This window comes from Pelodiscus sinensis, chromosome 9 (genome assembly GCF_049634645.1).
Source record: "Pelodiscus sinensis isolate JC-2024 chromosome 9, ASM4963464v1, whole genome shotgun sequence".
NCBI classification, from domain to species: domain Eukaryota; kingdom Metazoa; phylum Chordata; order Testudines; family Trionychidae; genus Pelodiscus; species Pelodiscus sinensis.
Genome location: NC_134719.1, coordinates 61365040 through 62456778, shown reverse-complemented (window position 1 = coordinate 62456778; position 1091739 = coordinate 61365040). Strand labels below are relative to the sequence as shown.

The 1091739-nt window shown below is 46.8% G+C and overlaps 17 protein-coding genes, 3 long non-coding RNA genes and 10 other non-coding genes across 76 annotated transcripts; 11 read left to right on the top strand and 19 right to left on the bottom strand.

Moving 5' to 3' along the window:
* The first annotated feature begins 3548 nt into the window (after window positions 1-3548).
* Window positions 3549-27807, top strand: UCK2 (uridine-cytidine kinase 2). The gene is made up of 7 exons (XM_075936954.1): window positions 3549-3906; window positions 14638-14797; window positions 15632-15728; window positions 17322-17464; window positions 24507-24604; window positions 26031-26079; window positions 26303-27807. The coding sequence occupies exons 1-7, from the start codon at window positions 3808-3810 to the stop codon at window positions 26440-26442; spliced, it is 786 nt and encodes a 261-aa protein (XP_075793069.1). The 5' UTR covers window positions 3549-3807; the 3' UTR covers window positions 26443-27807.
* Window positions 27808-33277: 5470 nt separating this feature from the next.
* On the bottom strand, window positions 33278-45289 carry ANKRD45 (ankyrin repeat domain 45). Of its 4 annotated transcripts, none has more exons than XM_014581697.3 (6): window positions 45112-45289; window positions 41479-41827; window positions 40593-40760; window positions 35804-35898; window positions 34727-34865; window positions 33278-33345 (listed from the first exon to the last, which is right to left on the bottom strand). In XM_014581697.3, the coding sequence occupies exons 1-6, from the start codon at window positions 45268-45270 to the stop codon at window positions 33293-33295; spliced, it is 963 nt and encodes a 320-aa protein (XP_014437183.2). In that variant the 5' UTR covers window positions 45271-45289; the 3' UTR covers window positions 33278-33292. The 4 variants fall into 4 exon arrangements, 3 of the variants coding, with proteins under 3 accessions (XP_014437183.2, XP_025035380.1, XP_025035381.1); XM_025179595.2 differs by having other exon boundaries at window positions 41479-41778; window positions 45112-45248; XM_025179596.2 differs by having other exon boundaries at window positions 41479-41808; window positions 45112-45159.
* Window positions 36980-39894, top strand: TEX50 (testis expressed 50). Its single transcript, XM_006139368.4, has 2 exons — window positions 36980-37479; window positions 39398-39894. Exons 1-2 carry the CDS (start codon window positions 37150-37152, stop codon window positions 39665-39667), a joined length of 600 nt encoding a protein of 199 aa, XP_006139430.1. The 5' UTR covers window positions 36980-37149; the 3' UTR covers window positions 39668-39894.
* A 2076-nt stretch (window positions 45290-47365) lies between the features above and the next one.
* Window positions 47366-72228, top strand: KLHL20 (kelch like family member 20). 2 transcript variants are annotated; one of them, XM_075936948.1, is made up of 12 exons: window positions 47366-47504; window positions 50837-50902; window positions 54601-55174; window positions 59422-59580; window positions 61222-61316; window positions 63135-63250; window positions 63729-63912; window positions 64735-64878; window positions 65246-65379; window positions 66090-66298; window positions 68103-68209; window positions 70354-72228. In XM_075936948.1, exons 2-12 carry the CDS (start codon window positions 50880-50882, stop codon window positions 70436-70438), a joined length of 1830 nt encoding a protein of 609 aa, XP_075793063.1. In that variant the 5' UTR covers window positions 47366-47504; window positions 50837-50879; the 3' UTR covers window positions 70439-72228. The 2 variants fall into 2 exon arrangements, with proteins under 2 accessions (XP_075793063.1, XP_014437172.1); XM_014581686.3 differs by lacking the exon at window positions 47366-47504 and adding an exon at window positions 48762-49038.
* Window positions 72229-73758: 1530 nt separating this feature from the next.
* On the bottom strand, window positions 73759-81756 carry CENPL (centromere protein L). Of its 3 annotated transcripts, none has more exons than XM_075936953.1 (5): window positions 81667-81756; window positions 80015-80191; window positions 78155-78406; window positions 76471-77013; window positions 73759-74592 (listed from the first exon to the last, which is right to left on the bottom strand). In XM_075936953.1, exons 2-5 carry the CDS (start codon window positions 80186-80188, stop codon window positions 74521-74523), a joined length of 1041 nt encoding a protein of 346 aa, XP_075793068.1. In that variant the 5' UTR covers window positions 80189-80191; window positions 81667-81756; the 3' UTR covers window positions 73759-74520. The 3 variants fall into 3 exon arrangements, with proteins under 3 accessions (XP_075793068.1, XP_075793066.1, XP_075793065.1); XM_075936951.1 differs by lacking the exon at window positions 81667-81756 and adding an exon at window positions 81167-81320 and having other exon boundaries at window positions 80015-80194; XM_075936950.1 differs by lacking the exon at window positions 81667-81756 and adding an exon at window positions 81155-81312.
* Window positions 81317-107461, top strand: DARS2 (aspartyl-tRNA synthetase 2, mitochondrial). Of its 6 annotated transcripts, none has more exons than XM_075936946.1 (18): window positions 81317-81387; window positions 83230-83373; window positions 84749-84848; window positions 85613-85679; window positions 86204-86305; window positions 88651-88746; window positions 89563-89686; window positions 90917-90963; window positions 94766-94872; window positions 96890-96959; window positions 97642-97821; window positions 99248-99355; window positions 99943-100005; window positions 100470-100622; window positions 101991-102209; window positions 102806-102916; window positions 104369-104444; window positions 106492-107461. In XM_075936946.1, exons 2-18 carry the CDS (start codon window positions 83247-83249, stop codon window positions 106677-106679), a joined length of 1938 nt encoding a protein of 645 aa, XP_075793061.1. In that variant the 5' UTR covers window positions 81317-81387; window positions 83230-83246; the 3' UTR covers window positions 106680-107461. The 6 variants fall into 6 exon arrangements, with proteins under 6 accessions (XP_075793061.1, XP_075793058.1, XP_075793060.1 ...); XM_075936943.1 differs by having other exon boundaries at window positions 81318-81387; window positions 83189-83373; XM_075936945.1 differs by lacking the exon at window positions 81317-81387 and adding an exon at window positions 81397-81629 and having other exon boundaries at window positions 83189-83373.
* A 4512-nt stretch (window positions 107462-111973) lies between these two features.
* LOC102455460 (heme-binding protein 2-like) lies at window positions 111974-126446 on the top strand. The gene is made up of 5 exons (XM_006139361.4): window positions 111974-112131; window positions 115924-116008; window positions 116520-116655; window positions 116848-117013; window positions 117583-126446. The coding sequence occupies exons 2-5, from the start codon at window positions 115934-115936 to the stop codon at window positions 117755-117757; spliced, it is 552 nt and encodes a 183-aa protein (XP_006139423.1). The 5' UTR covers window positions 111974-112131; window positions 115924-115933; the 3' UTR covers window positions 117758-126446.
* On the bottom strand, window positions 119599-129459 carry LOC102455120 (uncharacterized). The gene is made up of 13 exons (XR_012906053.1): window positions 129380-129459; window positions 127889-127936; window positions 127299-127327; window positions 126952-126997; window positions 126513-126541; window positions 125717-125817; window positions 124456-124486; window positions 124016-124055; window positions 123486-123507; window positions 122704-122749; window positions 121431-121476; window positions 120343-120380; window positions 119599-120146 (listed from the first exon to the last, which is right to left on the bottom strand). It is a non-coding gene; the product is annotated as an uncharacterized LOC102455120 (long non-coding RNA).
* Window positions 120211-120289, bottom strand: LOC112544087 (small nucleolar RNA SNORD81). Its single transcript, XR_003087411.1, has one exon. It is a non-coding gene; the product is annotated as a small nucleolar RNA SNORD81 (small nucleolar RNA).
* Window positions 121544-121625, bottom strand: LOC112544088 (small nucleolar RNA SNORD79). Its single transcript, XR_003087412.2, has one exon. It is a non-coding gene; the product is annotated as a small nucleolar RNA SNORD79 (small nucleolar RNA).
* Window positions 123349-123424, bottom strand: LOC112544089 (small nucleolar RNA SNORD47). The gene has a single exon (XR_003087413.1). It is a non-coding gene; the product is annotated as a small nucleolar RNA SNORD47 (small nucleolar RNA).
* On the bottom strand, window positions 123607-123670 carry LOC112544084 (small nucleolar RNA SNORD78). Its single transcript, XR_003087408.1, has one exon. It is a non-coding gene; the product is annotated as a small nucleolar RNA SNORD78 (small nucleolar RNA).
* Window positions 124133-124197, bottom strand: LOC112544080 (small nucleolar RNA SNORD44). The gene has a single exon (XR_003087404.1). It is a non-coding gene; the product is annotated as a small nucleolar RNA SNORD44 (small nucleolar RNA).
* Window positions 126286-126370, bottom strand: LOC112544082 (small nucleolar RNA snR60/Z15/Z230/Z193/J17). Its single transcript, XR_003087406.1, has one exon. It is a non-coding gene; the product is annotated as a small nucleolar RNA snR60/Z15/Z230/Z193/J17 (small nucleolar RNA).
* LOC112544081 (small nucleolar RNA snR60/Z15/Z230/Z193/J17) lies at window positions 126614-126694 on the bottom strand. The gene has a single exon (XR_003087405.2). It is a non-coding gene; the product is annotated as a small nucleolar RNA snR60/Z15/Z230/Z193/J17 (small nucleolar RNA).
* LOC112544086 (small nucleolar RNA SNORD24) lies at window positions 127067-127150 on the bottom strand. The gene has a single exon (XR_003087410.1). It is a non-coding gene; the product is annotated as a small nucleolar RNA SNORD24 (small nucleolar RNA).
* On the bottom strand, window positions 127406-127472 carry LOC112544085 (small nucleolar RNA SNORD75). Its single transcript, XR_003087409.1, has one exon. It is a non-coding gene; the product is annotated as a small nucleolar RNA SNORD75 (small nucleolar RNA).
* Window positions 128318-128397, bottom strand: LOC112544079 (small nucleolar RNA SNORD74). The gene has a single exon (XR_003087403.1). It is a non-coding gene; the product is annotated as a small nucleolar RNA SNORD74 (small nucleolar RNA).
* Window positions 129460-129604: 145 nt separating the features above from the next.
* ZBTB37 (zinc finger and BTB domain containing 37) lies at window positions 129605-147902 on the top strand. Its single transcript, XM_075936949.1, has 4 exons — window positions 129605-129745; window positions 135657-136609; window positions 137858-137957; window positions 138837-147902. Exons 2-4 carry the CDS (start codon window positions 135687-135689, stop codon window positions 139323-139325), a joined length of 1512 nt encoding a protein of 503 aa, XP_075793064.1. The 5' UTR covers window positions 129605-129745; window positions 135657-135686; the 3' UTR covers window positions 139326-147902.
* A 15734-nt stretch (window positions 147903-163636) lies between these two features.
* SERPINC1 (serpin family C member 1) lies at window positions 163637-175014 on the bottom strand. The gene is made up of 7 exons (XM_006139359.4): window positions 174858-175014; window positions 170929-171301; window positions 168584-168799; window positions 168174-168311; window positions 166201-166594; window positions 165827-165891; window positions 163637-163876 (listed from the first exon to the last, which is right to left on the bottom strand). The coding sequence occupies exons 2-7, from the start codon at window positions 171295-171297 to the stop codon at window positions 163703-163705; spliced, it is 1356 nt and encodes a 451-aa protein (XP_006139421.1). The 5' UTR covers window positions 171298-171301; window positions 174858-175014; the 3' UTR covers window positions 163637-163702.
* On the bottom strand, window positions 174932-263019 carry RC3H1 (ring finger and CCCH-type domains 1). Of its 5 annotated transcripts, XR_012906052.1 has the most exons (21): window positions 262868-263019; window positions 229024-229388; window positions 217176-217296; window positions 216521-216760; window positions 212682-212857; window positions 210436-210636; window positions 209288-209420; window positions 204573-204691; window positions 203056-203168; window positions 199099-199371; window positions 198578-198795; window positions 196399-196787; window positions 194936-195100; window positions 194104-194256; window positions 193542-193755; window positions 191772-191862; window positions 191528-191663; window positions 189294-189464; window positions 188550-188665; window positions 183285-187059; window positions 174932-175070 (listed from the first exon to the last, which is right to left on the bottom strand). XR_012906052.1 is itself a non-coding variant. In XM_075936937.1 (20 exons), the coding sequence occupies exons 2-20, from the start codon at window positions 229252-229254 to the stop codon at window positions 186909-186911; spliced, it is 3411 nt and encodes a 1136-aa protein (XP_075793052.1). In that variant the 5' UTR covers window positions 229255-229388; window positions 262868-263019; the 3' UTR covers window positions 179209-186908. The 5 variants fall into 5 exon arrangements, 4 of the variants coding, with proteins under 4 accessions (XP_075793052.1, XP_075793054.1, XP_075793053.1 ...); XM_075936937.1 differs by lacking the exon at window positions 174932-175070 and having other exon boundaries at window positions 179209-187059; XM_075936939.1 differs by lacking the exon at window positions 174932-175070 and having other exon boundaries at window positions 179209-187059; window positions 189294-189437; window positions 262868-263018.
* Window positions 263020-284109: 21090 nt separating this feature from the next.
* Window positions 284110-698340, top strand: RABGAP1L (RAB GTPase activating protein 1 like). 12 transcript variants are annotated; one of them, XM_075936918.1, is made up of 26 exons: window positions 284110-284251; window positions 313075-313242; window positions 314927-315119; window positions 315779-315989; window positions 318626-318800; window positions 321148-321308; window positions 322561-322671; window positions 331016-331082; window positions 336874-336976; window positions 340668-340834; window positions 347694-347838; window positions 377713-377806; window positions 386143-386293; window positions 522822-522935; window positions 543314-543388; window positions 548892-549017; window positions 551051-551194; window positions 571887-571928; window positions 599270-599398; window positions 670666-670758; window positions 678931-679041; window positions 682840-682944; window positions 686995-687078; window positions 688328-688399; window positions 690161-690358; window positions 691755-698340. In XM_075936918.1, the coding sequence occupies exons 1-26, from the start codon at window positions 284147-284149 to the stop codon at window positions 691908-691910; spliced, it is 3300 nt and encodes a 1099-aa protein (XP_075793033.1). In that variant the 5' UTR covers window positions 284110-284146; the 3' UTR covers window positions 691911-698340. The 12 variants fall into 12 exon arrangements, with proteins under 12 accessions (XP_075793033.1, XP_075793037.1, XP_075793034.1 ...); XM_075936919.1 differs by having other exon boundaries at window positions 284115-284262; XM_075936921.1 differs by lacking the exon at window positions 284110-284251 and adding an exon at window positions 284378-284563.
* Window positions 418848-433661, top strand: GPR52 (G protein-coupled receptor 52). Its single transcript, XM_075936913.1, has one exon. The coding sequence runs from the start codon at window positions 421689-421691 to the stop codon at window positions 422772-422774; it is 1086 nt and encodes a 361-aa protein (XP_075793028.1). The 5' UTR covers window positions 418848-421688; the 3' UTR covers window positions 422775-433661.
* Window positions 675862-702189, bottom strand: LOC102453231 (uncharacterized). Its single transcript, XR_012906050.1, has 4 exons — window positions 701787-702189; window positions 686896-687034; window positions 679896-680051; window positions 675862-676759 (listed from the first exon to the last, which is right to left on the bottom strand). It is a non-coding gene; the product is annotated as an uncharacterized LOC102453231 (long non-coding RNA).
* A 166-nt stretch (window positions 702190-702355) lies between these two features.
* On the top strand, window positions 702356-722414 carry CACYBP (calcyclin binding protein). Of its 7 annotated transcripts, none has more exons than XM_075936928.1 (7): window positions 702356-702509; window positions 703681-703892; window positions 710573-710768; window positions 711679-711775; window positions 712300-712399; window positions 714135-714229; window positions 716139-718071. In XM_075936928.1, exons 3-7 carry the CDS (start codon window positions 710606-710608, stop codon window positions 717937-717939), a joined length of 2256 nt encoding a protein of 751 aa, XP_075793043.1. In that variant the 5' UTR covers window positions 702356-702509; window positions 703681-703892; window positions 710573-710605; the 3' UTR covers window positions 717940-718071. The 7 variants fall into 7 exon arrangements, with proteins under 7 accessions (XP_075793043.1, XP_075793044.1, XP_075793042.1 ...); XM_075936929.1 differs by having other exon boundaries at window positions 710491-710768; XM_075936927.1 differs by lacking the exon at window positions 703681-703892 and having other exon boundaries at window positions 702360-702509.
* Window positions 722415-724515: 2101 nt separating this feature from the next.
* Window positions 724516-727262, bottom strand: MRPS14 (mitochondrial ribosomal protein S14). Its single transcript, XM_075936934.1, has 3 exons — window positions 727144-727262; window positions 726758-726916; window positions 724516-725041 (listed from the first exon to the last, which is right to left on the bottom strand). The coding sequence occupies exons 1-3, from the start codon at window positions 727186-727188 to the stop codon at window positions 724859-724861; spliced, it is 387 nt and encodes a 128-aa protein (XP_075793049.1). The 5' UTR covers window positions 727189-727262; the 3' UTR covers window positions 724516-724858.
* Window positions 727263-727713: 451 nt separating this feature from the next.
* TNN (tenascin N) lies at window positions 727714-768348 on the top strand. Of its 12 annotated transcripts, XM_075936905.1 has the most exons (21): window positions 727715-728078; window positions 730117-730179; window positions 731410-731469; window positions 732608-734551; window positions 734648-734710; window positions 743856-744316; window positions 745158-745529; window positions 746716-746979; window positions 748173-748355; window positions 749462-749551; window positions 751110-751373; window positions 752102-752365; window positions 752996-753259; window positions 753972-754235; window positions 759613-759743; window positions 760375-760507; window positions 761392-761543; window positions 763128-763224; window positions 764016-764183; window positions 764911-765074; window positions 766165-768348. In XM_075936905.1, the coding sequence occupies exons 6-21, from the start codon at window positions 743905-743907 to the stop codon at window positions 766309-766311; spliced, it is 3369 nt and encodes a 1122-aa protein (XP_075793020.1). In that variant the 5' UTR covers window positions 727715-728078; window positions 730117-730179; window positions 731410-731469; window positions 732608-734551; window positions 734648-734710; window positions 743856-743904; the 3' UTR covers window positions 766312-768348. The 12 variants fall into 12 exon arrangements, with proteins under 12 accessions (XP_075793024.1, XP_075793026.1, XP_075793027.1 ...); XM_075936910.1 differs by lacking the exon at window positions 730117-730179 and having other exon boundaries at window positions 734480-734551; XM_075936903.1 differs by lacking the exon at window positions 730117-730179.
* Window positions 768349-775832: 7484 nt separating this feature from the next.
* Window positions 775833-797775, bottom strand: KIAA0040 (KIAA0040 ortholog). 2 transcript variants are annotated; one of them, XM_075936936.1, is made up of 2 exons: window positions 797635-797775; window positions 775833-779759 (listed from the first exon to the last, which is right to left on the bottom strand). In XM_075936936.1, the coding sequence occupies exon 2, from the start codon at window positions 779628-779630 to the stop codon at window positions 779328-779330; it is 303 nt and encodes a 100-aa protein (XP_075793051.1). In that variant the 5' UTR covers window positions 779631-779759; window positions 797635-797775; the 3' UTR covers window positions 775833-779327. The 2 variants fall into 2 exon arrangements, with proteins under 2 accessions (XP_075793051.1, XP_075793050.1); XM_075936935.1 differs by lacking the exon at window positions 797635-797775 and adding an exon at window positions 786417-788138.
* Window positions 793092-939651, top strand: LOC142830623 (uncharacterized). Its single transcript, XR_012906051.1, has 3 exons — window positions 793092-793296; window positions 910237-910797; window positions 928222-939651. It is a non-coding gene; the product is annotated as an uncharacterized LOC142830623 (long non-coding RNA).
* On the bottom strand, window positions 823724-1066421 carry TNR (tenascin R). 3 transcript variants are annotated; one of them, XM_075936914.1, is made up of 24 exons: window positions 1064734-1066421; window positions 1056017-1056113; window positions 935754-935856; window positions 882129-882707; window positions 876654-877130; window positions 871321-871584; window positions 867672-867787; window positions 864056-864206; window positions 858024-858293; window positions 854873-855058; window positions 846314-846403; window positions 845512-845775; window positions 844273-844539; window positions 843284-843403; window positions 842443-842586; window positions 841246-841365; window positions 839233-839376; window positions 837305-837435; window positions 835420-835552; window positions 830267-830418; window positions 828061-828157; window positions 826374-826535; window positions 824196-824359; window positions 823724-823947 (listed from the first exon to the last, which is right to left on the bottom strand). In XM_075936914.1, exons 4-24 carry the CDS (start codon window positions 882625-882627, stop codon window positions 823828-823830), a joined length of 4071 nt encoding a protein of 1356 aa, XP_075793029.1. In that variant the 5' UTR covers window positions 882628-882707; window positions 935754-935856; window positions 1056017-1056113; window positions 1064734-1066421; the 3' UTR covers window positions 823724-823827. The 3 variants fall into 3 exon arrangements, with proteins under 3 accessions (XP_075793029.1, XP_075793030.1, XP_075793031.1); XM_075936915.1 differs by lacking the exons at window positions 1056017-1056113; window positions 1064734-1066421 and adding an exon at window positions 1040405-1040475; XM_075936916.1 differs by lacking the exons at window positions 935754-935856; window positions 1056017-1056113; window positions 1064734-1066421 and having other exon boundaries at window positions 882129-882718.
* Window positions 1066422-1091739: the final 25318 nt, after the last annotated feature.

Below are 1091739 nucleotides of genomic sequence, written 5' to 3'. Positions count from 1 at the left end.
AATTAGGCACTTAAATACTTAGAGGATATGGGTCATTTTGACTTCCTCAGTCAGAATCTGCTTCCTGATGTGCTGCTAGGGCAACACAACAATGTACTGGTCCATATGTGGGGCTTGTGCAAAGCCACAATTGACCCCTTTTGTTTTGCAATAGCTGTGCTTTTTACCCTTAGCTCTTTATTGACAATATTTGGTTATTTCCCCCTCTTATTTGTTCTCTTATTCTCATCGTAGGAATAAATGTTACATTTAAGAGATCCTTTTGTATTTTGAACACTGCTATTACGTTTGCTTTCATCCAATCTTTCAGTACCTTCCCATTTGTCAAGATTTTTCAAAACTCTAAAATCAGTTCATTTGCTGATCCCATTAATGGCTGGTATTCTATGATCAAATTGCATAAATATTCCATTACCTGTTCTTTATTGTTAGTCTTCCTTCCCCTCGTTACTGCAAATGTGGGAAGAAGCACTATGAGCCATCCTATGAAACCTAAGAGTCTGTTAAAGGGAGGATACTGGATGTGATGACTCACATTGGTCTTGATCCAAAACTCACTGAAATCAATGGAAAAACTGGTTGATTTCAGTGGTCTTTGGATTAAATTTGTGGAGAAGTTAGAAACATGAGTATGAAACTATGTTATTCAGATTGGAGAAATGTAACCTAATGCATGTGGAGAAAAATAATCCAGAATAACAATGTTTAATGAGATGGAGAAGCCTAAAAATCAATTGTGACAGATATTGCAACTGCATGCAGTATCTTTGGGAGCATATTGTATTACAGTTATGAATGGTTTGTTGTGAATTCTATGAATTAATGTATTGCTGTGGGGCAGGGATTGTATACATAGAGTCCTGCGTGGATACAAAATTGGTATCCGCATCTGCAAAAGTGGTCCGTGGATATCCGCATCCTCACTTGTGGATGTAGATACCCATGGATTGAAAGCGGATATCCGCAAATAAATTTGTATTCACGTCCATATCCGGAAAAATGAGCCATGGATATCCACACCGCACATATATAACCAGGGCTTGACAATTAGGGCAATCTACTCACCCGTGGCAAGTACATTTTAGCCCAGCACGGCACCGCAGTGCGATCAGTGCATGCGCAGCGCGCCAAATCAAGTGGCTGGAGAGCAGGGCTCGCCGCTGCTTGTCAAGCCCTGTGGATAACCATGGATACAAAGCAGATATCTGCAGATTTGCAGGGCACTATGTATATAACTGCAGCAGACAGGTTACCCTGGGTCCTTCAGGAACTGAAAACGGTGGATGGAGGGTGCTAAGGTGAATCATTCAGATTGTAACATCTCCAAAGAGGTAGCATTCCTGAGAGGCACTTGCGTCTATGGTTCAAACTGGGTTTTCCAGACACCAACAAAGAAAGGGCTTTTGGTATTAAAAGGTGGTGTTTAAACTGACTTGGGGTCTTCTTTTTGATCCAGCAAACAGACAGGACCTTCTGCCCAAGAAGAATGTAAACCTTGTGGAAGGGTTGGAAAGACTTTGGCTGATCAGGATCCCATAAGACTGATGGGTGAGCTTTGGTAAGCTTTTAGTGTGTTCACAGGGAATTGTATTAATTTGTATATGTAGCACAAACTGGTACCTGAACTGGATTCCCTTCCATGTTTCCATTATTGGTGTTTTTTGAAAGTTGATATTGTGTGTTGCCTGTCTTCTCCATTAAAGAATTTAATCTTAGATTCTCAAAGGTTAGGTGCAAATTGGGTGCCTAAATACCTTTGAGGAGCTGAATCTTATTTTGGGGGGCAAAGATTATATATATATTCTGAGCTCTTGTTACACTGACCAGGTCTACATTTAAAACACTGCAGAAAGTACACCAACAGGACAGCTTCTCCCATCGGTATAGCTGATTCACCTTGGCAAGAGGCGGCAGCTATGTCACATATGGACTTGTTACACTCCTGAGCAACGTAGTTATAGCAACGTAAGTGTGCAGAGTAGACCTGGTCCTAATTATTTTACACACACCTTTTTAAGACAGAAGGGGATTCTGAAAGACAACTTTAGGCTGAAATAGAGCCTTTCTTCTGATATGCCATAGGGGATGTTATTTCTGTATGTTGTAAGACTTTGTGTGGGGTTGGCCGTTTTTCATAGCATCCTAACACGATGGGATCCTATCTTTTTATTGATGGCTTCCTCAATTTGTTTTATGTGCCATAAAACTGCTGTTTTTAAGACTGGACTGTGAATACTAATAGGTGAGGAAATTCAGTGGTGTGCCTCTTGGAGAGAAACTCAGTTCTGGCTACAGAGAAGGGAGAATCTGCAATGGGTAATGGTCAGTGCAGAAAGTCATAGACATGATAGACATTTTGAGCTCTGTCTCCACATAGGGCTGCAAACAAAATGGGGCAGATCTGTATGTGGCCAAGTAGAGCAAAATGACCTGAAAGATACTAGACGTAATTCCAGAGATGGCTCCAATGGGGAAAAGGAGCTGATATCCAGATGCTCAAAGGTATTTAGGTGCATAATTTCCATTGCTCACAATGAAAGTTAGGTACCTAAATACCTTTGAGGATCTGAGCCTAACTAAAGGCACTGATATGCCCTGTTGTTGTGTTGTTTGTTACAAACATTTAATAGTTCCTCGTGCTTGTCACTGTGCCGCCAATCATAGCTTTAAAGTTGATATGGAGTCATGGGAATGCCATTGGAAATTACCCTTGCAGGAAGCTCTCATTTATATCTCTGCCTATAGCACTTCCTTCCTTGGCACTAGCAGAAGGTAGAGCACAACTGGCGCAGAGGTGGGCCCCTCTGACATTACAAGAGACACTCTGAGGAGTATGGGGACAGAAGAGATGACACTGATGAGCCCACGTCCTCTTGCAGTTCATATCCTGAGTGCTGGAATTTGGGTCCTGATCATGCAACCCTTTACTTGTTTTAAGAATCAGAAGAGTAGCCCTGTTATTCTGAATCTGCAAACACCATGAGGAGTCTTGTGGCACCTTAAAGACGAGCAGGTTTATTTGGGGGGCATCAGCTTTCATGGGCAAAATCCCACTTTGTCAGACTGAGGTTTTGCCCCCAAATACATTTGCTCATCTTTCAGGTGCCAGAGGACTTTTCGCTGTTTTCATCTACTTAAATGTATTCATGTGTGTAAAGTGAAGTGTGTAAGTTATGCCTATAAATTCCTGTATCAGATGGGGGGGGGGGGGAAGGGGATGAGTTCCATCATGAACATTACTGGGTTCAACTCCAGTAGCATCCCCTGGCAGCAGGTCTCTGGAAATGGCTTGGGGAAATGCATCCCCAGAAAAGGCTGCTCTGAGCTGATTCAGAGCAGCGGGTAAAGATGAGAATGAAATCATCACATGCATTCAGTGCCATATCGGGGTATCCTCCCTGATAGCAAGGCAGGGCATTGGGAAGACTCGGCGCCCCAAAGCCATGATACAGGCACTCCCAGGGCGGCCGGTTTGGAGCAGAGGGCTTCAGTGCTAGAGAGGGGTTAACTGGGCGCAGGTGTTGGAGGAGGCGTTACCCGGACACGCTCCGCTTTGTCCTCCGCAGCAGCTGGAGGCGGCAGTGGGCGGAAGGGGGATGGCTGCTGGGTACTTGCGGCTCCTGAGCCCCAGCCCGGTGGCAAAGCCAAGCCTCGGCCCGCGCGGCGGGAGCATGTGCAGCTGCGGCAGGCACCTGGCAGGGAGCCGCAGGCTGGGGATGTGAAGCAGGCGGGGAGAAAGGCCCTTCCTTGACTCGTCAGATCCATCCAGCCCCACCAGGCGACGGGCGAGCCGGCGGCGTCAGCAGCATGGCAGGGGACAGCGAGCAGAGCCTGCAGGAGCACGGCCAGCCCGGCGGCGGGGAGCCCTTCCTCATCGGGGTCAGCGGCGGCACGGCCAGCGGCAAAGTGAGCGGGGGAGCGCGGCGCGGCGGCCACATGGCCGGGGGCGGGCGGGCCCTGCCCGAGTGCCCCGGCCCCCGCTGGGCTGCAGGGACACGTGCGCGGGGGGAAGGGGCAGGAGAAGGCCCCGCTCACCCTGGGGCGCGGCTCCTAGCCAGGCCGGGCGCCCCTCTGCGCTCGCCGCCGGGGGCAGGGCGGGTGGCGCGGCTTTGCAGCCCGCCCCGGGAGCGAGCTGGGCTGCGGGCGCCTCCGCAGAGCGGCTGCTTCCTGCCCGCGGGGCTGCGCCAGACACAAAAGGCCGCCTCCCGGGGCAGGTGGCGCGGCGGGCTCGCTCCGGAGGGGCCCCGGCCCCGCGAGGAGCAGGTGTCTGGGGGGCCGGGGGGCGCCCCCCTCGGCCTCCCTTCTGCCTTGGGGGCGGCGCTGCCCCGCGGCGGGGGCTCAGAGCCGGCGCAGACTTGGGGGGGCCCATGAGTGTCCCCCTCCCCTCCCGGGCTGACCGCCCCCTCCCCCGGCCATGTGGAGGCGTCGCAGCGGGCCCGCCTGCCTGGCAGGGGAGGGCGGATAGACGCTGTTGTGAGCGCGCTTGGCCCTGGCACCGGTGCCGTTGTGTTAACCGCGCCCGCTAGACCGGCACCTGCGCTCCTAGGCGGGGGGGGGTACAAACTAGGGGCACAGACAGCGCTGGCGGGCTGACAGTAACAGCTGTGAACTGTAACCAGGGACATTTCCCCAGACTAAACTCCTCCACTTTATTAACGCGAGAGCACCCTCGCTGTTCCAAATGGTTCATGAATCTCTGGGCTCTCCGTGTGTCTAGCTCGTATGTGTAAGCACCCCTAGGAGAGCTGGCTCGGGGATGTTCTAGCTGCCTCCAGAGCGAGGCGCTTAGCTCTTCACTTTCCTCATGCTAATATTCAACTTCTTGGCATAATCCGCTAGAGTAACAGCTTTAAAACAACACCAGTTTAACTCTGTCAATAGACCCCCGCCCCCCTGACTTCACCCGTGCTCTGGTCCTTTTTAGCTGGGTGCTGTGAAGCTTACACACGTGTCTGTGTACTATGCCGTCCCCAAAGATCTCTGGTAACTTGGGTGGTTTTACAATTGTATTGACCTTTACTGTATTTTGAAAGACTCAAACAAATAGAGGCAACACTGAAACTGGCTATCCGCAGATAATGAAACGGGCAGAGGAGGGAAAGGACAAATATTTACCCTTCTCTAAACCCTTTCTGGTGCAGTAATCTGAAGTGTTGCTTAGAATGATAGGCAGCGAGGGTCGTGATCCCTGCATGGGATGGGAACATGGGGGTCTCTTGTTGACCCAGATTGATAGCAAGTGTTGGAATCCTGCTGGGAGATGCTGACTCATAATGGCAGATGTGACTCCATAAACTCCACCCTTGACAAAGAACTGGAGGGAGGAAGGGAGGAGAGAGAATGTAGGAACTGCTGAGTTCTTGGAGAAGTGGCTTGGCTCGAGGCTTATGGTGGGTTTGTTTGAATTACTAGTAGAGGTGAACCCTGGCAAAGGATTGCTCTGCCTACTGTTTTTGCCTATTTCTGTGTTCCGGGAGGGGATTTCTTCCAGCACATGGTGTCCATTTAAAAAGTGTTCCAGGTGAATACGCTTAAGGTGGAAATGCTCCTGAAATCATCTTCATTACTGGGAGCACTAAATGCCTGGCTGCAACTGGAAGAGCATAGGGCTATGTGCCCTCAGCTTTTTATGTATTTATTTTTAGGTGACTTAATACATCAGGCCTTCATTGAAATGATAGCGGTGGCCTTTAGCTGTTCCTCTTGCTGGTTGAAAATACACATGTGCAAGTTCTCCGAGTGAAACGTCCCAGAGAAGAAGAGGGGTGTGGAAATCTCTCTGGGAACCAACTCTGAATTGTTCCTACTGGTTCTTTTCTGGTGACTCAAGTGTTCTGGGCTTGTGGAAGGCCTTCCATGTATGGGCCTGGCACTCTAGCTGTCTCCGTAGCATTGTCTGTCATTGCACAGTGTGATGTCTTGGAGCACTCTGCTTTGAATCCACAAGGTGAGGCCAGTAATTACAGTCCACTAGGGTACAGTTCCCAGCTTCAGAGTGAAACCTGTTCAGCAGCAGGTGCTGCTGTAAAACAAGGAAGGGATTTTCTTGTCTCTGGCCAGGTGGCTTACTACATGGCCTTTCCTTTATCAGCTTTGACTTCCCCAGGCCGTGATTGCAGGCTGCCCTTTAAAGGAACTCGGCGGATGAGTGCAAACTTCAGAGCTAGCTCTCTTGCAGTCACAGAAGCAGTGGGCAGAGATTATTGATGCTTACATTTTTAGTATCTCAAGGCCTCTAATTTTGGTGATATTTTGGATTGCTGTGATAGAAGGCAAGTGGGTTGTTGGAAAAACAAAGAATGCTGTAATATCTATAGTGATATGCACCACACTGAGCCTGAGACAAGGGGTGCCCTGCATGAGGGCAAATAAACTTGCCTGGGTGCCCTGTGGCTAGCAGTATGGCTGATGATCCCTTCTTAAGGTCCACGTGCACTGTCCCTGGTTAGAAGCAGAAAGGAGGTTGGGGGATGGGAGGGGAGAAGGAAGACAGATTTTCCTATTCCAAAGCTACAAGTCCCTCTAACTCCTAGTAGCATTAACTGTGGACTCTTGTAAACACACTGCTATCTTCATTCACTCTGGTGTGTTGCCAACCGAGGATGCTTTCCTCGCAAAGGGGTGCGTGCAAAAAAGCCGTTGAGTCACAGACGGGCAACAGTTTCTCTAGAGACTAAGCAGCTGTGAGACCATGGAAGGGGAGTTGAGAGAGTTTCTGTGGCTTACCACACCTGACTTTTAGCATGTCTCCTCTTGGTGAGCAAGCATTCCTTTCCAAATTGACCACCCTCCTCCGCCCCTCCCCCGAGGGTTGGGGAAGAGGAGTTCAGTTAGCATTTTGGTAAATGGATCCAATTGACTTTTTTTAAAATTTTCTATAAAGAATAAATACAAGTGAAGTCCCGTATAAGCCCCCTGGATTGTATGTCTCTGAAGGCCATAAGCAGGGCCGGTCTTGGGGACAATAGTGCCATGGATGAACTAGTACAGTGGTCCCCAACGCAGTGCCCGCGGGTTCCATGGCGCCTGCTGGGGCATTTGTGTGCCAGCCTAGCGATCAGGGCCAGCCCGAGCCATTCTTGCACCCTGGGCGCCCGGCGCATGTGCAGTCCCCACCCCTGGATGGCCGGCAGCCCCAAAAGGTTGGGGACCACTGAACTAGTATTTCCCCCCCCCCCCCCGACCCTCAGGCTCCCCACCCATTCCCTAGCCCCAAGTACCCTGCTGGAGCCTCACACCCAGGGCCTGCCTTACCTCTTGGCTACAGTGTACTGGGCAGTCGTCCAATCACAAGGCCAGCCTTGCCCACGTTGCAGAAGCGTTGCTGGCCGAAGTAGGAATAGGCAGTTGAGAACACGGGTTGCTGCTCATGACTAGAGCGGTCACGGAAGAAGCGCTAATGTGATGGCCTAGCAGGCCACAACGCAGCTCCTTTATTAAGAGTCTGTTTTCCAGTGACGTGCATCGCTAGTAAGAGCTGGCTGGGATACAAAGCCTTCCCGCTGTCTGAGTTCAACCTATGCTGGGCTGCTCTAAATACATTACCCTCTGATGGTTGTGAAGAGGTAAAACTAGCCCCCCGTTGACAGTCCCACCCTTTCCTGCTCTCGTGCCCCTACCAGGTGATTTCCCAAGGCTGGTCTTAGTATTGCTTGCTATGCTTATTAAATCCTCTGCAACAGCTCTACTTCTTCTCCGAACCAAAGATCCAATGGAAACTCCTGCTGCCCTTCCTTTCTCCTTGAAGGAAGGATTCCCTGTAAGCTGGGTGCTTGTGCAGTCGCTCGGAGACTCGAGTGATGAGCAGAACTCCCAATGTTTCTACTGCTGGTGCACTTTTGCACATGCCTCTGCATGTGGATGGAAAAGAGTAGAGAGAATACTGCTGTGGACAATTTTTTTTTACAATGTTACTGGCATAGTGCACCATGGGGAGTGGGCAAAGCAGTGCATGAGGGAGGTCTTGCATTAATCCCACATGACATTCTCAAACAATCCAGGGATATGAATGGTTAACCAGTAAACATCACCCTCCCATATTTCTATGTGATCGCTCAGGACCTCTCCCATTTTACAGGTAAGAGAAACTGAGGTGTAATTCTAAGACTGTTCAAATACAGGTATGTCAAACTGGCTTTGTTTTACGTTGAGGTATGGAGGAGCAACAGCTTCCAAGCACCTGAATGAATTAGGCCAAATATGGATTTTTTTAATGTGGCCAGCTAGTTTTATGTTCTCAGCACTTTTGGGTGAGTTGGCGGAAGACAAGCTGCTTTCAGCGACATGCCTAGCTTTGCATGCTTGTGATAGAATATGTGATGTCACCAGGACCACAAAGGGAGCTGGTGTGAGCGCCGGGCCTGACTTCTGGTTCGTAGTTTCTAGCCCATTCCATATGTATAGCTTGTTGCTGGTCTGCCAAAATGAAGCTCAAAAGGTCCCTTGGGAATGTTGACTTTTGATGACAATCTAGTGGGCCCCTGCCTGGTTCCCCAGAAGTCTGTGCTGCCTGGCTCAGCTCTTCTTTGCAAGTCCTAGCTGCTTGCCCAGAGCTGGGGCTCTTTGGGCAGCCCTCCTAGAGCTGTTCTCTGAAATTCCGAGCGCCTCTTGATTCTACAGAATCTCTCCCCCCCCCCCCCCCCCCCCCCCCCCCCCCCCGGCCACTTACCCTCCCCAAACCTCTCACATTCTTGTGGAATAGAAAATGCTGCCTTGCGTTCAAATTTACTTGAAAACTGAACAGCAGAGAACCAGGCCCAGAGTTCACGTGGGCATCCAGTGAGAGGCCTGATGGCACATTTCTACTGGTGAGTGAGGGCTGCTCTCTTGGCAGCAAAGCGAGGAAGCCAAGTTTCCCTGAAATCTCGAGGGAATTGCTGCTCCTGGAATGTGCTAGAGGAGTCCTGGATGGAGGGATATACTAAGTAGCAACTGCTTCCAGGCATCTGAATAAATGAAGCCCGGGAGTAAAGATATCCAAAGGGTGTTGGAGCAAGATGCCTGCCTGTCATAGGCAGGGCTGCTTCCATTTCCGCTAGGATTAGTGCCGCTATCTCTGCGGCCGGGCCCCCTCTCTGGACCTGGAGTAGGTGCACAGTTCAAATAGCTCTTCCTTAATGTTAAGTGAGCCGGGATGATTAGAAATGGATCTTTGAGCTTGGTACTTCAGAGGTTAATGTGGCTCCCAACTTGGCTTTGCAGGTGTCATGCGACCATAAAAAGACACCTTTGTACCTGATGCTATTCAATGCAGTGCAGAAAAATCCCAAATGCTTATGTTATAGCTGTCTTCAACATTTCACTTGCTAGTAGGTTGGATTAGCTTATGGGCTAGATATTTGACTCATTCTCCTAATGTTAATGTTCTGAATAGCATCAGGCCATCTACAGAGCTGCTTGGATACCACGCATGAGTAGGAATTGAATATATTTGATGGATGCAGGTAAAATGAATGAAAGGAGTATTCCAGTCCTTACTAGCTGCCATTACTGAGTTCCTTCTACCCCTCTCTCTCCTCTTCTGTTACAGGCCATGTTGCATGTCCTCCTGAACGGTCTCCAGTATTCATTTCCTATTTCGTTTCCTCCTTGATTTTCCTTCCTTATTTTCCTCTTACCCTCCTAACATTGTCCAGCCTTGTGCCTATATTGCAAACAGATGTGAGAGTCTGCAAGGGAAGAGGAAGATGTTTCCGTTGCATAATATCTGCCCCTTTTTGCTGCAGGAGGGGCAGGGCTTGCCCAATAACTCTCTTCAGCCTGTACCCTGCTGGTACTCAGAATGTTCTCCAAGTCCTAGCAGAATGTCACGTGCATTGTTGCCACGGACTCCTGAAAAAGAGGAGCAAAAGAGAACAGGCCTAAAGTCGCTTGTCGCTCTGTTGCAGTGTGGGATTGCTCTGAGCAGCAGCAGGGTCCCAGAGCAGGCTCGGGAAGACCTCTCGGCTCCAACTTCACTCAGGTTACGTTACAGGTGCTTGCTTTGTGGCCACGAAAGACGAGACTAGTGTTGCAATTTAAGTGAAAGCTTAGATTCTGGAAGAGGGGAAGGCCATCCCCTGGGAAAGCATCCTGTTCCTTGGTGCGTGGGTGGCTTTTGTCCAACTCCTTCATGACACGTGCCCATCTGCTTGCATCATATCCTTTCTGAGAGAGCATGACTAAAACCGAACGCCCTAGTCTAGGTGACAAGGCCACATTCGTTTTATATAAATGGAGCTGCTTTATATGTATTTTACAGTAATGCCTAAAGGCTCCAGCTGAGATTGGGGGAGGGGCTTTGTGCTCATCTGAAGAGCTTGCAATCCAAGTAGACCGAACAGAGGCATGGGGAAGGGAAGGGACTTGCCCAGGCTCTCACTGGTCAGTAGCAGGAATCGATTGCAGGGCTCTGGGGTACTGGTGAACAGGACCACACTGCTCTCTGAAGGCTAGAGGTATACACAGTTACACCGCAGCCCACCCCCTTCATGCTGCTGCTTCTAAGCCAGATCCCCAGGAGCACCTGCCTGTCTCTTCCCCTCTGTGTGTCTCCTCCCCCCTCCTATTGCGCTGCCTCTGATACAGAGGCAGCAGGGAGGGTAGTTGGCTCCTGGGAAATTTCTGTGGCTACACGTTTACATAAATAAGCATGTTGTAACATCCCTGCAGAAGGCATTACCATAGCTTCTGTCCCAGTTATTGATCCTAGGACATTCTTTTACTGCCAGCTGCTTCACGTCGAGTTGTCAAAAAATGTCTCATCCCACAGAGCTTAGTTAATGTAAAGCCCAGCAGTACAAGTCCAGATTACTCCTTCCAATATGCATTACCTTGCATCTGTCAGCGCTGGATTTTCTCTGCCCATCCACTGAGCATGGCTAGAGCCCTCTGAATTTCTTCAGTTTCCTCAGCACTTCACTAATGTGTAACTTCTGTCCTCCGCCATCTTTGCCCTCTCTCTGGTCATGCCCTCTTCCAGATCGCTAAGGGAGTTTTCACGTCGCTCCCTAGTTGCAGTCTCCTGTATGTTCTACTTGGGATTTGCATCATTTGTAGGGGGAAGCTTCCCAATGCTAGAGGCATTTCTGTTCCCATGTGCAGGGAGCTTATGAGCTTGGTATCTCTAGTCTTTCCTTCTCAGAATCTTCCTTTCAAGCCAATGGCTGAAGTTTTACCACCAGGGCACCGTTCGTTGGTGTCCATCAGAAGCAGCTTCGCAGAGAGGGACTAGATGTTTTCTCTACACCACCAGCTTTTTGGCAGGAATTTCCTGAGGGCTTTTCCTCCTTGTACCCTGTTAGCCTGAAAAATTATTTGGGGGAGGGAGGAAGGAAGAGTTTTCCCCCAACAGTTTGATTGGATATGGGCAATCCCATTAGTGAACAGCTGAGCGAGTAGTTCTGGGGGGAGAGAATCCTCACTGTTACTGGAGTTTTAAGGGTGGGTTTGGGGCGGTTTAATTTTCCCAGCTGTACTGGCTGAAATGCAACAAGCTTGTTTGGGTGCAGAACTGAGGAAGTGAACCTGAGCCATCTCATTCCACTGCTCGAGCAAAGGGACGAAAATGGCTGCAGTGATGGAGGGGGAGGGGGAACAAGTCCAGCTTGTGAAATGACCCCGTTGGTGACCAGCCGGAGGGGGAGCGATGTGGCTCTCCTCCTTTCCCAGAGTCTGTCCCCCTCTTGGGACCCTAAGCCCAGCTCCCTGTGAAGCTTGGCGGGACCTTTCCTGGTTGCTGCTCCTGCAACAGGTAGTCTCACTTGGCCAGAACTAGCTCCTTCCAGCTCCACCCCACGGTCCCCTCCTTTGGAAGCACCGTTCCCTGCATGGTTTGCATGGATCAGCTCGAATCACGGACCGGAACTCTGCACAGCTGGAGGCTCAGGCTGCCTTGGCGCTGAATCCCTCCCTTGTGTGGGTGGGACACGTGCCCTTTCGGAGCAGTAGTTGATCGGAGGGTAGCATCCGTAGCCATCTTTCCTGGCTGGAGAGCAGGAAATCCCCCTGGGTGCCTCCCCCGTTGTTCCTGACAGCCCTTCAAATCCACTAGGAGAAGTGAAGCAGGCTCCTTAGCCCACACTGTGCTGCTTCTGCTGCGGCTATTGACAGCCACCCCTTCTGGTGCCTGATGGAAGCAGGCTGCTGGAAGGCAAAAGCAGCTTTCCTGTGCTCCAGCCAATTCTTGCCTGACTGCAGGGAGGCCAGAAGTTACTCCCTCGGTGTTCCCCTGGCTGTGACATCTGTTCTCTCCTGCTGCCTGGCACACTCTTTCTGTCTTTGATTCCCAACCGCGGGGACCCAACCCCCCCATCACCTGGGTAAACAAAGTGTAGCTCCATGGTAGTCAGACTGACACCAGCTGACAAAAAGGGCGAACTCCCAAACAGAAAGGTCATGGGAAACTTCCACAAGGAACCTGGCAGAGGCTGGCGGCGGGCTCTACCCGTAGCACGTCCTGACCATGATTCTCAGGGCTGGAATGTCAATATTGATGGGCAGCCGCCTATCTGCAGGGAGAGGCCGTGGAGGCTGAGGGTCTGTGTGGCAAGTGTTTATGACAGCAGTAGGATACAGTTTGATAACCCAGAGCGCAATGTTGATACGCAGCAGGGAAGGATTGGGAAAGCAAAGGGGGGAGGGTGATGGCAGATAAGCCATGTGGCTGGAGTCAGGAAATGCGCTGTCCTGCAGTGTAGGGCGGTGGTGGGATCAGATGCTCCAGTTGGACTCTGTTTTTAATTAGTCTCGATAAGCGAATACCCGTTGGTATCGACAGGAATTGTGTAGCTGACGGTTGCAGGAGTCGGAAAGGGCAGCCACCTCCCACGTATAAAGCACAACTGGCCGACAGTCGCTGAGGTGGGAGTGGGATGCACCCTTTCCTGACCCCCTGCACAGCTGCCTGTGTGCTCTCCACCCCCACTAACCTTCCTTTCATACTGTGGGGTTTTGGGTGGTGGTTTCTAAAGCTGGAATTGGTTTCAGAATAAAAAACACAAACCCAGGTGCTGCTGTTGTAGCTGAGTTTTGGGGTGCTCCAGAAACAAGCTCCAGCTGCATGCGAGGAGGCTGCACTTCAAAACCTGAAGTGGTGACTCTCATCCGGGCTTCAGGGCAGTTCTGCCTCTCCCAGTGCATGGCAGGAGGCGGGGTGTTGCTGGAAGCTGTGGGGCAGGAATGGAAACGTGGGGCACGTGGCTGGGAGGGCAGTCAGCCTGCAGGAAGGGGAAGGAGTGTCAGCTGGCGAGGCAGCAGGCTGGCTGAATCCGTTGGGGGGGGGGGGGGGGGGAGTCAAGCAATAGCTCCTGATTTTCCCCCCCGATGCCTACCAACTGGATGCAGTGGCCAACATCTTGTAGCATAGGTACCCAGAATGCATTGCCAAAAGGCTGCCTGAACAGGCCAAGTGTGGCAGGCAGCTTTCCTCTGTCCTGCTAGTTCAGTTTTTAATCTTCGGACCTGGTCACACTTCAGCCTAATCCCCCAGCATCTGCACTTGGTGTCCTCTTTGCTGCCTTCCATTCCGGTGCCCCCATGTCACTTGCTTCCCTGTTGAGTCAGTTGGGTAGGAAGCAGCAGGCATGGAGCTGGGGACTTGCACCAGCCACATGTCTCCTTCCCCCTGCTGTTGGGACCCTTCCCAGACTAGCTTAATCTGCATCCCAACAACCAGATCTTGGGTATATCTGAAAGGGTCACTTCAGCCATCTTCCCTACAAACGGTTTGGGATCCCCAGCAGCCCCTCCATGGGGCCCATCCCCAACCCCCAGCTGCACGGCTCTTCTGCTCTGCTCCCTGTCAGTGTGAATGGGCAGGATGTCAGCCGGAGCCCTGTGGCCTGTGTCAATACAAACCGAGCTGCTCATGAAACAGCTTCTTTAGCCTCTGTGCCAAGAGGCACCAGGATGTGCTTTCTGCAGCAGCAAGCAGGGCTGGGAGAGCTCTGATAAAGGCGCTCGTGTGTTCTGGCTGGTACAGAATCCACTACATTTTGCTGGGCTTTATTTAGGGTATTGAACTGACTTCTGTACAGACTTTCTGCCTGCTAGCTTCCCCCAGGAGAGCCTGAATTCCGATACATCAGCAACGGCTGCTGAGAGGAGAACTCCGCAGACTTCCACGTGTGAGTGAGGGGAGAATGGGGCCTGCCACCTCGTGTCCCACAGACACGGCTCTTGGAGCCGGTTTGAAGGCAGCTCCCTGAGCCTCTGCTGCTCCTTGCAGGCCTGCTCGGTTGCTCTTAGTGAGGACTGACCCTGACCTGAATGGGAACCCCAAGGGCAGCGGAGCAAGTGACGTGGCTTCATGCTGAGGAAAGCGCAGAGCAGTCCCTGGAACTACTCCCGCAATAGGGGACAAGCCAGAGACTGGAGGAGGAATAGGATAGTGGAGATTTGTGGCAGCTAGAAGGTGTTGGGCTTGCTGGGAAAATGGGTCTAGTGAGTGCAGAGAGGGAGTCATGTGTCGGCTCCCCCCAGCAAGTAGGAGTCGGAGACAGGTGAGTGCTCCACTCCTTGGCTAAGGAGCAAAGCGTCAGCTGAGGATGGGACTGTCTTGCCCTCTCCCTCCCCCAAGGCTACCAGGCTCCTCCTCAGAGTAGTGTCCATTAGCATCAGCCTCCTCTTCTGGTTTCCCCCTTGCTTCATCTCCGGAAGTCGTCGGTTTGCGCCAGAATCGTCCAGCTGCTGGGCCAGAATGAGGTGGATTATCGCCAGAAGCAGGTGGTGATACTGAGCCAAGACAGCTTCTACCGGGTCCTCACCTCTGAGCAGAAGTCCAAGGCGCTCAAGGGCCAGTTCAACTTTGACCACCCAGGTGAGTGGAGCCTGAGCTTTGGGAGGAGGTGTTGGGCTGCAGAGGGCATCAGTGAAGCCCTCTGGTCCAAGCCGTTGCTTTCGTTCCACTGGCACAAACCCTCTTGGCAATGCCAGGGACCCAGCATCTTGCCCCCGTGCACCAATGCTGGGTGGATGGCTAACGATGCAATGCACCAGCTTGCTTGGGACCGGCGGGGTTCCTAGTGCGGTGAACCTGGGATGGAATGGGCGGGGGAGACTCTGATGGGCGCTCCCGTTCCCCTAAGAAGTCCACACCTCCTGGAAGGTACCCTGCTGAGCAGGGTCTCTCCAGAAAACAAATTAGCCTCAAATACAAAGGAAGCCCAATTCCTATCCCTACAACAGACTCTTTCAGCCGCGTCATGGGCTGGTGGGAAATTCCAGAACCGCCTCACCCAAAGCCCTGCTGCCTTGGGCAGTGAGCTGCCTGCTAACAGAGCCCTCTCTGTGAAGCTGTGGGCGGGAGCCGTTCCGGGAGAAAAGGCTGCTCTAGTCTCCCAGGGGCTGAAGTTTGGGAGGAGAGTCACTCTCATCTTGGCTTCAGACACAGTCAGTATGAGGATTGTATTGATCCTCCAGGGCTAGATCCCTGGGCTGCTGTATAGCAGGACCACCCCCCTGAATCGATGGCGTTTTGACTCCTTTCACCAGCTGGGATCCTGGCCCATTAGCACACCGACCTTGAGACCCTACGAATCTGCCTGCCTGCCGTTCTGGGTAACTTACCAGGAACTCGGTCTAGTTGGAAATAGCAGGATGTATGGGGGCAGGGGTTGGCAGGCAGCCTTGGTAACAGCTTGTCTCTCCTCAGATGCCTTTGACAATGAGCTCATCGTCAAAACGCTCACAGAGATCATGGAAGGGAAGACTGTCCAGATTCCTGTCTATGACTTTGTCTCCCACTCCAGGTGAGAGAGAGACTCCTGCTGCTTTGGGCAGAGCTGCATTACCGCACCCTCCCCGCCCCAAGTCCTTCTAATTTGCAGTACGCTCCCTTCCCTGACACTCCAGGCAAATCTCTTGAGCAGAAATGACCAATCTGGGGTCTCCCCCCGTCAGTTCCTTTTTTGGCTCAACAAGTTTTGTTGCTATGGGGCGGGCGAGTGTTTCTCAAAAAGGGGGTGTGATGCCGAAAAGTTTGGGAACCACTGACCTACAGCGATTGCATGATTCTTGGTGCAGAGGTGGAGTACTCTGCTGTCTTAATCAAGTCTCTGGAATCCATCCTCTGCTAGCATGGGCCATCAGACCTTTCAAGCTTCAGTTCATAGCAGAGAGTGTCCAGAAGTGACTTGCTGGATTGAAGACAAATGGAGGATCCCCCAGGGCCCACTAGACCCTTGGCCATGTGGAGGGGTCCCATTGTTCTCACTGCCAGAACCACCTTCCATGCATGACTCATCAGGCCTTTTTAGGCAGGTTTTTAGGCCCGCATTCCAGATTGACGGTTTGCAGGAAAGTCCATTCAGCTTCCTTGTTCATTGAACGTTCCTTGATGGGCCAATTAATCTGAATAGCCTTCCCCAGACACGCTGGCTAGCTACTCTGCGGGTTTTACTCCAGGGGCTAGGATCTGAAATAGACATGTAGCTATATTCACCTCTTCAAGTATAGAAATGCTACACAAGTAGTATAAACCGAATCAGCGAGTCATAAGCTTTTCATAGGCCTCTTACTTGGTACAAAATGCAGTGCACATTTATAAGCGTGAATATAATAACTTGTATGCCCATACTAGCGGGAGCAGGTGTGGCTCAGGAAAGTGGAGGAACAAAATTTAGAAAAACAGTAGTCCATTATTGTTTTTTGAATGGTAGAAAAGTTGCACCGAGTTCTATAGGAATTAAAATATATACCAAAAAATATAAAACCAAGTTTACATGTTATCAAAAACTTTATTGTAAACGATTTTTTTCATTATTCTTAACAAATATGTACAGATTTTTTTCCACTTCCAACTCTTGAACACACAACCTAGAATTGTCCATGTGAAAAGCAAGAGGTCTCCAAATCAATTCCAACTACTTTAAGTGACTGTCCTTGCGCTTTATCAGTATACATTGTTGAAATATAAGTTGACAGTTGATATAACTGAGGTGAGGAGCCTGAGGGGAGGGAGGGGGAAGGGAGCTGCACGTTGCTTCCTTGTCCCTCCGCCGGCCATAATAAGTGACTGGCCCTGCCGCTTCCCCCAGGAAGCCGCTTCTCCCTGCACTGCCAAGCTCGGTGCAGCCCCGGGGAGAGGTGTCGGTCTCATCTCTTCCCTCCCACAGTCCCTTAAAACCTTCTCCTGGATGAAAGATTATCCCATGCAAAGTTTGGTTGCGGCAGCTCTTATAGCGTCCAAGTTATTAGCGCACAAACATTCTCCTTTATATATTCGATTACAATCCACTAAGGTGCAGAGCCAATCAACAGCCAGCCCCAGCACATCTCCCATCAGAGCAGCTCTTCCTCCTGCCCTGCATCTTGTTCTGACATGCCTTTCTTGTGCATGGCAGGAAAGAGGAGACGGTGACGGTGTACCCTGCTGATGTGGTCCTCTTCGAGGGCATCCTGGCCTTCTACACTCAGGAGGTCCGGGACCTCTTCCGGATGAAGCTGTTTGTGGATACAGATGCAGATACCCGGCTATCCCGCAGAGGTGAGGCTGCGTCACTAGCCAGGTAGAAAGATGCTGCCTGGTGCATAACGGATCTGAGGAGCTTGCTTCTGTGAGACATTGAGAGCAAAGTGATTAGAAGCAGGATTGGTCTGGTGGATCAATGGAAGGGCATCTTCCTGACCCTGAGTCAGACAAATAGCAAGGGTGCTTGGCTTCGTGATCCAGGATATTAGATTCCCCCAGATGGCATCAGGAAACTCCTACCCTGTATCCAAGTGGTCATGGAGTGTGAGAGATGCTTCCCAAAGCAGCTGGCTTTGGTCAGTGTGAGTGACAGGCGTCCCAATCAGCTGTTCAGCTCTGTTGTGACACACTGCAGAGAGCAGCGTCTAGCTGTCGTGGGCCCTATGGATTCCCTTCAGAGCAGACGAGTGACTATAGCAAGGTAGAGTCTCTGCAGACATGTCTCCTGACGGTGAATAGGTGGCTGTCTCTTAAGGGCCTGCGCTGCCCCCTCCGCCCCCCCCCCCCCAAAAAAAGTTGATGGCTAATGGCACTGCATCCTGGAACTCCTTATGTGTCTACTGCTGGCTGGAGCAGATGGTTTAGGGGTCAGTCCACCCAAGCAAAGCAATTTTTGGAAGTATTTCTGGGAGCTGATGGGTCTGCCTGCTAGACTTCCCCTTGCCTGGTTGGCTCCACCTATGAAGGCTGGCCAAGAACTGATGGTGTGGGGGGCATTGCATGGCAGTTTGGAGTTGGGAATGGGGCTATGTAGAACTTGGGAGGAGAGAAGGGCTTGTGACACTGGGTTGTCTTTCTCAGCTGCCTGTAGAGTTTGGGGAGTAACAGGCGTGTTACATCCACTAGTGAGAATCTCCCTGGAGTCCTGTTGCCTCTTCTGTCCCAGTTCCCCGAGGGCGCAGAGTAACCTGGGAACGTCTGGCTCCAGATTTCCCCTGCCGCTCGGAGTAATGCTCGTGGCAAGAGCCGGGCTGCCGGAGAGGCTGGACTCTGATGGGGCAGAGGAAGGCCCTGAGTATTCCGCCTGGCTCACACGGGCAGGTCAGTTAGACGCTCTAGTTACCATACTGCCAGGTTTTGGAACTGAGACGACTGACCCGTGCAGTATCCCTGAGCGCCTCGCGGTACCTGAGCCCTGGCTCCAGTCACCTGCAGTACAACATCACATGGGCACAGCACCACTGGCCGCACTCCTCCTTCTGGCCTGGTGTTGCCAGTCAGTGCTGCCGCTGGGTGGGTTGCATAAGAACGGCCACACTCAGTCAAACCCATAGTCCATCTAGCCCAGTGCCCTGTCTTCCGGCAGTGGCCAGCTTCAGAGGGAATGAACAGAGCAGGGCAGTTTGAGTGATCCATCCCCGGTTGTCCATCCCCGGTTGTCCACCCCCAGCTTCTGGCTGTTGGAGGCTCGGGACACCCAGAGCATGGTGTTGCATCCCTGATCATCTTGCTAATAACCATTGCAGGAGCTGTCCTGCAGGAACTTTCTTTTAACTCGGTTACAATTTTTGGCTCTCACAACATCCTGCGGCAACGAGTTCTGCAGGTTGACCGTGCATTGAGAAGTACTTTCTTATGGTGTCCCAGACCAGTTACCTATAAACTTAATCGGTTCTTGTGTTATGTGAAAGGGTAAATAAAACTTCCTTATTCGTTTTCCACACTTCAGAATCTTATAAACCTATATCCGATCCCCCTCTGTCTCTTTCCCAAGCGGAACAGTTGCAGTCTCTTTAGTCTCTCACATGGAAGTGGTTTCATACCTTTAATATTTGTTCCCTCTCTATCTTTGCCCAGCTCATAAAAAAGATGAATTATAATAGGAAACCAGCACTGCATGCCGTATTCAAGGTGTTGGCCTACCAGAGATTGAGTGTCACTGATATTACAGTTCTGCTCTCTCTCCCTTTGCTTATGGTTCCGAGTACTTGGCTAGCATTTCGACTTCTGAAAACATCCCTCTCAATATTCAGCAGAGCTATCCGCAGTGATTTCGCTATCTCTTGGGTGGGAACAGCTAATTTAAATCCCCACCTACTGCATGTCTGGTTGGGATTGTTTTCCAATGTGCATTTGCTTTTTATCAACATCACTCATCTTGCTGCCCGGTCTCCGAGTTCCACGAGCTCTCTTAGTAACTGATTGCAGAATGCATTGGGCCTCGCTAGCGTGAGTAATTTTTTTGTAGTGTCTGTACATTTTAGCACCTCGCTGTTAAATGATTAACCGTGTGATCACTTACAATGTCAGTGTTTGCACCCGGGGCGGCAGCTGGCTCCTCGCGCACACCGGCTCCTGCCTAGTCTCAGGGAGCCAGCTGCTGCTATCTCTGATGGAGAAGCAGCAGTGCAAGGCAGCAGGTGGCTCCCCAGGAGCGGTGCAGAAGTCTGGGTAACGATAAGCTCATACCTGTTGGTTATCTGTTTACATGGCGCCACTCTTGCTGCCCTAGTTTGCACCTTTATTCCAGGTCGCTTATGAATATGTTGGACAGCACTGGTCCCAGGAGAGATCCCTGGAGCACCCTGCTATTTACCTCTCTCCAGTCTGAGAACTGACCACTGATGCCTCTGGAGTAACCAGTTACGATCCAGGAGAGGACCTTTCCTCTTATCCCATCACTGTCGCCTCACCTAAGAGCCCTTGGTGAGGGCCCTAGGCAGAGAGTTGTTGGGATAAATTCAAGTTGCCCCTTCAGAAAAGGGTTTTCTTCAAGCTGCTCCAAACCGGTGACTTGAAGAGCCCCTGCGGCCCAACTCACACCGGTCGCGTTGCTGTAGGACTCCAGTTCCTTGGCCTGGCGGTGAGCTCTGCTTGTGCTGAGCAGGGCCCTGGCATAGCTCATTGTTTTCTCAAAGGTCTCGATTGGAGCAAGCCTGGCATGTAGAAAGCAGAGGATTGGCTGCTGGGGCGTGCTCAGCAGTGGCTAGGCCTTCCAGAACAAAGAGGGGGGGCCGCGGGCAGCCCTGCTCTGTGGCTGGAGGGGCAGCGTGGCGAAGAGGCCTGGGTTAGCACTCGCTACAGAACAGGAGTTGCGTTGCAGGGTGGCGCTGCCGTGCACTCACTGCCTGGCCTCCCCCGAAAAAAGGGGAGCCCCTGTGAGAGTGTCAGTCTGGACCTGGACTGATGACTTGATGCCCTGTGTTGGGATCACAATGCCTGAGCCAGCTGCTGCGGGTGCCTCGTTGCTAACGTATGGCCTTAAACCCAACTGTCTGCTAGGTCTGGCTCTTCCTGCACTGTGGGAAGGACTTGGGCACCAGAGGGGCTGGAGGAGACTAGCCACTGGGAAATACTGGTCAGGAGGTTTTATTATTATTGGCTTAAGGCAGGGATTCTCAAACTTGATACTGCAACCCCCCCCCAGTTGTTCGCGACCCCCCGGGGGGTTGGGACCCACAGTTTGAGAAATGCTGGCCTAAGGAATTTAGAGAACTTTTAATGGGAGTTGTCTTTAAATCCCCGATGCTTAGAACTTCGTGCAAATCAGCTTCCCAGAGGGCATGGAAAACGTGAAAATGCCCCTAACCAATATTTTAAATAGTTTTGTCTAGAGTAAACGTTGTGAAACTAATTCCGAGCAAATGCTGTGAAAGGGGACATTTCACCGTCCCCACGGTCGTCAGCTTTGCAAAGATGTGCTTTTACACTGGGCCCCAGCTACGCAGCCTTGGGTGTGCATCTCCGCAGCCAGGGTGTCGGAGGATAGATCGAGGACACCAGCGTAGATCCCTTCCTAGGGTTCTAAGGAAGGCCCGCCCAGTACACGTTGACGTCTTCTGTAGAACTCAGAGATGTGTCATCGTGCCGCTGAGCTGAGATTTCAGTGCTCATCACCAACGCTCGAGCCAGGATGCTGCAGGATCCCTGTCACGGCCAAGCCAACCGCACTGCCTCATTCGCAGCTGAGAGAGTGTCAGTGCTGAGGAACACTTCACTTTTTCACCCTTCTGTCTCCTCTGCCCAGCCGGCTGCTTGTGTGTGACTCATTCCAGAGGCTACAGCACAGTCCTGGCTGGGGAGGGAAGGAGAACTAGCAGGTCACAAACACTGTCTTGCAAAACAAGTCTCTTGCGCCATGGGCGTGATATGGGGGAAATCTAGGATTTGCCAACCGTCGGACTTTCTCCAGCTCTGCAGGTGGCTGGCTTGATGTTCCAAGGGAAGGTGACAATCTCTTGCATTTGGCTGACATGACAACGCTTTGTATAGGGTCTCTGCACACGGGCCTGGCGCCTGTGCAAATCAGATAGTGCCATGAAGCATGAGATTTAGCTACTTCTGCCTCAGCATGTGACCTTGGAATGTGGCTGGTCTTACAATTATCCAGTCCCTTTAAGGTCCACCTGTAGTTCCTTCTGGTGCTAGAAACTGAGAAATGGCCCTCCTCCCAGCTGAGGAATGAACCCCCCTCCCACCTCCATGGAACAACTGAGCCACCTGATTTGGAGAGACCTCTTCATTGAGGGCGCAGGTGTGGCTTACAGGCCTTGGCTAAGGGAGCCCTGGGGGTTAGAAATCTTAGATAGTGAGGGGCCAGCCATGCTCCTGTGAGTACTCGATTACCCTCCTCTAGCCCTTGCCATAGATAAAGATCAGTGCCTGGGAGCTGTTGGGTGGAAAGAGATGGAAGGACACGCTCTGCCCATCCCAGCTTCTCAAGCCCTGCAGCCGGGCCCCTGATCACCAGCCAGCCAAGTGGAGAGCAGCTCCCTCATTGTTCAAGGACTCTCTTTTCCGGGGGGGGACTGACTGACCAAAGACTTTGTGTTGCCTTTCGTAAGTGTCGCAGGCAGCATTAGCCACGGTCCCCTTTCTCTCCTCCCCTCAATGGCCAAGCACGTACCTGCCTTGGCCAGCAATGGGCTGGGGGAGTGCCGAAGGCCTGTGTTCAGCAGCAAGCCAGAGCTGATGACCAATGGCCCTTCCTGGCTGCAATCTCGGCTCTACAGAAACGAGGCAGGATGAGGCAGTGGGAGCTGGCTGAGTCCCACGCAGCCGACTCCCGAGGCATTACCGTAACCTCGCTGGGAGCAGCCCCCTCTCGAGGCTTTGGCTTTTGTAAATTGCATCATGGCCTTTCTGTTCAGAGAGGTCCTGCTGCCAGATGGCAGAAGTGGCCAGCTGCTCCAGATACCGCCCTGTGCAACGGGACAGATCGCCTCCCCTCCATTGACAGGAGCCTTGCCAGGGACTGATGGGAGATGCATCTGGCCTGATCTGACCTTCTGCCAGCCCCCCTTGCTCTCATGTGGAGATCAGGGTGCGAATCCTGCGTCAGCAAAACACACTGACGCTTAGGACCTAAAAAGGACCGTGGCTCCGGATCAAGCCCAATTCCTGGGGTGAGAGGCCTGGTGGAAACAGGATTAGTCTCCCTTGGGCACTCCCTGCCCGAGTCTGGCCCTACTGCTCCCGCTCAGTATCGCTGTTGGCACGATGGTGCATCCGAGGTGCTATACTCCCTGCCGTTGTAACCTGAATGCTGAAGCGCCCAGCCACGTGATCATACTTGTACAATGGCCAGTGCCGGCTGTTTCAGAGAGCGGTGCAAGCATCCCACAGTGAGTGGGATAAACTGCCCTGGGGAAGGTTTCCTCCTGTCCCCTGGTAGCGAATGCCCATGCGTGTCCTGAAGCATGAGGCTCTGTCTCCTAAATGCCTCTGGGAAGCCGTCTGGTTCTGGGCTCGCTTGGTGGTTAATAAAGCCTCATTGTGGCAGAAGGGAGCAGTGGAAGCCACGCTAGCCGTGGAGTCATGTGAGACCCTCACGCGCTTGCTAGGGAGTGCAGAGGGAACCGGGAAAGCTAAACGCTCCCTCCTCTCTCCCGGTGGTTGTGTGCTGCTCCGAAAACCCCAGCTCAGATCTCGGCAGCTCACTTGGAGAGAGAAGTCGGCTGGGCTGGGCGGCAGGGAGCAGCCACGGAGCTTGCCAGTCTCTTCCCGTCCCCTTGTGTGCGCCGCGGAAGGCGTGTCTCGAACAGAGCCAAGCCAACGCAGGAGACGCCAGAGCTGCTGGGCTGGCTCCAAACAAGCACTTAGAGCCCGGTGCTGCTCTGCCAGTGCGCTGGGTGTTCACCGCCCCTCTGGCTGAGCCTCCTGGGCAGGCCGTTGTGCCGACACGCTGAGGGGGGGAGAGTCCCTTCAGGCTCATTCTGAAATGACCCCTCTGGGTTTGCCCCAGCTTCAGCCGTGAGCTGGCTGCCCCGGGGCCAGCCCTTCGTGTAGGGGGCAAAGCCCCACCACACCAGTCACTGCTGTGACCGGTTCCCGTGCTTTGCTGGGGCTGCTGCAGCGGATTACGGGAGTGTCGGAGATCTCCAGGGCATGCGCAGCCAGGCTCTCCTGCCCCCGGGGAGGGGGAGGTACGGGATTGGTCAAGAATGAGACTTGGGAGTTCCACGACCCATGTGACCATCTCTTATCCCCGCCCCAAATTGTACTCAGACCGGCTGCCCCCCAAAGGGGCTCGGCAGGGACACCAAGGCAGGGCTCCTAGGTGGGGAGGGGAGGTGGCTTTCACTCTTCTGCCTAGGGACGTTAGTTGGGTCCCTCTCCTGGCTTGAGAGCCTCCACCCTCGCATTCCCACCCCCCAGATAGGACTTATCCAATTTGCACTGTGAAACCTGCTCTGTCCGCCTTGCCTTCTGCGTGCCCCGCCTTGGGGGCAGTGCAGGCTTGGGGTGTATCCATGCAGCCGGGTGAGATTGGAATGGGGGGCTGCAGGTCAGGATCGAGGAAGCGGGGGGGGGGGCGGACTCCAGTAATGCAGTAGCCTCAGGGCTGGGGTGCTTGTATTGGGAGGACTGGAGGCAGGACTGGAGTGGCACGAACTGAAGTGTAAACATAGAACGGCCTCAGGATGGGGAAACTGGCACAGGCCCTGCTCCCCGTTGCCTGGTTCGGGCCTGTAATAGCCTCCTCACGGCATTGGAGCTGGCCAACACGTGGCATTGGAGTGTGAGAGTGTGGCCTGCAGGGGCCAGCTGGGGAAGGGGGTGGGGACGCATTGGCTGGTGCAATTGGCTCCTGACTGCCTTGTTTTTCTCCTCCTAGTGTTACGAGACATCAGCGAGCGAGGCCGGGACCTTGAGCAGATCTTGTCTCAGTACATTACCTTCGTCAAACCAGCCTTTGAGGAGTTCTGCTTGCCAGTGAGTGAGAGAAAACAACCGCCCCCCGCGCCGGCTGGGAGCTCTCCTCTTGCCCCGCCCGGCAGCCATGTCTCCTTGCCCCGGGCAACACGGCAGACACATGGCTCTTGCTCCATGGGGCTGGGATTCCCAGCCGGAGGCGGCAGGGCAAGTCTGTGTTAGCAGGTGCCGCTGGCGCATAGCCCCTGTGGCTTACAGGCCATCTGGCTAGGCTGGGAGGCAGCTAGTGCCCAAAGCTTCTGGGCCCCCAAAAGGAGGGGCGGGGCACTGCTCTACTGCAGCCGTTCTGGTTGCCTGCAAAGCCAAAGAGGAGCTTGCTGGGGACTCCTGGAATCGGAAGGGAAGTGACTCCAGGTGCCCCCAGGGGAGGTGGAAATGGTTTTGGCTCCCAAGGCAACCTGAGGAGGCACGGTGAGGCTGGGCTGGGGGGGGGGGGGGGGGGGGGGTGAACAGAAGGAACCCGCTGCCAGGCTGTCTCCTGTTTAATGACTGACAAGGCAGAATTAGGGTGGGAGGGGCCTGCAACAAAGATCAGGGCTGCTTGTGCCCGGCACTGACTAAGAGCCAGACCCTGCCCCACCGAGCATGTGTAGGCACCGTGGACCAGGAAGGATTTCCCCCCCCTTCTTGCCCTTGGGGATAGTGAGACTCTGAGCTGTAGTGACAGGCCCCAGGTCATAGGTCGGTCGGCGGTGGGGTGGGACTAGAACCCAGAACTCCCGACTCTTAAGTGCTTTAACCATTGGACCACCCTCCCCCTTAACTGTGTGACTTTCCCATTCCCAGCCCTGCACGTCCTTCCCCTGGAGCCGAGGAGGGATGCCCTTGCTTTGCTCCACCAGGCGAGCTGCCTTAGCAGGTCCCTTGAGGAAGCAAGGGCTCTGGGACAGTCCAGGCTTGGCCCCTTCTCTCCAGCTCTCTGCCGTTCCACCTGGTGACTTCTGGGCCATGTGGAGTGGAGCAGCCCTGCCCCAGAGCCAGCTCCCTGCTTCATGGGGTCAGGGCAGTGTAGAGGCCCAGCAGGAGGGGGAGCTAGTCAGTTGCAGACGCGGGGGCAGGAAGCTGTGTTCAGCCAGCTTGGCATGCTCCTTTCCTGGTCACGGACCCCCGGCAAAGCTGCCCTCCCCTGCTGATGGCCCGGCAGGGGCAGGCGTGCGCAGCAGCGATGGCAGTAGCAGCTCTCTCCCCGCCCCCGTTCCTGCACCCGTGCAGAGCAGGCCAGGCAGCCAGCTGTAAGCACTGGGCTCTGTGGTACTGGGGGCAGGAGGGACACAGAAGCCCCCAGAGCATGGTTCCCAAGTCCCATGCTGGTCACTGAGGCTAGGGGGCTGGAGGTCGCATGGCTGGACTGCGGCACGAAAGCTTTGGAGGTAGGGGAGCAACGAAAACGGGTCAGTGACGCGCTCTGGTGTCTCCCTTCTCACAGACCAAGAAGTATGCGGACGTGATCATCCCCCGGGGGGCGGATAACGAAGGTGAGCGGTGATGCGCCGCCGTGGCCGGGGGCTTCATGGGGTGGGCGGGGAAGAGCGGCTGAAGTGCAGCCTGCCTGTGGGTAGCTGGCTTGGCTGGTGATGCGGCTCCCTGCCGTGCTGCCAGCCAGCCGCCTGACGTGTGCCTCGCTGCATTGCGGGGAGTTGGGGACAGCCCCGTTCTTACTTGCTACAGCCCTAACCACCTTTCTTCCCCCACCCCCAGTGGCCATAAACCTGATCGTGCAGCACATCCAGGACATTCTCAACGGAGGACACAGCAAGCGCCAGACCAACAGCTGCCTGAACGGCTACACCCCGCCGCGCCAGAGGCAGCCTTCCGAGTCGAGTAGCCGGCCACACTGACCCCAGACCCTGGGGTGAGGTTGGGGGTGGATGGTGGTTGGGCTTTGCTGCAGCCGATCTGTGCATACTGAGTCCGCTCGCCCCCTGGCCCCCAGATATTTAAGAAACCGGATGGAGACACATGCCTTTAATTTTGTATCTTGGAAACGAAAGAGGAGCAGCTGGGCACCCCGGATCCCAGGTGCTGTGGGGAGGCCGACCGCTGGCTTCGTTCCGTCAGCGCTCCCGCCGGAACCGGCTATACATAGCTATAAATACAGATTCGCTCTATTTTTGTGTAACAAGAACAATGTAAAACGACGTGCCATAAGGTATTTGCCAGGCTTGGTATTGCTGGGGGGTTGGGATGGCCGGGGGGGAGGGGGACTGCTGGGTTGGGGAGCTGAGACGCTCATTGGTGAGCGTAGGAGGGGGGGTTTCAAACAAGGCAACCAAATGGTGTGAGGGCTCCCAGCGTTCAGCTGGGCCAGGCTTCAATGGGGCACAGGCTGTGGGACTCACTGGTAATGTCACTGCAGTGCTAGAGCCTCCCTGGAGACCCAGGTGGGGAGGGTGGAATGGGAGTTTGGGGCTGGAGCTGCACTGGACAGAGTCCCTTCTGCTCAGGCTGGGCTCCGAGGGACAAGGAATCCCCCGCGTGAACCCGGCGTCCTTCTGGGCTCTGCACCGTAGCCTCAGCTGCCTGGCGCTTTGCTCTCTTGCCCTCCGCAGCTCCCCGCGTGGGCCTGGTGCCTTGTCGGCTCATTGGTTGCCTTGGGTGCTGGTGGGAGGTTTGTGGGGCCCACAGTGGGCGTCTGGAGTCCTGCACGGCTGTGGCGTGTTTCTGGCCTTGGGCTAACTGGTGAGGAATAGCAGAGGCCTAGCGTCTCGGAGAAGGTTCTTCCATTCCCCCTCTGGGTTCAGCTGGAGGGTGTGCGGTGGTCTCTCGGGTGCGTCGAGACAGCAGCTCTATTTTGGGATCCTTCCGCAATCCCGCAATAGCATTTTCCATGGCTTGACCGCACCTGTTGTGTTGAAATAGTCGCGAGAAGCCACGCCGTTTGTGTCGCTCCAATGGCGTAGCTGCGGGTGCAGTGCAGACGCACCCTCTGAGACCTCCAGGGGGCACGGAGGGAACAGGTGCCCCAGGTCCGCACTGCTGGGGCAGAACCCTTCCCTCCTTTCCTCTCCTGTGGTGGGATGTGGGAGCCCTTCTCCCCTCCATCCCATCCAGAAACACCCGCCTCCACAACCTCTCTTGCCAAGGCCCAGAGCTGCCTGGGAGCCAGCGGCCAGCCCTTGGAGCCAAGGGCGAGGTTGCCAGGGGCTGGTGGCGACTGACGTGCTGTTCTGCCCTCCCCTGTAAATAAAGATGAAATAACTGGATCCTGGTGCTTGTCTCCTCTGTTGCAGGGGTGGTGCGGCCGTGGGTCTCCCTGCTTTCTGCTCTGGAGGGAGAGCCTGCCTAGCAGCTGCAGGTGCTGTTGCTGCGGACTGACGGCTGGCTGACCAGGCCACGCTCCTGGCTGCCGCGCCACAGCAGGGCGTCCTCCAGCCCGGAGGGTGGATTTAATCAGCAGCTGTGACAGGCCTGGCAGAGCCAAAGCTTTTGTGTTCTATGGCCCCAGCTTAGAACGGCTGCGCATCTTCCAGCTGACCCATGCGGGCTGCTGCTCGTTCTCCAGCGTGCTGAGCTGCCAGAGCCTGACGCTGGCCCTCCAAAGAGCAGGTTGCCCACGTGGCTGAGGGCTCCAGTGGAGGTCCTGCCTTGGGCGCACCACTGCTGCTTGTGCACTCACCCAGGGCAGCGGTAGCCCTCCAGCTATCCTCCCTCCCTCAAAGGCCTCAGGCCTGTCATGCAGGAGTTCAGCCAAGGAGCCCCTGGCTGGCCCTGGAACCAGGGTGCTACTGCTCCCTGCACGAGGCTTCAGTGCCTGGAAACCAAGTCCCTTTGCAAGGTGGTTTTGCCCTGGCCTGTATTTCAATATGCTTTGACCTTTTCCACACAAGTTAAACTCCCCTGCCCTGGCTTTCCTTGCCAGGTAATGCTGCTGGTGGATGGAAGGGCAAGGGGGAGATCCCTGCTGAGCCATGGGACCCTCCAAAGCCAGGGGAGTTGGGGTTCATGGAAGCTCTGCAGTGAATCTAGCCATGCTCTGTGCTTCCCTGGAGGGCCCTCGGGGCAGCCCCTGGTGGGAGCACGGCTCCTGTTGTGCTCCAAGGGTGGGTGGGATTTTTGTTTTAAACGTGAGCAAAGGGGGCAGCAGCCCTGGGACCAGCAATGTTAAAAGGCCTGGAGCGCCTGCTGCTGGTATGACAATGACGGCAGCAGCTCGAGCCTGGGGCCCTTTACGTAGCCACTGCCATGCTGCATGGGTGCCCTGGGGCAGCTCTCTGGGCTGGCCGGGAAGGAGGGAGCACGGCACATTTGGGGCACCAGAGTGCGGGTGGCCAGTGGGGACAGTGAGCGCAGGAGAGAGCTATCTGGCAGACACACTGGGGCCAGCCAGGCTGGGGCTCCGCCATCTTGCCTGCCACCAGACCGGGTAGGTTCTGGCCCCTGGCCTGCCACAAACTCCTTATGTGACCCTGAGCAAGTCACTTAACAGTGCCTTAAGTTCCCCTTCTGTAACTCTGGGCTAATCCTGGCGTGCTGAGGTGTCGGGAGGGTTCGCCTGGGGGCGTATGCCTGCTGGTTTCTGCCCCAGACGTATTAACACCGGCCTGGCAGGGCAACAGCACGTTGGCGGGCTGAGGTAATGCAGGGACTAGGCCCTGCTTTCGCACTGAGGGTACTGTACCCATAAGGAATAGGGGGAAACTGCCGCAGGATTGATCCCAGGCTCCAGCCATTAAGCGTCTCCCGGGGGGATAATGCCATTGTAATGATTGTGCCTGCTCCCCAAAACCTGCTGCAGCTCTGAGGCCTGGCAGCGACGTGACTGGAAATCCAGTCCCAACTGCCTGCATTGCTGGGGGGGGGGGCGGTACTAACACAGGCATAGCCTGAGATGAGACATCTTTCAGAGCTCCCACCCACCCGGCAGGATCTCTGCTACCAAGCCCCACAATGCAGCCACAGGAAATGCACCTCGGAGCAGGGAGACCGGGACAGACCAGTGCCCAATCCCAGGTGCTTCTGAGAGAATTAAGGGAACAGGGCAGTTACCGAGTGATCCTCCCCATTAGCCAGTCCCAGGTTCTGCCAGTCGGAGGTTTAGGGATACTGAGAGCAGGGGTTGTATCCTGGACTGTCTTTGCTAATTGTTCCTCTGGGAACTTGCCCAATTCTTTTTTTGAACCCAGTTATAATCCCCACCCCCCTCTCCTGCCCCAACATCCCCTGGCAACAAGTTCCACAGTGTGATCGTGTGGTGTGTGACCTCTTGTCTGTTTCAAACCTGCTGCCTATTAATTTCAGTAGGAGAGCCTGGGGTTTTGTGCCTTACAGAGGGGTTATTAACTAGAGCCCTGTACATCTGCAGCTATCCGTGAGTATCTGCTTCCGCCGTTCATTTTTTACAGAGACAGATGCAGATACAAAATTTTGTACCGGTGCAGGACTCTATTAGTAACACCTCCCTATTCACTTTCTCCTCCCCCTGTATGATTTTCTGTGCCTCTGTCTATCCCTCCACCCCCACTCTGCTCAAAGCTCCGCTCCCATTAGCTGTGCCTAACTGCACCACTCCAGCCCACGGCTCCTGTGCAGACCTGCTGGAAGTGCTGTGATTTGAATGGAAAATGGTTCCTGCAGCAAGGGCTGGTGCTCTTTGGAGGCCAGGAGGGAGGCTGATGTCTGCTCTTTACCTCTGCTTGAAACCTCCCAGGCATGGCCAGGTGCTGTGGATCTGGAGCCTCCTATTTCCTGCTACTGCTGGCTCGATGCCAGTGGTTCCAGCCCTTTGCTGCTTAACACGCCAGCGTTCCCTCTTTCTAGCCACGGGGCAGAGCCTTTCCAGCAGCTCCAAGGCCTAGGGGCACAGAGCCCTCTCCCCACCTATTCTCCTAGGGTTGCCTCTGGGCCAGGAAGGAACAGCTGGTGCCCGTTTTGGGGGGTGATAAGCCAGGGCTTCCCGTCACAAAGGCAATTTGCCCCAAATTCCATGGTGTTCTGGGTAGCTGCATGGTGCATGTGGGGCAGGGCCACCTCTGGTGGCCAGCCCTCACCCCCACTCCTGTGGGCTGCACCCAGCAGGGCCATCCCTGTGCAGGTGGGGGGCCAGGGACACCCCCTGCTCTGCCATACCTCCACACCACCCCTGCACTCACCAGCAGCCGTGGGAAGCGACGTGCCCTGGTCTTAGCCCGCTCTGCCTGCTCCCAGCCACGATGCTCCGTTTCCTGCAGCCGCTGAGTGTGGGCGGCGGTCCCATCCCCTCCCCCAAGCGGCATGGCTTGGAGCCGGGGGAGCAGAGTGACTTGGGGCTCGGTCACTCCACTTGCCACTGTGCCAGTGAGCATGGGAATGAGTCTCATCCCTGCCCTGCTCCTGCCCCCGGATCTCTGGGCCTGCCCCTCACAGCTCCTGCCCTTATGGCTCTGAGCACAGTCCTGCCTGCCTGCTGTGGGGCTGGCTCCGCCCTCCCAGGGAGGGGGCTGCAGAGGGCTCCCAAATTTCTAGGGACGGCCCTGGCCGGTGCCTCACTAAGCAACAAGGCAACTGTGTATATGAGGGTAACTCCAGGCTTGGCTCCTAATGTGCAGTCCAAACCCTAACCACTAGACAAGGCTGCCTCCTAGTGGGTGCCTAGGCCAGGACTCTGCTCTCTGGAAGTTCTAGGCAAGCTTCGGCCGCCTGTAGCATGGCTCCCATCTTTGTCCTTACCGAGCCTTTAACGCGACTCCCACTGGAAAATGGGAGCAGTGCAAATGCACAGGCAGGCAAGTCAAAGGCAGCAAGGGAAGCGTGGGTGTTTACAGACTCACTTGCCTTTCCTATGGAGAAGGGCAGATTTGCCGGTTATGAGAGTGAAAAGCCCTGCCAGGCGCTTGGGGGAGACCTGGACCTGAGGGAAACAGGAGAGGCCCGGAGAAAAACGGTCCAGCTGTGTTCATCGTGCCTTGCGTGAGCCTCGGGTGCAGCATGAGAGCAGGCAGCAGATGGGAAGAAAGTGGAAGAAAGACTCTCGTGCAGGTTACCACCATGGAAGGGGCCTGTCGGTTTGACAGGCCACACGCAGCGAGTCAGCTGGAACTCAAAGGTGCTCTGTTAATCGATGGGTCGTTTTTACAGGCCCTTTTCTGACCATCGCTGCCCTTTAGTAGTCGGCGGAACAGGTTTTATTACCTCCGCTCATGATAGAGATAGCAGCCAGGGGACGCGCCGAGTCACGGCTCCAGGGGGCTCTTAGTGTCACATACAGGGGCTGCCCTCAGCAAGTTCTTTGCACCCCCAGCGTGAGAGCCCCCTTTGGTTGCCTAGCATGTGTCAGCTCTTTGTGGCATTCGCCTGCCCCACTGAAGCCTTCAGAGCCAGGTCTAAATGAGGTATGGGCTTTGCCGTGGCCCGAGGCATAGGCTGAATTGCCACTGGCGTGGACAGACAGGTACACTAAGTTTTAAAGGGCATTTTTACAAGGTGCCTGTGGCAACGGGCAAAAAAGCTGTTCCCTGACATACCCTTAGGATCCCAGGCGGAACTTGGCTGAAGGACACCAGCACAGGACAGCTGAGTAATCAAAGGCAACAGCTCCTCCCACAGCGGATTTGACTCATTTTGCAGCCCCTTTGGTGCAAGCTGGTGCTCTGCCTGCTGCTGTGGGAACGAATCACACTCGGTGGCGGAGGCGCTTTGATGCTTTTGATTATTTTTTGTGCTTCACCCAGGAGATTCTCCGAGCAGCCGCGTGCTGGCTGCACTAGCCAGCTGAGCGGATGGAATCCATTCCGATAGCTCCTGGCCGAGCGCTGCTTGTGGGCAGCCCTGCAGCACGGGAGGCAAATCCCCAGGGTCTGGCATGAGGAAAAGGAGCCCCCGCATAACCCTTGGAGGCCACGCCGGCTTGATGCAAAACACAATGAGCGTGTGTACCGGGCCCTCCCAGTCACAGAATGGCGTCGATCCTAACGAGAAAGAGCCTGAGGTTTAAACAAGCCTGGGGAAAATAACCGAGAAGCACCACGAAGGCCAGACAAGGGAGCCAGAGCGCAGCCTCCATCCTTCGCCTGGCTGGGCGATCTTACGCTGCACCCCATGGTGGGGGGAGATGGCTATTTTTAGAGGCGCTTTCTCCTTCCTGTTTCAGGGGGCATGATCCTCAGAAGGTTTTCTGCCCTCTGGGACAACGGCAACGCCTGGGAAAGCGCCCGAGAGGTACGGCCGGCTCAGCCTGAGCTTTGAAAGTGGGAAGTTCCCGGCCAGCTGGGGCTCTCGTGCGGGTCTGCAGTTAGGAGCCTGGCGGTGCAAAATCCACTCTAAATGAAGGGTCTGAGACGGGCTGCCCCCTGTTGGACTCACTGGGAGCTGCCGGTGCTTAGCCCCTCTCAAGATCAGCCTCCAGCTGACTCGAGTGGTGAAACGACCAGGCTCCGGATCAGAAAGGGCCTAGCGGCAGGAGATTCCACCCCAAGGACAGTGTCTAGCCTCCTCCTGCGGGGGTGCCCCAATACAGCCTCATTGAACTGGAAGTGCCACTCCCCCGGGTGAGCGCGGGGGCAGCTAGTGCTGCATCTGACCCCACAAAGCACCCTGGCTGTCTTGGCGTTCAGACACTGAGTACAGCTGGAGCTGTCCTGCTGAGTCTCCCCGTGGGCCTGGCCCCGCCCGAAGCTGGGCTCCGGGGCTGTACCTCCGGTTGAACAACTACATGGGTGTGAGCCTTAAAAACAGATGAGACCTGAGCCAGGCAGGAGCTGTGGGAACGAGGCTTCAGCTTTTGTTGCAGTTCTGCGCAGACTTGGCGCTCTTCACCGTCGGAGGGCCTGCAAGACAGCAGATTTCCAAGCGATGTTCCGTTGTGCCCCGACTCTGCCTCCCCTAGTGCAGCTATGGACTAACGCGTACAGCAAGCACGGCCGTGCAGCTGAGTGAGCTAAGGCGACTGGCCGCATCGTCACCAGACCCCGAGCCAGAGGGCTACGCACACCGCTCACTTTTGTCAGACGTGCTGATGGGCCGTTCCCTTGCCGTATGCCCCTTCCTCGGGAGAGCTATTCAATCCCCGTGCTTTTAGGCTGTGGGCGGGGTTTCAGGCGGGCGCCTCTGACATGTGCTCTCCATCTTAGCTCCAGCTACCGAGCCTTTGGTGTCTAAGGGGAATCCCAGCCCAGATGTGCCGAGTGATTCCTTTAAGAGCTTACACCCAGGTCTCTTCCCCATTACTTGCTCTTCCCTCCCCACTCCCACCTGCTTTGCAGGCCTCTGGCTTCGTTCCTGGGAGGGAAGAGGGCTGGGAGAGGACAGTGCAGGAAGGTTAGGGCAGGTGAGGGACTCAGGGCTTGAGGAAGGCAGAGTTTGTGGCCTGAGCAGAGGAATGAAGTGAGGTGGGTGTGAGCACACGGGCAGGGCTCAGCTTGGAGCCAGAGAGGAGTTTCCGGGTGCTCTCCTGTGTTTTGGGTGGCTCCGAGGCCAGGGCAGCGCATGGGTGGCCGGGGCTGAAAGCCTAGGTGACTGAGGGACTGCTGGGGCTTGGGAGCCAGCGGGAAGAGGGAGGGCGTCCTGGCCAGGGATCACCTGGGCGTGGGATACGGACGGGCAAGCAGTCCATGATTTCCTGAGGCGGTGGGAGGAAAAGAGCCCCCTGCAGCCCTGTTCGCATTCCTAGCTCTGCGTTGCTCCCCGGCCCAGGTGCCCACCTCTCCCCCGCCTGCCATTCTGCAGAGCGTCTGGAGGGTTCATCTCTCCCTCCCCCGTCAGCCGGGCTGGAGCCCAGCACAAAGCTACCCCAGAGGACCAGGGCATCAGGCCCATCATCTTTCTGCGGCCGCACACCCTTGGGTAATCTCATCCTACAAATGCCCGATCCCCCAGACCACCTGGCAACAGATGGGTGACATCTGCATCGGCATGGTCTCTCCAGAGCCCACCCTGTGTTCGGTGGCGATGACTCTTTGAATGTCGGTTCAGTAATTGATTCATGTTCACTAATGATGATTAGACACGGACACTGATGATCATATAACAGAACATAGAATCATAGAGCTGGAAGAGACCTCAGAAGGTCATCAAGTCCTGCCCCCTGCACTAGGCAGGACCAATCCCAACTAAATCAACCTGGCCAGGGCTTTCTCATGCTGAGACTTAAACACCTCTAGGGATCAACCTGGCCGGTCCTGCCCTGGGATCCGTAGCCCCAGTACTCACGGGGCATGGCCAGCTTTGTGAAGATGGGCAGCATGATCTCTTCCAGATGCTGCTTCTGATCCACGAAGTCTTGCCTGGTGGGCTCCTTGGTGTTCTCAAGCCAGTCAGATTTCACCCGGCAGGCACTCAGAGACATGCTCTGTAGGAGGGATGGGGAGAGGAGGGATTCACCTTAGAGAGGGCGAGCTCCGGAGATCTATCGCTTGTTCTAGAGGAGGTTACATGGGGCCCCTCTCCACCAGGCAGGAGGCTGGAAAGCAGCCAGGTGATCTAAGCAAGCTTACAGGCCTGCCCCCAAAGGGAGGGGGCACCACTGGCCTGCTCGGACTGCACCTGGCCTCTCCTGCGAGGAGCTACCAATAAGGCCCAGGGTAGCAGGTAACTGCGGAGAGAGGTGCAGTGATCAGAGCACAGAGTGGGAAGCCAGGCACTCCCAGGAGATCAGCCAGAGCCTGATGCTGACTCTGCCTGGGCACGACTCCTCGCAGCCCAGCCGTGCTGTAGCTATAGGGGAGGCTGCGGCATGACCCAGCACTGAGCGCCCAGCGAGAGGGCTAAGCAGCAGGCAGGGCCGCAGGCTCTGTTCTCCCTGTGTGACCTTGGACTCACCACTTCCCCTCCCCGGGGTCACCATCCCCACCTGGGAAAGGGGACAAGACACACCTGGCCGAGGACCCAGGAGGCCTCATGCATATGCATAAAGCTCCTGGGCTAACTCCTCAGTGGTCTTTAGGAGCCTGACTCCCATTGAAATCAATGGGGGTTGGGCACCTAACTAGCTTTGAGATGGGAGCCCTGGGTGTTATCTGGCCCCTTCTCCAGCAGGCTATCAAAGGACTATCATAGGGACCATGGGAGGTCATCGAGTCCTGCCCCCATGGCAGGACCCATCATGCCTGGGCTGAGCTGCGCGCTTCTGAGGGTTCGCTCCTCCCCTCTGGCTGGGGAAGGCTCGGCAAGGGCGGTGCGAGCAGAGAACCTCCAAGCCCCCCAAGCCCCCCGAGCCCCCCGGCTCGGCAGCTCTAACATTCCAACCGCGACTAAGTCGGCTCTCCCGAGAAGAGCCCTGCACTGCACCTTGTCTTCCTTGTTCAGCCTTCCCTGCACCTTCTCTGGATCTGCAATCGTTGCCTGGACGTGCGCAATGAGCGTCCGCAGGGCCTGCTTGGCTTCTGAGAAACAGATCACATGTCACAAAGGGGGTTTGGATCCTGGGGGCCGATTCACAGACTGAGGCAGGGGCTTGTCGCGAGGCAGATAGCTACACTAAAGGGAGCAGCCTCCTGGCTCATGTTGATCCAGATTTTGCCCTTCCTTGGAAGCCCTTGGGGCTTATAAATATTAATGATCTGATGGGGCTAGGTCTATTGTCCCATTGTACAGATTGGGAAATGAGGCACTACCGGGCCGATCCGCAGCCGGTGTAAATCTATGCTTTCAATGCCAGGGTATGCCAGGCAGGGCTCTAGGACAGATGGGCCTGCCCGTGAGATGGTGGTGCCCCTAGCTCCCCTGGACTTCCAGGGGAGTCCCAAGAGCTCCGCCCCTCTGGATCACACCAACACTCAGGCTGCAAACCTGGGGGGTCACTGCCCTGACCGAGTTATGGGGCGGGGGGGAGGGCAGACTGTGAACCTCAGACTCACAACAGAGCAGTTACCCACATGGGGAGTGCGACTTCAGTGGGGCTAGTAGTGTGCCGAGGGGGTTCCCAACCACTCAGTGACGCCAGGTTCCATGTTCCCCAGTTCCATAGATATGGGTGACAGGGGAGGGATCACATGGGGATTACCTGTTGTGATCCCTCCCTCTGGGGCACCTGGCATTGGTCACTGTCGGCAGACAGGACACTGCGCTGGATGGACATTTAGTCTGACCCCGTCTGGCCGTTCTTATGTTTAACTGGCTGTATCAGACCAGCGCCCTGTATTAGTAATAGCTTGCACTTACATTCCATCTGCGGATTTCAAAGCACCGCACCAAACGGGTCAGTAGTATCTCTGCTCCACAAATGGGGAAACTGAGGCCTGGAGCGGCTAAATCGGTTGTAGCGCTGGGATTAGAAATCAGCCTTTCTAAGCCCTCGTCCCACTCTGGCCCCAAAACCAGGTGAGGCTGCTTATTTCTTTAACTCCTTACAGGGCCCGCCGAGAAAAGCTTTGCCGTCCTTGTGACATCACAATCCCTTTCCTGAAAGCAAACCACTGGCTGATGATGTCACCAGCTGACAGCCCCTCTGGCACTCAGGCCTGGAGTTGGAGCCAAGCCACGAAAGGCCGGGGGGGTGGTGAGGTTCGTTGGCTTTACATCCACCCAAGGCAATACAGTATGAACTCTCAGGGCTGTTTGCTGCTGGATCTCTGGCTGCAGCTGGTACCCGCTGATGATCAAGTCACTGGAGCCCTTTCCTCTTAAAAGAGAAGATGATGTTTGTCCGAGATCTCTTCCTACTCTTTCCTGTCTGGATTGTCTTCTTGTTCCAGGACAGCCTCTGCCTTTGTGATCGCCCAAGTTGGGTCAGAGTGGGATGGGAAATTCTCCCAGAGGATCTGGAACAACTGCAGCTTGGCGCTCAGTTCCAATCTAGCTGCCTGCCCTACCCTCTGGACCAACTGTCTCACTGCTTTACCAGCCTGGAAATAGCCAGAGACTGCTTAGAGGTTCTGTATGGCAGCTGCAAGATTACTTTTTTCCTCCTGCTAGGTTTATGTGTACGCTGTCTTTGGAGCAAACTGAGAAGGCCTCAGAAGAAGGTGAGTGATGTAAAAGAGCAAGGTGGAAATGGTGAGGGTTAGATTAGAGCATGGAACTGAAAAAAAAAAAATCAACTACCTCTGCTACTGACTCCTTGGCTGGCCTTGGGCAAGTTCCTTAAGCCTAAATTTTCAAACAGTGTCTGTTAATCTGGGTGCCTCCATTTTGAGGTGCCATTGAAGATGTGGAGCCAACAGGTTCAGAAATTGGAGCCTCAAGTGAAATCCACATTTGGACACCTCAGGCCTGATTGTCAAAAATGCCCAGCATTCAAGATCTCCCATTGACTGTACCCAATTCTCCAGGGTCTCTGCTCAGCACTTTGGGAAGTCAGCCACTTATGTAGGTGTCCAACTATCCTGTGCTTTGAAAAGCTGGGCAGAGCGCCAGAGGCATTGTCAGCTTTTGAGTTTTGTGCCCATAATCCAGCCATAGGCTGTGAAAAGCTAGAGCCAAGGCACTAATATGGAGAAATAGCAGCCAGTCCAGGAGAGCACCCATTGCTTTGCCTTGGATTGAGTCCCATTTCCTGGGGGAGATGGGAGCCCTCTGGGTGCAATCAGAGGTCTAGGGGAAACCCCCAACCCTGTGCTATTACTTGAGTAGCACTTGCCCCAATAAAGGATCAGGGTCGCATGGTGCTCGGTGCTGCAGAGACAGCAGGAAAACAAACGCAGTCCCTGCCCGGGGAGCTCAGTGTTTGTTACCGAATGGTGCTCTCAGTTCAGAGGGGAAAGGAACAGGCATTGGAGAGATGAGAGGGCGTCGCCCTCCAGCATTCGGTGAGCACGCACCAGCTGACACCTGGGACCGTGCCGCCGCCAACGAATCCAAAGTCCAAGGGCTTGTTCCAGCCGGCCCGTGTGGCAGGGCTGCCGTCTGCGCTCAGACCACACGGAGCCCTCAGTGGGGAGACGCTTTCACATGGAGTCAGCTCTTGGCCCAGGCCCTCAAAGCATTCGGGCTCCTAAAGTCACTGGAGTCAGTGGAAATGAGGAGCCGAGATGCTGTTGAGGACCTGGGCCTTGGTGCTTTTGCAGCACGGTGCTGTGGGCGGTCCTACATCCGACGGAGGGGCTGTTCACAAAGTACGCTGCGGCTCACATCAGTGAGTTTTGCCATCCACATCAGGGGGCCCAGGATTGGACCCTACACCAGCAGTGTCTGATGAAACGTGATTTGTTGATCATTGCTCTCTTCAGCACCGCTCCCCGAGGCTGACAGCCTCTCCGTGAAGGACCGGTTTTAAAGGTTCAGGTCAACTGGGCCTCATTGTCTGAAACGGAATTGTTATTCTGAGGACTGACCGTACCAGCAAAGGACACAGTAGCATGGGTTTGCTCAGGAATTTCTCTCAGGCCCCACGAATATAGCAACATAAGAATGGGCAGACTAGCAATCGTCCAGTCCAGTGTCTCAAGGACAATGCAAGAAACCCCCGCTAGGTGAATGTGGGGCAATCTCATCCTAGTCTCTAATAGTTAAGAGATTGATTTAACCCTAGAAAGGGCAACGGAGACATTTGAAAGTACTGTAACAGCGAGGGTAAAACCCAGAGGGATCCTTAGCAGATGAATGGGAGGGTACGTTTTTTTATAGCAACCTGCAGAGAATAAATCTCTGGAGAACAGGCTGGACCAGATACCCCTCTGGTATGAACCAGCATAGATCCATTAAGTCCATGGGCCAGATCACCAGCTACTATAACACAGACTAGTTCTCAAGTCAACAGGCCAGATCCCCTGGCGGGGGTCAATCAGCATCACCCCACTGAAATCAGCAGAGGTGATTTACACTGGCTGAAGATCTGGCCTGCAGTCATGTGACTGGGGGAGAAAGAAACACAGCCAGGCTGATGCCTTTTGGCTCTCTAGGAACAGAATCCCTGTAACCCCGTCGTCTGCTTTGTCTTCCCAGGTGTCCGTCCAAACCTCTTCCTTGTCCGTCACAACGGAATTCCACGCTGAGTGCACCTGCAATGTGGACAAGATGCTCTGCAGGCTGGTGGCGAACACGTCTGTCATGATGAAATACCTGAAGTACGTGTGCCACCAGCAGAGGAAAGAAGCCAGGCAGCGGAAGCTAAGTAAGAAGAGGAAGGGAGAAGAAATGAAGGATGAAGTGTCCTTCCCCATTTGTCCCTACAGCCACAGCTCCAGCATGGATACCGTGATGCAGGAAGTGTAGGGGAGCGGATGCCCCCGGGGACAGCAATCCTATTTTTGTGCTCTAATCGTTGTTTATCCAGATTCTGTGCAAGGATGTTGCTAAGGCAGGAGAGCGGGGAGGCCAGGGACAGAGCCAAGGCGCATGACAGTGTGAGAGCTGAATGTTGTTGAGGATCTTGTGGACAAGGGGGAAAAGGAGGAGGGGGGAACGAGGGACAATTAAAAACAATCTTTCAGAACATTGCACCGGGGAGAAAGAAGCCCAGGTTCTTTCCTTGATCCATCTGCTTTCCACCACTCCCACAATGCAAGGCAGCTGGAAAGCTGCCTCATCCAGTTAGCTGGGGGCTCGTCTCGCCAAAGGTGAATCCCCATATGCGTGGAACCAGAATAAGAGCCGGGCACCAGCCCGTCCAGTGGGTCTGGCCACGGGACAGGGGGCATGAGCCACTGTGTCCAGCACCACTGGCTGCTAGAATGGCCCCTTAGGGTGGCAGCTGTGGGGTGTAACAGAGCAGCTCTGTGCCTGCGGTAAGTCACACCAGGGGCCACACGGCTGCTTGACTGCCCTGCATGTCAGGGAGCTGCACGGACAAAGTAAACCAGCCTTGTCCCTTTCCCACTGGTCCGGCACCAAGCACAGCTTGGCAGGACCAGAGAACCCCAGCCTGATGCAGACTTTCCTTGGGGCATAGGCAGCCTTCCACAGTTACTGGAGCAGATCTCACGTTAGTAGCTGAATTTGTTGTTGGATCAGTCACCTTACGGGCCAGGCCTAGCGTAGTGTTTGAAATTGCCCTGGCCTACAGACATGGGGGCATATCCTCGCTCAGCTGGTGTAAATCAGCTCCAGTGCAGCTCTGATGGACTTCCAACAGCTGAGGCTCTAGCCCGCGGTGATCACAACCCCTGTAGCCAGCCAGTGTGGGCGTTACCAGTCTCACCTGCCCAGTCCAGGAAGTCAGCACAGTCCGTCTGTGCATAACGGTGGGCTATATCTCGGGCCTTTTCACCCCGGAAGGTTGTGGCTAAAATATCAGCTTCCAGTTCTACCAGAGTTTTCAAAGTCTCCAGCTGGCCCCAAGCTGCCGCACAGTGCAGGAGCGTGTAACCTGGGGGACGAAAGAAAAGGCATGAGAACCAAAGGGAGAGGAATCTTGCTGGGGGTTAACTGCCAGCTAATAATACTTTGCATTTTCAGAGCAACTTTCTTCCCAAAGTGTTATGTACCCGTGGCCCCCACCTTGCCCTGAAATACAGCTGCCACGGCAGCGTGAGGGTGAGGAGAAAACTGTAACCAAGGGCAACCCTCAGACACAAGGTACAGGGATGGAGGGGAGGGGCAAGACATGTGGAGTCTGGAATCAGTCCTGTGACAGTGGAAGGGGTAGATTTGCAGCAAGGAAGTTGGAGAATTTAAGTTGCAGGAGGTGGGCTGGGGCAGCAAACCAGGAAGCTCAACTTTTAATAGTGAACAGCTAAAAGAAGGGAACAGAGGAGAGGCCAGGATGGGGGAGTGAATGGGCATGGAGAGGAGGTGAGTATGAAGCCATGTGGGGATCTAGGGCCGGAGCCAAAGCCAAGGGAAGTCAATGGAGAGGCTCCCGAGATGTCAGTGGTATTTGACTCAAGATCCGCAGAGGCAGAGGGAAGGGTGGACCGGACAGAGTAGGTGAATGTGAATGAAAGGGGCCAGGTTTTGCTTGGAGGAGCAGAAGGGCTGACTTAGCACCACTGCAGTCCGTGGGGTTAGCTTGGATGGGAACTGGGTCAGAGCTGGCGTCAGCAGGTGTGTGGCCAGCCTGCTGCCCCCAGCTGTCAGCAGCGTACCCCTGGCTGTTTTATCCTGCATGTCCACCCCGTATTTTGCCAGTGCTCTGACAACTGCACTCTGTCCAGCCATGCAGGTTGCATACAGGAGGTCTCTCCCTATGATGTCCTTGTCCAGGAGAAGCTTCATGGCCTTTTCCCCATCAGGGTCTTCTGGGTCAGCAAAAATCTGCTGCACCCCTTCCACATCTCCAGTGAGAGCAGGCCTCAGGAGAGGGTTAGAATACTCTGTCTCCTTGGCCTCCCCTGTATCGTCTGGCTGTGGCGCTCCTACTTGCTCCATTGGGTCGAGAGCAACACCTGCCGAGAAAGGAGGAAGAGGACGGAATCCTGTAAAGAGGATGGAATCCTGTAAAGAGGATGGAATCCTGTAAAGCAGCTGATTGGTTTTGCACTGTGTCCCTTACATATAACCACCCGCGTCTCTTCCAAAACAGAATGCGGCACAATGTTTACCAATGACCCTCCCAGATGCAGAGGCACTCGTTTACATTGGTGCCAGCTCTCATTGTTTATCATGGATCTTGTCATTTGTAGGTTGTTTTTTTAAAGCCCCAGAGGCTGGAATCATGCTATTGCATGAGCATCTCAGCTTTCATTTAAAAAGCAAAATACAAGAGCAGATTGCTGCGATAAATTAAGACTGATTTCCATGAGTTCATACATCAGGCAGAGCTTGGTAGAACAAGACATTGAACTTTCTGTGAACTCAGTAGCCCTTATGTAAAGTTTTCAAATGTAATTTGCCCCTCTCAATTTAGTTCCATTACTGTATATTCATTACAGTGCTGGCTCCCCCTGCTGGCTAAAGAGAAGCACAGCAGTTCATTGTGTGACCTTTTACTAACCCTGCTGCTGTTTTTGATCTGAGGAAGTGGGTCTGGCCCACGAAAGCTCATCATCTAATAAACCATCTTGTTAGTCTTTAAAGTGCTACGTTGTCCTGAATTTTGCTTCAGCTACACCAGACTAACACAGCTACATTTCTATCACTATCCTGCTGCTGGAGAAGGATAATTATTTTGGTATTGGAGCTTGTGGGTCCCTGTCCTTTTGCAACTGTTAGGGATCTTGCATAGACCAATGATTAGAGCCAAAAGTTGGCATTGCTGAGTTCTAGACCTTGCTTGACATTTACTAGCAATGGGTCTGCTCCATCACCCACTGAAATCAATGGGAAAACGCCCATTGATTTCAGTAGACATTGTTTGAGGTCCTATGTGGCCTTAGAGTCACCTGACTTTTCCAGGCATTGGTTTCTCTGCTAGTAAAATAGGGATGATAATAATATACATTTGCAAGGTTGCTGTGAGGCAATTAATTACAGCCGTAGGAAACTAGCAACAGTGATGTCGGTGGGGAGATAGGGACATAGTATTTAATGCCATTGAAACTGGACACACTGGCTGTGTCTAGACTGGCAAGATTTTCCGCAAAAGCAGGTGCTTTTGCGGAAAAACTTGCCAGCTGTCTACACTGGCTGCTTGAATTTCCGCAAGAACACTGACTTCCTACTGTAAGAAATCAGTGCTTCTTGCGGAAATACTATGCTGTTCCTATTTGGGCAAAAGTCCCTTTTGCGCAAAGATTTTGCATAAAAGTGCCAGTGTAGACAGCTCAGATTTGTTTTGCGCAAAAAAGCCTCGATCGTGAAAATTGCAATCGGGGCTTTTTTGCACAAAAGCGTGTCTAGATTGGCACGGATACTTTTCCACAAAAAGTGCTTTTGCGGAAAAGCGTCCATGCCAATATAGACGCTCTTTTCCTCCAATGCTTTTAACGGAAAACTTTTCTGTTAAAAGCATTTGCGGAAAATCATGCCAGTCTAGACGTAGCCACTTTGTTTTTTGTAGGGATGCACTAGGAAAATTATATGTATATAAGTATTTAACATGGACTGTCAATTGCAGTTAATGCAAGCGATTAATGCAAAACAAATAAAATTAAAAATAGTGACTAACTGCAATTACAATGACACTGTTAGACATTAATGGAATACCTATTTACATTTGTATAAATATTTTTGGTATTTTTCTGCATTTTCAAATATATTGATGTCAATTATAACAAGGAATACAGAGGGTAGAGTGCTCACTTTATATTATTTTCATTAGTATTGGTACAGAAAAAAAAATCCAAAGCAATGCAGACCAAATGCACCTTCATTTGCATCATATAAGTCAGAGACCACCAACAGAAATTAACCTTTTTTTTTTTTAAGGAACATCATCAGCATGAACACATGTCCCGGAATGGAGGTCAAAGCGTGAAGGGGCTCTCCTAAATGTTTAGCATATCTGGCATGGAATTGCCTTGCAACATTGGTTACAATGGTGCCATGAAAATGCCTGTTCTCACGTTCAGGTGACATTGTAAATAACAAGTAGGGAGCATTATCACCTGTAAATGTAAACAAACTTGTTTGTCTTAGCAATTGGCTGAACAAGAAGTAGGACTGAGTTGACTTGTAGGCTCTAAAATTTTACTTTTTTTTTTAAGTGAAATTCTACATTTGTAAACAGGACTTTCATGATAAAGAGACTGCACTACAGTACTACTATGAGGTGAACTGAAAAATACTTTTTCTTTTATCTTTTTTTACATGGCAAATATTTTAATCAAATAATATAAAGTGAGCACTCTGCACTTTGTATTCTGTGTTGTAATTGAAATCAATATTTGAAAATGTAGAAAAACATAAAAAAATTTATAATACTTTTAAATTGGTATCCCATTATTTGCAGTGTGATTAAAATTGTGATTAATTGCAACTATTTTATCCCATGATTAATTGCAATTTTAAAAATCATTTGACAGCTGTAATATGTGCATTGTTTATTTTCATTTTCTCACAAAAGAATTTATCTACAGATTTAAAATACATAAGCACTTTTGAGACTAAGGAATCAAAACACAGGGGATTTTAGTGTCAATATGCTCCATAAGAGTGGAACTTTCTAGGGATAGTTTGGCATGTGTTTCGCCAGGATCAGAGCCTAACTCAGTTAATTCGGGGCAGAGGATTATGGGATGTCCCAGTGAAGTCAGTGACACTCTGCAGAGGAAGAAGGGTCTGTACTTGGAAACTACCTCAGGCCCAATGTCATTTAAGCTGACAGGAAACATTTGGTTTGTTTTCTCATGACTGGGTAAATACATTCTTACTGTGTGGTTACTTCTCTCTGCAGCCATGGGAAAGTGCTGTTTGCACAAACATTTAAGAAGAGAAGCCATGTTAGAGGAGTATTTGCCCTAAAAAGACCTGATCCTGACTGGTGCTGGGTGTCCCAGACTCACTGATCCCAGTGGGAACTGCAGGCACCACGCTCACCCCCTTTTTGGGGTAACTGTGTTGAAAAACACACGCGAAAGGGCCAGTTGTCAAGGGGCAGTCCCCTGCACTGTGGCTTCGAAGCTCACACGGTGGGGGCTGACTGCACTGGATTAGGATGTAGCAACTTCACTGTTCTCTGCTCAGAAGCGTCTTGGTGGCTTCCAACCAGACCCCCAGCACCCAACATGGCACGTCCCACATCTCCCTAGCGCAGAGTCTCAGGATCAGACCCTTAATGAGAACACTGAACAAGACACAATTTGGGCCCCATAGTTCCTGTAGGGCTCACATAAACAAACCTGTGCATAGGATGTGTGTCCTCCCCTCCGAGTCCCAAGGAAACTATTCCCGGCCCTGACTGGCCCCACCGATGCAGACAGCTTCTGTTGTTGCCATAGCAACTGTACGCTGTGCGCCAGCCTCTCTGTGCCTGTCTGGATTCCAGGGAAGGCTGACATCACGGAAAGGCCCCGCCCAGCCAGCTGAGGGACCAGGCTCACTGCAAAGGGTGCACAATGCCTCTATGGCTGGAAGTGAGAGAGCCAAAAGGGAAATCACTGGTTAATACGGCTGGAGAAACCATCAACACCTTATGATGCCAGGAAATTTCAGAGGGTCTGTAACTTTAAAAACAACAAATGGTCCTGTGGCACCTTAGAGACTAACCAAAATACATAGAATCACGGGCAAAACTCACTTCATCAGATGAATTGGAGTGGAAATAATATATATGTTTCTGTTATTTCCGCTCCAATATATTATTTCCACTCCAATTCATCTGATGAAGTGGGTTTTGCCCATGAAAGCTCATGATTCTATATATTTGGTTAGTCTCTAAGGGTACGTCTACACTGCACACGTATTTGTATCCCAAAATAGCTATTCTATGTCTTGATAGCGTGCCCATTATTTCGAAATATCGTTCAAAATAACAGGAGCACTATTCTGACGTCCCTGTAAACCTCATTCCATGAGGATTATGGGGCATTTCAAAATAGCAGTGTATTTTGAAATTTGGTGCTGTGTAGACAGCAGCAAATTATGAAATAAGCTATTTTGAAATGCACTCAAAATATGCTACGCAGTTTGCTTATTTTGAGCTAAGGGTGCAGTGTAGATGCACCCAAAGGTGCCATATATATTTATATATATATCAGCAGAAGAAATACCTGTCAATTGTAGGACTTGTGTTACTGAGGCTACTTAAGTGGTGTGCTGGATGTGTCCCATACATAGCTTTTGATGTGGAAATGTAGCCGCCTTGAATATTTTAAATAGAAAGGTGGGGTAAAAATATTTAAATAAATAAAATAAACAAATAAAAATGGTAATGGCAGGAGAAAATTGGCTTTATAGCACTAACCAGTTAATTTCTTAGTTCTATATCCTGCCCTGTAACAAATGCGTGGTGTGATCATGGGCCAATCATGCAAACCCTCCATGCATCCCTTTCCTCATCTGCAGAATGAGGATAATGACCCTTACCCAGAGCACAGGAAGAAAACCCACCCCTCTCCAAAATGTCTAGGATTTCATTTGAAATAAGAGGAAATGTGCCAAGCCCTGTGTTTATGGATGCTAATATATCTAGATTAACGCACTTACAAATTTAGGATGTTTTTTTTTTAAAAGTGTGACCCTGTGTTTTATTATTCTGAATTCTTGTCATCAGAAGTGCTGAGTCATTAAGTCACGTTTGGTAATCTATTAATCGGTGGGTTGGTGACACTTCACTTTGGTTTGGCTATGGTTTGTCCCAACATGGTGATGCTCGCTTGAGATGTTCCTCCATAACAGTTCACTGTGGGGCTTTATTGTGACACAGTGATACTTCACTATGCTGTGATGCCACTTTGCTCTGATGCTCTCCTGTGGCCTGGTGATACTCCATTGTGGCCTTATGACCCGTTAGTGTAATATGATTCTCCATGACACATTGCCATGATGGAGGGATGCAGTACTGTGAGGCGAAGGCTTCTCCAAGACACTATGACACTTAGTGATGACCCATTGCAATGACACAGTGACAGTTGATAGTGCCCCATTACCATGCCACTCGGTGGTGACTGTTGCCTTGACACTTGGCAGTGACCTCTTACCATTCCCCTTGGTGGTGGCTGCCGTCATGACACTTCCCCATGACAAAGTGAGACAGTGGTTGACCTGTTACCATGACACTTTGCCATGACACTAGGTGGTGACCCGTTACCATGGCGGTGGACTGTTGCCGTGGTGCTGTGACACGTGGCAGTGACCTGTTACCATGGCCATGATGCAGCGACCCTTGGCAACCCTTCAAAACACAAGGTCCTGTTTTCTCAGCACCCCCGCCCCATTAAAATAACCCGCCCAGGCTGGCCTGGGCTGTTTCTTGCTGCCTCTTGCAAGACTCAGCAGCTCCCCATCTTGTTGTGCAGAGATGGAAACACAAGGGCCTGGTGGCCACCCTGCTGGGCAGTGACCAGGCCCTGCCATGAGGCCTTGCAGGGAGGGGCGGGCACCCCGGGGCCATGGCGCTGCCATGGCAACCAGGCATTCGCCTGGGGCGGGCCGGTTGGAGCCCGGAACGGGCGTGTGCGGCGGCGGTTCCGGGGGAAGGCTGGGGAGGTCGGACCGCCGACGGGCTGAGGGGGGCTGGTCACTCGCTGTTCCGGGAGCCGCAGCGGCAGCAGGAGGCACGGACCCGGCGCCCGTGAGTGACAGCGCGGGGCCTCCTCCGCCGGCTACAGCCTCCCAGGCAGGACCCGGCCCCGGGTCGGGGGCCAGGCTCCGCAGGCAGGGGGGGGCCCGGGCCTAAGGCTGGGACTCGGTGCGGGGGGAGGAGCAGTTGGCCTGGGGTACAGGTGGGGTCCTGGGGGAATGCAGGGGAGGAGCAGGGGGGGCGGGTACAGGGTGGGGGCTGGGGGAAGTGTGGGGGGGAAGGGTTCAGGGCTGGGGGGAGGAGCGGGGGGGCGGGTACAGGGTGAGGGCTGGGGGGAGTGTGGGGGGAAGGGTTCAGGGCTGGGGGGAGGAGCGGGGGGGCGGGTACAGGATGGGGGCTGGGGGGAGTGTAGGGAGGAAGGGTTCAGGGCTGGGGGGAGGGGCGGGTACAGGGTGAGGGCTGGGGGGAGTGTGGGGGGAAGGGTTCAGGGCTGGGGGGAGGAGCGGGGGGGCGGGTACAGGGTGAGGGCTGGGGGAAGTGTGGGGGGAAGGGTTCAGGGCTGGGGGGAGGAGCAGGGGGGCGGGTACAGGATGGGGGTTGGGGGAGTGTAGGGGGAAGGGTTCAGGGCTGGGGGGAGGAGCGGGGGGGCGGGTACAGGGTGAGGGCTGGGGGGAGTGTGGGGGGAAGGGTTCAGGGCTGGGGGGAGGAGCAGGGGGGCGGGTACAGGATGGGGGCTGGGGGGAGTGTAGGGGGGAAGGGTTCAGGGCTGGGGGGAGGAGCGGGGGGGCGGGTACAGGGTGAGGGCTGGGGGGAGTGTGGGGGGAAGGGTTCAGGGCTGGGGGGAGGAGTGGGGGGGTGGGTACAGGGTGGGGGCTGGGGGAGTGTAAGGGAAGGTTCAGAGCTGGGGGGAACATGGGGAGGAGCAGGGGGGATGGGTACAAGGTGGAGACTGGGGGAAGGAGCAGGGGGGACGGGTTCAGGGCTGAGGGGAATACGGGGAGGAGCAGGGGATACAGAGTGGAGGGGTGGCGGGAATGCAGGGGCTACAGAGTGGAGGGATTGGGGGGAAGACTGGGAGAATATAGGGGGAGAAGCAGGGACTGTGGGGTCCAGACTGAAGGAAGGTGCAGGGGTAGGGCAATGACGGGAGAGGGAGTAGAAGATTCAGGGTTGGGGTTCGGGGGCGGGGAAGGCTAAGGGAGAAGCAGTTGGCCTAGGGTGCAGGGTCGAGGCTGGGGGGAGGTGTAGACGGAAGATGGGGGAGGAACAGGGGGTGCAGAGCTGGGGCTGAGGGAAGGAGGGGGAGTGGTGGGGCTGTCCATCTTCAGCCATAATAACTTGAAATTCCCAGTGCACCCAATCTCCCCCAAGGAGAGTGGATCATGCTGGTTCCTTGTCTGTGAGGACATTTAATTAGGGACATTACAGCAAAATTGTACATAAATTTCTTCTCTTGATTTTAATGATACTGAGAGAATAATTCTTACACAAAAGACTGTGAAGAACATAGCTTCAATCCCTTTAGTGTACAAAATACCTGCTGCATACTGTGAACATCTGCTCACATTCCTGCAAAAGGGGTCAGGTGTGGACATGCCCTTTTATCTAAATGTATACCAGTAATTTGTGACATGATACTGTTAACCTTGGGGTGGAATGATCTTTATAACTCCCTGAAGCCTTTTGATGCATGTGGAAAGTGTTGCACACATTTCAAGGGAGTTGTGTGTGCTCATCACACCTCAGGATCAGGTTTGAAATTATTTAGTAGTCAACATTTATTGGCAAATAATAAATCAGTATGATAATTTGAGAAGCCTGCAAATAGCAAATCTAAACATCATCTTGATTAACAAGCAAGCTCAATATTAGGGCAAAATGTTACATTTTCTCTATGCATTGATATAATATCGTGTTAATGGAATTTACATATATGGTCAAATCAAGAAACAATTATGATATTTATATAAATTAGGCTGCAGAAACAATAAGTAAAGTTAAACCTTAAATATATACAGGAGTTAGGGAATTATTATTATGCCTATTTTGTATATAAACAGATGAGTCAGAGACTGGTCTTAACGGAAGTGTGTGATAGAATAGAGAACTGAGTCCAGATCTGCTGAGTTCCTGTTTGGTGTCTTAACCACAAGTCCATCCTTGTGAAGCTTTATTTCGTATGTTGAGGAAGCCTGCTCTTGTAGATAGTATAATCTACTGCTTTCCAATCTCCTAGCAATATTGTTTGATAAGTGCCCTGTGATTCTTAGACAGAAAGCCTTGTGGAGTTAGAAAATAATGTTATAATGCTCTTGCTTCTTTTGTTCAAATGTTAAAAGCTGTTATGAAACACCTCAATAGAGAAGGGAGTATTTGGTGTTTCCATAAAGTTTAGTTTATATATTAGCTTGATGTTCCCATTTTAAAAGAAACATAAATGTTGGACTACTTTGTGTACCTACTATAGATTTCTTTTATCTTCTAAGATTGAACAGATATAGAGTATTTTAATATTTTTTTCATTTTCTTATTTGACAGTGCTTTTACTTAGTCAGTGCCCCTTACCTGTCAGTTTCTTCCTTTCTAAAAATACTTTTATGGTTATTAACATGGGAACAGGAAAAAAAGAGAGAGTAATAAAATAATCTTCACATCTTGTTTAAAGGATGCTGTATCAGTGTAGTAGACATCTTTAAAAATATTATAGTTGACACGTTCCTGTAAAAAAGAGGATGTACTCTGCATTAGAACTGAAAGTTGGTAATGGAGAGCATCTGAGGAGTACAAATTATGTAACTATTGCGTCTACTAAAAAGTACATATACAGTTAAGGGAATTGGAAAGTGAGTTACAGTATCATGCAACTTAATCTGTTTATTCCATGCATATGTGGCTTTGTTAGCATTTCTGTTATCTTGGGAACACAGTTGTCTAAACCCAAGTTTAGTCTTATACCAAATGCTGACCCTAAGTCAGAGCTGTGCTTTTAAATGAGTGCCATCCTTTTCTTGTAAGTGTGTGAAGCATAAATATTTCCTGACACTTTTCTGGAAGCAGAGAGAGAGCTCTTCCCCCATGTGCTAGATAACCTTTCATTTCTTGACAAATTGTTTCATGTCCAACATAGTATTCGGTTTACAGAGTGCATGATGGGTGTCACATTTGCCCATACTCTAAATGTATTAAACTCATTATTTTTAAGGTGCTTACATTTTCTTCTATTTTATTCTCTGCAACCCAGCCATTGTTTCTTTAAATTGTGGATTTTCCAGCTGAACAAGGGCTTGAAGTCATACTGTTTGGGTATGGTCAGTTATTGTTTGCATGGTGAAAAGATGAAATAGGATATACTTTCACTTTTGTCATCCTTTCTTTTTCTTTAGGTCAGGCCCTAAAGCGTAAGGTGCAGGCTTCTCTTCACGGTGCATGGACGGAAAGCCAATGCGCAGGTAAGGTGCAGAACAAGAAATGATTCTTCTCTGATCAAAACTAACAAGTGGTATTGAGTTGATTTAATAAGTAGCTAGCTCATAGCATGTTCATTTGAAACGTGTATGCCACAAAATGATCTGCTCCGCTCTTCCTTAATCCCATTGTATTTGCTGATTTTCCCAGCCCTGCACACTGACGGAAGCTAATTTCTGAATATCTGCATAGTTGAGTGTGAATCTTTGATCCTTGCATACACATTTCCTCTCCAGTCTCCCACTCTTTGTCTTTTAATCAACCGGAGCATTCAGGAGCATCATCTCAGCTCTTTGTGTGGGGGAAGGCAGCCACCCTACCATATGAGAATCAAGTGCTGCCTTCTGTCTTTCACACCTCTAAGCCACTGAGTCATCATTTCATTCCCTGCGCATATTTATGCATAATGCACACGTAATGCAGTTAATTTATTATGCTGGTTCAGACATATGCCATCAGCTGAGTCCTTTTAATTCACTCTTCTGTGCCTCTGTGTATCAGCAACCCACAGTACATACCATCAAGCATCTGGTCTTCTGATCTAGTGTGAAAATTCCCAAGTCTACTGATATCCAGCAGTATCCAGAGATAAAAGAAAGGACTATGCATCACTTTAAAGACTAACAAGATGGTCTTCCAGAATTTGATCTGAGGAAGTGGGTCTGGCTCACGAAAGCTCATCACCTAATAAACCATCTTGTTAGTCTTTAAAGTGCTGCATAGTCCTTTCGTTTGTTTCAGCAAGATCAGACTAACACGGCTGCATCTCTATTACTATCCAGAGATAAGTTATGGATGATTTGGGAGTACTGACTTTGAATTTCCTTGCATCTGTTCAGTTTGCCTTAATCATTAAGTAACATTCTGTTAGGAAATATCAGATACCTTGGAGGTCCTAGAATACCATGACGATGGGCATGGTCTAAGAACCTGAATAGAATGGAATCATTTTCATTAATAAGCCACAAATTCATCTATCAGTTTACAACTGGATTAGTCTAGTGCAAGGAAGGGGGATTTCATTCTCCTCAACTAGAGACAAGGGGCTAGGGTTTTTCACTACACAAATTCAATTAATTGGCAATATAGTGTGAGCTGGGCTAGAAAGACCAAGAGCCTAAGATTTCATAGGGAGCTTTCCTCAGTCTAGAGGGTGCTTGTGATTGTCTCCTGGTTCTCTTGTCAGCTCTCAAAATCAATTAATGCCATGTCTACACTAGAGACCTTACAGCAGCACAGCTGTACGAGTTCAGCTGTGTTGCTGTAAGATCTCTCATAGAGTTGACCTAAAATTTAGGTCACTCAGGGGTGTGTTTTTTTCAGATAGTGGAAGTGGCTAAGTAAACCACCCTATTTGTAGGGGAGTAGCCTTTGCCATGTGGAATGGAAGAGTTTGGGAGTGTTGCTCCAGGGCAAAATTTCAGGGGGCTTATGTAGTTAGGGAAACTCAGACGTGTCTTAAAATTCAGACATAAAAAGAAGCATCCCAATTTTCAGAAAGTGGCTCCCCTAATAGAAATAACCCACACTTTTCTGTGATATCATTTATAATTTCATCAGGGTCACTTTGCAGTTGGTGGCAGCATCTACCTTTCTCAGAGATGCTGTGGCTGCAAGCTTGTTCTCATTGGCCAGTTTTCTAAGTTGTGCATGGGGGTATTGCCGCAGTTAGTTTACACAATTCACACTGGAGAGAGTTTCCTAACAATGTATGTGAAATTATCTTTCTGAAAATGGGGCATGTCTTTGAAAGTGATGAGAGAGCCCCACCTTGTGGAATGAACTTGAAAAGTGCAGGAAGTGCAGTGAGAGTTTAACAATAAAAGGGTTTAGCAGAGGTGTTAGTAAGCGAGAACAGCGAGGCATATAAAAGGATAGAGTTGGGGGAGGGGGAAATCAGCAAAGCTATTCAAAGTGTACAGAGACGGAATAGAAGCAGCCAGTAGTAAAACCTAGAGGAGAGACACAGCTGAACCTGTGTAACCAAGATACGAGGGAAAGACAATAGTCTGAAACATCTGAATGTGATAATTGCGGAGGAAGTGGGGAGAAAAAATGAAACCAGTCTAAGATGAAAATGAATTATTTGAAATGTTCTGAAGAGAACAATTTTCCAGTAGTTAGGAAGTGCATTTGACATCATAAAGAAAGAAAAAGATGTGATCTATTTTTAATTCTTCTTCCTTCAAGCATACAGCAAAATGTACCATGCAGTTGCAAAGTGAGGGTAAATTTTAAGTGAGAATATTTTGCTGCTAATGGTTGGGAACAGCGTAGAATCATAGAGCTGTATGGTTGAAAGGGAACTTGAGAGATTAATAAGTCCAACTGCTTGTACTGAGGTAGGACCAAGTAACCCTGGAGTCGAACACCTTGACAGGTGTTTGTCCAGTCTGTTCTTAGAAACCTCCAATGATGGGGATTTCACAACCTCCCTTGGAAAACGCCTAGTGCAATGCTTAGCTCTCCTTATAGTTAGAAAGTTTTCCTTAACATCTATTTCTCTTGCTATAGATTTAACCTTCAGTGGACATGGAGAATAGTTGGTCTCCACCTTCTCTATAACAGCTCTTGCTATATTTGTAGACTGCTATTAGGTCCCTTCTCAGACTTTTCTTGAGATTAAATTCACTCAGGTTTTTAACCTTTTCTCACATGTCACTTTTTGTTTCTCTCCTCTGGACTCTCTCTGGTTTGTCCACAGCTTCCTTACAGTGCGGTGCCCAGAACTGGAGAGAGTGCTCAGCTGAGGCCTCACCATTGCTGAATAGAGCAGGACAGGCACTGCCCAGGTCTGACATACAACACACATTAATACACCACAGAATTACATGAGTCTTTTTTGCAACTGTGTTCTGCCTATTTAGAGGCAACTTATAGAGGGGTAGTGTACAGTGCAGTTCCTACCAGGTTGTGTGGCTGGTGGTAATAGTAAAAAGCAGCGCCTCTACTCCTAAGACAGGCAAGAGGGTGGTGCACAACTAGGTGGTGCCTAGCGGAGCACAACAAAGAGCTATAGCATTGTACCTGTGGCTGAAAATTTTATACACCTTAGCTAATGACAGTGTTAAAAAAACAAAGTTACTGTTTATATATCTTTCTGAATGGCTTCTAATTTTTAAAGTTCCTATCTTGACGGTTTTTTTTCCTTTTGGAGAAGGGGAGTTGATTTTTTTTTTAAGTTTTGTTGAAAATGTTTTGATTGTTTAGGATCCAGTCACACTAGCTGCAGTCCTTAGTATGTCCTTCCTTGGAGAAATTAACAACTTCTTGGAAACCACCGAAACGTCAGCGTGTGTATTGTGACTGAAGAGTCCAGGTACAATAATCATTGAGATAAATAAGTTAATGGATACTCTAGCAGCCTGGGACGTAACCATGATAGTAGACATGCTCAGATACTACAGTGATGAGTACCAGAAGAGTCTATAAAACAGATATCAACATGAGCCTTTTGAAAGCTGGCTCTTGTTAACTCACTGGGTTGCTATGGTTTTGACTGATTTTTTTTTCTCTAGCTATTTGCTCAGAAGTGCTTGTTTCCCTAGGTGGCCAAGGAAGCTGGAAGTGGTGGTATTTCTGTGTCCAGATCAGACCGGACAATGATGGACACAGAGTCACCAAAGACATCTAGCAAGAGATGAGTCAATGCTAATCCTGTTCATTGCTTGCTCCTTTGCAGGTGTACCAGTACGCGACCAGGAGAGACCGGAATGGATGTGACGAGCCGGTGCACCCTTGGAGATCCCAACAAATTGCCAGAGGGGGTACCGCAGCCTGCTCGCATGCCCTACATCTCAGACAAGCACCCTCGACAAACCTTGGAGGTTATCAATCTTCTACGGAAGCACCGGGAGTTGTGTGATGTCGTACTAGTTGTGGGTGCCAAAAAGATCTATGCCCATCGGGTGATACTTTCAGCCTGCAGTCCTTATTTCCGGGCCATGTTCACCGGGGAGCTGGCAGAAAGTCGGCAAACAGAGGTTGTGATTCGAGACATAGATGAAAGGGCCATGGAGCTGCTGATTGACTTTGCGTACACCTCCCAGATCACAGTGGAAGAGGGCAATGTCCAGACCTTACTGCCAGCAGCTTGCCTTCTCCAGTTGGCTGAGATCCAGGAAGCCTGTTGTGAGTTCCTAAAAAGACAGTTGGACCCTTCGAACTGCCTGGGTATCCGGGCTTTTGCTGACACTCACTCCTGCCGTGAACTGCTGAGGATTGCCGACAAGTTCACGCAACATAACTTTCAAGAGGTAAGCTGCAGGGTGTGGGATCTAGGCATTTCTTGTTTAGTGCCTCATTACAGATCCTGCCTTTCTACCTGCAATGTCTTTTGTTCCTGGTCAGCGTTCAGTAGCTCAGTAAGGGTACGTCTAGACTACTTGGCTCCATCGACGGAGCCATGTAAAGTAGTTAACTTGGCATAGTCAAAGAAGCGGGGATTTAAATAATCCCCGCTTCATTGAAATAAAAATGGCTGCCGCACTGTGCCGATGATCAACTGATCCGGCACAGCGCGGCAGTCTAGACACAGCATGGTCGACAAGGGAAGCCTTTGTCGACTGCTCTGGTATGCCTAGTGAAACGAGGTTTATTGGAGCAGTTGACAAAGGCTTCCCTTGTCGACCGCGCCACATCTAGACTGCTGTGCTGTGCCGGATCAGCTGATTGTTGGCACAGCGCGGCAGCCATTTTTATTTTAATGAAGCGGGGATTATTTAAATCCCCGCTTCTTTGACTATGCCAAGTAAACTACTTTACGTGGCTCCGTTGACGGAGCCATGTAGTCTAGACATACCCTAAGAGGGAGAGGATATATCCGTACCAGTAGTACTATAAGTTGCATGATACTTCTGTATCACATGCTAGTTATTTTTCAAGTTGATGTTCTGGTGCGAATACTGTACATATTATAAACTGTGAAGCTGAAAACTAATTGGTGAGGGGCAATGTGTGTGGATTGCCTCTGGCATATTGTTCTTGAACAGAAGTTTGCTCTCAGAAGTGTTTGAGGTACTGCACAATTTAGCGCGCGCGCACACGCACACACACACACACACACACACACACACACACACACACACACACACACACACACACACACACACACACACACACACACACACACACACACACACACACACACACACACACACACAACCCCTTTCCCTCCAGAAGTCAAACACAGCAACATCAATCCAAAAACTAAACAGAGAGTTCTAATAAAGGACCTCGAGAAGCTGTGGCAAAAAGTGCAGAGGCCTCAGAGAAGCCTTCAACTCCCTTCCCTAATCAGAACCTGGTTTTCACATCTGTCATTCAGCAGCAGTTATCTCAGAGTAATTCAGATGTGTAGCTGCAGATGTGACCTTTTAAAACCTGAGTCCAGTTTTTTTTTTTTTTTTTTTTTTTTAACTTTTTCAGTTATTTATAGCAGACTTGAAAGACTTGCTAGTCAATAGCTCAGTGAAGGAGTAGTCCTACTAGCCAGAAGTAAATAAGATCAAATAATGTGGGGTGCCACCAAGGAACTGCACGGGCAAAGCTCTGGTGAGACGCATAGCCTCGCCTTACATTCTCCTTTGGGAGTAATAGGGCTGCATTTTCTATTTGGATGCTTTTCCTGGTCACTGCTGGGTGGTGTGGGGGCTATGTATTTTGTGTCAGCCTTTGGCAAGAAGGTGTTTTCTGACCTCCCAGTTGTACATCCCTGGTGGGAGAAGGAGCTTTATACCTCTCCTACCTACTCCAAAGCCTGCACTCCTTTACCCCTCATAGGAGGTAGGAGGCTTGAGAGGAGTTACCTCGGCTCGACCAATTACCTTGCTACCATGCTGTATGATAAATTGTCCTGATTACACTCAGCATGAAAACAATAGTGTAGCCCAGTGGTCCCCAACCTTTTGGGGCTGCTGGATGCCCGAGGGCAGGGCCGCTCACATGCCGGGCACCCGGGGGCGGGGCCGCGCATGCGCTGCGTGCCCGGAGCTGGCGCCACCCATGCTCCGCACTCCCGGGGCTGGTGCCACAACTGTGCTGCACGCCCGGGGTGGGGCCGCCCATACGCCGTGTTCCTGGGGCCAGCACAGCCGATGTCCCGTGCGACTGGGGGCAGGATCGCCACCGCCCATGTGATGCGTGCCCAGAGCCGGTGCCTGTGCCACACGCCCAGGAGCTGGCAGCCCGGGGGCAGGACTGGCCCCGATCACTCGGTGGGCGCACAGAAATGGCCTGGCGGGTGCCATGGCGCCCGCGGGTACCACGTTGGGGACCACTGGTGTAGCCCATTCAAGACCTTCTGTAGAGTTATGAGTTTTCAGTAAGGAAGCAGCCAAATAGTCTATTAATGTTAGCCAGATAATAACCTGGAAAATTGGGACAAAGATGATGATTAGACATTTTTAAATGACACAATTGATAAATTATGTATGCTAGCAAGTACACAGAGGTAGCAAGTCCGTTGGTAGAAACACTAGCATTACTGTCAGGGTCTTACAAGACCTCCCATTATAAAATAAATTGGAGAGTTACAGGATTTTGCTCACTTCGGGACTCTGCTACTTTTCAGACTGATGCTCTGCAACTATCAGGGCCAGTTGTAGGCACAAGTTACTGTTTGTGGGGTTGGAAGGCAAACTCAACAGACATGCTGGCAGCCCAGATTCTACCTCCTTCTCTAGTAGTGGGACTACAGGGGCAAGGAACTTAATCTCAGTGACATGATCGGAATCCCTTCTAGCTACATGTGAGCATTTGGGGTATTTTCGAATACACACCATATTTTGAATCAATTTGTCAAGTAAAAAAAAGGACCCTTGCAGCTAATCACTAGAAGAGTGGAACTTAGGGCTGTTAAATTTCGATTAATTAATTGAATAGTCGATGGAATTTCCATCGACTATTCAATTAGTTGATAAGAACTTCTGCGTTCCGCCTTTGAAATGTACAAGAGCCCCAGAAGGGGCTCTTGTGCATTTCAGAGTTGGAATACGATGTGGAGCTCAGGGCCAGTGAGGAGTCTTGCTGGCCCCAGGTTCCATGCTGTGCTTCGTCTTTGAAGTGCACAAGTCCCTGATGGGGCTCTTGTACATTTCAAAGCTGGCTGCCTCTGCACCCCTACCCTCTCCCATGGAGCTGGAGCTGGGGGGAACTTGCTTTTAAGCCAGCTTCCTCTAGCACCCCTCCTTTGCCCCCCCCCCCCCCCCCCCCGTAACCTCTTTGTGATAGACGCAGCAAAGGGGGGGAAGCAACTAGTCAACTAGTGTGTTGTTGATCCGATAAGCTTTTGCTTATTGGAAAGTTGACTAGTCGATTAGTCACTTACATCCCTAGTGGAACTCTTTGCTAAGAGAATTTCTTTTTATTATGCTTAAGATCTTTCAGTCAGGCAGTTGAGTCTTGCATGCACCTTACTTCCTGGGGAAGGCCAATGTTCACGCACTTCATGTTGCTGAGCCTCCTTCCCAGCTGCCATGGTAGAAACTGGTCACATTTGTGTGGGAATGGGATGGCTGTCAGCAATTGTGCCGTGTACATAGTTCTGTTTTATTTAGGTTATTTTGCCTCTCCCATTGCCGTAGTATCTGAGTGCCTCAGTTTGATATTCAGTCTGTCGTAGCACACAGCCACCCAGAAAGGTCTCCAGTCTGCAGCATGGCTATGTAGTGTAGCTATCATGGTGCTATGATTTGGTGTGAGCATAGGAATGTGAAGAAAAATCTTGATCTTCTCGTGCTGGCTAATGTCTCCAGGGAAACTTTCTTCTTATCTTAGGTACAGAAGAAATTATTAATATGTTTGCAGATTGTCAGAGGCTTATATTTCATTGGAGATCAGTCCTTGGGATTTTTCAGAGGCTCTCATTCCCTTTAAGTGCATTTGAACTCTCTCACTCTGTGTATATATTTAGAGAGAGTGAAAGAGACAGAGGTAGGATCATATGAGTCCATCTGCTGTCCTGAGATACTTTCCGTTCTCCTACAAATCAACAAGAAGAAGATTTTTTTCTACATATCTACAGTGTCTCTGGTAATAGTTTTTTTGAGACTTTTTACCTTGAGTTCTGTTTTGGATTTATTACGTTACAAATAAAACATCTTTATTTTGATGCAGCTTTCCTCTCAATTGTTTACCAGCTGCAGAACATGTTTCTTTCTGTTGAATGTGTTCCCCATGGCAAATGAGGAGGCTGGCTTAAAAGAGAGGGCTTGCTTTTTCTGAATTTTGAAACTAAATCAGTGAATTCTGTGACTTACCACTTTACAGAACTTTTCTATTCCCCATTCATTTGCATTACCATCTAAAAGTTGTCTGAACTGCACTGTTGGAGCCCAGTTTTGTGAAGCAGTGAGGATTCTCCACTTCCACTGACACGATCAGACCATTAAATCCTCTCTAAAGGGAGGGATTTCTCCTTTAACTTTGAGGTAAGGTCCAGTAGCAGTCAATACTCTGAGATGCTGTCCTTAACCTTTTTCTTTATCCTCGTCTTTTTGAACAGGTGATGGAGAGTGAGGAATTCATGCTTCTTCCAGCCAATCAGCTCATAGATATTATATCCAGTGATGAGTTGAATGTTCGCAGTGAGGAGCAGGTGTTCAATGCCGTGATGGCTTGGGTAAAGTACAGCATTCAGGAGAGGCGACCCCAGCTACCCCAGGTAACCTTGAGCATGGTTCACATGCATCTGTTCTGTACAAGGCAAGAGACATTGGATTTTGTCAGTGTACGTAGTGGAAATAATTCCCCTCTTGACTTCCCAGAGGTGTTAAACCACTCACATTTTCTAGTCAATGAGCCCTGTGTCCAGATATATTAGCAATGGGCCCTTCCTATCTGTAAGCATTTCTAAACATAAGATCTGTTATACTGGATCAGACCCTAGGTTCCTCTACTCAGTTCTGTCTCCAACAGTGGCCAGTGCCCGATTCTTCAGAGGATTGTGACTGGAATAGTCTGCCCCTTGGGGAAATTTCTTCTTAATCCCGGGTAGTTGAATTATTCCTTGAAGTCTGAGGGTTTAATATTAGAGCTAGCCACGACAGTATCAATAAAATATGCTCTTTTGCGGTAGCATTATCAGTTTTAACAAAGTTTTTCAGGGGACGGTTCCTGAGTTCCAGGATTCTCTGGTCTTACAAGAGAAAGAGAGATTCTTACTGCCTTTGTTTGCCCTTTTTGTTCCAAAATGAACATTTCAGCACAATTGCATTTAATGAGAACTTTCAAAAATTGTCATGAAACATAATTGTCATTCTCCTGTCAGCTCTAGTTTATACCGCCTTACACCTCTGTGACCCCTTGTAGGACCATATATTCATCTGTGTTTAATTCTGTATTCTACTATACCCGCGTGTGCATTTAAGGTATTAGCTATTTATGACATTTGTTGTAGTTCACTTACTAAACAGCGTAGTGTACACTCCAAAGGGTAAATAGATGATAAAACAAGTGCTTTGGGCAATATGTAGGGACATCTGCAGTCTCCTAAGGATTTTCAGTCAGGATGTTGGTTTCATCCATTAGCAGTCCCATTTGATCAGCTCTTTTAAAATCTGATGTTCTCCTCCTGGATACCTCAATTGGTTTATTGAATTGCACAGGTGCTGTAGACCAAACACTGCACTGAGCTAGAATGCGACGATCTGAATTGTTACTGGGGCTGTTACTAGTCTCCTGTTGCTGATCTCTCTGCGCTTGTGACTAGGGATGTAATAGTGTAACCATTTAAACGGTTAACTGACAAGTATGAGCTTTTTGGTTACTGTAATGTTACACGCTGGTTCCCAAGGAGCCGTCTGCCAGCCTGCGCTACTGTATCAGCGCCTGCAGTGCAGGGCGGCAGCCAACTTGCTGGGAGCCAGCTACTACCCTACTTTTGCTGCCTCTGATACAGGGAGTAGGGCCAACTTAAAAGCAGACTCTGGCAGGCACTGGCTCCTGGGGAGCCGGCTGCTGCTTCGTGCTGTCGGCTCTGTGGTGTAAAGCTTATACTGCAGAACCTGCAATGCAGCCGGGAGCTGACTCCTGGTGCGTCCAGGAGCCAGCTGCGCTGTGGGCTCTGCATTATAAGCTTTATGTAGCAGAGCCTGCAGCGTGTAACCACTAAGATTTTTTTAACAGTTGCACGGTTGCCTAATTAAAACCTTTCAACATCCCTGCTTGTGACTGCAGTATCACTGAACTGGATCACAAAGCACATGGAAACAAATTAGCCGAGATTGCTCTCTCTTTCGCCGCTCCCCCCATCTGTAAGGTGGTAAGTGTGTTGCTTATAATGATGTCCTGTTTTGTCTCATAGGTGCTGCAACATGTCCGTCTGCCACTGCTCAGTCCCAAGTTCCTGGTGGGGACAGTCGGCTCAGATCCACTCATTAAAAGTGATGAAGAATGCAGGTGAGTCCTGCTGGAAAGAGGGAAACTGAACAGTGCACTTATGTAAATTTCAGTTCATATGGATACTTGATCTGTATTTGCTGTCCAAGAATATTGTGGTTTGTCAATGGTAAAACTAGGGTGATACTTAGCAGTTTCCCTTTCTGGGATTGGGTAGAGAGGAGATAGAAGGAAGCACTGCATTGTGAGTATGTATTTGTGTAAAAGTTACCCTTGAAGATTTTTAAATCAGTATTTTGGTGGAAGAGAAAGGTTAGGATAGGCAATTTGCCCTTCTGATAAGTCACCCTTCACAAGATAGACTGTGTTTATAGCGCTTTGACTGTAAAGCCAGTTGCCTAAGTTACCATGAAACCCGCTGACCACTACCCAGATGAAGCCATATCGTAAGCAACCTAAAACAGCTTTTCTGTATCTGAAAAGGTCATGACTTCAGTGACCAGTGTAGTCAGGGGTTCCCAAACTTCTTTTCCTGAGGCCCATCCGTGCAGCTACAATAGGCACCGCGGCCCACTATTAACACTTCTTGAGGAAAATTTATTAATTTTTAATTATTACATGTATATAAACTATAACTGTGTAAATAAACAATTATATTCTTCTTTTTCATGTTAATGTAAACAGTTGTAATGATAGAAATCCCCAGCAATATGCACTCAGAGAAACGCTACAAGATCTTTGAAACCAAATAGTTATATTAAAACTATACTTCACTTTAAAAAAAGTGCTGAGAGCAAAATGTGGCATTCAGACAGGGAAAATGAAATGCATAATACACAGGGCATAAAATTGAACAATAAGCAATGCAACAATGTTAACAAAATCATTATTAACAACATTATTATTGATTTTAAAACAAAATAGTTGTTCAGCTTTGAATACTATATTACGTGTTGGTTCTTTTTTAGTGTCAAATTTTAATTTCTCTTCTATGTAAATAAAGACCCAATTCTACCTCCACTAAGTAGAAAATAATCAAATACGGTAAATCAAAATATAAAATAACAGTTATAATATACTGTGGCAATAGGTAACTCATTCTGTCTGATAAAGGAGAAACCAAACTTCCAATATATGTCATCATATATGCTTACCACTTTCTTTACTTTTTTGGATGGCTCATTTCATGTAGCTGTTGATGGTCTGGGGCTTTCAGTATCTTCTCCACCAGAAAATCCTGCTCACTTTCTAAAAATAAATTGATCTACATCAGATTGAAATACTACTTGTCATTTTTAACAGTTGTAAATGGTGGTCTTTTGGGTGGGTTACTAAGGTACCTTGAAGTTAAATGTGCCATTGTATCCATGAAAATTAAATATTGACATATTGCAGCTTGTTTTTTTTAATAAATATTTTTTTTTCTATATTCTGTCCAAAATATACAGGTCAAAACATGACATTTGTATTGCTCTTATTTAGCTTATGAGAGTCACACAGCGTTAAATATTTATTAAGACTGGACAGTGCAGTTGTGCTGGTGGATCACTGAGACTGTCATGGCCTTGACCTTGCTTTAAGCTAGATGAGAGGAAGCTGCATACCCAATTTGGTGGTCCGAGCTCTTATAGTTTCAGGAGGTCTTCAACAAATGGGCTTATGGATGGATTGACTCACGGACAGAGACAGAAGCACAACTCTCTAAAATATATATTTAGATATTGTACATAAGTCATTCATATTGTTTAGTGTACCAACAACTGGAAAGTGATTGATGCTGGCTGCTTTTTTGAAGGATGGCATGTCCTAAATAGTACTTTTTCCTGAAAAATGCCACTATCCCACAGACTTTTAGAATAAATGTTTTCTCTTGCACAGGGACCTGGTGGATGAAGCGAAGAACTACCTGCTGTTGCCCCAAGAGCGGCCGCTGATGCAGGGACCAAGAACTCGACCACGCAAACCCATCCGCTGTGGAGAAGTGCTCTTTGCAGGTGTGTACAGTGCCTGAGACTTTGGCTGAGAGGTTCCAGTCTATATGCTCTTTGTTTCAAGGTTAACCCATATAGCCAACCCTAACTGTCAGCTCTTCAGAAGTGACTTTTTATGTTACCTGTCCCATGCTTTCAGTTAACCTACAGTTTCTTCTGGTCGTGCATTATCTTTGTCTTTCCAAATAGAGTAGTGGGCCCATGATTAGAGCTTCCAGGCACTGTGGTAACACTATGAATAATACACGCAAAAACAACTGGACTTGCAATGAGATTTGTTGGTCCTCAACTCATTTAGGCACTTCTGAAAATCCCATCCTCTTTTCTTATTGACAGTCTCCCATGTAAACCGTTCTGTCTCTTTGGGATACCGTGTCAGAAGCATCTGTGGGCAGAAGGGATAGATAATTTATTGCGGACACATGCCCAATGTGGATTTGATGTGCTAGCCTTACACTGCCGCTTTCATTGATTCCTGCAGTGGGAGGCTGGTGTAGCGGGGATGCAATTTCCAGTGTGGAGCGCTATGACCCTCAAACCAATGAGTGGCGGATGGTGGCTTCCATGAGCAAAAGGCGCTGTGGAGTTGGAGTCAGTGTTCTGGACGACCTTCTGTATGCTGTGGGAGGCCATGACGGTTCTTCTTATCTTAACAGCGTAGAAAGGTAGGTCTCTAGCCAAACATTGCAGGGTTAACTTGCATTCAGGACCTGGTGCTGTCTGCCTGGTTCATATGCTGAAAGGCTAAAATCCTACCTCTAAGCCCATCTCGAGTCCATAAACTACAGCGCGTAAGCTGATGTGTGCCAATGGTTACTATCCTTTTCAGCATCTTTATCACTGCTATACTGAACTAAGACCTCAGACATAGCAGCATTCCAGCCTTACTTCCCTAATTTAATGGTATTTTTAGTCTGAGTTCCGCTCTGAGCTTGCTATGAGGCATAGTCTGTGATGTGTAAAGGAGTAGGGAAATGAATTGTAAAGAGCAGGCCTGGCTGTAGTCTATGATGGGCATGGCTATCTTTGCTAGCCTCCTCACACATGTATTCCCATTGGCTTGTCTGTGTTGCTCATGATGGTGAGACTGCAGGCATGTATTTGCTTGTAAGATAGGGAAAACTATCCAGACCTTTTTTCTGGGGTTGGTGAATAGAGAATTATGTGAACGCTGGAAATACCTATGAGAGAATAGGAATGGAGGTCAGATTTGGGCCTTTGAAACCTTCGGTGATTTCAAGTAAAAAGCAGTGGAGCCAGGTTTTTGTGGAGTCAATAACTTTCCCAGGAATGACTTCATGCTGAGTGGAGGTTTTACTGCCACCAGAAGCATGGGAACAATTAAGGACTTTGGTCCATCTTCCTTCTAGTTCCACTCTGAATTCAGTGTGAGCAAGTTCTGTTACACTCCAATCCCAAACCACAAGGGCACTGGAGATTTCTTTCAATAAACCATGCAGACTTGAAGTATTTGACACACTTTGTAGGTACGACCCGAAGACGAATCAGTGGAGCAGCGATGTGGCTCCCACCAGTACCTGCAGGACCAGTGTTGGAGTGGCAGTTCTCGGGGGATATCTGTATGCTGTTGGTGGCCAGGATGGCGTCTCTTGTCTCAACATTGTGGAAAGGTATTAAAAATAAAGAAGCGGGAGGGGAGAAGGAAAGATCTTAGAATAAGGATCAATTGGTGCAGGTGAGTTTGGAAGGAAGTGACAGAAGCTGAGTGGGTTTTTAAACGATTGCATTTGGAGCTGGATGTTTTTAGTTTAAACCTGAATTCCAGCAAACAGCAACTGTCTGCCTTCCTGCCACGATGCGCATACGCTGAACCTCTTCTAGATGTTAGAACCAGAATAGACGTGTTAGTCTTACCCTGCCTGAATGCAAAATACGGGTCCCCAGATTCCTTTGGTTGCTTAATGCAGTTCCCAAGAGAAACAGGACCTGGTGTTTATATTTGAAAGCTCAGCTGGTCTCTGTTTTTTCTTGTGGCAGGTATGATCCAAAGGAAAACAAATGGACTCGGGTGGCTTCCATGAGCACCAGGCGCTTGGGAGTGGCGGTGGCTGTGTTAGGGGGCTTTCTCTATGCTGTGGGAGGTTCTGATGGGACGTCCCCTCTCAATACAGGTATGTCATTTCTCCGTACTGCACTGCAGTCGGTACCTTCCATTCTCCTGTTCTTTTGCCCATAAGCCTTTCCCACACCACTGATACTTGTATGATCTGTTTTCTGAGTGGATTACTCACCTGAAGTTGATTTTGCTACACATTAGTACATCCCCATCCTCCTAAACCACTGCTAGCTCTGTGTGTGTGTGTGTGTGTGTGTGTGTGTGTGTGTGTGTGTGTGTGTGTGTGTGCGCGCGCGCGCGCGCGCACATCTACTTCTCACTAGGACGTTGCGGTAGGCAGTTACTTTGTGCATTTGCTTAGCACTTCCCTGTGAAGAGCTGGTGCATTATCTCTGCTTTTCATTGGCTTGGGCAGCAGGATACGTACTGAAGGTCACTCTGTCGCAACTGCAAATGGCAATACAGACCAGCTGTAGCTTCACCGGATTGTCATTCCTCAGATGAGGTGTATTAAATGATGGAACATCTGGATTTCCTGTCTGTGTTTGACTGGGCTTGGGGAGAAGGGACAGGGAATAGCAAGCCTTCTCAAGAAAGCAGGGAAAAGCAGAGTGGACAGTGACAAACCGACACAGTATTTTTTCTGGTGTGTGTGTGGGGGGGGGGGGGAAATATTGTGTCTTTACAGACTGACCCATGCCAAGGTTACAAGCACAAAGGGCTTTAGATAGTCTCTAAAGATTTATAATGTGACTTTCTCCACAGTGGAGCGGTACAATCCCCAGGAGAACCGCTGGCATACAATAGCTCCCATGGGAACTAGACGGAAGCACCTAGGCTGTGCGGTATACCAGGACATGATCTACGCTGTGGGAGGCCGAGATGACACCACTGAACTCAGCAGTGCCGAGAGATACAATCCCAGAACCAACCAGTGGTCTCCTGTGGTGGCTATGACATCACGGCGGAGCGGCGTGAGTAGTTCTTCATTTGCCAGCTTGTGCTGGGCATAAGTACTTAGCTGGAGCATAGGGAAGGGTTCTGTGCATCTCGTTTCCTTCACTTTTCTGGCATCTAAGAGGGAAATGTTTGTAAAAAGGCAAAGCACATTGCCACAAGGAAGTACAAGATGTAGCAGTAATAGCTTTCTATGCTGCAAGGGGTGAGTAGATGATGACAGCTTTTTCATACAACTGGGAAGGAGTAATTGCTTTTAGGAACGTTTTTTCCAAAGGAGTTCTGACCACTAACACTGAGTCATGAGCACTTAATTCTGAAGCAGGGGAATTCTTGCTCCTGACTCAGTGCTGATAAGTAAGCCATAACCCTTTCCCCCCTCCCCTGCACCTCCCATAACCTTAGAAGCCATTTGAGGAAAGAAAATGCCATTAAACATACATCGTACACTTTGGCGGAATTAGCAAATGAACATGGTAGCTCTCCGGCCACTGAGACAAACTAAACGTAGTGATAAATGGTCACTGACAGCAAAAATTATGCCACGTTCAGGCTATTTCCTGTTCCAAGAAACTGGTCCTCTCAAATTGATTGGTACACTAGATCTTACATCAAAGAGACCACCTGTAGCCTTTCCTGTAATAAACTGTCTGAAGGTTTATTGATTAGGAAGAAGGCATGAGAGTTATTTACAGGCTAAAGCAAGCAAACATATACAAACAAATGACTTACCATCCGAATCCTAAGAGCGACAGCATTGCAGTGATCTCTCAATTCAAAGTGACATTAGGGAGACTCAGGAGGCAGTCCCTGGGGATCTCTGGCTTCATCTTAGACTAGAGTCTGACCCTTCAGAATTCAAACAGCCAAAAAATGGGAACATTTTCCTGTGACTTTATTTCCTTCATTCAGCTTCAAGGCCACAGACAGGGCTTCCTTGCATGCAGCATTTCCAAGGTGTGATAGGGCCATTAACTCATCCTTTGTATTACAATGATCCTTGATGGCCTGTCTGACTTTGGTAGTCCTTCAGGGTGAGCAGGGAGAAGGATTGCCATGCCTGCCTGGGTTCACAAGTTCAGTGCAAACACTTCCAAAGTGATAAAGCAAAATGTATGTATGTTCTTATAGCACAGGACACAGACGTCGTGTTTAGTGCATGCAGCAACTTGCAAGCATTTCATAGACTCTACACACTAAAAGCATTCCTGTAAGACTAAGACCTATTTTGAGCAAAACTAACACACAGGTGACTTGGTCTGCTCTCCGGCTATGAAGCGGTCAGTTCTTATCTAATGCTTGTATCAATGTCTCATTGACAGCAGTGACATTTAAATCACTTGTAAAACCACCGTGCTGATGTGAAGGGTGCGACATAACTGCCAATGCACCAAGCAGCGAAACGCATTTTTTGTCTTCTATCAAGAGGGAAGCTCTAATCTCCCTTTCCTTTCGGCTGACTCTACTCAGCATCCCAGAGAAGCAGCCGTGTGTCGTGGGGGAATCTTTACTGAAATGTTCTAGTTGAATTCAATTTCGTGCTAGGTTGTATGAATTTGTATTTTAACAGAAATACTAAAATATAGTCATCCATTCTCTTACCCCTCCTGCCTCCAGGAAAGTGTGTGCTATGTATTGACATTTCCCTAGCGCTTGACTCTGCAGAATGATTGAATGGCCTTTTATTGAAGTGTGTTTCTAGTGAGAGAATGTAACCCACACATCTAGTGTGGTTCATGGTCCCATGTCCGGTGGCGGTTACAAGAAGCCTCCAAGACTTGCAATGAAGCATGAATAACATGTGGAGGGGTTGTGTTCCAGGTTGGCCTTGCAGTAGTGAATGGACAGCTAATGGCAGTGGGAGGTTTTGATGGCACAACATATTTGAAGACCATCGAAGTATTTGATCCTGATGCTAACACATGGAGGTAACCTTTCAATTCATGAAACAGTGAAATTGCAAACCTTAGGCCTAAATTACGCCTATGACTAGTCTTCCCAGCAGCGTAGAGATGACCTTGAAAGTCCTTTACCCACTTCTGTGAATTAAGCCGCACAACACCATTAGGAGGTGGGGAAGTGGTGATTTGCCATCACACAGCTGGGGAAACTGAGGCCCAGAGAAGGCGAGTGACTCGGTTATGTGATGAGCCATTGGCACACACTGTACTAGAACCTTGACCTCTGAATCTGAGTGCTTAAGCCTATAAAAATGTGCGAGCCGAAGTGGGAAGAAGTATACATGCATTGAGCCACGCCTGCTCAGTTTACCAACAAAAACAGACCCGCACCTTAAAGATACAGAGTGCAGAACAGAATTGCAGCATGCGCCTTTGGGGCTCTCTAGGCTGCGCAATTGTATGCGCTGATTCTAGAATCTCCCTCGGTGGGGATACTCTGTATTAAGCACTGCAATTTGAGTCTATGCAGTTCTGTTAAATCTGTAGGACCTGTAGTTAGAAAAATCGCACTTTGACTTGTAAACTGAGCAGGTCTGGTATGAAACCACTGGTGGAAGATGTGTTCTGATCAGAGAGAGTTTTTTCCAGAATTATTTTTCAGACCATAATTGCACTTGAAAACAATGGTTTGTACATTAATCTAATCAATTTCCAATTCCTATTTATATCCATGATAAGGATTTGCTGCTGTAAAAATCTGTCAGGGTGCAGGGAATAGGAAGAAACTAATGTCTTTGTCTTATTGAGCTGGCCTAAATTAATATATTGACCCTGGGGTGGATCTGTCCAGGCCCAGGCTACTCCTTTCAGGGGAAGAGCAAGTCCTGTCCACCCCAGCCCAGCTGGGACTAGCATCTGAGCCTGGTAAAGGGTTGGAGCTATTAGCTGGGGTGTCCCCAGCAGTGACCAGGTGCTCCAGGTGTCTAAAGTGATGCAACTGCATTGCTAGGGAAGGGCACGAGACCACTCTTGCGATCTCCCTTTGCTTCTCATACAGAGAGTCATTTTCTGTAGGGAAGCAAAGAAATCTACAGGGGACATGAATTCTGTGCACATGCTGTGGTGCAGAATTCTCCCAGGAGTAACTTGATTCTGCTTTTTAGCTGGATGGGGACAGCCACTCTCCCTGGCAGAAGTAATAGGACATACAGTCCAGAGACCTAGCCAAAGCATTTGTTTGTAGTTAATACAAGTCATTATTGAGGATACTAGTTTGTTTGTTACCAGCACTGAACTGAATGAAGCTGGTGATTGTCTTCTGTAATCTTCTCTCTTTTTCTCTCTCTCTGTTGGTTGCTGGACTTTTTGCTTTGTGCAGCCTGAGGGGTAGCCGTGTTAGTCTGTAACTTAAAAAACAGCTAATAGTTCTGCAACACCTTACAGACTAACAGAAAATGTAGATGATATCACGAGCTTTCGTGGGCACAACCCACTTCTTCAGAAGTGAAGTTTTTCTTCTGTTTGAGGAGCACCCCTGGGAAATCCTTGATGTGTAATCTAGGGTTACTGGGAGGCATTAGTGACTGTTACTGAAAGAACTCCACTGTCAGATTTCATCCAGCAGACTAACTGCATCAGCATATAGAGGAATATGCAGCTGAAGGAAGAAATGGGAGCTGATAGGCATCAGATTTCTATCTGAAATGTGGGCACTGTTTCAGTATCAAAGCATGGAGAGAACAGATGTTAGAAATGCATTATACATTGGTCTGTTCAGCTGTGTATATTATAAAGCAGATATAAGTCTGGAATTAGCTTTGCAACATGTAGATCTACCCTTGCTCCAGGGTTGCCCAAAGCATAGACAGAGGGCCAAATGCAGCCCAGAGTTGCTGCCCTCTGTTCCTGTAACTGCAGGAGTGGAAAGGAAATTCAGTGCCATTTTCTATTTCTGGAAGAGATCCATATATAAGCAACTATGGTTATTTATTTTAGATGGGTTTGTATAGAGCGGGGACTCCTGCTTTATTCATCAGATCGCTTAATCACAGGCATCACCCGAAATGGAGACCAACAGTTGTGCTGAAGTACACATGCTCCCTGCAGAGGCTGAGAAGACAGTACATTAAGAGTCTCTAAGCAGTATGACCAGCAACATCTTTTCTTTGCAGGTTGTATGGCGGAATGAACTATCGTCGGCTAGGAGGCGGTGTAGGCGTTATCAAAATGACACATTGTGAATCCCATATATGGTAAGCATCTAATGGAGGGAAAGCTCTTGGTTCTCAATCCTATACAAACTGAAGAGACTTACTGACTCTGGAGCTCTGCGTGGCTCTAGTACAATATAGACCCACCTTAATTCTTTGCCGGTGCCTCTTTCTATGGAATTATACGTAAAATGACTTTTTTGAGCACACATGCCTAATGCGAGACCACCTTGTCAGACTCCAGGGAACCACCTATCACAACTAGAAGCTTTGCTTATGTCCATATTTTTTTCTAAACCGTGTCTCAGTTTTTTGAATAAACTGAACTGTCTGTTACTCTAGCATAAACAGTGACCTGGGACTGCAAGCTGTGCCAGGGGTCTGGCAAAGAGGAGGGCGTCTCCTCCTGGAGCAGTGGAAGTGTCATCCATGCAGTGGGCACGAAAGAGGAAAGTGATACTGAAAATAGTGCTTTTGCCTTATTTACAGAGAGCTTCATTTAAAAAATTTTTTTACTTGACCTGAAAGGTGCCACCTTTGCACAGAAGCTTTTCTGAGTGCAGAGTATATTTATTTTTTCATTTAATTTGTATCATCTGTTTTCTTTATATTGCTCACAGTGAAAGATTCCATCTCTTTTAATTTATATTATATCTATATGTAATGAGGGATTGAGTTCTGACAGGCGGTTGGTTGGAGCAGGGCTACATCCTGTCATGCTTCTGGATACTGCAGTGCCAAATCACCCGGGCCTCTTAGAGCACAGGAGCTGTGAAGATCAGTGTCCTGAGTGTCTGGTCAGTTTTTCGGGAAATGAGGAGCAGGACTGAAATTCCCATCTTTCTGCTGATTTACTGATGCTCAAAAAGGAGGTTGGAAACGAAAGGTGAAAAATAGACTCCAAAATTATGCATTTTTCCAGTGTGTGGTACAAAAGTTCAGGATCTATGGTTTTCCTGTACATGAACCTTATGAGAGCATTTCTTGTCATTTAAAAATATCTCTGTACCATGCTGTCTGCTATACTTACCAGTTCATGTCTAATGCTCATATGGGAACCACTCGTTACTTTTGGAGAATCTAGAAAGGTGTAGACTGGCCATTTCCTGACACTTGCCACTATTGCAGACTTGAAATAGCTCCTGCTGAAAAACTCTGGTCAGAAGCCACTTAGTTCCCCTGTCTCTCTTCTGTTTCTTTGATTCCCGTTGGGGAACATTGGGATAAAGATCAGCTGTTACCTCCCTTGAGTGAATTTTTGTGCAGTTCCTTATGTTGGCTTTAGAGCTGGAAAGGATATGAGGCCTACTTAATAGACTTCTGGAGGAGGAGGTGTGCAATTGCATTGTGAGTAATGGGGTATATTTTAGTGAGTCTGAAAAGCAATGGGGTACTCTGCCATCCAGCTTGAGCAACTCGGACAAGTTTGCTGTACTGTTAAGCTCCAGAATGAGAGAATATCATGAGGCATACCTACTAAATTAAGAAATGTTAAAGTGTGGCAGGAATGTAAATCCTTGATATTAAACAAGCAATGCTAACATCTCAGCAGGATGGGATTCATATAACTCAGCACTTTAATGTGCTTGACGCTGTAGAAAAATAACACTATGCTAACAAAAATGAGTTATTAAACAAGCTTTTTAAAAAAAAACAAAAATAAGCCCCTTAAAGGTTGGCATTCTTGTGTTTACATTTGACGATCATTTGCACCTTTACAAGGAAAAACAAGTATTCTGTAAACAGTTGTTTACATGTATCATTTATGCTTTTTTCTAGCATGAGTAACTTGTATAAATAGTAGTGTTACCTTAATAAATTTCTTCTATGCTGTTATTTATCACTTGTTCTCTTTGTGTAAAGCAATACATGGAGGAATAATTTAAGTTTCATTTTATGGCCTGACTGTGTTAATTTTGATTTTGAGAGAGAAAGAACAGGCCCATTGTACCATATCTGATAAAAACAGGACACAGATGAAATTCTCATAAGATGTTACAGTCCCACTCTCCAATAACATTATGGGGGCTAATCACTGCTCTGTTCGGGTATAATGGGAAGAAAAATGGCTCTCTGCCAACTGCACAGGGTATTTCTCAATAGGGGAGACATGTCCCTTAAGCATTTAGCATTGGCCCAGTGAAGACAACATACTGGACTGAACAGATGACTGGCTGAAACAGTTCCTATGCAAAACTGAGTTGTAGCCCTGCTGGTTGTGGAGAAAATGGTATGTGCCACATCATTAGCCTAGGAGTGGATTGTTCAGGACAAAACTACTTTTCTAGAGGGAAAGGTGGCCTAGTAATCTAACTCCAGCCTCAAAGTAATTCCACTGATTTACAGACAGGCGTTTATTCTAGTACACTACCAGCAAACCACTGTCATGTAACTCTGAACATATGGAAACAAAATTATTTTGCAGCAGGCTATTCATAGATGAAGTATTTTCAGAATTGGAATGTGGCTGTAGATCATGCAAGGGAATGGCTCACTGATGTAAGATTTTCTGTATCACAGGTACAGTAAAACTCCAATTGTCCGGCAGCCAGTCATCCAGCACCAGCTGGACAATTGTAGCTGCTCCGTGCTGCTTCCTCAAGTCTGCTGCTGCCACTGCTGAAACGACCAGCTGTCAACCTGGGGAAGTAGAGCAGAGCATCTAGGGTGCTGCAGGGTTGGTCCTGCAGTACTGCCCTCACCCCCCTGCTTGGTGCCTGGCAGCATCCCAATGGCTTCCCCAAGTCTGCCTGACCACCGGCAGACTTGGGGAAGCCCTGGGGCAGAGCAGCTGGGGTGCTGCCAGGTTGGTCCCGCAGCACCACTCAGGTGAGGGGCAGCGCTATAGGACCAACCCGGCAGCACCCCCGCTGCTCTGGCCCACGGCTTCCCCAAGTCCGCTGCTGCTGAAACTGACCAGCGGCGGACTTGGGGAAGGGTGGGCAGAGCACCTGGGGTGCTGCTGGGTTGGTCCCACAGCGCTGCCCCTCACCAGCACCTGGCTCACCCCACACTGTGCTGTTTCCCACCTGACCCTCCCCCCCCCCACACACCACAGCCCCCCTGCCAGAGTACCTCCTGATAATCTGGCACCCCCTCGGTCCCAAAGGTGCCAGATTATTGGAAGTCTGCTGTACATGGTATTGAATTTTCTTTCAGAGCTACGTAAGTCAAAGCTGGACTGAATATGGGCTAGTATTACATTTTTGTATTAAATTCAGTATATTTATTTCAGCTCTTGTAATGCAAACGAGGGATTTTGGTATCAGAGCAGCAGTGAGACTTATAATTTTGGGATAAGTGTCAGAATTTTTCTCCTAAACTGATCATCAGTGCAAGTCATTAGATTTCACAATCGAACTCCTCACTACAAACAGGAACAGTTTCAAGCAGCCAACCTTTGTATCTGTTCTCAGTACTAGAATGTACTTTTGTTTAAATGAACACTTAAGCCAGAAAATTTCAAAAATGGGACTAGGAAATTGTTCTAAACAATCAATATTTAGGTATTTTTTTATCCAACTGTAGCCGTGGCTAAATGGGGACTGGCAAATGCTCACCACTTCTGAAAAGTCAAGCTGTACATGTTGTATTATAGTAGCACCTAGAAGTCATAGTGCCAGGTACTGCACAAATATCAAAAATATTTAAATACGGACATTCAAGAGCAGTACAGTACCTGAGTTGGCATCACTGTCTACTTCAATGGCTGTCACATGTGCACAGTGGTGGGCTGATTGAGAACCACCACTATAGGCTATGCAGCAGGAGCAATGTTCCATCTTATGCCTGACTCTATGAATAATACTTAGATGCCACTACAAAATGTTACTTTATTGATGTGACCATTCTATTATAGCAAAACATGCATCTAAATTATTTTCTTCCTATGGGCCTCTGCTTCATTACCCATTGTGAATTTCAGTCCAGGAACCACTGAAGTCAAATGAAACGACAATGCTTTCACTTTGTGGACTGGCATTTTGTGAAGAGGCTAAAAAAATCTGCAGGAAAGCCAGCTTTCTGCAGTCGATGTCTCAAATATGAACATATTGCAGATGGACTTAATATGATCCAAGCAGAGCATCTGTCATGAGTTCAAGGCCAACAGACGTAGAGCACAAGGTTTCACTGTATCTGTGATATCGCCAGCTCTGTCAACAGCATCAACACTCCTATTAAGTGCTTGCTATGTAGGATCTGCAAGAAAACCATTAGCTGTAGTCAGAACAGAAATACAGTAAGCTATTTAAATCACTACAGTAATATCAGTTGTCAAAGTCTCTTCTACACATTTAAATAACAGAGGGCAATGAAGGATTTAGACTGCAGGTTAATTTTGTCACCCTACTACTTTCCCTATTTCTTTATTGGACTCCTCCTAGTGGGTATACATTGAGGGCTAGCTGCTCCTCTCCACATAGGCCTTTCTGATCTTCTCTCATCTTTGGGAAAAGAACAGCAGCTCAAGGGGCACACTGCTCTCACCACCTCTGAAAGGAGAGAGAAGTCCCAGCCATTGTGTTGCCTCACTCATAGGCTCCAACTTCTGCTCTAGCTAAGGTGCTTGTGACCCCACCTACTCCTGTACTTGCTCCTCCCCCTCCCTGCTCTCACTCCACCCCTTCCCACAAGCCTCCCCCTGTCCCTTTCTGCCCCCTCCTCTGAGCGTGCCACATTCTCTTTTCTCCCTCTCCCTCAGAGCCTCAACACTACAAAACTGTTTCAGTGGCAGAAGGCACAGAGAAGAGTAGAAGATCAGCAGGACCGCTGGGGAAGAGGGGAGCTTGGCTGCTGAGTAGAGAGATACAAGCAACTACTCATGTAGAATAGTAATAGAAATGTAGCCGTGTTAGTCTGGTGTAGCTGAAGCAAAATGCAGGACAATGTAGCACTTTAAAGACTAACAAGATGGTTTATTAGATGATGAGCTTTCGTGGGCCAGACCCACTTGATCTGAGGAAGTGAGTCTGGCCCACAAAAGCTCATCATCTAATAAACCAGCTTGTTAGTCTTTAAAGTGCTACATAGTCCTGTATTTTGAAGCAACTACTCAGATAGTAGCTTAGGCTTATCGGGTAGTCTAGTCACTACTCTCACATCAGGCAGCAAGGAGGGGAAGAAGCAGGAGCCAGCGCTGAGGAAGCAGGCTTAAAAGCCAGTTCCCCTCAGCACTGTCTCTGGGGAGGTACAGCCGCAGCTGTGCCAGAGACAGTTCAAGCTGGGACTGCTTAATCCCAGCTTGCACTGCCCCCAGGAACAACCCCCGCTGTGGCTCTGTATTTTAAATGTAGCAACAGCTGGGATACCTGCATGTCTGGCTTCAACTACATTTAAACTAGAGAGCCGCAGTGAGAGTAGCGAACGCGCCCCCGCCCCCTATTATCGACTAATGGCGTAGCGATGGATATTTTTAATAAAATGACTTACATGTTTTGAGCAATAAAGGAACATTCACAGAAGACTGTGACTTTACTAAAAATATCCATAACAAAATGGGGAACTCAGCTGTGGAGTCCTCACACCACCTGCAATGGCTGGTCAACTGTGAAAGTTTCCAATGGTGTGGGGGGACCCTGCAGCTCTCTGCCCCATGGGGATGAAAGTCAGAGATACCTACAACTCGCAAATTCCAGGACTTCCATGTCAGTGAAAAAAAATTATCCCCTTACACAAACATAGGAATATTATTTTAAAAAAAGTTAATACCAAATAATTAAAATGTATCTATTGGCTGTAGATTTCGTAAGTTTGTGTTTTTTAAATCAATTTTAGCCAAAATGAGGCAAGAGCTGTCTTTTGTTCTATGCTTGTATAACACCCAACAGAATAACTGAGGATTCACCACAATACAAAATCTTGACTACACAACTGCCAGCTATGCTGTGGTACCCACTAGAAACTAGTTATGTCTCAAACTGAAGTTTTTATTTTTTTTTTTTAGAGGGGGAAATTGTTATGAGTACCAAGAAGCCTCCAACTTTAAGGACAGCTCTCTTTCTGGCCAGGAAGCACTCTTAATTATAGTGCCTAGAACAGTATCAATCAAAACCTCATAAGTGAAAGTTAGTTTAGTACCTTTATAGTCCCATCACAGTGTGCTGAGGCTATAGATGTGGAGACTTTCACCAGTCTTGTGGCTGACAAGTGGATCTTAAAGTGTCTATGGAAGTGAGAATAAAGACAATCCATAAATAAATTCACTTCTTCTTGAGTAACCTCCCCTGGAGTTTTTTGGACTGTGTCCCATAAGGCTTTTGCATCCTCAGGGTGTATGGCATATGAAATGTCCAGAGTCTGGGGAAGGCAGGGCACAGAGAAAACAAGTTCTGTTGCAGCCATATGACTGTCAACTTCACACCCAGTCCACATTGCAGCCATCCATGCAAGATTGAGTGGGCTGATGGTTAAACGACTGAAACAACAGTCAAAGGTCTTCTGAAACCAAGTGCCAACTATGGTTGTGTAACTCTCTGCTCCATTTGCAAGGAACAAAGATAAACAGGTAAAATCCTCTGGTACATTTTCCAAAAAATCATCTCCAGATACACAGCAGAACCAGCCTGACCACACCACTCTGTCTTCTGCATTTTCAACTGGAAGCTGAGATCTTGATGCAATCTTTAAAAAAAAAAAAAAAAAAAAAGTCTATTACATCTCCAAAGTTCTAGAATGCACTTGAGAGTTCTTAGCCAAAGCATAGGATGTTCTAATAAGATTTGCGAAAGTACAAGAATTTTCTCCAACATACTATTTTAACAAGAGATCAGAAGGAATCAGCTCCATTCAAGTCAGTGGTTTGATTTTCAGAGGTGCTGAAGTTGCTATCTGGGTTTGGTGTCCAATTTAAAAACTTTGGCCTTGGACCTCAATTTTTGCCACTGCATTGAACTGATTTTTATGCCATTATAATCAAGTTAGTCATCTTGATCATTTAAAGAGTTTTCACAATTCATCTATTACACCTATAGAAGGCCTGGGACCTACATCCGTCTCCCACTAAAGTCAGTGGAAGTGTTGCCATTTTCTTCAGTGGGAACAGACGACTCAAGTGTACATTAGTGCTGCTTAATGCAGCATTTGCATTGTGCATTAATTTTCCTATATTGTAGTACAGAACATTACAGGTCAATAGCATCTTTCCTCTGAGGAGCTCAGTGTTAATAGACCTTAACACTGGCAAGGACGTAGCATCATATGCATTTTACCAATTAAATAAAATGACCCATGCAAGGTCATACATTAAATTTATGTCAAGAAGAGAACTGAAGATAGTCAACTCCTGCTTCTGTGATCTAACAAAGATTTGTCCCCAAGTCTATGCTTGAACCAACTGACAGTTTATAAAGAGTTGTCTCCTGAAGATGTTAAACACAGACAACACACATTGATTAAAAGCAAAGAAATGCAAAAGTTTGTCATGTACAGTGAGCCCTCGCTACTTCGCGGTTCGACCATCGCGGATTCACGACTTCGCGGACTTTTTTCATTACATTATGTATATACGTGAATCCGCGATGGTCGAACCGCGAAGTAGCGAGGGCTCGCTGTATACATGTTAAATATGGTGTCCCTACTTCGCGGATTTTCAACTATCGCGGTCGGGTTTGGAACCTATCTACCGCGATAAACGAGGGTTCACTGTATCCTGTGATTCAATTTCTATAGTAGGAGCCACAAATATTGTAAGGTGTTATAGGGAGGCAATTCCAAAGGATTAAGACACCCCATTACTATAAACAATGCTAGCTGCAGCTCTTACCTGGACAAGGATTGCAGCCTGGTCTTGATCCGTACCTTTCAGTCCTAAAAGGGCGGACAAAGTCACTTTGATACCAAGATCATTGCCCACTTCTACAGCAAGTCCTTTCTGCTTTTCAGCTGCAACAAAGGCACTCAGAAGTCTAGAATACTCCTTCAGATTACCGTAAGAAAATTTGTACATGGGTGTCACGCTATATAAGGTCCATTGTTTGCGTAGAAGGAATGCTATCTTCTGAGGATCAGCATTTTCCTGGAAGCAAGACAACAGCGTTCAGTTTTCTAAGCCTGCCCACAATTCCTGTATTGGAACTGAAGAAACATCTGCACATGACATTAAATATAAAACTTAATCAGTTGTGTTTATTCTATTAGCTATTTTTCCTAACCTGCCAATTATTCATTTTAACTTAGGGCCTGCCACCCTGCCCCACCCCAGCTGTGACTACTCACCATTGCTGTGGGATCCTGCTGCCTTGCCCACTGGCCTCTCCACAAATGGAGCTGCTCCAATCCAGCATGGCTGATGGCCACCAGAGTTCATCAGCAAGGGCAATTAACAAGTAAGCATACTAGTAAGCCTTATGAGGCTTACCAATATGCTTACCCGTTAACTGTTTAACATCCCAACTTAAGAAGTTACTTTACAGTACAGGCAGTCCCCGAGTTACGCGGATCCGACTTATGTCGGATCCGCACTTATGAACAGGGCTCTCTCGCCCCGGAGCTCGCAGGCAGCGGGACCGCCCAAAGCGCAGCAGTCCCGCCACCTTGACCTCCGGGGCGAGAAAAGCTGCTCCAGGTGCCCCTGGTCTGCTGGGGACCGTCTCCAGCAGACCAGGGACACCTGGAGCAAAGCCAGAGAGGCCGAGGGGTCCCGCACCTCTGAGGCTTTGCTCCCGGTGTCCCTGGTCTGCTGGAGACGGTCCCCAGCAGACCAGAGGCACCGGGAGCAAAGCCGGGGAGGTGGAGGGGTCCCGCGCCTCTGTGGCTTTGCCAGAGCAAAGCCTCAGAGGCGCAGCACCCCGCCACCACTGCGGCTTTGCTCCCGGTGCCTCTGGTCTGCTGGGGACCGTCTCCAGCAGACCAGGGAGACGTGGAGCAAAGTCCCGGGCCTGTGGTAGAGCGGGGGGGCACTGCCAGTTGGTCCCGCAGCACCGCTCCTTGGCGCTACTGGACCAACCCAGCAGCACCCCAGCTTCTCTGCCCCAGGCATCCCCAAGTCAGCCACTGCTGAAACTGATCAGTGGCTGACTACAGGAAGCCCCTGCCCCTGGCTTCCTGGAATCAGCCACTGATCAGTTTCAGCAGCAGCTGACTTGGGGATGCCTAGGGTTCTTAAGTTGAATCTGTATGTAAGTCAGAACTGGCGTCCAGATTCAGCCGCTGTTGAAACTGATCAGTTTCAGCAGCGGCTGAATCTGGACGCCAGTTCCGACTTACATACAGATTCAACTTAAGAACAAACCTACAGTCCCTATCTTGTACGTAACCCGGGGACTGCCTGTATAGTAAAAATCTTTCCACAAAGAGGATGAATTCCAGAAAGCATGGGTTAAAAAAAAAAAAAATCATTTCATTGCATTACATCTAGGTCTACCCTTCTGGTCTGGTTGAAACTAGTAACTCCCACAACAATTAGCACACTGCTCTACAATGAATAGCCAAGTAATTGCAACATAGCGGAAAAGCCATTATATCAAAATAGAAGATACCCTGAGAAATACAAATGACATCAATGACTCAGCATACATATCCAACAATAGAATGGTTATTTAAAGTAATCAAACAAGATGTGACAGCTGATTTAAGATATGAATAGATACATTTTCTTAGTTATATTCATCTACTAAATACCCACCTGCAGCAAAGATGTTTGTGGAATTATTCTCCTAGCTGGGCTCTGACCAAACAGAGTGTGTGTTCTGATGAACGTCAAACCTCTTGAGAAACGCGTAGTACTTGTAAAGTTGATTCCAGTCTCTGCAGTTTTTCTTCCTAAAGGTGTCATGCCCAAAGAATCAGGAGTGCCCATGTCCTGTGAATGGAAAGATCCCAAAGACTGAGAACTTGTTATAGTTAGGGTGGAATTGAAATTATGTATTTACAAATACTTAAATGCTTATCGGATAGTTGATATGCTAGTCGACTAGTTGCTCCCCCCAGCTTGCTGCCTCTATCAGGAAGAGGCAGCGGGGGGAGGGAAGGAGTGAAGAAGGGCTGCCTCAAAGCTACAGTGCAGTGTGGAGTCCGGGGTCAGCTGGGGATTCTCCTGCTGACCCCGGGCTCCATGTGGTGCTGCTGCTTTGAAATGTGTCAGAGCCTGATGCTGGATTCTGCACAGCATTTCAAAGCGCCAGTGCCGGACTGTTTGAGTCCCCCGCTGGCCCCATGCTCCCCACGGCGCTTTCATCATTGAAGTGTAACAACAGCCCTGGGAACTTCCCTCTGGCCCCCAGCTGCTCGGGAGTTCCGGGGCTCCTGTACATTTCAAAGGAGGAATGCAGAAGTGCCTATCCACTAGTCCGTGGAAACCCCCTGGACTAGTAAATTACTTGATATTTAACATCCTTGATGTAGAGGGAAGGTCTCCGCTAACATGGCAGCGTCTAGGTGGGGGGTGGGGAGGCGGCGCTGGAGATGCTGCGAGCAGGCCACAGGGCAGTGTGACCCCAGCTAGGTCTGCGGTGTGGATTGGGTCCCAGACGCTTCCCCGGCCTGTGCTGGCTCAGGGCCAGGCACGTTCCCCAGGGAGGAGGAAAAGGCTCCCGAGCCCGACCTGGGACGGCTGAGCGGGCACAGACCGGGCCCCCCCCCCGCGTGGGGACGTTGGGTTCACCTCGAAGGCGGCCAGAGCGCTGGTGCAGCGCAGGCCAAACGGCAACGGGCCCGCCCTCGGGGGGGGGGGGGGGGAGTAGGCCCGTCCGGGGGCCTGGTTCCGCGGGGGTCGCCTCCGCACGGGCGGGGCGCTGTGGGGATCTCGTCGGCCCCGCGCTCTCACCTGCTGCGGCCGCCGCCCCCGGGGACTGGGCCGCCCGGATCGCCTCATCGTCCCCTCAGCCCGCGGGCGCCAAGGCGGTTTGAATCCGCTTCCCGGCAGCCCGCGCGCCAGACAGCCTCCTGTCACGTGACGCGCTCCCTCGCTCGTGGCCCCAACCAACGTGGGGGGGGGGCGTGTCACGGCGGCCGGGCGGGGACAAACTTGGCGAGACTCGCACGCTCCGCAGCCCTGAGGTAGGTGCCGAGAGCGGCGGTGTGGGGACAGCCTAGCCCCGGCGAAGGGGGGTGGGGAGACCCCTGCAGCCGTTTCAACCCCAAACGGGCCCGAGCCTGGGGCGGCGCGGAGCCCCCCCCCTTGCTGGCCACGGCCTGTGGGGCTGGAGACGGGCGCTCCCCGCCGCGGCCCACTCAGCCTCGCGCGTGACTGGGCCGGCCGTTAACCGTCGCCGCGAGCCTCAGCCCGCTGCTGCCTCTGGGTCAGTGGCAGCAGTGGGGGAGGGGCCACACGCTTACCAGCTCCCGCCTTGTCCTCCCTCCCCCTGCACCACCGGCAGCACTGGGGGGGGGCAGCTCCACAGAAGCGGGTGCTGATGGGAAACCTGCTTAAAACCCGCTTTCCTACATGCAGCGGCTCCTGGGGAGCGGCCCCTCTCTCCCCTCCCTCGTGTGAGTGTGTAGCCACTGACATTTGCACCATCAAGTAATTCAGAGACCTCTGGGTGAGAGAGGCTTCTGCGATGGAGGGCGCTAGACCATACACTATAATGGTATCGCGGAGGCCGGGGGGAGACGGGAACTAGAAGGGGTGACAGACGGGGCGTGAAGGTGGCGTTTGTACCTGTGATTGTGATTTATGTAATAATTAAACCCCCATTGTGCTAATCGCTGTACAGTAGCTCCTGAGGCGCAGTCTCTGTTCCAGAGATCCAGTCTAAGTTGACAAGACCGAAAAAGGTTGGGAGGAGAAGCCAGAAGTATGGAGAGAGGAACTGACTTGTCCGAGATCCCACAGCAGAGTACCATCACTGCAGGGCAGTGGTCCCCAACGCGGTGCCTGCGGGCGCCATGGTGCCCACCGGGGCATTTGTGTGCGCCCGCTGACAACCTGGACCGGCCCCGGCGCTCGGGCGGCCCCGGCCCCGGGGCACATGCAGGCACGCGGCGCTGGTGCCGGCCCCAGGCGCGCAGCTCGGGCAGCGGCGCCAGCCCCGGGCCCACGGCACAAGGCGCTCGGGCAGCTCCAGCCCCAGGGCACATGCCGGCGCCCAGTGCAAGGGCATCCCCGCCCCTGGCGTGACCCTGGACGCGTGGCCCCGCCCCCCGGGCGCCCGGCGCGTGATTGGCCTCGCCCCCGGGCGCCCGGGAGGCTCTAAAGGTTGGGGACCACTGCTGTAGGGAATAAAAGTCTCAGGTCTCCTAATTCTCAGTCCAGTGCCTTAGCTGTTAGATCAGGGGTGGGCAATACTTTTCACAGGGGGACTCCACAAATTTTAGTAAGCTGTCAGGGGCTGCACATTTCTTCTTAATTAAATTATGTCACCATCTGTTCCAGGAGTGGGCAAGATCTGGCCCGTGGAACAATTTGACCTGGCCACAGACTGCATGTGGCACTTACTATTTATGTCCTGCTGCCAGAGCCGTAAGCCTTTTAAATAACCGCAGCAACCCTGGGTAGCGGCCAAGCAATACGGTAGAGGCAGTGATAGTGCTACTTTTTAAAAGGCTTGCAGCTAACACTTTAAATAAGGTCCTGCTGCCTAAGCCATCTCCTGAAAATTCTGTGGCACTGGCAGCAAGACTTAAATAGTAAGCAGCCAGATGCAGTCCGTGGCTGGATCAAATAGTTAGGTGGACCAGAGCCAACCTGCTGGCCATATCTTGCCCAACCCTGTGTAAGACTATGTGGACCCTTCCAAACATTATGAGCAGCTGGCCAATCAAGGGAGAATCTGACACAAGTATTGATTGAAGAATAAAGACTGAGGGTTGCAAAGTGAAATTACGTTCCATGTTGCTGTTTCCTAAAACTGTCCAGAAGGTGAAAGATCCAGGACTGTCCTCCTGTCTCTTATCCAGCTGTTGTGGCCTGTAAGATGTCCTTCCGCCATGGGCTGCGACTGCTATACTGTCAGCTGCCTCTGTTCTCTAGAGAGCTAACCAGAACTTGGTGCAGATATGTTTCAAGCAGTTTGGCACTTCGCTCAGAGACAAGAGCATCAGGTGAGTTAGGTCAGAGAGAAGTCAGACTATAAATTTTTATTTTCACATACTGAGTTTGTAAAAACAGGTCTTGTATCTTATTTGTCTTATCCTCAACTTTGCACTTATTCTAGGTGGCATATCTCATATGGTAGTCTAGACAGAAAATTAAAACGATTGCTAAAATGAGACATGCATTAGTGCTTCCCTGTAGATATTTTTTAAATGTATATTTTAAAAAGACGTTCACCTATTTATGCTGTTTACTTTTTGCACATCACTCCACATGAGGCATGTTCCAAAGCCAATTTTTGTGGCTTTTAGATCACATTTTCCTATCTGAAAACTGGCTTTTCCCTTTCCCCTATTGTAGTGTGAGGACTTAGAAAATTGATTGTGCCTGACATAAATTTTATTATAAACTTAAAAACCTAAGAGTACTGTGTAAATGTTTAAGAATGAGAGTATGAAACCAGCCAGTCTAGTTTTATTATCTAAGCAGTGATGCAGAGTCCATTGAAATCAATAGGAAATCATCTATTACCTTTTGAGGGCTTTGGATCAGGCCTTTTGTTAGTCTTGTGTAAAGCAGGTAGAGATTTTTCAGTTTTCTATTATGTGGCTTTGTTGATATATTTTGACCTTGATCTAGTGCTAGTCTGTTCCTCAACCTCCTCCTCCCTCTTACCCCCAGCTCTGCCAACATGACTCAGTCCATATCTGCAGTATCTTCTGCTATTTTTGTCCTTGGTCTTTTTTGAGAAGGAATTGACAAATATGGTGAATTATATTTAAATGTCATGTCAACATCAAAGAGCATCATGTTAAAATTAGGATGAAAGACCAGCAAGCCTTTTGTCACTGCTACATAAGTTCATCAAGCCAGGCTGCCAGAATTAGTATACACAGGTTGTTTGACGCAAGGGTGTGGCAAACATGACTGTTCTGATTCTTAGAAAGCTGATGAGGTTCACATATGGCCATGTTTCAAATGTGCCTCCCTAAAGCTGTCCCTGTATTCTTTGGCTATACAATATTCTTTACAAACCATTTTTGGCAAGATAAGTATTGTTTCCATGCCATCCTTAAAGGCTACTGGCTTCCTCCCAAGAGGTCACTTCAGTAGTGGGAGAAATGATTTGTTTATATAAGGCCATAAAATGCATTTGGATTATTTTTATTTATTTGTGTCACCGTAGTGTTTAGGAGCCCTAATCTGGAGCAGCACCCCATTGTCCTAAGCACTGTGCAAACACAAAACAAAAAACTTTGTGGAGCTGGGACTGTCCTTTTTGTTTTGTGTTTGTACAATGGTCTTTGGATAACAGGACCTAGATTGCTCTCATTGTGCAGCTACGTTAGCATTCGTGCTCCCATTGAAATTGTTTTTCTCAAGATTTCAGTAGCTTTGTGGCTCGGACCAACACTTGTGGAGAGTTGCGTTCTGCTCATGTGGGCCAAGAGGTCGCCTTGTGTGGATGGATTCAGTACCAAAGGTAAATGCAAACCGTGTGGACTTTGGAAAGGTTACATTGCTGGAGTCAAGGGCCTGAATCTTGATTACATTAACAGCCTTTTACACCATTCTGGCAGAATAAAAGGGCTTAACAATGGGAGGAAACACCTCCCTGAGAATATCTTTAGTACGTGTGCAGTCATGTGTCTTTGTGCTGGGATTTTCTTGTTTCTCACAAGATAATCATGGCTGCTTTGGGTTACTTCTGGGTCAGAAGACCGCCAAAGAAAATTCAGGTACTGCAAAAAATGGCACTGAATGATTTTAGCTAGCTGGATGTCCACTTTTCATGGGTGTTGCCAAGTTTCCTGCAGACCCATAAAGTTTGTTTACAGCCATCAGTCCTGGCTCTCAGTGTTCTGTGCTGTAATTTAGCTCTAATTTACCCCTAAATGTCTCCTAAGAGCCTAGTAAACAGTGGAAGAAGTATTGATAATGCTGCTAGACAATATTGACCTGTGGTCCAGAAAATTATCTGGTTCGGATCAGTCAGGTCCCAAGGACGCCAGACTAGAGAGATTCAGACTGTCCCTGGATCTAATCCAGATTAAAGATTTGTTTCTCTCCTGATTTCCAAAGAGGGTAAAGGGAGTCCTATATTCTTGCTGTTTCTGAAGTGTTTTGAAATGAAAGCCACAATATCCCCAAAATACAAGATACTAGCATAGGCTTTGGCTTAGAAAGCAAAAAAGATTGAACTCTGAGAGAAACAATTCTTCATTTTTTGTTTTCATCATGGTTCAGACAGGGCCTCTTCCTGGTTCTGAGGGACTTTCAGGGCCTGATACAAATCATCATTCCACAGGATGAGGTAAGGGCTGCCAAGGGATGAGTCTCTAGATTTGTTGCTTTAATAGTTTATTTGGCCCCAGGGCAAAATGAGCTGTCCTGCACTGGCAGACTGAATTTACTTTACAGGTTGCAGTCTGCTCTGATTTATGTACATCATCTCAGGCCCTCAATCTCCTGGCAGATTGCTAGTGCAGCCGCCAGCTGGGGAAAATTTGATCACTTCTGAAGTAAAGCAAAAGGACTGTGATTGCTACAGCTCTTGGCTGAGCTAAGGTCCTAACTAAGAGGGAGTTGTGCTCAGAATGTAAGAGTTCTTAGATTGCGAGCTATTTGGGAAAGGAGCCAACTTTTTGTTCTCCCTTTGTACAGCTTCTCGCACTGTGAGGTTCTGGTCCATGACTAGGGCTCTTAGGTGCTACAGCAGTACAATTAATAATAATGTCATCATAGCCATAAAGAAAGAAGAAAAACACCTAAGCTTGGCACCGATTGCAGTGTGACTTCACTTTCCAATGACCCGTTGATATTTTCTTCTTCCTGCAGGCACATTCCCATGTGAAGAAGGTCTTGTATGATGCCCCTGTGGAATCTGTTGTGAGGGTAACTGGGACAGTCATCTCTCGGCCCTTGGGGCAGGAGAACCCGGTTAGTGCTTTGAAATCTTCCTGGGCTTTTCTCCAGTTTGACACTCTGGGAAAGTGCTCTGAATTTAGAACAGAGGTTTGGCAAGTGGTTTCATGCTGTACATGCTATGTGATTGCTTTGCCATTAGCAAGTTTGTTTTCTCCAAAGTGTGGGAACCCATCTTGGAGTGATATGAAAGAATTGTGAATATAGTAAAATAGAATTAGCTGCTGTGACATGCACCTTTCAGGAACTTCATAGCACGTCACAAACACTCATGAATTCAGTCCCACAATACCCCTTTGATAGGCACTGGTCACTGTTAAAAAAAATCCATGGTTTTGGTTTTCTAGGTGAAATATAAGAAATGCAGTAGTACATTCTGCAGTAATTGTTGATCGCTTTTACTCATGCCTGCTGTTGTAAATGTGATAGAGAAGCTGATGCATGTAGGTTAATGGCATGATTGTTTAGAGGTGATTGATATCCATAGCTCTCATTGTCAGCAGCAGAATCATACACCTCTGGTCACTGGTAACACTGAGTAGAGAATCTCTATGGCCCAGTCCATTTCTCTAAGTGCTAGGAACTAATACAAAGTGGGTTGATTCTGGGCTTCACAGTTGTCTTTAACACATAAGAGTATGGGAAACTTTAAGTTGTTCTTCTCTGAGTAGTAGAAGACGTTCCGCTCTGACCTGCAAGATGGGAGGGGGGGATTACAGTTTAGTAGACTTTATTGTGGGAGGAAAAATTCGAGTCTACCTTAGAACTCTGCCAATGGAAATTGGTGTAACCTTTACAGTTCCTGGGTGTCATAAGGGACAGTCCAATGAGCTGAACCATAGCTCTCCTCCACATTAAAGGCTAAGGGCCTGATACTGTCAACACTTCATAGATTTTAAATCTAAATGGGACATTGATCATCTAGTCCCATGGTCACCAAGCAGTCTACCAGTCAATCGCGAGGGCTTGACCAGTTGATTGTGAGATGTTTGGGCCTCCCCCTCCGATTTCCCCCCACCCCCAAGAAGCCTCACTATCTACCTCCAGCGACAATGGAGGATGCCGGCTTCCTGCAGGGTGGACTGAAGTTTGGCAGCTGAGCATCACTTCCGGGAGTTTTGGAAGTGTGCTGGCTGCTCTCCTCCCCCAGGTCTGTGGTGTGCCAGGAACTTGCGGGAAGTCCCCAGAGGAGGCGCACTGGGGCTTTAACCTTCTCTGCGGGTGGGGGTGTCGTCCCCAGAGGAAGCGCACGCCGTGGCTTTTCCTCCTCTATGGGAGGGGAGGAGGGAGTCATCCCTGGAGGAGTCCAGACAGGAGGCGGGTGTGGGGACTCCCTGCTCCCTGCAACACCCTGTCCCCTGCCTCCTCCCCTCCCCGGCCGATCCAGCAGATTGTAACATTAAAATTGATAGTTTACATGAGGTATTTTGTCCAAAGCGTCTTCACATTATCCACATTTACATTTATATTCGTAAGCTAAATTCATAAAGTATGAGGGGAGCCATCACCGTGATAAGAGATTGTGATCAAGTCACCCCTTAAGAGTCCCTTTGTTAAATTATATCGATTGAGCTCCTTGAGTTTATCACTATGAAGTATGGATTTACAATGGTTTAATCATTGTTGTGGCTCTTTTCTAAACATTCTCCAATTTATCAAAATCAATCTGGAAATCAGTACACGAGATTCCAGTATTGGTCACACCAGTGTCATATGTTTGCAGTTCCTCTGTGTATACATCTGTTAAGCTGATGACACTATTTTTGTGCATAATGTTAAGAATGCATGAGTGTTGGCAGGATCAGGCCCTAACTCTTGCCTTGTTGTTGGTACGTATCAGAGAGAGCTGACTATGGGTAAGAAAGCAGGTTCACTTCTAAAAGGGATGGATACACTACTGAAGGAGAGTGAAACCCAGTGGGTCTTTAATAGGAACTGATCGGCCTTAATCTGCCAATGAATGTTGAGGAAGATTTGGAGAAACAGATAATTGGGAAAAAGCGACGAGGAGTCCTGTGGCACCTTCTAGACTAACTGAAGTGTAGGAGCATAAGCTTTCGTGGGCAAAGACCCACTTCGTCAGATGCATGTCTTTGTGGAAGTGGGTCTTTGCCCACGAAAGCTTATGCTCCTACACTTCAGTTAGTCTATAAGGTGCCACAGGACTCCTCGTCGCTTTTGCAGATTCAGACTAACACGGCTACCCCTCAGATAATTGGGAGAAATTCTCTGCTCTGTGCTATGCAGGGGGTCAGACTGGATAAGAATAAGCATCCCTTCAAGACTAAAAATCCATGAATCTTAAAAAGAACCCCATCCAAGTATTTTGCCTGATGTTCAAATCTATGTTTCTGTTTCAGAGAATGCCGACAGGTGACATAGAAGTGAAGGTGAAGACAGCTGAGGTCCTGAATTCCTGCAAGAAGCTGCCCTTTGAAATTAAAGACTTTATCAAGGTGTCTGCCAGTCTCTTGATATTAAGCATTGGCTCTTTAGAAGAGTTAGAATTTGGCATGCTGAGTGGCAGAGCAGTGTCTTTGCACCATTTAAGGTATCCTCTTCTTACCCCTGCCTTCTATGCTCTTCAGGAAAGAGTTGTTTACAATGTAATGTGGCTAGAGAGAGCTGAGAATGAAATTCTAATATTGTAATAGCAAAGTAGAATGTAAGGTCTAAATCGGCTCTTGTGCTTTGGTTTTAAAAATATGTCAGTAAGAGTTGGTGGTGTTATGGGAACAAGAAACATTTGGGATCATGCCCATCTTTTGTGAAGCAAAAAGTGTCAGGAAACAGTGGCGCATTTAAAGGTTAAGGTATATAGCATCACCCAGGCATACAGCCAGCTAGCATGAGACTTAATCCTTCCAGGACAACAAGATCAATCAGACTGATGGTTAGATATGTCTCACATCACTGATTGTGTCCTTTCTCTTCCCTGGGCAACTCAGGCAATGTCTTGTACCGCGATGTTCCCCGTTTGTAAAATTAGATCAGTAATTTAAAATACGCTACCAGTCCCAAGAGTGGTATTCATTATAATCTGTTGCTGCCAAGTGGAAAGTGAGCAGATTGTAGCACTTAAAGCATACAGAACCCATCACAAAACCCACAGTTACTGAGTGACCTAGGCAACTAATGCTTTTCCACATAAGTCATGAGTAACTTCCAGTAATACAGGGCCCTATATTTGCTCTCTGCTTTCCATTCTTTTAGGAAGCTATTACAGGTAGCGGGTTTTACTTTGCTTTTAATCACAATCCCTTTCTCTTTAGAAATCCGAGGCCTTGCGCATGCAGTATCGCTACTTGGACTTGCGCAGCTTCCAGATGCAACATAATCTGCGGCTGAGATCGCAGATGGTAATGAGAATGCGGGAGTATCTCTGTAATCTCCATGGTAAGAGAACTATACCTAGTGAGTATCTAGTTCTTAGCACTTGATCACATTTTGTTTCTTTTCTCCTTGTTCTCACTATCTGCTCTGCCTGACATGCTAGAGTAGAGGTGCTGGGCAAAGTGCTGCCCTGACGTGGCTTCAGAGACATACCAGCTTTCCATGGGGACTACAGTGGGATGTTGCAATGTCTTAAGCAGGGATGTAAAATCCCATGTAAATTGTTAATCAAGGGCAGGGGGAGAGGGGTTCTGGAGCAGCCCTCCCACCCACAGTGTAGTAGGCCAGGCTGGGCAGGGCCCACTGCACCACAGGCAGAGGGCTGTTCTTGCTTGGCTGGGCTAGCGTGCCCCATCCCCACCTGCAGCTAGGTGTGGTGGGACCAGGCAAGGCTCTCTGCACTGAGCTACTGTCAGAGGGAGGGCTGCTCCAGCTGGTCTGTAGTGTCCTCCTCCCTGTCCCCCCCCTCTCTCCCCCCAAGTATGGCATGGAGGACTGGGCTGGGCAGGGATCACCACACCGCAGGCGGAGGGGGCAGTGTCCAGACAAGTGGAGCAAAGCAGGGCCTGCTGCACCATGCGAAGGGCTGGGGGCTGCTGCAGGCCGCATGCTGCAGACAGGGGGCTGTTTCAGTCAGACCAGGCACCACCTGTTACCCTAGTAAACATGATGGTAAGGCAATGCTTACTGGTTAACTGGTTCAACCTTTACATCCCTAGTCTGAAAAGCACAGTGGCTGTCAGTCCCTTATCATGCCACAGATGATGATGTCTGAATGAGCAGTATCTATAAAATAAATGTTAAGGTCACAGTTTTAAAAAATGACTTGTGGTTTTTCTGCATCTCAAATTTTGGGAACCTAAGTTTAGATGCCTTATAAAGGGGCTGGTTTTCAGAGGGTAGTTGCTCATCTTAAAATTACTTTTGGAAAAAAATTGCCTAATTGTTTAGAGTAGCCATTGCAAACCTAAGCCACAATGAAGTTTTTAGAGGGGAAGCTAGGAACTAAAGTAATGATAGACGTGGTAGATGATCAGCACCGCTGAGGATCAGTTGTGTCTGTCCAGCTAATCCTTTGTCAGCCTGAAAAATAATCACACGGGTCTGTATATGACTGAGGAGCTGTATGCTCTGCCAGACAACCTTGAGCTGACTAACCACAGTCTCTAGCCAACTTGTCTCATACCAGTGTTCTTAGCATCGTCAAGTGTCTGAAATTTGTTTGTTTTTTAGGGTTTGTGGATGTAGAAACTCCAACACTATTTAAGAGAACTCCGGGGGTAAGTATGCTCTGAGCCATCCTTCTTGGCCTCCTCCAATCATACAGACTAATTTGCTCATGTCTCCTGGTCTGTCCTCTGCCTTTTTTTTTGTGTACCTGCCAGTTAGGAGCATCATTTCAGAAAATTCCAGGGGTGGGAGGTAGGCAAAATTGTGTCAGTGTATAGAACACTATAAATGGTTATGTTGTATCCTGCAAGGGGTGGGGGACTGCCTCCCTTGCCCCTCAGTGAATGTTGCTCTCGCTGACAGTTCTAATACAGGCAGTCCCCGGGTTTCATACAAGATAGGGACTGTAGGTTTGTTCTTAAGTTGAATTTGTATGTAAGTCAGAACTGGCGTCCAGATTCAGCCGCTGCTGAAACTGACCAGTGGCTGACTACAGGAAGCCCGAGGCAGAGTTGCTCTGCCCTAGGATTCCTGGAATCAGCCGCTGATCAGTTTCAACAGTGGCTGAATCTGGACACCTGGGACAGAGCAGCTGGGGCACTGTTGGGTAGGTCCCTGCAGCGCTGCACCTCAGCGCTGCGGGGACCAACCCGGCAGCACCCCAGCAGCTCTACCCCAGGTGTCCCCAAGTCAGCCGCTGCTGAAACTGATCAGCGGCTGATTCCAGGAAGCCCGGGGCAGAGCAACTCTGCCTCGGGCTTCCTGTAGTCAGCCACTGGTCAGTTTCAGCAGCGGCTGACTTGGGGACTCCTGGGGCAGAGCAGCTGGGGTGCTGCCGGGTTGGTCCAGTAGCGCCGAGGAGCGGCGCTGCGGGACCAACCCAGCAGCGCCCCAGCTGCTCTACCCCAGGCGTCGTTGGTGAGAAAAGCCTGGTCTGCTGGGGGAAGGCGCGCACTAGCTGCGCCCCCCCACCCCCAGCAGACCAGGGAGACGCGGGTGGTGGGACCGCCGAGACGCACCACGGTCCCGCCCGCATCCTCCACGGCTTTGCTCCGCATCTCCCTGGTCTGCTGGGGGGGGGGGTTCCCCCCAGCAAACCAGGGAGACGCGGAGCAGCTTTTCTCGCCCCGGAGGACGCGGGCGGCGGGACTGCGGCGCATCTGGGCGTCCCGCCGCTCGCGTCCTCTGGGGCGAGAAAAGCCCCATTCATAACTGTGGATCCGACATGAGTCGGATCCACGTAACTCAGGGACTGCCTGTATATCAAATGGGCTCTTTTGGGGCATGAGAGGGTGGATAGGACAAGGGGAGAACCCGTATTTTGGCTCAGAAGCTTCTAGTCTTATGAAAGAACAAAGCTGCTTTCTTGCAGTGCATTGCAGTGCATATGATGACCGTTAATCCTGTATTTTGAGGATCCTATTCCAGAAAACACCCATCCTCCAAACACTGCATTCTGTTGGCATGTATCTCCTGTGTTAATCACGATAGTAGCATTCCCATGTAAGCATATTTATTGTCCAACTATGTATTCTGGACTTTTTTTGTTTAATTAATAATGTGGCGGTAGAGAGCGCTAGCCCAGGAATGAATGATGTAAGGATCTAGGGCAGTGGTCTCCAACCTTTTTACACCCAAGATCACTTTTTAAGTCTCAGAACAGGCGAAGATCTACCGCCCCGCCCCTTCCTTGAAGCCCCGCCCTCTCTATTCTCCTGTCCATCACTTGCTATCCCCAGCCCTTATACACTCTGTTAAACAGTTTATTTTTAAATTATGCAATATATAAAATTAAAATCACGTTTATAGTTATGAAATAAATGGTCTGTTTTTAATTCATGCTGTTTAAATGTCAAATGAAGCATTTACAATTATACATTTTATTCTCTGCTATTTTGTAAATCTAAAATCAAGTATTGATAATTATATATTTTTTCTTTTAATAACAAAGTCTCAGTGTGACACCTGTGACTGAACAGTATCTGCCAGTGTCTTGAAGTCTGGGTTGTAGTCTGAGATTGCTAGTTGTATACAGTCCATCAGAGGGCATCTGTAATCCTGCGCTCAGCCTGGGAAGCTTGCTCCAGCACAGCTGGAGCTAGACGCAGCCTCCCTGGGCTGAGCGCAGGGCAGCCGGGCTGGAGGGAAGAGAAGTGGCTGCCCGGCCAGCTGGCCATGGTGCTCAGCCAGGGTGCACCAAGCTCCATGTGGGCAGGCGCAGAGGAGAAGTCGCCGATCAGCTGGAGCGTGGGGCAGCCGCTTTCAGCTGAAAGCCACAGTCAGCTTGCTGGGGTGTTTCAGCCTTCCCGACCTCCCAGCTCCCACCATTCCTCGCAGCTACTCACCTGTGTTGTTGCTCGGTGAGTAGCTGCTCCTCAAATGAGGAAATCTAATGTAAATGTACTGAGCAGGCACGCAGTTCAGAGAGGGCTCAAGAGCTACTCTTAGAGCCCCTGAGATCTACCAGTAGATCGCGATCTACTGGTTGGTGACCACAGATCTAGGGTCTGTCCTCTGACATACATCAGTCTTATATTTAGATGGCCTTCTTAAATCCATATATTGGGGTACCATGTTATTGAAGAAGTGATGAAAACAATCCTTTGGGATATTTAAATAGGAGAACTTTTTATATACTGAAGGGAACCATCCAGTCCTTTCTGAGGAGATTCTACAAGATATATCTATAGGACATTTTCTTCTTGAACTAATAGGGGATGCTGGTTTTTAAGTTCTCATTTGTGAGCACATTGTAAATGTTCAGTCCAGATTTTAGCCACTTATGGAAATCCACATCACAAGCATTAACAAAAGGCTGCCCAGTTTCTGCATCATAAAAGCCTAGACTAGGCTGTGAGAGTTCTTCTGGAATAAGATTGTCAGGGCTTGTGTTATATTCTGCAAGGCAGAAGCCCACTCATTGGTTCTGAATCTAGCTCTGGTTGCACTGAGCTCAGCACAGAGTTTCCTTTTACATGGTGACGTGGACGTGCGACTGAAGCAGGAGCAAGGATAGAGAGGATCTGTGCGAAGCTTATTGAAAGCAATAAAAAGACTTTGAGTGAGCTTTGGATCAGGCCCTTACAGTGACTTTACCACAGTGACTAGAGAATTCTAAAGACAGCCTGAAGTTCTGTTAGCGCATTTTCCTTTGTACATCTCCTCCTTAGCTATTATGCTGACTTCTCCTGAATAGCCATAGTAGGGCCCACCAACCTGTGGCTGCCAGACTCTGCTGACCCTTGGAATACGACACCAGGATTGGGATTCAAACCCAGATTGTATTCTTGCCTGTCCTATGTCCTGACTGCCTGAGGCCTATCATTTTCAACTCTTTTCCTGTGCCTGGGATTCCCATCTTTCCAGCAAAGATTTGGCTAATCTGCCTCTTTGGTTCTTGGCAGCCTAGTTACAACTAAGAGTAGCATTTATATAGCCAGCTGCATTTACCTGTTTATCTGTTTCCTAGTTTTCTGGGGAAAGACAGAAAAAGAAAATGTTGCAAAAAGAAGAAAAAAATTGCATTGACTCATAACACACCTGACACAGGAAAAAGAGTGAAGGGGGGGACACAAAGAGAGAGACCATCTTTTCCTATGTTCTGTCCCCTCCATCCTCTCCCACATACCTGCCTTCACATAGTACACTCATTTTTCAGTACTGTACCCTGGGAGAAGATTTTAGCCTCACAGATCCTTATTAGTGTAAAACCACATGTGCTATTCTTACTCATAGGTATCCTGAGAAAAAGTTCTTTGAAGTCCACGGAAAGTCTGCTGTTGACTTCAGCTGGCTTTTGATCAGGTTTATTATGGTTTAGTTCTCTTTTGAAACTTACTGAATTGTTTGCCTCAATAAGATGGCAGGGTTCAAGATAGCATTAAAAATTCTCTCTCTCCTCTTTGGTACAAGGGTGCAAAGGAATTTGTGGTACCTTCCAGGGAGCCTGGAAGGTTTTACTGTCTGCCGCAGAGTCCTCAGCAGTTTAAACAGCTCCTGATGATTGGTGGCCTGGACAGGTGAGCATTCCTTTGCCTTCTTTTCTCTAAAATATTAATGTTATGGGGTCTATTCTCTTTAACTTGAGAGAATTTAAAGATTCCTCCAAGAACTGATTTTGTGGTTTTGGGGGGGCGTTGTGTGTAAGATGGCCTTAAATGGTTGAGCTAAATAACAGAAAGTGGGAGAAGCTTAGAAACAGTAAAGCATCACTTTTGGGAGAATTCTGCGTCTTTGGGTACATACAGAATTGATGTCTGGTGCATAATTTTTTCCCCCCCGCAAAAAATATATGCTGCCCCAAAAGTGCCGCAGTTCCACTTTCTTCACAGCAGAGGCCACTATGGTTCAAGAAAGCTGGGCGAAGAGGGGAACTGCAGCACTCCTCTGGCAGAATGTATTTTCTGTGCGTGCGCAGTGTTTCAGAATTCCCCCAGGAGTAAGAGTTCATCCCCGCTCCCTGTCCACAGAGCCAGATTAGCAATGACAGGGTGGAGCCCCCAGAGCTGAGAGGGGAGCGGGGATAGAGGGTCACAGAAGACAGAGATTTAAAATGGTAAGTGGCGGGGTGGGGGGTTCAGGAGCTAGTGGAGTAACAACATTGAGCTAGGGGCTAAATGGGAGTGGAGTTGCAAGGCCACATGGGTACAAGGGATTTGGGAGTTTGTTGCAGAGACCCATAGGGAAGGGGAGTGTAAGGACAGGGGCAGATATCCCTGGCTGAGAGGCAGGGACTTGGGGTCAGCCAGAGCCTGCATGGAGGAGGCTTTCCAATTCCCTAACAATTTCACTTCTCCCTCCCACACCCAACAACCCTCCAGGTTCGCTCCAGGAACCTTCCCTCTCCCTTAGCTCCTCTGTTACCCCTGACTCCCCCAAGCCTTTGCACTGCTGCGAGCAGGGATGGAAAACACTGTTCTATATTTCAATGTAAATACTTGCTCAAAGTTGTATGTTATGCCTAGCAAGGAAACTATTTGTCAGAAAAAATTACCAAAATCTGTTTTTGGTCTGTATTGTTACAGACATACTTGCTGGCAGAGATTTTGAAATAAATTACCAAAATAATTGAAACCGGCAATGGTTATATTGTGTTTTGACAATCAAAATGTGCAGAATTTTAAAATATTGTGTGCAATTTTTAAATAAATGTTTGGTGCAGAATGCTGCCCAGGAGTAAAAACATAGACTATGAGTCTCAAAGTCAAGCAGTTCAGGGGGTTCTCCATTCTCTTCTCCCCCAGAACATGCAACAACTGCTTTTCTACATTAGATGGCAGCACTCAGGGCTATTGTCTGGGGCCCCACACCAAAGGGTGCCCTGTGAAACTAAGTTGCTCAGGCTTTGGCATCAGCCCCAAGTGGAGGGGCCTAGGGTCCTAGTCATGAGTTCTGTGCAGCAAGGCTTCAGCTTTTTCTTCCCTAGGCCCCACTGAGTCTAATTCTGCCCACGTACCCAGAGGCACAGAATTCTCCCAAAAGTGGTGCTTTATAGCTCTAAGCTGACAAGACCTCTGGTTGAGAACTGCTGAAGTAGTGACCACCACTGAAATGAATGGGAGAGGTGTGGTTTAATCACCTAATTGCAGGTTTGAAATTTTCCATTTTAGTCTGATTTTGAACTAAAGCATGGAAGGAAGTGTTTCAGGGAAGGGATGGATTTCCTGAAGAGCAGAAGATGAAACCATGGTACAGCCTTCATCTGGAATTGACCAGTAAAACAAACTCCCATTTGTGATAAGAGACTTGGAAAAGACACAGTCCCAGCACGAGTGCAGTACCTTTTAACATGCTTCCTCTATGAAATAAAAGCAGGAAATGCCAGAATGGTGGGAAACATTCTAGAGGAACTTTTAGAATGTTTCTAACAACATCTGGTTGGTATCTCCTGTATGAATCTTCAGGAGGAATCATGGGACTGGAAAGGATCTTGAGAGCTCATTTAGTTCAATCCCCTGCACTCATGGCAGGACAAAGTAAGAACCCTTATAATTCATCCAATAGCCAAAATTTAACTTAGCATGCCTTTAATTGCAGGTACTTTCAGGTTGCCCGCTGCTATCGAGATGAAGGTTCAAAGCCAGATAGGCAGCCTGAGTTCACTCAGGTAATGTATTCCCAAACAGGCTTGAGCTGCTTAACTCTAGCAAAGTCTCGGGCCTCTCAGGAGATTGCAAACTGCATTGCTTGTTGCAGTTATGATTTGTATAGTCAGTCCATTTGGTGTGAAACTCATCACTGTTCACCTTGGAAACGCTGTTTGGCCTGGGGTGTGGGGATGTGTATTTCATGTGCCCTGGTGGGTGTTCATGTGTTCTCGGATGAAGGATGGTTTCAACTACAATGGGTGCCAGTAACAGCTAATTTGGTTATTTTGGCACTTTGGTAGTGAAACATGTTTTGCTGTCCAGGGCTGACCTGCTCCTCTTCCACAGGGGCTCCCAGGTCTGTGTACTTCCTGGCTTCTGGGTCTTAAACAGGACTGGTTGGCCCAATTCATTCTCCTTGTGACCTGAAGTCACTAACAGTCATTTAGTTTCTCAACGGGGGTGATTGCTGATGGCTTGGGCAGAAGGCTCTGTGATCATGTGTGTAACTATGTGAGGTTAGCACTATGCGCTTTGAGTAAGGCAGCTGGGGTGTATATAGTAGGTTAGATCTAATGATCTTTATGATCACTTTATATACAAAGCCTTTGGGTGCCAAGAAGAGCTATAAGGGGGGAATCAGATGCGGCTTTCCTGGTGCCTGTAGCTAATGTGTAATGACCCCCTTGTTATGTTTTTAAGATCGATATTGAGATGTCGTTTGTAGACCAAGCTGGGATCCAGAGACTGATTGAGGGCCTTCTCCAGTATTCCTGGCCTAACGAGAGAGGCACTATTACCACTCCTTTCCCTTCCATGAGCTATGCTGAGGCGTTGGCAGAGTACGGGACTGATAAGCCAGACACTCGCTTTGATATGAAGGTGGGTTGTCTCCCATTGGAAACATCTATCCTTTCTCTCCTTTTTGTCAACGTTTCCTGATCACCTCTGTTTAAACCCCACTTCCCTACCTGGAGGGAAGGAGGAAAGTCTTGGTGCATAACAGCTACAGCTTCTGATAGCCCTGCAGTTGTAGCTGCCGCTGATGGGGGCTCATAGACTACATCTCTCTTTCAAAAAGAGAGATGTAAATTAGGCAGATCAAAAGTGCAAATGAAGCGTGGATTTAAATATCCTGCGCTTCATTTGCATATTTCGCGTCTAATCGCTGTTTCGAAAAAGGATATTTTGAAAATGAAACTACAGTCTAGACACAGTTCTTTTGGAACAAACACAACCAAACCCTTTTTTGAAAGATCCCATACTCTTGAAAAAATGAGGAGTATGGGATCTATCGAAAAAGGGTTTTTTTCCCGAAAGAACTGTGTCTAGACTGCAGTTTCACTTTTGAAATACCGTTTTTCGAAACAGCGATCGGACGCGAAATATGCAAATGAAGCACAGGATATTTAAATCCATGCTTTATTTACACTTTCGATCTGCCTAATTTACATCCCTCTTCGAAAGAGTGATGTAGTCTAGACATAACCTGGAAGCTGTACTAGAGGCGTATTAAGGTAATGATGCAAGATGGATTTAGGATCTTCCAACCAATTGGTTCTTTTGGAAGGGGTATCCTGTCTTTCTCATTTATGGTCTTACAAGAATACAGTGGCACCAAGGACATGCCTTGCAATGCTGGGAATGAAAGTCCTCAAATCATCCATAGAAACCATGATTGCTCAATAATGTGTATCTCACTCCAGACCTGGCAGGACCCGCTCAAGGGATAGGCTAGTTCTGTCCTTGGTCTTTCTAAGACTGTCACCAAGAATGCCAGTTGTGGCTTTGGGTTTTTTTTTTTCCTTCAATAATTTTTACTGTCCATAAATGGATGGGGAAAACATCACTGGGAAATGTTGCTCAGCATTTTACTCTTGCTTCTCTGTGACGATTTGAAAGGATTGCATCATGTCTGAGCTGAGCTGACATTATTCCAATGTGGGTTTGTGCACTGGGGAACTTGGGCTGAGATCCCCAAACTCATGTTTCACAGGACATCCCATCGACAGTATATGCCGAAAGCCTTTGGCTACTGTTGATTTGACTTTGGCCACATTCAGACTGGTTGTCTTAAGAGCTGAAAGGATTTGGATTCCCTTAGCAATCTCTTAAGTCTGTTTAGATTTTCTCTTCCTAAAGTCTGTGACTTCTAAGCCTTTGCCCTCTTTGTTTCTTGAAGTGCTCTATGATTTCTTGAAGCCTCGTTTGCTGTTTGGGGAGATCTTGCTGCAGTTGGAGGATACTGGAACAGGTTCCCACTGCATGTTTCTGACTTCCCTTCTTTTTTATGTGCTGTTTCTCTTAGATAACTGATGTCAGTGATGTGTTTAGGAGCGTGGAAATCAGATTTGTGCAGAATGCTCTCCTCAAGTCCCAAGGCACTGTCAAAGCCATTTGTATTCCTCAGGGAGCGGTGAGTGATGTAGTTCTTCATGGCTAGTGGTAAAGAATAAGTATAAAGAAGATAGAAATTAAGAAGTTCTGTTGGTTTAAGTTGATGCTTAATTAATAGCAATTTCACTGTCACCGTGTGACTAGCCCTAAATAACAGGAATACTCCTCTTACACAAATACAACAATACTTAGCTCTTCTATAATACTTTGATTCATAGACCTCAAAGCATTTTACAAAGGCGGGCAGTATCAAATAAGTTTATTGTATGATAAAATCTGTTAGGTAGGGAAGGTAGTAGATACTGGTTTATCTCTCTTGTGCTATTGCTGCAAAAAAGGCTGTCTAGGGCTCTCCAGCCACAGTTTCTCGTTAATTACTGTTAGTTTGGCAGTAAAAGGTGCAGTCTGTGGCATCCCATGAGGTGGCGCTGTGGTGAGTATTTAAGAAAACAAAAACGGAATGTTGATCATGTTTCCCAAAAAATGAGTAATTCTGAAATCACGGTCTCCATGCAGGAACATGAGTTGAACCACTACATTTGGTTTCTGGACCTACAGCAATGATAACTATTTAACGTTTGGGGTTTTTTGCTTTTTTTTTTCCAGCGACATCTTCAAAATAAAGATTTAGAGTCTTTAAAGGAATCAGCAAAATCCCAGTTTAATCAGGTGAGGCACAAACACTTATACACCGTAAAGAGATCATCTGAAAGGGGCAGATTAATGTGTAAAGCATTATATGGAATTTGCAAGCAGATTCTAGATGGAAAAGTTAGTTAAGTTTTCCACCTTGTGTACATATAATCACCTATTTTGAGATAAAATTATTATAAAATTATTTACTATAGATGGTGGCAGCTTCTTGTCTGTTGAAGGTAAATAGCCTAGCAGCTGTGTGTATTGCATTGTGCGCTGCATAAAGATTCTCTGTCTCCTGAGAGTGCCCTGGAGTATTCTAGTAAATAAGATGGTAAATCTGTTAGGTGGCTTTATAGGCTGTAGGAACTTCAGGAAGAATCTTCTGCTGAGTGAAAGAGACAAGTGAAACAAAGACCGTGGACAATTTGATCGAATGTGTGGCCATATTGCAGGAACTGAACGTGCCTCACAGCTGCGTCTGTCTTTTACAATAGGAAGTTTTACACTTGATCCTGAAGCCTGACGGGACCTTGAAGTCTCTACTTAGCAAGTTTCTGAGGGAGGAGCACCAGCTGGAAATCATCCGAGCACTCAAGGTCCAAGCGGATGATGTGGTGCTGCTGGCCGCTGGAGAGCACAAGAAAGTGGTAGGGAAAACTGTGGCTGTTGGTGAGGGCTGAACATTACTCTCTGTTAATATTAATAATATTAGCACATCTATAATTCTTTTCACCTTAGGCTCTCAGAGCGCCCTGAATGAAGTCCCATGATAACCTTTGAGAGAGGGGTGCTGTGAACCCCTTTTCACAGATGGGGAGAGGGAGACAGTGAGAGATGAAGTGACTTGTCCCAGATCACACTGCCAGGGCTGGGAAGAGAACCGGAATAAATGGACACGTGTTCTCTTCCCAGCAGCAGGTGGCAAGGTGTGTGGCTATGCAGCGTGCTTCCCAGCACTGTGAGGCACAAGCCCAACAGGAGTAAGCATTTTTCCCCTAGTTCGCTTTGTGAATCACTAATGAGAGCCGAGATAGAATCTGTTCTGGAAATACAACTTTAAATGAGTGTTTATCTCTGAACAGGGACTAACGATCTGAGCTACAGTTCTGAGATAGAGATTATAGTTAAACAGTCTGCATTTCCTCTCATCCTAACTCAGGAATACAGACTGAATAGGCCTTGCAACTGGGATCCTAATGCTTGTGTTAGTCAGCTCTAAGAAAGCCTTTGCAATTGAGTGAGAATACACTGGTGAAGGTAGTGAAAACTGCATGAGTTCATGTTTAAAAATCGGTTCTGGTCCTTGGCTCATGGAAATCCATATCATGAAGGTAGTCTGGTTTATAGAAGTGGAGGGTCTGAGATCATCTGACCTGGATGCATGTCAGGATACTTGTGATTAAATGTTATCTCTGAAAAGTGTGCATGCAATTCTTGCTGTTGTTAATTAGGGAGGCAGCGTTACATCTCACTGTTAGAGCCAGGAAGCTGTGAGTTAGTCTTGGAATCTAACCTGTTCTGCGATCATCTGTGAGTTGCCTTGAATTTCTGTGCCTCCATTTCCCAGTGTGTAAAATGGGGATAATATTGCTTACTTAACTCACAAAGCGTTGTGAAAATTAAACAGCATTTGTGAAGTGCACTAAAGAAGCAATAGAGGGGCAGAGTGTGCATTGCCCCAATGAGGTGAACTTCCCAGCTCCTGCTCAACCTTGCAGAAGCTGGAATGCTGAGGACTGGCAATAGCTGCATGGATGTCTCCCTTGCTGTGTTGCTATCTCAGCAAAAGACTGATGCCTTCTAAAGATGTTGCAGCTAATGCAAAAATGCAGTGAAACTGACATGGTGGTTCATGTGTGTGATTCTGTCTGTGGAGAAAATTTAAAAAAAATTTATTCCCCACCACTGGGTACATGGGGCCCTTCCCAGGGCGCTCTCTGTGCATGACATTAGATGGGAGTTCATTGTTCTCTCTCTGTTCCCTTTCCTTCTCCCCCCCTCCCTGTGCCTTTCAGTGCTCTGTGTTAGGAAATCTGCGCTTGGAGAGCGCAAACCTGCTGGAGTCTAGAGGATTGGTGCTTCGTGATCCCACTGCTTTCCACTTCCTGTGGGTGGTGGATTTCCCGCTCTTCCTTCCCAAGGAAGAAAACCCTGCTGAACTGGAATCTGCTCATCATCCCTTCACAGCCCCTCACCCCTCGGACACCAGCCTCCTCTATTCTGAGCCAGCAAAGGTGACTACAGCCTCCATTCATCTGAAGAAGTGGGCTGTGCCCAGGAAAGCTCATGATCCCATCTACATGTTTTGTTAATCTCCAAGGTGCTGCAGGATTATTAGTTGTTTTAAGTTTTCCCTCTAGCTTAGTTTTTCATAATCACTTTCTTTGAAAAAATGGACAAAGCACAACCTTAAGCTGCTGAGTTAAGGGACATGAACTAATGCAGACAAATATGCATTTTACATATCTGCTGAGGAAAGGTAGATCCCAGGTTACTCAGAACTAGCAACTACCTAAGTGTGTCACCAGCTGATTGGCTTTCTTCCTGAAGGGTTATGGGAAAGAATTGATTGGAGTGAGGAGTTTCTCTGGAAGACGAAGCTGAGTGAGAAGTCTGCCCGAGAAGTCCCTGAGGATGGGTGTTACGTTCATCTGTAGGATTGAGGCAGTTAACAGCAATGTCTCCAAATGTCTGAGATTCTGCTGATAAAGCAATGTTGTAATATCTCTTTTTTTACGTGAAACTGTTGGCAGTCTGAGTGAGGAATGATGTGAGCACAGTGAACTGCACCCTGGGCATGCTAACGCGCTTGTCTATCTCCCTTCTCCAGGTCCGTAGCCAGCACTACGATCTTGTGCTGAATGGCAATGAGATTGGAGGTGGCTCCATCCGAATTCATAATTCAGAGCAGCAGCGTTTCGTTCTTGAGGCGGTGTTGAAGGTAACAGCCTGCAAAAGTTTTGAATGTCCTCTCAGAAGTTTTAAATGAATAAAGATGCATTTAAAACATCAAACAGCTACCTCTCTAGTATAGCACTCTTTGGTCCGGCAGCATCTGTGGTCCAGCATTTCAGTTAGCCGGGTGTCCACTTATGCACCCATGTTTCCCGCGGTCCCATAAACTTTGTTTAGTCACCAGTCCTGGCTTTCGGTGTTCTGTGTTATTTAGCTCTAATTTACCTCTAACTGTCTTCTATGAGCCCAGTAAGCAGTGGAAGTGTTGGGAACGCTGCTAGACAATATTGACCTCCCGTTGTTTGGCAAATTCTCTGGTTTGGCATTGGTCAGGTCCTGAGGGTGCTGGGACTAGAGAGGTTCAACTTGTAGTTTGCAAATGGTACAATTATTGGTTACAGAAATCCAAAGGAATTCGGTTTACTAATGATTATGCTGTGCCAATAGGAACCTCTCACTGACAGAAAAGTGAGCTACTTGGGAAGACACTAATGAGCCATTGTAAAATAAAAATTGTAGTCCCCAGTCCTGCAAACATTTATGTGTTTGTTCATATATATGAGCAGTCGCATTGATAGGATACACTGACTTATTCCTCTGTTGAGACTGATATTTCTTATGCCTCTTATACTTTTGGGAGTCACGCATGTACATTTCTTCTCTCATAGCTCTCAGAGAATGGTGATGCTCATGATAGCTAGCTCTTATGTCATGTTTTTCATCTTTTAAAGCACTTTACAAATAAGCCCAGTATAGCCTTAGACACGGGGAAACTGAGGCACAGCTGTAAAGTGTTTTGTCCAAGGTCACCCAGTGGGTCAGTGGCAAAGCTGGGAATAGAACTTAGGTTTCCTAAGTCTGAGGCCAGTGATCTATTCGCTAGGCAACACGGTCTCCCAAATCCAGATAGGGCTGGAGGTAGAACACCAGTTCTGTCTTGTGTGACACACGAGGAATAGACCATAACTCATACAAGAGATGAAGAATCATGTTTCTCTAGTGCCAGTGTACTATAAACTGTTCAGAAACCCTGTGCTACTGGGTTGCTGAACCCTGCTTTATCTAATTCCTGGTGTCTCACTGAGGCAGTTGAGAACTTTTCCAAATGAGCAATGATTACATGTATTTAAAACATCAAGCAAGTAATTACTGGCTTTGGATACACAACGTAACTTACAAGTAGCTCTGCCTTCTGAAATAGTTTCGCATGTATCGCTAGATGACACCTAGCTTGCTTAAGGCAAGTTACTTTAGGTGGTAGAACTTCTTTGTTAACCACTGTGACAGTGGGGGAGGGGAACGGGGCCACTGGACCACCATTGTGGTAATACAAGTAATGAAATGTGACTCCCGGTCCCAAGGAGTGATGACTCAGCTTCCCCTCTGTACCCAATACAAGCGTCTGGCTCAAGATGACATTTTGTGTGTGATGTTCCAGGAGGATCCCGAGTTGCTGTCCCACCTGCTTGAGGCTTTGGAGTGTGGCGCGCCCCCTCATGGAGGAATTGCTTTAGGTAGGTGCACCCAGTGGGAGATGGTCCAAGACTGCTGTGCTGGTGACTTTTCACTGGTATATTGGGACTGGAATAGCAACACACTCAATATCAAAAAGAGGGCGTGTGCCTACTGGCAAAAACCCTTTCTCCTTCTGATTGGGACTGCAGTGAGGGACTGCAGTACCACTGTCCGTGCTCACCTTGTCTCTCCACTTCTGATTCTGCACTATTGTGTCTCTTCATTCTGCCTAGAGCATGTAGAGAGGAACATGCTTCACCTGACAACACCCAGGGGCATGCACCGTGCTCCTAGGATTGCAGCAAGTATGAGGGAGGGGACAGGTTCCTGTTGTGTGGTGTTTTCAGTTCTTACGTGCGGATTTGGTTGCAGGGCTCTGGGTCAGAGTATACTCCTTGTCTACTGCATTAGAGATAGCATCCTCCTAGAAGTTAAATCAGTTAGTCCAGTGTTTCTCAACCAGTGGTACAAGTCCCCTTGGGACACTCGAGAAGTCTGGGGGGTACGTCAACACAAGTGAAATTTGGAGAAAACTGAATTTTTGTTTTTAAGTTTTACAGCACTTTATTATTTTTGTATTTTTTTACACCCAAACATTTCATCGCCTGCCCAGCTACGATTAAGTTGTTTAATGTGTTTCACAATTTTTTTCTACTATTGCATCTGAAAACTGTAGATACTGGGGGTACTTATAATTTTTATTTTATTTTATTTTAAAAAAGGGTACTTCATTAAAAAAAGGTTGAGAAACACTGATTTAGTCTATTGTGTCATTTGGCCACTGTAGAATTATTTTCCTTCGTTGCATGTCCTGCTGTTTATATCTGAACTAATCTTCAGTATGCCAAGCAATGGGCCAAAGGAAGCTGTTCTGTAGCCTGAGAGATCTCGCTATTATAGAACTTTAACTCAGTGCCCCCCCTTTTTTTTTTAATTTCATCCTAATGCTTCTCTTTGTCGCCTGTAATAATTCCTCTCCCTTCTTGGTATTTCTGCCCTTCAACTATCTGTAGAGTGGGATGCCTTTCCCCAGTCATAGCTCCCACTTGGTTGTTGCTGACCCCTGCTAGTGCTTATTTTGCTCAAGTGCATTGCAAGACGCTTTTCTGAAACTCTAAAAGCAAGTTTTATATTCCCCCCTCACCCCGCAAGTAAGGAGTGTGTAGTTGATGTGTTAATACAAGTGCTAAGATGTAAGAAAAGCTGCTTGCTTTCTTCTTTCTCTGAGGTGCTTGTGATGCCACTCATTCTGGCAGACGAAACAAGATGCCTTCCTCTGAGATTGCTCACGGCCCCTAAAGGATGTGATGATCCATCTCAGAAGTGATCAGGAGTGGCTTGAGGCCGGCAGCGGTAGCTGGCGCCCCAGGCGGAAGGCGCAATTGGCATCCCCGCCTACGTGGCCATCAATGGCCGTGACATAATCATCGGGCGCCCCGTGATATCATCATCGGGTGCCCTGGGCTGGCGGCACCCATGGTGACCGCCTAGTCTGCCTAGCCTCATGGGCCGCCCCTGGAAGTGGTTAAACCCCAGTGCTATTTACACAGCTTTACAGCAATGGTTATATAGTGTTTTCCTCTTTAGAATCTTGCACGTCTGGGCTGTAGTTTTTAATCTGTTTGCATTTCACCTTCAGTCTTGCCATATACCTCGGTCCCCTCCGGTCATCTACTTGCTCTTGTTCTTCCCTGATACCTCTACCCCTGTTTGTCTACATCTACTAAGATGCTGAAACCTGAGCCCTGTTGTTCTGGGTGTCATCTCAGCCAAGCCCTAATGAGTGACTGTCACCTGCTCTGCCTTGTGTGAAGTCTTTGCCTTTTCAGCACAATTGCACTGGGCTTTTCTCTGCAGCACTGCACTGCAAACTCACTGTCAGCCCTAGGCCACCTTATCAGTGTCTCCAGTGTGTTCAATCCCAGTTTCTGATTCTTGCCCTATTTTTGTCCTGGTTCCCAGCAATGTGGTTTACTGCCTCATTCAAAGAGAAGTAATGTGAGGCTATAACACAGCTATTTTAACTCATTTAATGTCTGCTTCTAGGACTCGACAGACTGATCTGTCTCGTGGTTGGAGCTCCAAGCATTCGAGATGTCATTGCCTTCCCCAAATCCTTCAAGGGACATGACCTTATGAGCAACGCTCCAGATTACATTACCCCTGAGGAGCTAGAGCCGTACCACGTCCAGGTTGCATGGCCTGCTGCAGAAGCAAAGGCAAACAAGAACTGACTCGAAGCAAATGATTGAAGCTGATCCTATCAGCAGCATCATTCCTGCTCTACCTTCCAAGGACAGAAAACATTCACATGGTCTGAGACATACACTGCAGGTCACATCATTGAACTTTCAGAAGACAACAGCGACTGGTGGGGGGGAGAGGATGAATTGAAGCACAAAGGAAAAAAACTCAGGTTGCTTTTCCCTCTCATGTACAGAGGGGAAGCCTGGGACCATTGGCATGGTGTGTGGTGATGGGTCTGGCATTTCCTTTCATTTTGAAATGTACCAATGGAGTCTGAGCAACTCCCCCTGGAAAAGATCACATCTTAGCTTCTTTTTCAGGAGCCCTGTAACATAAGAATGATGGAATCATGGTTAGCTAAGGACTAGATGCTCCTGTTAGAGCAGAACTGTTCTGGGCTGAGAGCCCTAAATGTAGCCTAGGGTTGTCTGTTTCCTTTATCTGCAGGATGGGGATGCAACAGATCAACTACAACTTACTACTTATGAACTCTGCAGTACCAGTATCTGTTCACTCATTGAGGAGCAATATAAGCACACACAGAGATTGTGCATTTATCTTGTTAAAAATTGTGTATGCGTGTGAGTACATGCAGCCGTTGGAGCTTGGCAAGTTCCAAATGCTCTTGGGTCTTGCAAGGTGTGGTTGTGCTTATAGCCCGAGATGGAAAGTAGATCTGTCTTGGAGCCTGTGGTCTTGGTACTTTTAGAAGATTTTTTCATTCTAACCTTTTTATGTTTGTAAATCAAGTTCAATCCAGGAAACAAGGCTTTACTCTTTAAGGGAACATTGGTTTGAACAGGACTTCTCATTAACTTCAAGAAATGGATTGAAAGGAACATGTACAATGGAGTTTACTTACAGATGAGTCCGTGGCACTGCAGGAAGACAGGCAAGAAAATCTGTGATCATAACAGAAGTTCCACATCACAGTGCAGAGATTCTGCTGCAGTTGTGATAAAGCTGCCTGTGGCTCTTTGAAAGCTGTCAGACATCCATTGGCACTCTCACCACCACTAGTGCAGCCATTCACAGGAGGCGTTCCCCTGTTTCGCAGGAATGCAAGTTCAGGCAGCAGCCTGCCCACCCAAATGCCTCTGCTCTGCTTCCCGGCTTCTCAGATGTAAGAGTACAGCTGGCCCTGCCACCAAAAAAACACCAGTAGATGTCCCTTGTGGAGCACGTGGGCTCAAATGAATGGGAAGGAGACAGCAAAAAGAGAAGGAGAAGACTGGCTGAGAAGGCTAGAAAAATGGAGCAACAGGCGAGAATAGAGCAGCTGCGCTATGATTTGGGGCCGTGGGACATGGCGGGTTGGCCTTCCACACAAGTGGAGGGAGGCTTTCCCAAGGGCCTCACTGACCTACTCACAGTCTGACTGACTGCCATATTTGAGGTCAGGAAGGAATTTTCCTGTATCTCAGATTGGCAGGGACTTTGGGAGAGTGTTGCCTCCCTCTGAGGTGTGGGGCAGGGGTCACTTGCTGGATTGAACTAAAGTAAATGGTGGATTCTCTGTAATTGGAAGTCTCTACATCCTGATTTGAGGACTTCAGCAGCTCAGCCAGAGGTTACCGAAGTGGGTGGGTGAAGTTCAGTAGCTTGCAATAAGCAGGAGGTCAGAGTAGAAGACCATGATAGTCCTTTCTGGCCTTAAAGTCTGAGTCCAGAATGAAGCTGGGAATTCCCTCTCCCCCCGGCTGCCAAAGAGAGCAGAGAGATGTACTGGGGTCAGGCATAGGGAGAAGACAAAGCTCCCTACTCCACCAGGTAACAGGTGGGGAGAACGGGATAGAGAGACATGTGGAGTGGTCATGTGTCCTCCCCTTTATGTTATGCCCCCCAATATGTGGAGATGCCAGTTGTCTATGAAGGTAGCTTTCTAGGTTGCCATTACTTCTTCCAGAAGGGTCTGCGAAATCTAAGCTCTTATTTCAGAACCATCCTACACTGTCTTCTACAAGGGCCAGGTTCTTGGTCTTGCCGTTCCAGGATGCCTTCTTACCAGTCTTCTATCCAAAACCACACGCTACCAGTGAGGAACCAAAGACTCCCCTTGGTGAATGTTAGGCATTCAGGCAGTAGTCTTTTATAAAGAAAAGACAAAACCCTTTCAGAAATTGACTCCGCTTTTGATAGCCTTACAGACTGAAGAAAAGTCCTTCCAGTCTCAGCCCAGGGAATTTTATCGTGGATCACTTCTGGTATCCACATGTACTGTGACCTAGGGAAGGTCCCGGCTCCACTGACAGCCCGTTCTCCACGGGCTAACGCATCAGTGTCATCGTCCCTGGCTTAAATTCCGATTCAGGACATCAATAGAGGTCATCGTTCCATGTTTTTGCGTCCCGCCACGCCATCGCCCAGCAAGCTAGAGACTACATGGGTTTCAGCCACGCGGTGTTACAGTCAGCATTCCAATGAACCCCAAGCCTACGTTGGAATGGACGTGAGCAAGCGCTCAAAGAATTAAAGACAATTACTAACCTTCCATGACTTGTTCTTCAAGATGTGTTGCTCATGTGCATTCCAGCCCCCCTCCCCTCTGGTCACACTGTCAGAGGTAGCAGGCAAGAAAGAACTGAGGGGTAGGCAGGTCAGCAGGGCCCTTTACCAACACCATGAGGGTGCGACTCCAGGGGTCACTAGAGTCAACTCGATGGATGTCATGGAGGGAAAACTTTGCCAGCAGTGCTCGGCATGAGCACACACCTACATTAGCACAGACATGAACAACACCGCTCAAAGAACAAGAGTTACAGAAGGTTAGTAACAGGTTTTTTTCAGTATCTCTTCCTTTTGGAAATACCATTTGGTCTGCACAGGCCCATTTAAATCAGAAGCCGAAAGGTAGGTAGGTAGGTGTGTGTGTAATTTACATAATATAAAGTCGATTTATAAGACAATAATCTGAGTATCTAAAGATTTTACAGCCTCTCCCCACTCCGACCCAGCTGCCGCCATGTCTTTTCCATGCATGTGAGAAACAAAACAATGATACGAAAACAACATCTCTGGAGAACAGTGCCGGTTGTTGTTCATGCCGTGGCCCCTACATTAAGCACAGTTGCTCTTTGTTGGGAGTACAAATGTCAACTGAGCAGGTCATGCATGGGGATTGGTTTTGTGTTTCTCTGTTTTAGGAAGGATGGGAATTCACAACTGGTTTGCATTTCTCCTAGAATTTCCCGCTCCCTTTTAAAAGCAACACCCGTTGCTGCTAGCTGTTTGTGCTAGCTGAGACACCAGATTTATACCAACTGCTATGACTGGCCACTGCTGAGGTGGGCCAGAGGAAAGTTGCTGTTGTTCTTTCATGGCTTCATGTCCAGTAGAGACTAGAACCCCTGGTAGATACTGCATACCAATATTACACTGATGGAGAGACCTAAGAGCCTCTGCTGCCCTGGCCTTCCCATGCATGTGTGTGTTTTGGGGGAAATCTAAGGGTGCTGGTGCTGTTTCCTAGTCCTTCTCTCAGTACATCGGGCCAAAGCGAGTGCTTTGCTCTGGCTCCGGGTTCAGCAGAGAGCCCCCAGCATTGGTGAAGCAGCAGCAAGCTGGCCTCAGTGGAAGATGTTGCAATAGTAACGCCAGAGAGCCCGACACTGAGACAAGTGGTGCAGAATGCATGGTGTACCTGCCTCCACCCTCCTTACGCAACTCAGAAGCTGTGTAACGATGGCTTACTATTCCTTGTGGAAAAGCTTTCAGTGCAGATGCTGCTTTTACCCCCCTCGAAAGGCCAGCAGCCCTCTGTGCTCTGTTTGCAAGTGCTCTAGTTAGCCAAAGAACAGGCAAAGCACGTGTAGCAGCTAGAACAGCTTCCCCAAAGCCAGATCTGGAGGACTGTCCTTGTAGCGGAGCAGGGTGTTCAGTCTCCAAGACTAGGTAGTCATTTGGCTGGGTGGGAGTTCAGGCTCTGAATGCTTGTGCTTTAAGAGCCTCACAGTTGGCAATCAGCTTTTTTTCCCCATAGCCATGTTTATCCCTAATTTTTTTCTTTTCCCACACCCCACCTCGGTCCTTATGCGTACGGTCATTGAAATAACGGTGTTACACTTAGAGAGAAGTGGGCCCCAGTTTCAGTCATTTTAATAGGCTTCTTAATAAAACACCATAAACAGGAGCTTATAAAAAATAAACCCTTTTCCCCCAGGGTTGTCATTGTAGGGAGAACAAGTGACTTCTCTGATGTTCCCCTCCTTCCAGCATGGGAGTTTGTCCCTGAATTTCACAGTAGAATGCTCAGCAGGCAACAGACCCCTTCTGGAGGTGGCTTAATACATTAGAAATGGGCCCAAAAATCAGATCCAGGTTTGGGATTTCAACACCATAAAACTCAGGTGTGTTCAGCTCAAGGCTGTTTTGTTTACACCACTACAAAGATAGGAACCATTTGCAAAATTTAGATCAGATAAATTTCATTACATAAGGCTCTGGTTTAGGTATAGTGTTATACAGCTTCAACAGGATCTCATAACAGCTTTATGTAACCTCTTATACAAGTCAGCTGAGGGAGTCCATTAGTTTCAAAGTCTAGTTTTAAAAAAATACATAATTGGGAAAAATACTTACGAATTTCAACTGCAATCATAACTTTTGCTAAATACTGAAAATCATAGACTGTATAGAAACATTGGAACTATGGCTTATTACAACAATCTAACCCACTTACCCCCCCCCCATGATTGGAGAGGTGTGAATGTACCTCTTCACCTTAAGTGAGCCTTTAAAATGTTAACGATTTATGCTAAATAATCCTCCTTCCTTCCCTGTAGCTGTGCCATTACATTTCCTACCCCCTGAAGAAGAGCTCTGAGTAAGCTCAAGAGTTTCTCTCCAACAGAAATTGATCCAATAAAAGGTCTTTCTTCTCCCACCTTTTGTCTCTAGATGTCAGCTGATAATGTCAGTGAAAGATGGACAAGAGGAATTTGAAAATGCACTGTGGCATACACAGCTAGAGTCTGTATCTTACTATCATTCTCTAGCAGCAACCTCCTTGAGTCAAATCAGTTACAGGGAGAAGTTATTTGCATATAATTCTGTCTTTGTCAGAGAGAACATAGAGCCAAATTACGAGCACAAGTGAGCACAGCCACATCACTCCCAAGTTACACAAGGGCTGAATTTGACCTATGGCTTTGAAACTCATGTGCCAGGTCCCATCCCAGGCATGCTGCAGCATGTGAGCAGGAGGTGGGGTTATTTGGGCTGGTTTTGCAGACAACCAATGAGAGCCATAGGGACGAGCAATGCTAGAATATTAGGCTTTTCATAACAGTGGTTCTCACCAGTAGGAATGTGGCGGGGTGGAGTTTGCCCATAGAGCACAGAAATAAACGCTGGAAAGACAGTGTTTTAAGAGTGTGCGCAGCTTGGAGACAGGAACAGCAAAGTCACAGCTAGAGGACAATTGGGCTTACGCTTCAAAATGTAAGTGTTGGGTCCAATTTTTTTTTCATCTGCTTTCTAACAGCAAGTGCCTGCAGAATGGCATGACCAGGTTGCTCTTCCTCACCACTGTCTCTGTAAGAAACCCCCGTGGTTTTTCTTCTCCCCGTGACCCCACAGTGAGTGAGCTAGCCCAGGTGACACAGCAGCAGGATGGAGTGTGTAGATGGGGTGTTTAACGCTGGGGATGAAGTGGAATTCTCACTGGAAGAAAAGTTTATAATTTCGGGTGTAATGGGCAAAGTGAAAGTCACATAAATCAGTGACAGAGGGAAATCCAGCTGACCTTTACTGTTGTTCTAACTGGAAAAAACTTAAAAAACAAGGACTGGTCCTGCAGCACCTGTTGTTCTAACTGTAATGTTGGCACTCACGATAAATTATGGTGCTCAGAGTTCTCGTTTGGAGAACTGTCTGGAGATGACAGGGCTATTGTTGCATGTTGGAATGTATTCCTTTACCCAGTAGCCCATTGTCTCATGTTTAGTGGTTCTCTGTTCGTTGCATTTCGTAAGCAGTGTTTACTGTAACTTGCACACAGAGTCCATTTGTACGTAGGAATTAACAGCGTTCGCCAGAAAGTTAGAGGCCATGTGACAAGATGTGGGGGAGGAAGGGAGTCTGAAATCAGTTCTAGGGAGAGAAACTCTTTCTATTCCAGTGCCCAGGAGATGAGAGCATGCGAGAGAATTTCCTTAAGTAATCAAAAATGAAGTGCTTTTCATCAAAGAGCAGCAAAAAAAGCAGGTGAAACCTAGGAGAAAAGGGAGAGCTGGCAGAGATACAGCATCACTGCCGTTGAAACAGGAAGAGATGGGGGTCAAATCCCCAAATATGATCAGTTCTGGATCAGACTGGATAGCGTGTCTGCTTCTGATACATACCTTGCGAGTCCGTCACTCTTCTCTGATGCCTTGGTGGTATGTTTTATGCCATAGGCGTGTGAGTGTATTACAGTTGGACCTTCTTGAATGGCCCCTTTGATAAGCAGTCTGCCTGCAGAACTGAGATGATCTCACTGCATCTGTTTGCTGGCAGGGCGGGGATGTTGTGCCTGGCCTTCCCTGCAGCTAAGTCACTGGAGTTTACAGCTGCATCTTGGTTTACTGGCATCAGTGTTTTGCCGTGTAGTGCTCTGATATGTGGGTGCCAATTCCCTGCTCTGTTGGGACTGCTAAAGCAGCTGTTCTTCATTTAGTAGAAGGTTTGAAATATTTCAGTGATCTGTGTGCTGCTTACTTGTTCTGATGTTTGGGAGCAAGTACAGTACATAACTTTTCCTTATTCACTTCTTCCACACCAGTGATGATTTTATAGACATCTAGCATATACCCCCCACCCAGTCTCCTTTTTTCTAAGCAGAAAAATTCCTGCCTTTTTAATCTCTCTTCATATGGCAGCTGTTCCAAACCCCTATTAATTTTTGTTGTCCTTTTCTGAACTTTTTTCCAATGCTAAGCTATCTTTTTTTGAGATGAGGCAACCACATTTGTACACAGTAGTCAAGATGTGTGCATACCATTGATATTCTGTCTTAATATCTATCCCTTTCTAATGATTCCTAACTTTGTTTGCTTTTTTGACTGCTGCTGCACACTGAGAGGATGTTTTCAGAGAACTATCCACAATGACTCCAGGATCTTTCTTGAGTGGTAATGGCTAATTTAGTCCCCATCATTTTGTACATATAGTTGGGATTGTTTTCCAATGTGCATTACTTTGCATTTATCAACATAAACATTAATTTGCCATTTTGTATCCCTGTTACCTAGTTTTGTGAGATACTATTGAAGCGCTTCAGTCTGCTTTGGTCTTAACTCTCTTGAGGAATTTAGTATCATCTGCAAATTTTGCCACCTCACTGTTTACCCCTTTTTTAATAAGGTTTTCTCTGCTTCCTTGAGGGCTAGGGATTCCATTTTTTAAATATTGTCGACTTTCACGTGACTCCAGGAGCTGGAGCTTAAAGGAAGAAACATGAGAGTTTCCAACACCGTAGTGTGGACTTTACCCCCTCTTGATTTTGTGTGATTTAGAACATACACCCCACTCCAGGAGGAGACGGTCTAATGTTTTATCTCCATACTTCACTTGCAATGGTAGATAGAAAAGGCAGAGGTGTTGCCTATAAAATATTATAAATCAGCTGGGAAGAAAATAAATGAGCTAGAATGATGGAAAGTCAGTGGGCAGCTGGAACTGTTCCTCAAGGAAAGGCTGGTTTGAGTGGGGCAAATAGAAAGAGAGACTATTAGTGGGGTCACAGAGGCAAACATTTGTAGCATCCTCTCCTTTGGTGGGTGTAGATCACATGGGCAGGTTTTGATAGCTGGCAGGAATGTGGGGAGAGGTCAAGAAGGCTGCAGACTCCTTCAGTGTTTAATCTCTTCCATCCATGTATGGAATAGATGTTGATGTGCACTGAGGCATTTGTGGGTGTGCACCACCAGCAGAAACAAAACTTAGCAGTGGTTGCCCTGCCAGGCAGCGGGGTGGCATTTGAATCTCTCCTGCGCAGCTACACAAGCGCACAGCTTACAGGGAACACCGCCTCCTTCCTTTTATTTCCCAAGCAGAGTAGCATGCAATAGCTGAACTGATACGATGCACCAATGGCCTTGTCTTGCTGGCTAAGTTGGGTGGGCTGCTGCAGCTGATGGCCCATCTAGTTAGGCAAACGATTGTGTGCACTGGTATGGTAAGTAATCCAGATAAAATTAAGTTTGTGGCCATTACCATCAGGTAGCTTCCAATCCCAGAGTACAACCATTAACCCATGCATATCAGGTGGCAACTGGGCAGCTTTTGATAGCTGGCAGGAATGGCACCTCAACTATTTGGGGGAGCTTTTATTGACAGTGCTGGGAATGCCTGAAAGATGTGGCAGCTGCTGCCAAGTTTAACCCTCTTCAGCAGCCTCTGTGGCAGTGTCTTGACATCCCACATGAAGCTGCCATGCTACAGCACCGTACTTATGCCGGCTCTGCTGCATGGAAGTGAAGCAGTGGCACTGGGGAGGGCTGAAGGACACCAGAATGCTGGTTCCATCAGCTGCTTCATATCAAGTGGCAGCAGCAGATCAGAACAGAGTATTCTGAGCTGAACCCTGCAACCACTTCCACTAGCTCGGGTCTGGCTTCTTGGTATTGGTCTGGAAGGTCAGTTCATTCCAAAGCATGTTTATTTGGTGGCACAGTGATGCACATACACTAAATATTCAGCTAGACCATCGGATGCTTCTTGTCACGCATCAGGCGGGGAGGCCCTCAGTTTGCAAGGGGAGGGGTGTCACATCCCTGGGGGTTTGCCATGAGGATGAGGAACAGCCGCTTGAAGATTTGCCCCTTGCCAGACATTCTGGCTCCATGTATAGATCTCATTCAGTGTGTGGCTTTCCAGAGTTTTACAAATGGGGAATGTGATGCGCATGGCGGTGGTCCCTGAGGCAGCAGTGCAGCTGCCCAGCCTGGGGTCAGAGTCGCTGGTTCAATTCCTGGGGTGACCAGGACAGACAAAACACTGGGGGATAAACCCATGGGCTAGCCATGAAAACCAGGGACATCCCCAATGTTCAAGGCCTGTCATCCTTTTGGTGGCCTAAATGGACAGCAAGCACCCGCCAAGAGTGGAGGAGGAAGAGAGTGGAAGTGCTCTCTTTAGTGGCATTGCGCACGCCTGCGAAAACCAACACCAGGAGTCTGAGATTAGGCAAGAACCCTTGAGCCCGTGCACTGTGGGATATTCCGTCCCAGTGTAATGTTTCCTGCCTTTCAGCCCGGGCAAGATGATCAAGTCCTTCAAACAGACGTTTTTGTCATTGGAGCTGCAGTCACCCAAATGGAGCGCCGCAGAGACCGAGGTAAATGCCGGGGTAGGAGGAGATCGCTGTATGAGTGGCACTGCCCATGCGGGCAGATGCTTGCAGCAATAAACTCATTAGTGCTGTCGGGGAAGAAGTCATGCAAGAAGGAAGCTTCCCTTCAACCTCTGCAGCTAGAGCACAGTGGCCAAGTGTGTCTTTGGCCTCATCTTCACTAGAAAGGGTTCATGGGTGCAGCTGTCCTGACAAACCCTCCAATGTAAATTCAGCTTTTGCCAGTCCAGGTGGGGTGCCTGCTGACTGGATGAGTAAGGATGTGGATTGGGCTGGAACAAATGGCACAGAGGAATGGGGCGGATGGTTTGGCAGCAGGGGGATGCCCTGTTGGGGCATGTGACTTGTTGGGGAAAGGGTGTATGACTATGGGGCAGCTGAGGGATTGCGAGGGGCACGCTCCCATGGAGGTGGGTGCTGGCGGAGACATTCCGGTGACCTGAAAATAAAAGCCCCCTTGACTAAGCGGCGTGCAGTAACTGTAGATCCGTTTCAGGTGCAAGATTATGAGCTGCGTCGCTACGAGACAGCCAAATGGGCAAGCACGGTAATTAAAGGAGAGGTGCAGAAGGAAGCGCTGCGCCAGGGCTTCTGGAAACTCTTCCACTACATTCAGGGGAAGAATGAGAGAGGTATGAAGTCACCCAGGTTTGGAATGGCCGGTGGGAAACCCATGGAGACAGCTGGCTGGAGACAGGATACAAACAAGAATGATCTGGGAACAGCAGTGGTTGGGGGAGATGGGAAATGCACCAGAAATGTCAGCGATGCTAGTCAGGGTGAGTTAATGTGAGACAGGAGCTTTCTTGTCCTTGTTCTTCCAGAGGTGAAGATTGAGATGACTGTGCCAGTGACGTGCTTGGTGAAAACTGGCTGCACCGACTTTAAGGTCTCATTCTTTGTGCCATTCGAGTATCAAGACTCACCACCGCAGCCCACGGAGCCGGGTGTCTTCATCGAGGAGCGGAAGGGAGAGGCCATCTTTGTCAGGTAGCACCGTCCTGCTGCCGCCTCTTTGGCAGAGGAGCCAGCCAACAGTACAAAGCAGGGTGGGGAGGGCTGGCTGCTGCTTGCAGTTTGACCCTTTTGCTGTTCAATACAGCTGGTAAAGAGAAACCTAGCAGAGAGCACCCCCTTTAGAGCTGCCTTGATTTGTGATGCCCAAAGGCTTGTCTCTTCCAACAAAAATGGGTCCAACAAGCAGCTAGCACCGTGTGTCCAAGCGACTTTGCAAAGCACCAACCTGTGTGGTGAATGGCCAGGGCCCATTATGTACATTAAGATCTGCATGGTCACACCAGCACATGCTGGTTGAACCCTCCCATTAGGAGAAAGGGCCTTAGCCAGATACCATCTGGGAATGTTTAGACCCAGGCTGCTGGTTTAGCCCATTTTAAAGAGGAAGCCCCTATAGGAAATTGAGCTCCAGATCTGGTTTCAAGTGTGGCTCTGGTGACATTCTGGTAAGTGGGAGCCAGCTGAACACTTCAGAATCCAGAATGGCCTCCCTCATGTTTGAGCTGATCCAACAAAGCCCCTCTCCCTGCTGTCTTCCCCAGGTCCTTTGGGGGGTTTGCCTCCCCAGAGAAGTATGCAGAGGAAGCCCAGGCCCTGTCCAGAATCCTAAAGAAGGCAGGCCAGTCGTTCCATGAAGACTTCTATTACACTGCTGGCTATGACAGCCCCTTCAAGCTCTTCAACAGGCACAACGAAGTGTGGTATTTCAAGAAGTAAACTGGAGAGTGCTGGAGGATGGACCTCGCTTGTCTCTCTTGCTTCCTTGACTTTGTATGTACCAAAGAGACTTTATAGCTTTTTACCTAGGACTATAGATCAGACACCAACTTCAAAAACCCAGATCTCCAAGTACAGAAGGGAAAGGCTGTCACGGAGGAGCTCTGAAGTCTACTCCAACCTGTTGCTGAGGGGTAGCAGAGGTGTGTTTCCAGACCATTTCTTTCTGTGATCTGAAAGCATGTGTGTGTCCTTTGCAGTAAAATGATTTAGGAATTTCCAAAAGTTGTACCCAGACTCAAAGTAGGCAAATAACTGCTACTGTGGGGATAGGCTAGGATAAAGGTGAACTGCATTTTGTGTAGCCACTGTTATAGATGCTTGATTATGCCAAGGTTTGTTTTATCCTGTCCTCAGCAATAGGACACCCAGTTTTAACCATAGATGGGGGAGTGGTTGGGGGTGTGGGGAGAGAAGTGTACCAGCTTATGCCACTTACCTTTTAGTCTGAATAACCAGATTCACACTTAGTGTGGTAGTAACCATGCTAGTTGAGATGAATGGACTTTCTATACTACACTAACTTAATGACCTTTTCTCTTTAATAACGGTGTCTGAGTTTTTATAAACTGCTGTATTTCAAGGATGGCTTCTGTAGCTGTTTATCCTGGGCAATGGGATTTAGAAGCCAGCCCCACAATCCTGGGCTGTAGGGTGCAGCAGCACACTGCACTTACAGCTGGAGAGGCTCAATATTGCAGATACACTTGTATGTGTTATGGGGTTGGTTGTAGATCTCCACCACTACAGCTGCTCTTCCTAACAGGTGGGGCTTTAGCTTAGACTTTACTTAGTAAACTGCTAGAGGTATCACAGAAGGTACCAGCCCCGCCACTAGCAGTCACCAAATTGATCTTATTTGAGCCTAGCAGTCAGTGATGTGACTAGCAGCCAAAGCCTACTGCAGTGCCAAGCCAGGCCCTTGTACCTTTTAAACAGGTCCATGGGCATTTAGTGTTATGATGGGAAGTAGGAAGAGTCCTGTTGGAGAAGAGCTGCATGGGAGAGGGAAGCCCTAGTACACCCTTCCTTGAGGGGAAGAGTCCTAAACACCTTGACTGTGTCTACATTGGCATGAATTTCTGGAAATGCTTGACAGAATACTATTCCATTTTCAGTTTTTCCAGAAAAGGAAGCTGCTTTTCCAGAAAAGCGTCTGTGGCCAATGTAGATGCACTTTTCCGGAAAAGAGCCCTGCTTGCCATTTCCACGATTGGGGTTTTCTGGAAAAAACTACTAGGCTGTCTACAGTGGCCCTTTTCCAGAACAGTGTTCTGGAATAAGGACTTATGCCCAAGTGGGAGCAGAATAGTTTTTCCAGAATAGTGGCTGATTTTGTACAGTAGAGCATTGTTGCTTTTCCAGAAATTCAAGGGCCAGTGTAGACAGCTTGCAGCTTATTCCAGAAAAGCAGCTGATTTTTTGGAATAAGTGGCCCAGTGTAGACCACCCCCCTGTGATTGACTGGTCAGGGCTTCCTGATCAACCAGTCAATTGTGATCAAGAGGTTGGTGATTACAGGCTTAAGCCCACTGTCTGGTTAGATTTCCCCATTAGTGCTATGGTACAAGTCATCAGTCCTCAACCATTTGGGGCTGCCACACACCTACAGCACAAGAATGGCTTAGGCCAGCCCTTGGTCACTCAAGTGGTATAAGTTGTTTATATTTACATCTACTCTAGACTGACAGGAGCTCTACAGCAGCACAGCCTAAACAATTAAGTTTAGCTTATAGTATATTTTAAGAGACCACATCTTGAAACCGAGTAAAAGTACAAACTCCAGGGGTGCCATTTAGGTTTATTAATACATTTAAGAGAACAGCCTTTTTACTTTTAAAAGCAGTTGAAATACAGTAAATGTTTGTCTAGTTTAAGATGTGGGTCTTATAAGCAAGGTAGTGTTTTAACATTGACACCCACTACTGCAGAAAGGGCTCTGGTCTCTTCTCTCCCCCACCATGGCCACTACCAGCCATCTCAGAAGGGCAGAATTTGGACATTAGAATATCTCCTACTTCTCCCTCCCCTGCAGGAACCCAATAGGAAACAGACAAGAGTTGCCCTCCCATCACTCTGAAAATTAGAGGCTGTCCACTGCTCACCCTCCTAATTAAGGGCAGGAAATTTTGTATGGAGCAGTGTTAGAAAGTAATTGACAAGGTGTTACTAGAATGCTAGTTGAGCACTCAAGAGCCATGTGTGACATGCCAGGGTTTCAAGGATCCAGAGTAGATGTCCCTATCAAACTGTGCTAGCACAAAACTCCTGCTTCTTCACTGTTGCTCCAGCACTGGGAAGTGTCCACCAAATCTTACAGCTCTTCACACTGCAAGGAGAGAATAATGTTTAGGGTGAAGCTCTGAACTTAAGTACAAGATATTTATTAACAGGAATGGATCAGAACTTAGGTTTTCCATCACTCATCAGAGAGAGAGTTCAAGCTAAGTAGTAATCATCATCTATCCATTCCAACAATGCTTCTATCACGGATTAGTGCTGAATGCTAGTAAAGCCATACCCACCTTTCTGGTTCCTCAAGTGGTCAGGCATAGCTTGCTTCCTAGAAAGGAAAAATGGACAATAAGACAATAAGAATAAAATTGAAGTGTACTACTGATGGAGAACTTCAGAAAGAGTGGAACAAATTAAATAAAAAATGGAGGGCTACCTATCTCAGAACTGGAAGGGACCTTGAGGTCATGGAGTCCAGTCCCCTGCCCTCACAGAAGGACCAAGTACCATCCCTGACAGACTTGCCCCAGATCCCTAAATGCCCCCCCAGATTGAACTCTCCAGCCTGGGTTTAGCAGGCCAATGCTCAAGCCACTGAGCTATCCCTCCCTGTCAGGGTCACAGTACTGGAGCTCACTGGGCAGAAAAGTTTGTGTCTGTAAAAGTGGCAAGTGCACATGGCAATGTGCAATAAGAATGCCACTTTCACAGTCACTTAAGCCAACAGTCTGTAGTGTCAGGATTCAGCAATAGCTAGATGCATCAGACAGCAGGGAAAGAAAGCTGTGCTCATCAGAGTTCTGCTGAACTATCTTGCCAGCCCAGTATTGGGGTGTTGAGTTTCAGGCTGTCAGCCCTGTTTCCATGCTCCTGCTTTGGGAGAGGTAAGTGAGACAGACTAAGTTACTTGCCCCTTTAAAGCCAGCACATATTAATCATTTGATTGAGTCACCATGTATCTTAGGGTGACTAAAATGAGCTTCTAACTTTGACTGCATCAATCGTGGTGTTAGCATATGGTCATCACAGCAAATAGCTCAATCCTGCTCTCTTTAGCATCAATGGAAGCAAGAGACACAGTGCCAATGGCCAGTCATGTTATCTAATGGTTCATGAAGAACCAGGTGAACATTCCTGCTTGGTTAAGAGTCAGGAGAATTCTCCTGCCAACAGCAGAAAGAGCATCATGGGAGCCAGCAGCTAAATTCCCTCCACCCAACCCCCAGTCCAGCGCTCCTCCCCAAAGCTGAAAGCCCCATTTAAGAGCCCTCACCCCAACACTAAGCTGTCCTGGAATCAAGAGATTCCAAAAGACATAAGCCTGGAAAAAAGTCACTAATGTTTAACACAAGCTCCCAGTACTCTGCTTTAGCCTTACCTCTCAGGCAGGCAGGATTGCTTTACAATGTTTGACCAGCTTCATTCTGGAACAGAATTACATTTTTACAAACATGTTCTGGTTGATTGAGTTAGTAGACAGCTTGAGTTCTGTACTGTTTCAGCATAAGTGTCCTCCTCATTCTCTTTCAGAGAGATTCCCATTGTTTACAACAAAAAATCATCATTAACAGTACACACAGACAGCATTTCACGCTTGTATGTGGAACAGTTCTCATTCACTGCTGCTGGAGCTAAACAATACCACTATACTTCAGTATACAGAGCTGAAAGTCACACAAACACACAACCCTAATTCCAACTTGCCACAGGGACGGCTAGCATGCACACAAAAATATTAGATCAGGGAAGATACAGAATGCTGTTAGGTTGGTGTGACTTCTTCTGGGATGCCTCTGCTTTTTACAGTCAACAATAAAATTATCAGTTTTATGAAGCCAATCTCACTGCTAGTTAAGATTCCTTCTCCACTTCACTTTCATAATGAGTGAAAGTATCAGATAAATGCAACAGCAGCCAATTTAGCATGAAGTCACAAGTTTAAGTTGAGGTAATATCACTTTGTGATCCTTTATCCGGGAAGAGTGCCCTAGCTCTGAAATAAAAAAAATTCAAATGTAAAATTCAAATTCTTCGCCCTGCCTGCAAACACAGTATTCGCTTCAAAGCCTCAGTGTGAAGTTTTCAGAAACGTGTTCTGTCCACTACTCTTATAATTCAGGTCCTCACAGGCTTTGATTCCAGCCCCAAACCAGGCATCCCTGTTCAGGCTGTAAATGAAAGTAAAGAGGAAAGGGAACCTGGAATCCAGATTAAAACCTCCCAACTGCCTATCTAAATGCTTTCACAGCCAGAATCCTCACTGAACACTGGAGGAACACCCTCCCAGACACCAATATCCATATTGGTAAATTTGCAGCTGAATCTGACTTGTGGTGTGAGTGTGTTCTGTCTGCCCAGCTCTGCTCATGTTAAAAAGAAAAAAGCATTTTCTCACCCCACCCCGACTACAATAGGAACAAGAGCTTACTCCAAGGTGTACCTACTACAACTGCAAGCTTAAAAATGTGTAGTTTTGACAATATGACGTGTGTTTCTTGGACCACAGTTAAAGACCTCAGTATTTAAGTGAAAGCCAGCCCCAGACGGCCCAATGGAAGGTTGGTTCCATCACACAATGCAGTTACTTTTACATTATTAAAACCCAGCTAGTTTGCCACAACACCCACAAAGGAACAAAATAAAATACAAACCTCAGTTGAAACGCTGTCGTGATCATCTGTCAATCTTCTAATAATGCTTAATGGGGACAAAAGAAAGTGGTTTCAAGTAACCGAGTTAGTAACCCAAATGAGCAAGACTAACATGCTCAATTAGATGTCCTCTCAATCTACGAGTTGAAAACTAGCAGCAGTGACCAACTGAAGCTTGAACCAGCTTTCTAAAAGCAGTGTGAATTTAATCATTTACGGCAGTGAGCAAATCATTCTATGGACCATCCAAAACAGTAGAGGTTTCAGACCCTGTCACCTCAGAGAAGTTCAGATGTATCATTTAAATTGGTAGTTAGGGCAAAGGGGACACATTCTAACAGCTGAGAAGGTACACTGCACTCCATGGGTTGAGCACAGCCGGTCCCTGACTTACGAACGGGTTATGTTCCGAACAGCTGGTTGTAACTCAATGTGTTCAGAAGTCGGACCCCATTCATTTCAATGGGACGATGCTGTTCATAAGCACAGATCGACGTTCGTAAAGTCGGGGCCATGCTTAATAGGAGGTTGGTCGTAAGTGTGTAAATGCGTTTAAGTGGGGGACCAGCTGTACACACATTTTAAAACCCCTGCCACTGGCTAGAGGACACTGCCTCACTTCTAAATTGGCAAGAGCAAGACTGTAACCTCAGAGTAAATGGAACGGAAAGGAGTAATATCACTGACATTCATTTGGCAGAATCTAATTTCATCACTGGTTACAACAATGCTCCTCCTAGCTACAAGTTAAACACGGGTCCAAACAAATTAAATACACTCACCTAAGTTTATTGAAGCCAAGGCCTAAAAAAAAAAGTGAATCCATTAGCTTTTTTATCTCTCCATGAGTATAAAATAGAATGCAGTTCTGAGCACAGTAAAACAGTATCTTAATTTACAGGGTCTTTCAGTAATGAAGCAGTCCACATATTGATTTCAGGTCAGACATTTGTCAACATCATTATAAACCCTGAAGGGACAATTGCTACATGGATGAGCCTGCCACACGAGTCATCCTTCAAAAATCCAGTGAGTTGTGTATTCATAGATCTCAAAACAAAGCATTACCTATGGTGAAGCACTGCCTTGGATTATCCTTAAGTGACCCACAGCAGGCTAATGCCTAAAATCTTAGGGCAGAAAAGTTAAGGACAAGCCAGGAAATCCCATCCTACTGCAGGAGACCTTTAGAGGGGTCAGCCCCTGGTCACCAGGCTATAGCAGGGAACCAAACAGGCAAACCTTTTTTGGTACACTGAGGTCAATGGCCAAGTTAAAACCAAAGCTTTTACTAGTTTTGCTGACTACTTACCACTGCTAATCATAGCACTGTCCACATCCAAGTTACAGGCCTGGAATGAAGCAGAGTGTCAGGGAAATTCAGAGAATCAACCATGAAACAGGAAAATCCAAGCCAAATGCCTGAAAAAATCAGATAGAGCTAATTACAGACCTCCATGGCTGAGTCAGTCTGTTTGCATTTCATCATACAGGCTGCTTGTGTGCACCAAACAATGGGCAGCAATGTGGTGGGGAAAGGCCAGCCAGTTAGATTTACAGATCACACTGAGTGAAGATACTTTTAGTGTTGGGACCCTTGATAATTCTTCCAGCATCTTAACTATTTTAGAATGGGACATGCAGTAAGCAATCAGCATGTGTTTTTAGAGGCTTATAACACATTCTGGTTAGTTAGAACCTCTGAAGTGAGGCACACTCTAGAATTCCCCTTAAGTTAAATACAATACTTACATGATATCCAAGCACCTTTGGAAGCCTGCATCTACAAGAGAAAACTGGTATTATTCGAGGCCTGTAATAAGCTTCTTTAGTATTTTATTTTTATGTGTAAAACTGTATCAGTGCATAGTCAATTTTATCCTCATTAGGATCAGAGACCTGATTCAACATCATGTACAGCAAGCAACCTGCTTTTAATTACACAGGACATCCTCCTCTAACCTAGAAGATAAGCACTTACCTGAGAAGCCTACAGGAATCTTCCACTAGACCCTTGGAGTGATTTATTTTATGGCCCCCTTCTTGGGTAGGCCTCATGATTTAACTTAGGTCATCAGCACTTGGATCTAAGCACCCAGGTAGGCTTAGCCTGGGTACAAGCAGCCTAATTCAAATATGCTTTGCAGTCTCTCCACTAATGCTGCATTTACCTGTGTTTGTAGGACTTCTGGGTGCACACCCCATGGCTCTAACGCATTCATTGAGCTGTATACCCTGGGACAGGCCAGCTAGGTATGTGAACAGGAGTGTAGCAAGGCTCTTACTCTGGTGTGGCCACTAAGGTAACTGCAGTCAAGACCTAGGCCTCAGGCCTTGTTCATATCTGCCTACCTCCCAAATAAAGACACAGGGCTCCTTCTGAAGCAAACCCTGACTAACATACATTTCTTTCATCTGCCAAAAGATGCTGACATACAGATTAGCCTCTCCCTCTGCAATTCTCATCTCTGCTAGAGCTGCTTACTGCTCTACTCTTATGGACAAAGATTTCAAAGGCCGTTCCTGCCCCACAGTTAGTCAATAGTAAGTTTAGCCTCCAAACAAGGTATTTTATCTTGTATCTAAAAATATTAGCCAACCAAGGAGTGTTTAGGCACCATAGAAGCACATTAAGCACTCCCTGTTCTAAACAGATGGGCCAAGGGAGAAAAAAAAAAGTGAGAAATGAGGCATCTGGAGGAATCTGCAGCAGAACCAAGAATTAAACCTAGTACTCCAAGTCATGATTCAATCTTAAAATCTTTGCTGCCCTCTTTCCCCAGAGCAGGTCCAATACTACAAATACTTGAATACATTGAAAGTTACCTATTATTTGCTCCCTTCCCCTTAACAAGAATTTTAGCCAAAATACCCAATAACTAGTGCTACCACTAGTTTGGATTTTTCAAGCCCAAAGGAAATCCAAACTTTAAAGTTTCCCACTGCCAATGTTAAAACTCAACCATAGGCTAGAAGCAAAAGTATTTACAATTAAACAGGTCCTCTAAGTTACCTTCTGTATTCTCCTTACAAACAGTAAGTCAGTGTTCAAGTTGGATTTTTCCCCATATGCATCAGGCAGGTGGTTGGCAGAAGCCATCTATTTAACAGTGCCTGTAAAGACAAGACACTATGATACCTGTATCACTAATTTATTTATTTGTATTGCTGGAGCACATGGGTCCTCATCTATGAGGAGTCTCCTATTTCTGCAAAGGACTGTACTGACAGAACAGAGACAGTCTCTGCCTCAAACAGCCAACCATGCAAGAATAAAACAAGGTAATGGAGGGAAGACAGACTTTGGGGTGGGGGCAAGAGAAGGACAAAAACTAAACAAGCCAGATATGGCATCACCATGTTAAGACACTACTAAGGCTAAATGTAAATCTGTGCTTCACCTTATGTTCATTTGTGGGAAGACCCCCCCCCCACCCAACTTTGAGAGTCTACTCCAGTTACTCGAGACTGGCTTGCTTATAGCAAAAAAGTAGTTGTGCCAAGTCTTTCAGAACACTTTAGACAAGCAGAGAGGACACTTTCCATGTGAACTAGCTGCTGGAGTAATGCTCAAGCCACTGGAGGATGCATCAGATAGGAGCGAAAGACAGTACAGCATGTTCTTCATAGACCATCTGCTGAACTATGTTATCATCATATACAGCCTCCACTGGAGATGAATGAGTGGCAGTTGAAAATACAAAGCCCCTTAAATTTGAATGTAAACTGAAGCATTTAAACTGTCTGAAAAACAAGACAGACTTGGGGAGTCCACAACCAACCTGCCCCGTCCCGCCCGAACGATTTACCTTTCACACCAGCATTTGCCTTCCAGGACCTACATGAAAAGAAAAGGAAGTTACACACCATTTCAGCATTTCTAATGTGTACTGGGGAGGATCATGACAGCCAGATACATCAGATAGGAGCGAAAGACAATTGTTTTCGTCACTGTGGATTCTGCTGAACTATGTTATCATCATTGTATTGGCTTTAAGCTATTTTTCTAAAAAGGAATGTGGTTTAGTTTGAGCTAACAAGAAATATGGAGTGGTTCTAGAGAAAGCTACCCAACCAGAAGACAATCCAAGAGCCTCCAAGAAATAGCAAGAGTTAAAATTGTTCTGCTGCATTCAACTGATACAGAACCCAAACAGGTTCTTGACCCAGCCTAGTCATTGCACTGAATCAGTTCCATAAAGGAAGGAGAAACCCACAAAAGAACCATGAAGATGTTTTGTTTCTTACCAGAGAATCCATCTTGTATGGTGATTCTAAAGTCCTCCACTAAATCCTGAGGAAAGAGGAAAGTTATGAAGCAGATTCAGTCATTTATAGATTAAACTGCTCATGACTAATGTTGTGCCTCAGTTTGAAATACAGGTGGTTGAGAGTTCTCATCATTCTCTTGAGTCAAGAGTAGCAAATAAGTGTCATCATTGTGGCACAAGAGGAAACTGGCATTAAGCTGCTGGAACATGTTTAACTAGCATGCCGATCAGATTAAAAATAAGGCATCTAGACCATAATTTAGATGCAGTTCTCCTTAAGGTTAGCTTCCCTCATTTATGATAAAAATTAAACATGATTTTTACCTTGGCAAGTGTCACTAGGTCTTGACCTGCTAACAAAAACAAGAAAACCACACACTTAAGGCATTGCTATTAAAAAGTTAAATATCAGAGATAACAGGCACCGAACAAGCCTCAGAATAGAGTTCTCAGAAATCCCTTCTGTCCACTACTCTTATATTTATAGCATCATCGGCCATTCAGTTTAATAGCAGTCTTTAACGCAATTGTAGCAATTGTCCCCTCCCTCCCTCCCAAAAAGTGAATTCATTGTTTAGCCCCTTCAGGTGACCTCCAGAGATGCAAAAGTGTTACTAGTGGAGGGAATGGAGAATTACATCATGCAGTATCCCTTTGACTGAAGGGAGACAAAGCATAGGAAAAAAAATGGTGTTCACCCACTGCAGTGAGGATTGCCAGTACAGGCACAGAAGGCCAATTCAGAGTAATTTGCTATACAAGAGCAACACTGGCTTTGCACCTCGAGAGATCAGCCAGGAACTACAGATTTCTTGAGATTAGTCAAACATCTTCAAGTGGGCCTGTAGTAGGCCAGATGGTACTCTTCTGCCACCTCCCCCCATTAAAACCTATATTTAAAAAGCAATTCCTACCAGTTTTGTAGTTACCAGCGAAGAACAAACTTGCTTGATGCATCATGGCTAAATACAGAAAGTTATAATGGTCAAAATTTCCTCAGTTTCAGAAAAAAGCCTAGCAAGATAGTGTGAAAATGTTTTGTCATGTTGACGACTCTAAAATGACCCATTCCAGAACAGCTACACCATATGCAGCACAAGTTCATCTACATCTGTTCTGTAGGCTGTTAGTTCACCAACTATCAAGAAGCCCATTAATACAAACTAGACAGCCTTTTGCAACAAGAAAAATCCAGCCACCTTTAAAGGGATATTAATAGTTACCCACCACTGCTTCTTCCATGCAATTATAACCTTTACAGGCACTTAGTCACTCAGGCAACCACTAATACAATTTGATTGTTCCCAACTAGGTATGCTATTGCCCAGTAGAAAATACAACCCATGTCTCGCTCAGAGATGTTGGTATTCATCATGCTCTCAGATGTCCCTACCAACATGGTTTTCATCACATGCAGGTACATGGGAGGGCAAGTTCATCAAATGAGACACGGCACTGTCCCATTTTTAAAAAAGGAAGCCTGTTAACTATTACTATGGCAAAACCATGGTTGTATTGAGGCCTGCCTGCTCCTCCAGATAGGATTAGGAAATTCAACATGTTCCACCAGGCCACGTGTTCTCGGGCAATAGTCCTGTAATTCTACTTCAAGGTATTCCAGTTTACTCCAAGGATGTTTCCACTTTCTAGCTACACTGATATTTCCAATTCCATCTGCACCGTCACCATTTGGCCTGGAAGAAATACCAGCCTGTGTCCCACGTGTGATGACCCTGACTAGGGCTCTACACAGCATTATAAACCAAGAGGCTCAGGGCCGTGTAACTTTCGATCTATTTCTACAAGCGGCTCAGTCCTAACAAGCCTGTGTTTGAATAGCTTTAGAGGAAGGCAAAGCGAGGCCTATTGACGAGTCCAGGCTTGGCGCCCCCCCCCCCCCGACCGGTCTAATTCCCTAAGATAGTGGTTCCCAGGCTCTCTCCCGTGCAGACCCGAGAACAGAAGGCTGCAGTGGCCTGGCTCTGTTGAAGACCCGCCCATTCCGGAGAAGCTAAGGGCAGAGTCCCTCTCCCGGCAGGGCACCACGTGCAGCCCCAGCCAACACCCCTCTGGCGCCCTCCCAGAAGCCGCCTGCAGACCCCCGCCGCCCACGCGGAAGACCCGCTCCTCGGAACTACAACCCCCAGCATGCACCGCTCCGCCGGGGCCCAGCGCTCGCGGCCCCCCAGTTAACGCCAATGAAGCAGCCCAGGCTTCGCGCCGCTCCCTCGCGAGGAGCCAGCGCCACACACGGGGGGGGGGGGGGGGAGATAATCCGCCTCCATCCGCCTCAGCCCGCGCCCATCGGCGGCAAAGCGCCTCCCGCAGCGGCCGCCCAGCGCCCCGCGAGCGCGATGGGCTCGGTCCCCCTCAGCCCCGAGGCCGCAGAGGCGCGCGCCACTCACCGGCCCGCAGCGCACCCGCCGGCTGAAGGCGCGGAGGGAAGGAAGGAAGGGGGGCGGCGCCAGCGGTATATATACCCGCCCCGCCGCGCGGTCACGTGACCACGGCGCTGCCGCTCCTCGCGGACTCCTCCCCCAGCGCCCTGCCGATGACGGGACACAGGCCCCGCCCCCCGCACGGAGCTATGGCGGCCGCATTCCTGTGGGCGTGGTCACATGACGTGCGGCCGCTCCTCACCGGGGCACCGGGGGGCGGGGGGATACGAACTGGCAGGAGGAGGGGGGGGAGGAATTTTCTTCCGGGGTGCGGGGCGCTCGGGGGGGGTTCGCTTCCGGCACGGCGTTCCGGCCCGTTCCCAGCCCCGGGAGGTAGGTACCTGCTCCCGCCCGGCCCCGCAGCCCCGGGTGCGGCCTGGACCCGCCCCGCCCCGCGGCGCTGTCACCCCCCGCGTCCTGCCCCGCCCGCCGGCCCTGCGAGGGGCAGCGCCCCCAGGGACCCCCCCGCGCGCTGCTCCCCTCAGCGCCTCAGGCTGCCGGCCCCGCCCCGCGGCCGCTCCCCCCGCTTCCCCCGGGGGCCGCTCCCCGCCACGTCCCCGTCCCCCTGGGGCAGCTCCCCCCGCCCCGTCCCCAGAGGACAGTCCCCCCCCCCCCCCGCGGCTGCTCCGCTCCTAGCGCACACAGCCCCGTCCTAACTCCCTCCCTCCCTTCCCTTCCCTTGAGTGTCTGCTCCGGCCCACCGAGAGAAAGTGCCCCTCGCCCCCCCCCGGGAGCTGCCCCACCATCACCCCCCACAGCACCGTCGTACCCATGGGACCTTTCCCCTAAGCGCCATCCCCCCAGGGCTGTCCCTGGAACTACAGCCATGTCCCACTGGGCTGTCCCTCCAGGAGCAGCACTTCTCTTTTCTTAGCAAAAGGCAGGACATCCCTATCCAGCAAATTCTTTAGCCACCCACCAGCCTTTGAATCCTCCTTACACAAGACCACAGAATGGAGGTTGTTACTCTCTAGACTTTTGGGGGGATTCTCCCTTGGGTGCACAGCAACAAGGCAATGCTAGCGCTTGTATGACTGCTTGTACATGCAAGGCATGGACTGCCACCTGTGTTTTCAGTCACTGTGCCCTCTAGATGTGCTCTGAGTAGGATGCTGACTACATCCCCACACAACAATTGCCGGTAGTGATGATGCTGGAACATCAGTGCAAGGTGTGAGGGAGAGAGCCTCCCACCCTTTCCCTGGGTTGAGAGTCCTCTCACCCCCTAGCCTAGTCCCTTCCATATGAGGGGCAGGATTCTGCTTCATCTTGGGGAAACCTCCCTCCCCCCATGTGTTACTTGTACAGCATAGTTATTTATACAAGTTGCAATTGTCTTGCTAACGTAAGATGCAGTCCCTTCCTTGAGGAACTTAACTTTTAAAGTGCAAGGGCAACAACAAGTAGTGGGAGGTAGAAGCCCAGTCAGTGATTACAATAAGATCCTGTGGTTGCTTCGGTTTGTGATACACACACACAGGATGGTTCTGCATTTTAACTGTTCCTTAAGAGTAAAAGCTTTTACCTTGAGTTCTCTTATTCTGATTAAACTGGAGTGGTCGGAGTAAAGGAGGGTAGATAGTGTGTGAGCACCAGAGGTGGTTAAGAAGCTGCAGGGGAGGAAAGTTGTGGGGAGATATGTGCAATGGGGGGGAGGGGGATAAAAAGCGAGGGGGATCAAGAAGATAGATGCAGCTATTACATGAGGGAATTGGCAAGTTGTGACACTTCAAGTTAACTACCGCGGTGACTACATTCAGGCTAATGGAGATAAAGGAGAGGAAGGCAATGGTGAAATAAGTTTGTAGTGAAAGGTCCTAAAGACCTGACAGAGTGGTCAGCTTTTGCAGTCCTGCCATGTGAAGTATCTCTTGCAGAGATCTCCCTCCAGGACAGAGCTGGTCCTGGAGCAGAAGTGTGTGGCTTGCTTGAGGTGGGGACGAAGAAAAAATGGTAGCATCAGGAAAGCAGAGAACAGTAACTTGAAACATGCCCAGGCTGCTGGCATCAGTGGAGTTTCAGCAGAGGCTGTTTCCAGAATTGGGCTCAAGCATTAATTTTGGAGTTGCATAGAGTGTGGAATGCTGATTTGCTGTTCAGGTGACACCGGCTGGATATGTTGGACCTGTATGCTCCTTACCACCTTGTGCTTTGGCTATTGGAAAAAAAACCCTGTCTTAATACATTCCACACTCTAGCCAAGAAGCAGTAGCTACCAGAAATATTCCGTTTGTCTCTTACTCCTGTGCAGGGAGTTTATGAAGAGACTCAGGAATGAAGTGGGCTTTAGTATCTAGACAACGTCAGACTCTGTATGATGATGTATAGATTAAAACCTTCTAATACAAGAGCCCTATTATTGCTAACTCTGAGCATTCAGAAGTCCTGGTTAGGATGCAAACCCTCTCCCCAAATATTTAAAACTGAATAAATATGGTTTTGTTACCCTTTTGGCCCTTTAAAATCGACGAGTTCAAGCTTCTCTTCAGCCATGAGCACTAGAAGCTTTTTAAAAAAAGCTCCAAAAGCTGCAATTATCATCCAGCTCTAGGAGCAGGAGGGTTTGAGACACCAAATATAAACTCAAAAAACCCACCGCGAGAGCTGGCAAGTTTTATTGCTGGAAAAAGTTGGTGAGTTACAGAGACAAGGTCCCCATTCAGTTTATAATTTGGACCAAGAATTTGTCAATTACATTTTCCAGTTCAAAAGCTATTCAGTTGACCAGTGGCAATAGTTAATACTGCCAGTCCACAAGCACTACACTTCTCCTGTTTAACTCTCAACCCCTCCAACAGAGGGTTTGCAGCTTTCTCTGTGAGTCCACCGAGCCTGCTCTTTGTGTCTAAGGGTGAAGGTCAAGTTAAGGACCTTTCACTGAAAACATACCACGCAAACTTTAGGCAAAGATTGAGATACCATAGCAGTTGAGATCTCCAGAGTGAGGCATTTTCTAATATAAGCAGAAAACTAGTGTTAAGGCCAATACCTTAAGCAGTATTTAAAAATACATCAGAAGTCTCTACAGCCTCTGGGGCACATTTGTAATATGCTCCCTGTAAGCAGTACTGGCCAAGTGATGCTTCCAAAGGCTCTTCAGGTAAAGACCTGGAGGAATGCGTGTGGGGTTTGCTGTCAGACTGGAAGGGCGTATGAAGTGGGGTACCTCTGTTCTGGGCCTACTTCTATTCAATATCCTCATCAATGATTTAGATATTGGCATAGAGAATACATTTTTGAATTGTGCAGACAGTACCAAGTTGGGAGGGGTTGCCAGGGCTTTGGAGAATAGGATTAAAATTCAAAGTTATCTGGACAAACTGGAGAAATGGTCTGAAGTAAAGAGCATGAAATTCAGTAAGTTCAAATACAGAAGACATCACTTCAGCAGGAGCAATCAGTTGCACGTGTTGAAAACGGAAAATTACTGCCTAGGAAGGAGTACTGCAGAAAAGGATCTGGGGGGTTATAGCAGATCACAAGCTAAATATGGGTCAATGTGACACTGTTGCAAAAAACAAACATACATACATTCTGGGCTGTGTTAGCAGAGCTTTGTTAACAAGACACGAGAAGTAATTCTTCCGCTCTGCTCAGTCTTGATTAGGCCATTGTGTCCAATTCTGGGCACCACATTTCAGGAAAGGCGTGGACAAACTGCAGAAAGTCCAGAGAAGTTGTTAAAGATCTAGAAAACATGAGGGAAGATTTAATAAAAAAGGGGGGGGTGTTTAGTCTGGAGACAAGATGACTGAGGTAGGACAGAACAGTTTTCAAGTACATAAAAGTTTGTTAGAAGGTGGAGAGAGAAAAATTATTCTCCTTAATCTCTGAGGTTAGTTAGGACAAGAAGCAATGGGCTTAAACTGCAGCAAAGGAGGTTTAGGTTGGACATCGGAAACATTTTCCAACTGTTACAGTGGCTGAATTCTGTAATAAATTGCCTAGCAAGACTTTGAAAGGTTTTGAAAGACTTGGGAGACAAACACCTGCCAAGGGTGATCTAGAACTTAGTCCCCTGCACTCAATGCAGGATTGATCTAGAAGGCCTTTCACAATCCCTTTCAGTCCTACAATTACATAATTCAAAGTTGGGATGGGGGGGGGGAGAGGCGGAGGGATTGTTTTTGGTTTTGCTGCAACACTACAGCTAGAAACTAATACCCGAAAATGCAAAAATTGTCTCTCAGGAGTATTGACTCCTAGGCTATGTTTACACTCGCGACTTCTTGCGCAAGAACATCTTGCACAAGGGTTCTTGTGCAAGAAGTCTTGTGCAAGAAAATGTCCACACTGCCATGTGCACGCTATGCTTTTTCGCAAGAGCTCCCATGGTAGTGTGGACGCTCTCTTGCGCAAGAAAGCTCCGACGGCCATTTGAGCCATAGGGCTTTCTTGCGCAAGAAATCCCTGCTGAGCGTCCACACTGCCCTCTTGCGCAAGAGCTCCTGCCCAAGAGGGCTTACACCTGTTAAAAAGGAGCGTAGCTCTTGCGCAAGAAGCCCTCTCTTACCACGCCGTACTGCACATTTCCTTGCGCAAGAGTGGGCGAGCAGTGTAGAGGCTCTGCGGATTCTTGCGCAAGAACGGCCGTACTTGCGCAGGAAGCCGCGAGTGTAGACATAGCCTTACAGTGTATGTTTATCTTTTGTTGATTGGGGAGGGGGTGGGGGGAAGCGTGTTAAAGGTGATTTTTCAAAGGGAAAGGAGGAAATTTGTCTGTGGACAAGATACAACCAAAAGCTCTCTCAGAAGCTTACCCAAGTCCTAAAGTATCATTTCTTCAGAGTCAATGTAAACAAAAATCTTCAAATCCCAGTGCCTCAAGGGGAAACAAACACATGTTCTGATTTTCCTCTGCCATCAGGGTTAAGGGAAATAAACTGACAGATTGTTCTTAAGATGTTCTCCCAAGAACAGCTGACTTCCCTTACCATGCCTGTAGAATACTACTGCCAACACTTCTATATCTCAGGCTGGGTTCCAATCCATTAACCCTTGCCTCCCAACCTAGGGCTGCCTGGTGCCCTAAGGTTTCCAGACCCAGATGTGTAGAATGTTGGTCTATTTAAAAATTCTAATCTGAGGATTGTATTACTTTAGCCCTTTGCACTCTGTTTTCTTGTTTGTGTTTTAAAAGACAGGAGAAAAAGGAAGAACCTTTAGATGTGTCACCGTGAAGTTACACAGTTGCTTTGGGCAACTTACAGGTTTTAATCTTATCCGCCCTGTAGATACACAAAATTTCTGTACTGTTTTGCAATTTTTCACACAGCTTTGTGGTATGACAGACAGTTATGTAGCTTCAAGCTTGGTATCACACTTTGCTGTGCATGGACAAACCTGCTTCCTTTGAACCCTGATTCCCTGATCTTGGAAAGACATACATACTTAACTTTATGTGTATGACTAGTCTCATTGATTTGTGATTTCTCAGAGTAGACGCAATCTAAAACAGGATATTCCTGGATTCCTCACTATTGTTTTGATGCCTGCTTCAGTCTGTCTAATCAGTATGTCAGATGCCATCCAAGTTGGAGTCTGTTTATGCCACAAGTGGTCTTTATTGAATCCTATTTAGTTTCATGGTCTCCATCTATAGTCTTTTTAATCATTCTTATTTGTATTTACGTTTGGCTCACTTGGAGTTTTTACCAGATAGAGCCAAGGCTCATTTTCATTGCCAACAAGATACTCAAGGGTCATAGAAATGAGTTAAGCCCCTCTGAAAAGTTCAGCCTTGTTTGTGGGAAGCAGGCTTTAGGACCCAGCGAGTCTAATGCCAGCCTGGGAAAACTCATTACAAAGGGGTCACGACTCACAACCCATTTTGTGGTCCAGACCCGCAGTTTAAGAACCACCGATCTAGACTGATTATCTAATCTGACCTCCTGCATAACCCCAGCCGGGGAATTTACCCAACATAATTCCCAGAGCAAAGCTTTTGCAAGAGCATCCAATCTCAATTTACAAATTGCCGGTGATGGAGAATCCATCATAAGCCTTGGTAAATGGTTAATTACCCTCCCTGTTAAACAAGTACACCTCGTTTCCCATCTGATTTCTCTGTCTTCAGCTCCCAGCCGTTGGATCGTGTTGTGCATTTCTCAGGTAGGCTGCAGAGCCCATTAATAGAAACGTGTTCCCAATGTAGTTATTTATACACTGTAATCAAGTCCACGGGTGGAAGGTGCTGCATGTGCAGATTATCACTGGTCCCATTAAATCCTGTTTTCCTTTCTAGCGGGGTTGTGCACCTACATCTGGGGCAGCCATGGAGAAAAGTGGGAACATTCAGCTGGAGATCCCGGACTTCAGCAACTCTGTCCTGAGCCACCTCAACCAGCTGCGCATGCAGGGCCGCCTGTGTGACATAGTGGTCAACGTGCAAGGACAGGCGTTCCGCGCTCACAAAGTGGTGCTGGCTGCGAGCTCGCCCTACTTCCGCGACCACATGTCACTGAACGAGATGAGCACGGTCTCCATTTCCGTCATCAAGAACCCCACTGTTTTTGAGCAGCTCCTTTCCTTTTGTTACACCGGGCGGATATGCCTGCAGTTGGCTGACATCATCAGTTACCTAACTGCAGCCAGCTTCCTGCAGATGCAGCACATTATAGACAAATGCACACAGATCCTGGAGGGAATTCACTTCAAAATTAATGTGGCAGAGGTTGAAGCTGAACTGAGCCAAACTCGGACAAAGCATCAAGAGAGACCCCCAGAGTCTCATCGGGTTACCCCAAATCTAAGCCGCTCTTTGAGCCCACGGCACAACACTCCAAAAGGGAGTCGTCTAGGCCAGGTCAGCACTGTGCTGGACATTCGGGAGCTGAGCCCCCCTGAGGAGTCCACCAGTCCTCAGATAATTGAGCAGAGTTCCGACGTGGAGAGCCGGGAGCCCATCTTGCGGATTAACAGAGCGGGACAGTGGTACGTTGAGACGGGCGTGGCAGACCGAGGGGGACGGAACGATGAGGATGTTAGGGTGCTCGGAGGAGTGCGCATTAAAACTGAGAACCTGGAGGAGTGGCTGGGGACGGAGAATCAGCCATCAGGAGAAGATGGAAGCAGCGCTGAGGAGGTCACAGCCATGGTAATTGACACAACAGGCCACGGATCAATGGGCCCGGAGACTTACACATTAGGGTCATCAGGAGCCAAAGTGGTTAGGCCAACCAGCAGTGAGATTGACAGGTGAGGTTCCTTTAACCCATTTACTGAGTGTGGTTGGAAGAGCAGAGTCCATGATATTTGTACCTGGCTTGACCATGTGTCTTTCCTGATCGTTTGCTACCGTTCATTTCACACGCTCTCCTTAGGCATGTGCGCTGAGAGATTTTCTTCAAAAGCATTTCTGTTACTAGTCCTCAGGTGTCTGCTGGGTGGTGAATAAGAACAGCATCTGCAGTTACAGGCTAGGTAGGATAAAATCAACCTCTTTCAGAAAGGAGCTGGTCGCCAGCTGTGACTCAGGAGGAAACTTCCTCCTGGTGGTACAGGATTATAGAATTCAGTGTGTTGGGGAGGGTGTTAAATCTTCCTCTGAAGCAGCCGCCACTGGCCACTTTGGGACAGAGAACACAGGATTGGATGAACAGCTGTTCTTTCCTGATGTGACCGTTTCTCTGGTAAGAACACAAAGCCTTGATTTATAAGAGGTGATTATATTTGTGTTGTGTCAACTCCCTATCCCTCTGCCTGCCTGACTTGTTCTGATCAAAGCAAAAGGTTCCGGCTGTGTTTGTTGTGTGCGTCTTTCTCACCCTTCCCTCTCTTCTCTCCCATCCTCCCGACTTTCCAGTCCTCTGAGAGAGCAGCTTCCTGGAAGTAGTGGATGCTCCGTCATTTAAAACAATAAAAGCTCTGTAAACTATACTGAGAGGTATCAGTCCTGGGCTTGCCCACAGGGGGAACAAACCGGCTCTGGATAGGTCTCGTTTTTAATTTCTGTGATTCTATTCATTCGTCTCCTTAGATCAGCAGGCCTTAGACACTTGGGTATTCATCGTTTTTCACCACACACAACGTTCACCACTTCTTCCCTGGAGCCATCTGCATCGCCCATGGGACATCCCTCAGCTGCATTTGCCCAGGGAGCTTGGAAGACTGGAGGTGCCTTTTGAGCAGAGCTTTCTTCTCTTGTAGTGCTTCCTAAGGCGTTGGGCTATCCCACTGCCTTTTTTTTATTTTAATAACAACCCAAAACCTGCCTGTTCCTGAATCAAGGTGATTGACACAGCTTCATATTTCAGATATTAAAACTGAAAGCACAGTCTGTCCTGGTGTTTCTTTTTCATTTGCACTGCTCTACGTTCTGTCTTCTGATGGGGAAGAGCAAGAAGAGATTCTCTGCGGCTATTCTTCTTGCCCCTTTGTATGTGTACTGACTGTACTGCACCGGTAGCCATTAAAAACTATTTCTGCTCTTCCCCCCCGCCACAGATTTAGCCCTTCTGGCAGTATGGTCACTGTAACTGAGAGGTTCCGATCGAAAAGCGAGTCTCCCGGGCGGATGGATGAGCCGAAGCAGCCCAATTCCCAGGTACACAACCTAGCACCAGGGGTTGGGTTTGCCTGTTTGGATAACCAGGGACTGATAGTGTTGGAAAGCTACAGTTACTGTATTGTGACCAAAAAGGCATGTCATGTTATATGATAGAAATACTGTATGGATCTGTGGCAACCAAAGACTTAGGCTTTTCCTTTGCTTCTTATTCGCTTGCTTTTTAAGTGCTTGGGTTTTATAAGTGGTGTAAGAGGTAATTCGCACTTTGGTTAAAAGAACAAGAAGACTCCTGCTAACCATGTTTACACAAACTCCTGGTGGTGCTGCCATGGGTGCAGCTGTGTTGATGGTAGCTCTGGAAGGAATTTTTTTCCCTAAAAATGCCCTCGGATTGCTAGAGTCATAGAAGATAAAAGCTGGCTGCTGGCTCACAGCTAACTTGAATAGTTCAGGCATTAGGAGTTTGTGCAGATGGTTGTGGATTCTGTCTTCATTGATGCTCTGGAGAGGGTGGCAAAAGTGCACCTTTTAAGTCATTTAAAATATGTCTTTGAGGGATAGAGGGATACATGGAAAAAGATTTTGCAAAGCTGTCAAAAAGCAGCCATATTAAAGGCTCTTACTCTTTGAATGTAAGTACTTTGTGTATTAAATGCTTAGTACACGCTTTGCTTGTCAGCAGTCCATAAACCTGGAAACTATGAGGCTTTTGTGTGGTTGTTGTTATAATGGGGGACTAATGGGACACATCTACAGAACCAGGACCACAGCTTCAAAAACTTTGTGTCTGCTACTGGAGCCAGAGGAAGAGATTTCAGCATTTGGCACTTAATATATTGGTGCCAAGAGAGGATTTAAGTGTTTCTTATTGTCCTTCTCGCTGACTGTCTTCCTTTTTCTGTCTTTCTGGCCCAGGTGGAGGAGTCAGCCATGATCGGAGTGAGTGGTTATGTTGAGTATCTCCGTGAACAGGAAGTGTCTGAGCGGTGGTTCCGGTACAACCCACGGCTCACCTGCATCTACTGCGCCAAATCCTTCAACCAGAAAGGCAGTCTGGACCGGCACATGCGTCTCCACATGGGCATCACGCCCTTTGTCTGCCGCATGTGCGGTAAAAAGTACACCCGCAAGGATCAGCTGGAGTATCACATCCGCAAGCACACAGGCAACAAGCCCTTTCACTGCCATGTCTGCGGCAAGAGCTTCCCTTTCCAGGCCATCCTCAACCAGCACTTTCGCAAAAACCACCCTGGCTGTGTGCCTCTGGAGGGGCCGCACAGCATTTCCCCCGAGACCACCGTCACCTCCAGAGGGCAGGCTGAGGAAGAGTCTCCCCCGCAGGAGGAAGTTGTTGCGGCCGGGGAGACGGCACAGGGATCTGTGTCCACCACTGGGCCAGATTGAAACGGGCTGTGGGGGAGGACCCTATTCCCGTTTGGCTGTAGGCAGTCAGCACCGAGACGGCAGGCTGGTACTGTCATCAGCACAAGGCCACCACCGGACAGGATGTTGCCAAAACAGAAGAATAACACAAACAAAGTGCTAAAAGCTTTTCCCCGTTTCCTCATCTCCTTGGGAAAACAAACACAAAACAACTGGGTCATTCGACTTCGGATTCAGGGATCGACGGGATTTTTTAAAATGTTTTTAATATATTCAGCAGCGAGCCAGGAGAAGCAGCCGTTTTATTTCTTGACAACATTTTGGCTCAGCACCTCGGTCTCTGTGATGGTGTTGGCTGTAATGGCCCCGATTCAGTGCGTGCAGTGCACAGGTGTCTGTCTTCGAAACAGCTGCTGGTCCGTCACATGGGATAGCAGGGGCAAGGAACACGTTACCCTTCTCTTTTCCCAGGTAGTTGTCCTGTTAAAGAAATATCAGTCTCCTGGATCTTCCCCTGCCTTAGTGTATTTATCCCTGTCTTACTTTGGTGTGTGTCGTTCAAAATTTTAATTAAACCGTTAACGTGAGGGCTTTCTGCTTGCCCTTTCCAGGCGTGTGGCATCCTGCCCGCTTGTTAAAAGCGGGCAGCAGCCTTTGAATAGTATTCTAGAGGTCAGCAAAATCTGAAGCGTTTAGGCTACTGAAAGTGAAATTAACAGCTGTGAGGTTTGCATTAGACTCTACTACACTTTTTAGGGAGGGGGTTTGGGACAGGGAAGGCTTACTGGTGGTAGTATTAATAGCACAGAGCATTCCAGCTTCCTGACCCGTTTCTGCACACTGCAGTGTTTCACATGTTGCCAAGAGTTAGGAAGGGGTTTCTTGTCTGAATGAATTGACAAGTGAGAGGCTGACTACCAAAGTCATCTTTGGCTTCCCCTGCACTTGGTCTTACATAAGAGCAATACTGTCTATCGAAACAGTCCAATCCCAGTGAAATTGTCATGGGCTGTTGTTTTTAACTATGTCTCCGTGTACTACTTTGATAAGTTTATATAAATCAAATGCAAAAAAACCCAACATTAACTCCTCAGAATGGTTCAGGAAATTCAAAGTTGCTGTTCCTACAGTAATTGCAACTCCGTCCCTTGCACATATTATATTCCTCATAGCTCTAATAAGTGTAGCAAGCCCAGAGAGACATGCCTGCAGCACGTCTCAGAGGTGTTTGCTCATGCGCTTGTGGTTTTTATAAATAAAAATATAGTATCGATGCAAATTCAAAAGAGCAACAGTTTTGATGCCCCTTTTTAAAAGTCTTTAAAAATATGCAATAGTTTGAGAGTTTGCTTTGGCTTTGGTGCTGGGTTTTTGTGTAGGTGCAAATAGGGATGAACTTCTGGTCTTACTCTGGTTGGAGATTAGAATTAGGAGAGTCTGCGTGTCTGAAGGAACCCTGCCTTCAGAGGGAACGCAGAGAGGATGAACGCTGGGTTTGTGAGAGGAGCAAGGGGGCGTTTGAAAAACAGTGTAAACATGAGCACAGATTTGGCAGACAGGAGACCTCAGTGTTATTCCTTGCCCTTCTAGTGACTTTGCGTACAGCGATATAGCAAAAAAAAAAAGACCTGTGGCAGTAATATCGGAGCTTCGTCAGCTGACCCAGACTCTGAGACTTGTTGCCACAGGATTTTGTGTGTTGCTTTGTTGATGTACCTGACAGTGAAATCTTGGCCAAACCAAACCTTCCCATGCCAGTTTCCCTGTCTGTAAAATGGGGATAATAATACTTCCCTACCTCACAATGGGCTTGAATGGAAGAACTCTAGAAGGGCAAAGTATTATTATCCATTCTCCTTCTGTGTACTCAAAGGGTCACACTGCCTCTTTCCCAGATAGCTCCGGCGGTGGTAGCTCTGTGCGTGCAGTGTAGGGGAGAGGAATTGGAATGAGCAGTTTGAATCCGGTGGTGCCACCATAGAATGCAATCAGGATGCTGTCTCTCAGGAAAGCTTTGGGGATGTTCTGAGGTAGGATAGTTGCAAAGTACAGAGCTGTTAATTACAGTTGGGATTGGTCCTGCCTTGGGCAGGGGGCTGGACTTGATGACCTCCTGAGGTCTCTTCCAGCTCTATGATTCTATAATAGTAGAACCTCAGTTATAAATTGGTCAGCCAAAACCAGAAGTATGCAATCAGGCAGCCACAAAGACAAAGGAAAAAGGAAAAAAAAAGGAGAAGGAAATACATACTGTGTAAAACGTAAACTACTAAAATAACAAAGGGAAAAGCAGCACTTTCCTTCTGCTTAGTAAAGTTTCAAAGTTCTAGTAAGTAAATGTTCAGCTGTAAACTTCAGAAGGAGCAGCCATAATGTTTTGTTCAGCACTGCGAACATTGAGTTACAAACAGCCTCCTTTCCTGAGATGTTCATAGCACTGAGGTTCTACTGCATTTAAAATGCAGAGGCTGATAATGTACGGGCCTGTCAAGTGGCAGCCTAAGACTGTGAGCTAGTGAAGGTCAAACAAAGTATGACCGGAAACCTTACGAGTGTTTGAAAGTGGTCACAAAAGAAAGGAGAGAGGTGGTTAGTAGTGTGGATTTCTCCAAAATCACAGCAGGAGGGGAAGTGGGAATCCACAGAATATGCTGCTTTAGTCATAGCTTTTGAACTTACCAAAAAAACCTACTAGAGAGCATCAGAAAATACTTGTAGTTACCTGCACAATTGTGTTTAAAATAGAACTTTTAAAATACTACCAACTGTAAAACATAAAATTATTTATATACATACAATATATATATTATATATATAGTGGGAAAGTTTCCCTACTGAGCTTGCTGTGAAGAGAAGAGTGAAGATGAGGTAACTGCTATATAAGCAAAATTTCTCCGAAGCTAATAGCAACAGATCCATCGGGATTAAGCAATGAAGGCCTGAGATGAAATAGTGAATGCCTTGTTCGTATGGCATGGGTGTGAGTTTCCTGAACAGGTTTTTACTGTATTGATACTGTGAACAGAGAAGATCCCAGTAATCGAGGATCATATCAGCACTTCCTTGCTTATTGATTCACTCCTTAATTGGCCTGGCAAGAGCCATGAAATTGTTTATTAGCCGAGGCTAGTCTCAGAAATAAACAATAATAAAGCTTGTGAATTTTTGTGTGTGTGCAGTACTTGCCGTTGTACAAACAACCATTTCTGATTGCATGTGAAAGAGCCAGTATTCTTGTCCAGGCCTTGTTGAGGTGAAGTTTATAGCTTGTAGCTAGGGCAAGTGTAAAGTATGGGAGTGGAGATCATTAGTACACTTCCTGTACATTTACTGAATGAGTATGTGCGGATATTTGTGTGTGCGTGGAGCTCCTGGTGTCTCTTGTGCTTTCTGTAACAATGCTGAAAGCTATCTGCACTAGCAATTTGAGAACCAGGTTGGAAAGGGCAGTTTCTGAAATTATCCATCCCTAGTGGTGCAGTTTTCTAGTGCAAACAAAGCCAGAATGGGAAATACAGGCAGTCCCCGGGTTACGTACAAGATAGGGACTGTAGGTTTGTTCTTAAGTTGAATTTGTATGTAAGTCGGAACTGGTACATATTGTAGGGGAAACTCTAGCCAAACATTTCTCCAGAGCTCAGTTTTATTCTCCCACACCTCACTTCCCTCAGTCCTTTATTCTCAAGCTGAGGTGTCTGCTGAGAAAAGCCGCTCCGTGTCTCCCTGGTCTGCTGGGGGGGAGGTGGGGAGGAGCGCTAGCTTCGCGTCTCTCTGGTCTGCTGGGGGGAAGCAGCAAGTGCGGGGTTGCCTCACCCCGTTTGTAAGTAGGGATCCGATGTAAGTCGGATCCATGTAACCCACTGCTTGTAACAGAAATGACTGGTGTCTTCCCTACAGAAGAAAAAGGAATGCTCATTTTTTAGCAAGGGTGCTGCTGCTTTTAGCAGCTTTTCATGGCATGGTGATAAAAACCTTAGGGTGGCACACATGGGGATTTTACTTCTATTGCAGCTCCACTGATGTTGGGGGGAAAAGATAAATATTTTTCTAGTATTGACATATCTTGGATTGGCTGGGGATCTGACTTGGCATTTCGCTGTGTAACTGCAGCTTTTCACCTTTGCCAAACTGTGATTTCAACTGTGATTTAAAGGGAGCTGTGTAGAGAAGAGCTCTGTTGTGTATTAATACTTCTGTAATTAACATTTCTGTGCAAACTTTAGAACCAGGGCTTAAAAGCCCACTTGCTTACATGCTCCAGGCAAAAGAGGAACATATGGATCATCGATTTCTGCAGAATATCGTTTTTCTGAAGTGAGAGGAAAAAATTCGTATTCTCAACAGCAAAGATAACCTTCCAAATATGAACTGATGTAGGCATCTCCCTGAGTCTGCAGTAAGCTCTGGTCCCTTCACAGCTGGCCATAGCTTTGCCAAGTAGCAGCAGAGTGAAATTAATGCTACTCTGAACAGTTTCATTGCTGCTGCTGGGTTTTCCATGAATAGCTGGGGGGGGGGGGGGGGGGGGGGGGGGGGAATTGTGTCAGTACTGTGCTGCTGCTTTTCAGGAAAGCTGAAATGCCTCCTGGCAAGGAGAGGAATGGCAAACTCTCAACTACATTCTTGCAGCAGCCTTGAGACTCTGGAGTTACAGGAGGGGAAAAGAAAGCTGCTTCTCTTTTCCCACAGCCAGCTGGAGAAGGGTGGACGATACACATATTTGTATTTCTAGACAGGCTGATGTACAAGTTGGAGTCTCCTAATAGGATCCGGAGATAGCAACCTGATAAGAATCCAAGCAATCGACAGGGTGAGGGAGGTGGGGAAACCCCTACTTACTTTCGTATCAGTCTCTGGGCTTCTCATCGGGTTATTGCTGGTGGAGTTTCTTCATGGGCACCCACTGATCATCTTTCACACTCTGGTCAGTTCGGTTAGTCCTCAGGCAAGTCAGGTTGTTCGTAAAATTTTCTAGCAACCTTCTATAGAATTCATCTGTCAAAGGCCTGGATAACGAAATAGAAATGGAATAAGGATAATTTCACTTGTAGATCACGGGTTTAAATCTCGCTGGGCTGTGTAGTGACTAAACTTTGTTTTCCTCTGGCAGCTGATCAGTGCAGGAAATATGTTTGGAACTAATTGGCAGCGTTGTGGAAAGTCTTAACAGAGAGACTGTAGATTGAATGAGCCCAGAACCAGGAAACATGCAGCCTCACATATGGTCCTTCCAGACCAGAGTGGAAACAAATCAATAGGACAAGTGCAAGTAAACCAGAAGAACACATCCTTGCACTTGTGTGGAATCCCTTTGACTTAAATATAGATCTGTTTGAAGGATTTGGGGCCTTAACTGTTACATGCTACTGCATAAGCTGATGAACAAATGAAAAATGATCTGGAAGATGCAGTTTACTTAGCAGAAATTAGCCCGTAAAATGGATATGTTGAGTCACGCATTTTAATTAGCAGCAAAAATTAGCACCCAGAAAACCTAAGTAGTTAAATTTTATAAAAATCTGCTGGTTTGCACACAGTGGTGCCTGACTAATTTAGAGTGCAATTAGAGCAGGCAGATGATTTCCATTTTCAGGGCTGCTAACTGCTTTGCTTGCTCTTTTGGAAATATTTTGAGGGTAGCAGAGAAATGCTGCTTCTTGGAACATCAAATTGTTTTCTGGTTTTAGTTTGGGGTTTTGGTGTAATTCAAGTTTGTCAGAGAAGAATATTACCCTTAATTCTCTCTTTCATGAGATGACGATCTAGTGACTGATGCTTGGGATCTGAAATCAGAAAATCTGTGCTCTTTGAACAACTCTACTGTGTGTCGCTGGACAAGTTTCCCTTGATTGAAATGGAGATAATGGTTTTCAGTGGAGTGCAATATATGTTGTGAGGCACAGTTCACTGATAGTTGTAAAGCACTTTAAGATCCTCGAGGGAAGGCTGTGGAGCTAGCAGAAAATGTTCCTTATGTAAGCCATTGTCATTCAAGGGAAATTTTTATATAAAAATATATATTTGTAACCAAATGGAAGCTAGTACTATGCAAACACTACAGGCTGTGGTTTGAAAGCAGTCCGTGCCGGGCGTTTTAGGGCTGTTTGGGGAGTAGAATACCTTGGCTTTTAAACAGGCATTTTGGCCAGAAGAGTCCTCCCTTGTCTAGTTACCTTGGCGCATTGTTGCATGTGAATGAGCAGTGAAGTGCACCCTAAAAGGGCCATCTTTGAAAATGTAGCTTTCTGGTAAACGTAATGGGAAATAGAGAGCCTGGAGTTTGGGAAAGTGGAGCTGAAGTATTTGGGTTGCTAGCTACTAAAGCACAGAAGGGTCTAGAGCAGAAGTTCCCAAACTGTGGGGCATTCCCAAGGGAGGGGCCTCACAAGAACATGATGGGGCCATGTCGAGGTGAGGGGATTCAGACCACCCAGATTCCCTGTGAGTACTGAACCCTTTCCCTGATCAAACCTCTCTCCACAGTTACGGAGGGGCGAGCCTGAGACATGAATCTATGAAGATGGGCTCCACAAGAACATTTGGGAACCTCTGATCTAAAGAACAAGGCTGTGACATTTGCATGGTTGAGTGAGAGTCTGACTGGAAATGCAGGTCTTCCACACCGAGGGTTGAGTTGGCTTCTCAAGAATCTTCTTATCCCTGAATATTACTGAGGGCGAGTGGCTGGGATCCATTGTGTTAGTGTCATGGGGCTGAATCTAGGCCTATTGAAGTCACTGAAATCTCGACATTGACAGGACCAGAATTTGGCCAGTTGAGAGCAAAGAGTCTGTTGTGGTTTGTGCCATTTCTCCACGTCAGGTCAGAGCTTTGCTTCTGGTGTGACTCTTCCGCCTTAACTTCTAAGGTGAACTCAGAGTATCTCTAGCCAGACTCTTCATTGCTCTGTTTCGCTTCCTCTTCCCCAGGGATTGCGAGGTTTCTTGTTGTGTTCTCCTCCTCCAAACTGTGAAGAAATTAGTACTGTCTCTTTTCATTTGCTTTTGTTTATAAAAGTCAGCCAGTCTGCAACTCATCTGTGTAAGTTTCACTATCCAGAGCTTTGGTATCTGGTATGCCCCAGGAATGGTTGCAATAGATCATATATGTTATGATACTGTGGTGGGGAGAAATTAAGCCGTCAGTAAAGAAAACAGAATTTTGCTTATTCCAGCTATCAGTAGGAATGTATAAACTTTGCAATATTAAACCACCCCACAACATTCTACAGGCAGTCCTCGGGTTACGTACAAGATAGGGACTGTAGGTTTGTTCTTAAATTGAATTTGTATGTAAGTCGGAACTGGTACATATTGTAGGGGAAACTCTAGCCAAACATTTCTCCAGAGCTCAGTTTTATTCTCCCACACCTCACTTCCCTCAGTCCTTTATTCTCAAGCTGAGGTGTCTGCTGAGAAAAGCTGCTCCGTGTCTCCCTGGCCTGCTGGGGGAGGGGGGGGGCGCTAGCTTCGCGTCTTCCTGGTCTGCTGGGGGGAAGCTAGTGCGGGGTTGCCTCGGATCCATGTAACCCGGGGACTGCCTGTACTTTAAAATCAACTTTAGTCTGGTCACAAATTATAGATTGCTATATGACACCTCTTGATAGCGGAAGGGCAGTTGGAGGGGATGTCTCTGAGCAGTTCTTAGAACTCTTATTTACATCCATCACTTTGACTTGGGAACCAGCATTGGTGAATCTCTTAAGAATTTTAACCTTGAAATCTTTGCGACTGGGTGAGGAGAATGGATTGAGGGTTAGAACAAGAGATTTCTAAATTATATTTTCTCTTCCAAACTAGTGAAATATTTCTGTTTTTGGAGACACAAGCTTTCTCCTTTTGGCTCTCGTTACCGACTTCTCTAGTACAGGGCAGGGCAATCTAGGCTAGAGAGTGGCCTCCTTCATCTCAGGGGGCCACAAAATTGTTGTAACCAAGACAGTCTCCTGGGATAAGGCAGATTTGCAGAAAGCGCTTGCGTCCCTAGAATTTGTGAGATGTGCCAATTGAACCGTAGCAGCACTTTGATTGGATGCCGAGGGAGCACATGGCTCTTACTGGGGATGTAAAATCCCGTGTAATTGGTTGACCGGTTAAACATAGTGCTGACGCTACATTTAACTGATTAAAGAGGCTTGGGGGGGTTTGCTCAAGCAGGGCTGGAGCAGCCCCCTGGCCTGCCGGGGTTGGGCTAGAGTAGCCCCACCATAGGAAGGGGTGCTCCAGCCCGGCTCTCCCAGCCCCCTGCAGGGCCTGGCGCAAATGTTCCTGCTGGACCCTGCGTGGGGGCTGCTGGTGGAACTGGAGCAGTTCTCTGCCTGAGTCTGGGCCACGGGCTGGGGGCTGTTCCTGGGTACTGGTTAGCTGGTTAACCATTATCCAGCAAGCCTCGCCCATTCAGGGTGATGCTTATTGGATAACGCTTAACCGGTTACCCGTTAACATCCTTAGCTCTCACAATGTTGTGTGCCATCAGCGCCCACCTCACCTCATGTGCCCTTGTTTTAAGTGATAGAAATGTAGCCGTGTTAGTCTGGGGTAGCTGAAGCAAAATGCAGGACAATGTAGCACTTTAAAGACTAACAAGATGGTTTATTAGATGATGGGCTTTTGTGGGCCAGACCCACTTCCTCAGATCAAATATTCCTCTATTTGATCTGAGGAAGTGGGTCTGGCCCACGAAAGCTCATCATCTAATAAACCGTCTTGTTAGTCTTTAAAGTGCTACATTGTCCTGCATTTTGCTTGTTTTAAGTGTGTGTCACTTCTGTAATACTGGCAGGAAAAAACCTACGTGGACGAAAACCAGCACAATCTGGCAAGCCCGTGCATGGGAAATGGTAAACAAACTGTCTTGTGGGTCACACCTAGTGCTGCAGTGGGCCACAGCTCACCCATCACTGCTCCACCTTCCCAAGCGTCTCAGAGTTTTTCAAAGGGTGCATTGTACAGTTAGTGTCTACTTAGACGGGACAGGCTACCCCATTACAGTTCACATCCCTAGCAGCTGCTGGTCCCTAAGGAGAGTTTTGCCGCCACTTCAGAAGAGGCATGTATCTTACTGTGGTGGCTGACCAGAGATCAGAGGGGTGGCATGAGGAATATGACTCTTGATATTACAACTTCGCCTATTTGCTAGTTCTTCTGTGTATTGGAATGAGTTGCTTTTCTTTTGCATCTGACAGCAGCGCCCTTTCGGACTACTGGCTATTGATAAATCCCTGCTTGGGTATGATAGCAAGAGAGCTGACAGGCAATGACATTAGCAAAGCAAATTGCTTCTGTCGACTTATTGTGACTCCACAGTAGAACGTGAGTTACTGCCTCTGTGATTGGCCAGAGAAGATAGTAGTAAGCAGAGATGTGGTTATTCACTTACCTTGAGTCTAAAATATCAGTGGCATACTCAGCCTGTAAGAGACCATAGGCCATCGCAGCTGAGTCAGGTAGGGAAGAGAAGTAAACATTGTCTTCATTATAATGTGACTATTCCCCTGACTATTTCATCTGTAATGCAGAAGTATTTGTATCTGTTCCCCTCTAAAGTTAAAGCCAGGTTTATATGGGGTGGTCATGCATAGTAGAGGAGAGTGAATTCTAAAATGCTCCACCATGGAAGGGAATAGTTATTTATAATTACAAGCAGTATAGTATTAAGGCGGATTAGGGTAATTTGAGTGCATGGCAGCCGGACCTGTGCAGCCAATTAGCGTACACGTTTGGTGTGCTTTAGAATTCACACCCTTCTAGTGCACATTGTGGTATTGCATAGACGAGGCCTAAGTCTCTAACTGGTGAATCGGAAGGTTAATTGTGTGCAAGACATTGATCCAAGAAACTGCATTGTGCCAGCCTGACCTTTCTGTTAGCGCGAATGTTTTGTTGTATTCAGATCATTGTGGAAAACTTTCTGAAACCAGTAGTCTTTTGGCAAGAGCAGGTCCTTTATCACTGTAATTTAGTCACGTTTTTGCTTAGTAGGACTGGAAAGTCAGGCTGCCCTCCTGATCGTTATTGTCACTCCCTAGAGAGACCCCTCATTTCGCTGTGCCGTGCACCACGTCAAGAGAAGTGGAGGTGACAGCAGGGAGAAGCGAGTACGGAATGGTGTTTGATCTGGGTGAACGGCTGTCTTTCCCAGGCTGCTCACAGTCACAATCCACGCACAGTGTAGGGTCCAAACTGACTCCCCTCACAGGATTCTGTTTTATTACCACAGAAATAAACTATGTACGTAGCCCAGAACGTCTCTCCAGGCTTAGCTGCTCATAGTGTTCCTCCCACTGAATTACTCAGCCCTTGCCCTAGAGTGGTGTTTCTCATCCTTTTTTTTATAAAGTACCCCTTTAAAAAAAATTTGCAAGTACCCCCAGTGCCTACAGTTTTCAGACACACACATTTGTTTTTCTACTGTTGCAACAAATTTGTTTAAACAACTTAATTGTAGCCAGGTCGGCGATGACATTTTTGGGCGTAAAAAGTACAAACATAATAAAGCGCTGTAAAACTTAAAACAAAAATTCAGTTTTCTTCAAATTTCAGTTGTGTTGACGTACCCCCCAGACTTCTCGAGTGCCCCTCAGAGTACTCGTGCCACTGGTTGAGAAACACTGCCCTAGAGCACCTCCCTCTAGAAACCTTCTCCGTCTTCTCCTATATCCAGTGTGGTAAAGAGCCACCTCCTTCTGGGTGAGTTAGCAGAACTCACTGCACAGTCCCCAACATAATCAGTGTCTGCTAGCAGGGTGTCTGCAAATACAAAAAAGATTTAAGTTAACTAGTTTCTGTCTGGTCCTGCCTTGTGGGGACTAGGTGTTCCACTGTGCTAGATGCTGTACAAACACATAGGAAGGCATATCCCTGCCTCAAGGAGATTGGACGTACTTCAGTTTTGTGAGGCAAGACTTCCTGTATAGGCCAAAGCTTCCTGACGTAAAGCTTAGCTTGCAGTCAGTTTGTGGCGTTTGTGAGGTTATAATGGACATAATAGCGCTATGGTTCTCAGCCTTTTTTCATTTGCAAACCCCTTGCCCATTGCAAATGGAGGTAGGTTTAGGCCCCTTTGGAAATTTCTCGTCCGTGTGGATAGTTGAATTCTGTTCAGTCAGATTTCCGGCCAAGTCTTTTGCAGAGCTTTTGGATGTTGTCCATGGAGCACAGGTTGAAAACCACTGCACTAATGGACCCTTAAGTACAGTTGCCTTTAACAGGAGCCATGGGAATAAACTAGTTCAAGGGGAGGAGTATAGAATCGTGGGAGGACGCTTGCCTAAGAGCAAACATCCCTGCTAACCAGGGAGGAAGAGAAGAGTCATCGAACAAATGGACAAATATTTAGGGTGTGCATGGTATTTCTATTTGTATTTGGGCTCAGATAGTTTGAAATCATGTCACTTTTATTAACAAGAAAATAGCCCCTTTTTTTCCTTGGAAACAGGCAGAATAAATGAACACTAATCTAAATCAGCTAGAAACCCCCACCCTGATTGCACAGTGGCTTAGTAAAGATACTCCATGCAAAGGGTTTTGGTGGGCAGTCTGGCAGTTTTATTTATGTAAATGCATGTTTACAACACTGTTTTCACATCTGCAGTCTTGAGCGCCTACAAGCATTTAATATGAACGTGCCACATTGTTTTAAAGCTTTAATGCTTGTTCTGGAAATCTGTCTGCAAAACGCACAGATTTTTTCCAGTGCAATGTTTTTTGCACTTTCTGTTTATAGTTAATCTTGTTTAGTACCCTTCTTTAAGTAGGCCTCTAGGCCAGGCTGATATCAGTATTACAAGTCAGTGGTATGTTACAAAATGTGGGGAAAGAGGTGAAGGGACTCGCGCCATGCATGAGGACAACTGGCAGATACCAGAGACTGAGTGAGGACGTTAAGTATTGAGGCTTACCAACTGTGGCCTGACATTTACTGCAGTGATTTCCTTTTCCTCCAACGTCATTGTCACTGGCCACCTGTTGCACGAGCTATGGCTGTAGTGTGTCACCCCTAACCCCTCTTAAGCCAGAGTGGTCAAGGGGATTAATGGTTGAAGTTAGAGTCGTTGTAGGTGTTCAGGTCCATTGGGAGGCGTGTAGCTAATAACTGAGCTGAGATGCTAGATACTAGCAGAGGGACCAGAGGAGGGTCGTTGCAGAATTTAACCCCAGTAAAAGACTTTTTAATTTGCCGTTTACAGTGATCATTACAAATGATGCCCAAAATCCATTTTTAGCAAGACAGTAGTCATTCAGGGTCGGCCTCAAATGCCGCTCACTGTATTAGGTGTAGTCAAATGGTTCAGCTTCTGCATGGTGAAATGGGCAGTTCTCGTCACTGCCATTTTAGATGTCTGGGAAGGAGAAAGTGGCTGGAGAGTTTCATTTACAGATCCTTCAGGGGTCTCATTGTTCCATTTCACGTGTCTAAATCCCTTTTTAAGTCTTAATGTTCCTAAAGTCCTTATGGTATGCCAGTAAAATATGCTTTTGCACACGCGAGTAACTGCCCCTGTATGTTTGCCTGAGCCTTTACCTATTTGCACACATGTCCACACACATTGTGTTGGTGTAATTGTAGGGATGTTGCGTGTGTGTGTGTGAAAGAGAGAGAGGGAAAATATAGCACTTTCAGGGCAGGGCCTATTGGTCTCTCGGTAGAGAGGCCTAAAGCCCTGTTGTAGCACAGCGATTTGTCTGTTTCTGCCATTAAGGAGAGATGAACAATAATTTCTCCTCTTTCCTAAGAGTATTTGTGGTGATAGTCACAGCGAACCAGAGATGTAGAAAATGGCTCTCGCTCTACAAGCACTTAACAGCCGCCACCACAGTAACCAGGAATCTAGGTCCCATCCTTGAATCCACATATCACAGCTCATGTCTGTCCCCTTTCAGGGCAGCTGAAGAAGGCTCCTCCAGACCAGAAAAGTAATTGAGGTAGAGCTGCTGGCGCGGGTGACTCTCAGTATAAAACTGTCAGGGCAGAGCTAAAAGTGATTAGTCTAAATTGGAGAGCTGGCAAAGTGAAGTCTTGTCTGAGAGACGACCTCTCTCTCCCTGCCATAGGGCCCCAACAAAGAGCGCGGTCAGCCAAACCTCCTCCATACAGATGGGCTGGGATTTGCTAGTAGGGTGTTCCCTGGGAGGAGGCCACATTTGAAATTCATGCTCTCCACTGCCTGCAAGAGTCCAGCTCTGTTAACTTTCAGGGAGTAGTACAAGGCCCACCCTCCCCCTGCCTTCTCCAGCTCCAGTTGGGGGGGAGTTGAGGTTTGTGGTGTTTCAGTCACTAGCAGGCAAGTATTTTACATTGGGAGGAGGAGCCTTTAAACTTTGTTGTGAACTTAAATGAAGCCCGGGAGATGGGCTTTTATAAATCACCATTATACAGAAATAATGCAGTAAAGAGGTGGAGGCCGCTTGACTATGTTGCAAGCTATAGTTTCTCCGTGTCCATGAGAGACTGTGTTAGGTGATGGTGAAACAGCAGGTCAGGGAGGGGATGGAGATGAGAGGGAAGAGAAGTTTTTGGACTCAGACCAACACCCCTTACTGGACTGTCAGGTTGCGCCAGCCTCATACAATCCTTGCGAAGGAGGGACGCGTGGGTTGCTAAAACATACTACATTTGATAACACACTGGCTCATTTAGCACATGCAGTGTGCGGCTCAGTTTGCGGCTGGCGTTCGGGAGCCCTAGTTTGCTCTTGCAGTATGTCTCTGCTAGGTGAGAATTTGCTCCTGCCTGTCGGATTTGTGACTGCTTAGAAACAAAGGCCCGTGGCCTTCTGCGCATAGGAAATGGCCTCTCGCTGGTGGTGGAGACCGAACTCAGTCGTGCTGTGACCGACCCGCGCAGAGGAGGACTGAGCTCCCGTTATGTACCGGGGTGGGTGAGTGGGCTGTGGGAAAACCAGGAGTGTGTGAAGTGCTGCGCTCGGTATTCCTACCTGCATCTCTCTGCTGAGCACGCCACGCCTGTTTGGGTGCCGGGGAGTAGTGTCGCAGGCCAGCGTGTCTAGCGTTCAGAATGCGGCGCGTTTAGACGAGCTGTTTGGAAACACGAGCACTTGGCTGCGAGTGTGATAGGTCTGTGCTGACTGAGGTGGCCGCCTGGCTCACACTCTGGGAGGGCTTCTTGGGCTGGGCCAGGAAGCAGGCAATGGGAGCGTGGCTGTGGCGGGTAAACAGAAATCCTGTGGCAGGTGAGGTTGGTTTGGTGGTATTAGCATAATGACAAAACGCGGGGGGAGGAGCTCGATGGGCCAAGGCAAGCGGTTGGCCCATGGCGTCCCACTGTTGTGTGTCAGGGGGATAGCTTTGTCTGCCCTGCCACTGTGCTGCACTGTCACTATGTCATTCAGGGGTGGGAAAAAACATACACCCCGCAGAGCGCAGCAAGGAACAGCGAAGCTCCCGGTGCTGTAACTGACCCCGCTTGCGGAGGTGGTTTTCCTAGGGCCGGGACCACGCTGCCCCCTGAAACTGCTGCCACGGCAGCGTGTTACACGTAGCAGTGTAGACAAAGCCTAAGTGTGGCTAGTGGCCGCCAGCAAGAAGAGTGGAGGCACAAGGGGCGGAAATGCGCCTACGGAGCTTGGTGGGAAAGAACGGTGTGGCGCTAGCATGTTTCAGCTGCAGTGCAGGGGGAGGTAGCAAATTAAAGATTCCTTCGGCAAGCCCGGGGGTGCTTTCCCCACATTGTATGTGTATTGTTTCTCAGCAACAGCCGGCATCATGCAGCTGCAGCAGTTAAGCCCCAAGGACAGGCATTTCTGGTCATGAATGCTGGGCAAGGGGCCTGGATCCTGTCTATACCCACGCAGCTACCAGGCAGCGACAGGGACTTGCTGAAATACAGCAGTTACTTGTACAGGCAGTCCCCGGGTTACGTACAAGATAGGGACTGTAGGTTTGTTCTTAAGTTGAATTTGTATGCAAGTCAGAACTGGTACATATTGTAGGGGATACTCTAGCCAAACATTTCTCCAGAGCTCAGTTTTATTCTCCCACACCTCACTTCCCTCAGTCTTTTATTCTCAAGCTGAGGTGTCTGCTAAGAAAAGCTGCTCCGCGTCTCCCTGGTCTGCTGGGGGAGCAGGGGGGTACGCTAGCTTCGCATCTCCCTGGTCTGCTGGGAGGAAGCAGCTAGCGCGGGGTTGCCTCACCCCATTTGTAAGTAGGGATCCGATGTAAGTCGGATCCATGTAACCCGGGGACTGCCTGTATTTCGTCTAGCCAAGGTGAGGATGAGGGGAAGCTTAGTAAAAAGTGGGCTGTGTGGGGCTCCCTCAGGCCTTGTGCTCAAACATTGGCTGAAACACACCGCTCTGCCTGAGGCATTCGAGTGAACGGCGATGAAGCACCTAGCTTCCCCGAAGTGGCTCTAAAAAGCCCTTTCTCTGACATCCTAGAGCAGGGCTCAACCTTTTCAAACCAAAGAGCCAAACTACAGCAACCTTCAGGACAAGGGGTCGACAAAGAGCTGGAGAAGAACGCCCCTTTGCATGACTGAAAATAGACAACGTAGTATTATTGGTCATTGACAGGACGATGAATCATAGCATCAATGAAACATTGTACTCACGGGCTTTATTTAACGGGACTTCTGCTGCTGCATCTTGTCGCACATTTCTTTGAAGTTTACATCATAACAGGACAAATTCAGGTTCATACAGGCATTCGAGCCATGCAAGTAATTATGCGTTTCTAAGATTTTGAATTCAGCTTTCATTTTCATTTTAAAAAGTTGTGTGCATTTTGGGAATGACAAAAGAGCCAGATTTGGTTCCATACTGAGCCAGATTTGGCTTGAGAGCCCTAAATTGCAGATCTCTGTTCTAGAGCCTTTTTTTATCAGCCGTTGGTATTTTGAGTTTAAACAGCAGAAGGACAGCAAGGAGTGCATCAACACTGAAGTGAAGTGTAGAGGACTGTCAAGGAGTTTCCTGCACATGCCCCACTTTAAAAAATGTGACATTCACTAGGGGCAAGTGGCATATGTGCTTTTGAAAATCTTGCCTTAGCTCGCTATCAGCAAGGGATATGTGTATGTCCGTGAAATTACATTTCTTACCTAAAACTGTGCCATAGAAACCTGCTGCGTCATATTGCAGTTCTGGTTTTCCTGGATTGATACAAACCAACCAGGCCGAGCTTACTATAAGCATTATCATTTAACCAATGGCTCACAAGAGGCTGTCCAGTTCATATCAGTGAAGCTTTTGAAACATATTCAGGTGTCTTTAAATACTGCTGTGTAATTTCCTTTTTCAGTTTTACATGTTAAGGGAATAGTAATCTAAGGCAGTAATAAAAAACCATCCACTGCATTATTTTTCCATGGGTAGCAGTCAGGTTTATTAAGCCCCGTATTTAGTTTGGTTTGTATAAACCCACCTTTAAAAACTTAGTCCGCATCTATGAATAAGTATTTTCATGATTTTTAGATAGTAGTGAAATGTATTTATGTAAACTTGCCCTGTTGGGTTTGGATTTTGAATACATGCCATTGGATATGGCAAGGGAAATTGTGAAACGGCTTTGAAAAAATAAAGCGACCCTGCCCAGGCAAGTTTCAGGTGATTGTAGTGAAATACCGAAAATAGTGGTTTAAAAGGAGGGAAGTAAATTTTAACGCACTAAATCTGAACAAGCTTAAAAACCTAACTTTAGACAAAGACATTTAAAAAAAAAAATGATTGTGTCACTTTAGTAGTTCCTAAGTTTTAGTAAGTTTTACAGTGTGAGTCGCATAAAGCCAGCAGATCTTTATCCAGCTGTCTAGGGCATTCAGTACAAATGGGAATTTGTGCCTCCCATAATGCTATATCCCTTACGGTTTCACTTATAAGGAAGCTCTCTGGGTTACTGTGAAGCTTTTTATTTAATAGCTTTATATCCTCCCAATCAGTATGTGAACACACTGACACATGAGGGGGTGGGAGTAAAAGGCAAGCGCTAGGCTCAGTTTGTATTCGAAGCCAGACATTATGTACCCTTCACACTAGCAAAGTGTTGGCCACGTAGGAGCTTACAGCTCTGATTTGACGAATGGTTTTTGTGAAACATTCCACCAGTCTCTCGCTCTGCTGCGGAATGCTCTCCTCCTCCCCCACTGACTCCTTGCAAGTCGGCTGCAAAGTAAATCGGAGGCATCCTCCAGGTCATGGTGACTTACAGCACAGGCATACTCTGTTCACCCACCGCAGTAGAACACACCACGCTGTCTGGGTGCGTTCAGAATACAGGCCTCAGGCAAAACGTGCATCTTGTCTCTGCCACAGCAGCGCTAGAGATTTTTGGTGCGATGCGCTTCTGTTCTTCCTAAACACACACACAGCTGTGTGGGGGCTCCCTCCCTATAGGGAAAGCAGCATGTCTGAGCGGAGATCAGCTACGTGGCTTGCAGAACTGAGTCGTGCATTAATCGTATCACACCACTTACCAAAGCGGCATTTGTTCCCTTTGGCTTTAACCCTGCGTTCCCTCCCTTGGCACCATATGACTTGCAAAGGATTCTGCGGCTGTATCTTCAGCAAGACACCCGAGGCAGGGAAGTTTGGTTTTTTTCCTCCTTTGAATGAGGATGTGTTCCTTTTATGCGGGCGTGTGTGAAATTGCTGGGCGAGTCATAGGCCAGGCAATGTGATATAAGAACCATCCTCTCGCTGTTGGAGGAAAAGCTAGGGGAGCACGACTTGCCCACAAGCCTGTTTTAAAACAGGCTGTTGGCTCTGCCATTGGGCATTCCAGTTGTACTGTGAAGCCTCCACCTTGTGCTGTGCTTACAGGGAGGGCAAATGAGTGATAAGAGAAGGAAACATGGTAGTAGCAGTTTTGAGTTGTGACATTGAAAACGAGCTATTTTAAGCAGTGCGTTTTGGGGGAGTAGGAGGAGGCTGGACGCAGTGCCTAGTTTGCTCCCTGCCCCCTTTGCACCTGAGCCTATATTCTATCCAGAATTGCCCCCCTGCAGCACCCTCTCCCCTGTCTCCGCCGACCCACATCTCCCATGTCCTACCCTTGTCCCTGCCTTTTCTACACAAGGCTGTGAATGTGCCCCACAGCCCCCTGGATGTGGGGCTACTGGCTCTTTGTTTCCCTTTGTAAATGTGTCCAGTAAAACGGCTTGTTGCATCAAATGTTCTGCTCTCGGCACATCAGCAGTCACATGGTAACCTTGAAGAATAGCTCTGACTGAGAAATCTCCAACCCTGCAGAGTGATGAATGGGCCCGTTCCCATGGAGAACGGAAAGAGTAAAAGTGTTAGTAACAAAAGGAAATTTAAACTTAATATTGTACATGGCTTTTTATTGCAATTTGCTAATCAAATTTGATTCATAATATACTAAACTGACAATCAATTTCTAAAATACAAAACCCCCTTATAGGGGGAGGATTGAACGTGTTTTCAGTAGAAAATAACCGGGGTAACTTTGTCCTTAGAAAAATAAGACAGGAAGTGGGTTTTGTGGTGTTTGTTTTCTGGAGCAATCACTCCAGCCACCGAGCTGCAGAAGATGCACAGGACAGTAACTACCTCAGACTGCTGAGGTTGGCATGCCCCACACATTGCTATTTACAAAGCTTTCACATAGAACAGTGGTTCTCAGCCTGTTTTCACTTGCAGACCCCTAACAAATTTCAAATGGAAATCAATTATCTGTACTTGTAGCTTAATGCTGGTCAGGCAGCCCTTCTACAGACCTCTTCCACATAGTCTGTGGACACCACAAGACAGGACAATGCAGCACTTTAAAGACTAACAAGATGGTTTATTAGGTGATGAGCTTTTGTGGTGATGAGCTTTCATCACCTAATAAGCCATCTTGTTAGACTTTAAAGTGCTGCATAGTCCTGTCTTTTGTTTCAGCCAGACCAGACTAACACGGCTGCATCTCTTACTGTGGACACCACAGGTTGAGAACCACTGATATAGAACAAAGGTTTAATCTTCCCCCAGCTGTGTTTTTAAAATGCAGGTCTGCTCTGTGAAGTGACTCTGTGAAAATGGCACCCAGCATCTGTGTTCATTCTCACTGACTCTAGCGTTGGTTTACAAGCAAGATCTTTTTTTAACAGCCAGCCCTACCACTGACCTTTGGGCTCTGAAAGTCAAGCTGGGTTCTTTCTGGCTTGTGAAGAAGTGTGTGTGTTTGGGGGGGGGGGGGGGGCAAGGGTGTTTTAACTTCCTGCAGTTAGCACTTAGTTAACAATCCTGTTAGAGTAGGGGAAGAATCCAGCTCCTTCCCTTTCCAGAAGAGTTGGCAGGGGTGAAAAGCAATAAATACCTTATTTTAGTCACTAGACAGTGGGTCTGACTCCACGGAGGAGAAACAGAACTGCTGAGTAGAAGGTGCCATTTTTACCAAGTCCCTTTTCAAATTAGAACAGCACTTTAAGTTACTTGTAAGGAAAAAACCCATTACTAAAAAAAGCACTTTAAATCTTGAGATGGGTGTGGCTGTTGCTGGCTTTGTAGCCGCTTGTACACGCAGCTGGATCGTTTTAGCAAGAGAGTTTGGGAAGGAGGGATGTTGCTAAAAACCTTTGGCTGCTGCAGCCTCCGGAGCAAATGCACCTCGACCTCCTACCTCAGCAGCCCCTCCTAGTGCAAGATCGGGGCCTAGGCTACACTTAAAAAGGAGAAGCCACTGCTGCACAGGTGGTTGCATTCTTGGGGCCTAAGCTACAGCTGTAGAGCATGTTTCATACCCATCTGCAACAGGTCAGACATTACATCGAGTTCTAGTACAGCAGATCTGCACCCACCCAGCTATTCAGGACTGTTCTTGGGTGTTTAGTGTAGCTGTGGCCCTAGTCAGGTCTGTGGTTTTAAAGTCCAATTTTTCTCCATCTCACACGGACCCTGTTTTTGCCTGGTGTTTAGAGCAACCAAAAATAGAAAAATCCGGACATCTCCTTAAAATGCTGACCTATGAATCTGAAAGGACATCTGTCTTAACCCTTGAGACTTTTTCCACAGGTAGGAAGTTTCATGCTGTACTAACGGCACTAATTATTTTGGGGTGGGGTGTTGCTGGAGTTATTTTAAAAAGGTAACATATCCACTGAGTCTGCAGTAGGTTGAAGGGGCCCCCTGCTCTGTATAATTTGTGAAGCTCAGAACTGGTCTTAAATGATTTTACACACTTCTCCCAAAATGGTCCTCGAACCTTCCTTTCCTCTCTGTGACCCAAGCCTGCACTAGCACTTAGTGAGGGCTGGCCAGTGCCCGCACTAATTACTGGTGGCGCTGACAGGGAAAGGGAGCAAGAGGACCAGGAGCTGAGGCATAAGGGTGAAGAAAGAATTGTACCAACATTTAAATCAGTTTAGCAAAAGCTCTCAGCAAACAGCTTTAAGAACAATGTGAATGAAAACGTAGCAACTTGGTTAGGAACCTTTGAAAAATTCTATAAATGTATACTTGAAATTCTGTTTGTATTAAACAAATTGCATTTTCTTTCTTTTAACACTGTAAAAGAACATTATGCATGTGAGTGGTTTGAAAATTAAATGGTTTAATACTCAATTTGTCATTTTTGGAGCCGACTAGTGTGTTCTAGGGCTGCAGTTCATTCCGGCTGTGCTTTACGCAGTGGGAGGGAGCCATTCAAACACAAACTCTGTAGCTGGAGTTGGCCCTGGGCCATTTGGTCCTAGCCTCTAATTTTATTGCTCCTCCACCCCACCCTCTCCTTGTCAAGCTCAGGACCCCCTTGGTGTCTCCCTCCGTCTCAGAGAAGGACCGATGACTCTGATCCTAATATCTTTGGTCTCTCCAAGCTCCCCTGTGAGATTTATTCGTCTTAAGGACTCAAGAGGAGGAGAGGTGACCTTCTGATGACCATTTTGGGTCCCTTCCACCTTCCTCTAAGCTTGAAAGGGCCATTCTGGACCAGGATTCCTGTGACTTGTGCAGGCTGGGAGTGTCTGCAGATAACCAGCAGTCTTACCCTGCACGTGAAAATACTGAGTTGCCTTTCACACAGCAGGCTTTCCCTGGGGGCAGAGATGCTCTTAGTACCTCTGCACAAGCCACAAGGCCCTGCTGGGAGAAAGGCTGACACAGGCCCTGGCTGCAGATCTCCAGGTGTTGCCAGAACAGTGCTCTCACCGGTGGCCAGCCATCTCACCTATGCCTTGTTCCCTCCAGACCTGACTCCATGCTTCAGGGGCAGAGCGCAAGCAGAAGGCTGGAGAACTGGTTCCTCCTTGCCCCATGCTCTCTCTCCGATTTCCTCTTTACCCCCAGCACCATCCCACCTCAGGGTCCAGGGAGGGAGATGGATCTGAGGGCCCAGGGCTGGAGCGGTGAATTGAGGTCGAAAGAGGTGTCTGCTCTGGACAAGAAGCAGCAGGGGCAGCGGCCTTTTCCTCTCCTTTACTACTGGGCCACGTAGCATCCACCTGAGGATGCTGGGGTGCCGGCCTCTCTCCCTGCAGCCAGCACAACAGCCAGGCCTCCTCTTCTGAGTGTGATGCTTTGCCCTCAATTGCCTCAGGAGAGTAGCGGCAAGGGCTGAATGAAGGGGCCTGCTAGCCTTTCCTCTCCTACACTCGGTGCAGGTTTTGTCAGGCCACTTTCCCTAAGACGAGAGCCCAGGATCCCACGGCAATAAAACCATTCCAAAGGCTGAAGTTACCTGGACCTAGGATTAGAATTAAGATTTTAATTTTAAGCACCTCTGTAAATAGTGATACTCTAAAAGCAAACTAGAGTCAGCCAGTTGGTCTTTCCTTACTAATAGGTGACTGCTGGGGAAGTTAATGAACATTACAAGGAAACATACAGGGATTCAGTGCTTTGGCTTGAGAATCCCTATGGCACACCCTTAACTCTGCCCTCAACCCCCATTGAGAACTAGGCGTGCTGATGCAGCCAACATACCTGTCTGCACTGGGGAGGCCAGAGACTGGCCGATCATCTAACTTCAGTACCTTAGGGTTTGTCACTCATAGGGCTGTTGTGCCAAGAGCTAATTGTAATGACTTGCATAGAGGAAACCCTTTACAGGGCATGTTTCAGTGGTCTAAAATTCTGGGCCCTAGGCTACATAACCTTGGGTGCCAGTTACTGGCACCTTACCTTCAAGCATACCTACAATGTTTACTTATAGACATACACAGAGTGGGGATGGAAAATCCTGTTTAACCAGTTAACCGGTTAAATGGGACTCGGGGGGGGGGGGGGGGGGGGGGAGGGTGCTAGGAGGGACTGCTCCAGCCAGGCTGGAGGGCCACCCCCACAGTGTGGCAGGCCTTCCTTGGTCCACTTCAGCATCAGGCTGGAGCCTCCGTGTCAGATGGGGGAAACTGCTCCAGCCTGGTCCTTGGGTACTGGTAAGCATCACCCAACTGAAGTGCACCTCCCCATTCCGTATTAATACCTTATTACACTGCTGCCTCAAGGCCAGGCCCTGGTCCCTGACAAGGGACAGGCTTTTATAGCCCTTCTGCAGTGATGCCCCAGTCTGAATGCTGACTGGTTGTTGTGACAGTGACATGAGGGGAGCACTGGGATTACCTTAACGGTGGCATCTGTAACCCGCAGTGGAAGCATAACGCACACGGAGCCTTCTGGCCTCATTTGCAGAGCGGATGGGAACCCTTTCAGGAGCAGCGTGTTTACAACCTTGCCCAGCAGGGCCTGTCACTGGTGGAGGAACAGGCTGCCGGTCGGCCTGGCTGACAAGCCAACACCATTTCAAAGCTGCATAGTGGGGGAGCTGCAGCTCTACAGGTACTAGGACCCAAAGTAGGGGGTGCCAAATGGTTGAAACAAAAATACCAAACTCCCCTCTCCCTCAAAAAAAAATTCTGTTGAAGGGGAAAAAAAGGGGGGAGACCAAAGTTGAGCCAAAAAAAAGCATGTCCCCTTTAAGAGTGAGTGCAGGGATAGGAACAGGGAGCAGTTGAGCATTTGCCCTAGGTCTTTTGGCCAGCAGCCATTTTGTGCCAGCAGCCTTGGGGAATCAGGTAAGGCTGGGGTCAGGGGGCTGGGGGTATTGGGGACCAGGGGAAGGACCGGGGGGAGGAGAAAGAGAGGCTGGGCGCTGAGTGTTTGTAGGGTTGCTTCCTCCTGGCCAAGGAAGAATTCAGAAAATACTGGACATCTCAGGTGTCCGGTATTCACTGCATTTTTTTTTTTAAACCGGACAGGAGGCAAAAATCCTGGACTGTCCGAGTGAATACCGGCCACCTGCAACCCTAACCCAGAGATGTTTCTGCCAAAGCTTCTGGGACAATATTTGCCAATTAAATTGCTGCGATTCCTTCCTGGCACCTGGATCCTGCCTAGCAACCAGAACTGCCTGAAGGCTAACAGCATTGGAAAGGGCAGCAGCTCTCTGTGTGGAGGTAGATTCACACTGTAATGCAAGGCCACGCAGGGGGAGGAGAATTTGAGTCCAGCTTTGGACCCTTGCTCCGAGCCCTGAGTTAGCACAATTCATGTTCAGATGGAAGGGGAATTAGACCTGCTCCCAAATTTGAGCCCTGGGCTTACACTGCTGCGTAGACAGGACTGCCTTGCAGTTGATGGCTATGGAGCTGGGTGCAGCCTTAATTTAGCCCTGTTCTAATGCTAAATTTATTTCATTAATTTTGAGCCCATCCTGTTGACAAAAATGGGATTTTCTAATCTAATTTACATGGAATCAGAATTGTCACTACATTGATTTACTTAAATTAGAATCCCATTGCCTCAAATCAGTCTTTTGATCCCAATTTTGCGTAGCTCAGGAAAACTTTTTAAAGCATATACCTTCATAACCCATGTTTTCAGGGCAGTATTGATTATGGCCCAGCCTCCTGGGTCATGGCTGAGAAAAGGCAGGCCAAATCTCAGCGAGTGGCACTATTAGCCCATGAGACTCGCCCCATGCCAGCAAGAGGTTGGACATATCCCCGCTCCCTATCCTTGGGAACAGCTGTGCTAGGCTAACTGCAGGCAGGAGGGAAACACCCATGCGTTAAAGAGAAATCGTTGCGACAAGGAAGAAACTGGCCAGGCAAGTTCAGCTTGCTAGGTTGTTTTTTGTTCCCCAATGGAAGATGTAATCAGAGTTACTGCTGAGGCCTGAATGAGAACGATGATGCACAGTAAATCTGGGAGAATCCAGCCTCCATCTACTAGACAGAGTGCACAATGGGACTGGGACTTTCCGCACTGCCGAGAGGCGCATCACCCGCGATGCAGCACCTCCGGTCCCATGACAGCGAGGGGCTAAACAGTTTAGAAGTCCACAGTCCCTAAGTTAGAAGTCATAAGGGGACAACTGCCCTGGGCCTTCCCAACTGCTGGCCAGCAGGAGAAAATGCTGCACAGGAGACAGACAGACACGGGCGGGGATATTTTATTAATTGGATACCCATGTGGACGCAGAGGCTGGACCCACAGCTCCTTAAGTGCAGGGGTTGGATATTCGGCCCATGAAGATGATGGTGTTGATGGTGGCCTCCCTGATGAACAGCAGGAAAGGCCTGTTCGCGTTGAAGATCATTTTGTTCATGGGAAACGAACGCCCCGAGATGACAACTGCGGTGGAAGCTGCTGCCTCGCTGCCTTCCTCATTCACCTGCCAACCAGACGGGAGATGGGATTAACGCACAGGAGAGAGGTGCACCCTGCAGCCCCCTCCCCCTTGCCTCCAGGCAGTAGGAGAGCCCAGACTGCTCCACATGGGTCCACAAGCACCTGCCACAGTTAAGGGAGGATTTCCAGGGATCAGTTTAGAAGGTTTTCCCCATTGGTTTCTGGCTCTCGAGCACAGAGAAGACTACCTGGGAGAAGGCCATTATACCAGGATAACCCCCGATGTAGCTGGACCAAAGAGGCCAGATTCTCAAACTCCTCTGTTTCCAGACTGAGGCGTTTGCTTCCCCCCGTGATTTCCAGCCTGCCCCGTATAGTCCCGTGCACGTTGGAGGGACCACCGCGTGCCTGAAAAACAGGCCTCCCAAACGAGCTTCGCTAGTCTCATCAATACACCGACAATCCCGCGTCAAGAACGGGAGGGACTCGTGCCCAGATCCTCAACGGTCCTTGGGCTCCTGCCTCCTGCTGGTCTCCGTGGGAGTTCAGCGCCCGAGAACTTCAGGATCTGGGCCCAGTAAAGGGGCGTAAGATGCAGCAAAGTTTAAATCCACAACGTTCGCTATGGAAACAAACCCAGCGTAAGGATCACTGGCTGAGCGATTCAGCGATGGGACTGGGCAGTATTAGCCAGCCAACCATGGATGAGCCATGACGGATCATATCCTTGGTGCTTCTCCAAATAACCCAGCCCACGGGGCCAACAGCATTGCCAAGGGTTAATACCGGCCTAGACCTGGGGTGAGCATTAAGTGGCCCGGCTGCAGTTCCCGAGTTAGCCCCTGGTGGCCCACCAGGCGCTTTATTTACCAGTGTGTGTGGCGGTACGGCCGTTCCCGGCCAACGGGAGCTGCGGGAAGCCTTGTCTCGGCCCGCACCACTTCCCGCCGCTCCCATTGACCAGAAACGGCGATCCGCGGCCAGCGGCAGCTGTGAGCAGCCAGACCTGAGGATGTGCTGGTAGATAAAGTGTTTGGCGGCCTGCCAGGGGCTAACTGTGTTCGCCTCACGGGCTGCTTATTGTCCATCCCTGGCCTAAACTGCTTCCTTAGACGTGCGCCTCGATTCTACCGTGGAAGCAAGGCCGGGGGCACCACACCAGTGTGGGTGCCACACCAGGGTAGCCGCCCCCAGCGTTCTTAGCACAACGTCGTCCTACTCAGCACCGCTCTGGTCTACCCAAATGACTTAAAATGCTGGCGGCCAACCTCTCCTTGGCCACACGGGAGCTGCTGCTGCTCCCCCGGACTCTCCCTGGGACGGGGCTATTGTAAACAAAGGCTCCAGTGCAGCCAGTGCCCAGAGAAAGGGGCAGGAATTTTTACGGGAGATCGGGGCAGTGAAGCTGCAAGGACCCGATTCTGCAGAGACGTTCACGTGGGCGGAGACGTAACTTTGTGCATTGAAAGTGGCGCCTTCGACTTCACCAGAGACGCGCATGCCGGCTCCTGCAGCTGCTCAGCGCACCAGCTCGGTGCTCGGAGGAACACGCAGACCCCCGCCCCGCCAGCCACTTCACGAAGCAGAGCAGGTGGACTGGAGCAGCATCACCCCACTGTGCTGCTGATGGGGGAGGCGAAAGCTGGGGGCCCCAAGGCCCTTTTAAACCACTTAGGGGCAGCAAGAGAGGCTGAGAGACTCTTCAGGGGAGGCCTGCGGGGGCAGCAGATGGGTCCGGGAGAGAGATCCAGCCCTGAACATGGGTGGTGGTAGGCCCCTGAACATTCCTGGAACCCAGGCACCACGGGCCCACACAACCCGCCAGCTGTGGCCACAGACTAGAACCTAGAAGTCACAGGATTAGATCAGAGGTGGGGGGGGGGAGGGAAGGGGAAGGTTTGTGGTGGTGTTCCAAAAACGACACAAAAAGTTACGAGAGAGAGAGAGAGAGAGAAAGAAACACCACAGATGCGCGATGGGAAGCCCAGCTTACCTCAAGGAAGGCTTTGTGGAAGGCATCAGAGACATACAGGTCTGTACGGCCCTCTGTAACGATACCTAAAAAACCCCCAACAAGCTGTAAGCAAACTGAGATCTTCAAGAACAGCTTTTTGAGAAGACAACACCCCAGGGATAAAGCATTTGGCTCTCACACCAGAGATAGTGAAACTGGCGTGCCAATTCTCTTCCAGAATATGACCTGAGGAAGTGGGTCTGGCCCACGAGCTATTAAACCATCTTGTGGATTTTGTGACCCGGACACTGGTGTATTGATGAGTGGCGAGGCTGCCCCAGGACGCCCCCCCGCCCCTGCTTCGTTCCATTTCCTGGAGCCAACTCTTGGTGTGGGAGCCCGCCAGGACTGACCTGGCAGCTTGGCGAGATCAGGGTCGAAGAGATCCACCAGCCCCATGTGCCGCAGCTTCTCCTTCAGGCTGAAGTTGTCTTCGATGCGGAAGCGGGGGAGGTAGACGGAGAGCGAGATCTCCTTCATCGAGCTCAGCCAGTCCTGCAGCCGCTCTGGGTTCAGGTCCCGCTCCACCGCCCCCAGGGACTTGCCCTTGTTGGGCAGGATGAGAACCATGGTGATGTCATCCCCTTTGTAAGGCAGCTCCACCACCTGCACATGGTCGCTGGGGACGGAGACGTGGCGGAACTTGGCCTCCTGGTACATCATGGGGGTTGTACAGACCTCACCGTCGCTTCTGTAGAACTTATCCATTTTGGTGTTCACAGTTGGGAACTGTGACTTCCAGTGCCCCTGGGGGATTGACACAATCAGCCACAGCTCACACAGAGAATCCCAGCCCTACCGCCCGCTGAGTCACGAGACGGGGCAGAGGGCTGCATTTCTCTGCCCTTTCAAAAGGGACGCTCTCCGGATCATAGAGTATTAGAACCGGAAGGGACCTCCAGAGGTCAAGTCCAGTCCCTGCCCTCACAGCAGGCCCAAGCACTGTCTAGTTCAGTGTTTCCCAATTTTATTTGGCCACTGAACCCTTTTCACGCGAAAGAATTTTGCGGAATCCCTAATAACAGTCTTATATATGGAGCTGAAGAAGGAGACCACAAGAAAGTAAGGATAATAATAAACAAATGCTAAACAAAGTCATGATAGGTAGATTAATCTATCATGGTCAATTTGTGTGTGTCATGGTTACATTTTTAAACACAAGAAATCACACGACTATACCGAAGTAAGGTACTCGCGCGAGCATTGCCTGCGCACGTCCATACAAGCAACTGGTCTGACAGCTGGAGCTTCTACTTTGTCCGATGCAGCGCTAGTCTATTCGCATTCAGTCTCCCACATGATCCAAGCTCCCCGAGAGCAAGTCCGGGGATTTACGGGGGCATAGAACAGGCAATCGCACCACCGCGCGTGCAGTGTTGAGTAGTGACATCATCGTCCCCACTCTCTGGCTAAGCCGGCATTACACAGGGACACTTATCGTGGCAAATACAAATGAAAATGGTTTTCAATAAAATTCATAAATGCTTAAATATTATTTTTTTTTTTTAAATCATAAAATGTTCTTGTAATGGAACTTTCTCGCAGACCCCTTCTTTTCACTTCACAGGGTTCTGCAGGACACCACTTGGGAAACATTGATCTAGATCAACCCTGAGAGGTGTCCCTCCAACCTAGTCTTCAAAATCTCCAGTGATGGCATTCCACAACCTCCCTGGCTTCCCATCTGTGGCTAGCAGCACCTCCCATTCTCCGTGCAGGGAAAGCCAGGAGCGGGGTCAGCTGGGCTGTTGCAAAACTTCTGTGAGGATTTCTCTTTTCAGGAGCAAACAAATCAAAGTTCTATGGAACCTGAACTCCCCAAAGTTTTGAGGTCGAAGGGGACTGACAACTGGAGACAGAGCAGGGGACGGGACTGGATGACCTCTTGAGGTCCCTTCCAGTTCTAGGATCTTAAGGAGCTGGTTCCCCGCAGTTGCGATGAATAGCACTTTGCAATTCTGTCATGAACAGCATGAGAGGTAGCCTCACAACCAACCCCTCCAAATGGTGGGGTATTTTCTGGGATGCAGAATTTGGAGCTGGATTCAGTATCAGACCCTGGCCATGGCTTAGGGGGGTTTGTGTATGGGATTGTGGCACAAAGAGTGGCCAGGCAAGGAATTCTGATCTGGATTCTAGATTCCAGACTACACCTACACCGCCCCCAGGGGTGAGGAGGTGTAGGGTTCTGGTTTGGGGAGGTAGGTTTGGGTTATCACAGACTCCCCCATCAATCCCCACAGGCTGACAGGTCTGAGCCAGTCTGTGCCTGGGTTAGGAGAATGATACCGACGTCTCGTCATTTCCCTAGGGGCGTTGGCTGTACCTTAAAGTAAATGGTGTTGACCAGCACCAGCACAGTGAGCGGGTCAATGGCTCCCTCGGGGATCACGTCAGTGATGCGCTTCTCTGTTTTATTGGACACCCACTCGTTAATTAGAGCCCGCGACTGCTCTGGCTTTTCCTGGAGGAAGAGACCAAAACAAAAATAAGTGACATGGGGATTTTCAGCACCCCCCTTGTCTCGCTCTGTAGGAAGCCGCCGCTGCCAAGTGGCGGAAACGTTTCTGGTGCAGACCTGTATTCTGCGAACCGTGTGCAGTAAATTGGGTCGGTAGCAAAACTGTGCTGCCCCCAAGTACACTCAGTCACAGGCCTCCTGGGTCGCAGCGCCCACCCTGACAAGCCAGCATAAGGAATAGGAAAGGGGTAGAAAGCAAAGTGCTTTAGACTCACTTGGAAGTTCAAGGGCCAGAGTTTGGCTCCGTAAACCACTTCACTGATGTTCTGGTAGGTCTCGTTGAAGGTCAGAGACTTCTCCCCAAAGAGCCGGTTGGCCGACACTAGCTCGGAGGACTTGTTGGCCTTTTTATAGAGCCGGCAGTTCAGCTTGGCGAAGAAGAAGTGGATCTGATCAGAGGTCTTCTCTGAAATGCTGTCAAACCGGAACACCTAGGGAAGCAAGGAGTGAGAGAAGGAGTCCTAGACCAGACACCCCATTTCCTGCAGCCACAGGCTAATGGGACCGGCTGATTATCGCTCCACGCCACACAGGAATGCCGGACTGCTCCCTCCGGACTTGGGGAGAGTGCTTGGTTTGTTTGGCTTTATTCACATGGAAGCAGAGATAGGACGGAGCCAATTGACTTGACCAAGCCTGTAAATGTGCGGAGTTTAGAGACGTGCACAAACTCTGCACCTAAGCCTCTCTCTACCGTCTTCTAAGCCTCCGACCTCTCAGTTTTTGTTTACCACCTGTCCTCCGCCCCCTTTCAGGGAGCAGATGAAGCCCTTACGGCTGCTGCACTTGGAATCAGGAGACTTGGATTCCCTGAAATCCTGGGCAACTGGAAAACCCACGTTCAGTTCCCAGCTCTGCTGTGCGACCTTGGGCAAACCACAAAAGACTTGTTTAATATCAGTGCCGTTACACCACCACTATAGGACCCATGGGGATGTGCTTAATCAGGAATAAGCATCCAAATGGGGCATTACACAAGTACAAATTGAACCTCTCTAGTCCGGTACTCTCCAGTCTAGCAACATCCGTGGTCCGGCATGATTTGAGTGAGCCGGATGTCCACTTTTCATGGGTGTGGCCAAGTTTCCCGTGGTCCCATGAAGTTTGTTTACAGCCACCAGGCCTGGCTCTCAGGGTTCTGTGCTGTTGTTTAACTCTAAAGTACCCCTCAATGTCTCTGAAGAGCCCAGGAAGTAGTTCCATAATGCTGGGCCTCCCATGGTCCGGCAAAGTCTTTGGTCTGTTCCCAAAGGTGCCGGACAAGAGAGGCTATAAAATTTTGTGCATAAAGTTTCACAACTCCTTGCTTTGCCCTACTATAACTTTCCCAGGCACAGCTCTCGCCTCAGTGCCCCTCTTGAAAGGGATGGCGGCACTTCCCTACCTCCTAGTGCTGTTGGGAGGCTAAAGGCATTAAGGATGGCGGGATATTCAGTTACAGCCACCTTAGCCAGACTGATGATGGCTAGAGAGGAAGCTGGTGTCAGCAGAAGGAGCAGCACACCCGGCTCCCACTCCTGTGCCCAGAGCACCCCTCACCAGGTTAGTCCGAGCGGAGCAGAAGCAAAGTGAATGACACTAGAATCCCAAATACAATTGGGGCTCGCCCACTCCGCCCTGCGGGCAATGGATGGAGCTGGTTTCTGGAGCTGTCGCTTTGCTAAAGCCCCTCAATCATCTACTCAGCCTTTGCCCTGCTGCAGTAACCACGGCTTGGAGATCTAATGCCAAACAGAAATGGGCACAAGCCATTGATGGTCTCGGCAGCAATCCTCTCTCCTGGCTTCTGTCCCAGGCATGCGATGAAGGAGCTCCCTGGAAACTAACTCTGCCTTGGCCACAGGAGACTCTCAGCACCACACAAGCTATGACCTAGTAACACCGGTCTAAACTCTTGGGCAAACCCGAGAGCCCTGCTCCTCGCTTCGGCCGCTCTCGGCTTCAGCTTTATTTGATCTATTGCCCATCTTTCCAGAGAGACGCTCGTGCAGGTGGAAGCTGCTGCAGTCAGCCTGGGAGACCGAAATCCTGTTTAGCCCTGGAACAGGAAGCAGCAGGGTAACCCTCCCCAGCATTATGGACACATGCCTCAGCGCTGACCCAGGAGGATATGGGGTTACCATGTTTCTGTGAGGTTTCCACAAGGAAGATCTCTCCCTGCGTGTCTAACCTCACCCAACTACACAACTGTCTGGTCCACTCAGAGCCGTCTTTGCTTTCTCCTCCCTGCCCCCAGAAGAGTTTCCCTCTCCTTCACTTGGAGCCAACAGACCCAAACCCAGCAGGGAGCAAGAGTTTACTCCATTGGAGTTACAGGAGTTGGGATTCCCACAAGACCAGGAGAAAACCAGTCCGGAGCTTCCTGCAGCGTTCTCCATAAGGACAGAGATGTCCTGACAAGGGGCTTGTTTAGCCGATGGGTCTCTTCCTCTAAGCAGGGAAACCTCCTGAGGGGAGGATCCCTGGTGGGAGCTTTACCGCTGACGAGAGCTGGCAGCCAGCCTTTAGTGACCTCACTCTAACTTCAGCAGCTAGAAGAGGTTGAGATGGCACCACTCACCTCCATGAGCTGCTGGAGGGTGCTGCCACAAGCACCGAGTTTGGTCATAGCGAAGGCTGTGGAGATGCTGAGGGGCGACATGAAGATGTTTTCGTTGTCATTCTTGGCATCTGCCAGGTGCTTGTAGAATTCCATGGCGAAGCGGGTGTTGGCCTTGGATAACTCCCAGACACGGGGATTAGTCAAGTCTGGGATCTTCTCCTTCTCTTGCTCCTGCCCTAGCCCCTCACTCTCCTTCTCGGGGTTACGGTAAATGCACATGGGATTCACCGGGATGTCCTTTGGCTTTGCAGTGCAGATATCCACCACGTGGTGATGAGCAGACGCTGCACCCCACAGGCCTAGGATCAGCCACACGAACAGATGCATCCTCCTGCAACCAGAAAGAGACGTTACAATCTGGCTGGAAGCCCTGCAGGAACCATCCCTCTGAATGGGCTCTCAGACAGAACAGCCCCTGCCTCAGCCTCCTCTCCAAACTCACTGGCCCCTCTGGCATCTTCGTATAGAAATCGGTCCATGCCTCTCCACATGTTCCCTGTCCTTAGTGGGACACAAGCGCCACACTCCGTCCCAGCTCTACTTTATGTTACTGAAAGTTATCGACATGGGAAATACCAAGTCAGAAGAGAGAGGACAAGAATATGGTCTTTTAGAGGGGGAGTTCTGCAAGGTGCTGAGCAGTGGTGCTGTGGTTGTTTGAGGATCTAATGCAGTTCACATTCATTAACACCCACTGTGCCCCCGCGCAGCAAGTCGCTGGTACTGAAAGGCAAGTCAGGCCAAGCAAGAAAGGGGCTATTTTCACAATGCCACAATATGGCACAGGTTAGCCAAGTAACTATCACAGACTGATGGTCATCTCTCTGCTGTAAGCAGGGATTTTAAATCCCACTTTCTATTTGGCTCTGATCAGTAGAGCTCTGCACGGATACAGCTTGTTGTACCTGCATCTGCAAAAGCGAGCTAAGTCTATCCCACATCCACAGATGTGATCTGTGGACAGAAAGCGGATATCCACCAATCTGCAGGGTTTTAGATACAAAATAGGCATCTGCAAAAATGAACCAGATATCTGCAGCCACATTTACGGATGCGGATACCTGTGGGTATCTGCGGGTTTGCAGGGGTCTACTGTTCAGCAGTAGCAGAGCACCCATAGCGTAGGTCTGGGGAGGAACACACAACATTTAGCAGACCTATACCTAAGGCTTCTGTCACCATCTGCATTGCTTAACATTGGGTATGCGAAGCATGGCTGAACATTGGGACTGTTCAGATATCCCATGCACTGAAAGCACACAGACCATGTTCTCCTCTGGCTTGAAGAGGTAAGGAATGGAGACTTGGCTACTCACCCAGCACTCAACACTCCACGGAGAGCCTTTGCAAAGAGATGGCTCTATCTTTCTTTGGTTTTCCCTTGTAACCAAGCATTGCTTCCCGCACAGCTAGGTTCAAGCGGGGATGCATTTATCTGGAGGGAATTCCAGAGTTATGGCCCCACTACCAGAAGAGCACAGCCCCAAGCAGTACAATTTGTACTTAAAGGGATTTAGACACCCTGGCATTCGGAAGGAAAGGTGGTTCTGTGACTTATGACACCGGAGAGGTGAGTTCAATTCCTGACTCAGTCACAAACTCTTGTGCCTCACTTCCTCACCTAGAATGGAGCAAATATTTCCCCCTTCCTCTCCCCCCGCTGCTGTGTCTCGTTTGATTGCTAGATCTCCAGTGCCAAAGTCACCTTGTTAGGGGTCTGCATCGTGCTTTGCACAACCAGGCCTTGTCTCGATGACCGTGGGCCATCGACCTAAGTCGCACAACTTCAGCTACACGAGTAACGTAGCTGAAGGCAATGTACTCAGGTCTGCTCACCACAGTATCTTCGCAGCAGTAAGTCCACAGCTGAAGCTCCCCTGTTGACTCCATTCACTCTCCTTGTTTTAGTGGAGTGCCAAAGTCCACAGGAGAGCGCTCGGACGGTGGTTTATCACATCGCTGCCCCTCGATCCAGAGGGCAGGGAAGACATGCCCTGAGGCCCTCATCTTGCTGGAGGGTGGAGTCACTTTATTAATGACCTAACAGCTAACAATGCGGTGATGACACACCATACCGAGATACCTGGAAACAGGATGAAGAGCCGCAGACCAATAGCTGGGAAAGCTCCCTGCAGTGCTAGCTTCTGAACATCTTTCCCAACGAGCAAGGGGTCCAGGCAAGACTGAGCTGGGCACATGCCGGATCTCTGCGGTGGACCTGACTAGCCCGAACAGCCCTTGCTTTCCTCACTTTTAGCCGGTGGCTCTTTGCTGTGGAAGGTTATTCTGGGTATTTCAACTGCTCGCCCAGCATTGTATCAGTGTCGGATTTTGCATCATAGCTCCCGTTTCAGGAAGTTGCGAGAAGCAGCAGCAAGCTGCAGGCCACAATTCGGCTCTCTGTCTCACCTGCATGGACAGGGTTATAGGCAGGCCTGCTGTCTGACAGCCTAATGCCTGAATAATGTGAAGCTAAAATCTCTTGCAAAGATGTGTGCCTTAATGCTCATCCGCACAGTGCCTAGGCGTTACTTTTTGCAGAACTAGGTGAAAGCTGAGCTGCATTCTTCAGGAGTGAATTCCACAGACCCAAGACAAACCTCACTGAAAGGTGCTCAGAGCATGCATGCAAGCTTGAATACGGCCGAGGTGGTCATGAAGAGATCACGCCTTACTCCGCGAGAAGACGGAGAGTGGTCTTGTTGTGCACACAGAGGGTGGAATTCTAGTCTGGCTGCAGTCAAAGGCTAAACAGTGGTGCCAAGTTATCACCCTTAGATTCAGTAGAAGCAGCATTTCGACTCCTAGCAGGATCACTTCAGACCAGCATACGTCAAAAACCATGCAACTTACCTTGAGTAAGTGATGCAGATGAAACATGACACGTGCAAAGAAACCCAGAACAAGTAACTCCACCCCAACTCAGAGATGGCATCTGCCATGCCCCAAGAGCCCTTGTTACTTTTCAGGACAGCATTTGTCCTCGTGATCTTGGCTAAAATGCTCCCCTTCTCCTGCCACTCTTGTGCAAAACGCCGTGTGGCAGACACTCCCCAGCCCAGAGGTGGGTGCACATGCATAACTTGTGGAGTGCTTTAGGATCCTTTCAGGAGAGGTGTGCTAGAAACAAACACTGTTGCTGATTCGGAGCACGCCTGGCCACAGAGGGGAAGATTTTTTCCCTTCCTCCTATACTAATGCTGGAGGAGGAGGGTTGGTAGAGAATGGCTCGATCAGCTCAAAATCACCTCTTGCATTGTTGGGGGGAAGTTCAGGCGACAACCTCATCCCCTGGCAGCAGCAGCGGGGTCAGTCAGTGAATCAGTCACTGTCCCCTCCAGCGCTAGCCACGTTTGCTCCACAGCTTGCCTTCTGCACTGCTGTCCCAACCCACCGCCAGCTCCCTGGCGGACACGCGCTCCCTCCACACCATGCTAGAAGCAGCGCCAAGAAAAAAAAAAAGCAGGATTTGCTCCAAGCGCTTTAATATTAAGGAGTCTAAGCTGCTGCGCTTTTATTTTTTTAAATTCCCAAGAAAAGTTGGTGCCTTCACTGTGGGCCCCCAACCGGAGATAAACAGCATTTTAGAGATGCTGGGGCTTTCCAACCCTCCCTAGCACATGAATTGCTCCCTACCGTACAGTTTCAGAAGTCACGGGTTTGTAGGCATTCTAGTAGGCAGCGCATGATTTAACCAGGATCTCTGGGGAACCTAGACCAAACTCCCCAAAACAGCCCCTCAGCACTACAGTCAGGGAGCCCCAAGCAGTCCTGGTGTGGCTGGAATTTGTAGGTTTCTACGGAGCGGGATGAGTCTGTGAGAAGCCCCGTTAATGAAGATGAAAATGGCATTGGAGGAAAGCAGGACTGGAACCAAGTCCTCTTACCTTGAAGTGGCGTCTCCGACTCCTTGCCTGCAGATTAGGGTAAAATCAGAGACAAAGCTAGTCAATAGTAGCTTCTGCGCTGAATTTCTGCACTCCACCAATGCTCAGTCCCGTCAGGGGAGGAAGAGAGGGAAGAGGTGGGACGTTCAGGGCAGAGGTTGATGACCAACCAGTGGAAGGTTAAGCAAAGAGTTGAACACAGCAATGTTTGATCTGAAAAAGGTTTTAAAGTTCAGACTGACAAGGGAAAGTTTGGTTACCTCTTTTAAGAAACACCCGCCCCCCAATCCTGGGTAACAACCACAGAGAAAGTTTTCCAGAATTCAAAGGAGCGTAGATTTAGAACCTTGGTGGAGAAAGTGGGAGGGATTGGCCTGAGCTAACAACCAAATACAAGTTTGATTTGTATCTTTTCCATTCTGCAACATACTTGGCTGAATCACATTCTTCTGTCTTTTAGAGCTCCCATTACTCAACCGAGGATCCATGATCCTTCTCTACCTCATAAGTGGCACGGATAGACGCAGGGTGCGGATCTAATTCAAGGTCTCAGGTGGAGTTTGCTTTAAAAACGCAGTATCATTCGATTAAAAAAACCCATCAGATCTATTCTATTATGCAATAATCAGTAATGTCGTCACAATAGAGGCAAGTGCAAGAACCACACAGGAAACCCTCCGTTGCAACCCTGCAGGCACGGCCAGCAGGACCCCCCAGGATTACACACAAAACCAAAGTTTTTGAGAAGTGCTGTTTTCATTCCTGACACAGAGCAGTTCTGGTAGAACAGGATCTTTGCCATGCAAGTTACTGAGTAACACTGATTTGGAGGCATTGTTTGAAATGCCTCTCCATGGGAGAAGAGCCATAAAGATAGTGAGCCTTAGCACAGGTCAACTAGAAAGGGGGCTTAAAGGATTATCGGACTATTTTTTGTAAGGTGCTTAGCACTCACATAACCCACAGACTTCAATGGGAGTTGGGGGTTCTTAACACCACTGTGTGGCAGTGTGGAAGAAAGAAAAATCAGATAACTGGTTTCAATTCACCAAATATCATTTGTAGGTCTTTTAACAGAGAACTTGCAGTGTAGCCAAAGGAAGGCATTTGTCATGCCCCCCCCCACCTTAATTCATTGGGAATATATATATATTTTCCTCCAGGACAAGAAATGTACATTTGCATTCTCATCGAGGAATTAGCCTCTCCTGCAACAATGGGCCAAGAGCCATGCCCAGCGCACCATGAAGTTGACAGTTACCCACTGTGATGGGTATTGGAATGGCACCGCCTCACAAGTTAAGGATGAAGAAGCAGACCTGTGGTATTGGTAATATACACACATACATAGGGCAGCTTATATTGGCAGAGGGTTTACTGTAGTGCAGATTTGGGACCATCTAGCCAAGATATAAGCCTCGCTGCTCCAAAAGTGATTGGACGTTAAAAAAAAAATTTTTTTTTTAAACAGCTTACAGGATTGTTTTAGCAATGGTGGTCCCATTAAATCCCCTTTAATTGGTTAAGGAAGTAAGGGCAGCCCTCCCCCACCATGACCTGGAGCAGCACCTGCTGTCGGGTGCCAAGGCTTGCCACAGACAGGAGCTGCTCCAGATGACCAGAGCAACCCTTCTCCGCAGCAGGTCCACTGTCCGGCAGGAGCAGCCCGACTGCTTGCAGCAGGCAGGAAACTGCTCCAGCCCCCACCAGTTAACCTTAACCAGTAAGCTTCATCCTTAGTAGGTGAGGCTTACCAGTTAACCATTCACATCCCTAGTGCACAGGGCAAGGATCAGTATCTCAGGTTCCTTAAAAAAAAAAAAAAAAAGAATAGTCTTGCAACATCTTAGAGACTTACAGTGAGAGCTGGGGCTGGGGCCCCTCCCATACACTCACCCGGTGGCTAAGATTCCAAAGATCAGCCATAGTGCTGGTAAGGTCTCCCACCTTCAACTCCAGGGGAGAACAGCCACAGTTCTCACCGGAGAAAATAAGAGGCTTTGCAGTCTCCTGCACTACTGCCGGGAAAAGTAGACTGGCCTGCAGTACGTGTCACTCACCTAAGTAGACTGCCTTTTGAAATGCTGCTAGCCTTTGGATGTGCCCACACTTCTGTGCAATGCCTGGGAGTAGCAGGTTGGCACCCGCCACATCCACAAGGGGGCTGCATGAGGCAGTGGAATGTGCATGCCTCAGTTTCCCCATATCAACACAGTTTTACTCTTGGCAGAGCCATGAACCTATTGTAGGTGGCTCATGTTTCAGGGGACAAAGGGTGTCGGGGTGCTTCTTAGCAGCCTAATAAGGCCTTGACCCCCATGCCGCAGAGGAGAACAAGGCACTGTAGGTTATTCAGGGCGGCTGTAGGAACGGTGGCCACAGTTTGTGGCACAGCGTCAGAGTTTTGCAAGGAAGGAGCTGCAGACAGGGAGACTCCAGGTCCAGAGGCATTCAGCACTTACAGTGGAGGATTTGAATTCAAGCAGCCGCATGATCCAGTCCCATTGTGACAGATTCTCTCAGTTGCTTTGGGAGAGACAAGACCTCTGCCTCAGTTACCTCATCCATAAAATGGGGAGAATAAATGTTCTCTCCAAGGAATAAGGGAGGGGTCAAATAGTATCCGTAAAGTACTTTGACTCAAACTGCTAATCCGCTCACGCAGTCTGAATGTTACAACAGGCTGAGCTCAGACGTGGGAGGGAGCCTTTAATGCACTCAGAAGCACCGACGGCCACACGACGAAGTGTGCACGTTGGATGGGAGGCCACATCGAAGAGGAAAGCAGCATGCACAAAGGGCGGAGTGAGATTTCAGCTACAGGGGCCGCTCTTGCTTCATGCTGAATGGGATCGGGTCAGGCAAGGCAGAATTTTTACTGCAGGCAGGACTTGCTCCACACACTTGACGTTCCCCCGGTCTCAAGAGGTCTACAAGCTGCAACCAGGTGTCAGTTTGCTAGCAACAGCAAGCAGGGGATTAGGGTGTGAAGAGGAACGCGCACAAACAGGGAACGGTTGGAAGCCAGGCTTATACTCATTCTGAAGCACATGTACTAAAGCAAATGCAGTATTCAATGAGGTGAGTTGCTTGCATTTCAGCCCTGAGGCTGTCAGCCTGGCACTTCTACAAGCTCTTTGAAATATCGAAGGACTGTCTCAACCTTCTCTTTTTTTGCTTATGTCTGGTGGATGCACAATGCACTGAAATCACTCTGTGCAAAGGAAAGGGTGCGAGCTGAGAACGTCAGTTGTGCCTGAGCCTGCAATGACTCCATAACCAGAGAGGGAAAAGGAAGTCTTCAAAAAGTCTTCTCTGCTTCGAGACTGGCCATCTCCGACTCTGTAGGATTCTAGAGGCTATGCTGGAGAAAGAGCTACTTGGATTACGAGGCTCATCAAAAAAACACAGATGACCACACACTTCAACCCAAAGAGAAAACGAGAGGTTTCAAATGCGTTCTCCATTCATTTCTCATTTAATACAAGCGCGGACAGAAAAGCAGGTAAGACCTTGTAGACACTTCCATCTGCTTACAAACCAAAAGGTGAATCACTCCTATTCTGCTTGCTCAAATAAATCCTTGTTTAGGGGCCTTAAAAACCATGCTGGAGCAACGAGGCGAGTCCGCTTCAAAAGGGAGGGAGGAAACAGCATTTCGCCATGTTGCCTTTTCAATATAATCAACATGTTCACAAAATAGGTTTGATTTGTAATACAAAAGTAAAATTGTTCGCTCCACACTTCTAAATTAAAATCACAAGGGAAAATAAACTTTTCGACCAGAGACCCTCCTGCTTTTCATATCACTCAACCCTTCCTCCTTTCAACACAATATGCAGAAAGCTTTTACTTTTAAATTGTATCCATGATACTTTGGAGGATTAACACACAGGAAAAGAAGGAAAAGGCATATTGCGCTCCCCGCCCCCAACATGGCACGTAAGTGTCCAACTCACATTGAAAGATGCTTAACCTGCCATGAAGTTCTCCCCTAAGCCATGCCCCCATGTACCAGATTTCAGAGTTTTCCTGAGCACATGCAGAATTCACAATTTATAGAATTCCATGCATGTCTTAATCTGTACTCTTTAAAAAGTGTGTTTTGAGAGGTATGAAGTGTATTTATAATATTCAGCAAGTGTGGAATATGCTGCCCCGTCAGATCTCGGGATTCCCCCTCCCGCTTCCCGAGGAAGAGGAATGAAGGGGAAAAGCAACATGGGGACATTAAAAAAAAGGGGGGGGGGCAAGAAACAATGACATTTTGTTTAGCACTGACCGATAGGATCCAAGGATCCTTACTTATATAAAACCCTATGTAAGTTGAAGAAGTCATTCATGACTCGACTCAAATCTCATGGTCTCCTTTATTATCCTAGACTATTTTTTTTAAAATTTTATTTTAATTTTCGTTAAATATACCTCCGCAGGGCACAATCACATACAATCAATACGATTGGTAAATTACACGAGCTCTATCCCAAGCATATATGCACCAATGTAAAAAGTTATTTAAAAAAACAAAAACAAACGAAAAAATAAAATAAACTCCACCCAAAAAGGTGATAATGACGGTAGAATGTCTCGGGGAGACTGGTATGAACCAAAGAAAACTAGGTTTACAAATAAAGTATTTCTGTAGAGAAATCCCACAACTGGAAACAGTTAGGTGGCTTTTAAAGTGGGAATGCATGTGGTTGTGTGCTCTGTCTCCACTGAATGGAAGAAAATGGGGACAGAGCTCTTCACATTACTGTCACTGGTTATCAAAAGTAGAAAAAAAAAAAATCAATCAAGCTACAGTGTAGCTGTTAAGCTGACCTTCAAGGAAAGCGCCTCTTCGTACAGAGGTTGCTCACCTGGCAAGCAGAAGCCTCAGGGAAGGCAGAAATTCCTTACGCTAGTAAAGCTAAAGTCCCATTATTGGCTATTTTGTCCACGTTGCAGCCACCCACTTAGAGGCTGCAAAGGAATGGCATAAAAATGATGAACAATGGATCAGCTGTGTTGCTTGGGGGGTTATTTCTCCTTTCTGGATTCAAGTTGATCTCTGGATGCACAGAAAGCTTCTGCCACCTCTACTAAAAGCTAGAAAGGAGCTCACTGCACAGGTCCAGTTGTGGGATCCATCCAGTACACAATCTGGTTTGGATGCCAAAGACTTGTATTATCTGCCACAAATTATTAACAACTTTAATATTACAGAGAAGCAAATGATTTTTAGTTTATACCATAAACATCAAATACACCAGAGGATTTTGGTTTTTTTAGTTACAGATACATATACATATTTCAGTGTATCTAATACTTCTTTCTTATCAGGGATTGCATCTCCCTTTGGTTGTACTTTCCCCAAGACCAAAACCAAAACCAAAACCAAAAAAAAAAAAAAAAAAACAAAAAAAAAACCACCTACCAAACCCCCAAAAAACCCCAACCCAACACAAAAACAAAACAACCAGATGCCCCAAACACCTTTTTCCTATTTTTAAGTTGATACTACTGTGTTTTCCTTGTGGGCCCAAACTTTCCTTGCAGGAGGAACCAGTGGAAAAACCCCCCAAAACTTATACATCTCCAGATCTATCAGGCAAAGATGTCCAGAATTTGGTAGCTGGAACTCAGCACCTGAATGGAAGATGCCTGATTTTCAGAGGTGCTGAGCGGCTGCAGGTCCCACTGGACTGAGAGAGGTTAACTTTCCAGAAGCTACAGGAGCTCAGCAGCACTGCAGGTCAGACCCCTTATTCGGGTGGCTAAATTGTTAACATCCAACTCTGGACATCTTGGCCACGGTGTTATAAAGTTTCACCTGCACTGGGAAGCAGTTGAGGAGGAAGTCCAGTGTACACAGAGGAAGAACCAAATTGTTCATGCACTCCATTAGAATGTAACAAAGAAAGTGGAGATGTTTTGGAAATCGTATTCCTCATTCCCATGGCATGAAACCACTCTCACTACTGATACAATCATTTAAAAAAAAAGGTCACATTAATATTCCCTTCCCCTCCAATGAAAAGTCCCATCTACATCACAACAACCAGTTGCTTCCAAAGGTGAGGCATGATCAGACACATTTAACACCTGGTTTTGACTACAATGTAGAACCTGTGTCAGGTGCCTCTATTGGAATAAGGCCTCCAGACTACTTGACTGGTGTCCTGCAACACTTGAGCCTCTTTCCGGTATGTGCCATTTTGTGTCAATGCAAGTAGTAGATGACAGCAACATTCCAGCATCTGTGTTTAATATTTATATTAAATTTGCCAGAAGAGCAAATCAGTTTCAATGTCATACGGACAATCTTGGCCCTGTACTCACATACTGCAAAGGACACAAAATGTCACTTATCTGCACAAAGGCTGTGTTTAGAAGGTGGCTCAGATGTGCCGACTCAAATTTAGCATGACAGGCTTTTCACCAATTCAGTGTGTGAATCACTACTCTGAATAAGACAGCGGAAGCATGTCACTCTGATAATATTCGTTTATACATCTCTTAACTGTCTCACAGCTAATACTGCCGATATTGGGCAGTGGGGCAGAAAGTGTACCTATTTTAGAGACGAGTGGAGGAGAAGGGAATCAATATAATGGCAAGTTATGGAGGTGAAGTCATGCCACAGTTATTCTGCCTGCTCATTTGAATGACTCTAGGTACTTTTCTCACAGCTCTTCCAATGATTTTTCCCCTTTATTAAACACAGAGGAGACTAACGGGCAGCACTGCTACTCAATGCCCCCGTTTTTAGTACTGAATTTATTGGGCTTTTCTCTTAATCTTATCAAGTACTCCCTCTTCAAAATACTGCCCTGAGGTTTGGTACTTATCACTGACCTGTGGCGGTCAGGATACTTTTAAAAGCACCACACTTTTGTGACTGGGAACAGCAAGAAGTGGAGAGTTTTCCCCGATTATTTTTGCTATTTAGGAATTCCCCTCTCAATTTCAAAAGTTAAATCTGCAAGAAATTTAAGCAAACTCCTGTGAAGTAGTTAAAAAAGGGCACGTGTCAAACTCAAAGCCCAATTCTACTCCTTTGCAGTTCAGTGAGTTGGTCACAGATATCAAATACCTATCATCAGTAGGCATGTTGTGCAGTACTTGATTTAAAGCCATGGTACAGCTGGACAGGAGTCTTGTCAGTCTCACTGGACACTCTTATAAGTCAGCAAAGATTCACATTTGCAGCAAACTAGTTTTTAGATATTTTAAATCCAACAGGTTAATCATGGATTAATTTTTATAAACATGGCTTTTTGAATGATGTAAACCTTTAAAGTCCCTCCTCCGTTATCTGTAAATTAGCTGAGTGCATGGGAGTGGATGAAAGAACAAGTATGACAGTTAGAAGACTCCAAATATATTAGGTGCTTAAACACACCTTTTTTAAATTGCGTAACTAGATGAACTGATGACTTACCACCATTTAACGTAGGATTAAGGCTTGATAATCATTAACTGTGCAAACTGCTACCAGGAGAATACAGTCAACTCACAAAGTTCTACAAAGATTTGACAATCAAAACAGCTCATTGAGGGGGGAAAAAGTGAAAAGAATGAAGCACAAGTCTTTGGCTCTCCTTTAAAGAAAAACAGCAGTTTACCATGTTTATACAGACCCCCTGTTTGCCTACCAGTAGGGGCAATATCACATTTGTGCATCACTGAGTAATAACACCATTAGAAAAGGCAACTTCACAGAAGTTATTGGCTAAGCGAATTCATTTGAATGCTCGGTTTTGAAGCAGCAAGCTGTCACTGTTGCACGATCAGGGAGGATGATGGGCAAGCCAGAGGGAAGAGAGGGGTGGACTGGAGGGAGATCACAGGGGCTAGCAGAAACCAGGCAGCTGAAGAAGAATTTGAGGTTAAAGTGGTAACAGCATTAAATGTATGAAAGGTGCTCAGATCCACAGGACTCTGATTTTGAAATGGGGCAGGGCAGCCTACAAACTGCTAGAAGATAAGCATATAGAAATCTCTCATTAAAATGAGGAACTGGGGCACGCGCAAGAAGGAACAAACCCATGATACTATAGAAAAAATGAGATTTTGTTTATATTCCTAACTGGTCACCTATTTGTGTCTGGCATCGTAAAGCTCAGCCTGCTATCTGAAGCGCCTCGTTTTTAGGGCTCTGTGCACACGATGGTTGAAACTGCGAGCCACAAGCATTTACAAGGTTCCATCTACACCAGCAAGTCTGCCCGACTAGTCATACAACATGACAGCACCCCAACCGTGTCCCAACAGTGCTCTCGCTAGAGTACATGGGACCAAGCCAGGCTGCAGCAGTTTCATTTAACCCAACTGGACAGTGGTCGGGTTTCATAGGGACAGGAACAAGCCACAAATGAGTGAAGCAGCAAACATAGCTGGTCACGGGAATTTAGGTTGTCTGCTTTAACAATCAATCCTTACCCCTGAAGAGTATTGGGTGCTCTCAGTTCTGCTGGCAGGATTTTTCCACAGAAAGTGGATTTCGGGTACTGTCTTCATTAAGATTTAAAGCCTTTTTTTCTGGTTCTGAAACCCTATTTCACTGGTTGTATCACCTACACTTCTCTACAGAAACACAGGGAAAGGGCAAAAGCAGGAGAAAAAGGAAACAAAGCCAAAATCAATAAGGTATGAACATATTAAACAGGCAAGCTAAAAAGCCAAACTACAATGTTAAACAAACAGGGCATTCACCTGGAGAGACTGATCACAACAAGGACACAAAAAGTACAGGACACAAAGGAGCGGGGGATAACACTGAGGTACTCTAACACATTGCTTTAGGAGCATTTATCCTCGTTGACCTACATGTACTGGTTTGAGCAGTTCTTACTATAGAATTCCCCCTCCCTGCAAAAGTTAGAGAGAAAAAGGTCAGTTCTGAACTGCAAATAAAATTAGTTGGCACAACAGATAACGGATCATTTTTTCCCCCTCCTTCCTCCAGATTTTCTTCCTACAAATTTTAATTATTTTACGTAAAGCAATTTTTTCTAGTCAGAAGTAAAAAATAAGACACCTGGCCTTCTGCACTTGCCCTCCTAGCTTAGAATACTGCTCGAAATCATCTCAACTAAAACGAGCATGTGTTAATATAAACAGCAGAAAAAAGTTTCTTAAAAATAACGTCGTCAAGGCTGAGCAGGTGATGGTCTCTGCAGTGCAGGAGTCCAGCCCACAGCAGCATGCTGCCAACCAGTGCACTGAGCTCATCCCAAGAGGGAGAAGGATGGAAAACAAATGACACTCTCTCAGGGAAGTCAGCCTGGTCCTCTTGAGCGGGAAGGACAGAGGCTATGATCAAGGAAGGTGCAAGGTGTAAACATGTACCAGCAGGAGAAAAAAAAAAAAAAAAAAAAAAAAAAAAGAGTGCAGCTGGTGAGACTCCAGGACAAAGAAGATTTTTTTTCTCCTTGATTTGTGGGGAACACACACACACACACACACACACACACACACACACACACACACACACACACACACACACACACACACACACACACACACACACACACACACACACACACACACACACACACACACACAACAAGCCACAAAGCTGCTTTCCTTGGCAATTCTGAGGCCAACGTTCAGCAAAGAGTGAAATAAACATGCATAAAGTGTGGCTGCGAGCTGAAAAGGCTTTATCTTCATTCAGTGCTTCTACCTCCCAATCAGACATTTGATCAGAACAGCTGCGCTCATGCGAAAAAATTCTTAACACATACCCAATATATATACAGATATAACTATGTATATATGTATATATATATATATATATATTTATTTATTTATATATATAAATTTTTATTTAAATAAAAAAGAAAGCTCGAATCCCAAGCCAATATGTGTATCAAATCCTTGACCAGCCAGGTCTGTAGGGCATAATCAAATTCAATGTGAAATAGTATATAAATGCGGTGCCTTGACTGGGCAAATTAAATAATCGCTACTCAAATGAGTCTTCTGTTTGGACTCTCTACTGGTAGGCAATAGTGGGACTGTATTCCCTCCCATTTTATTTAAATTAACGGTATGACAGATGCAAAGCTTAGTCCAAGGTTCCTAAGACCTTAGCAGGAGTTAAAGGTTAAGAAATAACTAAACAAGAAAAGTATTAACTCTTGCTTTTACCCAACCAAAGCAATGCAATAATTTATTACATAACCAGTGCTTTCTGATTTAGTAGTCTAATCCAGAAAGAAGAGCAAAAAGCAGGCCCCGGGGGGCATGGAGGGAGTAACACTACCCAGATTCTTTCCCACTGAGCTTTCTATGCAGAGGGACTCGTTCAGTGCAGGCTACAAGGGTCAAAACACATGCAGCAAGAGCAAACCCTCACTCATGTTTGTGCTTGTTAAGAGGAATTCTCAATGGAATGAGAACATGCAGGCCTGAAAGTCCTGTCTCAAATGCTTCTGGCAGGATCACTGTGGCACCTGAACTGGCATTACTGGATGCAACTTTTCTCCTAGAGAGACGAAATGCTGGCTCCTGAAAGGATTCCATGCAGCTATGACAGGCAAGGCTCAAGAGGAAGAGCTGGACTGCCAGCCATTGCTGTGTCCTGGTACACATGGATCTTACCAAACATTGCTACTACACCTGCCCTCCTCTATTTTGCCAATTACCAAGTGCTGTGCATGCAAGACAAAGTTCTTTTCCTCTTCCCATGAGAGGCCTTTCCTGACATCACAAATAAAACATTTTAGGCCAGAAGTGGCAGATTATAAAAGCAGAAGACTTCTATTTACACACAAGCAGCTCAATAATTACCAGTGAGGGGGGAGGGGAAGCTATAATTGAAATAGTGTTTTAAAAACAGGAAAACGGAAGGCCTGTTCCAAAGCTCACACAAGTCAATGGAAGTCTCTTCACTGACTGACTTCACTGGCTTTGGATCAGGTTGACAATAGGCAGTCCATGCCCTTTCTGAGGCAACCTTGGATGCTCGGGTTACAAAAAAGGCCCTTTATAAAAGACTCTTCTCATGGCCTAATAAAGGAAACTTTCTAGTTCCTTAAAAATCGGTGTTCTCTTTGGGTATTTTGCTATTGCTAGAGATGAAAACTTTTTGGTGCCTCTGTCATGTTGCCCAATGGCAACTGCTGGTCGGGCAAATAGCTCAGGCTCGGGATCCAGACAGCCAATTTCTACTCTCTCTCCTGGAAGTCTGAAACATGCAGGTCTCAATTAGTTGAGGCCCTCTGCCGTTGACTCAACTCGCATCCCAGCCACACACACACACACACACACACACACACACACACACACACAAAAAACACACACACCACCATAACATGCATACACTGGACTCTTTGCTACTGCTGGAATCATAGCTTTGAGGATTCATGCTGCAGCAGGATGGATATTATGGAATGCTTTCACTGAGCTGAGAAAATTACATCAACTGTGGCTAAAAGCCAAGGGGTATAAGTGGAACGGTAATGTAGTCATTGACGTGAACGCCTAGTAACAAGAAGTTAACATTAAAAACAAAACTACGGATACTTGCTGCATGTTTTTTGACTCTGCAATTCATGGCTTCCCTCCATTCCATGTCCCTCATTCACCTTTAAATTCATACCAGGAGGCAGTTAACGTTGTTCAGAGGTGAAAGGGAGTAGAGGTGGTAAAGATTTATACACTGGGTATGTAATAATACCAAAGGAAAAGAAAAAACCTACTTCATTAAGATCATACAATTAATCAAACAGAGTATATATATATAATATCTTTTTTTTTAAAGCCCTGGGATCCAAGGCGTCCAAAGTTATTAAAATAAAGTTCATTCACAGAACAAAAACAAATTTAATCTGAATTGCTTGCAGATACTGCTAATTTTTTTTTTAATTAAAAAATGTGTTAAGTGTGAACTATGTGCAGGGTTTGTTTCTAGTAGTGGTGTTTGTGCACATTGCCTCCGGATCTCCTGCTAATGCTGCTCCTGTGTTTCTCTGACCACTGTTAGAGGGAAGTGTGATGGAAGCTACCAACTCCCCCTCCCCAACAGAAACTCGGGGTGGGGGGGATGCTTTCCTCACTTCATGGAGAAGAGGTGGGTGCAACTCCTGTTCTTTGGGAGTCCTGGTTATCTCCTCCCCCCTCTGGGTCCTCTGACAGGCTCAGAGAAGAGGTCTTGTTTGATAGGAGGCTGATGTTCTCTTGCGTCAAGACTGATCCATTTGGGACATCACTGTGGAAGGAGAAAAGGGGAATAAATGAACAGATTTTAAACATGGGAAACAAGGCCCAGCCTGTTGTTGCTGTGGTGTTTCAATAACCATGCATCTCTTTTGTAAGACAGTCACAAGACATTCATTGCCTTGGTCAATGAATCATTTACTGTTCATGTATACCCATCCCATGAGAAAAAAAAATACATTAAGGATACTGGAAAACAAAACAAAAACACTACAAGGGAAACATTTTAAGGGTCCTATAATAGCACTAGATTGTATCCATTATGAAATACACACAGAAATAATTAACTATCCTTCAAATTATAATTTGCATAAACAGAGTATTTAAAGTAGCCATTTTCCCCCTCCCCAGAACAGTTTTTTGAGATACGTGTCACTATTTCCACAGTGGAAGGGGAAACTGCTGTTCTGTTAAGACTTCCCTCTTGTGACTTTTGGCCCATGACAGAGTAGGGAAGTTTGTGCAGCACTAACGAGAGGAAAGATGAAGACTCGAAATAGCTCTAATTTCTCTGGACTTCTAAATGATTGCTATGTACCCTCCATTAGACTCCAACAAAGTGGTGCTATCAGCAGCAATTTAGGACACACTACTGTCTTCAATATTGATTCACTGTTAGGATGGCAAAAACATTAATATTTTTAGTGTTTATTTTTTACAGCTAGCAATTAGAATAACTTGAAAATTACATTGGAAAGACCAACATTTAAGTATGAATAAAGCACGATTGCATCACAGGTTCATTGCTGTTTCTCTGCTTACCCAATGTGCAAAAAATTTCAGGAATCAGTAATGGCATGATGGTCAAGTTAATACACCAGCTAACTAAAATCCTTCACCGATTTCCAAACACTGAGCTAATATCAATATTTACAATTATCTAACAGAAATTATACAAACTAGTTTCACTAACAACTGCAAAGCCTGTGTCCTTCTGTTCATGGTGGAGAGAAGCCACTGCAGTCTTTTCCAGCTCAACTACATCTGAAGACCTTAACAATTGTTGTAACCAATGCTTATAAAAAAACCTCGAGATGGCTGTTAAGTGGACTTATAAAACTTTCCAGCCAACAGCATGTTGTAATGCTTTTAATTTATGGTAGATGCAGTCCTAGTTCATATCACGCAGCTCAATCTCTATTGGAAGCTTTGTGCAAGTGCAAAAGCAGAATTTTGTCCTGATTTTGTGTACTGGAATGAACACTCTCATTTCACAGCAAACTCCCCCGCCTCCCCCAAAAAATTATTCCTGTTACTAAAAACAGAATAATTTGTTTTACGTGAGAGACTAGCTAACAATTCACAAACAGCTTCATTTCATTTCTCCCCTTGGCTGAAATCACCCCACATTGAATAATTACATGCATACTCAATATAAAAAAGTGATAGAAATGCAACAGGTATCGGATGCTCTTCGTATTCTTAAGAGACGGGCCTGACTAACTTATCCTCTAAGGACCAATGGAAATTCCAATCTGTTACCTGAACGTCAGTGTGAGGTCCTCAGCTGGAACCTTGTTTGATGGTTCTAGTTGTCCATTTTCTGTCTGTTTATTGGTGCCCAGGCTGCTTTTCATGTCCAGTGAAGACTGGCTCTCCTTTGAAAGAAGAGGACAGAAAATACTGTTTCACATCATCCAAAGATTCTGTGGCTTCATTCCATGGGAACAGAAGAGAATGCTTGTAAATATTAAACAAAGCCCCTCGAGACAAGAAAACTGGTTCAGAGGGATCTAGCCACCCTCACAGGATACAGAATTTCCCAAAAGACAGGAATGATTCCTATTCTGTGAAGCAAAGATCAGGGACTTTCATGCCAAAGGCTGAGTATTGAACACTAGCTTTCTACTGGATGGAACTGCAAAATTCTTATGCATGTTACAATACAGACTGTGTGTTGTAGACACCTGAAAGGCAACATTTATAAGCCAAGGAAGACGAACAGCCATTTGGCACGAAGATTTTTTTTAATTTAGCTGTGCAGTTATAAATTAGTCTTACTCTTGTTTTCAAAAGTGCAGCTGAATATTTTAAGTACAGTAACATTCTAACCCGGTACCCAAAATGCTATTACCTGAAGGGTGTGACTAATACAATGATGAAAGGGAAATGACTAACATTGGTCGCAGTCATCCAGCAGAAAGCTCTATGGCCAGGGCTAAAGGGCTGCAGCCAACCAAGCAGTCCACATTCCACCTCAACACTTCCCCTCCCCACAGCACTCACCATGCTCAGCTCACGGGTTCTCTTCCCGATTTCCCTCTCCACCTGGTGCAGTTCCATACTCAGCTGTTCGCTTGAGATCATCCCAGACCACTTAGGAGGTGGCGGTGGAGGCTGTGGTTGGCCTGCCAGGGCGGTTGCCTCCCTCTGCAACAGCAGCCTGTTATTAATAGCCTAAATGCATAAAGCCAAGCACATATACAACTAAGCACACAACAAACCATGCAAAGAGATGGACCAGGCTGCAAATCAGGAGGATTGCCTAGTTGCAAAACCCAAGCCTTCCCTCCCCTTACATGGGTTACAATGGCTTGACTTTGAAAGCATTTCCAGCAATATTTCAAAGGTCTCTCCCTTACATCCAGTTACAAGATCTTTTTTTGTTTGTTTTTTTAAAAGTGTCAGTATTTAACATGCAGTTATTTTATTATTGTAACAAATAATTAAGCCCAATAAAAGTTGTTCTGCCCCGATTTTTATTTTTCATTTGCAAATGAAGCCACCATACATTCATGTGGAAATGTTCTTTTGTGAAGTGTTTGCTCAAGAAGAGTTCCTGGAGGACAAGCAAACCCATATCCTTGGAATAAGAAGAAGAAGTGAAGTGTTTTGCCCCTGTAGAGATCACCAGATCCTTGCAATATCAATGTAGATACAACACAACTACTTTTTAAAAATTGTTTAAAGATCCTAAAATGGGAGGTGCTGTAAGTACAGATAATGAGTGGTTCTTTCCCAACCTGTCAGCAAGCAACGAGGAAAGAGGAAGCAGAGGGAGATCAAGTAACTCGTTCCAAGTCACACAATGATTAAACAAGAATCCCAAAATTACATGAGTGAATCTGTTTTGTATTTAAACTTTTGAGACCATCTTTCCTTACAGCAATCACAGACAAGTGGTCAACAGTTAACACAGACACTTATTCATTAAAGTAAAAGTAATGAATAAGTAAAGGCTGCAGCTAGTTTAGACCTAAAGCTTTGTCTCTGGATTGTAAAAAGCTAGTTGTGTCTAGAAAAAAAAACCCATGAAAGATCCTGTGACCTGAACCGTGACTTGGGTCTCAAGGTTTTAAAGTTCTTAAAGTTCATATTCAAATCTAACCATTTTAAGAGATACGACAATCAAGATGAATTATAGTGGTATGTAGGGGAGGAAAGCCAGGTAGAGGTTCTGAAACTTTCAACTACTCCTGCACTAAGGCACCACCAAAGGCAAGCATGCACAATTTAAACACAATTTCCCTCTTGTTCCTGAATAAGAGCACAATAACACAAACAAGTCACTTCTCCAGTAACTGGGAAACACGTACTTCTTGAAATGGTCATTGCCACCCAGAGACATAAACACTTAATAGATGCACAATGAGGAGCTACTGTTTTAGCACCCAACCTTTTACTAGACTAGAGCAAAGACTTCTTAACAATACCCCAGCAATGTTTCTTGCTGAGAGAAACCTCAATCTGACTAGATGAGAGGTGCCTGAGAGTAGTTTTCTGTTGCCTTCAATAGGCAGATAGTGCTTTCCCTTCCAGACATCAATACTACAGTAACTAAGCTTTCCTACACCCAAAATTCCTTATTTGTGTGTGACAGCTGCCTCCTACCACACCGTCCCATAAAATGAAGTAAAGTTGTAGATACAGCTCATTATTCCTTTTGCAAATATCAACTCTCATATCATCCCACTGGGTACGAATTACAATCATTGTAAGTAGACATTAAAGCTGAGCCTTTGAAGTTAAAACATTTTCATGCCTATTTTGTTCCATTTTCTGGCTTGCGCTGTGTTTAGGAAGAAGAGAGCTACAGCACGAAGGCAAACACCACACAAAAGGGTTTAATTTTCTATCGGTTGAGTCTGATTACCTCAAAATCTGGAAAGCCAAGAACTTTATTTGCTTACAGATTAATGGGCTCTGAAAAGACCATGAGAGAGAAAAAGCAAGCAGGCATGAACAAACAGAACATACATGGTATGCTTTGCATGGGCTACAAGTCCTTTTTTTTTTTTTTCCCCCCCCAGTGCAAGCTCACAGTTCCTGCTGCTAAATAGTTAAAGGGTTTTTCTTTTGTGAGCAAGTGCTGGGAACTCTCAATGTCAGATGTCATGGATTTCAGTTTTTGTATCATGTTCAATGTGATGAGAGAAGAACCTCTGGCTTGTAGTAAGATAATCTGCCAATTCCGTCTCTCTCCTGCTCTCTTATGCCCCTTCTGAGACGGAGATACCAACCTCCAGGCCTCGTAATTGTGTCTGCTGGCTGATCTGATGGTTTAGTTGCTGCAGTTCCAGCCGGAGCTGCTGCTCCCTCTCAGCTGAGGCTAAGGGTTTCCCATGACTGGCCACATCAGGCATGGACAATCTCTCCCTTTGCAATTGGAAAGAAAATACGTTTCAGACAGTAGCTTTGCGAAGTCTGGCAAAGAACAAACTATTGTGAACAGAGTAAGTGCAGAGGAAAAGCGAGATGGACTACCTGTCACCGAAGCGTCCCTGAGACGGTATGTTTTGGTGGGGTGAATACGGAGAAGCTCCCCAGCCACCATGAGCTCCATATGGACTGTAATCTGCAAAGGGACAAAAGGAGTGACCCAGATAACACATGCTATGTCAATGCTTTGTGTTACAGAACTACACCTATAACACCCAACAGAGACTGGTATATAGGTTGCAAGGACTATCCATAGTAGCTGGTGGATATTCCACTAGCCTCTTCCACAGGAATGCTACACCTGAACTCTCTCATATATAAACACACTTTCAGATGGCCAAAAAAAAAAAAAAAAAACCAAATCCCCATCATTCTCCAGGAACTTGCAAGTACAACAATCCTTGTAGGTAAAACAGCTGGATTATCAATTGGAGGCTTCTTCACTAAAACATCAACTGAGGTCATGTCTATACTAGCGAGAAGATAGACGCTGCAGCGGTCGATCTTCTGGCATTCGATTCAGTGGGTCTAGCAAAAACCTGCTAACTCGAACGCAGAGGCCACTCCCCTCGACGCCGGTACTCCTCTATTCGGGAGGAGTAAGGGAAGTGACGGGAGTGCTCAGCCCCGTTGACCTCCCCCTGTGAAGCTAGCATGGAAGTTCGAATTAAGGTACAATTAACGTAGCTGGAGTTGTGTATCTTAATTCAAACTTCCAGGTAAGTAGAGACTTGGCCTGAGATCATGATTCATTGACAAATCTAGTAAATCAACCCCAGTTTGAAAAATGAACTCAGAGAATTCTAAGGTATTTAACGATCTGCAACTCTAGAAATCTTCTGCAAAACAGCTATAAACGAGAATTTTAGTTTTCAACCATTTCTGCACAATCCAGGAAGGTAGTTTTGGGAAACTGTAATTAGGCCAATTCTCCAGTTGTTTTGTTCACTATATCTAAAAGAATCACAACTCGCTAGTATGAAATTGTTACCAAATCAATGGCATAGATAACACTCAGAAATTAAACATTATTTTGTTAGTGGATTAGCTGAGCATTATACAAAATAATGCTTATGTGAGGCTTGCAAGGATAATATTTGTAGCCTAAGTACAGTACTTTTTGTTGAGTTATACTTTCAACTTCTTAGAAAAGGAAGTATCAAAATAAAATCTGAAATTGCCTACAAGAAGAACTACTCAAGAATTCCTATTGCATTTTAAATTCACATCCTATTTCAATCCAACATTATCTTTTAAGTGTCGGCAAGCTTTAACAGGAATGGGAAGTTCATAATTCCCCTCCAAACACACATATAGTGACCAGCTATACATATCTGAAGGGCGTAAATACGAAATAGGAAGATAGCCTTACTCATGTACATGGGGTAGTTACTAGTAGCAATGAGATGAAACTGAGAAATGAAGAATACCAGGAAAAAGTTTCCTGACAGTTAGATCCATTCAGCTTTGGAAAAGTCTGTCTACACTACACTGACAGGGAAACAGGTCTTTTCTACCTCTCATACCTATAATTAATGCATTAGAATCTGATGGCATCCAATACCATTTAAAATTCTGACAAACATTTCCCAGGATATTTTGTACCTATACTCAGGACTCGACGATCGCGGTGAAAACCACTCGCCAGCCCCGCACTGTGCATGCGCGAACCGCCGGTGAACGGGGGCGACCAGCTGAAATCTACTCGCCACGGGTGAGTAGATAAACGGATTTGTCGAGCCCTGCCTATACTATAACACCACCCATAAGCAACATTATGCTAAAAAGAAAAATAACTACGTGTACTAGTTATACCTGTAACGTTGATAGATTTGGTGGAAGCTCCCTGAACTGCCATGGCCTGCATGGGGCCAGGACTCTGGTACATCGTTTTGGAAGTACGTGAGATGGCCCCAAATCTTGACACAGTTGGCCGGTCTCCAAATGGGATGAGATCATCGTCCCCAGCTTCTGCTGCCCTTCTCTGTAGGTCTAACCGCTGGTCACGCATGGCTTTACTGTCTATGTTCTGTAAAAGAGGTAACGAAAAGCGAAGTTGACCCCCAGCAGTGACAGTGTTGAGAAAATGAGGACATAACATCATAGCATCTCTCATTAAGCGGCTTCAAGTTAAGAAGGAGATATTAGTTCATATTTATATCCAAAACCAAACCAAACCAAACAAACAGATGAACAGAAAAAAAAATTGTGCTGGAACAAATTCTCATTTTGAAAACAGAACATTTGATTGCAATTGTAAAACTATCCCTTTGTCAGATACATTTGGTCTGGGAAAAAAAAAAGACATGTTGCAATTAGTTCAGTTAGTAAACAAAGAAGATCCCTCCCCCCAGCCCATTCTTGCACCCCAACTTACCGCCATCTCTACACTCCCTGCTGCCACGACGTCTTTGGGTTTTGCATCTTTGGTTCCAATGTAGGAGCCAATGGTGTCACACGACCAAGGAGAGTACTGGCTATAGTCATTTCCTTTGTATTTCCCAGCTACCTTCAGCTCTTCGTCCAAATACTATACAAAGACAAAAATCTGGTTCTGTAAGTAAAAGGCGGGAGGCATATCGCAGGCATTGTTGAGTCCTGTGCCACAGTTAACTTCAAGGAGGATGCTGACAGGACTTTAACTGGATGCAGCGTAGGAAGCTGCAAACTTATATTCCATATCATTTGTGAAATTCAAATCAGCTGGCTGGGCTCCTAGTATTGAATGTTCAGCGCATAGCAAGAAGTGGCGACATTCTGACCTTGATCTGGCTGAAGATTTGCTTTACTACTTAAGGTATAAATGAAGCTAAGTCTAGCAATGGTATTCTGGTCATTAATAGTCAAAGCAATCTTCCCACATTAAAACAGTAAGATTGGTCTCATGGCTGTGTAAATAAATAATTAAGGACCACTGATAGATCAGAAGTCTAATGGAGAACCAAGAACAGTCTTCCTCAGATGGCCACCATGTGGACCTCTGTAACTGGAGCACAAAAAGCTCCCTAAAATGTTTAATATACGATCCTAAGAAAGATATCATTGTTCAACCCTGGGCTCGCTTATCACCTTTCTTATCCAATAGACTCCTCTCAGCCTTTCAGAGCTTCAGAATCAGTGAAAGAAACTCACTTAGTAACATCGCATACCCCTAAACTAATTTCTGACTATACAAGCAACCCAAAAATCTTTGTTAAACATAGGCTTACCTCCTCTGTGTGGAAGGGGTGAGGCAAAGTTGGTGAAGGTGCAAAGGGAGGTGGGGAGATCACCTTCCTTTCTTCTAACTGGGCCATGATTTCCTTCCTTCGACGATGAAGCTCATCCAGGCTGGGATGGGGTTGAGGTGGAGGTGGAAGTCGGTTATAAGGCTCCTACGGTTTTAATATACAAAGTTATTCAACACGCTGTTTAACTCACAAAGTAGAAAAACACCACCCTACACAAGGATGATCTCTAACACCAGAACACAGTTCACGGTGTAAGAAGGACACAGACAATTTTACTGTCAAGATCCTTCTCTAAACTTTTGCCTGAATTTAGTGCTCATTCAAGTTGCAGCATCTTATTCACAGAAAGAGTTCACATGAGTGATAGAGTGAGTTTCCCTAGGGATATGGAACATACACAAGCTGACAAAACTGTTTAGACCCCTATTAGTGCAGTGAGTCCTAGCTTTTTTGATCCTCAACTCAGAACAGAGGCCAAATATTTGTGTCTCAGACCACACTACCTTCTGGTTCGTGCGGAGCAGTTAGCTTTAACTGGCTGTGAATCCCCAAGACGGGGAATGCCAAAGCTGTCACTCATCCTAGAGCACAGCACCTAGACAATATTGCAGGGGATATTCTATATCTTAACAGAATTATACCACAAACAGATTTATCAGCTCTTAAACTAGATGAAGCTATAAACTAGCTCAATTAAAATGTTTAAGCTCATTCATGGCCAGGTAATGGAATCCAGAGCCCTTAATCTCCATGTCACTTATTGGAAAAATGACTGAACATTTTCATCAGGTGGCTTAAGGAGAGCAAGTTAGTCTCCTTCTAGTTTACACTGGACTGATGACCAGATAAAACCATTACGCACTGACACTCCAGTTGGCAATGCCAGTCAAGAGGCTAAGTATAGAATGGTCATGAAAGCAGAACTCCTGACCCATTCCAGTCCAAGAACGGACAGCGCTTGGAGTTTCACATTACCATGTGCCCATGCTATATCTGTGCGGCATATAAAGAAAGGATGTCAGTTTGCCACCATGTCACAATCACGCCACTACACTTGTATTAAGAAAGGTTAAGACACTATCTTCAAATGTTATGTTGCCACAGAAGTTGGGTCATGGAGGTTTTCACATGAACATATGGCGACATTTCTTTACTAGAAATGATTTATATGGCACTACATTCTTTCAAGAGTGACCACTGCCAATGCGCCGTTTCCATCAGTAGCCAGTAGTAATTTTAAAATTTGGCACAAGGTACAGGAAGGCGGTGAAGGGGGGACAAAAGACTCCTGAGCCACTCATTAAAGCTTGAATTTGGGGTTTAATTCTCCTAAGAAGTGCTTTACCTCCCCTCCTTCAGAAAGTGCCCAGCTCCCCAAAGTTAATGTGCCCTTAATGTTCTCGCTCTCTGAGCAAACAACAAAAGCATTCAGAAAGTCGTACTCTGTGGTAGGACGGTCTGATCTGATTGAGATGTGGACCCACTGGATAATAACCCTCCACTTGCTGGTATCGGTCTCTGGATTCAGGTACGTAGGGAGGCACAGCAGCCTGTGGAATTTCAATGGGCACAGGGCTTCCTCGGACCATATCTTCTCGCTGGTATGGCTGGGCAGAGGGGTACACACGCCGGCTGTCATAGTGTGGTTGATACATAGGTTGTCCCATGGTAGGATACTGCTGTGGTTGTGTGCCATACGGTGAATTCACCACGCGATCCTGAAGGTAGGGTGGGTAATGGTCTAAGTAAGGGCCACCAGGTTCAGGAGCAGATGGTGGAGGTCGGACAAAACGAGACACGCACGGTGAGGGCTGAGTAGGATAGTACAAACCTGGATTTATGAAACAAGGGTACAAAAAGTCAGTACGATTGGACATAACAATGTTTCACCACAATTTATTCTTAGAGATCGCAGTCTCCAACGGTCTTAAAAAGTGATATCAGGTAAATCATTTCTTGACCACACACACACCTGTCCTCCTAATCCTATAAATAATGCATTTTCATATAAGATAAGGTCTTCATACAAATCCAGCACAAGACATATGAGAAAGCAAAGGCTGATCTAGAGTCCAGGAAGTGAAGTTTAAATTAACCAAACCAGCCAGTATTGTTGCAGACAATCCACGGCAGCTGAAGATGAACCCAGCATAGGTGAGAAGGTGCAGCCTTCTCCTGGGCCTGAAGACTAATTCTCACACGTTCACAGAAGGAACTCATCAGGTGTCTCTCCACGCTCACACGAGTGAACCTACCAGCCAGTGACCATGCTTTCATGGGCCCAAGTAGCCGGAGCTCCATTTTTCAGGAAGCCCTCAGAAAGAACAATTTACCAGACTCATTTATGTAACTGGATGAACCTAGACCAAGCAAAACTCCAGGTTAACTAAATATTGGTTATACCCCCTTCATGGCAGGAACAGACTTGAGCCCTGCAGAATACAAAGATCCCCACGGCTGAAGCAAAGATTTGAGGTGTACACACGTACACAGCATTAATTCCCCATTTCTGATAAAATGACAATGCCCAAAGAGCTGGAATATCTGGGGCAAACAGAGGAGATGCAGCCATTTAGGGACTCGAACTGGCATGGAGAAATCATTGGTGGACTTCACTGAGCAGTGACCCAGGTGTGTGGTGGTACCCAATTCCAGGGCACCCATAGGTAAACAAAGGGGTCATGTTCAAATTCTGTGAATTGCTCACGTTCCCACTGGCACATGAAATCAACTATACATTTTAATTTGTTGCTCTGGGTATCTTGTTTTTATTTTCCCTTCCTTTCTATAACTATAGTTCACTCCATACTCATCTCTCCTTCCTCATTTCAATTTCTCCTTAGCCAGACTGAAGGTCAATCACGAGAATCTGCTCTTCAAAGCAGTAGCTTCTCTTCTAATCCTTTCCATCCCCATCAGGCTTTCTCCTTCAGAGCAGCCCTTCCATTCCCTTTTCTAACCTATTCCTGTGACTGCCACTCCTCGTTTGCCTTCATCACGCTCGGATGCAAACATTTCTGCAGCAGCCAGGAATCTTCCATCTGAGCAGGTCAGACAGACATCTATCAGGGATGGTCTAGACGGTGCTTGGTCTTGCCATGAGGACAGGGGCTGGACTCGATGGCCTCTCAAGGTCCTTTCCGGTTCTAGTATTCGATGAGTCTACAGACTACCTCAAAATATCTGAACATGAATTAAGTCTTCTAAACACCCTGACTAGAAAATTACTATTGTTGCCATTTTCCATGACACCTTATGATTTTCACGTCATCTCATTCACTTTTAATGTGGCAAAGACTGTTTTGTGATGCTGGATGAGCATAAACATTTAACAAAAACCAGAAGAGCAAGTTCTTGTTTAAGGGCACAAAATCCTCTCTGTATGCGACTGGCTGAATGCTATCAAAGAAGAAATTATTTAGGCTGAAAGAAACTTCTACCACTAAAATACAACTTTTCTCCACACTGGACATCCATTTTACTATACTAGTGGCAATTAAGCATTCATCCCTCATGGTCCCACAGGAAAACCCAAAATTGAGGGGTTAAATAAAACACTGGTTATTGGGAAGCACAGGCACAGAACCAAGAAAATGTAATACTGACCCCAAACACTCTTACCTTGTTGATAAGTTGACGGCTCAAATGGTGGAGCAGTTCCTCTAGGATCCTGATAAAACATGTCGGCTTGTTGAGCAGGATACAGCTGTGACCCTCGTGGTACCATCTGGAGCTGCTTAGACACAGAAATTGGAGGCAGATCTGTAGGTCCTCTTGGTGGTACTGGGTGGGGGTTCACTGGTAATGCAGAAATAGAGCTCTTGGGGACAGACTCCAGCCTAAGGCAGAAGGAAGACAAATCAATAATGATCAGGCCACATCATACAACTCGGTGTGCTTTCAATACTGAATATCTCTAGCCAACGTATGATTTCAAAGTGCCATCTTTGAGTGTGTCTTGCCACTTTTTCTTACAAAAGCAGGAAGTAAAAGCATCTTTTTTCTAGGCCATTTTTAATGACTAAAAGGTGCAAAGCAGGAAAAAGTGTTATAATTCTAGAATGGATTTACTGGCCCTTATATTTCCTCCATCACACATTTACACACAGGACACTTCGAACAATAGTTAGGAAGATCCGTACAAGTCTGGAGGGGATCCAGGAGCACTGCTGCTCAGGTGGTCGATCTTCCCTGGCTTCAGAGTAGAATCATAGCCGGAGTCAGTCCCGCGGGAGATAAGCTGCGTCACTGTGCTGCTCGAGGACACAATCCCATTCGGCAATTTTCTACTGGGCAAGTCCACTGCCCCTTCATCCGAGAGGATAGTTGCTGAAGGCAGGCCCACCTCATTTAGCTGGCCCAAGGAGGCACTCAAGGGTCTTCGGGGAACCAGGCGTTTGTTCATTTTACGAAATCTTCAGGAAAAAGAAATCACACACCAAAAAATGAAACAAGAAACTAGAAGGAGATGGGTTTCAAGATTTTTTCACACAGGTGCTACAGAAAAAGAGTTTCAATTTTTAATTCAAGCTTCCTGAAGCTTTCGCCAGTTTTTTGTGGGTTTTTTTGGACGGTAAGTATAGCCAATATCTGGTAGACTGGAGTTTCTTGGTGCTATTTGTACAAAATGTTAGAAAAATGTTTTCTTTCAGAAGAACGAGTATGTATACTACATATTCAGCATAGATTATGGGCATGCATTAAGATGCAAAAAAAGAAAAGATTAACACAATGTAAAAGGGTTGTTTTTTTTAAATGGTAAGTTTTTCCTGGGAATTTAGAGTTAAGGTTCCCATAGTAAATTTAAACTTGGTTCTCCTTGCACCTATGCATTACAAGAATAGGATCTTCATTTACATGGGAACATACATACATTCAAGTGACCAAAATATTACATCTGTACAGCTAGAGTTTTAGGAAAAGGATCACAACAGACACTGTACAATCTAGTTTATTTACACAGCATTATTGCATGAAAAATACAGTGGAAGAAAAATACTTTTATCCTACTATTTGTCTAATAAGCCACTTCACTCAGCGTTGTAGGATGACATTTTATTTTAGGAGATTTGCAAAATACAGTTAGAGACCTAAGGGCAGGCACAAAATTTAACACATTATTTGTACTGAAAAGTAAACTGAGGGATTTCTTAAGATTCAGAGATAAAAATTCAAACTTCTCTACCCTCAAATTAATCTAACTTCTCCTCCACCAAAAACCTGTACAAATATGAACTTTATAATATGCCCTGAAAAACAGCAGACTAGGACTCTGTTGGACCAGCATAAAGAGCAAAGTCCAGAGTTGAATGCTCTTTACTAAAAATCTCCTGGAATCAGCTCAGTTATTAAAATTTGGAGGTGTGCTACCTTAAGCACAACAACTGGTCTCTACTGTTGGGACTGAACAACAATCATTTTCTATAAGGGCTCAAAAAATTAAAAGGATTTTATAAATCAAAATCAACACCCTGAAATGCACCCAAAAGAAAAATCAGAAGCTAATGCAGAATACACACTGCAGCCAAGACTGCAAGACCCGCCACTTTTTTAAGTGGACAGATGCATTTTGCACCAGGGAATTTTCTGAGAGGTCTTCAGATGTAGGTGCAAGCACAGAATAATCCGATCTACCGGTGATAAAAAGGGACAGGTAGCACTAGTGAAATTTGCATTAAGGGGAACAGTTGTGGTTTCACCATGCCTTAATTTAAAAAAAAAAAAAAAAAAAAAAAAAAAAAGCAGCACCATTTATTGTTACTACTAATCCATTCAAAAGCAGACGAGGGTCTATCAGGACTGAAAGAACGAAGAGCTCACTAACAGAAGGAAGGTCCAAACCCTTCTAATAAAGGGAACACATACTAACTTCTCCATCTCCTCTGGCTGTAACTCAACCCTCTGCCTGGCAGCATTTAAACTTCAGCCAGACATTCATTCATCTAGACAGGGAATGTTGAGGGCACATCATTTAGATATGATGAAAGGGAGCTGTAGAACAGGCTCATTAGCACCCAAAGGACTGTACACCTCATGTTCCCTACTCTCTCTCATTCAACAGATAGTAACAGGACGGACTGCTGTGGCACTTAGCAGTTGCACAATACCACCCACTGGTAGAATCCCCCTCCCGAGGAAATAGCCATTTAGGCAGGTCCATGAATCCCTGTTGAAATCTGGAAATATACCAGGTCTCAAAGAGAGCTTAAAACCTGGATACTTGGTCTTTGCCTATAGCCAGAAGGGATAATCCACCAATGACACCAAGGTGCTGACTATTTTACAAGCTGTCATGAAACCAAGTTTGGAATGGGCCCATAGAAATCTGAGGACTCCAGCGGTTACCAGATCTGCTTCACTACAACTTTCTCAACAACTTTGCTCTAAAAGGGAAGGCCACATAGAGAATCAGCAAAATTTCTTGAGCAGATCTTTAGTGAGAGCTCATTTAAAATACCAGGCACTTTTCTTCTCTCTCTTTTAGGAAAGTACTGACCCTCTACTAACAATAATGAATCAAATAGCTCTTCACTGGAGCTCAGCAGAAAGGAAAGGCACAGATCAGAACACACAGCTCAAAGTTATCCAGCCACCTTTGAAACGTCTGTGAGCACGTAATTTGAAATTCAAGATGACAAGACATTTATCTCCACTCCAAACACAACTGCTCTAAATAGAGGCTGAATACAATAGACCTCATTTTCAAGAACAGATGGAACACCTACCAAAATATGCAGCTGTTTTAGAGTGGAGGTAACCTGGATTCACCTGTGTACCAACTATCTAAAAGAGCTTTGCCAAATCAGTACTTTATGGATACCATGGTGAAGGAAAAGAAAACTATTTCCATTACAATGACCACATAGGACTTTTACTAATTTGTGTCGTAACTGATCAAGCAATCTAAGATTTATACACCTGGTGCTTCAGACTCCTTGTTTCATCTATCAAAGATTATCTATATAACCATGACAACCTGTGACAATGACATAGATAGAGCTATAGTTAAGAGCAGAGTAGAAGTGACAGTTGAAGAGAAAAAGATCATTCTGTTCCAAACTATGTCTCATTCTAATGTTTAAGAGGGCACAACTGTGGTTATCAATTTTATACACTCAGAATGTGACATTGGTTCCCACCCTTGAATTTTAAAGAGAAAATTAAAAACATGACAATGCAGTACATTTTTGAATATCTGAATTAGTATTCTTCAAAGTTAAAAAGATAACCTTTGGGTTGAGAATGCTCAGGAGTAATTTCAGCCCCAAATTAACAAGTTTTAAGAAATTATAAGACATATAAAATACAAGTTTTGAACTACAGGATGAAATTTTAATTTTCTTTCAGCACACCACCACTCCTTCAGTTTTTTGACTTTTTAAAAAGCTGAGACATTCAGATCAACACAATTCTGCTCTGTCAAATATTCAGCTCTCTGAAAGGTCAGCTTCTGTAATTAATTTATTTATTCACTCGCACAGATGGCATTTCATTATGCTGTAACATTAGCTTTTGGGGTTTTATAAATCATTGCATAAACGACAAGTAAAAAAGTTCACAAGAGTTACTGTTGCAAAAATAGAGCTCTGAGCAGGGTTCACCCTGAGTTTAAAGCACTTGAAAGTGGTGTAAGGCTTAATGTACAAAACCAAGAAAGAGCTGAAGATTTGAAGGATTACCAACTCCAACCTACCTCTCACACCTGATTATAAAATGGAGGTAACGAGAAAAACACTTGAGAACAAAGTGGCACACTTGGAGTATGTTTAAAATCAAGGGGAAAAAACCCAATGCACTATGCGTGCTTGCTACATGATTTTCAACTGTTCATAGATGTATTGTTGCCAAACAAGAAAAACCCTGAATTCTACATTCAGAACTAAGTATACATCAAGCTCAAAATCTTGAAAGAAAACCTGAAGATTGATAGTTTAAGAAAGTATCACAAAAACTTCTTAACTGGTAAAACACACACTTACCCACCCTCCACTCCTTCTCCCACCCCCTTCCTCATTCTCACGATTTTTATAAATGGCTTCTGTTGGTAATGGCAGGGGAAAAGGGCAAGGAAAGGTTTTCACCATAAGAGGTACTCTTACTTTTCCAGTTCCTCCTGTGAGTGTGCAAAGGTACAGCTAGCTCCACGGGGACACCCGCCTCTCTGCTTCATGTCTCGGCACATATATGTCTTATACTTGCTGTGTTGAGGAGGCTATGAAGAATAAAGACAAACAATAAGGCACCTGAGTATAAATTAATATAAGCAATACAACGCTCAATAAAATAGGATGTTCAAAACAAACAGACAAACTTTATTTAGACAAGACCATAGGGTGAGCTGAGCAATGGATGGAGTTGCATGGATACAACTGTACACTGGGTTTAGGATTGAGTGCTCTGTCAGCAGTTCCAATCTAATTTCACACCAAGGACCAAAAACGTGCTACATTAACACCCATACCCAAATACCTCATCAATTTTCATGTTAATTTATATCCATCTGATTTATTTTAAAATGACCATTTTTACTTTGGCAAAGGAAAGGGGTTCTTCAAAGCCTACAGAAAACTATTTTTGAGTTACAGATTAAAGTTGTCATCCTCTACTTGAAACGTTGCCAGTTTAAAACTTACTTTAGTTCCCCTTTATCTCAAAATGGCCTATATCTACCACTTTTGAATGTCAAACATTAGTCATCTCTCATTGACAACACCTGTGCGAGCTGTATCTGAACATAGTAACTGATAACTAAAGTTAATGATTTTGGTGAATATTTTGGGAGCCAATCCTGATGATATAGAGGTCAGTGGGATTTTTGCAGTTCCCCACCACCAGTATTTCCTCCAGTGGGAACGGAGCAGTGCACTGTGTATGTGAACATGTTGCCCTCTACTGGCCAGTTTCATGTAAGAATAAATGGAAGGAAATTTCTAGGACAGCTAGCTAGCAGAGCCCCATTTGCTCAAATGGCACAGGCCTGTTTTTTTGGAAAGTATGATTTGGTTTCTTGTAACAGGTGTGCAGCCTCCCCACATTAAGACAGCAGTTACAATCCCATGCTAATGGTAATTTTGATCCCCCTTACAGTTCCTTGCTTTAAAAGGTAACTAGGTTTGGTAAATTATATGACAGGTTACATTGTTTCAAGAACTAATTGAGATGGCTAAAGGTTTCTGGTTTGGGGATTTCTAACAGCATTTCACTCACTGCTCCAAGTGTTCGAGCTATGCAGAACCATTACAAGCTAGAAGTACAGGTATTGCTTCCCTCAAAAGGTGCCATACCGCGTGTGAAATATGCCATTTTTTTTTAAAAGCAACATTGGCATGACAACTTTGGAAAGAGGTTTGCCTACTGATTTGGCTGCAGCTTCAGATAGATTAGATTTTCTTTTCTTTTCACCCTTATTTACCGTGCAAAGACAAGTGAGATGAATGCCTACTAGGAATAATATTCATTAGACCAAAAAAAAAATAAAGACTCCCAAACAAGTTTTATTGATGTATATTTGAAGCATGGTCCCCCAGAAGTGACATACAAATACATCTGTGCCACTTGATCTAATCAATGATTAGAGCCTGAAAGTTTCTCAGATTCCTAAAGCTCCAGTTTTTACCTGCTGCTGATCTGTTCCTTTCTTGCTGTGATTCTGGATGTAATCAACTAATCCATGTACCACTGTTCTCACAGCAACTAATCCATTTTCTAGTTGCTCCCATGTTGGGGGAGGGGCATCTGCAGCATTCACAAGAAACAAAAAAATACTCTAATTTTAATTGTAATAAGTTTCCACATCTGATTATCGAGAATATTTCAATGTCAAAAAAAGCCCAAAGTACACAAAATCCCAAGTAGCAAGCCTTAAGGAACACCTTGCCTGGAATTAAATACAAAAAACACAGCCTCAGTATTCTTTAAAGAATGAAATTAACAATTTCAAAGAACTGAGCTGCACAAGACAATTCAGCAAACCAGTATTTAGCATACCTTAAAAAAAAAAAAAAAAAAAAAAAAAAAAAAAAAACCAGGAAACACTAGTGATTTAATTCCTAGTTCAGCTTTGAGAGATTGACAAGCAAAATCACTGCACGCATTCCTGGTTTTGACAGCTTTATAGAAACTTGAGAAACACACAAGTCTTTTGCACAGAAAATCTTGTGTCAGCAAGTCCTTTGTTTTCAAGCCACTCCTTTGTGCATCTCAATTTAAAAATACTGCATCAAAACATATTGGTTTAATATAGCTAGCTGACAGCTCAGAGGTATAGTAGCGTTGGATGCACTGGAAACAGTCTTTTCTGCAGGACAGGCCTAGTCCTCCAGCTACATGCCTGCCTACCCAAGGCTCCACATTACACATGAGGCAATATTATCTACACTCACCATCAATACTACCCAAGATCAGATATTACCCAACTTTTCTTAGTGTGTCCCTCTTCCAGGTCTATCAGCTGCCCAAATGGTCCTACCCTTCTCATCACTGATATTCTGTATTTTTCTTAATATTACTGCTCTTTTGCCATCTGTCATGTACAACAATAGTTACTACGCAACCAGAAACAACAAATAAACTCTGATTAAGTTTTGGTTTCAGTTAGACTGGACAGTTGCTAGGCAACTCAACACACATTGTACTAAGGATGCTGAGAGGTGGCTAATCGTGTAATCGATACAATTTCACAATTAGTTGATAAGGGAAAGCACTCAGTCCCAGCTCACACCACGTCTGGGACCAACTGCCCGCTGCAGCTCTGCAGTTTAATAGAGGCAGCAGCACGGGGAAGAGGCGGCACCGCAGAGACGGTGCTGGGGGAAAACTGGCTTCTGCTTCAGGGAAAGGGATGGAATGCGATTAGTCAACTCAACTACTTGCTTACATCCCTACATTGTACAGTGAATGGAGATAAGGGTTCCGTACATTAGCATCTCTACAGCTGCAGTCTCATTGGTACATCTTGAAGTAAATTAACTACGTGAAACCTCATGGAAGTTTATCTTCACACAGCACACAGTCAGCTTGTGGAACTCCTTGCCAGAGGAGGTTGTGAACTCCAGGACTTTAACAGGGTTCAAGAAAGAACTAGATAAATTAATAGAGGTTAGGTCCATCAATGGCTATTAGCCAGGATAGATAGGAATGGTGTCCCTAGCCTCTGTCAGAGATTGGAAACGGGTGATGGGAGAGGGATCGCTTGATGATTCCCTGTTGCGTTCCTGTCCTCTGGTGCATCTGGCATTGGCTGCTGTCAGAAGACAGGATTCTGGGCTAGATGGACCTTTGGTCTGACCAGTATGGCCGTTTTTATGTTCTCAGTGGTATGTACAACAGTGGTATGAGACAACACACATCTCATTGGGAACTAGAAGTACACAATTAGGGTAATGTCTAGACTACATGCCTCTGGCGACAGAGGCATGTAGATTAGGCAACCCCGCATAGGGAAATGAAGCGGCAATTTAAATAATCACCGCTACATTTAAATTTAAATGGCTGCCGAGCTGTGCCGATCAGCTGTTTGTCGGCTCAGCGCACTAGTCTGGACGCTCCGCGGTTGACATCAAAGGCATTTGTCGACCTCCCTGGTAAACCTCATCCCACGAGGCATACTGGGGAGATCGACAAATGCCTTTGATGTCGACCGCGGAGCGTCCAGACTAGCGCGCTGAGCTGACAAACAGCTGATCGGCACAGCGCGGCAGCCATTTAAATTTAAATGTAGCGTGAGTATTTAAATCGCCGCTTCATTTCCCTATGCGGGGTTGCCTAATCTACATGCCTGTGTCGCCAGAGGCACGAAGTCTAGACATATCCTTAGATAGCAGCAGAGACAAAAAGCAAAATACAGTACAGCTCTGTGTTAAACGTAAACCACTAAAAACACGAAGGGAAAGCATTACAAAGACTGACAAGGAAACTTTCTGTGATTGTTTCATTAAAGATGGCTCAAAGCAGCACTCTACTTTTGCATAGTACAGTTTCAAAGCCATATTAAAGCAATGTTCAATTGTAAACTTTTGAAAGAATTTTGTTCAGTTATGAATATTTCAGAGATACAAAGAACCTCCATTCCCAAGGTGCCCATAGCTCTTAGGTTCTACTGTACTGTATTTTACATAAAATCCCCACAACTTTAAAGCTTCGCCTGAGTAGCCTATTGTGAAAAGGCAGTAAGTTAAACAAATTAAAATCCACCATTACACAAGTTTTCTTGCATAACTCCTCCCCCTCGAGATGTCTTACCAGTTTTGGAACTCCTGCCCTAGATCACCTAGTGGGGAACTCACTGAAAAATAGCACAATTTACTCTCACTCTACTCCAGAGATGAAACAGTACAGCTCCACAAATTAACCTCTATTTCAAACATGACACAATCAGCAATTATAGGGTCCTTCTCCCATGAAGGATTTTTATTCTTTTATCTGGTTGATTTCTCTTAACGTAATCCAGCAAAGGATACCATCACCAAGCACACACACACACACACACACACTGCCTTGAATCAGGTGACCTCAAAGGGTGTGTCTACACAGCAGGGCTTATCTCGAAATAAGCGATGCAAATTGAACTACATCAATTGTGTATCATTTCAAAAGAGCTTATTTCGAAATAGGGAGCGTCTACACAGCACTTATTTCAAAATAGAGCACTCTGCCTCTGACTTCCCTTATTCCTTGTACAAGGGTTACAGGAGTCAGAATAAGTCGTCCTCCAGCTTGACAGTATTTTGACACTATTTCAAAATAACTGCCTGCTGTGTAGATGCGGACTAAGTTATTTCAAAATAGTGTTGCAGTGTAGACATACCCGAAGTGCTCTGCGTACCCAGATTGTCTCAATCTTTTAAACACATTAAGTGGCACTGCACCCATCAGATCTGTAACTTAATCAGACACCGTCTAGCCAGTGTATTCATGAACTATCTTAGTGGGATCCAGATATCACCAAGGTGAGAAGTCTTCATCCACTGAAGATTCATTTGCTGGGGAAAGGGAGGGGCACTGATAAGTACATCTTCTATAATCTCTACCTAAGTAGGTACCTGATACCTTTGAAGTTCTGCCCTCCTATAACTCCAGAAAGAGAGGAGACTTTGGACCCTTCTTCCTCTCCCAGAGTACAAAGTAGACAAGGGGAAGATTTCTCCTGTTCTCTCCCCACCCCACCCAGGTGCTTTCAAAGGATTTCCACAACCAATACTCCTGCAGCCACCTTGTGTTATTTTGTTAATGGCTCCCCAATTCTCTTTTCTGCTTCTTAGTTTTCCTCAAGCAGCAGCTTCTGCCACTGCCCAGAATATGGTCATGGGACTTGAGTTCCAGTGCTACCAGGGATTGAATACTAGCAATCAGCGTTCCCTAGAAGCTGCGCAGCCGCATAGCTTTGCAAGGGATTCATCAGTCCCGCCCAGTCAGGAAGTCCTGAGCCTCTGAACACTGCTAGTCTAATTCACTCCAAAATTCTTTCCCACAGCAATAAATAGCAGTAGCCGAACTCTTCGGCAGGTTTACAAAGAAAGCACTGCATTTTTTGGTTGTTAAGCACTGATAGGTCCAGATTTTGAAGGATCTCTTTGCAATAGAAGCATCAACTTAACATCCAACCAAAACCCTTTATCACGTCTGATAGCTTAGGCCTCCACACTCACCATGGAAAGCTTTCCACTCACCACTAGTGAGTAGATTTAAGATTATAATTTTTATTTTACATGTGAGTAAAGAGCAGTCTTCAGCCACATAAGCCTAGGTTCCTCTCTCTCTCTGTACCCACCATTCCTCTATCACCTATTTTATCCTCCCCAATCCTTACTTGCTCTCTCCCTCCACTAAGTTTCCTCTCCAATCTCCCTTTTTTTCTTCCTTCACCAGATCTGGATTTCCATCTCCAGTCCTTATTTCCTCCTCCTCCTCTCCCCCACTTCCTTTCCCCTGCAGGGCTCCCTATCCTATTCTGTGATCTTGGGAGGATTTTGACAATCAGAGTTTCTGAGTAGCCAGCAAAATGGCATAACACTCTGCACAATAAACAAACTAGCTTGTCTATCTAGCCTGCCTTTTCCTACTCTATTTAGCTCCCAAGTATCAGGATTAAGATGCCTAAATAATTCTTTACTGGAAAATGCTTTCTGATTTAAAAAAAAAAAAAAAAAAAAAAAAAAAAGTGTGAAGTCCAAATTTCTGAGAACTTACCACTATAGAATAGTCAAGACAAAAGAAAAAGACACTGGGGAAAAATTCAAGACATACGTAGTTTTTGATTAAGCAGCGAATACAGTAAGGCCATTTGGTTGAAGCAGGCACTACTATGACCTTACAAGAGGCTCGTGGGTTTACCTGGACTAGGGTCAATATTTGCCAAGAGCTCTAGGTGAGGTCGAAGCCGGTTCAGGTTAGCAGGGTCTCCAGTCCTCTGGAGAGCAATGGTTAATTCTTGAACACTCTGTGCAAATGAGGCTGGGGTCTGCAACTTAAAAAATTAGAATTATTAGCTTTCTACAGACAAGGCAACCCTCACTGCTTCTGCAGGCTGCTCCACAAGGTCATTGAGTCTTCTCTCAATTATTTCACTTTCATTTAAGATCATTTTTCCACCATGGTTACGTCTAGACTGCAAGCCTCTTTCGAAAGAGGCTTTTTCTAAAGATACTTTCGAAAAAGCCTCTTTCGAAAAGGAGCGTCTAGACTGCAACAAGTACTTTCAAAAAAGCAAGTCGCTTTTTCGAAAGAGAGCACCCAGGCAGTCTGGATGCTCTCTTTTGAAAAAGCACAGTTTGCATGACATAGCGCCTTTTTTCGAAAGAGCACTTTCGAAAAAAGGCATTATTCCTCGTGAAATGAGGAGTACCATCGTCGAAAGAAAAGCCACGTTCTTTCGATTTAATTTCGAAAGAACACGGCTGTAGTCTAGACGCAGGTGAAGTTTTTTTTGAAAAAAGGCTACTTTTTTCGAAAAAACCCTGCAGTCTAGACACAGCCCATGTGATCATTTCTTCCTTGTTCTAAAAGGACCCCCTCCCTTTTTTCAGTATGCAAGACTACAATTCAACCAAAGATAAACCAGAACCGTGGCTTCTCCTTGGGATGTTGTAGTCATTTGTATTCCAGGGACAATCAGAATTGGTTTCCCTTGTACTGGACCTCTACTAAAAGGCCAAAGCCTTCTTTGGCCTCTGGACCAAGAAGTCTGCAACCTAATTTAACACAAGTGTAATAGACAAAAGAAAGGAAGTTGGGGGGTGGATGACAAAGGAACAGTCATAAGAATTCTTCCTGGCTATCACCTCTAGGGGAAGTGGATTAACTATGGTGACAGGAGAACTCCTTCCATCACTGTAGTGAGTAGCTACTCTAGACCGCTCCAGTTGTAGCACTGTAGTATTTCTAATGTCGGCTAGCCTTTTATCAACTCATGGCTAGTATCAGGTTACAAAAAAAAAACGGGGAAGAGAAATCGTGGTTGGGCTGATTTGAGGTGGCTTTACCTTGTCAATGATGGACTGCATGTGGGATTTGTGGGACTGGTCTCCATATAGCAGCGAGGACCACTGATCTGGTGCAATGCGCAAACCTGCTTCCATGGCGATCTGCACAATCTGGGAATCATGTTCCCTTCGCAAAGCTTCATAGGTACGGAACTCCTCCTTTAGTTGCATCAGGGAGGAGTCCTCATCACGTTTCGTCACCTGATGGGGAAAAAGTTGCCGGTCACAATAAGCCAGGGATAAATCAGATGGCAGTTCTAATATCAGAACAAATAAATGCTTCATCTTGTGAAAGTTTCAGCAGCAGCAAAACACAATGTCAATTCAGCTTAGTCTCTTTTCCCTGTCACTTCATCATATGAATGTGTGCGCAAACAAGAATGGACCCACTATAAAAAACAATGGTTGGAGTCCGCAATAGTGTAGGGTTCTCTCATCTAGCTCTGCCAATGAATGAAGCACCCCATTCTAAGGTAGTCCTAACCACTGTACAATTCTACCAGCAAGCCTCTCCTAAGCAGACAGACAAGATGCTCATTCGTATGGTGGTTTTGATGCTATACATCCATTATGGCATATTCTGAGCCCAAACTTGCATTTGATTTGCAACTTAAAAATCTAATTTCAGCCAAAGTCTCCCTCCATGAAATTTAGTGAACTCTCTGAGCGCTTGGGACTAAACACAAGACCCACTCTAAAAAATAAGCATTTTATACATTCAATCATAAAATGACAGAAGCATAGAACTGAAAGGGAATTCAATAGGTTGTGTAGTCTAGTCCTTTGCACTCCAGGCAGGACCACAGTAAACTAAATCAGCCATGGCCAACCCAAGGCTCACGAGGTGCATGTGGCTCTCCCCCTCCCCAGGCATGGCTCGTGAATCCCCTCCACTCCCCCTTCCCCGGCTCGTAAGCCTCTCCCGTGCCCCCAAAACGGCCCTCTCCTCCTGGCTCTCTCTGCTGACCTGAGCAGGGGAGCAGTCTGGCGTGGCCATGAAAGATGAAGAATTAAAGATGGCGACGGGCGCCTCCTGTGGCCAAAATGCCTCAAAACACATTTAAATGTGTTTTCTTAAAGGAGCAGAGGGTTTTTTTTGGCGGGGAGGGGGGCTTGACCAAACGCGACCAGGGACAAAAGGGGCTGTCCTTTTTTTTTTGCCCTGGATCCACTGCTATCTTGGCTCTTTGCCCAGAATGGGTTGAACTAAATCATTCCTAACGTCAGTTGGGGAACCTATTCTTAATCTCCAATGACAGAGATTCCTTCAACCTACCTAGGTAATTTGTTCCCATGCTTAATCGCCCTTGCTGCTCTTTAAGCCTACTGCTTCTTGTCTTATCCTCACAGATTAAAAGGAGAACAATTTTTCACCCTCCTCCTTTTAACAACCTTTTATGTACTTGAAAACTTACGTCCCCTTTCAGTCTTTTCTTCTCCAGACTAAACACACCCATTTTTTTCCAATCGTCTTATATAGAACATTAGACCTTTAATAAATTTTTGCTGCTCTTCTCTTGGACTTTCTTCAGTTTGTCTACAGCTGTCCTAAAATGTGGCACCCAGAAATGGAAACAATATTCCAACTGAGGCCTTATCAGTGTGGAGCAGAAAGAAAGAATTAATTCCTGTGTCCGGTCTATTGTACTCCTTTTAAGATCTCAAATTGTAGGTTTGTTTGTTTTTTCTGTTTTTTGCACAGTGTTACTCTGTTGACTCGTATTTAGCCTGTGATCCACTATAACCCCTAGATCCCTTTCCACAGTACTCCTTCCCAGGCAGTCATTTTCCAGTTTGTGTGTGTGCAAGTGACAGTTCCTTCTTCAGTGGAATACTCCTCAATTGTCCTTACTGAATTTCATCCTATTTACTTCAGAGCATTTCAAATTTTAATCCTAACCTCCACAGCCCTTGTAACACCACCCAGCTTGGTAATGTCTGCACACTTTATTAATGTACTCTCTCTGCCATTATCTATATAATTTGTGAAGATACTGAAGAGAACTGGACCCAGGACTGATCCTTGCAGGACACCATTTGATATGGCCATTCAGCTTGACTGAACTAGCAACGAAGAACCACTGATAACTATAAATTCAATGATGCAAGCAAATAAATGCCTTCTTTATTTGCAAGAGGCATTGGTGCGCAGTTCCAAATGAAATGCCATCTTTTAGGATTTTCTGGAGCATAACAAGTAAAGCTTTCCTGTGCTGTGGAACCTCCAAGCAGGGTTCACTTCATACCTTGAAGCAGGAGGCTCTGTAAAGAAGCTGGACAACATGCCCAATGCTGGTTTTCGAAGCCTGAGGAAACCGTGGCTCCAATCTTTGCACCACAAAGAGAACCAAGACCTTTCGTGACAAAGCAGATCCATCTTCCAGAGCCAGCAGAACCAGCTTCAGTGCTTCCTCCTGCATTGCTGGAAAATACAAAGCAACAAAACAAGAACAAAAATGATAAGATGCACCAGGAGTGGCCTTGCATTAATACTGGATTTTCCATACATATGGATGTACAGGCAGTCCCCGGGTTACGTACAAGATAGGGACTGTAGGTTTGTTCTTAAGTTGAATCTGTATGTAAGTCGGAACTGGCGTCCAGATTCAGCCGCTGCTGAAACTGATCAGTTTCAACAGTGGCTGAATCTGGACGCCAGTTCTGACTTGCATACAGATTCAACTTAAGAACCCCAGGCATCCCCAAGTCAGTTGCTGCTGAAACTGATCAGCGGCTGATTCCAGGAAGCCCGGGGCAGGGGCTTCCTGTAGTCAGCCACTGGTCATTTTCAGCAGCTGCTGACTAGGGGACACCTGGGGCAGAGCAGCTGGGGTGCTGCTGGGTTGGTCCAGTGGCACCCAGAGCGGCGCTACGGGACCAACCGGCAGCGCCCCAGCTGCTGTACCACAGGCGTCCGGAGCAAAGCCGCGGAGCACGGGGGCAGCGGGACAGCCCAGACGCGCCGTGGCTATCCTGCTGCCCTCGGGCTCCGTGGCTTTGCTCTGCTTTGCTCCCCCTCCCCCTGGTCTGCAGACCAGGGGGACGGGGAAGCAAAGCGGCGGAACACGCGGGCAGCGGGACAGCCCAGACGCGCCGTGGCTATCCTGCTGCCCTCGGGCTCTGCGGCTTTGCTCTGCTCTGCTCCCCGTCCCTCAGGTCTGCAGACCAGGGGGAGGGGGAGCAGAGTAGAGCAGAGCGGTGGAACGCGCGGCCAGCTGACAGCCCAGACGCGTCTGGGCTGTCAGCTGGCCGCGTGCTCCGCTCTGCTTCCCCCCCCCCATGGTTTGCAGACCAGGGGGAGGGGGAGCAGAGCGGAGCAGAGCAGAGCGGCAGAACGCGCGGCCAGCTGACAGCCCAGACGCATCTGGGCTGTCAGCTGGCCGCGTGCTCCGCTCTGCTCCCCCCCCCCCGCAGATCAGGGGGAGGGGGAGCAGAGCGGAGCACATCAGAGCGGCGGAACGCGCGGCCAGCTGACAGCCCAGACGCGTGCTCCGCTCTGCTCCCCCTCCCCCTGGTCTGCAGACCAGGGGGAGGGGGAGCAGAGCGGAGCAGAGCAGAGCAGAGCGGCAGAACGCGCGGCCAGCTGACAGCCCAGACGCATCTGGGCTGTCAGCTGGCCGCGTGCTCCGCTCTGCTCCCCCCCCCCCGCAGATCAGGGGGAGGGGGAGCAGAGCGGAGCACATCAGAGCGGCGGAACGCGCGGCCAGCTGACAGCCCAGACGCGTGCTCCGCTCTGCTCCCCCTCCCCCTGGTCTGCAGACCAGGGGGAGGGGGAGCAGAGCGGAGCAGAGCAGAGCAGAGCGGCAGAACGCGCGGCCAGCTGACAGCCCAGACGCGTCTGGGCTGTCAGCTGGCTGCGCGTTCCGCCGCTCTGCTCTGCTCCGCTCTGCTCCCCCTCCCCCTGGTCTGCAGACGGCGGGGGGGGGGGGGGGGGGGGGAGCAGAGCGGAGCGCGTGGCCAGCTGACAGCCCAGACGCGTCTGGGCTGTCAGCTGGCCGCGCGTTCCGCCGCCGCTTTGCTTCCTCTCCCTGGTCTGCTCGAGACCAGGGAGAGGAAGTGCCCCGTTCGTAACTGCGGATCCGACATAAGTCGGATCCGCGTAACTCGGGGACTGCCTGTAGTAGGTAACCGAAAGGGAAAGGCAAAGTCACTTCAAAGCTTCCAGAAAATAGTGGGGCATACAGAAGACACTTTCAATACACTTTCAATACTCTTGCACTAATAATGGAAGGAGGGTGGTGGGATAGGAAGATATCAGAGTGAAAGGCAGGGGAGAGGGGCACAAGCAGACAGAGAAAGCACGTTCATTGAAGTGGGGAGAAGTTGTTACAGCCATCATGGGGTAGCTGAACAGCAATAAGCAAGCCAGCTACCTGAGCTTCCCAACGGCCTCCCACTCTGCTGCAGTACAAATCCCTAGCCTGTCTGTGCCATGGAGATAGTGTGCCCAGTCCTCTCTTTTTTAGGGGATTTGGAGGGAAAAGAATCTCCAATTTTCAGGGAAAGGCTGAGCACGCACAAAAGTCAGGGCAAGGTAAGAAAATTCGTATCCACTCCTCCTAAATACCACGCTCTCCTAACTAGGGATGTTAAATATCGGTTAAGTAAATAGTCGAGTAACCTCATTAATTCTTATCAGTCAGTTGACTATTCTATAGTTCCTGGGGACGGGGCTGGCAGCCTACGTATCAGAGGCAGCAGCATGGTGTGCCAGGCAGGAGCTGGTCTGTGAGGGGAGCCAGTTTAAAAACTAGCTCCCCCTCACTGACCGGCTGCCTGTCATCCTGTGCTGCTGCTTCCGAGAAAGAGGCAGCAGCGCAGGGTGGCAGCAGTCCCTGTCTGGTGGGGATCTGAGCTCCCGGACCTGGCACGAGTCAGAACCAAACTGGGCTGCCTGCCAGCTTGGCTCTTTCTACACTTGAAATGCAGAGCTGAAATGGGGGTCGGTCCCGGACCCAGCATGAGCCAGAACTGAGCCGGGAGAGGGGGAGAGAAATGCATGCAGTCTATAGCATTAACCTATACGCTTTCGCTAATTGGTTAATCGACTATACTGTTACACCCTTACTCCTAACTAAGGGTATGTTCTCCCAATGCAACAACAAACAGACACAAACCAGGATGGATCAAAATAGATTTTAAAATGTAAATTAAATTCATTTCCTCCCTTTTCAAAATAAATTTATTTAAAATAAAGTTTTAATTTATGAGAGCCTATAATAGTGCCTAAATTGACTCCACTGTCACAATTAAGGCATATTCAATTTTTAAAAATCCAATTGTTAAATGCTTGTGGTCAAAGTTTTAAAGAATGTCAAAGCACTGAATTTCTCTTGGCTAAGAAACCAGGGCATACTGAACAAGCTCTGTGTCTGTGCAGACAGCTGAAGTATTAGCTCAGCTTCTGACAGCAATAGCCTCGTCTGCAGGTATAGCGAGACTATTTTGATTTCAGTTTATTTAACTGACAAGTTTACTAGCAGCTGAGAAATAACCTCCACCTCAATTATTTTTAGAGCCAGACAGGTCATGGGCTTCCATGAATTTGTTTATTGCCCATGACTTACTACAAATAATCTTGACAAAAATCTTAACCTTAGCTGTAATTCCTCATATAGCCATGCACAGATGTGTGTATTCTCCTGGCTATTAAAAAGTACTAAATTTAGTGTATACACCCTATTTAGTCGCAAATCAATGTGTTTTAATAGTTACCACCTCTCTTTTTCTTTATCCTAAAGTACAAATGCAAAAATCAACCCCTTCTGTGAAGGTTTTCTCTTGCTGATTTAAACCATCATTTCATTAGGGATTTTAAAAATCGCTGATTTAAACCTGAGTCAAAATACTCAGTCTTGGCTGTTTGCATCAGCAACTAAGGACATCCGATTTTTGGGCGGCTTTGCAAAATAACAAGGCACAGGAAGCTCTAAAAGTAGTTCAGAGTATTAATACATCAGAAGGCCTATGGCAAATTATCTGAGGAGAAGCCACTGTTCAATTTCCAGCCATCTTTCATTCTCCAGTCTCTGAATCCTGTTCTTCAGCAGAACTAGTGATCTCACTGATCTCCTTGGGTACGTACCTGGCCCAAGGAACTGGCAACCCCTGGCTCTCACTGCAGCCCAGAGGTTGGAAGAGAGTTGCTGAGGATTTTGATGTTGAAGAATGAGCTCTGTGACTGTTCTTTCACCCAATGACCGTGCCGCACGCATGGCCCTGATTCGCCCTTCTTCCTCCACTAGCTGGCAGTGAACTAATGTCACAAGCTTCCTCTGCATGGGGCGACTTAGCACACTCTGGGTGGTACTGTTGAGACCCACACCTTCAGAACAAAAGCATACAAAAAGACAGAGAGACAAATTTCTCCTTTAACATGATTATCTAAATGCACTCCTCTAGCAAAGTCAACTTTCAACTTCTATTCTTTGGAAGATGCTGAAAGGGCAAACCAGTTCCTGCTGCATGTCATTTTAGTGCACTGATCAAGACATCCAAACCTGACAACAATGCACTGTGAACTTTAAAAGATGCGTTTCAGGTAGTGCTTGAAAAAAAAAATCCATTCATTAGATCACGTTAGTGCGGCTCGTACCTTTACCAGGAGACTTGCAAATTACATCAACTATTCGAGTAGTTGATTAAACTAAATGTAATATCCTTACCAGCCACATTCCTAATTTTGATGGATGTTTTAAAAGCAGTGATAAAGTAAGGAAATAGGGCAGTGCAGGACTTGCCTCTCGCACTGCTGAGTGGTTTGAGGTACAATGCCAGTTCTTCCACACATTTCTTGGCCTCCTCATAATGCTTGGTATCTTCTGCTCCACTGCACAAAGTAATTGGCTGCTGCTCAGGAACCTGAAAACAAACAACAGGTAAACTTACACACTGCAGTGTGCACACAAACACCATACCAAACTTTCATGTCAAATGTTCTCTCTCTCACACCCACTCACCCAAACTTTCCACAACAGCTTGTCAATGTGCTCCAGTTCTGCAACCCTTGACATTTCACTTCATCCATAGTATTCTTAACACCTGAAAAGTTCTCTCAGCCTGACGCTTTTAAAAACTGTTTGATGCCAAACACATTGTGTGGTGATGCTAACAAGTCTAACAGTTTCTCTTTATGTAGTTAGTTGTATAAGACAGCAAAAGGGTACTTTAGTGACCTTGGGGCACAAATCAAGGTCCAAGCATTTTGATTTAGTAGTTGAAATGATAAAAAACAGAATAGTTATAGTTTATTGGAACCATCCCATGTATCAGATATTAAAGCAACTGATTAGTGATTTCATATGTACAGGTGATCAGTTTTTGATACTAACAAAATATATTGTTTAGAAAGGATAAGCCTCAACTTAGACCTGCCAGGGGGGTTTATGGTTTGCAGGTATGTGCAGATCTGCACTGAGGATGACTTGGCTGCTCTAAGATTTTCTATAGAAAAGTGAATAGTCCGACTGCTACACAGCACAAAAGACTTGTACCTAGAATGAAGTACAGAAACTGCCCCATGTAATTGCTTAGTTTCCTCCCCTAACATGGATTACGGAAGGCAGTGACTTTCTACCTTTGCAGACTTCTAAACCCCCTACGGGAGTCTGATTTCTCTTGTGCACCCAAGGTTTCACCTCACTTAAAAAAACTGCTCGCTTACAAAAACCAGACATAAGAGTAATAGCACACTTCCTGAAAAATTGCTTACTTTCTCATTTTACCATATAATTATAAAATAAATCAGTTGAAATATAAATATTGTACCTACATTCTAGTGTAATCTATATATTTAAACAAGTCATTGTCTGTATGACATTTTCAGTTTGTATTGACTGATTGGCCTCGTGCTTTTTATGTTGCACATTGTAAAACATGAGTTGATGCTACCCTTGGAAGATCTCTGAATACCCCAGGGGTACATGTATCCCTGTCTGAGAACCACTGACTTACCATTTTTAGTTTAGGAAGACAACAATAGCAAATCAGGCCACACTTGGTAAACAACTAGTGATTTGTGCTGTGTGTGCATGCGCGCGCACACAGAGCACAGCGTAAGTTATTAGTAATGCTCCCTGTAATTTTTTCCAGCCATGTGCAGAATAGTTTTTGGTATGTGCACTGAGGCATGTACAGGTGTGCACCACCAGTAGAAACATGCTGCCATCTATGAGTGCTTTGCTGATCAGCTGGGCAGCATTTGGTGGCTGCACAAGTGCTCAGCTTACAGGGAACACTGGTTATTAGTCTGAACAACAAAAAGCCACAACTAACACCTACTGGGTATTAAATCATTAGGAATGGCATTCATTTAATTTTTTCTGATAATTCATCAGAAATTAAAACCATCTAAGGACACTGACATTTTTGCCTGGTTTTGATACGGTTTGTCTATTGGAGAGGATCTTTAAACCTGAATGAAATTTCAGTATATAATCATACTCACTTCCAGAAACGTTAAAATCAACGTACTCTGTGTGTTTTCACCTTAAAATTTTGCATTTGCTTTAAAACATATTAAGTTACACAACATTTACAATGCATTAATTGTTGTCAGTTAAAATAAAAGTGAGTACAAGCTGAACTACTATTACTCAAACCTAGCTTATGTAGAACAGTGTCATCTTGTCCATATCAGGTTAAGAATCACATTCTGCCCCCACAACGCCCATCTGCACATACTTGAGAAGACAAGTTAAATCTTAAAGGGAAGTTCAATCCTGGCAGGAGATCAAGGGGGCCGCCAGGCTTCCAGTAGAGTAGTAATAGTCGGAGGAACGGCCATCTACCTCCTCCCCTCCCAGCAAGACTCTTAAATCATAACTCTCTCAGAATTTCCTTCATATCTGAGTGAAAGAGGGCTTTAGGATGAAATGTTTTATTAGTTTAGTCAGTGGTCACTGCCAAAAAAGCTACAGTAAGAGCCATCTCAAATTGACTCTCTCAAATCTCCAGATATCTATTTAACCAATACCTTCAATATTACCCATCCAGGGATGTTAGTGGTTAACCGTCTCCAGCTCCCAGGGGCCTGCCGCAGGCAGGGGTGCTCTAACCTGGCTGGATGAGTCCTTGTACCCCATCCCCTGTTTAATCGGTCAACCAGTTAAACTTAAGGCTTAGCCGGTTAACCACTGAAATGGAACTTTACATCCCTATTAGCCCCCATTCTAGCATTACGCTTCCCTCACAAAGCCTCTTATCATTGTTACCACCTGCTTCTGCCTGGGAAAGTACACAAACAGAACACGTCTGGGTCTGACCATGTGTATCTATCTACATTTCTGCTGAGGCTAGCACTCTACAGAATCTTTGCTGTAAGATTACCATGTGCAAGTTTCCATTTAACTCTGCTTCACTCAGTCTAGGGACTATGGAACAGCATGAAAGACAACAACATTACATTTAGCAGAAAGATGGCTTGGAATTTGAGAGAGACAAGAACGCAGTGGTCAGCACTGGATTTATACCGTGCATCAGGGTAGATTTAGCATGCATTCACAGCACTGGTTAGGAATTATGCTACACACAGCAGAACTAGCTTAGTGAGAGAGACCAGCACTGTGTGGGCAACCAACCAGCAAACTCTCTCTCCTCCCAGCAACAAACAGAACACACACACAAAACAATATTAAAAAAAGCTACCCACAGGCTAATCAAGCTACACAACGAACAATTCTAAATCCAAGATGTTTTAAGTGATACTTAGAAGTTCAACCTCTTGGTTTCTCCCCTTCCCACTAGGAAGCTCAGCTTGAAATGTACAGAACCTTTTTTCAATGTTACTTTTTGTGAAGTAACTGTGAAAGGGGAGAGAACCTGGCAGCTTGACATATAGCGTAACGCCCCCCTGCAGAGGGAAACCTGAATTTGGGCAAGTCTACATGCAGGATGTTAGCAAACATTTTTGTAAACATGTAATGGCAGAATTTTTCAGAGGTTACACATTATACCCGGGGGGTGGGGAGGGCAGGAGCCAGGACTCCGGCTTTTAAGCCAGCTTCCCCCATGTACTACCAGCTCCCACCTGTCTCTCTCACGCCCTGCACTGCAGAGGCAAAAGCACAGGGGCAGGTGGCTCCATGGGAGCGCATTCTGGCTCCCCCCCAAACACCAGCTCCCACCTGCCTCAGCCATGCTACTGCATCTGTGGGAAGGGGGCAGAATACAGAGGCAGCAAGGGGGGGGGGGGTTGTGTGTAATCATTAGGATTAACCGATGAGCCCAGGCTTATTGGTTAATTGTGTAAATGACCACACTGACACCCCAACATCCACTTACACAGCTACAGCAGTACTGCTTGCCTCAGTGGACACATTCCCTACTGCAGTGATCACCATACGGTAGAGGGGGAGCTACTGGTGGATCTTGGATCGTCTAACAGGCGATCCAACAGGTCTGGCCAGAAGACTATCAAGCACTGGCACTAACTGCCCCTTCCCCCACTGCTCTGCTGCACCTGCCTTGCAGTAGGGATGTATCAGTGTAGTTAAGCAAAAGCGTATCCGTTAATGCTATAGATTGCTCACATTACCCCACCCCCTGCCAGTACGTTTTTTAGCAGGCTGGTCAGTAACCTGGCTCAGTTCTGGCTTGCACTGGGTCTGGAAGCTCAGACCCCACCCGGGACAGGGGCTGTATCAGAGGCAGCACCATAGGGCAGCAGGCAGCCGGTCCATGAGGGGAGCTGGTTTTTAAACTGGCTCCCCTCGTGGTCCAGCTCCCACCTGGCACCCCATACAGAGGCAGCAGTGCAGAGTGGCAGGGGGCACACTGGCTGCCAGCCTCGTCCCTGGGCACTATAGAATAATTGAGCAACCAATAAGAATTCATGAGGTTAATTGACTATTCAATTAACCGATATTTAACATCCCTACCTTGGAGCTGCCCCTTGGGAGACGCCAGCTTGTTGGGCAGGAGCGGGGGGGAGGCTGATACGGGGTTACCCCCTCTCCCACTCTGCTTCCTATCTCCAAAGATCCCAAGGGGGCACAACAGGGCTAGGGATGGAGAGAGTTGGCTGGCTGCTTTGGGAGTGCTAGGGTGAGCCTGCCTTGGTCCCACTGCACCACCACCCAGGAGCCACCTGAGGTAAGTGGTGCCCAGTTGGAGCCCCCCTGCACCCCAACTCCCTGCCCCAGCCTGGTGAGAGTGAGAGGATGGAGCAAGCAGGGGCAGGGCCTCAGAGAAGGGGCACGAAGGAGGTGGGGCTAGGGTACTTGGGTCTGAGGTAGATCCTGGATTGCACTTCCAGTCAAAAAGCCATCTTGTGCTTAAAAAGGTTGGAGACCGCTCCCATCACTGTAGTTCAACTACCTCACTGAGAGGTGGCAGCTGGGTCGATGGAAGAATTATTTTGCCCACCTACCCCAGTCTCACATGGAGGGTTAGGTTGGCATAGCTACCTCTCTCAAGGGGTGTGGATTTTTCACACTCCTGAGAGACAACAGCTATTCCAAAATAAGTTTTCCAATAGGGATCTACTCTAAGTGTCTCCCGTCAGGTCTGAGCAAGCAATGTGCATGAGTGAAGTATTACAGATCTTTATCGTGTGGTATCAAGGGCTCTTCTCTTCAGGAGAACAAAACATACACGCGTAATTGTTCCACTTGAAAAGATAAACGATGACATGTGTCAACAAATTTTTACAAATGATTTGCCCTTTTACTAGCAACAGGATGTTGATTCCATGTTGGTTTGTTTTTACATTATTGGACCTGAAAATGGTAAAGAACAGGGAGAAGGGATAGTCTTGTGGTTCACTTGGTGCATGGCAAATCTGGGTTTTATTCTTGGCTCTGCCAGAGACCTGCTGCGTGACCTTAGTAAGTCACTGATCCCCAGAGTTCCCCTATCAGCAAAATCAGCAATTCTCCACTTTGCTCACAAAGTGACTGACACCTTGTCTTCCGTCAGTGCCAGCAAAGCACTTTGAGATCCTCAAAACAGATTAGTGCTGAAGTGTTACTTTTTTATTTTCATCTTCATCACAACACTCTACCACCTCATTTCCTCATCCCCTCCCCAAACCCAGTAGGGCTCACAGTGCAAACTAGTCTGGTGTAATTCTTTAGTCCTGCGCAATGGCCAGTTAGCGTGAGGAGAGGCAAGCAAAAAAAAAATCTCAAGCATATTTTGGTGTTTTAAATGTGCCTTTATTATCCATGCATCTTCCCCTATGATGAATAATACTGAGGATGACACTAGAATGCAGCCCATTAGTATAAGCAACTGCAATTGCAGGCAGAAGCTGGTTATAAAATATACGGAGTGGGGACAGAAGAACGCTAAGGATACATCTCAAAGCCATTAGACCTGTGTTTCCCAAACTATGGGCCACGGCCCAGTACTAGTATGCGGGAAAAAATTACCGGGCATCAGTGTGGCTGCCGGGGTGTTCCGGGCTCCTGGAGTGCCTGTGCGGCACCGGGTCCCCCAAACCCTGGGTCGGGCTGAGCATGCAGCTGGATGTTCCAGGCTCCCGGCAGAGGTGTAGCAAGGGGGGGGAGCAGCTGGCTGGGCTACGGAGGGGTGGGGGAATGTGGGGTTCTAGGCTCACTTGGGCTGCAGGAGGAGGGAGGTGCCAGGAACCCGGCGCTGGACGCAAGGGGAGGGGGAGGGAGAGGGAGGGAATCAGCGCTGGGCTCAGCAAGTCTGCACGGTTTGGGGGAAGGCTCAGGGAAACGGAGCTCAGCTGGGCTGTGAGAGTGAAGAGGTGCAGGGTGCTAGGCTGCAGGAATGGGGAGGTACAGGGTGCTGGGCTGGGCTATGGGGGTGGAGGGAGGTGCAGAGCTCAGAGCTCAGTTTGGCTGCAGGAGGAGGGAGCTGCCGGGAACCCCGGGTTAGACTTGAGAGGGAGGGGCAGGAAATCAGAGCTGTGCTCAGCAGTTCTGCGGGGTTTGGGGGAGGTGCAGGGAAACAGGGCTCAGCTGTGCTGTGGGGGAAGCATGCAGGGAACGGGAACCAGTGCAGGGCTCAACTGGGCTGAGGTGGATGGGGGAAGGCATAGAGAACAGAAGGGCAGATCAGCTGGGCTGTGAGGGGCTGCAGGGAACTGATGCTGGACTCCCTTGGATTGTGGGGGATGGTTTGGGGGTGGTGCAGGGAACCAGCAGGGGTGGGCAGCTCAGTTCGGTTGCAGGGGAGGGAGGTGCAAAGAAGCCTAGTGGGGTGGGGGTGGAGCCTGACCTCCCCTGGTCCAAAAAAATCCCTCATCTGGGACCAGTCAGGTCCAGAGGGTGCCAGACCAGGGAGGTCCAACTCCTACCCAAGTCCCCTCCTTGCACCCTCCCTCCTAGCCAGATACCCTACCCCCAATCTGCTCCTGCCTCCCAGAATGCCCATGGGACACCAGGTCCCCCCTGCCCAGCCTGGGCCAGGGCTTAGGATGCAGCCAGATGTTCCGGGCTCCCGGAGTATCCATGTGGCACCAGGTCCCCCCAAGCTCTGGCCCGGGTTGGGCAGCGGATGCAGCCGGGTGAAACAATGAAAAGTTTGGGAACCCCTGCATTACATGAATCTGAATTGTTAATTAACCTTTTGCTTTGGGGGGAGAGGCACCAGGCTCATTCTTTACAGCAGTGGTCTCCAAACTTTTCCTGGACAGACACCCTTCCCTCCCCCCCCCCCCCCCCCCACACTTACTGCAGTCCATAACCCCCCAGGGATTAAGGAGTGTAGCAGGTTCCCAACTGCCAGCCCCAGCCTATTTATCCCTGTCTGGTCTTCTCTCCCTCCTGCCCTTCCCAGAGATATGGCCCGGCTCCAGGTCTGGAGGGCTGGCAGACAGAAGTAAGGTGGCGGAGGCTGGCAGCAGGTCTGGAGCCAGGAAAGGAGCCACAGGCTGACAGACTGAGAGGGAGTGCTGCCCAGTCATCACGGGGCTGGCCTGGGCCCTGTCATGCCTCCCTGAATGTTTCTGTAGGGGTCATATTAAAACAATATATATATCTTTATTCTGTGCAATGACACTTTAAGCAAAGGCACAAATATGTCACTCTCTCTCCTAAGTCCTTTCTTCTTTAAAAGAGATGCACATTTTGTTTCATGGCAAGAAACCCTGCTCAATGCTTTAAGTTCCTGAAATATGCCAGGCAGTGCTACTCAGCACAGAATTCCCTCTTAATGATGAATTTCAATGGTACTCCTCCAGTATGAAGGCACCTAAAGCTCTCTAGCAGCACATTTCTCCTCTAAATATTTCTGTACTTTGATTTGGCATGTATGTGTTTCAGTATTTGCGTTTAAAAAGAATACTGAAAACTGCATTCAGTAAAGCTCTTACTACACTTCATTCTTAACTCAGAGGGTACAAAGCTCTGTGTACTGTCTTCCACAGGCCTTGTGGAAACAGAGTTTTACATTCTCACACAATTTCATTTTTCTGACCCAGCCTGCTTCATTTAACTCAAGCCACTAGAAAAAAAAAATCCACCTCCAGAGAAGGTTGGGGATTGATCTGGAAAAGAAAACTATCCCTTACCAGTATCCCATCTGCTATGTGGTCATATTAATTCCTGCTAAATGTAGTGCTGGGAACTATATTTAGCCCATCTGGAACTGAACTGAACAAACCTAAAGCTTGATATGTGGATACTAGTTGACTTTCGCCATTTGATGTAATCTGTTTGGAATGTGCACACTGCAGTTTCATGTGTCACAGAAAAAGGCAGGAGGGCAGAGAGATTGGATGTCAAAGCTGCAACCATGCAACCTCAAAAGACCTGTCGGGTAAATATTTAAAATGGCCAATCAGAGTAAGCAGTCAAGGGATACTTAACTAAACCACTTTGATCACCTTAAGAATTTCTTCTTTATGTTTTTAAACCAATCTATGCTGCCCATCACCACAAAAGCACAGCTACCACAGAAAGTGCTTTTAACGCCTGCACTGCATCTGTAGCAGCTACCACAATATTCCCACATGCAGTTTTGCTTACTTCACCAATGATGCCCGGACACCAAACAAGCTAATGTGACCTATTTGTTTTAAGCAAGTTCTGTCATTACTTCTACTCCTTTTAAAATAGTTTTGTTTCATAAATTCATTGTTTTAAAAAACACGCAGGAATGAACCCCAGAAAATAAACAGTTATACATTTTTATAAGGGTAAACCCTTACAAAACTACTACTCTGAAGGTAGGAGGAGCTCCTGTCCCTCAGAATACAAGTTTTAAGCGTATCATTTCCTTCTACTATTAAACTTCAGTTTTTGGATTTCATGCTTCTCTTTTTAAGGCTAGCGCTATTAGAGGTACAAAGACTGAAACTTGGACGTACTGTTCTAGTGTTACTGGGAAGTGGAAGCCAAAGCAGAGTAGTGTTAAGATTATGAAGGCTGGCAATACTGTAGCTGAGTGACATACTTCATAATCACGTTTTGTTGATCCCAGCTCAGTTTTGTGGAGATGTGCCAAAGAGAAAATACACTCACTACAAAAGAGCTCGAAGTAGTTGTAAGCCTCTCTCAAATGCCTTTCTCCCTCCAAATAGGCACCGTGCCGTGCGTTTGAGAAAAACTAGGGCAAAGTGGTAGCTTTCCCTGATGATCAGGACAAACATTAAGGACACCTTTTGTATTACAATAATGGTGAAAGCCCCAACCAAGATTACATAGTGCCAGGCACTGCAAATATGTATGATGCAAGATTGAGAGCTCTTCAGAGCAAGATCTATCTAAAAAGAGATGGAGAGGACGATGTTCTCTGTGTTCTTTACAAGTAGGGAACAGGCGCTCAGAGAAATTAAACCAATTGCCCAAAATCACAAGCAGAGCCAGAAATTTAACCCCAATTTAGTGCCTTAGCCATAAGACCATCCTTCCTTTCTGAACATTTCATGCAAGTCAAACTATACAGCAATAATGCATTCAAATGCAGCTATGAGTCCCTATATTTAGCAATGACTGCCATGGAATCTTTAATAAATAAGTGGTCAGGACACTGCGATTTTCCATCTCATTAAAAAGGATTTTATTTTTGGGGAAGGATTTAAAATAAAGCACGAGCCTTGTGGATAAGGGAGAAGCGGTGGATGTCATATACCTAGACTTTAGTAAGGCATTTGATACGGTCTCGCATGATATACTTATTGATAAACTAGGCAAATATAACTTAGATAGGGCCACGATAAGGTGGGTGCATAATTGGCTGGATAACCGTAGTCAGAGAGTTGTTGTTAACGGTGCTAAATCCTGCTGGAAAGGGATAACAAGTGGAGTTCCGCAAGGGTCTGTTTTGGGACCCGTACTGTTCAATTTCTTCATAAATGATGTAGATATTGGGATAGAGAGTACGCTTATTAAGTTTGCAGATGATACCAAACTGGGTGGGGTTGCAACTTCTTTGGAGGATAGGGACATAATTCAAAATGACCTTAGCAAGTTAGAGAAATGGTCAGAGGTAAACAGGATGAAGTTTAATAAAGAGAAATGCAAAGTGCTCCACTTAGGAAGGAACAATCAGTTCCATACATACAAGATGGGAAGAGACTGTCTAGGAAGGAGCATGGCGGAAAGGGATCTAGGGGTCATAGTGGACCACAAGTTGAATATGAGTCAAAAGTGTGATGCTGTTGCAAAAAAAGCAAATGATTCTAGGTTGTATCAACAGGTGTGTTGTAAGCAAAACTCGTGAAGTCATTCTGCCGCTCTACTCTGCACTAGTTAGGCCTCAGCTGGAGTACTGTGTCCAGTTCTGGGCGCCACATTTCAAGAAAGATGTGGAGAAATTGGAAAGGGTACAGAGAAGAGCGACAAGAATGATTAAAGGTTTAGAGAACATGACCTATGAAGCCAGGCTTCATGAACTGGGCTTGTTTAGTTTGAAAAAAAGAAGATTAAGGGGGGGACATGATAGCGGTTTTCAAATATCTAAAAGGGTGTCACAAGGAGGAAGGAGAAAATTTGTTCCTCTTGGTTTCTGAGGACAGGACAAGGAGTAATGGGCTTAAAGTGCAGCAAGGGAGGTTTAGATTGGACATTAGGAAAAAATTCCTAACTGTCAGGGTGGTCAAATATTGGAATAAATTGCCAAGGGAGGTGGTGGAATCTCCCTCTCTGGAGATATTTAAGAACAGGATAGACAGACATCTGTCAGGGATGGTGTAGACGGAGCTTGGTCCTGCCTTGAGGGTGGGGGGCTGGACTCGATGACCTCTCGAGGTCCCTTCCAGTCCTATGATTCTATGATTGTAAAGTGTTCTTCTCTTAAAAACAAGCATACATACAAACAAACAAAAAACCACACCCAACCACCACCAAACAAAACAACCACCACCACCACCTTTTCCTTTATTCTCTGGCCTGGTTTATACTTACCTGGAAGGTCAAATTGAGATATGCAACTCCAGATACATTAATTGTGTAGTTGGAGTCAATATACCTTAATTCAACCTTCCACACCGTCTCCTCAGCAGGAGGTTGATAGGAGAAATGCTCCTGTTGACTTCTGTTAACTCCTCGTGAGGAGTTGGAGTGCTGGTGTTGACAGGGACACCCATGGCGTTCGATTTTGCAAGTCTCTACTAGACCCGCTAAATCAAATTCTGGAAGATCGACCACCACAGCATCAATTTTCCGGGAAGTGAAGACATAACCTCTGATCAATTCACCTGAAAGCCTCCCGACACACATGGCAATAGCCAGCAACAGAAGTCATGTTAAAACTCTACCTTGTGAAGTCTACTTCATCCTCAAGTGCTAGTTTTCTAGACCAATGGAAAGATGAAAACTTGAAAGTAGCATTCACTATATTTCCCACTCTTTTATACCAGCCTTGATTTGCGCAACAGCACTCCCTAAGAGAGTCATCATAGTGAATACTTATACACATCATAAACTCAGATATTTGGCCAATATTGGTATAAGTTTTAGTCTTTCAGTGTGACTAACAGGAAACCCGTAAGAGAATACACTAGCTAAGAAAATAAAAGAAAAACATAAAATCCCATGGAGTCTAGTACATGGCAGCAGTTAGTGAAAAGGAGCAATCTATTCCCTTCACCTGCAATGCAGCTCATCAGCACAAAACAAAAATAAAATAATCATTCTACACAGTCAAAACTGCCTCCCTTCTCCTCTTGCCTTAGCGTGCAATATTTCTAGCACCTCCTAAGCAGTAATAAGAAATGGGTGGATAGCAAAACTGAAGAGGAAGACCATCTCCTAACTATCCTCAACATTTGCTGCCTGCAACATTCATCCAGACCCTTCCTTCCCCTCTACCCTGACTCACCACTCAGAAACCAGTTTCTGAAATGATCCTTATCCCAAAATACTTCATAATCAGAAGCTTAATGGACTTGTTAGCCATGGAAAGAAGTCAGGAATGACTTACGCCCCAGGTGGAATAAGGATAAGAACTACTGCTGTAAGCAATACTGCCTCAGCCCCTTGCAGGCCCAAAAGCTACAACTGGTGAAATTCACACAGGTGTTTGTCTTCTCCACACCCATCTAGCCACCATTAGCAGCCCCACAGTTTTCATTCACTTGTTCTCACCTTTAAAAAACAAAACAAACAAACAAAAAAAACACGCAAGGAAAAACTAACAGAAGTAACAGAAGAACAAAACAAAGTGCATCGTTACCTGAGCACCCACTAGCTGCAACAAGGCGGAGTTCACAGGGAGGAGATCGATGTCTGTACTGATAGTGGTCTGGTCAAACGGGCATGCCTTTCGGTGGAGTTTGTTGAGGCACATCTTGCAGACGGTGTGGCCGCAGCCCAAGCTGATGGGCTTCCGGATCGTTTCGTCGAATGTCTGTGTGCAAATTGGGCAGGAGAGAAAATCCGTCCACTGTGGAGCTTGTACAGGCATTGCTTCAGAAGTTAATTCACAAGACAAAAATCTAAAGCACAGATTCCACTGGAATCAAAATCTTTGAAAAAAAAAGTTTGTTTTTAAATATCTTCTGTAAGTACAGACAGCCAGAACAGAGTATGAAACATAACCTGGAAGAAAAAAGAAGAAACATCAAGTTTGCTCTCTATCGCAACAAGTATTTTAAGCCCATGAGGTTATTAATCTAATTCTTGAAGAGGGACTGGCCCAGTTACTAAAGGCAGCGCAATCTAAAATTTAGAACAGTGGACTTTAGGTAAGGATCTCTGTTAAACTGACAGCTTTGTCTTGACCTTGGCCAAGTCACACAAATCTCTTTTTTTTACATAATTGAAAAAATGGGAATAATGATCTATTTTACAATGATGTTAACAAGCTGGATATTTGCAAAGAAACATAAGGTCACGAAAAACAAGCTGAGCAAATCAATATGAATCAGGTTAATCAAATAAACACCAACAAAGATTTCCACTGGTTTATGATTTTAAAACACACCTTTAGATAACTGACACAATGTTTTACACTGGGCTTGATCCCAATCCCTTTGAAGTCAGTGGAATGGCTCTTATGAAGTTCAACTGGCTTGGGATCATGCATAAAATGCAAGTGCAAAAAATAGCAGTGTTACATGTACATCTAGAAAATAGGACAAGGCACAAACTAATTCAACGACCTAAGAAATGAGAACACAGCTTACACTAATGATATGACCCAAATATCAGATGTGCATAGAATCTTGTTTTCAAAAATAATTTTCCTTTATAAGATGAGCTACAAGGCCAAAGCAGAAAATGTTAAATTACAGGTTTCCAAGCAGCATTCAGCCCAGAAATTAAAACACTAAAAGCAATAAATGTTCCCCCTTCCCACCATGAAGTTATCTTGATGCTTCCCAATCCACTGAACAGATCCTAGAATATATAGTTTAGTGATATTATAAATATACGGATTTATGTAATTCCAAGCTAGACTTCTGATATATGACCAAGGAAATCAAGAAGATTCTACAGAACAAGAAAAAAATTAAGAGCCAAGTCAAAATGCATGTCTATCTTGCATGCCCATCACTCCACTTGTCATCAGGAATACAACGTAGATTTCTGTCTGGGTATCTCATTTTTATTTTTGCTGCAAGATCAACCTTATACACTTTCTCCACGACAAAATTCATTTTTGGGAAGTGGAATAAGTACTGCAGACAAAAAAAGTGAGAACACTGCTGCCTAATTTGTTCATTGAATGCATACATGATACCTTACTGCATGGATTTGGAGAAAACCCCTTGGTCTTTAGAAGATACTGAAGCACCATCATTCTACAGATGAATGAAGGCACAATATGCTGCAAATAAGGGTATCCTCATTTTGGGTCCCTGATCTTGGGAACCAAATCAACTAAATCCCGAGAGGCAGTGAGAAGAGAATTCTTCAGGAAGCCAATTCCAGACCACAATGAGCGGCAGCAACTAGTTTCAAGAGAGGCGCATCCAAACCTTCTTGGTTGAAGAACCGTTGCCATAATATATGGCCTTTCTATATTTCAAAGAAACGCAGCAGAGATATTTTCTACTGTTCTGACCGATTCCATTGAAATATTTCAAGGGACTACAACCTGAAAGTCTTTATTACTAGGTTCTGTTACATCAGAGCATGAACTGAATGCCCAAAGAGGAAATGAATGTTAAGCGTAAGGAAGCACAAGATAAAACATCCGCTTGCTGCAAATAAATGAAAATAAACAAAACCACATCATGTATACCATGAGAAACAGGGTAACAGACTAAAGATGTGTAAGAATTAATTATACTTGACCCACCATACTTCAGGTGTCCCTAATCTGGGAACACCTGTGATACAGAGGAGGCAGCAGCTCTGTGTCCCACTGCTCTTCCTCCTCCCCTCTGCTGGGGGAATGACCATGCACTGACCCATAGCAGTGGGGGGAGGGGGAGACTGCCTGAGAGCAGTGGGGGGGAACAGAGCCACATGTGCCCTCGGGAGCAGGGTGCAAGGTAAGTGCCTCACCCTCATCACCCAGACCCCGCAGTGTCCTCTCTGGCCAGGAAAAAGTCTTTAATCCCTCATACCCTGTTTCTCAGGGTCCTGGATTAAAGAGGTCGAAGTGTATTAAAAGTAGAGTAAGATCTTTAAAACAGAAAGAGCACTGTAAATGAGATCGTACAAATGCCTTCTGTCTAAAAATGTACCTTCTATTAAAAGTTAGCAAAAGCCAGTGCGTCCACATGGATTTAGTTCTATTCTAAGAAGGATTTTAAGTAAGAACTTTGTGTGTCTGTTCTATACAACTAATATTTTTATAGACATATTTTTCCCTCTTGCTCTCCCACTTTATAATTGCTCATTGGAACTTTGAACATCATTTCCTAATGGAACTGGTTTTCCCTTTAATCAGGAAAGTGCGTATTTGTTTGCTATAATATATTCAAATAGAAAGTTTTATGCATGCAGAATAGCAGCCATTTGTCAAACATTAGTAGGTTGGGCATTTTAATTTAAAAACATAGTTTTAAATGTGAGACATATTCTCTGTTTTAATCAGAGGAACCCCTAATGCACCTATAAGTCACCAAAATATTTAGTCTGAAAAACCTGGTTAAGCTAGTGTGCTAGAGTTTAGGGCAATTATTGTTCACAATTATCCTATGTGATCAAAGAAAGTTACCAGTTAAACAATGGCCACCAAGACTTTACCAGCAACCCAGATGAAGACTCGATCAGCTATCACACCACTCCAAGCACTCTGACCGAAACAAAACAGAAGTTTAACAACTGTGTTCAGCCCACATTTTTTTCCACACGTGTGTGGCCATTATCTTACTAGCTAAGGAGGAAAGTGAATTGGAATCAACACTACGTCTGCTAAGGAAGCTGTTATGGACTACCACAAGGTACTAGTTGGAGACTTAACCCATGCCAAACTCCTAAACCTGGCCAGCCTATGGAGTGAGAAAATTTGAGTCAAGTGAAACATACAAACCAACCATAAACATCACAGGGGATTTGCTTCCTATCATTTGTTTCTACATCTGTCTCAGACATCAGAAGTAGCACTACTCTTAGGTAGCCAAACCAGCTTTTGAAGGACAATGGTTCCCAACTATTTTTATGCCGCAGACCGGCAAACCCAGTCACAAACTTTTGGTGGACCAGTAATGTTTTATTTGCCTATTCATTATGGCAATTAATTGTAAGAGGTCACGGGTTATTTTACATCGCATATGTACGCACACAATACATGTCGTTGCAACGGATCAGTTTGCGCAGATAACTAGCGGAGTACATGATGCCAGCTAGAAAAGGGAATTGAAGGACAGCTAACAATGCTTCTAATAATAATACCGTTAGTTTTCCCTGTGAAGCATGACTAGTCACTGTTGCCATGGGAATGTTACGTGATAATGAATGGGAAGGGCCAGGGAGGGACACTGTCCTCAAACCACAAGCTAGTCTGAATTACCCATCTCAGACGAGCAAGGGGCCTAGACGGCCCATGAAGGGAGCGTTCAGGTCTAAGCTATGGGACAAGGGTACAGCAGGACATTGCCCTCCCCTTACTCAAAAAGCTGTGACAACATCTGTGTCATTCAGGAGCATGGCTGTCACACACAGTGTAGCTTTGAGCCCTTCTGTGCTGGCAGGGGCAGAAGCACTGCCACAGCCAGGTCCGGGGGTGGGCAGGCTCTCACTACACTTCAGATCCTCCCCATGCCAGTTCAGCCACCCCCATGAGGGCCATTTCAGCTGCCCCCTCCTTATCCCCCCCCATCTACCCCTGCTCTGTCCTTCTCTGCATGTTGTCCTGGAACAGGTGGAGAGGTCTTCTGGGCGAAGTGCTTGATGATGAAGGAGGAGAGGGTGCCCTTGCCAGAGCCTGACGGGTCCTTAATCATGGTCCACAGCAGTGGCCACACCACCACGGTGCTGCGCTAAGAGCTGGGGGAAGGGAAACCCAAATGGGGAGCCTCAGAAGGGGCTACCGCCCTGACACATCCTGCACGGAACCCTGGGGGCACAGCACACCTTGACCAGGAAGTAGAAGTGCTTCTGAGAAAGCTCAGCCTCCTTCCCCGCCTCCCCTCCCGGCACAGGCAGCACCCACAGCCCTGTGGCCCACTCACACAGACCACGAGCTCAAGCCCTGGGCTCCCTTACAGCAGGCAGCCCTGACCCTTGGGACTGGGAGGTGGCTTGGCTGGAAACAGGGGCGGGAAGGACAAGCCGGCCCCTCACGCGTGCCATGGCCCGGCAGCCAGTGGTTCGCGGCCCACCACTGGGCCGCGGACCAGCGGTTGGGAACCATTGTTGTAGGGTATCACTATGTTTTAAGATTCTGAACGAAACAGGAAGCAAGACAAAAAGTATGTAAAATCTAATACCGTGTAGTAGATATTATATGGGACGTACCCGGAATGGGATTGTTTCTCTTTCCTGTATGGTTTTATCAGACAGAATCACCAGGCAGGTGAAGGGGGCTGGCTGGAGGCACACCCTCCTCCTTCTGGGACTGCCCCTACAGTTCCCCCAGGAAAACAGCTGAAGCACCAAGGCAAAATAAGATTTAAAGCACTGATTTTAATCAAGTATTTCTTCTTGCTGGCTTAAATCATTATTAAAATGGGCGATTGAAGTTGCTTTCATTTAAAATCAACCCACCCTGAAAAACTGGATCAACCGAAACTAAGGAGCCTTGCATCGCACTTACAACACAAAGCGCTCTCAATTCTAATGACACGGAACAACCTTTTTGGCCAATTGCAACATGTAGGAGACTTTTTGGGGGGAAGGAGCTACCCATCAGATGGTGTTAGGTTGGAAGCCTCACCCCAGCCATCTCTTGTCTTAGAGAGATTTCTTGGGCCCAACATCATCAATAGCAGCACCAAGACTGGGGCAACGGGGCATGTCTCAGGTCTCTTTGCAGAAGACCTCAGAACAGAGACTGGTCTTAAGCTCGAGAAGTAGGAATGAAAACAGCAGGTTGAAGGCTTAAGAAAGCCAAGTGCATGTTTATTCTTCTTTGTCAAGAAATAAAGGAACAGGCATCATGCACTGGGAGATGATACCGGTTTCTCTCAGATGCCCAAGACATTTAATACTGTTATCTATCTCGGAACATACAGATGAACAAGGTGCCCATCTTTTGAACTCCACATGAGACTCTGGGGCTTACCATAGCTTCAGAGGTAACCTGAAGTAAAGGGTCCCTTTACAATACAGTCAAGTTCAACAAGACTCTATAGTTAGCTCATGAATATCAGGTACTTCAGGGGGTAGCTAAGTTAGTCTGTACAGAATATCAGGTAGTTCTGTAAGTTCTCTGTGGTAAAGGAACTAAGGTGGCTGGGGATGTTCCCCCTTTTACAGACTCAACTAGGTCAGCACAGGGGTAAAGCACTGACTCCCCCAAGGATACTATTTTTCTATGCAATTCTACAGCAAGAGGCCAGAGGCACTGAATTTTGTACCTGGAAATGCATAGAAACCCTTGAAGAAAATTCATATTCCAGCTCCCTGCTAAAAATCAATGTGGTGACTTCTTTCACAACCTTCCCACTCTATGGATTTCATCAGTTCTCTTCACCCACCACCCTTATTTTCAGTGTCTTATTTCTGCCAGTTTCTCTTCAGGTGCCTTACCTGACCACAAGTAATCTGAATAGTGGTAACAGGAGACTAGGACTTTAAGCAGTGCATATAAGAAATAGGGTTTTAAATGGGTAACTGGCAGCCCAGCCTGCCAAGAGCAGCTCCCTGCCCATGGTGTAGCGGGCCCAGCTCGGCCCACCCGAAGCAGCCCCCACCACAGCAGGCCTGGCCAGGCTGGAGCAGTCCCCACCGTGGGATCCTAGTTAACTGGTCAAACATACCAGTTAACTTTAATAGGATTTGACACCCCTAATAACAAACTACAAAATGGATTTCAGACCAAAATTCATGTTCAACCGAATGCAAGAACTGGAGAGAGCTAGTCAGTTATTAGAGTTATTCTCATCACTGTGCCATATCCAGGACTCCAGGCAGTCCTTGGACTTACAACACAGTGGGTTTCTGAAAACTGCATATTAAGTCGAAACCTCGTAATTTGGAACCTAGATCTAAAACACACAGGACAGAGTATCAAAGTTGAAACCAACGTCAGAAGTCAAAACAGGATGTCAATTTATAGTAAGTGTTGTAAATGCCATTCTTAGCTTGAATGGCGTAAAGTTGAGTTCTGCCTCTACTCACTCCACCCTCCCTGGAAGGTCGCACATCAGTGATCCTCTCAGTAGCTGAGAAGAGCTAGAGGTAGTTCACTTAGCAATCCTCTGGTGGCTGGTCTTTCATTTGGGAGTAAGGGGATTCCTAGCGAGTAACGTTCATGGTCTTAACTGTCTTCTTCCCCCACCAGCCCCCAAACTTGCTCTTAAACTTAAATGCAATGTTACTTCATTGATGATCAGGGCTCAACACCTGTGTGTGTCTGTCCTGCCCTCACTGACTCACCTCATACCATCTTTCTTAAACCAGAACCCACTATGAATAAAAGGAAATTCTGTTCTGCTTCATGCTTCCACATCAGAGTTTAAAAGTAAAACTGAATGAAAGGGTAGAATAGGTGCAACCCTTATAAGAGGATGACATGGGTGGATCGAAGGACAGGAGGTTCCTTTGACCCCCCATGACTACATTTACTTAGGGATATTAGACTCAAATGAAAAGAAGACAGCAGCCCAGCATAAAAAGATGGTTGAATAGGTCAGTACTTTCATTTAGTACCTCCACTCAAATCACATTATTCTATACTCTGACTGTTTGGCTCTGAGTTAGTGGCATTTACAGCATGCCTGCTGGATTCCTGGCTGTGCCTCCAGATAATATTACTTATCATCTGCAGCTATCAACTGCTTAATCTTTATATACCGTGTCCAACATTTTGATAATTTTTTCCTTTCCAAACTAAATAATCTTCCGCTCAGTCTTAATAATAATAATCTCAATCGTTAATAGGGAGGTCTCCATAGCCTCTTCTACCATAGTTTTTGTTGCCCTCTTCTGAATCTTTTCCATATTTTGCTGGGTCCCTTAAAATGAAGCAAATAAAACAATTCAATGTTCAGAGCGTAAGACTACCTTTCCAGTGTAGAAAGTACAACTATAAACAGTATAATATCTTTGTCTATTCGTTAGTAATACATAATATCTGAATTATTTAGTTTTGGCCACTGGGTGGATGCTCCACTAAGAATGTCTAAGATAACTGACAGAGGTTTCAACAGATTTATAAGTCAATTGGATATGCATTGCTTCAAGTTAGTCCTTCTGGTATACAGCGATTTGCTCCCATCTAGCATGAAATCACCCTGCTTTCTTGTCCAATTACCACTTTTTACTAAAAAGTATCAGTTCTTCCTAGTCTTTGTTACTAATCACACCCCAGCAAAATTTGCCACCCATTTATTCATCTTAACTTGCCTAAACATAAGCAGATGCCAAAGACCCTAGAATGCTTCAACAATTTATGGCTTGATTCCCAATATTTCAACTATAGGAATGAAGTGCGACTAGAGACCTAAAAATAGAGTCCATGACATGAACTTTATTTTTTTAAATAATTGTATGTGGTTCTAGTGTGTGGGTGTGTATGGGGGAAATTCTACCCTGCAGAATGTTTGTGTGTGTGTGGGGGGGGGGGGGGGGGAGGTGTTGTCTTGCCCTTGCCTAATGAAGAGTAGAAGACGGGGGGGGGGGGAGGGAAGGGGAGAGGCTGGAGTGCAAACTCACCCCACAGTTGTAGTTCTTATCCTATGAGGCTCTGCTTGGTTTCTCGCCCTGAGCATTGCAACCAGGTGCACAAAGTTATAATACAGCTCACGTCTGGCCCTGCTGTCCCTCCATCATGACAGAGAAGCAGCCAGCCAAAACGGAGGAGCACTGAGAACCCATGTGCCAAGTCACAGTGCATCCTCCTCAAATTTGACCAGTCACTCCCTCTCATATGGAGGAGCGGCTAGGCCAAACCTGAGCAGTGTTTCATTATATATATTTTTAAAAGGTTATTTCACATTTGCAAAATACAAGGATTCTCTCTCTAAGGCTCAATCTCCAAGATCAACAGGTAACATGCAAATCAATGCTACAGATAAACACTCTTATTCACTGTCAGCCACTGTCAGTTAAAACACCAACTCTGTACCTCACAAAAATCCTAACAACCATTTCACCAGGTTACATGGACACACAGCTCCTGGCTATTCTAACTGAAGCTTTTGCTAGTAGTTTATAACATGGCATTAATTTTGGAAATGGCTATTCCTCAACATTATCATAGGAAAGAAAGAAAAGGTAGTCAAACTATGTTTTATCTCCACTAGAAGCCTAATTTACCAGGTATGTTTCCTGTGCCTTTATTCATTCCATGTGGTGGGCACATCTGATAAACCTATCTGTTAGGACTCCCCCCTCAGATGGTGGAGGAGAGCCTTGGGATTAATCAGTTACTACATTCCTCCTACACTCAGGATTATTAAAAATAAATACTCAATGAGCAAGAGTTAACATGAGTGAGAAATACACAGAGGCAGACAAACAGACAGCTCAGCATATTTGGAAAACTCACCAGCACAGAAGCAAAGGGGAAAAGGAGATTAGAGAATCAACCACCTTCTCTGGACCCTCCAGGACAAGGCTACAACCCAATGGGAAGACAGTATGGGGGAGCCTGTACTGTCATGTATAACCCAAGGTGAAAGGACTTGATTCTCTAAGCCTCACTTTTTCACCTGCACTTCATATTGAAAATAAATCTGTTAACAGAACTCAGTTTTGAGTTTGGCCTAGCTAGCCAAAAGCGTTACAAATACAACTGCAATATTTTCTCTCACTTCCTCTCACAATCCTTTTTAAAAAGAAGTCTTGTTAAAAAAAACAAAAACAAAAAAACATCTTTTCTTTTAAAAGAAAGTGAAATAACTGGTTTTACCTAACTGCTTTAACAGCCAGAAGAAAATGATTATTTAGATGCAGTTCAATACTAGGCAGCTTTCCTTTCCTTAAGGACATACAGAGCAGCCAACTGCAGCATTGATGAAAAGGAAAAATTATGTTACACAATGTTTCCACACCCAGCTCTGCCGAACAGCATCTGAAAATGAAAGCTTACTTCTGATGACAAACAATTTTTTGAAGTGGGGGAGGTGGAAGAAAAGTACGAAGAGAAGATGCCAAAAGGAGACAGATTCTTACCTTTGCTTGAACTCCATAACCATCACAAATATACTTGGTATATTACTGCGTGGTTACTGTATTTTAAGAACAAGGAAAGAGAAAAAAAAAAGCTCTCCGGACTGGTCGTACATGGGGTTAGTCAAATGACTGCACGTTCAGAGTGCTTCACTTCCTCATTCTTTACACATACACACACCCACTCAGTCCTACCAACAGCCATCCCCCTCAGAAATGCAGAGTTCGGTGACAAAAATCAAGACTTGAAAAACTACTACAACCCAGGAGGCTTATGCCAAAACAAAACTTCTTCCTCACCCTTAACAGTAAGTCACATGAAATATAATCTACCAAGTATTAAACTCATTCAATGCAGTTGTTTGTGCAAGCTCCATGTCTCATTTTTAAGCTAAAAAAGAAGCCATAACCATGTCCAAAACCAGAATGCTAACTCCAACTTGTACAATTCAACACAAAGTGGGGGCTAATGTTTTTATACCTTCAATTACATTTATTAAGGCTGAAACATACAAGGAAGGGTTTCCTTCCCCTCTATAGACCACCTCCCACTAGCAGGAATAGGAAGGTCAGAAAGATCCCCCTCACAAAACATACACCTCCTCATTTTGTAAAAGTCACTTGTTTGATAACCAATACAATATTTTTTGGCAAAAACAATAGCCTATTAAGGACATTAGCCTTCACTCGAAACTTCCTGGCTTCTAAGAACATAAAAAACCCCGTCTACCAGAGAAACTAGGTTTTGAATCAAAATCTCACAAAAGAACAAATTCTGTTTATGGGTCCATTGTTCTGCATTTAACTCATTACTTACGCTGTTGAAATGTGCCAGTGACAAATCTGTTAATAAGGAAGACTTTCCCCACAGGGTAGCATTCATTCAGATTATTTTATTTGTATTACAATAGTGCCTAGTTAGGAAACAGAACCCATCACACTGGGTGCTACAGAAGTGCTGAAAAATGAGATGGAGCCTTATCCAGAGAGCTTTATAGTCTAAGTGTAAGACAAATGATTGATACATCTAGACAGACTGGGGTGTAGAAGGAAGCAATGAGATGATACTGGTTTGTGCAATAGGACGAGGTCTCAGCATATCAGTGGCTTAAGCATTGTCAAATTTTCTTTGTAGGGATCACAGCAAAGGAGAGGATCACCAATCCACAGTGCAAGTGCCATGTCACAGTTTAAGAGTCTTTTGGAGATGTCAGTGGAAGGATTCAAAGAGAAGGAATCATAGCAGTAGGCTCAGAAAAATGATCTCTGCAGCAGCACTTGGAGTGAACGATGCTTAGAGAAAAGGATATCCTAGGAACGGAGGTGATGAGTCTATACAAGACATAAGCCTGGATGGATAGTGAAAATTGTATCTTAGGGCTTGTTGCAATTTACAGTGCTGCAGTGCTTACAGAGAGCTTCTCCTGTCAGTATGGGTACTCCATCTCTCCAGGAGATGGATATGTGGATGGGAGAAGACCTCCATTGGCATGATGTTGTCTACACCAGGAGTTAGGCAGTTAGAACTCCGTTTCTGTATTATTAGTATTATATAGAATCTGCAAGATGTAGAGATAGCATGGATGTGCAGGCACGGATGTGCAGATATAGAGTAAGGATGTAAAATCTCAATCAATTAACCGGTTAAATGTTTAAACCTAATGTTTAACCAGTTAACTGACTACGCAGGATCCCGGGCTGGGGACCTGCCCAGCCCGACTGGAGCAGCTCCTGGACTGCAGGGCTCTCATGCCCAGCTCCACATGGTGCTGCCTGTCGGGGCCAGCGTTGGGCAGTCTTGTGGGGCTAGCGCAGTCTTCTGACTTGGCAGGGTGTGGAAGGGGGGCTGCTCCTGGAGTTACCCATGCACAGCACAGATTTTAAATTGGGAGAGAAAAGGGATTGGGCAACAAAATGGCAAATGAAATTTAATGTGGATAAGTGTAAAGTAATGCACATCGGGAAAAATAACCCCATCTATATGTACAGTATGATGGAGGCTAATTTGGCTACGACAAATCAGGAAAGAGATCTTGGAGTTATCGTGGACAGTTCTCTGAAAACTTCCACACAGTGTGCAGCGGCGGTCAAAAAGGCAAATAGGATGCTAGGAATTATTAGGAAAGGGATAGAAAATAAGACCCAGAATAACTTACTGCCCCTGTATAAAACTATGGTACGCCACATCTTGAATACTGTGTACAGATGTGGTCTCCTCATGTCAAAAAAGATATTTTGGCCTTGGAAAGGGTTCAGAAAAGGGCAACTAAAATGATTAGGGGTTTGGAACAGGTCCCCTATGAGGAGCGGTTAAAGCGACTGGGACTTTTCAGTTTAGAAAAGAGGAGGCTGAGGGGGGATATGATAGAGGTCTATAAAATCATGAGTGGTGTGGAGAGGGCCGATAAAGAAAAGTTATTTATTAGTTCCCTAAATAGAAGAACTAGAGAACACCAAATGAAATTAATGGGGAGCAGGTTTAAAATTAATAAGCGAAAGTTCTTCACACAGCGTGTAGTCAACCTGTGGAACTCCTTGCCAGAGGAGGCTGTGAAGGCTAGGACTATAATAGAGTTTAAAGAGAAGCTAGATAATTTCATGGAGGTTAGGTCCATAAAAGTCTATTAGCCAGGGGATAAAATGGTGTCCTTGGCCTCTGTCTGTCAGAGGCTGGAGAGGGATGGCAGGAGACAAATCGCTTGATCATTGTCTTCGGTCCACCCTCTCTGGGGCACCTGGTACTGGCCACTGTCGGTAGACAGGCTACTGGGTTAGATGGACCTTTGGTCTGACCCAGTACGGCCGTTCTTATGGGAGACAGAGGTGGTGGTAAGGTGTTAATCTGACAGTAATTGGCATAATCAGGGTAGTCAATTTTGTGTTTTGCAAATGAGGTTGTCAAAAGTTTACATTGTAGAGGGACAAGTGAGGGAGTTCTGTGGAACTCCTGGAGAAAGTTGAGCATGTGGCAGATCTTCTTAAAGAACAATTAGCGTTTGTAGTGTAGCCTTATTTGTTTCCAAATGTAGCTGCCTGCCTTTTTAGATAAAGGAAATTTTTGGTAATGTTTTAAATCTAGCTCTTGAAAAGACTATAATTAATTAGAAATGGGGCAGGAAAAGACTGCAACATTCATTCTCCTGTATACACCTTGGGAATTGGACGTAGTCATTGTGTAAGAAACAAAGGTCAAGGGAATTTTATTGTTGACTGGTTCTAGCAGTTTGTTAGCACAATATTTAGTTTTAAAAAAGACAATAAGGTTTTCTAGATTAAAAAGAAATAAATAAGGCTTTTTGAGAGGTCGGTTCTGTTTTCTGGAGTAAGTGTGGAAAGATGGAGTTGGTGAAAAACAACATGCGCCATTCATGATCTAGCTCTCACATTGTTTTGAGAAAAGCCACTAGAGCTGTGGTGTCCACGCTAGCCACATGTGGCTATTTGGCCGGTTGACTGTGGCTAGTTCGCTCTGGCTGGACACCAAGGCACTAGAGGATGGTAATTAAGGTTATAGGCTCAAGCATAATGACACACAAATCTTGTGCTCCCTAAGTACAAAGAAATTGACGATTAATTCTGGGGTTCTCGGCATTTCCAAAAATAGGTAACCGATCTATTGTACAGTGCTTCACAAATTGGACTTATGCTTGTAGGAGGCTATGCTAATCTTCTGTATATGTTCCATCTGAAGACTATATGCTGCCAAAGCAAGCATTAACAGGTATTGGTTGGGATGTTTGCCAGTCCTCATAAACATCTCCATTCAGCCACCATCTCATTTTTTATGCTGTTGTGGCCTCAAAATGATAAAATTATGGTAACGTTGTGATATCTGTGGTATCATTACGATGTCACAAACAGGATTATGACTTCACTATAGGATGAGGCTGATGGAGGAACCCACTGAAAGATTAAGTTTAAAAATAAACGGGAATTAAAATATATATTATATATATATATATATAGGCTCTTTTGCAGACAGGGCTCTTTTTTACATGTTACAATCTGAAACATGGGAAAGACAATACTGTGGAAACAGGATTATTTCTTAGGTTGTCTTAAATTCCAATGTTAATTGATTGATTTGCAAATGTTTGTCAGAAGTGCATGATTAGATTCTAATATCTAACTGGGGATGGTAAGTTTGAGTTCTGCAAGAAAGAGCTCTTAATATTTTTCTTTGGTTTTCTCTCTCTTTTAATAGTAATAGAGTTATTTCTAGTGAAAGAGATGCAGGCTCTAGAAGCTTGGTCTGTGGGAATACATGTAGTATTTATTAGTAGTAGGGGCGAGAAAAGCTCCGTTCGTAAGTACAGATCCGACATAAGTCGGATCCGCGTAACCCAGGGACTGCCTGTATTTATGCTTTTACTTGTCCTCAAAAAAATTAAGCAGCATTTATAATGTGAAAAAGTTTCATAAACTGCACTGTCACCTTTCAAAGGAGGATCCAAAAAACTTCAGAAAAGGCAATTTTTCTTTTTAAATGTGGAAAGACAGGCAGACAAACAAAGAGATTGTGGGATTTACCCAACATTACCTTGTATCAGTTAGGAACACAAATCTTCCAATTCCCAGTCTCACACTAACACTTGGATTCTAAGGCTACGTCTACACTGCAGGCTTCTTACGCAAGAATAGCTGTCCTTGTGAAAAAACTTACAGAGCGTCTACACTGCACGCGCATTCTTGCGCAAGGAAATGTACAGTAAAGCGTCGGAACAGAGGGCCTCTTGTGCAAGAGTTATTCCTTTCCCCACGAGGAATAAGCCCTCTTGAGCAAGAGCAAGGCGGCAGCGTGGACGGGCAACAGGGGTTTCTTGCCCAAGAAACCCCTATGGCTAAAATGGCCATAGAGCTTTCTTGCGCAAGAGAGCATCCACACTGCCACGGACGCTCTTGCGCAAAAGCTAATCTCTTGTGCAAAAGCACATGGCAGTGTGGACGCTCTCTTGCACAAGACCATTTGCGCAAGAACTCTTGCACAAAACAGTTATTGCACAAAATGCCCGTAGTATAGACGTAGCCTAAAGGTATATCTATCATGGCAACTAAAAACTTGCAGCTGCCCCATAGCAGCTGATTCAAACTCATGGCTATTTTAAATGCAGTGTAGGCATTTGAGCTCAGGCTGCCTCCCATCTCACAGGGTCTCAGAGCTCAGACTCCTGTCCAAGCCCAAACATCTACTACAACTGCAGTTAAACAGACCCTTAGCCTTGCAAGTCTAAATCAGCTGCTGTGGGCCAGTTGCATGTTTTCAATTGAAGCATAGACATACTTTCAGAGCTGAGTAACTCTTTGCTTATGTGCAGTTGAGACAGAAGGAATAAGAGGAACAAAGCAAACCATAAACACACTGAAGCAAACATTTTATTTCTAATAGGTTTTAAATGTTCTACAGTGTGAAAACTTTGGCTTGAAAAAAAATCAAGCCATGCTTTTAGAAAATATTGCGATGAATACAGACACCAGTAAAAAATGTCTCTAATGGCATAAATTTGCTTTTGAGAACTGCTATAAAAAGGAGTTACTCCAACAAACTAAAAAGTCTCCATTGCTCATTAATTTATTTTGGAAGAGTGTTTTTTGAGCACAGACCCTAGAATTCTTTGTCCGGGACATAACTCAAGAGTTAGTCATCATGAGCAATGAAAACACTTGATTACTCTCAAAATAATATTAAAAAACAGATGGGCATCTTAAGTGTTTTGTTCATAGTTGGCTATCACACACGTCCCTCTGGTTCTAAATTTCTTTCTGTTGCGCAGGAAATAATTTCTAGGTTCCAATTATGTTATGACAAGAAGCACTAGGATATCAAGTTGCTTGATATACATATATTTCACCATGAGAAGAGTTATACAAACAAAAGCTTCAATTTATGCCACAACAAATTACGCTTTTCTGAGACCGACCAGTGCTATATATGCAATATAATTCTATGCAAAATACTGTGTAAATAAACCCCTAGTGCTTGTCAACTGTGTTAACTAAAACCTCTTACCCCACTCCCTCAGCCTCCACTAACCGTGTACATACAATTTCCAGTAGATGAACCTTGTAGACAGAGCTATAATGGCACATCAAACTGTTCTGGTGACTGCTGTTTTTAAATATTGTTGTGAAGCACCATTCTACCTAGTGCAATGTTAGAAAAGTTATTTTCAAGCTGTCCAGCTAGCATAGTTTGGGTCTCCAGAATGGAAGACAGGTCAAGGTTTAACCCGCAGTGAATCCTTGATGGGTTTATACAGGCTTTAAATGAATATTGTTAGACAATGGTAGCAAGCACATGCTGACCCTCTAGTCCAGACAAGGGTTTCCACTCAACCGTCCTCACATGGCTTTAGACTGCATTAAGTAAAAGGGTACTTCTAAACCATGTTAATTCATTTTACCAGTGTTACAAGCCTAGTGAAGATGAGGCAGTTATAGTTTTAACACATTTTAGCTAGTGAGAACTTAGATTCATTAGCTATCGTGCTGAGACAGGCCCAGATAATTTTTAGTCTGCTGTAAATGTTTGTAAAGGCAGGCCCCATGATTTCAAACGCTCTCTCTACATTAGAGAATTTTAGGAAAAAAATCCCACCAAATGGACAGTAGTTCAGATGCAAGCATTAGTGCAAAAGAGATTGTCTTCTCCCCCCCCCCACACGTGTGTTAAATAAACCCACTTAATTTAACCCAAGCATGAGGCATGCTGCCTCCTTGCCAGAGTAAACAGAAGACAAGCCTATAACTGTATTCTGAAACAGTATTTTAGCCTAACGTGTACAGCACAGTCTTCTGTCAACGGTGGCAACAAAGGAAATCATAGTTTAGCCCACAACTACAGGCAGTCCCCAGGTTACGTACAAGATAGGGACTATAGGTTTGTTCTTAAGTTGAATTTGTATGTAAGTTGGAACTGGCTCCAGATTCAGCTGCTGCTGCTGAAACTGATCAGGGGCTGACTACAGGAAGCTGGAGGCAGAATTGCTCTGCCCCCAGCTCCCTGGAATCAGCCACTGATCAGTTTCAACAGCGGCTGAATCTCGAGCTTGGGACAGAACAGCTGGGCTGCCAGGTAGGTCCCTGCAGGACCAACCCGGCAGCACCCCAGCTGCTCTACCCCAGGGTCCACAACAAAAGCCTGGTCTGCTGGGGGGGGAGGGGGGGCGCGCACTAGCTGCACCCCCCCCCCAGCAGACCAGGGACACGGGGAGTAAAGCCGCAGCCGTGGCGGGGTTCTGCGCCTCTGAGGCTTTGCTCTGGCAAAGTCTCAGAGGCGCGGGACCCCGCCGCCGTGGCTTTGCTCCCCATGTCCCTGGTCTGCTGGGGACTGTCCCCAGCAGACCAGAGGCACTGGGAGCAAAGCGGCAGCGGCGGCGGGGTGCCACGCCTCTGAGGCTTTGCCAGAGCAAAGTCTCAGAGGCGCGGGACCCCTCCGCCTCCCCGGCTTTGCTCCAGGTGTCCCTGGTCTGCTGGAGACGGTCCCCAGCAGACCAGGGGCACCCGGAGCAGCTTTTCTCGCCCCGGAGGTCGAGGTGGCGGGACCACTGCGCTCTGGGCGGTCCCGCTGCCTGCGAGCTCCGGGGCAAGAAAGCCCCGTTCGTAAGTGCGGATTCGACATAAGTCGGATCCGCGTAACTCGGGGACTGCCTGTACTCAACTTTGGAAGCCCCAGGGGCCACAATGATACTCACAGCACATGCCGAGGGCCGTAACTTAAGTGTGATTGCATATACATGCAATATATATGCAAATAGCTTCTTTCACAGTGACAAGCATGAATACAAAGATTAAGGCAAGGCTACACAACACGCAGGCCCCACTTAACCCAATTCTGCTAATCTGAATAAAATGCAATATTTATCCGACTTCCACCCATCTGACAGCACTTTTCATGAGCAATGACAGTCCAGGAATTTAACTACTAAAACATATATTAACAGAAGACCATTATATTGAATACTTTTTTGTTTTGGCTCCCACCTGTGGGTCATGTGTTGAGCCCTGTGTAAATCCAAACCGCACCACAGGCTGCAAACCAACGGGCTGTGGGACGCATGCCGCCCACAGGCCATGTGTTGAGTAGCCCCGGTCTGGCAATCTGTCCTTGCCTTGCATTGGTGCCAATCCAAAGGCAGTAGCAATGGTGGGAGGGCTTGCAAAGAGGAAATGCAGGCAGCTTACTGAATTTTAATCATTACTGTCCAGACCAGCTTTGACTATGGTTACCCAACAATGGTTAAAATGCCAAGGGCTAGTCTAAGCGATAACTTCTACCATACTATTTACACTGGAGCTGTATCAGCAAAAGTGAGACTGTTACAGAAAGATTTGTTCACAGATGTTTGTTACAATTATTTGCACGGCATATTCTAACCAAAAGCTCCTACGTACCCTCCAAATATCTGACCTGGTTGTAAGACTCTACTCCTTGGGGAATTCTCCAGGACTGTGTGTCTGCAGAAAACACGCTTCTCTCCCCCTCCTGCAAAAATAGCTGTGCGGGGGGGAAGGGGAGGGTAGCAGGGCAGCTCCCCCTATCCCCCCACAGAGGAAAGCATCGGGGGGGGGGGGGGGGGAGGAAGGGGATGTCACATGCCACTGCCCTGGCCTATTTCTGTAAGCAGAGAGTTGCCCAGGTGAAGGAGGCTGTATGGCAGCTCTGCTGAATCTACAGCTGAACACTGCCTTCTGGGCCCTAGTGCCAGTTATGTTCTCCTCACGTGCTGACAGCCTTCCTGTTTTTCAAGCAACAGGGAGTGACCAATGTAGCTGGGTCAGGGGGGCATGAGAGGGAAATGAGGGAAGGAGAGATGAGGGGTGAATGGAAGAGGCACTAGGTAAGGAAGGGGGTAACTAGGGTGGGGATGGAAATTGGAGGATGAACTGGGCAAGACAGGGGAATAATGGGTGTTAACGGAAGCCAAACATGCAACATCCCCTTGGTAGCAGCTGGAGATCCTCTATTAAGCAGACCCATTGAATCCTTACCCTAAGGAGGCTTTCCACTCTACACCCAGGCCTCTTTCCCCACCAAGCCCCCCAACCATCCGCCATGCCAAGTCTCATCTCCCCACATCCAGCTCCCACGCTGACCCCCAACTACTTTAATCTGAATCCCACAGGGAGCCCCGGGAAAATTAAGAGGAGCTGCACACACTCAGACTGTCCCACACAGAAACCTTTGACCTCACACCTGGCTCTCCCCATATTTGAATCCTGCTGGGCTGGCCCCATAAGTAACTATGTAACTGGTTAAAGCTTTGGACAGTCCAAGGCTTTTGCACAGTTAGGGTACGCAATTGCAGTACCATCAACATGAACAACTAGATAGAACACTGCTGTAACCGGTTCTCCCGACTACACTCTAATTGTATCCTAAAGGGAACATAAGTTACCCTTGAGTACAGTGCTGGATGTACCTAGGCCCCTGAACATGGTTTGGAACTAAAACTTGAAAAGCGGATAGGTGGACAAATTGCTGGCCGCTCTTAAGTGGTGTTATATTCCAACACAGGCTGGGCTTGTCTTCAGTCATCCAGTAGGTGACAAAACTCTTGCTGAAAAGCAGGATAATTCAGGCACTTCTGATTACATGTACCTGAGCTTCATTTGCTTTAAATTCTACTGCCCCCCTGGGGATTTCATTTGTAGCAATGCTAAGAGGCCAGATCCTGGACCCATACTAACCTTGGGACAGGGCACTAATTTCTGTTTTAACCTTACAGTTTTCTTTGTTTTTAAATAGAGTGCCACTTTGGTATTAGACTCATTTACCCTTCAGATTTCCATAGGATAAATATCGCCTCTCTTTAAGGGGGTTTATAAAATATCGCATACAACTGTTAGTGTGGTTTTCATAAATGGAAACAAAAGCTTTTTGTTTCACGGTTTCCACTCACCCACCTACTGATCTCGGACAACAGGCATTTTAGAACTCAACCACAAAAGGAAGACTGCTGCCTCAGATTTTTAAAAAATGCAAAAACTTAAGATTATTCTCTGTTCTAAAGGAAAATAGTCAGCACAGGTACATGTAGATCCATCAGATTCAAATAGAAGACATATTTGCACTGTAAAAAAAACTAAAGAAATAATATTTTTCAGCTCTCCCATTAAAAGCACTATAATAGTCTATTATGAAAGTGAAACTTAGAAGTATAGAATTATGTACAAAAGACAGCTATATTAAAAAATAAAACAATGTAAAATTTTAGAGCTATCAGTTCACTCAATCCTACTTTTTGTCCACTTGGACAAAGAAGTCGGTTTACATTTTCAAGAAATAATGCTTCCCGCTTAGTTAGAATGTCACTTGAAAGTGAACACAAGTGTTTGCTGGCTACAACAATGCCATGCATCGCAAAATATTTAATTGTCAAATGTGCTCAAGATTTGTATGTTCCTTTACACTTCAATCCAGGGGACATGAGTCCATGAGGCTAATGGATGATGCGCAATAATGATCCAAATTGGTGAAGACTGGTGAATGTCCCTTTTCATCATCAGATGCCACCAACAGAAAGTTGATTTTCTTTTTTGGTGGTTCAGGTTTCCACATCAGAGAGCGTTGCTCTTTTAAGACTTCAGAAAGCACGTTCGACACCTTGTCCCTCAAATTTTGGAAGGCACTTCAGATTCTTAAACCTTGGTTCAAGTGCTGTAACTAACTTTAGAAATCTCACTTTGGTGCTTTCTTTGTATTTTGTCAAATCTGCCATCAAAGTGTTTGTTTTTTAAAAAACCATGTGCTGGGTCTAAGGATGTTAAGTGGCGGGTAACTGACCAATCGTGTAGTTGATATAATTTCTATCAACTACACGATTAGTGAAGGTGCTCTGTCGTGGCTTGTGCTGATCCAGGAGCTACCCCCACTGCGGCTCTCCAGTGGAAATGTAGTAGGAGCCAGGCGCACATACATTTAAACTGCAAAGCCACAGCGGGGTTAGGTCCCAGACCAGCACGACTTGGGAATGCTGCAGCTCTGCATTTTAAATGTAGAATCTTTCAGTCTTTGTATTTAGATTAATACAGGAAACCCATGCTAGTCATGGTGGATGTGTTCCCACATCCACCGTGAATGGCAAAATTCACGAATTCTGTCCCCCAGGGAACTCACCAGGGTTCCCGGCACCCGCCAGTTTATACAGATGACAGCATAAAAGGGAAAATCTAGGCACTGAAGCCACTATTCCACCTACACATTCCTACATTCAGCTACTCACTGCTGTTGCGGCAAAAGCAGTGACAGAAAGAGAAACCAAACGAAGCAATCAGTCTGAAGAGGAACCTTGTCAAAATTTGTGAATGAATGTCATTCCTAGCACAATTCCACTGATGCCTGTGAAGCCCAATCAGGATGAAATTTCTCTATTGTGTTGGAGACAGGTTAACGGAGCAAACTGCTTGAAGGACATTTTGTGGGATGGTGCAGACACTGACCAACAAACAGGCTAACTGCCAATTTTCATTGAAGAGTGAAAGCTCATGTGCCAGCACGTCACACCAGCATGACTATGACTGTACTCCTACTTTTAAATGTTACAGTGATTCATGCCATGTAGTTTCAAGATCTGTCAGGTGCGCTTAACAGATAGGCTGATGACCCACTCCTTGTGATGAATCAGAGGCTCTCTGTACCATTAGGGTATGGACTGTCTACTTAACAGTCCTGCATTACTGAAGACTGGATTAGTTGCTCTATCATGGTCCCATCTAGTCCTACATTCCTGGGGTTCTATGATCACCACCTGAGCGGCTAAAAAAAAAAAAAAAAATCCAAATTCTTTTGCACTACCAGAGAGCAACAGCATTTTTATTTCATGCTTGACTTCATCCACTGCTCACAGGAAGAAACAATGGAATCAAAACTCTTCAGTTTCTGCATGATAGAACTTTCTGAGAAACCCAGCATATGATCATTCTGGAGAGCAAGTTAGCCATCACACTGGCTTGCTCATGAATCAGCAACACCATTACCTCCACGGGTATTGGCTTAAATCTCACTAACAGCTTCTCCTTTTCTATAAAATCTTTTCTGCCTAATGTCCTGAAACAGTTTACTACAAATGAATTCCACCTGAACATACAGATTACAATTATACTGCAGGTTGAACCTCTCTAGTCTTGCACGCTCGGAGCCTGACGAGTGCCGAATCAGAGAATTTGCCGGACCACGGGAGGTCAATATTGTCTAGCAGCCTCACCAACACTTCCACTGCTAACAATGCTCTTAGAAGACATTTTGGGGGTAAATTAGAGCTAAACAACAGCACAGGACACTGTTGGCTGTAAACAAACTTTATGGGATGGCAGGAAACTTGGCCACACCCACAATAAATGGACAGCAGCTAACTAAAATCATTCCAGACCACGGATGTTCAACCTGTAGTCTAAACTAGCCAGTGGCATAATTTAACCACCCAAAGTAGCTGCAATCCTATCAATCCCCTTCAGAAACACTCACCGAGATTCCCATTCCACACTTATATTTAGTTTTGATCAAATATTATACTGAGAGTATGTCTACACTTGAACCACTGTAGCAAGACTACTTTAGCACTTGAGTGTAGATGACACTACCTACGCCAACAGAAAGGGTTCTCAGTAATTCACTCCGAGGCAGTAGATAGACAGAAGAATGTTTCTATTGATCTATCTACTGTTGTCTACACCAGGAGATATGTATCTATGCCAACCTCTCTCAAGGATGTTTATTTTTCACACCCTGAGATGCAGTTGTGCCAATATAAGTTCACAGTATAAATCAGCCATGAAATATTCCAGTGCCAGAGGAATCTGTAATTGCCTTATTTGTGTAAAAATGTGTTAATGCTTGAAACATCGAGGAAGCAGCAAACAAACTCCCATTGGAAACACATAGCAAAGATCTGCAACCTTTAATGTGAAACCACATTGATCAGTGCTCTGTATCACATGTCTCAAAAACAGGAAATCTAAAGTATACTTAAAATTGCTTTCAAAGATTGACGTTACAATTTGTGTAATTTGAAAAATCCTACTTTTATTCATTTTCTTTTACAACACTTAAGGAGAAAGAGCATTATGTAAATTTAAATAAATATTTTAAAAGTTATTTCCACAGGAACTTGTCTTATTACTTTGCAAAAAGCTATGTTGCACCAAGAAAGGAGTAGAACAATGTGTATGTCTACTTCCTTCACTAGTACAAGATACAGGTTCTTATACATTAAGAGTATATTATGGGATTTATTTTGTTTCAGTCATCAAGTTACTGGGTCACTATCCTCACCTGGGGAATACTCATCCAGCAGGAGTTAATACTTCACCATTCTCAGACCTTGAAGAAGAGGCTGAAAAGGAAACCCTGTTCACTACATTCATATGGAAGATAAGAAGGGATTACTTTCTAAAAGCTAATGTACTTGTTTTGCTTAAGCTATAAATTGAATAGCCAAGAGTAACCACTATTTCATGTAAATACTAATCCTGGAAGATGCAATAACAATTTCAACAACTGAGCCTTCAGGCTTTGAATTGCTCTCCAAGCACCAATGCAGCTTTCAGTAGTGCTTCCTAAATTCTTAATACTATTACAGCGACATTAATACCTAGTATCTGAACAGCTCCTTCCATCCTTCCTCTCAAACCTATTTACGAAACATGGGTAAGTATTTTATTGAAGAGAAAACGGAAGTGAAAGATTATGTTCCTTGCTCATTCTCACACTAGATCAAGAGAGCAAAACCATTTAGAAGCCCTGACTTCCAGTCCCATGCTCTTACCACCACATCAAGCAGCCTCACAGTATTAAAATAAAATAATAATAATAATTCAGAAGTCCACATAGTTCTGAAAGATTCCTGGTGGCATATGGAACCTTTCAGCTCTTGCTCAATGGTAAATATTCAGGTGATGTCATTAGGGATCAGGAAGTCGGTCAAGACCTATGTGAACCCTGCAGAACAACGGACATAGTGAGATCGATGAAGGATTGCCCACAAGGTGTGGTGAGGTACAAATTAAAGCACAGTAGATAAACAACTGGTTCAAATAATACACTGCACAGAGCGCAACTTCTAAAGAAACAAAAGTAACATGCTACTTCCTACAACCTATTCTGAAGGCATCGGGCCTAAAGCTTGAGCTTCCAATCCCTAAAGCTGGAGTGTTTCACAAGCGAGGTTAACATCAAAGTTTTCCACTGAGGAGAAAGCCTCCTTTCTGAGCTCTTTGCTGCACTAGTTCCTTTTTTTTTTTAATTAGTTCTACAGCAGGCAATTTTTTGCTATTGAAGTAGGAAAATGAGTCATACACAGGAAGGGTGGCCAGAGGAGTGGCCTCTCATTAACCCACCAATCCACTCTCTGAAGCCAATTCAACCTATGGCCAAAGCAGCAAGCCAGGGAGTTTGCCATGAACAATGCTCATTAGCTTCCTCTCTGGAGCAGGTGAGAAATTATGACACTCAGGAGGCCGCGAGAGGACAGAGTGTCCCACAATTGCTCATAAGACTGCACTGGTCCTCCACAACGTATTTCACTTCTATTATTGGAAAACGGTAATCTGAAGTAATTTTGAATGGCCAATGTGATGTGATTAATAGACAAGATGCCAGCTCTGTTGTCTGCATCGATCCATTAACTGGTTAAACCTAGCAGAGGGAGCATCAGGTAGGAAGAGAGAAACATAGCAGGAAAAGAGGAGGAGCAAGAACAGAGCAACAAAACCATGCAACTTTTTCAGTAATGCCCTGCCACACACTCAGTCCATGCCCCTGGGAGCTGGAGCAGTGGGTGAATGGAACAGGTGAGGGAGGAGCAGCTGCAGTAGGGGCAGGAGTCACCAGTACCATCCCAAGTGTAGCTCCAGCCACAGCACTAACTGCTGCTCTTCCCAGCCCGCCACTCCCCATAGTGGCTGGTTACTGTGGAGAACCAGACATTTAGTGTCTGACTAGCTGGGACTAGACCCAGAGTGGAATTGGTGGCAGAGTGGGGCTGGTGATGCCTTCTCCCTGTCCCCCTAGGGGGCTGGCCCAGGCCCATTGTGCCCCCTGCCCAGATGTTCCTCTGCATTCCCCAGGGGACACGTCCCACAGCTGGAGGACAACTGCAATAGAGGTAGGCTACATCTAAACTACATCCCTCTGTCAGCAAAAGGATGTAAATGAAGCACGGATTTAAATATCCCGTGCTTCATTTGCATAATCACACAATGGCGCTCTTTCAAACAAGCACCATTTTGCAAGTAAAACCGCAGTCTAGATGAGGTTCTCTCGTAAATGGGGTGCTTTTTCAAAAGATCCTGTAAACCTCATTCTTTGATGTGTACAGGATCTTTCGAAAAGTCTCCCCATTATCGAAAAAAATGCGTCTAAACTGCGGTTTCAGTTTTGAAATGGCGCTTGTTCAAAACAGCACCATGACAATTATGCAAATGAAGCGCAGGATATTTAAATCCCTGCTTCATTTGCACTTTCGAAGTGCTTCATTTACATCCCTCTGCCGACAGAAGAGCGTAGTTTAGAAGAGCGTAGCCGTAGAGACATCAATGAATTCAGAAAAGTTATCCCATTATAAATAGCGCCTGTCCTTGGACAAACAAAGAGCACCATTTACAGAAACATCAATTCAGGCTTTGGAAAAAGACAGGAGAGGTGGTAAGAATTAAATCATCTAACCTAAGGAAAACTAGTGACGCACTCAATTTTTCATTCTAGCAAATAAAAATGTTAGAATAAAAACATCAGTATAAAAAGCTAGCCAGTCTCTAGTGTCAAAGAAACTCTTCCTATTCTAGAAGATTATTTAAATTGTGGGAGTTATATGCTTAAACTTTTCAACACTGGCCAGTAAGAGATGCAGGTTATTAAACTTCTTTAGAGAGCTCAAAGGAATTGCATATTCTAACAGGCCAGCATTTGTAAAAAGATATCATACACTTCATGTGCACAACATGGAATAACTGAACAGACACCACAATTTTGGGAACAGTTACAAGACAATTTGTCAACTGAAAACAACTTGACACTATCTGTAAACATCTGTGCTTTCTATCCAAAAGTCTAAAAACAAATCACAGAAGTACTGGCTTGCAAAACAGACTCTGAAGTTACTCTAGAAAAACTCAACAAATATAGTTTAAATACATAAAATTACCCTAAAAAAATGTAGACACACAAGGAGGATGAGCTAATACCTTTTACTCTCAACTTCTACTGACTGGAGAGACAAGCTTTTGAGCTACTCAAAGCTCTTCTGGCCTGGGAAAGGTACTCCGAGGGTTTGTCTCCACTACACGGAGGATCAACGCTGCAGTGATCTGATTTACTGCATCAGCTTAGACGCAATAAATCAACCTACAAATGCTCTCCCGTCAACTCCAGTACTCCACCAGGACAAGAAGAGCAGCTAGAGTCGATGGGAGAACAGTCCTGGTTGGCCCTAGAACATAAAATATGCCACATTAAGTACATCAATTTCATCTATGCTATTTGTGTGGCTGAAGTAATATAGATTAGATTGACAGTGGGGTTTTAGTGTAGACAAGACCTGAATGCCCCAGCTAAATGCAAAGTGGAACAGATTGTTTACCCCAAATAGTTAGCACATATTCTACATAATCATTCCAGGTCCAAGGCCCTGTTAACACTTTTGCAGTGAAGCAGTCAACTCACAAAATTTATCACTTGGAATCCTTGTAGAAGAGTAGGCCTCTTCAACAAACACCAACTGCTGTTATCCAGAGTGAGTGTGGAAATATTCATCCTGTGCCTATTTACAAAACAAGAATTCAGGGGGTTTTAAAATACTGATTTTCCAAAATACTAGTATTTGCTTGATATGATTTGTTGAGTCCCGAAGCTATCCTTAGTTTTTAAGAGACATTCTTTCTTGCTATAAACAGCACAGCAAACAGCTGCTTAAAATATCAACATCACATGCAAGACCTTAACAGAAACAACACATGGCAAATGAGAGAAGTAAGTTTTACAACAAAATAATCCATTTTTTAAACCCATCTCTTTTGCAACTACTTGACATACTAGGGATGTGGTGGTTTAAACGCTTAAATGGTTAACCAATGAACGTGGACTCATTCGTTAACCTTCACGGTTACACACAAGACACACCTGCTTCCACCCACAGAGCCACTCCCCCCCGCCCGGCGTGTAAACATGTAACCGCTGAAATTTTCAGCAGTTACACATTTACAAAAAAAGCCACTTATTAACATCCCTACTAATTGTTATCCTCAGATAAGACAATGGGAAGAGAATTCCTTTTCTCTCCTGAGCAAGCACATTTACTAACTAATGCCTTACGTGGGAATTCAAAATTAGGCCTTTACAAGTTGGAAAATTCTCGAACATTTTCATTCTTTACACATACACTGTATTATTGTTGGGAAAGAGGAAAGGCACGATGTTACTCTTGTTCAAATTATTATTCAGTCAACATCACTGAAAAAGTAGAATATCAAAACGAGCAAGTAAGATTCTTATCTATATTTTTGATGTACTGGAAAACATTGGGCTCAAATTGAAGCTTCAACTGCTCCCAAGATCCTTTAATTTACTGACTTGACTTACAGTGGTACATATCTATCATCTGTTTCTCCTTCCATGCATCCTCTAATTTACACACATATAAACATTTAAAATGGCGAGGAAAAAAGCTGTTAATATAGATTTAACCTAGTCCAGCAACAGCTCATGCCTTTCTAGAACATGGATTTCAGCAAAACACCAGCTCAGGAAAACCAACAGATACTGCGTTAAGGTAAACACCCCGTGCAACCTTGACTCTATCCTCTATATGCAACTTTTACCTTCAAGGACAGCAATGTTTCTCCTGCAGTACTCCTAGGTACTAATTGTCACTGAAGAGAGAAGATTAATTGATTTTTTGAGACCATAAAGGACAGTGAACGTTTTAATATACAATATGCTGTTCATCCTTCAATTTCAAGGACAGACCATGACACCAATGAGGTCAGTCTGCTTTCTGTGAACATGAGTGGCTGATCAGTTTGCCAGAGAGAGTTCAAAGCTCAATTGGCCTAAACAAAAGATAGGTTATTTGATTAATAGCGGATATACCACTGCTGAGAGATTTAGGCCATGTCAATTCATAGTAAAACTGTAGCAATACAGTTGTGCTGCTGTAAGATCACTCATGCAGTTGTTTTAAAATCAATGGAAGAAAGTTGTCGATATAAAAATGGAAAATCCCACCTAAACAAGTAGTAGTACCTATGCTGGCAGACAAATATCTCCTGCCAGTGTTGTGCACACAAGTGCCTATGCCTGCAACACATATATCCCTCTCTGTGCATGTGGTTGTTTTCACACCCCTGAATGACAAGTTTTGCCAACTTAAGTGACAATATAGATAAGTGCTCACGCTGCTGGTGCTTCTGCTCTGCCTCAGAAGTTCTCCTCTGCTCATAGATTGAAACTCCAGTAAGGATGAGGTTTCACCAGGTAGAACAATTCTGAGAGAGATCTTCCCAGAAGTCTGAGTCAATGTTGATACACTCCAAGGATAACTTGGGAGTCTTTGAAACATTTCTTTCAGCCTCTTTGAGATTGCTTTCCTCCCCTGAGCTCTCTATAAAAGATCTTTGGCAGTCTTTCACCTGTTTCTTGTGACATAGCCTGCCCATCTTATCTGTGATATCATCAGAGTAGGGATGCTTGGAAAGCCTGCTCATACGAGAAACTAAATATCTTGAACCTTGTCTTGCCATCTTATCTTAATCAGTTTCCTCAGACAACCCACTTGGAAGCAATTCAATTTCAGAGCATGGCGTCCATACACCATCTGGGTTTCACATTCATACAGAGATGGCAACACAATGACTTTGTAGGCCTTCAATTTTGTTTGTTAAATAATGCTTCTACGCACTCCCACACATTTGCACAAAACCTGCCCAAGGCCATGCTCACTTTTGCAATTCTGACCTTCGTTTCATCAGTGATGTGAAGGTGATAGTACTTCCAAGGTAGGTGAACCTCTCCACTACTTGGAGGATTTGGCCATTCACTGTGATGTCAGGTTCTACGCCAGGTTTTCGTAGTGCACACTTCACTTCTGTCTCCTTAATGTTGCGAAACCCAAGTTGTCACAAGCTGAAGAAAAATAGCTTATAGTCTGCTGCATATCAGACTCAGATCTGGCATTCAGGAAACAGTCATCAAACAACACAAGATGAGAAATAGTCACTTCCTGTTCTTTCATTGTTGCCTGCACAATCATAAAAGATTAGGGTTGGAAAAGACCTCCAGAGGGCATTAGTCCAACTCCTTAATGACGATCCCCAAAAAAGATCATTATATTAGCAGGCCAGGGGCAACCCACAGACCTTCTTGAATCCATTGGTGACTGGGAATGGTTCCAATGACTCATTGCTATGCATAATGCAAGCAAGTGAGCATGCTATCACGGAATTCCCAAACCCCTGTGATGAATCTCCGGTCAATGTACTCTGCATGCAAAATCCTGGTAAGTAGTACTCTCCAGATGCACAGGAATTGCCTGTTCTTACAGAACTAGCTCATACACCGCAGTTGTTCTTCTGATGCTTCTAAACTCCAATTGCCTTTTCTGCATCCCCAGTACTCTTGAAAACAGTAGCCTGGACAATGCATCTCCATCCATCAGGATAACCAATTTTACAAACTAAGCTACAAGTCTTAAAAGGATTTACCAGACTATTTCAGGCCTGCATCTCATGACATTCTTGCAGAAGCCAATACCTGACAGTTGAGTAGAAATTATGAAGACCACCCAAAAACTGTGCAATGTTGCACATACCTTGGATGGAAAAAATCCTGATGGACCCCTTAAAGGAGAACATTTTGTTCATGCAACAAGAATGTTTAACTGTCAATCTTTTTGTAATATCATGTATAATAGGCCATCAACTGCATAAATCCACAGCAACTGCATGCATTGTTGATACTGCTGGAAGAAACCAAAGCTACAGAAGCCTCACTAGTACCAATGAAGTCCATTAAATTAAGTTCCAGAAACAAATGCAATTTGCTTTCCTCGTCATCTGTCTCCACTGAGAGGGGATGATTGCAAGGTCTACCTATTTTTTCAGGCTTTTCTTGAACATGGCTTGAAAGGGCGGAAGACTAAAAATATTTTTACAGAAGGAGTTGTTGATTAACGTTAGTTCACTTGCTGAATTTCGTGTAATTATTTTACATGTACCCAGCCATCACATCAGTGTTTTTGTAAAATAAAAAAAAATTAAAAAATCAAGATGTATGCATCTCCATTCAGGATTTGAACATATTTGTGTGACCAATGGCAAAGCTGAGGAAAAAATTTCTGGTTCAATACACTGTCCAGCAAACTCCAAGCAGCGCATGAGGCCTTGTGGGGCAAGGGAAAAACCACAAGGATTATATTCTTATTTCTCCCTCTTCTACTTTGTAGCTACTTGAACTCATTGTGCAATTGATTTCAGTGATGATCAGAAAGAAAGGTCAAGATTTAACAACAAGTTTGGTTAAACACGCAAGGGAGCTTTTGGGTGCTTACTACTTTTGGAAAATCAGGCCACATATTTGCGAGCCCAACTTTTAAGACTTAAATCTTTAAAAAATGAGTGCCTACTCTTCATAGCATTTGAAGCCCACATTTCCAAACTTTTCAAAGATTGTAAATAATCATTATAATACCACCTAATTCTTATGCTGTTTACTGATGGAGAGCGCTATAAAGAGTTTTACAAAAGTAGTAAGTATCATTATCTCCATTTTGCACTTAAGACATTTAAAGCATTGGCTTGCAGTCAGTTGTTTTCTAGATATCAGACATTACAATCATTTTGGAATTCATGTGGGAAAAGAAATATGATAATCAAGACAACATGCATGGCTGACAAACCACAAAAAATTCCCAGTTTTCTAAAGGCATGCAATGCAGCACACCTTTTTCGCAACAGTGAGTCATGAGATAATGAACCTTACCACCATTAATTTGTTAAACTAGCAATGCTTCTCTTGGGCACTCGTCCAGTATCATATACGTAGGATTTGATTTAAATCAGCCATTGTTAAACATCTATTTCACCTGACACAGAAATCAACAAAATAATATCTCTCTATAATAGTCAGCAAGTACAGCTTCCTCCACAGCCAATACCTGCAGGGATCTGGTGTCACCAGACTGATGGCCACAAAGGGCACACTCTGCAGCCCCACTGTCACCTCTGGCTCACTCATTCACAGCCAGATGTAAAGGAGCCACCCCCAAGCAAAAGTCATCCATCAGTGGAATGGCCTCCTCTATGGTTAGGAGCCCACCCTCCTCCTTAGGATGGACCACAGCCCAGCTGTCAGTGCAAACCTAACACGAACTCCCTTAATGTTCTGCAATGGTTAAAATGAAAAGATTCAAAATAGAAAGTGCTTAAAAACAAAATCAAACACAATTACAGAAACTAATATTCTGGCAAGTCTATGTCTATACCAAGTCCCAAACTAGTGACATTTTCAATCCTTGCCACCATTTTCAGATTCCTTCCAAATATTCAGATAAATAAGAAAGCAATTCATTCAAAATTTTGGACGTATCTATTTCCTGAATTCAGAACTACTATAGAGTTCCAGACTGCCAGCATTTGTGACAGTCTTTATCTAGATAGCTGGTAGGTCACAGGCAACATGAGTTCAAGCTTCTCCAAATGGTCTCAGCAACATTTGTTCAAAACTGCCATCTTTAAATAATTTATGTCTTCAGCGTTTAACTCTGTTAAGCCTTTCAGTTAGCAAGAGTGGTGCTGGTCAGTGTCATGCAGACACTTACGCTTTGGGAAGCAGGCTGAAGCCATCATTATGGTCAGGTCTACACTACAGATCTAAATCACTAACTACATTGCTCAGGAGTGCAAAACATCCATAGCTCTGAGTGACAGAATTAGAGAGACCTAACTCCCACGTAGACAGAGCTGTGTCCATGAGAGCTCTTCTCATACTGATGAGATGATGCTACACTGGTGCAGCTGCGCCAATTAGAGATGTAAGTGACTAGTCAACCACCCGATAAGCAAATGCTTATCGAGTAGGAACTCGATTAGTTGCTCCCCCCACTCTTGCTGCCTCTATCAGTGAGAGGCAGCAGGGAGGGGAAGGAAAGCACGTGCCCGTTCCGGGGGGAGCCAGCTTAAAAATGGTTCCCCACGCACCATCTCCACAGGGGGCAGGGGAGGCAGAGGGCATCCGGGAAACAGCCTGAGCAGGAATTGAAATAGTCCCATGTACAGTCTGACTGCTGATTCTCTCCCTTTGAAATATACAAGAGCTGCATCCAGCTCTTGTACACTTCAAAGGAAGAGGCACGGAAGGGAACCCTCACCAGCCGGGGACCTTTCCCTTTTAAATGTACATAAGCCGCTGTGGTTCTTGTACATTTCAAAGGGAGAGGCACAAAAAGATAAGAGAGCATCCCCCTTATTGACAAATCAAGTAGTCAGTGGAAATTCCATCGACTACTCAATTAGCTAATTAATCAAATTTAACATCCCTAACGCCAATGCAATATTTTACATGCAGATCTCCCCTTTGTTTCATGGAACAGACATCAGTTCAGACCAATGTCAAACCAAAAATATAGTATCTTGTTTTAAATTAAGTGTTTTTTGGTAGAAAAACCAAGCGATTTCCTCCTTGTCTCCATGATTGTTAATGCTGCTCAAAGGTGTTTTATGGACAGCCATGGAAATCAGAAACTATCAAACAAGTGCAAGTGTCCCTCAAAATAGCCAGCTTAAAGCATCTGCTCTGCAGGAGCCCTTTGCAGGGCAGGAATAATAGGCTGAAAATTTCAGGAAATTCCCTTTGGTGCACCCAGCTCTTATTAACTTTAATAGAAACTATATGTTCACCTCAATTATTGATGTAAACTACCACGTTTATGGATTGACAATTTTTATGCCAATTTCTCTATGTGACAAAGAAGTGGACCGCAGTCCTGCCAGCACTCAAGCATGTGCAAAAAGTGTATTCATGTGTGTGTGTGTGTGTGTCTCAATGAGGTCAGTGAAACAATTAAGTAGATACCAGTGAAAATATTAAGTAGTACATAAGAATGGGCAGGAGGGCCTAAAATAAAATAAATCGATGTCTGAAGAGGAGAAAAAAAGTTTAGTGGAAAAAGGTAATACTTCTACATACCACAGATACTAGGCATCACTATAGTATAAATGTAGAAATAATCCAACTGTCATTTTACAATACAGTGATCAAAGAGGAGTCACTAGAAGACTTAGTGGTGAAAAAGTAGCACTGTCATGGACAGGAGTGAACCAACTTTTTTAACATAAATTGCAAAAATGAGTTTAATAGTTTGGCCAATTTTCAGTTTATCAGAATACTGAAAGCTCCTTTCTAGTTGATAAAATGTCACCAATACAATTTTTCCATAATGAGAAACAACACAAGTTTTAAAACAACAGCTCAGGAGAAAGAAGTGTATGTGTGTGTGTGTGGGGGGGGGGGGGGGGGGCAGGAGAATGATTTAATGAAATACCATTTTACACAAGAAATATCAGTTTTCCTATCTGTGGGCTCTCAAAATGGCACAGATCTCACTCAATATGGCCCCTGAAGACAAAACATCATTTCTGGGTATTCCCCCCAACCAATACAGAAGGGTAGCTACTCAGAGCTCTGTTTCCTGGCAGGAAATCCTTGCCCCATCTTTTAACTCAGTGAGAAACAAAGACAAAAACACTTTCAAGTTCGGTCGCTCTTTTTAGGCTTCCACTTCCCCGATGCCTGTCAATGTCCAGGCCCGCACAGAAAACGCGGGGCAGCTCACCCTGAATGTCCCCTACAACTTTGAGAGGCGCCCAAACGGGGTGAGCCAGGGCCGGGGGGAGGCAGAGAGAGAGGGGGCCTGTGTGTGTCTATACAGGTCTGAAACAAAGCCTCCGACGTGTGCCACATCTGCTCTGCAAATCCACAGCGTGTGGAGGCGGAACCCCCTCGAGGGCAGGGACCCCAACTTCCCATCTGCTCGGCGAGGCTTGCCCCGCCTCATCAGCAGGAGCGGGGGATAGAGTCTCCCTCAGGCCTCACTCTCCCCCCCGAAGAGGCACCCGCTGCCCCCACCCCAAAGGGGCCCGAGCCCCTGGGACTCCCACCCCCTTCCCGAGGCCACGGAAGCCTCCCCCTTCCGGCGCCCCGCTCCACCGCGCCTCGGAGACGGGGCACTTCGGAAACGGAGCCTGAGGCCTAGCGAGGCAGGGACACAGGCCGGAGCGCCCCGAGCCAGCCCGCGGCCCCGCCGGGCCAGGCCCCCTCCGCCCCATTGTTCCCCGCCGCCGAGCGCGGGGCCCGGACTCACCGCACGGCTGAGCTCCCCGCAGCAGCGACTTTCAGCTCCGGGACGCGGGGCTGGCCGCAGCCTCCAGCGCCGGCAGCAGCAGGGGCCGCCCGGCCGCCGCCGCCTCCTCCCCACGACCCGCTGCTGCTGCCGCCTCTGCAGCAGGGGCCATCTTGTGCGTCTGCCGCCTCCCCCCCGGGACCGCTCCTCCCTCCCCGGCCCGGCCTCGAGCCTCTTCCCCTTTCTCCTGCCTCCTCTTCCTGCCGCGCCGGGGCAGGGGCGAGCGGAGTCCCTGGCGGGGGGAGCGACCCCGCTACTGGGCTCCCCCCTCAGCCGCCCTTCTGGAGCAAGCTCACTGCCGCCGCGTCCCCCCCGCAACAACAGCCAGGCCCTTTCTGAGAAGGGGACAAGCAGGTGAAACCGCCTGGCTCCTCCTCTTGCCACACTCCCACCCCCGTCTTTCCGAAGGGGGAGGGAGACGAATGGGTGCTCCCCCACAAAGCTTCCTCCCTCCCAAACGTCACCCACGTTTCTGGGCGAGGGGTGGAGAAAGATGAATGGCTCCCCCCTTTCCCTCGAAGGGAGCCTTCCATAATTGGAGGCATCAGCTGTTGGTGTTGCAAGGCCGGTGCATGCCAAGTGTCCCAGCTTCGGAGAGGCAAGTCCTTGGTTTCCTTAAGTTGTGACACTTTTCATACAGCTGTTACCATCGTTTAGAACAAAGGTAAGAGATTTCTGGGTCCTCCTGTCCCCACCCAAGGATTTGTCAAATGATACCTGGCACAGCAAGCCTGTGACTATTTGGGGATTTTAAACGACTTTCCAAGCATTAAGGAAGCCTCACTGCATTAATTAGTTAGTGTGTCCAGAGTTCAGGAGATTTAGAATGCTTAGTGAAAGCTAAATATTATTGTTAACACCTCTGTTTTACAGATGCATAAACTGAGATGCAGAGGTTGTCACTTGTTCAAGGTCATACTAGCCATAGAAACCAATAGTCCTGGCTGCCCAGTCTTGCGCTATAAATACTGGACCCCTGGTGTCCAACCAGTTCTGAAGCAGTAACCACTATAGTGACTACTGCTGTAGCAAACTAGCCACACTCAATATGCCAAATAGCCACATTATACAAGCCAAATAGCCGCTAGTGTGTTGGACACCACAGTAAACTAAACAAAACTGGGATTCAGTCCTGCAACTGGCTCTGTGTGATCAGACCCCAGTGCCCATATGAGTCCCGCTGCCTTCTCTGGGGTCTGCAAAGCGAGTGGAAGGATCAGTACCTTGTACTACTATATCGTTTCACTCTATCCTTTTGGAAGGTTAATTGACTCACAATGTATTTTTAAAAGGGGTTTAAAACAGATCTTTATCCCTCCCCTTCTACAAACTGCTTTCTTACACTGGTGCTTTAGAACTATTATTTATATTATACCACTCCAGGACCAGAACTCTATAGTGGCAGACTCATAAGAACATAAGAACGGCCGTACTGGGTCAGACCAAAGGTCCGTCTAGCCCAGCATCCTGCCTGCCAACAGTGGCCAGCACCAGGTGCCCCAGAGAGGGTGGACCGAAGACAATGATCAAGCGATTTGTCTCCTGCCATCCCTCTCCAGCCTCTGACAAACAGAGGCCAAGGACACCATTTTATCCCCTGCCTAATAGACTTTTATGGACCTAACCTCCATGAAATTATCTAGCTTCTCTTTAAACTCTATTATAGTCCTAGCCTTCACAGCCTCCTCTGGCAAGGAGTTCCACAGGTTGACTACACGCTGTGTGAAGAAGAACTTTCTTTTATTAGTTTTAAACCTGCTCCCCATTAATTTCATTTGGTGTCCTCTAGTTCTTCTATTTAGGGAGCTAATAAATAACTTTTCTTTATCGGCCCTCTCCCCACCACTCATGATTTTATATACCTCTATCATATCTCCCCTCAGTCTCTTCTTTTCTAAACTGAAAAGTCCCAGTCGCTTTAACCTCTCCTCATATGGGACCCGTTCCAAACCCCTAATCATTTTAGTTGCCCTTTTCTGAACCCTTTCCAAGGCCAAAATATCTCTGCATAAATAGAACAAAAAGCCATTTTTCCCTCTAAAGAGCTTACAGTCTAAATATAAGACAAAAGACACAGTTCAAGGAATGCTAATAATTAGGCTAGGAAAGATTAGTTTTCTTTAATTAGTAAATAACACTTTCAGAGACTCTGACAGAAATATTTCCATCAATAACATTCAGAATTTACAGATACTAGGTAAGGTAAGAAAATGTTGCTTGAGAGCTTAGCATTTCTTTCAAGGATAATTACATTGTATATTTTGACATGCATTGTTGAAAAATTGTTTTTAATGGTTATTAAGCTTTAACCTCACTGTCTACGGTCATTACATTATACGATCCCCTTATAATTTCTCACAATTATGAATTTAAAATGATGCAAGTTTTTTTTAAAAGCCATACTTTTTTGCAACTGTGAAAATGTACATCAATCAATCAGTTGTAAACAAAATGCCAAACCAACTCACAATGCAGCTTTTTCTTGTCAGTGTCAAATATGATCTGACTGGTCAGCTGCTGTCTGACTTCCGGGAAGGCACCCAGACCTATAAAGTATAGATAGCTATGGGTGCATATTGGTAATTGCCTGCAAGGCACTGCAAGAAGTAAAAATGCTCCTGCAGGGTCCTGAGTTAGTAGGGAGAAATGCAGAGAGGAGACTAGAGCGAGCATTTGGTCTTCTCTACAGGGCTGCCCCCCAAATAGTGTTTTCCCCCTGCTGACTCAAGGCACTGTAGATGCTTTTTTATTTGTTACATGCATATGCTGATACTTAAGTGCCTTTCCTTAAGACCAATTGGGTAGCAAGTAATCAGTCCAGGTGTACTGGATCCTGCATCCCTCATGCAATATTTAGTTTCTCTGAGCTGAATGGTTCTGAAGTGTTATACAGGTTGAACCTCTCTAATCAAACCATATCAAGTTATCAAAGAGAACAAAATATGATCCCAATCCTACTCACAGTTATGCATTTGTTTAACTTTAAGCGTGTTTGTATGTTTTCATAATCAGGGCCTACGTTCCTGCACTTCTCATAAAACAAAGCTCACAAAAGCAGAAGAGTGAAGCAGAAGAGTGAAGAGTTCTGCACACAATAACATCACAATGAAAGAAGTCAATATCAATATGAAAGTATGTTAATACTACAGAACCATGACATCATTTATGAAAGGAGAAATAATTTCTAAAATCACTGGCATACATAAAGGAGAGCATGACAGCAATAATGTCCTGAATTGTGGCGTGACTGTTGATTTGTAATTGTCTTTCAATACAGTCAGCTGGCTAAGCAGTTCTGCAGGCAAGGACCTGGGAATGACAGTGGACAAGAAGCTGGATATGAGTTAACAGTGTGCCCTTGTTGCCAAGAAGGCTTATAGCCTATTGGTACCCACTAGTAGAGAGCAATGCCAGCAGGTCAAAGGAAGTGATTATTTCTTTCATTCATCTCTACTTCACCATCTCCTAGACAGATTGCTCCATTTCATCACAGCAGCGGTGAGTGCAGGGGCATGCTCAAACCCCTACTGCCAGCACTAGGCCCTCAATAATACCCTGGCTGTGTTGCTCAGGGCAGGGGCTTTGAGGGAAGGGGTGCAATAGGGATAAGGAGGAGGTGGAGCAAGGGTGGTAAGATGGGGGTGGAGCTTAAAGGACAGGGTGGATGAGAACAGAGAAGGGGTGGGAAAAGGCAGGGCAGGGCCAGGCATAAAGGGGGGGTTGTTTCAGGCCCTGACTGGAGGAAAGTCAAAGCAGAAAGGGATATGGCTTTAATAAACAAGGATTAAAAAGTGTGATTCATGAAGGAACTTGCAAAAGAATATCAAGAACTATAGACAAAGGAAACAAAAGGATGAAGGTTTAATGATGCATGCTCAAAAATCATAGATAATATACTCCATAGGCATGATAGGAAAAATGAAATAGTCATTTTCATTGCACCTTCAATGAAAAGTTAAACTTATGAAAAAGACATAAGGATGGGCTGAGTAATGTGTACAAAACCAAAGAAACTGTTGATCATATTTTATGGCATTGTAGGCAAGATTCTATGGGATACATTTATTTATAAAAATTGAGTTGGCTTAGAATCAAAGATTTTCCCCCTAAGACTAATGAGAAGGTCAGGATGTGCACTAATATTCAGAAAGGGAATTTAGCACCTGTCCTCCAGCTTTGAACAGGTGTGCTCAAGTTTAATTCATAATGCTGTTATATCATTTCTCCAAAATAAAATACTGTTCCACTGTCATTTGTTTTGGAAAAAGTAGGATACAATTGAACAACAAATGCTGGTATTTTCCCAGTGCCAAGTGGGACTCTAGAGTTGCTATTTTCAACTGCCATTACCAGTTTTTTATTATTATTATTATTATTTTCTTTTTTAAAGAAGACAGTAATATTGCAGAAACAAAGAGCAGAACAAGAGGAAAGCAAAGGCACCTCAACTTTTCCTCATTATGTGGGACAGTCTCATAATATGGATCCCGATATCCTCCAATCACACAGACTGAAAATTGTTCGGTTTTACTGAAGTTCTGTAATTATGCAGGAACCAGTTCTGTGCACTTCCAAAACTCCTGAATTCAGAAGTGCCTTCCTTTTGTAATCATAGAACCTGACATTTTCAGCCCTTGTAAGCTAAGCAGGTTTACATTTAGTAGTTGGGTGGGAGGCCACTCAGAAAAAGTTAAGTGGTGTCGATTATTTACTAGGTAATGTGAGATCCTCCTGTTAAAATAATAAACCAGTGCAGTATAAAATGCACATTGCTCCTGAGTCTAGGATAGGTCCTTTGCTTGTATGAAAAGACTCTCACTTTGGGCAGAAGTGGTTATATTCATGGTAACTTCACTGTGTTCGTAGGGTCCTGGTCCCACAGTAGAGCGAGGTGATGTAAACTTGTTGCAGAGTGTCTGCTCAGGGATGAGAATCTCTTGGTGCACTTTCTGCATGACTGCACTATCTGAGGGGTGTGTGGGAATTGGGGGCCCCTGCTGCAGGTAATGGGCGGCTCAGGTATTTAAAGCCATGGCCTAGAGGGAAGCACGGAACTGTAGAGTCTGCAGCTGTTCTGGGCCATTGCTGAGGATTTAGAGTGCCATGTACTGCCATTGCAAAGTTCAAGCATGCTCAGCCTTGGAATTGCCACCCCTCCCATGACTAGTAGCTGCAGCTGACTAAGGCTGGCCTCTGGCAATTGGCCCCATGGCTGTATCCAGAGAAGCTGCAGGTAGTTCTGTCACTATTAGGGCCATTACGCTAGGAGAAGATAAAGAAACTGGTGTTAACCTCAAGGAATAGTAGTCACCAGTGGTAAAGGAATATCAAGGGAGCAGGGAAAAAGGAAGCAAGTCAGGCTTACAGGGGGAGAACAGCCGCAGCCATCTGGGGAGCACGTCCAAGGTAGAAGAGAAACAATCATGGGGCAAGGCGGTGGTGAGCAGATACTAGACTAGCATGGAGATGGAAACACAGAGAGAAAGGCAGGTGATTTCAGGTACCCAGGGGCTAAGTGCTCACTTTGAGGAAATGATGTTTTCAAGTGGCTTGCTCAAATGGCAGGATAGGGTGCTGGGGGATGGATTTGGCAGGATTGATCAGGTAACTGCTGGTTGTGGCATTTTATTGAGGTGAGAACAGAATCGCACACAGTGACTGGTGAAAAACCGGTGGTCCTGGATACATGGCTACAGAATGTCTGGATAAGGAAGGAGATAAATCTGTGGCAAGTTTCTTCTGATCACTATGGGTATGTCTACACTTGCATCCTATTTTGAAATAGGGATGCAATTGAAGACATTCAAAATTGCAAATGAAGCTGGGATTTAAATATCCTGTGCTTTGTTTGCATATTCACGTTATGGCACTATTTTGAAATAGTGCTATTTCAAAATAAAGCGTGCTGTGTAGATGTGTTATTTCGAGAGAAAATCCTTCTCTCAAAATAACTGCTAAACCTCACTTTATGAGGAATAAGGATTATTTTGAGAGAAGGGTTTTCTCTCGAAATAACATGTCTACACAGTGCGTTTTATTTCGAAATAGTGCTATTTTGAAATAGCGCTATAATGCGAATATGCAAATGAAGTGCAGAATATTTAAATCCCGGCTTCATTTGCAATATTGAATGACTTCATTTGCATCCCTATTTCGAAATAGGGTGCAAGTGTAGACATACCCTATGAAATTTCTGCTTACTGTGGACACTGGTAAACCTCAATGAGAAAACCTGGGAGTTGAGGAAGTAGTGTATAACAGTATATACAATCTTGCAGCAGTATGTGATCAAAATGAAAAATGCCTGTGAGACTCAGTACTGAGTATACAAAAGCACTGCAACACCAGGCCCACACTCATAAGGGGCCGATAATGACTGCACTCATGGGGGCCCACCAAATGTTAATGCAGCCCTGATTGTCAGTGTAGATCCTGATGTCTTTGTTTTCTGTGAGAAGGAGAAATGGAAGGCAAGCATATCGGACAGCCACATTTATGTGGAGCGATTTTTCTGAAGCGGTGTGGTCTCCAAGGTGTGCTCCCAACCCTGTAAGGGAGGCATCTGGGGTGTTAGTGACTGAGAGATCCCACTGTGTGAAGTGAACCCCCAAGCAGAAATTGCGAGGTGAGTGTCCACCATGTACGGGAATCTTTGACTGCAGGAGGAATGGGGACCAGTTTGGTGAAGGAGTGTATGTTTGGTCTATAAGCCGTACTGAGACATTCCTGGAAGCATCGCATAAAGAAATGTGCACTTTAGACAACCACATTGCAGGTGGCCATATGTCTGAGTAGCTGTTGTGGGCCATAACCTGTGAGCTGCCTTGCAGCTTGTTTACTAAAGCCTTGATGTTGTTGAATCTGTCGTGTGGCAGGGAAGCGATTGTGGTTGTGTCAAGGTGAGCTCCTATAAATTGTAGTTTCTGAGTGGTAATAAGTGTGGATTCGCTTACGTTTATTTGTAGGCCAAGGGAGTGAAAACAGTAGATGGTCATAAGGATGCTGTGTTGTGAATCTTGCAGGGAATGCACCTGCAGGAGGCAGTTGTCCAGGAAAGGGAAAATAATGGTTCCCATCTTTCTGAGGTATGCAGTTACTACCGCTGGTATTTTGGAAAAAAACTCTTGGTACTGTGGAAAGGCCAAATGGTAGACTCTCTGCTGGCAGTGGTTGTGACCTAGGACAAACTGGAGAAGATGTGTGTGAGCTGGATGTATAATAATGTGAAAATATGCGTCGTCAAGGGATGAAAACCAACCCCCTGTTCCAGCATTGGAATAATAGTTGTGAGGATCATCATTCTGAATCTTTGCTTCTTTACATATCTGTTGAGAGCCCTGAGAGCAGGAATTGGGAACCATCCCGTTTTTCCTTTCTGTGAGGAAGTAATGGGAATAGAATCCCTTCCCTTTGTATTGGGTCATTACTGGTTCTGTGGCTCCAAGTTGGCAATGTTGGACCTCCAGTGGAGAAGTTGTTCATGGCAAGTGGTCCCTGAAGAGGGACAGATTGGGGGGTTGGGTGGGGAATAATAATGAGAAGAGAAGCTAATTGGATTGTTTGCAGAACCCATTTATCTTGGGTGATGGTAAGCCAATTGTAGAATGGGAGGAGACAGTGACCAAATAGTTTGGGAGATGTTGATGGAGCCGGAGAGGGCGAGAGGTTTTCTAAGCCCTCAACTAATTCCTCAAATCTGCTTTGGGGAATTAGTGGATGTTGTTGAGGGGTAGTGACAGAGACTGAGGGTGGGGAGGGGTGCAAGAGTGAGGGTTGAGGGGTAAGGACGGCCTCAGGGCAGAAGGGTGTCTCATTTGGCACAGACCTTTTCTTTCCCACCCACTTCCCAGGGCATTTACTGTCCTCCCAGCCACCCCCTGGCCACCAAGGGCATTTTCTATTCTCCTAGCCCTCCTCCCCCACCAGCTGCCAGGGGCCCTTTTTCTCCCCTTAGGTACCCCCCCCCTCTGCTCCCAGGGGCCTTTTCTCTCCCCTGTTCTGGTGCTGCGGCCAAGGGCTAGGAGGGGAGTAAAGGGTTTGGGATGGGGGGGCTACCTACTCAGTATGCTGGCAGGCAAGATGGCAGAGCCCTAGACCTGCTGGTTACGCCTTTGGTAGACACTCTGCAGCAGTGGTCCCCAACGTGGCGCCCATGGGCACCATGGTGCCCGCCGGGACATTTATGTGCACCTGCTGAGTGATCAGGGCCGGCCCAAGCCATTCTTGCACCCTGGGCGCGCAGCGCATGCGCGGCCCCTGCCCTGGGCGCACGGCAGCCCCAGAAGGTTGGGGACCGCTGCTCTGCAGGATAGCTCTCCCCTGTGGGCTCACTGCCCTCAGTGGCCACTCTCATATCACGTCTCTCTGAACAGCAGCTCCTCCCTTTGCATGTTATGGCCCTAGTTCTTACAGTTTAGGAGTTCTTCAACAAACCGACTTGCAGACAGACAGATAGACAGGTGCATTCTAAAATATATATGTAAGATTAAGCTGAATGTCTATGCTAAATGCTGTATGCTGCTGCCTCTTTGTGTTGTAAACTGCTCATACTTGTACTCAGGTTTCTGGGCTTATTGTAAATCAGCTTAAAATACAGTGTATGGGGGTTGGACACATGGACTTAGCACAAAGAAGTTTAACCAAAAAACAAAACAAAGAAGATAACCTGACTGCGACTAAATAGATATTTTGCTATCTACTTACAAATCCATGCCTCAAGGTCCAGTATGTTTCCATGCTCAGCATTCTTTGTAAACATGGTAATTCTGCCTGGTTTAATTCATGTTTCTCTAAGCTCCTAGCTTAAAACTCCCCCCAAAGAAAATAGCAGGCAGGTATATCTTCCAATTCAAATTTCAATACCTTTCCCATTGGCTCTCCTGGCTCCCTGCCAACACCCTATAGCTACATGAGTTTAACCTTTTAACCACTGAATGCTGGCCCGCACTCCTATCCATCACAGAGGGTATGTCATCAGAGCTCCTATTTTGCTCACTTGTCATGTGGGCAGGATTGTGATCAAGAATGATAGGTGAATTAGGAAGCAGGAAGCTTATGGGTTGAACAGAAGTCTAACGAGGCCTCTGAGGACTGGATTTAAGTGACATGCTGATGAAGAATTGTGCATTTTTTGGATAAACATTCTGCAGCCCTGTGACAAAGCATTTAGTAATTGGGTGTGCAAATATTGACACTCCATCAGTCTTCTGAGCAGCGGTCCCCAACGTGGTGCCCGCGGGTGCCATGGTGCCCGCCGGGCCATTTCTGTGTGCCCGCCGAGTGATCAGGGCTGGCCCCACCCCCGGGTGCCCGGCGTGTGAGCGGCCCCGCCCCTGGGCGCCCGGCAGCCCCAAAAGTTTGGGGACCACTGCTTCTGAGGGAAGGCAATAATGGCTGTGAAATGCACCCTGAGGGTATGTCTACAATGCACAGTTATTTCTGAATAAGCTATTCCAGAATAGTTATTCTGAAATAGCTTATTTCAAAATGGCAGGTCTACACTGCAGAGAAGCCTCAAAATTAATCCGAGGCAGGCTTCCGTAATGTCGATGTACTATCTCGATTTAGAGCCCCTAGAGGAATAATTTAGAATGGCCCTGGTGAGGGGCTATTTCGAAATAGCAGAAGTGGAGCATCTACACAGCTTCTATTCCGAAATAACTATTTCAGAATAGGCGTTATTCTTTGTACAATAAGGTTTACAGAAGTCAGAATAAGCCGTCCGTTATTCCGAAATAACGTTGCTGTGTAGGCACACCCTAATGGAGCTTGTTGAAAGTTCTGAATTCTTTAATTCTAGTAGATAATCTAACATCAACAGAAGTGGTACTATAACTGCAGTTATTTGCTTGTTCTGACACCATAAGAAGAACCTTTTCCGTTTTTTGGAGGTAAATAGCATGTGTGGTTAATTGCCTGCTGTTTAGTAATACATGTTTAACTTGTTCCGAATGGGTTAACTCATGATCGAGCCATGGAGTAGCCACACCTTCAAGTTTTTCCAGATCTGGGTGGAGAATCTGGCTGTCCTCTTATAATAATAGGTCTGTCCTGATTGCGAGAATTCATAGAGAGCATGTTGCCATGCATTTTAAGTAAGGATATCAGCTCTGTATGGGTCACATTGGAGCTAACAATATGCATAACTTGTGCATCACCCATGAAAGCATTGGTATTGGTGGGAATACATTAAGAAGTGGTGCAACCTACATTATTAGGAAGATATCCTCTAGATGAGATTAGGGTTGTTGTAAATATTTCAATGAGGGAACCCCCTATCTTTGGAATATGGATTGTAAGACATTGCTGCACAGTTCCCATTTGTGCTCCTGAGACACATCACTGTGTTTTGATGACTGGATAGGTAAGAAGTAGTGATGCTGATGCTGTGGGGTTATGTGGCAGTTCAACAACTTCATGACCACGACACATAAGGGAGTGGGTTCCTCCTTCTCGATTTATAAAGAACATGCATGCAGTGTTGTCAGTCATTACTTGTATTGTTTTGTTCTTTATCACTAGGAGGAAGTGAACACATACATTACAAAATGAATGTGGTTAGAGAATGTTGATGTGCAGGTGTGTTTCTGTGGGAGACTCCTTCTCCAGAATCATATGCTTGTTTGCATGGGCACCCTTCCCAATCAACAAGGCATCCGTTGTGATCAGTATAGTTGGTAGGTCCTATTGAAAGGGGACCCTTGTGCACACATTCTCCAGCTAAATCCACCACTGTAAAGACAGCTGGCCATTTTGGTGTCACTTTTGTTCAGGCTGTGCCTGTTTAGTAGGTATGTAACAAGCAGGCTTTTGGAATCAGAATTGCAGAATCAGAGCTGCTTAACACAGGAGACACTCAGGCTTGCATGCTATCTGCAAGTGTTAGACAAAGGGCACTACAGCAGTGGAGCATTTTGAGGCAGCTGCTGATACAAACTCTCACTAATCTAGGTTGCACCGCACAATGTGGAAATGCTTACCAGGCCTGGGATATTCTAGGATAGATGTACAAAATGTCCAATTAGTCCTTTACTCGCAGAATTGGTAAGTAGTCATTTTGGCAATTATCTAAAAGACATGAGCTCAGAGCAATAGTACTACACGATAGGATACAGGCGGCTTCAGGTGTTCCAGAATACACTAGTATAATCACACGCAGCAGACCAGGGGTGTGGGCAAGACCATTTTGGCTTCTTCACCAAGCTAGTGTTGCTACATGGATGTAATGAACCATTTCAAGAAGTGCATTGTAAACAACAACTTGAAACAGTCATTGTCCTAGCATGGGCCAGCCTGCAGTACTGGAGTTGCAGTTGTTTAGATGATGAGTCATGTGATGACTCTGACCCTCTTCTATTGGTCTCCTTCCTGGCATGTGATTCTCCCCTCTTTTCCAAGGAAACTCCCATCACACTCCCTATTCCATCATCTTCGTATAATTGCACTGTCACTACTTTCAGCCACAATTTTGGCCACTGATAAGCACAAGAAAACAAGGGCAACCATTCTCATATAAAAGACAGTTCTTCCCAAAGGCTTATGAACAAGGGAAAGTGATAACAACGTTCTATCAGTTTAAATCCACACCTTAGATTACACCAAAAAAAGCCTTCTTTCATACACAAGTCCTTAGAGTCTCTAGTCTATTTGGCCCCAATAGTTTTGTTATTCTGATGACTTACAGGTAGCATGTGTCTGCTGGATGTGTGACTTACCCCTTCCTCACTAGTTTCTCTATCAGTCTTTCAGGTCATTAACAAGACAGCATCAATTTTAGAAACAGAATTTTAAAATTTCACATCAGTAAGCTATATATATTGTTGCTTATCACTCCTGCAAGACAGCTGCTCTTCTTGTCAATGTTTTCATTTCTGCACACAGCATCTGCAAAAGACAACAAACGGTTTAATTACCACACAAAGGCCTCTTCAACAATTATCCTTTGTCTGGTGCAATCAATCATGCACCCATGAATTAGAAAATTTATTAAAGGTAACAGTTCTACACCAGTCCTTAGGTCTGGGCCAGAGGACCTAGCTTTCTTTTTCTAATTTCTGTTTTAGAATATTGTCTCTACAGCTTTTTTACAAGTCCTCTCTTGCAAAAATCTGCTGCTCTATCAGACTAGATTTGCTGTGTTGTTCTTTTTCAAGTCTCAGAGGCTGGCAAAATGTTCCCTTTTCAAGTCACATTACATTCTGTCTTTCAGGACTTTTTGCTCCTTGAGTCTGTATAGGTTTGTAAAAGAGAGGCTCACTTAAGGGAAGGTATAATTTCTCATGAATTGCTATGTCTAAAATAGGAGCTATGTGCTTGATACAACCCATTTACCACTGGTATAATTCTCAGTAAACTTGCCACGCAGGCTTGGGTTAAATTATCTGGTTTGACCTTTTTCACTGACAGCAACAGTAATCAGCTCCGCTGGGAGCGGTTAAGGATCCAAAAAGGACAAGTGTGGAGGGGGAATAGAGAGAGGAGGGGGGCAGGCAGTCCCCGGGTTACATACAAGATAGGGACTGTAGGTTTGTTCTTAAGTTGAATCTGTATGTAAGTCGGAACTGGCATCCAGATTCAGCCGCTGCTGAAACTGACCAGCGGCTGACTACAGGAAGCCTGAGGCAGAGTTGCTCTGCCCCGGGCTTCCTGGAATCAGCCAGCTGATCAGTTTCAACAGGCTGAATCTGGACGCCAGTTCTTACATACAGATTCAACTTAAGAACCCCAGGCGTTCCCAAGTCAGCTGCTGCTGACACTGATCAGCGGCTGATTCCAGGAAGCCCGGGGCAGAGCAACTCTGCCTCAGGCTTCCTGTAGTCAGCGCTGGTCAGTTTTAGCAGCGACTGACTTGGGGACGCCTGGGGCAGAGCAGCTTGGGTGCTGCTGGGTTGCTCCAGTAGCGCCGCTCCTCAGCGCTACTGGACCAACCCAGCAGCACCCAAGCTGCTCTGCCCCAGGCGTCCTGATTCAGCCGCTGCTGAAACTGACCAGCAGTGGCTGAATCAGGACGCCTGGGGCAGAGCAGCAGGGGTGCTGCCGGGTTGGTCCAGTAGCGCCCAGCTGCTGTACCACAGGCGTCCGGAGCAAAGCCGCGGAGCACGTGGCGCGTCTGGGCTGTCCCGCTGCCGGTGTGTTCCGCGGCTTTGCTCCCCGTCTCCCTGGTCTGCTGATCTCCAGCAGACCAGGGAGACCGGGAGCAAAGCAGAGCAAAGCCGCGGAGCACACCGGCAGCGGGACAGCCGCGGTGCGTCTGGGCTGTCCACTGCCCGCGTGCTCTGCGGCTTTGCTCCCCGTCTCCTTGGTCTGCTGGTCTCCAGTAGACCAGGGAGACGGGGAGCAAAGCCGCGGAACACACCGGCAGCGGGACAGCCGCAGCGCGTCTGGGCTGTCCCGCTGCCGGTGTGTTCCGCGGCTTTGCTCCCCGTATCCCTGGTCTACTGGAGACCAGCAGACCAAGGAGATGGGGAGCAAAGCCTCTGAGGACCAGCAGACCAAGGAGACGGGGAGCAAAGCCTCTGGTCTGGGGAGACGGGGAGCAAAGCCGTGGAGCGCGCGGGCAGCGGACAGCCCAGACGCACCGCGGCTGTCCCGCTGCCGGCGTCCTCAGAGGCTTTGCTTCCCGTCTCCCTGGTCTGCTGGTCTCCAGCAGACCAGGGAGACGGGCAGCAAACCCCGTTCGTAACTGCGGATCCGACATAAGTCGGATCCGCGTAATTCGGGGACTACCTGTACTCCAACCCCACCTAGACTGTCCAACAATGAATAGCACCAACATTGCTGCCCAGTGTTCTCAGTCTGTGCTGAGAGACGGAATTCACTCTGAGTGCTACTTTCTTCAGAATTGTTTGCCACTTTCTCCCTCTTGTTTGCTCTCTCTTTTGTAGGGGAAAGGCCTCTTTGAGGGTCACTTTGAAATTCAGTGGCTCTTTCGCTTAGAAGCAGATTCTCAGCTGATGAAGCTCTTGAGTAGGGACCAAATGACAACACAGAGGGCTCAATTTCTTGTGTTGAGCTTCCTATAGTGGCATTTGCCATTCTGGGCCCCTATAAGAAGTCTCGAATTCAGCCTGGCAATGGATGCTTTGAGCGGGAAGAGACCAAGATATGCAACTATTTAGGTCTAAAACCACAATATTTAAGTCATTTTGGAGGTGTTTAAAGTTTATTTCTCCTAAGTCCTACACATTTGGACTTGCTTTAAGCATAAAACATAAAAAAATAGTCCTAATAGAAAGTTTTGAACTCTGAAACATTCCTAAAATAGTTCTGTAATATACAGAGAATATACAGACTACATGATGTTATGTTATTAAAGTATACTAATTCACCCTGAGATTATCTGCATAACTAATATTTATCTTGTGAAGAAAGCAATCATTCAAAGGTCATGACGATAACATCTTTATAACATGTACACAGGGGCGGACATAGGGCAGGGCAAACGGGGCGGCCGCCCCGGGCCCCGCCCTTAAAAAAGCCCCGTGCATGCGCCGTGGCGCCACCGCGCATGCGCATGGCGTCACGGTGCATGCACCGTGGCAAAGGGGGGGCCCCGCGGAGTTACGCTGCCCGGGGCCCCACAAAACAGTCATCTGCCCCTGCATGTACATGATGGGCTAACTTTGTATTATCAACACACATAAGGGTAGTATAATAAACTACAGTAAAAGTGTTGGCGGGGGGGGGGGGGTATCATGAACTAGTGCATTAATACTTTATTTTATGATGAGAGGTTTAAAAATAGGAGGGAATTCTACCCAGATAAAGTGCCAGACTAGTGCCTTGCATGGGGCTATTATTTTTAATCCTCTCCAATACCCACTCTCATCCTCTCCCATACTGTTTCGTGCATTTTTATCCCATTTCCACCTCAAAAAACGTAATCTCTTAAATCCTACAAGAAAAACAGACTTCCCCATGCTCCCCTAAAACAATAAAAAGGTTGGGTGTGTGCATGTGTATAATTTTTACCAAGAAAATAATAAACAAATATTGCTTAAATCATGTAAAACATACTTTAAGTCCTTTTACAATAGACATCAAATCTCTATCTTTTGCTTAAATTTAAATATTAAAAAGTTTTATTTTTTCCCTCAAACTACTACAATCTGGAGGTTTTTTTGCTCACAAAACTTACCTGCAACAATGTACATTTTATCAGTTCTAGCTATTTTGGCAGCAGGTCCTGTGGGACCTCAGTCCTGGTTCAGGGCTCTGGATAAGAGTTTTTCTTTCCCAATGGATGTAGATCATGTTGACTGATAGTACAAGTATTCTGTATATCACATAGTTGTCTACACCCACAACTACAGGAGTCCTATAGAACTGAGTCTTCAAACAGTGAGCTAAGCATTATTCTCAAAGTTGGAACAGTACACAAACTACTTTTCACGAGGGTCTCCTTTCCTCCCATTTTTTCTCATTATGACTAGAGAAGCAGATAGTCCAATTCCAGAAGTCTTTATTCATTGTACTTATCTTTATTTCAAAACTAATATGAGAACTGAACTTCAAAGCCCTAACTTACCATTTAAAAATCAAGTTCCTAAAGGAATTACACACAACTAACACTCCAAGTTTAAAGAAATGAATGAAACCCTGAAATGGATAAAACTGCAATATTCTGGGGCATTACTATGTTCAGCCTAAGAGTTTTTATGCTTTAGAAAACTCTTAAAAGATTTGAGATGTGACAGACTTTCTCCCTTCTCCCAATCCCCCAGGCTATGTCTATACTACAAGTTTTCTTGGCAAAAAAATGCTAATGAGGGACTCATTTGCATGAGTCACAATCTCATTTGCATATTTTCGGCCAATACGTTTTTGCCTAAAGGGTTTTTGGACAAAAAGAAGCAGTGTGGACATTTCCTTTTTGTGCAAAAAACTCTTTTCCGCAAGATCAGTAAACCTCCTTTTTTGGGGCATAAGGATCTTGCGGGAAAAAGGGTTTTTGGGCAAAAAGGAAACATCCACACTGCTTGTTTTTGTGCAAAAACGCATCATTAGAAAATATGGAAATGAGATAATGACTCATGCAAATGAGTCCCTCATTAGCATATTTTTTTCCAAGAAAACTCGTAGTGTAGACATAGCCTCAGAGTATAAGCACTAGTTCAGAGTTGGTTGATGGGAATTTGCTACCTGATATGTCATATACCCATATTCAATACCAGCCTTAACATTTGCCAGGTTCTGAATTTCTGGAAAGATAATGCCGTACCATAAGTTGTCTCCACATCACTTCCAGTTCTGTTAAAAGAGGTCTGGCCCTATGCTTTCTGCTTCTAGAAAGATATCAAGGCCAGTTTTTGACTGCTCTGCAATGTGTGTGGTCACTTATTCTAGAGTTAAGTAGGGATGTAAGGGAGGGGTTGACTAGCTGACTATCCAATAAGCATATGCTTATTGGGTAGCTGAGTCGACTACTCACCCACCCCTCACACCTTGCTGCCTCTGTGTCAGAGGCAGCAAGGGAGAGGGAAGCAGGAATGTGCTGAGGGGAGCCGGTTTAAAACCTGGTTCCTCCCAGCATTGTCTCCACGGTGCAGGGGAACAGAAGGGGGCAGAGCCACAGCTCTGTTCAGTCCCAGCTCATGCTACCCCTGGGAGCTAACCCCGCTGCAGCTATGCATTGTAAATGTAGTAAGAGCCCACCGGCTCTGGGACCGGCTCCTGGAACTGCTTAGTTCCGGCTCATGCCACCCCCGGAAGCTAACTTTGCTGTGGCTCTGCAGACAGGAGTCGGGCTGCTGCATGCCTAGCTTCTACTACACTTTAAATGCAGAGCCGAAATTCCATCAACTACTCAATTAGCTGATAAACCACAATTTAACATCCCTGGTGTAAACTGGGTGTAACATGCTTCTAAAACAATAAGGAAGTATATTACATCCACTTTCTGCAAGTATAAATAATGTGCAGGTTAAAAGGAAGCGAGACTTCTTGTGTTCAAGTTGTGTTTTGCATGGAGGGGGAGGAGCGCAAAGACGCTGCTCAGTTTGCTTGTTTTCAAAGCTGACTCAAGTCATACTAAAAATCAATAACTTAAAATAGTGCATACATGTACACTGTCTCAGGACCAGAGGCAAGGTCACTGATAAAGCCAGGGTCTAAACAGCTAGAGAAAAAGTTCACAGTAGGATAAGATTTAAGCTTCAATGCCTTCCTAGATTTTCAGGTTTATTACAGGAGTTCTGGGTTAACCAAAATGATGCAAACTTGCTAGAAGTTTCCTTCCATACAAATTCACAGTTCTTATACACCAAAATAAATACATAAGCATCATGTTTTCCTAGATCTGCCGCAGATATTGGTCCCTAATTCCATCCTCTTTAACCCAGTCCTTTGTTAAAATACTGAGCCTAACCAGCTCACATAAATAACTATGAGTCTCTCTTTGAATTCACTTAAAAACTCTTTGAACTCAGAAACTTTTCTAGGAATTAACCTAGAAAAACTCAATACTTTTAAAACCAGTGATGCCTGTTCTTAGGGCAACTGTGTAAGTGAAAAATTGAGTCCTTTCTCTAGAGTACAGAAAGACCTGTACTTCCCATCATACTCCTCCAAACAGAAAGCAATTGCTCTGTTCCATTTACACTTACAGAGAGAAAATTCTATTGAGCATTATCACTTGTCAGGATCAGGGAATAATTAGGCTACTGCACTACACATCTCCTGTTATTTAACTAAGCAGCCTGATTCCGTCATACAATCTACCTGGCAACATGTTACCCTATGGCTCCTCCTACTGGAAAAGATAGAAAGATATTGGCATTGTAGCTCTAGTAGAGGTATATATATTTTTAAAAGGGTCTACTTTGATTAAACTTAGACTGTTCATACTACGGTCTTTTTTTTTAATCAAGTAAAAGTTTAAGTTTGAGACTTTCCATAGCGAGGAAAAAATATTTGTCCACTGCCATATTGTGAACGTGTCAATGCCTAATAGTTTGGTGATATATTCAGGGTTGACTGTTCAAACATCTAGGGTATGTCTACACTGCACAGCTATTTCGGGATACCGGAAGTATCTTGAAATAGCTACCCGGCATCTTAACAAGCCACCTGTTATTTCAAAATATTTTTCAAAATAACTGGTGTGCTATTTTGGCATCCCTGTAACCCTCGTTCCACAAGGGTTAAGGGATGTCTTTAAATAATGTATTATTTCAAAATGTGGTGCTGTGTAGATGCAACAAATTTCAAAATAAGCTAATCTGAAATAGAATCGAAGTAAGATGCAATTTGCATAGCACAAAGGCTGTGTCTACATTGGCAAGATTTTGCCCCAAAGCAGTTGCTTTTGCGCAAAATCTTGCCACCTGTCTACACTGTCCGTGAGTACTTGCGCAAGAACACTGACGTTCTAATGTATAAAATCAGTGCTTCTTGTGCAAATACTCTGATGCTCCCACTCAGGGATAAACCCTCTTGCGCAACTGGCCAGCGTAGAAAGGCAACGTTAATAACTTGTGCAAGAAAGCCCAATGGCTAAAATGGCCATCGGAGCATTCTTGCGCAAGAGAGCGTCTACACTGGCACGTATCAGCTGCTAGAAGTGGGCCTCATCCTCCTTGATTGGATCCACCTCGTCATCTCCAGCCTGATCCTGGCCTGCATATTTATTCCTGCCTCTGGAAATTTCCACTACATGCATCTGACGAAGTGGGTCTTTGCCCACGAAAGCTTATGCTCCTACACTTCAGTTAGTCTATAAGGTGCCACAGGACTCCTCATCGCTCCTACACTGGCACAGATGCTTTTGTGCAAAAGAACATCTCTTGCGCAAAGGCACATGCCAGTGTAGATGCTCTCTTGCGCAAATACTTTAATGCAAAAACTCTTGCGTTAAAAGTATTTGCCCAAAATCTTGCCAATATAGACGTAGCCAAAGTCTGTATCTTATTTCAAGTTTAGGATGCTGTGTAGATGCACCCCTAGATGCACAAAAGATGTAAACTTTTGTGTCCCCCCACATGAGACCCCAGTGGTATCCAAATGTGATGAATGTCAACATGATACACCTGGGCTATTGGGAATTACTGTGCTCTGCTGTGTCAAGAAATTTAGAAGTAAACACAGGAAAGCTGTAATCAATAGTTCTGGAAAGCATGTACAAATACTGCTCTTGATTTCTTAAAAACATGGAAGATGTAGGCTGACTCCTATTGCATAATTTCCAGAAAAACATGGATGCTTTCGGAGAGAACTACAAAGCAACTAGACCCCATTCCAATCAAAGGAAAGTGAGTAAAGGTTTTTGTTTAGAAAAAATGTATTAGTAACCCCAAATAACAAAATTAATAAATCCTTTTCTTTTACTGGAGGAGCTGCAAATCAGGAAATTTTCAAGCATCTTTTTGGTTGAACATTTTTTAGGCAACTGTACCTCATTACTAGACTAAAAAATCTGATTCTGCAAGGCCTTGACTATATCAGACAGCCCTGCTGTCTTCCAAAATAGCCTGATCCCAGTGCCCATTGAAATCAATCTAAAGTCTCCCATTTAAGGTCCATTATTAAATAAGCACTGGTCCATTATTATACACTATCTAATGGAACATAGCTGCTTCAAATCCAGGTATTATGCTCAAAACAGAGCTAATGCTGTTCCATTAGAGTATACAGTTTAAATGGGGGATATTGAAATGCACATGGACTAAACAAAGGCTAATGAAGAAGGGAGAACTGTGAAGGCTAGAATATCAGTCTTCAGATGCTTGACCTGGTATTTGCTCATGTAAAGGAGAGCCTTTCCATGGACTTAATTGGATTTTGGTTTGGGCCCTTAAACACTCATGCATTAGCTCTAGTGATGGATATTAATGACTGGGAAGGACTGCTACGCTTTGATTAGAAAAGTATTTTGAGCAAAAGAGAATAGTGTTTAAAAGAAAATAAATTAAACACAATCTAAGTATAACTATTATATTGGAAAGGTACATTGAGATGCACTGCAAAATATCAAGGACCTTCTCACTTGCCAGAAATAAACTTTAAAAAGTTTTAAAGTTTTTCTTATATTTTTTGTTACAGTCTAACATGGCTACCCTTCTGAAACTCTTGACAGAAAAGTTACATGTGCAGCTGCACAAGCTTTGGGAACAGGAAATTGCCAGGGCGAGAGAGGAAGAAAGCAAGGTTATGGGACTTGACCAGTACTTGCACCATAGGTGCATGAAAACAAGCCTTCTCATTATTACCACTGCAGTTGGGAATGCTGTAATTTGCAAGAGGTGGACGTACTGTGTTTGGCACCCATGATGTTAGGGCCGAGCTGCAGGCAATTGCAAAGGTCGGCGTTGGCGCCCGTTGCTGCGGCCTGTCTCTGTAACGTGGCAGGAGTCCTGCCAGCTCCAGAGACCAGGAAACCTTCAGACCGCCCCCTTCCCCCCAAAAAAACCCCACTGGTTCAGTGAGATGGGCTGGCCAGTCATGAAGTGGTTAATTTGCAATGAACGAGGTGCCATGGCTTATTTTTTCTCATGCATAACTGATGCAGCAATGCCATAGGAGTACAATTAGCCACGCCACAGCTCACCCCTGGCACATACGAAGCGCTAGGTGGCAGCTGGAACCCACCACAGGCTTGTTTCAAACCACGTCATGACTGGCCGGCCCGTCTCACTGAACCAGTGGGGTTTTTTTTGGGGGGGGGGGGGGGGGCTGTCTGAAGGTTTCCTGGTCTCTGGAGCTGGCAGGACTCCTGCCACGTTACAGCCAGGCCGCAGCAACGGGCGCCAACGAGCAGTAGCCAACGCCGCCCTTTGCAACTGCCCGCAGCTCGGCCCCAACATCATTAGCCACCCTGAGGCAGCCAGACTCCTCCCCTCAGGCGCCAGTGGGCAAGGGGCTGGGCTGGCAGAGCCGCTCCGCGGCAGCCGCGCGCCCACCCCCTTGCAAAGCTCAGCCGAGGCCAGTTATCGGGGAGGGGGGGGCCGCCTACGCGCTAGGCGGGAAACTCCGGGCCTACAGAGGCCCCCCCCCCTCCGCAGCGCTCTTAGTTGGCGCGCGAGATCGGGGCGCGCGCGGCTGCCCCGCAACCGCCGCTGACCGTCTGGCGCGCGGCAGCCCCGCAACCGCCGCTGACAGACTGGCGCGCGGCAGCGGGCCCCTCAGAAGAGGCCGGAGTTCGCCGCGCGCACCCACGGGCAGGCGGAGGCGGCGCAAGAGCCGCTCGCGCCGCCCTTTCCGCTGGCCGGCTCCCGGCGCAGGCGCCGGCTCCGTCAGCCTGGCGGAATGTTGGCCGCCTCAGCGCGGCTGCGCGACTCCCCGCCCCCCTCCGCTCCTGCCCCCTCCCACCTCCCGGGTGGCGGAGCGAGGCCGGGGCTGGAGCGAGCGCAGGTCTGCGGCTGGTGAGAGACGGGAAGGGGGAAGCACGTCCCGAGCCCCCCCGGGCTGCCCCCTCTGTGTGCGGACGGGAGGGGGCGGTAGTTCGCCGCCGCGCCTCACCCGGGGCGGCTGGAGCGGTTCCCTCTGGGCCCGCCGGTGCTAGGAAAGGGGCGGGCGCTGCTTCCTTTCGGGTCCGCAAGCCTGGCCCTGCCCTGGCTCCGTCGGGTGGCTTCTCCTGCCCGGGGGCGCCAGCTGTGACCCGCGGACGCTGCTGCTGCCTCGGTGTCCGCTCCCCTGTGCGCGGGGAGCAGCGGGGGCGGCGAGGTGTGTTGGGGGAGGGAGTTGCGGTGTCGCCTGTCCGGTCTCCAGGTATCTGTGTGTGTGTGTGGGGGGGGTGCTCCTCTGCACTCCTGTGCCCCGGGTTAGTTCAGCCCCGGGGGGAGGGGGGGTTGTGGAGCTGGAGTGTGAAAGGGTAAAGTTGCCCTTCTCTTGAGCTGGGAAGGGGGGGGGGCAGGTGGAAGGGTTCCTCCCCTCCCCTTGTAGGAAAAGTGAAGTCACGTCCCAAGCCCAAAGCTAGCAAAGCAGCCGTCCGCATCTGTTGGCTAGCATGAGGAGTACAAACACTTCATTGACACACACACACAGCACAACCATTCATTCCCGCATGGAGACACTTTAAAAACTCCTTAAAACTTAATCCCAAAGGAGGGAGTCCTAGTTGGAAGGCGTGAGACTTGGCAGGTCTCCTCTATTTCTAAAGTAATTACTTTATTCTCCCTGTCAAGGACTCAAGATGAGCTGTTTTGAGTCTGATTCTCTTGTATGTTAATTATCTCGCATCTATAACTTTTGGTGGCAAGGGATTCTGAATGTGTGTTCTGTTTTGAACTATAGGAAAGATATAGAGTACCAGCTGTTTAAAAAAGAACAATAGCCAGAAAGGAAAAACAACCCTTTTGTGTACAAGAAGCCTGTGTACAAATATTTATTATGTTTTCATTATCAAACCTCAGTCTTACAATGACATTAATGACATGATGCCAAATCCATCTATGGTAAAGAGCAGCTGCACCTGGGATTGCCTTCACACACTTCCTGCCTATTAAGATTGAAAGCAACAAATTATGTCCTCTATGAACCCATATTACTTCTTTGAAGTGTTGGCTTGATTTAAGCAAAGTCTCACATCCTGCATGTCAAGTGCTTTGTATGCTTTGGGGACTTACCATTAAGTTGTAGGTAACGCCATTTGCAAATTATTGTTACAAAGTGCCTGATTCCAAATGAATTTTCAAAATGTAACTCTGTTTTTTTTTAAAGACATCTGCATATATTGAGGTTTGATATTGGTAATTTAAAGGTTAATGCCCCAATTCTGCTAACTTCCTGTGTACATGTACTTAGTCTTCAGAAGTTAAGCTCTGAGCCTCGTTTTGTTTTGAGGGCTGAATTCAGTTTTAAATTTTAGTTTATGTGATAAGGTGTACTTTTAGGGCCACATGCAACCATTGTCTGCACTGAAGTTTCCAATGGTGTGAATAAGAGGTTTGCATAAAGATCAAGGGTATAGGGTGCTTTTTATTTGGTTATTAAACTTTTACTTACCAGTGCTATTACCATCACTGTTGCATTATTACCTTTACTTTCATCATCACTGAGTGGGAAAATGTACTTGCCCCTACCGTCACCTACAGTTCTGCCCCTTGTTCGTCTTCCTTCCCTACGCTACTTTTGCTCCAACTTTCCTGTTTTTTTTTGCTTCTGTCTTTTCTCAGCATTTCATTCTCTGCAGCAACTCCCATTTCTTCTTTTTTGAGTGTTCATTCTCACCCTTTCTCCCATTGCATATCCAAGATCAATGAATAATGTTGACATATGAAGTGCTATTATTAGGCTACATCTTACACTAGTGAGATTAATAGGGCAGGGTAATTCTCAGTCTCCACAAGGGAATTTTATGGCTGTAGATTAAGGAAGAGAACAGTACATCAGTTAACTTTTCAATCATGAACTGAGAGTTATCTTTGCAACCGGTAGATCAAGAATCTTTGTTTTTACTGAAGTCTTTCACTTTATTTCTTTTTTTTTTTGCATGTATAGGTCTTTATTGAAATATATTTGCAAGCCTTTAGTAATCTAGCTGGTAGCAGACCCTGGGTCATGTACACTTTTTTATGATATATATTTGAGACGCACGGATACAAAAAGGTCTCTTTCCCAAATGCTTGGAAGTGGTGAGGATTGGCCTGAGCCCAAATGTCTACATTGCAGTTTTCAGCCCCTTGAGCCCAAGTCAGCTGTGCCCAGGTCTTTTATTCCAGAGTAGACATACTCAAAAAGGTGTCTTCCAGATGCCACTCTTACTTCTAAGTGGTGATGTCTGTACTTTCCTCTATCTCTTAGGATGTTTACTCTTAGCTAACTTTTTTATTTTAAAGTAGTTGTAGTTTCTCATTTTTGCAGGCGCTGTAGACTTAACTGTCTTGGGTTCTTCTGTTCTCAGCCTTGTTTCCACAAATATGGATGTAATTTTGAATTCATTTCTATTATGTTGCCTCTTCTTCTTTGCAGCTCTTATGCCATTTGGTATTCAGGGCTGATACTAGTAAGAAAAAACTTAAACAACAAATAGTCTAGTAGCACTTTAAAGACCTAAGAAAACATGTAAATGGTGGTATGAGTTTTCATGGGCACAACCCACTTCTTCAGATGACTGGAGTGTTGGAAGTCCAGATCCAAGAATAAATAAGGGAGGGGGGAGAAGGAAAAAAATTGAAGGGAAGGAAGAAAAAAAAGACAGAGTAGATAGATAAGCTTCAGAGGGATCGCCGAGTGAGTCTGTAACTGGAAAAACTTACAAAAACAACAATTCGTCTAGTAGCATCTCAAAGGCTAAATAGTTAAAAGAGGCTGATAGCTAACTAACTCAGCTACCCCTCTGAAACTAGTAAGAAAACTAGCTTTTGACTTAGTGGTAACTCTGGCATTGCAAGATGCAGGAATGACTCTGTTTAATGTCTGAAAGGTATTGCTCTGCTTCCCCCACCATTGCTGATGAGTGCCGGGCCACTAGACTGACCTCTGTTGCTGGCCCCAGACCCTAAGCCCTGCTAGTCCCATAGGCTGCATTGTTCGGGGAGGCGGGGAAGAGGCAGAGTAAGGGTGGGGAGAGGCAGGGCATAGAGTGGAAGGGGTGTCCTAACCCTTCTCCGGGCTGGGGTGCAGTCATGTGAGTGGTGGCAACCTTCATCAGTCACCCCTGGCTACCCTTTGCAGCCTCAGGAATGGCACAGACTCCTTTCAATCCCTTCTGGCTTTCATCAAAACTCTGTGTGCAAATCTCCTCCTCGTGTTTTTTTCCCCCTCTTAGTCCCATTTGTGTTTGACTTTTTAGTTTGTACGGTAAAACTCCATTAGTCCGGCATCCAGTGCTCTGGCACTCCGGATGGTCCGGCACCATCAGGAACCCGGAAGTGCTCGGGGCAGCCGGACAATTGGAGCTGCTCTGCACCCAGCTTCCCTGATTCAGCTGCTGCTGAAACTGACCAGCAGCTGAATCGGGGAAGCCGGGGGCAGAGCAGCTGGGGTGCTGCTGGGTTGGTCTCACAGCGCTGAGGGGCGGCGCTACCGCACCAACCCGGCAGCACCCCAGCTGCTCTGCCTCAGGTGTCCCCTATTCATCTGCTGCTGAAACTGACCAGCAGCAGCTGAATCAGGGACGCCTAGGGCAGAGCCAGACTATCGGAAGGGGGGGCTCTGATGGGTCTGGGGTGGCGTCCCCCCCACCCCAGACCCCTCATAGCCCTCCCTTCTGATAGTCCAGAATATCTGATAATCCGGCACCCCCTGGATCCTGAAGGTGCCGGATTATTGGAAGTTTACTGTAAATAGTTTTTAATAATTGTCAATAGCAGTACCTGGGCTGTAGTTTAGTTTTTGTGTAGTTTTTATAATTAAGGGTTTATTGTATGTGTGTTATAGTGCCTGATCTTGAGAGTTATGCATCATTTTCTGGGCTTCAAACATGACCTGCAGTGTGGGAGTGTCTATTCCCATCAATAACGTATACACTCGATGTTTGCTCTGTGTATGAGAGGGCCATCTTAAAGAAAGGTGTAGCATCCATCATCTTTTTAAAACGAGAACACAGATTGCAAGAGACCATCACCTGAGGCGTCACTTGGAGCAAACTATGAGGCTTGTGTCATCACAGGGACCCTCAACAGCATTTGATTCTAATAATCATCAGCCATTTTCCACCTCTAAAGAAGTGGTGAACAGACTCCTGGACTCTGGTTTTTCCTCACTCAGTCACAAATGGTTTCTCAAGAGAAGTGTTGAGACTCATTATTCAAGAGGGGCATACTTTCCATTGACTTGTTTGCAACGAAAACAAACAGGAAATGTGACTAGGTTTGTTCTTGAGCAGGGCACAACCCATATTCCCTTTACAACGCCTTCATGTTGAAATGGATACTGGATCTAATGTACATGCTTCCTTGATTCCTGCCCTACAAGGCTTTCACAAGCTGAAATGAGATTGTTAGAATGATCCTTATATCTCTGGAATGGCCAAAGCAAAGTTGGTTTTCAGTTTTCTTCTGTTTCTCAGTTTCTCCTACTCACCACCACCTTATCTCTTGGATTTGCTTTTGCAACTTAATGGCTGAATTCAGCATCCTGGCAGGGACAGCCCCGACCTTTTAGCCTGACTTTTGACTCTAGACTAAGACGAGAGATTGAGTTTGTAATGGGTGGTCTGAGGGGCCAGATGGTCAGGGGGCCAGACAGTCTAGTGGTTAGAGAAAGTGACTACTCATCCTCTGCTTAGTGGTGGGTCTCAGTGCTTGAATGGTGGGTAAGTGGGTGGACTTGGGCTGTTCCTTTCTGCTAGGACCCTATATGTGTCAACTCCTGAACAGGGGCACTATACTTGGCAGTGAGTCTAACCCTGGGCTACCTCCTAACAGTCTATTCTGATTGGGGTGTGGCTGCTGTAGTCCACTTAGTTGGGAGGTCTGCTTTCTGTAGGGTCCTTCTCATGGGTCTTGAGCAGCATCTTGTCATGGTCCCAGGCTTCTTCAGGTGGGTGGCTGCAAGTTGGGGAGAGAGTCACTGGACTTTGCCTTCTCACTTGTCTTTGGAGCTGGAGGCTTCTAGGTCTCCTCCAAAGTCTCTGTCGACTGCGGAGATGGTGCTTCCTTCCAATGGATGAAGTTAATGATCTTACCCCTCAGTTAGAGAGGTGACTAGCCTCCCGCCTCTTCGTCAGTCAGGCCTGATGTTGGTATAATGAAGTGAGGCTACCTGGGCCCAGTGGTTCTCTCTAATCCCTGATATGCTGTCTGACCATTGTTCTGGTTCATCAATGTTCAATAACGGGTCAGTACATCCTTTCAGCGTTAGAAAGTAGTGAACCATACAGACTTACCTGGCTAAGCTTCAAAAATTTTTCATCTGGGTCTATCTTTGCAAGGTACAACCTTTGGAAACAAAGATCCAAGATGCACAAGAGTATTTCCTGCATCTGCAAGAGTGTGAGGGTTCCAGCTAGGGGTGCAGGCTCTGTGCTAGGACCATGTGTGAAAGATCCAGGCCTAAGATGAAGGGTTGGGATGCTATGGGTTGGGTCGGGGATGAAGGGATCAGGGCGAGGACATAGGCTTGGGGTGCAAACCCTGGGATGGGGCTCAGGGCTGGGACTGTGGACTAGGACGCAAGGTCTCTGTCTGGGGGTGGGTTCTCTGGGGTGAGGCTGAGGCAGAGAGTGGCATGCAGGGATGTGAGGAGGGGCTCCGGGGCCAGCCCAGAGCTTGAGAGTTCTGGTATTGGGAGGGGGGCAGTCCGGGACTGGGCCACTCAGGCCATGGCTAGGGGCTGGTCAGGGTCTGGGCTGACCTGGCCAGGTCACCTGGGCTGTGGTTGGGTTTAGCCAGGGCAGAGAGGTGCCTGTTTCAAGCCCTCCTCCCCATTTTATGCAAGTGCTTTAAGTGCCTGGATGGTGCTGACTAGGTGCTAACACCATGAAATTTCAGAGTGAAGTAGCTGAAAGATTGAAATAAAATCCTTTGACCATGAAATTGACCAAAATATGTCCTACTTATTAGTTACAGATTGGCTTATGACTGGAAGCATGGAGGCTTATAACTTATTTAATAAAACCTTTACTATAATAATTCTGCATGCTCTTGCTTGCTAGCTAAAAACAAGTTAAATATAATTTAATATGTAGTCTCTTTCAGTTGCTCAAATTTCAGTTTCTTGTGAAACCAATTTTACTGTTCTGGTCTGCCAGCAAAAACAACAAATGAAGATCGACTGGAGTGTCTGTGGGGAGAATCTTGTATGTGATGAGAATGTGGCTGAACTTGTCATGGTGGCTCAGTCAGAGGGACTTAACAGAGAGGTTTTTGATAAAATAAAAGTTTGCTGTTTGTTGACGCACTCCAGTTATGCAAAAATGTCAGACGTGGTGTCTGCAAGCTGGCTGGGGTAAGAAGATACCACTTTTAAGTTAAAATAAAAGTAAGTCTTCTCTGCTGTGTCATGCTTTCAGGGATAACGTTGTAAGGCTCTGGAAAATTCTCCCCCTTCAGGGTTAAATAACATTTCTGGTATACAGTAAAACAGTTTTAATAATTTTTATTGCTACAGGATGGACAAGATGTATTTTGTACTTGGGCTGGTAAACTTTCATGCCATCTCTTTTAATAGTAACTCTATCTTGTATTGTTGAGTGGATTTTAAAATAACTTGGTTATGAAGGTGTGACCCAACCAAAAGGAATAAATGGGCTTGATGATTTAGGATATGACCTAGTTGTACCAAAGTAAAGTAATAGATGTTTCTGAAAAATTGCATTTAGCTTACTTCTTAATATCTACATTTTAAAATATAGGAGGATTTTAATATTTTGGGTAATGTTAATACAGATTTTGCATGTTTGTGGGGAAACTTCTGTTTAACATCTTCAAGTGGGGCAGTTCAGGAAACCTGTTTACTCTTAAAATTATATATTCTCCGAATTTGATGAAAATTACATGTGTATAGAATAGATAAATTAAGAGGTTTTGCATTCTTAATTGGATGTGTTCAGTACCCAACAAAACACACTGTCAATATAATATTTTCAGCTGCAGTTCTTTGTTATCTAGTGATTGCTTCCGTTTGCAAATAGTGTATTAACTTTTTTGGAAGGCACTGAAAAATGAAAAGAAAGCTGCTCTTGTGTATGGACACCTATTCTTAAGGTAAAACAAGTTACTTTTTACCAAATCTGAAAACAAAATTAACAAGTTCGGAAAGGTTAGATTCTATGGCAGAGGTCTAGCTCTGTGAGCTAGCCAAGAAACCTTCCTGGATAAAGTCCATGTTTAAAGTTGTTTTGTTGTGTGGGAGACAAAAACAAAACAAAACAGATACATTTAAGATAAATTAAACAAAAGTTAACCTTCATCTGGGTGATTATACTCTGAGCAGGAACTGAAAGAGCTTTACTTATCATACCTGAATCAGAAATAAGTACTAACCTTCCCCTCTTGCCCTGGATGATTGCACACTTCCATGAGGTTTTTCACCTTTGCTCAGCCACATTGCTGCATATTTGGTTTGCCTTCCAAATAGGACCTAATTACACAGTTGACCTTGTCATATTTTCACATAGTGGGGTCTGTTTGCAGTCCAGACCATTTAAGACCAAAGCTGGACAGAGCTTTCATTTTTTTATGGATAGGCATTTAACCTTCCCTGTTTACAATCCATCAGGGAGTTTATTTTTCAATGATTCCATTCTCCTTGATTAAACACAGATCCATAAAATAAAAAATAATATTTGAATCTATGACAGATATGCTGGATTTGATCACAAAGACTCCTTTAGGCTTGTTCAAACTCATTTTTGTAGGCAGTCTCCCATCATTTGCTACCATTGGTGCTGTTCTGTTGGGAACAAGTAGTGGATGTGCTAGTGTCAGTGCAGATGTGTTTATTGCTGTGTGATCTGGACCTGCTCTAAGCAGAGTGTTAAATGGTATAATAATGTAAATGCCTGTGCCCTGTGTACAGTACTTTGCTTGTTGCTGCCATCTGTGGAACTGTATGGATTTTTGATGTATGAATAGGGGTAAACTTTCTGGATGTGATGAAGTGGCAGATTTCAGTTTTAACATCTAGTAAATGACATTTGCAATCTTCATAAATGTTAGTCAATATTGGAATGGAATTTAATTGGGTTAACTTCTCATTGAGTCCAAGGAATCTTAGCTTACTATCATGATTACTATGTTATTTCCAAGTGCAACTTTTGCCTGCCTTTGACAGTATTCCTTAGATCAGGTCACCTAGTTATTCTTAACCAATCAACAGTTAATTCACCCAGAACTACATAAGCAACTAATCACAATTAATTGATCAAGTGTAGATTCAACAAATGTTCTGGACACAGATTGCCCACAAATATAAAATTTTGTTTTGTAAGCAGTTAGTTCAGACCAGTTTTGGGGCCAGCTGCTATATCAGGGAACAACACAAACTACCTAAAATCTCTTGTTATATTTACTTATCAGTTACCAGATGTTTAGTACCCCTCATTCATTTTAATGTTTCCAGTAGTTTTCAAAGAAATACGGATATGTATACACACTCCAAATTATGCACTCAATTCCCCTATTTTACAAAATGTGCATATGTGTGTATATAGTATATATACACACACACACACTCCTTAAATATTATCCATACATGTCTTTTGCAGTTATGACAACTAGTGGGCTACTGGCTCTTTGTTGAGGCCTCACATGTCATCTTTTGGTGAACTCTTGTACAGATACCTGACCTAATAGTTCCATGTACAGCCCTATGTCCCCGTGTCTGCCATTTGGCATCAAGAAGTCCTTGGGATCACAGCATGGTGATGGCTAGCTTTACAGAGGCTGAGTTTACTAACTTTACCACCCACTGCTTTTGCCTCATAGAATTCTCCCAGGGCACCTAGACAGTAGTTGCTTGGGGGGAAGAGGGAGGAGTGTAGCCCTTTTGGAATCGTGGCAGAGGGTCTCTCCAGACTTAAGGTCTCTTAGAATTATTTATATTTAAAGTGATTCATATTGACATGAGAAACTACCAAACACTAATTAAACCATGATCCTGACATTGGGCCAGCAGCGTAGATACTGGGCCCAAAACCTAGGAGATGTGCAGCACTTCCTGCACCACTATTTCTCATGCCTATGGTGCTAGGACTGAATCCCCTTTTCCAAGAAGCAATGTACTCCTGGACTTTCTGTGAAAATAATGGAATTATGCTCAAAGCATTTCAACTCTCTTGTCCTTAGGCGACGCCTTTATAATAAAGTGACACACCCCTCATGTATGTTTTCCATTACTACCACTTCTCCATCACATACTCCTCAAGGTAAAACAGGCCACAGTCATTCTAGTAGCACCCAGGAGGCCCAGACAGGCTTGGTATTCTTAGTACCTCCAAATGATGACAATAAATCCATGGCACTTTCCACCTGTCCCTCCTCTCCTCACGCAGAACAAGGGTCATATATGCCACCCTGATACACAGGCTCTGCAACTCCGGTAGTGGCTCCTTGCTGGCTCTCATCACTAGAGGCATCTTGCTCTGCAATCGTGCAAGAGATCCTTTTGAACTCCTTCAGGCCATCTAACAGAAAAACATATTTACGCAAATGGCGCATATTCTCTAGATGGTATGACAATCATCACATGCTACCCACATCCACCCCTTCCCCCCATTTCCTGGAATATCTTTATTTCTCAAAAACACACGTATTGCCCTTAGTTCTTTAAAGGTATATTTAGCTGCATTAACTGCATTTCATCCCCCTCTTAAAGATTACTCTCTTAGTTCATCCCATCATCATGCACTTTATGAAGGGTATCCAAAATACTTACCCATCCATAAAGACCCCAGCTCCATTCTGGGACCTCAATTTAGTGTTAAGAGCACTAACAGGCAGATCATTTGAACCCTCTATAGCCATCAGTTCAGCAAGAAGGGTCAGTGAAGGGTTGTATGGCCACATACGATCTTCTATAAGGACAGAATGGTTCTTCGCCCACACCCTAGGTTCCTCCCAAAAGTACTTACCTCTTTCCACTGCAGTGAGTCCAATATATTTACCTGTCATTTCCCCAAAACCTCATGTGGGCAACAGAGAAAGTGTTGCATGCTTTGGATGTTCACAGGACAATTGCCTTTTATTTAGAAAGAACAAAACCATTCCACAAATCCAAAAGACTATTTGTCTCGACTATTGAAAGATCCCAAGGCATGTCTGTTTCTAAACAGAGATTATTTAAGTGCATTTCTAAACGCATTTGACTCTCTTACTGCACCTTTAATTAAGAGCCTCCATCAGCAGCATGGACCCACTCCACAAGAGCAATGGCTGCCTCCATGGCCTACCTAAAGAATGTGCCTCTGTCTGACCTCTGTGGAGCTGGATCCTGGGCCTCTGTACACACCTTTACTAAGCGTTATACATTGGAGACTTACTCAGCCTCTAGCATGTACTTTGGAAAGGCTGTACTCTACAGGACCTACTGTGACAGACTGAAGCTCCCTCCTCCGAGCACGAATACTGCTTCATAGTTACCTAAGGTAGAACTCCCAGAGGGGCACTCTTTGAAGAAGAAAAAATGTTACTCACTTTGTCAGTAACTGAGGTTCTTCGAGAGGGTTGTCCCTGTGAGTGCTCTACCACCACCCTTCCTCCCCGCTGCTGTGGAATTTTCCATTTCTGGGGCAGAGAAGGAATTGAAGGGATGTTAGCTGTGCATGTGGAGTAGCCGCTCTGGCATGTGCTGGCTGTCCCATGTGCGCAACCTACTGAGGGCACTGCTACCATAATTCTCCAACTAGAGGCACAGTGGCACCCCAAACACCTAAGGTGGAGCATCCACAGGGACAACCATCTTGATGAATCTCAGTTATTGCACAAGGTAAATAACCTCTTCTATGGCATAGTCATATATTTTGATTTTGTTTTGGTTTTGGTTTGGTTTTTTGCTGAGCAGAATTTGACTCAGGTAGAAGCATCTATTTTGTCTTAGCACTACCTCATACTTCCCAAAGTCAAAAACAAACTGTCAGCCATATTTTCCCTAAATTACTCAACCTTACTCAGTGTGCTTAATTGGGGACAAGAAAGCCTCTTGAAGAATTAATGCAGAACTGTTTAATTTGTAGCACTTGCACTATTGTATCCTTGACACAGAACTGCTTCCTCAATACAAAATTAATCTCATAAGGTTAAATAGCATAAATACATAGTAAACACTCTCAGTATTACTTTTCTAATATTTAACTTGCAAGTATATTGTAACTTTTCTTCCTTGTGCTTTTATTAACACTAAGATCTGTATAATTAGTCATAACTTCCTGGCAACAAGAACAGGTCTGCTATTAGTCATCATCATATAGTGGTTTAACAAAATATGTAATTTTTAAAAAATGATGTAAACTGGTTGGAAAACTATAGTCAACTTAAACCTAAGTTACATCAGTTTAGCTTGATGTGTAATTTTACAGAAATAAACTAAAGTAATATAACCAGCTGTAATCTGCTGTCTCCACACTCATGTCTGCTCCATAGCTCCCACTGAGGTGTGAGCCTGTGTGGCCATGCACACAAATTTTTCTCCCTCCCCCTTCCTCTGAAGAGCCATGCAGCCACACTCGCACAGCAGGTGGCTGCTCCAATGGGCAGGGACGGCTGAGATGGGGTGGTAAGGGAGTTGCTGGGGGGGAGGGGAGACCTGCTCCGGTGGCTGGGGCTACCATGTGGCAGAGGGCACTGGGGCCTGTTCTGGCAGCTGGGGCTGGGAATAGGACCTGCTGCATGGTTGGGGTGGATGGGGTGTCTGCTCTGGTGTCTGGGAACGGGACCTGCTGCATGGCAGGGGTGGGGGGAGAGTTCTGCTCTGGCAGTTAGGAACGTGTGTGTTAATAAATTGAGTGCCACGGTGGCACACATCCAAACCGGTGCACAAGCCAAAACTCATTCTGCTCATGGTTGGAAAATCTTAGAGGGAACACTGGTCTGCACTAGTGTAACTAATGGTTTATTTACTCATTGAAACCTCATAAAGGTGGGAATGTAAAGTGGGTTGGTAAAATCCCCATGAGGATCCTTGTATTTTGAATTCAAATGGCCCTCAATTTGCTTAGTTTAATACATTTTTACAGTAAATGAAACTAAACCAGATGAAGGTCATTTTAATTCTGAATGTGAGTATCCACACATGAATGTAATGCAGTTTAACTAACCCATTTGAAATTCAGACCCTTATATTTAGTTTAGATTAATTCTCCTGAGAGTCACTCAGTAGACAAACACTAAATCAGTTTATAAATAGTAGGGATATTAGATATTGGTTATTTTAGTAATCGTGTAGCTGTAACAATTTTTAGTGGTTACACAGTTACTAAAATGCTCCCTGTCGGTGGGGCTGGCAGCTAGTGTGCTCCCAATTCCCATGGAGCCCTGTGCTATCCCATGATGCTACCTCTGTATGATACAGAGGCAGCAAGGAGGGGAGGAAGTCCATGTAGTTGTTTGGATTAACTGATAAACCCAGGTTTATCAGTTAATTGTTTAAATGACTATATGCTAAGATCCCTAATAAATGGATGCAGGTCTCTATGTGTTGTTAAAAGTAAGCATTTTATTTTTTACTATGTTTTTAATGCCTGACATGGCACGGGCAGCTGTGTAAACTGGGATTATGTAACTTGTGCAACCTCGGGAGTACTGTCTACTAAATTCCAGTTGCAAATCTGTCGCAACACCTGTGTAACCTGTTGAAGGCAATGCGGTTGCACAAATGATGAAAGGGCATAGTTTGCCCTTTATACTGATTTTTACTGAGGATGTGTGAAAAAGAAAGGATCCAGTTTGGTTTTCTGAATGGAGGCTGAGCACAATGTTTGCCATTTAAAAAAAAATGGAGGGGGATTCATTTGTGAACTGATTTCATTTGAAAAAACTATACTAGTATTTCAGTTAGCTGTTCTGGTCGGCACGCTGATAGTGTGTTTAAGGTTGTGCTCCTTGTCTTGAGCCATGTTGTACTGAGTTGGCAGATTGTCTTTGTGCCAGTCACGTGGCTAGCACTGCTCTGGGCCCCTTCTTTCTCCAGCTTTGTTGGTTAAGGCTAGTCAGAGCAGTATTTTTCCCTCACTGACTTTAGAGTATGAATTCTAATGTTATTCAAGTGTTTTGGCACATACATCGAAGCCTGAGTAAGCAAAACATTATTTTTCTCCACTTTCTTATAAATGCATTGGTTTTCATAACATGATCTAATGCAAAGCACTAGTTGCAAAATGATGCATATATTATAAATGCAGTGTATTTCAGTAGGAGAATAAAACTTAGCTTATATGATTTGATACTGATGCCATTTTCCTTAAGTAGTTGATCCTGGGTTACAAGCTGCAGGATGTTTCAAGTTTGTCTGTGGCCTTTGTAATGTGGCCCTCATTTTTGTTATTTAGGCACCAGATGCAACAACTTAACCAAAAACAGATGTTCTTTGTTTTTCCATAGACAGACCCAGTGACTATCTCTTGCCATGGATGGTAGTATTACTTTCACAGAATGTCTATTTTCCAAAATAAGTCATGATTTTTGGGTGATAGAGGTGTTTTTTTCTAAGGACTTCATCCTCAACACTGCTTTCTTGGAAGCTATGCAGAGCTAAGATTTCATGAATGTAGAAATATATTGACACTACTGAAAGGATGTGGACGCATTGGAGAGGGTTCAGCGGAGGGCAACCAAAATGATTAGGGGGCTGGAGCACATAACCTACGAGGAGAGGCTGAGGGATTTGTGCTTATTTAGTCTGCAGAAGAGAAGAGTGAAGGGGGATTTGATAGCAGCCTTCAACTTCCTGAAGGGAGGTTCCAAAGAGGATGGAGAGAGGCTGTTCTCCATAGTGAAGGATGGCAGAACAAGGAGCAATGGTCTCACATTACAGTGGAGGTGGTCTAGGTTGGATATTAGGAAAAACTATTTCACTAGGAGGATGGTGAAGTACTGGAATGGGTTACCTAGGGCGGTGGTGGAATCTCTATCCCTAAAGATTTTTAAGTCTTCGCTTGACAACGCCCTGGCTGGGATGATTTATTTGGGATTGGTCCTGCTTTGGGCAGGGGCTGGACTTGACCTCCTGAGGTCTCTTCCAGCTCTAGGATTCTATGATTCTGTGATAATATACATCTGTCTCTTCTCTGTTCTTGGAAACATTTTGTTCTATCCCATACAACACTATTAGTGAATCAAGAAAATACTAAAAGTTTACTAGTTTTTGAGAGATGTTTAACATTTTCTAGTACTGCTGGATTTAAGGCACTGGGGAAGCTTAATTAACTAATAGCAAGCAGACGTAATTTTTGTTAGTATCTTTATATTGAAAGTTCTCAAAGAAGTGAGAAGATGAAGGTTGGGGTGATATCCTGGCTCTGCCGAAGTTAGTGGGAACAATCTCATTGACTTCAAAAGGTCTGTTGATTTTCTGTCTTCCATGTAAACTATCAGCTACATGCAACACAAATGAAAGTGCCAGAAACATTTAAACATTAAGATGCAGATAGGCACTAAAACATAACGTGTTTAAATCAGTGGTGGATGTGCATCATCTGCATATCTCTCACAAATTTTAAGCTGTTTGACATGCTCATGAATAAAAAAGGGTTCAAAAGTTGGATGTGAAAATTGTAGAGCTTTCTAGAAATAGGTCTAGTCTATACACAGCATTTAGGTTGGCACAGCTCTGGTGCTCAGGATGTGAACCACTGGTCCAGTGCTGTTGCTCTGCAGACCTATCCCTAGTGTAAATGCAAGTAAAGTAATGGAAGAATGCTTCCTCTTAATCTAGATAGCATTGCTTGGGGAGATTGAGTACCTACAGTGACCAGAAACATTGGTGAAGGCACTGTGTACATAAGAAGAGCCTTATTGGATCATGCATCTACCTCAGATCTTGTCTTCCAACAATATCCAGTGCCAGGTGCTTCAAAGAGAATGAACAGAACTGGTAATCATTGAGTGATCTGTTCACTCTTCGTTTCTGGCAATCAGAAGCTAGGGACATTCAGAGCATGGGGTTACATTCTTGACCATCTGATCATTTTTTTTCTAAAGCCTTCCTCTATTGACACCTCACTCTAAGACATTTCCTTTCATTTATCTGTGTGAATCTCCCTTGCATCCTCTCCAATGAAGACTGAGGCAAAGAATTTGTCTAGTTTCTCCACAACCTTATTTTCTTTGAGTGCTCAGTTAGCACTTTGATCATCCAGTGGCCCCACTGATTGTTTCCTGGTTCTTTTTGTTGTTCGTTTTTGTGTTTTTTGGCTAGGTGATCTTCAAACTTATTTTTTTAGCCTACCTAATTATACTTTGGCTCTTGATTGACAGAGTTTATTTCTTTCTGTTTTCCTCTTAAAAATTTTAAAGGGTGCTTTTTTCCCTCTAAGTGCTTTTTACTTTGTTCTGCTTTATGGTGATATACTAGCATAGCTGAAGTGACTTAGTTGTGCAACTTTAATGCCCTTAGTGTAGACATGGCCTAAGTCACTGGGCGCTAGTTGCTTCTGGCCTTCTTTAAACATAACTTTTATAATAATTATATTCCAGACATTTAAAAACACGCCCAGTTTTAATTAAACTTATTCATAAGAAAAATGGAGACAGAAGCCCAGCAGCAGAGTGAGGGCTATCTTGTTTATTGCGTTGAGTGTAACATGTTGTGACGTAGTGTTGGTACCATTCTGGTTGCTAGGCTGGGGCTGTGGGTGACCCCCACTGGCTGCTGTCTGTACCACAGCCCAGCAGAGTAGCTGATGGGACAGGGAGGTAACCTGTTCGACCGGTTACCTTCCAGGGAGAGGAACAAAGGAAGGAAGGGGAGTGCAGCCCCTGGCTGGGGGACAGGGCTGGAAGAGACTTAGGGAGTTTCTGTCTGGTATCATGGAGGAAGCAGCCTAAGCAATGGGCTGGTATTTAGGGGCCCAGTCTCCCTCATCTCGGGGGGGGGGGAGGCTGAGGCATCCTAGGCCTGCCCTCTAACCAGATTACATCTTTGCTGTGCTGTATCCTGGAGAAGCAATAAACTCCCTATATTCTACTGGCTGGTGGAGTCTGTTCGTGCCACTACGGGGGTGCAGGTGTCGGGGGAACCCTGTCGTGCCGCCACACATGTGTGATTACCTGGCCTGTGGGCTGGTGGCGTATGTGTGCTCCCGTTGCAAGGAGCTCCTAACTCTCAGAGACTGAGTTTGGGCTTTGGAGGCCAGGGTGGCTGAACTGGAGGTGCTAAGGGAGGCAGAGAGCTATGTTGATGAGACTTTCCGGGACACTGTAGTACTGTCCCACCTCCAGTCTGAGACTCCCAGTGCTCTTAAGGAGGATGAAAGGCTCAGGGGAGCAGAGCATTCAATGGGAACAGAGGGAAACCATCCCATAGTTGGGACCCTCCTTCCAGAGGATGTTGGGGTATCCTCTTGCACTAGGGATACATCTGAAGGGGAGGGAATGCCAATTGTTAGGAAGAGGCAGGCGTTAGTAGTGGGTAATTTGATTGTTATAAACATAGATAGTTGGGTTTGTGATCACCGGGAGAACCGTACGGTGACTTGCCTGCCTGGTGCGAAGGTTGCGGATCCCTCAAGGCATCTAGATAGGCTTATGTGTAGTGCTGGGGAGGAGCCAGTGGTCATGATACATGTATGTACCAATGATGTAGGAAAGGGTAGGAGAGACATCCTGGAAGCCAAATTTAGGTTGCTAGGAAAGAGACTGAAATCCAGGACCTCTATGGTCGCATTCTCAGAAATGCTTCCAGTTGCGCACGCAGGGCCAGGTAGGCATGCAGAGCTTCAGAGTCTCAATGCGTGGATGAGATGATGGTGTAGGGAGGAGGGGTTTAGATTTATTAGGAACTGGGGACACTTTTGGGAGAGGGGGAGCCTATACAGGAAGGATGGGCTCCACCTAAACCAGGGTGGAACCAGTCTGCTGGCACTGAACATTAAAAAGGCCTGTAGAGCAGTTTTTAAAACTAGGAGATGGGGGAAAGCCGATTGGTGTGGAGAAGAACGTAAATTGGATGGAGATTTCTCTTAGAGGAGAATCCATTGATAGAGATTCTCTAGACTGTAGTCAGTAAGAGAGGAGGGGAGAGGACAAACAAGGGGGCAGAGCAGACAAACAACCACATACAAAGGAATTTAATATATCAGGAAAGGGCAGACAAATAAACAGTGGCAAATTTTTAAAGTGCTTCTACACAAATGCTAGAAGTTTGACTAATAAGATGGGTGAACTAGAGTACCTGGTATTAAAGGAGGCGATTGACATAATAAGCATCACAGAAACCTGGTGGAATGAGGAAAATCTGTGGGACACAATCATACCGGGATATAAAATATATCGGAAGGATAGAGCAGGCCGGGTGGGTGGTGGAGTGGCACTATATGTGAAAGATAACGTAGAATCAAATGAAATAAAAATCTTAAATGAATCAACATGTTCAATAGAATCACTATAGATAGTAATTCCATGCTCCAATAATAAGAATATAGCAGTAGGGATATTTTGGTCTTGGAAAGGGTTCAGAAAAGGGCAACTAAAATGATTAGGGGTTTGGAACAGGTCCCATATAAAGAGAGGCTAAAGCGACTGGGACTTTTCAGTTTGGAAAAGAGGAGACTGAGGGGGGATATGATAGAGGTATATAAAGTCATGAGTGATGTGGAGAGGGTGAATAAAGAAAAGTTATTCATTAGTGCCCATACTATAAAGACTAGAGGACACCAAATGAAATTAATGGGTAGCAGGTTTAAAACTAATAAGCGAAAGTTCTTCTTCACACAGCGCATAATCAACCTGTGGAACTCCTTGCCAGAGAAGGTTGTGAAGGCTAGAACTATAACAGAATTTAAAGAGAAGCTAGATAAATTCGTGGAGGTTAGGTCCATAAAAGGCTATTAGCCAGGGGGTAGGAATGGTGTCCCTGGCCTCTGTCAGAGGCTGGAAATGGATGGCACAAGACAAATCGCTTGATCATTGTCTTCGGTCCACCCCTTCTGGGGCACCTGGTGCTGGCCACTGTTGGCAGGCAGGCTACTGGGCTAAATGGACCTTTGGTCTGAGCCAGTATGGCCATTCTTATGTTCCAAGTTCTCAGGCATACTGATTTTAACACTTAACAGTAAGCTAACAATAAGGAGCTTGTGGCAGCAAATTAGTACGCGGTCCACCTCACTTTAGCAAAATAGAATCTTGAATAACAGTGCACATATGAATACAGCAGGATGACTCAAACTACATTAAAAGGGTCAGTTTAAGCCATGGCCAAAATTCTTTTGTTTTGTTTTTTAAGTGACCTTTTCTGTTTGTTTGTCCAATACATTATGTTTCTTTATTTGAAACATAAAAGTGGCAAGTTTGGGACACTAGCCAAAAGCTAGAGACAAAATGGCTGTTGGAGCGTTTTTGTTGGTCAGTTTAATTCTCCTATAAAATAGGATCTTTTTTAAAAATGGTATTTGTGCTTTTATGTATGTTGAATATGGGTATGTGGGAGGATGGTGAGGGGAAAAAGTTTATGGAAAAATATTTGTGTTCTTTTTTTCAGTGGTATTTTGTACTACATAATTACAAGTTTCACATACAACCATATTTGTGCCTATAACTTTAAAAGGTTACTAGGAAATTATTACTTGTTTCAGGGGCAGAGAGAGAGGACTAGTAACTCTTAAAAATCCTTCAACTCAATACATTGCTTCTCCAGAAGCTCTTGGGTTATGTTATTGTTAAATGTCCTACAAAGAATTTTTAATGGGTTGTTCCCTCTTTTGATACTATATTGTGTATGTCTTGTGGAATGTGATGTGTGTGTTTTGTGTGGACTTTTTCTCTACTTTTTTAGTTTTAAACTATTAGACGTATTAGTAGTGTAGACTTCAGCTTCTCGTTTTGTTGGCAGACTTGTTGGGTGATTGTCATATTTGTTGGGAGGTTTCAGGTGTTTGCTTTAAATAGGTATTAACAGAAACAGAATATTAAACTAAAAATAAGCATTCCCATTCATTTAATCATTTCTTTGATATGTCTGTGCAAACATATTTCAACTATAAAATAGAAAAACAGTTTAGGAATAAGAAAATGGGCTTTTAGGCTGTCTTTTTTAGATTGTGAGAAGGGCTCTTCCTTTCCCTTTTTGCATATGCCATTTAAAAGAGCTAAATCAGGACACCGTGAGAGACAGAAATTATAGGGGGTTTTTTGTTTTAAAACATATACAGTAAAACGCCAATTGTCTGGCATCCAGTGGTCCGGCTCTCCTGATAGTCCAGCACCAACTGGAACCCGGAGGTGTTCCGGCCAGCTGGACAATTGGAGCTGCTCCACGCCACTTCCCCAAGTCTGCTGCTGCCGCTGCTGAAACTGACCAGTGGCAGACTTGGGGAAGAGCAGCTGGGGTGCTGCCTGGTTGGTCCCGCAGGACTGCCCCTCACCCCCCTGCTTGGCGCCTGGCAGCACCCCAGCTGCTCTACTCCGCGTTGCTGCTGAAACTGATGAGCGGTGGACGTGGGGAAGCCAGGGCAGAGCAGCTGGGGTGCTGTCGGATTGGTCCTGCAGCACCGCTCAGGTGAGGCATGGCACTGTAGGACCATCCTGGCAGCACCCCAGCTGCTCTGTCCCACCGCTTACCCAAGTCGCTGCTGCTGCTTGCAGCCCCAGCTGGCCTGTTGCCGGCAGACCCTTCCGGAGTACGTACGTACGTACACACACACACACACACACACACACACACACACACACACACACACGTGCACGTGTGCACACGCATACGTGTCTTTTATTAATGTGGCCTTAATAAACTTACATCTTATTTGATCAGGAATTCTCAACCTTTTTGTTTCCAAGGTGCCCTCCCCGCCCCCAATATGCTATAAAACCTTTACGGCATCTGTTCCCTAACTCTTTTCTGCATTTAAAAATGCCAGTTCCCATGTTAGGGGTACCAAGCAGGACAGTTGCTTGGTGTTCTACACCACAGGGCCCATAAGCCACAGAGAGCCCCTCAAAGCTCAGTTGTTCAGACTTTGACTTTAGTCCCAGTGGCAGGGCAGCAAGACTACAGGCCCAGGGAGCCTGATGCTGGCCCTCCTGAAACCTGTTTGTAACCTGCTGGTTCTTGAAAGCTGCGCTTTAGCTAGAACAAACTATTAGAGAATTGCAGGGAAAAGGAAGAGCAGGATATAGCAGCATTTAGGATCTGAGCTGAATAGGGTAAAGAAGGAAGAGGAAAAAAAGGACAAATATTCCACAGTCAAGTCACCATGGAAATTGGTGTCTGCTATAACCATTTAATAACCATTTCTTTTCTTTCCCTCTGCTAGAAAATAAATATTTTTAGAAAAGTTTAAAACTTTTTAGAGAATGTGTGCTTTATTGTAGGGATGCAAAAGGTTAACCAGTAAGCCTCACTCTCAATAGTTTTGATTTACTTTTAAGGGCTGGAGTAACTCCTTGCTTGCTCCAGGAAGCAGGGTGCTCCAGCCCCACAGGAGCAACCCCTGCCTGTGGCCGACCCAGCCAGTCCTCCCCTGCCACAGGTTACGTGCTGGCTCCCCAGGAACCCAGTTGCAGAGCCCACAGTGGAGTGTCCTTCCTGGGAGCAAGGCTGGCAGCAACCCTTGCCAGCCTTGCTCCCAGGGAGGTGGCTTTATTGTGGGCTCTGCAGTATAAAGCTTATTTAAGCTTTATACTGCAGATCCTGCAGCGCTCATGTAACTGCCATGATTTTTAGTTACATTTTTAACTGTATGTTTACAGATCTATTATCACTGTAATTAACAATCTTCCTTTCTGCAAAGTAGAGGGATCTTCAAAGAAATTGAAAATTCAGATAGAGTATTATACCATTGCATAAATGGAGGTGAAAAAACTCCACCTTGTCACCTTGTTGTATGGGGAAATTATTTACAGAGGATATGAAGTGATTTCAGGAACACTGAGTGTTTCAACTAGTTAGCTGCAAAAATAATATATTAAAAGACAAAACCTTAACTCCATTTTCTCTCTCTAGATTTTATGCAGTTCCTGGGGGAAGTGCAAGCGGGATGTCATCTGAGGAGGTTAAATAAATATGGTTCTGTATTGAAACTTGTTATGACACAGCTAAAATTTCCACTTCTGCAGGTGTTAGTGATCACTTAACTAGAGCAACAATTGCTTTCATGTCTTGAGTTAAATACATCCCTTTTATAGAAATATGCAGAATAGCAGTGTGGTGGTCAGGAAGTGCATTTTCTGTACATCAGCCTCTGGACTTAAAAAAATTCTGATCTGAGGCTGGATTTAAGAGAGCAATGTTCATTGTTGGTTTAACTAAGCATTACTTAGTCCACCTTCTGTCTGGCCAATTCCGCTTAATAATCTTCTTTTTGAGAGGAAGTGCACAGAGGCCCTTGAAGTAAGACGTTACTGATGGCTGTGTTTCTTTGGGAGTTGCTGCTCTATATTCACACTCTCTACTCACCCTCCCAACTGTTTCAGAATTCTTATATTCCTTGGGCTATGAGGAGTAGCTGGGGGAACTGAAGGACGTAAGGACTGCACTTCCTTCATGACCTTGGATGCTGATAGTTCAGTAGTGTAAGATGCCATTTTGGCAAAACTATTGAGTTGACATGATCTACTTGAATACAGAGTAGCTCAGCTTTATTAAGCAAGAGTATTTTGCCTGTGCTGCCCTTGTTAGGTATGATGAGAAACGTGCACATTAAGAGCTTGCTTTTGGCTGTTCTGAGCGCACAGGAAACTTACTTCCTGTTAGAAACAGTGTTTTGTATTGATTCACTTCTTTTTCAAGAAAGAAGCAGTGAGTTTAGTTTAATCTCATTTTGTTGTGGCTTTCTTTTTAGTTTATAATACTAGACGTGAAAAGTTGTTTGAATCCATAAGACACTATTTTAACATAGTCAACATCAGGGCCCCAATGTGAAGCTGCATAGTAAGAGACAGTCCCTTTCCCAGAAAGCTTATGTTCTAAGAACACAACGCAAAGCACAGGAGAACTGGAAGCCACATACGAAAAATTGGAAATTGAGGCACAGAAAGATTAAGTGACTAACCCAAAATCCCACGGGAAATCTATGGAGGAGCAGGCAGCAATTTAATTCAGATGTCCTGAGTCCTATTTATTGCCATACCCATTTTACCTTCTACAGCATGGGTGGGCAAATACTGGCCCACAGGTCAGATCTGGTCTGCCAGGGTTAGCCCCTGGCAGGGTGTCTCGGCTATGTTTACCTGCACCTTCGCAGGTATAGGTGGTTGTAGCTCCTATTGGCTGTGGATTGCTATTCCCTGCCGATGGGAGCTGTGGGAAGTAGTGTCCCAGTGTGTGTTGTCCTGCAGCTCTCACTGGCCAGGAATGGTGATCCTTGGCCAACAGGAGCTACAATCATTGGTACTTGCAGAGGCACAGGTAAATATAGTGGCAGTGGTCCACCAGTGCTAACCCTGATGGACTGCCACCGTTTTATTGCCCACCCCTGTTCTACTGTGTCAGCACAATTCATAAGACTTTCCCAATACAGATTGTTTCGTGTGGTGGTTGTATTTTAAAACTACATAAAATAGGACACTATGTAGGACACTAATAGGTCACAAAAGATCCCTTGGGGGTTCTTCCCGGAGTGGTGACACAGCCACTGACACTCACTTCCTTGCTCTGTGGGGCTTCTCCCACCCTGTTCTTCTGGGTGAGCTCACCTGGTCTCCCCCAGCCAAGGTACAGAGCTGAGATCACCCTCCCCCCTGAGGAGCAATACAGACAAACTGCTCAGGTCCAAGGAAAATTCAATTTTGGGACCAGCTTCTAGGGATACCACTCCCCAAATGCGATCAGAACCCCAAATAAAGTATTTAAGTCTCCATTAACAATGAAAAGAGGATATACATACTGATCGCTCCCCTAGGGTACAGCTGTTTACATTGAGCTCGATAGTAAATAAAAGTGATTTTATTAAGTGCAAACAGTAGAATTTAAGTGGTTGCAAGTGAAAACAGGAAGAGCAAAGTAGATTACAAATTCAGAATAACAGAAAACACATAGTTAATTCTCACACTCACTCAAGCTTATTACAAACTAGCAGAAACACCCGGCGTCGCCTGGGGAAAATATAGTGAAAAGTGTGATGAATGAACTACGTCAATGACATTAACATAGCATATTTTTTGGAAATACTTTTCTCTTATATATTACTTTAAGAAATTAACATATCTAGTACTTTTTCAGTTATCATAGGGAAAGGATCTCGTAGTTGCAGTTTATGTGACACGCTTAACTGAAGAGTCCAGCAAATTCCTATGATCAGGTGCTACTAAAAGCTTATTATCAGTGGGCCCAACTGGGGCTCTGAGAGAACTGATTTCGAGATATAACCAATCCAGTGATTTAAGTTAGGAAATCAGGAGTATCCGTGCAAAATTTGGTATTTCTAGCTCTTACCATTGCGGAGATCTTTTGGGACAAACAAACAAACTTTCAGAAATATTTATAAGATTCACCCTAACACTGTTCTTATTCCAGTTTCTTATTCCTGGCTGGGGCAGGGGATAGAGGTGCAGGAAGGGTTGCGGACTTTGGGCTGGTGAATTGGGGTCAAATTGGTTTGGAGTGTGGGAGGGAGCTGAACCTGGCCAGAATGTTCATGTGCATGAGGGGAGTGTGGTGTGCAAGCTCTGAGAGGGAGTTTGGATGTGGAAGGGCACTCAGGACTGGGGCAAGGGGTTGGGGTGCAGTAAGGGGTTCAGTAGGGACTAGGGATGTTAAGGACTAGTCAACTATCCGATAAGCAAATGCTTATGGGATAGTTGACAGGATAGTTGACTAGTAGCTCGCTCCCACCCACTCCCGCTTGCAGTCTCTATCAGATACAAAAGGGAGGTACTTTAAAGTGGCAGCGCTGCAGGAAGCTTGGGCTCTGTGTGGCACTGCTGCTTTGAAACACTGCGGCGCTAAACCTGGGATCAGCTGGGTGGCACTGCCCCTTTGAAACGCTGCAGTGGCGCTTCAAAAGGGTAGCACCGCACGGAGTCCCTTGGAGTCCCCAGCTGACCCAGGCTCTATGTGGTGCTAAATCTGGGATCAGCTGTGTGGTGCTGCCCTTTGAAATGCCGTCATGGTGTTTCAAAGTGGCAACACCATGTGGAGTCTGGGGTCACTTGGAGTCTCCAGCTGATCCCGGGATCCAGGCGGCGCTGCCCCTTTGAAACACGATGTTTCACAGGGGCAGCGCTGTCCTATCGACTAATCGAATAGTTGATACAAAAATGCATTGACTATTCGATTAGTGAAATACACGATATTTAACATCCTTAGTAGGGACAATGCCACCACCTTGCCAGCACCCTCTCCCCAGCACCAGTGGGGAGTCCTGGGCTATGCACTGCTGCCTGCATCCTGATGTGAAAATTTAACCGGTTAACCAATGGGGTTGGAGTAGCTTCTCTCCTGCTGAAGGAGGGGAAGGGCGCCCTGGACAGGGGCTGCTCCAGTGCAGCTCTGGCATGTGTTGGGCCCAGGTGCTCTGCAGGGAGGGACTGCTCTGACATCCCAGCTGGAGCAGTCCCTACCTGCAGGGAGCCCTGGCCCACCTCAGGCAGATGCTGCTTTGGTGTTGCTGGAGCAGCCTGTGTTCACAGTGGGCCTGGGGGCCCCACAAACAGAGTCTGCTCCAGTTGCTATGCCAGAGCAGCCTCTGCCTGTGGGGCACCCTGGCCCACTGCAGGCGGGGTCTGGGGGCATTGCAGGCCTCCCCTCAGCACGCTCCCATTTAATTTAATTGGTTAAACAATATGTTTAATCCATTGGCCAGTTAAGCTAGATTTTACATCCCTAATGTCAGTATGGCCACAAAATACTGCCATTCTTTAGGCAGAGCATGTCAAACAATTATATTTTGTGATTGGGGTTTTGAAATAATGAAAGTGGCCATCTAGAATGCAGTATTTTAATCCCTTATCCTTTTTAGTTCGTATTTTTAGATTGTTTTTCACACTTCCTTTAAATGTTCAGGAAGGAAATTAATAAGGTCTTTTTATCAAAAAATAATGGTTTGGGAGACCAAAAATAAAAAACAGAGTTGCTATTAACCATTATGTTTAAAAGAAGCCCTCTACATTTGTGGGGGGATACTTTCTGGAGATAAGTTTGAATGCCAAAATCCGTGAATATTGGCGTGGGCGTGGGTTGTTCATGACACAAAAACAACACGTTCAAAATGAGTGTTTTATTGCCTGCTGTTTCATGGTCAGCAAACAACTTTAACTTCAAAGCAATAGATTTCCAACTATACTGAAAAACAACTTCATCTTCAAAGCTAATCACCCAAAATGGTTCTTTGAACTCCTTCCTGCAAATCTTACTCTGACAGTTTTTTCCTCCAGGATTTCGGTGGGAGGGGAGTGTTAACAGGGATGTGTTTGCAAAGGAAAGTTGTGATGGGAAGCTGTGTAGTCTTGTTCTTTAACTCCTTTAATATTTCCTGGTACTACATCATCGTACCTTCAATTTCCCTTTTAATTTTCAAGTTCCACTCCATTGAGGGATCATACTCAAACATTTTGTCAGTGAGCTGTTTGCTGCATCTGAAGAGATCCGCCAACGTTTCTAAATTTAAGTCATGTTTTTCTGTCTCATCTTCCCTTTCCTCTTTATCTTCACTACTTGTTACAATTCCTGCTAAGTCCTCATTAGTCAGTTCCTCTGAATTTGATTAACTTTTTCTATCTCCATATCCTCAAAAACCTCCCCTCTAACTTCATGGGCTAGTCTCACAATCCTCTTAATCTCTTCATTGACCAGTGGGAGATCAGTGATATCATTGAGACCTCCTTTCCACAACTTCTTCCAACAAGCATTGATGTTGATGACTCCCTTATGTTAGTGATGTAGTTAGCAATGTTGTCGTCCTTCCAGCATTTCCTGAGATCAAGCATTTCATCACCTTCCAGTGCATTATGAATCTGAGCGAATGTGTGCCTGATATAATAGGCTATAAAAGTAGTACAGTAAAACTCCGATGGTCCGGCATCTGATGGTCCGGCACTCCTGATGATCCGGCACCATCAGGAACCCGGAAGTGCTCCGGGCAGCCGGACCATTGGAGCTGCTCTGCCCCCAGCTTCCCTGATTCAGCTGCTGCTAAAACTGACCAGTGGCTGAATCCCGGAAGCCGGGGGCAGAGCAGCTGGAGTGCTGCCGGGTAGGTCCCGTAGCGCTGCCCCTCGGGGCTGCGGGACCCAACCCGGCAGCACCCCAGCTGTCCCCGATTCAGCCGCTGCTGAAACTGACCAGTGGCTGACTCCAGGAAGCCCGAGGCAGAGTTGCTCTGCCCTGGGCTTCCTGGAATCAGCCCCTGATCAGTTTCAGCAGCAGCTGACTTGGGTACACCTGGGACAGAGCAGCTGGGGTGCTGCTGGGTTGGTCTTCCTGGAGTCAGCCACTGGTCAGTTTCAACAGCAGCTGAATCCAGATGCCTGGGACAGAGCAACTGGGGCGTTGCCGGGTTGGTCCAGTAGCGCCGAGGCGAGGAGCGGTGCTGCGGGACCAACCCGGCAGCACCCCAGCTGCTCTGCCCCAGGCGTCCCCAAGAGCAGCTGGGGTGCTGTCGGGTTGGTCTTGCCGCGCCAAGGGTCGGCGCTACCGGACCAACCCGGCAGCACTCCAGCTGCTCTGCTGCAGGCGTCCCCGATTCAGCCGCTGCTGAAACTGACCAGCAGCGGCTGAATCAGGGACGCCTGGGGCAGAGCCGGACTATCGGAAGGGGGGGCTATGAGGTGTCTGGGGTGGCATTCCCCCACTCCAGACCCCTCATAGCCCCCCCTTCCGATAGTCTGGCAAATCTGATAATCCGGCACCCCCTGGGTCCTAAAGGTGCCGGATTATCGGAAGTTTACTGTAATCACATCCAGATCGAGAGGCTGAATGAAGGAAGTTGTGTTTTATGTCAGAGTCATTGTCCAATATGGGTAGCAATTTGAAGGGCAGCCCTTTGAACCATCTGCTTCATGGATGAAACAGCTGTGACTACAGAGGAGCGTTACCACAGAGGAGAAGAATTAACCTGTCTTTTGCTGCCTTGAAGCCCAAAGCTGTTCTTTCGCCTTGGAAATGTGAGCATCCTTTTCTAAAACAAGGTGGTTTCATCTGCATTGAAAACTTATTGGGGCACATAACCCTTTTCCTCATTCATTTTAAGAAGCTGTGAGGGATAATCCCATGCTGCTTTATGGTCTGCCAATGCCGATTCCCATGTTAACTTCACATTATGTAAACTGTGCCTCTTTAAATTTGTCAAACCACCACCTTACTTGCGGTGAATGACACTGCATGACTTCCCCCCTTGCCACCTGATGCTTGACCAAAATGCTTTTGCACACTCAAAGCCTTTTCTTGAATTACAGCACCATTCACAGGTGGTTGTTTCTGTGCTATGTCTTCAGTCCAAATGCTTAATGCCTTTTCCCTTTTTCAATTATGGGATCACGACTCAGCCATGGCCCCTTTTTGCAGAAGAGGTGTACTTGCAGCAACGCTGTCTCTTATGTTTTTCCCTTTTTAATATAACACAGAGTAGACTCATTAATGCCATATATTTTAGCTACTGAGGTTGCACTATAACCATTTGCAAGCTTTTCCAATAATTCCGGATTAAAGTCATCACTTTTTTCCCTTCTTAGCTTCATGACCATTGTCTGCAACACTTTTCTTTTTGATGCCACAAGTGATACTTTACCAATTGTAACTTTTTTACCAGAATGCACTGACAGAGCATCAGTAAGTAGCATCATGTGCTTGTGCGGTGTGGTGCAGCACACCAAGTGAAACCACAAACAGCAAAACCGCAGATGGCAAGGTCTTGCTGTATGCTAGAAGATTTACCTGGCATTGCTTGGGTCCAGTAGGCAGGGGGCCGGTGGCGTGGGGGGTGCAGGAGTCTGGGAAGAGGCTTCGAGATCTGGGGAAATTAGGGCAGGAGGCTGGGGATGTGGAGGGGGTACAGGAGTCAGGGTGGGGGGGGGTGAGAGGCTCAGGGCAGGAGTTACAGGTGCAGGTGTCAGAGCAGGAGTTGGGGGGATTAGGGCAGGGCGTGGGGGTGCAGGAGTTGGGGGAGGGGCCTGGAAGATGTGAAGGGATTCAGGGGAGGGGTGGCTTGGATGAAGTGGGGCCACCTGCTGCCTTCTCCCCAGGGCCAGTTCAGACTGGTGGGGACTATGCAGGCTGCCCGCCTGCCTGCGAGTTTCTCCTCTGGGCCAGCCCGGGGTGACGGGCTATGGTGCCCATCCGGTGACTGGTTCCCAGGGCTGGGGCAGTTGCTGCTCCCCTGTAGTCGTTCAGGAGTATAATTGTCCCTGCTATCACAGCCCTCTTTTTCAGTTTAATGAGAAACAATCCCCATTCCACACACATCCCATTGTCCTGGCACAACCAAACCCTGACCTTGCTTTAAATTATAAGAGGAAGCTGCATGCCAAATTTAGTGGTTCTAGCTTCTACCATTTAGAAGGAGTTTCTGAGCAACCAGACTCACAGGTAGACTGACACACAGACAGACTACAAACTCTTTCAAATATATATTAGATAATTTAAAATACTCTTATTTTGTTGTTAGTCACTATTCTTCTACAAGGGCTATTAAATGTATTTATCAATTAGAAAAGGATAGCTGTGTACTGTTTCAGACTTAACTCAATATTTCTACATATTTTTATTAGGTTGATGCGTCAGGTGGGGATTGCATTCCTGAAATGGAAGTCCAGTCTTCATTTGAAAAATTTAGTCAGTCATCTGAACCAGTTTCCACATTCAACAGTGAAGAATTTGTCTTGGTTCATCAGCATCCTGAAGATCCTCGTGTAAAAGATGAGAAACCTCAACTAAAAGTACATTTATTTTTTGTCTCTTAAATGCATATTAAAAATCCCTTATACCTTGATTTATATTACAATTTATTTAAGTTGTTTTTGTTTGTGCAGATTCTGAAAATCCTTAAACCTTTTTCTTCTTCTTGTATACATTTGCAAAATGAACAGACCTGCATGAGCAAATCTGTTTGTCTAATGAAGACTGCAATCCATTCACTCTTAAGTCTTTACACTGCAGGTTATTTTTAGCCATTTGTGCATCCTTCTGATTTATGCAATTAACAAGAAACAAATTTAAAAACATCAGATTGGGAGATGGAAAATGGTGGCTTTATGCTTTACAGGTGTAGAATGCTGTTTTGCTGCTTTGTATATGAGGTCAAGATTAAGCTATGCATGTATACACTGCACTGCCTTTTGCCCTATTGAGCTGCCTTCCTCTTTCCCATGGGAAAGATACTCTTGAAGAATTTCACAGGGACTTCAAGAACTTCCACCCCACCATCAATCTCAGCCTGGATCAGTACACACAAGTACGCTTCCTTGACACTGCAGTACAATTAAATGATGGACAAATTTCTACCATTTCTACCATTTTCTACCTACTCCAGATCCCTACCCACCGCTACACTTGCCTTCATGCCTCTAGGTTCCATCCCAGACACATTTCTCAATCTACTGTGTACAGCCAAGCCCTAAAATACAACCGAATTTGCTCCAATCCCACAGACAGAGACAAACACTTATAGGATCTATATAGAGCATTCATAAAACTGAAATACCCACCCGGAGAAGTGAAAAAACAGATCAGTAGCGCCAAAAAAGTACCCAGACATGAACTACTTCAAGACAGGCCAAAAAGAGAAAACAACTTAATTCCACTTGCCATCACCTACAGTCCACAACTTAAACCCCTCCAACGCATTATCAACAATTCACAACCTGTCCTGGAAAGTGACCCCTCATTCTCAGGCTACGTATACACTACAATGCTCTATCAGAAAAAGGTACACAAGTTGTGCTCTGCAATTTGCGTACCTTTTTCCGATAATTTCCTTCAGAAGAAGCTTTTCTGAAATTTGGCCCGTCTACAGAAAAGGCTCCTCTTTCAGAAGAGCCCTTCTTCCTCATGGGAGGAGGAAGACAGGGCTTCCGAAAGAGCGCGTCTGCTCTTCTGCCAAAAGAAGTGGAAGAGCAGACGCATTCGTTGGACGTTGCGGAGTTTTTCTGGGATACATCTGGTATCCCGGAAAATCCCTGTAGTGTAGATAGTCTGAGGCCTTGGGGGAAAGGCCAATCCCCTAACCTCAAACAAATTCTTACCTGTTACCCCAAAAATATTCTGACTGGAGATGACCCAGGGTTACACTAGTATGGGTTTATTTCCACTAGGTAAAACTAAAGACAAGAAAGCATCCACAAAAGGTTTAAACTAAAGAAGATAGATCTCTAGACCAGAAGATAGACCAGGCAGTTCAGGTCACTTTTGTAGCTGGCATTGAGAGGTATTTACGTGCCAAACACACTCTACAATAATTAAATAAATAAGTAGATTAGCTGAAGAAGTGTTGCTTGGCAAAATGTCTCTTTAAAAAAGTAGAACAAATGTTAAAATATATTAACATTTTTCAAATATTTGAATAATTACTCTTCTGGTAAAGAAGCAACCGTTTAAGTCTCTTGTGTCTTTTCCTTTGTATAGATATTTTCAAATGGAGATGAACAGCTGGAGAAAGCCATGGAAGAGATACTAAGAGATTCTGAAAAAGGCCAAATAAGTTGTGCTACTGATTGTAAAGACTTCCATAATGCTTGCAGAGAGTCATCTGAAGATGTTTCAGACAGTCAGAGAAACCAGTCTTCTTTACATCTATTTCTAGACCCTTCCACTACAGGTATTGGTTAAAATATTTTTGAGTATGTAATGAAGTTATGGGATGAAACTGAGCAAAAGAAAAATTGGGATGATTATTTGAAGTTGATGTTCCCAGGAATCCCCAGACATAGTGCTGAGGGAGAGGGGAGAGAGTCTCTCACCTTTCTGAGATTCTGGACTTTTCTGGTCCTCCACCACCCACCCCCATTAGACTTTCTTTCTTTTTTTTAACTGTCCTCAGCTGATTACCTTGCTAATTGCTTAAATATCCAGTCATTTACAATTATCTTCTCAGTATGGCCCAGCCCCTTATGGAAATGCCTGCAGCTCAAGGGGGAGGCGGGGGGGGGGGGGGGGGGAAGGAATGTATGAATCAACCTTAGGCTACTTTCACTCACAAGTAGGGAGAGATTGACACTAAATATGGAGTTATTTTCAAAATGTCTAAATTTTTTGGTAAATGATCACCCCATACTCACTCATTATTTCAAAAGCTTCACAAATGTAAAATAGCTGAGATTCAGGTCCTTGTGATTAATGTGTAGGGTAGCACGGCAGGGAGCCTTTTCAGTTAGAGAGAGATTTTTAGGTTTATTAATGTAGGCTTGCAGCTTTTAACTTGCACTAATTTATGCAATGGTTGAGAGATTTATTAACTTAAACTTTCTTCGTTTTCAGAAATCTCAGCACCTAACCCATGTTCCCCTAGTGAACCACCAGAAGAGGACAGTGTATTATTTAACAAACTTACGTACCTAGGTTCTATGAAGGTTTCTGCTCCTCGCAGTGAGTCAGAAGCTCTACATGCTATGGCAACTTTGAAATCTTCATGCCAGTCCTCTCTTCCTGTGACTCTCTATGTTCCGAATATCGCAGAAGGCTCTGTAAGGTGAACTACAGTGGTACTTCATACTGATGTAGACACAAAGAGTTCAGATTTTTACTTGGGTTACAAATGCCAAGCTTCCAGTAAAGTTGAATTGCGTAGGTCTGTCCAAAACCATAATTTGTCTCTCACACTGTTCGCTGCAGAATATGATATAATGAATACAAATCAAGGATATTTAAACCAGCAGGTAAAATATCCCAGTGGGGGAAAAATTCGTAAGTGGAACTTAGAATCTTGAATCCTTTCATTAAACTAATTTTATTGTGTAAGGGCGGCAGGGAACAGTCTCACAAACTCAATCTCCCTGGTGCATTGAATGAGAGAAAAATCTGTACCTTCTCTTTATTTTCATGTGCATTTGAAATATTCTAGATTAACAGATTACACTGTATAACGAGAAATATTCAGCCTTTCCACACCTAAAATTGAAATCAGTGAAAATTGCTTTTGAGAATTTCCTGAGTGTACTGTATTTTTATAACTAGAAGCATGCTCAGATTATTAGCATTTTCTTATATACAATGGTTGTAACTGAAGACAAAAATCCTATATGCTCAATAAATGGAATATTTTCAAAGACTTCAAAAAGTAATACGTACTTGCAGAAGGAGAGTTGCAAAGATTCTATTGCTGACCATTGTGTAGGGCTATCACAGAAATTATGAACTGAAAGAATAGCACTAATCTATGCCAATAATCTTTTGAGAGTGTAGTTACACATGTTCAATGAGATCTTGGTACTGTGAACCAAATTCAGAACTGAAGTCAGTGGGCACAGATCCTGTTGATTTCAATGAAAGTTTTATCTGCTTCATATTGGTTTTATACCTATTGTGCTTGAGCTTAACTCTGTAAATACAGTAGAATATACATGTGCATATCGTAGGTCTTATTGCAAAAATAAAGATCCTTTACTTTTTTTTCCCCCCACAATGAAATTATATTTTTTAGGGAGCTTGCCTCCTTTGGAAAAGGCCCACCTTTTTGTTAGCTTTCCATTTCTGACTCTGCTTTTCATTGTTACTGTAGTCTGTTTTCCTGGTACATTGTTCCTCAAAGCAAAACCAAATAAAATTACCTTCATTAAATACATTCTGAATGAACAAAATCTTTCAGTTATCTGGTTTTCCAACACAATACAATATTTATTGTTCCTGTTCTTGATGGAACCACAAGGTGGTGCGTGTAAATATTTCCAAGGCTAATATATAATTGGAAATGACACGACTTTCCTCAATAATGAGACTGCAGGTCTAGACAGAAGCAGACTGTGAAGAACTTCAAAAAGATCTCACAAAACTGAGTGATTGGGCAACAAAATAGCAAATGAAGTTTAATGTGGATAAGTGTAAAGTAATGCACGTTGGAAAAAATAACCCCAACTATACGTACAGTATGATGGGGGCTAATTTGGTTACGACAAATCAGGAAAGAGATCTTGGAGTTATCATGGATAGTTCTCTGAAAACTTCCACACAATGTGCTACAGCGGTCAAAAAGGCAAATAGAATGTTAGGAATTATTAAGAAAGGGATAGAAAATAAAACCCAGAATATCTTACTGCCCCTGTATAAAACTATGGTACGCCCACATCTTGAGTACTGTGTACAGATGTGGTCTCCTCACCTCAAAAAAAATATTTTGGCCTTGGGAAGGGTTCAGAAAAGAGCAACTAAAATGATCAGGGGTTTGGAACAGGTCCCATATGAGGAGAGGCTAAAGCGACTGGGACTTTTCAGTTTGGAAAAGAGGAGCCTGAGGGGGGATATGATAGAGATATATAAAATCATGAGTGGTGTGGTGAGGATGAATAAAGAAAAGTTATTCATTAGTTCCCATAGTATAAGGACTAGTGGACACCAAATGAAATTAATGGGTAGCAGGTTTAAAACTAATAAGCGAAAGTTCTTCTTCACACAGCGCATAATCAACCTGTGGAACTCTTTGCCAGAGAAGGCTGTGAAGGCTAGAACTATAACAGAGTTTAAAGAGAAGCTAGATAAATTTATGGAGGTTAGGTCCATAAAAGGCTATTAACCAGGGGGTAGGAATGGTGTCTCTGGAAATGGATGGCACAAGACAAATCGCTTGCTCATTGTGTTCGGTTTACCCCCTCCGGGGCACCTGGTGCTGGCCACTGTCAAATGGGGGTTGTTTGTCTTTTACTGATATTTTTGAAGAAGATATTTGTCAGTTCTCACCATTATTTGGCATTTCAGCAGCATACTGCATAACAGCCTACATTTCAGACTAAATTTCTTCTCAGGCAATTTAAGATTTTTGTAACTTGCTGAATTTCTGAGCCTGTATGTACACAGTTGCTGTGGTTTCTAGTTAATCAAGCCATTTGATTCTAATGAAGAACTGCACAGCAGTGATTTTATGATGAATATTGGTTCTGTTATAATTTGGGGTACTATGTTTCCTATTTTATTTTTATATACATTTATTAAAATAAACTTAGTTGAAAATTAACATTTTTCTTTTTTACATTTCCTAATTGTATTTTAATGTTGGGTGCTTGCATAATGTTATAATATCGATAGTAGCTCATTCAGTTACAGAAAGAAGCTGGTGGGATATCTTTAAGTTCCAATTTATTTGACTAATTTCACATTTGTCACTTCTCCCTATAGAATAATAGACCAAACCACCAATTTGGAGATAGCCTCTTTTCCAATCTATAAGATATTATTCTGTGCACGTGGACAAAATGGAACTGCAGAGAGTGACTGCTTTGCATTTACAGAGAGTTATTGTGGAACAGAGGAGTTTCAGATTCATGTTTTCTCCTGTGAGATTAAAGAGGCAGTAAGTAGAAAATATTATCACCATTACTTGTTTATTGAGCATCATAAAAGTACTTTCTGTAATGTTCTCATTTTTTAAATATATGCTGTCACATGCTATCATGTACAATCAACCTCAGTACTTTGGCATGTGTGCAGTGTATTTCACAAGATGTGCAGTTTGTGTTCTGTATATTAAATAATTTAGGAAATTACTTTAATAACTTTTACCAAAATTTAGATCTTCCGTGGGTACTATCCAAACACAGTGCTAGTTTATAATGTACTGTACTCCAATGTAATGGTGAGATTTGGGAGATAATCCTTTGCTCCTGCTTTGAGTCTGGATTCATATTACAAAGAGATAGTGTGCTTGGACCCTGAAGTCATTAAGAAACATCTTAAGTATTCCCCCAGTAGTAATTCCTTTAGGTGGTTAAAGAAGAGCAGTTGGACATTTGAAAGAGCAGACTTATGCTTTCCTTGAGTTAATAATGATTAGCACAATATTAGGTCTTGGGGATTCAGACAGTAAAGAAAAAAACCCCACATTCTTTACTTTTTACAGGACCTGACAGATACAAACAGTAAGCAGTACAGATTTGTCAATGTGAAATGTAAAAAATAATTGAAATAACAAAGTCTGCAGGTCATTTAGCAACAAAATCATGTCCATCAGCTGTGTAAGCCAGAGGTGTTTCAACCTTTTTTCACTTGTGGACCTTTAAAATTTTGAATGAAGGCATGGCCCCCTTTGGAAATTCAACCTGTGGTCCACAGATCCGTACCATAGTAGTCTTAAAGTGAAAACTGACTGAACAGAATTCCACTATGAATGTTTCATATGCTCAGTGTGGCATTTGACACAACATGGAAAAGGGTTTTAAACTAATGAGGTTTAAGACAGCCCCCAACTTAAACCTGTCCAACACTTTATCAATAAACTACAACCTATACTGGAACAGGATACTAAACTCCGAGAGGCTCTGGGAGACAGATCCATAGTTGCCTATTGACAACCACCTAACCTCAAGATGATTCTTACCAACAACCACAGGACATACCACACTAATACCAACCCTGGAATCTTCCCTTGCAACAAACCCCGTTGCCAGCTTTGTCCACATATTCACTCTGCTGATACCATTATTGGACCTAACTAATTGAGCTATAAGATCAAGAACACATATTCCTGCTCATCCAGAAATATAATTTATGCTATCATGTGCCGAAAGTGTCCGTCTACTTACATTGGACAAACGTCTCAGACACTTCACCAAAGAATCTATGCCCACAAAACAGATATTAGACAGGATCACAAAGAAAAAACAGTTTCTTGCCATTTCAACGAGAAAGGGCATTGTCTCAACGACTTGATTACCTGCATCCTGCTTCAAAGACCTTTTCACACCAGACTTGAAAGAGAATCCTCTGAACTGTCATTCATGCTTAAATTCGACACTTTACGCCTCGGTCTAAACAAAGACATTAATTATCTTACTCATTACAAAGATAGCTTCCCCAATTATCACCTCTAATATCATTAGCTCACTGACATTTACCTTCCCCCACCCCCACCCCCCCACACACATCCTCCTTCTGTACTGAAATTTGATTTGTCCTTTTCATATGTGTTCATTTTTTTTTATTGTATCCTTTGGTATATATGGTTGTGCCATTTTCTTCCACTATTTGATCTGAGGAAGTGGGTCTGGCCCCTGAAAGCTCATCAGCTAATAAACCATCTTGTTAGTCTTTAAAGTGCTACATAGTCCTGTTTTTTGATTTTTATAGTCACCTTTCCTGGGCTGCTTAGACCAGTGTTTCCCAATTGGTGCTCCGGGGAACCGTGGGGATCCGTGAAGTGAAAGCAAGGGTTCCGGGAAGACCTGGCACTCCCCCGCCCCCTGTTAGAGACAGAGCCATGGCGAGGGCTTTTTTTTTTTTGCTCAACGAAACGCGGCAGGGACCCTTTTTTTTTTTTTTTTAAGACAACTCTAGGGGTTCCGTGGCCAAATAAAATTGGGAAACACTGACTTAGACATATTTTGTGGACCACATGTTGAAAACCTGGTATAGCCAAAACTTGCTGGCTTAATAATAATTTGAAATATTGCATCAGAAGCGCACAAAAACCCTCAACAAACTCTTTTATTAAACACTTGAATGAGGGAGGTGGAGAGGAAAAGAGAAGAAAGATTCCTTCTCTCTTTTGATTTTATTCTTGGCTGTATCCTTTTAAGAATTTCAAAAATATGCTTGCTGAGAAATTATCCCTTATGAAAGTATCACAACTGTGTATATTCTCCATAGGAAGATGAATGAATAGCATCAGTGCTGTTATTCTTTTTTTGTCCTCCCTTTTTCAGGTCAGCAGAATTTTATATAGTTTCTCCACAGCATTCAGACGGTCTTCCAAACAAGCTGCAGATCATGTAAAGGACTCTGTTCCTCCTTCCCCAGATAGTGATGTATTTACTTTCAGTGTCTCCTTAGAGGTCAAAGAAGATGATGGTAAAGGAAATTTCAGGTAATTTAAAAAATGGAGAAAAAATAGAAACCTCCATAAAACATGCACAGCTGTTTTGAGGGGTCTGTGGCTAACCAGCATGTAATGAAGCAGCTAGTTTTGGGTTAAATTTTTTTTTCTGTATGCTGATTTTTGCTTTGAGATTATTGGTTTGTTATTCTTACTTACATTTTTTTAGAAGCCCAACCTGATTAAAAAATAACAAGCAATGTAGCAAAACCAATATTAATCAGCTTTTAACAGTTTAAATCCTTGTTCTTGGTAGACATACTCAAGTGTACCTATGAAACTTGGAAAGGTAGTTGAGGTCTAAATTTGTACCAGTGTTTTCTGGGGTTTCTTTCAGTACAGTTATTTAACTCATTTACTTGAGTTTTCATAAGCTAATACATTTGAATCAGCATGTTGAAGGTACAGAAGCAAATCTTGGAAAAATGTCTTGAAGCACTGTAGAGGTGGGAAAGGAAGCTAATTTCACTAAGCATGAGCAGCATTCTCTTAATACAAGTCTTGTTTGGGTAAAATTTAAGACATTACAGATAAGTGGTAATTTGGATGGAAAGGGATAATAATGGGAATTTTTTGTTTTGTTTAACACTTATTGCTGCTTTTATGTTTTGCATGGTACCTAACTTATGGGCACCAAATATTCTTATACTGTATCTTAACTACTGATTGAGAAGCAGTCATAAACTGTAGTGGATAAATATATCTATAATAGCATCTACAGACATGAAACATACAAAAATTTAGGCCCCTAAGAGTGGGGCCAAAGATTGGTACTGAACAATGATTGCAGACGTGAGTGTTACTGGTAGAACTAAGTGGAGGGAGGGAGGCGGGTTATCACTAGAGCTCTGTGACTTTTCACAAGTAAAAAGTAACACAACATAAAATGAAATAAAAAACCTACCCAATGTTGAGGGTTCCCACTATTCCTGTCCCATGGGTTAACCAGGCCAAAACCCATTAGCTCTGCATCCCTGGGGACCAGATCACAACCCCTGGAGTGGGTAGCCATGCCCATCTCTCTGGGGTCAATGAAAGGTGACTTCATTTTGTAACACGTCCCACCAAGACTTCCCAATCCAAGACTGTGGGTGTGGGCGTGAGGAGAGATGTCCAAACATACTTCCCCTGGGCCTTGCATAATAAAATAAAACAAAATGTCCAACATATAAAATAAAAATAGCTATCACCACATCATCTAATAGTTATATCTATGCTAATGGAACTAATTCCTTCTTTTTAGCCCTGTGCCAAAGGACAGAGATAAATTTTATTTCAAATTGAAACAGGGAATTGAGAAGAAAGTTGTGATCACAGTCCAGCAACTCTCAAACAAAGAATTGGCCATTGAAAGGTAAGCATGATATAAAGTAAAACAGGGTAAGTGTGGGAAAATGGTCCCTAATGTGCTTATCATCCCCCTCACAAAATAGCTGTGATTCAGTGGAACTTTGTACATTATGTACTAATTTAATAATGTATATGTACTAAATTTTGACTTGGAGTGTTAATGAGCTAACTTCTGTACGTGGCATCAGTCAACTAGAGCGCCAAATATTTGGTCCTGTGCTGAGAACTTTTGGTGAATTCATCCCATAGTAGCGAGTACTGGTCTTAATGTGCTGAACTAACTCCAAAAATGATAGATTAGCTAAAAGGTGCTTGGCCACTAGTAACCACTTAACTTATATTTTTCTATTCCTTTGGATAGCTAAGAATAAAAATATAAGGTGAGTAGTTACTAGTGGATAAGCACCTTCTGGCTAATCTGTCACTTACGGAATTATTTCAGAGTGTTAAAACCAGTATTTGCTACTATGGGATGGATATAGCAAATGTTAGCAGAGCACAGAACCAAACTCTTGGAGCTACAGTTGATTGGGTCCCATTTTTTAAAAATCTATATGTTGGGTAAAGATTTGGCCACTTATTTTGGTTCCTGAGGTGTGTGGAGGGAAAGGCAAATAACTTCTGAAAATCTCACCGATTGTCCTTAGACAGGGCTTCTCATTCTGCTTCATCTCTTTGTTGTGTTTTTAGGTTTGCCTAGAATTCTTTGTGTATTATGCCATTTAACTGCTTTTGATGTTGCTTAACATGTCAAGTATATGGACAAAATATAGTACTGTAGATCATCACACCCTTTTGTATGTTCCTATTGAAATTCTGACAGCCATACCTGCTAAAGCCATATTTGCTATGCTAACAACTTAAAAAACAGAAATGGTGGTGAGCTAGCGTCTCACTGCATTAATAATGGGATATGAATCTTTCTTCAGTACCTTAATTTCAGATCCAACAAGCTGTGAGCTGGCATTAATGCCATGATGTCCATTAATTGGAATTCTTTCATTCATAGGTTTTCCGCTTTGCTTTCTTCCATGGAAGTCTCGACTGTTCAGATGTGACCATGATTTTTTTTAAAGCCTCTCTTTTTGATATTTTCTGTTCCCAAGGATTGTTTTGTTCTTGATTAAAAGTTTGATGAGTGTACAAAGTATGTTTGATATTTGAATATTGGTGCTGCTTTTTTGCCTTAAAGAAATCCAGATTTGTGATGAACTTTGTAGTTTTCTGTTTCATTTCTTCAGATTCATGTTTCTCTGCAATTGTAACAGGTGTGAAGCCTGCCTATTTGTGGTCTTATTTAAAATTAGTCTTAGAAGGTTGTTATTCATTTTAGCTTGAAGTTTTATGAGAACATGCCTCCTATTGGATGGATAAGCCGATCTTCCTCCTGTCTGGACTATAATGTCTGTGCAAGGTCCTATGATCTCTCATTATCCATACAAAGCTTGAATTCTTGATTTTGTAATTTCTTTTAATTTTACAATTTTTGGACAATTTTATTAAAATAATGTAAAATAATATGCATTGACTATGTACAAATAATGGTCTAATTAGTAAGAGGTAGAAATAAGCACAAGAATTGTATTGACCATGTTCTTAGGCACTAAGACTGTTCTTTGGAAGGTTTTTGTATAATTGGTTCACTCTTGGTGTGCATATGCCCCACGTATGCGAGACTGGATTCTTTTGGCTACTATTGTCTGATGCTGTGCCTGCATACTACATTTTTTTGCAATCCTCCTCCTCTACCTGCAGACAGTGAAGAGTGGTCTACTTGCTTCCGTGTGCACTAATGTTAGTAGGTACTAATATTGTTAATTAGTTAGTCATTAGTCACTTCCCACAAGCCCCAACTTTTTAGTCAGAAATTCAGTTTATAGCAAGGACCACTATATACAGGGTCTCTGAGAATGACAGAAGCAAATTCCCTGGTGTTCAAAACATGTCTCCTTTGTGTGAAGTGTCAATAAGTGCATGTATTCTGCAGAAAACAAAACAAAACTCTTCCTTTTCTCAGAGCCTCTGTCCAATGACTGTGGTTTGTGGGGCTTGTGCTCCATGTTTAAAAATAGCAGCATAGATGTTCCCACACAGTCTCCGAGACCCACCCCACTCGCTGGCTTTCAGAGTCTAATCACCAGCCTGAGAGGGAACATCTAAATTGCTATTTTTAGCCCTAAAGCAGACTTGGAGACTTGTTGCTGCAGGATTTTTGTGTATTTTGAGGCGTAGAGCTAACTGGTCCTCTTTTGTTTTGGAGAAGGACATTTTCTTGAGTGGTGGTTCAATATATTCCCCTTTCTTTAAATGGACTAAAAAGCTATGGGCCTGCCTAAATTTATTCCTCATTGAGTGATATCTACATGTGACTGGATGCTAAAAAGAAGGATGTGACTCAACCTTAGTCTTGCTGCCAGTTCCTTGTCATGAGTGTGTCAGTAAGGGAGATCCCACCCTGAGCTCCTGTTATATTGACCAAGAGGCCCCAGTTCTCTGCCTCCATTTTGATGTGTCTGACCTCAGAGAAGGGTAGGAAGGAGCACTGCTCCAAATATGTGCTAAGGTGCAAGTCACCCTTGCCTTCTGACTCTTATGTTCTTCTTTGAGTGCTTGCTCATGCCCATTCCAATTAGGTGTGTATGGATTCCAGAGCTTTTCCCCTTAGCAGTACCCATTGGGCCAGCCACGGAGCCCCTGGAGTGCCTCTAGCATATTGGTGCATATATACCCCTGCTGGCCCCTCACCCCCTCAGTTCCTTCTTACCACCTGCCAGTGAGGGTAGCTGGAGCATCCTCAAGACTGATAGTCTTTATCCTTAGGCTGTATATAGTTCTTTAGATCTTTAAGTGTTGTTTCTCTCAGTTAATCAGTACCTCATTAGTTTCTGTAAATATTTTTAGATAAGAACAGTTTCTCCCCTCCAGCTTCTCCCCAACTGGGGAGGGGATGCCAAGGCTGATGCTCCTTCAGCCCCACTGGTTAACCTTAATCAGAGAGCCTCACCTGTTCAGGGTAAGGCTTACTGGTTTCCCAGTTAAACGTTCACATCCCAAATAGGGATGAGGCGCTTACCTGATGCTCTGCAACCCTCACCACTTCCAGCACTGCCCCCGTTCCCCGCCTCCTGCCTGTTGCTGTGAGAACTGTGGGGAAAAGTCTCAGCAGAGCATGTTGCTCACTACTATTCTCCCAGCTGAGGAGAGGGGAAGCAGCAGTGCCTCCCTGCCAGATTCTGTACCATGGGTGTTCCTGAATTTACAGAGGTTACAGTGTAGTAGCATTAAAATATCCACCAGATGGCAGACTTTCCAAAAAAATTTAAATACGTCTCATATATAGTAAAAAAGTTGAAGCAAGTGATCAAGAGAGTCTCAGCACAAAATATTAAAAAAAAAACTTGAAAAAGACATGTCTTATTTTCTTCTAGATTTGTAGTAAAATTAAAATTCTTTAGAAGGTTAGAGTTTTCTTAAAAATTACTTTTCAACTCTATTGTATGATTTTCTGTAGCCTTAAACAACATTCCTGTTCTTCAGGAGCTTTTTTAAAAAAAAATAACTAAAAATTGGATTAAGAAAAAAAAGGTATAGAATAATTTGGCCTGTAAATCCACTCCTGGTGTCATGATGCAACTTCATCTCTGTACCCAGTAACTGTCTATAAATGGTGTATCCAATATAGCATTAAAATATAGATCTGGAGATTATATAACCCTTTCTTTGTTGTGGGAGTGGGGAAATTATGATAAAGTTTGTAGTTGCATAATCCCACACTACCTAATTTTTCCAAAGGATCCCTGCCTTATTCATCATGCAGCCTGTTGAGAGGAAGGATACAAGAGGTTAGAATTAAAGTTTTATGGGCAACTGTAAACCTGGTATTCCCTACTCTTTTGAGTGTTTGAATTTGCAGACCTTAAAGAACGTAGTTTTTATAGGAATATACATATATGTATAAAATGACAAATCATTAATTGTAAAGCTAATTCTAATTTTAGTATTTACCCAGGGTTTTGTTTATAACCACATAAGTAAAAAATGGTTACACATATTTTACTTCTACTTCACACAATTATTGTTTAAAGTGAAGCAAGCCATGGAAAAGTTCATCCTTAAAGTTTGAGTAGGGAGTACAACAATACAAAGGTTTTGTTAGACAGGAATTATGGTCTTGCTTTTTTATATGAGGCCTTGCAGATTACATAGCTGACCCTAGCTGGTCAGTTCTTCACTTTCTTGCATTTTAATGGATGTTTTGGAAAGGAAGTAATTAGTGTTCCTTTCTGTCTTTCAAAACTGAGAATTTATGCTTCTGGTGAGGGTACATAAGAATAATATGTAGTTGAAACTCATACAGCAAATTCCTCTATAGGAGGCTATTCTGATCAGCAAAGAGCTAAGTTTCTTTACACCCAACACGATCCTGTGTAGTATTTTGTCTCCATCAAATTGGAACATAGTTCTGTAAGACTGCATGTGCTAATAATTTCCTCTTGGGGGTAGTGGATGAAAGTGATTTTGGATTAATTAATGACTGGCTCATGTATGATCCTCAGAGTCCTTGCAGCTCTTAGCAGCCAGTGACAGTTCAGGAATAGTCGTTGCATTAGTGCCTAATTATTTAGTTTTTACAAAAATGAAATTGCCTCGAGCTGATTACTCTTTTCTTCGAACAGTGTATATTCTTGGGGAAACACTAGGAATTATTGAATTGAAGATTTAAATATTCTTTCATTTCTAGAGACAGTGGGCTTGACTTGACCTCAGTTACAAATGCATAATAATTCCATTTACTTCTGTAGAGAGGGTCTGATTTGCACCAGTATAATTGAGGTTAGAATCTTGGCAGCTATCATTAGATCATGAGTGCAGAACATCAGCTGGGTGCTGTAATAGAAGGACTTAACTGTGGTGTCGTGCATATTATGTTAAAGCCACTGGGCTTACACATGGATAAGGCTTGCTGTGTAAATGGAAATTTATATTAATTTGAAGATGAGCTCAGTTTGTTTTCAGGGTGGTCCTGGTGCTACATACAACTTGTGGCATTTATGCAGAGTTGCACATTTCTCTCTAACACCATTGTCTTCAGTTGGATTTTGTGCAGATATAGTAACAAGCTGTGGGATTGGGGCCTAATAAGACAACCAGCAGTTTTAAATTGTCTGTCTGTCTTTCAGTTTCACTTATCTCCTTTCTGGTAATCATACTTACTGTTTTTATGTACTCCCTTGCATTGTGAAGCCAGCGTGGTTATTGTTGATCTTTTTATACTCTATAATAATAAATTTTAAAGAGAGGAAAAATATAATTTTGGATATAAATTACTACCACGTCTTACTTATATAATGAAGCAGAAAAAAGAATATCACATGCATGCAATGAATAAGAACAAACTTTGTTAATAGGGTAGTGATCACTTAGGTAGAAAACCTGTGTTTGTAACAGTTTTTAATGAAATGATATACACTTTGCTAATATAATTGCATTGTTTATTACATCTCTATTCATAACACACTATGCTCACCACAATATTAATTAGTTAGCTGTCAGTCATTTGAAAATTATGAAACTGCTTTTGTGGTATCCTGTGAATATAAATGTCTAAACTGTCTATTCCTTGTTATCCCTATTTGTTGTAAAAATCTAAATTTTTGTGAGACAGTCAAACCTTTTTTCCATTAGAGAAAATTAGGCTATTGTGCAAAGGAAAACTGTCAAAAAAGAATAAAATATTGTCTGTGCTTTTTATAATTCAGCCTGTTACTAATACTGCTCAGATAGTTTCTTGATAGTGAGATCTAGTTTAAAAAATGTTCTATGTAATATTGCCCACAGTTTGCCCATTATAAATATGCCTATAGCTAACCACTCTATTTGTGGTGGTTTGGATTCCAAGAGGAAGGATTTACTAAGGATTTTTTTAAACTGTTTTTGTGTCCTTATCCTGTATAAAGGAAGCCTGAAAGGAATATTTAAAAAAGTATGTTCTACTTTTTAGGCACATTAGGGAGTATTGATGCATATTAAGCTTGTTTTTTTCCAGCTTTTGCTTGAGTGTTCTTATGGATCATAGAGGAAGTTTTTATTTTTGTTTTGTTTTTGTTTTTTAAATGTATTCTTTATAGAAAGATTGCTTTGTGGATCAGGCATCAGAGTGGGATTCAAGAGTTTGGTTCAGTGCAGACTCATGTCTAATCTTAGGCAAATCACTTGTTCTCGCTTGGAATGTCTACACTAAGCCAGAATCTGTAGCACCCAAAGCTTGTGATCTGGGTGTTTCCAAGCCTGAGCTTGGGCATCCACATTGCATTGTAAACATGGGTTTACAGTTGGAGGACCTGGCTCTCATAGGTGTGTTGATGCATCCATGCTGCACTATGCAGAGTTTCTGACTTGGGTCTGCTGCTTGACCTGCATCCACACTGCAGAATGACAGGGCTTGGACCTGACACATAGTAGGACTTAGACTTTGACTCATCTTCATAGTAGGATCCTAGGGCCTGGGTTCTAAGTGCTTGCTGACCAGAGTCAAGACTGAGTTGTGTGTGGACAGAAGTGGGGTTTGGGGTGAAACTTGAGTTGGAGACTGGGCTTAGTGTGCAGTCTAGACATACTCCCAATACTTCAGTTTCCGAAGTGTAAAATGGGGATGGTAAATACTTTCTTTGTATGTCTGTTTACGTTTCAGGGTTTCTAAGTCAGGGTGCTGTCTTTTGTTATGTGTAACGTAAACAGGGGGTCCTGATCTCAGTTGTCACAGCTGCAGCCTGGTACAATATGTTTTGTTAGCTCATGTAACTTATTTGAAGGGCCTGGAGTACTGAGCATAGAAAAAGGATATACTTTCTCCCAGATGGTCAGTGGGGTGTGTATTCATACATGTGCATAATATTTAAAGGTTTATACATTTTATAACTTAATCCTTTCCCCTTTGAGTTGCTCAAATTTGAACAAAACTGTTCAGTTCATATGATGTATCCATAAAGAAATACAGAAAAAGGAATCTAGCCCAGTGTTTTTTCTCCTTTACAATTCAAATTTAAAGATAGCAAGTAACATGGTACTAAAACAGGGAATGAATGGAAAAACCTTTTCATTTTTAAGGAACACATACAGGCAGTCCCCCTTACATCGGATCCCTACTTACAAACGGGGTGAGGCAACCCTGCACTAGCTGCTTCCCCCCAGCAGACCAGGGAGACGCGAAGCTAGTGCCCCCCCCCCCCTCAGCAGACCAGGGAGACGCAGAGAGGCTTTTCTCAGCAGACACCTCAGCTTGAGAATAAAGGACTGAGGGAAGTGAGGTGTGGGAGAATAAAACTGAGCTCTGGAGAAATGTTTGGCTAGAGTTTCCCCTACAATATGTACCAGTTCCGACTTACATACAAATTCAACTTAAGAACAAACCTACAGTCCCTATCTTGTACGTAACCCGGGGACTGCCTGTACTTATATTATAAAAGGCGGAAAGGAGCATTAGAAATAGTATTTAATCCTCTGTACAAAAATAGGTTAAGCTTTTGATATATATTAGGGATGTGAATGACTAGTAGACTATCAGTTGACAGACTAGTTGACGAGTCACTCCCCCCCCCTTGCTGCTTCTTATCAGAAGGGGAGGAGGTGCTTCAAAGCAGCAGTGCTGCACTGAGCCTGGGGCCAGATCCTGGGCTCCACATGGCATAGCCACTTTGAAACACGGTGTGTAGCCCGGGGTTAGCTGGGGACTCCCCCGCTGATCCCGGGCTCCATGCAGCACTGCCGCTTTGAAACTCCACGGGGAGCATGTGGCCAGTGGGGGACTGCTTGAGTACCCCACTAGCACTGTGCTCCCCCTAATACTTTTACCTTTGAAGTCTTGCTACGCTTCAGAGGTGGAAGCACCCTTATCGACTAATCAAATAGTCGATGCAGATTGCATCGACTGTTCAATTGCCAATGAATCTAAACTTAACATTCCTAATATATATTCCTTGATGTGGTGCAATATTGAATATGTTGCTTTCAGTCTCAAATTCTTCCTGTGTACCAGGACTGTTTTACTAATTAAACTATATATGTTAAGCTTTATACTTATTTAAGAAAGGTTGGCTGTTCAGAAGAGAAATTAATACTTGATTTTGCCTTTATCATTTCAGTAGACCATTTCTTGATCATGTCTAGTATATGTGGTAGCATTTTCTTAATATGTGTGATAACAGTACAAGCACCAATTTCCTGTAAAAACGATTCTCCTACTTAAAGGGAAAATACTGGGTGATTTCTCTCATGTACACACTCAAGAAGGTATTGCTATACTTTTCAGTCACTTTCTTAATGTCTTTAATTTTTAAAAATCTTTGCAGATGCTTCGGGATGCTGTTAAGCCCAGGTCGAAATGTGAAAAACAGTGACATGCATCTACTTGATATGGTAATAATCATGTTCTCTAACAAATTAGAGGCTATGGGGTGCAGTTTTCTGTTCCCTTTTGAACATTTGAGATGTTGCCTTGGGGAAGAAAGCATATCTAAAAGAATTAAGTGGACTTTATATGCAAAGATAAGAAATTAAAAAAAAAACCAACAAATTCAGATGCCAGCTGTGACAGTGTCTCTTTATGGAAGAAAATAACCTATACTTAAAGGTGGAGGAGCTTGATTCGTGAGCTGATGCTTAATTCTTACGTCTTAGAAGTAACTGGTCTTTCAAGTATTATGCTAGGCATATATGCAAAAAAAATTCAAATATTGGTAATTTAAAATGAGCTATGTACATTCATAGAATCACAGAATACTAGAACTGGAAGGGACCTTGAGAGATCATTGAGTCCAGTCCTCTGCCCTCATGGCAGGACCCACTACCATAGACCATCCCTGGCAGATGTGTATCTAACCTGCTTTTAAATATCTCCAGAGATGGAGTTTCCACAACCTTCCTAGGAAAATTAATTCCACAGTGTTTAACCATCCTGACAGTTAGGAAGTTTTTCCTAATGTCCAGCCTAAACCTCCCTTGCTGCAATTTAAGCCCATTGCTTCTTGCCCTATTATCAGAGGTAAAGAAGAACAATTTTTCTTTCTTGTCCTTGTGACACCCTTTTAGAGACCTGAAAACCGCTGTCTTATCCCTTCTTAGTCTTCTCCTTTCCAAACTAAACAAGCCCAATTCTTCCAGTCTTCCTTCATAGGTCATGTTCTCTAGATCTTTAATCATTCCTGTTGCTCTTCTCTGGGCCTTCTCCAATTTCTTCACATCTTTCTTGAAATGCGGTACCCAGAACTGGACACAATACTCCAATTGAGGCCTAATCAGCGCAGAGTAGAGAGGAAGAATGACTTCTCGTGTCTTGCTCACAACACTCCTGTTAATGCTTCCCAGAATCCTGTTTGCTTTTTTTGCAACAGCGTCACACTGTTGACTCCTATTTATCCACTATGATGACCTCTAGAATCCTTTCTGCAGTACTCTTCCTAGACAGTTGCTTCCCATTCTGTATGTGTGAAACTGATTGTTCCTTCCTAAGTGGAGCACTTTGCATTTGTCCTTATTAAACTTCATCCTATTTACCTCAGACCATTTCTTCAGTTTGTCCAGATCATTTTGAATTATGACCTTAGCCTCCAAGACAGTTGCCAACCCCTCCCAGCTTGGTATCCTCTGTGAACTTAGTAAGCATACTCAATATGCCACTGTCTAAATCATTGATGAAGATATTGAACAGAGCTGGTCCCAAAACAGACCCCTGCGGAACCCCACTTGTTATGCCCTTCCAGCAGGATTGAGAACTGTTAATAACTACTCTCTGGGAATGGATACCCAGCCAGTTATGCACCCACCTTATAATAGCACCATCTAAGTTGTATTTGCCTAATTTACTGATAAGATGATCATGCGAGACCATATCAAATGCCTTACTAAAGTCTAGGTATACCACATCCACCATTCTCCCTTATCCACAAGACTCATTATCCTATCAAAGAAAGCTATCGGATTGGTTTGACATGATTTGTTCTTTATAAGTCTATGCTGGCTGTTACCTATCACCTTATTATCTTTCAGGTGTTTGCAGACTTGCTCCATTATCTTTCCTGGTACAGAGGTTAAACTGACTGGTCTGTAGTTTCCTGGGTTGCTCTTATTTCCCTTTTTATAGATGGGCACTATATTTGCCCTTTTCAAGTCTTCTGGAATCTCTCCTGTCTTCCATGATTTTTCAAAGATGATAGCTAAAGGGTCAGATACCTCCACTGTCAGCTCCTTGAGTATTTTAGGATGCATTTCATCAGGCCTTGGTGACTTGCAGGCATCTAACTTTTCTAAGTGATTTTTAACTTAGAAAAGTGTTCTTTTTAAATTTTATCTTCTAAACCTAGCATCTTCCCACTAGCATTCACTATGTTAGGCATTCCTTCTTCAGCAGACTCCTTGGTGAAGACCGAAACAAAGAAGTCATTCAGCATCTCTGCCATTTCCAGGTTTTCTGTTATTAAGAGCAGAAGAACATAAGAATGGCCATACTGGGTCAGACCAAAGGTCCATCCAGCCCAGTACCCAATGCCAGGTGTCCCAGAGGGAGTGAATCGAATAGATAATGATCAAGCGATCTCTCTCCTGCCATCCGTCTCCACCCTCTGACAAACAGAGGCTAGGGACACCATTCTTTACCCATACTGGCTAATAGCCATTTATGGATTTAACCTCCATTAATTTATCTAGTTCTCTTTTAAACCCTGTTATTAGTCCTAGCCTTCACGACCTCCCCAGGCAAGGAGTTCCACAGATTGACTATGCGCTGTGTGAAGAAGAACTTCCTTTTATTTGTTTTAAACCTGCTGCCCATTAGTTTCATTTGGTGGCCCCTAGTTCTTATATTATGGGAACAAGTAAATAACTTTTCCTTATTCACTTTCTCCACACCGCTCATGATTTTATAGACCTCTATCATATCCCCTCTTAGTCTCCTCTTTTCCAAGCTGAAAAGTCCCAGTCTCTTTAATCTCGTCTCATATGGGACCCGTTCCAAACTCCTAATCATTTAGTTGCCCTTCTCTGAACCTTTTCTAATGGCAGTATATCTTTTTTGAGATGAGGAGACCACATCTGTACGCAGTATTCAGGCTGTGGGCGTACCATGGATTTATATAAGGGCAATAAGATATTCTCCGTCTTATTCTCTATCCATTTTTTAATGATTCCTAACATCCTGTTTGCTTTTTTGACTGCTGCTGCACACTGTGTGGACGTCTTCAGAGAACTATCCACGATGAATCCAAGATCTCTTTCCTGATTAGTTGTAGCTAAATTAGCCCCCATCATATTACAGTAAAACTCCGATGGTCCAGCATCTGATGGTCTGGCACTCCTGATGGTCCGGCACCATCAGGAACCCGGAAGTGCTCCGTGCAGCCGGACCATTGGGGCTGCTCCTTATCAGCCCCTGATCAGTTTCAGCAGCAGCTGACTTGGGTGCACCTGGGACAGAGCAGCGGGGGTGCTGCCGGGTTGGTCCCCGTGGCGCTACTGGACCAACCCGGCAGCGCCCCAGCTGCTCTGCACCAGGCGTCCTGATTCAGCTGCTGTTGAAACTGACCAGCGGCTGACTCCAGGAAGCCCGGGGCAGAGCAGCTCTGCCTCAGGCTTCCTGGAGTCAGCTGCTGATCAGTATCAGCAGCGACTGACTTGGGGACACCTGGGGCAGAGCAGCTGGGGTGCTGCCGGGTTGGTCCAGTAGCGCCGAGGAGCGGCGCTGCGGGACCAACCCGGCAGCACCTCAGCTGCTCTGCCCCAGGAGTCCCCAAGAGCCGCTGGGGTGCTGCCGGGTTGGTCTCACCGCGCCAAGGGTCGGCGCTACCGGACCAACCCGGCAGCACTCCAGCTGCTCTGCTGCAGGTATCCCCGATTCAGCTGCTGCTGAAACCGATCAGCAGCGGCTGAATCAGGGACGACTGGGGCAGAGCCGGACTATCGGCTTTTAGCCTTGTTCATTCATAGTTGTTCATTCATAGTTGAAGATTTAAATAAATCACCTGGATTCTTCTAGAATCTGCTCAGAAACGTTCAGCTTCTCATTGCTTCATTACAACTTAAAATGTTGTCCATTGCTCTTAACTGCTAGTTGACCTTTTCCCACTTTAAACTTTTCCGTTGCACACTCCATAATGAGTTGTTTATAGGTTAAATACGAATCCCAAGTTAAAAGTTTCTGTAATACTTCAATTTTTTTTTTGGTTAGTATTCTACAATATTGCGACTTCAGTCTCTTCTAGAAGAGCTTAACTTAAGCATATCAGTGCAATAACCTAGATTTACTCCCAGTCCTTTTATGTCCCTTTGGTTTCCTCTGTAAGGTGAAAAAATGGGATAATCAGGGCTATTCAATCCTGATGTGTTTCATCGCAGGCAATAAATATTGAAGGCATTACATTATTTTGCGTTGTCTCCTCTAGCAGTCAAGGAACAAGAATGCTAGTTCCTGACTAAATACCCCTCTAAGAATGAAAGATAATTCATGAAGACTTCATTGTAAAATAATTTTTGGAAGTCAGGAAAACATTGTTTCTTTTTTGTGGAAAAAATTATCTTCCTCATATGAGTTTTGGCTCAAGTTGAAAATTTCCAGTGTTGCACTGACATCTTCAAAGAGTACTACAATGTCCCATGCCAGCAAGTCAAAAAGACACGTCAGTGCAGTGAAAGACACTTCAGAATGTTGGCATGTTTCTAGGGGTTGGATTTGGCTCAGATGTTGAGGATGTGCTTTACTCTCTATGAAGATCAGAGTTATGCACCCTGATGGGATCTCTACCACCTGTTGTCTTTACTGACATCCAAATCCCTCAGTCACTTTAAAGAATTCTGCTTCCTGTCCTGATGCAACAGGTTTTTTCCTAATGAGAGTTCTGCTATAAATATATTTTTTCTTTTAAAAAAAAAATCATCCAAATGACAGAGAGTACATGATACTAGCTTGAGCCAAACACAAAATATGCAAATATTGGGCATACTTACAGAAATGTATAGGGCTGGAATGACCCTCAAGAGGAGTCTGCCCGCTCCAAGGCAGAATTAAGTATACCTAGACATAGAGAGATATTAACAAAGATTTTAATGCATGCATTTACATGCGGGAAAGGACTGTTTTGGATATTTCTGCACATTGCTCTGAAATTTGGCCCCTCAAAGTTTTAATTCTCAAAGAAATCTACTTTAGTGGTGGCATATACAAATCTATCTGCCAGCAGCAAATACCAAAGCAGATGTAACAGGTACAGCCGCACTGAGAGAGATTTCTGCTTCCCTTTTCCCTGAAAACGTGGGTGTTGATGAGGTCCTCAGATTTTTTTTCTAGTTTTTATACTAAGTGCTTTCTTCTCTATGCTTATAGGCTTGTTCTCCTCTGACCTTGTAGGGATGTTAAATATCGGTTAATTGAATAATCAGTTAACCTCACAAATTATCGGTTACTCGACTATTCTATAGTCCCTGGGGGTGGGGCCAGCAGCCATTGTGCTCCAGCCCCACTTCTGAGGAGCCCCCTTGCACTTTGCACTGTTGCTTTTGTATCCCAGTCAGCAACGCGGGGTGCCAGGCGGTAGCTGGTCCGTGAAGGGAGTCAGATTGAAAACCAGCTCCCCTCGTGGACTGTCTGCCTGTCACCCCACTCTGCTGCCTCTGTCAGAGGCAGCAGCATGAGGTGGTAGCTGCCCCTGTCTGGGGGTTGGACTGAACTCCCAGTCCCAGCCTGAGCCGGGGTGCTGGCCAGCCTACTAAAAAATGTACTGGTGGGGGAAAATGCATGTAGTCTGTAGTAATAACCTATAAGCTTTAGCTTATCATTTAATCGGCTACACTATTATATCCCTACTGACCTTGTCTACCATGTCTGCCTTTCCTCCTCTCACCTCCTCCTCATCTCTTTTCCCTTTAATTGTTTGTCTAATCCCCCATTTCAAAACAGTAAAATGTAAAGCCAGAAACATGGTCTCCCAAAACAAAAGTAACCAAACTAAAGGAAAATAAATGAAATGTTTGCAAACTAGCCTGCTTTTACTTTACTTGTATGTTACATCTATCCTTCATTTTGTCCATCTTGTCTGTTTAGATTTTAAGTTTTTTGGGGTAGGAGACTGTTTCTGTTCAATCTGTAGCACGACTGGGCCTCTGGTATTGCTTGGCATGTAGGTAGCTCTATAATGTAAATAGTACATGTGTTTATTCTTAGGAGTCCATGGGAAAGAGCTGTGATGGGAAAGCTTATGTTATTACTGGAATGTGGAATCCTAATGCACCTATCTTTCTAGTACTTAATGAGGAAACACCTAAAGGTAACTGTTTTTTTAACAAGGTTGCTTGCTTGCTTAGTTATTATTAAATATGGTAAAGAATACTTAACCTAATTTAATGAATGTTCTCTTTCTTTCTCTTCCTGAGACCATGCTTTATATTTGAGTATAATATTAAACATCATGGTAACCCCAAGTCCTCAGTCAGTATCACAACATCACTATAGTGGGGAACTGTACAAACCCATATAACATAAAGAATTGCTCATGCTGGCATCTGCTCTTGCTGCCAGGTCAGAACCCTGTAAATTAGCAGTGTTTGAGGTCACTGGCATGTTTCTCTGGAGATCAGAATTTTGAATCCCAAGAGTACTCAGGAGCCGTTTCCTCACTGTGCATGGTTCCTGTTTTACTGCTTGGTTGAATCTGGAACTCCTGTCCTTTTTTTAACCTTGATTTTGTCCTTTAACAGAATATTGACTAGGGATGTAAAATCCTGTGTAATTGGTTAACTGGTTAAACATGTGATTTACTTTGATTTAACTGGTTAACCAGTTAAGGGGGGCCACTCCAGCCTAGCTGGAGTTAGCCCCTGCCTGCGACAGAGGCTGCTCCAGAAGCCCCCCATGATGGGTGGGGAGCTGCTCCTGCCCCCACCAGTTAACCAAAACTGGTAAGCATCACCCATTAAAGGTGATGCTTACCAGTTAATCTTTCACATCCTTAGTATTGATTACATTAATCTGCTATTTATTTGAGAGCATTTGTGTGTTTCCCTTTCTGTCTGTTTGTCCAAGAACAACTCCTAAACAATAAGAGCTAGGAGCACCAAATTTAGTATGCAGCTTCCTCTTATCCTAACTTAAAGCAAGGCAAGGATTTGGTTGTGCCAGGACAATAAGATGTGCCTGGAATGTAATTGTTTCTCATAAAATGGAAAGGAAGGCCTCAGCTTGCAGGCACAGTTATACTGATGACCATGAAGAGGCAGCAGGGGCCAGATATGGGGACTGAGACAACTTTAACCACATTGCAGCAGCAGGAAGAGAAAGGGACAGCTATCTACTATACCATGGGTAGGGAACCTTTTTTGGGTTCGGGGCTGGTGACTCTCAGAAAAATGAGACGGGGCCGCACACAAGTGAGAAGCAAAAAAACCATCAAACCCCTCATTGACATGGTCTCTGACTGGATGGTGGTGTGGGGCTGGAGCGCCAGCACGGGCTCCCCAATACTGGGAGAGGGACCTGAGCCTCTGAGGCTGGATTCAAGCAAGCCGGGGGCCTCATGTGGCCCCTAGGCCTTAGGTTCCCCACTCCTGTACTATATCCTTCAGAGAGTTTGTCTATATGCTTATGTGTCTGTCTGTTCTGCAGCCAGGGGTTATACATTCCTCCGAGCCCTGCTGTTCTTGCTGCATGTGCAGCGGCCATAGAGAGGCACTTCTCACCTGGCCCCAAACTGCTACAGTGAGAGAGCCCTGAAGTTTTCCTTTCTCCCTGCGGCATCCTGCATATCGAACCCCTCATCCCCAGTTCTACCTCAGAATAATTATTGAACTGAAGAATAGCATATTTTTTCTTATGTTGGATTTAAAAAAAAACCTAAGACTTACTTAAGAAGTCTTATTTCTAACTCACAAGGAATAGATACCATTCACTCATTTTCTACCAGAGTGCCAACAGGGCTTAGGACAAATGGAGCATGATGTTGTGGATGTCTTGTCATTGAGTATCTGGATTATAATACAGCTCGCTCCTTCAGAATTAGATTGCACTTTCAGCTTTGTGACCAGACCCAATGTAATTTTCCAGTCATTTGACCTCAGACCATGGCTGTGATCCACAGTTTTATATCCTTGCCACTTTTCACCTGATGTGGGCCATTTTGTGTCCATTCTTGCAAATGCTCGCTTATGTGAGAAAACTACCAGAATTATTTGATATAAAGGAGAATATCCCAATGGCCATTGTGCATTTCATTCTATGTGGATATGTGACATCTAAAACTCAAATAATATACAAATGAAATATGAGCTGCAGAGTCAATAGATTTATAGGAAGGGATGCTACATGATTTGCCCAATACTCTGGGGGTATGCTCATTTATTAGGGTTACTCTTATGGGACTGAGGGAAGGTTAACCATTCTATCAGTGTGCTGTTTTGCTTACTTGTGCTCTCATATGGAGCTGAATTCTCCCTGCTGCCAATTCCCCCTCCCACTGGAGCTCTCCTGCAGGAACTAGGTTCCTCGGGATGGGGTTCTTACCACCTTAGCAACACACACACACACACACACACTCACACCTACTAATCAGAGCACATCTGAGAGGACTGGGTACTCAGCACTCACAAGCTGACCCCCCTTAGATGTCCCTGGACTCAGCTGGCTGGATTTAACAGCAATGCCACACTGCACCCTCATGTGCCTTTGGAGTCCGTGGGTTGGATTAAACAGCACTTTAAGCTGCCATCCTCATAAGCCCTCAGGTTCAGCACCCCCTATCCCCACTTTCACACCACAGTCATTCACTGGTAAACCACATGGTGAGCAAACCACAGGATTTTGGGCACTACAGGGATCTTTAGCTTGGGTACAAGAAGTGTTGTTGCAGAGCGAATGGAGAAGCCGAAGCAACACCCCTTAAGGAAGAGTGAGCAAAAGAGAAAGAAAGAGAGAGAAGCAACCAGCTTAACAATGAAAGTGATTTATTTCTGAGTAGTGAATAGATATAAAAAAGTTACAATAATAAATCTAACAGTTACAATATTAAATCTAAATTGAAACTGATTACAAATGTTAGGTAACCATATAACAATTTATATAGGGCAGGATCAGGAGGCTATGCTTAGAGAGATAGTTGATGGGAGGGAGGGAGAGAGAGACCTCACCACTCCACGGAGCTTGCACTGATCGGGGTTCCCAGATGATGATGGTAGCCGGGGGTCCAGAGGGCAGGAGACAAGCAGAACAGAGCCCCCAGCACAATCAGACAGGAGATGAAGAAGTCTCAATGGAACTGATGCAGTTTAAGTCCAGGTATCAGAACAGTTTTTCTTGGGGCAATGATAGGTGTTTTTATAGGGATAGTTCAAAGAGAAAGAGGAGAGACAATAGAGGCTGATCACCCCTGGTTATGGGTGATGTTCCTTGAACGAGCTCACAATGCAACTAGGCAGTTTCAGTGTTTTAGATGTCAATAGGATCGTTACTAGAATTGGTCTGATAATGACTAATTTGGGTGTGAGCAGGCCTGGGTTCATTACATCTGGAATAGAGATTTCCCATTAGGCAGTGCTTCTCTGCTTTCGGTGTCCCATAGTTCACTGTGGTTCCTGCCTTGGAAGAGCTGCTCTCCATTCTGTATGCTAATGAGATGTCCCTCTGTTCCATCTTTAATGCAAATGAGGCTGGGGTGTTTCCTTAATTGTATCACCCTTGTCTGAAGCAGTTTAGGTGTGTCTTCCCCCGGCCTTTTCATTGCTTTGTCTGATTCTAGCAGAGGCCTGCGGGAGGGGGATGATTTTCCATTAATGTCACTCCCTAGATCCCCAAGAGCACAAGGCTGACAGGTGACCATGTTCTGGTTCCCCAAGAATCACAGAGCTGGTGGGTAACAGGGATGTGAACCTAAGTAACCTGTGATTTTTTTTTAACTACTCAGTACCTTGAGAAATTGATTCTTTTTTAGATTGACTGTTTATAAACATTAATTTATTGTTGTGTTCCAGATAAACGTATGTACATGACTGTGGCAGTGGATATGGTGGTCACTGAAGTGGTAGAGCCAGTCCGCTTTTTGCTGGAAACTGTTGTTCGTGTGTACCCAGCCAATGAGCGTTTCTGGTATTTCAGCAGAAAAACCTTCACAGAAACTTTCCACATGAAGCTAAAACAGGTATAGCAGTGTTTTCTAATAAGAATATAATTGTCTTTCTTTAGGAAATATTGGTTTTGGGAGTGTTAGGTCTACCTTTTGTTTCTTTAGAGCTTCAAATGGGTTCCTCATTCACTTTTTATGGTGTTGTGTGGGGAGAGGAAATATTCCTGTTTATGGCTCCCAAAGGGCTAGTACCACCTTTGTAATGGAGATAAAGAACAGCATTTAAAAATGAAGAAAAGTAAATCCTTTGTCACAATTTTATCATGATATTATTTATCTCATTTTATTTTTATACACGCATGCACACAAATAAATAAAATCTATTGATTTTAATTTGTTTTGGTAAAATTTGTTCACAGGTCCAACTTATCTCAACTATTCCTTTTCATGCTAGTCAATGACAGGGCCTTTATTCAGCTCTAGGCATTTGAGTTTGTATTCTAGCATTACAAGTTTTATAAATGCTTAAATTGAAGCTTCCTGTCTAGTTCTAAATCGGTTATTAGTGCAATGGTAAATTTCTACATATCTACTATATATTTGAGAAAGTTTATCTGTTAGCGTTTCTTGTCTGTTCAAGAATTGCTCCTAAACCATAAATACTAGGGCCACCGAATTTGGTATGCTGCTTCCTCTTCTCATACAATAGTTATATTGTATAATGACCACAAGGGGGCAGCAAGGAAGCCCCATTGGGCCAGCAGGAGTCTGGGGTGGAAAAAGGGACAGCTATCTACTATATATTTGAGAGAGTTTTTCTATTTTGTGTGTCTGTTTGTCCCCCATTCAGGGGACATACACCCCTCTCCTGGGTATGCCTGCTGCAGCAGCCATGGATAGGTGTTTCTCACCTGGCCCCAAGTTGCTGTGGTGAGAGAGGGCTGGGGTTGTCCTCTCTCCTTAGGGCAACCTGCTACCAAACTCATCCACAGCCCCACCCCTGGGCACTGAAAACAAAAATTATTTCAATTCAGGAGCTGAGTAATGCCAGGTAAATCTAGTACATACAATAATGTAGCTCTCACATTAAAACAACCCAGGCATTTTCTATGCATTTAAATATCAACAGCTCACTCTAGTATTGTAGTTGATTACTGCATCATTTATTCTTCAGATTATTTTATACAAGAAAATTTACCTGGCATTGCCTAGGTCCTTGAGGCTAGCGGGCTGGCAGCATGGGTGGTGAAAGAGAGCTCAGAGCAGAGGGCCTAGGATAAAGTGAGGATTGGCTGGAGGAGGGGTTCATAGCAGGGGCTCCCATCTGGTGATGCCATCTCTCTGCTCCCCCCGCGACACCATGTGGCCAGCAGGGGCCTTCTCTCTTCTCCCCATTTGCTGGGGGGGGAGGGGAGAGAAGGGGATGGGTGCTACTTACCTGGTCATGCGGCAGGTAAGATGGCAAGCCCCAGCTGTGTCAGCCGATGGTCAGGGCTGTGTGTGTGTGTGTGTGTGTGTGTGTGTGTGTGTGTGTGTGTTATATATATATATATATATATATATATATATATATATATATATATATATATATACACACCCGAGTCTCCACACCACTCGTGATTTTATATACCTAGGTTCTGGCATTGTTTTCGTAGCTCCTCTTTCTCTCTCTGAACTCTTATCAGCTCTGTTTCTAAGTTCCAGTAGCTAGTGCAGGCTGCTTGCCAGGCACCCTTTAACAGCCAAATGCAAGCACCTTTCCCTTTCCCCTTTTTAATCTTGCAAGCGGCTCGCCAGTTACAAAACTGTTCCCAGATTTCCTTTGATTGTCCCTAGTCTTTCTCTAACATCTCCTTATCCCGTTTAGGGTTGCCCCATCCCTCTCGGGCAAGCTATTTCTCTATACAGCTAAAATCCGTATCTATCATGACTGGCTTCATGTTGCTGTATGTGAACCAGTAACACAATCCTGCCAGTCATAGTGGCAGACGCAGGCAGAACTGGGCGTTTGGGTTCTGTTGCCTCCCCGGGAAAGACCTTTGGGGCACCTGTCGGCCTTCCCTAGGCCGCCCACTGCGGCGAAGGGACCTTGCGTTCTAGCAGCCAAAGACTCGGGTGTAATAAGCGCTCCCTGCAAACTTTTGGGGCACCCGTCAGCCTTCTCCAGGCTGCCCACTGCGAAGGGACCCTGTCTTAGCAGTTGGAGACTCGGGTGTATAACTAACACACACACACACACACACACACACACACACACACACACACACACACACACACACACACACACACACACACACACACACACACACACACACACACACACACACACACACACACACACACACACACACACACCACGTACTGCCCTGACCATCGGCTGACAAGCTGTCTGCTCTCCTGGTGGTGCAGCTGCCTCCAGTGGTCACTCTGTAGTAAAGCTCACTGCCCCAGTGGCCACTGAGTATCGCACCTCTCCTCTCAGTGCCTTGCCTTTCCATGTTATAGACAACAATCCTATTGGGGACTTCTTATTTTCCTGGCACAACCAAATTTACCTGAGAGATGTTTACCTGAATATAACTCTGGTTTTGGTGTGTGGAGAAGTTTGCCACATTGTCTCCTCTTGAATGTTGCTGGTGAGGATGCAAAATTGGCATGATTCATGTTCTGCTTGAAGTAATGTCATGGAAGTGATGTTTTGAAATTGCTCCGCATGAAGCCTGCCAGCGTTCTGGGGTAGTATGCCTCTTCTCACAGAGCATGCTGATATTAGTGCAAGAAGCTTATATTAAATTAATGGAGATTGCCTATCTCCTAGAACTGGAAGGGACCTTGAAAGGTCATTGAGTCAAGTCCCCTGCCTTCACAGCAGGACCAAGTACCATCCCTGACAAATTTTTGCCCCAAATCCCTAAATGGCCTCTGTAAGGACTGAACTCACAACACTGGGTTTAGCAGGCCAATGTTCAAACCACTGAGCTATCCCTCCCCCATCTTTGACCTTCATGGGTCTGACCTCAGAGCATTCAGGATCCCCTTCCACATTGTGTGTTTCTCATGGGAGCCTGGACAGGACTCCCGGAGAAGTCAAAGGGATCTGCACCCCATCTCGGCAGTCAACAGTGACTCTCAACCAAGCAGAGCTTTGTTTGGCATTATTTGTATGAAGGGACTGTCTAGTTCAATCTAGGGGATGTGGAGCCATGTTACAGCATGCTGCATGTTCCCTCTGCATGGCTTTCCCATGGCTGTTTGTATGTGATTAACATGATTTTGCATCCCTCCTTGCCATGCAGACAAAAGGAGCATATGCTTCTTAGTATGTGTAAGCTTTCCTGAATGTTGTTTAGTAATGTATAGGGGATGTTAAATTACATGTAATCAGCTAATTGAATACACAGTGGAATTTCCATTGACTACTTGATTAGTCGATAAGGGGGGAAACTGCACAGCTGCAGCGGGTAGCTAACCCTTTTGACTGTATTAAGAGCTGCCAGGCAGAGGCATAACAGGGGGACAGATGTCAGCTGGGAATCAACTGTCCCATCTTGCTCCCTGTCCTCTCTCTCGCACTGCACCTCTGCTTTGCCAGGCTCCTAATACATTTAAAAAGCAGAAGCTTGCACCCTGTCCCCTCTATGCCCCTGCCCTCCCAGGTGGAATTTTAAGCTGGCTCCCCCCAGCACCAACCCCTGCCTTCCCCTATTTGCTGCCTCTCTCTGATAGAGGCAGCAAGGGGAGGGGAGGAACAGCTAGTCAAGTCTCTACTCAGCTACTTGATAAGCATATGATTATCAGGTAGTCGACTAATCGCTTACATCCCTAGCAGTGTGGCATCCAAAAGTCTTCCCCATATTCCTTCTGCCCTGCTTGACACCCAGTTACTTGCAGCTTTCCATTATTATTCAGTTCTTTCTGGAATTGTATAGAGTTTCATATTCCTGCATTAAACATGGATCCATTTTCTCCAGAGATTTACACGTCATATTGATATTGGCTCAAGATCTCGAGAATGGAGTCTGACCTTCTAATTTATGTTGTATTGCAGTGAAACCACAACCCCTGTGGCTGACTTAAATTAATAGCTTCAGAGGGGCAGCCGAGTTAGTCTGTAACAGGAAAAACTTAAAAACAGCAAATAGTCTAGTAGCAACCGAAAGACTAACGAAACATGTAGCTGGTATCATGAGCTATTGTGGGCACAACCCACTTTGGTTATGCCCATGAAAGCTCATGATACCAGCTACATGTTTCGTTAGTCTTTAAGGTGCTACTAGACCATTTGCTGTTTTTAAGTTTTTCCTTTTTAAATGAATAGGAATGACTACATTTTCTGATCCTATGCTAGAATGCCAATTGTCGCCTTACTGAGGGATAAAACAATAAGTGCTGAACAGCTAGTGTTTTTACTATTCAGTCAAGGCACTAAATACACTTAGTTCCCACCTGATTAAATCAGTCTTATGCAAGCTGTTTTCTTTGGCACTCCTGCTCTTCAGTTTATGCAAGCTTCATGTGGGCCTGCTCCATCCCAGCTGGGTCCACCACACAGTGATGCAGGCAGGGAGCTGCTCCAGCCAGGCCCACTGAGCCATGCAGCACAGGATCCTGTTTAACTGGGTAAATTTAACATTTAATTGGTTAACATCCCTACTTTAAAGAGATTGTTGAATACTATTCCAACTCCTCAAATTAATGCTAACCCTCCATTGCTGCTATGTTCTGAGCAGCACCCCTCTCTGTCCCTCCAAAAGGAATTTCTGAGATAGTGATAAATTATGAGATTATCAGTGTTAATTACTTGATAGTGACATCCTGGGAGATGAAATGTGTACACATTGTTAATGGACCCAGCGTCTCCCTGCTAAATTTTACTAATCACAAGGATCATTTATCTAAATTACAGATTGTAGCCCAAATTTCATCCTATACTTCCAGAACGGTATGAAAAACTGTCTGATGCTTGGAAAGAGAAGAGGGTCCATGTCCTGCTTTTCCCTAGCATGAAATGGTTACCATAGAAACAGGTGTTGATGGACTGATCTTTAAAGAGTAGGTAGATAACTTCAGAGTAGGGGAAAACACTTGACTTTGTCCAACCAGAGGCAGCCCAGATTTAGACTACCCTCTGGAACAGATCCATCAATTGAAATTGTAACTGCAGGTGGTATTTAGAGTGGAAGATGTTAATTATGAGGGTGGAAATTAACCAGCAAACTGAAGTTAGTAATTCTTTTTTGTTAATGAAAACTACCGGGGACTATTCAGTGACAAGTGGTCAGTGCTTTGGTTTTACACAGCAGCTTCGTACCGTCTACGTTTTTTATTAGGCTCTAAGGTACTGCAAGACTAGTTGTTTGGTTTTTAAGTTTATTCAGCTTCTCATCTATTACTCCTATATTGTTGCTGTCAGAAAACCATTCTATTTCTTGGTAACCTTTTTCTTTCACTTATCCTTTATTGGATAGCCTTTTTTTTTCTCATGTGGTTAACATTGTGCTTCTGAGACAAATTTAACACTCCCTATGTCAGACTACTTTGATTTGCTTTTTGCAGTTGACTTGACATTATTAGCCTGTTTGAAAACTCACTTTATTTTAACTGGTATTATGTAAGGTTTGCAAAGAATGAAAAAGCCAGAAAAAAACCTCTAATCTAAAACTAGTCTTAAAATGTGTTTTTTGGTTTTGCTTTATCTCCAGTTAATTTAATGCAGCTATTTGGCTTTATTATTGTACATCCATATAAAAATATATGAATCGCAGCACTTTTTGTATAATAATGAGTACCTGAGAGAAGAAACTTTTTAACACAGGAGGGGGCAGGAAATAGAGAAATATACACTGTTGTGTAATTTCTGGGAAGCAAAACAGCTTTGGCACACATTGGAAAGCAGGCATCTAGGAAAAGTCCTGGTGCCTGGTTCTCTTCTCTTTTAGGATTTAGTGTGGAAACAATAAAGAGCTATTTTATTGATTTTTCTTTTAGACTTATAAGATTCATATTTCCAATGCAAAGGATTTAAGTACATTATATTTTAAAAAACATATGAAGTAGAAATTGTTTCAGTCAGCAAAATAATTTGATGGATCTTTAATGAATCTCTTGTTACACCTCATGCATGTTTTTTTTAAAAAAAGCATTAGAAAATGTACCCCTTGCAGTGTGCCTTGAAAGCTACCAAACCTAGGCATAATCAGGTATGAAGAATGCCATCCAGTAAGAGCGTCTTTTTCCCAAACTGTTGCAACTACGATTATTGAACTCAACCATCCCAACTAATTTCAGCTACTGGATAAAGCATAAATATACTGGATGCAGATCCTGAAGGGTTTTATAGATAAATGCACACACCTTGATTTTCCTCTTGGAATTAAATGGAAAACATCGGGGTCCCTAGAGTTCAGGTGAATGTATACATTTTACACAACCTGCTTCTAAGGATCTTTTAATGGCACATGGCTTATGTGATGAGTATTGCAATCTTTATCATGTGGAACATGCTACCTACTGCCAACTTTCAGAATTTCTACAAAATGTCTTAAAACTTGGTATCTCAGAAGTGTTTGGTACTTTATTTTTATTATCAAAATATTATTCCTGTCTGTTCTATGCAATTTTTTCTTGCAGCAGTTCTCTCCATCTCTGTTTATTAAATTTAAATGGTAAAGTTTGTATTATAATTGCTCTTATACATAAAGGTGGTTGTGGAGGGGTGGGGGAAAAGAGTTTTAACAATATTAGTTCTGCCTTTTCATTGTTATGTTTTTCTTCTTCCTTATATTACATTCAGCAGTGTCATATATAAATCTCAACCCACATGTATAGTTCTCATTGAAATTGGATAGAGTTTTGTCCCCCCCACTCCCAACTACTGTGTCAATCCTTAGTGTAAGCCTAACATTAAAACTCCGTTTTGTGTCTTAATTTTTAGTCTGAAGGGAAAAGCCACACAAACGCTGGGGATGCCATTTACGAAGTTGTAAGTCTACAGCGGGAGTCTGAGAGAGATGATGAATCAGTCAGTCCAACAAGTGGAGGGGTTCCACTATCGCCGCAGGAGGATGAGGCAGAAGAAGGTAAAAGTAAATGAGCATGTACTATTCCCATATATGCTACTGTGTTCCTAGTTTTTCTGCCTTTTATTCCCATATAAAAGAAACAAAAAGTGCATCTTCATACCAGCAATAGTGTCAGACACTTTAGATTGTCCTTTCTAGACTGTGTTATTCAGATGCTGCAGCAGACAGAGTGCATCCATATAGTACTGTGCGTCAAAATTTATCATTCCTTCTTACCTGCTAGGCTAACAGGATAGCAAGCCTCTGTTAAAGAGGGTTTCCACCAATCAGAGTCTGTTGTTTGCTAGAAGCTCTCGTAATTAACAGTGAAGCCAAGAAGCTCTTTGCTGTTTATAGTAGTGATGATTTCTGACTCAGTCTCTGGTGCCTATGGATTACTTTTTATGTAACTTAAAAATTATTTGTGGATTTTTTTTCTGTGTGCTTGCAATCTATCCTGAATATATTTCAGATGTATACTAAGTGTTCTTTATGCACCTTGTTTGACGGAGCAGTCTTGAATAATTATTATTGCACTATTTATTCCTTTTCCTCATGGCGTGTTATTGAGAATAACAAGTGATTGTTAAAGGATTTAATGAACACTGTGCTATTAGAAAATAAATATTCTCTAGATATTGTCCTCTTGTTACTTTGTACAACAGCTTTCTTTAAAAACGGGGTAAATAATAGTACAGAGGTGTGGATAGCATGAAAAATAAAATGGTGAGTTAAGTTTAATGTTAGTTTCCATATGTTAAATTGAAAATACTTGCAAAGGAAATAATCTTCTTTTTAAAATTTCATTATGATGTAATACTGTTCTCATGGAAACTGCATTTAAAGTACTTGCCTAGAAGTTATTGATCCTGCTAGGTGTTGAGATTAAATGAGTCACTACCAGTTGTTCTAAATACATTTCCATTCTTAAGTACCTTCTTTTGCAGATTAATCAGTATCATGGAAAAATATAATATTTTCCATTCTGATGGCTTTCTTTTGTATTTTTAGATCTTGAATTTGTTTGTATTATTTCTGTTTAAGGTCCAGGACCATAGATACATGTCTTCATATTTGTTTTCTCTTTACCTGGCCTTGACTATGGCATGCATTATATTTTATAGGGGCTTTCCCACTTCATAGGCTAACAGTTGATCCATGTATGGTTTGGGAAGAGGGTTATTCTTTGTTCTTTATTCTCCACTCCATTAGCTCCACCATTCCTCATGATTCATTGTATGACATATTAGCCTGTAATATTATTTATTTATATAGTGCCATAAAAGTGTATGGTGCTTTATTTGCAGCCTGAACCTGCTTCCTTTCTCTATGCAGTTCTCTCAATTTCTGCCAACTGCAGGACTAAGCATGGTCCTTTGTAAGCTAGATGATTCATGCCATAATTGAGAGTGGAAATGGCACTTGAAATATGGGACAAAATATTCTTTCAGTTCATACGTGAAGAGAGTAGTTGAGTAGGACTTCTGTGCTGCTGTTTTGTTTGCAGGCCAGGTGTAGCTTTTCTTCCTATTCTGGTTTCAATGTCATTAGCATTTTAATGTGATTGGGAAATATATTAGTGTGTAGTAAGAGCAAGAGCTTATATAAAACTGGGTAATCTTTTTCTAATACATAAATCATATCTTTGTTCTTACTGGTACTTTGGTTTCATCACACTGACTTCCAGAATAGTGATAGAAATGTAGCCGTGTTAGTCTGGGGTAGCTGAAGCAAAATGCAGGACAATGTAGCACTTTAAAGACTAACAAGATGGTTTATTAGATGATGAGCTTTCGTGGGCCAGACCCACTTCCTCAGATCAAATAGTGGAAGAAAGTAGTCACAACCATATATACCAAAGGATACAATTAAAAAAAATGAACAAATATGAAAAGGACAAATCACATTGCAGAACAGGAGGGGGATGCAGGGCGGGGGGAAGGAAGGAAGGTAAGTGTCTGTGAATTGATGATCTTAGAGGTAGGGAGAGTGGGATGTTTGTGAGTTAATGGTATTAGAGGTGATAATTGGGGAAACTATCTTGGTAATAGGTGAGATAGTTCAAGTGTTTGTTGAGTCCTTTCTGGAAAGTGTCGAATTTTAACATGAATGACAGTTCAGAGGATTCCCTTTCAAGTGCAGATGTAAAAGGTCTTTGTAGCAGAATGCAGGTGGTTAAGTCATTGAGAGAGTGTCCTTTCTGGTTAAAATGGCAAGAAACTGTTTTTTCTTTGTGATCTTGTCTGATATCTGTTTTGTGGGCATGAATCCTTTGGCGAAGTGTCTGAGATGTTTGTCCAATGTACATAGCAGACGGACACTTTCGGCACATGATAGCATAGATTATATTTCTGGATGTGCAGGAATATGTGCTCTTGATCTTATAACTCACTTGGTTAGGTCCAATAATGGTATCAGCAGAATGAATATGTGGACAAAGCTGGCAACGGGGTTTGTTGCAAGGGAAGGTACCAGGGTTGGTATTAGTGTGGTATGTCCTTTGGCGGTTGGTAAGAATCATCTTGAGGTTAGGTGGTTGTCTATAGGAGACTATGGATCTGTCTCCCAAAGCCTCTTTGAGTATGGTATCCTGTTCCAGTATAGGCTGTAGTTTATTGATAATGTGTTGGACAGGTTTAAGTTGGGGGTTGTAGGTGATGACAAGTGGTGTTCTATTGTTGGTTTTCTTGGGTCTGTCTTGAAGTAGATGGTTTCTAGGTATTCGTCTGGCTCTTTCAATTTGCTTTTTTATTTCTCCGGGTGGGTAGTTGAGGTTTATAAATGCTTGGTAGAGATCCTGAAGCTTCTGGTCTCTGTCAGTGGGATTAGAGCAGATGCGGTTGTATCGAAGGGCTTGGCTATAGACGATGGATCGTGTGGTGTGTTCTGGATGGGAGCTGAAAGCATGTAGGTAACTGTATGAGTCGGTGGGTTTTCTGTAGAGTGTGGTGTCTAATTTTCCATTGTTGATTTGTACTGTGCTGTCCAGGAAGTGGATCTCTCGTGTAGAATGGTCCAGGCTGAGGTTGATAGTGGGGTGTAGGTTGTTGAAATCTCTGTGGAATATCTCCAGTGTTTCTTGGCCATGCGTCCAGATCATAAAGATGTCATCGATGTACCGTAGGTAGAGGAGGGGTGAAAGGGGACGGGAGTTGAGGAAACGTTGTTCTAGGTCAGCCATAAAGATGTTAGCATACTGTGGGGCCATGCGTGTACCCATGGCTGTGCCGCTGATCTGGAGGTATAAGTTGTTCTCAAACTGGAAATAATTGTGGGTGAGAGCAAAGTTACATAGGTCTGCTATCAGGTTGGCAGTAGTGTCCTCTGGGATAGTGAGGACTTTCTAAAAGATCTTTCTAAAAGATCTCTGCAAAATCACACAGTGGGCCATTTAGGAATTTTTCAAGTGCACATAAATTTTCATTACTTTTTATCACTAGCACTGCAGCTTATATTTCTGTCAGCTCAGTCATCAAATCTGAGAGCTGGAGGCGGCACAGAAATGTTCCTTTGCTTAGGTGATCTCTATAGTCTTATTTAATTAATATTAACAGTTTGCTTGTCAAAGCAAAAGAATGCATTGAACCTCCACACTAAATTGCCTTACTTTGCTAACAAGATTGCTTAATTCAGACTATAATTTAACTAAAAAGATATCCAGATGTATATTAACTAAACTTTCTCTTATATGTTGTTGGAAGAGGTCTCAATTGAATTTAATTAGGGTATCTGTGTTCAATTTCATAATGCATGGCAAAGTAGTGGGCGGGTAAATTATTAATGTGCAATTTTGAACTTTGACAGGGTCTAAGGCAGGACTGGTTCAAGTACACTCATATAGGGGTGTCCTTTGTAATTTTTTTAAATTTCCTCTCCCATTTAAAATTGCCCCAAGAGAAGTCCCCAGACAAAGAGCCTTGAGAAGCCAGGAAAGAACCGCAAAGGATGCATCTAGATGATGGAGGCAGGACTCACCTGAAAGCGGGGGTTTGCAGGCATCCACTAGAAAATGGGCACTATGAAATAGCTGTTAGGGTGGAGACTTAGAAGGCATGATGAGAGGCAACATGTAATGAAGTTAGGCAGTTGGTAGGTAGTGAGGAAAGACAATTCTCCATTACTGCTGCAAGTCATCTATGACCAAACTTCAAGTTTTAGTATCCCTCTCACGTGCCTGGCCAAGTCTCCTGAGAATTGCTTCTTAGGACATGACAGGTCTGCTTTTTGGAAGGCTAAGAGGTGGCTGGGAAGGAAAGCAGTTTTCAGGCCTAGGAGGTATAGCACAGGTTTTCTCATGTTCATTCCTTATAGTGTGTGATGGAGGAAGGAAGAATAAGTAGGCTCTGAACAAGGGAAGAAAATGAAACAGTTGCTCAATACTGTTGAAATGGTTGCAACTAAACTGGTCCTCCCTGTTTTTCTTTCCACTGTGTGTTGTATAGTCTTCCAGAATTAGTCTTGGTGCAAGCTCACTGAATTGAAGGCATTAGCTTCAGTTTCCTCTGAACAGACACTTGGGGGAAGGAGTATAAATTGGTTGCTTAGGAGACAAGAGTTGGAGACTGCTTATGGGAAAGCAATGTCTCTTGCTTGAGAGCCTAAGACTGGATTGATTAGGGGATGGGGAAAGTTATTATTTGTGAGTTAATTTATTTTTATTTCTAATGAGATTTGCTACCCTTCTAAGGCAATCCTTGATGACTAAGTCTGTTTTTTGTTTCTGCTGAATCAGTCCATCAGCTCAGTGCTCCTTTGACATAAAGTTGCTATATAGCAACTAGATGTAAATTATTTCGCAAATTAACTTGTCATCATTATATCTCTCACAGTCATTAAATTGTTATTACAATGATGGCTTCTGAGTTCTTGATGTGGTTTTGCATGATTTCAAAAACTAAGGCTTCCTGCTGTTGCCCACATAAAATTATACTTAATATTCAGTACTTTTAGAAAGTAGTTCAGAAGTAGGAAATTGATAAGTAAAATTCTTTCTTTACAAATGTGCCAAAATTACACAAAAAGTTGAATTTATTTAGTGTATAGCAACTATAAGGTAGTTTCAATGACACTGTTTTCCTAAGTAAACTTTTTATTTTTGTTAATTGACAAAGAATAGTCTTCAAAAAGCAATGCCTCATTTAAAAATAAGTAATGTTTTATTAGTCAGGTGGCACTAATAGTAACTTGATAAGGAAGAAGCATCTACCCAAAGGTCAGTCATCTTGTAGAACATTTTTATGATTTCCTGAATGCATTGCTTATTGGAAAACGTAGGGACAGTCAGCCTTTTGGTATAGCAACAGATCTTGTAAAGATGATTTGGCCTCCACCATAGCTGACACACCAGGAATTGAATTGGACGTCCTTCAGACATGAAAGCATGAGTGTGTCTGATGATGCAGAAGGAAGAGACTGTACTATAGGGGCCTGTTGGAATGTGATTAAATATACAGGCAGTCCCCGGGTTACGTACAAGATAGGGACTGTAGGTTTGTTCTTAAGTTGAATCTGTATGTAAGTCGGAACTGACATCCAGATTCAGCCGCTGCTGAAACCGACCAGCGGCTGACTACAGGAAGCCCGAGGCAGAGTTGCTCTGCCCTGTGCTTCCTGGAATCAGCCACTGATCAGTTTCAACAGCGGCTGAATCTGGACGCCAGTTCCGACTTACATACAGATTCAACTTAAGAACCCCAGGTGTCCCCAAGTCAGCTGCTGCTGAAACTGATCAGCGGCTGATTCCAGGAAGCCCGAGGCAGAGCAACTCTGCCTCGGGCTTCCTGTAGTCAGCCGCTGGTCAGTTTCAGCAGCGGCTGACTTGGGGACGCCTGGGGCAGAGCAGCTGGGGTGCTGCTGGGTTGCTCCAGTAGCGCCGCTCCTCCGCGCTACTGGAGCAACCCAGCAGCACCCCAGCTGCTCTGCCCCAGGCGTCCTGATTCAGCCGCTGCTGAAACTGACCAGCAGTGGCTGAATCAGGACGCCTGGGGCAGAGCAGCTGGGGTGCTGCCGGGTTGGTCCAGTAGCGCCCAGAGTGGCGCTGCGGGACCAACCAGCAGTGCCCCAGCTGCTCTACCACAGGCATCCCGAGAAAAGCCTGGTCTGCTGGGGAGGTGGGGGGGGAGGGGCGCACTAGCTGCGTCCCCTCTCCCCCGAGCAGACCAGGGAGTCGCAGGCGGCAGGACCGAGACGTGCCGCAGTCCTGCCGCCCCAGTCCTCCACGTCTCCCTGGTCTGCTGCACCCCCCCCCCCATCCCAGCAGACCAGGGAGACGCGGGGCAAAGCCGCGGAGGACCGGGCGGGGGGACAGCCCATACGCGCCGCGGTCCCACTGCCAGGGTCCTCAGCGGCTTTGCTCCGCGTCTCTCTGGTCTGCTGGCCTCCCCCCCCCACACCAGACCAGGGAGACGCGGAGCAGCTTTTCTCGCCCCGGAGGATGCAGGCGGTGGGACCGCGGTACATCTGGGTGTCCCGCCGCTCCCGTCCTCTGGGGCGAGAAAAACCCCGTTCGTAACTGCGGATCCGACGTAAGTCAGATCCGTGTAACTCGGGGACTGCCTGTACATGAATTTTACTAGGGAGGGAAATATGAGTTTATTGGTAGCAACCTGGGTTTGTAGAGGTAGAACTTCAGGAAGGAAGACCAGATGTGCAGCAGAATTTATCTCTTGGTCCTCACACTATTTTGAGATGTCTCTACTTTGTTCTTGTTTCTTGAGAGCAAATGTATGTGAGGTTTGAGACATGGAGGAGAAGGTAGTGTTACATGTAATCACCATGAAATTTTAAGATGAGAGGGAGAGCAAATTGATGAAAAGGCATGAAAGCTGCCAAGAAAGCGGAGAGAGTTTTGTATTGGAGGGCCCAGAAAGATAGGATAGAGTAAGCAGTGTTAAATTATGTGATCATCTTAGATTGTGGTAAAAGAAAAAAATGCCACATTGCCAGTGTATGAACAGTTTTCATAAAACGTTTACTCCATATGTAATTTTTTAACACTTTTTTGTCCTCAAAGGAAACCTGTCAACTCTTTCAAAAGACAAGCCTGGAAACTTAAATTTAAACTCTGCTAAACTCCAAACCCTGTGAACTTAATAGGGACTTGGTTTTGTGGCTCATTCTAACATTATATAATATGCCAAACTGCCTTCTATCCTTGAGTGATCGCTTCAAATCCTTTATGAATAACAGTCTATCCCTCGATTGCCCACTTTGTTTCAAGTGATCACTTCCAACATATTTCCTCTTTATGTTAAGTCTGTCCCAACTGGTATTTAGTGCAGACACTCTGATTTACTTCCCCAGACATGAAGAGCTCCGGGTAGCTTAACAGCTTGTACCTTTTACCAACAGAAGTTGGTGCAGTAAGAGCTTCTCAAACATCTTGTGAGTCTCACACACTGGGACTAATATGGCTACAGCAACACCGCAAATACTTATGAAGTTGACTTGGAAAGAAGAAAATATGTGGGATTGGGCAGGGACAGGAAACAGCAAGGGGGAAGAACCTCAGTGCCATTACCATGGTCTCCGGGGCAGGAGAAATGAGGATGAGAGTGATCGGAAGAAGGTAGTATCTCAGAATGAATTCCCATTTTTGGGCAATTGCATAAGAGCTAGTAAATTACACAAGAACATTTTTGGGAGAGGGAGTAGACCAGTGCTTCTCAAAGTAGTCTGCAAAACAACTTTCAGATAACCTGCTAACTGGCCACTCTGGTGTGTTTATTAACCAGCTCTGCAGCCACGGAGCATCACAGTTCCCATGGGCTCCGGTTTGCTGTTTGCAGCAAATGGGAGCTGCGGGAAGCCAATTTGAGAAACAGTGGAGGAGACAATTCTTCATTTTCATACAAATTAAAAATAAATTTCTGAAATTTTGTTTCATTCATAAGAACTATCAGAACCCCAAAATAGGCTGCTACTGAGTCCTCCTTCAACCAAACAAAACTTAAATATGCTTTGCCGTTTAATTCTCATTGTTCTAATAAACAATGAAAAAATGTTAAATTTATGAGGAGACTTTGTTAGAGACTAATTGTGTCCCATGTTCAATCAGATAAACCTTTGTTGCAGTCCCAAGAGATTTATCTTTTTATACAGCAACTTCTAATGAGTGGGCATCCATAGCATCTCACTTAAAAAAAATTACATTGGAGATGAGTCAATATCTAATTTTTATAGGTTGTACATTATGTTCTTTAACATTAGACCATTCTTATAGTATTGCAATTTAACTTTTCCGTTGTTAAAAATACATATAATCAACCCCTACAGCAATGTTACTGTGCTATGCAGTAGTTTCTAATCCCTTCTGTAACTGGTGAAAAATTGAGTACAGTGTATTATTGTTTTCTTGCCCTGAATGATGTAACACGCACTTGATGATTTAATTTGATTTATGTTCATACTATAAAGTTACTGGATTCAAGTGTGAATTCTCAGTTACAAAATGTTAACATTGCAATGCAAAACATTTCTGTAGGATGGAAGCCTACCTAGAGTTGCAATGACACGTACATTTTTCACTTCAGTCGGTGAAATTTGGATTTTCATGACTGCTTCTCGTGCTTCTAAAATTATTTTAGAATGAAAGTTGCTGTGGCAGTAGTTTGGAGTTGGGGTCCTAGCTGCATGACCTCTCTTCTTCTCTCTTCTCCCTCCAAGTCTCTGCAACTCGTGAAAGTTTTTCTATGGAAACACATTTGTGATACAGGCGGACTGGGTAAGCATTATATGCGTGGGTTTTCCCCTTTCTCTGTCAAACCTGCTCCCCTTGAGCAGTAAGGGATAGTTTCCAGTTTAGGGCTTTTTTGTGAATGACCTTTTCCCTGTGTGAGTATCCTGATATTTCTGAGTATTTAATGGGATTCCATGTTCTTTGATTGATGGTCTCTCTTTCTATATTCCACATTTGTGCATCCATATGTACCATGTGGAGCACAGACCCTCAGCTGGGCATGGGACAGAGAGACATGGGTGATCATCCTCTACTTGGTGCCTGCCCCTCCAGTATGAGGAGAGCACCAGTTGGATTGGATAGTACTGGATGGGTAGGGTGGGAGAAGCTCCTGAGTCCCATCTCCCGTAGAAGTGTGAGATGGTGGGGGAAGCCCCAGTGCCTGGATCCCCACTGTGGTCCTGGAATTGAAGGAGCTCTGGCTCTCTGATGCAGTCTCAGGGCCCTGGCAGGAGAGGATGGGAGGACAGAACAGAACCCCAACCCAAAAAAGGATCCCCACCCCTGATCTAGACCATCTCTGACAGGTGTTTGACTAACTTGTTCTTACAAATCTTAGATGATGGCTAGCCCACAACCTCCCTGATTAATTTGTTCTGATACTGAACCACCCCTATAGTTTTTTTTGTAATGTCTAACTCAGTGGTCTCCAACCTTTTTAACCACAAGATCACTTTTTCAATTTAAGTGCAATGTAAGGTCTACCTCAAACCTAAATACCCTTTCCCCACTTCCTTCCTGCCCCTTCTCTGAGGCCCTGTCCTGCTCTATCCCTTCTCTGAGGCCTCACCCTGCTCACTCCATCCCCCTTCCGCCCCCATTCTTACTCATTTTCACCAGGCTGGGTAGAGGGTTGAGATGCAGGCTCTGATCTTAGCACAAGGACTTTGGAGTGTGGGTGGGGCTCTAGGTTTAGCCCAGGGTGGCGGGATTGGGATCCAGGAGGGGATTCAGGGTGCAAACTCTGGGGAGGAGTTTGGGTGCAGGGGGACTCAAGTCTGGGGCAGGAGGTTGGGTGTATGAGGAGGTTCAGGGCTGGGACAGGGGTTCAGGAAGCAGGCTCTGGCTGGGCACATTTAACTGAGATGGCTTCTGGGTGGTGAAGCAGTGGGGTTAAGGCAGGTTTACTCCTTCCCTGGCTCTGCACCACTCCTGAGAGCAGCTGGCATGTACAGCAATGGCTCGATGGTACCACGTGCTGCCCCTCACCTACAGGCACTGAGCCCTCAGCTTCTACCGGCCACAGTTCGCTGTTATTACTCAATGGGAGCTTCAGTAGTATCTGCAGACAAGGACAGCATGTGGAGACTCCCTGCTTTGCCTTTCTCAGGGGCTGTAGGGACATGCCAGGCACTTCCAGGAGAAGCAGTTACCATTGGGATAATGACTCCAGCCATGACAGGTTCGGCATTTTAGAACTCACCATTCAAAGAATTAAATTTAAGCGTAAGAGAAAATTGAAAATTATGAAATGCACAGACCAATCAAAAACCAAAAATAAGCCACTTTGCAAGCAGTACAAATAGTAACAACAATCCCTCGTGTGTGTTGGGTCAGGAGATGAGAGTGAGGACTGTGTGTGTTATGAGAGTGACATACACACGCAGTCTGTGAGAGTGGTGACCACTGGTCTAATCTAAATCTCCCTTGCTGCAATTTAAACCCATTATTTTCTTCTTCTGTCCTCTGTGGATAAGGAGAACAATTTATCATGCTTATCTTTAAGAAATCAAAGACTGTTATCAGGCCCCCTGCTTAGTCTAAACAAATCCAGTTTTTCAATGTTCCATCATAGGTCATGCTTTCCAAATCGTGACTCATTTTTGTTGCTCCTCCACATCTTTCTTAAAGTGTGGTGCTCATAACTGGACACAGTTCTCCAACTGAATCCTTATCGGTGCTGAGTAGAGTAGAATTACTTCTTGTCTCTTGCTTTCAACACTGCTGCTAACACAGAATGTTTTGGAATCTGAATTGTTACTTTTCAAATTCTGGTTTATCAACTCTGGTTCAACTTGGTTGGGTTTCTGGGATGCTTAAAAGTGGGGTTTTGATAGTTTTATCTGCTAATCTAATCAAAGGCTAAAATATAGTTACTTCAATTTATGCTCTGTAAAATTGACATTTTACCCTTTAAATAATAGATTACAGTAAATTGATGTAGCTTGTGCAGAGTGCAGAAACAAGCCTGCTCATGAGATTGAATAGCTGTGATCACATTACGCCTGTGCTGCGTTCTTTACCTTTGTTACCTATAAAATGGATATTTATTTTTAAGGTATCCCCAAGAGGGGCACCTTAAAGTCTCCAAGGGGAATGGAGTTATCTATGCCCTCAATAACCTCTGTGACCTTTTTTCTGCTGAGTGTCTGGGTTCTGATGCAAAATCCATTTTAAAGTTTTACTGTTATACCCTATATTGTTTGACTTAGATTCTTACTGTTCTGGTCTGCAGGGGTTAAGTATTACTCCCACAAGACATCCAAGTATCTCTCATCCCACTCTTTAAAAAAAAAAAAAAAAAAACTTCTCTTTTTTGCATTTTCATAGAGATGTCAAACTCAGATGGTACAGTATATTTTGAAGGAATTTACATTTATAGGAACACTTATCTATTGTGCAGCATTTAATTGGCTTTGTCATCAATGTGGGTGTAAAACTAGTGAACTGTAAAGAAAGTGATGCTGAATGAAGGAGTGGGGGAAATTATCTATTAAGATTTAAGTGAAGTATATACCAACTTTTCAATTTCCATGCTTAGCACCCTTTTAGGGTTTGGTATTCATGAATATATATGAGTGAAGTCTTCTTTTTGAACAAATGTTTTTACAAACAAATTCTTGATGCATAGATGACACTTGTGCAATGAGTAAACAAAAAATTGTTTTGAGTGAAAGTATATCAGGGCCTCTAAGATTTTATCTGAAGATGAGGAAGAAGCCTGAGATCAAGAGAGACAGGGCTGGAAATGTCCTCTGGCCCATGTTTGCTTCTGAGGCTTCAGGGAGAGATACTTGCTATCTGCAAGTCAGATGAGCTACTGCACCCACAATAACATCGCTGTAATCTACCATCACATCACCCCATGAAGAGGAGCAGAAGCAAGAAGGAGATCTGCTGGGAAAGATTCATCCAGAGGATGTCTCATCTGTGATGTGGAATTGCTGGTTCTCCTCTTTTTATTGTCTGTGTCACCATTGTGCCAAGCAATAGATTGGAAAAGGGGAAGAAGAGACTTTTCTGGTTATGAAAATTGTATTTGCTGTGGATGTGAAAAAAGTGCATCATTCACCATAATAGTTTTTAAAGCAGAGCCCATAACCTTATTTAAATTATTACTTTACTGAGGGTAACCACCTCAAATTACCCAGTAGGGTTTTCCATTGCAGCTCGCGTAAGTGGTATATCACGATGTGTTATAAACCTGAGTGTGGGGATGGTGGCCATGCCCCCTCTTTACTCTCTTGTCTCCTAAGAGATCCTGACTGGAAGCTCAAGTCTGCTGCCTCTAATGTGGAGAAGGAGAGAGAGTATGTGGATTTGCAAGCAGCGTGAGACAGATTGGCATGCCCTCTCACCAGACTGCGTTGTGCCCAGGGTCAGTGCCCAAGTAGTCCACTAGATTATAGGGCTCTCAGCAGGATCCTTTCTAAACTCTCAACTGCACTGGAATCTTCCAGAGCTGAAATAGGTAAACTTGAAAGTTAGACTCTTGAATTCCAGGTGGAAGGTGAAAAAAATCTCAGAGCAGTTTGCCAGTTTTGCCCTATGAGAAAAATCCTTTCCACATACTAAAATGATAGGCTGGTGATTAGCCTAGCTCCCATCATCACTGCAGACCCAGCAACTAGATTAGATGGAAAGAACAGTGCTGAAATAGGGAGCCCCACAATAGTTACCCTGTCCAGTCCAAAAACTGCATCAACCCTCCTTTATGCTCCACCACCAAATGGGAACCACATCCACCAGTGGCAGGTCAGATCCAGATGCCGCGAGTAATTTTCTCACTGTCCCACCCCCTGCAGCCTGAGGAGAGAGGGGAGAGAGAAGTAGCCCCCACATCATGAAGTCAACTTCGGTTGTAAGAGCAAAGCCACGTGGAACACTGTCTCAGCTGCTCCTAGTTGAGATTTCATCCTCTGTGCCAGAAGTCGTTGCCAGTGTTTCCAGCCACATCAAAACCATGACTTACATCAGCAATGGGCAACTTAGGGTAGTGAGTGGGCTGCATGAGCGGCCTTCCTTCATCTCAGTGGGCTGCAAGATTGTTATAACCAAGATGGTCTCCCAGGATAGGATAGTTTTACTAACTATGCTTGTGTACTTAGAATTTGCTGGTATGCTGATTGAACTGTTACGATGCTTTGATTAGATGCAGAGGCAGCGCCCAGCTCTCACAGTCAATGTTGTGTGTATTGAGCATGAACAAATATTTACTTGAATACTTGATACTTAATATTTACTTGAATGAAGAGTGTCCCTTTTTAGTTTAAAAAACAACAAATAGTCTAGCAGCACCTTAAAGATTAACAAAACATGTAAGTGGTATGAGCTTTCGTGGACACAACCCGCTTCTTCAGTTTGTCCTCTTTCGATCAGTGTACTTCCTTTTCTTCTAAGGCATTGTCTATCCTTACCCTACTTAGGTCCTCCACTTCTAGCTTCTCATTTAATCTGAGCAGGAGGATTGTGTTTAGAAATTATGGGAGTATGTTAATTATGTTTTTTCATTCACACACTCCATATTTTAATTTTTTTCTTGAATAGTTATAGCTTCATATTTGCTAAAATTATTCCAAAATATTTTGAAACAAATATTAGGATGGGGGAAACTATTTTACAGCATTTCTATCATTTAAAATTAATCTTCTGGCTAAGTTTTTTAAATATTACCTCTTTTCTCATAATCTTAGGAAATGAAATTATACTTCAGTGACTCACTTATGGCATAATTTCTTAGCACCAAGGCCTAAAATAACTAAGCTAAAAACGTGCAGGCCTTGCACTTCAATCCTGCTTATTTAGAGACCTAATACATGATTATGTCCATCTATAATCCTGCAATTTAACTCTATTTAGCATATAATGATTCTATATAACATAGCATGTTAATTGTAACCACGCAATAAATTAACAGTAAGCTAAAATCATTGATAAACCATGAACTGTTTGAACATTAAAGCTCATAGTTGAGCCATTTATTATATTTCTCCAGCTGGTGTATGACAGACCTTGCATATTTTTAAAGTATTATACAAACACAATGTGTTGGTATTAATAGACTAAAAATGGTTTTAAACTGTCTTAAAAATTAAATTGCAGAACACTAGCAGTAGTAACACCCTCTGTAAATGTATGAGGTGTCACATCCCCCAGGTTTTCGGAGGAAACTTGGCTTTAACTGTAGTGTCAGTGTAGCTAGCCTGTTAAGCTAGGCCCGTATACTTCCCCTTTTCCACAAGAGATAGCTGACGTTTGACAGCGTACACAACAGTTGGCATTCACAGGTCATACACATTTATAATAATGCTAAACTAAGAATAGATGTAAATAGGAAGATGTGGCCATTGCCTTCTACAATTTTTAGATTTCATGTGTGTACAAAGATGCAGATGAATGCAAACACGGTGCACTCAAATGCAGCAATAAAAAGCAATGGTTAGATGGAAAGTTTTGATGTATTGACTTGCACTAGTACTAGTTTGTCACTGATGCTGTCTTCCTGCAGAAAGCCAGTCCTTGTATTTGTGTTTGTGTTTGTGTAAAGTATTTGTGTTTACTCTAGCTTTTCCTTGCAGGCCTTGACCCATTCCCATGCAGTCATATGTAACTGAAGCCAAATAGTCTTAAAAAAAGGCAGTATACATTCTTTTTGAAAATTACACATTTGCAGACTTTGACCAAGGAGCACGTAGTCTTCGATGTTATTTTCATTCACATTCACCTCCATGTTCTGTTCTTCCCTGTTGTTTTTAGATCAGTGCTCTATTTTTTTCATCGATTGCATGTTTGTTTGAATTAAAAGCAACTCTCTTCATGTTACCTGTGTATCACTTATCTTTCTAAAAGGTTGTGCAAAATAAGTTGGGTGATAAACTGTATAGATGACAGTCCAGTTGCAGATCTCTTCAACTATAAGAATACAGGAAGGGTTTATATTGGGCAGTACGACAATGGGACATTGCAAATATGCTCCCTTTGTTGGGGAATGAAGTGGAGAGACGTGATGAGCATGATATAAATATTAATAAATCTGTAGCTATCTGTGCAGCCATGGCTTCAGCTGGATCTGCTGGGTTTATGGGGAAAATGTTGACAAGACTGAAGTTCTCCAAGTTTCATCACAGAGGTCTTAATGTCTTAGGGATCTTTTTAGCTCTGAATTGCCTCGGTCATGGTGCTGCTGTTATGGCTGTTGCTCTCTTCTGAGCAGCATGAATCTGCCTTATGTTTGGATCAGGTCCCTTCTGAATGCGTTTTACCAGTCTGTTAATTTTTGCTACCAGTTCTTTACCTATTGCCCCCTCAGAAAGAAAAGGGAGAAACGGACATAATATAATCTGATATTTTTAAAAAGTGGAGTCCACATGCATAGCTAAAATATAATGGTCTTTTGCTCATACTGCTTTGAGGAGGCAGTTATCTGTCAGTGTATTTTAACCAAAGCACTTTCTCTCAGAGTTTCCATGCAAAACCTTGATCATGATCTTAGCCATATAGAGGTAGTTTAACTTCCCACATGAACACTTTGGGCTCGTCTACACTGGTCCCTTTTCCGAAAGGGGCATGTTAATTTCACAGGTCGTAATAGGGAAATCCGCGGGGGCTTTAAATATCCCCCGCGGCATTTAAATAAAAATGTCCGCCGCTTTTTTCCGGCTTTTAGAAAAGCCGGAAAAGAGCGTCTACACTGGCCCCGATCCTCCGGAAAAAAAGCCCTTCCTACTTTAAAGTAGGAATAAGATCCTCCGGAAAAGGGCTTTTTTTCCGGAGGATCGGGGCCAGTGTAGACGCTCTTTTCCGGCTTTTCTAAAAGCCGGAAAAAAGCGGCGGACATTTTTATTTAAATGCCGCGGGGGATATTTAAATCCCCCGCGGATTTCCCTATTACGACCTGTGAAATTAACATGCCCCTTTCGGAAAAGGGGCCAGTGTAGACGTAGCCTTTGTGTGACAGTCAGACATGCCAGATTGCTCATAGAAATGATACGAACATATGAGGTCACCATTAAGGCTTTGTGAAACAGCATGGTTTGAAGCTAGGCTATGTATTCCTTTTTTATATCTTTTTGGTGGGAGTGTTGTGTGTTGCAGGTAACATAGAAGTAGCATGGATGCAAGAGATGTTTCCCTTATTTCTGTATATTTAGGGTATTGAGAAGGTGGGATGAGTCCTGATACAACTGTAATTATTTCAAAATGTATGTTTTTTAAAATATAATTAAGCTTGAATATGACACAGCCTTTCATGGATGGGAAGGGAACCATGCATACCTTGCCCAATTAGTTTATATTGATGTGATGAGATAATTCTGTATCTGTGATCAGCTTCTATTACAATAATGTGATTCAGTCCTCCCCCAGCCACTGTTTTAATTGCCTTTCCAATCAGGCAAACAGAATCAACACCATGTGATGCAAGTGACTAATCTCACAATGATAATAAAAATAGTAGACACTCAGCAAATAGTTTGCCAATAAACATGTTGGAATTTGTCAGTACAATATGGTTGTTGAAGAATTTTGATTGGCAAATTCTGTAAAAATTGAAGTCTGTTCAAACAATTCGTGAACAAGTGTAAGGGTGATACTGAATGGAAAAATTTGTTTGCTACAGCTTTTCAAAGAGCTAGCAACACACTATCGTAATTTTTTAAGCCCCCCTTTTTGTTTTTGCTCTCTGTTTAGATATTCTAAATAGCTATTGAGAAATATTTTCCTCCTACCATGTAACTTACAAAAGTCCAACTTTTCACCCCCTCCCCGTCATTATTCACATTTATGCCCAGATTTGTAGCTGCATATACAAAGGTAATGCTGCATCCAATGACTGATTTTCTCTTCCTATGAACTATTTTACTTTAATGTGTAAATCTAATGTGCTTCTAATTTATTGTTAACTTATTTTTCTGGTGTTTCATAATCAATGTGTCATCTGTAGAACTGGCTGGATTTTTTTAAACAAAAAATGCTGTTTCAATAAAATGGATATCTGTAAGGTTGTTTTAATCTTTTTGCATTTATATTGAAATAAAACTCATATTGTCATTGAGAATTCCATTTTTTACGCAAATGATTTTTTTCAAATTTTTCTTGGGAAATGTTGAGTATCTCTGATAATTTGTCCTCTTTTCTCTATCATTACTGCCAGAACACATACTGATCCATGCTCTGGTATTTCTGATCTCAGCTTAACCTATTGTAATCTGCGTCTCTCTGTTCTTTCTCACTGACATCTCTATGTTTTATTTAATATGTTCAAAATGCTGCTGTCAGTTGCATCTCCCTATTGTTCCTGTGACCATACCTCATCACCTTCAGGCTTTATATTGACTTTCCCTGTTCTCGGATGTTTAATTTAAACTTCTCATTTTCAAAACACTCCAATGACATTACCACCTACATCTGACCTAATTTCCTTCTCCTATACCTCTCTTCCCACTCCTTGTGCTCTGCTCAACCTTCTCTCCTGACTACTTTTTTGTCACCTTCACCCACTCCAAAGTTTCTTTTGTTTGTAACAGGTTCGCAGTTAAAGCTCATCATCAGCCTTTTTTTCTCCTTAGCCAAGCAAATCTGCTTTATATTCATGCACATTATTTCTAACACTGCACTTAAGTGTTCAAATTGTAAGTTCTTTGGGCCAAGGATTTATTTATTTGCATGTGCTAAAGATGTCACTTAGAATAATTACTTCTAAGTTACTATATAAATTAATGATACTCACTGAATCAGATCTCCTGTTCCTTGCTGTTTTAGAACAGCTGCAGTTATTGAAAATGTAGTGCAAAGTACTGCATATATGTAATTGGTTTTAAATACTAGAGGGAGAGTAATAAGTCTATTAATGACTTGTTAAGTAGAATTCAACAAAAGGCCCCCACACAAAATGGAGCCATTAGTTTTCTCCTTATAAATACAGCCAGACAGAACATTTGCAATACATTAATTTTTTTAGGATAATAGTTCTAAACCAGAATTGGTTTAATCATTCTAAAGCAGTCAAATAAATCTTGACAAAACAAGAATCAACTAATCTTGGTTTGGGCTCTGAAGTTCTCTCCTTGCGTTAGTCTCTCACTCAGCAAATGAGTGGGCATGTTGTATAACTTGGACTCTCAACTGTTTTTTTTATAGCTTTCTTTAGTTATGTGTGGGACCAGGATGACCAAGAGGAGGAGCCACCTACTAGCTTTATAAAATGGGGACTGCTCTCTTGACGGAAGTCTATTGTTAAAATCTGCTTGGCAGCAATATTTTTAGCTGTTCTAAGGAAATGCTTTAAAATTTCCCTGCCACTCTACAGCAAGAAAACTTGAAAACAATTTGAGATGCCCCTGAAAGTTCCAATGGCTCAGCTGGTCAGAAGTCATAAGAGCTATAATACTCAGTGTTGCCTGCGTCAGTGTTCCTTTAAAAAATGTGTTACAAAACAACTAAAAAACCCTCTATGAGGATTCTTTTTTTTAATGATCAGGCAGTATAAAGGTATCTTTATTCTAAAATCACTTATAACAGCACTATATTATATAAAGAAATAGGGAGGAGCCTGTGCTCCACAGCTTTGCAAGGAGGCAATAAATCCTCAGAAGTGGGGGTATTCTTCATGAGATTTATACGTAGTCAAGCCAGTTACAGACCAGCTAAACAGAGATCAGCCACGACTCAGCCAGGATGATGCTATTTGCTTCTAGAATGGCTAAAATGGGACTAGCTCCTTCTTTCAAAGGAATCTTCAGGGTGTTTCCACTATCATGAGACTTTGTCATAGAAGCAATGGTATAATCTGAATCCATTTTTTTGTTATATTTCACAGTATGGGTAATAGGTTTCGGACAGAATTAAGAATACTCTTTCTCTGAAGATGCGCAGTATGTGTTACTAAATGTTAGAACACAACTGGACCAAAAAATTGTTATGATGTGAAATAGAAAAGATTTTCACTATGGATAGCCCAAATTCAGTCCATATTTAAAGTATTGTTTCTAAAGAACAAGTGTGTGTGTCACTTAGGTACATTTAGCTGCAATCAATGTTTCATACACCACTAGATGGAAAATCCATACTTCTAATTTTGTTAGGAAGTTTCTAAAAAGTTTACTAAATCTGTATACCACTATGAAAAGCCCTGCTTGGAATTTAAATTTAGTGTTATCATAGCTTGTTTCTCCACTTTGCACTGTCATCTGCTTTTTCTCTTTAATTTTTCAGTTAAACTGCATTTATTACAACTATAACATTAGCTAGGAGAGTTCTTTGAGTGACGTCCCTGTGGGTGCTCCACTGTTGGTGTCCTGCTCATGCCGGGCGCCACCGATCAGAGACTTTCAAACAGTCACCAGGCAGGCTGGGCATTTGTGAGTGGAGAGCAGCATTCCTGCCTTTGAAGTAGCATGCACAGTCCGCTTTTCCCTCAGTTCCTTCTTGGCTGCCCTGGGCTACCGACCTAGGGAGCTCAAACCTCTCTTCCTCAGCGTGCTCTGCATACCAAAGAGAAGCAATTGACAACTTTAGATAGTCAAAGAGAAACAATTGAGTACTTTAGATAGACTGCTCTCTTTATTCAAACAAAAACAAACAAAAAAGCTGGTAGCAGCTCTCACAGGGACAAGCCTCGGCAGCTGAATCAAACTGACCCCCCAAAAAATAAACCAACTAATAACCCAAGCAGGCAGCTTGGTTTACACAACTTGGATGGTATACTCAGCCTTGGGGCGACATGCCAGTCTTGCCTACGGTCTATTGACAAAGCCCTGGACCCTCATACCTATAAAAGGGGCAATAAGGGCTCGAGCTCAAAATTCCCTTAGAGCAATCCCTCCGGTCCTTTACCTCAGAAGGCATGGTGAGAAACCAGATCCTCAGCAGCCCATTCTCTCCCCACAAGAATCAGTAAAGGGGATGATCCAGGCACCTTGGGCATGGGGAAATCTCAAGCCTCCTCTATGACAAGCCCAACAGTGCGCTCTAAATGGGTGGACAAACCACCTGCATAGGCATCAAAAAGGGCACCTACTAAGGGCCCTGATGAAACAGAGGCACCAATGGCATCAAGGACAGACGGGGTGCCTCGAGCACACTCAGTATCCCTGGCACAACGTTAACCCCCATGCAATCTCCACCACAGGCGCTGGGAGGTGACAGGACTAGTCCCAGCTGCCCTCCAGTACCTCACACTAACTCCACATCCCATCGGGTCACAACTGCACCCATGCCACCACCTCATGTACCAGGGGATTCAGCAACCGTTCACAGGACATCATTCCACAGCTGATTCCCAATGAGCAAAACACAGGTACCACCGAGACAGGACAGGAGGATCAGAACTGGGCCCTCTGCTCTGCCTTCAACAGGGCACTGCTCTTGCCCCCCATTATCGATAAGGGGCTCGCCATGTTCACCTTCCTTATCTCAAATCAGTGCCTACCAAGGTGTTTCAAGGAGTAGGTTCTCCTCTCAACACTCCTCCCCAGAGAGAGCATATGCACCTTACGGTGCATCTTACCTCTTCTCAATATCCTCCCTGGCATCCGGACTGGCACCATTACGACGGACATTATAGCCAATGGATCCCCTGTCACTATGGGGCATATCATCATACTTCCACTGCTCCTCCTACATCTGCACAGAGGTTTGTGACCTCTATATGTTCAGACCCATCATGTCCCCCATCCAAGGGCATGGACGTAAAAGAAGGGCAAATTGAGGATGAACCAATGGCCCAGCAATCAGACATACCACGCAATGATAACTCCTCCTCCACTCCTGATAAAGCGGTTATCCTGAATGAGCCAGGACCTAGTGATGACCGTAAACAGTTCCAGGAGCTATTTAAGAGAGTAGCTGAAGCAAAATGCAGGACAAGGTAGCACTTTAAAGACTAACAAGATGGTTTATTAGATGATGAGCTTTCGTGGGCCAGACCCACTTCCTCAGATCAAATAGTGGAAGAAAATAGTCACAACCATATATACCAAAGGATACAATTTAAAAAAATGAACACATATGAAAAGGACAAATCACATTTCAGAACAGGAGGGGATGCGGGGGGGGGGGGGGGGGGGGGGAGGAAGGTAAGTGTCTGTGAATAGATGATATTAGAGGTGGGGAGAGTGGGACGTCTGTGAGCCCCAGACTAACACGGCTACATTTCTATCACTTTTTTAAGAGAGTAGGTATCAGTTAGGAGGTAGTCTTATCAGAGGTGCAGGAAAAACACCACAAGCTCCTAAAGAACCTGCAGCCCTCTGCAAAATTGCCCTGCCTCTAGATTAAGCTATTTTTGAGGCAGCTGACGAAGTATGGCAAACCCCAGCCATGGCCCCCCCCCCCAACCAACAAAAGTGCCAATAGAAAGTATTTTGTCCCATCAAAGGGCATGGAATTCCTGTACTTACACCCTCACCCTAACTCCTTGGTGGTTGATGCTGCGAACCAAAGGGCCAAAAACCCGCAGCACAAGGCTCAGACACAGGACAAAGACCACAAACACCTCAGTGTCTTTGGGAGGAAAGTATGAAGTACCTGCAGCTTCTCATAGCCAACTAAACAGGGTTGCGTGCGTATTGTGATTTGACAGTTACACGTCTCTAACAGAGCTTATGCACAATATTGCAGAGGACAAAAGACCTATCCTTAAGGCAATCATTAAAGAGGGATTCACTATATCCCAGATAATGCTACAAATTGCCTAGATACTGCAGCTAGGTCTACTGCGATGTCTGTGGTAATGAGACTTGCATCTTGGCTGCAAGCAGCAGGAAGTCCCTAAGGACCTCCAGGCCAAAGTAGACGACCTGCCATTTGCTAAAACCAAATTATTTGCTATAGGTACTGATGAGGCCTTGCACTCTAGCAAAGATTTGCACACTCCACTCTCCCGGAGGAAGCGCTACACACCTTACCAGAGACACAGGGACACGGCCTTTACTAGAAAACAGCAGCACCAGCCTTTTCAACAGAATCCCTTCCAACCTCGAATCCACCGTAGAAGAGGCCCTAACAATTGCTCTTCCATGACTTACGCCTCTAGGCAGCAAGTTTGAGAATTTGGTTGAAGGTCTGCCCAACCTCCCTTCCACTCCTGTACCTGGCAAGTCCAACATATTTCACCACTGCTTGTGCCCTTATTATAATCAATGGGCAGCAATCACCACAGATCGGTGGGTACTAGAAATCATCAGCTGCGGATATTCTATCCCCTTCACAGCAATCTCCCCAACCTTCCTACCTTCTTCCTCCCTCTTTAGGGACTTTTCTCATGACACACTGTTCCGCTAAGAGGTGCAACATCTCCTCAATATAGGAGCTGTAGAATGAGTCCCAAAAAGATTCGAAAGGAGAGGTTTTTAGTTCGAACTACTTTCTCACCGAGAAGAGTTCAGGAGGGTTGGAGGCCCATCTTGGACCTGGGGCAATTAAACAAGAACCTCCGCAAGCAGCGATTAAAAATGATCACTCTCACCACTATAATTCCGGCATTGGACAGAGGGGACTGGTTTGCAGCCCTCGACCTTCAAGTTGCATATTTTCATGTCACAATACATCCCGCATGTAGGCGTTTCTGATTTGTGGTAGCTTCACATCACTTCCAGTACAGAGTCCTTCCATTCAGACTCTCCTCTGTCCCTAGAGTCTTTCCCAAGTACCTCACAGTGGCAGCAGCACATCTCAGACACAACAGCATTACAATATTCCCCTATCTGGATGACTGCCTTATCAAGGGCTCCTCACAACACACCACAAGAGGCATGATCAGGTTTACAAAGGCCTTTCTTCAGTCTCTAGGCTTCCTTATCAATCAGCAGAAATCCACACTATTCCCTACGGAATCCCTGGAGTTCATAGGGCCTCGCATAGATTCCATAACACCACGAGCCTATCTCCCCAATCACTGTTTTGACAACATAAAAAGCCTTGTCACTATCGTTACCACCAGCCCACGGTGGCCATCGCATACGTAGTTCTGCATGTCAGGCTGCGCTTTTAATGTTTCCAGCACTGGATTTCTTCAGTGTTCACGCTAGCCAGCTGCCATGTCCACAGGCACGCCTCGCCTCCTCCGTGGGTCCTAATCTCCCTCCGATGGTGGACCCAGGTGCAGAACCTATGCAAAGGGATGCCTTTCCATTGCGAGCAGCTGTCCAAACAGATTACTACGGACACCTCACTGATGGGGTGGGATGCACACTTCCAACAACAGGTCGCACAAGGAAAGTGGTCCAAAGATGAGTCCAAACTCCATATAAACCTGCTCGAGCTTCGAGCAGTTCACAACCCATGCAAGCACTTCCTCCCACACATCCAGGGGTCTTCGGTGCGTATCCTCACCGACAACATAACTAAGATGTTCTACATCAGTCGCGAAGGGGGTGCAAGATCCCATCATTATGTGTAGAGGCAATCAAGCTGTGGAACTGGTGTATCCGCCACAACATAACCATTACTGCAGCATACTTACCTGGAGACAAGAATATTATGGCAGACACTCTCAGCTGCAACTTCCTCAAAAAGCATGAGTGGAAGCTGCAAGATCATATCACCCATGAGCTCTTCCAACATTGGGCTGTACCGCAGATAGACCTCTTTGCGACCAGACAGAACTCCAAATGCCCCCAGTACTTTTCTAGAGCAGGCATAGGATATGGCTCCCTGGGAGATGCAATGCTCCTTTCTTGGAGGACCCATTTACTATATGCCATTCCTCCTATCCCCCTCATTCCCAGAGTCCTCCGAAAGATATAGGAAGATGGAGCCTGGGTGATTCTAATAGTCCCAGCGTGGCCTCGACAGACATGATTCCCCTATCTTTATCAACTGTCTCTATGTCTTCCCTGTCTGCTTCCAAACTGCCTGGACCTTCTCACTCAGAACACGGGCTCAATACTTCACCCCCAGCCGCAAACGCTACACCTGACGGCATGATACCTATCTGGTTCTCGGAAGTGGAGCAGCAGTGTTCCCAACAAGTGAGAAACGTATTGCTGCACAGCAGGAGGCAAACACCACCCAAGACTTACCTGTACAAATGGCGTGGCTTTATGCAGGGTGCACACACACAGGAATCCAACTCTCTGGGATGCCTATTCACCTGATACTGGAAAAATTATGCACCTGAAACAACAAAATGTACTGCTCTCATCGCTCCCAGTGCACATAGCGGCCATTACGTCCTTCCATCCCCCGCATTTTTGGGTCCTCCATATTTTCCCATCCCATCTCTTAAGAGATTCTGGAAGGGTCTACAAATCCTTCACCCACAGCGTACAACCATACCTCCCACGTGGGGCTTAGGATTGGTCCTCCACTCATTCGCAAAAGCACCTTTCAAACCATGGGCAACTTCATCACTTACCTTCCTCACCATGAAGACTCTGTTTCTCCTTGCAACAACATCCGCAAGGAGGGTTCGCGAACTTGCAGTGCTCATGGCTCCATACATGACCCTTCACAAGCCCAAGATTATTCTGCAGCCTCATCTGTCTTTTTGCCCAAAGTTCGGTCGGAATTCCATATCAATGAACCGATAGTCCTTCCCACCTTCTATCCAAAACCGCACAGCTCTAGAGAAGAGGCCCTTTTACACACTCTGGACGTTAGAAGGGCAATTGTCTTCTATCTTGATAGGACTATGGTGACCAAACGTCCCTTTTTTCCGGGACAGTCCCACATTTAAGGGTTCTGTCCCAGTGTCCTGATAAAGGCAGCAAATGTCCCAGAAAACCTGTTGGGATCCGACTACAAATGGTACCACCATTTGAGAGGTGTCAGTAGGGGTGGGAGGGTGATGCGAGAAGAGGGGAGGGGCATTGGGGGCACGAGAGGGGAGGTGCTAGGAGAAGGGTTGAAAGGAGGGGTGGGCATAAGAAAGGTGGGGATGGAGCAAGGGTAAAGGAGGGTGCAGGGGTAAGGGAAGTTGCAGGTACCAGGGATTCTGGGGGGTGAAGCAGAAGGGCAGACACCTGCAGGGGAGGGATCAGAAACAGAGGAGAGAGGCAGGGCAGGTGTGTAGAGGGAGGTGTTAGGCGAGGGGACGAGGAGGGGTAGCTCAGATGATCAGAGTGGCCCTATCCTCTCCCAGCATCATCCTGTCCCCCCTCCCATTGACACCGCCCCTCCTGTCCTTTTCCTCGTTGTCTCCACTTGGCTCCCTGGCATTTGTCTCTCCTCTATCCTGTCCCTTGGTGCCTTCCCCTTTCTTCTCCTGACCCGCCCCCCTTCCCTCAGCACAAGCCCCTTCCTCTCCCACCCCTGCCCCCTATTTTTCTCCCTTCCCCTCCTCTCCTCTCCCTTCCCTTACTTTACCTTACCTTCGGCTAAACCGGCTTCTGCCTTCCAGTTTGTGGGGCAGGAGTCAGAGCTGGCCCAAGCTATAGGCTGGCTGGGCCCTAGCCTGGGGCATCTCACTTTAAGGGGCGCCGCGTGGTGCTGTCAGGCTGGGTGGGGACGAGGACGGGGCTGTGGCCTCAGGTGCAGAATGGGCGCCGTGCAGTGCTGCTGGGACGGTGATGGGGACGGGGCCGTGCGCACAGAAAGGGCACCACGTGGTGCTGCCAGGCTGGGTGGAGGCGCCCCCGGGCAAGGAAGGGGTGCCGCAGGGTGCTGCCAGGTGGGGACGGGTGGGGCCCGGGGCGCAAAAATGGCTCGGGCCGGCGTCTGTGGTCAGGGCCCAGCTGCTTCTGCCGCGCACGCCCTCTCTCTGCCCCAAAGTGCCCCATAGATGGCTGCAGGGAAAGTGAGGGGCTGCGGCTCCCCATCTCAAATCCCCCTCTCCACCAGCAGCCGCTAGCTGTCCGAGACATTAGGGTGTTCCTGGGCACACCCGGCCTGTGCGCACGCCTATGACTGTAACAGAAATCCCATTTCAGTGTAGAAACTACCTGATTCAGCTGGAAAAATCAGCAGGGGCGAACTTTATTTGTTTTTGTCAATTACTTTTTAATTTTTAATTACTCCTCAGGTTGTGAGGCAAATGAGGATGGGTCCACAACATTTTCTATTTGTATTAGAATTTAATAATATACTTTGTAGATCTGGACAATATAGTACAGTTCCTTGGGCATCTTATTTTTTGGTATACCTAATTGTATCCTTGCTTTATAAGGAAAAATTGATTTTCTGAGCTCAGTGTTTCCACTTTTCACGAAAGGTTCTGAATCTATCTAATCAAAATTTTGCCTGTAGGATTGTATTGTGATTAAAAAAAAGTGTGTGTGTGGGGGGGAAGGGATTCATTCAAACCCAGGTATCCTTTATTTCAGGACCTATTGTAACAAGGGGTATTCTGTGGGACACTACTGAGAGTATCAATTCAGGACAAATTGCTTAGAAACTAGGCCACTCAGCCCAATACTCGGGTTCCTCCACTTACAAGGTATACCAAACCGGACAAAGAGCACTTCTGTTTCACCATAAAGCTGACAAAATATCATACAAGCTATTCCTTCAGGTGCTTCAGTTTCCCTGTATTATGAATAAAAGGTTCTTCTGATCCCAGAGGACCAGTCACACCCCATGTCTTACCCCAAAATCATGCTCTTACCAGTGTTCCTTGTAAGTTGAGTGCTTGGGCAGCCACCCAGGAGAGATTCAAATGATTAGCAGAGCACCCACAACCAGCAGCATGTGTTTCTGTTGGTGGTGCCTACCCACACATGCCTTGGTGCACATAATGAATTTTATTGCACACATGGATGAAAAAAAATTAGAGTGAACATTGGCTGTTACCAATACTTTAGTATCTAAAATCTAAAGGTTTAATCAAGGAAAGAAGAAAGGATGAGAGTTGAAATTGTTTAGAGGAATCAAATACATACTGGTTCAGGCTTGTCTCAGAGGTTAAAGAAACTGCTGACCTATATTGTCTTTTTAAAACATCTGCAGGTTGGTTAGGTTATTCAATCCTTTGTTTTAGAGCTTCAGTTTGTAGCAAAAATTCCTCCAGAGGTAAGAAGCAGGACTGAAGACAAAATGGAGGGGTTTCCGGGGCCTTTTATATCCGCTATCACATTGAAGGAAACCCATTATTCTTACTGCAGAAAATTACAGCAGCAAGCTGGAGTTTGGAGTCAAATAAACAAGTACATGCATGACTCAGTTCTTATCAGATGTGGATTAGCTCCTCCCAATGCCCATTGTCAGTTAAGTATTTCTGATCAACTGGAATAGTCCTTTCTTAATAGGCTGGCCAAGCGCTTCCATGGTGCTATTCAGAATCCAACATTTTGAAATAAAACTATATGGCCAATACTCATAATTTCAAATACAAAAATGACACATGCACACACACAGTGTAATCATAACCAGTGAATCGTACGCTTTTCATTAGACAACTCTCGTGGGACACTTTTTACAAGATTTGTTGCAAATATATAACAATGATCTATATGATCATAGTTTAATTGGATAACCTTATACCAATGAAAATATGCAAACTGCTTCTGGTTTGGTTTGGTTTTGGAACCATGTTTTGGTTTGCCCTGAATTCATTATCTCAGCAATATTCCCCCAGCATAACCCCTTGTTACAAGAGGTCCTGAAATAAGAGAGACCTGGGTTTGAATGAATCCCCAAACCCCATTTTTTAAATCTCAGTCTGATATATCTAAATGGGAGGTGGCGGAACTCTAATAATTTTCCAAACCAGTATTTCTGTTCACATGGCTTTGAGTGTCTTTGAGGTGCAATACACGAGCAATCTTCGTCCTCATGATTGATTGTCAAATTCCAGGATTAATATATTTTCATTTATGTCTTGTACATGACAACTGGTGAGATTATTAATTAGGAACCTGTAACTGGGGTCAGAGTGACTGTGATAAAGCTTTAGTTAGGAGAGAATTCATGCAACTATGTTGGAGAAAACCTTTTCTACATGAAATACTTTTGCTAACAATAAATCAACTTGTTTCTAATGAAGTGTTGAAAATTAAGGATTTTGGAAGAATCTTAAGAGTGTGTCTGAACTCATCACACCCTTGTGGGGCAAAAGTTGCTTTAAGCCATCTTTTTGTGCTCCGTAGGTTCTTGGGATAATTTGCCCTCTGTCAAAATTTAAAGCATAAGCAGACCTACTCTGAACTATGCTTAGCTACTTTGGGCATACAAGAATAACAGGAACACGGCAGACATTCCTTTGGGGTGCCAGAGAGGTACAAAAGAACGGTGATTGGGCTGCTCAGTGCCAATTCTCTTAAAAAACATATTAGCTTCAAATATGTAACCATATTTTATTTGTATTTTGCTTTTAAGATTTTGCTTGAAGATCCAGGATTACTAGTAAATGTATAATTGGAAATCTGTGCTTTCAGTGGTTGGGACCAAGAAAAAGTTTGTATAGATGGTGACTCCTTTGTATCGTGTTTATTTTTGGTGATGGTGCTTGCTCTGATATTTCAGGGTACGTCTGCACAGCAGGGCAAAAGTCAAATTAAGATTTGCAACTTCACCTACGTCAATTGTGTGAAGATGAAATAGCTTAATTCAACTTTTGACACCGTCTACACAGCAGGAAGTCAAAGGAACAATCTTCCTTTGACTTCCCTTACTCCTCGTAAAAGGAGGGTTACTGGAGTCGAAGTAAGAAGTCCTTCATCTTGCCATTATTTCAAAATAATGGCTTGGTGTGTAGACACGCCTTTTGTTATTTAGAAATAAAGCTGCTGTATAGATGTAACTTCTCTCTGTATGTGAACCACAAGGGTCTCCTATAATTTGATTCTTGTGACAGGATAACCTGGCCCTACCCTGGCCATAAATTCATCAGCATCATTCTGCATATTAGAGGAAGTCAGGTGAGAGCAATGTGAAATATTCCCGTGTGAGACAGAGGGGTTTTTCCTGTAGTTAAAGTACTGGACTGGGACTCTAAAGATCCAAGTTCAGTTCTCAACTTTGACACAGTGTGTGACCTCAGGCAAGTAACTTAAAAACTCTACATGTCAGTCCTCCATCTGCAGAATGGGACTTAGACTCCTAATTTAAGCAGTTTAGAAACTGTTACCTGTAATCTTATCTTCAACATAATTTCTGATTCACAGACTCATGACATCCATTTTACCTCTGTATTTAACTCAGTCAAAGCCACTTACCCTTAACGCTACTGAGATTGCCTTTTCACTTCTAACTTCCCATATAATTTCAGCTTGCAAGTCATGCTATTAGTGCTCCTCTGTAGATCATTTTAGTAAGATGCCTTTTTGCCCCTGTGAGATGTAATCAGAGTTCCTGAGGCAAGAACTGTACATATTATTCTGGGTGTGGTACAATGTAAAGGACTAATATCTGTTCTAGCTGATGGGAAATTTCTCAGTATGTAAAACCTGGAAATGGAATTGTCTTTTATTTGGCAGTAGTACTCTTATTAATTGTATCACAGATAATTTCTTCACTTAATGCCTTTCTAAGTAATAGTTCCCTAATCTGTCTGTTATGTATTCTTTCCTATGGGCAGGTCTACAATACAGGGACAGGTTGACGTAAGTTATGCAATTTGAGTTACGTTAGTAGCATAACTCAAATCGACATGTCTTAGTTCTACTTACCACAGGGTCCTTACCAGGTGGAGTCAACAGAAAAAACTCTCCGATTGACTCCCCTTGCTCTTCTCAGTGTGATAGAATACCAGCGTCAACAGGAGAGCAATCGGCAATTAATTTGACACATCTGTACTCAACGCGATAAATCACTCCCCTACTGGATTGATCACTGCCCTATTGATCTGTCCCATAGTGAAGACATGCCCTAAGTGTGTTGTTTTAAATCTCTGCGTCTTAAATTTCATCTTACACTCGTCCGCCCAAATCCTGAAGCTTTCCATATTCAGTTGTATTTTCTGTCTTTGTAGTGTTATGTAATTGTTTGTCAGGAAAAAAAGTTATTTAAAAAAAATCTATTATCTCTTTGGTAAATCTGTGCATGTTTTTATTTCTTTGCAGAGAGCGATAACGAACTCTCAAGTGGTACTGGTGATGTATCTAAGGATTGTCCCGAGAAAGTCTTATATTCCTGGGGAGAATTACTGGGGAGATGGTAAAAAATAATTTTTTCATGTAGAGTTTTTAAATACTGAACCTGTTCATTCTCCAGAAGAGCAGATAACAGCACATAAAACAATACATGGTCGAACATTCTCTAGGTTTAAATTTAAATTTTCTTTCTCCATTAAAAAAAAACCCTTGAATATTTTAGTTATGATTAAAAAGTAAAAATGCTCCATATGAAAACATGCATTTAAGCCCAGTTCATAAAGAATTAGCACTTGTATTTTTAACTGTCAATTATTCTGAGGATCTCCCAGTACTTCCATTAACATCTTGGTCCCTGTGTTACTGCATTTTCAGAGCTTGATTTGCCTAATTATTCTCCTCAATCTTGGGTGTTCACAATGGTTCATTTCATGCTTTCCCCCCCATCTGGTTTAAATGCTTTATAGACCAGTTTATTCATTTGTACTAGATTTTCCCTTTTCTAAATCTTTTCTCCTTATGACGTTACATGTTGTGAATTACGGTTGCATTGGTATTGATTCTTTCTGTTGATCCTATACATGATAGTATCCTAAGAGGATGCTGATCTGTTGTTTTTCAGATGCCAAGCAGAGTTTTTTGTTTTCTATTGATAAATCATATAATAGACTTCAAATTGCCTTGCTTACTGAAAACTAAATTTGATCAAATATATTTTTTGCAAAATTCTCAATGCCAAGTTAACTTTCAAATATGTATTCACACAAGGCTAGAACGTTAAAATGGTGGTTTTATATATTAGAGGCACTTCGTCCTCCTAGGTAAAGAAATGCATATTAACCTCTGCCTTTTAAAAAAAAAAAAAAAAAAGGCAATCTGGGATTCATGAAAGGCATAATGAAAAGGTAAAATTTGGTGACATATCTTAGAAATTCTCTAAAACAGATTGCAGCTTTTTTCCAAGCACTGATAAAAATCTTCATTTCACATTTTAACAATTCAAAAATGACCTGAAGAATTTTCCCCAAATTAAAATAAAATCCTGTTGAGATAAAGACCAGGCATTGAAAATCTTAGCCCATAACGTAGAAGTAGAACATTATGAGCATCTGCAAATTGAAGACTGTAATATAAACAGTTTTGCAAATAAGTAGAGTACATACTGCCCATGCATGTGCAAATAAAAATGGAATCACGTAGCTACATGGAGAGTGCCAATATGGATGGACTGTTAGTTTTGGGACTTTTGGCTAAATGGGAAGAAAAACAAAGTGTGTGTATTAAGGAACCAGCAAGAGATGTGTGCACCAGACCAGATTATCTTCATTACCTTATTTTGACTCTTTATTCCTTATATTGTATCCGTTCTTGCTGCTTTCAGCTGCTGAATCAAGTCTGCTATTAAAGTGTAAGATCTTTAGGGTGCTGTAGGTATTTTATTTTTCGGTAAAGTACCTAGCACTCTGAGGGTAGACTGTCCACTGCCCTACACGATACTTGTGTGGATGGTCTTCTCTGCTACCACCACCTCAGACACGGGGAGGGAGTTTGGAAGTGTGCGTGGAGCCCCAGATTGACTTGATGAAGGCTTCAGTTAATGAGGGGTAGGAAGAAATGGATTAAGGCTAACATACCATTGGCCAAATTCAGCTTTAGTAGAATCCCACTGATGGATTTGGCCTGTTCAGTATTTGAACTTTTGAGGAATAACGGTGTCTTTCCAGGATTTTTTGAAAAGTATAGCATTAAAACAGTTGATCAGAAATGTAACAGTTTGAAAATTAAAAATAGTTCAAATAAAATAAGCTCCTAAAATATGCCAACCACTACAACATATGCTGAAAGAAGATACATGCGTCTGTAAGAAATTAACATTTCCATTTTGAGATTTGGTGCACTTATTGTGTAGAAGATAAAAACTTTGCTGTTAATTGCTACCTTTCATTTTATGTTACTGTACACTAGTGGACTGACATGACAGAAAAATTGCATAGATGTAGTCTGTAAGAGATTCCCCCCTCCAAAAGATAAGTAGGAAAAAAATCTAACCTTAAAATAAGATATAACAAACACCAGTGAAGATAGGGGAATAATGTCTTCTTATTTATTTAATAAGTCACAGTATGTAACACATCTTAGAATGAGGTTTATTTTTTTTATGTGAACTTCTGTCACAACCAGCTGAATGCTCAAAAAGATGCAGATAATAACTTCTGATGTTTACAAATATAATGGCCATGCATAGAACTCTTTAACCAAAAGTATTTATAGCAACTGTAATTTTGATTGCTCTTTTGTTATTTCCTCCGTGGCTGTAATCATATGGTCTTGACATCTCTGATAATATCATGTATTTGTATTTTGACCTATTAAATAATAGCTGCTGAAGTGTAGCCAAGATAATAATGCACTTGGTAAGAAATTAAAGACGTGACTCCACTAGCAGCCGTAAGACCAGGTCCTTTCTAAATGCCAAACTGTCCATATAATGAAGAAAAGCTTTGCTCCCCCCCCCCTTTTTTCAAATAACAAAAAGCTGTTTCCACAGCCAAACAGATGGCAGAGGGTCATCTGGAAACAGAGAAAATAAAAAGCATATGTATGTATTTTCTACAGTAAAACGGACAGCAAGGAATATAAATAATTTAAACTATTTCCCAGACAGACTCAGATTCCTGAAGAGTTGCTTATTGCAAAGGAACAGAGTTTTGCTTGACTGCATGGTAATTTTATAACACAAACTAAACTATTTAGTATTATAAAAATGAAGTGCGATCTGTGCAGTAAAGAATGTACTTAAGTATTTATGTAACAAATCCATTATGATCCTGTGCATGCAGTGCTCTAGAATGAACATGCTTGGAAATATATGATGTTGGTAGTACATAGAGTATTCAGCTCTGTTGGCTATTACTGTAGATTATTATCTGTGTGCTCTTCCTGATGGCAATGAAGAATTGCTTACTGATGTGCATGTCCATGTGCATATCAAAACGTACCATCTTACCTCTTTCTTAGATTTAGCTACATGTGAAAAGGTCAGAATTAAGTAGGCCTTTATGTTCACTTACAAAGAAAAATTGTCATCTGTGGTTTCTGTAAAGTATCCCAAAAAAGAAAAAACTAATTAAATGTGCAGGTGTGGAAAGCACACTAGAAAGTAAAGCATGTATCTGAGCGCATGTCTGCACTAGGAAATTATTTTGAAATAACTAAATTTGAAATAGCTCCCCACATAACTATTTCAAAATAAGTTTATTCCCCAAGGAAAGCAGAAGTACAGATTTTGAAATAACCAACCCCAGATTTCAGGCCTGCAAATTTCCCAAGTCCTGCAAATTTTGAAATAACAGGCTTGGTAGTGTGGATGCTCCACTTATTATTTCAAAATAAGGGGGATTATTTTGAAATAACTCTCTATTATAGACCAGAGATGAGGGAATTATTGCTTCAGAATTGATGAGCTTCAGCGACCAATTTCAAACTGTTTAAACTTTGTATATTCGGGGGACAGACAGTTATTTGTTTGGTTTTATGACAATAGTATTCAGTTCTTTTTTTTTCTCTTGTTCCCTTCCTACCACATGCCTAGTGGGTTCTTGTTTATCTTTATCAGTTTAAATTAGACTAGAAAGTCTGTGGGGCAGGGATTTTATTGTTTGTGCATAGCAATGGCAATATATAAATAATTACCAAACACATCTTGAGCTACTTTCTTATGGGTATAGATATGACACTAACTAGTTCATGCTCACTGTATGTGTTACTTGCATTTGAGATTCAGTTCACACCCACTTATTTGCTCCTGAATAGAAATTTCCTTACTTTGAAGATGCTTAAAATATCTAACCTTTAAAATATTACTGTTGGATAATAGCTTCTTCTCCTATGAGAAATACATTAGTCACATGTGACCCACCATAAAACATGATACAAAACAGGAAGGGGACAGTTATGTCTTTTGTTTGCCCGACTGGAGTGGTGGAGATTGAATGACCTGTCCTGAAGTGAGATTTTTAATTTTCAACAAAACAGAAAAGTTGTTTGTTTTCCAACTGTTTACAAGAAATAAAGGCTTCTTTGGAGAATATCGCAAAGTAGATAAGTTTGAGATAGAAGTCTGTCTTCCTTTTCATTAATTCCTGAAAACCATGATTATTATTTTAAACATTGGTAAAAAGTTTGTTGGCACAGCACAGCCCTTTAACACTCCAGCAGCCTGCTAGCATTTTGTCTAAATTGGCATGGTGGTAGTCTTCCACTGTGGAAAGAGAAGGCCTCCTGAAGTGAGGAGCTGCCAAAACCTGTCTCTACTGTTGCTGCTTTCAGTTGCTGCTGAAATCTTGCCCTGTTGTGGGGGAAGAGCTCCAGCAGGAGTGGGCAGCTGACAAGAGCTTCCCCATTTAGAAGGAAGGACTCCAGCAGCAGGACACTACATTGCTAAGAACAGCACTGTAGACAGGAAGGAACAGTTTTGGTGAGAAGTATCAGAGGGGTAGCCTTGTTAGGGTATGTCTACACTACAGCACTACAGAACTAAGCTAATTCGAATTAGTGTATATAGACCTAAAAACTAATTAGAATTAGCATTTTCCTAATTTGAACTGGCATGTCCACATTGAGTGGACCCTGAACCGAAGCTAAGGCTGGCCAGAACCAGTGCCAGCAGGACATCAGGTTAGGACTTAGCGTGTGGAGCTGCTGCCTGAGGCTAGCCGAGGGCTGTGCTTAAAGGAACCCGACCCCCACCCCGGACAGACAGTTCTCAGGGTTCACCGCTTGCTTGTCTAGCTCAATGAGGGACAGCAAAGCAGTCCTGTCTTGGAGTGCCCTGAGCGCCCACATTCGGCACATCACAGCACTCAGCCATCAGCCCGGCTGCCATCCGGGGGTGCCAATTGGGAGGCTGTCAGGATCCAGGAGGCCCTGCAGGAGAGCTTCTACCCTGAGGAGCCTGCAGAGCCACCCCAGTCTTCCCCATCAGGGGCTTGTGCCCCATTCCTTCCTCACCTCCTTCCACTTACCCTTCCCTAGCCCCCCTTCCTGATGTAAAAAATAAAGGACACGTGTGTTCAAAAATAGAAACTCTCTTTATTTAACAAAACTGGAGGGGGGGATTAACCTCTGGGGAGACTGGGAAAAGGAGGTGCGAGAGGGAAAGAGAGAGGGTGGGAGAGGGGAGGTGGACACCTGAGAGGAGGGAGCTGGAAGGGGGAAGCCGGGGAAGAAGGAGGAGGGGAAGTATAAAACTATGGTACGGCATATCTTCCGTACTGTGTACAGATGTGGTCTCCTCACCTCAAAAAAGATATTTTGGCCTTGGAAAGGGTTCAGAAAAGGGCAACTACAATGATTAGGGGTTTGGAACAGGTCCCATATGAAGAGAGGCTAAAGAGACTGGGACTTTTCAGCTTAGAAAAGAGGAGACTGAGGGGGGATATGATAGAGGTATATAAAGTCATGAGTGGTGTGGAGAGGGTGAATAAAGAAAAGTTCTTCATTAGTTCCCATAATAGAAGGACTAGAGGACACCAAATGAAATGAATGGACAGCAGGTTTAAAACTAAAAAGCGAAAGTTCTTCTTCACACAGCACATAGTCAACCTGTGGAACTCCTTGCCAGAGGAGGCTGTGAAGGCTAGAACTATAACAGAGTTTAAAGAGAAGTTAGATAAATTCATGGAGGTTGGGTCCATGAAGCGCTATTAGCCAGGGGGTAGGAATGGTGTCCCTGGCCTCTGTTTGTGGAAGGCTGGAGATGGATGGCACGAGACAATTCACTTGGTCATTGTCTTCGGTCCATCCCCTCCGGGGTACCTGGTGTTGGCTGCTGTCGGCAGACAGACTACTGGGCTAGATGGACCTTTGGTCTGACCCAGTGCGGCCGTTCTTATGTTCTAAGCTCAGGGCTCAGGGTTTGGGGTCTCACTGGACCAACTTGATTTTCATGCAAACCTGCTCCTGGGTTCGCATGTGGCCTTTGGTGGCCAGGCTGGCAGCTATCCTGCCCTAGACGGCCACATTTCTGTGCCTAGTGCGGAGGTTGTGGATGTTGGAGGTCTCCCCCCAAACCTTGATGAGATCCACTATCTCTGCACTAGACCAGGTGGGTGCCCCCCTCTTGCGGCCCTGGGTAGGCTCCTGGGAGTCACCAGCCTGGTCCTGGGAAGAGGCAGAGGGCTGGGTGGCAGCGGGTGGCTGGCTTATCCTGTGCCAAGTGCAGGGTCTGCTGGCTGGGTTCTGGTAGGCTTGCAACTGGCACAAGCACTGTAGCCAAACCGTGCCCCTTTAAGGGCTCCGGGGCCGGGAGGGGGCAGAAAAGTTTCCCTGGTTTGGCCCAGAGTGGCCACCAGGGCAAGCTGGGAAGGGCTAGCCTCCCACTAGTTCGAATTAAGTGGCTACATAGCCCTTAATTCGAACTACTTAATTCAAACTAGGCGTTAGTCCTCGTAGAATGAGATTTACCTAGTTCGAATTAAGGGCTCCGCTAGTTCGAATTGAGTTCGAACTAGCAGTTTGTATGTATAGATGCTATGAAAGTTAATTCGAACTAACGGCTGTTAGTTCGAATTAGCTTTGTAGTGTAGACATACAGTTTGAATCTGCATAAACAACAAGAAGTCCTGTGGCACCTTGTAGACTAACAGATTTATTTGGAGCATAAACTTTTGTGCTGCATCTGATGAAGTGAGTCTCTGCCCATGAAAGCTTATGCTCCAATAAATCTGTTAGTTTAGAAGGTGCCGCAGGACTTTTTGGTGAGAAGTGAGCCATGTAGGTTATATACTCAAGTATGTGCCTATATCCTTCAGGGGTTTCTTTACTCACCTAAACTGTGTATTACTGTCAGAACCTCCACATATACCTATCTGTGGATGGGAGGGGCGTTGTGTGTGTGTATACCACACAAGGCTGAAAGAAGAGCACAGTGTAGACACGCTGCCTAATGTATACAAGGCAAAGAATCAATTCAGAGAATGATCTCCTGCTGTATTTTTGGAAATTGCCATGCTAGATAAAACCAATGGGGCATCCTAACATTATATGACTGGTTGGGTGGGATTTTTCTGTGAAATATTATTGATATGTCATAGTCAATCAAACCAATCAAGTTAATGTAATTGCAAGTGGTACTAGTGATGTTATCATTCATGCAATCCTTTTAAAATTCTCATAAGTCCTTTCCCTCAATATTTGAAGTAAGTTCCATAGGTTAATGATGTGTTAGTTAAAAAAAAAAAAAAAAAAAAAAAGGTATGTCCCACCCCTGTGTGAACCTTTTCCATTTTCAAGACTGGGAGTGGCAGTCGGTGGAAAAGCAGTGGACAAGAAGTCTAATAGAGAAGTGCTAATTTTTTTTTAAATATCCACTTTAAATTAATTTCAACTCCATTATTAATGGATTTACTTCTAAATTCTTAGAAAATTAATTCAGTATTGAGAGGAAGTGCTGTAATTTGGTGGAAACACAGTGTACTCTTCATATATAACAAAGAGATTAAATCTCTGTTTTATATGCAAAACACAACTCAGCCTTAACTATGGTGCTATAACTAGTGCCTCCATAATAAAGGTATTAAAATATTCACAATGCCACTTTTTATAAAACCTAGTGTATTTTATTTGTCTTTTTTACTGCGGTGGTATGTTGAGCAGATGTTTTAATTGAACTTCCATGATGACTACATCTTTTTCCTAAATAGTTAATTTTGAGCTCATATTTATGAGCTCATATTTATGTGTATAAATAGTCAAATTGTTCTATTCACTGCAGATTGTTCAACTTGCCTGCAATGCATTTCATTTATCAGTGTCTAGATTTGCTCCCTCTTCACTTCTTCACTTTCTTAGTTTTGACTAAATCTCTCTACTCATAGAGCTTTTGGGCACTGAGCACATTTTGTTTGTGGGTATTGAATAAATTTTGTTACCATTCCTGGTAGGAATTCTTAGAGTCCTGCAAATCTGTAGATATCCTCTTAATATCCACCGGTATCCATAGCCACGGATGTGGGTATTCGCAACTCATATTTGCAGAGATGGATGCAGGTACAAATTATGTATCTAGAACCCTGCAGATTTGCAGATATCCACTTTATATCCAGGAGTGTCTGCATCCACAGATGCCAGTGCACATATCTGCAGCTCATTTTTATGGCTACAGATGCGTCTATAAATTTTTGCATCTACACAGGGCTCTGGACATTCTTGTGGCAGTTTTGCTAGTAACTTGAGAAGTACTTGCAAATATGAGCTATGAAATAAATGTTTATGGTTTGAATGAGTGGTGACTGCTTTTCGGAATAACACCCATATTCAGAATACTTTCCATGTATTTCTCATACTGGATATTTTTTGTCTCCTCGTATAGAAGAGGTAAACACTTATTTGTTTTCTCAGGCACAATAACCTTACTATGCGACCAAAAGGACTATCTACACTGGTGAAGAGTGGAGTTCCAGAGGCACTAAGGGCGGAGGTTTGGCAGTTGCTAGCAGGATGCCATGACAACCAGGCTATGCTGGACAAATACAGAATTCTTATCACAAAGGTAAACATTATTTATTCATTTGTTTTCTAGAGTAAGCTAGATAGAAGAACTTCAGTTTGTGGGGCTGCAAAGTGGCAAGGGTTACAGAACTGTTTTAAAAATTGAAATTGTGATTAATAAACGTTACCTCCTAATGTGAGTAGCTGCTGGATGGCATTAATTAACAATAGAAACCAATGACCTATATCCATGGTAATGGTTGACATTTAACTTTCTGCTTGCCTTGATAACAACCACTGTATAGCCCTGTTTCTAAAGTGTTGGTTCTTATTTAAGATTTGCTTGGTAACATCAGCCTCCAATTGCAGAATATTTTAATTTTGTCTCTTTATTGAAAGAATATGATCTTGGTAAAGGATTTGTATATAAAATATTGAAAAGTATATTTAAGAATTAAGAGAGTTGGCGCCTGTTCTGATCACATGATTTCCAGTGCATGGTCATCTGGAGCAATGGTTCTGCAAACATTTCATTCTGTGGACCACTGTTGGAGTGGAGCATCCTCTCATGGATCACCAATCCTCTCCATATCACAGTGCCTCTTCTGCATGGGTTACCTAATCAGGCAGATTATCAGGAAAGGCTTTTAGATAACTGATGGCCATAAACTGTAGTTTGAGAATCATGGTGTAAGTTACAAAGCTTCTGTGCATTGTCAAAGATCAGTCATTCTTTGAGTGCTTGTTTGTCAGTTGTAGGTGTGCATACGCCCACTTGGTTGACCATTTCAGCCTTTGTCTTAAGAGTACCTGTAGGGCTGGCTATGGTGCGCCATGGACTGCGATGTTCATGCTGCAGGTTATCGGGCATTGCCACCAGCCCTGTGTTCTCTCAGTTTACCTCACCAGTGCTAATCAGTTGGAGTGCCCCGTCCTTTGCTTTGCTAGTGGTTAGCATTTTTCCTTATCTGTTTAAACTTGTGCACCTTGGTAAATACTTCTAAGCATTATTAGATAGTAATTAAGTACCCTTCACACGTTTAGTTAGATAGTGTCTCAGCAGGAACTGCTTCTGGCTTGACAAAGTCCTGGCTGGGTTGATTCAGTTGGGATTGGTCCTGCCTTGGGTAGGGGGCTGGACTTGATGACCTTCTGAGGTCTCTTCCAGCTCTATGATCTCCAGGTTTCAAGCCCTGCTCATCATGTAACAGGTCTGTGACTGTAAGTGCCCCGCATGAGAGTTGTTTGCAGTGCCTTGGGGAACCCATATAAAGGAGCACTGTTGTATTTGCCAGAACTTTCATCCACAGGCTCTGCTGATTTTGCTAGTGTTCAGCTGTTCTTTCTGTGCAGCAGCTGGGGCCCTAGGTTGGGCGGCGCAATCGGTGCCCCTGTCTGCACGGCCATGACGTCATCACAGGGTGCCCCGGTGCCCCGTGGTGACATCATCATTGGGCGCCCGGTCCAGCGGCGCCCTAGGCAGCTGCCTAGCTTGCCTAGACTCACGGGCCGCCCCTGACTAGGGCTATTTACATAGGAAAATGCAAGTGGTTCACATGTTGGGCCATGGATCATTATATCCAGACAAAGAGGCCCCCTGGAGTATGACGGTATATATTATATATGAACACTAATATGAATTAAATTATGACAAATACTAAAATAATTTTTATTCTAATTTGGAATTCTAGCAATGTACACATTTTTTGAAAATGTCATACACCCTAGAAATAATTATGCAAACATACTTCAAATTCTTTAACCATGTTGTCAAGTAACTTCATAAGTATTGTTCTCACATTGCAGCATATGGGTTAGTGACTGCATACAATGATTATGTTATTTTCATTTTTAGCCATGCAATGACACCAGAATAGTCTTTTAAATCTAAACATTGAAATCTAACATTTTGTTTTCCTTTTTTGGTGAATGTTCAGGTTTGTTTTTTGGGTGAGATTGGGGGTTTCAAACTCAAAACAGGAAAGGAATATGATTCCCCTTATTAGAGAGATGATTTTTAATATACTTGGTTTTTCAAGGGACATATCTCCTGGTTCTCTACACAACACAGAGAAGCAACCTGCAAAAGCAGGAAAGCTAAATACAGTAGATTCACCTGCTGTGATGGGGCCTGTCGTTTGCTACAGGTCAGTTGTATTTTAGTTCTCACCAAAGACAGCACTTTGCATGTGGGCCAGAGCTGACTCTTAGATAGGGCAAATGGAGGCAACTGCTTTGGACTCTGTGCTTCGACATCTCAGTGTCAAATGCAATACTTCACACACACCTGTGAGAGTGTGCATGTCTGTTCATTGGGACCCCCCCGTGGGGGGCTCCTCGCGTTAGTTCTTGGATTTGTCCTGCAGCGTTGGAGTGGCAGTGATTGTCCCCAGATGGGCCCCATGGCTGGTTGTCCCAGAGACAGGGGCCTGCAGTGGTGGTAGGATAAGAGGCAAGAGGTGGTGCCGGGGGAGGGTGAAGGGGTGAGTGCAGCTGGGTGGCAGCATTCCACAGTCCGGGATCTTTCAGCCTCATCCCGGGCACTTGCCTCTCGCTAGAGGGTCCATATATTACTCAGTCCTGGGACAGTGCTGCCCCCTAGTAACTTTTTAAAAATTATATGAACTTCATTATAATTATACTTAAGAACTAAAATATAACTACATCATGATTATACATCTGGGTGCTATTAATATTTAACTTGTAGCCTGGAAATGCCCTTGATGTTCACTGTAACCAGATTTCATCTATATAAAAAAAGTTAAAGGGGCCTTTAGAGGCTGATTTGCCATAGGCTCCCACTTTTCTAGGGACAGCCCTGCACATAGGTATCAGTCGCATTTAAAGTTTATGAACTTTTGTTTACAGTTCATAAGCACTGTCCTGCCCACAATGTCCTATCCATAATCAGTTTCCAAAGCTGTTTACAATGATTTTAAATGAAAGACTCTATATAAATGTAAATTATTATTTAAAGAGGCACAAGTGCCCTATTACTGAGGCATAAAAAGGCATCTCACTGCAGAGGACTTGCTGTATTTGAAAATTAAATAAAAATTAAAGTCTTTCCTACCCTAGGTGCATCTAATTAATGTTTCAAGTTGCAGAGGAGTATATGTGTTAGTCAGTTTCAGCAAAAACAAGGAGATCTGTGGTACCTTAAAGACTTTGGGCATACGCTATCATGGGTTGGAACCCACTTTGTCAGATACAGATCTGACAAAGTGGGTTCCACACCACAAAAGATAATGCCCAAATAAATGTGTTAGTCTTTAAGCGCTACAGAACTCCTTGTTACTAATGTTTCATAATACTTTAAATTTTGTGGCTTGATTCTTAAGAAAAAAAACCCAAACTTATAATAATTTGCCTTGTTCTATTATTAGTGTTGCCAGAATTGAATCATCTAGAGAATTATTGTTCTTTGAAGTTCTCTGTGATTGCTTAATGGGGTGCTGTCAGTTTAAAATCACATTTCTCTGTTTGCCAAGGTGCTAGATAAAATATTAACTATGTTTCCTAACTGCATACACAGGAACAAATGATCAAGGACAGGCAATTAACAGACAATATGAAAAGAACACAGAGTGATTTATTTAGAATGCGGAGAAAAAAACTAAATTGTTGTTATTATAGGATGTGTTTGAGGTAATATGGGCTGATCAGTTTGGATGTGGATGCAATACAAATTTCCTAAAATGGACCGAGATCTCTGGAGAACCTCAGGAAAGAGTGGTTGTATTTCTGAACGACTTGACATGTTTAGGGGAACCAGACAAGGCTGCCCATGATTGTCATTATTTGCTATGGAAATAGAAGCATTTGCCCAGAAAATTAGATATAATCAACTAATTAAAGTAATAGAAGTGGGAAAAAACCAGCCAAAAATTAGCTCTGTTTGCTCACTGTGTAATGTTTGTATCTAGGCCAAGAACATAATTACAGGCCATTCAGTTGGAAAGCAACCTTTTTGGAAATTCTTTGGGGTTTCAGATTATGGGAAGTTTGATTATGAGATTAAATTACAAATCAGGAGAACATATTTCTTTAAAAAACATAAATTGAAATTAACAGAGGTAAGCAATTGCCATTCAGTTAGGGGCCAGTTGAATGAAAGTAATTATAAATGTCATTGTTGACACAAATCAGGGGAGTTATGGAAACTCAGAATAAATGTACTATTTCTTGATTGATTAAAATCTCATTAATCAAAATGGATTTACTGCCTAGTTTATTCTTTCTGTTTTGAGCAGTAGACATTAGGGATGTAACAGTAGAGTTGATTAACCGATAAGCAAAAGCTTATCGGTTAATGCTATAGACTACACACATTTTCCCCCCATCGCTTGCCAGTACATTTTTAGCAGGCTAGCCAGCAGCCCATCTCAGTCCTGGCTTGCACTGGGTCCTGGACCTACCCCGCAATGGCTCTTCATTTAAAGTGTATTAGGAGCCAGCAGGTAGCCCGGCTCAGTTCCGGCTCGTGCCGGGTCTGGGAGCTTAGGCACCTCCTTCCCAGACCGGCACTGCCTGGGGACTATAGAATAGTTGACTAACCGATAATAATTCATGAGGTTAATCACTATTCTGTTAATCGATATTTAACATCCCTAGTAGACATATTATAGTGATACAGGTTCCATAATTTGTTTTGTATTGTCTCAATTTAAATGGGAAAATTAAAAACTCAGAATTAAGGCTTCAGGCCTTTATAGATCCTTTAAATAAGATGGTTTTATGGTCTCTAATGTAAAATTAAACTTGCACATATGTCCTCGGAAAAGAATTGCTTGCAGCAAAATCAAGATAAGCTATAGCAAATAGAACAGAATGCACTGATGTAGAACTGAATGTAATCCCCTTGATACCAAAAAAGTATAGACATTTCAGTATTTGCAACTATTCATTTTGAAATCTGATTCAGGAATTCTAGGATAAGGTTATGAACAAGCTTATGTATTTCTATAAGCATTATTACGGTTGTAGATAGCTCAGATTAACCCAAAGAATGCTAGTGGATTTTGGGCAAATGGTTGGGAGGGGCACCTGGGCAAAATTAGGTGAATAAATCAGGTGTTTGGGCTAAAATGTTCATGTTTTACAAAAATGAGGTCAAAACAAAATATAAAATGCCCCTCATCTTTTGTCAGTATATGCTATACAACACTGTGTGAACAATTGAGACAGAAGTATCCAAACAGGGGAATAATAAGGGATTAATTTGTAACATATATACACTTTATGAGAAGAAAGACTAAATATACAAACAAGAAATGTTATATGAAGAAGGGGAAAAATTACTTTTATCAGTGATGTCTGGAGTTAGGGAGCATGGTTACACAGCAGGAACAAACAGATTCTAGACGGAGTGTGAAGGAGGAAGATTTTTTTTTAACTTTTTTTCTGTAATGGACATGCCCCTTAGACAAAATTAAAGCACATAAATCACTAATAGGTAGATTTCCCATTCCAAACCACCCAGGAGTTAGGTAGGAATCTGGATAAGAATTTTTCCATTATGTCTTCTTTCTTTCTATTCTGATCATACCTGGGGTTTTAAAAAGCACTTAGTTTGAGTTCCTCTTCTCATGAAGCACATTCTTCCACAGAGCTGAACTAATTTTATGCTAACAGAGTTTTAATAAAGCTATTTCTGTGCATTTTCTTGTTAATTATGTGTACAAGTTGAGTACAAAAAGCTTGATGTAAAAGATTAGCTCTCAAACAATCAATGTAAACCTGTTAAGAACATATGCAAGCATTTATTTTTTCAACATTTCAAATTCTAATAACTATACTTGTATAATGGGGGAAAACTTTGCTACACATTTAATATACTTTGCTTTTAACACAATTAGTTATTAATCTCCATGTTTCTAAAAACAAGTTAACTAATACAGCTGGAAGATATAAGGTGAAGGAAATTGGAAGTGGGCCAAAGCTTACATATCTGTGAGTAAATCTAGACTACTTTGAAGTTCTTTGAAATTTTTGTATTTTCTGTTTCGATTAGGAAGCTTCCATCTTAATTTCCTAATGCAAATATAGCCCTGAAATGTTCACTTGTAGATTTGAGGATTACTTCTAACATGGAAAGATTCCATGGATTTGGGTATTAAATAGATCAAGCTTGTTATTTCTAGTGGCAATAGAGGATGTTAAGTTAGAACGTAAAGGGAGAAGCATCTTTAATCCCAGTGCACAATGCAGGCTTATGTTGTTAAATGTTCTGGGACTAATTAATGAATAAAATACTGTAATTAAAAAGGGGTTTGCTCACCAGCTGCCTGTGAAGATTGTTTGTAAGAAAAACCTATAGAAAAGAATATGTGCATAGCAACTTTCTGGTAAATTTCTCCTGTGTGGGACATTTCATCTGTTTTTTCCAATTGAGGGTGCCTAAATTAATCCTTCCATTTAGAGTGAAACACTTTCTGTTTCTCCTGTCTAGTGTCCTGAAAAGCTTCGCTTGCCATTAAACTTGCTGTTTAGTGACCTGTCTCTAAAATTAACCTATAGGAGAGTGCTAGCAGTGGGCAACATTTTATTCATTTTTAAGTCCAGCATCTTCTTGATGATGTTTTTTTTTTCAGCGAGGTGCTATTATTTTTAAATAGACTACTTTCTCTCTAATAAAGCAAGTATTTACCACAGGGATCCTTACAAACTAATTTATGGCTAAGATATGTAAGATAACAATCTTATTTCTGTGAACGTTTGTCTTGGGATCTTTGGAGACCATATCTTGTCCAAGCTGTGCTTTCAAACCTGCTTAGACAAAAATTACATACAACTGAACATTACTTTATTTTTCTTTCGACGTTTGGCGTGTTCTTTGGCTGAGTTCTATTTAAATATTGAGTAGGCATGACCTCTTTACCTCCTTAGAGATAATATCACCACTCTGAGTGGTGTGGCTGCAGCCTCATATAAATCTTCTGTAATTGACAATGAATAAGGTGGCTTTTTTTCTTTTGCAGTTTGCTAAGATAAAAAAGAAAAAAAATCTGACAATTTAAATATTATTAAGGCAATTAAGTTTTTATCTTTCTGATTAAAGGGTGAATATAACGTATAAGTAATTCCAGTTAATCAGATCACATTAGATCTGTTATATATTGTTTTTTTAATGAGTGCATGGGTATTGGGTGAAATAAATTCTTGAGAGCCTACCTTCAAGTATTAGTATCATGGTGTTATGTCTAGGAACTGGTAGCCCAATTTTATTTTTGTTTAATATTAGTATTTTCAATATCCATAGCAGATTTTGCTGCTTTAATTTTATCGACCTTTCCCTGGAGACAAAGAATAAGATGGTTCTCTTCACACACTTAGATCGGGAATTCACATAATATGGCATGAACAATCTTTTATAAGTATAATACATTTTACTCTTCATGAAGGACAGTTATTTCAAGTATCTGTTCAGACTGTCAGGACTGCATGTTATTTTCTGGTATAAGTTAATAATATTGTGAGTGGTATAAGTGCTGAAAGTTCGGAGATAGAAAAGTCTCATGTTTTAGCAACATTTCTAGTAGATTTTTTATTTATTTTAGTAGTGCTATATTTCTGTAACTTTGAAGATTTTGGACTCATATACCATATGAACTGAAAATATTTATTAAAAATAATTGGTAAATGTTGAAGCATATTTTTGCACTTGGAAAGCCAACCCATTCCTGTTTTCCTCTGGGTAACCTTAGTTGTTGGAATGAAGTGACTCATAAATACATATTTGTATTATGTTTTAATAAAGTAATTAAACTCAGATTTTCAGTGAATTGAGTACATATTTATGTGCATGTTTGAATTGGTGTGTGAAGCTCTTATGAGTGCCCATAACTCTTTCATGGCATGCACAAAAAATGCACACATACCTGTTTTAAAATGTGTTCTCTAATCTGTTGAACCCATTGAGATGGTATTTGCGTAGTGCCAAACACATTAGTGCTAAACAAATAATAATGGTTTATTGTGCATGGCTTCTTAGGTATCATCTAGCTATATATTTTTGAGGTGTGTGTCTGTCTCTGAGCCTGTTTGTTCAAGAACTCTTCCTAAATGGTAAGAGCTAGGACCAGCAAGTTTGGTATTCTGTTTCCTCTTCTCCTAACTTAAAGCAAGGTCGGGGTTTGGTTGTGTCAGGAAAATGGGAAGTGCGGGAAAGGGACTGTTTTCCATAACATGGAAAGGGAGAGAGTGTTCGGAGGGATGCTATACTCAGAGTTGGGGGCAATTAGTACAGGAGAGAGCTACTGCAGAGTGACCACTGCGGGCAGCCGTACCACCAAGGGAGTAGTGAGCTGGGGACAGGGCTTGCTGTTTTGCCTGGCACCTGACTGAGTAAGGGGGATCCCTGCCCAGGAGACAGCCCCTGTTGGCCCTCCCCACCCTGGGAGGGAGAGAGCCTCTAGCATCTTCTCCTGCATCCCCCCCATCTCTGACCTCCAACCCTGAGCCCCTCACATCTCCATGGCACTGACCTGACTCCTGAACCTCTCCCCTCTTCCCGCCCCGTACTGCCAGTCTCCTGCCCTGAATGACCCGGGCATTGCCAGGTAAGTCTTCTAGTTTTGCAATAAATTAATATCCAGTTAATGAACAAAATTGTTAAATACAGTAAGGCACTTGAATATTAGATTTGAATGCAATAATCTAATGAAAACAAGGAACAGCATTTATGACAAAAAGATCATATTCAAATCAGTGATGTGTATTAGTTAAAATGCTTTACCTAAAATACACTGTTACTAGAAATTAGTAGTATTCAGCTTTAAATGCTTTGTTTATCCTTAGAGGTTGATCATATGACTTGTTCCACCTTTAACTTTCATTGACTTCACTGAGAATTAAAGGTGCTTGGTGAATTGAAGAAGAGATGAGTTAGACTGCAAGATCATCTATTTAACTATAATGAGGTTTCTGATATGCTTACATTTTTTGTTTGGTAATTGTAATACAGGCAGTCCCCGAGTTACGTGGATCCGACGGGGCTTTTCTCGCCGCGGAGGACGTGGGCGGCGGGACCGCCCAGACGCGCCGCGGTCCCGCCGCCTGCGTCCTCCGCCTGGCCTGCTGGGAGGTGGGGGGCGCACTAGCTGCCCCCCCCAGCAGACCAGGGAGACACGGAGCGGCTTTTCTCGCCGTGGAGGACGCGGGCGGCGGGACTGCCCAGGCGCGCCGCGGTCCCGCCGCCCCCGTCCTCCACAGCGAGAAAAGCCTGGTCTGCGGGGGAAGGGGGACGCAGCTAGTGCGCCCCCCCCCCCCCCCCAGCAGACCAGGCTTTTCTCACCGCTGGTCAGTTTCAGCAGCAGCTGAATCAGGACGCCTGGGGTAGGGCAGCTGGGGTGCTGCCAGGTTGGTCCCGCCGCTCCAAGTGTCGGCGCTACCAGACCAACTCAGCAGCACTCAAGCTGCTCTGCCCCAGGCGTGTCCGATTCAGCCACAGTTGGTCAGTTTCAACAGCGGCTGAATCTGGACGCCTGGGACAGAGCAGCTGGGGCGCTGCGGGGACCAACCTGGCAGCACCCCAGCTGCTCTACCTCAGGTGTCCCCAAGTCAGCTGCTGCTGAAACTGATCAGCGGCTGATTCCAGGAAGCCCTGGGGCAAAGCAGCTCTGCCTCGGGCTTCCTGTAGTCAGCCGCTGGTCAGTTTCAGCAGCAGCTGAATCAGAGACACCTGGGGTACAATATGTACCAGTTCCTACTTGACATACAAATTCAACTTAAGAACAAACCTACAGTCCATATCTTGTACCTAACCCGGGGACTGCCTGTAGTTTTTATGCTGCTGCCTTTTGTTTGGTCTGCTTGAATATAGAAAATGTCAGACAAATTCTGAAAAATCAGCAGGAAGCTTAGATGGTAAAATTTGATGAAGGATTAGTCTCTTGTCTTTCCTCCAATCCCCTCCATTACTGTTTGGTTGAATATCCAAGTCTCATATGTTGGACAGACTTACCTGTGAGGCAAAGGTGTATCCTATATTTTGTATGGAAAAAACTACAAATAACAGGCCAGGTTTGGTGATTTCTACCAGCTAAGCATCTGGCCCATAATTCTTGATTTACCTGAGCAGGGAAATGCTTAGAAAACTAACTTCAGATTGTAAAGTCTTAATTCATAGCTTTCTCACTTAATATTTAAGGAATTATTATAATACTACATAATAAACTGATATACTGAAATAATTAGTTGTTACTTACGTGTCTGAAATATTCCTTCCTCCCTTGGCCTTGTGTACATCACTTTGAAGATAGTTTGTCTTTCTATAAGTTTATTTAGCATTGTTCTTTCAGGTAATTTATTGGCCATTCTCAATTTTTCCACATTAGGAAAGTCCTAATAAGACCACAAAACAAACAGTTAACTCTTTGCTTTGCTCGTCATAGCACAATATAGAACAAAGTGTAAACTGAATTTTCATTGTTTCTGGCCCCACGTACAAGAATAATACTGATCAATTAAGTAATGGCAAATGGAAGGATTGTTGATATTCTTGCATGATGTAAGTGCAGGGTCTGTACAAAAAGAATATATTCTTAAAATGTGTTTGGCAAGCAATGCATAAGTACTGTCTACCTTAGCCAAATGTATTTTATTCTCTGTCCAGCCTGATCATCAGGAAAAGACAATCAAGGTCCATTGATATATATTAGGTAAAGAGAGGTATCAATCCAACAGGTTGGGAATGAGACAGCTTAGCATATCTGTAACCTCAGGCAAGAGAAATTTGGTCTGGGTTTTACTTTCCAAAGAATGCATTGCAAAGATTTCCTGGTCTGTAAAGACAGGGGGCTGACCCTCAAGTGATAAGCAATCGAATCTGCCAACTTTATATACAATACTGTTTAATAAAATGCATAGATTAAAGTTTTTCTGAAAGCTGATGACACTGGTAAATAATGTAATTATGAAATCTGTATTTTAATATCAGTAAGTATCCATATATGGTATTATGCTTTAAAAGTGTGTGGCCAAACAGGGAGAAACAGGTTCCTTCCCAGACAGAAGAGAACGCATAAATAGAGACAGTGTCCCATATTGTAATTTGGTAGTTTTCCATTCTGGAAATCTAACATCTGGCACCACTGAAATTCAGAGAATAAAGAGTTAAAATTTACTTCTGGATTTAGGGCAGATTTGCTTCTGCCCTTAACACATGGATAGTGATGAAGATATAAACCCTACTCATTAGGACAAATTTCAGCCAGCCTGCACGTGGCTTCTAAAACTGCAAACATATTTAGTAATAAAAGCTTCAGAGGGGTAGCCGAGTTAGTCTGTAATACGAAAAACTTTAAAAACAATAAATAGTCTACTAAAACCTTAAAGACTAACAAAATATGTAGAGGGTATCATGAGCTTTCGTGGACGCAACCCACTTCTTCAGATGACTGGAGTATTAGAAGTCCAGATCTAAGAATAAATAAGGGAGGGGGGAAGGTGGAGAAAAAAAAGAGAATAAAGGAGGGGGAAAGAGAAAAAAAGAGAGCCAGCGAATAGATGGTTCCAGTGGTTCAAATAGTTATAAGAGGCTGATAAGAACAATTAGCACCTTTATTGTTTGTTTGGTAGGTAAGTCATTAGGATGTGGAAGGTATTTGGTAATATAGATCAGGTGGTTGAATGCTAAACTGCCATATTTGCATGTGACAGTGCAGATTTATATGCCCAAATGCAGTGATTGTATGCAAAATTAAACTCTGCCATTGAAAAATTGGGTTCTGTTTACTTTTTGAACATTTACCTGATAGTCTCCTGTACTTCTGCCAATCATTTGTATTTTAAAATTGTCTTGTGAGTGAAGTAAAGTTGTACAGCAAGTTTCTTCTAGTTCCAATTCTATAAATCTGAAAGATGTATTCAGCCAAGTGAAGCTCTTTAGCAATACTCTGCCTGGCATTACACGGCTACCATAAAATAAAAATAAGTATAAAAGTAAAGTTTTAAAATATATAGTATTATTTGATGTCACATGTAAGTAAAGCCATTCCTTTAAAAATTCTATATTATTTATTCCTAGTTTCTATACGATAATATCTATCACGGAGGCAGTTTAGCATACATAGATTTAAACACTAAAACAAGAAGACAACAAAATTAATTAACAAAAATTGAAATAAATACCAGAGCCTCTGTACTTTAGTGTCTTTTCTCAAAGAATTTTGGTACTGTACAAAAAGTATCGATGTCTCTGTGACCAGATGAACAAATGACCAACAGTGACAATATTGTACAAATCTAAGCATGTGGCTTTCCATTCATATCCATAAAGAAATAAAAAACATTTTTTTTCTTGAAATGTGCAGCTTTCGGGGTCTGTCTTTCTCTTCTTGAGTAAAGACATGATGATTTTTTGTAACAAGCTGAATAAAGCGGGAAGCTCAAGAGCTGGATGAAACTGTTCTAAAGGGCCAGATCACACCTGTGCGCCATATATTTGACACCCCTAAATTAAATCGTCTTCCAAAATGAGAAAACAGTGCTATGGTACATGTACTCTTAAGTCAGAATACAGTAATTTTTGTTTAAAAAAAAAGTGTACCCGTCTGTTAAACATGGACCTAGTTTTTCAGAATACTCCCTATTTTTTGGAGATAGAAAAAGGATGGAAAAACAGCTTCTTGTGATTAATTTTTTTTTAAAGTGTTAATTTATGTCCATGGGGATATCTTCAAATCAGTTTTAATTTAAATTAAAAAAAGGATAGGGTAGAAGCTTACACTGTATTCATTGTTACTGCATATCGACCAATCCTTAGAGTCTCCTTGAGCCTAATCTTTGATTAGATGACTTGACCATCACCAAGTCTATTGGCTCACCAGGATGGCTCACCAGTCTCAGTCTGTACCCACGGCCTTTTATTCAGGTTGTTATGGCCTAATGGCCTTGTCACAGTATATGTCTCCTTAGTCAGGGTATCGTGACCCAGTAGTCTCAGTTTATGCATATGATCCTCTTTTCAGAGTCTTCTGGCCTAACGGCCTGAGTCCATATATAAGACCCTCTAGTCCAGGTATTATGGCCCAGTGGCCTAAATCTATATACAAGCTTCTCTACTCAGGGTATTACGGCCCCTGGCCTACATCCACATACACAAGAAAAGCTCCCCCACAGGAGGGTATGTTCAGAGGGGGGTAGGAGGACCTGGGCCCCCCCACGCCACCAGGTCCCAGCCCAGGGCACTGTTGGCAGTGGTATGGTTCACTGGTTGCTCAGCAGAGAATCCTGCTGCAACACGCTGAGTGCTCAGGGCTCAATTCCCTGCTCTGGTCTACTTCCTATCTGTACATGGCAGATTTCTTCCTCCCTTGGAGCTCCTTCAGCGCCTCCTTCTCCTTCAGAAGTCAGCCCTGGCTGAGCTGCTCCGGAGGTTTTTATAGGCAATCTCCAGTTAGGGCATGCCCAGCAGGGCTGTGGGGGTGGGACCCTCTCAGCCAGCTGTGCCAAGGTAACTCTGTCAGCTTCAGTGAGGGGTAGATACGTGCCATCACACTGCAGAACAGTATTTTTAAATGGTATACAGTTATAATTTTTAGCCCAAATTCCATAATAAAATCCTATTTCCCTTGATACCTTCTAGCTTAGTATAGTCCAATTTTAAAGACAAAGGAGCAGTTTTTATCTATGGATGACTAGCAGATGCTGGAACCAATAAACCAGACATGATCACATATGCACCGAGCAGATTTTGTACACCGGGGTTCTCAAACTTTATTATACCTCAATTCTCTTTTAACAACAAAAAATACTACAGTATACGACTTCAAGAGGTGGGCACCAAAGCCTGAGCCCAGCTCGGCCCTGCTGCCCTGGTAGGGAGGGTCAAATCCTGAGCTTCGTTGCCCCAGGTTGGGGAGGGTAAAACTGAAGTTCAAGGTCTTCAGTTCCAAGAAGGGGCCTTGTAACACAAAACCCTGTCATCCTGAGCTTAAAACATTGGGCTTTGGCCCCAAGTAGTGGGGCTTGGTCTTGATCCTGGGCCCCAGCAAGTCTGACACAAGCCTTGGTGTGACCCTATTAAAATGTGGTCTTGACCCACAGTTTGAGAACTGCTGTTATACACTATGTAGTCTTTTACCTAGATTTTCACGGGGGCATTCAACTGTTTCAGCTGCTGAGATTTTTCCCTGATCACAAGGATAAGATGTAGCTAGTTAATGTTGAAGACTGTGACTGAAAGTCATTGATACAGAGTTATGCATCATGGTTTTTCCAAATCATATATTGTAAGATAATGGAGGTGGGTGCGATCCGTTTGCTTCAAAAATAGTGGTTTTCTTGGTCTGATTTGGGGTGGGAGGCGGTGGTGTCTGGTTATGTATTCGCTTGGATGTAAAGGAAAATTATTGACTTGTCAAATTGAGTACTTTACTACTTCTTATATTTTAAAAGATAAAGTGTGTGTTAGAAGGGGAGATTTATGTCATGGCAAAATCTTGATGTTATAAATGCAAATTCACAGTTGAAAGTTGCATGATCCTTCTCTTTTTCTATGACACTTTCTCTTCAGTTATTTCACTTCTCCTTTTGTGCTAAATATGAATACAGACACACAAATATATTTTGAAATGAAATGCACCTCGCAAATAGCAGAAAAATGTTGTATCCCTTATAAAATAATTTGATCACATATACAAGTAAGAAAGAAATGAGACTAGTTGATGCAAAATGCTAATCTTTTACAGAGGACAAAAAATAAATATATATTATATGAGACTGGCATTTGGATTGTCCCTCCTCCTCTATTGCCTTGGAAGGCAACATCCTGGAGTCCTAGCACTTGAAATTCAGCATCATTGCAATGAAGGAGTTCATTTCTTATAAAATCGATGTTATATCCGGATGGCTTGGTCCCCACTATTGGCTAGCCCATGCATATAGCCTTTGAAGTATGGAACCTAGTACTTTAACTCAAGTAGTAGAGGCTCAGTATTTTACATCAAGATGAGTCAGATTTAATCCCTTTAGATGATGATTTATCTAGGGGCATTGTTCCACATAAGAGTTTCTGGAAGACAAAGCTATTGACTAGACTATTTAGCTGTCATAGCATCTCAAATCCTTATCTGCATGTAATAGCTGTATCACTCCCTGTCATCCTATCTCCTCTCCCAGCCTCAGATGGTACATCTTTACTGCATGGTAGCCTGGATTTAGCCTAGCATAGGTGTGAGTAGCCACATTGCAAAGCCACAGCTGAGTTCCTGCATCCTGACTGTTGCTGGACTCTGCCACATGTGTTGCTGGGACTTCTGAAGGTGTATCCCATGATTCTTTGCACTGCAGTCAGCTGAGCCACTCCCTGTGAGTTGCAGAAGACCAAGTCTGTCTTTCTGGACACACAGGGAGGAATTTTGGGAAGGCAGATTGGAAAACTGCCAGTTCTCAGAGTGGGTTAACCAGCATGCATGTAGCAAAGTGGGAGGATATCAGCATGAGTGAAAATGGAACCTAATATCTAACCTGTATTTCCAGCAGTACCAGCTAGCCCAGATGGAAAGCACCACCAAATATGGTAAAAATGTTTTTGGGTATGGATGGGAGTAGGTTAAGAGAAACAACTTGGTAGTTAAGAATACCCAAAGACCAGTATTCCCTCTAAACTGCATGTCAGCACAGCTTCGCAGGTGATTAATCAGCCATGCTCAGTCACTCTGCTAGATGCAAAGAGCCCTGAGCCTCTGACTGGGCGGGCGGGGCTGATCAATCACCTGTGAAGCCGTGCTACCCCCCAGCTTAAAGGGAACGTTACCAAAGACATTTGCTGTCTTCAGTTGTGGTCCTCTGCATTGTTATATCTGGAATGCTACAACTTCTACAGTGTACAGTTAGGGGTCTCCAAATTATTTACATTTATGAATTGTTTTCAGTTATACATAACTTTATTACATTTCATTCTTGTAGCTGAAATTTTCTGTTCCTTTCTCTCCTTCAAGGTGGATTTTCATATTAAGCAAAAATGATTCTTCCATTTAAATAAAAAATAAACTTTCAGACTTAAAAAACCCAAAACAAATAGAGCCAATTAGAAAAGTGATTTTTTAAAATGAGCTCTTAAGAAGAGGAGACTTTGCATGTTTGGGCTGAGATTTGTTCTCATTTAACTCAGTTATGAGGCTTTGAAAGTGCACTTTGAGAATATCCTAAATTTTTAACAAAAGTAGTAACCTAACTGTCATCTGATAGTGCTTAGGGGAAAAGGCATGCTGTGATAAGCTGTCTTGCACAGCAATTAGCTTTATAGTAAATATACACATCTCACTAGGATCCCAACAATTGTATTATGTATATTAGAACTTTAAATATACTGTGGTATTTGAGAAAATTTGTGATCCATTATTTAATCTGTTTTCTAATTCATACACATGAAGAGTTAACGTCCTTAATTTTGATATTACCGTAAAATCGCAAGTATAATGCGCACCTATGTATTATGCGCACCTACCTTTTAAATGTCAGAATTTTGGAGTAAACTGAACTCTTATCTATAATGCGCACCCGCATTGTACTTGCTATTTTACCGTGTATATATAGGTAGGAAGGGGTTGCTACAGGCTCGCCAGAGAAAAGTGCGCGCAGCACCAGGGAGCCGGCGGCGGAGTTTGAAACCTGCTCCCCGCCCAGCTGCTCACGCCTGCTGTGGGAGCCCTTGCCCCCCCGCTTCCAGCCCAGCTGTCCCACCCGCGGGCTCCTCACCTTGTCCGGGAGCCTGGCTGACCTCGTGCCTGTTGCGGGGGCCCCCTGCCCAGCTGAGCTCATGCCTGCCGCAGGGGCCCTCTGCCCAGCTGTTGGCCAGCCGTGCTGAGCTCGCACCTGCTGCGGGGGCCTCCTGGCCAGCTGCCCGCGTGCTGCACCTTGTCCGGGAGCCTGGCGGGGAGGGTGAGGTAAAAATTTTACAAATTATCTCCTATGTATAATGCGCACCCTGGTTTTAACCCTTTAAAAAGCAGGGGGGAAGTGCGCATTATACTCGCGATTTTACGGTACTTGACTGCATAGTTCTGAATCGTTTCTTACTGAAATTTTTAAAGTGTCATTTCTGCACACCTATAATGAATGCCATAAACGTTATTTATTCCTGGTTTATATCATACTGATGTTGTTCCTTGTGTAGATGAAGCTGCAAGGACATCCGTGAAGTAACAAAATATGAATATTTTTACCAGCTGAGTATGAGAAGTCTGAATGTCCAATGTATTATTTTCCATTCACTTTCACTTTCCTCACATTTTCTATTACCTTGAAGAGTTTTTAAAAAGTTATATCGTGGTTCTGATCTCTGAAGGAGATTCACAAAAGCAAAAGAATTTGTATCTGAAATCGCTTCTGAAAATTGAGTCATAGATGTTACATTCTAAGGCAGCTGAAGGTTTGATTATTCTACTCTTGACTGCTTTTAAATTTCCAGTTGCCATAACAACTTTGATATTTCTTTATTTTTAGCACATCAGTTGCCATAACAATAAAATACAGCTTTTTGAATGTAACCTTTTTTCTCATATTTTTTGTCCTTTTTGTTTTACAGAAAAATTTCTGGGGAAAAAATGTTTAAACGCATAACAATTTTTTCCTTATAATATGAACTCTTTAGTTAGAATATGAATTATGCTGAAGTAAATGTTTTCATGTCATTTTAATGGGTTTTCACTTGGGTCTTTGAAGGCTGATCTTTTATTTCCATGAATTTGAATTGAGTTTGTGCACAGGTGTCTTATAAAAATGAATAGTGATACCTGTGTCAAATCGTCTCTTAGAGAGCAAATTAATTAGTGCAGGAATTGTGTTTCGAGTTCTATACATTTTGTTTTTGCAAAGAGTTTAATTCTTCTAGATTCAAACAAACAAAACCTGGTTTTCCCTAAATATGCTTGTTTATATTTAGTGGTTATTTTTAAGGCATAAAAGAAGAAACTTGATATTTTTTTTCTGTTGAAATTCCATTCCTCTTTTTTTTCTGACATTCTCATTTGGATTTTTAATTCTATAAAGATTGCCTTAGAGACTTACCTTTCAAGTTTTTTGTTGCTGACGGAATAGCTCTGGCATTTAACATTCATATAGTTGACTATTTCTATAAACTATAGAAGATTAGAAACAACATGCATACAGAAAAAACACAGAATTCCTTTTTCACCATGTTGGTCCTTATTAAAACCAATACATCAATTGAATTTTGAGTTGCTAGTAGATGTCTCAAAGAGGACATTTTGATAGAGTTGGGGATCATCCATGTCAACTACTTAAGTCTTTTAAACATACAGAATTTCCAAAATAGCTGGCTATATTGTTCTCTTTGCAAGGATGGTGGAAAATTTGGGGCTCTCTTTACACTTGCAGTACAAAGTGGAAGCATGTTGAGGAGAAGAAAGGGCACTGAAATTATTCCAGCAGTGTATGGAATTACTTGACTTGAGTAAGGCAAATTAACTCCAGAGGCCTTGTGGCATGCAACCTGTAATGAGGCCAGTGAGATTTACAACTATGTAACAAATAGACAGTGCTTCAATTCCTTATGCTCCTCCCAAAGTTGCCCCGCCCAGAATTCTTTGGGCATTCCACTTAATTCTCTCTACCTCATGAGTGCTTTGAGTTAAGGACTCCCTGTGCTTTCCCAGACATGGTGGGGTAGGGCGATAATATAAGTCAATATGTGTAGCTTCCCAGCTTTGTTGTGATGAAACAAGTTAAGGAAGTCATTTACTGATTTGAAAATAGTATGTTTATTATAACCATAATTTAGTGTGTCTTTTAAAATGTGGTGTTAAAGTTGGTAAAATGTGTCAAATTTGAACTCGTGGTCACTAGACTGGTCTATTTTCAGAGTCCATTTGCTTAGGCTACAGGGTGTTTTGTAGGGTAAATTGTCAGAGATATAGGAATGCTTGAAAAAAATTGCCATTTTAAGCAATTTTAAGTGTGAGATGCATGATAGTTCACATGTCCGAATGTAAGCTTTAGAAGTAGAGAACTCTCAGCTACTCCTTCTGGACCACAAAAAAAGCTCTTCACAGACAAAAATCAAGTGTTTAATAAGAACCTGGTGTTTATTTTATGACTAATTTCTCTAACCATTCTTCAAAATTTGCAGCAAATCTTGTCTTCTAATTTATTACTTAAAAATGTGCATTATCTGATTAACCTGGACCTGAAAAATAAGGTGGAGTAAAATGTTTTGCAAGACCTGAAAATAAAAGTTTGTGAAATCCCCCAGTAGGATTTGCAACTCTGCATTGTGCCAGTGTGCAAGATTTCAAAAGTGAAATGTACAATATTTAAAAGGAAAACTGGGTATTTAATTTCTCATGTCCAATAGAGGCCAACTGTAAGCAAAGAGCATAAATACTGAAATGCAAATTCTTACAATTCTGTTTTAATTAACTAAGTTCATGTTAGTAACAGAGCTAAGCATATTTATTTTTAGCAAGCAGATATTTAACCTGATCTTCTGTGTGCCAATAAGATACATATATTTCATTTTTTTTCCCTGGAGTGGTGGGAGGATCTTTATGGGAAAAGTGGCAGTTTCCTAGAACTAAGTAAAATCTAAGACTTGTTCTCCAACCTACACAATATTTATAACATATTCCACTGTATTTCTAAAAGGGAGAATTTTCCTCGTTAAGCAATAAGGTCATATGAATGTTGAAACCAAAAAATTAATTATTGGAAGTTAAAGATAATTAAGCAGCAAATTTCTTAAAGTAAAACAATTGAAACAGTTATAATGTGTTACAGTTGATCTTTATGCATTTTAGCTTAATGTTCTATTTGGATTCTTGGGAGAAAATTGCTTGAAGGGTCATCTTGTGGGATATACTCAGGCTCATTCCATGACTTCCATGACTTCCAGGAATTACCACTATTCCTTCTGCAAGCAGGTTTAACAGTAGTTTGAATTAGGAGCTTTAATTCAAACTACCTAGTCCGTGCCACGTGTAGCCGCGGGCAGGTAGTTCGAACTACGGGGCATTTAAAAATAGCGGTGCCCGGGAACATGCAAATGAAGCCCAGGATATTTAAATCCCGGGCTTCATTTGTAAGTTCGTATGCCTTCATTAGTCACCCTAGTTCAAACTAGGATGGCAGTGTAGACATACCCTTTGAAACTGACTACCAGTTTCAAAGGGGCCAAAGGAGCAATAGTTCTGTGCATTGTGTGAGCTGAACATCAGGGTTGGATTCACTATTCTGAGGGCCTGTGGCTACTAGATTTTGTAGTTTTTCCTAGGCTTTGGAGTAGGGCCAAACATTAGGGGATCAGTGTGTGGGAGGGGGCAGTGGGATGAGACAGGAGGGGGTGAGCGCTCTGACTGGGGATGTGGGCTCTGTGGTGGGGCTGGGGATGATGCGTTTGAGGTGCAGGGAGCTCCAGGCTCTAGTCAAGGGATTTGGAGTGTAGGAGAGGCTCAGGGCAGGAGTCTAGGGTGGGAGTGCGGGGTCTGCACAGGAGTTTGAGTTTGGGAGGGGGCTCAGGTTTGAGGTTGGCCAAGTGGAGTCTTGGAGGGAGTTGGGGACTTAGGGTACAGGAGGGGGAAGGAGGTGCAGGATCTTGTCAGGAGCCAGGTATGGGAGGAGGCTAGGGATTATGGTACAGGTACTTATCTGGGGCATTTCCCATGGGGGGGGGGCGGACAGATGTGTTTGTGTGACCCATGTTTGCTTCCAGGCACCACCCCTGGACGCACCCAATTGGCCACGATTTGCAGCCAATGGGAACTGTAGGGAGGTGCCCCAGCAGATGAGGGCTGTGCTGGTACAGAGCTTCCTGGTACAGTGCTCATCATGATGACATGGCTGCAGAGGGGTGAGGAAGGGAAGAGGGAATGACAGCATGGGAAGTATCTCCTCCTCCTAGCTCTTTGAAGCAGAGCTGGCCTTGAACACAGCACACCAGGGCTTTAATGACTGCAGCCTGTGGCCTGCCCTTAGCCCAGGGCTCTGGGCTGCAGCCCTCAATGCCCCTTTCATAATTCAGCCCTGCTTCCCTGATACTCGATGTCTGAGTGCAGCCCATGCTATCAAGCATAACTATGCAGAAGTTCCTCTAGGTTCTAAATGTTACACATCCAGGACTGTGTGTCACAATGTTTCTGAGACTACCAACCAGGCTCCTCTTCAGAAGAGAAACACGTCTTTTACTCTGTGATCTTGGAACGAATGTTATAGAATGTACATAACATTTTCTTAAGGAGTGGATCCATCCAAACCACTTCTGTAGCACATATCACCTTTCACAGCTCAACATCTTGAAGAACGGTGTCTGCAGTCCGCCGCATATGTTTCAATAAAAAGCATAGCGTACTCTGCTATTTCTGCCGAGGAGGTTGCCAACTCCGAAGAATTTCTCGAAAGATCATTGGCAAAAAAATTATCTTCCTTTGGTATGTACCACATCTATGAGTCTATTAAATCAAGTCATAGTGCTACATAGTGAATTTTCCATCACTGCGGTCGTACATTCAGCAGGTCAATGGCCTTATGATAAAGACCCAGAAGAGGCAAATGATTAGTTTCTAAAGTGAATGTCTTCCTACTAAATAGACCTTGAAGCATACAATAGCAAGGACTTAGATTCAACCTGGAAATATTTTGCTTCCATCCTGAGAGTACAGAACAAAAATAGGACCGTCCCTTAGGGAGAAGAACTGCACCCATATCTCAACTGTGTGCATCAATTTGAATCACCGAGGACTTGCATGGATCAAAATAAGCATGTGATTTAATCCAACAGAGTTTCATGCAGGCTTTGAAAAGCCTGCTTTGTTTCTTTAGTCCAAACTAATTTTTTTGGCCCTTGATTAAATCCCACAGCAGTATAGGAAGGATCCTAAAATGAGGCAGAGCACAACCATATATGTATTGAAGTAGACCAATGAACAAATGTATGAACCCCCAGTGGGTAATGGCAGAGAAGCAACTGCTACACATGGCAGATTCTACATTGGAAACTCTACAGCATCTTTTGCAAAACTACATGTGGTTGCATTTAACTTTATGCCTATCTATTAGGTTAGCACCATGGTGTCCAACCACTTCTGAAGCACTATAAGAAGTGCTAGTGCTGTAGTGAACTAGCCACACGCAACTAAGGATGTTAACTCGCAAGTAATTTACTAGTCGAGTAGTCGATGGAATTTCCATTGACTACTTGACTACTCGATAGGCACTTCCCCATTCCTCCTTTGAAATGTACAAGAGCTCCCGCTGACCCTGGGCTCCATTCCACAGAGCCTGGGGTCAGTTCCGTGTGACACTGCCACTTTGAAAAGCTGGTGCGGCATTTCAAAGGGGCAGTGCCGCACAGAGCCTGGTATGAGCTCTGTGCGGTACTGCTGCTTTAAAGTACCCTCTCTCCCCCCCTTGCTGCCTCTATTTAATAGAGGCAGGAACGGGGGGGGGGGGGAGCGGGGATCGACTAGTTGATAAGCATTTGCTTATTGGATAGTCGACTAGTCCTTAACATCCTTACAACCAGCCAAATAGCCACATTGTTCAAGCCAACTAGCCACAATCAACTGTCTTAGTTGCCACATGTGGCTAGCAGCTAGTGTATTGGACACCATCGCATTATGCTTGGGAGTGGTTTTATCAAAGGGGAGAATATCATCCAAACAGCACTTTGTAGGCTAGATATTAGGAAGGAGCTGAGAGACCATGCTCTGAAATATCCCAGAAGTAGAGACTAAGCCAAAAAGGAATAATTGATATCCATACCTTGAACTGATGTGCTAAAAGTCAGTAACTGAAAACCACAAATATTTTCCAACTAGAAGATTTACTTGGTGTTGCTCAAATCCTGTTTGTTTTGTTTTTCTTCATTTAAATCATTGTTCTGGGGTGGGTCTGAGGATGAAGGGTTCAGTATTAGGGATGTAATAGTGTAGTCGATCAACTGATTAACTGATAAGCAAAAGCTTATAGGTTAATGCTATAGACTACACGCATTCTTCTCCCCCAGTACATTTTTTAGCAGGCTGGCCAACAGCCTGGCTTAGTCCTGGCTTGCACTGGGTCGAGGACCTACCCCCACTGTGGCGCTGCATTTAAAGTGTATTTAGGAGAGGCTTAGTTTCGGCTTGCACTGGGTCTGGGAGCTCAGATCCCCCACCCCCGGGCAGGGGCTGCTGCCACCCCATGCTGTTGCATCTGTATAAGAGGCAGCAGTGCAGGGTGACAGGCAGCTGGTCCACTAGGGAAGCTGGTTTTTAAACTGGCTTCCCTCATGGATCAGCTTCCTCCTGGTACCCTGCACTGCTGCCTCTGTTAGGGAGGCAGCAGCACAGTGTGGCAGGGGACTCCCCAGGAGTGGGGCTGGAGCACACTGGCTGCCAGCCCCATTCCCAGGAACTATAGAATAGTCGACTAACCAATAAGAATTCATGAGATTAATCGACTATTGAATGAACTGATATTTAACATCCCTATTCAGTATGCAGGTTACCTTAAGGAGATAGGACAACCCCATCTCTCTCTCATTACAGCAGCCTGGGACCTGGTTAGAAGCACCTGTCCATGGCCACTGCAGCAGGCACAGCTGGGAGTGGGGTACATGTCCCCTGGTTGTGAGATGGACAGACACACAAACAAACTCAGTCTCTGAAATATATAGTAGATAGCTGTCCCTTCATGCCTGCCCCTTGCTGACCCAATGGGGATATAGCTGCCCCCCCGGTTATTCTGTAGTATAACTGTACCTCCTACCAGACCCTCCCTTTCCATTTTATGAGACGCAATCAAATTCCACATACCTCCCATTATCCTGGCACAACCAAACCTTGACCCTGCTTAAAGTTATGATAAGAGGAAGCTGCTTACCCAGTTTGTTGGTCCTAGCTCTGATTGTTTAGGAGGAGTTCTTGAACAAATGGACTCAGACGGATGGACAGACAGACAGATGCACATTTCTAAAATGTGTAGTAAGGTAACTAGACTGGTAATTCAACAAAGAAAAATCTGGGCTCCACATACCCAGTGAGTCACTTCTTCAAAGCGCTGACAATTGAAACTGCTTGCATGCCATATTTATTGATTTGTGTAGTTGAAAATCACTATTCTTTTTGTATGCAGGCTGTAAACCTGTCCCCCTCCCAAGTGATAGCATTCTTTTTCATGCACTACAGGTCTACTTGAATCTTGTCAACAAGTGCAAGAAATATGACATGCAGGCAGTGCACAGAGTATTAGCAGGATGCTAAATGTGTTGGGTTCTTTTAATTGCTGGTCATTTGTCCAAAAATGTATGTATATAGCAATTCATAATTTTATTTGGCACTTGAAAGTTTTGTATAGTGTTTTCAATAGCTAATTTATTTCACATTACTCCAGTGTAATTTTCATCTGCTGAGACTACCTATGTACATTAAGCTAGCTGAACAGTGGATGGATACAGTGTAGGTTTTAGAATGCAAAAAGGGCAGTTTCAAATGAAATATATGTTTATAGACAGACTTTAAATATACTGTCGCGATCCATTAAACATTAGTCATATAGCCAGAAGAAAAGGTTAAAGGAGAAGGCAATGCAAATAACATTGCCTTGACCAGCATGCCTGGGACAGTGGTAGTTAATGCCACTTGGTATATTTGTCAACGTATTATTTTTGCATGGCTCATATTGTTAGTAGTGAAGCAAGCTGGTCAGTTTTAGTGATAATGTCTGTAGCCACATGACCCTGGCTGAGGGCATATGTATGATTGTTGCTGTTTTCTCCTTCTTAAAGCAATGCCCAACTAAAGTGAGTCCTGACACTTATCTCCTTCAAGTTAAGTCACCTAGTTTCTTGCTTTATAGTCTCTTTCCACTCAATAGGTGCTCAAAGAATGTGTGCTTATCTAACTTGATGCTGTCGTGCTACTTTTGCTGCCAGATATTACAGCCACTTAGTAAGTGATGAAAAAGAGCAGTATCCTTTACATTTCTCCCCAGCACCCTCTTTGTGTAAATCATCCTAAAGCCAGTTTTCCACAGGGGTTTTAATTTTAATTGACTCGAAGAGTGAAAATATTCCATGAATTTCCACAATTTATTAGTCAGATACATATACAGTGCTCTCATTTGAGTTTGTCCTAGAGATTCCATTTGTCCTAAAGAGCACTGTGCCTGTGTAATCTCAAATGAAATTGTAGTATTCCTCCCCTCGAATGGTGAGATTTCATAAAAGGTAATTTAGCTGTTTGATAATTCACCAGTTTCTTTACCACATACCTGTATGCATTTGCTCCTGATGAGTGTTTTGAAGAGATATATTTGTGCAATATACATAAGTATGCTACATCTCACAAATTAGGGAACTGCCCTCTCAAGTTTGGGTCCTCTTATAAATTGGGCATCCTAGAGTTGTTTGAAGTGGGCTACTGAATATATAATCACAGGGCTTTTCTGTGGGTGGGTTTACATCCCAAGAAGTTAATCTTATGGGTTTCAAACCTGTGGCTGATATCTGTATGATTTCATAGGACACCCTGGAATTGATAATACTGGCTGTGCAGCTCCACTGCTGGGGTGATAAATTCTCCCCATTATCTTCCGTTCTGTATATTCACTTGAGCAGAGGCTGCAGCCAGAGTTTTCCCCTAGCTATTAATTTTTTGTATTGTGGTTGTTATATTTGATAGGCTTTCTATATGGCACAATTGTGTAGCAAATACAGATATTTAAAACAAGCTGAAAACAATTCTGATGAATTTTAGCCATATGCCCCAAACCGCTTTACTACTACTCCATATTTGGGCTACTGATTGGGACAACATGCATTATATAAAATAGGAGAGAGCACCTGCTACCAGAGAATGCCTCCCACTAGTTGTCATTAAAAATCTGATCACCTGTTTCTATTTGTTTTCTTATCAGTTTCCAGATTCTCAAAAGCTGCCCAGGCACAGATATGAGAATCCAGCAATTGGTTAGCTCTGTTTGCCAGTTGATTCAGTCTGGGTGACCAATTCTGCACAGTTCCCTGCAGGTCTGATTACTTGCACCACAGTAACAACCTTGAGTGAAGTAACTTTTTAATACTAACTTTTTTAGTACCAGTGGGTGGAGTGGAAACAGGATGAACATCAGTGGGGTGGGAAGTACATAACATGGCTAAGAGAATTCTTGCTAGCAGCTGACAGGGAAAGTGACTTGGGTGCAAACTGGAAGTAGGGAAGAGACTAGAGGCTGTGAGTTGGAGACTATAAGTGAGAAGAAGGACACAACATTTGCATTTACTTAAATACAGAGGTAGAGAAAAACTAAGGAGGCAGGAGGATTTCTTTTGCAGAACAGGAAAGATGACAGGAGAAATGGAATTGAGGAGAGTCCAAGGGGGTGGTGGTAAGGGATTAGGGGACAGAAGCAGTGGCAGGGATGGAGAACAGTGAGCTCATGAGGAGGGGACATGAAATAAAAATATGAAAATAAATGTTCAGGAAAAAGAGCTGAAAAGGGAGATAGACATTTGGGATGAAAGGGGAAACAAGGCATACAAACTCAGGGGAGGGGGAGAAATCTAGAATAGGAAAGAAGGAAAGAGAGACGGAAAGAAAAGGCATTATTTAAGTGGAAAGAAAAGGCTTTATTTAGGTGGAAATGAAGTAAATTATTAATAAATTAAATGTTTTAGAAAAAACATAAAATATTGTTGCCCTTTTGGCTGGAGATGATATTCATTATTCTGGGCCTTGCAGAATTGTTTCTGTTTGGAGAAACTGATGTCCTGAGTCAGGTATTTCTTTGGTGCAGTCCTGTTTATGTTCAGTGAATGAACACAAATTCCTGTTTCCCAGGGCATAGTAAAAAGTTACAACAGCAGGGAGTTTCCTTACTCACAGTTGCCAAGTCTATCTTTCTAGAGATTTTTTTGCATCCAAGAAGCTCTGTGTAGGGCACTGGTCCCCAACGTGGTGCCCGCAGGTGCCATTGCGCCCGCCGGGGCATTTATGTGCACCCGCCGAATGATCTGGGCTGGCCCTGCCCACGGCGCATGCACTGTGCCAGCCCCAGGCGTGCAGTGCATGCGTGGCCCCGCCCCCGGACGCGTGGCGCATGAGCAGCCCCGCCCCCGGACGCGTGGCGTGTTAGCGGTCCTGCCCCGGGTGCCCGGCAGCCCCAAAAGGTTGGGGACCACTTGTGTAGGGAAACCATTCCTGGTATAGATTTTCTGAAGCCCTGTCGTGTAGCCTTTTGCTTTGGTAGCTTCTGTTGTGTCCAGCTCTGTAAAGGACATTTAATTGTTCTGTTCATGTGCATGAAAGAAGGATGTTTGAGCCAGGTCTGTGATTGCAGCCATTAACATCTTCCAACATATCCCTGTATACAAAGGAGAAGTAATGAAACAGAACAAAAAAGGAGGAAAAATTTTGTTTAAAAATATAATTACGGTCTAGTTTGTCTCCTTATGGATCTCCATGTGGAGGTCCTTTTTGTGTGGGACTTGCTCCCTGCCCATTCAGAAATGGGGCAATGCTGCCTCCAAGACATAACATCAGTTTCTCCATATCCTGCAGACTCCATGGGTCTGGCAGGTTGTCTAGTTTCTGCTTAATTTTCACCCCCATCCTCGAACATGTAAAAAGACAGTATAAATTACTGTAGACAGTTTGTTGTAACTTGCACTATTTCCCCTTCAGCTGTTTGAGAATATCCATAATGAGTTGGACTCTAGGAGCAGCTGAGGTCTGCGGAGTTACTGGCAGCTTGCCACTTCGATTTTTGTTACTGGAAGGGGGAGTAAAGTCTGTTTTCAATCCCTAAGTGGAAAAATTCAAACTCCCATACTTTTTATGGTCATTCTCACACGGGGAAGAAAGGGCACTTTTAATTAACCCAGTTACTTTATCGCTTTTATTATAGTTCTTTAAACAGTATCATTTTACACACATTGAAAAAGGCCAACATATGTTGACGTTTTTGCCACACTATGTTACATGCAGATTGTTAGTATCCTCTTAGACTCCTTGTACAACTTTGAAAATAGGAGGCCAGGGCTGCTGCTTCGAAGTATGGGTAGGACTCTTATCGAGCCCAGTAAAAAAACAAACCCCAAAACTGGATTTTGAAAAAGCTGGTGGACCAGATCTGATGAGTGAGGTGATTCTCAGTGACAACTTCTATTTAGTGATGCATTCCTGCAGGAAGCCCAGTTTGATTATGCAGATTAGTGCTTGGAAGTTTGAGCTTCAACATTTAAAATTATTGCGAGGAAGTTGCCATACATACTCCATTATTTTTAGGTGACAAATACGAGGAGCTGTCCCAGATGAGGTTTGGAGTGGATGAGTAATGTCTTTTTATTGGGCCAACTTAGATTGGTGAGAGAGACAGGCTTTCGAGCTACGCAGAACTCATCTGGTCTGGGAAATGTACTCAATGTCACAGGTAAATAAGATGAAAACCCACAAGATTGAGGAGTCAGTATAGGAAATTTTGGAACAAACTAATCAAACAGTAATAAATTATCAGGACCAGCTGGTACTTATCCAAGAGTTCTGAAAGAACTCAAATGTGAAATTGTAGAACTACTAACTGTAGTATGTAAACTATTATTTAAATCATCTTTTGCACCAGACGGTTGTAGGATAGCTAATGTAATACCGATTTAAAGAAAAAAAAAAAGACTCAAAAGGTGATCTCAACTATTATTATATGTTAAACCTCATTTCATTACAAGGCAAATTAGTTGAAATTATCATAAAGAACAAAATTATCACACACAAAGAGAAATAAAATGCAGGACAATGTAGCACTTTAAAGACTAACAAGATGGTTTATTAGATGATGAGCTTTCGTGGGCCAGACCCACTTCCTCAGATCAAAGAGAAATAAGATATGTTTAGGGAAGAAGAGTCAACATGGTTTTTGCAAAGGAAAATCATGCCTTACCAGTCACTTAGAATTCTTTAAAGTTGTCAACAAGCATGTAGAAGAGGATGATCCAATGGATATACTGTACTTTGACTTCCAGAAAGCCTTTGACAAAGTTCCTCTCCAAACTTAGCAAACATGGGATAAAAGGGAAGGTCCTCTCCTGGCTGAAAAGGCAGAAAATGAAAGGTAGGAATAAATCATCAGTTTCATGATGGAGGAAAGTAAAAAGTGGGATTCCCAGGGCTCTGTACCAGGACCTATTCAAAATATTCATAAGTGAGCTGGAAAAAAGGCTAAATACTGAGGTGTCAACATTTGGAGATGATGCAAAATTACTCAATATAGTTAAGTCCAAAAATTAACTCTGAAGAGTAACAAGGGATCTCATTAACTGGGCAACAGAATGGTAGATGAAATTCAGTGTTGTTAAGTATAAAGTAATGCACACTGAAAAATAATCCCAAGTATACATACCTATGAGAAGGTGTAAATTAACTATTACCACTAAAGAAAGAGATGTTTGAGTTGTGGTGGAACATTGTCTGAGACCATCCACTCAGTGTGCAGCAGCAGTCAAAAAAGCCCACAGTCTGAGGAATTATTGGGAAAAGGACAGATAATAAAACAAAATATTGTAATGCTACTATTTGAATCCATGTTATGTCCACACCTTGAACCCTGCATGCAGTTCTAGTCTCCTCCCCACCCAAAAAAAGATAGATTAGGATTGCAAAAGGTGCAGAGGAGGACAAGGAAACAGATTAGATTATGGAAGAGCTTCCATATGAAGAGAGATTAAAAAGACAGACTCTTCAGTGCGGAAAAGAGAAGACTAAAGGGAGTTGTCAACTTTCTAATCAAATAAATAAAATACCCCTGGCATGTTCCAAGGTCCCATTCATGCCCCACTCCTCTGAGGCTTCACTGCCTGCTTGTGCTGTCCCCCCCTCTGTTGCTCACTCTTCCCCACCCTCACTCACTTTCCCCAGGCTGGGGCAGAGGGGTTGGGGTATTGGAGCGGATATGGGTTGGGGGTTCATTCTCCTGGTCAGGCTAGATACGAGGGGTTCAGGGTATAGGAGAGGCTAGGGCAAGGAGTTATAGGGGAAGGTGGAGAAGTAGTTGTGGGTTCTGGAGTGGGGCTGAGGATGAGGAGTTTGGGGATGAAGAAGGGGGCTCCAGGTTGGTGCAGGTAGGTGAGACTTCGCTTGGGGGTGAGGATGGGAATGAGGGATTTTGGGTGCAGGAAGCAGCTCTGGGCTAGGCCACAGGGCTAGAGTCTGGGGGTGGTGTTAGGGCTCTGGCTAGGGGTGAGGCTGGAAATTGAGGGGTTTGTGGTGCAGGAGGGGACTCTGTACTGGACAAAGGATTGGGATGAAGTGTCCTGGTGGTAGTTACTGTTGCTCCCAGGAAGCGACCACGAGGTCCCTGTGGCCTTTTGGTGCATGGATGGCCAAGGATGCTTCATGTGTTGCCCACCGTCACCCCCTCTACAGCTGCTATTGGTCACGGTTCCTGGCCTGTGGGAGCTGCAGAGCTGGCCCTTGGGGTGGGGCCAACACACAGAGTCTCCCAGTCCCTGACTGCCTCATGCACCTAGGGGCACAGGACTGGGCAGCCACTTCTAGGAGAGGCTTGGAGCCAGGGCAGGTAGGAAGCCTGCTTTTAGCTCTGGGACCCTGCTGCGCTGCTGACTAGAATTTAATGTTTTGGTTGTTGGTGGCAAGCAGAGTTGCTAGGTCCCCTTTTCAGACACCTGGCAGTCTTCGTCACAGCCATAGGACACTAAGCCATAGCCCAACCCTGGCTGCAGACACTGACTGCTGAAGAAGTCATGGAGGTTTGGTAAAGTCACAGAATCTGTGACTTCAAGATTTCCATGACTAAATTGTAATCTTAATAATTGCCTTGGTCTGTTTGTACCCCCTGAAGCATCTGGCACTGACTCCTATCAACATTAGAATACTGGCTACATGGACCATTGGTTTCTCTTAGCATGGCTGTTGTTATTTAGAAATGAGTAAGTTTCAAAACTGTTCTCATGTAAACTTTGTTTTGAATTGATCTTATTACCCTTCATGTTAGCTTTAACTGCTGTAACATTTGAAGTGTCTAATTTTCATTGTTTTAAAAGGTGTAAAGAGCTACAATTTTTGCATAGATCAGCAGAAGTAAGGGAGAAGTAGATGTCTCATCTACGTTTCCTTTCCCAAGCCTCCTTCTCACCCACATCATTGGCTGCAAGGAAGTTGGAATGGAGAGGAATCAAAATACCTTTCCTTTGCTCTCCTTTTGGTGGAACTAGGTGTTACTCAGAGCTGAGTCTAAAGGCTCAATCTAGTTCAAAAGTGTTTTGTTGTAGCAGTTTACAATAGCAAGTGATTGGAATATCTTTAGTTTAATACTAGAAGATTTATCCGGTGTTGCTCAAGTCCTTAAATAAATTTAGTTTTTCTTCATTTAAATTATTGTTTTGGGGTGGCAAGCTACCCTGTGGAGAGAGGATAACCCAAACTCTCTCTCATTGCTGCAGCCGCAACAGGTACTGCCGGGTGAGAGTTGCATGTCCGCTTGCTGGGGGATAGGCAGACAAACAGACACATAAATTCTGAAATATATAATAGATACCTGTCCCTTTCTCTACCCTTGTCCCCCTGCTGGCCCCTGTGGGGGGGGTAGTGGGGTTATAGCTGTCCTTGTCCCCTTGCTGCTCCCTGTGGTCATTCTGCAGTATAACTGTCCCTCCTACCAGACCCCCCCCCCTCCATTTGATGATAAACAATCACATTTCAGGCAGATCTCATTATCCTGGCACAACCAAACCCTTACCTTACTTTAAGGTATAATCAGAGGAAGCTGCCTACCGAATTTGTTGGTCCTAGCTCTTACTATTTAGGAGGAGTTCTTGAATAAATAGACTTGCAGATGGACAGACACATGCACATTTCTAAAATATATAGTATATATGAATGTAATAAGGTGAAAATGTTGTTTATTTTTTCTTATATCCTTTGACTTGAGGAATTGACTTGAGTGTCACTGCCAAATTACTACCAGTATATTCGTAGTGATGCAGTTATGTTGCTTCAGTTCAGTATACAGTTTTGATTTCTAGAGATTTGACATTCAGCCTTGAAAATTTGCTCCAGGCTAAATATAAAATACGAGGTGTTACCCTAGGAGCAACTTTTGCCAAATTTGATCTGTGATTTTATGTAGCAGAACTACAAGAATGAATAATTAGACATTTTACTTATTTTATTTTATTCAGTCTCTAAAACAAAACCTGGTGGCCAATGTATTTTGCTGGCCATTAGCCCAAAATACATATTAGTGTATGACTGGGTATTTTCTAAATATACTGAATGTTTCAATTTTGTGTTAAAAATGTGTCTAGTGTGCAGGCAATCATTATACTTTGTACTCACTTTAAATCATGGAATCACAAAACATATATATTTAACAGATCCATAACCAGAAAAGTAATAATATGAATATGTATTGATATTACACAAATAAGTTAATTGAATTAAAAAAAACTTTAAATAGATTTGATCTTTTACATTGTCTCAGACTTACCTACTGAAAGAAAATTGTTCTTACAAAAATATTTTTTAAATAATTTCCTATATATACAAATAGTGATTTTGAATTATTTTAGGGACTTATTTTCATTTTCCCCTTTAAAATCTATCTGTAATTCCCCTTATTTTTATATTGAACTAAAACAAATAATTGCTTAATGATAAATCACTTAAACATTTAGAAGCGATAGGTATTAGATTAATTCCCAACAAATACTGTGAGAATAACTTGTTCAACATTGTATTTAGGTATTACAATATATCATGCATCTATGTATACATTAATATACTGTGCTGAGATCTCTGCATATGTAGTCATATTAGCGTGAGGTATTCAGGTGGTTTCAGCCTTAATTTTAAATGTCTTTGTATTTTTGTCTTTTTTTTGGATCTTAAACATTGCTTCAGTGTACTTTTTATGATTTTATAGTTACGAGAAACTGTCTACAGTTATCTTGTTTAAACACATCAGCAATTTGATTTGATAAGACAGTAGAAGTTGACTTTATACTTTTACAGATCAAAATTGAACTGCATGTTTTTTATTTTAAAATAATCAGTTTGACTTTATGAAGGTTAGCACTTATTTGTTTAATAATTAATAGGCCTTTTCTGCCAATAAGGATTAAATTACTGCTGACTAGCTTTAGCTGGTGGTGGTTGTAGTAATATTATGGTAGTTTCTATGTGGTGTGCAAAGGTACAACTATGAATAATTTCATGTTTTGCTAATCTTCAGGATATAACCCTGTGGAAGTATTAGAGGGGAAGCCTCTTTCAGAAGTTTCCAAATACCATTAATATAGGGAATGGTCAGTTCCATTGTCTTCATTTGTCATTCTTATTTGCAGCTTGCTGTATAAGCCTGCATTGTGCCTGGCAACTGTTACCTAGTGACAATTTCAGCTGCTTTAGCCATTGGCTGTGCTGTTGATTGGGGCAGAAGGACCGAGTCACCTTTCTGATGGTGAGTTCTTCTGCATCAGCTAAGGATAAAGAGGAGGAGCAGACTCAGGTGCAAGCAATAATTTCAAGAGAGAATGTGAGAAAAAGTGACAGCATCCTTGTAACTGCCTCACAGTAAATAGGACTTCTTTATCAAGCTGTTCACCATAGCAGCTGATAAGAATGAACAGAGGAGAGAAACATTGGCTTATTGCTGTAGCAAGAGAATTTTTTTAAAAAGTAGTTATTTTGTAACAGATTACTTTTTAGGCAGAGGGAATGGATAACTGACAAGTGTTTTGGGGATGCATGGAATCAAAAAGAGCCTTCTGTACAGCATGATGGTGCACCACGGAAAATTAACTTCAGAAGAATGCTTTTTATCAAACTACTGCATCAGAAGTGGAGGAAATGCTGCTTTTCTACAGAATGAAATTCCTTCAGAAGGCACAGTGAAGACTATCAAAAGCATCAGTGAGATGTCAGTACTTTTAATGGGACTTAAAGCGAATGCTAATATAATATCTGAATGACCTTGGAAATCTTTTTATTTGGATTGCTTCATTCTTGTCTGCCTGTTCCTAATCTCAGGAATTCTACAATTAAAGATATTTTTAGTATTTGTGGGGGCTTTTAAAAACAAGACTGTGTACAGTAACCTAGCAAATGGTCCTTGCACTAATCAAGCATTTACTCAAAAATGAATGCAGAAGAGGCTTTCTTTTAACGTTTGGCTGCTCCATATCTGCAAATACAATTAACAGGTAATGTCCAGCTATTAGAAGATCTGTTTTTGAAGCAGTGATTTATCATGCTAATCATGTAATAAAAACAAAGTCTATGGCAGCCTAGAAGATGAAACTGAGTGACAGAATAATGGAGTAAACAATGGCAGCTTTTCTAGTCAGATCAGCATTTCATTAGCTTCACAGCAGAATGCAGAGGGAAGTTTTTGTTCTTGTATGGAGCTTATGAAAAGATTCAGGTGTTGCTACAGAGGTGAGAAATATCGTGGATATAGCTATGAACTTCACAGTACTGATCCACTGTAGCAGATATGTCATTATTCCTGAAGAAAATAATTTTTGATTATCACTGCTGCAATTAAATGCAAGAAGGATGTATTTTGTCTGTGAGGACCTTGGATTGTTCTGCTGACATTGATAGTTATAGTGGACCATAAATGTTTAAGAGTTTTTAATACTGACAAACTCCAAAATTTTTTTTTTTTTTTTTTATTTTTAAGTGATTACTCACAATCTTCCTCATTGTATAGGTAGATGTATGTTTTCCTTCCTGGGAGTTAGAGGACAAACCTGGCTCTCCCCATACCCTTCTCCCTCCAAATAAAATTCATTATTCATACACAAACTGTGGTGCGTCTAGTGGCATTAACCTTGACAGAAATGTTTTCCTTACATCTCTAATGAATAGAATAGATGAAGCAAAAATCTCCTGAACAGAGCCCAAAGACACAGAATGAAACAATGAACTTTTCTTCAGTTTTCCAGACAATCTGTGGTTTAATTATTTAAATGAACTTAAAACATTAATTTGTTTCTAATGATTCCTGATTCAGGAGACTTGTGTTATATTAAGACTTTCCCCCCTTTTTATTATTTGTATATTTCTAGCTAATTCCAAAGAAATAGCCTTTCTCAGGAAAAAGAAAAAAAATCCACAGAATTTTTGGAAGCAGTTGACTTTTTCCTGTTCCTTTTCTTTTTATTTTATTTTTAATTTTCATCTTCCACAAATACAGTAAAAAGAACCTGTTTTCTTTAGAAGTGCCTTGTGTTTGATAAAGATGGATCAAGAGCACTGGAGGAAACTGGTCAGTTGCCTTTTTTTCTTCTTTCTGGCTTTTTTTGCTTTCCTCAAAGCTAAGGTGTGTCAGAGTTTTGCCCTGACGCTGAAGAGACAACAGCTATGAGACTGTAACCTCCCTGATAGAGGTGCTGGCAGTGTCTACCAAGAGAGATCATGAGACGCTGAAGCAGAGTTTATCTGATGTTGGGCAGGTCACCTGCTCACTGTAATTCTGATTGCAGTGTTCCCTAACCCCAAACCATGAACTACTCCAGATGGATTGAATGGAGGACTCTGAACATGAGCAGTAACCTTGTGAATTTGTCTGAGCATCTCTCCTGCCCGCTAGGATTTGGCCACTACAATGCAGTCGACATCTGCATCCTCGAGACAGCCGTCATTGTTTTGCTAACATTTTTAATTATTGCTGGTAATTTGACTGTAATATTTGTTTTTCACTGTGCTCCCCTCTTACACCATTATACCACCAGCTATTTTATTCAAACCATGGCCTATGCCGATCTTTTTGTTGGAGTTAGCTGCCTGGTTCCTACATTATCATTGCTTCACTACTCTACAGGTGTCCATGAGTCTTTGACTTGTCAGGTTTTTGGATACATCATCTCTGTGCTGAAGAGTGTCTCCATGGCATGCCTTGCTTGCATCAGCGTTGACCGCTATCTTGCTATAACAAAACCACTTTCCTATAATCAACTGGTCACACCTTGTCGCTTGAGAATCTGTATAATTTTGATCTGGATATACTCTAGTCTGGTCTTCTTGCCTTCCTTTTTTGGTTGGGGAAAACCTGGTTACCATGGCGATATTTTTGAATGGTGTGCTACCTCCTGGCTCACCAATGCCTATTTTACTGGCTTTATTGTTTGCTTATTATATGCTCCAGCTGCCCTGGTAATCTGTTTCACATATTTCCACATCTTCAAAATTTGCCGGCAGCACACCAAAGAGATAAATGACCGGAGAGCTCGTTTTCCTAGCCATGAAGTGGATGCTGCTGGAGAGACTGGGCACAGCCCCGACCGCCGCTATGCCATGGTTTTATTTCGGATAACCAGTGTATTTTATGTGCTTTGGCTCCCCTATATCATATACTTTCTTCTGGAGAGCTCGAGGGTGCTGGAAAATCCAGCACTTTCCTTCTTAACAACGTGGCTTGCTATAAGCAATAGTTTCTGCAACTGTGTGATATATAGCCTCTCCAACAGTGTTTTCAGGCTGGGACTCCGGAGGCTGTCGGAGACAATATGTTCATCTTGTATGTGTTTAAAAGACAAGGATGTACGGGACCCCAAACCTAGAAAACGGGCTAATTCCTGCTCCATTTAAAGAAAACTGGGACAACTAAGGAAATGCAGTCTGACCTTGGGTTTGGATAGCATTTGAGACATCTGGAAATTTGCCACAACAGAAATATTTACTTGAATAGTTTCTACGACATGAGATGTGGGTTTGAAAATGATTTGTAATAAAGGAAAAGGTTGCTATTAAAGGGCACTGCAAGGGTACACAAATTATTGTGAATATGGATCTTTAAATTGAGGGGTGGTATGACAGAAATTGAACAGATGAAATAAATCAATATCTCATATCTTCCACAAGGCATGAAATAACTGGCACTTCACAGCAGGCCCCCTCCCCTTAGGATAAATTAGTGACTTATTAAATTTTTTTCCTTGTAGAGAAATTGTCATATATTATATATGTGGCAGGATATACAGTAGCCTCTAGTATTAAAATACACTTTTTAAAACATGAGTGGCTGTCTATAAACAATATCTGTAGAGGATGCATACTAAATGTTGCAACTTAACAGTCAGCTGCACATAGTCTTTGCTTGTGTCTTGTACTATTTCTTTTGTACAAATCTCTGCTAAATATTTCTTGCCTCCCCAAAAAATAAACTCCACACAAATTAAAGAAACTGGGTACAATTTTTGGATAAAATTAGTTTGTTTTTTTGCATTTCTGGTGCAGCTTCCACAAAGCCTCCTTCCAACCCCATTTCCATTTTTTATGCCATGCACTATGGGTTCTATTATTCAGATATGACACAGTTAATGAAGGACCCTATCAGATAAACTTAATTTCAACTAACTCCTTCCTTCAGAAAACAGTGTCTGTTTTTACTAGTTGGATGGTTGCACTCTCTATATTCTGATGAGTTTTTAAAACTTCTGTTCTCTGGATCCTGCTGAATTAGCACACAGTATTGATGTGGTGTCCTTTAGGATGTACTAAAGCTTTTCCTTTAACAGTTGAACAAATAATCCTGTTGCAGATATGATAACCACACACAGCAGTGTGAGATCACTGCTCAATGAATTTTAAAACAATTTTTAATGGAAAAGAACTTTTCTGTGGGCTCTGAATAGCTTACTGTTGTAGCTGCCAATCCTTTGTGTGAACCTAGCTTGCACATAATTGTATTTTTTTAAAAAGAAAATGTAAAGTATGTGATCTGTGCCTAATGTTTTCATAGCACATGGAGTAGGTTAATTTTAAGTCTACGGGATTTTAAATAATAATTACTTGCTCTAAGAGAAATACTTTTGTGCAGTTGTTATATAGATATTTATTAGAGGAGGCAGTGGGGAGATAATTAAGTATAAAATATAGATAAGAGCCTCAGTGTTGCCTTTTGTAATGAACTGCCTTTCAGGTTCACTGCTTATATAAAATATTTCGCAAGGGCACTACATATGTAATAAATTGCCTGGGGTTCAGATTTAGTATGGCAGGTAGTGAAATATTTAAAATATTATTTTGACCGAAGGTATCATTTTCTCAGATGGTGTTTTTTTTTTTTTTATTTTTTTTATTTTTTTTTATAAAGGCCTAATTCTTGCTGCACTATAGTTTCTTGTTTTACCAAAATGCATATAATGAAATTGTGCCTATGACTTTTCATAATGGAAGTCAACCCTTTTTGCACACCAGTGTTTTGACTACAGTAATCCCTTTAAAAATAAAAATATGCGCATTATTTTATTGAGGTGGCTCTGAACCCCTGTACATTTTATAAACTGTAAGAAAGGTAAGAAAAAATAATAAATTAGTACTATATATATCCAAACAAGTCTTGGCTTTAGTTCCCTGATGTTTTTCAGTTTTCTTTGAAAGTCCAAATGGGTAACACCTAAGGAATTAGAATTAAAAAAAAAAAATCTTTAATTCATATTGTGTGCTTTTTTTCCTTTTCTTACACTTTGTGTCGGTCATTGATTCTAATACAGTGTATTGCTGAGGAAGTTTTTAGTGCTACTTGAAACTCTCTAGCTATGCTTATTACCCCCGATTGATACTCCACATAAAAATTGTGAAGAATTCCTTGCTACCTTTGTCTTAACCCCATATATCTCAAATTTGTTCCTTTCCAGACAGTTGAATCTATTCCTTCTCTTCTGAAGACAATGGGTGGAATTTCTAAATGTGCTTCAGTGATTTAGTTTCATTTTAAAAAGAGTTTTAAGCATTTTGGTGCCCATGTCTCATTGAAAGAGAGCAAGATTTAGATTCCAGGGTGGATAGAAATCTTTTAAAAAAGAAATCAAAATAAGAGTTTATTTAAATTACATTTTTCTTTTTTAAAAATAAACCCTTTAAAATGGCCTGTGTTAAGACCTAAATTTACTATAATATATGAAAATAATTTAAATAAATAAGACAAATGTTGCTTTAATGAGGCCTCAAATGTTAATGTGTTAATGGTTTCTGCTTTTATAATGATACAGAGAATCATCTCTAACCTTTGCAGTCAATTTAAGCTTTATAAATGTCATAATACCATATTAAGTATCTAAATTATTTTTAATCTGTGCATTGAAGTGAGTGCTAGCATTTATATTTACTTTCAGTTTCTGCTGAGCAGAAAAGCTTTTTCCTTAATTACTTTTGTCTTCAGTTTAGCTAGCAGGTTAAGAGAAAATATTTTCTTAATTTGGATGAATTCATTCAAAATTGAGAAACCAACCAGGAATTGAAAAAGCAGGAAAGCATGTTTTCATTCAATCTGTGAATATAAACTAGGTATTAGAGAGAATTAGATCTATTTGAAGGACGTAGGGCCAGATTTTCAAAGGTGTTAAGGTGCTTAAATATGCCTACAGGTTGAACCTCTCTAATCTGGCACGGTCTGGCATGGCAATATCTGTGGTCCGGCATGATTTTAGTTAGCCAGAAGTCCACTTATCGTGGGTGTGGTCAAGTTTTTTGTGGTTCTGTAAAGTTTGTTTATGGCTACCAGTTCTGGATCTCAGCGTTCTATGCTTTTAGCTTTAAATTACCCCTAAAGAGACCAGCAAGCAGTAGAAGTGCTTTATCATTTTTATGCTTTATCTACTTACTGCTTTGTGCCAATACTTTAAAATTGTGTAATAACACTAAAACTTTTATTATGAAGGGAGCTGATAAGCCTTGGCTAGATATAGGCTTATATAGTGTATATCAGTACATTCATACTTTATTAAGCAGCATTGCAAGCACTGTTCCATTTATTTTCCTTGGTGAAATAAAAATAGAGAACTACTTGCTACAATATTGACCTCTTGTAGTTTGGCACTTGTCAGGTCCTAAGAGTGCTGGGCTAGAAAGGTTCAACCTGTACTAATGGTGTTAAGCCACTAGATACTTTTTTTTAATGTCCTGGTCATCATAGGCCTGATCTCCAATCTGTCAGTTTACTAACTACAATTAATATTTCCTTCGTTCAATAAATCGGTTAATCTTAAATGCAAAACCAGTTGATAAACTGATGTGTCCGTCACATTAAGATAGTTTTTTTTATTATTATACATTTTGTAATGGTTTTCTTGATCATTTTTTAATTAATTCCAGTTGCCATCCTAATGTAACCCAATGTAATACATTTATTGAATAACAATATTAATCATCTGGAAAATGAAAAAGCACCATTAACCATTTTCTAAAAAAGTAAAAAGTAAGAATATGAATAATTGTATGTTAAACTATATAATCGTTTAAATAAATGTGTATAAATGCAGGGTATTCTGTTTGCAAAAAAGTATCAAGTTTACTGTAAAGGTTATATTTACTTGCAAATCAATATGTTTGAATGGTTGTATTAGCCAGTGAGAACAAGCCTTTCTTTTAGGAAAATAACTAAAATATAATTGCAAAAAAGGATTAAACCAATGATTTATTGAAAATGGGATTAAGTTCCTTTTGAAAATTTTACCCAATGGATACTTTCTCGATATCCCCAACTCTTCTATAATGTATGAAATCAAGCTGAGGTCTTCAGGCTTTTTCTGGTTTTGCAAAACTGTATAGGGTGATTCTTTGACTTTTGTGGAGAATTGGTACCTGTTTGTTGGCCTAAGACCACTCTGTGCCCACTACTCATAATTCAGTTTGTAGTGAAAGTTGCCCGTGGTAAGGTGAAGTGACAGCATGCCAGTCTCTAATGAAAGAAGTGAAGTTTTTAAGCTAAGCAGAGAGAAAACTAGAGTACCTGTCACCAAAGTCTCAAGTTACTGGTTTTTATATACATCACAGTGGTTCAAGTCTTAAAGGTGATGTGAAGAGGGGGGAAAATAGGACTTGTGCCTCCTGTTCTTATTTACGGACAGTGTAGTATAAAGATAGCAAAAAAGTGTTTTGATTTCTACAATAAGTGAATATTCAGGTTTTTCTTAACCTTTCATATATCAGACTACATTTTGGGGACCCGAAGATGTGAATGAGGAGATTTTACAGCACCTACTTGAAAGTGAGGGGTGAATGTGTAGCAGAAGAGATTTTCTTCCAACTCTTTGTTAGGTGTTTGAGTTCAATGGGTGTTAAGAAAAACAAACAAGAAAGCAGTTTGAGTAAAAATCTCTTCCTCTAAATTGAAAAGATGTTACTTGTTTGGTATTTTTGATACGATAAACAAGCTATGTCTTGTGTCATCTGCAAAGTTTGCTAAATAAAACATGATAGACAAATCCTGAATGTACAATGTAAATTAATAGGAAAAAAAACCTGTCTGGCAGTTTTAGTTGTAATATAAAGATGTAACAATCACAAATTAACCTCTTTTCCTTAATAGGTTGCCTCTAGTTCTTTGTGGTGATATTAAACAACTTAACAAACCTCATAACTCACTACTTTGGCTCAAAATGCTAATATTGTTTTTTTTTATTTTCTCTAAATCTATTTTTGTGTCATTGTAACTGAAAAAGTGCCTGATCCATGGGACAGCTATATAGGATTTTCAGGATTAGGATCAAAATAAGATTTTGTTTAGGATTTACTACTACTTTGCCTTCCATTTGCCATCATTTTAGTATGCAAAATGTGCCAGCAATGTGAATTCTGCATTTGAGCTTTGGAGTTTTGATTATGATGCTTATCCATCCCTTTATAATTATTTCCATGGGTGAGTAGTCTGCATATGCTCTGTGATCCCCAAGGGTCTCGCAGCTGCAATAGCTTCTTTTATTCCAGATAATTTTTTTCTAGCTGATTTCAGCTTTTTATGGCTGCCTAATCCTACCTCAGTCTCAGAAGCAGACCTGGACCCACCCATCCAAATTATTTTACATAAAAATAGGGGATTCCCTGAGCCTGTTCAGCATATCCCAGATATGCAGGGAATGGATCAGTTATAGACAGCCAAGAAATAAATTAAAAAATTCATTTTAACTCTGTTCCTTGGCTTGTCCCACCTATGTCACCCATAGCAGCTCCATATGTCCATGCTACTTATTTGCACATTCTTCCCCTCTGACCTTCAGCTGAGTCAAAAAGTCCAATATGTGACTGCTGAAGTTTATGGAATCCAGAAAGCTGCATAATTTCTCTTCTAAAGGCCACATGATCCAGGTGGTCAGTTGTTTTCTTGAGATTAGAAAGAGACTATTTAAAAAGAGAGATCAAATTGAAGATATGTTTGTTTTCTGGGAAGACACTTTCCTAAAATGCATTCAGAATTCCACTGCAGCAGTGACAAGGTGGGGAAAAGCAAATGCTGGCAAAGTTAATGTTTTGTATGAGGAATTACTTATTAACTGGTAAAAGGCATTTAATTGACTCCCTACATCCTGGTGACTAGCTGTGGGTATTTTTAATAAGGTAATAAGAGTCTAGAATTACTGAGTAAATCACAGACATGTCTTAAAGTTGAACAAATGTTTTATTTTAACAAATTTTTACTGCTGCACAATAGGTGTATCTGATAGTTTACAGACCTAGAGACTACTTCACTTCTGCAAATAAAGTGCAAATGATTAGCCGTGGAGGAAAAAAAAGTTATTTTGCATATGTAGCCAGTCTTGAGCCATGTAAGGGCAAAACCTGGCCATGTTTGGAGAGCTGACTAGAACTCTGTGACCTCGCAGTTAGAATTCTGAGATGGTGTTTCACCTTATAAATGCTGCAGCAGAATATATATCAGGTGGCCTTTCTTGTCCAAGGAGCAGAATCTGTGATACTTACCTCCCCGTCCCCTTCTCGATCTTTGGAGATAACAGCTATAGGGAAGATTCTTTTCACCCTCGGCTGCAGGGCAGTTGGAGGTGGGTTAGGTTAGAATGCCTTCTGAACACAGCCAGGCCCGTCTGCTCAACAGGAGATCACATTGTTTCCTTCTTTTTGGTGCCCGCTATTTCTTTCCTATAACAGTTACACGAATTTACTGCAGTCCTAGGCAGTGTACCCTCTAAGCTGCATGGCAGCATATCTTCACAGGTTATTAATCAGCCCGGCCCAGTCAGAGGCTCTGTGCACATGGAGCTGGTGGAGAGGGAAGGGGTGATTATTCTGAATTTTGGATGGGAATAAGGCATTTCCTCACCCACCATGGCATGACAGGCTCCTCACTACTGTGTGCCTAAAACCCTTTTGAAATTAAAACAAAATGTAAGAAAGATGAGTACAGATATTAACCAAATATCTGTGAGTCCTGGAGCTGAGGCTGGAGATATTTCCTCACCCACCATGCTTGGAATCTATCAGGCTGGTTGCTAAACCTTCCAACTCAAGAGTTAAAAAGCAGTGTATCTCTTACTCCCATGTGCCAGAATATTGGTTAGAATCTTGCCTGTAAAGCAAGCAGGACTACCTAGAATTTTGTTTTAAAGTTTGCTCTTCTGAAAAGGGTTTTCTAACAAAGATGAAGTGTCTGTAAGTTTTGCACAAATGTTTTTATTTTCCTTAACTTATGTTTGAGGAATCCATAGGTGGCTTACCTCCTTTTGTTGGATGTATGGTAGATAGTTCTTCTCAGTATGTCAGTCAGGCAACTGCCTAATTTGACACACATCCTAATTTTCCATGAAGTCTCCCAGTGTGTATGAAAAACAGATAAAGGAGAGAGCGCTCTGATTTTTTTCTTCATAAACGTATTCCATCGTTGCAATTTCTATTTCTTTGTAAATTGTAAATCACATAACTATGCTGTTAATGACATCCTCCTCACTACCGTGTGCCTAAAACCCTTTTGAAATTAAAACAAAATGTAAGAAAGATGAGTACAGATATTAACCAAATAAATCAATGTGTGCGACCAAGTTATTAAACCAATGTGGTAAATAAAACAAACATTATAAACTCACCCTTTGCCATCAGAATGTTGGAATCTTCTGAAAGGTTTTAGGAAATGACCCACAGTAATAAAAAATTAGCTGTTAAAGCAAAAAATGAGACTGAAAAGGTTGAAATGAGGACATGTCCTGTACTGTAGGTTAAGCAAAGCAAATTTGCTTACATTTATGTCTGAGCCTGAGATTCCCCTTGTGCAAATGTTTATAGATTGCATATGTTGTGCAATGGTGTTTTCTATTCCATTTCTCCTGAGTATTTGTATTGGTACCTCAAATCTGGTTTTACATTTATTATGGAAGAAGCTATGTGAATGTGATATATGAATGGTTTCTATTTAGGTGTAATTGCATGCCTTTAAGGCTTGGGTAATGGAAAAAATTTAGTAGCCATTTTATGATGGTAAAAGTATTATTTATACAGTGACTTTTTCCAGAGAAACGTGCTTTCTTATTTTCTTGAATCGCCAAATTTAATCTCTCTCTAACCTTTCTCTCCAGAGAAAACCATAAACAATGAAAGATACACAATGCCACATTTAAATGTGTTTTCTTGTTGGAAGATCTTCCATGTTTGCTGAAAAAGCTAGAATGCTGTTTTGTGGCAGTACTGTGGAAAGAATGACACACTGTGCTGTATACCCTTATTAGTTTTTGTACCAAGTCTATGTTCTCCCCCATTCCCTACCCCAGAACAAAGTGTTTTTTCCCTTATGGTTCTAATTTTTTTTTTTTTTTTTTTTTGCTGTATGGGATCTATTAAAGATCATTTTAAAATTGTATTTGCTGGTCTATTTCAGTGAATATTTTTAATGTCCACTAGTATTTCCCTATTGAATTTCCCATGATCACTTTTAGTTTTCACACTGAGCAAAATGTAATTAGAATATCTTTTAAAAGAAGTTTACCTGTCAAATTGCATAGTATCACAAAGTGGCTATAGAAGGAAATACATCATTGTGATGATTAGATATTGCCCTAGTGTATTCTCTGTACGATGAACACAGTTTAAATATAAACAAAAGTTATAGTTATTAAAACAGTACATCAAGATGGCCTGGCAACACATCAGATATTACAGTACCTCCGAGTACGTTCTCCAATGTGAAATTACTTTATCTTCTTTTCCTGTCATTAAAGTTGTAGGCAAGCAAATAAAATGTCTGGTTTTATTAAGCTAGTTAATTTCTGAGGGCCTCGCAGTACTCAAGGATCCATGCTTCCAGCCACAATGGAAATGTCTGTCTCATGGGCCCTATAGCCATGGGTGGCAGGTATCATAGAAAGGGGGAGGCTGTGCCTCCACAAACAGTCCGGCATGGCCCCACTCACATTCCACACCCAGTCCCGTTCCTGCAGTTCCCAGTGCTCTGCCCTGGTCGGGCTGGCTGTGGCTGGCTCCCACAGGGGCTCAGGGCGGCTACAGCTGAGGTTGTGCTACCTGCTTGGCCCTCAGACTCTGTTCCTGGCACTCTGGGGCTGAGGATGCTACAGCTGCGCTGTCTGGTCACCCAGCATACTGGGGTGGGGAGCCATGGTGGGGGTGCTCTGGGATCCTGTTGGGGACAGGGTATAAAGAGAGGCGCAGGGCCTCAGGCACAAGAGGAGGAACCAGAAACTTAACTTCCCCCAATACGTAAGTTATTGTCAACCAATTTCTATAGCAGTTGCAAAATGTCTAGCAATGTGGCACCTTTGAAGCTGTCAAGGAAAACTGCCAGCAGCATGGGGGTCCAAGATGCTGTGGAGACCCAACTTCCATGAAGATTCTGGAACCTTCTGAAGATAAATGAAGTTTTTCTTATCCTTGGGAGATGAGGTGGTTGCAATCCCTGCCGCCCCAATACAATTAGTGGGATAAGTGAAAAATCCCATTACCACTTTCTTCTTCTAATATGGATGTTTCATGGGAAGGTGGCTTGGACTCTGTTACTATTTGTGGAAATACATTATTCGTCATTTAGAAATCACTATCACTTTTGGATCCTTCTTATTACTTTTGTAAAGTAGGGATGTTTAACCGGTGAACTGATTAAGGGTGTGTGTGTAGGTGGGTGGCCCACTTCAGCCTGGCTAGGCTGGAGCACCCCTTCTCCCCCGTCCTCAGCATGCCTTGCGTAACCATTCACATCCCTATTTTGAACATTAGAATTTGAAATGAGAAATTATACATTAAACGACTAAATGACTTCAGGAAAGAAAAGAAAAGCAACAAAATCAGTATTGAGCAGGGTGGCCAATAATTTTTGGTAGGGGGGCCTCCCCAAGATTTTGGACATTGGTCAAGGACTGCACTTTTCTGTGGAGAAGATGCGGGATCTAGGATGGTACAGACGGGTGCATGGGGTAAAGGACTGGGCTGCAATTGATGGGGTGTTAGGTCTGAGAGAGAGTTTGGGTGAAGGAGGGAGTTGTGACCTGGGTCAGTGGATTGGGGTGCAGGATCTGGGAGCGTGTTTGGGTGCAGGAGAGGATTCTGGCCTGGGAGAATGGTGTAGGAGGGGGTATAGGATCTGGGAGGGAGTTGTGACGTGGCAGGGTGCGTAGAGGGTTTGGATAGTGACCTGGGGGAGGGAGTTGGGGTGTGGGAGAGGCTGAGGTGCCAGAGGCAGGCTCTGGCTGGGAAGTGCTTAGCGTTTCCTGGTCTGAACCCCCTCTTCCCCAGAGCAGGCTGGGCTCCCTGCCTGCTGCAGCATCAGATAGTTTTAAACTGCAGGCTGCTCCCTCCATTTGGCGCTCAGCTCTGGGAGGAGGAGAGGCTTGTGCTGCCCAATCCCTCCAGGGCAATCTCTCAGCTCCTATTGGTTGGTTGTTTCTGGCCAATAGGAGCTGAGGATTGGGATGGAGGCAGGGTGATGACTCAAAGCCTCTCCTTCCCTCCCCTCCAGAGCTGAGAAGCACATAGAGCAGCCGTGTGCTTAAATCAGCAGCTGCTGTGTGCCTTAGGGTCTAAGCAGGGGGAGTCCAAGGGCTGGATCCGGTAGCTTGGTGGGCGGTATCTTATCCACCCCTGGTATTGAGACTGGATTTTCTTACGCAGTATTTCTGGGAACATTTCATTTATTAATGGGAGCATAATCATAAACTGTGTTTGGCCAAAGTACAAGCATTATGTTTTTATTTCTTTTTTGGTGTTGACAAAAAGGTTCCTTAAATGAAAAATATTTGGATTTATTATTTTATTTACATTGTAAATTCTATACTTTCCAACTATTAACAATGTCTTTTTGATAATTAAGAGTCTGCTCATGCCTTCAGATATGAGCCTCAAATGAGAGCAAAAAGAGTAAAAGGTTCTCTCAAATCAGTAGCTAGTCTGATAGTTGGAAGCAAGTTGGGCTTTAAATAACATCATGGCCACCCTCCCTTTTCTCTGACACTGCAGAAATCCTTCTGCAAATTGTGATTAAGGTTCTCTGACTTTTTGAGTGTTGAGGGGAGAAGGGAGAAAAGCTGTACACAATATAACTTTGTTCTCCAACAAAGCCATGAGAAAATACAGGCAAGAATTAATGCTGACCATTTTCACAGTTAATTCCTGTGGGCTCTGTAGAACTTCCAACTCCCCTCCAAAAGTGGTTTTTGGCACAGGTGGGACACAAGGAGGCTACGTCTACATTGGCCCCTTTTCCGAAAGGGGCATGCTAATTTGACAGGTCGTAATAGGGAAATCCGCGGGGGATTTAAATATCCCCCGCGGCATTTAAATAAAAATGTCCGCCTCTTTTTTCCGGCTTTTAGAAAAACCGGAAAAGAGCGTCTACACTGGCCCCTATCCTCCGGAAAAAAGCCCTTCAAAGTAGGAATAAGAGATCTCCGGAAAAGGGCTTTTTTCCGGAGGATCGGGGCCAGTGTAGACGCTCTTTTCCGGCTTTTCTAAAAGCCGGAAAAAAGCGGCGGACATTTTTATTTAAATGCCGCTGGGGATATTTAAATCCCCCGCGGATTTCCCTATTACGACCTGTCAAATTAGCATGCCCCTTTCGGAAAAGGGGCCAGTGTAGACGTAGCCGGACAGTGCAGCTTTTTCAGCCAGGGAGTAGAGAGAAGGTTTTCAGGACAGTGAATGCCACAGTCCTTTATGGATGACATGAGGTCAATGTGATTTTTTTTTTTTTTCAGCTCTGAGGACAAGTGCAAATTTGGCTTCTCTCTGCAGTGCCAAGCCTCATCCAGTGATCCGCCAATATATAAAGTTACTTAGTTAAGATATGCCCATGTTTTGATTGTAATTATTTTTCTTTTCACCCTTTTATTCATGTTCCCTTTTAATTTGAAATGGAAGATAGAGATGATTATTACTGACATGTAATGAATAACTAATGAATGAATTATCATGGGCATTGTGGAAGAGGTCAGTTTTCAGGAGACATTTAAAAAGTGAGGTAGTCTGTTCCATGTGTTGGAAATTTTATGGGAAATTGCATGGTACATAGTTCCAGGTCCAGGACATAATAATCTTGAATTCTCATACACCTCAGATGTGAACCTCTTCAGGTACCCAGTTACAGGAGTATTTTTTTATTATAAATGTGCAACTTCTTTAAGTATTATCTAATTTGCATGTTTATATTTAATTTGGTGGGGTTTTTTTTCAAGCTTTGCTTCTGTCAGTTCTCATTGTTTTACTTCTAAGTTTAGAGCTGTAAATGGACAAAAGATATTTTCAATGGCTAGGCAGATACATTCTGACCCATGAAAGGATGTATAGTACCCACAGAGCTTGGAATGTTTATTACCCAATTACATTGTTCATTTTCCTGCTAGCTGTTTTGTTGTAGAAGTAACAAGTCTATAACTGGACTGCTCTTAATCTCTCACTTGAATTTATAGCAGCAAACTGTTTTTATATTTGAAAGAATTCGGTGGAGTCAGGCCCAAATAGTGGCTTCCTCTGGGCAAACCCTTCAGAGTATGAAAATTGTACAAATTCGTAGTTCATGTTAATGCAGTTGAGGGTATCCCTTTGTTTTGGTTCTTTTCCATATTTCAATCAAATGAATTCCAAGTACAAATTATTTGTGCAATCTTGAAATGTATAAATATGTTCTTAATGTCCTATATAGACATTTATCAAGATGGCACTCCATATAAAGGGAAGGAAAGTCCTAACACATTTAGAAAGCAGATCTTCCTACTGAAATTACTGAATTGAAATAAGGGTGTGTCTAGATTACAGGTTTTTTTTTTTTGAAAAAAGTGGCCTCTTTTCAAAAAAAAACTTCCCCTGCATCTAGACTGCTGCCGTGTTCTTTTGGAAGTAAATCAAAAAACTCGGCAGTTTTTTTTACCTTGGAAAACCTTGTTTTATGAGGAAGAACGCCTTTTTTCGAAAGTGCTCTTTTGAAAGAAGGTGCTATGTAATGCAAACTGTGCTTTTTCAAAAGAGAGCATCTAGACTGCCTGGGTGCTGTCTTTCAAAAAAGCGGCTTGCTTTTTCGAAAGTACTGGTTGTAATCTAGGCACTCTTTTTCGAAAGAGGCTTTTTCGAAAGTATCTTTCAAAAAAGCCTCTTTTAAAAGAGGCTTGAAGTCTAGACGTAGCCAAAATGAAATAGGGACTAATCTTGAACTAAACAACTCTTCCTTCAGTTGTTGAACGGTTTAGATTGCAGTACAGGCAGTCCCCGGGTTACGTACAAGATAGGGACTGTAGGTTTGTTCTTAAGTTGAATTTGTATGTAAGTCGGAACTGGTACATATTGTAGGGGAAACTCTAGCCAAACATTTCTCCAGAGCTCAGTTTTATTCTCCCACACCTCACTTCCCTCAGTCCTTTATTCACAAGCTGAGGTGTCTGCTGAGAAAAGTCGCTCCGCGTCTCCCTGGTCTGCTGAGAGAGGGCGGGGGGCGCTAGCTTCCCGTCTCCCTGGTCTGCTGGGGGGAAGCAAGTAGTGCGGGGTTGCCTCACCCCGTTTGTAAGTAGGGATCTGATGTAAGTCGGATCCATGTAACCCGGGGACTGCCTGTACTTCTCTTTAACTTCTTCATATTATCTTATCAGGTACATTTTATATATTCAGCATTTTTGTCATTTTCAAGGTTTAATATATCTTGGAGGAATCAAGACAGATTTAGAGTGATAATGGATAGATTTTCAGTGATGATTTTTTGTTTACTCTGAGGGCTTCCCCTCCCAGAATAATAGATACATGTCCAAAGATATTTCTGGCTCAGTTGTGGCTGTGTAATGTTTGATCTGTTCACAGTGGTGGCAATATAGGGATTCCTGGAAATGATATACAGGAACATGAAGTCTAATAGATAAAAAAAAAACTCTGTTCTTTTTATTGCAGTTAATGAGCTCTCCAGTTTTAAAAAATATTTCCTGTGAATTGTATTTTTCAATGCTTCCCTCTTTAATTTCTAACCACATGGATTTCCGAGCCAATTACTGTAGTAATTTTTCTTTTACCACAGTATCTGTGCCCCTCCACCCAACAAGCCAAAAAAAATAAGATGCTATTTTGCCCCATTACGTGGGTATGAACACCTGTTTATCCACCGTCCTTTGGACTGACTTGTCATTGATGCTGCTAACCAAAAAGAGTGTCAGGGTTGTCAGGATTCCTCCCCAAAAAATAAGGAAGCAAAGTGTCTCAACCATTGTGGTTGAAAAGTCTATTGCACCAGAGGCCTGCAGCTCTGTATCTCAAAGCAGCAGGCCATTGTAAGTAGGTATTCCTACAACACAACTTTGGCTGGGACTAGATTTATGGAGCTGCTGCCCTAGGATCCCATCCTGAATATGTTCAGCCATGGTGGAGGAGGACAAGTTGATCTCCAGGGTGCCTTTTCAAGCCGCCCTGGTTCTACCTGGTACAGCCACAAGAGTAATGGCCAGGGCATTGCCATGAGATGGGTTTCATGGCTCCAGCTGTCAGACCTCCCATGTGAGGTCCAACAAACAATTCAGGTCGTCCCACTTGAAGGTCCATCTCTTTTTTCAAAGAAAATGGATAAGAGGCTCCACAGCCTCAAGGACTCAAGAGCTATGCAACAGTCCTTGGGGATTCACACACCTGCCACACAGAGGAGGCACTTCACTCTGCATCCTCCCCATACCCATTCCAACCTCAAGGCTGTCAGGAGGCCCAGCATAGGAGGAACAGGAGTGGCAGGAGGTGTCCTAATCGGTCAGACTAGGATTCAGGCCAACAGAAACTACCTTTTGAAGGTGCAATTGAGGGCGATGCCCATCCATGGGAAGTTACTGTTTTCATGGCAGTGAGGGTCTTCAGAGATGTCTTTCATTTTTGCCCATCGGTTAAAGAGCTGGTTACCTTGTGGGACCTTAATATTGTTTTAGGAGCTCTTTTGTGATCTCTGTTAGAGCCTATGGCAACCTGTTCTTACTCCCTTATGCATCAAAAACCTGCTTTCCTTGTGCAAATCACATCTATAAGGAGAGCGTGAGAGTTGCAGGTGTAATGGCAGAGAACTTTTTCCAAAGACAAAATAATCTTGCAGCTGCATCCTACATTTTTATTTAAGGTGGTTTCCCAGCTTCACTAGAATCTTACACACTTCACTTAAATATCTACCAGTGTTCTTCCCTAAAATGCATTTAATTCCAGAAGAACAGTCTCTTCACTTTTTGTTTTGCTTTTTATCTGCATAGAACTAAACCTTTCCATTCCTCACCTCATCTGTTTGATTCATATGTGGATCAAATGAAGGTCCAAGCAGTCGCTTCATAAATAGTCTCCAGGTGAATAATTTCCTGTGTCATGACGAAGTACAAAGGAGCCCTGGGTTCATTGACTAATGGAATATGACCTCATTCTACATGAGCTCAAGTGACGTCAATGGCATTTTTAAATAAGATTCCTATATTGGACATTTGCAGGGCAGCTGCTTGATCCTCTGTGCATACTTTTGCAAACCACCATGCCAGTGCTGCATCATCCAGATCAGATGCAAATTTTGGGAAGACAGTCCCCCTTTAGAAAGATCCACTACCTGCATGTGTTGCTTGTGACTTCATCTACTCAAAGAAGAAAAAATAGTTAACCGTTCACTCTACATCAGGTCTGTACTTCTGATTCTCAGTGTGAAGGAACTGAGGAGATGGGGGAGGTGCTGCCGATATAAAGTCAGGCATGGGTGTGTGGCCACCAGGCGTCAGCATTGCCCCTACAGGTAATGTCAGGCAAAGTTCTCTGGCTCCAGTGTGTAGGGCGCACATCCCGTGTGGAATATATATCCATTACTTCTTGAAGAACTATAAACTTAAAAACCAACAAATGGTCTGGTAGCACTTTATAGACTAACAAAACATGTAGATGGTATCATGAGCTGTTGTGGGCACAGCCCATTTCTTTATTTTGGGTCTGCACATCCTAAACTCAAAACTCCAGTCATCTGAAAAAGTTGGCTGTGCCCACAAAAGCTCATGGTACCATCTACATGTTTTGTTAGTCTATAAAGTGCTACCAGACCATTTGTGGCTTTTTAAGTTTATCCTGTACAAACTAACTCGGCTACCCCCTGAAGCTTCTGAAGAACTATACTTAGAGATAGGTAACTGGCTTTTGTGGGGGGAAGAGGAATGGAGTGGAGGACTGAGGATGCAATAGCAATGTTGCATTTACCTGACAATATCAGTGAAACGTTCCTCAGAGATCTAGTTTTATCTAGCAGTGTGGATGGGGCAGAGAGATTCGGTTGTGTATCTACCTTATGTTTAAAAATGATTTCACCAAGAGGCCACTAATTCTGAAAAAAATTAGAGGACAGATCCTTGAAGGTACCATGTGTCTGTGTATGGTGACACACAGTTGTTCACCATGACCAGCTGGCTAATATTTTCCCAGTTCTCATTGGAACCACCAAAGTTACAGATACTTCAGCGACTAAATTCCTTAATCATCAAAGTAATAATCCTGGTCATCCATCACAAAAGCTATTGAGAGATCAAGTGTGTCTAAAAATGGCGAACTGGCTGTCACCTTGCCTGAGTGAGTTACAGTTTAGTATGCCAGATTCTGGACAAACTGTTGAGAAATAGGGCAGATTCACCCCAGACTGATGGTTATTCTGTCATTAGGTATATATCAAGCCAATAACAAAAGTGCACTTCACTCTCACCACATTGGTTAACAAAATTTCAAAATGCATCATCAGACATCCCAATTCTTATTTCACTACACACTCATTTTTCTGAAGAGTTATTTCTGAAAGCCAGTTTTATCAAACAAAGGATTTCTCTGATCTCAAGAGATAAGCCACATAACCAGGTCAATATATAGCTCAGATATTACCTTATAAATAATCATAATAGCCCAGTAATACTAACTAAAATTGAAAGGTTTATTTAAAAGTGAAAAAAGAAAAGAGTTAAAATAGTTAATATATCATATATGTACACTAATGACAATGTGCTTATATCACATTTGTAGCAGTGACATTATAGACTGCAGCTTGCAAAGTCACAGGGACAGTCATTGGCCATTTGGAGGTTATGATGCCCACAGGAAGATTCTCTGAATGGGAGGAGTTTCTTCTGTGATTCATCATTATAGCAAAGTGTTCTTTAATGGGCAACAAACTTGAATAGTCCATTCACAATGTGCTGGCTAAACTGGATGTAAAGTACCTTGTGGGTATTACCCCAGGAACAACACATTTAACATATAGATACACAACCAGTATTCGTAATTTCAGATACAGTGGTGATACATGGATTTACACAGGATAATCATCTTTAGCAAATCAAGTTTTCCATGACACCTTACGCAGTGGTCCCCAATCTTTTGGGGCTGCCGGGCACCCGGGGGCAGCACCGCACATGTGCTGCGTGCCCAGGGTGGGAGCCGTGCATGTGCCGCACCCCCGGGGCGGCATTGTGCATGTGCCCGGGGCACACGAATGGCTCAGCCAGCCCTGGTCACTAGGCGGGCGCACATAAATGCCCCGGCGGGTTCAATGGCACCCGCAGGTTCCGCGTTGGGGACCACTTCCTTACATAATAGGCTTTGTACAGATTTTGTTGTAGTTGTCTCATGGTGGCATTGACTATATTCATGACCATATTTCAGTCCTCATGGTGGCCACCACGGTTTAGAAACAACAGAAGATAATTCAATCCTTAATCACCCTCCATTCAAATAGAAGGTCCTAACCCAGACTGAGACCTATCCTGCAACTCTTCGGTGTAGCTGCAAGTATATTTTGATACGCTGTGTATGTGTACCTACCCAACAATGGAGTTATGCCTAGACGTTTGCAGTGCAGGGAGATGGGCTTTGTCTTTCCATCAGTCTCTCAGTTTACAGTTTTATCTGCTGATAGGCTAGAGTGTTGAAAAGACATGCATTCAGTCTGTTCTTTTCTAGATTGTCTAACCTTCTCAATGTCTACTCCCTGAATGGTTAAATAATGAAATTCTAGTTCTGCTCTGAATTCTCGTTTCCTGTGCTGCAGTTTAGAATGCCCATTGGACCTTCAGGCTAGCCTAAAGTCGTCTTTCTCTTGTTTATGAAATCAAGATGTTGAAAGAATGGGAAAATGTCAAAAGAAATCACAGCTTAAAGCAGTGAAGCTTCCATGTTTAAATTATTTCATGATTTAAAAACATCCTGTTCACGTTCTTGTAGAAAGATGTATATGACTAGACAGATACGAGTAATATCCTGGGATTTTGTAAACTATTTTTCATTCTTCACCAAAAATGAATTATTTTGAGACAAAAATCGCTCTGTCTGTATTAGAAAAAAAATATTCTTGTGCAGCTAATCTTAGTTTCAGGTGTATACTTTTAGATAATGTCTCTTTGTTTGGCTATTTTCCTAGGAGTCTTATAAAAAAAAACCCTAAAAAAAAATAAAAAAAATTAAGGTTAGTATCCCAAAGTAAAAATGTCCTTACTAAACTTTTGATGACTTACACAATGGCGGATTAAAATATACTGAGGGTAAAATGACTGGAAATACAAATGTATACAGTGTAATTGCAGCTATGTTGTCCCAGTACATTAGAGACACAAGGTGGGTGAGGTAATACCTCTTATTGGACCAACTTCTTTCAGTGAGAAAGACTAGTGTTTGAACCACTGTTAGTAATTTCATTGCTAGACCCAGTTCTTTATTTCTTGGGTCTCGTGCCAGAGAAGCCTTTTAAATATCTTAAAGTTGCCACATTGTACATCTTTTTGAACACCTATATTTAAGGTTGCAAAATGGTTTCCCCTAACTCTTTTCAGATGTTCATAACATTCTAAAAATTCCTTTGGGGTTGCAGCTTTCAAGGCTTGTAATTTCATTCCAGCCACACGTTCTACATGTAGCTATTGCACAAATGAGTGAAGTTTGAAATCAGGCCCATGATGTCTTGGAAAAGTATCTGTTCTTCACTTTTTCAAGATTTTCCTAATTTTATCTCATCTTTTTACAATGACTTGGTTTAAAAACTCCAATTTTGTTTTGATTTTATTAGCCTTGTGGAAAATTGCCTTTTAATTTTTGAGAGGGTGTGTATGTGTGTGCATGTGAGTGATATTAAGAGACCTGCTATTAACTCCTGGCTCTTGGGTGCAGCAGCAAGCTGGGCAATGGATTGAGGGTGAGCTGGAAAATGGTAGAATGAAAATTGTTGAAGTTGGTACTTGGGAGGGAGTCTGGGATGGGGGGAGAGGGGAGATTGAAAATGGAGAGAGAATCAGAAGACAGGGAGCATGGAATAGCAGAATGGAACTATGGGGCCTTTTCTTGGAATATAGAGATATAAGGAGGCAAGTGGAGAGTGGAAGGACACTGTCAAGATGTGAAACAGGGAGGAACAGGAAGCAGAGGATAATGAGGGCATCAAGGAAATTGGATTAAGGGCAAGAGAGGGGACATAGAATGGTTGTGCTTTACAGGGGTACGTGAGAAACGCCAAAGTAGGACTCCCTTCATATGGACTGCATATCAACTCAATCAGTTTTAGGCACTTATTCAAAAACAGGGAAATTCCTAAACAAAACCTTTAGCAAAATGTTCATGTTAATAAATATCCAAAACCCAGTTCTACACGTTTCTTATGGAAATCCTGCAGTTGCAAACTATCAACATTCTATTGAGTTTGGAAATGAATAAAGGATGTGGGAATTTGGTATAACTGTAGCACCTCACCATTTATCCTATGGTTGGTCTGTGAATCAAAATCAATATGTATTACAGATTGTTATATAGAGGTACTTATTCATTGTTGTGCTTAGAGATGCAGAAACCACATAACCACAGGCTTGCACCTTGAACATAAGCATAGGTTGCCTTAAAGCACTTCTAATTTCAGTGGTAAGCTGTTATTTGACAGTAGTCATTTAATCATATTACATGTTGTGTAAGCATTAATCTACAAAAATATGGGTTTAAGATCAGCAAATGTGTGTTTTCACTGGAAAGCTGACCACCTGTATCTATTTGTATATTATCCAATTCTAAAGGTATTTTTACAGGGCTGTTGCAAAACATGGATACTTGATCACATGAAGAATTAAACACTACAGCACTAAGTATCAAGTTAACTAGAGAAATGAATACTTGGTTTCATATTATAGGGAGTTGATCTCTTACAACGTTTCACTCATTCACACTATTTTCCTTGTCAAAATATTCTGTATATTCTCTTTTTTTTCCTCTTCAGGATTTTTCTCCTTCCATTTTTCAAGTGTGAAGATGTATACACGAACAAAATTTGCCATGGGTATATTCATTCAAGAGATTTCAGTTAAAAAGTCAGTATAACACTGCAACATTTTCAACCGCTTTAGATTATTTTAATGTGGCCTTTTCTTAGCATACATATTTATTACTCACAAAATGATGCTTGCTTTATTCATCACATCTTTCATTAACTTTAGTGGGAGTCTTAGATTTGCAAGGAATCTTAGTTTAATGGTGTTTTGCATGTTGAGATTTTAGTTGTAGATTCTTATCAGAGTAATATCTAAAGCTCCAGTCCTTCAACACTTAGGCAGATGCATAACTTATTTATGAGTAGACCCATTATAATTAAGAGGCAAGCATGGAAACTTTAATAACTGGACTATTTGTACAGGATTATCACAAGTATAATTATGCATCTGCTTAACTGTTTGCGTGGTTGAGCTGAAGAGGATATATAATATGTTCAACAAAATCTTATGTCTAATCCCTACTTCATTCTTGATTGAAACTATTAAAATCCACAGTACATTAAAGAAAAATATGTAGCGTATGCTAGTGTAGCTCCAGTTTGCCACATATCTAAAACTTTGCATTTTCGTGACAAGCAGATTAGTTACTTTAACCATTACATTTAGGATAACCTGATTATTTTTTCTTTTTGTAAATCTGAGCTCGCCTAAGAAGAGATGAGACCTGTAACAAAATTTTGCTGCTTTACTGAACTACCAAAGTCCTTAATATGTATTAACTATATAGCATATGATTAACACACTGAAAAGAGCATAACTCTTCTAACAGGACATTGGTCTAGAGCTAATGTATTTCTGTATCACAAAGAGCACATTACATTTATCAATATAATTACAATATTTTGTATTTGTGATTCTATACAAATAGTCCAGTGATTAATACTATAATATGTGGGTCTCATTTGTCATTAAACAATTTTAGGTTCAGACATTCATGTACCCTCTTTAAAGTAATGAGAACTTTGTGTTGGTGAAAGGGGCCAATATGATATAATCCTGCATGGGGAAAAAGACAAAGTAAGATACACAACAGCCCAGAATGACAATTACTTTGAACAACCTTTATTTTAACATCACATCTGAGTTTTAAAATCTGCCTGTAGTCTTCAGACTTTGTTCTTAAACAAGTTATGAAATGGTAGTGAACAAGCTGGAAAAATTCCCTATAACATCTTAATCCTCCATTATTTCATTAGCAAGATGTTTTTCAAATAAACTGGACAGATTTTCTGTGAAAGTTTGGGAGGTCACCAGGATTACTAGACAGTTTGTGTTACAAGTTTCATAAATGTCTCTCTAGTGTACAAATTAGGTTGAACTAGGAGGAGGAACTGCTGGGATTGCTGCTTTTCCAAGCAAAAGAAAGGAGGAAGCTATCCCATATCTGTTAGCAGGAGATGTGGAGTTATATTTTCCTCTACTTTAACCTGTCTGCATCACTGAGGAGTTGTAATGAAATGCTCGGCTTTAGCTTCCAGATGAGGGGTCTAGGAATTCATAGAAGCCCTTTATTCTTGGTTGGAGTCTTCCAAGTTGTCATGGGAAAAGATTGCAAAATTAATTTGATTTGTTTGCTCACTAAGCAGTATTCAGTTATTTTATATTCTTTTGATTTGAAATTTTTGTTAGTTGAGTTCATATTTTTAAAACATAATTTACGTCATAATACTGAATACTTAAAAGTTTAAATTAAATGTCTAATGTGATCTAATTGTAAGAAGAGTATATCGTTTCAGAAAAGTACATTTGTATGTGAGAGGCTGTAAATATTCAAAGAATATTAGGTTGTTACTTAATACTGAATATTATTTAGAAACATTTTTGTCACATAAGTGGATGAGTTAACATGGCCTTTTGATACCAGAAGTGGCTCTAATTATTTTAGTGGAAGATTAATTAAAAGGGGGAGGGCTAGACTACTGTATCTGGTTTTATCATGGTGCTGGATTATGGGTGGGTGGAATGTGCAAAAGATATGCACCCATTTTAAGTGGAGTTGTGTGTGAGTGTTTGCTGACCCGTGGGGAAGTTAAGAGTGAATATTTTGACCCCACTCCGGTGTTGAACTTCCTGGCCTCCTATTCCTGTCATGATAGGACCTTACTGACTACTTCAGTACTTTCAGAGCTGAAGGAATGAGCGTCTTTACTTTCCAGTCTCCCAAACAAAGATACCTTCTGGTATAACCAAGATGTGCTATAGATTGGTTTTGGTACTAATCCGGTAAACTTCACAAATCCTTGAAGCAAGGCAAATTACAAAGAAATGTACCACATGAACTATTTCACTGGCAGAAACACACTAGATGACCTAATGGATCTTTTTCGTGTCCATGATTTATGAGGCTATAAAAGCATCAAGTTCTCAGACTCAACTTCAGTGCTCTTAGTTGTGGATGGTTTTATGGAGAGGTTATATTATCTAAGTAGCACATTGGCTAAAAGCTTGTGTCTTGTTTTTGAGAGCGTGTCTTTTTGGAGTTGTCAGATGTTCTCCTGTAGCATTGCTCTTTTTGTGCTTTTGGCTGATTAACTGATTTCTCACAGCAGGGCTCAACATGAAAGTGGAGAGTGATTTAAACAACCATCCTTGCATTTTCTCTCTATCTGCTAATCTCTCAATACTTTGATTTTTAGGAAAAAATTATTCTCTTGGCTCTAACTGAAAAGTTACTCAGAAGAGCGAGAGTCATTTTCTTATTAGAATCTTGGATGGCTTTAAAATGACATTGATTCAGTCCCCTTTCCCTCCCTCTCTTTTTTTTTTTTCCTTTCCAAGGAATATTTATGGGGCTTATCTCCTCATTTTCTGGCTTATATCTTAGATAAGCTTTTATTTTCAGTCTCTTTTTATTTTGTATTTTTTTCATTCTGTTCTGTCCGTACTACTCAGAGACCCAGTAATAGGTTGTATGACATTTAATTGTTATGGTCCTAGGTAGATAATGTATATTCTGTGAAATTCTACCTTTATTATTATTCAGATAACATCAAGAACTTAACTAATACAGTTTTAGTTGGGTGGAAATAGCTTCCAAACAGTTTTGTTCCCATAGCACTTCCCAGAGCCTCAGTTGAGTTGACCCTTTAAGCCCAGAGACTGTGTTCACATTCACAGGAGGAGCTGGTTTGCTTGCAAGCTTCTAGGGTTGCCAGATGGTTGAAACAAAAATACTGAACATCCCCACTCCACCCCCCGCCCCAAAAAAACGGAAAAAAATTCTGTTGAAACGGGAAAAAAAGAGGGTGGGGGGGGACAAAAGTTGTTGAGCAAAAACAAAAACAAAAAAAGGACTCCAAGGACTTACTAAGCCAAAAAAAACCCCCAAAATTAAAAGCCTTGGGGAACTAGGTAAGCATGGGGGCTGGAGTGTTGGGAGCCAGGAGTGGTCTTGGGGGGGCACTGAGTGTTTGTAGGGTTGCCAGGTGCCCGGCATTTTCGCCTCCTGGCCGGGGAAAAATTCAGAAAATACCGGACATTTTAGGTGTCTGGTATTTTCTGAATTTTTTTTTTACCAGACTGGAGCCGAAAATACCAGACTGTCCGGGTGAATACCGAACACATGTCAACCCTAGGCTGAGAGCCCATGGAGAGCGCCTAAACAACCACAAAGCACCTGTGGGCTTCTGTCCTGGATTACGGCTTCACACCCTTCTTGAACAGCACTCAGGGATAGGGTTTCTCTTTCTCCTCCCCAAGGCGTCACTCCTATGCCAGAAGCAACCAGCTGAAGGCTCCCAACCCCCGATTGTGATCCGCCACCCAGCTCCTCCACCCGCCCCGCCAGGCTTCTGATGCGACCAGAGGCGATCGTGGCCCAGCCTCCCAGCCTGGGAGTCCCAGCTGGGAGGCGGGGCCACGATCGCCGCTGGGAGCCTGTGATTGCATAGAAGTCTGGTGGGGGCGGGGGGGAGTGGCTGGGAGTCCCAGCCACTCCTCCCGCCCACATCAGGCTTCCATCCGGTGCCCAGCTGGAAAAATCAGAGCATACTGGACATTGCATGTGTCTGGTATTGTCCGATATTTTTTTTTTTTTTTTTTACTGGGCAGTGGGTGCAAATACCAGACTGTCTGGTAGGATACCGGACACTTGGCAACCCTACAAGCTTCTCATAAATAGTTGGAAGCTCATTCATAAAAGCCATAACATTGCTCCTCTTCAGCTGCAAATTAGTCGGAGTTTCCCTTTCCATCCCTAAAAAAATTTAGTGTTATAGGAGATGGAGAACTCCAGGCTTCCTCGGCCTTGAAGGTCACGATTGGGCAGTGCACCCTGTAAGCTGAGTGCTTGGGCAGCCACCAAGGAGAGATTCTGATTAGCTGCTTGTTTGATTAGCAGAGCGCCTCCAGTGGGCAGCATGCGTTTCTACCGGTGGTGCATATTCACACATGCCTTGGTGCACATAATAAAATTTGCTCCACACATTGATGGAAAACATTAGAGGGAATATTGCTGCTAGGTGGTATAGAAAGGACTGTGAATAACCAAGGATTTTTAGGGGAAAATATTACATCAAAAGCTTTTCAATGCCTTGATTATTTTAAATAGAAAGGCAGGGTAAAAAATTTAAATAAATAAAATAAATAAATGTAACTGTTATGCTGTTGCATTTTGAAGGCAGTCCTCACAGTGGAAAGAGCTAGGACAAAATATTCAAACCTAGGTACCTAAAGTTAACATACTAATTCTATATTTAGGCATCTAGGTGTAGAGGTGGCCTGATTTTTCACTGTTGCTGAGCAACCCAGTTTCCCTCTGAAGTTGAGGAAGGTGGAGCACTCAGCAACTGAGGATTCACCCTGTTATATATTTGGGGGGAAATGTGATCCATAAGCAGCTTGATGGCATAGTGATGTGAAACTTTTCTTCCAGCCTTCCATCTTGTATTGTAAAGTATTTTATAGCTCAGTCAAGTTACTTGTGCTTTTAATACAGCTCCCTGCTACTTCCTGATGCTTGAAATGGCTTTTCTTAAGCGAGTGCTTTTCTTTCTTTGATTTTTAAGAAGTTCCATTTTTGGCAGTATGGAATTTTGGTTTTATCTCTACTTTTCCTGTTTTCTACCTTGTTTTTCTCAGCTCTCCTTTTACATTTTCTGAATTCTTCCTACCTTACTTTTCTCCTTTCCTGTGTTTCTCCTCCCCTTTCTCAATTTCTGAGATACAGTTGTCAGCCTTTGCTCAGTAATCATGGAAGCTCTGCTAATTGTTGTGTCTGTTATCTGCCCATGCACTAGTCCTACTGTTCAAGGTGCATCCTGAACTGAAGTGTCTTGACTTGACAGCTCACTGTTTGAAGTAGAAGAGAAAATGGGAAACAGGGTCAGAGTAGCTGGACCTCTTGGATCGCTACCAACACTGTATCTTCAGATTCTGGTGGGAGGGGAATGACTTGTCAATGCTATGATTTGGTGGGGAGAGTGAAAGCATGGAAGGGCAGACTGAGAACAGTGGCTTCAGCAGAGTAACTGAGCATGCTCAGTACAAGCCAAGCAGCAAACTGAAATCCAAGGGTTCAAACATGGAGCGGGGGCTATTGACCACCCTAGTCCCACATAATTGGCGCCCTTTCCTGACTGACTAGAAAAATTGTGTCTGTCTATGTCAGAACATGCCAACATAGAAATTGTGACACCAAAATGAGATGAACTTTCATCTTCGGTGATCCAAATTAAAAAGAAAAATCTCCTGCCTATATTAGAATGATCAGAGATTGGAGAAGACCAGAGAAGTGAAATAACATTTGAATATTGGTTACAATTATGACCTTGGCATTTGGAGATGAAGAGTCCTAGAGAAGCAAAATAGAAGTGCTGTTAGATAAATTATAGGAGTGTGTGGGAAATATGAAAATTCATGGAGCTCATTTTCTGAACTTGCAGTTATTTCCCTGCGATCTGCAGGGCAGAATGCTTTTATACATTGCTTTAATTAAGCCTGAATAAAAATAGCTCTAAACTATCTGGTTTGTACTATCCTTAATGATCTCATGCTCATTCAGGCTGTGGGGAGCTCAGAAAAGCTTTCTCTGTAGATTTTACCCAGAAAGAAAGGTAAATATTATTACTATGAATAGGTAATTTCTGAATGTACCAGAGTGGCTTTTCTCAAACTGCTCTGCAGAGAATTTCCTGGTGATCTTGAGTAGAGCTAGCTGGTCTCATGATGCTGGCTCTCCTTTGTCTCTGTCTGCTAAATCACATTGAAAGCTTCAAAAAGCCATAAACGCTGTCCTAAACTTAATCAAATTATCATAGGGATGTTTTATAATAACTATTTCAAGGGCAGGTGGCTCTGGGAAGGAAGGAGAAAGTGCCAGTGGGGGAAGAAATGTGCATGAGATAAGTTCTCCATGCAGAGTAGGTCCACACTTACGGTAGTGTTTAGAGCAAGGATGAAGAATCTTGAGTGAAGGGTCACTGACCCACAGAAAAATCAGTCAGAGGCTACATGCAAATGAGAAGCCATAAATAAATAAATAAATCCACCTCACTGAGGAGAAAAAAGAACCCTTACAAATGTAGCTCCCAAATGAGAAGCAAAAGAAAGAGACACCTCATGGCCCTCATGCTCCAGCCTCTGGGGAGGGGGAATATGTGATGAATCTCAGGTCTTTTCCCCCCACAAGGCTGAATTAACTCTTCTGTGAGCCTAGAGCTAGTAGATTTTGTGGGGTCCCTCTAGGCTCTGGTGTGAGGCCAAAATGAGTGTTCGGTGTGTGGGAAAGGGCTGCCAGAGAGTGGGGGGAGGACGGGATTGTGAGGTCTGGGTGGGAGCTAGGGAACAGACTGGGAACACTGGTGCAGTGTCTGAGGGAAGGTAGGCAGGGTGCAGGAGTGGGGTGGGGTTGTGGGGTCTCTGCAGGAGTAGGCCTCACTGCTGCTGGAGCTTTTCCCCACCACAGCGAAAGGCTCCAGTAGTGGGGAAAGATCCTGGCCAGGGGTAAGCATCAGGGAAAGGCTCCAGCAGCTCTCAATTGATGGAACCTGTGCCACCTGCCAGAGCCTTTTACTGTAGTTATATGTACCCTACATACCACTTCAAGTGTATACAAGTTGAGGACCACTCTATGGAAGGATATAAGACTCCCAATATTAGATAGTCCAGATTGAAGTTTAGAAGAGATTGTACTTTATCATGAAATAAACTGCAAAGAGAATCTGGTGAAAGGATACTTTGTCCAGGATCGTGTAATTTTTAAACAAGACATGTATGAGTTCAAACATTATGAGAATGAAGAACATTTTGGCAAACATACTGAAACATATTGAGACATAATCTTATGAAGAGTTAATGGATTAGAAAGTAAACAAAACACATTCTCCCTCCCCTATGCACCCCTGAAAACTTCATCACTCAGGATTTAAAGGTTAAAGAATGAGGAGGTAGTTACCAAATAGACTTCATTGTTAGCTGTTAGAAAATAAGGAATTGTTAGTCAGCAGCAAAACAAATGAATGCATTTGCTATTTTCATTGTTGAAGGGTAATAGGAGCCATAAGAAAAACAGTTTAGTAATAATATCAGTTTTTATAGTAATAGTTCCAAATATTTCTCTCTCAAAATAAGGCCTATCTAAATACAAAGTTCCAAGAATGACTGAACTAGCTAGTATACTCATTCTCAGAATGATTGCTAAAAGGATACAGATGAAATGTTTCTTTTTGTGGGACAAATTTCCTACATTCTCATTTTTTGAGGAGTAACGTTAGTTCGAACCAAGGGGTTTGATTCGAACTAATGCAGCCCGTAGCGCACTTCCTGGTTCTAATCGGATGGCGATTGGAATAGTGCCGGGCGAGATTATACTAATGAAGCGAGGGATATTTAAATCCCTGCTTCATTAGCAATTTCGGTCAGCTACATTTGCATCCCTATCTCAAGATAGGGAGCAAGTGTTGACATACCCTCAGTAACATTGTTTGTTTTGTCACAGATATAAGTGCATCTTCCCTGACATGCTGTTATGTTGCAGAAACATTTTTAATGGTGTAGTCTTCAGTAGTACAGATCTCTAGCTGATAAGATTGGAATAGAATAAGTTATTTGCTTATAGCTGCAGCTTTTTTTTTTTTAAGTATTCTCCAAGGAACATCTATCATCATTAATGTTTTTAGGTTGTTTCAAAAAGAGAATTAGTAGTAGTCAACTGGAAATGACATTGATCTGCTATTAAGAAAGATTATTCATTTTAAATGTTTAAAATCCTATAATACTTTCTAATATTCTGAATACATTATCTAGTGTGTAGTATAAATTGAAGTCAATTGCTATAATTACAAGCAAAAAGTCATTCTACTCTAACAGGATGAGTGGCATTTCATTTCTAAGTGTTTTATCATTTTTATGCTGTACAAATTTATTTTAGTAGCATAATCAGACCTTTTATATTTGCGGTTTCTTTTTCATGTCTTTATGAACTTTTCCAAACCTTCTTTGCATTATTATTATTATTATTATTATTATTATTATTATTATTATTTGCATGTAACACGGTTGTCTGTATTGTACATCAACTGCATGACTAGCTGGGTAGTGGTCTGTAAATTTCATAGGTATTAATATAGAATGTGATCTCATTATTTTGTTTTCTAGACACATCATCAGGCTGGAAATTATTTGGGGGTACTACATACATAAACGATGAAATAGAAAAAGAAATATGTTGGTTTAGCTCACACCTTCTCTCTCTCTGTCTCTCTGTGTGTGTGTGTGTGTGTGTGTGTGTGTGTGTGTATATATATATATATAAATGATAAGAAACAGTGTAGCAATATTGTCACTGCTACTCCTTTGGTCCTCTGCACGCTAGTCTCTCCACTAGCACATTCTCTCCACTAGCCACTCATCCTGTTAGAGTAGAGTGACTTTTTGCTTGTAATTATAGCAATTGACTTCAATTTATACTACACATTAGATAATGTATTCAGAATATTAGAAAGTGTTATAGGATTTTAAACATTTAAAATGAATAATCTTTCTTAATAGCATATCAATGCTATTTCCAGTTGACTACTACTAATTCTCTTTTTGAAGCAACCTAAAAACATTAATGATGATCACCATTAAAAAGCAGCATTTATAAACAATTATGAAACTGCAATATTTCCTATAAATTGATTGCTAGTGGATTGATCTCAGAGCATCGATCCGGAGCATAGTGTAGACATAGGTTTACGCAATTGAGATCCCTTTGTAACTTTTACAGTCAGCTTAGGACTTAAAAATCTTGAGTAATTTTGTATCATCTATAAATTTTTTCCATATCCTTTTCTAAATCATTTATGAAAATGTTGACTGGCATATGTCCATGTATAGTTCTTTGGTGGTTCTGTTCTTTAACTCTCTCTATTGAAATCTGACCACTTATTCCTACTCTTTATTTCCTCTTTTTATCGGTTATTCATCCATAAGGGGACTTTCCCTCTTATACCATGACCTCCTACTTTGCTTAATTGCCTTTGGTGAAGGACTTTGTCAAAAGCTTTTTGAAAATTCCAGTACACTGTGTTAGCAGATCACCCTTGTTCTTCTGTGAAGACCAGTGTAAACAATTTATTTAGCTTGTATGCAAATGCTACTGTAGCATCTTGATTTCCAGTGCCCCGAGTGACTGTTTGGCAGGCTTTCTGCTTCTAATGTACTTAATGTGTTTTGCTGTTATTTTTTGGTGTTCTCAATTAATTGCTATTAAAAACCTTTTTTGACCTGCCTTCTTATACTTTTACAATTCACTTGACAGAGTTTATGCTTCTTTCTGTTTTTCCCACTAGAATTTGAATTCCAGTTTCTAAAGGCTGCCTTTTTACCACTAACCACTTCATTTACTCTGCTATTTTGCCAGGGTCCTCTTACTGTTTTTGTTTTTATTTTGGTAAATATTTCATTTTAGTCTCAATTTTAGAGTTTTTAAATAGTTACTGTGTCGTTTGCAGGCACTTCGCCCTTGTGACAGTTCTTTTTAATATCCATTTAATTAGCATCTGTATTTTGTACATTTTTTTTGGCATTCTCCAACCTACAAGGATGTTAAATTTAATTACATTATCCTCATTGCTAGCAAGTGGGTCAGCTATATTCCCCTCTAGAACCAGACTCCACTTAGGACTAAATCAGGATTTGTCTTTCCCTTTCTGGGTTCCAGGATAAGCTGCTCTCAGAAGCAATCATTTATGGTCTCCATAAATTTATCTCTGCACCCCATGCTGAGATTACGTAAACCCAGTCAATATGAAGATAATTGAAATCCTCTGTTATTATCATGTTTTCTCCCTTTGTAGCCTTAGTAATCTCCTTGAGTATTTCAGCCACCATCCTGGTCAGTGGTCAGTAGATTCTAGTTGCTCAACTCCAACAGTGCAGGCAGGTATGGAATTTCTATCTAGGAAGGTGGGTCAGCTATATTTTATATTGCTAGATAGAAATCCTGGTACAGTTGATTTCATTAAGATTTTTAGTTTATTTAACTGTGCTTGTTTTCACATATCATGCCACTCCCCAATGTGTGCAAATTACTCAAGTCATTCCTATGTATTTTGTACACTGATAATGCCATGTTCCACTGATTAGCCTAATTCCACCAAGTTTCCATGTTTTTATATCGTTATCCTCACTTAATGCTGGCACTCTGGTTCACTAATCTTAGCATTTAGCCTTCTAGCATTTATATAGAAAGCACCTTTCCTCAATACTCGTGTCTTCATCTGTTATATTTAAACGGGACATTTAGATACATGACTGTTTCTCTCTACCTGTAATTTATTAACTTGTTTCCCATCTTGTTTCCTATTCTTAGAGTGGTTTTGTTTTGCTTTGTTTTTGGGTTGGGGGGAGGGAGTGTTACTGACTTAATTTTAGAGAATGTCTGCGAGGTATATTTGTCTCTCACATCCCCTCTCTAACCCTTCTTGCAAAACTCCAGTTTACTGCTCACAGAATCAGCAAGCAAGAAAGCACACAACAAAGAAAGAAACAAACTCACCCTAAGGATCATGTACCCCTTCCTCTTTCACCTGGAGAACTGCTGGACCATGGATTTTGCCAGACTAGGGAGTCCTGGTTTACAGAGGTTCTACCTGTCATCGTTAACTTGGGTTATGATAAGCAGCACCATGGACAGCTCAAGTGGCTACTCCTGCTGGAATGACATTTGTACAAAAAACACTCTCCATTCTGAGGATATGGGGAAAAAAGCACTATTGCTCCTAGAACAGATGTGAGGGACAAGAGGGAGCTGTATATTGAACAGCTGCAGGAGCTGCTTTAGAGAGGGTGCTCAGAGATTTGATTTTTGGGGGCTCAGTGAGCAGTGAAACTAGCAAGGTCACTGAGCTCTCAAGGGCCTTCTTGATGCAGAATAGATTCAGAAATATCCTCCTCTTATTACCCACTTGGAGGTCCTTTGATCTCTTGACAGGTCCCTCTGTCCTATCTTTTCCCCCATGTCCTGTCTCAGAGCAAGGGATTCAGAACCCCATGGGAGTGGGGAGAAACAAGGCACAGGTATTCTCCCAACTCTCTGTAGCTAGTGTGGGGTAAAGTTAAATGACTGGTACAAATTCACTGCCTGCTAGTCTGATCCTCTAATATCCCTCTGTATCCTACTCACTGTTTTTGGTTTCTTCCAACACAATTCAGCACACTTCTCTTTTCTCATGAGAGCTTCTTTTGCCCTTCTCACCTATTCCTATTTCGTGCTGATTGTGGATGAAATTGTTTTTCTTCTCCCCCCCTCCCAGTTCACTGTGAGAAGTCCTGCTTTGCTGGAGGTGTTCTTTCTTTTATGCTGCTTTCTTAGAGCCACAATAGCAGCCGCAGTCTGCTTTTGTCAGAGCTTCAGCAGCTTCAGGTGCTGTTGTTGACACTATCTCTGATGATGATGTATGAGTAGGTGGCAGCTTCTGGCATGTGATAGGAACCTTCTTAATAGAAAACAGAAAATTAGAAATTTTTTTTAAAGGCTCACAAAATAGAGTAAATTAACTTAGATAGCTATATACATTTCCCTAATCTGTTACAGGTGCATGCAAGGCCACTCCTGGAAATTTAAAAAATAACATTGAGATTTTATAACTTCTGGCTTTCATTTTCAGGATGTGATCAGTCTTTGAAATTCTTTGCTTTACAAGGCCTTACATATGGAGGTCTTTGCTTAAAAGGACAGATACTATCCTTATTTTTACCGGAGAAATAATCAGAAGCCTTTGTTTGTTATGTTTTTATTTTCAGTGTAATTGTTGAAAAACAAAGAGTTAGATCCCAGAATACAGATCCCAGCAATCCTTCCTAGGGATTCTGACTGAAAATATAAATTGCTTATCAGCTGTCTCCACTTTATCTGTGGTTCTGTTAATGTCAGGGAGATGGATATCATGGTATTAGCAACTTTGACATTGATTACTTAGAAATTAATTCCCTCTTTCTTCTTATCTTCAAGACCATGACAGTACAGTAATTACAGCAGTCTCTCCCAGAAAAGGAGACAAAAGGTCTGCAAACCGATTGCCTTAGAGATTTGATTTGTTCCCAAACATGGTAGTTTCATGGACTCAAACTCATTAGAATTATTTATTTAATTTTTCCCATTAAATCTACACATGTTGTTTGCAGGTTAGATATAATCTTCATGTAGTGTTTTATGTTTTATTAATTGGATTTGGAGATATTGATTTACAAAAGGCCCTCGACTTGCAACAGAAACTGTTCCTGGGGAAGCGTTGCAAGTTGGGGGGTTGTAACTTGGGGGCATCGTAACTCATTTACAATAGGCGCCGTGCGCTGTTATAAATGCGGGCTGAAGACTAAGTCAGGGGTTTTCGTCCCCTTCCACACTTACAAAAATAGTTGTAAGTGTGGGGGGTCAGAACTCGGGTTGTCGCATGTCAGGGGTGCCTGTATAGTTATCTTAACTTAGGGCCTGACATGCAAGGTGCTAAGTGTCCCTAAAACTCTTTGAATTATAAAAAGCGTTAAGGGCTCTTTTTAAGCCCTTATAAGATCAAACACTTAGGGCAAGTCTGCACAGCAGCATTATTTTGGAAAAAACTGATGTTATTCTGAAATAACATAAGTGCACAGCTATACTACAAGTCTTTATTTCAAAATAATGTCGAGCTGGAGGATTTCTTACTCTGGCTCATGCTAACCCTTACTCATGAGGAGTAAGGGAAGTTGAAGGAAGAGTATTCATCCTTTGACTTCCTGCTGGGTAGACAGCGCCAAAAGCGGAATTAAGCTATTTTGACTTAAGCTACGCAATTGAGGTACCTTAAGTTGTGTAGCTTAATTCTACTTTAGCCCTGCTATATAGATGTACTTTTAGTGTCAAAATGCAGCAGTCATTGTAAAGGGTGTATAGGTCAGTCTGGGATAGAGCAAAATAAACAACCACATGTAATCTCTTTTTGGAAGGGCCGTATTTATTTTTCTAAAATGTCAACTTACATTTCCTCATAGAAGGAGAGTTTGCTTTTTGGGTACATCACAAGTATAAATTCTTTGTCGAGTAGTGTCCCTGTGGGTGCGCAACTACAGGTGTCTGGCTCATCCGCAGCTCAGAGAGCTTTCCTTAGCAGTAGCTCCCACTGGACCGTGCATGCGCAGATGCCGCCTCGCGCCGTTTGCACCCTTTCTGTGGAGCGCGGTTCAGCCCGCCAGTTCCTCCTAACCATCCACGGCTGCAGATGGAATCTGGATGAGCTTCTCCATTCTGAGGAGAAAGGAGACAGAAAACAATTTTAAGTAGAAAATTCTGTTTTTCGTCCGAGCTAGCCCCTTCCCAATAGTTCTAGTTCCAGTTTCTTTTTAAAAAAAAGTTTTTCTTCTATATATAGTTATATGCAGTTCACCGTCGTTCACAAAAAAAAAAAAGAAAGGAAGGAAGGAAAGAGAGAGGAAGAAGGACTTAGCCTTGCTTGTGGTGTCATCATGCCCGGTTCTAAAACGTGCGCGTCATGCCGGGATGCCATGCCAGCATCAGACAACCACTCCCGCTACATTACGTGCCTTGGTGAGAGTCATATCCCCCAAAAGTGCTTTCACTGCTCCAAATTAACCGCCTGAGCGAGGCGGGACAGGGAGATGCGGCTAAAGATGCTGCTGTTCAATAAGGGTATGTCTACACTACAGCATTATTTCGAAATAGCTTATTTCGAAATAGTTATTTCAGAATAGCTTATTTCAAAATAACACGTCAAGACACAAAATGCATTTTGAAATAGCACATTCCCACTGATCGGATGCTGAATTGCATTTAAGGTCGGCCGAAACTGGTTCTGGAAGGGCATCAGATCAGGAGTTACTTTGTGTGGCTGCTGCCTGAGGCTGTCTGAGCCTGTGCTTAAAGGGACCCCCCGGATAGCCAGTTCTAAGGTTTCCCTGCTTGCTTGCCTACCTCGCTGAGAGATAGCAAAGAATTTTTTTCTCTGCGTGCTCTGGTTGCCCGCACTCAGGACAGCACAGCACTCTGCAGCATGGAGCCAGAGCCACCCCTGGGCACTCTGGTGCTTCTCCTGGAGGTGTTGCTGTGAGCCTGCAGCACATTCTGCAGGCAGAAACAGTCTCCCTGGTGTGCCCCACTGGGGGTTTGTGCCTCATTCCTCCCTCACGTCCTTCCACTTACCCCTCCCTAACCCCCCTTCCTGATGTACAATAAAAGACACGTGTTCATTACAAAAAAGCCTCTTTATTGAACAAAAGTGGGGTGAGGGGGGGATAAAACTGAGGTGAGACTGGGGAAAGAAGGTGGGAGAGAGGAGGAGGGCAGGGGGAAACCTGGGAGGAGGAAGCTGGCAGGAAGAGGAAGGGGGAGGAGAAGCTCTGGGTTGGGGGTCTCGCTGGCCCAACTGTCTCCCAGCACCGTGAGTGCGGGGGCCTCGGTGTCCCTTGGGCTGTGGGGAGGAAGGAGTGGGAGGAGGAGTGGTAGCTGATGAGGCAGCAGGGGCTGGAGCAGCAGGAGGCAGCAAGCTCTGCCCCAGGGTTGATGACCATCTAGGGGGCATAGACCGCCCCGCCCCCTCAGGATGTGGTCCAGGGCATCAAAATAGGGGCAGGGGTCTGGGTCTATCCCTGGTTGGGAGCTGCCTGTGGCCCTGGCATACGCCTGCTGCAGCTTGTTTATTTTCATGTGAACCTGCTCCTGGGTTCGCATGTGGCCTTTGGTGGCCTGGCTGGCAGCCATTTGCCTGTAGATGGTTGCGTTCCTCCATTTAGTGTGGAGATCATGGATGTTGGAGGCATCCCCCCAAACCTGAATTAGGTCCATGATCTCTGCACTGGACTAGGCAGGCGCCCGCCTTTTCCGGCCCCTGGCAGGCTCCTGGGAGCTAGCAGACTTGTCCTGAGGAGCAGTGGAGGGCTGGCTGGCACTGGCTGCCTGGCTCATGCTGTGGCCACTGGGTCAGGTTCAGCGACTGCTGGCTCTGGGCTGGCAGGCTTAGAACTGGCACAGGCACTGTGGCCAGAGCCTACCCCTCTAAAGGCTGGCTCAGGGAAAGGGGGAGGAGAGGAATTTTTGTGGTTGGGGCCAGGGTGGCTGGCAGGGCACCCTGGGAAGGGCTGGAGGCCCCCTATTTCGAAATAAGCTTCTATAGAGCGCTTATTTTGAAATAGCAATTTTGAAATTGATGCTATTCCTCGTGAAATGAGGTTTACTATTTTTGAAATAAGCCCTCCGCTATTTCAATTTAATTTTGGCTGTGTAGACACTGATAAAGTTATTTCAAAATAACTGCTGTTATTTCGAAATAACTTTCCTGTGTAGACGTACCCTAAGGCATTGCAGCTGCCCACCACAGAGCACTCAATGGAAGAGGCTCCTGTGGTGCATCAGTCCCAGAACAAGCGGCCCTCCGCCCCTACCAGGAGCGTTAGTGCGGGAGATGGACCGAGCACATCGGGGTTGCCGCCCACGCCCTTTACGGCTAAGGCTCCCAAAGGCCGCAGTACATCAGCGCCTAGCCCCGCAATTCCATCTGACCTGGCACTGCCGACGGCACCAAGAGCCTCATGCTGTTCTGAGAACAACCCCCTTGGCGCCGAAGTGTTCGGCACTGCACCATTCCCCGTCGGTGCCGACATCCTCGGCACTGATCACAGGCTCTTTGATGGTGCCAACATTACCAGCACCGGCACCACTAATGCCACCTCAGCACCAGGAGAGGTCGGAACTGAGATCCTTGGCCTCAACACCGACTAGCCCTACGAGTTCCGCTCCACCTCCTGCGCATGCCTCTACAATGCCTACTAAGGTGCAGCGCAAGTCTAGGCACGTACGCACACCAACACCAAGCCCTGAGGTGGCTGTTTTTTCTCCTGAACTTTATTCTCCATCTTCCTGCCGCTCAGGAAGCCACAGACATGAATGCTACATTTCACCTCCACAACATTATTAGAGATCCCCATGTCGGTCATGCTCACTTCGTTTCTACCGATCCTACCATTCCCGTCCACCTTCACACTACACAGTGCAGTCAAGATCACTGAGGTCACCAACGTCATGATATTCTCACCACTACAGGAGCACAGGTTCTTATTCTCCAAGGCACTCACATCAAACGTATCACCATCACACCCGGCACTACACCTACTACTATCATGAAAGTCCACGTTTGAGAATTGTGGTCTATTCTGGATCTAGATCACCGAGATCCAGACAATCTCAGTCTCCACAACGTCCAACTCATGACATCCCACCTCTTAGACACGGTCCTCCGACACCCACAGGTGACGCACTCTCTGTTTCGAGCCAGCAGAAAAGGGATGATAATATAACCTCCCATCGCAAGCAACAGCATATGGACTCCCCCACTTATCAGTCGTCCTCCTCCTCACCAGACAATGCGGTATTCCAGGGTGACTCTTCCCTAGCGGATTACTACAAACAGTTGCAAGAGCTGTTCAAAAGGGTAGCCAAGTCCCAGGAACTGCATACCATGGACATGCCACAGAAACAGTATACCATCTGTTAAAAAATTTACAGCCATCCCAAAAATCCAAGTTAACGCTTCCCTTCAACGAGGCCATCTTGGAAATTGCCAGTGACATCTGGCAAACTCCAGCCTCGGCGCCACCGTCGAACAGACGTGCTGATAAGAAATATTTTATCACTTCTAAGGACACTGAATTCTTATTCACACACCCCCAGCCTAACTCCATTGTTCTGGATGCCACTCAACAAATATCAAAGACGGCACAGGGTAGAGCAGCGACATCTGATAAGGAAGTGAAGCACTTAGATTTGTTGGGCAGAAAAGTCTATTCCTCTGCCACAGCAACCCTCAGGATGGTGAACTATGTGGCTCTCCTTGCCAGTCATGATTTTGATAATTATACTAAACTGGTTGCTCTTCTGGAATTTCTACCTGAGGCAAAAAGGCAAATTTTGAAGGCAGTAGTTCACAAGGGCTACACAGCAGCCTGACAGTGCTTCAAATTGCCCTAGATATCACTGACACTGCCTCCTGGACCACAGCAACATTGGTGGTCATGTGGCGCGCTTCCTGGCTCCACCTGGCATCCATACCGAAGGACCTCCAACCAAAAGTAAAGGACCATATAGGTGTAAGAGATTTGGTCCGTACAATAAGCAGAGACCTTTCTCATATGCTGTGCCCCGCTTCAGGCCATATGATCAGCTGAGGCAGAGACAGCGTACACAGAGATGCTGCAAACAACCAGGGAAAGTGTCCAACCAACAGCACCCTTGGCAGCAGGTTTGACATGTCGATCGAGGGACTGTATGCTATTCCCCTTATAGAGGCTCCACATGACGCAACCACATTATTCCCATCACTGGTTGAGACCATACCACCTCCGCTGATTCGTGATAACCACAGACCGTTGAGTCAGAGAAATCGTCACATCCAGTTTCGCCATCCCATTCTCTACATAGCCCCCTTTCTCCCCTCCTACCCTGTCCTTCTTCAGGGACCCCTCTCACAAACCTCATTTGCACCAAGAGGTCTCACATCTATTTAAGAGAAGGTTAGATAAATGTCTGTCAGGGATGTTCTAGACAGTACTTGGTCCTGCCATTGAGGGTAGGGGACTGGACTCGATGACCTCTCAAGTTCCCTTCCAGTCCTAGTATTCTATGATTCTTTGAAGTCTTCTCTGATGCCTTCCCAGTCTCTTGAGTTCATCGGGGCGAGTCTGGACTCCGAAGGCACTACGGTGTATTTACCCTGGACAGGTTCCATACCATCCAAGACTTTGGAAATGTATTACTTGCCGCCCCCAAAACACCCATACTTACCTGCCTTAAACTGCTGGGTCACATGGCAGCCACCACTTATGTAGTACTCCACGTGAGATTCCACCTGAGGTGCCTTCAACATTGGGTACTCACCATATACACACCGGGCAACGAGAGCACACGCAATTCTTTTGTTGTCCCCAAACACATGAAAGACTCCTTACAGTGGTGGCTCAACCCAAAGAGTATCCTATCGAAAGTCCTCTTTCACAGCCCGAAACCAGCTGCACAAATCACCACAGATGCATCTCTAATTGGTTGGGGAGCTCATATGCGTCACTATCGTGCTCAGGGGCTTTGGATGCATCAAGAGTCCCTATTGCACATAAACTTTCTGGAGTTGCGTGCTGTGTTCAACTCCTGCAAACACTTCCTGCATGTAATACGAGGCATCACAGTAAAAATTCTCACTGAAACTACATCAGTCGGCAGGGTGGTGCCAGATCCCGATCCCTCTGTGCCAAATGCATCTGCTTGTGGAATTGGGCTGTCTGGCATGGAATCACACTCACTGCTGCTTACCTCCCTGGCAGGAATAATACTGTTGCTGATGCCCTGCAGCACAAGTGGAAATTGCTCGCCCAAATAGTCCGCAACCTCTTCGAGCATTGAGGGTATCCCACCATAGACCTTTTTTGCTACTCGGGTCAACAGGAAGTGCCGCTGCTTTTGTTTGAGAGCAGGCATAAACACAGCTTCCCTGGGGGATACCTTCCTTATTGACTGGGGACCTCACCGCTTACTCTACTCCTTTCCCCCCATCCCCCTCATTCCATGGGTGCTAGAGAAAATAGCTACAGAGGGGACGACAGTGATAAAGATAGCACCGTTCTGGCCCCGACAGATCTGACTATCTCAGCTAACACAGATGTCAGTATCACAACCACAATGACTTCCACAGTTAAACAACTTTGCAACAGGATGGGTCCCTCCTTCTCCTCCACATCAACCATTTGCACCTCATGGCATGGCTCCTAGCTGGCTTCAGGGCCCAGAAATGACTTGCTCTCAGGCAGTGAAGGACGTCCTCATACACAGTAGATGCCAAACCACCCAAAAGACCTATCTTCACAAATGGCGTCGATTTCAGTGAGGGTGCGAGGTAAGGGCTGTCGATCCTCTAGCGATATCGGTCCAGCAGATACTGGACTATATTCTATAACTGAAGACCAGAGGACTAGCTACCTCCCCCCTTAAGGTCCATCTAGCGGCGATTTCTGCCTTTCGTCTGCCCATCAACGGTTGGTCAGTTTTTGCTTACCCACTTACCAAAAGATTCCTAAAGGGTATCACAAATCTGTATCCGCCTCACAAACCTCCCCTGGAACAGTGGGACCTAAGTCTGGTCCTGGACACGCTAAACCATCCTCCTTTCGAACCACTTACGACGTGATCTGCGCACGCTCACAATGAAAGACACATTTTTGCTTGCCATTACCTCCGCACGGCGCGTGAATGAACTGGCAGCACTCTATGCTGATCCCCTATGTACGTTATTCACCGAGCGGTGGGTAACACTGCGCATTCACCCTGCCTTTCTGCCTAAGGTCAACTCTTTGTTTCACATAAATGAACCTATAACCTTACCTACCTTTTCCCCCAAACCGCACTCCAACCCTGAGGAGGTGCACTTACATATGCTAGACGTCAGAAGACCGCTTTTTATCTGGAAAGAACGCGCCTCTTTCGAAAGTCACAACGTCTTCTATTATCTTTAGCGGATTGTTCTAAGGGCTAGCAACTTTCCGCACAGCTCATTTCCACCCTTATCGTATCCTGCATCACTCGCTGTTACTCCTTGCGTAACAGATGTTACTGCACAGGCAAGTAATCTAAAAACTCACCAGTAAATTTGACTAAAATGTGGGTTGCCTTTCTGTTATGTTGTCTTGAAATGATATAATCTATTCCAAAATGTAGATTTTGTTTAAAAATCAATAAAAACAATAAACCCAATCCACATTTTAAAAACAAATTTCTATGATCAAGAAAAATGTAACTAGAGATTTTAAAAAAAAATGTCCAGTGGAAAACACTTTCCTCAGTAAATATTTCCATCACTGAAGTTATTGACAAATAAGTTTTTCTGCAATCTAAAGTTTAGTCTACAGTACAGTTGACTAGAGACTGTTGTACAGAAAACTAAAACTGCCTTTTTTGACTGTGTGGACTGAGACATAAATAACTAAGCATGAATAGTTAGTTGTACACTAGTTTTAATGACATTTAATTTTAATATCAAATTTTATTGGTAGCATATATAATGCTATTGTAAAATAAGATTTTTAACTTGACCATATCTCTTTAATGATACTAAAATATCATAAATGATAATACACTTTATAAACTGAAATAATCTACTATTAAAATGTTGTTATGCCAAATCATTTTATTAACATATATTTCCTTTTTTCTTTTTTTGTGCGTCTGCTATTCTGAGATTCTAACTGTCTCCCAGCAGTTTCTGAAATAAAAAAAGATTGGTGTTTTCAATTAAATTGGGTAGAATAAATATCATAATGAGCTCTCTACAGAAATGTATTTGTCATTTTTAAATATGCAGAGAGCTATATAAGTAGGGCTGAACAAATTTATTTCAAGGGAAGGTAATTACAGCTTCACTGGTGAGAAGCAATCTTTTAAAAATAGCCAGTCTCAGGTGGTTGAGAGAGGTAATTAAAGCCTAAAGACTAATGATATGTGCCTTTTTGCTCTGCTGCTCTACTTTACTGCTTCGGGCATAGTGTTTTACAATCAAAACTAGCTTCAAGCCCTGGAAATATCACTGTGATGTAGACTAACTACTTGTTGCAACAAGGGGAAAAGGTTTGTATAGACTTAACTGATATATCACATCTAACATATCCTTAGTGAAATGTATCACCACAAAAACTTATACTATATGTTTTATCTACAACACATTTATGTCAATTTTATTTTATTTTATTCTTTGTGAAAAAGAAAGCGCCATCTTAAAAATATTTTTAAAATGTCTTATTAATCTTTTCTTATTCTTCATAGCTTTTCTTACATACTTAAAAGGAATGAGTTACTGGTTGCATAAATAAACTTCTGGATGGTTTTCATGGTAATACATCAGTTATTGCCAGGAATGTCCATAAATCTCTTTGTATGCAGATGCCATTCCAATTCTGTTATGAACAGAATATATAATATACATGCTGCATGTAGTCTCAACATTATCCTTCCTTGGAATTTTGCTTCATTCATTCATTCATTCATTCATTCATTCATTCATTCAATAACCAGATATAAACATAATCTTTCTCCCCAGATTTGGCTCTAGAATCTTCCTCGGAGGATCTCTTTCATCCTGGTTGGAGGCAGAAGTCTGTCTGTAGTGTGAATCATTAATAATTATACTTGCCCTTCATATTTAGGGTTCAAATGCCTCAACAGAGAAATCCAGTCTCCTTGTGCAGAGTCCTGAGCCTGCTATCCTTTTCAGCTAGTCGTAAGTAGCAGACCTTCTCTGTTAAGGCTAGGTAGGGAAGGATACCATATTGGAGTCACAAATTAAAAGCTGACATGATTTCTAGAAATAGCCTTTACCGGTGTTACCAGAAAAATGGTTATTCGTTGGTGTGATGAAGCAAATGACATGTCATTAGAAGATTCTGAATTAAAATGGTGATTCTGTCTTAGTGAAAAGTCTACAGACAGGCAGTCTTCTCTCAACACCTGTGGCTAACTGCTGAAAAAACACTCTCTAGAAAGCTGCAGCAGAGATTAAGAAGACCCAAGGAGAGGTGTTAAAAATACTTAAGAGTGATAGAAAACAGGGATACTGCAAAAGACTAAAATCATATTGTTAGGACATAAAAGACTTAAAAGAATTGGCCGAGATTTTCAAATTGATGAAGGATAGAGTGAGAAGTAATCAAAAAGGCTGTGACTCTGCAAATACTTATGACCTTTCTTAAGTGTATTCACATGAGTGGTCACTCTGACTACTGTGGGTTTGCTGATTGAATAAAAGTTATTAAAATGCACAAGCATTTGCAGGATTAGGACACACATTTTTGCCCTGTTGCTTACCGAGAAAGATTAAATTAAAGCATAGTACGTTTAGAATAAATAAGAGGGAATACTTTTTCAGACAGCATATAATCAACCTGTGTCACCGGAAGCACCAAGAGGTCTAGGCAGATACAAAGACTGCACACACATGCACGCGCACACACACACACACGCAAAATCAGTGAATTCCCCCTTCAAAGACAGGGTAATTTAATGACTGTTAACATTTGGAGTTATTCAAACTAAAAGAATTAGAAGGGTGATTGAACATCATGCATATGGATGTCTTAAGTAATTTGTTTTTCCCTCATGATGAATAAAACACTTTGCAGTTGTGTAAGTGCACTGCACTGTGGGTTTGGCTGTTGCCTTTGGTGTGCATTGCCATAAGTCTAATGCTGGAATAGGTGCACAAAAGATCTGATATGACAGATTCTGTGTTCTTATAAAAGTGCTCTTGACATAAATTTCTATATGATTTGGTTTAATATATAAATTGGTCTTTGTTTTCCTCTCACATTCTATTTCAAGTTAACTTGTTGAGTGCTAAAAAAAACCCTGAACAGTATTATCAGAAGTGAGAAAAAGTGCAGTGCTGTTTATTGGACCACTTGGGAGAGAAATTACCCAGAGGACTGGAAGAGTCAGGTAATTTAATCAGGCAAGAAACAAGCCCAAAACACATGCTGTTATTCCATTTGCTTTGTGAAAGCATTGATGTTCATTTTCTTTTTAGCTGAAAGATTATTTTTTAAATTTATTTAGTAATTGGAGTCCAAAATGTGTGTGTTGTGCAGAGGGTAAATTGACTGTGCCAAACAGAGTATTAAAGCCCCAGTCTTACAAGTGACTTAATGAGGACAACCTCTGGCTTGGTAAAGAGTCCCACTGAAACCAGTGAGGTACCACCCAGGTGAGGTAATCAGTCTTCATAGTTATTTGCAGAACTGGGAGTGATGTGTATAATATCTGTTAGTGCTAATTGTGTTGCTCATGTTGGTGTGCATCTCATAGAGGATCTGATTCTCCTGTCTCGCCAGTGTTACATTAGCATACCTCTATTGACTTCAGTTGGAATTATTCCTACTATAAAAATCAAGTCCATCAACAGTAATGCATGATTTACTCTATGGGCATGGTCCCAGTTTGTTTGCATACAATTTCCATTGTGTTCAGTTGAGTTAAGCATATAAAGAGACCACAGAATTGGTCTCCTTACATCAGCGTTTCCCAAACTATGATCCGCGGACCAGTACTGGTCCGCGGAAAAAAAAAGGCCGGGCCTCAGTGTGCCTGGTGGCTGCTGGCCCTTAGGCCGATTCGACCCATTCGGTCAAATTGGGCCCCACGCCCCTGCACCCGGAAGTGCCGGCGAGTTAAGAGCTGGGGCCCTGTTTCACCACTATGTGGAGCTGGGTCTCTCCCCAACTCTACCTGGAGCGGGCCCCGGATCCCCCTGCGCGTCCCCCCATCCCGCCCCCAGAGCGTCCCCCTCAGCTCCGAATGTCCCTGCCGCACGCAGCTCCTCCTCGCCGCCTGCCGCCCATGTGCGGCGTTGCACGTGGGCGGGGAGGATGCCCGGGCGTTACGTGACGTCACGGCCCGGGGTTTTGAAACCCGCGGGAGGCACGTTGTGGGGCCTGGCTGGCTCCGGGTTTGGCCTCCGGGGCCTGAGTGCGGACTCCGGCCCCGCAACATGGAAGGAGAAGATAGGGAACCGGCTCATGCGGCGGCGGAGGCGAGGCGAGGAGAGGCGTGTGGGGGGGAAGGGGTGAAAGGTGAAGGGACTTGGGCACCAAGGGACAGGGGTGCAGGAGAGACAAATGCCAGGGGGCCAAGTGCAGACCTTGAGGGAAAGGGCAGGAGGGGAGGTGTCAGTGGGAGGGGGGACAGGGTGATGCTGGGAGAGGAGAGGAGAAGGGCACTGGGGACTGGAGGAGGAGGTGTTGGGAGAAGTCTTGAAAGAAGGGGTGGGCATGAGGAAGGCCAGGATGGAGCAAATCATGTGTGAGGGCACAGAGGGGCAGGAGGGGAATGGGGCAGAGACTGGTGAGGGGGTGGGTATTAGGGAAAAAGAGGGCAAAGGGAGGCACCAGGAGGGTGCAGGGCTAAGGAAAGGTGCAGGTGCCAGGGGATTCTGTGGCCACCGGAAGCAGAACTGGACAGGGGAATCAGGGCAGGCTGGGAAGATTGGGGGACGGTGGAAGCAGGGCTGCTGGAGGGTGTGAGGTTGGGGGCAGGGAGCTGTCCGGGGAAGATGTGGGTGGGGTGGGAGAAGCGGCCGCTGGAAGGAGAGCTGGACACAGGCAGCGGGGCTGGCCAAGGGAGATTGGGAGGAGAAGCGGGGGAGAACTGACTGCCTGGGAGGGGGTTGGGGGAAGTGGGGCTGGCCAGAGGCGTAGCCGGGGGAGTAGGGGGGGAGGAATGAATTGGCCTGCGGGGAGTGGGACTGACCTAACCCTGTTCCCCCCTATCCTCCCACCCACAACGCACAAGTTAGTCGGGCACAGGGATTCTACTGTGCCCTCCCCCCCCCCCCCCCCACACCCCTCGAGTAGTTGCAAACTATCTGGCTGGTAGACACACTCATGCAGTCTGAGCACATTTACCAGCCAGGCAGTTCGAAACAACAAACGAATACATCTGGTAATAAAACAACTTACCTACTGAGAAAACACCAGACATGTTATATGTCTGGTATTTTCTCAAGTTTGTTTTTCATGTGTTTATATTTTTGAGCTGCAAAAAGCAGAACTGAAAAAAAAGGTTCCAATTAAAGTAAAAAGTTTGGGAAACCCTGGTCTAACCAGCTTTCTGTCTGTCTTACAGCCCATTTATCCAATCCATATTCCTTAACTTTCTGGCAAGAATATTGTGGGTGACCATATCAAAAGCTTTGCTAAAACTGGCACTGGGAGATTTGGGAGGACCAGAAACAACTTATTTGAATATTCATCATTTGATTAATGAATATGCAGATATGAAAATGAACATTACTGGTCCTCCAAAAGTTCGTGAATGGATTTACTGGTCCCCATGTCAAAAAGGTTCTTTGTACATGCAGTCCACTTAGAGAACTGAGTCTGTAACAGTGTATGACTTAAACATAACATAGTATCCTCATGAAAAGTTTATTCGAAATTTTATTTAATTTTAACATACTGTCATTGCCATGTAATTTTTATATTAATGATTTTTATACACGACAAATTTATTATATTGCCATTCACCAACGTTCTCCAATTTTTGTTCTTTTGTGATGCCTGCAAAACCCTGATGGCTGACCATGGCTAGGAAGATGGCAAACTGTGATTACTACCTACCATGCCAAATTTAGCCCCATTTTATGCTTCTCTCATCTTTCCCTTTTACCTCCTCCTGTGATTGTTTTATCCACCTACTGCATCTTATCAGCAACCAGAATTATATGATTCTCTGTGGCAGAGACTTTCTTTTTACTTCTTGTCTGTACATTACCTAGTGCAGTGGGTCCCCATCCAGGAGCCTCCTGGGACATCTGTAAAGTACTTACATCAGAATTTAGCTACTTGAAGTATCTGTCACCCAATTAGTGGTGGTACAGGCAGTCCCCGCGTTACGTACAAGATAGGGACTGTAGGTTTGTTCTTAAGTTGAATTTGTATGTAAGTCGGAACTGGTACATATTGTAGGGGAAACTCTAGCCAAACATTTCTCCAGAGCTCAGTTTTATTCTCCCACACCTCACTTCCCTCAGTCCTTTATTCTCAAGCTGAGGTGTCTGCTGAGAAAAGCTGCTTCTTGTCTCCCTGGTCTGCTGGGGGGAAGCAACTAGTGCGGGGTTGCCTCACCCCGTTTGTAAGTAGGGATCTGATGTAAGTCGGATCCATGTAACCCGGGGACTGCCTGTATTCTTTTTTATTTTGAATAAAACATTATAGTTTTATTGGATATGTGTAGAATGTTCTGTGGTTTTATCCCTGTCTTGTTGACTTAGTATCCTCTGTGCTGTACTTTGGTTATTGTTAAAAAGAGAGCTCTTAGGTTACGTCTACCCTACAATAAAACAGCGGCAGTGGGCCCTTGTCACCTGAAGTAGGTTTGCAGGACTATAAAACTGCAGTGTAGATGTCTGTGCTCAGGCTGGAGCCCAAGTCAGCTGATGTGACCTAGCTACAAGGATGTATTGTGGAAGAGCTCTTGCTCAAGAGGGCTTATTCCTCATGGGGAGAGGAATAACTCTTCCAGAAGAAGCCCTATTTTACAACACTATACTGTAAATTTACTTGCACAAGAATGTGCGTGCAGTATAGACAGCAGGCAAGTTTTTGCGCAAGAACAACTGTTCTTGCTCCAGAAGCTGCCAGTGTAGACATAGCCTTAGTGTTTTAGGCTTAACATGTTTTGTTTTAGATAACTTTTGATCTGTCTGTTTTAACTTGAGGTCACTTAAATCCCATTTTTTATATTTAATAATAAAACACTCTGGTTATCAAACCCAGTTGTTACCTGGGGGGGATGAAACCACTGTGCATATCTCCCTTTCATTTGACAAAGGGGATGAATTCTATGAGCGTTCTCTGTGTAAAACTTTTATACTAAGTAAGATGGATTCATTTGGCGTTTTGGTGCCTTTTGAGGGCTTTCCTCGTGGGTGCTGTCAGGTCTATGACTGAGCCCTTCCAGAGCTGAGCTCATTCAGCACCTGTGTTACTCTGCATGGGAGCTGTTGTCCCATTTCTGAGCCTTTGCTGGGGGAGATCAGAGCTGCTGACCCAGCGGGATAGGGTGGTGGGTTACCTCAGAGGGCAGGTAGGCAGGCTCAGTGGTATGATTAGCCCTAGGGATGTGAACACGTTAACCGATGAGCCTGTATCAGAGGTAGCAGCGAGTGTGTGTGTGTGGGGAGGCTTCTTGAGAACTGGTACGTGCAGGAAGCTGGCTTAAAAATCTGGCTCCCCCTGAGCATCGGCTCCGGCCTGCGGCCCTTCTCCCCCATGTTATTGCCTCTGATACAGAGGCAGCAGCAAGTGACGGTGGGAGGTGGCTCCACAGGAGCCGCATCTCCCTGCATGTAAATGTGTAATGGCTGAATTTTTGAGCAGTTACATATTTACTTGAATAAACGTACTTTAACATCCCTTATTAGCACACCGAGTGACAGTCTCAATGGTACTTCTGTGATCCAACTTATCGGAGAGAGATGCAGAGGGCACAAGTGTTGGAGAAAGGGGAAGATGAGATGGGGAAGGAATGTAGAGAGGCGTGAAACGGGGAGGGATTAGAGAAGCCAGGTGTCCTGTTTTGGACTGGAACCCCTGGTCCCAGACTTACAGACATCAATTCCAGGCCCCAGGACATAAATCAGCGGGGCCCTGCCCCCCTCCCTTGGCCAGGCCAGAGGCACCCCCCCCAAAAAAGTCACAAGCACCTCTCTTCCCCACCAGAAGAGCCCTAGGCTGGCCCAGCCCTGTCTCCCACCTGATTGGAGAAGCTCCAGGACAATCATATTGGACCTTCCCTCCCCAGATCCAACATGCCTGCTGGGGAAAAGCCACAGTAGTGCCTCTTGATTCAGAAACAAGCAGTCCTGTGGCATCTTTGCATCAAAAGACACTTTTGCTTTCTGCAAGCAGAGCTGCAGCAACCTCCAGGAGCTTCTGGACCCCTTCAGATTGCCCAGAGCCCTGGACAATTGCCCCCATTCCTCTGTCGGCAGGTCTACCTGGTTCCAAAGTACCACTGACTGAGCTATTGAATGTCCAGTTTGTGGTGCTGCAGGTGCCCTGCTAGCTTCTGTGCATCCCGCAAGGAAGCAGCTGTGCTGCATGTACGACTCCTAGCATTAGAAGCTACTGGGGGAGTCCGTGTGCTGCCCCACTCACACCTCCCATTGGCTGTCAGGGCAAGGGAGGAACTATTCCCAGGAAGTGTGGTGAGCAGAGGTGGCCAGTGATCCAGCTGCCCAGGGAGGTACCCCTGCCCTTCCCCATTTGCCCCCATCCCTCGCTGTGACAGTTCCCTCAGCACAGTGCTCCAGGCAGCACAGCCAAGGGGCAGGGAGCAGGAAGGATCTGAGTCGTGGGGCTGATCAAAGGAATGGGAACAGGGGTGTCCTGGGGGTGAGTAATAAGGGGGTTGGATAGTGGGCGGGGGTCCTGAGGGCAGGGCAGGGAGAAGAGGGATACCAGGAGGTGGGGAGCAGAGGAGACTGGGTGGGGGTTCTGGGGAGCTAAGCAATTGCTCAACTGGCAATGTCTGGCTGTCTGGGGAGGCACAGCCACCCCCAACCTTCCCCACTCAGCCCTCTGTACCCAATGTGGCTCTTGAGCCAAAATGTTTGCCCACACCTGAAGTAGCAGCACTCAAGCACTCAGCAAGCTTGCCCCATCCCAACCCCCACTGCACCCACGTTCTCACTGCATCCCTCCCTGCCCCCCATACGCCTCACTGCATCCTTCCCCATCCCAGAGAATAACCAGCAGCACCGAAGGGGTTAAGGAGCCTTTGGGTCCAGCTAGCCGTGCCTTGTTATTTCTGCAGCCCTGCCTCTGGAGGGCCGAGAAAAAGGAGAAAGCCAAAGGAGATGTGCTGTGTCCTACTGGAATGCAGAGGAGAGGGGGCTCTGTCGACTTTCTCCTGTCAGCTCCCAGTGTCCCTCTCTCCCCCACGTCCCTCTGCCAGTGATGCTGGGGGAGAGAAGCAAGAGCTAGACTCTTCATTCTCTCTGTCCCCTCTAGGAGTCTGGGATAGGGCTCTCCCAGCTGCTTCAGGATGATAGGATCCAAAGCCAGGCACAAAACTGGCTGGAGCGTGGTGCCCTTCAAGGCCCAGGCTTATTACTGAACCAGGAAAGGAAGAGCTCTCATTCCCTGCTCTGACTTGGCATCCCCAAGGGAAACACTCCTCACTCACTGCCCCTGCCGCCCCTCGGAGCTGGCTGCTAAACTTAAAGTTAGAACCCTGGGGGTCACTTACTAGAGGTCAGATTCAGGGAGGGCTCTGGTGAATGGGAGCAGGCTGTGCTGCACATTATAGCTCTGGCTCCCTCCTGGGACATTCTGGCCCTGGTCCAGAAGCTGACAATGCTGTAGGGAAGGAAGGCAGGTCAGGGTCACTGGGCAGATGCACGTGCTGTACAAATGAGCCACTTCCCATCCCTTGGGGCTGGGACATTGTGCTCAGGTTGGAATGCCTGACTCAGGGATTGCAGAGCTTTCAAAGGGGGTTGAAGCACCTGGTGCTACTGTGCTTGTGAACATTGTCCCAATCAAGAGAGTCACAAGTCATCACCTGTAGGATACCCGGACAGTGCGTGTACCTTGCAGGTGACAACTTGTCCCTGTCTCTCTTGCTTGGGAAGGCATTCACATGCACAACAGCACTGGGCAGAGGATGTGCACATAACCTTAATTCTGCTGTTTCTAACACTTACAGGCCTTGGCTACACACAGTTCTTTGTTAAAGAACTGTTTTGAGTAGGGGTGTGACGGGGCAAGGGCGCCCCGCACTGAGATGACCCGCCCGACCGCGTACGTGGTGGTTCTCGAGGGTCAGGCTGGGAGCCCCGAGCGGGGCGCGCCACGAACAGCCGCCCGTGCGGCCCCTGCACGCCCCGCCAACTGCTGTGTCAGCTGTTCGGCAGCGGCCTTCTGGCTAGAAATGCCGGAGGATCTCAGGGAGGCAGCCAGGCGGATGACGTCATTCTGCTACTCTGGCCGCCGACGGGAGATGTCACCACGCCACGCCGGGTGGGGCCGCGGCGGCGGAGCAGATCCAGGGGATTTAAACTCCGCCGGCAGGGAAGGAGGGGGAAGCAGGCCGCGAATGGCCTCCTTCCCCGGGGCCATTAGGTGGAGGGGCCCGAAGCCGAAGGGGTAAGCCTTGCTCAGCAGGGTGAACCGGAGTGGGGAGAGGAAGCAGTCCAGGGCTTCAAAGTAGGAATAAGAGATCCTCCGGAAAAGGGCTTTTTTCCGGAGGATCAGGGCCAGTGTAGACGCTCTTTTCCGGCTTTTCTAAAAGCCGGAAAAAAGCGGCGGACATTTTTATTTAAATGCCGTGGGGGATATTTAAATCCCCTGCGGATTTCCCTATTACGATCTGAAAAATTAGCATGCCCCTTCCGGAAAAGGGGCCAATGTAGACGAGCCCTTAGATTGAAATAAAACAGAGTCAGGCTATTGTTAAAGGGAAAGGAGAGCTTGCCTCTCCCCAGGACAAATGGCACTCAGATACTTGGCCTTCTGATACCATTGAGATGGGCACCAAACAAAAGTTCTAACTAAACAGCTCCCATAATCCATGTAGATCATGATGGGGAACCTTTTTTGGGTTGGGGGGGGGCACTGACCCACAAAAAAATCAGTTGAGGGCCGCACACAAGTAAGAAGAAGGAAAAAAACAAAACCAAACCCACATCTTGGAGGAAGGAAGGGGCTGCATGCAGCTCTGCGCACTGCAGGGAAATGCCCCCTGCAGGCACCATTCCACTGCTCCCATTGGCGAGGAATTTCAGCCAATATTAGTGACAGAGGGGCAATGTCTGCAAGAGGCATTTCCTGCAGTGGAATGCAAGATCTATCCTGCCCCTTTCCTGACGCCCCCTTCCCAAAAGCCCTGCCCTGCCATCCCCTCCTCTCTGTTACTCGCTCCCCTCTGTTACTCGCTCACTTTTACTGCTCTGCAGCAGGGTTTGGGGTTCAACAGTGAATATGGGGTGCAGGAGAGGGTATGGGATGCTAGCTAGTCTACGCATTTGGGGTACAGGAGGGGTTCAGGGTACAGGAGGGAGTATGGAATGCTGGCTCTGAGAGGGGGTTCAGGGTTGAGGTGGGATTTTGGGATGCTAGTTCTGGGAGTGGGCTCAGAGCTAGGGCTTGGGATGCAGATGGGGATTTAGGGTGCTGGCTCTGGAATGGGGCTCATGGCTGGGGATTGCTCTGGTAGAGGAGTCAGGGCCAAGGATGTAGGAGGGGGTGCTGGCTCTGGGAGGTTGGTCAGGTCTGGAGCAGGGCGCTGATGCGCAGGAGGGGATTCAGGATGCATCGGTGGTATGGATGCTGGCTCTGGAGTGGGGTGCAGGAGAGGGTGCACTTCAGCCCTAAGCTTTGTGAATTGTGTCAGCAGAGGTGCACGAGGGTGTCTTCTTACCATAGGGATTGTCAGCTGTCTGGTGGCAGTTAGCTGCTATAAAAATATGAAAAATAAGCATATTTCAGAAAGATTCTTACATTCAGATCCATAAAATGAACATTTCATTTCATTTTGACAAGTGGCAAGCAACCAAAAAGCTATTGTGCTTTGAAGGTACTGGAAATATGAAGGGGAATATATGAAATATGGCACATTAACTCAAATAAAAGCTAAAGTGTATTTAAAAAAGCAAATCAAGGCAACATTTATCCAATTAAATGCATTGGTAGAAACTCCACATACACATTTGAAAATGTTAACATACATTTCATAAATCACATTCAATTTCCAAATGGTTTCAGAAGAAGTCTCTGGGGATAGCTAATGGCCTGATCCTATTTCTGCTGAAGTCAATGGGAATTTTGCTGTGAACCACAATGAGAGGAGGATCCAAGCCTAAGCACTTTTCAGAAAAAGAACTTTCTTTTCAGTTAGCCCTACTAAAGTAAGTATAGGTCATAGCAATGAAAAGCCAAACCAGCTGAAGGAGAGATCCTATTCAATTGTGATAATTCCTTTTTCATTTACATTGATTAGCTTGATAGCTCAGTCTCTTGTTAATTAGCCTGTGGTTTTGTAGTAATGTTACTTTATGCCTGAAGATAGTTCCATGCGATATGTTTTGCTTAATTGTTTGTGAATACCAGAACTTAATAAAGTTCTTGGGGTAGAGGGTAGTAAGTGCTGTAATGAATTAATGCATTAAACTTTTATCCTGTGATAGAATCTGGATTATGTCAGAATTTAAAATGTGTTTGTTTGGTCATCTCATTTTATCTTTCTTGACAGACATTTCTTCACATGTGGAAACAGAATTGTTAAAATCAATCTGTTTGGAGATCAAATCTTGAAGTTAATTGAAAGAGCAGTCCCTGGCCCTGTAAAACATGCTTCTGTTGGTTTGAAGGATCTGAAAAGTATCCTGAACTATCATGACAAAACAAAACAAAGCCCCCAATTCAGCAAGTACTTAGGCATATGAATAGTCACCTTGAGGTCAGATGCATACTTTAGTACCTTACTTTGAGTCAAGGCTTCCAAAGATGGCCTTGAAAGCATAAATATAGACTGTGGTAAATGGATCTCTAAGGTTGAAAGGAATGAGCAGCTCTATATAAAAAATTCCACTCTATAGAAAAAATAAGGGGAGATCTAAAGAAAACGCCTTCTTTCATGTTCCTCGACACGGTTTTTGGGCCAGTTCCTGGTCATTGGCAGGAGTGGTGCAAAAAGAGTAAAAAACTACCTTACCAGGGCAGCTGGGGATTTTTCTAACAGGGGAATGCATGGGTGACGTACAGCCAGCATAGTTTTCTCTATATCATCTGCATTCTGCCCCTCTCTCTCTTCCCACATTCAAAGAATGCTCAAGCAAGCCAGGGGCAGGAGGGGATGGAATGGGGTGTTTTTGGAGCATATTACACTGTCAAAACTCAATAGTGAGCTGTCTGCATGCATGGGACAACTGTAATCAGCCTGCTGCTCTAAGTTATAGTGGAGGCCATCTTGGCTCTTACCTCATGGGAGCCAAAATGTGGCTTGGAGCATTCTGCTCCCCTCTCTATCCATTTTCTCAGGTTCTGTGCTGCGCTCAGTTTAGTCAAACATAGAAATATGGTTCTTATGTAAAATGGATCCATATAAATTTACGGATTTGAAAAATCATCTTACCTAACCCTTGAAAGGCTTAGGTTGGCCTGGTGCGTAATGATGCAATAACGATGGGCGGCAATTGGTAACTTCTTGGAGGGGGCAAAACCTTGTCTTGTATACACACCTAAAGTGGTGAGTCAGGGTTTTGTTTAAAAAAGAACAGAACCAAAGTTAGCTTTGTTCCCCTGACAGAAGTATGGGGGGCTGCAACAAGCCGGGATTCAGGTGTATTGCAGTCGTTGCTGATTATGTGATAATGAAAGTAAAAATGCTTGAGGGACTGTTAACACTAAAGAATAATTCTGCAGACTATCTTACTTACAGGATATACATAATATTGCTAAATATGCTTTTAAGAGTCTCTTAGAACCAGTATGAATTCTTTATAGTAGTGAATATCCAAACAGTTAATTATAGTAGTACCATTTCTGTTCCTCACCTCTTTATCTCTGTCTTGCACTATTATTTTCTATTGCTGTTGGCTATACAGCATCAGGACTGGCAGCACTGAAGTGTGAACACAATGCCAGCATTGCATTCAGCACAAGAATAGAAAGGCAGATGGCAGAACGTGCTATTTATAGCTAGAGCCAATCTGCCTGAGGTGAGTGATGCTGAAATGGTTATCAGGAATATTTTCAACTATTAAAGGGATAAGAATAAAAAACAGATACAAATCCAGCGTTCCTGGACTTGGGGGCTTTGCTGGGGTGGTAAAGTGATTCAAAGTAGTGATTACCTATTTCATAACTGGAAAAATCACATTTTTTCCTCTTGCTTCCTCCACCTGCCAATCCCCCACAAACCTTTCAAATGCAAGCTTCATTTCAGCTTTGTAGCACTATTCATGACTGAGCTTGAGGAATTTATTGTTCTGTTGAAGTATGGCTGCCATAGCAACTTAGGCACACTGTATTTTAATTGCCAGGCACTGTGTAGATTTATGAGAATAACTAATAAAAATAGTATTGGGGATGATTTCAGTGGTGCTACTGGTATATTTCTCTTTCCTGCTGGGTCTTTCACTCCTGTTAGTTTGGGTTGAATAGAGGGACAAGCTTTTTCATTCTTAGTTTTAATTGTTCTGTTATGAGGAATCATCCATATGTCTTCACCTTGCTAAACATTGTTTTCATATAAAAACGTAGACCTTGATTTTTAAACCCTTGTAAATCCGGAGCATGCTTTTCTACGTTTTCAAATTCTGACTTGTATGTACTGTACACGTTGAGTTTCTTCTTTGAGTCTCATATCTATTGGTGCTTCACCATGGGTGTATGTGCGTCCTTGTGCTTCTGATCGGAGATCTTTAAATGCAGCATTCTTTCAGTCTGCATGTGTGCTCTTCCCTCTTTGTGCTGCCTCAAAACTAATTAGTGCTGTGTGGGTGAACCACCCTCAGAAATCATTGGTTGCATATACACATCTGGCATTGTGCATGTGCTATCAGATGCATGCCCTTTTGAAAATCTGGCCCAGAAAGTAGTGTGAAAAAGAGGAATTGATTAGTATTAATGTTTTAATTATCTAGGGATTATACCAACAAATATACATTATCTTCCGTTTGTTTCTTATATTTTTATTTCATAGAAACATTGTCTCATTGAAAGAGCAGATTCCTATGGAACTGTGGACAAAATCATCTTCTGCATGTAAATTTACCTAGGGAAGGAAATGGAGAAGTAATGGCTAAATAGGGGGTCTACGAGTCTCTGTGTGTGCACCTGGGAGAATATCTTGGGGAAGAAAGCAGAGCTCATTCACCAGCACTACTTAGTGCTCTGGAAAGGATGTGTGAATGCTGCCCCTTAATATCTGATGTCAGTAATATAATGTGTGGGGGGCAATTCATCTGTCCACTTCCCCAATCCATTTAACCATTTCCCAGTGAGACCATGGAGCAATATTGCTTGCATTATAAGCCTCTCATTTAGTAGTAAGTCCATTTCTGTCACCAGGACATTGTGCAAGACAACCATGTTTTGATAGGATGGAACAGAATCAGTTTTCCCCCGTTAATTGCTCAGAATGGTGGCACATTGTATTATATGTAATCTATAGACTATAGACTAACAAGCCCTTGCATAAACCGATTTGCTCATTTTGTCTGATTTGACAGTTGAAGACTGGAGAATTTCAAAAAATTTCCCTTTCTTCTTGGATTAATCATTTTTACCTGAGAGTGGAGAGCACACTGTGATGGGTTGAATCACAGAATATTTCACCTACCCTTGGAGTTTGTCCCCTGGTGTGCTGATCATGTCACTGATGCCCCGCCTTTCTGCACTCTGGGGCTCCCCACCACTCTGTCCTGCTGGGCCAGATCTTCTGGTCTCCCCCAGACAAAGCATAGAGGTGGGATTATTGCCCCCTGTAGAACTGACACAAAACCAGTTCATCTTCAGAATGGCCCAGGTATAAGAGCTCAGCACCCAGCAAACCAATTCCCAAGAGGGACCAAAACCCCAAATAAATCTGTCTTACTCTGTGTAAAAATTTTACAGAGAGAAAGCTCATAAGGTCTGCCCACTTTATCATTTGAAAGAGAGATATGCACAGTGGCTGCTACCCCCATTTGGTGGGAAAGGATAGCATTTGATGGGGCGGGGCGGGGCAGGTGGTTCAGTGCAGCTCACATTTACTTGCAGGCACTGCCCCCTACAACTCCCATTGGCCAGGAATCGCTGGCAATGGGAGCTGAGGGGGATGGAGCCTGCAGATGAGGGCAGTGCTGGGACAGAGCTTTCTGGTGTGGTGCTTGTTGCGGTGATACAGCTCCGGTGGGGTATGTAGGAGGAGGAACAGCAGCACACTGACCTGTCTCCCCACCTCCCTAGCCAAGCAGAGACACCTGGAACACAGCATACAGGGCTTTAGTGGTTGCAGCCCAGGGCCACAGGTCCTGGCTAAGGGGGCTCCCAGCTACAGTCCATATAGCTCCTTTCTTAATCCAGTCCTGATTGATGGCTATATATGTAAATTAGATTAATTAGCCAGAACAGTGACCATGGTACTGGCTGGATTAGTTTAATTCTTTGTTACTGATTATTTTTTAAACTATGTTAACTTGCAAAATTGTTGTTTATTTTCTTTTTTTAAAATCTGTTCCTCTTAAGTGTTAATGCTTTGTAAATGCGTCTTCATGACTTCATTATTAAGCAAGAAAAGCCGTCTCTAATATCATTTAAAAAAAATTAGTGTAATTCATTATTCTGTATCTCTTAGGTGTTTAAGGATAGTGCATCTATTACCCTACATTCATCTGTTTAGCTAAAGTGCAGCTTTTGCAAGGCCCTCATATTTGTCAAACTGGTAGGAAATCAAGAATTCATTCTGTTCATTACAGTTGTGTGTGTCAAGTTCAATTTCATTAGTTTTGATTAGGACCAAGTTTCTGAAATCTGTCCTAACTGTCCTGTACTACTTTTATATAAAAGATGTTAGATTTGAAATAAGCTGCAGTTTTTCACAATACATTGGCCTTTATTTTGTGTGATAAAGCACAAAATTAACTTGACCCAATTTAAGTCAGTTTTTGAGGTTTTTTATTTTTGGCCTCAGTTCACTTGTAACACAGTCTTTGTGTCAGATTCTTACCTCATGTGTATGTGATTACAATTTACATTTTTTTCTTCTTTTAAATAAATAACTCAGGCTTGTGGGACTCAGCGTAATATGGAACAGGTTTGAGGAACACATAAATACCCTGTGAAGATTAAAATATTTCTAACGTGGCAGAGATACTTTTTTACAAAATATTTCCTTAGTGAACCAAATAATGAAGTACAAGTTATTAGTAAGAGCTGAAAACAAAAATATTTGCTGATTTTAAGTAGCAGCTACTGTATGAGAATCTATTTTAAGAACAAAAAAAACCCATGCAAACCATCTGGTTTCGATCACGGGTCCCAGAGTTGCCGAATACATTAGCTAATAAATGTAGTACACCACTGGCAATTATTTTTAGAAATCATGAAGAATTGGAGAGCTACAAGAGGACTGGAAAACATCAAATGTTTCTAAAATATAGCACTAAGTCTAACGTTAATACTTATTACATTGGAGAAAAATATTGAGAGAACAATTTGTAATAGAGATATACAAAAATTAAAGTAGTGGACCTATGAATGATAATGAACTGTGTGAGTTCATAATTCATGCCAGATAAAACAGACCTATTTATTATTTATAGAATGCTATCCATTGATAGGGTGCTTCACAAGCAGTAAGTTGTTGGCATTTACATTACAATCTGAATGGTAAAACTAGCGGATAAAGGGATGTAAAGTATCTGGATTCCAATAAAAATTTAATATAAATTGTCTCAAAATTCTACATAAAATATATGCAAATTGTCCTATAGCTTTGATATGAGCACTGTGACAGAGACTGAAAACTGACATAACCAAATGATAACGGTAAACAGCAATGTTACAGGAGAATCTTAATGCTCTAGGAAGTTGTCAGATGTTATCCAGTGTGCAATATATTCTCCCCTCAAAGTTACTGCTACACTAAGGCCCCTGCATAAGGGAAAACTGTGCTGCAGGAGGCTGAGATCTTTTCAATGAGATTTCAGGGGGTAGTAACATGATCTTTAAAGGTGTGGTTGCAGCGATACTTTTGGAAGTTACCAAAGGGTTCTGGGATGAATCACTGACATCTGCTCACAGCGGGAGAGAGTTCTGCCTGCACCCACACTGGGAACCAGTCCGCAGCCACTGGTTGCTTTGCAACGCAGGTGCTCTACTCCTGGCTCCAAGAGCCCTGCTCTTTTTTTGTGCAAGATAGAGATTTACACACTCCACTGTGTTACACTCAAGTGCCCACTTCCCTATCGTCTAGTCCCCTGTAATGTGTATTGGTCCTATGTTTCCATGGAAACAGCAGCACAGTTCACTGGTTTCACATCAGTACAACACTCTCCTTAGCACAAGGCACTTAGGTTTATAGTAAAACCAATTAACATTTATTTAACCAAGCTTGAGATAAGGAGTCAAAATAAAGGATTTGAAAAGATGAGAGTAGTGGTAAAGGAAACCATAAAATGCAGTCGCTAGTCTATACTTATTAACAGTTTACTTACCAGGAGAAGAAAGCATTTCTCACTCCTTGAACTTGTCCCAATTATAAAGTTGGGATTCAGGGATGGCGACGACACCAAATCCCCACACAGAGGGTCCTCTTCTGTAATGGATAACCACATGGGACAATTAGACGACACCAAATCCCCACACAGAGGGTCCTCTTCTGTAATGGATAACCACATGGGACAATTATCTGCTTGCATACAATCCTACGCTATTGTCTCAGGAGTAGGTGAGTGAGGGTCAGTAGCCTACAATATATCAGAAGTCAGACTAGATGATCATGATGGGCCCTTCTGACCTTAGAATCTTTGAGAATCTGTAATCTGTAGTCAGACACTCAGATACCATAGAGCATGCTCTGAGGAGAAAGCTGGGATATACAGTTTAACACATTCAAAATCTCCTTCAGCAAACAAGGCCACTCCACTAGAGGAATGCATTGCATCATAGAATGGCCACCCAGATACCCCAAGAGAATCTGCTTGGGTGCTGAGCTTGGTGGGTTGGGGACTCTCAGTTTTAAATCTGTGGGACACTGGGATTCTGGGCTCTCAGCTTTTGCCCCACAGAATTCTGAGGATCCAGGCTGTTGGCTTGAGCCCCAAAGGGTCCTAGGGCTAAGGGCTTACAGCTTTAGCCCAGTGGGGTGGGGGGCTTTCAGCTCCTGCTCCATGGAGTTGGGGGGGGGGGAGATGAGGGATTTAGCCCCATGGGCTACTGGGGCTCCAGTTTCTCAGCTTTAGCCTTGCAGGGTGCCAGGAATGTGGATTCTCAGTTTTGGAGCTCTGGGTTCCCAGCTTCTACTTTGTGGTGCATTTGGGCTCAGGGCTCTCTGTTTTAGTTCTTGGGGCACTAGAGCTTGGGGCTCCAGGTTCTCAAGTTTAGCCATGTGGAGTGCTAGGACTTGTGACTCATGGAACCCCTGTAATGGCTCACAGACCTTTGATGGGCCACAAAGGCCAGGTTGAGAACTGGTGATACAGAATGTGATCATTATGTGCAGCTACATTTTCAGAAGTGGCTGATACTTTGGATGTCTCTGATTTTTGGAGCTCAACTTTGGTACACCTTGGGCTGACCTATGGAGATATTGAGCACCTGCAGCTACCATTGAGTTCAGCTGGGATTGTCGGTACTCAGCAATTCTGAACATCAAAGCTAAGCTGGCTCATAAGTACAAGAGCTGTAACTGCGGCTTTCCCTCACGTGGGAGGTTGTCCCTTTCCTCTTGTACAACCATGTAGGGGCCGACTGTAATATAACACACAAGCATAATGGAGAGCATTAAAAAAAATTAATTCCCTAAGAATTAACAGTAAGGCTAACAATGTACACCCTGCAATTGCAATTGTCTGTGTAAAAAATAAATCCACACCACAAGCCCAGCAATTGGAAGAAATCTGATAAGGCAGTGTGAAAAATATAACTTAAAATGATTAAAATATAGTGAAAATATTGTTTAAATCACTTTAATTTGTCAGCCCTTTTGATTCTTTCAGCATATTCTGTGTTGAATACAGACATTTTTTCCAGTGACTTCAGGATGTAACATTTGCATTTTTTAATCAGTTATCAGACTTGTATAGTTTCATGAACATAGAATTCTTTATGATCCAGAAAGGATGCATCTGGCTCACAACTTTACTATGTGACCACTGAAGTGTTAATAACATCAGGGAATATTAACTTGAACTGTAGTTTCTGTAAACATTTTGTGTCCTTACTTCACTCCAGACCTTTCAACTACCACTTATTTTTTTCGGTTGCAAGTCTCCTATCAGTTTATCAATTATTGACGGGATCTGCTCTTGCACCATTTGCTCATAATGAATAATTCCAAAGGCAGAAAAAACCACTGTAAATTTAATGTATTTTCATTTTATAATGTTTTATATTGCCTTTTCTTAGGCTGTGTCTAGACTACTTCCCTCTTTCGACAGAGGGATATAAATTAGACACTTCAAAATTGCAAATGAAGTGGGGATTTAAATATCCCATGCTTCATTTACATAATTGCGTAATGGTGCTCTTTTGAAAAAGCGCCATTTCAAAAGTAAAACTGTGGTCTAGTTGTGGTTTTATCGAAAATGGCAGGCTTTTTCAAAAAATCCGGTTCTCTGAGGGTGCTGGACCAGGGAGGACCAACGTGTATATACAGTATATTTCTTCTTTGAAACTGTGATGTATGACTGATACCTACGATAACTAGGAATGAAAAATTTTGTGATTCCCAAATAGAAAAATATTGTACCTTTATGTCCCTCAGGCACTTTATTTCCTTCCGTTTTTTATTGTTTTTCTTTCAGACAACGATGTTGTGTGTTGCAGAGGCTGGATCAGGGGGAATATAAAATGAGTGTTTGACTAGGGGTAAAAATCATCTTCCAAAAATGATATGTCTATGAAAATCAAGTAAAGAGAAACAACTTTATGACAGCATGGCTTCTTTGCCTTTTAAATAAAGATTTGCTTATTTACTTGCAGTGTAAAGGGCATTGTTACCCCCTTGAGAGTTTAATTAAAACCTGGAACACTGACTAATTATATGGCAGGCCTGGGATTAGGGACCAGACTATCCAATTACTTATCTTTTCTTTGCAGATAGAGAGTTTGAATCATGACTGTGTGGAGCTGGATTCTACTTCTGCTCTTGAGAACTCAGCCCCCAAAATGAACCGTTCTTGGTTTGGGAGGGGAGTGTTTAGGGCAGCTAAGCAATGTACTGAACTAACACGTCTCCTGGACAATGTCACTTGGAATTTTGTGTACTTGTATGGAATGCCAGCCACAGCTAACAACTGCGTTTCTTGGGGAAGGTGGTAGCATGGGGAGCCTCTTAGTTTTATTACCATCTCTTTTGCCCTCCTGAGTCATGGTGGTTAATGCAAACATCACATGCCCTCTCCCGGGGATGATTTTTTTCACTCCTTTGCTCCATTTGTGAATCAGCTGAAGAAACAGCAGCATGTATGTCTCATTCTCCAGTAGTTTGAAATGTAAATGAATGTTGTACCATATTTGATATTTCTAATGCTGTCTGGAATTTCAGTCCAGGAGAATTTTTTCTTAGTGTAAAGGGCTAATCATTTTAAATTTTCCATAGTTGGCACAGCTTCTTAGGTTGGTCAACACTTTTATCTGGCTTTTGTTACTGCTTGCTTTGAAGCTGTGAATTTTGTCCCCAGGAAAACTATGAAGGTAATTTGAAACCCTTCCTTCAAGCTGAACTTTTATGGTCTGTCTGTTTTTTCTATGATAAAAAGCAAAAGTGAATTAAAAATAGATTTTAAACCTAAACTACTGAATAAGCTGCTATCACAGTGCATATTTTAATAAAACCAAACTACACAGTCACTTAACAGGATTTGATAAATTAGGTAAAATCTTCCTTAATAACAACTCTCTGTCCTGGAATATGATGCATTTATTGTTGGAGTTCTTGGTCTCGTTTAATTTGTTACATAAGTGTCATTAGGAAAGGGATAACCCCTGGAGGACATGGTATTTTGATAGTAGTCTATGGTCCTATGCAGAAATCCAGGTACAGTACTTCATTCAGTACCATCAGGCCTAGGAGAGAATACTGTTTCACTTTGTGTAGGCTGTAATCGTTTCAACCATTTAGAAAGGAAAGTACTGACTCAATTGTTCTTTATATACCATTTGTATTGACTATAAAGTGATGAGAGACATCTTGCATCCTTGGGTGGCATTTGATATATGGCAGCTATGTGGAGACATTAAAGAAGGTGTCAGTAGATTTTGATAAAGGGATCTATAGGAAAAAAGGAGGCAGTTCTACATTAATAAAGCAATGTGGTCTTGTAGCTGGGTTTCCCAACCTATGGGTTGGGACCCAAATATGGGTCGCCATTTCATTTAAAAAGGGTCGCTAAGTGTCTCCCAAGGTTTCTCTGCCCTCCCTCCTCCCCCTGTTTTTGAATTGCCTTCGGTCACCAAGTCTTCCTGAATTATCAAAATGGGTCCCCACCTGGAAAAGGTTGGGAACGGCTGAGGATAGTACTGAGTCGGCACAGGAGCACTCTCTTGTGTTTTATTCCTGTTTTTTTTCCTGCTGACCCCCTTTATGGCCTTGGACAAGTCACATCAGTGTTGTATGCCTGAGTTTCCTCACCTGTAAAATGAAGACAATACTTAGAATAATGATAGAAATGTAGCCGTGTTAGTCTGGAGTAGCTGAAGCAAAATGCAGGACAATGTAGCACTTTAAAGACTAACAAGATGGTTTATTAGATGATGAGCTTTCGTGGGCCAGACCCACTTCCTCAGATCAAATAGTGGAAGAAAATAGTCACAACCATTATCCATTGGTATATATGGTTGTGACTATTTTCTTCCACTATTTGATCTGAGGAAGTGGGTCTGGCCCACGAAAGCTCATCATCTAATAAACCATCTTGTTAGTCTTTAAAGTGCTACATTGTCCTGCATTTTGCTTCAGACAATACTTAGCATACTTAACTCGCAGGGGTATTGTTGGGCTTAATCGTTGTTTATCAAGAGCTTTGTATGGAAAGCAGCATAAAAGGGTCTACCACTAACCACAGCTACTAGTAGTATTCATTATGGAGTGGTAGCTTATAAAATTATCTTTGATACACAAATGTCAGTTATTTTAAAAAATATTTTTCATGTTTTCAAGTAGAGGAGCTGTGAATGTATTAAATCCAAAAGCATTTTTTCCTTTCTGATATTTGTCATGTAGAGGGGAACGACAGAATCTGAGAATGAGCAATCCCAGGTGTTTTCCTGACATAGATTTTTGTGTTGCCTATAAATAGCAATCCATGTTTATATTTACTGATTCTTCCCAGATAGAGCTGCCATGGAAAACTTTGTTCTGCTTTCTATTTAAAATCAAATCTGTCTGTATATAATATTTTCAATGTTTTCCTTCCTTTATTTTGCGTATTGAAGGTCATTTATGTGCAGAATATTCATCTGCCTCGTTATCCTTACTAGAAGTCATTTATCTATGACATTATACTTAACTGCTTCTCTTCAGGTTCAAATAGAATGCCCAGCACCACTTCTTAAATAAATATGCATTGTTGCTGCCCATTTTTTGATAGGAGTATAGTTCTGATGCCAATTGGCAGACCAATTATTTGAAAACCATGGACCATGAAAATTATTTGGACCATGGATATGTAAACATTTCTCTTTTGCAAGAGATCTACTTCAAATGCCATAATCAGGACTGTGGGTAAGGAGGAAGTTCCCACCTTCTGAAGATCATGGCTTATGCAAAAAGCCCTGTCAAAAAATAGTAATTTTACTGCTCTTTAATTCCAAGCTGCCATTTCTTTTTAAAATAAATTGTAATGCTGTTCTTTGAATCTGGCATCAGGTGATATGTGCAAGCGAGGCAGACCCCACTACCTTAGCTGGAGACTGGTGATTAGCTCTCATGATATTCCCAACATTTGCTGGATATCTTCCTTAACTCAGTAAGGCCAGGTCTTACAAGTTTAGTGGAGAACACAACAGGATGTGTGGGAGAGGGAAAAAAAGTGTAGTGAGCACAAGAAAATACCATTTTTTCCCCTCTGGTGAGGTCCACCTAAAATAAGAATGATCACCTTTATAGAAAGAAAGGCAGGAGGCCTTTATGAAGGAATTAGTTTGGGGAGGAGAGGAGAGAGAAATGGGAAACAAGGCTGGAAAGTATACCATCAGAAAATTTCCACCACTCTAGATATAATTCTCATAAAGAATATTAAAGAAACAGAGATTTGCCACATGTTTTATAGAAGGAACCTGAGGACTCATGTGCTGTGGTAATTTTGCCAGCAGGTAACGGGTATGCCAGTAGAGATTTATGTTTCTATAGCTAGCTCCCAGAGATTCTAATACTTGCAGAGAGAGGGAGTTAAGGGATTGGTGAATCTTCCATTTAAATATCAACATTGTAAGCGTAACCAAGGGTAACAAACAAGTATGTGACTGAAATTTGCTGATACTATTTGGTTTGTTTCTGAAAGAACATATTGAATCTATCAGTAGCACAGCTTAGCGTAAAACTTTGCTCTTTGGACCTGGTGCTGGTGAGGACCTTGTAGGGGAGCCCTGAGCATCATCGTTTTACAGAGATCATTCTAAATGCATCAATAAGAAGTGTACCCTGGTTGCTCTTCAGATGTATTGTACTTGATTATGAATCCAGTGTAAGATATCTATGGAAGGGAAAATTTATCAGTATCCCAGAGACAGAGTGACTCCATAGAGGAGTGTTAATCATCCCCACCTTTGCTCAAATTGGTGGCAGAATTTGAAGACAATACTCTGAGGGGCTCATCACATGAATGCTCAGAGTTCTTGTGAAACTATATTCACTAAAAAAACTACAGTTACTGGCAAGTGACCTTTATTTTTTACAGTATGTGGTGTAAGTGACCTTGAGTAAATTCTGTGAGTAAGATTAATACTGTGCTCTAGTTGGGGCGTGAAATAATTCCTTGAAATATAGATATGTATTTTCAGCATTAGTATGTAACCTAGCACAGAATGTTTAGTTCTATTGTGTTGTGCTAGGGAAATAATCCATTTGTTTTGCTTATTGTTAAGCAAGGTTAAATTTTGTTTGGCCTTGGGATGATATATCTAGTCACACAGCACAATTGTAATTGCAACTAGCAGCTGAAAGATGGTCTCTATGGCAACATGTCTTTTTATACCAACCTTGATTCCTCTGCACTTCATTCAGTATCATCTAGCTTTTAGTTTCTTAAACATTTTTGCTCAGATTACATAAACTCTGTTTTTGCACAGACCATGTTAGGAAGGACACTTCAAGTTGTTTATCAACCTTTATTTCATGCCAGGCTGGTAGTTGGATGAGAGCATCAGTGCACGTCAGAGTGGGGAAACCTAGTTCCTAGGTTTGGATCCCAGATTGTTAGAGCTCAGGTGTATCTCAGAGTTCATGTGCCTGGACCACAAAAGTGCAAATGACTATGTATTGTTTGCTGAACAAATGCTTTCTACAGGCCAATCATTTGTTGCAAAAAGTTGGCTCTGTAGATAGTATATTCCCTTATCTCGAGGACTTAACTGACAATGACTGCTTTGGGGTATCTTTATTTAAATTATTATTCATTATTAATCTGTGTTGGCTGTGGTACTACCTAAGTAGCAGTGAATATCAGGACTCTATCCTGCAAGGCGCAGTACAATCACAAAGTAAAAGACAGTCCCTACTTCAAAGAATTTACAATTTAAGAGGATGAGACAAATGAAATCTTTAGCTGGTTGTTCCTTTTCCCCTAAAACCACTTTGATGTGGGGAGAGAGAAGTAATGTGAGTCATAGTGCCCTCAGGAAAGGAGTTTTCCTGCACAAGTCTGAATCTTAGAAATCCTAGAGGGAAACTATGTGCCTAGATGGAACCCATTTTCCTCCCTACCTCCAGAGGTGCCCCTGAAGACTCAGTAGAAAATGTGTTAAATAGCAGATTCTGTCCTGGCACAAGTGCATGCAGTGCCACTGATGTCAGAGTTTTTGTAATATGGGCATGATCTTTTGGCATCAGACTAGAGGGTTATGTCTCAGAATTCACCAAGTAGTCTTAGACTGATATAATAAACATGTGAAAATGTTAATGTAATGAGGTAAAGATAAGTGTCTCTTGCTTCAGACCAGTCCGTTTAACAGTTCTTATAGGGGACAGATTTTAGGCCTTATGAAGTTGGAAGGGCTGCTATTAATCTACGGGAGAAATATTTTATTTGTTTCAAAACTATTAGAATTATAAACTATTGTTAGCTATGTTGTAATAACAATGGTTACCCTGTACTTATTTATCCCAGTGTAATACTTTAAAAAAATGTACATGTTCTATAGCTGAGCTTTTGTTGTAAGGTTACATTTTCAGCACAAGAGTTGTTAATTTTGGGAATTACTTGCCTGGTTGCTAACTTCCACACTGAAATTGACTCAGCAACATATAAACAAAAAACAATATGATGGTAAAATATTCTTAGTGTACAGCTGCAAGACTTTAAAATTTAAATAGTGAAAGAGTCTATTTTAACAGTACAAGAAGATAATTTGGAATTAGTCAAAGAAATGATTAACCAATAAGCCTAGGCTTATCGATTAATTCTATTTATTTACTCTCCCCACCCCCCACTACCTTTGATGCAGAGGTAGCAAGGGGTGGGGAAGCCGGTGTTGTTAAGCCGGCTCCCCACGAGTACCAGATCCTGTGGAGCCACCTGCTCACCCACACCTCTGTGCTGCTGCCTCTGATACAGAGGCAGCAGAAGGTGGCAGGTGCCTCCCCGGGAGTAGGGCTGGTACCACACTGGCTGCTGCCCCTGGGGACTATTGAATAGTTGTGTAACCATTAAAATTTGATGTCAATCAAAATCTAACATCCCTATTTGAAATCATGGCATTTGAAACAAGTACAAATTATTGCATGTATGAAAAAATGCTAAACGACTAGTTTTAGTTTCTGGGGACTTTTATGCCACATCTGTACTTACACACTGGAGATAGATCTTCTGGAGTTTGCTTTAGTGGGTCTGATCAATCGAACACTGAGGGTTCCCCGGTAGGTGCCAGTACTTTTCGCAGTCGTGAGGAGTAAGAGAAGCTGATAGGTGCGTTTACTCCCATCAACCTCCCACTGTGAAAGAAGGCACCGAGGTCAGGTTAAAGGACGTCAACTCCAGCTGCATTATTTACATTGCTGGAGTTGTGTACATTAAGCCGACCTTCTGGTCTTACACATCTCTCCCAACATATTTATTCCATGCTTAAGGCAAAACTGTTCAATGCTGATAACACAGAAGACCAGATTTCCAAACAGTGTTAGACATAGGAACAATGCAAGACAAATGTTTTAGCATTTGGGGCCAGTATGTGCTGTGGGTTAGGCAACTTACAGTCTGGTTACTGTTGACTGGGATCCAACCCCTGCTTCAGACTAGAACCCACACCCGACCCCCAAGCTCCCTCCTAGAGACTACACCCACTCTTACACCCCAGTCACCTGTCCCAGACTTATCCCAGAGCTTTGTAGAGCTCTGTTCCTCACCCTCTCCTGCACCCAAACTCCCTACCATAGTCTGACCTCTCACCCCCTGCCATACATCAGTCCCCTGTTTCAGCCTGGTGAAAGTGATTGGGAGAGCAAGCAATGGAGGGAGAGGAATTGAGTGAGTGAGGGGCAGGGCATCAGAGAAGGGATAGGATGGGTCATGGCCTCAGGGAAGGGGCAGGACATGAGGCAATTCAAGGTTCTTAGGGTTGGCAACTCTAACAGGAGGGCATGTAGGAAGCAGTAGACATGCAGAAAGAGCATGCCTAGCAGCACAGCTGACAGCTTGTTGAACACCATCCAGCGCAGGCAGAGCACTGCCCAAATGACAGGTGGACCACATCTGTGTAAGCATAATGTGAATGCATGGGGCCCGGTTGACTGTTCTGCCCTGAGCCCCAGAAACATTGTTAGAATCCCTGGCTATGAGAGACTCTTTACCTAACACAGCTCTATCCCGCTCAAGGGCCATGTGTTTCGTATTCCCTGTAATCCTGCACATCTGCAATGGGTAGTGGAACTGCATCGGTTACATTGCTAGAGCATGCATCACATCCATGGTGGAAGAGGCAGGGTTTTTCTCATAGTGAATTGTGGAGTGGAGATTATGGATCCTTAAGAAAACAGCTGTTGTTTCTTTACTTCATCTTGAATAGTCATCACTGAGTACACAATCTGTTACAGTGAAATAAGTAAATAGGGCTCTTCCCTGAAAGTCTTGTTCTGAGTAGAGCAGGTCTATCCTCCCTAACTGCCTTTACCATGTGGATGTGGGAGCTGTTTTTTGGAATTTGACCCAAACCAACCTGATATTGGAGAGCCTTCATGTGATTCATTTCCTAAAGACTCAAGATGAATAGTGGTAGAGATGTAGCCGTGTTAGTCTGGGGTAGCTGAAGCAAATTGCAGGACAATGTAGCACTTTAAAGACTAACAAGATGGTTTATTAGATGATGAGCTTTCGTGGGCCAGACCCACTTCCTCAGATCAAATAATGGAAGAAAACAGTGACTGTTTTCTTCCATTATTTGATCTGAGGAAGTGGGTCTGGCCCACGAAAGCTCATCATCTAATAAACCATCTTGTTAGTCTTTAAAGTGCTACATTGTCCTGCATTTTGCTAAAGACTCAAGGCATTGCACCTCCCCAGCCTTGTGCACACTCCTCAGTGTGGCCCTCTAGAGAATTATATTTTCAGACCACAACAGTAATATTGAAACAGCGTTGTTTTCTTGTGCTCTTACTCTTTAATTCTATTGCTTTAAATTTATAACAAGTGTTAGAATTTACCAATGCGTTCTGTGTAACAAAGCAACAAACCAAGTATGACTGATTTTCTGCTTAGACTGGTATTAGCAATACAGAGACTGATAGGAAGCCATCTATTTTACCCGCAGGTTGCCTCGTTAATTCTAGCAGGAGAACAGCCTAGATAGACAAAGAAATTATTACTGTGGGTTTGGCTGCCACTGGAAAATCAGTTGTCACTTTTAAAAAACCTCTCAGCACTTTTCAAAGTGATATAATTCAGTGCTCTCTGGCCATTAGTGTTGTCTGGGATGTAGGTACTGCTCTGTTCTCAGAAAAGAGATGTTAAGAGGCTCTTAGAACTATGGATAAAGTCTTAACCTGGCATCTAGGTCCCTACTCTGCAATAATAATAATCCTTTGACCTTTCCAGTGTAACCTTCTCAACTTGGATACATATCATCTCATGTGGAACATCATCTGACCTAAGTTAGAGTATAAAGCAGAGATGAGAAAACTACAGCCCACGAGCCACACCGGCAACTCAGACCCTTTAATCCTAACCTAATGCTGTCGCCAGGAAGTGGGGTTGGGAGCGTGCCCTGCTCTGGTGTTCCAGCCTGGGACTAGGGTTGGGGGTTTGCCTTGACCTGTTCCGCATGGCTCCCAGAAGCAGGGGCAGGCAGAGGGCTCTGCATACTGCCCCTGCCTCAACCACTGGCTGAGAATTGTGGTCAGTAGGAGCAGTGGGGCAGTGCCTATGTATAGGGCAGCATATAGAGTTATATGGCCCTGTCTCCACATGAGAACAGGGGGGAACAGGCTGCTGTTTCCAGGACCTGCTTCAAGTAAGCACTACCCAGATCCTGCACTTGAGCCCCCTGCCCTAGTCCTGATCCTCCTCCCACCCTTTAACCCCTCCTTCCCATCCTGGAGCACCCTCCTGCAATCCAAACCCCTTGTACCGGATTGGGCCCTCCTGTCCCAGATTAAGCCATTCCCTTTAGGGGTTCTGTCTCTCCCCCCCCCCCCCCCAACGGGGCTCGACCTCGCTTTCCAGCCCACCGTGCCACCTTGGGTGTTTTTAATCCCCTAAACCGCGTTCCACACACACGCCAACTCTGCCGAGGGGAGTGAGCAGGACCTGGGCCCGCCCTCTCTCCAGGTCCCAACCCAGGGCCCTGAAGTGGGGAGTTCCTTCCCCCCCAACCTGGCTGACGGGGCTGTCCACCACAACTTGTCAGCCCACAGGCTCCACTTGCCCACCCTGGGTTGTTTCCTCACCCTCCTACGGCCTCACCCTGGTGCAGACCCGTCCCTGAGTGGCTCACTGGGTCCGAATGGCCCCACCTCACTGCCTCCAGCTGTCTGCCCCCTCTCTGGGCTTGCTGTGCCCTTCTTACGGGGCTACCCGTCTTCCGCCGGCCAATCCCCATTCATCCCTGTTCCATGGGGCTGCCCCATACTTCCGGGACTGGCCCCTTGCCATCCCGACATCAGCCCCGCCAGCTGCGCATGCGTCCGTGTCTTCTGGGTCCGCGGATGCCGTGGTTCTCATGCCGTGCCAGTGGGAACCCGGCCTTCCCCCGGGTCAGTCCTCTCGGGGGTCTCCCTGCTAGTGCAGGATTTCCTCACCCCGTCACACCCCTCATTGCCAGCCCAATACCAGAGTCTGTACTGAGATGTGGTTCTCAGGCCCCAAATTTTTCCCATCCATCTTTATAAAGCCTTGGGCAAGCCTACCAAGTATTATGTGAGTAAAATAATTTGTACTTACAAAATTAGATTCAAGAGAAGTGCAGACTCCACAGTAGCTAAAACTAATTTATCTGTATATTGCAACATTCTTTGATACCTTTTAAGTTTTTAAAAATAGAAAGGTTGTTAAATATTTATTTCTTTGATTTAACAAGTTAAGCCATAGCAGCCTGAGGCAAAAAGGTCAAACACATGATTGTAAAAAATTATATGATAAATACAACATGAGCATTGGTCAGCCAGATATCCCATCACACCTGATAACCAGATGAAAACAAGCTAACGCCCTTTGGAAGCGCAGTGCTCATTATCACCAGGATGAGCCATATTGCTCACAAACTAATTTTCCAACACTAAGAGCAATTAAATACAAGTAGTGAGCAATAATATTTGGGAGCAGCAGCATTCAGCTGCCCAAAACAACTCTGAGGAGGAAAAGGTGAAATTTAAGTACATCAGCATGTAGTGATACAGATTTTAAGGTTTTGGAAAAATATGATTGTATAGCATATCTAGTGATAGATTCTATAGGGCTCAGAAAGGACAAGGTCATTCTTTGATTTCATAACTATATGTGGCTCTTCTAGGGCTCTGTTGCCTTTTCAGAATAACAGAGTACAACCAATCTTATTTGTGATGCAGTCTATTTTATCTTGGTTCAGACTGCAGGTAGGATGCTTGATTTATAGCTTCGGTGAGTGAATGAAAGCAAAATCAGTCTGGTGTCTCTCTTCTGTCTTTTTTGTCACTATGATTTATCTCGTTCCATTTCCTCTGTATGTCTTCCTTCCTCTGTCATCTTTCTGACCATGTTCTGTTGATCCATTCCCATCCCTTTTATGCTATTCCTCTTTCCTTATCTTTTGTCTTTAGTTCTTTTCCTATCTGCCATCATTTTCCTCTGTTGTTGTCTATTTTTGTCTGTACCATATATTGTTGAGTATCTTGTAGATTCCTATTCTGTAGTAACATCGGTCAGACTGTCATAATCACATGTATACAGTATTCAAAATCAAGACTTAACCACAGTTTAGACCAGGGCTACTCAACACGTGGCCTTTGCAGCCTTCAAGGTGGTTTGGGTTTATGCGGGACTCAGCACACAGCCCACAGGTGGGATCCTTGGAACATGGCCTCCACTGGGAACATGCTGCACAACGGTGAGGCATCCACCAGGCGGGGTAAGCTGATGGGCTGGCTGGAACAGACAGGTACAGGATGTCGGCGTTTCTAGCCCCCAGGGAGGAGGTGCCAGGAGCACCGGGGCATTGTGGGAAAAGCTTTATATTCATGCCTGTCAGTGTGAAAGAAACTATTTGAATATATTTACATATATATTTGCATGTATATGCAACCACACATAAGTTGTGGCCCTTGGCATGTGCTGTGAGTATCATTGTGGCCCCCGGGGCTTCAAAAGTTGAGTAACCCTGGGTTAGACTCTTTTAGGTGCAATGTAGGTATACTTATAGAAGAGGAACAAAACTGACATGGTAAAAAATGTCATAGGTAAAGCTATACACGTATAGGAACTCTGTCACGATATAACTAGGTGGTGGTCTTCGTTAAACAACATAGTACATGCAACAGTGCCATAATTATGACAGATGTCATACATGTAACACAGGTTAATTGATTCTGCTTTATGACAATTTGTTTTTGTTATTGGTAATTTTTTGTGAGAACACCAGAATTGTCAAACGTTTCTTCTTCCCAGCTAGGTCTACTGACCCTTTCATGATGTGCATGATTACCTTTTTGATTTGTCAGACATGATTACAAAGCCTGTTTCTAGTTAGCATTGTGTCATCTCAAAAATCTTTCTTGAGCACTTTTATATGCCTGGAATTAAAAAGGACATTGAAGCCGAAATGTAATGTGGCAACTGGTTGGCCAGAACAGGCAGAGAAGGAGCTGTTTTTAGTTCACCAGGTATTTGTCAGATAAGTATTGTGTTGTCCAGTCCTTCTAGAACAGGTTTGGTTTGGTTTGGAAATTAGTGAAATTCTGTTGATAAAAGGGACACCATCTTGAAAACGAATCAGTTATGCCAGTTGAATTAAATGTAGTCTCAGATGCTACACTTACCCCTATAATCACATTTTCCTGTGTAAAAAAACATAACAAAACAAGCTGTTCCCTGTTGTGGTATGAAAGACCTACAGAAATAGTGATTTATCTGTCTATAGACAAAATAGTAAAACTGACTATGGAAAAATGCCAAGTGCACCAAATAAACAAATTTATAAAAACATGCAGAATGGTCTTTCTGTCATAGCAATAGTATTCTAGTAACAATTTAAGTTAAAAATAAATTAGACAAAGCTGTTTTGAATTGATGGTGACCCTTTAAACATATTGTAAGAAAACGAACTCTGTTCAACTCCAGATCTCTGTTTTTAATTTGTTTACTAATGTATCTTTACTTTGACTGTTGTATATTAATCTGTGATGTAAGAAAATATGTGACGGGCAGTATGTTATTAAATTAATAAAAGTGGCTCTGTAGCTTTGAAAGCAGGCTCTGTCTTCTGATATTTTTCCAACAATAACTTCTATGTGAAGGATTAGCATCATTTTTTAAGGTTTGTTATTATTTTAGAGTATAACTGTCTCATTTCTCCATGCCTGAGGGCACATACTGAATGTAGTTCACTGTATTTTCTGATAATGAAAGTAGCAGTTTTCATGCATTTCATGGTTATTCTTTGCTTCTGATGAGGCAGGAGATCAGCAGTTTTCTAACTGTGCTGCTGACTGACATGATTGTTCAAGGGCACTAAGAAAAAGGGTATTGTCAGTTAATTTATAAATTTGCATATTTTAAACAAATTCTGGGTTATTTTAGTCATGGCAGAGCAATCATATATTCAAGAAGTATGTTTATCCACCAGGTATTGTTTTGAAAATGTCATTCAGTGAGAGGCAATTGTGAAATGACAATACTATCTGTCTAATGAGAGAGCCTCCTCACTTAACTAGAACAATTAGAATAAATTAAGTTAATAAATTAAATAGCTGGGAAGGAAACAGAAAAGAAGAACCTACGATGAAGGAAAGGAGAAGAGCAAAAGGCTTCTTGACGTCTGTTAGAAATCTCGCTGTGCCCATCTAATTTAGGTGGGAAGTGCCTAGATATGATGATAATAATGCATGCTATTGAAAAAGATGGATTGAAATCAGTGATTAAAAACAGATTTTTTAAATTCAACAACATATTTTTTCAAAAAAAGGCTGTTTTACATTAAATTTTACATTATAAGAACTTATGCTCACACATAAACTTACTCTTTTTTTCCCTTGTATTTATCCCATCAGATGGGGTCCACTGTACCAGTCTTCTCCCTCCGAAATGCTCAATGCCATATCCTCTATCAAAACTTATAACAAGTTTTCCTTTATGACATCCCACCACTTTTCTTGGGTTGAACTCTTGTCTTTTTATAAGTTTAGTTCTAAGACTAGAAAAATCAAAGTTGAGAAACCAGTTAGGTGTTGAAAACACAGGGAAACTTGTTTTCACCTTCTGATTTGTGAATCCAATTGGGTATGAGAGGGTCTGATCATCTAGTTCTAAAATCTTGAAAGACATGGTGACCAGAAACAAGCAGTTCATTTTGCAACCTATAGACAATGCTACTTTTGTTTAATAAATCAGTTTCAATATTTGCATATTTTGATACACTTTTTTTTCTGTATAAAGCACAATTACAGCAGGTATTTTTAAACTAATAAAAACAACATACAATGCTATTTTATGCATGTGTAATTGAATTCCAATTTCCTTCCAAATACAGATTAACACAAATCATTAATGTGGTGTCAAAAGTCATAGTTGTAAATTATTGGATGCCATATAATTTTATTTTTGAAATTACTAAAAATAATAGTTTAGAAAAACAATAAATGGTAGGCCAGCTCTACTTAACTGTTTCTCAGACCACCAGCTCAGGAATATAGTTTTCACTCTTTAATCTTTTACATGTCTGAGGGAACATTGTGATTAAGTCCAAGTAAAATGATCACGGTTATTAACCATGACTACGTTGTTATTAAAAAAGGGAAAGAGAACATTAGGCAAAGCCACACAAATGATTGAACACAAACAATAAACTGATTACTTTTGGTTCAATCTCTTCTGAATTGCCTTTTGGACACCTTGCCCTTGATAAGTTAAGACTAAAGTACATTCTTCTCCAAAATTATTGTGAATTCAGTTTTGTTATCTTATTAGATACATTAATTTTACTATACAATTTTAAGGGCAATGAAGCCTAAATGTTAAAAATGTAAATAGTTTATAGCTGGGCAAAGGAATCTTTACTAAGTCCTATTGAATCAAAGGAGATATTTTAATTAGTTACTTAGAAGAAGCTATTTAAGGAGCTGTCTTAGGCCAGTCACAAATATCAAGAATCTTAAATCCAGTTACATTTCACTATTTCTCTGTTTACCAATAGTTAGCCCCCATCTCCTCTCCAGGAATACACCATCTAGCTGGTTAGTGATTTTAAAAAGAAACTTAGTTTTTTAGGTTACAGCAGCATTTCCATGTTCTAACAAATAATTTTAAACATTTTAAATCCAATCTCTAGGCTGTGTTTTAATTTCCTTTCACCAATCCATTCTGAAATCTTGGGAAGATTTTTCTAGCATTGGTTTCTTCTTGTGTCTTCTCTGTTTTTCTGAGTTGTTTTGACAGTGTGCTTTTTGGAGACCTCTATTTGAGCTGGGTAGCAAGTGTGTGTGAAGGCTATTCACTTAAGAATTCTTATACTCATCTTTATATTTTCATGAAATTATGTGGAAACATATCACTTTCAGGCTTGTTAGTCTCAGAATTGGTTCTTGTCTCCCTTTCATTGCTATCATGCCTTCAGGGTTGTCTTATATGACACTTTTAGTTCCTAAATATGTAGTCTGTATAATGAATATGTAACATTTCTTTAATTACCTTTATTCTTCTTGTGGCAAAAATGATCCAGAAACATTTTGAAGTTAGTTTTAACTTTTTCTTTTTATTCAGTCCAGTTTCTGATATATTCTTTCAATTTTACTGGCATTTATAAGGAAATGAAACTGTTTTCAGAATATCCAAACACTCTTGGCTATATGAAAGCTTATTGATCTCACATCAGTCTTTTTTAACTTAAATAATTCTTACAAAATCTTTGGCTTAAATAGGTAAAAGTTGTTGACTTTGGAGAGATGGCTTTGGATTCTTGTCTTCCAGAATTACTTGCATGCCAGTAATTAATTGCTTTTCCATTGCTATAAATATGCTATAAATAAATAGCTTTTTAAACTAGTTTAGTGAGGTCATTAGATTCCATGTTGGTACATAAAACATCTTACTATTTACAGAGTGGTGACAGTAGGAGGTATGTTAGGAGCTTTCCATTTAGCTAACATATTGCAAGTATACAAGTGTCATTTGATAGATTTTTTTAAAAATGAGTGTACAATTTTGGTTTGATAAAGATAGTAGTACTGATATTTAGACTTCTGTAAGGTATTTGACTTGACATTGTAATTAAAAACACTAGAAAAATACAAAATTAACATGACTTAGAGTAAATGGATTAAAAGCTGGCTAACATTGTAAATGGGGGTTATCATCAAATGGTGTTTCTGGTGGAGTCCTGCAAAAATTGGTTCTTCACCCTTTGTTGTTTAACATTTTTATTAAAAATCTGGAAGAAAATAAAATCATCACTCATAAAATCATAGAAGTGAAAGGAACCTCAAAGAGGTCATTGAGTCCAATTCCCTCACGGCAGGACCAAGCACTGTCTAGATCATCCTTGACAGGTGTCTGTTTAACCTGGTCTTAAATATCTCCAGTGATGGAGATTCCACAACCTCCTTAGGCAATTTATTCCAGTGTTTAACCACCCTGACACAATACTCCAATTGAGGCCTAATCAGCACAGAGTGGAGCAGAAGAATGACAACTTGTGTCTTGCTCACAACACTCCTGTTAATGCATCCCAGAATCATGTTTGCTTTTTTTGCAACAGTGTCACACTGTTGTTTCATGACTCTTGTTGTCAACTATGATCCCTAAATCCCTTTTAGCAGTACTCCTTCCTAGACAGACACTTCCCATTCTGAAACTGATTGTTCCTTCCTAAGTGGAGCACTTTGCATTTGTCCTTATTAAACTTCATCCTGTTTAAATTTCAGACCATTTCTCTAGTTTGTCCAGATCATTTTGAATTATGACCCTATCCTCCAAAGCAGTTGCAACCCCTCCCAGCTTGGTATCATCTGCAAACTTAATAATAGTATTTTCTATGTCATCATCTAAATCATTGATGAAGATATGGAACAGAACCAGTCCAAAAACAGACCCCTGTGGAACCCCACTTTATGCCCTTCCAGCATGTTTGTGAACCATTAATAACTACTCTCTGTGAACGCTTGTTCAGCCAGTTATGCACCCACCTTATAGTAGCCCCATCTAGGTTGCATTTCCCTAGTTTATTGATAAGAAGTTCATGTGGGACCATGACAAATGCCTTACTAAAGGCATAAATAAATAAAGTTTGCAGATGAAACACCAGTTATGAAAGTGGTAAATAATGGGGAGGGCAAGTCACTGATCACTTGATAAGCTAGATGCAAACAAACAATCTGAATTTTAATATACCAATGTAACCCTTCTGCTGGGTAGGCCTGGCAGTAACCAGGGCTGGGTTCAATATCTTGGGGTCCATCTCACACAAAACCGGCTCAAGCCCCCACCCAGTAATCTGGGAAATTCACACACTCCTGGGTGCCTCTGAGAGGCAATGCTTCCCCACTCGCAAGCACTGAGTCTGAGTGTAGGAAAGAAACATTTAATGAAACAGAGAGAAGTCATACGGCATTAACTTGGGGGAAACACCACAAACAGAGTTCATAACCCAAACATGAACTAAGCCCCCCCCAGCCAAGAATCACCTGAAGTGTCCGACACCCCAAAAGTCTCTGTCCCTGGTCCGTGCCACCCAGAGTCCCAAAGTTCACCCACAGGATTTCACTTCCCAACCTGGGTAGAAATGGGGGCGGCTGGATAGATAGGGGACACCTTACAACACTCTGCCACGCTCCACCAGCTGTCTCGTCCCACACCACCGGACGCTCCGCTGGTTGCCTGCCGCCGCTAGTCGCCACTCCTCATCTACTGCTGCTCCACACCACGCCGCTGGTCACCGTGCCACGCTGCTGGTTGCCGCTCCATGCCACTGGTCATCACTCCTCACCTGCCACCGCTCCATGCCACGTTACGCCACCAGCCAGTGATTCCCACCAGCCACTCTGCTAGTTGCCGCCACTCCACTGGCTGCAATGGGTCTGGCTCTCAACCAAATCAGCAATTTCAGCTCTCCATGATTTCAACTCTCTAGCCACCAGCTGGACTGGCAAAGGAGTCCAGCTTCCACTGGACTAGCAAAAGAAAAGACTCCTCAGGGAGTCTGCTTTAGGTTTGTCCTTAAAACAAAGGGGGAAAGGGGCAGGTTGGGCCAGTCTTATAGCTCACACATGGTAGGTGTGAAGCAGGCTGACTCCAGCCCTTTAACCCTTCCCCCCCAGCTCAGTTCGCTCAACTCTGGAAGGGGGGAGGCTTGTTCCTCCGAGACCTCTTACCATGATGGTGGTGTCTCTCCTGCAAGCACTGGTGGCATGTTTTACAGTTCCCACATTTAGGGGTAGCATGATTAGTGACCCCCACAATAGTCCCAAATTATTTACAATTCTCCACATTCCATTCCAACACTGACCCTCCATCAGCCCTGGCTGAATGGGATTTACATAGCCACACCTCGGATTCTCTCCTGAGCTGTATTTACATATCAACAGTTAACAGTTAATTACCTTGCAGAGCTAAACAATTGTAGTGGGCACACCCACCCCTCCTTTTAGCTGGCTGATAGCAAGCAGCAGTTCAGCCCCTGTTTACACCAAATGCAAATGTATATATCTAGGAACATGGAAAGAAGTCTGTATCTATAATAGGATAGGGGATTCTGTCCTGAGAAGCAGTGGTTGCGGTGGATTATCAGTTGAATATGAGCTCTCAGTGCAATGCTGTGGCCAAATACACATTTTATATTTGGACTCTTAAAAATTGGAATCTTAAGTCAGAGGAAAGAGATTATTTTACTTTTGTATTTGGCATTGGCGTTTGACTATTTTTCTAATTCTGATGTCACCAATTCAATAAAGATATTGATAAACTGGAGAAGGTTCGCAGAGAGCCACGAGAATGACTGAAGGATTAGAAAATATGCCATGTAGTGATAGAATCAAAGCATTCAATCTATTTTGCTTAATAAAGAGAAGGTTAAAGGGTGACTTACCCTTTATCACAATCTATGAGTACATACATGAGGACCAAATATTTAATAATGGACTCTTAAATCTAGCAAAGAATGATATGACCATATGATCCAGTAGTTGAAAAATGAAGCCAGACCATTTCAGCCTGGAGATAAAGCAAACATTCTTAATAGTGGTTTGGACTAGATGACTTTGGCATCTCTTCTTACCCTATGGTTCTATGATTGTATGAACTTGTAGGAGCTTACCAAAGGCCATGATGGACTCTCCTTTATGGACAGCGTTTACATCAAGATTGGATATTTTTTGTAAAAGACTATTTTGGGGGAGCTCTGAGTCCTGTTATACAGGAGTTCTGAATAGATAATCACAATAGTCCATTCTAGCCAGGAAATTTATGAATTTATTGAATTTCACATTTTAGAAGTATGCCAGTGTTTAAAACATCTCTGACTGCGCATTTATCTCTAAAGTTGTTAAGAACACAAGGAAGTTTATAACAATATTATTAATATCATTTTTGCATTAGTCTTCAGATCTCTCCCCCACACTTTTTCACCTCACATGAATAAACAAGGAATGAGTCATTCACTAGATTGTAATGGAATAAACATGTGGAGCATGTGTATAATTCTAGGGCATGCTTCTGGTGAGCAAAAATTCCCAAATTATGTCAACCAACCAGAATAACCTTTTTTCAGGAAAAGAACTAAAAAGTACAAATGCAAAACAAGATTGAAATTGGTAATTTTAAACCAATGTTTCATGATTACTGATTAAGATTATGATTAAAGTTGATGATTTAAATCACTTTGATTTACATCAAGCCACCCTCTGTAGCAAACTGACAGATACAGTTTGAAAGGAACTTAAGGAAAAGTGTCTGTTTTTCCCCTGTCTTGCCTTACCACAATTTGGTCATTATTAGGACTTCCGGGGTATTTTCTGGGCCACAGGTGGCTGCTTTCTAGCGCTAATGTTAGTTAGCGATACAGAGATGTTGAGTATTGATAATTTAAGAATTATGTTCTATGCCTTTATAATGGCCTCAGTCTAACAAATCAAAATTATTTAAAAACATTAATTACTTTCCCTGTGAGCATGATCATCCCAATTTAAGAAATAAGGGAATTGATGTACAGACGTTTAGAATTCACCAGTCAGCCTATGTAGGGCTTCAACAGGTTATGACAGAACCAGGACTAGAAGGCATATTCTCTGACTCCCCTTTCTATCCCTTAATCCCAAGACTGCCTTTCATCTCCTGGGATACATGTTCTCTCATAGAGAAAAGAAAAGACCAGTTTTGGAATTGGCTGGCAAGTGATGTTGAAAGAACGTTACAGCAAAATTCTATCAGCCTTAGCAGCTGTAGTCTTATATTTCTTCTAAAGCCAATTGCATTGATAAGTAATGCAAACAGCTGCTAAACTAACAGAGAAATTATCAGGCCACCACTGAGACTGGATTTTCTTCTATAAAATGCAAAGATGATGGACTCCAAATAATTCTTCCCTTTTTCTGTAAGATTTCCAGCTTTTCCCCTTTCAATGTACCTTTTTGTCACTGTACACAGCTTACTCAAACCTATAATGAGATTGTTGATCCTTAACCACTCTGGAGAAGAGTGGATTCAAGAGAGTAGAACATGCTGCAGAATAACTAGTCTATTTCCAAATGAGGGGACTGAAAAAGCAATGCTGTGATGACAGATATTGACCCGTGTCAAAGTCAGACAGGACTCACAGATTTGTCAGACTGCTCTTTTTATTAGCAAAGCCGCTCTGCTAAATGCACCCAGAAAATGTGAGTACCATACAAGATTAAAACTCCTTGATTTATACAGTCAAAAGAAAGCCAAGTTAACAAGATTAAAAGAGAGGCAAAACTTCACATGATTAGTATGAGGCTAGTCAAGTATCTTCATTTCCACATCAAACACACAGCAATCTCCTGTCTATATCTCCCTGGTTATCTCAATTGCTTTCTGCCTAACATCTAATGTTTCCTTTTCCTGTTACCCCAGGTATACCTGGCTAGCACTTTGATCTGCATACCTACAAACAACATTAACATAATTTCCTCTTTCCTGTTCAGAGACAAACAGTGTTCCTTCAACTTATTCAATTATTACAGTATAATTCATCTTTCTCTTACAATATAATTCTTTCTACTTTCACACCCGGAATATATTTGGAGTATCAAAATGCTTGCTGGACTGTATGGCTCTCATTAGAGTGTTGGCAGGTGAACTTCTGGATATTCTTATTGGTTGGAATAAGAACAGCCGGTCAACTGAAAATACTGTGGTAGAGTTTCTGCTTGGATTATGAGGAAAATTGTAGTTGTCCTAGAAAGGCAGAAACAAAAGAGGCTCATGTCTCCTTTTGATAAGGATTACTATATGCAGATAAACAGCTATAAGCTTTAAAGTCTCCGAGGGGTAGACGTGTTAGTCTGTAACTAAAAATTAAAAAAAACCTTAAAAAAACAACAACGAATGGTCCTATAGCATCTTAGAGACTAACTAAAAATATAGATAGCTTTCATGGGTACAACCCATTTCTTAAGATGAACAGAGCCAGAGGTCCAGGGGTGCAAATATGTAGCAGAAAAAGAGGGGAGGGGAGAGGGAAAAAACCTGTCAAAGTATCTGTGCTAAATGAGGCTAATAGAGTGGGCTGTAAGTTCCTGATACTTAGCTTTTGATGTCATTTGAGGGTTGAATATAACAGCCCATCCAAGATCTATAAGCTTGGGATACATTTTAAAATCAGTCTATCAGCAACTCTTTCAGTCTGTGTAAAGCTTAAAGGAAGCTGTTCCATGACAAAACCCAGAAACACTGAAGACATGAGCTTAATAGACTTATAAAGTGAAAATGCTGTAACATCAAATATTAATATTTTGCTAGCAGCAGACAGTACAAATGTTAGCTGCTGCCTTGCATTTGAAGGCCTATTAAATTGAATTTTATTAGAGCCATTTCTCAGACCTGTAGTCGCTCAGCTTGCAAGTGAAAAATCAGATCAGCAGTTCCTTGAAACCTTAAACTTTTACACTTGTCTTCTCACCTCCAAAACTAGGTTTCATTTCAGAACACATATAAACATGCAGAAACACAGCCAGTTGAATAGCCTCTCAATCTGTTGGCTAGTATGGTTTTTTCTTTAAATCCTCTCACTTTAATAAAAGTTTGACCTTAACCTCTCTTTTATATGACTGACATTGTCTTCTGAAGCAATAAAAATACTTTGCCCTTGTATAGGGTCTTCTAGTGGAGCTCTCAAAATGTCATAAAACTTGGTAAGCTTTGCAACATCACTAATTTATAGATCCAGAAAGTGAGGATGCAAAGGAAGTATGGGCCCAAGTTTGTCACCTTTGCCATACTCTGCAATTAAAATCAATACTCTGCAATAATCTGATATCAGTGGAGTAAGGTACTGTTTATTGTGAAAAAGCTTCAGTGGGGTAGCTGAGTTAGTCTGTAACAGGAAATATTTAAAAAACAACAATAGACTAGTAGCACCTTAAAGATTAACAAAACATGTAGATGGTATCATGAGCTTTTGTGGGTGCTGCCCACTTCTTTCAGATGACCGGAGTTTTTCCTGTTTATTGTGAGTTTAGGTAGCTAGTTGGATATGAAGTGATTTGCCCCGATTGGCACAATGAGTCAATTGCACAGTCAGGAATATTCTGACTCAATCCAGTGCTTTAACCACAAGAGACTTCCTCAGATTCCTTGAAATCTCATTTCCTCTATATTCTTTAGTCTGATGAAGAAGACCAAAGCCAAGGACATAATAGAAAAAGTAGCAGGCAAAAGGCAAATCAGGAACTTAAAAAAATTAATTTCATGAAAGCGCTAATAAATCCGTGGAATAAGTTTTCAGTCACTTATTCAAGAGTAGCTACTTAGATTTGTTTCTGGACTAGAGAAACAATGAGATTGAGAAGGCTGGTGGAATTAAGAACAGTGTAAATAGTATAAGCAAGCACGTTGAGTCAGATGGCCTTTACTGAGGCCTTAAATGTTTTCCATATACTGAATCAGACTTTTTTAGTTAATAACCATGTTATTTTTTTTAATATTCAAAGCTGCCCAAAATCATCTCCTCACATTAATTATAGAAGATTAAAAGACGTGTTTACTGAATTTCAGTGTGACCCAAATAAAACACAGGGCAAGACAAAAAGGAAAATAATTTTCTGTCATCTCTTCTCCATATACAGTGATCACACTGAGGTCATGTGCAATTAAAAAAGAACCAAAATTGGCTTGAGTTCTGTTCGGATCTTGGAAGCTTCTCTTTTATCAGTGGAAACTGGCTGAATAGGATATATTCTCTCACTCAGTTTGTCTGTCACCAGGGGTGACTGGTGAGGAAATAACGTGGGGAATAGGGCACTGGCCATGTGACCCATGTGATTCCTTTCCATGCTACTCTGGGAAGGGCTGGGACAACCCCCCTCCTTGATGTGGCTTGGGCCTAACGGGGGGCCCAGGCACTGGTAGCCATGGGGGGAAAAGGAACAACATGGCTCCATTTTTCTAGTGCCTGCCTATGTCATTGCACTTTCTGCCAGTGAGAGTGAGGAATAGTTTTGCCCCTCCCCCAGTGATGCAATCAGGAGCCAGGGAAGGGAAGCCGTGTAGCTTCACTTTTCCCTGCCACTGCTGTTGACTGTGTGGGGCCCCAATCCCTGCTGCAGGTGCCAGGGCCCCCAGGCTGCCCAGAGGCTCTGGCCTCTTTTCCTTCCCTTTCACGGCATTGGGGGGGGGACATAGCCTCTTGCCCTTCTTCCTCCCCACATATCACCAGTGACTCTCATAGATTATTTCTGGCATTCGCTAAAGTGTGTGTGTGTGGGGGGGGGGGGGGGGGGGGGGGTTTGCAAGCATGATTTTTATTATTTTTTTAAGTTTTCACATATACCCTCTGTCTCTAGTGCAGTCACTTTAACTTTTTAGTAATATTTGCTGATCCTTTACTAAGTAAAATCATCAGCTTGAGAAATCAAATCAATACCTTCTTATGGAATGAAGCAATCTCAACTCCCAACTAATGGAAGCAGCATGAAAGCAAAATATAAAATATTTAGCAAGAGGCACTACAGTAATACAAATAAATACGTGCAGGATTGTTTTCTGTTTATTTTTTATAATTATATTTCTTATGGTTTCCAGTAACAGCCGTTCAGGATCTCACTGCCACTTGAAGGAAACTAGAAATAGAAAAGAGCCTTTTTCACATTTAGGGTTGCCAGATGGTTTCGACAGAAATACTGGACACACTTGACGTTACATCACAATCTACATTACATCTTATTTAGAAAATACTGGACAGTTCTATTTTCTCAATTTGTCTCATGAACAGAAAGCTCAAAATCTGGACTGTCCAGTTCAAAACTGGACACCATGGTCTGGGATTTTAGTCTGCACACCATGGTCTGGGTATTTTCCAAAGGCCAGATATCGCCAGCCCCGCCACCCCCGCCACCCCCTTTTTTTTTCAGCCCACATCTCCAATTCCCCTAAGCCAGAGGCAGAAACACTGTGTAATATACAGGATCTTGTCTTCTGCATGGAACTTCAGGAGATTCTGATAAGCTTTTAATGACCTCTTTATATGTATAGTACAGGTTGGACCTCTCTAATGCAGGACTCTGATCTGGTAGCACTATGGATATTCTGGGTCCACGGAGCCCCTGGAGTCCGGTGGTAAGAGAGCTGGTGGCCGGCAGTCCTACTGGGGTGGGAACCCATCTGGGTCAGCTGCAAAGGGGCTGGCAACCCTTCTGGGGCCGGGAATAGCTGGGCTAGTGGCAGGGGAGTCGGGAGCCCTGCCAGGATGGCAGCAGGAGAGTTGGGAACACAGCTGGGCTGGTTACAGGGATCCCAACCAGGCTGGGAGTGCAGCTGGGCCAGCAGCCCAGCCCAGCATGAGTGCTGCTAGGCTGGCAACAGCGGGGCTGAGGGCCAGGGGCCAGCAGGGAGCCTAGCAGCTGGGGGAAACCCCTAAGGCCGGCAGCAGAGGGACTCCATTGACCTCCTGTGGTCCTGGCAAACTCTCTGGTTCGGGACTGGTCTAGTCTCAGAATGCTGGCCTAGGGAGGTCCAACCTGTGCTCCATCTCAGTGGGGCAAGCTGGTCATTGAGCACTCAGGGATTTAATTTAATGTCATGAAGTAAAATGGGCCTTTGAGTTAATTTTTTTTTAATATCTGAGTGGATTGACACAAGCTACAAAGAAGACAAGTGTCAGTATGTGGCAGAAAAAAAGAGAGCATGCATAATAGAGAGGAAAAAGGGAAAGAATGAAGAAAAACTCAGGGAGAGTAAAGGTTGTGGATTTTTTAAAATAAATATTGCATTATTAATGCTTTTATCAGATCTAATCTCATAATGTTTACAGGAAACAAATTTATTTTAGTAAGATGGTGACCTGTTAGCCTTTTAGGTGGGTGGTTACTTTTATCTGTGTCTGACCTGGTGTTACCTGACCCCTTTGAACTCTGCATATCACTTTCTTTTTTTCTGTAAAAATGGGCAGTCATGAAACAGTATCTACATATGTATTTCATTGTTTTAAACTATTAGTATTATCATTTTGTATTTTGCAATGTTCTTTGGGACACATGAATTCCCAGACTAGATAGACCCAGAGTCCATCTGGTCTGCTATCCTGTCTAAGCACCAGAAAAATGCACCAGAGAAAACTTGAGGAAACCCCCATCAGAGGCCAAGATGAGGGATAAGGGAGGTTTCAGAATAGTGCCTTATTTCAAAATTAATTTCGAAATAAGCTATTTGAAAATAACATTGAAATAAACTATGCAATCTGCTTAGCTCAAATTGCATAGCTTATTTTGAGGTATGGGTGCTGTGTAGATGCCCTCTAAGAGAGCCTCAAGAGAACTGATTGTACACACTGAAAGGGCAGGAGAGAGACATAGCTTACAGTAATTTAGAAAGATACCCTCAGTGGACTTTTTTGAAATTCAGCCTTTGAATGTGGTCTGGTCTACAACATAAATCCCATCTATCACAGAAGAGCAATGTATTTCCAGATATGTAGTAAAAGCATAATTGTATATGATATCTTGGCAATACTGTAGTTTTCCATAGGCCAGAAGAGCCCATTAGATTATCTAGTCTGACCCGTATATTATAAAAAACAACAAATGGTCTGATAGCACTTTATAGACTAACAAAACATGTAGATGGTATCATGAGCTTTCGTGGGCAAAGCCCACTTTTTCAGATCATTTCATCTGAAGAAGTGGGCTGTGCCCACAAAAGCTCATGATACCATCTACATGTTTTGTTAGTCTATAAAGTGCTACCAGACCATTTGTTGTTTTTTTCTGTACAGACTAACTGGCTACCTCCTGAAGCTTCTGTATATTATAGGCTCTTATATTTCACCTAGTTACCCTTGTACCAAGTCCACTTTTATTTAGTTACAGCATAATTTATATTTGGCTAAAGCATATTTTCCAAAAAAGCATCTGTTGTTGAGCTGAAGACATCAAGCAATGGATATCAATTGCTTTCTTTGGGGGTTTTCTAATTGGTTAATCACTCTCTCACTGTTTAAAAAAAAAATTTGGATCTAATTTGAATGTCAGTTTTACTGTGGACCAAACCAAATCCAAACTTCCTCCATCTGAAAATAATTAATCTCCTTAACAGCAAGCTGTTAGAATACTTAGAAGCCAAGATTTTTTGAATGACTGGTAATTTTGGGTTCCTAAACTAATAGTCTTTTCGAGACCACATTTTCAGAGGAAAGATGCTCATCACTTTAAATGTATTCTGTTTCAGTTTGGGTGCCCACAAACAGAGGCATGAAAATGGAGACATTGTTGTTTTTGAAAATCATGGACAGAAAAAAGGCTGAGACAGTGGAAGACAGTTGGACGAAATAAGATTTCTACTGTCTTGAAAAAAGAGGAATTGATAATTCACAATACTTTAATGGTCAGAGATTGGTCTAGGATACACAATTCATAGTCAGTTTGAATTATCAGAATTTTAGGCTATTCAGGTCTGAAGTTTTGTTTTGGGCTGATTTCTAGCAAGACTATTATATTTTAATGCCAGTACAAGCTATGTAGCAGGTAATACATTTGAGACTAAGATAGTGTATTAGAGAATTAAATTGACCAATATATTCAGTGGGCTAACCTAACCATTCTCTTCATCTAAGTATCTTGATATTTAACTCTGCTAAAAGCCTCCCAGGAATACCCCCTTCTGCTTTTTCTCAGTTTTTGTCTCCCTTTTAATTAGTGCTGGTTGATCCGTGCATTTTATACTCTCAGATGAATAAAAGCTGATGATAATTGAAAGATTGTCTATTTATGGAAAGGAGCAGAACTGAACTGCACAAATCTTACAAAATCTCTTCTTTCATTCAGTATGCAAAACTGCAATGTGTGACATACAAATTCTAATGTGAGCTATTTGAAAAGGAAAAGAATATTGAATTTTAAAAATAATAGTTCATAGGAACTGTGGGATTGTATGGGATTATATACATGCTGGGTCAATTTTATATGCTTTTATATCAAATATGGAGAATGAGGAGAGGACCGTGAGTGAGAGAACGGGTACACAGGATTATGTGTTGTGAAGTTTTATTGATGTATGAGTTTGGGAAAGCCATATTAGTCACAAGTGGCAGACATGTTGTCATCCCAAACCATTGCTAACAAAACTCCGTGTCTTCATGTATTGTGTGTGTGGCACATTTTAAAAATGTTTTAGGGAATTTTAACAAAATATGTTGAGATTATTTTTCATATTCCTGATCCTGTAAATTAGATGTCTTAGCTAATTTTGCTCAACTTTGTGGCGCTCAGAGGGAGCCATAAAAATTTCTCAATATGTCCTAAAGTAGCTTTTGTAATAGCTAAAATGTCCACTTGAAGAATCAATGTGTCTGGACCTTCTAGCTGCTATTCTTCATACATTCTGTCTTTCTTCCTTCTAGTTGACCTACAGTCGCATCTTCTTCCCTAGTCAACATTCCCTATCTGCTGGCTCACAGTCAACATTCCTCCTTATCCAGTCTCTTCTCTTTGCCATCCTGCTTCTTTGTCACAGTTTGTTTGCACAGCCTGGCCCAGTCTCCCTTCTCCCCCGGCAGTTTTACCAACTCTTCATAAAATCTGGTTCCCTTCCCTCTTCCTCCCTCAGTGGTTCTTAGTCTTCTAACCCAGCCTTCATCTGATCCCAGTCTCTTCCTCCCAGTCCCTATTTCCTTCCCTGCCTCCTGTTCCAGTCTCCTTGCCCAGGCGGTCACTGTCTCTTCTGATGTTAGACCAACTGATATAATGGTTCCTTCTGGCCTTAAAACCAATAAGTCCTTTCCCCCCATTCAGGTACCAGTTTGAATCTCCTTGCCTTGGCAGTCACTGTTTTCCCTTTCCCAACTCACCCCACTTTCTCCACCCCAAATCTCAAAGCCAGTTGCATCTCCCTCCATCTTACAATTTCTTGTGCCACTTTGATAGCTATTTCCCTCCTCCTCTCGTTTCAGGTCCACCTCTTATCCCCTCTGCATTTGAGTCATTGCGAGCACAGGCGAGGAATCCTGCCTGCTATCAGTTCTGATGCGTAGGTTTGCAGCAGCCCATTAACAGCAATTGGAGGGAAAGTTCTGCTTAAGATCAGGCTGGAGCATGCTCAGTGCAGATGGACTCTTCAGTGCTTTTATTTGCAAAATTCTAGCAAGTTTCTGTTCAACATGTGAAAACTGTGATTTTTTTTCAAAGACTTGGCCAAATTTTGGCAGTTTGTCCACAGGGTTGGCAAAAGTCACACCTGCCAAATTTAAGTCCCTGATGCGAAGCGTGGGGGGCTTGCAGCTTTTCAAATAAAAGTTCACCAAAATTCTTTAACCTGGGCAAAACCATACCCCCCCCCCAACCTCATTCTCAGAAACAGCTGAACCGTTTTGGCTGACTTTTTTTAACAGCTGGAGGCAGGGACATAGCATGGGCAATTTCAGCCCAGACAGTTAGTTTGGTAAAGTTATAAGCAACTGAAAACAAGGACTTATAATGGGATATAGCAGGCAAGCTTAATAATAAAACACCTATAATAATAACAATAATAATACATAAAAAGTCAGCTCTAAGAGGCCTAGCACAGAACTCACAGCCCCATAAGAGCAGAGGAGGAAGGTACTAACATGGTATTGTCTTTCTTGGACCTGCACTGGTTTGAGGGTTGGGAAACCCCAGATGTAACTAGTAAGCCCTGAAAGCCTGTCAGACGTTGCAGCAGCCTTGTGGGGCTGCCCTGCAGGCTGCTGTATTAATCAGAATGTCCACGGTGTTGCATTTTGTGACTCCAGCACATCCTATATTCCAAAGCTTGTAAGCTAGGGTCTCTCTGGCTGTCCTCAACAGTGTCTGCACCAGGGTCATTCTCTCCATAACAGATCCAGGACTTTTAGGGCCTCTTTATGCCATTGCTACCCTTTTTTCTGGCATAAATGGGCTGGAGCAGATTTGAAGATCTTACTCGTGGTATTTATCCATTTTAATTTATCATAAGACTCTGCAGTTTATCATATGGATATTGCCACTGTATGTGTGGAGTGTGCAGTTATAGCTCACATATACATCTTGCCTGGGAGGAAGAGTGATCCTATGGAGAGGGTACCAGATGGTAAATTAAGAGTCTTGAGCTTCTATTTCCAGCTCTACCATTGACATATAAAGTGTAAACAAGTCACAAATCTGAGATGTGTAGGTAGATAATTCATTACCTCTGAATGAAGCTGTTGATTGAACTGAGGTGCTAAGCCACATCAGAATCTCTTATGTGTAAGTGCTAAGAGTATCTCCTCTTTGGTTTAATGTTTCCGTTATGTAAATTGGGCTACAGACCCATTTTTATTGTATGGTAACTAAACAACAAAACCACATAACCCCGAACCTCCATATTGTTTGTACTAGACCACTGTCCTCACTGTATGTTCTTATGGTGTTTTTTTGATGAGGTAAATGTCCTGTGTTCACATTAGTGAGTTCTTGAATATAGTTACACTAATTTTTTAAAATTTTCTGTGGTCCATTTTGCTTTAGTCGGTGTGTGTTAATTTTTGTGGAGTCTGGAGGCTGCCTATTACACCCCATCCTCTGATTCATCTTCTTGCTAAGTCTTAGACCAGTGGTCCACAAACTGTGGGGCAACCCCCCAGAACATTTAGAGGAGGTATGTGGCAGGGCCTAAGCCAGCCCCCTCCAGGGTGTGGGAAAGGAGCCCCATTTTGCCCCCAGCTCAGCTCCAGCCACAGCACTACTCAGCCCCAGGCCAGCTTTGCCCCTCATTTCCCTCTCCTTCCCCAGGCCAGCTCTGCCTCTAGCCCCAGTTCCTCTTGCATCTCCAGTTCCCCCGCCCTGTTTTCAGCCCAGCTCCTCTACTGAGTAAGCCTTGGCTGTGCAGTAATAGAGGGAGGTGAAGACAGATTTCATTACTGGTGTGTGTGTGTGTGTGTGGGGGGGGGTACAATAGAAGAAGTTGGGCACCATTATTTTAGCCTCTCTCCCCTGAAGGCTATGTTTTGTAGTGCAGCGCTGGGACCTTATTCCTAACATAATTTATTTATCTTCCTTTCCTGCTTCAGTATTCACATAATTTAAAAATGATTGATTAAACTTGCAGAGAAAAATGTGCCTTCCATTCCCAGAGTGCTGAAGGTAACCAAAAATCAGATCTGCTAATGTAAGTATGATTAGAGTATACTCCAAGTGGACCCACCAGCAGTACTTCAGAATAGACCTATTGGTGAGGTTCCCATGGATCCCAAATATGGAAGTAATTTAAATAGCTGTAATTATAAAAAACTAGTTTTATACACTAAGGCTTGTATTTTAAAGCAAGTTTGCTGTGTAGCGGGTGTATGAAAATAGTCTTTCCCTCAATCATTCTTCTGCATGGGCAGCACAGAAACCATTGAAATATAATCAAGATGATCAGAACTCTTGTACTTCATGCTATGGCACCTGAATTTCTTCTTTCTCTTCCTCATAAGAAAGTAACTGATTTCAGAATGATAACCCCCTTCCCCAAGTATGCAACTTACTATAGCCATAGACTGCTTTAAATCCCAGATCTTTGCAGTATAGTTAGTGTGAAACTGAATTGTAAACTTAACTCAGGTGAACTGGAAAGTTTAATGAGGTGCATCTTATACAGTTTACAAGGTAGCCCTTTGCTGACCTTCAAAGCAGACTGTAAAATGGCTTTTTTGAGGGGTGAGCTACAGGTTTATTGCATTTCAGACTCCTGGCTTCTTTTGAGAGTTTTCCCTCCATAAGGAAAGGATGCGATTTTGAGACTTTTTACAGCCAAAAAATTCCCGTCCCCAGAAGAACTATGTTGTTAAATCTCATGTACCTAATTAAATGTTCTGTTCTCAATAAAATGGTGTCAGGGAGTTGGGGGGAGAGGAAGAAAGCTTAAAATCTCTTCCAGATAGAAGAGCATCTAAAGAACAGGTTTGACAGCTTTCCTGTAACTTACTTTAAAATATCTCTGTGCTTGTCTTTTATAAGTACATGCTGAAGAATGAATGGGGTATTAATATGGAAAAACAGCTTGTTCTTTAGAAAGATACTCATATGAAGTGCGTATGGGAGTGGGTGGGTGTTAATTTAGGTTGGTATGTAGGAGAGGCAGCTGAAAGGGAATTTAAAGCAATCTATGGCACATTCTGGATATTTAATCACACTATCATATTGTTAGGCAATATCTTCCTTTCACTCTTGTTTACTATTTACATGATGTTTAAATGTTTTGGTTATGTGTTAGAACTGTCACTATGTCAGAACCAATAAAGAAAAGAAAAATAGATTCCCTGACCGCATTCTTGAGACAATTTGGGTTGTAGTTCCATTTGGAAAATCACTAGAAAATATTGTAGTAGAGCAAATGACACACGAGATACATTGTATTCAATCTTGTGCCCTCTGAGAGAACTTTGATCTAACGAATATTCTGTATTTTAATTTTAGTCGGCTGAATTGCCCTCTCCAGAGTAAAAGCCATAGAAGTGGGCATTAATGCCACAAAAATCTTTTTCTAGAGATTCCCTCCCATTATTACATTGGGAATGCAGGTCAATGAGCCCTGTGGAACTGACTGTGAGGCCTGCCTAGAAATATCCCAAATGTTGACTAGTAATAGAGAGGTAGCCGTGTTAGTCTCATCTTGCTAAAACAAAAGGAAAAACTATGTAGCACTTTAAAAACTAACAAGATGGTTTATTAGGTGATGAGCTTTCGTGGGCCAGACCCACTTTCTCAGATCAAATTGTGGAAGAGAATTGGCATGACCAGGGCTCGCCAGCCGCGCTGTCCAGCGATCTGCGCATGCACAGATCGCCTAAACCTGGCTCTTCCAGGTTGTAATCTACTCGCCACGGGCGAGTAGATTACATAGATTGTCGAGCCCTGGGCATGACCATATATGCCAAAGGAATACAATGAAAAAAGTGAACACATTATAAAACTGACAAATCAGATTTAGTACAGAAGGTGGGGTGAGGGAGAAGGAGGGAGGAAATAGCTATTTATGAGTCAATGAGAGGCTAATCAGGGGTGATAAGTGAGGAAGCTATCTTTGTAATGATTAAGGTAGTTAGCATCTTTGTTAAGGCCCATTCGTAAAGTGTCAAATTTAAGCATGAATGAAAGTTCTGAAGTTTCCCTCTGTAATCTGGTGTTAAAGTCTCTTTGAAGTAAGATGCATGTAGTGAGGTAGTTAAGACTATGTCCAGGTAGGCTTAAATGAAAAGCAACTGGTTTTTCCTTGTGAAGATGTCTGATATCTGATTTGTGGGCATTAATTCTTTGGCAAAGTATCTGAGAAGTCTATCCAATATGCATAGCAGAAGGCTATATGTTGGCCCATGATGGCATAAATTATATTTCTGGATGAACAGGAATATGTGTTCTTGATCATATAACTGACATAGTTAGGTCCAGTGATGGTGTCACCAGAGTAAATATGTGGACAAAGTTGGCAACGGGGTTTGTTGCAAGGGAAAGTTCCAGGGCTGGTAGTAATGTGGTATATCCTGTGGTTGTTGGTAAGAATCTTCCTGAGGTTAGGTGAATGTCTATAGAAGATGAGTCTGTCCCCCAGAGCCTCTCAGAGTGTAGTATCCTGTTCCAGTATAGGTTGTAAGTTACTGATAATGCATTGGAGGGGTTTAAGTTGGGGGCTATAGGTGATGACAAGTGGTGTTCTATTGTTGGTTTTCTTGGGCCTATCTTGAAGCTGTACCCATGGCTGTTCCCATAGCCATGGGTATTCAGAAACCATCTACTTCAAGATAGGCCCAAGAAAACCAACAATAGGACACTAGTGAGTGGCTCCAAGTTGACTTACAGTGGTCCCCAACCTTTCGTGGCTGCCGGGTGTCCGGGGGTGGGGCCGCTCACGTGCCGGGCGTCCGGGGGTGGGGCCGCTTATGCACCATGCTTCCGGGGTGTGGTCATGTATGCGCCGCACTCCCGGGGCTGGGGGCCACTCACGCGCCCTGAGCCCAGGGCCTGCACCGTGCATGTGCCGCATGCCCGGGGCAGGAGCCGCCCACGCGCCCTGGGTCGGCACTGCACATGTGCCACGCACCCTGAGCCCAGGGCCGGCACCATGCATGTGCTGCGCGCCCAGGGCAGGGGCCGCCCATGCACCCGGGGCCGGCAGCATGCATGTGCCGTGGGCGGGACCAGCCCAGATGTTTTGGCGGGTGCACATAAATGCCCCGGCAGGCGCCATGGCGCCTGCGGGCACCGCATTGGGGACCACTGACTTACATCATCATACAGTCAATAAGGTGGTTTCCTATTTATAATGAACAATTTTATCTTTATTATGAGTTTCCAATTTGCCTTGACTATAGGGTAGCCCTGAAATGGACGTTATGACTCCAAGTCACAATCTTCCTCATGGCCGTCCTGCTGTTCTGAGGAGGGAATGAATTCAATCGGTTCTATACTGAATGCAGCATATGCTCCCTGATGTGCTGGTTTAGCTTCTGCATGTGTTGAGGGAGGTAGGGTCTTGGCGCTGCCAAGCATGGGGAGGGAACGTAACAACAGCAAAGACCGCTTTCCTTCCTGCTTTGCTGTCCATGTTATGAGTAGCCAGCACCTGGGTGCAACGGAGCACTGTGGGCTCCTTTTACCCCCTGTGTATCACCATGCTAGCAAAGCCATAATTTGGCCTAATATTTGACATGCTTTTAGCATTTTTTTTTAATACGGAGGTGCTGTCTTCTTTCTAAGTGGACAGCGAGATCAGAATAGCTTTTGTATCATCCTGGAGTTTTCCTTTAACATTTGCTTTGTGGTTTTCTTTGAAATAGACCAAGGATTCACTGTTGTTTAATGTAGAAATACAATGTAAGACACTTGCTTGAGTATAAGAAAATAAAGATATTTTCAGGGGAAACTTTTAAAATGTTGAGATGCATTCAGTAAATGTCTTCCTCATTATACAAATGTGAGATTTGATTGCTACAATAATTACAATAGTGATCTAAATTACTATGTGATCTGTTACCGTAAGACTGCATACTGTTATACTGAATATTGTTTATTCACTAGCCAGAAAAGGATAAGCAGCTCTTGTCAATGAGCTATTTTAGAGAAAATGTTCTACCTCTTGACCTAAACTTCCATTAAAAGAATTACACAACTGTGTAACAAGATGTATAGACACAGACTGAGTGAGAGAGAAGAGCAGGCCTACAGTTTGTTTAGACCTGTGATATCCAACCAGTTCTGAAGCAGTAGCCACTATAGTGGCCACTGCTGTAGCGCACTAGCTACACTCAACCGGTCAAATAGCCACATGTAGCTAGTGTGTTGACATCACAGGTTTAGAGACTTTGTCCTATACAGACATACCATTATTAGGGGCTTTGTCTTATTCACACAGCTATTATACCCCCACCCACCTTTCAAAAAAGTTTCCTGTTTTTTCATACTTGCTCTCTGGTCACCCTAACTCAGTCATGGATAAGAGCTTATTCCCTCGCGTGGTTGGAGAGCTATAACTAGGAAAACGCTCATTTAAAGAAGGGGATTAGACATTTAGCTAGCCATCCCCACCAGACTAAATTAAGGAACTGTGTTTATTAACTGTGGTTTTGTTGCTCTGGTGTTATGCATGGTCAGTTGTTCTCTTTAATTGCTTCACATTGCATAGATAGCTCAGTGATAGGTACCTTCGGAATACTTAGCATAGATTAGCCAGCAAGATGCTTTTTTATAAGATATGGAATAGATAAAAGTCCCTGCACTGAACAGTTTTACAGTTAAACAAAGGCAAAACATCTGCTCAGACAATTGAGGATTAGGAATTGTTGCTGACCAGTCTGATAAGAGAAGGAATCATGGGAAAAGTGGGCTTTAAGGAGGGGTTTCAAAAAAGAGAAGAGAAAAGATGGTGTTTGATGGGGAAGGTAGAGCTGGGAGGAAGGAGTGAATCTCAGAGTAGGGAAGAAGAGGAGAAGCAGTTGGGATTTGTACGATCATAAAAGGGAACGAGAGCAGAGATGAACGGGGAACTAAAATAGAATGTGTCTTTAAAGGAATTTTGATCTTGTCAGTGTCACTGCTCAGTCCCGTAGTGTTAGAAGCCAGTTTAAGCGTAGACTGCATTTACACAAAGTTACACCTGTGGCTGTCTTTTCAGCTGCACAGCTAGATAGACAGGCTCCTTTTGTGTTCCCCTAATCCTTCAAAAGGTCGGGCACTTTTCCAGTTCCCAGGTGCAGGTTATAGCTGTCTGAAAGATGTTTTAACATGCACCAGCTGCTAATGGTCCCAACAGGCTATTACTATTTCACGGGATTGCTGTAGAGATCCAGCCATATCTCTATAGTGGCAGCTGTATGGTGGGATGGCTTGGGTCTCTTCTGAAGCTCTGAAATGGCAGGGTTAAATAGAGGAGATTTTCTGGCAAATAAATTAGGGATGCTTTTTGCTGATGGCCCAGTTTAGACAGAGAATTAGAAGCCTCTGTAAAGTGAATGCAAGTGTTTTATTTTCATAGTAAATATACCTTAAAGGAACCCTCCAATGTTTCATTCTGTGCAACATGTCTGGGTCCCATGAGATTTTACCTGCAAGGTTGCAAAAAAATAGAAAAGATTTCTATACGACTATATCTACACAGCAAAGATATTTCAAAATAACAGCCCTTATTTTGAAATAACTTTCATAGCGTCTACACAGCCAAACCGCTATTTCGAAATAAATTCGAAATAGCGGAGTGCTTATTTTGAATTTCGTAAACCTCATTCTACAAGGAATAACGCAAAATTCAAAATAGTTATTTTGAAATAAGTGCTGTGTAGACACGTATTTAGAAATAGGAGGCCTCCAGCCTTCCCAGGGTGCCCTGGTGGCCACTCCAGCCTCAACCAAGAACACTTCTCTCCCTCCCCAGAGCCCTTACATGGGTAGACTCTGGCCACAGTGCCTGTGCTAGCTCCAAGCCTGCCAGCCCAGAGCCAGTAGCCACTGCCCCTGACCCAGTGGCCCCAAAACATGAGCCAGCAAGCCACTGGCAGCCAGGCCTCCACCGCTCCCCGGGAACAGTCTGCCAGCTCTCTGGAGCCTCTAGGGCCCAAAGAAGGTGGGAGCCTTCCTGGTCCAGGGTGGAGATCATGGACCGTATTCAGGTTTGGGGGGGATACCCCCAACGTCCATGATCTCTGCACTAGAGGGAGGAACGCGGCTGTCTATGGCAGGATAGCTGCCAGCCTGGCCACCAAAGGCCACATGTGAACCCAGGAGCAGGTTTGCATGACAATCAGGTTGGTCCGGCGAGACCCCCAACCCTGAGCCCTGAGCTTCCCCTCCCCCTTCTTCCCTTTGCCTCCCCCTTCCAGCTCCCTCCTCCCAGGTTTCCGCCTCTCCTCTCTGTCAGCCGACGGGGTCAGGGCAGTGTGTGTGTGTGTGTGTGTGTGTGTGTGTGTGTGTGTTTCCGATAAAAGGTTTAACGTTCGTGTCTTTACTGCTAGGACTGGGGTCCCGTCGCAGAGGGTGGCCAGCAGGCCAACAGACGCCCCGTTATATAGGAAGAGCTTATTACACCTTAGATTTTAGCTGCTAGAACACAGGGGTTCCTTCGCAGCGGGCAGCCAAGGAAAGGCTGAAAAGGTGCCCCAACGGATCTTGTCACCTGAGAGTGACACAGATCCAAACGCCCAAGCTCTCCTTATGTCTGTCCCTTTATGACCGGCTGAAGTTCTTTTAAATTGTGCTTGGTTCTGTTACAGCAACTGAAGGAGTCAGGTTAAAGCTTAAACAGTTACAGGTTTATTAAAGAAGCTTATAAATCATATGGTTACAATGGCTATTGCTCTATTTCTTAAATGCTAGCAAATATATATATATATATATAGGTCTTAAAAATGATTACAGGAAAAAGGTAAAGACAGAAAATAGAAATAATGGTACCAAGTGGCAGCTTAATCTTTAAAGAGCTCTAACACTATGTATATATATACTTAAACAAAGGACCACATCCAGGTACAATTTTTACCCCTTTCTGTGCCTCTCGACTCCAGCGTGTCAGGCCAGGGCCGGTCTCTCAATTCCTAGGAAAGACGAATACGAGGTGGGCGTCCCCTCTGGAACCTCGGGAGATCAAAGACCTAACCCGACCAGCAGATAGATGGTAGATTGACACTCAGAGAAAATGTGCTGCTGGACCCATCTATATACCCCTGGGGGCCCGTATCCTCTTTCTTATCTAAGATGCCAAATTGTACTGGTCCGTTTTGTGGCGCCAGTTCTTACAAGCAAGTTTCAAATTAATTTACACTTGCAAGAGAGATAACTAAATTGTGCGTACTAGACATTTTTTTACTGGGCAAGAGATTCCTCCCCCGCGGACGGCTGTGTGTTCGTATCAATATGGGTTTGAGTCAAGGACACTCCTTGGCAGCCTCTTGGTCAGCAATTGGCATATCTCTGTTTACAGCCATTCACGGTCACGGCAGCCTGGGCCTTCTGTTCTGTGTGCCCTGTATGCTCCAGGCAAGCAAAAATGGATGTTACAAGGGGGGTTCCTGTCTGGCTACACTCTCCCACCCTCTCTTTTCCGCTCTCCTGCCTCCTTTCCCCAGTCTCACCAGAGTTTCATTCCCCCCCCCCCCCCCCCCCAGTTTTGTTAAATAAAAAGAGTTTGTCTTCATGAAAATACGTGTAGTGTATTTGACATCGGGGGGTGGGGGGGGATAGGGAGCAGTAAGTGAAAGAACGTGAGGGAAGAAGGAGGCACAAGCCCCCAATGGGGCAGATCAGGGAGGCTTTTAGTGCTCCTCATGGTGGAAGCTTTCCCACAGGGCCTCCTGGATACTGATAGCCCCCAATGGATCTCCTGGATGGCAGCCTGCAGAAAGTGCAGCCAGGCTCACAGCAACGTGTCCACAAGAAGCACTAGAGTGCCCGGGGCAGCTCTGGCTCCATGTGGCAGAGCGCTGTGTTGTCCCGAGTGAGGGCAAGCAGAGCATGCAGAGGCAAAATGCTTTGCTGTCCCTCATCGAGGTAGACAAGCAATCAGGGAAAGGTGAGAACCGGCTGTCCGAGGGGGGGCGGGGAGCTTTAAGCACAGACCTCAGATAGCCTCAGGCAGCAGCCCCACACAATAAGTCCTGACCTGGTGCCCTGCTGGAACTGGTTCCGGACAGCCTTAAATGCCATTCAGAGTCCATTCAGTGTGGATGCACTATTTTGAAATAGCAAAATGCTATTTTGAAATGCATTTTGTGTGTAGATGCGCAATTTCGAAATAAGCTATTTCAAAATAACATTGTAGTGTAGACATACCCTACTAGATCAGGACATGCTACTCCACCCCCTGTCTCCAGGGAAACAGGTTAATGCTAAGGTGACTGATAGAAGGAGGCTTAGGTTCTTCTGTTGTGGTAGCTATAAAATGAATGCTTGTGTAGCAGTCCTTGGTTCAGAGATGCCAACGTTCCCTAATTTTCCACAGTTCTCCCGATTTTTTGCATGTAATTACGAAATTACTAATTCAGATGTAAATCTTCTAATTTCGCAAGTGCGTGTGTCACTCCCCACCTTCGTGATCCAAAAAAGACAGCACATAGTTCTGTGGCTCCAGGAAGAGCATTCTTCTCCACTTCCCCTGTGGCAATGGGCAGGCTGCAGGAGGTAAAGGTAAACTACCATGATTTTGAAAGGGTTTGGTGCTGCTGGATTCACCACCAAAGCTCCAGGCCAGGTGCTGCATTCTGCCTGCCCTTTATGAGCTCTTGTGGACTGTGTTCGAACCCTCTGGGCACCTGGAGCACAACATGCAGCCTGTGGCTTGGGCAATGAGTACAGCCTCCCAAACCCCTCCGAAGTCACCACAACTTGCCTCCTATCAGACGCTCACAGTCTGCAGGATAGATGAAGCCAGAGGGGCAAGAGAAGTTTATGGTGACAAAAGAAAGAGGGTAATAGAAGAATGAGAAGATGAGGAGGCTCATCCCAGGCAGTAGGTCCAGGCCTGGGACTGGTCAATGCAGTTAAGAGCCCTGGTGGCATTGGAAAGCAGCTTACCAAGGGCTGTTTCTCCCTTTCTCCCTATTTTGGGAGTAGGAGTCAGGGTCTCCCTCCAGCTCCTAGGCATAGACAAGAAGCAGAGGGAAGAGAAAGGTCCAAGCAAGCTCCCTCATTCTGCCCTAATGTTTGTGAGCATTCCTAAACGTCTCAGAACCAGGTTGTCATCTCGGCTTGGTATATGCTAGGAGAATTTTTTCAGGATTCATTGGCAATAATTTGGATGTTTTTTGACAGTCGCCCAGCTTCCCAAGCAGTCTGCTTCCTTTTGCACACAAATAGATCTAATTACTAGCCAACATGAAAATGCAGCTGAATTAAAGAGGTATAGATAGCAAGGGAAAGTATGGACTTGCTTGACAGTTAATCCTTTTGCTGCTTTGAAAGAGAGAGGATAAATATTTGTGTGTGGTCATTATGGATTCTAGTAAAAAAAACCTAGAATGTATTTTTTTTTCTTGAGATCATTAAATGGTAAATTTTAAGTATTTTCAAATAGTCAGGTTCAAACTACTAGTTTTAATTTGTAATTAGCACTGTTTTGCTGTTGGTTGATAAGTTTTGAAGAAATGCATCTCAAAAGTGGCTCAAGGCAGCTGATTCTGTTTTCTTGATATTCAGAAGGACATAGTGTGCAACATTTTCAGGAAAAAAAGCAACTACAGTTACATGACTAACATTTTCCTTAAAGTGCTACCAAAGTTTAAGCTTTTTGGATCCTAAGGCTGGAGGAAGAAAACTTGCCACGTTGCTCTTACTAAAATAGCTGTCAATTGGTTATTTGAGTTGAGGCTTTTTTAAATACATTTTTGGGAGACAAGTCAGAAAAGCAGTTTTCTGATGTATCCATGTTGACTGCAGATAGAATTTTACACTCTGCATATTATACATACTGCAACTGTGCTAATAGTATTATTTTTTCTTTCATAGGACTCTGCCCAGGAGAGTGTCATTACCCGAGACATTCATCGAACATTTCCAGCCCATGACTATTTCAAGGACACAGGAGGAGACGGGCAGGAATCACTATACAAGATCTGTAAGGTATGGTCAGTTTTCTCAATAAAAAAAATGGTTTGAGATTTTGCAGTGATTTTTAATTCTTTCTTATAGCTTTGGTCTGGTTCAGATCAGTGCTCAGTAAAATCCTAAAACTTTATTTGGATTACAGATGTAATTTCAGTGTTCCTCTGGATTAAACCTACTCAAGTGGTTCTTGTAACTTCATATTCTGTATCTTCTCAAGAGAGTCTGGGGAGATGATATGCTTTGCTGATGAGCAGTACCATCTCACGGGTCTGTGGTAACTCTTAATGCCAGGCAACACAGGTTTATGGAAAATAGATCTTGTCGTACTAGTTTAATACCTTTGTTATGAGATCACAATTTTGGTTCTTTAAGGCATTTGACTTGGTACCACAAAACATTATATTTAAAAAACTATATCAATTCACAAAAAACACCAAAATACCTCAAATGGATTAACTAAGGCAGAGTGTTAGGTTCAAAAGTGTTTTCAGTGGAGTCCTGAAGTGATTGGTTCTTACTCCTATGCTGTTTAATGTTTTTGTCAATGATCTGGAAGTTTGCAGATGACACAAACATTAAATAGGTAAATAATAAAGAGGACGGGTCACTGATTCTGTGATCTGGATTTCTTGGTAAAGTGGGAGCATGCAAATATGCATTTCAGTATGGTCAGATTCATACATCTAAGAAAAAAGACTGCAGACCATGCTTACAGGATGTGGTTTTTTCCCCCCTGGGAAGCAGCAACTCTGACAAGATTTGGTAATCACGATGGATAATCAGATAAACATGAGCTCCCAGCGTGACACTGTGACCAAAGGACTAGTGTGATACTTAGGTGCATAATTGGAAAGAATGAGGAGGAGTATAGCGCACAGTCAATCTGTGGAACTCCTTGCCAGAGGATGTGGTGAAGGCTAGGACTTTAACAGGGTTCAAAAAAGCCCTACAGGATCTCTTGTACATTTCAAAAGAGGAATGCAGTACTCTGCGTGCAGCCCGGGTCCAGCGGGAAGTTCCTCTGACTCTGGGCTCCATGAGGGCACTTCTGCTTTGAAACATATAAGAGCCAAGGCAGCGTTTCAAAGGGGCAGCACCGTGCTTAGCCTGGGATCAGCTGTGCAGTGCTGAAGGAGGGAAAACAACAGAATAAAGATAATGGACTTCACAAAAGCAAACTTTAACAAACTCAGAGAATGGGTGGGTGAGATCCTGTGAGAAGCAAGTTTAAGGGAAAAAAATTAAGGACAGTTGGCAGTTTTTCAAAAAGATGTGATTAAAGGCACAAAAGCAAATTATATCTATGCATAAGAAAGATAGGATGTATTGGAAGTAGTTACCATGGCTTACCCAAGAGATCTTCAGTGACCTGAAACTCATATAAGAATCATACAAAATGTGGAAACTAGGTCAAATTACAAAGCATGAGCATTAAAAAAATATAAGTATGTAGAGACAAAATTAGAAAGGCTGAGGCACAAAACAAGATTAAACTAGCTAGGATATAAGTGATAACAAGAAAGCATTTTACAAATATATGGGAAGTAAGGAGGCCAGAGACAGAGCACACTCATTATTAAATGAAGAGAGAAAGACAATAATAAAAAATGCAGCAGTGTCTGAAATTTTAAATGCCTTTTTGTTTCAGTTTTCATAAAAAATATAGAAGTGAGGAGATGATTAACATAGAGAAGAACAGTGTAAATGAGGTAGGATCAGAAATTAAAATAGGAAAAGAACAAGTTGGGAATTACTGTGAGGAGTTCAATGTTTTCTTGTCTGCAGAGCCTGATAAAATACATCTGACTAAAGGAACTGACTGAAGAAGTTTCTGAGCCATTAGAAAATATCTTTGAGAACTGTTGGAGGATGGGAGAGATACCCAAGGAATGAAAAAGGGCAAATATAATACCCATCTATTAAAAGGGGAATAAGGAAACTCCAGGAATTGTAGACTAGTCAGCTTAACTTTGGTACCCAGAAAGATAATGGAGCAAATTATTACATAAGCAATTTGTAAGGACCTAGAAGATAAGGGAATAAGTAATAGTCAACATAATAGTCAACATCATGTGAAACCAACAGGGATAGGGGAAAGCATAGATGTCATAAATCTTGACTTTAGTAAGGCTTTTGATACTATCTCGCATGGCCTTCACATAAATAAACTAGAGAAATATAGCCTATACCAGGCCTGGGCAAAATATGGCCCACGGGCTGGATGCAGCCCACTAAGCCACCGGATCTGGCCCATGGAGGCAGTGGGGAGCCGCAGGCAGACTCCCTTGCTTGCCCTGCAATCCCGCACGCTGTTCAGAAATGCAGCTATGAGGCACTTTCTCTTTCAGTCCGGAGAGAAGGAGGGAAGATTCAGAGGCTACTCCTGCCCTCAGCATAATCCCATTGGCTGGTTTCTGGACAGACACATGGCCAAGCAGGCAAAAACATTTTAAGTTTTGTAAGCCTTTAGCTCTGCAGGCAGGCAGCCTGGTAAGTCTCCTGGTGAGAACCTGGATCTGGGTCTATTCAGAATGGTGTAGAAAATGCACTTACAAAGTGTGCAGATGATTCCAAGCTGGGAGGAGGTGCAAACTTGCAAGTGCTTTGGAAGAGAGGATTAAAATTTAAAATTATCTTGACAAACTGGAGAATTAAATAGATGAAATTCATTAGGGACAAATGCAATATACAATGTTTCAGAAGGAATAATGAATTGCAGAAACTCAAAATGGAAATGACTTCTAGGAAGGACTACTCCAGGAAAGAATCTGGGGGTCATAGTGGATCAAAAGCTAAATGAGAATCAATGTTGTAATACTGTTGCAAAAAAAAAAATGAACTTCATTCTGGGATGTTTTAGGAGGAGTGTTATAAGCAAGACACAAGAAGTAATTCTTCCTCTCTTCTCAGCTCTGGTTAGGTCTCCACTGGAGTATTATGTTCAGTTCTGGGCAGACTTCAGGACAAACTGGAGAAAGTAGAGCAGCAAAAATGATTAAAGGTCTAGAAAACATGACCTAGGAGGAAAGATTTTTTTTTAAAAAAAAGGCATTCACTGGGGCAGACCAAACTATTCAAGGAGGGCACTACACCAAGGTTTAAGAGGCATCCTTCCATTGCTCGGAGAAGCCCTGCCAGTCAGGGAGGAGCCAAAGTTAGCAATCCAGAGGAAGGCAGTCTGAAAAAGAAGCAGGCTCCTGCCAGGCCCCTGGAGCAGGAATCCGTATGAGCAAGAGCCTTAGTTACTGGGGGAGAATACAAGGGTCATTAGCTCTGGCATTCTGTAGGTAGAAAAGAGGGCAAACGTACTGTCACATCTCCCAGTAGTCAGAGGAAGGGAAGATCCCTGGCTGATCAGGAGGAATAAGGGCCACTATTGCCAGCAACTTCCAGCTTTTGGGTGAGTGTAGTATCCTGTACTGCTGCTTCTGTGATAGGGAAGAGCCTGGCATCTCTGCTTCTTCCAAGCTGGAGGAAGCATAGGGCTCGCCCACCCTCTTGTGCCTCTCCTCCCCCATTTCTTCTGGGAGCACAATAACTGTCAGCAGTCAAGTTGAAAAACTAGGAGCAAAAGCACTGGTGAGGAGATGATAAAAAAATGGATTAGGAATTGGACAGGTGGGATGAATGAGTTTATGAGAGAGTATTTAGATTAATAGATTTTAAGGCTAGACTCTCAGTAATCCTAGAATCATAGTAATTTAGGACTGAAAGAGACCCCGATAAATCATCCAGTACCATTCCCAAATGGAGGCAGGACTAAGTATTATCAAGGCCATCCCTGACAAGTGATTGTCTAACTCAGTGGTTCCCAAACTTTTTGGTATCATGCCCCCTTTCTGATTTTTGAGAAACCCTCACGCCCGCCTCCCAAAAAAATAACAGCAAAACTTGGGGTGGGATTGACAGGGGTGTGTGGCTGGGTCCCCTCACGCCCCCCTGGAATTTCTTCACGCCCCCCAGTGTGAGAACCCATGGTCTAACCTGTTCTTGAAAACCTCCAATTACATAGATTCTACATAACAACCTCCCTAGGTAATTTGTTTCAATGCTTAACTACCTTATATTTACGAAATGTTTCCTGATGTCTAACCTAAATCTTCCATGTTGCAATTTAAACTCATTACTACTTGTTCTATTCTCAGTGGCTTATAACAACCGTCAAAGTACTTGAAGGCTGTCTTCTCAGTCAGTCCTCAGTATTCCCTTTTGTAATGAGTTAATCTCAATAATAGGCTAGCTATTCATGCTGCAAAAGCTTGTGTGGAGTTACTGAGGATTCTGGGGGGGGAAATGAGAAAGTGAGCCTAGTGTGCTGGTTGTGCTGTGGCCTGCTTCAGGTGCACCTGCCAGGCATGGCCACTTTATCATATATGGTGAAGAACATGGGCAGGCATCAGTGCCTGGAAGAGGAAAATCGAGGCTGGGGGGCTGCTGAGACTTTAGAAGGGTGCCCAGGAGGCAGCCACTCGATGATAGTACTATCAGGGCAAGAAAAAGTAATTTGAAAAAACCAAACCTCAGAATTCAGTCTGATAGCATCACATGTCTGCAAGCTCGGGCCTTGGGAATGTGTCTATTGTGCCTATATCTAATCTGGTCCTGAGTTTGCTACATAGTACAAGAGCCTTGTCAAGTTTTAGAAGAACTGTTTATAAAAATTAATGAACTTTCTTATAAGAGAAATGTGATTTCATGAAAATCTTCAGTGCTGAGAGCAATGGCTTTGCAGCTTTGTATTAGAGAGAGTCTTTTAACGGATACTGTGCACTCCTGCTGCTCTCCTAATGTGAAAACAGGAGATATTTGAAGAATGCTGCTGTTTAATAGGGCTAGGAAAGGTCTCTGTATTCTAAAATAGGAGAGTAGAAAGCTGAAGATAAGAGAGTTTCTCTGTGCTCCTGTGAAATGAGAAATGATCTGAGCCATCAGATAAGAAGGAAGACTTAAAAGCTCACTGCCATGTTTTAATGGGTCTGTCAGTTCTTGTTTCTTCTCTTAATCTCTTCAGAATAGAAGGAAATCAGGAAAGTTTGAAGCTTTTTCAGTTGCAGCATAGTTGTGTGATGAAATTAAAACTCTAAAAAGGAATTTGTATGGCTGAAGATGGTGATGACTGATGAGAAAAGAACAAATATTTTCTTTAAAAAGGTTTTTATTTCTTGCAGTTTTGTAAATTTTATGAAAATTAAAGGTTATTTTTGAAGAATTCATTCTGTGTGTCAGAGTATAATGGAATAGTGCTGGTGACCTACTTCTAGTTAAAGACACTATGATATTGAGATGCGGAGCAATGGGCAGAAATAGTCTTCTCAGCTATTTTGGTTTGGTGCATCTGCAGTGCACAATTTAATTTGAGACATGTCTTGTTTTCTCATTTTCTGATTAAAGCAGCTCCTATATGATGGAGAAGCAACTGCTGTGACTTTAATAGGAAAAATAACATATGTTGCAGAGAAATCAATATTCCAGTTTGCCTAGGTTAATAATCCTATTGTACAAAGAACAAAACACAAATAAATTTAGCACTCACCTGTTTCTGCAGACATGGCTGTGTTTTACTTCAGAGGCTCAGAGTGAGTGTCAGTGTTTCCATTAAGAACTGGGGCACTGAAAAAGCCCCCAAGTCATTTATGACATGGCACCTTTCATTACTGGACACTTTGTCTCTTTTTGCTCATCTGGTTTGTAGTTTGTTCTTAATCCTAATTATGCTTGTGGAAATGGGGATGAATTATTGAGCACATCAATTGGTTTACAATGGAATAACATAATCCCACTGCAGCGATTGTCTGAGTCACTGTGTTTTTGGTCCTCAGAAAGCTATTTTTCTGGAGCAGTTAGTAACGATCATGCCCAATGTACTTTCCTTCGGACTCTCTTAGCTATAGGAGATAATGTATTGGAAACACTTTATTGATTTATGCTATCATTATGACACGACTTTTATACTGTGATGTTCCTAGTTTGATTGTTTGCTCTTTGGCTTATCCTTCAGTGTGGCAAAGCTGCTCTGTAACGCTAGTCAGATAATTTCTTCTTTGTTTATCCATCTAACCTCTTTCCCGATTCACTCCATTACAGTGTCCTTTCCTTCAGTGCTCTCTTCCTGTGACCAGGGTTCCCTGTAAAATATGCCCTTGTGTGGCCACTCAGGGGAGATTCAGATGCCGCCCAGTGGATTAGCAGAGTGGCCACAGCTAGATTTTTTTGTATCTGCTGGTGGTGCACATTCACACACGCTTCAGTGCATATAAAAAAATTCTATGCGCAAATGGAAAAAATCTGCATCTACATGGAAAAGATTAGAGGGAACATTGTCCGTGATCCTAAATATTCCTGTACTCACACCTGTTGCATTAATATTTGGACAGAATATGCCTTGGGAGGTATTATGTAAAAGCTAATAACATGATCGTTCTTAGTATCTTGTCAGATGCATGCTTTAATATTCAATATGAAGTTACAGATTCCCTTTTTGTGCTGTTACTAGAACATGTTTATCTCAATATTTCTATTCACCATAAACAAAACCATCAAATTAAACTGGTAAGGGTCGTCCTGATCCTGCACTTGAAAAACAAGAGACAGAGAGACACAGAAGACTGAATCCCGAGGATCCCTTCCTGACTTGTAAGACGGAAACAGTCCTTTTGGGTATATAAGAGAGAAAGAGAGAGTCTTTCTCCTTCACCTCAGGAGACAAAGGAACCGGGCAATCTGATCACTGTATAAGTCCTGGTGAATAAAAATTGGAAAGGAGATTGGGTCAGAGAAACCATCTTGAACAAAGGCTGTATTGTTTTAGATATATGTTTTCACTGTTTGCTTGTAACCATCTCTATCTTTATCCTTTTTGCTTGGCATTACTTAATCCATGCTCTTATGTTAACAAACCTATTTTGCTTTCGCTATGAATCATCAGAGCTGTATAAGATCTGTAAAGTGGGTGCTTCTAGAAAGCTAACAGATTGCAATGTGTTACCGTGTCTTGTAAAGGCAGAAAATGGAACATTTTCTCTGTGATGGTGCAGGAAGAGGGACTGGTCCCTGCAGTAGGATGATTTGGGGGCCAAATCAGAGCTAGAATGGTACTAAAGTCAGCCTGTCAGGAATAGTAAAGCCAGTGTGAGGCTTGTGTCCTTCTGGCAGGCCGTTGGGGTCAGGGCTCTGGACCGAAGCCGCACAGCCACAAGACACTCAGGTGGCTGCAAGGTAATTGGTGACTGCAGGGCTGGTCTTAAGGAAAATGGTGCCCCGGGTGAAATTTATTTTGGCATCCCTAGTGCCCACAGGCACTGCCCCTTTTGGCCTTGGCTCCCACGGGCTCCCTGGGCTTCCTCTCCCCGCCATTGACTGCAGGAAGGGCTGCAGAAGGAGGAATTGTGAGCCCAACCATATTCCCCTCCACTGTGTCCCTGGGAAGAGGACCCAGAGGTTGGCCGCCTTGCTCCGGACGGGTGAGCCTTGCAGTCTTGGCCTCTCCATTAGGCTGTCGGCTGCGGATAGAATTTCCCACCTCATGAGGAAGAGGGGGGACCAATGCTGGACTGTTGGCTCTGCAGGAGCAAGCCTTGCTTCCTGCACCTCCCTGCCAGGATGCTGGTTCTTGCAGGAATGATACTCCTCTCTTCCTGTTCTGTGTGGCTCCAGCCTGGGCTCAGCTGCACTCACCCCTGCTCCGGCAGCCTGGGCCTGCCAGCTTGCAGGTGTCTCTCCCCACACACACCTACCAGAGTGCCCTGGGTGTTTTCCCATATAAGGGCATCAGTGAACCCCCAAACCTCACATTTGCAACATTCTTATCTTCCCTGCCCCCCCCAGTATTCCCCATAAGTTACAGTATGAAACGTGAAACTACACTGTCTCCTTAAAAGCCTCCCCACAGCTACTCGGGAACAAATCCACACAGAAACACCTTCTGACCCCCGACCAGGATTGTTCTATCTGCTTCCCAAGATCCATAAACCTGGGCACCCCAGACGTCCCATCATCTCTGGTATTGGCACGCTCACTACTGGTCTATCCAGCTATGTAGACTCTCTTCTCAAACCCTTCACAACCAACACTCCCAGCTATCTCCGAGACACTACTGACTTCCTAAGGAAACTACAAAACATGGATAACCTCCCCAATAACACCATCCTTGCCACCATGGATGTAGAAGCTCTATATACCAACATCCCACATGAAGACGGATTACAAGCAATTAGAAACACTATCCCAGAGGACACCACTGCCAACCTGATAGCAGACCTATGTAACTTTGTTCTCACCCACAATTATTTCCAGTTTGAGAACAACTTATACCTCCAGATCAGCGGCACAGCCATGGGTACACGCATGGCCCCGCAGTATGCTAACATCTTTATGGCTGACCTAGAACAACGTTTCCTCAACTCCCGTCCACTTTCACCCCTTCTCTACCTACGGTACATCGATGACATCTTTATGATCTGGACGCATAGCCAAGAAACACTGGAGATATTCCACAGAGATTTCAACAACCTACACCCCACCATCAACCTCAGCCTGGACCATTCTACACGAGAGATCCACTTCCTGGACACCACAGTACAAATCAGCAATGGAAAATTAGACACCACTCTCTACAGAAAACTCATACAGTTACCTACATGCTTCCAGCTCCCATCCAGAACACACCATACGATCCATCGTCTATAGCCAAGCCCTTTGATACAACCGCATCTGCTCTAATCCCACTGACAGAGACCAGAAGCTTCAGGATCTCTACCAAGCATTTATAAACCTCAACTACCCACCCGGAGAAATAAAAAAGCAAATTGAAAGAGCCAGACGAATATCTAGAAACCATCTACTTCAAGACAGACCGAAGAAAACCAACAATAGAACACCACTTGTCATCACCTACAACCCCCAACTTAAACCTGTCCAACACATTATCAATAAACTATAGCCTATACTGGAACAAGATACCATACTCCAAGAGGCTCTGGGAGACAGACCCATAGTCTCCTATTGACAACCACCTAACCTCAAGATGATTCTTACCAACAACCACAGGACATACCACACTAATACCAACCCTGGTACCTTCCCTTGCAACAAACCCCGTTGCCAGCTTTGTCCACATATTCATTCTGCTGATACCATTATTGGACCTAACCAAGTGAGTTATAAGATCAAGAACACACATTCCTGCGCATCCAGAAATATAATCTATGCTATCATGTGCCGAAAGTGTCTGTCTGCTATGTACATTGGACAAACATCTCAGACACTTCGCCAAAGGATTCATGCCCACAAAACAGATATCAGACAAGATCACAAAGAAAAAACAGTTTCTTGCCATTTCAACCAGAAAGGACACTCTCTCAATGACTTAACCACCTGCATTCTGCTACAAAGACCTTTTACATCTGCACTTGAAAGGGAATCCTCTGAACTGTCATTCATGTTAAAATTCGACACTCTCCGGAAAGGAATGAACAAAGACTCTAACTATCTTACCCATTACCAAGATAGCTTCCCCAATTATCACCTCTAATACCATTAGCTCACAGACATCTAACTCTCCCCACCTCTAATATAATTAATTCACAGACACTTAACTTCCTTCCTCCCCCCCCCCCCCCGCATCTCCCTCCTGTTCTGAAATGTGATTTGTCCTTTTCATGTGTGTTCATTTTTTTTAAATTGTATCCTTTGGTATATATGGTTGTGACTATTTTCTTCCACTACTTGATCTGAGGAAGTGGGTCTGGCCCACGAAAGCTCATCATCTAATAAACCATCTTGTTAGTCTTTAAAGTGCTACATAGTCCTGCATTTTGCTTCAGTATGAAACATTGTTACTTGTCTTTCCTGCCCCCCAGAGTTCCCCATATGTTACAATATGAAAAGTTATCTTCATCTACTGCCTCTCTGTTGCTAGTCAGTGGGCAGGCCCGACTCCTATTACAACCTGTTATGCCAGCACCTGGAGGAGCTTAAAGCATAAACAGTATCTATTTAAAGACTTTTTTCAATGTAATTTTAGAGTTTTTTACTTATAGGGTTGAAAAGCAATTTTGTAACATTCTCCTCTTCAATGTATGTATTAATAAGGCCCTCCCTCTGTGCATCAGCTAGGAAGGAGTAATGCTGGTCTCACATATGAATTTTCTGCTGAGATTGCATCAGATGGTCAGGTTTGTGAAGCTACACAGTACTGGAAAGAAAATAAATGATTTATTGTGCTAAGAGGCCTGCCTAAAGAGATGGTAAATTTTCTTCATTCTCCAGTTCTCCAATTGTCGCTATAGCTCTGCATGAGGCTTATTGTGTGAAACTGAAATGCCTTGCAGTGGCTACTTCATAAATGGAGTAAATAATTCAGTAATCATAACTCTATGTAAACACAGTGGGATGGGAGGGAGTATATATGATACAGCTAAGATGTCCCAGCTTGTTAGATAAAATAGTGGAATAATACTGTTACTTTGCAGCATAGACATACAAGTAGCTGTTCAACTGATGTGGAGGCAGAGCTGGAAATAACGGTGCAACAAAAATTATTAAGAGACCAAACAGGAAGTGAATAATCTTCTAGCCTCTTAGCTCTATATGTTGTTAAATGAGAGCTCCGGATTCAAGCTCAGGTGCAGTCTTGGGAGTCACAGTGCCCCAGAGGTGATACTCTAAGACTCCAGCAGACTGTGTTACAGCATGCACAGTCTGCTTGAATACCCTAGCCATGGGGGACAGAGCAGTGTCGCTTTGTTCTGTGCAATATGCTTTCTCTTGCAACCCAATTATAAGAGCAACAGCCAGATTCTTGCTGTGGGCAGAGCAAAAGGAAGAAGAGAGGTAGATTATATGAGAGTCAGAAAAGGCAGTTCGGAGCTAAGAAAGGTGAAAACCCTACAGCTCCCACTTTGACACAGCTTTAGTTCTGCCTGTGCATAAAGAAATGACAAAGAGCTCAGATTCTTATATAAGACCCTCCGCTGCACATTAAAAAAGAAACTTAATTCAAAATCAGCTCCTGGAAGGATAGAGTCATTGAAGTACAGCGCATATCTGTTAGCACAAGTATACTCTAAAGGCAATTCTATTAGACTAAAACTCTGGTAATATAAAGGCTTAATTCCTTCAACACACATTGTTGGCATATCTCTCAGACCATCCTTAGAAATGTGGTATTGCCACAAAAATAAGTACAGGCAGTCCCCGAGTTACGCAGATCCGACTTATGTCGGATCCGCAGTTACGAACGGGGTTTTTCTTGCCCCAGAGGACGGGAGCGGCGGGACGCCCAGATGCGGCTCAGGCCCGTCGCTCGCGTCCTCCGGGGCGAGAAAAGCTGCTCCTTGTCTCCCTGGTCTGCTGGGTGGGGAAGCAGACCAGGGAGACGCTGAGCAAAGCCGCGGAGCACGCTGGCAGCGGGACAGCCCAGACGCGCCGTGGCTGTCCCGCTGCCCGCGTGCTCCGCGGCTTTGCTCCGCGTCTCCCTGGTCTGCTGGTCTGCTGGAGACCAGCAGACCAGGGAGACGCGGAGCAAAGCCGCGGAGGACCCGGGCGGTGGGACTGCGGTGGGTCTCGGTCTGCCGCCCGCGTCTCCCTGGTCTGCTGTGGCGGGGGGGGGGTGGCGCGCAGCTAGTGCCCCGCCCCCCCCCTCCCAGCAGACCAGGCTAACTCCTGACCTGATGCTCTGCTGTACCTGGTTCCAGCCAGCCTTAAATGTGATTCAGTGTCCACTCAGTGTGGACGCGCTATTTCAAAATAGCAAAAAGCAATTTCTAAATGGATTTTGTGCATAGACGCATTATTTCAAAGTAAGCTATTAAGAAATAACGCTGTAGTGTAGACATACCCTTAGAGACTAACAAAATATATAGATAGTATCGTGGGCTTTTGTGGGCAGAACCTCCTTCTTCAGATGATAGGCGCAGAAGGGAAACAACCCTCAAATTTAAAGCAGAAAAAGAAGGGAGAGGGGTAGAAAAAAAAACCCCAGTCAATTATAGTGCCTATGCTAAATGAGGCTAATAGCGTGGGCCGTAAGTGTCCCATACTTAGCTTTTGATGTCATTTGGGTTTTAAATTAGCGGCCCATCCAGTTCATGTCTTTGTTCTATCTCTAAAAGATAGTGTGAAATTTGCATATGAAGGCCAGTTCCAGAGGTAGTTGGTTCCTGAAATTACTGTGTAAAAGAATAGCTACTTTAAATCCATTATTGACTGCCCAGGCGTTAGTGGCATCATTCACTAATAGCAGCAGAATCACAGAAATCTGAGAGTTGCAGTTCAGGCCAGAAGTATTTCTATTCACCTTTGAAATGTATATATTTCTAATTTTAAAATCTAGTTAATTATACTAATGGTTAAGATCGCAATCAATTTTCAATGACTGTTTTTTTAAAAAGACTATTTCTGTTGACCCTAGATTTCTGCATTCTTCTGTTTGGGTCACTAGAGTACGCTATGTCACTAGTGCTATTTTAGGAGGTTGTGTTGATCCCAGCAGGTGCGATTGATGTTATGATAACTTGAAAATCCCTTACAAGTTGCCGAAGACAGATAGCTGTTATAAAGAAGCTATTGATCGTGTAGATGTGGCTCGGTTTCTGTTTGTTATTCATTAGTTGAACAAGATAAGATGTAAGTCTCTACTGGCAGTCTGGTCAGAAGTCTGGTGTTTTAATTTGAAAAATCCTGTGTCATTGTGGGGGGAAGGGAAAGTATAGGAATCTCTCTTCACTTAGGACAGTAAGCATAGATTTCTGAGTAGCAGTCCAAGAAGAATACTAGCATAAAGGTTAGCTAAATTGTCCCAGGTCATTCAGGGACATGTCCTGTTTCTAGTCAAACAAATGGTAAAATTCCCATTGACTTCATTGAGAGCATGACTTTGTCTGAAAAAATAACCTAGGTGCTCCTAAATGAGGTTGCCTTGAAAACTACTGTGGATGGTCTTGTTAGATATTTAACATTGTGATAGTCCCTATAGGTAGCACCCTTATTGTTGAGGGTAAATTGATGAAGTAAAGCTTTTAGTGATGCTTTGCAATGAAAAATGTTACAGATTACTGAAAAAAAAAAGAACAAAACCAAACTTTGTATGTTGAAATGAGCCTTTAGCTATGATTTTTGAAAAATCATGGCAGACAGGGGAGATTCCAGAAGACTGGAAAAGGGCAAATATTGTGCCCATCTATAAAAAGGGGAATAAGAACAACCCAGGAAACTACAGACCGGTCAGTTTAACGTCTGTCCCAGGGAAGATAATGGAGCAGGTAATTAAGGAAATCATATGCAAACACTTGGAAGGTAATAAAGTGATAGGGAATAGCTAGCATGGGTTTGTGAAGAACAAGTCATGCCAAACTAATCTGATAGCTTTCTTTGATAGGATAACGAGCCTTGTGGATAAGGGAGAAGCGGTGGATGTCATATACCTAGACTTTAGTAAGGCATTTGATACGGCCTCGCATGATATTCTTATTGATAAACTAGGCAAATATAACTTAAATAGGGCCACGATAAGGTGGGTGCATAATTGGCTGGATAACCGTAGTCAGAGAGTAGTTGTTAATGGTGCTAAATCCTGCTGGAAAGGGATAACAAGTGGAGTTCCGCAAGGGTCTGTTTTGGGACCCGTACTGTTCAATATCTTCATCAATGATGTAGATACTGGGATAGAGAGTACACTTATTAAGTTTGCAGGTGATACCAAACTGGGTGGGGTTGCAACTTCTTTGGAGGATAGGGACATAATTCAAAATGACCTTAGCAAGTTAGAGAAATGGTCAGAGGTAAACAGGATGAGTTTTAATAAAGAGAAATGCAAAGTGTTCCACTTAGGAAGGAACAATCAGTTCCATACATACAAGATGGGAAGCGACTGTCTAGGAAGGAGCATGGTGGAAAGGGATCTAGGGGTCATAGTGGACCACAAGTTGAATATGAGTCAACAGTGTGATGCTGTTGCAAAAAAAGCAAATATGATTCTAGGTTGTATCAACAGGTGTGTTGTAAGCAAAACTCGTGAAGTCATTCTGCCGCTCTACTCTGCACTAGTTAGGCCTCAGCTGGAGTACTGTGTCCAGTTCTGGGCGCCACATTTCAAGAAAGATGTGGAGAAATTGGAAAGGGTACAGAGAAGAGCAACAAGAATGATTAAAGGTTTAGAGAACATGACCTATGAAGCCAGGCTTCATGAACTGGGCTTGTTTAGTTTGGAAAAAAGAAGATTAAGGGGGGACATGATAGCGGTTTTCAAATATCTAAAAGGGTGTCACAAGGAGGAAGGAGAAAATTTGTTCCTCTTGGTTACTGAGGACAGGACAAGGAGTAATGGGCTTAAAGTGCAGCAGGGGAGGTTTAGATTGGACATTAGGAAAAAATTCCTAACTGTCAGGGTGGTCAAATATTGGAATAAATTGCCAAGGGAGGTGGTGGAATCTCCCTCTCTGGAGATATTTAAGAACAGGTTAGATAGACATCTGTCAGGGATGGTGTAGACGGAGCTTGGTCCTGCCTTGAGGGCGGGGGGCTGGACTCGATGACCTCTCGAGGTCCCTTCCAGTCCTATTATTCTATGATTCTATGAAATATACCAAACACAAGGCTTGAAAAATCCACTCACCTTGCGTGAGTATGAAACTTTCCTGGGTGGATGCTGTTGATTTCTTCAGAATCAAATATTTTAAAAAAAATCTCTAGCCCTCTTGATTGTGGCCTTGGGACCTAGCAGCACAAGTCTCACCCTGACAAGAAGGCTAGGGTAATTCTCCAATCCTGCTTTAATATGACTGCCTGTCTTTTCTTTGATTAATCGCTAGGCAGGTGCTTCAAATGTTTTTAATCTTTTCCATGCTATTTATATGTGCTGTGAACTTGTGGTCTTGATATCTTGTGGCAGTGGGTTTCAAGGGTGTATATTAAAATATTTTAAAAGGGCTCAATATTAATGTGAATAAGAACATTAAGCAGTTACATAAGATAAGATTTGAAATATTACAAGGGATGTAAATCCTTATGCTTCAGAGCATAATCCAACCTCTAACTTCCTGAGGTTAGGCAGAAACTCCCTCGATGGGCATGTTACTCCATAATTACCCATTTGTGGTTTTTTGCACCTTCCTCTGCAGCATCTGGTAGGATACTGAAATAGAGGAAACATTAGTCTGATCTGTTATCACAGTTTCTATGTTTCTATCTACAAGTTCTCTACCATGAAATGAAATTTTTATGATGAAAAAGGAGCATGTACCTCAAGAATACTTACTATAGAATGTCCCAGGACTTTCTATCTATAATTAATTGATGTAGAACATACTTGTTTTAAAATCTCTTTGAGCTAGTTAGCTGTTGCTATTTTCAGACCAATTATCTGTTATGTAACTAATTGCCCACCACAGATAGAATTCTGTGTAATGTCTGTCATTTGTTATTAATTTTGTGTTACTGTTTAGATAATTTTTTTAAAACGTAAAACAATAATAGCAATGTTTTTTCCTCAAAGTGTGAAAAAATTAGTGAATGTTGGAAATAAATTATTGGCTATTTCTTTGGGTGTTTGCTACTGAAGAGCACTGCCCTTTAAAAGGAAGATATGAAGCAATTTTTGAAAGGACTAAATAAATAAGGAATGAAGGCCCACAAACTGATAGAGGTATGGGAACTCAGATGAAAAAAATATTCCTTTATTGCTTTTTCTTAATTAACACTATTTTTTAAACCAGTCCTGGCATTGGTTAGGACATGTCCAGCATCCATTCCATTTTAACTCTTAATTAAAAACATTTTATATTGATTCAGTGCTTGGGGTTAGTAGACCAGGAGACTGATTTTAATTAAATACTTAACAAAATCTACATCTATTTACAAGAATGATAGATCAAGCCACTTAGGCACCATGGAGTTCTCCTACCTAGTAACCTCTAGCTAAATTTGTCTAAATTAGTAATCAGGTTTCAGTTTTAGTATTAAGCTGTTTATTTGAATCTGTTTCCTTAGCTAATTGAGGATATTAATCTCATTATATTTGAGCAGATGATAAAAAGAATAGATCTGAGTTGTTGTCTGTGTTCTGGTTACTCCATGTTTAATACAACCAAAAGTTTAGTAAGATAAAATGATATTATCTGTGGATCACAACTAGTTTCCAGACAGGGAGGCTATAAATGCAGTAGGAAATATGAATACATGAGATTCCCTAGTCAGGACACTTGTGGGCTCCTTTTAAGAAATACATTTAATGAACACTGTTTACAGACACTTTCTAGAATTGTTACTCAGACTCTACAGAGGACTTCGGAGCTACTTCTGCTTTAGCACCTGGCAATTAAAGCAAAAAAAGGGATAGCTTAGAGACTCTGTTTGCTTTGCAACTCCCATTTATGTCTGTTACAGCCTTGCCTGGCAGAAATCATTAATAATTATTTTAGGGTTGTTGGCCAAAGAAGTTAACTGTCAACTAGGACAAGTTTCTCTCAGCTTTTGAGAGCGGCCAATAACCCATCCACTGAGATATTGTGAGATAGACCCAGATGGTTGTGATTTCATATGCCACAATATATAAATGAAACTGGAGAGCCCTGATTTGGAAGATTTTATACATGATATTTAAAGGCAATTATTTCTTTGCTTTGTAGCTGGTTGCTTCAGATGAGTAAGAGTAAGCATGGTTGTTTTTCAGACCACATTGATATTTTAAGAATCTGTCACCCAGCCTAGGGCTATGACCGTGAGAAACATACTAGTGAATGTGACACATTACATTGTGGGCAGTAGTGATGAAATTTCTGAAATGAGGAATACTGTATTAGTTCCCCCTTTGTTACCAACACAGCACCTTTATTTGCTGCTGTATACGTTGTTAACACTCAGAGTCTGCCTCAGATTGTGCAGTTATTACTAGCCTCAGTGCCAAAATGGAGACAGTTAATCCAACAAATATTTTGCAGGAAAAATGCTTTGTTAGAAATCTGTTACTCTCACTCTAGTATAGGAGGTGGCCATGCATTTCATGAGTGAAATATGGACCAGCACTAAAAAAATCTTATATGTATTTTAATGCTCTTAGAGCGTCCTCCAGCATTACTGGAAGCACTGCAACAAGACCCCAATGAATATGCAACACATGAAAGTTTTATGTGTGCGGTCTTGCTCTAAAAATATGCTAAAGGAATTTGAAACAGAAGTGAAAGTGGCTTTCTTCCCAGATACTGAGGAAAGGATTCATTGCCACTGACTCACTTAATGATGGCAGCTTCACAAATACCATGAAAGTTCGGAATAGGGATGTAAACTCCTGTTTCATCAGTTAACTGGTTAAACATTATGTTTAACTAATTAACTGTTTAAATAGGGGCAGGCGGGGCTACTCCAGCTGGGATGGAGCTCCCCACTCCCCACTGTGCTGGACTGGGCTCACTGTGGACAGGAACTGCTGTGGCCAGGCGGGAGCACTCCCTGCCCGTGTCAGTTAACTGTAACCAGGAAACCGGTTAACCATTCACATCCCTAGTTCAGAAGGGCTCCAGAAAAACACAATACTGAATTTGATTTCTGTGATCAGAAACATTGTGAGTTATGTTAGTAATTCTCCCAGCATTGTGAACATCTGTACAAAGGGAAGGGAAAGGTTGCCTAAAAGGTCACATCTGATCGAAGATATGACTACCTCTGTATTTCTGCCTTTCATGTGTTACCACACCTTTCAAAAAGCTGACTACACTATCCTATTTGCACACTATCCAGTGTATCCCCAGCTAGTAAAATTTGCAGCATTGTCTCATCTGAGACTTAGGCCTCGTCTCCACTACACTGAGGATCAACCCTGCAGCGATTGATTTATTGTGTCTGATTAGATGCGATAAATCAATCTAGAACTCTCTCTCGTTGACACTGGCGAGGATGAGAGGAGTAGCCAGTTCCACGAGGATGAGAGGAGTAGTCAGTGTTGATGGGAGAGCAGCCCCCGAAGACCTTATCTCACACAAGATGCAGTGGTAAGTACATCTACTTTAGCTATGCTGTTTGCATAGCTGAAGTCATGTGGATTAGATCAGTGGCAGGGGTTAGCTTAAACTAGGCCTTAGAAACAAAACACTTACACAAGCTCCCAATTCAAACTACTATCTCGCAGGATCAGATATTTGGTTGGGCATGGAGATGGTTTTGTGATTCACATTTGTGGCAGCTGAGACATACATAGCCTGTGTTGATGGCTCTTGCTATTTGTGTCATATTAAAATAAAATGTATTATTTGGAACTCAGCTATGTCTGTTTTATTTTGTGAAGTAATATCATGTTTCTGGGTGTTCAAAATGTACTATCTTCCAAAGAGGAAAAAATCGCCCTAAAAACACTTTCAGAAGAGGCAAAGTGCAAAAAGTTATCAGAGAATCAGACACAGATGGTGAAAAATTCTTTTTTATTAACCTTTTGTTTATCCTGCACTTTGCCTGTGTAGAAGATCGTTTGTGTACAGAAGTAGTGCATCACTTACATTGAGGATTTAATGAGTATATGTGTGGATTTGTTTTAGAATTACAAATACAGTACTTATTTTACGTGTTTGGGAGATGCAACAACAAAATCAAAGCAACATTTGGTACATTAGTCAGACATATGGATCACGGGATGAATAGTGCTATTATAAAACTATGTTGCATCTCATTAAGTGTACCGTCAGGAATACAGGCAACATGAAACTTCCATGTGAATTGTATCCAGTTCTGGGGCCCCCAGTATAGAAAGGATGTGGACACATTGGAGAGGGTCCAACGGAGGGCGACCAAAATGGTTCGGGGGCTGGAGCGCATGACCTATGAGGAGAGAATGAGGGATTTGGGTTTATTTAGCCTGCAGAAGAGAAGAGTGAGGGGGGATTTGATAGCAGCCTTCAGCTTCCTGAAGGGAGGTTCCAAAGAGGATGGAGAGAGGCTGTTCTCAGTAGTGATGGATGGCAAAACAAGGAACAATTGTCTCAAGTTACAGTGGGGGAGGTCTAGGTTGGATATTAGGAAAAACTATTTCACTAGGAGGGTGGTGAAGCACTGGGATGGGTTACCTAGGGAGGTGGTGGACTCTCCATCCCTAGAAGTTTTTAAATCTCAGCTTGACAAAGCCCTGGATGGGTTGATTTAGTTGGCATTGGTTCTGCCTTGGGTGGGGGGCTGGACTTCCAGCTCTTTGATTCTATGAATTACATCATGAGGTTTCTCATGGTACCCGATTGTTCATAACATATCTGTAGAATCTATGGCTGAAGAGCTTGATTTCTTCACAGTGAGTATGAGGGCTGTTTGCTGTTCTCTGATTCAGGAATGCCTATCTCCAGCGGAAGTTAGAGCTCCACAGATGCAGTGCTAATCTCATGATTGGCATATGATCTCTCAGGAACTTTACACCAGGGGAGGATAAGATGAAGGAATTTTTCTGCAGTTTCAGCTTTTTTTAAAGTAGTCTCTAGCTGTTATGGTTGAGAGGAAAGTACTTAAACATGCGCTAAAATGCAACTGATGTAATGTCTTCCTGAGCTTTCAGAGAGCTTGAAATAAAAGCTTTGAGGCCTGAATAGAACCATTAATTTCAGGGGGTCCTAATTCAGATGTCAGTGATAGTTTTTTCCCCTATGTTAACTGTTTTACTACTTTTTAAAACGTGGGAAAGGAGGGGAGGTAGGTGGTATTATTAAGATCTACAAAATAAAAATATAAGGACTTATATCAAATTGTATTTTAAATCCATTTAATTAAAATTCTAAAATATTAATAGACTTTTAACAATGCCAGGATGGCTTGGAAGGAGGTGCAGTTAGTTACATTTCCTTGAAAGGAAGCTTTCAAATGTTTGGAAAACATTGTTTTAAGCCTCATTCCTATAATGTCACTAGAAATACTCCATGGAATTACAACCTTGTTAGAGCCAGCTGAGTATTATGATTTCTTTTCTGAAAATTAATGAGGCAGGGAAAACTGTCTTATGGTGAAAATTTAAGTTTAAACTTACTCTTGGTGGTTTTCTTCTAAACATTCTCAAGTCCCCATGTACCTTTGGCTTTTTTTAAAGGTAACTGTTCTAATTCTCCTCACATCAGTTTTACACTGATTTAACTCTATTTCAGTGGAATTACTACTGATTCAGACTTGTTTAAGTGGGAGTAGAACAAGACCCAACATTCTCATGCAGTGAAAGCAGTACCTTTGCAAATAGACAGTGTTGATAGAGGACAAAGAATAGTGTAAAGTATACATGTTTTATTTGATGCACATTAAGCCTTCACCAAAGTGGTTACAATTCCATGCACTTTAGTGCTTCCAGATCCAGAATATGCCATGATCTGAATACTGTATTATGAGACAAGAGCTGCATGAATTTTAAATATTTAATAAAGTAAAACTTTATTTTTTTCTAGGCATACTCAGTCTATGATGAAGAAATTGGCTATTGTCAGGGACAGTCCTTCCTTGCTGCAGTGTTGCTGCTACATGTAAGTAAATTATAAAATGAAGGTTCTGACATGGTGAAAATGAAGCAGTTTTAAAAATTTTAGTTCTATAACTTGGGGTCAGTCAAACATTCACCAGTGCTAGATTTCTGTTCATTTTTCCTTCCCTGGGGAATCCTTTTTGCCTGGAGAGAATACATGTGCCTTATACCTTTACATATGTGTGGTTCTACTCAAGGAACAACTAAAATATGAAATTGCAGAGCTACTAACCATGGTAGGTAACAGGGGCAGATGAGGATTTTGTGGGGCACAGGACAGCACAATTTCGCGGGGCCCCCCTTTTGACACGGCGCATGCGCGGGGCTTCTTGAAGCGCAGGGCCCGGGGCAGCCGCCCTGCTCGCCCTGCCGTATATCCACCCCTGGTAGGTAACCTATTGCTTAAATCAGCTACAGTACCAGATGACTGGGGAATGCTAATGTAAATCCACTTTTTAAAAAAGGCTGCAAAGGCAATCCCAGCAATTACAGACCGGCAAGCTTAAATACAGTGCCAGGCAAATTGGTTGAAACTATAGTAAAGAACCTAGTTTTCAAACACATAGATGAACATGATATATTGGGGAAGAGTCAACACAACTTTCGTAAAGGGAAATCATGCCTCATCAATCCATTGGAATTCTTTGACAGTGTCAACAAGCATGAGGACAAGGGGGATGTTGATATAGTAGCATACTTGAACTTTCACAATATTCCTCTCCAAAGCCTCTGAAGCAAGATAAACTGTCATGGGATAAGAGGAAAGATCCTCTCATGGCTCAGTGACTGGTACAAAAATAGGAAACATTGGCTAGGAATAAATGGCCAGTTTTTATAATGGAAAGCAATATATGTAAATAAATAAAATATAAATAGCAGGGATCCCCTAGGAATCTCGGACCCATACTGTTCAACATATTCATAAATGATCTGGAAAGAGGGATGAAAAATTAGGTAGCAAAGTTTGTAGATAATACTAAATTACTTAAGCTCATTAAGTCCAAAGCTGGCAATGAAGAGTTACAAAGGTTATCTGGACATGCCACAGGATCTCACTAAACCATGTGTCTTTGCCACTAAATAATTGAAATTCATTGTTGATTAATGTACAGTGATGCTTATTGCCAAACATCCCAACTAGACCTCCAATAAAAATGAGGGGGTCTAGCTAGCTGTTACTACTCAAGAAAGATCTTGGATATCTCTCTGTTAACATCTGCTCAATGTGCAGCGGCAGTGCAAAAGGTAAAAGAATATTAATTAAGAAATGGATTGACAAAAATAAAATTTCATAATACCACAATATATATCCATGGTATATCCATCCCTTGAATACTTTGTGCAGTTTAGGCCACCCCATCTCAAAAAAGATACATTAGAATTGGAAAAGGTGCAGAGAAGGAAAAATAAAAGTGATTAGGGGCATGGAACATAAAACTATGCATACTGGATCAGAGCAAAGATCCATCTAGCTCAGAATTCTGTCTTCCGACACAGTAGCCAATACCAGATGCTTCAGAGGGCATGAACAGAACAGGTAATCATCAAGTAATCCATCCCATTCCCAGGTTCTGGGAAACAGAGGCTAGAGACACCATCCCTGCCTATCCTGGCTAATCACTATTGATGGACCTATCCTCCATGAATGTATCTAATTCTTTTTCGAACCCTGTTATAGTCTTGGCCTTCACAACATCCTCTGGCAAAAATTGTACATTGTGAGAAAAAAAATGTTCTTTTGTTTGTTTTAATCCTGCTGCCTATTAATTTCATTTGGTGATTCCTAGTTCTGGCCTTATGAGAAGGAGTACATAATGCTTCCTTATTGACTTTCTCTACACCAGTCATGATTTTATAGACATCTATCCTATCCATCCTTAGTCATCTCTTTTCCAAGCTGTAAAGTCCCAGTCTTATTAATTGCTTCTCTTATGGAAGCTGTTCCATACACTTAATCATTTTTGTTGCCCTTTTCTGCACCTTTTCCAATTCTAATATATCTTTTTTGAGATGGAGCAATCATAACTGCATGCAGTGTTCAAGATGTGAGCATACCATGGATTTATATAGAGGCAATACGATATTTTGATATTCTCTGTCTTATTATCTATTTCTTTCTCAATGATTCATAACATTCTGTTTGCTTTTTTGACTGTTGCTGCATATTGAGTGGGTATTTTCAGAGATCTATCAATAATGACTCCAAGATTTTTGTCGGGTGGTAATAGCTAATATAGGCACAATCACTTTATATGTATAGTTAGGATTATGTTTTCCAATGTGCATTACTTTGCATTTATCAACATGGAATTTATCTACCAAGTAAAGTAAGATTTTTTTTTTGTAACTCTTTACAATCAACTTTGGACTTAATGATTTTGAATAATTTTGTATCCTCTGCAAATTTACAAAATGCAAAAATGCATTACTTTGCATTTATCAATATTGAATTTTTTCTTCCCTTTCTTGCCTACTCACCCAGTTTTGTAAGATCTTTTTGTAGCTCTTTGCAGTCTGCTTTGGATGTGACTATCTTGAGTAGTTTTGTATCATCAGCAAATTTTACCACCTCATTGTTTCAGAGGGCATGAACAATTTTTTCTGATCTATAGGATTGGGTCCCAATACAGATCTCTTGGGGGACACCACTATTTACCTCTCTCCATTCTGAAAACTAACCATTTATTCCTCCTACCTTTTGTTTCCTGTCTTTTAACCAATTACCAATCCATTATTGAACCTTCCCTCTTTATCCCATGGATTAAGAGGTTACTTTGCTTAAGAGCACTTGGTGAGTACCTTGTTACAGGTTTTCTGAAACTCTAAATACATTATATCCACTGAATCGCCCTTGTCCACATGCTTGTTACCCTCAAAAAGTTTAGTAGATTGGTCAGACATAATTTCCTTTTACAAAAACCATGTTGATACTTTACCCAGGGCCATTCCTAAGGTGACAGTAGGCTTTGAGCAACTCACGCCTAAGAACTCTAGATGTGGGACTCAGGGCAACCACCCCACTACAAGCCCCACCCCCACATTGATTCTGCTCTGCCCCTATCTGCCTGTTGCACCCCTTGCTTGGAGCCCTCTCCCCCAAACAGTACCAGCCACAGGACAACTGGGGGACCTGCCTCAGGGCAACAGCAGTGATTGGGCCACCACACTCACCACTGAGGTAGCGACCTGGAAGCCTGCTCCTCTCTGCCCACTTCCTAGCTCACTGCACTGCACTTCATAGGCCATAGTGTATGCTCCTTTCTGTTTTCTTCACTAGGATTGAACTGCCGTTTGTTAGAGGATGCTTTTTATTGTCTTACTTTTTTGGGGGGAGGGCGAGGGTGTTCTCTTACAATGTTTTTAAGACTGTCCATCTTAGAAGAGAGACAATTAAGGGGACATGTGGTGGTGGTCCAAAGGGTGTGGTGAAAGTGAATAAGGAAGTATTATTTATCCCTTCACCCCATACAAAACTGAGATCATCCAATTAAATTAATAGGCAGTATTCAAGATATGAGCATACCATGGATTTATATAGAGGCAAAATGATATTTTTCAGTCTAAAACAAAGAAAAAGAAGTATTTCTTCAAACCATGAAGAAGTACAAGTGTTTCTGCAACATGTAGTAAAGCTGCAGAACTGTCTGTCAGGATATGATGTGAAGGCCAAACTTACGACTATGGGGTCAAAAAAGAATTAGATTCCTGGAAGGTAGGTCCATCAGTTCTCATTAGCCAAGAAACCCTGGGATGCAACCTCATGTTCCGAGTGTCCAAAAGCCTCTGGCTAGCAGAAGCTTGGACTGGGATGACAGGGAATGGATCCTTGATCTGTTCTTTTAATTCCCTCTGAAGGTTCTGGCACCAGCCACTGTCAAAAGACAGGATACTGGTCTAGCTACGTGACCATTCACCCAGTATAGCTATTCTTATGTTCTTAACAATCCATTATGTCAGGAATAATTAGGTTTTGTTATCATAGAAGCTATTATGTATTTTGCAGAAGTCCATTTTTATTTGATGGTAAAGGGTACCTTTTTGAATAATCTACATTGTGTGCCAAATCCTGACATTTTTAATGGATTTTCATTTCATTTTTAATGTCTTCATCAGGCCAATTCTCACTGATGGTGTTGGGAGCTTGTCTGAGGCTGGGATTCTCATCTCAGTGGAGCATAAGTACCATTGATTTTCAATAGGTCTTGTGCTCCCAAGTTGCTTGAGCAGTTTTGAATTTTATGAGCAAAAACTAAATAAAGGATTTGACCCATTCAGTGAAAGATATAGTTGGCATTCTTGACTGTTAATTTATATTGTCATCTTTCACTTCCAAGATATTACAACAGTTTAAAAATATGAGATATTTATAGGCTGCTAAACAAATTTATTGCTACATCTATGGCGTGAAGAAATGGGATATTGGAAAGAGTATTTAAAAAAAAAAAGCCATGTTATGCTTTTGTTGATAATGTCACATTAATCACTATCGGAATTTATTTTAATTTAGAGTGTGGTTATTTACAAGACCCTTAAATATTTATTTCTCACACTCGCAGCCCAAAAGGAAAAAAGTTACTAAGTAAGATATCTACAAGAAAAAGATTGTTACAGGCAGCTATTACACCTAGAAAATTTAAGTCGCTGATACCCCATAAGAGTAGTGGAGAGAAATGATGGTCTGTTCATAGACACAGTTGAAACTAGAACCACATTATCACTTTCCCTCCTCCCCACATATTCCAAAATCAAACATTCCATCACTTATTTTACGTGTCATTTCTTACCCAACAGTATACTTTATTTTTTTTTAAAGTTTGGTTTGGATAAGATAAGCTATTTGTAGAGATGCAAGTGTTCAAAAAATGAATAAGCTCCAAATTCTAAATATGATTAATTTTCATTTGACTCCCCTTATCTCCAAAAGTGTGATGCTAGGTTAGCATTACTCTGGAGAATTGCCTTTGAATTAAGATTATAATACTGTATTTAAAGAAGGTGCTGAAGAAAGACGCTAATATTGTTTCTAATGAGTATAGATGGGGCCTAACTAATGTCTTCCTCAAGGAGAATAAATTACTCCCCTAAATTGTTTGTTTTTGTTTGTTTGTTTTTAATCTAACAGATCTGTTTGAATAACTTCATTTTTTTTCTGGTGTGCTGGCAGTTCAGGTTTTTTATCATTTATTTTAGATTGACTCAAAACAAATTTTTTCAAAAACTGTGATGAAATAAAAAGGAAGGGGAAATAGTTTCAGATCAAACAAAACATGTAAATTGACTTGAAACAAAATCCTTGTTTTTTATTTCAATCTTTTTAATATTCTAAAAATAAAATTAAGGAAATTTCAAATTAAAAGTATTTTTGAATTTAAGAAATTTAAACATTTAGATTTTTTTCAGAATCTCCTATAGTACTTTAGCAAAGGGAATTTTAATTTTACAGCTATGGTATTTCAAATCTCTGCATCGTCATTCGAAGTGTCTTTGTGCATTTTCCCCTGCAGATGCCAGAGGAGCAGGCCTTTTGTGTGCTGGTGAAGATCATGTATAACTACGGCTTACGAGACCTCTACAAAAATAACTTTGAAGATCTTCACTGCAAATTTTACCAGCTGGAAAAACTAATGCAGGTAGGATGAGGATCAAGAACTCTTGTCCTTTCTTACATGGTAATGTTGTGTTGGGAAGAGGAAAGCTCTTCTCCTATAGCTGTGGTTCTCAACTTGTGGTCCATGGACCACTGGAGATCCATGGTGACTTTTTCGGCGGTCCACAGGAACATTGTCCAAAGTCACACGGCGTGAGCAGGCACCGCTGTTAGGCTGTTTTATGCTGTGTTCACAAGCATGCGACTTGTCATTCATAGCATCACCTGCAGGAGGAATTCTTGGATCTGAAAAATGGTTTTGTGGCTCAAGACGTGTACCAGCAGTCTACCATAGAGAAATTTTGGGCCAGCGTGACCGGGAGTTACCCAAATCTGTCAGCGCACAGAGTCAGATTTCTTTTGCCATTTGCATCAACTTATACATGCGAGACTGGATTTTCGTGTTTGTTGCACGTTAAGTCCAAACAGAGGAATTGGCTTGCAGTGGAAAGCGATATTCTTTGTGCATTATCAAGTACTGCTCCAAACACTGAAAAGTTTGTCAGTGAGAAGAGAATCCAAAAATCTGTTAGTAAGAAATCAATTTCAAACTAAAATGTTCGTTGTCTGCTCTTTTTTATCATGTCTTAAAAAGGAGGTGGTCCATGAAAAATTTTTGATTTGCCTGCTGGTCCGTGGACTGAAACAAGTTAAGAACCACTGTCCTATAGCTTTAGAAACATACAACTCTCTCCTTTCAGAAGCATATTGAACAGAATTCTTGGATCCTAAGAGCCCTGATATGAGGGACGTATAAAATCTGAAGCCAGTTGTTGCAGATCTATCTGTCTCTATTTTCTTTTGGCTTTCTTATACTTATTCTTGTTAACTTTTTAGATTCAAATAACATATTTGTGTTTCTCTCTTCCCTTCTCTTTTTATTTTTTTAAATTAATGTGATTACAGTAGAACTTCTGAGTTCTCTCAGAGCATATTATTTTAGTATAGTACCATTGTCTGAGTTTGATTGACTTGCATTATGAGTTAAAATATTTTACAAGCTGGGACAGTTCTATGAATATCAAAAATAAACACAACACAGGACATTTTGCAGGTCATGGGTCATTTGACTGTGATTTGATACGCATCTAGTTTTTCTCACATTTTATTTTTCGCATTAAAAGCAATTTAACTCTGAATAAACGATTGCAAGTTTTATTTGATGTCACTTGACTAATTAAGTATTATTAATAGTCCACTAAAATTTGACCTGTAGTACAGTCACAATAATGGAGCTTGCTGTTGGAATCAGTTAGCCAGAGTAAAAATACAGCTGTTGTGCAAACTTCCCTTTCTGAGATTTAAAAACTAAAATACAATGGCTGGGTGCTTTTCAGATAAAGTGTTATGTGGTGCTACATAAAAAAAAAATTTGTTCTCCATATGGATTTTTCATATTTATACCAAACAGCATCAATGGACTTTATCGAGTAAGTGTATCTTTAATGACCAATGTATATAATCTAGAATTGGCATTACTACATACCTGGTGGTCGTATATATTATATTCCTGGCATGTGGAACTTGTCTTGTTATCTAATTGTTAATATTTTTTTTTTTTGCTGATCTTTCATGATCCCTGAGGAAGATATACATTTCCTGCTCCAACATCCATAATTTAATTTTTTCCCCAGACGAAAGCAATCATAATAAAAGCATTAATGTGTTTTTAATAGCTAGTTTCACACACGGTATACATGGTAAAACTACTCTACCGTTCCATAATTAATATCATATAATTTCTCTCTCTAATCCCATGACAGATTATTGGTTTGTTTTTGCTTTGAATAGCTAGCATGCTAGAATCTGTGATGGATAACACAGAGAAAAAGCCACCAAAAATGAGGGTGAAATCCTGTCCCCACTGAAGTTTGTAGCGGAACTCCCATAGGAGCTTTAATGGAGTCAAGATTTTACTTTGCTCTTTTCTCTAACCTCCAGTAATCTTGCTGGCAGTGTTTCTGAAGCTGGAGAATTGCAGGATGACATTTCCCTTTTTTTGTTTTCTTATTCTAGGAGCAGCTACCTGATTTATATAGCCATTTCTCAGTTCTGAACCTGGAAGCTCATATGTATGCATCCCAGTGGTTTCTCACCCTCTTTACTGCCAAATTCCCACTCTGCATGGTCTTCCACATCATTGATTTACTACTCTGTGAGGTAAAATGATACTGTCCTGGAATCAGAGGAAATGCTTTTTGTCTAAAAAATGTTAATAATGTTCCTTTTTTTACTGCATCTTGTGGGAAAATTTAGTCATGCGTTGCTCAGTTTCTATCCGATTAATTTCTAAATGAATGCTGAATGTGTTAAGCAGAAGACACTCACAAAGGCCCTTGCTCTTTATAAATATGGTTTTGTACTAACTGCAAGTGTTTAATTTTTTCAGGATGGATTTAATAAGTATAGGTTCAGTTAGTTAACCATTTGCTTTTTAAAATGGATGATTCATCCAGTTTAACAAATCTGTCTTCTGGCAGCCAAGAGTACTGTGGTAGATTGTTCCCCTAGATCAGAGCCTCCAAAGATAGTGTGACTATTACACATAGTTTCTGATAACCTGCTATTTCACAAAGAGTGGGAGATTACCAGAGAGTGCTAGTACATTAAACTCTTAGGTCTGACAGACAGAAAATAACCAAGCACTGCCTTACTCCAGAGAACAGCGCTGCAGTTTCTTGGGGGGACGTCTACACTATCAACTTAACTTGACCTGTATTAGGTCAGTTTACAGCCACCACAGTTATTACAGCAGTGGTTCATGTTCACACTGCCCTTCTGCTGTGGATGGTATGCATCTTCTCCAGGAGCGCTTCCACCGACTTAAGAAGGGGGCAGTGTGGGGGGCTGAGAGCTAGGGCTCTCAGCACTGTGTGCACCTCCCCACTGATAGCCCACTCCCTGCTGGGAGCCTGGCAGCCCCTTCCCCACTGGGGCTGGGGCAGCCATACCTGGCTTCTTGGCTCCCTGCTGGCAGCTGGGTTGATCCCCCTCTTTCCCCCTTGGCTCCCTGCTGGGAATAGGGCAGCCGCACCCGAATTGCTTGGCTCTCCGCCAGGAACAAGCCAGCTGTACCCGGCTTCTCGGTTCCCCACTGGGAACGTGCCAGCTTCACCAGGCTTCTCAGCTCCTTGCTCCCCACTGGGGGTACAGGTGCCAACCAGATTCCAGGCGCTGAGCTGCCAGCCAGCTGCAGCCATGCTTCCAGTGAGGAGAGTGAGCAGAGAGCCTGTGGGGGGGGCGGGCTCTGGAGTGGGGCCAGGGATGAGGGATTTGCAGTGCAGGAGGAGGCTCCAGGCTGGGATGGAACTGAGGGGTTCAGAGTAGGGGAAGGCGCTTCAAGCTGCAACATGGTTTTGGGGTGTGGGAAAGGGTGTGGGCTCTGGGCTGAGATATGGGGTTGCGGTGCGGGGGGTCGGTGAGGGCTCCAGCTTGGAGTGTAGGCTCTGGGGTGGGACTGGAGATGAGGAGTTTGGGTGCAAGAGGATGCTCCCTCTCCCCAGCTCTCAGCCAATGGGAGCTGCAGAGCCAGCACCAGGCGCAGGGTATACAGCCCCTGGCTGTCCCTACATATAGGAGCTGCAGTAGGGACATACTTCTGCTTCCGGGATACGCACAGAACCACTGCAGGTAGGGAGCCAGACCCCTCCCCAGTAATCCCCAAGCCTGCATCCCTTGGAGGAAGGGGCGCAATGGTGGGTGTGGGGGAGAACAGGCAGTGGCAGGAAGGTGAGGGGCTTGGGGGATGGGTATGGAGACACACAGCCTGGGCCGCTGGGACTCTTGGGATGGTTTGCAAAAATGCTTGGGCCATAGATGGCCCGCAGGCTGTGAGTTTGAGACCCCTACTTTAAAGCTAAAACTGCTTAATTTATGATAGCTAAACAAATAACTCTGACTTCCAGAAAAAATGCAGCCTAAAAGTACTTGGGATCCAGATAATTTTAGAGAAGATAATGGTCAACAATGGTATTAGGTTTGTTCTATAGTTAAAGCAAAAGTGTGTCTGGTCCTCAACGGAGAAGGAAAACAAAATCTAAGGGCAGATGGAGCTTGAGAGAAAAGAGAACTAGGACTGCGGTCATATTGTAAAGCTATGTCTATGTCTCCAACCAGCTTCCAAGAAGAGCTATGCAGCACAGCATTGTCTGCATTGAATAGCTCTTTCTTTTATTTCTTAAAATACAGCAAATCTGTAATTCCAGCACCTGGAAGGATAAAAAAGGTACAACCGTTAACAGTGGAAAATGTCCATCTAAAAAAAAAACCCTTTGAAGTGAGCTTTTTTGTTGGTTTTTTGTATGGGTTTGCAGCCTTTTCATTAACTTGTCTTTGTCATAAATACAAATGAATTTTGAATGACTTTTTACTTCCTTCCTGGCTGAGCTTTCTCTCTGTCTCTATCCTGCCTGTAATTGACAAAATATTTACATCCTAAGTAACTTTTTCAAACAGGAAAAGATGTCTGAAGGAAGAAAAATGGGTAACAAAGTGCTGAATACATGGCCCAGACTAGTCATTCACAATGAGACTCTGGTCCCTGTTAAAATTATGCCAATTATGGTATGGATTAACAGACAGGGATCATTTCAGATGGGGTTTGTCATATTTAATTTATCTGTGATTGGAGGGGGAAGAACATTGATAATTGAAAGGGGTTTTTTAAATGCTCATTCCAGAAAGAAAAAGCATTTATTGGTGACAGCAGCATCTCATAATGAGCAAGTATGCTTCATGCCACTGAAAGTCTCATGGAAGAAGTCATTAATGAACCCTAACATGTGGAGAATATAAGAATTTGGGAAGATGGAGGATAGGAAAGAGGAGAATGGCAAACCAATGATATAGTGATAGATAATGATCAGGATTTTTTTAGCTTTATATTAGAGTTTGTGCCTATATAGAAAAGATCTTTTCATCATTCTCTTACATGTAGCTTGATGGAGATAATTACAGGCAGTCCCCGGGTTACGTACAAGATAGGGACTGTAGGTTTGTTCTTAAATTGAATTTGTATGTAAGTCGGAACTGGTACATATTGTAGGGGAAACTCTAGCCAAACATTTCTCCAGAGCTCAGTTTTATTCTCCCACACCTCACTTCCCTCAGTCCTTTATTCTCAAGCTGAGGTGTCTGCTGAGAAAAGCTGCTCCGTGTCTCCCTGGCCTGCTGGGGGGGGCGCTAGCTTCGCGTCTCTCTGGTCTGCTGGGGGGAAGCTAGTGCGGGGTTGCCTCACCCCGTTTGTAAGTAGGGATCCGATGTAAGTCGGATCCATGTAACCCAGGGACTGCCTGTACTTCCTTGTTAGAACTCATAACAGCCTGGAACTTGCCATGCAAGATCACAGCAAATGTTGGGAGAATCTCAAATGGCTAGGTTTGAATATGTGCTCAAACGCTTAGGTGTATATCCAAACCACTGCCTTTTTTGATCATTCCCACCCTATCATCCTCCTTGTAATCTTCACTCATCAACCCTCCTATCTTATCTTATTGTGATGTACATAAATTGATTTAGAAATGCTAGAAATCATATTTAATAGACCAAGGATCTTATCTTATCTTACTCTTTTTATTTCTATTTGACAAATTACTTTCTTGCAAAGTATCTTGTGCCACACACTCAGTACTTTCACAACCCTGAAATCTTGGTCCATGTATGTATATATGCTTAATGTATATTTACATAATTGTATTGGATTCCAATGGATTGACATTTTGTTTATATAAGTCTAATTACGTATTTATTAGAGTGCAAAAAAAAATCCTGACAAGTAAATTATATGCAGTTATAACCTTTCATGAAATTTTCTGTTAAAGGAAAAGAGGATGAGTCGTGATACATGCTGTATTGTCAAAAGCCAGGAAGTTCAAAGCTAAAACTGTCACTCTACTATTAACTTTGAATTTCCTGACACTTGTTGGTTTCTGTCACAATTGTAATGATAACATGAAATTTTTTGTTTAGTTTTTGATTACAGAAGGTCATTTCTGTGCAAAACATTGAGGATGCTGAACTGCATAAGGATTACATTTCTCTCCTTTTAAAGGGTATATATTACATGTTGGTACAAATCTTGTGGGGCTTGGTGTGTGTTTTGTAGTTTAAGTCATACCACAAAGGGTCAGTTGTCGCAAACATGAATGGATGAATGAGCTGCCCTTTTGGGATCGATATTTCTGATGAATGAGAAGAAATGAGTTACTGGGAATTCAACCTGTTGTTTGTAAATTACATGTATTAATGTATTAAAGATTATAATTATAGTAGTCAGAAACTGGAAAATCTGAGTCAGAGAGGTGAAGCTAACTTTCCCAAGGTCACACAGAGACATAGTGGTAGAGCTGGGAATAGAACTAAGATCTTGTGACTCCTTGCCTTAAATTATAACTCTGGACTGTTCTCCTACCATAAATATTCAACACAGAACCTGGGTAAAATAATGTTCAGAATCAGCCTTGGTAGATTTGTATAAAATTATAAAGACTGTTGAGATTTGTGTGTGAATAAATCTGAGAAGATGTTATTTAAAGTTAGTGAGTGCACATGGATAGAGTTAAATTATGGAGCTGTATTGTATAGCTATGTTTCTTGTAGAGCACTGTGTTTCATAATGAAATAGTTAAAGTCTCATAGGGAGTATAGATATTGGCATAGAAAATTTGATTTTTCCAGTGCAGTGTCTTGCTGGTAAAGGAAGTGCTGGGAAACACTAAGCAGAATGGTATAGCTCAGACCAATAAGGCTGGTTGGCTCGACACATTAGTTCTGCCTCTAGTCCTACAAGTCATAATAGCTTGTTATTTTTTATCTATTGTTGTCAAACTCTGCAATAATTCCATCAACAAAGCCACTTTGAAAAAGAACAGATTAATATTCAACCTGTTAAACTTCCTCAGGATTTGGATCTGGAACAAACTCATTTCCTCCCCAGATCTACAGTGGAGTAAAAATGAATTTTAAAAATAGTGTACAATATTTTATCTTACCAAGGTTTTGTTGACAAAAAAGCTGGAACTTTTCAGAATTAGCTATATTGTCTATCAAACCTATAATTACATATGTCAGCATTTCCATTATGCATGTTTTAATACAGCTTCTTAAATGGCAGAAATGGCTTTCTAAAAATAAACCCTATTTTAGAGCTGTAACAATTCAGTCTTAAAAACTGGCTTTAAATCAAAATTCAGTGCAGAAAGTTTCAGCTGGAAAATGTATCATTGCAACATTGCATGCCATTCAGCAGGACTATATGGTAGCACAGATGTGTGTTACATTCTGTTCCCTTCACTCCTGCAAGTCAAAATCTTTATTTTAAATCAAAAGGGTATTTTAAATCAAAAGTGGTCCCCACATTTTTCTTTAGTCTTCCTCATCTCTCTGAGATCCTGTGGTAATATTTTCTTTCACTGGGTATGAGTTTCTTCTGTGCCCACCAACATTATTCCTTAATTTACTTAAGAGGTTATTCTACAGGGCCTAGGTAGGTTGTTAGCAGCACTCAAGGGGTACGTCTACACAGCGGTGCTATTTCGGGATAACGTCCATTATCCCGAAATAGAATTCTGCACTGTCTACAGAGAAGCCTGTTACTTCAAAATACATTCGAAATAATGTGCTTCTTATTCCGGCTTCCTGTAAACCGCCTAGCACGAGGATTAAGGAAGATGCTGGAATAGCAATTTATTTCAAAATTTAGCACTGTGTGGACAGCACCAAATTTCTAAATAAGCTATTGCAAAATAAGCTACGCAATTTGCATAGCTCAAATTGCGTAGCTTATTTCAAGGTATGGGCTACTGTGTAGACATATCCAAGCTTAGGTACTAAAGGCTCAAATTGGAACCTATATGTCTAGCAAGGAAATCCTGATCTACTGGATCCACTATTTGCTAGTTTGAAAAAAAACCCCTGTAAATGAATTAATGAATCCACTCTCAAAACTGGTGAAATTAATTGCTACTCGTAGTCCATTTACTAGTTGACAGGATTCCATATCACATTCCATCTCTTTTCACAGACATTATTTGATGCTGCTCTTTGCAGTCTCACAGGTAAAGTATTCAATAGGCATAGTGTCTGTAATGTGGATAATTAGAGGGCTTTCATCTAAAAAGTTTTCAATCCATCATCTTTGCCCAATGTTTAAAGATAATTGAAGATTACAAATTCTTTTTTTAAAAAGTCATTACAGCTGCGTAATGTGTCTTAAAATATTAAAATGCTAGGACTTTGTATCAGGACTACATACCTGCTACATAAAAGATGTGTGTTTGTGTACATATATTTATATGTGGCAAATAAAAATAAATCAACATGATTATGAATGCTACTGAATAAGGATGGATCTGCTACTGTGGTGATGTATGCTGTGTAACAAATTATATAGATTTTTATGTAGTCAGTTTTAGATTAGATTATACAGCTGGTGGTCCTCTTTCATGTTCTCTCCCCTCCCACAACATTAAGGCAATGGAGTTTTCTGTCTGAAATTTCTTGTTTTCATGAGTTTAGATTAGACACTTAGATTTATTTTAAACACAAACAGAATATATCTTGTGGTTACTACTTTACCCCATGGGGGTAAGGGAGAGAATTTCTAGTACTGGAACAGAAAAATAAATGAGAACAGTTCAGCAATGGGTGTAGTGTATGGCTGAATGAACCAGCAAAGTTTTTGTTTTAAATGGTTAAGATTAGAATCATGAAGCACTTAAAACTGGTTTCAAACAAATGCTCACAAAACAGAGGAAGAATAAATAGCTTAACTAAATGAATATAAAACTGCAGCCATGCACATCAGCAATGGAGTTGCAGTCTCTTTCATTGCCACTGGATCATCAGAAAACAGACCATAATTATCCACCTTTAAAGCCATATAGAAAAAAAAAATCTAAGCTTGGGTCTATGAAGGGACTACTTAATGGAGGACACCCAGAAGGACATGATGTGGCCCACAAGATTTGATACAGCCTCTTCTGTTGCCACCCAGCTAGTCTTGTGTGCATCTGTAATTTATGTTTCTTCTATCATAGCTCATACATGAAGTTTATTTCAAAAGGAATGTATAGTTTCAGGCTAAAGCTGGTGACAAAATATGAGCAAAGCAAGAAATGTCACGCAGAGCAATCTGCATCTCAGGATAATTTGTGAGCAGAAGCTGCTCTTGTCTGTGGCCAGCTCAGGTTGAGTGGAGCTCCATTTTGTACTCTGGTTCCAGCTGTAGCATGCCCAGCAGTAGTAGGCGGGCATGATTTCCGTAGCCCACAGAATGTGGTCAGCCACTTCTGTGGGATAGATATGCACCATCAAAATATGGCAGAAAATTTAGCAAATTTCAGTGTCCTGTGCTGATTGTGGTAGGACAGAGACATCCAGCACATAATTTAAAAACTTAAGAAACAGGAAATAGTCTTGTAGCACCTTAAAGACTAACAAAACATGAGCTTTTGTGGGCACAACCCACTTCTTCAGATGAATGCAGTTATTAAAGGTCCAGTTTCTAAATAAATGGGGGGGGGGGGGGGGGAGGAGAGAAGGAAAAAAAGAGGAAAGAGTCCATTAGTGTGTCCATGCTACAGGAAATTGATAAAGAAGGTGCAAATTGTTCTTAAGTACCCATTGTTTTATGTCAGTAGGATGTGGAACGTGCTGGGCCATCCAGCCAATGTCTTTATTCAGACCTTTGTGATAGGAATCAAACCTGTAAATTAAGTTAAATTCTAAGGCTTCCCTGAGGAGTTGGCTTGTGGAATTGGCCTGAACCAACACTGTGACTTTGAGATCCATTAATGAGTGCTCGAGCAAGTTAAAATGTTCCCCAACAGATTTCTGTGTTACCTTTTCAGATATCTGATTTGTGCCCATTAAATTCTTTCTTCTTCGAGTGCTTGCTCATGTCTATTCCACTTAGGTGTGCGCACGCCACATGCACGGATTATTGGAGTTTTCCCTTAGTGGTACCAGTTGGGCCAGCAGGGGAGCCCCCTGGAGAGGTGCTGCTATCTCAGTGCATATATACCCCTATTGACTCTCCACCTCCTCAGTTCCTTCTTAATGCCCATGATGGTTGTTGAAGCTCCTTTCTCCCTTGTTTGCAAGCGTGTTCCCAGCGGTATCCGCAAGCCTTTTTGAGTAATTAGCACCTAGTTGAATTTCTTTATTCTTTCCAAGTTACTTTCCCTGTTAAGTGCCAGTTTAGATAGAATTAGATAAATTCGTTTGGGTTGGTGCTCGCCTGTTGTGTCCCCTTCCTTCCCAGTCCATGGGGCATGCCAAGGCCTCCCAGCTTTAAGCCCTTTGTTGACTGTTCTAGGCCTATGCCCTGTGGTGACCCGTATGATTTGTGCCTGAAGTTTTTGAGTGAGCCCCATGTCCTGGTTAACTGCAGAATCAGCTGTAGTTTTAAGCCCCAGACCCAGCACGAGAGGGACTCGCGCTTGAAGATACGCATGATGGATTCAGAGCTTCGTCCAGCACTGTCGACAGACATGGCACTGGATTCCTACAGCGCATAGCCCTCAATGTGGGATACACCAAGGTCTTCAGGAGCCTTGTCAGTGTCGAGGTGTCCTGTGGCACGGCACTGGTTGCAATCTCCAGTGCCACACAAGAAGAGGAGGACAGAGAGGGGCAGGTCTGCGCCCCGGCATCCGCCTGCGATGTGCCCCCAGTCAGGGCATCCTGTTGTGCCCGCACTGGCGGTGAGGTCTGCCCCTATTGGGTTGGAGTGTGGCCAGTTGAGTGTGACCAGGGGCCACGGTTCAGTGGAGGAGCTGGTTCTGGTTGAAAGGCCTTCCAGAGTGCCAGGCCTGACCTGGGCCTGTGCCTTGCCCACAGCACCAGACCTGGGTAGACCTGCACTGTCCTCCACACTAGCGCCCCATGCGGTGCTGCTCTTCCCGGCGCTCACGTCTATGCCGGCACCAACAGATCCTTTGGTACTGGTGACCTTACTCTCTCAGGAGTCCAGAGAGAGCTCGGCATTTAGCACACTCATCCTGGTGGTCCATGTTACAGCACTGGAGCACCTGCCACTAGTGTGGCACCGAGGCAAGCCAGCATTCAAGATTCATCACTGGGAGAGGCACCGATCCCCGGGTCCAGCCTCAGTTCCTCCTTGGTCAGAATCTGACTACTCGTTGGATTCTGACATGGAGTCGATGTGGCCCAGGGCATTGCTCTCCTGCTCCCAGCTCCACTAGGACTCTTGGCACTGATCCTGGTCCCGATGTCGCTCTCAGTCCCGGCGCCATTCCAGGTCTCAGCACTGATCCAGGTCCCGGTGCCGCTGTTACTCCTGGCACTGTGAGCGTCATGACAGCCATTCACAAACTTGGCCTCCGTAGTGGCAGCATTCAGACCAGTGGCTGTTTTGGACCCGTGGGCATACCACCAGGCCCAAGGGAGTGCTCCCTCCACAGCGGGATCCTCATGTTTGGGGATCTGGGCCCCATCCTCAGCCACTCCATTGCTTAGTGCCCTGGCACCACAGGCCTCGGCAGTGTGGGGTGAATCCCCCGAGCCTCTGTTGGTTGGGGGCGGGGACCAAGGGCTGTCGAGATAGTCTGTTCCTTCTCAGGTGTCAGAGTGTCTGCATGAACTGGAGGACTCGACTGCACGTGAGTACACATTGTCCTCCCCTGACGAGGCCCTAGGGTTGGCCTCTTCGTCAGTGCCGGCCATGGACTCCCGGACTCATCAAGAGCTCCTCCGGAGACTGGCCTAGAGCCTCGGGGTCCAGCTCAAAGGGGCCTCTGAGGACTCCGATCCAATGGTTGACATGCTCAACACAGAGATGCTGTCTCATGTGGCCTTGCCTTTGAACAAGACCACTGATGGCCATGGAGAGGAAGTGTTTGGAGCAGGTCCAGGCAGTTCTCCTGGGAAGCCATAAGCCTTCCACTCAGTTCTCTTACCTGGCAAAGTGGTAACACTTTGTTATCTAGTCTGATGGCAAGGGGTTCTCTCCTATGGAGGCCCTGTGCCTGCTATCTTGGATTACCTCCTAGGACTCAGGGTCCAGGGTCTGAATCCTTCCTTAGTATGGGTGCACCTAGCAGCTGTGTCAGCCTTTCATTCAGGCTCAGGTGGCAGGACTGTTTTTGCAATTCCCATGGTCCACCACTTTCTTAAGAGGTTGGATAGGGTCTGTCCCCAGGTGCACGAGCCCTTGCCCTGTTGGGACCTAAATTTGGTTCTCACAAGGCTCATGGGCCCCTCCTTTGAGCTGTTGGCGACGTGCTTCCTTCTGTACCTTTCCTGGAAGGCATCCTTCCTGGTGGCCATTACTTCAGCCAGGTGAGTGTCGGAACTGAGGGCCCTACGTGTGGACCCCCCGTTCACTGTCTTTTTCAAAGATAAGGTCAGGCTGTGTCCCCACCCTGCCTTTTTGCCCAAGGTAGTTTCTTACTACCATGTCCACCAAGACATTTTTCTTCCTGTTTTTTACCCTAAGCTCCACAGCTCTTGGACAGAACAGGCTCTGCACAAGCTTGATGTGAGATGTGCTCTAGCTTTAGAGAGGCCCAGGCTCTTCCGTAAGTCCCCTCAATTGTTTGTATTTATAGTGGACAGGATGTAAGGCCAGCCAGTGTCAGCCCAGCATGTCTCATCCTGGATCACAGCTTGTATCAAAGCATGCTACGAGCTGGTGCAGGTTCCAGATCCACCCATCACAGCTCATTTCATGAGAGCCCAAGCATCTTCCTTGGCTTCCGCAGCCCAGGTGCCCATCATAGAGATTTGCAGGGCAGCTACCTGGTTGTCAGTGCACACTTTTGCAAACCACTGTGCCATTACGCAGCACGCCAGGGAGGATGCTGCCGTAAATAGAGCTGTGTTGCAGTCTCTCTCTCAGTAGGCTTGTCCCCTGCACCTCTTGAGGTTTAGCTTTGGAGTCACCTAAGTGGAATGGACATGAGCAAGCCCTCGAAGAAGAAAAAATGGTTACTTATTACATAACTGTTCTTCGAGATGTGTTGCTAATGTCCATTGCACATCCCACCCGCCTCCCCTGCATTGGAGCGTTTGGAGCGGTTCAGTAAGAAGAAACTGAGGGGGTGGAAGGCCAGTGGGGGTATATATGCACCAATATAGTGGCGCCACTCCAGGGGGCTCCCCTGCTGGCCCGACAGGTACCGCTAAGGGAAGACTCTCCGACAGTCCTTGCACGCAGTGCGCACACCTAAGTAGAATGGACATGAGCAACACATCTTGAAGAACAACAGTTACGAAGTAAATAACTGTTTTTTTCCCATAGAGACTGTCCAGTTTGGCCAATATATATGGCAGAGGGGTATTTGCTAGCATAGATCACATTAGTAGATGTGCAGTTAAATGGGCCTCTGATGTGGTGGTTTATGTGGTTAGGTTCTGTGATGGTATCACTTGTATAGGTGTGTGGACAGAGTTGGCACCAGGGCTGATTGCTGGGGTGGGTTCCTGGATGATTATGATGGAGGTGTGTTGCGTGGTTACTGGAAAGATTTGTTTGAGGTTAGAGGGTTGTCTGTAGGCTAGGATTAGCCTGTCCCCCAAGGTCTGTGAGGGCGTGGGGTAATTTTCCAGAATAGGTTGTAGATTGTTGATAATGCATTGGAGAGGTTTAAGTTGTGGGCTGTAGGTGATAAGTGGTGTTCTGTTGTTTTCTTTTCTTGGCCTGTCTTGAAGTAGTTGTCTGGGTACTGTAACTTTAAAAAAATTCTTTGATTCTAAATCAACTGGGTGGGTCTCAATTCTTTGTTCACATCTCAGAATTCATCTTTGTATGGCTTCCATGCTATTCTGCTGGAAATCGTTGCTATTCCATTGAGCAGTCTCATGGGATCTTGGGAACATTTCTTATGTATTTTCTTTATTTTTGTGGAGCACTATGCAGTTTTTCCTTTGTTTTCTTTACAGCAGCTTTGAACCATGGAGTGCATTATCAGAACATGCTTTTATTCTCTGTCTCCAAAATTTTACGAGAGTGTGGCATACTACAGCCACAAAATTTTACACTAAGGGCTTTTAAGCCACTTTCTATCTAATCTCCCCGTGGACAATTCTTCTAGGAGTACAGTACATTTATGTTATTCCTGCCTAATATTTGCTGCCATCTACTGCTTGTGGATAGAAGCAGATTCTAGTCATTCCAAGCAGTACAAAAATCAAACCCACAATTTCAAAAAGAAATATTAGAAATAGAGGAATGGCATTATATTAACCATTGTTGTATGCACTGTTGTTGTTTCCAGGTAGGTCCTAGATATGAGTGAGATGACTTAGGTGAGAAAATCTCTTTTACTGGATCAACTTCTGTTAGGGTTGCCAAATGGTTTCAACAAAAATACCGGACACACTTGACATTACATCTTAGTTAGAAAATACTGGACATTTATATTTTCTCATTTATATTTTTTGAATTTGTTTCCCGAACAAAGAGCTCAAATACTGGACTGTCCAGCTCAAAATCAGACACCTGGCAACCCTAACTTCTATCATCTGAGACAGAGGCGCTTACACATAAATCTTCTTCAGGTCTGAGAAAATAACTAAGTTACACCAGGAGTTAGTTTCCCAGACCTGAAGAAGAGCTCTGTGTAAGGTAAAAAAACTTGTGTCTCACCAACAGAAATAGGTCCAATAAAACGTATTACCTCACCCCCTCATCTCTATTATATTAACCAGTCCAACAGGATCAGCTGCTTTCTTTTTTTGAAGAATATCGCTACTGAAATGTACTATATTTCTTACTCTAAATATGGGGAAATAATGTCAGCCTTCCCGATCTGAGTGTAGTCACCTAGTTCACAACATCCTTTACTTTGACACTTGAGATTTACTGGGGTGCTTGCATTTCAGCCCTCATATTTGTGGCTAGTAATCTTATACACTCATTTAATTGTATCATCTGTTGTTGTGATTAATTCATATGTAATCAGTGTGTGATGAACAGATTTAGGTTGTAAGTATAGAAATAAGTAGATAGGATAGTATTATAGGGATAGAAGGTCAACAAGTATTCATAAGTGACTAGTTATATTAGCAAAGTAAGGCTGTAATATAAAATAAGGCTGAGGCCTGCAAGGTTTTAACTTATCCACATTAGGTCATGGGGAGGTGACCCAAGAGTAGCCCTGTTTCAGAAAAGTTACAAGATTATTGTAAAATACAAAGTCCAGCAATATTCATGGTCCGACATGGTTTTAGTTAGCCGGATGTTCACTCTTCATGTTTGTGGTCAAGTTTCCTGCTGTCTCATAAAGTTTGTTTACGGCCACTAGTCCTGGCTCTCAGTGTTCTGTGCTGTTATTTAGCTCTAATTTACCCATAAATGTCTTCAAAGAGCCCAGTAAGCAGTGGCTTTGTTAATGCTGCTAGACAATATTGACCTCCTGTGGTATGGCAAATTCTCTGGTTCAGCACTGGTCAAGTCCCAAGGGCGCAGGTCTAGAGAATTTCTTCCTGTATATGTTAATAGGTGATGTTTGGGAAAATACAGCACAAGGAACCCAGAAATATCACGATACCCAGTTGTAACACTCCAGCAATCCTAGATTACCACGGGGACTAATTGTCATAAATGGTAATGAAAATAAGTGGTACTAAGAGGATAGTCTCTAAAAAGCATGGCATCCCAAATTTTATAAGTATGGAAGTCCAGATAAGGAAAAAAGGGATGGAACCCTGAAGCATATGTATAAGCAGGGCTCCACAATCTATGTAATCTACTTGCCTGTGGCAAGTAGATTACATCCCAGAAGAGCCGGATTTGGGCAATCTGTGCATGCGCAGAGCGCTGGACAGCACGGCTGGCGAGCAGGGCTCACCGCAGCTTGGCGAGCCCTGTGTATAAGGTTATAGGCATGAGTGTCACAGAATAAAAGGACTGAATGGGGGCGGGGAGAGAATGACTCAGGAGACCATCTACAGGTGACCACTTGTTGAAAAATTGACCCATCTTCATTGGTACCCTTGGGGATATGAGTATGAGACCTTTGATGCTGGTACTTTCCCATCTCACTTAGGTATCTGTAACTGTGACATTAATTATATGTATAGTAAGGTTTTTAACAAAGAAGTGAAGATTAATAACTCATGAATGTCTTTGTGATCAGTGCTTTCATTCCTCATGTGCCCCTAGAGTCTCCTGTCCTAGTGATATTTCCAGTAGTGATTCTCACCCAGCTAATTCCATCAATATAGCCTTCGGGGACCACAAACCTATGGCATGAATTACTATGGTTTAAAATACCATTGGTAATATCAGCCCCTTGACAATATAAAGGTATTGGAGGCAGCCGCTTGGGAAGACCTTATCAGTAGGGGGCCCTCAACTTTGGAATCCATTTGATCATTGTATTTTAATGTAATTGTTAAATGCACCTAGAAGCTATGGTGAAAGCTATATAAACTGGATTAAAGAGATAGGAGCAGGTCCTCTGAGTGTGCCAAGTGCAAAACTCAACATGCATTGTTTTATATACCGTACCTGCCGTCACAGTAATGTCTTCCTGTCCTTTGGAAGAGAGAAAATATGGTACAGCCATGACTTTCGGAATGGGGAATGTACAGATTTTAATGACATTCATTGTACCATCACTTTGAGATCCTTCCTATGCAGTGAATGTAAATAAAAAGAAAATCTGTATTGGGCCCCTGTGGGTTAGTGGCTTAGGCATAAATCTGGAATCCCAGGTTCTTTTTCTTATTTTGCAACTGACTCAAATATATTTAGACAAGTCACATATTGGGAAGAACTCACCACTCACAATTAGGGCAAGATTTTCAGATGAGCTCAGTTCCTAGTTAGGCACTATGCTTTCAAAAGAGCAAGAAGTTAGATGCTGAGGTTTTTTTGAAAATTTGCCCAAAAGTGCCATAATGTCCGGGGGCTGAGCACTTTTGAAAATCCATCCCCAGTTGTGTGTATTGGGCACTTAAAAATCTGGCCCTTAAGGCTTGGCTCTGTTCTGAAAGTGATTGATACTGTTTTTCTATCTCTTGTTATCTACCAAGTGATCCAATTTACTTGCCTATTTAATCTAGTCAGTTGAATCTAATTTAGATTCTTATACTCTTCCCATTGCTGTGGCATCTGAATGAATTACCAATACAGCAAAACCCTGTTTATTGTTCTAATTGGGACTGTGGCAAAATAGGATTATGAAAGCTTGGCTAATCCAGAGAATAGGAAAGTGTGAGTCTGTAATGACATCTAGCGGCCACAGATTCATTCACTTTCTTCTGGGCCCGTGCTGGATGGTTCTGAGAGCTGCTAATGGATGGGATCTACCCTATATTATAACAGAGACATGAAGATTTCAGTATTTTCCTTTCTCTTTCTCCTTACTATAAGAACTCCATTTTTATTATCATTGTGTTTTCATAATAGATGATTTTGGTGGGGCTATAGAAAAAGACTAGCTTGAAGAAGTAAGTTATGCCTTCTACTCTGAAGACATTGTGGTTTATGGTCATTTTGATTTATTTCGGAAGTGAATTACATATTTGAGGAATAGTTACTAAGCGAGCTGTTTCTGTTGCCTGCCCCAGGCTTACTCTGTAACAGAATTACAAATACAAAAAATTTTCAAGCTGCCAGCTCTGGAAAATCACCCTGGAATGGGAGAGTCAAATAGGATTCTTGTTGATTATCAAAAGAGTAACAAATATTTTGCGATTGAAATTTAGGAATTCTGTTAATGATAGATGTGCCAAAACAAACTCTCTCCATGACTTCTCCCCAACAGCAATAAATAATGCTAACAAATTATTATAATCAGTAAAGCAAGCAGCTAGGACTCTGACTACACAAAAAGAACAGATAGATTTTTTGAGTAAGAAGGTGCTCTCTTTTTATATAGTCACTTTTCAGAGTTGGATTTAACCTCAGTATCCCTGTTTTACTGATGAGACTTCCAAGGTACAAATGGGTACGTTTACACTTGCTCCGTAGTTTGAGCTAGGGATGCAAATGTAGGTGACCGAAATTGCTAATGAGAGGGGATTTAAATAGCCCATGCTTTATTAGCATGATCTCGCCGGCATGTTACTCCACTCAACAGCTGGTGACCGAAATTGCTAATGAGAGGGGATTAAAATATCCCATGCTTTATTAGCATGATCTCGCCGCCGCGTTACTCCACTCAACAGCTGATTTGAACCAGGAAGTGCATGCCGGGACGCGTTAGTTTTAACCAAACCCCTCAAAAAATAAGGAGTAACGTTAGTTTGAACCAAGGGGTTTGGTTCGAACTAACACATCCCGGCACTCATTTCCTGGTTCGAATCAGCTCTTGAGCAGAATAACGCACCGGTGAGATCATGCTAATGAAGTGTGGGATAATTAAATCCCTGCTTCATTAGCAATTTCAGTCGCCTACATTTGCATCCCTAGCTCGAACTAGGGAGCAAGTGTAGACATTCCCGATGTGATTATCAAACTATGAAAAGAGACAGCCTTTCTGCAGGGCTCTTGAGAAACAGAATTGTAAAGTTTAAAAAAAGTTTCCATTTGAACTCTCATTTGCAGTCTTAATCTTAGCACATACACATGCATTCTTTCAGCTGAAACTGCATATTTTACAATTTTGATTAAATCTGATGTGTCTGGTTTGTTGTTTGGAATGAAAAAATCCCTAAGAAATCAGCTTTTCCACTTATTTTGAACTCGAGTCAGTAATGGTTTGGTTTTCAAACTTTTAGAACTAAGGGTCAGATCATATGTGCATGTGCAGAAGGGCCATGTACCTCGCACAGAAGTGCTAGCTGGGCGATGCAGTAGTCTCTCCATGGTGTAAGAACCTGAGCTGCAAAGTGGGCCAGGAAAGGGAATAAGATCTCTTCATGCTTCTTCATCCCACCACCCTTGAGGGGAATTGCTCAGAAAGTTATTACTTTACAGTATTAATACTGCATCCCTCTGACTTTTGTATGCAACCATGTAGAAGGTACCTGAGGGGATGAGAGGGGAGATTCAAAGCAAGTGAAGAGTCTGTGGAATCACAGGTTCCTTGAATCCATGCCCTCCCACACAAGACTTTTATAAAGGCACCTATACTTTGTCAGCTAAGGCGCTGAATTCCGGAGGCTTAGGGATTGAAATCCCTGTTTGTTTCAGAGCAGTCACCTTCCCAGAATTTTGAGAGAACAATACAGAGGAAGTGTTGCAACGCCACTGTGGCCTGGTTTCTTGCTCTTGCTGTGAGTTTTCTCATTTTAGAATTATCTGAGCCTAGTTTCTGCCCCAAGCCTCACTGAGGATGAATTGGTTTAACTTGTGAGAAGAAAATGTTTAAACTGACAGAGCCATCCTTGAGCCCAGTGAACTGAGCAGGAGTAAAGGTGGTCAACAACTGTTCAGCCAACAACAGGAATTTTAGATTCTCCCTCATATCAGCAAGCTCCTCTCTTTGAAATAACTTGCACAGATGGCATGTGCCTTGGGTTTTGATCAAGTCGAGGAAAATATATATATATATTTTACAAAACTGCAGCCATTTACAACTGAAGCAAAAATAGAAAAATAATCCCTGTGTTTCATCAATTATATTGTTTACAATCCATGTTAAATTTGTTTCAAGAATACTATTCATTAGCCTATATTTTATCAACATCACATCCTAACAAGCCCATACATCTGTTCAGCAGCCTCCTCGCTTCTGTTCATTTCCTTATCTTCAGCTGTGCACAATGTGTCGATGAGATTTCTTTTCTGTCACTGGTTTCATTCAGACCACCCCAGGGACTTTAAGGACTTTAAAGTTGTACTTTGTAAGAGTATGTTGTCATATAGGAAACTCAGGATAGAATATGTGGGGTGGGGAAATATCAGTTTCTCAGGTGAAAAAGCCCATTGTGTAGGGCTTTGTGAAGAAATAAGCTCATGAGCTTCCCCTTCCCTGACTCTTACCCAAACTTTTTTTTTTGGCCAGAGGGATGGGAGTTCCCCATTTTAGTACAGGTTCATTCTCCAAAATGCATGGAATCCTGACAGTTTCTTGTTTGTGCAAATCACTATTCATTATGACAGCAGTTGTGACTTTGAACCAAGTGACTTATAAAATACAGAGCACTGTTCTGTCTGGAATCAGGCTGAGAGATTATGGAATGGCAATATTGGGAGTTTGACTGTTGCCATCAGTGCTTTACCTGTTGTATGAATTTCAGTTAATATGGTTGACAATCCATCACTTTTTGAGTACAAATAAAATTGCTTTTGGTATATACTGCAACTGCTGGTATCACCCATGGAGAAGGATTGTTCAACTAAATGCTCCTCTGGTTTCAATGCTGCTCCAATTCTGACCTCTGGTGAAGGGCATGAGATCTGTTGCCATAGCATAGGGATTAAATGTAGAGTTACCAAACAACTTGTCAGCTATTGTATTTGTATACATTTTATTGTGGCAGCAGCAAGGAGCCCCAGTGTGCACCGTGACCCCATTATGCTCAGCATGACAGACCTCTGTCTCACAGAGTTTACATTCTAAGAAAACTTTCTAAAAGGTTCTGCAGCTTTTGATGAAGTCTGGTTTGTTCAAGACATGACAAACTCCACATTTTTACATTTATATCAAAGATATAGAGCATCTCATTTAGGGAGAGGCTTGGAGGACTTTTTATCATAGAATCCACCAATTTCTCCAGGAGGAGGCTCCTTCTACCTCCTCCAACCAGCACCATTTTTCTAAAGAGCAGAACCGCTGGCTCCGTAGCCCTCCCTATGCTATTTAGCTTAGGGGATTGCATGCTGTCGCTCTTAAATTTGCTCTGTCTGGATTTTCCTAACAGAATCCTCACCCATAAATGACACAGCATGCCTGGAAACCCCTAGCAGCATGTGAGTTGGTTTCCCAAGAGTGGTAGGCAATTTGATATACAGCTGCTCTCCGAGTTACGAACGAGTTACAGACCAACACTTGGTCCATAACTCGAACTGTTCGTAACTCGGATCCCATAGAGTTACATGGCGACTGCGCTGTTTGTAAGCGCGGATTGCAGTTCGTAACTCGGATCCGCATTTACGACCACTTTGGTCATAAGTGTGGATGGTCGTAAGTGGAGGTGGACGTAAGTCGGGGAGCGGCTGTATCTCTAACAGGGAAGCTTTAAACAGCTGGATAGAGTTTGACGGCAAATTGTTGGAGGTGAAATGTGATGGAGGGGAATTCACACCAGCATTTTTGAAGCTGAAAAAATATTTAGTTCAAGGGATGGGCAAAAGGGCTTTTAGTCTTGCAAAACCAATTCACTTATCCTTAATTAATACAAATATGTGAGATTACCTCAGAAACTCTATTATGATATTGTTAAAATAAATTACAATGTGCGATTAGCAAGGAACCAACTGAAATCTTGTTATTGCACAATGGGAGATATTAAGGAAATCCTGTGATAATCCCGTAACAATGTGTATTATAAGGGCAGCCTTATTCTTGGCAAGTCTGTTGGAACTCTTTCATATGTTAAATCTGAGTGAGGCACTATATTGGGTTTTAAAAAAAAGTAAACTAATAGTGATAAATACAAAGGAAAGTCAAAATAATACAGTAAATGTGGAGTTTATAGAATACAGTATCTACCGGACTCAAAGCCCTATCTCAAAGCCCTGAATGAAGTTAAATGGAACTACATTTGGCAAAGTAGTCACAGATAGCAGAACCTGTTCTGTTGACAGAAGGAATATTTGATCCTGCATAATATAGCTGTACTCTACTCTTTGCCCTAGTCTACACTTGCAAGTTGTACTGAAATAACTGTATCGGTGAGGAGTGTCATATTTTTACAGCTATCGTTATACTGGGACAAGCCTTCATGTGGATGCAGTTATACAGGTATAAAGGTGCCTTGCCATGCTTTACTGGTATAAGAACTTTTGTACCGCCATAGCTGCAGCCTCACGAGAGTGGTTGTAGAGCTTTAACTGTACTGGTTAAGCATTACAGCTTTTATGACTGTAGTAAGAAAAAGGCTCAAAATCTTTATCCTTGTCCTAGAACAGCACCAGATGAAGGCAGAGTTGGCCTGTTTAAGGTTCTGTTAGAAAGGACAGGTGGGAATACTGGTACCTTTAATTTAGCTCCAGCGAGCCTAACAGTTGCATCACTGTCTTCTCTCGGGATCTGAAATCAGTGGAGCATCACTAGTTTATCATTATTTCCTTCACTATCTGTATTTGTGTCTATTGAGCTATATGTTTGCAGTCTAGTGAAAATGGCAAGCACAGTAGTGCCAACCTTCCAGGATTGTCCTGGAGTCTCCATGAGCTAAAGATTAGTCTTTAATTAAAGATTAAGTCTTGTGAGCAAAGCTCCAGGGTTACATTGAGCCAAAATTGATAATGTATAGCTGCCTGATGTCTGCATTTGAGTTGATATAAGAAAATGTGTGTGTTTACCACTTGGGATTTTTGTGGGTGCTTAATACAGAAGATTTTGGATACAAGCTGCTGTCTTTGGACTGGCAAAAATTATATTCACTAGAATATTTGGTTCTGTTGGCTTTGAAGAAACAGACTGTCCCAATGGTCTGCTGCTGTTAGTATTTTGTACTGCTCCATGAGAGACCAGGTTTGACTGATACTCAGCCAAAGAACAGAGGGCTGCCCAAAACCTCCTGTCTGACCAGTCAGAAAGCAAAATTGCTGGACTTCAAAGAGTCTCGGTACCTATCTGCTAAAAGTTTGGAAGCTGCATCATGGAGCCTTAAGAGTGGGGTGCGAAGTGGGAGGGAATTGGGAGAATCTGAAGATTTGGACAAAAACCCTGCAAATCTCCCTGGTAATAAATGTGGGAACTAAGGGAAAATTAAAGCCTGGTACAGTGGGACTGCTTCAGCTCATTTTTTTTCTTCTTCCCCTTTTCAGGGTCTGAACATAATCTTCCACGTAGCCTTGGCACTCCTAAAGGTAAGAAATTAATTTTAACCCTTTTGTTAAATATTCACTGTATCACAGGTTTGCTTAATTGAAGATGTCAAATCATCTGATAACACCACCTTGAAAGGCAATAGTGGTTGGTCTCTCAGAGTTAACATGGAGGAAAACAAATATATTGTAAAGGGTCAGGTTGGGGGAGAGTGGTCCTTAAAAATGTGAGCTTTGTTGTTTGTATTAACAAGGGCATCATTTATGAAGACTAGGGAATAGTAACACCCAGCCAAAGTTTGAACCCCTGGATTTCATACTTGAGGTCTGCCTAAAGCCCATGCCCTTAACTGCAACAGAGTTTGAGTTGCTTGCAGCTTTGCCTTTGGGGAGGGAGTTTGTTATAAAAAGAGGGAGGCAGGTGATTAAGAATAACAAAGGCTGGGCATTCAAGTAATTGAAGGATCATTAGATCATCATGAAAACATTGCCAGGTACTCCAACTAAAAAATATGGGTAAAAAAGAATAGGAATAAGTATTGTGCTGCTGGGATTTGCATTTGGACCACTGCTGTTAAACCTATAAATGTTCTTGAAAAAGGGGGTAAACAGTGACTAATCCAAAGCTGACTGCAAAGAGTTATAGAGGGATCTCACAAAACCAGGTGATTGGGCAACAGAAGGGCAGATGGAATTTGGTGTTGATAAATGCCGAGTAATGCACATGGAAAAATATAATCCTAGCTATAGATACAAAAATGACAGGGTCTAAAATAGCTGTTACTAGTCAAGAAAGAGATCTTAGAATCCTTGTGGATAGTTCCCTGAAAACATCTGTTCAATGTGCAGTGGCAGTCTAAAAACTAAAAAGCTAACAGAATATTGGCAGTCGTTAGGAAATCAATAGATAGTAAGACAAAATACCATATTGCCTCTATATAAAGTCATTGTATGCCCACATCTTGAATGCTGTATGCAGATCTGGTCACCCCATCTAAAAAAGATTATTGTATTTGGAAAAGGTACAGAAAGCGCAAGAGAAATGATTACGGGGTAAAGAACAGCTTCCATATGAGGAGTGATTAACAAGACTTGGGCTTTTCATCTTAGAAAAGAAATGACTAACGGGTGAGGGGATATGTTACAGGTCTAGAAAATCATGAATGGTGTGGAAAAATAGAATAAGGAAATGTTATCCATTCCTTCACTAACATTACACAAGACGCTGACCCAATTACATTTCTGGGCAGCAAATTTACAACAAACAAAATAGTGACAGACAATGGATCATGATGATTGCTTTTTCTGCTTTGTCCTTCTGAAACACCTGGCACTGGCCACTGTTGGAAGACAGAATACAGGGCTTGATGGACCATTGGTCTGACCCAGCATGGCCATTCTGATACTTTTATATAGAGCTGAAGTGTACTACCTGCTGCTGTAACCCAGTAAACCCCACACCCCTTCCACAGCTGAGTTAGAGCTAAGGATTCCTGACGGGGTGGGTCTCTCTCCACAAATTTAGTAACAAAGTAAGAATATATATTACAATTTTAAGGCTAACCAGTGTCCCTTAAGTGTCTTGCCACTAGAAGTCAGATTATGCTAGTTAGAGCTGAGCGGGTCTAATATTGATTTAATTTTCTTTCTTTTATGTAGGAATTAGATAGAGTGCTTCTGTCAGCTAACTGCTAAGCTGACTGCCAAAAAAAGTAGAGTTTTCCAGTGCCTTAGTAGCCCCTGGATAGAGATGATGCATGTGTGGCATGCACGCTGTGAAAACTGAGTTTCATTTTGTCAAGAAGGATTGTGGGAGAGAGTTGGAGCACTAGCAGCAACTGAGTAGGCTGCTAGCTTGCCTCTACAAGACAGGGCCACTAGGGTTTTGCCTCTGTCTTTGGTCATGCCAGCTAACTTGAGTTACTAGTATGGTAGTACATTAGACAGGAGTTTTTGAGTGTGAATGGGAGTCAGATTAATAGGGTTTCTTGAACTATAACATGAATCAGCTTCCCAGTAAAGACAAGCCCTCCAAGAGGAAAAGTGATTTTTATCAAGAGTGTTGAATACTTTTTTGTTTTGATTTTGTTACTGCTTGTTTAACACTGACTATGCCTAATGAACAAGTAATAGGAACGTTTCCTTTTTCAAAGATTCAGCATCCCATTATAGCAATGAAGGGCTGAGAGAGTTCCTAATCCACTTCTTTGGGTTTTCTAAGGGGGACCGTCAACAAGGAAGATATGTGAGACTTCAAACATGAAAGTCAAGCACAATGATCCAAGGATTCCAGTAGATTTGTTTTGAAGTCAACAGTTCTTACATGTTTTCCCCAAATACCTCATAATTCCCAGTGTCACCAGGAAGAGCAAGTGGGACAAAGTGTTATTGATAGCCCAAAACTGGACTGAACAGCTCTGGTTCTTGGATCTCATGGATCTAGAGTTGGACCTTGAAGTCTCAGGGTATGTCTACACTACAGCGCTAATTTGAACTAACTTAGTTCGAATTAGTTAATTCGAACTAAGCTAATTCGAATTAGCGCATCTAGACCTAAAAACTAGTTCGAATTAGCATTTTGCTAATTCGAACTAGCATGTCCACATTGAGTGGACCCTGAACAGAGGTTAAGGATGGCCGGAAGCAGTGCCGCCAGGGCATCAGAGTAGGACTTAGAGTGTGGAGCTGCTGTCTCAGGCTAGCCGAGGGCTGTGCTTAAAGGGACCCGACCCCCACCCCGGACAGACAGTTCTCAGGGGTGCCCCGCTTGCAAAGCAGTCCTGGCTTGGAGTGCCCTGAGAGCCCACACTCGGAACATCACAGCACTCGGCCATCAGCCCGGCTGCACTTGCCGCAGGCTGCCATCTGGGGGGAGGGGACAATCGGGGGGCTGCAGGAGAACTTCCACCCCGAGCAGCCCACAGAGCCAGCCCAGTCCTCCCCATCGGGGGCTCGTACCCAATTCCTCCCTCACCTCCTTCCACTTACCCCTCCCTAGCCCCCCTTCCTGATGTACAAAATAAAGGACACGTGTGGTCAAAAATAGAATCTCTCTTTATTGAACAAAACTGGGGGAGACTGGGAAGAGGAGGTGGGAGAGGGGAAGAGAGAGGCTGGGAGAGGGGAGGGCAACTACAATGATCAGGGGTTTGGAACAGGTCCCATATGAAGAGAGGCTAAAGAGACTGGGACTTTTCAGCTTAGAGAAGAGGAGACGGAGGGGGGATATGATAGAGGTCTCTAAAAGTATGAGTGGTGTGGAGAGGGTGCATAAAGAAAAGTTCTTCATTAGTTCCCATAATAGAAGGACTAGAGGACACCAAAGGAAAGGAATGGGTAGCAGGCTTCAAACTAGTAACAGAAAGTTATTCTTCACAAAGCAAATAGTCAACCTGTGGAACTCCTTGCTGCAGGAGGCTGTGAAGGCTAGAACTATAACAGAGTTTAAAGAGAAGTTAGATCAATTCATGGAGGTTGGGTCCATGGAGTGCTATTAGCCAGGGGGTAGGAATGGTGTCCCTGCCCAAAGTTTGTGGAAGGCTGGAGAGGGATGGCACGAGACAAATGGCTTGGTCACTGTCTTTGGTCCATCCCCTCCAGGGTTCCTAGTGTTGGCTGCTGTCGGCAGACAGGCTACTGGAGTAGATGGACCTTTGGTTTGACCCAGTACGGCCATTCTAAGTTCAGGGCTCAGGGTTGGGGGTCTCAGTGGACCACCTTGATTTTCATGCAAACCTGCTCCTGGGTGGCCAGGCTGGCAGCTATCCTGCCCTAGACGGCCACTTTCCTGTGCCTAGTGCGGAGGTCGTGGACGAGGTCCATGATGTCTGCACTAGACCAGGTGGGTGCCCACCTCTTGCGGTCCTGGGCAGGCTCCCGAGAGCCGCCAGCATGGTCCCGGGAAGAGGCGGAGGGCTGGGGGGCATCGGGTGGCTGGCTTGAGCCGTGCCAGGTGCAGGGTCTGCTGGCTGGGTGCTGGCAGGCTTGCACCTGGCACGGGCACCGTAGCCAGCCCGTGCCCCTTTAAGGGCTCCGGGGCCAGGAGGGGAGCATACGAGTTTCCCTGGTGGTGCCCAGAGTGGCCACCAGGGAAAGCTGGGGAGGGCTAGCCTCCCAGTAGTTCGAATTAAGGGGCTACACAGCCTTTAATTCGAACTAGTAAGTTCGAACTAGGCTTAGTCCTCGTGGAATGAGGTTTACCTAGTTCGAACTGAGCACTCCGCTAGTTCGAATTAAGTTCGAGCTAGCGGAGCGCTAGTGTAGCGCCTATCAAAGTTAATTCGAACTAATGTCCGTTAGTTCGAATTAACTTTGCAGTGTAGACATACCCTCACTTCTTAGTTTCCTTATTGCATTCTCTCAGGATTGAAACTGTATGCTTCATATGTAAGTTGCTCAGTCTTGCAAGTTGGCTACTGGCCTGTCAGGAGGTTTCAGTTCTGACTGTTCCACAGATGTTTAGGAGATCATTTCATAGACAGTTACTTGTGCTGAAATAGAATAGGATTCCTGTATGGATTTCCCAGAATTAATGAGTTCCAAATCCTGATAGCCGATCCCTATATCCTTACCCAAAATTTGTTTTACTAAAATAGCCTTTTATTTCCATTTTAATCAGCTTATTACTTTACCTGTCTTCTTCCCTACATCTCATTTGACTCTGAGAGAGATTAGATTATACACTGAGAGCTCTTACTTATTTTCTAGATAAGACAAAGCCAATTAATTAAACTCTTAGACTACTCATAGTTTGTGGAGCTAAAGCTAGGGGCCCATTTATCTCATGATGGTGTCTCTCTAAACTAATTGGATTACATGTACACATGTGCTTCAACCTGGCAGTCATTCCACTATTTGGAGTATTGGAACATACTCTGCTACATCCAAAGCTGTTTCAGTTGCATGCCTCCATGATATTTCTATCTCAGATTCGTGGGTAGACTTCTGGCAGTGTTTTATCACCATCTTGATTAGGATTACGTGACATGGTTTTTAAAACATCGGCTGTCACACGTCTCCAGCAGAAGTACTTCCACCATCGCTATCACTTGTGCAGCTGAGCTGATATTAGCAACGCTAGTAAGTTTCTAGAGAATTTCTCAAGTGTATGCAAGGGCCATTGTGCCATGTTGGGAAAAGGATTGAACCCATAAACATCGATCTTTAGAAAGGCCATGTTATGATTAAGGAGACTTCTTGTTTTAAATAATTAGCGCTAATTATGTGCAACATAAAACACTCATTCTAATTACTTGATTATCTTCCTTGACAACTGAGTCAGTTCTTTATTTGGCTACTCCAGAAAATTAGAAAGGAAAACTTTTAAGAAGGTATTCTGGAATCACTTTAATATAAGCACTTAACAAGCATAAGACCTGCTAAATCGAACACAGAAGGCTCCCCCATCGGCAGCCAGCACTTCTGTGCGGCACTCCCAACGGTCTCCCACTTTGTGGACAGCGGGAAAACTTGAATCAAGGTGCATTGACACTAGCTATGTAATTAATGTATCTGTATTTTAATTCGACCTTCCCATTTAGTGTAGACCTGTCCCCGAGGAACTGGTTCCTTACCACAGCTGGAGCTGGACGCTGCTTCTCACTCAACAGCTCTGGGGTCTTGGCCTAGGTAGACCTCACCCTGGGCCTAAATTAATGGCAACTTTAGGATGTTTTCTCCTCTGTGATCTTTGGGGGTGATTTCTAATTTTAGGAATCATTAATCAACAGGCTATTAAAGAGTCTTTACCCAGTAAATGTCATTTCTTCCTGCATCCATGAGGAACATTCAGGGCAGACCTCCTGTAAATTACCAACCGAATTATAACTCTGCTCCTGAACTGTTTGGTAGCTTAGTAAATGTCATTACTCTACCAGGTGCCTAGATGAAAACTGAGCTGTTGCTAGAGTTTAAAGTAGCAGTGAAGCTCCTCAGACCAATAACCCACTTAGAAGCTTCAGGGAACACATGATAGTCACGGGGATCAGAGATGAATCTGCTTCCGTCCCCCACACACATTCAAAGCAAGGCACGGATGATTAGAAACAATCGGGTTTCGGTTGCCTTTTTCTGAACAACAGCCGCTGGCCAGTGCCATAGACCCCCAGAGCTGATGGAATATTAGTTTGATCCGGAACAGGAAACAGAATGTTGAAGGAATAAACAGTCCTCCTCTTTGCTGTGTGAACAAGCGGAGAATTTTCTTCTCAGCAGTACCTGTTGGGTCATCTGTGGAACCCCCTGGCATGGCCCCTTCCTGGTGCAGTATATAGGACACTGCCGACTCCCATCCCACCCCACCCTCTCTGTTCCTTCTTACACCTAGAGATGGTTGCTGGAAATTCCTCATGCTTTTGATGTGTAAGCACTTTCTTGGTATCACTGTTTGTTAGTTGTTCAGTTAGTTTAGAGCAGGGGTGGCCAACAAGTTAGAAACTAAGAGCCAAAACAGCTATGGATAGAGTGCAAAGAGCCACGTATTATATATTTATTTTTATCTATCTATCTAGATAGGTATAGTACACAAAATATAGTGATAAAAATAATGTTACAGGACATTTCGGACAAGAGCCCTTCCTCAGCTGTGTTAACAGAGTGCTGTGTTGATAAGTTATTATTTCAAATTTTTGTTCCAGAAGGTGCTTAAAACATAACATTCATTCCAAAGGGTTCCAAAGTTCCAAGACTGGGTGGAACTGAGGGAATGACAAAATACATTTGTTGATATCTTAATGAGAGCAAGTTGCAACTCTGAAAATGTTGTCAATATACCTCAGGAGGAGATTGGGTTTGTTGCCAGAAAACTGTTGAAAAAACATCTTCTCTACAAATCCCACAAATAGACAGGCATAAGAAGGTCCCATTATAGTCCCTGTACTAACACCTCTTACTTGAGAGTAGAAGTTTGAATTAAAAGTGAAGCAATTTAATGTAAGCACAGGCGCAGCCAGTCTTAAAAGAATATCAGTAGACAGGGCTGGCTTTAGGAAGTGCGGGGCCCAATTCGAACAGTTTTGGCGGGACCTCCCCACCCAGGATTTTTTTTTGAGCGAAAAAAAAAACAACCTTCACTGCAAACCACAACCACACGCAAATATCACATCAGAAGTAGATCTGATCAAAATGTGTATCAATATAGTTGAACATTTTTTTTTAAAAGCCATCCTTTATTATGCAAAATTTTACACAAAATTAAATCAGTTGCCTTAAGTGTAGGTCAAATATTTTCAATTGCAAACTATCTAATCTTTTCAATAAAATTTAAAGTTTGATTTTAAAAAAGTTACCAGAGAGCGTTGCAGTTTTCTGTTATATTGTTTTACTTTTTAAATAGCAAAAATGGAGTCTTTGTTAAGAAAGTGTCAGTTCTGTGGTCAAATTCCAGTCCTTAGTGATTTCAGCACCAATGATTTCACTAGGTAATATGATACCTCACCACCATTGCCTCCTTTGCACTGCCCTTCAACACATTGCCTGCATATTGAGTCCAAGGTCAGTCTACACAAGATTTTATCAATAATTTTTGCTCAAGCGATCACTAAGACAAGACAAGGACTCTCAATTGAATCGTGTCAGCTCTGCCTTTAAACACTGGATGTAAAGTGTCAGATACAATTGAGGACTCCCAAATAGACTCTACACCACCAGAAATAAAACCTGTTTCCATCTTTTGTGACTTTCAGTTAGATGTGACTCGCTATCCTCTGCGTAGTGTTCAAGTTATGGTAGACCCTAAGCCAGGTCATATTAAGTTCAGGTCTTTTTTCCTTTTAATCATACAACATGGATTACAACATTTCATTCTCCCAGCTCCAAGTCTTAAGTGAATTTCAACCCAAAAGAGCCAAAATTGATCACCTTGACACAGCAAGTGTGTCTACTGGTCTCTGTGGCAAAGTAGGTATGTCTATATAAATAAGTAATAGAGATGTAGCCGTCAACACACATAAAAAGGACAAATCAAATTTCAGAACAAATTTCATTAGCTCACAGACATTTACCTTCCCCTCCTCATCCCCCCTCTGTTCTGAAATTTGATTTGTCCTTTTTATATGTGTTCACTTTTTTTAATCGTATCCCTTTGGTATATATGGTCATGCCAATTTTCTTCCACAATTTGATCTGAGGAAGTGCGTCTGGCCCACAAAAGCTCATCACCTAATAAACCATCTCGTTAGTTTTTAAAGTGCTACATAGTCCTGTTTTTTGTTTCAGCTAGACTAGCCTAACACGGCTACATCTCTATTACTTATTTATATAGACATACCTAATCTACTGAAGGGAGAAACCTTTCTAAATTCACCAATCAAAGAGCAGTATTGCCAACCCAAAAATCACAAGGAAAGCCTACATAAAATTATGAGAATGGTCTACAAATCATAAGATTTTTTTAAAAATAAAACATGTTGGATTTTTATTGGCCTTTTGTTTCTTGAGTATGTAGGGTTCATGTTTTAAAGCTTTCCTCCTTAGCTGTAAGGCCCAGAAGTATAGAGAACTTTTTTTAAATGAAAGCTGAGATTCCTACATAATCAACTGACTCCAGGCCTTTAGAAAAACACCAAATGTTTTGAGGCTCATGGTAAAACAATGGAGGAATTCTTGTGAACCCATGCTTTGCCCACAGTATAAATTAAAGAAACCCACAATATCTTCTCCACTAAACATCCTAATGAGATACTGCAAACAGTAAACTGAATTCAGCAGCTCCTGATATGAACAGGTATCTACCTAGTTTTTCATATTTGAGATGGGTTACCAGGAATCATACATGACAATATGAAATCTTTCCACTCTCAAGTCAGCATATTCACAAAGCACCTATAATTTTGATCCATGCATTTATTGGATAGTGAAAGAGAAAGGAGGGGAATTAGTGTAGATAAATGTTCAAATTAAAAAAAAAAAAAAAAGCCTGAAGGAATTAGGACTGGGCTCCTACATCTCACGTTCAGAACTGACTAGGACACTTATGATCAGATTTCCAAAGGTGTGTACAGATCTTTGAACATCCGAGTTAGCAACTGTCTCTTTAGGAGCTTAATTACCTTTGAAAATCTGAGCTTAGATTTCCAAGTCCAATTTTCAGAAATGAATTGTCACTCAAGTGCTTTTGAAAATTTTAACTGGGGGCCTAAAGAGACAAAAATAGACAAAAGGCAGGAGATATGGTATTCCTTTTAAAAACGTGTGACATCTATTTTAAACTAAATTTTATATTATTTTTCTCCCAGGGGCAACTGACCCCTCCGGCCCCCTCACTACGTCACTGCCGCCCCTCCTGCAGATCTATCATCTTATGCATGTGAAGATCTGAGAGAGCCATTCCATGAATCTGCAGTTAGTGTCTGTGGCGCCTGCTTCTGGGTAGTGTCTCAATGCTGCCACATTCACCTCGAAAGAGGGAGCTTCCCCAAGCAGGCTCTTGCTGCAGATCCCCAAGGCATCCACAAGTCCAGTCTCCTTTGAATGAGCCCACTTCCCCAGGGCTCATTGATCTTGGATCTGGCTTCCATCCCCTCTCCAACCCTAACAACTGCCCAGAGGTGCTCACCTTCCGCCTTATACATTCCCACCTCATTCACCCCACAGGGACAGTCTGTGCCTCACTTGTCCTAGGGACTATTCTACCAAGATGTAATACAAAGTTTCCATGTAAAAGGACTCACTACAAAGCTAAAAACTTCAATGAGAGAATGATTAATACAGAGATGGGTCTACATCTGCTGCAGGGAGATACCTCTACCTGCCTACACCCCTCTCTCCCAGAGTCTACAGCCCCATTGCAAAGCGGGGGAGTGGAAGGAAAGAGGCTGAGGCCCATCAACGGGACTGAAGCAGTCATGAGCAAGCCATGCCTAGGAGCCATTCTCCTGTCCATTGCTGGTGCAGTGTTGCTTCAGGCACGCTGAAATGCATTCATCCCTAGGGTGGGCTGGACAGCTGTTTAACACCTGAATAAGGTTTCAGGAAGGGGGGCAGTGCGGGCTGCCTTCCTGTAGAGCCCCCATCAGAACTACTGTGCCCTCCTGGCTTAGGAAAAGAATAAACAGGAGGATTGGAAATTAACCCACCCAGTCTCACGTCCCCGAGGCAGGGAATGAGCCATCTACATTAGGCCCCAGCTGGAGTATCATGTCCAGTTCTGGGCACCACATTTCAGGAAACGTGGAGAAACTGGAGAAAGTCCAGAGAAGATCAACACAAATGATGAAAGGTCTAGAAAACATGAGATATGAGTCAAGGCTGAAGAAAGTAGGCTTGTTTACCTTTGAAAAGAGAAGATCTAGAAGGGACCAGGTGCAGGGGCGCGGGGCCTGATTCTACCGAATCGGTCGAATCGGCCTAAGGCCGGCCCTTTCAGTAGATGGGTTCTTAACAGTTTGATCAGCGAGGAAAAATAAACCACAATGTTATTTCTTGCCTTGCATATTACAGTTTTTGACTCAGACTTTTGGCAATCCTTGCTTTCAACAATCCTCTTCAGATTGGGCCTATATTTGGTTGAGGCCACTCGATGTAATTCCCTCACGTGTGTGTCAGTTAGAATAGATAGATGCTTCGATATCACTTTTCAATGTAGAAAAAACTGACTCAGAAAGGTATGTTGACCCAAATATTGACAATAGTCTGAGCGCAGCCTGTTTAGTATTGGGGTATTTTTTCATTGGTACAGTTTTCCAGAACTCAAGTGTGTTTTCCTTTAGAAAAGACTTCAATCTATCGTCCTCTGACAGTTCAGTCATCTCAATCTGAGAAGCTGCTTCGTCTGTGATTAACGGAGCTTTCAAACAGTCAGCCTCGCAGTGAAAAGGTCGACCAGGAATATAATCTGTGGCCTTTTCAATTGTAGATCATAGAATCTTTCCAAGAAACTATCTTGAAGTTTTTCGATCAATGTTGCATACCGTGCTGTGTTTTTTTTCAAGGCTTCAGCTGCTTGTTGATCCGTATTTAACAATGAAGGAAAATGTGTTAGTTCCCACCTTTGAAGTTGAGCCTTGAACAGCTTTAGTTTGTTGACAAATGCAAATACACTTTGCATCAGGTCAGGCAGCATCTTTAATTTCCCTTGTAGGTCCAGGTTGAGTCTGTCCAGATGACACAGCATGTCCACCAGAAATGCCAAATCTAAACCCAATGCGGATCTGAGAGCTCAGGATATTCCTTATGCTTCTCTTCCATGAACAGTGTCACAGCATCCAAAAGTTCACAAAATGAAACAGCACTTTGTCTTTTGAAAGACACCTTACAGTACAGTGCAGTGACAGGTCTCCTGGAAGACCTTGGTCGAGCTCAGCAATGAGATTCTTGAATTGTCTGTGGTTAAGAGCATGTGTGCGAATATAATTGACAATTTCTAGCACGGGTTTCATTACGTGGTCTAAATTCAGGTTTTGAGACACCAGTTGCTCCTAATGGATGATGCAGTGAAACGTCCAGAACTCAGGGAACCTGTAGTCAGCTCTGCATAGCCCCACAAGTCCATTCATAGATCCGATCATAGACGGTGCCCCATCCATTGCTGTTGCTGCAAGTTGCGGTAAAGGCAGATTTGTTTTTGCAAACACTTCCATCAATGTTTCTTTCACATCAGTGCCACAGGTTCTTTCTTTTAACGGTACAATATCCAGGAGTTCTTCGTTGATTACACAATCCTCCGACACCGTCCATACAAATATTGCCAATTAAGATTTGTCCTGTACATCACAAGACTCGTCCAGTGCAATATTGAGGTACTCGCATTTCTGAAGATCTGAATATAAATGTGATTCAAGTGCATCATTTGTCAGATATTCTGTGTTCAATTGTGTGGCGTGAGTGTTTAAAGTCTGAAACCATTCTTTTCTGATTGTCGCTTTCTGGAGACAAGATGGAAACAACACCTACAAGGTATTTTTTTAACAAACTCGTCTTTGTTGTAATGGAAGGTGTGCTTTGTGGTGGCTGAAGCCCTGAGAGCCCCTACCCCGCTGGTCAAAAGTCCTGATGCAGGGCAGGAGCCCAGACCTCCCCCCAACGAAGTCTGGCACTTGTGGCTTGGCCACCTGGATGTATAGCATCCACAGAGTAGTCTCAATTATATTTCTGTCCTGTTGGTGGCAGTATTATACAATTGCTTATTGGTTAGGTACTTAATTTTGTACCTGTAGCGGAAGCATTGTTAATAAGTTGAGCTCATCAATGTAAACAATTTCTTTGCTTTCTCCTCCCATTTCTCAAGTGGGAGACAGACTAAGGCACAGCAACATAAAATGAATATTCATGTTTAAATGGCTGATACACTGTTAATGAAGGGCAGTTACTTTAGAGCACTTTCACAAGCAATTTACTATCTTGACATTTTCATAAAAAGGATGCTCATTAAGATTATAGGTTTAGAATCGTAAAAGGAAAATGCTTTCCCATTCCAGTATATGGCACACATTCAAGTGCCTTTTATCTCCCTACAGCCAGCTTCCTTGTTGTGGATTGCAAATTAAACATTAAAACATTGCATCTCTTAGGAAACCTCTTCCATTAAAGGTGTCATTGACATCCCATTTTAGACAACTATAGAATGCAGTTTTAGCCATGGCAAGCCTGTTCATTCCCATTCAGAAGCTCTTAATTGAGTAAGCTGCAAGCGTAAAGCAAGGTTCACAATGGAATTTACATTTTTGATTAATTGCTTTCAAACTTATGTAGCTATATCCCATAATTTGACATCTAAGCAAGTGCTCTCTTGTTTATGGTTTAGCAAACATCGGCATAACACAGAGCGACTCAGGAAAGTCCGTTTTTTAAATCAGATTTGTAGGTTCTACATATTATGTATTGTTTCCTTACTTTAATCTTCCCGCTCTCATTTTATTACCTGGACAATTAAATGCACACTTTTCAATTCCGTTTTGAGGGCTAGCAAAATGAGGCAAGTATAAAAATATATAATCCTACTGAAGCAAAAATGTAAATTACAGCACAATGTGTGCACAGTGTGCAATAACTTAAAGTGTAAGGAAACATGAATTCTTGGACATGCACATTTTCATTATGGGAATGAGCTACTTTCAGGCTGTGGTCTAGACCAACATTTTATCCACTATTCATAAAAATCCTCCAGACCCAAGCTATTGGACAAGTGCAATGATCTAGGCAACTGCTAAGAACATATTGGATGGTTGCTAACAGATCAAGGCCCATCCTTTGGTCCATAAAAAGACTGTTCAAATGTACCGGGGTTGGAAATCTTTTTAATATATTTTGTTATCTAGAACATCTTAAAAGTTAGTGATAGGGAGTACTTCATACAGCTAACTGGTGGGGTTGGGCAGACACAGAGATTCCCCATTTCCAAAAATAAATGAAAACTAGAATGAAAAGGGTGGCTTATTTGATATAATTATTCTACCTTATCTCCTCTTTCCCTTTTCTGTCCTTTGCTACCATCACTCATCAGATCAACCTGTTAGGGGTAGCTTGCTCTCGGGCACTGAAAGTTACCACTCCTCATAGGGCCATCCCAACCGATGTACCTCTTAAAGGCAAAATTTATGTGGGAGACAAGTGATGCATAAGGCTTACACTGGCCCTGTGCATTAGGGGAGATTTGCTCCATAGTGAACTTCCTGCCAGTAGTGTAGGGAGCCTTTTTTGTTCTGCCCTCATGCCACCATATCAGATCCTAAGTGGACACTTATACCTACCCAATCCCAAATGTTGGTCATCTCTCATCTCCTGGGCAGGACCAGGATTTTAAAAATCAAGGGTAAGATTTTGTTTTCTGCCTCTCCAGGCTTGTCTTCACTACAATGGTAAGCTCAAGGTAGTACACTTGAGTTACTGCATTTGGGACAGCATCCCTTGAGAGCAACCAACTTCAACATAGCACTGCAGAGTAGGGATGTGAATGGGTAACCTTATTGGGTGATGCTTACCGGTAACTGGTTAACCAGCACCTGAGAGCAAGAGCCAGCTGGGCCCACTGCACCATAGGCCAGGACTAGCAGCCCTGTCAAACCCACAGTCACGGCCAGCAGTCCCTCAGGGCTGGCAGCTAGGAGCCAGCAGCCCTGTGAGGCCAGCAGCTGGGAGCTCTGCAGGGCTAGCAACCTGGAGCTGGCAGCCCTGCAGGGTTTGGCAATCAACAGCGCCATGAAGCCGGTGGGGCCAGGAGTTTGGCTGCCCTCTCCCCTTTGTAACCTCACCCACTCAGGATCCAGTTAACGGATTAAACAGGATTTTATATCCCTACAGCAGAGCAAGCCAGAATGGCCATACTACCCTTTGCCTTCATTGTCAGCCACTCCTTCTGTGCCAGGGTTTGTTGTGAAGACCTCTCAGGACAACATAAACTGCCTTGCACCAAGCCTGCACTAGGAGGAAATCTCTCCAGACTGGATGCAGGCAGGGCTCTTACGGACCTTAATTGCTTGTTACCAATAAAGTTATTGCAAATCCTGCATTAGTAGATATGAAATCTGCTAGTCAATTATAGTAGTTATGTATTTTTAATTTCTGTTGTTTTAAACGATTTCTGGTCGAACCTCTACCATGTTTTTTTGCAATATCCTATCACTTGCCGGTTGATATATTTGGCCTGGGGCATGGGTGGCCTAGTAATCACTAGTACAGAGAAGGGCGTTGGAAGGTTGGGGGGAGGAGAGGACTGGATTGGACTGATAAGTTGTCTGACTGAGTTTCCCTCATGGTTTATTTACAGTAGACATTGATTTCTTGGAACTCTAACAGCAGGACTACAGGGACATCAGGGAAGCAAAGGCAGAGGCCAAGGAGGCATTTTGTATCTCTTGGCTAACTCAGTCAACCCCAAATGTTAAGATATGTCTCATCAGCCCTAAAAAATCTTGAGATTTTAAAATATATGTCCGTGGTATCTGAGTGTGAGCCTGTAGGAAGATGTAAGTAAGACTTAGAACTCCCTATTCTTAAACTCTGAACACCGTCAAATACTTAGAGTGAAGAACAGCAGTCTAGATAATACTCCTGCCTTGAGTGTAGGGGACTAGACTGGAAGACCTCGAGATCATTTTCAATAATATACTTATATGATTCTGTGAATGCAACAGAACTAAAATGTCCCTCCTCAACTGTCAGCCCTAATCTCCCAAAATCCACAACCTCATCTAAAACCTCCTGAACTTCATTCTGCCACAGATTCCTTCCCATATGTATGTTTATTGTGATTTATATACTAGTACCATTGGGGCACCTTGACACATTTTCAGATACAGCGATATGTCTGAGAGATGGCTTTATACCATACTGTAAAGATCAACAAATGTGGGCTATTTTGATCCATACTGGGGAGTGAATTCCAAAGTTCAGGAACCCCCACACAGAACGCTCTGCCAGCAGCTCCTTAAAAGCTAAAGGGAGCTCTGCGTCATGCATCTCGGCTGAGCTCCACTGGGAGACTGTCACATGGGCAGAGAAAAAGTCTTTTGGAGAGGAAAGCTTAGACCATTTAGGGATTTCTGGGTCAGAACCAATACCTTAGAGTCCACTGAGAAGCTCATGTACAGCTTATGGAGATACAGAGAACTAGTGCTGGGTGCTGACCAACTGCAAGACAAACAGCTCAATTTGCAGGCTTTGCTTTCAGTTGCACCAGCCTGGATTGTGGAGGTGGCACTTTAAAGAGCGTGTTGCAGTAGTCTAATGGCAGTTCTATGGTCTGTACCAGAGAGAGAGGGCTGGAACTTCCTGACAAGAGATGGAAATAAGATGTCCTGCTCACATGGGCTATAAGTCTGCAGCAGCTGGGAGTTTAATAGGCCACCAGATTGTAGCCAAATAGCAGGTCCACTCTCAATCGGAGGGCTTAAGATAATTGTTGCCATATCTTCCATTGTTAATTCTCCCTGCCTGCTAATAGCACTGTAGTCCGGGTTCTCATTCGTGTGCCAGTTACAAAAGGTTCTGCTTAGTAGTGTCCTAGTTGATGACAACTTTCTGTTAATAGAACCATTCTGCCTGAAACTGATACTGTACAATGGGCTCCAATGTTAACTGCTCTGGATACTGGTAACAGGCATGCGGGTATTCACAGCTTGGCTGTGCAAAGCCCCAGTTCCTGGCAGGTTTGTGGGGCTGCGTGGAAGTACTGGACCATGCAGAGCCTAGGCCCCAGGGTAGGCTGCAGGCAGATGCCCAGATGCTGAGGTTTTCCCATAGGATTATACAGTACCTCTCCCTGCATTCTTCAGGTTGCATTCCACCCTGGCATGGACTCCACTCATGCCAGCACTCCTGCTCCCCATGGAATGCCCCAGGTGCACGCAGGATTGTGAGGCCGCAGCCAAGGAAGGAGGAGCTAACTTGTGACAAACCCAGGCCCATAGTGCCAGGGCATGATACAGACTAGAGACTGCAGGGAGAGGTTCTGTGTAGCCCAGATGCTTCCTTCCCTGGCTGCAGCCCCCCCTCTCCCCCACACACCTTCCAGATCACAAGCCCTAGACTCTACCCCTTGTATCAAACCCATAACTTGTTAGGTGAGTTGGTGTTAGAGCATGCCTCTTTGTAGCAACACTGTCACTCTTGATTTAAACATTTCAAGGAATGAGGAATGCACCGCATCCCTTGGGAAGCTGAGCAGTGGTTAATTATTCTCACTGCTAAAAAATCACACCTTATTTTCAGTCTGAAATTGCCTCGCTTTAGCTCCCAGCAGTTGGATCTCATTATTTCTTTGCCTGCTAGAGTGAAAAGACATATTTGTATTCACTTCACAAGCATATTTGTTCTTCATACATAAAAAGAAACAAGGTTTATCCAAAATAAAAACTGTCTATAAGAAAAATAAAAGAACACAATAGCTGAGTTGACAGTCTACTAAAATTAGCTCGAGGTCTGTGGATCAGAGGGCAGGTCTTTCCAAAATTGACAAATGCGGAATGGAATTGTTCTGCCTCCTGTTGATTCCACTGACTAACCAGGCCTCTCTCACCAGCCACTCCACCCTCTCTGCTTCTAGATAGTTCTGTAAGTTCTTTATCATTTCCCAGGAGGCATAATGAGAAACTGTATCTTCTCATTGCTGCCCCTATAAAAACGTTTTTCAAGTAAATCTGTCATTTTGAAACCTTTGATTATGATCCTGGTTTTATAATCTAGCAAACAAAAGTCTGTCAAGATGGGTTGTTCAGACTGGAAATTAGGCATAAATTTTTAAAAGTGAGGGGAATTAACCCTTGGGTCAACTTACTAAGAGGAATGGGGGATTCTTCATCATGGGCAATTTTTAAACCAGGTTTGGATGTTTTACTAAAAGATCTGCTCCTCTTCAAACTGGAATTATTTCAGTGAAGTCCTATGGCCTGCAGTGTACAGGGGGACCCTTCTGGCCTTGGAATCCATGAATCTATTCACAGATTGACACACTTCCACATTCATTATGTTCATATAAATATTTAAAAATTGCAAAACCAAAATTGGAATCTCCTCTCCCATACGTTGTTTTGTTTTCTTGAGTGGAACCCCTCAGTTTTTTCCCAATCCAGTTAAGGCATAGCTTCTCGCTAGCCCCCACAATGGGCCTCTCCCTCATTGTGTAGAAGTAAGAAGAATCTTGGTAATGACACACGAGACCTTTAGTGCACTGAAACAATGATACATGGCACTCATTGGAACCATGTTACTAAGGAGTCATATGTTTTCCTGCTTGGGCCTTAAGCAAATCAGGACTGCCTCATGATGAACATGGAAAGTCAGTCAATAAATCTGTTAATGTGGATGTCTCATCATTAGTCCTTAATTAGTATTTAAGTAAACTGTGAATGTCGTAACTGGTCAGAAGTCAGATCTACAAGGACCAAAGATCTCAGGATTCTATAAAATCAGAGTTTTCACCACAGTTTTCTCTGTAATCTTAACTCAAATGGAAGATCACAGGTGGTCAGATTGCCTGTTGCAAATAAAGATTTTTTGTGCAAAGGACATACACAATTACTTTTTAGGGGTGCATCTACACTGCACCCATAGGGATACGCAATTTGAGCTATGTAAATGGGGTATCTTATTTCAATCTAATTTCAAAATAGCTTATTTTGAAATTTGGTTCTGTCTACACAGCACCAAATTTCAAAATAAAGCACTATTCCGAAACATTCCTTAACCCTCGTGAGGGTTACACAGATGCCAGAACAGCATGCCCGTTATTTCTAAATCTATTTCGAAATAACTGGCGCATTTAAAGACGTGGAATAGCTATTTCGGGATACTTCTGGTATCCAAAATAGTGCTGCTCTCTAGACATAGCCTAAGAGTGCTAGGAAAATCTACCAATCATGGACTAGCTATTTTCCAACCAGCCTCCACACGCCAGATGCAAGGGGTAGATCAAAGTACTCCCTGTACATCCCAAGCCTCATTGGGCATCACTAACGTTAACTATGTCAGAAATGAGCAAGCCTCCATGCCTCTAAAATTCTGTTCTCAAAATAGCCCAGTCCAAACACGAATGATGTGCTGTGTGAAATATTTCCTTGTAGTATGATGTACTCACATCAACTGCCAAGGGAAGTTTGCTTGGGTTGAATAGGCTATCCACTACCAGAGCAAATCTGTAAGTGCTGTGGATGAGTCGATGAATGTTGGACAGTCAGCCATAGTTAGCTCATAGCTGCTGCTGCTCCAGCTATTTTCCCATGCACTTCATCTGTCCCAGTGAACCAAGATGACAAATGAAGATAATGTTATTTTGCTGATACCTTTCCCATAAAGTTATTTGTCAGTCCAAGAAAATGTGTTCATGTTCGAATGGAGTTCTGTATAGAAGGAATATTAGCCTGAATTGCATCAACTTCACTTTAGTATTTCTCATTTCTGTTGCAGTTTATCCAGACTTGTCTTAATAAGTCAAATCTTCTTCACACTTAGACTACACATATGAGAGCATTCTGATTCTGATTTTGATTTGGTGGCCCAGTGTTGTGGAATTTCACTTTTTAATAATGTTTTGGCTAGTAGCTCTGCTGAAGGTGGTTGTACTGAATATAGGAAGCCCAGAGACAAATGCTTTTTGCACATTCATCTGTATTTGCACAAATACAGCGCCTTGTATAATTTTCAAGGATCTATTTGTAGAGTTAGAAAAGATCTAAAATTGCCATCTTTCTATAAAATAGATACAGAATTGCACTGTCTGCTTAGGCCGGGGTATTATTTTAGTTTTCAGTCTAGTGTGTGAATTGTTCCAAAGATATGCTCGGTTGTATAGTACATTTTCTAATTGAATGATTTAAAAACACAGGCTCACAAATTCATGCTTTCTTAAGCACACTCCTAATGAGCTGAAGCAGAACCTGGTATAGAGGTACCTCTGTGTGTGTATATAACATCATAGCATTTCTCTCCACAGATTTGCAGTTCTTTTGTGTCATATTTTATATGTTTGTAGAAATTCTGTTCCATCAGTGCAAATTTTCTCCATGTTCAGAAATGCCTCCTGAAATCATACTACCTGAAACTGTAAGGCCTCCTGCACAAACAGAGGCTGTGCCATTCCAGCTTCTCAGAATCCTAGTGCTGTGCTGTCTCTATCAGTAGTCCATCAGTGCGTGCTGGCATCTCTTGCTGTTCCGTGCAATAATCCAGAAGGGACTGGAGTGTTTTGCCCTGCCCACATATATGTGCGCAGCCTTGAATCTGTGTGTTTTGAAAGCAGACATGGATAAGATGTGTGTGTGTGTATTAGTTGGCAGTCTGATTTCTTCTGAGCATCATCAAATGGCAAGAGAATGTAATTCCTGTATCTGTGAGTTCAGGATTCAAGAGCAGAAACTGTCTGACTAACATTGATCTAAGGTAGACTGGGAGGGGGAGCTTATTGGTTCAGCAGCTCACTATTGGCTTCTTATTACAGCATTCTCCCCCGAGACACACTCTGCATGCTCATTCACCTACCTCCTTCTCTCCCCTCCCCCTCCTTTCCTACCCCTTATTACTGATTCACAGCAAGAGGCGGCAGCAGCAGCCACGCGATTGTCACGAATCAGGGATTGCAATGAGCTCATCCTTTTCTCTTTGCAGCTTCATAACTGCCCTGGTTTTATTGCTCTTATTGCTGCTCCTGTCTGCTCACACTCACATTCACAGATGCACTGGGCCCTGCTAGCTGTCCTTTGCTTTCTCCATCAGAGCTTTCCTGCTCACATTCTCTGCCATTTTCCTGCTTTTTCAGATATATTTAGATGCGTGTGTCCTTTGGTGGTTTTTTTTTTAATCTACTTTGGATTCCTGCTAAGCCAGCACGGTGGATCATATTCTTCTTTGATTCATAGCAAGATGCTTTGCTCTTTCTAGACATTAGCTAACATTGCTGCAGGCGGAAGTGTGAATCTATTTGGGAGACCTGAGGCTATCTCTTATAATACTGCAGTTTTTCAAATTGTGACCAAGAGACGGTGCTTCTCATTCTGGATACTTACTGCTTATTGCTCATGGAAGAAGGGGTACCGTACACAACCCCAGCTGCCAAGCTCCCACCACCCGTCAAAAAGTCACAGGACATGCATGACGAGAGGAGCAAGCTGGTAAATGAGTATGCATGTCGTGTGCTGGAACTTCTGGGGATGGGGCATCGCCTGTTTGTGCCTCGGCTGCTCGCGGTGAGATCACATTTTCTTGAAATTAATTCATAGCTTATCTGCCATCCTCCTTTCCCCTCCCTCTGCCTCCGAAGATCCTCTGCGCTCTTGAGATACATGAGGATTCCCCCATTTTTTCCCTGCTTTACCCAGCTACCTAAGCAGCACAGAATCCTGCTTCCTGTCGTTCTAGCCAAGGAAGACTGGATGGATATTCCCTTCTGATCACATCAGTGCCACTCCTTAACTGGGGTGAGGGGTGTAATAGTTGGGGCTGCATTAGAGAGGTGTGAATGTTTTTGTGCTTTATTTCATGGTGATTGTTAGTGCAGTTGTGCTACTCGTTCCCAAATACTAATGTGGAATGCATTGGTGTTTAGCGTTCGGAATTATTAGCGGTTGATGCCAAAGGTTAATTTCAGACATGCAGACAATTTCATCCATAATTTGAAGCAGTAACACTGTATGTTTGCTTACTTCCAACATTTCTGTGCTTGATTGTAAAAATCCAGCTGGCAAGGTGTAAAATGTCTAAATTATCTCTGAGAAGGAAATGGTTAAAGATGCTCTTATCTGCTGGAGCACCTGAGCTGTGTGTCTGTGAAATGGCCTGAAGCTAGTATGGCTTGTTATGATACAGACACGTCTGATCTGGTTATCATTTGTACAGGAGCACAAGAACAAAGCCAAACCTACACAATCATTTTAGGTAAAGACTCTGAAAATCAGTAGCCAGTCCTATCAGTTTGCTTCCATGAGTCTGTGACTAACCCAGGCTACAGTTCTGTAGTAGCAAAGCAGTTATCTAATATCAGTGTTTCATAGCTGAACAGAAGTATTCTAACTAATCTTGTTATTGTGTGCTGGGAAGAGTTCTTTAACTGAACCCAGACAGTTTTATAACAGGGAATTGGTTTTCTAGATGATTTCTTTACTAATCCTCTTCTGTTCTAACTAATCCTGTACTGTTCCTAGAATGACCTAAACTTGTTTTTTTTTTTACAGTTTTTACAAACCTTTTCTTGATCTCTATGTTCTCCAGTAGACCCAAATAAGTGACAATCCATTCCTTATAAGATGTTTGAGGCATACAAAGTTTGCCAAGATACTCTTTCATCTGCATTGTGAGACATTAGATCAAACCCCAAGTAGTTTCAATTATTTGAAAAGTGATGACAAATTTGAAGAACATAATTTGGTGAGAGAATGGATTTAGTGCTCATCATAGACAAAAGATGATAATAGGTTTGAATCAATCAAACTATCAGCATTATACAAGCTTTCCCCTGGAACACTCCTAATGCGCCCAAATTCTGGGCTGCATGCAGAATGTATTCCATTAAGGAGTTATGTGAAAAATATCTGCAGCAATTACATCAGCCTTATACAATTCTACTTACCCATCTGTGTCAAGTATACTTGTTGAAAGGTAGTTGAAACGGCATTATTTTCGTTTTGGATTTCCCTTTATTATCACCATGGTTAGATTGAGTGTGTCTAGTCTTTAATTTTGTGTTTGGGCCTATACATTTTTGTGATTCTTTTGTATATTTGACTTACAGTGCCTTTTGGAAGTCTGTATGTACACACAGCTGCACTGGAGAGATTTTGAGAGTGTTCAATTATAGAGTTATTATCAGTGCACTTGTGGATGTCAGTCCATTGCGTGTTAGACTTAGGCCAGGTCTACACTAACACTTTTGCTGGTATTGTTGTCTAGCATTATGATTCTTTTTTAAAGACATTTATATATTTGTTTTCTTCCAGAAAACAGTGTAAGCTATACTTGCAAATGCTCTTTTGCCAGTATAAATTGCATATGCACTAGAAGAATATACTGACAGATCATTTTCTAACATGGACAAGGCCTTGGTTTTCAAAGAGTTTACTCACTACACCAGTAGAAAGTACGGTAGTTCAATTTTATCTTGTTGGAGTGGGACCATAGCTAATACTTATAGGGCAGCATGATGGGGAATCAGGTCACATACAGCACTGCGGACTTTGTGCTACCAATGCAAAAGGAATGGATTCAAAGCTTTAAAAAAATAAGTAGATAATCCTTGATTTTAGATTTCCAGATTTAGAATATGTGAGAGGGTAAATAGGAAACAAACATCGTCTGACCTATTTGTCTTAGTAGAGTACATTTATACTGTGCAAGATCAGTAATAATAATAATGCATCTTCCAGAAAAAGGCAAATATTATTATCCTCATTCTACAAATGACGAAACTGCATAGGATAAGAATATTTTGCATAAAAAACAGCTATAATAGTAGGGAACTTAGTAATGAATTAGGGAGAATGGGGTCTGATTCTCTGCTGCCACGCACTATGGAAAGACATTGATTTCTTGTCAAAGAGGGTGTAAAATGCTACCAGTTTGATTTGGTGTTTTACACTGTGTACAGACAGGAGCAAAGGATTATACAAGATACAAGACAGTGAAGAATCAAGTGCAGAGAGCACAGTGTGAATGACCCTAAATCTCATATGCCTTGTCACTTCCTAGGTGACAATTAGAGTCATCGTTGATATTGACATTACTGAAGTAGGCTGGAAATTTCTACAAAGCAGGACAGAGCAATTACGTTTAAGGAAAAAAAACAAGTCAGAGTTCCATTTTCCACTTTGCATGCATCTGCAAAAGTGGTTTTCACACACACAAGTTTATTCCCAAATAAATGTTAGTCTTTAAGGTGCCACAGGACTCCTAGTTGATTTTCCAATTTGCACATTCTTAACTATTTTGAGGAACTTCATTGTGACAATTGTGCACTCGCAGAAAAAAGTAATCAAGGTGCTTATGTTATACTGCCCATAATTTCAAAGCAGTGGTCTTTCTCTTCTCCTGTTTCATGCTTATGATTTTCCAAAACTGTACCTTTTCAGTGCAAAGTGCTTTTTCTGCATTTCAGCAAAATCCTTTGAAGGGCTTTTACATATCTCCAAAAACAGACCTTTATCCATAAAAAAAACAAAGAAACAAATTTACCCACTCTTTAAAAGACACAGTTATGATGAAATAGGCTGAAGTTTGAAACTTCAACTTATTATGGCAATGGAGATCTTTGATCTCTAGTATTTTTGTTTGGCTTGAAAGAAAAATGAGTTTAATAAAAACAACTATTTGAGAGTTGCTTATGAAGTATTTAGTTGTGTCCTTAAAAATAGGGAATTCAGCTGGACTTGATGGTTTAACAAGCTTACAAACTTTTTTGGTAAAAGGAGGTGAGTTGACTGCAGAACAAGTGGATTGACCTCAGAGCAAGAAGTTAACAGATAATTGCATGCTGAATGGCGCCACAATTCTTCCTTGATCCATCATTAAGGTTGCTATGTTACAATCTCAAAAAGTCAAAAAATGGAAGAAAAACTTCTTTTTCTTTGTTTTAAGCCTGCTGCCTATTAATTTCATTGGGTGACTCTCATTTCTTACATTATGTGAACAAGTAAATAACTTTTCCTTATTCACTTTTTCCACACCAGTCATGATTTTATAGATCTCTATCATATCCCTCCTTAGTCTCCTCTTTTCTAAACTGAAAAGTCCCAGTATTTTTAATGTGTCTTCATATGGGACCTATTCCAAACCCCCTAATCATTTTTGTTGCCCTTTTCGGAACCTTTTTCAATGCCAGTATATCTTTTTTGAGATGAGGCGACCACATCTGTACGCAGTGTTCAAGATGTGGATGTACCATGGTTTTATATAGAGGCAATAAGTCTCTGTCTTATTCTCTATCCCTTTTTTAATGATTCCTAACATGCTGTTTGCTTTTTTGACTGCTGCTGCACATTGAGTGGATGTTTTCAGGGAATTATCCACAATGACTCCAAGATCTCTCTCTTGAGTAGTTATAGCTAAATTAGTTCCCATCATATTGTATGTATATTTGAAGATTGATACTTTGGTGCCTGTTTTCAAATAGTGCTTTCTCTTCTTTGCTATTCCTGCACCGTATAAAGACATACTGGGACAGTTGTAATGTGTATTTAATTGAGTTGATATAACAGATTTAGAGGGCACCTGTATGGAGCTGTGGGCGCAATATATTAGTTAAAAAGTACAAATAGAATACAGACAGCAAAAGTGAACAGATTAACCAAGGCCAATTCAAACCAAAAAGTCACCTAATGTTCTCATGTTCCTTCACTAATGATCCCAGTGGCCTCATATACTATGAACAGATGAGTAACCAAATAGATCCCTGTGGAACCCTACAAGAGAGTGTTTGCAACAGAACACGTGCTCTCTGGAATAACACACAAAAAGGATCAGTGCTATTCAAGCTACTCCAGCTGCTCCTTAAGGGGTCATGAACCTGTCAGCTGTACCTTACAAAGTTTGCCAACACATCCAAAAGAATCAGCAGGGAAATTTAATCTTCTGTCATTTGGAGGAGATCGTTAGTCAACTCACCCTGTATAACTTATATCACATACATGGACCTAAAGCCTGACTCAAGAAATCCAAGGCTCCAAAAATGGTCTCAGTTCTACTACCAGAACCTTCTCCATGTCATTTCCCCAAATGGGAAATAAATACAGGTCAGTGACTGGGAAGACTGTCAGTATTCAAGTGGCTTTCTTCAGATGCCACCCTTCATGTGCTCAGCTACTCAAGAGATTAGTGGACCATGAAAAAGCCCCCTGTTTCTTCCTGCCACTTGAACAAATTAGATACACAATTTTAAGTAATTTTAAAGTTTTTTTTTCTGATTTGTGCACTGTATGCTCTCACTATGAAAAATGGTTTCCCATACAAAAAGGAAGAAAAATGTAAACACCTGCACAATCTTGAGTATCATTTAAAAACCGTGTTAAACTTAACTAGAGTGTTCCTTTTGGATCCCTCCTTCCATCTGTATTGGACCCAGCTGCTTCTGCACTTTCAAGAGGGCTATTGTATGTGGCTAACTTTGGGTCACGTCCTATGCTCTGCTGTTTCTGGTACATGATTTTAGTGCATGCAGCTTTGTTATTGAAATATAATTTAAGACATTTCTGAAAATATTTGTGTGTTTTTTAAAATTAGGTTTAATTATTAATATGTAAATGAGCCAGTCCTACAATAAGAATATCCAGGTTCACAAGGCATATAGCGCTCTTCCATATATGAAAGGATCAGGATCATTTTCTCCAATTAGATTTTCACAGATTTTAAGGCCAGAAGAGGGATCATTAGAACATCTAGTCTGATCTCCTACATAGTACAGGCTATAGAACTTGATCCAGTTATGCCTGTATTGAGCCCAATCACTTGCATATGACTAAGGCATATATTCCACTGGTGAGGCTACATTTGAGAAATGGAGTTGTTCACTTTGGGGATTTGTGCACACACATACGCATTGCATATGTGCAGCCCTCACCTGTGTGCAAACATAGTGCACTTGTACACATGGGAGCTGGGTCTTCACACTTGAAAATGTTAGCTATGGTCCTTTCTATTCTCTCAAATGCTGCAGTTAACCTTATTAAATTTTATCCACATTTTTTATTAAGGTGTGAGTAGAAGAAATAAATACTAACCTCTATGATATTGTTGGGTTTTTTTATTTCTTTGCCTTTTTATTAATGATTACTTTTTAAATACTCTTGAAACCCACATTTTGGACTCTCAGCTTACATAGCTTGTCTGAACATACACATCCTGAATGTTTAATAAATTTTTAAAAGTGAGGTATTTGTAAAGGCATAAAATGTAGAACTTAATAAATGTAAGGATGAACGTGTCTTTTCCATCCTGTAGTTCATATTACCTTGTCAGCAGCACTTCTGGATTTCTGTTGAGTCTTCATCTCCTCCCTTTTCCAAGGGTTGGCTATGGTTGTGGCTCAATACCATTGTGATAGCCATTAAATTGAAAACTATAGAGGTGGGCTATAATGCTTTTTCTGGCACATTTCTACATATGAATTTAGTGTCACATTAATTATTTGATGATACCTTTTTTATCTTAGAAGCACTTTTACTTCTTGGCTGTGTCTACACTGGCATGAATTTCCGGAACTGCTTAAAACGGAATACTATTCCGTTTTCAGTTTTTCCGGAAAAGGAGCGTCTACATTGGCAGGATGCTTTTCCGGAAAAGCCCCTTTTCGCCATTTTCGTGATCGGGGCTTTTTTCCGGAAAAGACTACTGGGCTGTCTACACTGGCCCTTTTCCGGAACAGTGTTCCGGAATAAGGACTTATGCCCGAGCGGGAGCAGAATAGTTTTTCCGGAATAGTGGCTGATTTTGTACAGTAGAGCGTCGTTGCTTTTCCGGAAATTCAAGGGCCAGTGTAGACAGCTCGCAGCTTATTCCGGAAAAGCGGCTGATTTTCCGGAATAAGTGGCCCAGTGTAGACACAGCCCTTCTGATCATCTCTGTAGCTATATACAGTATCTTTCTAGTCGGGCGTTACAAAAATCAGCAACAATCTAAGATGCGCAAACCATCTCAAAAACACCATAATTCTCCTCCTTTTTCTGTCCCTGAGTTCCATCTTGACATGCTTTGTTGTAGTCACTCTCTCAATCTCCAGATACACAAAAAAGTACACCAGTTTGTTAAAGGCCTCTTATCATTCTACTTTGCCTGGGTTTTTTCTGGATGTGTGCTTGACTTTTATTTCATCTTATGGAGGTGTAGGTTAGAGAACTGTTGTCCTAGAGAATGGTTTTTGAGCTATTGTGAGCACTGGTTGTTTGGAATAAATTTAGCAGATGATAAATCCAGTGATAAAGCAAGTATGGATGTTCTCTGTGTTTATAATAGTCCTTGTCTGTATTTCATTGCAGACCTCAAAAGAGGACCTTTTACAGGCAGATTTTGAAGGAGCTTTAAAATTCTTCAGAGTTCAACTGCCAAAGAGGTACAGAGCAGAAGAGAATGCTAGAAGACTGATGGAACAGGCCTGCAACATTAAGGTAAGAATGATCGACACTATCTCTAAGTCAGCCAAAGTACATGCAGAGAAAGAGGTAGCAGAACATGGAAGTAGACGTGAAATTCTTACTCTTTCTATATTTAACAAGGTAATTTCTCAATCTTCTTTGAATAGAGCAACTAATTAGAATAGAAAAATGGATTTATAGTTGGAAAGTAAAAGTAGAGATTTTTTAAATTAGTTAATTTGTAAATAGAGAAAGGACTAAAAAGCTGGATGGTATTGTCAGAAGCACACATCCCCATTTGTCAGTTTTGGTTACCAAGTGTCTACTCTTCGGGGCTATTCATCTCCTAAGTATTGTTTTGTAATGTAAATAATTCAGAGAATAATACAATCTCTTCAAGTTTATTCTTACCAAGACAGTGGTCCTCTATCCAATTGGTACCCTATCCAAAACCTTATTTGCAACAAAGGGCTTCTTAGGAGCTCTGTGGTAGAGTACCATTCTGGTACTGAACGATGGGTAACGTGGGGAAATTCTCACAGTTCTTCCATAAGTCTTTGCTAGGGGAAATAATTACTTTATGTGGGCAAAATGCAGGAGGATATAGAGGCGAGGTGTCTCCTCTTTCATCTGGCATTTTTCTGTTGAAACGATTATAGAGGTAGAGCGCTTAACCATTTGGTATCAAATGTTGGTCCTAATCACAGAGGGGTGCTCTTAACTCAAGTCTTGAGGCTTTTCTGTTAATTTGGAATTGTATAAGTAATGCTCAGCAAAATAGGCTAAGAGGGTATCAGCAGAACGGTGATCTTCCCACTGGGGGAGAAAAATAGAAAATAAAGCTTTTATTTAATCACAGTGCATGATTAAGAACTAATTTATTTATGTTTTTCTAGTTTAATACTTTATTAGATTAATACTTTGCAAGTCGACTAGTACTTAGCTCATGCAAGTGAGAAAGTTGCAGCACCAGATGAATCTAGCCTACAGAAGGCAAATGCTGTGCATTTTTTTCTCCATACTGTGCTGCCAGTGTACCTCAGCCTTCATCTGGAACGGCACTGCTAACCCAATGTATTTCTGCATTTGATTGAAGACTGGCAGTCTTCAATCACATGCCATTCCACTCTAGGTGAGTGCACCCAGAGAATGTTTGCCAGAGATTTTTTTTTTCAGCAGAACCTATGAAGGAGCTCAGGTGAACCTCTCTTTGGTGGCTGCCCCAAGCACTCATCTTACAGGGTACACTGGTTACGAGATGGCTGGAGGCAAGACTTAAATGTGCTGATGGTCAATGGCAAGCCAGTGGCTAGAAGGATTTGAGACTTTGAAGTTGCTTGGAAGTTACATGACAGTGATGAAAAGGAAGTAGTTCTGCCCTCAGCAGACCACAGGTTTTCCAGGCTTTATCTCAATTCTAGAAATTACGAACGGTGACCACTGCCACTCTCTTCTGCGGACTCATCTTCTCCCAATCTAGTGCTTAGTCCAAACAAGTGTTTTGTCATGTTGGCCAAGGATGGACCTGTCCCCAGAGTGCCATCTGCTCCTACAGCTCCTACACCTGACCCCATTTGGCCAGTGTTTACCCCACTTCGTAAGTGCTTTGTCCCACATTATCTCAGTGTGTCTTGAGCATGATGGATTTAGGATTCGCCCACCAGTTTTTCTTTTCCTTCTTCCCAACCCCCTTCTCTTTCTTTTTTCGGGGACCACTCACAAGATCATTTTCTTCCGGAGGTCCAATCTCTTCTTCAAAATGGGGAGGAAGTTACTCTTCTCCTCCCAGAGAGGGGGTTTTAATCCACTATTTTTTTAGTCTGAAAGCAAAGGTGGCCTTGCAGATAAATCTAAGATAGTTAAGTAAGTTTGTGAAGAAAATAAAAATGTGCCTGGTTACTCTAACTTCCATTATTCCTTGGAGCGAGGGGACTGGTATGCTGACCTCAGCTAAAAAGATGCTTACTTCCATCTGATGACCCACCAGAACCACCATAAGATTCTCACATTCTTGGTGAGATTCTCACATGCACTGGGCCTGGACATGTACAATGTATCTTGAAGAGCAGTAATTACAAAAAGGTAGGTAACCATTTCTGTGTCAGATTGGTTGACAATTATGTGCTCTTCAGCGACAAGGTTTATGAAATGAAGATAAGGTTAAGACTAAAATCCCTTTTACCTGTGACCTAAGTCAGGACTTGGACTCCTTCTCTTCAGAGATGAAAGTATGGGAGGGAAAGGCTTCAAAAGTTAAGCTTCAGCTTTGACATACCTGAATTCAGTCAGACCACGATTCAAATCCTGGTTTGAATAAGGAATGTAAAATCCCATTTAATTGGTTAACTGGTTAAACAGATTAAAGATTATATTAATTTACAGTGTCAGAGTTTTGTTATTATTACAACCAATATGATGGGTCCTGTGATTTTAGCTACATATCCTTAATAAGAGGCGTATTTGTTTCAAACTTAGAATGGCTTTCACTCTTTTTGGTAAACTAAATCTATGCAGAGTATGGAATTCTCATTACGTTCATAGTCATGCTGTGTCATTTTTACTTCCAACTAGTTCATTATTCTTTTCAATGATTTTGCATTAAAAGTTTTGTCATTTGTTGTTTTTGTGCTCCTGCAGTTTTTCTAGCTGAGTACCTATTTGTTGGTATGCAGCCAAAGCTATTAAACTATTTTGAGGTTAAAAATTGTTACAAAGTTTGCATCACATAGATGCAAGTCTTAAGCAAATAGAAATTACAAAAAAAACAACAACAACACAGTGCAATATGTTTTCAAATTAATTTTCTTAGAATAGTCAATCCTAGTTTTTAAAAATCTATATCAATAGAGTGCAGTTTTATTTTCTGTATAAGAACATCTTTTATATCTGCTGGGATAGCAATTTGTATCTTTAAATGATTCACAGCATTAATTAGTACAAGATAATATTGTGGTATACATTACAAGAAATAATGGTGTGCAGTGAATAGATGAAAGCAGTCTGCCAGAAGACTGATAATGGAGGGAGAGAGAAATTAGAAGGGATAAGCCAGGGAAAGCAGACATGACCTGTGAAAAGGTGAATGAGATCAAATGAAGCAGACTAAATGGATCTTCTAGATAGCAAGGATTGCAAAAAGTGTGTTCTTTAATGAAAGGTAGCCATGTTGTGTGGAGAAAGGGAAACCAATACTATTTTAGCAAGTGAGAAAGAAATCAAGTCTGAAAAGTGGCAAGAGCATGGCATCTTTTTAAACAGGGAACGGAATCCGGAACTAAGTCCCAAAGTGAATTGGAAGTCAGCTGAGAAGTTTGAGGGTGTGATGCAGACCCAGTTATTTATATGGATGAAAAGGCAGGAAACAGAATTCTGCCCGTATTGACGGTAGCAGGGCAAGATATAGGCACAACTAAATTCAGAAGAGGTGGAATCAAGGCACTGTCCTCCATGTGCTATGCTGCAGGGATATGCACATCCGATAGGGCAGGGCTACTTAACTTTGGAAGTCCAGGGGGCCACAATGATACTCACAGCACATGCCAAGGGCCACAACTTTAGAGTGGTTGCATATATATGCAAATAGCTTCTTTCACACTGATGGCATGAATACAAAGATTAAGGCAAGACTACACAACACACTGGTCCCATTTAATTCAGTTCTACTGATACTAATCAAATGCAATGTTTACCCGATTTCCACCCATATGACAGCACTTTTAATGAGAAATGGCAGTCCAGGAATTTAACTACTAAAACACATATCAACCCGAACCACACCGTAAACCCACACCGCACCACGGGCCGCAAATGAGCCACAGGCCTCATGTTGAGTAGCCCTGCAATAGGTAGTGTTGGATGGAGGGGAAGGACAACTCAAGGTTAAGAATGATGCTGAGTTCATCAATCGCAGAAGCAAATGGGAGGGAAATGGAATTAAATTAAAAGAAAAATGTCAATTTAGATTTAGTGTCACAGGCTGGCAGTGTGTGTGTGAAATACCCCAACCCTGTTAGAAGGAATCTTTCCTGAGAAGAAGGAATTTTAAGTGGGTTTTACTGACTCACTGGAACATGTGTCTCATTAGTTTGCTCAGACATAAGAGAGGTGGGAGGAGATCTGGCAGTCCTGTTATAGAAAACCTAGGATCCGCCAAGCCCAGTGAAAATGTTTCAGCTGAACTTCACTATCTTATCGTTAATTTCTTCTTCGGGAGATTACACAGATGCCTACCACTCTTGTGGCTGGTGTGCCCAGTGTAGGGTTGTCAAACTTTCTCTTAGCAGTACTTTTTGGGAAGCTTGAGCTCCCCTGCTGTTGTACATTTCTGTAGCCCCCCCTCAGTTCATCTTTAGCACCCGTGACCATCACTGGAACTCTGTTCAATGCAGTCTCTCTCTGTCTTTGTAAATATCCTGTATATAGAGAGTTGATCTAGTCTTCAGTATATAGTTAGTAAGTTTTAGATGTACTTAAACAAAAAAGAAAAATAGTTTCAGCTTTGTTGTGACATGCACTTCTTGCTCCAGGACAGTGCCAGTGAGCGACCTGCACAATAGCAGTTGGGGAAAGCACACTTTAAGGGCTGATGCCATATTTTCAGCGTTCGAGCCTACAGCGAAGGAGGACAGGAAGGCTGGGCTGAAATTCCTGCTGATGGAGGTGGTGCTCAGGCCAATATTGGAGCTGTCCTGGTCTGACCCGGTGCCAAGTGCAGCAGCTTCAGTGAGAGACTTGCCTCCAGCTTTCGCAGAATCTCAGCACCTCTGTACCAAGGAAGAAATACAAAACTTCCAGTGAGGCCCCAACAGGGGGAAGGTCTCGGCTGTCTAAGTCTGTTAAAGAGATGAGTATGGTGCACCTGAAGACTAAGCATTCTTCCTCCAAAACAGTGTCTAATTTGGCTCAGTTAGCTCTGGTGCCACATGGAACAATGTTGAATCTGATGCCGGAAGCAGCAACATCAATTTCTTCAGCCCCACAACAAGAGACCCTCTTGGCTGACTACCCCGGAGACAGTTGTGGCAGCAATAAATCTGCTCTGCTTTTTGGTGCTGGTGTCTCCTTCCTTACAGGAATCTAATTCCTTAGCACTGATGCCCCATCCACCCTTGATTCAACATCTGGTATCAAAGGTGCCTGCTTCCAGGACAGATGGGACCTTGGTACCATCCAAGGAAAAGCCTGCAGTTATGGTGGCTTCCTCCATCACCAGGTTCTCAGCACCAGTCATCACACTGACTGGATCAGCCCCACTATGGTCAGAAGAGGGGAAATGTTCGTCATTGGATTGGAGATCAGCTCTTCCATCTCACAGCCCTGAAGCTGGACTCACTGGTTTCGCCAAAGATCTTCTTTGTTGGCCTACCATTGTGACTTTTCAGTAGGACCTGCTTTGGGAATGTGATCACGATAGTGGGGCCCTGTCCTGTATCTGTGGCTGTTTTGGACCCTGAGGGTTCCACCAGCTTCCAGGTATTTCACACACCATGCATACTCACTTCCTTCACCCAGGAGAGTAGAGTCTGCTCAGCAAGTGGCTCAGGTCCTAGAGTCTGATACAGAGCCAGTGTTGAATATCAAGAAGAGGTTCCAAGACCAGCAGCAGCTTGTAGAAGAGATTCTACCATCTACAGTCTGAAGCCGTGTCTTCAGTCCGAGGAAGATTGATGTTGTTATGGAGTTTGATTTAGCAGGTTTAGTAAAGATCCACTAAATGGAACTAAGAAGGTGCCCTGGTTGGTGGCCAGTACTCCTGTTTCTGTGAGGAGTAAAGTCTGCATGGTGAGAGAAAGAGGGGGCAGTAGGAAAAACCTCTATAGTCACTTGCTAGAGAAAATAGTGTTAGCGAGGGCCAACGAGTGTGCTGTGGGACAGTGAAGCCTGGGATCCCATCCTGGATTACAGAATCTGGCAAGAAGCCCAGTGTGGGGAGTAGCCACTGCAAGTGGAGGAAACTCAGGCCAGTAAACCCAGCGGTGGGTCAGGAGACCAGGCAAAACAGGGCCCGAGAACAAGTAGACCATGCCTGCTAAGTGTATGGTCTCTGGACTGGAACTCGGAGCAGTGGACAGAGTAGGATTCCCCTACCAGCCACTGGGACAGTGGTACTGGACTTGGACCAGAGGACTCCCTGACATGGCATGTGGACAGATTGTTCAGTGAGACTTTGACATACAGAAGGGGAGGATTAAATCATGGCTGAATCATGAAGAGGGAGCACCCCAGGTCCCAGAAGCTGCAATGCTGCAACCCATGAAATGGGGCCAGGAACAGGCGAGAGCTAATCCCTGGGCCCAAGCCACAATGAGAAACCCCACACTGAGTGTAATTGTGAGGAGCTTATTTCCTGGTGGCCTAAATATATTGGTTACTGGCAGCTCTTCTGCCTCTACTAACAACATATGCCATCAAGCTTCTCTTCTGCTCCCTCCTCGCTCTCGCATGCAATCTTGTATACAGGGGTTTTCCATCCACACTTCAGAACAAGTGGGGTTCTCCCATTGGGTGGGTAACGAGAGAGGATGGAGTGCTGTTCTCACCACCATACATAAACAGCAGCTGCCAGGTTTGACAAAATTGTGACTTCTTCGTTATGAAACAGTTACCCAGTCTCTTGTCTCTGGGGCATATTAACAAGGTGATCTGTGCATTGTGGGCATAACCTCGGCTTTGCCTTCGGGCAGGCCCATTGTGATACATAGATGATCGTTCCACTAGATGAGCCAAAAAGAAAAAAAACAAAGTGAATAGGAATTGTGCCAAACTTGTTTCAGTCGGAAATTTTTCTTTATATAGCTTAAAACAACATTCATTAATAATGTTGCTATTTAAATGGTTCCAGCTAGGCTTTGAAGCTAAAACCTTCCTGAGATGAATACGTGATAATGTTCACATTTCTGTTGAAACGGCCATTTGGTCTGGAAATAGTTTCCCATTGGACTGGCATAACTAGTAACCATGCACTGATCAGTATGGACAGGAATTTTTGCAATGGGGCCAGCTAAAAATCTTATTTTCCTCCAAGAGGGAAGAAGTCCACCCAGAAACCCAGCAGAAAAGGGATCCTATAGAAAGACTCCTAGGTTGCAAGGGCTGTTCTCTCTCCTGGCTCTGCCAGTGATGCATCACATTAATTTTCTAACATAAGGGGCAGAAAAAATTGCTCATCTATCAATTTATGAAGAAGTCAAATCAAACTGGAGAGAATTATTTTCAGGCCTTTAGAAAGTGCTGCCATGTCATGTGGGATTTCTAATTAAAAGCTGATGTTCGATTCAACGTATTGTCTGGGTGCTGTTATCTCCAGTGTGCAGAACTGCAGTCCTGTCAGCATAATAAGGAGGGCCGTGTGTTTTACTGTGCATTCTATTCTCTACTTGCCCTACATGGTACAGCAGAGTGCAATGAACAGGCCCCTCAGAATGTCCAAGTCTTCCATTTACAGAATCATTTCCGATCCCAAGTCCTTTTGTCCTTTGAGTATCACGGTCGCTGTGCGTGCCTTCTGTGTACCCAGGCCCAGAAATGCTTGTCGGTCTGCAGTTATGTCCTGCATCTTGTCATGTTGCAACCTGAGTGTATAAAGGGTGGTATTGGCCAAACTTCTCTCAGTTCTTTTCTGTCACTGGCCATTTGGGACAGGTTCCTCCTATATCCATTAGTCTTCCAACATCTACTTAATCCATTATCTGTAAATATTGTACATAGTTGTTTGTTTCACTCTTTTGGTAGGTTCAGAGAATAGTGTGCACAGTAGAAAAACATGGTCCTCCTGTCAGTGACAGTGTTCTCTGAGAACTTCCATTCCAAGTGAGCAGCTTTCCTTTACATTCCTTAAGTAGTGTTTCATTTGGTGGTACCTGGTCTGGGAGGCTTCAATGAATAACATATTACACTGGCTACGACATCTCTGAGAGACTAGAAGTCTGGCTGAAAGTTTCGTAGTAGTGGTATAAATATTTTCAGATTCCCCTTGTATCACTGCTGTGGCATTCTCCAGATCTATGTAACTTCTTTGCTTTCTAACGGCTCTGGCTTCTTGTGGTAGGTCTAAACTGCGCCTTCTTAATAACCTGCATATTTAAAAAAGTGCCTTGCTGGAATACAAGTGCAAAAAGCAGGAGGTGGGGCTGTGGAACTGAGACAGAATGTGCTTAGCGGCTGAGGTGTTAAAATATTCAGAAAAGATGTTGCTTAAGTAATCAGCTAGATGGAAGAGTCACAATATTTTTTTCACTTTCTACAGAGGTGTTTCCTTTTAATTGAGAGGCCTCTTTTCCCTTATTCAGTGGTGTCATGGTGTCTGGGTTTCTAGCACTGTTTGAAGTTGAAGTATTTGTCTTGTAGCATTTATTATTATATTCTGGTTTTCTGTACAGTACCTTATGCACCTAGGCAGGGAGAATCTACTTCGATACCAACTCCTGACCATAATATGTAGTGTATTTACTAGGGAATTTATTTCTCTCCACAAGGCTGCTTGCTTCACCTCCACTCCTGCAGCTTTTCCAGGAGCAATGGCCAGTTTTGGAACTTCAGTTCTTTGTCAAGTTATCAAACAAGCAGTTATCAGAAGCAGTGTTTAAATGACTCATTAGAGTTGTTATCTCAAGGTGCGCTGTCCTGTCAGTGCCGGGTGCCACAACATATCCATAAGTGGGGAAAGTGGTTGAAGGTGCAGAGTGATCATGTTTGTGCTCTCCCAACTCACACCCTGCAGAGACTGCTCCAACAATTTTTGCATTCCCTCTCCCTGCTCCAACCCCCGTGATCCCTGGCTGTGCAACAGCAAAATCCATACAACTCTAAAAATATATGAGCAGTTGATAGAAAACAGAAATCCATTGATCTGGTGACCCAGTGACTTGCTTCCCTTTGATTGCAATCATACCCATTGTTCAAGAAACATGTGACACATTTGAATCTTTCATCCTCCCTTTATTTTATGAATGCAAATTTCCTTGACTGTTCTGAAAATGCCCCAACGTATATTCTCTAAAAGCCACCAGAGGATACACCTTAACTTCACAGTGCAAGGCGCAGTGACCATAGGCTGTCACCTTAAGCCACTCAGTTACTGTGGAAAGAAACTGCCTGCAGAGCCCTGGTCTTGCTGCACATGCATGTTTCACTTGTTTAAGTCATCAGTATATCTCTGAGATGGATTCTAAATTTTACTCTTTCTTCAGTATTGTTCCCCTAAAGGGGCAGTGGGTGCCATGCACTAGCTGAGATAAATTTTGAGTTTGGGGAAGGTTAGAACCATTGTGTAAACCCCAGATAAGACACAAAAGAGGGTTTGAAGAACTAGGTGATTTTGTTATATTTTTTAGAGGTGCTATATCTTGGGACACTTTCACAAATAACTCCAAATTTAGACTTCTAACACTACTCTTGACTCCCATGAAGCACAATCTATTTCAAGACAAATGGAGTAAGCATGTGGATTTTTGAGCACTTAGAATAGTTGCTCTCTAAACAATAAGCAAAGCTCAACCGTAACTGAAGCAGAGCTACCGCTCTGCTGTAATTTCAGAAAACCAAAACTAATCAGTACTTTGATTGCCAAATATACGATGTGTCTCTTAGGGCAGATGTGTCTCTTAGGGCAGGTCTTCATTCTAAACGCTGCAATGGGCAGCGGCACCATTAATCCTCTTCTGATAGCGGTGGTAACTACAATGAGGAGAGGAGCCCTGCTGTCGACATAGGGCTGGGTTGGTATAAGCGCATCGCCTGGCTGGGAGGCAGCAGTGGATTTTTTCACACCCCTGAACAACATAGTTATACTAATGTAAATTATAGTATAGAACTGACCTTAGACTTGCTCCATTCTCTTCACCAAGTAACTTGATCCTAGATACCATTAGACACTGCGTGCAATATCTAATACAGTATATTTCTGACTTCCTCTCACTATCTTGTTAAACCCACCTTGGCACCATAAGGAAAGATATATTATCAAGTTGCTAGCTCTGATGCCCTAGCAGTCTGGGTTGGCTGGTGGAGGGGGAGCCGGGGAAGCCCCTTCTTATCACTGCGTGAATAGGTATGTTGGTTATAATACTTGTACAGTTGGGGGCAGGAGCTCTTTCTTTAAGTATGCTAATTTTCCTCTTCTCCCTCTAACTTCACTTCTTCCATTTCCATCCTTAGATTCAAATGCACAGTCCCCATTGCCTTTAGAAGAATCTATGTATGTGCAAAGGCAGAATTTGGCCCTTCTTTGCCTTGTAATATAAAATGAGATTTGGGTTTACTTGCAGTAGCCCTCCAAATACATGGGATAACTCTTGTCGCATATGTGAGTGCAGTTTGGAACAGACAGTATTTGTGTCACTTCAAGTAAAGGACCGAGCACAGAAAATTCTCTGTTAGCTCAGTGCCTGGGATGGTGACCCAGATGGCTGCAATGCCAACCAGGCTGTCATCATTTCCACTTTCTGGCTTTTCAGTTGTGCATTGTGAAAGCAGCGTGTTCTGATGATGTGCAGATGAACAGGCAGGTGCCACCTAGTCCGGAAATGATAATTCAATTCATTTTTGTCTCATATTCTGAGATGACCCAGAACCATCCCTGCACATAGATGTAACACACCTAAATGCTTCTGGGGCCTGATAAATTGCAGAGACAAGTTGGGTGAGGTAATACCATTTATTGGATCAGCTTCTGCTGGTGAAAGAGAAAAGCTTTCAAGCTACACAGTTCATTTCTTTCTGTCATTTGTCCAGGGAAGAGGCATGATGAAAACAAGAAAGACGCTGCATTTTTGACACTGTACTTAGAAACCATTGAAAATCCTTTTCCTTTCCTTCTTCTCTCTTTGGTAACAAAAACCCTTGCATTGTGTGGACTGAAAGGATTCTTTACAGAAACACTATTAATTGCTCAGGGAAGTGTGAGGATGGATGGGGTTTGGGTGACTAGATGCCAAGAGTCCATCTTGTGTTCTGATTACTATTATAAATCTCTCTCCATTGGCCAGTTTTTTTCCCCTCAGGAAGTAGATTAAGGTCCTAATGGCCTATGCAAGCAGGAAACAAGGAACATATTTATTGATTTATTGCTGCATTGAAAGCTCATGTATCTGCCAGTTAGGATTCCTGGCTCCATTGGATAGAATAGAGAGTTTCTTCTTATTTTTTCATTCCTTAAAATCTCCCCCACATTCCAGCGGTTCCTATTGCTTCTGATCCTGATCCGTGATTTCCACATACAGAATTTTTAGTAAGAATAATACTGCTTTGAACGGGTTTAACTGAATGTAGCAAATAGCATTTGATAGGATAACTTGGCTTTTAGCTGGCATTTTATTTATTTTAAGGGACCCCAAAGAATGGTCAAGAATGATGAAGTGATATTCGGAACAAGGTGAGCACAAGTCAGACCAGGTATATACAGGTTTTCATGCTAGATTGTCCTGTATTTCCCTTCACTGATCAAAGTAAATAGTAAAGAGACTATAAATAATGATGTCAAGTATCAGAGGGGTAGCCGTGTTAGTCTGAATCTGCAAAAGCGGCAAGGAGTCCTGTGGCACCTTATAGACTAACCGAAGTGTTGGAGCATAAGCTTTCATGGGCAAAGACCCATGCAACTGATGAAGTGGGTCTTTGCCCACGAAAGCTTATGCTCCAACACTTCGGTTAGTCTATAAGGTGCCACAGGACTCCTAGCTGCTTTTATAAATAATGATGTGCTTTGAGAAGCAAAAAAAGTAGGTAACTTCTGGCTGCACAGAAATGCCAGTACTAAGGGTAGTAAACAATGTAATGCTCTTTATGCTAGTACACAGAGACTTAAAATCAGAGACATATAAACCCTTTTAGCTCTAAAAGTCATTCTGAGACTGTAAAGACCTGTCTGTTGACATTGAAAGAGGAGAGGTTTGTGGCTGCTACAGAAATGTAAATAATTTATACAGAATGTACGATAGGAAAAGATTGGATTTTTTTCGTGAGTGTTGGCATAATAGTAAATTACTTACAATACAGTACAGTTTGATAAATACATGTAATTTTATCAGTATTGTTCATTCCCTAGAGTTCAGAGATTGGCCTAAAAATGAGATTTGGGAGTTAAAAGGAAGAAATAATGGTTTTGTATATTTTCTGGTTTTGAACTCCCCCAGCCACGCCAATGTGTGTGAGAATTACACGTTGAAAATTCAGTTGTCAGTAGTCTTCCCTGTAAGCTGTGCATTTGTGTGGAGAGATGCCATCTAACTAATAAGCAAAGCCCAAACTGCTCGGTATTTTGTTTCTACTGGTGGTACACATTCCCACATAAACATTTTTCTGCACATGGATGGAAAAGATTAGAGGGAACATTGACTATCAGTACATACAAAATTACGGTTGCCACTTGTCCAGGCTTTCCTAGGATCGCCTTTTTGAGAGAGCTGTCCTGAAAAATCTGTGAGGTGCTCAGAACATGCTGCCAGCTCTTCAGTTTTATGGACTCAAGGGCCTCTGGATTTTCGTGGGTTTTTGCATCTCAGAGATACTAAATATGCACACACACAGATTCAGCCCCCGGCTCCCCAAGGGCCCTGTTACCTCCTTCCCCCACTCCAATCCATTGCCCAGAATCTCCCTGGTTCCCCACCAGAGGCTTCTGCACACACTCCTGCTCCCTGGCTGGCTCCAGCCTGCAGAGCAGGGGCTTCACCCTGGGCTCCTACCTGCATTAACTTCCGCTCCCTCTGTTGTAGTGAGGATGACAGTGCTGTTGCCAAGCTCACAGGAAGGGCTGTCTCTGCTGTACTGCACCTGCTCCAGGGCTGAGCCCCTCAGAAGGCACCGCAGTGCCTATGCACTGCAGGCAGCTACTCCGCCTGCCTGCAGCACGATGCACGAGTGACACAGCAACCCCTAGTTGGGGACCAGGGGACTGAAACTGGCAGACCAGAAGGGCTGAGTGGGAGGTTGGGAAGAAATGGGAGCACAAAGAAGTATAAATAATAATGGAGGGGCATCCATGAGGGGCTTTGGCAATTCATAAAATGATTAAATTATGAACTCAAAAGGATCCATATTTTCCTTCTCTTATCTCACCTCCTCCACTCTGGCTGTTATAACAGCCACAATCACCAGTTTGTCTGTTCCTACCACAGATGTCTTTCTGATTTCTTATGCAGAGAAAATCTTCCCTGAACTTAAAAGTAAGGTGACTACCATTACCTCCTTCAGCATCCATTTCTACCAGAAAGCAGCCAAAATATAATGGGGGAGGCTGGAAGGGTTTATAGATATGTAAACTATATGCTAGCTGTCAGGATAGAAAAGTGTGTGTGCGCGTAACAATTGCCCATTAGTCAGCCCAAGCTGTTAGCTAATATTGGTGTCATGCATGTTGTTTCCATTAGGAGGAGAAAGTGAAGATAGTCCGGGGTTGCTGTTGTTTTTTTTTTTTTTTTTTTTTTTTTTTTTTTTTTTTTTTTGGTGCAATGCTGTTTCTTTACAAAGAATGAACACAAAATGTTTCCCTGAACACAGTAGCAATAAACAATAACAGGCAGTTTCCTGGCTCACAATTTCCAAGCTTGCCTTTGCTGCCAGCACTCTGCCCAGAAAAAAACCACCCTCTTTCTCTTGGCTTCCTTCCAGGGCCACGCTCTCACTGCTTCTTTCTCTGTCTCTTGGCTTTCTGGTTCCTTTCGTGCGCACACACGCAGGCTCCCTGATCAGAGTCCTAGCCTCTGAGTTTGCAATCAGTCCCAAGGCAGATTTAGTTAGTCTTGCTCAGACCTTCCTCTGCAATATAGTACCTTGGGCAGGAATTGTTATTATTTCAAGCTATCTTACTTCATAAAGCAGCTTTATTGTCTTCCACTTGGCCTGACTGAAAGGTGGCGAGCAAGCCCATCAGCTTCAATGAGGTTTGGGATTGCCCATAGATCAGACACATGTTATATGTTTGTAGCAGCCACAAACAATCTAGTGTGAATATAAACATTGATGGTTTCCTTCTCTACTCTTCGTGTGCTGCTCATTTACTTAGCTTGCAGGGTACAGACTAGGTATGTAAAATCCCATTTAATTGGTAAATTGGTTAAATGTGATGGTTAACCAGTTAACTCATTAAAGGGAGTGGGCAGGTGGGGATTTCCCCTCCTTTCCCCCCCCCCCCCCCCCGCCATGGCCAGGCTGGAGAGCCTCACCCCTCCTCGCTGCAGGCAGGGGCTTCAGCTTGGCCAGAGCAGCCCCTGCCTGCAGTGCACTAGGGCCTGCCATGGACAGAGGCTGCTCCGGTCAGGCTACAGTGCCGTGCCCTGTTCATGGTGGCCCCATGGGGCTGGAGCAGTCGGCAGTGGGCGGGGAGCTGCTCCAGTCCCCACCAGTTAACTGACATCACTTAGCTTCACCTGTTGAGGACTGTGTCTGCTTTGTTCGGTGCCCGGCACAGCAACTGCAATATAAATAATAGTGAGTGGGTGGGGAGCTTGCTGAACAATGTTCAGGGTACGCGGGATGTGGGTAGGTTTATATGTCCTTGTGACAAGAGCATAAGAAACGGCAAGACAGAGATGTCTTTCTATAGAAGGGATGTGTCCATTTGGGATGGAATTTCTGGAAGGGAATCTGGTCCCCTTGGAAAAGACGTGTCATGAGGTTGAAGTCTCACTTTATAACAGCAGCAGTCTACTCTGGCATAGTGCGCTGCCTATGTGTGCTTCAGAGGAACAAAACATTGGAAAATGCACCCCACAGAATCATTTTCAGGGTTTGGAAATAAAATGCTGTGCATGGGCAGCGGTATGGTGGGGCAGTGTGCTGGGAGTCACTGGGTCCAGCCACGGAGTCAGGACTGAGGATGGCTGAACAGTGTTCGGGTAAAGGGAAAACCTCTCCCTGTATTCCCTGGTTCTTATTACTGAAAAGAGAATTGCCTCAGGTCAGTCAGTCACATTGTCTAGAGTGACCAGCTGTCCTATTTTTAAAGGGACAGTCCTGTATTTAAGCCCTCCTGCAGGTATTCCAACTTTTTCTTAAAAACAGGCAAATTGTCCTGTATTTTCTGTCTCCTCCCATCAGTACTGGCAGTAGTGGCAGGTCCTGCTGTTGGCTGAATCCCCGCTTGCCAGCAGCCCGCTTACTGAGGCGATGGGGGTCCTGAGGACAATAATGGGGGTAGATGTGCACAGCTGGTGATTGGGCAAAGCTGCAACATGTGGGGCTGCCTTCTGGTTTGTCAGCAAGCACAGCTCCTGCTGTGTGCCGGCTCTCAGCCAGCGGAGCCCTGCCCCAATCACATTTCCAACTGTCACTGGCTGCTTGGTGCACTGGCTAGTGAGTGTGGGCAAGCACCAGCCAGTTATGGGTCACCTCTGGTGCCCACCCATTGTCCCATGAGGAATAACGCCAATTTCGAAATTGCTATTTTGAAATAAGCGCAGTGTAGACACTTATTTCAAATAAGGGGGCATCCAGCCCTTCTCAGGGTGCCCTGGTGGCCACTCGGGGCACAACCAAAAAAACTCCTCTTCCTCCTCCCCTCCCCGAAACCGTTAAAGGGGTAGGCTCTGGCCACAGTGCCTGTGCCAGTTCCAAGCCTGCCAGCCCAGAGTCATCAGTCGCTGCACTTCACCCAGTGGCCCCAGCATGAGCCAGGCAGCCAGTGTCAGCCAGCCCTCCACCGCTCCCCAGTACTAGTCTGCCAGGGGCCAGAAAAGGCGGGCGTCTGCCTGGTCCTGTGCGGAGATCAGGGACCTAATTCAGGTTTGGGGGTATGCCTCCAACATCCATGATCTCTGCACTAAACAGAAGAACACAACCATCTACAGGTGGATGGCTGCCAGCCAGGCCACCAAAGGCCACATGCGAACCCAGGAGCAGGTTCACATGAAAATAAAGAAGCTGCGGCAGGCGTATGCCAGGGCCACAGGGGGCAGCTCCCAACCAAGGGCAGACCCAGACCCCTGCCCCTATTTTGATGTCGTGGACCGCATCCTGGGGGGCAGGACGGTCTGTGTCCCCCAGGTGGTCATCGACCCTGGGGCAGACCCTGCTGCCTCCACAGCTACCGCTTCTCCTCCCACTCCTTCTCCCCCCCCCCCCCGCTTCTTCCTCCCCACACCCCCAGGGACGCCGAGGCCCCCGCACCCATGGTGCGTGGAGACAGTTGGGCCGGCGAGACCCTCAACTCTGAGCCCTGAGCTTCTCCTCCCCCTTCCTCCCCCTGCCAGCTCCCTCCTCCCAGGTTTCCCCCTCCCCTCTCTCTACCTCCTCCCCTCTCCCACCTTCTTTCCCCAGTCTCACCTCAGTTTCATTCTCCCCCACCCCAGATTTGTTCAATAAAGAGGCTTTGTTGTAATGAACACGTGTCTTTTATTGTACATCAGGAAGGGGGGTAGGAAGGGGTAAGTGGAAGGACGTGAGGGAGGAATGAGGCACAAGCCCCCAGTGGGGCACACCAGGAGACTGTTAACTGCCTGCAGAACATGCTGCCAGGCTCGCAGCAACATGTCCAGGAGAAGCACCAGAGTGCCCAGGGACGGCTCCAGCTCCATGTTGCAGAGTGCTGTGCTGGCCTCAGTGAGGGGAACCAGAGCACGCATGGAAAAAAATGCTTTGCTGTCCCTCAGTGAGGTAGGCAAGCAAGCAGGGAAACCTTAGAACTGGCTGTCTGGGAGGAGGGGGGGGTCCCATTAAGCACAGGTCTCAGCCTCAGGCAGCAGCCACACAAGGTAACTCCTGACCTGATGCCCTGCCAGAACCGGTTCCAGCCGGCCTTAAATGCGATTCAGTGTCCTATCAGTGTGGACGCGCTATTTTGAAATAGCAAAACGCTATTTTGAAATGCATTTTGTGTGTAGATGCGTTATTTCAAAATATCTTATAAGATCTTAAATAAGATATTTTGAAATAATGCTGTAGTGTAGACATACCCTAACATTTATTTGGGCATCTGCTTTTGTGGACAAAACCCCACTTCATCAGATGCATCACACTTGGGCTACGTCTACACTTCGAAGTAGGAATAAGAGATCCTCCGGAATAGGGCTTTATTCCGGAGGATCGGGCCAGTCTAGACGCTTTTTTCCGGCTTATCTACAAGCCGGAAAAAAGCGGCGGACATCTTTATTTAAATCCCGCGGGGGATATTTAAATCCCCTGCGGATTTCCCTATTCTGAAGTTTAAAATTAGCATGCCCCTTTCGGAAAAGGGGCCAGTGTAGACGTAGCCTTGGAGAGGAAGATGATGCCTATCTATCTGTGTGAGTTTTTTCACAAAGTTGAGGGATTTCCATTCATATGCTAAATTCTGTGCCTTGCATGGTAACAAGTCTCAGAGGGGTCGCCGTGTTGGTCTGTAGCTGCAAAACCAGCAAGGAGTCCTGTGGCATCTTAAAGATTAACAGGTTTATTTGAGCACTTGACAAAGTGAGTTTTTGCCTACAAAAGCTTACGCCCAAATTGAACACAAGCAATTTCACCAGTGTCTCGTATTCAGCATAGGGAAATAGGGTCACCCTAACGATGTCCAATTGATACAGCTGCCAGTACTTTGCAGTTCTGCCAGACATTTAACTTTCACAATATACATTACAAATATTAATGAATTAAGTCTCATAACACCCCTGGAAGATGAAATATTATTATCCACATCTTGCAGAGAGGGAAACTGAAGGGCTGTGTCTACACTGGCATGAATTTCTGGAAATGCTTAAAACAGAATAGTTTTTGTTATAAGTATTTCCGGAAAAAGAGCGTCTACATTGGCAGGCTGCTTTTCCGGAAAAGCCCCTTTTCCAGAAAAGCATCTGTGGCCAATGTAGATGCGCTTTTCCGGAAAAGAGCCCCGATCGTCATTTTCGCGATCGGGGCTTTTTTCCGGAAAAGACTACTGGGCTGTCTACACTGGCCCTTTTCCGGAACAGTGTTCCGGAATAAGGACTTATGCCCGAGCGGGAGCAACGTAGCTTTTCCGGAATAGCGGCTGATTTTGTACAGTAGAGCGTCGTTGCTTTTCCGGAAATTCAAGGGCCAGTGTAGACAGCTCGCAGCTTATTCCGGAAAAGCGGCTGATTTTCCGGAATAAGTGGCCCAGTGTAGACATAGCCAAGCAGACAGAAGTAACCTGTTTCAAATCACAGTGGATCAGTCAGTAGCATTTGCAGTAGCACTGCTGCAAGTAGAACACAAGTGTCTTGACATAATCTGCTGCTCTAGCTGCAAGACCACACCGCTACCAATTAATTACTGTAAGCATACCTCACTTTTCTGGCTTGTATGCCCAAGGAATCTCATGACAGATTATGCAGTCTCCAGCTCAGTTTCTTTCCTGTGAGATCAGATAGACCCCTTTGGTAGGTTCTCTTACTTGTCTCATTAAAGAGATGGTTGCCATTTGTCCCGTCTACCTCACCAGTGAGCCTCAGTTGCCTTCCTTCTGTCAGATCCCAGACAAACTAGAAAGTGAAACAGTGGAAATGCAGAGAGTTATGACCATCAGAGTTATGAGCTGACCATTACACACATCCTTGGGAACCAGAAGTACGCAGTCAGGCAGCAGGAGAATCAAATGAAAACAAATAAATAAAAAACTACTAGAAAAATAAAAGGGACGTTTTTAAAAAATAGACAGGTGAGAAAACTGTTTCTGTGCTTGATTCATTTAAATTAAGATGGTTTAAAACAGCATTTTTCTTCTGCGTAGTAAAGTTTCAGAGCTCTGTTGTCAGTGTTCCTTTGCAAACCTTTGAAAGTACAACCATACTTGTTTTGTTCAGTGTTATAAACATTTCAGTGTTACAAACAGCCTCTCTTCCTGAGGATCTACTTTATTGCCACTCAGGCGTCAAGATTTCAGCTCTCCAAGACACACACATTTCTCACCTGAATTCCCTGAACTGAGCCCTGAACATCTTGTGCACTCTCATATCCACACACAGCTGTGTGTTGTTGGCTTTACTTTACAAATAGTTGAAATGGAGTCAGTAGGGTGTAGTGTTTCAACAATGCTCCACATGGGTTTCAATGTGGGGTGGCACGTGACAATTAGAGACATACAGTCAAAGGGTTTTTTTCTGTAGTGAAGCAGGTTCTCTCTGGGTCCGTGGGTGGCCCATTTCATGATACAAATGGCTTCTCTGGTAGTGTGTTGTTGTTTTGTGAAGGTGATTTTAAGTGTGCTGCGGCAGTGGTTCTCAGACTTCAGGTCACGACTCAGCACTGGGTCACGTAATGTAAATCATTGAGTCACCTTGCTTAGCACTCAGGGTTCCTGTCAATCACAACCCACACTTTTGAAAACCACTGCTAGTCCCTACTTGATCTGACACTGTGCGCCCCAGAAGCAGCCAGCAAGTCCAGTTCCTAGGCAAGTCTGTGAGCTGCCCCCTCGCCAAGCACTGGCTCCACACTTCCATTGGCCAGGAATTGGCAAGTGGGAACTGGAAGGGGAGGTGCATACAGAGAGCCACACGGAGCTGTTTGCATGCCTCCACCTAGGAACAGAAACTGTTGCTGGTTACTTCCGGGGCACGGACCAGTCCAGCAGGGAGCCTGCCTCTGCGCCCCGCTGCACCATTGACTGGGAGCTGTCGGTGGTAAATTCATGCGCCAACCCCCCTGCCCTAGTCCTAAGCTCCCTTCTACACCACGAACCCTTCATTCACAGCCCCAAAACCTCACCCCCAGCCTAGAGCCCTGATCCCCTCTTGCATCCCAATCCCTTGCCTCAGCCCAGAGCCCCCTCCCGCATCCCAAACTCTCATCCCCAGCTCCCAGTGGGGTCATGAGCATCAACAATTTTCTTCGCCAGGAAAAGTTTGAAAACCACTGTGCTAGGGTATGTAGCCCCCAGTTTTTCTGCTAGGAAAATATTCTATGGTATCTGAGTGCTCTGGTGGAGATAACGGAATCCTTGGTATGTGTGGGGTGATTACTGAATCGACAGTGGTAGGCGTTGTCATCACTCAGTTTCCTGTATATAGTGGTCTATAGGATTCCACTGATGAAGCTGATCACGGTGTCGAGTAATTGATGCTGGTGCTGGTGTGTTCTAGAGAGTGTGATGTGTGGGTAACCCTCGTTGAAGTTGTGGAGGAGATGTATGGGGTGCTTAGGTCATTTGCCCAGAGAATGAAAATGTCCTCAGTGTATTTATGTTACATGTGGCATACAGTGATCTGTCATTAATACCAGCAGGGGGGTAGTCTAAGGTGATGGAGTTTGTCATTCAAGGTAGTTTAATAAATAGTAAGCACATTAGGTGACTATAACAGACATCATTTTAAAACTGATTACATTATTTACTTGCTACTCATTCCTTGGAATTTATCAGTACCAGTCCAGAGCAAAGCCTCTTTGCAATATCATTTAAGGTCCCTAACACTCAGGAGACACCCATCTCATCTGATTAACAAGGTGATGCTTTTCTCCCTTTTGCTATTGAAATGACACATCCCCAATTTTATATTAAATTTGTCTTTTTCTGAAAAGCTGCTAATTTCATGCTGCTTTAGTCTTGCTGTGCAATGCCTGTTACTTAGCAACCGACAAAATAACAAATTGGCCTATATCTAGCTACTTGCTTGGAGCTTATTATTTATTTGTTTATAGTTTTTGGCCACCAGAGCTGAACGGATTTGTCCTTAGCTTGGATAAAAGACTCTAAGCCTCTGTGTTTGAACATCGAGCAGTCCTGTGACAGTTTAGAGACTTAACAAATGCATTAGGTCAAATGTATGAGCTTTTGTGGGTAAAATTTGGATATCTGTTTGTCTTCTTTCTCACAGCATCATTTGTCACCTTTTTCATCCTTTTGTTCCTGTCCCTCATATTAACAAACCTTGCCATATTTGTGGAGCAAGAGATTCTCTCCCAAAGATGCTGAGTATGAATTTTAGGAGCATAGCCTGCCACAGACTGGGACGGTGTCTCATTCAACAAGAGAGAGCAGCCTGGAATCTGTTCAGTCTCAGCAATTCTTGATAGAGGAAAAGAGGGGATGGGAACAAAGATGGCTTTAAGCCACATTTGTGCTTCCTTTATTCTTTGACTGCCCTATCTTATGCTCAGCTGCACGTGGTGTAGTTCCATCAGACAATGAGTGCAATAGTGTTTGTCGTGCCCCTTTCTCCCTGGCCATACCCTCGACACTAGATTCCCCTTTTGCCAAAGGTATTTCTCCAATGGTGAGGTCACTTTATAGCCATGATGTCCAAAATGCTAGCCACTAGCTACATGTGGCTATTTGGCCGGTTGAGTATGGCTAGTTCACTATAACTGGTGGGACACTACGGCTTTATAGCAACAGAGCACCATAAAGCATTGTAACATAACAGAGCAAGAATCATGGTACCCCTGATTATGGAATCACAGTTGTTAGGTTGCTGTAGCTATTTCATACAAGAACTACATTTCTATAGTATAAAGGCTCCAAACGCTGTATGAGTACCATCATAAGTGGCAGTTTTTGCACCACACCTGTAGGTTCTTCTTTGGGTGATGTCCCCCTGGGTGCTCCACGTAAGGTGTAGGGATGTTCCAGAACCATGGAGCGGAGCTTTTATAGCAATTGGCTGCAGGCCACGCATGCACAAAGGGGGCCTCGTGCTGTGCTCAGTTTGGCGTCCTGCACTTGCGGTCCACCTCCCCCCCTTCAGTTCCTCTTCTGCCGTCCTCGGGCATGAGTGGAGTTCTTCATCCTCCTCAGCTTCTCCTCGGCGGTCGGGGGTGTATGTGTGTGTGTTAAAAACCTTTTGGTTTTCCTTCCCTTACTTCTCCTTTGCATTTTCAACGCCATGCTTCATCCTGTTTATCAAAAAAAAAAAAAAGTTTTTTCCTGTCAGCCTTTCACGGACTCGCTGTTTATCCCGGCGCCTGCCCCTCAGGCAGCTGGCAGCTGTGCTGTTCCCTCCCTAATTCAAAAAAAAAAAAAGAAAAGGAGGAATTTAATAATACAATAACTGAAAACCACAATAATTACCACAGTTTTTACCAATACGGGGCAATAATTAACATCCAACATAACGCTCGCTCTTACCACCCTTACCGTCGGTGTAGTGCTGGGATCATCTGGCTTTAAAAAACTGTCATTCGTGCCAGGAGCTGATGCCTGTCTCGGACAAACATGCGGACTGCATCCACTGCCTTGGGGAAGCACATGTTCCCCCAAAACGTGAGTTCTGCCACTCCCTCACAGTGAGAGTGAGAAAAGATAGGGAGCCAGAGTGCTCTCAGGCCTCTCTACCGGCAGGCACAGCCTTCAAGAAAGAGAGCCACCTCACCATCTTTCTATGAGCCAGCTAAGAAGGGGCCATCCCTCTCAAAGTCTCTGTCCCCAACTCCATCCTCCTGCGTGCCCGGAGGAGACAAGATGATCACCCCCAGCACCAGGGAACCAAGTGCTCGAACTGGCACCGTGACCTCCATGTCACACTCAGCCTTGGTGCTGAAGAGAGCATCATCGGCACCAGAAAGCTCTCACCAGTGTTCCCACACGCCGGTGCCAGCACTATTGAGGGATGTAGCACCAAGATCCATGCTGCCCCCAGACAAGCAGCCTTCCCACAAGGGACTGCCTTTGAACAGAAGCCCCTCACTACCCAACTTGATGCTGCCCCCCCATGGAGGCACCAGCATGGACACAGGATAAGGCAGTCACAGATGACAGGCGAAGCTTCCCTTCTACCACCGTCTTCAAGGCTTTCTCCACGATATGCTAGGTCTCCTGTACTCACAGAGCATGCTGTCTTTAATCAGGGGAACCAATACAGTGTTTTTCATCACAGCACTCATCCCCTTCTACCTCTCACCATCTTTACTACTACCATGATAGACCACCATATCTTCCTTGGTACTCAGAGTGGCCGTACCCACCACCCCATTACCCACCTCACTGGTCACCACAGAACCACTGGGACCCGTGAAAAAGATACTCTGCCGCATCGTCTACTTCGAGGAGGAGAGTCCTTCTACCCTCCCTGTTTCACACTGTGCCAACCACCGCAGACTGATGAGGAGGAGGGCCAACTCTCTGATGAACATACTAAGTTATGGCACACCGAATCGCCTCCCGATAACACTTCTTCATATCTTGAAGAGGTGGTAATACCGAATGATACTCACCTGTCAGACAACCTGAAACATTTCCAGGAGCTGTTTAAGAGGGTGGTGAATCGTGATCCCTATCAATGAGGGAATAATGGAGGTATCCAATGAAATCTAGGGAACCCCCACCTCAGTTCAGCCAACGTGCAAGAGATCTGACAGGAAGTACTTTGTACCACCAAAAGACCTAGAATTCCTTTTCTCGCATCCACAACCAAATTCTCTTGTCGTGGACACTGCTAACCAACGTGCAAAGGCTTCTCGGGCCAGATCAGCATCTAATGACAAGGAACACAAGAAACTAGACCTATTTGGGAAAAAGATCTATTTCTCGGCTACCCTTCAATTAAGAATTGCCAACTATGCAGATTTGCTGGCAAGCCACGACTTTGATGGACAAGTTGATGGAACACCTACCAGAATCCAAAAGACCCATACTCAAATCAGTCATACATGAAGGTCACACTATTGCTTGTACAGGACTCCTTTCCTAGATAGATGTAGCCAACATGGCAGCCAGGGCAACGGCCACAGCCATGGTAATGAAAAGAGCCTCTTGGCTTTTATCAGCGGGAGTACCCAAAGAACTCCAATCCAGGGTAGAAGACCTCCCCTTTGATAAGCTCAAGCTTTTTGTGGCTACTACGGATGAAGTCCTACATAGTAGCAAATACTCCTGCACTACCCTTCGTATGCTTGGCATGTATACCCTGACATATCATCGAAGGCATTATACTCCATACAACAAAAATAGAGACAGCTACTGCAACTGTATCCGGCAAAGTCGGTATGAGTGCAATCACCCTAGACAACATCCTCAGAGGAGACACCCACCTCCAACTCACTCCTCTGGTACCCAGGCAACAAAGCAGCAGGTTTGAGGATTTGGTCGAGGGCCTGCCCAACCTCTCATTTGAACCTTTGCCAACGAGCCAGTACCATCTCTTCACCAACAGACTCCATCCCTTTTTACCGTCAGTGAGACGTTATAACATCAGATCAGTGGGTCTTAGAGATAATTTGCACAGGATACGCCATCCCATTTACATTGCTTCCCCCGCCTGTCCCCCTACCCATCTGCCTCCTGCCCTTCGGAGCAATAGAGAGGGTCCCCCTGGCCTATTGGGGGAGAAGGTTCTATTCCAAGTATTTCCTGACACAGAAGCGTACAAGAGGATGGAGACCCATATTAGATCTCCACAAGCTAAACAAATTTCTGTGGAAACAACGCTTCAAGATGGTAACACTGGCATTGATTATACCGGCTCTGGACAAAGGGGACTGGTTCGCAGCCCTCAGCCTTCAGGAGGCATACTTTCATATCGCCATATACCCATCACACAGACGTTATCTCTGATTTACTGTGGGTGATGACCACTACCAGTGGTCAGAATCCTCCCCTTTGGATTGTCTTTGGACCCCAGGGTCTTCTCAAAGGTCCTGGCTGTAGTCACAGAATATCTACATCAATAGGGTGTCATCATCTTTCCGTACTTAGACAACTGTTTTAGAAAAGGCCGATCTCAGACAGCAACTATCGACATGGTCATCAACACCATACAGATCTTTAGCCATCTGGGCCTCCTAATAAACAAAACCTAACCTTTTGACCCACACAGGGCATAGAGTTCATTGGGACCTGCCTCAATTTGTTGATGGCCAGAGCTTATCTCCTACTGCACCGATTTTCAGCACTATGCGATCTCATCACTGTACTTCTGGCAACTCCTACCATTACCCTTACCTTCCTCCAGGCAATGGGCCACATGTTATGCAGCACGCTCGCCTCCATTTCAGAGCCTTACAACACTGGCTAGCGTCAGTTTACAAGCCTGGACTTCACCTCTTACACAAACAGGTCATGATCCCCAAGAAAGGGACTCACATGATAGACAATTCCCACCAACCTTCTTACAGACCTCTGCCAGTTCCACCAAAGGTGCACTCTACTCATGCAGCTGTGACTTCCACTGCCTTTCTTAGCAACGTAGCACTTAAAGACATTTACTGGGCAGCCACCTGGTCCTCAGAACATAACTTTGCTAAGCACTACGCCATTATGCCACAACTGGTGGCTGATTCAGCACTGGCTACAGCGGTGTTATCTGCAGCATCTAAGCAATGACTCCAATTCCCACCATCCTGTCGATTCTGCTTAGTAGTCACCTTATGTGGAGCACCCATGGGGACATCACCCGAAGAAGAAAAGGGAGTTACTCACCATGTGCAATAATGACTATTCTTTGATGTGTGTGTCCCCGTGTGTGCTCCATGACTCTCCCTTCCTCCCCTCTATTTGGAGTCCTAATTACTCGGATGGGGAAGAGAAACTGAAGGGGGTGGGTGAGCGCCTCGCGCATGTGTGGCCCGCAGACAGCTGCTAAAACAGCTCCACTCCATGCTGTGCCTTTCACTTGCCCCTTTTTTGAAAAAGAACAAAGAGAGGTGGATAGATGCTTTTTTGCCTCCCTGTGATTCACTCAAGATTTGGGCCTTAGCACTGTAGGTTCACACACAGTGCAGCATTCCAGCATCAAGGGTTCAGAGGTCTAGATGATCAGAGAGAGGTCTGCATCATTGAAGAATGGTTATAATCTCCTTATTGCTAGCCTGAGATGATGATAGAAACTAGGTCATTATTACTATGCTAGCTAAGAATTGAGGAGCAAGGCAGACCCCAAGAATACAAAGAACGCTAACAAAAAAGGAAGAAATAGTCCTGTAGCACCTTAGAGACCAACAAAAATATTTATATCTGGTATCATGAGCTTTTGTGGGCAAAACCCATTTCCTCAGACAAGAGTGGAGAAAAAAGGGGAATCTTCCCAATTTATAACAGAAGAAAAAAAGAGAGGAGGAAAAAACCACCTGTCAATTGTAATGCCAGTGCTAATGAGACTAATTGAGAGGGCTAGAAGTGTCCCATTCTTAGTTTTTGATGTCAAGTGGGTGTTGAATATAACGCTTATCCAGTTCATGTTTTTGTTCAGTCCAGGAGAGTGTGTTAAATTAGCATATGAAGGCCAGTTCCACAGTTTCTCTCTGTAGTTAGTTCCTGAAATTCCTTTGTAGAAGAATGACTATTTTTAAATCCATTAATGAGTGCCCAAGTAGGTTAAAATGTGCTCCTACAGGTTTTTGTATATTACCATTTCTGATATCCGTCTTGTGTCAGCCATAACCCCTTTGGGCCACTAGGGGGCAGGGGTGGAGAAAGGGAGAGCTATCTACTACATATTGAGAGAAACTTTAAAAAAATGAATAGTGTAACAGCACCTTAAAGACTAACAAAATATGTAGATGGTATCATGAGCTTTAGTGGGTACAACCCACTTCTTCAGATGACTGGAGCATTAAAAGTCCAGATCCAAGAATAAGGGAAGGGGGGGAGGGAGGGAAAGTGTATTAAAATGTTCCAGTTACAAGAAGTTGATGAGAACAATTTGCACCTTCTCTAAGTGCCCATTGTTTAGTTGGTTAAATCATTAAGATATGGAAGGTAGTGTGCTAGCCAGCCAATGTCTTTATTCATACCTCTATGATAGAAATCAGACTTGTAAATGAAGTTAAGTTCCAACCCTTCCCTGTGTATTTGGTTTGTGGAATTGGTCTGAGACAACACTATGACTTTGAGATCCATTAATGAGAGCCTGGGCAGGTTCATGTGTTTTCCAATAGGTTTTTGTATGTTGCATTTTCGGATATCTGATTTGAGTCCATCCAATTCTTTCCTGTAGAGACTGTCCAGTTTGGCCAATACACATGGCTGAGGGGCATTGCTGGTATTTGATAGCATAGATCACGTTAGTGGACGTGCAGTTAAATGAGCCCCTGATGTGGTTGGGTCCAGTGATGAAATCGCTTGTGTAGACAGATATGGCACGAGGGGTGATTCCTGGGTGATTATGATGGAGGTGCGCTGCGTGGTTACTAGAAGGAATTTGTTTGAGGTTAGGGGGTTGTCTGTAGGCGAGGATTGGCCTTTCCCCTAAAGCTTGTGAGAGTGAGGGGTCATTTTCCAGGATAGGTTGTAGATTCTTGATAAAATTATGGAGGGGTTTAAGTTGTGGACTGTAGGTGATGACAAGTGGAATTCTGTTATTTTCTCTTCTTGGACTGTCTTGAAGTAATTCATGTCTGGGTACTCTTCTGGCTCTGTCAATCTATTTTTTCACTTCTCCGGGTGGGTATTTCAGTTTTAAGAATGCTCTATATAGATCCGTTAGGTGTTTGTCTCTGTCTATGGGATTGGAGCAAATCCAGTTGTATTTTAGGGGTTGGCTGTAAACAATAGATAGAGAAATGTGTCTTGGATGGAAGCTAGAGGCATGAAGGTAAGTGTAGTGGTTGGTAGGTTTCCAGTATAAGGTGGTGGAAATGTGTCTGTCATGTAAATTGTATTGTAGTATCAAGGAAGTGGCTCTCTCACGTGGACTGATCAAAGCTGAGGTTGATGGTGGGCTAGAAGTTGTTGAAATCCCTGTGAAATTCTTGAAGGGTTTCTTACCCGTGGGTCCATATGATGAAGATGTCATCAATGTAGTGTAAGTAGAGTAAGGGTGCTAGAGGGCAAGAACTGAGGAAACATTGTTCAAGGTCAGCCATAAAGATGTTGGCATATTGTAGAGCCATGTGGGTACCCATAGCTGTGCTGCTGACTTGAAGATACAAATTGTCTCTAAATCGGAGGTAATTGTGGTTGAGGACAAAGTCACAGAGCTCTGTAACCAGGTGTACAGTGTTGTCATCAGAGATGGTGTTCCTGATAATCCTGTAATCCGTCTTCATGTGGAATGTTGGAGTAAAGAGCATCTATATCCATGGTGGCCAGGATGGTGTTTTCAGGAAGATTACTGATCTTTTGTGGTTTCCTCAGGAAGTCCGCGGTGTCTCGAAGATAGTTAGATGTGCTGGCAGCATAGGGTCTGAGGAAAGAGTCAATATAGCCAGATAATCCTGTTGTAAGTGTGCCAATGCTTAAGATGATGGGTTGTCCAGGATTTCCAGGTTTGTGTATCTTGTGTAGCAGATAGTTTGTTTCTTTGTGTGACTGTTTGTGTGTCTGTTCTCCATTTGGGGGCCATGCACTCCTCTCCTGGCTACAGCCGTTGCACTTATCACTTTGCCCCAAGCTGCTGCAGGGAGACAGGGCTGGAGTAGTCCTCTCTCCCTGGGGCAGCCTGGATACGGAACCCTTTCTCCCGAGCCCCGCTCCAGAGCAATGATTTAAATGAAGAAAAACAAAACTTATTTGAGTTAAGAGCCCAAAGCAATACCAGGTAAATCTTCTAGTTAGTTAGTTCATCAGTCAGTTAAATAAATTAAATAAAGTACACAAACAAACAAATCAATTAATTAATGAAACATTGCCCAGATTATCCTAATTAGGACTTGTTCATACTCTTGCAATACAAGTAATTAGGGCTGTCAAACAATTAAAACATTAATTGCGATTTAAAATTAATTATGCTAATAATAGAATATCTTTATTTAAATATTTTGGATGGTTTGTACATTTTCAAATGTATTGATTTCAGTTACAACACAGAATAGGAAGTGTCCAATGCTCTCTTTATATGTATTTTTATTACAAATATTTGCACTGTAAAAACAAAAGATATAGTATTTTTCAATTCATCTCATACAAGTGATCTCTTTATCATGAAAGTATAATTTACAAATGTAGAATTATGTACAAAAGAATAACTGTGCTCAAAACCAAAAGAAGGTAAAATTTTAGAACCTACAAGGTCAGTCAGTCCTACTTCTTGTTCTGCCAATCGTTCAGACAAGCAAATCTATTTACACTTGCAAGAGATAATGCTCCCTGCTTTTTACTTACAGTGTCACCTGAAAGTGAGAACAGGTGTTTGCATGGCACTTTTGTAGCCAGCATAATAAAATATTTGCATTCCAGATGAGCTAAAGATTCATATGTTCCTCCCTGCTTCAGCCACCATCCAGAGGATGTGTCCATGCTGATGACAGGTTCTGTTCAATAACAATCCAAAGCAGTGCAGACCGACGCATGTCACCAACAGAAAGTTAACTTTTCTTTTTTGATGATTTAGGTTCTGTTGTTTCCACATCTAGAGAAAGCATGTTCTATATCCTTCTTAGATTTTGGAAGGTACTTTAGGTTTTTAAACCTTCGGTCAAGAGCTATCAATATCTTTTGAAATCTCACATTGGTACCTTTTTGTATTTTTTCAGATCTGCAGTGAAAGTGTTCTTAAAACAAAAGTGTTCTGGGTCATCATCCAAGACTACTATAAAATCAGATATATGGTAGAAGGCGGGTAAAACAGAACAAGAGACATACTATTCTCCCACAAGGAGTTCAGTCACAAATTTAATTAATGCATTATTTTTTTAAGAAGTGTCATCAGCAAGGAAGCATGTTGTCCTGGATGATGTCCGAGTTACGAAGGGACGTACAAATGTTTAGCACAGCTGTGGCCAACCCATGGCTTGCGAGCCGCATGCGGCTCTTGCCCCCCAAAAGTGCGGCTCATGAAGCCAGCTCCTGCACCTGCCCCAAATTTCTCTCCCCTCACCCTCCGTCCCCTAGCTTCACTGTGCTTACCGGGTCGGAGCTGCAGGGTTTTAAAAATGGCGCCCAAGATGGCAGCTGTCTTAAAGAGGTAGCCTCCTTTTTAAAAAAAAAAATGTTTTTAATCTTTTTGTTTTTGCTTGACAGTTCTGTTCTGGGGGGCTTTTTTTTTTTTTTTTGCTTGACAATTCTGGTGTGGCTCTTTGCATTTTTTCGCCGCTGTTTTGGCCCTATTTGTTAAATAGGTTGGCCATCCCTGGTTTAGCATATCTGGCATGTAACTACCTTGCACTATCGGCGACAAAAGTGACATGAGAAGACTTGTTCTCACTTGCAGATGACACTGTAAATAATAATCAGGCAGCTTTCTCCCCCATAAATATAAACAAACGTGTCTCTCTGAGTGATTGGCTGAACCAAGAAATAGGACAGAGTGGACTTGTAGGTGCTTTAAAGTTTTCCAGTGTTTGTGTTTGAATGTTTGTGTTTGAATGTAGTTATGTAACAACCTTCCTCCCCTACATCTGTAAGTTGCACTATCAGAGTAGATTATACTACAGTATTTGTATGAAGTGAGTTAACACTGACCACTGACATGGGTCACCTGGCACTGGCCACTGTTGGAAGACAGGATACTGGGCTATATGGATTTTTGTTCTGACCCAGTGTGGCCGTTCTTAAGTTCTTATTGTATATAATTTTTACAGTTAAAATATTTGTAATAAAACTATTAAGTGAGCACTGTACACTTTGTATTCTGTTTTGTAATTGAAACAATACATTTGAAAATGCAGAGAAAAGCACCCAAAATATGTAATACATTTCAAAGATTTTGTGGTACTGTTATTTGGTACTGTTATAAGGGAAGAGACGAAAATGAATTCCAGTATAAAATGTCTGTGCTTTCTCACTGCTGCAGCTTTAAATTCTGTGAGACAGAGAGCTGGAAGCTATCACAGAGCCAGCACTCTGATCACTTAAGCATCAGTTGGCTCCCTGGGCGATGACTGATAGGTTATGTGCACGCTAATTGCTGATTGGGCTGGGAGGCTGGATGAGCTAACTAGTCCATTAACTGAGCTATATAAGAAAGACAGGAAGGAAGTAGCAGCAGGAGAGATGGTGTAACCAAGGCTCATTGAGCCCAAAGCATGCAGAGATCTCAAAGAAGGGAGACCTTGGTCCTGTGGGAAAGGATTAAAAATAGAAAGACTTTATATATAATATTGCTGCATGGCTTGTACTGGTGTTGGTAATGGGAATATAAATTAAAATTACATGAACTTGCCACTCAGTGGACTGAGTCTGAGAGTTCCTGGGGCACCTGAGGATGGGAAGGAGTGCACCTGAGTTAGAAGAGCATGTATTTTCTCTTTCATGATAAGATCAGCAGAAGATTCATCCATATCAGTAATTGTAGTATTATGCAACATATGAAATAGAAGAACAAGTTGCTTCAAAAAAATTATCAGTGTGAAAGTCTACTTTCACAAACATTCTGGAAAGTTCAGTTATTCCATCTGCTGAATCCATCACCCATCCTTCAGGGGATTCCTTCAAATGCCAGTAGAGTTGCTAGGTCTATTTGTAGTCCTCCATACTATTTTGAAGAGCTGCAGCTAGGCACTCCGCTCCAGAACAGCTACTTCAACAGAAGAAATACAAAGTAGTATTCCCATGAAATAACCATAACCTGTTTGGCAGTGCAGATCAAATCCCTCACCCGCTTCACAGCATATTAGAAATCGAGTCATTCTTCCACAAACATAGCAGGAACAATTCTTGAGACAACAGACATTTGTAACCCTTCTAAATATTGTAAGTATACAGAGTACTGGATTTACATTATGCTGACAGTCATATGGGTGACAGCAAAGTAATGTCTCTTTTTTCACATTAATTTTAACATTTACTTGAAAGCACCTCATTTCCCGATCAGCTTCATGTATTAGTTTAAAACAGTGCTGCAACAGAGTAGGGACACATTTTTCAGGGCTTTGTCCTGAGGTCTCAAATAGAGCCTTATGTAAACAGAAAAAGGTTGGTTTTTTCCTTTTTAATTTGAGTGGTAAACACAAACTTGGAATCTTAATAAAACCTGAACCTTCTGCATACAAATGGATGTTAGGCAGGAGCGGTCACATTTTTACAGTTCTTACCCAGCCTAGTAGCTGAAGGGGAGAAGCAAAAGAGCAAACAAGGGTTAAAGGGAATACTCTCAACTTGATACATAGCTAATTTTAAAACCAACATGTTAAAAGTTGTGTCAGCTGCACAACTGCCTCAGAGTCTCCCTGAACATTTTTATGGTTTCACAAACCAAATTTTGTTTTTTTTTAATGTTTTCTAAAGTTTTGTGAAAGACCCAAACAAGCAATTGGGGACTAGTGACGCTGCACAAAGTGTGTTACTGTGTAGTTACAATAATCTTAGGTGTTATTTGTAAGTAAAAATGGTTTGGGAAAAGATATGATGCTTAGGTTGATGTCCCTTTAAAAAATAAGGGAGGGTATCTATCTGAGGCAAATCTGCCCTCTAATATATCTGACAATCCCATTGTAATCTATGTGGGAAGAATTTGGCCTAAAGAATATTTCTGCTTGCGCAAGGCATGCTGAAAATGCAGAGCAGGATTAGAGTTAATCGCTTTATTGGCTTTTAAGACATAGTCCTGTTTTGGGGTGCTGTAAGGAGACACCGCACAGGAGCACAGCTTCTTTAGCAGTACAGAGGGAAGTACTGCTATGGTTTTAAGAGAAAGTCTCTTCTTTCTTATGCCAGCCAGCTCTGTCTCATGGCAAAAGCACTATCCTTGAATAGTCCAAGTGGTACATTTTGACGCAAGGAGAAAGAGGCTCCCTACATTCCCGTCTCTTCTGTGGGCACTTGCTGTATCTGGATACATTTCTTTGTCTTTATTTAGGGTGTGAACACGTCCACTGGCTACATAGACTTAATAGCAGTGATGATATTGTGTCATAGTGCAGATCATATCTTACTTGGATAAAAAACAAATTGGAATTGGAGGAGAAAAGCTGAGGAGTTGCAAACAGGACATGCAAATGTTTGAAAATGCATGGTGTCTCTGATGTTCAAATCTGAGTCAAGAAATATTTCTTTAGCGTGCCAAGAATTGCTTCAATAAACTGTGTAAGATGCTCCCTTCCCTTCCCCCTCACATACTACTCCAAATCCAAAGATAAGACTGTAGTGTCAGATAAAAAAAAAATCTTGAAAAAAATCATAGCTTTTCTACTTGTATTACATTTTATTGAACCAGTGAGTACTAGACACAATTTCCATATTAGGAATCTGGATCAACACAATTCAAGATTGAAAGAACTTGCCTACTGACCCTCGGACAATATAAACCTTTGAGGAGAAACTCTCCTTGCTTCTGATTGTTTTTTCCTCCAGATGTGGACTTTATTCCTTTCATTGAAGAGTGCAATGATAAACCGAGACTTCATGACAAAGGTAACTTGACTCTTAGAGTGTGGTGTTTCTGGTCATTGTGTATATAATTTACCATGGTGTGAAATGTGACAGAGTCTAGATAGTTTCAGAGCCATAATGTTTAAAACTAGAGTAAAATAGTCACAATTAAACAAACAAACCTCCCAACAAGCATGTGAGTTTTTTAGAAGTGAGTTTAATACAGAAATTTCCCCTCGAAAGTTTCTCAGGCATTCACTTTCCAGCGTTCATATCATTTTAATCAAACTAAGGGCTCAGTTGTGGAATATATGGCCACAGATCTGCATGGAGTTGGCAGAGTGCTTCTCAGATTTCCAGGGACAGCACAGCCACTGCATCCACCGTAGTCTCCTCTCCCTGGACCTGGTGAGCTCTTTTGGCGGGAATGGAGGGAATGGGAGCCACTTGCTTGCCTCTCTTAGGAGATTGTCATGACCCTAGCTTTGCAAGCATTGCAGAACTCTTTCACTCTCTGGGTGTGTCTCATAACACAGCTCAAGTTATAATGTTGCTCTTACCCCAACACACACAAATTTCTAGGTTGAATTTAGTGGCCTTTTCAGCTCAAGCTAGCTTATGTTGGTGTCGCTTATGTCACTCAGGGAGTGTTTTTTTCACACACCTGGAGCGATATGAATTGTACTGGCATAAGTGTTAGTGTAGACATTGCTTTAGAAAAGAAATGAAACAGAATATAGGAAATGTAAAATGTTTAAAATCTGGATTTAATTCTGTAGGAAACAAAAGCCATAATGTAAAAGGCTGGGTGAAGCTGAATTGCTGGCAGTCAATATGTATCAAGGTACACATGCCAGAGGGTACTTGGAGGTACTCAACTTATCTCGATCAGTGTTTCTCAGCCTGGGGTTGCAGCCCCCAGGGACTCATGCAACAAGTCGGGGGGGAAGGGGGGAGGAATCATAAATGCAGAGCCCACATTAGGCCATGGCAAGTGGGCAACTAATTGGTCGGGGTTCTATGCCACGGGGGACCTAGTGAAGCTAAGTCACCTGCTTCAGCCACACCACCTGGGGATCAAGCTTCACACAAGGCTCACAAGTGAAACAGACTCAAGTAGCACTCTGAAATGTAGATACAACATTTATATTCCAGTTGATTTATTTTATATTTATATGGTGAAAATTAAACACGTTGGTATTTTTATGTCTGATTTAGCCAGTAAGTAGTTTTTAAGTGAGATGGAACTTAAGGTGGGCAAGACAAATCAGACTCCTGAAAGGAGTCCAGTATTCTGAAAAGGCTGAGAATCACTGGCTTAGAATCAGAGGTACAGTGATTTATCACCTGTTTAAAGACTACATACATTGTAGAAAGCAAACAGGGTGGGTCTGGTTTAGCCAGTTCGCATCTTTCCGCTTTACTTGAAACTTCAGAGAAACACGAAACCTAAAATTCTACATAAAGTTATGAACCTTTTACACTCTGAGCATTAAAAACCATCTCTAAATATGTTAAACAAAAATCAGAATGAACTGTGTGTGCTAGAAAGGAGTGGCTTCAAAATCACTTTATCTTCACTGCCTCAGGGAGCCATCAGCTGGCCTGTTCCCTCCCTTTTGCTTTTGAGGTGTGTGGCAGGGAGGTGAATAGATCAGCCCAGGAAAGAGGGTCCGTGTCAGGCAGATCTTTACTCAGCAGTGGCCACAGTGTTAGCTTTCTGTGTGGCATGGAGATGATTTACAAAAGGCTGGGGGAAGAAAAGAAGGAGTTTCGGTTTTGCAAATTGGCTTCCTTATAATCTATAGAGACGTCTTAAGCAATATTAAGCTTTTTTGTTTTGTTTTTTGTATTTGTTCTTTTTAACTTTAAAATAGGAGTAAAGCAAAGCAAGGGAAATAAATCTCATCTCCCCTCCCATCACCAGTGCATACTGTACATTCAAACACAGCCAGAGCATGGCCATAAAATAAAAAAGAAGCAAAAGTCTGGACCTTTTCTCTAAAACTTGCTACAGATGTACATTGAGGGGGAGAGAATTGCAAAGACACCGGCTTACTGGAAAAGACACTGCCTCAGCAATTCCAATCCTTTTGACCTCTGCTACCACCCAAATAATAATGGTAACTCTCTAAAGTATACTGGATTACTGGTTTAAATGTAAGCAAAATTTTGCCTGCATCCAAGTTAACAGGAAGGCAGTGCATTTGCAAAGTTTGAGGATTTGCATGCATGCATAGTTTACTGCAGGTACTACCCTGACTTGTCATGCAGATGAGATTTTTGCAGATACATCTCAGGCACACAAACACATTTTCTTAAAATGTAGGCTATGTTATCTGACACTTAAAAGTAAAACCTGAAAAGCATTTGCCCAGCAATAGGCAGTTGGCTCAGCATAATTTACAGCTATGAAGTTACATATGACACTCTCAATGAATAATCCCTTAATACTTAATGAACAACGAGAAGTCTTGTGACACCTTATAGACTAACAGATTTATTGGAGTATAAGCTTTCGTGGGCAAAGACCCACTTCGTCAGATACAGCTGACAAAGTGGGTCTTTGCCCACAAAAGCTTATGCTCCAATAAATCTGTTAGTCTATAAGGTGCCACGGGACTTCTTGTTGTTCTTGCAGATTCAGACTAACATGGCTACCCCTCTGATATTTAATACTCAATGTTGGTGTTAAACAAAAAAAAATCCCAGGAGATTCCTAATTTATTATGTTTCTCTTAAAACTTGAATTAATTCATTATTAGAATATGAAACTTTACTGTGGTGCTTGTTTCCAGTTACTTTGTAATGGTTCATATTCCTTCTCAGAGGTATGTCTGCATAGGACTGTATTGATTATCACTTTAACTTACGGTAGTTAACAGCTAAATCAAGGCTGGTCTGGTATTTCCCAGGCTGCAAAAGTTTGCTTTACCTAGGAATCAGCCTCATGAAGAGAGTGGGATTAAACTCTTCACTGGAAGGCCACAGTATTGTCTGGGATTGTCCAGATGTCATCAGCCATTTTAAAGTCCTAACATCTTATTCTGTGGAGTAATTTTACTCCCTCTGCAAATTAAAAGCTAGACTTTTTTTTTGGTCCTCTCGCTTCTTAATTGCCAGTAATCCTCCTGGGGTGAGGGGGAGGGTAGATATTTAATGTGTGATAAACAAGCTTTCTATTCTAATCAGCTGTTTTCCACTTTAATTACTGCATTTGAAACAAATCTTACATTTCATTGCGCAGTGGGGAAGTTACGAAAGGGGGATGATAGTACCATTGTTCATCCTGTATCGGCTGAAAAACTATGCAAAATCGCTTAAACACTGCCAAATGGCACTTCAAGTGCTATACAGACAGCCAAGTTTGAATTTAATTGTCTGAAGTTTGTTATGTTAATGAATCTGGGAAGTTCATGAAATCCAACTTGTGACTTAAGCAAACTCCAAACTGCTCCATAAAAAGAGTAACTTTAGTGAAAAATTAACAAGACTCTAGAGAGGGCCCTTGCTCAGCATACATAACACTTATTGGTGATGCTGGTCCTAGGATATTGGAAAGACAAAATAAAATGAGTGAGATGGATGGTAAAAGAGACGCTTTTGAGCTACACTCTCATATCTCTTTGACCACAGCCACCCACCTTGTTTCGCTAATAATGCTTTTCCGTCATTCAGGGAAAGGTCCCTTGTCATATGGCAGTAAGACATTACTGAAGGTAAGGTGGGGGGGGGGGTGGAATCTCGTCTGTCGAGGAATCAGAAAATTATGCAAAATTCAGTAAAATTCCATTCATATTTTCTTTTCCTCTAAACATGTAAAATATCAGCAAATGTGATTCAAATCAATTATATTAGCTAGTGGAGTCTTGTACTGCTGTCCTAGCCATTTGCTGGCTGGCTAAGATGGCCTTTCCATGACCACCTGATTGAAATACAAATGACACAGGGAAACTGCTTTACCACTTCCTTGATGGCTGCGGCTGCAATACCTGTGTGGTGTTATGCAAACAGCAACATTTGATACAAAAGAGGGGGAGGAACATAGATTTTATGTCGTGTGTCAGATGTTATTCATCCAAGGAGCGCTTAAAAATCTTTCGGTAGAAAAGGCATGTCCCTCTTCCCAATTTCAACAAGCTGATACTCTGAGCCATGTCTTGACAGGCAGACTGGTTGCGTTTGTAATTGTCTTAGTTTATTCGAGTTCTCTTAATGTGACTGAAAAGCCCAGTTAACATACAGGTACTAGCCATGTGGCTCTTCCTGGGCTACAACCCAGTCGTCAACACAGAATTACACAAAGCCTCCATTCTAATGGGGCTTTTCAATCATATCAGCTGTGCTCACATGACTGAGAAATACCCTTTTAAGTCAGCGAACTGTTCTGCTGTAAAATGAGAATAAAATCTAGCCCATGATCTCTGACCATCAAATCACTGGTTAGAAAGATTTAATGATTTGAACTGGGTATTATTTTGCATACCTGCATTCCCCACCCCCTCTTCTGGTTGTAGAATTAAATTGTGCTCTCGCTAACACAGGAATGCTTGTTGTTTTTCTGTGTGCTCACTCCCTGTGTGCATACATGACAGTTCAAATGTAATTTCAGTCCCTGTGTGCAGCCTTTGAACAGCTGCCAGCAAGAAGTGTGGAATTATGGGTAGTTTCTTTCTTCACCTCCTACAACAGGTGTCTTTGTTGTCAGCACACCTCATATGCAGACACTATATGCACACACTGAGTCACCATGACTGAGAGAAATGTGAATGCAGGAAGAGCCGCTTTCATTGCCACCAAATGTTGATACCAAGAAAAGCCTGAAGTCATGAAGCAGAAGAGAACATACCTGAAGAAATTCCCAGTATGAATTACAGCATTTCTGAAAATATATGAAAGATTTTAGAATATAAGGTATGATCTATCTACTGGACTCCTTGGTTAACAGATTGTTTACTGGATATCAGTCTTAATTTTTAATCTGAATTGCCTCTACCGAGGGAAAGAAATACAAGAAATATTACAAACAACTTCATATAAGCAAAGTAGAAATATTCATCTCAAAAGCTGCACTGCAGAGAAATTTCAAGTAAAAATATTTTTCTTTTGCCTGCAAGGGTTAAACATGATCAGAAACTGTCTTAATCTCAAGGATTTTACCTCAAGTGCCGCATTTTTCTTTGCCATAAGCCTATTAGAACACTCTCCTGTTTCCTAGCAATAACGTGTAATTTTTTCCTCTCCTATTTAAGCAAAAGAGATGTTGGTTTTTTATCCTGAACATTACAGCTGTTGCTCAAGTTTCCTATTCAAATGCAAATAGCACCTGATGCTATTTAAATACGTATGTAATCTTTGAAAGATACTTCAGGAAAAACAGGAAAAAGACAAGAGCAAGGTTTATCTTATCCTGTTTGTTCTGGAAAGCAAGCGAATGACAATATGCTACTGGCAATTCGGACTGGAAATCTGTAAGGTCTGCAGCGTCCAGCATTCACTCTGATTTGGGACAAACATCCAACTGAATTCATTTATGTTTCTTGCACAAGTTGGAGTTTTCATCGCTGGAACAAAATGCTACTAGAGGGGGTAAAAATGAAATAGATGTGGGGCTCACTAGAAGCACAGGCTGTATCATTTTAGTGTGCCACCATTTGGCCATTATTACTTTTCCTTGTAAAGCTGAGTTTAAAGGTGTTTTTCTCAGAGGGTATGTTTTGTTTATTTCTTTACATCAATTCAGACTTTTCTGTAGAACTATATTTTCATTTGTTGTTTGATAACTTTCAATTTCTTGATCATTTTCCAAAATATTCTTTCTGTTTGGCAGCTTTTCTTTGTAATATGAATATCTAGGACAAATTATTTGACAAGACTGATTCTCTGGGAAGCAATCAACAATGCTCCCCTAGCACTGTTTGAGACCCTGTCATTTTTGTAATTAAAAGGAGTAGAAGTCCTGAATATTTCATGCTACGGACAATCAAGCCTGGGGGAAAAATATGGATTTCTATTGGCTTCATTTGCATGAAAACTATATATTTCCTTTTTAGAGTACAGATAGTGTAGATAAAATATTCTTGATTTTTTTCATGATATTCTGCATTTTTTAGGTGACTGTTTTATTCTCTGTGTTACAAGAAGAAACTAACATCTGTTAAATCTCCGTTATAGGTGGCACTCTTTTTTGCTTGTAATTCGTTATCATTGCTGTAGAAGACCTTCGTGTGCTTTACTTTTACTATAGGTTTTCCAAAAAACTCTAAATGACACAAACTACCCAAAACTGTGGATAAGAAAGCAACTACTTTTTCAACTATTTCTGAGAATAGACTTATAAACTTGTGAAAAATTCCTTAGAGGGCATACGAGAGGTCACATACACACTCCCTTTCTTTGACTGCAGAATAAGCACAAAGCAAGAATTCAGTAGAAAGTGAAACTCCCCCAACAAGAAGAATCATCTGCCTGTGGATAAACATTGGATTTAAAGAGTGAATCATTGCAAAGAACTTTGGGATGAACAGGTGGGATTAAATAGTTTCCTAGGATTTGAGAAAACTTCAGTAAATTACTTTTCAAGTTCTTTGAGAACTGAAGCAGGTGTTTATAATACACATTTCCTGTGAAGATAAGACACGCAGACACCCCCAACCTCAAGAGGCAAACTACATACATGAGAGCTACTTTGGTTGGTTGGGTTTTTTTCTTGTGACACTCCACCCACTTTAGCTTCTTCAGGTGGGTGTGGGCGACCGTCACCCATACAGAACTGAGATAAGGTTCATTGTTGGATAGTGAACCTGCTGCTGCTGCTGCTGCTGCTGGTAACTAGGAGCTTGCTGACAAAATGATGGAAGAAATCTCGATAGTGGTGGCCTACAATGCCCATGTTTTTAGCCAGCTATATGATGAAGATTTTCTGACCAGCCTGGTGGCAATCAGCAAACCCAAGTCTGTGGTAGGTGTTGCTGTTGTAAGTGTGAACTGTTGTTCAGAGGTTGTTGATCCTTTGACTGTAACATGTGAAAGTTGTACTCCTGCAGGAGAGGAGCTCTTCGCTTGCAAGCAGTACTGTGCTTCTAAAAACTTATTTAGACCTCTCTGAGATTTGTCTACATGTACTGAGAAATAGTATACATAGTAATAATAGTAGTGTGATTTGAAGTAATAATTTCAACTATTCACATTGAGTTAATGGCTTTCTGAGAGACTGAGGTGAAGAGAGGAGGAAATGCTCAGTAAAACTAGTTTCGTGTTGCATATAATCTATAGGTTTTTTGGTGTAATTTTGATATGAAGTTTTGTGGATCACAAGTGTTTTGAGTTCACTGAAAGAAGTAAAAATGAGATTGAAACAAATTCCAAAGTGCCTCAACACTTGTAGGTCTTAGCATGTCAGTTAAAGACTCGTGGTCAGATTCTTAGTTGGTGTAAATCAACATAGTTCCTGTGAATCTGGTCCACATGATGGTTCGTAGATTTCACACTCATTTTATTGTTGTTCTTGTATATCTTAGTTTAAAATCAGCATAAGCATCTATGCAAACATTTTAGATCAAATACAGCAGCAAATTACTGTTCTGAAGCATTTTAGGGACATGTACACTATTCATACACATTATAAGCACAATTTAGCCATGATCCTGCATTGGGATCTGTGAATGCAGATCTGTGTGGATATATGGGTTACCGTTGAGGTTAACAGCTTTATCTTCAGTGCCAAAAGAGGTGCATTTTTTATAGTGAGGTAACTCATGCAGTTGCTATCCTGTTGTAAAATCGTGGTTGAAGCAAGGTACAGGTAGTGTTTACTGTGATGTAATTACGTTGGAGATATAGCGTTGACCTCAGCTATGTCAGGGTAAAAGCTTCCCTGCCCCTTCTCCTTTAGGATTTTCAAAGAGTGCCAAAAGTTGGGCTCCTAATGCTACGTTTTTGGGGGTCAGATTCTGTGGACGACGTCATGGTAGGGTCAACCAGTGATCGAGGATTTATAAAATACAAGCTTGATTTTTTTCAGAAGGGTTGAGTTTAACTATTCATTGACAGATGCATCATTTAAAAGCAGGTTTTTTATCTAAAAGCCTCTGTTTAAACACCCTTTTTGCCACTTTTGATCTTTCTGTTTATTCTATCTGTGTAAGTAACTATTTGAGGGAGAGAATTCGTTTAGGTTACAGTGCTTGGATTCCTCCATATGTGGCCGATCTGTAATCTTCACAAGAGAAAAAAAGTACCATATGTATGTATTTAAAAATATATTACATTCATGACTTTAGCTCTGCACTTCCACCAGTGGAAATGACAATGTATGTGGGCCAGACCTCTCCCTCATTACACCTGATTAAGACTCTAAAGTAAGGATGTTAAGGACTAGTCGACTAGTCCAGTTGACTAGTCGATTCCCCCCATTGCTGCCTCTATCAGATAGAGGCAGCAGGGGATGGGGGGAAGAGGAGGTACTTCAAAGTGGCAGCGCCGCACAGCTGATCCTGGGCTCAGCTGTGCGGCACTGCCACTTTGAAACGCCCCTATGGTGTTTGGCGTTTCAAAACAGCAGCGTGGAGCCTGGGGTCAGCTGGGGACACCCCACCTGATCCCAGCTCCACATGCCACATTTCCGTGGAAATCCCGATCAATCAGTTGACCAGTTAAATGTTAGGTTTACCTAATGTTTAACTGGTTAACCGACTAGGCGGTATCCTTCCCTGGAGTGAGGGCTGTTGCTGCTGCTGCCAGTGCCAGTAGGTTTCCAGTCCTGGGGCTGGGGCTGCTGCCACCACCAGAGGCTCCCAGGCCTGGGGCTGCAGCAGTTGCCACTGCCAGAAGGCTACAGGTCCCGAAGCTGCAGCTGCCACTGGCAGGAGGCTCCCAGCCCTGCTGGGTCATCCCTCCACCTGTGGCAGGCTGCGGGCAGGGGGCTTTCTCTTACCATTGCTGTCAGTTGGCTAGCAGAAGGACTAGAGCAGTTGGTAGTTACGTGCATAGCTATGCTCAGACTCAGTCATGCTGGTGAGTTTCACCAGCCCAAGAATATTTTCCTGAGTGTCTCCCATGCTGAATTGCTTCCATGCTACTGGGCTATTTTTCATGAACATTTAGATAATATTTTCATTGTAAGAAACACTGCATTTGAGTCTCAGCCTACAGGTTAATTATTCGAGAAGTTCCAGTTACATCGGTCTAGCAATTGTGCCCAGGCTTTATGCACATTCAGAAAAGTGCAGACAATAACATCTTATACACAGTTTGGTCTGAATTCTCTGCAACATTTGTTCCCCAGGTCTGATGTGAGTCACTAATGCTGAGTGGTTAGAGGAGAGTTGAAAGCCTTGACTAATTCTAGCACTCTCTATCTGTATGATGAATTAATAGTGTGGTCACTTTTTTTTCCTCATCTGTGAAATGGAAATTGTACCTCACAGTATATTGCAAGTTTTGGATGAAATACACTTTGGAAGGGCAAAGTATTATTAATTATGTATTAGTAGTAGTAGTAGTATTGTTATTATTGTATTACTTACTTTAACATAATAAAAGGCATGTGGTTATCAAGTGTACGGGCTTGGTTCCGAAGCAACCAGATTGTTATATGTGTTTTGGACACTGGGGCAATCCTTAGCAAAGATGAAAACCAGATACTTGACACTTCTGAAGCTGATTAATTTTTAGTCATGTCAGGCTCCACTTTGATACCAGAAGGCAATTGTAGTACATTGTAAGTATTTCTGCTAGTAATGTCAGTCAGTCTGGAAATACACTTAAAGGTCTCATCTTGGATTGAACAGCAGCATATGATTTTGGGATGAAGTTAAATAGAAAATAGTGTTGAATCTGTTTTGGTCACTTATACCAGATAGCAACAAGATTCCGCAGAATAGTTTGTAGGGATTTGACTTTAGAAATGGTTCCAAGTTTATTTGTTTTCTTTTAAATTGTAAGGTAGTTTAGAAGCAATGTTAAGTTTTTCCACTGTCAAAACAAGTTACCTGTGGAGTTAATTGTACCCCTCTGTGAGAAGAACATTCCCCTTACAGTTTCCTCTGCTTCTTCCGCTTTAATTTCCTGGATGGGCCATTATATTCAACACCCAAATGACATAAAAAGCTAAGCATCGGACACTCTATTAGCCTGGTTTATCACAGACACTTAAATTGACAAGATTTTTTCTTCTCCTCCCTCTCTCCCCTTTTTCTGCTTTATATTTGTTCCTCTGTGTCTTCTTGCTCCATTCATGTGTCATCTGAAGAAGTGGGTTGTGCCCATGAAAGCTCATATTACTAGCTATATTTTTTGTTAGTCTCTAAGGCGCTACAGGACCACTTGTTTTTAAAGTTTTTTTAATCAGATCATGAGTTTCTAATGTTGGCATCTTTCATGATTTTATCACAAGACAAGTGATACTTGGTGATTTTCTTAAAGCTCTTGCATCTGGATTTCTGCAGTTACATGAGAATTTCAGCTTGCTTTTTTTTTAATGTTGTTTTTCTGCCGCTGTAGAAAAAAGCTTGAAAACATGAACTCTAACGGCTCCAGCATTGCAAAGCAAGTTACTAGATTCCAAAATGTATTATTTTTTTTAAAATCTCAACTTTTAAAATAATTTGGGGGCCTGAATCATAATTTTTGGATGCCTAGGGATGGCAGTGCAAGGTCATCATGATTCCTCCTCTCCAAGAAGTTCTCCAGTAAGTGACAGATAGTAAGATAGTCATCTGACATGGATCACGATGTAAAAAAGGCTACTGCTAGTAAAAGTAACAAACATGGGCTTATACTAGAGGGTCCAGTGCCAAGATGTGCAGGCGGGAATCAGCCCAGTCTTTGAGTTGCCAAATTAGCATAAGACTATGATGCCCACAGGCTGTTGCTTATGTCTAAGCAAGGCCAGCCCTACTTACCTTGCTGGTGCTGTTGAATTCTGATCACACTGTAGAAGAAAGGATCTTGCATGAACTCTCAGCAAGAAGGGAAACCACTCCCCCACTCCCTATGGTGGAATTCAGTTTCAGAGTATTTCTTAGCTCACATCCATTTCAGCCAGTTTCCACAGGAAATGGAGCGACTTTTCTGCACCTTTCTTTTGCATTGGATAAATACCAGTGGGTTAAATTGGACTACAGCATTTGCACTATAAAGAAGTCTTTCCAAGGCACTGACAAGTTCTTTCTTTGTGTGTGTACAGCACCTAACACACTCAAGTCCAGTTTCTGAGACCCATGAATCCATGAAGAGCCAAATATGTGGAAGATCTCGAATAAGATCTTATTAAATTACATTCCAACCCCATCACTGCATGAGAGCAATACTTCTGTATGTTTTTGATGCTGAAAGATAGCATATATTGCAAATAACATAGTTTACTGTACTGCAGCTACATAGCTAATATTATTCTGTATAGTAAATTAAAAAGAGGTTTATGGTTCTGAGTTGCCAAGTGTGTAGTCAGTCACACTTATGCAAAGTGAGTGTCAAATGCTATCATTAAGAATTTGTAGTAGGGATGTTAAATTTCGAGTAACTGACTAATTCGAGGCTGTGAAGTCTAGGTCTGTGATAGAGTTTAAAGAGAAGCTAGATAATTTCATGGAGGTTAGGTCCATAAAAGGCTATTAGCCAGGGGATAAAATGGTGTCCTTGGCCTCTGTTTGTCAGAGGCTGGAGAGGGATGGCAGGAGACAAATCGCTTGATCATTGTCTTCGGTCCACCCTCTCTGGGCACCTGGTGCTGGCCACTGTCGGCAGACAGGATACTGGGCTAGATGGACCTTTGGTCTGACCCAGTACAGCCGTTCTTATGTTCTTATTGTCTAGTCAATAGGGCACCTCCGCCTTTGAAGCGTAGCAACAGCCCTAGGGATTTTGCTACACTTCAAAGGGGAAAGCTCTGCGGGGAGCACGGGGCCAGCAGGGCAGTCCCCAGCTGGCTCTTTGTGTTCCCCACGGCGTTTCAAAGTGGCAGCATTGCATGGAACATGGGATCAGCTGGAGACTCCCCCCTTGACGCTGGGCTCCATGTAGTGCTGCTGCTTTGAAACGCTGTAGGCTCTGTGGCATCAGGTTCCTCATGGCATTTCAAAGCAGCAGCGCTACACGGATCTGGGCTCCATGCAGCACTTCCGCTTTGAAATATCCCTTCCTCTCCCCCTTCCCCCGCTGCCTCTTTCTGATAGAGGCAGCAAGGGGAGGGAGTGACTAGTTGACTCGGCTATGCGATAAGTATTTGCTTATCAGATAGTTGACTAATCATCCCTAATATGTAGTATTTTACATCTGTTCTGCACTAGTGCAATTCTCTACAAAAGGTGCAAGGCAGTGGATAACCAGTTGTATAGATTTCTTAAAAAAAAAAAAAGCACAATGTTTTCAATAAACTGCAAGCACAAAGCTGGAATGCATCTCTCTTAATTCAGTGCACCATTAAAGGGGGAAAGATGACTGAAACTACTGTGCACTTAGTATTCTGAACTTGACAGAGGCAAGTCAAAGCTTATTGTCCAGATTGTATCAGTACTGAGTAGTTTTAATGTAGGGAATTTTAATTCTCGGTTTTCCTAGATAAAGCTTGTATCAAAATGTTTAACTAGTATAATCCAGTGTAAGACAGAGTTCAGGTGTGCTTAGTTGTATTTTCATTTGACTGTTCGTCCTGTTGTTTTGTGCCTCTTGCATTGGCCACTATCAGCAGACAGGATACTGGGCTAGATGGACCTTTGGTGTGACCCAGTATGGCCGATCTTATGTTATGTTCTTTTGGGGGATATTGATTCATCTAACTCATTTGTTGTTAGACACTAGTAACATCATCTTAATGTTTTTCATTGACATTATCTCCAAACAAATAATGCAGCATGTACCTCTCATTTAGGTGGGGGTCCTGGAATTGAGGCCTGTCTTGTTGAAATTGGGACTTTTATTCTGGACTCAGTGAAGCCCTGTAATAACTAGTCATCTGTGTTGACCTGTCTCCTATACATACAGCTTCTGTGTTGTGACCCGTAGGTCATTTTTAAAGTTGCCCTGCAAAGGAAAAATATTGATGGGTGCCCTTTTTGTTCTTTTCTTCCTTCTCCCCACAGCCATCACACACACACACACAGTTTTTTCCAGCCTTTTCTAAATATTAACAGGATCAGGAGCATCAAGTTTCATCTCCCTTGTTATCATTTTATGGAGGCCTCCTAGGACAACAAGAAAAATGGAGTGGGAGTTCTTTGTTTTTAGTCTGAAGAGGAAGGTTATTGAAATTCTTAGAGAGCTTTTCTCCTATGTGGTTTTCACAAGCTTGTGTTAAATTGGTGTTTAAAAAAACCCAAAGAATTTAAAACATTCTTGTTTCTTTCTTTTGTTCCTCTTCTACCACCCCATCCCACTCTATTTTATTCTTTTGACTTTTGTGATTTCACAAACCAGCATACCCTATGACAAGCCTCACAGAGTATCTCTAGCTGCCAAGACTCTCCTCCAAACTCCTCAAACGCCTTCTGACCTTTTCATCTCCAAAATACTTCCCTGTCTACATCTCCTTTGATGGTTTCTAACATGCCATGTGGTCTGTGTCTACACTCTGGCATTTTCTGAGCACTTCCACTAGAACTGACACTTGTTCTGGGATGAGCCCTAGTGTAGAAAAGGCTCCAGAACTTCTTACTAGAATTTTGTTTATTCTAAAAGGCCTTGTCTGTTCACAAAAGTCATACCCCTTTAACTTACAGTGATTCAGTCCCCCTGGTGTGAACACAGTTATACTGGTACAGGTCCTGCATGGAATGACTGAAATAGTTATCCTGGCACTTTTGTCACTAAACACACCTCTGATGACAAAAGTTTTAGCTACAAAAAGCGTTGGTGTAAGCAGAGTGTTTCCCACTGATGAAGCTGCCTCCCCTCATTGGGGTGGTTTTAGTTTGTTACTTGGAAAACTATTCAAGTGGCTACACTGTGCACCTTACAACAGAGCAGCTGCAGCGGTACAGCCATGCCGTAGTACAGTATACTGTGTAGATGTAGCCATAGCCGAAAAGAAGCAAACGTTGGCCTTAACTTTTCTCTTTTTTCTATCTGCTCTTTCTCAATATTCTATTCCTCCAAGGATCACAGCGATGTGTAGGATAAATAGATACTTCATCTGACAGATTGTTAAACATTCACAAATATATTCACAGGTTATACTTGCACCCTTTGAATCTGCCTGTGACAATGGAAGCCTTGTATTTGTTGGGTAGATTTCAAATCAATAATTAATTTATCCATTGCAGGCTGGTCAGATGGTTTGGTTTGAGGTACGCAGTCAGGCCTGATAAAGTGCGAATGTTGTGTTTGCATATAGCATTTTGCTTTCATGGTGACGCCAGTGTTAAAGAACAGCATCACAGACAACGTCAGCAGTGCCCAGAGAGGGCCTGTGAAATGTCTATCCTTTTGTTCTGTACACAGGTCTCAATCCTATATAATGAACTCTGCACCCATAAACCAGTTTACTTCAGTAGGGGTCTCTATGAGTGCAGGGTGTGCCCATATGGAACTAATTAAAGATTCTGGCCAAAGTCACTGGATGCGATAGATGGACTTCAGCTTAATTAGTTGCTCAGTAGCTTAACTCTTTATTTCAGTCTTTGAAAATATTTTCTATTACAATTTAAGTTTTTATTTTGTATTAAACTGAGTACAGGTTGAGCCTCCCTAGTCCAGCATACTCTGTCTGGTCTGGCAACATCCATAGTCCAACATGATCTTAGTTAGCTGGATCTTGTCTGCTTATCATGAGTGGGGCCCAAGTTTCCCTGTGCCTCACCTCATGCCCCTGTCAACACCCCTCATTTCCCCAGGCTGGGACCACAGCTGGGGGTGAGGGTGGAGTCTAAGGCCAGGGGCGGAGTCCTGGGGCCAGTGGCCAGCACCCCGGGGGTAGCAGAGGAGCTGGCCCTGGAACCCTGTGGCAGCTACCAAAGCCCCTGAGGATGGCGGTGGGAGGGAGTTCATTATGCAACAACAGTTCAGTTCTTGGCCTCTCTCCTGGGACTGACAGCAAGGAAATAATTGTGAGGTGGACACCTGGCTTTCAGTACAGTACCTTTCATGAATAATAAATACAGGTTAAACCTAATCCAGCACCCTCGGAACCTGACCCTGAACTAGAGAATTTGCCTGACTTTGGGGCTCTGAGAGCGGCCTCAAGGTCCCAGCTGCTAGCCCTTCTGCTGCCCCTGGAATTCTGGCCACCAACCCCTCTGCTGCCCCCAAGCTCCTGGCTGTTGCCCCCTCTGCCTCTGCCTCTGCCAGGGGTCCCAGCTGGGATCCTGTCCAGTAAAATTTCTGGAAATGTTTACATAGGTATGTATATTTGATTCAAATAGTGAATAAGTATCTTTTCCATTATATTCACATACATGTAGGTTGTAGATAGCATGGCAGTTGCCACAATATATTTTGCTTTCACCACTGACTTACCTGTGAACTCTGTAGTAGAGTGGATCTAGATTCTCTGTGGCCCCATGTTCTATGGCTCTTAGGCCTTGTCTCCACTTACCGAGCAATTGACACTGCAGAGATTGATCTCCTGGGATTCGATGTAGCGGGTCTAGGAAGGACCCATGCCCCCGTCATTTATGGTACTCCACGAGGTCACCAGGATTAAGGGAAGTTGACAGGAGAGTTTCTCCTGTCAAACTCCCACTGCGGGGATTGCACAGAAATTTGAACTAAGGTACATCAATTTCCATCTATTTCCCCTTTTTCCTTGTGCTGTATGTTGCTCTTTTGTTTCTTAGTGCTGCCATCACTTCACCACCACCAGGATAGGCTCTAGCCAAGGCTGTTCTTTCTTGTTTCAGGATTTGTGGTTTTGTGGCCATCTAATAAACTGTTCCGAAAGAATTCGCAGTTTGCATTCACATGTTCTGTCTACATTTTTCCTCCAACCAATTTTACTCATAATTTTCCTCATTGAGCCCTTTTGAAGTGTGAAGTGTGTATGTATATATGTGGAAAACTCATTGGGGCTGTCCTCTGTTTGCCCATATTGAATATAATTAGATCAGGATCCTTGGTTCCTAGGCAACCATCAACTTCCAGTCCAGCGATTAATTCATCCTTGTGCATCATTATGAGGTGCAAAATAGTACCTTGTGTTGAGTACACTGCCTTTTATGTTAGAAAATTATCATACACAATTTTTAGACACTCTAATGAGGTTTGACTGACTACATGAGACCTCCAGCATCTGTCTCTCGAATTGAAGATCTCTGTTACAGAAATGTTTTTCCTTCAGTGCATGATAGGGTGCTTTGAACATTGAACATGCTTCATTGCTGTAAGCACTAAGTATGTTTTGCATAAATAAGACAATGATAAATGCAAGTTTCGTTTCTCTTTTTCTATCTCTTTGGAGGGATCTTCCTAAGAAAATGAGTTAGCTAGTAGGACAAAAACAAGCATATCTAAAACCAGTTTCTAGTGGAAAAAAGCAATAAAACTCTTTCTTTATAGAATCCTGACTTCTCCCTAAGTGGTGGATGGAACAAAATGTAAACACTTACCTATCCAGGTGAAAAAATGAGTTAAAAATAACTCATTCTTTCATGCAGCCCCCAGTTTTATGATACTGTTTTCACTAATTCTGAACCCATTTCTTACAAAAAGTTTTATCGTGTTGCTAAGTACAGAAGTTGGACAGTGTTTCAGTATTGTTTATCCTTGCTGTTGTTTGTGCTCTCCTTTCTCATTCACTGTACACCATCCCATCTGTACTTATTTGCTCTACTCCCCTAGACCAGAAGATGGAAGAATGGAAATCTTCCACAAAGAACATCATTGTGAATTCTCCTCTGGCACTTGCTAACCACAAACTTTGCTCTCCTGAGAGGCACTCATTCAGAACCTTTCTGTCAGTCTTTGGTGCTTATAGCCTCAATGGCCTAAGTACCTCCAGTGTCTTTAACGTTTGTGTGCTTACTGTGATATTACTGCCATGTTACAGTGGGGGAACAGAGGCATAGAGAGACTAAGTGACTTGCCCAAGGCCACACAAGGAATCTGTGGTGGAATAGGGATTTGAAAGTGGGTTTCCCAAGTCGTAGGTTAATGCTCTAACCATTAAATCATCCCTTATTCTACAAACTACGTTTTTTCAGTAACCTTTCCTGTACAATCTTTAGACAACAAGCCATGCATTATGGCTGGTATCATTCAAGGCATCTACTTATCCAGTTTGCTGGGCAGATGGTTTTCACAAGTTTAATTGCACGTTTCACAAGATGCACCCAGTTGATTGCTTGTTAGCTGAAAGCTGTTGGCTTTGCTATGTATGTTTAAAATGTGGATTTGTGGAATATTTTCAGCTTTTGCAATCTAGATGTCACTGAAGCTGAGCAGTGGCTGCTTACACACTGTGTGCCCACAAATTGTAAGATGATAAAATTAATATGCATTAATTTCAACATGCTGTAAGTAAGAGATTGGGAAGTTAACCCTCCCTCAATTTAGTTGTGGTCTCTGTGTTGCAGGAACTTTTTTCCTTCTTGGCATGAGTCGAGAAAATTGTAGAGGGCATTTTCCTGATTTTCTAGCAGCACTCTTGCTCTCTTCTGTATTTGTTCTGGCTGCCAGTTGCAAAATCAACTTTCTTTTCCAACCAGTCCTTCCACCCTTTGATTGTGAAACAGGCACACCCATTCCGCCCTTGTAAAATGAATAGGATCCACAATTTGCTAAGTCACAGTCTCCTGTTGTGTATATTGGCTGTAGCACCACTGGCCTTAGTTTTATGCTCCCCTGCAATCCCTTTAAGGAGTCTGAGCTGTTGTAAAGGAAGCTGGAAAGCCAGTTTAACTGGTTACTGAAGAACACCTACATATGGTTGTTCATTGTGCAGAGTGAGCTGCCCTGTGCAACTCCTAGAATGGGGTGTGTCTGTCTGGAGACAAAAGCAGATGGCTGGAGAAATCTGGCTGTTCTTCGGGCAGCTGCTCTAAGTTAGAGGTCTTTGGGACAGTCTCCTTCTCCTGGGTTCTCCATCTGTTGTTATAGGACTGTGTATTGTAACACTGTTCTACTGTCCTTAGGGTTGCCAGGTGTCCGGTTTTGAACCTGACAGTCAAGTATTTGAGCGTTCTGTCCGGGAAACAAATTGAGAAAATACTGGACATGTAAATGTCTGGTATTTTCTAATTAAGTAAGTTTTATTATTATCATGAGTATCAGTTGCATACTGCCTGGCTGGTAGACACACACACACACTGCGTGAGCATGTCTAGGTAGTACGCAACTACACAGAAGAGAGGAGCGGGGTGGGAACAGGGCCCTGGGCGGGGTGGTATCCTGGGGCCGGACTCACCTGTGTGCCCCGCCGGGACCGTGCTCGGGAGGGGCAGCTCCCCGGCATCCGTGTGCGCCCGGGCCAGCTCCACTCCCCGCCAGTCGGTTCCCCTCACCGTCGCAGCCAGCCCTGTTTCCCGCTGGCCGGTTCCCCCCTGACCGGCCCTGCTCCTCCCAACACCCTCCCGGCCAACCCTGCTTCCTGCCAGCCGGTTCCTTTCCCCAGCCTCCCCCAGCCAGCCCTGCTTCCCGCCGGCCAGTTCCTTCCCTTGATCTCCTTTGGCCAGCCCGCTCCCCCCAATCCCCTCCCAGCCAGCCCTGCTAGCCGTTCCCCCTCCCCCCCATCTCCCCTGACTAGCCCCACTCCACCCGACCTCCTCCTGGCCAGCCCTGCTACTCTCCCGGCCCAGCCCCCCCCTCCATCTGAGATCAAGTGTGTCCGGTATTTTTTTGAAATCATCTGGTAACCCTAACTGCCCTCTTCTACCCTCCCCCCTCCCCCAGCTGTTCTCCTCCTCATTTCAGTGACTAATGGAAGGATGAGTGGAACAGGGAGAGCTGGGAGACGAAAGCCCTAGCTCCTTTGGACAGTATATATTGCCCTCATTTTCTTTCAATTGATGACTCTGTCAGCAAAGCCAATAGTGCTGTTCTGCAGTTGGCCCTGAGTCTTCCCTTTTCCTGGGACCCATTTCTTTAGTTTAGAGCCAAATTCTGAGTCCCATGCAGAGCCTGAATAAATCTGCTTGGAGCCAGAGTATAGAGTAGTAGTGTTACCACAATATGCCACCATAGCAGTCTCACTGCAGCCTACAACGTAACATGCCTTTTGTCTTGGCAATTAGACAGATAGACCTGCAGTGTTGGTGGGACTGTTGACAACTCACTTCATGCTCACCTGCATTACAGTGGGCACAGCTATCGTACAGCAGTGCTCTGTGGCATGCAATGTGATAGCTTCCCTCTGCAGTGTCTCAGTGGTCTTTATCCACACAGAGTGTAGCAGACCTCCAGCAATTCCTCTTCTTTGTGAGCCTTGTGAACTCGCCCAAGGAGCAACTGCACTTCATAGTGTACATTCACTGACTTGAGCATGGGGGAAATTGAGTCTCCCGTCTACATTAGCACTGTTGTCCGTATAACGTATGTTGCTCAAGGGTGTGAAAAAAATTGCCTGCTGAGCGACATAAGTCACACCGACAGAAGCGCCGGTGTTGACAGGACTACGATGATAGGAAACACTCTCCTGCCAACACAGCTACAGGTGCTCTTTGCTAGTGGTTTAATTATGACAGCAGGTGAGCTCTCTCCTGTTAGCACAGAGCGGCTATGCAAGGTATCTTACAGTGGCACTGCTGCATCAGTACATCTGTGCTGCTGTAAGATTGCTGGTGCTGACATACCTAATACTGAGACTTGAAGTGTGATGCTGCAGTCACCTAAGAGAAACAGGAGAAAAAACCACAAATGCAGGTTGTACTTCTAAAAACCAGGACTCTGTGGTCTGGCAGAACCACAGATGTTCCTGGGCCAGATCCCTGGCAGCAAGAGAGCTTGCAAGAGGCTGTCAGTCCTTCTGGGAAGGGCAGCAGTGGGGATGGCAGGCTGGCCAGGGATGGCAGCAGCGGGTACAACAAACAGAAGGCCGTCCAGGGTGGACAGTCTGAGGCTAGTGGCCCATCTGGGACGGGCAGGTCGAGGAGAGGTGGGGATGGGGGGGGGGGGAGAACGGGAGGACGGACAGGAACTGGCTGGGGCAGGTGGCCAGGCAGGGTAAGAGAGTGGTGTGACAGCTGGGGCCAGGAGTGGGGCCTGGCAGGGGGGCTGGAATTGACCTCTTTTGGTCCAGCAAACTCCCTCATTTGGGACCAATCAGGTCCCAAGGGTGCCAGACCAGGGAGGGCCAACCTGTACAAATGTAGGTAAATATAACATTCAAAATCTTAAAATGTGGCAATGGAATGATATGAATCAATAGACACATCTGCTGATGGTTCAGCTGCAGTTATCTGCTACTCTTTTATCTTGAATAGGATCCTGTCCCCAATGCCTAAACAAAGTGACATTTCCCTTAATTATCTAATCTTACATCATGCCCCCCAGGATAAATTTACTGAGATTATAAGATTCTGGAAGCAAGAACTTTGTTTGGAATGTTGGTCCTAGCCTTCCTTAAAAGATGGCTAATAATAAAAATAGTCGTTTCACCTGATATTCTTGAAGTATTTCTCCTTTTCCTCTTTATTCTAGTCAGCCAGAAGACATTCAAATGCAAAATGAATTAGGTCTGACAATGTGTATATAGCTGTTTCTCTCAAGTGTGCAATTCACCATACTAAATGCCTTATCTGCACTACTGTTATAGATCAGCATATATGCATAAAAATATCATTTTTAAACCTCATTTAAGAAATGCGGAAGTACCTTTTTTAAAAGGCAAACTAGCCAGGAGTAAGCCGATAACATGCTCAGTAGAATTTGAAATAAAAATGAATTTAGGAACATGTGGTGCTAATGCAGGGTTATGACATTGTACTCTGAAGAATCTCTGCTGCAAAGAAATTTTCCCCAGCTCTTCCCCTTTGTGGAGCTTTCTGTAGATAGTGAACATGTCTGTAGATAGTGAACACTTTAATGAGTGTCAGCAGAGTGCACTCCAATGGTTAGAGCCAGGGGTTGGGGAAGCTGCATTGCTGTGTTCTGTTCCCAGCTTTACCCACGGATTGCACGTATAATCTTGTACTTCCACTTACTGCAATCTCTCTCTTCCTTGGTTTAATCCACTTACTTCACTATCTCACATTATGAGGCCTAATTAATGAAACCCTTAAATGAGAGGGCTATAGAAATGCAAAATGCCATTGCATTGATTGATGGCTTTAGGATCTTTTGAAAAGATTGATCCCCAGCCTTAGAAGTGTTCCCTGTTCCAAAGCCGCTCGTGTCATCACTGGAATCAGGGTAACTCATCACCATACAGTGGAATATTTTCAAAAGATCTCTCTAGAATTCTACAAGTTCCTCTTTCCAGTGTAGCTGTAGCCTATGCATTTAAATAATGGATTGATGATCCTATTAGGATAAAATAACAGACACAAACTTTAGCCCAGTCAGTTTTTCTTGCCTCCAGTTAGGATTTGAATGAGATTCTTATTCTTCTTTAGACTCCTTAGTCACAAAATCTATGTCTACATTGAAAATCAGATGATTTGTTAAAAAAAAAAATCTCTTGCTGAACTGAAAGAATATTGGTAAGTGTGATTGCTAAGGGAAAGCTGCCTGGCTGCTCTAAAAGGAGAGTCTTCGTATATGCCTCCTTTCTGGAATGCTAAATGGCTATTCGTGCCTCATGGAAAGGAGCTTTCTCAAGTAGGTTTGCATCAAACAGTTGGGCTTATGCAACAAAACCTGGCTCACTAGGAAGCTTGAACGGAATGTCCCCCATGGAGGGTGTTGAAGGTAGAATATAGCATGAGGCATTCTGACCCCATAGCAATGCACGCAGTGCACAAATCTGAATAGAATAGATTAGAATATCAGCATCATTGGTTCATTCTGTCCTTCACTGTGAGTAGGCTGTGAAACTGAGCAACAAGCACTGTTTCTGTACCAGGACGTGGCCAGAAGCCAGACTGTGAAGAATATTGCTGAAGGTGTGCTGGTAAAATCTGCTTTCATGCTACTTTCATGATAATCTTGCTTGAGAAAGAGAAGGAGACTAGCCAAAAGTTAGTGAGATTGTTGGTGTCCAGTGTTGGATATTCTTTAGTATGCCTGCTTCAAGGATGCCTGCTTCAAGAGGAGAGCATTCTCAAGACTACTATGAAGCAATATTGTCACAGAGCCACCAGTGAGCTGTTCTCAACACAGTGACAAAAGAAATAAGGTGGATTCCCTCTACATCTGTTCCAGTTATTCCAACCTGTGAATTTTCCTTGGGTACAAGCTGCTTGTTATGGTTGATTTCCATATTTCTTCTCTAACAGTGGGTCAGAAGTTTTTTTGCTCTAAACTTTAATTTTATCCATTATAAATTAAATGTTGCCATTTCAGATTTGCGCTTTTTCTCCCACTGGCACTTTATTCGTGTAATTAAATGGAGTCTCTCTGGAGAATAAATTATTTGGATTGCCTTGCATGGTATCATATCTGGTATATTAGTCCTCTAGATTTAATTTCTTGTATATTACAAAAAAAAAAAAGAGTGGAGTCTATTGTGTTCTGCCACTGTGACTTTTTTTCTTGTCCTTTGTGTGTGTGTGTGTGTGTGTGTCTGTGTGTGTGTACTCACTTATTTTACCTTATCTTTAATCTAATCCATTGTGTATCATATCTCAAGGTACTTCTTGAGTCCTCTTAGCAATTTTATTGTTACTGAAAGGGCAAGTCAGTGATCTGCATCAATGATTATACAAGGCAGTGATGCTTTAAGGGAGTTTAATTATAAGTTTGACTATTACATTCATGCCGTAAATAACCGTACTCAACTGTTTGTATAGAGTAGTATTTTCCTTCTTTGACCCAATTTAGCTGAATACATTCTTTTTAGAAAGTATATTAACTGGAAGAACCGGGTACAGCAACAACTTCTAATACAAGCCAAGATTCTATGAATGATCTTAATTCATTTTCACTACTCTGCATTGAGAGTATGTTTGATCTGTCTGATCCTTACCTGACATACTTCAATTATCCAAACACCATTATAAAATGGATTTAACATTTGGTATTTTTATAATGTGGAGAAAATGTAAGTATTCACTGGTTTAAAAAAATCATTAGATTGTGGTGGAATCTTGAGTTGGAAATAATTTAATTTCTCCTCCTAATCTTGAAATACAAAGGAAAAGATAACAAATGGAGCTGAAAACGTAAAATCACCTACTTCAAAGAAAGTTAGAGGAAAATGTTAAATATTTAGATTATTTATTTATTTTCCATATAGAAACCAGAGAGAATGGTAGAATAGTACGGAAATCATTCTAACTGAATTTTAGTTCAGTTAGCAAATTGAGTCGTCTATTGAGTTTTTAGAGTACATGAAGCAGTGTATAGTGAGGCTATTAGGAGCTGTGCGTCTGTTGTTAAAGGAAGATGACTAATTAATGATGTGCTGCTTAATGTGGTCTATTAGTTAGAGCTGCAGATTAGGAATTGGGAGTTCTGTCTCTAGCTCACCGCTGGCTTGCTTTGAAACTATGGCAGGCCACATAACAGCTTTGTGCCACAATTTCCCTGTCTATAAAATGAGCCATGATAGTAACTCATGTGGAACTGCAGCTAAATTACTGTGGGTGATGCATTCTGAGTAAGGATGTTAAATATCAACTAATTGACTAATCGAATAGTTGATGCATTTTGCATCGACTATTTGATTAGTCAATTGGGTGAAAGTGCCACGTGGAGCCTGGCATCAGCTGGGGACTCCAACTGATTGTGGGCTCCATAGAATACTAGGACTGGAAGGGACCTCGAGAGGTCATCGAGTCCAGTCCCCTGCCCTCATGGCAGGACCAAATACTGTCTAGACCATCCCTGATAGACATTTATCTAACCTGCTCTTAAATATCTTCAGGGATGGAGATTCCACAACCTCCCTGGGCAATTTATTCCAGTGTTTAACCACCCTGACAGTTAGGAACTTTTTCCTAATGTCCAACCTAAACCTCCCTTGCTGCAGTTTAAGCCCATTGCTTCTTGTTCTATCCCCAGAGGCCAAGATGAACAAGTTTTCTCCCTCCTCCTTATGACACCCTTTTAGATACCTGAAAACTGCTATCATGTCCCCCCTCAATCTTCTCTTTTCTAAACTAAACAAACCCAATTCCTTCAGCCTTCTCTCATAGGTCATGTTCTCTAGACCTTTCATCATTCTCGTTGCTCTTCTCTGGACCCTCGCCAATTTCTCCACATCTTTCTTGAAATGTGGTGCCCAGAACTGAACACAATAATCCAATTGAGGCCTAACCAGCGCAGAGTAGAGCAGAAGAATGACTTTTCGTGTCTTGCTCACAACACACCTGTTAATGCATCCCAGAATCATGTTTGCTTTCTTTGCAACAGCATCACACTGCTGACTCATATTCAACTTGTGGTCCGCTACAACCCCTAGATCCCTTTCTGCCGTACTCCTTCCCAGACAGTCACTTCCCATTCTGTATGTATGAAACTGATTGTTCCTTTCTAAGTGGAGCACTTTGCATTTGTCTTTATTAAACTTCATCGTATTTACCTCAGACCATTTCTCCAATTTGTCCAGGTCATTTTGAATTATGACCCTATCCTCCAGATTAGTCGCAATCCCCCCCAGCTTGGTATCATCTGCAAACTTAATAAGCGTACTTTCTATAACAATATCTAAATCATTGATGAAGATATTGAACAGAGCTGGTCCCAAACCAGACCTCTGCGGAACCCCACTTGTTATGCCTTTCCAGAAGGATTGTGAACCATTAATACCTACTCTCTGAGTACAGTTATCCAGCCAGTTATGCACCCACCTTATAGTAGCCCCATCTAAGTTGTATTTACTTAGTTTATTGATAAGAATATCATGCGAGACTGTATCAAGTGCCTTACTAGAGTCTAGGTATACCACATCCACCGCTTCTCCATTATCCACAAGACTTGTTATCCTATCAGAGAAAGCTATCGGATTGGTTTGACATGATTTGTTCTTTTCAAATCCATGCTGGCTGTTCCCTGTCACCTTGCCACTTTCCAAGAGTTTACAGATGATTTCCCTAATTACTTGCTCCATTATCTTCCCTGGCACAGAAGTTAAACTAACTGGTCTGTAGTTTCCTGGGTTGTTTTTATTTCCCTTTTTATAGATGGGCACTATATTTGCCTTTTTCCAGTCCTCTGGAATCTCTCCTGTCTCCCATGATTTTCCAAAGATGATAGCTAAAGGCTCAGATACCTCCTCTATCAGCTCCTTGAATATTCTAGGATGCATTTCATCAGGCCCTGGTGACTTGCAGGCATCTAACTTTTCTACGTGATTTTTAACTTGTTCTTTTTTTATTTTACCTTCTAAAACTACCCCTTTTCCACTAGCATTCCCTATCTTAGGCATTCCTTCAGACTTCTCGGTGAAGACTGAAACAAAGAAATCATTGAGCATCTCTGCCATTTCCAAGTTTCCTGTTACTGTTTCTCCCTCCTCACTGACCAGTGGGGCCTACCCTCTCCTTGGTCTTCCTCTTGCTTCTAATGTACTTATAAAAAGTCTTCTTGTTTCCCTTTATTCCCATAGCTAGTTTGAGCTCATTCTTTGCCTTTGCCTTTCTAATCTTTCCCCTGCATTCCTGTGCTGTTTGCCTATATTCATCCTTTGTAATTTGTCCTACTTTCCATTTTTTATATGATTCCTTTTTTATTTTTAGATCGTGCAAGATCTCGTGGTTAAGCCAAGGCGGTCTTTTGCCATATTTTCTATCTTTCCGACACATCGGAATAGCTTGCTTTTGGGCCCTTAACAATGTCCCTTTGAAAAACTGCCAACTCAGTTGTTTTTCCCCTCAGTCTCGATTCTCATGGGACCTTCCCTATCAGCTCTCTGAGCTTACCAAAATCCGCCTTCCTGAAATTCATTGTCTCTATTTTGCTGTTCTCCCTTCTACCCTTCCTTAGAATTGTGAACTCTATGATTTCATGATCACTTTCACCCAAGCTGCCTTCCACTTTCAAATTCTCAACCAGTTCCTCCCTACTTGTTAGGATCAAATCTAGAACAGCTTCCCCCCTGGTAGCTTTTTCAACCTTCTGAAATAAAAAGTTGTCTCCAATGCAGTCCAAGTACTTATTGGATAGTCTGTGCCCCGCAGTGTTATTTTCCCAGCATATATCTGGATAGTTGAAGTCCCCCATCACCACCAAATCTTGGGCTTTGAATGATTTTGTTAGTTGTTTAAAAAAAGCCTCATCCACTTCTTCCACCTGGGTAGATGGCCTGTAGTAGACTCCTAGCATGACATCACCTTTGTTTTTAATCTCTTTTAGCCTAACCCAGAGACTCTCAACACTTCTGTCTCCTATGTCCATCTCCACCTCACTCCAAGTGTGTTCATTTTTAATGTATAAGGCAACACCTCCTCCCTTTTTTCCCTATCTATCCTTCCTGAGCAAGCTGTACCCTTCTATACAAACAGTCCAATCATGTATTATCCCACCAAATTTCTGTGATGCCAACAATGTCATAATTGTACTTATTTATTAGCACTTCCAGTTCTTCCTGCTTATTTCCCATACTTCTCGCATTTCCATGTGGCATTGCCGCTTTGAAACACCATGTGCAGCCTGCGGCGTTTCAAATTGGCAGCTCCACATGGAGCCTGGGGTTAGTGGGCGAGTCCCCAGCTGATCTTGAGCTCCACGCAGCACTGCCACTTTGAAGTACCCCTTCCTCTTCCCTTCCCTTGCTGACTCTTTCTGATAGAGGCAGCAAGTGGGGGGAAGTGACTAGTCAACTAGCTCGCCAGCTATCCGATAAGCATATGCTTATTGGGTAGTCGACTAGTCCTTCACATCCCTAATTCTGAGATCCTTGGAGAAAAGGAGATGAAGATGTGTAATTTTCCATGTATAAAGCAGGCTGAGTTACAAGTTAGGGTTACCATATGTCCGGTTTTTATCGGACATGTCCTCCTTTTCACTTGTTAAATCTCTGTCTGGCCGGCTTTTTTAAATGGCTAAAAATGTCCAGGATTTTGCTCTGCAAACGGGATTGGGGAGTGGGCGGGAAACATGCCTGTCACTCAAATTGAACGTTTGGAGCTGTGTGCCTGGATGTTAACAGCCGCTCTGTACACGCGCCCCAGCACCTGCAGGGAAAAGCGCGTGGCTGTGGCGGTGGCAGCTCTGGTGAGACCCAGGGCAGGTCCGATGTGTGTGTGGGGGGAGGGTTGGCTCCTCCCACGGAGTCACCATGTTATCCTCCACCGCGCTAGGTTATGTGCCCGGCTCTGGGGGAGGGAAAGGGTTAGGGTTAGAGCAGAAGCGTTGAGGGTGCTTGGCTCTGGGGGAGAGGTGGATTAGAGTGGGGTGCCTGGCTCTTGGGGAGGGGTGGGTGCATTGGGTTAGAACAGGGGCGGTGGGGGTGCCTGGCTCTGCAGGTGGGGAAGGGCATTGGGTTAGAGCACAAGGGCTGGGGGGTGGCTGGTTCTGAGGGAGGGCAGGGGCACTGGGTTAGAATAGGGAACTGGGCATTAGAACTTCTGGCTTCTTTCCTTTCCTGTCTGTGGGCAGTGGGTCTGTGGGTCAGATTTGGGGGTTCCAGTCTCAGCTCTGTGAGGACTGAGGGAGCTGGTGCTGTTGGTGGGGCAGGCAGGGGAAAGGAAGGGATTCTGGGAAGCAGGATTCTTGGGTTCCTCTTCTAGCCATGCCACGTCTCCTCTCAGTGCCTTTAACTTCATGCCCCAGGATGGGCCCCACACAGCAGCCTCCCTGGCCCTGCAGCAGCCCGGGCTGCTGGCTGGTTGGCGGCACCACTGGATTCGGGGCAGTGCAGCGGAGAAGCGGGAGCCCAGCATGCAGTGTCCCCTCGCATCATGAGAGCCAGCAGGAGCAGTGGCAGCCCTGGCAGGAGCAAGGCGGTGGCCAGAGCCCCGAGCTTGGTGTGTGCCAGAACGACTTTGCCGGCTCCTGAGCCCGGCCTCCTGTGCGAGTGGAGCAGCCACCGCTGCAGCGGCACCAGCAGGCACCCCGCCCGGATGGCCTCTTTTTTGAAAGTTCAAATATGGTCACCCCACCGTAAGTCACTAAAACTAGTATTATATGAAAGAAAACTCTCCAGCGGCTGCGTGGACACTGATCCCTCTTGTCCTGGCCACCCATGGTTGGTAGAGAGCAGTGTGCTGTCGTACCTCAGACTCTTCCTTTACAGCAGCTGTAGAGCTTGTTCCTGTGAACTGGGAGAACAAGCTAAGAAGCAAAGTATTATTTGTCCAAACCTGCCATTTCACAGATCCTTTGAATGTTCACTACACTTAATAATGACATTGGTTTTGTCCCAGTCAGAGCTTTTGCCCTCGTGCATTTTCAGAGAGGCTTTGTTTGTTCAGTTGCTGGTGTTTGAGTGTTTTATTGAGATCTGCTGCATTCCTGGCCCTTTGTTTATGTCTGGTTGTGACACTATGTTATACTAGAATATAGTACAATAAAATAAAAATCAAAGGTATGGAATAGAATATGAGATATTGAGACACATAGTTAAGCAAGGTTTATAAATCTGAAATTTGATACAGCACCACATCCAGTCAGCATATGCCAAGGTGCTAAAGAAAGACGAAATCAATAGTGTGGAAGCTTTCATGGACACTTTTATGAGCATACTCATTTCAGCTGCAATCCATGAAGAGTGAAACATGGCTAACATAGTGCAATTATTTATGAAAAGGCCTAGAGATATATCTGATGTTTGTAAACGAACAGATAACAGTTTGAGACCATGTGTTGGGCAAACTGTATCAAGGAATTAATTGGAAATATGAAATATGGAAATATGGAAATGAGCATGGATCCAGGATAAGAAAGTGCTATAAAATTTGTCAGACTCTTTGGAGAATATTATTGTTTGATTGTAGTAGAGACCAGTTATTATTCATATGTAATATTATAATATATGGAGTTATTGTCCTCGAGAGGGATGTTTTCCAGTACAGTACAAGCTTTTTCTTAATTTTGCAGGGACAGTATTTCAGTGTATTTGGATACTCGGGATTATACAAATGTGGCATAAGTGGAAATATATTTGTCTGAAGGGGGATGTCTCTTTTTGAGCATTGAAACTTCTTTTAACTGCATTACTCTTGTATCTGCCAATGTAATTCTAAACCTGTATAGTAGTAGCATTAGGGAGATGGTATTACACACCTTAAGCAATGGTAAGAGAATACAGGTATAACATTTGCTCACAGAGCGGGGTTCCAGGTGAATAGCCCCTCCTCTCTCTCCCACACTCCCACTGCAATTATGTTTGGTCATAAGCATTTGAAGAGGCGGCTGTCTTCCCTTGTACAGACACATGGGATAAGGGCACAATCCTGCCATTAGAAAATCAGAGGAGAGACTGTACAAACAAGTAATTTGTATGGAAGGCTATTAACTAAGTAGCACTCACCACTGAACTCTCAGTAAATGGAAAAGTGAGAGCAGACTTAAAGAGGCAGAAGATGCTCTTGTTTCTAGGGCTCACTGTGTTTGACTTGTTTTCCATAAACATTCATGGATTAACATTGAGATTTGGATTGATTTCTGCTGCCCCTGGGATGGGTGGTTAAAGCACAAGTAGAATTCCACTTCCTCTCCAGCTAGAGAATGGACTCCTAAGTAAGGCTGCTCCCAGGTGGCCAGGTACATTTTAAAAATGTAACAAGCAGAGGGGCATATTACTGGTGAGTGTATGTAGTCTCCTGTTAATGGCCTGTAACACTATCCTAATAAGGAGAACTTAGTGTTGTTGCCTTTTGACCTGAGTTGCCAGTTCAGGGCACTGGGGATGCTCCAAGAAGTGGAAATTGATAGAGTCTGATACTTTGTGTGATGCTCTTGTTTAGTTGTGACAGACCCTGGGGCAGAACCTAGCCTGTGGGATGGCTGAGACTCCTTTAACTCTCTGGATCAGGGTATCCCGCACAGTGTACTGCTAATGGCAAGCAACCCCTTCAGGCTTTGCGTTTTCACAGCCATTAACTGGGAGGCCATGCCCAAACTTACATACAGGCTCTCAGCCTCTCATGAATTATACACAGGGAGACACCAGCAAATCTTCCCAACTGCAACCTTGCACTCCAGAAATGTACTGCCTTATCCTGCGCAAACCCTACTCTTCAACAACGCAAACTCATTAATTAGTTCACGACTTCATCAAAGGAAAGTGAGCGGGCACTAGCCTTCTTAATCTGAGGCACTAGCCTTCTTAATCTGAGCAGATAGTTTCACAAAAAATACTGAACATGGTGGGGAAAATATTGGTTGAGAAACCCCCCCCCCCCCCCCACACACACACGGGGACTAAAATTGTTGAGCCAAAAAAAAAAAAAAACCCATGCAAAAAAGAGTCACAATGCCTTTAAATCCCCACGTTCCCCCCTCCCCGCACCAGATGCAGCAGGAGAAGAATGTCCCAAGCGGCCTTCCGTCCAAGAAAAACAGAAAATACCGGACATTTTACATGCCCAGTATTTTCTGGTTCTTTTAAACCAGACAGAAGCCGCAAATATCAGACTGTCCAGGTCAATATCGGACACCTGGCAACCCTAATCTGAGCAGATTCTCCAGGTACTTTATGGCCCATCTACACTGGGCCAAATTTCAGAAAATCCTCCTCTTTCAGAAGATCCCTGGCAAATGAAATTTAATGTGGATAAGTGTAAAGTAGTGCACGTCGGGAAAAATAACCCCAACTATACGTACAGTATAATGGAGGCTAATTTGGCTACGACAAATCAGGAAAGAGATCTTGGAGTTATCGTGGAGAGTTCTCTGAAAACTTCCACACAGTGTGCAGCGGCGCTCAAAAAGGAAAATAGGATGCTAGGAATTATTAAGAAAGGGATAGAAAATAAGACCCAGAATATCTTACTGCCCCGTATAAAACTATGGTACGCCCACATCTTGAATACTGTGTACAGATGTGGTCTCCTCACGTCAAAAAAGATATTTTGGCCTTGGAAAGGGTTCAGAAAAGGGCAACTAAAATGATTAGGGGTTTGGAGCGGGTCCCATATGAAGAGAGGTTAAAGCGACTGGGACTTTTCAGTTTAGAAAAGAGGAGACTGAGGGGGGATATGATAGAGGTCTATAAAATCATGAGTGGTGTGGAAAGAGCAGATAAAGAAAAGTTATTTATTAGTTCCCATAATAGAAGAACTAGAGGACACCAAATGAAATTAATGGGTAGCAGGTTTAAAACTAATATAAGAAAGTTCTTCACACAGCGCATAGTCAATCTGTGGAACTCCTTGCCAGAGGAGGCTGTGAAGGCTAAGACTATAACAGAGTTTAAAGAGAAGCTAGATAATTTCATGGAGGTTAGGTCCATAAAAGGCTATTAGCCAGTGGATAAAATGGTGTCCCTGGCCTCTGTTTGTCAGAGGCTGGAGAGGGATGGCAGGAGACAAATCGCTTGATCATTGTCTTCGGTCCACTCTCTCTGGGCACCTGGTGCTGGCCACTGTCAGCAGACAGGATACTGGTCTAGATGGACATTTGGTCTGACCCAGTACAGCCGTTCTTATGTTCTTATGTTCCTCATGGAATGAGGAAGACAGGGCTTCCGAAAGAGCACGCTTGCACTTCCTTAAAACAAAAAGCGGAAGAGCAAACGCGTTCCCTGGACGCGGCGGAGTTTTTCCGGGTTACCTCTGGTATCCCGGAAAAACCTCGCAGTGCAGATGTACCCTTAGACTAACTCACTGGTAAAAATAAAAATAAGTCAGTTTATTAACTGCAAAAAGATGAGTTTTAAGTGATTATAAATGTTAGACTTAGACATAGTGGGCAGAGTTTATTACCTAAGAAATAAAAGGAAAAATCACGGTCTAAATCCTAAACTTTATTAGGCTAAAAAATATTTGAATCAAGTAGTTTTTCACCCCACTGTAAGCAACTGACCATTTTGAATACACAGGCTGAATTCACTGCTCAGCCTGGACCAGTCTCCCCAAGAGAATGTCTCATGATGGCAAAATGCAGGACAATGTAGCACTTTAAAGACTAACAAGATGGTTTATTAGATGATGAGCTTTCGTGGGCCAGACCCACTTCCTCAGATCAAATAGTGGAAGAAAATAGTCACAACCATATATACCAAAGGATACAATTAAAAAAAATGAACACATATGAAAAGGACAAATCACATTGCAGAACAGGAGAGGGATGCGGGGGGGGGGGGGGTGGGAAGGAAGGAAGGTAAGTGTCTGTGAATTGATGATATTAGAGGTGGGGAGAGTGGGATGTTTGTGAGTTAATGGTATTAGAGGTGATAATTGGGGAAGCTATCTTGATAATGGGTAAGATAGTTCAAGTGTTTGTTCATTCCTTTTTGGAGAGTGTCGACAGCCCCGGCCAGCCCCGCTCCGCCCAATCCCCTTCCAGCCAGCCCAGCTTCCCACTGGCCATTCCCCCCCCCGGATCTCCGCCACCCAGCCCCGCTCTCCCCTATCTCTTCCCGGCCAGCCCCACTCCCCTCCTGGCCAGTCCCCTCCTCTCCCCATCTGAGATCAAGTATGTCCGGTATTTTTTTGAAATCATCTGGTAACCCTAACAATATGTCACACAGGGAGTGTATGGAATCCTGCTTCTACAAAGGCAGGCATCTAGAACAAAAAGGAGCAGTTTCTTAACTTACAGCCCCCAAGCCTCTGCAGCCAATAGAAAGACATTCTTGCTATAGCTTTTCCCAGGGTCACAGGTTACTGTTTGGCTCTCTAGCTGTTTGCTTTTGGCTCCCTCTCTTTTATTTCTTCTCAGTTTGGGTGTGTTCTGTCCCCCCTCTCCCCACCTTTTTCCCTACAGCAGTATTCAGCAGAAACACCTGGGTGGGATTCACCGGTGCAATGGCTGAGTGGCTAAGGCACTGAGGTACAGCACTGAAAGCTGTGGATGTAAGTCTCAGTTAATTGTGTGATAAAGGCCACTTCCAGTTAATACAGTTGCAAATGATTACTTGCTGCATCATGTTCGGGTAGGCAAAGGCACTTGTCCACCTCACTCCCTTTGTTCCATAGGCTATGCAATTGGACATGCATTAACCATTTCAGCTCATTGAGCCGTTGGCGCGGGGGTACTTCACTTTTATCCCAGGTGGGCTTTTAGCCTCATGCCTAATAGAAAGTTGTGTTCACACTTCTCAGTCTCAATATGATTTTAATGCAACCCACAACAAGGTTACACCCAGCTCCCAAAAATACTCTTAATCGGACAAGCAAGACTGCTTCCAACAGTTGACCAAGTATGTTGTAAAGATGTAACAAGGGGTGCTGCATACTGCTGGCGAGCGTGTTTAGATTCCTGCTAAGGACCTTTAACACAGTCCCAATAAGGAGAACTAGTCCTCATTCGTTTCAATTACAGACACTAAACTGGTACCATAAAACCTCACTACAATGCTCTTTGTAGTACTGTAGTTTGCTTTATGGCAATGTGTGTCAGCCCTCATTCAAACATGCTAGTATGGGTAGGGCCAAACTTGCGTCCTTCAGTTTATTTGTGTTTCAGTTACCCATCTGTACCATAGGGTAACAATCCACATGCCTGAGATGTGAAGTGATGAATGTCTGTGAGGCACTCAGATGCAATGTGATAGCAGCCATGTCAAGACTTACTTAGATATCAAGAGGAAGTGTGGGCCTCGTGCTTCCAGTGTTAGCTGTGCAGAAACTCCACCAGCTCTTTTAAGTCCTTGGACCTTTGAGGAACTGGTAGGTCTGCACGAGGCCATGCTTTTAACCATCAGGATCTTCTAAAGGGTTCCTTTCACCGTGCAGGAGGACTGTAATGGTAGACGTGCATAAAATAGAAAAGGGGCCTGCTTAATTGGTAGTTCTGTTGAACACTGAATGCCAAACAAACATTCATATATTGTTAGGGTTTGACTTAAACTCACAAATACCTGAAAGTAAAGAGTGCAGGTGACCATGAAATCCTTCTCTGGCCTCTTCTGCTTATCTTCCTGGCTAGCCAATCTAATTATGCATTTTTAGAATGTGTGCCCATCCCATAAGTATGTGTGTGTGCAAACTCACACTTGGTGTGTGTAAAGAGGTTTATCACACACACTTTTGCACATGCTCCTTTAAAGATTTGATACATTAATACTAAAAAATAGTGAGAATTTTCTCCCTTTTCTTGTAATTGACCTGAAATTTTCATCACTGCCTAAAATAATTGTTTGACTTGCAGTACAGCACTTCAAGGTGCAACAATTTGTCCATTTCTCCTTTTGCTTCATAAATACGTATGCTTTCTATATCTGTAACATGCTTCTCCCCCGTTCCCTTTTTTTCCCCTCTATTTTGTGCCAGTAGCAGGTAAATGCAAAACATCACACAGCAGCACAAGAGAAATAAGCTTTGGAAGGTATCCTAGCGACACATCATTCTGGGAACCTGCTCTGTTTTTATGAGCAAGATCAAAGCAAACATCCTGGACTCACAGCATGGTGGGACTAGATTGGGCTTTGTGTATGATTGGTTCATTTCCTTAAAATCTTACTTTGAAATGTACATTGAACTCTAAATGTTAAGGTAACCTTCTCAGCCACAGCATGGTAGGAAAGAGGAAATAGTGTGTACTTCTTGAGAAGCCCTGCTTCTCATATACCTAATAGAGGCCAGCTGACACACAAATGAGCATTTACTACTAAACTATTTTCATTCAAATATGTTTTCAGGTAATTATTAATACTACCATCTCCCTCTTAGACAGCACTTTTCCTAGCTATTCATTTAAGAATTGAATTTTCATAAACATTTATCCAGAATTATTGAATTGCTTATGTTCTTTCCTCTAGGGTGTTAGATAGTGAATAGTCATGTAAGCACACAAAATATTATCGGTTATAAAATAGTAGTCCCCGGGGTGGGGCCAACAACCAGTGCACTCTAGCTCCACTCTGGGGAGCCCCCTCTCAGAAGCAGCAACAGGAGGAGGTGGGAGCTGGTACACAACGGGAGCCAGTTTAAAAACCAGCTCTCCATGCAGACTGGCTCTGTTTGCTGCCTCCGATACGGAAGCACCAGCGTGGAGCGGTACCTGATCAAGATCCCCATAGACAGTGGCTGCTCCATGGGATGCTGGAGCAGCCCCTGTATGTGGGGACCTTGGATCCCCTGCGGAGAGGGGCTGCTGCCATGGAGCAGTGTTTGTCCGTGGCGAGCCCAGGCCCGCTGCAGACTGAGGCTACTTCGTGGCAGCTCCCCTGGCCTAACCCTTGCCTCCTCCACTGCTGCAGTGAGGGGGGGAGGATGGGAGGGAGACAGCAGCAAGGGGAGAGCAGGTGGGTCTGTGGAGCTGGCATGTGCAGAGAGCCATCTTAAAAGCTGGCTCCCCATGTTTATCGGCTCACCTGTCCCCCTCACCCTCCGTGCTGCTGCCTCTCTAGCAGAGGCAGTAGCACAGGGGTGGGAGAGGACAAGTGGATCTGGTGCTTGTGGGGAGCCAGCTTTAAGACAGCTCCTGCCTCTCCCTTTTCTTTCGTTGCCAAGGCATGTAGTCTGCTGGATTAACTGATAAACTGTTACCCAGGGAATGAGAGAACATTAATTTTGAATGTCAGTTAGGCTTGCTCCAACTAGCTGTTAATGATCCCTGATCCAGAAGCGAGATTCACCTGGTAATCCATATCTCTATCAGCAGCGGACTGCTGATCCAGTAATCAGGCACACAAGGTTTAGGGCCAAACCATGTATTTTAGAAATTTAAACAGCAAAAACAGGAGCAATAAACGTAACCCACCCTATCCCAAGATATAAAGAAGACAGAAAAGATCCCAATACAAAAGGTAATACTTTACAAAATGTCAGGCAATCGGCGCTCGCGACCTGTAACTTCTTAGGTAATTTAAAGCCTTGAAGGAGGACCAGCGAGGAGATCCCTCAGTGCAGTGATCCCAGCCTGTTGGCCTAGGGTTGCCAGAAGATCCTCAGTCGTCTAGGAAAATGGCTCTCCCCGGGTACGGCAGTGGTTGGCTCTTCAGCGAAACCGTCCGATCCGGAAGGCAAGTGGGATGATGACAAAGTCCAAGTCCAAAAGTAATATGACTCTAACCCAGAAACCCTATGTGGGTTTCCACACGTGGGTGGTACGTGAGTCAAAAACAAAAGGCTTCACCACAGTCCACTAATCCATAGATGTTATACTGAATAGACACGAACACAAAAAGGTATGGAACCTAAGGAACCCAAAGAACCAGAGGAACCCAAACTCTCCTCAGCCCAGACCTTTTATTGGCCTTGCAGCGGGAAAAGGAGTTGACGTGCTGAGTGCAATAGTTAGGGCCTTGTGCAGATGATTAGAGGGCTGAGTGCAGCTTTGGTGAGGAGTGCAGCCCTGTAGGGATGAGTGCATAGGAAAAGTATTGTGTGCAACGCTGCTCTTTTGGCGGGAAGCTACATTTGTGGTAAAGACATCCGTTATACGAAATGGCGGCTGCACAGACTCCATTTTGTGTACCCTTATTCACATTGAGATTACACTCAGGGTTACAAAGCCTAGGCTTATCAGTTAATCATTTAGTCGACTACACAATGACATCCCTACTATCCTCTGCTCCTTATCTCTTCAAAGTCTTTCTCTTTGGGCTGTTTAACAATGGGCAGCAACTGTTCCGCTGTGCTGAATTAGCCCTTCTTGTGTCTAGCACAAAACTCCCTTTGACAGTGTATTGTGCCTTGCAAGCAAGATTGGCTTTCCACATCTTCCGGCTGTCAGTCCTCTCACCCTCTCTGCTGTGATTTTGGGAACTTTCCTATGGCAAAGGGAGAAAATCCCCTAATGGAAAATTGAAGTCAGAAACTATATTAACTCCCACCCACATGCACCATGCTGTAACCTCTAGTGGCCATATGGCCCAGTGACCATTATGTTCTCCCAACACCCGCTATGGACAGCCCAATCCTGCCGGTAGCTCTGTACTAGCATGAAATGCCCCTGATGTAATCAGTTGCTTAATAAGCCGGGGGGGGGGGGGGGGGGGGGGGGGCGGCGGACGAACTAAAGGACTGGCAGAAATATCACAGGAAGAGATCAAAGAAAGCTAATATATTTGTATATATCACGTTACATATTCTTCCACATATGACCTTGCCTACTGACAGTCTATGCCATACAGTGTTCTTGCCTGTTCTGGGTTGTATGGGAACACTATATTGCTGTGAAAGGTCTGACAAGGAAGAAAGCAATGGGAGTATACATAAAGCTACATTTTAGCCAACTAAAAACAAATGTAAAGCTTTATACCTTAGAAACTTTACACCTAAGAAACACACAGATCTGTATCCTGACTGATTTTTTTTTAAAAAGGATGAATATTTTCATGTAAATCCTACTGTCTGCAATTTGACCTGTCTGTACAGTTGTTTACCAACCTGCCTGTGATTTGATCTGTAGCTGACTCACTGCTTCCCTGCTGTGGCTGGAAGAAAGCAATGCAGCTTTATCAGTGTCATAGGGCATCACTTAACTCAGGGACACTAATACCAAGACTTGCAGTGGGTAGCAAGTGGGCAGGTGAATTAAGAGCAGAGCTTCTGGTAATGTTCTACCACAAAAGCACTAGCCATGTCTCCAATGAGACTTCACAGAGACTAGGACAGGTCTGAGCTCAGACGTGGGTGGTATATGATCTATTCTGTTTGACGGAAAAACTGATCCGTACTGTCAAACAAAAACATCACTTGATTCTCCTCTAATTCATTCCTCTACACCCTCCTGTTTGAAAATTCTAATATTTCACTTTTCACATCACCCTGTCATTACTGCTCTCAAACACTTCCTGTTAAATTTTCAGTGGATCAAAGAGACCAAAAGAATCATGTTCTCCATGCCACTTTTCTTTTATTCCCTATATTTATGCCTCTTTTCCTCCTCCTGGTTCTTATTTGAAAGGTTTCTACTTTAGGATTCTGGTTTCCTTTCAAAGAATTTAAAAATAAATGACATTAAGTTTAGTAAAGATTCTGTCTGTGTGCTGTATTGACAACTGTTTGGTTTGCCTTTTATTACTGTCAACAAAAATAGAGTGCAAAAATGTTACTTTTCCCCCAGCTTTCATCCCATCTCTCTAGCAATAGTTGGATGAGGAATTAATTATTCAGGAAAGAATATCCAGAGCTTCCTCTGCTTCCTGTTTGCAAGCAAAGACTTCTGGCAGCTTTTTCCTGTGCTTCTCCTATCACTCAAAGCATGTTTTTCTGAATGTGTTCCACAGGTGCCCACAAAGAAGCTAAAGAAATATGAGCGAGAGTATCAGACAATGCGAGAGAGTCAGCTGCAGCAGGAAGATCCAATGGACAGATATAAGGTACAGGGGACACTATAGGGAAACCTACTCTATCGGCTAAATTACATGGACTTGTGATCAAATTTCACTAGCCAGAAAGAGATGCCTACGCCAGTATTGGGATATGCCAATACAGTACAAGAAAACTACATGGGGACATAAAGCAGTGGGTCTAATTACTGTAATTTTTTAATGATCACTTAGTCATTCTGATTTTCCAGGACTATTTCAGTCAAAAAATATTGAACACTTAAGAAGCCCTCAAATAGCCACATATAATATTTTTCTTCTTTCAGTTTATATGTTTGTAGGTAACTCCCCTGCTGTTTCGCTTTTACTGGGAATCTGCATGAGACGCTGAGAGACTGAGGGTGATACTCAACTACTGACAGAAAAAGGAGGAAATAATTCTTTTTGTTTAGCAAAAGCTGTGCATGGTCACATCCACAAAGACTGTAGGAAGGTGATCTCTTCCAAAACTGACATATGGTCCTTGTCCTTAATCTTTGTTTGTAGCAAGGTTTAATAATTTTTGTTAGTACACAAGGGCCCTGATCCCTGGTTGGGGGTCCCCTTGGTTCTACTGCAATAGAAATAATAATAAATAGGATTAAAATAAAGCCCCAATGATGTGTGAAGTAGAATAATGTTGGTAATTATTACATTTATTTGAATTCTTATCAATTACAGTTAATGGGATGAACAACACATAGTCACAGGTTCAACATCCAATGTTTTGTGGAGAAGCCAAGTTATTAGTTTGTTAGGCTGATGGCTCACAAAAAAGGATTAGCTCAATAATATATCCGAATTTCTGATTTCCAAGGTAATTGGCCCCCAATGCTGAAAGCTGCTCTCTTCAGGCAGACCACCACATGCACATAGGTCCAGCCACACAAAACAGATTATTGGGTCGGGGCCTGACTGTATGACTATCCAATAGCTTGCCAGGATTGTGTTATATAGTATATACAAGCAGGTATAAGTATGTTATTCTTTGTGGTGGTTGTTTTCTGATACTGCATAGACAGGCAGATCAAGAATCATTCATTCAATGAACCCATTTATAAATAATTTCAAAGAATGAATAAAATTGACAGTTCCATGATCTACTTATGAATAGGGGAGGCAAAAATCTGCGGAATAAATTTACAAATTGTGGCCTAGATCCTGCATTGAAAACCAGATATGCAGCTCCCTGCACCTGCATGAGGCTACATTGGCTTCAGTGTGGCTCTGTCCAGTTGGAGGAAGTCTGCCCCTGCAATTCTCAGTACAGGATTTGGGCCTAAAAAGCACATTTTGATCAAACTGTTGACATTTCACCACAATAACCTTATACAGTCATGTAGTGAAAGATTGATGTTATAATGCTTACACATGAAGAGGCAGAGTTAAGACTATGTGTGAAAGACTAATTGGCATTTCTTGATTTTTGAGGCTAATTAACATTTTTAGCATCATTCTTTCTTTATGGAATACAGCATAGATCTGATTTTCTGTAAGAACTAGTCTGCATTCATGGCCAAGAGAATGTTAGATAATTTCCCTGTTTAGAGAGAACCATATTTACTGCTCATTAACTTGGATTGTTTTCCTTCTTGTTTGCTCGTACTAACATAGAACTAGAATAATAGAGACTGTAGGGTACTGAGCATCTTCCAAACAATGTGCAAGCATATTAGCTGGTTAATCTTACAGCACTTGTGGGAGATGGATTCCCATTTTGCAGCTCATGAAACAGGAGAAGTGTCTGACTTTGCCACAGCAGAGTGAGTCACTGTCAGAGCCAGGACTAGAATCCAGTATTCTGGCATACAGTAGTAATTATTATCTGGCTCAGATAAGGTCACCTTTTGTTGATACACCGATCCCTCACATTCAGCTGAGCCACATTTAGTTCACATTTTTTATCTGCTAGGTTTCACGCATGGAAAAGAGGTTCTCTTAGTGGGGGAACATATCTGTTATAAGTGCATTAATTCCCGTTTTGTATGTTTAATTTTATGAGTGTGTCTTGATGAGAATGGTGGGAAGCAGCAGTTGAAAATTATGCATATACGGCTCAGTTAATTATAATTCCAGGCTTGCATGGAAGCACAAGGGGGAGAAAGCAACAAGAACCCAGCCCTGCCCACCCCTGCAGCCCTTGTGTTTCAGAAGTGCAAAGACTATCTCCACACCGCTAGGCTACCTAAAACTGGAGGATAGCACTTTGCACCTTGTCCAAGTGCCCAGGCTGGCCTGAAGTGATGCCTTCAGGACCTCCCACTGCGATGATGTTCTCCATATGGGTTGTGGCTTAAAGACTCAGTTTTCCTAAAAGAAAATTGTTTTCAGTTCACCCTTCAGCAGGGGGTGTGGCTTTTGTTTACTGATTTCTTCCTACCTCAGTGGAACAGGGATCTGTGCAGCATGTTAATCTTTTGGGTGCAGACTACATTTAATCTCTCCCTTGTTTTCAGCATGTGTTTCACTACTAGTTCAACACTAGGGTGATCATTAAGATGTACATCAGTAGCTTTGTTGTATGTCACTTTGTTCAGTATTAATTCAGGCCCATTAAGGTTCTTAAAGAATAAAGCTGTCCTGTGAATTGCCCCCACCTAGATGGGGGAGTAGGGCTTGCAGGACTCTTAAGTGAAGAAGGGTTGAAGCTTCCCAATCTTATAGAGCATGTGGATCTGCAGGGAAGGGCCCCATAGACTGACAATGCCAGGAGCTATCTGTTCAGTTGGCCTTCTCTTCTAGCAATCTGGCTCTAGTAGAAACCATGTTATGGAGTCATGGGAGCAGAGTTGGGAGAGCTGAACAGCTGAGGTATGTTAGCTCCTAGCCACATTTCCAGAGCAATCCAATGATGGTGATACATAGGGCTAGTCCTTCTGCCCACTCTGTTCAACACTCAGTGGCATCTCTTCTGGGCAGTACACCTATAGAGGGGCATGTGGGTCTTCTGGTGAGGAGAAAAGAACTTCTAAGGAAGAATTTTTCTCCCCCACCTTTCTTAATGCAGCTCTTCAAAGGAATAGGCCTAGACATAGAGATTATTTCTCTGCCGAAGAATTTTTTTAAACAGATAGCAACAATTCACAAGATGTTCTTCACCAAGTTCAGTAGAGTGATATGATCGAACAGACTGACACTAAACCAGGAAGGTATGGACAGAATTGTACATTTGTGATTATTACATTCTAAGAACTGTCCAACTCCAAACCATCTGCAAATTCTGAGATAATTTCACATTTGGATTTTTACATCATCTGATTAATAATTAGCTAGCCAGATCCTACATAGACTGAGTGGAAGCAATGTAGTACTGTATGCTACTTGTACAGTATGATGCAAGAATTAGTTATTGGGCGTACTTATTTTCTGTAAGTGAATTGACAGATTTCATTCATCACACACACATCAGAAATTCACTCTGAAATTTACTTTGGGCTTTCTTTTTTTCCCTTAATTTAGAAATATTTCATTTAGGAAAACTGGATACATACAGACACATTTCTGCAGCAGAATAATTTTACTGTTGTGTTTTTTCATTCAGAGAAATATAACATCTGACATTTTCACAGACTAAAACAGAAACACAGCTGAGTTGTCATCCTTCAGTACATTTAATTGACTCTCAGTTAAAATGAGTCACAAATTGTAGAAGCCAGTAAAAAATATGAACTGCATGTTTAAGAAAAGTAGCAAAATAATTCAAATATTTTCCTCATATTCTGGGTGATTTTCCCTGCTTCTGAGAATTTCTCTCATATAATATTTGTTGATAGGCTGTATCAGTGATAAAAGGTATTGGAGCCCATAAAGAATGTCATGTACAGTCATGCAAACAAAAGCTAGAATCCTACAGGTAGACCCTGCACCTTTCCAGAATCCCACTTGACTTCAATGAGAGATCTACATCCACAAAAGGATCAGCTCACACAACTCAAAATAGATTAGGACCAAAAATGCTAAATGTCACTGCCCTATTTATCTTAGTGAAATAAAATAGCGAAGTTTTCTAGTCCTTCAATGTGTTCTTACTGTAATAAGGTAAATATCTGCTTTAATTTTTACTGCTAGAATATGATCCTTAACAAAAATTGTTCACATTCAAAATTGCTTTAACATTCTAATTTTTCACAAGAGCCCTGATCCTGCAACAAGATCTGTGAGAGGGAGTAACACTGGTATGGCTCCCACTGCCATACTGGAGCAGTTTTTAATCTGTATTAATGTATAAACCAGGTGCATTAGCATTGAATATGCCTGGAGTGTGAATAAGTAAAAATTAATATTCCAGTAATTGTTATTTTGGTGCTAGTTGGCATTCTTGAATGAAGGAAAAGGAACATTTGATAACTGTTAGAGTAGTTTTGTTTTTTAACTCAGCACTTTGACAGTTGAAGGAATGTTTCTTTAAAACCAGAGCCAAGAATTCATCGTAGTAGCAGATTGGACAGTGAAAAACTGTATGATGCCTGAAAACCTCTTTGTCCTGGATAATTGTTCCTTTAAAGCTTTGTGGCTTTTTAGCCACCTGATATTTCTCAGTTTTTCCATCTTGGAATTAACCTGATTGATTGTTCTTTTGGATTGACTCAGGAATACCTCAACCTACCGCAATGTATGTGAATTCTATTCAATCTTTTCATTTCCTTCTATCAGGAACAAACTGTCTGTTTTAAGAACTGCTTTTTGGTACAACAAAATGTGAAATTTAAGATTTCAGCAAGATTTGTGACAAAGTCACACCCTGCTTTAGAAACAGCAGAAATGAAAACAATTTGCATCATCATTGGTAATCTTGTATATTCACCCTTCATGCTAGCTTGAGGATAGCAGAGGGGGTGGAGTTTAGCCTTTTAGTCTTCCTGAGCTGGGACTTGCCTACAAGTGTCAAATCAGCTTGCTTTCGTAAGTCAAATGTTTGTTTTAATAAGTGGAAGCTGTAGTAGATCATATCTTAAAAAAAAAGAAAGTGGAAAAATCCCAGTATGGGATTAGTGGGTCAGGATTTTTTTAAATTCCTAATTATTTTGTTTGGTATTTAAAATTCACTGGATATCCTGTTTTCACTGTTTTGACACCAATGATTGAAAGCAGTAGTTGGTCTGTGACTTTGCAGGAGGTAAGTTTATTTTTGTGTACATGTTACATATGTGTTTGTCTCTATTGGAAATGCAGTATCCTCCTTTTATAGACACTAACTAAATTTAACCAGCTGTCCTTTGTGGCAAAAGGAAAGAGGTTAATTTGGAAAGCTGCATCTTTTATTTTACTGCTTGTGGAAACTGAATGATACCAAAGAGAAGGGAATATTTAGTACAGGCAGTAAACTTTTATAAATGCAAAATGCTGTGTCTTTAGAGGCAAGGTAAGAAGTGATTGGCAGGTTCTGTTTACACCTGTATAACATCTAGCAGGTCTGACTAGTCAGCTCATGCCAGGTTACAAAATGCTTGCTCTGATGTGAGCCCAGTTGTAGCTAATAAACTGCAGGTAAATTGAATCTCAAGATTGCATCTCCTGCAAATGAGAATGTGTAAAGCTTTGCAAAACACTTGAGATGTGAGAAAAGTAGCTCACTTCCTTTTTTGAGAGTCGCAGTTTAGTTAGTATCTTTCTCTTTTTTTGGTTTGGATTTAAACAGATTTAAGAAAATGCTCCTGAGGATGCATGCAGTTCTTGATTGCTAGGGTTTGGGAAGGGGCTGGAGAAGACTAGTCATAGCTAATCTTAGTTAGTTTGCATCCTTGTTCTGAAGGAAAGGAAGAATAAAGGCAACTTGAAAAAATTATCCTTAGCTTGAAAATAAGTCTCTGTGATTCTACATATATTTAATACCTGTTAGCTGGTATATTGAATAGAATGCACATCTAACATTTTAAAATCTGCCATGCAGACTGCTGTTTATGAGGAGGATAGTGCATTTCCAACCACATAGCTTGCTTTTCCACTTGTCTAAGTCCAGAGAAGGAGTTTGGATCTTCTCATTATGCTGCTTGCTTTGCAGACACTGAAGCTTCTGTAAAAAGCAAAGTGAAGAATGTTAAAGCCTACCAACTTTTAGGATTATTTCACATAGGTCTGAAAGGAATCCAGATTTCTTCCTTATTTTTAAGTATTCCTATAATTAGCATTACAACACCTATGTTAGTAATTTCTGTCTAGTGAGAGGTTTTAAGTAAAGTTGGTCTCTTTCTGAGCTATATTGTCAGGCAGCCATCTTTGCCAATAAAATTGGCAAACCTTTGATGGTTTGAATAAAGTGCTGAACTAAAGACACTTGATACTCTCCTGAGACTGTAATTTAGTTTTATGTCAGAGTGTATATTCTCCTTATGTGAAGAATTAGTTTTTAACAATTGTATATTTATAACAGAGTACACTGTAATTTAAATAACTCAAGAGTTTTGTATATTTAAAAGATGTTTACTTGACTAGTGTCAAATCATAAGAAATAAGGTCTTTTATATAAGGCTTCAGTAACCATGTAGCAGTTGTTTGTTTAATGGATGATCTCTTTAAAAGGAAACAAATCTGCCTTCCTGTGCAATATTTCAGGCACTGTTGCTCAAGGTCACACTGAAGATTAGGTATTTGCAAAGGCTCTACTTCCTGGTACACAGGAAGCTGTTTAACAATATGAGAGGGTTCCCCCCCCCCCCCCCTTTAAAAAAATCCTTTTTGAGCAGTAGTTCTTCTTGTTTGTATTAGGCAAGAATATGAAACGCTTTTTGTAGCAGAAGGATATTGGAGCAAAACCTGTGCTGTATATCTGGACTTAAAAGGAGAAATGCCTTGCCAATGTCTTCACTTAGGATTGTTATGAACATAGTTGCAAGTAGGAGTAAAATTAAGAAAGCTGAGTAGCATGTTTATGCAGTGGCTTCAAGAGTTGTTTTGAAGCAATCTATTGGTTGAGTAACTCATAAAAGTTTATTACAGAGGCAGTATCTTGCTATCTTAGATGTTGTAATGTATTTCATTTTAGTTCAAAGGAAAAACTGTCATCTGTCCTGAAGTGAAGAGATGGTAACATTTTAGGAAGACTATGTGGAGATTTCCTTTCTTCAGTCAGGAGAAAGTTTTTCATTTTGCATAGCTCAGAATTTCCCATCTCTTCTTTGGTATGAGAGACCAGAGGCCATTAAACAGGGCTAAGGCAAACAAATCTGCTGCTCTGTGCAAATTCATTTGATTACAATCCCCATATTTAGTCCATTCCCGTCTCAGAGCCCTTTACAGCTCCATGTTCAGCAGCCTGACTCTACTCACCCTGAGACACCTTTAACAAATGTTTCTGCCTTATGGCCCTTGGCCAAGAAATACAATTCCATTTATGATAAAAGCATTACTTATTTTTCTCCTCTCTCCCCCAATTTACTTACACCTTTCCAAAGTGGTTATAAAACATCAAAGAATATGTGACTCCCAAGATGCAAAGCTGGTGAGAATCAGGCCATAGTCATTTTTTTGGAATTTGTATACGTTTCAAAAAGAGGCTTGCTGTCCATTTGCACTCTTCTTTGGCAGATGTCCTTTGAATACACACTACAATCCACTTGCACGGATTTTGGAGAAAGCAAGTGGTTTTGCCTTCTTGAGATTCAGCAGGAAGACAGTTGATACATAATTTTCTGAACATAATCTTTCAAGATTTGAAAATCAGTATTTGGTAAAATGGGGCAGGATAGATTTTGTTTTGGACCTAAATAGACTATTAAGAATCTCTCTTTAAAATGGCTCTTGTTCACTGAACATTGTGTTTTGTGTATTATTTTATTACCTACCAAATTTCTGTTAAAGCGCTCCATGTACGAGCAGGGTATTCTTATGGTAAGAAGGTTGTTTTTGTGTTCAGAAAAACCTTAGTGTGTTACTTGAGTTTGAAACATAAATATGTTCATAAAGAGCTCCACAGGAATGGAATTGGAATTACTGCCCTTCAAGTTACATTTCCATAGTTCTGTTTTAGTTTTTCTAAACAGGCCCCGTCAAATGGGATACTGCATTTGCACTGCTGGCTTAATTCAATGTTTCCCAAAGCAGCAATCTTGCCTTAATTGTGCACTCATGCCTTTTTGCTTTTTTACACTTTTTTTCCACTCTCTCTTTCACACTATTCGCTTGACTTTTTGTTGTGTCCTTTAAAATTTATGATTAATTTATTCTCGTTTTTTCGTCTTTCTGCAGAGGGAGAACCGCAGACTACAGGAAGCCAGCATGCGGCTGGAACAGGAAAACGATGACCTTGCCCATGAACTTGTAACAAGCAAAATTGCCCTACGAAATGACTTGGACCAGGTAATGCAGGCACTGTATTGTAGCCAAGCCATCTAATAGTATGTAGAGGTGGGTAGAGCATACATTATATTGAGATAATACATTAAATTGCATTCACAAATGAATATACGTGCAAAATTGAAGGCATTGTTAGTGCCTTTATCTGCACTCATTGAGATCTCTACTAGGGATGTTATAGAGTAGTTGATTAATTGATTAACAAAAGCTTATAGGTAAATGCTATATAGACTACACGCATTTTCCTTCCCACTTCCTCTCACCAGTAAATTTTGTAGCAGGCTGGCCAGCAGCCTAGCTCAGTCCTGGCTTGTGATGGGTTTGGATCCTCCCTAGACAGGGGTGGCTACCATCCGCGATGCTACTTTTTTTTATCAGAGGTCTGCGAGGGGAGCTGGTTTTTAAACTCCAGAGTGGAGTTGCAGGGTGCTCCTCGGGAGTGAGGCCAGAGTGCATCGGCTGCCAGCCCTGCCCCTGGGAACTATAGAATAGTCAACTAACAGATAAGAATTTATGAGGTTACTCGACTATTCAATTAACCAATATTTAACATCCCTAATCTCTACCTGATTTGTAACTGCAGTCAGGAAGTTAGGGCACGTCTACACAGCAGGGCAAAAATCAAACAAAGCTAAGCAACTTGAGCTAAATCCATTGCATAGCTTAAGTTGAAATAGCTTAATTTGGCACTGTCTATTCAGCAGGAAGTTGAAGGAAGAACACTCTTCCTTTGACTTCCCTTTCTTGTCGTTATTCCGAAATAATGCTGTTGTGTAGAACTATCCTTAAGTATCTACATGGATAAAGTTTATTGGCACAAATATCTCTCATGCAAATATAAGAATATAGCTACTAACTTGAAAAATGTATGTCATACTCTCCAAAACTTTGATTTGCATCAATGCCTTCCACGGTGTCTCTCGCACACACATTCCTTTACTCTTCCAAAACCACGTAATCCTACCTTCAGCTACCAAGATTGCAGACAGCACTCCCAAGGAACCTGAGGAATGCTGGCAACAAAAGTCAAGATGTTTACTGACAGAAAAACTAATCTGCTTCCTAACAAACCTAAGCTATAGCACAGCAGACAAGTGCTGCGGGAGCTCTTTACATTATTCGGTTTACTTTGCAATGGTTATTATACACACAATTAGGGTGTTGTCTATTTCTTTACAATAGTGCATATGCTTTAGAGTTGCATCATGTTTTCTGCTATGTTCTTTGGAGGTGAACCATTAGTAATTATTTAATACATAATAATAAACCGGACAGATTCTGCACTCTTACTTCAGTAAGTAACATTTTACTCCAGTTGAAGCCAGTAGAAGCTGTTGAGTGCTAAGGTGCTCCTCGGTATGAATAAGGGTACCTAAATCTGGCTCTGCATGATTCTGCTTGGACTATCTATGGTTCCCAACTTACATTCAGAAATATCGATCATGCCATAAGTTTGTAGTTACTCTACCTTTGAATGTCCGTGTCTTCTGTTTTAGACTTGGTCACGCCTATAGTATGTGGAAGATTGACGCTGCCACGGTCGATCTTCCAGAGTTCAATTTAGCTGGGTCTATTACAGACCCACTAAATTGAACTCAGAGGGTGCCCCCGTCAGCACTAGTATTCCTGCTCCTCACAAGGAGTAAGGAAGCTGATGAGAGTGTTTGCTCCCATTGGCCTTCTGCTGTGTGGATGGCATGGAAACGCGATTTAAGATACTTCAACTCCAACGCAGCTGGAGTTGCGTATCTTACTTTAACCTTCCACTGTAGTGTAGACCAGGCCTAAGAGCCTGAGCCATGCTGGCAGGGGAGATGCACAAGTGGAAGAGGGTAGGAGTAATGCCTCTGGCCAGGAATAGACAGTAAGATCTTGTGGGAGGCTAGGCGGTATAAACTCCCCAGCAGCAGTTGCAATACACAAATTGTAATGCTTTTCCCACAGCTGCTTATTTCTGCCTATTTCTGCTCTCATATTTCACCTTTTATGTAAGATAGTGGTTCTCAATTTTTTGGGGACATGACTCACCCTGCTCAATGCAAACCTTTCTATGGATCACCAGCCCCCCATGACAACAAAAGACTGCAGGAGCAGGCTAGGGAGTGGAGTATCTGTCCGGGAGATTGGATGCAGGAGCAGTGTGTGGGGGGAGGGTCTGGGCAGATGGAAGGGTGCAGGAGTGGGGTCTCAGTGGGAAAGGATGCATGAGGGGGTAGGAGTGTGGGATCTGGGCAGGAGGGGTGCTTACATGGGGCTATGTCTAGACTGCAGGCTTCTTTTGGAAGAAGCTTTTCTGGAAGAGATTTTCCAAGAAAACTTCTTCCAAAAGAGAATATCCATGCTTCAAAAGCACATCGAAAAAGCAATCTGCTTTTTTGACAGATCGCGTCCATTCCGTGTGGACACTATCTCGTATTTCAGCTGTGATTACTGTGAATGGAATAGCCACCAGGAAACATGTGCTTTTTCCTCTTCTTTTGAAAGAACTCCCTCTTCCCCGTCCACATGCCCTTTTCCAAAAGAACTCTTTTGGAAAAAGGCTCTTTCCTCGTAGAAAGAGGATTACCAATGTCAGAAAAAACCCTCTATTCTTTCAATTTTCTTTTGGAAGAATGTGATTGCAGAGTGGACATAAAAAATTCTGTAGTGTTGACCCTGGCTCTGTGCTTCCCACTGCTTGCAGGCACTACCTTCTGCTGCTCCCATGGCTATGATTCCAGCCAATGGAAGCAGCAGGGAAAGGCTTCAGGAGAGCAGTTTCCTAGTCTACTGTTCTTTCAGCTGTGGGGGCGGGGGGGGGGGGGGGAGGGAAATGGCAGTGCATGGAGGCTTGGTGCTCCTCCCATCCAGTGGGAAACCAGTGCTGGTGCGCCAACCATGGGGGGGGGGGGGGATGAGGGGTGAGACTAGAGCACACAGGTTCCCCTCTGCGAGGGAGGGAGGAGCTGCAAGATGGTCATGGACCACTTAATGGTTCACAGACCATACTTTGAGAACCACTATTGTACAGAGAGCTGCTTCTCCATTCCTCATGCTCACAGATACCTCCTCCCCCCCCCCCCAGTATCTCTATCCTGGTGAGTCCCACTCCTTTTGCACCTGGATTCCCGCTCTACCAAGCCCCCAACCATATGCATTTGGTTATACTCCTCCAAGATCTGGACTCCTCTACTGTGCCCCCACTTCCTCTTCTACTGCTGAGCTCCAACTACCTTCAATCGCCCTTCAAGTTCACATTACATTGCACCCAGAACTGCCCCAATAAATCCCTTTGCATCCAGATTCCCTGTCCCGGATCCCCCACTGAACCACCAGCACCCAGACTGTCACACAGAGAGCCCTTTCAATCCACAGCAGGATTTCCCTCACTGTAGGCCCTTCCACACTTGGATCCTGTCTTGCTGAGCCTGCCTGCCCGCCCAACCTAGGATACTTGGCATGGAGGGCCTGGGCCCTGGGATATTTCTGGAGTAGGCCCCGTCTGTGCACTATATCAGGATTGGGTGCAGCCTTACCACTGAATCTGTGTCCAGCATGGGGGCCAATACTGTGATCTCCCTCTGTATTGTCAGTGGCCTGTGCTCCCCAATGCCATGCTGGAGCCTCCACATTTGACAAATAAAATTTGCAGAATTAAAATAGTGTGTGCAGAATTTTTTTGCACCGAATGCCCTGAGGAGTAATAAGGCAATAATCAAGCAAGCAGCTGCTAGAAAAAGAGTTTTTCCTGAGTGAGTGGGAGAATATAGGAGGAAGAGTTGCATCAAGATTTTTTTTTACCTCCCTGCTTCTGATTCTCAGGCTGAAGACAAGGCAGATGTTCTGAACAAGGAGCTTCTCCTGACTAAACAGAAGTTAGTGGAAACTGAGGAAGAGAAGCGGAAGCAAGAAGAAGAAACTGCCCAGGTAAAACTTGTTTGGATAAGTAAGAATGCCCAAACACACACAAATCCTAAGTGTTTAAGGATGTAAATTAAACAACAGTATCAAGCATTTATTAGTGCCCACAAAGGAATCTTTCTCTAAGTCAGGTGAAAATAAATAATCCGCATAAGGATAAAAATGTGAAATTATGCATTTCTGATCATCTTGTGTGTTCCTACTGGAACGCTGAGCAATTATTTAAATCGCCGCTTCATTTTCCTGTGCCTGGTAGTCTAGCCTACATGCCTCTGTCACCAGAGGCATGTAGTCTAGACGTACCCTTAATGGAAAAGTTTTTCCATTAAAAGTATTTCCGCAAAAGCACGTCTAGATTGGCACGGATGCTTTTGTGCAAAAAATGCTTTTGCGCAAAAGCATCCGTGGCCAGTCTAGACGCGATTTTGCGCAAGAAAGCCCCGATCGCCATTTTAGCCATCGGGGCTTTTTTGCTCAAAACAGTTCTTCCCTGTCTACACTGGCCCTCTTGAGCAAGTATTCTTGCACAAGAGGGCTTTTTCCCGAGCGGGAGCGTGAAAGTGTTTGCAGAAGCAGCACTGATTTTGTACATTACAAAGTCAGTGCTCTTGCGCAAATTCAAGCGGCCAGTGTAGACAGCTAGCAAGCTTTTGCACAAAATCTTGCCAGTCTAGATGCACCCACTATGTATACCCAAGGAGGCTTAATCAGACCTTCTTCAGAACCCACAACAGTAGCTGGTGGCAGCAAATTAAAGCCATATACTGTCTTATCAGTGCCCCCACGCCTTTATCCCAAGGACAGACTGGAGGTGAGGTTTTTCCTGTTGGGTCTCACCTGATACTGCATTTATAGACTTTTTTTAATTAACTATTTTTAATCTTGAACAGTGATCTCCATATTATTGTTTCAGTAGCAAAACCACTCTCTCATAATCCTGGAGGTTTTCTTTGTTACTTGGCTGTCAGCAGAGGCTGGAGCAATAAGTTTTATTTTGCTTCACTGCATTAACAAAAGATTATCAATGTCCCACAAAGAACAATCCTTCATAGTTGAGTTTCTCAAGAGTCCCCTACTCTCTCTGTGTCATAGAGCTGTGCTACCTCTGGCAAGAGAGCAACTTCACTTGTGTTGAAAGGTTTCTGTATCTTCCTGAGTGCTTGCTCATGTCCATTCCAATTAGGTGTGCGTGCACTGTGTGCATGGATTCCAGAACTCTTTCCCTTAGCAGTGTCCATCGGGCCAGCCATGGAGCCCCCCGGAGTGGCGCTGGCGTGTCGGTGCCGCAGCTGGTATCAGTGCCAATGTCCATATTAGGGCCGGTACCGATGTCGATACCGGGGCCACAGTCAGTCCCAGTATTGGCACTAATGTTACAATCGGTGCCGGGTTAGGCAAGCTTGCCCAGCTACCGTCACAGGCAGTAAGAAGGAAGTGAGGGGCCAGCAAGGATATACATGCACTGATATGCCAGCACCACTCCAGGGGGCTCCCTGGTTGGCCCGACGGGCACTGCCAAGAGAAAAAGTTCCGGAATCCGTGCACGTGGTGCGTGCACACACCTCATTGGAATGGACATGAACAACACATCTGGAAGAACAACAGTTATGAGGTAAGTAACCGGATTTTTTTTTAAATGGTGCTAAATGACAGGGCGGGGCTTTGGGAAGTGCATTACAATACTGTTATAAGTGATCAGATGGCATTCAGCCAAGAGTTCTGAAAGAATTAAAATGTGATATTGCGGAACTATTAACTATAGTTTGGAACCTGTCCTTTAAATTAGCTTCTATACCCAGTGACTGAAAGATAGCTAATATAACGCCAATATTTAAAATGGACTCTACAGGCGATCCCAGCAATTATAGACCAGTAAGTCTAATGTCAGTACTGGTTAAATTAATTGAAACAATTGTAAAGAATAAAATTGTCAGACACGTAGAAGAACATAAGTTGTTGGGCAAAAGTCAGCATGGCTTCTGTAAAGGGAAATCATGTCTTACTAATCTATTAGAGTTCTTTGAAGGGGTCAACAAACATGTGGACAAGGGGGATCCAGTAAATATAGTGTACTTAGATTTCCAGAAAGCCTTTGACAAGGTCCCAAGGGCTCTTACATAAATTAAGTTGTCATGGAATAAGAGGGAAGATCCTTTCATGGATTGAGAAGTGGATAAGAGACAGGAAACAAAGGGTAGAAATAAATGGTAAATTTTCAGAATAAAGAGGGGTAACTAGTGGTGTTCCCCAACGGTCAGTCCTAGGACCAATCCTATTCAACTTATTCATAAATGATCTGGAGAAAGAAGTAAACCAGGAGTGGCCAACCCACAGCTCGTGAGCTGCATGCAGATTCCCCCCCCCCCCCCTTTAAAGTGCGGCTCGTGAAACCACCCCTCGTGCCATTGCCACGATGGCAGTGGCCGACGGGAGCCTGATGTGGCCAAAAAGCCTTTTAAAGAGACAGTGTCTTTTTTATTTTGGGGGGGCCTCAATTCGGGGGGGGGGGATGATGGGGAGCTCTTTTCTTTAAAAAAAATTCTGGTGTGACTCTCAGCATTTTTTCCGCCACTGTTATGGCTCTCTTCGTTTAATGGGTTGGCCACCCCTGGAGTAAACAGCGAGGTGGCAAAGTTTGCAGACGATACTAAACTGTTCAAGGTAGTTAAGACCAAAGACTGTGAAGAACTTCAAAAAGATCTCACAAAACTAAGTGATTGGGCAACAAAATGGCAAATTAAATTTAATGTGGATAAATTTAAAGTAATGCACACTGGAAAAAAAATAACCCCAACTATACATACAATATAATGGGAAAGAGATCTTGGAGTCATCATGGATAGTTCTCTGAAGACGTCCATGCAGTGTGTAGCGACAGTCAAAAAAGCAAACAGGATGTTGGGAATCATTAAAAAAGGGATAGAGAATAAGATGGAGAATATCTTATTGCCCTTATATAAAACCATGGTATGCCCACATCTTGAATACTGCATACAGATGTGGTCTCCTCATCAGAAAAAAAAAGATATACTGGCATTAGAAAAAGTTCAGGAAAGCGCAACTAAAATGATTAGGGGTTTGGAACAGGTGCCATATGAAGAGAGATTTAAGAGACTGGGACTTTTCAGCTTAGAAAAGGGGAGACGGGGGGGGGGGGGAGGGATATGATATGATAGTCATGAGTGGTGTGGAAAAGTGAATAAGGAAAAGTTATTTACTTGTTCCCATAATATAAGAACTAGGGGCCACCAAATGAAATTAATGGGCAGCAGGTTTAAAACAAATAAAAGGACGTTCTTCTTCACATAGCACAGTCAACCTGTGGAATTCCTTGCCGGAGGAGGGTGTGAAGGCTAGGACTGTAACAGGGTTTTAAAAAGAGCTAGATAAATTCATGGAGGTTAAGTCCATAAATGGCTATTAGCCAGTATGGGTAAGGAATGGTGTCTCTAGCCTCTGTTTGTCAGAGGGTGGAGATGGATGGCAGGAGAGAGATCATTTGATCATTATCTGTTTGGTTCACTTCCTCTGGGGCACCTGGCATTGGCCACTGTTGGCAGACAGGATACTGGGCTTGATGGACTTTTAGTCTGACCCCGTATGGCCATTCTTATCAGTATTGCTATTCTGAGATGCTTGGGCTGGAGAGGTCATTGTGATAATCATGGCATGTTCCTCCTTCATTTTCACCAAAGAGAAAATTATATTTGAGTACGGCATTTGCAGTTTAGTGGGCTTATTTGTAATCAGTGCTAATAAAAAATGTTCCCCAAACTCTAGAGAAGAATTTCCCAACCAAGTACATGCAGTATGTGTCCCTATTCTTAAATGGCTGCTCATATTCCTGGGAATACAATCATACTACTAAGTTAACTGTACATTCAGTAAAATAGAGGCTATAAAAAGGCTTGACTGCCAGGTATTATCATGTAAAGGGAATTGGTAATGAAGACTAACATTATTATAGCTGCTGAATATGTTCAAGTGATCGCTCACGTGTTGAAAAACTCCTCAAAGCCCACCCACTAATTTGATTTCTCTTCTTGTACTTTCCAGCTGAAGGAAGTCTTCAGGAAACAGCTAGAGAAGGCAGAATCTGAAATAAAGAAAACCACAGCCATTATTGCAGAATATAAACAAGTAATGTTTATAGAGAAACTCGTTTTATATAATTACTTGCAAATCATTCTTCCTACTCCCCATCCTGGGCAAGCTGACTGCTCAGAGTTCTAGTCCCTGCATTCTTGACCAGGGCACGTCATTTCATTCCTTAGAAGACAGCAGTTCCTAACCACCAGTCACTGGCTGTGGCAACTATTGGAGCTCAAGCCAGCTGTTTGCGGTGACTCAGTTCCAGCAGCCGTGGTAGCTAAGGTGGCAACAGGAAGAGGTGGAGCAGGAAGTGCCTGCCCCTCTCTCTGTGCTTGGGGAAAAAAGGGCACAAAGGAGGATGGATCGTGTGCATCACCAATGGAAGCTGCCACTGCCCACATGACCACTTTTGCTGGAGGCAGTGCTGGGATTGAGGCAGCAGCAGAAAGAGGCAAAGCGGGAAGCTCCTCCCTCCCTCGATAATGATGGCCAACCGAGGCACTGCACTTTCCCCCTGTGGGGGCACAAGACACACTTGAAGAGGGAAGGAGCATGAAGGAGGAGGGCTGCTCCCCCTACCCACATCGCAGTAACGGCCACACTCCCTAGAGGAGGCAGCCTTGCTCAGGAGAGTGCGGGGATGGGGGCAGGCAAAAGAGTGTTGTCAGAGGCTGTGGTGGGATCACGGCACAAGAGGGTGTTGGCATGAGCATTAGTGGTGGGGAGGTCAAAGGCTGTTAAGCACTGGGGCACAAGGTGCTGGGTGGGAGCTAGGCAGACAGTAACATTATTTGAATATTCATTATTTGCATAATGAATATGCAAACATGCAAATAAAATGTTACTGGTCCACCAAAAGTTTGTGAATGGGTTTGCTGGTCTACGGCATAAAAAAGGTTGGGAACCATTGTTCTAAGAGCATGAATTGTAGACAGTTTATATTATTTCTAGAGTTCTCCAAATGAAATCAGCTAATTTCTGTGGAGAAGAATAATTCCTTATCAAGCCATCCCCAACCCACTACAGTGCACTGCTTCTTTGGCCCTGCTGCTGGCTAAACGTGTAGGCCAACTCCTCATTGAATTAATCAAAGCAATCTAAGTGTTAATGTTCCATCTTGGAAGATTACCATTTAGACTATCTTTGTCTGCTTTACTACTACTGATGGATTCACTCTGAGGAACTGACTGTGTGTGACTTTGGTAAAGCCATAAGAAGCTGTAATAAGACTACTGAAATGTATCACAAGATTTTTTTTAAAATAAACTCTCAAAAGGGGCTGTTTTCTCTCTTCCAGATTTGTTCCCAACTGAGTACCAGACTAGAAAAACAACAGACTGCAAGTAAGGAGGAACTGGAGATTGTGAAGGTGAGAATAAGACCTCTGTATGTGATGTGTCATTAGCTCAACTATTCATACAAGCTAGCAATAAGATACTGAAAAGAATTTGAACTACAGCCATATATTAGCAGCCTTGAGAGCCAGAGAGATGGTCTAAAATACACTTTCAGATGTTTCACAGGGTGAAAACAGTTGTAGAGTACATGCTCTTGTGGATATCAGGTACATTGGAGATTCCAAACTGGAATGCACAGAACGCCTGTATTTTTTGCTGCAGAAATGGATAAGTCTTTATATATCCTAGTAAGATAACAGTCCTTTGTGGGAGCTTTTTAACTGCATTTTCATTTTGTACTGTGCACACAACTGCAGTGCAGAGCAGAGAGGGCAACAGTGGCTTTGGACATGAATGATTCTGGGCAGGCCATGGAGCTGCTCTGAATTATGATGGTGGGTCAGCCTGGCCTGCCCCAGACTTTCTATAACTATCTACCTCATGTCCTAAATACCAAGGGGGTGTGAGGAGATCTTCATACAGCTGTCTGTCTGTCCTACAGTCTTCCCGCTTCGGGAATTTTCCCATTAAGGGACTTTTGCAGCACTTTTATACTGCCACAGCAACATACATGGAATCTCTCCCTTTACATACCTCTCAAACTTTCTTAAGCATTCGTATGATCTGTTGCTATCCAGTGGCAAGCATCTGCCTATTTGATACATTAAACAGAGCATTTTACACATGTTTTACAAGTAGGTGGCAGTACAGCAACATGCCTGTCTTTTTTTAATATTTCTGTATCGAGTGCCATTTCCTGCAACCACTGTTCTAAGATTAAAATTTAGTAAGAGTAAAGTCTTATGACATTCAGCTAGTTTCTTAAAGTACTTCAGTAAACGTATTAACTATGGCTAAGTGATATGAGAGCCATATCAGCAGAATTATGTTAGCAGAGAGTGGCTATTGTTAATGACTACCAAATATTCAAGCTACTATTAACAACACAGGTGAAAGAATGCAAGCCAAAATAGGGAAAAAAAGTTTAAAGATTTAGATTAATTAGAGGGCTTAATTTTAGGTAGGTAAAGAAACAAGCCCTTCATGAGACATGAGTAGGACAAACACTCTTTAAGTAGGGGAACAAAAAGGATCCACGGAATTATAGACCAGACAGATTAATTTCCATCCCTGAAAAGTTACTGGAACAAATTGTTAACTTGTAACACCTCTTCAGGCCAAACCAATATAGAACTTGCTGTTATGTGTTCTTGACACTAGGAGCATCCTGTCAGACGATGTCACTATTACGTGCCAATATTGATAGCTATTGCATCCAGAATGGAGTGCTGGCTTCTGACAAGCAGGGAAAACCTGGGTGGCGGTGGGTTTCTAAGTAATACTTCCTTTGCAAAAAGCCATATTAACCATAATATTTGAGTAGAGGCATTCTGCTTTTTTATTAAAGCAGACAGTTTAGCCAGAAAAAACCCTGCAATCTACTAAATATGCTAACATTAATGCAATACTGTAAAAATATCACAAGCCTTGGCAAGAAGAGGGTAAAGGTGACTTCTAAAGTCTGGATGTGTTGAAAAAAATCTGATGCATGTGCCCACATCTATTGTTCTTGAACTTCTAAAAATCACATGAAGTAAGACTGTGTGACAGTCTTACACACTTGTGGCTCTACCATTACTACCAAACAGCAAATCTAACATAAGAGCAGTTCTTTCAGGAAACAGGATGTGTCCTGTAACATGGCTAAAAATTGATTCTCTGGCTGTTCTCAGGGTAAAGTGATGGCTTGCAAACACTGCAGTGAAATTTTCAGTAAGGAAGGAGCATTGAAGTTGCCTGCTATAAGCAAGGAGACCCAGGGAACAGAAACAGATGATGAGAAGGATGCACTCAAGAAGCAGCTGAGGGAGATGGAGCTGGAACTGGCACAGACCAAATTGCAACTTGTGGAAGCAAAATGCAAAATTCAGGTACACACACAGATAACCTTCAGCAGAAAAGACTGTATTAAGCCCTGTTTACCCTACAATTTATGTGGAATCCGGTTGCATCATGACTGTTTCCTTGACCTGGTTCTGTTATGTAGTGCAGATGGTACTAGAATGCTACTGTGTTTTTATACAGAGACACTAAGTAAGGCTATATGTAGACTGATACTTTTGTTGGTCAGGGGTGTAAAAAACATCCTCTGACAAACATGTTTTACCAATGAAAAGCACCCCTGTTGATAGTGCTTTGTCTGAGAGATGTTCTTCCTCCAGTAAAGCTATTGCTGCTCTTTGAGGGTGGTTTTATTTTGCCAACAGGAGAACTCTCTCCTGCAACAAAGAGGAATTATGTAGACCTTACAGTGGCATAGTTGCAGTGGCACAACTGTGCCACTGTAAGGTAGGCTGAGTAGACATTAAAAAAAATTGTAAGGGGTCTCTTTCTTTCATTCCTGCTCCAAAGCCGAATAGTCATCCTTGCACTTCCTACAATGCTAGCCAATGCAGAAATATGCATATTGCAGCCTCTTAAAGTGACACATTGTACACATTTCACCTACATGGTAGGGAGCTCTGGGAAGGGTTTGAAATTCAGTGCCTCCTATAGATCTGCTGGAGGTAAATATAATTGTACAGCATTCCCAATCCATGGCAGTGACTATCGAACACAATCCAGCCATTTAGTATCATAGTACTATGTCCAAAAAAAAAGCACTAATTAGTGGCTTTAATTTACCTCTGCACTATCTGGTCTTTTGTTCAAGCACCTGTCCTATTCTGCTAAGCTTGTGGAGTCACTCTCCAAAAGCGACAACCTCCATTCTGGATAGTAGTATCCCTTGTGGCATCTGTCAGTACCTATCAAAAGATGTTTCATCCAAGAAAGGCAGTACCCTACTCCTGAGATACTACCCTTCCTCTGTTAGATCAGGGGTAGCTCAAGATACACCCTTCCTTTCATACCACTGTTCTACTTCTGGACATCTACATACAGCTGCCAAGCTATCAAAGCACCATACCATTGTCTTTTATCCTAATATATTTTTAAGCCTTGTGCACCTACTGTGTGTGTGCACGCGCGCATGCTAGTCTGCACTACTGCTACACCCACACATCACCTTGGAGAACTTATTTTCTGCCAGTCTAATTGGACTTAAATAACTTGTGAATTTCTGGGAAAACAGGATTTTCCTTTTCACTCTCCCCTTCCAGTCTTCAAAGAAAATGGGCTCTAATTTGTGGTCTTACCTTCTGTAATTCTACTGCCTCTCCCACTCCTTCTCCTTGTGACAGTAGAAGGAAAGAATTTAAAGGGATTGACTGAAGATGCCTCTGTAATCAAGAATTTTTATCAATTCTGAATATTCTACTTCCTTAGGAGCTGGAGCACCAGCGAGGAACCCTTATGAACGAAATTCAAGCTGCTAAAAACTCTTGGTTTAGCAAAACCCTGAACTCTATCAAAACTGCCACGAGCACCCAGCCACCACAGCAGCCTCTGCCATCCCAGCCATCTAAAGAGAGCAGTACATAGTTCCAGCCAGACCTCAAGCACAAGAGCACAAAGAACAAAGCAACTAATACCCTGGAGGATTTTTCCCAAGGGTCTCTCTTCTTGGGGAAAGGATGAAAGGCAGGAGTGTGGGACTTGAAGTAAAATCCTTCAGTGTCTTTACTCATTCTGTTGTGACCCTTCCAAAGGGAAGTTATTTAAAGAATCTAATTTCATGTTGAATACTTACTTCCCAACTGCCTTCCTGAAAGCCACATTCCAATACCGTTGTCCTTTTACACTTTCTTTTCTATGCTAGAGGTTAAGATGAATAATAAATAACTCAGAACTAAGTGTTTAGTATGTGAACTAAAAAAGTTATTTTTATCTTGCATAGAAGATTTTTCTTTTTGGGAAAGAGAAGGCAGCATAAAGTACTGAGGCATAAATCTTGTAAAAGCACAGTATAATGCCAGGTTCTATACTCATGCTATAGGATCATCTCAAGTTTACTGTAGTGATTGCATCCTGTAAAGAAGCATTTCCCCTTCGTTGTAAGTCTTAAATCACAGCCAAAATAGTCTTGTGCTCTTTCTGGCATAGCACAAGTATTTAATCTTCCCTGTGAATATTCTGATTGATTTTGGCTATTAGTTTCCTGCACAGATTCAAGGAGCAGAGATCTTTCCAGGTGCTGAGTGGCAGCACTATTTAATTCTTGTGTATCACACCTGAATTGGAATTTAAAGTGAAATCTTCTGGTTCCCATCTTATTTTATGGTTTATTTTCAGAACTGGAGACATGTTAGTTTTGACATTCTATTAAGACTTTGCAATAAAAGCTATTTTCAGTGTGAAGTGGATGGAAATATTTTAATCTGAAACACTGGGCCAAGGGTTAAGCATTGCATTTGGCACAAATCTGGGCCTATCAAATCAAAAAGCTCTCTTTGCACAGAAGAAACAACCATCATGGAAAAGTTTTTGTTTTTGTCACTTTATTAGAGAATCTTAAGTTGCTGTATCCTTTTTTAAAAGGACAAAATATTTAAAATGCAAGACAGATTTTACACTTGAGGTAAATTCTTTGATGATTATTCCTGAGTCTGTCTGAAAACCTTAATCATCTTAATATCTCTAAGTTGAAGTGAGAAAGCAGTTGACATTTTTGATTGAACTTAAATGTTTATAGAAATACTTATTTCATGAAAAATTAAACTATTGCTTAAACTGATGGAAATATTTTTAATTTTATTTAACATTTTATAAGATGGTCTTGCAGATAAATATCATTGCTGGATAAGAGGTTGGTTGTGTATTAAGTTTCCCCATGTTATAAAATGTTCTAGGGACATTAGCCCTTTTTGATTTTTTTTTTAAATTTAAGTAATGCAATATCTTATCAGCTCTGTACAATAAAGTTTAATGATACATGCTTTATTTTCAGGCATATTTGCAGAAGATTTTTACATGTTGTACAAGTTTAACATTTACCCTGTGCCAAATGAGAAAATTTTTGAGGAGCAGCCAGCTGTTTGAAGTAGAGATCAAAATAGTCACTATCCACAGGCAGGCAAAGTCCTGCCACTTGGTGATTCTGGTTCTCTTTTCTAAGTAGAGAGATGAATAAAGAGTTAAGTTCCTCCTGTTAGAATAGTTTATAAACTTATGTGGAAGAACAGTGGTTTGTTACTCTAGATGTTGTTACAGAATGGAACCAAAATAAGAGGGTCTACAAATTAAACAGAATTTTGGCATGCTTTCCCTAAGTTTTGTGCTATAGAATACTTATGTAAATAAAATGTTCCTATCCTGTGGAATTACTAAATTCAGATGTCACTGGCAAGTGAAATTAAACTTGAACTAAATTATATAAAACTGGAGGTGACAAATACACATGGCTAAACATTAGGCTAATAACTATTTAATACTTGGAATACTGTGCTCACAGCCAACATTGTTATTGGTATCAAACCACCAGTTTTGTCCAAATTTCTCATTTAATTCTAATCCTTTAACTGAGATCATGCCCATAGCTTGGTTTGTAGTGTTTTCCAAACAAGGTCTTCAGTGCAATAATAAAACAGAAAAGTGACTTAATGGCACCTTCTGGTAGTGTTCACAAGAACATGGATTGGCACCATGTTGGCTCGTTACACCTATTGGAAAGGAAGTTGGATCCTATTTTGCCTTCAGGCAAAAGCAATAAAAAATTGCCAAGTACTGATGACAGAATCTTAATTCCTGCTAATGACACAAGAGGCTTGATTTTCTTCCCCATCCCAGGTTGAGCATCTCCTATAATTTAAGAATGATTAACAGTTAGACTTTTAAAACTGCAAATCTTGTTTGAAATCAGTGAAAGAATGAACAAAACAGCTCTATTTTCAAAATTACTTTCCTAATTAATGATAGTCATTCAATAAGCTGGAAAGCTAACAAGACTGTAGGGTAACATACCACTTTCTGGCTGTATATATAAATAACCTAACAGTGTAATAAAGATAAAAACTTTAGTTTCAGTAGTAAACGATAACCAGGTACATAATGAAAATATGTACCTTCAGAGCTCGCTGATTTGTGGCAAAACCAGATGTTCGTATAATTTTTTTCCAACGGTAAACATTCTGAACTATTGTCTCACTAAAACTATTACGTATCTGTTCCAAAACCACTGAAATAGTTAATACAACTCAGTGTGGAAGTTAGCTTTAAAAAAAAAAAAACCTTCAATATCAAAATACATGCCCACTTTCAGCAGTTGTACTAAAGGTAACTTGTGTCCGTCCGTATGTAAAGAACAAGCATTATTGGGGATTTTTATTTTTACTTCCATTCAGAACAAGTAATTCTGAAATATGGCCTTAATGTCACTTAAAGGAACAAAACTCAAACATATTTTGGTGCAATTATTAACCTTGTGGATACTAATACCTCACTGGAGTGCACAATGCAAAAAGAACAAGTACTTTTTCCCCCCACTTTATGCAGAAGTTTTTTATTTGAGAGAAACACTTCACAGGATAAATAAGGCAAGTTAGGTTGATTACACGGAACATCAATGCACTGATCATGTTTTTGTGGATTAAATATGAATGTGTGTAAAATAATAGTGCGTACTTCATGAGACCCAGATTTTTGAAAAGTTAACGTAGGTTTGTATGCTTCAATGCTGGATAGAAGGAAAAGAGTCAACCAGAAACTCAATATAGCCAGCTGATATACACATCCCAGTCTCCGGCCTGCTCATTAGATTGTACATCTTCCCATTCGCTACAGCTAAATTATATTTAGATAAGCAGAAAAGTCTTTTTGTATTCTAAGTTGTGTGGCAGAACTTTGTATAGCAGTTGAATTTCCTGTTTTATGCTAGCATATTCTGTTACATTGTCTGGTATTTCATTAAAAAGCTATTTTGAAACAAAAAGGCATGAGATTTCTCCCTTCTCTAGAACAAGATAGATTCAGGTAGAGAAGAAACCCATTCCTCAACATCAGAGTATATTAGTCACAGCAGACTCTTGTAGTCCAAGTAGAAATAAATAACATTAGGTTTTGTTGCAAACCTCTAGCACCATGGTGTCCAATCAGTTCTGAAGCAGTAGCTACTATAGTGGCTACTGCTCTGGCCAACTAGCCACATTATTCTGAAAATATGTTTTATTGTTCAAGCCACCACACTCAACTGGCCAAATAACCCCCATGTGGTTAGTGGCTAGCATGTTGGACACCACCACAGCAGGGATGTGAACGACTAGTTGACTATCCGATAAGCAAATGCTTATTGGATGGTTAACACACTAATCAACTACAGGCAGCCCCCGACTTACAACACAATCTGTTCCTGGGGAAGCATAGCAAGTCAGGGGCATCGTAATTCAAACCCACATTTACGATAGGCACTGTGTGCCATCATAAGTGCGGGCTGAGGTCATAAGTTGGGGGTATCCTGTAGTTACTTCCCCCCACCCTTGCTGCCTCTCTCTCAAAGAGGCAGCAAAGGGGGGTAGGCGGGAGAGAAGAGATGAGGAGGTGGTGCTTCAAAGTGGCAGCACCACATGGAGCTCAGGACCAGACCCCAGGCTTCATGCAGCATTGCCACTTTGAAATGCTGTGTGCAGTCCAGGGCCAGCTGGGGACTCCCTAGCTGGCCCCAGGCTTCATGAAGCATTTCAAAGTGACAGCACCTTGTGAAGCCTGGGGTCTGCTGCTTTGAAATGCTACGTGCAGCCTGGAGCCAGCTTGGAGTTCCCATCTGGCCCAAAGTTGCACGTGGTGTTTCTAAGTGGTGTGGAGCCTGGGGCCAGTTGAGGACTCCCCAGCTGACTCCAGGCTCCATGCAGCGCTGCTGCTTTGAAATGCCACAGGGAGCACGGGGCCAGTGGGGGACTACTTAAGTTCTCTGCTGGCCCCGTGCTCCACGCAGTGATTTTGCATGTGAAGTGTAGCAACAGCTCTGGGACTGCTGTTACGCTTTAAAGGCAGGGACACCCCTATCAACTAATCAAATAGTCGATGCAAGTTGCATCGACTATTCGATTAGCCAGTTAATCTAAATTTAACATCCCTACACCACAGACCTGGCATTTAATCCTGGTGCCAGTAAAACAATGACAAAACTCCTACTGACTTAAGTGGGGTCAGGATTTCACCCCTGGAGTTGAGTCTGATATGCTGATGAGCCTCAGTGATTGTGTTCCTTAACAGAGTAGAAAAACTGCCTGTACTGGCTGCTACAGTATCATGATTTACAAATGTTAAGTATGCAGAGTTACAAAAATCTTGCTTTTGTGATGTCACAATCTCTGGTTAGGAAAGGTGCAGGGCTAAATTCTGGTGCTCTTGTAGTTAGTAATATCATACTGGACATGTAATCCCAATGAAATCTACAAAATTACTCACATGAGTATGTAGCAGAATTTTGCCCTTGATTTGGTCAGACAGGAGACATTCTGGGGGAAAATCTACACATGATTACATTAATTAAGAACTGAATGTTTTTCTCTTGAACTTACAGCAGCCATTGGGGATACCTTTTTGTTCAATAGCCAGCTTTAGTAGATGTATGGCATTGCATATGCCCATAGATATAACATAGCACTGTCTATTTTCCTCTTAAAAATACAGATTTATTCTAAATTCCTGTTCAGGTTATTATACTAACCAGCCTACAGATAGCTGTCCCACTGAAAAAAAAAAAAAAAAAAAAGATTTTCATCTAAATGGATGCTCACACACTACCTCCACTTTGGACTATTCAATGTAGAACGTTCTGAACACACCCAATACACTCTTTAAAACCAGACAAATTTTAAGAGAGACTCACAATGGAAACTAAAAATGGAGCATATATAGGCACAAATTACAATCCAACTTTTCCCAGTTCAGAGCTCTACAAAACATTTCAGGACCACTACTCACTATGTAGATGTTTGCCCTTCAGGAGTACAGAGCTGTCATTAGTTTCTTCCTGACTCCCACTGGTTTGCTTCTGAATGTATTTCATGTCTATTTTTACTTGGAAAGCTTATGGCTCAAAGATTAATACTTTTCTTCCTTCCCTTATTTCTTATTCAGTGTAACTTGTTTCTATTTAACCTGTAAAGGAGCATATATGCATTTTTGGAAAACTATATATTATATATAGAATAATATATAGGAAACTGAATTAGGAGATAATACATCAGAAGGGTCTGGTGTCACAAATTTCAGTCGTGATTTGATAACCATCAGAATCCTGGGCTGTACTAATTTCCTTTCAGATTTCTCTTATTTTTGTATTTTATATAATACATGGATCCTACTACCAAGTCATATGAACAAGAGAAACATTTCTTGGCCTCCTTGTTTGGTTTCTTCCTTCCCTCTCCTCAACAGTCCCCCGGAGGAAACTAATGTGGATGATGCTTTCAAGAATTGTATTGGGAAGCATTTCATTAGAATCTTCTGTAAAAACCCTAACTCTGGAGAGAATCTTCTTTATAGTTCAAGAAGAAAATAAAATAATGTCACCTGCAAGTGGAGATGGGCCCTCTCCAGATTTCTAGTTTTCCAAAATTCAAAAGGAGTTCAGTTCCACAGGTTTTATGCTGCCTCTTTAAATAAGGACCAGTTGCAAAGTTTGGATCTAGAGCAAAGACTTCCCAGCTGTTAGGGTTATTCAACTGCACAGGTTTTTTTTTGGGTCCAACTTTAGTTACAAGAGAAATACGCTGATAATGGATTAGGGAAATACAGGAGCTTTGCTGTGTGAGACTTATTATTTGGGACCATTTCTAAACTACCAATCAGTCCCTATGTAACAGATCCATGTATTTTATAAAAATGTAATGTAATGCTTGTTATTAAAAGTGCAATTTAATGTACATTGTCACAAATGTTTACTTTTTTAATTGTTACTAACATGCTTAGATCAGTATCTTGTTTTCATTGTGTAAATGATACCTTGTAAAATAAACAAATGCAAACAAGATGAGAATGAGAGGCTTGTTTTCATAAAGTGCTCACATTACTGTGTCCTCCATGTCCATTCAACAAATGGCTAGAATCCCTTTACAGTAATAATTCTTAACAGCATCATTTTATATGCTTATTGCAACTCACTTTGAGCACTTTCAGGCATGCAGTATAATGTATCAAGTCCTATTACTAAGCTTAAGACTATTAGAGTTATTTATAGTAAAAGCCATGGACCAGTTGTGGGCAATAAAAAAAAAAATTCAGAAGCCTGCAATCTGTCCCTGACTTTTACTAAAATAACTACTAGTGAGAGGAGTAAAGGGGATCATGTGCTGACCACCATGGGGGAATTGAAGCCTGAGTCTGTGTGTGAAAATTCATTGACAGACCAAGCAAAGGAGAACTGAAGCCAAACAAGTGATCGAGATTTGTTAAAATAAAAGGTCACAGAATCCCCTAACCTCTGAGACTAAATTGTATCCACCTATCACTGAATTCAAATTTAAGAAATCCACCAGGAGATATTACGTAATAACCAGCTAATTTCAAAGGGTCTGGGGCAATGGTAGTCAGACAGACAGACTGCAGGCCAAATCCAAACTAGACATTTATTAATAGACCCCACATTTTTATGTGCTAATTATAATAATTATGTTTTAATTATTTTCTCTTGTGGCTGTACCTTGACAAAACATTGACCACGAAATTTGGACCCTGCAAAAATAATTGACTTCCTCTGGGTAGAGATGTAAGCCACTAGTTGAGTGACAGTCGCTCTCTCCCCACCCTGGCTGCCTCTATATAAGAGGCAGCAAGGGGGGGAAGCCAACTTAAACCAGAACCGTCTGCGCAGTGGGGGGGGGGGGGGGGGGGGGGGAGGGGGGAAATGAGACACAGCCCCCTGGGAGCTAACCAGGCTGCAAATTCCATCAAGTACTCAATTAGTTAATTAACCAATACTTAACATCCCTACCTCTGGGTTGGATAATGCTAAACCACACCTGTGTCTATGGTCCATAGCTCAAATGCTGGCAGTCCAAGAAGAAGTGACAAGTCACATTGCTCCTTTTTTCAAATTGTTTCTAAAGATGTCTGGATATTAGGGATGTTAAAATTAGACAAATCAACTAAACAAATAGTCAATGGAATTTCCATCCACTATTTGATTAGTCAGTAAGGGCACTTGCACTTAGAAATGTAACAAAGCCTGCCTGTTGCTACATTTCGATGGTGAAAATGCAGCCCTGTGTTCCGCCTTTGAAATGTACAAGAGCCCAAGCAGAGGCTCTTACGCATTTCAAAGGTTTAAATGCTGTGTGGAGCCCAGGGCCAGCGGAAGACTTAGACCCCAGGCTCCATACAGCACTTCTGCTTTGAAATGTACAAGAGTCCCAGTGAGAACTCTTGTACATTTCAAATGTAAACACCACAGATGCGCCCCTGCCCCCTCCCACAGAACTGAAGGCAAACCAGCTTTTAAGCCAGCTCCCCTCAGCCCGCCTTCCTCTTCCGCCCCCCCGCCCCCGCCTCTTTCTGACAAAGGCAGCAATGGGGGGGAAGCAACTCATCAACTAATGTGTCAACTATCCAATAAGCTTTTTGCTTATAGGATAGTCGATTAGTCACTTACATCCCTACTGGATATATTCAGATTCTGTAGGCTTTGCTGCTAGAAAGCAAAGATACCAGTCTGTCTATATATAGTATATACACCATTCCTAAAGGCTGATACTACATAAGAGTGAAGATACAGAAGCTTGTCTCAAAGAGCTGTTTATATCCCTAGGAGCACTCACAAAGGAAGGAAGCATTGGGGCAGCCCAGCGTGAAATAGGGATGTAAGAGTGTAACCACGTAATCTCACCATTTATACCCTTCATAGGGCTGCTGGGAGCCAGGAATCCTGGTGGCACCTAAGGTCTGGGAGCCATTGCGACAGCCAGGGCAACCCCGGCAGCCTTGCAGCAGTCCTGGAATCCACGCAGGGAGTTGCAATTAACCACATAGCCCAAGGGTAAGGAACCTTTTTTGGGTTGGGGTCCGCTGACACTCAGAAAAATAAGTTGGGGCCACACACAAGAAAGAATAATAAAAAAAACAACACACACACCACCTCACTGACATGGCACCCGACTAAGGAGAAAGACATGCCTGACATTCCCCTCACATGCCAGAGCCTAGGGGGCCCCAGCCTAGTAGATTTTGTGTGCTCCAACCCTGCAGTGGGATGCGGGAGAGGGAAGCTGGAACACCAGCACAGACTCCCCAAAGCTAGGAAGGAGCCCCAAGCCTTGAGGGCCAGATCAAGGCAAGCCAGGGGCTGCATCTGGACCCCTGGCCTTAGGTTCCGGACCCCTGGTGAAGAAGATAGAAATTCTATCAGTTACATGGTCAGTAATTTTTAAGATTTTCCCTAGTGTGAAACACTTTTTTTTTGTTTTAGGGCTGTCAATTGACTTGTGTTAATGCCTGCGATTAATACAGGACAAGATTAATGCATTAATTTTTTTAACATGTTAATCACAGGTATTAATGCTGGGGACTTCAGCTGATCCCGGGCTCCATGCAGCGCTGCCCTGTTGAGATGCCGCCGGCATTTCAAAGGGGAAGCACATGCGATTAATCGCGCAATTAAATGTTTCAATCCCTTGACACCCCTAGTTTGTTTTAAACCTACTGCCTATTAATTTCATTTAGTGACTCCTAGTCCCAAGGAGGAGTAAATAATGCTTCCTTACTTATTTTCTCTACAGTCATGATTTCATAGATCTGTATCATAGCCCTCCTTAGCTGTTTCTTTTTCAAGCTGTAAATTCCCAGTCTGTTCCACACCCCTAGTTATTTCCGTAGTCTTTTTCTGCACCTTTTCTAATTAGGGATGTTGAAATGTGTGCAATTTTTTAACGGTGTAACTGCTGCAAAGTTTAGCAGGTGCACACGAGGTGGCAAGCAGCTCTCTGGAAGTTTGGTCTTTAAAAGACCAGTGTAAGGACGCTAATTGAGTCAGGCTGGACGTGTCCAATTCATAGCTTTTGACATGCAAATGCCACAACACGTTCAGTCCGACTCAATTAGCGCTATTAGCATTGGTCCTATCATTGACAAGCCACTGCTTTGGCGGTTATACTCTGAACTCTCTAATTCCCTGAGGGAGGGGGTTTTAACCACAAAAACTCTCATCGGGAGATAGCATCATATTAGCCTCTAAGGTGCCACAGGGCTGCTCGGCGTTTCTAGGTTCCTGTTGTTCAAGCATAAAACTCTTATCCACAGAGGCACTACACGGCAGTTCGCTTCAGTGGAGATTGTCTCGTCCTTCGGCACGAGGCTCTCCTCCACAGAGCGCCCCTCGCCCACCAGCCCCGCCTCTACGGCGCCCCACTGAGTAGCCTCCTTGCGCCCAGCTTCGGCCCGGCAAGGCACACGGCAGATAGGGCGCCAAGGCGCTCGCTCACCTACCTTCCCCCGGCTACTGCTCCCGGTCTGTCGGGCCCAAACCAGAGGCAGCTGCTGAGGAACGGGGCAGCGAGCTCGGCCCCAGGAAGCCGAGCTGGGCCTAGGACCTGACCAGCGCCCAGGCCCCGGCGGCTCTGCCCTGACTGCGCAGCCCCGGCTCCTCATCCCTCTCCCTGGAGCGCCTTGTCGGCCGGAGGCGAGTCAGACTGCCGCTGAGGTAACCGGCAGCAACGGCCCGCCAACGGCTCACACGCTGAGGGGGCGGGGCGCCCGAGCAGAATTGTCCAATGGGCAGCGCCTCAGCGCGGCTGTCTCCTTGGAAACGGCCCCTCGCCCTCGCGCTCACCCAGCTCCGCCCCCTCCATTCCCCGCGTGGAGCGCGCACGTCGATAAAATGGCCGCCGAGCGCCTACACCAGCTCCGCGGTGCGACCTTCTAAAACACCCCCCCCCCCCCCACTTCCCGCCAACCCCAAGCTTCTTCCGGGAGAGGAGGGGGGCGTGGTTTCGGGGGCTGTGCTCGCTCAGGGGCGTGGTCCCGGCTCCAACTCTGAGGCTGAAGCCTGGGATCGTCAGCGGGGGCGTGGCAGACGGGGGGGGAGGGGCTCTCCGGAAAGTTCCAGAGGGGGGGAGGGGCGAGTCGAGCGTAGCCGCTGCGTCAGTGTCAGGTTGCCCCTCCCCCCGGCTCGGGTGCAGCGTCCCCGATATGGCGTCTGCGCGGGAAGAGGTGAGAGGGTCCGAGCGGGGCGCAGAGCCCGGTAGGGGTGGGGGAGGGGCCTGGGCGCTACCCGGGGACGACACGAAAGCGGGGCCAGATGTTGGGGTCCCCCCCGGGCCGGTCCCCCCTCGGGCCTGCTTTGCCTGACTCGGGGACCCCCCCCAGGCGCAGGCAGGCTTGGGAGCGATGGCGCCCCTCCCCCCAGAGAAACTGAGGCCCGGCGCCAGTGGGGGGGGGGCGAGCTCAGCCCCACCGTTCGGAGCTCGAGCCGGGCAGGCGAGGCCTGAGCCCCTGGGGGCCCGCCGCGCCCAGCCCTGGCTGTAACCGTTATAGCTGGGGGGGCCCTTAGCGCAGCTGCCTGCCCATTGCCTCTTCACCTTCCGTCCCTCTTCCCTCGGCCATCGCCCCCGCACCTCGCCCCCCTCTGCCTTCTCAAAATACTGGGGGAGCAGGAAGTGCAGTGCTGAACTGTCCTGTGTTTCCCGGCCGGAATTATCCTGCCCTTCTGCTCTCTGCTCCTTGCCATGCAATAAGTGTAATCCCTGATGGTCAAGATGTTTTTCTAAGCCCACAGGAGGGCTACGTCTACACTGGCATGATTTTCCGGGAATGCTTTTCGCGGGAAAGTTTTCCGTGAAAAGCATTTTCGGAAAAGCGCGTTCGGAAAAGCGCGTCTAGATTGGCAGGAGGCTTTTCCGCAAAAGCACTTTTTGCAGAAAAGCGTCCGTGGCCAATCTAGACGCGCTTTTCTGCAAAAAAGCCCCGATCGCCATTTTCGTGATCTGGGCTTTTTTGCGGAAAACAAATCTCTGCTGTCTACACTGGCCCTTTTGTGCAAAAGTTTTTTGGAAAAAGACTTTTGCCCGAACGGGAGCAGCATAATATTTCCACAAAAGCACTGACAGGCTTACATGAGATCGTCAGTGCTTTTGCGGAAATTCAAGTGGCCAGTGTAGACAGCTGGCAAGTTTTTCCGGAAAAGCGCTTGCTTTTTCCGGAAAAAGTGGCCAGTCTAGATACAGCCGAGTAGTTGTAGCTGATAGGAATGTGTGGACTCCTGCTACTATAGCGCTTTACAGTTGCACTTAAACCTTTCCATTCATTTCCTGACTGGGGGGGAGGGGGGATTACTGGCATAACTATGCTTGTCTAATTGTACTTAATTTGTTGTTGGCCCTAGACTGAATAAGAGACATGGTGGGAGGAGGAGGATCCTAGGAAGCAAGAGATCTTGGGATTCCTAATTTTGGAAGGAGGATCTGCCAGACAGACAACAAAGCAGGATTCCTCCCTAAAGGCAGAATCTAAGTTAAAGTTCTCTGTACCTGTATGAAGCAAAAAACAGGCAGGAAAGGCTGCTGTGCATAAGTCTGCAACAGAAACATCACTGAGGTAATCAGTAGAGCCCTGCTTCTCCTTGTCTCAGACCGAATAAGCCTGGAGATTGTTAATATTCAAGTCAGCCAGGCCATAGCAATCTGAAATGCAGTCAGCCATTTAAAGATGGTCCTCCTAATGATGAAATTGGGTAAGGAATCGTTATCAAATCAATGTTAAGTGATTTACCTATGGTGCTGCACAGACATTTCTTGAAGACACTGAATTGTCTTACCTAGGAGGATGGGTGGGAACAAGACTACGGACAATAATGCTAAGAAGATGAAGAAAGCAAGTGCACAGTTTTGGGTGTGAACTCAAAACACCTTGAGCTGAAGGCTGGTGTGATGCCTTCTGCAGGTGCCCACAATAAAAGATCAGATCATGCCACCAATAGTCTTTAAGGCCCAGCATCCTTTTGTCACTTCTGGGCCTGAGATGGCTGAAAGGCCATGGGATCCCTGAAATAATAAGGGCTGGATGTAACCTAATTTGAAGCCATAAGAACCAGGATTATGCTGAAGAACCAGAGCCACATAAGTGTGAATATGGATCCATTTTATATTAGCTTGCTCAGGTGTCATGTTTTAAATCTAAAATATAAGACAATAGATTTGCCAATTTGATAAATGTTAGTCAATATTGGAATGGAATTTTATTAGGATAACCTTCTCAAGAGCCACATAGATTGGTAATCTACCCTATTATTGCATTTGGAAAGAGAATATTGTAGGAATGTACCGACTACAATGTAATGTCTTGCAAGCAGATGACAGAACTGTATTGAGGCCAAGCAGTTATACTACTGAATAACAGGAATCACTGAGATTTCTTTCTTGCCACCAGACATCAATTCTGTAATATCGCTAGTGCATTTATTATACTTTAATTTTCCAAAAAAGGATCTGTTATGAATATGGATCCTGGTCTCTTCAATGTTTGGTTTGAATTGGAATGGTTTAAAACATCAAAAGAAATTGATAAGTTATTGTTTGAACTTCTCTTAAACCAATATGCCTAGACTTCCAAAGGAGAAACATACATTTGTCATTGCTTAGTTAAAATCCAAAATATGGTTACTTAAGGAGAGTGCAGACCCAATATAACTTGCAGTTATTTACATTAAAATCAAAACAAAATTAAACTACCATCTTTGGAATGAGTCTCACCATCTCTCCATTTTGTTAACTTGGAGAGAGGCATCTGTTCCTGCAGTTGGTCCAAGCATCAGTGCACCTTCTGAATTTTGCTGCTGCTTTTTTGGATTCTGCTAAACTCTGGTGTTCCACAGGGTAATTTCAGTTCATATATGCTGTTCCAGGGTTTGTTGGGGGCAGGCAGGACCACACGCATACACAGTTTTTATTGTCCATTTGAGAGAGGCTCTTGGATTTCAGTTTTCAGTTTCTCTCTGGCCAGTGATATCCAGTAGCAATGTGAATGACTAGTTGAATAGTCGACTATCTGATAAGCAAATGCTTATCAGATAGTTGACACCCTAGTCTGCTAGTCACTCTTCCACCCCAGCCCCCTACCTTTGTAAGAAAGAGGCAGCAATGGGGTGGGGCAAGAGAATGGGCTTCAAAGCAGCAGTGCCCCATGGAGCCTGAGGACTCCTGCGCTAACCCCAGGCGTCATGTGGCACTGCTGTTTTGAAATGCCATGTGGATCCTGAGGCCGGGCTCCCTGCGGTATTTCAAAGCAGCAGCGTCATGTGAAGCCTGGGGTCAGCTGGGGACCCTGGGCTCCATGTGGCGCTACCGCTTTTAAACACTGTAGGGAGCAGGGGACCAGCACTTTTGCCTTTGAAATGTAGCAACAGCCCCAAGTTTTCTGCATTCTATAAAGTTTTACAGCCATGAGTCCTGACTCTCTGTGTTCTGTGCTGTTTTTTTAGCGCTAATCTACCCCTAAAAGTCTTCTGAGAGCCCAGTAAGCAGTGGAAATGTTTTATAATGAATCTAGACGGTATTGACCTCTCATGGTTCAGCAAATTCTCTGGTTTGGCACTGGTCAGGTCCCAATGGTTCCGGACTAGAGAGGTTCAGTCTGTATTTATAGGCCATACACAGAAGGGATGGGAAGGTTTAACCAGTGGGGCTGGAGCAGCTCCTGCCTGCTACCAGCAGGGAGCTGCTTCAGGGGACACCCTATGGTGGAAACGGGTTGCTCCAGTGCAGCCTCTGCTTGTCGTGGGCCCGAGTGTCCTGCAGGCAGGGGTTGCTCAGGTGACCTGGCTGGAGCAGCCTGTGTCCATAGTGGGCTGCTGTGCTTGATCTTCTGGAGTTTGATTTAGATAATCTAGTTAAGACTCACTAAATGGAACTCAGAGGGCACTCCACTGGCATCCAGTATTCCTTGTATTTCAAGTAGTAAGGGAAGCAAACTGGGGCATTTGCTCTCATCAGCCTCCTGCTTTGGGGATGCTGCCAAGCTCAGCTTAAGGTGAACTGACTCCAGTTACATATTCTGCATAGCTGGAGTTACATACCTTAAGCCACACTTCCAGGTCTGGCATAGATCTGGCCTGAGAGAGAGAAAATTCCATACCATTTTTGTCACTAATTGGTAAAGTGAAACGTGTTGTGTGTTTCTCTGCATTTTGCACCTCTTGCTGATGGCTGCTTTAGTCGTCTGTTTCTTTCTGTAACCTAGACCACCCCATTCTAGGGTACTGGCTGTCCTCACTATGAGTCCAAGGTACATTCCCCAAAAAACCCTTGGACTTATAGCAAAACAACTTAGAGTGGGGAATCTTTTTCCTGCAGCTGACTTCCATTTGTGCAAATTGTGGTGGGGGAGGGGTTTGCACGCCTTCAGAGCAGGGAATGGGAGAGCTTATAACATATCAGCTCCTACAACCATCAGCAACTTCAGTGCAGAACGGATGCATACCTGGGTGACTTATAGCAGGCACGCCCTGTAACAAAGTCCAACAGAAAACAGTTTACTGCAAATGATCCTTTTGTGCGGGGGCCTCTCTTCTGGGCCCCATGGTCCTCATACTTTTTTCCCCTCTGGGCTCTCTCAGAGGTTAGGATTCCCCTTGGACCCCACCCCAAAATCCCAAATTAAAAATACGCACATTTAAACCAGTTTGCCTTCGAGTTTGACCTCTCATCCCTGCCACTCTATTCCTCAACTGAGTGCCTCCCTGGGCTCCTTGGCACACCAAATCCTGACTCTCTCTCTACCAGGGCTTCCCATTGGAGCTTGTTCCACTCAAGAGGCTGTTTAGTCCCTTTTCTGGCCTCTTGTCAGACTTCCTCACACAGAAGAGGATCCCAGGGCCAGCTCTCTTTCTGAGGAATGGGGTCCCCTCTTATCCTTCTACTTCCAGACTTCTTCACTTCCTATAAGCAGCTCCTTTCTGCTCTCAGCTTCCTGCCTTTAGAGTGGCTTGTCCCCACCTGGGTTTCATTTTCAGTTAATCCTAGCCCACTCTCTATAGGTTGGCGTCTCAGGCCTTATCTCTTTCACGGCCCGTGAAGGGTATGGACACCATCACAGTTCCTCAAAATGTAGTGGACATAGGCCATGCATTCTTTGATTATATTTAATATTTCATTTCACATCTTTCAGGTCTTACACTATGTGAAGGAATACATGAAACATGTACAAAGAGTGATTGCCTTTGATATATAAAACAGACAGATATAGATCTTTAAATTTGGGATGAAAGCTAGTTGGTTTGAATTTCTTAGGATAACAGACAGTTATCAGTTGCAATTGATCTTTGGTCAGTTCTGGGGTTGACTAACAAGTTATTTCTAATCAGCTTACCTCTGGTTTAGTTGCTATACTTATCTATGGTTTTTGATTAACATACAGCAGATGATAGAGCATTTTGAAAAGGACATGAGGAAGTTATTCTTGTCTCTTCCCTTAGCTCAACCAAAAGAGGTAGGAGTCACTGCTTTGAGTAGGTGAAAGACTTCTTTGCAGGGGAATATGTACTTCTGTATAGGGATGTTAAGTAGCAATTAATTTATTAGTTGAGTAATTTCCATCGACTACTTGACTAGTCGATAAGCACTTCCGCTTTCCACCTTTGAAATGTACAAGAGCCCCAGCGGGGGCTCTTGTGCATTTCAAAATGGAAGCGCCTGCTTGGAGCCCAGGGTCAGTGGGGGACTCAAGTCCTGCGCTGGCCCCAGGCTCCGTGCTATGCTGCTATTTTGAAATGCACAAGAGCTCCCACTGGGGACTTGTGTACATTTCAAAGCTGGCATGCCAGGCGGAGCTCAGGGTCAGCTGGGGACTCCCCAGCTGATCCTGGGCTCTGCCCCGCATTGCAAAGCGGCAGCACTGAGCCCCGGGTCACCCCCCAGCTGACCCTGGGCTCAGTGCGGTGCTGCTGCTTTCAGGTACCCTCCTTCCTCTCCTCCTTGGCAACTAGTCGACTATCCTGTCGACTACTCCTTTACATCCCTACTTCTGTATCAACTTAATTGATGCTTCATGGACCAGTATTACATGTATTGGGGTGGACATATTGATTCCTCTTGTCTTTAGCTCGAAGTGGAAACTAAAATTTTGGAATGTGATTTGAGGTGATTAGTTACAATCTAAGGTCTTGTCTATGCTCACCAGCACCATCTATCTCCTTCAGCTATGTAAACAGCTACATAAATAGCATAGCTGAAGTCGACATATTCACTATGGCATCTTGTGTGCAGTAAGGTCAGCAGGGCTGCTGTCCCATTGACACTGGCTACTGTTCTTGTCTTGGAGTACCATTGTTGACAGGCACATGCTCAGAGATTGATTTAGACACGATAAATCAACGTCTGGTGAATCAATTGCAAAAGTGTCGATCCACGGCATAATGTAGACAAGGCCTTAATTGTCATGGAGAGTAAAGTGTTTGTAGTTTAAGATCTGATCCTTCAGAACCTACCAGCAAGAGAACACTTACTGTGTATCCCGGTGGAGGAAGCTGTCAGTTTTTCCACCTCTAATGGCACAAAGTTCCATGCTAGCTTTGAAAGGACTACACTGTTGCTGATCCAAGACTGAATATTGCCTGTCTTGCATCTCAAAGCACTGTAATTGTTGCTGGGGAATGTCACACCTGTGAAATTCTTAGAACTGAGGGAACTATTCTCCAGTAGGTTGGTTATTTTTTTTATGCCACTGCATACATCCATGGTGTATTTATCCCTTGAATATTGTGTCTAGTTCTGGTCACCCCCATATTAAAAAAGGATATATTGGAACTGGAAAAGGAGACCAAAAATTATGATAGTCATGATATGTCTTCTATACAATGACATACTAAGAGAATGATGGCTTTTCAGCTTAGAAAAGAGACAAGTGGGAATATGATAGACACACTTAATCATGAACGGTGTGGGAAAAGTGAATAGAATGCTATTTACTCTTGAGTACCGTATTTTCCGGCGTATAAGATGACTTTTTATGCTAAAAAACATCCCCCAAAAATCGGGGGTCGTCTTATACGCCGGGTATACAGGCAGTCCCCGACTTGCAGGTAAGAACGGGGCTTTTCTCGCCCCGGAGGACACAGACTGCGGGACCTCGCGGTCCCGCCGCCCGTGTACTCCGGGGCGAGAAAAGCTGCTCCGCGTCTCCCTGGTCCGCGGGGACCGTCCCCAGCAGACCAGGGACACCCGGAGCAAAGCCACAGCAGCGGCAGGGTCCCGCGCCTCTGAGGCTTTGCCAGAGCAAAGCCTCAGAAGCGCGGCACCCCGCCGCTGCTTCGGCTTTGCTCCCGGTGCCCCTGGTCTGCTGGGGACCGTCTCCAGCAGACCAGGGACACCCGGAGCAAAGCCGGGGAGGCGGAGGGGCGCTGGGGTGCTGCCGGTTGGCCTCTTAAGGGGGGGTAGTCTTATACGGCGAGTATAAGACGAAAACCTATCTTTTAACTAAAAAATTAGGGGGTCGTCTTATACGCCCAGTCGCCTTATATGCCGGAAAATACAGTATATAATGCAAAAACCAAGGGAGTCAACCAATAAAATTAACAGGCAGCAGGTTTAATACAAACAAGAGGGCATACTTATTTATATAACCATACAATTAATCTGAGGAACTGGTTGTCATGGGATTTTGTGATAACCAAAACTATAACTGGATTAAAAAAAGAATTAGACAAATTCACAGAGGGAGGCTATCTATGGCTATTGGCCAGAATGGTCAGGGATGTACTCGACAACCAGAAAGAGAAGATGGGTGGATTTTCCCCAAATTACCCCGTTCTGAACGCTCCTCCCTGCAGCTCTGGCACTGGCCACTGGGCTTGAAGAGCCAGTGGTCTGATCTAGAATGGGAGCTTATATGTTGCTCTTATTTCATCAGAGCCCCAGACATGAGCCAGGATCCAGTTATGCTAGAGCACTGTACAAACACAGAAGAAGAATCTCTGCCCCACTTAAACACTTAAAATATCTGTTCGGAGTTTTTAGAGGGAAAAAGCAAACTAAACATTGGGGAAAAATTGCAGACTGTGGAATAGGGAAGTGGTGGTGTTATTGTTCTTTGCAGTACTTAATATTAGACTGAACAAAACATGGTAGGTAGCAGTCCATGGGGCTGGGATGGACAAGACCTGTTCAGTTGTCTAATCCATCTCCTGTTTCTTGTTACTTAGATGATTGAATGGGCTCAGCAGTAAACCTCAGATAGAGGCATATGTCTAATGTACATACATAGTTTTCTGTTCTTAAACCCAGCTGGAGAAAGACTTGGAAGAGGTGAAAGAGCTAATGAAAAAAGCCACTAGGAAAAGAGTTTATGATATCTTGATAGCAGAAAAATACAAGCTAGAGATGGAAATCAAGAATCTGCCAGCAATCAAGATAAAAGAAGAGGCTATGGAGGAAGAGAAACCGCCAACTGTGGGATACACAGTGAAAATCAACAGCTATGGTAGGGTCGCTCTTCCACCCTCATCTCTGACAGAGCTAAAATGAATGATAGAGACACAGAAAGCGGCATTAGCGCCAACTGGTGGTTAACTCAGTTTGTCGCTCATACTCACCTTATGTGTGTCTTTAAATGACAGTGGTTATAATTGCTCAATATAGGCATTATGTTTTAAAAGTGGGAAGGTTAAGGGATCCCAAGAGCTCTGTCTCCAAAGCAAAAGTAATCTGAAGAGCAGTCCCCTAGTATTCTTTCTTGGCACCAGCAGGAGATAGGGAATGGTCTCTTTGGGTTTACCTGCAGCTGGAGTGTGGGGGGAGGGCAGCAGGCTTCAGAGGCCCTAAATCCTCCAGCATTAATGGGTTGGGGATTACTGGTCCTTGTCCTGCTCACTCTAAAATTTCCCTCATATTTGACAAGAATTAGAAGAACGGGTCCTCTCCTGTTACAATCCAGGCACAAGGATGTGCGGGGAGTGTCCAAGATGCTGATCTGGGGAGATAGGGCCCATAGTCCAGCACCCTGCCCCAATTGAATAGAGTACTGAGTGAAAGTGAGCATCAAAGGAAGATGTCAAGAGAGCTGCAGCTTCATCTGCCACCGAGCTCCAATTCTTCCCACTTATTTCTGCTAAGTCAGGCAGAGGTGCCTTGCTTCTCTCTGCAGTGGTAAAGTTGCTCTTTGCACTATGGGGACCAGTGGAGCAGAGCCCTGAAGGTTGTGCCTGGCCTCTCCTCTTCCATTCCTCCATTCTCTGAGCAGCTACCGCCTTCCCTCTGCAGGCAGTTGCAGTAGTGTATGGCCTGTAGTGGAAGACATGCTGTCTTTTAGGGGAGCAGTGGTTGTTCAGAGGAACACCTCTCATGAACCACCGAGAGCTGGGAGACACCTGTCTGATTTTTCTCCCTTTCAGGTTGGGATCAGTCAGATAAGTTTGTGAAGATTTACATCACGTTAAATGGAGTGCAGCAGCTTCCGGCTGAGAATGTGCAGGTCCACTTTACGGAGAGGTGAGTCCAGACTGTGGTTATGTTGTACCAGGAAGAGCATATTGGAAGAGCTATGCACTGAGATTCAGGGGCCTTTTGTAATGAATCGTCTTCTAGATTAAAAATGTAAATTGTGCAGTCATACTTTGGCATATGCATATGTAGCTGTCTTCATAAGATCTCGAAGTATTTTATTAATACTAGTTAAGCTGTACATCACTCATATGGGAGTTTTGGTGGTAGCCCCATTTTGTGAGTGACAAAACCAACATTGAGAGGTTAAGTGATTTAGTCTGAGACAGCCATGAAAAGAATCCTAAATAGGACTTCTAACTTATAGTTCCTTGTAACCTTTAGATAATTGTTCCTCCAAGGAATCTTCTAGTATTGCAACAAGTAGGGAATCAGAACGTCCTAGACAAACAACCAAAGCTTGCGGGTTCAGTTTCGCGAAGAGTGAGGCTCTTAAGTATCTGTTTGCACATTGTATATGATAAGGAAATAAAGTCTGTGCATTCATTACCCACACACTTTCTTTATTCCAGGTCATTTGATCTTCTAGTGAAGAATCTGAATGGGAAGAATTACTCTATGACCTTCAATAACCTTTTGAAACCCATCTCTGTGGAAGGCAGCTCAAGGAAGGTCGGTATATCTAACCTATGTAGGTACTTATTTAGACTCCTAAATGAGCCTGATGCAGCAGAATGTAACCTTAAACCTTTTCACATCAGCCTCAAAAAGGAAACAATAATCATGACTTCATATATTCTGTTGCTGCAAACTCCACTCCATGTAGCAGAATTGCATGCCAGAATCCATGTTTTTCTTTTAAAGCCTTGGGGACTATATTTTCAAAGGTATTTAGGTGCCCAAAGATGCAGACAGATGCTTAGCAGGATTTTCAAAAGTGCCCAAATACTTTTGAGGATTTCACTGAAATCAGTAGGAGTTAAGCATCCATTCACGTGCTTTTGAAAATCCAGCCTAAGTGTCTGTGTGTATCTCTAGGATCCTAAATATCTTGAAAGTTTGGTCACAGAGTCTAGCTCTTAAGATTGCAAAAAAATATCCCAGACCACAGAGAGGGCTTGTGTATGCAAACGCTTACTTTGTGGCAAGTGGGAGCATGAATCTACTTTGCTGCGCACCATCTGTCCATAAGGACACTGCTGAGGAGCACTAAGAGTTAGCGTGCTTTGATATATCCTGAACAAACTCTTAGGGACCTTGGTGGGGTCCAGACAGACACATGATGTGCTGCAGGGGAGTGCAAAGTAGATTCATGCCCCCGCTTTCCTTGCTAAGAACAAAATATTTGGGTAAACAAGCCCAGAGAGTAAGTAGATGCCTGAGTCTATACATAGCCTGAAACAAGAGCTGAGTTATCCCATTTGACTCAGTGGGATTGAAATTAATAGGCATAAGGTTTAAAACAAACAAAAGGAAGTATTTCTTCCACAGGTTGACTGTGCATTGTGAGAACTCTCTGCCACAGGATGTGAAGACCAGGACTTTAACAATGTTCAAAAAGCACTAAATAAATTCATAGAGGATGGATCCATCAATGGCTGTTAACCAAGATGGGTAGGGAGGGTGTTCCTAGCCTCTGTTTGTCAGGACTAGGAATGGGTGTTGGGGGGGTGGGATCACTTGGTGATTCCCTGTTCTGTTCATTCCTTTTGGGGCACCTGGCATTGGCCGCTGTCGGAAGACAAGACACTGAGCTAGATGGACCTTTGGTCTGACCTAGTATGGCCTGCCTTATGTTCTGTGTTCAAAACAAAATAACCCTGAGTGCTCCAGAGCAAAATACTAACTGAGACAGCAACTCACTGAGGGTATGTCTACACAACCCCCCTAGTTCGAACTAGGGGGGGTAAGGTAGTCATATGGAGTTGCAAATGAAGCCCGGGATTTGAATTTCCCGGGCTTCATTTGCATGAAGCCGGCCGGCGCCATTTTTAAATGCCGGCTAGTTCGGACTCCGTGCCGCACGGCTACACGCGGCACGGACTAGCTAGTTCGGATTAGGCTTCCTATCCGAACGAGCTAGTCCGTGCCGCGTGTAGCCGTGCGGCACGGAGTCCAAACTAGCCGGCATTTAAAAATGGCGCCGGCCGGCTTCATGCAAATGAAGCCCGGGAAATTCAAATCCCGGGCTTCATTTGCAACTCCGTATGACTACATTTACCCCCTCTAGTTCGAACTAGGGGGGTAGTGTAGACATACCCTGAGAAAGTTATGAGCATTCAGCAATAGAATACGAGACTCTCTTCTGATACTTTACTTGTTGGGGATGTAACAACTATCTTCTATAGTAAAAGTCCTGGATTCACCTCTTACTGTCTCATTTTGTTTTCTTTGCCTCCCCTTATAGATCAAGACGGATATGATCCTTGTGTTGTGTAAGAAGAAACAGGATGAAAAGTGGGATTGTCTGACTCAGGTGGAAAAAGAGAGCAAGGAAAAAGAGTGAGTGTCCCTTCACTCCACCCCTAACAAAACTGCATTAGTGTCACAAAAGGAAGCGGATGTGCACTGTGCCTTTAACATCTCCCGTCTACGGAGTGAGAATTATTGGTTTAAGGGTCTAGCATTTAAGCTCTTTTTATGGCCTAAGAATTATTTCATAGTTATTTCCCTGTTCTCAGTAATCATTTGGTCTGGGGATTCCTTTGGCACTAATGATTAGTGCACTGGGAAGGAATCTGCACTGAGTTGCTAAAGTCATGCCACTTCTACTGCTTGAATGCTCCAGGTGAGATGCCCTTGGTACACTCTTAAATGGTTTCAATAGGCTACCTGGTGACTGGTGCAGTACAAGAGGTGTGGTGGTGAAGACTAGCAATGAGAGGCTTAAAGTTAACTGTTCATCAAGCCACATGTTCCTGTCTTGAAGGTTATATCCCCTGTAAGTTGTGCACATGTGCAGTCATGCAGGAGAGATTCACATGCTGCCCAGCTGATCGTTCTGCAGTTGCTCCCAGGAGGGACCCTTTTGCAGAGTGGGGGGAGGAGGGGGAGTGCTGATGTCAAGGTGCTTCCCTGCCCCTGTCCTCAGTCCTACAAAGAAGGGGAGGGACACAGCCTGACTCAGGGGAGAACTCCAAGCTACTACAGTCTGAAAGGTGAGTGACTGCCTGCCTTTCTTAAAGAGGCAGTGTATGCTGTTTCTGAGATTTTGCTCAGCAGCTAGCTTACACAGTCTGTCTCACTCATTCACACACATTCACAAACACATACTCTGTCTCTCTTGCACTCTTTCCCGTCCCTCCACCCCCTTTGTAGAGCGGAGGGGAGATGAGGGCTCAGGAACAGAGCAGGACAACTTTCAGTGTCTTAAAGCGATAGCACGTAAGGGTTTCTGAGAAACTTGCCTAGCAGAAGCTAGCACATACACTTTCACACGTTTAGTCTGCCTCTTTCACGCTAGGGATGTAAAAAGTTGTTTAAAACAGTAACTGTTCAATATCCTGTCAGTTATATGGTTAAGTTTGTTTTGCCTGGGGATGTACAACTTGCTTCAAGCTCTGCCATAGGAGCTGGCAAGTTCCATCGGAGCACACACTGGGTCCTGGTAACTGGTCCCGCTCTCCTGGTTGGCTGCTTCCCGCTGCGGGCGCTGCAGTTTAGCAGCAGACAGGCTCCATCTTGGCATGTGTCATGTCCTGGCAGTCAATCCTGCTCTCAGGGAGCCGTCTGCCCCCCCATTGTGGGCTCTGCAATTTAGGAGGCGGCAGGATCCCTGCATGCACTGGCCCCCTGCTACCAGCTCCTCTCCATGGATCCCAGGCTCCAGCTGGTGCTGTGGGTTCTGCTGCCAGTAACATCCCAGCCCGCTACAGGGTCTCTGCTGCTGGTCATCTACCTCTGCTTTCCTGCAGTTAGCCTCCTGGCTTGCCCCATGTCCTGGCTGCTGCTAGGACTTGGGGTTCTGCTGTTAGTCGCCGACATCAGTTTCCTGTATACCTGTCTTGGTGCCAGCGTTCTTAATGTGGGATGCTGGCTCCTACTGGAGCTTTGCTGTCAGCACTTCCCTAATCTTCCTGTGCAAAATATCCCTACCTCCCTCACACTTTGGTAGTATCCCTCAAAGTCTTTCTTACCACATGTCTTTGTTTTCCCCTTCAAAGTATTCCTTCCCCACTTTGCTAATGTCCTTTCAGTTCCTTTGTACCACGTCTTTTGTTTCCTACCCCCAAAGTATTCCTTCACCCCTCACGCTTTGGTAGCGACCTTCAAGCCGCTACCACATGTCTTTGTTTTCCTGGGCAAAATACAGCAATAATACTTTGCCAGCGTTCACTTTGTGACACTTTGCCAGTGTTCTTCACAGTTCAAATAGCATTTAAGTTTTATTTTATTTTATTTTTGGTGACAGTGGTTGCGTAGTTAAGATGGAGCGATCAAAAAGGAGTGCTGCCTGGAATCATTTCACAAAAATAAGTGAAGACGCTGTTAGATGTAAACTGTGTTCTGGAGAGCTGAAATATGCAAAGAGTACCGGATCAATGCTCAACCATTTGAAGCTGAAACATCCATTTCTTTCATGTGACACAGAAAGCAGAAATCAAGCAGCGCTGACAGCGTTTATTTCTGGCAATTCAAGAAAATGTACCGCAGAACGCGAGGAACAACTAACAGAATTGTTGTGCACCATGATCACTACAGACATGCTACCTGTGAGTGTCATTGAGGGTTCAGGTTTTCGTGCACTGATGAATTTCGTAGAACCAGAATACAATGTGCCTGTGAGACAGACAATAACTTTGCGATTAGAAAAGTGCTATGAAGCCTGCGTGAAGTCTCTCCGTCAAAAATTGGACAAAGCTGTTCAAGTAGCTTTCACCACTGACTGCTGGACGGCATTAACTACAGAAAGCTACATGACTATCACTTGTCATTACATTGAAAATTGGGAGCTTCGATCCTCAGTTCTGCAAACGGAAAGTCTCGCAGAACGACATACAGCAGAAAACCTTGCTGCAAAATTAAATACTGCAGTGGACAGATGGGGACTGGCAGGCCGTGTCCTGGCGTGCGTACATGACAATGCAAGCAACATTGTGCTTGCCAACACACCAAGGTATGTTGCATGGGAATCCATCAGTTGTTTTGCTCATACCTTGCAGCTAGCCATAAGTGATGGATTCTCTGTCAGTCGTGTGGAATGTGCTGTTACAGCTGCTCGTAAACTGGTTGCACACTTCCACCACAGCCCCGTGGCCACAAAAGCACTGGAAAGAAAACAAATTCAGCTTCAGGTTCATCAACACAGTCTGATCCAGTCCTCTAAAACTTGCTGGAATTCCGTATATGACATGTTCGAAAGACTCAGTGAGCAAAGGTGGGCTATAACAGCTGTGCTTTCAGATAGCAACGTAACAAAACAGTCTGATGCCCGAATGCTTCAGCTGCAAGATGAGCACTGGCAATTAATAGAGGATCTCTTACCGGTGCTTTCTACTTTAAAGTGCGCAACAACTGTCATGTCTGCTGAACAGTCAGCTTTAATTTCCAATATTTATCCAATTTGCAACAGTCTTCTCCAAACTCACCTCAAAAGCGAAGCTTCTGCTGAAAACGCAACTGTCACTGCCTTCAAGAGTGCTGTTAGTTGTTCTCTGGAGCGCCACATGACACCCAGTGATCCTGAAATAACTGGCAAACCAGCACTTATTGCCTCCTTGTTAGATCCACGCCATAAACACCTGCGGTTTCTTTCACCGGTTGTCCAGGTTGCTGCTAAGGCAAAGCTTCTAGAGCTTGCATCCAGATTAGAAATAGAAGAACTTCCAAGTGCTGGAGCTGAACTGCGAGGTGCCGAGCCAGATGAGCTGGAAGAGCCACCACTGAAGAAAAAGACGAGTGCCATAGTGATGCTTCTAGGTGAAGGTTACACGGAAAAGGAGAATGAGGACGCTGTGGAAAAAGAACTGGAAGATTACTTCAGGGAGCCTTGCCTTTCCTTGGAAAGCAGTCCACTGGAGTGGTGGAAGATGAATGGCCAGCGCTTTCCACGACTTGCGAAACTGGCAAACAGTTACCTGTGCATTCCCGGAACATCTGTGCCTGCAGAACGTGTGTTTTCTAACGCTGGCCTGACTGTTAATCGGCTCCGCTCCAGACTGACACCAGAGCATGTCAACATGTTAATTTTTCTTAACAAAAATAAGCAGTAGAATTGAAAGAGTAATCTGACGTGTTGGGCTTTGGACAGCTCAGGGATACAATGAGCAAAGTTTAAAAAGTTAGTTTAATTTTCACACACAAGGCTGGGCTGTTTTTCTTGTTAATAAAGGCATTTGAATACATAGGTGTGGCTGATTCATTGTGAGCCCTTGGCACTGGAACATCTGTAGTGCAGGTGCAAACACGGCCAAGCTGAAATGCCAGGTACACCTGGAAGGGATCCGGGGCTAGCAGCAGGGACCATAGTTCCCTGTCGAGAGCACGCTTGCGTACCCGTAGAAGAGGAAAGGAAAGGCCACGCGTCTAATTGATGGCAGGCATGGCTTTGGTTCCACTAATTAGGTGCCTTTGAGGACCCTAAAGAAGTGTGGAAAGTGAGCAGAGGTGGGGAAAATTGATGGGTCAGGTGGGGTTTGGGATGTCCCACTCCCAGCCAGGCTGCCTTGGACAGCCAGGGAAATCCCTGCTGCAGCTGGCAGGCAGAGGAGCATTCCACTCCATGCAGCCCCAGCTGGCCTGGAATTGTGAGCTTCAGCTGTACTGAGGCAGCAGGGAGAAGACAGTCTACCTCCATTTCAGCCCACCTGGGCTTTGGGAACTGGGAGAAACTGAAAGTCTGAGCTCCAGCTGCACTGGGCAGCAGGAAGAGGGGGGGGATTCCCTTTAAGCCCCAGCAGGGCTAGGAGGAGACAGACAAATTCTGGCTGGAGAAGAACTCCAGTAACTGTTGGATTTCTTTAAAAAATAAGTCTTGTATTTTTAACCTGTCAAGTCTGACTGAGCCTGGCTGCACTGGCACTGACCAGGAGAGATGCCTCCTCCCAAATCATTTCTAAAACTTAATGGAAACCGCTTGGATTCCAGACAAGTGATTTCCATTAGGTTTTACTATTTGTTTGGGGACAGGCACTAGATCACGTGTAGTTCCAGTTCTTCAGAGTAGCTCAGTGACTCATAAGAAAGAAGCACTAGGTTTAGTGTTGTGCTTGCGGGATGAAGACCTTATTTGCAAGCTCTGGGATGCAGGGATAGAATCATAGGACTGGAAGGGACCTCGAGAGGTCATCGAGTCCAGCCCCCCCGCCCTCAAGGTAGGACCAAGCTCCGTCTATACCATCCCTGACAGATGTCTATCTAACCTGTTCTTAAATATCTCCAGAGAGGGAGATTCCACCACTTCCCTTGGCAATTTATTCCAATATTTGAGGGATGCAACCTCAAAGCCATGTGTTAAATGCTCTGTTTCCTTTAGGGCGTGGGGAGGGAAGAGTTAAAATGTAATGAGCGTACTCTGATTTTTTTCAAGTTGGTGAAACAGTGTGAAACCAGGAAAACTTTGCCTTTTTGTACAGGGCTTTGCAGCATTTGCACATTTCAAATACACATAACCGACCATTTGTTTTATTTTCCTTGGTGGTGTTTGCTTGCTTTCTGTATTACTTACTGTATTTATTTTTACTGATTTCTGTGGGTGAAATATTGAGCTGATATCCCTTACAAATTGTATAAACCTATGAGTGACTTTTGTACTCCTTCCAGTATCAGAAAATATTGTATTGGTATTTGCGAGGTGGGCCTGATATTTTTAGTTGACTCAGATGTGTTTTTCAGCATCATAAAGCTATGTTCAGATAATACGTGTGATTTTGTGAACTGCAGAATCCATAGCATAGTGCTACTTTGGCAGATGCTTTATTTTGTAAGACATTTCCCCTGAAGATTTGGTAGTAGGTCTAGTAGGAGAAGGTTATTATTAAATTGGGCCTCTGCTGCTTAGTTTTCTGCTTTCACTAATGGCTATGCCTTTCTTTATATAGCTGTTTTGTGTGTGCCACATTTGGGAGTGTTTACCAGCCTGAGATGTTAGAAAGGATGATAAAATACATGTACTCCAAGGGCAGTGTTAATTATTTTTTTTGTTTTCATATTAAATATCTTAGCAGTGACCTTGTTAATTATGCCTTGTTTTAATATTCTTCCATATCTACGCACTTTTTTTGTTTATAAACGTGAGGATACATGCCACAAGATCTCAATATTGGTGCACATATTGCACACCAAAATTGAATCTGCTCATGGATGGAAAAAATTAGAAGGAACACTGGCTGGCCTAGGACCCCGAGAAAGGGACCCAGGAACCTGCCAACCATGGAGTCCACAGCATGAAGCAATTAGCGCTCCAGGAGTGGGGCTGGCAGAGCCCTGTGAGCACAAAGGGTAGGTGGCTGGTTCTCTGGGAGCAGGGCTGGCTGCCAGGACTCTGCGCTTGCTAGGACGGAGCTGGCCATTCCAAGTTAAATAGCAGAACCTGCAGCGGAAGGCAGCCAACTCCCTGAGAGAGAGGCTGGCAGTTAGGACCCAGTGTGTGCCTGGACTGAGCCTGCCAGCTCCTAAACTGCCCGGAGCTGGGGGCAGCTGGCTGACTGCAAAGACCCTGGGATAGAGCCTGCAGAGACCACAGTGAATAGGGAGAGGGGGCACAGCCAAACTCCCCAGCTGGGCGGTTTAACTGATAAGCATATTCTCTTTTTCTCTCTCATGCTCATCTGTCACACTCACCTCCCAACACATACCTGTAGTATAGTTACTACTTAGTACTTCTTACAATGCACATAATCTCTAAATTCATTTTTTGAAAGTGTCATTTTAGTGTTTTCACTGTTCTGTGCATTTCATAATTTGTATTTCTCTTGCACTTGAATTTAATTCTTTGAGTTCTAAAATTCCTGTCCTGAGCAATTATTCACATGGTAACTTTAAAAAAAAAATCTTGGTTTGTTGTTTCTACTGGTGGGGCAAATAGCACATTTGAGAGTGCACATAGGATGTATTCTATTCATAGATGGAAGAAATTAGAAGCAGCACTGCTTGGAGGCAGTATTGCTGAATATGAGCTGCTGTAAATGGGACTGCGTGCTCTTAGAGGCTTTTACCCTGCAGGAGGTAGTGGAATTTTCCCTATCCCTGTTGGTGATGGTCTGAGGTATTTTTTGGTCCCTCCTTTGTAGCTCTGCATTATGGAGAAATAAAATGGGACCTTGTTGGCATTCCCAGCAAATCCATTGGACCTAGCTACAAAATTTGGGTTCAGATCAAAACTACCTTCCTTCTGCATCCATATCTCATAAGTCAAAAGATGCAGGACACTGTCACGGTCCCAGCTGATCTATACAGGTCTATACTACAAATTCAAGAAGAGCTAAACTATATAGTTTGAGTTACATTAGTAGAATAACTCCGGTCAATGTAGCTTAGACCTACTTACTGCAGGGTCCACACCTCGCTAGGTCGACAGGAGAAACTCCCTTACTCCTCTTGTTCCAGTTGGAGCATCGGAATGTATGTCTGAGCAATTGGTGGCCAATCGCCATAGCACAGTAGATCCTGGCAATATTGGAGACAAGCGCTTGGGCTCAACTTTTGGAGACTGGCTCTCAGCATCGAGTCCTGCACCTGGGGGACTTGCTCCCCCTGCTGGTCAAACATCTTGGTTCAACCCTTGGCTTTTTAGTTGGCTCTTCTGCTAATTGAAACTCCTTGCATACAGTACTAGAGGCAAGATGACGGCAGAAGCCATGGGGCGGGGCAGTTCCCCCTCTGCTTGCCAGTGAGAGCAATGTAAGTGCTTATGGTTATATTTCTGATGATAGTCAGCTGACAAATAAGATGACCAAATAAGTCAAAGTATATGCCCATTTATCCTTTGGCAGTGAAACCTGTTTTAAGGTGCCAGGTGGCTTAACAGATGTAATAGGCAGGGATACTTCAGGATTGTCACATTGGTAGGAAGCTGATTTAGTGATCTGGGGCATTGATTTCATGGTAACAGCAGACATTGATTTTTGGTACTTCCTGAATCCAGTGCTATATTTAGCTACCATTTCCATGAACCTAATCTACACCTATTTCAAACCCTAGTGCCCTCTACAAGGTTCTTCCTGTGCTCTCCTGCCCTCTCCCTTTATTGGGAGAGCTCAAACAGAGAACTCACCTTGAGACGCCATAAACACCCTTTTCTAAAACCCAAAGCAAAATGCTGCAGAGAATTGTTATAAATGACTGAGGCTTGTAGACATCATGACACAAATAATACAATGATAAACTTATTTCATGCATTTTAACCTGTCTTACAGGAAAGCCTCATATGACACCTCAGACCCTGGAGAGGGGCTGATGAACCTTCTGAAAAAGATGTATGCAGAGGGAGATGATGAGATGAAAAGAACCATTAACAAGGCCTGGGTTGAAAGCAGAGAGAAACAAGGCAAAGGGGATATACCATTAGATATTTGAAACTTCTCCAAAGGCTGCTTTGATATGGACCTTCCATATGAGACTTTTGCTGTGCTGCAGAGATCAGTTCTACAAGTGCATTGTTTACACATCCTTCTTCCAAGCAAAGACACACACCTGTTTCCCATTTCAGGTTGGAGAAAATATTTAAATAAAATATACATGTAAAGCATTTATTTCTGTTGAGTGGGTTCCTCCTCTTCCCAGAAGAGTAGGAAGTATTTGTATCGCTTCCCTGCCAAAGAGCTTTTAATTGGTCTGCTCATCTGAAACATTTGTGAAACTGACAATTATGGAAAAATTGTAAAAGGGAAAAAACCCTTAACTGCTGTTGTGTGTTTGTCAACATGTCACTTGGCTGCCTGTTGCTGTGTATTAATCCAGCCTGAGCAACTTTACATTCAGGAAGTAGGGGAAACTCTCAGACCTCAAAAGGACAGGCATGTTGAGATTGCTGAAGACAGTTTAACTGTAGGAATGGAATTTGCATCTTTAACTTTACTTACTGGCTCACTGAGCTGAAAATAAGCTCTTACCTACTGTTCTAAGAAGAATAGTAGGAGGCCTGTAGAAAGTGGGCTGAGCAAATACCTGTTGCTAGTCAAGAGAATTGCTTGAGTATCCCCAGGAAAAGCTGAATGTGACCATCTTATCCGTAATCCACCCATTCTTTCCACTGCCTTCCCAAAGGGCAGGAGACCTAGCCGGGTAACAGCAGTGTAGTCAGTAGCCATAGAAAGGGAACATGCAAGAACAATGTCTGGACTAACACTAGACAAGCTTAATCACTCTCTACCCTTTAAAGTTTTTTGACCTTTGATGGGAAGGGTCTGCGTCAAGCCAGTAAGTTGCTATAACCGTGATGCCCTTTTGTTAGAAAGTGGTGCTGTCTACCAGAGGACAATACAACTGCTGACTTCTTTGCACTCTGCTTTGAGGTGATGAGGAGCCCATAGGCCAGCAGAACCAAGTCTCAGTCCCCATACTGGTTCCTGTGGAGCTCATTGTAGCTTCCCATATTAGGGGTAGGACACTGCACCTGCTGCTGCTTTAGAACCAGAGCCTCTGTAGGACTCTTGGCAGAATGTGCGTAAAGAGAAAAAAGGCTCAAACACCCTTCTCCCAGTGATGTGAGGGATGGAGACAGCATCCCAGAATAGGAAGGAGGCTAGGATCCCCTGCACCTCAAACTGTCTCCCTGAATATAGAGGCTACTGCCAAATTCACTATCACTGCTTCACCACAGTGGTGAGGACGACCTCTGCAAACATGGTCTACAACAGTGTATTCCTTTTCAGTGTGAGGGTACAGAAGGCCACAGGCTGTGACTAGCTCCCTAGTGCAGCCCCTCTCGGTGCCACTGTCCTTTCCCATAGGCTACAGCAGGGAAGGGAAGCTGAATACACACTGCAACATTACACTGCCTCTGACTGCAAGAGGCAGCAGCTCTCTGCTGCTGCATTTCAAAGCAGAGATAACAGATGGTGTTAGCTCACCTAACTCCTAGGGCAGATGGTGCTATTGTTCCTGTTCAGCAGGAACAGAGATGTTAGGAAGTCAGATCTAGGTCATGTATCCAACTCCTTACCTGTGCAGGGAGAGGAAGCCCATTGCCCTTCAGCTTAATGGGCTCTTCACCCACACCTGGTCTGCCAGTTATAACAACATATAGGCTATGTCCACACTCGCGGCTTCTTGCGTGGGTAATATGCAAATGAGGTTAAGCATGGAATATCACCAAGCCTCATGTGCATACCTAATGAGCCACCTTTTTTTCCCAAAAGAGGCTCTTGCGCAAGAAGGAACGTCTACACTGCCCCTTCTTGCACAAGAAAAACCCTCTTGCGCAATGCCATTCTTCCTGAAAAGTAATAGGTGTAACGGCATTGCGCAAGAGGGTTTTTCTTGCCCAAGAAGGGGCAATGTAGACGCTCCTTCTTGCGCAAGAGCCTCTTCTGAAAAAAACGGTGGCTCATTAGGTATGCAAATGAGGCTCGGTGGTATTCTACGCTTAGTCTCATATGCATATTACTCACACAAGGAGCTGCAAGTGTAGACATAGCCGTATTGTCTACAAATATCTAAACTGACAGGTGCATACTTTCAGCTATTTGGCTACAGTAGTTAGAGCTTCTCTTCCAATGTACTGCAGCACACTTACCTGCTGTATGGTGCGATTACTAATTTGTAGTGGTACTTTTGATCAAATAACTTTTGATCAAAGAGGTCATTGCAACCTGAATGTAAAGAGTGAACCAGAATTACTGAACAACTCTTGTACTGTAACTTGTTTTTAATTAGATGTTGCTTTACATTACAAATTGCAGCTCAGCCTAACAGAGTAGTTACTCTTCATGTCAAAATAAAACTGTCTCTTGCACAGCCTGGCTTGGTACATTCCTACTCTTCTCTACCCCTTTCTTTGCCATTCAATGTGTAGCAGTCCCTCTCAGTGGTATCCCGGCAACTGAAATGACTCCTCTTTACTCCCTTCCCCTACTTGTTCTGGTACATTTATGCTGATTTTAAACAAAGGATAGTCTTGATTTGTCAGGAATGCAAGAGCTGGCCCCATCTGCCTCTCCTTGGCTAAGCAAACAAGTCCTGGGTGTGATTTTACCACATAGCTCTCTGTATCCCGGACATCTGACTGTGGTCAGCCAGATGGCGAAAAACAATTCGACTAAGCCTCCAGCGCCGCTTCACACCTCGGGGACGGGATGTCAGCACGCATCTGTTCCGGATCCTCACAGGGCAGCTGTCACGTGGCAGAGCAGCAATCTCTTTATCTGCTATTTCCTGCAACAGAAGGAAGGGCGAGTGAGTTGGGCCCATCTGTTTCATGTTAGCTGCCTCACCAGTAGTAGGAATGTACATGATTAACTGATAAGCATCTGCCTATTGGTTGTGGTTAAACTCTTCTGCCAGCCATGCTCCTGGGAGCCAGCTGATACCCCGCTCTGCAGACCCCGTAGTGCATCCTGACAGCCAGTGAGCACCCGTAGCCAACTTATATGTTGGCTCCTTATATGTTGGCTTCTGGAGTGCATCAGCTACTGGTCCTGCTCCTGAGAAGTTGGCTATAATGCAAGTTCTGCAGCAGCCAGCTCCCTGGGAGCAGGGCTAGCAGCCAGGAACCAGCTTATCAGCCAGCTCCCAACATGCACCAGCTCCAGGCTGCTGCCTTGCTCTGCGGGCTCAGATATTGCAGAGCCTGCAGCATGTGTAACCACTAAGATTTGTAATGGTTACTTAAACTTCTTTGTATCCCTACTCATCAGCTGAGAGGCTCCCAGGCAGATAAAGGAGTCTACTCAATCAGAGAGAGAGACCTACAGCAAGCAGAACAGTTCTTGCAGGGACCCAGTGTCAGAAGAGATTGTGGAAGAAGCACTCAATGTCTACCTAAAAGTCCTTCTGGAAAATAGGGATGTTAATGGGTAACTGGTTACCCAGTAAGCAACAACCTTAACAGGTGATGCTTAACGGATAACAATTAACCAGTACCCAGGGAGTAGCCCTGCACCCATGGCCCACTGCGAGTAGAAGGCTGCTCTAGTTCCGCTGGGCCCCCGCAGGCTGAGAGCCGATAGCCCTGCGCAGAAGCGGCTCCGCTGGCCCCATGCGGGCTGGGAGCTGGCAGCCTCATGTGGGACCTGGAGCATCCCCAGCTTAAATGTGCTTTTATATCCCTACTGGAAAGACTTATAAATGCCCCATTTTAATAGTGCATGTAGGTAAGTAGTCCCACTGATTTCAATAGGGCTATTTGAGATTAACCATATGGGTAAGGCTTTGCAGGATCACGGTCTAAGGTTTTAAAGTAGCAAGGGAGCAGAAGTCAGCCAGGACGTACAGAATAGTGATAGAAATGTAGCCGTGTTAGTCTGGGGTAGCTGAAACAAAATACAGGACTGTGTAGCACTTTAAAGACTAACAAGATGGTTTATTAGATGATGAGCTTTTGGGGGCCAGACCCACTTCCTCAGATCAAATAGTGGAAGAAAATAGTCAACCCTATATACCAAAGGATACAATTAAAAAAAATGAACACATATGAAAAGGACAAATCAAATTTCAGAACAGAAGGGGGTTGCGGCAGGGGGAGGGTAAATGTCTGTGAGCTAATGGTATTAGAGATGATAATTGGGGAAGCTATCTTTGTAATGGGTAAGAGAGCTAGAGTCTTTGTTGAGACCCCACGTAGAGTGTCGAATTTTAGCATGAATGACAGTTCGGAGGATTCCCTTTCAAGTGCAGATCTGCAGGAGCAGGCTGTGGGGTCGGGTGGGAGGAGGCAGGTACCCAAATCCCCTGTCTGGCTCGGGGAGCAACCAGGGTGGAGCCTGAAAGCAAGTGCAGGGACAGAGCTTCCCTGCTGCCATGCCCCAACCAGGAGAGGGGGAACAGCAGTGTGTGGAGCTGCTTCCTCCCCCACCCAGACAGAGCCCACAGCTCGCCCCGCTGCAGAAGGGGGAGCCTGCGGCCATGGGGTCCGGGTCCCGGGGACGTTACCTGCAGCTCTTTGGGCAGGATGTTGTTTTTTCGGAGCGCGTTGATCCGCAGCCTCTCGTCCGCGTACTCATAAGCCAGCCTGCGCCTCTTGACGTCGCGCAGCATCCTCCAGTCCACGTAGTAGCCCCGCGCGTGCCCGGCCCACGGCGAGGGGACCATCTGCCCAGCGGGAAAGCGGCAGGTTCAGCCCCTCGCCCAGCCGCGTGCGCGCGCTGCAACCCCCCCGCCGGACCTTGCACCGCGGCTGCGCGCGCCGGGGCAGGGGCTGGGAGCGCGCGCGGGGCCCGCACAGGCAGTTCCCTGCGGGCGGGCTGCCACCCCGCGGCGCTGCGGGACCCGGCTGGCGGGGAGGGGAGGGGCGGGGCCGGCGCGCGGGGGGGACTGACCTGCAGAGCGGCCCGCAGCGCCCGGCCCAGCATGGAGGCCGCCATCTTCCCCGCCTGCGCATGCGCCCGCGCGAGAGCCTGAGGGGCGGGCTGGGGGGGAGGGGCGGAGCGAGGGTGTCGCGGGGCGGGGCGGTTGGCGGTGGTTAGGGCGAAGGAAAGTGGGGGAGGGGGGGTTGGAGGGAGGAATTGGGGGGTTGGAAGGAAGAAGGGGGGTTGGAGGGAGGAATTGGGGGGTTGGAAGGAAGAAGGGGGGTTGGAGGGAGGAATTGGGGGGTTGGAAGGAAGAAGGGGGGTTGGAGGGAGGAATTGGGGGGTTGGAAGGAAGAAGGGGGGTTGGGGAGGGGGGGTTTGAAGGAAGAAGGGGGGTTGGAAGGAAGAAGGGGGGTTGGGGAGGGGGGGTTGGAAGGAAGAAGGGGGGTTGGAAGGAAGAAGGGGGGTTGGGGGAGGGGGGTTGAAGGAAGAAGGGGGGTTGGGGGGTTGGTGGGAGGAAGGGGGATTTGGAGGGTGTAGAGGAGTTAGGGGAAGGGGTGGTTGGGGGAGGAGGAGAGATTGGGGAGGGTGGTTGGGGGGAGGAAGAGGAGGTGGGGGAAGCATGGCTGGAGAGAAAAGGCTTTGGGAGGCTTAGGGTAGGAAGGGAGGCTTGGGGGTGAGGGCTGGATGGGTTTTGGAGGGTTGGGAGAGTTTGGTGGAACCAGGCAGAGCCATGGGTTTGAATTGTGGTTTGTTCCCCTTCTGCAGCCCAACCCCCTGGCACCAGCTCTATTTCAGGCAAACCTGAGGAAGCTGCTGGCCTGAGTGACAGTGAAATCCACAGGTGGTAAAAGCTCCTGGCCTGGAGCGAGAAACCCTGTCCCGACTCCCCATGAAGACGAGTTCACAGGCCGAGATGCCTAATTTGTGTGTCTGGTTTTATTATCCACCAGACTGCAGACACTGTTAAGTGATTGCAGTTGTTTAAATGTATTCACTTTGTCTTATTCTGTTGCAAGGGCTTCTTAGTGCTCCACAGATGTAAGCTCTCCCCAGCATACGTGCAAATGACAACCACACAGAGGAAGATGTTGTAAAGGAAATTGTATATTGATAGCACCGATTGTGAGGGAATGTGGGGTTTTATGTAGCATTGCTGAGAGGTATTCTGCCTTCCAATGCAGAATTCAGCAGTGGTTACTGTTAGAGACTAGCAGATTGGATGGACCTTTGGGATCTTCTAGCAATCTTTGCTTCTGTGGAAAGAAGATAAAAACGGTGTTTCAAGCACAGGGGATCGCATTGCCCTCCCAAAGTGTCAGGCAGGGGTCCACCTACACTCTGCCCCCCAAATGCCTACTGTAGGTGCACTGGGAGAGGAGTGTTGCTGCTCCCAGCCCCCAGTGCTCGCTCTGCCTGAGCTCCAGGGCTGGGGAGTATGGGGCTATGTGCCCTCCTCCCTCCCCTGTGTTCTGGGGCTGGGGAGACTGGGGCTGCATGCCCTCCTCATTCCCCACTGTGCTGGGAGGGGCTGGGGCCTTGCTCCACCCTACTTCCCTGTAGTGCTGGGGAGTGGGACCTGGACAGAGGAGGCAAGGTTGGGGTCTCTTCCCCCAGCCCTACTTTTACCCTATGGCTTCAAGCTACAATAATCACTTAAAAGAGTAGTAATCTTTGGGTCAAAATGATCAAGGAATGTAGTTATTGGCTGGATAACTGGAGATTGAATCCATTTGGGAGTGATAATTGGGAGGGTCAGTGATGAGATGTATTTGAGGATAGCAATACAATATTTACTAGATAGACTGTAGCGTACACACTTCCTGAGGGCTACATTGTGGAGGGAGGGCGATTCCTTACATTAAGCTCATCCACCTTGCAGGATTTGGGTTACAGCTGGCCAGGATTGTACAGCCCTTGGGCTTCTATTGTACTTGTTTCCTCCAAGAGGAATTCACCCATACTGGAGTGGGAAGTAGCTGTGGCTCTGCTCCCTTTCCCCTTCCCATCTAACAGAGGTCAGCAGAACTGAGTAGTTACAGGAAGATATACTGCACTCCCTAGGAGTGTTGCAAAATACCTTTCTCTTGGTCTAGCTGGGGACCTTCCAGAGTTCCCCTGGATCAGTGCATAATCTGCTTGAAACTTGGGTGAATTCCTACAGTGCAAATCCCAGCTTCCTGTGTCTACATTAGCACGTTGTACCAGATCAGCGCTATTGCTGGTTGTCCATCAGTTTCTGGGCTTGTGCACACTTCTGGTGCAGACAAAACCATAGGAGAGAAAAGTTGTTGTCGTGCTGGGGGACAGAGAAGACCCCCTAATTCCTGCTCTTATTACAGCTGTGTCCGTATGCAGGAAACAAAGAAGAGCTGGGCTAGACTTGCTATAGTTGCTTGCTGATACAAGCGAAGAGTCCATCATTAACAAGGATGTTGACACCCTCCTACCACTGCAGAGCTGATGAGAGCTCTTGCCGCCATTCTTGGAGGAAAGGGTGTGGCTCTTTTGCCCAGTTTGCCTTTCCTTTTATAGTGAAACTCCGCTTTTGTGCAGGGAGGAAGGGACCACAAACTTTTCGAGGTTTACACTGTGTAGGAACTTCATCCCAGTGCTGATGTCAGTCTGAATAAATACTGCCCTCATTTCATTAAACTGGTAGCCTTTGCAAAACCTCAGGCTAAGGTTTTGTGCAGACCTCAAGGATCTGATGTTGGGAGGAGAGAGCTTGTAAAAATGATGGGGATGGAGTTCCAACAGGAAAAAATGATGTAATGTGGCTAAGCAATATACCACACAACGTGGTCATTTTCCATTTAATATGTCTGTGCTGCATGTCCATAATTTCTAGGCATTTGGTTTGTCTCAGTCTCTTTTTCCCATCTCTCTCTCAGGCTGCTTCTTTGTCTGCCTGGCTATTCATAGGTCTTATTCTTGGTTTTTAGAGGCAAAATTCACGTCTTCTCAGCTCACACATTTTGATGAAGTACTTGTGGTTTACAGGCATAAAAGAACTATCATGACCCTCTCACCCATGAAAAATGACTGGGAAATTCTGCATGGGTGGTATGTTTCTTCCTCTACTGTCTTGCCTTGAAAGAGTAGCTGCCCTTTTGCAATGTGTGGAATCTCAGTCAAGATGCTTTAAAGTAACTGTCTGCTGCAGTAAACAGAGTTGTGACTTCAGGGGGAACATATTTTCGGCTCTTTATTTTGAAATCAACCACTTAGCGAAATTAACAATTCATATCTGCTGGCTGCACCACCCAGAAAGTTTTGCCTTTGAAATTAGCTCCTTTCACGGACCTGAAGTGCTTTCTTTTCTGACAGGTTTCCTACTGAGATGTCTGAGCAGAGGCAGAGGAGTTCTGGTGTGTTACAATAGAAGCACAGTTCTGTGCAGCCTGTTATTCGAGTCCTGGGGATTAATGTTTGTTTGTGCACAGCAAAATCAGTAGCATGATGAACCCCAACTTTTGCTAAAGAACATCAACTCCTTGCTCATGGCCTGACAGGACTGATTTTAGGGTTGAGAGGATAGATCAGCCTCCAGAGCCTATTCTATCCTGGGCCTCCCTGCCAACTTGGGTACTACTTGTGGTGGATGGTTTCTGTCATGTGGACCTCTGTTCTCTAGGCACTGGACTGAGACCACTAACTTGCATCACAAAAGTGCCATAGTATGGTAGCAATTTTCAGTCACTACTCTCTACAGATGGCTCGGGACCAGCAACCCAGAGGGGCAAGGCTCTGGGCTAAATCCTGCCCTGGTGCTGGCCCCTTTGCCCCGCTTTCAGAGAAAAACTGTGAGAGAGTTGACCTAGGAGGGTAATTGAGGGTAGGATATAGGAGCCCCTTACAGCTGTTCTTATCAAATGAAGATTCCTCTACACCGAGGGAATCCCCGGTACCTGAGGAGCACAGAGCTCTGAAAATACAAGGATAGCCAAGTTCTTGGACTGTAACTCATTTGTGAGCAGTTTGTTGTGATGCTAAAAACTCAAACTTTGTGCCTCTGAGCACCGAAGTTCCTTGCATGGTGCGTGTCTGGTCCCTGATGGGCTGAATGGAATGCTTAAAATCAAGTTTTTGGTGCTTGCAGAAGAGAATGATACATTTGCTTTTCCTAGATTTTCTTTATTATTTGCTTGACTTCTCCATTTCTGAAAACAGGCTGGTCAGCGAGCTCCTTTGCTAGAATATTTGTGGGCTGCAAATGCAAAAAGGGATATGGGCACAGCCCAAGAGATTTTGTTTACAAAAATAAAAACAATAATCGTGCATTGTTTTTTGCAGCATATGCCCTGCTGAGCAGCTACAGGGAGAGCTGGCGAGTCCAGCTGGAAAATGGCAGAGGTGAGTGTGGGAGGTGCTGTGTATGAGGAGTATGCCCCTGGGGAGGGTGCGGGATATAAGAGGAGACTGATGCCAGGAATCCAAGAGGACAAATGCAGCTCTAAGCTCTGTTATCTCTTGAATTTAAAATCCTGCTCTCGCATCACATCGTAGAGTCCCATTTGACCCACCCAGTGCACAAACAGTAAATGTGCAGATGTGCACACTCTAATGCACACGTTGCCAGGCAAAGGCTGCTGAACTAAATGAGATTTGCACAACTGGCAGGTATGTAGGAATCCTGAGGAATATTTCCTATCCTGTACACTTGCCTGAGTTATGGGGAAGGCTGCATAATTCCCATGTACTGTGTTTTTCCCTCTGGCTTTTAGTAATTTTGTGATTTTTAAAAATATTCTTAATTCAAAAGAAGGTTATCTGCTCACAATTCCAAATTCTCCTCTCAAATTTATCCCCATTACATCACCCTTTGGGCCAGGAAAGGGCATGTCTGGAATCACACCACTGTTCTCCAGCAATTCTTAGTTGTAGATGGTTCCTTGGAGACGATAGCCAGCTAGCACAGGTTAGAGCAGCTGCCATGTTAGAGTCAGAGCTGCTAATGGGAAAGAATCAGGGAACTGTAGTTGGACATCTGATGGGCACGCTCCTCTTCCTCTGCCCTGGGTGGATCTCCACACAGGAGAGAATCTGGCCCTGAACTTCACTATTTTATTTCTCCAAGATTGTTACCAATAAAGAGCATGACATCATTGAGTAAATCAGAGCTGTCTGATGGATCATTGTTCCGACATCCTCTGCTGATGTGGGCAAAGCCTGTTGGAGTTCTTAGATCAAGTCAAGATTTGTCATGAAAGCATAGTTTTACCTTTTCCTGAACACCTCCTGGAGTCCTGTCTGCTCTCCTATTGCAGCAACCATTTAGAAAAACAAAGGAACAAGTAGGGCATATTAGAGTCCTTTAGATGATGAGAACTAATAGTTTCTTTAATGTGGATCTTCAGGATGTCCGTTAGCCTAAACTGTTTTGTCCAAGTGGTTGCAAGCAATGTCCAGAACCTCTTGAAAATACGGTTTTTGAATTCAGTTTGCCTTTGCTGACGAAGTTTCCAGAATATCTTTTTCTCCCTTCTTTCAGACCATTGTTGGTGGGAGTTGTTTAATCCAACAGCTCAGACGTAACGCCTTGACTTGCAGTCCTAGCGAGGGTTTGGAAAAATCTGCTCTGTGCAACAAAGTGCACCATACTTCATATCTGAGCCCAGAAGATGAGAGAAGGAGCCATCGATGCATGTCTGTGATACTTACCATTTGCACTGTGCCTTGCATTGCGGAGTGCTGGAATCCGCAACATCCTGGGGAGAAAGTTAAGTGTGATTGGGTCAGATCCTGAGCCTATTCTGAGCCAGGGTGGCCCCCTAATGTAAGTTAGGGTCAACCTGCACTCTAAATAGCTCCAGCTGCCAGTGTTTCCAGGGAGCCTCTGTGATAGGGAATCAGCAGGGCACGGAAACAACCTGGGTATGGCCCATTTTTCCTGGCTATGCTCCCTGTGCCAGCAATAGGAAAAGATGGTAACACAAACTGGGCTAATGGAGAATCGGCCGTGAACAACTGTGCTGGCTCTAGGGCCATGAGGCATAAAGTGCTGTATGATACTGGAGGATCTGGGCCATTGTCACCCTGTCACAGACTGGGAAACTGATATTGTGAAAGACTACAGGCAGTCCCCGGGTTATGTACAAGATAGGGACTGTAGGTTTGTTCTTAAGTTGAATTTGTATGTAAGTCGGAACTGGTACATATTGTAGGGGAAACTCTAGCCAAACATTTCTCCAGAGCTCAGTTTTATTCTCCCACACCTCACTTCCCTCAGTCCTTTATTCTCAAGCTGAGGTGTCTGCTGAGAAAAGCCGTTCCGCGTCTCCCTGGTCTGCTGGGGGGAGAGGGGCGCTAGCTTTGCGTCTCCCTGGTCTGCTGTGGGGGGGAGGGGCGCTAGCTTCGCGTCTCCCTGGTCTGCTGGGGGGAAGCAGCTAGTGCGGGGTTGCCTCACCCCGTTTGTAAGTAGGGATCCGATGTAAGTCGGATCCATGTAACCCGGGGACTGCCTGTAATTGACTTGCACCAGGCCCCTGCGGTGTGTCAGAATCTAAAGGGGGCCAGCGTGCAGCTGCTCCTGGCTCAGAGTCCTGTGCTTAGACCGTTGGCCCATGACATGTTGCCTCCCCTGAATCAGTCCCCAAGAGTCAAAAGGTCAAATGATAATGAATATAAAAGGCAAGAAATAAACCCAGAGTCCCAAGCCTCAAAAATAAAAGTACCCAAGGCAGCCTCAGTTGACAATAGAGTCCTGCCTGGAATACTGAAAAGACAGTGGTGCCTTTCTTGCCCCTCCTCCCCAATTGACTCCAAATGTACTTGGCAAAAATCTTCTGTCATGCTTGTTTTAAAGCCCTCTTCCCACTTATGAGCCCCCACTCCTTCAGTGGGGTAATATAATGAATTCAAAAAGCTCCTCCCAAAAATCAGGTTCTATCTTTATTGGATCCGCTTCTGTTTGTGGAAGAGACAAATCTATGAACCCACAGTGCTGCGATTTAATCGGAACGGGTTTTGAAGTTATACTTTTTTCTTTTTTGTGCTCAGTATGCCCAGGCCTCAGCAAAATGATGCTTTCAAAGCGCTTAACAGTGTATGGGACTTCACAGCAATTCTGAGATCTTTGCTCCTGTTTTTGCAAAAATATTAACATCTGCTGGTTTTTAGTCAAAACCTAGACATAAAGTGATAGGGTCTGATAGAATGAGAGACTGAGACACAGTGAAGAATTTTTCATTCTCTGTCAACCCTTCTTCATTCCTTATGGAAAGCTCAGAAGGGAAACACCCAAGTGTCTCTATTGGCTCCTTCCATCTAGCCTGAATGAGATTTAAACTCACAGAGGGGGAAAGAGATATCAGAAGCTGAGCTGGGAAGAGAAGAGCAGTTGCTAAAGCTTAGTTTGTTCCAGTTTCCTATTACAGGTGGCAGCCAAATCGGTGGGACCCTATTGCTTATCAGACAACTGAAGAATATTCCAGTGGTAAGGGGAACATTTTTCTAGTTTCCTTTAAGATAAGAAATGAGAATATGATTAGATCTTGATGAAGCATAAATGATATTTTTTTTCCTTTTATAGTGCCTTTCACCTAAACACCTCAAGCACTTTACACACACTAATGAAATAAGCCTCACCACACAGGTAAGTGTTATTAGAATATATATTTTCACAGACAATTGTGTTCCAGTTAATATACAGTATGTGCTTCAAGTTAAAATGTTTAAACTTGCTCAGAGTGTTTTCCTTCAAAGAAATATCTAGAATGAAATGTTGTTTCCATTGAAGCCAATGGGAGTTTTGCCATTTGCCTTCAGCAGTCAGGATTTCACTACTGGACTGGTTATATCAGGATCTGTTGTGTTATCTATAGTTTCTATTTCAGACACTGTTTTCTATGGTTTTTTTGTATTGTTTTATTGCCATGGGATCATACTAAGGTTTATTCATATTTACATGTTCTGATTGCCACACAAGCTAATATCAAACTGCTGATAGGGCTGTCAAGCAATTAAAAAAATTAATCGTGATTAATTGCCCTGTTAAACAATAAGACTCCAGCTGACCCCGAGCTTCATGCAACACTGCCCCTTTGAAACGCCATTGTGGCATTTCAAAGGGGCAGCACAGAGCGGAACCTGGGATCAGCTGTGCGTGCTGCCCCAACACCGCGGTGGTGTTTCAGAGGGGCAGCGCCACACAGCTGATCCTGGGCTCTGCTTGTGCTGCCCCTTTGAAACTCTGTGGTGGTGTTTCAAAGGGGCAGCACCACGGAAACACCTGCGATTAAATGCATGTTAAAAAAGTTATCGTGTGAATTCTGTCCTGCGTTAATCACAGGTGTTAACACATATTAATTGACAGCCGTTAATATATAAATTATCTACCTGCTCCGGAGCCTTTTTCATGTCTTACAGTGCACATATTATTTCACAGGCTCCATAAGACCAAAATATTTATGCTCTTTATCATCTGCTTATTTTTTTAAAGAAAAGTTTATTTCATTTGACCAGAAGTGATTAATATAATTCAGAATTTTTGTAATGATAGCATTTATAACAATTATCTTGCCTTAGAGAGAGACTTAATTTAATAAAATAATAGCTAATGCCACATAATGAATAATGTAAATATTTGATTGGTAAGTAACATATAAAAATGAAGCTAATGTTACACACTTTTTACAAAAATCCTTATTATATTAAAGAACTCAATCAGAAAATAAATAAATAAAAGCAAAGATGTAGACATTTGCAAAGCAGTCTATGGGATTTAGACATAAATCTTTCAAACTAATTAATTAGGAAGCCTGGTACATTAAAAAATGTAGACCTTGTGGAAGAAAAAACACATGAGAAGAAAAAGATAATACCCAAAGGCCCCAACATTTACCTTACTTGTTCCCGTTCTGTTTTCTAATAACTGAAATAATCCAAAACTTGTGTAAACGTAGGTAATATGTCAGTTGGCAAGCAATGTCCTGGAAAAAGGCAGTATCACTCATGCAAAAAAACAAACAAACAAAAAAACAACAGTCTAACCAAGTTAGATTCAGTTGTATTCCAAGCAGAATGTGGTCAGCTCATATTGTACCTATAAGATATTGTGGCTTATATTGTAACTCATATTGTAGCTACAGCGTATTGTAAATCATATTGTAGCTCCATTTCTTCTGGAGCCCCAGATGTGTTTTGTGTTCCATTAAAATCAGAATTTAACTTAAACATGCTCATACACACCCACAAATTATTAAAAACATCAACCCACACAGGAAAATAAAATTGTTAGGAGCAGCTTTCTACAGGAAATGGCTTTGGAAATAGAAGCAGTCTCAGTGCAGAAAGTAAACATGAGAAATTCAGCCATTTACACAAAATTAAGTTTATGGAAACTGTAAAATAAGTAACTTGTCTTTTCAATCCACATGACTGAATGCCCCACTAGTCTGGATAAACAAGTATATGTATAATAGGCAGCAACTGGCCGGGATATGGACTAGAGTATTAGAGAACTGAATGGGAATTTTCCATTTCTAATTTCTGTGAAAATGTCTGCCTCTTGGGCACAGTGGGTATTGGGTATTTTGTGGGGTGCCAATGAATATAGAAAACCTTCACATATGAGTTCTGCTTTTCACTGGTGCTGGTGTCTATTTAGCCATTTTTCATTGGTATCATTGCAATGTCAACAATGCAGAACGGGCTAGATTCTGCTCTCATTTAAACTAAGATAAATCAGCAACAACTTAATTGATCTCAGTGGCGTTACTACAGATCTACTCCAGTGTAACTGGGAACAGGATTTTGCCATGTACCTCTGACAATACCCCCTTTCCTATTTGCAAGCTGGTATTGCACATGACCCTGTTTCAGAGCTATTGAACTGTTAGGCCTTAACTAGGGATGTTAAATATCAGTTAATTGAATAGTCCAATAACCTTATGAATTCTTATTCGTTACTCGACTGTTCTATAGTACCTGGGGGTGGGGCCAACAGCCAATGCCTGTATCAGAGGCAGCAGCATGGGGTGCCAGGCGGGAGCTGGTCCACGAGGGGAGCCTGTTTAAAAACTAGCTCCCCTCGCGGACTGGCTGCCTGTCGCCCGTGCTGCTGCCTCTGATACAGAGGTAGCAGCAGCACCTGTTTGGGGGTGGGGTCTGAGCACCTGGACCCGGCACAAGCTGGAACTGAGACGTGCTGCCTGCCCACCTGGCTTCTAATACACTTTAAATGCAGAGCCGCAGTGGGGTAGGTCCCAGACTCAGCACAAGCCGGGACAGAGATGAGCTGCTGGCCAGCTTGTAAAAAATTTACTAGCAAGGGAGGGGAAAATGTGTGTAGTCTACAGCATTAACTGATAAGCTTTAATTGACTTGGTTAATTGTCTACACTATTACATCCCTAGTCTTAACACGGCAAATAATTTTATAGCCAATGTCTGTGCTGTGGACACTAGGATAGAGCTAATGGTGGCTACTCACACTCAAAAGCCGTTGAATCCCAACATTCCCAGGTTCAGACAGGCAGGGATGGAATAACTACGTTTCACAATATTTGTTGCACCATATGTGGTAAATGTTTGGCCATTTCCCTTTAGCTAGCCCTGCTTCAAGGAGCCAGCCCCCCACAGCCTTCCTCACGAAATGTCCATTGATGCTCAAACCTGTCTGTGATCCCAGCAAAGTGCTTTAGAATCAGCTTTCTCTCCCCTCCAATAACCACAGCAGCCTTGGCAGTTTCATTTTGGCATTATCATCGAAACTGCTCCTCTCTGGGAAAAGCACAGTAGTATGAAATCCCATAAGGTTCAAGTCTCAGCCCCATGCTCGTTCTCCGATTAGCCATAAAAAAGATGGCTTTAATTTGAGCTAATACTTCTAACTTTTAAAGTATGCACATTTTCACCACCTCACGACCTGCCTTGGCCAGTGTGTCTCAACTTCCTTTAGCAAAATGTCTCAAAGCCCGACGTGCTTCCTTTAGGGAAAAGGAACATCCTCAGATGAACCTGATTTCCTCTATTTCTCTCCGGGATGTGGGCCTCAGATTTGCCTATCACTGTCTGCAATACCGGAGTTACCCTCCTCTTCCTGGGTCTCCTGTGTCTGTGAATCTCTCTAGTTCTACCTGAGCAGCACTGCCTGCATATATCCCCACTTCTCAGTCCCTCCTCTGCTGAAATCAGCATCTGTGGTTTTATCATCCCTTGTCTTGATTATAGTAGCTTCCATCTCTGCAGTGTTGCCATGCTTTAACTGAGTGTGTACAGAATGAAAACAGCCAGGAGTCCGGTGGCACTTTAAAGACTAACACGGCTACCTCTCTGAAATGGGTCATGTACAGAGTGCTGCTCATTAGCCATGAAAAGATATGTAACCATGTCACCTACATCTTTAAACAATAGCCCTCTTTCACTCCATTTCAGGATCTGGTTGAAAATGAACCCCATTGTTCTTAAAGCCCTCCGTAAACATGCTGCATTGACTTTTGGCCAGATCCTCTGCTGGTGTAGATCATTATAGTTCCAGCAGAGTTGATCAGGCCATGATGATTTACACCAGGCTATGAACCGGCTGATTGTCTCTCCATTCCCCTTTCTGTTCATCCCCCTTGCCTACTACCAGCATCCTCCCTGCCTCATTTCACAGTCTCACCACTATTGGACCTAGAACCTACTCTTTTGCATCTCCTGCCATCTTGAACAATCTCTGTGCATCTCGACTATGCATCTGTTTTCCTCTGAAAACGTACCCTAACTCCCGGCCTCTCTTCATTTCTCTTTTCCACCACAATTTATTTTTTTAAACTTTGTAAATCTAGTATTTAACTTATGGAGTGTTTTGAGGTATAACTAATGTGTCAGACACTGTTCCAAGATAAAGCTGTGTTATATTTTGCAGAGTACAGAGAACTTATGTCATTTCCTTCTAGGTCATAAAGCAAGTCAGTGAATAGGAATCCAATCCAGGTGTACTCATCCTTATTGGTACGGTTTAAGAACTAGTTAAATGAGACTTAAATTATTCTTTCATTTCATTAGGCAGAGCATGATGGGAGCAGGGGAGACAGTGTAGCATCTACTGACAATATATCCAGCTCAATTAGTAAACTCTTGCTCTTGGGGGCACTGAAAGTTGCCAAATTATTATTTTTTAAAAAATAAATAATTAATTAACCCCCCCAAAAATTTCTAGTTTTAGACGATTGCTTCCTTTGGAAAAGATGCAGCCATCTGACTCAGTGCTAGGAACCATCCATTTGGGCCAAACCTTTGATTTAAGGTTTGTGTTGTGCTAGCGCTTACAGGCCAGAGGCTATTCAAGCCCTATTATGATAGGCACTGTACAAACATGCTGTAAATTCTAGTCCCTTTCCTGAAGAGCTTATAGTCTAAAATGGTAAGGAATGTACAGCTACATTATTAACAGCCTATCAAGTGCTTTGAGATGTAGGTATGCCAGCCTTGCATAAGAGGTTGTGGGTTCAAATCCTATGAAAGCGATCAGAGTAAAGATTAGAACTATGGTACCATTTAAATGTTTGCTTAGATGGTCCTTGCCCCAAAGAAATGACTTATTTTGTTTCATGCTTGTACAAATGCCTAGCAAAAAGAAGCTGGGGCGATTAAGTGGCACTGCAGTACAAGAAATATATGTAACAGCCAGTTAACTAGAAGAAATACAGTTGTCCAGAACAGCAAATTGCGAAATTCAGTACGCAGTAGAATACATGGGCATAGACATTGGGAATGGAAAAGACCTACAGGATTAGATCATCTTATTCCATGAGAATATCGACAGTGTCTTATTAGCTAACGTTCTACTAACTTGAGGTTTAAATGTCACAAGCAATGTATTTTCCACCACGTCCCTTAGGAGACTATTCCATAATCTAATAGATCTGACTGTTAGGAAAAAACATTCCTGGTATTCAGTCTGAACCTTTCCTTTGCTAAGTTTCACCCTATTACTTCCTGTTACATGATCCTACATATGACAGACATAATGTTCTCAATGAAGGATTGGTTACATCCACCCTCTTCTTCTTAAACAGCAGGGAAAAATCTCTTTATTACATGATATTGAAGCCAGAAGTATTGTTGTCCTCTCTCATTACACTTGACAGAAGTGCTATGTTCAGGAGTTTTTCCCTTGAGTGATCTGCTTGTCCAGGAAAATCTGAGATCAATTTGTGGTGCTCAAGATTCTAATTAGTAGAGACATCATGTTACGACACAGAATGGCATGCGGTACCCAGAGCTGAGAGAAGGGGTTTGTGTGTGTGCGTGGGCAGGTTTTCCAGCTCCAGGGCTTTGAAAATAAACTCTGTAAAACAAGAGTCTGGGCCTTCTGGCTGTGGTCTATGGTAAAAGTGCGTGGATCGCAAGCACTACGTTGTCTCAGAGCCTTAAAAAAAGGGCAGCCCTTTTTACTTGATTTGTTCCAGAGGGCTAAAGAGAGATGGAGGTAGTTCATTTCTATGGCTCTTTGCCTATGAAAGGGGAGGGTTGGAAATAATGTGGAAATGGAATAGCAGATGATGGTAGAGAGAATCAAAAGCCACATCTTCCTTGGCTAACAGGTGGTTGCAAAACCTCAGAACAAGGATGAGGAAGTCCTGCATCAGCAGAATAATGTGCAAATGCTGAAAGGAAAAAGTTACAGATTTTTCTCATTTTTAGATTTTCTTTATACATAATAATGGCTCATGGAGTGAATCTGAAGTCCTTATGCTACTTCACTCACTCTTTCCCCTGGCAAAACTCCTATGATCTTCAATTAATGCTCTGCCTGCATATGTGCCAAGTAAGGTGTTCAGCATTTGGCCCTACATTCATTTGTGTTAGATTTTTTTATGATTATTTTTTAAGGAGCCCAGAGCTTCAAGCTGCTGAATAGACATGGTACTTTTCCTGAACCCAGGTGGCAATGTTTGCTCTCCAGGGCTGGCAGGGGCCATGCTGCCAGTCTGCCATTGTTGCTCTCCAGGCTGATCCAGAGCTGGTGAGCGTGTCCTTGCTTGCTGCCCATCTGTGGTCATTTGGGAGTATAACTGTCCCTGCTGTCTCAGCCCTCTCTTTCTGTTTGATGAGAAACATTCACATTCCACACACATCCTATTGTCCTGGCACAACCAAACCCTGACCTTGCTTTAAGCTAGGAGAAGGGCCCCCCACTATAGAAAGGATGTGGACGCATTGGAGAGGGTCCAGCGGAGGGTGACCAAAATGATTCGGGGGCTGAAGCGCATGACCTATGAGCAGAGGCTGAGGAATTTGGGCTTGTTTAGTCTGCAGAAGAGCAGAGTGAGGGGGGATTTGAGAGCAGCCTTCAACTTCCTGAAGGAAGGTTCCAAAGAGGATGGAGAGAGGCTGTTCTCAGTAGTGAGGGATGGCAAAACAAGGAGCAATGGTCTCAAGTTACAGTGGGGGAGGTCTAGGTTGGAAATCAGGAAAAACTATTTCTCTAGGAGGGTGGTAAAGCACTGGAATGGGTTCCCTAGGGAGGTGGTGGAATCTCCATCCCTAGAGGTTTTTAAGTCTTGGCTTGTCAAAGCCCTGGGTGGGTTGATTTAGTTAGGATTGGTCCTGCCTTGGGCAGGGGGCTGGAGTTGATGCCTCCTGAGGTCTCTTCCAGCTCTATGATTCCATGAGGAAGCTGCCTACCAAATTTGAGGGTCCTAGCTCTTACATTTAGAAGATGTTCTTGAGCAAATGGACTCATGGATGGATGGACAGAGACAGATGCACAAACTTTCTCGAATATATAGTAGACTTGTACAGTGTAGCTCCTCCCAAAGATCCCCCCAACTCCACAGTATTTTCCAATTAACAGCCAAACTAGATGCAGTAAAACCTGCACAAAACACCATTTGTATTTGCCAACTTCTTAAGAGGCTGGCTCAAGATACTATGGGCTGAAACAATTCTATTACAGACATCAATAGAAAATGACCTCGGGTAAGGAGCTGATTTTTGTCAGTCTCTTGAATAGCTGCTTTAAAGTGTGCTTCACTGTATAGGGCAGCGATGAGCCACCTGGGCTAGTGAGTGGGCTACATGAGCGGCCCTCTCTCCTGTCAGTGGGCTGAAAAACTGTCGAAATCAAGATAGTTTCCCAGGATCGGGTAGTTTCGTTAACTGCTCTTGCGTACCTAACATTTGTAGGGCGTACCGACTGAACCATAGTGGCACTTTGATTGACTGCAGAAGGAGCGCACAGCTCCCCTAGAGACAGCTAAAATCCCATTTAATTAGTTAACTGGTTAAACGCTATGTTTAACCAGCAAACTGCTTAAATGGGCACAGGCTGGGGGCTGCTCCAGCCCAGAGCGGCCTCCCTGCCTGGTGTGGCTGGACTAGAATGGCCCCCCTGCCACGGGCAGAGGTTGCTCCGGCCAGGCTGGAGTACCCTCACCACGGCGCGCTGCTCCGGTTAGGCCAGGCCCACTGCAGATGGGGACTTCTTCACCCAGATTGGCGCGCAGGGGCAGCCCGTGAGCCTAGGCAGACTCAGTGGTCACCGCCGGCCTGGGCGCCTGATGATGACGTCACAGGGCACCTGGGCGCCTGATGATGACATCACAGCCACCGACGGCCGTGCAGGCGGGGGCGCCGATCACGCCTTCCGCCTGGGGTGCCAGCTGCGACAGCTGGCCTCGGGCCACTCCTGCTGACATGCCCCTCCCCCCCCCGCTCGCAGCAGGCCCCACCAGGTTGAAGCAGTCCCCTGCCCGTGACAGGCGGAAGGTTGCTCCAGCCCCCACCGGTTAACCATTCACATCCCTAGCTCTGTCAGTGTTGTGTGCAGTCAGCATGCATCGCACATCATGTGTGTGGCACTCTAGTAGGAGCGGGATCTGGCAACCCTGCACATGGGCAACAGTAAACAAAATGTCTTGTGGGCCACACAGAACCCATGTGGCCCGTGGGCCACAGGTTGCCCATCACTGGTATACAGAGATTACTTCATCCACCATTGAAATGCAGCCATCTCTGGGGTGAACTATGTTTAACAGCTGACTGAAACAGTATACAGCAACTTAATGTAATAACTGAGGGGAAAATACAATATCCATTGAAACTGCAGAGGAATTTTGTTAGAGCTAATGGCGGGTAGGGCCAATACTTTTAAGATAAGTAAAGGTACAACAGGACAGTTAATAATCCTGATAATTGGTACTATGGTTTTAAGGGTGTTATAAGGAGAAGGGAGAAAAATTGTTCTTCTTGGCTTCTGAGGATAGGACAAGAAGCAGAGTGCTTAAATTGCAGCAAGGGAGGTTTAGGTTGGACATCAGGAAAACATTTCTGCCTGTCAGGATGATTGCACACTGAAATAAATTGCCTAGGGGGGTTGTGGAATCTCCATCTCTGGAGATATTTAAGAGCAGGTTAGACAGGCACCTGTCAGGAATGATCTAGATGGTGCTTGGTCCTGTTGTAAGGTCAGGGGACTAGACTTGATGACCTCTCGAGGTCCCTTCCAGTTCTATGATTCTATGATAAGTCTCGTGTAATATGGCATCTTGCAGAGCACAGTGCCTGCCAATGATGGGCCAGGACTCTAATTCAGTACTGACTCATAAGGAAAAGTGTCACCCAGTGAGTCAACACCATCACCATTTTCTGCATCACCGTAGGCATTCTTTACAAGTGTCCTATCCAATTACTGGCAAACCCACCACTGGTGAACTTGTGAGCTCACAGCACCAGATGGTCTCTTTGAATTCACTGAAAAACGGTTTTATGGTAGAAGTTTCTCATCTCCTTTTCTTTTTCCTCCTCCAGTCAGATTCACTGTTTTTATAGGGTCAGCTTCCCCCCGAAGAACTAGAAGATGAGTTTTTGGAGGTGGCTTGCTTTCCCTCAGAGGGTGTTGCTGTACCTGGCTCTCCAAACAACTGCTGCTCAGCTCTCCCCTGAACCCAACTGCACCAGCAATGGCCAGAAAATATCCTTCAGCCACTCCTACAAGATCGACCTGCCCAAATCATCTCAGCTCCAGGTGGAGGCGGACCCTCTGCCACTCAAAGACGACAGTCATGTGCTGCTTGCAGCTGGGGGTGCTGCTGAGGAGGAGGAGCAGAATATCATATTCAGGCACAACATCCGGGTTCAGACGCCAAGAGGCGACTGTGAAGCTTTGGGACACATCAGAGACCTGCTGGGAAGGGTGGAAAAGATGGAGAAGGAAATGCTGGAGCTCAAGGAGGCCTGCAGTACACAGAGGTGCTGTGGGGGAGCTCCAGGTGTGCATCACACTGTGATTTATTTTTTGTGGTGTGTGTGCTCTCCAACTCCAGTGACTTGAATTGTTGGTCCCTCTCTGTGCTGTGCTGTCCGCCCCCGGAAAAGCCCTGGGCTGGCTGCAGCCCAGCTTTCTTACATGGAAGGCTGAGGCGTGTGGAAGGAGGGATTCATTTGCTGAGTTTGAGGTGGGGAATCTGGGAGGGAGGGGGCGACACAGTCATCCAAAAGGCCATTGAAGCCAGTGGAAAGGCTCCCATTGACTGGGCTTTGGGGCTTCAGATTCCGGAGATTTGGCTGGAATTCTGGTGTTTGTGGCAATAATGGGGAGTGTGGTTTGCAAGGTAACTTGACGGCCTGATCTTGAGGGAGCGGAACTCTAGACTCACCAAGCTGGGGTGGGGCTCGGGTGCCTGAACGCGGCGAGGCAATCTCAAGTTCCCAAAATGTGCTAATGCTCTAGCGTGGCGGGGAAGTCAGGACAGGGAGTTCTTGAGTGTGCGAGAAGGGACGTTCTGGAATTCCACATCAGCCGGAGGCGTGGTGGTGGAATTCCCAGGGGTGGTTTGGTTGGGTTTCCAATTCCAGAACTTTCAACTTTGAAGGAAAATGTTGAGACTTTGTTTGGTTTCAAACATAGAAGAGAGCCCAGGTGATGGTCTTATGTGGCACCAGTGGAAGCTAGAATCAGTCCATTCAGTTTCTTGCTCTCTTTCCCAGCAGTGGTCTTGACCAGATCTTCTCAATATCTGTCTACGGCTCTCTTTCTAATTCCGCGTGTCTGCCTCTTTTCTCTCCTGCGTGCACCCTGCTGATGTCGGCGCTGGGCCCTCAATTGGCCAGGAGTCTCGAATTGCAGTGGCCACGGGACTTTCATCCAAGAGATCTGTGGCTGTGATTGTGAGGAAGGCTGGGAGGGCAGCGATTGCTCCCGTCCCCACTGTCCCAACAACTGCCATGGTCACGGCCGCTGCGTGGACGGCAGGTGCCTCTGCAGTGATCCCTACGTGGGCGAGGACTGCGGCCAGCGGCTGTGCCCAGCCAACTGCAGCGGCAACGGGGTCTGCAGCAATGGCGTGTGCCAGTGTTACGAGGAGTTCATCGCAGAGGACTGCAGCGAGAAGAGATGCCCCAACGACTGCAGCGGCAACGGCTTCTGTGACAGCGGCGAGTGCTACTGCCATGATGGCTTCATTGGGCTTGACTGCTCCCAAGGTGAGAAGCACCTTCCTCTTCTCCCTTCCCGCCGTCTTTTATCCGGTCTCCTCTGTCCCCTTCCTCCCTGCCCTCCATGGCATGTGTGTGGTGCCCTCTGCCGCCAGCTCCACCCCGTCTCCATTACTGGAGACGTCGCTCTCCTCACCCCATTGCCGGGCCTGGTGGCAGAAGCCTGTATCCAAGGAGAGATGCTAACTAAGCCCATAGCTTGCTCCTGGGAATGAAGGCAAGGGAGCCAGCCAGATCTGCCTGCCTGCTGCTCTCTGCACAGGTTGTCAGCCTGAGGAGTCTGTACAGGCTCCGAGCAATGGTACAGGAAAAGCTCTGGGCGGAGACATTTAGGATCGGAAGGGACCTTAAAGTCCAGCGTCCTGCTGTCTCAGACAGTCTCATCACATAATCCTGTCCATAAATTGATCAATCTCCATCTTAAATCTCGGTCGATTGTTTGCCCCACTGCTGCTGTTGGAAACTCCCATTCGGAAAGCGATTCCTTGTTCTGTTGCAGGCTGCCTGATTCTGGCCCTGCCACCCAAAGAGAAGGGTCTGAATGCAGCATGGCTTCCTGCTTCCCAGACTGTTGCTGGCCCAGGAGTATGGGGGACTTGCTATAAAATGAATACACCACATTCTATCATTCCCTTTGTATTGGAACTCCGGACTAGATTGGCAAGGTCACAGAAAGGAAAAAATACTTTTCCCAAGGCCTGTGTCAGTTTGGTTGCTTCAAAATGTACCTGCCAAACTCTCCTCTTCCAATGCCATCAGACTGGCCTTCATAGTCTGCGAAAGAGACTTCTGGATCCGGAAAGATCATTACCAAGTGCTGCTCTTGAACTGTTCACTAGTGTTTACATCTCTTTGTCCGCCACAAGTTGTATTTAGTGATTTGTTGTCATTATTATTGGCATATTTGAGCCACTAGAATTTACTCGCTGTTCTCAATTCCCATGGGTCTCTGCGACTATACCTTTTTTTGTGCATAAGCAGAGAACTTCAGACTCTAGGGCCATTAATATTGTTCTGTTCACCTGCACTTCATTCATTGGATCAAGCTCACAGTTTGCATTGGAACAAAGGCCACTGGAGTCAATGGAAAGACTCATTGAGGCCACTGGGCTTTGGACCATGCCCGAAGAGGAGATGTCAGTTTAATCATTTCTTCTCCCTTTTTTTCCTGCAGTGGTTACTCCTCAGAACGTGCAGCTGCTGAAGACCACAGAAGATTCTTTGACCTTCAGCTGGGATGAGGTGCCCAACGTGGATTATTACCTCCTCAGCTATTATCCGATAGGGCATGAGGCCTCTGCAGTACAAGTCCGAGTGCCCAAAGGACAGCTGAGCTATGAGATCCTGGGCCTTCGCCCTAGCACAAAGTATCAGGTCGCACTTCGCAATGTGAAGAAGGGGATTTCCAGTAACGCTGAACACCTACAAGCAAGGACAGGTGGGAGCACTAGAAAGTCCCTTTCCTCCAACAAAGGTCTTCACAGTCAGATTCAGACTAAGGGGAGCGAGCTGATAGGCTTTGGAGGAGTGTGGCACGTCACATTACCTCTGTCTGTGCTTTTGGAAAGACCTGTTCTCTCGGCCTTTCTTTGCCCTTTAAAGATGTTTTTCCAAAAAGTTTTTTTGGGGGTGTGTGTGAATTGCCCCTCCTCCTGTAGCCATTGTTTCCTGCTTCTAATCCCAAGGGAGTTCACAGTGCAGGGGATGGTCTACTCTCCCAGGATGCAGGAATGTTTCACTGATATACTGTCTGGAGTAGTTCATGAGTGCCGATCTCTGGGCAGGCACCCCACATGGGTGGTGTGTTCTCTAAGCAGATTTCACTGGCTCTGTAACAAATGGGAACTCCTGGATCACTACAACAGTCTTGCCACGGAGTCATAGATAGACTGGAGAGTCTAGGGGATTAGTTTGCCACATAGGACATCTGGGCTTGATGGTAAATGGTTACTTACACCAAAAATCACAGAAGGTTCAGGTTTGTTCCCAGTCCTAAGAGACCAATTGCTTACCCCAGATCAATCTGAGTCAGGACTTCACTTGTACACAGGGCAGTGCCGGGTGCACAGCACTTCCAAATGTCCTGCTACAATGCTGTAGCGTTATAGGCTCAGAGGGCAGAGCGCCTGATTTGAATGGTCAGCACTCCTTCCAGCAGTAGCTGTTTGCCTCCGGCATCTCTGGGTAGATCTGAACTAGTCTGACCTTCCTTAGGTGCTGAGATCTGATGAATTCACCAGGGTAGAAAGGCTGCATTTTTGAAGCAACCTTCCTAAAACTGAGATGATTCTGTGAATGTGGGATTAACAGTTCACACTGCCCCCGCCAGGACCTCAAAAAGCCTGTTAAAGGGTGGTATTAGGAGGAGTAGGTTTTTATTTGTGATAGAACACATAGGAGCCAGTGTCGTCTATGGCTGGTTTAGAGCGGTACAGTAAAGAATAACTGCACTCTGCCTAGTGAACAACCCTTCAGTTCCTCTGAGAAACTGTACCTGGTTTTGAGGCCTGAGACACTCCTGTGGAGACAGTCTGACTTTTTCCTGTCTTGGGTGCACACGTGGAAGGGAGGTGGCTTTGCTGCTGCTGAAATGAGAATGTGTGGCTTCCTCATCACCTTCCCCACTCTTAGCTCTATCCGCAGTTAGCGCTGCCTGGGTGACAGAGGAGATGGAGGACTCGCTGGAAGTGGAGTGGGAGAACCCCCCAACAGAGCCGGACTATTTCAAGCTGAGATACAGCTCACTGCGTGGGCAGGAGAAGGAGGTGGTGGTGCCTAATAGCAATGACCCCAAGAGCAGATACATCATCAGCGGTGAGTGATTGGGTATGGCGGAGGAGAAATGGGCAGAGACAGACAGGAGAGAGAGTGATTCTTGAACCCATAACCTGAGACGAGACTCTCTCTTGTTTCTGTATGGCTGATGCTCAGAGCACGCGCAGACAGAACTCTTCCACTTCATGCCCAAGCTGCTACTATGAGATCTACAATGCACTGCCAACCTCCATCCATGAGCCTTTTAGTAATAGATGAAAGTGCCGGGTTAACCACCTCTGGCACCTACTGGGCAGGCTAGGAGGAAGAGAGCCAAGCGTTTCTCTTACAGTAGCTCTCCCTGTGCCGTTAGGTCGAAACTCCTGCGTTCCCTTCAGAACACCTGTTCATTGATGAGGGATCAGGGCTGGAGTTTAACTAGCAGAACCCCAGGATACGATCCATTTCCATTCAATCTGATCTCAAATCACAAAAGATTCTGAGACTCCTTTTTGAATGATCAAAGCGCTTTATTTAGCTGGTCCTTGTAGCAAAATAGGTGAAATGATTCACTTTTTGTCCAGCTGGGAGTCTCCCTTTCAATATCTCCTATCTTCTGGGGCAAATTCACGGCTGGTGTACCCCAGCATAGCTCCACTGAAGTCAGCAGATTCAGCCATTTATACCAGCTGGGAGGGAATCTGTCTCTACTGTTTTGCACCAAGTCCTGCACTTGTTCACATCGTCACCAGGTAGTTATCATGAGGCTGTTCTGCGGGGGGGGGGGGGGGGGGGGAAGAGAAGGGTGATACCGGACATCACATGTGGCACAGACAGTAGATTTCAATGCACGTCCATTCCACTTTAATTCTACCCTCATCCCAGGAATGCAATTGACTCTTTCATTTCACACCCGGGAACACTAAGGATGGGTAAAATGGAAATCCCCACAATTTATGATGAGTACGGGTGATAGAGATGGGCCTGATCCAACACAGCCCACCCACATGCTCCCCAACCCGGAATTACAAATTCCAGTCCCACAACTCAAACTCCTCTGTCATGGAAAACCAGGGACCAGAAGACACTTTCAAATGCCATTTCTCTAAGAAAATGTCAAGGTACATTCCTTAATTGCTGGGGCTGCTCCTCTTGTTCTCTTCTAGGCCTGAAGCCGGGCACAGAGTACAATGTCACTGTCGTGTCCGTGAAGGATGAGATAGAAGGAAAACCATCTACAGTGACTGGCCAGACGGGTACGTATCTAATGGTCCCAAGGAGGATCAAAGCACCATTGAGCTCAGTGCTGTGCGGACATGCAGGGATGCCAGGACCTCAGGTGGTGATGCTTGTTTTGAGATGATTCGTGTTTTCAAGCTTCTCCCTGCAACCGTGAGGGCTAGAAACTTCAAAACAACACACAAACCCTCATCCCCTTCAGTGCGACCAAGTCAGCCAGCTCACAGACGTTTAAAGGAAGTTATAGAACATAAGTGCCACACAGCTGCAGAAAGTGTGCTGCGTACCAGCTGTGTAATGGTTTTGTGGAACAAGTGCTCCTTTAGGAGAGCTCCACGAGGTTGGCCGGCTGCACAGATGCAGTTGGATTGTTCTCATAGGCCCTCCCAGCTCTCCATGTGTAGTACCAGAGAAGCCAGGGACGGGGAAGACTAACCATTTCCCATGCTGGGTACAGTTCCCCAGTAGAGGACACCTCCAACAATAGTGATCTTGAGGCATCTCTCCAAAAGTGTTAACAAAAGGCATAATGAGATCCAGTGACTGGAAACTGAAGTTAGACAAATGAAAACTGGAACTAAGGTGCAAAATGTTAAGTGCGGCTAATCATTGGAACCGCTCACCCAGGGAGATGGTGGAGTTCCCGTTACTGAATGAAGTTCCTTGGTCTATGTGGTTCAGGAGATCAGACTAGATCACCACGATGGTCCTCTCTGATCTGAACCTCTATGAAATATTCAGGGCTTCCCTTTTTTCCTTGAAGGTAGTTTTCTTGCCATCTTTGGGTCATTCTCTCTTCTTCCTTCCCCATGGGACTGCGCAGGGAGCTCGGGGGGCCACTGAAACGCATTCATGGAGAATGCTAATTTCTTCTTTTAAGGTGCCCTGTGTCAGGCACTTAGTAAGTGGACTAGTCCATTCCTCTGAATATAAAGCTGGGAACTAGGAACTCCCGATACTGACTTAGCCCTTCTCTCTTGCTGTTCCTATCTGCAGATAACAATACCTGCCTCAGGGGTGCTGTTATGAAGCTGGATTATTTATTGCTGGTAAAGTCATTTGAAAATGAAATGTACTAAGTATTACTATTCTCCCCAAATGTCAGTTCTCTTCAGACGGTGTCAGTCTAGTAAGGACTGCCTTCTGCATTCAAGACAGCTGTTTAAAAGACCATTCTGCCATTTTGTCCCCAAATAATGTATTTTCAGTTTTTAAAAGCCACCATATTGATAAGATCCACCAATGTCACTCTCTGATCCCCACTCTCTGGCTTTGCATTAGGATTTAACTCACTACTTGCATTGTCAAAGCTATTTACCCTCCTGCTACCTCACCAATAGCACAGGTGCCCCGGCCAGACGGAAGCTAGGTTTGTCTCTACATTGTCTGGAAGACACTCAATGTTTGCCAAGTAGAAGACATCAAAACTAAGAGGCAGAAAATGTTTCCAACCTCTTGAAAGCTTTGCTGAGAGTAAAAGAAACACACCACTTGACAAAGAATGTGACTGTTGGGATCAGGTGGAATATTGTCCAGGAGTTGTTTACCACTGCCTGTTCTAACTCTCTCTCAAAGGAATAGACAGCCCAACTAACCTGGAGACTGACAGAGTGACCGAAGACACAGCCACCATCTCCTGGAACAGAGTTCTGGCTCCCATAGACCGATACATGGTGAGCTACACCTCAGCTGATGGGGACACCAGAGAGACAGCCGTGGGGAAAGACCAGAGCTCCACCACATTGACGGGTCTCAAGCCGGGCATGGAGTACGTCATCCACATCTGGGCGGAGAAGGGAGGCCAGCAGAGCAAGAGGGCAAACACCAAAGCTGTGACAGGTAACTAATGGCAGGGAAAGAAATGTGGACCTAGATCATGACCTTACGTGAGTGTGTCAGCTCCATTGACTTCCCTGACGTTACTCGTGCTATACACTGGTACTAGTGAGACAAGAATCCAGCCTGTAAACTGTAATTCTGACAGGTAGGCTGAATTGGCCTTTGGTTGTGAAAATGGAGCCTTGTAATCACAAGTGGTGGTACGGATCCCTATTCACAGACACTAGTCATTACTATCGCTACAATGCAGGGCATTCACTTCGTAAAACAGCCATTATTAAAACCTCTTAGTCAACAGAACATGGAGTTAATGACTTGCCTTAGAAGGCCAGGAAGAGCCTCAGAACCTCCCCTCAGTGTCCATTCTGACCTTTCCTGCACTACGCTGAGAGTAAAACACTGAGGGATATCAGGTGTGAGGGCTGCTGGCCCTGTGGTTTGGTGGCTGCCACTGTGCTGGGCTCAGCGCCCCTCTGTTCTCCCACACTTCTGCTGGTGGGATGTGTTTTTTTTAACAGAACCAATACAGTTGCACTCGGAGTAAATGGAGGGTAGCAACCACTCCCTGAGAGGGCTTTTCCCTCTGAGCTCCTTCATGTAGCAGTTTTGCTGTTGGCCTAAGGCACAGTATCACCTTCTCATTTGGGGAAGGACTCCTAGTTCTTTCCTACTGTAGTGTTGGGGAGAGTCCTCACTGCAGTTCTTCACTTTTAAATCTTTTCTTAAAGAAATGGACAGCCCAACTAAACTGGAGACTGACGGAGTGACTGAAGACACAGCCACCATCTCCTGGAACAGGGTCCTGGCTCCCATAGACCGATACATGGTGAGCTACACCTCAGCTGATGGGAACACCAGAGAGACAGCCGTGGGGAAAGACCAGAGCTCCACCACATTGACGGGCCTGAAGTCAGGCATGGAGTATGTCATCCACATCTGGGCTGAGAAAGGAGGCCAGCAGAGCAAGAGGGCAAACACCAAAGCTGTGACAGGTAACCAGGGGAATCTTTGGCATGGGATATTAGCTAACTGCATATCACAGCTAACTGTTTTGTTCTGTTTTCTTCCAGTGTAGGGCTGTCTAGTGTGCGTCATGGGACAGTTTGTCATGTGGCCAAACACTGCCTGGGTTCATACATGCTGCAGAACACTCCAAGATTGAGATTTAGGACTTACCTCCACTCCTATTTACTCAGTTGCAAAATTTCATTGACTTTAATGGGGTGCTTGATTGGTTCCATAATGCACATAGCTTCTGTGCATGCTTCCCCCATAGGGCTCTGCCAGGGCACCACAATCTTCTCCTGTGGCCTCTCCTGAGCTCTGCCAATGTATCTAAACCCTGACTCGCAACCAGCTTACTTCTCCAGGCAGGGTCCCTCTAAAAGTCCTTAGTCCTCCATGTGTGAGTCCCAAAACACCGATTGCGAGAGGGGTATTTACTCAGGGAGACCTAGAATGATTGTAGGACTGACAAGTAAGCTCAGCAGCCTTTTGTTTTCCTCCACCTCACACAATAGCTGAGGGTGTGTAAAGGTTTGAGTCTAGAAGACATGATGTCCTAGGAGAGTCCCTTGAGAATCAGTAACATTGTAATTAATAATCAAGGCGTTTACTCACAGCCATTGACAGCCCAACTAACCTGGTGACTGACCAAGTGACAGAGGACACAGCCACCATCTCCTGGAAGAGGGTCCAGGCTCCCATAGAGAGATACATGGTGAGGTACATCTCAACTGATGGGAACACCAGGGAGACAGCCGTGGGGAAAGACCAGAGCTCCACCACCCTGACAGGCCTGAAGCCAGGCATGGAGTACGTCATCCACATCTGGGCGGAGAAGGGAGGCCAGCAGAGCAAGAGAGCAAACACCAAAGCTGTGACAGGTAACCAGGGAAGTCTTTGGGATGTGAACTACAGTAGCAGACTGGATTAGCTGTAAGTGTGTCCTCCCCTAGTTTGTTACACACACTGTAAAACCTAGGACTTCTTGCCACACAGTGTTGTGCTGTAGGGATGTGCCCCTTGCAAGCGTCTCAAAGCTCTCAGAACCTGGTGTGGCTGAGAGAGGAAATAGCACTGGCCGACATGGGGTGTAGCATGGGTAAATGCTATGTGCTCTTGTCCCTTCTTCCCCCCTCTGCCAGTGTGCCACAGCTGTAGTCTGTAGCACCCCCACTAAGCTAGTTCTGCCCTTCCTCCCAACAGCTCTGCTGCTGACCCCATGTGTGACCCACAGCACCTGTACTGTTCATTCCTGAGTCCTTTTGTGTTTCAGTTTTGGGTGAAGCCCCCAGCCAAAAATTCCAGTCCTGGCCTTCCCCAGGAGTTCAGCCACTGCATTTTACCTGCAGCATCACCTGCTGTACCCTGGTGGGGCATCGACCAGTGCATCCCAATTCTGACCTTCAATTGAGCCAATATTCCAGTACTAAAACTGAGCTGAGAACACTGGACCCTCTGGACTTATTGTCCTTCACCTTGAAAAAGTTCTAAGAGTGTGAAAATAAAGTTTAGAGACCAAAGGGAACACAGGAGACAGACAGCCAGTTTAGACTCTGTTAATAATGTTCTAATAGTCCCCACTTTTACTCACAGACATCGACAGCCCAACTAACCTGGTGACTGACGGAGTGACAGAGGACAAAGCCACCATCTCCTGGAAGAGGGTCCAGGCTCCCATAGACAGATACGTGGTGAGCTACACCTCAGTTGATGGGGACACCAGAGAGACGGCGGTGGGGAAAGACAAAAGCATCACCACCCTGACGGGCCTGAAGCCAGGCATGGAGTACGTCATCTACATCTGGGCTGAGAAGAGAGGCCAGCAGAGCAGGCGAGCAAACACGAAAGCTGTGACAGGTAATGGGGGACTGGAGGGAGGAGAAAATAGATGGTGACATCTCGATCCCTTTCCTAGCTTGTCTTTCGTGATTTCTTTTTGTATCATTGTGTATAAAGGGAACTTTGCCAGTCAGGTTTTAGCTGCTTAGAAATTCTGCACTGGCCAGACCACCGTGAAGCTAACTGGATGAGCTGTTAGAAATGGCACAGAGAGCAGAACTAGACAAGGCAAAAGCTATATGCTCCCTGAACACCTGCAGTTTCAATGGTAACTTCACTTTTAACCCTCTCAGATCTCTAGCTGTCCCCTCTCTTTGGGCCGGGCCCAATGTCCCACGCTCCTTGGACTGAGAGTTTAAAGCTGCAGCTTCCTGCTCTGTACTGTGATCATCCTTTGCAGGCCTGACAAATGTTCAACCCCTGCTCCTTAGTTCCTTTCTAAGGACAACAATCCTGTTTTTACCAGTGACCACAAAACTCTCCCAAGGCAAACACGTGTGTTCAAAGACAAAAGCACCACAGAGAAAAGGTGAAACAAAACCAGAATCTAAATTCACGCTGACTACCAGTAATTGCCCATCAGGTCTGTAGGACCCTGGTAGGCCTGAATCCTTCCAACCTGTCAGCGAGGCTTGGGGCCGCCTTGGCACCACACATCCTGACCATTTGCTGAAGCCCAAGAAAGACCCAAAGGCCCACTGAAAATGTTAGGTTGACATAGCTATGTTGCTTAGGAGTGTGAAAAATCCACACCTCTGCGTGCAATAGCTAAGCTGACCTGATCCCGGTGTAGACACAGCTAAGTTCATGGAGGAATATTTCCAGTGTCTGAGCTGCCTGCTCGGGACGTGGTGTTCCCACTAGGAGCGGCCTGAGGCCGGCTGCGGCAACTGGCGCCCCAGGTGGAAGGCGTGATCGGTGCCCCCGCCTGCACGGCCATCAATGGCTGTGACGTAATCATCGGGCGCCCTGTGACGTCATCATCGGGTGCCCTGGGCCGGCGGCACCCTAGGCGACCACCTAGTCTGCCTAGGCTCACGGGCTGCCCCTGGTTCCCACAGCGATGGAAAACCCCTGCCATTAGCATAGGTTGCACCTGTACTACGAGCTTACAGCACTGTAGTGATTCTGCTATTGTCTTTGTAGTGTAATCATGCCCTGCGTCTGTTTCACCTCAGCATTTTATATCCCAGGTTTGTTCTTTTTCTCTTGCCTCTCCTCTGCGACTGCCCTACGTGCGCATATGCAAACCACCCCAGCGGTAGTACGTCTGTGGAGCTGTTTGTAGCCTCAGGGATGGTGATAATCTGCCCCCACTGATTTGAGTTCTTGGAGGAGCTTTGGTAACCCTACCCTTATGGAGAGGCATACAATCCCTGGCCCACAATGCTACAGAAGCTTCAGGGGGTAGCCAAGTTAGTCTATACAGGATAAACTTAAAAAACAACAAATAGTCTGGTAGCACTTTAAAGACTAACAAAACATGGAGATGGTATCACGAGCTTTCGTGGGCACAGCCTGTGTCAGACATTGCATATGGTTGCAATGTCTGTCACAAATGGCATCTAACCTATCTGGATCCGGTAGCATTTTATATCCTCTTTGCACTGGACAATGGAGAACCAACCCCCTTATATTTTTTCAGTTACTCCATGTTAATTTGGGTTAAAAATAACAGGTCAGGCCCTGAGCTCTGGTGGGTTACTTCATGTTCTCAGAAGAGTGTAAAGCTTTAAAGCTTCTTGGCTCAAGTAGCTGGGGATGTCTCCTGCAGAGAGGCACGTGCAGTATGTTTGAGATGGGGGGGGCACTCCCTTCCTGTGATCCCCTAATTGGTGTAGGTTAGGGTAGCCCAAAGCCCACATTTATGTCCGGGGTCAAGCTTCTCCCCCCCAGCACTCTTGTGAACTGGGGAGAGCACAAGTGGGTGAGTGTAGCTCTGTTGAGGCTGAGTATCTGGGCTAATACCCCAAGCTATTCAAAACTCAGAAATTCCACCTGGGGCGGGGGAATTGCAACATTTTGGAATTTGTTTTTGCTCTGAACAGAAAGGAACAATGTTCACAATTTCTTGCAAAATAACACAGTTGAAAAAATCATTTTAGGTCAATTGGAACATCTCATTCTGAGCTACAGATTTCTTTAAGAAATTCAAAATGAAGAATCAAACCATTTTGATTTTTTTTTTTAATAAAATGTCCAAATTTATGCATTGATTTCAACAAAATGGCGCTTTCCAATGCCAGAAAATTCTTGACCAGCTCTGCTAATAGCATTAAAATCTTACTGAAGACAACACCTATCTGTTTAGTTTCGGTACTTGTGTATCTCCCATTCTTTAATGGATTCATCTCGTCTTACAACACCCTGTGAGTGAGGGCAGCCCCATTGTACGCATGGGGAACTGAGGCACAGAAAGTAAGTGATTTGCCCTGGGTCACACAGGAAGCCTGTGATGGAGCAAGGAATTGAGCTGAGTATTTCTGCACGCTCATACGTGTGCATATATTTCTGTGTCAGTAGTTGGTGCTGTTTCCTGAATACCGACCCTGCCCACCAGACACGCTCGGATTGAAACAGGGAGGGACAGAGGAAGTGAGACCAAATGGCCGGAGATCTTTGTGAAATTAGCTACAGGTTCCCAAAGGGTCTTATCCCAGAAAGCACCCAGCATTGTGTGAAAACTTGGTGGATTCTTCAGTGATTGTTGTTACTGAAAAATTCAGCTTGGGAGCTAGGAAGGGATCATTCCAGAGAAGAAGGGTCAGAAACCCCTCTGATCGCAAAGAATGCCTTTATTCTTGCATGCCCAGTACAAAATAATATCAGAGGCTATTTATGTTCACTGTGAAATGGTTTTGGTAAAACTAAAGCCAGCCTGCTCTTCACATTCAGGGAACAAGCACACAGCTATTTGAATGTATGGCTTGGCCTTTGCTTTTAGTGCCCATGCTCTGGATCATACAAAATAACAGAGGCCAGAGGGTTATTTTGCACTTGTACGTTGTTCAAATAAGCAAACATATTAAAATGAAAAGTTTCCAGTGCTTGCAAAGGGAGCTGCTTTTCCATGGAGGCGTTATGTGGGTACAGAGTGTTAATGCAAAGCCCCCAGGTTTGGTGAAGAGAACCCCACATGTGGCAGTGTATACCCTTGGAGAAAGAGAAGGGCCACCTTAATTCATGTCCCTGCACCCTTACTGCACCAGTCCATGGGACTGGAACCTGGCTCCGTGGAATCTGTCCCCATATTGCCATAAGGTGGCTATACCTGACCACACCCAAGGGGCACTGTGGAGATTAGGCACTGCAGGAAGTGCCACTCAAAGGGTCCTGAGCAGCAGCGCCCTGCAGCTTTCTGATTGGCTTTTGCTCACCTTTTAGTCTGAGAGGGTGCCCCAGAAAGTTGTCTAGGCAACTACCCAGACCCTGGCCTCCTGATCCCAGCCTGGTAGCTGCATCCAATCTCCAGTCTCTGACCCTGGGCTAACTCTGAGCCTGATTCCATTCCTTAACAATTCCTGCTCTAGTGATTACTCTGATGCTACCATATGGCCATCCTTGATTGGCAGTCACCAGCCCAGCCCTGATAGCTTGTCCAGATCACACATGCCCTGGACTCTTATACCAACTCCTCAAGCTTTAGAAGTGAGAACTACGTATCTGCTGTCAGGCTGGTTTGCTCTCCTGAAGGGAAGAGGAGTGTGTGACTGGGAATGTTGATGACCGTAAACATGTGGGGCAGGTGGCGCTGGTTGAAGATGAGCTTGGTGTTGGCTCAAGGTGCAGGTATGTGCTGAGAACTTCCCATGTGGTTCTGCCAAGGAACCCAAGTTCAGATCATAAGCTGCTCCTACTCTCGATTCCCTCACAGCTCTGCCAGTGCAATTCAGTACTCACCCGATAGCACTGTATGCTAATTCAGTCCAGGGTGACACTGTAGGGAATAATTCTGGACACTCTGGATGCAGGTGAAAACAAGCTGAGGATTTATTGTACACCAGCACTGGTGGAGTACCAACCAGGGGTTAACCTGGAAAGCACTAGTTAATCAAAACATTACATTGAATTATATAGGCAGCAGGTGGGTGAAGTGGAAGCAATTTCATAGGTTCTGGCGGCAAGACATAATGAGCATATCATATATATAGTAGCCCAATGTCTGTGACTCTGTAATGCTGAAACGCTGGCTGTTCCGTCTGGGCGGCGCTGTTGCCTCCCGCCGTAGCGCTCGGCTGACTTCTGCGCCGCTCAGCCGGGATGCCGCGTGGGAGCATGGGGGTGGTGCATGGAGAGGGTGGGGCCCAAACGGCCGCTTGCACCGCTTTCTCCTGCAGGGAAGCCCAGCTGAGCGGCTCAGAAGTCAGCTGAGCACCACGGCGAGAGGCAACAGCGCTGCCCAGAGGGAACAGCCAGGTGGCAGGGCCTGGACAAGCATGCATCCTAGATGGAGACAGAGGAGAGTAGAGAGAGAGTGAGAGGCAGGAGGGAGAGAAGAGAAAGAGAGAAACGGAGAGAGAGGCAGAAGGTGGAGGAGAGCTGAGAGAGAGGGGGAGGCAGGAGGAGGAGGAGAGAGAGAGAAAGAGACATGGAACAAGAGACCAGAGGCTCAGGAGAGAAGACCGATGTGGAGGAGAGACCTGAAAATACTGTCTTATGATGGGTTAATTGGCTAGTAAGCCAATAAACTACAAAGGTTACACAGCATCTCCGCCCACCACCAATTAAACATCTTATCAGTAATACAGGTAGTTATTCCTAACAAGCTAAATAAGCCAACATAAACAAAAGACATGTTGATGGTAACTTTGTCTGCTGAAATTATGATGCGTCTACTACAGGGGTGAGACTGTCTTGCATTGGCACGGTCCTTGGGATCCAGGCTTATTATCTAGGGTTAAAGAAGACAGAACAGCTTCTGTGAAGTTTGTTTTGGTACCAGCCAGGGCATCATCGGAGTGAGGCTCTTTTGGAATGTGGTTGCCAGGGCAACCAGGGTCATGGTAGCTGCTTGCTCCGTGTGTTCCCAGGCCTCAAATTTAGGATTTGAATGAGAGTTTTAGCAAGATAGCATGGACTGCCTCAGTTTACCCCTACAGCCACCAACACCTGACAACACTCTATGCTATTTCCATTGCAGCTCCATTGGCTGTGCGTTTGAAGTTTGATTTGCAGCAATCTTTACTGTCTCAGTCCTGGGTCCCCACACTCTGCTAATGTACCTCAGGCATTCCTTGTTGCTAACCATGAAACAGCTTCTTAATGCTCTGGCCAGTTAAAAGTTCTCTGCCTCCATACCCAATGAAGGGTCACTCTGTGTTGATGTTGCTTCTTCTCAGAGGTACTTATACAACCAGACAGTTGGATTCTCTTCTCTGCTTTTTGTCTGAAATAGAAATTGACCCTCCCAAGAACCTCCGTGTATCGGATGTGACGCAGTCCAGTGGCATTGTTACTTGGATGCCACCTGCAGCACAAATCAATGGCTACACACTGACCTACCAGGCTCCAAATGGCACCAGCAAGGTACTGTGAGCTCTTCAATTCCTGCTTGTTGCAAACAGCCCCCTGTTTAGAGTGCAAACGTGATTGTGGGTTAATCAATCAGATCCCATTATTGAGACCACTTGCACAACCTTAGAATGTAAGTGGGGAGATGTCCCGGAGAGTGGAACATTCCATCTTATGCTTGTTGGGAGATGCCCCAACTGGATGGAGTGTACCACTGTGGACCGTTGCTGGGTGTTGTGGAATGGGCAGATCCTTCATGGAATAGGAGAGTTCCATTGTAAATGGCCTTGATTTTGGGGGCAGGGATGTGTTTTATCTTTGCTTTTCCATGTGTTTATAAGTGGCAGAGACACCTTGCATGTGAGAGATCTCATTCACAAATGGGCGTGCATGCAGCTTAGCCCCGGTGGATACACTTGTTTGTAGGTTTTGTGCAAGTTCCCTTTTCCGCCACATCCTCACTTCAGGGACAGGGAATCCTCATCCTACCCACTAATATACAGACTGACCTGTATTTATGGGACATACCCTGCTGCCAGCATTTTTCTGGCTGTGCCCAGCTCACCTCTACAAGCATGCCAAGTATGGAAGCAGCATGGCTACGGAGTGGGGCAGATCTTTAGTCTTCCTTGTCTTTGTTTGGCAGGAAGTGCAACTGGGTCCCAATGAGCAAAGATTCACATTAGAAGGTCTGGAACAAGGAGTGAGGTACACAGTCTATGTGATGGCCTTTAAGGGAGACCGCCGGAGCAGGAAGGCAGCCAGCATCTTCTCAACGGGTAGGTTTGGCACTAATAATATTTAGCACTTCACATTTAAGGGTTCGTGGTGTTGGTTCCACTCTACAGAGGCCAGGAGAGACTAAATGACTAGTCAAAGATCACCCAGTAAGTGGGTGGGAAACAGAACACAGATCTTCTGACTTTCAGCCCAGTGCCCTGGGCCAAGCTGCCTGGCAGGTTGCAGATGCAGTGGGGGAAGAGCATGAGTTGACTCTGATCAGGGTGATGTTGCTGACAGAGCCCGTTGAGTACAGTAGATTGACTGGTTGTGAGAAGCTGGTTGGAGGTAGGGAAGGTGATCGCCAACCCTGGGTCTGCTTGCATCATCTCAGTACCATGGGGGCAACGTGTGTCTTGCAAGCACTCCTTGTGGCATCCAAGAGCAGCCTGAATTCACTAACTGTGCCCAGGAAACTTGCATCAAAATGCCCTCCTGTTGAGGAGCTTTTCATGCCAAAGTCACGCAGGAGTTTGTCCTATTGCGGTGTCACCCTCTGAATGGTGCAAGTGGGAAGGGCCACTCGCTCTCCATCTATAACCAGTACTTCCCTAGGCATCCTCGCCTCCAGAAGTATCCTGTTTTCCCTGACACTCGCTCAAGGACCAGGCTGCCTCCTGCAGGCTCCAGGGATCCATTCCTGGGTCAGGAAGACAGCCGGTAAAGCTGATATGTAGCTTAGGTGGAGGGAGTCTTTACTGGAGTCTGGTAGGGCTCATGGCATCAGTTGAGAGGGGCCTGTGGGGATGCAGATAGCGCAGAGAATCTGTGTGATCCCACAAGCCTCAGGCTGTCATTGTTCCTGTTCAAGCCACAGCCTCTTTAGGAGACTCAGCTGGGAATGACTTGCTCACCTGGGCTTTCCCCTGTCTTGTTCCCACAGTTGGCTTACTCTACCCCTACCCTGCGGACTGCAGCCAGACCCAGCAAAACGGGAACGCTGCCAGCGGCATGTACACCATCTACCTGAATGGGGATGCTGGCAGGCCCCTGCAGGTGTTCTGCGACATGGCCACCGATGGAGGCGGTTGGATAGTGAGTCTTGTGGGGGCCTTTGCCCAGCTGTCTCTTAAAAACCACAAACCACACAGTCACATGACTCGGAGGCTGCGCTGGCAGCCCTGGAGACTGAAATGGGTTTATGGCCAGCACAGGCAGCAGCGTCGGCAGAATCTCTCCTCGTGCTCGGCAGCGCCACGCAGTGTTTCTCACTCTGGCCCGGGAGGTTCCACTCTAGGGACAAGGGGCTGTTGCTTTTATGTCCAGGCCGTCCTTGCATTCTGCAGAGGATGCCAGTTGGGTGGTGTCACGGGGTGCTCTACTCACTGCCGGTGGCACCTCCTCCTGGCTGTTCTGGGGCCTAGCTCTCTTCCAGCCCCAACTCCTCCTTTTGTGGTCTCTCGCTGGGAGTTGCAGCTTTGTCTTCGTGACTCAGACCTCCGGCCAGCTCATGATGTGGTTTCCCCTTCTGCACTATGGAGTCTCACTAGACCCACTGTCCAGGCACTGCCACTCTCTGTGGCAGGTAGGGGAACCCGGGGCTGCCCACTGCTTCAGGTTCCAGCCCAGGGTCCCTGCAATGTAGCCAAGATCTGTTCAGTGTTCAAGCTTGCAGCTTTCTCCCTGGTCTGCTTCCTACTCTGCCTCCCACGGGCTTCCTCACAGAAGCCATTTCTGTTGCCAGCTTCCTGGCGTTGTACTAGCCCAGCCCCCTTACTGCTCAGCTGAGCTCCGTCTTCCAATCAGGAGTTATTTCTCAAGCGTAATCGCTCGTACAGCCTGTCCCACTATTGGTCCCTTTCTCAGTTCCTGGGCACTTTTGGGACTGATGGGAGATGAACGCCAATCACAGGTGTGGTGGTTGGGGACTGGGTAGTTCATTGAGATGCAAAGCATTTCATTGGCTGGTCCCTTATTCCAATCAGGCCGTGGCATTAGTGACCGAATGTCATTACCACCTGATAACTGCATAGTGTGAAATGAACATACAGTCTTGAGTCCAGTTCCTAGTGGACTGCTGGCCACAACATAGAAACCATGACCTATGGGCATTGTACAGCTGGGCAGGAGTATAAAACTGTAATTCCTGTAGTCTCTCTCTCTGGAGTGACCCCAGCCTCCACCAGAGGAACATTATCTTCATCTCTCTCTTTTTTTTTAAACATTTTTATTTTAGTGAAGGCTGAATGATGGTAACAATTTCCCATGACTGTTTGTTCCCGTTAAAGAGAGTTCCCATTGGTTCTCTTGTATATCTAATTCCAGTTTACGTAGGTGTTCATACCCTAGTAGGGAGGGTTGTGTTCCGTTTTCTCCTCACTGTCCACAAACAGGAGTGAGATTTGATGTAACTGAGGGCAAACAATTGTGGAAAGCAAATTTTGAATTCCCAGACACAAGAGCTTGTGTGCTTCTCTAGGCAGGGAACATTACAATAAAGCGTGTGTCATCACCTGGCCAATCGCAGCTTGAATTATGAGCACTCCCTTTTATTGGACAGAGCTGAATTGTGGATACATGGAAGGAAATTGCAAGCTGCTGGATGCATATTCCACGCGGAGAAAATGAAGACGATTTACCTAATTGTTCATGACTCACTCGGCAGGGCTTGTTTTGCAGGTGTTTCAGAGGCGGAACACCGGACAGCTAGATTTCTACAAGCGCTGGAGGAATTATGTCGAAGGCTTTGGAGACCCCCTGGAGGAATTCTGGCTTGGTATTGTATCTGCATGTGAAGGGTGAACCGCTAATGATAGGCTTGGTAGAGGCTGGCCAGCATGTTGATGCTTATCTCAAATACACAATCCTCTCAGATCTGCAGTCAGGTTGGAAACAGCCCTGGGCATGTCTCTTTCGGCTCTTGCATGTAAGTGCAAAGGCAAATGAAACAAATCCAGTGTCTGCTGAAGTCCAGGGGAGTCTGATCACTAACTTCATTAGGCTTTCACTCAGAGTGAACCAAAATTTTCCATCCCTCAGAAAAGGTCAATTCAGGGGTTGTGTGATCCTGTACCAGGAGAGGAGTTACAAGATACCAGCGCCCCGATTTAAAGGAGAATGTGGCATGCACTCCAATGTGAAGAATAGGAACAAAAAGGATTATGTTTGGCAAGTCCATTTTCTGTGTCTCCTTTCCTGCAATTTGAGCTGACTGCTTAGATTGGCGAATTCTGGTCCCAGACACAACAGTGGCTGGAGTCTTTAGTGGCGCTCAGAGAATATTTCTTCACAGTCTGGATTACCCCTCTTGCTCCAGCATTGACAGTAGACTCCTATATTTCTGATATGTCCCCCTGTTGCCATGAAGCCGAGTATTATGGTGCAAACTCCTCCTTATTGGTACGATGTAACTTTAGGATCAAGTAGGGGGAGAATGCAGGATGAGGAAGCGCAAACCACTGATATAACCCCAAATGTGGCAGGAAGAAACCTTGGAACAGAAAAAGTGAATCAGTTTTGACACTTGTTTTCCCTCCATAGAATAATTACTTTGGCTGCTTCTCCCAGGTCTTGACAAGCTGCACAACCTCACTAGTAGCACTCCCGTTCGGTATGAGATCCGGGTGGATTTGCGGACTTCCAATGACTCCGCCTACGCCGTCTATGACTCCTTCCAGGTGGCTTCGAGCAGGGATAAGTACAAGCTTTCGGTGGGGAATTACCGTGGCACTGCCGGTGAGAAACGCTTTGTGTCCTCGCTGCTTCTGTCGCACGAAATTGACGCAAGCATTGGGATTAGGGACACTTGCTTTCCCATTAGCACAGGGGCTGGAGTACACTGGTGTACATTAGAAGTCCCGTAAGCCAGCTTGCTTCCTGGTGGGTCTCTAAGGAGAGACATATCCATTGGTATTTCTGGCTGGGCCTGGGGGAGCAGGCTTGGCAGGCCGTCCCCTGGAAAGGAGGTGGGGAGGGGGCAGGGGGGCTTGGTGTGGCTCAGCTGCCACTGGATGAAGAGATAGAGAAGAGGGAGGAGGCCCATGGAACTGTCCCAAGACTGGATCAGGTGGAGCAGGCCACCCACCAAAGATGCCAAAATAGGGAGCGGTTCCAGCAGATGAGGCTGTGAAGACACTGGAGGGCTGTTGGGCATTTCCAATGAAGGGAGACAACATTGGGGCTGGGGGGAAGGAGGAGGGTTGTGTGGTGAGGAACTGGACTGGAATTCAGACTCCTGGGGGGTTCACTCAGAATTATTTCCAGTCCTTTGTCATCTGCACTCCAGGTATTCCCTGCTACCTGTGCCCTTGACTTCCAAGTCTCTGACTACTGCCTACCGCTCCATCCCTTCCAGACTTCTGGGGATCTCCTGTTCCCTACACCCTCTTAGCCTCCCCTCCAGCAGTGCGATAGTGGCAGCCCCAGGTCGCTGTGCCTCACATTTCCTTCTCGCCACTTGTAGGGGATGCACTGACGTACCACAATGGCTGGAAATTCACCACCTGGGACAGGGACAATGATGTGGCTCTCAGCAACTGCGCAAGGTCGCACCATGGCGCCTGGTGGTACAAAAACTGTCACTTAGCTAACCTCAATGGCAAATACGGAGAAAACAAACACAGTGAGGTGGGTGCCAGGGTTCTGCTATCTGTGGACTGCTTCTCCCCAGCGTCAGGGACACAGGTGATGCTGTACAGCACAGAGCGTGGCTGCGTCAGGAAGGGCTGCCCAGACGCATCCCGTGGTTATAGATCAGGCATACTTCTTCCCTTTAAAAAGGGCGCGTTGGAACCAATCCACGGCATCCCAGTAACTTCACAGTCATTACTATGGTCCCCACCATGGGCACCTGTAACTTCAGTGTGACTGCAGGGGGTGGGACTTCCAGCACTCCAGTCAAATAGCACAGAGCCGACGCGTGGCCGGCTGTTGAAACTAATCCCCAGTGTAGGGCCTATGAGACCGGCACACACACACTCAGAGTGATTCCAGTTTCATCCTTTGAAACACAGCTGCGGACACACTGATCACAGAACTGAGCATTGAATTTAGTGGTGCTGCGAGGTGCTGGATTGACAGCAGCGGGCAAGCGGAGTCCTCTGTTGATCCACAGAGCCAGGGCAGCATGGGTAGCAGAACCTCTCTCATGTGATCTGGATTTGAACCCTAGTCTGTAGAGGCAAAAGGCTGGGGCATCACCTCAGGCATGTTGCTTCAGCTCTCTGTGCCTCTGCTGAGCCACCAGGAGAAGAGAGGCTGCTACCTGCCTGCCTTTGTGAAGCACTGCAGCTCTCCATTGGAAAAGTGCTGTCTGATGCTCAGTGCAGTGCCCGCCTATCAGCTGCCGCTGCTGCCCCATGTTCTACACTGGCTGCTCATTGGTTTCTGGATAGGATGGGGGCTTTCACTTATCAAGCTGCATAGAGCGCGGGACTTTGCAATTTGAGGGTATGTCTGCACTGAAGCAATGGGGGGACAGTGTGGCATGGGCAGTGGCTTGGGCTGGGCACCTGAAATTGGACCCTGGGGGTCAGGTGGGCTGCCTCCAGCTGTGTGTGCATTAACTTCTGTCCAGAGAGCGGAAGGGACTCTTACTACTTACGATAGAAATCCAAATAAATAACCCTCCCAATATCTGAGTTATGTACTGTACTATCCCACTCTCCTACCCATGGCTTGTGTGCTTAATGATGGGAGTTCCTTGTTCTCTTTCCAGGGGGTCAACTGGGCACCGTGGAAAGGCCATTTGTTCTCCATCCCTTACACTGAAATGAAGATCCGTCCTCAATCATACAGCAGCGAACCGATCCTGGGGAGGAAAAAGAGGTCTCCGGCAGGGAAGAGGAAGAAGATCAGGGCCTAAAATGGCCTTAAAGCAGGGCCAAGCCTGCCAACGCCCGACAAAGGAATTCTATTGTTTTGTAACAAAGTGGACCGCTTGTTCCAATACTTGTGTAGCTAATGCCCAGCCTGCTTCAGTCCCTGCTCAGAGCCCAGGCTGGGTTGACAGCCCACCCCGCTTCAGCATTTGGAGGCTATCGACAAAAATCACCAGTCTGGGAGCAGCCGCAGACTGATGGGGAATATTAGTGTTTATAGCTATTCCTGATTGGCTGCCCTTGACAAGGACTTGACTGGTCCAGTGCAGACAGGTGACCTATTTTTCCTGACTATTACAAACCTGACAAGCAAGCTTTAACTCAGGCTGCTGCTTGCCACCACCCAAGCTGCTTATCACCATATATGCAAATGCCCTTCACTGCAAGTTATTGCTACTAGCTACAACTATAACCTCTCATGCCTTGGGGCATTCTCAAGGTAAAATGCAGCAAGTTAAAATACAACCCTTATCTATGTTGGAAATAACCCTGTGGGTTTATATTTGTGGAAGTCTAGTTTACTTCTATTTCTGCTGCTTCACCCCGTCCCCCAGTTTCTGGCATGGCTGACGAAAAAAGACCATTGCATTTCATCAATAATCAGCCTCTAGCCACTTTCTCTTTCAGACCCTCATGCGCTAGCATGTGTCACGGTGTTGGGGTTGCATACACTCTGAGGCAAGATTAGGTTTTCACACGCTTCTTTTGGAATTTTAAAACAACATGGGATCGTTTCACCTAGTTTTAGGCTTTTGTATAAGCTGCTTTTTATAAAAACATACATTTTCTCTCTAAATTAAAGTTGTCACTTTAAAGCCCCTGATTTGAGGTCCCCCGAATTCAGGTTTATTTTTAACTCCTCTCTGAGCTGCTCTATAATTCTCTTTGTTTACAGATTCTCTAGTTGGTTGGAAAGGGAGATGAGGAATATGTACCAATAGATTTGTTGGCGGAGGGCAGCAACATTAGAATAGCTGAGAGCACCCGTGTTCTGACAAGGCTTCTAGTCACCTTGGACAACTCATTTAATCCCTCTGCGTCCTTATCTACAAGATGGGAAGAATAATAGTCACCTGATATAGGTCTGTAGTGTCAACCTGGCCTAATTGCCTCACTCTTTTTTGGCATCCTTTTTATCAGTACAGAAATAATCACAGTGGGACATTTGAATGGTCATCGTTAGGCTCCAGAATTAACACACCAACATGGCCAAGGTCATGCTATTCTTTGGCCTGTTATTTCCAGCAGTCTGCAGACTCAGACAGGCAGCCTGCAAGGGTGTACAGCCAGTTCACATGGCAAAGGTTTTCTTTACAGCCTTAAGGGTGAGACATCACTTGCCTGTGAAGAAAGCTCAGACCCTGCAGCCAAGAGGGGAACGCACCAGCTCACCAGACTGTGAGCCAGTCACATTCAGTCACTACGCCAAACGGCTAATCAGTTGTGCCAGTGAGAACATGAGCATCCTGTGTGTCCTTGTCTCTTGAATTGAAATGGACCTTAAATAGCAAGTATGCCTGGGAATCCACTCATTCACAGAACACATGGGGGCCTTCACAATTATCAATAAAGACACTTCCAAAGCAAAATCTTGCCCTAGTGGGAGCCTTTCACGCCTGCTTTGCTCTGGTGTAAAAGAGAGCACAAGGGAGCTGATTCTTATTTACACTACGGCCCCTTTACGCTGCTTAGACCCTGATATACCCCCATTTTCAGGTCCCCTTCCCATCCCCAGCTTTACAGAAATAATTCTGCCCTGCCCCACACCTCCCAGCCTGGGAAGTGGGAGAGGCAACCCTATGGCAGTCCCACACCCAGTCTGGCATGGGGGTGAGGAACCCTGGGGTCTACAGGAACTACGAAGCTGAGGCTGGGGGCCAGAACTGGTGGGAGGCACAACCAATGTGGGGATGGGATTGATTTGGGGCAGAATTAACTGCTGGGCAGCAGGGCATGGGGGTGAGAGCCCCTGCAACAGGGAACAAACTCACCTCAGTGAATCTGGGCAATGTTAATTTTTTCATACCCAGGGGATGGGCGGGGGGGGGGAGGGGGGGAGGAGTTCAAACATCAAAAGCCTGGCCAAAGCCACAGTATTATCAAAATAAACCTAGAATTTCTGGAAAGGCCTGAGTCGTGATTTTTAAACCGTTCAGGTTGATCTGGGCCCTGGGTGTCTGCTCCCTGAAGAGAGAGGAGCACTGGTTTAAGGTATGTTCCACCACTGTTAAGGTACATCTACACTGTGACAAAACCCCAGCACCGAGTCCCAGGGCCTGCGTCTGCTGATTCAGGTGCATGGGTAAAACGTGCAGTGTAGACGTTCTGCCTGGAGCCTGGACTTTGAGGCCTTCTGTCTCCTCCCCACCCACCCCAAATCTCAGGTCCCTGACTCCAGCCTGAGCCTCAAAGGCCTACGCTGCAATTTCATAGCCTCATAGTCTGGGCCGGGCCCCAGCCAGAGGACTTCTATCACAGTGTAAACACACCCTTGGGGTCTGTTTGAGGGTCATTTCAACAGCTTCCGGAGGCATGTGGTGAATTCTCTGGGAGTGTTTAAATCGTGCCTGGATGCCTCTCTGGTGCTCCAGCTCTTCCAGAAGACCTTGCTACAGACCTACCCTTTGTGGAAGGGAGGCAGCAATGGCCAGAAAAAGGCGTCTTTCCGTTCAAAGTGCCCTTTCCCCACTAAGGCTGCATCCTCCAGCGCTAGCCCCAGACAGGTGCATTTTCCCCCACAGGGTCTCACATTGTAACTGTGGTAGAGATTCCCCTTCCTCCCCCTCAGTGATAGTAGTGAAGATTCCCCCTCTTCACCATCTTTGGTGGGCTCTCCATGGGGCCTGTGACCCCATGTGAAGGCCTAGGCCGCTACAGATGACCCCTGGAAATAAGAAACCCTGCTAGTCTCATTTCTCAGCTGTTGCTTTTAGCATCTGGGCCGTTCCAGATCAGCTGCTTTCTGTACCACAGACTGCTTTCCCCCAGACCTTTAGCAAGTGCTTTCAAAATGACTCTCTGGGCACGTCCGTCTTGCTCTCCTACAACTCCAATAAGGTTTTGTTGCCAGGGAAACATGCTGTTTGCCTTTCAGGTGTGTATGGAGCCAGGCGCCGCAATTATCATAGACCACACTGGGGGAAACTCAGCAAAGCCACCAGCTTCAGCTAGCCTCCAGACTGGGGGTCAGCATGAAAGTCGGAGGGAAGGCAGCGTGTGTGTGTGTGTGTGTGGGGGGGGGGGGGGGGGGGGGGAGATCAGGGGAGGAAAGCCCTTTAGACATGTGAAGGGAGCTACCCCAGTCCCTGCTCTCAGTGTACGAGGCTGGAGCTGGCAATGAACAGCCCACAGGGTGATATAATTCCCTCCTCTCCTTCAAACGAGCAGCTTTCAGGAGTTGGCCAAGCTGGGTCACCCCAAGAGCTGTTGGGGGCCTTAGTCCGGGGCCTGCTCCTCCCAGGCAGCATGAGTGAGATCTGAGGGGCCAGTCTCTCGTGCACAGCAGGGCTGCTGTACTTTCAGGGACCTTTGCCAGTCTGCCCCACCACAGGTGCAGCCCTGGGCGAGGACTGACTGCCCCAAGTGGGCCAGGTGGCTTGTTCTGAGGGAAATTCCTGCCAGCGCTGCAGGGGCAAGGCTGTTACAGAGACTCCTGGCTAAAGAGAGCGTCTGCCAGGGGCTATTGCTGAAAAAGGGCTCCCCAGGATTGCCCCCGTCCTCTCCCAAGGGTCAGCCAGAGAGACAGCCCCTGCAGAAGGGTCACTTCTAAGTGGAGTTTTGTGGCCACTGCTGGCTGCTCTCAGGACTTTGGGCCCTCTTCTTCCTCCCCGGCTGACAGCTCTCCCACTGCGCCTCCCAGCACAGGCCACGGGGGGAGAAATCAGCAGAACGGCCGCAGCTCCTCACTACGGGACAAGGTCAGAGCAGATCTTCATACCGGCGCTGCAGGGGCTCTATTGCTACAGGAACGGCTTAAAGGGCTCCCTGTGGGTCTGGGGCCATAGGGCTGGAGGCTGTCAGGCTGCCCAGCTGCTGTAAATCAGCACAGCTCCATTGGCTTCAATGCTGATTGGTACCAGCTGAGGGTGTAGGCCTCAGCCTGCCACTTCCCCCAGTGAGCAGCCTGGTGCTTCTGAGTCAAACAGCTCCCTTAGCGTGCTGAGGGCTGGGCTCAGCAGGGCAGGCCTGGGCTAGACTGAGTTGGAGAGGCTGGAAGCCCCCAGCGTGTTACCAAACCAGGGCCACCCGCAGAACGAGAGCGAATGTCTGGAGTGCATAGGAATGTGGCGGAGGGTCTCAGGTAAGCGACACTTTCCCCTTGTGAGGGGACAACCCCACGCTGGCTTGTACGTGATGAGTTGCTCCACTAAGTCATGCAGTTAAGGGAATAGGTGCTGTACACAGTCCCTTATCCAGCCCCAGCACTTGGTGCTATAATTCCAGTTTTTGCTAGCTTTAGTGCAAAACTGAAAGGCAGCATCTAATGTAGCGAGTGGGTGCTGGGCTGTAGCAGTGGATGGTGTCACTGTGCTGGATTGAGAGATGTCTGACAAACATTCATGTATCTCTTTTCACAGAGCAAGAGGCTCAGTTGTTCTCAGTCAGCTGTGCAAATCTCAGTGGCAAAAGCCGGCCTTCAGGGAGGGCTGTTGGTGCAGGCAAATTCAATAGGAGAGGAGGGCTTTGTGTGACACTTTCTGCTGCTTTCCTAAATGGGGCCTTCCCTTCCCCTACCCCCCAAATGAGACCCATGTATTTATTGGTAGCTACGGATGGAGTTTATTTGTGCCTGATTATTTTGGGCTGCTATCTTTCCCTAGAAATGGTACACCACATGGGGTATGTCTTAGTCCCCAGGAAAAGCTTAGCCCCAGTCCCATGCATGGGAATATTTACAAATAGCCACAAGATGGCACCCTAGGTCCTCTTCATTTCTCTAGCCCATCTTGCTGTGTGGCTCAGCTGCCCAGCTCACATAGGCAGATGTTTTGCTCTGTTGCTGGGGAGTTAATGAATCAGTTCATAAAAGGGCAGGACTAGCTGTTTTGATTAGAGTCAGAGCTGGCATAAGTAAGGTTTGTGAAAGCTTCCTGGTCCTCCTATCCCTGGCTTTGCCTGTCCATCTAGATCCCAACCCACAGCTACTCCCAGCTGTTCCGTTCCAAACTCCCACCCTGCGCTGCCCATGCCTTTAGCTCCTGATGTGCCGCACGCTCTGTCATCCCAGGCCTGAGAGGCGAATCGATCTCCCAATGCACCATTTCAGAACTCGGCCTTTTTTAAGGGCTTGGTTTTTCAGAAGAGCTCAGGGCCTTATTTCCAGACATGCTCAGCACCCATAACTAAGGCATGTCTTCAAGAGCGCAGCAGCCAGTAATGCATGAGAACGTGGGACCGGCCATACTGCGTCCGAGGAATAGTCCGTCTCACCCAGAATCCTGAGTTCTGGCAGGGCTAGTCCTAATCAATTGGCGGCCCTGGGCAACTGCCCGGACAAAATGCAGGAACAAAAATTTGTCAAGCCCCGCCTGCCCCCCTCTCCCCCCCCCCCCCCCCAAAAAAAAAGGTCAGGGAGTAACCAAGGAAACCTGGGAGGAGGATTCAGGAGGTCTGGCTGAAATGCGGTCGCCCACCCCTGAGACCAGCTCTGGTGGCTGGGATCAGGTACTTCAGAGGGAACGAATAGAACAGAACAATTATCGAATTATCCATCCATCCCCTGTTGTCCAGCCCAAGCTTTGGGCAGGTGGAGGTTTAGGGGCACCCAGAGCATGAGGTTGGTTCCCTGATCATCCTGGCTATCTTCCAGGAGCTTAATCTAATTCTTTTTTTTTTTTTAAACCCGGTCGTGTTTTGGCATTCACGACATCCCATGTTGAAGAGTTATTTACTTATTCCCACAGTATAAGAACTAGGGGTCACCAAATGAAATTAATAGGTAGCATGCTTAAAATAAAAAGGGAAGCTTTCTTTCACACAGCACAGAGTCAACTTGTGGAACTCCTTGCCAGAGGATGTGGTGAAGGCTAGGACTTTAACAGGGTTCAAAAAAGAGCTAGATAGCCATTGATGGACCTAATCTCCATGAGTCTATTTGCTAGGATGGGTAGGAATGGTGTCCTTAGCCTGTTTATCTGGAAATGGGTGACAGGAGAGGGATCAGATGAGGATTCCTGTTCTGTTCACTCCCTCTGGGGCACCTGGCACTGGCCACTGTTGGCAGACAGGACGCTGGGCTGGATGGACCTTTGGTCTGACCCAGTCTGGCCGTTCTTATGTTCACGGCAGAGTTCTACAGGCTGACTGCGTGTTGTGTGAAGAACTTTGGTCATTTAAAACCTGCAGCCTATTGACACAAGCACCAGAGAGAGTCTAATTCACCCTTTTACATAATGTATAACATTTCCTTAGTCACGGTCTCCACACTGTTCATGGTTTTATAGGCCTCTGTCATAACCTGCCCCCGTCCTCATCTGAGTAGTCTCTTTTCTAAGCTGAATAGCCTCTTGGTGTGGTGTGGTTTGTTTGTTTTTTAAATCCTGCCCCACGTGGAACCTGTTCCATCTCCTGCCTTTCTCTGCACTTTTGCCAATTGTCATGTGTCCTATTTGAGCCGTGAGAATGTAATGCAGGTGTGGGCATACCACAGATTTATACAGTGGAATTATAATATTTTTCTGTTTTATTATCCATCCCTTTTCCAACAGTTCCTAACACTGTTAGCTTTTTTGACTGCCACTGCACGTAGTTCTCTGAAAATATCTGCTCAATCCACACTGACTCCCAAATCTCTTTCCTGCATGTTAACGGTCAACTTAGACTCCATTTTGTATGTATAGTTTGGATTGTTTTCCTATGGGCATTATTTTGCATTTATAATTTCATCTGCCTTTCTGCTACTCAGTCACCCAGGTTGGTGAGATCCTTTGGTAACTCTTTGCTGTTTACAAAATTGCTCAAGATAGTTTTCTCTACCACTTTGTCGCCTCGCTGTTTGCTCCCTTTTCTATATCCCTTATGAACATGTTGGCCTGTAGTGGCTTCAGTACCGATCCTTGGGAGACTCTGCTGTTTACCTCCCTCTGCTGTAGTGTGACCAGGTGTCTGGTTTTTGACTGGAACACTCAGTTGAGTCAGGACCCTGATGGCTCCGGTCAGCATTCCCAACTGGTCCGTTAAAAGTCCAGACAGCGGTGCCGCAGGGCTAAGGCAAGTTTGTTGCTACCTGTCCTGGCACTGCACTGTGTTCTGAAGTGACCAGTGTCTGGCCATGGGGCTCTGCATGCTGCTCCTACCCCCCCCCCCCTCCCATCTAGGAACTGGCCAATGGGAGTGGGGAGGGGGGGAGGGAAGATAGCCGCTTATGGGTCTCAGCAGTGCAGGTTTCCTGAATCCGGACCACCCCCATGTAGGTGCTGGACTCACTGGCCCTTTCTGGGGCTCAGCACGGTGCCAGGACAGGTAGGGACTAGACTGCCTTAGCCCTGCAGCACTGCTAGCTGGGAGCTGCCTGAGGCAAGCCTGCATCCCACCCCATCCCACAGAAACCTGAACCCTGCTCCCGCATCCTTAATCCCTGGTCCCACCCCAGAACCCTCACCTCTTCTCCTCCCCTCTCTTCTTCCCCCCCCCCCCCCCCAACATCCCAGCCGCCTGCCTCAGCTCCGAATGCTTTATCCCCGGGCTCCGGCCCCACCCCACAGCTCTCACCCCTGCCTCAACCCATAGCCCTGCCTCTTCTCCTCCCCTGTCTTCTCCCTCCCCCCCCCCCCCAACATCCCAGCCACCTGCCTCAGCTCCGAATGCTTTATCCCCGGGCTCCAGCCCCACCCCACAGCTCTCACCCCTGCCTCAACCCATAGCCCTGCCTCAACTCCAAATCCTCTGGCTCCACACCCCTCCCAGCCCCCTCCTGCACCTCAGACCCATCATCCCTGGCCCCAGCCCAGACCCCTCACCCCCTCCTATACTCCTGCCCCTTGCCTCAACCTGCGGGCAGGAGTCTCCTCCTGTACCCCAGCCCAGTGACAGCGAGTGAGGGTGGTGAAGAGCGAGCCACTGAGGGAAGAGGAATGTAGAGCAGGGAATGGGGCCTTGGGGACAGGAGTGTTTGGTTTTGTGCAATTAAAAAGTTGGCAGTGCTACTCGACTGTGAAAACTGACCACTCATTCCTTCTCTTGACCCGTTACTGATCCATGAGAGCCTTCCCTGTCATCCAATGACGGCTTACTTTCCTTAACAGCCGTTGGGGAGGGCTTTGCAAAAGTTCAAGTACACTCAGTGCCAGGGGTCTCGAACTCCTGGCCCACGGGAAAGACTCTGGCAGGCTGTGTGTGCGCGCTCATGCAGGGGTGTCTGTTACTGCGTCCCAAGCCCCGCCCCTTCCTGCCACACCCCGTTTCCTCCCCCCCCCCCCATACCACATTGAATGCATTGGGTGGGCGCATTCACTACGCTTCCCCGCATGCTTGTGGACAGAGTGCCATGATGGGGCGATGGCAGGAAGGGGTGTGGCATGGTGGCTGGTAATGGACGGGTTCCCCCTGGCTTGGTTGGGAGTCCTGGGCTGGATTGTGCAATCGGACCAGGTGGGACTGACTTGTGGACCGTGAGTGAGACCCCCCCCCCCTTGCTATATGCTCTGGATCACCCTTGTCCACATGCTTGTTGCCACCCCCTCCAAGAATTTGAATAGATTGTGTCCACCTGTGCGTCTGATTTTGTACTTCACTGTAGTTTCAACCAAATTGCCTGGTATTTGAGTTAAGCTGACTGGCCTGGAGTTTCTGGGCTCACCTCTGGAGCCTTTTACAGACACTGGTGTCGTAATAACAATCCTCTGGTGCAGAGGCAGATTGAGGTGACCACACGCCCCAGTTAGTCGTTCTGCAGCTTCACATGTGAGTCCCTTCACGATTCGTGGGTGAATCCCATTTGGTTATATTGACCTATTACTGTTTATCAATATGTTCCCAAACCTTCTCTAATGACCCCTAAATAAGCTGCATGTAAATAAGAGCAGAATTCTTGGGGGAAGGAAGGGGAAGCTGAGCACCTCACATACCCCCAACATGCTAACCTGTGTACAATAGAAATAGCTGTAAAGGACTAGATTAGCATAATTAAGCTTGCGACCTAAACCAGACTAGAACCAAGATCAACTGAACCCCACCAAGAAAAATATCATGTTCATCACAACTCCTGTAGAGTCGAAGCATAATTTTTTCCCCTTTTTTTTTTTCCTGCCAAGAGGTGTTTGTCTGCACTCATTAACAAGGAGATACTTTACTAATCTTAAAGTGCTCTTTTAAGAATAATGTATGTGACTGTCTGAAAAGTGGTGCCATTCCGCATTCCTCTTGACTGATGCCATCAAAGATCTCTTCCAAGGCAAGCGAAATGGTGCAAAAAGATTGATTTCCCCCCCCCCCCCCGCGCCCTTCTCCCTGTCCTGCCACCCAAACACATAATTGGCTGAGATCAGGAGACAGAATGACTCATGGATTTTAAAAAAGTTTTTTTTATTTTTAAATTAACTTTTGCTTGAGCATGAACTGTGCAGAAAAGAAAAGAGGCCGACACTGAAATCCAGATGCTGTTCTTCCAGTGCACCCTGCATGGCAGAGGCTGTTCCTTGCAGTGGCAGAGCTAAATGTAGGAACCAGAGAAAGTGGCGCTGATATGGGTATACTGAATATCCATCAGACCCCGGAGCCTGCTGGTTAGCACGTGTCACGAAGACCCGTGGTCTCCTGCAGTTCAAATCAGACGCTCTCGCTGCCAGCGCTGGTTGGATTCCCTGGTATGGGCCAAGATGGCGGCTCTCTTATAAGGTGCTGCTTAAGTGTTGCTCTTCTGACCCTGTGTGGTGGGTAGAGATGGGGCCAAGTCAGGGGGAGCTAGGGCTCTTAGCCCATTAAAGAGGCAGCACATGTCTACAAAGTTTGGCTATGGCTCCGAACTGTCCCAGAGTTCGGCTGTAATGGTTTGGGCCGTGGTAGAGTGCTGCTATTCCTCCGACTTCCTGGTCCCTGCTGATGTTTGCGGGTACAGGTTTGAGGGCCCTTGCAGATGCCGTTTCCCAGCATGCCTTTCTGTACCCTCGCTCTATGGCAGAGTGAAACAGCTACAGGTCGAAGGATGCTTCCTCTCTGTCAGCTGGTAAGCGCTCGCAGCTCCTATTACACTTCCCCTCGCTTTGCCCTGTTTACGCCTGAGCACGTCCTTTCCCAGGGCCTGGTTCCATCACAATGGGGCTGGTCAGAGGCACCCCATGCAAGGGCAGAGTGTGTTTGCCCCTGGCGGAGGGATGCTGTCCCAAGCTTGTTTAACCTGGCAAACCATAGGGGTGGGGAGAGTATAACACTGCACCATTTTGGAAAGAGAAATAACGGCACATCCCAGAGCAGAAACGGGGCCCTTAAGGCACCAGCAGGGGAGCCAGAGCTGTTCAGGGAGAGTTTAGGCTTTTTGGGTCAGATCTGACTCCTACTGGTTGCCTCAGCCTTGAAAATGGGGGTCCCCGTTGTTTAATGGAGACAAAGCGGCTGAAGGAGCTGAACAGCATCTCCCATAAGGTCCTGGGTGAGGCGACATCAGGGGCTGAAGCCAAACCCAGTGATGTGATGTTGCCAGCGGGCAGGGACGACTTATCCAGTAGACACAGTGTCTAGGGCCCATGATACTTTTAGGGGCCCACGAAAATGTTTTAATTTCTTTTAAAATCAGAAAAAAAATCTTTTAGGGTTGAAGAAAATGTTTTAATTTATTTCTCTCACCAGAAAAAAATGAAACTTTTAGGGCTCACAAAAATCTATTAAATTTTGCCTAAAACAGAGAACAAAATAAAATGTTGAAGTATTTAAAGTTATATCAATTTTTTTTTTTTAATGGAGGAAGGGGCCTATGTAGGCAAAAGAGCCTGGGGCCCAAGAAAGTCATCATGCGGCCCTACCAGCGGGGCTGCACTTGGCCAGCCCAGCTCTCCCGGGTGATCACATACCCTAGGGGAGGGGAATCCCAGAGGCAAACTCCTCTGGTGGAGGGAGACTGAGGGGCCCTGCTGCAGATGAGGTCCCAGCACCGGAGTCTGCCACACTGGAGTCTCCGCCGCTCAGCGCTGGTCCGGACGGGTTTGTGTGTTTTCCCTGAGCTGTCGGGGCTGGAGGCTAAAAATAAACTGAAGCAAAATGTTCTCAGCAGAGCCTTGAGAGTGAAACTATGTGTCTGGCCCTGGCTCCTTGGAAAGAGCAGCTGAGTCGAGGCCCCCACCCGCTCTGCTGATTTGCAAGCTGTATAAGTGAGACTTCAAGAAGCCTTGATGCTCGTTGTGATGCAGAGGCAGGAGCCAGGCAAGACCTCTGGGAAATAGACTTTGCAGTCCCAAGAGGGTGTGGGTGGGGGCAGAGGGGGAGCAGGGGACACAGAGGGCTGTGATCTGCTGTCTGGCTACCTGCTGGGATGGACAAGCTGCCTTCTTGAGAAGAGGAAGGTTTCCGGAGTGGGAGGAAGACCTGGGGGGACGGGGGGGGGTGTTGGGGAGATAGGGAGGTGTCTGGGGAGGAAGGGAGGGAAGGAAGGACACTTTGGCGGGTGAGAGGTAGGGGGTGGGTCTGTGTGCGTGGGGAGGGAAGGATGCTTTGGCGGGTGAGAGGTATGAAGTCATCTGATTTAATCTGGATTGCAGGTCCCCTTCTAAGCCCCCATGTGGCATTCCAGGGCCAGCGGCTCTTGCTCTGGCTCCCACAAAGTTCTCCCTGGGCCAGCTGCAGCGCGGGATGGCAGGAGTTACTCCCCACCGGAGCACGGTGGTAGGGTTGCCAGGGGTCCGGTTTTGAACTGGACCGTCCAGTATTTGAGCGTTCTGTTCGGGGAAACAAATTGAGAAAGTAGAACAGTCTGGTACTTTCCGGATAAGATGGAATGTAGATTGTGGTGCCATGTCAAGTGTATCCGGTATTTTTGTTGAAACCATCTGGCAACCCTATGTGGTGGGGGGGGGGAGGGGGTGTGCACGGCCTGGGCGTGCCCATGGGCCTGGGGGGCGTGGTCCTGGCTGCATGTGTGTCTAGCATGCTGGGCGGAGAGTGGCCTGAGTTATCACGTGGAGTCCATGTTCTGAAGCCCGGGTAGTCCCCGTGGGCCTTTGGTCCTCAATGAACCCTTCCTAGTCGCCATTAAATAAACCGCTTTAATGCTGGAGCCAAGCCTCAGGGCAGTATCTGCTGGACTCTCCTCTCTTGCTGCAGGGTAGAAATGGAGCCACCTCCCCTGCAGCAGAATGAGCTGCCCAAGGACCCGTCTGCTTCGAGACCGGGGGAGCTGGGCTCTGTAATGCCAGCGCAAAGGTTTCGGTCCCTTACTGTGCCACCTTTGAGCTGTTCTTGCTGCCTTTTCTGGCTGCCAGCCGTGGGGGGAGCTTTGCTGGCTTTGGGGAGCATCCTTTGGTCCCTAAGGCAGGGTGGGTTCTAGGTGCCTCGTGGAAGCTCTGATGATGGGATAGATCCCCATCGTCAGGAGCTCAAAGCAGCCGCTTGCCCGGGTGGGAAGGAAGCCCTTTCCGTGGAGCTGTGGCTTTGTGCTGCTCCCTAGGCAGGAGCACGCGTCCGCATGCACGGGGCGGCGTGCAAGGGTGGGTTAGCTTTAAGGGCGTGTGTCTGTGCGTGTCCCTGGACGCGCAGGTCTTTGTTCCCGCAGCGTGAGGCCTGTTTGTGTGGGAGTGCAGGTCTGTTGTGCCCATGAAGGGTTCTATCCCCGTGCATACAGATGGGTGAGTGCACAAATGTCCTTGTGCACACGCATGTTTGTCCTGGAGCGTGCTGCCTCGTGCAACGATGGGTGTGCACGTAAAGCGCCGCCGGGCTGCGTGCCCTCTCGTGCCGTCCCCGAGTTCTCACTCGGATTTGCAGGACAAGCCAAACGACTTGTTAAAGTCACAGCAGCTCCTCTTGGCGCTCAGCCAGCAGGGCTCCCTGGAAGCAGGGTCCCACCTCCCTTCAGCTAGACCGGCAGCGACAGCGTCTTGTCCAGCAGGAGCAGCTTGGGCTGAGCCGAGATCCACAGGTCGTCCTCGCCCTTCTTTTTCCTCTTCTTGTTCCTCTCCGCTTGGACCTTCCTGTTGCTGCCGCTGCCCTGCCGCCGGCTGCAGCAGCAGGCATGGCAGCAGATGAAGAGGAAGATGAGGAGGACGAGGAAGGGCAGCCCGATCAGCACTGCCAGGCAGACGGTATTGAAGACGCCCTCCTGGTGCTTGGTGTGAATGAGTTTCCAGAGGGAGTCGAAGAAGGAGCTGAACTGTTCCATGGTGGCCGGCTGGCTGGGCACCTGTTCTCCTGCCTGGGGCTGGGACGCTCCCCCGGCTCGCAGCCCCCTTGCTCCACGTCGGGCCCTGAGGAAAGGCAAACGGGATCCAGAAGCCGCTCTGGCCAGCACCTGCGAAGACCGAGAACAGAACAGGAAGTCAGGAAACCGCCCTGAAACTCACGTTTGAGCAATGAAGCTTGAATGCTCCTCGTGGGGCTTGCCAGCCCAGTGAGCGCTCAGCCGGCTGCAGCAAGGAGCCTGTAGCCCCCCCAAAAGGGTAACGAGCCAGGTGCTTGGTCTGCAGGACGATGCCCATGGACAACCTCTGCCCAGCAGCGCTGAAGAGCCTCCCACAACCCTCCTGCTTCCAGGTTCCTGAAGAATTCCCCACTGGCCGGAGCAAAGGTGTGAACCCAATGCTGTAGCTGCCTTCCTACAGCTGTTCCTTGCTGGGCCTGTGGCCTCGGGGCTGCTAAGGCTGCGTAGGCCATTCCCACTGCTTCTGCTCAGCCGCAGACTAACCTCCTCCTACAGAGAGAGTGCTCCTTGCGCCATGTTCCCACCCCCCTTCCAGGCCACGGTGAATGGGACCAGGGTCGGGCCTGAAACTCCTGCCTGTGGCAGGGCAGCGAGTGGATGTACGGGTCCGAAGAAACACCAGGGACACTCCATTTGTCAGCTCTAATAAGTTAAAAGCGTGTTTGGATCGTGCCTTTCTCCCGTTTGCCTTGTCACATGGCTCTGTACTTCTGGAGACCCAGAGCAGTGGGAGAGGCTGGGCCCAAGAGGCTTCCTGCCCTGGAGAGTTATCCAAACGTGACCGCTTTACCTGGACTGACCCGTGAGAACTCTGGAGACCTGCGCGTCCCTACGTTGACTATAGGGCGCTGCAGCTGTCTGGGCCACTGACCCTAAGGAAAGGGGGACGCATGTGACGGTGGCTGGGAAAACAAGCTGGCATGGAGGGCCCAATGCAGATGGGGAGGGAGTCTTTCAGGCTGACTGGTCACATGTTGTTACAGAGCTCTCACAAAGCCAATGCCGTGCCAGGTGGGAGTTCTGTTCTCAGGGTTTCTACGCGGCCACCCTCCACAGGAGTGTCAGAGCACCTTGTGGTCATGCATCATGCCACACGACTCTGCATGGGTCACACTTTCTCCTCCTTTCCCCAGCAGAGACCTGTGTGTGGTGCAGTGTTTGGTTTGGCAGGGCTCTCCGAGGCTGGCGAAAGTAGGTTGAAGTGCACCTTTCACTTGGTGTAGAAACTGGCTAGGGACTCCTAGCTAAAGCCTCATCTTGCCACTGGCCACAATGCCTCAATCACACAATGCCACTTCTCTGGCGAGCTCTGAGTCTACACAGTGCCTCTGGGCTGTGGCTGGCCTAGTGGCTTCCAGAATGAGGACTAGAATGTGAGCTCTCCTTTGCAGCATACAGGGTCGCTGTTCCCCCTCTTTTTCCACCCACAGGCAGAATACATTTTGTTGTGTGCACTGAGACAAGTGAAGATGTGCACCACCATATAAACACGCAGATCACACAGAGCCAGCAGCTAATCATCTGAGCAGAACCCAAATCTCTCCTGAGTGCTGTCTACCCTGCACGCTTACTTTGAAATAACTCCTGTTTTGAAATAACAGAGCATGCGTCTACACAGCGAGCCTGGTTACTTCGAAATGACTTTGAAATCTGTCACCCTCATTTCATGAGGAGCCAGGGAAAAGCGTTCCTCCTTTGACTTCCCACTGCAAAGACAACGCCTAAAGCTGAGAAGTTGTTTCAACTTCAGCTACGCAATTAACATAGCTGAAGCTGCGTCTCAACTCGACTCGAGCTCGTAGTGCAGACGTACCCCTGGAGGGCTGCCCAAGTGCTCGGCTTACAGGGATACGTCTGTGCTGCAGTCCAAGGGGTGACTGCAGATGGGACAGAAGGATGGCTAGAAGCGATGGCCCAGGCTAGAAATGCAAGTACAAACCAAGGGTCCAGAGGGCTCACCGAGCATCCGCACAACTATTTCTATCCATTCTGGCCTGGGTAAACAGAACCCAGGTTTGCCTCCCTGAGCTGCAATCGCTGCTTAGCTTGCACACCCACAGCACTTGGACGTTAATGCTGCAAAAGCTGCCCAGCTCTGGCTTTGAACGGGTGACTTTGCAGTTAAAGGCTCTGTAGCCCATTGCTCATCCCCTGAGCCTCTCGCTCCCTTTTTAACAGAGCGTTTCTTCTGGTCCAGGCTTCTTGTGCGCTGGATAACGCCTCGCCTCCAAGGAGCCTCTCAGAACAAAGGCTGATGTAACCATGGCATTCCCCTTGCTGTGCACGTAACCGCAGAGCAGAATTCTTGGCAGCACCCCACACCACTTCCCCTTTGTCGGCATGCTGCACTGTTCTCGCCTTGCCTGATCCAGCCCTTACCTCTAGTGGTTACCATCCTGTGCTGTATGGAGGACAGCCAAGCTGCCATGAATCCACAAGGTCTGCTTTCAAGTGATTCCACGAGGCTTGTATTTACCCGGAGGGCTCAGAAGTTGAGCTGGACTAAACTGTTGGGGATGAATTCACTGAAAAGTGCACTTTCCAGGAAACCAAAGCTCCTCTCAGATTTGAGTCGAATGCAATGAATGGCTTTGGGTGGGGGGAGGTGTTAAATTTTTTTCAAGGGGCATTATTAAAACTTCTAATTTCAACTTTCTGAACAAAAATGCTGAAACTGTTTTTAATGTCAATTTCAACTAGCATTTTGAGAAGTTTCATTGGATCCAAACAAACTGGTGTGGGGGTGGGTGGGTGTGTGTTTTGTTTTGTCAGTGAGAAACCAAAAAAAATTCAGTTTTTGGTTCAAAGGTAACCAAACTTTTGTGCATGGATTTTGTGGTTTGGCCACCAAACCCAATTACTCTCGCTCAGTGGCTCTCTACCTTTCCAGACTACTGTATCCCTTTCTGGAGTCTGATTTTTGTCTTGTGTAGCCCCAAGTTACACCTCACTTAAACTACTTACTTCTGTATTTTGTGTCTGATTTTGTAAGTGTCACACATTCTATTACTCATTTTACCATTATAATTATGAATCAATTGGAATATAAATATACATACTTCTGTGTAGTCTACAAAGCAGTGTAAACTTCAAGTCACTGTTTGAACTGACTTCACTAATGGTTATGTAGCCTGTTGGAAAAACTGGACACCTGTCTACATAAATTGCATAGGGGTGCATAGACCAGTGGTTCTCAACCAAGGATAGATTTGGGGTGTGTGCGTTCACACATACGGTCCTAGCTCCTGGCATGCCTACAGAATCGTGGACTTTTATTTTAAATCTTACTAGCAGATTAACCCCGTATTGCTGGGGTCCTTAACTAAACTGAGTTTCCTCCCCCTCCCTTTTTTTTAATACAAGGAAAACACAAATGCTTTATTTAAATAGTGTTATGAAATTTAATTTTTATTTAGGATTTCTTTAAAAAAAAATTCCATCTAATGTTTTTAAATTGGAATTCCGTCGTGGGTGGGTGGGTGTGTGTGTGTGTGTGTGTGTGTGTGTGTTTTCTTTTCTTTATCCCTGTAAGGTCTAATCCTTGGCTATGCTTTAACAAAAAAGGCTACAGTCAACTTATTGGAAACTAATGTTTTTTCTAGTTTTTCCAAAACCTGTAAGTATTGAATTAGTTGGGTCGAAACAGAGCACTACTCCAAATGTCTCCATTTTTATCTCTTTTTGGTAAGGTTTATTGAGAAGCAATCCTATTCTAGATCCATCCTATGTTTCTGTCTCCTCTAGGTTCAGTCTTTTTCGTTCAACATTCGCTCAGTTACGCCAATGTAGAGGACAGTGCTTGATGTGATGGTCCTGTTTGGGTGTGGGGTGGTTTTTTTTTTGGTTGGTTGGTTTTATGAGATGCAATCTCACTTCAGCCGTTTTTCCTGACACAACCAAAACCCCAATCTTTCTTGAAGTCAGGACAAGAGGAAGCTGCATATGAAACATGGTGGTTCTGTCTCTTACCACCTAGGAGGAGTTCTTAGTCAAACAGACAAACTCTCTTTAATATCTAGTAGACTGTCCCTTCTGCTAGGTTAGTGCTGTCTTGCTTGGGCTAACTTGGCAGGTGGAAGGCCTGTGGAAGGCCGCTCAGACAGCAGCTGGGTTCCTGGTGGGCTTGGATGGGGCCTTTCATCACCAGGTCACTGGCTCACATGTTGGGTGGTGACTGACGGGTGTCAGAGGGAGAGTATAACATCCACCTCGCCATGGCAGCTGGGGTCTGGGTCACAGCCCCTACCGCTACCTGTGGTGGACTGCAGAGAGAGCAAAGAAGAGCCGTAGACCCGATTCTCTTCCTAACTCAAGGTGAGCCCAGCAGGCCATAGCCTGATCCAGTGCCCCCTGCAATCAAAGGGAGTCTTGCTGTGGATTTCAGTGGGTGTTGGGGAGTGCCTGGAGGTGGGTGGAAGACGCCTGCCCTTGTGGCTACATTAATAGGACCGAGGCCTCCAGGGAGGCACCTTTCTCCCAGGGCTCTCTTTAAGAAGCGTGCATTTCTCTGACCCAGGGCCAGAGGCAACTGCCGTGACTCGCCTAGCAGTTTGTTGCAAGAGGTGGGTGGGGCTGAGGGGGGAAGAGCAGCATTTTTGTGGCCGTGTGTCAGGCTTTCTTCCTTAGAGTGGGTGAGATGCTGCTGACCTTCAGGTTCCCTCAGGAAACCGACCTTTTCCTGGGGCAAGGCCAGAGGCCTGCCTCTGCCTCTTGGAGCCTGCCCAGGGTCCAAACAAAGCCCATCAGGGTGGTGCTCTATGGGCCTGAGCTGCCTGAAAAGGGGGGGGGCTCGGAAGCTTTGCTGCTCCCCCCCCCCCCCAAGTGACCAGCACGAGGAGGATGCTGGGGTTGTGGTTGGGAGAACTGGTGGGTGGCTGAGGGGCTAATAAAGCGGATCGGGCCCTCTCCTAGTGTGTTCCACTCAAGGATCAGACCACACGTGGGGTGTTCTGGGGGGAGGGATAGCTCAGTGGTTTGAGCATTGGCCTGCTAAACCCAGGGTTGTGAGTTCAATCCTCACAGAGGCCATTTAGGAATTTGGGGCAAAAATTTGTCAGGGATGGTACTTGGTCCTGCTGCAAAGGCAGGGGACTGGACTCAATGACCCTTTCAAGGTCCCTTCCAGTTCTAGGAGATAAATTAATGGAGATTGCCTATTTGGCTGAAAGCACACAGGTATTGTTAGTTGTTAATGGCTTGGCCTCCATTTTTAACTCCAGTCCCACAGCCTCCCTGGGAGGCAAGGCCAGTAATGGAACTTACCTCATATAGAGAAGGGAAACTGAGGCAGAGAAAGGGACAGTCCATCTCTTTCACATAGGATGCCTAAACACACCCACACGTAGCTCCAGAGGCTCAGAGGGGGTGTACTTGGCTCTGCCAATCAGACCTTGCGTGCGCGCTCACAGTCGGTGACATGCAGAACCCAGTTATATGGATTCCCACTTGAGTTCTACAACTGCTAAGTGACGGGAGATCTCAGCTGTGTGTGTGTGTTTTGGGGTCCCCAGGGAGTCTAGTTTAATAAAGGACCAATGTCCTGTATTGCTGTTGTCCTGTTGTGGGCTGTGTTCGTTGCTGTCTGACCCTTTTTGTATCTCTCCCAAGCAAAGAAACACTGTTTTACCCTGTTGCTCATGTCTCTGATGCTGGCGAATACATCTGGCCAGCAGATCAGCACATCTGGTTAGTATGTGGATGCTGCTACTTGTCCAGGGCTCTGGGTCTGCAGTCACACATTCTGTTTTAATGAAGAGCAAAACTGTGTGTGTGTGTGTGTGTGTGTGTGTGTGTGTGTGTGTGTGTGTGTGTGTGTGTGTGTGTTTTTCTAAACAGCAACTAACATGTATGTTCACCCTTCCCAGTCTTTCACTGACTTGCCCAGCCACAGGAAGGATGTGACACCCTCACAGCAGGTGTTAATCTGTCACAGAGCACGTTTGGTGCAGTTTTGCCCACATGTGCACCCAGTCTCTGGCTTCAGTGACATCCTCCTCTCCAACTCAGGCCTGTGTTACAGGGCCTGAAAGAGGGGGCAGAATTCTGCCCCCTGGAAATTCAACATTGTAACCAGATCAATGGTGCCTCTCTGGCCACATCATTGTGTGTGTGTGTGTGTGTGTTAAACCACAGAAAACCTAGAGTTGAATACTCCACTGCTCAGTCCCTGCAGAGGAAGGCAGATTTTTTTTTTAAAAGAACTTGGGTCTTATTTAAACACCAAAACAAGGGACGGATTTTTTTTTCTTTTCCCAAAAACACTCAGCATTCAGCTACTCCCACTGGGACGCTTCCAGCTGGATTTTTCAAAAGGCTGCAGCATTACAGCTGCATGGGAAATGGCTTGGATTTTTGTTTAATTGTTGTTTTTATGATAATTTAAAAGGTTTTTTTTCCCCCTAAACTTTCTACAATTTTTTTTTGGGGGGGGGGGGGTGATGGCTGCTGAAAACTTATTTAAAAAAACCCACTTCATTTTTTGGGGGGAGGGGGACTGAAAACTATGGAGCCCCCCCAAAAAATTTTTTCTGAATTTTTGCCCAGTCTACCGAAATCCTCAGGTGCTGGTTACTGCAAATAGAAATATAGTTGCAGTTCAGCTGCTCCAAAATGGAAACATTTTCAGTGTTTCTGCAGCAACAACAGCAAAAACTTAATCAGAAATGGACAGTGCCAGCAAACATTTCTGCTTTGACAAAAACACTATTTTGTTTTAAAATGAAAATGGTTTTTGACGCGCGTACTCACAAGTAATTTGGAAGCAGCCGGCTTCACTCGGCACCCAGCAGGCTGCCGGGTTGCTCTTGTTGCCCTCAAAGACAGCAACTCCCCCAGACCTATGGAAGGAAGTGCCCATGTGGAGCAGGGTGGTTATAATGGGCATCAGCAGGCTACAGATTGTGACGGGCTTCCGTTCTTCTGGGTCAGGTCCCTTGATTCTGGCCTCCTCTTGCCTAGGTTGACATGGGTCAAGCTACCTACTCCCTTATCTGCACACACATACAAACCCAAATGCTCTGGGACGTTTTGGCCCCGTCTGAGTATCATGCACACTGAATCCTGGCTCCAAGTCCCATGGCTGGTGCAGAGCTGGCTCTCTGGGGGGTGTAGGCAGCAGCAGGAGAACCATGGCCCAAAGCAGCCTGGGGGGGGGGGGGTAGGGGGGGGGTGTGTGTGTGTGTGTGTGCATGCTCCTGACACAGCTCACTTATGTTTCAAGCGCTCCCGGCTGCATTACGTGATGCCAGTCAACACCCCATTTGCATGTGGGGACACATCCTACCTTTGCTAAGCATGTTCGTGTGCGAACCGGGTGGCTTTATTTGCATGTGACTCTGCAATGCCTAGATACGGCTGGAGTCAGAAGCAGAAGTGCCAGAAAACTAGAGGGGAGGGATTTTGGAGGGAATGATCTGGTGGCAAAGGTCCGGTAGCCAGGAGATCTGGGTTCTCTCCCCTCCTCTGCCACTGAATGCTCTGTGAGCTTGGGCAAGTCACTTGCTCTGTGCCTCAGTTTCCCCACCTGTAACAGGGGAATAGTGCTGCTTCTCTACCCCACAGGGGACTCATGGGGCTTAATTACTGTTTTAAGATCAGTGATGTTGCACATTTTTTAGACTCTGTAGATGGAGTGTGAGGCTGCCACCTTGGCACAGGGCAAGCTGCCATTTTCTCCAGGAGTGAGGGCATTCCTGCCTTGCACAATGGGACTGGCTACCTTAGCGATGTCCTTTCAGGAAACTTCCAGCAGTGGCCTTTCCTGAATCAACAAGTGGCCCCATGTGCCAACGCCATGTGTCTGTGAGCACCTGTAGCTGGGCTGACTGACTAGCTGCCGAACACACAAAGGGCCTTCCTTTGTACCCAAAGCTTCTTTTCAGCGCCAGGCTGGATCATTTACGTGCGGGTGCCTGGGCAGCACAGCGAGGGGTTAAACAGCCTGCAACAGGCCGAGCAGGGTTCGAGGAGAGGCCAACCGGGCTGGTGTCCAGCTTCTCCCTCCCTAGCCTCCCGAGTTGCCAAGCAGAATAACTACAGCCTCCTTAGCAACAGTCAGATTACACCATCCAGCCGCCACTCCTCCTCCTTCCTGCATTCCAGACTAGCAGAGCTTTTACTGTGGCAGGATCCCGCTGACGGCAGCCTCCGGGACAAACCTGTCATGCCCTGTGGATTGCAACAGGGCCACCCTGGTTACTGGCTTCATAGAGGAGACCAATCCAGCCCAAACCTGCACACTGCATGCCTCCTGTCACGTGCAGGGCCTGGTGTGCATGTGTGCGGAGGAGACCCTGGAGTTCAAACTACCATGTACAGGGTGCTGAGGAAGGGAGGGAAAAAATACCCAGCAGGGAATTTCCCTCTGGCCGTTACAGCTGAAGTTGCCGCCGGTCTGTCTGCTCGCTTGGGAGTGGGCGAAGACCCACCCTAAATTTCTGCGCTGCCGGGAATGGATGATGGGAGTGCTTCTCATCCCCCCCCCCCCCCCCCCCCCCCCCCCCCCCCGGTGATCTGTTTTTTCCATGTACCTGTCTGGCACAGAGCCAGGGTACAGCTGTGGATTCTGGTGCACCCTTTACAGGCCTAACCATAGGACAGCGCTCGCAAACCGGTGCATCAGGGTGTCCTGGGTGAATTGTTTGCAATTTTACTATGGCCCCAAATGCAGCCATTGCAGAATTCCCCGGGACTGTATTAGACTCTGCTGTCTCCCTACAGTACCTAGTTTTCCACCCTTCCACAGGTGGCAATTACATAAGGGAAAATGTTTTGAGAGCCTCTTGTTTAAAACATTCAAACCCTACACTCGTCCCCCTCGCTCCGGGAGCTTCCTCTGAATAAGGTAATTTTTAGAACTGATTTGTATTTCCCTATTGACGTTTTCCTGCGGGAATTGGGGGGGAATAATAATCGATCTGCAGAGCAAACAAACCAAGTGTCTTGTTTTTGTCTGGCTGTCTTGTATGTGACACACTATTGCTGTTTATCCGTAAAGGGGAAGTCAGACTCCCATAAGACTCTACTCCGTAAGAAAGCCATTTCAGACCAAACAGGATGCCTATTTTAATTCCCGCACTGAGATGCTTTTCTATTTGCTGCCTTCGAGGTTGGAGTTTTTCTTTTTAAAATCGTAATGACTTGGTTACAGAAAAGCCAAGCAGCTTAAAACGTTGCCACGGCTGCCTTTCCCCTTTGAAACGTACCTGCATACACCGTGTGGCTCTAACGTGTGTTACGTGTCTAACCCAAGGGTGCCCCAATCTCTTTGATGCAAGCCCTGAGTAAGGGGCAGGGTACAGCTGTGCTGCTGGAGGAGCAGACCACAGACTAGACTGTGGCACTTCCTCTCGAGAAAGGGGAGAAACATGCATAAGCCTGTATCCGTGTGGTGTAAATTACTCCCCTCCCCCCCATGCTAGTTCAGTTGTGCTGGGTGGAGCCCACAAGTTCTCTTCCCAAGGCTGTTAAAGGGCACCCCTCTCTAGTCTAGACCCCCGTCCAGCCAGAAGGAATCTTACACAGATCCCTGCCTACACGCCTTCCAAAGAAGCAGGGAAGTTTGACGTAACTGACTGGTTTTCCTGATACCCTAGGCCCATGTTGGGACTGAGATGCCTTGGCAGGAGCTGTGTCTGGAGGACTCAGGCTGGAGCAGGAGGGAGAGCTACAGGCTGACTCATTTGGACAGTCAGAGATATTTTGGGGAGGGTGAGCAGGACTGATTAGAGCCGAGGACGGTACAAATGCAATCAGACCTCGGGAAAGCCACTTGGTTCACGCGGAAAGCAGTTATGGAAGAGAGACAGGAGTGCATTAGAACAAGCCCTTCGCAGAACTGGGTTTGGAGGAGGAACAAGTCAGAATGTTTGTAACTTGGCCTTGGAGAACTTGCTGCAACTAGGACGTGTGCTGCTAGGATGTGTGTGTGTTCTTGTCCCTCATTTTATGTATATACATTATAGAACTTAGTTGTATACAGTTAGGTTTCTAAATAAAGGATGTGACGACCCCCCCACGCCCCACCCCCAGCTCCGGAGAGGCCAAGCACCTGGAGCTCCTTTTAAAATTTGTCAGGGGTGAGCGCTCGGTGAAGTCACTGCTTTAGGTACAAAATGAGAATTTAGGCATCTAATTATAGCGATCTTCACTTGACACTTGGACCCTGCAGTCCAAGCAATTAGCATTGATACTATGTAAAGGTTGAAAGATCAAGCACTAAAAATATCAGGAAACTTCAAATCTAAAAGCTGTTCCGCAACACAAGTTGGCCACATCCTGTATATTTTGTAGCAACTGTATATCTTCTAAGCGGGCTAAGATTTGCTCTGGACAAGGGGAAAAGGACTGGAAAGCACAGTGAGGCTACACGACATGGTTTTTGTGCAAAAACCCACGGAGCGTCCACACCTCAAGTGTGTCTTTGCGCAAGAAAATTTACAGCAGAATGGCAGAACGGAGGGTTTTTTGCGGCGTAGGTATACCTCTTTCTATGAGGAATAACTCCCTTTTTCCATGAGTTCTTGTGCTAAAAGGCATGTGTGGATGCTCCACAGGGGTTTCTTGTGCAAGAAACCCCTATCGGAAAAAGCACAGGTGCTCCGATAGCCATTCACAGAATGGCTATCGGAGCTTTCTTCTGCAAGCGTGTCCATGCAGTGTGGACACACTCTTGCGCAAAAGCGCATCGCTTTTGCCATGTGCTTTTGTAGTGCGGATGCGCTTTTGCGGAAGATCTCTTGCACAAAAAGCCTGTAGTATAGACATAGCCTGAGTGAAGAGTCCTGTAGCGCCCTTAAACTCCCACCCTACAAACTGATCCATGCACACGTGCGCTGATGCCTGTGAAGGCCCGTCTGACTTCACAGGGACTACTTGCAGGCGCCTCTGGATTCTGAGGCTTTAACTTTTGGAATAGGGTGACCCTGAGTGCTTGTTCTCACAACTCTGACACTTTGTGTATTTAATGTCTTAGCAGTGGGTGGCAGTTTCTAAGGGATGGGATCGGGAGGAGAATAGAAAACTTCAAAGCTGGAGGATAATGGCTTAAGCGATCCCTTGCCAGGCACTGGAACAATTCACCAAGGGTCAGCGTGGATCTCCATCATGGACACTTTTTAAATCAAGTTGGGCAGTTTATCTAAAAGCTCTGTGCTAGACAGAATTGGGGGAAGCACTCTGGCCTGTGCTATACGGAGAGCAGCCTAGATGTTCACAATGGAACCTTATGGCCTTGGACTCTGTGACTCTGAAATGTCCACAGGCTCTTGTGTGTATGTAAGAGGAATTTTGCCGGGTGTAGCTGCATGGTCTGGATGTAGGTAACATTGCAAACCCATAATGCAGATGGGGGAGGGGAATTATCATGTACTTTATTTGGGGTAATTTATCAAAAAAGGCTACACTGTTAGGAGTCCCACTTTGTGCCATAACAACCTGCCTGCATTTGGAGTTTGCGCCAGTGCAAGGGCTTGTCTACACTAAAACGATTTTGAAATCACTATTTTGGGAGTGAATCAATTTTAGTTTCCTCACCATGAGGCAGCCTTGAAATTAGTCTGAGGCAGGCTCCATTAGGTAGGGTTACCATATCTGAACTTTCAAAAAGACACACTCCTCTCAGGAGTGTATCGTCTGTATCCGTATCTACCAACTCGCATTGTATTAATGTGTGAGATACTCTCAGGGGTGTCCTCTTTTTTGAAAGTTCAAATATGGTAACCCTAGTTAATGTGGACATGGCTACCTCGACTTAGTACCCCAGGAAGCACTGGGGTGTAATTACAGGCAGTCCCCGACTTACGCGGATCCGACTATGTCGAATCCGCACTTACGAACGGGGCTTTTCTTGCCCGGAGCTCACGGGCGGCGGGTCGCCACCCGTGTCCTCCAGGGCGAGAAAAGCTTCTCCCTGTCTCCCTGGTCTGCTGGGGGGGTCTAGCAAGGCCGCTGGACCCCCCCAGCAGACCAGGGACACCCGAGCAAAGCCTGCCGCCTGGGCAGCTTTGCTCATTTGCCCCGGGAGCAAAGCCGCCCAGGGCAGCGGGACTCCCACCGCCTGGGCAGCTTTGCTCCTGTCCTCCTGGTCTGCTGAGGGGGTCCAGCAAAGCTGCTGACCCCCCAGCAGACTAGGGGCAGCCTGAGCAAAGCCGCTGCCTGGGCGGCTTTGCTCGTAAAGCTGCCCAGGCGGCGGCTTTGCTCCGGTGTCCCTAGTCTGCTGGGGGGTCCAGCGACTTTGCTGGACCCCCCCCAGCAGACCAGGGGGACAGGAGCAAAGCCGTCCAGCGGCAGGGGTCCCGCTGCCTGGGTGGCTTGCTCGGGTCTCCCTGGTCCGCTGGGGGGGGAAGGGGGCGCAGCTAGTGCGCCGCCCCCCCCCCCAGCAGACCAGGCTTTTGTTGCGGATGCCTTGGGTAGAGCAGCTGGGGTGCTGCAGGTTGGTCCTGTGGGAACCTACCGGGCAGCGCCCCAGCTGTTCTGTCCCAGGCTCCAGATTCAGCAGCTATTGAAACTGATCAGGCTGATTCAGGAAGCTGGGGGCAGAGCAACTCTGCCTCCGGCTTCCTGTAGTCAGCCCCTGGTCAGTTTCAGTGGCAGCAGCTGAATCTGGAGCCAGTTCCGACTTACATACAAATTCAACTTAAGAACAACCTACAGTCCCTATCTTGTACGTAACCCGGGGACTGCCTGTAGTTTGAATGACTCCGAGGAGTAGTTACTTTAAAATAGCAACACCGGAGCATCCACACTATTTCAAATGAGCGTTTTTCTGGATGAAAGCAGTACAGCTTTTGAAATAAGAGGCCAGTTATTTTGAAAGAACGGCTTTTTTTAGTGTGGATGCTCCGCTTATCAAATCGACCTAAGGGGAGTTATTTTGAAATGAAGCCCTGTTGCATAGCAGGGCACAGAGACTTAGTACATGGCCAGCTGAGATGTAAATCTATAGTTGGACTAGATTACTGTGCACTGACCATGTGAACCCTGCTCCAATGCACTAAAAAGTCACATTGCACTACAGAACTTTTGGGCCTGGTAGCAGGGCTAATGTGGCCAGTTATTGTGAGCTAGAGCCCTGCAGATTACACCCTGCCTAGCCAAATGCTCAGTCGCTATATAGAAAATACCAAGTCCGTGCACTTCCACAGACTTTTTTTTAAATATAGACAAGGCCTAATTTAGGGGCTAACCTCTACCCAGTCCTGCAGTTACACACCTGTGCACAACACCAGCATTCTGATATGGTAGTATTTCCCCTCCCCCTTCTCCTTTGCACAGGTATAAATGACTAAACATGGTACATGGCTCTACTGACCTCCTCAGAAGAGCGTGCAAGTTCTTCCATTGGACCACAAGAGTTATACTAGCCACATGTGTACTGGGCTATTTTTCATTGCACGCCTGCTAGGAAATGCTTCTCATCAGGGCAAGTTTCACATTGAGCTGGCTGCTTTGTAACTTGCCTAAGAAGGCCTCATTAGGATGTTTTGCTCCCTTTACTCTTCCAGAGCTCCAAGACTGGAGGGATTTTGCTCAAACTTCCTGAACCTGCCCCCCCCCCGGAGGGGGGGGAATCCCCTTCAGACAGAAGCTGCGAGTCGAGAGCGTTTCCTCCCCAAATGTGAATGATCTGGTAAGTTATGAAACGTTTGAAAACACTGGGTTAAAAGTGATACTATTTTGCAAATGTAACCACAGATGTCTGGGCCCATGCATGCTTCTAACCTGGGTAGGTGGATACAGATCATACCATAAAATGAATTGACCAGTTTGAATGATTAAAAAAGGGTCAACCAACAAATACTGTTTCTATCTGACTCTCTCTCTTTTTTTTTATGCTTATAATGTTATTCACAAACTTTGTCCCAAAACAGCTTATGCAAAGAGACTTGGTAAATGATGGATCCTTCACAATGTGTTATAAAATACTGATGTTCCTATTTGATACCAGCTGATCTCTGCATAGGGATGATCCTTTCCTACAGCCTGAGACAGCTTTCTGGTGACTTGAGCAGGTTCCATGTGTCCACACAGGCTACATTTAATTGATAACTTTTGTGAGTCTGGCTTGACCTAGGTAAAAAGCCATGTAATCAATCGAGCACGACTCCTTTGGTTACGTTTTTCTTTCTGGCTGATCTGAAACTTGGGCTGGGTCTGGTGTAAGCTTCCCCAAAGCTCACAAGTCCTTTTTGGAGGCACTTTCCAGAGAGCCTGGTATGCTTTAAGGCGTAGGGAGGCCTTGCTGTGAATCTTGGAGGCTTGGCTGAATGTTGTTCTGAGAGGGGAGGCCTCATCATTCCTGAGTGCTGTGTGAGAAACTGATAATAAGTTCTAACTAGAGATTGACTGGAACTAGCAGCCTTGTGATTTGCATCTCCCTCTGGAGCTAAAATTTGTGGCTCAGCCCCATCTCTAGATCTCATGACCTGTGAACTAAAACCCTCCTGCATTGCAAAACTTCTGTTCAGATGCACATTCCAAAACACTGGAGGCAACGCAGTTTTTTGCCATCCACCTGTAATGCACTGAAGAATATTAGCCAGTCAAATCGGCGGACGCCTGAGCAGCCCTGCTTCTGCTAGTCCCCTCTCTAGGCAGTGTTTCCCAATTGGTGCTCTGTGGAACCCCGGGGTTCCACGAAGCGGAAGTAAGGGTTCTGTGAGAATGTGGCATTGCCCCGCCCCCTCTTAAAGAGACAGTATTTTGCAAGTTTCTTTCTTTTTTTTTTTTTTTTTTTTTTGCTCAACCAATTCTGGCAGGGCTTCTTTTTTTTTTTTTTTTTCCTTTTCCTTACCAAATTTTACCCTGGGAACCCCTAGGTGTTCCTTGAAATTATTTTAAGCTGAAAAGGGTTCTGTGGCCAAATAAAATTGGGAAACACTGTTCTAGGCTGTCTCCAGACTCCTTTTGAGAGCCTAAGGTGCCCTGCCTCTTCTTGATGAGCGCCCTGGCACCTCTGGAGCCTTGGCCCAGGAACTCCTGGCTCAGCCCCAGAGGCCTTGTCAGCACAGTATCTTGCATCCGTTCTACAGCGCGGCTGCTAGCCATAACACTGGGCTCGGGCACGTCCAGCGCCACGTTATGAAACTCTGCCCTGAGCACCAGTGCTGCAACCTGGGAATGACACTTAGTAGAGAGAGGGGGCGGGGAGCCTACACGCTTTGCCTATCATTCCAGGAAGCCTATGATCATAGGAGTGGACGGGATCCGCTCCCCTGCACTCATGGCAGGACTAAGTGTTACCTCGACCATTCCTAACCTGCTCTTAAAAATCTCCAAAGATGGAGGCTGTGAACCCTCCCTAGTCAAGTTATTCCAGTGCGTAGCTTGTCAGGCACTTTCATCGCTAAAACTTTTGCCGCTCGGGGTGTGAAAAAACACCCACCCGAGTAACACAAGTTTTAGTAGAGATGCTAGTACTGCCCCTCACTGTGGTGCCTTTATTTTCTTGCCAGGAGAGCGGTCTCCCAGCAATAAAGAGCAGCCACAGTGTACCCCTTACAATGGAACTGCACTGTTTTAAGGTGCAGAGCACAGACCTAATCTTAGGCCAGGTCTATAATAGACCCAGAAGGTCGGCTTAAGATACGCAACTCCAGCTACGTAAACAACATAGCTGGAGTCGACATACCCTGAGATGAGCTTAGTGCCATCTTCACAGTGGGAGGTGGATGGGAGCAGATGCTCCCAGCAACTTCCCTTACTTCTCATGACTATGAGGTGTACTGGAGGTGCCCTCAGCATTTGATCTAGTGGGTCTTAACTAGACCTGCTAAATCAAATGCCAGAAGATCAGTCTCCAGCTCATAAGTATAGATGTCACATGAGGAAGGTTCTTTCTAAAGTGGAATCTAATCGGACCTTGCAGCATTTTGAGCTCATTGCTGCTTATCCTGTCCTCAGAAGTTAAAAAGAATAATTTTTCTCCCTCCTTGTAAATCACCTTTAGGTACTCAAACTGTTATATTTTCCCCCCTCAATCTTCTATTCACCAGACTAAACAAATCCAGTTTTTTCAGTCTTCCTTCATAGGTCCTGTTTTCTAGACCTTGAATCATTTCTGTGGCTCTTCTTTGGACTTCCACTAATTTATCCACATCCTTCCTAAATGTGGCACCCACAGTTGGATGCAGTACTCCAGCTGAGGCCCAATCAGCACAGAGTAAAGCAGAAGAATTATTGCTCTCAATCTTTCTACTGTGCCCCTTTCTGATTTTTTTTGTCTTAAACTATCTGCTTACAAAATCAGACACCAATACAGAAATGTCTCACACTATTACTGAAAAATTGCTTTCTCGTGTCCGCCATATAATTAGAAAATAAATCAACTGGAATAGAAATACTGTAATTTTCAGTGGCTAGTATATAGATCAAACAAGTTGGCACTGACTGTGCTAGTGTTTTTTATGTAGCCTGTTGTAAAAGTAGGCAAATGTCTAGATGAGATGACTTACACCCTGGAAAACCTCTGTGTATTTCCAGGAGCGCGCACAATCTTGGTTAAGAAACTCTAGCTTCTATCACTCATGCTAATACATCCCAGAACAATCACTTTTTTTGCAACACTGTGCCACTGTTGACTCATAGTGTGTTTCTGAGCCGCTATGACCTCCCGTCTCCTTTCTGTGGTACTCCTTCCCAGACAGTCCTTTCCCATTTTTGTGTGTGCAACTGATTTGTTCCTTCCTCAGGCAAAGTCCTTCGCTTTTTATCCTTATTGAATTTCATCCTGTTTACTTCTTCCTACTCCTCCAGTTTGTCCAGATCGCTGTTAATTTTAACCTTTTCCTCCAAAGCCCTGGCAACCCCTCCCCGCTGGGGATTGCCCACAAACTTAGTGTGCCGTCTGTGCCACTATCTAAATCACTGATGAAAATATTGTACCAAACTGGTCCATAAAGGACCCCCCCTCTATTTGCCCTTCCAGCTTCACTCTGAAGTCCTGACAGCTGCTCTCTAGTTTTCGACCAGCTACGCCTCCCCCTTTGTAGTCGCTACGTCTAGGTTGTATTGCCATAGGTTCCTTGACCTTACCTCTTGTCTTCTGATACCGTCTCAAACTGAGTATCAGAGTTGAGTCTTGTACTGGGATCCCTGCATGATAGAGTAAACTGGGCTTGCTCCCTCTTCCGCAGGAGCTGTGCCCCTCAGAAAAACAGCAGGTGTGGGCCAACGACACCATTGCCTTTGCTGGGACCTGCCTTTGCTGGGACCTGGGCTCGAAGCCCCTTGTGTTTTAAAACCCCAGGAACTTTCTATAGAAAGAACAGGAAGCTACTGCATAACTCAGGTCTACTTCTCTGGGTGCTAGCTCCTGGGCCAGGAGAAGGTCCCAGTCAGCTATGGGGGAAACAGGGTCGCTCCGCGTGGAATGAGGAAGGGAGCCTGGCCAAGCTCAGGGAAGTGAAGAAGGGGCCTCCCCTGATTTCAGAACTGCCCCCATGGGAGACTGCTTGGTATGGCTGCTCCAGGGCTAAGAGCCCAGCAATGTTCCTTATAAAAAAGGGCCAATGGGCTACAATGTTCTGCGGGTGGCACCTGAGCAGTGACCGAACCTCCCCCCCCCCCCCCGGCCCAGGGCAGCTCCCCCTTTCTGACTCTGCCGTGCCTGGCTGTTTCCAGAGCGGGTTCCAGCCTGGTGCTATTTACTTGGGCTCTAGGAGCAGCCGGGGGCCCTAAGGGAGCAGCTCCGCCCAGCGTGCTGAGCCCGGGGCCCGGCCCGAAGAGTTTAGAGGGGAATAGACCTGACCAGGGAAGGGGAAACTGAGGCACGGAGCACAGCCGTGATGTGACCAGGGCAGGAACACGCTCCTGCCTCCCAGTCCCGGCCCTAGGGGCTGCCCCGCAGCGCTGAGCCCCTGCCGCGACCGCCTCGAGGCTGCAGGCCGGGGCCCGCCGGCGTGCCTCAGTTTCCCTGTAACCAAAGGAGCGCGGTCTCCGCCCAGCCCCGGGCGCGCTCCCCGCTTACCTGCGCCCCGGCGGCCCAGAAGTTTCGCAGCAGCCGGAGGAAGCGGGCGCCGCGGCTCTGGGTGTTTGCTGTCAGCGGCCGCGGCGCGCTCCGCCCCCCGTCCGGCCCGCCCTGCCTCCCCCCGGGGCTGCCCTGGCTCGGCCCCCGCCCTCTGCCCCACGCGTGGCGCTGGGGCACCCTCGCCCTCCGCACACCCGCGTGGGCTGGGGACAGAGCCACGCAGGAAACCCCGCGGCGAACACGCGCATCCTGGCCACGGGTGCCACCGGGGCAGACACCCCCGCAGTGGCCGGGGCACAGCCCCAGGCACATTAGCACAGTGCCCTGCCCCAGGCGCCCACAACACACACACACTAGCCACAGACGCGCTCTCCCTGCGGGGTGGCGAAGCCCTGGGATAAATTGCCTAGGGGGCTGTGGAATGTGGGTCCCTGGAGAGGGGGAGAGCAGGCTGGATAAACATCTCTGGGGGATGATCTAGATGGCGCTTGGGGTCCTGCTGCGGGGACTTGCTGGTCTCTGGTGGTGCCTTCCAGTTCTAGGATTCTGTGCAGAACCATGGGCCATACACACAGGCATACAGGACACACCGTACCAGGCATGCTGTCCACAGACATAAGAACGGCCGTACTGGCTCAGACCAAAGGTCCATCTAGCCCAGCATCCTGTCTGCCGACTGGCCAGCACCAGGTGCCCCAGAGAGGGGGGACCGAAGACAACGATCAAGCGATTTGTCTCCTGCCATCCCTCTCCAGCCTCTGACAAACAGAGGCCAGGGACACCATTTCTATCCCCCTGGCACAGACATATGTGCTACAGGCAGAGACACACACTAGTGCACATACATACCCCTCCAGAGAAATGCACGCACTCTAACTTATGTGGGGAGAGATCTGGTAGCTGTTTCCCTGAGTAAGGTGCTGTATTATTAACAGAACAGCTGGGAAACATACACAAACCGAAGGGGGCTGATGGGGGAAGAATGGGAATGGTGTGTGTGTGTGGGGGGGGGGGGGACGACGGACGACACACCAGCCCTATCCCCGGGATACTATGCAAGCATTGCAAACAACATGGCTGAGTGGTTCAGGCCTTCGCTTAATCTCAGCACATCTGAGCTCAACCTGTCCAGCAGCAAGAGTGACTGTACATTAGGAAATTTGGCACCCGGTGCAAAGGGCTCTCACCCAGCCTGGCTCTCGAGAGCGGGGCTACTTTGAGAGGGAGGAGGATTGCTGGTCAGAAGACCAGGGTGGCTGGAACGTGGCCAGGGGCGCTATTTCTCAGCCGTGCCTTTATCGACCGTGTTTTTGCAGCTGCAATATCGCGAATGACATGAACTGTAGTGGCAAGTCGTTGCTGGTACAAATTGCACTGGCAGTTATTTACATGGGGCGTTTGCAGGCCTTCATGTGGAGGGGGGAAATTGAGACCCAAGCTCGGGACCTTAACTTCTGCCTGTCCAAGCAGAGGCATGACCAGGGCTCGCAGCCCAGAGGGTGAACACTGCGCACCGGTGGAGGGACAGATGGATGGTTCTATGCCGAGTAGGAGAGTGTATCCTGGGCAGGATGACTACACACACAGGTGGGAGACGGAGGACTCCTTCATTATGGAATCTGGTCACCACGTGCCCAAGCTGCCCCCCATAGGCAGCTGGCAAGCGAGGGGCGTGTAACCATGCCGGCTGCTATCTCAGGCTGGAGCCACTCTGGCACACTGCACATCTCAGCTGGTGATTCAGGGACTTGAGTGTGTGAGCCAGTCTTGAGCCAGAGAAAAGAGGTTGCTGCAAGAGCAGGAAGGGGCTGCCTTTCCGCCAGAGAAACCGGCGGCTTGCCCCGGGGGCCACCTGCAAGGAGTGGCTGGGAGATGGCTGAGACTCAGGGATGTGATGCTGTCTCTGAGCCTGTGAGTGTATCTGCTTTCAGGGTGCATGCGAGCTGCTCTTAAAATAGGTGCCAGACTCGTTTGTGGTATGGGCACAATGAGCCATGCTGTTATCTGTGCTGAGGAGGAAGCTGTGTGGTTCTCAGCCAACGCTCTAAATGGAGTCCAGTGCAGGCTGATGGGTAGGATTTAGATTTATAAGAAGTAACAAGCCTCTGTCCTGGATCTTAGTTGTCTTTGATATATAAAAAAAACCCAGCCATTTCTCTAAACCAGCAATTGGCCACCCCTCCAATACAAAATGGGCAATACCCCATGTGACGTAGCGGGGGTGCTGTCTGCTCTGTAAACCGGTGCCCTCCTGAGTTGTGGTGTACGATTCCCACTGACTCATCCACATGTTGTGATGTAGTGTCAGTTCCTTGCTGATTGCTGGGCTGTGGGCTGTGGATGACCCCTACTGGCCTCTGTCTGTGAGCAGTGCCCAGCAGCTGGGCTGCCTAGGTCACGGAGACAAAGAGCCAACCGGTCAGACCGGTTGAGGGCAGCGAGGGAACTAAGGAAGTGAGTGTGCGGGGCAAGGAGCAGTCTTGGGCTGGAACCACAAAGGAGGGGGCTAAGAATCTAAGGGCCCAGGCACCCCATCTCAAGGAGGTCTGAGGCATCCAGGCCCAGACTCCTGTAGCCACAGCACATCTATGCTGTGCTGTATCCTGGAGAAGCAATAAACCCCGTCTATTCTACTGGCTGGTAGAGTCTGTTCGTGCTGCTACAGGGCTGCAGGATCAGAGGAACCCCAACTTGCTGTCACACCCTGATCAGCCCTCTCCCTTAAGGGGTGGGCCTCCTGCCTGGATGCTCAGATTTGGAATATTTGCAAGCGAGGGAAGGCGGAGGAAGGTGAATTCTGATGGAGACCAGTGGCTCCGTCTCTCTATCCTGAGAGATCCTGCTGGGAGACGCTGTCCTGATGTGTAGCATTTGAAACTTCCCAAGCTATGTGCCTCAATGCTCCTCTGTCGGGTTCAGTCCTACCCCATGCTCGCATGCACTGTCTTTCCCAGCAGCACTGGGAAAAGGCTTCCCGCCCCGGGGCGGTGAGAGGCCTCAGCAGGGTGTGGTAGGGAGCTCTCGTGACCAGTAGAGTCGCAGTCTGAATGCGCTCTTGCCCCTAGAGTCCCCGAATCCGAAGGCTGAATATCTCGCTAAACAAGATGCCGCAGTTCAGCCTGGAGAGCTAGGGCTGGGAGCAGGAATCCCCAGGTCTGTTAGGCCAGGCAAGTTTGTGCCATTACGAGGGTGCAAGAGACGGGAAAACCCCAACGTGCCGTCACAGGGACTTGATTTGCATGGGCTGCCCGCTGGCTCTGTTCTGTTTCCTCTTGGTTTGGTGTTCTGGGAGGCCTGGGAAGAAGCCTCCAGCTGGGCGTACGGCTCAGCTCATCCGTCAGTGACCTTGGCTGCCCGGGCTCTTTGCCACGCGATGCTAATTAGCCCGTCTCGTTCATCTCCCAGGATGGACCCTTCCTCCATTTGGGCCTCTGGAGAGCCCTTGAAAATGAATAACTTTGGAAGTCACCGTCTGAATTCGTATAGGGCCTCAGAGGTGGGGCGGGGGAGGAGGGGACAGATGTTCTGATGCCCTCTCCTGGCATCAGAGCCATGGGGCAGCCTGGTAGCTAATGGGGAAGGCTGGACAGTCTCTAGGTCCCTCCCTCAGCGGTTGGGGTAGCCCAGTTTTATGACCAGCGTAAGATCGCCCGAAAATGAGTCGCTTTAGAGATTCTCGAGCGGATGAGGGTCTGAATCCAAAGGGGCAAACTGATAAGGGGTGGTTGAACACATCTCGTGCAGACCACTCGCTGCTAGTGGAAGGAGTAGGAGTACAGGGGAGGGCTGGATCCTTTCAAGAGCGCTCAGCTCCCTTTTTAGCTACCCCCGGGAACTCCTGTGGTTCTCAGCAGCAGGTGAATTCTTTGTTCGCAGGGGGAGTTGCTGGGCATGGCTAACATCTGTAGATTTGGGCCACTTTGTTTTGGTGCCTCGCTAGGAGTTAAACTCTTTTGGACGTCTCTCTATTAGGGTTGAGGCTGCTCAGGCAAAGCACCCACGGATTTCAGCCCACATCGGTGTCAGCTGGTTTCCCTGCCTCTTGCGTTTTACGGGGGAGTCACATCCGGCTCTTGGCTCTCCCTTTCCTAACTGATTATGCTGCTCCACTGATGGCAGGCGTTAAGACAGGGAGCTCTGAGGTTCGGGCTCTTCTCAGAGATTCATAAGAACATCAGAACAGCCAGAGTGGGTCAGCCCAAAGGTCCATCCAGCCCAGTATCCTGTCTGCCGACAGTGGCCAGGTGCCTCAGAGGGAATGAACAGAAAAGGGAATCCTCACGTCATCCACCTCTGTCACCCAAACAGAGGCTAGGGACACCTTTGCTGTTCATCCTTGCTAATAGCCATTGATGGACCTATCCCACATGAATTGATCTTAGTTGAATCCTGGCCTTCACCACATCCTTTGGCGAGGAGTTCCACAGGTTGACTGTGCGCTGCCTGAAGAAAAACTTCCTGTTTGTTTTTTAAGCCTGCTACCTATTAAATTCATTTTGTGATCCCCTAGGGTGCATCTACGCAGCACCCTAAACTTAAAATACGATATGCAATTTGTACTATGCAGATTGCATATCTCGTTTTGATTCTATTTCAAAATAGCTTATTTTGATATTTGGCTCATCTACACAAGTTGAACGAGGGTTACAGGGATGCTGAAATAGAGCGCCCGTTATTTTGAAAAATATTTTGAAGTAACGGGCGGCTTGTTAAGATGCGGGGTAGTTATTTCGGGAAACCTCTCTACCCAAAATAGGCATGTAGTGTAGACGTACCCCTAATTCTTATATCATGGGAACAAGTAAGTAACTTTTCCTTATTTATTTTCTCCAAACCAGTTGTGATTTTTATAGACCTCTATCCTATCTCCCTTCAGTCGTCTCTTTTCTAAGCTGTAAAGTCCCAGTCCTAGTCATCTCGCCTCATATGGCAGCTATTCCATACCCCCAATCATTTTTGTTTCCCTTCTCCTGGACTTTTACCAATGCCCAAGGTATCTTTTTTGAGAGAGGGTGACCGCAGCTGCGTGCAGTGTTCAAGATGCGGGCGTACCATGGATTTATATAGAGGCAATAAGGTATTCTTGGCCTTATTCTCTATCCTTTATTAAATGATTCAGACACGTGGTGGTGGTGTGTTTTTTCCCTGTATGAACCCAGTGTGTTTCAGGATCTTGGGTTCTTGTCACACGTCTCTCCCAGGGAGGAGAAACTGGCCTGTGATGTTCCCGTTGTGTTCAGGACCCCTGGTCAGCACGGCATTTATGCATGAGCTCATCCCTGTGCAATATAGCACAGTAACTCCATAGCCCCTGCTGTGGAGTGTGTCCCTGCCTGCTCCCCATGTGTTATGTCAGGAAGACACAGCCTCAGGCACCAGGAGAGCTGAATCTGCCCTGGGGCCAAGTCAGGCAAGGAGGGTGGAGAGCGCAGGCCAGGGAAAGTCAGAGGGGTGGGTGGGTGGATGGGTGGGGGTGTGTGTGTGTGTGTGTGTGTGTGTGTGTGTGTTCTCCTCTCCCCGTGTGAACTCTAAAGCCTTAAAGATAAGGAGAGGTGAAAAGAACCCAGTGTTTGTGTTTCACAGGGGCTCAGGCAATTAATCTGGACATTTGTACTGCACAGTTCTGATTAATGGCCGTGGAGCTCCCCTGATTACGAGTCATTTTACCAGGTGCTCTGTGCTGAGCGTAGGGAGCGACGGTCCCCTTATCTCACAGCAGCGCAGTGATCTGAATCCGCCTTCCGGGATTGCGGGGGCTTTGATCTCAGGCCTGAGAACAGACCTCATCTATTTTTGTTTGTCCTTTGGGACAAAGATAATTGGGCCTGGAGGTCCTGGCAGAGACCGTGCTGCGGAGGGCGGGGAGAGAAGCAGGCGGAGGCTGGAGGAATAAGCTACAAGTGCCTGATGTTGCTGTGGGGTGCCCCCTCCTGGGGGAGCCTGGCACAACCCAGCGTGACCCTATAGGAAGCTGCATGCAGTTCTGCTCGGCCAGATGTATGGGCCAATCCGGTGGGATATCTGGGGTAGAGGTGGGATAAAGAAGACACTAAAGGGATAGCAGAGTAACCTGGGTGATTAGAACACAGGACTGGGAGTCTGCAGACCTGGGTCTCCTTCCTGCCTCTGCCACTGACTCGCTGTGTGGCCTTGGTCAAATCCCTTAATGTCTGCTCTTCAGCCATTGGAGGGACTTAGCCTAAGAGTAAGTTCAGGCCCTTTGCAGCTGGGGAGGCCTAGTCCGTGGTCTGTAGCAAAGTCATCCAGCACCTCACCACACTGGGGCAGCTAAGAGACCGCACTCAGAATGCGGCGCAGCAGGTGCTGGCCAACTGCTCCTGGCAATCAGGAGAGGAAGGGCAGGAGGGTATGTTATGATCCTGGTATGTGTTAGCCTGGCACCTGGCTTTCATTCCTTGCCCCACCCCGGCCTTTCTGCATGACAGGCAAGTCTGGCCTCCCTGTGCCTCAGTTCCCCATCTGCACAATGGGGACAACAGCCCTGTCCTGCCTCACAAGGCCTAGTGAGGTTAGCAGGCTAAAGACTGTGAGGCTCTCAGACACTGTCGTAATGGGAGCCATGTAAGTCCCTTAGCTGGAAAGGGTGGGATGGGGGGGAGGGGGAGAGAGGGACTGACTGACTCCCCCTCCCTCCCTGCCTCAAGCAGTGTGCCGAGCGTGGGCAGGCAGGTCTAAAGATCTTAACCTTGTTATACGGCACAATCAGCAGCAATTCTCCCCTCTCGGCGGCAAGAACGCTTTGGTGGGGAAAGCCCTTCCACTTTGGGGATTTCTGTAGCACCCTTCAGTGCGGTATCTAAGGGCTTCCTGGATAAACGACCTCTTCCGAGCTGATTGCAAGACGGCGCTTTCTGGTCTTCTGCCTCTCCCCAGGAGTCAGGCCACCTTGTCTGTGGCCGCACGGACTTCAGCTTGGCTTGGGATTGTGGAGCAAGATGCTTGCATTGGCTTCAACTGTGAGGGATAGAAGTTAGCTAACAGTAAAGATCAGCCCCCCCCCCCCCCCCCCCCCCCCCCCGATCAGTTCACAGAACCACAGGCCTGAAAATCCTCCGGCTTTTGGATTCATAAGTTTCATAAGTGCGATTTCCCCCTCCCTGTAATGGGCCAATCCCAGATCCAACCCCTCTTTCCTGTCTGTTGGGAACACTTACACGTAGGCCCAAACTTTGGGTGGGGTTTGTTTTTTTTTCTGACTCCTCTCCTGGACTCACTGCGACTCTCACTACCGTAAGGTTTTTCTTACCTAGGATCTTATATAAGGTCTGAGTTTCCTCCAGCTTTGCAAGGGGCGGAGTGGCTTCTAATTTATACCAATATGAAAAAGGAACCAGGCTCAGAACATCCCTGGGCCAACTCCCCTTCTGGAAGAAATAGATTCATCTCCAGTGGACTTTCATTCACTTCTGCAAGCTAACAATTTTATCGAGGCAGATATAATGCCCTTTTATTTCAACGTCTGGGCCAAAGCCAGTGTGGAGGAAATGTGGCCTCACCGCAGGCTAAGCTCTAGGCAGGAACACACCTTGTTGGCCTGTCCTGCCGGCTCTCTTGGCTGTCTGGATAGCTGAGAGTTTTCGCACGGCACAGACTGGCTGGGATTAAAGTAAGCAATGGAAAATTCGGCTCACGGAGCCGCATCCCTCTCCTTTTTCCAGGGTGCCTCCCTGTTCTCCTCTTCCCTGCCCCTCACCTCAAGGGCTCCTTGTTAAGCACTAAAAATAAAACTCATCCAGCTGTTGGCTGGCTAAAAATAGACCCTCCGGTCCCTTATTTCTGTGCTGCGTCAGCCGGAGCGGCACTCCAAAGTTGGGAGTGGGGTGGGCTGGACGAGCCCGCCGAGAGCCGGGTAGCCGCCGAAAGCATAAACGCCAAGCTCTGGCGTGGCTGAGCTCCGTGGCGTTCAGGGTTGGCAGGCTCCGAGTCAGCCCTTCTGCTGCCTCCTGTCTTCTCTTGGGGCCTTTTTTGAACTCTCTAGTCTGTATGGGCCACCGCTGCTCTCCTGCCTCCTGGCCCTGCCAGGGCGACGCAGGACTTACCCAATGGCAGTAGCAAGTGGGGCACGTGCGGCTGGATTCTCGCTCGAGCGTAAAGGGACCTTCAGCTGCATTTCCGGTCACTTTGAGGTTTCTTTACGCCACTGCCAGGCTCTGGCTATGCTAAAACCGCTGCTTTGCCCCGGCCCGGCCCACTTTTCCCTTGGCCACTACCCCCAACGCACAGCGGGCGATGGCCTGGAGAGCTGGCGGGAAAGCTCCCAGATCTCCCAGTTCTCAAGGGAGGCCTGGGACACGTATTTCAGGAAAACGTTGGCGAGAAAGTCTCCGTTTTTCGAGGGGCGCCAGGTGCTGTCCAGCCAAACCTCTCGGAGCACTTTGCCAGTCCGAGGGCTCAGCAGCCCCCGTGTTAGAGGGGCGGCGTGCCTTTCCCGTAGGTATACAGCAGGGCTCTGGCAGAGTAAGGGTTAGAGCGGGGAGGAGAACCTCAGGACCGGGATGCGGCCCTCAGCTTGCCTGGATCTGGCCCACGAGACTCCGGGAGTTTGTGCTGGCCCTCCAAAATCGACTAGACAGGTGTGTGTGGGGGAACATGGGGAGGGTCTTTCTTCTCCTCAGTGAGGGGCCATGGCAGGGAGCTGTGGGGTGTTTTTCAGGGGGGTGTTGTGTTTGGTTTTTTGCTTCTCACCTGTGTGCAGGCCTTGACTGATATTTCTGTGGGTCAGTAGCCCCCGACACAAAAAAGGCTCCCCCCTCCTCGATTAGAAGGTCCGGGGGGACCTCTAGCCAGTGTATGGGGATCCCAGGTTCAATTCTCCTCCCTATGTCTTGTGTGACCAGGGGCCGCTTGTTTAGGGTCAGATTCCTATAGGCACATAGGTGCCCTCTTGGGCTTTCAAAAGCAGCCCATCGGTTTCAGTGGGTGGTAGGTGCGCTGGTGCTTTTGAAAATTCTGCTAGGCACCTTTATAATCTGGCCCTCACCCCCGCCTCTGTGCCACAGTTTCAGTCCATCGGGATAATATCATTGCCCTGTCCCCCAGGGGTGCTGAGAGGCTAAAATAAAGACCGTGAGATGGGGCTGCGGGCTATGCCACAGTGAGAGGACGACACTCCCACTGTTAGCATCCAGCCCTGGCTGTGGCAAATTCTCGGCTCGCACCGCGCTCTGGTCCGTTCCAGGCCAGTGCCCAAGGTGCCAAAGAAAGCAGAGTCTGTGTCTACACTGCAGGTAATCGTCAGCAGTGTGTGCTAATGATGCGCTCATTAGCATTTGTCCCGCTGTCGTTTGCATAGTCTCTGCTGGTGTTTTTTGCACAGGAGGTTTTTGTGCAAAACCAAGCAGGGTCCGTTTTGCAGGAAAAAAATCCTCCTTTTGCGCAAGATCCTGTAGACCTCCTATTTTGAGGCATAAGGGATCTTGCACAAAAGGGTGTGTGTTTCTTTTTAAAGCAAAATGGCCCTGTCTACACTGCTTGTTTTTTGCACAAAAACCTCTTGTGCAAAAAGCGTCGGCAGCGAATATGCAAATGACAGTGCAACAAATGCTAATGAGCGTGTCATTAGCACACTCTGCTGCTAAATACCTGCAGTGTAGACAGAGGCCGAGAGGGGGATGGAATATACCTGATGGGAGAGATCATATAAATACTTTGCTTGTATCCCGCCTCTGCTTTCCAGGGTTCTCCGTGTGTTTTGCAAACGCTGTGGGCCCGGCCTGTGGACGCAAGGCCAAGCTGCCTGTTTCCTGTTCACCTTGCGGTGACCCTCCCACCGTCCTCCAAGTGAGGAGAAATAAAAAGCATGGTCTGGCTCTGGCCCCTCCGCAGTAGGCTGGCCCGGCTCCGGGCACTTCCCCTGGGGCCCAGCTGCCCAGCAGGCAAGGCGGCCCATCTGAAGTAGGCCTGTCGAGGTTGGACCCTGCCTCGGGCTCGGCACCGGAAGAGGGGGGAAGAGGATGGCGTTGTCCCTCCGGCAGGCTCAGAGACGGGAAGGGAGGCCTGGCTAGCCACTGCTCTGGAACCGTTTGAGAGCCCTGCTAGGGGACTGGCCTGCAAGTCCGGCAAACGCCATCCCAAGTTCCCAGGGGCTCTGCGATTAGCTCCCCAGGGCTAATGCGCTCTCCCCCCTCACCCGGTTTTGCGTGTGTCCCTTTGCTTGCTCTGTGCGCCTGGTTTCTGCATTACAGCCCCACAGGGCTCCCAGCGCTGCTGTGAGATAGAAACAGGAGTTACTCCTTGTAAAGGACCCAAGAGACTCCTCCCTGAGCTCCCAACCCTGTTGCCCAGCCTTTAACACTCCCCTCCAGTTAATCTCCAGCCCTCCTTCTGGCCCCAGAGTCAAAATAATTCCCCGAGAGGGTGAGCAGGGAGCACAAGGAACTGGGAGAGAAGAACGGCCACACTGGGTCAGACCAAAGGTCCATCTAGCCCAGGAGCCCCAGAGGGAGCGAACAGAACAGGGAATCCTCACGTGATCCCTCCCCTGTCACTTATTCCCAACTTCTGACAAACAGAGGCCAAGGACACACTCCTACGCATTCTGGCTAATAAATATCGATGGACCTAACCTCCATGAATTTATCTAGGTTTTTTTTTAACCCTGTTAAAGTGGTGGTCTTTACCACATCCTCTGGCAAGGAGTTCCACAGGTTGACTGTGCACTGCGTGAAGAAAAAAACATGGTTTTGTTTGTTTTAAACCTGCTGCCTATTACTTTCATTTAGTGACCCCTAGTTCTGATGGTATGGGAACAAGTAAATAACTTTTCCTTACTCACTTTCTCCATACCTGTCATGAGTTTACAGACCTTGATCATATCCCCCCTTTTCCAAGCTGAAAAGTCCCAGTCTTGTTAACCTCTCTTCATGTGGCAACAATTATAAACCCCTAGAAGAGCATTTGGTGATATCAAAAGGCAGCCTAATCATTAACCTCATCTGTGCCTCCGCGAGGCTCAGTCATAAGCCACTTCTGAGAGCGAGGCAGGAGGGGTTGGTGTTTTAGTCGTTCTTGGAGAGGAGACATGCCCTATTGCCAGCACATGTGAGCCTGCTGGGTCTCGCAGCACTGGCCCGGCTTTCGCCCTGTTCTGCGCCACACAGGTAGTTTGTGTTGCTCTTTTGGCCTTGTAGATGGATGGAGGGCACTGATGGGTTTTAAAGGAGGAGGCTTGTGGGATCGAGGCACTGCTAGCTTTGCCAATCAAATATCAAACTTCCTCGCATATTGGAGCTCTGCGGATGGATCTTGGTCCATTGTATGCCTTGCTACGCCAGGCCTGAATCTTATCTCTCTGTTCCTTGACCCAGGCAGCAGACAGCTGGCCTGAGTTACAGCTGTGGCCCTCCCCTGTCCAGGTGTATTTACTGCTCCTAGATAGTGACTTGGTGATACAGACTAGGAGGAGAGGGGTGTCTTAGGAACCCGGTGGAGATCTCCAACAGTCTCTATGTACTAGTGGTCTCTGCAGGTGAAATATGCCACTTAACACATCAGCTGGGAAGGAGGGATGCTAGCAGGTTTCCCCCGAAAATCTCCTGGGAGGATGCAGCTGTGGATCTGAGGCTCAGGCGGGGCCCGTTGCTCTCAAGTCACTTCTGCAAATCGTGAGAGCTGTGGGTGGAACCCGCCCAGGGTGGGAAGGAAAGTGAAATGCAAATGGAGTCCGTTGAAAGAGAGAAACGCAGAAGTTGGGGGCGAGGGGAGGGTGTGAAAGGGTCGTTTGAGGCGGATTCTTCGCTGCGCTGAACGGCCTGAGGAGAACTGTACCTCACCTGGACGGGGAGAAAGCTGTTGTCATGTCTCCCCACCCCCCCACACGGGTGACTCTCAGGAGGCTGTTAAGGAAATTAGGTGGCCAAGGGGTGAGAGGCAGCATTCTGTCACAGATGAGCAACCAAGCAAGAGACAGTAAACAGAGCGATAATGGTTCAGTTCCCAGTGGGGCTGAAGGGTTTCGGTGGGTGTTCCCATAGCTCGGCGCTGGGCCCCGCAACCAGCCAACAGTCAGGCAGCAGCTGTGCTGAGACCACCACTGCCTATTGCGCTGCCCTGTGTTGCCTCGTTGTTACCCACCGCTCCTGCCTGTCTCCGCTTGTTGGCCCTTGGCTTGTACTGGGCTGTTGAGCTCTTCGGGGTGGGGACTGTCTGTCCGTTCTGGTGCCTGACGGGGGTTTCTAGCTGCTGCACTAGGAGTAAGAAGGAGCTCAGTGACTGGCTGTGACCAGACCCTCACCAAGACGAAAGCGGTGACGGGACCCCTCGGCTGCTGTCAAGCCTGCCCCGAATGGAGGACCTGCTTCGCACGGGGCTCTGGTAATCTAGGGGGTGGCCAGGCTGTCTACAGGCAGGAGGCCAGTTAGTAATTTCTGGGACCAGAGGACTCCCCAAGGGAAGGCTTTAGACAGTGGGTAAGGCCCATCTGGGCAACCGCTCTCCTTTTTCTCTCCTCTTCTCCCTGACCGGAGCAGCTCACTGGATGCTGTGAAGGGAGCCGGGAAGCCCTCACTGTCTGAATCCCTGAGAGAGCCTGAGCAACTGAGGGAAGCTGAGGGGTGGGGCCAGGCCCCAAACTGAAGAGAACACTGAGGGGGCAGATAGGAAGTGGCCTAGGGGAGGTTGGTCTGGGGTATCGGCTAGAGGGGATGGAAACTATACTCTCTTCCCTATGCCCCAGACCCTGCGCCAGGATCAAGTGGACAGGGGGGGCTTCGGTTGTCTTATCCCTCCTTCAGCTCTTGGCCCAACCAGGGGGGAACTGGGAGATAGCCTGACAAGCTCCTCCCCCACCCAAGACTTTGGAGACTGTTAAGTTGTGGCGTGCTCATAAGTGATCTGCTGGCCCATAAGTGATCTCTGCTGCAGGGAAACATGTGACAGGGTAACAAGCCTTGTGTCTAGGGGGAAGTGGTAGATGTGGTGTCTCTTGACTTCAGGAAGTCTTTTGATATTCTCTCACATGCCTTACTAGGGAAATACGATGTAGATGGTGCTACTATAAGGTGGGTGCATAACTGCTTAGAAAACCATTCTGAGGGAAGTCTCAGAGGGGAAGTAGCCGTGTTAGTCTGTGTCTGCAAAACCAATGAGGAGTCCTGTGGCCCCTTGGAGACTAATGGATTTATTAGGACATAAGCTTTTGTGGGTAAAATCCACTTCACTAGCTGAATTGGAGTGGAAGTTACAGAAGCAGGGGTATATGTATAAGGAAGAGGTTGTGCTAATGAGGCTAACCAAGTCAGGGTAGAAGTGGTTCATTCACAGCCTTTATCTGGAGATGTGAATATTCAGGGAGAGGGAAATTGCCCACAGATTTATTAAGACATAAGCTTTCCTGAGTAAAACCCACTTCATCAGCTGCATCGGAGCGGGAGTTACAGAAACAGGGATATATTTCCCCTCTTTGGATATTCACATCTTCACGTGGACTGTCAAACGCTTCAAAAATTAATCACAATTAATTGCACAATTTAAAAAATGGTTTAAAAGCACAAATAATCACAATAATAGAAAGCTATTTATTTAGTTTTGATGTTCACTACCTCTTCAAATGCTTTTATTTTTATCATGACACAGAATATGAAGTGTACAGTGCTCAGTTTATATTTATTTTTTATTACAAATATTTGCACTTTTTCAAAAAAGCAGTAGTATTTTTTTCAATTCCCCCTTACAAGTACTGGAATGCAATCTCTTTATCATGAACGTTGAATTTATAAATGTAGAATTATTTACAAAACAACCCCACCTGCATTCAAAAATAAAACAGTGTAAAACTTTAGAGCCTACAAGTCCACTCAGTCCTACTTCTTGTCCACTGAGACAAACAAGTTTGTTTACATTTGCAGGAAATAATGCTGCCCGCTTCTTGTTTACAGTGTCACCTGGAAAAGAAAATAGGTGTTCACATGCCATCCTTGTAGCCAGCATCACAAAATATTTCTGTGCCAGATGCGCTAAAGATTTATGTCTCTCATTACACTTGGACCACCGTTCCAGAGGACGTCTCCATGCTGCTAATGGATTCTACTCAATAATGATCCAAAGCAGTGGGGACAGACATAGGTTCCTTTTCATCATTAGATGCCACCAGCAGAAGGTTGATGTTCTGTTTTGATGGTTCAGATTCTGGAGTTTCCACGTTGGAGTGTTGCTCTTGTAAGACTCTTGAAAGTCTGTTCTGCACCCTGTCCTTCAGATTTTGGAAGGCACATTAGATTCTTCAACCTTTGTTCAAGCGCTATAGCTAACTTTAGAAATCTCACTTTGGTACCTTGTGTGTGTTGTGTCAAATCTGCAGTAAAAGTGTTCTTAAAAAGCACAGCAGCTTTTGGGTCATCATCCAAGACTGCGATAACATGAAATTAGGGATGTAAAATCCCGTTTAATCAGTTAAACGTTATGTTTAACCAGTTAATTGTGGAACCAGGATCCTGCGGCCCACAGCATGGTATGGTGCACCTGGCCGGGCAGGGGCCGCTCCTGCCCATGGGTTACCGGTTAACTGGTTACTGGTTAACCAGTTACATCCCTACATGAAATATACGGGAGAATGTGAGTAAAACAGGGAGCAGGAGACAGACAATTCTCCCCAAGGCACTGAGTCACAAATTTAATACATTTTTTTTATCGAGCAGCATCAGTATGGAAGCATGTCTCCTGGGAGAGTGGCCAAAGCTCAAAGGGCATACGAATAGTTAGCATATTTGGCATGTAAGTACCATGCAATGCCCACCAGAAAAGTGCCGTGGGGATGTCTGGTCTCGCTTTCAGGTGACATTGTAAATAAGAAACGAGCAGCATTATCACCTGTCAATGTAACCAAACATACATCTCTAGCCGCTAGGACGGCATGGACTTGTAAGCTTTAAAGTTTGGTATTGTTTTATTTTTAAGTGCAGTTATGGAATAATAGAGATCGCACAACAGTGTTTGTATGAGGTCTATTGAAAAATACTACTTCTTTTGTTTATCATTTTTACAGTGCAAATATTTGTAAAGCACAGACTATAAATTAAGAGCACTGTACACTTTGAGTTCTGTGTTTGTAACTGAAAATGTAGAAGAACATCCAAAATATGTAATATTGGTGTTCTATTGTTTAGCAGGGTGACTACAATTGCGATTAATCACAACTTTTTTGAGTTAATCGTGAGAGTTAGGAGCGAGTAATCCACAGTGCTACTAAAACGATCAGCGCCCTTCCTAAGATGCTCCCAAAAGATGGTTGTTTTCAGGGCCTATCCCCTCCTTCCTCCCCTTTCTTTGCTTGGACCAAAAGCGTGAGTTCCCCAAGACGGATGGTTAACCTCGGCTGTAGAGGCCTCTTGTCAAGGGCCTGTTTGGTAATAAATGGTCTAAAACTGCAGTTTGTGGCTGCAGATCAGGGCATGACCCATGTGTCCTCACGCTTGAGGCGCCCTTTGGAGAGAGATGTGGTTTTGAGACAATGCAGGAAAGTAAACACTTTGTAGCTGGGCAGGAAGTGAAGGGCGAGGCCCCATACACCAGAAATGCTGCAGCTGCAGCATCCGTATGTTTCGAGTACATGCTACTTACTGCCTCAGGGCACTTTGTCTTCAGCGGCAACGGACTCTTACTGGCCTGGCTGGCTTGGAAGGGAAAGGATCCTGGCTACGACTGAGAGGTGATGGGCTCTCTCCTAGAAGGATGGCGTGGCCACTGATTGTACAACGTGTGCTATGTGGTCACTGTGAAGGGGAGTGTGTGTATCTGTTATTTTCTCTCCCCAAGTGTGTGACTCCATATCTTAGACGTGAGGCAGAGCGTGTCCCTCGATTTGCTGTTCCTACACGGACCACGAGACATCTGCTTGGGCTGTGTGAGATTACTGTGTATCCGAGCAGAGTGAGATTTGTTTTTTCCACCCTCTGGCAAATTCTGAAATGTCAACATTTGGCTTTGTTCCAGAGAGAGGCGAAAAGTTAGAACTTGAAAATTTCTCACAGAACAGACATTCTGAAAGGTTTCCTCTGGGAAGTAGCGGCACATTTTCGTTCCAGCATCTCGGAGAGAAACGCGATGTTTTGACATTTCCCCAAACTGAAATGTTTCTTTCTGGTTTGTTCAGTGGACCCCAAACAATGAATTTCAAGTCAGTCGCTTTCGAAGCCGCATTTTCCCATGGCGACGCATGGCCTTATGGGAGTTGTAGTTCAGGAGTCTGATGCCCTCCCTTGCCATTCTGTCCTGTGCTCCCCGGCTAGACCACAGTTTCTGTAGTACGCCGTGCCGATGAGGCATTGGGATATTCACATTGCATTATGGGAGATGTAGTCCTCCAGGGAGCAGAGCTCAACAGAGCATGGGGGCTCAAACTATAACTCCCACCTGGCAGTGTGCTGATACAGAAATACCTTGTCATGTTTGTTGAACGGATGGAAAACAGACCATAGTATCCAGGGGTGGCCCTAGACTAGCTGACAGCAACTGGTGCCCTGGGCGAACAATGCAATCGGTGCCCCCGCCTCCAAACCCCTCAATGATGTTGCGCCACCATTTGGCGCCCCATTTAACTTGGCGCCCTAGGAGACTGCCTAGTTCGCCTATATGGACAGGCCACCCCGATAGTATCAGGAACCAGTCATGGTGGTGGGGAAAGAGACTCGATCCAGGCAGAGAAGGCAGCTTGGAAGCTGGGCTGCTGGAGAGAGAGTAGGCCAGGACTTGTGGTGTTGGGGTTAGGGTTGCCAGGTGTCCGGTATTGACCTGGACAGTCCAGTATTTTCGCTTCCTGTCTGGTTTAAAAAAAAAAGAAAAGAAAAAAAAATACCGGACACCTAAAATGTCAGGTATTTTCACCAGGAGGTGAAAATACCAGACACCTGACAATCCTACGACACTCAGCAACCGGACCCAGCCCTCTTTTCCGGCCTAGAGTAAGAAAACAAGATGGATGCCAGCAAAGAAAGCCTGAAAGGACTTAAAAGGGGCCATGCTGCTGGTTTGTTTGTTTTTTTTTTTTTGCTAACTAACTGTCTGGGTCCTTTGTTCTCCTCCTTTTTTTTTTTTTTTTCTTAACAGTGGTTTTGGGTTTTTTTTGGGGGGGGGGGGTCGGTATTTTTGGTTAAACTATCTGGCAACCCTAGTTGGGGTGGGGAGGCAGGAACCCCAGAGCCACATGGGAGCACAGCCGGGGGTAGGCCCCTATCAGTAACATTTCTGCTCTTGTCCCCCTTTTTGTCACCATCAGACGACACACCGCGCTGTTGCCACAGGCAACAAGCTATGGGGTGTGGCCCATCCCAAGCTGGTCCGTTTGAGGGAGGATTGTATGGCACACTCCTTGCCATAAGGGCTGTGTCTTGGTGCCCGCACTATGCCTGACATCCCTAGTCTGTTTACAAAGCCACATCAAGCCGGCACCTCTGGTCTTCACGGGGCAGGGAGAAGATGCTGCTGCTTAGCAGCCCCGGTGCTGTCTTCCTCTTGCAGAAATCTCTCCCTGGCAGCCAAGGCCGGCCTCAGAGCGGGGCAAACTGGGCCCACGCCCAGGGCTGCATAGCCACTGGGTGAGGAGCAATGGGGCATGAGTGTTGCTGGGCAAAGGGGGTGCAGGGTTCTGGGCTGGGGGCAGTGTGGTGGGACATACTGGAAATGCAGGCCTGGGGTTGGGGCAGGGGTTGGGATGAAGGAGGCGCTGTGTAGAGAGTAGGGGCAAAGGAGGCACAATGCAGGGTTGGTGGTAAAGGGTGCTCTCCTGAATTCCCCGATAGCCCCCTTCCTCCTCCTCCTCCTCCTCCTTCCCAGCTTTGCATTCGTTTGGCAGCTGCTCAGACCGGGGGGGCGCAGCCGGGGGGGCAGCTGGGATGCTGGGAGTGGGCCTCGGCAGGCCAGACATGGTGATTCGTGCGGCACAATTTGCAGAAGCAAACCTGACAGCTGGCGCTGAGCTGTGCCACAGACTTCCCACGCTGGGGCTGGGACGCCCCTTGAGACAACACACCTCCGTGTAAGCACGGATGGGTAGGAGGGAGGAGTTAGAATAGAGGGGGGACGGAGAAAGTTGCATCTAGAGCTGGCTGAGTGGACCGGTCGTGAGTGCAGTTCTCTCTAGTGAAGCGCCTCCCACCTTTTCCAGCATCCGGACCCCTTTTCAAGCTATTCCAATGGTCCGGACCCCCAGGGAGCAGTGTGGGTTGAAGGACTTTGCACCCCTGCTGCCATCGGCCTCGCTCCTCACTGGCAGCCAGAGGCTGGCAAGCAGAGATCTGGCCAGCCCCAGGACCCGCCAGCGCTGATGGAGGGAAGGGGGGAGAGAAAATCTGGGACATTGGCTCTTAAAAACGGGCAAAATCAGAACCTTAAACAGGGAACCGTCTCTTTAAAAACGGGACGTCCGGTCACCCTCTTGCCAGTCCCTTGTGTGATGCTCTTGAAGGGGCATGAGCCGCTCAGATCAATTTGGGAACAGGCCAGTCTGGTCACACTGGTGCAGTGAGTGCACGTGTGCAAGGTGCATGCTGGGAATCAGACGGCGTCAGTGGCCGAAAGAGAAGTGAATCCAGGAAAGCGAGGAAAGGCAGGACAGCCTGTTTCTGCCCGACCCAACGGCTGGGTAACCGGGGGAGAGGCCAGGCGCCTGGCCGAGGGCTGAATGGAAAGGAGTGGGCAGTCTCCCAGTTCTCCCCGCGAGGCTGACCAGGCGCACAAGTTGCTCCTTTGGAATCTTTTATTAACGTATAGAAAATGCATTTAAAAAAAGGAACTATACATCGACTAAGAGCAGTCAGGACTAAAAATACTAGTTAACAATGGCCAACAAGCATGGAGCCCTTCCTCCCGGCTACGGTCCCACGGCGGGGTCGGGCGGGCTGTTGCGTCTCCCCGCCCCCGTCAGTTACGCAGGTTTAGTTCAGTTCGTCCGAGGGAGCTTCCTGCCTCCTTTTCCTTAAATAATAGACACGATTCCAGAGTAATGTATGTACAAAGAGGGTGGGGGCCGGGGCTTTTTTTTTCTTTTTGTTTTGGTCGCCATCCTCCTGAAGAAATAACAGTGGCCAAAGTCCGGAGGGTTTGGAGTTTGTCTCCCCAGCTGAGGAGAGACGAGGGCCTATTTCTGGGGATTCGCACTGAAAGATGCTGGCTCCTTGCACCTTCCTTGCCCCTTAAGGGTGCGACTGATTCTGGGGAGTTAAAGGGCGCTAAAACTCCATTGAGCGCCTTACCTAGTTCCTATCAGGCAGGACCAGGATGAACAGGGGGAAATGTTTATTTCTGTGCCGACCCTCGTCCTCTGCCTTATCTGTAGGAACCCCGAGATCCTGCTGGGCCGCCGGGGGAGTTTCCAGGTGGGAGCGCGTCCTGTGGCTTGCAGAGGATCGGTGCCTCTGAACAGGTTCCCTAGAGGGGCGGGAGGGGAGTGTCTGTGTGGGGCAGATCTGAAGGGATGAGCACTTTGTGGGCACTGCCCAGCGTGGGTGACTCCTCTGACTGTTGTACCGCGCTGCACTGAGGCCGGGGAGGTTGTTTGCCTGTATCAATATGTGTAGCCTTGTACGGCGTGTAGACACGCCCAGGAAAATGTATTAAGTAACCTGCCCCCATTCTCCCGTTGCCCTCCCATGCACCATTGGCACTCGTAGAGCATCGGCAGGAGGGGGGGGGAAGTCTGAACTGGTGACCTTTGTGAAATATGGACTTTACCTGACCTCCAGGAAGGACGAGAGCTCCTGCTGGGATTTAATAAGGGGCACTTCTCCTGTCTCCCCACAGACTCGGTGCATTGCTCATCCGAGCCTTTCTCTAGTGCAAGGGGCTATATCACTGGTTTCCTGGCCTTGTTGTTTTCTGGCTCGTATTTGTCCCGGCCCAGCTGTGCCACCACAGGGATAGGGCCCCAAGGACTGTCTCTCATGTGTACGTGCTTTGGGGGATAGCGTGGCTTCTGACCTGTACAGTATTCTCCACCCGCTGCCCTGTAGCTGTGGACCCCTTCAGAGGAGAAGACCTTTGTAGACATGAACTCCCCAGACAGGTGAGGTTGGATTTGTCACGGAAATAACTGGTGAGACAAAGCCAGGACAAAGCAGACTTGCCAGGCCACATCCTCACCTGATGTCACTCTGCTTGGCTCTGGGGAACTCATGTTTACAGTAGGGGGGGACCTGGCTCTTTGTGTGACCTTCATCAAGGGTACGTCTAGACTACCGCGTTTTGTCGACAGATACTGTCGACAAAACTTCCGTCGACAAAGAGCGTCCAGACACATTGAATTCTGTCGACAAAGCAAGCTGCTTTGTCGACAGAACTCCGTAGTCTGGACGCAACGTTACAGGCAATAACACCTTCTGTCGACAGAGTTCTGTCGACAGAAGGTGTTATGCCTCGTAAAATGAGGTATACCAGCGTCTACACTACCGCTGAGTTCTGTCGACATAACGTTGACAGAACTCAGCAATGTCGACAGAACTCAGCGGTAGTGTAGACGCTGGTATAGTTTTGTCGACAAAAGTCCACTTTTGTCGACAAAACTAGGTAGTCTAGACACACCCCAAGTCACCTCATCCTCCACCCTCCCCTTGTCTCCGGGCACTCAGTTCTCTCTGCTCTAAATTGGGGAAAAATAGAGTTTGAGGGGGTGGTGAGGGTTAGTTCATTTATGTGAGCAATGTGACCTGAGACCGTTGGGATATTGCTGTCGTGAAGTAGAAGAGGAGGCAAAGGTTTCTCGAGGCTCCGTGGGCAGCAATGAACTCAGCCAAACTATCAGAGATCACCCTACGAATGTTGCTCTGGCTGTGCGAGAGAATGCCTCACTTTTTATGTGCTTTTAGCAAAGCCAGAAAAAGCCTCTCTCCCTTCGCTAGCTGCGGATTTTTTTTCAGGCACATCTTAATCCCTTGCAGAATGAAGAACAGAGCAAGGGCGGGTGGACTGGCTGAGATGAAATAGGGATGGAGTTGAGCTTTCCCTTAATGCTGATCCAAACCCAAACAGAACCATATATAGCAAGCTGTCTCCTTGTATCCCTGCATGTTTAATATTCAGGCCCCTCTGCAACTGCAGATGGAATCAGAAGCAGAAAAGCTGAAATACTCCCCCAGGGCAAATTCTTGAATGGGGGGTCCACCGATCTTGGTTGTGGCCTCTAGATGCACATAGGAATAACGCCATTTCTGGCTGGTTAGAAGCAGGCTGCCTGTTCTCAAGAGCTTCCCAGCTTGATTTTTGCTGGCTTGTGGTTTGGAGACACATCGGACCTTATCGTAGGTTAGGTTTGGAAGAGATCTCTGGAAGTTATCCGGTCCCGGACCCACCAATGTGTCCCAGACTACGTGCTCTGGGGAGCACAGAGAGCTAGCTAGGAGCACGGAGTCGGGGGCCCCCTCTCTTGCCTAGGGGCCCAGCGAATCTGTTGGCTCGCCTGTGTGGTCCAACCCCCTGCTTCAAAACACTCATAGTCAAACCTAATCCAGCCTCCAGCGCTGACGGAGGTTCATCCGCTGCCATAAAAGATACAGCCACTAAGCCCCAGAAAAGCCTCTTCTCTCTCCTCTCTAGCACTGGTGACCAGGGGCCAGGATTTCTTTTAACCCGTTTAAAGAGCTATCACACATGGGCACGTTGCCTCAGCCTGTACAAAGGTGCTTTGTTGTAAGCACAAGCAAAGGACAGGCAGGCCGTTAGCACCTCGCACTGAGGGTCTTCTACTCCCATTTGAGTCAATAGCCATAGGGCTTGCGTGGCCCTTTCCAGGGCAAACCCCAAATTCCCTTCACTGATGTGAAGAGTTTTCCTCCTGTGGGGGAACAGCTCCCCGTGGCTTCATGGAGGCCTCGGCCTTGCTGTAAGTTAAAGGCTTGCAATGAAAGCAGCGGAGTGGGGGGCATCGTGCCAAGAGAGAGGTCTGGTCTAGGACTCAACCGTCTCCTCAGGCCTAGAACTGGAGAAATAGAGAGACGATAAGCCATGGCTCCCTCAGCAACATCTGTATGGGATTTACTTTCCGGCCAGTGTGCTCCTTCTGGGATTGGTTTCTTATGAATTCTTGTTTGCTTCATGTGCGTTTTCAAGCCAAGATTAGTTCAGTTGCAAAGCCAAACTAATTGGGTAACAAAACCAAATTTGTGTTGGCCAGAGAAGCAGATTATAGAAAGCCGGCTCATCCAGCGCGGCAGCACGAAATGAGGCCGTGTTGAAACAGGTGGTCCGTCCCACCGCACCAGGACTGAGCACCGTTTGCGCCTGACCATTCGCGGACGGCTTGATCATCCAAAACATGAACTGAACCAAATTGGAGCCTGTTCCTGGGCAACAGGTTTTTCCAGATGTTGATTGGTTGCCTAGGGGTACCCAGGATATCACCATGGCTACAGAATCCTAACCTTCTAGGCATCTCTCCTTGGAGGGGTCTAATAGTTTTGGAGACTGAGGGTGCGGGAGGGCAACGGCAGTGGTCCTAGGGGCAGGTGGTCTCTGATTAGCTGGGAGGCCAGTGCTGGGAAGCTACACAGACAGACAGTGTGTGTGTGGTGGTTCAGAGGGTGAAAAAGAGGGAAGATGGAAGAAGCAAAGATTCCTCCCCAGCTTACTCTTGGCCCACATGTGGCTAAAATGAGGCATAACCCCTGCCAAAAGGCTCAGTGCTCGGCCTGCCATGCCTACCTCTTCCTGCCCGTTCCTTTTCACGCCCCGCGGTGTCGGTTGCTGAAACCTCGTAACATCACGAGTGAGTCTGCGGTAAGGACTTGCCACGGGATCTGCTAGGATCTGCCGACAGGCTTCATTTAAATGTACATGGCTGCCGCGCTGAGCCGACAAACAGCTGATCAGCTGTTTGTCGGCTCAGCGCGCTAATCTGGACACTCCCCTGTCGACATGAAAGCCCTTTATCAACCTCCCCGGTAAACCTCATCCTTCGAGGCATAACAGGGAGGTTGATAAAGGGCTTTCAGGTTGGCGCAGGAGCATCCAGACTAGCGCGCTGAGCCGACAAACAGCTGATCAGCTGTTTGTCAGCTCAGCGTGGCAGCCATGTACATTTAAATGAAGCCACGATTATTTAAATCGCGGCTTCATTTCCCTTTGCCGATCAGCCTAATCTACATGGCTCCGTCAATGGAGCCATGTAGTTTAGACATACCCTGGGAGACAAGAAAGCCCAGCCGAGCCAAGCGACGTGTCCAACATGGAGTCCCCGGCCTCAGCTGGGGGTGGAAGCCAGGACGTTCTCAGGAGCCGCCCTGAGTTCCAACCATTAAACTCCCCGGCTTTTTCGTGTCATAAAGTCACCGCTTGTCTGGGGGCTGCCAACGGGCGGGGGCAGCTTTCGTACAAATCGTTGCTAGGCCTTGCCCTATGCTTCTGTCAGCCCGAACTGCTGCTTCTCGCTGGCCTTTGGGGTTCCAAAGTGACCCACGCCGCTGAGAACAGTGCAAATCTCACTGCATCCTCTGAGAATCTCGTAGCCCCCTCTAGTTCTTCTTTGAGGCCTTCTTGCTCTCACTACATCTCATCTAGTTCCTGGGGAGTTACTCAGCGCCTCGTCCAACGCTCGCCAAAACCAACAGGAGACTCCCTGCCAGCTTGGGCCATGGATCAAGGCCTACCTCCAGCGCATGTGTAGGACTAACCCTGCCTGAGCACTGCCCCCTCAATGAGCAGGGAAACTGCTGGGGTCAGGGCAGTGTAGGGTTGCCAGATATTCTCACAAAGAATACCGAACATGGTGGAAAAAAATTGGTTGAGCAAAAAAAAAAAAAAAAAAAATCAGCTTGTTGAGGGAAAAAACGAAAAACTGCCCAAACCAAAGAGGGTCACTGTGCCTTTATCCCCACCAGACGCTCCAGGGGAGCAATGTCCCAAGTGGCCTTCCATCCAAGAAAAACGGAAAATACTGGACATTTTATATGTCCAGTATTTTCTGTTTTTTTCTTCCAGACGGAGGTCATAGACCGGACACCTGGCAACCCTACGGCAGTGCCTTTGTAATGCTAGGCCTTACCAGTGCCATGTCACTGGAAGAGGCTGCTGGGTGTTTGAAGGCTAAGGCAGCTGCAGCCTCATTCTGCCAGATCAGGCTAGTCACACGTGGGCGCTTTCCTAGTGACCTTACAGCCGGGCGTTGAGGGTTGTACTTAACCCTACACCCCAGTTAGTTACGTTTTCGTGTCCCAGTGCATGGCCCGAGGCACGCGAGTGTGGGGTGGAGCCTGTCTTTGCTCCTCAGCCTCCTGTCTCTCCCCTGAACGCAGGCTGGTGGGAGCCAGTCACACTCCTCCAACCTGTTTAAAGAGACTCTGCCCTGAATTCTCCGTTCCACTCAGGCCCTTTACATGCTCTCTGGAAGTGGGCATCCGTGCAAAGCAGCGTGGTGGGAATGAGAGGCCCGCTCTCGACAGCGATGTCCCCGGTACCTTTGCTGCTGCGGTACGGTGAACCTGAGCCGAACAGCTGTGTGTGAGTGCATGGGATGCAGCCGGGGAAAGCACCTGGCCTGTTCTCATTGGCCAGACTGATGAAAGTGCAGAACATAAGCAGCATCAGCGTGAAGGAATAAATGCAGTGTTTGAAAGTCACTTTTAATAATGAAAGGTGTTGTTAGTAACAACAGGTAGGGAGGGGCTAGAGCCTTCACATCCCAGGGTTTTGTCAGGGCAGCGTCCCTTCATGGGGAGGGGAAACGTAACGATTGGAATTTGTACGGGACCTTTCCGCCAAGCACCTGAAAGTGCTCGACAAACCAGCGAATTGAGCCTCGCGATAGCCCTGTGGGGGAGGGGAGAGTGCAATTCCCAGCTGAGTGCTGGTGGGACCAGCTCCCAGAGAGCTGGCAACTCCCCAGGATCCCAGAAGAGGCTGGCGGGAAGGGAATCTCCACTGAGGTCTTTTACCTTCAGCATCAAACCATCCTTCCTCCGTAACACCAGGGAACACGGGCAGGAGGCCCTGATGTCACGGCACCCGGCTGTGATTTACTCTGCAAGCTTCAGAATAAACTACAGCCTCTTGCCAGTTCTTCTGCTCGCTGCTCTTCCTCCAATACTCTTTGGCTTAGGACCAATGACAATGCTCAGATGCAAATATAACCGTGAAAGGGGGGCCTCTGAGAATTTCCTTCAGAATGATGTGGCAGATTCCTTGGAAGCTATTTTCTGTGATTCCTCCCCTCCTCTCCCGCTGAGCTAGGCTTTATAAGCAAAAACCCACAGAAGGGCTTATGATGAAGTCAACACGCAAAGAAGACAGGCCACCCTAGTACCCCAGAAAGCCCTAGAGCGACTCTCACCTACAGACAGATGCTGTACTCCATCGGTTCTCTTACTGCTCTACACAGGAGGTGACCTGGGGCATCTTAGCAGCAGGGTGAGGGTGGGGTTCCTAAGGGATCACTCCAAAGGAGAGGAGAGATGGATGCAAAGCAGACCAGTATCTCATGCTCCACGTGAGACCTGGGACTTGCACCAACCCGGTACACAAATCCAAGCACGTTCTTCACTTCTCCCCATGGTGCGCGGGCGTGTACTGAGCTCACAGGGATAAGGAACACTGGGTGTTCGTGGTCAGAGGGAGGGGGGCAGCTCCCGCATCTTGGCTAACGGAGGAACCGGGTATTAGGGGGAGGGCAGAAGGTTATTGTGGCAGAGGGAGGAGGTGGGGCTCAGTCCCTGGGAGGGGCATTAGAGGAGTTGCCTCGGAGTATGATCAAATGGCAGGGCACTGGGTGCGGTCCCTCTTCTCCAGGTGCGGCTGGCACTCCTTGTCACCTCAGATGCAGGCCCTCGTCCGAAGCTCAGCCGAAAAGCGAGCCTGCCCCTCCATGTGGCTGGCCCTGATTTTCCATCGATTTCCCCGGCTGACAGGACCTGCCATGCAAAGGAGGCCCTGCTGGCCAGGGAGCACCTTCCACAAAAACATGTCCCGTGGGGTTTGCCTGGGATTTATAAGTCTTTAAAAAAATACGAAAAATCCATCTCCCTCTTTTCACGTTGTGGGCAGGGGGAGTGGGCCCGGGGCATGTCACAGGGGAGGCGTGGATGTCCTTCCCTTTCCAAACCCTCCCACCCACTCAGTCCCCCCTTCCAGGACTCCTATGGACCAGGTTGCTAGCTCAGAGTAGTAGTATCTTTTTTTCCCCTTTTCAGATTATAAAATACAAACGAAGGACAGCAGAGGTCGGGCGGCTGGGGGAGGGAGGGGCAGGATTCCGCCAGCTCACAGCTGTAGGGACCGTCGTTTCCTTCCCGAGGCGTTTCGGTGGTTGTAAGGTCGCATCTTCATTTCCACAAAGGGTATGGAGAATTCGTGGCCTTTCCAGTGGAACCAGTTGATCCCCTGAAGGCAGGAAGGAAAACAAAGCAAGGGGCAAAAAAAAGAAAAACACAACAGGTGGGGGTGGGGTTACAAATGGGCTAACTCGTGACTTTTCCTGCATCTCCTACTCAAGCCAAGAGACGTGGATTAAATTTTCCTCTTGAAACCAGATGGAATCTGCCCAGTATCATGCAACTGAAGGGCCAGGAGAAGACCCTTTGGGGCTCTTGGTAGGAGAGGCGCCGTCTCTCTCGGGGATCGGGGCTTACCTGGCTGTGCCGGGACTCGCCGTACTTGCCATTGAGGTTGGTCCGGTGGCAGTTCTTGTACCACCAGGCCCCTTTGTACGACATGGCGCAGTTTGTCACAGCGACGTCGTTGTCCCTGTCCTTGGTGGAGAAGGGCCGTCCCTGGTGGTAGGTGAGTGAATCCCCTGTAGGAGGAGAGATGTTCTGAGGTCAGGCTCGGGTTGTGCCCGCGGTGTGTAAGCACGACTCCATACCAGGCTAGACACGCTACAACGAGCAAATGATAACGACGCGACAACATTGTTCATTCTGCTCATGGATAGCTCTGCAGTTCAGGGACTTGAAGATTGGCAGATTACTAAAGGAATAAGATTAGTTTGAGTTCCTCACCCCCTGACCTCATGGATCCTCGACCTTTCTACTGACACTGGGGTAGAGGGGCCCGTTCAAAACCTAGATCCCTGGATCTGAACCTCTTGAGCTTTGGTGATGGTCAAAACCTGCTGCCAGGTCCGGTTCTGAATTTCATGGCTTTAGAAGAGGCTAAAGCAAATTACTGGATCCAAACATTACAGACCTGAAAATCTAGATATAGGTGTGTGGTGAGGACCCCTCGCTGCTCTGATAAAGGCTTTCTGTTGGCCAAAGATATTTTCTCCCTCCAGCCACTGGTCCTTCTCAAACCATGGCCTGACTGGCTCAAAACATAAATATGGTAATTAGAGAGAATCCTGAGATGCAAAATTTGGGGCTGTTCAAATACAGGGAGGTGGTTTGGCTCCTTGTAGGCAGCGGTTGGCTGCAAAGTGTGCATCCTGCTGTGAACTTTCTTACTGTTGGCAGATTTTTCCAATTTAGGGTTTTGGGGTTGGGCCTATCTTCTGCTTCATTTTTGTCCTGCGTCTCTATTTCCAAAATAGCCCTAAATACACAATGGGCAGTAAGGAGCGAATTAAGTCTTTGAAATGCCCCAAGAGAATACCAAAGAGACCAGAAAATACTAATTACGCACAGTCCTGAAATAAGAACGCGGAGATGTGCCTTAGATGTGTGGGAAAACCCAAGGGAAATTAATTGTCGGGGGAACCTTTACTCTGCTTTCTAGGGGCAAAATGAGGGTTCCCCTCTGTGCCGTTATTAACTCTGCAGGTAAGGGTTTGAAGCACAGAGGGATTTACTGCATTATAATTCAGCCAGTTTGGGGACAGGAGAGGGAGTATCTGACTATGGCCAGGATCCTCAAAGGCACTGAAGTGCAACTCCCCTTGGTTTGAGTGGGAATTAGGTGCCTCAGTACCTTTTGAGTCAGTGTCAAACTGAACAGTTCATCTGATGCACTGTCTTTCCGCTCTTAGAACTAGATGTCTTCTAGGCATGAACAATCCTGCATCTTGCCTGTGGTGGAGGGTTTCTTGCTAGCCCCAGGCAGAAAGAATGGCTGTGTTGTGCTTGGAGTGTGGGTGTTAAATGGTTCATTAGATGCTTTTACCCAAGCTAGCCTAGCTGTATCCTGACCCTCCCTATCTTAAACCGGTAATCCAAATGTGACCTTCTGGAAGTAGGTTGCTAACCACTAGACCTGGCTGCCTAAGTCTGTCCCTGACACGTTGTGGCTAATCTTGTTGTTCAGTGGAATGTCTAGTCTTAGTTGTGGAAGTGAGTCTCTACCTCCCCCCCCCCCCCGAAGGTATCTCGATGCTAGAACATTGTCCAGCCAACACTGTGGTGGGACAAACTTAGAGGTTCTGTCTCATGCTAGAACAGCGGCTGTGTTGATATTCTAGCAAAAGCAGCAAACCTGTGTCCCGTACGGCACAGTGCTAGATGGATGACGACAGCTTTTCAGTTCATGTGGAAGTGCACCGTTAGCAGGCTGCTCTGCTGCTGGTGTGGAAAAGGGCTCTAACTCCCGTTACCGATCCGATGAGCTGACCAGCAATGGGTGTGGGCTAGTGCTGCTACTCCCCAGTGGAAAATTCCATGAGCTGATTAGACATGTGCCTCCCGGTGATCACCATACACATTTATCTGATGATCCACAAGGAAGCAGAGACAACTAAAGGCCTCCAGTTGGATAGGGCAGTGACCTCCGGGAAGGGAATTATCCTTGGGGTGCTGGGATTTCCTCACTCTGCTCAAGACCCACCAATCCAGCAAGCTCCCTGCTGCCGTTAGCAGCTTGTAACTGAGAGTGTGTACCGGAGGTGCCGTTGTAGTCTCCTATCCTGAGCTTGTACAGACTCCTGGCGTCACCGAGGGAGAACTTGTCATAATAGGCGTAAGTCGCCTCTTGGCCGTCTCGCATGTCTATTCGTAGCTCGTAGCGTCCCTGCGAGGTGATCTTGTGAATGTTCTCCAGCCCTGCAGGGAGAAACCAAGGGGGGAGGTGAGAGCTGGCAAATCTGGGAGCAAAATGCCAGGAGGTTCAGGGTTCAGTGAAAATGCCCAGCAAGCAAATGCAGAGGAGCAATCCCAGAAATCACCAGTGCTTTCAGAAAAGCCACAACGGTCTCAGTTCATAGCTCAGCCCTTCATGACTGAATCTGGATGCTACACTGATGTATTGGAACAGGTGTATTGGTGCTGGAATCCAGCTGTTGAAATCTGGTCTGGCCCCGATTTCTAGCATCACTCGCCGGAGGAGGGTGTGAAGGCTAGGTCTATAACAGGGTTTAAAAGAGAACTAAATAAATTTGTGGAGGTTAGGTCCATTAATGGCTATTAGCCAGGATGGGTAAGGAATGGTGTCCCCAGCCTCTGCTTGTCAGAGGGTGGAGATGGATGGCAGGAGAGAGATCGCTTGATCATTACCTGTTCAGGTCACTCCCTCTGGGGCATCTGGCATTAGCCACTGTCGGCAGACAGGACGCTGGGCTGGATGGACCTTTGGTCTGACCCAGTGTGGCCGCTCTTATGTTCTTATGTAAGTCTAGATTTGGGGAACGGCTCATTGCAGTAGGAGTCATTTGTAAAAATCAGAATCTGGCTTCTGATGCCAAACACCTTAAATGCGGAGGGTGTTTGCAAGTTGATCCCACCTCCAATGTGCACATGCACTAGTCCTGTCCCTGCGTGACAGCAGTGCTATCCTCACTAGCCCTTTTTAAGCATTTCCTCGGGTGACTATTCTCCCTCATTTAGGAAAGTCGGCTTAAAATATGCAATTCCATCTACATAAATAACGTTGCCGGAGCCAACATCCCTTACACTGACCTTGGCACCATCTCCACAGTTGGAGGTGGATGGGATCAAACTCTCCTGTCGATTTCCCTTACTCCTCACAAATCGAGGAGTACCGGCACTGCCCAGGGGCACCCTCAGCATTTGATTTAGTGGGTCCTTAGACCTGCTAAATCGAATGCCAGAAGATTGATCGCTGCTACAGAAAGTATAGACATGGCCTTAGTTTCCACGGTTCTAGGCCTGTACCTCTTCTGAGAAGAAATTGCCAATCCTGTTACATTGCAAAGTGTATTTCTATTGCAGACAAAACCTTCCAGGGAACTGGACAAAATACCTAAGCTCCATTCCTTTTGTGACCTAAGGAGATTTGAAACCAGGTCACTACAGGTCAAAGGCCAGTGGAAAAGCCGGTTGTGCTACCTAACAAATCAGGCGCTGCTGCACCTTTGTGATTTCCTTTTATGTTTCCACCACAGGACACCTCACTAATGATATGAGCGCAGGCAGAATAAAGGAAGGGACACCATGGGGAAAAAAGGCAGCTCAATAGGGGAGAGATGGACAGATAACCTCTCTAATGATAGGCAGACACAGAGAGATGGAAATTAAGCTTGCTAAGATAAGTCTACAGTTCAAAGATACAAAGCATCTCATGATCAGAGCCAGGCTGCCAGTGTCTGTGACAAAGAGGTGAGGGCATTACCCAGCCAAAACTCATCCTCTAGGTTTCCAAAGCCCACGCGGTAATCCATCCACTTTCGAAAGAAATCAGTCAGCCCGTTCTGCCGTCTCTGGAACACCTACAAAGGGAGAAGCAATGAAAGCCACGTGGGAGAATTTTTGCTTTATGCAGAGATGACAGATCATAGCTCAATGGGCTTTGTTATATGTGAAATTAAAAGATGGTGACTTGTCTTTCTATGCCACCCTTCAAGTAAAGAGCTTGACAGGTTAATGTAATAATTCTCACTACAGACCTGGAAGTTAGATATAGAATCATAGAACACTAGGACTGGAAGGGACCTTGGCAACAGCCAATTTACAGATGGGATAAACTAAAGTTACGTGATGCCCACTGCAAATCAGCCGCAGAGCAGGGAGCAGAATCCAGAAATCCTGTTTTCAAGTCCCCTGCTCTCACCAATGGACAACACTGTCCTTTCTCCAGCATGTGATTTTGTTCTTAACCAGTTATTTCCGCATGAAATCAGGTGTGAGGCTTTGAAGTAGAATGAAAAAGTAGGTAAAAACGTTGGTGAAAAATCCATACCAGCAGTGTTAGGAAATTATCCTTTGGTTTAGGGGGCTCTTTTGTGACCGCATGTCTGTGTATGTAATAATGTGTGAAAGAGAGAGTGTGCCAACCCAGTCCGGTTGGAACAGCAAAGTATTCTCTGGTTCTGCTGCCAGTCCACCCGAAAAACGAGGCTGTGTTTATGTAATTCAGCTGAGTGGCATTTGCCTCTAAAAGCACTGTGCAAAGCCAGTCCAGCTGATGGCTGACACCACCATATGGGGAGCCCCGTGAGTGCAAAGCATTTACTTTGAAAGCTGGTATCCATTTAATTTCACGTGTCAGACAATATATCTGGGTCCACTTGACTTCGTTTGCAAACTGAGCAGCACCAGGCTGGGTTTGTACTTGGCTGGGAGACTTGAAGGAGGAACCCCATTGCTACGGGCAGTGAGGGCTGGGGCTATCTCGGGGTCCATGGTCCCAGTGCCCTAGCAGAGAGCTGTGCTGCTGGAGGAGGGAAGGCCCTATGGCATATTTTGGACTTGTTTATTTTTAGCCCTGTCCTTGCACAGGGCAGCAGCGCCTGGCCCTCGGACGCATTGGGCACTGAGGAGGAGTGGGCCTGCTGCTGTGCCTTGCATTGCTGATGTGCACCCCTGCCTTCTTGGGGGGCGGCTTGTGCCCCAGTGGCTGCTAGCCAGGAGCTGTCCCTGCAATCACAAGATCCCAGGGACTTTGATTGTAGTCAGAACGCGAGGAACAGGAAGGATTCTTGCACCTTTGCTCCCCTTGGCTCTAGGATGTGAATGGGTAACCGGTACCCGGGAGCAGACCCCTGCCTGCGGCCTGCCACGGGCAGAGGGCTCTCCAGCCCCACCATGGTCCCGTGCGGGGCTGCTGGCTCCCAGCCCACACGAGTCCAGAAGCAGCTGGGCTGGAGAAGCCCCTGTCTGTGGTGGGAGGATGGCACCAGCCTCCCTGACTGCCCCGCTGTAATTGGCTAGCCGGTTAACCAATGAAATGGGATTTTACATCCCTACTTTGCATGACCACTTAAAGGCCAGCTGCAATCTAGCCCTGAGACAGTAGTGATGCTAGTCCTGGCACCCACCCAAATGGCATTCTGCCTAGCTGGTTTTGTCCCTGCACTTTGATTAGGGTAATCGTTCCTTCTTCTTGCTAACTGTTGCCGGGTGGTGCCAAACAGCTGCTGTGTTCCACCCCAGAGGTGGCCGCTGGCCTTTGTGAATGATGTAGCCCCTAAGGATTGTGGAAGGATCCTCTGGAACAGAAGGCTGGTGCTTGGAAATGAAAACCCATTAGCAGAGCTATGCAAATAACCCATGTTCCCATTTGCTGTCCAAGCTGCAAACAATAGGCAAAAATTGTTTTTGTTTTTTTACCCTTTCAAAATGATTTTCATTGGAATTGTATTAAGTTTCGATAAATACAATTTGAATTACAAAATCTAAACCTTTTGAATTTGGGCAGGGGAGGACTTCCCCCCCCCCCTCCCCCAATGAGAACATTTTGCCAATTCCGACAAAAATTCACATCACGTTTTCATGCATCTGAACCTGCAGTTTTCAATGGGGGGAGGGGAGGAGGTTTTTTTGTCCTAAAAATCTGCCCCAGCTGTCATTGTTCTGATAGATTCTACATGGAGGCTTACAATCCATCCTCCCCCATCCGTGGTCATGTCGCAGTACACCTGCACTCGCTGGGTGAGGTCCCCGTTGATGGAGACGGTGTAGATTCCACTCATTGTGTCGCCATTCATCAAATGCTGGGCACAGTCCTGAGGGTTAGCGAACACACGGCCTCCTGTGAAATTAGAGAGGCAAAGCTTTGAAGCGGGCACAGCATCTCCTGACGCACAACATGAATCAGGCTGATAGGTCAGGGTAGCTCTGTCGCTAGCTCTTGGCTTACTTCCCCGTGTCGAGCCGCATCGTGCCGTAAGCTTGTAAACCCTCTACCACAAGGCATAGTGGCTTGACACTGAGTAACTCTACTGGGTACAATGAATGAGAGCGTTGTCTCTTGTGATATTTATTTAAATTAACTGTGCCTGATCTACACAGAGTTTGGGAAATATTCATGTTCTTGCCTTCTGGACTCTAGTTCTACAAGACTGACTTCAGTAGAGTTACTACATCCACATAAGTGTCAGACAATCTGGTTCATGAAGCTCCCGCCTTCATTAGAAAACTCGGCGGGGTGTACCCATGGGCCAAGCAGATAGAGTATGGAGCACAACTGGTCCTTGGCTGTGCAGACTGGAAAGTCATGGTCAGCGCTGTGGTAGGTAGTAAGGTTCTTCATGGTCATGTTCTAGCTTGATGCAATTTTCTAATGAAGACATGCTCACGGTGAGTGGCCTGAGGTAATGGTTAACCTGTCCTATATGATCTCACCAGGTCTGCAGTATCAGGAACCTGCACCTGAGTCTGACTCACCAAAGTTGGACATGAGCTTAGCCGTAGCATAGAGCTGTACTGATTTACATTTTTGTATCTAAGGCCAGGTCTACACTAAAGGGGAAGGGTGAATCATAGAATCATAGAATAATAGGACTGGAAGGGACCTCGAGAGGTCATCGAGTCCAGCCCCCCGCCCTCAAGGCAGGATCAAGCTCCGTCTACACCATCCCTGACAGATGTCTATCTAACCTGTTCTTAAATATCTCCAGAGAGGGAGATTCCACCACCTCCCTTGGCAATTTATTCCAATATTTGACCACCCTGACAGTTAGGAATTTTTTCCTAATGTCCAATCTAAACCTCCCCTGCTGCACTTTAAGCCCATTACTCCTTGTCCTGTCCGCAGAAACCAAGAGGAACAAATTTTCGCCTTCCTCCTTGTGACACCCTTTTAGATATTTGAAAACCGCTATCATGTCCCCCCTTAATCTTCTTTTTTCCAAACTAAACAAGCCCAGTTCATGAAGCCTGGCTTCATAGGTCATGTTCTCTAGACCTTTAATCATTCTTGTCGCTCTTCTCTGTACCCTTTCCAATTTCTCCACATCTTTCTTGAAATGTGGCGCCCAGAACTGGACACAGTACTCCAGCTGAGGCCTAACTAGTGCAGAATAGAGCGGCAGAATGACTTCACAAGTTTTGCTTACAACACACCTGTTGATACAACCTAGAATCATATTTGCTTTTTTTGCAACAGCATCACACTGTTGACTCATATTCAACTTGTGGTCCACTATGACCCCTAGATCCCTTTCCGCCATGCTCCTTCCTAGACAGTCGCTTCCCATCTTGTATGTATGGAACTGATTGTTCCTTCCTAAGTGGAGCACTTTGCATTTCTCTTTATTAAACCTCATCCTGTTTACCTCTGACCATTTCTCTAACTTGCTAAGGTCATTTTGAATTATGTCCCTATCCTCCAAAGAAGTCGCAACCCCACCCAGTTTGGTATCATCTGCAAACTTAATTATGTCACTGGAGTTGATGTACCTTGATTCAAGTTTCCCCACTGAACCCACAGCAGAAAGCTGTCAGGAGCAAATGCTCCCATTGGTTTCCCTTACTCCTCACAGGAGCAGGAGTACCAGCTGCCCTCTGAGTTTGATTTAGTGGCTCTTAACTAGACCTGCTAAATCAAACTCTGGAAGATCAATTGCAGCAGCGTTGATCTTCTGCTGAGTGAACATTTGGTCTCAGAGGAGGAATTTGCCCTGTTCGGTGGAACTATTTGTGAGCTAATGTAACTGTAATAAGTATAAGGCCCAGTGGCCAGAGTTGTGATCACCCTCAATGAAAAATATTAATTATAATGAATCATACTTCATACTCAAGGTCAGATTCAGTTTTCATTCAAGCTAGATGCAAATAATGAATAACTCCCCTAAAATCAGTGGACTTCTACTGGTTTACATCGCTGTGTATGTGAGGAGGATCTGGACTACAGCACAAATGGGCACAAACTAGAGTGAAAATATTTGCCTTCAGTTTCAACGATGGCTTATATGACAGTGTCAGTTACATAGGAAATGGGTCTAAGCTTCTTCCTCTGGGGGTGCAACGCCTGTGTAAATTTAACATCGGAGAAGGTGGAATTAAAAAACGGGAAGATGCTACAAACCCTGATTTTGTTGTTTTTCTATTCAGTCTCCGCCCCTTTTCTTGGTGCGTGTATAGTTGTGACGTAGTGGGGGTACTTGCTGGGCTGTGGTGACCTCTGCTGTGTGGAGCAAGACCCAGCAGGGAAAACCTCATTATGCAAAGGTGACTCAAAAACCTGTCTGACCTGCGGCCCCCCATGGGGAGAAACAAAGGGAGGTGGAATGCTGCCCTGGCTGTGGGCAGGGCTGGAAGAGGGGGAGTTAGTTCCTGTCTGGAAAGCAGGGGAGAAGGAGCTGGGGAGGGGGGCTGGGACTCCCCTATCTCAAGGGGGGCACTGAGGCCTCTTAGCCCCAGTTCCTATAACCAGATTACATCTGTGCTGTGCTGTATCCTGGAGGAGCAATAAACCACCCTCAATTCCACTGGCTGGTGGAGTCTGTTTGTGCCATTTCGGGGTGCAGGAGACGGGGGACCCCCAACGCGCCGTCACAATAGTCAAGTGATTTCATTTTGGCCCAAGAGCAAAGAACCCCTATTTTATAGTCTCTGTGCTTTTTAACACAAGATCTGGTGGGAGACTTGTCTTTTATAGCACTCAACACACAATGATATCTGCTTCAAAGGCAAATACTTTGGCATCCCTAGTGCTTTGTGAAGGCAACTTTTCTTAATTTATTGTCAGATCTTTAAAATCAAAGCTGACCTGGAAAGAAATTTCAAACGACAAATTATAATGTATTGATTGTTTTTTGTACCATTTGCATACAATTCCACCAAATTGTATACACTTCCTCTATGTACAAAGATGAAAGACAATGGATCAGATACCTATTAATATGCTAGCAGAAATGAAAGAGCCCTGTTATGTGTGTTGTGAGCACAAAGAAGCAAAACGTCTTGAATAAAGGTGGTTTTTTTTTTAAACAAACCAACAAAAACAACCTATTGTTCTCCTAGAAAGTGTCTGGCTATATGGCTAGAATAAATGGAATGCGGTGCCCTGGTTCTTAGACAAGGGAATGGTGGAGCGACCGCAGTCTATAGATTTCATTGTTCATCCCCAGATGGTTCTGTTTCATAGATGTATTAGAAAAGAAACAGGTATATTGTGCTTGTTACTCGCTTCTGTTTTCACTTAAACCTGCTTCTCTCAGGGGAGAAGCCATCGACAATACATTTTCTGACTCTGTATAGGGTGAGATCCTCAACTGCTGTAAACCTCAGCGTAATCTCCCTTGTCAATGGAGCCAGGCCGATTTACACCGCCTGGGGATCCGGTCCTGTCTGTTTTCATCCTGAACTCGAGTTCATCCCCAGCAAATATGTCTATTTTTCCATCCCCGATTGCATATACTACAGTCCTTTGTGCCCAATGGAGTGGAGGCAGGAGTAGCACATGGGGCCCTGATGTATAGATACACCAGAAAAGAAGGGTTTTTTGTTGTTGCTAGCTTCTGTTATCACATAAAAGCAGATTACAAGGCCTTTCCGTGTGCTTCAACTGGTGTGTATGTCTGCGGTGGATTTACAGGGAGCCCTTCTCATCTAAGGATGAATACTGAGGCAGAGATTTCAGCACTGTGGAATGGACAGCATCTCTGGGCTTTTTTGTCATCTCTTTTGAAGAGCCGAGGCACAGAGGTAATTGGATTCTGCTTGGCACAATGTACCTAGTGCCTATTGAGCACCGGTCTCTGCATTAGCTCTCCCACACTGGATGTTCTACGCAGCCCACATTCTAAACGTGTTTACAACATGTAGGGTTTCCATGCATACAGCAGCACTCGGACAATAGGGTCGTGGGGACTGTGAGTCTCAATCAGCTTAATGCCCCATTCATTCCACGGGGGCAGAATATTTAAGAAATAGGACTGATCTACAGAACCAGCAAGGAGGGATATCGGGCACTTAGAACATCGTAAGGGCTTTGAACAGGTTGTACAGCATGGTAACTCGATTGAAATTGGCAGAGTCGTTCCTGATAGTGATCAGGATCATGTCCGCAGACATGGAAAAGCCCCATTAGGTCATATAGTCCATCCCCTGCCCATCAAAAAAGTATCCCCTGCCCTGGATTTTCTCCTTCTTTGAACCAGACACAAGAGTAAGATAGAAGGACCAGTTTGAAATGGGTAATCTTTGTATTAGGCCAGGTCTATAATGGGGGAGAAATTCAGTTTAAGATATGCAACAACAGCTATGAGAAGAGCATAGCAGGAGTCAACGTACCTTAAATTGACTTTCTGGGATGCCCTCTGGGTGGGAGGTCGATGGGAGAAACTCTTCCATCAACTTCCCTTATTCCTTGTGACTCCAGGGAATACCAGTGTCAGTGGCAGCAACCTCAGCATTTGATTTAGCGGGTCCTTCCTAGACCTGCTAAATCAAACCCCAGAAGATCAATCTCCAGAGCATGGATCTTCCAGTAAGTATAAACAAGGACGTAGACATGGGGCCTGGATTCATATCTGGATCTGGGTCCCATCTTTGCTCTATACCCTATGCAGGGAGAAGGGAGGGTAATTCCTGTGGGAATGAACATTGAGCTAGCATTTAAGTCGTGGCTCTCTGTATTTGGGTGAGTTGAGGGGTGGGGAGCCAAGCCCCTGGAACATGCGCGGGGGTGGCGTTGTCTTTCTGAGCACTGAGAGGTGATAGACAATCTCCTAGAGAGACTCAGGAGGCTGTGACTGGTGCAGCATGCCACTGCTGGTCAGAGGAGGCGAGGCGATAAACTCCTGACCTGTGATGAAGCTGGTGGCAGTGAATCCACTCCTCATCGCATCCTGGGCTGCCTGCAAGCGTACAGTGTATTCTGTGGTCTCTGAAAGCCCCTCTAGGCGGATCCAGGTATCCTCGGCATCTACGATCAGCTCCTACAGATGGGTCACAAGAGGAGATGGGAGCCAAGAGCAACAGACTAGACAAGTTACAGGGAACCGAGACAGCAAGTAAAGCAGGAGCAGAAGCCAGAAATGTCAATTGTGCTGCTGTCAGAGTGGGGACTTTAAAGTCATTTGCACCCGGAAAACTTCTAGCACCCCTGGTAGCTAGCTAAGTATTATCCCCCCTTTCCTCCAGGAGCAAGCAGGGAATGTGGTGTGCCTAAAACAGTGTGTCAGAGCAAAACTGAGCCTCCACGTGACCTGAGTCCTACTCCTGGGTTTAGCTGCTCAGCCATGTGTCCTCTTTGAACAGCAGCCAGGGGGTGGTTTAGGCTGACTAGACAGAGCACGTCTTTCAGATCAGGGTCTGACAGGCAGATGCTATTCATGGACCCTACGTACAGGGAGCAGGTTACCACCTCATTGCAAGGTGACTGAGGTGCTTCGTGGAAAAAGTGAGAATATTCAAAAAACTTTTGGATCCCTGATTCGTTTGTGTGAAATTCAGCCCTTGGCAGAGATGTAGGTACCACTTACCCTATCGGGGCGGTGGTGATGGGGCTAAGTGGTACACAGGCCATTTCCTGTTCCTCTGCTCAGGGGTGTATTTCGCTCTTCCCTGTAGATTGAATAACCACAACCAATGGTCTGTTTCCTGTACCTGCCAGGACCGGAATCAGGAGGATGTCTTTTCCTTGCACCAGGGCATCTCTGATGCTCAAAGCAGTGTAAAGAGTGGAGCTCCTTACCCCTTTTGTTAACCAACTCCTTGTCATAGAATCATAGAGCTGGAAGAGACCTCAGAAGGTCAAGTCCAGCCCCCTCCTCTAGGCAGGACCAATCCCAATTAAATCAACCCGGCCAGGGCTTTGTCAAGCCGAGACTTAAACACCTCTATGGAAGGAGACTCCACTACTTCCCTAGGTAACCCATTCCAGTGCTTCACCACCCTCCTAGTGAAATAGTTTTTCCTGATATCCAACCTGGGCCTCTCCCACCGTGTTCTCTGTTGTTTTCATCTAGCGGTTCAGCTAGATTAACTGGCTAGTACTGAATCCCTTACTGTAATGCCAATATTGTACATCCTGTGCAAACCAGTATTATGGAAAACTATTAGGCATGTTTGCAGGGACCTATTTCTGATAAACCAATGTTCTATAGGCAGGTTTTTTCCACATAGTCAGATATTGACATGCTCATTTAGCAATCAAACATACTGTGCTGTAGGGTGAATTAGTTGCCTGTGTCTCTTGTTCTCCTCTGCCTAATGCTAGGTACCATATTAATCGCCTTACATTGCTTCGGTACCTTTCTCTTGGCTCCAATGACTAATTTTCTGAGGTTCCGAAATTTTCTTCACTACTTCTGCCAAGCCTTCCAGGTGTATCTTGCCCATTCAGACCTGCATATGTGGGCACTGATTTTTGTCTCCATCTCCTGGCTTACCCCTTGCACTGGGATCTCTTCATGCATGGTCTAATAGTAGCGTCTCTGAAGAAATTTGTCTTACATATGCTTTATGTAAGGCGGGTCATGTAAGAAACCCTTGGAAAGGTTATGATTTACCAAATATAGCTGTCCTATTTGTATGTCATCTGGGTCAGCCTGAGCCCCAGTATTTTGAGCCTCAGAAACATTGTCCTTCCCCTGGTGACTTGGATTGCCTCATTTATTAGTCCCCACCCACCACTCCTATCTCTAATTCTTGTTGTAGCCCAATCCCCTTTATCAGTGAAAACTCACCTTCCGGCTTCCATCAGGCGATCGGTAGGTCATGATGTAGTTCTCGATCGGCGCCATTGGTGGCTGCCATGAAAGGAGGGCGCTCCGGCGGGTGACCTCACTGGCGGTCAAGTTAGTCGGGGGATCCAGAACTGCAAAGGCCAATAGGAACCCAGGGAATGGGGCGTCTGACACCCTAGCATTGCTGTGACAGCTGACTGACACAGCATCCTGGATCCATGAATCATAGTGACAGGAGTGCCACGTGATCCACAGAAGTCTGGGATTTCTCACACGCTGCGCATCCTACCCCTTGCTCTCCAGACCAGTTTGCCCATTCCTGGCTTGGAGGGCCCCTTACAGGGCACTAGGAACCCGATAAATATTCCCGACGTGCTCATTTTGTAGTGCTATCGCTCTGAACTGCACACAGCACAAAACCTGTCAAGTAGCCATCTAGTAGTGAAACGGATTCAGTTGCTCTCCTGGAATGGACTCTGGATACAGCCTTACAAGAAAAGGTTCTGATAAGGATCTTGAAGCCATCAGGACTTATCTAAGGGAGGATCAGCAGAAAGGAAGAGCTGTGTGTTTGAAAAGCTGCACCATGTGTATCATTACATTCTGGTTCCCACACCATGCTTGTCGTCGTGGTGTGCCACGGCATGCCATATGCTTAGCATACGAATGTCCTATCTGGGGTATCCTTTATGTAAGATGGGTCATGTGAGAGATCCTTGGAAAGGTTATGATTTACTGACTATAGTTATCCTATTTGTATGTGTGCATCACTCCTGTTTCTGGAGTTAGGAATGTGGGCCTTAGATTTATATTACCAATGTGTTTGTGCTGGGTGAAGCCTTCCACCTCCCCTTCAAGTGCAATGATGAAAAAAGCCCGACAGTGTTGACAGCCCATTAGCAGAAAACAACAGATTGTAGAAGAGCTTAGTCGTCCTGCCACGGGGTGGGTCAGCCTGTGAAGAGTGGCACCAGGGGTCCTCTGGAGACATGTGACCATGTCGCCTGACACTGGAAGCCATCTCGAATTCTGTGCTTTTCCATGGTTGGGTGGGGAATCAGACAAAGGCTTCCTGTCTTATGGAAATTCGATGAAAGGCAGGGAAGGAAAGCAATGATTGTCGTCAGCTGGCTTTGCCTCTGCCTCTCCACCCCCAGGAGATACTTGAAAACACCTGGACTCCAAAGGACTGTAGCTGCTGGATCCAGGCCAAGCAACACCTGGCCTGTGAAGGATTGACTTGAAGCGATAACTAGGGGAGGAAATTAGTATTTGTACCTTGTTACTGAGAGAGTCTAGTTTAGGCTGTATGTTTTGTACTGTTTTCCTAGTAACCCTGTTTGCACTGAAAATACACCTTTTCTTGGTCAATAACATTATTTCCTGTTTATAATGTAACCCAGTTTATGTAATTTCTAATGTGGGGGAGGAGAGAGAAGCTGTGTACACCTTCCTTCACACTGAGAAAGGAGGCAAACTTCATATCACTAGGCTGTACTGTGTGTGTGTGTGTGTGTGTGTGTGTGTGTGTGTGAGAGAGAGAGAGAGAGAGAGAGAAAACGAACGAGAACGAACACATCTAGGTGCTGGAGTAAATCTCTTTGTCGTCTGAGTCCTCCTAGACCCAATCTGTGTCTGGATCTGAGCCTGTGGGTTTTGCTAGAGGAGGCTTGAGAGCCTGGCTCAGCAAGATCAGGTAAAAGGGGGTCCAGGCTGCAGGGAAAGGGGGCTCCGTGGTGCCTAAGCACCTCCGGTGACACCCCAGGGGTCCCGACCCATCACACATGGTATCTGGGTGCCTGAGTGGCCCCTGGGCACGTAAAGCAGGTTGTTCAACAACTTATTTGGCTTTTGTTCCCGAGATGGACAAAAAGAAAACCCGCAGACCTGGACACTTAGTTGAGAAGGGAAGGAGTTTCCGTACTTACGAGTCGTAAAGTTGGTGCTGATGGTGCCGCTAGTCAGAGGCCCACTGGTGGCATACATGGTGACCATGTAGCTAGTACTGGGCATCAGGTTAATCAGCTGGTACTCTTGGTTGGCCCCATCCACTAGAACGGTCTTCCCTGCAACTGAAATCAAATGGAGCTGGCTTGGACGGAATACAGAGCCCTTCTGTGGTTAAAGTAGGACTAGGAAAGAACCATTTTGTGGCGGGTTGCCTGGACACACTGGGTGGGATTTTATCATGTGGTGTCACCAGCATGTCTCTGCTTTTGGGGGTGCATGACGTCCCCCTTCTTGCAGATCACAGAGCCATACATAGCCCTCCCCAGCCCAGGGTCTCAACATAACTTACAAAGAGCATCAGGATGATGAACCCCATTTTACAGCTGAGGAAAAGAGGCGTGGAGAGGAAGGGCGAGTGAGTCATGCCAGGTCACAAAGCAAGTCCTCGGGAGTCGAACCCAGCTCCCTCCCTGCTGCTTCCTTACTTCCGACTAGCGTGTAACCCTGTTGCCCTGCAGGCCTTGCGCAGAGCAATTCTGTCTGGTGTCGAAGCAGGCTCGGGCAGGAGTGGGTTTAAAGCAACAGATGCAAGGAGACATCAATTTTCTGTTTGGCGGCTCTACCGGGAGCCACACTGAAATTGGTGAAAAAAATTCCTCCTCAGTCAGAAGGGGGGATTCCCCACCTGGCACCTGCAGGAACTGGGTGTCACCAGCCCAGCAGCAGTGTAGGGAGCCCTGCAGGGCCTGTGACACCTGAATCCTTGCCTGAGGATGGAGCCAATCAGCAATGGGGCAGCCTGCACCATGGCCTGTGGCTTTTCCTCCTCCTGGCTGGGTCTCTGCTGTGCTGGGCAAGGATTTCAGCCTCTCCAGTGCCTTGCGCTCTGCCCCCGTAGCCGTGCTGTCAGCTCTGAGAACCCTCTGCAGCCCTAAAATTCTGCCAGCCCTATGCAAAGGGGGCTCTTGTTTTACCCACTGGCTTCATCATCTCCTGAAACTTCCCCCCTCTTCAGTATAGGGGCAAAGTGGAGGGACTCCATGTTCATATCTAGTTTTGGGGAGCTGGGCTAGCTGTGAGGGCATCTGGAGCTCAGATTTCAGGCTCAGCCTCTGGACTCCTTGTCCCCAGAGTTTAGGAGCCGGGAGAATCGGGGAGGGGGCTACCCTGGTTGGGCGGATCTCCTCTGGGCCAACAGATCGTTCAGGCAGCAGTGGCCTGTGAAAAGCACAGAGCTGTCCTGATCCATAGTCAGAATACCCAGCTGTGTAGGGCACTGCTGGGTCTTAATGTCCACCCACCCATCTCTTCCCGTCCTTGTTCTCTGGCTCAGCTTCCTCCGGAGAGGAACGATTTGACTTACAAGGGAAAAAGCCAACTAGAGCTAGTAGCAGAACCTGGAACATGGGAAGGAGCCAATCAACTGGTAATGAAGCCATCGAACTGGCATTCGCCAGCCCCAGGTATCTCCTGTCAGTGTCTGAATTTACTGTGAGAGTCGACAGGGTTTAAAATTTGCTTGACAAGATTTCATTAGCGTGTTGCTGCAGATTATAAAATCACTTCTCTGACAAACGGTTCTCCCCTGGCCTGCCGTCGGGCAGAGGAGCACCAGTTTAACAGTACTGCCCAGGGTCCCGTAAACCCTAAGGGCCTCCCTGGTAAAGCATGTGTAAAAACATCGCCCGGATGGCAGTGAAGCAGGAATGGGGGTCGGCTGGAAATCAGCACATGGCTGGCCGCTCTGCCATCCTGTCCCAGCTCTCCTGGTCTTTGGCAACCAACGCAGAGAGCAACCCCCTGCCCTCGTTCCCCCTAACGAGAGAACCCTTGTAAACCAGCTGCCTTGTGTGTGTGTGTGTGTGTGGGGGGGGAAACAGATGAGTTAATTTCTGAGGCCACGAATGGAATTTACCAAGTGGCACTAAAGCGACATGCAAATCTTGCCGCGTTGCAGGCTGGGGGCCAACCGGGTCGGTTCCCAGACCTACCCGTGTAGGGCGCTAGCACAATGACGTAGCTCTCCACTTTGGAAAGAGGCGGGTTCCACTGCAGCAGGGCTTCCGTTGGGGTGACGTTGGTGGCAGACAGCCCCAGAGGGTGGTCCATGGCTGAGAAGGAACCATAAATTCATCAGGTGAAGGGGGCGGAGAGGAACTGGCCTCGCTCGGAGACGGGGGAGGGGTGAACTGCAGATTAAATCCCAGGAAAAACTTGCTTGGGGTTAGGACAGTGGAGCAGCCTGGCTAGGGAAGTTTTCTCTGCCAAAGGAGGCTGGCCAGCCATCTGTCTGGGGCGGTTAGATGCAACAAATCCTGCAGAGGGCTAGCTGGGATGACTCTCGCGATTCCTGCTAACCCTCTAGTTCTGCGAATCGAGATCCAGTTCACACGGTTTCAGTAGCGACTGTTCCCCCTGGGCGGTTCTTTTTTCATCCATGGGGCCTTTTTTATGCTGCTGCTGCGAGCTCTGAGGGGTGGATTTCTGCTATTGCTGCCTACAGGCTACCCGCAGCTCCCCATTGGCTCGTGGCTACGGTGCATCCCTCCCAGAAGGGCTGGGACTGGTGGCTGGTCCTTTTTTCTTTTGCTGGGGCTAACGCTGGAGTGGGCAAATACCGGCCCACAGGCCAGATCCAGTTTGCCAGGGTGAGCCCCGGGGCCCCCCGCTGCCATACTCCCCTGTGCCTCCGCAGGTACGGGGAATCACAGCTCCCATTGGCCGTGGATCACCATTCCTGGCCAATAGGAACTGCGATCGCCCGCACTTGCTAACCCTGTGGAGCCGCCGCCGTTTTATTGCCCACCCCGGTGCTAAAACATCCTTTCCTGGCAAGCCCATCTTCCACGGCATGTCCTCTGGCCACACGGCGGATGCAGGCTCCCCTCTGCACTGAGGGGTTTGGTTGGACACTAGGCCCACGGGCGCCTGGGTCGCTGGCTGGCAGGTGGTATTTACAGTCAGTGTGTGGGTGCCTCTCTCAGCGCCCCTCTCCCTGAGCCTGTAGCAGGCTTGGCACATCACCGGGGACAGAGGCTGCAGGTTGGAGTCTGAACCCGTGTTAAGCGATGACCATCCAACCAAGGAGGCCACCCTGCTGGGCTGCGCTGCCCTCCTGCCTCCCTGGTTCCTACTCCCTGCCAGCGAGCCGCGCCCGTACAACCCCCTGCCATGCGAGCGCCCCCCACCTGTGTACACCACGCTGGAAATGCGCTCGCTCTCCTCCCGGCCCCGCACGCTGCTCAGGCTGATCTCGTGCTGGGTGGCGGGCTGCAGGCGGCGGAGGGTGTACTCGGCGACGTCGTTGGCCACCGCCGCGCTTTCGGCTCTCCCTGCAATGCGTGGGCAGAACAAAGGGCTTGGTGGCCACCCGTTGGCTCATCTGCCCTGAGCAGGAGCCAGCAGACGCTCAGGCTGCCTGGTGGGGGGCAGGGACCCCGGCACAGCTCTGGGGTACAGGCAGTGTACGTTGCCTGGGGTACAGGCAGGGACACAGGCAGTGTACACAGCCCTGGGGTACAGGCAGGGACACAGGCAGTGTACGCAGCCCTGGGGTACAGGCAGCGTACACAGCCCTGGGGTACAGGCAGGGACACAGCCCTGGGGTACAGGCAGGGACACAGGCAGCGTACGCAGCCCTGGGGTACAGGCAGGGACACAGGCAGCGTACGCAGCCCTGGGGTACAGGCAGGGACACAGGCAGCGTACGCAGCCCTGGGGTACAGGCAGGGACACAGGCAGCGTACGCAGCCCTGGGGTACAGGCAGTGTACACAGCTCTGGGGTACAGGCAGGGACACAGGCAGCGTACACAGCCCTGGGGTACAGGCAGTGTAGGGGACATTGAACCTCTGTCCTGGGGCGGGGAGACACGGGCAGCAATGTGAGTGGCCCTTGGCCTCCTGCCTTGTTAGCCTGCAGGGACCAGGCACTCTGCAGCTCTGGCTTCTCCCTGCAGCAGCGTGCCTCCCGGCTGCTGTGCTAGGCCAGAGTGAGCCAGAAAAGCCTTTGGAGCTGGCTGCTGGCTTACCTTGTGCCGATCGGTAGGACACTCGGTAGTGGTCAAAAGCTGCCTCTGGAGGGCTCCAGGACAAGGTCACTGAGTCCTTGGTTATGTTGCCCACAGTGAGGTTCTTCGGGGGGTCGATCCCTAGAGGTGGCAGGCAGAGGAGCAGTCAGGGCATGGGGCCCCAGTGGCCAAACCCTCCTGTCTCGAGCGCTGGATAGGGGCCAGAGAGGGGCTCCCCGGTAAGCAAGGCCAGGATACACGGCCAGCGTGGGCGTGTGCAAAGGAGTGACAGCGAGACAGGCCACCGGGGGAGCTGCTCCATAGCCAGACTCACAGGGAGGCAGACCTCAAACGCCCTTCGAGGGTCCCCCCTTCCCACCGGGCTCTGAACAGGAGCCGAGGAACCAAACGGCCAGACACGAAGCCCAGCGACAGAGCCCCACTGGCTGCCTGCAGAGGAAGGCTGGAGGACTCAGCCCCTCTCTGGGGTGCTGCTGTGTGTCTGGAAATGGCTTAGCCCCCCTGCCCCGGCCCTCAGCTCCCATCTCTCTAAGCCCGTTTGTTTACAGCAGCTTCATCCTCCGCTGAAAGGAGGCTGCTGACTTGGATTTTGGGCCGCGTGCAGTGTTTGGGCCCCGGCGGAGAGTGCAGGATGAAGGGAGGCTAAATGCTTAATCCCCTCCTATTGTTTTGGATTCGGTGGCCACGGCAGAGACGACAATGCGGACCAGGATTCGTAGCCTGCTGCGGTGGGAGCCCGAGACAGATGATCTGGCTCCGGAGTGCGCTGGCAGGAGGCTTTTGACAAATGGCTTCGCTCGGGGGCAGGTGGGACTGGTGCCCGAGATGAATAATCCCTTTAAAATAACGATTTACCGGGCCAGCAACTTTCCTTTGTGACGATCAGTGACCCGGTTGGATCCCACTTTGGAGGAGTTTTGAGCCAGGAGCCGCCGTTATCCCCCGCCCGAGATTAGACGTGAGTATTACGTCCCGCCGGATGACTTTACCTGTTGTGATGGAGCCTACGATGGGCTCGGAGCTGACCAACCCATGCACGGCCACTAGGGACACGATATACTCCGTGGACGGCTGCAAGCCAGACAAGGGGGCGTGTCTCTTGCTGGCATCCAGTGTGACCTGCGTGGTCTCCTCCTTGTCTCTGGGGTGGTAGTTCAAGAGAAACCTGTCCGCCGGAGGGGAGGGGTCACTCCAGGTGATGTTCAGGCTGGAGGAAGTCACATGAGAGAAGTGCAGCTGCGTGATTGGCCGGAACCCTGGAAAGCAGAGAGAGGATTGGTCAGACTTCGAGGGAGGAGCTTCGCATGCAACAAGACGCCTGCGTCGTACGGAACTGAGACGATGCAAGTCTCATTCGAGCGGAGCGTCCTAGGCAAAGGAATGGCTCCGCCCTGAGACCCGTCTCGCTGGGCTGTGTCACTCCTGTAAAATACTGGGCCTCGCCACCCAGCTGGGCCAGATCGAGAGAGGCCAGCGCTGGCTGGGAACGGGAAGCAAACAGAACAAAGGGCGCTCAGGTCACAACAGAGGCCTCGCCCAGAGGCGACTGGTACCTGCTCAGGGGTGGGGAGGGACAACTGAAAGATTCGTCCTCTCCAACAACTTGAGTCCCAGGCACTCCCCCTCTGACCCTCAGTGGCCCCTTCCTGCAGCGCCCAGCTGCTTGCTGCTTGTCAGCTCCAGGAGCTGCCATGCAGAGAGGGGCCCTGGCCAGCCAACCATGACAGAAAGGGGGAGGGCGCATCACCCTGCCCGGCCCCCCACGCCTCGCCTCTGGCCTGCCTCCGGGAGACCCCGGACACGCGCTGCGGGTGGGACAGATGTTCAAACTCTGATCCTGCCCATTACATTCCGGGGGAGTGGGGGAGCAGGAATTTGCCTGCTCGTGGGCTCTGCAAGCTTCTAGGGCAGAGGGGGGAGATGGTGGTATCTCCCTGAAGCCACCCGTCCCTCCCAGGAGATGGCACAATCTGCGATGCCCATCCCCTCCCCCCCCGCTCGTGAGCTTTCGCACTCAGTGACCCAGGGAGTGACCCCGCTAGTTCGGGGATCGTCGCTGGGGGCCCGCGCTGAGCCGCGTGGGCAGCTCACGCCTGCTGGATGGGCGGTCCCAGACTCGGGTGGACGTCTCTCTCTGCTCGCTGCGCATTGGCTGGCTTTCCTTTGCGCCCGGGACAGCGAGAGACCCGCCGGCCGTTGCGCCCATCTGGGGCCCGGCCCCTCCCTACCTGTGAAGGCGTCCACTGTGGACTCCAGGCTCTGCTGGCGGCCCCTCTCGGCAATGATGGAGATGGTGTATTCTGTGCCGGGGTCCAGGTCTGAGAGCGTCAGCTCGGCCTCGTCCCGGGGCACGGTCACCTCGGAGGCCATCCCCGAGGCCGGGATGAAGGTGACGCGGTAATGGTCGATGGGCCCCCGGGCCGGGGTCCAGGCCAGGGAGACGGACGTTTCTGAGGAGGCCGTCACCACGAGGTCCCGGGGACTGTCGAGCTCTGTGGGAGCAGACCGTGGCGGTGAAGGGTTGTGCCAGCCCCGGGGTGCAGCACGTGGAGTTCGCTGTTTGGATTGTGGGCAGCTGAGCCTGCCCAGAGGTGACTGTAGCGCAGGCTCTGGGGTGTGAACAGGCGGGGAGGGGCAGGAAGGCTAGTGCTTCTGGCAGCCACAGGTACCCTCCCCTACTCGCAAGACTCAGGCATGCGTAGGAAGCCCATGGCTGTGGGCTATGTAGGAGCTTGTACTGGTGTAACTGTGCCGCTGTCAGCTCTCTGCTGTAGCCACACGAAGCCGCCGGGAGACAGCCCCGAGCGACAGCAATGAGACCCACAGAAGCAGTAACAGAGGCGTAAGCTGTGCCAGCCTAGCGGGCAGGGTGTTGTAGCAGAGGCTGCACCGCACAGCCTGGGTCCCCTATCACGCCCTAGGCTAAGGCTGGGCGTGGGCCTAAGGAGGCAGCGCTGGGCTTTCAGAATGATGCCGGGAGCACTGCGCTGGGTGTTTTATTTTGCCTGTGGCTAGGTCCATGTAACTCACCAGTCCTAGCGTTCATGGTGGCGGGGATGCTCTGCTTGCTCTCCATGATGGCCGATATTCCGACTCCGTACTCCGTTCCCGGCACCAGATCTGCCACACACACACACACACACACACAGACACAGGATGCTTACACACAAAGACACAGGATGTTTATGTGCATGCACGAGTCTGCGTGTGTGCGTGCGTGTTCCCAACCGCATGACTGCATCACCGTTGTCTCGCCTTCCCGCATTCTCACTTCACCGTCAACCTTGCCCTGGGAACTTCACGTTCTCTGGTGGAGCCGTCAAGATGTCTGTGAAAAGCACCGGTCGCGAGGTGCAAAAGCGGCTGCCGAAAAACGGCCACTGAAACGATCTGGAGGTGCGGAATTATTTCTTGGTGGTCAAGCACCGCCTTCTCAGACGTGCCCCGAGTGAAACGACGGGGGCAAATCTTGGGAGGGGATGCACCAGACCCCAGAAACCAGCCTCCCATTGTGAGAGGTCTCCCAAGCAGCTACCCGAGGAAGCCATCGGCCGTGCAACGATTTCTGTGGGTCCGCCCACATCCGGGAGGTGGAGCCGTGCTACGTGCTCTTGATCGCCCTCTACTGGCACCTGATCTAGGAGCTGTTTAATTCTATACACCCCTGCCTTAGTGCACAGCATCTACTCGACTGGCAGGGTCCACGCGGTCAGTCACTGCAGGGTAGACTCACACCTGAGCTCGCCATGGACTAAACGTGTGCATAGAGCAGCCCAGAGTTACCACTTTAGAGCAGGGGTGGGGAACGTAGGGCCTGGGGGTCCGATGAGGCCCCTGGCTTGCCTGACGCTGGCCCCTGAGGCTCAGGGCTCCCTCTCAGCACTGGGCAGCCCGTACCGGTGTCCCAGCCTCCTTCTGCGTCCCTGTAGGGCTGGAGCGTGCAAAATCTACTAGCCTGGCCCCACCTAGGCTATGGTGCGCGAGGGGGATGTGGGGAGGGTTGTTCTCCGGCTCAGTAAGGGGCCACGGCAGGGAGAGTTTGTTTTTTATTTTTTTGCTTCTCATTTGTGTGCGGCCCCCAACTGATTTTTCTGGGGGGCAGTGGCCCCCAACCCAGAAAAGGTTTCCCCAGCCCTGTTCTAGACCCTGCTTTGAAAACGGAGAGCACTACAGAAGTGCTAAGTCATATTCTTAGAGATCAACACAAGTCACGTTCTCCTGGGCCTCTGAGGATGGGACAAGAAGCAATGGGCTTAAATTGCAGCAAGGGAGAACATAAGAACGGCCGTACTGGGTCAGACCAAAGGTCCATCTAGCCCAGTGTCCTGTCTGCCGACAGCGGCCAGCACCAGGTGCCCCAGAGAGGGTGGACCGAAGACAATGATCAAGCGATTTGTCTCCTGCCATCCCTCTCCAGCCTCTGACAAACAGAGGCCAGGGACACCATTTCTGTCCCCTGGCTAATAGCCTTTTATGGACCTAACCTCCATGAAGCTTAGGCTGGACATTAGGGAAAACTGTCAGAGTGGTGAAACACTGGAATAAATTGCCCAGGAAGGTTGTGGAATCCCCATCACTGGGGATATTTAAGAGCATGTTAGAGAGACGCCCGTCAGGGATGGTCTAGGCAGTGCTTGGTCCTGCCGTGAGGGCAGGGGACTGCACTCGATGACCTCTCGAGGTCTCTTCCCGTTCTAGGATTCTGTGATTCTATATCTTGATTAAATCCGGACCCATGGATTTGTGTATGTCTAGCAGTTCTTAACCTGTTCTTTCTCCATCGAGGGCTGCCCACCTCCTTCCCATTCTGCGTTGCCTAGTGCGGTAGTCTGGGAGCTGACTTTGTCTGTGAAGACCGAGGCAAAAAAAAGCATTGAGTACTTCAGCTTCCCTGGGTCAAAACCTTGCACCTGACAAAGGAGTTTTGACCCATGGAAGCTGATGCCCAAATAAATCCATTAGTCTTTAAGGGGCCGCAGGACTCCTCGTTGTGTGTGTACAAAGCCCTTCAGAGCCAGAGACTCAGCCGGAGAGATGAAAACGTGAGACTGGCTTTGTTCGCCATGGTTTGACGTCTAACGCTGTCACATGCGTTTCTTATTTTTTTGAGGTGCAAATGAAATCCTCAGTAATTAACGAAGGGACGGTCTGGTGTCCTCTGCGGTGGGCACCGCCTGTGCTTTCTGACTCCAGAGAGTGAAATCTAGCTAATTTCCCGGGCACCCGATTGCAGATCACTCTTTTATCTAGGTAGAATATCTCCTCGGTTTCTCTGTCACTTCCCTTTGGCTTCTGATGGGTTTATTTCTCTCCTGCCTGGCCATTATTGATCGCCCCCATCAAGTTAGATAAAGCTGTAACAAACCAGCAGCCAAGCGAGACTCACATCCACAGAAGCAACTTGGCTAAGTTGTGACACAGCCCCATGGGGCAGTCTCTACCTCGGCACAGCCTCCGACCTCTTCCTGTCCTTCTGTGGACTAGGGGGGCAGGGTACATAGGTTGTATTCTCTGCCACTGCACTGCTAGGCGGCCTGCAAGTCCTGCCATGTCTCCGTGCCTTTGTTTTCCCGGCTCTGCTTTGCCTGCCTTGTTCAATTAGATTGTACACTCGGCCTCTCTCACAACCTCTTTGTACTGCACAGAGCTCAGTGGAGCACTGATGTCAGCGGGGGATGGCAAATACTACTCTAAATACAAGTAATAACGATCATTTCGGCACCAGAGCTAGTGTCGTGGCCGGCGCTTCTGCGTGGAAAATCTGGCCCAATTGTGGGTGCCGAGCACTGGAAACCGCTCCGAGCTGGTTGGAAAAGCTGGGCCCGAGCAGTCGCAGGAATCTCATCCATTGGCCCCACCTTGATCAGGAAAGTCAGGCCTAGACAGCAGGGCTGGTGGGGTGGCGTTCCCCCAGGCTCTCGGCAAGTGCTCCGAGTCCTCCTGCTGGCGCATGTGATCAGATCACAAAGAGCTTTGTTCTTTGCTCTGGCCAGGGAGAGGGAAGCCAAGCAGCTAAACCATCCCTGGCTCTAACTAGTGACTGCATAACTAGTGAGGTGTGAACAGGCCACACCAGAGGTCCTGTTCTGTGCACGCTTCCTCTTGGCACAGTCGTGGACTGGGGAATCCAACTCGGATCTGCCCTTTTAACAGCTGCCAAAACGTCCCTCCCTTTCCCCGCATCTGTGTGTACAGAAAAGGGAGAGTCCTAGTCCTCCTCCTTCGCACGGGCCCATGCAAACACCAGGGCCCGTTGTGCAGATGCAGCAGAGGTCTGGAGAAGCACCCTGCCTGAATTCAGATGGCACCCGCACCGTGTCCATTCTCTCCAAGCCACCTTGGTCTGCAAAACCAACCTGGCAATCGGACCATCTTCTGAGATTGCCAGGACTTCCAGCTGCTGGCTCTGCAGGGGGTACCAGGAGGTGGCCTTTTCCTGCCCAGGTTTGATCCAGGATGCACACGAAAGTAAATCAAGAATAATACAGCAAACTGAAACTGCAGCACCTCCCAGGTTCTGAATGTCAAGGGTTGCTATGAGCTCTGAAGAGGCGTCTGAGAGAGGGTGCAAAAAGACAAGCAGCAGAAGCAGCCAGCTTTGTGCCAAGAGAGAAAGACAAAACAAACACTAAAAATAAATCCCCCACTAGGGCAGAACGTCCTTGCCAGCAGAATTAAAAGAAACATGTTTCATGCGTCTGTGTAGCCCAGTCATGAGATGCAGCACAGACCAGCTACTGATTCTGTGCGGCGTGAGAGTCCTGCTTTTCCAAGCAGTTCAACTGAGATGAGAGATCTCTTCGCTCTGGCTCCTTCCTTCCTTTTGTTCTCAGGACAGGGGATTCCTCCAAGGCCCATGTGAGGATGAGTGATGGACAGCAGCTCCAGGCCCATCTGGCCAAAAACCAGGGAGGAAGTTGGCCAAAGTTTAAGAATAGCTGTGCAGGTTATTTTGGGTTTGCCTGTTTGGAAAAGGATCGGTGTTTTCAGTTATTGGACGTGTACGGCAAAATGTTCGGGTTTGGAATTTTCCATTTGCTCCTCCACCTCTCCTGTTTCCTCTGCAAAGGGGGAGGAAGAGCACGAGGGAAAGGACCAAGAGGCAGCAGGATCAGCAGAGAAGGACCAACTAAAAACTGACCGTGTTTATTTTTTGATTTCCTGGGCGATAAGACCCTGGGAAATTAAAATTAAAACATTTCCCACAACAATTTCTGAGTCTGAAAAAAGGCAGGTGTCCAGCTGAAACATTTAATTCCAGCGCCGCCTCCGCCCATGTGCCAGGGTCACAAACATGATCTTCCATCAGCTCCCCTTCTCCAGCGAGGCCAGATCCTTGGCCGACGGAAAGAGACTCTCATGGAAAGACACCAGTGGATGCCAACTGGAGATCTTGCCTTACGCGTCTGTTAATTTTTATTGCTGCCAGCACTGGCAGCTAATGGTGGAGAGGGAGCTGGCATATGCTCTGAGCTGTCTCTCGTCAACAGAATTGGTCTCTGAGTTCTGTTTGCAGAATCCCAGTTGCTGAGAGGCAGCGTTGGACAGGATGCGTTCAGACCCTAGACATGGGTAAGAGGGATAGCAGCTCAGCTCTGCTTTCACCTTTCAATGGAGCCAAGCCGGTGGTAATTAGGTGGGGCCCGCTACCGCACAGACCCACTTTTTCGCCTGTCCTTGTACGTTGTACCAGCTGAGTATGAGCTAGTTCACTCAACCAGCCAGTAGGTGGCAGGGCTAGTCCACGCAGTAGGCTCTCCCCAGCCCCTGTGAAATCACTGGGCATCTTGGCCGACATGGCGCTGGGCTATCGGTGTCCAGGATGAGCAGTAGCTAAGGGTCAGGCCAAAGATCATTAGACCTGGGCTGCTGGGCTGGCGTGCACGGGGGGCCAACCAGGAGGCTGCGGTTCAGGGACACCTGCCGGGGATTTGGCTGCAGAAAGGATCCATCTGTCCAGAAGACCCCATGAGCTGGGATTCCCCTCCCAAAATCACATACTGTGGCTGACAGGCCAGCAGGCAGATCCTCTCCTTTGGGGGAAAAGGAAACCAACCGGCTGCGGGAAGAGAGAGGCAGGGAGGGGACCGTGGGAAGGAAAGGAGATGGAGAGCTGGGAGAGCCTGAAATAGTCTTTTGTTAGGTGTCCACCCATGCAGGACCGAGTCCAGTGAGGGGTTCGGTTCCCTCCGCGTGGACATGCCCGTTCGTTCTTCACTGCAGCACCCAGCAACGTACGGGATGAGCCCAGGAGCACAGCTCTCTCCAGAGAGTAAGGAAAACAGCCCTTTCCCAGGCCACTGACAGCAAAACTACGTGAGCCCCCTCCAAAGAACCGCATCACTGCATCCACTCCAGAGGCAGCCCACTGCTCGCGCGGTGCCGTATCCTGGCCGGAGCGGCAGCTGGGGATCCCAGGCGCTCGTGAGGCGGCGGAAGGCAAATGCTCTTTCTAGCAGTGCACAGCCTGGCCCGGTTCTCTCCCGCTGCGTCCGCCACAAAAGAAAGGAGAGTTGCACGTTGACAGGGCCAGCAGGACGTTCCTTGCCACTCGGTTCTCTCCTCCCACTGTCAGCATGCCCGGAGGCACGGATGCCAGGCCACCTACATAGAGCTCTTCCCTGCGGAACTTCCTCCCTTCTTGCTCTCTGCCCTCTGGACTCCAGTCCAGCCAGACTGCCTCAGAGGAGCAGCGTTCGCCTGGGCCGGTATTTGGCTGGGAGCTCTCCAACGCCGAGGAAGTGGTGGTGGGTACTCAGCAGATGCCAGGCATCCCCCGGAGCCAGCGACGGTGCGGTGCTCTCGTGGCATTCGGAGTTTGGGGCTAGCGGTTGGGTGGCGCGTAACCCCCACGTCCTGCCCAGCTGTGATTATTACAGCTGTCACAGCACTCATTGCAAAAGGAGGGACGCTAGCGCTGGAGGCCGGCTCGGTTTCCAGCTTGGCTAATTACCTTCTGCTGACCTAAATTCCTCTTGCAGCTTAATTGGATACTGCTGGTCTTTTTCCCCTGCCTCTCTCGGGAGATGGGGGGGGGGGGGGGCAGTGTTGCTGTGTTGTGAACCAGCTGCCAGTCTCCCATGATGGGCAAAGTCATTCCTGTGTTGTCTCTTGCGGAGATTGCGTTCATCAGCGGTTTACAGTGCTAGAGTTACCCTGTATTTGATTTCCCTATACAGTGCTGAGGCTTTCAATGGGTGTTGGAAGGTGATAATGGAAAAAAGACTCTAAATAAAAATGAGTCATTTACACTGAAGTAGCGTCTGAGTCTATGGAGATGAGCCGTGTAAAGGAAGAGTAACAAGAGGAAGGGGAAAGAATCGTTATGGAGTGTGTGCCGGGACAGCGCTCCTTAGGGGTAATGTGGGTGGGGTAATGTTGATCTTCTCCGTAGTGTAGACAAGCCCTAGGATCCAAAACTCAGTTGCTACCCCAGCCAGCGGCAAGAAATACAATAGTATCGTAAGTCTTATTTCTTCACACAATGTGCAATCGACCTGTGGAACTCCTTGCCATAGGATGTTGTGAAGACTGGGACTTTAACAGGGTTCAAAAATGAGCTAGATACCTTCATGGGGGACAGGTCCATCAATGGGTATTAGCCAGGGTGCGTAGGAAGGGTGTGCCTAGCCTCTGTCAGAGGCTGAAAATGGGGGACAGGGGAGGGATCACTGGAGACCTGATCCTGGATCTGAACCCCTTTGGGTTTGAAGGGAGATTTGAGTGCAGCTCCAGGTGTCTCAGCCGTGGGCCATCTCTGCTAGACACTGGGATTTGTGGGAAAGAGTGGAGTCACAGGTGACCTAGGAGACGGAACCACGTTTCTGTGGGGACCAGAAAGCCTAGCTGTTACGAAACTTGTGGTGTTGCTATTAACCAAAGGGTGCCAGCTACACCGGGGAGACGTCACGCCCCGCAGAATTCCCGGTGGAATTTCTGTACATAGTGCAACTAACAGGAGCCTCTTAGGATGCTCAGTCCCTTTACTGTCCACATACAAGTGCCAGACCACTGGCGAATCAGCTAGAGAGATGCAGGTGGGTCCCACAGACATGGCAGAGGTGCGGCTTCGCTGCTATTTTTAGCCATGCTAGTTAGATCCAAACTAGATCAGGTATGTCTGCAGGTGCTGCTGCACCCCCCCTTGTCCGCCATGCAGACATACCCCAAGTCTCACCCGTGTCAGTCAGGAAGCACCACTGCAGGCGGACATGGGCGAATCGGGCCCAGGTTGTCTCAAGAGCATCTCAGTCCACAGCAACCCTGTCAGACCAATCTGTCATTTGCCATGTGCCTTCTTAAGATTCTGATCCAAAGCCCAGAAGGTGAATCGGGGACCAATGCCAGACAGAATTTGGGGCCCAAATGCCTTTGGCAGCATCCCTTTAGAATAAGGAGTAGATGCCCCATGCCACCCCAGAAAATGCCTAGAAAGAATTTACAGAGGACTGCAGCGAGATCCTGTTCCACGCGCGGGGGAGTTTTGTGATCTCCTCAGCTGCTGACTCAACGTAAGGTAATGGGTTTTTGGGGCTTGTCTCTCTTCACTGTGCATCAGTCCCTGTCTCAGAATCATGGACAGAGACTGGATCCTTCATCTGGACTCACCCTCTCATGCTACTTTGCTCCTGATGATTTTTGCCACAATAACCCCTTTATCGTGTTTGCTTTCATGGGCTTTAAACTTGGCAACTGCTCCCAGTGAAATCTTTCAGGAACAGACGATGCTCTCAGTTACATGGAGGCAAATCCAGACTGATGCCCTGGATGATATTCATGTGAAGGGAGTAACGTCAGATTTGCATCGTGTAACTGACAGCAGAATTCGGTCCATTAGCCGTGTGTACCTGTTTGTCCGTACAGGCAGGAAACGTCTCTGAAGAAAGCCGGCTACTGAGTTAAACCAGATCACTGGTTTTGTGAGTCTGTGATGCCTCCTTCTAATCAAAATCTGCTTCTCAAAGCAGTTCCCCCTCATAAAATGCAGCAAAAATTACTTCTAATATTGTATTTTTCGCTCACACCCCATTGTCACACTCATTGCTCTAATTGCTTTCCAGCCCTGCAGTCTTTTTTGTATGTGATTGTGTTAGGTTTGCAACTTTCCAGCCTACCGGCGTATGACATGGGCTTCCCCCAAAATCACTTGTTTTGCCACAGGCTCTAGCTCGAAACGTGCCAGACCATCGGGGCGAACCGCTAGACGGATGTCAGAGGCGGGGCCCGCAGATCGTGCATGGTCTTGTGTGCTGAGCATGACCTGGCAGAGGTCTGTCTTGGCTGCTACTTTTAGCCACGCTCGTTAGCGCAAAGCCAGATCAGGTGTGCCTGCAGGTGCTGCCGCTCTCCTTCGACTGCCGTGTAGACGTACCTAAGTCTGACCGGTGTCGGTCAGGAAGCACCACTGCAATCAGTGATGGGCGAACCAGGCCCAAGTTGTCTCAAGAGCATCTCAGCACACAGGGCGTGGGATGGGGAAGGCCGTATGATGCATGGGCTTGGGAGACCCCTTCGCTGGTCTCCTGAATGAGGCCCAGTGCATGGAGAAGAACATTCCCCGCAGCCTGGCAGGTCTGCAGAGGGATTTACCTGTGAGTGTGGCCCGGGTGGTCATGCCAGCGCTGCGGGGCACCAGCATCTCGTGGTACTGCTCGCCTGCGAGGGTGCTGTACACCACCTTGTAGGTCTGTACCTCCGCCTCGCTGTTGTCCCACTCCAGCTCCAGGCTGGCCGACGTCCGCAAGCCCACCCGCAGGTTCTTGGGCGCGTCGATCTCTAGACGAGAGAAGAAAACGAGAGCAGCTGCCGCGTGTCTGGGATCACAGCCGAGACAACGCTTCCACGCGAGGGCAAGGAATGCAAGCTGGGCGCTGGCGAGGCCAGGAGATTCCACAGCTCGAACCTCTCTAGTCCGGCACCCTCAGGGCTGCCTGATTGGCACCAAACCAGAGAATTTGCCAAACCACGGGAGGTCAATACTGTAGCAAGTCTCTCCGTACTGATGCAGCCTACGGCTACCCAAGGCTTATCAGCTCTCTTCATAACAAAGCGCTAGTGTTGTTACACAATTGGACTGTACTGGCACAAGGAAATAAGTAGATCAAACCCAACAACATGCTCGCGTTTAGCAGCATTGCCGACACTTCCACGGCTTGCCGGGCACTGAGAAGACGTTTTGGGTTAAATTAGAACTAAAGAACAGTGCAGAACACTGAGGTATATCTAAACTACACCCCTCTGTCAGCAGAGGGATGTAAATTAGCTGTATCGAAAGTGCAAATGAAGCTGGGATTTAAATAGCCTGTGTTTCATTTGGATAATGGCGGCCACCACTTTTTTCCGAAATGGGGCTTTTCGAAAAAAATCCCCCGGCAGTTTAGATGGGGCATTTTTGACAGAAATGCCCCATTTCGAAAGATCCTATACTCATTTTTTGAAGAGTACAGGATCTTTCAAAAGGGGGCATTTTTTTTTTTCAAAAAGCCCCATTCCGAAAAAAGCGGCGGCCATCATTATGCAAATGAAGCGCGGGATATTTAAATCCCGGCTTCATTTGCACTTTCGATACATCTAATTTACATCCCACTGCTGACAGAGGGGTGTAGTTTAGATGTAGCCTGAGAGCCAGGACTGGGGCTGTAAACAAACTTTATGGGACCGCAGGAAACTTGGGCACACCCACGATAAGTGGACATCTGGTTAACTAAAATCATGCCGGAGCAGGGATGTTAGTAAATCGAAGGCTGAGAGCCCCCCATTGGCGCCGATACTCCTACTTACAAGGAGTAAGGGAAGTCGACTGGAGTAGTTGCTCCTGTTGACCTCCACATGTGAGGGTGGCACTGAAGCTCGACTTAAGGTTTGTCGACTCCAGCTACATATTTTACGTAGCTGGAATTACAGACCTTCAGCCGACCTTCCCCAGGGTGTGGGCTGAGCCTCAGTAGACCTTGTCTACCTATATATTTGTTTTGTTTTTGGAGGGATTTTTTGATCCTAGCATCTCTTTGAGATAATACAAGGAAAGGCAAATTCAGCAGCTTGATAGCTCTATATAGCTCATTCTAAAAATATACAGTAGACACTACATTCGCTGTCCTACAAGCACTGGTATCCACCGATAATATACATGACAGGTAATTTATAAACCATAAAATAGCACTGAAATATGCTCTCTAGCTTCTCCTTTATGGCGTGGTAAATTAAACCCGTTCGCCCTTCACAAGCTTAGCATCAATTAGAGTTTTACCGACTGGGTAGAATATTCGTATAAAGTATAAAACCAAGATAACCAAATTTGTAACTGTGTCCCTGTCAGCTACGTGACAGCAGATTGTCTCAGGGTGGAGGATACACCCCCCCAACCTTCTCTCTCTCTCATTGGGAATAGATGGGGCATTCCCCCCTCCCTCCTCCCAAAAAAGGTGCCTAAAAGCCTTCTTTAAAAAAATCTGGGGTTTTTTTAGTTAGTTAAAGACCCATGCCAGAGCCTGCTGTCCCACTACCCTAGGGATGAAGCCCAAAGCCTGAGCTCTGTTGCCCCTGGAAAGTTGGGGAGCTGCCTGCTCCCCCAGCGCTTGCCCCAGCTGTCTGCAGAAAGCTCCAATCACAGCCTAGGAGACTGTGGCTGCCCGAAAAGCCCCTCATGGCAGTCTGCGAGAGACACTGCTATAAACCCACACCCTCGCGATGGGCTGCCATGCGACAGGGCTGGGGGTAGAACTAAAACATGGGTCTGAGCTTTGGGGGCCCAGGCGTATGATGTACCCTCACGGAAATGAATTCCTGTCCCTTCTTGCACCTTTCAGCCAACCGATGTCTCTGGGTTACGAAGCGCTGCCTTAGCGCAATACTTACTAGGCAAAAATCAGCACAGCTCCATTGACTTCAATAGAACTACACTGATTTAAGCCAGCTGAGATTCTGAACCCTTGTGGAGCACTGTAGACGTAGGATTTTTTTCCCCCTCCTGACAAATACCTATTGCAAATAGGACAGGCAACCAGATTCTGGAGATAGAAAGATGGCCGTGTATACGCTGCACAGTACTGATAGATGGCTATGTACTGAAGAGGAAAACATACAGCGATACTGTACAGAGCTGCCAGCCTAGAAAGTCCTTCGCCCAAAACGTGTTTACCCTGACGTGCTGCAAAATCAGAGATTATGCAGTGAGTCAGAGCGGCACAGTACAGTCGTCTCCAATTGAACGTTGCCGTAAGAAAGGCTCTTGTGGAGCTCCATGGTGTTGGTTCGGTGGTTCATACAGGCAGCCGCTGGTAGCAGAGGAGTGAGGGGTCGTGTCTGGTTACTGCTCTAGTGCGCGGAGAAGATACAGGGCGTGACCTCTGAAGGAAAGAGGCTCCGCTCCTATCATGAGCAGAGGATGGGCATTTAGTCTGGCAGTGTTGTCTGTCTGTCAGGCAGTGTGTCCTTTAAAGCCAGTTGCCTACCCAGTCTGTCAGTCCATCAACCGGCCAGCCAGCGGGGTGTGTCTGAGTCTGTCAGTCAGTGCTTTAGCCTGTTGGTGGGGTCAGGCAAGCAGAAGGTCCTGGTAAGCCTGTCGGAAAAGGAGTCAGTCTATTTGTGAGGGCAGCTGGTCTCAGCCTGGGTGTCACCGAGTCAAGTCAGTCTGTTCGTCGGTTATCTGGTGAGTGGGCCTGTTTGTCTGGTGTCTCGGTGGCTGGCTGCGTAGCGCACCAGACTCTGGCCAGCTGGCTTTTCAGTGGCACCAACGTACCTGTCGTGAAGGTGGTGACAGCAGAATCACTCTCGTTGGTCCCTCGCACTGCAGAGATGGAGACGTCGTACCGCGAGCCGGGCCGCAGGGCCTGCATGGAGTACTGGCTGAGGGGAGGCTGCAGTCGGAACGTGGTCTTCCCCCCTTCCCCATTCACCAGGCCGTACTTCAGAAGGATGTAGTCTACTTTAGCTCGGGGCGGGGTCCACTCCACGAAGGCGACTGTGTCTGAAACGTCTCGCACCAGGATTTGCGTGGGCCCGTCAATTACTAGATACCAAAGAAGCATATTAGTTGGGGGAGTTAAACATAGACAGAAAATGATTTAGATAATGGTATAAGGAGTACGCTTATGAAATTTGTGGATGAGACCAACTTAAGAGGGGCTGTAAACATTTTGGAGGATAGCATTATAATTCAAAATGATCTGGGCAAATTGGAGAAATGGTCTGAAGTAAATAGGATGAAATTCAGTAAGGAGAAATGCAAAGTGCTCCACTTAGGAAGGAGCAATCTGTTTCACACATACAGAACGAGAAGTGACTGCCTAGGAAGGAGTCCTGTGGAAAGGGATCTGTGGTCATAGTGACCACACGCTAAATATTAGTGAGACACTAGTGCAAAAAAGCCGGTTGTACCAGTGAATTGTCTTCGCTGTCAAAGAATTGTGCCTGAGTTCTAGTCTGAATGTGTCTAGTTGCAACATCTAGTCATTCTGCCTGTCCTGTTTTTTTCTGCTACGTTGGCACCTTCTGCTCCTCAGGGTCAGTTCTTATAAAGTACGAACATATCACCCCTTCCCTTTCTCTTTGTTCAACTAAAGAGGCAACTCCTCCATGGTCTGTCACCTATAAAGCATGTTTTCCGGTCCTCGAATCACCCCCCTTGCTTTTCTCTGAGCCGTCTCCAATTGAACTGTGGGCTCAAGAACTGGACACGGGGTTCCAGCTGCGGTCACCTTCCGGGCCAAATACACAGAAAATATCCCCTCCCTATTCCCGCTTAATATTCCTGTTTCTACTTCCAAGGATCATATTAGCCCTTTTGGCCGACAGCACTGCAGAGGAAGCTTGTGCTTAGCTGATTACCCACCATTACCACCAAGTTCCTTTCAGAATTGCTGCTTCCGCGATCCTGTAAGTAAAGCCAGCGCTCTTTATTCCTAGATGCATGACCTTTGGTCATATTCAAATGCATCTGATTTGAGCTCCAAATCAATGACCTCTTCTCGTCACTATTTACTGCTTCCCCTATCTTTGTGTCATCTGTAACCTTTACCAGGGATGATTTTATGTTTTCTTCCAGATCTTTGGTTAAAAACATTAAATAGCCTTGAGCCAAGAACTGATCCATGCAGGACCCCACTAGAAACATCCAAGCTTAACGATAATTCCTCCTTTCTAATTACATTTTGACACCTGTCAGCCAATTTTTAATAATCTTAATCCAGGGTTTGCAGGATGAGTTTCCAGGGTGTTGAAAATACGAGCAGAGTTGAGAAAACAACTAGTACTTTCCAGAGACTTTTGAAAACGTGACGTTTGTGACAATATCCCAGAGGTTCTCCCCATCCTTTGAAAAAGAGAGAGGACTTGTGTGACGTAGTGGGGGTACCTTGCTGGGGCTGTAAGCGACCTCTGCTGTCTGTAGCACGACTCAGCAGGGCAGGGGGTGAGTCATTATGCAAAGGAGGCTCCAAACCTGTCTGACCAGCTACCCCCCAGGGAGAGAAACAAAGGAAGGTGGAATGCCGCTCCTGGCTGGGGGACAGGGCTGGAAGAGAGTTAGTTAGTTTCTGTCTGGGAAGCAGGGGAGAAGGAGCTGGGGAGGGGAGCTGGGATTATAGGGCCCAGCCACACCCCATCTCAAGGGGGGGGGCACTGAGGCCTCTTAGCCCCAGTTCCTGTAACCAGATGACATCGGTGCTGTGCTGTATCCTGGAGAAGCAATAAACTCCCTCTATTCTACTGGCTGGTGGAGTCTGTTCGTTCCATTTCGGGGGTGCAGGAGACGGGAAAACCCCAACGCGTCGTCACAACTTGTAGGCTGATCTTTAGAACGTGGAATGATTGGGCTAGAACTCTCCAAAGAGAAGCAATGCCTCTTGGGATTTCCATTGCTCCCTTTTGGGTCTGGAAATCCCACAAGATTGTGTTGACATTTCTACTTCCTCTGGAAGAAATCCAGAAATGCAGGGACTGCGTGGAAATAAAAAAATAATTTAAAGGAAAAAAGCTACATGGTGAAAAAATTTGGATTCAAAGTCTGGGTCGATGCTGGTTGATTCTAAATTGCTTTGCCTGTCTGTAGGTATTGTAATGACAGGAGGCAAGCATCTGTGTGGTGTTCATATACTGTAGCAGCATTAACATGCAGGGCCTGCCGCGTGGCCATTTCTGAGTCTTTCTTTCTATCTGGGAATCTGAGACCTATTATCCAGGTTTATATTGTACGGGAGCTTGTTTGTTTTGTTTTCCTAGTGACAGCCCATGTTGTATTTATGTAGCTAGTATTAAATATGCTGGTTGTGAAGGCCAGGGCTTAGTTAGGGCACGTGAAAAATGTTCTTTTTTTCAAGTGCATTTTGAATGTTGGACAGATTTCATCAGATAACAGACACGGAATATATAGACACCCAAAGGCGGCTGGAGTGTTGGAGTTATTTAAGAAGTTTCCTACACACACACTTATTCAGAAATAGCTCTTCCTGATTAGCTGCGGGGGTGGACGCTTTGATTCCAAAATAGAGTATCTCATTCAAAATGAGTTCAGTGGATTAAGATTGTGGGTGTTCTGTTCCTGGGCCACGAATCCGATGCCTACCTGTCCCCCATGCATTGCTGCTCAGTGTACCTAAAAAAATCAAGGGTTTTTGGCCACAGAAACTGCAGTTGTGACAGCAGAAACAGCGAAGCTTGTATTTTTGGCTTGGATATTCCATGGGAATAGCCCACCCGTCTCCCTCATGCACCTTTGCAAATTGTAGCCTGCATGTGAACCTTTAACGCGCAAGTGCTAATGGACTGTAACTTGGTCATCAGTCTGTCTAGAATTTTGTGAATTCCTTGTGGCAAAACTTCAGGGAAGAAAGTTTTTTCAACTCCACTGGCCAAGGTATCCAGGTTCCAGCCAGACTAGGGTGTCTCAGATCTTGGGAGCATGGATTGCGCAATAGCTTTGGGTGGAAATCATGGGAAATCCTGTTTGTGCTCAAACCGAGGACAGTTCGGCTGAGCTTCATGATGGGACTTTGGGTTCATTGCCTCTTGAAACCAAATGAGCAGGATCCCACTGGAATCCCACCCTCCCATGAACCAAAACAGGAAAGAAAAGCGTGCATGAGAGATCGTCCGCCTCCTCTCAAGATTCAAAAATCTCTGGAGTGTTAGAAGCAGTCCTTTCCAGACCCAGATTCTGTGGCTAATCCCCTCTCTATATAATGGGTGGGCTAAGCCACACCAAACGAAATCAACTCTCCCCCAGATCGAATCCCTCACGTGTTGGGGCAGCTGGGACCCATCTTTTTGTAGTCAAGAACCACACGTGTTGAGAGGCAGGAATCAAGAGGTGAAATCCTGGGGCATATGTATCACAGGAAGTCAGACTAGATCGGCGTGGGCAATAAATTGGTGGTGATTCACCAGGGTTAGTCCCTGATGGGCTGCTGCTGCTATATTTACCTGCCCCGCCACAGGTACAGGCGATGGCAGCTCCCGTGGCCAATGGGAGCTGCGATCCACGGCCAATGGGAGCTGCACAGGTGCAGGTAAATACAATGGTAGGGAGGCTCACCAGCAGCTAACCCTGGCAGACCAAATCCAGCCTGCGGGCCAGTATTTTCCCACCCTGAGCTAGATGATCACAATGATCCGTGCTGGATGGAAGATTTATGAATCTACTAATCTAATTTGCGTGGTCCCTTATGAACGGAAACCATTTGTGTTTGAGGCTGCTCTACTCGCAACAGCTTCCCTAGTTAGGGGAATGGAAATGTTGAGTCATGACCAATAGGTGTCTCTGTTAAGCCACATCCTACAAGCGGGGGCTAAGCGCACACACACACAATGCCAAAGGAAAGACTTTGTGTGTGTTTGCGGAGATGAAGGAGACCTCGTCTGCACTGAGGTGATAGAGTTTCTAATGTTAGAAAGACCCTCCTGTGCTGACAGCAGAGACCTCTCAGTTGTAGTGCGCATTTTAGGGTACGTTTCCTAGCAGCCTTTCAGTCTCCAGATCCATTAAAGCCCTAATTAGCAACCTCATTAGACCATTGCAGCTCTGTCACCGTTTCTGTCTGTAAGTGGTGTGGCTGGAGGGAGCACTCGACGGGCTTGCCAGGATTGAGTGGGAACGTAGATGTGTGCTTTGCCCCGTGTTACATTTGACTCCGCCTCGAAAGGGTTCGTTAGCGGTGTGCAGGCCCAGAACATCTACTCTAGTCTGCTGTCGGGGGGTGGAGGTGGGGGGCGGAGAAGGAGGGAACAACTGACGAGGCTTGTGGCTGGTATAAAATATTGGGTTCTGAAGAGACCTGAATCCATCAATGTTAGCCAAGGACCCTCAGCATCGCTCAGGCTTTGGACCTTAATCTGGTACCTGGGTGTGCTGGGTGGGGACTCGGTTGGGGAACTGGGAACGCTCAGCCTCCATCTCAGAAACGTGCCTAAGGTGAGCTCATGAGAGGGGGGTAATTTCCTTGCACAGAACAAGAACGGACCTGAGCTTTTACTTAGAGCCAAAACTGGGTCTTGTTCAAGCTCAGTTTCTCCAGGCTTCCCTGGCATGTGCATCATGCCAGGAGCGGGAGTTGGATCTAGCGAGGTGCACAGAGCTTCCCTGCTCTGCATATTTGTTCCTAGATGGGCATTCGGCCCAGCAGGAATTACAATTCCGAGGGTGGAAGAGAGGAGATGGCAGAGGAGAACGTGAGCTCGGGTGGAACAGCGAGGATTCATTTTCCCTTTGGTATTGTCACGCTTCCTGAGCCTTGCGCAAAAGGGTGTAAACACCAAAGACGTGTCAAAATACAGCGAGATGGGCTGTTCCCAGGGCACTCCTGCACCTGCTGTGCTGCCCAGATGGAATCGGACAGCTGTGATAAAGCCTCCAGGGCCTGTGTTTCACCCGAATCGGCTCTCCGTATAGAGCTTCGCCCCTCCCTAGTGTGCATCTGAGATTGAAATGGCACGGCTCAGTCACGTGGTATCAGGATAACGGGGCCTGTGCCAGAAAATTTGCATTTGCGGTGGGGGAAAGTCAGACACAAAGTGGCTCTGATGTTGCAGTCCGGAGGTGTCTCTAATTATTACCTTCCTTGCAGACACGATGGAGGCCAAGGTACTCCCTGGGGCAAGTCGGGGATGCTAGCCCCGGGAGGAATTTTCCCTCTGAGTTTGTCTAGCAAAGAGTAAAAGCAGCGTTGCAAGGTAACCTCAGTGAAGAGGGTGTATTTGGATAAAAGGAGCAGAATGCTCAGCTGACCTGCCAAGCACACCCACATTTCCAGAGGTTAAAACCATTTTAGTTTGAATTCAGTGGAGCAAACCCAGGTGGGGATCTGGCCCATTGCTCGGCTGCTCTGTTGGTGACAGGTGCATGAACACCCCTGGAGACTAGATTCTTATTCTTACGCAGGGCACTAGTACAACATGGGCAACAGAAATGTGAACTGCCCCACGCCCATCGGGGTGCCCCTGCCATGCTCGGGGGCGTGTGCGCACCTCTATGTGAGAGAGAGCAGCTCATCCATTCCTGGCCATCTCTGCCGAAACAGCCGATAAGGGAACCCGGGAATGCCAATTGTGTTGGTGTGTTTTGTGATGCGGACGCACGTCCACTGGGTTGACACCAGCGCCTCATTTCGCCTGGCCACCGAAGGGTCTCCACTCTCAGGAGATACCAGCCTTCAGCTTGGCTCTGCCCTGGAGGGGACGGGCTAAGCCACGTGACAGGCCCACGCTGGGCTCAGGCCCGTTTCTGGGTCTGGGAAGATGCAGCAGGCCCGAAGGCTAAAGGACGAGGGAGTCACTCACGGGTGGAGACACTGCCAGAGGTGGCGGGGCTCCTGGCTTGCTCCTTCAGGGCTACCACGTTGACGATGTATTCTTCCCCCGGCTTCAGGCCCGTCTGGTTGAAGGTGGTGACGCCGCTGGGAAGCTGTGCGATGACGCCCCCTTCGTTGTTCTGGAGAGATTAAAGGAGAGATCAGCACAGAGAGGCGGCGGGGGAGTCTGGCCCTGGGTGCAGTAGCTGGAGAAGATGATGGGGCTAGATGGCAGGTCACCATGGCCCCAAATATAGCGCATCAACAATCACGGGGGGGGTATTTCCACCTGGGGAAAACTTAAAAACTCCCTGCATGTCTGTTTCATCGATGGGAGATCTTCCTTATTCAGTGATCCCCATTGTTTTCATTGGGCCTGGGGAAGTGCTTGGAAACGTGCCCAGAAGGCATCACACCCCTTGGGATGGGTGGACTCCTTCCCCAAGGGCGGGATCCCAATGCCCCCTCGCCGCCAGTCGCAGCTCAGAGAGTCAGAGTCATCTGCTGCCGCTCACCCCTCAGTTATTGCTTCCAGGTGGCAGGTGGGCAGGCAGCGTTTTTTCCCAGCCCTCGGGTTTTTAACCACTGTGCGCACGCACGCAAGCTGGTAGAGTGACTCCACATGAGACCAGGTAAAGAAAAGGATCCAGGATTCATCCCTTTCACGTCTCGGCTGCCAGGCACATCATGGGGTTTATATAAAGCTATGAAACAGCAAGGGCTGTGGGTTTGGCACACAGGGCTTTTGAAGCATCTCTATTAAGTCTTTCTACTCCGTGTATTTCCTCTGGAAAACAGGAGTCTTTAAGCAAGTGCAAATGTCACTGTTCCCGCCAGGGTTAGCCCAAATGAAACTTTTCTAGTCATTGTCCTCGCTAATAATATACTAAGCAAATCTCTGCACATAGATTTCCATTCATCTTCTTCCTTTTTCTCGTGAAACTAGCAGTCTTCCACTGCACCCCTAAACTGTCATGTTACCTTTTCTAATTTTCTTTCTTTTTTTAACCTCTTTCTGTTGCTTTGTCATTTTCTGTGAGCTCTATTGTTTTGTGAGCCATTCCCTCTACTGCCGCAAATCTCATTGTGTGGGTTTTTTTCCCCTTTCACACAGAGCCAGCACAGACTTGTCTTCTGAAATCACTTTTATTTTATATTATGGAGTAACAAGAACGAACAGAATTAAAGTCTTCTTGCAGGAGCACAGGGAGTCTGTCTCTGGAGCAGTTTGTGGGGATTGCGAGAACAAAAGGGTTGCTGCCTCATGTAGGTTTCTTAGAAAAGTAATGGTGTAGTGCACTGAAAACAATGGCATCCTACCTCCATAGCTACGTACACCGCAGCTGTAATGTTAATGTGATATTAACGCCCTTGCCTATATCGACTTTTCCCTGTCCCTGCTGTTTAATGTTTGCATTTCTTTCTGGCTAAACAATGCAAATAGACTGGTCAGTTTCATTATAGTTCTAATCAGTGTTGATTCGCTTTTCATTGTCAGGGTCTTAGAAAGGCAGTGCTATGCTGTGGTGTTGGGTGGGAGGGGGGGTTTTGGGCAGCGAGAGGGAATTTTGCTATTTGGAATGTTTTAAAATACCCTGGAAATGTTTCTGTTGGTCTTAGGACTTTAAGAATTTAGCTTTTCAAATGTTAAAGTTGGGATACATTTGACCTGAACAGTTCACTTGAAATTTACAGATTTTACAGCATTTAGGCTGAAAATTTCAAAGCCACTGGGAAGGATCTGCCTGCCCTTATTTATCACATGCTGCAGCATGATCAAAAGCTATCGTCTTATTTCTCCTATCCTATAGAGCACCACTGTTTATAAAATTCAGGTGCCTCACAAACTGTCTTATTTCATCCCAAGGTGTTTGTTGTACCAGTACTTACATTTTGCATTTGTATAATGTGGGCTAAGGTCTGATGGGAAAATGGCAGCACTTTTTCGTGCAGGCCGAAACCAACGTGTCACAGATTGCATTGTGACATCATTGGCTTGTGCTGACACATCACAATGTCAAGTTAAAGCAGGACTCCTGCATTGTCTGTGCACTGTCACGCTATTCCCTTGGGACCGGGGACAAAGCCATGAACATTAGGTCTGTGCAAAGACTCTAGGGAGAGTTGATTTTTACACAGAAATAGGGTAAGATCGCCAAATGCACTTTGAGGCTCTGTTTCCCCATTTTAAAAGGGAGGTCATAGCATTTCTGTTAATCCCTATGTGGTAAGGATTGATTCACTAGTGTTTGTAAAATGTTGTAAAGATCTGTTAGTTTTGGCTAGTTCACTTAAGGCTTGGGTAGCTTTTCCATTAGGATTTATTTTTTAGTGGTTTATCCTCATTTTGATTGAAAATTACCTCTAGGTTTATACATGCAATACATGAACTGTGACTCTTAAAACGGGTGTGTACGTGTGTGTGTGCGTGCGTGTGTGTGACTCTTAAAAGGGTTGTGTGTGTATGTGTGTGTGTGTGTGTGTGTGTGTGTGTGTACAAACATCAAATTACAAAAAAATCCCTCCAGCCCTTTTGGAAAACAAAGCTGTTTTTGTCAATTTTCACTCTTTATTTTTCTTTTGTACTGGTGCTGGCTGTAGGTTTTCACACCTTCAGGGGCCCAGTTCTGCAGTTCTTTATTGCACAGAACCCTTGTTTACTTCAGTGGCAGCTTTTCCTGCACCCAAGTGATATAATTGGGCTATTCATCCACATTTCTTTTATTGTAAGGTACGTAGGATATTCCTGTGGAGACGTGTCGGATACAGTTTGCGCAGTAGTTCCATACAGGTCGTGCAATAACCGAGAATAAAGATTAAATATAGAATCAATAACAACTTTATTGTGGTTTTATCAGCGTTTGAAATTTAGGGCAACGGTTTCAGCCCTCAACCTTCATTTTAGCAAGCTCTGTCACAGTGGTTACAGGTTTCCAGCCAGCACTCTTTGTAGTTGTGATTTAGGCTGCCAAGGGCTCAGGGCTTCTGGAATCAGAATATTTGGGTGGGGAAAAAATGAACTTTAGGGGTGTAGCTTTCGACACCCAAGCAGGTTTCTAAAATGGGCTTTCAGAGATGCTGATCAAATGCCTCATCTTCACACTGATAAGATAGAACAGATGAATCAGTCACTGAATTGCCCTGCCTTTGATTAGACTTTTCTGAACCGGAGAGAGAAAACAGAATGAAGTAGGGGGAGAGAGAAAGGTAAGAGGGAGGAAATGGAGGAAGAGGAGAAGGGAAGAGAGCAAGAGGCCACGTCAAGGAACAGAGGGTGGGCGAAACCCATTGGTTTATATAAATGTAAGATTGTTTTCATGGAATTCCCTTTATACTAAGAGTGCATGTCCTAATCCCAAAGGTCCCTGGAAAATACGGTTCAGCGCAGAGCTTGAGGTTAACTGATCGAGATTGCGACCTGAGGTTTTACTGCTTTTTTGGGGGAAGGAGAGGGCAGCGTAGGGTATTGTTCAGATGGAGTTCACCCAGGCCTTGTCCTGCATGTGTGACTGCTCCTTTAAACGGGGACCTATTAGCGTGACCGTCCCACACAGCTGGCTTTGGGTGGCCAGCAGTGATACTGCAGTGGTCTCTGGTGTTCCTACCTTGGGGATGAAGCTGATCTCCCAGCCGTCAAAAGAGAAGGAAAAGGGCTCCCACTGCACCTCCACGGTGGTCTCCGTGATCGTCTTGAACTGCAGCCCTCGTGGCGTGGAGAGATCTGGAATGCAGCAGCGTGGGTCACATTAGCTACGCTCTGGCTCTGTTCCTGCTTTCATCCACCGCGCCCACGGCACAAGGCATAGGTCTCCTTTGACTCGGCACATACAGGGGTAAACCTGCCTGCTGGTGCCCAGTGAGGTACTGCCGGCTGGTCAGGAGTGGTCTGTGTGAATGAGTTTCTGGTGGGAAATGCCCCCTTCTTCAAACCAGAGATTATTGTGGGAAATTTTTTTTTTCATTTTTTGCTTAAAAAAATTAAATTTTACGTTGGGAAAATCCAAATGACTGGTGCCCTGTATCCCTGGCTGGGAGGATCCTGTCGGTGTCCCTTTGCTTTGGGAGCTACAGCGGGGAGGAGGGGGAGGTGGGAAGTCTGACCCCGGGAGAGGTGGGGAGTCGGCCTCTGTCAGCTTGCCTGCAAGACTCATGTCCATTTCAGGTTCTCCCTGCAGGCAGAAAGTGAAATTGACATGAGCCATCCAGGTGGCCAAAGGAGCAGCTGAAAAATTCCATTCTGATTCTGCCCTCGCAGATTTTTCTGGAATTTCTGCACTGTGAAATGTTGCGGTTCCTCCTTCTCATCCTGAAAATCTTTCCAAAACCTCAGATTTTTCCGTGGGTCAAAATTCCTCTCTCTCTCGCCTCTCTCTTGTGTATTCACGATGGCAGCATGTGACAGGTTCTCATTAAGAAAAAGCATCAATGTAATAGAGAGAGAAATGAAGTGGGATTATTTTAACCCTTCCCGCCCCAAACTGTTCCCTGTGTCAAGCGGAAATTCAGTGATGAGAGGAGGAATACATGGCTGATAGTGAAAAGAGTTTTAGTGTTTTTAACAAGCCTACATCACACCCAGACACATTTCTAATAGCGCCGCAGGTTTTATCTGGGCCATTTGTTTAAAAGGGCTGTGGTAGAGAGGGAGAATATTCCAGTGGGTAGGCTGCTAGCCTGGAATGTGAGAGATCTGGGTTCAGTTCCTTGTTCTGTGACCTTGGCCAAGTCACTTAGTCTCTCTGTGCCTCAGTTCCCCATCTGTATGATGGGAAAATGAAGCTGATGGTGTATGTCCTTCCCTAATTCACAAGGCTTCTGTGAGGACACACACTCTGACGCTATGTCTAGACTACAGGCTTCTTTCAGAAGTAGCTTTTCAGGAAGAGATCTTCCGGAAAAACTTCTTTCGAAACAAAGTGTCTACAGAGCAAAAGCACAACGAGAAAGCGATGTGCTTTTTCGAAAGAGAGTGTCCACATTAATTGGACGCTATCTCACATTTCAGTCGTGATTACTGTGGACAGTGTGGCCATCAGGGCACCTGTGCTTTTTCCTGGAGGCCTCCTCTTTCGAAAAAACACTCTCTTCCACGTCCACACACACCTTCTTCCGAAAAAGCTTTTTCGGAAGAAGGCTGCTTCCTCATAGAATGAGGTTTACTGCCATCAGAAAAACCCCTCCGTTCTTTCAACTTTCTGTCAAAAGAACGTAATAGCAGTGTGGATGTACGTGTAGAGATACCCTGAAGATATTATAGTAATAATATCCATATAAGTACCTCAATGGGTCTAGTAATAAAAGCCAGCTAAGCACCTCAGAAAGCTAACGCAGTATAAGGAAGGGCCTGATGTGGGAAGTTGGGATGGAGCAATGTTTAGTTCAGGGGATAAGTCTGGATAGGCTTTTGAGAATTCAGACCAGCCATGGTGGGTCATAGCAGTGGCCTCTGTAGCCCAGTATGACAGCAGCCAATGCCAGAGGCTTCAGAGGGAAGGAAGAGAACAGGGCGATTTTTGGATCGATCCAGGCCCAGCTTTGGGCAGTCGGAGGCTTACAGTCGCTGAGAGCATGGAGCTGCCTCTCTGACCATCCTGGTTAATAGCCACCCATGTGCTCCGGGAATGCACTCAAAGTGAATCTGAGCTCCCGACGCTCGCTTCTCATTACTCAACCCTAGAGATGGACTGAAGCAGCGTCATGGACCAGCCATTGGGGATGCACGTGTGATTTTTGGATGCTCATGTCCATCTCGGTTATCAGATTTAAAGGGGAATGAGCCAGAAAAGGCATGCCTGTTTCAGGGGCAGCCCTGTAGGAGAGGCAGCCTTGTACCTTGTGTGTTTATGAGGTTGAGCGGAAAACTACTTCTAGGGCAATCTTAGACCTGACTTTTACCCCCATTGGACAGCATTATATGCTTAATCCCAGTGGAATGAATGGAAAGGCACCCGTCAGCTTGGATGGGTTTTGGATTAAGTTCTGTATTAGCAAATATACCGCTAGCACTGAAAGGGTGTTACAAGGAGGAAGGAGAAAAATTGTTCTCCTTGGCCTCTGAGGACAGGACAAGAAGCAATGGGCTTAAATTGCGGCAAGGGAGGTTTAGGTTGGACATGAGGAAAAACTTCCTACCTGTCAGGGTGGTTAAACACTGGAATAAATTGCCTAGCGGCACTGTGGAATCTCCATCACTGGAGGTATTTTAAACCAGGTTAGATAGACACCTGTCAGGGATGGTCCCCAATGCGGTGCCTACGGGTGCCATGGCGCCCACTGGGGCGTTTGTGCGCCTGCCTAGTGCCACCCCCGGAAGCGTGGTGCATGCGTGGCCCTGACCCCGGGCAGCCCTGCACAGTGCCTGCCACCCAAAAAGGTTGGGGACCACTGGTAGACAGTACTGGGTCCTGCTGTAAGGGCAGGGGACTGGACTCGATGACCTCTCGAGGTCCCTTCCAGTTCTAGTGCTCTGTAACTCTGTGATTCATTCCACCAGAGCATTATGTCCATAACCGCCAGCTTTAATCCAACAGCCAGAGCTGGTTGGAAAATGTCCCCTCCCCAAGGAAAATGAACTTTTTAGCAAAAAAAAAAAAAAAAGAAAAGAAAAGCTGAAAAGGTTCAGCTGTAAACTTTCAGTTTTAAAATGGAAAATCTGCGTTGGAAATGCTGCAGTGACGCCAGATGGGAGTTGTATTTCAAGCCCTCTGTATCCCCATTCGCCTTTCGGGGCCAAGTTTCCCAGTTAGATGATATCTCTCAGGATGCCCCACAATCTTCCCCTCTTCCTGAGCCACCACCTACGTGCGTCTGGACATCGTCGGCCATGGAACGGCACAGAGATGAAATGTGGCTCGGATCCCAGTCCTAGAGGAGGACGGGGCAAGCGAAACCGTGGCAATATTTCCTAAGAGAAATATTTTGGGGTTGTGGCCAAAACCCGAAAGCTTTTTGGTTTTCAGATGTTCAAGCTTTTGACAAAAAATTTAAATTTTCTGAGAAAAATGAGCATCTTTTTGTTAAAAAAAAAAATTCTGACCGCCCCACCCACCACCACTTTTCTGTTGAAAACTATTTTTTTCATGAAAACATTTCAACCAGCCTTGAACGATGGCAGCCATGTCCTAGAAGCTGTGTGAGTTTGGGAAAGCTCTCTATGAAGGTCAGCAGATACATATGAGTCTGCTCTTTTCTCTAGGCCGGAGGGTTACCTCTGGCCAACGGGGGTAGAATTATAGGGCGGAGATCAATACTTACGGGTAGTCACCTTGGTTGTGACCGGTGCGCTAAGGCTGTCGCTGATGACCGCATAGATGCTGATGTTATATGTGAGGCTCGGCTCCAGCTCCTTGAGGGTGATGGCGCTCCAGTCCCCGGGTACCTGCTGCTGGAGCTGAAGGCCCCCTGGCACGGCTGGCTGATAGGAGATCACGTATTCTGTCACGGCCATCGGCCCATCCCATTCCAGGTCAATAGACCTGTCGCCGATCCCAGCCACGCGCAGCTCCTCGGGCGGGGCCACTAAAGGGAGAGGAGGTAGATACGGAGTGTCAGGGCGTGTGGCTCATCCGCCCTCTGGCTCACTCCTTCAGGCACAATGCTCTTGGGCTAGGGTCCCGTTTGCAGACCCGGTCTGATCTGAGAGATGCTCTCTCCTGAAGCTTTTCACCCGTTCCTGGGAGCCAGTATATATCGGTGGTGCAGACAGAGGGTTGGAACAGAAACCTAAGGGTCCTGTTCTAATTCCAGTTCCTCTTCACCTCTCTGTGCCTCTTTCCTTCCCCCCCTTTGTGTCATGACCTGGGGCCTTTCGGACCTGGGTCATCCCGCCCCTGTCTTCCACCCAGTGGGTTCCTGGCATCGAACTAGGAGCCCTTGCAGCGCCATTCAGAGAGAAGGCTCTACCTCTGGGCCCTGATTGGTGGAATACGAGCGCTTCTGATTGGCCTGCTCCCTCCTACTTAAGCCGGAAGGAGGAACAGGAAGCTGTCTGCACAGCTGGGCTCCACCCTGCTTTGGGCTGCTCATTCAGTGCTACCCGCTCTAGTCTCCTGGCCTGGACGAGCGTGTTTCCTGATGTGTGGCATCTGACCTATGGCTCCCACCCTGGGCTCCTCACCTCCTGGCATGGGTGACCTGGCCCCCTACCCTGTGCTAACCACTAGGCAGGGCCACCTACGTCCCCGCCCTGACGTTTTGTCTGCCTTGTCAATTGAATCCCTTCAGGGAAGGGGCCGGAGGTGCTTGTCCCGTGCAGCGTACAACAGGGACCCCTCGGTCCTGCAAATAATCAATGGCAGTAAATGCCCAACGGTCCTGCACGATGGGGATCTTCAGTGGACGAGATTCAGCGGGCCTCTCGTGCACGTGTGTGTGTATGGGGGAGGGTGTTAAATGGGATGTTTTCATGGGGTAAACTGGGATTGACTGACACTTTGAGAACTTCAGTTAGTCCAAGCCAGTGTTCGTAGCACAGAATATGGGGGGGAGGGGCTGATAAATGCAATTTCCAGTACATGTATTTTCAAATAAACCCATTTCCACTTTATCTTCACTAAAGGGTTGTCCTAACTCCGTGCCCAGCCTCAGCCAGCCACCGGTTCCCTTTTCGAACAAGCACCCTTGCAGTGTCGCCCTCATGCTTGGGAGGAGCGCCCCGAAAACATCCACAGGAAACCTCCCGGTCCTCCTTCAAATCCCTCCTAAAACGTCCTTTCACCCGAGGCCCACAGAAACGTGCCAACAGCTGGGCTGCTTGTGCTCTGAGCCCACTGCTCATCAGGCTGACCAAGGGTGTGCTCCTTATCTCTCTGTAGCCATCTGTTATACCTCGATTGGGAGCTCTTCCAAGCAGGTGCAGTTCTGTGTTTGTACAGCACCGAGCACGATGGTTCTGGATTAGACCCTAGTGTGATCCACGGGGAACCAGCTGTGCGAGTTGTCTGCTTCGGCAAAGTCTTAGAACCCACCTTGGCGGACTGAGGTCTGACTGCCGCATGGGGAGGTGCCGTTAGGGATAGGAAGAACAATCAAAGCCCGGGACTCTGATGGTCATACCCGACTGTGATTAAGCCAGGCGTTGCTTGGACCCATTGCAGAGGTGCAGCAAGCCGTAGATTCTGCTTCAAAGCTTTATAAATCCTCCTCATGTCCTAGGATCTACTGGGATAGGCTCTGTACAAACACAAAACGGTCCCTCCCAGGATGGAGGAATTCCAGACCTTATGCTGGATTTGCCTTCCAGACAGCTCATTTGCTTGTCAATCAAGCCCTTTTAATGCCCCTTGTTCCCCAGTGATTGAGAGATGCAGCGTTTCTTGGAATCCTAGAAATGTAGGGCTGGAAGGGGTCTCGAGGTTACCAAGTCCAGCTTCCTTTGCTGAGGCAGGATCACGTCTACCTAGCCCAGCCCTGACATGTGTTTGTGCAACCTGTCGGTAAAAATCTCTAGGAATGGTAATTCCGCAACCTCCTGTTGGTAACCTATTCCACAGTTTAATGACCCTTCGCTTTAGACCCTTTCCCTGAAGAGCTAACCTAGATTTCCCTTGCTGCGTGTTAAGTCAATTATTTCATGTGTGACCTTCACAAGTGACCGTGGCGAACAGCTGCGCACGGTGCTCTTTATAACAGCCCACAACTTATTTGAAGGCTGTTATCAGGTTCCCCCTCTCTCCTTTTTTTTTCTCAAGACTAAACACACCCAGTTTTTACTCTTTCCTCAGGTTTTCTAGCCCATTTGTTGTTGTTCAGAGAAGGAGCTGTGGTGGTCTGTTTCAGCAAAAACAAGGAGTCCTTAAAGACTAACAATTTTGTATAATTTTTGTTGTGCTCCTCTGAATTCTCTCCAATTTGTCCACGTCCCACCCAAAGGATGGAGACCTCCCCAGTGTCTAGCCCTCCCATGTGTTACAAACAACCCCCCCAGTTAATGTTCGCTTTTTTTTGCAACGGTGTCATGTTATTGCTTCATATTCAATTTGTGGCCCCCTTAGCCCCCAGATCCTTTTTAGAAGTACTCCCACCTAGCTGGTTAGTCCCTGTTTTGTAGCTGGTGCCTCTGAAATTTCCTTCTGAAGGGAAGGACTTTGCACTTGAATTTCGTCTTATTGAATTCAGACCATTCTCCAATAAATCAAGGTCATTTTGAATTCTGATCTTGTCTTCCAAAGAGGTGGTAACCGCCCTGCCTCGGGGGTCATCTGCAGATTTCATAAACTCACTCTCCACTCCATTATTCAAGTTATTAGCAAAAATATTGAATGCTGCCAGACCCAGGGCTGACCCCAGTGGAACTCCATTAGATGCGCCCTCTTGGCCTGACAGCGAGCCATTGATAACGGCACTTTGAATATGCCCTTTCCATCGGTCATTGCATGTAGGGCCCAGTGCCCTGGTTCGCTTATGAGAATGTCAAGTGGAACTGGTCAAAAGCCTCACTAAAATCCAGCTATATTGTGACTACTGCTTGCCCCAGGCACTGTGCCAGGATCCCTGTTGAAGAAGGCCACTACGCGGGTTTGGTTTTCTTGCCAAATCCATGCTGACTACTGCTTGCAACTCTGTTCTCTTCTAGGTGCTTGCAAATAGTTTGATAACTTGTTCCTGTCTCTTTCCACATATTCACGTTAGGCTGATTGGGCTATAATTCCTGGGTCCTCTTTGTTCCCCCTTTAAAAGACAGTCCTCTGGTAGCTCACCTATCCTCCATTAGTTCTTAAAGATAATCACTAACGATTCCGAAATTGCTTTAGCTGGTGCCTTTAGCACTGTAGGATGAATTTTATCAGGCGCTGCCAATTTGAACACATTTAACTTGAAATATTTTAACCTGTTCTCTCCCTGTTTTGGCTTGTGTTTCTTCCTTCTTGTGGCTAATGTTAATTATTTTTGGGGATCTAGCAACACAGGCATTCCACAGCTGAGCTTTTTTGATGTCATCTGCTATTAGCACACCTTCCCCACTCATTATTTTTGGCTTTTAATTGCCTTCTGTGAAATAAACAAGAAAAATAAAGAAGCCATATGTGACTGAGAGGGAAATGTGCCACCTTTAAGTCTGCATAAAGCTTCTGAAAATAATTCTCAGCTGCATCCTGAAAGCCCCTTGTAAAGTTTTCCACCGAAGGCAGCTGTAGAGGGGCATTGGGACATGGACCGGTGTTCACATAATGGCTCTCACCTCTTTTTTTTGCTTCCTGTCCAACCTGATCATGTTGTGCAGCCTTTTTTTTGTTGATTTGCAGCTGGGAAGAGGCCAAGGGAAAGGGGGCATTGGGTGGGTAACGGCAGCTGCCGGGAACGCAGATGCAGGAGAGCAGACAGGGCAGAAGCAAGACCAAGGTGGAGGGGACTGGTGACCACGCAGAGGCTGGGCAGAGCGCAGTACAACGGTGAGGGTCAGAAGGACACATGGAATCTGGAGAAGTGGTTGGTTGTCTGGCCAGCACTGCAGTGCCCGTCCTAAAAAGGAGCAGTGTTGTGTGTTGCTCAGAGGGAGGGAGCTTGGGGTATGGAGATGCAGGAAGTGGGGTGGGGCCTGGGAGGGAGTTTGGGTGAAGGAGGCAGTGATGACCTGGGGCAAGGGATTGGGGTGCAGGGGCAATGGGATCGTGGTGACCTTGGGCTTGTGGGCAGGGGCCGCACGCAAAGTCTCTCCCTCCTCCCTCTGGGCTTGCAGCTGTTGAAAGACAAATGGCCCCACAGCGGGTTTGGCAGGCCGGATCCGGCCCGTGGGCTGTATTTTGCCCAGCCCTGATGTAGAGAGAGGGGTTGCAGAGAGCCAGCTGAGACGACCAGGCTCTGTGAGTGGCCAGGTTCACCTACAGGGAAACCTCCGTGCTGCCCTGTGACCGACACAGTTTTAGCAGGGCCGAAAGGGTCACGCTGTGAGTATCTTGGCAGGTCCCGGGGGCACTCGCCGGCTGAGCACCCTGGCTGCCTGGGACTGTGCACTCTGGAAAAGGCCCAGGGGAGGTTGCCTCCAAGGAGCTGGGAAGAGCCCACGAAGGAGCAGCTTGCCCTTGGCCTTACTGGGTGGGGGGAGTTGCCGAGAAACAGCTGTGGCTTGCACAGTGATCCCGGCAGAGGGTGCCCACGTGAGCGCTCGGTCCCCCCACTGGTGTCAGAAGGGCCCCGAGCAGGCAGGCAGAGCACGATGCTGGGGCCTATGTCCCCCCGGTAAAGGAGGGAGCCTGGCTGAGTTGGCGCAGGATGGTATTTTCTGTTTCCTACCCCAGACGAATCGCTCTGCAGAAATCGCCCCTCCCGCTTTGCTCTAGCCCCGTCCGCATGCCACGGGCCCACACCAGTCTCAGGCCCCGAGTTCCTGTTCCTGTTGTCGGGGCACGGACCGGGGGGAGGCTGTGCTGTGCCCATATACTAGGCTTGGGCAGTGGCCTGAGGTAAGGCAGAGCAACCCCAGGGCTGCTCTCACTTGTGCTTTGCATCTCCGGGGGCCGCAGGGAGCAGAGCACAGCTGCAGTGCGGTGTGTTCCTGCCAAGCCAACCCAGCTCGATATGCCCCTGAGGCCCTCGCTTCCCAAGCCGGCTGAGAGCAGGGCCTCCCCTTGCCCCAGCAGCCCTCCTACCTGCTGAGCAGTCCTGTCCCTGGTAACCTTCCTCACAAGCGCACAGCCCCTCCTGGCAGAACCCGCGTCCGCTGCAGGCATTCATGCACCTCAGCTGAGCGCAGCCTTCCCCCACGTAGCCCTCCTGGCAGACGCAGGTGCCGTTGGCGCATCTCCCCTTCCCCGAGCAGTCGTCGGGGCACCTCAGCTCACTGCAGTCCTCCCCGGCGTAGCCCTCTTCGCAGACGCACTCCCCGTCCACGCAGAGGCCTCGGGAGCTGCAGTCCGTCGGGCAGCGGAGCTCCGAGCAGTCGTCCCCGCCGTAGTCGTCGTCACAGATGCACTGGCCTTCGACGCAGATGCCCCGGCTGGAACAGCCCAGCGGGCAGTGGGGCTCGGAGCAGTTTTTTCCTCCCCAGCCTTCGTTGCAGATGCAGCCGCAGGACTCCAGGCTAAAGTTTCCATGCCCGCTGCAGTGGGGGACGAAATCTAGCTGCCCTGGAATGAGCGAGAGCAACAGGTCAGCTCTTAGGGGTGGAAAATCCCAATTAATCAGTTAACCAACTAAGCAGGATCCCTGGCCCAGCAGCCCTCACCTGTGGCAGGCCACGGATGGGGGGCTGCTCCTGGGCACCCATTAATCCGTACCCGGTAAGCCTCACCTAGTAAGGGTGAGTCAAAAGGGGTAACCGGTTACCCGTTCCCATCCCTATCCGCTATCAGCAGGGCGGTGTGGCAGGGAGAAAGGACTCCTCACAGCTGCTGCAGACACCATGTGATCTTCTTCCTGTAGCGCTGTAGTTTTCTGTGGGATTTGAGGGGGGCTTCTACGTTCAGAGGAGTAGGAGCTTGATTACACTGAGTAACATTCCCGGGCCAGCAGCAGTGACACATGGGGGGGCACACTGGGCCGCATACCCTCCCCCTTGCTGCCAGGGTTTAGAAGCCAGGCCACCAACCCCGCCGCACACCCCCTAGAACCTTTAAGTTGTGCCTCCTCCCAATTCTCAACATGGAGGCGTTGTCTCCATCGGCCAGGACGCTTTGCTGTTAACGTGCAATGCGCCTCCGCTCTCCCAGTCCTGGGCAAGTGCCAGGCGTCCGACTTGCCCCCACACTCTGCCGTGGTTTTTCTGACATGCATAACAGGTCCATCTGTGGCAGGGGCAGGATACACTTCACACAGTCTCCACGGAGGGTTATTTGGAACATTCCCAGCTCCGTCCAGGCTCAGTTGAAAGGGTTTTGATGTGGCACATGCTGCGGGCCAGGGCGAGAGCTACTAGCTGTGGAAGGCCATGGGATAACGGACGTTAAAACGGTGATGTTGGGTGTGGACGTGGGCGGGCGGGGGGGGGGGGGGGGGGGAGAAGCTGTTTCCAGAGGTTTTTATGGCCTCTCTGAACCATGTGCAGACCTGCGGGGCCGAGACACCCTGGAATTTAAGGCCCCAACCCTGCACTGGTGTATTTGTTTGAAGTTGCTCGGGGGGTTGGAGAACATCAGGAGTAGACCCGGGGAGGGGGCGGAGTAGCGAGCGGAGAGACTATGGGGGTGGCCAGTGGTGAGTGTACGGTTACATAGCTCCTGCCTAGCCCTGTAGCGAATCACACGATTACCATTCCCTACGGGCCATTGGGATTAGGGCAAAGCAAATGCTTTCTTCCATCTTACCCCACCCTTCTTAAATTGCCTGGTTGCCCCCTGCGTTCAACATCCTCAACGGGAAGGGTCCCGTGGGGGGGAAACCAGTAGGCCGTTCATGTCATGTAGCATCATGCCCTGGGGACTGAATGTCGGATGCAGGGGCAATTTTAATTCGGGCATTGCTTAATGTTTGGCTTTGCAATTGTAGATTGCTTGATGTCGCTTTTTAGATGTAATGTCCTAATTTGTTGGGGGAGGGGGGGAAACAACTGGAAAAAAGAATCCTCCAGAAATTCTATAATATGGGACCATACCCACCACCACTGTGGGTCATCAGCCGAGTTCAGACCTCCCGGTCCATAGCAAAGACCTCTATAACGTGTGCTAATGGAGTGCCTGATGGCTGTAGTAGACTGTTATCTTCTGGGTATCTTTTGCAAAGCTTTTGAGCAAAAGGGCCAGTGTAGACAGCTCAGATTTGTTTTCCGCAAAAAAGCCCCGATGGCGAAAATGGTGATTGGGGCTTTTTTGTGGAAAAGCGCGTCTAGATTGGCACGGACGCTTTTCCGCAAAAAATGTTTTTGCGGAAAAGTGTCCGTGCCAGTCGAGATGCTCTGTTCCGAAAATGCTTTTAACAGAAAACTTTTCCATTAAAAGCATTTCCGGAAAATCATGCCAATCTAGACGCAGCCAAGTGTGTTTGGTTACAAATGGTGACAGGACCATTTAGGCTCGGCACACAGCAGGGGTGGTGTTCGGATTTGCCTTCAGATTTCACACAAATTAAATTGTCAGTCGACGAGAGAGGATTCTTGAATGCTTGCCAGAAAGCGGTGGATCCTTTGCGGAACGCCTGGCCCTGGAGGAGCGTGGGAGGGTGACCGATTCTCATCTGATTTACACTGGCGTTAATTCAGAGTAACACTGAATTGAACAAAGTTGCTTCGGATCACCCTGAGGTAGCTGAGATTGGACTGGAGATTCTACAGCATGATAAATATTTACTACGTTCATTTGCATACATTATAAATAACCCAAATAGGCCTTTTGACAACTAATTCCTTTCATGTTTTGTCTCTTGACTTTTATGACTGGATTTTAACAGTCATTATTCAGCGCTTCGATTTAATGACGGATGAGTTTACATTTTATTTTTTACCTAATGCAGTTGTTAATAGGTGTGTCTGGATGTAAGGGTATAGGGCTTGATCCTCAGGTGCGGCAAACTGGGGTCACTAGCCTTGGACATGTGCAGATTTATACCAGATGCCGAGCTGAGCCATACACATTTCTCTGTGTTACTGTGTTCTCTCCGAACCATGATGGTGAGTGCATCTCTCTCGCTTACATCTCTCATGAGCCCAATTCTCCTTTTATCTAGTGTTATCACTCCGTCGGCTTCAGTGGTGTTACTCCTAATTTACATTGCTGTGGAACTAAGCAGAAGGTGAGGGCCAATGGAATTACATGCGTGCACAGGCCATCCTGATCTGTTCCAAAAAGCTTGGACTTATAGCAAAACAACTTAAAGCGGGGAATTTTTTTCCCCGTGGCTGACTTCCATTTGCACAAATTCAGGGTTTTTTTGCGTGACTTAAGACTGGGGAATAGGAGGGCTTATAACACATCAGTTCCTACAAGTGTCAACGACTTTAGTGCGGAACGGATGTATACCAGTGTGACTTATAGCGGGGACGCCCTATAGTCCATTGGTTCAACAATGCTGTTTGCATATTCTCTCTTTTTGTGAATTGTGGACTGACTCCGAAGTCAAAAGCATGACACACATGCCCGTGTTATGCTGATTACAAAGTAACAAGCTAAAAAAGTAGAAGACATGGGGGAGCAAAATTTGGGGTTTTTTGTTTGTAGCCACTTCCTGTCTGTCCCACTACAGGAGGAAAATAGTTTTCTACACCTGGGGGAAGCCTTTGAATACCTCCTTTGCCCAGGGAGGTTGTGGAATCCCCATCTCTGGAGATATTTAAGAGTAGGTTAGATAACTGTCTATCAGGGATGGTCTAGACCGTATTTGGTCCTGCCATGAGGGCAGGGGACTGGACTCGATGACCTCCCGAGGTCCCTTCCAGTCCTAGTATTCTATGATACCTGCTGTACCTTGTCATTTCCTTCCCTTGAGTTCTCATACGCCCCATTAGAGGTTTTATTTTCTATGCTACACCATTCACACAGGCCCAGACACATACTGTTAAGGAGTCAAGCAGAGACTCTTTGCGGAAACATCCCTCTTTTTATGAAGCTCCCTCAGATGTAAAAAATTGTCACGGCTCTGGTTTCTCCCTCTGTTGAAATTCATTGGATCAACAAACCCCTTCATAACCCATCTCATTACAGCAACCTGCTATTTCCTGGGCTTTGAAGAGCTGCCTTGTTGAGATGATGAACTGAACTTTGTCTTTTGAAACAGTAACCCTAATGGAAGGTTTATAGAAAGCTACACAAAGCTGGCGCATTATTATTCAGATGGAACACTCAGTTGATAGTTTTGTGCCTTCATTATAAAAGGGTTTGTTTGTCTTTCATGGCAGCTAAAGTTATCCCCAGATTTTTTTTTTAACTGTGATTTTCATATCCACTCAGTCTTTCCAGGGAGAGGCTAGAGAACTCATCTATTGCTGACTCCTGTAGCGCTGAATTGCGTGAAAGGACTACTTAAGAAATATTTCTTCGATAGATATATCTTTTCTACCAATCCCATGAAAAGTTACAGAACTGGCCTAAGGAGCAGGGGGCGTACGAGATAGTCTAGCTGCCTCATCCCCTTACTAGCATCGTGCAGTTATGTTTTAACCCGGCTTCAGCTTTGGTGGTGACTATGCCACTGGCGAAAGGCCTTGAACTGCAATGATTTAATAAAACGGCTCATCTTGGCAGGAGCCTCTGGATTGAGCTTGCTGTTCAGTTCAATTCCTGTTTACTTCTAAATCGTTAGAAGGCTTGCGCCGTGCGGGTGATACCGGGGGAAGAGGCCCTGGAGTTCAACGCAGAGCGTTAGGGCTACGTTGCGAGGTGGCCTGCATGCCCCTACTGGGGATTAAGGAGGGTTAAGCATCCCCCGCACCTCCCTTCCCAACATGGCTACCCAGACTGTGATGCATTGTTCTAGGAAGGGAGCAAGCTGGCATGGAAGGGCGAGGAAGGAGCAGGCCTTTTGACCCTACCCACCATTTGCCGAGCAGACCCCCAGAGCCAGTGCAGGGGGACTTGTACCTCACGGTCAGTAGAGACGAGGAGGAAACGGCACTCCCTTGCCATGAACAAGGAGGAAGCAAGCAAGGAAGGAACTGTGACTCGGGTGTATCTTGGGGTCGCTGTGCTACTTGGGGCTACACCAGGGCTGCTCAAGCTTAGACCTAAAGGTCAAATTTAGGCCTTAATGCTTCCTCTCAGGCCAAGAGAATCATAGAATCCTTTTTTTCTAGGAGGGGGAGAACAGCCACCCCTCTCCCTTAGGAGCTTTAGCAGAGGAGGGGGAGCTTTAAATTCCATCCAGGGCTCCATAGGAACCATGAATCCGCTTATTTCCTGCCTCTCCCTAGTCGGTCCCACCTGCTTTGTGGGCCATGCAAGGCTGGCGTTGGGTTACCCAGCAGTGTGGAGACTTATGCTCTTGTGCCCAACTCCAGATGGACTTTCCACCTCCCAGAGCCTGCATCTGGCCCTCTCTGCATAGGTGGCTGAGTAATTTTGACAGTGCTGAGCAGACGTACTGTCAGGGCACCATCCCCAAATGCAACGTTTCCTCCCTCGCTACTCGTCACCCCCTCTACCTCGCGTCCTCTTTTGAGACCCTGGTCCCCAGCAAGTTCTGACCGCATCAGTGACTACCTGTAGCTGCATTTTCTTGGCAGCAATTGGAGTTGCATTGGTCCCGGAGCACGGACACCTCCCTCTCCAGCATCTCAATTCTGCTCTGCAGCTCCTGCATGACCTGCGTGGAGACGAAGCACTTGCAAGCCTGCTTGGGGAGGTTTATCCTGTGGGTGAAGGTGACCTGGCTCTCGGTGTCGGAGGTTTGCTCCGTGTACTCCGTCATCCTGGCGTCCTCCGCGCTCACCTCCTGGTCCGAGGACGCCTCGAGCGCCGAGGCGCAGAAGCTGTCCAGGGGGACGTTAATGTTGTACACATGGTTGAAGACCATGGACTGCTCCTTGAGAGGGGGGCTGTAGTTGGCAAAGTTGCCTTCCTCGTCCACTACCTGCCTCCTCGTCCGCTCTGTTGTCACCTCGAGCCGGCACTCGAAGGGCTTGAGGACTGATCCCAGCAGGAGCAAGTTGAGACCGATAAGCAAGTTCCTCAGGGCTAAGTTTTCACTGTCAGCCCCCATTTTCTTAGGCAGGGAAAGCAGCTTCTAAAGAACTTCTAAGCCAGCCTCGGCCAACGGAGCTGTCTGAGACCCCGGCGACCCTGAATGGGAAGAACATGAATGAGATTAGCCTTTCAACGGGACTGCCATGTTCAGATCACAGGAGCAGATTTTTGCGGCGCAACATACGGGGCTAGATTCTGCATTGATGTAACCCAGTCATGTCCCATTGGCCCCGGGTGCAAACCAGCCTGGGACCACGCCCATCGCTGGCAAGGCAATAGCTGTGTATTTTTAAGAGCAGGTGAAATGTGACTCGTCAGTTGTCGAGGTGGTGCAGTCTGATAACGCGCTAGCCTGGTGTAGCTGGAGATCTTACGTCACAACTGAAGGACCAAATTTGGGCTGTGCGGGGTGTCAATCAGAGCAGACTTTGTCCTCGGGTGCATCCTATCGTTTGTCTTTCTCACCACCAAGGGCCCTGAGCTAATGCTCACTGAGGTCCAGGGGGCCGTGGCCCCAAGAGCTCAGTCCTGCAAGGTGCTTAGCATTTCTGGGATGGCGCCAGAACCAGTGTTCCCTGTAAGCTGATCACTTGGGCAGCCACCCAAGTGCAATTCAGATGCTGCCCAGTTGATTAGCCGAGTGCCCACAGCCTCCCACAACCAGCAGCATGTGTGTATTGGTGGTGCACATCTGCACATACCTTGGCGCATGGAACAAAATTTATTCTGCACGTGGATGGAAAAAATTAGAGGGAACATTGCTCAGGACCTTGAAGGATGATGCTGAAGTCTGGGGCAGTTTGCCAATATTGGAAGTCTTTGCTCATGAGAAAGTCCATGTACTAGAAGGGAGATGGAGGTTCCTGCCTGGGGTGTGCTGGGAGGCTGGTTGGTACCAGCTGTCAGAGTGATGCTGTCTGTCATTTAGCCAGGCGATCAGTACCTCGCTTCCGTGAGCTGTCAAACACCCCCGGAGGGTGAGATCTGGGCCCACTGAATCACTGGGAGTTCTGCCATTTCATTCATTGGGGACCGGATTTCATTCCAAATCTTCACACAAGGTCATGCACATTTCGCATCTTACTTGGCAGATTTTTTTTTTTTTTTGGTAGTGACAGGGTTCATTTGGCAGCAACACATCATTGACATGCTAATAGACGGGGCACAAATTTCCAGATGGGGACCTATTCCGGGTGCACTAATTAAAAATAGGGCTGTCAATTAACACGTGTTAACGCCTGCGATTAACGCAGGGCAGAATTAACGTGTGAATTTTTTTAATGCATGTTAATCACAGGCGTTTCCACGGCACTGCCCCTTTGAAACACTGCCACGGCGTTTCGAGGGGGCAGCACTAGCGGAGCCCAGAATCAGCTGTGCAGGTGCTGCCCCATGGTGGCGTTTCAAAGGGGCAGCACTGCACAGCGCCTGGGGTCAGCTGGGGACTTCTGCTGATCCCAGGCTCTGTGTTGGGCTGCCGCTTTGAAACGCCACGTCTGCCTTTCAAAGGGGCAGTATAGCATGGAGCCTGGCGTGAGCTAGAGTCTTATTATTGTGCAGTTAATCGCGATGAATTTTTTAAAAATCTCTTGGCAACCCTAGTTTAAAAACATGTTCATGCTATCAGGATGGCATCTCGAATGGCATTTTGGGCCTCCGAAACTCCACGCTAAATTGCCAGGTTTAATTCAGTGGCTGTAGTAACGCTGTTCAATTAAATGGCACCGTATTAAGTTTGTTTAGCTTTATGCTCTGGGCACACCAATATCTTCTGTTGAAGTCCTTTTGTCCCCACCTGTGGCCTGGATTACAGGGTGAAGTGTCTTTATTTGGAACAAGACAACTTTTCATTTTCTTACTGATTTATGGTTTCCAGGGCGTAATCCCAACCCTGAGGGTCATGCTTTTTCCTGGTATAAAATCACGGACTTCAGTGGAGTTGCCCAGGGGTGAATTTGGCTCTTGAGCTCTTGCTGGGACTAATGAACGTTGACCAACAGTTAACTCCATCTGTTCTGCTTTAAAGAATCGCAGCCTAACCTCACAGGGAGGATGAAGCCAGCAGACAGGCAGGGCTGCACCCGTGAGTCCAAGGGCTCTGATCGTTCCTAGTGCAGCAGAAAGGGCGATTTACATGCACCTGCATTAATTGCTGTCAATCTGTTTGCCTTGCATTTTGGGAGGGGTTGGGTCATTAGTTTACAGTTTATGCCATATAATTGGAGTGCAGTTGTTTGGAGGAAGGATTGTTTAGCAGTAAGGCTGAGAGGCAGAACTGCTGCAGTTTATATTCAGTTCTGCCTCCAGCTCGTATGTTTACATGGGGGCAATTCACTTTAACGTCTCTGTGCCTCAGTTTACCCAGCTGTAAAAGAGGGATAATAATAATAAAGACTTGCTGGAAACAGTTTGTCTGATGTTTGATGGGCAGCTGTTCGTGCCGTGTTTTTCATTCCAGCGTGGTGGGAAATGCAGCCACCCCATTTCAATTATAGTTTGAGAAAATGAAAAAAACAGTCATCTCTCAAATTGGGATGAAAAGCAGAAATCTTGAAGAGTTTTTACAAGCTGAATCCAACCCAAAATTTCAGTTTTTGTCACTCACATTTCATCACAGTAATTTCTAAACATTTCATTTTAATTTGGACTATTTTTTTTTACTCTCATTAGGTTAAATTTCAAAACGAAAAGTCATTTTGAACCAGGAAACTGGAATTTTTCATTTAGAAAATGTTGTGACCAAAATTTTTTGATCATTTCAAACCAGTTTTGTTCCAGAAATATTTTAGAGTAGAAATATTCTTTGAAAGAGCTCCTGTCCCGTTACAAGTTTCATTGTTGTTCAATTGGCGTTTGCAGTTGAAGAAACAATTTATTGAAAAATCCCTGTGACCCGCTCTAGTTATTCATCTCACCTCCCCGGGAGCGAGAATGGCTTGAATTAATTAACATTGGTAAAACGCTCGGGGTGCTTTGTTCAAGGCTCCAATAGAAATGCAAAGTATTATTGAATTTTAAGCATTGTCTCCTGTAGTAATTACTGTGATCATGAACTGGAGTCAGTGAGCATATGGGTAATCAGTTGGAGCTCAGCCCTTGGCAGGATTGAGCCCTTAATGTTTAATATAAAAGATAACGGTTTCAAATATTTCTAAATGAATGCAATGAATCGCGTGTCTTGCTCCCATTGACTTTCAAGGGGACGTAGATGCCGAAAGTCTGCAGGCCCTTCTGAAAACTGCATGCAACATCTCCCCAGCCTGCTCTTCCCACTTCCCCTCCATCATTAGGGCATAACCAGCACTAGGCACGTATTTGAAATACAGTAATAAATACCCTCCTCTAAAGCATCGTGAAATATACAGTATGAAACCCATGAAAAATGTCAGCACAACATCCCACAAAAGAAGGCGAGAAAAGAAGAGAGATTTCATGGCAAGTGCACATATATATATCCAAGGGCAGGAATCGGCCCATTGAGTTGACAACCCTCATTAATTACTTATGTCAGCCAGGGTGCGGAAGAGCTGTACCATGACATTGACTGATGGACTGGGGGGAAAGACCTTGCATAGACTGACCTACTCTGCCTTGGGGACCAGCAGAGTGATCAACGTGCTCAAGCTTGGCTATTTGGGTTCAAATTCACTTTAGTCATGAATGCAGGGTTCATGGGTTGTTATCTTATGGCCTGATGAAAGGGTATCGGAACGGTACCTACCATAGAATTTCATAGAATACTAGGACTGGAAAGGACCTTGAGAGGTCATCGAGGGACCGAGTACTGTCTAGACCATCCCTGATAGACATTTATCTAACCTGCTCTTAAATATCTCCACAGATAGAGATTCCACAACCTCCCTGGGCAATTTATTCTAGTGCTTAACCACCCTGACAATTAGGAACTTTTTCCTAATGTCCAAACTAAACCTCCCTTGCTGCAGTTTGAGCCCATTGCTTCTTGTTCTATCCTCAGAGGCCAGGAAGAACAATTTTTCTCCCTCCTCCTTGTGACACCCTTTTAGATATCTGAAAACCGCTATCAAGACCCCCCTCAATCTTCTCTTTTCCAAGCTAAACAAGCTCAATTCAAAGTCTTTCAGTCTTCTTTCATAGGTCATGTTTGCTAGACCTTTAATCATTCTTCTTGCTCTTCTCTGGACCTTCTCCAATTTCTCCACATCTTTCTTGAAATGTGGTGCCCAGAACTGGACACAAAACTCCAACTGAGGCCTAATCAGCGCAGAGTAGAGTGGAAGAATGACTTCTCATGTCTTGCTCACAATACACCTGTTAATGCATCCTAGAATCATGTTGGCTTTTTTTTGCAACAGCATCACACTGTTGACTCGTATTTAGCTTGTGGTCCACTATAACCCCTAGATCCCTTCCTGCCGTACTCCTCCTTAGACAGTCGTTTCCCATTCTGTATGTGTGAAACAGATTGTTCCTTCCTAAGTGGAAGACTTTACATTTGTCTTTATTAAACTTCATCCTGTTGACCTCAGACCATTTCTCCAATTTGTCCAGATCATTTTGAATTATGAGCCTGTCCTCCAAAGCAGTTGCAACCCCTCCCAGCTTGGTACCATGCCCTAACTGAGGGTCACCCTAACTGTAACCTGCTTGCTAAGCGGGCAGTAGTGATGGCAAATCCAGGTACAACTAAGGATTTGTCTTCACTACACAGTGGATCAACGTTGCAGCGATCGATCTACCAGCAGTTGATTTATCATGTCTACTTAGACATGATAAATAGACATCCGAGAGCTCTTTCGTCCACTCTGGGACTCCACCAGGATGAGAAGAGTAGCTGGAGTAGATGAGAGGGCGTCAGCCGCCAAGCTTACCACATGGAAGACACCTCGGCAAGGACGCTATTTGCATAGCTGAAGCTGCATGCCTTAGATCGATGGGGGCACAGCGTAGTCCAGGCCTTGGGGTGGTGAGGGAGAAGTGTTGCTTCTTGGGGAAATGGACTCTGTTTGAAGTGGTATGGAAAAAGAGCAGAGGAGAAGTCCTCCAGGTGGCAGAACCCTGGACAGGATGTTGCTGGGACTTTGAGGCAAAGCTGTGGGAGAGGGCAAGGACGGTGCAGATCCATGGGGACATGGCCCGGGGAGCGAGTCGCAGTGAAACCTTAAGGATTGGCACCCAGCAGACACCTGCTTTTTACAGGGTCCCTAGGCCGGGACCCCGAGGCGGGGGTTCCCTCAACCCCCAGTAGCTACTAAAGGGGGCAGGAAGAAGCCTGGTCCTAGGCAACATAGAAGAAGGGACATCGGGGATACCCTCCATTCCCAGAGCCAGGAGGAGGAGCTAGTGGACACACTCCCTCAGCCAGAGGGGGCGCTCAAGAGAGGGGGAGGCCTTTATAGGTGGTTTGCATTATGATGAGTCACTAATGCTGAGTTTCTTCTCCTTTGCAATGGAAGTTTCCTTTTGTTTGCAAGGGGGGAAATTTTGCCTGGTGTGTGCCGACGAGGGGGAGTGGTGAAAGGAGGAAACTGCCCCCGGGCCCGGCAATTTGAAAGGGCTTGAGGTTCCTGGCCGCCCGGGATTGGAGCCCTGTCCCTGTACGCCACTGCTGGAGCTCTGCTCTCAGGGGGAGCATGGCACAGTGTGCTCTGGGCAGTACTGAGGACTGGCTATTCCTAGCCCGGCCCCTCCTACCTGAGGCCCCGCCCCTTCTGGGGGCATGGAGCTGGGCCCCCCACCTTGCCTAGGGGCCCGGCAAGTCTGTCTGGGCCCCTCTGTGCATGGTGGAGAGTTTTCCAGCTTTCTGGGTGGGAGTTTACGCCAGTTCTGTTGTGTGATGTTAAGAGGGTTGAACCCGGCTATGCTGCTGCTGACACCACCTGGCAGAAGGGTTACATTTAAATGAACAATACTCTTCGAAGCGGGGCTGGCTATTTGGTGGAGGGAGGAAACGGCCCCAGTGCCCGATGGCTCACAGGAATATCCAGAACTGTTACGTTAATGCCGACAGCGTGTTGGGAAGGAGGTTAAACCTCCTCTGTCGGTGTTTCAACCAAACTCTGGTGGATTAGGATGGAGGGGGCAGATCACCCCATACCTGCCCACTGTAGAGTTTCTTGCACCTGAAGCTGCTGCTGCTGGCTGCTTTTGGAGACCTGATCCTGGCCTCTCCAGCCAGCTGGAAACACAGTGGTTTTATCAAGGAAAGACAAGAGTTTCCTGTAATCCCCTAACTTTAGGAAAAGCACCAAATATGAGAAAACTCCGGAGAAAATCACGAGGCTTAGCAAAACTGTTGTACTGAACCACGTCCCAGGAACAGTCTAGTTACCCCGCTGACAGCCCATGAATCTAGGGAGCGTAGCTGAGTGTGGGGCCGAGGGAGACACTGGGGGCGAGGAAGCCGAGTGCAAATTCACAGGGAACTCATTTGCCGATCCAGACTGGGGGCTGTTGCTGAAGTCTGAGCTCTCCCAGCAACTGCCGGTGCAGTAATCATGTGAAATTGCCCTGTATTATTTATAATTATTTTTGCGTCTTGCACCGTATCCTTGTTTCCCGTGGGGATGGCGGCTCATTTCTGCACCCCCTCACCCCTGCAAATGCCTGTTTACTGCTTTCTCTCTCTTACTTTGCTGTGCCGCGCCTGAAAACATCACTGTTCAGCCGCCTCTGCAGCGTTTACAGGGCTGTTATCCTGTATTGGCTAAATACTTCCGTTGCGCTTCTCGTTCCCTGGCTCGGTGCATGTGGCCCATGGCTAGTAAGCATGTACACGGGAACACGGTTGGTGCGGTTCCTCCTTTTTTCCTAATGCTTTCGGGAAAAGTGAGGAAAATACATTTCATTCAGGCCTGACGTTGGGGTAGCCAGCCTCCAAGGATGGCTCTGGTCAAATCCTGCAAGTTCCAAGTGCAAGTTACTCATCAGGTAGGCGTTGGCCAGAAAATGGGAGTAAAGCGGCGTGAATGGCAAAGAGGCTGTATGAACTAGTGGGCAGGACACTGATCTGGGTGTTGGGTGCCTGTTTTCTTTTCCTGGTGCTGCCGTTCCCCTGGCGTGTGACTCGGCGAGTCATTCCCCCTCTTTAGCTCCGTTTCCCTTCCCATCCTTGGTCTATTTCGAGTGGACGCCCCTCATGCCTTCGTTAGTGTTTGTTCATTACCGAGCACAATGGGGCCCTGATCTCAGCTGAGGGCTCGCTACACTAATGCGAGCCATAAAGTCCAAGTTTTGTAACTTGCATCTGCTTAGAAGTCAGTGGGTGTGGGAAATGACCCCAACTCACGCACCAGTGGCCACATTCTACCCGTGCTGCATGTGGCACAGTTGGAATCGCTAGGGAAAGAAAGAGCAAGGAGGTAGGTGCAAGAGGGAGCAGTTGTAACTGGGCACATCTCCAATTGACTGGCCCCTGCGCTTGCTAATACCTGGGTGAGTTTGGTTCCCTTGGATCTGAACGTCATCCTTTGGACCTGGCTCTACCGCCTGGATCCCAACTGGGAGTCCTTATCTCAACGCCCTCAAACTTCTCTGAAGTGTAGGTCTTGGTCCAAGCTTCTTGGCTCAGTCTCGCGTCTGGTGACGAGCAGCGTGCGTGTCCACTGCTGTTCATGTCGAACCAGAGCACCTCAGGGTACTGCAGCGCTTCCCCTGCATTTCGCAGTGTCTTCTCCTCACCGCTAGTTTTTGAGGTAACCCCGATCCTCCTGTTAGTTGGTAGCTGGCCCTGAGGTATCTGATGCTAACTCGATGAATGAGTAGCTGCTGCCGCAATCTGACCCTGGCAAGTGCTGGTCTCAACGGGCTGCGGTTCCCTAACCTCCTTTCTGGAGTTGTTGGAGACCCCAGCGCTCCTGCTCGCAGCCTCCCCAGGAGGGAAACAATCCAGCTTTCCTCTTTCGCTTGATCTCAGCCTCATCTACCACATGGCTCACGGGCGGGCAGTGTCTTTAGTAAGTGTGTTCTGTAGGCACCTCCTGTATCTTGGGGTAGCCCCAGGGGTTTCACTTGAAAACTGTGGACAATCCCAGGGACTAATTAGAGCTCGTTACCTTCGAGGGACTTGTGTTCCTTAGACGGTAACTACCTGCCCTTTGGCCCTCTTTGCCTTTTGTGTGGCAGTGGGAAATGCAGGGCAGTAATTGTGACTTGGAGCTACTTGTACAGGCTGGGACGTCAAATAAAACCAAAATAAAACAGAATTATAGACACGGCTTAGAGGGGCGAATATAAAATCCCCCCTGCTTTTCTCACCAGAGTCTGGTTCAAGGGGAAGGAAAGAGCGGTTTAGAAGAGCAAACAGCAATCTGCCTGCCGAGGAAATGAGCGAGGGAGAGACAGGCAGATGACAGCCCGAGATATGAAAGAGGCAGATGAACAGGCTAAGGGCGCCGGGGTGAGATGGATAGATGCAGCAGTGAGATAACCGATGCAGGACCGAGATTACTAACTAATGACCATAAGCAGGTCAGCTAGCTTAATGCCTGTATAAATGCGAGAGAGTGATCGAGTAATTTGACAGACTGATACAGTAGAAAGCTGGGTGGCTTCATTGATCCAGTCCTCTGTATCAATATAATTATCACAGCAGACATCAGCGGGCATGGGACAGTGACCCGTAGTTAATTTATAAGCAGTAGATGATGGTATCTCCTATCATTCCAATTTAATACAGTGGTAATGAGGCAGGTGGGGGGCGTGGCAGAGTCAGGTGGATTACCGATGCGTGCACGGTTCGTATCCCGAGTCCTTGCTGCCTAATGAGGGGCTCTGTGTGTGATCTTGATCCGTCCCCTCTTGCTTTCTGAAAGTGGCATCCTTCTTCCTGTCCCCTGCACGGCAGATACTTCAAAGGGGACCAGAAAGGAACTCCGGCCTCACCCACTTCATTATGCCAGCAGGCAGACAGGAGGAGGCAAGAACTTCTACACTCTCTCGACCCTAGAAACGACCCATGTTTCTGCCTTCACCACTGGGCATCAGCGTGTGTAATTTGCACCGTATCTCCAACAGGGTTTGGCCTTAACTTTGGTGTAACCGGCCACAGGAGGAGCCCTCAGCGTAACCATCCTCCTCCATACTCCGGTCTGTGGTGGGCATATCGGGTGTGAAGCTGGAGTGTCCCTGAAGGGTACTGCCCCTCCCGCCAATGTGGCCCTTTGGGAGCTGCTGTTGTAAGCTCTCAGGGTCAGAGAGCGCACCCCTTTGCACGACCCTCCCCCATCACAGAGTCCTAGATTGCTCCTGCCCTGCAAGTCCGAGTCAGCGGTAGAGGGCGCTCGGTGCCGTTAGTAGCGTTGGCTGTCCACGTGCAGCGGTTTGCAGTGCTGCAGCTATGCTGGCGGCCGGTTGCTGACGTCCGTAATTGGGGCAAATCTCCAGGGCACACAAGGGCTAACGAACGCTGAGGAGCAGAGCTGGGTGAATAACAGATGCTTTTGGCTTGCTGGGAATCCCAACAATCAAAGGAAGAACTGGTTTCATGTTGACCTGAAAATGATTTGTTTCAAAAAACGGAGTAAAAAAGTCAGGAAAAATTAATTTTAGGCCCAACAAAACCTTGTGGGAAACTAAAGCTCTGTCCCCTCCCCATCCCCATCCTGCTTATTCCTGCCTACTTGCCCGGGGCGGGTGGGGAGCAGCCTTGCAGTGGCTGTCCCTTGTGTTGCTACACTCAGCCTGATGCTCCTTAACTCCCCAGTGCTTCTGTGCAAACTGGGTCAAAATCATGCTGTCTTGGGGTACCTCCCCTGGAAGAGCAGTTCCCTCGCTGCCTGCCTTGAACAACAGCCGTGTTAGCTGTGAAGAAGTGATGTGGCTGCAAGGGATGGTTCGCCAGTAGCACGCGCAAACAAACAAGTCCAGAAACCAGTTCTCCAAAGCAGCCTTTCTTCCTTGAAGAGGGATGGACCAGAAAACTCCAGCGTTGGACTTAATATCCACACACCGAGCTCTTCTCCCTCCCTTCTCTGCCTCTGCCCCAGTTCCTGCGCCTGTGAAGGAGGAGAAACGACAGTTATGTACAAATCTCTGAAACCAAGAAGAAAGGATCAAAGAGAAAGACCCTTGGGAAGAAGAAGGAACTCTCTATACAAGACCCTCGTGCGAAGCAGTGGAAAGAGGAATAAGTTTAGCTGAAAAGCACTACCTCCAGGAACCCAGCCCCAGGGCAGGCTGGGAGAGGGAGGTGACAACAAGTCAGGCCAGCCATGAGTGTGCTAGGGAGGCTGGGGCGCTGGAAAGGGAAGTTCACATTCCAAGAAACAAGAATGAGGAAGAGAAGGTGGGGGAGGTTCTGTCTCGGCTGGGACCAACTTCTGCCGTGAGTGAGGCAGGCTTTGGCGCTTACCCGGAGCTCTTCTTCTGGCCTGGGAAAGGTTTGCAGAGTGTCTCGGAGAATCAGCAGGGCAAGTCCACCGGGGCTTAACATGGAGCCAGCGATTAACACGTTGCTGTCTTGAATCAAAGACCTCAAGGGAGGGCGAATCCCCCATGTCCCTAGCCTGTGGGAAGTCAGCCTGTGAGTTTGTTTGGCTGCTAGGCATTGGATCAGCCATGTCCTAGCTGGTGAGGGTCTCTCTCTGTGAAGCATGGAAAACCCTGAACTGACTATGGCTCTGTCATGCTGCGTCGAGAGGAAATGAACCCGGCGAACTCTAGAAAAGGTCCCTACTCCCGTGTTCTCTGACTCTTGGCTTTAGAATTACTGAGAGTTGCAGATTTCTAGCCCAGAAGCAACAGGCTCTGCTGAGTCAGATTCCTCCCACGGATTCCTGCCTCAGGCCCGCGAACTTGGAGTGGAACTGGGGCATGTCCTTTGATGAAAGGAAGGCGAGGCCCTGCTGGGAACGAATGAGCCTCTAGCAGGAGCTGCTGACTTTAAGCACAACTCCGGCCATCAACTCCTCCCAGGAAAGACTCTTTCAGGATCTGGCTTTAATCCCCCGTTGAAGCTCAGGGCCAAGTTTGTTAGGATAGAAAACCTGAAGGCGCATGTTACACCTCAGTGTCATTGTCACTTCTTTGGCCGGATGCTTCCAGTAAGGTGGGCAAGATGCATCCAGCGTGATCAACAAGAATTCCAATATCAAGGCCAGGAGCGAAGGAACCTGGCTCAGTTTCCTTGAGACAGGTTGAAAACTCACAAGAAGATGCTGCAAACCAGCAGCCCCATCTGACTTGTACAGGCACCCAGCACCGAATCAACACAGTAAATAAAAGGCATTTATCCCTCCCATTTCCAGCTAACTCTAGAAGCCCTGATTTCCAAGTGGGTTCTTGTGACGGGGTGGAATAGGCCCGATGGCCTCTGCTGGGGGATGGGGGGGGGGGGGGGGTCCAGGCCTGCCCATGCCTCTGGGTCCTGGCCCAGGCACCCTGTGAGTAGCAGTTGTCTGCTAAATGTCTCTAGTGTCTGTTGCTACCTTGCTCCCTGGACCACTTCCCCAAGACGCTGCTCCACCCACTTCTTTCTCTCTGGGCTTTGAGGCCCGGCTCTCCACACACCCTGTCCTGGGCTCTGCAAAGTTTGGTAGCCAGCTGTGACTAGTCTTGTCTCTGGACCTGGATCTGAACCAGATTTAAAGTTCCGCTTGCACTTGGAGCTATCCGAGGTGCTGCTGTCCTCCCAGTCAGAGCCTAGACCTGGCTGGGTCAAGCTTCTTTTATATCAGCCTGCTGGGCCCTGATTGGCTGCAGCAGAAGCAGCCAGTCTATCCTGCTTGGAGGACCTCTCTTCTGCTCTTCTCCCTGGGGTGGGGTGTGGCAAGGCCTCCAGCAGAGGGCCTCGAGCCTACTCTACCCCGTCACAAGAACCCACTTGGAAATCAGGGCTTCTAGAGTTAGAACAGAATGGGAAACATCTGAGCTTCAATTTCCAAGTGCCTCTGGCAAAGCACGAGATGCATAGATTTATAATTTTATTCCCCAGGTATCTGAGAAGCTAGGCAAGAATTACTCTCAGCAAGACTCTATATTCCTTGCAAAGCACGAGCCTTCATTTGGCTTGAGAAACCTAGCTGATTATTACATTTCCCTAGGAGAAAAACCCTATTGTTCAAATGAAAAATGGGCAGAAACCAAACTCTCCCGTCCTAATGAATTATGGATCTGGATCCCAGCTATTTGCACGCAGCTCAGTATAGGTGCACCATCTACAATTTCAAAACAATATTCAAGAGCTTTTGCAAATCCCATCACAAAATTAGGCTCCCCCATTCCGATCTTAATGGCTCCTCTCTGCCCAATGTTGTGTCTTTTGGACTGCTGAGGTTAGAGGTAGAAAAGACTTAATAAATCATCTAGTGTGTGCAGCTTAACACTTTTGCTTGTTAGATGTATTTGTGTTGTCTCTTTGGTGTTGAGTGCACAAAAGGGAGGAGGCCTGTATTAAGAGATGGCTTAAAGACCTGCACAGAAGAAACCATCTGCTGTGCACGACAAGTCTTTACTGGCCCTACAAAACCGAGGAACTCTGCTCCATGTTCTCGAGCACCGTTGACTGGCAGTTCAGCGGTTACCGATGTAGACTTTTCTCAGTAGAGTCCTAGAAGGCAGGCAATTGAGGTGGAAATTGAGAGACATGGGTTCTGTTGCTCCCTCCACTAGTGACCCACTGAGTGACCTTGGGCAAGTCATGTCACTGCTCTGTGCCTCGGTTTTCCCCGTCTGTATCACGAGGGTAATGCTCACGACAGTACTTTGGAAAGCATGTTGAGCTTGACGGGTGTAAACAGCTAAGGGTGGTTGTTATGTAGCAAGGGTGGGAAATAATCTTTGACAGGGGGCCACAGCAAGATTTTGGAAAATGGTTGAGGGCCGCACTCTTCCATGGTAGTAATGGAGGAGATGCGGGGTATGGGATGGAGGTTGGGTGCAGAAGAGAGCTTGGGGTAAGGGACTGGGGTGCAGGAGGGAGTGTGGGGTCTGGGAGGGAGTTGGGATGAAGCAGGCGGTTGTGACCTAGGGCAGGAGACTGGAATGCAGGGGTTTGGAATGTGACCTAGGATAGGAGGGGATTGTGATCGGGGGCAGGAGATTGGGGTGCCAGATTTGGGAGGGAGTATGAGTGCAAGAGGGGTGCAGAGGGTTTGGGTATGTTGATTGGGGGGGAGCAGATGGTTGGGGAAGAGAGGGGTTGGGGTGCTAGGGGCAGGCTCTGGCCAGGAGACTTACCAGCCAGCAATCCAGCCTGCCTGCCTGCAGAGCTTAAAACATTTCCCAGCCAGCCTGCCTGGCCATGTGCTTGTGTGAATAACTGAGCTGAGGAGAGGGGGAATGCTTCTTCTTGCCTCTTATTCAAACAGGCAGCTCCCATTGGCCAAAAACCGGCCAATGGGATTGTGCTGGGGGCAGGGGAAGCTCCTAAAGCTTCCCCTCTCCCCTCCAGTTTTGAACTAGAAACGGGGACCGGCAGCCGTGTTTCTGCACAGCGTGCGGGTCTGTGGGGCAAGCAGGGGAACCTGCCTGGTGCTCCCCCTGCCTCCGCGGGCTGGATTCAGCCCGCAGGCTGTATTTTGCCCAGGCCTGTCATATAGTCTGGGGTCATTGCTTAAGGATTTGCTGGCCACTTCAGATTTTGTGGGGCAAGTCACACATCAGAAGCAGCCAGCCTCCTTCCAAGCAAGAGATTAAAAAGGGACGTGTGGGGACCACTTCCCCCAACTGCAGCGGTGTGACATGTGCTGCCATGGGCATGGCAAAGCGGTGATGGTTGGCGATGCGACGGCTTAACCTTTGAGACCCGTCCCTCCTGCATGCCACGAACACTGGGGCTGGCTGAGTTCATAGGCGGGCTTTACCTGTGCCTCAAAAGGGGGCCTTTTGCGAGGTTCACTTGGTTCTTTGGCAGCTATTTATGTGCGCTTTAAAAAGCGTTTGGAGGCGGGTCCCTTCCCTGCTGACAGGTAGCCCTGATTGTATTGTTTTGGGGTGGCATTGCTGTCTGTCCACGTGCAGTGCGGTTAAATCTGGGCAGCAAAGCGTGTCCGTGGCCTAGCGTGGTTACACACAAAATACAGCAGGGATGTGCTGAAGTTCCAGCAGCATCTAGAGATTCCAGCCAACATCACAACCCCCTTGTGTTTAATGGGGTACAGAGCAATAGTGAGAGACAGACCATGTGGCACGCTCAGGCCTGCTGGCGGAGGGGGGGGAGGAGAGAAGGGGGGCAATTGCCCCGGGGTCCAGTGACTCAAAGGGGCCCGAGGCTCCTGGCCCTTTAAATCACTGTTGGAACCCCATGCCGTGTGCTCCAGGCAGCTCTGAGGGCTAGGGGGCGCTGCAGTGCAGTCTGGGCGGCACTGAGGGCTGGCTGCCTTGGCTCCGCCCCTTCCTGGAGTGTGTAGCCAGGGGCCCATGGGGGCTGTCAGCTCCCCGTACATGGCAGCCCAGAGTCAGACAGGAAAGCGGTGGCAGGGCTGAGAGATTCAAACCCAGCTCTCTTGAGTCCTGAGCCAGCAGCTGACCCACAAGCCCCTAATTCCTGCTCAGGCTGATGTGAAGGGATGAGTGTGTGCGGATAAACACCAAAGAGGGTTCTGCAGAAAGTGTCTTGCTTGCAGCTCGGGGCATGAATGGCTGGCCAGGACCGGGGTGAAGAACCAAATCCCTGGCTTTCAGCACGGGGGCGTGGCTGTGTCTCTGAGGCTTCGTCTGCGCTGTGAGTTTTTGCTGCAGAAAATATGCTAATGAGGGACTCATTAGCATAAGTTGTGATCTCATTAGCATATTTTTTGCCGTTTCTTTTTGCACAAGGGTTTTTTTGCACAAAACGGAAGTGGCTACACTGCTTCTTTTTGTGCAAAAAGAAATGGCAGGAAATATGCTAATGAGATCACGACTTATGCTAATGAGCCCTTTATTAGCATATATTCTGCCACACAAGCTCGCAGTGTAGACATAGCCTCAGTGTATTGTGCAATATGTTGCATGCAGAGTATTAGCTAACGCTCAGGGGTCTTTGAACTGATCTTGGGGCTGTCTCATTCAAGCTGTGCTTTGTTCCACCTCTCCCTCTCGCCCCTTTTTGCATGTTCTTTAGCCACGTCTCAGCTCTAGGAGTGTCCTTTGGCAGCCATAGCACGCAGATGTATCTCCTTGCAGCTCCGACGAACGTGTTGAATCACGAGGGTGTTTGCTTGTGTGGAGGGGTTTGGGTGGCCCCCAGAACGTATCAGTCTGAGTTTTAAATCCAAGTACAAGGTGGAAAGTTTTCAGAACAATCATGAAAACGCGTTTGGAAGTTGTTCACCCGCACACATATCTTCCCAGACTGCTTGCCCTACCCCTAGATTATATTTTTTAATGTGGAGCAACGTATATAAAGAGCAGAATAAATCGGTAACTGACTTGTGGTTTTTATTTACGCTGCTCAACATAAATCACCTAAGATTTATGGGGGGGGAAATGTGGAAAACCTGAAAGCATCAAGGGAGTGGAAATGCCCACTGCTCTCTTTGCCTTCCCCCCTGCTGTGGGTTTACTTATCACTCCACAGAAAAAGCACATCAGCTCCTCTTCATCCAACTACCTCCAGTGATTTAGAGATGAGTAAGATGTGAATCAACATACTGTAGTACTTCGCTCTCTGTAGCTGTCGATCTCAAAGTGCTTCACAAAGTATGCTAGTTTTGACTATCCCCATTTCACAGATGGGAAAACTGAGGTACACAAGTGCCGTGACTTGCCAGAGTCACCCAGCAAATCCCTTATTTCCTGTCTATTATCACCCTGTGTCCTAGGCCTGAGCCGTGGGACACCATAGAAATGACTATTAGCCACCAGGCCAAGAGTAATTCATGCAAGAGAAGTGCTGAGAAAGTCACAATCTTAGGGCGCGTCTACACAGCACCCTAAACTCAAAATAAGATACGCGCTTTGTGCTATGCCAACTGCATATCTTATTTCGGCTTAATTTCAAAATAGCGTATTTCAAAATTTGGCGCGTCTGCACAGCACCAAATTTTGAAATAACGCGCTATACCGAGACATCCCTTAACCCTCGTGGAACGTGGGTTACAGGGATGCCGAAATAGCGTGTGCACTATTTTGAGACCTATCTCGAAAGAGCGGGCGTGTTCAAAAGACACGGGGTAGCTGTTTCGGGATCCTTACGGTATCCCGAAATAGCCCTGCTGTATGGACATATGCTTAGGGATGTGATCCAGGCTGGAGGTGCACTCAATCGCAGAGCATGTATCGCTGGTAAAGATGGAGGTTTGTTGGTAGAATTGTGTGGAGCCAGAGGATCAGAATAGAAAAGGGTGCCGCAGGTTCTAGGGGCCTCAGACTCCTAGTCCTTTGGCCATCCCGAGCCAGGGCATCCCTTGGTAATCCCTGAGGCTGTATCCTTGAGGGACGGGGTGCCACAGGGCGGAAAGGAAGGGGCGGCACCGGTGCCGGCTCAAGCCATTCCTGCGCCCCAGACAGCGGGCGTGTGATGCGTGCGCGGCTCCGCCGCACGGCGCATGAGCAGCCCTGCCCCCAGGCACGCGGTGCCCCTTACAGCTGCCATCAGGCGCCTCCCATAGGTTGGCACCCCAGGCAGCTGCCCGGCTAGCTCCCTGGGCGGAGCTTGAGGGATGGGAATGGACAGGCCCCTCCGGCCTACCAGGACTCCTGGGATGGATCGTGCCACTGCTCCGGCTGGGGATGGCCAGCGGGCCGTGAGTTTGAGCCCCCAGAGAGGGAGGCTGGGAAAACGTTGTGTGGCGTTGGCACCAGCGGAACAACAGAGAGGTGCTGCAGGTCAGGAGTGAGCTATATTGGCAGAGTTTGGGGCTAGCGCCTGCCTGCCAACAATCTGCCTCACGGTAGCCACCATTGCTGGAAATCACCCACCCAAGACGTGCAAAGGAAAGAAAAGTGTCAAGGGAGGAGAGACGGGGTCCAGAACCAGATGCCAACAGTTGTGAGTTGCCTTTCTAGTCACACACAGGGCTGGCACGTTCCAAAGACATTGGGATGTATCAGGACTCACCGTAAAACTCTGTAACTGCGTGTGCGAGCAAGTCTATGAGCAATCCCCTTTTCAGACAAGCAGGGGGGGGGGGCGTGCACATGTTTCCGGGGGTGAAAAATGGGTTTTCTTTTGAAAAGCCGTAATGGGTGTTCAATGGCTTGTGAAGACAGCCGCCGTCACCCATTATTTATTTCTGTGACGATTCCCAGAAGCAGCCCCGCAAAGCTGCTGAGCAGTTATTGTATAATATCGCTGGCAGACGTATCCAGCGCCGCCCGGGTCTTTCACAGCGGGGGGCTGCTGGTATGCGGGGGGGCGGGCTTCTGCAAGAGTCAGAACAGGGCAGGGCAGGAGGCTGGGGGTGGGAGTGTGAGAGAGGAAGAGTGAGGAGGGGCTCAAGTTGGGGTTCCTATCCGACATGGGCCTTATTTTGCCCCCCCCCCCCAGCTGCCAGGGGCATTTTCTCTTCCCATCTCAGCTCCCTCCCATCACTAGGGCCTCCCCTCACTAGGGGCATTTTCTTCCCCCTCCGGCACTGTAGCCAAGGGTTGGGAAGGGGCAAAGAGTTTTTTTTTGGGGGGGGGGCTACTTACTCGGTGTACCGGCAGGCAAGATGGTGGAGCTCCGGCCCTGCTGGCCAGTCTCTTGGTAGTGTGGCTACCCTCAGTGGACACTCTGTAGGATAAGTCTTCCCGGAGGGCTTGCTGCCCCCAGTGGCCACTCTGTGTCTTGTCCCTCCAAACAGCAGCCCCTCCCTTTGCATGTTATGGAAAACAGTCCCCTTCCTGGGGCTTCCGGATGTCCTGGCACAACCAAGTCCTAGCCTTGCTTTACGGTAGGAAAAGAAGAAGCTGCCTGCCAAATTTGGTGGCCCCAGATCTTACTGTTTAGGAGGAGTTCTTGAACAAACGGACTCACAGACAGACACTCATCTACAGAGAGCGAAATTTTAAAAAGATTAAATTATAATCACTAAAAGTAATTGAGTAAGATGCATCTACTTCCATTCTTGTAGCCATGATGGTCCCACGAGATTGGACAAACAATCATGTCTTTTTGTGGGCCAGTGTCTGTTGGAGAGGGTCTAGCTTGAAAGCTTGTTTCTTTCACCGACAGACGTTCACCCCCTTCGGCTCTCTCAGTTCTATCCCGTGGAAGGCTGTTACACATATGCAAACGACGCTTTGGATTCAGTGTCTCTAAATCGCTCTTATGTAAAAGTGTCGGCATTTTTGCTGTCCCCTCCAAAGGGATGTTTTGAAGCCCATACAAATTGTATATGAGTTGACAGTGAGTGTAGAGCTGGCAAAACGAGACAGATGGAAAGCCTTAGAGACACAAATCCCTTTTCTGTCGAGGGAGCAGCGACAGCATGAGCTATGTGAGTATAATCCTTCCCCCACCCACACTGTCTGTCACTGCACATCCATAGCGCCCCAGAACGAACATCTCAGGCAGTCAGAGGAGAGTTCAGTGTGGGTAGCCCAGTCAGACCTAGCCTGATTTGTGGCAGTCAGTTTAAATCAAGGCTGCTACTAAGTATGTGTGCCATTGAAACCCCTTAAGCAGTTAAAGGGAAGGAAATGAACTTGTATGGGAAGAAAGGGAGCTCTTTAAGTTCAGTCCCACTTTATACAAGCGCGTCTATCTATATATTTTAGAAATGTGCATCTATCTGTCTGTGCAAGAACTCCTCCGAAACGGTAAGAGCTAGGACCACCAAATTTGGCAAGCTGCTCCCTCTTCTCCTAACTTAAAGCAAGGTCGGGGTTTGGTTGTGCCAGGACAATGGGAAGTGCTGGGAATGGGATGGTTTTCCATAACATGGAAAGGGAGGGGCGCAGAAAGGAGGGGCACGATACTGAGAGCTCTGCCACGGGGAGCAGCCGCACCACCAAGAGAGTGGCTCCAATATCTTGCCTGCCACCAGACTGGGTAAGTAGCCTTCCTGCCCCAAACCCTTCCCCCCTGCCGTTGGCCTCAGCGCTAGAGGGGAAGAGAAGGCCCATGATGACTAAGCAGACTGGGAGACACAGAAGGGCCCTGGTGGGCTGGGGAGGGGAGAGAAGGCCTCTGGCAGCCAGAGAGGTTAGGGGAGAGATAAGGCCCCACCAGCCAGATACAGATTAGCCTCTCCAATGCTGGCTAAGTTTTCTAGTAAATAACCTGAATTATACATATTTGAAAATCCACCTTAACTCTGCCCCTCTGGCTGTCACCTACCCACATCAGAACCCGCACGACTTCAGACATTTTTGAAAATGCTGATCCTCTGCTGCTGTAAATTGCTGTAAGTTCATAGACTTCAAGGCCGATTTACCTCCATTTGACAAGGTCACAGCAGGGAAACTGTTCTCTCTTAAGTAGTCACAAGCTCAACAAAGGGCCTTTCATATTTCTATTACCATCGTACCTAGTGGCCCCAGGGTGGGGCAGGATCCCACTGTGCTGGTGCTCTGTGTACTTCTATACAGGGAGATATAGACTCTGGCCAGAAGAGCCTACCAGCTAGCTACTTATGCACACGCTACAATACATACAGCAGATACCGCATATACAAGTTTAGAACAGCCATTACTGACTTTGATCATTCCAAGCCCCCATGTGAGGGTTTGTGTGGAAATCCAACACTATGGGCCATTTCCAGGAGTAGCAGTAAGCACTTTTGGGCTAGGGCAGTACAAGGACAGAAAACACTCGGCCAAAATCTGCAACACACAAAGAGCCCGAAGACTTGACTGAAAAATTCAGCTCTGCCTAGAGAGAAACGTAGCAATTCTCGAACCATTCTGCTCGCTATAGTTACAGGTGGGGCTAAAAATAGGAGCTGAACTAGGGAGCATTTCTGGGGCCTGATGCTGACATGCCCGGGGTTTACAACTGTGCAAGGGAAGTGGGCATAGAGGACAGTCACCCTGATCTGTAAGAGAATCAGGGTCACAGCAGATCAGGCTCATTGTCTCTTCATAATGGTGCTGAACGTGGGCCTGATCCTCCGAGCCGCTGAATTCCAACAACGTCAAATAGGATCAGTACCTAGAAAGGGCGCGCCGCCGCCACCTAGCTTATACCACGGGGACTAGACCGAGACCTGCGCGGCGTTTCTCACAGGTGACCAAACAGCCCTGAGATGGTCCCTGCGGACTACCTGCATATTGAAGGATGAAATACTTTGCTGCTTTTAACAGCCGTTCTCTAGGTATATAAGGAGGCAAAAAATCTATAGTTCCCTGAACGGACTGTAAATTCTCCGGGTTTAATAATTCATGTATGTCATTGTGATTGCCGTTCCACATTACATCTTTCTTTCATTATATATTCTTTTTTTATTGAATTTTCCCAGCATACATCAATAGCCTTTATAAGCTCCTGCAGGAAAGAAGTCAGTGGCTTAATACAAAGGTTCTGGGTGATATCATTTCATTTGCGCCTTAACAGGTATAGCACGACTCCAGCATGTTTGACTTCAAATCTTCTTACAGCGATATTCAGAATGGTTTGTCGGATTGCTATCTAAAGCTTGTTCCGGTATGAGGCCCAGAGACGTGTGCTGCTGTATTCTTATGTAGAAATTTACCCCCTAGGGGAGACTGCCTTTTCAGCTCTGCGATGGTGCCGCATGTAATCCAAATCCATCCCGGCATTTTAGCAGCTCTGCAGTTCATGGCTTGTGATTTTTTTCCTGCCGCCTTGTATATGTCGAGCTACTGGCTGAATAAGCGTAAATCAATTTGCTCCCCCTTTAATTAAGGCTTGAAAGCTGCCTGCTCGATTTTCTGTTGGACAATTGCACATGGAGGGTTAAAATTGTCCACCCTGTTCCTGTTTGGTGGGACGTGGACACTTTAGTTAGTGTACACAGTAAAGCACTGGCCACTCGGTTCAGTGCTTAACCCTGCCAGATCCGTTTTAATATTCATTCATTCAGGCGGTAGCAGTGTCTGGGAGTCCTGGCTTCAAACCAGGTGCCTCTTGTGCTTAGCGCTGTACAAAACCAGAGCTGAAAAATGGCCCCTGCCCCAAAGAGATTCCTAATCTCGACATTTCCATGTTGATTCAGGCGTGAGAATTCAGGGCTGTAAATTAGGCCTCGGAGTCTGAAAAACATTTGGTAGGGCCCGATCCAGGCACAGTCTGAGCATGTGCAACTCCTGGGGGGCGGGTGATCCACCCTTTGCAAAGACTAGCCCCATTTCTTAAGAGCTCAGCACCCAGCGAGGTGCATAAACAAGAGGCCCGAGAGGATGCTGAAATCTTTTGAGCACATGTTTCCCAATAGAAGGTGCTGGCTGCGTTTCCAGTCCGGCACTTATGTAGGTACCTGATGGGAAAGGAGTTCTTTTGAAAACAGAGCCCCAGGTATGAGCATGTCCGAGGGCAGTTGCCCCTCTGAAGGGCCAGGGGCCCCGCCCCTATTGCTGACAGGCTCCAAGGGGGAACGAGGGAGCTCAGCTTCACCTAGGAGGAATTAACTCATGGAGTAACTGGGAGGCAGCTAATTAGGCAGGGAAGTATCTGGGCATGCTAGGCAGGGAAGGAGTCAAGTTTAGAGGAGGAAGCCCTGAGGATCAAGGGACAGAGAGAGATGGACAGATGGATCTTTCCAGCATACGGGTGAGAAGCTGCCAGACACTGACACGTCAGGAGGGAGAAGCAGGGCAGGAGGAAGGAGAAGGCCAGAGTGATAGGCAGTAGCTCAGGGAGCCTTAAGGGGCTGAGAAGGGCAGGTTTGAGCTGTTCCAAACTGGAGCCTACTGGCAACTGGCATGGGCTGGCGGAGGTTCTCTACCAACCCGCACCTATATTAGAGAAGCTACTCCTAAACCCAGGTGGCTGAGGGCTGGGGAGCCCTTACTAGAGCCGCAGCCAGCCCTGAGGGGGTCAGGTACGGAGCAGTTGGAAATGTGGGTAGATTTACACACTCAGGCTATGTCTACACTGGCGCGATCTTGCGCCAGAGCTAGGCAAATGAGGCTAAGTGTGGAATATCGCCGAGCCTCATTTGCATATCTAATGAGCCGCCATTTTTGCAGAAGAGGCTTTTGCGCCAGAAGGAGCTGTCTACACGGCCCCTTCTTGCGCAAGAAAAACCCTCTTGTGCGATGCTGTTATTCCTGAAAATAATCAGCGTAACAGCATTGCGCAAGAGGGGTTTTCTTGCGCCAGAAGGGGCCGTGTAGACGCTCCTTCTGGCGCAAGAGCCTCTTCTGCAAAAATGGCGGCTCATTAGATATGCAAATGAGGCTTGGCGATATTCCACGCTTAGCCTCATTTGCATAGCTCTGGCGCAAGATCGCGCCAGTGTAGACATAGCCTCAGTGCCTGTAAAAAGAAAAGGAACCGTTTGTATTCTCACCTGATACATCCGTGCCCACTGTTTGCATTGGGGTTGAGTTGATGGCTGGCCGAAAGGCTTGCTTTCAAGGCTCAGCGCTAGGAGCAGGCCGGGGGCTAAGACATCTCCCAAACACACTGAGCGAAGAGCTGGGCCACACGCTGTTTCAGGGAACCTGCCTCTTTCCACACTGCTTGGGAAGGGATTCTTCAGACATGCTAGCCGGCTGCCTGCATCGGAGAAGGATTTCAATTTCCTCCGCGGTGTGGAGTACAGAATCAATCATGCAGCACCTGCTCGGGTACGTCCATTAGCCAATTAACTTAGTTCAACAAAGAACAGGTGAAACAGCATTTGCAATATCGTCGTAACCAGCTCCCCGACAGCTCCCCCGGCTGCTGATTTATTCACGGTCAGTGTGAAATGGTCAGTGCAAAAGTAAAAACTCTTGCCTATGCATTCGCAGAGCTTCCACGGGCTCATCGGCTACGGCGAGCCATTTCGGGGGCCCACCTCGAGGCAATTTAAAGGGGCCTTGTTTTCAGAACGTGCCCAGCACCATCCTCTGGAAAATAGGCCCCTTTCCAGCATTTCAAATTGGGGCCCCCAAAACTGAGTTGCTTTTCAGCATCTGAAAAATCCACCCGCCCTGATTCTCCAGTCAGCCCATGTGGGTACTCCCCGGAGTGGGCCTGTTTTGCCTCCAGCATTCTCTGGCTGATTTTATGCTCACCATCCACCTGATCTAGTTTAGAGCCACCCCATGGCTGCTCTATGCTTTGCCATCTGGCAGCCCCAAAGGATTGTCTGTCAGCTGGGAATTGCCTACATGGCTGGAGGGGCGATGTAGGAGCCAGGTTTGCTGGTTCTGCACCCAATGGAAACCCCACCATGCCCGAGATATGGAGAGAGCCTGCTTTGTGCCATTTCTCTGTGCTCCTGTCCTGTGGATCTTAGAGGGTCTGTGTAGAGGAGATGATGGGTAAGAGCAGAAACAGATTTAGAGGCTTTGATCTTCTCTCTGGGGGCCCTCCTGATAGCTGCCAGAGGAGATGAGCCCCAGAGATTGTTGTCCTCTCACAGGTCTTTAGAGGAAAAAATTCTTCTTTGTCCTCCATTGATAAACCACCAGAGTTACACTTTCAGGCCTGTCTCATATGCAAAAGGATGTAGAAGAAGGGTTTACTTGTGTTTCTGGCAGGAGACGTGAATGCATTTCACAACTCTGCCACAGACTCCCTGCCTGACCTTGGTCAACTCACCTACTCTCTTGGTGCCTCAGTGTCTAATATGGCACAGTCTGTTTAGGCACTGATCCTGCAAATCTTACACATGTTCTTTGCTTCATGTGCTGCAAGGAGTCTGACCATCTTATATGACGTTTCCTGGGACAGATTTTCAATTGCCATGTTTCAAATTTGGGAGCAAAGAAAATTAAACTTTGGGTGTCATATCAGCCAGGGCTGTGGGAAAAGTGAAAGTGTGTTTCCAACCCTTCTGGGTTTTTCTCTGGGGAAAGGTTATAAGGGAAAAATACTTCTTGGACTCTAGTGAGGAAACCCATAATCCGGAACCCCATAACTGATCCACATCGGACAATCCTGCATTGGCCTCACATCCTGCCTGCCTGTTGGGAGGCTGATTTGTCATTTTTGGGTGGATTTTAGGAAGGTCAGGCAAAATCCAGGCTCATGACAGAAATTGCCTCGGTAGCCATGGATCAGCTGCCTTGGCTGCACACTACTTTTACTGAAGTGTCGTCGTCGCGCCTGTGGGTGCACTGTGTACAAGTCGTGAGACTCAGGGTATGTCTACGCTACAGCGTTTTGTTGGGAAAAGGGCCGTTTATCGGACAAAACCTGAGTTACGTCCACACTGCAATCGCGTTCTTCTGAAAGTCAATTGAAAGAACAGCGGGGTTTTTCTGGAGGAGGAAAGAGGAAAAAGCACAGGTGGCCATAGTAATCACAGCCTAAATGCGAGAGTGCGTCCATTCAGTGTGGACGCTCTCTTTCGAAAAAGCAGAGCGCTTTTTCAATGCGCTTTTGTGTGTGGATGCTCTCTTTTGGAAGAAGTTTTTTCAGAAGCTCTCTTCCCAAAGAAGCCTGCAGTCTAGACATAGCCTCAGTCACGCTTTGGGTACACTACAGGGGCTGGCCTGGGGGCAGTGCCTGCTCATCGGCTGCTGCTGCTCTTGTAGAAGAGGTGCAGTTGTGCCTACTGGGAGTTTCACTTTTCAAGTTCTTCTGCTGCTTGTGTTTGCTGCCGAGCATTCTGATCTCTGCGTCCTGTGTCCCGTCTCCAGTCAGAGATGGCTCGTGAGTGCCTCTCGCCTAATGCCCAGTGGGCAAAAACATTCGCTCCACAACAATCTATGCCAGGGATGGACGACCTAGGCTAGTGAGCGGCCGCCTTCATTGCAGTGGGTCGCAAGATTGTGGTAACCAAAACCGTCTCCCGGGAGAGGGTAGTTTGGCTCACTGCGCTTGCGTACTTCGAATTTGTGGGGTGTGCCGATGGACTCATAGCAGTGCTGTGATTGGATGCAGAGGGAGCACGTGGTTCTCAGTCAAGGTGTGTAATCAGCACGCATCTCACTTCGTGTGCCTTTGTTTTATGTGGTGTGTGAGTCTTTTTAGTAACTCTGGTAGGAAAAAAAACCCTATACAGTAAACTGTTATTTACTTGTTCCCATAACATAAGACCTAGGGGGTCACCAAATAAAATTAATAGGTAGCAGGTTTTAAATGAACAAAAGAAAGTTTTCCTTCACACAGCTCTCAGTCAACCTGTGGAACTCCTTGCCAGAGGACGTTGTGAAGACTTTGGGTTCAAAAAAGAACTGGATGGATTTATGGAGGTTAGCTATTAGCCAGGCTGGGTAGGAATGCTGTCTCTAGCCTCTGCTTGTCGGAGGCTGGAAATGGATGACGGGGGAGGAATCACATGATGATTCCCGGTCCTGTTCGCTCCCTCCGGGGTACCTGGCATTGGCCACTGTTGGAGGACAGGCTGCTGGGCTAGTGGACCTTTGGTCTGACCCAACATGGCCGCCGTATATTCTTACGCAGCTGGAAAACAGTGGAATGTGGCAACCTTGCACGTGGGCAGAAGCAAGTTAAGTGTCTGGCAGGCCACGCATAGAACCCCACGGGGCTGAGGGCTGCCCACCAATGCTATGTGCACCGTGTTGACTACATGTACGTGCAGCCACTCGGTGCTCTTTAGGGGAAGAAGCTTGGATGAGGAGCGGGACGTCAGTAGTATCCAGCCACGCGATGGCTTCTTCCCTTTCTTGCCGCCTGCACCTTCTTGCCAGCAGTGCCCAAGTGAAACCTGAGCAAGATGGCCGCTGTCACAAAAGGACTTGGCCTGTGGCGCTGAGCACCCCGTCAGACTGGGCCCTTCACGTGAGATAGGTAGGGCAGAGTACCTAGACTCTGGAAGTTGTGTGCATACCCACGGGCAGAAATGTGGGTCTCCAGTCGACTGTAACGGTGGAAATGGGGGTGCCGAGGAATGCTGGGGATGGTTTTGAGGCTCTTGGTGGTACCCAAACGTTGGATGCAGGTGCCTATGTTCCTCCTGTGCAAAATTGTGTCAGCACCAACTTTCAAGCAAACCTGCACGTGTGTGTTCTCCAGCAGTAGAATAACCACTGGGAAAAAATCAGCTTTCAGCTGTATCACTGGCCAGGACCAAACGGGGCTACTTTTGATAAGAAATCCCATGAAAACCACGGCTCTGCTTTGCTCAGGGCTAGTAATGAATTCAGCAAACAGGCAGGCTGCCACCAGAGTTGCAACAGCAGCTAACCTCTTATGTTTCGGGGCACTTTGAGCCGACGGGAATAGAATTAGCAGGTTAGCCCGTGTGCATTCAGGACGGGATAGTCATCCTCTGAAGTGAGTTTGCTGAGCTCCCCTAGACAGACCAGGTGAGTGAGATAATATTTTATAGTCCAGTAAGAGAGATTACCTCACCCACCTTGTCTCTCTGATATCCTGGGCGCATCACTCCTTCACTGATAGGAGCGCCTGTAATTGTTGGGTTAAAACAGTGCAACCCACATAGCTAAAGTCAGACGTTTTGGCGACCAGCCAGTGCAGGAGCTAGGATTACAATCTCAATAGACCGACGGCATGATATGGCATGGCAAATCCTACATCCCTCCCTGTGTGTAATCAAGTATAGCTTAGTCAACAATGCTCTGAAGTCATAAAGGAAGAATTACCAGTCATTATGTTAAGTCACAGGGCATAAACACCCTGTAAATCTTCTTTAATTATGTGGTAGCACTTGATTATTTAATTACATGGCAAGTAAAATGTAAGCACAAAAATAAGTACAATTTTATTTTTATCCTCACCAGGGGGCGAGGTGTTCATGGCAATTAATTTGAGGGTGATAGGCCCTCGTCAAATACAGACACATGTAATTATCATGGAGCTACTGTACAAATGGTGGTAAAACATGAAAAGGCCTTGCAAAATTATTTGACCTTTGAGAAAAAGATTCAGACTTGTGTAATGTCTGGAGCTCTCTCTCTCTCTCTCTCTGGGACTTATATGGCCCCTGTTAGCATAGAATGAGAGTGCCTCACAATCGTTTATGTATTTGCTCTCTCAACACCCCTGTGAGGTATTATTCCTACTGTACAGATAAGAACTGAGGCATGCAGGGGCTAAGTGACTTGCCCAAGATTGCTCAGGAAGTCAGTGGCAGAGTAGGGAACCGAGTACCAGGATGCTGTCATTACCCATGATCGGCCTTCTTACGTTCACCCTTTTCAGTTATAGGTGTCAGCCAATTTCATCTCTAGAGAGGGTAGTGGAGCATGTACCTCTCCGGACAGAAACTTGTAGAAAAACAGCAAGAGCGGATGCCTCAGAGGGATGCCGTGTCAGTCTGTATGTGCAAAAGCAATGAGGAGTTCTGTGGCACCTTAGACACAGATTTATTAGGGCATAAGCTTTTGTGGGTATCAGATGTACTGGAGTAAAAAATCACAGAGGCAGGGGTCTATGTATAAAAGTGCAACAAAAGAAAGAAGTTACTTATCAAGTGTAGGACCAGTCTTAATGAGGCTAATCAAGATGTGTTAATCCTGTGCCATAAGGCTCAATAAAAATTAAACTCACCAACCTCAGTCCATGGCCAGAGTCACCCTATTGCTGTGTGTATGTGCACCCAATATGGATTGGCACCTGCCAGTGGCACAGTGTGAATCCACTGCCTTTGGAGCTGTAATGTCATTCCGCCTTCCTTTCCCCACTGCCACTCCTCCTGTGTTAAAACAGACATCTCCTTATCATCGCAATAATGTGTGATTTTATTTTTTAATGCAGTGCCGGTGAAGGATGCTGGATTGATAGCCCTGCAGAGCAAAGCCCCCATCCACGGGTCCAGCAGAAACCAGTCAGCAGAAATCCAGCCTGTCTTGCCAATGGCATTCCACCTGGACCAAGAGGAAGCAAGGTATTCCCTCTCCGGGCCCATTTGAACCTGGGTCTGTGCTGAGATTCCTGGTTCCCACCTCTCCGCTGGGAACCGGAGTGAGACCATCAAAACCTAGTTCACAGAGGCCACCGCATGTCCATTGAGTGACAATGACTTTAGGTCGCTAGCAATCTGGACTGGACACCTGGATATTTTTCCCTGTCATTCTCAAAGCTGTGAGAGAGGCCTTATGCTCACGCATCTAATACATGGCTGTCCTGGTCGGAGCTTGGAGGCAACATAGACCTCTTCAGGGGCCTCTCTGCTTAACTGAGACAGTGTGCTTCTTGTTAGATGCAAATTACATAGCACAAGCTGCCACCTCCCGGACACCATCAAAACAGTCCAAGGGCACAGCAGGTGCTGTGTCAGCTCAGATCTATCGTACGGCTCAGATTTTTAAAAAAACGGTGAGTGAAATGCATTGATGATACCGGCAACAGGGCTAGTTTCCATATTGAATGTAAAAGAGACGAAAAGATCAGACACATTTAGGAAGGTTTTAAATTAGTTATTGTACCTAATGGGACTTCCTTCCTCCTTGCTGTGCTTCCCCAAACCCCTTTTCAGGCAGTATCCCAACGCAAACATAAACCTAACAAGCCAGGTCAGTGGCTCTGAAGCAGCAGAACATGTGACGTTTGAGAAAATAATCTAAATCCATAGAGTTCTTGGTCCTCCAGGATGTAGAGAGGACCGGGATACGTTGTGGGGTGGAGCTCAATGAGCACCTTGGGATAGAAGGCCAATAGGAAATCAGCTGGCTTGAAGAAGCCTGTATCATCTAGCAGCGGGCTCCCGTCTCCATTATGCCAGCCAGATATCACCCCCCTTGGAAGGCGTTCAGAGCCCCACCAGCGTGCTGCTCTTCTTGCAGTGCGGTCGCCATGTTAGGAGGAGAGGCGATTAAGTCCGTTAGCCAGAACACTCCTGAATAGAAGCCTGTTTCAGCCCCATTGTGCTTTTTCTCTGATCAGACCCCACTGAACCGTATAAACACCATGATACCGAGCCAATGTCACGCTGTTCTCAGTAGAGGCACTGCAAACCAGTTAGAAAGAGCGCTTCCGTTATCCTATTACTGCAGAACAGGGTAAGAATCTGGGATAAGTGTCGCGAGAGGACCAAGCATTGGGTTTTTTTGGCCACATCCGGAAATCTTTGCGCAGGCAAAATTCCTGTGGAAGTCACAGGAGCAGACTGAGCCTTGCTGTTCACCTCATGTCGTTATTTACATGCGGGTAGTGGGTTTAAACCACTGACTGGTGTGAACGGAAAATTCTAACTGGGAACAGTTTTGCCTTCATTTCGCCTAGGTGTGAATTTCTACAGCAGAGGAGAATCCAGCCCAATATTATGTCAGCATTAGCCCCTAAGATGCTTCTCTTAAGTTGTGTATAGTCCCCATGTGAGCACATTCTTATTTTTCTCAAAATACGCATTGCAGTTGATTTGTGTGCACGTTCAATTTTGGTATGAAACAGCAGGGATCAAGCAGTCTGAACGCCACTGAACTTTCCCTAGTTTTGTTTTTTATTCATCTTTCCATTGTCATTTTTACTATGATTCCGTTGAGTCGTGTAACAAAAGATTGCTCCTCCCACTGGACCAAGAGCGCGCTGCCTATGGCAAAGTTTAAAGCCAGCTGGGACTGCGGGTTTCTAAGAATCAAACAGATTCACAACTGAAGAAGCAGCAATTATCTTTTTCTCGTTGCCGTGTATTACGGTTGGGGCTCGGTTGGGGCTCTGTCGTTAAGGATGAGGCAATGGACAGGTGTCTGTTTGGTGGAGAAGCTGCACTGGAATTTAACGTTGCATAAATGTAGTGATCTTGGCATGATGATGACCTTCGATGGCCCTTTTATTCAGCGTAGGATCATTCTCAGTTTCTTTTGGAGCATCCAAGGGGAAGTACAAGATCCTCCCAGCAGGTAAGCGTTGGCTGCTACCACAAAAGTGCTGGGAGGGTTACTGCTGCTCTGGTTAGTGGTAGCTCCCAAGTATGTATTTGGGGTGCAATCCTCACCCCATTTAAGTCAGTGTAAAAAACTCTCATTGATTTCAAAAGCGTCAGGATTTTACCCCATCTCTGCACGACCGTGGGCAGATTCTGCAGAGCAGCATGCTGGTCATCCAGCCATCACAGAGGGGTTTTCGCTATGTCAGAGAAGCTGGAAATGCTGTTCCTAGAGAGCTGTGGAGTTAGGGCTGTGCACGGTGGCAGGTGGCCCTAATACCATTTAAGGCACAGCTGCTATCCACAGGCCTAGCCCAGATACAGTCCCTAACTTGTACATCCTAGGATCGGCATTAAACTATAATCCTTTTAAAGTTTTGCTTGTGTTACAGTTTCCTTTACCTTCCCCCCTACCTCAACGAGGAGAGAGATTAATTCCTGCTGTTTTTCTACGTCTAAACAGGGAAACGAGAGCTGCTATTTTTGGCACTTCTGGAATCAAGAAGTGTAGCAGCAGCAACACATGATGAAGAGAAACCAAGGCAAACTTTGTGGGTTATTGGAACAAAAAAAGTTTTACTTTGAATGCTGGACAAAGGTTATTCTGCCTGCAGGATGGAGTCCTAGAATACTAGAACTGGAAGGGACCTCGAGAGTTCGAGTCCAGTCTCCTGCCCTCATGGTAGGACCAAGTACCATCTAGATTATCACTGACAGGTGTCTGTCTAACCTGTTCTTAAACATCTCCAGTGATGAAGATTCCACCACCTCCCCAGGCAATTTATTCCAGTGTTTAACCACCCTGAGAGGCAGGAAGTTTTTCCTAATGTCCAACCTAAACCTCCCTTGCTGCAATTTAAGCCCACTGCTCCTTGTCCTATCCTTAGAGGCCAAGGAGAACAATTTTTCTCCCTCCTCCTTGTCCCACCTTTTTAGGTATTTGAAAGCAATTATTGATGTCCCCTCTCAGTCTTCTCTTTTCTAAACTAAACAAACCCAATTCTTTCAAAACAACAAATAGTCTGGTAGCACCTTAAAGACTAACAAAATATGTAGATGGTATCATGAGCTTTCGTGGGCAAAACCCATGTCATCTGAAGAATTGGGTTTAGCCCACGAAAGCTCATGATATCATCTCCATGTTTTGTTAGTTTTTTAGGTGCTGGTAGACTATTTGTTATTTTTTAAGTTGTTCCAGTTACAGAATAACTCGGCTACCCCTCTGAACCAATTCTTTCAGTCTTCCCTCATAGGTCACGTTTTCTAGACCTTTCATCATTTTTGTTGCTCTTCTCCAACTTTTCCACATCTTTCTTAGAGTGTGGTGCCCAGAACTGGACACAATACTCCAACTGAGGCCTAATCAGCGCAAGGTAGAGCGGAAGAATGACTTCTCGTGTCTTGCTCACAACACTCCTGTTAATGCCTCCCAGAATCATGTTTGCTTTTTTTGCAACACTTCCCTCACTGTTCAGATGGGCACAAGTCAGCAGAGTAGGATGTGTCTTCTGAATGCCTGGGAAAGTTTGCAGTTGTTTGTATCCTGAGGCTGATAGTTTCGTACCTACCGGGTCAAAATTCTGGCAGCGGGGATTGGACGAAGGGAGAGTGGCTGTTAGGAAGGAGGCATGGGTTGGTGACGAAATTGTAGCCTGTGACAATGGGGAAGGGGCAGTAGGTGACATGCATTTGGGAATCTTAAGTCTCATTGGCACCTGAATCCTTTCCAATACCAAGTTTCCTCTTGGAGAATGCCTGCCCAGAGCCAATGACTCGCAGATCCTTTTAATTCCTGAATCATCCTTCCGTCTTTCACCTGAGGCAGCGACTCTCATCTAACCTGAGCCGCTAGATCCTGAAGACCTCACTTAAATCTTGCCCTGGCTTTTCCACGAGGTTGGCCTGGGGGTGCCAGAGGCTCTTATTCCAAGCATGTCCCACAGTACGCCTCCCACCTCTACAGCCAGCCAGGGAGGCTGCATGTATGAGGTCCGCAAAGAGCCCATAAGTGGCTTCTTTCATCTTTGATTGAAACACGAGAGAGAGAGAGCGCACGCCGGGGAGAGTGACAATGAATTGTATTTCTGCTGCAGAGACTTCATTTGATACATTATGGATAGAGAGTTTGCAGTAGTAAGTGCTTTTTCGGCCGGCGCGGGTGAGTTTGGACACGCTGTACGTATCCCTCCCAGACAGGGAGAGAAGGGAAGCTGCAGGCTGCTCACATGCTGTGTTGTGGCACAGAGGTTAATCGGACACTCTGCCTGGGACAGTGAGGCTGGGGCAGGAGTTCTACTGGCGGGCAGAAAGGATGGGGTCACGTGGCATGTAGGAAAGACCAGGGGGTTAATCCGTGGCCTCAGGACAGCCTGGCTGAATGGCGACGGGGAGGAAGGACAGCGTTGGGATGTGTCGGCCTGTGGCAGCGTCACTCGGATGAGCCGGGGGTTCCAAGCCAGCCCACGCTGGGCACGGGCCGCGCTGAAGATCATAGCGAGCTGGATAGGTTCATATCTAAGAAGGTGTGGAGTCACCTGAGGATGCTTTTGTGGTGTCTTTAATTCTCCCCTCTGTAAAGTAGTCCAATCCTTGCCCCTGTCCTGCTTAGGAAAATCACTCCTTTTCCTGTGCCTCAGTTTCCCCTGCTGTAAAAGAAGGCTACTGATGCAGACAGTGTTGAGCTCCACAGCTACCTAAGACCTAGGTGGTTTTATCATGACTTCTCGTTTGCTACGGTGCAGACCTGCCTGCCCGTTTTGTAACCGAGAGAGCAGGGCATCTCTTTTTTTCTCTTGTCCACGCGCTCCATCTAGCTCCCATCTGCCGATCAAATCGGAAGCATTCTTTGTTACACACAGGTGAAATGTGGCTGTCTCTGTAAAGGGCACATGACATCCTCCCTGCCTTGCTTGCCTCCTGCAGACAAACCGCAAGCTGGCTGCAGCAAAGAAATTGGTGACATACTTCTAGAGGGAAAATGGGCTATTTTGGAAAGCCACCTAAATATCTCCTATTTTGTTTGTATAAACTGTTCAGCAAACCATCTCTTCTCCCTTATCTCATGCTGATACTATGACAGTGTGAACTGAAGGGCATACATGATGGGCAGCTTTCCTGCCTCCACAATTTGCTGCTCCTTTGACTGTAAACAGCACAGCAAAGAAAAATTAAAAAGCCTCCTTTTATGCTTGGTTCTTCTTATTTCACAGTGCAAAGGAGCCCTGAAGCAGGCCAGGATTGGGCCCTAAACCTGCATGGATGTAAGAGGATAGTTATACCTTGCAAACAAACCATTTCTTACGTATTTGCAGCTGAAAACCTGCTTGGACTCTTTGAGATGTAAGAATCAGATGAGATTCTGTTCATTCCGTGTAACAAAGAGAGTCCAAGAAGCGAGGCAGTTGCAAATACATGAAAAATTCTAGCATGGAATTTGAACTGAAATGACCGTAATCAAGGCATGCTGAAGGGGATGCCCTGAAATAATTTTTTAGTGCAGGCAAAGAGCCTTTTGTTGGAACTATTGGTTTAAAAAATATATATTTGTTCCTGATAGACTTTGGTCACTCTATAACCCGGAGCCACTGGGAAACGGTTTTAATCCATCCACGTTTTATATCGCTAGGTACCAATTAGAAACAAGTGTGGCGCTGTATTGCCGAGTGAGGGTTAGATCCTGAACCACTCTAAAGCACCAATCAGTGGAGCAATACGGATTTACACCTGTGGAGCAGAGGCAGTGCGTACAAGCCGCTTGGGTCGAAACATAAATATAGAATTAAGTAGCACAACTAAACATGCCCTGCGATTTCACTACGCCTGGCGCGGGGGATGTCTCAAGGCATTTGGAAGCCAATATACAGGTTGAACCTCTCTAGCTCAGGAACTGACCGGTGCCGAACTAGAGAATTTGCCAGATCACGGGAGGTCAATATTGTCTATCAGCTTTACCACTTTCACTGCTTATGGGCTCTTGGAGACATTGATGGGTAAATTAGCAGCACAGAATGCTGAGAGCCAGGCCCGGCGGCTGTAAATAAACTTTATGGGATGCGGGAAATTTGGCCACGCCCATGATAAGTGAACATCCAGGTAACTCTAATCATGCTGGACCATGGATGTTGCCGGACTAGGGAGGTTCAACCCGTACTCGTTTGCCACGTAGGCAAAGCTTTTGTTTGCTTACTCAACGATTCTGGACAATATCACAGGGGTGGATAGCGAACGGTTTACAAGTGAGCAATTGGAAACAGTGCCTGTATTTTCTTCTGTGCCATAGAAATGCATTATGTGATGAGCCACTGGATAGATAAATAGTGATAACTTGGAGAGGGCGGTTTGCGGAACGGTGACATTCTAGAATGGTGGGTGCAATTGTGCCTTGCTGGAAAATGGGAAGTCACCAAACACAGTTGTGGTTTAGAATTCAGCGATGGAAAAACTCGGGATGAACAGCTCGGGGTGCTGCCGCTGAAAGTCAATGAGAGAACGCGCCTCGCCTTCCATGGGCGCAAGGTAGGGTCCTGAGAGATTAGGGTAAATTCTGGTATTTCCTGGGAACGTTAGAGGAATAACAGAAATGTTCAAAATAGAAATGACCACCGCTGTCCATACCCCCTGAGTCTTACAGCAATCAGCGACTGGTTATGCAGAGTGACGCAAAGGCGGCCTTTCACTGAAAGAGGGAGGGAGGTAGCCTGTGAAAATCTCCCCCAGAGGGTTTGGATCACATGATGAGATATTGCTTGGCCTTGAGGATTGGGTGGCACTGCACTAATGGAACACCTCCGGTGAGCAAGGGCTCACCAGATTTCCTGGGGAGGGAAAGCCTCTCTGTGCCGATACTAGTAGGACAAGATGCGTAGATTGATCAGCGCTGCATCGGCAAAGCGCGGGGCTGGTGGCACACAATGACGTCCGGATGGGCAGCAGGAAGCGGCCCGTGGACAGATCAGAGAGATGGATGCCTACTTGGCCCCTCCCTCCACACCAGCCTATCGCACGACGGTCAAGATTTTCAAAAGTGCCTCGTGCCTTTGGCTGCTTCAGTCTCCAGCTGATCCTTTAAAGGGGCCAAATTTTCAGAAGTTGCTGAGCACCTGCCCGCTGGCAATCCAGCCCCCGCGGGGGGGGGGGTCTAAAGCTGAGCATCCAAAGTCAATCGCTCTTCTGGAACATCTCGGCCTGCGGGGGCAGCTCTGGCCGACCATGTGCCAGGCCTGGGGGAGCGTGTTTCTTGAGGCGTACGTGCTGCGCTCAGCCAGCCTGTCATCTGTTTCATCAGCTCCTCTTTATGGGAGCTGACTCTGCCATAGTCTAGCAAGACGGGGGAAAAAATCTTGCTCTGAAGCTGACAGGGCGTTGAGACAGATCCGGAGAACAAGGTCATTTTCATTTTGCAGGGCTATATGGTTGTCTTAGTTCTGATCAGCAGTGGGAAGAGAAGGGCTGGCAAGCCACACATGCTGGGTGCTTCTTACTGTTGTTTACAGACAGATGTATGTAAAGAAGAGAGATGAGATCAGCTTTCCAGTACCGAAAAGGGTGATACCAGGAGGAGGGAGATAACTTGTTCTTCTTGGCCTCTGATGACAGGACAACACACAATGGGCTTAAACTGCAGCAAAGGGGGTTAAGGTTGGACATTAGGAAAACTTCCTAACTGTCAGGGTGGTGAAACACTGGCATCAGTTGCCTAAGGAGGTTGTGGAATCTCCATCTCTGGAGATATCTCAGAGCAGGTTGGTCGGACACCTGTCAGGGATGATCTAGATGGTGCTTGGTCCTGCCGTGAGGGCAGGGGACTGGACTTGAAGATCTCTTGTGGTCCCTTCCCGTTCTAGTGTTCTATGAGTCTATGAAGCAGCAGCAATCCATTTGGTCCTGTGCCGGGGAAAACCACCCCCAATTATTTCATTTAACACAAACACTTCCAGTGCGCCTGGTTTCAGTCGGCGATGCAGGCAAGTCTTGTGGAGTGGAAGGCACGGCCAAGTGCGCAGACTCATATTTTTGCACAGGCAGTTCAGATTTCAGATTGACATCTGAAAGGTGAACCAGTGAGCATCACCCGGAATGGGAGATAATTACCGGTTGCGGTTAACCAGTGGGGGCTGGAGCAGCCCCCCGTCTGCCGCAGACGAGGGGCTGCTCCAGTCCGGGGGGGAGGAGGGCACCTACCGCAGGTGGGGGCCACTCCAGTTCAGTCAGAGCAGCCCTTCTCTGTGGCATAGGGCGGGTGGCCTGGAGTGGGCCCCGTTTAATCAGTTCACCGGCCAAACATAATGTTTAATTGATTAACTAATTAAACAGGATTTTACTTCCCTATTGCTGAGGCAGTGGGGCCCAGTCAATATGGCATGGGTCTGGCATTCAGCTCCCAGCTTGGGTGATCTTGGATAAGTCATGTCACTGCAGTCTGCCTCGGTTTTCCCTCCTGGAAAATGGGGATAACCTAACACCCTCCCCTTTTGTAAAGTGTGCCAGCTCTACCGATGAAAATATCAGAGCAACAATAGTTAGACTCTGCACAGAGGTGATTTTCATCCTCTGTTTTGTAGGCGTCAGGGAGTATTATAGGGCCCACAGTCCTTATTCATGGAGGTCTCTGCATGTCACCGTAGAGCACCCGCCCGCAGAAGACCTGAGATACGCAGACAGGATGCCACCTGGCAGACTTAGTGGGTGTAGGTAGCCGGCTGAGCAGGAACAGGGTTCCGTATCTGAGCGATTCACGTAGTTAGTTCTGAGACCTGTGCTGCGGTTTAGATGGGTCCTCCTATCTCCATTTCTAATTGGTCGTCCAGCTGGTGTCTGAGAAGCCCGAACCTCGGTGCCTTTGATAGCTCACGCTCTTTAATGTGAAAAGCAGGGGAACTGGAAGAGAACACGCTTTTCATGCGCCATCTCTGCTGGGAGATCAGTAGCAGCTTAACATGCGGTTTTGTGTAATACGCGCTGTGCCGAGCTTTGTAATCAAACCGCTGCGTGTCATGCCGTACATTGGGATGACAGGCTGGGGCCCTGGTGCAGGGCTGTCTGCTTTCATCACTGCTGCCTCCCACGGAGCCGTCGGAGCAATAACCACGTTGCAGAGAGGAAAGGAAGCAGGTTAGTTTAGTCGCTGCGAACGGGGCCCCCAAAGCACTAGGCACGAGCGGGTTGATTTGAGGGCACGAGCTGGCCTACACATCTGTTTGTTTGTTTGACATGAATCAGGCCCCCGTCGGTTGTCCACTGCCGTGAACCTGGGTAACTCCTTGGAAGCCCTGCCCTGCCCTGCCCATTGTTGCTCCCTGAGCTGTACTGGAATTTAACCGGCGTTCTCACCGGAGGATTAAAATAAGATCTTCACATGTGTCTCAATAATCATTTTAAGACAACTGCAATCAAAGCGAGAACCGCTGTCGTGCTCCTTGGGGGAGTCAGGCTGGTAGCCGTCTCTCTAGCCGTGCAGGGAATCTCAGCATTTCATTACTTCCTATGAGAGAATCCTCACTCCTGTGTGCGTCGGACCTAGATACCTACATTTATTGTTAGCTGTATTGAAATGCATTGTTTGCTTGTGCTCCGCTTACCAAGCGATCCAGATAGCTCGGTACCAAGGACCTGCCCTCTTCATTCAGGTGTTGTCTGCAAATCTCATCACTCATGATTTTAGGTTGGCTTCCAAATGATGGATAAAAATGTTAAATTCCCTAGGGCCAAAAACCAGTCTCTGTGAAAACACACCCACTCCGCGTTTGCAGTCACATTTTGAGACACATCAGTTAGCCAGCTTTTAATCCATATAGCGTGTGTCAGCTTAATGTTAGGTTCTAGTTTTTTAATCAAAAAGTCGGGCAGTACAGTGCCAAAATATATTACATCGACATATTATCTTTATCAACCAGACTTATAATCCCATCTAAAAAGATGTCGAGTTAGTTTGCATCTATTTTCCTTAAACTCATATTGATAACATTACCCTTGCTTAATTAGTTATTAATTGAATATCATATCAGGCACTCATTTATCTTGCCTGGGCTTGATGTCAGACTGACAAATATAATCACCTGGACCATCTCATTGACCCTCCTTAAATATTGGTACAATGTTCGCTTTTTGGAACTCCCTCTGTATTCCAAGTCTTACTGAAAACTCAACACGGATGGATCAGCCAGCTCTTTTAAGACTCTTGGATGCTCGTTATCTGAGCTTGCTGATTTTAAAAATGTCTCCTTTGAGTAGCTGCTGTCCTCGTGAGACACGAGTGGCATTTACTGCATTGGTTCCTCCTGCATTTACTGCAGAAGACCGGCTCCCATGCACCTCCCTGAGGATGTTTATGAGTAGGCTTGACGAAGGTGGCAGATAATATCAATGTTTGTTTTGAGCCTTTTTTTTCATTAATTACATTTTCACAGCTGTGTGAAATTATGGGACAGGGCCCGCAAAGTATTTAATGACAGTAGATTCAAAAAGCTAATGCTCTGTAAGCATTAAATCACACATTGTCAATTTCACATAGCAAAGTCAATAGCTGTAAGCCAGAAAACCGTATTGGTTGTTAACTGTTTGTTCACTAGTGCATTTGTTACAAGCCTAACTCAAAAGTCTAACCCTCTATGTTGACACGGCACTTCGGTATAGACACAGCCTGTACCGATGGGAGGGGTTTTTCCTATAGCTTTAGGCAGTCCGCGTCCCTGAGGGTGCGTCTACACTGCATGCTTATTTCCAAATAAGCGATTCTGGGAGAAATACTCCAAAATAGCTTACTTCAAACTAACACATCTACACTACTGGGAAGCCTCAAAATTAGTCTGAGGCAGGTTTCCCTAATGTGGACGTGCTATCTTGATTTAGAGCCTCAGAAGGCACTGGGGAGTAATTACTTTGAATGGCCCCGGGGAGGGGCTATTTCAAAATAGCAGCAGTGGAGCATCCACACGAAATAGCCATTTGGGAATAGGCATAATTCCTTGTGGAACGAGGTTTACAGAAGTCGGAATAAGCCATTCGTTATTTCAAATTTATTTCAAAATAACAGAATTGCTGCGTCGACGCTCACATTGGCATCACGGCCGTTATTCCGAAATAACACTGCTGTGTAGACGCACCCTGAGAGACGGTAGCGAGGTTTACGGAGGAATTCTTCCAGCAACTTAGCACTGTCTACACCTGGGGTTAGGCTGGCATAGCTCTGTCTCTCAGGGCAGGAAAAGCCCCTGAGAGAGAGAGCTATGCTGATGTCCATTCCTAGTGGAAACCAGCCCTAAAGTGTTGGCTTTGGCTTCTAAATTCTCAAGCAACAATTTCCCTCACTTTGCCTATCTGTAAATTTTGATGATTCGTGACCGATGGATGGTTTTGTTGGCCTGTGCGTGATCCATGAAATTGAGGCTTACTAACTGTTCCCCATTAAAAGACTGAATCCTTCCAAGCCAAGTTCTGAGGCTTAATTCGTGAACGTTTTCAAAGCACGCTGAGGTCCTTTGATAGACGGCACTGTGCTAAGAACAAGGTATTATCATCATTCTAATATATGACTAGACTGCTTAGCAGGAGGGCAAGTTTCCCACTCTTGCCATTCACCGGTAGAGATAGCGAAAGAACGACAGGCATTCTAATACTCGTTTTGAAATTCATCTTTTGACTAGACTTCTAGTTGAAACGCTCTGTAGCTCTATCTCTTCATGGTATTAGAATGAATCATCGGGGGTGGGGGAGAGCCAGTAATCATAAGTATCAGACCGGCTCTTTGGTCGCAGGAAATCAGCATAGCTCTGTGGATGACAGCACTGATTTACACCCGCTGGGCAGCTGGCCGATTTTTGGCTGCTGTGAGCAGACCAGAAAGAACAACGCCACCGTGGTGGGAAAGAGGCGCCGAGACGAAGTCGTTAAGGCGCTGGATTCTAACGATGAAGGTTGGGGGTTGCAAGTCTCACGTGGTCTCTGGCGAGAAGGGAGCGTACAGTTCACCAAGCTGCAAACTGGGTACCTGGCCTGTCAGGCTGGCCCTGATGGTGGCCGCATCACTCCCTTGGGCACTGGTATCTGTGACACTGAGGACCGGTATCTGCTCTGGGAAGTGTGAGGCGGGTGTCTTAGAAGGCTATTTCGCTGGTACGTTAACAGGAACAGGCTAGGAAGGGCAGAGCGGTGGACATTAAGACCCAGTGGTAGCCATCCTTACCCCTACACAGCTGCCTAGGGCACCACGGGTCTTACTGTCCACCCACCCACTCTTCTCATCCCCCTTCTGGGGCTGCTGCAGCCTGGTGAGTCGTCTTCTGGAGCTGAGCTAGTTAACAGCGGAATAGCCTATTGGTAGAACATTGGACCTGTGAAAGAGCCATTCAAGTGGTTTGGAAGCCAAGTAACAGGTCGATCGGGTCAACTTCTGAATGTACTGAACTAAGAGTAGAAAATTGTATCTTTGGAAACGATCCTGCTCTCCCCGCCCTGCCAGGCTGCCCTCGGGCAGAGGGGCACCAGTTTAACCGAATTGCCTAGGGCCCCCAAATCCTAAGGTCAGCCCCTTTGAGTCCCCGGGCACAGAGTCCCAGCCGCTGCTCCTGTGCAACACAGCCCCTTGCTGATCCTGGCGCTTTAGCGTGGCTTTGTCCATTTCCTTGGCAAAAAAACTCCTGGGTCCCCCAAAAAGCCAAATTCGGGTGAAAATCAGTAAAAACCAGAATACTGACTTTTTGAAAACTTGGGATTTTTTCCCAGAGCAAATCAGTAAATACCGCACATGATGGGCCTCGTATTCACTGTTCTGCTGAAGGGCGGTCTTTTTGACAAGAGGTAAAACCTAGGTCTTCGTCACTTGCAGCCGTTACAAAGGCTGTGGCGCTTAACGCTCTCCATATCCCTTTTTGGGCAATGGCATTTGACTTATTTAACAAGGTCCCTACAGTTCCTTATTGGATACAGCATTGCGCGGTCTTTCTTTTAGTAAGCCATTTGATTATGTTCCACTCATACCACAGATGGATTCCACCCCAGAGGAGGCTGCATTTAAGAGAGATTAAATTGTTTCTTTTATAAAGCATTTTGGGAACCTTTGACATGAAAAGCCCTATGTTGTATATAATATAGAATTTTAATATTATGAATCCAGCTCTGAAATTGATTTACTGGGGGTGAGGGAGTGCGTGCAGGCTCTGAAGACAGAGAAACTAAGGCGCGTCATTATTGGCTTTGTGCAGTATTTCTTGGGAGGCACTAAACAGGAGAGAAAATGCTTCTCTCATTCCACGTAACAAATGACTCTTGGTTTCTGGTCACGCCGCCAAGAAAAGAGGGCACGAGAAAGAAAGAAAGAAAGAAAGAAAGAAAGAAAGAAAGGTTATGTTTTTCTATTTGTACTTGGAAGTTTATTTTGCATGTTGCTGTTGAATACTGTCTGCGTGATACTTCACACCGAGAAACTCATTTTAAAAGTACATTATTCTTGGAGCTGAGTGAAAACCAGAATTTCTACCCTGCGGGACATTTATGCTGTTTCCCCATTTTGTCTTTCCTTAAATCAGGAGAAAAAAATTCCAGTATTTTTTAAAGAACACTTGAGCAATGGGGAAAGGTTTCATTTTGGTGTATTTGATCAGAACAAAATGTTTTGTTACTCCTGAGTTGCAGCATTTCACTTTAGGTTACTGAACGGGTCCCAAATATTTTGTGCCAGGTCAATATTAAACTGCATTGCTCTCTGGTGGCACACTGCATCATGGGGAATGTAGTTCAGACAGGGAATGTAGCTCATAGTGCAGACTGGGGAGGCGTTAGAACCTCAAAGCAATGCATCACTGCAGTGAAATGCAGTTTAATGTTCCACGGACTCTACCGAAACATTTTAGGTTAGTTCAACAAAGCAAACTATTTCAACTCCCATTGAGATCAGGGCGCGTTCAGTCATACCCTGAAGGCACTGAATCAGCAGTATCAAACAGCTACAGCTGTCCACATCTGGTACCTTGCTGCTTCATTATGAGCTTGTTAGCTGGCAAGATGATTTTCCATCTCCTCCTCCACAAAAATCATCTACTGTTGTAGCCCTCATCCCTTGGCACTTGGCACAGCCCATAAAAAAATTTACCACACCAGCACGGCAATAAATCAAAGCTTAAATACTCATAAAAATTCTGCAGTCACAGAAGTCACACACTTTCTGAGGGGGAGGACAAGGAGAAAACTAAGCTCTTGATAGTGGGTGATTTTGATAATAGAGTGTGAGGAGAGACAAAAAATGGAAGAGGGTGGAAGAAATGCAGGCAATGAATTTGATTACAAACGATTGATCTACAAATATTTGAAAGGGATCAACAGGCTGAATTTGCCACTCCGTGACACTGCTGCAGAATAATGTCAGCGAATTTCACACGAGTCTCACTGTGCCAAGGAAGAATTGTGTCAGAGAAGGCCCAGGGGAAATAACTTGGTACAAATAGATGAAAGTTAAAGGAAGATGTGGGCTGAAAAGTCTTGACTAGTTGGGTTAGTTTCCTGAAGGCAAGAGCTTCTGTCACTTGGGCTATTTAAAGGTACATTGGAGGAAACGCTTCTATGACTCTGGATCAGCTGGAGAGAGAAATTTGCTAAGCTTAGACCAGTCACTGGAGTAGAGTTGGGTGCAGTTTTGGGACATTTCCTCCTCTAGAACACGGATTCAACTGGCGAAAACATTCCATGACTTTGTATCAAATTTACCCGATTGTTTTGGTTGGGAAACGGCCAAAAAACAAATTCAGAAAAAACTCCTCCCCCAAAAGTTTAATGTTGCCATTTTTGAAGTGCATTGCTTGGGTTTTTTCAATTCACAACAACTTTTTGTTGTTTCTCTTTCAGGTTTTCTAAAGGCATAAGGGGGAATAAATAGCCCTTCGACCCATAATGCAGCATTTCAGTTTGGGGCAAAACTAGATGTTCTTTGACCCCAAATGATTTTTTCCCCAACTTTTTCAGTTAGTTGAAAACAAGTCCATGTCAGGTTGACCCAATAGGATTCCTCCCTCTGTTCCCCCACTTCTCCCTCCCCGCCCCCAATTTTTCAGTTGGGCCAGTGACCTGAACATATAAGTTATTCATCCAGCTCTACTCAGCAGACGCTAGTAGCTGAACATAAGGTTGCCGTCTACACATCTGCACTAGGTGCAACGGTTGCTGCCTAGGAGTGGGCAGGGCCAGCCCACGGCGCACGCGAAATACCAAATTTTCAAGTGCCCCTAGTGTGGGCCTGTGGGTGCTTCAGGGCTTCCCCCTTCCCCACGTGCTGGGGGGGGGGGAGGTAAGGAGAGGAGGCCCCCCCGCATCTGTAGCTCTGGCCCCAGGGAAGCCCTGAGTCTGGGTTAGCTGCAGCGAAAGGAGAGGAGGGAATCAGAGCAAAGGGGGGCAGGACGCCCCACCAGGAGCCGTGCGTGTGGGGGGAGAAACGAGTCAGGGAGGGAAGCCCCAGGCCCCCAGCAGGAGCTGCAGGGAAAGGGTTGGTGGGGGAGGTAAGCACCCGGCGGCCAGGCCCCTGGCAGGAGCTGTGCGGGATGGAGCGAGGAGCATGTGGACCCCAGGCGAAACGTCAGGCCCCATCCTTTGTCAGGAGGGCCCTGGGCGCAGGCCAGGCCAGGAGCAGCGCTAACAGCCCTGCTCTCTCCTGCCAGCCTTGTGCCAGATGCCTGCTGCTCTGCCTCCAGCTCTCAGCGGCTGTTGGATCCTCGCCCACGCTCTGGCTCCTCCCCTGCAGCTGGGGACACGGGCTGCGATTTTATGCAAATATTCGGCAGGAAAGGACTGTGCCTGAATGGCGATCCAGGAGGGGAGGGGCCCTCCTTTGACTCGGGGCCGCGAGCCACCGCGATCCCCCTTCGAAGCCACCTGCAGGGGATGCCAGAGGCTGCCTGTCTTGGCCACCCGGCAGGCAAACGGCAGAGCAGACAGCTGAGGCTAGTGCAACGCTCTTCCCACTAGGAAGAGGTACCGTTGGCTGATTTCAGATCCAGATTTGCCTTCGGCTAAGTTCAGAGATGTTTTGTGGGGGGGTTTTGACGTGAGCCTAACTGATCCAGAGAAGGGCTGAAGGACTCCAGCATGGCAGGCGGCTACTTCCCATCCCTTCCGCCCACGCAGACACTGCCTTCAGGTTTCTGCTGCATCGGTCCAGAGAGGGGTCAGGATGCTGAGGCAGGCCCAGCCTCAAGTCTCAGAGGAGTCCTGGAGGAACGAAGACAGGAGAGGCCAGTCCAGGGCTGGGGAACAGAATCCTGACACGGGGCCAAAAGCAAACCCTCGAGCGTTTGCTCTTCCATGGGGCCGTGCCCAGCCCTGCTCCCCCATCACTGCGCAGTGAGTCCGGCTGATCGCTTCCCTGCGGCACTGCGGGGCGCAGGAGGGCCATCCCAGACATGGCATTAGTGGAGAACACCCTACAGCAGCGTCCCTTGTGGGACGGGGCCTCAGGGACCAGAAATCAAGTGGCACCCAGCACCTCTGCGGGCGGTGCATCACGTTGATTGAGTTCAAACCTGCTGCCTCTCTAGCACCAGCTGCTTTCTAAGCAGGGCCCCACAGCCCCTGCCCAGTGAAACAATTCAAGGACTAAGGAGTCTCCTTTTCGTTCTTGAACACAGCCCTGCCCTCCTCCTGCCCCCTCCCCGTGATGGTTGGCGCCCTGTATTCCTGCCAGCCTGCCTTCCTTGCCAAGAGCCCGTCCCTGCCAGAAATGGCTCCCGAGCTATTCATCAGGCTTGCGCCGGCGGGAGGAACGAGTGACTGAGCGGGAGGTTGCTCGGCCTTCATCTTGCTAAGCGGTTCCAAACGAGGGTTGTCAAACCAGACAGCGGAGCGGCGTCTGCGGCGCGTGTGTTCTCCTGCCCGACGCGCGCAGGGACGCGCAGGCCGCTGCTGGGTGCAAATGAGGCTGGTTGCAGGAAGCGTCAGGATTGCCTCGGCCACCCTGCTGCGGCGGGGGGAGCCCCCGAGTAATTTTAGGATGGGCTTGCCTGGCCCGGGCTCCGCAGCCAGCTCGAGAAGGCAGAGACTTCTGCCTCTTGAACGCAGCCTTGTCATTTATGTCTGGGCTTTCCGCCCTCTGCCTGGACCCATCCCGGGAATGTAGCAGTCCACGAAGCCGGCTCCCTGGATAAGCAATGGGCGGGGGAAGTGCGGTCTCCCCACACCTCACGCGCCGCGTCATGAGCTGATGCGAGGGGCACGGGGTGCCTAAGTCCAGGCTGCAGGGAGGCCCCGAGCTGCGCGTAGAGAGCCACGAACAGGACTCCGCTGCGGTGGTGCCTTTGTCATTTCCGGAGGGCGCTGGCCTCAAGTCAGCCAGAAGAGGAAGTTACGGGGCGTGGCTTCGACTGGGATCAATATTATTGCCTTGTTCATGGTAGAAATGAAACCATGTTTAAGAGCTGCCCCGCCTTCCATTTTGACTATTTTAGAGGGCCCACAAATGTGGCTATTAATTTTAGGGCCTTTTCTTGCGCCATTGACAGTGATGGGTGGGTTTTCTTTTTATTGTCTTCAGTGGGAGCCAGATGATGCACTCGTCACTGTACGGGATCTCTGGTTCAATTGCTTCTGAAGCCGAGCTTTTCCTCCCAGGTTTTTAGGAGCGGTGACGTTCCCGTTGCTTTGGTAGGCCGGGTTATTTTGATTTCTTTTTTTTTTTGTTTTGTTTCAAAACTGATTAAAAAATAATCAAGTCCCTCCTGTGACTGCAAATGGCCTTTTGGTGATAAAGTATGTTCCTGGGTTATCTTGGAGGGCCGTGCAATCTGCTGTATTCGTCTCTTTCCCGTTTTTCTCCATTTCATTGATTTTGTTAGTGCTTATCTTCCGTTCTTTATTTCACAGTTGCCTGAGCATTAAAGGCCATTTCTTCTTCTCCTCAGGCACGGGTAACCACCGCCTTCAACTGCTGTGCATGAAACGCTGGGCTCCCAGGAGACTGGCAGAAATGCTCCCTGAGCGAAATGGCCAAAGGGGCCTTCACATCACAGCAGCAGCTGCGAGTTACAGCCCCCTCGGTGGACCGGCTATACCAGGGTCAGGCCTGATCAGACCGTCCTTACTCCGGGAAGGGAGTCGGCGCTCTCCACCCTCCGTGCCTGACTGGGCCCCCAGGACAGACCCACCTCTCCTGGTGCCTGGAGCTGCGTCTTCCTGAGGCGCCACATGGGGGGCAGGGATGCTGGGAAGGGACGCGTTCCACGGGGGGGTTACGGGAGAGCCGTGGGGTGGGGGGCCTGGAAGGCCCATAGCAGTGAGAGGCAGCGAGAGGAGGAGCAGGGGTCTGATGGGTGCGCAGCAGCAGCAACCAGTAACCGGCCACCATCTGGCACCTGCTCGCACTCCCCAGCCACCGCTCCTCGAGGCGCACAGTCAGTGCCGGCTGGAAACAAGATGGAGGATGGGGCCCTGCTGGCCAAAAGCTTTGCCCTGGCACCAGCTATGCAGCCCCACTGCCGCCGTCGGCCACTGGATCTGGCCAGCACCAGGACCCGCCAGCGCTGATGGGAGGAGACGGAAAATACGGGACACGTTGCCCGTTTTTGAGAAACAGGCGGGACCCTGCGGCAAGGCTTAAATACGGGACTGTCCCTTTCAAACCGGGCCGCTCCCTGCCGGGCGCGCTCCTTGCAGCCTGAGGACAGGGGAGGGGAACGCTGTGCGTCGGGGCAGCGAGGACTCGAGCCATGTCGAAGCCACGCCCCGTAACCCCGTCTGTCACGAGGGTTCAGACGGTCAAAGGGGCCCAGCACCTGTGGCTCCAGTTGGTTTCAGTGGCAGCCATGCTGCTTACTTAGCTGCCTAAATACGAACCCAGCTGTCTCACCAGGAAGCCTCCAGGCACTGCTGTGGGCCTGTGTGTCTTGTGGCCACGGGGAGCTGGTCGCAGTCTTGCCCAGGCAGGAAACAATCCACCCGGGAGACCCACCAGCTTATACGTTCCCAGGTCTCCGAGGCAGCTGAGACGGGAAAGCGGCGGCTTGCTTTGCCTCGGGCGCTTGCTGCTGAGGCAGTGGGCCTAAAATAGTCCTGCCCGGAGCGCTTTTATCTTCACCGCACTCACATGGCAGGAGCCAGCGCGTGGAGAATAAAGAAGCCAGCCCAAGCACGCTGTGGCGAAACGAGGCTGGATCGGTGACCGTGCGAAAGGCCCGGGCCTGGAGGGACGAGCAAGACTTTGGTTGGGACCCACAAATAACGTCTTCATCTTTATTCCTTCGGCGTGATGTTGATGCGGAGTGGGCCGGGGTGCAGCCTTCGACACACTGGTTCAGTTCTTGGTCTTGTTTATCGTTCACACGTGCGCTGGGGTCGTGGTCGGGGCCGGGCGAGAGGCGAGCAGAGCCCGTTCTGTGCTGCGCTGGAGGTTACTTTCCGCTCACTTGAATGACCGCTGCAGGACTGGGTACCCTGGGTTTGTGCTGTAACCCACTTCTCCGCGGGAAGGACGTCATTCTTCCGCCGGCCGGCCTAAGGCCCCTTCGCGTGTCAACCCACAATCACTCTGGTTCTCTCTCCTTGGTCTGAACCAGACGGTCTTTCCTCAGCTCCCCATTAAGATCCCGCCTCAGCGGTACTACTCCTTTTGAAATATTGTGGCCCATCCGTAGCATTTCAGCTGTGACCTCCCCGGGTCTTGGGTACACCAACCCAGAGCTGGCTTCCCAATGCACGACCCGTGTGGCATTCCCCTTGCTGTGGGCTGGGTGAACCTGGGCTTCTACAAATGCTACTTTATCTAGCCCCGCCCGTCGCTGATCAACTCTGGGACCGTTACGTTGTGGCCCCGGACCCAGAGAGCCTCCCTCCTTCCGTGAGACTGAGCTGTGTCCCAGCCTCGACTCCTTGCGGCCACCCAGCTTTTCACTGAGCCATCTGCAGTCTCCCACTGCCCATTGCTCATCTTCCTTTTCCTCACTGTTATCGCCTCATTGGCATCACTCCCACACCAGCCCTTCCCAGCATGGGCGGTGGGCGATGGTCCAGCTGGGAGAAGGCAAGCCCTGGCCCCTCCCCTTCCCCCTGAGGCCCCGCCTCTTCTGCAACCTCCCCCCTCTGTGGATCCAAGCCCGGCCCGCACCCAAGCTTACTACCCCCAGTCCTCTTAGTGGCCCCTGTCCCAGGTTGCCAGAGTGTTTGGGGCAAGCTGGGGAGCCGGGAAGCCGCATGGCAGCACCTGTCCTCCTAGGCGGCTAGAGCCCTTCTTGGCGGCTGGTGGAGAGCATAAGCATTTTTGGGAAGGCAACAGCTTCCCTGGCCTATGTTACCCGCTGCTCAGCACCTTCCCCTTGCTGGGTTCCAAGCTCAGGAGGGCAGCATGCCCCTAGAGCACAGAGCATCACAACAGCCCCCTGGCTCACTTAGTGTGTCCTTGCCAGCTGTGACGCCTGCTCCACGCAGCAGGGCAGGGGATCCGGCCTTCCGCTGAATTCCAGTCATACGGGGCCACTCCCTCCATCTTTATCTCCGTTTCCCTTGCGTTCCAGAAACTGGCAGCTTCAGTGCATCTGTTCTTCATTATCCTCACGGTCGCCTCTGCCGCCGCTTCTTAGCATACACCTCGCCTGCCTCCCGGTCCTCGTTTCCGACATAGCAGCAATCTCCTCTCCCGCGGCAGCCATTACCTCATTACACCTCCATTCCCTTTGTCCACCGTCTCCATTAGAATGCCATTAGCTTGAACAACCTCTCCATTCCAATCTCTCATCTTCTTTACTGTCGTTATCTGCGCCTCTGCCTTGATAACGATCGCCTCCTCAATTACCGCTCCATTATCGTTATTACTGCCCCTGCCACCGTCCTAACGATGCCCGTTACAGTTTTGATATCGGCGTCTCCACCCGTCCAGGTCCAGCTCTCCGCCACCAGCAGCAGCAGCAGCTTTCCCATTCAGTTCTCCTCATTGCCCCCATTAGATATTTCAGTTATCTTCACCATCACCACCTTTATTAGAGCCATAATTACCTCCCTCCCCATTTTCACACTGTAATTATTTTTCCATTAGAGATTTATCGGCTTTCATTAGCCCGCTCCTCACCAGTCAACCTCTCTTCCATGGCAGTGTCATGGGCCCCATGCGTAGACACGGCCAGAGACACTAAAGCCAGCGGAGATTTGCCTATTTACACTAGCTGAAGATCGGTCCTGGTACTTCATCCCTGTTATCTTCATCCCCTCCCAGTTCCCTGCCATCATCATCACCGACCCCCGTTACACATCCACCATCGCCTCCTCTAGAACGATCATAGTGATCTCCATTACACTGGCATTGACCTCCGATTTACCTCCAGTGCAGGTTTTATGTTCATCATGACCCACTCCTCTCACTCATCAGCATCTCCTCTGCTAAAATGACGATTCCACCGCAGCCAGCCCCTCCATCACGGCCCCCTTCTTTTCATTTGTGCCCTGATGTCAGGGAGAAGCGCTTCCAATACGGGGCGACTCTTGGTTCATTTGTCTACTGCAGTCTGCCCACGCCCACGTCTTAATTCCGTTGTCTCCAGCAATGACTCAATTAGAGTGTAAGCACACACCACCTGTGGCTGGCAGTTCATCCGTGGCCATCTGAATTACCCATGGACCCTCGCCCTCTTGGAACCGTCTTTCCTCCCCCGGGCCCGCTGTGGTGCAGAACGCCCTCCGCTCCCGCTGATGATACGCTGCTTTCCGCTGTGCGCAGTGTAGACCCCTGGTGGAACGGAAGGCGCTGAAAGGCACCAGCCTGATGCAATGTGTGTGTGCAGGGAAAATAGTGGGCAGCAAAGTCTGGGCGGGTCTCTCCATTGTGTCAGCCTTCGTATAGGAAGAGACGGCAGCTAAAGCAGAAGGTGCGACCTGTGCTACTTGCACTAGCTGGAGAAACACCCCTTTGAGTCCCTGGGCCGATACAGGTTCATAGAATTACAAGCAACGTTGCGAGGTCAAGTCCAGTCCCCTGCCCTCAGGGCAGGATCAAGCACCAACGAGACCAGGGCTACTCAACACGTGGCCCGCGGTATGGTTTGTGTTTACACGGAGTTCAACAAGCAGGTGGGATCCTTTGAACATGGCCTCCACACGCTCCATAATGGCGAGTCAATATAATGGTCTTCTGTTGATGTGTGGTTTAGTAGTTCAATTCCTGGACTTTCTTTGCTCATTAAAAGTGCTGGCACATGGGTGGAAATTGGGTAAATGTTGCATTTGATTAATATCAGCAGAACTGACTGAAATGGGGCCTGTGTGTTGTGTAGTCTTGCCTTGATCTTTGTATTCATGCCTGTCAGTGTGAAAGAAGCTATTTGCATATATATTTGCACAGCCCTCGGCATGTGCTGTGAGTGGTGTTGTGGCCCCCGGGGCTTCCAAAGTTGAGTAGCCCTGACCCAGACCATCCTTGAGAGGTGTCTGTCTAACCTTCTCTGAAATATCTCCAGAGATGGAGATTCCACAACCCCCCTAGGCAACTTATTCCAGTGTTTAACCATCCTGACAGGTAGGAAGTTTTTCCTCATGTCCAAACTAAACCTCCCTTGCTGCAATTTAAGCCCATTGCTTCTTGTCCTGTCCTCTCAGGTCAAGGAGAGCAATTTTTCTCCCTTCTCCTTGTACTAACCTTTTAGGTCCTTGAAACCGGTTATGTTAGTTCTCAGTCTTCTCTTCTCCTGATGAAGCCCAGTCTTCCCGCAGAGGTTACATTTTCTAGGCCTTGGATCATTTTTGTTGCTCCTCTCTGGACCATCTCCCGTTTGTCCACATCTTTCCTGAAATGCGGTGCCTATAGACCCACTGCTCCAGTGGAGGCCTTTTCAATGCAGAGTAGAGCTGATATGCGGATCTGAAGCCTATGCAGGCCCCCCCGACGCCTCAGAAAAAGTCTGATCCCAAGCCTACTGCAGTCTCTCTCTGAGTACAGTGGAGCCCCAAACAGACCGACTACACGGAGGGGCTCTAGGCAGACAGGGACGAGGCCCCACAGGGCCCTTGCTGCCGTCCCCCGCTGCTTAATCTTCCCCCAGTTTCCTGGGCCAGTTCCTCCCTTCCAGGCTGTGCATCTGGTCGTTGTTTGGGACTCTCGGTTCTAGTAAGCTCAGTTCCGCTTTCCATGGAATGATAGAAATGTTGGGCTCGAAGGGACCCTAATAGACCATCGAGTCTGCTCCCTGCCCTGAGCCACCACCAAGTACACTTAGACCATCCCTGCTAGGCCGTGCCTGTCTGGCCTGTTCTCAGAACCTCGGTTGAGGGGTTGTCACAGCCTCGCGTGGGAACCTGCCCCGGGCGTAGTGCTCCGGACCATTACACCATTTCCCTTACTATCCCCTTCGCTGCACGCTAAGGCCAGGCCCACCCTCCAAGGGCAGGTCGGCTGAAGATGCCCAATTCCAGCTCTGTAAAACCCGGAGCTGGAGTCGACGTACCTCAAGCAGAGTTTTGGCCCCGCCCCCCACGCGGGAAGTCAATGGGAGAAACGGGGGCGCCCTCAGCATTGGATTTAGCAGGTCTTTACTAGAGGAACGTGCTGGTCACTTCCAGGAGCAGCACAGGGCCAGGGCAGGCGGGGACATGGCTTTAGCTCGGTGGTGCTGCTGGCCTGTCGGGCCAATCTCCCAGTTTGGCTGCGGGAGTCTCTGGGAGATTGAGCCCAAGGAGAGACCCAGGAAAGCTGGCCACCCCAGCCGGCGGTGGCACGGCGGTAGCTGCGTAGGCGGCACCTTTGCATGGGGGGCGGGAAAAGGAACCTGCACCCCCGACAGTGGTAGGGCCTGTCCAGAAGGGCTGGCCCTGGTTCCCTGCTCCGGGCCTGGTGACAAGGCACGTGGCTCCGGGTGGTGCGACAACCTCATGACGCCACTCTGCAAATTTGGCCTGGCTGCCTCTCGGTCGTGCAGGGGGATCAGGTCTCACTACCCGGGGTGAGGAATCGGGCTCAGTCCCCTGGGCCTGGGAGAGCAGGGTGGGCAGCCACCACCGAGACACCGCTGCCATGCTCCACGGGTCTGGGTGACGGCACTTGCTTACCGCTTAGTTAGTGTTTGTATAACAGCAGCACGTCCGCGTCCCACCCACCCTGAGGGCCCATTCCGCGAGGGGCTGTACGCAGCTGTCACAACCATAGTCCCTGCTCCCGGGAGCTTGCAAGCTTAGTTTACGACAAGACCCAAGAGGTAGCTAAAAGCAGTCGAGAAGGGATGGGCAGGCGCAGCAGCAATACAGCCGGTTTGCACCATTGAGCTGTGAGCACGGCCCGTGGGCACCGCTTGATTTTCCCAACGGCGCTGGCTAAGCAGATCAGCAAGAGCAACGGCACTTACCTCGGACATAGCCACTAGCAGCTTGGCGTGTTTGGTCGGCAGCACGCACAGCCCCTCTCCGACAAAACCAAGTGTCACTGTCACATCGGGACACCGAGATTGTGTAACAAAATACCTGTGCCCTCTCTTCCTGCTTTCTGTGTTTGCTGTATCAATTCCTTCACGTTCGAAACTTGTCTGGCTACATGGTACCTGTGCTTAATATCTTGACGGCTGCCCCCCCACCTTGAAAAGATTTATTACTGTAGCAAGGCGCCCATTTGGCTGTGATTATGACTTTTTTCATTCGCTGCTCATTAAAGCTATTTTTGTAAAGACGCTAATACATTTCCATGAAAAAAAATGTCAAAATAATTGTTTCCAAAATAAATCACTGGAGGTTTAGTGATTTACACCAACAGAGGAACTATTTCACTGACTTCACTGCAGTGGGCATGTTTTACACCGGTTGGGTTCCTGGCCCGGACACTTTATCCTTTGATAAACAAGAGCAAAGACTCTTTGGAAAGCAAATGTAGGGGGGAGAAAGGCCGAGAAAAATAAAATAACACGCTAAATAACTCATTCTTAGAGAAGTGCTGCACTGTGTGATTCTTTATGCCCTTTGTGACGGGAAAACGAGAACATCTGGGCGACTTTGGAATGAAAAGGAAACAGGAGTTTTCTTTACACCCCCCAAAGAGTTATGAGCAATGCTGAGGGGCCATAGAGATGTTTTATTAGGGGCTCTGAAGCACTGGCAGTTTTTGGTGAGGCGAGTAAATAATTCAGACAGTGATTTGTGCCGGCCCTTCTCAGCTCAGGTATTGCGGGAATAAAGAACAAACCCCTGGCATCAGTCAGCACCGTCGTACACTTTTATTGCCAGCCACATAATCACGACGTTCCTGAAGTACATTATTAAAAACCAGGTTCGGACTCGCTGCTCTAGACCCCGTCAGGTCAGAGGCCCAGCTTGCGAGGAGTCCGATTAATAAAGCACTGTTGTTGGGGGGGCATTTCATTAGGGCTGGGCAGCCAGGCATGAATGCAGAGTTCTGACCAGGCTCCCAGCTGAACCCCACCGGGACTGGCCATTTGGGCAAGAGGGGAAAACACAAAGCGAGACGGTCCGGTACCTGCTGGAGTAGCTGGTTTGGTGGTTCCCGCCTCGGCACCCGTCCCTGGATCCAGTTCTCCAACGGAAGCCGCCCGTTTAGCGAGGCCCGACACTGTCGCCACCTGTAGGCAGAAAGGCAGGAGGGTCTCAGAATCCAGCGTCCAAGGACAGGGACAGGGACAGGTCAGGGCTGTTTCCCACTTGTAGCAGGAGGGTGGCAGCTTTTGGCTTGTCTCCTTTCCTGCCTCCTCTGTCAACCCAGCAAGCGCCCAGCCACCTGTGAGAGGGCAGTGACTGTCCTTAGCGGTGACACCCCTGTCAAAGAGAAGGCCGTAAAAGCCTGCCGTTTGGAGGGCCGTAATCAGATACCCAGGCGTCACAAAGCCCTGCTGGGTTACCAGTCTGAAAATAAGGTGACGATTTTTCATTGGGCTGGTCAACGCCCATTGGTCTCAGAGCAGCGGCGCTCAACCTGTCCAGCCTATCGGACCCTTTTTAGGCGTCTGATTTGTCCAGGCGGACCCAAACCTGGGACCTGTGGAGCTCAGGGCAGGAGCCTCTACAGCAGGAGCTAAAAGCCAGCTGGCGCACGGCTAAAGCCGGGGAGCAAACTCCTTCCCTCTCGCTGTAAGTGCCACGCCCGGGGAGAGCGCAACACCCCCCCCAGTACATGTGCGGGTGATACATGTGTACTCCCGACTTACACCTCACATAAATAATACTCACTATCACAAACAGAGAAAAAACACACAGGCGCAACGGGTGTAGAAATATTGTACTCACATTTCAGGGTGTAGTATACTGCGCAGCATAACTTATTGTCTGTGTGCGATTTTCGTGTGTACTGACTGCGGTGGTGCTTGCTGCGTGGTCTGTGGTAAAACTAGGCAACTCTCTAGCTGGGTTGACGTACCCTGGACGCTGCCTGTGTGCTCCCGACAGGAGGGGTAGTCCTGGTGGAGAACCACTGCCCCAGGGACGGGCTGGAAGGCCAGGACTAGAATCGCCCCCACCTTCCACACTCTCTGCTTTGCTGCCTCATCCCTGCTCGGCAGACACAGAGCCGTCTCTTGCCCAAGACCCCTCAGGCTGCACCCCAGATACACCAGGCTGCCGTTTATTCGGATTATTCTGGTCAGGTTCCTCGGGCGTCATGGCTAATTCGAAATGGAAGTGACCTGCTACGTTCTACTACTGGAAGATAATGGCTTTGCAATCGGCCACCAAAAGGGTTCAGAAGCTTTGCGGGATTAAGCGGTACAACACCTCCGTGGTGGATGGAAATACCGTTGGCCTTGTGTGGCAGGTGGGGAAACCGAGGCAGGGATTTCCCCACATCTTGCTTTCATGAGAGAGATGCCAAGGGGTAGATTCCAGCCCCAAATGGCCCATGGTGAATTCCCCTGGTGGAAAGGAATGCCCCACCGCCCAGTAGGACCTGGTGTGCTGCCCCCCTCACCCGTAAACACCTGCCACGTTTCAAGGTCTAGATTATGCTGTTCCTTGTGTGGCTGAAGCGGGGCAAGAGCCTTAGGGGTGTGCCCCATGGATGCTCCCCGAAAAGGGGTGGGCTGTAGTGGACTTGCCCTAGATACCGCTGGGCAGGCGTGGTTCCCCGGCTGTGCTTTATCGACTCGATCGTGATCCATAGAGCGGCCTCTTACTGAATGTTGGGCCGAGACTGTCACGCCCCTGGTTGGAGCAGCCACTTCCTAGGCGAGGTGCCGGCTCACGGCCTTGCCCGGGGAGTATTTCCCACTGAAGCGCCAGTCTCAAGCTTCTAGTTTACAGACGGAACCGCGCTGTCCTGTTTCCTCTTTGTATTTCCAGCCCCCGTCAGTCTCTGCGATGTTCGTCATCTCACCCCCCCCCTTTTCCCAATGCTGCCCAATTGCACATCAGCTGGGCTGCCCTCCCGAAAGGCCCCATTCGCCACCTTCTGGCCCACTCACGAATGGCGATAAGTAAAAGGGGGCCTGCAGGGGCACCCTGCCTGCCCCATGCCCCCCACTGCATTAGATCGCTCCCCTCCCCGAGGGCACGCCAGCCAGTTTTCAGTCTAGGGGCGCGCGCTCATCTCCAGCCCCAAGCAATGAATTATTCAAGGAAGCGTGCGCGAGGCTTTCCTGAGTTCTAAACACATCCCACAGCCGTCACATTTCCTTCGTGCCCTCGTCTGGCAATCCATTACCAAGTTAATTAATTTTAATGTCTGGCTTTCTGTATTGCCGCCTGGAATGGGCTTTAAAAATAAAACCCAGCCAAATCTGTCAGAACCAATCGCCCCAGGGGACTGATGGGGACTGGCTGTCTCGCAGCGGGCGGTCGCCCTCCCTCCTGTCCACGACGTGGGTTCAGCAAGAGGGCTCCTTCCTTTGGAACGCTTCCAGGGAGCTGCCGAAACAGGTCTGGGCTCTGCTTCGGCGGTGGCGGCATTTCAGAACGGCGATGCCTCCCGTGTTACCGCTGGGGCTGAGCTCCCGAATGTGGAGCTGCCTTTTGAAACCTGCCAAAGGGATTGGCCAAGGGGCCAAGTCCCCTTGAGCGAGGCAGCTAAGTGTCTCACGGCAAGTCCGGAGGGACTGCGACGTCAAGGAGTCTCTTGGAAGTTTAGGGTCCTGACTCACTGCAGGCGCATCGGAAACGTTTCCCCACAGGGCTCCCGCCAGGAAGCCACTTGCCGGCTGAGACTTTTCCAGCCTGACTTCTCCTGCTGGCGACCTCTGGGCCTTTCTGATCCAGACCTGGAATGTGAAGTCACCCTGGGCTGTCCCTGTTCTTAGGGATACGGCCGGAAGGGACCACTCTGTCCTGTAGAACACAGCCTGTAAAGCATCACCCAACAAATGGGTCATTTCAAGCAAAGCTCAAGGTTTCTCCACATGCACCCGGGGGAAGCCGACAGCCTCCGTGGGCCCCTGGGCAAGGTGTGTGTGTTGGGGGGAGGGGGGGGACTCTGCACATCTGGAAGGGGCAGGGCCTTGGGGAGAAGGAGCAGGGCCGGAGGTATCCAAGCCTCTGTGCCCCCCCCGACATGCACCCTCACCCCACCCCAGAGTGTTGGGTGGCACTCCAGCAGAGTGTCGCAGGAGCAGGATGGTGGTCGGGAGCTGAAGCCCCTTTGAATTGCCAGCCCCTTGGAGCAATTGCCCCCCTTTATCTACCCCCCCGATCCCCCCGAGGCAGACCTGACTGTGTCCATGCGATCGCTCTGTGGGCAACACTTGCCAGGCTGCTTAAAGTTCAGCACGTGGTTAAGTCCTACTGACGTCAGTGCAACCCACGCTCCGGCTTCACGTGCTCAAGTGCTGCTCTGCGGCGGGCTGCCTTCCCACTGTGGGGCCACCATGGGCCGAAGTCTCGTGCGATTTGCTTCGGCACCTCTCAAGGGCCCGTCCTCTGCTTTGGGCCCGGGGCCCCCGTTTAAACACACGTTTCTGAAGCCCGGAGCATCGACTCCTGCCCCAGCGGGGTCCCGCAGCTCGCTAATGAGAGCCATCGCCTTGGTCTTGGTCCCTTCCCACATCAGTCAGCCCTCCGTGCCCAGCTGGCGTAAAACGTCTTGGGACCCTTTGGCAGGGAGGGGCCTGGAGTCACGTAGTCGTGTGATGGCTGCTTGCTGGAACAATCGCAGCTGGCCTTGCACTTCCCCCCTCCCCCGTGGCTTGTCGTACGCGTGTGTCAAGCTCCCCAGAGGCAGGGACCGTCTTTTCATTGGGTGCGCGCACACTCTGCAGCCCAAAGGGGCCTCGCGCGCTAGCTGGGAATCCCCATCATACAAGCAAATAATAGAGACGCGCTAGAAACGGTCACGCTGTGAACAAGGCACAATTTGGATTCCTTCCCGCCCTGCTCTGCGGACGGCAGGAATCTAATCTGGCTGTTTGGCAGCCTTTGAATAGTCCTGGCCATTGTCCCCGGGGGGGGGGGGGGGGGGGAGGGGGGGGGGGATTTCCGCTATGCACGGCTGGCTGCAGGCTGCAAATCGCTGAGTGTCAATGGGCTACAGGTTCCATACTCTGCCTGCTGAAATGTGCTGGCTTTCCTGCCGTGGAACGTCTCTGCCGGCTGCCTAGACCGCTGCTCCGGGGACAGTGTTGAACCAGGATATTACTCTCCGCGGCCCGGTGCGGGCAGCCCCTCGGCAATCCCGCCAGCCCCCCGACGAGCGCCTGACTAGCGCGATTGCTGCAGCACGCGGTGGAAACTTGCCCTCTGGTTCCGACACAGCCTCCTGCCTTAATGGGCCTCCGGTGCGCCATGGCGACGCGAGAACAAAATGTGAAACGCTCCATTGCAAAGGGCGCACGTTGGAGAGCTCTCGGATGGAGCTTAATTACATGAGTTGAGGGGGTAATTTAGCATCTCGAGACATATGCTTTGCTCACTACAATGAGACCGAACCCAGAAGTGAAGCCAGCCTGGGAACGTGCTCGCCCAGGACACGGCGAGACTGGCTCTGCCTGCTAAGGAGAGAGGCATTGCCTGTACAGTCTACATATGCAGCACTTCTTGTGTCCTGTGCAGAGGGAGAGGAAAAAGCGAGACCTTGGTGAAGGTGGCGTTAAGCTCTTCAGAGCAGGGACTGTCTCTCACTATGTGTTTGCAGGGCACCTAGCACCATGGGGCTCGGAAGTGGTTGGGGCTTCTAGAAAGGTTGCCAGATGGTTTTATAAAAAATATCGAGTCTCCTCCCCCCCCCCCCGCCCCCCAAAAAAACAGGCCGGGGAAAATTCTGTTCAGAAAAAAAAAAAGCTCTGGAAAATTTGGGCTGCACCCAAGTCCCCCCACCCGGCATGTCTCAAACTGCCTTCCGTCAGGCGCCCGAGTCGGGCCAGCGGAAAAACAGAAAATACCGGACATTTTAGATGTTTGGTATTTTCTGATTTCTTTTACCAGACAAATACTGGGCTGTCCAGTTCCATTCTGGACACATGGCAACCCTAGATGCTATTCCAATGCAATCCAGTGTTGTTTGGAGTTGTCCTACTGAAGTGAGCAGGATTGCTGCTGGAAGTAACAGGGACGTGTTTGCAGGATCAGGGCCCCAACAGGCATCATTTCAGTAAACTAAAGTCAACCCGAGTTTAGCGCCGTCCTCACAGAGGGAGGCCAATGGGAGCAAACGCTTCTGTCGGCTTCCCTTACTCCTCCCAGCTGCCAGGCGCACCGGAGCCACCCTCAGCATTTGATTTAGTGAGTCTTAATTAGACCTGCTAAATCGAATGCCAGAAGATCCATCTCCAGTGCGGTGGGGATGTGGCCACAGTGTTTAAGGGACTGGTTTAAAAGACGGTGCCTCTGTTTGAAATCAGTGGCGCAATGCCAGTTTACACCCTCGGAGAATCTGGCCCCACTTCGCTGTAGAACTGCCACCCTCAGAACCTAGGCTGTGGCTTGTCGAGGTGACTGAGACCAGGTGGGCAACGGTGCCACCCTTTGAACCAACACGGGACTGTTACTCCTTTGTGACTGAACCCAGAGGGTAGGGAAAGATTACTGCAGCCTCCGAGTCTATCAAATTGGTACCTTTCGGCGGTGCTGACTTCACCACAAATAGCAATAAATAAATAAAACGCCTCTGCATTAAATTTTGAGAAGCCCATTGAAGACTGTGTACACAGTGAAAGCAAATACATGATTAAATAATGGCTCCAACAGTATTTCTCTAAAAATCCCGCTCTCTGAATAGAGTGCGGAAGGGGCGTGCAAGTGCCAGTTAACCTCTGCTCAGAAAGATCATTTTTATCCCATCGTTACAGTCAACCAATTAAAATGGAATTGATTCCCTCAGCGCCCCATTTCCAAACACTGCCACGTCTAGTAAATTTAGCACAAAAACAATTCTTCATAATATTAAAGAGCCCAGAGAAACCTAACCCACGATACAACCCAGCACATGAGAGCACATGACCAGGAACACAACTGGATACAAAGAATTAAACAGCTATGGTTAGACAACAATAGACCACAAAGCCCTTTATAAAGGAGTTCAGTTTCATTGCACCCAGTTTAAAGATGGGAAAACTGAGGTAGAAGCAGCATCAGGAATAGACTCTCCCCATCCAAATCTACAGCACAGTCTGGCCTTCTAGACTCTAGGGTAGGCTACGTCTACACTGCGAGTTTTTGCAGTAGAAAATAGGCTAGAGTACCTCATTAGCATAAGTAGTGATCTCATTAGCATATTTTCTGCAGCAAAAACTCAAAGTGTAGACAAAGCCTTAGCCTGAACTTCACACAACTCAAACCAAACCCTTTGTCAGAGGGACAAATCAGCAGAGTTAACATGTTTAACCTCACACTTCCTTCCCTCCCCGGGGGATAGGAGCCAAAGACAAAGACAATCCTATGATTCAAACGCAGCATGGGAAGCCAGGAGATGTGGGTTCCATTCCTGACTATCAGCAGACTTCCTGTATGATCTTGGGCAAATCCCTTCACCCTTTCTATGCCTCAGTTTCCCCTTCTGTATAATGGGTCTCACATTTAGTTGCTTCCTGGGAAGGTCACGAAGCATCATCCACTAAATGCTGGAAGGGTGAAAGTGTTCAAAGTGCCAAAACAGTACGAAAACTGCTCCCGTACTGTTATAGCCGGGGGATCTGGCAGGAAAGATGGATCTTAGCAGATGAAAGAACCTTCTGTAAATATTTTTTTTCCCTGGTCCGCTGGCCCACATCCTTGACAGCATCAAGACAGCATCCTTGCAGATGTCATGGAATGGGATGGTTTGGGATAGTCAGGTGAAGCCCCCTCTTTGGCCCGGCTTCCGTTCCCTGCTGGGCTGCTATTCACAATACACCCTGGGTGACTATTTGAGCGTGCAAGTCACTTGTGCAGGGCTGGCGTGTGCACGAGCAGGGGGCAAGGGCGTGAGCGCTCGCAGAATGCCAAGCTCAATGCAGCCGGAAAGAACGTGGCGTCAAAATGGTATTTGAATTCAGCTGCTGATTTTCTGGGTCCTGGCTGTAACTCGGAATCTCACTCCGCCTTCTCTCCCTGGCCCTTAACTCGTCTTTGCTCTTCCCCTCCTCCTCTTCTATTGCTCCCCTCCCCTCCCTAGACATGAGGTCCTCCAAAGGAAGCCCGCCTCTCCACACGGCCCAGGGTTCTTGCTAATTAGTGCATCTCTTTGCTCACAGCCTAACTGCTGCTCCTCCCCAGTGCCCCATCCTGTCCTAAGGCAGGCGAGCCACATCCGCGTTGGGGCAGCAGACAGTGATGTGGGAAAGACAGGAGTTCACGTGAATGACTGTGCTGCAGGAGGAAGCGGAAAGAACTGCGGGGCGGCTGGAGAGAGGAACCCAGTGGGGGCCCGTGAAAATTGCAGGAAAAGCGGCTTCTTTGTGCACAGTCTTGCCCTTCCTCCAAGGGTAGGTCTCAGAAACGCTGTAAAACGAGCGGTCTGCCCACCGTGGCATTTAGCATGCACGCCTGGGACGCCTGAACTACTTGGTAGGAAAGGTTACATGAGCTATTAGTTTGATGAACTATAAAATATCGAGTCTGTTTCACCTGGCTGCTCACAGAACATCCAAAACCACTTCGGAACGATGACCGGCCATTTGTCTTCCTCTTCCCCTTTCCTCGGAGCGGCTGGCAGCCCTCAAGGTCCTGTCCTGAGTTCCCTTTCGTTTCCCTGTGGATCCTTGGTGGGCGCTCTGGGGATGCCCGTCCTGCAGCCTGTGTCTCATGGCACACCACCGGCTTTCTCCGACCTCCCTCCGGAGCGCAGACCAGGCAGCGTATGCTGGCCTGACCCTGTAAGTGTCTGCACCACTAAGCTCCTCCTGTCGATTTAACTCACCCGCCACATCAACCTCATAACGCCTCCTCACTGAGAGGCAGAGCTCTTTGGTTCCCAAAAAAGAACTAGATAGATTCGTGGAGGTTGGGTCCATCAACGCTTCTTAGCCAGGATCAGGGCCGGCCCTACCCTGAGGCAAACTGTGGGCAGCCGCCTCAGGTGCCAGGTTGTGGGGGGGTGCCACTAGGACCCAGAGTGTAGACAATTGTGTCTGCCGCTGGTGCAGATGTATCCTCTCTGCTCTAGATGCACAGAGCTGGGGGAGTGCTGTGCTGGAGGAAGGAGGGCACAAGAGACATAACAGGCAGGCAGGAGAAAGGCGAGAGGGAATAACAAAGCAGCAGGAGCTGCAGGGAGAGAGAGAAGCAGCAGTCCCATGAGAGGAGTAGAGCAGGAAGAAGGCAGAATTGAGACCTTGCAAAGTTTTGGCCCAAGCGAGGGGGCCTGGGGGCGTCATTTGAGCTCCCCGCCTCAGGTGCCAAAATGTTGTGGGCCGGCCCTGGCCAGGATGGGCGGGGATGGTGTCCCTCGCCTCTGTCTGTCTGGGAATGGGTGACAGGGGAGGGATCACGTAATGGTTCCCTGTTCTGTTCGCTCCCTCTGGGGCTCCTGTGTTGGCTGCTGTGGGCCGACAGGACGCTGGGCTGGATGGACCTTTGCTCTGACCCGTCTGGCCGTTCTTAGGCCGAAGCAGGGAGGCGAGCGCAGTGTCGACTCCGCCGTGCTGACATTGGCCCCCTGGGCTGACGGCCAGACTCCCAGCGCCCGAAGGCTGACGGCGCGAGCACCTCTTGCAAGCGCAGCGGGGACACAAACAACCGACTGAATTCCTGCGGTGGCTGTCGGCCGACCCCGTGGGAGCCAGCCTCATTGTGTAGCGTAGAACCACCCTTCGACCTCCCCAGCGGACGTTCCGCCACCATCACAAGCTCAGCCTCCCGCCTACACAGCTTCCCCTCTTTCTCCTAACCCTGCCCTTTCTGCTCCAACCCTGCTAGCTCGCCCAGGCTTTCCTCTCGGGAGCCATTTCAAGTCACTGTCATCTCGCTCCACGCCTGGGCCCTCGCAGAGTCCCGGCCATTCTTTCCAAAATCTGCCCTTCCCCTTCCTCAGGTGGGCGGGGTTAGCTGGACAGAGAGAGCCACAAGGGGGCGTAGAGCCCGTGGAAACGGGAAATAAAGCCGGTCTTGGGTTCACTTCCACAGGGCTCCTGGATTGTCCACCTTGGGTTGGAACAGGCTAGAATAAAACCCTGCAAGATCACACTGCGTCCGTGCAAACCGGAGGGAAGAAGGAAAATACCCAATTCGCCAGCCCAGAAAGTGGCACCGAGATAGCAGCAAAACAAGCAGCGAAGAGTCCGAAAAACAGAGGCTATGTCTACACTTGCGGCTTCTTGCTCCAGTCATATGCAAATGAGGCTAAGCATGGATCGCCGAGCCTCATTTGCATACCTGATGAGCCACCCTTTTTGCAGAAGAGGCTCTTGCGCTGTCAATACTCTCCCTTCTTGCACAAGAAAACCCTCTTGCGCGATGCCGTTATTCCTGAAAAGTAATTGGCGTAGCGGCATCGCGCAAGAAGGGGCAGGGTAGGCAGCTCCTTCTGGCGCAAGAGCCTCTTCTGAAAAAATGGCGGCTCATTAGGTATGCAAATGAGGCTCGGCGATATTCCACACTTAGCCTCATTTGCATATTTCTGGCGCAAGAAGCCGCGAGCGTAGACATAGCCAGAGAGCCCAAAGCTGTAACAGGGATGATAGGAGGACATGAAATACCAAAGCAAAACCTAACCGGCTTGCTCCCTATTAAGCACCCCGAGGGACGGCCGCTCTGGGGAAGCCGCTTCCAGAGATTTTGTCTGGCTTCTGGCTGACCTCAGCAATCAGAGGGGAACAAGTTAATGCTCTGCGCAACGGGACCTTCAGGAAGGAAACTGCCTTTTGCAGAAGCCTCCCAGCGACTCAGATTAAGCAGCTGGCTGTAGTTAAAGAGCTGGAGGAGCATTTCACGCCGGGCGGCAATAGGGCGTTGGAGAGCGCGGCTCCAAGCTGCAAAAGCAGGAGGAGGAGTCAGTGACTGATTCAGAACTATGCCCACTGGCCTGGGGGGCAAATGGGGCAACTGCCCCAGGGCCCAGTGACACAAAAGGGCCCAGAGCTTCCAGCTGCCACCACCACTCCTGTGGCAGTACTGAGAGCTGGGTGGTGGGGGCTAGCTGCGGTCCAGGTGGCACTAAGGGCTGGCTGCCCCTAGCTCCGCCCCTTCTTCCCAAGCCCCGCCCCTTCCAGGGCACAGAGCAGCTTCCCTCCCCTCCCCTGGAAACATTCTAGTCCAGCCAGGGGACACGAGGGAAACGTTTATCAGAGACAGGTGTCAGAGGGCGGGGGACAGCCAGCTATCGATAGACTCAAAAATAATCCAAACCTCACCCGAGAGGCATGGTCCTCCGCAGCCACAGTCTAACGGAGCAACAGACTTCCCTGACGCGTAAGGAAAGGGGAAGGGCAGTACAGGAGTCACAGATATGGGGAGGAAAATAACTCCGGGTCCAGGAACAAAACTCCCCTCGACCATTTGTGACGGCGAGTCGGGGTTGCCCCAATCATGCAGCCCCGTAGCAGCAAGAACAGACTCCGCCAGCCAGTAGAACAGAGAGGGGTTTATTGCTTCTCCGGGATACAGCGCAGCCTAGACGTGATGTGGCTACAGGAGTCTGGGCCAGGATGCCTTAGGCCCCTTGAGATGGGGTGCCTAGGCCCCTCGACTCCCAGGCCCCCTCTAGAGTCCCTCTCCTTCATGATTCCAGCCAGAAACTGGCCCTTCCCCCAACACTCACTTCTTTAGTTCCATCCCTTCCCTTAACTGGTAGAACCAGTTCGGTCACTGTCATGGGGGCCCTCAAGACGCCCCCCCATTGGGCAGCGCGTACAGACAGAGGCCAGTAGGGGTCACCCACAGCCCAAGCACAGCCACCAGCAAGGTACTGACACTACATCACACCAATGCAAAGACCAAGGGAGACCAACGCAAGCGTGGAGCCAGGGAAAAGCAACGCCAGAGGTGCACGAGCGGAATGCCAGGATGCGCCAGATCACCACTCAGCAAACGGCTTGCCCAGACACATGCACAGTGTCTAAAAAGCGGCCATGAAGCGGCAGTCCATTGGTCTAGCTGGCATAGCTCTAATCTAGGAGACCTGAGCGATACTGAGACTGCTCACCTCAGAGCCAGAAAAGACAAACCCAACGAACACCCATGAATCGTCATGGGGAAGCATGAAATGGACTTGACACCGGGGCTGATGTGACAGTTGCTCCAGACTCACTTGACAGGAGGATGAATGCACCGAAACCTCAAGAGGCAAAAAAGCCATTCAAAGGTCCAGTAAGTGAGAGGGGAAAGTTTTGGCCCACTCTGAAACTGGGCGAGAAGACTGTGTCCCAAGAGTCTACACTGCTCTGCTGGGCGGCCCAACAATCCCAGCCACAGGCCTAATAATAAGGATAGAATCAATCTTCCTGAGATTAAAAGGAGGGTCCCTAAAATTGTTCCCTGGACTGGGCGAGAGAAAGGGAAAATGCCAACCATTTCCTCCGTTGACACCTAGAGGAATCTCCCTTCCTTTACGGCCCAGGGTGGAAAGCAGAGCTGAGGGGCCAGGAGCCGACGGTACCATACAGGCTGTAGGCCTCGCTCCGACATCTTCATCGGCACCGCTGCGCCCGGATATTTCATTTCCTGTCCGCCCTTTTGAGCGAAAAACCGGACGCCGGTAAGAATCCTGCAGCCTCGCATTAGCCTCCTCGGCAAGGAGGGTCTTTGACCCGCCGGCAAATCCCCAGCCGCTTTCCCCGTGTTTCTAACGAGCAGGGTTTCCGTGTCAACTGAAGCAGGCGCCGCGCTGGAGCCCACAGCGTTTTGGAAGGTGTTGCCCTCCGCAAGCTCCCTCAAACCATTGCAGAAAGGAAAAGCAAAGCTGCAGAGGAGATTCGCTCGCACCAGACCCCGCCGACGGACTCAGCGCGGCGATCAGGGATCCCAAGCAGGATGAGTCGGAAGAGGCTCCTGGGTGGATGTTTGGAGTCACTGCCGGGGAAGACCTGGGTTTCAGTGACACCCCGTCCCTGCTCAGGAAGCGCCCGGGGGGCTAACCCTAAACCAGCGCCTGGTGGCGGGATGGGCCCGATTCCTCACGGAGCCAGCGCAGTCGTCAAACCAGCGACCCAGCTGAAGAAAATTGTGAAGGGCCCATGACCCAGCATAATGATCTGGTTTGACCAGAGGGCAGGCTCCGGGGGGGGGGTGGGACAGGGATGAGGGGTCCAGGGTGCGGAGGGTGAAGGCTTTGGGCTAAGGGGTGGGGCCTGAGATTGGGGGGTTGAGTATGTGGATGGGGACTCTGGGCTGGGCATGGGGTGGGGTGCAGGGGCTGCAGGCTCTGGGATGGGGCCGGGGATGAGGTGTTTGGGGTGCAGGGAGAGGCTCTGGGGGCTCAGGACTGGGACCGGGGATGGTTGGGGCACATGCTGACCTCCGTCCTGTGCTGCAGTGGGACGGTGAGACAGCTGCCTGCCTGTCCTGGAAGTGGCCAGCAGCAAGTCCAGCTGCCCAGCCTGCCCCGGCCCCCAGCTCTGGCTCCGCACTCCCCTTGGCCGGTTCCTGGTTTGTGGCAGACAATTTTGAGCGGCTCCCCCTTTCTGAGCCCACTTTTTAAACTTCACCTCGCTGCATGTTTCGGTGCCTTCTTTAGCCGCCTGCGCCTGCTTAGGGAGCAGCCAGGAAATATCTGCAGGGTAGCGGAGCCTAATCTACTCTGTTTTACGGCGCCAGCGTGCAGCGCTGGATATTGTAGTCAGGGTCCAAAAGCCGGAGCCGCACAGGGATGCTATGGCCAGTCATCGCTTTGCTTCTCTGCCACTGAGCTCTGCCTGGCAGGGCCGGGGAGTTTGGGATCTAACCCTGCGGAGCCCTGCTAGCAAAAGGCCGCCGAAACCGCTGGGGGGTCCCCCACTGGAGGGGGGCAGGGAGCCCCGCGGCATAGGCGTGTGTCGTGAGCCCTGCATTGCTTCCTGCTCTGGCTGCATTCACAGACCCGGGTGACTCCAGACCTAGTTGAGAAGGCGCCGTAGGGTCCCCTGGCGGGGGGATGTGGCGTGGGGAGTAGGCAGAAATCGCTGTGCCAGAAATCGGGGGACGTGGCCTAGGGAGTAGGCGCCCCACCATGTTTGGAGGGGGCTCTCTCTGGCTGGCTGGGCTCATGGGGAGGGTTGCGACTGGGTCGTGACCCAAATCCAACCCCCCTTGCCCTGCCCCTTCCCTAAGGCCCCTCCTCCCCTTTGCTCCATCTCCCTTTCTCCATCACTCGCTCTGCCCCACCCTCGGTTGCGTGAGGGGTTTGGCGTGTAGGAGAGGGCTCCGGGCTGAGTCCAGGGTGGGGGTTGCAGGCAGGAGGGGGGGGGTGCAGGCTCTGGGTGGGAGTTTAGGTGCACCAGGGGATTCAGGGCTGGGGCAGGGATCTGGGGTGCAGAAGGAATGTGGGGTGTGGGCTCTGGGAGGGGCACTGAGGTAGGCCAGGGAATTGGGGTGCAGGCTCCAGCCAGGCAGCGCTCCCCTCAGGCAGCTCTGAGTCCCAGTCGGCAATGCAGGGGGGCTAAGGCCAGAAGTGGCCAGAACATCCATGCAGCCCCTAGGAGGTGGGGCCAGGTGCAGGCCTACCTGCAGGCCCCACCCACAAAACTCCCATTGGCTGCAGTTCCTGGCCAATGGGAGCTGCAAAGTCATTACTCAGGCCAGGAGCAGCACACAGACACTCCCCACTCCCTCCGGCTCACCTAGGGGCTGCAGGGGCAGATGTGCCGGCTGCTTCTAGGAGTGATGCAGGGCTAGGGCGGGCGGGGAGCAGAGAGATAATCCAGTCCTGCATGGATGCTCTAGTCCTCCACCCAGGGGTGCATGGGGCTGCTTTAGCCCCTACCCTGGAGGTTTCTGCAGGAAGCAACCCGCTGCCCACATATGCAGCTATGAGGGCATTGAGCCGTAAGGAGACCAATGAAAGAAAGACCATTCTGTGTAACCAGATTCCAATTTTGGTTTTTAAACCCAGCCTTGTCGTTTTTTATCCATCAGTAGCGCGCTGTAAAACTTCTGAGCCTGGCTCACGGCCCACTGGGGCCATCTCGGATTTCTCTGGCTGCAGCATCCGTAACATCGCACCGCATTCAAGAGCTGGTTGCGATGTCTGGCTGGGAGAGGGAGCAGACTCCTTTTTTCCTAGGGAGTCCCAGCAGAACCAACCCCGGCGCTAGCAGAGGACTTTCATCACGCTTCAGCAGCCGTACGTTTCCCTGCTCGGTTTAGAGAATCCCATGAAATATGTATGAAGCCAGCGTTTTCTCTGGGACAGCATCGGGAACTGTTGCTCTGTAACACACAGGCCGTATGTAAGCTCGAGAAATCAATACAGTTCCCTTTTCATTGCTCCTTTTGTGTGAACACATAATTCTCCCTTTTTGTTCCAGGAGAAGGGAAATGTCCATTTCTCAAAACGTTTCTCATTTTAGTGGGTCCAGTTTTCTTGCCCATTACCTTGATAACAAGCATGAGTAACAAAGAGGGGTACCCCAGAGGCAGGAACCATGAAGCAGTTTGTTTTGTTAGTGAAGGGGAGGCATTTCTGTTTCTCTGACGGACACAACGCCATATTCGGGGACACCGACGCTGAGCTAGGATGAGCAGAGAAAAGCTAGGGTGGGAGGTGCTGGAAGGATTTAAAACCACGGGATTCGCACAAGTGGCTTGAAATAAAAATGCCCCCTCTTCCTTCTGTCCCTTGAAATCGGAATGAGTGGGAAAGGGGGCTTGGGAAGGCTTGTCTCACATCGGGAGTTCAGTGTTAGAAATTGCCAACACACAGCACTCTAGGTAAACCACTCCTGGGAGGCACGGGAGGGGGTGTTTTTTCACACCCCTGAGTGAGAAAGTGACAGCGGAGTCAAGTGGCAGCGTAGACAAGACCCGTGTGTTCACAAAGAGCCTATCGCAACAAAGCTGACCTGGACTGACACCTCCGGGCACTGCAGTGATATTAATTACACTAACACTCCAGCTCCGAAAAAGGTCCCATCCAGTGACAATGCAGACGCTTTGGGGGCCTTGTCACGCCACTAGCTCATCGGACACCGGGCTCAACTGGCTGCATTAGCTGGGTCCCCGGTCTGTTGTCGTCGGGGGAGGTTTTCCGGGCTGTGTTATGCGGGGGGTCAGACTGGACGAGTAAATGGCCTTTCCAGCCACCATTTCTGCCGGGGGCAGGAGACAAACCCCTCCTAGTGCCCTGTGCGCAGTGGGCAGCCAGCCCACACGGTCCTAAAATCTGGTGGTTTGCAGGTCTCCGGGAGCGACTGTAAATTCACACACGCAGCGTGGCGTGCCCGCTGGGGACATCCATTACGGCAGTGCCTCTCGAAAAGGAAACTGCAGTGTCACATGAAAGAGTCTAATTGCTGCATCGAATTACAGAGGCGAGTAAATCACCTCGATTTTTTCAGAGTGTCTTAAATATAATAAAAAAGAATAATTAACAATCAAAGGGGGAACGCCGTCTTGACACTTTAACGGCAGGCTCTATTTTGAGACACCGAAAATGCAACTCAGCATCCCAGCGCCTGAAAGCAGCAGGCAGCTGCAAACGCTGTTGTCAGTGGCGTTTTCTGTGGGCGTTGCTAGCTTTGGACTCCGCTGGATCTTTTAAAAATGCCTGGCTCAAAGCAGTCTCGTTCGGATGGGGACTGGGCGTCCCGATCTTCTGGGGAGCTGTTGCTAATCTTCGCCTCAACGTCTAGGAGTCAGATCCCGGGGCCTTTGCGCAGCAAAGCAAGCAGAGAACTGGCTTAATGTGCCAGTCGGAGATTTCTTAACGTAGAGATTTCCAGAGCTGTCTCCATGCAACCTTTCCCTCTGCAGCCCAGGGCATGCTCCAGTGGGCCCCGGCAGCTGGAACAGCTTTTTGGAGCCACGGGCAGAACTTAGAGCAGTCTCGAGGCTGCTCTAAGACACGCCAGGCACTGAGTTGTCTACTGATCTTCCCTGGTGTTATACCAAGCTTGGCTACATCACAGCACCTAGCCCTGAATCTTGGAAAGCTGCTGTGGGGCCCGGCGATTTAAAAGGGCCCTGGCTCCCACCACTACTACCTCAGCAGGGGCAGCGGCTGAAAACTTGGACCCTTTAAATCACCGCCGGAGCCCCCAGTGATGTGTGCCCTGTGGCACTGAAGGGCTGGCTGGGGGCAGGCGGGAGGGCTAGTCCTAGCCCTGCCCTTTCTTATATGACGGTGAAGACTCTCATCAGTCCTAGACATGTCCATGGCCTCCCAAAAGGAAAATGACAGATGACCAGATGTGACATTCCTGCTATGGCTCAGGAAAGGACGTGGGTCAGAAGAAATCATCTGCACAGAAGAAACAGGCGAACCCCTCCAGTTCCTTATCCATCCTACGGATGTAAAACCCAGGCCCGATTTAAAACCAGAATCCCCTGCCGGTCACCGTTAGGACGGAGAGATTTAGCAGTCCACTTGCCTGGCCAGCGGCAATTGTGCAGATGCTGCATAAGTGATTTTATGATGTGATGCCTCAGAAGCCCATCCAGGGGATAGATGCAATGGATCGACCAAGTACTATGTGCCGGCTGAATCAAAAGGTCCTCATCTGTAGAAGCGGGGCAAATCGCAGGGTAGCTTGAAGACTCCAAGCAGGACAAACTAACGGCAGTTCAGATCTCTGGGAGGCAGCGGGCAACTTGTTCCCGGTACAGCTCCCCTTCCGCAGTGATGAATGAACGGATAAAAAGGTCCTCTTTACCTGGCCGGAGAGCTTGCATCGCAGTAAGACACAGACCAACGGACGGGGAAAGGGCTACCACTTATTAGCAAAGCAAACATGCTGCTGCAGAATCCCCATCCCTCGCTTGTCTAGCGTAGCTCATAAAAATTGACATTTGTCTTAAAGCGCCAGCTCCCGGAGTCACTGGATTATGGGACTTGCACACTTTACATTTTAAAAATGCCCTGGCTAGGGATTGTGTTGCAAATGTGACCTCCTACAAGTTTAAAAAAAAACTAGAGGTGACTAAAAAGAACCCAAGTCTGATTGTTTTTAAAAATCATAGGATGATATGGGGGGGCCTGAGTCATTTGAGCACTTGGCGTTGGCAATACAACGAACTGGATGCTCTGGGTAACCTCTTGAGTTAACAGCACAATGAAATGAATGGCAAAAATAGGATGTGGTGATGTCATTCTAGGCTTTTTTATGAGTTGCACGCAAAAAGGGGCTGAATTAAGGTTGCTGAGGCAACTTAATTAATGGTCTTTCCACATAGCTTAGTGTGTGCGCAGTAGCTCTGTAGGTTACCCCCAAGTCCACAACCTCTGCATAATCAGCTAGCGAGTTGCTTGGAGGCGTCGCAATAGACAGGAGATATTTGAATGTAGCCTGGCAAAGTAGCTTAAGAAGGGGGATGGGAAAACTATGAAGGAGCTGCTTGTGGGAGGAAGGAATGAATGGTGGAGGTGACTATTTAGAGGTTTTCCTTTGGGGATTTATGTCGAGTTTGGAGGCAAACGGTGTGGGTGGGGCTCTGGAGGCATGTGGGACAGATGGACAGGCAGCTGCTAGGCTTGTACACCTGGGGAAAGTGGTGTAATGAGGCACCGTGTGAATTCACCACCATTTTGCGCTGGCGTGATGGTCTGACCCAGGGGCAGGGCGACGGTGAATCAAGGCCCCCCCGTCTCAGGGTCGGGGCCTTTGGAGGAGCCCTGTGAAGTGGCACAATGCAGTGGGTGAGGCTGCTTCCTGGTGGGGGTTGGACGTACGGGGGGAGGGGGGGGACTTGCCCTCCCCTCTCCTCAGCACCAAACTCACTTGGGAAGAGCCGGCTGCAGGACTCGTTTCCCCAGCAGAAATCCGGGGGCTGCCTGGAGCAAAGGAGGAGGATGCAGCAGGCTCTCGAGAGAGAGAGGAAGGCCAGAAGATGGGGCAGGCGGGTACCACAGGCATGCAGCGTTGCAGGGAACTCCTCCACACAGAGCCATCCTGAAGGGCCTGCCGAGGGCGATACCTGGGGCTGCTGCTCTCTCCTGGGGGGCAGGACAGGAAATGGTTGTGGCTGTCCTACTGCCTGCTCCCTGAGGTGACAGGAGAGCCTGGGACAGCAGCCCATTGGGGACACCCTCAAAGCTTCGCAGGGGAGGCAGGAAATCGCCTTGCTGGTCCACCTCCCCAGAGCTGAGGACAGCAAGGAGCCTGCTATGTGGCTTCAAAGGGGGTGTCTACACCACAAGGAAACGCAGACACGGCCAGGACTGGAAGCAGCCTCCAAAGGACTCATTGTGCTATGCCCTGTACACACAGACAGTAACAGTCGGGGCCTTCCCTGGAGAAACTACAAACTAGACAAGGCAGCCAATGGAGAGGAGGGGAAACTGAGGCATGGGGCAGGTAAGAGAGTTGCCCAAGGTCACACAGCAGGTTAGTGGCAGAGGCAGGAATAGGCGCAAGGTCTGCAGCACGGCCCTGTCTAGATTGTTACACCCCCCAACACCTCCAGACCGATACTGACGCTCCCCCGGACCGAGGCCACACCGCCAGACTTCCGAATGTTCCTTTTGATCCTGCCCTCTTTCAGGGCGCCCAGCCTGCCCCCTCCAGCTGCCCCGCCCTGCTGTCGGCCAGAGGTTAGCTCTGCGCCCGCGGCTCCTTTCATGCCGCACACAAGGGCCGGGTCCCGCATGCCCAGAAGCTGGGGCGCACGGCGGTCTGCCTGCTCCGGGTTCAGCTGCTCCGTGCTGGAGACAAAGCCTCCGCCATCCCCCTCTCCCACCGTTGCCGCCCTCACGGCCTTAGCCCACGCAGGCCAAACGCCCTTCAGAGGCAGGGCTGGGTGAGGCAACCCGGCAGCTGACCCCTGTCGCTAGAGTCCCTGGAAAGGCGCCTCTCCCCTAGGGCAGAAACCAAAACTTGCCCCCTCGGCCAGGACTCGGCCCTCTCTGGGGAAAGGCACGTGGGGGGGGGGGCGTTGTCAGCAGAGCCGGGTGAAGAAACATTGGCCCACATGGTGCCTGTCACGTTCCCGCAGTGATTGGGCAGCGCTCCAGGGAGCCATTAGCCACCGGCTAGATTGCGTGGCGAGAGTTCAGCCGCTAGTCACATTAGAGGCCGCACGTCCGCCTTCGTATTCCCCGCCAGCGGCAGCCGGGCTCCTCGCCTGCGTTATTTATACCCGCTGCTGCGCGAGCCCGGGGAGCGGCTCTGTCACGGCGGGGAGAGCTGCTCTCTGAGGCAGGGCAGCCTTTGCCCTCGGCAGCGGCTTCGGCAAGGGGCTCACGCACAAGAGCGTCTGGTGGGCTGTCGGGGAGCAAGAGCAGCCCTCGGCTGGGATGGGGAAGGGGGAGGGGGCTCCTGCCCTCGGAAAGGCAGTGCAATTCATAGGCAGGGCTCTTTGCAAGCCGCGCTCTGAGTGAGCGAGCGGTGGGGGGCCTCATTAGTGTATGGGGGGGGGGAATCCTGGGACTTGGTTACGGTATCTTTCCGCTGCGGGCAATGAGCGCCTCCCCAAACTGGCTTTGCTGAGCGGGAGGGCGCAGGCTGCAGAACCCACGGCAGAAGGGTTGGTGGGGACACTGAAAAGCCGGGAAAAATACTTCTGGGCATGGCTGGGGATGAGAATTTGGCAGGGATCCCCGCCCCGTTTCTGCCCCTAGCCCTGGGGGAGATGGTGCCGCCCGGCCGAGCAACCTGGACCGCCTCGTCTGGAAGGGCCAGAGCCAGAGCAGGCTGGAGAAGGGCCGTGGCGCGTCCCGGGGCGCCCTGGAATTGCCAAGGGGGCTGGGGGTGGGAGCCTAGCACGTCTCAACTCGCCCCGCGACACCGAATCGGAAACCCAGAACCCAACGTGGGTTGAGAATTTCTCGGGGCTGTTGGGCCTGGGGGGCAGGAGGAGGAGCTGGGAATGCTGGGAGCGTGGCTAGGGTGCCACAGGACTACGCGCTGCCCAGCCCGACTCCGTGGAAGCGCTTCGTGGACTAGCTGTGGCTCAGGCTCCTCCGTCTGGGAACTGCTGGCTTAGGCCGATGATCGCTGCCCCCAGCTTTACTGCCCTCACACCCCCCCCCCCCCCCGCCCGAGGCCTGTACCGCGGCTTGGCTGCCCTCTGGGCCTTGGGGGCCCTGCCCGCCTGCCTTGGCCAGCCATGGCAAAGTCACCAGCGGGGACGTATTCCCAGCCTGGGGCTGGCTCGCCAAATTCCTCATCTGTACCTGAGAGGCGGGAATAGGTTTCAGGCAGCTTCAGCCTCCCCGGCTCAGGCTGGGACCCTGCCAGCTTCCCAGACTGGGGGGGGGGGGGCAGTAATTCATAGTCTCCTTTATGAGCACTGATCAAGTTGAGCCCGGTTATTCCTGGCGCCGTTGCAGCAAATGGCCCCTGCGTGGTGACAACGTGGCCCCCGTCTCCAGCTGTCCCCTGGGGGTTGTGCTGCTTCGCGACCGGCATCTAGCGCCCGGGAGCGGACGTGGCTGCGGCTAGGGACATCGTCTCACCCCTGGGCAAGCCTCCGCGGACGAGGAGATGTCTCCCGCCCTGCAGTGAGGACGCTAAGGGGTACGTGCAGGTATCGCATTGCTGGAGGGGAGCCCAATGCTAAACTGTCTGGGAGCCAGGCTGCTGCTAACGAACAAGCCAGGCGGCACCTCCGTGAATGGGAGGTGGCAAAGACAGGAGTGTGGTGGCTAAGCTCTGGGGCAGGGCTGCTCAACTTTGGAAGCCCCGGGGGCCACAATGATACTCACTGTAACATGCCAAAGGCCGCAGCTTATGTGTGGTTGCATAGACATGCAAATCAATATGCAAATATATGCAAATAGCTTATTTCACACTGACAAGAATGAATACAAAGACTAATGCAAGACTATACAACACGCAGGCCCCGCTTCAGTCAGTTCTGCTGATACGAATAAAAGGGAACATTTACCCGACTGCCACGCGTCTGACAGCGCTTGTAATGAGCAATGCCAGCCCAGGGATTGCACTACCCAAACGCACATCCACAGAACACCGTTATATTGACTCCTTTTTTGCTTTGGCTCCCACCCGTGGGCCACAAACCAACTTGCCACCTGTTGAATAGCCCTGCTCTGGGGGGTACATATCGATGAGGGGAGGGGAGAATGTAGCTCACATGACCGTGCCTAAGGAGGAGCAGCAGAGTCCAGTGGTGAATAGGCTAGAGTGGGACTCAGGAGAGGTGGGCTCTATGCTTAGCTCTGCCCTGCCCTGCTGTGTGATGCTCACGCCTCGGTGCCTCAGTTTCCCCTCCTACTCGGTGACTCTCTCTCACTGGGTGCAGGTCCAGACTTGTGCCTCTTCCCTACTCATGTCCCTATTGCGTCATCTGGCTGCCTTCTGCGGGTTCTGTTCACCCCACAGAAATCCAAACCCAACCAAGGCAACTCCGTTAACAGAGACAGGTCAGCTCAGATGCACTCCCCCGGCCGGCTACTCCTCAGCGTTCCTCTTTCCGAACAGCTCAGCCCACCCCCTCTGTCCCTTCTCCCCACTCTGCCACTCCCCACCCCTCCCTGCCGAGCTGGGCTGAGTCACCTGCCGCTGTGAGTCAGCAAAAGCCATGTAACCCTTCCCAGAGCTGTCACCAGCTACAGGGAGGCTGTGATGTGTCAGGCAGAGTCAACCTGCTACAGTCGCTTATTTGCAGCAGGCTGGAGAGTCACGGGAAATTACCCATCCAAAAGCCTCCCCCCCCCACAGCGTTTCTCTCCAGGCGGGAAAGGGCTCGGCAGAGCCAAAGTTGCCATGGTAACAGAATCAGGCCCAGGCATAAGGCTGAGGGATTTTAACATGGGAGCCCTTGGCATCACCCAGAGTGACTGGAGAATTCACCCAAATGACAGGGGCGGTTTGGGGAAGGGGCCTTAGCACCCAGGCTGCGGGACAGCAGCTCCTCCCAAGGCTGGTAAAAGCAACACGCCCCCTTTCTAAGTGGCTTGGCACGGCCTGGCAGGGCCACATCCTCCCTTGGGATCCGGGGCCCGATCTGTGCCGAGCTGCTGCCACCGGGCCTAGCGAGCACGAGGGGTGCGGGCTGGCCGGCAGGAGGCGTCTCAGTACCGATGCTGCTGGCTTGGGGGGGAAATGCCGTGGCTGGAGGAGTTGTCCCTGCATCCTTTAGGGCGGCCCTGGGGCCGGATGCGGCCCATGGCTCATCTGGCTGCTTTCTATTTACATCCTGCAGCCCATGCCACCGAATTTCCAGGTGGTGGCTCAGGCAGCAGGATCCTTTCAATGGCTCCCGGATCCAGAATTACCCCAGCAGGGGCCAGCGCCATGAGCCCTTTAAACAGCTGCAGCAACCCCGAGCTGCTGCCAGGCAACGTGGAGCCGTGAGCCCTTTGCTGGGTTTTTCATTCAAAGCCTCTGGCCCCAGACGACTCTGGAGGGGAGGCTAGTACCCAGCCCCACACCCTTCTGCCCCAGAACCCACCCTGCCCCTTCCGGGGGGAGCTGGCCCATGACCATGGACCAAAATTCATTAAGTGGCCCCCCTGCAAAAATTATTGTCCATCTCGGCTTTAGGGGAATGAACACGTTCCTCGCAGCTGCTTTCGGCAAGCCCATCTCAGCCTACAGCGAGGGGAGCGCTCACGCCTCAGAGAGCAGCCCGGGGGGGAACTAGGCTGTGAAACAGTTGATCCCCACCCCAGGTTGAGGAAACCCCCTCATGCCACCCTCGTAGCAGCTGTACCGCACGGTGAATGCCCGGCGGCGAGTGGCCTGTGTGGTAGGCACCAGTGTGTACCTGATTCTCCTCAGATGCCGGTGTCAGGCTGGCAGAACTGCACTGAATTGCTCGGGGGCTGGGACAGAGGAGCCCCACGCCCTGTGTTACTCTGTGCAGATGTGCCACAGTCGGCCGGCGGCGGAAATTTCCACTTGCATTGCAGTACTCCCTGGGGGATGGGCAAGTGGCTTCCATGCAGGCCGGGGAGCTGGGAACGCCCCTTGCTCTAACCCCATCTCTCGACACGAACTGCCTCTGAGGCCTGGGGCAAGGCGCTTAGCCTCACTGCCTCAGTTTCCCCATCTGCAAAACAGGACTAATAAATCTCACTGAGGCGTTAGGAGGTGTGGTCTGTCGATCTTTGTGGGGGGCCACATCAGTACTAGTCCCGTGTGTTGTGCCCGCTAGCTCTAGACTGCGGGTGCTAGTGATTCACACTGAAATCCTGCTTCGTCGTTACGTGAAATCTGCCCTGTGGGGTTCCCTTCCCTGTGGAGAAGATGGCTCTTCTGGCCTTCTGGAGCCTGCTACAGGATTTGGTACTGGTTTTGGTTCTGGGTGGAAACTCAAGAATAAACCCCACGGTCATCCAAATATGGCGCCTTGTAAAAAACAAGACTCAGTCTACGGCCCATTGCTGGGCTTGCTACTGGTTCGACTACCCGGGGTGCCAATGGAAAATGAAGGATACAAACAGATCTTCCTGCAGGGAGGCAGAACCCTCCCATAGCCTTGGCTCCTTTAGCAGAGCTGTCCTGCCCCCTGGAACGGCTGAGCCCCGTGTGGAATACGAGGGACACGCAGTGGCTCCAGAGGAGAAATGCAGGCTCTTAAAGCCCTTCTGGCTTTGGATTCTGTCCCCGTGTCCCTCTCTGTCAGGAGAGCGATAAGAGTGAGGCGGTTCAGCTGAAAGATTGTACCTGCCTGGACATGTGCCGCATCCCCGAGCTCAGAAGAAAGAACACACAGTACTTGGCGGATGAGATCACAGCTCGAGAACGGATTTCACCAGGAGATAATGGAACAGCTCCCAAGATGCGAGCTGGAGCCAAAAAGTGACAACGCAATTTCAACTAGTGCCTAGAACTGTGCAGTAATTCAACTCAGATGAGACAATCAGAAAATATGTGTATACACACACACACACACACACACACACACACACACAGTACAGTTGGCGTGCCCCACAATAGTTTTGTACAATCCCCTTCCTGACCATTCAATAGATGGGGAGGGAAGGCGGGTGTGAGAAAGGTCAGAGACACAGGAATGCTGGGAGCTTGATTTCCTGGCCGTAGGACAGGCCGTTAGGGTTATAAGACAGCTCCAAGCCCATTTCACTGACCCTTTCACTCGGATCCGGGGAGAAATTGGGCCTGGAGCGGCGATAGTTAAGTGTGCTCCTCGGGGACAGCAAAGCTCACTGGAGCAGGGAAGAGAAAGGACGGGTTTGTAGCAAATCCATAGAAGAGTCTCTCTTTCCGCTCCTGGCTACAGACCGACCCTGCACATTCTTCTGGAGTGTGACATGAAGCACGGGCTTCTTCAGCCAGAAAACCGGCACGATTTCCTGAATCGATCACCACCTGGACAGGGATGATGCAAACACTCGTTCCGGCCCACGGGGGAGATCGGAACAGGCCGTGCCCTGACTTACAACGGGCGTCTGCAGCTGGCAGCCTCAACGAAGGATCCCTTTTCAGAGCCTCTCCCTCCTCCGCTAGAAGGAGGCTGGAAGGATATTGTGGCGATGGGTGTGATAAAAACACACAGCTCCGTGGCCCTGGGCGGGCTCAGACCCACGCCCGGCATTTCTGGAGACACCAACAGGGGCCCCTCGATTGCCGCAGTCACCATCTGATCAGGAAGATATTGACAAATCAGAGGGAGCTGGCGAGAAGCAAAAATGAGGAAGCGCTTCGGAGCAATCTACAGCGGTTTGCATGGCTGGCACAGCGGGGAAGGGCGGGTGGAAAAGGGGCATGCTAGGAAGAGCAGGATGAATACGAGGGAGACCTGCCTGATATGGAGAAATATACGTAGCCATGTAGGCTCCATGGGAAAGGGGCAGGAGCCCCGTTGGTACGTTTCAAAGACGAGAGAGCAAACGGCAGGGCAGAATCCGGCGCTGGCGGGAAACGGAGCAGGTGGCTTCCTCCAGCCATTCCCTCCATCTTCTGTGACTCTACAAGAGGGGGCTGTGCGCGCGTAGGGACAGCTCCACAGCAACTCGTGGCCTTGCGGAGGGAAAGGAGGCTTCCGTCTGTAGGCTGAGTATGTCTCCTGGCTCAGGGAGCTCTGGGCACAGGGCAACTGAGGTGAGACTAAAGCTATAACCAGAGATAGTTACAGACTCCCGGCTGGGATTCTCACAGAAGCCTAACGCCAGTGGGAGCCTGGCCCCTAATTCTTCGCCTGCTGGCTATAGGCTTAATATTCTGATGCAAACGGATGCTTTTACTGAAGAGAAAACTGTTAAGTTTGTGCATGGCCCCTTGGTGCTAGGCGCTGTACAAACAGGACCAAAACACTGCTCACAATCCAACATTATCTTCTGGGTTTGCGAGGTGGCCGACACGCCCAGCACTGCTGCCGTGAACCTCCTCCCCCACTGGAGTGCCCACCGTTCCCTCAGCCTCCCGAGAGCTCTTCTCCGCTCCCTGCGTGTCAGTGCTGTTCCTGCCGCCGCCCCACAAGGGTCTGCCAATAAATGGAAAGTGAGCCCATCCCGCAAGGCACCTTCCATTCCTGACAGAGAAGCGAGTGTGTGCATGAATGAATGGGCGTTTGTGTGACTGAGTGCGCGAGTGAGAGCATGTGCACGAGTACGTGAGTGACTGTGTGAGTGCGTGTGACTGAATGAGCATGACTGTGTGCATGACTGTGTGCATGAGTGTGTAAATGACAGTGTGAGTGACTGTGCATGTGCGTGTGTGCATGACTGTGCAGTGAGTGTGCATTGAGTGTGAGTGACTGAGTGGGAGTGAGTATGTGTACATGAGTGACTGAGCGAGTGTGAGTGACAGTGAGTGTGTACGAGTGACTGAGCGAGTGTGAGTGTGTGTGAGTGACAGTCAGTGTGTACATGAGTGACTGAGCGAGTGTGAGTGACAGTGAGTGTGTACGAGTGACTGAGCGAGTGTGAGTGTGTGTGAGTGACAGTCAGTGTGTACATGAGTGACTGAGCGAGTGTGAGTGTGTGTGAGTGACAGTCTGAGTGTGTACATGAGTGACTGAGCGAGTGTGAGTGACAGTCTGAGTGTGCACATGAGTGACTGAGCGAGTGTGAGTGTGTGTGAGTGACAGTCTGAGTGAGTGAGTGAGTGGGGGGGCAGTCACGCGAGACAACAGGTGGCCTGGCTGTCGGGGACCCTGCCACGAGAAGCGTGCCCCCCCACCGCCAGGAAGAGGCGCGCTGCCGGGATACGCGGCTGTGGCTAACCAGGCCGGTTGCGTCCTTGCAGGCCGGGCGGGAGCTGACCCAGTGGAGGAAGCTGGCGAGATTAAGCAGGGATTAGCGGCGCTCTCCTCTCGGTGACTCGACAGCAAGCAGGCTGCGCTCCTGAGCCGTGCATCTCTGCTGATTATCTCTCACTCCTACTGAGAGCCAATATTGGATTCACACGGCTTGTTATCTCTCTCCACAGCAGCCGGGGAGAATCAGGGCAGCCGTCAGCGCTGTGCCCCACCCCACCCCCTTGCCTTCAGCACAGACGCCTGCCAGCTGCCCCGAAACCCCTCGCCGCCCGGAGGAGGCGCTGAGGCGGAGGCACATTCAAACGTCTGCCGCTCGGGCGCAGGCCCCTCGTTCCCGCTTGCACACAGGCCGGGTTTTCTGCCTCCCTCGCAGAGCTCCCAGGCGCTGGCCGGCTTGGATGGCTGGCTGCAGCCTGCCTTCCCGCTCACCAGGGCCTGGCAGGAGGGCGGTCTGCAGTCCCTGCTTCCCCAATGGGACCCCGTAAACGTCTGGACCCCATGCTGCCTCAGATCCTTCTCGCAGCTCCCATCTCCGAGGGCACTGGGATTTTCAAAAGCGCTCCACTTTGCGGCCTGCGCCCGATGCCATCGGCAGTGCTAGGCCCCCAGGAACCTTTCCCCCCATGGCACTCCCTCCAGGCAGCTGCGGTAGAGCAAGGACTTGAGACCAGATCTCTGCACTCGCCCCCCAGTGCCCCATCCCAGCTTGACAGCCGAAGGCGGACCTGACCCAAACACCCCGATCCGCACGCAGAATCTCGATGCAGGCGTCAAAGGCCGGAGCCGAATGTCACAGCTGGCCCCTCTCTGGGTCAGAGACAGACCAGGATCAGCCGCAGGTTCCTGCGCCGAGAGGCTGGGCTTCCAGTCTGTGCCCGGGTTCCCATTTCACTGTGGGCCCCGTGCTCTCAAACAGGCCCAAAGGAAGCCTCAGGGTCCAACACTTTGAACTTGGGGGTTTTCTGAGTTGTGTCCGGGGGTCTATTTCTGACCGGCTGCCTGCGTGCACAGCTACCCCGCTGCCACACACAACTGCCAGCCCCCGTGTGCTCAGGTGGGAGTGTGGGCAGCCGGGGTCTGTGCACATGCTGCAGTTGCATTTTATGCCCTGGACTTTCAGCGAGGGGGAGAGAGGCGCATGCCCCTCACCACCAGCTCCCTGCCCTAAGTGACCAATTAAACACCTCCACAAGGCTTCTGGTACAATGAGAATAGTAATAGAAATGTAGCCGTGTTAGTCCAGTGTAGCTGAAGCAAAATACAGGACTACATAGTTCTGCATTTTGCTTCTGGTACAATGGTCTTTGACCTTCTCCACTCAGCAAGTCATTTTCACGTGTCCCTGGGGCAGTCATTTAACACAGTTCACTGCCCATGGCTCTGGAGGAATTTGCAGTCGGGTTTGGCTGATTGATTGGTTATCCTACCTGATAATTCCTGGTTGCTCTAGTAATCCCTGTCAATCTTTTCCTCCTGATAAACAGCCCAGTCAATTTCCTCTCCTTCCCGCCACAGGCATCGTGGCACCTCAAAGTCACTCTTAACCTCTCCTTGGGTGCCAGCTGGTCCGTCGCCCTCCTCCGGGGTAAGCCAGGTGTTGGGACGGACAGACGAGAGAAGGGGTAATCGTCTACCCATGTTGCTTTGCAAGCCCAGAAGGATTTCACTTTTTTTAGGCTGCATTTACGCTTTTAGCTGGGAGAGGAGGCTGATCCCCAGTTTGAATTGCCATACTTGCCCTACCAATAAAAATAGTAGTGCAAGGCGCACAGGCGCGTGAACAGTGGAGACGTGGGCTAATGGGACTGAAAACATGCCCACAGAGCCTGGGTGGGTGTTGTCCTGAGCCCGGCTAGCCTTTGCCCCCAGGCAACATAAGTGCCCTGCTTTTTGAACGCACCAGCCCTTATTAAGCTAGCATGAGCCTGTCTCTGCGAGCAGGGAATCACACACCTGGTGTAAGTATAAATAGATGGCCCTGTATCTAAGGGGATTGCTGTTTATTTCATAGCTCAAGAGGCTAGATTTTTTTTTTGAGGGGGGGGGGAAATAAAATGTGTCCTCTCTCGCGTTTCTGCCACAGGAGCAGAGCTGCATCGTGTTGCCTGCTGCGTTAGTCTCTTTCAGCCGCACTGCACAGACTTAATAGTGGAGACTCCCACCCCTGATGTGGGTCAACGTCCGTCCATACAAATGTCTTATTCCCACACGGGGAAGGATTACTAGCCAGCGGGAGGAACGCCCTGGGGTCCTCGCACGCCGCAGGGCACTCGAAGGGACTGGAGTGTCCAAGCTGCCTTTTAGAAATGACCAAGTTCTAACTCATTCAGAATAGTGATAGAGATGCAGCCGTGTTAGTCTGGTGCAGCGGAAACAAAACCCAGGACTGTGTAGCCCAGAAATTGACTGGGCTGTTTATCAGACCCACTTCCTCAGATCAAATTGTGGGTCTGGCCCACGAAAGCGCATCACCTAATAAACCATCTTGTTCGTCTTTAAAGTGCTGCATAGTCCTGTCTTTTGTTTTAACTCATTCAGTGTATTCTGGTCAATAAACCACAGCCTAGCGACTTTAGCAAAGCCACTTGGAGCCCATTTGCTCCGCAGCCCTGGGGGCTGTCGACACCCTCCGTCAAAGCCAAGACCTCTTTAAAACGATCAGCCGAGAAACTCCAGCGGGTGCTCGCCAAGCCCCCGCTCCGGACCTGGAGAGCTCTCAATGGAAATTGGGCCAGAGGCAGGCACGTTGCTTCCATTTTACAGAGTTCACTAGTACACAGAGATATTTAGGCAGCGAAATCCCATTGATTTCAGCAGCTCCTGGGTTTGACACAGTGCTTTGTTATTGTAGGGTGGTTTATATGTAGCGTGGCGCTCGCATCACGGGTCATTTTTTATTTGGGAAGAAACCGTTGCTAGACAAAGAACGACATTGACATTTACAATTGGATTAGGAGGCACGATGCCCTGGCACCTTCCGCAGCAGCCCTTTAATCTTCCAGCGGGTGTCTCTCAAAATCCCAGATCACTGATGAGCTGGAGGGGTGTGGGGGGAGGAGGGAGGAACCAACAAATTGTTTCGCTGTCTCTCTCTTGATATTTCCGGATTAAACGTCAGTGTGTCCATCCAAATACATCACCTCGAGCCAGGGAGGTCCCCTATAGCTGTCCCCATTTAGGCCTGAGTGACCCCTTTGACTTCTGGGGGAGGGGGGGCGTTATGTAGGTGGGCAGACAATACAAGTGCATCTGAACGTTAAGAGCTTCACTTACAGACCTGGGGCAGAGTGGGAAGAGCGAGGAGGGAGAAGGTCTAAACCCAGCGTTATCACTCTGTGACCTTGAGCAAAACCCAGAGGGTGGGGGAAGGAGCTATGTGGCCCCAGGCAAGCGGCAGGCACAATCAATTTCCCTCTGCTTGGAGGGCAGGGGGGTGGGGGGGAGAACAGGGGCTGTTCCACCCTTAGCATCCCTGGGCAAACAAGCTGTTCTGAATGCCAAGTGCTATTCGCCCCCCGCCTCCCTCCCTAATGAATAAGTCAGGGATTGTAAAGCTACCATCGCAGCAGGCCACATTCATTCTTCTTGGCTCCCGCACCATCCTCACTCAGCTGACAAATGGAAATCTCGGCAAATCTCCGCTTTGGACAGGAGCCCTGGCGCGATCCAGGGGATGCAAATCTGTCCCCTTCCCCAGCTGTTGCCGGCTCGGCTGCGAACCAAGGGCCATCGCCCCTGCTCCTGGCAGGAAGCGAAACAGACGTGCCCGAGCTGAGGATGAGCCCCCGAGCAGCAGCTGTTGGGCCTAATCCCGCACGAACCATTCAGGGGGACTTTGCACCGCAGCCACGGCTGCAGGATCGGGGCTTATTTTGGCACGGCTTCCCCTCGAAATTGCAGGACGCGGCTCACTCAGGGTAGCGCTCTCCTTGCCAGGTAACTGTTTAGCGCTTAATCAGATGGCTGGTCCCTCCTACATGAGAAGCCGGAGGGTAATTAGCCCTGCAATAACAAAGCCAGCGTGGGTTTCGCTCCGTCTCCTACGCCGCAGGACAAATTACAGGGGAATTGGTCTGGGACGCGGTGTAAGTGCGATCGTTACCACATATCAAGAGGCACCTGGGATTAGAACACAGCCAGGCGGGGTTCTGAGGGTATGCGCTTGGTAGTTACCGGGTAATTAAAGAGTAATGAGGAAGGATTAGAACGTGCGGCCTGTAATTTAAAAGTGACGACACTCGAACCTGCCTCCTGTTTGGAGGAACCATTCATCGCCATGCCGCGCCAAGGCAGAACCAAACAGGTTTCCGTCTTGGGGGGCCGTCGGACTCGGTTACTCCATTTCTACGGCTGGACGTGCCGGGGTACTAGCCAGACGGATGGGTAGCTGTAACCTGGGGTGGCCTTCCCAGTGCCTTGAGGCCTCCGCATGCAAGTCACTCCTAGCCACGACTGGGGGAGCTACAGCCAGCCAGCTACACAATGGTTCTCCCCAGCCCTTAAGAGTCCACAACGCGCTCCCAGCACGCTCCGAGACCTACACACACACCCCCCAAAATGGCGCCCTGGACTGCCCAGCCCCCGCCTGTAATGAAACATAAGTCAGAAAAGGTGGCCAGACACAGAAAGAGAAGACGTATCCAAGTGGCTAACGAACAATTCGATTCAAACCAAGTTGCTCACCACGTGCTTCCAACAGTTTTACTACCAAACGCTTTTCAGTCAGAATCCCCTCTCCCGGAATCCCACCGCTGCCTCCATTGAGGTTTTGGGGACCGAATGGGCGTTTGGCAGGGAGGAAGCCAGAGAGGGGTGTCTTAGGGTGTCTGCCTGTGCCCCCTTTGAGCGGCATTTCCAGCTGGGAGCAGGGCAGCAGGCGGGCTGACGGGAAGGAAACGCCAAGCGGTCTCGCGGCTTAAATGCCAGTTTTTGCCCCTGCTCCCATCCCCGCCAAAAAACGGTCACTTAGCAGGTAATGGTCCAGCAGCTTTGTTTACACCTGGCTGAGGTGTCAGCTTGTCCCTGAGGAACCAATTCAGCCACGCCTCAGATTTCTCTGGAAAAATGCACTTGGAGGCCCCGGTTTCCACTGGTGTTCATCACTTCACAAACCAGGCCGCTGCGTGTGTTTTTGTACCGTGCTACGCCTGCCCGGCAATTGCTAGCTCTGACGTGATCCCTCCCAAGGCGCACTCTGTACAGATATGAGTACGCAGGCGGCGAACACGGGGGGGTGTTCGGTGCGGCACCACGGGGCAACGGCAGCCATCTTGGCGCTTCCCGCCCTCAGGGACAGCCGGCCACCGGCCTAGCTCCCAGCTAGAGCAGCCCTTGGCCTTCCCGAAGTTGTGCTCTGCCCTCCATGCCCCTTCCTGGCTCCGGGCTCCATGGTCTCTCCCCACCCTGTGTGCCAGGGCCGGACTGCGGGCAGGACTGGTATAGAACTGTTACGCCAGTGTCCCCCCAGCCCAGGAGCCGGGGTATTCTCAGGGGGCTCTCTCTGCCCCCTTCCCGGGTCGTTGAAAGGCCCTGGGCATGCCAGAGGGCGTGTTTTCAGCACACACCCCCTCCTGGAGCGGTACATTTGCCTCCCGTGTATTCCCAACGTGCTACTGAACTGCCTGGAGGGGAAAAGCAGGCCTGGCCAATGAGGCTTGCCCATGTGTTCCCCTCTTCGTGGGGAGAGGCGAGGAAAAAAGTTGGAGGGGGGAGGGGAAGCTGGGGGTTGGGGAAAGGGAGGGGGCTCTGTGCTGGGCAAATCCAAGCAGGCTGCCCTGGCCCCCAAGACCGGGTTTGGGGAGCTAATTCCCAGTTCAACTCCTGCAGAAACTCGGCTTCGCTTCCTGGCTCGGACATCTCCCTGGACCTCAGTCCCCCACCTGTAAACTGGGGGGGGGGAGGGGAATGCACTTTCCTTTCTCCCCCCCTTAGCCAGAGCAGGGCTCCACTGTCCAAAGCAGGGCTCCTCCCTCGATCCGCCAGGCGACTGCCGTACGCATCACGGTGCGCGGGGGACGCCACTTGCTTCTCGTGCCGACGGCCACGTGTGTTTAGTCTCCGTTCGGCCTGTCATTGGCATTCCACCGGCCCCCTCTCCAAGGGCTCCCCCCGAGCGAGGAGATTGAGCGTGATAGCAGGTTTGCACAGCCCGCTGGGGGGAGACACTTAATGGATGATTATTATATCTGTCAGCTTAAATGGATCGTTGCAGCCCTGAGCTGAGTCCCGGAGCGCACCGCAGCCCGGGGTGCTGCCAACTCAACTTCCCAGGGGGCGCACCAATTGCTCTGGGAGGGAGGTGGCTTTCCTGCCCAGCCCCCTTACCTGCCTCTATTCATATGCCCAGCCCCGCCCTGGCTAGAATGTAAAGGTAGGAGTGCGCCACTGCCGTGCCAGGTCCCTTCTCCAGGGGTGATGCAGATGTCGCACGGCTGCATTTGGTAATTCACGGAGCCCGTCGGGGGGAGGTAGACGTCGCACGGCTGCATTTGGTAATTCACGGAGCCCGTCGGGGGGGAGGCAGACGCCGCACGGCTGCATTTGGTAATTCACGGAGCCCGTCGGGGGGAGGTAGACGTCGCACGGCTGCATTTGGTAATTCACGGAGCCCGTCGGGGGGGAGGCAGACGCCGCACGGCTGCATTTGGTAATTCACGGAGCCCGTCGGGGGGGAGGCAGACGCCGCACGGCTGCATTTGGTAATTCACGGAGCCCGTCGGGGGGAGGCAGACGCCGCACGGCTGCATTTGGTAATTCACGGAGCCCGTCGGGGGGAGGCAGACGCCGCACGGCTGCATTTGGTAATTCACGGAGCCCGTCGGGGGGAGGCAGACGTCGCACGGCTGCATTTGGTAATTCACGGAGCCCGTCGGGGGGAGGCAGACGCCGCACGGCTGCATTTGGTAATTCACGGAGTCCGTCGGGGGGAGGTAGACGCCGCACGGCTGCATTTGGTAATTCACGGAGTCCGTCGGGGGGAGGTAGACGCCGCACGGCTGCATTTGGTAATTCACGGAGGCCGTCGGGGGGGAGGCAGACGCCGCACGGCTGCATTTGGCAATTCACGGAGCCTGTCGGGGGGGAGGCAGACGTCGCATGGCTGCATTTGGTAATTCACGGAGCCCGTCGGGGGGAGGTAGATGCCGCACGGCTGCATTTGGCAATTCACGGACCCTGTCGGGGGGGAGGCAGACGGCGCACGGCTGCATTTGGTAATTCACGGAGCCCGTCGGGGGGAGGTAGACGCCGCACGGCTGCATTTGGCAATTCACGGAGCACATCTGCTTGGACAGACTCTTAGCCCTTAGGAAAACGATGGAGGGTGTGTAGAGCCAACGCTGCATGATCACTAAGCTGTGAGGAACCCAACACAAGGGAAGCCCCGGAGGTCAAACTTGGCGATAGGTTAGCTAGCTGTGGAGAAGGCATCTGTACACTGCCAAAAGCCCCTCTGCGCCAACCCCGGCCTCCGAGAGCTGAAGATTTGGCTGCGGAGCTGTCCCGGGGGGAGTTTTTGCCAACTAACCTCCAGCCATTCAAAACAGCAGCACGCCTCCTCCCTTTGCCTTCCCCGATGGCCAGAGCTGATCCAGCAAAGCAGGGCAGATGTGAGGGTGTGAGCCCAGAGCCCAGCGTTGGCCGGGGGACGGTCGAGCAGGACTTGTTAACACCGGCACCAGATGGCGAGCAGGGAACTTGGGACGTTGGAACATAACAAATCCCTTCCTCGAGAACCCAAGCAGCTTTCTGCTGCAAAGCCCGACGCCAGGGAATCGCTGGCACGCGCTTCCCCGTGTCCAAATGCAGCCAGCTTAGGGCCTCCTGCCCATCTCCCGGTCCTACAGACTCCAGCTCAGCCCAGGGGGCATCTAGAAATCCTCCCAGCGAGCAAAGTGGAACGCCCCAACCAGCAGAGGACACAACTTCCCCGGAGAATGAGCTCCGTGAACTCCCCTAGCGAGTCACCCGCCTCCCCTTGCGATTCACGGTGGCAGCAGCACTGCTCTCAATGGCTGTGGGAGATGCAGACATTTCCCAGGGATGATGGACAACGAGGCCCAGGGAAACGCAGTTAATCAAATTCGTTTGCTGTGTCCTGCAGCCTCCTTCCCTGGGAGGACTCGTGTGTGTGTGTGTGGGGGGGGGGGGGGCTGTCCAGCGCTGCACAAGAGGGATGCAGTTCCAGCCTTCCCCAGCAGGAGGCATGCTAGGATATGGGGGAGGAAGGTAGGCGGGTGTTAGGGAGGTAAAAAGTCGGTTAAAAAGGTAACCGTGTAGCCGTTGAAAAGCTTCCCTGCAGCAGCAAAGCCGCTTCCCCGGGAGCTGGGCACAGTTTAACCAATAACGTTAACCGATCAGCACTAGCGTATTGGTTAATCGGTTAAACTCTAACATCCCATTGGGAACGGGATGGAGAGCGAGACAGAAAATATCACAGTGCCACTCAACCTGTGGAACTCCTTGCCAAGGGATGTTATGAAGATCAAATGTGTAACTGGCTTCAAAACAGAATTAGATAAGTTCCTGGAGGATTGGCCCATCTGCGGCTAATAGCCAAGATGATCAGAGAGGCAACCCTAAGCAAGCCCTGGGCGTTCCTAGCTGGGAGCACCCAGCTGGAGTGGATCAGATCAGATTTGTGATTGCGTTGCTCCCTGCCCCACATGATCCCAGGCCCTGGGAGGGTGGAAGGCTCTGCCCTGGGGGACAGCGTGCCGATAACACATTCTCCATCTGCCGTGACCGGCTGCTCTCACCGGGGCTTTGCTGGAACAGGGCCAACAGAAGGGTTCAGTCTCAGAGAAAAGGCTTCGTTGTACGGTTCCCGGACTCGTTGTGTGCTGGGGCTGCTAGAGTCAAGCAGGCTCATGGGAAACGGGGAACAGGTCACATTCTGTGGCTTTGCTTTGCTGCATTCCGTGCACAGCCACAAAGAGCCATTTTACCATTCCTCCCCGGTCGGGATTGGTTCCAAGGTGGCATTTTGCCAGCAGGATCGGTTCTCAGGAATAGGCAGAGAAAATCCACTGAGCCCCAACTGGGAAACGTCACACCCATGCTGTTGTGTTCTCTCTGCTCTCCTGCCTCGCAGAGTGAAGAACCGGGTGAGCCTCCTCAGGCAGGTTTAACAGGTAGCAGATATAAAACAAACAAAAGGAAGTTTTTTCTTCACTCAGCACCCAGTCAACCTGTGGAACTCCTTGCCAGAGGATGTGGTGAAGACCAGGACTTTAATAGGGTTCAAAAAGGCACTAGATAAATTCATGGCGGTTAGGTCCATCAATACTTATTAGCCAAGATGGGTAGGAATGGTGTCCCTAACCTGTTTGCTATAGGCTGGAAATGGGTGACAGGATACAGATCACTTGAGGATTCCCTGTTCTGTTCGCCCCCTCTGGCCATTATGTTCTTAAGCTGGTACCCCGTTGCTGAAGTCAATGGAGCACGGCAGCGTATTGCGGCTGAAGGGCTGGCCCGGGGCCATTGACCCGACAGAGAACTCTACTCGGAGCTGCCAAGGGCACTGAGGCCTTTGGAGGGGACGGGCGTGAGAACTGACTCCTTGGGGATGACCCCCCCCCCCCCAACGCAGCTTTGAGCGAGAGGCCAATGAGCCAGTGAGACAGAGAAGGCTCCCCCCAAGCAGGGGCAACCCTGGGGCTCCCTGCCCTTTGGAATGGGGGGAGGTGGCGTCTCAGATTCATCCCCGGCCCTCAGGCAAGCTGGGAGGAAAGGGGCAAGGACTCACCTGGAAGAAGACCAGCCCCACCCTGCCCCCGACTGGCTGTGTGGGGTGGAGATGCAGGCCCCCCCTTTCCCCGAACAGGGGCGCTGAGCTGTTCTAGGTGCCCCCCCCCGACGCGGCGCTGAGGGCAGTCTGGATGGGAGGGGGATGTAGCGCTCTCCCCCGTGGCCCTGGGCTATCCGGGACTCCATTTCACACGCGCCTCCTCCGTGGCTTCTTCCCGCTGTTCCATTTAGCCTCCCTGTCAGCCCTTCTTTTAATAAATAAACCGCGCGGCAGAGAGCTGTCAGGGCTATTTCACACTGAATTTACCTGGGACGCTAACTCGCTCTGAACACCCTGCCGGGCAAACAGCCCTGGCGTGGCTGCCGCGCTCACTTGCCATCCCGCCTGGACCAAGAGGGGCTCTTGTTTAGTCCACCGGCCATAATGCTCCCTTGTCCTGACCGGCATCCCAGCTGCTGTCGTACTGACCCCCCCAGTCCTGCCAGTGCCCCTCTCTCTGGGCCTGCACCCCCTACAACCAAACCAAGCCCCTCCCCACAGCTCGGCCAGTGCCCCTCTAACGCTGCCCGCAGCCAAAATAGTTCAGTCCGGACTGTCAACCCTTCCACTCCCACCTCAGCCCATCCTAGGTCCCCCACACTGTGTCCATGCACCCCGCCTCGATGGGACTCCCCGTGCTGTTCCAATCCAGCCTCGCGCTCTGAAACTCCAGCCTTTGCCAACCACCAACTCCACGAGCCAGCCCCGGTTCCCCCAGGCTCACTCTGAGAGATCTGCCGACAGTGGTCAATGCCGAGGGCCCCAGAGGGAGGGAACGCAACAGGGAATCCTCACATGATCCCGCCTGTCATTCATTTCCCGACAGAGGCTACAGACACCATCCCTACCCAGCCTGGCTAATAGCCATCGATGGACCTAACCTCCATGAATCTATCTAGCTCTTTTTTGGACCCTGTTAAAGTCTCAGCCTTCACCACATCCTCTGGCGAGGAGTTCCACAGGTTGACTGTGCGCTGTGTGAAAAAATCTTCCTTTTGTTTATTTTAAACCTGCTGCTCCTTCATTTCATCTGTTGACCCCTAGTTCTTATATTGTGGGAATAAGTAAATAACTTGCCATCCAGGTCACCAGGGGGAGGGGCGATGCCATCCAGCTCATGCCGGGGGGGGGGGGGGCACGTGTGGAGAGTGTATCTGAGGCTCCTTTCTTGGCAGGTGCTCAGAACAAACTTGGCCTTACAGGGGTTCGTGGTGAAGGAGGGCCGGGGGCCAAGGCTGGGAAGCGCTATGCTTGGTTTTGCCTTCGCCTAAGCGCCTTTGGAGCCCGTAGGCCTGTGGTGGGCACCATGCCTGAAGGCCACACGTGGCCATTGGGGTTCTTTGTGTGTGTGGCCCACGGGACCGTCTGCACCCCCTGCAAATTCCAGACACCCGAGCGCCGTGAGCAAAACTGCCTTATCCCAGGAGACCAGCTTGGCTGTGGCAGCCTTGCGGCCCACAGATGGAGGGGGCCGCTTGGGTACCCCTCGCTGCTCACACCACCACCCTCCACAATAATTAGCAGCAGGCCTTTCGAAGGCCTGCTCTCGAGAGAGACCCGTTCACTGCTGGGCCCCAAGACGAACTCCTCGCTCCGTCCTGCCCTGGCAGCGTGAGCCTCACGTGGCCACAGGTGCCAGTGTCTTCTGAGACACGGACATGGGGCCGCAGCGAGACAGAGCGAGCTCCCCACACGGACCCCATCTCTGCAGTGGGATCCTCTCAGAGAACAAATTGCAGCCCGCCCTCTGCAAGCTGCCCGTTGCCAGGCTGCTGTGAGATGGGCTGGCCTGGCATTGGAAATCAGGAGCCAGTTTCCAACAGCTCTGGGGCTGGCTTCCTCCGAACCCTCTCCGTCTTGCCTGGCACGGCTGCGCCAGCGAGAGAATTTTAAAAAATGTACCCGGGTGCACTGAGCCAGCCAGTGCTAAGTGGGAGGTTTGCTAGATGGCATGGGTAATTACAATTCATTAAAGAGTCTGTAACCCAAATTATTTAATTACTGGGGCTTCCCTGCGGTCGTGGCGTTGATTTAATCTCACAGGCTATAAAAATTAGAAACGCCACCAATGGGATCTTATCGCCTCGCCCGTGGTAAATAAATAGGTTGGCATGAAAAGAAACAAGGTGGCAGGGGTGGCAGGCAGCTGCTGGACCCGGTGGTTCGTGGGAGGAAAGAGTGAAGGTGTGGGCCGTAACACGGCAGCATGTAAATTACCAGCAGGTTGATGGGAAGCATTGGGGTGGGGGGCAGCTGCTTGTTACTGCTGTTTTCCGTAGCGTTGAGGTGTTGCGTCTCCTGGAGGCAATTTGGGAGTCAACCAAGCCCGATGCGCGAATTCACCTGGGGGCCAGGGCAGAACTTAAAGGGGACGAGAGGCAGGGGTAGGTTTAGTGTTAGGAGATCTGGTCTCAAGGGCTTGGCTCCACCATGTACACCCCGTGTGACCTTGGGCTGGTCATTCAAGCGCTGCATGTGTCAGTTCGTCCTCTGTAACCTGGGGATAACAGCCCTGCTCTCCCACGCGTGTCTGTTTCTCACACGGTGGGTGGGAACAGGGTCCCATCTCCGTTGGGGCCTCCGGGCCCCCGCGTGACAGAAGTGATACGGAGAAGAATCTAGCCCAAGAGCGTCGTGGCCCTAGTCTACGTACAGCCCAGTGGCTGGCCCGTGGGAACACGCTTGGTTGCCGCCTGGCAGTTTCCAAGCATCCGCCTCCAAAACCGAGCCATCGGATCTGCTTTCTTGCTGGCAAGCTCCACGAAGAGGCTTGGGATGGACGCAAGATGGAGCCTCTCCCTCCCGAGACATGGTCCCTCCCCGCCAAGGGTGAGACCTATTGCAGGGCTGTCTGGGGAGGGGGCCTACACGGCTGAAGCCCTCAAGGCCTCCAGAGAGGACGAGAGAGTGACCTTGTTCAACATGCACCTGATGTACGCGGATGCAGGTACTGTCTGTGGGAGAGAGCACGGTGCTACAGGGAGTGGACACAGCTGAATCAACGGGTCCAGGTGGCCTCCTGATCCCAGTCTTGGCCCTGGGTTATAGTCTTTGGGAAATGACATCACACCGCACTCTCTGCATCCATGGATAACCACAGGGCACAGGATTCCAGTCAGAAGCGTGGGGAGGACGGACAGGGTGTGGGCAATGGCCAGGGATGGCTCCCTCTAGTTAACTGGGTGGGGTCTGGATTGCTACCACTCCACGGCCCTCTGCCCAGCTGCGTTCAGATTTGACAGACTGAATATTCATGAGGATTGTGAACTGCTCTGAACAGCTCCACCCCAGCTACAAACATTATCTGCATCCCAATATCAGCGGCTGCGAACATCCGTGGCAGCAGCTTAGCGGACTCTCAAAAGGATTAAACATGGATATGGATAAGAAGAACATCTCGGTTCTGTGAGAGAGGCGAGAACCATAGAAAGGACAAAATCCCTCGTGCGTCTGGGCACCAGCCCAGCGTAAACTGCCCCAGATTAGAAGGAAACTCCCATTCTAAGAAGGTTATTTGGTGCATAACTCCCCTCGCTGTGGGGAGGGGGCATTACACCTTTTTTTAAAATCTTCTACCACCAGGGCAGAAGTCGTCTCTGGATCGGCAATTCCTACGTTGTGATCTCTCTTTAGGGCAATCTTGAACAGAGTCTCACATTTCCAGCTGCTTGGTTAACTCACCCTTAGATACAGCATTTCCTCCTGGCTGTAAATAAGGCTTTGGATTCACTGGGACATGTACGTTTTTGCCAACGCCTTTCCAGACCTCACCAACTCCCACAGCTTAAGAGCAAGGAAAGCAACCGATCTGATGAAAAGTGCTGAAGCTAAATCTAACCGTGTCCTACCATGGTACCTGTGTTTGAGGAGCTCAAAGCATTTTACCATTGGTTAATGAAGTTGCTCAATATCATCTGATTCAGTGAAGTGAGCCTGGTCTATCACATCCCCTAGCTTGGAAATACACCCATCTCTGGACCGAAATACGCCGTGTGGTTTAAATCCCTAGGAATACATTGCAATAGTTTCACTCAGGAAGTGGAGGACACCATATTCAACTGAAACCGCAGAGGGCATTTTAAGCAGGCAGAATGAAATCAGATGACCAGCACATTCGCCGCGATCAACATGCCTGTGTTGAGGGGAAAAGCCAAGGGAAGTATCGCCAACCCCCCAAGTTAAAACCCGTGAGTGACACTGCCCTCCCCCCAGAATAATGAAATTGCCTCAGAAATCATGAGTTAAAACAAACACTGATGACAGTAGTTGGGGCAGTCTTCTGATTTTTAAACTCTGCCCGGCTCCCCTCCCGATGCGTGTTACAAGGAGCACTGCCAGCGGATAGTGAGAAATTCCATTTTGGACATTGCACTTCTATGTCAACTAATTTTTACCCCACCTTAACTTTGCATCCCACCTCCCAACTCCCCCCATTCTCAGCTGCCTCTGTCCTCGCATCTCCCAGCCTGCACCTATTCCCAGCGTCCCCCCTCCCCGTCCTCTCAGCCCCACACCCAGTCACTCGGGCACACAACAGCCCTGCTCTCCTCTCGGCCCCCAGCTCTTCCCCTGCCCTTGGTCCCAATTCGCACTCGGTTCTTTGCACTCCCCCCAGGGTAGGCCTGGGGAGGCCACCCCCAAAGAAGGTTGCTTCTCCCCCTTTGCAGGCCCCACGCTGCAGAAGATCAGATGGGGAGGAGCAGTGACTAGGAGCGGGGGGAGGAGCATGGCTCAGAGCTCCCCTGAGCTGTGGGCCCCCCCAGGAGAAAGTCATCAGCTGCGTTCTCCTCCCCTTCCCCATCCAAAAACTCCTCCAGCACCTAAGGATGTCGGAGAGCTCGCCCGGCTTCCGGCAGTGGGCTGGGCTGTTCTCCTGGGGTGGCAAGGACGTGGGGAGCGCAGCCAGGGGGAGTTTTCACCGGGCCAGCCCCAACATCTCCTGGCGGCTGGAGCTTCTGGTGTCCTTACAAGACCCGGCACAGGCTGGTCTTTGAGCAGCCAGGACTCTTGTAGAGTGGTGCTAGGCAGCAGCGGAGCGCCCCCCAGCACCAGGCTAGAGAATTGCTCCCGGAGAAAGGATTCATCTCATCACACAGATGCTCCTGCACGGATTCCTCTGTAGCCCACATAGTTTACAAGACCTAACAGGGTCGCTGCACGAGGTGCTTCCACACTGCAGCTAGGGTGGCCAGATGGTTTCAACAAAAATACCCAACACACTTGACATGACACCACTATCTACATTACATCTGACTTAGAAAATACTGGACCGTTCTATTTTCTCATTTCTATTTGCTCAACTTGTTTCCCGAACAGAAAGCTCAAATACTGGACTGTCTGGTTCAAAACCAGACACCTGGCAACCCCAACTACAGGCCAGAAACTAACCCTAAAAAGTGAGAGAGAAAACTCCCCTGCTGTCGGGTGGGACAAACGCCTCTATAGTATCTAAACAGGTCTCAAGTATCTAAAAGGGTGTCCCAAGGAGGAGGGAGAAAAATTGTTCTCAAACTCTGAGGATAGGACAAGAAGCAATGGGCTTAAATTGTAGCAAGGGAGGTTTAGGTTGGACATTAGGAAAAAGTTCCTAACTGTCAGGGTGGTTAAACACTGGAATAAATTGCCTAGGGGTGTTGTGGAATCTCCATCATCTGAGACATTTAAGAGCAGGTTGGATAGACATCCATCAGCGATGGTCTAGATGGTGCTTGGTTCTGCCATAAGGGCAGGGGGCTGGACTGGACTCGACCTCTCGAGGTCCCTTCCAGTTCTAGGATGTTATAGCAAAGGATCAGGAACCCATACAAGGAGGCTGGTGCTTTAATCCTGGTGAATTATGAAGTCTAGCGTTAATCTTGTGGGACTGAGCTATGTCAATTTCATCTGTCACAGGCTGCATGACATTCTCTCAGTCCCTATCTATCCATCCTCCTTATAATCGCCTTCCTATTTATCCAGGCACCCTTCTGATCTCTCTAATACGGGTCTCTATCCATTTCTAGTGTTCCTCTGCCTTGTTCCTCCATCCATGCTGTGCACTTGTCTTGCCTCAGCCATTTATTCACCCCTCTTCCCCACTAGCTGAGTGAGGCGATCTGTCCATCTCCGTGATATTTGTGTAGATCCTTCTCTCCTATCTGCAGCCTAGTGTGGCAAGTGCTTGAGGCCGGAGACTGCCCCTGTAAGCAGTAAAAAGTATCTTGCAGGTGAGAGATGCCTCTCAGGAGCTCCAAGTTCAGTTCTTGGCTCTGTCACCAGATACCTGTGGTGCCATTCGTGCCTCCATTCCCCACGTATCAAAATCAGGCTGCCGTGCTCCGGGGGGTTCTGCGCCAGGCTACTCCAAGCATATTTTAAAGCACTTAAATATCACAGCAAGAAGGGCCATGTAGGCACCTAGATAAGGTGATAACCCCATTCAGTGAGACATTGTCTTCAGAATATTCCTGAAGTTAAACACACGCTTCAGTGTTGTGCCGCACAGGAATGTACTTAAGCACGTCCTCAAGGATTTGCTAAATGGGACCTAGATGAGAAATACAGGGTTTCAAATTCGCCTAATTTTGCTAAAACCAAGGCATTCGTATTTTTAAACCTAGCGAGATCTCTATGCCTTGTTAAATTTACCGTGCTAAATTTGCACTTTCTAACAGCAGCAATTTTTTACCTCTTCCCATTTAAATGACTGAGTTAGATTGTTTCTTTAAAAAATGGGAAAAAGTCCTTTCAAAATAAAAATCAGTCCTGAACTCAGCAATGGAAGAAGAAATTTTGCTCAGGCTGTCAGAAAAAAAATTCAGCATCAGACAGAAACCCAGGGACATCCGAATCCAGGAAGTTGTGAGCAATTTAAAACAAGTTCTGAAAAATGATCTAGGAACAGTAACTTCAGTAGATGCAGTAAGCGACTACAATATAGATGGATGGATGGATTTATGGACAGAGAGTCAGATTGCACGTTATATATATTTGTGATGCATTTGATAAAAATATATTAATTCACCATGGCCTGCTTTTCTGAAGGTCTTCCAAACATGTGAGTATGGGAACCATCATTCCATTTAAGAGCAGGCTCCATTAGTCTGAGATCTTGTCTCCAACAGTGAGCATTACCAAATGTTTCATAAGGAGGAGACAGAAACCCAGCAATGGACTATTATAGAGTAAGTTGCCCCACAGGAAAAGTTACTTCCTAACCAAAAGCAGTTAGCGGATCATTTATGCTCTGAAGCATGAAGGTTTATATCTCTTCTAATTCTTTTTTTATTCTGTTGGCTACAGCTCTGAATGCTGCCATTAATCATACAAATTGCCAATCCTTTTTTGAATTCTGCTCTTGGCTTCAGGAAGAATTTTCTTGGCCTCAAAAGGTACCTTGTGGCAGAGTGTTCTCCAGGTTAATTGAGAATGTTGTAAGAAATGTTAATATTAAATCAGAAACGCTTCCATATATCAGTTTTACCTGTACTACCTTTGAATGTTATCAACAGTTTGTTCTTGTGTTAGGAGATAGAAGCAGCAGCAGGTTTAAAAACAAACAAAAGGCAGTATTTCTTCACACAATGCAGAGTCAGCCTGTGGAACTCCTTGCCAGAGGATGTTGTGAAGGCCAAAACGTTAACAGAGTTCAGAAAAGAAACAGCTACACTCACAGAGAATAGGTACATTTATGGCTAATAGCCATAAAATGATCCATCTTCTGTAACCCATTCCCAGCTTCTGGCAAACAGAGACTAGGGACACATCTTTGCCTATCCTGGCTATCTGTCTGTTCATTACCTCTGGAGCACCTGGCATTGGGACAGGATACTGGGCTAGATGGACCTTTTCCGTGAGCCAGTGTGGCCGTTCTTACATTCTTATAAATACGGGCACCTAATTCACTTTCTCTGCATCATTTGTTATTTTATGCCTCTGTTCTGTTCACACTTATTAATCTCACCAAACTAAACTTTTCACCAAACTTTCCAGTCTCTCCTTCTATGGAAATCACCCTGCATCTCAAAGCATTTGGCCACCTGTCTCTGGACCCCGTCTATTTCTGCTAAATACGCAGTATTCCAGGTAAACCCAGTGAGCGAGAATATCAGAATGCCATTCGGTAAGAGTTCTTCCTACTCCTTTCTTTTCACACCTTCACAGCACTTTACCCTCACTAGCAAACTAAGTCTCAACATCCATATGTGCATTATGCTCTTTTTTGGTAAATGGGGAAACTGAGGCACAAAGCAGCACCTTGCCCAAGACACAGATCTAATTAAGGCCCAACTAATCTGAGGCCCCCCTTCCCTCAGATCTATGGTGACTCCTGCTACAGCCGCTCTTGCACACACAAGAAAGAAGAAACAGCTAACAAATGCAAGTAAAACTCAACTTTCTCCATGGCTAGAGGCAACATTTCTCCCAGATTAGGAGTGAGTGAAGGATTTCTGCAAGACACTTCAAGCCGCCCCTTCCAAATGTCTCATTTGGAGAGGGACATCCCTCTTTTTGCTACTAAAATTCTCCAGCCCCCTCACTTCTATTGTTGAGGTTTATTCATTCCAGAAACAAAGAATCAAGAAGGTGGGGCTGGAGACAATCGGTCACATGACAGGAAGGAATCCCATCACATGGCAGTTTTCTCCCATCATCACCCCAGGTGTCTTCTCCCCCCCCAGACTCAGCCACAACTCAGATAACTGTGGGGATGTGAGTCATTGGCCATATGGACCCTTTCTATAACAAACTCTTTATTTCGCCAGGAAAAAAGCATTGAAAACAAGTTCTTATTGACACGGGAGACCTCTCACTGCAATGACTCACCATCCCCAATAAATCCAGTATTGTTTAGCCGACAGAGACTGGATTATGTAGCAACGTACAGACATGAAAAAACAAAGCAAAGATGACATCCCAACGGAGGCAGGGCACACGTGACCGCTCCAGAGCGGGTAACTCACGAGACTAGCAGCCGCTGGGAGATGCAGGACACTTCTACGCTACGTCAAATATGTGCCATGCCCTAGTGACCCATGTAGGTTATCGAAGAGGACGAGGACTCAAAGGGCGCGAAGGCCAAGATGTGTCAAAGTGACGTGTGACTTGGGGGGCGCTCCGGTTTTCAGGCTCACGGGTTTCTAAATGCTGGGCACAGTCAAGGAGTGTCATGATGGGCACCCAAAGGTCCCTGGTAGCTCTAGAAATCTTGGTTAAAAGACGAATGCGCCTCACCAGGGGGTTCTCCCCCATCAGGAATGACCCACATGGGCAGGGAGCAGTGTGAGGCATGAACCAACGCTGCTATTTCACACCCGGACCACACTCACAGGTGCCCATGTCTCTCAGGGCTCCCCTGCAGCATCCTTGTTGTTCCAGGCCTGGGGCACTCCTAGACAGAGGCTCATCAGCTGACTCAAATTGCAGGGTGGTGCTGGGAGGCGGAGACACATCCAAATACAACAGACTTGAGCCACCAAGCTCAGGTCAACTGCCTCTCAAGTCACCCTGGAGACCAGGTGCCCAGAAGTAAAAGACACACGCACTGACCCGCTCCGCTCGACAGTCCCTGACTTCTCGTCATTGGCGTTAGTGTCGGCCAAGTCTGGCCACGTGCCATGGGAAGACAGAGCAGGCTCAGAGTCTCCAGGCTAGGCGCTCAACAGAACAGCTGGGTGGAACGGCAGCAGCTGCACATGGCTTGTGCAGGCAAGCCAGCTGGTGGCACCGCCAAGCTGCAGCGCTGGGGTGGTCCAGACTTCAACAAAGCTGGGATTTCACCCTCAATCCTCTGGATAAGATCTGACCGGCGACAGTCACTAAAGGCCCCAGGGTACCTCTTGCAGAGGGTAAGTCTGCTGAACGGGCGGCATTCAGGCCGGAGTAGCCACATTCTGTCGGGATTCGCTTTGCCGTTTAAACGGATGGACAATTCTGTCTCCTCCGACGGGCGGTGTTGTGGGGAGCTGTTATAGAGGTGGCTGCCTTTCAGTGTGGGGTGAGGTAATTTCTGTCTGTTTCATTTGTAAATTTCAGTGGGACCCCATAAGGCAAATACCGCCAGGCACATAAGACAGTTAAAAAAAAAAAAAAGATCCATAAACACAGCTACCTCAAAAGGCCAGGGCGTTCCCTCTCCCCCAGTAAATAACCTAAAAAGGCTCTAACAAGAAGAAAAGCAGCAGGCCCTGGGTGCCGCATTCACGGAGCTACAACACCCCAGTGGTCACTGGGCTGTTGCATCTCGCAAGAGAGACCCGACTACAACCCTTCAGCGAAGCCCCTTCCGGACCGGGAGCCCCCGTCCAATTCTGCTCCGCGGAGGATTTGACAGGCCTGAGTAGGCAGAGACGGGAGAAATTAAGGGAGTAACCGACTTGCAATCTGACGCCCCGGGGGTGAAACGGATGCCTGGTATCAAGGCAATTGGCCTCTGCAAGGGCCCAGCATGGCTCTTCCAGGACACAAGCCTTCCCTTCCCAGAACGGCGCCTGGCAGCGGAGGAATGGCGGGAGAGCAGCAGGCACACAGCAGCCTGCAGCTGCCCTATCACAGACAACGGCCTGGCGGAATGGAGCCAATACACGTGGCAATTCTTGCCTGACCCTCCCCGTTAAACTCCTCTCTTCTCCTCTCCCATCCCTCTGCCTTCCAGCCCCTCTCTCGCCTCCCCGGAGCTCTTCCCTGTCAAACTGCAGCAACCACCCGGCACGTCGCTGGCCCCGGACACTTTCCTGAGCACCCTCCCTTCCCTCTCCTCCTCGGTGCCTCCTTGGAAGGTCTTCTGTGCAGCCGGCTCTCCCCTCCCTCCCTCCTGGCTCGCTTGCCTTGACCCGGGCATTTAGCACAGACCCTTGCCTGACGCCACCTTTCATCCATGGCACAAAGTATCCCTGGCTCTGTTCCGGGAGGAGGGGGGGGCCACACCGCGTTGATCTCCTCCCCCCCGGCCCTCAGTTCACAGGGGGATGGGAGAGTGCAGCGGAGGCGGCCTTTGGGGCAACCCATCGCCAAAGATGGCAGGGCAGCGGGACAGCCAGAGGCGGGACCGAGGAAGAGTGGCAGATCAGCAGCAGGAAGTGCATCCCGCCTGCCTGGGGGCGGGAGGGAAATCGGCCTCCCCACACCGCCAGCCCCGGCGAATTCGCTCCCTGCGGGGTCACTAACTCAAAGGGGCAGGGCTGAAGGGGATGAGCCTGGCACTAGAGGCACCGCCCAGCCAGGGGCCGTCCGAGCTGCGGCCTGGGATCACGCAGGCGCGCTCTGGAACAGCGTCACCCACCAGCTGGTCGGGATCTGCCAGGAGATCTTGAGGCCTCTGACGGGAGCCTGACTGGTTTGGCTGGGAAGCTACCAAGGGCTGGCCCTTCCATTGCCCCTCCCGCCACTTCAGGCTGCTCTTGCCCCTGCCTTGCAGCTGCCCCCTGGGAGCCTCCTGCTTGCTGTGCAGGGTGTGGGAGGGGGAAGGGGGGGCTGATTTCAGGGTGTCCCTCTTCCCCCCACTCCTGTACCCTGTCTCCACACAGAGAGAAGGGGATGGAGGGAACTTGGCAATGCAAATCGATGTCTCTCTCTCCCCCCCCAACCCACGTGGGGGGTGGTTGTTACTCCTTGTGCTGCTTGCAAAGTGGGTTAGTTTGGGGTTTGACTGGTCTGTGCATTTCATCTTTTTCATTTCTTGCTTACGCTTATCCGTAATTCTGAGTGGTGAGTTCTAACATGCCAAACCTGGCGTGGCTGGAGTCATTATCCTGGTGGGAACTGCTGCTTCTGGAAGTGGCTGGTGTGTCCCTGTAGCCCCGGAGAAAGGCAGAGCAGGGGGTCTCCACATGCTGTCCTTGTCTGTAGACACCACTCCTCCAGCTCCCATTGATCAATAACAGGGAACTGTGACCAGTAGAAGCTGAGGGCTCAGTGCCTGTAGGTGAGGGGCAGCACGTGGTACCATCGAGCCATTGCTGTACATGCCAGCTGCTCTCAGGAGTGGTGCAGAGCCAGGGAAGGAGTAAACCTGCCTTAACCCCACTGCTTCACCACCCAGAAGCCATCTCAGTTAAATGTGCCCAGCCAGAGCCTGCTTCCTGAACCCCTGTCCCAGCCCTGAACCTCCTCATACACCCAACCTCCTGCCCCAGACTTGAGTCCCCCTGCACCCAAACTCCTCCCCAGAGTTTGCACCCTGAATCCCCTCCTGGAGCCCAATCCCGCCACCCTGGGCTAAGCCCAGAGCCCCACCCACACTCCAAAGTCCTTGGCCCAAGACCAGAGCCTGCATCCCAACCCCCTACCCTAGCCTGGTGAAAGTGAGCGAGGATGCAGGAGGTGGGGGATGGAGCGAGCAGGGGGAGGCCACGGAGAAGGGGTAGAGCAGGGCGGGGCCTCGGCGAAGGGGCGGGAAGGAAGTGGGGCAGGGTATTTGGGTTTGAGGTAGATCTCACGTCGCACTTCCACTGAACCAGTGATCATGTGGTTAAAAAGGCTGGAGACCCCTGCCCTAGAACACGATCAAAGCTGCCTGGCAGGCTGCTGGCGCTCATCCCAGAGGAGCGGGAAATACCCGGCAGAGCTTTGGGCCGAGTTCCCCGCCCTGCGTCCTCTCCACCTGGGCAAAGCAACTGCCCGACCCTGCAGTCCTGAGTCTGCCCTTGCTCCCGTGCCCCTTACACAGCCCCACCCTCCCCCGCGTAGCGGCTCCCAGACAGCGACAGCTCCTACCGCCTGCCTGTTTGCATTGAGTCTGGCAGCAGTCTGGGATTTCCGCCAGCCTCGAGAGTCCCTTCTCCATGGCGAAGCGTGGCTCGAAAGCCTAGAAATGGGCAGGTGCATGGCCCCCTCCGATTTCAGCCCCTGCTCCTGGCCCCGGGGGCTGCTAGCCATGGTGCTGAAGTGCCCGTGCGGGGAGGCTGCCCTAGAAATGGGGTCTGGGCTCATTCTGGGCTGGCACGGAGCCACCTGGGCCCCGTTTGCTGCATCTTTCGACCTTGGGTCTGGCCCATCTGCCCTGTGCCAGTCAGGGATCGGCGCCATGCCAGCCAGTCGCATTGCGGATCTGCCCGTGATCCCCAGCTGGCCTCCGTGACTACGCTGCCCCCCCCCCCCCACACACACACCCCCACCCACCCCCGTGGTTGCCCCACGCCCCAGCCAGATTTCAGAGCCCAAAGGGGGAACATCCCCACCGCTAGCTTTAGTCCCAGGTGCTCAGCTGCCCCAAGCTCGGAGACCTGCTGCCAAGCGTCCGTGCTAGCGGTGCAGACACACCCGGAAGAGACTGACATGGGGGGGAAGGGCGGAGGTAGTCACCCCATTTCACCTCCACTCTGCATCTGCTCTCCAGCATTCAACCCCCACCCCCACCCCACCCACCCTTCCAAGGGAGCAAGGCTGAGCCTACTACATTCCCTGCACACTAGTGGGAACCCATTGCCGGACAGCAGCCGACTCGCCAGGTCTTCGTGGCCAATCTGAGCCCTGTCAGGGACCAAGGATGCATTGTGGGATTTCCTCTGGGTGCCGCCACGAGCGGTGCGCTAAGCTCTCCCTAAGGCCGTGCCGGGCAGGGAGAGGACTCCCTCCGCCTGTTCATACACTTGGAATAAGGATGCGAAGGCATTTCTACAGAAAGCGATTTCGCTGCAAATCCGCAATCAATACAGAGAAATTTAAAGGGATTAGGCTTTCTGCCTGCCACGCACACAGGAGACTCCCCATTGGCTCTTCTCCAGAGCCCCTTCTGCAGCAGAGAATTGACCCCTTCACTGCTGCTGGCTCTCAAGGCCCCTCGGGGACGGCTGGACTGATGGGGCTGTTATTCAAATATGGGTGAGGCCCTGCCGGGGAACAGCGCCTGGCCAAGAGGCCTAGACTGGAGAGAACTTGGCTTACGAACAGGGCTGGTTCCAGCCGCCCCCTCGCACCAAGCAGAGCTGAGGGACCCTTCATGTAGCACAGGAGGAGTCTCCTCCCTGGCCAGCCTCCACTAGAATGTGTCATTCGATCTCTGGTTGGCTAGGAGCCTCCGTCCCATCCCGAAGAACAAGGGCCTGGTCTCCGTTAATCATTCCTTCATAGAAGGGTAGGACTGGAGGGGACCTCAGTAGGACCCCTCATCCCATGCCCTGCACTCAAGGCAGGACCAAATAGACCATACCTAGGTCAGCGGTCACCTCTCAGCTGGATTACGGCAACACGGCGCATCTGGGCCCAAGACCCGCCACACTGGGTCAGACCACAGGTCCATCTAGCCCAGGGTCCTGTCTGCCAGGGGCCCAGCGGGGAATGAGCAGAACAGGAAAGCATCCGGTTTTCCATTCCCTGAAGCCTTCAGCATGTAAGAAGGCCCACTTGGTACCAAACGCTGCAGCCTCTCTCCTCAGTGACATGTTACCAGGGGATGCCTTCCGCTCTCTATCCTGGCTTCCCAGAGAAGAGCCCGTCAAATTCCAGGCATCAAGGCCAGGACCCAGCACATCGAAAAGAGCCTGAAGCACCAGGGTGAGCATGGTGGTCAGCCCCTCACTGCCTTTGTTTACAGATTAAGGTGATGCTCATCCGAAGAGAAGATGGGGATTTCCCGGATGTGCCTGAAGACTGTGGAATGAATTTCCCGAGGATCTACGATCCATCATTTAACCTCATTGATTTCTGCTTCAAATGGAAGGGCCCTCCTTCAACCTGCCTTCTCCAGTATGTATCCCCATGGCCCCCCGCCCAAAAAACCCAGTCAAAACACAACACTTCACCACACATACAATTCGTGCCCGGTGAGGGCATGACAGAAAAGGAACCACGTGTGACACGTTAATCACATTGCTTAATGCCTGCCTGGAAGGCACTCAGACACAACGGTGATAAGGGTGCTAGGAGAAACCATACTGAACAGGACAGAATACCCCTTGTTCCTCAACCTCTCCCTTCTGACTGCCAGCCACAAAGGCTATGTCTTCACTATGGGCTGGATCGATGGGCAGCGATTGATCCAGCAGGGGTTGATTTATCGTGTCTACGACAGACGTGACAAATCGAACACCGAGTGCTCTCCCGTCAACTCCGTTACTCTACCCAAACGAGAAGAGGAGGAGAGCCTCAGCCTGCCAGCTGACCACGGTGACAATACGGCAGGACACAGACCTAAGCACGTCGACTTCAGTTACGTTGTTCACTAGCTGAGATTGGGTAACTTAGCTTGGCAGCCTGCCGTGATGTAGACCAGGCCAGCTAGGGAAGACGTTTTGTGACCGGATCGCTTGTCCACCAGACTCAGCGGAGCGGCCGTCTGAGCCATCGCCCTCCAGTATCTGTTCAGACCCCTCTGAAATCCTCATTCCCCATGCTTGATCCACCCAAGACAAGAGCCTTTTTTCTCTTTCTGACCTGTTGAGTCAGCTGCTCGCTGCCACCCCCTTCCACCTCACTCTGGCAGCAGCTATGAGCCAGAGTAGGGTAGTGGGGGGGGGCTGTCTGCTCTGTAACCCGGGGTCCCCCTGCGCTGTGTGATTCCCACTGACTCACCTACATGTGTATTAACCCAGACACCTAGGCTCAGTCTGAGGAGGTAACGGGATTCCCAGGGGGAGAGACAAAGGGAGAGGCGGAGACCAACACCAGGTGTCGGGGGAAGGGGCAGTTGCTGGCTGGGAACATGAAGGAAGCAGCCTTAGCTGAGGGTCTAGTGATGACAATGAACCCCCTAACCCAAGGAGTCTGAGGCATCCTGGCCCCGACTCCTGAAACCGCATCACGACTTTGCTGTGTTGTATGCTGGAGGAGCAACAAACCCTTTCTATACTACTGGTTGGCGGAGCCTCATCTTGCTGCGGACGGGATGCAGGTACCTGACGTGCCACCACAGCCAAGCTAGGCCCGAGTCTCCCCGAGAGGATGCAAGGGAGCATGGGCGCGTGTCTCTAGGTTGCACGCGGAGAGCGAGTGCTGCTGCAGCAGCTCCCTGGAGGACCCTCATGCGACGGAGCAGTGAGCCTGCCTGACTCCCCAGTCGGGGGCACTGCTGGGTAATGGGAGGAGCCACAGGTGGAGCCGTTTGCTCCCTGGGCTCTGCAGCAGCGCGGGGACAGCCCTGCATGATGGCTCCTGCCCAGGGAACGCGGAATGTTAGCCCCAGGATCAACACTAGCTTACGGGAACCCAGGCAAACATCTGCAGAGGGCAAGCGCCTCCTAGCAAACGCTTCCCTCCCCCATTCCCAGCTGCTGTAAAGTTTCCCTTCTATCTACCCTGGTGCAAAGCTCTGGCAATGGCCTGCCCCCGGGGCTTGTGGGAAAGCGAAGGGGAGAGGCAGAATTCCAGCTTGGAGCGGAAACTCACTAGAAGGCAGGCGGTAGACGGCACTGCTGCGCCTACCTTGTTGGCATAAAACAGAAGGCACCGGCCAGGATGCATGATCAGTTTTCAGCATGGAACCACGTTACCGAGCCGCAGAACATCATTCAGAGTGGCTGTGTCGGGAGAAACGGGTGAGGAACTTCAGAGGGATTTAATAAAGCTGGAGAATTGGGTGACACGAGGCAGGTGGAATTCGATGCCGGCAAAGTGCATATAAGGAACAATTTGAACTCCTCGTACACACTGATGGGTTCTAAATGAGCTGTAACCACTCAGGGGGGAAAAATGCCATGCAGGAGCAAGCATGGTATTTGGCTGCATTAAGAAAAGGGAAAACGGAATAATAGTGAAAAATAGTAGAATGGTCGTCCATAAATCAACGGCACGGCACCAGTGTGCCCTCGCTTGGTCATCCCTTCTCAACAATAGAGCAGGAATAGAAAAGTTCCAGAGAATGGCAATTTCAGTAGAACAATTGACGGAATCGCCTATGAAAAGCATGCAAAAATAGTAGCCTCTTCGGGGACGTCTACACAGCAACATTATTTCGGAATAAGTGACTATTTCAAAATAACAAAGAGCGTGTCTACACAGCAAGCCATTGTTTCGAAAGAATGGCGAGCTGGAGGACTTCTTACTCTGACTCTTGTAACCCTAATTTTTCAAGGAGTAAGGGAAGTGGAAGGCAAAGTGTTCTTCCTTTGACTCCCTGCTGTGTAGACAGCGCCAAAAGCAGAGTTGTTTCGATGTCAGCTATGCAATTGATGTAGCTGAAGGTGCATAGCTTAACTCAGCTTTTGCCCTGCTGCTTAGACGTACCCTGCCGGTGCATCTACGCTACACCCATAGCTCAAAATAAGCTACGCCATTTGAGCTATGCAAATTGCATAGCTTATTTTGAATCAATGTAGAAATAGCTTATTTTGAAAGTTGGCACTGTCTACACAGCACTTATTTTGAAAGAAAACTCTATTCCAAAATGACCCTTACTCCTCATGGAACGAGGTTTACAGGAACGTCGGAATTAGTGAGCCTGTTATATTTAGAAATAATGGGCTCGCTTATAAGATGCAGGATAGCGATTTCGGGATACCAGAGGTTTCCCGAAATAGCGCTGCAGTGTGGACGTAGCCTTAGAAATTAAATGCACAGGAGGTAAGAGGATAGAGATATTTACAGTAAAGAGCGGTACAGAGGAGATCAATCGGCACCTCCTGTCTGCCATCCCTTCTCAAAAAACAAGGGAACACCCCGTGGAACAGAAATGCCCAGTACACAAAACATTTACACGAGACATAATTTACCCGTGGAACTCATGAACACTGGATATCGTGGAGGATAAGCATGGCGAAGGTAAAACCGGATGAGGTATTTATATGAATAACGTTCACAGTTACACAAGCTAGGATAATACATGGTATAAAGGACAGTAATCCTTCTTTTATCTCGTTGCCTGTCTGTCTTCGATATTTATAGAGCATCAACCACCATCGTACCATGCTTCAGGGCATAAGCCGATTACCAAACTCTTTTACATTTTAGCACTTTACATTTTCCCCTGAAGCAGCTGTTACCAGTGCCTGTCAGAGAAAGGGTGCTGGACTAGCTGGGCTATTGGACTGGCCCGCAATGACTACTCCTGTTTCATCAGATAACATCGCAGCCAAAAGAAGCCAGGTGCCCGGACTCCAAGCCTCTTGGAGGCCACTGATTTCATCAGCTCGACCCATGCACAGATAGGCAGAGCTCAAGCTTTAAAACCTGCCCGCCTGATTTAAAGCTGATTTCAATGGGTGGAGGATTGGGCCATGAATGCATTAAACATAAAAACACCTCCAAAGCCAGGCTGCAGGAAGGAGCTCGGTTAATTCGTGCCTCGCTGGGTTCCTGGACTCTTACACACACCGAGAATTCGCAAGGGCGATGGGATGCAGTGCTCTCATCCTTAAACCCGCCCGCTGCCAGGCTGCACAAGGCAGCTGGGCAGATCTTTTCCACAGAGGGTGACAAATTAAATAATTCTCACCCCCTCCCCCCAAAAAAGGTACCTTCTTTTTAAGCATTTATATTTTTCCAGGTCTTAAGGTCATCTGCCTGGATTCTGCTTTTATTTCTGAGTAGCTTGCATCAGAGTCTGGCCCGTCAGATCCCATTTGGTATATTACTGCTGATGTTTGAATAAAACAGTCGCCACTGGGCGCGGGAGACCAACTCCAGAGTGATGCAGCGTACAGACGGAGCCAATCACCTGGAACAGGCTATCTACCGACGTAGAGATGGCAACAGAGCTCAGCTTGAAAGAGGGAAGCTAAAATGAGGAGCGACTGTAGCCATACCCTAGACCTTAACTAAAGAATCTAGGTTGCTTCTGTCTCCACCTTCTGCCTAAGAATTGAAGGTGTTCCCAAACCTACGGCCTGCCCTGGCTTTCCTTCTCAGGGAGTGACAACTGAGACATGAAGCCGAGCTCTCAGACTTCCACTTCACTTACTGAATAGGCCTGGAATTTTGCTTCCACTGAAGTTGGGCTTTTATCAAGACTTCCCTTAACTGGATTCTCTTTCCCCTTCAGAGCCCTTCGGATGCAAACACCCCGTGAGCGAGCAGGACAACTGGTGCACGATCTGGAACGGGTCCATCACACTTCACCACCTGCATCAGCCTTCAGAATGATGCTGGGATATTGCTATTGCGTGTTTGGCCTGTTCACAGCTCTGCCAAAGCATCTAGGTGTGATTATACTTGTCCTCGGGGCTTCTCCGGAGATGAAGCACTCAGTAGTACAGAATTGAGCTGTGAGTATCTGAGGGAGGAAGAAAACTTTATGGAGCTACGGGACACCCTGGCTCCCAAACTCATTGCAAGATTTAATTACATGGTCTTGAACCGTGTTCCCCGTTAGCTGGGGGCTTGTGGGGCCACGGAGGAGAGATTCAAATGCTGACCACTGGATTAGCAGAGCACCCACCGCTAGGGATTTGTTTCTACTGGTGGTGCACATTCGCACATGTCTCGGTGCACATAAAAAATAATTCCGTACATAGATGGGAAAAAATCCACACATGGATGGAAAAGATTAGAGGGAACATTGATCTTGCATCTTCCCTTATGACTGGTTTTCATGGAAGTTTTTTAAAAAAAAATTTTGAGAGAAAGATTTTCCTTTAAATAAATAAATAAACCCACAACTTTTTTGTTTGGTTTATGAAGATGGAGAATTTTTACTAAAACCCAAAGCCTTTCCAGTGTTTCATGAAAACCACCCACAAAGTAAGTTGAGTTTCCTTTGGGAAGCTGGTGATTATCTGGTGGAGGAGGGAATAAAAAAAGTTGATGAAAACAACACGTGGGCCGGCTCTACTGACAGCGCAGTTCTGCCGGCCACAGAGGAAGGCACGGGCACAGACGGGACTCACCCAAAACAGCTAACTGGAAGGAGAAAATTGTGACAGCAAACTTAATTCATGCCTTCTCTTCTGCCTCCACCAAACCCTTCAGCCAACATCTCTGGGCCAGATCACAGCACACAGAGTATATGGGTAAGAGAAGTCAGCTGATTCTTCTCAGATCTGCTTTAAAACACTGACTCGGTAATAGCTGTACTCGGTCTGATGTGCTGGTGCCTCCTCCCCATAGGACAGGACAGCTGCATTTCTCCAAGAAGCTTGAATACAAGAAGATGAAGCCAGGCCAAAAGCATTACCCAGCTGCATGCTTCTCTTCCCCTCACTCTCTTCCTCAGGCCATAGGGGCAACTTTCAGAGGCCCTTCCCAAAGGCTATTAACTCTCAGAACACTACAGTGTCACAGAACATCAGCCACAGGCAAGGTGAGAGAGACAGCGTCTAGTTCTGGGCACCACAGTTCAGGAAAGATGAGGAGAAACTGGAGAAAGTCCAGAGAAGAGCAACAAAAACGATTCAAGGTCTAGAAAACACGACTGAAGAGGGAAGATCGAAACGTTGGGTTTGTTTAGTTTGGAAAAGAGAAGACAGACAGAGTGGATGTGATAACAGCCTTCAAGTACCTAAAAGGGTGCTATAAGGAAGAGAGAGAAAAATTATTCTAATGATAGAACAAGAAGCAATGGGCTTAAACTGCAGCAAGGGAGATTTGGGTTGGACAGTAGGAAAAACTTCCTACCTGTCAGGGTGGTGAAGCACTGGAATAAATTACCTAGGGAGGTTGTGGAAATCTGCATCATTGTATCAAGTATCAGAGGGGTAGCCGTGTTAGTCTGGATCTGCAAAAGCCACAAGGAGTCCTGTGGCACCTTAGGGTGTGTCTAGACTACATGGCTCCGTTGACAGAGCCATGTAAACTAGTTTACCCGACAGTCAATGAAGCGGGGATTTAAATAAAAATGGCCACAGTGCGGCAGTCTAGACGTGGATCGGTGCCTTGTGAAACTAGGTTTACAGGAGCGGTCGACAAAGGCTTCCCTTGTCAACCAATCTGCGTCTAGACTGCCACGCTGTACCGGATCAGCTGATTGTCGGCAAAGCACGGTGGCCATTTTTATTTTAATGAAGCGGGGATTATTTAAATCCCTGCTTCATTGACTCTGTTGGGTAAACTAGTTTACATGGCTCCGTCGATGGAGCCATGTAGTCTAGACATGCCCTTATAGACTAACAGATGTATTGGAGCGTAAGCTTTTGTGGGCAAAGGCCCACTTGGACATGCATGTGACGAAGTGGGTCTTTGCCCACGAAAGCTTCTGCTCAAATACATCTGTTAGTCTATAAGGTGCCACAGGACTCCTTGTCGCTTTTGCCTCATTGTAGATTTTTAAGAGCAGGCTAGACAGACACCCGTCAGGGATGGTCTGGACTCATTGTGTGCAACACATTAGCCACACGTGGCTATTGACTGGTTGAGTGTGGCTAGTTTGCTATAGCTTCAGAACTGGTTGGACACCTAAGGTCTAGATGGTTCTTAATCCTGCTCTGAGGGCAGAGGACTGGACTCAATCTCGAAGTCCCTTCCAGTTCTAGTATTCCGATTTTTTTCCTATCGGTTTTAAAGCTGTAGCAAAGCAGTTCCACCTGTAATAACCCACAGAACTAGAAACTGGCCTAAAGCAAACCAGGGCGCAAAGCCCTTCAGTTACAGGAGATCTGGAGCCGGTTCCAAACTTTGTGTCTCTGGGCTCTTTATAAGAAGAACGGGAAAGAGGAATTTGCTCAGAGGATGCAGATAGCCAGTGACCCCCATGGCTCAGTATGGTCACTGGTAAGACGATTACCACAGCAACCTATTGAGACGCCAGCAGGTCAGTCCAATCGCCTGCTGATGATAAACGCAGAAAGCGAATGAGCACGTTTGTGATTATTTTCAGGTCTCTCATCAAGCCTGAGAGAAGAGCCATTGAATTTCACACATTTTCCATCTTGCACAGACCCTGCCTCCCAGTGCAATACATGTCTGGATCTCTTCCTCAGAGCTGGGAACGCACTGGGCTGGTTGAAAATCACATGTCAAAACACTCGCTGCCCTCCTATGGAAAACCACGCTGAAAACAAACCAAGCCAACGTTTTCACGGAGCGTTTCTGTTTTTCTTTTAAAAACCCCTCCCCACCACGGAAGCTTTTTAAACTTCCAGCAGCCTTTAGCCAAAAAGTTGGTGGTGGGGTCTTTGGTTTTGCAACAAAAAATTGAAAATTTCCTACTGAAAATACCAGTGATGAAAACAAACAAAACGATGCCCCTAATTTCATAAGAATGGTCACACTGGGTCAGACCAAAGGTCCATCTAGCCCAGTATCCGGTCTTCCTTCAGTAGCCAATGCCGGCTGCCCTAAAGGGAGTGAATAGAACAGGGAATCATCACATGATCTCTCTCCTGTCATCTATTTCCAGCCTCCGACAGAGGCCAGGGTCTAATAGCCATTGATAGACCTAACCTCCATGAATTGATCTAATTCTTTTTTGAACATTGTTAAAGTCCTGGTCTTCACCACATCCTGTGGCAGGGAGTTCCACAGGTTGACTGTGCACTGCATATGCAAAAACACATTCCTTTTGTCTATTTTAAACCTGCTGCCTTTCACTTTCATTTGGTGACCCCCTAATTCTTATGTTATTGGAACAAGCAAATAACTTTTCCTTGTTCACTTTTTCCACATCAGCCATGATTTTATAGACCTCTATCATATCTCCCCTTAGTCTTCTCTTTTCGAAGATGAAAAAATCAGGGATTAAACCCCCCCCTGCTTTGATCAGGTGCCCAAGGGGCTCAAATCGAGATTTTCTATATCTAGGTTAAGTTCCCAGGACACACCCCTCACGTTTCAGCTGAAAAACTGACATTGACGTAATTCCATTTTTTGCAAAACGATGTGACCAGCTTCGTTTTCGTTCCAGCAGGAAATGAAACCACATTTCAGAAGCTCAAAAGTTACTATAAAATGGAAGTGTCCTCCTGTAATGGCGCGTCGGGGAGCCCCCGACCCTGCACCCCCATCCACAGCTAGAGGAGACGCTCCACCAGCCAGTAGAGTAGAAGGGTTAATTGCTTCTCAGAGACACCGCGTAGCATGGGAGCAATGCTAGCACAGGCACCGAGAACAGACAGCCTTATTCCTCTCGGGGGAAAGGGGCCCTGAACCCCCCTTTCCTCCTCTGAGTCTACTCTCCTCATCCTACCCAGCCGAACCTAACTCATCCTCCCAGCAACTGGTCACTGGCTCCAGGCAGCGCCTCTTGCTCTGTTCAAATTCCTCCACCGAGCCCAGGCAGCTGGGCTATTTCCTACGTGCCGCCCCTCAGGGACCCATCCCCCTCTGGGTACTGCGCGCAGACACACCGAGTCTCTGCAGACTGGCACAGGGCAGTAGGGATCACACACGGCACAACACAGCAGCCCGCGAATGCAAAAGCAGAGTGGATCCAGAGCCACAAGAGTGGACAGCACCCGCACATCGTCACACCTCCTCCCTCTGGCTCTAGGGAAAGTGCTCCGCTTTAACGAGCCCGCGGGAGAAAGGAGCTGGGTTTCATGTGTCAGACCCCGGTGGGCCTCAGATGGGTAAATATGGTAGACCTGGCCATGCAGAAGTCAGGAGAATACGCACGGGGGAAAGAAGGCGCTAGGGGATGGAAGGCCAAGGCTGTTCTGAACATATCAGATACAGTAATTCCTTATTTAACACGTGCTCGCCTAACATGTTTTTGCGATAGCACGATTTTTTTTTTAGGGAATGTTTTTTGAATTACACGACTGTCCCCGGAATAACACGATTTCCCCTACAGACACCACCGCTTGACACGCAACCCCCACCTTTTCCATTATTTTCAATGGGGAAACTGACCCTGCATAGCACGTTTTCACTTAACACAACCATTTTCTGAACCAAATCTATCGTGTGAAAGGAGGAATTACAGTATTCTTGGGTTAGCCTCTGCTTGGAACAAGGGCCCAGGATGTCTCTGATGTCACTAGAGCTATGTGGGTTCACCCTAAGTGGAGACACACCTGTTTACACTTGCCAAAGGTCTGACCAGGAAGTTTTAAAGGCAGACAGCCCTGGGGATGAAAGTCATCTCGGTTTGTGCCCCTCACTTTCCAGCCTCACCTTGCAAGCTTGGGGCAAAAGCTGCCGATCTCCGGAGAATGGCCCCGACCATCTCCTGGCATTACATTGTGGATGTGACAGTCTCCAGGCCAGGACTCCAAGGGAAGAGTTTGTGGAAGAAGTTGTGGGACAATTTCCACAAGTGGGGGCGACGGAGACGCCGTATCTGGGAGATCTGAGGCCGACCCCGCATGCCACACTTGTATGCCCTGGGTCTGCAGCTTCCCGCCGACATGACTGCCGAGCGCTCGCCAGGGAAAGCAGAGCAGTTGCTCCCCTTGCCCGGGGAGGAGGTGACACCTGTAGCTTTGGCCCAGCCCTTCCCTCCCCAGCGGCCCAGGCTCACGCTCCTGGCTGCCAGCTGAGCGCTACGAACGCAGCCCCGCGAGCTGCAGCCTAGAAAACCGGCCCTGCTGAGATGGATTTTTTAATTGGATTGTGACAAACATTTAATACCTAATAGAGCTCGCACTGGCACAGTTAATTAAGAATGTGACTAATCCAATTCGCTAGTGGGAGTGCAGGAGGGGAAGGGAAGTGAGTGTGTAGAAGGGGACACGTACTCAAGAGTGACGGGTGGGAGAGAGAATCTGTTAAATTGCTATTGTAGTTCATTTGATTTTGCGCGTGTGCATGTTTGAGGGCCTATCCACGGTGGGGAAGGGCTTCCTTCCACTCCTCCCCCCGCCTGCGAAGCTCAGGAACCCCAGATAGAGGCAGAACAAGGCTCCCCCATTGCCAGCTCTGTGTCTGAGCGTGCCGGCTTGGCTAGTAATACGCCGCATTGTCCAGCCTGCTCACGAGGAGAACAATTGGGGTTTACAGGAGTCACGGCTGGACGTGCCTAACAGAGTACCACTGTTTGGACCGGCATCCTCCAGGGAGCAGGGCCGTTAACTCTGCAGACACTTATTAATATTTCCGTCGCAGCCCCAGGCCCCCACCGCGATCGGCCGTGCTTGGCGCTGTACAGAACGTAACCCCTGCCCCAAGCGCTTACCATGTAAACAAGCAAAACAAAGGGCAGGAGGGGAAGCTAAGAAGTCGGGGGCTTACTGAGTGCATCAGTGCTGAAACAAGGATCAGATTCCGGCTCCGTAAAGCACTGACTACACCGTGCTACCTCCACTAAGGTCTGTCGATGACTCTCTCCATCCCTAAGCACAGCTCGTCTTCTCTCAGAAGTTAGGGGAAAGATCAATGCAGCGATCTAATCCCTCTCTTTGCCAACGCAGCGTTACCAGTAGCGTTCCGCTAGCGCATCAAATGCATCTGCTCTGAACAGCCTGCCATCGAACAGAATCCAAAGCATACGGGGGGACAGCAATGCAGTTAACACACGCACCGGTTTAGAGATGTTTTCCAGTAGATACCAACTATTCCCAATTGCCCATCACACTGAGCAATGCTCCTATGTCTACACGGCCGGTTTTGCCAGCTGTGAGTATGCAAATGAGGCACAGATTAGCATATCACCGCACCTCATTTGCATAATTCATGGAAGCTGTTTTTGCAGGGAAAAAAAGTAGTGTGGATGTTTTCTTTTTGCGCACTAAACTCTTTTCCCACCAGATCGGTAAACCTCCTTTTTGGGGACATAAAGGATCTGGCAGGAAAAGGGGATTTTGCACAAAAAGAAAATGTCCACGCTACTTTCTTCCCCTGGCAAAAACAGCTTGCATAAATTATGCAAATGAGGTGTGGCAATATGCTAATCCACACCTCATCTGCATACTCACTACCGGCAGTGTAGACGTAGCCGCATTCAAGGTGTTGTTTATCAGCGGTGTGGTAAGAGATTTAATCTCTCCTTTCCCGTCACATTGGACATGTTACTAGGGTTTGTCTACTAGTATACGTTTCCAAGCGTGTAACCGCGTGTCATTTTCCATGCCCCCGTGATGCCTGTGCAGGATTGCATCGTTAGCCTGGAACGGAGCGTGTTCCCAACTGCTGCCAGCACGCCAGCCCTTCCGGTTACAGCATCAATTAAAGGGTTGAACTTAATTCCCTGCACTAAATTCTCACGCTGTGGTGGGTGCTTTAAAACAGCTGCCGAGTCTCACTCTAGCAGGCCTGCCAATGGGGGAGGGAGGCCATTGCTGCGGGACCTGGCAGTGGTGGCAGCCGGCCTGCCAGGCCCTTTAAATGCCAGGTAGAGTGCTGAGCAACACTAAGGGCTGGGGGTGGGTGTACGCCCTGCTCCGGGCACCGCTAAGGGCTGCCTGGGGCAGGCATGGTGCACTCTGGCTCTGCCCCGATTGCCCTTGGCCCCGCCCCTTTTGCCCAAGGGCCCGCCCACAGATGCTTTTGGCTCCGCTGCACTCTAGAGCTGGTTGCATTTTAGCAGTGGGTGAAGCAACGTCTGTCTGCGTGAGTCGGCGCCTTCCCAGGCACGTTACTCCTGCCCACTGGCTTTGACGGCCTTGCTGCCTATGCTGTGATGTCAGGCCCACAGCACCAGCGTAAGCAACTTGCCCACATTCACCCAGGAAGTCAGGTGCAAAGCTGGAAATGCCATGCAAAATTCCGAGTGCTGGGCGGATGCTGGGAACACATGGTCATCGTTCCTCGCCATCCCGTCGCCCTTCCCCTGGAAGAATCAGAGCTGGAAGAAACCTCAGGAGGTCATCAAGTCCAGCCCCCGCCCAAAGCAGGACCAATCCCAACCAGAAATGAAGAAGGGAAGGAATGAAAGGGAAGAGCTCTTTCCTGCCGCAGGTTCAGTTTGACTTCAGAACCAGCGCTGGCCACTCAGGCACCTGCAGAGGTGCGAGAACTCCTGCGCTCTGGCTCGCTTTGAGGCCTGGGCGTGACTTGCAGATTGGGAGGGTGTTGGGAGAGATTGCCAATGCGACAGCTGAACGGCTTGAAACAGTCCCCAGGTTGCTTATTTCTTTAGGAAGATGACAGGGCATGCGAGAGACATTGACAGAGGAAAAGAGAGAGAAACCCAGAGTGAGACTATCAAATGAGAATGGACGGTTGTTTGCAAATAATAAAGCTGATGTTTACATTAGGCATCTGTGGGGAGCTTTGTTCAGACTCAGTTATCAGAGAGAATAAAACACACCCACTGGGTAACAACTCTAAAGCCGGGCTGGTACATCAGTGACAGGAAGAAACCACTCATGGCTTTATAGCAGTGCTGGAAAATCCCAGCAAATCGCAGCTTTTTGTCACAGACAGTTGCTGGCCAGGTGCCTGATCGCGGCAATCCGAACCAGACACTCCTGTTGCCAGTCGGCCTAGACACATCAGGAAAGGAGGGACCGGAAATCAATGGCATCACCTACAGATTTCAATGGTGACAGCAGCGGGGGATTTGGGAGATCCAGGTTTAATTCCCAGGTCTGCCAGTTGTGACCATTTCTCCCCAAGAAAATAACCATTGCCAGCCCTCATTTCAGGGGCAGAGTGAAGTGACTGGATTTTTTTTAAGAGTTCCTCACACGGCAGCATGTTGCTCTCAAGCCGGGACAACGGGTGGATTCCTGCACCCACCCATCCATCTTTCTCTTAGAGGGCACTACTGAGTATTGAACACTTGGGAAAACCCGGCTCCTGTTTTGGGGCCAGATCTGTAAAGACATTTAGGGCACGTCTCCACAGCAGGGCTAAAGTCGAATTAAGTTTTGCAACTTCAGCTACGTCAATTGCATAGCTTAAGTTGAAATAGCTTAACTCGGCTTTTGGTGCTGGCTACGCAGCAGGAAGCTGAATGAAGAGCACTCTTCCTTCCACTTCCCTTACTCCTCGTAAAATGAGGGTTACAGGAATCGGAGTAAGTCGTCCTCCAGCTCGACATTATTTCGAAAAAAAGGCTTGTCGTGCAGAGGCGCTCTTTATTATTTCGAAATAACGTCAGTTCTTCCAAAATAACACTGCTGTGTAGACATGCCCTAGGCAGGTATCCCAAAAGGAGTAAACAGAAGGGGCTCGTCTACACTGGCCCCTTTTCCGAAAGGGGCATGCTAATTTCACAGGTCGTAATAGGGAAATCCGCGGGGGATTTAAATATCCCCCGCGGCATTTAAATAAAAATGTCCGCCGCTTTTTTCCGGCTTTTAGAAAAGCCGGAAAAGAACGTCTACACTGGCTCCGATCCTCCAGAAAAAAGCCCTTTTCCGGAGGATCTCTTATTCCTACTTCAAAGTATTCAAAGTAGGAATAAGAGATCCTCCGGAAAAGGGCTTTTTTCCGGAGGATCGGGGCCAGTGTAGACGTTCTTTTCCGGCTTTTCTAAAAGCCGGAAAAAAGCGGCGGACATTTTTATTTAAATGCCGCGGGGGATATTTAAATCCCCTGCGGATTTCCCTATTACGACCTGTGAAATTAGCATGCCCCTTTCGGAAAAGGGGCCAGTGTAGACGTAGCCAACAAGTAATCATCAAGAGATCCCTCTCCTGTCATCCATTTCCAGACACTTACAAACAGAGGCTAGGAACACTATCCTTATCCATCCTGACTAATAGCCATTGATGGACCTATCCTCCATGAATTGATCTAGTTTTTTTTTTTAACCCTGTTAAAGTCCTGGTCTTCACCACATCCTCTGGCAAGGAGTTCCACAGGTTGATGGTGTATTGTGTGAAGAAAAGCTTCCTTTTGTTTGCTTTAAATCGGCTACCTATTAATTTCACTTGATGACCTTTAGCTCTTGTGTTATGGGAGCAAGTTAATAACTTTTCCTTATTTACTTTCTCTACACCTGTCATGAGTTTATAGCCCTCTATCATATTCCCCTTCATCTCCTCTTTAATAAGCTGAAAAGTCCCAGTTTTAGTAATCTCTCCTCGTATAGCAGCTGTTCCAAATCCCTAATCATATTTGTTACCCTTTTCTGAACTTTTGCCAATGTCAAGATACCATTTTGGAGAGGAGGTGTCCACATCTGCAGGCAGTATTACAGATGTGGGTATTCCCTGGGCACCTAAATATCTTTGAAAAATCTCGGTGCTGGAATGGTAGCCGAATTCGTTCAAAAGCCTTCATCTCCCTGGGGCTCAGTTTGCCATCTGTACAATGGGGATAAATTCCTCTCTCTCCTCTTTGTTGGTCAGATCTAGTTCACCTGGAAGCTCTTTGGGGGCAGGGCTGCCTCTCACTCAGTGTTGGCACAGCCCCTAACACAATGGGGTCTGGATCCCGGGCTGGGCCTGGGCTGTCAGACACAACAAACGACCCCCTCTAGTGATAGGGAGAAGGGCCTAATCAGCATTTAGGCCCCTAGATTGCCTGGGGGTCTGAACCGCCTGTATAGGGGCAGGAAAGGGAAAGAGAGAAGGATTTGTTGGAACTTTATAAGACCTTAAAGTTCTGATTTGGATTTGGATTATAAATACCGTAGCATGGCCCTTTGGAGGCTCTCAAAGCACGTCACAAGCATTAGTGCGGCCTAGGGGCCTGCTGTCAATCTGCCTCCTCCTCTTGAAGAGAGGGTAACTGAGGAACCGAGGCGGCAAGCAACCTCCAAGCGAGCCGGGAGCAGAGTGGAGACTAGACTCCTGGCTTTAATCACATCACTGCCCTTTGTCTCAAAGATGCCTTTGGCCAAAAAGTTTGGGACTGATTCTTATTTAACCTGGCTCCCGCCTGCCTGACTCTTGGCAAGAACAGCTGTTCAGCAGTCACTGGTCAGCCCTCACCAGTTTGCTTCCTAGCTTAGAATCCCGAGCCTCTGCCATACACAGGGAGCCTAGCGGGGCCAGGCTGCTCCGAACACCACGACTGGAGGAGAATCCCACCCCTCCATGGGCCCCCAAATCACGTCAGAGCCCACGTACCATCAGCAGCCCCAGCTGTGGCAACATCTGCATGCCAGTCACTCCCGGTCCCCGTGAGTGTATAAATAAAACAAGTGAAGTGATGTTGGCTCCCGAGACAGAGACGTCTCTCGAAACACAGAGATGGGCTTTCTCTGTCTCTCGGCAGCGCCCGAGTTCATTGTTATTCTTTGGCAGAGAACAGGACTTGGAATGAACAAGGATCCCATCTGCAGTGTCGAGAGAGAGACACTCTTCACGTCCGGGTGGAATGCAATAAATAGCGCTTTTCAATGACGCCGAGGGGGAAACAAAAGAGGGGAGGGAGAGGCAGGCGGCAAGCGAGCGGGGCTGGGAGGCAGAGCGGGGGGGACGAGGGACGGTAACAAAAGCAGGAGGGACAAGGCGCGCACAGCTGGGAGGAGGCAGGGCAGGGATGGAGGGGAGCGAAAGGAGACAGGAGAGGTGTGGGAGATGAATGGAGAAGAGGAGGGAGCAGGGCAGCGAGGGCTGCACAGACGAGAGGAAAGTGAGGATGAGATGGGAGGAGAGAGAAGATGAACAGATACAGGGGAGAGGCAAAGAGGAGGAAAGGTGACAGGGAGAAGCTGAGGCGAAGGAGGAGAGGAACACGCCGGGCGACGGGGAGTAGGAGCAGTAAACAGAGCCGAGACGCAGAGAGCAGGAGTGGTTCTGGGAATGGTGGGGCGGTAGGGTGTCTGCTAGCTGCACGGGGCCTCCAGGCTCTAGGGCAAGGTGGGTAAGATATGGCCCGCAGGCTGGATCTGGCCTGCCACGCCGTTTGATCCGGCCTGTGACCGCCCTGCCTCGCCCCTCTGGGTCAATCGAGACCTGCGGACAGGGAAGCGCATGAAGTCGTCTCCTCCCGCCAGGGACACGCGGCACCTAGAGGGAGCTGCCAGCTGTTCAAAACAGCCAACATGCCCTCTAGGCACCGTGCACCCCTGGCAGGGCGGGGGCGGAGGGCGAGAGTCTTTGTGCACTCCTCTGCCTCAGGCCCCAATTGGCCTCGGGGGTGGGGAGTGTGTGAAGTCTCTTCCCCCGGCCAGGGGCGTGTGGTGCCTATGGGGGCCCCTACCGCCCGAGGCCCCGCCCCTACCGCCCGAGGCCCCGCCCCTACCCACAATTCCTGAAGTGGCTTCCCTGCAAAACGTATTGCCCACCCCTGCTTATGGCCCTAGAGGGAGGAAACACGCTAGGCTCAGCTGGTAGAGCAGCAGTACGCGGGCTGAGCAGAGAACCCGGGAGGGGAACGGTCTGGCCCGAGCACATGCCCCTCGAGAAGCAGCAGGGTAAAGCGCTGAGCGTGAAGTGGCACCGGGAAACACAAGCAGAGCACGAAGGGCGAGGGAGACCCTGACCAGAGCCTGGGGTGGTGAAACTCAGCATTGACGCCAGCAGGGCTCTGCCAATTCGTACCAGCTGGGCAGTAATCGTTTCTACCACCCCCGCTAAGGAAAGGCCGAGATAAGAGATGCTCTTCACCGCCCTGCTGCTTAGAGCCACCCCACAGCCACCTGGCAAAGCACAAGGCCAGCGCCTCGGCTGCTCTCCGGCCACCTCGGCCCACTGATCGCCACGGAGCCCTGCTGATTAAGCATCAGCTGTGCATCTCGCCCAGCATCCTCTCTAAGGCCTGGTGGATGCTCACACTGAGGCAGCGACTGCACATGAGCGGTGAGAAGGCCGCACCTGTGCGCTACGGCCAGGTGGACCCCTTGCTGCGGGAGGCACAAGGAGGGCAGCGGAAGAACGTGTCCAGCGACTTAGCTGCATTTGCTTGGGGAGAGGCTATTCCTGCAGGGACCATGACCCCCTCGAGCCACCGTAGGCCAGGTCTCCGCTGTGGCATTATGCCGGCACAGCCGCTGCTATAGGACGTCCAAGCTTCTCTGAGTTCCCCAGGTTCTAAGTCATCTCCCCACGACACCGGCTGCGTTACACCCGGAGTCACTGGCCTCTTTCCCCATGCAGAAGCCTTTATTTAGTTCTGGGCGGGTCTCAGAGGCCATGTCTTCTGCTAGCCTGCGGGGAAAGCGTGCTGTATTCCAGCAGGTGCATGGCTGGGGCCTTGCCACCTTGGGCCAGGACTGCAAACTAAGCAGGGCTAGACCCGGCTGGTCTGGAGCTAGGAAAAGTCCAGGGAAGACCAGGCAGCAGCAGAAAACTTTTGGCTCCCCTAAGTCAGTACCAATCCAATACTGTGGTTTGCTATGGGGCACTAGGCAGTGGTATGTGCTGTCAAACAGGTCTTGTGTGCTAATGGTTGTTAACGATTTCATTGCACTTCTCCTAACGAGTCCGAAGCCTTAGCCCTGGGGTTCTGGCCCAGCTCCAGCAACAGTAATTGCATTCTGTTCGCTGAAACTCACCCTGTGGGTTCGCTTGGATACAGTGTGCGCCACGTCCAAAGCAGAGCGCAGCTAGGTACCGGCTGCATTCCAGCGGGACGAATCGGCTACGTATCGAATGCCCGTACGGCAGGCCCCAGGCCTGCCTGGCACGTCGAGAGCAAACGGACGCATAGCCCGATCCGCCCTTGCTTACATCACGGCAGACCAGAATCAACAGCCCTCTTCTAACCGCCCCCAGCCTGCAGCAGTCCCCGGGGAGCTAGGTCATACCTGAATCCTGTCGGGGTGCCCATCCCCTGCCAGTTCCCTTCCCTGGGGCAGAAGGAGGTGCTGGGGCCACAGCTGGAGGAGTGGGAAGTCACATGGCCACGCATGCCACCATCTGCCCTGAAGCGGAGACATCTATAGTGGGCCTCTCTCTCTGTCTCTCCAGTCCTACGACAATTGCAGAAGGCCCCACTGCTACCTCCTCACTCCCCTCCTCGCATAGCCATGATCGGACTGCCCCTACCTTCCGTCTCCCCTCTCCTTCCTACCTGTTGCCCACTGCCGTGGCAAGGCATGGAGCAACGCTCTGGCACCGTTCTGATTTGCTCTTCGTTTTGTGCTCGGCCACGCTGCATTTCTAGACTGAGGAGACAGGCAGCCATTTTGTTTTCAATTCAGTGCAGATTGTTAGAAGACACATACACACTATGCCCTTTCCCAGACATTTTACTTTCACCCTCTCCTCTCTGGTTGCCTTCTTGACATAAGAGAGAGCTCGTTCTGACTGAATGTACATGTTCGCGCTGTCGAAAAGCATAACACACTAGAAAGTCCAGAACCCGTCCCGCAGGTTCTCCCTTTGCAAAGCCACTTATGTTCCCGTCTCACTTCCTAGAATTCTCTTTTGCAGCTGGGTCAGACAGTGGATACAGAAAACAATCCCTGTTTGTTGCTCTGTGGGGTTGTCTTTTTGACCCCTCGTCACTCTGCCCCACATTTGTATCCCCTCAGCTGTGATGGGGCCTAATCTCTTCTGAGATCGGGGCTTGCCTTCCCATTTTCTGTTCATCTGCCACGCTCTGCCTGTCTACCTGCTTCTGCTGATCCTATCAGCGTCCCCAGTCTCTATGCTATGCATAATAGAGAGCCGTCATTATTTTAACTGGTTGCTGTGGTTACAGACACATCTCACGGAGCTGTAAATGAGGATACTTTTGCAGCGTTTGGGATATACATTGCCTCTTCCTTATGTAGAGCATTCCCCTCACTTAAATCTCCCCTACTGCCGGCTGCTCGCATTGCAGACTGACAGGGATGGTAGATGGGATAAATCCTAGGAGCTGTAGTAAGCAGGAGGCCTGATCACAGGTCTGGCCTCACGCCTTGCTAATGATGGTCAAGACTTGGCTAATAGAAAGCAAAGCTAAGCTGTGAGCAAGAGGTAGGCTCCTGTTCACGGAACTTGGCACAAACAGGCTGATAGTGTAACACACTAGTTGGTGAGAGGCACAGGTGTAGAACACTCACGAGCACTGGGCCTAGGTGGAAAGCACATTCCAGAAGGATGGTAACACCCCCTCGTTAAAAAGGACCCACCCTCCCCACAGATGACAGGGACATACTGACTCAAGTTCAGGAAAGGGTCTACATATGCATAGTGGTTCGGTACAGTCTACTGACAACTATTCCTGTACTTCATTTGACAGCGAACCTGGCTGGGCACCTACAGTCCTTATCTGATTTTGTGGTCTGTGGGGGCTCTCAGAGTCGGCTGTGTTGACTACTTGCACAAAGGCAACACGGTACACAGGAGCAGCACGCACGCACGCAGCCGAACGGTTAGCATCATTGACGGAGCAGGCGACCTATTAGGACACCGCAATAGTGAATTCTGACTATGACAGGGCAGTGTTCCTTGTAAGCTGTGCACTTGCGCAGCCCCCCGGGAGAAATTCAGGTGCCGCCCAGCTGATCAGCAGAGCATCCACAGCTGCCAACAGCTAGCAGCATGTGTTTGTACTGGTGGTGCACATCTGCTCAGGCCTCAGTCCACATAAAATTCATTCTGCACACAGATGGAAAAAAATTAGAGGGAACATTGCTACAAGGGCATATTACACTCTTGTAATTAAATGAGGTTTTTTTTCCCCCCTCTTCTCCATTTTTCATTTACTCTCAAAGGGATGGTTACCATATCTGGGGTCACCAAAACTCCTGATTCCTTGTTCTGTGCCTTCATGCCAGCTACGCAATTTTTCCTTTCTTCCTCACACAGAAATATAGATGCACTAATACAACTTTCTGACTGCACTGGTTAGCACGGGGGCTGGTGGCTGGTACACTGTTTCTTTCACCTGCCTTAAAGCTTAGTCACTTGAACTGCCATTTCTCATCGCCACTCATCCAGCCAGAAACCACAACACACGTTAATCTTTGTCCCCCTGCGATTAGTCTTCATTATGCAAAACTAACAAAAGGAAAATGACACTTCAGCAAGAGAGATGGATTTTCCACCAGATTTGCTTCTTACTCACTCATGATCCAGATGAGGAACCAGAACCATGCCCCCGCCGCTAATGGGCCAGAAACAATAATGCAACGGCTCTGCAGCTATATCAGCAAATAGTGACGCGATAATAAATCCGCAACCACTTAGCAACCTCAGGGCTGTTGCTGTGCAGCACTTGGGGGCTATTTGAAACTCCAGGGTGCCGGCGGGGCTGCAACTCTACTCTAAAAGGCCTACGTGGCTTGAGCTACGTGAGAAACACGTTTAGCCATAAGCAGTATAGAGTCTATGACATTCAACCCAACCCTTCCAACGCAGTCCAGCAGGTGGCGGTGTTGCACGGTCACACCAGCCACGTCACTAGAATGTTAACTTTACACCTTATCTCGAAACACAAGGCAAATCCTAGTAGTTATTCTTAGTCTATATCTCCATCTTCCTTTATCACGGAACCTTTCTGCTTCTTTTATCACTGGACTACTTCACTTGCTGTCAGCTCCTGCCCCGAGAGTTTATATTCTAACTAGTCAAGACCCTTAAAATGTAGGTGGGGCCGCTCCACCCTGTTGACAGCAGTGCAGAGAGGGGGACCAACATGCCCAAGGGCTCAAAGCAGAACCAAGATCTCCCGTGTCCCTGTTCAGCGTCAGCCACTAGGCAACACTGCCTTCCGAGCCAGTAGCTTAGCAGCACGTAACGTGACTGCAAAAGCTTTTTCCTGAGCTGCACCATAGGCTCAGCTCAGAAGACAGAATGGCCCAGAGGCCCAGGACAACGCGCCACGAAGAGTTCAGGTCTAAGCGCAGGGTCCGGGTACCTGTAAGTGCCATTGATTTCAGTGGCAGGAGCTGATCGGGCCTATGGTGAAGCGAATGGGCCTCAGTAGATTTGTAGCACACAGGTGTCCCCATGGCAACAGCCACGGCCCCCTGCAGGCAGCCTGAAGACACGGGGCAAGGCGTGAATACGCCGCAAAGACCCGACAGCCGTCCCCACCCTCGCCGCCGCCAGCGTGCATTTTGCAGAGAGGACGAGCCTCGGTCTCCAGGCTGGGAGCAGCGCGAGCGACACGCTGAACAGTGGTTGCACTGAGCAGGGGCAAATGGAGAGACTCCTCTTTCGCGCAGGTGTAAACGAGAAGCAGGACAGACCCGCCGGGCTCCCAGCTGCTCCCCCTGTTGTAGCGACACTGAGACGTCCAGTCCCCGCGGCTGTTAGCACCGCTCACCAGCCACATGGCAGTGGGCCCCGGCCCTTCTCTGAGTGGCCCTGGTGCAAAGCAGAAGCAAGTGCATGGAAAGGGGGTGGCATCTGCCAGGCACCCCACCGGAGTTGGGAAAGGAGAATCAGGAACGTAGCGTGGAACGGCTGCAATTCATTACCCCTCGCCCCAGAGCTGGTATGGGGAGGGAACAGGGAAGCGCCATTTAGTAAAGACGCTCTGAGCCTGGCAACTCCATCGCTAGGAGAGTTGGGAGAAATGGCAGGGAGAGATTCTGGCCAAGAGGGAGGATGCCCAAGGAACTGGGCGGGAGGCCCAGGCTGAAAACCATGGGTGCTTACTACAGCAATGAAGTGCGTTGGCAGATCTCAATTGACACGTCCGGGGAAGCCGTCCTGGACTGCGGTGCCACAGGAGTGCGGTGAGCAAGACACGAGATGCTGCTCTGCGTTCAGTGGAGACACCCCATGTTTACAAGGGAGCCCACGAGGAGAGAACTAGGCCTCTGTGTTGAGGCACTTCGCTGCTCAGCCAGCCCCTCTCGGCTCCCTGGGCACAAGTCCGTAGCCAAGCAGAGTGGCAGGTTGGCTCAGTGCCGCTCTCCTATCACCGGCCCCCTACACTGCTTTGGCCTTTGCCCTGCGTGTGAGCCACTGCCGCCGTGTGAGGACACGGCAGCTGCTCTTTCGCCCTGGGCTTGCTACCGTTCCTTTCTTCTTTGTTCAGATTTCGCCCCAGACGTGGCGGGCTCCGGAGAGGGATAGCGTCATTTATTTAATCAAGCAAAGAGCCCTGGCTGACAGCAGCGAGAGCCAGAGATAAAAGACATTGGAAAACCCTCAACTCGCCAGCTAAAAGCCTGAGTGAAAAGCAACCAAAGGAGCCTGCTGGCATTTCATTTGAAGCCCACGAGAGCGCGAGGGGCAAACGGACTGCTGTTTGCAGCATCGACTCTCAGTTTCCTCAGGCTGTCATTCGCGTTGTGACAGAGATATGAAGACTTGGCTCCCCCCCCTCCCCCCGCCATCTCCACAACTGCCCAGGAGTTCAAGCCTGACCACGCTGGATTTGGGTGTCCACGGAAAGGTTTTGCCATCTGCTCAGATGGCAGCGGGAACCGGCTTAGAATGAGCCTGTAGGGTAATTTTGGTGTTTCTCCCCCAACCAGGCCAAAGCAGGAGTGTCCACCACCCTTCCCCACTCGAGGCTCACAACAAACCCTTCCTCCTTCTAAGTGTGGTGAGTGAACTGGAGCAGGACTGAGGACATCGCAATTCAATTCCCAGCTCTGCAACCATGGGCAAGTTACTTTGTGCCTCAGCTTCCCTTCTGTAAGATGGGGGTCAGAACACATCCCTCTCTGAGCCGAGCGTTGTCAGGCTAAGCTCCTCGGCGATTGAGTGGCCTCTGAGTTGGGAGAGGGATACACCTCTGGGGGCCGCATGTTGGTCTCTCTGTGCTCACTCACTCAGCGGTAGTTTTGCTCGTGGGTCCCCATGGTGCCCCTCCCCACACCTTGGTTTCACTCAGTGGCCTACCAAAAGAGGCTCCAACAACCGCTGCTCATCTGTGGTGCAGGCGTGAGGACAGGCCGGCTCTTCTCTGGGGCTTTCCCTGCTCCCGTGGCAGAGCTGTGTGGGGACCCAGCACAAGAGGGGCTGCCACGCGAGCCCCAGAGCTGGCGTAAGGGCCAGGGTTTGAAGAGAAGGGGGATGCTGCCAGGCAGGTGTTTTGGCAGAGCTGGGTGAGGGCCCAGGGGTGCTGAAGTAGGATTAAAGCAGCAGCAGACTGAGGTACATTAGACAGCCTGACGTGAGGAGGCAGCTGTCCTCTTGGGGGACACAAATCCAGTTGAGTGACTCTCCTCGGCGGAAATGTTCCAATTTCATCCCATTACCAGCTGAGGGCCCCTCAAGGCCTCTAAATAACCCCCTCCCTCTGCAACGTTCCCTGCAACCAGGTACTCCCGGCTGGTTCCCTCGCTGCCTCCACTCTGGCCAAACGAGCTGGAGATGTTCCCCAAAGACCTTGGGGTTAGATTTTCAAGTGCTTTGCCCCTACTGTGCATCCGATGCAGAAAGTCTGACCCCGCCTGGCCCAGGTGGCTCAACTTTCAGCCTCTGCTGCAGAGCAGGTCAGGAAAGGATGACGTTTTTCCCGCAAAAAGATGTGATGATAAAAGGAATTGCCCCCGCAGAACCAAAACTGCAACAGCGTGCCTGATTTTTGAGGAAAACCCCAGAGTCTTTGGCAGAGAGAGATTTTTGGGCCGTTCTTCCCTCAGTCCCTGCCTCATGACTGCTCTCTCCTCCTTTTGTCCCTCTGGCTCCCTTTGTGCACGTCACCCAGCACCTCCAGCGGCCCTTAGTCCCCAGGAAAGAAACACGGATCTAAGGCAAACGACACCTCCTGGAGAGCTGGGCGAGAGTCTAAGCGACCCCGACCCAGACTGAGAAGAGCCAGCAGGGGCCGGGTGACGGTGCTGGGAGCATGATTGTGTATCGACATGCACACAGTGCCTCTGTGCAGAACAACAACATACGAAAGCGAGAGATCCGGGCTGCTCCCAGGCTCCTGCTAGGGCCACAAAGCTCTCGTGTTGGAGTTCAGGCCAAAGTGACATCTTGGAGACAGCTGTGATCCAAGCGCTGAAGCTCCATTGCTGTGGTGCAGAGCGGTCTGGCCCACACCCGTTGCTTTGCCACAGAAGGGCAAAATTCATTCATTAGCGCACAGTATCCGCACCAGCCACCGAGTCTGCTGCGAGCACCGGGCAGATATTCAATCTAATCATCTCCAGTGACATGCTTATCACCCCGGAACGCAGGGGCCGGACGCAGAAGCCAGAACTGGGATGCAGCATTGCTAATTCAGCATCCCCGCCTTGTATGGGGACAGGGGAGCCGAGCGAACCCTGCAGGAGAAGCGGAGCAGCGTTCTACAGAAGTGGGAGGAGAATCTAGGAGCTTGGCTCCGTGCCGGAGTCCGATTAGCCATTGGCGTGCACCTTGCATTACGATTACAAAGCTGGCACCAACCGTACAGTGACTTTTCCCTTGGCACTGGGGCAAATGAGGGCAGGGGTGGAGAATCGGCCCCCTTGTGCTCATATTTTCCCCACAGGCTTTTTAAAAAGTGTCTCAGGGTGGCAACACTCCCCAGCCCTTCGCCCCCGCTCCAGCCTTGCCTGATACTTTGAACATGCAGGAACAGAAGCAATAGGAGAACAGATCTGCTCGGAGACGTGTGCAGAGAGCCCCATGGCGGTGCATAAACTCACTCTCAAGGGGGCCGGCTTTATTCGCGTGTCGGGGGGGCTCCTGGGCAGGATTTCCATGAGCTGGGATTGGGGGTGCCTCCATTTGGGGGTGCCCAATGTGACACCTCAGAGAATCTCCAGGCCCTTCGAGGCATTGCAAGCTCAGGGCCCAAACGTGCCTCCACGTCGTCGTGCTAGCCCTTTCTGGAAATCTCTGCCTTAATGCCGAGCCACTCGGCTCCGTGATTTCTCTCTAGCCCCCAGCCAACCCCTGCTCCAGGGACGTTGCCAATTCTCCCCCTCCTCCCCCCCCCGGAGCAAATTCACCTCAACAGCAGCTTCGGGGGCGTGTGGGTGGAGGCGAAGCGCCGATAATCAAAAGAGACGCTCTAGAAGCGTTTGCAGCAGCTCTTTGAAAGCGCTCCCCCCCACAGCTGGAGGGGGCTCGGTTTCCTTCCACGAAGGCGCCTTTCAAGTAGATTAAAAAACTGTTTTCCCCAGTTGCGGCTGTTTACATGCGAACCTGTCACTCAGACGGCGGCTGGCCTGCTCGGGGGCCCGCTGAGACTTACCAACACCTGCCTTCTTTGGGGGCTACAATCGCTTCCCCAAAGGGTCGTACCGTAACATCGCTCCACAGCAAAGCACAAATACAAAGCATGGACGTCGATTTGAAACGGGACGGAGCTGAAGTGTGACCCTGCCAGTCGGGGGTGCTTTTCGGGCCAGCTGCAAAACAGCTGGTCTGTAGCTGGGGGTGGAGGGGGGGGGCACAATTTTTCAAACAGCACAGCTACGTGTATGTCCTGTAAGCTCTGATCCTGAAACTAGGCTCGCATGAGCAGATCCACCTGCCTTTGCAGAGCCACGCAGGGGGATCCGAGCACTAAATCAAGCCCTCGATGCGTGAACAGAGCCAGCAACTGCACACGGCAGGGATCAGTCCTGCAATTAACGATGCGTGCACCGTGACCCCCCCCCAGATTAGCGCATGCTCAGAGTAGCACGTCCACGAACATTTGTGCAAATGCACTATTTAAACTTGGGCTCTGAGAATTCATCTCCTAGATTCCACCCCGTCTCCCCCACGGACTTTTTTTTTTTTTATGGCCAGGGAGTCAGAAAACACAATGTCTCACACACACACACACACACACACACACACACACACACACACACACACACACACACACACACACACACACACACACACCATTGGAGGCAGGGCCTTTGCGTGACAAGGGCCTGGCTTCCGTGGAGATTTTTCCATCACTCGAATTCGTGACCTCACTCATCCTTCCCCCAGGGGCTGGCTGTTAGAGGCTGGCCCACAGCAGGGGTGGGGGAAAGCCGGCAGCACGTCTTTGCCCCCGTGGGATTTGGGCAGTTGTGAGAGTGTTCCTACCGCACAACCCAGGCAAGAGCAAGGAGAGCCGGGCTTGCTGGCCCTCGCCCAATTTGGAGGGACAAGAGGGAGGAATTCTGGCTCCAGATACACTCGCCTCCTGCTTCTGCTGCGGGGGCCCGTGTAGGCCAGTGCTGGTGGTTGGATCGCATGGATGCCTGGCCACTAGGAACTGCCTGGAAGCCACCAAGCTTGCTTCACGTGGGCTTGCAGACAGAGGCTACGAACTTTCAGTCGCAGCTGGCCTGGGCTATCTAGGAACGCGCAGCCCGTCTCCTCCCCTGGCACCTGAACCAGCCCACTCCTTTTTTCAACTCATCCTTCCTCCGTCAAAACGTCTAGTCGGCCAAAGCCTAGCTGGTGAGCCATCTTCCCAAACACCCTTCGCCGGAAAGCCTTGGTTGTCTCCCCACCCCTTCCGGGGAACTGGCTGGTGCCATGGCAGCACGGCCACACCAGGCCGATGGCTGAGCACAAGTGCAGACAAGGGGGGAGCCTGTCCATGGACCTGCCCCGTTCAAAGCCTGCTCTGCCCGCTGGGTCAGGAGAAGCCTGAGGTGCTCAAAGTCTGGGGATGGGGGCAGCGCTGGGCACTTAGCACTCACTCCAACAAAGCGCCGGGCTCTGTTAAAAACTGCCTGGAAAGCACCGGATGCAGGAAACCACTTCACTTGTGCTGGTTCTAGACCAACTAGAACCAACACTTCCTGTTCAAGTGCCACGCCCTGGCATGTTACCCTGCCCTCCCCGGCTGCACGCACACAGCCAGCTCCTTCATACTGCGCTCTTGTTATTAGCACCTGGTGAGCACAACCCTCGGTGCCCACTGAACCTAGAAATACAGGGCCCGCGGCAAGTTGCAAGATTGGACTTTTAGTCTCGAAGTGAGGCTGGTGGGCAGCCTCCACGTTGCTCGCCCCCTACTGCCCCTTAGGCGGTATTACAAGGGTGAGCCTGTGAGGCGTGAGAGGTCAGGAAGGAAAGGAGTAATTCAAGTGCTACCTATTTTCTTTTCATTTTCATTACCGTTCAAAGTAAACAACGTGCTCTTCCTGTAAAGTAATTAATCAGGAATTACACAGAGAGCGTGTTAGGTGGTCAGGAGTAAAGAGTCCCCCGAGGCACGCCGGCACAGTCTTCCTTTCGGTAAATAATTACTTTGGTTAAAATTATTTACTAAATTAAATAATTCTTCGGGTGCTATCTGCGAGATGTCGAGCCGCGTGTCTGGTTTACTTTGTTACCAGTGCTACATAATAAATTAACTGTGTAATTAGAGATAACTTTAATGCTGGTGTCTCACAAAAGGGATTTTTTTTAAACTTAAAGTAAAACTCTTGCTTTTAAAATTATATGTATAATTTATATAATACAAATAAAATGTGTGTGTGTATACACACACACACACACACACACACACACCAACCACTATTTATTTTATTGTGCCAGCTAGAGGCCCCTCAGAGTTATAGTAGAATAAAAGTCAAAGATTCCAGCCTAAAGCAGGCCCCCGTCAGGCAAGGTGTTGTACGTTCAGTGAGACGCGGCCTCTACGTGGCTGACAATCTAGAGACCCGACAGAAAAGAAGGGATTATTCTCCTCAGTCCAGAGGCCAAGTTGTGGGACAGAGACAAAAAGCCATTTGCTTCAAGTCCCACCGGTCTCTGCGGCAGACCAGGGAAGTGAATACAATTCTCCGAGACCCCGGCCTCTGCCTCAGCTCCGAGACGATGCTCCCTCGTGAAGCCAGCATAAAATGGCCGCCCAGAGTGACACTTCTTCTCTGCCACTCCTGGGCTCTGTACCCCAGAGAGCCCCTGTGTCTCGAGATGCGTCAAGAGTCCAGTGGCCGCGTTTCATGCTGCATGGACATAAGGGTCCTCGACCTTCTCCAAAACCAACAGGCCTCCACCAGGTTGGGCAGGAGAATTACGAGTCTTAGCTAGGATTTCTCTTGGTGCATCTAGGGCTTGCTGACCCTGCCCTCTTAAAGATCCCTCCCTCCCACACACACACACACCCTGAACCTCTCTCACCACCCAAAGCCTTTGCAGGGATCCAGAAGAATTTGGGTCCCTTTTCTCCTTCCATTTACTTGCACCCTTTTCCAGGCGGGAGCAGAAGCACCCAGGAACCCTGTCCTTGTGCTACTTCCAGCCCAAAGGGAAAGGGGATGGGCCAGAAGTCACAGCCAGACAGCTCTCCAGTCTGTCCCAGCCAACCTTGGAGCATCCCGAATTCTCTGGCCTTATCGGAGCCAGACGACGTCCCTCCTGTCATTAAACAGACACTTCTGGTCCCCCAATCCCAACCCCGTCTTCCACCGGGGAACGCCACATCTGCCGGGGGGCCCCTTCCGTGGCCCGGGCTACGGCAGCAGTCAGCGCTTTCACCAACTAGTCAGGCTGACCGTGGGTTGGTCCTATGGGGGCCGAGTGCCTCGGGCGCCCCCGGCCAGCTCTGATGATTAGCGGTGTGCGTGCGCGTGTCTCTGGGCGATAGCACATCTCTTCTCGCCACTCCCTGAATCTCAGCTCAGCGTTTGTTCTACGGCAGGAGCCTGTAGGGGTGGAGGGAACCAGAGGAGAGTGTGTGGGGGAAAGCTGGGCAGCCGAGAACCAGTTGCAATTATTACAACACAGAGCGTGACCCTGTGCGGAACCTAATGGAGCGGGGAAAAATTCCACCGCTGAATTTGCCCACTAAGGGCAGACAGTGCAAGGGGAGGCGGGAAGCAACGGAGGAGGGGAGACGTGCTGTGGGCCAGAGAGTCTATGAGAGAGAGCCCAGCCTGCACTAGCCGCGAGCCCCCCAGAGCAGGAGCCTGCAGAGACCGACTTGCAGAGGTCACGGTAGCAGGGGGCAGCAGACGGTGCTGGTGCCGGCAACAGTGCGGTGGGGTGAAAGTGCCCAGAGCGGGTGGCAGGAAGAACAAGCAAAACGCCTCCCATTGTGGCAGTCTTCTTGGGGAGATTTCAGTACTAAACATTCTTCTTATAGTCATTTTTTTTTTACATCACAACAGCCAACTGGGGTCAGATCAATGGTCCACTTAGCCCAGTGTCTGTCTTCCGACAGCCGCCAAAAAGAACAGGGAATCATCCACCCTGTCGGCCAGTGTCACATTACCGAATTGGAGGGAAGCAGCCAGATCGCTGCTGCACCCCTAGGTGGGGGTGCTGGCCCCAGAAATTGGTATGGGGGGATTGAATGGGGATTGAATTGTTTGCTGATCTTATGTACGCTATTTATGTGAGTGTATAATGTCTATGTGTGTAGGTAGGAATCTGTAATCTGTGTGGAAGCTGAATATTTCTGTGAATGTGGTTAAGCATGGCTATGGACAGGCTGAGTAGCAAAGCCCTGTGGGACAATGGCTCTCAATAGGCTATGGACACACCCAAAGAATGGGGTTTTGTCACCTGAGGGCAGCCAGCAGGGAACATAGAGATTGGCCTCTGACCAGGTGACTTGCTGCATACAAGAAGAGGCCAGGAAGGAGGTATAAAGAGGCCATGTGGTCGATGCCATTTTGTTCTCAGCTCAGCACTTCATCCCAGAGGCAGCACTGCAGGGATTGAAGAGCCCGGAAGACCTGTGAACCCATCCTGATCGCAGGATGTGCAATAAGAACTTTTAAACCAGCAGCTGCAACATCTCTGCTAGAGCCTGCATCGAGAACTGGGAGATTCGGTGCATGTAACGTACTGTACTTTAATAACCTTACTCTCAGGCTTTTCTTTCTTGTAATAATAAACCTTTAGTTTTAGATTCTAAAGGATTGGCCCAGCATGATTTGTGGGTAAGGTCCAGAGGGTAAATTGACCAGGGATCTGTGGCTGGTTTCTTGGAACCGGACAGAACTTGTTCGGGGTAGGTGGGATTGGGTGCTAGGACCCCCCACCTGTGTATAGGCCCGGGGCCATCTGGGGCACGGATATTGCTGGGGTGTTGGAGGGGTCCTCCAGGGACCTGTCCTCCAGGGACTCTAGTTCTTTTTCTAACCCCGTGACAGTTTCGGTCGTCACAGCATTCCCAGCAAACGGTTCCCTAGGTCGACGGTACACGGTACGAAGAGATACTTCCTTTGGGAGTTTTTAAAATCGGCTGCTTATTAATTCCTTTGGGTGACTCCTAATTCTTGTGGTACGAGAAGGATTAATTAACACTCCCTTATTCACGGTCTTCGCACCAGTCAAGATTTTATAGATCTCGATCCTATTCTCGCTTAGTTGCGTCTTTTCCAAGCTGACACGTCCCAGTCATTTTAATCTCCCCTCCAGTTTCAGATCCCTAACAATTTTAGGCCCTTCTCTGTGCCTTTCCTGAGATATAATGTGGAGAGATGGGGTGACTGGACTGCAGTCAGTATTCAAGCTGTGAGCATGCCACGGATTTATATAGGGGCTGGGCGATATTTTCTGCTCATCTATCGCTTGGCTAAGGGTTCTTAAGATGCCGTTAGCTTTTTTGGCTGCTGCGGCTCATTGAGGAAATGTTTTCAGAGAACTCTCCACAGGGTCGCTCCCAGGTCTCTTTCTTGAGTGGCCACAGAATGACCTTAGCAAGTTAGAGAAATGGTCAGAGGTAAACAGGATGAGGTTTAATAAAGAGAAATGCAAAGTGCTCCACTTAGGAAGGAACAATCAGTTCCATACATACAAGATGGGAAGCAACTGTCTGGAAGGAGCATGGCGGAAAGGGATCTAGGGGTCATAGTGGACCACAAGTTGAATATGAGTCAACAGTGTGATGCTGTTGCAAAAAAAAGCAAATATGATTCTAGGATGTATCAACAGGTGTGTTGTAAGCAAAACTCGTGAAGTCATTCTGCCGCTCTACTCTGCACTAGTTAGGCCTCAGCTGGAGTACTGTGTCCAGTTCTGGGCGCCACATTTCAAGAAAGATGTGGAGAAATTGGAAAGGGTACAGAGAAGAGCGACAAGAATGATTAAAGGTTTAGAGAACGTGACCTATGAAGCCAGGCTTCATGAACTGGGCTTGTTTAGTTTGGAAAAAAGAAGATTAAGGGGGGACGTGATAGCGGTTTTCAAATATCTACAAGGGTGTCACAAGGAGGAAGGAGAAAATTTGTTCCTCTTGGTTTCTGAGGACAGGACAAGGAGTAATGGGCTTAAAGTGCAGCAGGGGAGGTTTAGATTGGACATTAGGAAAAAATTCCTAACTGTCAGGGTGGTCAAATATTGGAATAAATTGCCAAGGGAGGTGGTGGAATCTCCCTCTCTGGAGATATTTAAGAACAGGTTAGATAGACATCTGTCAGGGATGGTGTAGACAGAGCTTGGTCCTGCCTTGAGGGCGGGGGGCTGGACTCGATGACCTCTCGAGGTCCCTTCCAGTCCTATTATTCTATGATTCTATGAACAGCTAATTTAGGCCCAATTCTTTTATATGTATAGTTGTGATTGGTAAATGTAAAGTAATGCATATTGGAAAACACAGTCCACCTCCATCCTCACCCCTCACTGGCGCCGACACTCCCCCACCCCCTGTAAATGTGAACACCCCTGCTAAGTTCAGTGCGTGGGGGGAAACGCTAGTGGAATGAACTTACCTAGCTGTCATAAAGCCTAACCTTTCCCCCAAACACTACCCCAGAGCCAAACTGGAGGGGGGTTGAAAACACATGTCAAAGAAAAGTGTTGGCTAAAATTCAAGTTTCATTTCAAGACTGGCTGTTTTCTGACAAAATTGCAAACAATTAGCCTTGCTTTCTTGTCCACCCCCAGTTTCAGTGGCAAACAGGAAGAGGGAGGGAGGGGAGGGAAAAAAAAAAGGGGTGGGAGGAGAGATGGAATATTCCTTAAAAGCAAAAAAAGAAAAACTCCTCAATCCTAAACCAAAATGTTTGGATACAGATTCTTCACATGTTGTTATACAAGAGCGTGTTACTTTATGAAGCCTGGCGAATACAAATGCCTTGGAAGTCTGGCACAAACACACATTTCTTGCCATTTTCCCCACCTGTGCCAGTCCAAACCTCGCTAGGCGTAAGTCAAGTTTGGATACGTTTTGTCCCACCCTGCGCTGTTTGCCCACATCCAAGCCCCCCACATCCTGGGTTCCGAGTGACAGCTGTCGCATTGAAGTTTCCCCAGGAAAACCATAACTCACTGCTAGAAAGGATCTGTCGGGAGCCTGTAAGATGCCCTGTGGCTCTTTCCTTCTAAGCCAGCACAGAAGATACCACAAAGCAGAAGCATGGACCGCCACAGACCCTTGCATAGGGGGGCTCCCCACAGGTGGACTACAAGTGGGGAGGGACCTTTACAACTGGGCGACATCCACAAAACTTGCACTCAGGCCACATCTATACTTACCATGCTGGAGATTGATCTTCTGGCATTTGACTTAGGGGGTCTAGTTAAGACCCGCTAAATCGAATACTGAGGGCGGCTCCAGCCCATGCCAGTTCTCCCAGCAGTCGGGAGGAGTAAAGGACGCCGCCAGGAGCATTTGCCCCCATCGGCCTCTCTCTGTGAAGACCGTGCCAAGCTCAGCTTACGGTAAACCGACTCCAGCTACATATTTTAAGCAGCTGGCACTGTGTACCTTAACCCGACCTTCCAGGCTGAGTGTAGACCTCAGCGACAAGGTCTGCACACTGCCCCTTGTTTCGGTGCCCGCAGACTCAAGCGGACAGCAGTGTCACAGCTCTGTTTTCTTCGCAGCCATAAAAGCTGGAGGCTCAGTTATAAAAATGAAAGGACACCTTCTTCAGCATCTGGATAGGTTGCCCGGGGGGGGTACCCAAATAGGCTCAAGCTGGCCTATGACGCATGCCCAAAAAGATACAGCACAGCAGATGATGTGTCCAGAAGTGACCAAACTTGCAGTGCCTTGGGACCTATTCTCAGGGGCGCTGAGCAGCTCCCATGGACTCCAACTGACATGCTCGGTGCTCAGTACCAACGAAAATCAAGGCCAACTGCGTCCCCAGTTGGGCAACGAAAACGAAGGTGCCCGTACTCAGGGTCACTGGTGACCATTTTGGCCTAAGCAACCCCCCACGCCCTGTCCCTCCCGGAAGAAGCAAATATGGAGATGAGCCTCCTGGAGGAAGAACAGCCAGAGAGCCAGCCAGCGCTGCAGGATCCGTGCTTCCTTGGGACACTGAAGATCTAAAGCGTTCCCGGTTCAATCACAGATTTTGGGTGGCTCTCTTCCACCTTTCGCTGTGCACCTGGCCTTGGCCACATGAGCGGCACAAGGCTGGGTCAGTTTGCCCAATCTGGTGCGCCCATTTGGCGGTCATTTACAAAACTTGAGAAGAAATGCACAAGCCGCCGACGGAGCCAGATGTTACTGCAGCTGGTCATGGATTTTTAGCGCCAACCCCCATCTCCCCTGTTGCTGCCCCCAGTTGAAAGGGGCGTAACGTTGGGTGCAAGGCAGAGCAATCCTGCACTGTCCGGAGGTGCACAAAGTGACCTGTAACATCCCCGAGTCCAACTAGTCAAGGAAGCGGACGAAGCCGCTGAAGTCTGGAAGCGAGGGGAAAGAAAGCGGCAGACGGGCAGAGCTTAGGAAAGGGAAGCGCATAAATGCCCGGAAATTACGAAAATCTGGAGCGAGGGGGGCCTGGTTGGGAACAGACCTTGAGTGAAGTCTGGAAGAGAAACTGGCAGCTCTTTCACTGCTTAGCCTGTCTTTTAAAAGCTGCACATTAGCGGCATGAAAAGAAAGTGAAGACTTAAATGCCCCCAGATGACTTAAGGGATCTTTAAGTAAGGCTTAAAAATGAACCTTTCATTAGTGTCTCTTGCTGCTTCGCTTTCATCTCGACTCTAATCCTCAGCGCCTCCGTGCCTCCAACATCCTCCCCCTTGCTCCACGTCCCCTCCTCTCTCGCTCTGTGCCTCTCCCCTCCCTGACTTCCAGAAGTTTGGCTCTGTCCAGGGCGGGGAAGAGACTCACCCGGGCTTTGACCGCAGCAATGTTCCCCGTAAAAATGCCACTGCTGCTCGATGAACCCAGCAGATAAAAAAAAAAAAAGGAACCAATTACACTGGATGCATAATTCAAGCCAGGCAACCATGCCAGCCCTGGGAAGAGACACGTTCCTGGCTGAGCAGACCTGGTAAAGGGACCCATCTTGCCAACTGGTGCTTTGAGCTAGACCCGTATCGATCAGATGATCAATTCTCAAACTCCAGGCAGACAGGCCCAGTGAAAAATGACGGTCTCTCAGCCAGGCGCCGGCCCCGGCTAATGCAAATGGAACACGCCTCCCTTCAGAAATTACCTTCCTGGGGTTGTTTATCCCTTCCCCGCCCCCTCGTTGAGTGTAGCTACAGGGAACTCCAACGCAGAAAATCAATACGAGCTTTAATTACTGGCCCCAAATTCATCAGGGCCTCAGCTGTAATTATTCTGTGCGTGCTCGCAGCCCAGAGATCAGAAACGCGCCAGCAAGCCGAGCCATATGTAAAGATGAGGCATAGCTGTGGGTCCGGCCTTATTAGAGAGCAGCAGGCGGCCTGTGGAAAGGCATGCAAAGCCATTTAGAGGCCATTCGGCTCCGACACACAGAGAGCCTTCTCTGGCGTTCTCCTCCCTTGTTATTTACCAGGGACATCTGCATCCTCTGTAAACAGGTTCTGTTTCCATCTGAGACCTCGTCAGCTGGGCACTGGTTGTGGAGGGAGGATGGGCTGGGGGTTGAGGGATGAGCCTCTCCTCTGGCACTGCCTCACTGTACGACCCTGGGCAAATCACTTTCCATCTGTTCCCCCTCTCCGCCACCGGAATTAGAAACATCACCACCTACCCCTGGCAGACATGTTGCCAAATACGCCTGATCAGGCCGAGTTTATGGCCAGGTCTAATCTGATCTCTTGCCCATCACAGCCCACCAGCCTCCACACACTAATCTCAACCAGCAAAGGGAGGCTTCGGTGATACAGCCCACGGGAGAGTAACTATTACGGGCCACTGGTGCCAATGCCAGGGACCCCTCAGTCTCAGGGAAGCGGGGACACGTATTAACCTCTGTCTTTCCAGCTCCTCAGCCCGAGGGAGAGGCTGGCTGTCCCCCTCTTCCCAGGGCCATCCTGGTCCTCGAGGCAGCACGTTACTTAGCGCCACAGATGAGGGGCTCTCGTGGGAGTGGGACTTCGGGAGAAGCTGAACCAGACTCGGCTCCAGTCCAACGGCCCATTCGGAACGCCGACCCCCGCCTCCCAAGGGCTCCAGAACTACGACCGGAGGACCAACTGTGCGCTCCGCGGTGGGCCAGGCACCCAGCCGCCCGGCCTCGTTTACAAGCCACAGAACGGGACAAAAATTGGGTCTGGCCAAGGGTTACAGGCCTGGGCCAGGACGGTGCACGGCCCAGATGTGCCGACCTCTAGAGGCTCATTTCCTCTCGCCGAAGGTGCTCAGTATGAAACAGTCGGTGCCCTCCTCACCGTGCTTCCGACCAGCGGCTGGGGGGCTGCTCTGGCCCCCTGCAGGGTCAGAGCCTCTTCCAGACCCGTTTGCCAACCCCTCCCCCGGTAACCCAGCACCCGGAGGTGCCGACTCCGAACACACGCAAGGCGCAGCCCACAAAGCTGCCAAGAACCCGGGAGGGGTCAAAGGCCCAACGGGAGCACGACAAAACTCTCAGCTGAGCTCCACTCCTGGCTGGGCGGTGAGAGAAGGGTCAGGTTTCCCAATGAGCGTGGGGTGCGTCCTGGGTGTTGCACGTTTGTGAAAATCCCTTCACAAGCGTCACAGCACGAGGGCTGCGGCTGGTTGGAAACTCTGGCCCTCGTGTACATACTTGGATCGAGCTGAGGGGGGCTGAGAATACGCCCCCAGCTGGGGGTGCTGAGCACTTGAAACTCTGCCAGAGAGGTTTTGAAAATTCAGCCCAGCGGGGCTGATATCTAGACACTATAAGGGCGGGTGCCCTAGGGTGTATGCCCATGCGCCAGCGAGCGTGCAGACAGCCCCGCTTTGAAGCTCACATGTGGATCAGAGTCCCAAACATGCAGCAGCTAACGAGGCGCTTGCGCCCTGCGAAACAGAGACCGTCCGAAGGGAAAGAAAGCCTCATAAAATCAGGGTCTGGCGTCTGATTCCAAACACACCGAAGCCGTGAAGCGTTCAAACCCAGAGCCAGCTCCCACGGGAAACCTGGCTGTACACAGAGGGAATCTTAACACCCCCCTAGGGGTCGTGGTAAGGAAGCCCCATGGGACGGAGAAGTATCAGACATGGGAAGGAACGGGAGGAGGGGGGGCGTGATTTGAGGCCACAGAACAAAACGACCCCTTTCCCCAGGGAGTTCTTCAGCAGCTACAGCCCTGGAAATGACAGCAAGCCCACCCGGGGAAACTACACATTCCCAAACAGGCCTTTCAAACCAAGGGACACGCCTCCCCGCTATCCGTCCCGGGGTGCAGATGGGACCCGGACAAGTGAAACAGAACAGGAGCCGTCGGACTGCAACACCCGACTGCTCTGAAAATAAGCTGCCTGTTCTTCACCTTCCGCCTGGACCTCAGCGGATCGACTCAAGGCCTCCCATGAGCAGGAAAGCCGCAGGTGCCTGGCTCCCGGCAGCCAGCCCTTCGTGTTCAAATGCATTGGTATTGACTCGGCAATCGATGTGCAGATCCTGGGCAGCCAGGCCAATGGAGAGTAATTATGTCACCCTGTCACGTGGCCCCCACCCGTGCAAAAGTATCTCTCTAGTGACGCCTCCCCTCCCTGCTTTGGGTGCCCTTTTGTTGCCAGTCACAGCGCTACGGAGAAAGTCAGTGGGCAAAGCTGCGTGGAGCGTCGAGGGCAATGTGGAGATGACAGCCCAGCGGTCTAGGGGGGCAGTGTGTTAAGTGGTTAGAGCAGAGGTCCAGGACTCAGGGCTCAGGCGGGAGAGAGGGGGAAATCTATTCCTGACATTGCCTCAGTGGCACTGTGACAAGTCACATAGCCTCCGTGGGTCTCAATCTCTGTTTCTGAAAGACCAGGCATAACGATCATGACATCCCTTTGAACAGCATTTTGCCAGGCTCGGCTAAAAGGCACTAACGCCCTCCAGTGCCCTAAAGGGCCGAGTCCCCCCGACATGCCTATGTCCCCGTGGGGCAAGGCAGGGCAATTATCCCCATTGTACAGATGTTCAGGGGCAGTTGGAGAGCGATAGGTACACACACACAGATCTCTTTGGAAGTCTGGCCCTAAGTGACTTGCCCTGGGTCACATGGGAAATATGTGGCAGAGCAAAGACTACAGACACAAACTCCTCAAGTACCAGGCACTGTTCCCTCTAATCTATGGCTTCCCGAACTGAGGGGGGTGGCTCCCCTGGGGAAGCGTGAAGAAATTCGGGGGGGGGGGGGAGCAAGGCAACCTAGCTCCCCTCCCTGTTAATCCCCTCCACCCCAAGTTTTGCTGCTATTTTTGTTTTTCGGCACTGATCACTTTTTTTTTTTTGGCTCAAGTTTTGCTGCTACTTGTGGGGGGGGGGGCGTGAGGGTCTCTCAAAAATCAAAAAGGGGGCGTGATGCCAAAAGGTTTGGGAACCACTGCTCTAATCTTTTTCACTCGTGTGGATTTTTTCCATCCATGTGCAGAATAATTTTTATGTGCACCAAGGTATGTGCACCACTAGTAGAAACAAGGAACCTAACTGTGGGCACTCTGCTATTGGAATCTCTCCTAAGCAGCCACACAAGCACCCAGCTTACAGGGAACACTGGTCCCAAGAGAGGTTTCTCAGCCTTCCTCTCTCTACCTACAAAGTATCAATGGGAACCCTTTCCTCTGTAGTGGAGATCAAAAGGTAGGTACTCATTTTCAGGGCAGTTTCCAAATCTTATGATCAACTGACCTGAAACATCTCTTCCCGACCAAGATTTTCCTGCCAAAAGCTGGAAGTAAGTCCCAGAAGGTTTCTGGCCAGACTAGTTCTCTTTCAAGCAATTTTCCTACTGTTCGTTGGCTCATCTCTTCCAAACAGCTGTACCTACAAACATCAGAAACCGCACGTCTCTTGAGCCAAGCTGCTTCGGAGTGTTTTAATGGGAGTCCGCTGGAAACAGCAGGTGAATGTAACAGATTTAAAAGTGGTTTTCTTGTAAGTATGAAAGCACAGATGAATTATTCACATAAAGGGCGCGATGGACCTCTGTGCTGTGTCTCTCACTGGGAATTGTTAAGGTAAAACTCTTCCCATGACTACACAAAAGGAGCTTCCACAACTGCTGCTCAACAAAGAGGAAGGTATTGCAGTTTGTGAGATCCCTGATGAGGAATCAAAACTCTATTATTGATATTGATAATATTGTTACTGACTGTCCCCAGGATGGCACTACAGGGCAGAGTTAAGGTGGTTTGGGTCCTCTTACCTGTACATTTGCATGTTGTTGAATGGAAGCTTCATTTAGGCTTTCAAACTATTCTAATACTAAGGGATGGACTTAAATGTTCAGCTGGATTCTGGGGGAGGGCATGGGGTGTTATTCCAGACTTTCCACAGTAGTTTCTAGCCTTGTCCACAAGCACAAATTCAGCTCATTTGGTGAGCTCAGTCTAAATGCAAAGGACAAATGGATCAGCTCGACAACGGTTGGAAGCCTGGAACAGCAACGCACGCTGCACTGCCAAGAACGTCACTAGAACCAGTCCTAGCGAAGCATGCACGTTTCCAAGCACAGCTCTGTTAATACTCCCTAATCCTGGTTTTCCAGCTATTTTAGCCCGGAGCTACTTGCTCTGCTGATGTTGCCCAGATCTGCAGCAGCCTGCATTCCCCCAGTGCACCTCCATCCCGGCCGGGAGATATTCCACTGCTGGCTTTCGCTGAGGGGCTAGTTTTGCACTGCAAATGGTTGAGAGCCAGATGTGGGATTAGCACGTCCCCTCAAGAGTTCCGTTCAAACCACCCGCTCCTCCGAGCTGCTCCACGTCCCTCGCTAGCGGTCAGGTTTCTGTAGTGCCACGCCATGGCCTGTAGTTATCCGTCAGTCATCACACAGTGCTCTTGAGAAAATGCTGCTACCTCCCTCCCCCCCATATTTCACGGAGTTTTTCAACAAAGAGAAATTGCCCCTTTGTTTTAAACGGGGGCGGGGGATGCCTGCTCACCTTTTCAATGAAGGAGAGGAGAGAAAGGAGAGGAAGATCCGCCCCCCAAAAGATCCCCAGAAACATATTTTCAGGTTGGGAAGAACAAACATTTTTAAACTGGAAGCACATTCTCAGGCCATTTAATTGAAGCAGAAATGTAACGAAAGATGCGGGAAGTTTTCCTTGAAGATGATCAAGTTCCAAAGTCGTGTTTAATGATAATTTCGCACAACTCTGCTGAACTGGACAGAGGCGGAACAGAGACCCGATTCTTGGCCAGGTAAGGGAGCAGGCCCTATGAAGGATTCACAGTCTAGCCGCCCAGAGACACTCCAAATAGCGCAGGGAGAGAGAGAGAAGGATCTTAACTGAAATGTATTTCATGCCACCGCCATCCCTGGCAGGCACAACCCCCAGATCCGACCCACAGGACCACAGCAGGGTGGTCAGTCTCTCACACCATAGCCACAAATGTCAAGCTACTGGCCCTGAACTTAAAGGAGCCCTCAAGAGAAAAGTCGCACAGTACAAACCCGCTGATTCCCTGGGGAACAAAGCTTGGATGATTCAAACCAGGATGGAGCCATTTACCCTTCGCCCATGGATGTTCACTTAACTTTGATAGTGATCTCCGGGGCCGGCCCACAACATTTTGGTACCTGAGGCGGGGAGCTCAAATGACGCCCCCAGGTCCCCTCGCTTGGGCCAAAACTTTGCAAGGTCTCAATTCTGCCTCCTTCCTGCTCTACTCCTCTCATGGGCCTGCTGCTCCTCCTCTCTCTCCCTGCAGCTCCTGCTGCTTTGTTATTCCCTCTCGCCTTTCTCCTGCCTGCCTGTTATGTCTCTTGTGCCCTCCTTCCTCCAGCACAGCACTCCCCCAGCTCTGTGCATCTAGAGCAGAGAGGATACATCTGCACCAGCGGCAGACACAATTTTCTACACTCTGGGTCCTAGTGGCGCCCTCCCACAATTTGGCACCTCAGGTGGCTGCCTCGGTTCTCCTCATGGCTGGGCCGGCCCTGGCAATCCGAGTGCATTGGTAGTTTCTCTCCCCAGCCCTTTTGCTGCCCGGGAGAATTCACCCGCCTTCATCCTACTCCTGCCCCCGCATGAATTGGCGTATTGGCTAATACTGGGGATTCACGGGCCGATGACTTACCGCCTAACGCGGGACGTTGGGACTAAGTGGGACCAGAGAGAAATTTAGTGCTAACGCTGGAGCCAGCCACTGCCCCAACTTCTGGTCCGTGGCTCTGCTAATGCAACGTCGCCCCGACCGGCCAGGGCACGGCTGCCCCAGTACCGGACCTCGGTCAGTGCATTTGCTACTCCTCCAGTCTGGCCCATCCGTCTACCTGCAGAGCCCACACAGCTCTGTAAAACCCAGGCCTTCTCCAGCGTTGCCTGCAGGAACCGAGAGAAGGAAGGAAGCTTAACTCCAGGCAGGAATTAGGCATGAACCCAGCCAGCTGGTGTATCAGTGGGGGGATGTTGAGTTACACCAGCCCGGGGTTTGGCCCTTCGTCTCTACCAGCACGATAAGTCGGGAGGGGGCAGTTCTTGTCCGGAGTCTGAATGTGCAGGAAAGGGATGAGACGAGAGAGACAGACCCGCTTGGCTCCTGATGGAGGGGATCAGCATGTTACGCTGCCTTTGCCCTTGGTGCGCCGCCACGTCCCCTGTTTGGGTTTGGTTTTTTTTAAACGATCATTTAAATTTTTATTAGGTGCTTGGCTCCAGCAGCACTGCCCCGGTTTGAACTGCTGACCCCCAAATCAATAGCCACACGCGCGCTGACAGCGCCGGCTCCCTGGCCGGGGAAACGGCCTGAGCCGCAGATTCATTGGGGACGAAAATTAGTTGAATAAACAGACCAGACAATTTTCTTACATAAAGCGGCAGTGGCCTCCCCGATTACGCCGTGTGGAGCCAGTGGTCGGGGTGTTCTTGTCCCTCTCCTTGGGCTCATTAGACAATTTCTTCTTTAAGCCTCTCGCCTGCGCGGTGGAGCCATTGAAGAGGGGTTGGGGAAACACAGATACTAGCAAACCCGCCTATTAGTTAGCAAAGACACTTTGGGACTGGCAGACAGGATCCTGCAGATGCAACGGGGTTTAAGAGTCTCCTGTATTTCTCACCCTGGTCCTAGCCCCCTTCATATAGGTAGCGGGTTTTATAAATAAGTAGCAGGTTTAAAATCAAACAAAAGGAAGTTTTTCTTCACAGAGCACGCAGTCAACCTGTGGAACTCCTTGCCAGAGGACATTGTGAAGGCTAGGATTTTAACTGGGTTCAAAAAAGAACTCGATACATTCATGGAGGATAGGTTTATTAATAGCTATTAGCCGGGATGGGCAGGAATGGCGGTCCAGGCCTCCCTGCCTCACCCCGAGGTGGCTCTGGTCCGGGAACTCCGAGTGCTGTGACGATGCAGTAGGAGGCGCCGCAGTGCAAAGGGTCAGGAAACCTGCTCTGCCAGTGACCCGCTGTGGGACTGCCGACGCATGCCTCAGTTTCCCCCTCCTGCTGCTTTGCCACTCTTGTCTGCTTACAACGCGAGCTCCCTGCGCTCCGCTTGGTTCACGTGGCACTTAGCGCCCAGCAACCCCATTGGGCATGGGGGAGAGCCCAGCCCCAGGGTTGGCCAAAGGAGGCCAGTTTACACGGCAGGATCACGCGGCAGAAGGAGCAGCCAATGCACAGCACAGGGACATAACGGACCCTGGGCTAATGGGCCGTGCCTGGTAGCAGGGCTCGCGCTGCGTCCACACCTGCCGAGATCACAGCGTACGGGTTTGCCACTGGCCTCACAGCTAACGGGGCAGAGAACGGGCACTGCCATGTGCACGATTACAGCTGGCTGAGCGTGCATCCCCTCGGCCCGCACGCCTGCAGCGAGCAGCCTAGCTCCGGAGACACTCCCGGCCTCCCGCAGCTGGGGTCTGGCCCATCAGCCTGAGGAACCAGCATCTCCGTTATCTCAGTTCCTGCCCCAAGTTCTCTGGGACCCCCAGGGCCAGGCCTCAGCACACCCAGCCCCGTCTGCTCCCCCATCCTGCCTCTCACGCAGCCCCTCCTCAGGAGTACTCCATGCTTCCTAGCCATTCTGCCCTCTTCTGCCACCCCAGTCTGCCTCTGGGCGTCCCCTCCCTCCCTGTCAGCCCCTTTCCTCTCCCTGGGTCAGCTCTCCAAAGTCATCACTGGGGGAATCTGTTAAGACAGGATTTTTAAATCCACATGAGGTTCTCCATTGGCCTCGCGGTTGCTGAGCCTTTAGGCTGCGGTTGCTTCGCACGGTCGAGCTTTTCTTCACCATGGCAAGGGCTAGAAAGCGATTTTGTTCACGCCGACTCATGCGTGCAGGAGGGAACACGCCGCAATAGCCGTGAAAACTCAGGATCAAATCACGAGAGCCAGGAACCTCACTTCATCCTCTCTCGGCAACTCCGCCAAACCCCGCCCCTTTCACCAGCCACGGCTTTTGGCTCCTCTTTCGCCACTCACGTCATGTGCCCGGGGAAGTCCTCTAGACAGGACAATGCTCAGCTACTCCGGGGATGAGAGCCATAAAAGGCAGAACGACTCGGCCCACAGGGCTGATTGTACAGCAGAGACCAGCGGCTGTGTAAGCCCCCGATCTAAGTGCACCGGCTGTCCTCTCTGCTGCCTTTCGTGGGCTGATATAGTAGAAGTTTTACAGGTTTTATACGCTTCCTATAAAGTCTGAATCTGGCCATAACACTGAAATATCCCTCTTCCAACCAGAGCACATTCCTGCAGGCAGAATCCTCTCCTCACCAGCTGTGCCAGCAGTGTTCAACAGCCTCATTGACCCATCAAGATCAAGCCTCCACCTTACGCCTCACACCGATCACCCCGTACAGAACACGGTCCCTTGAGCGCTAGGCCAGCTGGATCTGCCCACCTCTGAAGCTTGCTAACAACCAGGCCCATGGACCCAAACTTTGGGGGTGACTACAATCAGAGCATAGAAGGGATTTAAAGAGCGAATACTTGTTTGGCAAGTCTTTAGGGAGAGCAGAGCAATCCCTCAGCAACGCCGTCCCTTTCCGATCACGCCACGGAGACTTCTCTCCACCCTGGAGGGGGGGGGATGTTTTAATCATTGCGGGTGGAGGAAGGACTCGCCCACATCCAGGGGCCAGGAAATGCAGACACACGCTGGGTGTCTATTGATCCAGCCACCTGTCTGCTGGAGAGATACAAATGAAGCCTCTTGCTTTTTACAGCGACTTTCAGCCGCATTAAACTTCATTCCTGCCTCTATAAACCTATACGGCTTGGAATGGGAGGGTTGATTGGAGAGTTTACAAGTCCAATCTATCTCGGGGAAGAGACGCTGCTGTGTGCAAACGACAGTACTGTTAGCCCTGGTCTACACGGGGGCTTTATTTCGACATAACTCCCCTTAGGGTGAATTAATAAGGGGAGCGTCCATGCACAGGGCCGGACGGAGGCATGGGCGAGCTGGGCAGCTGCCCCACGGGTGGGGGGGGCCTGATGGCAGCTATAAGGGGTACGCGGTGTCTCCCCTTACAGCTGCCATCAGGAGCCATGCGTCCAGCTCCTGCAGCGCCAGCCCCGCGGCACCGGACAGTAGCGCTCTTGCCCCCACGGCTGCGGGGCCCTGCACAGCCCGGCTCATGCGCCTGCAGCGCCGGCTGGGTAGTGCATGCACCATGCGCCCCGGGGCAGGCCCCAGGCTGTGCGCCAGCGGCCGGGACCAGCCCGCGCATGCGCTGAGCGTCCCAGGTGCAGGCCCCGGGCTTCGCACCAGCAGCCATGGCCCATGTGCGCATGCACTGTGCGACCAGCGGCGGGCCCGCACATCCTGGGGGGGCAGGCCCACACCCCATGGGCGGGCCTGCGCATGGGCCCTGCGCCCAGAGGTGGCCCCACACGCCCAGGCCCAGGGCACCAAAAGGGCTTGGGCCGGCCCTGTCCACACTACCAATCCCGTTATGTCGAAGTAACGGGCCGCTTATTTCGAACCCCGTACTTCTGCTTTCCAAGGGGGAGAACACTCATTCTGAAATCGTTTTTTCGAAATAGCGTCGTGTGGACGCTCTAGTGCCGCTATTTCAATATGACGACTCCCCAGAGTCATTCAGACGAATTACTCTCCCGTGCTAAGTCGAGGGAGCGCGTCCACATTAACGGAGCCTGCCTCGGCCTTATTTCAAGGCTTCCCCATACTGGGGACATGCTAGTTCGATTGTGTTCTTCCGGGAGGCATTAAATCGATTTTAGTCATTTCAAACTAGTTTCCTAGGCTACATCCACACTGCAGCATTTGCTGCAAGAGCCTATGCAAATGAAGTGTGGATTAGCATATCGCCACACTTCATTTGCATAATTTATTCAAGCCATTTTTTCGTGCAAGGGGTTTTTGCGCAAAAACAAGCCGTGTGGAGAAGATCCTTATGCCTCTCCTGTCCACAGAGCTTCTTTTTGCCCCAAAATCCCTTGTGCAAACACAGCTTCAATAAATTATGCAAAGGAAGCATGGTGATATGCTAATCTGCTCTTCATTTGCATAGGCTCTTGCGGCAAACGCCGCAGTATAGACCTGCCTTTATAGAGCACTTGTGTTGTTTCCCGGACTACTTGAATCCCCTGTGCAGCTCTCTAGTGTTAGAGACCCTCGCCCCAAGAGCTCCCTGGTCTCGGAGTTTCGAAAGCGCTGGGGGTAGGGGGAAAGAACAATCTTGTACCACTGCCTGGCCTAACAGCTGCACATCTTTGCTACTCTGCCAGCCAAGACTCACCTTGCTACTGAGCAGCAGGCAGGCAGAGCTCCATCACCACTGAAACAGGCCGGGCTGACAAAACCTGGCTTATTAAAAGTGTATGTTTTTCTGAAATCCATTTAGGCCAACGCAGACTACACGAGTACTGCAGTTCCGTGCGCCGCGGCATTTCCCAGGCCTCACACGGCCAGCTCCTGCCTCACCCGCTCTCTCTGGCTGCATTTGCTGGAGATAAATTCACAGTAATCTCTATAAACTCGAGGCGCTGACATCGCCAGGCATCAAAGAAATCAGACAATTGCCTGGCCCCACCGGGAGGCTGCTCCGGTGGAAAACATCCCTGTGAAGCCAGGGTGATGGTTTTGAAATGAAGCCCAGAGACAGAGAGAGACGAGAGGGGATGGGGAAGATCAAACGGAAGAGCGGAGAGACCAACTTGACCCCAGGTGGAGAAAGCAACAGCTAGTACAGCCCCAGTGGGGGAGACCTGGTTAGCTTCAGCATCACGGGAGGTCACTGCAGAAGGGGATTAAGACGCCATTTCCAGGCAATTAGCTGGGGCCAACAGGACCAAAGGCAGCCTCAGCGACGAGGATAAAGGGAGTGGAGGAAGCGAGTGCGCTCAGGCTGTGTGCACCCAACGAGATACGGAAAACCCAGCCGCTTTATTAAAGCCCCAGCGATATGAAATACCAGCGCAAGCTGCTAGCGCCAGGAGACCCAAAATGCCAGCCAGCCAGCCAGGCCAGCGCGAGAGAATACCAGCTAAGCTACATTCTCCATGCCAGCGCAATGCGAAACGCCAGCCAAGCCAGACCGTTAATGCTGCGAGACGCACGATACCAGCTGCGAACGAACACCCCGGAGGATGCTGCCAAGCCACCCGAATAAGCGAGTGTCTGCGGTCGTACGGCGGAGCGGCGGGAAAGGCAGCGCCAAGGGATGCAGGGAGAGTCGCTGCTCACGAATGAGCCAGCCCCGTGTCCACGCGGCCAATCCTGCCACGCCGCGTGAGGTCATGCTGGGCTGCTGGCGGGTTCGCCCGTGTTCGGCAGAGGCGCGCTGGCAGAGCCGGGCCGCTGCTGAGGGAAGGAGGAACCAGGGGCGTGGCATCCCAGCCACTGACCCGGCGAGCAACACGGAGACATCGGTTCCCATGGCCACATGGGCCTTGGAGACCTTTCTGCCGGGGCTTAAGCTAATGGGGGGGTAGATTAGGCCACGTTGCTGGGACATTAGGAGCACTCTCGGGCCGGCAGTCTCAGCCGCATACAAGCCAGCGCCACCCTCCTGCTGATGGGGAGAGACAGGGGAAATGACTCAGCATTAGGAGGTGGCACTACCCCATTCCCCCCCCACAGCCCCCCCAAGACACCAGCCAGCTCCTGCTCCCTGGCCAGACCCCCCACCCATGCTGGTTGGCTCACGTAAGTGAATGACCGTCACAAGCTGGCACTTTGCTCAGGTTTTGTGGCAACCTGGCAGATGGCAGTGTCCTTCGGACAGTGGAGGTAGGATACGGTATCGGGAGTCAGGCAGCAGAGGTAGGATACAGCGTGGGTCTGTCAATGGGAAAGTGCAGCCGAGGGCTGGAAACACCGTAGCGCCACAGTTTGCTGGCTCTTGCATCGATGGTGGCTCATAACTTCTAGCAAAACTTTGTGTATTTAGAATGTGGAGCCCACCAGCCCCTGGAAAACTGCCTCTTGTCCTCCCCCCGAGGCTCAATGTAGTGCCTCGAATTCCAACCTCGCCACTCCCACCAGACAAACCCTTCCTCTTAGCTCACGGTGCGAGCTCCCACCTTCCTCTCCCAAGAGCAGCCCAGTGGGCCCCCCCACACCCTGACAGACGCACTCAGCGGTGCCCCACACTGCCACTGATTCAATACTCTGTCCAGGGCTCTTCAGGTCGTGGGGCCCAGACCCTGCGGAGCTTGACCAAACCAAGGCAGATCAAGGCAAGCGAAGTAGGGAAGGGCGAGAGGCTTCGTTGCCAACGCAGGGTAAATGGCCTGCACCCCAAATGCAGGCACCTCTCCAGAGCCGGCTGCCTTCGTGGGGGACGACACTGACCCCTCTTTCCCAGGGCCATAGGGATCAACTCAAGTGGGCAAACTCCTTCTGGGTCCGTACCTCTCAAGTCAGCCACGCTCCGTGGGCAGAGTCCGGACCCCTTGGGCAGTGGCCAAGACCAGCACCTCGCCCCAGCAACACTGCTTCTGCTGCACCTCGGCCCACGGGCGCTCGGCTCCTCATGGATTATTTATACCTACGGACAGTCATGGGATTGCCACCACCAAGTATCGCACGGGCGGTCGTGGCCCTTCCACTGAAGGAAAGGCCCCCAAGGCTGCTCAGTCGATGAGGGACTGGTCAAATAGGCCAGCAGCAGACAGACCAACCCCAGTACAGCTTGGTCACACCCTGAGACGACCAGCTAATCTCACCCAGGTTGTCACCTGCTGACCAAGTGAAGAGACTTAGCAGGAGGCCTGGGGGCCTGTAGCCAGTTCTCTCAGAGGCCTCTCCTGCACGTGTTTTGATGCCAGGTCTACACTGCTCTAGGTGACTCCCTCCCAGCTTCGTAGGGACAGCCTTCGTGGCCTGGACGCCTTCCTTTGCCTTGCATCCCTCAAGCTGGCTAATCAACGGGTTCTTAAAATGACAACAAAATCTGATTGAAACCATCACCCCGCAGAACTTAGGGGCTAAGTGGAAACAAGCTTTTAACGAGTGGTCAAATTAAATTGTACTGGATGCCCTGAGACTGGTTTGTGTCAGGGCTTTCCTGTGTAAGAGGGAAGCCGTGTGTCAGGGCTGATCCCCACTCTGGCACTCCGAGTGCAGATGGTGAGGGCCCGCAAAGACTCTAACTTTACCTTGCCACTACAGGCTCTCGGTACAAACACTTCCCCCAGAACCACAAATGCACAGATGGGCAGGGGGGCGGGGGATTCGCTGCCACCATCACATGATTTCTTTATCCCTAAAACCAAGGTGAACACTTGGATTCTCCCCCAGGAGTAGCTCAAGCTCTTCTGCTGCAAGAGAGCTTGAAAAAAAACAGGAGACACACAAACGAGCCACGGTCTCTGGTAGCTGACCTCTCAGTCTAGACAGATCTCCTGTAGCTTCCAGGACACAAGAATCAAATCATCCCCTTAAAAAAAGGAGACGGCTGACGAAAACAACCGTACAGCAACCGACATGCATGGCAACTCGGCAGCAGGACATAATTAGAGAAACGGTTCAGAAGCCCTCACAGAAAAGACCATTCCTGCGGGACATCAGGCTGCTGCAAGATCCTGCGTTGCTTCTGAGAGACATGGGTGGAGAGTGTGTCCGAGAACCCGGGTCTCTCCTTTTGCCCCTTTATTCCGGCTTTTATTCCCTCCCTGAACTGTCCAACAAGGGACGAGAAGAGACAGACTAATCCGCCACCGTGGCTCATTTCAAATACATTGAGCTTCTGGCGCCTTCTGCCTGACATACACCACCACAGACGCTAAGGCGGTGTGGCTTCAGCATGATGCGATACCAACACCCTCATGAGATGGGTGGATTGTCTACCAAGAGTACCGATCACCTTCTGCGTAGGGAAGAGCCAGCAAGCCGAGTCATCACTTCCAGCCAGCTCCCGAGCAGAGCTGGCCCCCACATGCCCAACGAAAGCCGCTGTGGAAGTGCCGGGCTATGGGATAGTGATGCATGAGAGTCATGCTGGTCCCACTGGATTCCAGCCATGGCTACACTGGGATTTTACCCACTGCAGTGCAAGCCACGCCTAGGGCCACCGGTGTCCATGAATGGCGCATCATACAGGAGGTTCTCCACTTCTGCAGCGATAGGACTTCCAAGCTACAGCGTGCCACCATCGGTCCGGTCCCTCGGAGTTTCTATGGATGCCGTTACACCTGTAGGCCAAATCCCGTTGTGGCCAGGGAAGCGTCTCTCTTTGGGGGAGCAGCATTCAATGAAGCTGCCGTTGAATCTCTCGTTATGGACACAATTAGAGAAAACAGATGACCAACGAAAGCCGGCTCACGTCGCACCCTGCCCCAGCTCCTGCGGGCCGGGTTTGTGTCTCTTCAGCTTGAGCAGTTCCATCAATTCATTGACTTTTCACCATCTAACTGAGGATTACTTAATGGCTGCTTAGAGAACATGCTGCATGCCCCACTTCGGGCCCTACACGGTTACGCTCCCTCTCGCTCTGCGTTTATTTGCTACGGACTCAAGACAAGTCTGCACACACATGGAGCGGGAGGCCAGGCCAGAGTCCTTTTGCTTCCAGGTACCTCCCCGGGGCAGCAGGGAGCACAGTTCTCACCCAGCAGTGGCTGGTGTATAAGGGGTCTGAGGCCTCCGTACCAGCTGGTTCTAAGTCCCACCCTCGTTGGCCGCTCCCAGCCAGTGCTGACTGGGCTACGGAGACAAAGCCCCTCTTCATTCGATATGATAGTAGGGGTTGCATTGCAGAGTCCCCCTTGAGACGGTCACTAAATGGGCAGATCAGATCTCGGGGCCCTCCTACCTGCCCTGTAGATGGTCTGGGGTGTGACGTAGTGGGGGTACCTGGCTGCTTTCTATGCTGCTGGCTCTGGGGTAACCCCCACTGGCTGCCGTGGGTACCACGACCCAGCAAAACAGGATGAGTCACTATGCAAACCAGTATGGCCAGCCACCCCCCCCATTGGGGAGGAACAAAGGAAGGTGGAATGCTGCCCTGGCTGGGGGGCAGGGCTGGAGGAGAGGTAGTTAATTGTTGGCTGGCTGTCTGGGAGCATGGAGGAGACAGCCTAAGGAGAGGAGCTGGAGTTTAGGGGCCCAGTCTCCCCCATCTCAAGGGGGCCTGAGGCATCCTAGCCCAGCTTTGTGACCAGATTACATCTGTGCTGTGCTGTATCCTGGAGAGGCAATAAACTTCCTCTATTCCACCGGCTGATGCAGTCTGTGCCATTTTGGGGTGCAGGAGACGGGGGACCCCCAACGCGCCGTCACATGGGGTCCCAAGTGAGGCCTGGTCTATGCACAGATGTTATACGGGGCTCCTGATTGGGCTCAGCGACTGTGGCAATTTACGGATCTAGCCAGACCCAGGCTCAGCATGGGCGCTCTTGTACCAGCATGGGCGTGCGGTAGAGCAGCATCGCTTCTTCCCCTTCCCACAGGGGAGCAGCTAGACCAGTCCAACGGGGCGAGGTCTCAAATGGCCTTTGCTCTCCTGGGCTCGGGGCGATACCTCTCACCACCCCGAAATTCACATTGGGCCTCCCCCCATAAACACACCTGCAAATGGAGGACCCAGGATATGGGGACAAAACCATTAGATGCTGGGGGGTTTCTTCCCGGCCTTGCAAGCGGCTCTTTCCACAGCCTCCCCCTGCCTGCTCACTTCTTTGAGGGGAAGGTGGCTCAGGAATAGCAGGTTTGAGGGCTAAATTAAGTGTCTCCCCTCCCAACATTGCACAGCTGAGAGGCAACTGCCGGAAGCAAGTCTCAACCCATCGCCCCGGAGAATACTTTATTTGGGTCACTCCAGGAACAGCGCCAGCGTTGGATGCCCCAGGGGGCAGGGCGCTCTCACATCTAAGGGCTCACCAACAGTGCAGTGCGTTTTCTGGCGTGTTTACACCGGCAAACTCCCCTGGCAGAGACGTGCTCTACACCAGCCGGGGCTCTAACGCTGGTGGCGTTTGCACCAGTTCCCCCATGAAATAATACTCGCGCAAAGGCTCCTAGACCAGGGCTTCGGCTAGCAGAGCGATTTTCATGGGGGTGTGACTTCCAGTGGTAGAGCCATTCCCTGAGGCTGTGTCTAGACTACATGCCTCTGTCGGCAGAGCCATGTAGATTAGGGTTATAGGCAAAGTCAAATGAAGCCGTGATTTAAATGATCGTGGCTTCATTTAAATTTACATGGCTGCCGTGTTGAGCCAACAAACAGCTGATCGGTTGTTTGTCCGCTCAGCGCACTAGTCTGGACGCTCCCCTACCGACATCAAAGCTCTTTGTCGGCCGCCCCGTTATTCCTCGTGGGATGAGGTTTACCAGGGCTGCCGACAAAGGGCTTTGATGGGGCAGGGGAGCATCCAGACTAGCGCGCTGAGCGGACAAATAGCCGATCAGCTGTTTGTCGGCTCAGTGCGGCAGCCACGTAAATTTAAATGAAGCCGTGATCATTTAAATCGCGGCTTCATTTGACTTTGCCAAAACAACAAATCTACATGGCTCCGTCGACGGAGCCATGTAGTTTAGACGTACCCTTAGAGTATAAACTCAGAGGAGCCTTTCCACGGGGTCCGGACTGGCCGTCACCCCCCACGGACGGCACGTCTGGCCAAAGAACCACTGCCTGGCACGATTGTGCCTCTACAGCACCTTCCAAGAGTCACCAAGGCCTTACGAGCGTGGCGAGCACCCCTAGGAGGTGGGTAGATCTGGATCGTCGCCCCCTTTCCCCACGGTGAGGGGGAGCTGGGCGGCACAGAGACAGGGGCCTAACTCAGAAGTTCTGGGCTCCGGCGGAAGAGAATTGGGCCGGGAGAAGTCCACAGTCACACAGCAAGTCAGGCCCAGAGCCCTTCCTCCCTGCAGTGCGCAAGTCACTAGCCCCTTCTCCTTTGCAGCCAGACACGCCCGTCGCTTTCTGGGTCAGGAGAGGGCTGCTTTGCCCTGGACCTCGCGGCTCTGCGGAGTCCTCCCCTTCCCAGCCCAGCGCTACCTTCAGGGGATGGACCACGCAGGGGAAGAGGCGTCTCCCCCGAGAACGGTGCCGGAGCCTGCTGCCCGCGCACACGACTGGCTACCGCCGTGCCAGCGTCTCCGCCTGCCTGCGGGCACTCGACCCCCGGCGGCGGGTGGCTCTGCGGAGATCGCCACACGGGGCGGCAGCTGTGATAAGGAGGCCTCGCCATGAAGAGCGGCTCTCGGGCACCCAGACTTACAGGTCACCCAGCTGCAATCAGAGGCTGCTGGTTTGGACGGGGAGCCGGGGTCCCAACGCTCCTCATCCCCAGCACTGTCTCCAGGGTTAAGTCTTATTTCCCAGGGATGAGGCAGAGGCCCAAGCTCACAAAGGCCACGGTAAATGGACAACAGCAGGGTTGCAGAGGGCAGCAGCCTTCCCTACTGGGTTAGCTCTCTCTTGGCCCACTGGCTCCCCGCTCTGCTCCACCTGGGGGCAGCAGGAGCCACAGGGCTGAGCGAGACGGGGAGCAGCCCTACAGCAATTCAGACAGACTGACGGGACTGAGCTCTGAAGGCCGCTTCAGTCCCCAGTGCTGCTCACCATGGCTCCTCAGGGCCCTGCCAGACAAGTGTAGGAGCAAGCACCCCAACTCGCCTATCCCTGTGCGGCCGATCGACTGGCGGGGCATTTAATCCCCCAGAGCTGAACGAACCGACCGGAGGCCCCGCTCTGCCCAGGCTGCGGCGCGAGCTGCAGTGCCTATCTAGTGCCAGAGTTTGTGTTTCACTGTTTGTCCTTGCCCGGCCTTTACATGCATTTATTACACGGCTGCGTCCCTGCCCGGCGATATAACTCACACGCACACCCAGCCGGCACTGGAAGAGCCAGGGGGAGAGAGCAATTAGAAAGGTGGCCAAAAATCCAAGGGTAAAACAGACATTCCTCGAGTAATACAGGCCCCGGCAAACTAGCTAGCACACACAGACAGGGGGACTGTCTTGTTTCCAGAGAGCAAAGCACCATCCAGCCCCGAAAACTGGCCCCCACACAGGAAAAGCGACAGTTACCCGCCCTCCAGCCCTTTCATTTGATATGTATTTTGTTTTATATTTCTCCAAAATGTATCAGTGATTATTTAAAAAGTTTGAGTAGAAATCAGTTTCTACCCCCCCCCCCAAACACCCAAAAAAGGCAGCAGTTTTCTGGGTAACTATTAGGTTAATTCTGGGGGAGAGGATGATACAAAAAGCAGCCGGCAGAGAAAAGCAAAAGCAACTGGATGTTCTGGGTTGTTTCATGAGCTGTACATGAGCAGGGTGGCATGTCCAAATGCACGCTCAGGGGGTGGATTTGTACCTTGCACCGCATTCCCTTCCTTTACCAGCCAGCCTCTTATTTACACCTAGACTCGCTCATTAACAGAACAGATCCTCCTACAGAACCACGCTGGATTCGCTGAACAAACCCACGATACTGTACTGGGGGGGGGGGGGGGGGTGGAGGAATAAACCAGGCAAAACCAAACTGGACTTGTAACACCCAGGACTTGCACTTAGACTCAGTCACAACCTGGAACCAAACAGGATCTGCTGGGGGGAGGGAGCATGTCCATGAGTAGGGATGGGAGGGGGCTATTTCAAACACAGGGGAACACTGTCTACAGGGGGTAATGCAGGTGCGACTCCCAGGCCCAGAGGGGGAGCAAAACATCTCCCTAGTCCACTAGCACAGGGCCGGATTCTCCCAGCTCCATTGCAGGCTGTTTGCCTGAGATCTTGAAGCCGGAAGGTACTTTTCAGAGGGGAGAACAGAACCACCAACCAGACCCAAACTCTGCCCTCTGCAGTGTCCAGCACCTGGGTTCAAACTCGGCCTCCGCCAGTCAGCATCTTACCTTGGCAGTGACCGTCAGGGAAACGCCCCGATTTCCCCTGCCCCCAGCCCCCCCTCCCCCCCGGAGGCCTGCCAAGGGAGAGCTGGGTTACACCGCACAGCAGCTGAACTTCCCGACTGGCAGCGCCAGGCGCCTCTGGTTTGGGTCCCACCCCCAGTCTTGGGTCGCCTTGGAAATCCGGGGGAGTCCGGCATGATCCCCCGGGTTTGACAACCCACCGGGCCAGACAGCTGCTGCACCTTGCGCCTCCCCCGGAATGCAGCCACTTCTGGGGGGAGGCGGCCGAGGAGGGGTTCGCACAGGGAGCCCTGAGCGCCAGATGCAGCGAGAACCAAGGCGGCCACATGTGGATTGAGGGGTTCCCAGAAGCACCAGGAAGGGGGGGCTCCCGCGACAGCCTGCTGGGGGGCTGGGCGACAGCCCCGGAGGGGAGCAGGCCAGCGACCAGCCCCCACGCCCCCTCGCGCTGCGGGGACGCGGGCGGGCAGGAGGGAGCTCGCCACGGGGCTGGGCGCAACCAGGCTGACGGGCAGCGCGGAGCGGAGTCCGGCTTGTCCCGGGCGGGGGCCAACCCAGGCCCGGCCCGGCCTCCGCGGCGCGCTGGAGGGAGCGTTCTCCCCGGGCGGGCGCCGAGCGCCGCGGTGGCGGCTCCGGGCACAGGAGCGCACCCAGCCTGGCCCCTGCCCCCGGGCCTTCCCCGGGCAGAGCAGCCCCGCGCTGCCACCCCACCCCCCGGGCCCGATCCCCGGCAGCCCCCGCCCTGCGCCCCGGGGCCAGCCCTCCACTTGTGGCGTCCCCCTGCGGCCAGGCTGCCGGCTCCCCGCGGCTCCCCGCGGCGCTGTCCGCGGTGCTGAACGCCCGCCGCCCGCACTTACCGGCAGCCCGGCTCCGGCGCGCCCGGCCAGCCGCGGGGACAGCGAGTCGGGCGGCGCGCTCCGGCGGCGGCAGGTGCCCTAGGGAACCGGCGGCTCCCGGCCCCAGCCGGCCGCCCCTGCTCAGCCCGGCGGCGCGCAGCGCAGAGCCCCGGCGCTGGCTCGGCTGCGGCTGGCTCGGGCTTAAATTTCAGCAGCATGGTTCCCCCCCCACCTCCCTGCCCGCCCCCCGCCGCCGCTCCCGGCCCGGCCCGGCGCACAGCCCCCTAGCGGGCGCGGGGAAGCCTGCACCGGCCACGGCCGAGCCCGCGCCGGGAGCGGAGCAAGAGGGACCCCCCCTCCGCTGCCCCACTTTGGGTGCGCCCCGGACGAGGAGGGGTAGAGACGCGCCTGGCTTTGGAGAGGGGATGGGGCAGGGAGAGGGGGGCTGTAACCTCCGGGCCGCTCCCGATTCCCGGCATCAGCCCGCAGCCGGCCACCATCACCCCGCCCCCCCAGTCCCGAGGGGGGGACACGCTCCCCGGAGCCGGGTCTCTCCACCGGAGCCGTCTCTTACCCCCAATTAACCAGCAGACCCTCGCCGCCTGCCAAGTCCCCAGCCGGGGACGCCGGAGGCGATTCCTGGCTCTGCCCCTGGAGCAAACGGCTTAAGCTGCCTCGCGGGTCCCCACCTGTAAAATGGGGCCAGCGCTTCCCACGGCTGCGGAGAAGCTGGACTCCATTCGCATGCGGTGCGCACACTGCCCACGAGGGGCGGCTGGATAGAGGGAAGCTCCTTCCCCTCCCTTCGGGCCGGCCAGCAGAGGGGACACATCAGAGCACGAAGGGGACTTTCTCTGCGGCAGCGTCAAGCCCCCTCGGTACCTGACAGCAGCATGAGAACAGCTGATCCGCACACGCTGACCTGCCACGGGACCCGGGCCAAAATTCACATCTTACTTGCCTTCGCCGCCCCAGCTTCCAGTTCCGCTCTCAGGCAGCAGCTGCGCTCATGAATAACAGGGCAGAGAGCCAGGAGAAACATTTCGTCCAAAAACTTGACAAGGACCCCCCCCCCCCCACACACACACACACACCACACCACACATTGGTGTTGATTTTTTTTGCACGGTTTAAACCAAAACAAGGAGTCTAAACGTTTCATTGACATTTTCAAAATTGTTTTGATTTTTCCATTAAAATAACTTTGCCGTTTGACATCTCTTGCCGTTCTCAAACAGGCTAGAGTTAAACAATGCTCCACACCTAAATAAAAACATTGTCAGGCCAAACGGATCCTGTATCCTTTTCAGAATTGCCAGAGAACCCAATCAGATCAAATCAAACAAATCACTGTTTAGAGTCCTGTGCTAGCACTTACTAAGACCACAGAAAAAGCCATTAACATAGGTAGGCACTGGGTCACAATTTATGCCTTCAAAACCAAGGAATCACCCAGTTTTTCGGGTAATATAAATACACTTTAAAGAAATCCGCAATGTATTGCGGAGGGGAGGGGGGTTCATTTGAACTTGGTCCATCAGACCCCAAGTTAAGTCAGTTCAAAGTATTCTGATTTTCATCTTTTTTCCTCCAGCCCTACTTCTCTAGGCTATATCATAAGCTGTAGCGCCAGCATGGGCCTTGTGGTACAGGAAAAGTGAAACTCTCCATAGGCTAAAGCATGTGAGAATTGGGGCTTTAAATCCTCACAGCCCCATTGGTCCAGTGGTTCATTTTTGGTACTGATCAAAGAGATTTCTGATTGTTGTAGACAGACCACAGTAATTTCCAGAGCCGGGGGGGGGGGGGGGGGGGGGGGGGGGGGGGGCATTTTAAAAGGGAAACGGATTCCAGGGAAGGAAAAACCTGAGGGGCTGCACCCCGAGGTCAAGATCCTTTGGGGAGCTTACAACAGCCCGCCACCAGGCAGGGGGCACATCTCGAAGTCTGAGAGGATGCTGGAAGGGGAGCGCCCCCAGAGCAGCTTGGGGCTGGTACGGAGGCCCATTGAAAGCGGGGTTTGGATCAGGCCTGTCCATGAGCAGCAGCAGGGGAGTCTTTGAACCGGGGTGTTGGAGGAATGGTTTCATGGTGGGAGTGGTTGGACAGGGACGTTTGGAGGAGGATGATAGAGCCTGGATTTTGTTCTAATGCTGCACCTGCCTCCAGCCAGAGAGCCAGCTCCGGATTGTGGACTGGTGGAAAACCCTGCTGTCTCATCCAAAGCTTTTAGTGGGGAAGGCAGTGTCGACAGTGCATGGTGGACACTCAGGTCACCCCCGCCCAGCTTTCAGCCCAGTGGGAAAGAGTTTTGAAGTCTCAAAGTCTCCCAGGATGGAAAACTGTGCTCCGGCCAGCCCTAGGACTTTGGGCAGCACATCTGACTCTTCCCTCTCTCCGGCCTTGTGTGTGACGTTTCGAGTCTTCATTCTTTGAGCCAGGGACTATGTATGTCTAGAGCCCCTGGGCCTCACCTCTCAGCCTAAAGCCGTGTGACACTCCCAGCGCCGATAACGTGGCTGGCTTGCCCGAGGAAAAGCAAGGCCGCCCCGTAGCAAGGTGAAGCCTCGCGGCTACATTGAAAGCAGTCTTTTACTACGGGCCGGTTGGCAGAAGTGCCCAGCTGCGAGCCGCCTGCTGTGCCTCCTTCACACCTCATTGCCACAGAAAACGCCCTGCCACGCTCCTCCCGGACGCGACCCTGCGGGTTTCAGGCGTGCGGCCCTGGAAACAAGCCACCAGCCACAGAACAGCAGTGCGACACTGTGGCAATTAAAATCATGTTGAAGGCAGAATCAATCTGCGGAATGAGGGAGTGCGAGTCTCGCTAGGCAAACATCCCAGCAAGCCAGCTAAGCAGCAAGTCACTTCTTTAGTAGCAGGACCAAGCGTCTCTGATCACAGCTCCTCATGCGGTTGGCTGGGAGGTTTCCAGGCACAGCAAGCGCCAGATCTGCTCAGCTGGGGAGAGGAATTAGCGGTTTCTACCCAAATCCTAGAACACACCAACTTTTCATGCCCCTGGACAGAGTGCAGGGGCTGGCCCCGAGCCACCTGGGTTCTGTCACCAGCCTTCAAGGCTCTCCAATAAGTTCCTTAGTCTCTGTGAACTGATCTGCAAAATGGGATTCATCACGCTAAACTCCCTAGGCTGCGTTAGTCACAAAGAGGAAGGATGGTCGTGTGGATAAAGCATTGCGGCCTATTGAAGTCCATGCCTGCCCCTAAATCACGTAAGCATTTTGGCCAAGCCAATCCTTAGATACCTGAATGTGGATTTAGGTCCCCTAAATTTAGGCTCCTATTCTTGAACATATTCTCTGCTACCTAAATTGCATAGCTCCTGCAAAGGCAGGGGTTGTTTAGGATGTCCGTTTGGGAGCCCTGGTGCGTTCAGCATTTACACCACGCGGGCACCAGTGCTGGAGCAGAACCAGCGTTAGCCGCGGTGTGAATATTTGTCTACAATTGCACAAAGCAGGCAAGGCCGAAGGCGTGCGCAAACACGGAACTAGAGGAACTCCTCGTGCAATTCACAAAGCAAACGTGCAAAGTAAAAAAGGTGTGCAAGTAAGTAAAAAGCCTGTGCCAAGTACCGAGACAGAGCGTCTTAACCATGGCTTTGGTCTCATCCGGACTCCGGAAGTCACATGGTTGGCAGCAGCCCAGTCACAACTGTGTCCCCCCAGTGGGTGTGCGGCAAGAGCAGGCTGAGTGGTGGCAAAAGCCAGCAGGGAGCTATTGAAAGCGCTGGCTGGGCGCTGGGTTGCGATAGGACAGCACCTGTACGAAATTTCAAGGGACTTCACTGCTGCGCAAGTGGCACCCTGAAATGCTGCCAGCAGGGGGCAGCGGAGGCCTCAAGATCTGGGAGGATGGGGAGCTGGCCCCTGTGTTCCCCCAGCCAATAGGGGGTGACACGTGAGCCAGCGAATTAGCAGCTCCACTGACCAAGCAGAGAGATGTTCTCAAGGGAGCTCACCAGCCGCGCCCCCGCACCGAGGGCAGTGGTACGTGAAGCCAGCGTGGCACATGCCCTTCCCCCCAGACACAACCAGCCTAGCAGCCGAGACCCCCCCCCCAAACACTCAGTGCAGCGGAGGGGTACCGTTCCATAGGCGGCGGCAATACGCGCACAGCACTCCGCAGCCAAGCTGTGCGGCCAAACTAGGCACCGCTTGCCCCTCACACACACACACTCCCCCATAGCGCAGCTGTTTTCAGAGTACCGGGCGCGGCCCAGCGGTGGGTCACGCAATGTCAGGCCGGTCGCCTTGCTGCAGGCCGATCAGGTGACGAGGGGGGATGCAAAAAGCAGGCTGCCTGCCTGTCCTGGCACCCGGAAGAGGCCAGCGGCAGGCCTGGTTCCCAAGTAGGGGGCTAGGGGCTCCCCACTGCAGAAGGGGCAGTGCCTGCTGGCGAGAGCAACACGCACAACCGCTTGCGTGCCTCCATCTAGGAACCGGATCTGCTGCTGCCCACTTCCAGGGTGCCGAGCGGTCCCCGGGGGCAGGATAGGACGACGCCCACCTTAGCACCTCTGCTGTGCTGCTAACTGGGAGCCATCAGAGGTTTGCCTGTGCCCCAGTGCCCTGACCCAGCCAAGAGCTGCCTCCTGCACCCCAAGTCCCAATTCCCGGCCTGACACTGGAGCCCACGCGCCACTCAAGAGATATAATCACGTTGGGTCGCGGGCAAACGATTTTCTCCAAGTGGGTTGCGAGAAAACAAAAAAGTTTGCGGACGGCTGCTCTAGCGAACGGAAGGAACGGAGCTGCCCATTCGGCTTTCCCCCCAGAACAGCCTTATTCGAGCAGCAAGCAGTGAGGCCCGCCGGGCAGGTGCCAACCCGGCTCGTCGCGGCCCCCTTGGGCTCCGGTGTTTTTCCACGGCAGCGGCACAGATGGCTGCTCCAGCAGAGCGCTACCGTACAAAGCGGTGCGCATCGAGCAGGGATGCCTCTTGCCAGGGACGATCGGTATGTGTGCGCTAGAGAATGAACCGGAGCTCCCCCACTGAATTAGCAGAAACTGAAACATATGTCTCCATTCACCAAGGTAAAGGATGATGCGCGGAGACATTCTGCATCCATCTATTTCAATTACAGTCGAGGACATGCCTAGTCTGTTCTGCAGGAGCCCAGAAAACCCGGGCAGATTCTGCTTGGCCTCTGGCTTCCAGGCTGGTCTGGTCTTAGAAAATGGACTTGGGAAACCCTGAACGTGGCAGGACAGGAAACCCACGGCTTTGCCCGTCTCATGTCCTGGCAGCTCAGGGGCCCAGAAATGCTTGTGCCACTGGAGAAATCCAGGCAGCCTTTAGCGCCAGGTGTCGCCTGCCTGCCTGCCAGCCTCAGATGGCCTAAGATCAGCCAAACGGTCTGCCTGTCAACACAGCTTTTAGTGGCTATCAGCTAACCAGGAACTGAGCCCAGACCACCAACACTGGCATCACCAACGCGAGCTCCACTTCTGCTCCTTACCCCAGCAAGCTACTATTGTCGGTCTAGAGAGTTACAACGGCTCCCCCTGCTGGCACGAAGGGTGAGCACACCTAGACTTACCTCCCACGTACTGAAAACCGTACGGGAACGTGGTGCCATTGCTGTCTCTGAAGCACACGCTAGTAGAGAAGCCATGTGGTTTGGGGGATGGAATGCAAGGTGAGGAGACACATTCCAAGTACCAAGCTCAGCCGTCAATCGCAAATCACTATTGACCATGCTCCGTGCAGAGCCTCAGTTTCACGGTCTCAAAACGGGGGTTCTGCTTCGCTCACGGGGGGAAGAGGTGAATAATTAGTTCCTGTCTCTGCGATTCTAGGTATTCTTATTACGAGGCCTTGCAGGATGGGCTCCTGCATCTCTTGGTAAATAAGGAGTTTGGCTCCTTGCCACTTTGTGCTGTCTCCATACCATGGATCCACGTTTGGATCCACTTCCTGGCTCCATCAAAGCCCCTTATTGTAGTGGCTGATTCAGTGCCAAGTGACGCAATTGCAAGAAGGTTAGTTATGCACCTGGGATTATACACGCGTGTCCCGTGACGATACCAGTCCCATCTACTCGGCATTGGTGAGGCCTGGACGACTGGACCCCGTGCGAAGTGCCACGCTATGGGAAAGACTGGAGAGAGTCCAGGGAAGAGCAGCAAAAAGTGCTAAGAAGTTTAGAAGACTTGACCCGTGAGGCAACGGAGATGGTGACCGGATAACCATCTTCAAATATGGTAAGGGCTGTTATAAAAAGAGGACGGATCAATTCACTGACCAACTAAGAGTAGGACAGGAATGAAATGGAGATGTAAGTTGTAATTAAATCTTGTCCTAATGTCTACAGATCGTCAGCTCTGGATTAGGCTTCCAAAGCAGACGGGTGAATCCCCATCACTGGAGGTTTAAGAACCAGGGAGAGAAAAGTATCCAAGGTGTTCTAGGTTTGCTTGGTCCTGCCTCTGCACAAGGGGCTGGCCTAGATAGCCTCTCCAAGTGCCTTCCAACCCTACTACGTAGCTGTCTGAGCAGGGGAACAGCAGGGGATCTGCATGACCGTCGCCTTGTGATGCTGTAACTCCCAGTTGTAGCAAAACAGCTATAGGCAACCCTAGAAGGAAATGCTTAAACCTGGGAGTTGGCAGTCTATGGGAGTTGGGCACTTACCACCCATTCTGGTATTCAGGCAGCCCTGGTTACTACTTGCCCTGCCACCCTGGGTGCCTTACAAGGCTTTGCTTCGGTAGCTCCCAGCCTTGGGGTGCTCATGTAAGTCACACCCTGAAATGGCTGTGTGCTAGACAGCCCTCGTCCAGCAGCTCAGACCCCAGCAGCCTGTCTAAAGCCCCACCTTGGTAGTACGCAGCCGACGACCGCAGCACACCTCCCCTCCTGGTTTTCCCAAAGCCACGTGCTCTGTATTACCCAGCCCTCTCCTGGACAGCTCAGAGGAATCAGGTTCCTTTGCTCTTCTAAAGCAAGGGTGGGCAAGATGCCTCTCATGGGCCGGATCTGACCCGCCAAGCCACCGGATGCAGCCTGGACCCCCCTGCCTGGACCCTCAGGCATGCAGCAGCTGCTGATCTAAGTGCACAGCTGCTCCATATGCCTCTGCTCTGAAGGGCAGGGGAGGCTGTGTGTGGTCTCCCCGCCTCCAGCCCAATCCTGAGTTCCTATTGGACGGAAACAACCAGCCAATAGGAGCTGAGAGACTGGCCTGGGAGGATGGGACAGTGCAAGCCTCTCACCCCTCCAGGAGCTGAGAGCCACATGGAGGGAGCAGTCTTCAGTTTTAAGCCATCTGGTGTTGCAGCAGGCAGGGAGCCCGGCCTGCCTTGGGGGTGCTGCAGGGCTGCTGGCCGGGAGACACTTAGAAAAGCGCCTCCCAGGCAAAGCCTGCCTCTGGTACCCCACCCCCTCCTGCACCCCAACTCCCTCCCCCAGGTCACCATCCAAAGCCTCTGCATCCCCCTGCCCCACATCCCAACTCCCTCCCCGACCCTGTATCCCTTCCTACACCCCTCCCCCAAGCCAGAATCCTCTCTTGCAACCACATTCCCTCCCTGACCCAGGTCACAGCACCCTCCCTCTCAGACCTCACCCCATGCGCCCCTCTGCACCATCCTGGACCCTGCACCTCCTCCACAGAAAAGTGTGGCCCTCAACCACCTTCCAAAGCCTCAGAATGGTCCCCCACCAAAAATCATTGCCCACCCCTGTTCTAAAGACACAAAAGCACATCACAGCTTGTGTTCACTGTGGAGGGAATGCACCCTTCCACGTAACTCAGCATGGAGTCGGTGTAGAGTAAAGCTAAGCCACTAGCTAGCTACAGACACACAAGTTGGGCCAACGCAAGGTATTACCTCACCAACCGGGGCTCTAATATTCTGGGACCAACACGGCTTCAACACCACTGAAGTGGGGAACACGGGTTAAGCAAGGCCCACTGACAGGGATGAAGTGGGAAAGGGTTTGAGCAAATTCAAGGGAACACATACTAGAAGCCAGACTTCATCCCAGCAAGGGACAGTTTTGGTCAAGGGGCCTAATATTCAGTTTCCAGACACTTACAGCCCCATCTCTCTGTTTGCAGAAAGCTCAGTTCCCTTGTCTCAAGGGCGATGAAATGCCAAGGTGGTCTTGGCACCTTGCTTGTGTCTTCTGGAGTTCAAGGAGCCTTCTCCAAGGGGCAGGATGGCCTCACGCTGTTTTCCGCCTGCCAGTGCACTTCCCATCCTTCCCGGGCACACATGGGGCTTCCATGGTTTGGAGCCACCACACTTAATTTACGTAAGAGACAGGTAGATCGCCATCTACTCTCCTGGCTGGAAAGGACCCTCTCCACACACTTGGAAGTATAAAGTTGAAGTCACTGCATTATAAACTGGCTGATTGCACTGCTCACAAGAGACTGAGGCTGGGGACTGAACCGTTGAGTGAGCAGCAGACGGACAGTGTGTTCTTTGAAATATAAAACCCCCAACTTTCTTTCTGGTGGGGCACAGGCACCCGGCTGTCTCCTCCCCAGCTCTGCTTACCCACTAGGTCAAACACGGACTTTCGTCTCCTCTGCCGAACGACCTGGCTGGTCACCGAAGCAAACAAGCTCCTTTGTCGAGGGCAGACGTGTTTACCAACTCCCCTTGACGTGCCGGGTTCAAACGCACGCTAGCGATAATCCCAGCCTAACTCAACACGCCCTGCGTGCTGGCCCCACGCGAGCCCAGCAATTATCAGTGGGGTAGGAGTTTTCAAAGGGTCCCAAGACATCCTTTGCACAAGAGGTGTAACTACAGGGTGTGAATACACGGTTCTTACATTTTTTTGGCACAAGGATTCCCTTGTGGAGAGGGGGGGACCAATTCTTGCATTCTAGAGAGCACACTGACATTGGAGGAGGGTGGGAAGTGTCAGGTGGGGAGGCCAAATGGCCAACGCCCCAGGAGAAAGCAGCATTAGTGTGCAGCAGCATCAGGCTTCTCAGCGAGTTTCTGAGGGTGAGGGGGAGCGCAAAGCAGAGATTTCACACGCGCTCAAGGAACACTGGAAAAACAGGGTCGCTCTGGATGGTCTTGTGGAAAAAAGGGAGAAGTGGAGCACTGGGTTGAATAAAGCTGTGACTTCTTTACCCCAAGCACCACGGGGGGGTACCCCAAGCACCACGGGGGGGTACCCCAAGCACCACCCGTTCTTGCTGCTATTAAAAAGCAAGACAGATCAGATAAGTCGTCTCCTTCCAGACGGCTTTTCCTAACCCCCAGCTCACAAGGGGGGGCAACGCTGACAGCTCAGCCCTCTGCTTGCTGTCAGAAGGGAAGCCTTCCGGGCACACCCCCACGCTGGAGCCAAGGTTTGCTCGCAACAGGACTCAGGAGCCCCCAGCCACAACGACCGCAGGGCCACGTTCGACATGGGGCGAGCAGGCACAACTCCGCAAGGGCACCAGGAGAGGGCCCGTTACAGCGTCCTGCCACGTGCCTGGACTTCCCTTCCCTTTCAGTGGCGGCCTCTGCTCGCCCCACAAGGGATGGGAGAGTTGAGGTGCCGCCCTCAGGCCAGCCGCCTTAGCCCCCTGAAGGGGAAGGGCCGTAAGGAGTCCAGAACACAGTCCTTCCCCCTGGCAGAAGAGGGTTTGTGCCCTCCCCACGCTAAGCAGGGTCTGTCCCTCGGGGTGGGAATCGTTCCCAGCCCTACCCCCACAATGGGCAGATTGCGGGAGGGATACCTGCACCGGCTCTGCAGCTAGCACTGCAGGGTGCTCCCATGTCATCCTGAACCCATGGGACCCTGCACTGGGCGCTGTCCACCCTCAGCACGGCCCTGCCTGCCTGCCAGGCCACTCCCTTCCGAGCGCTCTCCAGCAGCCCCGGATTTTCGGAGCCCCCACTCCAGGCAGCCCTTCCGGCCTTTCACTTCCCCCCACCCCTCAGCTGCGTGCCTCTCCTCCCCAGAGCTCCTGCCCCCCTGGCTGAGGGAAGCTCAGGCTGCCCCGAACGCCCAAGAGGCCTAGGCACCCACTCCGGCCTCTCCGTTCCACAACCTGGGAGCCACGCAGGCCCCAGGGCAGCTGAGCCCAACTCCCTTCAAGGGGATCCCCGCGCGGTGGGACTGACGTGGAAACCTGTCCCCTAGGAACCAGGCAGAGGCCATGAACTCTGCTCAGGCCACCACGGTCGACCCTTTAACTGCCCCCGGAGCTAGGCGCTCCCTGGCTGCGACCAGAATGAACCCCCCTGGAGAGCAAGGAGGGGCAGGCCCTGGTCATACCCTCTCCGGAGAGGCTGGATGTACGAAGGGCCGAGGAGACAGACAGAGCTCATTAGACGCCGCGGAGTACGTTAGCATAATGCTGTCAGGCCCTTTCAGCGTCGCGCGGGGGCTGCAGGCAGCTGGAACGGCAGGAACAGCCCGTAATCGCCTGTCGCCTGCTAGGGCACTGGAAGCGCTTCGGGGGTTGGGCTTTGTGGATAATCAGGGGGAGCGTGTTAAGCCAGGAGTGATATTAAGAGGGTTTGACTATAATCGCGAAAGCAATAAACCCAAATCTCTAAATCCATCTAATACCTACAATCAACCACCAAATGATCAGATGTCCCGCGACAGCTGACTAAGCAGCACACACGGGCGGGTGTGCCAGGAGGGGAGGGTGCGTGAATCAGGCATTAGGCAACGAGGAAGGACTATTGGACCAGGAAATAAACGCCAGCGTTAGAGCAGCTCAGAGCTGCCCTGCTAGATGGTGCTGTGGACATAAGCATCTTTCCCTCAACCAGTGTTCCCTGTAAAATGAGCATTGGAGTAGCCGCCCCTGAGCGATTCCAATGCCGCCCAGCTCATTAGCACACCTCCCTCAGCTGACCACTGCATGTGTTTCTACTGGTGGTGCACAGCCACACATGCTGAGGTGCACATAAAATTTATTCCACACAGATGGACAGAATTCGAGGGAACGTTGCTCATGACTGGAGACAGATAAAAGGGGTCATAGTTTGGGGTTCGATGGGACAGGTGCGTACGGCATCAGGAGAACGCGGCTGGAGGACTGGTGAGAATAGGCCACCAGACAAAAACTGATTTCCACTGGGCTGTAAGTCCCAAATTAGTGCACTAAGGAAGTAGCATGATTATTCCTAACCATCCACAGGAAAGGGGATCACTGAACAGAGACAGAGCCCCCTTCCTTGCTCCCAGCTTAATGAATTCTGCAAGCACAAGTCAGAATTAGGGTAGCCGCTAAAGCTGAAGGTCACCAGTCAGCCTTAACTCTGCCCCACGCTTTATCCAGGATGACAAGTCTCAGTGCAAGGGCTGTGAGAGTCTGGATCTACAAAAACAACAAGGAGTCCTCAGGAATTAACAGATTTCTTTGGGCATAAGCTTTTCTGGGTCAAGACAACTTTGTCAGATGCATCTTGGTTTTTACCCATGAAAGCTTATGCCCAAACAGATCTGTTAGTCTCAAACTCAGGCCCAGAGAGACATCAGGGAGAGAACAGAAGGCCGCTCTGACATGGATGAAAGGAATGGGGTGCCCTGTAGCACTTTAAAAGCGGTCCGTGGCCAGACCTGACAAGCCGGCCTGAGGGAAAAAACTCCACAAGGACTAAAATAGACATTATTAGAGCAGGAAATTCTAAATGAGGTGGGCGTGATTTCTTAAAAGGCTTCTGCAATAAGTAGACCTTTCATCATGTCTCTCTCAAATGCCAGGAGCTGAGCTTACTGAAGGCCTGCTGGGCTCGGGGTAATTAGTGAAAGAGCAGAATAATATTGCAAGACTGCCCAGGAATAGAGGAGAAATCTCGAGGCGTCTCACACCGCTATGATCTGCGATAGCGAGACACACGGGAACGCCAGCTGGAAGGCAGGATTACCAGGCCGTAAGCTTGTCCACACCCCCGCCAATCCAGGGTCAGGTCTTGAAACACAGTGTGGATGCGACATACGGCGTCCATTTCAGTGTTACAATGGATCCTGGCTAGGTTTGGTACCACATTGATACCAGCGAGCCAGCATTTTAAAACCAGGCTTAAAGTAGGGTTTTGACCTCCTAGATTGACTGGCCAGCCATGATGGAGGGCACCAAAGCACGTTAGACCATTCCCTACCTGGCCCAGAACCCATCCCAATTGGGTGCGGGTAGAACAAATAGGGTCCAATTATATTTGAGTCAAAGGACTGGCTGCCAATGGGTTAAAGCTGTGATCAAGTCATTGATCTAAAGCCTCACACTGACAGGAGTTTTAACTCAGATGCAAAGCCAGTTTAGCTCCCATGTGCTATGCAGCTTTGAGCAGTGCTGTAGCTGGGGACATGGAGAATGCAGGATCTGGCAGTCCAAGTGCCTGCCTAGGATCCAAGTTTTGCATAGTGTTGGAGGCCAGTCAGAATAAACATGCAATCTAATACAGTCAATTGTTTCCTAGCACTGGTCACACTGAGTCTACACTAAAGGGGAAGGTCAGATCAAGAGACCTAACTCCAGCTACGTTAATTATGTAGCTGGTGTCGACGTACCTTGCTTCGAGTTTCCCTGCCGTCCCCACAGCGGATGGCCATCAGCTTCCACTCGCACAAGCGGGTGTACTGGCCACCATCTGAGTTTGATTTAGTGAGTCTAGTTCAGACTCACTAAATCAAACTCCGGAAGATTGATTGTGGCGTTTAGTGACTACGTGACCTGACCCATAGGCTGAAAATGTATTTTCCAGTCTCAGAGGGGTTGCCGTGTTAGTCTGTAACTTTAAAAATTAGTGGTAGTCCTATGGCACCTTAGAGACTAACAAAAAAAATAAATAGTATCATGAGCTTCTAGATATAGGTTTGTTACCATTAGCCCCACTTTACTGACTGCTAATACTTCCCAATATCAAGGGGAAATCAGAGGCCTTGATGAAAATCCAGGGAAATTTTTTTTAATTCACATGAATTTTTCATGACACACATGCATTAAATATAGTTTTGTTATTGTACGACATCGCCTTCAAGGGCAAGTAGCCTGATGGGGGTTGCACCTAATACGAGGTGGAGGTGCCAAACAGGCAGAGACTATTCCAGGAGGTTAACACCTTCATAATATCCAAGGTGAGTGAGTTTTGCACTCCGGGAAGCAGGTGATAACATGCATAGAACGGCAGTGGGTTGCATTTTAAGTTACTAATTGGCATTGCTGATTGAAACACATCATTGCAGGCGGGAAGGTAGGGCAGGGTGGGGGGTGGGGAGTGGAATTGCGTTTATTTACAAGTGTTTCAAGCCTGCAGAGATGCAAAGCAGGTACCACAATGCACACCAGAGAATGCCCTCCGCCTGGACAGTGCAGGACTTGTATTGGCAGTAGAGGGGCACGGTGTACAAAGCTTCCCGGGTCCTCAAACCTGGTTAGCACATGTCAGTCTAGTACGATTATTCGTTGTGCTGTGAAATCACCTAATCACCGACCAGGATCCCATTGGGCCAGGCACTACACCAACAGAAGATGTCGGTTCCTCTCTCAAGATTTTGCAGTCCATGAGTCAGGAGACAATAGGTGGGTGCAGACACTTTGGAGAGCACAAGGAAACCAGATGTTTCCTGGCATGACAAAGTGGGCATTGAGGTCAGCCTGTTCGCTTCGTTATGTTGCATATGATTTCCACTGCCTGCGGGTGTGCCTCAGTTACCCAGGAAAAAGGTGTCACCTGGTCACACACCCTTCCCAGGCTCAGCTTACCGTGAGTCTGGGCCATTGTTAACGTGACAGCCTGAGCACCCCCTTCAGTGAGTCACACCCGGAACTCCCATCCCCATCTAGATAGTAGCGCAGTGCCCAGGGAAACTGAGGCACGCACCTGGGGTTACGATGGGACAGTAGAAATCACATGAAACAAAGCAAACAGAGTGAATGCAATCCCTGCTTTGTCACACCTTGTCGCCATTAAGCTATCCCAAGAGAGACCTTTGGTAAGACGCGATGTATCTGGGTAACTGATTCTTTGCGTTGACTTGAAGAACATCTAATACACATGCACCTTCAAGGTAAGGGATCATTCGCTTCCAACCCCGAATTCATTTCGATTTGTAGACTGAGAGAAGGACCATTATGATACAGATTGACCCTCTGCATGTCACGGGCCCTAGATCAGGGTGGGGAACCATTTCTGGGTCGGGGGCCACTCACACACAGAAAAATCAGTCGGGCAGGGGACAGCAGAGACTGGTGTGCCAGTGCAGGCTCTCCAGTTCTGGGGGGATGAGCCCTGAGCCCCAGGGCCTGGATCCAGACAAGCCGGGGTCCGTATCTGGCCCCACCCCACCATAGATCCTCATAGTTGACTCCAACCAAGATTTCCTGAATCCTTGGGAAACAGTGTGAGAAGGGGCCATTTTCCTTAGCTGCCCTCCAGTCAGCTGTACACACGCCCTAGCGCCGCCGTGCCTTAGAGAAATAGCCCAATTCACGCCCAGTATTAGTACTACAAAACCAAGGCAGATTGAGTCTGGATCCAGGCAGGCAGCCGCACACTCACTAGACGAACAGGCCGAGGGGTGAATCAGAAGGAGAACCTACATTAGTAGCGATGGTTGGGCTTTTCTCCAGGCTAACGCAGCTCTGCAGAGACTGCAGCGTATTCCGAAGCAAACTGGCCCGAACGCCTGCTGCGAAGAGCTGTCGTTCCACGAGCGAACTGGGATTTGCACGGCCGGCAAATAAATCCACACGCTGCAGTTTCTCCCCCACGCAACTGGGCAATGAATCAATGCGAATCAGAGCAGCCTCCCTTATGCTACTGGTTTTCACGTGATCTTAAACCCGGATTTCCAGAGCGCTGCAGGTTTTCGGTACCGAGGGGGTAGAAAGACGCGGCCCACAGCAGAAACTGGAGGTTGGACTGCTGATATCTAGGTGTCCCTTGGGGAAGGTATGGGAGGGTGGGGCACATGGGGGCAACAGATACGCATGTCGTCTCAGATTCCTCTCTACAAAACCAGGGAGTGTTCTAGATCGTCTCTAGACCCTATTCACAGCGGCCGGGGAGAACACAGATTCATGAGCAGCACAGTCAGGTAGTTAAGCACCTGTTAAAATTCACACTAGTCACAAAGGCTGGGTTATCCGCAAGTTACCACCACTTAGAGACCGAGAGCAGCTCTGATGCTGAGCGCACTTTGGGAACCTCTCGCTAGAAAACCAGTGTGAGGTTGCCTGTGGTAAACTGAGGCAAAGAGGTCAAATATACTCCACTTACACCCACCAAGCAATTCAGCATCAGAATTAGGAGTAAAGTCAGTCCTGGCCCCCAGGCTCCTGCTCGGACCACTAGTCCTGCTTCCTAGCAGGTCAGGTACACATTGGGGATGGTACGGTCAGTGATGAGAACAGGACACGTTCTTATGCAAGTGCCAGTCGCCACATAGGCCAAAAACAACCCTCTGAATGCTCCATGTCAGTGCCTCAGCGGGTGGCGCTACTGATTCCGAAGGCTGGGATTCTCCCTGGCTGCCTGCATCTAGCAGGGCCTGTCTGCTGCCTCTGCCAGCAAAGATAAAGCCACCTGAGCAAGTCCCATAGTTGGGAAGGAACCCACACAGCCCAACCCCCTCCGCAGCTTTGAAAACACCCACCGGAGCGGTTAGGACGTTGCTACACGTTGCACTTACGAGTTTGCTGGGTTCTGCTCCGCACAGACGGCCTCTCCCTCGCCGCTCACCACTCCCGTCGCTCTACGCATCCTTCCCGCTCCTGCTGTCGCTGGCCCTGCAAGGGTCCAGAACAGGCGCCGTTTGGCAAAGGTCCCGCACCCCAGTAGGGAGCCACCGTGTCTAGCCTGGTGCTTCCACTGCCCCTCCTCGCGCAGCAGCCTGGCCTAGTTTCAGCCGGGGCCTAGGTACTGCCCCTGCCGCACCCCCTTGTGTCGAGGCGTCATATAGCCGGCTGCCCTGCTCTAGCACCTCCTCCCGACAGCCGCTCTGGTCCCTGGAGGGGGGGGGGGGGGTCTAGGTTACATTTGGTGCCACCCCTCCTGAGGGACAGTCTGGCAAAAACAAGTCACCACAGGGTCTCCCACCCTTGACTCCGGCCGGAGGGGCCCCTTTCCTCAGGGTCTCCAGTACCCATCGCCCTCCCCAGGGGCTTCCTGTCACCCCACATGTGGCCAGGAGGGGAGCCCTGCCCCATATACACAGGGTTCCTAAGCTGGGATCCCCCACCGAATCAGTTTCCCTCCTTTCCCCAGGCTGTCTCCCCTTCCTGCGGGTTTCTTCACTCCCTGCCACCAGAGGAACAAGCACCCTGCCCCCCACCCTCTGTGCAGCTCCCCTGGGAATTTCAGCTACTCTCCTCTAGCTCAGGACCACCCACCTTCTGCCTCTCGCCCACACAAGGAAACTTCCCACTCGCTCTGGCTCGGATCCCCTCCTTGGCTTGGGCCCAGTGCTCTGAGCGTCTTCCTCTGTGAAGCCCCAGTTCCTCCCCAGCTGGGCGTGATCACCCATTAGGCCGATACCCCACCAGGTGCTACCCACTGGCCTAATGACTCAGAGGCTCCTGCCCTGGTTATCCGGTGGGAGGTTTACACCCCCCATCAGGCTCTGCTTTGCCGGCCAAGCATTCTCACTGACTAGCCACCGCCTGGCCTAAGTTAGACACTGTGGCTCTGTGCCGGCAGACAGCTGCTGCGCTCTAGCCCAGAGCTAGCTGCATTTTAGCGAGATTGGGGGGCACTGGGAGTGATTCCTGGATACATTCTGTACAGTCACTGGGGGACATGCAAGCTGCTGTTACTTATAGCACAGTGGCAGCTAGAGCCCTGTTACTCTGGGTACTGTATGGACTCATAGTAAGAGGGAGCCTCGCCCTGAAGAGGTTCCTGTCTAAATAGATGAGAGAGACCGCGCAGAACACTGGAACTGGAAGGGACCTCAAGAGGTCATCAAGTCCAGTCCCCTGCCCTCACCCAGCTCTGTCTAGACCATCCCTGACAGGTCTGACCTGCTCTTATATATCTCCAGAGATGGGGATTCCACAACCTCCCTGGCAACTTATTCCAGTGTTTCACCACCCTGACAGAAAGTTCTTCCTAATGTCCAACCTAAACCTCCCTTGGTGCAGTTTAAGCCCATTGCTGCTTGTCCTGTCCTCAGAGGCCAAGGAGAACAATTTGTCTTCCTCCTCCTTGTGACACCCTTTTAGATTAATGAAAACCGCTGTCATGTCCCCCCTCAGTCTTCTCTTTTCCAGACTAAAGTCCAATTATTTCAGCCGTCCCACAGAATTTATTATCCTTCAGCATCAATATCCTCATTTTATAAATGGGAAACTGAGGCTCCAAGCAGCTAAGGGCTAGAGTCACAAAAGGGCAAAAGCACCTAACTCCCAGAATTGGGCCCCACTGGGACTTACAAGCCTCCGCTCAGCTGCCCCCCACGTGCCTTTCGTTTCCGCAGTCCCAGTCCCTGGCCGCCTACGTTTCTGCTTCTGAGCGTGCACCTGCAGCCCCAGGCCTGGCATTTGGCTGGCCCCCGCTGTGAGTGAGGCACAAAGCTGCGGCAGGGCAGTGCCCCTCTGCCCTGCTCACTGTGGGGCCCGATTCGCCAGCACCCGCAGGCCTCACCAACCAGAGCGGGCCCCATAAGGCTTCCTCGGTCTCTCCTGCGGAAGCAGAGGGTGTGAGGGGGAGGGATCCTTTCCCTCCACCTCAGACTAAACCCCGCGGGCACCTAACGCCAAGAGGGCAGCTTAGGCCTCGTGAGGGCACCTGAAAGTCATGCCGGGGCCGGGGCCGGGGCCGGTTCTGTGGAGCCTAGCCCTACAGGAGCCTGTGGGACAGCCAGGAACTGAGGGCAGGTCCCTCAAAGCCCAGTCCAGCACCCGCCTCACATGACCTGCCTCGTCCAGGTGGACGCAGCCCCAGGCCAACGTTCCTGCCAAGTCCACAGGACAGCCTGCAGTCAGAGGAATGTGGCGGGGGGGAAGGGGTCTCAAGAAGTCCAACTCCCGGCCCTCAGGCAGGCTCCTGCAAACCCGGGCTACCCCGGGGCGAGTGTGACAAGCCCAGCGCAAGCCACGGCCCGTGGGACAGGCAGAGCGGTTCGGCCGCAGAGGGCAGGGGCCGGAGGCCAGCGCAGCTGAGCAGAGACTCGGATATTCATTGGGCTTGGGTTTCCTTTAAAAAGGGAAGCTACACTTAGCCGCCGGAGGAGCGTCTTCCCCAGGGAGCCCTTGCCCTTTACAGCTGTGGTGGCACCGACCTAATTCCTGCCCAGAGAAATCCACCAGCCGCTGAGGGGACGGCGCGGAGGCGGCCAGCCTGGGAGGCTGCTATTGGAGCGGGGACGACCGCTGAGGCTGCTGTGTGGCTCTCAAGGGGGGCAGGGCGCCCTGTGACACCCACGTACCTGAGGCAGTGTCAGGACGGGCCCACCTGGCTCAAGGCGGGAGGGGTGGTACTGGGCTACGTCCCCTGTAGGCTGGGTAGCCCTGCGACCACTGCCAGCTGGAGGAGGGACGCAGAGCCCCGGCCTAGCTCAGCCTCCGGCCTGGGATGGGCCTGAGTGTGGCACCTCTCCCCAGGCCCAAACGTGGTAGCCGGGGCAGCCCCCTCCCAGCTCCGCCCCCCCCCCCCGGGGCCAGGGCAAGGGTGCCTGTCCTGCAGCCCCAGCCACGGAGCTGCCACGGAGGAAAGAGGTGCTTTCACGCCCCACCCCAGCTGAGGAGAGAGAGCTGGGGGAGTCCTCTCTCCTCACAGCAGCCCCGGAGCACCCCAAACCCATCAACGCCCCTCACTGCCAAAGCCCTCAGATCCTTGCACCCCAACCCTGTCCCGGCCCCCCAGCCGGCACCCTCTGCCAGGCCCTGAGCCCCCTCCCACACTCAGACCCTCTGCCCCCACACCTGCCACAGGAATTCACGCTGCTCCGGGGTGGGGGACACGGGGGGAACACTGGTCCTGGGGTAGAGAGTCGAAGGGAAGCCCCACAGGGCGCGTTGCAGGCTGCCACCCTGCTGTCTGCCAGGACGGGCCGAGTATCGCGGGAGAAGGGAGAAAACAGGAGTGTCTCCGAGGAGAGGGAAGCCCGGGAGGCCCTGTCCGTGGAGGCTGGAGAGACGGGGGAAGGAGCGAGTGTCAGGCGAATTGGTTTGCTGGGTCCACGCCTGTGGTCCCGGATCATTCCAGACAGGCCTCGCTCCGGCTGCGGGAGCACGCAGGGGTGGGCCTGGTGTCACGCAGCCACCGGCGGGCTGCTCCCGCTGCAGCGTTTATCTCCTCTGCAGCCGGTGCCGGTAATCAGCTGTCGCAGCACAGACGCAGCCAGGAGATAGACGGGGGCGGGGAGGGCAGGGAGCAGCAGCTGTCTGGCTGAAGAAGGTGCAGGGGAAGTGACTGATGCATCTCCCAGAGCGCGCAGTCGAGATTCCCCCTCCGCCGAAAGGTAATGGCCCGTTCCTGCCCCAAAGGCAGGGCCCAGCCCACCCGCGGGGGACCCTCCGCTGGGATACCCCGGGGACCACTACTGAATGCACCTTAGAACAACACTCGCTGTCCAGGCTTTTCTGAGCCTGATCCCCCGCTTGGGGCCGACACAGGAGTAGCCCCCCTGTCTGGTTCCAGGGCTTAGTCCACCTCAATTTTCAATATCTCCTCGGGGAGGCGATTCCCCAGCCTGTTCCTAGCACGGGGCCGGTGACATGCAACTCAGAGACTTTAAGGTCAGAAGGGACCATCATGATCATCCAGTCCGACCCCCTGCACGACGCAGGCCACAGAATCTCACCCACCCACTCCTGGAATAATCCTCTCACCTATCTCAGATATTGAAGTCCTCAGACGATGGTTTAAAGACCCCAAGAAGCAGAGACCCGTGCCCCATGCGACAGAGGAAGGTGAAAAACCTCCAGGGCCCGTCGCTCGGTTACCTCCTGTCACTCTGCGTCACGTCCCCTCGCATCGCTTCCCACCACTCCTTTCCGTGTCACCGACTTGGTCTTGGCTTGAAGCCCAGGCCAGCAGCTGGGGGAGCGTAGCCCCCGCAGAAGAAGGGTCTGAAATGCACCGCTGGAGTGATCCGCGGAATTCACACACCCGGAAACGCGGAGCGCGCCCGCCGGGGGTCCCGAGCTGGTGTGTGTCAGTGGGAGCTGCGCGGCTCCCCCGTGGTGCTAGGCGGGATACAAACATGTGACGACAGGACAGGCCCAGCCGCAAAGAGCTCACCAGGTAACTACACGCAGCAGGCAGGGCCTGCCGTCACCACCGCCAAGGGCTCCTCTCCACAGCCTCCCGCCCAGGCGCCAAGCAGCAGAGGCCAGGTGGGAAGGCACTGGCTGCTCCAGGCTTCGTCTCGCTCCACCAGGGTCCCACGGTGCTTCTGGCCCCAGCCCAGCTGTGCAATGGACAGGGGAGGGCCGCTGGGCTCCTGCTGCTATTCCGGGCAGGTTCGAGGTCTGCTCCCCTGCACCATGGGGATAGGGGGAGAGGCTGGCAGCACTGAGCGACCAGCGGGGGGAAGCAGAGTGGAGAAGCAACAGGAAGGTGTGGGTGAGGGGTCTGGGCGGGAGGGTGCAGGAGCGGGGTGGGGTATGGGTGTGAGAGTGGGATGGGGGGGTGAGATCTGGACATGAAGGGGATGGGAGGCGTTTACTTGGCTCCATGCCTCCCACCACTCCCAGGCTCCGCCCCCCGCTGCTCCCATTGGCCAGGATTCCGGGCTAGGCTACTTAAAGATCAAAGCCGAGGGAGGGCTAGAGAGAAACAGGTCCTGGTGAACTGCATCTCCCAGTCTGGGTAACAGAGACAGTGTGTGACTTGGCCTGAGGTGCTGAAAAACACACCTGAGAACCAACTTATGGGAAGATCAGTGCTCTCGAGATTGAGCCTCCAGGGTTTGATTTAGTGGGTCTAGGAAGGCCCCACTAAATCAAACTCCGATGGCATCCCTGTCAATCCAGGTACTCTATGGGGCCATGAGAAGTAAGGGACAGTGACAGGAGAGTTTTGCCCATCCACCTCCCACAGTGGGGATGCCTGCGAAATGTGATTTAAGGTACGTTGACTCCAGCGATTTAAATCGAGTTTATCACATAGCGTAGTCCTGGCCTAAAGAATGCAGACACGACCCACCAGAGGAGGGCCCTTGTAATGGGACTGGCACTTCCCCCCCACAATCCCAAGGCATTCTACAAACTAATGTGCCAAGACAAAGGATCCTTCCTCCACCACTGGAACGCTCTCACGTCCGAGCTGGACTGGCACACAGCAGTACTCCATAGCCACTTTGGGGCAGGAGCGCAGACGAATTCCCCGACATGGCAGGGTTGATTTAGGCAGCACCCTGCAATTACCCAGCAAGGATTCTTCCAGGGACTGACGCTTACATTTCTTCTTCTTGCAACATGTGCCAGCGGATCTTTACTGTGCACGTGGATGCAGAGCCTGGGTTTTATGTTTTATCCAAAAATGGAGGGGGTTTGATGCAGAGGGAAATTGAGAGGGTGTCCCGGAGTGTTTATCTGCAGCGCAGGGAATTGGCAGCTTGTGGTGGCAAAAACGGGAGATGTGGGGGAGGAGCTGAATCTAAGAGCCAGAGCAGGAAGATTTTCCCCAGCATTGTGATACTAACAGATGCTCTCCAGGGGCTATAAATCTGCACACGATCAGCTCACACTTGGAGAAACCCACAACTCAAGATGGATGCCAAGCAATACTCCCTCCTCGCGCAACCCCAAACTTTGGCCATGTTTGGGTCTGGATGGAAACTAAACCAAAGCCAAACGCGACAAGCAGGATCCAAGCTCTGGAATTGATCCGAGGAGTACCGACATCGACGGGAGCACCCTCAGCATTCAATTTAGGGGGTCTTTACTAGACCCGCTAAATCAAATGTCGAAAGATCAACCACAACAGCATCGACCTCTGCGTAAGCATAGACATGGTCCTATTATGTCATTCTCTCTCCGATTTCTTCCCATTGCTCATTTCCCATCGGCTACTTCTGCAGCCAAGTGCCACTCACATGTGGAGCCTTATTCTTTGTGTCCAGGGGTCGGCTGGTCCGAAGGGGCGTGTGGGGATAAACCCGACAATGACGTCACAACCACACAGTGTCCTCCTGCCGCTGGGGAACTCACCCAGAGCTGGAGCACACTGACTGGTGGCAGCAGAGGCAGAACATGGGAAATAGGCTTCCATGGAGCGGAGATCTACTCTATGGACATAGAGCAGGAGTCTCCAAGCTTGTTAAGCACCAGATCACGTTGCTGAATGTAAGCGCAATCCAGGATCTACCTCCAAGCCAAACACCCTGGCCCCGCCTCCTTTGTGCCCCCTCTCTAAGGCCCTGCCCCTGCTCACTCCATCCTCCCTCCCTTTCACTAGCAGGGCCAGTGGGTTGGGGCACAGGCTCTGGTCTTGGGATAAGGGATTTGGAGTGAGAGAGGGGCTCAGAGCTGAGCCGGAGCAGGGGTTGTGGTGTAGGGTACAGGTTCTGTAAGGGAGTTTGGGTTGGGGGGGCCCTCAGGGCGAGGGGAGGGGTTTGGGATGCTGGAGGGGGTTCATGACTGGGGCAGGGGTTTGGAGCTGGCTCCAGCAGGGCACCGCTTACCTCCAGTGGCTCCTGGGTGGTTGTGCAATGGGGCTAAGGCAGGCTCACCCCTATCCTGGCCCTGCACCACTCCCAAAGGCAGCCAGCAAACTTCCTCCCAAGTCCTGTTGTTGCTGCTTCCCCTCCGCACCCCGCTTTGTGGAGATGAGGTCCGAGGGGGCACTCTGACATCAGCGCCCCTCCTCTGGCCCCTGAACAGCAATTACAGATGTGGGGGACAGCTCCAAAGCAAAGGGCAGGAGATATGCAGCAGTGTGGGGGGTGGAGCAGCTGAAGTGTGGCCTTTGATCGCCTCTTGGCCAAACCAGTCAGGATCACCTGTCAGAGGCTCCAAGATCTACCAGTCGATCCCGATCGACTGGTTGGTGACCACTGACAGAACATGAGGCTGTCTGCACGTGCCCCTTGCCACTAATTATTCTGAGCACCAGAGGCGCCTGACTATACCCACAAGGGACAGAACAAAAACCGCTGGATCTGGGCACACCCAAGGTTTGGTATGTTCGGATCCAGATGCAAATGCAAACTCTACTTATAGTCCAGCAAGAGGAGCCAGGTCTGGGTGTCCCCAAGAGTCATGGGCAAAGGCAGCAGCAGCTGTGGATTAGCAGCGCCAGGCAGGAGCAGAGCAGGGTCCGTCTGTCAGAGTGGCAGATGCAGTCAATTGGGCGCGCTACCCCTCCATGCTCTGACTGAGGCAGGAGCACCTTGGATAATGCTGCTCACAGCATTAAAGACTGTACGATGCAGCATGCACACGAGGGCAGAGTTAAGGGGGTATTTCCTAACTTTGGAGCGCTTTGCTGTGCAACCTTCCTCACGTTCTGGCATGGGACTTTGAGGGATGTTTTCTACACAGACGATATAATTCCTGTAACGAGAGGGCTGGACGAAAACGTTGGCACAAGGGCTCTGCATCGCCTAAGCTCCTGAAATCTCTCTCTTTGTTTTTGTTTTTTACCATTCTCCAAGGGCTCCCGCCTGTCTCCGACAATCAGATTTGGAATGCAAACCACTAATGTGTTCTCAGTTAGGAGCAGCGCATGGCTGCAGGCTACAGACAAAACCCAGACTTCAAATGGCATCTGCCTGTCTGGGAGTCTATTCAGCACGTCAGCCTCTCTAGGATGAAATACCAGAGACATCGAGGGCCTCCCTAGGAAATAAAGGCTCTGCCTCTCTTTCTAGATTTAGGCTCACAGCCAGCCCCGCTCCATACTCTGGACAAGGACATGTCGTCTGGTCCGGGGCACTTGATTATGTGTCCGTCAGTTGGGCAGCTGGGGCACAGTGAGCAAATTAGGGTATGTCTACACTTGCACCCTCTTTCGAGAGAGGGATGCAAATGAAGCCAGGATTTAAACATCCCGTGCTTCATTTGCATATTCACGTTATGGCGCTATTTCGAAATAACAGACGCTGTTAAGACGCAGTGATTTCGAGAGAAAACCCTTCTCTCGAAATAACCCTTATTCCTCATACAATGAGGTTTACCAGTTATTTCGAGAGAAGGGTTTTCTCGCGAAATCACCGCGTCTTAACAGCGTCTGTTTTTTCGAAATAGCGCCATAACGTGAATATGCAAATGAAGCACGGGATATTTAAATCCCGGCTTCATTTGCATCCCTCTCTCGAAAGAGGGTGTACGTGTAGACATACTCTTACTGACACACATTTTGGGGGGGTTCTGTTTTAGTTAGGTGCATAAATCCATTGTGGAACTGGGTCTTGTCTCGCTAGCTTGAAGTCTGAGGGGTTGTGAGGGGGTTCGCACTCACCACCGTATCCCCCTGCCGTCTGTCTTCCGGAATTGGCTCCCTTGGCAGGTGGGGTGCCTTCTCTGGGGTGGTGTCTCCCCTCTTTACTCCCGGCTGCGGCGTCCTCTTCGCCACACTGCCCTCCGGCAGTGCCCAAGTCTGTCTCTGAGCCCCCCTTCCGGGGGTTGATGTTCCTCCAGCGGGCCTTCTTTCAAGCCCTGCAGTCTGGGGATTTGCGGGCCAGAGCTCCCCTAGCCCTGCCTGGCCTCCCCAGCCCTGCCCTAGCTCCAGGGAGCCTCCTCCTCCCTCAGCAGCCAGGTTCTCACTGCTCCCCTCCACAGCAGCAGCCCATTCTCTATTATAGCGCCCAGCTGGGCCCTAATGGGCTAGTACAGCCTCAGCTGGGCTAAATTCCCCAGCCCTGGTTCAGGCCGGGGTCTGCCCTTAAAGGGCCAGTGCAGGGCGAGCGCCCTGTCACAGGGGTCTGTTTGAAGTCAGAGGACTCCCTCCCATGCCACAAGCTGGACATGAGCTTAGGGCCTTGCTGTGGACAGGCAATGCTGTTAGTAGGCCAAATTGAGCACGGTTCCATAAAGGTAAGTCTGGGAACAGGTCCCCAAGAACCTCTTCCTGCCAACTGGCAGAGGGCACAAATTTCACCAGAGTCACAGGATGTGGTGTTAACAGATGAATTGACCAGAAATTTACCAACTCTGTCCACACGGCTACACAAGCATCACCATCGCAGGGCCTAACCACATCAGCCACAATGTCAAGGGCTCATGCAACTGCACATCCACTAACGTGATATGCCATCAAGTACCAGCAATGCCTCCCTGCCATGGATATTGGTCAAACTGGACAGTCTCTATGACAAAGGATAAATGGACACAAATCAGACATCAGAAATGGTAACACACACGAACCTGTAGGGAAACATTTTAACCTGACTGGACATAAGAACGGCCAGACTGGGTCAGACCAAATGTCCACCCAGCCCAGTATCCTGTCTGCTGATGGTGGCCAATGCCAGATGCCCCGAAGGAGTGAACAGAAGAGGGAATCTTGAAACAATCCCTCTTCCGTCATCCAATCCCAGCCTCCAACAGAGACGAGGGACACCATTCCTACCCACCCTGGCTAATAGCCACTGAAGGACCTAACCTCCATGAATTTATCTAGTTCTTTTTTTAACCCTGTTAAAGTCCTGGTCTTCACCACATCCTCGGGCAAGGAGTTCCACAGGTTGACTGTGCATTGCATGAAGCAAAACTTGCTTTTGTTTGTTTTAAACCTGCTACCTATTAATTTCATTTGGTGACCCCTCATTCTTCTATTATGGGAATGAGTAAATAACTTTTCCTTAGTCTCTTTCTCCATACCTGTCATAATTTTATAGACCTCTGCCCTATCCCCCCTTAGTCCCAATCATGGATTTTAAAGTAGCCATTCTTCTACAAAGGAATGGCACCACCCAATTAGAGAGACAGATTGCAGAACTGGAATTAATCTACAAATTTGACACTGTTACCCTGGACCAGAATAAAGACAGTAACTGGCGAACGCACTACAAAGCCAATTTCCCCTGCTTTTGACACCCACTTTTCCACATCAAAAGCTATTACAGACACATTCAGCCCACTTAATCAGCTTCCTTAACATGGGTCCTACAATTGACGAGGTGTTTCTTTTACTGTTATATAGATCTTGGATTATGTTATTTTCCGCTCCAACTCATCTGATGAAGTGGGTCTTACCCTTAAAAGTGATAATGGCTCTCTCTCTATATAGTGCCACAGGACTACTCATTGTTTTTAAAGTTACGGACTAATACGGCGATCCTCGAGACTTTTTACCGGAAAGTGTCTTCTGGTCAGCATCATTCCTGCAAAATGTACGTGTAGACCATACGGTCAGGGGATATGATATGTCTGTATATTGGATATTATGTTCTTCAAGCCTTTCAGCTAAAGACAGGTCACTTAGAGATAAGCTGCCTTCAGCTCGGTTCCACCAGACAGGAGGCATGCACTTCTCTGGCTGACCATCGAGTATGGGTCATTCAATGGACGTCGGGCTGCATATTGAGTCAAATGCTAATGAAAAAGTTGCAGGGATTTCAGGGGAAATCAACGGGAAGAAGTGAAGAACAAGGGACAGCTGGGAGAAGAGCTTTGGGAAGAGCAGGATCTGGATTTCGCACAGCGTCTCTCACACACGCCATCCCAAGATGGCCAATAGAGCCATAGAAGCCTTTTGGGAAAAGGCAGAATCACCTTTCCACACCCTCGCCCTTTCCGGTTCTACAAAACGTACTTTGGAATCGTTGGCGGCGGGGCCTCCCAGCTCTCCCAAAATCCAGTGCTCGGTGATCTCCCAGGGACAGCCTCTCGAACGTCGGCCCGACCTGGCACACCTGTCCACCCGTGGCAGCCTCACGGCCAGGGATCCATACACAGTCACTCCGATACACCGTGAGCACCTTGTTTAACTGCTCTCACTTATGGCTCGTCTCTCTACGGAAGCCGTCCCATTCTGAACAGAGGGCCTCTCTCTCTGCCCATGACAAGCGCAGTGGTGGGGATGGGAGGGACTCCATTGATACCAGCTGTGACAGCATCAGGCCTGAGGGACACCAGAGAGCGCTGGAGGGGAAATGTATTAGCCCCAGATTAGAGACACCGCTATGTAAACTAACAAAAATCACCGCGGGGGAGGCTTTCCAAGAGCATATTACAAGCAAGAAATTTAAAACAACGTGAATTTTATTACAAACAAATCTAAGATGTTTGGAGCTAGATACTTAATACACTTTAATCTAGTTTTGTGGTCTCTTGCTTTTTAATATCCACTCTCTCAAGCCTCGGGGGTCACCACATAACAGAGAGTTGCTCACTTGTTTTACATACAGCAGCACGGAGAAAAGGCCAAATCCCAGGCTGGCGCAAGCTAGCATTGACTTCAGAGGAATGTTATCAATGTACACCAGCCGATGATCGGGCCACTAAGGGATTGAGGGCTGCACCACAGGTGGCTAGGAGACATTTGGATGGGTAGCCAGACAAACCGTCCCCCGCCTAACAATGTCATTGGTATTTCCAGGCATTGAGCATCCAGGGGGTCCAATGAAGAAGAAGAAAACCTCCCTTGGTTTAGGTGGTGTAGAAACAGAGAGTGAGGTCCTGCCACAATCTAGCTAGACAAAGGTAGTATTATCTGCAACTCCCCCGTGGGGGACTTGAGGCCAAGAGAGACTAAGTGAATTGGCCAAGGTCCCGCTAGGAGGCAGTGGCAGTACTAGGAGTTGACTTCCAGAGCTCCAGAGGCCCAGTGCAGCACCGTAACCAGGAGAGCATGCTTTCTTGGACAGCGAGTGGTGCTTGATCATAGAACCATAGAATACTAGAACTGGACAGGACCTTAGGAGATCATCCACGCCAGTCCCCTGTCCTCATGGCAGGACTAAGTACCGTCTAGACCATCCCTGACAGGTGTCTGTTCAACCTGCTCTTACAAATCCCCAGTGATAGCGATTCCACAACCTCCCTAGGCAATTTATTCCAGTGTTTAACCCCCCGACAGGAAGTTTTTCCTAATGTCCAACCTAAACCTCCCTTGCTGCAGTTTAAGCCCATTGCTTCTTGTCCTGTTCTCAGAGGCCAAGGAAAACCATTTTTTTCCCTCCTCCTTGTAAAACCCTTTTAAGGTGCCTGAAAACCACTATCCTGTCCCCTCTCAGTCTTCTCTTTTCCAAACAAAACAAGCCCAGTTCCTTCAGCCTTCCCTCATCGCTCATGTCTTCTAGATCTTGAATCATTCTTGTTGCTCTTCTCGGGACCTTCTCCAATTTCTCCACATCCTTCCTGAAACGTGGTGCCCAGCACTGGATCCCTTTGCGCCACCGGCTGAACCCCAAGGGGGGGGGGGTGGTTTTACACGCAGACTTCGTGTGCAGCGCGCCACGGGATGGAGAATATGATGTTCTAAGCAACGAGGAGAGACTTGTTTATTAGCGGTACCTACACAAACTGGGTCCTGGACCTGACCCCATCCCTGTGGTTGTTTTGTTTGCAAGGGAAGGGAGAGGAATGCAAAGAACGGAATCTTTTTTTTTAAAACATAGTTTGATTTCAAGGCCACCACTCCTGCTTGGCTGACGTCTAAGGTACTCTACTGATCTGGGAGTCCCGACTCCGATTCCACAGGAATCTAACTAAAAGCGGTTAGCAGTCTGAGGAGACACCCACGTCAAACCAAGAGGATGTTTGACAAGGCAGATTAGGCCTGAAACTGCCCCAGCCAACCCAGGCCTTAACAGCAGCTTGGATGGGGCCTGATGGCAGCTCTCTCGCTCCTTACAAGGAACGGGGAGAGGAAGCGGTGGCAGACAGGAGCTGCAGAGAAGTAGGAGGCTCTTGCCACAGACCCTGGTTGGAGGAAAGTGGGTCTGGTACAGCCACTGCCAGAAGGCTGGAAGCAGCAGCTTCACGAAGAGCCGACAGATGGAAGATGAGCGCTGGGGAGGAGATGCCAGAGCTGAGTGTGAGCTTGTGCCGGTGGCATTCTTTGGGGACCTTGAGGGTGGCTGTGGGCAGACTCTGTCAAGCCGGGCGGGGGGCAGTGATAGCCATGAGGAAGAACTGTGAGGCACTCTTAAGGGGTCCCGAAAAGGGAGGTGGAGGCAGGGGCCTGCAGATCTTCCCCCGGCCATGAGGCAGCTGCCCACAGTACACTGGTAATTTGAATGGACTTTGAGTCCTCAAATGCTTGAGGAGCCAGGCTCGACGTGGGTTGTGCCTGGTACTTCCACAACCCTGGCCTCGATGAACAGCGTCAGACCCGCAAAGGGGCATTAAACAAGCTGGTGAAGAATGAAAGAGCCAATACTACAACCCTTAGCAGCCCCCCCCGAGCCCGTTTTCCTTGTGTGAGCATGGAGGAAAACCCTGGCCGAGTGCACTTGGCAGGCTCGTGGGCGGAAGGCACAGATGCCCACCAGGAACCCAGCCCCTCCGTGCCCTCAGAAATCACGCTGGCTTGTATCTCATTTGGAGGCAATTTGGCTCGTCCCTCCTGCCGATTCTTTGTCTGCTTCCTCCCGGGGTTTGTTCCCCCCCGCCCCTTTGTTGCTATTATTAGAGATGTTTGCCTGAGCACAAGCCCTCTGTCTTTCTAAAGAATGCACTGGCTCGGCTGCTAAATCCCCCCTCTCGGTGTCAAACCACTCTGACATTGTGAAGTCATAATCACTTCCATGGCAACCGCCTGTGATGTCACAGCCGGAGGATACGACGTCAGCTGGGGCCATAACCGTCAGGGGAGGATGAAATGTAACAAGCCTTCTGGGGCCTGGGATAAAGTCTCAGGAAGCGGTCTGCACAGAGACAGGTTTGCTGTGCTTTGCTTCCTGCTTAAATGACCAAGCAGAGGCTACATGGCAAGACCCTGGCTGCTGAAGCAATTGCTCGCCTGTTGCTTATTGCCGCCTTCTGAAGTCAGCGCTCGCGGGGTGTGATGCCACCGTTAGTGCCTGCCGAGATCACTCCTCTCCGTGTAACCTCACAGCGGAGACACAGGAGCAGGGCCTGCGCCGAGCTGATAATGACCGAGTATCCAGCAATCCGCCACTCTGCAAACCCCACACGGCACGGCAGACAAGCGGCCACCTCTGGGGTGTGGACGGGAAGTTTTGCCAAAGCCAGTGCGACAAATTTCTACAGGAAGCTGCTGGAAGATGCTGAACGTCAGCTCAGAATCTTTGTTTCTAAAGGAATCAACTTGAAACCCCCCCCCCCCACACACACTCACACACGATGGCTGAGCCTCTGTGCTGTACTTTTGGGCTGTTCTAATTTCCATGGAGAACTGTGGGCCGGCCCTGCTCTCTGTGGAGCCGTGAAGCCGGCAGCGACTGACTGGAGAGGGAGGAAATCCTGCTTTGCTAGGGCCAAGATTACCAAAGCAGCCTTGGGGATTTCAACTCCCTTGCCCATTGAGGCTCATGGCAGCTAAATCGCCTGGGCTTCTTTGAAAGCCTCCGCCACGGCACAGCGGCTTGACTGGCTTCTAAGCAGAGCGTCTGTTGGTGATTCTCGGGAGGTCTTTAAGAAGCAAAATTGCCTGGGAATAAAAGAGCTGCATGGGGGAAAAAGGGACCCTGCATTCCCTGCTCGCTGGCACTGCCCCATAGCTGAGACTGGCTCCAGGCTTGGGGATAACGGAGGGAGTTTTTCTTCCAACACCTGGGATATTTCACTTCCCTCCCCTGCCTCACACACCGGAGGGAAGGGGGAAGCAGACTACCAAAGCAAAGGGCAATGGAGAAAGGGCAGCGAGAAGATTTTTGCTATTCCTCCGTGGGAGAACGCCAGGTTGCCTGGCAGAAAATCACAGCGTCAAGCAAGCGGCTGATAATTCGGCGGGAGCCAGAGACCGGCTGAAGCTGACACCCACAAACGAGAGATGTCAGCTCAACAGCTGCTCCTGACACCTCAGCAACTAATTATTTTGCCGCCCGCTTTGGTCGGCTTGCTGGAACAGCCCAGGGGCTGCCTCGGCCCTGTCAATAAACCCGAGTTTGACTGCCTGGTAGGGAGAGGGGGAGGAAGAGAGCCCTCGCTGGGCTCACCAGGGGATCAATTGAACTTTGTGAAGGTCACACAGCGCTGGGAGTGAAGGGGGAGCTGGGAATAACCATGGGAGGGGATGGAGGGCTTCAAAGGGCCTGAGTCACATCATGGCTAATTAAAGGGATGCTGTCAAGAGGCGTCAGAGGTGGGCAAATTGGAGAAGGTTCAGAGCCGAGCCACCAAAACTACCAAAGATGGATTCCTGAGGTAAGATGAAGGCTCCCGTTCAGCCATGTTCCTCAGAGCGTGACTAACTCCAAGCAGCCCCAAAGGTCCCTCGAAGCCACCCCTCCAAAGGGTGCCAAGACCCCAGGAAGGGGGCCAGACAAGGGCTTAAAACCGGGGATAATGGAGTTAAGAAAAGGAGCAGTCAGGCCAAAGTGGGTCTGCCTCTTTCAGAGAGCGGCCACCTCTCCCCCACACAAATCTAGTCGTAAGCCAAGCCTGCGGCCCTCCCAGCTGGCACACCTCACGTGTGGCCAATGCCACGAGGAAGGGACTGAGCCCAGTTGTAGCCTTGGTTAATGGGACTCTGGATGGAACTGGGGGAGGAAGAGCCAACGTCATAAAGTCAGCCAGCAGCTATGGGTTTAGGCCTGGAGGCTCAATTCAGAGCTGCGTGTGGTCAGGATTGTCTGGAAGAACTTCTTCGTGGTGAGTCTGAAGCCAAGGGTGATCTTCCAGGGGGATCCCTAGTACTGATGATTGTTGTCCAGCCTTCAGCCCTGCCCCTGTACAACTGTGGGTCCTCACGCCCTTACACCAACCCCCTGCAAGGCCCCATCTCGGTCTGCTCACGACTCCACTAGGGTCACGGACACCATCCCCTCAGCATGTTCATTTCCCAGGCTCCGGAATACAGTTCAGGTGATGATTTCAAGCGACTTGAGTCTGTGCCTTTGGAGCGCACCAAACTTCATCCGTGTACATGACACCGTTTCCATAGTAACCAACGGACTTTAAGGCAAAAAAGATAAAAAAAGCAAGCAGTGACTTGAAAAAAAAAAAAAAGACAAAACCCGAAGAAAGGAAGGGACACAGAGAAATAGCAAGATGGACCAAAGATGGCACTTTGAGATGTCGTGTCTGTGCGTTTGGGGAGGAAGCTATTAATCGTCATTGTTCGGCAATGCAGACCTCGGGCTAACGTGTCAAGAACAATTTTGTACCGCCCTAGCTATTATGGTGTCTATACCTAGATAAGAACGTAAGATTCCCCGATGACAGAACCCTGATTTTACAAAAGTTTTGGGACAGTTGTTGGAGGGAAAAAGCCGCTTCAAAATCCAGGAACTATCAGGGAGAGACATCAATATTCAGCAGGGTATTAGAAATTCAGTTTTTAAAAATGCAAAGCACCCTTTATTGCAGCTATTATCCAGTGCAATCCATTCCAATGTTGCAGCATATTAAGGAGTATATTAAAGCAATTAAAACCTATGTTCAAATTGAGAAGCTGGTATTAAAATCTGACAGCCCTGGGTGTTCCACTGATGATGGGACCACCTCCGGGCCAGGGGATACAAAGGCATTTGGCATGGGATGGATGGGGCGGTTTTATCAAATGAGAATTATTATAGATATTGGATCCAGCTGAAATTGAAGCCCTATTGTGCCTCGTGCTGTGTGAATGGGACTTATTTTAAACAGCCTCCAATCAGACTAGACACGGCAGCCAAAGGAAGGACAATTAGCTGAGCTGGCTAGGGGTTTTTTTTCCCCCAGCAAAATGTTTGTTTAGCCAGAAAATGCTTCCACAGGGGTCTGTTTCGATTAATGGTTTGACTGTAAAAAAGCTTTGAAATTGTTGAAAAAACCCAACCCCGTTGCAACGTTTTCTAAATTAAAAATTCCAGTTTTGGGTTGAAAATCTTTTCTTTAGCAATGTAAGGAAAACAATGACAAATGGCCAAAACTGAAAAAGGGTTCAGTGGACCAGAACTGGATTTGGATTTTCTGTTGGGAATGTCGTTCTTTAATGTGACTTTTTGTCCCACTTTGACAGGGGAAATATTTTTGATATCTTGGACATTTTTTTGCAGGTTAGGAAACCCACTTCCCACCAGGCCCAAATTAGTCTCTCACAGAGGGGAAACTGAGGCAGTGAGCTTTAATACTTTGCTTGTGGTCTTGCAAAGACTCTGTGGCAGAATGAGGAAATAAACCCAGATCTCCTAATTTCTGGTCCAGATCATTCACTGAAAGGCCTGTCCTCCCCCTTTGCCAATTGCTGTATTTATATCTATACCTTTCGATACTGCCTGATATGCCTCCACCTCCGACACGTTAACTTTCCAATGTATTCCAGTTATAAAGATCTGAGGAAGTGGGTCTGGCCCACGAAAGCTCATCACCTATTAAACCATCTTGTTAGTCTTTAAAGTGCTGCACAGTCCTGTCTTTTGTTTCAGCTACACCAGACTAACACGGCTACATTTCTATCGCTATTCTTCAGTTCCGGATTTTCAGAGGTTTGCCTACAGGGGGAGTTTGTCCCTTTTGGAAAGCACGATACTTTGGCAATCAATCAACCTTCTCTCTGCTTTCACACCAGCTGTCAGGGCCTGGTACTTAACGCAGTGTGTTCTCCCAGCAGTAACCCTGAACTCCCCTCTCAGTTGACACCCAGTCTCCAGTACCAACTATATAGAAAGTCCTTTTTCTTGACATAGTTGTTGCCAGTGCTTTCATGATATGTGGCCTGTAGCTGGCTGTACGGTCCAGACAGCACTGCTTGCTGATAACAGCAAGGAAAGGGGAAAAAAGATCTAGACAGACAAGCAGGCAGGAGATGGAGACATTTCTCCAGCTCAATATTTATAAATTGCCTTAATGGACAGGGCCACAGTCAAGCACCCCAAAATTTGCCCCAATTTTTTCTTGTGTCTGCACAGTCCACGTTCATGTGTCTCTACTGACTGATTTGCACAAAACAAATTATTCAGTGCTAGTGCCCCTGCAGTCACGAGTCTAGGTTAGTGAACAGGGCATCGGATTGGGAGCCGGGAGACATGGACTCTATTTGTAGTGCTGTGGAATCTCAGGCAAGTCTTGTCCTGACTGTATTTCCCCTCCAACCTGTGAGCTGTCTGGAACAGGAGCAGTCTCTTACCATGTGTACGCACAGCGCCTACCACAACGGGGCCCTGATCTCCACCTTAGTTACTCCTGTAATATGAATTATGGCAACATCAAATGGCTCTGGCCAGCCCCGGACTCACCTGCAACTCCACATGAGGAGACCCTGGCAGGGCTGGCCCCGCGACAAGATGCCTGCTGTTCAGGGAGAGAGTCTTTTAACGGGCTCTAGGCAATTAAAAATATATCATGACCCACCCGTGTAAAAGAAGGAACTTAAAGTGAGGCACCCAAATCCAGGCTCATCACCTCTGAAAATCAGGTTATTTATTTAGACACCCACATGTGGAAGCTTTAGCCATACTCAGTAAATAAAAGGAATATTCCACAATTAGCCTGTGGAACTCAATGCCACCAGATCTCGTTGAAGTCATGATTTTAGCAGGATTGAAAAAAAAAAGAAAAAGGATCAAACATTTGTATACATAGTGAGAATACCCAAAGATGCGTCAGAGGCATGACAGGGATCCCTAGGTGATGCTGTTATACGTAATTTCCCAAGTTCCTTGAGTGTGCAAGCAAGATATTAGGCATAGAGGAGCTGCTTGTGTTGTTAGGTTTAGATCACACACCGTGCTGGGGGGGGAGGAGCTGTCTGAGCACCAGCAAAGTTGGCTGGGCTCTGATTAGAACAGGGGTGGACAATAATTTTTGATTGGAGAGGGGGGGCACTCCACGAATCTGGTAAGTGGCCAAGGGCTGCACTTTCCCGTGATGTTAATGGAGAAGGTGCATGGACTGAGATGGAGGTTGGGTGCAGAAGGGGGCTTGGAGTAAGGGACTGAGATGCAGGAGGGGCTGTGGGTGAAGGAGGGGGATGTGACCAGGGGTAGGAGATTGGGGTGCAAGGACTGGCAGGGGTTGTGATCTGGAGAAGGGATGTAGGAGGGGGTGCAGGGTCTGGGAAGAGGCATGGGCGCAAGAGCAGGAGTGCAAAGGGCTTGGGTTGCGTGTGCTGGGGGGCAGGATGGGGCAGAGAGTAGCAAGGGGCTGGGGTGCCAGAGGCAGGCTCTGACCAGGAGGGGCTTACCCGAGCAGCTCCCAGCCAGCAGCCCAGCCGATTCCTTAGCCAGGGTCCCTGCCTTCCATGCCCTTGCACGTGCTCGGAGCAGCTGCAGGGACCCCGTGCACTGCTCTGAACGCTGCAACCCAGGGGAGAGGGAGAAGGGTTCTTCACGTTCTACCTGTCCTGCAAACAGGCAGTTCCTACATGCTGGAAACCAGCCAATGGGAACTGCAAGATTGGTCGGGGGGAAGAGGGGACGACAGGGTGAGATGCCTCTCCCTCCTGCGCCTGGGGCTTGTAGTGTTCACAGAAGCCCATGACCAAGCAGCCAACTTTTCCGAGCACTGAGGAAGGGCAGGGAAGGCAGGGAGCTGGCTGAGGCTCCCGCGAGCTGGATCCGGCAGCTTGGTTGGCCAAATCCAGCCCGTGGACCATATTTTGCCCAGCCCTGCATTAGAATCAATTCTCGGGGCAGAGCTGCTCTCAGGGTGCGTCTACACGGCACCCAGAGCTCGAAATAAGCTCCGCAATTCAAGCTACACAAACAGTGTACAGCTTCTTATTTGGATGTTATTTTGAAATAGCTACTTTTGAGATCTGGCACCGTCTCCACAGCACTTCTTTCGAAATAAAGCGCCATTGTGAAACGTCCCTTACTCCTCGTGCAATGAGGCTGTGTGATCCATCCCAAGTGGAGTCCTGGAGAAGGGTTTTATGCTAGGCCGGGGGCTGGCTCATACTCCAACTCCCTTTCATGCGGCGCTCCATTAACAACTAGCACCCGGATCAATTAAGCAGAGGTTTAAATTCTTCCATGAGGCTGAGTCATGACATGGGGCTATCAATGCAGCAACCCGATGAGCTCCCTTAGGGCAGCCGAGGCTAGTGAGCGGGCCGCATGAGGGGCCCTCCATTTCAGGGGGCCGCAAGATTCTTGCAGCCAAGTTGGGCTCCTGGGTTAGGGCATTTTTGCTCACTGCGCTTGCGTCCCTAGAATTTGTGGGCGGTGCCGATGGAACCGTAGCCGCACTGGGATTGGCTGCAGAGGGAGTGCCCAGCTCTCCCAGTCCGTGATGCGTGCAATCAGCCCGCCCCTCACGTCACGGGCCTTTGCTGTACATGCGTGTCACGTGCAATACCGGTAGGGGAAAATTGCGCTGGTGGAAACCTGCGAAAGCCGGCGTCCCTGCACGAGGATAATGGGAAACAAAACGTCTGACAGGCCACACACAGAACCCCAGTGGTCTGCATGTGGCCCACAGGTCACACATCATCCACCGCCGTTGTAGGGTGGGGTAGCACAGTGGGGAGCAAGAGGGTGCTTATGTCTGGGGGGGGGCAGTGATGTAGTGTCAGTACCTTGCTGGTTGCTGTGCTTGGGCTGTGGATGACCCTGTGAGCACCGCCCAGCGGAGGGCACCTTGAGGGCCCCATGACAGTGACTGAACCGGTTAAGGGAAGGGATGGAACAAAAGAAGTGTGTGTTGGGGGGAGGGTCAGTTTCTGGCTGGAATCATGAAGGAGTCAGACTAAGGAGGGGGGCTGGCAGTCTAAGGGCCCAGGCACCCCATCGCCAGGGGTGTGAGGCATCCCGGTCCAGACGCCTGTAGCCACGTCACATCTGTGCCGTATCCTGGAGAAGCAATAAACCCCCTCTGTTCTACTGGCTGGCGGAGTCTGTTCTTGCTGCTACGGGGCTGCAGGATCAGGGGGAACCCCGACTCGCCGTCACAGGGGGTCCTTCTGGTTTGATACCATGTCAGTGACACCCCCGCTTCCAACTGCAAGGAGACAAGCCCAGGGGCTTCCCTGATGTTTGTGCCTGGAAAACCAGATCAGCCAGCCTCTTGCAGATGCCACTGCTCCACGCACGCAGGCTAGTAGGGAAAAGACGATAAAGACGAATGGAGGCGAGTGAAGTGTGCCGGCATCTCTCCTCCATCACGCTCTTTCTTTCCTAAGCAGATCAAATTATGGCCTGAAATCACTGACTGCGTATTTTACTATGTGGGTAATTTAAAGGATGAGGACGAGGCAGCAAATTCATAAGCTACCCTCCCATTCGAAGGCAAAGTGTTACCATTCATCTTTTAAGGCAAACAGTAAAGGGGGAAGAAGAGGGATGTAATAGATGTTCCGCTGGTCTCACTGGGCAGGCTCATAAACAAGCCACACTTGCTCCAAATAAGCCTGATTTGCATTGCAGATTTATCTCCGCTGCAGTTTGCTCCTCTTGGCAGCGGGCGATCGTGTAAATAACAGGCATTGTTCTCTCTGCTTGTTTATGCAAATGATCGCGGCGTATTTGTTATTCCTGAATCACTTCCAAGCCCTGACGTCCGGGTAAAACTCTCTCTCTGGATCCTCTGGGCTAGGCAGCGTCATCTTATTTCTTAGGCCCAACGGCCTTTGCTGTGGATTTTCGAGGCGCTTGGAACAGCAAGAGAAAGGGCCCATCTCTGACCAGGGATGTGCAAGATACAGCCCGCAGGCCGCATCCAGCCCACCAAGCTGTTCAATGAGGCCAGTGGCTGCCTTTTCCCCCGCCTCTAGGCCGATTGAGACTGGGGATGGGGGGGGGGGAGGGGGTGCATGAAGTCATTCCCTGTTCAAAGAGGCTGGCGGCTCCCTCCCCCCACCAGGGGGACACAGCGCCTAATGGGACCCACCCACCGTTTTGAATAGCGATCACTAATCACTGATGGGAAAGGGTGTTAGTTACCCAGTCCCACCCCTGTGACATCAGTGGGAGCTCAGCCACTAGCTGCAGGGTCACACCCCATATCAGAGACGGGACAATACTTTTTGATGGGAGGGGCTTAAAGGTGTAACTCCTCCCCCTCCTCCTCTGAGCCCTGCTCATGCAATCGGCCCAGAGAACTGCCTCCTGCGCTCCTGCCGTGCTTCACAGGTGGGCGATTTGACCTGGCTCCTGGCCCCACAGGCCCAGTGGGGCCCGGGCCAATGGCAGAGGCAACGGGCCATTGAGGGGGAGCATTGCGCAAGGCTTGCCTCATAGGCCCATGAATCTAAGCAGGGGCTGCAGAGTCCCTAGCAGAGCCGGAGATCAGGACCTTGGAGAGGGGCAAGACCATGCTTGCGCCTGATGCTCAGAGGCTGGAGGAGAGGAGTGTGTCCCTCTTCCAGAGACACCTGACCTCACCGTGTCCACCCTCAGCAGGGCTGGGTAAGCGGGTGGTGCTCCAGCAGCACCCAGGGCTGGTAGGGAGAGGGGGAATTTCACCATGAGGAAGAGCAGAGATCTGGGCTCAGTGGTGAACACACAGCTACTGGGTGGCAGGAACAACAGTGCGGAGGGAAGGCAGACGGAGGTGCGGGGGGTCCTGGCAGTGTGGGCTCTGGAGAGCGGTACAGATGAGGCACGGGGCTCAGTCGGAGGCAGTCCCAGGGCATGAGACAGTGTCAGCAAGACCCGCCCTGGGCCTTGAACCGCCTTTTAAGAAGGGGCGTTGATGCAGTCTCTGCCTTTTCCTAACAAGACCCAGAGGGGGTGCCCTAGTCCACTGGAAGAGGGCTCCCGGCTCCCTCTAACCGCAGTGGTTTTACCAGACTGGAGGACATTATCTTAGACAAACCTTGGAGCAATAAGGTGACCACGCTGCCCGGAGCGCTGCGTAAAGAAGCTTGCTCCGGTCCGTCTGTCCCGATATGTCACTGTGGAGCCGGCCGCAGCCACGTCTCTGTGAAGACGGCTGTACGGTAAACCAGCCTCTCGTGGTCTCAGAACCACCTGCCTCGGGGGACAGGGAGTTCTTACAACCAGGAGGCGGCGGGACTGGGGAAGGGTTTTCAGCTCCCCAAGAAAAACATTCTCTTTAAAAAGAGGCAACAGCTATGAACTAAGCCACACGCATTGGTCACGCACTAGGTCTCCCCGCTGTAGGCAGGGGATATTTGCCCCCACAGCGCCCAAGAGGCACCCGTCTCTGCTAGACTTACAGCTCGCGGCCACGGATGACAAAGAACCTAAGACCAGCTGGGACTGCTCAGCCCTTTCCGCCTGGGGGTGGGAGGCGCAAGGGTGCGCAGGAGGCAGCGGGGCAAAAGAATCCAAAGCAGAGCTCAGTGAGGGGGAAATAAATCCCTGGAGACCCACCCTTCAACCCTCCCTGCTCTGGAACAGGTCTGCCCTCTCGGAAGGGGCATACGGATCGGCACGGCTCCATTCCCGCTCAGAGCAGGCCGTGCTGCAGCTGGTAGACGGCAGCTGTTCCAGGAGGAACATGCACCTTGCTGGGCGGCCCCAGTGCTGGGCTGTGACCCATAGCTGAAGGCAGCCACCCCGCCTCCCCCCACGCCCAGGATACGCCTCTTGCTGTGTTCTGAACTAGCCACACCCGAGCTCATCCTTACCCTGATGGACACGGGGGATCTTCAGATGTGGAGGAGTTTAGACTGTTTGGTTTCCCCTTCCTCCCCCCGCAGGGCTTTGAGACCTGCTAGTTATAGGTTGTTTAACTCTCACTGATCAATTGCAGATGTGGGATGTGCCCCAGTCAGCAGAACGGCCCCGAAAAGCCCCATCGCTCCGGCAATAGGGGGACATCAAGAGCCGCCACGAGGGAAGGGGCGTGGGGATGTGTTAAAATAAGGCTGGCTGGCTGGAGCTGTGGGGGAGGGCGAGAGGGAGAGCGCAAACACACACACACGCACAGAGTGCATATCCCACTCTGGCATATACCTGTGTCAGGCATGGCCACAGAGAGGGTTTGAGGTATTATTAGACACTTAAACTCCAGGGGGCTGCACAAGGCGCCATACATACAAACACACTGAAGACAGCAGCTCCCCCCAAGAGTTTACCACCCAGCTTGCCAGCCTTGGCCGATAGGCTAACTCTAGCCCTTGCGGCAGCAGACAACTCCCATCGCCTTCACCAGGAGAGGTACCCACAGATGTCAAAGCTGTCGCCATGGTGCCCTGGACAAGAGATCACGTGGGCCCCGGGCTCTGGCTGGACTCGGGATGTGGAATGGCACAGAACGACTGCCCACCCCGTTCCCAGCCTAGGAAAGATGCGTCCCTCTAACGCGCAGACCTCTCTGCTGCTAGCTTCACTACGCCTGTGCCGGCTTTGCTCGCCTCCCTCCTCCACCCACGCGTCTGCCAGTCGCATGCGCCTCACACCCAAGTCTGCTCAGCCCGGGACCCGGCCGTTTTCCCAGGAGATGGCGCTGGCCATGTGCCAGCAGAGCAGAGCAGAGCAGAGCAGAGCGAGACAGAGAGAGAGAGAGAGAGAGAGAGAGTGTGTGTGTGTGTATTTTCATTGTTGACACGAGATGTGAAAGGCAGGGATGGGTGTGTGTGTGTGTCTCGCAGCCCGTGCCTGATTGCTAGGGGAGGGTGGGGGATAGATTTGGTTTGCAAAGGGCAGGTTTAAACAGCTGTTGCTTCCCTTTTTGAGCCTTTGGGGACTCATGCGGGGTGAGCGGGTGTCATGGTGTGACAGGGGCTCTCCGACCCTGCACCCCCAGCTGCAGCCAGATGTGACTCTCAGCCAGCAGGTAGAATGGAAGTTTTACTGGCTCCCAGGGACATAGCCTAGCACAGGAGCGATATGAACACAGGGACCCAGAGCAGGCAGCATTATTAGTCTTGGGGAGTTGGGGCCGGGATCCTTCTCTTGCTTTAAGCCCTTTCTCTCATCCTAGTCCACATGAGACTGACTCTGCCCCCAGGCCCTACCCCCCAGCCTGGTGCAGCCCCGCCTATCCCTCCAGGACAAGAGTTATTGCTTATGTCTGACGCTCAGCTGTCCAGGCCCCAAACACATCTGGGCTACGTCTACACTGCAGGGTTTTTGCACAAGAACACCTGTTCCTGCACAAAAACTTTCCGGCCATCTACGCTGCACGTGTGTTCTTGCACAAGTAAATTTACAGTACAGCATTGGAAAACAGGGCTTCTTCCGGAAGAGATTCCTCTCCCTTTGAGGAATAAGACCTCGTGGGCAAGAGCTCTTCCACAAGAAGGCAGTGTAGACAGGTAACGTGAATTTCTTGCACAAGAAAGCCCTATGGTTAAAAAGACTCTCTGAGCTTTCTTACGCAAGAGCGTGTCCAGACTGCCATAGAATCATAGAATAATAGGACTGGAAGGGACCTCGAGAGGTCAAGTCCAGCCCCCCACCCTCAAGGCAGGACCAAGCTCCGTCTACACCATCCCATGGATGCTCTTGTGCAAAAGCACACGGCCGTGTGGACGTGCTCTTGTGGAAGACCTTTTGCACAAGAACACTTGAGCAAAACAGTTCTTGTGCAAGAAGCCAGCAGTGTAGACGTAGCCCTGGTGTGAATCATGCTCAGCCTCTCCCTCCTCGTGCAGAGTGCATGCAGTGGCCGGGGGGAAACTGAGGTGTGTACACACACACCCCGCAATACAGCAAAGAATGAGTGTAACAACACCCCCACTATGTCACAGGTGGCATCCCTGCTCCCAGCTCTAGGAGTTGGAATCCAGTCACCCAGCGCTGAGCTTAGCCTTTTGAGATCTGGGGTGGGGACTTTGGGGGCTGCAGAAAATGAAGGGAAGGAAAGCAGAAGTAGGGCTGCTCCTCTGGTGCATCTTGCCCTGCCTTGCACGGCTATTCTGGCCTGAGGCTGGACACGCATCATGCCTGATGCCCCAGCTCCTGCCCCGACAATGAAACGAGACGTAAAGGACTGGGGACTGTGCCCAGCCTAGTTCGGACGAAGGCGGCTCCGTGCTGCCACGTGTCACAGCCGCGGCTGGGGGAACAGGGCCTGGGGGAAGCGCTTTTAAAATGAAACACGTGTGACGATGCAGCTGTTGCCCAGAAATAGCTCTGAGGGCAGGCACACTGATGCGGCGCTGCCTCCCCGGGGTAGAGACGATGGCACAGCAGGATTTTGCAGCCACGGGGGGAACGGGCTGCTCTGTTCTCTCCAGCACTGCCTGGGTCTCCCCCGTGTGCCTGCTTGCTGGGTGGGGCGAGGTGGTGGCAGGACTGGCACAGAGCAGCCGCAGCATTTCGAGGGAGCGAGGAAGCAGGAATGGGATTTTGCAGTCGCTTAGGCCAGGCCTGGGGGGAGGTGCAGCTGCAAAGTGAGAGCTGACTGCAGCATAAGGCCTGGGCTGAGGTGCAAGTGGTGGATGGGTTGGCTGGCGGGCAGGGGAGGAAAGATGCTCCATCACCCCCGTTTCTGTGAAGTAACCTCCGTTCTCCCAGCCTGCCACGGAGTCTCCCCTCCCCTTCCCCAGTTTGCCGTGCAGCAACGCGCCGGGTGGGCTGCGCTCCTCCCTCATGGCTGCCAGAGCCAGGTGTCCCCGCTGTGGAATCACAGGCCAAGGGGTTCTGAGCTGTAGCTACCAGGACTCATGGGCAAATGCAGAGACATCGTCCCATCAGTGACGGGTCACCAGCAGGCCCTCCAGCAAAAGGGAGGGACCGTCGGGCAGCAGCTGTCCGCGGGGATCCTGCCCTTTTGCCAGGAGCTGGGGCAGATCTTGTCCACAAGGCTGGGTTTTCCCCGGCTAAGCTCCCCCACCGGCTCTCATCTCACACCACCCGGCCCAGTGCGGGGTCCCTATACCCCACTGCAGCGTGCGGACAATCCCCGTGCGACGTAACGCTGCAGCGTCGGTGCTCGCAGGCAGCCAGGAAAGGGGGAGGCACAGTCAAAGGGGAAATGGGCCCATGTGGGTAAGAGCAGGAGGAGGGGGATGCTGGGAGTGCTAGGAAAACAAGCACCACACGGTACCAAGTGTCTTTGTCCCCCTCTAGCAGCTGGTGCATGTAACGAGGTTTCCAAGTCTACAACTGTCTTCAGTCTGTCGCACCCCCCCCTCCATGCAACCAGCAGCTCGTGCTAGTAAAGCCAGAGGATTTGGTTCAGTGTGGGGTGATGTTACTCTGGACATGGCCAGAGCCTTCCCCACCTGGGTCCCATCCAACCTCCACGTCCCGCTCAGTCTCCTTTGCCTACCAGCCCCACTCCTCCGCTCTCTCCAGTCTCACATCCCAATGAAAAGTGAGCAGAAGGGGACAGTGACACCAGGCAATGAGAGGGGGACACTGTGGTGCTAGGGCACTAAATATTCCAGCTTTGGCTGAATCCTGGGCCAGGTAGCTCAAAACTGGACCAGACAGGAGACATTGCAGATCAAAATGGCAGGTCTTGGTCAGCACCCAGAGGGCGAGCTTGCATGGTGCTATCGAGAAAATGCAGCGCCCCCACCCTTGAACTCACAGCTTCTTTTGCAAAGGAGGCTAAGCATGGACTAGTCCCGAGCCTCATTTGCATACCTAATAAGCCCCCCTCGCTGCAGAAGAGACTCTTGCGCCGGAAGGAGCTGTCTACTCTGCCCCTTCTCACACAAGAAAGTCCTCTTGCGCAATGCTGCTACACCGATTATTTTCAGGAATAACAGCATCGCGCAAGAGGGTTTTCTTGCGCAAGAAAGGGCCGTGTAGACAACGCCTGCTGGCGCAAGAGCCTCTTCTGCACAGATGGCGGCTTATTAGGTATGCAAATGAGTCTCTGCACCAGTCCACGCTTAGTTTCATTTGCATATTTCTGACACAAGAAGCCGCAAGTGTAGACCTAGCCATATGGGCCCAAGACAGGAGCTCCACGTGACCTTGGGACCATTAGACAGTGGGTGTAAAGGAACACTCAGGAAGGGCAAGGGTGTAATGGAGAAGCTAAATGAATTTTTGGCATAGGGAGTTCACAGCAAAGGACACACGGGAGATTACAACTAACAGTGATATGTAGCCTCATTTAAATCAGCCTCTGTAGCAGATGACAGGAGGCTAAGTTATTGTAACACTGATGTTGATAAAAGGCTGCAGACACAAGCCCTACAGTTACTCGCCAGCCATCCTAACTTCAGCAGCAGGCCAAAGGGGTTGAGACTGAAGTCAAGAACAGAGCCATCAGACACTCCAAGAAACAGATTACGTTGGGGGAAGAGCCAACATGGCTGTTGAGAGAGGAAATCACACCTCAGCCATCTACTAAAACTCTTTCAAGGGGGAAAAGCATGTGGACAAGGGGATGCAGTGGATAGAGTGTACTTGGATTTTTAGAAAGCCTGAGACAAGGTCCCTCACCACCGAAGACACTTAAGCAGAGCAGGCTGTCTTGGAATAGGAGGGAAGGCCCTTTCGTGGATCAGGAACTGGTTAAAAGACAGGAGACAAAGAGTCGAAATAAATGGTCAAACTTCACAATGGTGGCAGGGAAATAGTGGTATTCCCATGGATGTGAACTGAGACAAGTACTGTTTAACATAGGCATCAGTGATCTTGAAAAAGGGGGTACACACAGCGAGGTGGCAACAGTTGCAGACAATACTCAATTATTCAGGCTAAATGAAGTCCAAAGCTGACTGCAAAGCATTACAAAGGGCTCTCATAAAACTGCATTACTGGGCAATAAAATGGCAGGTGAAATCCAACAGTGATAAACATGAGGGACTACACATTACAAAACATTCCCAACTGTATATATAAAATGATGGCATTTAAATAACCTATTAACACTCAAGAAAGATTATGAAAGAGTCTGGATAGTTTCCTGAAGACAGCTGGCTGTGAAGCTGCAGTCTAAAAGCAAGCTAGCAATGTTAGGAACCATTAGGAAAGAGATAAGACAGAAAAATATCATAATGCCAGTGCACGAAATCCACACTTAGAATACTGTGTGCAGGTCTAGTTGCCCCACCTAAAAAAAAAAATTGTCTGGAAAAGGTGTAGAGAAGAACAAAATGATTAGGGGGATGCAACAGCATCCATAGGAAAAGGAATTAAGACTGGGACCATTCAGTTTTGAAAAGATGACTAAAGGAGGAATCTGATAAGAGTTCTATAAATCTATAAAATCATGACTGGTGAAGAGCAAGTGAAAGTGGTATTTATCCCTTCACATAACACAAGAACCAGGGATCATTCAGTGAAATGAAGAGGCAGCAGATTTTAAACACAGAATCATAGAACTGGAAGAGACCTCAGACAGTCATCAAATCCAGCCCCCTGCTCTAGGCAGGACCAATCCCAACTAAATCAACCCGGCCAGGGCTTTGTCAAGCCGAGACTGAAACACCTCTAGGGATGGAGACTCCACTACTTCCCTAGGTAACCCATTCCAGTGCTTCACCACCCTCCTAGTGAAATAGTTTTTCCTAATATCCAACCTGGACCTCTCCCACCACAACTTGAGACCATTGCTCCTTGTTCTGCCATCTGTCACTGCTGAGAACAGCCTCTCTCCAGCCTCTTTGGAACCTCCCTTCAGGAAGTTGAAGGCTGCTCTCAAATCCCCCCTCACTCTTCGCTTCTGCAGACCAAACAGACCCAAGTCCCTCAGCCTCTCCTCATAAGTCATATGCTCCAGCCCCCTAATCATTTTGGTTGCCCTCCGCTGGACCCTCTCCAATGCGTCCACATCCTTTTTGTAGTGGGGGGCCCAGAACTGGACACAATACTCCAGATGTGGCCTCACCAAAGCCGAAGAGGAAGTAATTTTTTTTTCCACACGGTGCCCAATTAACCTGTGGAACTCCTTGCCAGAGGATGTTGAGAAGGCCAAAAAAAAGTATAATTGGGTCTTAAAGAACAAAAGTTCCTGGAGGATGGGTCCATCAATGGCTATTAGCCAAGATGGTCAGGGATACAACCCTGGTGTCCTTAAACCCGTAACTTCAAGCAGCTGGGAATGGCCACGGGATGGACCACTCAATAATTGCCCTGTTCTGTTTGTTCCCCCTCTGGAGCATCTGGCATTGGCCACTGTCAGAACACAGGGTACTGTGCTAGATGGACCATTGCTCTGACCGAGTGGGGCTGTTCTTACTTTAACGTCTCATGAGAACAGCTGTTCTTGAGGAATCTGTCTCTTGGACTAAAACACGGCAAGAACGGCTCTTCATGGGTGCTATCAGCTGCATTCAACACAGGAAAACAGGAGCTGTCTGGCTGGGGGTCCGAGCTGCAAGCAGACCAGAGAGGCTAGGTGAGAACTAGGAAATCAAAACAGCACTGCCCTGATCCTGCTCCCCCACATCTCTGGAATCGGATACGGTTTGATGCGATTTTGGCCCAGCTCCAACTTTCCTCTAGGGCAGGGCTCAGCAACCTTTTCAACACAAAGAGCCAAACTACAGCTACATTCAGGGCAAGTGGTCGACGAAGAGCTGTAGGAGAATGTCCATTTGCATGACGGAAGATAGACCACGTAGGATTATTGTCAGGATGTTTAATAATAGCATCAGTGAACCATGGTACCCACTGTATTTAGTGGGATGCCTGCTGCTGCATCGTTCTGAAGTTCACACCATAAGGGGTCAAACGCAGGTTCATTCATGAGCATTGACGTGGTTTTAAATTGTGGACTTAATTTTTCATTTTAATTTAAAAAGCTGCATGTATTTGGGGAATGACAAGAGCGCCCGATTTGGTTCAACAGCCAGACGCAGCAGACCCCTGCTCTCGGGGAAAAATCATGCAGAAGACAGCACTGGGCTGAACCGGCAGAGAGCTGGGTTGATTTCCCTTAGGGACTCAGTTCCCCGTCTGTTCAAGGACGGTACTTCCTTTCCCCACTCGCTTTCTACTTCGCCTGGTGATATTGGGAGCTCTCTAGAGCAGGGGCCAGCTCCCACTCTACGTGCAGCTCGCAGCACAAGGAGGCCAAGATCTCTGGGCTCCGGGCACTGCCAGAGCAGGAACAAACAGAACTACCTCATCGTGTTCTTCCCTGTGCTCGACCTTGCAGCCACCGGAAACAACCTGACCCGCAGGTGGGGGAGTTGGGCGAAGTGTTAATCCTTCACTCCGATTTCTGGACTCGGCCCCATAAGAACGTTAACCACAAAGAACCAGCTCTGAGGGGGTGCGTTTCCTCAGTAGCACTCAAAGCCCTTTGCAAAAGGTCCTCATTCACCAGTCTACAGAGGAGGAAACTGAGGCAGAGAGGGGCCACGACTCCAGCAGCATCCTGAGTCCCTAGTCTGTGAACAGCAGAGCGCTTCTGCCCCCTTCCTCTAGCGCCCAGAGGTGTTTTGCAGGTGAGCGAATGGACGGTGGAGCACAAAAATTGCCATTGGCTGCTTCCCTGCTTGGGAGGCCGAGCCACGGCCTGGCTGCTGCTCTGAGGCGGTGTCTGCCAGGCCCACAGCTCAGCGCCGGATCATGGCCGCTTGTTCTCTGGCGAGCGCGCGCCCGGCTGTTTGCCGCAAGGTTGCTATTTTCCTCCTTCGACACCTGCAGCGTTGGTTGGGGATTTTGACACATTGAATTAGAGGCGGTAATCAAGATAAACCAGCTATTTAGAGAAGTCCCCTGTGGACAAAGGCAGGCTCCTATACCTGCTAGCTAGCAATCTCTTCAGCTGGGGGCTCCTGGTAAGTGTTGTGGGTTTTTTACTACACACTTCTCCAGCCTGTCAGCCGCACTGCCTGGCTCATCCATTTTTAATATTTTTGTTTCCAGGCACCGCAGTCTCCAGGGGCCTCTCCGTACAGACCACACACATTCCCCTCTCCAGGAGCTGCCTCTTCTGTGGGGTGGCTTTGCAGGGCCCTTCTGAGCCAAGCGTGGGGCTAAGGGATTAAGATCAGAAGCCATGAGTCCCGGGCCCAACCTAGTAGCTGCATGTCCCAAGCGCACGTCGATGCCAATATTCCCTCTAATTTTTTTCCACTTGTGTGCAGAATAATTTGTTACGTGCACCGAGGCAGGTGTGAATGTGCACCACCAGTAGAAACACATGGTGCCAGCTATGGGTGCTCGGAAATCAGCTGGGTGGCACCTGAATCTCTCCTGGTGGCTACCCAAAAGCTCAGCTTACAGGGAACACTGGCCGAGCGTCAAATGGGAAGAGTCTGGAAGGCTCTGCCTGACCTGTGGTTGGATCGCAGCACAGGGGGGTACGGTGCAGCCCACGTGGGAATATCAGAGCAGGCTCGAGGGTCAGGGGCAGCGTGGTAGAGGCCCAGGAGGATGTGGGTTCACACCGAGACGCAGACAAAGCAGCAGATTTGAGCGTGGCTCTGGGACACGGGCCAGGGCAGCTGTTCAAGGCGGAGCTGCGTCTCGACTCCTGACGGCAGCGGCACACAGCAGCAGCCGGGCAAAGCCGGGAAGGGTTTGAACCCTGTGCGAGCCCTGCAGAGGGGGCGGCAGGCCCTGTGGGAGGTGCGTCGGACAGCAGGGACTGTGTGCCGCAGGGGCTCGAGGACTGGAACCGGAGGGGAGATGGCAGGGCAGGAAGAGCCGCTGTCAGCCCTGTCCAAAGCCAGCTCGCACAGCGGCCAGCTCATCTGCGTCTCGCTCTGCCCACAGCAGGGCAGTCAGTCATTCACCCACAAATAACCCGAGTTCTGCCTGCCGGAGAACAGGGAAAGGCGCCAAGGGGAAGGCCCGTGGGGTGCACCCCCCCCCACTTGAACATGTACCCTGAGAACGACCCACAATACAGGCATTAGCTTGGGGTGCGTCTACATGATACGCTTCACCCAGGCGTGGAGTCAGGCCGGAACCCAGTCCCTTCTGTCCACACACAAATCAGCTGGACTCAGGATAGCAAGCACGCCGGACCTCAACGGGGGCAGGGGGAGAGGAAGCCGCACTCCCGCCGAGGCTCAGAACCAAGCCCAGTGTGGACACGGCTCTCACGGCAGGCCTGAGTCAGGTGGTCTGTTTAGAGCAAGATGGCCATGGTAGGGCGGCTGAGACCTGCGGCAGCGAGGGAAGCCCAGGCTCACGGTGCATTGTGGACGCTCTGGCACCGGCTTGGACATGCAGAGCAAGAGATACGAGACAGCCGAGGTTGCAAGGGCTGAGGTAGATTGAAGGGGAAGGGGGGGGGGGAGCAGGGCATAAAGCCCCTCTGGTGAGGTAGAGCAAGCAGGAGCAATGCAAGGACACATTTATCCGCAGCATAGTCAGGCGGCGGGCGGGGGAAAGAAATCCCGGCATCCCAGGCTGAAGAGTCAAACCAGGGTGAGGCCAGTGCTGCTGGGCAACTGGGCCCCTCCTCTCACAGGCTCAGGCGGGCCGGAAGCAGGTTAGTCAGACTCACCAGCAGATGGGCGCTGCATTCAAAATGGGAATCCCAGGGTTAAGGCTAAGGCTGCTGCTGCTGCAGTGGCAGATTGCCAGGAGCAGGGAACCCCATGGCCCTGCAAATATGGCCCAGCTGTGAAGGGCACGCCAGCGCCGGTCCGAGTGGGTAGCCCCTCTCATCTCCTGAGAGCAGGAGGTCATGAGGAGACCCGGTCTCTTCTCCACACCCAGCCTGCAGCTCCCAGGGCCAAGCCAGGGAGGGAGGGAGGGGAGAGGGATGTTTGATCTGGAATGGTGAGAGAAGAATCCCAGCAAAAGCCTTAAACACCCCCCTCTCCTCCCCACGCTACAGGACACCAGGGAAGGGGGCAATCATGACCCATGGCACTTCTCTAAGCCCAGGCTCTTTGAAATGCAGCCCCCTCCCCTCCTTCCCAGCCTGGGGTCTGTGGGTGTTAGGAGTGGGCTTCAGAGCAGTCTCCTTAATCTCCAAGTGGTCTCCATGCCCCCTCCCCATTTCCCTGTTTTACAGCCACTCAGTGCAAAGGGGGGGGGGGGGGGGGAATTGCACAGGAAATTTCTAAAACTATTTAAAATGTATCCCCCCCCCCCCAAATACTCTTTTCAACCAGCTCCCGGTGAAGACTGGTGCCTGGTCGGTCATGGTGGCATAGCCACTCCCTTGCTTGATGCCAAATGACCTGGCTCTGACTTGCACACGTCTAGTAAACATTATTATGCAGGCTGGCTTCCGCTTCGGCTAACAATCCCTTATTTAGCCAAAGGGCAGCTTCGAACCAGGCCTATTGCAGAGCACTGTGGGAAGAGTCTCTCCCGTCTCCGCTTGGGCCCAGGCACCCCCATTCTCAGCAGCGAGTCCCTTTTGTTCTTCTCCACCTCGTTTGGAGGATAAATGCCGGACTGGAAAGCGGGAAGGTCGGTGGTGTGAGGCAGCCAGGCGTGTACCCATCCCCTCCTGCTGACAAGGAGCGCTCTTCCGGGGCAGAGGCTGCCCTAGAGAAGTGGAGAGGGGGAAAACCCTTCCTTGGCTCTCCATGGGTATAGCATGTGATCCCTCCTGTCATCTCCATAACCCCTCGGATCTGGGGGTGGCAGCTCGAGGCACCCAGCAAGTGGTCTACAAAGCTGTGTCAGATGCCTGTGCAGTCGCAGCACTGAAATAAGATGCCAACGACAGACACCCATCGTCTTCCCTCAGCCCCAATGCACTGAAGAGTAGGGGGCACAGACAGACCTTTCACCCCAGTCGGATTTAACCGTACCTCCTCCCCCACTCAGCTGAGTCTTCGGCATTTCAACCCTGGGCAGGGAAGCGGTGTTCGAGCCCGGGGGGCAAGAAACAAGGTTTTATACCGGTGCCTCTAGCCCGGTTCTGCTTTCACAATGAACGAGGCCTTTGGGAGAGACACTAGCAGCCGAATCAGAGAAGTTAAAAGTGAGTGAAGGCAACACGGTTCGGTCAAACACCTAACCCATACTGGGGGCACGGCCTCGCCTCTTGCATTGCTTTGGAAACAACCAGCTTTACTCCCGCTGAGCGGCGGAGTATGTGCCCTGCAGCCGGAGGCAGCTGCGGAGTGCTAAGTCAGTGGGGGGGAGACACAAAGCAGCTGCCCAAAGAGCAGGGAAGGGAACAAGCAGGAGCGGCTACTTGCCCCGGCACTTGTGCAAGTGACCAGATGGCTAAGCCCCCATCAACCTGTGGTTCTGATCCAGGCTACGGCACGACTCCTGGTCACGGGCAAAGTGTGATTTGTTCCCAGCTGCGTAGGGCAGACCAAAGCTGTGAGTACGCGGGCAGCAAACAGTCACGTTTAAAGCACGTTGCTAACACCTGGTAACGTGCACAATGTGAGACTGAATTCCTGGCGGGCTGGTTCCTGCGAGCACAACCCAATGCACAGAGCCAGCAGGAGTTTAAACTACCTTCCTTCCAGGAGAATCGCCCACAGCGCACAGGTGCCCAACCCTTCCTCCTGTAGCAAGTCCGCACCAGGGAGCAGCTTGGTAGAGAGGAAAACCAACATGAATCTCCCCAGGCCAGCCTCAGCAAATGTGGTTCAATGCAATTTCTAAATCCAGCATTCCCATGACTAACAGACTATTTTAAAGCATTCCCCCGAAGGGACAGGAAAGCATCTCTTGGGCTTGTAGGCAACCGCTCCACAAGCAAAATGGGAACC

Coding starts and splice junctions, on each gene's coding strand:
- UCK2 (XM_075936954.1), top strand. CDS start 3,808: ATGGCAGGGGACAGCGAGCAGAGCCTGCAGGAGCACGGCCAGCCCGGC. Junction 15,729..17,321: donor GACTTTGTCTCCCACTCCAG/GTGAGAGAGAGA, acceptor TGTGCATGGCAG/GAAAGAGGAGACGGTGACGG. Junction 26,080..26,302: donor CCGGGGGGCGGATAACGAAG/GTGAGCGGTGAT, acceptor CCCCACCCCCAG/TGGCCATAAACCTGATCGTG.
- ZBTB37 (XM_075936949.1), top strand. CDS start 135,687: ATGGAGAAAAGTGGGAACATTCAGCTGGAGATCCCGGACTTCAGCAAC. Junction 136,610..137,857: donor ACCAGCAGTGAGATTGACAG/GTGAGGTTCCTT, acceptor CCCCCGCCACAG/ATTTAGCCCTTCTGGCAGTA. Junction 137,958..138,836: donor CGAAGCAGCCCAATTCCCAG/GTACACAACCTA, acceptor TTTCTGGCCCAG/GTGGAGGAGTCAGCCATGAT.
- GPR52 (XM_075936913.1), top strand. CDS start 421,689: ATGAACTACTCCAGATGGATTGAATGGAGGACTCTGAACATGAGCAGT.
- RC3H1 (XM_075936937.1), bottom strand. CDS start 229,254: ATGCCTGTACAAGCTCCACAGTGGACGGATTTTCTCTCCTGCCCAATT. Junction 199,372..203,055: donor TCACAGGAGGAACTGGAAAA/GTAAGAGTACCT, acceptor TTTTTCCTGAAG/ATTTCGTAAAATGAACAAAC. Junction 191,863..193,541: donor CAAATCTATCAACGTTACAG/GTATAACTAGTA, acceptor GTCCCTTTGCAG/ATTACAGTCCATATGGAGCT.
- MRPS14 (XM_075936934.1), bottom strand. CDS start 727,188: ATGGCGGCCTCCATGCTGGGCCGGGCGCTGCGGGCCGCTCTGCAG. Junction 726,917..727,143: donor CGCTGCGGGCCGCTCTGCAG/GTCAGTCCCCCC, acceptor CCCGCTGGGCAG/ATGGTCCCCTCGCCGTGGGC. Junction 725,042..726,757: donor TCCTGCCCAAAGAGCTGCAG/GTAACGTCCCCG, acceptor CTTCTGTTGCAG/GAAATAGCAGATAAAGAGAT.
- RABGAP1L (XM_075936918.1), top strand. CDS start 284,147: ATGTTGGCCGCCTCAGCGCGGCTGCGCGACTCCCCGCCCCCCTCCGCT. Junction 549,018..551,050: donor AGCTGGAAAAACTAATGCAG/GTAGGATGAGGA, acceptor TTCTTATTCTAG/GAGCAGCTACCTGATTTATA. Junction 551,195..571,886: donor TTGATTTACTACTCTGTGAG/GTAAAATGATAC, acceptor TCCCCTTTTCAG/GGTCTGAACATAATCTTCCA.
- TEX50 (XM_006139368.4), top strand. CDS start 37,150: ATGATGTTTGTCCGAGATCTCTTCCTACTCTTTCCTGTCTGGATTGTC. Junction 37,480..39,397: donor TGAGAAGGCCTCAGAAGAAG/GTGAGTGATGTA, acceptor TTGTCTTCCCAG/GTGTCCGTCCAAACCTCTTC.
- CENPL (XM_075936950.1), bottom strand. CDS start 81,202: ATGAGGCGATCCGGGCGGCCCAGTCCCCGGGGGCGGCGGCCGCAGCAG. Junction 80,192..81,154: donor GGGGGCGGCGGCCGCAGCAG/GTGAGAGCGCGG, acceptor TTCCATTCACAG/GACATGGGCACTCCTGATTC. Junction 77,014..78,154: donor AGGCTGCAATCCTTGTCCAG/GTAAGAGCTGCA, acceptor TTTTTTTTAAAG/ATTGCATCAAGATCTCAGCT.
- TNN (XM_075936909.1), top strand. CDS start 743,905: ATGAGTTTTTGGAGGTGGCTTGCTTTCCCTCAGAGGGTGTTGCTGTAC. Junction 761,544..763,127: donor CCGATGGAGGCGGTTGGATA/GTGAGTCTTGTG, acceptor CTTGTTTTGCAG/GTGTTTCAGAGGCGGAACAC. Junction 765,075..766,164: donor GAGAAAACAAACACAGTGAG/GTGGGTGCCAGG, acceptor TTCTCTTTCCAG/GGGGTCAACTGGGCACCGTG.
- TNR (XM_075936914.1), bottom strand. CDS start 882,627: ATGGGGGCTGACAGTGAAAACTTAGCCCTGAGGAACTTGCTTATCGGT. Junction 855,059..858,023: donor TGTCACCACCTTCACGACAG/GTACGTTGGTGC, acceptor TCTCTCGTCTAG/AGATCGACGCGCCCAAGAAC. Junction 828,158..830,266: donor CGGATGGGGGAGGATGGATT/GTAAGCCTCCAT, acceptor CTCCCTTTGTAG/GTGTTCCAGAGACGGCAGAA.
- DARS2 (XM_075936942.1), top strand. CDS start 81,744: ATGGGAAACCTGCTTAAAACCCGCTTTCCTACATGCAGCGGCTCCTGG. Junction 89,687..90,916: donor GTATCTCTGTAATCTCCATG/GTAAGAGAACTA, acceptor TTTGTTTTTTAG/GGTTTGTGGATGTAGAAACT. Junction 94,873..96,889: donor ATGATTGGTGGCCTGGACAG/GTGAGCATTCCT, acceptor CTTTAATTGCAG/GTACTTTCAGGTTGCCCGCT.
- SERPINC1 (XM_006139359.4), bottom strand. CDS start 171,297: ATGCATCTGTTCGTGTGGCTGATCCTAGGCCTGTGGGGTGCAGCGTCT. Junction 168,312..168,583: donor TCTGGCCCTTGAACTTCCAA/GTGAGTCTAAAG, acceptor CTCTTCCTCCAG/GAAAAGCCAGAGCAGTCGCG. Junction 163,877..165,826: donor TCCACAAAGCCTTCCTTGAG/GTAAGCTGGGCT, acceptor TCTGGTTGGCAG/GTGAATGAGGAAGGCAGCGA.
- ANKRD45 (XM_014581697.3), bottom strand. CDS start 45,270: ATGTCAGCCTTCCCTGGAATCCAGACAGGCACAGAGAGGCTGGCGCAC. Junction 40,761..41,478: donor GCAGGATAAAACAGCCAGGG/GTACGCTGCTGA, acceptor TTCGTCCCCCAG/GTTACACGCTCCTGCACTGT. Junction 35,899..40,592: donor TGACTTCCTGGACTGGGCAG/GTGAGACTGGTA, acceptor TCTGTTTCTCAG/AAGCCAAGCAGGCCCTGCGG.
- KLHL20 (XM_075936948.1), top strand. CDS start 50,880: ATGGACGGAAAGCCAATGCGCAG. Junction 64,879..65,245: donor TGTCTCAACATTGTGGAAAG/GTATTAAAAATA, acceptor TTCTTGTGGCAG/GTATGATCCAAAGGAAAACA. Junction 65,380..66,089: donor GACGTCCCCTCTCAATACAG/GTATGTCATTTC, acceptor CTTTCTCCACAG/TGGAGCGGTACAATCCCCAG.
- CACYBP (XM_075936927.1), top strand. CDS start 702,489: ATGGCGTCTGCGCGGGAAGAG. Junction 712,400..714,134: donor TGGAAGGCAGCTCAAGGAAG/GTCGGTATATCT, acceptor CTCCCCTTATAG/ATCAAGACGGATATGATCCT. Junction 714,230..716,138: donor AAAGAGAGCAAGGAAAAAGA/GTGAGTGTCCCT, acceptor TTTTGGTGACAG/TGGTTGCGTAGTTAAGATGG.
- LOC102455460 (XM_006139361.4), top strand. CDS start 115,934: ATGATCAAGTCCTTCAAACAGACGTTTTTGTCATTGGAGCTGCAGTCA. Junction 116,656..116,847: donor TCAGGGGAAGAATGAGAGAG/GTATGAAGTCAC, acceptor TTGTTCTTCCAG/AGGTGAAGATTGAGATGACT. Junction 117,014..117,582: donor GGAGAGGCCATCTTTGTCAG/GTAGCACCGTCC, acceptor TGTCTTCCCCAG/GTCCTTTGGGGGGTTTGCCT.
- KIAA0040 (XM_075936936.1), bottom strand. CDS start 779,630: ATGGAACAGTTCAGCTCCTTCTTCGACTCCCTCTGGAAACTCATTCAC.